Source organism: Gopherus evgoodei, chromosome 6 (assembly GCF_007399415.2).
Source record: "Gopherus evgoodei ecotype Sinaloan lineage chromosome 6, rGopEvg1_v1.p, whole genome shotgun sequence".
Classification (NCBI taxonomy): Eukaryota; Metazoa; Chordata; order Testudines; family Testudinidae; genus Gopherus; species Gopherus evgoodei.
Window position 1 is genome coordinate 39,291,634 of NC_044327.1, and position 1,047,755 is coordinate 40,339,388.

At 41.3% G+C, this 1,047,755-nt stretch overlaps 5 protein-coding genes and 2 long non-coding RNA genes across 11 annotated transcripts; 5 read left to right on the forward strand and 2 right to left on the reverse strand.

Annotated features, from left to right (window-relative positions):
* The first annotated feature begins 360 nt into the window (after nucleotides 1–360).
* On the forward strand, nucleotides 361–2,699 carry LOC115653586. Its single transcript, XR_004000957.1, has 2 exons — nucleotides 361–474; nucleotides 2,362–2,699. It is a non-coding gene; the product is annotated as an uncharacterized LOC115653586 (long non-coding RNA).
* A 34,605-nt stretch (nucleotides 2,700–37,304) lies between these two features.
* Nucleotides 37,305–60,109, reverse strand: C6H9orf85 (chromosome 6 C9orf85 homolog). The gene is made up of 4 exons (XM_030567037.1): nucleotides 59,971–60,109; nucleotides 45,908–46,014; nucleotides 39,092–39,205; nucleotides 37,305–38,447 (listed from the first exon to the last, which is right to left on the reverse strand). Exons 1-4 carry the CDS (start codon nucleotides 60,070–60,072, stop codon nucleotides 38,255–38,257), a joined length of 516 nt encoding a protein of 171 aa, XP_030422897.1. The 5' UTR covers nucleotides 60,073–60,109; the 3' UTR covers nucleotides 37,305–38,254.
* A 194-nt stretch (nucleotides 60,110–60,303) lies between these two features.
* ABHD17B (abhydrolase domain containing 17B) lies at nucleotides 60,304–93,330 on the forward strand. Its single transcript, XM_030567104.1, is given in 8 exon segments — nucleotides 60,304–60,669; nucleotides 75,281–75,755; nucleotides 89,079–89,188; nucleotides 89,191–89,260; nucleotides 91,773–91,832; nucleotides 91,834–91,873; nucleotides 91,876–91,903; nucleotides 91,906–93,330. Coding segments are annotated over 7 exon segments (978 nt in total). The 5' UTR covers nucleotides 60,304–60,669; nucleotides 75,281–75,288; the 3' UTR covers nucleotides 92,109–93,330.
* A 49,016-nt stretch (nucleotides 93,331–142,346) lies between these two features.
* Nucleotides 142,347–223,250, forward strand: CEMIP2 (cell migration inducing hyaluronidase 2). The gene is given in 36 exon segments (XM_030566980.1): nucleotides 142,347–142,654; nucleotides 167,746–168,088; nucleotides 175,185–175,325; nucleotides 177,377–177,938; nucleotides 181,783–181,952; nucleotides 189,620–189,808; nucleotides 193,736–193,905; nucleotides 201,171–201,384; nucleotides 201,763–201,800; nucleotides 201,802–201,883; nucleotides 201,886–201,967; nucleotides 202,612–202,681; nucleotides 204,194–204,275; nucleotides 204,278–204,320; nucleotides 205,933–205,954; nucleotides 206,013–206,101; nucleotides 207,186–207,252; nucleotides 207,254–207,318; nucleotides 207,912–207,950; nucleotides 208,741–208,920; nucleotides 210,761–210,930; nucleotides 212,389–212,457; nucleotides 212,460–212,642; nucleotides 213,356–213,563; nucleotides 214,641–214,691; nucleotides 214,693–214,821; nucleotides 216,131–216,147; nucleotides 216,150–216,271; nucleotides 216,273–216,330; nucleotides 216,333–216,349; nucleotides 220,014–220,070; nucleotides 220,072–220,113; nucleotides 221,157–221,305; nucleotides 222,198–222,301; nucleotides 222,677–222,798; nucleotides 222,800–223,250. Coding segments are annotated over 35 exon segments (4,209 nt in total). The 5' UTR covers nucleotides 142,347–142,654; nucleotides 167,746–167,757; the 3' UTR covers nucleotides 222,875–223,250.
* A 115,908-nt stretch (nucleotides 223,251–339,158) lies between these two features.
* On the forward strand, nucleotides 339,159–941,763 carry TRPM3 (transient receptor potential cation channel subfamily M member 3). Its single transcript, XM_030566807.1, is given in 27 exon segments — nucleotides 339,159–339,454; nucleotides 751,716–751,795; nucleotides 752,773–752,977; nucleotides 766,783–766,996; nucleotides 769,936–770,060; nucleotides 783,849–784,020; nucleotides 810,690–810,827; nucleotides 810,830–810,863; nucleotides 836,765–836,888; nucleotides 859,732–859,804; nucleotides 869,905–870,005; nucleotides 871,308–871,442; nucleotides 873,681–873,731; nucleotides 882,412–882,447; nucleotides 882,598–882,738; nucleotides 885,603–885,632; nucleotides 887,923–888,212; nucleotides 889,020–889,248; nucleotides 891,899–892,066; nucleotides 902,704–902,844; nucleotides 908,019–908,147; nucleotides 910,306–910,557; nucleotides 915,891–916,065; nucleotides 927,053–927,203; nucleotides 928,493–928,692; nucleotides 929,457–929,589; nucleotides 934,453–941,763. Coding segments are annotated over 27 exon segments (5,154 nt in total). The 5' UTR covers nucleotides 339,159–339,274; the 3' UTR covers nucleotides 935,900–941,763.
* LOC115653455 lies at nucleotides 480,940–511,167 on the reverse strand. Of its 2 annotated transcripts, XR_004000927.1 has the most exons (4): nucleotides 511,134–511,167; nucleotides 510,256–510,807; nucleotides 491,211–491,323; nucleotides 480,940–481,194 (listed from the first exon to the last, which is right to left on the reverse strand). It is a non-coding gene; the product is annotated as an uncharacterized LOC115653455 (long non-coding RNA). The 2 variants fall into 2 exon arrangements; XR_004000928.1 differs by lacking the exons at nucleotides 480,940–481,194; nucleotides 491,211–491,323 and adding an exon at nucleotides 501,468–503,966.
* Nucleotides 941,764–1,002,743: 60,980 nt separating the features above from the next.
* Nucleotides 1,002,744–1,026,129, forward strand: KLF9 (Kruppel like factor 9). 4 transcript variants are annotated; one of them, XR_004000925.1, is made up of 3 exons: nucleotides 1,002,744–1,003,957; nucleotides 1,022,634–1,023,922; nucleotides 1,025,863–1,026,129. XR_004000925.1 is itself a non-coding variant. In XM_030566808.1 (2 exons), the coding sequence occupies exons 1-2, from the start codon at nucleotides 1,003,456–1,003,458 to the stop codon at nucleotides 1,022,861–1,022,863; spliced, it is 732 nt and encodes a 243-aa protein (XP_030422668.1). In that variant the 5' UTR covers nucleotides 1,002,744–1,003,455; the 3' UTR covers nucleotides 1,022,864–1,026,129. The 4 variants fall into 4 exon arrangements, 2 of the variants coding, with proteins under 2 accessions (XP_030422668.1, XP_030422669.1); XR_004000926.1 differs by lacking the exons at nucleotides 1,022,634–1,023,922; nucleotides 1,025,863–1,026,129 and adding exons at nucleotides 1,011,964–1,012,530; nucleotides 1,013,963–1,014,049; XM_030566808.1 differs by having other exon boundaries at nucleotides 1,022,634–1,026,129.
* Nucleotides 1,026,130–1,047,755: the final 21,626 nt, after the last annotated feature.

A 1,047,755-nucleotide genomic window follows, 5' to 3' on the forward strand; every position in this document is an offset into this window, starting at 1 on the left:
AGATCGATTCTGTTGGACAATTCATTCTAAATAAGGGATTTAATTTACTCTCCTTTATTTTATTCCTGTAGCACTGTCTTTGGAATTAGGTGTCTTAGCTGTTGGAATTGCTTACTTTTTATAAACATTTACATTTTAAAACTGTATCGCAACACACACATTTATCAAAAACAACAACATACACTATTATTAACAGAACAACAGCAGAGGAGACGTGAATGCCTCAGAGAAGTGGTAACGGGCTACAGTCTTTCACCTTAGGTCAGTAATTCAGATCTAGGCTGCTCACCAATTTTTTTTTATTCCTTGATGGTGGTATGGTGGCCCTGGAAAAAGAATTTGTGGTCTTCTTCCAGATCTTCCCAGAAATCACCACCATTGAAACTGGCAACCCTGCTGACAGTCTCCATAGAGGGGCCAAGAGCTGAATTCATGGACGCTATATGCTTTGCCTCCAGGAAAGACCAAAACAAGGTGAGATATCAGTTGGGCATTGCATTGCGACTACTCCTGCAGGAGACTTGTGAGCACCAGAACTAAAAATAACTGCAGGACAGGCTTTAGTACTCACTACTAGTGTTCAGTTTAGTGTTCAGTACTAACTGCAAAACTTATTTATTCAACTTAAGTTTCCTATCAATGAGTTTTTCTCTCACACACAACATTGATAATAACTTTAAAAAAAAATCCTGGATCATCTGATCAGGGAACTAACTGTCATGTGCTGGAAGAAAATGAAGGAGATATTGTTTTGTTATTTCTTTGTAAATACTTGAGGGGCATTTTAAAGCAAGAAAACCATATCAATCACAGATAAATTAGGTAGCTAGATAAGATTAGGCCTGGAAGCACAAAAGAAACTGTTGTTCAGTAATCATGCTTGGCCCAAGGTGCTCAAAAGTGATCCTGTATTCAGTGACACAGTTGCAACTGCCTCAGTATAACAGAACACGGGCTTCTGCAGCGTCCCTCTCCCAGTCCTCCTGTCTGGGAAGCTAAAATACTTTAAGATACAGTTTCCAATACTACAGAGCCTATATGTAAGTTTTGTAGTAGTCCTGTTTTAAGCCGATGCCTTCACAGGCAGAATACTGTGTCCACAAACACATGACAGACATGAAACAGGCCCTCAGAAAGTCTGCTTTATGCTTGCGTCCCATGCAGGTACTTTGTGTGGGTGCAGGGACATTACCAGCTCCTCCTTTTCTCTGTTCAGCAATTAAAAAGACCCGTTTTTGCCATTATAGGCCTAAAAAATAGAAATCCAGATAACATGCCGGCATTTTGTTTGATGAGCAGCCCAGGTATAGGACAAATACTAAGTTATAAATTTTATTGCTACATCTTAAACCTCCTTACTCTTATGAGTGTTCCCATCCTGGTTGCAAGTGGACGAAAGCCAAGGATTAATAATCACCCTTAATTAAACAACTTTATGTTGTACAGATAGTTACACACACTATCACAGGTTTCTGGTTGAGTGCCCAATGTATGCCAAACATATCCATCCTCTCTAAAATTATATTCTGTCCCATTAGCTTTCAGGGTGATAGCCCATTTCATGAATATCTACTTGTAACTCTCATAAATGAACTGCTGACTCCTGTGTCTCTCAACTCCCCTAGGACAGCTGATTTGTTAGTGTGCCTGCAATTTTTCTTTCAGTTAGTGTCAAACAGAAGGAACTGACAGGACTTAGGATCCAAACAGGCCATGGGCAGGTTATTCCATAAATGTCCATTACTGAATTTTTTACTCCTGCTTTTGAAATATCTTGCGCTGGCCACTGTCAGAGACAGAGTACCAGACTATATGGACCACTAACTTGGTCTGGTTTGGCAATTCCTATATAACACTTGTGTTTAATACCCCTAATCACTTGTTTGCATTGTCCCAGTGACTTGTGCATGCTATAGCTATATGCATCTTAAGTGCTGATTTTCTGGCTCTAAGCACTGCTGGATGTTGGAGAATGGGCTTGTCACTGATTCACCCCAACAAGGGTTAACGGGTTAGGCCGTGTGGTGCAGGGGAAGAAGAAGGCAGACCCATTCTCTCTCCTGCTTAGTGATCCCCTGTTCAGAGCAGGAGAAATGAATCTGGGTGATCTCTGCTTCTTAGATAAGAATGGCCATATTGCATCAGGAATGGTCCATCTAGCCCAGTATCCTGGCTTCTGACAGTGGCCAATGCCAGGTGCTTCAGAGGGAATGAACAGAAGAGGGCAATCACTGAGTGATCCAGCCCCTGTCATCCACTCCCATCTTCTGGCAATCTTTGTGTATTTCATGCTCAGCTAAGGAGACTAAAGGGTCAATACTCCTGTCATTTACTGTTATGTACATTTTGTCCTCTTTGTAGAAACCTGTCTGACAAAGAAACAACACTGTGTGAGGTGCCTGGTACTTCCTCCTAGAGTGCTGCCTGGATGCTCGCATATGAAAAGTGGTTACAGTTAACGTTTGTGACAGAACTGGGGGTGCGAGCACTTTGCAGGGCAGCTTGCATAGATCAAGCAGTTTGCTGGGGAGCTATGAACAGCAGACTCATCCACACTAGAGGAAAATCATTAGCTAGTCAATGCCACACAACCAAGAATATTGCTTTTCAAAATTTTGCCACTATGTGAGAGAGGCTGTTTGTCAGGGTGAGAAATGAACCCTTTTCCTATCAGATATATGTGGACAAGGGCATCCAAAATAATCATCCACAAATAAATAATTGGCTTCCTTTGAGTGTGACAGTGTGGAGACAGCAAAGTCGCCGTATCTATTCCTTCTATGTATACCTGAGCTGCATTGTGCCTGGGAGAAAGATGCAGATTTTCATCATGAAAGCAAGTTTCCAGATTGTAATTTGAGATGCTAGAAATGTCCGGCCCAATTACTGAGCTATCCAAAATTTTGTTGCCCTGTGGTCATTTACTACCAACCTGAAACGTCTCAGCTTGGGGCATGGTATCAGCTGAACAGACTGCTCAGTCTCTCAGTGTCCAGTTCGGTAAGCCAGTCTCTCTCAGGGCTTTCATCTCCCCTCCAAAAGTGGAGGAAGGAACCCAAGTCCCTTCTGTTAGAGCAGCCTTCACAAAGCCATTGCTGCACCCTGCACAGCTCAGCATCAGCCTTGCTTCATGGTGCCATATGCAGCTCATTGCCCCTCTCTCTTGGGCTATCCAGGTCCTTTTAAACTGCTTCTCCACTCAGAACATGCCCTGCACCGGTTGAGGGGCAGGGCCTCCGTAGACCAGTATTGCTCTACTCCCTGCCCTGGTTCAGTGTAGGACCTGTAGACCCTGACACATCTCTGAAATACCACATGATGGCTTTGAGCCATACACAAGACCACAGAGTAATCTCCATGTTTGAGTTCTTCACCAAAACAAGATCAAATTGGTATTTTCATGCAGTTGCAAAAGTAGCTGAAGTAATTACTGAAGGATGAAGAAGTCATTTCATGCCATCATATGACTGTATAAGTAATTAGTGAGGTGAACACTTGCCGCAACATTTCCACAGTGATCTTGACAGGAAAAATAGAAGCTAATAAACCAAATGAATTGTCAACAAACAAACAAAGTTGTTTCAGTTTCACAAACATTTTCCAGATTGGAAAACAAGAATTTTGATTCAACCTCCCTATTTTATTATATGTACTTCATATGTACTCTCTCCTGTACTCCATTACTAAGTGGTTTCTTTTAACCCCACATTGGAGACCATTTGGTTTCTTTTATTTCATGATTGTTTTGGACATATAAATACAAGTTTTCAGTGGCGCTGAGCATTGCCATCTCCCCCTCACTTCAGTGTGGGCTATGGTATTCAGAACTTCTAAAAAAAAAAAACCCAAGTCCCTATTTTTTACATGTATTAAAAGACTTAGGCCAGCATTTTCCTAAATAAACATTTAAATACATTTTGAGGAGCTTCATTTTAGGCATCTATGTTTGCAAATTTTGGTCTTAGCTTGTTACTGTAAAACAGCAGCCCTGCTAGGAACTTGCTCAACTCCTAAATTTCAATTCCTCTTTCGATGGGAAACATCTGTTGATTTAAACCTTGTCCAAAGCAGGAGAGAGAGCAATTTCACCTATTTTTACTCAGCTGATGTCTTCACTTGGCAACTGAACTTCTGATCTCAGATGAACTGCTCACTGTGATACTTAAAAAAGAATATTCTCCTTTTTGTTCATTGTTTCATTCCAATATTCAGGTTAATTTATCCTTATTGATTTGTATCCAAGGGGCTGCAGAGAAGAATGGAAATGCTCAGACTATTTTTTAAGTTATTCAGATGAGAAAAAGGTCTGGCAATAATTTTTTATAATTTGAAAAGCGTATTGTTTTTCTTTGACTCTTTCAGAACTCAAAAATGGTTCAAATAAAATAAAACAAAATAATCACCTTTCAGCAAAGAGCAAACATGGACAGTTTCAGTCTAAAGAGTGACCCTTTTAAAAGATTGCAGTTGACATCAGAAAAGTCACCTTATTCTTAATATTAGTATTTCATATTATAAAGGTCTAATTTGAGTATGCTTAACACCTATTAAACTACTTCATGAGTTTAACCTCAAGTTCAATAATCACAAGCTAGTTGTCTTGCTTTTCCCAAACTTGATAGAACATGACCACACTGCAAAACAACAGTCAAGTTCTGAGTGCCTGTTGTCATGCCCTGCATCCACACTGGTGCTGCATCCGATCAGGAGAGAGACAAAGATTTCTGGGTGCATAGTCCATAGTTCATAGCACCACAACTCACTGTGCTGCTCTATGCTCCCTTCTGTAGGGCTTGTCCACCATGTTGAACACCATGGTTGGCCTAGGCCAGAGGAAGTGAGGAGAAAAGGAAGAAGGGATGTGTGCAATGATGCAGTGGCTACCTGCAATGGGGGATTGTGGGCAGAAATGGGTGTAGACCTGAGAAATTCATTTCCTGGCCAGACCCAAGCTAATGTGCTGGTACCTCCTTGTACTGTAAGGTACAGATCCCACTCACCTTAACAACTGGGACTGATCCCTGCTGGCTTTTATGGAGGCAGTGTTTCTTTAGCATGCCTCTGCAGGAGCTGTCACAAAAAGGTATTGGTGGGTATTTCTGAGGAGGCTTTTTGGCAGAAGAAGATGGTAGCAGCTTGCTGTTACAAACCAAAGGAGACAAGGTCAGCACCACATAGTCATGGAGCCAGTTGACAAATACAAACACCCTCAGCTATGCCATCTCTGTGCCATGCAGTGGCCACCACACTCTGAAATCTAGGGCAAGCCCCTATTCAAACTGCTGCCCCTGGATTAGGACCACAAGTGTGGGAGGACTACATCATGATGAATATATGAGATGATGAGTAGTGGGCTCAGAACTTTTACATGAGGAAGGCCATATTGCTGTAGCTGTGTGAGGAGCTTGTCTGAGTACCAGAACCTCTGGATATGAGAGAGAGGCAATAATGGTCCAGAATGTTGCTATCATCTTGTGGAAACTGGTTGTTATAGATCTGTTGTTGGCAAATCCACTGTTGGCACAGTGGTCGTGAAGGTTTGCAAGGCCATTATTGCTCTGCTGCAACATAGGATGGTTATATTGGGAAATATCCCGAAAATAATTGTAGGATTTGAATGGATGGGGTTTCCAAGCTGTACAGGTGCTTACTTTCACAAAGCTCTGCCTGCAATGCTTTTAGCTTTTAAGTCTTTTGCACCAATGCAATGCTGTTCTATTAATGAATTGCTACTGCGATCAGCTCCTATAAGCTGTTCTTTTCTAATGTTGATGCTAAGGCTAAAACTCACCCACATATTTTGTAGTAATCTTTATAATAACAAAAATAATAATGTGCCCATCTTACCCAGCTGAGATGCTTGGTCTTCCTCTGGATTTGTCCATGTTGGGCTCCTCCACCAGCCATGCTCACTGAGATCTAGAACACCAAAGAGCTCCTGTGAATGAGGCTGATTTCCGCTCTGGGCTGGCTGTTCCACAGCTGTTACCGAAATATCGGGTCTGACAAGTAATAAACGCAGTATTATAGCTGGCACTATATTATAGCTGCCAGTAATAAACACATATTATAGCTCTTACTAACCCTACTCAATGGAACCCAAATAATTCAGCCCACCAGGCAAACTTAAAAAAATTCCTAATCATATTTGACAGGTATTAAACAAGCAGGAGAAAGAACTCTAGATGGTCTAAAGTCCATAATACTATGCAAGGAAAGAAGAACACCCCTCTTTTGTACCAAAGTACAAGGCTCTCTTTTTCTGCAAAATAAAACATGTTTTCCTTATCCCTATCAAGCTGGGCACCAACTTGTTCCACTACAGTTTAGCTAGGAGGATGGGCTTCTAACTAGTCCCCCACCCTTCTGGTCTCTTCCCTAACATTCTACTCACAAGGACTACCCGAGTCCTCACTCGTGAGGCTTGCTACCTGGGCAAAAATGCATAGTCCATTGGCGTTTAACTATTCAATTTCCTCTTGACATTCCTTTCTGAACACCAGGTAAAGGCCATTTACTTAACATATAATCAAACCCCTTTAGAGGGTTTACCAGAGACCCACAATCTGTCTGCTGACACTCAAACAGAAAGAGAATTACACAGAGAACAGAGGGAATTACAGTCTAATCCAGGTTTTTCTACTTCTATTACACTGACCACTACAGGGGATGGGACAGAAGGATCCTCAATTCAACCCTCAGAGCTTCCTCGCACGCATGGCTTCCACTCCGAGGAATTACGAACGAGAGGTTCAGTTCGCCCACACTCCTAACGCCCAAAGTATACAGAGCAGAAAAACAACAGTAACCAGTTAAACAGAACAGAACCAGAAGCAGATAGTGCACCAGAACCAGATAACCAGATAAGAGGCTCACCTCTAACCAGAACCAGATAGTATTTCCTTATCCTATTAAGGCTCACCTTATCGGATCACGAACCCCAGGGGCTGCGGAGAAGTGAGGAAGAGGGGTTAAGTACCCCAGTGGCGCCGCTCCTAGTTCGCCGCAGCCGTCCGGAGTCCAATGTCTGAGCTAGGAGAGTCCCACCAGAGTCGCCAGAAACTGTTACCGAAATATCGGGTCTGCCTAGCTGAGAGCCAATTAACAGCCTGACAGGGATAAGGAAAAATGCTTTATTCTGCAGAAAAATGAGAGCCTGTACCTTGGAACAAAAGACTCTGTCTTACACAAATTTCACAAACCTTTTATACACATTCAGACACAAGACCCTTGCGTGGTAATACTGATGGTAAGTGTAAATCTCATGTTTCCATTATCTGGCTAGTACTGACTGGTTTGGAGCAGGATCTTCCTGCTTTGAGGCAGAGGAAAAGAGATAGTGAAAAAGTTCAGGCTACTGTGTCCATGAGCAGTACTCACCCCTCCCACCTACTGGCTGCTTGTAATCTATTAAGGGGGGTCAGCCAGCTTTCACACAGCCAAGAGACTGGTTTGCATGTTCTCTTAGGCATCCAAATTCAAAATCTGCACTCATCCCAGTTCCACAGAGGAGTCCAAGTGGGGCTCTGTAGTTAGGGAGCTCAGCATGTGGTTCAGCTCCTTGTAAAACAGGCAGCTCATTGGGGCACCACTAAGCTTGGAATTGTTATCCTGGAAGCTCACCTTGAGCCCCTTTATCTTCTTTAGCTATATCTAGTCTGGCTTATTATGGGATCATACTGCTGGGGATTCCTCTTCTTGGCCCCAGTGACATGGATTTTGCTTGCTTAGGCCCTACAGTTGACCAAAACTTTGGTGTCAGCATCTAGTCAGATGTCTGGACACTTATGTATGGGCTTCTTGCGAGGCATTCTTCTTACTAGTGTGCCAGAAATCAGAGATGACTAAAGCTGAAAGTATTGCAGACAGCGTTGGACTGAGAATGCTGAGCAGAACCATTAAAAAGTACTCAGCTTCTGGTCAGGGGTCAAAGCACAGGTCAATGGCAAGCTAGGAAACAGGACTGGATACCTTGGGGACTTGTGGGAAGGGATTGGTGGACCTTCATCTCTTGATTGTTGTGACTAGTTGTGGCTACGCAGATAGCTTGTCTTGCTTTGTACTAATTCAAGGTAACTTTTGGCTTGCCCTAGATTTCAGAGTGTGGTGGCCGCAGCATGGCACAGAGATGGCATGACTGAGGGTGTTTGTATCTGAACACAAAATATGTTAACCAGAAAGCTTGTGATTCACAACCAGTTAAATCTTTAGTGAAGACGTAGCCTCACTGTATGTTTGTGCAGGGCTGAGCACAAAGGGAGCCGGATCTTGGTTGGGGCCTCTGGGTGCTAACAGAATAAAAATAATAACCAGAGTGTACTGATCAATATGCAAATGAACACATGAAAACAACTTCTCCCAACATTTGGGGAAAATATGCTGCTATGTTACACATGCAAGAGAGCCAGTTTTAAAGGCCTGTCCAGCAACTGCACACACATCATACCTAAGGCTACATTTTAATCATGGCTATTTTTCATAAAAGTCATGGACAATAAAAGTCACAGGCAATAAACAAAAATTCACGGCCCATGATCTGTCCATGACTTATATTATAAATACCTCTGACTAAATCTTAGGTGCTCTGGAAGGCTCTGGGGTGCCGCTGCTGCTTAGGGGGGAGGCTCCAGGGGGTGCTGCTGCTTAAGTGAAGAGACTCTGGAGTGGCACTGCTGCTCCGGGGGTGGTGGGGAACCGGGGTGCTGCTGCTCTGGGGAGGGGGAGCAGCCATCTGGGGTGCCACTGCTGCTCAGGGGGAGGAGGGAACAGAGTGCTACTGCTGCTGCTCCAGACAGGGACATGGCCCGGGGCACTGCTGCGGCTCCACGGGGGATGGCTGGCCCAGGGTGCCACTGCTGCTCCGGGGCCATGCCAGGGACCTCTGCTGCTCTGACAACCTCTGGGGCCAGCTTCCTAGACCACCCGAGCAGCAGCCACTGCAGCTATCCCTAAGGCACAGCAGCTGCTCGGGCAGCCCTGGGGTCAGCTGCACTGGCTACTGCAGAAGTCCCGGAGGTCCCAGAAAGTCACAGAATCTGACTTCTGTAACCTCAGGGATAGACTTGAAGCCTTAATCATATCTTAAAGAATCATATTTTCAGTGGAGTTAGTCTAGACTTACTCTGTTGTAAGGGAGAGGAGAATCCAGCTGCCTCTGTGTGTGTGTGTGTGTGTGTGTGTTCCTTTTTCTTTTGTAGAGTGACTCAGATTTTCAAACCAATGATTTTGGAATAAGAAAAAAGAGAAGGGGGACCTCCACAACCAGCCATTTACAATGTTTAGGGGAAAAACATGTATTAATAACATTTATTTTAAAAGCATACACATTCCAGCTTGAAATAAGTTTTCCCTCCCCAAGAACATTCTGAAAAATGCGTCATTTCCCATAATTAAACCTCATGGCTAAGTTTGTTTAGGAAAGTGCTCTGTACTTCACATTTACTAGAGGGTTTGAAATGATATGGCAGTTGCTAAGATAATTACCCATGTTTAAGTTACAAACTGAGTAAAAGACACATTTCACATGGATAATTTGTTAGCGTGCCATTTCTGCATTCTCCTCCCTCATCTTCTTATTACATAAAAAAGGGGATTGGGTTTTCTATTTCAATCCTGAATATAGATTTTTTTAAACATAATGCTTGAGGCACTCACTATTTTGATGACTTTTGTTCATTTACATAATGAGAGGTGTCCACTTATATGTTAAAATAGGTCTGTTGAATTATGGGAAAGTATACGTTGATCTGAAACTGTGTATTTTCCTGAGACATTCCTTATCTGATCTCAGCTTACGGATGGATGAACTGGTTTAGAACATGAGCTTGTCCTTGATTAAATCTAAAATAAGAACTGGCCTAAACTTTATTCATCCTACAAATAGCAGAACAAGAACAAGACCTTTTATTAAGATTCAGACTTTACATCTTGGAGAGAACTTGCCTGGCTCACTTACTCCTTCTGATTCCCTTGAATTTGGTGGTGGCACTATTCATAAATCTGACTGTAATGCAACAAATACCAAGAGAAAAGTTACTGAGAACAATGTTACAGGTGAACACAGCAAGGCTCAGTACTTTTGTGATCTTAGGTTAGCGTAGCTGTGAAATAGGGAGAAGTGACAAGCAACAGGAAAGAACAGATTGTACACAGATTTGGATTTATATAACACTATATGTCGGCCTTAGCTCCTGGAGTGACATTTTTCAAAGGTATGAACAAGTTAATGGAAGAAACTTTTCCTGACTGAGCTTGTTTCCTCTATGACACATTAATAAACACTTTAGGTTTTAAGAGGCTTTTGCCTTCATGAGATGTAGGGGAAATATTATTATCCCCATTTTACAGATGGGAAAAATAAGAGAGAAAAGTGATAAGTGATTTCCGCTTATTGATCCATAAAGCCTACAATAGTCAATGCCTATTCTTGATATAGCGTTGATAGGTTTAAATATATGACTAAATATATACATTACACTTAATATTTAGGGCTTAAATTCATCTCTATATAGATTGGTCGATTTTAAGGCTGGAATGGACCAGTAAATCATCTAGTGTGACCACCTATATAACACAAACCACAGAACTTCAACTACTTACAAGCCCAATACATTAAGTTTCCTCATTAAGTTTCCTATTATTTATGATTTGTATTACTCTACACACTAGGAGCCCCAACCAAGGACTGGGACCCCATTGTCATAGGTGGATATTCCCTTCCCAAAATTGCTTACAGTCTAAATATTTAAATATATCTTTTAGATGGGATGGAATTTTCAAAAGAGCAAATGTAGTTGGGTGTCCAGCTTCCATTGCATGTGAAAATCTCAGGCTTGGGCTTTTCTATCTTTTACACAAACAGAGACAGCACCCTAGAGAGCCAGCAATGAATCCCAGTATTACTATTTGTAATGTCCAAATCTAAATGATATTTGAATAGTGCCTCTATTTATTGATGTTTGGATAGCAGATTTCATCAGACTATTAGAGAAAATCATCACAAGAATAAAGGCATATAGGGATTCACAGGCATATCAAACTCATTGTAAGAGCCTGCATGGCTAGAACCTGGGATCATGGGGGGTTCTCGACTGCTGAAGTCTTCACAGCGCCCTCCAAAGCTTAGGCTGGGTTCTTGCAAAAGGACTGTGTGAGGCTGGATCCAGCAGAAAATACCACCCAGCAGGACCTGAGTGGCACCTCCTAGCAGCCCACTGATTGGCTGGTACCAGTACTTAAACTGGGAAGCTATGATGGGAACTGTTTGAGCAACAAGAGACTGCCTGCCTTTCTCTCTTCCTCCGCTTCAGACTCTGTGTGAAGAGACCCCATACTTTGACTCTGCTTGACTCTTGGTTTGCCCTCTGACATTCTGGTACCCGACCTCCTCCAGATCCTGCTCTGACCACTAGGTCTGACCACCCACGTCCTGGTCGTGACCCTCATTGTGTGAAGAGGGGGCTATATTTTAACAAAGATTTTTGGCTGGGTCTATAAAGCTGCCATTAATCTATAGCAATCTTCCCACTTTCAATCAAACAGGTTTGCACAAAGATTGAGTAGACTATGGCACCTATGTAACAAATAAGCTTTTGCACTACAATCCTACTTTCAAATTGTTCAACATCCTTTATAAAATATAGACACCAGAATTGTACACTGTATTCTAATATTGGTCTCACCAGTGCCCTACAGAGAGGTAAAATAATCTCCCTACTCCTACTCACTACTACTCTGTTAATACATCCATTGATCACACTAGCCATTTTTGTCACAGCATCACACTGGGAGCTCCCGCCTCCCGTTGAGTTCTTTGTCCATTATGACCCCTACGTCTTTTTCAGTGTCTGCATTTTATAGGTATGACCTACATTTTCTGTTCCTAGATATGACTTTAGTTAGTTAGCAAAGTTACTGTTACAATCAGCATCTCTCACTGGGGAAAAATAAGGCAAAGTACTTTTGAAACCATTGCCATGTCTGCCTTATGCTTACTTTGTCATTTGCACATGCAATTACCCAATGTGCACAAGAAGTTCTGGTAAATGTGCAAATTAGGGTGCACTACTGCATTCCTAAAATATTTAAGATACAGATCATTACATGCCTTTATAAGGCTTTCAAGTCAACAATCCACTGAGATGAATAAGTCCAATTCACATTTCTTGGAGCTTTTCTTTGATGCTCTCTACAGACTCAGACAACTCTTCATGGATTTTATATCAGTTATACTTGGCTCAAATTTGGCAAGTTTTCTTTGCAACTTAATGGGCTAGAGATTTTTATTTAACAAAATGAAGTGTATTCTGCTGCATCTGAATGCTTCATGAAGGTCGGATCAGTACTTTAAGTAGACTAGATCCACAGTTTGGCACCACTGATTTACAAGGTATTATGAGATAACTAACTTATTTTTATGTCATATGGATTCTTATCTGAAGTTTTCTCTTCAGCAAATAATTAAGTTTTTCTGCTGGTTTACATTCTAGGAAACATTTCTGTTTCTAATATTTTAGTCACAGTAAGATCAAGTGTTCAAAAAAGAATATACATTTTAATTTAAAAGGGGCACACGTTGCATGGCATTGCTGCTTTGCCATTCACAACACATATTTTTGTAATTTTCTCCACCAACCTACTTATTGAAAATGAAGACAATACAACAGAGCCATATGTATCTCAATTTCTATTTCCTTTAAATCCCTCATGTAGTTCCTCATAAAATCCTTGTATGTACCAAGTTACCTTTGAAAGCACTAGCTAATTTACACTATATTTAACAACATCAATTAAACAAAAATAAGTGACAGAGAACAAAAGGAGACAACACCAAGGAAACGCACTCTGTTCCCAAACAAAGCCAAAGAGAAATGAAAGCATTTTCAGTAATAATAATGTAATTATTTACAGCTCTATAGCCTCATCCAGCAGAGAGATGCAAACTTCAGTAGCAACATAGAAGTAAGACACACCGAACAGTGGCCACAAGTTCACAAGCGTTCACTGATTTTCCGTGCCCCAGGTATTTGGGTGCCCAACTTTGAAACTCCTTGTGCCTGATTTTCCGAAGTGCAGATGACCCTCCTTGGCAGCTATATAACTTCATCCTCTCTGAAAATCAGGCACAAAGTGTTTCACCCAAAACCAGACGTACACAAAATCTATTCCTGTCTCAGATGCTGTCCCTGAAAGCATACGTTATTGAAAAAGATCAGTTGATCTTACAAGATATGGAGCAACTGATGCTAATATATGAGATCAGAATAAGGCTGAGAATGTCCCTCCTCTAACCTCTTAAAAACAATACATTCTTCTTCTAGTGCTGTCCCTGTGGGTGCTCCACTTCAGCTGTTGGTGTGTCCCGGCACCGCCGATCAGAGATTTATGGTAGCAGTGTCACGCATGCGCAGTAGGCGTCTCGTGGTGCCGTTGGTGCCGTGTCTAGCATGTGCATGACCCGAGCCCTCCAGTTTCTTCTCAACTGTCCTCGGCTGAAAACGGAGCTCAGGGGCAGCGTTCATCACTTTTGCCAAATCTTTGAAAAAAATAACAATCAGGTGTGTGTTAGTGTTTTACATGGAAAGGACCAAACCTTTTCGGAAATCTTCTAGACTTTTTGTTTCTACTACTGAACGTTCGAAAGGCCATGCAGTCTCCACTCAGGGACTGTCTAAATGGATCTGTGCATGCATTCAATATTGCTATCATATTCGAAACGCAGACTCTCCTACACACATCAGAGCGCACTCCACACAATCAGTTTCAGCCTCTACAGCGTTCCTAAATAATGTTCGATACTAGAGATTTGTAGGGTGGTCACTTTGGCCTCTGTCCACACATTCATTGAGCACTATTCAATCACTCAAGACTCCAGGGCTGATGCCATAGTGGGCCTAATTGTACTTACCACTATGACTCAAATGAACCCAAAGTCCCTCCTGCCTTCTGAGGGGCACTGCTCTACAGTCACCTGAAGTGGAGCACCCACAGGGACAGCACTCAAAGAAGAAGAAGAGAGGGGTTACTCACCTTGTGCAGTAACTGAGGTTCTTCGGGATGTGTGTCCCTGTGGATGCTCCACTACCCACCCTCCTCCCATCAACTTCGGAGTTTGCCACTAGGACTCTGCAGTAGAAAAGGAACTGGAGGGCTTGGGTGGTGCACACACTACGTGTGGCACCAACGGCGCCATGAGATGCCTACTGCACATGCGCAACCGGTGCAAACACTGCTGCCATAAATCTGCTATCAATGGTGCTGGGATACACTGACACCTGAAGTGGAGCACCCATAGGAACACACATCTCAAAGAGCCTCAGTTACTGCACAGCTGTGTAGTATTGCTAGCTATAACCGGTTCTGAAAATGAGATTCGTTCCCCTGCTCTGCCTCTCTCGCCCTGGCCCAAATACTGAGAAGATGTCTTCTTAGGGCATCTCCACACTTACCTCTGGAGTGATCGATCCAGCAGAGGTCGATTTGTCTAGTGAAGAAACGATAAATCTACCGCCGAGCGCTCTCCTGTCAACTCCGGTACTTCACCGGAGCGAGAGGTGCAAGCAGAGTCGACAGGGGAGCGTCAGCAGTTGACTTACCGCAATGAGGACACCGCGATAAGTAGATCTAAGTACATCTACTTCAGATATACTATTCACATAGCTGAAGTTGTGTAACTTAGATCAAACCCCACACACACACTGTAGACCAGGCCTTAATGTCCATTTCCCACTGTCCAAATGGGGTGTTTGATGATATATGTCACCACAGCCTGCCCCTAGAAGAAACATGTTAGCTGGGCAGGGTTATTCCCTTTATGCAGGACCTCTTTCCCCTATTAGGACTTAGGCTTCCTAACTATAGGGTGAATTCTGGACAGAAGGTGGTCTGATGGCCTTCCCTTCATGCCCAGTGTCTTCATAGGGTGTCTGACTGGTTCCCTTCTGGATCTTCAGTGATTAGCAGTCCCTCTTTTCTGTTCAGTTACTTTAGGGAGCCAGTCAGTAGGTCCATATGTCCTAAATCCCCCCAGTAACTATTTTCAGAAGGGATATAAGGAGACTGCTTATTTTTCTTCTCCATTCTCCAAGCATCAGGACCAGGAAACACCTTCTTTGGCTTTGTTGCACATGGCCTTTAAAACTCTCAACCAGACATACCCCAGAGTAAACTGGAATATTGGGAAACCCTGCCCCATGGTACAGTGCACTCTTGGGTGTCTTTACTTTAGTGAGTTAAAAGGCTAGTACTGCAGGAATGTTCTAATTCCCAATGCTGTAAGAAGGTGAGTGGACAAGGTGCTCGCCCTGTGAAGATATCTACTGACATGACTTAGAGTGGGAGAGGAGGGCCTATTGATGGATCCCTAAGATGCAGGAGGGGAGATTATGCTAACTGGACACTCCAAGAAGGAAAAAAAAAAAAAGCATTTGAAGACATTAGAGGGGAAAGAGATAAAAGACCACTAGTCTGCCTCTTCCAGTCTAAGCTAACATAAAATAAAAATAATCCAATTCTTAACTCAGTTACCCCCAAATATTTTGCTGCATATGTTGCAAATGCCAATTTGGTACTCAGATGTGCTTTATATTCTTATTTGGGAGTCTTGATACCTGAATAGTAGGACTCTGGCTATCAAATTCTCCCAGATATGAATACTCACCTATTCACACATCACTACTTTTATGCCTGTGGTACCTATCCCGTGGGCATAAAGTTGTTCTATATATTAGTTTTAGTAGTATGTCATTCTATTTTGTTTTGTTTTATCTATCAATGATTTAGTGTTTTCTGTTCTGTTGTTGCCGGAGGGACCTAGAAGGTGATTTCAGAAAAGAGCCATAAAGATGAAATGTTTTACTGTTATGATGGGCATATTTCTCAGCTCTCACACTCTGGTTGCAAGATTCAAGGCTGTCTGTGAAAGGGGCACTGTCAAGTACTTTTTGTGTCTGTATAGTTTACACTTATAGTTTGTTTTTTGGATTTTTCCCCCCTCTCTGTTGTTTTTAAGATTTGCTTTTTAAAAGCTTGAGATTAACTGCTTTGCGTCCATAGTGCTTTGTGTCCTTCCCCCTTGTAATCCACTGGCAAGTCTCCTTTGTTTCTTACTGAGAACAGTCATTTGTTCAGTGCATTTAGTATTCAGTTATTCTAGGTGTTTGCATTTTTCTCTGATCCAGCAAAGCATGGTAAGCATCTGTTTAATTTTAGACTTCTGAGGAGCCCTGTTCAAGGGGACTACTTTGGGATCCTTTCAGGACTGAGTCTTTAGAAAATATTCCTCAAAAGCATCTAGAACAGTGCCTTAAAAATGAAGCACAAAATATCATAAATGAGTCAGAACTAACCAGCCCGTGTACATATTCAAACAAGAGGGAGTGAGGACTCTGGCACCAAAGGAAAACCAATAGATGAAGTCCAACCACTCTATCCAAAATAGAGCTCAGTCCTCAAATTATTATAAATGAAGGGGAAAAGCAGGGAAGTGGGCAGTATATAGGACAGTTCAGCCAAACCAGATGGATCTTTTCATGTGCTTTAAAGGCAGCCAAATGAGGGATTCAAGAGGACCTCTCCCAGGATGGTGTTCACAGTTATGGACCCTTAGCCATGGAGCCCTGCTCTTTCCTTGGTCCTAGGCATGAAGAGCAGACCTCAGTCAACCACATCTGCCAGGAAGCGATTATAAGACAGACACAATACTCATTCATGTCAGAGCTCTTTCTTTAGAAACGATGCAATCTGGAACTCTCAAGGCCTAGGATTGTACTATTTCAGGAGTAACAAGAGATCAGCTAATATGTTGCAATATGATTATGAGCTGGGAACAACCTAAAGGCTTTGATTTTGCAAAAGTATCTGTTCCTTAATATAAGAGGAGTTACTTCTCTAAAGCTGCCACATAACAGATAAGGATCAGGAATGAATTTGAGAGAGACTTCTATTCCCAGGCTAATGGATTATGGATGCTTTAAGAGTGAGGAAACCCATTCCCAGTGGAGTCAACGGGTATTTTACTTTGTGCTTCTATCGCTGTATATACTCGAATGGTAACTGCGTTAGAGAGAATTGTGTTTATACAGGGACAAAGGTCAGGACATACTGCCTCACTGCAGAAAGGGAAAGGAAAAATAAACCAGGAACACAAATGAGCTGGGGTTGATTAACAGTCAGGTAAATTGGAAACATGAATAGGAGCATCAGAATCCACTTCACACTGATCTGCCTCCACAGCTTCCTTGTTCCGTATCGTCAGAAGGCTTTTAAGTCTCTTCATTAACCAATCCATGCATGCTTAGGTGGGATTAAAATAACAACATGAATTCAAAGACTGGTGAACTCTTTGTTTAAAGGTATCGATTTTCTTCTCTGGGCCCGTGTTGCCCAGGCAATGCAAAGAAAAATAAAAAAGTCTCTTCTCTTGAAAGCAGCTATTACTTTGTTTCTCAGAAATGATTGTAGCCTTCTTCCTAATGGAACAAAAAGAGATGAGTCAAACATACATTTCTTTTCTCTGTCAGAATCCTCAAACACCTTCTGGCTAGAGGCAAATATGTAAAGAGCTTTAACAACTTTTTTGATTATAAGGAAAGGCTCAAATTTATTCTGAGAAATAGTTTCCAATAGAAATGGTAAATAATTGGTGTATTCAGGAGGCAGCCATGATGGCTTGTTCTTTATTATTCAGCATTTGCAGAACACAACATATAAAATAACACTGTCACCACCAAAAGCTCTTCTTTTATTAACACGTTTGAACAAGGGAGTTCCCTTTCCAGTTCAAACCAATGGTCTGTCTTATTTGGTGCTGTCTCAGACAGTCCTCAGTTCCAGAAACTTCAGAGGAAGGTTTAGCTGGCGTGTTGAAATGAACAAATATGCAATAACATGCCTATGGGGAAGTTTCTTCTTAACTCAGGGCAGTTAGGGAGTGTTTTTAATCCTGAAGAATGGAGGTTGAAATTATACCACTTAAAAATTGTATCCCAGCAAGTGTAATTGTAGATCTACTTTTATGCTGCTTATCATTACATGTGTAAAATCTAGGCAGCCTGATATGGGCCTACACCCACCAACACTATTCATCACCATAGTGTCTGAACCTGGCCACTAATGCAGTTCTCATGCACATCTGGAGTCCCATTAGTCAACTGTAGTGCAGGGTCAGGGCTTTATACAGTCTCTCAGAAAATAGCTCTGGTTTTGTTTTGTTTTGTGTTTTGTTTTTAAATGGTGAGCTATGTAAATGCCAAGAAAAAGAGGGAAGCCATCCTAACTTTGCACTCAAATTCAGCAGCCATTTAAAAAAGCCCTCTCTCCTTGGTTTTAAAATATAGTGGGTTTTTTGGTGAACGTACTAGAAACTCTTGCAAAATAGTGTTTTATAATGAAAACACTGCCGCATCTCTAATTTAATCCTGCTCTCTTAGTCTTAAAAAAAATTCTAAATAGGATTATTAAAAACATAGAAGGCTTAAAAAATATTATTCTGGAGAAAATGGTGTTTGCATTCTGCCCTTTTAATCACACTCTCTCTCCCTCTTGACAGTGCTCTTTAAGGGGAGAGAGACTTTCAGCTCCAGTAATTGCAGGTAGCGAAGAAATGACCATGTAGAGGTGAATTTTACAGTATTCTTTGCATTTACAAAAGGTGTAAAAGTCACAGTTGCAGGAGAGGGGGCACTTTCCCATCAGTTGATTTCAAACATCATAATGGTGTTAAGAAATATTGAACCAGCTGGAACATTCATTTCACTGAGTCTGTAGACTGACCCACGCAATTTGATTAATCTGGGACTCGTGCCATTGTAATCAGCTCATAAAGAGTTCCTGTTGTGTAAATAACAGCCCTTCAGTTACTGTAGGAAACAGGGCCATTTATGGGAATCTGTATAAATATGGACTGGAGCAGCCTAGGAGAATGAATGAGGTGCGGAACCTCCTGGGCAGCTATTAGGGACTGGCTCAGCAAAGAGTGATGCACTGTTGGAAGGAAGACTGTTACCCAGCCATATGTCCAGCAGAGGCCCAAGCTCCAATCAGGGGATTCAGTTTGAGAGTGCCCAGGCTCTGGAGGGGCAAGACATGAGACTGAATGTTAGGAACCATTAAGAAAGGGATAGACAATAAAACAGAAAATATCAATGCCACTGTAAAAATCCATGATAAGCCCACACCTTGAATACTGTGCGCAGTTCTGGTCACCCCATCTCAAAAAATGTGTATTAGAATTGGAAAAGTTACAAAGAAGGGTAACAAAAATGATTAAGTATCAGAGGGTAGCCGTGTTAGTCTGGATCTGTAAAAGCAGCAAAGAATCCTGTGGCACCTTATAGACTAACAGACGTTTTGGAGCATGAGCTTTCGTGGGTGAATACCCACTTCCTCAGATGCATGTCAGATGCATCTGAGGAAGTGGGTATTCACCCACGAAAGCTCATGCTCCAAAACGTCTGTTAGTCTATAAGGTGCCACAGGATTCTTTGCTGCTTTTAAAAATGATTAAGGGCAGGGAACAGTTTCCAAATGAGGAGACTTCTCAGCTTGGAAAAGAGATGACTAAGAAAGGAAATGATATAGGTTGATAAATCCTGAATGATGTGAAGAAAGTGAATAGGGAAGTGTTATTTGCTCCTTTACATAACACAAGAACCAGGGGTCACCTAGTGAAATTAACAGGCAACAAGTTAAAAACAAACATCAGGAAGTACTTCTTCACACAACACAAAGTCAACATGTGGAGCTCATTGCCAAAGGGATGTTGTGAAGGCTAACACTATAATAATGTTCAAAAAAGAATTAGATATGTTCTTGGAGGATAGATCCATCAATGGCTATTAGCCAAGATGGTCAAGGGTGCCCCTGGCCTCTGATTGCCAGAAGATGGGAATGGATGACAGGGGATGGATCACTCAATGATTGCCCGTTCTGTTCATTCCCTCAGAAGCACCTGGCACTGACCTCTGTCAGAAGACAGGATACTGGGCTAGAAGGACCATTGGCCTGACCCATATGGTTGTTCTTATAACCCATACGTGGAGAGTTTCTGGTTAAGTAGCTGACTGAAGGTTTCTTTGTCTTTTTCCATTAAATACATAAAACCCTCCAAAGGGGTCACTCTTTAATACTAGAAAGTCTGCTTGTACTAGTTTATACTTGGGGTAAGAGGAAACTGGGGAAGTGGCTCACCTGCAGCACCACACCTGACCACAGTGGGTGCACCAGAGTGACCTCCAGACCGTTACCAAATCCCCTATTCCTGTGTAGTACCTTGCCATCTACCCGTGCTACCTGTGTTCTGATCTCTAACTGGGAGTGGTCTACCTTCATATCCCTCAGCTCAGTACCCTCAGTCCCACCCTGCTTGCAGTTTCTCCAGCCTCACCCATCCCTGGCGTTTGAACCAGCAGAGCAATGGCCCATAAGAAGCCTGTGTATCATTGTGCAGGCACTTGGTCATCTGAATACATCTTTGTCTGAAGTGAGCAAAACTCATGAATTTAACAAAAAGGACATTGAGCCATATGAAGGTGTATCTATGCAAGACCAGTCATGGATTGAGTAGACCAGACAGCAGTGCAGGGAGAAGATTAAGGGGATCAAGGGGATCTACTGGAAGGCCAGCAATAAGGATAAAAGATTCAGTGATACCCCAACAACCTGTCAGTTTTACAGTGAATTGGACTATATTCTGAACACACAGCCTCATTTCACAATGGAGACATCTGTTTGGGACAGGTGTGCATTTAGAACCTGAATGTCTGCAAAGACATGACCACACCCCTACAGTAGCAGACCTTGCAGCCATAATGGGTTCTTTTGTGGGTTGTCTTTAATGACATGCCAATTCAAATGACCAGGAATCCACTCCAGCCCAAAGCACTTGCCTGTAGGCTGACAAATGTTGTGAAGCACACAACATGCCCCAATCACATGCATGGTGTTCAACATGCTGCAAGGCAGACAAGTCAGTAAACTGTGTCATCTTGCCTTTAGTCAGCCAAGGCACATTCCACCACAATCCTGCACTTCCTCATGCTGTAGTTGAACTGCATCTTGTCCTGTTGGCTTATATTAGGAGAAGGCTTCATCAACCAGGGCTGTAGAGAATATGTTGGGTCACCTAAAATCACACCTGGCAGGGACATCCCACTGATGACTGTTTTCTTAGGCGGGGAACAATATACCAGTTTGCCCATGTTGAAATTGGCCAAACTTGTGGAACTCCCTGGCATCAACGACCTGACAGTTCATCCACTATAGGTGTCCATGAATACACCATACTAAGAACGGCCATACCGGGTCAGACCAAAGGTCCATCTAGCCCAGTGGTCCACAAGCACCTACATGATAATCAAGTAGTATCCTTTCCTGTTAATATACTCACTTACTTCAAATGGCAGGCATAGGATGGGTACATGCGTCCCATCAATCACACCTGCACAAGTTGTGAATCCCACAATTATTTCAGGACTATTTTCAATTCTGACAAGCTTAGGGGACAATGCAGCATTAACTGCCATGACCAGTGTGTCAGTTGTAGATTTTCCAACCTCAGCCTGATTGCTAACAGGTTTGTAGCAGTCGGGGATGACATCAACACACTGCTGGACCATTAGTGACTCTCTCATCTGGGTGCACTGTTGCTCAAGTGCTGAGATAAACTCACACAGCTCCATGAATGTGCCTTTACCATAGGCGCTGACTCCGGGGCTGGAGCACCCACACTAAAAAATTAGCAGGTGCTTAGCAGCCGCTGGAAGCCAGCTCCTCCGCTCCCCCACAGCGCTTCCCACCTGTCAGCAGCCCTGCCGATCGACTCATAGACTTTAAAGTCAGAAGGGACCATTATGGTCATCTAGTCTGACCTCCTGCACAACGCAGGCCACAGAATCTCACCAACTCACTAAACCCTTAACCTATGTCTGAGTTATTGAAGTCCTCAAATTGTGGTTTAAAGACCTCAAGGTGCAAAGAATGCTCCAGCAAGTGACCCATGCCCTATGCTGCAGAAGAAGGCAAAAAACCTCCAGGGCCTCTGCCAGTCTGCCCTGGAGAGCAGACAGGGAAAGAGGCAGGATGGGGGAAGGGGTCGTGTGAGGGCGGGCCCTGGGGCGGAGTGAGGGATTGAGCACTCCCCGGGCCCAGAGGAAGCCAATGCCTATAGCCTTTCCTCATGGAAAGTTCTGGGGCCACTGCTGGTCCCACCAGTGTGTGCTTGTGTTCCTGGCCTAAGAGTGGCAGTCTACATGGGGGTCATCTGCCATTAAAAACATCTTCAGCTCAGTCCACACCTCCACATTCACAGAGTCCTAGTCAGTAACTGTTATGCCTCGCTGAGCTTAGTAAGTCACCATCCCAGTCTTCGCAGGCTTAAAACAGCTTCTGAAACCCACCCCCCACTCCCACCTGCACCTCCACCCCCCAGCCACTGTTTTCTGGCAAAAGGCATGAAAAAAAGACACTTCCTCCTAAAAAAGCAGCAGCTCTCAGTCCTGGTAATTAAGGATAGGAGGAGCCATAACATCAGCATGTAGCAGTGCACCACCATACCAACTGGGTCTCTGCCAGGAAATGAATTTTGCTGGCCTAGATCATGTCTTTCCATAATCCCAAGAGTGAACAGAAAAAACATGTGAATGTGAGCATAGAGTGTGAACATGGAATTGTAGTAATATGAATCTCAGGCTATTAGCCCAGATAGCTGTACTGCTTGTCGTGTCCACATACAGTGTTAACAAGGTTGGAGGCGTAATGGCAGAATAAGTTAGCACAGTAATGGGGTAGGCTACCACGCATTGACAAGCACGATTACTTACTCCATGGTTAGTATGCAGTGCAGACAAAGCCATGGCTGAGCAGGAAAGTCTATTCTCCTTTTGGGTTAAGGAGGCAGCATGGCTGTGAGTGCTGGCAATTGTAGAGTTTTCACTGTAATCTTCGTATGCAGAAGTAGCACTACTGCAATCACCATGGTTACCTACTCCCACAGCCAAAAATAGGAATGCAACCCAACGCTGAAGTATAATTGGCCTGTCCCAGTGATATTGTACATTACACATGTGCTTGACAACATTATGATTCTAATTGCTTTATTGCATAGGTCTGGTTTTAGATGTGGAAAAACACAGAAACTAATCAAATCTTTCCTGACCTGCAGACAGAAACAATTGAATAGAAGAAACCAAGTCCCTAAGCACCACTTATACCCTTAATGTAGGTCTCAAGTGGTGCATAGAGTATTCTGCAAGCCCTCTGCACTGGGGTGAATTTCACCCTACAGTCATACTTTGTAATACAAAATAATTGTTAGACCACTGGCAGAGGTAGTCAGGATCTTGTCTCTGGTACTGGCCAGCACAAGATCTTTCAGGAGCAAAGGGCAAGAAAACTCATGATGAAATAACGTGTACCAATTAAAAGGATCCAGAACACAAGCAATGCATCCCCATTAATAGTCACTGCCTGCGATTAGCAGCTGCATGATTAGGAAACTATCTGGAAGGACACTAAGGACGCAGAATGGTGAGGAAGAGGGAAAGTGTGAGAAAAGAGCATATGTTTATTGCTTTCTTTTTTTAATTACCCAGCCAGAGGGATGCCTTTTTCCCTCATTTTCTTTCCTCTCCTTATAATTCTGTTTTCTCCTCTGAAAAGCAACCTGTGACTAAGAGGGAGTCAAAGACAGTAACTCTAAGAAAGCAATTTTCTTCCATTCTAATTCAATTTGAGCTTTGAAAGTTCTTGAGAGTATGCATAGAAGCTAGTTGATGCTTTGGAAAAAAACAGATATAGTTTAAAACCCAATTAATGTATTTGTACAGCAAGTTTGCCACTAATCTATAGAAGTAGCAAAATTCTCCCGGCCGACTCTGTGATCTGGCCTGTTGTTTTGCTATTTTGCTATGCTAAATGCTGTTACAAACATCTGTCCATCTAAAATGGCCCCTCTGTCCTATGTTCTCTTACCTAAGCAAAGAGAGATTTAGACAGGAAGCAGACTTTTGCTATTTCCTGTTTGCTCAGATGTGCCAAGGAAACCATTGAGGAGGCAGAGCAATAGCACAGCAGACTGGTGCAAGTTTGGAACCCAGGGTCCAGTTATGGAAGACAGGAACATACACACTTCCTTGGAGTTTTTTAAGGTCAGGCTTGACAAAGCCCTGGCTGGGATAATTTAGTTGGGAATTAGTCCTGCTTTGAGCAGGGGATTGGACTATATGACCTCCTGAGGTCCCTTCCAACCCTGAGATTCTATGATTCTGTGGTAAAGAGGGCATGGTTTAGACTCTTTGGGACATTTCTCAAGCCAATTCACCCACCCCTACTTTCTTTTTAATCATCACTTTAACAGTACACAGAGCCGGCTCCAGGCACCAGCATCCCAAGCAGGTGCTTAGGGCGGCAATCTGCAAGGGGCGGCAGTCCGTCTGTTTTTGCCCCCAAGCAGCACGCCGAATTGCTGCCGGATGGCGCGCAGTCTGTGTGCCGTTAGGGCGGCACGCGTGTTTCTGTGGCGGCGGCAATTTGGCAGCAGCCTCTATGTTCAGCTGTCAGTGGCGGCGCAGCTTCTGTCTTCCGACTGAAGACAGAAGCTGCCGCTGAAATGCACATGCGCCCTAACGGCACACGGACTGCCCCTGCCATCAGCGGCGACAATTCAGTGCACTGCTTGGGGCAACAAAAACAGTAGAACCGGCCCTGACAGTACATACAATACCTGAAGTCCAAATTCATTTCAGTCTTCATGCAATGGCCCTTTTTAAAAAAGGGAAACGACACATTTTTTAAAAGTGTTGGCCAGCTCTTATGCAATGAGGTAAAACCCCAAATGTTAATTTGTTCTACATACTCTACGCGAATGTGATGTCTAATACTATTTCTTGCATTCTTAGGTGTTCTTTTCTAGCCATAAATTAAACTTAGCTTGTAAACATGCAATTTTTATCTTACATAACTCCTCAGTGTCAACTGCCAGAAAGGTATCTCAAAGGATCATAAGCGTTGTTGACATTACACTAGAAAGTCAAAGTCAATGATCCTGAAAAGGAAACGCTCTTTCAGAGTTTAACAAAGGAATAATCACATAAAATATACTCAATCCAGGACATTGCATAATCAGATTTCTAAAAAGCACTAAGCATATCACTTACCTATATAAAGATACACTTTTAAGATTTACACTGTGATAACTGAAATATTTATGTATTTTCTTTAGGTACTAATAATGCCACAGAGTCTTTAATTTAAAATTTGTTTGTAAACTTAACTTGTCTGTTCTCATTCATGCTGTTTATTGCTTTTTAAGTTATGAAAATGTGTTTATTTCTTAATTCACATGCACAAGCATAATGACATTGTCATGTCTGATGATTGGACATCTGATCTGGACACCTCTGCACATTCCATAACATAAAGGAACTGTGCTTCTGATAGCTGAACTTCTGCTATAATACCCACTCCACAAAATTCACTGAAGTCAAGACGTGCCGAATTTTGTACAGTGGTTACTTTTTGGGTGGTATAACTTCACCAGAGATCTGAGTGCTAATAAACGTATCATTTGTTTGAAAAAGCAATTTCTTAGATTTTCACATAATTATTCCTTTACAAACGTTTGATATCAGATAAATGCATTGAATTAGAGTCTCCCATCAAACTGGAGACTGTTATAGATACAGAAATACTGTGCTATTGTTGCCATAGGGATGGTGTGAGATCACAGCAATAATTGTGATTGGGATATTGGAAGAAGGGGGAATCCATGTGGCCATCTTGTTTTGAAAGGATGAAATTCACCCCTGTGCTGACCATGAGCCCAAGCTCAGACTTGGCACTGCAAAGCTGCCCTGTTAGGACAGCTGGAGATCTCTCTTGTCATAGGAAAATCACCATTTGCCTAAAGCTGGCATATCTTACAGTAAAGGGAGCATCTGGGGGATTGGTCAAGAATGGGAGGGACATGGCTGGAACACAGTGTGCTCTGCTTAACCTGTGCCAGCAGGATGGTGCCCGTGTGGCTTAATTTACATTGGGGGGCAAACTGGCCACAGCACTGGGGAAATGGAAAGGATATTTATAGCCACCTGTACCTCAACCCCTGGGTCTTGCACCAAGCACAGCATAGACAGATCTAAGGATCTGGCCCAGAGAAAATGAATGGAGCATAGGCCTTGTGCTGGTCCTCTGCACAGGAGTGAATTTTACCCAACAAGCAGTTTACAGCGTGAAAGTTTGAGACCCTCTGTATTACAGTAACTCCTGCGCCCAACAAAACTTCACCCCAAGCATTTATATTCTGAAAAATATAAATCTGTGGTGGGGGGAGAGAGGAGGAAGTCCTTACAAACATCTTCTATTTTAGTACTTTGATTATTTAGGCCGGATTGTGAATTCCTTGTGCTCAGTGTGAGTTACTCTCAAGAGTCAGCCCGTTGACTTCAGTGAGGCTGCTCAGCTGAATAAGTGCTCCCCAATTTGAGTAAGGCTTGCACAATGTCACCTAAATATTTGAAATAGCATAGGACAACACAGTCAGGAATAAACATAAACACAGCATAAATAGCGTTGCCAATTCCAAATCCCATGGAATTCTGTGGCAAAATTCCCATTGTGTGACCTGGATTTGACCCAAGATGAATGAACAGCTCAGTAATTCTGAGAAAACAATCACATTCCTTCCCAGAGAGAAAAGTCAGCACTCTGCTGTTCTATCAAGTACAAATATTTATTTTTTTAAAAAGTGAACATGCCAGGTGAATCTGCAGTTCTGCAGAAAAGGCCCTGGGGATTACAGTAGATGAGAAGCTGGATATGAGTCAGCACTGTGCCCTTGTTGCCAATATGGCCAACGGCATATTGGACTTATTAGTAGGAGCATTGCCAGCAGATCGAGGGCAGTGATTATTCCCCTCTGTTCAGCACTGGTGAGACCACACCTGGAGTATTGCTTCCAGTTTTGGTCCCCCAACTACAGAAGGGATGTGGGCAAATTGGAGAGAGTCCAGAGAAGGGCAACAAAAATGATTAGGGGGTTGGGGCACATGACTTATGAGGAGAGGCTGAGGGAACTGGGGTTATTTAGTCTCAGAAGAGAAGAGTGAGGGGGGATTTGATAGCAGCCTTCAACTATCTGAAGAGGGGTTCCAAAGAGGATAGAACTAGACTGTTCTCAGTGGTGGCAGATGACAGAATAAGAAGCAGTGGTCTCAAGTTACAGTGGGGGAGATCTAGGCTGGATATTAGGAAACCCTATTTCACTAGGAGGGTGGTGAAGCACTGGAATGGGTTACTTAAGGAGATGGGGGAATCTTCATCCTTAGAGGTTTTAAAGGCCTGGCTTGACAAAGCCCTGGCTGGGATGATTTAATTGGTGTTGGTCCTGCTTTGAGCAGGGGATTGGACTAGATGACCTTCTGAGGTCTCTTCCAACCCTAATATTCTAGGCTTCTATGAACAGGCTCATAATACAGATTCAGCTTGGGTAAGTATTTACCTCCATTGATCACAGACCATAGCATAAAACAACCAAGTTGTGAAGGGAACTAAATAAGCAAAGTACCAAATTTTCAAAAAGTGGCCTGTAAATTATCACCTTGTACATTTCTACACATAGGTATCTGTGAATGTAAATCCTACTTCTCATGCAGAAAATGACCATCCTTTCACTCCAATCTCCCCCCAAAAATACACATCTGAGAAGCCACTGAAAGATATGAAGCTCTCTACAGCTGCCTTGAAAGGAGAGCAGGGAGCAGTACTATCACAGTGTCAGGGAACTGATTGGTTGCCAGTCTCACATGCATCTCGGGATATGATAGCTGCAGAGAAATTGTATAAGCAGCAAAATCCTGTGGCACCTTATAGACTAACAGACTTAGTCTGTTAGTCTATAAGGTGCCACAGGATTTTGCTGCTTTTACAGATCCAGACTAACACGGCTACTCTTCTGATACTTGAGAAATTGTATGCACAAATTGAAAAGGAGACAATAAGTATGGTGTATGGATGTACAAGATTTTATGACTTCCGTTTTGGTCATAGGCTCAAAGCAGAAAAAACACCTGGGATACAGTGACTACTTTTGAAAAGTGAAAGTATTATGACAGACAGACACTGTTTTTGACCATGAGACTGAACAATCTGTTACAGACAAGGACTTGTCTGATGAGGGTTTGCAATGCAGCATATTAAAAAGATTGCTGAAATGCCCTGGGAGTCTGATGGAGACATGTTATGTTGGGTGAAAGAAACTTGCAGGGCTGCTAAGTTAGTTATTATATTTGTCATAGGTGATTAGCTTAATTTAATAGTGTTTTAGTTCAGTAAAGGGATCTAAACAAGGGAAGATGCTATAGAGTAAATCATGTAGGTAGTGCAAAGATGCCACACTTCCTGTACACTGTAGATGCCATTTTTGTTTTCCCTGTGACCCTCCCTGCTGGGACCAGAAACAAAGAAGCCCAGGATACGGGAGTCACAGGCTGCAGCTACCCAGAGTGGTAGGAAGTTTGTTACCTCACTGTTGGATAGGGTAGCCTCTCACACATTTCCAGAATACTGGACATTCTGGTACTTCTGGGACTAGCTTGTCCCTGCCTCTGCTGGCGTGACCTCGCCCCTGCCAGTGATCTCACATGCACAGTAAAAATCACTTGTTATAAAGGCCATCCCCTATCGGATGCCAGTCAAAACTACGTCTCACCACAGTCACTTTGCCTGAGCCCAAAATTTGCTACCAGCTGGGCACGTGACAAAGGTGCTTGAGGGTATAGACTGAAGTGGGTATATTCACGGTCAGTCCTTTGTTTGGGCCTACAACTGTTAATGAGCTGCTATGGGCCCACTCAGCCCTGCCCTGTTACACCTGCACTCACTGCCAAGCGATGAAGAGGTGGTTAAAAAGGGAAAAGGGCAGCTCAGGTGGGGTTGAGTGCAGGTCTCCTATCCTTTGCTCCTTGAGGATCTGCTCCTGAGACTGTCAGAAGGAAGGAAGGTAGGTCGGTCGGTCGGTCGGTCGGTCAGTCATAGCAGTATTGTATTTGTTTGTTTGTTTCAAAAGACTACTGGGGCTTTCTGTGCTACCTGGTTCTGGTCTAATGAGACTGTATGGATAACCCTGACCAAGGAGGTGGGGAACTTCCTCAATAAACTCTGTAGACTTTTGTACCCTGCTTGAATTTACCCTGGGATTTGTCTTAGAGCCTGAAGAGCATGGACATAAAGTTCATGCTGTGATTACTTTTAATCTAGGAGATAAGTGGCTAGAACATGGGCAGGGTATTTGTAGATGCATTAAAAAAAAATCCAATATTCTGCTTTCCTGACATGTGAAGCTGTATATGTATAGGGAAAGCAGAGTATCAGTTACGAGTTGTCCTACAGATCTGAGTATTTTGTCACTTCAAAATCAAATATAACCAGTTAGCTTTGAAGAGATACTTTTGCTTGCTTTTAATCTCTTTTCAAGCTGTAAAACAATATAAAGCACAACAATTATGATATGAGAGTATGTGTTAAGTCTCTCTAAATTAATTGTTGGATGTCTCCACTTTCTTAGGTGCTTAACCTGAGACCCCTTTAAAGGGCCTGACTCTTCAGAAAGTGCTGAATGTCCACCCTATGAAAATCAGGTTCCTTTAAGATGTCTCCAGTTTGGAAATCCAACAACTGACCCCCCCCCCCCCAAATCACTAGTCATGCTAGAGCAAGGGTAGGCAACCTATGGCACGTGTATCGACGGTGGCACGCAAGCTGATTTTCAGTGGCACTCACACTGCCTGGGTCCTGGCCACTGGTCCAGGGGGCTCTGCATTTTAATTTAATTTAAAATGAAGCTTTTTAAACATTTCTAAAACCTTATTTACTTTACATACAACAATAGTTTAGTTATATATTAGACTTATAGAAAGAGACCTTCTAAAAAGGTTAAAATGTATTACTGGCACACACAACCTTAAATTAGAGTGAATAAATGAAGACTCAGCACACCACTTCTGAAAGGTTGCCGACCCCTGCTTAAGAGCCATCTTTATTGCAAACTCTTCATTTTAGTGACACCTAGTGTCCTAAATTAATTTCTGTGGAAGTCAGTGGTGTAAGTGAAGATAAATGCAAAACCAACAAGGTCTTGCAGACTGTTTTGACTTTTTTTTAACATGTAAGCGCAGTAAAAGAATTCTCATACTGAGCACCAGCCTCTCACCAATACGCCACAAAACTCTAAGCAAATATAAATATGTACAATGCTTTAAACTGAACCATTTTTTTCTTAGTATGTTGGGGAACAATTTCCTATTCCCCTTAAAATGGAAAAGAGGCCTCCCTTAACTAACCCAGCCAGTCTTCCTTTTGTTTAATACTGAACATTGGCATAGTAATGTTAATGCAGTACAAAATCATAGGCAGTGAAGTCTAGTAGATGAAGCATTGGACTAGGAGTCAGAAGGGTCCTGTTCTGCAGCTGACCTGTGGATTGACCGCTGGGCAAGCTACAAGTCTTCTCACATTATTTGTGTCTATGTAAATAGTAAACTCCGTGGGGCAGTGACTGTTTCTCCCTATGTGTTTGTACAGTGCCTAACACAATGGGACCTTTATCTTGGTTGGGACCTCAACCAATTACTGTAATACAAATAACAGAAGTAGTAGTTCTCCACAATTTTTTTTTCTTCCTCTTCTTTTTTTAAATTTTAATCAGTGACGTTGAACACCAGAGACCAGATTAAGGAAAAAATCTTGCTGGAATCTCTTGATTTTACATCAGTGATAGAAGAGTCAATTAATAACTCCTGTAACTCTCCCCAAGATGAGTAAATATAGTAAAATACTTTTAAATATAACCTTTGGCAAAGTGCAAAGCAGTCCCAGTTGTACAATTATAACATGACTCTATGGGGCTGTTAAAGCAATTACTTTCTTAGAACTGAATTTTGTTTGATAATGCTACAACTATGGTTCAGCATGGGTGGAATTTAAAAAAATAAACCTGTTGAGCCAGTCTGATGACCTAGAAGTAACACTGAACACTGTCACCTGGAGGATCTAGCTTAAGAGCAGGGTTCTCACTCAGTGGAATAATGTTAGTTTCCGATCATTGTCCCTTAGAATCCAGCAAAAGAACCACTAGCTATTGGATCACTTCCTAGTTGATCCTCTCTGAAAACAGCTGTTTTTATTTCCTGGAACCTGCTTATAACATTTGTAAAATCTGCTAGGGCGCAATAGATGCTAGCTTGTTTCCAGGCAGATTATGTCAAGGACACTGGGGCATATATTATGATTATGTATATTGCAACAGTACCTAGAAACTCCAGCCCCACTGTGCAGTTGAAGGTAATTATATGTTTGTGCTAGTGCTATCAGCAAGGTGGAGATCTGCTTACAATAGTCTGTTTTTACTGTATTCTAGTTATAATGAATAATCATGTGTCTAAAGCACAGAACTTGATGACCTTTTGTTTTTATTCTGTTCTGGACTGCAGGCAGGTCATTTATGCCCCCGTTTTCTTACCTTAGTGCCTAAAGTTAGGTACCAAAATCCTTATCTAAGTAAGTGGATTTGCAGGTGCAGAGCACTGCTGAAAATCAGGACACTTATTTAGGTGCCTACAGATTTAGGTGTGTAGTCTTCAGCACCAAGTATTTGAATACTTTGATCCAAGTTCTGACATCCTCCAATCCTGACCTTTCTTCATGCACTGGATTCTGGATCTTCTTCCCAGGGCTATCAATAAGAACTTTGCCATTGATTTCAGTGGAAGTAGGACTATCACTATCTATAACCTTTAACAGGGAATCAGATACCTGACTCTTCAGGGTATTTCATTTCGAATCCCATTACAGCTGAATTTAGTGTGGTTGGCATGATGCTTCAACACTGAGATAACAAAGCCTATTGCGCATTTGCACTTACAGCTCTGAAGGTAGTTAGGCAGCTATCCTCCACAGTTGGAGAGAATTACCCTGGCTACAAGTATGAATCCATAATTGATGTGAAAGGGAATTTTCAAAAAGAATAAGGTTTAATTTTTCGTTACTCAAGGTCAACAGACTAATTGATGTGAATCAACTGCTGTCTTCATAAATTATTCCAATTGTGTAAAGGACAGTCACCCTGGATGCCAGACTTCTGGTCTATCATTTTGGGAGACACTCTTCACAGTGCTCTGTCTAGTCAAGAAATTGATAAAACTAACCTACAGTACAAATACCAGGTTACAGGAATTCAATTGTCTGCAGCCCCATCGCACTCCAATTTTTCATACTAATTGATAGGAAGAAACATGTCTTATGAGAAATGCACCTGGACTTGGACCTCACAAGAGGTTCAGCTGGATCAGCTGCAAATTCCTAACTCATCACTTGGGAAATTCACTTGGTGTATCTCCATTTTCCCATCTGAAAAATTGGGATACTATTTCCTCCTCACAAGAGTAGCAAGCTGTGATGAAGTGAGAATCTTCTGAGATGCTTTTGATTGCTATGTGTGCATCCATTTACTTCTGGACTTTGCATTGGTAGCCAGTGGGTACAAAAGTTTTAAAGCTGCTCTATGGCAGAACAGGAGGATGGGATGGAATGAATAGGTCACTAAAAGACTGATTGAGACTGACCTGTCAATTGTCAAGACACTTACTTACACCTAGGTAGCAGTAACAAAGAGGAAGGAGATTTCCCCCCACACTCACCAGAGAAGCAAAGGTCCCAGCTCAGAAATAATGGACCCAAGGTATCAGTACTGGGATAAGAGTTGGTGTCCGTAGCAAACTAGCAGCACTGACCTGGGATTGACAGAAACTGAGAGGCAGAACCAAAAAGGGATTCCATGGCTGGGTGGAACACTGGATTGGCATTAACTTTTTTCCTCTATGCTAACGAAGGATTTTCTGACAATGTTTCAGTTGCCTAACGAATCCTGGTCTGTCTTGAGAAGGCTGCCTGCTGTCACTGCAAATACTTAGTGAGATGCACTGGCCCCTGAAGAGGGCAAAAGTCTCTGACTGGGAGTCTCGCTCAGCAGGACCCGCTGGACAGAGCTCACTGTGTGAAACAGTGCCAAGAGGCTGTCTTGGAGCCATTGAGGCCACATGGCCTACCCTGGGGGGGTCTGCTACACAGAAGGAGTTCCTCCAAGGGACTACTTAAAATGTAGTGTGTGGCACAGATCCTATAGATCCATGACATGAGTATAAATTAATGTGAGGCACAGCTGCTATCACAAAATTATCTCCATGTAGGTACCCAGACAACTGCCATTGGGGGGAAGAATCTGGACTCTCCCTCCTTTTGTAACCCTAATATGGTCAGTTCAGAGGGTCTCGCACAAGACCTTGAAGTGTATTTCTCCCCCGTCTTTGCATTCTTTTTGCATCGTCTAAAGTAAACATTCATTGCGGCCCCATAGTGACGTGTTATACCTGGACATGACTTTTCCAGGTAACTAGTCACCTCCTTACCTTCAACTAAACAATTTCTTTACAAAGAATCAAACTCCTTAACATTTAGGAAAACTGAATGAATTTTTAGAGACTCTTGCTTCAATGTGCTCAATTCATACTGCAAGTCTAGACTTAGATGGCAATTAGTTCGGTTTACTTTGCAAGACTTTAAAATGACCATTTTGATGTAAATGTATCTGTCCCTGGTACACTTCACTCTAGGCAGTAGGGAAGAGACTAACTTTTCAGATCATGTCTACCATAAGGAATTTTTATACTGTGGATAGCAATTTTGGGAACTGAAGTATGATAGTGTTGGCTGTGACAGTTGTTTTCAACACCATATTGATAAACCTCCATTCTAGGCAAGTCTAATCAACAAGGCATGGAAAATGGTTGCCAAAGCGGTCTAAATAGTGATCCCCACCATTGTGTTAGCAATGGTGTAGAAAAGGCCTTAGTGTAACAATGTGTGTCAAACAGTATGGCCTAGGTGAGAGTCAAATGCAGCTTCCCAACCATAAATCAGTTAAATGATTGAAAGAAGTAGAACTAAAGAACAAGTTGTTGTGGTTTTTTTTTGTTTTTTGTATTCCTGTTTTGCCCTGTTAATCACCCATCTGCTCATAAGGGCTTGTCCCCAGCATTGACAGGCTGTCACCACAACAGCAGAAACCTTCCACTAATTCTCGGATCTTGTGGAGACTGCCAGTTCCATGACGTACTTTCCTACAACTTCATGGTCTGGCCCTTTAGCCTAAGGTGAGAGGAAATCCTGAATGAGTTTTTTCCAGCAATACTGTTGCTTACGGAAAGGATGTTTTGTCATACTTAAATCACTCTCCCAAGAGAATTTCATACCCAATGAACTTCCTTGTTTCCATTTCAAAAAGCCCTATTCTGAAATTAATTCCAAATTACCTATGAAAACCCCCTAGTTTTCATATCCTTGTTTTCTCTATACCTGCATTGCCGTCAGCGAGCAGGAAGGAAGGCAGTGTCACACCAAAGCAGATGGCAGTGCTATCAATGGAGGGACGTCCTCTGGCAACAGTGTGATTTGACCTATAACCCAGGGTTCAAATACCATCTACTCATTTCCCATTAGACTGTACATCAAAAGTTTCAAATCCGTTTTCCAATTCTGCCACTCAGCAGCCCAGTGCCCTGCAACATCACTAGCTGGGTGGTTCTTCAAACACACAGCCTTCAAATATCACTGTGTGCTGAATATTTTTCTTAACCTACAGTTTGTAGTTTATTTGTAAAACCATTACACGAAAGAGCTCTAACGAAACAAAAAATAAGTATTAGCGCCCTGGCTTGAAACACATTTTCAGACCTTTTGGTACACTGTTTCCTAAGGTTACTGATAGTAGGTACAGCTTCATTTTCTGTTACTCGTCCACTATGTATATGAAGTTCAGTGAAAGATTCTCACCCTCTGTCTGGTCCCATTATGCTGGGTAAATGGGTCAGAACAGCATCTAATCCCATATTCTGTGTGGCTAGTATCCAACTTTAAAACCAGAAGTGATAGCCTAGTCTCTCCTCCTGCACAGCACAGGCCATAGGAGTTTCCTGCTTCAAGTTCAATAGGTGTGATTCAGGTAGGCACATCTTCAACATCAAGTCTTGGTTTAAGACTTTTGAGTGATGGAGAATCCATCACAGTCCTTTGCAAGTTGCTGCAATGGTTAATTACCCTTTAGTGTTAAAATTCTGCACCTTATTTCCAGTCTAAAATGTCTGTCTAGCTTTAACTTCCAGCCATGGGACTATCTTCAAACTATCAGAAAATAACCATCAAATTTCTGTTCCCTAGGAAGGTACTTATAGAGTGATCCTGTCACTTCCATAACGTATTGCTAAACTAAATAGACTCAAGAAGCTCAGTCATGAGAGAACACATCTTCCAATCCTTTAGTCATTCTCCTGGCTTTTCTGTGAATCCTCTAACTTGTATGAGATTACAAGAACTATTTCCCACAAATCCATGATGATTGATGGTAATTATATTACCCTTTAAGGATGCCATATGAGCCCTTCCATTCTTTTGCCTAGGACTGTCAGACTTGTGTTATGAAGGAGCACCTATTTTACTTTCTCCAAACCACTTTGTCATTTTGCATTGTGATAGCTATCATCCCCTAATCCTTTCAACCTCTCCTTGCATGAAAGACTTTTCATGCCTCTCCCAACTTTTTCCCTTCCCCAGGGTGTCATGGCCACACTGACTAGCTCATCAGAAGTTACTATCCAATCAGCAAGTCTCACTTCCCTACAGAGGATGAGAACACAGTCTCCGAAGCACTCTTGGCTTTTAAAAGCATTTCCCTCTTTATAATACTACCTCCTCTTGCTTTTTTTAAATGCAAATTTAAACTTCTGTTTAAACAGAATCTTAAACTTAGGGAAGAGAACATTCTACAAGGCTGGGAAATATGTCCATGTAGTATAGTGTGGCTGGCCACACACAAGTTGTTTCTGAATACTGCTGCTTCTTATGCAAAAGAACTCTCATTTTTGGCCCAATATCCACCACCTTTGTATGCCCAACACTCCCTGGCAGCCTGCATGCAATTTCTTTCATGATTTAGATTCCCTGGCAATTGCTCAAATTGCTTGGATAAAAAAAGATCCATGGTGTAGCAGTTCCCACCTACTGGGAGCCAGTCCTTACGGCCTTACATGGGCTAAAAAACACAAACACAATTTGCGTTCCACTTCCCCACTTTCCAAGTGGGATGTGAAGTTCAACCTGTCACTACTACTGTAATCGGACAAGGCATCCAAAATGGCACTTTGTTTAGCAGGTCAGTTGTGTACACTGAGCAAGGTCCCTTAGAACTGGGCAATTCTATTATGAACCATATGTGGTTAAGTTTAAAAAACCAAAATTTTTACAAGAGACTAATACTTTTGGTCCCCTCTGGCCTTGGAATCTATTGCAAGTGTTTCATATGCCATGGCTAATTCCAGCAGTATTTCAGGTTGCAAAACACACAACCAAGAGGTGCTACTGAATTTAAGTAATAAAAGGGTTATTCTATTCCAGTAAACTTCCCCATGAAGATGTTCTAATCCATATTTTATAGACAGATCTCCATAATGCAGAAAACTGATTTGCTTTAATTTCAGAAAGGCTGTTCCCACAAAAATGCACATATGAACTAGATTAGAGATCAAACTTGGCAATATTACAGCTGAAAAATAAATGCAGTTATATGTGACTGTCACTAGAGGACACTATTTATTTCTCATAAGGCAAACTAAATTAGAAATACAGCTCACAAAGGAAAGATCAGTTGTGTGAAACAAACTATACACTAACCAAAAACAGTAGGCGTGTGGGGGAATCTTAACATTTTAAATGTTAATGACATGACTTGAATTGAAGTACTGTTGCTTAGGGTACCATATGTCATGGACTCATAGATCGTACCCACTCTTGGCCTCGTGCGGGGGAAATCCTTTCAGTGAGACAGCTCTTTTCCCAGGGGTCTACTCTCTTGGGGTCAGGCCCCTCCACCTCCCGGAGCGGCACCTCTTTGAGCCTTAGCACGTCTGTCTCTCGCCATGGGCCCCTTCAGGGAGTCCACTCGCTCTGGGCCCCCGGGGCCTCCACCTCCCCAAAGGGGTTGATGCAACCTTGTTCTCTAGACCAGAGTGACACACTCAGCCAGCATAAAACAGGAGGGTTTGTTGAGCATTTAACACAGCACAGGAAACTCTGATTCTCAGGCCTGGCCTCCCTCAGCCCAGCACATTCCCCATCTTCCCTGCATCCAGGTTGGCCCTGCCTGCCTCCTCTCTCCAGCCCCGAATGCCTTTGCTTCCCAGCTGGGCATCTGATATCATCAGCCCCAGGCCCTGCCTCTGTCCACTGTCTTTCCAGGTAAACAGGGTCGTCTGGGCCTCCTCTCCTCTCCCTCCTCCTCTGGCTGAAACGGGCTGGTTAGGTCATGGGGTCCTCTCTTTGCAGCCCATTGTCCTCCCACTGGCCAGAACCAGCTGCAACTACTGAGCTGGGTCTCTGGGCCATCAAGTCACCAGCTGCTGGGGTGTCCCTCCTCCAGGCCATCAGCTGGGGTCTCAAGTTCCCTCTCTGGTCCTCTGTAACAACAAAAACTCCCCCACCCCTAACCCTGTTAAACCAGTAACACCCAGGGACACTAAGACCCACTCCCTCTGCGTGCAGACCATTGGAAAACCACAAAAAAATACAAAAAAATCCCCTACTTCATCACATGATAACAGCATTCAGATCCTCTATTTACACACGAAATGAGCAGCAAGCGTGGGGGTAGTGGCAGTACTCTGTAGAACCCTGTTCTGGAGCATATTAGCAGGACTAAGAGAGTAGCTTAGTCTCCAGAATCATTCATTAGCATTATTTTTGACAGTTCAACTTTCCTTCCTGTGATACGGCCATTTGTCCATAATATTTTGGCCTGAGATCTGTAACTCACTTTGCACAAACAGAATAGTTACCACATGACAGTGAGTTTGACACTTCCAATCAGGATGATTTTTAAAACCAGTGACCTGGGAGTGGAAAGGCTCCATGACTCCCTGTATACCAGAAATTGACAATTTTTTTTTATTGTGGAATCCCACTCTTGCATAAAGATTTTTTGAGAGAAAATTCTAATATAAATGTTCCATTTATTTTTAGTGTGTTAAGTACTCAAATGTCAGACTTAACTGTCATAATGGAAATACTAGGTAGGTATCACTTTGACTTTTTTCTTCAGTTGTACAGTCTCCAGATTAGAACTTTTAGCCTTTCATATAAAGATTCTACAGGAACAGTTTCAGACTTCTGTCCTTTCAAACTTCATATTTTTAAAATGTTCCTCAAGCATGTCAGGATTCTTCTCGTCCATGCCATCTAAGTCAATGTCAAAATCCAGTTCATCACTTTCCTCTGACTCTTCTCTTCTACTGATCTTTCTTTGGCAATTTCCAGTAGTCTCATTCTCCATCTTCTCTGGTCCTTTACTGATCCTAAACGGAAACATACAAGTATTATTTGTCAGGCTTTCAGGATCTAATTATTAAACGGGGAGTGGAGCAGGGGGAACTTCTAGCTTTTTTAAAAAAAAAACCAAACAACTCTACTTCTGCTGAATGGAAAAACTAATGAATAGTAGAGAGAGAGAGGTCCCTGAAAGAATCCATTAATAGTTCAACATACCAAACTTGCTGGCCATAAGCCACATACCAGCAAATTAATACATGATGCTCAGTAAAGAGAAGCTGCTGGCACAAGAGCAATAAAAAAACTAAATAGCATAGTTGCTATGCTCTATAGCAACCCTTGTTTGGTTTTTTGTTTTTGCTGACTATAATTCTGAATAATCAGATGACAAATTCAAACAATAAATTAGCTGCTTAATCCATTTTAGAGGGCTTAGTTGCAAACGGTAAATTGCACCTAAAACAGTCTTATTGGATCTGATCTCATTCCCACTAACGACAATGGGAGTTTCACCCCTGATTTCTGTAGGACTGAGGTTGCCGTCTTCTGCTGAATCCTATCACGATTACTTGAAGTGCATACTAACATTAGAAATTTCAAACATGTTTTGTTAAGAAAATGCATGAGCTACAACTAGGGCAGGTAATCAAACTTTCAGAGAAGTACTTACAGAACTACAATTTCTTCTTTCTTTCCACATTTAGCACAGACTTCTAATTCACAAGCACAAGATCTACAAATAATATGGTAAGAATCTTTTACAGTCTTTTGGAGGCACTTCACACTATTAAGAAGGAAAACAATATTAGAGTGATTGTGGCTAGTTAGCATATTGGAATGTTCAACTGATTCTTGAAACAATTAGACTGGTTGTTGGAAAGTTTTATAGACCCCCCAAAAGTGGGAGAAGACTACTTTCTGTAATAATAAAGTCCTCTATGTATATGCCAATCTCCTATGAAATATTAATTAATGTTAACTAATTGACTGTTTTATCATTTCTTTTCTCATTTAACTTAGGTCAGTTTTGGAAAATCAGACCAAAAGAGGGAAGAATTTGTTAATGATCAAAATGATAGAACACAGATCTCTGTGTCCACTAATTTGAGTAGGCTGTTTGGTTCACTAACACTGCCTGTTTCTTTACAAGCTGTACAACTTTTCCTATTTCTTTTGCTCAGACAAGAATAGTCCAAGCAGAATATAGTACTGTCATATGCAATTTATAAATGCAAACTACAGATGCAGAGAAAATAGATTATACATCTTTGAATTTCTCAATGTACAAAAGATGATTTGAGTCTAAACCCACAAGAAGCAGTGTACTATTCCAAACGTTTTAGAGGCTTTGGTTGCTATTGTCAGAGGACATCTGGCCTGAAGGTTAAACTGCCTTCAAGTTTGAATGACTCAAACATTCATGATATATCAAAAGTCTTCTCTTTTGGATAAAAAACAAGATGATATTTCTGATGTAATATAGTCAGACCCAAAACACCACCCTGAAAGCCAGCCCTTCTCAGCCCTGAAGCACTTGAATCCTTCAAGTCCACAGTTTCTTTCAGTGGGTCTTGCAGAGGAAGCAAAAGAGGCTGGATACCAAGTCATCAAATACTCTTCCAGTTCTTGGAAGGACCAGGTGGGCTAGTAATTAACATCTTATTTGGGGCAAGAGGACTACTTTTTTAAACCACAACTTTCAGTCACCATCTGTTGCGCTAGTTTCAAAGATTGAGGAAAGCAAGACCAAACAGTTCAAACAAGCATTAAAAACAAGACTAAGCAAAACTAACCATTTTAACTTAAACACCAATAAGCTTTCTTTAAAAAGATTAGTGCCATTATCAACCTGAGGAAAGGCTGGTGAAAAGAGGACTGAGGGAATGGTCAGAAAGTGTACACTAGAGCACAGGTGTGGTGCCTAGGGCAAAGATCTTTAGCATCCACACTCTCATAGGAGCCCTGAGAATAAAATCTGGGCTTTCAGACCTGGGTCCATGGACTTGAGTCCCACTAACCCTGGGCTTACATTGCAGTGAGGACATACCCTTGTCATAAACAGATAAGTAAGACTTAATAGAACAGAAGTACTTCATATCTCTTTTTTGCCTGGAGAGGGTTAACAAGATCAGTGAGCCTGGCTGTCACCTGACCAGAGGACCAATCAGGGGACAGGATACTTTCAAATCTAGAGGGAGGGAAGTCTTTGTGCGTGCTGTTAGATTTTGGTGGTTGTTCACTCTGGGGGCTCAGAGGGACCAGACGTGCAACCAGGTTTCTCTCCAATCTCTTTGATACAGTCTCTTATATGTCCAGAATAGTAAGTACTAGGTAGATAAGGTGAGTTAGGCTTATGTCTGTTTTTTCTTTATTTGCAAATGTGTATTTGGCAGGAAGGAGTTCAAACTTGTATTTTGCTGAAAGGATTTTAATTTGTACTTGTATACTTAGGCTGGGAGGGTATTCCCAGTGTCTATAGCTGAAAGACCCTGTAACATATTCCATCTTAAATTTACAAAGATAATTTTACTGGGTTTTTTTTTTCTTTCTTTAATTAAAAGCTTTTCTTGTTTAAGAACCTGATTGGTTTTTTTTTATTCTGGTGTGAGATCCCAGGGGACAGGGTCTGGATTCACCAGGGAATTGGTGGGGAGAAAGGAGGGAAGGGGGGGAGAGAGGTTAATTTCTCTCTGTGTTAGGATTACTTTCTCTCTCAGGGAGAGTCTGGGAGGGGAAGAGAGAAGGAGGGGGGGGATGGTGAATTTTCCTCTGTTTTAAGATTCAAGGAGTTTGAATTACAGTGATCTTCCAGGGTAACCCAGGGAGGGGAAGCCTGGGAGAGGCAACGGGGGGAAAGGATTTACTTTCCTTGTGTTAAGATCCAGAGGGTCTAGGTCTTGGGGGTCCCTGGGCAAGGTTTTGGAGGAACCAGAGTGTACCAGGCACTAGAATTCCTGGTTGGTGGCAGCGCTACAAGTACTAAGCTGGTAATTCAGCTTAGAGGAATTCATGCTGGTACCCCATCTTTTGGATGCTAAGGTTCAGAGTGGGGAATTATATCATGACAACCCTACATTGCAGGGCACCAGATCTCATGGAGCTTGAATGTATAGTACCACAGGATAACTGCTCTAAAATCTTCTGTAGTAATGTCCTGGAAGACCATATGAAAAGCTCAGTCTGTAGCAGTAAGGTTTCTAAGGTGTACTCACCCAGACCCTGCAAAGTTTCCAGCCAAAGACATGCCATTCATGCAAAAAAGTTCAAGGAGAACAAAGTACTAACCTATGCACTTTTACAGTATTCCATACTATCTGGTTTATACCACAACTCCCTTCCTTGGGCTCCAATCTTTGTCTCACCTTACTCCAGACCACACTGTGCTTCAAAGATAGTGATTCATGGATGTCCAACTCCTCAGGACATTGAAGAGCACAGGAATCATGGTTCTCTGAGAATATAAGCCCTTCATGTGCTGTCATGGAGCACTTTAGTTTCAGTAACTAGCATGATCAAATGTAATAAGAATGGATCTGATCTGAAATCAAATTAAAACTTCAATTTTTTTCATGAAAATGTGTTTTGTTTTTTTTTAACCAACCTGGCTATTTTCTTTTAAATAGTAGTGATTTTATAGCACTGAATATTCCTTTACAAAATGAAAATAAATTTAAAATTCAACTTCTTTTGAAGCCAGGAAAGCCATAAGAAAGCTTTGGGAACTAATAATGTGATCCAAGTCTCAAGAGCAGCCACTTCTGGGATACTTTTAGGCCTTGGCTACACTGGCGCTTTACAGTGCTGCAATTTTCTCACTCGGGGTGTGAAAAAAACACCCCCCTGAGCGCAGCAAGTTACAGCGCTGCAAAGCGCCAGTGTAAACAGTGCCCCAGCGCTGGGAGCACGGCTCCCAGCGCTGCAAGCTAATCCCCATGGGAAGGTGGAGTACCTGCAGCGCTGGGAGAGCTCTCTCCCAGCGCTGGCGCCATGACCACACTTGCACTTCAAAGCGCTGCTGCGGGAGCGCTCCCACGGCAGCGCTTTGAAGTTTTGAGTATAGCCAAGCCCTCAGACTTGCAGAGGGAGCTGCTCTCACTGACTCAATTCAGTAACAAAGCAAGTTGAAGGCCAACTGAAATAGTCTTCACTGAATCCTAAATTGGCTCTTCAGAGCATGCCTACCCCTGATGAGGGCAGAAGTGGGATATGTCCACTACTTGCCTTCCATTCAGACTTATCACTAGCCAGACTTAAACAGACAGTGCAACAGGCCTTTTCTCTTTTCGCCATGAGGACTGCATATCCCATCCCTGTTAAAAGGAGCTCAACTTTTCTAGGAGTGGACCATATGGAACTAACCACAGAATTAAATCATAAAACATTTTCAGTTTTTTTTTTAAAATACTTTTGTCATTACATACACTCAACACTTTCAGCCCATTATGCTTCGTTGTCAGTGAGTGACTTCTGTCCACCTGTACTCCTTGAGTTAAGCCTGGCCCCATTGATAAGGGATTTTAGAAGAATTAGGGACAAAAGAATGGCAGGCTAGAGCCTTGTAGGAAGCTTTCAATATTGCCTCCCAGGCTGCTTGGCCAACAGCACCACAAACAGACCACACTATAAACTGCAAGCAAGCACACAACAGACACAAAACAAATATTTGTGGGAACATTTTCTTTGGTTTCCCTTTGCATGGTTTCCAAACTACAGTAGAACCTCAACTATGAACAGCTTGGGAATGGAGGTTGTTCATGACTCTGAACAAAACCTTATGTTTTTTCCCAAAAAATGTGTAACTGAACATCAGCTTTGAAACTACTATGCAGAAGAAAAATGCTGCTAACCATATTAATTTAAATTAAAAAAGAGTTTCCTTGCCAAATTTTTTTTAATGTCTCTTTTTTTTGTTGTTGTTGTTTTTTTTTTTAAGTGGTTTAACAGTACTGTACTGCATTGGGGGGGGAGGTGTGGTGTCTCTACTGCTGCCTGATCACAAAGTTCTGGTTCCAAGTGAGAGGTGTGGCTGACCAGTCAGTTTGTATCTCTGGTGTTTAATTCTGAGGTTCTACTGTACCTCAGCTGACACCCTGCATTTTTATTTGAAATGCTGCTTTAAAATTAAGCCATCCTAAATCTCACATGGCTTTGAAACTATGGCTCAAATCAGAACCAATCAACTTAGCAAAGCTGAAGAACCTGGTCTGAGTTTCACGTCTGGAATGGAACCATGTAAGCTTCATGGGATGTTGCTTACATTTTATAAATGTCTTCTGCATCTCCTTTCTGGCAAGCATCAGTGAGTTATGACTGATGGAATGTCACGTAACACTAGATCACTTAATAATTTCCAGCAGCTAAGATAGCATGAACAAGATGGAAATGCTGTACAAATATCTTTCAGTACAGTCAAGCTGCTGTTTAAGATAAAAAGTGGTTTCAGAATACTAAACTCTTGAGAAATTTAGAGATTAATTAATCCCTTAATAGCCCTTTAAAGCCCAGACCTCTCCCTCTTATGGCCTGAATGGTGATCTTTTCTTTGCGTCACAGAACAGAGCTGGTGCTAGCTGACTGGGGGCCCTAAGCAAGAATACTTGAGTCTTTTGAGAGATTTTTAAGAATTTTCTAAAAGTAAAGTTAAACTTTGAAGGCAAACTGACATTCTGTTTTTGTTTGCTTTCCCAAATTGATCAAACATACCACACACCTTTAGTAACCCATTAAATAGCCCTTGTTACTCAAGTTACTATGAAGTAATTGATATTTTTCACTCTGGTTTTAGTATTTTGAGCTCTAGGAGGACACTATTCATAATTCTGAAATCTACAAGTAACATCCACAGAAAATTAAATGGTACAAGTTGCCAATCTCCAATGAAGACAATAACTTCAGCAGAAATATAGGAACTGCAAAATGGGCAAGTGTTTTGTGTGTACTTTTTTGCAGAGTAGCGTTTTTCAACAGCTTAAGTTTAGAACCACGTACGCCCAGTGTATAATTAATTGTATGAAGTAGTTGCAACTGAAAATGCTAATCTCCAGATTATGGGACCCATTCCAATCCCCTAATAATTTTAGTTGCCCTTCTCTGAACCTTTTCTAGTGTTAGTATATCTTTTTTGAGATGAGGAGACCACATCTGTACACAGTATTCAAGAAGTGGGCATACCATCGATTTATATAAGGGCAATAATATATTCTGTCTTATTCTCTATCCCCTTTTTAATGTTCATAACATCCTGTTTGGGTGGTGTGTTTTTGTTTGTTTTGTTTTTTTTACCGCCTCTGCACGCTGCGTGGACACCTTCAGAGAACTATCCAAGATCACTCCAAGATCTTTTTCCTGATTTGTTGTAGCTAAAATTAGCCCCCATCATATTGTATGTATAGTTGGGGTAATTTTTTCCAATGTGCATTACTTTATTTTGCAACTCCACCAAAAATATTCTTAACATTCCTTTATTTTTTTTTAATCTGATGTGCAGGTCACATTAAACAGTAAGCATTCTATTAGCTAAAATTACATATTTTAGCCTGATCCTGCAATTAAATCTGCAGAGGCTGAGCTGTGCATCCTCAGAGCTCCAGTGATGTCCATTTATAAGGAGCAGTTTGTAATAGTGGCAGTCTTTATTTGTGTATGTTTAGAATAAGGAAAATCTGGTAACTGCCAGAGCCATCTATTCTATCTCAGCTACTGAAGAGAATTTTTTTAAAATAAAGTTGATTTGATTTTAATGGTCTTCCATCTCTATGAATGACAAGAAAAATCTACTGATGAAAACTATCACCTGAATGGAGGCCATTCATATTTTACACAATATATTCCTATGAAACAAAACACTTTATTTTAAAGCCCAATTACAGATAAAGAAGTTCTGCCTGAATAAAAGTGTAATTAAGTCCTAAAAGGGTTTCTTTAGGCGCTTGATAGCTCTGTTAGATGCCTATTCAGTTATTCATTTGGTAGTACTGAATGAGGTTTGACAGGCTCCAAGATTGAAAAAATACATTCATCTAGTTAAAAATTCCACCCCTTCCCCTCTCCCCCCCCAACCCCCCAGTTAATCTTGTGTACTGTAAAAATAGAGAAGTTTCAGTGTCCCTGACCAACTTTGCAATCTTGGGACAATCATTTGTTTCTGTGCCTCAGGTTTGTCTATTCAGAGGATTATGATAATTAGGTCCCTCACAAGCACTGTGATGCATAAAGATGTTTAGGAATTTTAATGAAAGGTTCCATATATGCAGTGTAAAAACAAAAAACACCCGTCGGTTTGCATTTTTAAGAAACACAACACTTTTTAATAAAGTAAATATAACATTGTAAGATTTGTTGGAACTTCAGCCTACTGAATTTAGAGCTCAGTACAATAGGGATTACATCTCTTCTACACATCAAAATGAAATTTCTAAAAATGGTACACCCCAACAGAGGTTCACAAATTATACAGTGATTAGCTGTGAAGTAATTGTTGACTCACCATTTCTTCGGTTTTGATAGTGGTTTGTATTTGCTGAATTTTACACGCCACTCCAAGACCTCCTTACAGCGCTGACACACTCCATCATGAAGCTTTGCATTGATTTTCTAAAAAAAAAAATTGTGCTTGAAGTGTCATCTTTTATAAACCAACCAATTAGCAACTATTCATCAGTTTAGTTCCAAAAAAAAAAAAAAAAAAAGCACCTCTTATGAAGTAATTTCATCATCTTTTGATACCATGCAGCTAGAGTACTGGGGGAAAGAGGTATTCTAATGGCAGTGCAAGAACAATGAGTTCATATGTTTATCAACCTGTTCTTATGTTAGTGATAAAGATACTGAACACTTCCAAGCATTCCTAAAAATCAGTAAAAGTAAGCATTGCCAGACTACACTCAACGAGTAAAATGCATGTGTGTGTTTAGTACGGAAATGGATTTTGAGACACCAGCTTTGTTCACTGAAGACAGGTTACAAGTTTAATACCTATAATTTACAATATATTAGGCTTTAGCAATGATGATGTACATTAAGTGGGTAGCCTCAGACTTTTCTAAAAGCAGTGCCACATCTTATACCATCACGAGGACACTTAATGTCTTCCATACCATGAACTAAGTTCATTTTTCTTTTTAAAGAAAGGAAATATGATCAGTTGAACTAAAGTGTTTCCATGATGAGGGAAAGCTTAGTATAGGTACATTTTGCCCCACCCCCACCACCACAAAAAAAAAAGTCCTCCTATTCACTGAATTAGATGAGAATACAGTACACATGAAAAAATCACTAGTTGCACTAGAAAATAGTTATCCAGGGCATAGGGAACCTTGGCTTTCTTAAACAGTCCTCCTTTCTTAGGGCACAGCTACACTTGCAGATCTAGAGTACTTTGAGTTAAACCAGCCTTCACAGAGTGCAGTAGGGAAAGGGCTGTAGTCTGTCCTCACTGACAGCTCCACACTGATGGTGTGCCCACATTAGTAGTTCTTGCAATGGCCACAGAGAGCAGTGCAGTGTGGTAGCTAGCCCAGAGCAGCGGGGAACATGACAGGGCTCAGGACAGAAGGAGCTTGCTGGCAGCAGCTGCTGTCTCAACTTGCTTATCAACTTAAAAAGGCAGTGTCTCACACACACAGTGTGTGTCTCTGTCTGTCTCTGCCATGCTGTCTCCCCTCCCTCCACTGGTGCTGCCTTATAGAGTGTGAGGCTACATTAAGAACAATGTGTTAACCCTTAAGGGCTCATCTGAGTGCTAGTTCATCATTTTGCAGTAAGGCATTCCCTGGAAAACATCTCACCCTCTGACTCCACTACCTCAACCAAGCTACACAATCATCATTGCTCTGTACAGTATTAAATTGTTTTAAACTTATAGTGTGTGTACACATATATAGTCTTTTGTCTGGTGAAAAAAAATTCCCTGGAACCTAACCCCCGCTATTTACATTCATTCTTACTGGAAAATTGGATTCACTTAACATCATTTTGCTTAAAGTAGCATTTTTCAGGAATATAACTACAACGTTAAGCGAGGAGTTACTGTATTCCAATACTCATTTAATCTTCCATACCTACCTACTTAAGATAGATGTAATTGTTAAGAGTGCAAAGAAGTAGTTTCCTTAGTATAGGTTCTTAGATCTTTTAATAAGCCTCAGGCTGAGTGCACATCCATTTTATCTACTGAATCTTCAAACTTTCAGGAATACCAACTCTAATTTCTCTGATCGCCTTAGCCATTTTTATTCTACCTTAATACAAGTAGCTTATGTTCCTTCCCATCTGATTTAAGCCCAATCAATTTACTTAGCAGTTTAGAATATTCTTTTGCAAATAATATTTTACACTATAACCACTCCTACCTCTTTACTGACAATTTTTCCCACAGTCCTACAGACAAGTTGAGAAATAAGACTCAGCCATTTCCCTTCAGCCTTCCATTGCAACCGACAAAAACTGGAGAGTAGATTTTTGGGAAGAAGTATTCTATTAGTACTCGTATCTCCTCTGAGGGGTACAATCCTTGGCTCTCCCCCACATCACAGATGTGACCTAGAGACCCTACCCTTACCCTCATCTCCTCCGCTTTTGCCTAAGGCCTTATTTACTTTGGGAAATTTGTGCACATCGTGATTGTTTTGGACTGGGAAAGCTCCACCAGCAGAATTTTCCACACCCCTCATCAAAAGATCTTTTGATGAGGGGTGTGGAAAATTCTGCTTGGAATATGGGTTTCTGTTGTGCTGATTGTCTGTCTGTTTTATTGCAGGGTTTCTGGGGGGTTTTTTGGGTGGTGGGGAATCAATGTTACAAGTACCATACTTGTTTGGAAAGGCTGCTCGCTTTTTGGTTTTGTTTTCAAAGACTGATTTGAAGAGCCCTTAGATTTTAATCCTCAGTTCCAAAGAGATCCTCAGCATCACCAGAAAAAGAAGAATGATCTGGCACTGAGTTCCTCCTTGAGTGAACAGAAAACAAAGCCTGAGAGTGGGGAGCAGTAGAAAGAATCTTCCACTTGTATTCCCTCTGGAATGAAAAGTGGAACAGAAACTGGTTGCTTCACTGAGGGCTTGGGTAGACTTGCAAGTTACAGCACAATAAAGAAGCACCGTGCGCCCTAGCTCACTCCACCTCCACGCTGGCAAGGCATGTAGAGCACCCTGACTCTGTGGCTCCAGCACTGCTGGTACTCCACCTCCGTGAGAGGAATAACGTTTGCTGCACCTTGGCTACAACGCATGGGCATCAGTGTGAATGAGGTGTTGGGTTACTGCGCTCTGATCAGCCTCCGGAAACGTCCCATAATCCCTTTAAGTCAAGTGGCCACTCTTGTCATTGTTTTGAACTCCTGTAGGAATGCAGAAATGCCTTTTCAAAGCTCAGTTTCTGACAGCCGGCATGCAAGTCATTAGTGTGGAATGCTGTGAGAGAGGTGTGGGTGGGGCGGTGAGGTGTACGGGGGTCTGCTGCTGTCTGAATTTACAAAACAGCATGCTAACATGCCCTCCCCCGCCAACCCCACTCTCTCCCCCCACATACACACCAACACACTCCCTGTCACACTCCACTCCACCCCATTTGAAAAGCATGTTGCAGTCACTTGCAGGCTGGGATAGCTGCCCATAATGCACTGCTCCCAATGCTGCTGCAACTGCTGCAAAAGTGGACACACCAGTGCGCAAGCAGCTGTCAGTGTGGACAGACAGCAGCACTTTCCCTACTGTGCTCTCTGAAGCCGCATTTAACTCACAGCGCTCTACATCTGCAAGTGGAGCCATGCCCTGCTCAGGCAGCCCCAGACACAAACTTTCAACCCTAATATCTAACTATTCTCTCAAGTTCTTAAGTGCTGATTCCTTCCTAGAATTGCAACCTCTAAACCTCTTAAAAGTGGGACTTGCAGTAGTGGCGGAAATTCCTCTGCCTCTACTTTTCAATTTTTATTTTATTTTTTTAAGGAAAAACTTTTCTGTGCCAAGTCCAAAGCTCCTTGGCTTCCCAGACCATGCTCCCACCTGCAAACAAAACAAAAACCTCTCAGAACTGGATTTTAACATACTCCAAAGCAGGACTTAAAGGGACTGGAGCCTCTCCAACTCCACCATGGAAGCTCTAAGTTTCTTCTGTCTTCACAGACTGAAGGTTACTTGTGATCCTTGCAGGCTCAAGTGGTGAACTTCAGGCAGATTGAACATCTGTTAACTAAATGCACCTCACCAATGTATCAAAGGTATTATATAAGGTAGCCTTAGGGCTTGGCTACACTGGCACTTTACAGCGCTGCAACTTTCGCGCTCAGAGGTGTGAAAAAACACCCCCCCGAGCGCTGCAAGATACAGCGCTGTAAAGCCTCAGTGTAATCAGCGCTGCAATCTACACCCGTAAGGGATGTGGTTTATGTGCAGCGCTGGGAGCCGCGCTCCCAGCGCTGCGGCACTGATTACACTGAGGCTTTACAGCGCTGTATCTTACAGCGCTCAGGGGGGTGTTTTTTCACACCTCTGAACGCGAAAGTTGCAGCGCTGTAAAGTGCCAGTGTAGCCAAGCCCTAAGGCTACCTTACATAATACCTTTATACCTCTCCCAGCGCTGGCGCTCCGACCACACTCACACTTCAAAGCGCTGCCAAATTTCAAGTGTAGCCATACCCTTACAGATATTTGTCTCACATGAAGGACAGATCTTAAAACCAGCCTTTCCCCAGGATCTGCTATTACAGCTGAAAAAAAATCAGAGTTAGAAGGGATTGTTCAGAAACCCTTAAATACTGCAGGTTTTAATTATCATTTTGCAAATAACTACTGTGTAGCACAAAATGATTGGAGAATAGACACATCTAAGCAATTCATCTAGTTGTCATATTCGATTAACAAAAAGCTTTTCAGACCTGATCCTGTTCAACTTATGTCAATAGCAGTTTCACCATTCTCTTTAATGGGACTGCAACTAACCCTTATTTTCTTAACATGGAATGTATTTGTATTTAAGTATATAGTCTATACAATAACTTAATCTAGATTTCTGATGAAGCAGTTTATCTATCTTCATTCTACAACTACTTAACTTTCCACCTTAGTACAGTAAACATAAAAACTTGGTCTCAAAATAAAGTGGTTTTTTATTCTAAACTAATTATTATAGATGGTGCACGCAGCACCACCTCTAGTCAAGTTTGCCCAAAACTTCACATTATAAGATCTAGCTTTCAGTGTTTACAACTTTGCCAAACAAACTGACAAGTCTGTTTTCCATGCTGAGTGTCTGCCTAAGGCAGAATCTTTTTTGGAAAAGTTTCAACTAAGAGTTCAGCCATTTTTAAGTAATATTTATATTGAAAAACAATATTCAATCCATGTTTTTTATTTTCAACCATTCCATTGAGAAGCCTTCATTCTTTGGAGCGTGTAAACAAAATTTGGCAAGGGGTTGCCCTGCTGTCAGGTATGACTTTTGCTATCCTTATGAAAAGTTGTCCAAATTTTGCCAAGTGATAAACCTTTGAAAAATCCCTGTTCACAAATGCTCAGCAGACACTTATTAGAATTTGGCAGCTAAATTCTCTGAAGATTCTAGCTGCCATGAGAACACTCCATCTTTTCACAGGAGCTGTGTGCCAACTGCACAGTGCGTGCACCATCCCCACACAGTGACTGAGCATGCTCCATCTCAGGACCACAGGGAAAATCCTTCTCAGGCCCTGCAATTGCTGCTCCTGGCTGCTGGGGGCCAGCATGGCACCAGGAACTGGAACTGAAACGGAGAGCACTGATACTGTCCCTCCTGTGCTCTTAATGTTCCTGCTGGTGCCCAGGCAGTATGGAGAAGGAGGAAGATTTCAGCAGTATGGGGGGAAAATACATCATATGATCATGTAATTGAAGACTGTCATAGTACATATGCAGAAGGGAGATAAATTGAAATTGCATAGGCAGCCTTAATTTTGTTTTTTCCTGAGTGCTTGGCCTTGCAAATGTAATATTCTTAACACTTTTTATAATGCAATCAGATATTCGAGATATCACCACAGCATGAACATCCTAGCACCCTTCTGAATTTGTGAAGAAAACTTTACTTCAGCCACCATGCTTTTAAATATCAGAGGAGTAACCGTGCTAGTCTGGATCTGTAAAAGCAGCAAAGAGTCCTGTGGCACCTTATAGACTAACAGACGTACTGGAGCATGAGCTTTAGTGGCTGAATACCCACTTCGTCAGATGCATATTTTTAAAGACACCTTTTAGGTATGTGCCTTTTTTGTATACTAATTTACAGTGTGATAGTTTAAAAAAACAGAACTCTGGGATAAAGTACTAAAATATGGACCTTCCCTTTAAAACTGACCATTCTGAAAATGACCGGATTTGTTTTCAGCTAAGACTCCTTTTCCTATTGTCTCAACCATACTCATTTAGGATAAATTTAATTGCAAAACTTTAGTACTGTAGTCTGAGTTAAAATTTAAAGCCCTGCAAACCAGTGCATAATAGTTTCTCTTCACCCCGCCCCCCCAAACATACTGCTGAATCAGTATGCAGTAATTTGTATTCCTAAGACCATCTTTGTATCATTAGCCATTTTAATATGCTACGGGGGTACAAGAAGACACTGCTTAACAATAACTTCATTATTGTTAAGCAGCGTACTTTTAAAAAAGGAGTCAGCGTCCCTTACAGATACTTCACTAATTTCCAATAATACACTGACTGGTACTGAAGAAGGAAACATTTACTACTGGACTGATGACAAAGATAGGATCAGCAATGTGTAATGTACTTGGAATGCATGTGGCCATACCCAAGAGAATTGCAATGCATGTAATAATGCTGAAGAACACATACTTTTCCAAGTACTAGCTGGAAATAATTCATAGTTGATAGATAAATACCTGTTTGTGAAGCTATGAGAAATCCTGAGTTCATTTTAATGGAGACATGAAGCACTGAACACTATAATTATCAGACAAAGAATGATGCTCATTTCCTGTTGGCAGTAGGTTTCCTGTACTAGCCCTGTTCCTGCAGAAATCAGCTGGCATACAGCAATGAAAGCAATCAGCATATTGTATATTTTTCAATTCTGAGGTATGTTAGTTTTAAACAAGTCTCACAGGAACATCAATTAAAGATACATGCTCTTTCTTCTCCCTCATCCTCCCCAATCCCTCTACTTCCTTAGTCGGTGCCCAGCCCTGCCCATATTAGTCATAATTTAACTTTTCCTTTTTACACTGAAACTCCAAAGTTCACCTTAAGTTAAGATCAGGTGACTGGCTCACAAGACAAAGAAGCTATGACTCACATGTCCAGTCTTCTACAGTTCCAGCAACATATGCTTGAATAATATGAAACTACAGAGCTCTCATCTGAGGTCCTCTCCCACAAAGACATGCACTGTGACTTTTATTTAAAATGAACAGTACATGTGAGAATCTTTAATAAAGGGTAATATAAATGTAATGCAGTTGAATTTTGTTTTGCAGCAAATCACTTTACAATTTGAAGAACTAGTCCAATTTCTTAACAGCTAAAGTATAATTAACATTTGTCTAATTACCTTGTCGTCTTTGCCATAATTAGTATTTAGTTATCTGAAGATTCCTTTTTCTTTTGGACTTAAGATTGTCAGAAATCACACACATTGAATGCCATTTTGATACTCAATTCAAAGCTTAAAAATAAATTAGGAAGACTGACCTATCAATAACCACTAACAATGTTTAAATAAATATTTTTAGTCAACTTATGATAAATGCTATGGAAATAAATGCATGATGCCTAAACAAGAAAGTAATTTTATCATCTTGGGTCCCAAAATAAAAAATTAAGATTGTGGTATTGTGGTTATTTTTTTTTTTTAAAGAGAATAGAGCAGATGTAAAGAGTAGAAGTAGTTAGGAATAGGAGCAGGAAAATGTTTTAAACAGAAGAGCAGTGCAAGTGGAAACCCCTACCAGACCGATAGTGAAACAAACTAATAAAGAGAAGAGACCTGTATTATAAAACCAAAAGGAGCCCACAGATGTGTAGCTGGATTTGCAGTCAGTGGAAGGGAGAAACAATCCAGAGCTTTGAAAACCAAAAGGGCAATTTCAAATCAGAAACAGAAATGGAAGAGAATAGCAGTTTGCCTGCTCCTTTGCAACAGAGGCTGTTGCAGAATGCCTGTAAGCCTGTCTGTCCCCTGTCCTTTGATGCCTTGCTAGCATCTCCTACGCCATTCCAACCTGTGGTGTTTGTGCAGCAGACAAAGTGAAATGTAATAATCAGTCAGAGGGCTTGGTTGGGTGGAACCACAAGAGAACTAAACATGTGGGAGTAGCTGCCAGCTATTGTATGTGTTATTTATAGGGCTTCTGGCTTTCCAGGTTTGTTAGTTTCACTTTGGGGGCGGGTTTTTTTTTTCCTAGCAATTTTGAAGTTTTCTGTAGATGTCCAAGAATCAGAGGGTTTTGAAGCTCTTTTGTATACTGTATTGAGTAATGTCTTTAATGTCCTCTTGCATGCTTGAAACAGTAGTAATGTTAAAACAGCACTATGTTGAAGTGCATTTGGGAATCTACTGTGCACAAGCAGGGTCTACAGAGACCAACTAATATGCAACACATTTAGTGTGCTTTAGAAATCGCATCTCTAGTCCATGTTATGACTCTACACATTACTTGTATCTAGGGCCTGTCTACACAAACATTTCTGGTGTTTATTGGATAAACACCAATATTTTGTTTGGAGGATTTTTATCAGCTACAACCAAAAATCAGAAGCCCCAGTTATAGTCAATGTATAAGAATTTAACCAGACAAAAATTACCACGTTGTCAAGTGTGGAGTTTTATTTATTTTTACATCTAGACTGTAACATGGGAATATTTTTAGTTTTTTCTATTACGAGGACTTTTTTGGCTAAAAACATAATCCAGGTGAAGACCAAGTGATGCTGCTAAAAACAAAAAATTCTGGAGCTGCGAACTTGTCGTCCACTGAGGGCATCTGACTCATGCTGGACTTCATCAACGCAGAGAAGCAGTGAGTGAGCGTGGAATAACTTCTTCCATTTTCAATTGTTTAACTTAGTTATTCTATTAAAACGGGGTTGAATGCAATTCAGATTTGAGCATTATGCTTATTGATCAACAAAGGCAGGAATGAACATCATTTAGTACTTTACACACTCTCCTGGCTGCCTATAAGATTATTAATGGACTAAAACTTCCAGTGGCTTCATACACATTCATGAACCAGAAAGACAGGTTGCAGTGGCCCTGTAAGTATAGAAACTGACACAGACCAGTTAGCTCAGAGCAGGAAACAACATTTGCAATGTAGTAGTCACCAGCTAAAGAACGCTCTGGCAGAGGTGATTACACTGATCCCACCCATAACTGTGTTCAAACCCAAACAAAACAAGCTTTTGATAAGGCCTTCCCCTGCTAGTAGTATTACCTTCCACAGTGACTCAATGTCGAAATTATGAAGGAGGGGGAGGGGGAGAAGAAACATCAAGAGGAGGAGGAAGAGTGGATTAACACAAGCACATCTCTTTGGAAAAAGTGTGAAGACACTGATATTATAGCCCTCCCTATTTTATTATCGCAAGTAGATATTCTGGGGATATCCTTTTAAACTTTAAGGAAGTTGCTCTTCATTCTAAAGAATAGAATTGAAAGTTGTTGGGGGCAGGCATTCTTGAAGTGCACTACAAAATGCTGATCTGAGATTGGGTGCAGTGGCAAGGAACAAATTGTCAGTGTGCATTAATCTCAGGTAGGTGTTTGACATGTTAGATATGCATTATAAGAGATAATGTACTCGTTGCTATGCAAAATTCAGTTTAACCTTTTGTTTTTACATCTGGCAATGGTTCCAATGATACATAACAGAAATTGATATCACAACAGAGACCACAACCTATTTCCAAGCCTATCTCTCCTATGCCACTGTAACCAATGACTTCAAACTAACATCATGTACTGTACTAAAACTCACAAAAGGCACACCAACAGCCCTACCCTTCATAAAAATACATGTGACAGCTAGAGAGAACCAAGGGGGTGTATAAAGATACACAACTAAAATGTCACTACACAATCTGCAGACTCAGCATAAAGAGTCAGTCTACAACCAAAAAAAAAATTGTACAGTAGTGACAAACTCTCAATATGTAAACAAAGAATGTGACTGTATACAGTGCACAAACCACTCCAGTTAAAATAACTTACTTGTCAGTGTTACAGGTGGCAGTTGTCCAAGCGCAAACAGGTCCCATGTCAATGTAAGGTACTAATAACAGACAAAGGGCACCAAATCAGATCATGTCTAGTAAGAGCAAACGTTTCAACAGTCCCTGTATCATCTGTGTCCCAGAGGCTAGCGAAGATCAGAAGGCGAAAGAAAGCCACACTCACAATGAAATGTTCTCTGGGCTCATGCAGTGCTCCCATACTGAAAGAACCCAGCAGAATGCATGGAGGCAGACAATGTCAGAGTGCAGGAAAGCACTAAATGAACGCAAGGACATGTGGCGGAATCAAGATGATAGGTGGCGGCAGTGTGATGATAAGAGGCAGGATGCAATGCTGAGGATACTAGAAGATCAAACTGATTCTCCAGAGTATTGTTGAGATGCAGGAAAGGCAGCAGGAGCACAGACCACCGCTGCAGATCCTGTGTAACCAACCACCCTCCTCCCCAAGTTCCATAGCCTCCTCGACCAGATGCCCAAGAATGTGGTGGTGGGGGGGGGGGGGGCTTCTGAGCACCCAACCACTCCACCCCAAAGGACTGCCCAAGCAACAAAAGGCTGGCATTCAATAAGTTTTGAAGTGCAGTGTGGCCCTGTCCACCCCTCCTGGGCTACCTTGGCAGTTATCCCCTCATTTGTATGATAAAATAATAAAGAATGCTTGAATTTGAAACAACGATGACTTTATTGCCTCTGCAAGCGGTGATCGAAGTGGGGAGGGGAGGGCAGTTGGCTTACAAGGAAGTAGAGAGAACCAAGGGGGTGGATTTTCATCAAGGATAAACAGAACTTTCACACCGTAGCCTAGCCAGTCATTAAACTGGTTTTCAAAGCTTCTCTGAGGTGCAGCATGCCCTGCTGTGCTCTTCTAACTGCCTTGGTGTCTAGCTGCACATAATCAGCAGGCAGGCAATTTGCCTCAACCTCCCACTCTGCCATAAACATTGCCCCCTTACTCTCACAGATATTGTGGAGCACACAGCAAACCGTAATAACAATGGGAAAATTGGTTTCACTGAAATCTAACCGAGTCAGTAAACTGAGCCAGCACGCTTTTAAACATCTGAAGACACATTCTACCGCCATTCTGCACTTGCTCAGCCTATTAGATGCCTTGTGTACAGCTTCACGGGCCATGGCATTAAGGGGTACGGTGGGTCCCGAAGGATAACTATAGGCATTTCAACAACCCCAACGGTTATTTTCTGGTCTGGAAAGTAAGTCCCTTGCTGCAGCTGTTCACACAGACCAGAGTTCCTAAAGATGCGAGCGTCATGTACTTTTCCCGGCCATCCCACGTTGATGCTGGTGAAACATCCCTTGTGATCCACCAGTGCTCGCAGCACCATTGGAAAGTACCCCTTGCGGTTTATGTACTGGCTGCCTTGGTGCTCTGGTCCCAAGATAGGGATATGCGTTCCATCTATCGCCCCACCACAGTTAGGGAATCCAATTGCAGCATTTCCCAGAGTCACTACCCTTGATCTCAGTATATCTTTTATTGCGTGGGCTACTTGGATCACAGCAGCCCCCACAGTAGATTTCCCTGCTCCAAATTGATTCTCGACTGACCAGTAGCTGTCTGGCACTGCAAGCTTCCAGAGGGCTATCACCACTTGCTTGTGAACTGTGAGAGCTGCTCTCATCTTGGTATTCTTGTGCTTCAGGGCAGGGGAAAGCAAGTCACAAAGTTCCATGAAAGTGCCTTTACGTATGCGAAAGTTTCGCAGCCACTGGGAATCATCCCAGACCCGCAACACTATGCGGTCCCACCAGTCTGTGCTTGTTTCCCAGGCCCAGATTCAGCATTGCATGGCATGAACCTGCCCCATTACCACGATGATATCCAAACTGCCAGGGCCCAAGCTTTGAGAGAAGTCGGTGTCCATGTCCTCATCACTCTCGTCACCATGCTGCCGTTGCCTCGCCTGCTTTTGCAGGTTCTGGTGCTGCATACGTTGCAGGATAATGCGTGTGGTGTTCACAGTGCTCGTAACTGCCGTGGCAATCTCAGCAGACTCCATGCTTGCCATGGTATGGCGTCTGCGCAGAAAAAGGTGCAAAAAGATTCTCAGCTGTTCCTCTCACTGTGTCAGGGGGGGAGAGGCTGACGACATGTACCCAGAACCACCCACAACAACGTTTTTGCTCCATCAGGCGCTAGGAGCTCAACCCAGAATTCACATGGGCAGCAGAGACTGCAGGAACTGTGGGATAGCTACCACAGTGCAACACTCTGAAAGTCGATGCTAGCCTCAGTACTGTGGACGCACTCCACCGACTTAACGTGGACACATACAATCGACTGGGGGGACACATACAATCGACTGTATCAAATGATCTAATTTTGTACTGTCGACATACCCTTAGAGATATTGACAAGAAATATAAATCCTTTGTTCTTAAAGCCACCAGAAATTAGTAACATGAGGATTTTTATTTTTTTTTTACAACTCTATATTAATTAACTTCCGTTTAGAGCAGTGGTTCTTGAACTTATTAGATCAGCTGCCCTCCCGTTTGTGGCTGCAGTCATTTACACCCCTCTCCTCACAAAAGTACCACCACAGAGCTTTGGAGGCAGAGTGGAGAGCAGCAGTTGCTGGCTGGGCACCCAGCTCTGAAGGCAGCAGGATGCTAGCAGTAGCACAGAAGTAAGGGTGGCAATTTGAAGAGTGATTTTTGTCTATACCATTTTTCACAGCAAACTTAATGCCCCATTGCCATCCTTACTTCTGCACTGCTGCTGCCACCCTGGGGCTAACAGCTGGAGACCCACTCCCTCCAGGGGAGGGATTGACTGTGAGCGGAAGGAAAGCCTGATCCCAGGCTGCCTTCCAGTGAGAGACTGGGAGAGGGAGAAGAGCCAGGGGTTGCAGGGCACCAGCTGTCCCCTTTATCCCTGCCACCAAGGTGTGCACAGCCTTTCTGCACAAGCCCCAACCATCTGGGGCTGACAGCCAGATCTCTTAAAAAAAAAAAAAAAAAAAAGTAGCAGAGTTTATGCCTCTCTAGAGAGGTCCACCCCATAGTCTGAGAACTGCTGGTTTAGAGAAAAAATTAGAGTAGCCAGTTTTGGTTTTGAACCAGCATATTTTGGTTGTGATGCACTAGCAGAAACAAGTTAATGACAGAGTCAAGACTAGAATTCAGATTGTTGATTCTCAGTCTATGCCTTATCCAGAAGATCATCATCATAATAAACAGTCCCAGTTAATGTCCTCAGTGCTGTACAATTTACAAATTTCTATAAACAATTGAAATATTACGTGTACATAACCAATAACTACAAAAAAATAAAGGCGAACAATTTTTATACAAATTTTAGGGAAGTTAGTTATGAGTATTTAAACCTGTACTGCAGGGTGGTGAACTATGTGAACTGTCAGGATATAATGATCAGGGTCCATCTGAATTTTTGTTTCAGTTTTGTATCTCAGAGGTGTACACACACCGAGTTTTTGTTTTGAATTAATCCTAAAACTGAAAATAAATCCCAAAAAGAAGTTTGTCAGTTTAGCATTAAGAAAACCTGTGAATCTTGCATGGTTTTATTAGACTTAAGTCACCAGAGCCACTCACAAAGTTGAAAAGCCATTCAAAGACTTTGGTTTGCATCTGTAACAAACCAGTAAATGATTCAATGGCAAAGTTTCCCATCTGTAAAATGGTGTTAATAACTTAAGGCATATGTTATTAAACTCCTGAGACCTTAGGCTGTAACAGTATTATTACACAAATCCTACATTTTTGGCCTAAGCTAGGCTGACAAACGGTCCCTTTACATTCCAGTTTAGGCAACAGACTGGGAGCTGAAGCTACCCCTCCCCTTCTCCCATTAGCGGGCTGGAGAGAGCGTTCATCCCCAGACGTGGCTTCCATGCCTGGTTTTTAATGATGCCAGGTGAAGTTATTAGTCATTTCGGCTTGTCGGGCAGCTGCCCGTACCCCTAAACCTCCCTTGTACAAACAATGCGCCACCTCCCCGGCCCCCAGTTATCCGGCTCGGGGCTCCCAGCCGGCCAGCACAAACTAGCGCTTCCCCGCTCACACCGATCGCGCCCTGCTCAGGTGAGAGGTTTAACGGCTGTTTATCGCACGTTAACGACGACTGCTCAGCACCGTCCAGTGGACAGGGCACGTGACGGACTTGCCGCAGCAACTCACGTGCACCCCTGCTCAAGTTCCCCACTTCCGCCCCGCTCGACAGCCCCCGCAGGGGCTGGCTCTGCAGACCGCCCGGGCACACTGAGGCCCTAGGTCCGGCTACTCGCAGCACTTCAGAGCTCTGTCAGGGAAACGCCTCGGCCCGGCCGCTCCGTACCTTGCGCTGGGCGCTTGTGTCATACTTGTCATTTTTGAAAACTCGCGAGTTCTGATGTCTCTGGGGCCGTGAGCGGGCCACGTTCCCCCTCTGGGAACTCATCCTCCCGCACCTAGGTCCGCCGCTGCCGCACGTGGCTCCTTGCCCCGCCCCCTGACCCGGAACCTCTCGCCCAACCCCACTGCCGGCCTCGAAATCCGATTGGCTGCAGCACCAAAGGGACTCGAGCTCTCTTATTGGCCGGGGATCAATGTCAATCGGCTGCTTTGTATGCCGGGATTTGCTCCCCTCTGGATTTCTTGTGCTTCCTCATTGGCCCTAGTCTCGCTGCAATCTCATTGGTGCGTTGTGGCCGGGCGCCGGTCAATGAGGGCCTGTTCCCAACCTACCGCCCCTTGGCCACTAAACCGTCCTTTGCTCTGCCCAAGTCCCGATTAATTCAGTCCAGTCAGCGAGGCGGGGAGGGAGTCTGGCGAGGGCCGCTTAGAAGCCGGGCCCTCGTCCTCTTAGTGTCCCGCCGGGCGTGCGAGCGGCTCGGGTTCCCGCGCTGCTGCAGGCCGCCGCGCTGACAGAGCTGAGCGGAGCCGTTACTCGGCACGTCCCCGGCGTTCGAACGGCGGCGGTTGGGGGGGCCTGACGGGGCTGCAGCCCCACAGGGACCCAGACGCGGTCACGCTACAGGACCAACGTCAGACGGAGGCAGGTGCTTGCTCGAACCTACTCACTGGTCGCTCCCGCAGTGCGGGGCGCTCTGTGCGCGGGCCCGGAGGCTCGGGCTGGGCGGTGCGTGTCCGCAGGGGAGCTCGGTCTCTGGTCGCCCCGAGTGGGGCAGCGCGCTCACCGCCGGGGCACAGCGAAGGGGTGGGCTGGCGGCGCGGCGCTGTGGAGCGAGTTGGTTTCGGCTTCCTGCGGCCGGGGGAGGTCTCGGGGGGCGCGGAGAATGGGGCCCTGCGGGGAGGTGTAACGGCCCCGTGGGTAGGGTGAACGGGGGGGCTTTTAGTTAGATGCGATCCCTAGGTGCTCTCCCGCCCTCCCTGCTGCGGGCTGTTCGCTCCTCTCTGCGGCCCCGGGGGCGGCCTCCCCCTTCCTTCTCCTTAGCCGGCGCAACTGGGGAGCCTGCTGCCTCCACCCTCCGGTGTGAGCAGCAGCAGCTCCGACAGTCATGGGGAAAGAGTCTAAATCAATATTTGAAACGCAGCTGCGGCTTATCTCATACACTGGGCGGGTGGGTGACTGAAATGTAGCTAACAGGCAGGGGACGAGGTATTTCTAATCCGTGTCTGGTTTGGGGATGGTGGGGACTGTATTGTTTCTAAGTAAACTGAGCTGTGAACTATGGGTGGAGAGAAGTCAAATACTTCATTTTTAAAATCGATGAATTGGGAGAATGACCATAAAATGCATATCTGATTTTTGTCTTTTAGTAGATTCAGGTAGCTTTTTGTGTATATATAAATTGTCTTTTGTTTTAATGGAGTGACTAAAAATTGGGTGTTTTGGAAAATGTGAAGATGACTTTTTGGTTGTCTTGATTTGACCAGTTTTTAGATTTTAGTTTCCCATGGAAGAAAAAGTATGAAAAAGGTTATTTTGCCACAGTTTATCTTGCAGACAGATTTCAGTTACTTTCAGAATATTAACTATACTAAAACCAAAATATAATCTTTAAAACTGATTTGTGTGTTTGAATGTATATTTTTCTTTATTATTTGTGCCTTAAATGGTGTAATGAGGTACCAGTTTGAGGCACTGAATTGCCAACAATGTAGTACTTCAGTGGCTGTCAATGTGCAGATTGTTTTAAGGTGAAGAATACTATAGTGCAGTGTCTTGCTTACAGAACACAAACATTATGTAATCTGATTTAATCCCACATTTGTGTATATCTGGGATCTTCTGGGGATTGCTTTTCTGTTTGTGGTTTTGTTTTTTGTTTTTTTAGCTGTCTGTTGTTTCCTCTGACTCTTTCTCCATCCCCACCCCAAAATAGACCCCTAGAGCTGTGTAAAACGTGTGAAATATCCTGCAAGAGTGGCTGCTACCAGTTAGGGAATTCTTTATTGGACAGTCAGTGCAAGATAGGTTTTTTCTCATACTTTTTAATATTATTGAGTATAGTAAAACCATACAGCCACAAGAACATAAGAATGGCCATACTGGGTCAAACCAAAGATCCATCTAGCCCCCTGTATTCTTATGGGCCAGTGCCAGATGCTTCAAAGGAAATGAACAGAACAGGGCAGTTATCGAGTGATCGATCCTGGATTCTGACAGTCACAGTTTTAGGGACACCCAGGGTGTGTGGTTGTGTTTCTGACCATCTTGGCTCATAGGTGTTGGTGGACCTGTCCTTCATGAATTTATCTAATTCTGTTTCAAGCCCAGTTAAAGCTTTAGCCTTTACAGCCTTCCCTGACAATGAGTTCACACAACACACAGTCAACGTGTAGAAGAGGTACTTCTTTGTATTAATTTTAAAACTTCTGCCTATTAACTTCATTGGGTGGCACCAGTTCTTGTGTTATGTGAAGGCATAATAACGCTTCCTTATACACACTCTCCATGCCATTTATGATTTAATAGACCTCTAACATATTTCCATCTTAGTCATTTTTTCTCTAAATTGAAGTCTTTTTAATCTCTCCTCATATGGAAGCTGTTCTATATCCTACTCTCTCTTGTTGCCCTTCCTGTACCTTTTCCAATTCTAATATATCTTTCTGAGATGGGGCAACCAGAACCATATGCAGTATTCAAGGTATGGTTGTACCATGGATTTATATAGAGATATTATGATATATTAGATCTTATCTATCCCTTTCCTAATACCAAGGTTCATTGTCCATCTGCTGTTGACTCCCTCAAATAATTCTAGTTGGTGAGGCATGGTTTCTGTTTACAAAAGTTGTGTTGACTCTTCCCCAACATATTATGTTCATATCTGTGTCTGATCATTCTGTTCTCTACTACAATTTCAACCAATTTGCCTGGTATTGAAATTAGGCTCACTGATATGTAACTGCCTGACTTGGCTCTAGAGCCTTTTTTAAAATAAGAGTTATGTTAGCTATCCTCAATTCATCTGGTAGGGAGGCTGATTTAAGTGATAGGTTTTATACCAGAGTTAATAGTTCTGCAATTTCATGTTTGACTTTCTTCAGAACACTTGAGTGAATACTATCTAATGATTTTTATTTTTTTATTATTTTTTTTTTTTTAGTGGTTAATTTATTATTTGTTCCCAAACCTCTACTGACACTTCAATTTGGAACAGTTCCTCAGATTCTTCACCTAAAGAGAATGGCTTTGGCTCAGGTGTGGGAATCTCCCATATCCTCTGCAGTGAAGACTGATACAAATAATTCATTTAGCTTCTGTCATAAACAGATAAGAAAAGTTAATAGCACAGAAGTACTTTATATCTCTTTGCCTGGAAGGGGTTAACAAGAACAGTGAGCCTGGCTGTCACCTGACCAGAGGACCAATCAGAGGACTGGATACTTTCAAATCTTGAAGGAGGGAAGTTTTTGTGCTGTGCTGTTAGTTTTGGTTGTTGTTCACTGTGGGGGCTCAGAGGGACCAGACATGCAACCAGGTTTCTCTCCAATCTCCCTGATACAGGTTCTTATAGATTCAGAATAGTGAGTACTAGATATATAAAGCGAGTTAGGCTTATGTTTGTTTTCTTTATTTGCAAATGTGTATTTGGTTGGAAGGAGTTCAGATGTGTATTTGGCTGAAAGGAGTTCAAATTGGTATTTTGCTGAAAAGATTTTAATTTGTACTTGTATATTTAGGCTGGGAGGGTGTTCCCAGTGTCTATAGCCGAAAGACCCTGTACCTATTCCGTCTTAAATTTACAAAGATAATTTTTACTGTTTTTCCTTCTTTAATTAAAAGCTTTTCTTGTTTAATAACCTATTTTTTTTTTTATTCTGGTGAGATCCCAGGGGACTGGGTCTGGATTCACCAGGGAATTGGTGGGGAGAAAGGAGGGAAGAGAGAGAGAGGCTGATTTCTCTCTGTGGCAGGATTATTTTCTCTCAGGAAGAATCTGGGAGGGGAAGAGAGAAGGAGGGGGGAAGGTGCATTTTCCTCTCTGTTTCAGGATTCAAGGGGTTTGAATCACAATGGTCTTCCAGGGTAACCCAGGGAGAGGGGAAGTCTGGGAGAGGCAACAGTGAAGTTCGGGTTTACTTTCCTTGTGTCAAGATCCAGAGGGACTGGGTCTTGGGGGTCCCCGGGCAAGGTTTGGGGGGGACCAGAGTGTACCAGGCACTGTAATTCCTGGTTGGTGGCAGCGCTACAAGTTCTAAGCTGGTAATTGAGCTTAGAGGAATTCATGCTGGTACCCCATCTTTTGGACGCTAAGGTTCAGAGTGGGGAATTGTACCATGACAGCTTCACAATGGCCTTGTCTTCCTGGAGTGCTTCTTTAGCTAAGCTTGCGTCTGACGAAGTGGGCATTCACCCACGAAAGCTTATGCTCCAATACTTCTGTTAGTCTATAAGGTGCCACAGGACTCCTTGTCGCTCTTTAGCTATGATAATGATAAATAGTTTTCCGTGAATATTTCCATTTAAAGGCAAAAAAAAAAGTTGGTCTAATCCTTTATCGTGATTTAGTTTTACTGTAGGCTATTCATACACCTCTACCCCAACATAATGCGACCCAATATAACAGAAATTTGGATATAATGCAGTAAAATAGCACTCTAGGGGGAAGGGACTGCACATTCCGGTGGATCAAAGCAAGTTCGATATAATGTGGTTTCACCTATAACGGTAAGATTTTTTGGCTCCTGAGGACAGCGTTATATTGGGGTAAAAGTGTATCTTCGAGAAGTACTTGAAAATAACAGAATAACTACATAGTGTGTGTGTGTGTTTTATTTATTTTTAATTTTAGTTTTCAGGCTTCCTCCATGTTCTTCTGTGGATCCATTGTGTTCGTTCATTCTTTATAGCTCTGTTGGTCTGTGGCCTTTATCTTTTTAATTGGGCACTAATTTCCTATAGCTATTTCTCACTACATTGTCACATATGTTATTCCCTTTCTTGTAAAATTAGTTTAAGGATGTTTATTCATATATTTCCACAGTAATGCATTATGTAACTGGAAAGGGATTTTAACTATTGGATTGTTGTGTAAATTCTGTTGTAGTTTTAGTCTTCATTTGTCTACTTTCAACATTTTAGGAAAGGATGAAGAAAGTTGTGGAATAGTCCAAATGTATGCTGCTAAAATAAGAATGGGGGAAAAAAATTAAAACAGTTTAAATATGTTGCATAGTGTAACTATTGCATATTTTTAGTATTGTCTTAAATCCCCCATCGAGAACTTTGCAAATATATATTTAGATGCTTAACTTTATTCCTATCAGTAGTCTTTCTGAAGTAGCCAATGGAACTATTCACATGAATAAGGTTATGCACAACACAGGTGTTTACAGCATTTGGGAGACATTGTAAACTTTGGGCTTGTCTACACCACGCAGCTTTTAGTGACAGGGCTGTGTCGACACAGCCTTGTCGCTGAAATTCAGCGTGTGTAAACACTCTTTGTCGGTACTTTTATCTGCACTCTTGCTGACAAAATACTTCCAGCTACGTGAGCGGCATTAGCCTTGTCCGCAGGAGAGCGCTTCTGCCACCAAAATCATGTTCCACTCTGCCGTTTGCATTGGCAAAACTTTTATCTTTCGTGAGAGTGGCTTTTTTGAGTACCCGTGAAATACAAAAGTTTTGTCAACAATTTCACAGTGTAGGCGTATCCTTAGTTAAGCTTTTTGGGGAGGAGATATTGGGTGTACTACTTTTTATAGATCTGGGAGGGAAAAAATTGCCTATGTAAAGCAATTACACTTCAAGCATTCTAAGAGCTCAAGATAAACATTTGGGATGTTCTCAATCATTAGACTGACCTATCTTTTTTTTCCCCCTTCTTCAGCTCTACTGAAAAGGTTAATTGCTGAAGATTGGATTAGATTTTAGCCTGCAAAGCAGGACATTAAAATTGCCTTGGTGTAACAGTTTATTATTCATTTGAAGCTTAGAAGAGATTAGTTTTAACAAGCAGGCTATTCATGCTTTAAAAACTGTCCAGTAGAAAGGGGGATGGGCAAGTTGGTTCTATGATTCTGAGACTGTACTGGTGCAATAATGCAAGCTTATGCAGTGAAGTTTTAAACTATACTTCAGAAGTTTTCTACTTTTGTAATAAGATAAACATAAATCTTAGATTTTCTCATGTTTTTAAATATATTTAGTTTCTTATTGTTCTAAATTTTGAGCACATATCTTAGAAATGGAAATGTTGACACTGCAAACATATTTGTACCTTGTTGAACTTCCTTGAGCTCTATCTTAACTTGGCCTGTGACAAGTACAATGCTTCTCTTGTGCTAAATATCCATACTTACTCCTCGGGGAATTCTGCATCACTGTGCAAGCACAGAATCAGTGTCCCCCACAGGTTTGTTTTGTTTACATCTCTTCCACCCCCACTCCCCCCAGAATAATCGATTCTAGCTGAGAGGGGTCACATTGCAATTACACCTTTTGTACACCAGGCACTGATGAGGTTCCAGAAGAGAGGGGAGGCTAGTTCATGAGCTGGAGCAGCCAGCTGCAGAGAGGGAGGGGGAAGAGGCTGCCTTCCTCACAGCACCCTGCCGGCAGGGACAGGTGAGGCGGCATGGGATATGGGGAGTCGCACAGGACTGCTGGGGTCACACAAACTGGGGTTCAGAAGGGCTAGTGTGCGGGAGAGGCAGAGGAGCTAGTGGGATGACATTGAGCCAGAGGCTGAATGGGAGTGGGGGTGCAGGACCACGTGGGGATGAGGCGGGTGAAGGACATATAGGGATGAGGAAGAGTGAGGTGCAGAGATGTTGGGAGGGGGTGGCTGAATTGAGAGGCAAGGTCACATGGGGACACGTATGGCTATACGTGACTGAATCAGGAAAGGGAATGCAAGAACACATGGGTACAACGGTAGATGTGCCTGACTGAATGGGAGAGGCTGTGGGTCAGCCAGAGTCTGCATGGGGGAGGCTTCCCAACTCACTAACAATCCCTCCCTCCCACCCACCCCCAAAAAACCTATTCCATATTTCCCTCACCCAACAACTTTCTAGGTTCACTCCCAGGCTCCTTCCCAGCAATTACTTCCCTCTCCCTCTGCTCCTCTGTTACTCCTTACTCCCCCAAGTGTTTGCACTGCTTATGAGGGGTGTGGGAAATACGTTTCTGTATTGTAATTTAAATGAATTATTACTCACAGTTCTGTATTAATATGCCTAGTAAGGAATCTATTTGTCATAAAACAATTCTTGGATCTTTTTTGTTGCCTGTATTGTTACAGACATACTTTCTGGCAGGTATTGTGAAATAAATTACCAACATAATTGAAACTGACATGATTATATTGTGTTGTGACAGATAAAATATACGCAGAATTTTAAATATTGTGTGTAGAACTTTTAATATTTTGGAGCAGAATTACCCCAGGAGTACATACTAAACAAACTATTGGATAGTGATAGTGGTACTCCTAACCTGCTCTAAAGACATCTGTATTGATCACCCGAGGAGAAGGGTACCTCCAACACATTTTGTGGTAACATACATGACTAAATATTTGACCTGGAATGGGGAATGCTCATGTCCAAGATGTGGGTACCTAGTTAGTATACTGGATTCAACCACACTTACAAAGGTCATATCTAAAGCCTTACAAAAGTGGAGTGAGGGATGTGATATCCCACTGACCACCTATGTGAGAGTGAAAAATATGTACATGTATAATGGATAGTGTAAGTATCCTGGAGTAACTATTGAAATAATTTTATACTGCAAAGCATTATATTTAGAAGTAAATTTGGACACTGCCAGTGGGTTACACAAGTATTTGTGAGACAGCAATGGGAATGGTGGTCATCAAGATTCTTGTTTTCTATTCCTGACTCTGTCATTAGATTGTGGTCTAGTTACAAATAGCATAGAAAACTAACAATGCTCCTGTTTGGATCATTTGAGGGGTTTGAACCCAGAACCTCTGAGTTTGGATTGTTTTTAGAGGTGTATATCGCTTGAGCTAAAGAACCAAATCTCTTAGCGTGGAAGTACCATCTGTGTGATAACCCTCTATATCAGGGCTTGGCCACCTTTCAGAAGTGATGTGCCTAGTCTTCATTTATTCAGTCTAATTTAAGGTTTTGTGTGCCGGTAATACATTTTAAGCTTTTTAGAAGGTCTCTTTCTATAAGTCTATATTTTATAATTAAACTATTGTCATATATAAAGTAAACAAGGTTTTCAAAATTTTAAGAAGCTTCATTTAAAACTAAATTAAAAATGCTGATCTTGCACTGCCAGCCTGCTCAGTTCACTGCCAGCCTGGGGTTCTGTTCACCTAGGCTGGCAGCGGTCTGAGCAGGTCCTTCGGCTGGGACCGCAGACCTAAGGGGGGGGGGATGGGTTCAGGGGTCAGGACTGGGGGGGGGGGTTCAGGGCAGAAGGCTGGAGTGTATGGGGGGGTTCAGGCATCAAGGCAGAGGGCTGGGGTGTGGGGGGTGTAGGGCAGAAGGCTGAGTGTGTGGGGGGTTCAGGGGTCAGGGCAGAGGGATGGCGGTTGTGGGGGTGCAGGACAGAAGGCTGGGTGTGTTGGGGTGTGGGGGAGTTCAGGGTAGAGGGGTGGGGAGTGTGCAGGGCAGAAGCTGGGGTGTGGGGAGGTTCAAGGGTCAGGGGCAGAGGACTTGGGGGTGCAGAGCAGAGGGCTGGGAGATGTGGGTGTGCAGGGCAGAAGGCTGGGTGTGGGGGGGGTTCAAGGGTCAGGGCAGAGGACATTGGGGTACAGGGCAGAGGGCTGGGAGGTGTGGGGGTGCAGGGCAGAAGGCTGGGTGCGTGGGGAGGGTCAGGGCAGAGGGCTGGGGTACTCGGCTTGTGGGGGTGCTCCCAGCCCTCTGCCCTGAGTGGCTCATGGCAAGGGGCTGGAAGGGATATGCCCTGTTCGACTCCCTTCCCCAAGACTCCATCCCTACCTCTCTCTGCGTCCTCTATGGAGCTGTGTGCATGCTGCCGCTCTTCCCCCTCCCACTTGCAAGGGCCATCAGCTGATTGGCGCAGGGAAGGAGAGGAGAGGGCAGGAAAGCACCATGCTGAGGGAAGACGGGGGGGAGAGGGAAAGCTTGGCTGCCACAGGACCAAGCTTCTGCCTCCTGCCCCCGCAGGGAAGAGCAGTGGGCGGAGGGGGAGAGGGCTGAGGTGGGGCTGGTGGCCGGGACCACGGCAGGCAGCTGCGTGCCGCTCAAATCGGCTTGCATGCATGTTTGGCACGCATGTCATAGTTGCCGACCCCTGCTCTATATGTTACCTGAGTTAATGGGGGGTTACACAAGCATCTGACTTGTCATGTTCCTGTTGAAAGTTTTTGTGGCAGAGTAGATGGGTTCTGTTCCTAGCTCTGCCTGAAGTGACGCATGCAAACTCTGATTTATCTGACAGTTATCACCCCAGAAGGTATGAAACCTTTGCTGCTAATAAAGTTTGCAAAGGGTATAAATTAATGGTGTGACGTTGCACTCCATATGTTTATGTAAATATAATATAACTGGAATATTCTTTATGTGAAGGTCTCTTGTAAGGTATCGTTATGAAGCTTGTAATCTACTGTGTGTGTTCATTCTATTTGTCTGAATCCATCATTCTTGTATCTGAAGCTAGAAATATGAAGTATTACTCTGCAGTCCTATTGTAATTATGCAAAGTATGGGCCATTAATGGTGACTTGGAATCTTGATGGCTCCCGTTAATTAGAACAATTGGTGGTAATGGCTCTGTTTACTTGTAAGCCTTCTCCTATACCTGTGCCCACCAATGGGTAATGAAGTGTCACAGGACATGTGATACAAACATGTCACATATACTGGAATCCATCTTAAACCTGGTACTTTTCCATTTAGAAGGAAGGATGGAAACCCAGGGTATGTCCTACACTTACAGTTTTGCAGCGCTGGGTAGTTACAGCTGTATAGGGCCAGCACTGCAGAGGTGGCCACACTTACAGCCAACCAGCGCTGCGTGTGGCCACATTTACAGCACTTGCAGCGCTGTTGGGAGTGGTGCATTGTGGCAGATATCCCACAGAGCACCTCATCCCATTTCGGCGCTGTGGCTTGTGGGAAGGGGAAGGAAGTGTGAGTGTCTTTTCCGCTTCCTGTTCCAACACCCCGTGGTGCTTTGCTACACATCCGAGCAGTTTGGCGGCATTGTGATTCTACAGCGCTTTTTCTGCGACTTTTGTTATAAATGGATCCTGAGCAGCTGACGACCTTGCTGATGAATGTTGCCAGCACATTGCGCTTGGCAGTGGAGCTATTCCTTCAGCTGCAAAGTGAGAGCGACAGTGACAGTGAGGAGTCAGACGATGATATTGAATCGTCTCACTGTGAAGACAGTAAATTGCTTGTGGCAGTAACAGACGTGCTCAGATCCGTGGACCGGCGTGTTTGGGCTCGGGAAACCAGCACTCAGTGGTGGGATCAAATCGTCCTGCAATCCTGGGATGACGAGCAGTGGCTGCAGAACTTTCAGATGAGAAAAGCCACTTTCATGGCACTGTGTGCTGAGCTCGCCCCTACCCTGCGGTGCAGGGACACGAGATTGAGAGCTGCCCTGTCAGTGGAGAAGCGGTGGCTATTGCAATCTGGAAGCTGGCAACTCCAGACTGCTTCAGATGGGTGGTGAACCAGCTTGGAGTGGGAAAGTCTACCGTTGGAATGGTGCTGGATGCAAGTTTGCACAGCCATTAATCGCACCATGCTAAGAAGAACCATGACTTTTGGGAACGTGCAGGACATTGTGGATGGCTTTGCAGAAATGGGGTTCCCTAACTGTGGAGGGGCAATAGATGGGACGCATATTCCCTATTCTGTCACTACCCCCACCTGGCATCAGAGTACGTTAATCGCAAGGGGTATTTCTCCGTGTTCTGCAAGCGCTTGTGGATCACTGTGGGTGTTTCACTGACATTTACTCAGGATGGCCTGGAAAGGTACACGATGGACGCATCTTTCGGACAGTTCCCTGTTCAGGAGGCTGAGGGCCGGGAGCTTTTTTCCCAAGACCGCAGGATCACAGTAGGGACATCGAAATGCCCACTGTGATCCTTGGAGAGCCCGCTTACCCCTTAATGCCCTGGCTTATGAAACCATATACAGGGAAGCTGACAGGAGCAAGGACCGGTTCAGCTACAGGCTGAGCCGGTGCAGATGACTGTGGAGTGTGCTTTTGCCGTTTGAAAGCACGCTGGCGCTGTCTTTATGGGAAGCTAGATTTGGTGGAAAGCAGCATCACCGCTGTTATATCCGCGTGCTGTACCCTCCATAAATATTTGTGAAGGGAAGGGTGAAAAATTCAGTGAGGAATGGACTTCCGAGGTTCGACACCTAGAGGATGAGTTTGCTCAGCCAGAGAGCAGGGCTAATAGGGAGGCCCAGGAAAGGGCTTCAAGGATTAGGGATGCTTTAAGGGAGCAATTTGATGCTGAGAGCCAACAGTAATGTTTGATGCATTTGATGTGCTTTGCTTTACCTTGGTGTATAATATTTACCACTTCCAGCAACAATATACGTAGTGAAAAAGAAAAAAAAAACCTTATTCAACATACAGTACATAACAGGCAAGGGGGTTGGGGTGGTGGACTGTACATTCACAGATTTGAATATGTCCTATTTTGATCACTATTAAATGTCTGCTGCACTTCAGATTACTATGCTGCGATAATGGGGTGGAGTGAACAGGGGTAAGAATTTAGTTATCAGGGTTGGTAGGTGATCGTACAGGTGTGTTGGGGCAGCTGGGATAATAAGGAACTGGCTGCTGGAGAAAGGTGTTTTGTGGAAATACTGGGGCACAAGGAGAGGGCTTTGGGAGGGCTGTGGGTTCCACGGTACATATTTGTCTGCATGGCTACAATAGACTCAAAAGACTCAGTTTGGCGAGACAGGAGGCTTATCATCTGCTTTGTGGTTTTCTTTGCAGACATTCCTTTCTCCTGCTTTCTGTTTTCCCTCCATTCATGTACACTGTTTTCTCCATTCATAGGTCTTCTCTCTCCATTCCTGTGTCTTCCTACTTTCTCTGTTGTAGTGGCTCATAACAGATTTGATCAATTCCTCTTTTGATTTTCTAGGATTCCGTCTCAAGTTCTGCAACCTACGTGAGGCCGGTGATCCGGCTGCAGTAGTCAAGGTCACTAGAAAAAAGAGAGAGAGAACCATGTAATACACAGAGGCTACATTGTTTATTATCACACGTTGAAGGACTTTTTAGACTTTTGGTAGCATCCTTCTCACGTACCTCACATAACACAGAGAGGGCTGGCAAGCTAAGTCATGGCGAGCAATGGGGTGAATGGTTTTGCCCCGATTTCCCCTTGGGAGTGGGAATTGACCAATGGGTCACTGGGGTTTATCAGCAATGGGTACAGGAGGTAGCTGGTGTCCTGAAGAGGGGACAGTAGTGAACAGGAAGGTGGTGAGCTAGCTGCTTGGGCGGGGGGGTGTTCTTTGGTCCACGTTCACGCCGTCCTGCTGGTGAGTGGGGGGGGAACACCGCGGTGCTGGATGCCTGCTTGGAGGGGGGGTGCCTTACACGGGAACACACCACGGTGCTGGATGCCTGCTTGGAGTGGGGGTGGGGAACACAGGAGCACACCACGGTGCTGGATGCCTGCTTGGAGTGGGGGTGGGGAACACAGGAGCACACCGCGGTGCTGGATGCCTGCTTGGAGGGGGGGTGCCTTACACCGGAGCACACCGCGGTGCTGGATGCCTGCTTGGAGGGGGGTGGGGAACACAGGAGCACACCGCGGTGCTAGATGCCTGCTTGGAGGGGGGGTGCCTTACACCGGAGCACACCACGGTGCTGGATGCCTGCTTGGAGGGGGGGTGCCTAACACCGGAGCGCACCGCGTGGATGCTTACATGCTGGGAGGGTGGGCGGGGAACACAGGAGCGCACCGCGTGGCTGCCTACCTGCTGGGAGGGGGGGGTTAAAAACAGAGCGCCATGGGCTGGGGAAACGCGAACCTGGCGCCCTGCACTCAGTTATCCCTAAACTCTCAACAGGGTTTCCTACTACCAGACATATCACTGCTGCGTGTTACCTGGGAAGAGAGGGAGGGTCTTCTACAGGAATGTGGATACCGCCCTGGCCCCTGTGCAGCTTGCCTGTGTGCAGCCATGGTCCCTCCACCCCTCGCTGCACAGTGGATCGGACGAGTTAGCCTGACCGGGACAGGGACCACGGTGGCTCTCCTGATCAACTTGAGAATGCAAATTGCAAACGCTCTTGCAGCAACATTTCAAGAGATTACCGAGGCAGATTACAGAGACGTGATAGAGCAAATCAATGGGCTATTCCACGTTTAGGCATGCATGCAGGCAGCCATAACCAAAACCCTCCTCTCCCAAAACATAAAAATCTACTTACCCCGAGCACGATCCTCAGCTTCTTCCTCACCATCAACTTCCAGCTGCTGCGACTGGCTAGCCTACTCCTGGCTTGAGAAGAGCTCCTGGCTGCATGTGTACTGGGACTCCGGGGTGTCTCCCTCCACGCCAGTAGCCTCACTGTCGCAGTCCTCTACAACCTCCCCCACTTCTCCCTGCTCTGAACTCTCCATCGTGCTTCTAGGATTGGCAATGGGGTCACACCCAAGTATGGCATCCAGCTCCTGGTAAAAACGGCAGGTCGTGGGGGCAGCTCCTGAGCGGCGATTTCCCTCACGAGCTTTGCAGTAAGCACTCCTCAGCTCTTTAATTTTGACCCTGCACTGCAACGTGTCCCGTTCATGACCCCTTCTCATCAAGGGCTGCGATATCTGCCCATAGGTATCATAATTTCTCCTTCTGGAGCGCAGCTGTGCTTGCACAGCCTCCTCTCCCCAAACACTTATGAGGTCCTGCAGCTCTGCATTGGTCCATGCTGGGGCTCGTTTGGTGCGTGGAGGCATGGTCGCTGAGTGATTGATTGATTAATTGCACTCCACACCTGGCTGAGCAAACAGGAAGGGGATTTTTAAAATTCCCGGGGCATTTAAAGGAGGGGTCAGGTGAGCCCAGGGCAGTGGAGCTTGCATGATTACCAGAGAGGCTTCTAAGGTATGCTGGGATACCTGCTTATGCCACGGAGGTCAATAAAAACGCTGGTGAGTGTCTACACTTGCTGACCAGCGCTGGTGATCCAGCGCTGGATCCTCTACCACCCGAGGCTCGACCGGGTGTACAGCCAGTGCTGCAACCAGGGAGTTGCAGCGCTGGCCGTGCTGTGCAAGTGTGTACACCACCTAAGTTGCAGCACTGTAACCCCCTCACCAGCGCTGCAACTTTGTAGTGTAGACAAGGCCCCCGAGAGAGACAAAGGATTCCCAAAGATTTGTGCTAAAGATATAAAAGAGAGTGGAACAGAACAAAGGGGTGGCCAGTTATAAAGAATCCCCTAGTTACCACCTAAGCTGGAACTGACAAGGACCGTACCAGGGGAACGGATTGGGCCCAGACTAGGAAGGAGTCTAGTCTGTGAAAGAAGATTATAGGAACATCTCTGAGGGTGGAACTCTTGTCTTGCAGTTTACTTATAACTTCTGGTAAGCTAAAGTGCTCTCTCTATGAGGAACCGGTCTCTGGTTTTGCATCCTTAAAATAGTCTGAAGGCTGGAACTTGGCACATCACAAGATTCCCTGCAGTAGGGGCCAAAAATCACGTTATTCACGATAAGTTTGAAATGGTTGACAACACAGTAGTGATTCTTGGCTAATGAGATCCTTATTCCTTTAGCGCATTGGAAACATTGTACTGTTTAATGTTGTTGGCTTTTCAGTGGTTGTCATTTTAACTTGACGTTTTTGGAAGGAGCAGTACCATGCTTTCTGGGCCAAAATAAGTCATGTGAATAGTTGATTTCTAATGTCAACATTTTTGTACTTGTCTTAAGGAATATAATCTTTATTCTTTTAATAAAAATTCTCATGATTAATGACATATTAAGAATATATTTTCCTCTATTGGTTTTCAAATTTCACCTCTAATAATCTGAAGTTATATTTTAAAATATTTTAAGGTTGTAAACACATTTTCTTAGTTACAAGTTGCTAATCTTAGTTTCAAATTTAAGATTATAGAGAGTAACCTTTGTTGTAAAACATTCTCCCGTATTCTGTAATTACAATGACATGTTAATTTTACTGTGTTCTTGTATGGAATTGTAATTTGAAATTAATATTTTTCTCTTTTCCTATTTTAGAATAGAAGATGAATAATCTTTCCTTTAGTGAACTGTGTTGCCTGTTCTGTTGTCCACCATGCCCAGGGAAAATTGCTTCCAAACTGGCATTTTTACCTCCTGATCCTACTTACACACTGATGTGTGATGAGAGTGGTAGTCGCTGGACTCTACATCTTTCAGAACGAGCAGACTGGCAGTACTCCTCTAGAGAAAAAGATGCCATTGAGTGTTTCATGACTAGAACCAGCAAAGGTAACAGGATTGCCTGTATGTTTGTGCGTTGCTCACCTAACGCCAAATATACTTTGCTCTTCTCACATGGAAATGCTGTTGACCTAGGTCAAATGAGCAGTTTTTATATAGGACTGGGTTCACGGATTAACTGCAACATATTCTCATATGATTATTCTGGATATGGCGCAAGTTCTGGGAAACCAACAGAGAAGAACCTGTATGCTGACATTGATGCTGCTTGGGTGGCTCTAAGGACAAGGTAAGGAGTTAGTTGCAAATTGTTTTTTGCTGTGCTTTACAAGAGCTTACTTAATCTATGCTATCATGGAATCTATTCCCATTTTAAAATTACTGTATTCTAGAATTATCTGGTTCATGTCAGATCTGGGTGGTGGCATGGCCGCATTTCAAGTGAATTGCTTTCAAATTACTGCTATATGTTAAATCTATTTTAGGCTCCAGTTTTGCAAATTGGATCAGCTTGCAGGATCAGGGCATAAATAATTATAGACGGCTTGAAATTCTAGTGCCCAAAGGCAGATACTGTTGGAACAGTCCACTTAACTAATCTGCGTGTATCCCGCTTCCATTGGAGGATTAACAGATACCAAGATCAGCAAATGTCAACCAGGCCCATGGCTCCTGGAGTGATATCACATTTGATCTGAGAAAACTGTCTGCTGTTTTCCTTGTAACGTTCTTTGTTGGTGTGCTGGTAATCTCCAGCCAAGTCCTTTCCCATCCCATCCACTTCAGACCTGTAGCTTCAGCAACAAGTAGTTTAAAGGGCATGTGAGGTACCCTAACATTGGGGGAGAGGAGGGAAGGGCCCTGCCACTGAACGATTAGGCACACAGATTGGGAGCACTTTGCCCCTTGGGGCATGCACAGCCTTTTCTAAAACCTTGTAACTTATATCTTGTATGTGTTTAGAGTATTTTTAAAAACATATGGACTGTCTTGCATAGACAGAAGAACAGAATAGTATAAATTGCTAGTTGTGCATCTGAACTGTAGAAAGTGCCTTGTGCTTGAGAAATAGTATGTGATTGTTTTAAACATTGGTCAGATTTTCTTCTGAGTTTGGTGCATTTTGCAGTGCTCTTCCAGAGCAAAGCTAGTCCTAAATCCAATATAGCCTGCTGTATGAGGAGATCGTCTGATAGCGTGGTATCACTGTCATAGAATCATAGAACTGAAAGGGACCTTGAGAGGTCTTCTAGTCTATCCCCTGCACAAAGGCAGGAATAAGTATTATCTAGACCATCCCTATTCTTAAAAATCCCCAATGATGGAGATTCTGCAATCTCCCTAGGAATTTATTCCAGTGCTTAACCACTCTAACGAGTTTTTCCTAATGTCCAACCTAAACCGCCCTTACTGCAATTTAAGTCCATTGCTTTTTTTCTATCCTCAGAGGTTAAGGAGAACAATTTTTCTCCCTCCTCCTTGTAACAACCTTTAATGTACAGTACTTGAAAACTGTTATGTCCCCTCTGAGTCTTCTCTTTTCCAGATTAAACAAATCCAGTTTTTCCAGTCTTCCTTCATAGGTCATGCTTTCTAGACCTTTAATCATTTTTGTTGCTGTTCTTGGATTTTCTTCAGTTTGTCCACATCTTTCCTGAAAGGTGGTGCCCAGAACTGGATAAAAATACTATAGTTGAGGTCTAATGAGCATGGAGTAGAGCGGAAGAATTACTTCTCATGTCTTGCTTACAATATTCCTGCTAATACATCCCAGAATTGTTTGCTTTTTTGCAACGGTGTACACTCTTGACTCATATTTAGTTTGTGATCCACTATGACTCCCAGATCCCTTTCCACAGTACTCCTTCTTAGGCAGTCATTTCCCACTTTGTATGTGTGCAACTGATTGATTGTTCCATCCTAAGTGAAGTACTTTGCATTTGTCCTTATTGAATTTCCTTCTAATTTACTTCAGGCCATTTCTCAGTTTATCCAGATCCTTTTCAATTTTAATCCTATCCTCCAAAGCAAAGCAAATCTCTCAGCTTGGTATTGTCCATAAAGTTTATAAGTGTACTCTCTATGCCATTATCTAAATCATTGATGAAGATATTGAACAGAACCGATCCCTGTGGGATCAAATTCGTTATGCCCTGCCAGCATGACTGTGAACCAATGGTAACTATTCTCTGGGAATGATTTTCCAACCAATTGTAAATTTAGCATTCTCGTGACCAAGACAGAGTCTGCTCTGCAGGCAGCTCTGGCCCAGAGACGCTGCATGCAGGAATGCAACCGGAAAAATCCCTTCTACCCCAGGGGCACCTGTTTCCAAACACCCAGTGTGAACACACACACAAGAAAAGTACAGTGGATATAACAAAGGGAGATACTTATTTACAGAGGGATGAGAGGAGAGAAACAACAAAGGAAATATAGGCGGAGCAGTATAACAGGTTTGCATCCAAACCAAGGCCCCACAGGCCTAGTGGTAGCACAGTCTGGAAGGCAGACACTGAGCAATGTCTCTGCACACTGAGTTCAGGAGTCCTGAGCAGAGCTCCTGTCCAGGGATGAGTCGCGGGTGCTCCTGGTCATCTTTCAGCGCCAGTGAACATTCCCCAACCAAACCCCTCCGGTGCCGTCTTCTGTTGCTCTCCGCAAAGCCACACAGAATGACCACATCCCCAGTTAACTAGCTAGCAGCCTCCTTCTTATTCCCAGTTCAGAGTCAGAAGCCCTGTACTCACAGCCCCATTCAGCTCTGCTCAGCAGTGATACTGGATCCAGCTCCAGCCTGTCCTCCTTGAGCAATTCCTCCCTGGCACAGTGCTCCTCCTGGCTTCTGTTCTGGGTGTCCCCCGATCAGCCACCCTGTCCTTCCCAGGCTTCAGGCAGGTCGTCTGCTGCTTCACTTTGTGAGCGCCTGCGGGCTGCAGCCCTTCTCTCCTCCAGAGGGCCCCCCCCCCAAGTTTCCCTCCTTTCTCTCACTGTTCCCCTCCCCCCAGGAAAAAGATTTAAAGGAGCCATGCTCTCTAAACCCCAAAGGGGTTACAGAGTTATGCACACATCTTGTAGTAGCTCCATCTAGATTGTATTTTCCTATTTTGTTTATGAGAAGATCATGCGAGACAATATCAAAAGCCTTACTAAAATCAAGATATACCACATCTACTGCTTCTCCCTCTCCCCTCCCCACCATATCCACAAGACTTGTTACCCCGTCAAAGAAAGCTATCAGGTTGGTTTGACACAATTTGCTCTTGACAAATCCATGCTGACTGTTACTTATCACCTTTATTATCTTCTAAGTGTTGGCAATTGATTGGTTATATTTGCTCCATTATCTTTCCAAATACAGAAGTTAAGCTTGGCTGGTCTGTAGTTTCCCGCTCAGGTTGTCCTTATTTCCCTTTTATGACTTACAAACTGCTACCTAGCCCTGGCCAAGAAAGGGAGCATACCCAGGGATTCCTGGAAATCCCCAGCTACTATAATGCCTTAGAAAGAGGAGTTAAAATTACACAGGCAACTTTAACTTGACATTTCAACCTTTTTGAGTGCTTCACTGTACAACTTGAATTCTTATATTTTTGATGGAATTAACAAGGACTTGATAGCTAATATTGAGGTTTCCTTCAAATTTTTCTCCTCCACATCTTGTTAATTTCTGGGGTAAAACAAAATCTTATTTTTTTCTATATAGACTACCTCACCTGATTTGTAACCAGAGGGGGCAGTTATTTCACTGTAAAGTACTCTAAAGAGAGAGGGTTTCACAAAAGTGGAAGTGTGTGTTTTACAAAGGCTTGTTTAACATGCATGTTTTGAATATCTTTAGTCTGCTGTGTTTTTATACATAATCCATTAATGGGAAATAATGCACAGAATTACATTTAAAATGTGGTGTGGAAACATGAAATTTTAAGACTCTGGGAATCCAGGAAGGCCTAAGTTAGTAGTATTGTTTATAGTTTCCACTGAACACTATATATACATACACTGAGTTTATAAATGCAATGACCAAAGAACTACGGAAATGGTGTACTGTGTAGGCTTGATTTCTCCCCCCTTCTCCCCCCTACCATCACAAATTTCGGAAAAGTTCCTTTCCACTGGAAACCTTTCATGGATAATCTCTCTTTAAAAGACCAAGTTTAGGTAAGTGGAAAAAGGGTGTGTTTGAGTTGTGAATAAAAACTTTCATGTCCCGTGGTCGGTTCTCTCCCTTCCCCGCCCCCCCCCCCAAAAAAAAAGTGTGTGCGCTTCATCCCATAGTGTGACAAGCAGTCTTTAAGATCTTTTTGGCACCCTTTGCTGGTTGCCTGATAGGGAATCTTCTCCCCAGCCTATTTTTGTAAAATTAAGTCTGTAAGTAAATAGCTATTTAAAATATTAGAATTTTGTATCTTAATATTAAATTACAGTATGTATATAGTAGCTAAGAAACCACTACAAGCTTTCTTGTTTGTATTGAGGTCTACAAATCCATGATATTGCATACTTCAGTCTATAGCCTTAGAGGCAGATGAAATCTGTCAATCAGAGGTAGGGGAAGTATGTCTCCACCTCTCAGAACCCCCAGCATTTGTCTCCCTACTGCAGAGCAAATTTAAAGAAGAAAGAAAAATAGCGTAAAATCTCCAGGCTGTCGCATCTTCCTTTATGAGCAGAAAGGATTCCCTTTCTTCTCAGTTGCTGAGTACCCCACACATTCCATGGTCACCATTCTATAAGGTCAGAAGATGCCTTGGTGTGCACTAGTAAAAATTTATACTAATGTCACTAGTGAAGATAAATATGCCTTCCTTTTTACTTGGTGGTCAAGGACTTGTAGCATCTAACGGGAAGATATTTTTACCAGAAAGAGTGGCCTTTTCATTGCCTGTGAAGGGCCAATATAGTGAAGTCCAGGCTGGCTTCACCTCAGCCCCTTCCTTCGAGCATGAAAACTATTGAGGGCATCAGGCCCACAGGAATAAGTAAATAACCAAAGAAAATTGTCGTCTGACACCCTACGTGCCCTTGCATACCTTCACAAACAATGCTAACGGGTGGACGGTATTGCAAGTGTGGTCTCTTTCAGCTCATTTAAAAAAATTGTACAGCCCAAATTTCTGCCTGAGGAGGAGTCAGGGATTGCAGGCAGCTATCCTAGATTTTCTATGAATGGGTGCAAATGAGCCTGTCCATGTTCTTCAAAATCAAAGCTTTATTCCACGTTGTTCTTAAGCCATCCCCAAAAGAATCAGGATGCACTTTACTGCTATCTCAGTTTTTCAGCCTCCTGCAAGGGTTGACAGTATTCACTCACTCTACAGTAACCCCATATTGATGAGAGTATTGTACCACCTGCACCGTAGGCTTGAATTTTGTTCTCACAAAGCTGACACGGCCTCTGTTCAAACCTTAGTCAAACTGTTCTCTGTATCATCTATCTTTGAGGACCATAATCTTCGTAGCCATCACACCAGTCCAAAGTTTTGTGATATGATTCTATTTATCCAGTGTTGTGTTCCATAAGAATAAGGTGATTCTGTGTCTTTATTCATAATTCTTGTCTAAAGTGACCCCTGATTTCCATTTAAATGGGGCAGTTAGCCTGTTTATATCTCCCCCTAACCTCATTGATATTTAAAGGAGCTCAAACTCTGTACTCTAGTTTTCCCATGCTTCTCAGGCAGATGAGGGAAAACCAGGGATCTGCCAATCACAGCCCAAAGGTTGTCCAAATGTTTGACACTATGTATTACTCTTGTGATGTTGCAGATATTCAACCTCTTGGAGATATGGAGAACTAGACACATGGCAATTCCTATAGCATGTTCTTGTTCTATCATCATCTTAGTATTCTTCAGAGCTGCTAATTAACTGTATGCTTTTTAAGTGGCAATGTTTCCCTCAATTTAGTCTCTAAATCTGAGGCCCAGTTTGGGAGAATAGTATTAGTCATTTCTTACTAATACTCTCTCAACTTGACACTCAAAACTGATGCACTATTTGGGAGGCTATTTCTGTACTCTGTTAAATTAGAACTTCTCCACCAACCTCAGTGGAGATTGTACTGCTTACTTAATGCCCACAAGTGGAAACAGAGCAAACAGAGGCCACCTTGAAGAAGAAAGTTACTTACAGTAACTGTAGTTCTCGTAGAGTGTTTATGTCCACTCCCCACCCTCTCTTCAAATCTTTGAAGTCTAGTATTAAGTATTGCCATTGAAGGACAGCAAGAAGAGAAGGTAGAAAGGAAATGTGGCCCCAGCTGACACTGCTTGTATAATTCCATTCTTGTGTATCCCACTTGTCGCATGTGGGAATGTGCAGTGGCAGCAATGCTCCTGAGCTAACCTTACTGATAAGTAGCTTCTCTTTCAGTCTGTAAACTTTGAGGCCAGTAGCAGCTGAGAACGCTTAGGAGGCAGTATGTTCAGTGCACGGAGTCACCAGGCAATGCTCTGGAACTACTCCATACAAAGCCAGTCAGGACTCTGAAGGAGCATGCCTCCTCTCTGTGAGCATACTGTTTCCAGGGCAATAAACTTACATAGCGTCAACCTTCCTGGTCTGACCTTGGAGCATTCAGCATCCCCCCTTAAACCGTGCACTTCCCACAGCAAGTCTGCACAGGTGGGGCTCCTTGGGAAGCCAGAGGGCCCTGCACCCCAGTTCTGCAGTCAGCCATGACTCTCTCAGCCAGCAGGTAAAACAGGTTTATTATATGATAGGAACACAGTCTAAAACAGACCTTGTAGGTTACAGAAACAGGACCCCTAAGTCAGGTCCATCTTGGGGGCAGGGAGGCCAGACTCCAGGTGTGGGCCTCCCTCTCTTTCCCCAGCCAGCTCCAAACTGAAAGTCTCCAGCCCCTCCTCTGGCCTTTGTCTCTTTCCTAGGCCAGGAGGCAACCTGATCTTTGTTCTCCAGTACCTTCAGCTGGCACCTTTGCAGAAGAGGGGCCTAGGCCATCAGTTGCCAGGAGACTGGGTGTCGGCCATTCTCTATCCAGACAGCCTCGCACTGGCCCTCTGAGGCTCTGCAACAATCACACACCTTTATCCCACCACCTAGATACTTAAGAAATGCATAGGGGGAAACAGAAGCACCCACACAGTATTCAGAGTGAACATTAAGAATAGTCTCACTTCGTTACATCCAGTCATTGCAGAGAAAAGATTACTTTGTACTATTCTTGAACTACTTTTCCCAGTTTATAGTTGTGGCCAGATCCCTTAGCCAAATGAAAGGATTGTTAAAAACTTGGGAACAGCAAGGGAAAAGTGGGAAATTTACCCACTAAAAATGTGTTTAATTCTGTGTAATAATTTGAGCTTTCATTTACATTTTTTGTAGAAGGACCTTAATTTTTAAAAAATAACATGAGAAATTTCTCAATGCAATAAATTAAACACAGTCCATGTTATTTTTTGAGGATTCTATAGGTTCTTTACTGAGAGTTTGTATAGTACATGAGTTCTCAAACTCAGGTTCAGAACCCTCGGGGTTGCGAGGTTATTACATGGGGAGTCATGAGCTGTCAACCTCCACCCCAAACCCTGCTTTGCCTCCAGCATGTATAATGGTGTTAAATTAAAAACACTTTTATATAATTATAAGGGGGGGAGGGTTGCACTCGGGCTTGCTCTGTAAGAGGGATCACCAGTACAAAAGTTTGAGAACCACTGGTATAGCATACATCAGTCAGTCAACTGTTGCAATAAATGTTGGCAGCAGTTTGAGATTGCCTTACCTTACATCTAAACAATTATATAATTGCAGAATAAGGAAATGAGAAAATTATGGGTAGGTGCTTAGATATTCACGTGTATATACACAGAAATAACAGAGTGGGTCTTTAGTGTGGATACATTTTACTGGTACATCAAAATACGTAACTGTGTATTGTCTGCATGATGGACGTTTGGGAAGTGATTCCAGGATTTATTTCCCATTTTGTCTTATAGCTGATAAAATGGATTTGTCCTTCAGCCATTCCTTATGTCTGGGTGTCTTATTCTTCCCAGTGTTCAAGAATTACACATGTAACTATAATCATAATTACTATTTCCCTGAATAATGGGTGAGATCATATTTCAGAATAATCGAAAACATAGATGGGCTCTAAGGATGCATCTTTTAGTTTTTTGATGCATTTCTAGCCAATATTTTGCTGTAGTAGGGCAATACATTATATACTCCACAGCTGGCCATGTTAAAAAGGAACACTGGATTTACATCCTAATTTCTGAAGTCTGAGGAGTCAGATGAAATCTGTTTCATTTTTACAATGTGAAGTCATTTTTAAATTGATATCTGGTTGCTCTATACCCATTTTGCTAGCTTTCTGTTTTATATTTTGACTACTAGCTTCTGTGTTTAAATGCAGAGTTTTCTGGCTTGGATAATTGGGAAATTGTTTAAGGCACTTGATGTTTGAAGTACTTTGGTTTCCGTGTGTTTGTATAACGTGGGTCAGATTCTTCCCTTTCTGATCCCTTTGCATAGCTTCAGTGATACAAAGGGGTGAATCTAGTTGTCGGTTCAGCTGAGAACTCCCCTGGTATGAGTGTTCTCAGCTCGTGTAAAGTCAGTGTAGCAGGCTTCTATCCCTCTACTTCTCCCATAGGCCAAATATATGAGGGGGCATGGCCAGTGCTTCAGCTCTTCTCAGCTGGTAGACCTAACTTTCCTAAAAGTTGTCCCTGTGCTGTTCTGGCTGACACTGGGATCAAGGACAACCTAGACAGAATCAGGGAGCCAAAACAAGCTACCTGTGTGTCCTTTCTTTGCTGTGCTAAGTTGATCTTGAATGCAATAGAGAATCTGTCTATGTAGCTTCACCTTCTACTTTAAATACCCATCTTCCCAGATAAGCTCCCCAAAGTATCTGGTTAGGTATATGTTCACAAGTGCCTGATACTAAGGCCAGGTTTACCTTTAGAAGCGCTTTGCTGGTATAGTTTTACTGGTATTCTATACTGGCAAAGTGCTCCTCATGTGGACATAGTTTTATACCACCAAACACAGTCCCCTGGTCACCTTCCCAACAAAATAAGCTATACAACTAAAAGAGCAGTTTGGCCAGTATTACTGCATTTATGCTAGAGGCTAGAGACTTCTGACCAGCATAGCTATGCTGACAAAAGTTTGTCATGTATACTTAGCCTAACTTCTGTATGTATTGAATTGGTATAATAAAAATGTTTTACAAATACCAGTGCAAATGTACACCATACTACTGTATCAGTTATGAAAATTAAAGCTGAGTTCCTAAAGGGCGTGGCTTCTCATGTCTTCAAGAGGAGCTCTGCGTTTTATTTTTAAGGCAGACAGGACTACTTTAAAAGATACTGGCAGGCATTTTTCTCAGGGTATTAATGTTACACAATGTGGGGGGGATGTCTAAACATTTGATACCACTATTTCAACATGTTGTAAAAATGACCCTCCTTTTTAGAAATTGTATTAAATGGTGAAATACTGTTTTATTAAACCTTTTTAAAAAAAACCAAAACCCTTAGCTATTTTTTTTCTCATCATTTTTCTGTTTTGATTATATTCTAAAAATACACTACTTTAAAGCTTCTGTTTGTCCTACTCTCTCTCTTCTGCGGGGGGGGTGTGTGTGTAGTTTTTTTGGGGGGTGGGGGTTGTTGGTTGGTTGGTTTTGTTTGTTTGGTTTTTCTTTTCTATTTATGCTGTTTGGTTTTTATTTTGTGTTAGCCTCTTATTTGGATTTTTTTCTGTGCACATTTGCTCATTCTCTCTTCCAAAGGGAAAACTAGATAGGGCAACTCTCATTTTCAAATCCATTTTATAATTTCCTTTTTCTCCATTACTCTGTCTACTACTTCCCATCTGTTCCCACTAGTTTGTTCTGTGCTCTGTACCTGCCTGTTCTAATTCAGCTTCAGTTAACCTCTTTCTTCAGTTTGACAAGTTCTCTCTGCCAAGCCCTCATGTTTCTTCAATGAACTTCCTAGCAGTCAGACTGTAAAGAGCTGTGTACCTCTGGCCGAAGATGGGAGGAGTACTGATCATGGCAATTAGTGCTCATTTCGTTCTTTCCCCTTTAATGCTTCCAAGCACCAGTTCATTAACTGCTTTTCTGTGGCTATGCCCTTATGGGGAGTGAGTGATATAGAAGGGTGTGGCACCGGACGCCTTCTGGTTAGGGCAGCAAAAGTCTGGGTTCTGGCTCTGTTATAGTCTGCCTGTGTGGCTTTGGACAGATCATTGAGTCTATTTCCCTTGTTCTCTATTTGTAAAATGGGTGTTATATGTACCAAAAGTAGATTCTCAGTCACTTCAAGTCTTTGAATCAGATTGACCAGAAATAATGGCTTGATTAAAGGAACTACTGCACAATATTGTATAGTGTATTGTGCAGTTTGACAGATTATCATAATGGTCATGTCTGGCCTTAAAAATCTATGAATGAGCAGAGCCCAGCTCACTGCGATTTTTGTCATCACAGACAAATGGGCATCTTCTTCCTAGAAGGTGGCGATAGGAATAATTTATAACATCCCTATATAACAAGAATAGTTGGTTGTCACGCAATTGAGTATGCTAGTAGCAACTAGCATAAACAAATGTTGTGCTCTCTTCTTAAGCTCCAGTGCCCCTGCTGCTGCTCACAGCTTTGCAAAGCTGCAGCAGAGTGAAAACTAATTAGTCTTGCCAGTTTTGTTATGCAGAAGTGAAACTCTCAAATTTCCCCACTCTGCGTGGAGAAAACTAAGCTGCAGCAGAGGCACACACTAAAGCAGTTTACTGGAGAACAGAACTTTAAATGGAGATACCATCTCACAGCCGCCACGAAATAGAGTAGCTGAGACATGGACTCTTAGTACAGTGTCTAGGAGGCTCTGGGATGCATGGGAGGAACAGAAAGGGAGGATCTTTTGGCTTAGAGCAGCTAAATAGGGTTCAGTGAGAGGGGGCTTATCATATATATTGGACACCTAACCAGAGACGGTATGAAGGATGGAACCCCTGAACATGCATCCAAGCTCTCTCTTATCTAGATCAGTAGTTAATCTGTTACAGTATCCGGTCTCTGACCAGTTAGCTAATGCCTCAGAGAGAGATGCAAGAAACCTCAAATTGAACAATTATGGAGTAACCAGCCCATACAGGAAGTCAGTTAATGGTTAGCTTATTCCTTGAATGAAGCATGAAAGTTTTATATGCTTCCAAATGTTAAGGTTTTTCTAAAATCTGATGTAACATAGCTGGACGTTCTTATTATTCATATAAACTTGCAGTGTTTTGTTTTTTTTAATCTTCCTAAGATCTTGGCCTCAGTGGTATCTGATGAGGATGAATTAACAGACTAATAGTGTGGTTTGCAAAAATACTTCCTGTCATCAGTTTTAAATTTGTTGCCTGTGTCAGTTTCATTGAGTGTTGTCTTATTGTTGCATTATGAAAACAACTGAATAGGAGTACCAAGTCCACTTTGTCTGTACCGTCATTATTTATATATTTATCACGTCCCTCCATTATTTGTTCTCTGAACTGAACAGTTTGAGTATTTTGACATCTCCCTTAATGTGAAGTGTTTTCCATTCCACCGTTTCATCATCTGGCTCTGAACTATTTCTATTTCTGCTACATATTTTTGAGACAGGGTGACCAGAATTGAACGTGTCATTCCATAAAATGGGTTGTATTCTAAACTGAGTGAAGAAGCTCTTGGATATCAGAGAATGCTTTCTCTCTTCCAGTGAGAGTGACAAAGGTTGATAATCTGTGAGAGAGACTGGAAGCCAATATGAAAGATGGAGCGGGACGAACGAACAGGATCCAGAAACGGCACTCACTTTGCAATTATAGCACCAACCTCTTTTGAAATAGGGAGAGTCCTGGGCATCTCTACAGGGCCTTGTTCCTTGATCTGACCTGAAGGAACATGCATAATTTTTCAATGTTCTTTGGCTGGTTGGTATCTGGTAATTTTTTTCAAGTCCGAATTATAAGCCTTTTTTTCTCGAGTTTAAAATTTTGTGGTACTAATTTGGATGAGCTGAAATTTGACATTTCCTTTGTATAGGAGGATTGTATTTGAGAGTTGGGTTTGTGGTTTAACAAGGTGATGCTTCAGGTGATGGTTCATTTTACTTGTAAGTAATTTTTTTAAATTAAGAGTGGCTGAGTAATGTTGTAACTGACCATCTTCTTCACATCCCTGTTTGTTTGCTGTATATCAGGTATTAACAGCTGTTTTGTACAGTGTTTGTTACACAAGTTTGTGGCAAATGGAATAGCGCTTAATGAAATACTTCTACCTTGATATTTTATAAAATGGGTGGGAACAGACTATATAACCATTTAACAAAAGTAGATTATTTACTACTAAATTTTTGAAGTCAATATCAGATGTCTATAAAGTTTACACCAATAAAGATGACATTATCCATACTAGGGCCCTACCAAATTCAAAGCCATAACATGTCATGGCCTGTGAAATCTGGTCTCCTCCTGTTAAATCTGGTCTTTTGTGGTTTTTACCCTATACTATACAGATTTCACAGGGCGACCAGTGTTTCTCAAATTCCTGACTCAAAGGGAGCTGCAAGGTTATTTGGGGGGAGGTGTGGCAGGGGTCCCAGTATTACCATCCTTTCTTCTGCATTGCCTTCTTTGGCTGCCCTGCCCCAAAGGCAGTGTCCATCAGCAGCGGTAGAGAAGTAAGGGAGGCAATACCATATCATGCCCTCTACGTCTGTGCTATTGCTAGTGGAGGCTCTGCAGTCAGAGCTGGGATGCCAGCCACCAGTTGCCACTCTCTAGCTGCCCCAGCTCTGATGGAGGGCGCCAGCAGCAGCAGAATTAGGTAGCTAACAGTACCACAACCCCCTCTAACCTTGAGACCCCCCCCACACACGCACTCACGCACACAACTCCTTTGGGGTCAGGACCCCTACAATTACAACACCATGAAATTTTAGATTTAAATATCTGAAATCATGTGGCCATGAAATTGACCAAATGAATTTGAATTTGGTAGGGCCCTATCCATAACTTAAGTATAGTGGGGAAGAAAATGGACTGTGACAGCATCTTGAGCCTTTTTTGTTGCCACTGGGCTTTATTGTTAAACATATTTAAGTTCTTTGTTTTAAAAAAAAAAAATTTGTCCATAATTTGGCATGTCCCTAACTTTGTTAAATCTTATGTAGAAAGCTGCCTTGATTTTAAAATACCTTGTCATCTTGGAATACAACAACACTTCTGTTTTCTGTAGCAGGATAACTAGTGGACTTGATTCCAGAGTTCTCCTGACTTTATCCATGGTGCTATTGCATATATGTATCCTTTAAACAAAAAAGCCATATTTCAGTATCTTTCCAGACATGAGACACAATGTTTGCCAAATACAACTGGTAGTAGAAAAGCTTACTGTCAAAACTTTAAGTTGGACAAAAGTGGAAAGATTGAAGTACAGAAAGCAATATTACAACTACGATATCTGATTCTCTACTAGTCACTTTTGTTCATCCTACTTGGTAAATTTTGATCCACAAATATCATTTTCTGCCTAATTCATATAACAAAACCAATTCAGTTATTTTACTGTATACCAGTTTTTAACACTCTTAATTTTATAGTACGGAATCCGCCCTGAAAATGTGATTATATATGGCCAAAGTATAGGAACGGTACCCTCTGTGGATCTCGCTGCTCGATATGAGAGTGCTGCTGTAATTCTTCATTCTCCTTGACCTCGGGAATGCGAGTAGCCTTTCCTGATACAAAGAAGACCTACTGCTTTGATGCATTCCCAAGTAAGTGCTACTAATTGTGTGTTAGATCACAGAACACCCCCCTTGGGAGCTGCCAACTGAGTGCCAGGACTACTTATGCTCCTGCTTTCTGTGCCGCTCGGGACCCCAGCACCCTGTCTTGCTGAGCCAGACACGCCCATCTGCTCCAGTAAAGACCCAGGGTCTGAATTACTTGCCCCAAAGCTGCAGACTTAACTGAAAGCAGCTAACAGAAGTGTTCTTGTCTTTAACACTCAGATGCCCAACTCCCAGTGAGGTCTAAACCCAAATAAATACATTTACCCAGTATAAGCTTATACAGGGTAAATCATGAATTGTTCCTCATGAATGTTCACCCTCTATAATACTGATACAGAGGTATGCACAGCTGTTTTCTCCCCCCAGGTATTAATACATACTCTGAGTCAATAAGTAAAAAGTGATTTTTATAAATACAAAAGGAGGATTAAGTGGTTCCAAGTAGTGATAGACAGAACAAAGTAATTACCAAGCAAAATAAAATAAAATGCACAAATCTATGTCTAATCAACTGAATACAGATAATCTCACCCTCAGAGATGCTTCAGTAAGGTGTGTCCCCCCCTCCCCCGTCACTGGACACCTTCCAGGCTGGGCACAATTCTTTCTCCTGGTACAGCTCTTGTTCTAGCTCAAGTGGTAGCTAGAGGATTCTTCATGACAGGCTCTCCTTTGTTCTTTCCACCATTTATGTGTCTTTTGCATGAGTCGGGAATTGCTTTGTCCCTCTCTGGGTTCCCACCCCCTCCTCTTCTGAATGGAAAGACACCAGGTTAAAGATGGATTCTAGTTCAGGTGACATGATCACATGTCACTGTAAGACTTCAAGCCTTCATTCCTCCCAGCCTGACTCATAGGAAGGCTTGCCTGCAAACAAAGCCATCCACAGTCAGTTGTCCAGGTTGATGGGAGCCATCAAGATTCCAAACTACCATTAATGCCCACACTTTGCATAATTACAATCGGCCTTCAGAGTTGTATCTGAAACTAGAAGTAAGAAGAAGTAAGAAGAAATGTAAGAGTGAACATTTATACAACTAGGATGACCACACTCAGTAGATTATAAGATTTGTAATGATACCTTACAGAGATCTTTTGCATGAAGCATATTCCAGTTACATTATATTCACTCATTATCATATATTTATAAAATCATATAGAATGCAACATCACACTGACATTCTCAGAATAGGGAAGAAAGTAATCCTGCAAATTCTTGGCAGTTCTTGTAAGGTAATGTTAAAAAATGGTAGTATCCTGTAATTAGTAATTTGTTTGCCTGAAGCTGGGAGTGAGCAACAGGAAATGGATCATTTGATGATTACCTGTTCTGTCATTCCCTCTGGGGCACTTGGCATTGGCCACTGTTGGAAGAGAGATACTGGACTAGATGGACCTTTGGTCTGACCTACTATGGCCGTTCTTATGTACAAGAATGAATCAAGAGCTGATGAATCCAGAAACATTTGAATACATGAAAAAGATTAAACAGTAGCTTATAAAATAAAATGTTTTTATAATGCTTGATTCACACACTTGTGAATGTTTTATATTGCTAATCAGTTTTATGGGTATCTTTTGTATTAAAAGGTCAGGGAAAAATATAACTGTCCCAAATATAACCATGTAATGATACTAGTGAGTGGTCCTGGCCGGTGTATTGTTGGCTCTGAATAAAGTGTAGTCTTGAGTCTGTGGTTCAGACAGCAAGGGCTGGGAAAATCTGTGCCCTCATTGCTGCTAACCATGCTACTGCAGCTACACTGCTGTTTATACTTGCTCATTCCTAATTCTCATCAAGCTAGCACGTGTACATAAGCAAAGGAATTTCACCTCTAGTTCATAGCGCAGCCATAGCCTAAACGCAGGTCTAAACTAACAAGTTAAGTTGGCCAAGCTATGGCATTCAGGGCTGGTCTACACTACGGGGGGAAGTCGATCTTAGATACGCAACTTCAGCTACTGAATAACGTAGCTGAAGTCGAATCTAAGATCAGATTACTCACCCTCCTCACTGCGTGCGGGATCGATGTCCGCGGCTCCCTCTGTCGATTCCGCAACTCCTTTGGGGTTGGTGAGTTCCGAAATCGATATATAAGCGCGCTCGGGGATTGATATATCGTGTCTAGATGAGACGCAATATATCAATCCCCGAGCAACGATTTTAACACCGCCATACGGCGGGTAGTCTAGACGTAGCCTCAGAGTTGTGAAAAATCCACACCCCTGAGCAAGCATATAGTTAAGCTCACCTAACCCTTGATGTAGACACCATTAGGTCAATGGAATAATTCTTCTATCAACCTAGCTACTGCTAGGTGGTGGATTAACTACAGCAATGGGGAACTCTTCCCGTTGCTACAGCAAGTGGCTACACTGAAGCACCAGAGCTGTGCTGTACCAGTTTAAGTGTAGACATAGCGCTAAGACTTTTTTCTTGAAGGTTAAGTGTGTAAAGTTGACTGTTCTGTGTTCATGTTGTATCTCTTTTCTTGCAGCATTGACAAAATTTCTAAAATAACATCGCCAGTGTTAATAATCCATGGGACTGAAGATGAGTATTGACTTTTCGCATGGCTTAGCATTATTTGAGCGTTGTTGCAGAGACCTGTAGAGCCACTGTGGGTAGAAGAGCAGGCCATAAATGAGTGGAGCTTTATGGACAGTACCTTGAACTATTAAAAACAGTTTGTATCACAGGAACTGGTGAATTTGTAAAGTACTTTATATATTTACATGCTTTATCATTTCACTGCAGAACTGCACACTCTTTGATAAATACTAACATAAAACCTGAAGGTTTTGTTTTCAAATCATGTCAGTTGCCTTCATGAATGTACAGGTAATGATTTGTGAACATAATTAATGAAGGTTTTAACCAGTATTATAAACTGGAATAACACGATCATGCAGTTCAGCTTCTGTAGTTTCGTTATACTATGTGTGAGTTTTTTTCTTTTTAGATGTACAAAATATCACAAGGAGTACTGTATGAAATTTTAATTATGTAAAATCAGATGCTGTAAAAGTGTTGCCAAAATGCTTTAGCATATCAAATTTATAAATATTTTTTTAAACATCTCAAAATGTACTGTGACTTATTCTGTTGCACAGGTTGTACACTAAAAATCAGACTTGTAAACAGCTGTATTTGTAAAAATATACCAATAGCCATAGATTTAAGCAAATATGTAATGAAAACACAGACACTCACTGAATGGCCCAGGCCCTGTTTTATAGGGAGTTGGGTCAAAACAGTTTGTTTGTTTTTTTTGTGTGCTATCGTGCATTATATCTGATATCTTGTGGTTATTTGTTTTTGTTTTTTAACTTGGAAGATGAGGTTTAAATCGCCCGCTCATCTGTTGCTTAGCTAAACAGGTTATTCTGTAAAATGAAGTCCTAAATACCACTGTTTATAATAAATTCATTCACATGCTCTCACTACTGAGGTGTGACTTAAATATTTTAGTGGTTTAATTGAAACAGTAAGGTGTATTTAGAGCTAGTTTTAAATCTCTATTCTATAGCGATGCAGTATATGGATAGAAGGAATCCTGAAGTTTTGTCTAACTTTGTAATGACAAAATGCAAGTTTTCCGTTGTCAGTTCAGTTTACTTTTGGGTGTTTATGAGCCTGCAACCTATGTTTTTATTACTGTATGAGAATTTACTAATCTGCTCCTGAACAGTGAAGAAATGTTGACACTTTTTTGTATTAACTCTTAGTGAAATAAATTTTGTAAGTTGCCTTTCCCTTGTAATGAGTTTTGCTTGAATAGCAAACTATGAAAGATAATGACAAACTAATTATATGTAGCCTAATTTGTAAACCTAGTAATCCAACAATACGCACTGTGCTTCTAATTTTAAGGCCTTATGTAGTTTGTTCTGCTTGTTTTTGTGATTGTCCAAGACTACTGTGTAATTAAATGTATTATCAAATATTGTGAATGATTTGGTTCCATGTGTTAACTAACAGTAAATAATATTATGCAATTTGGCTGTTTATTTTATTCTGAAAAACTTCAATATATTAAACAACTATATGGCTACTAACTATGGGTTGGTCTACAACTACGGGGGAAAATCGATCTCAGATACGCAAACTTCAGCTATGTGCTGAAGTCAAAGGATCTAAGATCAAATTACTCACCGTCCTCAACGCGCGCGGTACAATCGAAGTCCGCACTCGCGTTCGGGTTGGTGGAGTTCGCGGAATCTATATAGAGACGTGTTCGGATCGATATATTGCGTCTAGATGAGACGCGATATATCAATCCCCGGGCAATCGATTGCCTACCCCGCAGCAGTATGGCAGGTAGTGAAGACGTAGCCTATAAAAGGAAACTGCAATTCTGAAGAAGATCATCTGCAGGTGTTTTTTCAGAGGCCTCCTTCACAAAACCCAGGGATATGGTATGTTTGCCAGCAAAGATCCTGGGCAGTGTTGCTTCCCATAGGCAGTTGATGACAAACTGTCGTAACTTGGGCAGTTGTCCTCATTCTGAGTTTTTTATGCTGGGGACATAGCAGCTCAGAACTGGAAGGACACAGACAGATTAAAGCCACCTTAGCCCCACTTCTCCCTGGACTGTGAGTTAAAGCCATTTTGCCTGTAATGTTTAGTACCCAATTTGCATAGCTGTCTCATTACACTTCTAGGCAGTGGAGAATTGGACTCTTGAGTGCAATTACACATGGTTATCTTCAGCTTTATTCTGATCTCTGTTTTACTGTAGATTCTTTCATGAAAGATGATTACTGAAGCATTTAATATACTGTATATGTAGTAAAAGCTATGTAGCATATTCATTCAGTTATGAAAGCTCCTCTCTTATGACTGACATACAACTGCTAATTATAACAGCTGGAAAAGTTTGATATGCTGTTTTATGTGGTGGTGGTCATGGTATTATCATCTTTATGCTTATATCTGGTTTCATTTTTGTGAAACTGACAATGGGATATTTTATATTAAAAATACAATTGTCCCATGATCATAAGAGTTGTCAGCATTCATTTACAGACGTTTGTGTGTTGGACAAACTGCCAAAGCAGAAAAGAACACTGTGAAACTCATGATCCTTTCAAAAAGGTGAATGTGTGTAGGCAAAAAAGAATAGTTTGAGTATGTTGTATTTATGTTTCTAACATTTGGAAAGGTTGGTAGGTCTATTCTGTATACTCACAAACCTTCATTGGCTCAAACAAAATCTTCAAGTGAGTATCAGGGTAGATCCTGCTGTAGAGGCTCATGCCTGTTGCACAAAAGATTGAATTTTGTTTAATAGTGTCTGTCAGGGCCATGCATGTACCCTGTGTCATCCCATGTGAGGATATGAAAGGTGGTGAAGCAGCCGTGACCCTTCCTCAGTTCTCTTACTGCCCATGGCAATGAGACAGAACGCCGTGAGTGCTTGTCCTGCTTCTCTGGAGCTTCAAACACATTCCTTTTTTGAACTTTTTAGTGAAAAAAATGACCATCCTCATCTTTAGGTTTCTTAAGTAGGATGTTCCAAAAATAGAAAAGACTCTAAGTACATCCTCTGAGCAGAGCTTTTGCACCCTCCATCTACCACTGTGGCAAACTCCAACCTGTGTCGAACATATACCCAGGTTGAGAGGCATAGTAGATGCTATTCTGTTTAGAGCAAATCACATTCCCAATAAGTGTGCCAGCATGCAAATCCGTATTGAGGACTTGTAAGTCAAGGGACGTGGCTGAAACAATACCTACTCAATTGAGAGGAACTATACCTCCAAAGACTGAAAAGGGTTAGCTTCATCAAGTGTTCCCTTAAGTAGCAACAGGAAAGCAGGAAAGAAAATGTCAAGATTGGCACCAATAACTTCAGACAACTGGGCTGACTGACTTGGCACTGGCTCCTACAACATTGACAACATCATCAGAATGAACTTTTGCACCCCAATACAAGGGTGAGGACCAAAAGGGCCCAACCAGTGTCTGGGCAGAGCTCCAAATACCAGAAGACTTCCTCCTGAAAGGAGGAAAAGAGAGTACTCCTCCAGAGACAGTTTTTAAGTTCTTTGTGAAGGTAAGATGCTTAGAAAACCAGTACCAATACTGGAACCAGCAATGACACTAGTACTGACCATTGCACAAATTACAGGCCCAAGATATGTCAACACAAAACAGCCTAAATATCCAGGGATATTTTCAGCACTGGACCAGTGTAACTCAGGCCCTGAGCACTACCCCACAGTTCTGCCATTCAAAGAGCGCAACTTCTTATTATTCCCTAGATTTCACCTTCTCTCTAATGTCAAACAGGGACCTCTCTCTCTTACAAGAGCGACCTTAAAACCAATATCAAAGATCCTCTAACAAGGCACCATCTCAATAGATGCATGAATAGCAATGGGCTGACCAGCTGCAACAGTGACCAGCCAGTACCCATTCATAATGGCACGTTGGCTGTACTAGCCCTACTGGGGAACGTCATCCTTAGTGTCCCATAGCAGATCTCCTTATGGATCTAGAAGAGGAAGAGATCCAGCTCTGTGGTGGAATTACTACTTACACAACTGACTACAGAACTTGACAGTTGCACCCTGGCACTGCAATTAGAACAGCGGCACCCCCAGTCTCTGCCAATAGACTCATCATTATCCAGTGAAGCAATTTAACTAGCCTATGCCCGGGCAGGAGATAATTATAATGCCTTTCAGGATCTCCTAACTACATAGGCCAAGTCTTTGGACATAGGAATGGTGTTTATCAGGAGAGATCCTATAATAACCTGACAGCTTGAGCGACATTAGCCCCAGCCAGGATCTCCCTGTCATTGTACGGCATATTAGAACTGGTCAAGGGTCTCTAGCAGCCCCAAGCTGCCATTCAGTCCACATCCAAACTTGTGGAGAAGCCCTATCAAGTGCCCCTGGAAAAAATATTGACTAATTTTACTCCTCACCTAAACCAGAGATCTTTAGCAGCAAATGTAGGAAAAGTCAAAATAAGAAAAGGGCCCCTCAGAAGTTGGACCTTGTCGGGTGCTGTGATCCAGAGATTTCTTGGGGGTACAGAGATCCCCTGGTCTGCGTATGCTGTGTACTAGTTTGCCAAAATGTGTCATGTGAGGTCTCTTCTGAAAGCCTGTGTCACATTGATCCTCCTTAATCATTTCAAAATGTAAGTATGGCTAATAAGGAGTTATATAGCATGTATAGAAATCTACTTCATAGGTTGTGGCTTGGGTGCTTCTCACCAGAAGATGAGACAGGCTTCTTTCAGCCAAAATTTGCTTATATAAATTGTATTGTTCACTAATGGGTCCCCATTTACAATCTGAGGAAAATGCTAAGGTAAGTGTGATTGCAAAGTTTTTCCAGGGAGATTCTAGGGCAGGGAATGCAAGTAGTGGGGGGTATCCTATTTGCAAATGAAGATAATGGATTTTGGATTCTTACGGTAAGACACTCTGCTGCTTTCCACTGAGAAAGTGAGAGGACAGTGACTTGTCTCATGAATGGAAAGAGTATAGCCAAGCCTGGCTGTAATAAGCTGGAAGGTTTGGGGTGAGCTTTTGCTCTATGTGACCTGACAAATATTTTATTAAGTTAAACTTTAGACAGTACTATGATTTTGTGTGACCCTTTGTTTCCATTATTTCTATCTGCTGCTTTGTTTTACTTGTTTTCTCTAAACAAATCGTGCTGTGAGTTGAGGGGACGTGGTGACTGTGAGGCAAAACTGCTAAGCTAATGCATACTGTTCCTTGGGAATAGCGGATATGCAAAATTCTGTCCGTGTCCAGTGGAATAGGGGCTGGGCAGTCCAGAGGGAGGCTGAGGACTTGGTGGGGTTGGAGTGTACCTATCTTTACCCTATAAAGAGAGAGTGGGGGTGGAAATCCAGCGTCTGTTATTGCGGTTGATGGAGTTGGGGAACTGACCCCTAGTATAACAGACAAGGTTTCTCATGCTGAAGGTAGATGGTAGCGAGTGCTTGCATCCCTGGATACCCCTGGGAAATGCTCAAAGCTTAACTGTCAGCCTTGATTCAACTCTGGCTGGCAAACCATCAGGCATTACTTGCAGTATGATTTCCTGTGTAGTGGGAACTTCCTTTCTAGCCAGCTGGCCATAAGACATTAGGTAAGTGCTATAGGAGACTATTAAAGAAGGCCAAACAATTACCAGAACAGCCTGTATGTAGCCATGGATGCTCTAAGACAGCCATGAGGTCACGACCAAGCCATGACTACAAGATGAGCTCCCTGGCTGTCAGCCTCTGGGATACTGAGAGGTCCAAGATTACTATCCAGTACCGTCCCATTTGAGGGAATGGAGCTCTATCCACACAATGATTGGCTAAGCCTTCCATTCCCTAAGACTCAAGGGCCTGCCTCACACTCATGGGAGTAGTATTCCCAATCACCTACAAGAATCCCTGCAAGTATTTGTTTCAGCAGAGCCATGGGCTCACCTGGACCCAGCGTAGATAACCAGATTTACCCCAGTGGGAACAGTCACTAACCCACAGAAAGATGCCTTTAATCTGTCTTCCATATCATACACACACCACCGCCATCAACCAGGTAGCAGATTTGTGGATGGAAGGAGCTACATCAGACTGATCAGTGGTCAGCAACTACTTGTGGGAACTTACCTGCCACGTTTCTATTGGGCTTGATCCAATTATGCCTTGGACAATGGTGGTTGGAAATAGTTGCCATGGTTAGTCCACCCCAGACCCAACTCTCACCTCCCTGTTCCTCTGCAGGGACTCTTCTCATGAGCACCTGTTACAAAAGAAATGGCCTTGATGCCCTGTCGAGGAGCTGTAGAAGAGGTTTCACAAGCATACAGAGGAAAAGGCTTCTCGCTGTAGACTTCCTTAACCTGAAGAAGGAGAGATTTATCCTATCCTAGACATGAGGAGACTGAACAAATATATTTGCTGCCTCAGATTCAGGATGATAAACTAGCGGGCTCAAGACTGGTGTGTGGTTTTCAGCTTGCAAAATGTCTACTTCCACCTATCCCACACATCATGGTGGGATCAAATCATGACCACTACAAGGTACTTCTGTGCAGGCTTTCCAACAGCACCAAGTGACTTCACAAATGCCTTGGTGTGGTAGCACCTGAGAAGACAAAGCATTCACCATCTACTCCTAGACGGACCACTTTCTGACCAGAGGGCAGTCAAAATGGGGAATCAGCAGTAAGCCTTAAATATTCTATCATATTTATTGACTTGGCCTTCTAGTGAAAGTACAAAAAATACTCACTTACCTGTCACACATGATAGTTTATAGTAGCCCTAATCAAACACAGATCAGAAAAAGTGTACTTGCCCTAGTACTCCAGGTACTACTAGAATTCCTTCTCCTGTTAACATCGAACGACTTGACAGTATGAACACATCTCAGAGTGTTAGAGCAAATGTCAACATGCAGGTATGTGACACTACTGCTAATTCTTAGAGCTTGGAGTCATCAGACTGGCTTGCAATAGCATCCTGTCTGTCCTCCAAAAACTATTAATGCAGGTTTTCATGAACGAATAATAAAAAGTCACTTTGCTTAAGAGTTGTCCAGAGTCCAAGTGCATTATGGATGCCTTGCCCTGCAATGAAACACAGGCTTGCTGTATACCAGGGGTGGGCAACAGTGGCCAGGGCCACAGCTGGCCCTTGAGCTGCCGCTGGGGAGCAGGGTCTGGGACTTACCCTGCTCCCATGCTCAGAGCGCATCGGAGGCTGCTCCCCGCACGTGTACCAGGGCTCCCAGAAGCAACAGCATGTCCTCCCATCCTAGTCCTATGTTTAGGAGTAGCCAGGGAGCTTTGTGTGCTGCCTCTGCCCGAAGCCCCACCTCTGCAGCTCCATTGGTCAGGAACTGCAGCTAATTGGAGCTGCAAGGGTGGCACCTGCAGACAGGGCAGTGTGCAGAGTCACTTGGACGTTACTCTGCATAGGAGCCAGAGGGAGGACATGTCGCTGCTTCCAAGAGCCGCTTGAAGTAAGCGCTGCCCGGAGCCTGCACCCTTGACCCCCTCCTGTGCCCCTGCCCCAGTCCTGATCCCTGTCCTGCACCCTAAACTCATTTCTGGTCCAACCCCAGAGCCCTCACCCCAGCCAGAGCTCTCACCCACTCCTGCACCCCAAACCCAATTTTGTGAGCATTCATGGCCCACCATACAATTTCCATACCTAGATGTGGTCCTCAGGCCAAAAAGTTTGCCCACTCTTGCTGTATAGCTTTCCACCAATTCCCATAGTGATTTCCAAGATCACAAGAGACAAAACTGTGATCGTTCTGGTGGTTTCATACTGGCCAAGGCAGTATTGGTTGACATCTACTACAGATGGTCCATTCAGTCTCTGAGCCAGCTCTCAGATTTTCTGGGTTTGATCACTCAGCATCACAGCCAGATGCTCAATCCAAGCACAAAATCATTGTATCTGACATCGTGGCTATTGCGTGCCTAAGTACCGTAGACAGGCACTGCTTTCTACATGTCCAGGAAATCTTGATATAAAGGAAAACATTTCCCAGAAAAAACATTCTTCAAGTAGAGGAGGTTCTTGATATGGCAGCCCAAAAATTGCCTGGATCATATCCAGGCCTCAATGCCAAGATCTTTGACTATTTACTGCATCTCAAACAGGATTTCTGTGTGAGTGGAGTGGGGGGGGGAGGGGTTCAGCTTTATTAGAACCCATCTCACAGTGATCTCAGCACCCACCTGCACAATTATGCTCAATTTTTTTTCATTCCACAGTGTCTAAGTTTCCTTAAAGGCCTACTATACACTTGCACACCAATAGAGAAGCCCACTTCTGCCTGGGTTCTCCAATATAGTTCTCTTGAGACTCATGAAGCCTCCTTTAGAGCCTCTTAGAATGCTGCTTACACCACTTCACATCTGAAGACTGTTGTAGGGGCTATTACTTTGGCTGGAAGACTGGAGTGACCTCAGTTGCTTATAGGTGACCCTCCCTATTCAACATTTGATAGGGGCATAGTAGTGCTGAAACCTCATCTACAGTTCATCACCATGGTGGTTTCAGAACTTCATTGTCTCCAGTAAACCACGCTCAACACCAGGAGAAAGGTAATTGCACATACTAGATATGTTTAGGATTCTGTTTTATTACATGGACAGGACACAACAATTCAGACTGTTGGCCAATCTATTTCTGGTTATAGCTGCCTGGAGTGATGCAAAGCATTTAAAGATCAGGCCATCTCATCTCAAAGAATATCAGAATGGATTGCACAATTCATCTTTGGTCTGTTACCAGTGGTGAGGTGTACATTTCCTACCCGACCATCAAGGCTCACTCCGTCTGAGTTAGGTGACATCTGCTGCTTTCAGAAATGTGCCAGTATCTGAGATCTGCAGGCTGTGGGGTGAAGTAAGCCACTGACCTTCTCAAATACTATGCCTTCAACTTTGCAGTTGAGTGAGATGCCAAATTCAGGAGAGCAATACTACTATTGCTGTTTGAATGATGCAGCTGAAAATCCTCATGCACACCGTTTTGAGAGGATACTGCTTGCCAATCACCTACAATGAGCCACAGACACATTTGAAGAACAGTAGTTATTTACACTACAGTAACTGTGGTTCTTTGAGAAGTTGACAGTGTAGATCCTATGACTTCTGTTCCCCCACTTTTCAGAGTCCTGGGGATTAATTGCGAGGGAGGGTTGAAGTCACTCCTCTCAAGAGCAAAGGCAGTGAGATACATGCCCAATGGATATTGCCTTTTAAAAAAAAATCTGATATTGCACACAAGGTGCATATCCACCTACTGTGGGATCTATACTGACTATGACATCTTGAAGAACCACTGTTATAGTAAATAACCATTCTTCACTTATTATATTAAGTAAATTATTGCATTTTTGTCCAGATTTTTGGATGACCCGATACATGGATAGAGAAGTATAGAACTACTTTAGAGGAAATAAATTGCAGTTCATTTACTCAGACTTAGCACGAGTATATTTAAAAGTACATTTCCAATTTTTTTGAGATGTCTGATATTTCTTTAGTCATTAGTAGTTATGACTTTACCTCTTGGAAACGCTTTTTTGTGAAGAATAAATTTCCCTTCATCTTCATGGTCAATTATAGCTTTCTGTGAATAGTCAAAGTAGGAATTTTTTTTCAGATGCACATGCATAAAGAGCACATCTGTTTGAGAATTTCTGTCTTGTTTATTCTTGAAAGCTGTGCAAAATGTAAGCAATAAGCATTAACATTTAATAGCTAATTTAGTTTTTCTGAGGTGCCACTATCATAAGACAAGCAGGTAGACTTCTAGTTCAAGAAAAGCATTTAGGTTGCCATCCCTACTTTTGGATAAACTATTCTTTATCAAGATGAAGCACTTCAGTAAAACATCTGAATTAAGATGTTAGTTGTTGCTGTGTCTTGTGAGGTCTGGAAGGGGTCTATGTTAGAGCCTATGATGCTAACAAACAACAGTGTAGCAGCTGTGGCCAAGAGTGCTTTATCTGAATTTGGCAAGATTGTGATGTTTGATATGGACCCCAGGACTCATTATTCTTATTTGTCACCTTGAGATTAGACTATTGCAATGTGCTTAACATGGAACTATAACTGTGGATTTGGAGGTCTTGCTTCTCTTTCCAGTGAGCAAAGTTGCTAAATCCTTTGAAAGCTAAAGTGCTCTTTCGATCCCTCCTATGCCTCTCTGGGGATAGGGGAGGGGGGAAAAGTAGAACATAGATACAAAGAGGGATCCTCCAGCAGGCTCCTATCTTGTGTCAGATGTTTTAGCCCATGTTGGTTCTTATATGGTGCACCTTACTGTAGAAGCTAAGCACCTTCCAGTCATTTATTAAGCAACATAACTATACATCTGTCATGTAGTGTTCGGTCCTTAGTTCCCTGGGGTAGAAACGTGTGTTTAGCGTCTATTGTTTGGTAGAGACTTTTTAATACACACCTAGCAACAGTATATTTGTTAGTAAAGGCCAGGTCAGAGAATGTGCCTTATGCTTGGAGTGGGAAGTGGTAAGTGTGTGAAGATTTAAACCACTGGAAAGTAGAAATGGGCATGCTAGATCAGGTAAGTTATCCACCCAGTCTAGTAACCTGCCTGAAAATGTTAAGTACTAGATGCTTCTGAGGAAGAGAAGTCACATAGTGGGCAGTTATGAAATAACCTTGCACATAGCAGGAAATTTCTTCTTCTTCGAGTGATTGCTCACATCCATTCCAGTTAGGTGGTGCGCGCCGCGCGTGCACGTTCGTCGGAAACTTTTTTACCCTAGCAACTCCAGTGGGCCGGCAGGTCGCCCCCTAGAGTGGCGCCGCCATGGCGCTCTATATATACCCCTGCCGGCCCGCCCGCTCCTCAGTTCCTTCTTACCGCCGTGTCGGTCGTTGGAACTGTGGAGCGCGGCTTAGCTGTCCTCCACGTCCCTAGCTCTCCTAGTTTTCAATCGCTTATCTCTAGTTCTATATAGTGTTAATTAGTGTTGTTAAGTAAATAGTTTAGTCAATAGTTGTTAAATAGTTCTTGTCCGGGGCTTAGCCCTTCCCGGCACCCGGCGCCAGGCTCATGCCTGTATCGCCGGGCTTCAAGCAGTGTGCGGACTGCAAGAAGCACATGCCCACCAGCGATCCCCACGAAGCGTGCCTGAAGTGCCTCGGGGAATCGCACAGGTCTGACAAGTGCCGCATCTGTAAGGCTTTCAAGCCGAGGACAAAAAAGGAGAGAGATCAGAGGCTCCGAACTCTCCTAATGGAGGCGGCACTTGACCCGTCGACTTCGCGGACCGTGGTCTCGGCACCGGCACCGGATCGCTCCGGCACCGAGAAGACTCCTCGGCACCGACCTTCTCCGGCACCGGAATCACAGCCTAGGCCGTCGAAGTCTGCTACTCCAGGCCAGGCAGACCCGGCTTGAGCGCCCGGCCTCGACATCGGGCCGCGGCACCGCCGGCACCGTCAGCACCGTTGACTCCGGGCCTGGCGGGTCCGTTGAGTCCGGTGCCGCCGAGCTCCCCCATGAGATCTGGGGTTGAGATAGTGGTCCCGTCAACACCGGAGCCTTCGCCTCGGCTCGGGACCCTTATTGCCCTGACGGAGCCCACTCGGCTGCCACCCCCGGTACCTCCGGTGCGGGTCGTGTCCAGGGGCAAGCCCATGATGTCGGCGCCGCCCAGAGACAGTCCTTCGCCATCTAGGTCCCGACGTCTTGGGCGCTCCAGATCCCGACGCCGCTCGCAGTCCCGGCACCGCTCCCCTCAGCGGCACCGGTTCGCACTCGCGGCAACGGTCGACCTCCGGACGGTCGCGGTCAAGCTCCAGTCGGCGTCACCGGCACCGCGACTCCAGGAGCAGGTCCCATCGCTACTCGCCGCACCGGTCGACCTCCCGGCACCGAGCTGGTGGCAGGTCCCGGTCTCGGTCGACCTCCCGGCGCCGAGCCGGTGGTAGGTCCCGGTCGACCTCCCGGCACCGAGATGGTGGCAGGTCCCGGTCCCGGTCTCGGTCGACCTCCCGGCGCCGAGCCGGTGGTAGGTCCCGGTCGACCTCCCGGCACCGAGCCGGTGGCAGGTCCCGGCTACCGAAGCGACACCCGGTACCGATCAGGATCCCGGCACCGTGACAGATCCAGGTCCCGATCCCGGCACCGATACGACTCCCGGCACCGGTCCCCGGCACCGAGACGATCCTCCGTGCCGACCCGCGCCGGCCCGTACCATCCGGGGTCGGCCCCGCCGTGGCCCTCGAGACAGCCGTCCGTATCTTCGCAGGCGGACAGTGCGTATGCACTCGGCACCGACCGGCAGGCGGCGCTCTTCGGGGATCCGCCGCTGGAAGACCAAGGCCCACCACAGTGGGGATTCTGGACACCCTGGGCATACCATCAGGCCCAGGGCCCCCAGCAGCTCCCTCCCACACCGGCGAATGCGGAGCGTAGGGCCCCTGAAGCCTCCTTGTCTCGCCCCCCTCCCTCCCCGGAGGCGGAGGAAGGGTCCAAACAGCAGGACTCCGCTGTGGCTCCGGAGGTAGAGGCGAGGGCTGAGGAAGACCCTCAGTTGGACACTATCGTGCCTGGGGTCTCCTCATCCTCCTCCCCGGATGAGGCGGTGGCGGGTACCTCCTCCAACAGTCCCCCCCCGCTGGATCTCAGGGCGCACCAGGACCTCCTCAGGCGGTTGGCCCAAAACCTGAGTCTGCAGGCAGAGGAGGTCTCGGAGATAGAGGACCCGATTGTTACCATCCTCTCTTCGGATGCTCCCACCAGGGTCGCCCTGCCCTTTGTACGGACCATTCAGGCCAATGCCAATACTATCTGGCAGTCCCCGGCCTCCATTCCTCCGACAGCGAAAGGAGTCGAGAGAAAGTACATGGCCCCTTCCAAGGGGTATGAATACTTGCACGTTCACCCGACTCCCGGTTCACTGGTGGTGCAGTCGGTGAACGATAGGGAGCGTCACGGCCAGGAGGCTCCGGCCCCCAAATCCAGAGAGGCCAGGCGGATGGACCTCCTTGGCCGTAAGGTATATTCGGCTGGGGCCCTGCAGCTCAGGGTCTCTAATCAGCAGGCCCTGCTGAGCAGGTACGCTTTTAACTCCTGGGTGGCAGTGGACAAATTTAAAGAGCTGCTGCCACAGGATGCTCGCCAGGAGTTTACGGCCATCCTGGACGAGGGCAAAAAGGTCGCGCGCACGGCCTTACAAGCATCCTTGGACGCTGCGGACTCGGCTGCCCGTACCCTCGCGTCGGGAGTTACGATGCGTCGCATCTCCTGGCTGCAGGTTTCCGGCCTTCCGCCAGAGCTCCAGCACACGATACAGGACCTTCCTTTCAAAGGCCAGGGCCTGTTTTCGGAAAAGACAGACCCCAGACTCAAGAGTCTGAAGGACAACCGGGTCATTGCGCGGTCCCTCGGGATGCACACCCCCGTGACGCAGCGTAGACCCTTTAGGCCACAGCAGCAGCCGTACCGTAGGCCGTTTTCCCAGTTCCGCCAGCGGCAGGACCCTTACAGGCTCCGCGGCAGGAACGGCAGGCGCAGGCAGTCTGGGAACCAAGGGGGGCAGAACCAAGGCTCCTCGAAACCCCCGCCTGGTCCTAAGCCTTCATTTTGAAGGTGCGCCCGAGGGCGCTGTAGCAGTTTCCCCTATGGATCCTTTCCCCCCGTTTTCAAACCGCCTTTCGTTTTCCTCCCGGCGTGGTCCCAAATAACATCGGACCGCTGGGTCTTAAACCTGGTGCGGACGGGGATACCGCCTGCAGTTTGTTTCGTTTCCTCCTTCCCGCCCTCCTTCCTCGTCCCTCTTCAGGGACCCCTCTCACGAGCAATTCCTTCGACAGGAGGTGCAGACGCTCCTCAGCAAAGGAGCCATAGAGGCGGTTCCGGAAAACGAGAAAGGCAAGGGGTTTTATTCCCGCTACTTTCTGATCCCCAAGGCCAAGGGGGGCCTCAGGCCTATCCTCGACCTGCGAGAACTCAACAAATACCTCGTGAAGTTGAAGTTCCGCATGGTATCCCTGGGGACCATTATTCCATCCCTGGATCCGGGAGACTGGTACGCCGCCCTCGACATGCAGGACGCGTATTTTCATATTGCCATTTGGCCGCGCCACAGACGCTTTCTCCGCTTCGTTGTGGGGGCTCTTCATTATCAGTTTGCAGTCCTCCCTTTCGGCCTGTCCACGGCCCCAAGGGTGTTTACAAAATGCATGGCAGTTGTCGTGGCGCATCTTCGACGCAACCGTGTCCACGTGTTCCCTTATCTGGACGACTGGTTGATTCGGGGCACGTCGGAGCAGCAGGTCAGCAGCCATGTCCGCCTGATCACCGCCGTATTTGCAAGTCTGGGCCTCCTGATAAACACAGACAAATCCACTCTGAGGCCCACGCAAAAGGTGGAATTTATCGGGGCGGTCTTGGACGCCACGATGGGCAGGGCCCTCGCTGCCTCTGCAACGGTTCCAGACCATGGCGGCGATCGTTCAGCGTTTGCGGTCAGCCCCGTTGACGTCAGTAAGGACATGTCTAACCCTGTTAGGCCACATGGCAGCGTGCACTTTTGTGACCGGCTACGCTCGGCTCCACATGAGGCCTCTCCAGCTGTGGCTTATCAGCCGTTACAGGCCGCAAAGGCAACCTTTAGACATGTTAGTCACAATCCCCCAGAAGGTCTTGGACTCTCTCGGCTGGTGGTTGGACCAGTCCGTGTTATGTGCGGGTCTTCCCTTTCACCCCTCTCAGCCATCGGTATCCCTGACAACGGATGCCTCAGATCTGGGCTGGGGGGCCCACCTGGGGACCCTGCGGACACAGGGCCTGTGGTCCCAGGAGGAGGTGGGGCTCCACATCAACATACGGGAGTTGAGAGCGGTCCGCCTTGCTTGTCAAGCGTTTTGTCATCAGCTTCAGGGTCGTTGTGTCGCCGTGTTTACGGACAACACGACGACGATGTACTATATCAACAAGCAGGGCGGCACCAGGTCCTCCTCCCTGTGCCACGAGGCGATACGTCTCTGGGACTTTTGCGTAGCCCACTCCGTTCACCTCAGGGCTTCCTTCCTCCCTGGAGTACGGAACACTCTGGCAGATCGACTGAGCAGATCCTTCCTGTCGCACGAGTGGTCCCTTCGCCCGGATGTCGCTCTCTCCATTTTCCGGAGGTGGGGTTATCCCCGGGTGGACCTCTTTGCGTCCAGGGGGAACAGGAAGTGCCCAGCATTCTGCTCCTTTCAGGGCAGGGAACCGGGGTCGATAGGGGACGCCTTCCTCATCCGGTGGTCGACCCACCTGTACTATGCATTTCCCCCGTTCCCTCTGGTCCACAAGGTCCTCCTGAAGGTGCGCAGGGACAAGGCGCTCGTGATCATGGTAGCCCCGGCGTGGCCCAGGCAGCACTGGTACACCATGCTGCTGGACTTGGCCATAGCCGACCCAGTTCCCTGCCCCTTCATCCGGACCTGATTACCCAGGACCACGGGACCCTTTGTCACCCAGACCTGCAGTCGCTGCACCTAGCGGCGTGGCTCCTGCGTGGCTGACTGGCCCAGAGCTGCGATGCTCCACGCCTGTGAGAGAGGTGCTCTTGAGTAGCAGGAAACCGTCCACAAGAGCCACGTATTCAGCGAAATGGAAGCGCTTCTCCTGTTGGTGCGTAGAGAGAAATCTCCGCCCTATGGAAGTTTCGGTTTCCGAAATATTAGACTACGTTTTGTCCCTCAAAGGGCAAGTTCTGGCCTTATCGTCGTTGCGAGTCCACCTAGCTGCTATCTCCACCTTTCACCCGGGTGCGGACGGTCGCTCCGTTTTTTCTCACCCGACGGTGTCGAGATTCCTTAAAGGGCTGGAACGTTTATTCCCTAACGTCCGTCCCCCTGCTCCCACCTGGGATCTTAACCTGGTGTTGTCCCGACTCGTGGGGCCCCCCTTTGAGCCGTTAGCTACTTGCTCCCTGCTCTACCTCTCTTGGAAAACTGCCTTTCTAGTGGCTGTCACCTCAGCTAGACGGGTGTCGGAGCTCCGAGCTCTTGTGGTAGACCCCCCATATACGGTCTTCCACAAGGACAAGGTGCAGCTGAGACCACACCCTGCTTTTCTGCCCAAGGTGGTCTCAGCCTTCCATGTCAACCAAGAGATTTTCCTTCCGGTTTTTTTCCCAAAACCTCACTCCTCAGGCAGGGAGCAGCAGCTCCACTCGCTGGATGTCCGTAGGGCTCTCGCGTTCTACATAGACAGGACTAAGCCCTTCCGAAAATCCCCCCAGCTTTTCGTGGCGGTAGCAGATCGTATGAAAGGTCTTCCTATCTCCTCCCAGAGGATATCCTCTTGGGTTACGTCCTGTATCAGGACTTGTTATGACTTGGCCCATGTCCCTGCGGGCCGTGTGACTGCGCATTCTACCAGGGCGCAGGCGTCATCGCTGGCTTTCCTAGCCCGTGTGCCCATCCAGGAAATCTGTCGGGCAGCGACCTGGTCATCGGTCCACACTTTTGCTTCCCACTACGCCCTGGTCCAGCAGTCGAGGGAGGATGCGGCCTTCGGAACTGCGGTGCTCCGGGCCGCGACTTCTCACTCCGACCCCACCGCCTAGGTATGGCTTGGGAGTCACCTAACTGGAATGGATGTGAGCAATCACTCGAAGAAGAAAGACGGTTACTCACCTTTGTAACTGTTGTTCTTCGAGATGTGTTGCTCACATCCATTCCACACCCGCCCTCCTTCCCCACTGTCGGAGTAGCCGGCAAGAAGGAACTGAGGAGCGGGCGGGCCGGCAGGGGTATATATAGAGCGCCATGGCGGCGCCACTCTAGGGGGCGACCTGCCGGCCCACTGGAGTTGCTAGGGTAAAAAAGTTTCCGACGAACGTGCACGCGCGGCGCGCACACCTAACTGGAATGGATGTGAGCAACACATCTCGAAGAACAACAGTTACAAAGGTGAGTAACCGTCTTTTCTCCCCTGTCAATGAATGGTTGATTTATAGAGCATGGTGTTTATATTGTCCATTTTTAAAAATCCAGATGTTGTTTTCTGTGTGTGTGTGTGTGTATATATATATATAAAAATCCTTTTTGCAATGTTCTTTACTTCAATGATACCTTGGGGCAATGCGTTTCATATGTTAAATGAATTTTTAACATAATTATCAGCTCACAAAGTTTATTAGCAAAAATGTGTGACTTATGCTGTAAAGCAGTAATTTCCAACTGTAGTAAAAACTTGATCAGTCTGTGCAGAGCTGGGTGGTCACATGGTGTTCCCTTTCTTTGTTTCAAGCTGCTAAATAGCCAGAAAGACTGTTAAAATAAATATCTTCCAAATATTACTTTTACATGTAAGTTGCTAACTACGTTGCCATTACCACTTCCCGGTCCATCGATACTATGATTACCACCATTTGACAGGCTCTGAACTCAATAAACTGTTATCCACATTCAGGGTGACAACTTTACAAAATAATTAGTTGAAACAAAAATCAAGTTTTGCTTCACATCCCTATTACCAAATCGCCACCTCAACATGCACACATTAAGCTATTTAGGAGTTACAAGCAACATATATTCAATCTAGGGCTGTCAAGCAATTAAAAAATTAATCATGAGATTAATCACATGATTAATCAATAGAATACCATGTATTTTTAAATATTTTTTGGTGTTTTCTACCTTTACAAATATATTGATTTCAATTACAACACAGAATACAAAATGTACAGTGCTCAGTTTATTTTTATTACAAATATTTGCATTGTAAAAAACAAATAATATTTTTCAGTTCACCTAATACAAGTACTGTAGTGCAATCTCTTTATTATGAAAACTGAACTTACAAATGTAGAATTATGTACAAAAAAAACTGCATTCAAAAATAAAACAATGTATAACTTTAGAGCCTTCAAATCCACTCAGTCCTACTTCAGCCAATGGCTCAGACAAACAAATTTGGTTACAATTTACAGGAGACAATGCTGCCAGCTTTTTGTTTACAATGTCACCTGAAATTGAGAACAGGGTTCACATGGCACTGTTGTAGCTGGCGTCGCAAGACATTTACATGCTAAAGTAATGTGCTAAAGATTCATATGTCCCTTCATGCTTCAACCACCATTCCAGAGGACACGCGTCCATGTTGATGGTGGGTTCTGCTCGATAACGATCCAAAGCAGAATAGACCAACCCATGTTCATTTTCATCATCTGAGTCAGATGCCTGCAGAAGGTTGATTTACTTTTTTGGTGGTTTGGGTTCTTTAGTTTCTACATCCAAGTGTTGCTCTTTTAAGACTTCTGAAAGCATGCTCCACACCTCGTCTCTCTCAGATTTTGAATGGCACTTCAGATTCTTAAACCTTGTGTTGAGTGCTGTAGCTAATTTTAGAAATCTCATATTGGTGCCTTCTTTGCATTTTGTGAAATATGCAGTGAAAGGGTTCTTAAAACAAACATGTACTGGGTCATTATCCGAGACTGCTAGAACATGAAATATATGGCAGAATGCGTATAAAACAGAACAGGAGACATACAATTTTCCTCCAAGGAATTCAGTCACAAATTTAATTAATGCATTGTTTTTTTAACAAGCATCATCAGCATGGAAGCATGTCCTCTGGAATGGTGGCCGAAGCATGTAGGGGCATACGAATATTTAGCACATCTGGGATGTAAATACCTTGCAATGCTGGCTACAAAAGTGCCATGTGAATGCCTGTTTTCACTTTCAGCTGTCATAAATAAGAAGCAGGCAGCATTATCATCCGTAAATGTAAACAACTTTGTTTATCTTAGTGATTGGCTGAACAAGAAGTAGGACTGAGTGGACTTGTAGGCTCTAAAGTTTTACATTGTTTTATTTTTGAATGCACTTATATAACAAAAATCTACATTTGAAAGTTACACTTTCACGATAAAGAGATTGCACTACAGTACTTGTATGAGGTAACTTGAAAAATACTATTTCTTTTGTTTATAATTTTTACAGTGCAAATATTCGTAATCAAAAATAATATAAAGTGAGCACTGTACACTTTATAGTCTGTGCTGTAATAGAAATCAATATACTTTAAAATGTAGAAAAATATTTAATCCAAAAATACTTAATAAATTTCAATTGGTATTCTATTGTATAATAGTGCAATTAATCACAATTTATTTTTTTGAGTTAATCGCATGAGTTAACTGCAATTAATCACCAGCCCTATTTAAAACTATTTTCCACTGCATGTACTAGGCTAGGCCACGTGGTCTGACTTTTTCCAAGCACGAAGAAATGGGTGTAAAAATCACTGCGACTAGAGATAAGACAAGGGTCCTGCCCTAACACGTTTACCATCTAAATATTGTTTAAATTGCAAGATGCTGCAAGACATACCACCTGAAGCAGAAGATTATGTAGTCACAAAGGCCCAGCGCCACAGAGGCATTTAGGCTCTTAACTTCCATCAATTTCCACGGAACTTAGAAGCCTAAATACCTTTGCGGATCCGGATCTAACATTAGGATTTGGGACAATAATAAATGTTGAGAGTGCAATGCAGTACTGAATGAGAAGCACATATTCTGTGCTATTATGTCTTGTCTAAACTACAAAAAGTCATGCTAGAAAATCATTTACTATATTTAAAAAAAAACCTGATTTTTAAAACGTTTCAATTAGGATGGCTTTACCCCTCCTCTAGTTTAGCAGGTTAATGACTGGTAAGTTTTCAAGAACTATTTAAACCGTATTGTGACCTGTTTAGAGTAGGGACAAAACCGTGGCAGCCAAGAGTCTTCAATGGTTTCCTAGAATGGTCTATTTTTTTCATGTGAACAGAGTGACAGAGATGCTATTGTTTTGTCTGAGCAGTGACATTCCCAGCCATATAAGGTCAGAGTCCAGATGTGAATTAAAGGTGCTATAAGCACTCTTCAAAAAGAAGGAAATAAAAGATCTACTTGCTGGCACCCAGGTCTACTTGTTCCTCCGTAAAACCAGCAATGTGAGCTGGTGCTAAACACAGATTATTCCACCATTGCCCTACTAACATTTAGGCTATTGCTTTATAGCACAGTTTGGGGTCTCTAGTGTACAAATGGAGCTATGTGCTACATCATGAACTCTAATCAGCTGTATGTTTGCACTGTGAAATATTTCCTGTCGAGCATAAATTTGAATAGGGACCACTACCACCTGAAAGATTATGATAATCAATTGTATCATCCAGTTAAGGGTGCAAGAAGCAGTCTGTGAGATTTTAGTAAGACAATCCACAGTGAAAGTGCAGACAATACAAGAATGTTAACAAAAGCTTATGCACAAAGATTATGGCTTAATTGAGTGGACTGTCATACTAGCTCCTTTTCCCAATGCTAACTCCAAATTTCAGCCCTTAGTGTTATGAAAGCTGAGAGTTTGATCATCTTTTGCTATCAGTAGTCGGGGCTTTAAGTAAAACACCAAATACTATGAGGTTTGCAATAAAATCATGAGAGCAGACAACCACAAATGTGCAAATCTGCTCACCTCCAGAAGAAGAACACAGAGGTCTCACAAATGATTAAGTCCGGGGAGGGAAAAAAAAAAAGGGAGGGTGGCAATTCAGGCATATTACCTATTCTTTCCAGACTAATTTTTCACTTGGTAAGGTGAAGGAGCGTTTTTTACATAAAACAGTGTTCACAAATATCTACTTGAATTACAGATCTCCTTCAGATTGACTGACTGTGAGACCATTATTTGTCTTTTGCAAAAAAATGTGCACAAACAGATTTATTTGCATGTATATTTGGAGAATGGCTGTTCTTCAAATAAATGCCCACATAAGCACAAGGCTATTCATGCATGAACGAAGTATTATGACTCATTTTTCATTATTTCTTATTCATTAATCACCAGCCCTCCGGGCAGGGTTGTGTCTCTTTTGTGTTTGTACAACTCCCAACGCAGTGGAGCCATATTCTGACTGAGAACTTCAGGCACTATGAGAATATAAATATTTCTAAATGAAAATTTGTTATTCTCCTTTTTTAAAATTGTCACACACCCATGAAGCACATGTTTTAAGTGAACAATTACACACTATAAATCAACAGTGAAATGCTGAAATGATCAGACGTATATAGCTCACAGGCTAAAATTTATTCACATACATATTTGGTGAATACTTACACACAAAAAAAGTTTAAATCACTGTCAGTTCACAAACATCAAAAGTGACTAAGTATGGCTGATACTTTGGGCCAAAAGCTCACTTGGTGTAAATCAGCATAGCTCTGTTGAAGCCTATGGAGCTACACTGCTTTACACCAACTGAAAATCTGGTCCTTTATTCACAATGAACAATTTAACCAGCCCTATTTGTATTAATACTTGTCTATGTCTGATGGTTCACAGGCTTGTTCTTGTGACAGCACGAGGTAGGCCATAGCTGACCCACGCAGCTGGGTCACATGAAATGTACTGGGGCTTTGTGCAGACTCAGTGGTGTAGCTCTGCTTTGTAGGATCAGGATTATTCTTAGGAAAGGTCTTCATTGAGCATCATCTAATTTGATAAAGAGAAAAGACCACAAATATGTAAAGTAGGCTATAGAATTTGACCACATTGTTCATTAAAATATATCAGCAAAAGTACTGATCCATCACTCTGTTTAATTTTACGTGTCCTTGAATTTCTTGAGAATGGTGTAAAGTTGGTGATTTTCAGCTACACTGGTCTAAGCATCTTTATGTTGGTGAAATTGTATCTAAGTGGGATGTGTATGTGTGTATTGGGGTGAGGGAGGTTGTACCATTTAAATTATGTCAATACATAGAAGTGATACAACTTGTGTGTAGTCAAGTCCAGGGTGTTTATTTTGTGAAAAGCACATAAGTGGTCAAGCAACAAAAATAAATAGTCTTGAACTCAGTAAGTAATCACTTGTAATCATTAAGTCCATGCTATCAGTGTGGTTGCTTATTACAATGTTTCCTGCCATGACAATGCTCTCAGGTTAATCAGTTAGAAAGTGAGATAAGAAGCAACAAGCAGAAAGATTGAAAAGAAAAAACAGAACTGAAGTGGGAAATGGACATGTGATGCTGGTAGACCACATGCCAGCTCTTGCCAAGGTTGTAGGAGTCAGCTGAGCACTGACAAATTCTTAGCTGGAAAGCAGTCCAGCTCACCTGTATGTTAGTATTGTTCAAGATAGGTGTTAGATTTCTAAAATATGTGTTTAGTCTTTAAACTCTAATGCATGCAGCAATCTACAAGCATTTTATAATCTTATATAATATAACATAATCCCAACTATACATATAAAATGATGGGATCTAAATTACCACTCAAGAAGGAGATCTTGGAGTCATTGTGGATAGTTCTCTGAAAACATCCACTCAATGTGCAGCGGCAGTCAAAAAAGCATACAGAAAGTTTGGAATCGTTAAGAAAGGGATAGATAAGACAGAAAATATCATGTTACCTCTATATAAATCTATGGCATGCCCACATCTTGAATACCGTGTGCAGATGTGGTCGCCCCATCTCAAAAAAGATATATTGGAATTGGAAAAGATTCAGAAAAGGGGCAACAAAAATCATTAGGGGTATGGAACGGCTGCCATATGAGGAGAGATTAATAAGACTGGGACTTTTGCACCTTGGAAAAGAGACAACTAAGGGGGTATATGATAGAGGTCATAAAATCATGACTGGTGTGGAGAAAGTAAATAAGGAAGTGTTATTTACTCCTCATAACGCATGAACTAGCAGCCACCAAGTGAAATTAATAGGCAGCAGGTTTAAAACGAACAAAAGGAAGTATTTTTTCCACACACTGCATAGTCAACCTGTGGAACTCCATGCCAGAGGATGTTGTGAAGGCCAAGACTATAATAGGGTTCAAAAAAGAACTCGATAAATTCATGGAGGGTAGGTCCATCAATGGCTATTAGCTAGGATGGGCAGGGATGGTGTCCCTAGCTGCTGTTTGCCAGAAGCTGGGAATGGGCAACAGAGGATGCATCACTTGATAACTTCCTGTTCTGTTCATTCCCTGAGGAGCACCTGGTATTGGCCACTGTCGGAAGGATACTGGGCTAGATGGACCTTTGGTCTGACCCAGTATGGCCGTTCTTATGTTCTTAATCTTACTTGTAATGTCTGTATCCCACAACTATAAGGTAGTATGTAAATTTTGCTTTATATTAGTAAAAATGCCTGCTCTGAACTTGTGAACCCAGGCAGGAGGAGTGGTTCCCCTGCCCACGAAGAATCATTATCAAAACTAAATGAGCCGTTGTGGAACATCATGATACAAAGACTAAGTTAGTGGCCCTCTGTATCGAGTTGGTTACCTGCTCCTGCCCTGAGGGATTTAAAAAGCAGTCTGGAAGGGCTTGAAAGCTGCAGCTCTAAAAACTGGGCTGATTGGGGAAGCAGCAGCAGCTGGGCCACGCCCTAATCAGGCCACAGCTGGCCAGTATTAAAAGGCCAGGGAAGCCAGTAGCAGGCAGTCTTCCTCTGCCTGGAGAGGGAGATGGGCCTGGCTGCAAGGAGCTAAAGGCAGGGTACTGGACTGGAGTAGGGCTGGGGAAAGGCAGAGGAGCTGGGGAAGCTCCAGCCTGGAAAGCCCCAGGATGCAGCCTAGCATAAGGCCAATTGGTAGTGGGGGTTGCAGAGGGCAGCCCAGGGGTAGGCAAAGGCAGCCAGTCCAAACCCCTTTGCCTATGATGAGTGGCTGGTATAGCAGTCTGCCCCAGTGAACGGGGGCTAGATGGAGACTGGGCATAGCCAAAACTGAGGCAAAGTGGGGATAGTGAGTGGGAGGATTCCCCAGGGAGGGGAGACCCAGATTGGAGGAGTACTGCCAAGGGGCAGCATCCCAGCTAAAGGGGTACCAGGGTCCAGAGAAGGACACAGGGCCGGAGGGCAGGCGGATCACCAGCCTGCAGAGGGCACTCCTGGCTGTATAAAAAGCTAATTCCCGGAAGTCACCAGCAGGAGGTGCTGCAGGGGTGAGTCCGCACATCTACACCCAGGAAGGTGCTACGTGCAAGAAGGCTCATTCCATCAGCATGAACGCTGGAAGAAGGAAATAAAGATTGCTGACATGAACATTTTTCATCTCTTTGTCGTTTGGATTGTCACAGGGCTGAAGGTAGGAAACAAAAGCAGAAATCTCAAGAGTCAACCTGAGTGAGCCCTGAAAGACATTCAGTGCTGACAGATTACTGCTACTCTGTCACCTTTTGGAACCAGAAGCTGTAACTCATTTGTGTATATATGTTTGACTGCTTTAACCTGTAAATAACTCTCTCATTTCTTTTTCCTAGTTAATAAATCCTTTGTTAGTTTACTATAAGATTGAATACAAACATGGTTTTGGTGTGAGATCTGGGGTACAAATTGACCCATGGTAAGTTGCTTGGTCCTTCAGACTGGAAGTAACCTGAATCTTCTTCTTCGAGTGCTTGCTCATATCCATTCCAGTTAGGTGTGCGCGTGCCACGTGCATGTTTGTCAGAAGATTTTTACCCTAGCAACACTCAGTGGGCTGACAGGGCGCCCCCTGGAGTGGCGCCGCTATGGTGCCAGATATATACCCCTGCTGGCCCATCCTCCCCTCAGTTCCTTGTTACCGCCCGTGTCGATCGTTGGAACAGTGGAGCGCGGGCTTAGCTGATCTCCACCTCCTTAGCTATCCGCTCATTTCTAATAGTTATTGTGTATATAGTTCGATCTTCTATATTTCTAGTTAGTTTCTAGTTTTAGTAGTTCTTTGTAGTAGTTTTTCTATATAGTTAAGGGGGGTCGGGGGTTAGCCCCTTCTCCTCACCCGGTACCGGGGCCCATGCCCGGCTCACCAGGCTTCAAACTGTGCTCAGCCTGTCATAGGCCGATGCCCACAGGAGACCCTCACGACTCCTGCTTAAAGTGCTTGGGCGAATCCCACCTCGCAGACAAGTGCTGCATCTGCAAGGCTTTCAAGCCCCGGACGAAAAAAGAATGGGACATCCATTTAAAGCAACTCTTGATGGAGGCAGCTCTAACTCCTCCATCTTCGACACCAACTGCGGCACCGGGGACAAGTGCCTCCTCCGCACCGGAGCGCACAGCTACAGTGAAGGCTCCTCGCGCTAGCCTTCACCAGCCCAAGATCCTGCCCGGCACCGCTCTCTCTCCCCAAGGAGCAAGAAGCATAAGACTCCTGCGGCTCCCGTATCTACGCCGCAGTCAGAGCGTACAACTAAGTTGGACCACCCGGCACCATCAATTGCCGCGGCACCGAAGTCTTCTGCATCGTTGATTCCGGTCTCGCAAGAGCCGTCGAGTCCGGTGCCTATCAGCTCCCCGGCACACGCCGTGGTTGAGCTTATCGTGCCCTCCACGCCAGAGACGTTCTCCACTGCAAGGGAGTTGATTGCTTTGACGGAGCCCGAGCTGCCTTAACCCCCGGCACCGCCGGTGTGGGTTGTTCAATCATTAGGCAAGCCCGCCATGATGAGACCATCCTCGCCTGGTACCACCGAACGTCGCTGGTCATGATTCAGGTCCCGCAGGCACTCTCGGTCCCGTCATCGATCCTGGTCCCGACGCCGCTTGCAGTCCCGGTACCGCTCTCCATCTAGGTACCGGTCGTACTCGCGGCACCGTTCGAGATCCCAGTCGCCGTCCCGATACTCTCGCCACCGGTCCAGGTCCCGGCACCACTCATGGCACTGTACCTCCCGCAGCCGATCTCAGCACGGAGATTCAAGGCATCGGTCGACCTCCCGGCACCGCACTGGTCGCAGGTCCCGGTCTCACTCCCGGCACTGGTATGATTCCTGGTACCATTCTCCGGTACTGCGTGGAGAAGGATCGAATGGACACAGAGACCCTGCCCAAATGGCCTCAGCTCCTCCATGGCCTTATCGTCATCCATCCATCTCATCCCATGCGGACAGTGCTTCCTATGGGGATTCCGATACTAACACCCATGGCCCGGACCAGGGACCTCATCAGTGGTCCTTTTGGACACCTTGGGCTTATCACCAAGCCCAAGGGAAACCTGCTGGCCCATCATGCTCCGGTCCCTCAGAACACCACGTGCCAGAGGCCACTGTTAGCAGACCTCCCCTGGCTGGTACGGAGGAAGCTCCTACCCACGCACAGGACCCACACGATCTTCCGGCTCCGAAGGTCCCCCAGGATCAGGAGTCAATACAGGACCCACTCGTCCTGGAGCTATCATCCTCCTCTTCTCCAGATGAGGCAGTAGCGGGGACATCATCATCGGGCCCGCCTCCGATTGACCTCAGGTCACACCAGGACCTTCTGCGGCGTGTTGCCCAGAATATCAACTTGCCGGTAGAGGAAGTTCCAGAAGTGGAAGACCTGGTGATAAGTATATTGTCAGTGGAGACACCAACTAGAGTGGCTCTTCCCTTCATCCCTTCGATCCAGGCTAGAGCAGACACCATCTGGCAATCCCTGGCATCCATCTCGCTCACAGCCAGAGGGGTCAAACGGAAATACATGGTGCCTTCCAAAGGGTTTGAGTCCTTATATGTGCACCCCGCTCCCTGTTCATTGGTTGTACAGCCCGTCAATGAATGGGAGCGCCATGGCCAACAAGCCCCTGCACTTAAATCAAGCAGGCGAATGGATTTGTTGGGATGAAAAATCTATTCTGCGGGAGGCCTACAACTCAGGGTAGCAAACCAACAAGCTCTCCCGAGTAGGTACAACTACAACACCTGGGAGGCTGTAGGGAAGTTTATAGAGCTGGTCCCACAGTACTCCCGCCAGGAATTTACAGCACTTCTGGAGGAAGGAAAGAGAGTAGCACGGACCTCCCTACAGGCCTCGCTGGATGCCTTCGATTCGGCAGCTAGAACAGTCGCCTCTGGAATAGCCATGCAATGTATATCATGGCTGCAAGTGTCAGGCCTGCCACCTGAACTTCAACATACTATACAAGACTTGCCATTTGATGGACAGGACCTGTTCTCACAAAAGACAGACCCTCGGCTTCAGAGTCTAAAAGACAACCGTGTAATTATGCGTTCGCTGGAAATGCATACGCCACAGACTCAAAGACGGTCCTTCCGCTCCCAACCTCAGTGCCCTTACCCCCTGCCTAGGCCAAGACAAGACTTTACCAGAAGGCGAGGTCGTACCAACTGCAGACGTCAGTCTGGACCTCAAGGGGGTAACAATTCTGGTCCCACCAAGCCAACAGCGGGACCCAAATCAAACTTTTGAGGGTGCGCCCGAGAGCAGTATACCAATTGTCTCCTAGGATCCTTTTCAGTTCTACAACCGCCTTTCCCCATTACTCCCTGCGTGGTCCCAATTAACTTCGGATCTTTGGGTCCTACGCACGGTGGAGCTTGGATACCATCTTCAGTTTCTTTCACCCTCTCCCTCCCAACCCCCCTCCTCGTCCCTCTTCAGGGACCCCTCTCACGAGCAACTCCTCCTGCAGGAGATTTGGAGGCTCTTTACAATTGGAGCTATAGAGGAGGTACCGGAGGAATTAAAGGGCAAGGGGTTTTATTCTCGATATTTCCTAATCCCCAAGTTGAAAGGGGGCCTCTGGCCTATCCTAGACCTGCAAGAACTGAACAAATTCATGAAAAAGTTCAAGTTCCGTATGGTATCCCTGAGAACCATCATTCCTTCCCTGGATCCCGGAGATTGGTACGCCGCTCTCGACATGAAGGATGCATATTTCCACATTGCAATTTACCCCCCGCACAGACGGTATCTATGCTTTGTGGTGAATCATCAACATTATCAGTTTACGGTCCTTCCCTTTGGCCTCTCCTCTATAGCCCCTTGGGTATTCACAAAGTGTATGGCGGTAGTCGCCGCTTCCCTACGTCGTCGTTGAATACATGTCTTTCCATACCTCGACGACTGGCTTATTCGAGGGACCTCCGAGGCACAAGTCACCAGTCATGTGACCATCATCAAGGACCTATTCATGCGTCTAAGCCTGATAATCAAAATAGAAAAGTCCACTCTGGTGCCTATGCAGATGATAGAGTTCATCGGAGCCATGCTGGACTCCAATCTTGCAACGGCCAGTTTGCCTCTACCTCGTTTTCAGGCTATAGTCTCCCTTGTACAAAGACTTCAAAGCTTCCCACCAAGCTCTGCCCGCACTTGCCTTGGCCTCCTCGGTCACATGGCTGCATGCGCATTCGTCACAAAACACGCCAGACTGCGCATGCGTCCTCTTCAAACTTGGCTCGCCTCAGCCTATCGTCCAGACAGAGACGCCATAGACATTTATACTCACAATCCCACCGAGCATTCTAGGCTTCCTCAACTGGTGGCGGACACCATCCCTGGTGTGTGCAGGTCTGCCGTTCCATCCACCGCAGCCCTCCACGTCCCTAACAACGGACATGTCATCTCTCGGCTGGGGTGCTCACCTAGGGCACCTTCGCACTCAAGGCCTTTGGTCGTCTCGGGAGTTGGCACTACACATAAATGTCAGAGAACTGAGAGCAATCCGACTGGCGTGTCGAGCGTTCCAGCGTCATCTACAGGGCCGTTGTTTTGTCTGTGAACACTGCAACACAACGGCCATGTATTACATAAACAAACACGGAGGGACACGGTCCTCCCCCCTTTGTCGGGAGGCCATTCAACTGTGGGACTTCTGCATAGCCCACCTAATAGACCTGGTAGCCTCCTTTCTCCCAGGAGTCCAGAACACTCTCACAGATCAACTGAGCAGATCCTTCCTGTCTCATGAGTGGTCCATCCGTCCATACGTTCTCCATTCTGTATTCCAGAAGTGGGGCTTTCCCCACATAGACCTCTTTGCCTCCAGAGAGAACAGGAAATGCCAGGTGTTCTGCTCCCTACAAGGTCGCTCCCCGGGCTCCCTCTCGGACACTTTCCTAATTCCGTGGAAAGGTCACCTATTTTATGCCTTCTCACCATTTCCTCTCGTCCACAGAGTTCTACTCAAGCTCCGCAGGGACAGAGCCCAGCTAATACTGATCGCTCCGGCATGGCCAAGACAGCACTGGTACACCCTGCTGCTCGACCTTTCTCTGGCAGACCCGATACTTCTGCCACTCTGCCCGGACCTCATAATGCAGGACTTCGGCAGGCTTCACCATCCGGACCTGCAGTCCCTCCATCTGACAGCATGGATGCTGTCTAGTTAAGCCAATCTGAGTTGCGTTGCTCCACCTCAGTGCAACAGGTGCTGCTGGGACGCAGAAAGCCTTCCATACGGATGACATATCTCGCCAAATGGAAGCGCTTCTCCCACTGGTGCGCCCAGTATGACTTTACCCCAGAAGGTGTATCGGTCCCCATTATCTTGGACTATTTATGGTCCCTCAAGGAGCAGGGCCTGGCAATCTCTTCTATAAAGGTGCGTCTTGCAGCTATTTCCACCTTCTATCCTGGGGAAACTGGCAGTTCAATCTTTCTCACCCCATAGTTTCCAGATTTCTCAACGGCTTGGAGCGGCTCTACCATCAGGTCAAGCGCCCAGCCCCTACCTGGGATCTAAACCTCGTATTAGCTAGGCTCATGGGTCCCCCCTTTGAGCCTCTAGCCACATGCTCGCTGCTGTACCTGTCCTGGAAGACAGCCTTCCTTGTCGCTATCACCTTGGCTAGGCAAGTCTTGGAACTTCGAGCTTTGATTGATTGTGGATCCCCCATATACGGTATTCCACAAGGACAAGGTACAGCTGCGACCGCACCCAGCATTCCTCCCTAAGGTGGTCTCTGCCTTCCATGTTAATCAAGACATCTTTCTACCAGTCTGTTTCCCGAAGCCGCACTCATCGCGTCAGGAACAACACCTGCATACTCTGGATGTCCACAGGGCTCTCGCCTTTTATATCAAGAGGACCAAACCCTTCCGACGTTCACCTCAGCTATTTATAGCTGTGGCAGAGAGCATGAAGGGCATGCCAATCTCTTCCCAATGGATTTCATTTTAGGTGACATCCTGTATCCGGGCATGCTATGACTTGGCTCACGTCCCAGCTGGCCATCTCACTGCCCATTCTACTTGGGCTCAAGCCTCATCTGCTGCTTTCCTGGCCCATGTTCCCATCCAGGAAATATGTTGCGTGGCTACCTGGTCTTCCATCCACACCTTTGCATCACATTACGCATTGGTCCAGCAGTCCAGAGACGATGCCGCATTTGGCTCAGCGGTCTTACATTCTGCAACATCTCGCTCTGACCCCACCGTCTAGGTAAGGCTTGGGAATCACCTAACTGGAATGGATATGAGCAAGCACTCAAAGAAGAAAAGACGGTTGTTCTTCAAGATGTGTTGCTCATATCCATTCCAAACCCGCCCTCCTTCCCTACTGTCGGAGTAGCCGGCAAGAAGGAACTGAGGGGCAGATGGACCGGCAGGGGTATATATCCGGCACCATAGTGGCGCCACTCCAGGGGGCGCCCTGCCGGCCCACCAAGTGTTGCTACGGTAAAAATCTTTCGACGAACGTGCACGCGGCACACGCACACCTAACTGGAATGGATATGAGCAACACCTCTCGAAGAACAACAGCTACAAAGGTGAGTAACCGTCTTTTTTGTGATCTTTGGTGTGTGGCAACCAGCTATCACTTAGTCCAGTTTGCCATGGTGGCAAGATCGACTGGAATGCTCAAGGGGATTGTCTAAGACTCCATGACAAGACTGTCATCGTGCTTCAGGAGTTCCCGTTTGTTACTGCGTTGGTGAAATATAATGATAGAACACACCATTTTGGAGCATTTGCCCTGCTTTTGGACAGTTTACCCTGAGGTTAGCATTCACAGGGTGAATCACTCCAGACAGCATGAGAGGAGGAAGAAAGGGAAAGCGAAAGAAAAATGACGACAAGAGAATATACACAAATTTACCTCCCCTTCAATTTATTCTACTTTCCACATTTCCACATATTTCCCTGAGGAAAAGTGATTCTGAAAGGAGGAATAAAGGTGAGTAATGGGACTTCTGATTTATCATGTCCCTGAGGGAAGAGGCACCACTACATTTCTTTTCCAATTCAAGCATTGTGCTATGGACAGAATATAAGTAGATTTCTGGAGCTATGTAATGAGTTCTCCACAGACCTTCTCAAAGCAATTATTGACATATCCTGTAATCTGATTTATGGCTTCTCCCTCAAGGTCTAGAGCTGTCTCAAATCTCATTGACAGTGGAAGCTGAGGGTTCTCAGCCCTTTTCTTAAATAAGGCCTAATATATGAAGTGAAACAGAAAGAAGAAATGTGTGGTAATTCAGTCTGGACAAATTGAAATCTTGTAAATTATCTCTGTCTTGGTCTTAGCAATTTGGAAGACCAAATCACAGGGGGCCTGATTTTCAGAAGTACAGAGCATCACAGCTCTTTTTGAAGCCAATTGGAGCTGTAAGTGCTTAGCGCATCTGAAAATCAGGCCTATTATACGAAGTCCACTGCAATTAGCAGCATGTTTGCTCTTTTGCTTCCTGTGGAACTTTGAATAGTGGGAATAATATATAGAAATATTGCACAAATAATACAACCTAGTAAATAGTATGTTGATTTTTGAATGGCAGCGATTTGGACGCCAGTTTCACATGTTCTTTCATGATAAAATATTACTGAAATGAACTGAACACTTGCAAAATTGGTTTCACTTCTGCTGTGTATATATATTTAAAAAATGCTAGTAATATGGTAATACTGAGCACAGCACAGACCACCCCAAGATTCAAGGCTGCCTAAAATGACTATTGCACTTAACAGCACTCCTCTATATCCCCTGCACTTGCAATTTCTCATTTGTATTTCTCCACTTCATTCAAGTGTTACTATCATGCACAGTTGGCTTCATTTTATCGATAGACTGCTGAATTGTTGCAGAACAGGTATTCTGCCATATCAGATATTGCTATTTATATCTATGGAGGCTTTGGCATTGGAAAGTTTCTACTTAAAGTAGTGAGAAAAATGTCTATAAAAATGACATCATAAGCTCAAAACATATTCTCTCAGTGATTTCTCTTTTCTTCTAACATCCAGTTCTGACAGCAAAACCTAGGATCTGCAAATCTAGGTGTGTTCCTTTTAGCTTGTTAAGGAATCACCATTAATAAGAAAGTGTTGTTTCAATAGTCCCTTTTTCTGACTTTGCCCTCATTTGTGCAAGACATGTAAGCACATGCATAACTTTACTCATGTGAATTGCCCTGTTGAGTTCAGTATATTCTTTGTGCTATGCCTTCAACATGATATATTTAAACCTTTAAAGTGCCATCACAGTGGGTCACAAAGAATATATTTCTAGATTAGGGATACTTAATTTTTTTTTTTTTAACCTTAGTAAGGGGTCTGTTCTGTCATGGCTATGCATGCTAAAGTCCCTATAATTATAATGGAAGGGGTGTGTGTGTGTGTGTGTGTGTGTGTGTGTGTGTGTGTGCATAGACTTGAGTCACGGAACTCACCCTTAAGCTGACACACTAATAACTCTAGTAAGTTACTTTGACTAATATCAAATTCCCATGCTATAATAAACCATGAAATGCAGACTTTTCAAGCAAAGTTGAACACCAAATATTAAAAACAAAACAACAAAATCAAATGCAGCCATAACAAAGAGATTATTTAAGGGTATTTTTTAAGATTAGTTTGCTGCTAAATCTTTCTAAATGAGTATATGCCCTCTGCTGACACATACTTGTATTACTAGGAGTGAATAGATTGTTCAGACATGCAATCTTGTAAGTGCACAGTACTAGTATATATTCAGTTTAGTTCAATTAAAAAAAAATCTGCTGTGAGACTCACCTATGTATGTAATATGAATGTCTCTTTTGCACATGATAAATTGATGTGTGGTTATATTTCTCTAGGCAATCAGAAAAATATAGCGAATGGTATTACTTGTGCTGGGTGTGGGTGTGTGTATATATACACACACTTGTGGTTTGAATAGGTACTTGCTGAACATTTCATTCATTCTTTCGCAAACTTTAGTTTTTCTTTTTTCTTTTTCTCCACAGAACAGACACAGCACAAGCAATAACTGTGTGAATTTCCCATATCCAGGGGCGGCTCCAGGCACCAGCATGCCAAGCACGTACCTGGAGCGGCAAGCCACAGGGGGGGCGCTCTGTTGGTCGCTGCGAGGGCGGCAGGCAGGTTGCCTTCGGCGGCATGCCTGCGGAGGGTCCGCTGGCCCTGCGGCTTCGGCAAACCTCCCGCAGGCATGCCGCCAAATCCGTGGGACCGGAGACCTCCCACAGGCAAGCCGCCGAAGGCAGCCTGCCTGCCGTGCTTGGGGAGGCAAAATACCTAGACCCCATCCTCCCTGCCCATATCCTCCCAATTTGCTTGAAGCCCTCAGATACCACAGTGAGGACTGTGACGTAAGAACCTGAAGAGAGAGAACCATGACTGGGAGAGATCTCAGTCCTTGACCTTTCTGCTGAGACCGTGAAACAGGGTACCAATTGTGATAGTAATTGTTATGAAGTAGACCTGAGAAAACCACTCTTTTTTTTACAGGTAACCAAATAGCCATCCGATGACAAGTCCTCTCTAGTGCTAATAAAACTTTAAAGTGGGTTGAAACCAACTCCTAACACTAATGAACTAATTGATCACTCCTATCAACCAGTACATTACATGAACAGGTGGCCTTCCCTCCAAGCTATCCAATCCCATTAAGCAATATTTTAATGTCTATATTTCTTTGTGTTATAAAACCGTTTGCATGACATAGACATACTGTGAGTTAAAGGGATGCTGTAGGCAATGTTCTTGTAGCCATGTTGGTCCCAGGATAATAGAGAGACAAGGTGGGTGAGGTAATATATTTATTGAACCAACTTCTCTTGGTGAGACAGACAAGCTTTAGAGCTTACACTGAGCTCTTCTCTTGTACAGGGATGCTGTCAATTTAAAAACAAATCAAATCTTGATAGAGCAGCCTTTAACTAGTATGTCTGGAATTTCATTTAAAGTGCAGCTTTAAAAAGTTTTATAAAAGGTTCTCTGCTTCCTTGCTGAGTTTGTTAGGAGCCTTTTCAGCAAGGGAGAGTGGATGGGCTCAAGACCACAGCACTATTATTAAAAAAAACTGTGTGAGGACTCAAAAAACATGAGGTTTGTTTTTAATGTACATTCACTATGTGACCTGTGCTATTGATCCTTTGGAATTTTGTAAGAGAATTGAGAGAAAAACACTGGTCCAGCTTGAATAATATGCTGTCCCTGAAAAGAGGGTAGGTAGAATAGAGCGCGGGTTAGAAGGGATAGGAGAAGCCTTCTATCTTTAATGCATTTAGAGGAGTGGATTGGAGGCTGTCTTCCTGAGCTATTGAGGGCATATACCCACCGTTCACCAATATGGCTAGAGCAGCCTCAGGGTATTATCTTATCCATTGTTGCTCCTGAGTTTCTTTTTATCATTTACACCCTGTCAGAGAGAGAGCAGGCACTTCCAGTTGTAGCCCTTGTAATGGCTATCCAGGCCCTTGTTACCTCCAGGCTTTAATCAACTGCTACTTTAATCTGTTTTACTTTGGGCTACCACTGAAAACCACTCAGAAACCCTAGCTTATGCAGAAAGCAACTACCTGCCTCCTAACCAATGTGAACATGTAACACTTGTGCTCGTATCTCTGTACTGACTTCCTGTTCATTTTCAGGTGTTATTCACATCATTGGTGATGGTTTTTAAAGTAGGCTGGAAATCCTACAACCAAGCTGAAGATAAAATCTTCAGGTGGAATCCTGGACTATCAAAGTCAGTAGCTAAACTTCCATTGACTTCAATGGGGCCAGGGTTTTAATACATCATATTTTTCACACAAGGAAAGATCCAAGCATCTAAATATGGGACTCAGAGGCATTTGAGGCTTTTGGAACTAGATGGGAATGCCTCTCCTCTTCTTCCTCCCCCTTTTGGTTCAGAGCAGAGATGACTTTAAATTTGAAGAAGGAAGCCTGAGTTCCTCATTCTCTATGCCAACAACTCCTGAACACAGCTAGACCTGCTATAATGTCCAGCAGTGAGAGGGAAGCATTAATCATATAAGGGGGGGTTGTTGGGGTGGGTTGGGTTGGTTGGTTGTTTTTTATGGACGTTAGAAATGAATAAATAGCACACTTGCACACATTTCCTCACGTGTAGTAGAATGTCAACAACTTGAAATAAAGTCTGGTTTTTGTCATTAAAAACTGAGTATTTTTAGATATTGTACCTGCCCTTGAGTTCCCCCTGCCAGTTAATGGTTTCACAATCACTCTTTCCTGATCATATTTTTTTCTTTCCCTGTTTGCATGTGAAAGCCGGACCAAGGATGACACTGACTGGACAGAAACTTTTGTCAAATAAATAAACAAAGTGGGAAACTAATTTTTCCTCCAGTCTCTTTCAGTGAAAGTCATTCTAGGTGGCACGTCTATCCAAGTCAGTTTAAAAATAATTCAAGTAGAAGTTTTGGGGTTTTTTAGTTTCATTTCCTTTTCTCTCACAGAAGAGATTCTTGCACATGAGCTCTCATATCTTTAAGTATGCTTATGCAGACCACAAAAGTCAAGGTGCTAAATAATTTGCATTCATTGTTTTTCTATCGCACTGAAACTAACATCAGCTAAGGCAGTTAATGTCAAAACAGGATAATGGTACTGATTAAAAACCATTGACACTGGCTAAATGAGATGAGAAAAATAAGATTGACATATTTCCTGCCTAATTGAATAGATATTGTGGGTCAAATACTCCTTTTTCACATAAAAAGACCTGGAAGGGGAGGTCTGACCTAAAAAATTCCACTACCAAACTGTCTAATCTATTAATGAAATTCACCTCTACAAAGAAGAACAAGGTCTAACTACACTGGAACTCTATTTTGAGTACTTACGAGGTGACTAGGTATTGTGCAAGCTCTGTATAGGGGTGAATTTCACCATGTGTACTTGTTGATGTGCCTGAAATTGAAGTAAATAATACGTGTGGTAGTAAACACTGAGCTTAGCAGTAAGTGTTGGCAGAACTATACCCTACTGCAAGGTCTAAGTGATGCATGAACCTTTGTGAGGTCTTTCTGTTCAGTCTCTGGGCATTTCCCCCAGAATCTCTGTACATTTGTTGTATTTTTTTTGTAGCTCTCAACTGTAATATTTTTTTCCCCGAGCCTGGCTTGAGTTACTACCAGATCTCTCATTTCCATAAAGTCTGAGCTCTGTATATTACTGGAATGAAGAAAATTGCTTTGGTGAATATATGTTGTTATAATATTGGTGTGCTCAGCCTGCATTTTTAATTTAGATATCATTGCCTTGGAGATGTTTGCTGTTTTGAGCTTTAGTTGTCTGAACAATCAAGTTTAGTCTGTTGCTGGTTGCAGCCTGTTTTCTGCTAAGCCCATGAAGTGTTGTGGAGGTAGGATTTAACTATAAAATGTTGGTATCAGTCCAATATGTACATCTGGCTTGCTCAGTAAGTGTACTTCTGCAGCAATAAAACAGTAGAAAGGGGGAGGGAAGTGGAATAAAGTAATAAAGTAAAGAGAAGCAATTCATGAGTAGACATAAACTCTGTAGAAAAATAAGCCCATTATCCCCACAACTTCTCACCCTGCTGGAGATCAGCCTTCCGTGAGTATACTGGAAGGAAATCAAACTTGCATTACAGGCTGTAGTGTGTGTCAATCTTTTGTCATGTTCGCAACATTTTTTATAAGGTATTTTTCCTGTATTTTATTTTTTGGGGGGGCTATAAATCATCCTATGACTAAAAAGGGCAATAAGGAACTGATGATATGTTTTCGGTCAAAGGTTTTGTGCATTCTGAAGCTGTCATGGTTTTATTGTTTCTTTGTACGAAGCATTTGACTAATAGGTGCATGTCTCAACGGAATATCGTCAGTGAAGCTCTCTAGAGAGCTATGAGCTAGTTTACATCATAGCCATTTCAGCTTTCCTGTTCAGGTTGAATGTTTGTAGGCATGGCAGCAAAAGATAAAAACACAGTAAGAATCCTGCAGGATTCTTACTGTCAGATCTGAGTTTTAATGTAGTTCTTAGACTCCCCAAAGTCTAAGTCTATGGATTTATGACAAGTATAAATTCCTTTGAGTGGGCAGATATGTTGTGCTCATCAGCTCAGTGGGAAGCTTTAATCTTTAATACCTCTTTCTTAATCATTTTGTAATAAACTCAGGGGAATAGGTGGCTGTCCATCTGTACATGCAAAGCTGTTTGCTCATAGTCATTGCAGTCTCTTTTAAATCAGCTGCTGTAGACTGAATGAATACAAATAACTGACACAAGTTAAAATCAGAGTATAGATTCAGAGGTCCAAATATTTAAACTTGGATGCCTAAAGTTGTTAAATCCAGGTTTGGGCACTGAAATACGTGGCATGTTTTTCAGGGGTGCTGAGCACCTGTTCCTTAACTTGACGCCAATTAAAGTTGTGCACTCTGTCTCTCTGAGAATTAGGCCATTTCTATTTAGCTGCCTAAAGATGTCTCAATTTAGACAGACAAGCTTGAAAATTTTGAGCAGTGATCTTAAAACCTGTAATCTCAAGTGATAAAGTCTTCTCATTTGTAACCGTTAGCTTACAACAGTCTTTTTTGTATGAGACACTTTAATTCCTGTTTTTGTAGGTCAGAAAACAAGAGGGCAGGATGATATCCTGAGCAGAGCATGTTACAGATAATGCTCTTCCTGTAACAGTGATTACTCTTTATATTCATTCTTTTCCCAAAAGGAAAAGAGTTCAGTTTGCCATTTGTTGGCCATCTATGTTGCCAGAACACTGCAAATTAACTGGAAGAAAATCCTGTCAGTTGTATGCATTTTTATAATTGCTTTGGGTATTCCTGCAGTGAAAATAAACAAGGTAAGCTGTAAAGAAGCTTTATTCTACAATATGTAATATAATTAATTGGATTACATTCTAGTTTATTTCCTGTTATATTGGTAATACAGAAGTATTTGGAGAACTAACACCTCAGAATTTACAGGAGTATGAACCGAAAGACAAAACAACAGTAAAATGCTTTGTGTTAGCAAGTCACCATGCATGATGGTTCTTTCGCTTGTATTGATTTTTGGTATTCTATTTTAGACTTGGTTGAAATAGTCCATTAAAGTACTTTCCCTTGAAATGCTCTAGTATCTCAAGGTTGTTGCAATTTACTTACTACATTTTCAAGGATACACAAAACACTGCTACAGACAAGTTTTGTTTTTTTTTTTCTCAGAGAAAGTGAGTTACAAGCTAAATCCGATTCTAAGCATTTTTGGCAGCTGTTCTTGTTTGTCAGCAATCGAGAAGAATAATTACATCTTTCTGCTTTTTCCAGAGTTTTTTGTTAATGTTTTATAATTAATATACATTTAAAAAGATTTTAATTTGTAAAAATATTTACACTGTACTCCTATCAAATTTATAGTTGCTATCTTAACTTTATAAAAAGGCAGATTTATAACAAAACAAAAAAAAGCAATAATGCTTTTTTGTGTGGATGTGAAAGAATCAATCTGTCTCCACACAATCGAGACAAAAAGGACACAATGTTGTAACAAATGTGTCTGCTTTTGTATATAGTTTGGATTGAGATCAGAAACATGTAACTCTTAGGCTCAATTCTAGTTGTATTCCATGGAACATATGGCAAAATCAATTTCTATTAAGATCAAATTAAAAAAGTGAAAGTTTAGGAACACAGCTTTATTAGATGAAATGTTTATAAGTAAGGATTTTAAACTGGAAAATGTATTTTAAGTAATTATATTAAGTCCATGATGTAAAACACAAACTGTACCATAGATTCTAGATAGTTTGAACTAAAGCCAGGTAAATAATTTTTAGCAAATTATGTATCTGCCAAATTTAACCTCCTTTTTAGTTTGCGAAATGCCTACAAGCAGCTTGTAATTTTCTTAAATTCATTATTTACCAAATTTAAACAACTGCTTCAAAGTGCTGTAGATTGTTGCTGAGCATTTCATTGTGACTACAGTATTTCATATTCAAAACTCAAGCTATCTTGGGCTATGGCTATACTAGCACTTTTGTTGGTCAGGGATGTGAAACAGCCACCCCACCCCCCACGACCGACATAAGTTTCACCGACAAAAGCACCAGTGTCAACAGCACTATGTCGGCAGGAGAGGCTCTGCTGCCGACATAGCTACCACCGCTCATTGGGGGTGACGTAATTAGGTTGGCAAAAGAGCTCTCTCCCATTGGTATAGAGCAGCTACACAGGAAACCTTACAGCAGCGCTGCTGTAGTGATACAGTTGTGCTGCTGTAAGGTCTCTAATATAGACATAGTCTTGACTGGACGTATGTAATTACATGTTGTTTCTGTTCCCTGACTGGATAAGCATAACCTTTAGTTTCAAGTTTCTGGTGCAAATCCTCACACTCATTCAAAATTCATTTTCAATTCATATCTTAATATTTACTTCAAATTTACTGCTTCAACAAATATTCTTGCTAGTAAATTTATTTGCGACAATATTTGCAGAAAGCTAACACAAGGGGGTAAACACAACAAAACAAATGTAATTTTTATTAGAACAAACGTTAAAATATTTTTTAAAGCTTTCATCCAGCTGTAGTCTCCACAGCACACGTTTATAATTAAGTAGGACATGTAAATAGGCTATACATTTTTAATAGTTGGTGGAAATGGATCATATGACTGCTGGGAAGAGCGTATCTATTTTTGTTTACATTAGGGTAGTTAAACAGTCAAATGTACTAGAGCTGGGTCCTGATTCAATACTAAGATGGCACAATTATGTTAGTTTTACCTCGACAACTTTAAATGATATCACACAATACATCTGCATGTTTTGTGCCTATAGTGAAGGTGCCCCTTGGTAGAGGAATGTAAAGTGAAAAATAACATTTGACTATTCCAAGCCCTGTCTCCTCCCCCATCTCCTGCTTTCCATCTATGTCATTTGGTCCTCTGACACCTTGCTCATCTCCATTTCCTCCCCATGTATCTTCTGTATTCCCTCAGCAGCCTTCTTGCAGAGGCTCTGCCTGAAGGGGATGACAGCTCAATAATAAAAACACAAACAAAACAACTTTTTTGTTTCTTTATACCTGACTTAAGGACTTGGTAATGGTTTGTTCCAAAAGAAACACGGGTCATAGGCCTCTAATTTGGAGATAAAGTTATTGGAGATCCCTAGCTCTGCTTAAGAGATTTTAGACAAATTGTTGAGAATAAGTGCTCCACAGGAATCATCTTAATAATCATGTGCACTTGAAAGGTAGACAGTCAGCTAGAATACTTGCTCTCATTTCACATATCCTATTCACAACTGTTGTAACCACAAAACAAAGATAACTTAATATTATACATGTGTTGACTAATATATGTATGCTAGCCGGCATATATATTAAGCTGATAATATATACTGCCATATATATTCCAAGCATTTAAGTATACATATTAAGTATTAATAGCAGTTATATAGGCCAAATTGGCCTGTATCGTTATTATAATCCTGTTCACTTATGCTAAGTATTCCATAACAACTTGCATTAGCTGGAGCTAAGTTTTGGCTTAAGTAGATAGGAAAACTGTCAGTATCAGGACACATAATAGTTTCTTCATAGCAACAGAAAGGGAGTTTCCCTCACAGACATATTTATTCTAGTACAGGCCTAGGAGGTGTCTTCATGCCTCTTAGTACCTGGAATGCATGTGCTCAGAACAAAGATAAGGCTACATCATGACCTGGAATGCATGGGTTCAGAAAAAAAGATAAAGGGGTACATCATGGTACCAGAAACAAACAAGGTAAAAAAGTGGATTGAGTTCAGTTTCAGGTGAAGTATATAGTACCTTTTTACTGGTAAACAAGTAGGTTATAAAAAGATGGTTTTAGGGATGTAACTTTGTGGGGCATACCTTCTGTGTAAGATGAATGTAACATTGATGCTCCTTGAGACTGGTATCATACAGAACCTTTTCCCTGTACCGTAACAATAAGCCTGACTGACATTGGTTATTTGATCTCTTGACTATATTTCATTAAGAAAAAAAGAACCAAAGTGTGGTCAAGCAATTAACTATACAATTTAAATACATGCCATACAAAAAAATGTTGAGAGCATTAAGCTTGCAAAATTACGTACTTCAAAGTCAGAAAAAGAATTTCTTGATCAGTGACAGCTGAGAAGCTAATCCTTTGCAACCCTTTGGATGGAGACTTGGATCAATGCTCTGTTCGATATTGCAATATACGAAAGGCTCACTTTGCTAGACGAGGTGAACTGATCGTTCTGTGATCACTACTGCAATTTGATAACTAGTTGGGGACTCCTGTTGACTCATAAGTCATATGTGCACTTGTGATGAATAAGAGTTGGGGACTGAAGATGTGTAAAGAGGATGTAGGGTTTTGTTCTATTAAGGATCTGTCTGTCTGTGTTCTTATACCATGTCTCTCTCCAAGTGCTTAATTTAGTGAACTTGCCCAATCTTAATTGTAAAACCTGGACTCAACACCCAGCCTGAGTACTTGAGCTCTCTGTCAGAGAAGTCTGTCCAAATGATGGGGGAGTAACTCCATGGCAGGTACTACAGCCTTGACCCTTACATCTGCTGACTGCAACAACTCTGGATCCATGCAGCTGTAATTTCACCACCAGTCTCCTAGCTGACCCAGCACTAAGGCATAATTAAGCCCTTCATGATTACTGCTGCTATTGTTGTTGTTTCTTCATTTGCATTATAATAGTACCTAGAGGGGCCACAAAGACAGGAGTGCCATTATGCCATTGTCATAAACAGACAGTAGGAGTTAATAGAACAGAAGTACTTTATATCTCTTTTGCCTGTAAAGGGTTAACAAAGTTCAGTGAGTCTGGCTGTCACCTGACCAAAGGACCAATCAGGGGACAGGATACTTTCAAATCTTGAGGGAGGGAAGTTTGTGTGTATGCTGTTAGTGTTTGGTTGTTGTTCACTCTGGGGGCTCAGAGGGACCAGATGTGCACCCAGGTTTCTCTCTAATCTCTCCGATACAGGCTCTTATAAGTTCAGAATAGTGAGTACTAGGTAGATAAAGCGAGTTAGGCTTATGTTTGTTTTTTTTTATTTGCAAATGTGTATTTGGCTGGGAGGAGTTCAAATTTGTATTTTGCTGAAAGGATTTTAATTTGTACTTGTATACTTAGGCTGGGAGGGTATTCCCAGTGTCTATAGCTGAACGACCCTGTACCTATTCCATTTTAAATTTACAAAGATAATTTTTACTGTTTTTCTCTCTTTAATTAAAAGTTTCTTCTTTAAGAACCTGATTGTTTGTTTTTTTATTCTGGTGTGAGACCCCAGAGGACTGAGTCTGAATTCACCAGGGAATTGGTGGGGAGAAAGGAGTGAAGGGGGAGAGAGAGGCTAATTTCTCTCTGTGTTAGGCTTACTGTCTCTCTCAGGGAGAGTCTAGGCGGGGGAGAGAGAAGGAGGGGGGAAGGTGCATTTTCCTCTCTGTTTAAGATTCAAGGAGTTTGAATCACAGTGATCTTCCAGGGTAACCCAGGGAGGGGAAGCCTGGGAGAGAAACAGTGAGGGAAAGGGTTTACTTTCCTAGTGGTAAGATCCAGAGGGTCTGGATCTTGGGGTTCCCTGCGCAAGGTCTTGGGGGGACCAGAGTGTACCAGGCACTGGAATTCCTGGTTGGTGGCAGCGCTACAGCCATACAAACACATAGTAAGACATAGATACATAGCAGTCCTTGTGCAGAAGAGATTACATTGTAAATAGACAAGAAACACAAAGGGTGCGAAAATGGGGAACTGAGTCACAGAGACACTGGTATTTTTCAAAAACACTTAGCATTTGCTTAGCTCCACTACCACAGAAATCAATAGTAAAATTCCCATTGACTTCTAAATGCTCTTGAAAATCCATGTCATCAAAGATGACTGCAAAGTACAGGAGGTAAAATGTACTATTTCCTTTTTCTTATTTCTGGATGTCTTAAAGTCTAATAATATTCCATTACTCTCTCTTCTAATAAGACAGCAGTTTTTAAGTTAAAATTCAAAATGCATTCAAAATTATAACAGGGAGGAATTTTACTTTTGATGCGTGATTATGTTATATTCTTTGGTTTTTGTTTTTTTTACATTATATTTTAAGTGTGCATTTGTCTTTCATCTTAACAAATGACTCGTAATACGAATGATACCTTTTATACAAATATAGTTAAAAAGAACAAACTCTTTTAAAAGAATCTCGTAAAATCTGGAACTAAGGCAATTAGACTTAACAGATGTAGGGACATGAATAATAATACAAGTGCTCTTTAAAGTTTTTTAAATCTCTTTTCTGTATAAGCAAAGCATGTGAAGGTATTATATAGTATAAAGTTTTTACTGGCATTTTTAATAATGGCCACATAATTTGTGGCTTTTGGGAGCATGCTTGTCATCACAAAGAGGTCTTAATACAATTAGTATGAATGACAGACCATCACATATACTCTATATTGTTTGCGAGGACCCCGGTCCTCCACACTGTTAAGTTTGATGTGACTTCTAACATACATTAAAAAGAAAGTTAAAATGTTAAACTTGGGTTTCTTGTGAAAGACAGAAATTTGAGACTGTGTGTTTTCAACATTGTCTAGTTCATTTGCCTTCCAAAATTTTATTTTTGGTTAATAGCCCGGGCATAATATTAAAGTGGGTCTGGATGATAAACCAGAACTGTGTATTGCAGAACAATAGTGTGTTTGCAGAGATATTACTGTGACTTATAAGCTCGACAATGCCCACTGGCAAAGGGCTCACTGTTCGTAACTACAGCTGTTATCAGACCTGACACATTCCTCCTTTTGCACTATGATTGCTTATCTAGTATTCTTATTAGATAGTCTTGACACCGTGGCAAACTCCACTACACATAACACAACTGTTGTCATAATAGTTATCCAAAAAGGATCTTGTAACGTATTGCATGAAAACTGGTGACATTCAGATAATTAATATTTTAGTGTGTTACATAAGGTTAGCATGTAAAAAGTTATGCAGGTGTGCTAGAATTACGTTACTAAAATATGTTTAGACCAAGCAATCCAAATAGAACTGATAAACAATTTGTCCTAGACAAAGGAATGCTGTTCTGTCTGTTTCCCTGTGTCTCCAGTGTAAATTGAGCAAGGTGATGCCAGAGACAGTGGAAGTTATATTTACATCTGAGTCAACAAGAAAAGCAATTGAGAGAAGGGCGAGGACTGGAACATAGCATGGAGTCAACTTCCTGGAGCACAAGCAGCACAGGAGAAAAGCTTTATCTGGGGATCCATTCCAAAAGAATACATTTCAAAGGTTTACTGGACTATAAGAAGAAGGGGAGAGAAACCCTTAGTTATCCATCACTTAGTGGACAAAGGGAATTAGGATTCTTTGATTCTGTGAACAGTGGATCTTTCTACCCGAAGGGCTGGAGATACACACTGCTTGATGGAAGTTAAAAAGCTGCTTAGGCAAAGATTGTAGCTGGCTAATGTAAAGCTTTAGTCACTAGAAAGTGTGTTATTTTGTTTTATTTGTAATCATTCCTGACTCTCTTTTCTTGCTCAGTATGGCTTAAGTTCATGTATCAGAGAAGAAGCCGTGTTAGTCTGGATCTGTAAAAGCAACAAAGAGTCCTGTGGCACCTTATAGACTAACAGACGTATTGGCGCATAAGCTTTCGTGGGTGAATAGTCTGCCATGCTTGTGATGAAGTAGGTCTTCACCCACAAAAGCTTATGCGCCAATACGTCTGTTAGTCTATAAGGTGCCACAGGACTCTTTGTTGCTTAAATTCATGTTATTAATAAATTTATGCTTACTTATACTGTAGATCATCTCAGTGCTGTTATAATAAAGTGGGGTGTGCATCCTCAGTTGAGCCAACAGGCTGGTGTGGCAGTGGACTTGCTTATTTTCTGTGAGTGTCCAATGAGAGGGATTGGACATTTCAGAGAGATGCCTCTAGGTAACTTGGAACTGGGTGCATTGAACGTTACCTGCAAGGCAAAGTTTAGACTGTCGAGTCTCAAGGAGTTTGGTGAGATAGACAGAGTGGGTGGTAGGGAATTGTCACAGTTTAAGCTCCAGCAAAGCTGTCTTTGGTGAGGCAGGAAGGCAACAGTGATTTACGGTTTTGGGTTCCCTGAGGAAAGCGTCACAAGATCACAGGTATAGGAATTTGGGCTATTGGATTCAGTGAGCCTTAGGTTTGAGCCAATATGGCAATTCTAGTCTCGGACAGTGATCAGCACCAGATGCTACAAAGGAAGATGCAAGAAACTCATCTATGAAGATGTGAGATATAATCTGGACCTTCAGTGAAAATCTCATCCTAATCCTTATTATTTAAAATTAGTTTTAATCCTGAATTGTGAGGCTTCACAAATATTACTTTTTAGCTTCAAACTGATAAATAAACATTAGTTATGGTATTTTCATTTTATCCCTTCCTTCTGACAAACATAGGCCCTTATCCTGCAAACACTGACACATAGCATGCATGCATCACTTTAAACACGTATGTCCATGTTTACAGGTTAAGAGCTATAGGGCCTGCAAAGAGCTACCAATGCACATATCCTTACTCCCACAGGCAGGGACACCAGAAGAGGGGGACAGATGGGATGAAATCCCCCACTCCTGACACATTTTGGTAAAATTTTGTCCACCAGCTGGTAGTGCTGCTGTGGCCTGAAAGGCAGCTTTGTGCCAAGCTGATGGGTCTTCTCCCCCTGCCCAGAGAGAATGGCAGTAGAAGAATTTGGTTTGCTACTGATGCCAGCTGGTGAAGGGTGGTGCTGCCTCTGAGGGGCTTCCATGCTGCCAGGGAGGAAGCTGAGAAGCTGGCTGGAGTGGTGCTGGTTCTGGAGAGGGGGAAATTGGTGGCCTGGGGAATGATACCAGACATTTTTTTTTAACTGTGTAGTCTGTGCAAGCCTCCCCCAACCCCAGGAGTCTGAATTCCACTGCTGTCTCCTAGGAATGGCAGAGGCAGCATGGGGTAAGGCTGGCTGTCCCAGATGTTTGACTGGAGCGAAGGGTCCAGCCTGGCTGTCAAGTGGCACTAGCAAGGAGCAAAGCGGATGGTGCAGAAAAGTACCAGCAAGAATTCAATTTTGCGGCTCAGGAATCGGGAGATTTGGTAAGGCCCATCCTTTGCCTGCCTTGACTCGCCCAACTCCAGCCTCCAAACCTTCCCCTTCTACGCCCCAGGGTGTCCCAACCCTAATCCTATTTAGTAAATTCTGGAAAACATTCAGTAATTTTTTTTAGATTTCACCCTCCCCGCTGCTTATGACCTGAAGTGGCTCCCTGCCACATGTAGTCCCACTGAAATTGAAGCACTTTGCAGATATTTTAACTGACTTATGGATCTCTTAATTTGCCATATACTTGTATATAAAAGTAAACAGTTCTTTGCATTACTGGAAATTTTGCTTTAGGGATGGATGGGAAATGAAATGAGCATTGGGAGGATAACTCATTTTAAGAGAGAGGTCCTCCTGCTCCCTGAAAGCAGGAAGCATATCCATCTGGCCAAGTTCCTTTTTACTGATTTTTGTAAAAATTGCATTTAGTTAGTCTAATTTCTCAAAAGAGAGGAAAAGTTTAAGTCCTAAATATTTAATAGAGTTCAGGGAGTACTGATATTAAATTCCATGAGCTTACTTTTTATAGTGGAAGCTCAGTGGGAATATTTCAGATTTATCATTGTTTACAGGAGACCACAGAGAGGAAAAAGAACAGGAGTACTTGTGGCACCTTAGAGACTAACAAATTTATTTCAGCATAAGCTTTTGTGGGCTAAAACCCACTTCATCGGATGCACAGAATGGAACACACAGAAGATATTTATACATACAGAGAACATGAAAAGGTGGGAGTAGCCATACCAACTGTAAGAGGCCAATCAATTGAGATGAGCTATCATCAGCAGGAGAGAGAGAAAAACCTTTGAAGTGATAATCGAGATGACCCATAGAAGGTGTGAAAATATTTTAACATGGGGAAATAGATTCAATTAGTGTAATGACTCAACCATTCCCAGTCTCTGTTCAAACCTAAGTTAATTGTATCTAATTTGCATATTAATTCAAGTTCAGCAGTCTCTCTTTGGAGTCTGTTTTTGAAGTTTTTTTGTTGCAAAATTGCCACCTTCAAGTCTGTCACTGAGTGGTTAGAGAGGTTGAAGTGTTCTCCCGCTGGTTTTTGAATGTTATGATTCCTGATGTCAAATTTGTGTCCATTTATTCTTCTGTGTAGAGAGTGTCTGGTTTGGCCAATGTACATGGCAGAGGGGCATTGCTGGCACATGATGGCATATATCATGTTGGTAGATGTGCAGATGAACGAGCCCCTGATGGTGTGGCTGATGTGATTAGGTCCTATGATGGTGTCACTTGAATAGATATGTGGACAGAGCTGGCATCGGGCTTTGTTGCAAGGATAGGTTCCTGGGTTAGTGTTTATGTTGTATGGTGTGCGGTTGCTGGTGAATATTTGCTTCAGGTCAGGAGGCTGTCTGTAAGCGAGGACTGGTCTGTCTCCCAAGATCCGTGAGAGTGAGGGATCATCTTTCAGGATAGGTTGTAGATCTTTGATGATTTGCTGGAGAGGTTTTAGTTGGGGGCTGAAGGTTACAGCTAGTGGCATTCTGTTATTTTCTTTGTTGGGCCTGTCCTGTAGTAGGTGGCTTCTGGGTACTCTTCTGGCTCTGTCAATCTGTTTCTTCACTTCAGCAGGTGGATATTGTAGTTTTAAGAATGCTTGACAGAGATCTTGTAGGTGTTTGTGTCTGTCTGAGAGACTGGAGCAAATGCGGTTGTATCTTAGAACTTGGCTGTAGACAATAGATTGTGTGGTGTGTCCTGGATGGAAGCTGGAGGCATGTAGGTAAGTATAGCGGTCAGTAAGTTTCCGATATATGGCATGTTTGTGTGACCATCACTTATTAGCACAGTAGTGTCTAGGAAATGGAACACTTGTGTGGATTGGTCTAGGCTGAGGTTGATGGTGGGATGGAAATTGTTAAAGTCATGGTGGAATTCCTCGAGGGCTTCTTTTCCATGGGTTCAGACGATGATGCCATCAAAGTAGCGCAAGTAGAGTAGGGGTGTTAGAACGTTCCTTAGCTCTCGTCCCCTAAGTCAGAGAGGAGGATCACTGAAAGTTTCTTGATGTAAAAGGACCTGATTTTCAAAAGGTCAGGCATAAAAGTACATGCAATTATGAGCCTAATATGTTAATGCACCTATTCTGATTGACTAAATAAATCAGGTCAGACTAAGTGGAAATCCGAATGCCCAAAACCTGCATTGCATAGGCAAACAGTAATTACATGTATAAATTATATGCCCAATGGTATACTTTATTTTTTAAAATGGGGCACTTTGTATATAGAAACACCCTTGATTTTCATGCTTGCTTTGTTTATCATAGTATAAGTCTAAGACGCTCCCATTGTTTAAAACAAACAAAAATGACCTTGCAATGCCTTCAGATGAGGCATGACAGATTACTTGCAAGTGAAAATGCCCTTATGCATGTCCATTTTTCATAATTGTGATGGATTTATGAACATATTTGCACATGTAATTATGAACTTGACTCTTGAAAAAAATGGGCTCAATATAATTTGGAATAATTAGACTAATATAATTAACTAGAGTGAAGAAGGAAGGGGAAAATGCTGCCTTATCCATATATCTAACAGCTTGTCTTCACTACAGTGTTAGCTCCAAGGTATAAATTGAGCATTAGCTCTAACCTGATTCCCTTTCATGCACAAAAATCTTTTGGGTGAGTTAAGTGGTATATTAAATTCTAGCTAGCTGGCCCATGGAGGTATGAGGTGTTGCTGAGAGCTGCAGACACTAGATCTAGTAATATCATAGGTATGCAGCTACACACTACAGCTGCAGTTAGCATAATTTATAGATTCTAGTCCAATCACTTTGTGCTGCTAATCAAATCACTCTGTAGTTTTAGTGCAGTTTTGCAGTTTTCACTTGAGTGAGGCTAAATCAGAGTGGAGTGGCTCAAGTGTAAGTAGGGTGACCAGATGTCCAGGTAAAATTGGGACTGTCCCAATATTTAGGTGTTTGTCCTGTGTCCCAACTATATTTCGGTTTTTTTGCTCCACTGGCAGCACTTTTTTTTTTTTTTTTTTTTTTTTTTTTTTGCTGTGCCAGCAGACTCGCCCCCCGAAATGTGTCCCAATATTTTCTCCCTCTCATCTGGTCACCCTAAGCGTAAGTAACGGAAGCTACCTGTTGCTTTAAGCTGTAATGTTTTCTTGCAGCATGCTACCCAGCCACTAGATGTCTCCTCTGCTGTACAGCATTTCAGACATGGTGTTGGTCCTGGTAAACAAAGAGTTAGTTAGAACTCAAGCTGTGTGGAACTCTTTGTCTTTAGTTCATAGTTTTCTTTAATAGTCTCCTATTTGAGAAGGAGTGCGGCTCTCTATAGCATGACAAGCAGTGCAAGGTTGTACTTCTCTCCGATTTCTCTCCCTTACTGTCAATCATGTGTGTGTGTGTTGCAGAATGTTCCCCAACTTCCCCCACACCATAACACAAGGTGATTATTATTTGAATTCTGGTAATCCACAAAATGAGCTATATGCTGCCCACATCTCCACGGGGAAGGACAAGTCCCTGCTCAGATGGTAAGAGGGAAAGCAGGATGAGTACTGAATGGAGGAAGGGAGGTGATGGGTGTAGGTGCAGAATTTGCACATATGCTACCTGCATGCTGGGGTAGACGGACGGGCTCTATGGGGACATAGTTCTGGTTTTAATTAGTCATAAAACCATTTTCCAATCCCAGCCAGTGAATGAGAGAAGCTCCTGCTGCGAGCACCAGAACAGCATCCCCCCTAAGCCCCCAAGGAAGCATTATTGAAAACTTCACATGCACTCGCAACTGCTGTTGGCTTCAAACTTGCAATTATCTCTGTAGTGTAGATGCTGCAGACTCCTGGTCTTCAGTGTGACAGACAGCAAGATCCCTAATGGCAGAAGGGAATGGACTGGTGGTGTGCAGGCAAGCTCACCAGGAAAGGATGAAAAGGGGGAAGCAGGAGGGAGACTGAAGAGGTCCAGGGGTTAGACTAAGGTGACCAGACAGCAAGCGTGAAATATCGGGACGAGGGTGGGGGCAATAGGAGCCTATACAGGAAAAAGACCCCAGAATCAGGACAGTCCCTATAAAATCGAGATATCTGGTCACCCTAGTTGAGAATGAGGGTAATACAAGGGCATTGGAGGGGAGAAGAGCATGGATGGGATGTAAGGCCCTAGGAACAGAAGGCTGGGTAATATGGGGTATGGAGGCAGAATGGCTCACGGGAACATGTGGGGGTAAGAACAGAGGAAGGCGCTGGAAAGGGAGAGGAATCCCCGGGGCAGTCCAGGGGGCCGAACACGTGGGAGAGGCCGCGGGGAGACACCAGCGCAGCAGGGGGGCTGGACGCAGCGGCTCCCCCCGGGTACGCTCGCATGGTACGGGCGTGACATGTTGCTGCCGACCGGGCCCCGGGCCCGCAGGGCGAACACCCCATGCGGGGACCCACTCCGGACTCACGGGGCTTGGCTTCTGCCCCGCGGCGCCTCCGGCCTTCCTCTCCGTGCCGGGCAGGGCAGGGCAGCCCAGGCCCCGGTGCTCCTCCTCCGGCCCAGCCTCTCAGCGCCGGGGAAGAGGGGGTGCAGCCGGGCTGGGCGGGGAAGGGGCGGCCGGGCGGAGCCGCGTCATTTCGGGGACGGGGGCGGAGCGGGCTGTTTCCCCTCCAGGCCCCAAGGCAGGAGCCGCTGCCAGTTGCATAAAAGCAGCAGCCGGGGCGGGGACCGGGCCACCATGCCGCCCTGACCGGTAGCGTCCGCCGCACGCCGCCGAGGTGAGTGCCAGCCCCGCCGCCGCCCGAGCGCCCCCAAGCTCTGTGCAGCTCTCCGCTCGCTGACTTCCGCCCCCCAACTCCGGCAGCTCGCCCCCGCTGGCTCCGACTGTCCCCCCAAGCACCGGACACTTCACCCCCTTTTGGCTTCCCTCTGTGCCCAGGTTCCTTACCCCAGCCCTGCTGCCCTCTTCCCCAGCACCCCCTGCGGCTTAGCTGCCCCACGCTGTTCACTCCCTGCTTCCTTTCCCTTTGCTCCCTACCCTCGGGTCCCTATTTTCTTTCTCCCTGATTTTTTCAAGCTCAGGTACAGTTTAAATGAACAAATCAGAGTTTCATCTGCAGCACAGAACAATTGTTTGCAGGGTTGTAGCCCTGTTGGTCCCAAAAGTTTGTATGAAAAAGCCTAAGTTAGGAGCGGAACTAAAACATCCTTCCGCACCCTTTTCTGGACTGCGTAAGAAGACTGTTTTAAGAGAAGAAACTCTTACTTAAAAGGTGATAACTTATCTTGACACTTTTTTTTTTAATTAGGTTGAGTTATTGACAAATCTACTTGTAAGCAACTTTTTTTTCTTTCTTTCTTTTTTTGCTTTCCTTAGGAAGACAGATACACTTGTATTCCCAAGTTTTACCTCTTGGTTGGTCATGCTTATCTTTGCTAAACCAAACCCTAGCTTTCCTTTATTCCAGTTTTAATAAGGAAATAGAAAGTTAAATCCTTGTGTTTTAAACTAAATTGGGAAGTCTCTAAAAATTCACATGCACTTAAATACTATTTTAGGTTTGATACTCTTGTGTGTCAGAGTAGTAACAGCAACTGGTATTGTAGACTTTCCTGAGAGGAAATTAAAAATGTTATCATTTGATGTAATGTGTTACCTATTTAAATGTGCGTTTGGAAAAGCTTATATTAAAAATAAGGGCCTGACTTAAATGTGGGGGTTAGGGAGAGAGCTAGGAAATTCACAACTTTAAATTCTAGTTAGATGTAATGTCCACTGTATCCTAGGTATTGATGGAGTCCCTGAACAGAGTGTAATCTTTCATACCCTCAAGTAAATTCTTCCACTGATGGTTATTGCATGTATAAATTCCCAGCACATGGTTCAAACTGACCTCAACAGGTGCAGCGGTACACAAATGCAGTGAGTTCAGGATGAATAAACTGCCTTAACTTTTAATTCCACAGGTTTTTTGTTCTTTTAAACCAGATCAATAATGATTTATTGTAACTTTTGTATTTTAAGTGCATTTTTGTTCTAACAAAATTATTGAATGCATTAGAACCTCTTTAATAATCCACAACAAATTTGACAGGGTGCGCTCACCTCTCAGCAGGTAATTGATGCTGTAGCAGGGCCTTGCCTTGTAAAAATAATCTGACCTTAGCAAGTATTTTACATTGGGGTTCTCAAACTTATTTTTCTGATAGTGTGGCCCTTATCTTAATCTCATGGGTTACCTCCCCTCCCATTTGCAACATATGGACAATATTCTCTCCTATTCATGATCATATAATGTTCATATGGTATCTTCAGCAATCACTTGCATAAAAGTAATATTAGGAAAATACTTAATATAGTTTTAGCTTCTTTTAGTGAAACTTATCAGTTGGAAACAAATAGTGGAGCCTGCACCATGTTACCAGCCAGCTTTCCATAGACCACCACCAACTGCTCTGCACTGCCAGTGGTCCATGAATTAAAATTTAGAAACCTCTGCTGCATTATCATAAATGCTTGAAGTTGAACTATGATTAACAACAACCCCAAACAAAAAATCCCCAACCAAACAAACAAAAAAATGTGTTTTGTGACTTATTCTGATTGTTCATATGCATGGAATTTGCAAAATTCAGTAATTTGCAAAGGTTATGTGCATTAGTGTGATGGACTTGTTAGCTTCCATTTGATGTTATATTGAGTTTGTGGTGCTTTACTACTCGACATGGTAAGAATAGAATGGAGGATATTGAATTAAATACAAAAATGAAAAATTAGTCAGAGTAGGCCTCGTTTATTTTTCTAGTTTGTTTCTAATATGTGGCAGATTTTGACAATGGCTAACCACCAACTGGGGATTTTAGACATGGTCGGCAGTTCTGGATTGTGGGAGAAACACATTAGGAAGCTGTTCCTGCTACAATGATCATCAGTGAAACAGTTAATGTTGATAAATATAGTGTTGTCTTAAAGTTTCAGAACGATTGGCCTGTTGAGATGAGGTTTCCCCACTCTTCATTAAATGCCTGGCCATGCAAGATGGTGAGGGTGCTTAGTGCCTAACAAGGTAAAGGTTCTGTGGTTACACTCTGTTGCAGCCAATTATCCAAATGTTGCTAGAAAGAGGTGGCATGTCTTCATACATAGAACTCATGTGTAGATTGTGCTTTCAGAGCATTGGCATGAAAAGAACAAAGGTTAGTGTGGTGACAAAGCATCACGCTTTGCATTTGAGACATGTATGTAAAAAAACAAATTGTAATAGTTATGTGGTACATATTTTCAATACATCCACAGATTGGGTGCCTGTTTTAGGTGTAGCCTTAATTCTGTCTTTCCTGTGTTTCTAATATTAAAGTTCTTAACTGTAACTTTCTTGAAAGGTGATATGCATGAAATCACTGTGCCTGCAGCTTTTACATCATCTTAATTAACTTTTTGTTGAGTTTAGAGTATACTATATGATCCAGTTTAAAATGTTTTCCCCAAGGGATAATTTATGAGCACAGGGATGTCCATGAAAGTATAATGGGAGTTGTACAGCTAAATCCTTGGAATTAAAGAATATGTTTTAGGGTCTCTTAAAAACTGGCTGCACAATATTTTTCATGTTTAAATACCTTGCAGATTGTCTTGGTGTGTGTGAGGATAATTACACTGCAATATTACCCTCACTTTAAAGTTGAGACAGTTTTATGTGCGCCTAAAGGGAAAAAGATAACAGAAGGCTGGTAAGTAACATAAACTAAAACAAAAAAAACCCCTTACAATCAGGGCCGGCTCTAGGTTTGCCAGAATGCCACCCAAGCAACAACAACAACAAAAAGAAGGTCCGGAATGCTGCCCCTGGAATTGTGCCGCCCAAAGCACGTGTTTGCTTTGTTGGTGCCTAGAGCCGGTCCTCCTTATAATGCTACACTGAGGAAAGAGCAGAACTTTGATCTGCTAGACAGTGATAGCCTTCCTTTTGAAGAAGCTTCAGTCAAGAAAGTTATTTTGGTGCATTTTATAAATAGACGCACTGACACATCTGAATTTACTGGTGTAGGATGACCTGTCGCTCATTAGAATTAGGACTGTACTGCAACAAGTTAAAAACAAGGTCCTTATCTTGCAGTATCCAGTTTTTTGAAATGCTTTGTCCTTGGAGGTCCCACTTGTGGAAATCCACAAGTCTAAAATCTTTTGGCTAGCAGTGTTGGGGGCACGTGTGCTCTGCATGTCTTCATGCCCCCTTACCGGAGGCACTACAGGAGGAGTGCACCTCCAATTACCACTCTGTTTGCTTGCTAATCCAGAATCCTATTTATATAGAGGACTCTGAAGTAGTGGGAAAAAGGGTGGGTCATAGGATTGGCATGCATCTCAAAGAACCACAGGTTAGCAGTGTTTCTCAAATGGGGGGGTCATGACCCCCAGGGGCATTGTGAGACAGGTTTTGGGGGGGATCACAAGTGTGGGGCCAGCGTTATGGGGTGGCAAACAGGGAACTGCCGGGGCCACACGCCACAGGGGACCCTGGGAAGCTAAGTTTCATGCTTCAGCCCCTCGCTGCCCACAGCTGAAGACAAGCCCCATTGCCTGGGACTGAAGCATATAATTTAGCTTTGTGAGGCCTCCTGTGTCATGGGGCCCTGGGCAGTTGCCCTGCTTGCCATCCCCCAACTCCGGGCCTAAGTATTAGTCATAATTTACTTAATGATATTTAAGGTAGGGGGTTGCATTTTTTTCAAGTCTTAGTAGGGGAAGGTCACAATTTTTTTTTTAAGTCTAAAGGAGGTTGCCAGGTTGAGAAACACTGCTGTAAGGTAAATGCCTTGTTTTTCTTCAATTCTGTGTGTCTGGGTCCCATTCATGGTGACTGGTAAGCAATTCCCAGACCAGATAGGAGGAAAGTCTTAAGAGTTTTGGCTAAATAAAATGCAGAAACGTTCTTGTGAAGTTGGTGTCTGATCTGGATGTCAGGTCCCATGAGTAATACTTTGATATGTGGATAAAGCTACAGGTAGCCACTCAGTGAATCTCTTGAAGAGAAACATTCCTAAGGTAAGCAGGGTATGTTACCCAGAGTTTTCAGAACCCACAGCAGTGGTAATTTAACTTTTTCACTCCAGGCAGTGTCAGGAATAAATCAATGGGAACACAGAGCTCCGGCTGATGAAAGATTAGTACAAGTAAGCGTGCTCTTATCTAAAACTACAATTTATTAGTTTTAAGCACACACAGACACAAAACAATAGTTTAGAATATCCCAAATATTTACCTAAAATTGGATGGTATTGAGTAAATTGCAGCAGTTCAGCAATGTCTGGTTTTTCCCTGCCGGGGAGTAAGGTGTCAGGGAAAAACCCCTCTCAAGATAGCTTCAGAGGACTGCTCCAAAGTATTATGTAATCCTTCTATATCTAAGTTTTTCAAAACACATAGATCATAACGACCTCTACTAGATCATCACATCTAATGTCAATACATTATTTATCAACAAACAAACCTAACAATCTTAGTCATAATAAACTTTTATATCAAAGGCACCCAAACTCCAACGTTCTCGTCCGTTTATTTGCTTTCATCTCAATTGTTGACTTTCTCTCTCCTCCTCCTCCCATTCTGATTAGCAGAGACTGCAAGCCTGCAAATGTGTTTGACCTTGCCTCCAGAAACTCTGCTTGTTCAAATTAACCCTTAAGTAGGCAGTGGTCTATTTTTTATTAATTCATGGTGGCTGAATGCACATAATATGGTTGCAATTGACTTGATCAAAATCTGGGGTACATGCACCCTTCAAATCTGGGGTAACATGTATGCTGCTTTGGATTTAGTAGAATGGACCCTGATACCCGTGAGAGGGGAAAGGCCCTAGTGTTTTGTATTAAATATGGGTCTGCAGCCTACTACTTGTACAGTTGGTCTGACCCAGTATATCCATTCTTATATACAATCTCTCAAAACACACTGACCCCTGGAATTGTCCTTGTGGGCTACAAATAAGAGATTCTGAATAGCATTGTTCTCTGTAGATAGTAACAAAGGGCTCTCTTTACATTTAATTTGTATAATGTAGCTTCCCAATGACTTGAATGGGGTTTAGCAAAGAAATGACTGACTGACTGACTGATTCACATTTAATTTGGAAAGCTCTTTAGATAAGAATTTGGGGTGAGACCTCAACATCTTTTTATCCCTATAGAATCCTATATACTGTAGGTCTACCTTAAGGTTTGAATCTTGTTAACCCTCCTAGCTAAGATGATGGCCACTAGGAAAGGAATCTTTATGGAGAGATGGTAAAGTGAATAGTCATTTATAGCTCAAATCGGGGTTTTATAAGAATGGTTAAGACAATAGTTCGGTGCCAGGGTGGAGGTAGTTCTCTGGTTGGTGGAAAGGCATGGCTCAGGGCTTTAAAGCACTTCATCACTATGAAGTGATGGAAGACTGGATTGAAGGGTGACCAGTGAAGTTTGCAGCTAAGTGGACTCTGACTGAAGTGGTGTTCAGTCTTGTTTGTTTTTAGTTGGAAAACATAGGTATTTACAAACAGGATCTTTTTGAAAGAGTCACACCTTCCTTGGAGGGCCATTTGCAGAATTGTTTCCACTTCTTCTGTAAAGGACTCTGCTGAATGGTTTTCTGTTTTAGCTGAGATGTCTTGTACCTCTGCAGAACAAATCCTGTTTGTGTTGCTCAGCCATCTGAAGTATGCTGTGAAGTGCAGAGACTTTGGGAGAGGGTGAAAAATTTTACCTTGATTCTGAACAAAGTCCCATTCTTGAATATCCTGGGTGTGGAGGTCTTGCACTAGTCGCAGCAGCTCTGTGAACCATAATTGTCTTGCCCAAGAGAGAACTATGAGGGAAAACTCTGGCTGTGTAATGTGTGATCTCTGTGGTGACTCTGAGGATTACAGGAACCAGATGAATAATAGGCTTTTTGACCAGGAGAGGAGAAAAGTGTCTGATAGCTGGGACTTCTGTTCTGTTCCAAAGAAGGAAGGGGGCATTTGTTTGCAATGTTGCTGAACAACAGGTCTATCATTGGAGAACCTCATGGAGAAATGGCCTTCAGGGTGTTGATAAATTGTATGGTTATTTGCTTGACCAGACTTTGGTTCATTATTTCATTATGAAATGTACTTCAGACTAAATAACCAATATCAGTCAGATTTATTAATATGGTACAGGAAAAAGGTTCTATATGATACCTGTTTCCAAACAGTAGTCCTGTGCAGCGATGTTACATACACCTTGCGTGGAATGTTTGCTCCCCGAGTTATAAGTTTCAGCTGGTATTATTTATGATTTTACAAGTTACACATGACTAAAATCCAGCCCAGCAATTTGTTCCAGTTCCCTAACTTGTTGTTCTGTTCCTTCCTTATCTTTGTTTTAGATACTAGTATTCCAGGTACTGATCCGTGAAGCTTGTACTAAGACATAGAATGAATGTATCTTCATTTTGACAGGTTTCCTATTTGCTTGTGCCAAATACTTAGCATAAGTGAACAGGGTTATAGTATAGGCCTTTTTAGGCCATATCACTGTTGTAATATTTGTGCTTAATGTTGCTGGTACTTAATACATGCTAATGTATGGTGTGAATAAAGCATACTATTAATACAATCTATATTTCAGTTCTGGGTCTGATTGCCCAGGAAGGAGTACTGTGAAAGGGGATCTGGGGATCATAGTGGACCACAAGCTAAACATGAATCAACAGTGTAACACTGTTGTAAAACAACTGAACATCATTCTGGGATATATTAGGAGGAGTGTTATAAGCAAGACAGGAGAAGTAATTTTCTGCTCTACTCTGCATTGATTAGGCTTCCACTGGAGTATTGTGTCCAGTTCTGGGTGCCACATTTCAGGAAGGATGTGGACAAACTGTTGAGAGTCCAGAGAAGGGCAACAAAAATGATTAAAGGTCTAGAAAATATAGCCTATGAGGGAACACTGGAAAAAATTGGGGTGGTTTAGTCTGGAAAGGAGAAGACTGAGGGGGAACATAACAGTTTTCAAGTATGTAAAAGGAGGAGGGAGAAAAATTGTTCTTTTTAACCTCTAAGGGTAGGACAAGAAGCAATGGGCTTAAATTGCAGCAAGGGACAGCAAGGTTGGACATCAGGAAAAACTTCCTAACGGTGTTTGGTTAAGCCCTGGAATGAATTGCTTAGGGAGGTTGTGGAATCTCCATCACTGGAGATTTTTAAGAGCCAGTTAGACAAACACCTGTCAGGCCTGGTCTAGACCAGGGGTCAGCAACCTTTCAGAAGTGGTGTGCCGAGTCTTCATTTATTCGCTCTAATTTAAGGTTTTGCGTGCCAGTAATACATTTTAATGTTTTTAGAATATCTCTCTATAACTTAAACTATCAGTTTAGTGTGATCCTTGCCCTTGCTTTTCCTTGCTGAGTTTTCCAATGTCTGGCATGTATTTGGATAATTTAAGTGACAGAGGACAGATTCCATGTGTGAAAATACAGGAATGTGGATCAAAATGCTGAAAGGCAGAATTCGGGGGACTGCATTTTGTGCGCTCCCCACGGGGCGCGCGGGAGCTTCCGGTTCTTCTTCGAGTGATTGCTCATATCCATTCCAGTTAGGTGTACGCGCCGCGCGTGCACATTCGTCGGAAAACTTTTACCCTAGCAACTCAATGGGCCGGCAGGTCGCCCCCTAGAGTGGCGCCACCATGGCGCTTGATATATACTCCTGCCGGCCCACCCGCTCCTCAGTTCCTTCTTACCGCCCGTGTCGGTCGTTGGAACAGTGGAGCGCGGCTTAGCTGACCTCCACTTCCCTAGCTACTCGTTTTCTCGTATATAGTTATGCAGTTATAACCCTTTTATATGTATATTTGTATAGTTATACGTGTTTTCTTTGCTAACATGGTTAGTTTAGTTAGCGGGGTTCAGGAAGTAGCCCTTCCACGAGCCCAGTGCCGGAGCCATGCATGGCTCACCGGGTTTTAAAATGGGCCCGGCCTGCCAGAAGCCGCGGCCGCAGGGAGATCTACATGACTCCTGTTTGAAGTGCCTCAGGGAATCACACTTGACAGATAAGTGCCCCATTTGCAAGGCTTTTAAGCAGAGAACAAAAAGGTGCGGGACTTTCACTTACCCCTCCACCTTGGGCGCCGAGCGATGTTCAAGCGGCTGGCAGAAGCGCCTCCTCGGCACCGGACCCCGCCGCTACCACCGAGGCCTTTCGGCACCGGCCGTCGCCGGCACCGATTTCGACTCGGCACCGCTCCCTTCTTCCGAGGTCGAGAAAGCCTACGATTCCTGCTGGTGCCTGGCGGCTCCCCGGCACGCGCCGTGGTTGAGCCCCCTGCTCCTGCTGCTTCCGTGCCACCTGCATCGCAGCCAGAGAGCTCGCCTAAGTTGCATTACCCGGCACCGACACCTGCAGAGGCACCGATGACATCGGCACCGTCGATTCCAGTCCCCCAGGGCCACTGAATCCGGTGCCTGGCAGCTCCCCGGCTCGCGCCGTGGTAGAGCTTACTGCTCCTGCTGCTTCTGTGCCACCTGCACCGCAGCTAGAGAGCTCGTCTAAGATGGTTCGCCCGGCACCGACGACGTCGGCACCGTCGATCCCGGTCCCACGAGGGCCGTAGAATCCGGTGCCTGACGGCTCCCCGGCACGCGCCGTGGTTGAGCTACTGCTCCTGCTGCTTCCGTGCCAGCGGCACCGCAGCCAGAGGGCTCGTCTAAGTCGGATCGCCCGGCACCGACACCTGCTGCGGCACCGATGGCGTCGGCACCGTCGATCCCGGTCCCACAAGGGCCGTAGAATCCGGTGCCTGACGGCTCCCCGGCACGCGCCGTGGTTGAGCTACTGCTCCGGCTGCTTCCGTGCCAACGGCACCGCAGCCAGAGGGCTAGTCTAAGTCGGATTGCCCGGCACCGACGCCTCTGAGGCACCGACAACGTCGGCACCGTCGATTCCAGTCCTACAAGGGCTATCGACTCTGGTGCCCGACGGCTCCCCGGCACGCGCCGTGGTTGAGCGTATTGCTCCCGCTGCTTCCGTGCTGATGGCACCGCAGCCAGACTGCTTATCTAACTCGGATCGCCCGGCACCGACACCTACCGAAGCTCTGATGACCTCGGTACTGTTGATCCCGGTCCCACGAGGGCCGTCGAATCCGGTGCCTGACAGCTCCCCAGTATGCACTGTGGTTGAGCCTGCTGTTCCCTTCACGCCGGAGACGTTACCAACGGCGAGGGCTCTCAGTGCCATGTCAGAGTCAATGCTGCCTGACCCCGGCACCGCCGGTGCGGGTAATACAGTCTCTTCAGGTGACTGTCCTCTGTCAGCACAGCAGAGCGGCACCGTTCATGATCACGGTCCCGCAGACACTCCAATTCCTGTTGGCACGACGGACACCACTGGCAGTCCCGGTGCTGTTTTCCTCGGTACTGGTCGCACTCGCTGCACCGGTCGGTATCCCGTTCGCCGACCCGCTATCGGCACCGTTCCGACTCCTGGCACCGTGGCAGGTACCTTGGCTCCTGTAGCCTTTCCCCGAGCCTCGAGATCTCGGTCGACCTCCCGACACCGTTCTGGTTGCGGGTCTGGATCTCGTTCCAGGTACCGATACGCCTCCCGGTGCCGGTCCCCGGTGCCGAGTTAGGCAAGGTCTGAATGAGTCAGAGACTCTGCCTGTGCCTTCTTTTAGTACCTCCATGGCCGTCCGGACACGCATCCGTGTCATCCCATATGCGCAGATTTTATGCTCAGGACCACGATCCTGATATGATGGCCAACGGGCGCCAGCCCCGAAGCAGAAAGAGGCTTGGCGAATGAACCTGCTTGGCCGCCAGGTGTACTCTGCTGGGGCCCTGCAGCTCTGGGTAGCAAAGCAACAAGCCTGGCTTAGCTGCGATAATTATAGCACCTGGGTGAAGGAGTTTCTCCCTCAAAACTCCCACCAGGAGTCCGCTGCCGTCTTGGAGGACGGGGGAAAGAAGGTTCCCAGAGCGTCCCTCCAGGCCTCGTTGGACGCAGCAGACTCTGCGGCCAGCACTCTGGCCTTGGGTGTCGCCATGAGGTGCATTTCATGGCTTCAGGTTTTAAACCTCCGGCCGGAGCTGCAGTATGCCATTCAGGATTTACCCTTTGTTGGTAAAGGCATCTTCGCGGCAGAGACAGCCCCAGACTGCGAAGTCTGGTGGATAATAGGGTCCTAATGCGTCTCAGCATGTATACGCCAGCGACCAAACGCAGGCCTTTCTGGCCCCAGCCGCCATACTCTGTGCCTAGCCAGAGGCAGAACTCTGGAAAACGGCAAGGCCAAGGTGGTCGCAGACGAACGTCAGGACCCCTAAAGAGCCAAAGTCAAGGTCCCTCGCAATTACCACTGGGACCAAAGACGGACCTTCCAAGGTTCGCCTGAGGGCGGTGTACCACTCGCAGGACGGGATCCCGATCCCGCTTTTTCCTGGCATGGCCCCAGTTACTTTCAGATCGCTGGGTCCTGCGCACGATGGAGCATAGGTACCACCTTTAATTTGCTCCAGCCCTGTCCCCCTTCAGCGGACGAAAGGGGCAAGGGGTTTTACTCCCATTATGCCCTAGTCCCCCACTCGAACACAGGTCTCAGACCTTCCTGGTCCTGCACGGACTCAACCGGTTTAGGATAAGGTTGAAGTTCTGCATGGTATCCCTGGGAACCATTATTCCACCCTTGCCTCCTGGGGGCTACTATGCCGCCCTGGATATGAAGGACGCGTACTTTCGCAATGCCATCTTCCCTCCGCACGGGAGATGCCTCCGCTTTATAGCCAACGGTCAATACTCCCGGTTACGGCCATAGTCGCCGCTTACCGTCGCTGATGTCGGATATGCGTTTTTTCCGTATCTGGGCGATTCGCTTATCCGAGGAGACTCTGAGACACAAACCATTCAGCGCGTGGGCATCGTCACGGTCTTATTCACAGGTCAAGGCCTGCTGTTTACTATGGAGCAATCCACTCTGGTTCCCACGCAGAGGTTGGGCTTCCTAGGGGCTATCCTGGTCTCCTACCTAGCCGGAGCCTGCTTATCACAACTGCGGTTTTAGGCGATGGCAACAATCATCTGAGGTCTGAAGGCTTTCCCAACGACCTCAGCTCGTTCTTGTCTCAGTCTCCTGGGTCTATGGTTGCCCGCAAGTTTGTAACCAAACACGCCAAGCTCCGCCTCCATCCTTTCCAAGTCCGGCCCACCTCGGCGTACCGCTTGGATAGGGAGCCAATGATCATGGTAGTCACCGTTCCCTCGAACGCCTTAGGCTCCCTAGAGTGGTGGCTAACTCCCTCCTTGGTGTGGACAGGGATGCGGTTTCATCCGCCCCAGCCCTCACTGCCCCTGACGGCGGACGCATCATCTCTCTGCTCGAGTGCTCATGGTCACTCCGAGCTTAAGGCCTTTGGTCTTCTACGGAGCTGGCATTCCTCATCAATGCCCCAAATATGAGAGTTGTCCGCCTGGCATGCCAGGGGTTCCAGCGGCAGCTGCAAGGCCGTTGTATCTCGGTGTTTACAGCCAACACAACGGCCTGGTGCTTCATAAGTATTCAGGGGGGACATAGTCCTCCCCCCTTTTTTGTCAGGAGGCCATCCATTTCCGGGTCTTTTGCATGGCCCACTCGATGGAGCTGGCGACGTCCTTTCTCCCAGGCGTTCGGAACGTCTTAACTCTTTGACTCAGCAGGTCTTTCCTGTCTTACGAGTGATCACTCTGCCCCGTGTGAGGCGTCCCGCTTTCCGGAAGTGGAGATGTTGCCTCACACGGACCTGTTCGCTCACCGCGAGAGCAGGAAATGCCAGGTGTTCTGCTCCTTCCAAGGTCTCTCCGCGGAATCGATCTTGGACGCATTCCTGAGGCCGTGGAAAGGCCAACTGCATTATGCCTTCCCACTGTTCCCACTGGTTCATTAGGTCCTGCTCAAACTCCGCAGGGGCAGAGCACGCATCATCATGATCACTCCAGAGTGGTCCAGGCAGCACTGGCATACCACGTTGCTCGGCCTGTCAGCCCAGACCTCATCACTCAGGGCAACGACAGGCTTCGTCGCTCGGACCTGCAGCCTCTTCGCCTCACGGTGGCTCCTGCGTACCTGAGTCGGGGTGACAGGCAGCCTTCCACCTGGTCAACGTACCGGGCCAGGTGGAAGCGTTTCCTTTACAGCTGCAGTACGCTCGATCTTGCTCCTGCTGAGGTCTCAATCCCCTCTATTTGGCCTGCCTCTGGCCTTCAGCGGCAGGACCTGGCGGTATCATCGCTGAGGATACTCTCAGCAGCCATCTCTACCTTCCAGCAGGCTAAGATGGACGTTCAGTGTTCTCACGCTCTATGGGTTCGAGGTCCCTCAAGGGCTTGGAGCGCTTGCACCCTCGGGTGCGCCGCCCAGCCCCGACCTGGGACCTCAACCTAGTCTTGGCCAGACGGGTCTCTGAGATCAGAGCTCTTACGGGGGTTCCGCCGTACACTAGGTTTCACAAAGACAAGGTGCAGTTATGACCGCACCCGGCTTTCCTCCCTAAGGTGTTTTGGCCTTTCATGTTACCCACAGCTCAACGCAATGGGCACAACCGTTGCACTCCTTGGACATCTGTGGAGTGCTCGCATTATATTGTGCTGACAGAATCATTTCCTAAGGTGCCCCAGCTCTGCCCCGGTAGTGGGCCAAAGGGAGGGCTTGCTTGTTTTCCTCTCAGAGGATTTCATCTGGGGTGATGGCGGACATCCCCACTTGTTATGATTTGGTTCATATTTCCCCAAGCCACATCACCGTGCATTCTACCAGGGCTCAGGCTTCATCTGCCGCCTTGCTGGCTCGTGTTTCTACCCACGAGATCTGTCGCGAAGCTCCATTGGTCCTCGGTCCATACCTTTTGCTTCGCAGTATGCCCTGGTTCAGCAGTCAAGAGAGGCTGTAGCCTCTGGCTCAGCAGTTTTATTCTGCCACATTTCACTCCGACCCCACCGCCTTTGTAAGGCTTGGGATTCACCTAACTGGAATGGATATGAGCAATCACTCGAAGAAGAAAAGACGGTTACTCACCTTTGTAACTGTTGTTCTTCGAGATGTGTTGCTCATATCCATTCCACACCCGCCCTCCTTCCCCACTGTCGGAGTAGCCGGCAAGAAGGAACTGAGGAGCGGGTGGGCTGGCAGGAGTATATATCAAGCGCCATGGTGGCGCCACTCTAGGGGGCGACCTGCCGGCCCACTGAGTTGCTAGGGCAAAAGTTTTCCGACGAATGTGCACGCGCGGCGCGTACACCTAACTGGAATGGATATGAGCAACACATCTCGAAGAACAACAGTTACAAAGGTGAGTAACCGTCTTTTCCACTCCCATCGCGCCGCCGAAGAAGGACCCTCCGCTGAAATGCTAGAGGCGACAGCAGCAGTCATTGAGCTGTTCAATTGCCTGCCGCTGTTTTCTGCGGCACATTGGCAGAAGGCCCTTCTTTGGGCGGTGCAACGGGAGCGGAACCAGAAGCTCCTGTGCGCCCCATGGGGAGCGCACAAAATGCCCCCCCCCTTGAATCCTGGCACCCTAGGCAACCGCCTAGAGTCGCCTAATGGAAGCACCGGCCCTGCATCCAGCAGGTCAGAATAGAGGCCCCATGATCTCTCTCTCTCAGTAGCTTTAAGTGCACTCCGCAGATCTCCAAACTTTGCACACAATTCTGAGCTTTTTCATTGAATGAGCTGCATTTTGAAATCTTCAACACCCATCCACTGAAATATAAACAAATCCAAGTCGCTTTTGTTGAACTTTTAAGGTTTAACTAGAAAAGAAAACATTGGGCCAGATCACTGGAAATCTGTCAGAAAATTCTGATTCCAGTTCTTGCATGTACGTTCCAATCTCATCGACACTGACAGTGCAGCGTGTGAATAGCTCTTTTCTGTGTTTGAAAGTAGCGGAAAGTCAAAGTTCGAACATTCCGAGAAAAAACTGCTAGTTTTACAACAAATGTCTTTCAGGTTTCATACAGATCCAGAAGAGTTTGTTCTGGCAGAGACAGGCAGTTCTTTTATTCTAGATACGCATCTTTATTTGGCAAATCATTGAACAAAACCTCCGATCTGCTGAGAGAAACTTTTTATATATTCCCCATTTGTAAATGGCTTTCAATTCTTTTGCAATGCACAGTGCAATTTTGTAACTTCCTTCTGTGGCTTGATTTTTATTTACACGTAAGCATTTAAAAACATGGCTTTGCTTCTCATATCCTGCTACTGCATTTTTGATCGATTCAGTCTTGTCTGCTTCATCAAGAAAGGTTTTCTCGTGTTTCATTTGAAAATATCATCGAACACTTGGTATGCAACAATCAACACTTTCACAACAAAGCACAAACAGCATGGTCCTTCTTTTGAGTCAGTCCAAATGCATCTGTCCAAAAAGGCTGATATGAATGGACATCTAACTTTACTTTCTTAGGAGCTGATGTTTTGTCAAATGTACCCCTCAACTTACAGTGGAAAAAAAAATCGCGACAGACGACACACACAATGTCAAACGCAATGCCAGCAGATGGGACCCCGGGTGGCAGCAGAGGCCCCAGGACCGGTGGCCAGGACCCAGGTAGTATGAGTGCCACTCAAAATAATCTCACGTGCCGCCTTTGGCACATGTGCCATAGGTTGCTGACCCCTGGTCCAGACAGTACTTGGTCCTGCCTTGAATGCAGAGGACTGGACTAGATGACCTCTCAAGATCCCTTCCAGTCCTATGATTCTATGATTTATATGCTAGCCAGCATATATTAGTCAACAGGGGATAAATCCTGCAGAGACCACTTGGAATGTTCTGAGTTCTTTCTACTAAGGTGGTTTGCCAGGTGGTTACTTATGCATGTGTAAGTGAAGGACTGTGGGAATTATGCTTCTTGGCACAAGGTGGGGATGGAGCTCCACTTTACCTGTTGTCTTTTGGAATCTGGAAGGTGTCTTCCTTTGGCCAATTGGTTTCCTGAATTCAAGTCCTCGGCCATTACAGGAGTAGGGCCTAGATCCTGTCCCAAAGAAACAGTCATCCCACACCAGAAGGTCACAGCCGATATCTTGGAGAACCCCAACTACCTGCCAGCATGACCCCTCCAGTGTCTGCACAGGGATCTGACACATACGCAGGGAAAATGGCTTCTTCCCTGGGACCTTCACCCAGGTCACACGACCCCTCAGCATCTGGTGAGGCTGCACCATCTGGGGCCTGACAACAGTTCTTGGTCCCAGGATCTCACCACTCCAGGAACATCTCCCCATTAACAGAAAGCCTTGCATATCAGACAAATTGCCCCGAGCTTCTGTATGTTTATGTGGAGCCTAGCTACTTGTGGGTGATGAGCTCCCCATTTCTGTGTGTGAAAATATCAGTCACTAGGAATGGGGGGGGGAGGCAGGGAACAAGAGTGTGGAAAGGGGACTCACTTGCAGACTATCTGGATTTATCCACCTGTTTAGGGAGACTAGAACAATAGAAATAATGAGTTGAATATCCATGGTATGTCTGACTATACACTGATCTCAGCCAACCTTAAAGGTGAAGTCAAGAGATATTAATTATGTGCCTGAGTCCACGTGGTGTACTAGTTTTAGGCAAGTTTTTGCAGTCGTGTGTGGATTTCTTTGATGTCTGAAATGAAGCTTAAAATTGTCTGGGATCTTTCTTGTGGAAGGAAGGCCTTGGCCAGAGTCTAGGACTGCTCTTATGAGCTCCACCAATTACTTTGGCATTGGTAGGATTTATCATACCTGTTTTTCAGTCCCAGAGGGGGGAAGAGTTTGAGAACCAGGTTGAGGTATTAGTGATGTCCTGAGAAGACTTTCCCCAGATGAGCCAGTTCAGGTATGGATAGATGGTGTATTGCTGAGACTCTCAGGTATGTGATTAAAATTTGAGGCTGTATAGAGTCCAAATGGCATTACTTTGATAATGCTTGTTCCTGGCTGTGAATCAAAGCTACACCTATGTGCTGGAAATATTGCCATGTCCACGTGCAGGCACACATCCTGAAACTTCCTACCTACAACTCCAGTTTCCTAATCTGGAAGTTGTTTCTCCGTACCTCAGTGGAGCACCACACTTACTAACTCCATACAGTATCTGGGATAAGCAAAATGCTGTTACCAATAATTCCTCACAAATGTAACATGAGGAGGTAGTATATAATACTAACCAATATAACTATTTAAAAATTAAAAAGCAGATTGCTTTGGAAAGAGTCTTTTCAGCAAGGTAGCTAGAATGATTTAATACTCTATTATAGACAAGGATTCATTTAAATATCTTCTTGCTAACAATAATATTTGGAAGGGAAATGCAAAAGGTAGTTTATGGCTTAAAGAAAATGTTATGAATGCAGCAATCTTAGGAGGATGTTCAAGATAACTTACTTTGGAATTCAAATAAACTTTTCTGGTCGCTATTGCAAGGCAAGCTAGCAGTTTCCTCTAACTTTGACACACATGATGATAAACTAGAAAAAAAGTGTAGTACTGTCAAAGTGGAAAAAAACTAGATACCATGCCTCACAGGATATTGTGAGACTTACTTGACTAATGTGTGCAAGTACTTTGAGTTCCTCAAATTGAATGTGCCAAGATAATGCAAAATATTATGTTAATACGTTCAGCTGCCATCTTACCAGAATGAAAACTTAACAGTAGATTTAAAACTTTTGTTTTTTAAAGTGTTTGTTTCAGCTATCATCTATTGAATGTTTTTCTTTTCCTTTTCTTTCTGTGTGATTATTTTTTTTAACAGAACACTTTTCTTGTCTCTTTTACTCCTAGAGAATGTTACAAAAAGATAAAAGCGTAGAAGAAAAAAGATTATATCCCCATTTTTAGTGACTCCATTGTACATAATTTGCAGGGCACTGCACATTATGTATTTATGTGACAGCTTCAGATTATTTGGGACCTAAGCATTTTAAAAAAAATTCTAGTCCTCATGGCTTCAGAGAGAACCTGCCAAAGCAAACAGTGTAAATACTGCGATGACATCTGTCCGAGTCTGCAAACAGCCTGAATCATTGATTCAGTTAAACTCCCTTGTTTTTTTTTAATCTCACTGGAGTGACAACTCTAAAGCCCAGTGATGACACTTAAACACCAATATTAACTGTTTAATTACTGACTATATTAGCAGATAGACACGGAAAGGGAGTGAGGGTGAAGCCCTTGAGAGGTGTGGGTTGGGAATGGTCGCCTGAAAAGATGGAGGAAAACAGGAGACACAGAGAACAGGGAGAGATGGAGAAGGAAGAAGTAAAACAGAAGTGGGTTCTGTTGCTGAATGATACTGAATAAATAATAAAAGTTTTGGTAAATACATAAAAGCTGTATTTTCCCATTGATCTCTTTGTAAACCCCAACATCAGGGGGAGCTCTGTCGTGGTTTGAGGGGAGCGTGACCTCCTTTTTTTATATCCTGGACCATAATTGAACATGGACTCTGGTCCTTTCTTCTGAATGAGTTTCACACTGTGCTGGATCCATCCACAGTATTTTACTGTTCTCTCTTGCATATTGTATGTATGAGAGAGCTTTATAACTCAAACTTTTATGCAAGCCATATACACAAGGTAGGTGATCTGATCTCTCTCTCACTTTGAATGCATTATAGTCACCCAAAAAGTGCCAAAACCAGGTCTTCTCTTGTTAAAGAGTGTCCTCACTACTTTTGAAACATATATTTTTAAAACAGTTAATAAGTCCTGAGTTGTCTGGCTACGTTGGATACCTGCACTCCTGGAGTTTTCTTCTTTTGAAGACTTCAGCCATTCATAAATACAATTTGTCATGAGCCTCATTTTTGATTAGCTGTTCAGAGAAGATCATTATTCTATACTACTTTGCACTTCTGAGGTATCTTCCACCGGGGGATTTCTAGGGCTGTGATCCAGCAAAATGCCGGAATACATACTTAATGATCTTATTGACTTCAATGGGACTATTTACTTGCTTACATTTAGGTATGTACTACTGTCACTGTGTCCCATGGATTTTTATTATTCCATCAATTTTCTGTGACATTTGTTTAATGTGAGACATTATGAGACACTCATGTTCACACATCTTAGTATTTAGATGTCTAGCGTTCGTATACAAGCACTTATAAAATTTGTCAATATTTATTTTTATGCCTTCATGTGATGTAATTGAATGGGACTCTTTTTTTTTTTATGGCTGTTTCTTTTCTGTTCCTACCTGTATTTTATCATCTTCTATCCTCTCCTCTTTGCTAGGATATAGAAGATCTCCTTTAATCATACCTTAAGTGATGTGTCTCCACACCTGTCAACTTTCCCCCAGCCCTTGATTTAAAAACTCTTCTAGGACGTTTTTAATTTTATATGCCAGCAATCTGGTTCTGTTTTGGTTTAGGTGGAGTCTCTCTCTCTTGTATAGGCTCCTCCTTTCCCAAAAGTTTCCTAAGGTCATGTCTACACTTAAAACTTAAGTTGAGCTGTGTGTAATGTAGACCAGGGCTAATAAACATGATCCCTCCTCTGAATGCCATTGTCTCATCCATTCACTGAGACAGTGCAAAAAGTCTGAGAGTGTTGAGCCTTCAAAAAGTCTGGATTTACATGACGCAGTTTATTTTTCTGCTGGAACACCTATTAAAAAGTCTGTTCTGTCTTATCTGAGACTCTCGACAGCTTACTGATTATACTCTGCTTTCGATTTCATCTGACTTTCTAATACCACCATCTGGGGGGAAATAAACCATCTTAAATTATGTTCAGTAAACTGGGTGACATCAAATATTCACAGTAACTTTACACATTATGAAGCCCATCAAGGTTTCTCTCATTTATTAAAAATATTTCTTTATTCTGTATTCCCTACTATTTGTGTCTCTTTATGCACCTGCAGCATGAGTGAGTTATTTTCCTTGCTTTTATAAATGTGGATAAGTAAGTATAGGTTTTTATTAAACAGTCTATCATTACAGTATATAGACATTTTAAAAATTAAAAATGGTGAAGGAAAATGTGTGCCTGAGAAGGAAGCATACTTGCACTTAGATGTGCTTAATCTGACTTCACTGGGATTACTTATGCTTAAAGTTAAGTGTATTCTTAAGTGATTTACTGAATTGGAGCCTTGATACATTTGAGAAGTTGTTGAAGACAAATATTTTGTTTTGTCAGATAAAATCCCTATAATAGCTAATAACTAGGTTCCAGGCAGGTAAATTTATACATGTCAGATTTTCAGAAAATCATCCGTGCTTTCTGTTTAACATATCAGACTTGGTTGCTAATTGTGAACCATTTTGCATCCTTTTGTTCATCCCCTCCACCTCTCTTACAGTTTGGATTTCCATCTCTACCTTTTAATCTCATTGCTCCATACCAAACAAGTGTCTGGTTATGTGCCAAGAAAGCTGTAGTGACCATTGCAAGTATTACGTTATGCGAAAGAGATGCCCTCTTTGATGTCTTCTTTGTTCTTTCTGAGTTCTGTTCAGTTTGAGATTACATTGTGTGTGAGAAGTTCATGAACAGGAATTGTAATGTTTTATAGCAAAGAGCAACAGGATTGGCATCTTTTTTTTTTTTTTTTTTTTTAAATGATCTGAGCAAACTAGAAATCCATAAAATGTTGTGTGTTAAAGAAGCATTACGTTATGGTAGAGTTCGGAAGTAAATTTGTTTTGCTTTTTTAAATAGCCTCTCAGGATTGGATGCTGGGAAGGCTCTGGAATAGTGACTCTGAAGTTTTGTAAGTGTTTACCCTCATTCAAGGCCAGGAGAGGACTTGGCTTCTCATCTTGGTTAGCATCAGACCATATTCCCAGAATGGATTCTTTAAATTCTTTCTTAAAAGGGTGCTAGTACAATGTTAGAAAGGTGCCTGAATTTGGTCATCTAAATCTATACTTAATCATCTAAAGAAGTGTGGCGTGAGCTTTTAAGGCGCTGAGCATCTGCAGCTTCTACTGATGCCAATAGCAGATGTGTGTTCTCAGCACTCCTGAAAATAGGCCTTTTCTTTTTAGGCACACCCATGTTTGAAGGTAAAACTTTTATTTCCCTGTAATTCTGGATGTTGCAATAGTGACTAACATATTTGCAAGGGTGTTCTTCTTCTTTTTTAAATTTTTTTTAATCTCCTGTGAAGTAGAGGTAGATTTCTTTTTCTGGTTGTCAGAGTAGTAACACCAGTTTCTGGTGCTTTAGGTTCCAATTTAGGAAAATGTTCCTATTTTGAACAGCACTTAAGCATATATTTAAAGTTAATGACCTGTTAAGCACATACTTATTGATCCCTTGAGTGATATTTAAGCATGTGCTTAAATGTTGCTCTGAATAGAGCTCTTTAATATATAATGGATAAAAATATGCAAAGCTTTTCGTTGTGGGGGAGAGAGGTATAACTTTGAGCATTCTTACATGCAGGTCTTCTGTAATGTGTAACATAGGACACCTAAATTATATGGCAGATTTGCAGTGAATTCTGAACAATTTATGACAGCTATGTTAATTCACAAAATCATTTGATAACTTTCACTTGTACTGGAATAATTCTAAAGATTAACCGTAAAGTAAAAATAGATAACCAGTGAATCTAATTAATTGGAATTGTATCAGAGGGCTCTTGCTTTAGTAGCTGCACATCAAGGATAGGTGGCTAGAGCATGAAACTCCTCATAAAAAATTCCTCCTTCTGTGTAGTTTAGGAGCCTGAGATGCCAGCCAGTATTTCTTTCAAACCTCCCTTAACTCCCCATGAAATCAATGTTTATAGCTCTTGCTGCTCTGGCTACTGTTATTGCTGCCTTGAATTGCAAAGAACCTCTCTTGTTCTGCTTTCTTCTGTTGTAATTGTGATGACACAGGAGCTGCTGAAGGGGAAACAGTGAATTCCCATTGTGGGTGAAATATGCTTCATGTGGAAAGTGAATAAAAAATGGTAGAGGGACAAATTGAGTTGAACAGGAGCTGGCAGGAAAATGTCCACTTTATATAGTATAGAAAGATTTAGGCTGTACCTCCAGCCAAAACATAAATACAGTCATTTGCACAGCTATATTGTGCACAGGGCCTTAGTATATATTGGCATGTTTACTCTGCAATTAGACACCTGCAGCTGGCTCAGGGCTAGCTCACTCAGGCTTGCAGGACTCGGACTGCAGGGCTGTTTAATTGCGGTGTAGATGTCCAGGCTTAGACTGGAGCTGGGATCTAGGACCCTGTGAGGTGGGAGGGTCCCAGAGCTCTGGCTGCGTGATTTGGTATGTCTACACCACAATGAAACAGCCCCACAGCCTGAATCCTGTGCGCTTGTCAGCTGGCATGGGCCAGCTACAGGTGTTTAATTGCAGTGTAGATGTATGGGTGTGTTACTGTCTAAAATCATCCATAAAGTATAAATGAACAATAAAACCAACAATTTCAAATGTGATGATGTTGGTGTAAAGGATTAAAATCGAAAAATAAAAACCACTCTTTCTGTCATAGAATAGAATATAAAATGACGAAAGGAAAGGTTTCAGAGTAGTAGTGTGTTAGTATGTATCTGCAAAAAGAATAGGAGTACTTTTGGTACCTTAGAGACTAACAAGTTTATCGTAGCATAAGCTTTTGTGGGCTACTGAGCTGTAGCCCATAAAAGCTTATGCTAGGATAAACTTGTTAGTTTCTAAGATACCAAAAAAAGAGAAGGAAATTCACAATGTTTAAAATAATTGTTATATGGCAAAGAGGAATGAGCACAGCTGCACTGTGAACTTGTTGATTGTACAAGACCTCTCATTCATGGTAGCCTTTTTAAATTTTGATATTTTTGTGGGGAGGGATGGAAGTGGGAGGGGTTTGGTGGCTCTGTGAGCATCTCTTTCCCACCCGTCCCTGGAAGAACAACATCACTTGCCCCTGAATAGAAAATTCTGAAACTTTTACAGACAGCGAAATTCTGTTCCCAAGCAAGTATTAAAATCAGTTTTATGATAAGACGGAATATACTTGAATTGCAGCATTGACTTCCTGCAACATTTCCTAAACGTTTGAAATGAATTATTTTCAAACAATTACTGTAGGTTGTCATGTGACTGTGTGCCAAAGAGAGGAAAAACTTTACTAAATGGTCTCCTTTGTGAAATGGCACTATTTAGAGAATATTTATTAGCTCAAACTCAAAGATAAAATAAACTTTGAATACCCCCTCTGGGTTTGGTTTAATACTGTTACACCAGTTAATACTTTTTACTGTTTATCTGGTTTGTTTTGGTTTTTTTTCCCTGCACTATTTGAAACTTTTTGTGATATGAATGTTATAAATTCATACACTTCATCTTAGAGTTAAGTGTTACTCTTATATCTAAAAATTCTCAGACCAGTTTCATGTCTTTGGGTTATGAGTCTGTTCTAAAATGTCACACATCTGGTTGATCAGAATTATTGTACTAAAGCAGTGGTTTTCAAACTGCGGGTCGAAACCCAGTATTGGGTCACAGAATATAAGGCACTGGGTCGCGGTGGCTCTTGTCAGCACTGCCGACAGGCTGTTAAAAGTCCTGTTGGTGGTGCTGCCTGGCTAAGGCAGGCTAGTCCCTACCTGTTCTGTTCTGACACTGCTACGCCCTAGTGCTCGGGATGGCGGTAGCATACAGAGGTCTGTGCCTTCTCCCCGCCCCAACCCCGCGCGCCTAGGAGCCAAATCTGCAACTGGCTGCTTCTGGGGCGTAACACGGTCCGCAGTGCCTTAGCACGCCTGTTGCGCCGCTGACCAGGAGCACCCAAGGTAAGACCATGCCCCAATCCCCTTTCCCAGCCCTGAGCCGCCCAAAACACAGAGCCCCCTCCTGCACCCCAAAACCCTGATCCCCGGCCACACTCCAAAGCCTGCACCCCCAGCCCAGAGCACTGACCCTCTCCTGCACCCCAGCTCAGAGCCCCCACCACACCCTGAACCCCTCATTCCCAGCCCCATCCTGCATCCCTCACCCCTGCACCCCAACCCTCTGCCTGAGCCCCTCCGAAACCCCTCATCCCCAGCTCTGTTGGGTTCAGGGCATGAACAATTTTCTTCAACTGAGTCACCAGAAAAAAAAGTTTGAAAACTACTGTACTAGAGGATATCTTTGTTTGACCCAGTTTGCAATAGGTGCTGTCTTTTGTAAAGAAGGCTGAGGTTTCAGAGTAATTTGACTTTAAGACTACATGCTGATTATTCTTAGGTAAAATCTGAATCAGTATTTTATTTAGGAGTTTAGTAGTTGAGTTTAGTTTAAAATGCACATGTGGTGAGAGAGCCATTTCTCAAATGCTCATGAAACATTGGACAGTAAATCTAGGGGTGGGGATTAGGTAAATGAGTTTGGGAAACAGCTATGAAAAAATAAAAGGAAGAATGTTGAAAAGTCCATTTTGCCACAAGGAGCAGGTGCAAGGAACATTGGGATAGTCTCTAGAGGATTTGTGCTCTGCCCTCTGCTGTTCCTTCTCTAGCTAATGTTTCAGTGCTTTTAGCTTTCATTATGTGTATAGGAGATGCATTGTCTTCTGTAAAAGGGTAATCCAGCCTGTTCGGTAACAGCCTTTCTCACCCTCAAACTGTGAAGTATCAGATTTTGCAGCATGTGAAACAAAAAGTTCCCTGCTATTTCTCAGAATAAGATTACCATTGTAATTTCTCTCCTTCATCAATGTGCCTGGCATTTTAGAATATGTACTTTAGGACTCCTTTGTTAGTGAAGGAGAATAAAGGGTCTTTGTCTCGTTAGTGGTAGGCTCCTACTTCTATCATTCATCAGTATGTGTTAGTTAACAGCATCTGTAGTCTTTAGTAGATCAAGCTTCACATACATTCAATTTACTCAGCTTTCTCAAATATCCCACTACTGGCAATTTTAATGGGATACATGCTGACTTTCGGAACACTGCTTGCAATAAATATTAGACAAAAATTGAAATATAGTGCAAATTATGTATCTTTTAAAGCAAACCATAAATTTAAGATTTGTCAGCTCTGAACAACTGGCAAGAATGACGTGGGTCTGGGAACCATATTTTTAATGGGTCTTTGTCACTAGCTCCCTCCGAGAGAGGGTTACGAGCAACTGGAACAAAAATTCTGCTCTTTGTTGGGTGATAAGTGCAAGGGTCTGGAGAGGTCATGTAGCTCCCAGACTTTGTGTCACAACCCACGCAGCTTGGCAAAGAGAAGTATCATGAGACCTTGCTGAACAGGATGCAGGTGATCTGCTTATAAAGCCATTCCGGACACACCTTTCCTAACAACAAAGTCGTGCTGTAAGTAAAAATTACTGCATGCAGATCATCTGTGCTTGTCCTGATTATACATATTACCATAACTGCATCTGAGGAAGGGGGGGATGGGTGTAAATAAACTCTGTCTGAGATTAGTACATGTTAAATGAAAAAGGGGTCTTTTTGGTGATTTAAAATATGAAGTGAAGGGAGTTCATGTTTCACTTATTGAAGGGAGAACAATGAAGAGTTGATTCAGTTTCTGCATACTGTAGAAATACGTTTAGGCATTCTCTGCATAACTATTGTGGGGATTGTGCTGACATAGCTGTCTTACTATTTTTAACCAGTCACTTCTTAATCACAAAATTATACACAAAAACATTTAATTAAAAATTTAGTGGGGATTACGGTGTTGAAATGTTGGGAAATTGTCAGTGATTAGATTCCCTGTAGCAAATTTTTTCTTGTTAAAGTTTTATTTCATTTAGGCACTAATGTTTTGAACTGTTGTTGTAGTCGCCAGAATTTGCCATAACATATTGGTACAGTATAGTGATAGCAGAGAGATACACACATAGTCCTAAACTATCTGATTGTTTTTCATATATTCATTTTTTTTCCCCCCCTTTCAGTGACCTTATAACATGCAAGCCATTGATCCTAGGGGGAATTCCCCTGCTTTCCTTCAGCCTCAGAATGGGAGCAGTCATCGATCATCTGGCTATGTTCCAGGGAGAATTGTTCCTCTTCGTCCACCCCCACGTCCAAAGAGCCAAACTTCAGCCAAATTTACATCTGCAGGACAAGAAGCTCATGCAACATTTGCCCTCTCACCAGAGGAGCAGCGCCGTCAAGCAGAAACCAGCAGAAAGAAAAGACACAAAAATACTCTCATTTGCTTTGGCATTTCTAGCTTTTCATTTTTTATTGCACTGGCAGTTATCTTGGGAATATCTTCAAAATATGCACCAGATGGTAAGTTGTTGTGTAAATGAATAATTACAAGTTAAACTGCTTATGAATATAGTTTAACAAGCAAGGTCTAAAACCAGACAATTTATAAGAAGAGCTAAAGGTATCTATGAAAAGTATATGGCCCTTAGGGTGAAGGACAATAAGAAGAAAACTTTTAATTAACTGGGAACAAAAGAAATCTTAGTGGTGCTATAGATCTGTTAATAGCTAGGGATGATAAAATTGTCAGCAGTGATGCAGAAGAGACAGAAATGTTCAGATATTTCTGTTCTGTATTTGGGGAGAGGCTGGATGATTTCATAGGTCAGCAATAATATTTTCTATTCCAGCCATAACTAGGAAAGATGTTACACAGCACATAATAAAATTAAACATTTTTGAATCTCAGTACCAGGTGACCTGCAGTCAAGAGTTTTAAAAGAATTGACAAATGAGCTCTTTGAACCATTGATGTTGGTTTTTTCTCAATATTCCAAAATATGTTAAAGTTCCAGAGGAATGGAAAAAAGCTAATACACCAGTATTTTAAAAAAGATAAACAGGATGGCCTGGTTAACTGTCCTGTAGTTAAACTTGATATTAATTTCATGCAAAATCTTGGAATGGCTAATAGGGGATGCAGTTAGTAAAGAATTAAAGGATGATAGCATAATTAATGAGGATAAGTTTGGTTTTTTTGGAAAATGGGTATTGTCAAAGCAATTGATGAAATTAAATTTTTGTTGGTAAAGGTAACTTGTAATATATTTGGACTTTTGGAAGGCATTTGACTTTACTGCAGGACATTCAGATTTAAAAAAATTAGCACTGTACAAAAATGGATGACTGATTACAATTACTTTTTGAAATCAAACCTCCATCTAGCGGTGGTATTTCTGATGTGGTTCCACAGAGATCAGTTCTTGACCCAGTGCTATTCAGTATCTTTCTTCAGTGATATAGAAGAAAATAAAAATTGGGGTGGTAAATGTCAGGTCAGTTGTACAATGTGACCTTGATCACTTGGTGTTAAACTGGACTCATTTGAACAACATGTACTTTAAAACAGCCAAATGCAAGTGTGACCATGGTGCCTGGAGGGGCCACACTGAGAGTGCCACATTCCGGGCTAACTACAAGGAATAGGGCAGAAAATCCACCACACTGGTGGTTTATTCTATAATTAGATTTCCCCAAGCCAGTAACCAAACCATTTCTGTATTACCACACTGATTACTAAGAAGTCAAGCTACAGCGTCCTTTAAACAGTCTACCCTTTGTCTCCCATCCAGACAGCCAAGTCTAATATAGCAAGAGATTACTAAAAACCTGATTCATCATATTTAAGGTTCTGCCAATCCCCAGGGACCAGACATGTTGCCTACTAGGTCAATGAATATTTCAGATCTCACCCAAATGCACACTTACAGCCAATTCTTATTAACTAAACCTAAGATCTATTCTTCAAAAGAAAGAAGAGAATTGCTATGGTTAACAGTTCAATATACATACACAAATGAGTAAAGTTCTCAGGTTAGTTTCATAGCAGAGATGGGAAGGCTGCTGATTTGTGCGAGTCCTTCTGGAATCAATTTAAAAGGTTATAGTCCAATTAGCAGTCCCTGTGCTGAGTCTGTTCAAAATCTTCCATGAGAATTCCAGAGTTAATCCAGATTAGACCTGGAGACCTCAGTTTTGTGGGCTTAGACTTTCCCTGTCAAAGTTTAAGCAGATAGGAGATTAAAAAGGATCAGGCACAAAGCTTTCTTTATAGTTGCAGCTAGCCATCAATCACAGCAGGACCCTTCTTGGATGAAGAATAGGTAATGTGTACTGTTGCTTTTAAGCTAATCTCTGTTTCCTATGCATACACAAGTAACCTTTAGGTAGTCCACTAAGTGGAATTTACAAGTTTCAAAGAGAAATTAGGACAATAATATTATTACACCATATGTCCCCTCTAAATGATAATATCCCTTTTTTGATCTCCGAATCAATAGAATTCCGTAATGAAGCGTTATGAGACAGGAACAGAATTTTAGCATCTACAAGCTAATTAGATCACATTGTTAAACTTCTAACAAGATATAGGTAAACATAGACAAATATAATTAGCATTTACCCTTTGTTTCTCTAACAGTATTAACTAAATGTATTAAAGTTTCTAGTGTACTTAACATGGCTTTGATAACTACCTGCAGGGAATGGCCAGGGACTCTTTATCATTTCAGTACCTCCTGTGGAGTTGTTATGGATCATATGCCAGTTGACCAGTCTGTCCATGTCACAGCAAGGTCCTAAAAGTGAGAACAACAAAAGTCAACCACTCTTACAGGGTGTGGGACTGTCTCATGGAAAGAGGTGACAGTCAGCTGAATGTGAGCTCCCAGTGCAGTGCTGTGGGATCCTTGGATGTGTAAATAGGGGACTATTGAATGAGAGTCGGGAGATGGTATTCCCATTGTAATTCAGTTCTGGTGTCAACCCTTCAAAAAAAGATATTGGAAAGGGTTCAAAAAGAGCCTCAAGAATTATTCAAATTCTAGGAAAATCTGCCTTACAGTGAAAAATTTAAGAGGCTCAATCTAGTTAGTTTATCCAAGAGAAGGTTAGGAGGAGGTGACTTGAGAAGTGTTTTAAAATCTAGATTGGGAGACTTTGTAAAGTGGAGGCTCTAAAAAGCAATGGATTTGTTGAAGAGTTCACTAGGTAAATTTATTTGGGTTGGGCTATACAGATTAGGTCAGATTAGATTATCATAATGATCCCTTCTTGCCTTAAAATCTGTAAAATTGTGAAGTTTAGTGTGCTTTTGTGTCATGACTGTTTCAAGATGACACTTATTTGATTTGTAGCCATTCCTTCATCAGACTTTTGAACTGGGTTGAATTTTGCACCCTAAATAGAGTTGTGCCTGATCAGTACTTGGCAGACTTCCAAGGAAAAGCAAGGTGTTGTAGGAAGAGGTGTTGATTCAGTAGGTGGCACTATTCTCTGAGTTCTACTTTAATCAGTTCATTAATATCGTAGTGAGCACTAGATTCCTTGGTCCAGTCGTCTTTTGATGAGACCTAAACCAGGTCCTGACTACTTGCATTATTAGAGATCTCATTGCTCTCTTTACAAGAGCAGAAGTATTAATCCTGGAATTTAGGTCATTTCCAATACAGCTAGTTACATTCTGCCTGCCTAAATTTGTTCTGTGTGTCTTAAAATAAATGACACATTGACTGGAATTTTCCAAGTATCTATCTAAAGGAAATACTTATGCTTACACCCCGTTTAAAAAAAACAAAAAACAAAAACATTCTGTCATGTGGAATCATGCTGAAATCTGCATCCCTTCCTCCTCCTCATAGTTTTTCAGCAGGATTGGAATCTATATCCACAGCAAAGACTCGTGTCTACCACTTGAGCTAATGGAGTAACTGGTAGAAGTAGTAGGCAGGTATCATCTATGAATATTAGAAGTGAGAGGAGATGCCCATTTTTTCAATAGTTTTCACACCTCTTTAATAGAGAAACAGTGAGACTTGGGAACCCTGAGTTGAATTCCAAGTTTTGGGGGTGAGGGCAGTGTGGTGTAGTGGTTAGACCCTTCCCCTCTAGCATGTCCCACCATGAGCTTGTCCCTTGCTGTCCTATCCTTCCAGCTTGTCCCTCTCTGCTTTTGCCCTCCTCATTGCTCCTCTCACTCTATGTTCTAGTCAGGCTGTTTTAATACAGCAAAGGAGACCAGTGAGAGCACAAGGAGAGACAATCTCCCTGCTCTCGGTACCACTGTCTCATGTTACAAGTGATCCTTGGCTTCAATGGTGAGGAAATGTAGAGAAATACTGCTTGGCACTTGCAGCCCTGGGCTGCATCATGCTGAGGGTAGACATAATCTTCAGAGAATTTAGCTGCCAGACTCTTGTAAGCCTCTATTGAGCATATGAAAGTGGTGACTTTTGCAGAGGCGTATACCCCTAAATTTGAGAGATTTTTGTGGGGACAATGAAAGGTTTCTGTGTGACCACAGTGGTGACACCCCTGCTTCCTCGGCCCTCTGCCAAATTTTAAGTTATTGCTCCGAAGCTTCTCAGTTAAAGAGTTATAAGGTTTGTTTTTGTTTTTTAACGTTTGAAAAACAGCATATTTTTTTCTCTTGAACTTGTTCTCAGAAACAGTTGAATTGCTTTTGCTGAAACTTAAAATCAAGCCACCACCGAGCCTGGAAAATTTTCAGCCTGAATGGTTAGTTTGGCATAGTTAGCTGCTGAAGTTGCAAATAATTGAAAACAGGAATATATACTGAAAAGTGTATCTGTGTAAAACTTAACTGATAATTTTGGAGGGTGATATATTGTGCAGTATTAAATGCTGGGTGCTTCATTGTGGTCCCTTGTCCTGAATGTCAAGGAAGATTTTCAATGCACTTGCAGCTGTGAAAAATGTCTTAATTTTCTTCATCGCAATCATCAGAGAACAGATGCATATTCTGTGTTTCAAAAGCATATTTATTTTAGAGGAACTTAATTTTGTGCCTGTGATGTTCACATCTCCTTTGTCACCATCTAATTAATTGGAGATTCTAAAACGTTCAATTTTAGAATTGCGCTCTCATCTCCCTCTTTCTTATATCTGCACTGGAGTTACAGTCCTTAGCATTGCACTTTATAGCTCTTTTCATAGAATTTATAGTAAATTTACTATCTCATTAGATCATTTTATTACATTTCCCTTTGGTGCCCCTGGCAGTGTGTTTTCCCTACAGTTTTCTACAGCCCAATTCTGAAATAATGGGGCTTCCATTTCCTTTGGAGATTAATCAACAGTCTAGCAGATATTACTATTAAGGAAATGCTTCCTGCTATTTAGCTCAAATTCATTTGTTGAGTTTTATATCATCACTACTTTGGACCACCCTAAAAACTCTCTCCTGCCCTGATGTTTCCTTCCTTTTGTTTTCTTGTAGAGTTTATATTATCCCTTAGGCTTCTTCTGGACATGTATTTACATATTTAATTGTGTTACTCTTTTTCTCAGTCAAATCTTGGCTCCTGTGAAAAGGATTGATATGAATTCACAGTGTAGAAAAGGATTGAAGTGAGAGTATGGTATTAAATAAGTTACAAAATATAAATCAGAAATTCTAATGATCACAGTAAAGATGAGATGAATAGATACTACTTCATTACGGAGTGGCTGTCCTACTTCCTTAGATGGTGTGTTTACAATTGTCTATTCTTACATGCCCGTCTATTTTCTGAAAATAAATTCCCTTTTGATTGTCTCTGAAGGTGAAGTGAGAAGGCTACGTGGATTAATTCCATTAACATGGAACCATCCAACCATTGTTCCAACACTGGGTGCTGGTCTGTTAGTCTTGGCATCTATTGTGTTTGCCCTCTTGCCCCCAATATCTCCCTTTTCCAGATGCTTTAGAGAGTGTGTCTCCAGTCTCTGGGCTTGTCTACATCAGAAAGTTGCAGCGCTGGTGAGGGAGTTACAGCGCTGCAACTTTGAAGGTGTACACATCTGCAGGGCACCACCAGCGCTGCAACTTCCTGTTTGCAGCGCTGGCCGTACTCCCGTTTTGTCTGGGGTGTAGAGGATCCAGCGCTGGTGATCCAGCGCTGGTAATCCAATGTAGACACTTACCAGCGCTTTTCTTGACCTCCGTGGAAGGAGGAAGCCTCTGGTAATCAAGCTGGTCTCCTTTCCCGGTTTGCTCTCTCGTTCCCGGAACCCCGAGCAAGCAGGTCTCCTTCCCTGCGGTTTGCAGGGTGGCTCCGGGAACGCGAGAGCAAACCGCGGCGAAGCTGGTCTCCTTTCCCGGTTTGCTCTCTCGTTCCCGGAACCCCGAGCAAGCAGGTCTCCTTCCCTGCGGTTTGCAGGGTGGTTCGGGGAACGCGAGAGCAAACCGCGGCGAAGCTGGTCTCCTTTCCCGGTTTGCTCTCTCGTTCCCCGAACCGCCGAGCAAGCGGTTCTCCTTCCCTGCGGTTTGCAGGGTGGCTCCGGGAACGCGAGAGCAAACCGCGGCGAAGCTGGTCTCCTTTCCCGGTTTGCTCTCTCGTTCCCGGAGCCACCCTGCAAACCGCAGGGAAGGAGAACCGCTTGCTCGGGGTTCCGGGAACGAGAGAGCAAGCCGGGGAAGGAGACCAGCTTCGCCGCGGTTTGCTCTCTCGTTCCCGGAACCCCGAGCAAGCAGGTCTCCTTCCCTGCGGTTTGCAGGGTGGCTCCGGGAACGCGAGAGCAAACCGCGGCGAAGCTGGTCTCCTTTCCCGGTTTGCTCTCTCGTTCCCGGAACCCCGAGCAAGCGGTTCTCCTTCCCTGCGGTTTGCAGGGTGGCTCCGGGAACGCGAGAGCAAACCGCGGCGAAGCTGGTCTCCTTCCCCGGTTTGCTCTCGCGTTCCCGGAACCCCCCTTGAAGCCGCCCAACAGCGCTGCAGTGTGGCCACATCTAACACCACTTGCAGCGCTGGTTGCTGTAAGTGTGGCCACTCTGCAGCGCTGGCCCTATACAGCTGTACTAATACAGCTGTAACAACCAGCGCTGCAAAATTTTAGATGTAGACATGGCCTCTGTCTCCCCACCCCCGTGCTATGAAGAAGCCAGTCTCTACTGCTGCAGTAGGCAGCTATTTTAACAATCTTAACCCAATTGTTGAGAGAAGAGAATTCTAGGTTTTTGTAACTTTAGCTGATAGCATACAGGTCACCTTGGTATCTAAATGATTGGTGCCCTTTTGGCAAGAGCATTTTGTAATGTGCGCTAAGTGGCTCAGTTTAAGAACAAGAATACATTCTTTCTGCTAAAGCTTAGTCAGCCTTCACATATCCTGTCACTGTTTTTGCTGCGTAACTTTGAACCGTGATGCAACTAACTGCAGTATCTTCTATGGTAAATTTAGGAAAACAGAAAGAAACAAGGTCATCCATTATTTCTGATCCCATTCCATCTAATTTGAAAAAGAAATATCATATGCCGTATACCCACTTGTTCCTAACGAATGAAACCTTCGTGTTGCTGTAGAGGGAGGACAACCCCTGATTTGTGTTTTTTGACTTTATATGGCAATGTCTTTTCTTAATGTGTTTGTGGTGGTGTTTTAAATTGAGTTGGTTATTGCAGAGAATTGTCCAGATCAGAACCCTCGTCTTCAGAATTGGAACCCTGGACAAGATACTGGAAAGAGAGTTATCATCAAAAAGGGAGATTTGTTTCGTCTGAATATGGATGCTACAGTGCACTCTATAGTCATACAGGATGGAGGTGTGTAATGGCAAAACAAGCCATGTGCTTCAATCAACTGTTATGTCCCATTTTTAACATGTTTCTGATTTATGTCCAAAGCACATTAGACAGGTGTAGGTGCGTGTGACAGTGCTGGGTGAGGAGGGAAGCTGGCATATGCAAACAAACATATACTTCCCTTTCCCCCATTATAGGTGTTATCAAAACACTTGCTCTTCTTCATTAGTAATGTGTGCAGAAACCCTGCAATGAAATGTGAGAACATTATTTGCGTTTCATTTGAAATATTTAGTGAAAAAATTAGCATTTGTACTTTTTAAAAAATGGGGCTCTTTTACTCTGATGGTTCTGTTCTTTTAGGAAAGTTCAGAATTGAACATCATTCCAACAAATACTTTTGCACTGAAAATGTACACTTTTAAAATCTTGGATTGTTTCAATATGAAAATGACCACTTTGAGTTGTGAAATTGTCTAGTGCTAAATGACTGACATTTTTGCACAAAATGACATAAAACTTGCTTATCTCTTTTGCATCTCTACTGGTAACATGCTTAGGCTCTGTAGTGTATCTCGGTGTGTTAAGAATAATATGTTGTGATGTTTTGGGGACTAAACAGATCAGTCAGAGGTTCTGTCATTGCCTGTCTTGTAAATTTTGGGGGACTTTGTGCTGTGCAGCTTAAGTTCCGTTGCCTGACACCCAGTAGCCAGCTCACAAACAAAAGGTCTCACCAGCCTAGTTACTCTTTACAAGGTGACACCAACAGCTCTTCCAGTCCTGAATTTTCCCAAATACCTGTTCCTCAAATTCTTAATTACTGGACACTCAGGCTGTTTCCCTGTGGCTCGTCACCCTTGAAGGCCTGAAACTGTTCTCTGCTTCCCTAGGCATATGCACTCCACACAGTTTGCACAGCAGCAACCTGCCTGGGATAAAACAAATGCAGATTCAAAGATGAATTAGTAGGGGAAGGCAGACATATACAAGTCACATGGAAAATCAACATAAAGAGGCAACCTCCAGGCTTTTTGCACATTCATATTAAAGATAAAATCCCTTTTCTAACAAGAGTTACCCATTGCCTTAAAGCAATTCTCCCTCACCACCAAAAGCTATTCCCCCTTCAGTCTGTCCCCCAAATTCTGGATTAAAAAACCCTCAATTCAAAGCCTTCTTTTTAAAAGGCTTCTTTAATCCCCCACTCCTCCGCCCATGGTGGTGACTCATGGCTAATCAGTGTGGGGAGCCAGGATGTTCTTTTCAGTTTCAAATTGTCTCACTGTCTTTCCCTTAACCCTAATGGTCCATCATTGTCTTTTCCTGGGCTGGACAATGGATAGTTTCTTGATGCCAAGTTTTGTATAAACAACAGCCTTGGGAGATGCCCCTCCCTGCTTGACTACTCACTGCCCTGCTGAGAGATAGCTGAAGTGCACCACAGACTGAGCAGTTTTCTACATACACAAATATGTAAATTCATACCCACAGCCTGTGTACATTACAAGCTTTCATAAGACCTTACCTGATGTGTTTTTTATAGTACAATAATACAGTACGCAGTCAGTTTGTTTAACTGTTCATTGCTGGGGTTTAAACCTTCTCTTTGCCCCTTGGGATGTCTGGACCCTGGTTGTCACACATACACCACATGCAGGCTGCCCACAGCAGGCAATATGCCTGTATGGAGTTGTCGAAAACAAGGAGGAGTCTGGTGGCACTTTAAAGACTAACAGATTATTTGGGCATAAGCTTTCATAAGTAAAAAACCAGTTCTTCAGAACAGATTAGCAGTTATACTTAATAAAACTATAAAACGGCTTGTCAGAATGTCGTTATACTAGAAGTTACAATTCTGTTCCAGTTAGATTTTAACATATGACTTCCTATAAAACCCATTTCCCTTTCCTAAATCCATTTAGAAACCAAAATGATTTAACTTCCACTAATGTTTAGGGTTTTGTTTTTTGGTTTTTTTTTTTATTGCAAGGTTTGGCTTGCACTTTTTTTTTAAAGCAAAATCTGTTTCTTTAAAACATAGCTTAATACTGAAATATTATTTCCTATAGGATTGCTTGTCTTTGGTGATGATAAAGATGGATCCAGAAATATCACTTTGAAAACTCGCTTTATCCTGATAAAGGATGGTGGAGCGCTTCATATTGGAGCACAAAACTGTCGCTATAAATCCAAAGCAACTATAATCTTGTATGGCAAATCAGATGAAGGTGATCATGTGCCAACATTTGGCAAAAAGTTTATTGGTGTTGGCTCTGATGGAACACTGGAATTGCATGGGACTCAGAAGTTATCATGGACTTTGCTGTCCAAGACTGTATATTCCTCAGGGCTGGCCTCTGGTTCTTATGCATTTGAAAGGAATTTTTCCCGAGGGCTAAATGTGAGAGTGATTGACCAGGACACAGCACAAGTTTTGGTTGTTGATAAGTTTGATACCCATGAATATCAAAACGAAAGCAGGAGACTTCAGGATATTTTAAAAGGTCAGGATCCTGGCCGCATTGTTGCTATTGCTGTGGGAGATTCAGCTGCTAAAAATCTCCTGGACGAAACCAGATTCACTATTCAAAACCTTCTGGGAAGTAAGCTTGTCAAAGGATTGAGTTACAGGTAAATTAATTTTGTTTTCACTTCAAATCCGCTTAGTTCCACTAGATGTAGATAATCCTGTGAACAGGGATTTGTGAAACCTTAAAGTATGCTATTTTTTCACAATCTAACACTGTTCACTCTAAGTCTGTCCTCCAAAGCTCTGCACGCTGGTACAGTATGCAAATAAATGTCTTATTTACAGATAATCCTTTGCAGAAGTATTGAGGAGGATTAGTTAGTACATTATTTAACAGTGTAAAGGCCTATAAGTGCTTATTATAACACTTATAGCTGTGTATATGTAGTGAATTTTAACACGTACTCTAGTGTACCAATCTTAACTTTTTTAATATAATTGTATGACTAGTGCATGTTTTCAGAATTTGTCTCTCTTTTAAGTGCACAAATCAAAAGCAGGTGTTGGCATCTGATGCATGTGACTAACAGCTCTGGGATAAAAAGTGACAAATTAGAAACCAAATTCAAAAAAGGGGTCCTAATCAGACCAAACAAACTTAACTTCTTCCCTGCCTCATAGAAAAGAGAGTAAAAAATGATACAGACAGCTGCTGCATTCTTCTGTTGTCAGCACTTTTTTTTTCCCTCTGGCAATTAATAAGAAACCAATATTTTGACACAGCATCTGCTTGGCATCTCAAACTTCTTCATAATGTGATCTCTACAGATCACAATCCCATTCCTGGCCACTTGGTAGTGGAACCTGTTTGAAAGTGTGTTGTAGTCTATTAGGGTGTGTGCATTCGAAAGCCAAGGATATAAAATCTTTGAGTCTCCAGCTGTGTCTGTTCCTCTTTTTGTGATAGCTTGAGTGGAACCTAATCTCCAGCTTGCATTGGGGTTTGTTAGAATAATAAATTTATTGTTAAAATATTTATCTAATAGTAAGTCAATAGTATGTCTTTGGTTTTGTGGCTTTGTGCCCCCTCTCCCTCCCACCGTCACGTCTCCATATTCAGACTTGGGCTATTATGCTCCCTCTGCTTCAGCAGTTCAGGAAAAATGTCAGGGTTCCAACTTCTTGCCTTGACAAAATACCATTTAGTGTTTATTGTCCTAGAAATATCCTTGTGACTTGGGTGCCTTTTAAAGGGCTTTCCTGCAAGAAAGAATCCTCTGAACCTCAGAGAAGGATCTAGTCACCTGGGACTGGGAGGCTTTCCTAAGTCTGGATTCTAGCCTCAGAAGTTTTTATAGGATCAGCAAATGTGGGGGCGGTAGAGCATACCATAATATGCACCAGTCCCCTGGATACAGTAGAAACTCAGTCAAAGGTTGGTTGTGCCCTTGTGTAGACAAACACCTGGGATCCTACATCTCTTGTGAGCATGAAGTGATTGGAGGAGGACCCCTCGGATTCAGGGTGCCCAGATCTGTCCCATGACCTGAGGTGTGCAGGAGGGGGGAGGGTTGTACCTCCTCTTTTGCCTCAGCATTTGTTCATCTGAAATTGAGAAATTCCCTACCTCATGTGCGGGGAGGGAGCAGGAGGTTTCCCCCCATTCCTCCCCTTCTTGATTCCTGGCCGCTTTCACAGGTAGGCTGAGACTCCCTTCTTCCTAATAAAATTCTATTTCCCATTGTCCCAGTGGCAGAAGACAGTGACAGTCCATGTCTCTTCTGCTGGCACTCACAAGTAATAGTCACTCATGTCTCATGTCAGTTTAAAAAAAAAAAAAAAGGCAAAGTTAAGATGACTTCACTCCCACTCAAAATAAGAGATCTTCAGTCTGACAGTATCTCTTTGAATGTACTTTCTGTTAAATGCTTATTTTGACTTGGATAGTGAGGCTATAGAAAGACATGTTCAGTGTAACATTCTTTGCATCATTGTGATTAGACTAGAATACAGCAGTTATGGGATTTAATCTGTAAAAATACTTTTTTTAAAAAAAAAAAGTGTATGCTTATGAATAAACTAGTGTCTGGGTTGAAGGTTTTAATTTTTGCCTTTCATTGTGAATGATTGGCCATCCAGCAAGCTGACTGGCTGGCACAGATTCTGTTTGGTAGAATAGGATATCTTATTTTTATCAGAATTTTGATTTTTAATCACCTAATCAGTAGTACTAGGAATAAGGATTGCTGACTTAGGGCTTGTCTACATCAGAAAGTTGCAGCGCTGGTGAGGGAGTTACAGCGCTGCAACTTTGAAGGTGTACACATCTGCAGGGCATCACCAGCGCTGCAACTCCCTGTTTGCAGCGCTGGCCGTACTCCCGTTTTGTCTCGGGTGTAGAGGATCCGGCGCTGGTGATCCAGCGCTGGTAATCCAATGTAGACACTTACCAGCGCTTTTCCTGACCTCCGTGGAAGGAGGAAGCCTCTGGTAATGAAGCTGGTCTCCTTTCCCGGTTTGCTCTCTCGTTCCCGGAACCCTGAGCAAGCAGGTCTCCTTCCCTGCGGTTTGCTGGGTGGCTCCGGGAACGCGAGAGCAAACCGCGGCGAAGCTGGTCTCCTTTCCCGGTTTGCTCTCGCGTTCCCGGAACCCCAAGCAAGCAGGTCTCCTTCCCTGCGGTTTGCTGGGTGGCTCCGGGAACGCGAGAGCAAACCGCGGCGAAGCTGGTCTCCTTTCCCGGTTTGCTCTCGCGTTCCCGGAACCCCCCTTGAAGCCGCCCAACAGCGCTGCAGTGTGGCCACATCTAACACCACTTGCAGCGCTGGTTGCTGTAAGTGTGGCCACTCTGCAGCGCTGGCCCTATAGCTGTACTAATACAGCTGTAACAACCAGCGCTGCAAAATTTTAGATGTAGATATGGCCTTAGTGATGTGACCATGCTTGATTTGAGTCTCAGAGCTACAATAGGATTTTTTGTCTCAAACCGATGATTGAGAGTGCTAACTATGCAAGTAATAAAAATAGCATGGAACAGTGAATGTTTACTAAAATGTTATCCCTTTTTAATAGGTTTCGCTATGTACAACATCATACTCCAATTTCAATAGCTTGCAATACTCTTTAAAAAAAAAAATTACTGGAAAATTTGATTCAGGTGGCTCTGATTGGAGTATGTAGGGGTGTAGTGAGGAAGAGAGGAATCTCAAAATAATTGTGCTTATAAATTCCAATAAGTCAAACCCCAGTTTTGATTAAAGGGCAGAACACATGAAGAAAGGCAGGGGTTAACGATGAAGAAAAGCATATTTATTTGAGATGATATGTAGTGAAAGTGGCGAAGTAGAGCGTAGAAATCTCGGCTTCTGTTTCAGTCTCCTGTTTGACTCATTGTGGTCTTGGACAAGTCATTTGGGGGTGTCAGTGTAAAGTGTATGTACTGTATATGTATACATTTAGCTAAAAACTTCCCCCTGTTAATACTGCAAGTTCAGTTTCAATAGTGGATTTGGCACTATATAGACAGGTCTCCAGGCTGATTAGAGCAGGTTTCTCTGAAAGCCTTAACTGCTATACTCTAGCACTACCATAGCGGGAAACTTTAGCAAGTATTCTTTAGTGTAGACAAGGTCTGAATCTCTCTGTACTTTGTTTTATGCACAAAATAACACTTATTACATGATCTTGTGGTTTGTAAAATACTTTGAGGACACTGGGCAAAGTATTAACAATATTTTCTGAAATCTGGAATCCTAAAAAATATAAAGAAAGAAGAGAAGAAGGCCGGGGGGAGTAGAAATGAGTGTTGAGCACTTTCCAGCCTGCATATGGGAACCACCAAATATTTTCAACCATTATCTCTTACGTAAGGAGGTCCTGTTCTTCTATTGCATTATGGGATTATATTTTTAAAGAAGCAAAAGAATAAATGTTTCTTGTATACAGTGTCTATTTGCAAAGAATTTAATTTAAGTGGATTTTGTGGTTTTTTTTTTTTTTTTTTTGCAGGCAAGCCTGGGCTTTAGTTGGTGTTATAGGTGGTGGAAATTCCTCCTGTAATGAATCTGTGAGAGACTATGAAAATCATAGCACTGGGGGAAAAGCTCTTGCTCATAGAGAATTTTTCACAATGGATGGTCAGAAGTTTTCTGTGAGAGCTTTTAGTGAATGGAATGAAGGTAGGAAAGTTTATTTGTGTTTGTTTTTTTCCTAAAATCTTCATAGGCAAAATTGTTTTAAAAAAACAATTTGTATTGATTATTTTCTAGAAGAGTTTTTATTAATGCAAGCTAACTTCCTAATTACTGCAATTATTTTTCTCTGTTTGCCATTAATGTTGCCTAACTTTCAGATGAAATACACTCCCCTGTATTTCGATTTGTATCAAAAATGAAAACTTTAAAATGTAAATCTCCTTCTCTGCTTCAGTGCTGTGGGCATCCAACATACCATCAAGGGGACACGGAAAACTGTATCCTTAATACTTAAATTAAAAAACTTAGTTATACAAGCATCCTGGAGAAGTACTAAAACCTAAAATCACCTACTGGAGGCTGGAGATCTGACAGGCTTGTGGGTTTTTATACACCTCTGCCCCAATATGACGCGGTCCTTGGGAGACAAAAAAATCTCACTGCATTATAAGTGTGACCGCGTTATATCAAACTTGCTTTGGCCCCACACGTTGCTTGTTCCCTGACCACTCCCTCCAGAGACTCCCATCCCCAATCACCCCCAGGACCCCACCCCCTACCCAACTGCCCCGTCCCATGACAGCTCCGACTCTTATCCCCCCACACTCCCTGACAGGCACTCATAGGCAGCGGCGGGAAGTGGAGCAGCCCAGCCCCAGCCCACTCCACTCTGCCACCTCCCAGCCGTGGCGCTCTGTTTCCCGCTGCCGATGAGTGCAGGGAGGTTGGGGAAAGGATGCCCCCCCCCCCATACTCACCTGCAGCAGGAAGCGGAGTGCTACAGTTGGAAGCTGGCGGGCTGGGGCCGGGCTGCTCTGCTTCTGCCGCTGTTGGTGAGCGACACGGCTGGGGCTGGGGCGAGGGAAGCAAAGTGGGCTGCTCCCAGCCCCCCGCTAATCCCCTAGGCCAGTCTGGGACCTTTGGATCCCCAAAGGTGCCCTCTCACAGCACCTGCCCCCCAAACCCTGGTAGGAGGAGCCCCTGACCGCCCCCGAGACCCTCTGCCCCTTATCGAACCCCTCGGCCCCAACCTGGCCCAGCACCCTTACCACAGTGCTCAGAGCAGCGTGTCAGAGCTTTACCACCTTGTATGCAAACCCACCTTATATCGAGGTAGAAGTGTATGTCTTTTCCATGTTTGCCTTTTTAGTTTCTTATCTTTAGTCTTATTAGATAGAATATTGTGTTAATTATTGTTGTTGCTTGTGATGATTGGAGAATTCTTAAGCGTGGCTGATTTTTTATTTTTCACAAAAGGGTCTCTGATTAGTTGGATTATTCTGACATGCATACTTCTGACAGTCTGTTGGTCTGTAGTAGTCAGTATCTGAACACACAAGAATATTTTTGGTGGTGTTGAATCCTTAACTGCTTTTCTTATTCTTAGTTCCATGGCCTTGGTGCTGATTAGAAAAAGGAAATTGCTTCTGATGTCAAATTGCTTGGCAATAAATGTTATCGGTACTAGAAGTTCACTTTCATCTTTTATGATGCTAACGCTCAATCTTATTATTTCTTTTAGAAAACAAAAATGGTTGCAGGCCACTGAGTCTGGTGGCTGTTTGCAGCCTAGTTTTGATCAGGAAAATCTGCACCAAGGCCTGTGACATTGTACTTTGTGAGGGCATTGTAGGATCCCCATTAAATGTATGGCTCTGCCTTGATGTAGCATCTTTGTCATGGGTAGTAAAGGCCTTTATGATCACCACAAAGCCAAGGAATACACCTCTACCCCTATATAATGTGACTCAATGTAACACGAATTCAGATATAACGTGGTAAAGCAGCGCTCTGGGGGAGTAGGCCTGCACACTCCAGTGGATCAAAGCAATTTCGATATTATGTGGTTTCACCTATAACATGGTAAGATTTTTTTGGCTCTGGAGGACAGCGTTATATCAAGGTAGAGGTGTATCTGTCTCTGAGTATGTCTTCACTGCCCACATTACATCGTGGCCGCGGCAGCTGGGGGAGAGCTCTCCAGTGATTTAAAAAATAACCACGTCGAACAAGGGGATAGTTGACTCCTGGTGATAAAGCACTGTCTGTATCCATGCTAAAACTTTTGTCGCTCGAGGGGGAGTCTTTTCACACCCCCAAATGACTAAAGTTTTTTTGCTGAAAGTGGCAGTGTAGACGCAGCCTAAAGCCTTGGCTACACTACAGAGTTGCAGCGCTGGTGAGGGGATTACAGCGCTGCAACTTAGGATGTGTACACACTTGCACAGCATGGCCAGCGCTGCAACTCCCTGGTTGCAGCGCTGGCTGTACACCCGGTCGAGCCTCGGGTGTAGAGGATCCAGCGCTGGTGATCCAGCGCTGGTCAGCAAATGTAGACACCCACCAGCGTTTTTATTGACCTCCGTGGCATAAGTAGGTATCCCAGCATACCTTAGAAGCCTCTCTGGTAATCATGCAAACTCCACTGTCCTGGGCTCACCTGACCCCTCCTTTAAATGCCCCGGGAATTTTAGAAATCCCCTTCCTGTTTGCTCGGCCAGGTGTGGAGTGCAATTACTCAATCAATCACTCAGCGACCATGCCTCCACGCACCAAACGAGCCCCAGCATGGACCAATGCAGAGCTGCAGGACCTCATAAGTGTTTGGGGAGAGGAGGCTGTGCAAGCACAGCTGCGCTCCAGAAGGAGAAATTATGATACCTATGGGCAGATATCGCAGTCCTTGATGAGAAGGGGCCATGAACGGGACGCATTGCAGTGTAGGGTCAAAATAAAAGAGCTGAGGAGTGCTTACTGCAAAGCTCGTGAGGGAAATCGCCGCCCAGAGCTCCCCCCACAACCTGCCGTTTTTACCAGGAGCTGGATGCCATACTTTGGCAGTGGGGTCACACCCATCTGAGGACCACGATGGAGAGTTCAGAGCAGGGAGAAGTGGGGGAGGGTGTAGAGGAAGGCGACAGTGAGGCTACTGGCGTAGAGGGAGGCAGCCAGGAGCTCTTCTCAAGCCAGGAGGAGGCTAGCCAGTCGCAGCAGCAGGAAGTTGATGGTGAGGAAGAAACTGAGGATCGTGCTCCGGGTAAGCAGATTTTTATGTTTTGGGAGAGGAGGGTTTGGGTTATGGCTGCCTGCATGCATGCCTAAACGTGGAATAACCCGTTGATTTGCTCTATCATGTCTCTGTAATATGCCTCGGTAATCTCTTGAAAAGTTGCAGCCAGAGCGTTTGCAATTTGCTTTCTCAAGTTGATCGGGAGAGCCACCGTGGTCCTTGTCCCGGTCAGGCTAACTCGTCCGATCCACTGTGCAGCGAGGGGTGGGGGGACCATGGCTGCACACAGGCAAGCTGCATCGGGGCCAGGGCGGTATCCACATTGCTGTAGAAGACCCTCCCTCTCTTCCCAGGTAACACGTAGCAGTGATATGTCTGGCAGTAGGAAACCCTGTTGAGAATTTAGGGATACTTGAGTGCAGGGCGCCAGGTTCGCGTTTCCCCAGCCCATTGCGCTCTGTTGTTTTACCCCCCCCTCCCAGCACGTAGCTAGCCACGCGGTGTGCTCCGGTGTTATGCACCCCCCTCCAAGTAGGCATCCAGCACTGCGGTGCGTCCCTCCCCCCCCCACCACCAGCAGAACGGCGTGAACGCGTACCAAAGCCCAACCCCCCCCCCCCCAAGCAGCTTGCCACCTTCCTGTTCACTACTGTCCCCTCTTCAGGACACCAGCTACCTCCTGTACCCATTGCAGATAAACCCCAGTGACCCATCGGTCAATTCCCACTCCCAAGGGGAACTCGGGGGAAAACCACTTACCCCATTGCTCACCATGACTTTAGCTTCCCTGCCCTCTCTGTGTTATGTGAGGTATGTGAGAAGGATGCCACCAAAAGTCTAAAAAGTCCTTCACTGTGTGATAATAAACAATGTAGCCTCTGTGTATTACATGGTTCTATCTCTCTCTTTTTTCTAGTGACCTTGACTAATGCAGCCGGATCACCGGCCTCACGTAGATTGCAGAACTTGAGACGAAGTCCCAGAAAATCAAAAGAGGAATTGATCAAATCAGTTATGAGTCACTACAACAGAGAAAGTAGGAAGACACAGGAATGGAGAGAGAAAATGTATGAATGGAGACAGAGTGTACATGAATGGAGGCAAACAGAACGCAGGAGAAAGGAATTGTCTGCCAAAAAAACCACAAAGAAGATGATAAGCCTCCTGGCTCACCAAACTGAGTCTTTCGAGTCTCTCGTAGCCATGCAGACAAATTTGTACCATTGTAACCCAAAGCCCTCTTTCTTGTTCCCCAGTATTTCCACAAAACAACTTTCTCCAGCAGCCAGTTTCTTATTACCCCCAGCTGCCCCCAACACCTGTATGATCACCTACCAGCCCTGATAACTATAATTCTTATCCTGTTCACTCCACCCCCATTACCCTGCAGCATAGTAATCCTGAAGTGCAGCAGACATTGAATAGTGATCAAAATAGGACATATTCAAACCTGTGAATGTACAGTCCACCACCCCAACCCCCTTGCCTTTTATGTACTGTATGTTGAATAAAGGATTTTTTTTCTTTTTCACTACGTTATATTATTGCTGGAAGTGGTAAATATTGTACCCCAAGGTACAGCAAAGCACATCAAATGCACCAAACATTACTGTTGGCTCTCAGCATCAAATTGCTCCCTTAAAGCATCCCTAATCCTTGAAGCCCTTTCCTGGGCCTCCCTATTAGCCCTGCTCTCTGGCTGAGCAAACTCATCCTCTAGGCGTCGAACCTCGGAAGTCCATTCCTCACTGAATGTTTCACCCTTCCCTTCACAAATATTATGGAGGGTACAGCACGCGGATATAACAGCGGTGATGCTGCTTTCCACCAAATCTAGCTTCCCATAAAGACAGCACCAGCGTGCTTTCAAACGGCCAAAAGCACACTCCACAGTCATTCTGCACCGGCTCAGCCTGTAGTTGAACCGGTCCTTGCTCCTGTCAACCTTCCCTGTATACGGTTTCATGAGCCATGGCATTAATGGGTAAGCAGGGTCTCCAAGGATCACAGTGGGCATTTCGATGTCCCCTACTGTGATCTTCCGGTCTGGGAAAAAAGTCCTGGCCCTCAGCCTCCTGAACAGGGAACTGTTCCGAAAGATGCGTGCATCGTGCACCTTTCCAGGCCATTCTGAGTAAATGTCAGTGAAACGCCCACGGTGATCCACAAGCGCTTGCAGAACCACGGAGAAATACCCCTTGCGATTAACGTACTCTGATGCCAGGTGGGGTGGTGACAGAATAGGAATATGCATCCCATCTATTGCCCCTCCACAGTTAGGGAAACCCATTTCTGCAAAGCCATCCACAATGTCCTGCACGTTCCCAAGAGTCACAGTTCTTCTTAGCAGGGTGTGATTAATGGCTGTGCAAACTTGCATCAGCACCATTCCAACGGTAAACTTTCCCACTCCAAACTGGTTCGCCACCGATCTGAAGCAGTCTGGAGTTGCCAGCTTCCAGATTGCAATAGCCACCCGCTTCTCCACTGGCAGGGCAGCTCTCAATCTCGTGTCCCTACCCCGCAGGGTAGGGGCGAGCTCCTCACACAGTGCCATGAAAGTGGCTTTTCTCATCTGAAAGTTCTGCAGCCACTGCTCGTCATCCCAAGATTGCAGGACGATGTGATCCCACCACTGAGTGCTGGTTTCCCGAGCCCAAAGGCGCCGTTCCACAGTGCTGAGCACGTCTGTTGCTGCCACAAGCAATTTAGTGTCTTCACCGTCAGGCGATTCAATATCATCGTCTGACTCCTCACTCTCACTGTCACTCTCACTTTGCAGCTGAAAGAATAGCTCCACTGCCATGCGTGATGTGCTGGCAACATTCATCAGCAAGGTCCTCAGCAGCTCAGGCTCCATTTATAACAAAAACCGCAGAAATCGCGCTGCAGAATCACAATGCCGCCAAACTGCTTGGAATGTGTAGCAAAGCACCACGGGGCGTTGGAACAGGAAGCGGAAAGACCCGCACACTTCCTTCCCCTTCCCACAAGCCACAGTGCCAAAATGGGACGAGGTGCTCTGTGGGATAGCTGCCCACAATGCACCACTCCCAACAGCGCTGCAAGTGCTGTAAATGTGGCCACACTGCAGCGCTGGCCCTACACAGCTGTACTAACACAGCTGTAACTACCAGCGCTGCAAAACTGTAAGTGTAGCCATACCCTAAGTCTCTATACTGGAGCTCTGATAGATTTTCAGATTTACAAAGCTCTCTTCTTAATCAGTGGCTCAGTACAGTCACATTTGTCTGCTTGCAGTTTGGTCTTTAGTCCAAGAATATTATTCTTATACATATCTTTTTTTAAAGACCAATTATCAGACTGAAGGGATATCCATGCAGATAAGGTATACTGGATTTAAGAGAGAGATATGCTTGGGGGATTTAGTTTTTCAAGGTCAGGGATACCTTAACTGGTTATGTTAGTGTTATGATGCTGTTCTTCAGCTGATTATCCAGGATGTATGCCATGAAAGGTCTATCTCCCAATAAGCTTTTGTTGTTTGTTCATCCCTTGTTATTGTCCAAGTCTGCATTCCTCTGGGATCCTCCCTACTCCAGTTCTATAAATATATGGAACTGTTAATTTCCTAAGAATGATTTCTCTTAAATTGTCCAAGAAGTTATGGAGCTCTAGACTCTCTCCTTGTCTGGTAATATTTTGGGGGTCATTAAACTCCCACTTCACCACACTTTTTTTCTCTTCCCGAGTCCTGCTTCCTACTTTTAAAGATCACCTCCCTGCCAGGCAGTTCACTTCCCTGGCAGCTTCCAGAAAACTAGTTTAGTTTCTAGCATCATACGTTTGGGAACAATTGAATTCACTTATCACTTTCAAAGTGAAGGAGTTTCATATCTTTTTCAGTCTAAGAAGATCTAAATTTAAAAATACCAGTAGTTCTTTTTATGATCATTTCCCTCACTGTGAGGACTAGTATGTATCTTTTATTCTTTTTGAGATTATACTCTTGTGGGTTATGGGCACGGTATGAAAAGGGAATTAACTGTTTGCTTTCATAATGACCAAAATATTGGTTCTGAATTGCTTAAAGTCTCTCTGAAAAGTGACTATGGAAAAATGGCACCATCTGTTGAGTATGTATATTGAGTTGTATCTACCCACTTCAGTGACAAGTATGTTTTGGCTTTTTTATTTGTTAGCCATACTGGCTCTGTACTGCTAAGTGAGATAAAGCTGTATTCTATTCCTGCACATGTATCGACAGAATTGATTTGAGTCCCTGCCTCTGTGCAAACTCAGTGAAGGATGTGTAGTTGCACAAGTGTCACCTGGCTTGCTAAGTCTTTCTTCTGGTGGTGGTGCATAAGGAAAGTGCCCAGCTTTGTTCTCCAATCCCAGGTTGTACACGTAAGTTTTTCTGCCTTTCAGCCTATCGTTTCTCCTGGTAAAATGAGATCATTGCATCTGAATCAGATTCACCAAACATGAAGCCCTCGAGGCCATTTTACATAATCCCTTTTCAGAGCAGTACCATACTAGAAGGCTTCTTACATTTTGGAAAATGTTAGTTAAATATCTGAGTTCCTAATTAGTTAAAATAATGAAGTATTTGTAAAGTAGATGACATTTGAAGTTATAGCTTTATATATTGCAGCATGCATCATTTTTCCTTTTTTAGGTGTCCCACGTTCAGGTTTTCAGGTAGAGGCTATAGATGGAGTGATACTACATCTGTTGGAGGATGTTAGTAAGTGGGAGACTGAAGACCAGATTGTAGTTGCAAGCACCGATTATTCAATGTACCAAGCAGAGGAATTCACTCTCCTTCCCTGTCCAGAGTGTAACAGATATCAGGTCAAAGTCAAAGGTAGGAGACTGATGAAAATGTAAGGTATGTAGAATGTGACTGTAATATGTACTAATTAGGATAATGCCCTGAAATGGTCTCTTATATTGGGAACAGTAAACTCTTCCTAGTGACAGGCTCAGACCATTCATCCATCTCTCCCTCCTCTCCCAGACTTTCCCCGGCTATATGCGAGGAATACATTGCATTCTTTTAGTATACAGTTGTCCTGATTATGTGACAATGTTAACTTCACACCCAGGACACTGCAGTTTGCCTCTTTTCCTTTTTCCTCTTTTTATTTTTTCTCAGTGGATATTTCAAACAATCTGGTCCTAAAAATAACTTATCACCTTCCTTCTTTCTCATTTGGTTCTGTCTCCCCACCTTTGCTCCCTGAATTGTTGTGATTTTCAATTCTTTTGCTTCTAGTGCCTTTGTTAGCTCTTTAAATGTGCCATGATATATCCTTATTCTCTCTTTCTCTCCCTCCCTTTTTTTTAAACTAAAATCTTTCTTTGACCCTGATTTTTTCTTTGTAAATCTTTTTTTTCTTTTTCAGCAAAATGTTTATGCAAGTAACTCATATCTCAGATCACTTCTCATGCAGCAGATCTCTGACTGTTGGCAAATTTGTCTTCGTTCTGGGCATAACACTGAAATGTCTCGCCTACATGTAGTTGACCATTTCCTTTTTTATTGCGTACGACTCCATTCTGTTTGACTTCACTGCAGTGCAGAGATGACTTGTGCCTGCTGATAGTGTGGGGTGGGGGAGGGCACAATTTAAAGTGCTGTCCCCAACAGTTTGCATGATGCCCCTGCCTACACGTCCTCCCTCTCTTACTCTCAGCAGCCCCTCCCTGCAGTTCCCAGCTGGGTGCTGCTGCTTCTCCCCACAGCAACAGTACAGCTCCCAGTTTGCCAGCTCAAGCTGTTGCCATCCAGGGCAGGGGCACTGCTGCACCATGTGACCAAGCAGGGCCAGCAAACTCTGGCAAAAATTGGGCAGAGGGAACGTGGACCCCACTCCCCATTTTGCCTCTGCAGCCCACTCCATCCTCTGAGACTGCTGTATGGGCATCTCTGGTTTTCTTATGCCTCTGTGCTCCCTCTTCAAGCCAAAACTTTTCCTCTGTGGAGGGGAGTGCAAGTCTCAAATCTTGAACTTTCATCCTCTTCATCTCATGGCTTTACCCTTAGCTATCATTTTTAACATTGATCAACTCGCCATATAATCTGACACCTAGGGATACCTGTGTCTGTCCTGTTGGCCTCCCAGATTTATGACTTTGCTTTGGACAATATGACACCTTCAAACACAACTCTTATCTCCTCTCTTTCTATTTTAGACTCTGAACTCTTATTTGTTTCTACTGCTTGTAATCATAATATCCTTACTTCCTGAACTTTCCTCTTTTTCCTCTGATTGCAACTCTGTTTCTTACTGCCTCTGTGCCTCCAGTGAAACTTATTGTTGTTGCAATCATATCTTCTCATCTTGACTATAAGAACTTAATTCTCTAGCCTCAGAGTCCTAGCCTCCAGTCTCCAGCATCTGTGGAATGCTGCTCCTCATTTGCTCTCGTGTATGGAAGAAGTACAACCAAATTGTTCCCCTCCTGAACAGGTCTGTCTTCCTATTTGTTCTGGATCCAATTTCCTCTTTCTTGTTCTGAAAATGTCTTTCCAATGTTGGTGAAAAAGTGTACTATCTTGCCATCTGGGACAGCATTTTTGTATCTTCTCTCCTTACTGAATCGCCATATGTTTTTCATGTCATCCAAAATGTATTCTTGTCTGTCCCCCTCTTTTTTTTCGTTGAAGCTATTCTTTAACTCAAAATTTGGGATACAGTGTGTAATTCACTATATGAAATCATGTTGTATCTCAGTCACCTTCTAAACTTAGTATTTATAAATACTTTTCACCTTGGAAAACGTACCTTTTAGTCCATGTATGATTCACTCTAGAGTTGGTCTTACAGAGCTTGTCAATAACCTTTTGTACAGGGCTTATACTAGGGAGTCAAGTACAATGTGCACATCTTCTGAAAGGAAGAGTAATTGGAGCTTTAAATTAGCACTTTCATAAAAATGGTAAATTGGCCTATCTTACTCCTTTCAGCATTAACTCGAGTGCTCTTTTCTTGTAGTTTGAAATCAAGTAAGGCAGACAGTAAAGGGAAAATTTATTATGCCCCACAGCCACTTACTTTTTTTTTTTTTTTTTTTTTTTTTTTTTTTTAAGTCATGCAAAATTTCTCAAGCCAAATTCTCTCCTCAGTTGGCAGGGGCAGGGGAGGGAGTATGATTCCATTGTGCCTTGAATAGGCCTTTTCTTACCTGCTATTTGTATCTTATACAAACCTGAAAAAGTGAAACAATTTGATAGTTTAGTTTGCCAACAAAAGGAAAATTTTAGTATTTCCTTTCCTTAAATTTTGGTAGCCCATGTAATACTTGTAGGCTACAGAAGTTAGGGGAAAGTATTTTTTTGAAGAATGCCTCCATTTTCTTTCCTGTCTTCTCTCCATCATTCTTTTTTGAAGGGTGGGGAAGACAATGAGCAAAGATTGTCAGCTGCAAGGAAAAAGTGCCAGTTCTGGTCAGTTTTACATAACATCAGGTATAGTATGAGAAGTGCTCCTATTGAAAATTTTCAGCTGGACTCTTTCTATAGCAATCAGAGGCAACTGTGACAGAGATGTCAGACTTGTGTTAAGGGGAGAAGTTGTCTTTAAATACAGAAATAAATGGAAAAATAAAAGAAGTGCCCATGTGTAGTTTAAGGCTTACTGGGATAATATTTCACATTAATATAGACAAGTGAATGAAGGTTAATATTTCAGAGGAATTTGTGTGTGAAGATCAAAATAGATGAAAGTTTTTGTTCTTGGTTGTTTTTTTAAATTTTTTTAAAGACCTTTTAATTAGGATTTTTAACGATGATGACATTGTTTCTCCCGTTTAGGAAGGAGCCAAATTAGTCAGAAAAATAAATGGAGCAACGAGTCTGGGAATTTTCTTTCATTAGTTTTTTTTAATGAGTGTTTAAAGTTTTGCTGAATTAGCCCCTGCACCGTTCTGCATGTAGGCTCGCTTTATACACTGTGAGGGGTCCCCCTGAGGTCAGTGGGGCTGCCCACAGCGAGTAAGACTAAGCATGTGCACACGTCTTTGCAGGATCGAGGCCATTGATCTTGAAAAGGTGTTTGAGTTTACTAATCAGTTATCACACACTTCCAGGTTTTCTGATTATTCTCTGTGGGAAAGATTAGCCAATTGATGCATTTGTTTTTTGGTTTTTTTTTAAAGAAACTTCTCCTTTGAAATCCCACTGTTTTTTGAAGTTGTTTTTAATAATTTAAATATCCTTAATCTTTTCCATTTCTTCACTTCTATTTCCTGATTAAAGGAAGGTTACTGCCACCCTCTTTTCAGTCTCATGGGGGAGCTTCAGCACTCATCCTCTTTAGGATCGCCTTCCTTTCCCCTATGGGGAGGATACTAGTCCCTAGTAGTTCTCTCAGTGCACTGTTGGGTGCTTACGTATCATTAAATCGACTACAATCTAAAAACCTGGCTATAGCAAAGCTGCTGCTGTTCCTGGTACCCAGCCTCCTCTTCAGCAGCCCTCCGCCTTGTGGAGAGAGTGTTGCCTTCTGTACAGACCCCCATGGCAACAGGTATTTGTTGCTTGATATTTATCTGCTGTAGTGGACTCTTCATCTCTGGTGAGGAGTGTTTGTTAACCAGTCAGAACATTAGGATTCAGGTACCCAGTATTCCAAGAGGTTTTAAAATACAATGTTGTCTGCCCTATCTTCTACTTGCTTAAGTGAGCATAGTATGTAAGCTAACAAGTTACATTTCTGTTTTAATGGCTGAGAAGTTCAGTTGGTCATCTGCGCTATTTTTCTTTTCTTGAACTGACTTTTTTTAACAGAAAATCCCCAGTTTCTTCATATGGGAGATGTCATTGATGGAGTGGACATGAGGGCAGAGGTTGGAGTTCTCACTAGGAATATCCTGGTCAAGGGAGAGACAGAAAAGTCCTGCTATGCTGGCAATCAGTGTCAGTACTTCAATTACGATACATTTGGTGGACAAATCAAGGTCTGAAAAACTTTTAAGTAGCTTCATTAGATTGAGGATGGCTTCTGAGCCAAAGTATTTATTCTAAATTTGGGGCGGTGGGGCTAGTTTGTTTCAATATCCTGTAACCTGATATTCACTAAATTCTCACTGAGTGGTTCTATGGATATTTCTTCTCAGCTTTCCTAAAACTGGAATTCATTTGGCAAGAATTAGACTGAAGAATCAGGGACAAGGAAATGTTAATGTGTATAATGTTATTAGAAGCCTGTTGCTTATGTTTATATTGTGTATTGTTCAATGCATTGATGGTTTAATATACAAAGGGCAAGATCTTCAAAAGTGACTGGTTTTGGATACCCAACCTGAGTCATTTTAATGGAGCTTAATTTTCAGAGGGCTTGGCTACACTAGCAGTTGTGCAGCGCTGGGAGTTACAGCTGTCTTCGTGCAGCTGTGTAGGGAAAGCACTGCAGTGTGGCCACGCTGACAGCTACCAGCGCTGCAGTGTGGCCACATTTGCAGCATTTGCAGCGCTGTTGGGAGTGGTGCATTGTGGGCAGCTATCCCACAGAGCACCTCGTCCCATTTTGGCGCCGTGGGTTGTGGGAAGGGGACGGAAGGGTGCGGGTCATTCTGCTTCCTGTCCCAACGCCCTGTGGTGCATCACTTCACATCCCAGCAGTCACTGTTTTTCTGTCCACGTTTGGCGCCATTGTGAGTCTCCCAACGGTTTTGTGCAGCGCGATTTTTGTGGGAAATAGAGCCCGAGCTGCTGAGGATTTTGCTGATGAGTGTCGCTAGCACATCACGTTTGGCAGTTGAGCTATTCCTTCAGCTCCAAGGTGACAGTGAGGAGTCCAACAACGATATAGAGTCGCCTGCTGCGTATGACACTAAATTGCTTGTGGCAGAAACGGATGTGCTCAGCACCGTGGAATGCTGCTTTTGGGCTCGGGAAACAAGCACTGAGTGGTGGGATCACATCGTCCTGCAAGTCTGGGATGACGAGCAGTGGCTGCAGAACTTTCGGATGAGAAAAGCCACTTTTATGGGACTGTGTGAGGAGCTCGCCCCCACCCTGCGGCGCAGGGACACGAGATTGAGAGCTGCCCTGCCAGTGGAGAAGCGGGTGGCTATTGCAGTTTGGAAGCTGGCAACTCCAGACAGCTACTGATCGATCGCGAACCAGTTTGGAGTGGGAAAGTCGACCGTTGGAATAGTGTTGATGCAAGTTTGCAGGGCCATTAATTGCATCCTGCTAAGAAGAACCATGACTCTGGGGAACGTGCAGGACGTTCTGGATGGCTTTGCACAAATGGGTTTCCCTAACTGTGGAGGGGCGATAGATGGGACGCATATTCCTATTCTGGCACCACCACCCCCGGCATCCGAGTACATTAATCGGAAGGGGTATTTCTCTATGGTTCTCCAGGCGCTGGTGGATCACGGAGGGCATTTCACTGACATTTACACAGGCTGGCCTGGAAAGGTGCATGATGCACACATCTTTCAGAACAGTGGCCTGTTCAGGAAGCTGCAGGCCGGGACTTTTTTCCCAGACCGGAAGATCACAGTAGGGGACGTCGAAATGCCCATTGTGATCCTTGGAGACCCCGCTTACCCGTTAATGCCTTGGCTCATGAAACCGTATGCAGGGAAGCATGACAGGAGCAAGGACTGGTTCAACTACAGGCTGAGCCGGTGCAGAATGACTGTGGAGTGTGCTTTTGGCCGTTTAAAAGGGCTCTGGCGATCTCTTTATGGGAAGCTAGACTTAGAGGAAAGCAGCATCCGTGTGGTTATATCCGCGTGCTGTACCCTCCATAATATTTGTGAAGGGAAGGGTGAAACATTGTCAGGAATGGACCTCCGAGGTTCAACGCCTGGAAGCTGAATTTGCACAGCCAGAGAGCAGGGCTGCCAGAGAGGCCGCCCAGCACAGGGCTACAAGGATTAGGGATGCCTTGAGGGAGGAATTTGAGACTGGAAAGCCAACAGTAATGTTTGGTGCCTTGCACGGGAGTGAAGTGTAGTGGTTACAATGATTTGCAGTGCCTGTTTTTTTCCTGGGCTATGGTATATTACACTTTCTGCAATAAAGAAAACTGTTCTGAAAGCCACGAATTCATTTATTGAAAAGAAAATAACTAAAAGGGCAGAGGGGTGGGGTGGTGAACTGTACAGTCAGAGGTTTTGAATAAGTCCTGTCTGGAGTGCTGTGCAATGACTGCTGCACTTCAGGATGAAAATTCTGCATGGTGATGGGGGTTGAGTGCAGAGGGTAAGGGTCATAGTTCTCAGGGCTGGTAGGTGAACGTACAGGTGTTGGGGGCAGCTGTTGGTGGTAATAACCTGGATGCTGTAGAAGGGGGTTTTGAGCTGACATTGGGGCACAAGGGAAAGAGCTTTGGGACTGTGGGGGGGGCTGCACGGTAATGCTCTGTCTGCATGGCTATGAGTGACTGGATACAGTCCGTTTGGCATGCCAGGGTGTTTATCAGCTGCTTCGTGCTTTTCTTCTTAGCTATTGCCTTGCTCCTGCTTTCTCTTTCCTTCCAGTCCTGCATTTTTTCCCTCCAGTCCTAGAGTTTTTTACTCTCTGGCAGACTGATTCATAACTGCTTTCACCATAACTTCTTTGCTTTTTTGTGGCTTCTTCCTCAAGTTCTGTAGCCTTTCAGCAGTCTCTGATCCAGCCAGTGGGGTATTCAAGGACACTGTTATTAGACAAAAATCGAAACATTTAACAGAGAGACGGCATTGTGTATAATCACAGTGAAGGAGTTTACAGTCTCACTTTATCATACTTTCCACATACCAACCAGAGCACAAAGAACACACAGCAGCGAAGACGTGGTGAGTAACGGGGAATGAGTGCAGGAGTTAATTAATCCTAGAAGCTATCTCGCTGCTGCGGGTCACCTGGGAAGGGGGACTGATTGGTTCAGGGCTGCACTGTGGTTTCTGTGCATTAGGGAAAGCAAAGCGCTGCAGGGGCACCTACACTGAACACTATCCCTACATTTTCCACAGGAGTTAATCCTGGAAGCTATCTCGCTGCTGCGGGTCACCTGGGAAGCAAGGGATGGTCTTCTACAGCAATGCGGATTCCGCCCTGGCCCCTGTGCAGCTTGCCTGTGTGCAGCAATGGTCCCCCCACCCCTCACAGCACAGTGGCGCGGATGCGTTAGCCTGACTGGGACAAGGACCACAAGCGCATTGCACATGCTCTGGCAGAAACTTCTGAAGAGATTACCGAGGCTGATTACCACAACATGATAGACCACATCAATGGACTGTTCCACATCTAGGCAGGCAGGCATGCATGCATGCAGCCATAACCCTTCCCCCCCCCCCCGAAACATTTCCATCCTGAAATAAAAGCTGCTTACTGGGAACCCGCTTCTCTGCTTCTCCTTCATCAAGTTCCAGCTGCTGCGACTGGCTACCTTCCTCCTGGCTTGAGAAGAGCTCCTGGCTGCATGCTTCCTGGGACTCCGGGGTGTCTTCCCCCATCCCAGTACTCTCACTCTCGGTTTCCTCCCCTCTCTCCACCTCCCTCTCCTCTCCCTGCTCTGAACTGTCCATCATGGTCCTCGGATTGGCAGTGGGGTCACTCCCAAGTATCGTGTCCAGCTCCTTGTAAAACCAGCAGGTCGTGGGGGCAGCACCTGAGCAGTGGTTTCCCTCGCGGGCTTTGCAATAGGCACTCCGCAGCTCCTTTACTTTAACCCTGCACTGCACCGCGTCCCAGTCATGGCCCCTTTCCATCATGGCCTTTGAGATCTGCCCATAGGTATCATGGTCACTGATTGCTTGCACTCCACACCTGGCTGAGCAAACAGGAAGGGGATTTTTAAAATTCCCGGGGCATTTAAAGAGCGGGTCACCTGAGGCCAGGGCAGTAGAGTGTGAACTGATGAGCAGAGTGGCTGAACAGGTATTCTGGGATACCTCCTAATACCCTGGAGGCCAATTACAGCGCTTTTGGTGGCCACACTTGCGGAGCAGCGCTGCATCACCAGCGCTGCAATCGTTATACCCGAGGCAGAGCAGGAGTACGGCCAGCGCTGCAGCCAGGGAGATGCAGCGCTGTATGTGCCTTGCAAGTGTGGATGGTGAGTAAGTTGCAGTGCTGGTGGTGGGTTTACAGCGCTGCAACTCTCCAGTGTAGCCAAGCCCAGGAAGTGCTGAGCGCATACCATCTGAAATTTTGGGCCCTTTTATGGCATCTCCTGTTGGGCACCCAAAACCAAGAGTAACTTATTAAAATGTATATAGAAGGAGCATTAGTGTTACCACTTCTTATATCTTGCATGGCTATATGTTAAAGGAAGATTAAGGCTGAGATGGAAAGCAGTAGCATGGAAACTGGTGGTTAAAGCAGGGGTTCCCAAACGTTTTGCTGTTATGACCACATTTTAATTGATTTTCTCCCAGGACCCCAGACAGCATGGAGGATGCCAGTTTGAAGAGCGAAATAGCCTCTGTTGCACAGCAGGACTTGGCATATGCTGCACGTGAGGTCATGGTGCCTGGAGGACACCATTTTGCTCTACAAAATGCCTCTTCCGCACAGCGGAACCTCATATTTATGATGCATGTGGGGTCATGCTGTATGGAGGATACTATTTTGTAGAGCAAGTTGGTGTCCCCCATGCACTGTGATCTCACACACACCATACATGCAAGGTCACACAGTGCAGAGCAGAATGATGTCCTCCCCACACTAGGGATCGCCTCAACCCCATTTGCTGATGGTGCCAACCCCATTTGGGGTTGAGATCCACAGTTTGGGAAGCTGGGTTAAAGATAAAACTTGTCATATTCATTCCAATGGGATTAAATGCAAGGAGTGATTGGGCATTATGGTGGTGCCCAGTAGATGTTAGAAGTGTTTGAGACGTCATCCTTTTAAATGCAAATTGCTTTGCTTTCACTGTGGGTTTTTTTGTCACAGGCTTGGTCTCCTTTTTAAGTGTGAGGTATAGATTTAAGTTTCATATGCTGGAAATAATGGTGGGAAAGACCTACAGTCTCGCTTGTGCTGCAGCCTTTGTTTGTGGGAGGGGAATAAATTGGGTTTTAAGTTTCGTGTTGTGATTAAGATAATGCAGTGGAGAAGGATGTTGACAAGTTGTGTGCATTACAAAGCTGGTCTTTGACTGCTGCAATAACTCAGATTGAGTGGGCCCCTCAGATGGATGAAGATGGAACAGAAAACAATATTCTTCCGAGACATCAGAGTTGTTAATAGTTCTTGTGAGTCTTTTCTGAATAGTTGGGCAGATATTGCTAAATTTACATTAGCATTTGTTTATAAAACATCTACCACTAAGCATTTTTCAGCTTTGTTAATTTTGTACATTTGGGTAAAATAGGTTGTTACAACTAGTTAAAATGTCTGGATTCAGTAGAAACTACAGGCTGATAAGATCCCTTTACATAGAAAAAGTGGTGTAAGTAGTGTACTATACATCCAAATCAGGCCTTTATTTGTAGCTTTAATGTTTCATTACTGTGTATGTTTAAACGTTAAGGGCCAGATCCTCAACTGGTGTTAATTGGGAGCAAATACAGCAAGGCTGATTTCTGTCAGCCCTCAGCGTTACACTGGTCCTAGATGCCTCTGTGTGGCTTGAAAGCTTGTCTTTCTCAATAAAGCTATTAGAGAGACGAGGTGGTAAATCTAAGTTCAGCAGCTAAAAAGTTGAAATGGTCAATCACTGCTTCTTTAACTTGCCCACAACATGTAATTGTGTGTGTTAAGGTATTTATATTTGACAGTCTAATTCACAAGCCCACAAATGTGCAATATGGGTAAGTTAATATTACAATGAGAACTTAAAAAGTTCTTGATTTGTCGTTAAATTTGCAAACTTAACTTCACACAACTCTAAGTATTGCATTTAGTTTACTTTTTTAAGACGGAAGGAAGAAGAAATATTTGCAGTTGCCCAATTGTTTTTTGGCAATTCCGTAACCTTAACAACTTTGATGTACAATACTTAGCTGTGTACTAGCCAATTATGCAATTTAATGTGAAAGTCCATAGTTCTGAGGGAATTGCCCATTGTCACATAGATGCAGAGGTGCTCTTTTGCTAAAACTGAAGACTTAAGCTATGTCTACACTACAGATCTTACAATGGCACAGCTCCTGTGTAGCAGCTCTATGCTGACAGGAGAGTGCCAAGGAGCGGCAGTAGCTATGTCAGCAAAAGAACATCTCCTGCTGACATAGCGCTGTCCACACCAATACTTTGTCAGTGAAACTTATGTCGATCAAGGGTGTGTTTTTTCACACCCCAGCCAACAAAATTTTTTTTACTGGCAAAAGTGCTAGAGCTGTAGACAAAAGACTTACGTGGTGACTTCCTTTGTGAGGGTTGGCCACACACGAGCTGGTATAGCTGGATTTTGTTTTTAGTTTAGTGTGTCATTTTGATGCAGAATGGATTCTCACTCCTTTACAATCCTCACTTGTGGTATTAAGGGGTTTGATTGAGAGTTTTATTCAACGGAGATTGTCTGGGATCCGAGTAATTGAAAGCGCAGTTATAACAAAATTCTACTGGAAATTTAAACTAGAGTATTGCTTCAGGAATGTTGTAATAAAATACAAGTCTAGAAGTCTTCTGGTTTTCCTAAGTCCCTTATAGTGAGAGTTCAGGGTTTGTCCCTTGCTTATAGTAATCACAGATGATTCATTTTAAAGGATCAAATTAGTAACTGGATTTTATTATCTCTCTCAGGCCTTGTGTGCACAAGAAAGTTGCACCAGTTAATTCCATTTCTAACTGTGCAGTCCCCTTTGTAGATCCTTAAATTAACCAGTTTGAGTGTCCATATGATTGCACATTTAATTAAATCAATTTCTAAACCAGTTTAGTTAAATCAATACAACTTTTGTGTATATAAGGAGAAAAATTCTTTCTTGTTTGAATGCCATTTAGCTGTCTATAAAGAATGTGCAATTTGTGAGAATTCCAGTAAGAGCCATTTAAAACTGACTTGCTGTAGCAATAAAATTCCTGATGAAACTTTGTTTTGGTAACATGAACATTTTGCTTATCTGCATGTCTCTTGTTTATGAAGGTTACCGATTTTATAGATCTGGATATAAAGCATAACACAAAGATTCTTCAGACTGATTCTTGTAATATTCCACTGTTCTTGTTTGTGCCTGGAGGAAATCAGTTCACTGTGGCTTTAAATTTAAACTTTTACCAATTTAAAAGTGTAATTGATTATTCAGTCAAATCTTCCTGTTACCCACTCCAGATTTTGAAGAATTTCACATCTGTTCATCTCTCTCATGTGGAACTGAGGCAAATGGGCCAGCAACTGATAGGAAGTTACCCTGTTCACTTCCACCGCTGTGGGGATGTGGATGAGAAAGGAGGTTACAGCTTCAGGACTTATCTGGAAGGCCTTTCCATTCATCATTGTTTCTCCAGATGTGTGACAATTCATGCAACTAATGGCTTGTTGGTAGGTGACATAGAGAGATGCCATTTCAAATTGTTTGAAAGTAAATGTTACAAAGCACAGTCGGTGTGAAAATACTTTACTTTATTCCATTTTTCAGTTTAATGTGCATGACATGACTAAAAAGTTAATACATAGTTACCTGGTGTAAACAGTGACTTTTGTGACAAGTCTTGGTCTTTCTAATTGAATTTTTAGAGCTTTGCAGTGAGCCAACATCTTCAGAAAAAGTCTCTGGGGAACAAATAAACTTGACATTTGACTTAGCTATTATTGCTAATATTGAAAACTTCATTTTGCAGTTATGCCAAGATAGTAAAACTAAATGTCAAATAAATCTCAATGAATGCTATTGCTAATGACATAATGAACTTGTATTCTGCAGATAAGGACACCATTGGTTATGACACACTAGGCCACTGTTTTCTTCATAGAGGATGGCATTGAACAGAGGAATATTCTGTTCCACAACCTTGGACTAGTCACCAAACCAGGCGCTCTTCTTCCACAGACAGAAATAGCACCATGTGTATGGCCATTAAGGATAAAGTGTATGGAAATTATGTTCCAGTGCCAGCCACAGACTGCATGTGAGTATCTGGCTTAGAAAGAAAATCAGATTAGTAGCAGTATTACATTTTTTGAAAATCTCTTCTTGTTCTACAAATAGGCAACATTTTTTTTCATGTAGGCTACCAAAGATGGACAGCTGGAATACAAATTGCTATTTAGAAAAAAGCATTAACAATCTGAAAAACACAAATAGAGTATATGAACAACTGTGTTGAAATACAGTCACTACTTGAAATACAGTCACTACTTGATATGGGTACCTGATTCAGCAGACTTCCCTTCAGACTATTTCCTTATTTTCATGCAAGTGTACCAGACTCTCTGAAACCACCATTTTTAATGCTTAATCATAAATTAAAGTATTTGATTTCTTCTGTAAAAGCCAAATAAGATTATGCTACTTATTACCAAAATAGTTTATCATTGCATTTAACCACTTTAAACAAGAGCTTGCAGGAGGACTTCTGAAAGATACGGAGACAATTTCTTTAGGAAAATATGGCTTTTCTTCATGATTTCTTACTTGAAGCTCATGACAGACCTGCTTTGTATGTCAAATCAGCACTCACTAATTTGCTACATATGAATGTTAAGTTTTCTGTAGGGATTTTACCATTTGTAGCATCTGAATTATTTATTGTTTCTGAATAATATATTTCAGGGCTGTTTCAACATTCTGGATTGCTCATCCCAACAATCATCTTATAAATAATGCAGCAGCAGGCTCACAGGTGAGGGACATAGATATTCTTTGACACAGGACTATTCATATTTCAGATAACTAAGGCATACACTATTAAAAAGGTAGACATGTCAAAGTTTCACGTGTAGATGTATTCTTTTTATGTTAGAAGTACAGTGGCATTTTACATGCAAGCTGTCTCGTCTAAATGGGCATTTGAAAATTGCTGAACATCTCTGTTCTGAAGAGAACAGAAGATAATTCTTACTTTTCTGAAGTATTAATTCTTATATTTGTGACTGAATCCATTTGTGAACAAGGGATCTGACGAATAATCCATGCCTAATATTAAGGCTTCGATATTTCTGTAGTTTTATATTGTGTGGCTGCTGTGCAGGACCTAAAATTTTGGCCATATTCAATGGAACCAAAATAGCCGTGCTGTATTTTTTATTACAGTGGACTAAGATATGTTAATTGTCTTGGCTATGCATTAGTCTGTTGTTTCTCAACACGGATACCTAAAATGCTGTGACAAGCGGAACACAAATCCTAGAATGATGAGACCGTTCTATCACCAGATATAGAACACGAGCAGGGTTTTGGTGACTTAAAACCATTCTCTTCTCCCCAGTGGCAAATTGTAGGGTAGAGCGCAGCAGCTCTATAGCCACTATTCAAGCCTTTTGGGCTAGAGCATCCCTGTTGCACCTGAGCATTCCCTACAGGAGGGTTTTACTAAAGAGCTCAGATCTTTTAGCCACACCATATTAACACAATCAGAGATGGCATGGAACTCTCCCCTGGTGTACCAGGACTGCAGAGGCTCCTACTCAACTACTGTGTCCTGGCCACCTCTCATGCAGGGTAACATTTTGGGTGGAGGGTTGCAGGCTTCTGCTAACTGGTGAATGTCATCTTTTTAAGAGTGGTTGCTTGGGGAATTGAGAGAAGATGGAGAGGTGTGTGAAATAATTGCTGCGTATTATTGGCTCAGAGCTCTGAACTGGCCAGACTTCTCAATTTTTTTGAAAGCTCTTTTGAGTTTTTTGGCGTTATCATTAAATCTTGATATTGGCAGAGTGATGAGCAATTTTAAAGACAAATAAGTGGAAAATATTTGTATATATTCTACAATAAAATGATTTGCTAGCTAGCTGAACAAAAATATGATTGAGTACACAGAAATGTAATGTGTCATTGACATGCAAAAGGATTACAATTTTTCCTCGTGACTTTGAGTTCAGACTTGAAATGTTCAAAATTAGGGGAACTTTGTGGCTAAAATCTTCCTTTTTCTGTGTAACCTTGTAATGATGCATACAGCCTTTTTGAGTTATTCTGCAGACAGTTCTTTTTTCAGACACAATTTAGTGTGGAATTCATTGTGAAAGAATATCAGTTGTTTTCATTTTATTATTTTTTGAGGCATGTAAATTATGTTTAAAATACGTTTGATTTGTTGAAGAAGTCAATATAGCAGTAATGAGATTTAAACATGCTGGGTGCTAGACAGATAATTTGTCACTTTTAAAACATGTTCTCACTCTCTTCTTTGCAGGATGCTGGAATATGGTATTTGTTCCACAAGAGTTCAACAGGAGATTCTCATGGTTTGTACCCTGAAACCAAGGCAGAGCTTACACATTAGGCATCTTCTATAACAACAGAGTTCATTCTAATTTTAGGTAGTGTACTAATAGCTTGATACCTGGGCTTTAAATAACTATAATATTTCAATATTAAGACCTGCATGATTAGCAAAAAAATCACAATGGCACAGAGAGGTGACTGAAAGCTTGCTCTTCTTGAAATTGGTTGTCTAGTATTGCAGCGCATAGTATGATCAGGTACTTGTGCAGTCCCTTGTTATGCTCATCCTCAAGAGTGTTTGGTGTTTAATATTCTCTCTTTTTTTAAAAGGTCGGAGTTGTCGAATTACACCGAAAACAAAAATCCGTATTTATAGTTTTGCATAATGTGCTGACAGAAATTGTTAGTATAGCAGTTGTCAATGTGAGAAACTTCTCAGTGTTTTAAGGCTGTCATTTGGTGCTTTGAAGTGCAATGATCCTTGAGAACCATGGATCAGGGTGGCTATGACTGAAAGTTGTAGTTCATAACTGTCAGGGACCTGTTTCCCTTGGGTCATTAACACACAAACTTCAAGGTGCTTCTTTATCGTCTCACAGTATTTTGACTTGAGAAGTCCATAGACCATTTCATAGGGTAGTTTGGCGACAGCTCAGATCTATGGTACCAGTGGGTACACGCAAAGGACTCTTGAGCCAATCAAAGTAATTCCAATTTAATTAAAATAGCAACTTCAGTGGACAAAATAAGATACTGTCCCTTCTATATTTTTTGCCTTATTGAGCCCTTTTGTAAAAAGCATTATAATTCATGGTAGCTGCTCTGTATGGCAATTTACATCTTGATTTTTATAAAACCATCTAGAAAAACAACACGGAGTCTGGTGGCACCTTAAAGACAAACAGATTTATTTGGGCATAAGCTTTTGTGGGGAAAAACCCACTTCTTCAGATGCCTGGAAGAAGTGTGTTTTTTACCCACGAAAGCTTATGCCCAAATAAATCTGTTTGTCTTTAAGGTGCCACCAGACTCCGTGTTGTTTTTGTGGATACAGACTAACAAGGCTACCCTTCCGATACTTAAAGCCATCTAGGTATTTCTTTACCCATCTATATTAGCTTAAAGGTGACATAAGAGTTCTCTGAAAGTCAAATCCTAATACCACATACTTTGGGATGATAGAAACTGATTTTTTTCTTTTTCACTTTTCTGGTTATAATAGCCTTCCTGCTCCAATAAGAGTGACAGTATCACAGCATGGATGCACAACTTTATGGGGGCTGTACATTAAAAACAGTTCTATTTGAAAATTGAAGGCAGTTATTGAGAGTTGGGCAAATGTGTGTTCAAATCAGAAGTATATTCTAGTAGAGGTTCTTAAACCAAATCACACATTCCTATTTATACTAAAATGTGGTTGAAGGTAGGGAATATTCTAAGCCAAGACTTCAATTTTTGTGAGGTGACTATGCAGTAGAAGAGTTAATTACATTTGAAAATAACAGATTTCAAATGTTTTTAATGAATTCTAAACTATAGTATTTCCATGAACATTTTCAGTCCTGTGATAGCACTAAGTATTATTTGAGAGATATTTCCCCAGGCTATGTTAGCTAAGGAAAATAGAGAGCTAAAGAGAGTACGTTTAAAAAAACAAACCCAGCATTATACACGCAGTGACTCATTGTTTTGTGAACCCAATTTCAGATTTATCGTGAAAGATAATTTTGTAAAGTTATCTGGGACTGGGTCAGGTAAATTTATTTTTCTTTCCTCACTTGTTTCAGGCTGGCTTATTTATTGATAAAGGTGTAAAAACCACCAATGCTAGTGCTGAGGATCCAAGGGAATATCTTTGTCTGGACAACAATGCGAGGTAAAATCTGTTCTTCAATACTGTTGAATGCATATTAAAATTTTAAAATAGCTAAGTTCTCAGAATGGTGCAGAGAGCTCCCTAATGTGTAGGATTGGGCCAAGTTTCATAGCAGTTATTTTGTGGGTTTCACCCTTCCACAAATGTTTCTGTACCTTTTTGATTCAGTCTATTTACTTTTGTGTTCAAATCAATAAAATACAGAGTGGTATGAATTATCTGCCACTTTTCCGGTTAGCTTAAAACAAGGGAACTGAATATGCCTTAAGCCCCTTGGGCTCTCATGGGCTCCCCAACTGGCATCACCCCTCGGCCTATACCCAGGCTATTCTTTCATCCTCCCAGTTGCTTTTGTGTTTGTAGTACACTGCTACACTGAGTCAAAATAGGCTGCAGCTGCCACTATGTGGGACCAGCTGGGCAGCAGGTATGGAGGAGTGGAGAAACATTTATCCTACCCCAATGAAGAGCACTCCATAAAATTAGGTGCACTTGAAAGGTATAGGAGGGAGCAGTCAGCACCCATCCCTCCAGCCTTCTGTCTAGTGCAACTGCAGCCCCACATGCCCTTTCAGTGGCAGTGTCAATTTTCCTCCTCTCTCTTTCCATCCCTCTGATTTAATGCTTTGAGAAGAAGGGGGTGAGACTCAAGTTGTGGGACAAAGGAGCCGGGGAATAGGAAGGTCGCAGCTCAGGAAAAGTAGGATGGGAATCCATAGTGGGGAGATATCCTAGCCCTTCTGGGAAGGGAAGGGAAGAGAAGCTTAATTCTCAGTCTCTTTTATTGCTTCTTCCCAAGAATAGGATGGTCAGATCTCTGAAGACACTGTTGTGGGAATGGAGTGCCCCCCACAAGTCTCACCAGTGAAATTTAGGGTTCTAGTCTCTGGCATCTTTCAGCATGGGCCTTTTTGCCTCAGCATGTTGCAGGAGCTGATTTTGCAGGTCCAGTGAGTGCAAGCGTTTATATCGTGGTATATACCCACAACAGTGTGTGTGTGTGTGTATGTGCATAGAGCATAAATCAGATACCTTCCTTTCAGGTGGGCTTTTTTTTCTTTTCTTTTTTTCCCTTCCTATCCAGGTTTCGACCTCATCAAGATGCCGACCCTGAGAAGCCCCGAGTTGCTGCTCTGATTGACAGACTAATTCGCTTTTAAAAACAATGATCATGGGTCTTGGGTCAGAGGAGGGGACATCATCATTCAGAACTCTGGGTAGGTATCCAAGAGCAAACCTCTACGTGCTATAAAAAAACCATTCTCTTGGACAACAATATAAAAGCTAGTAGAAGTGTGAGTTGTAAAGTTGGGAAAGCCTATATTAAAGTAGGATTATGAGAGAGAATGTCAGCTAAACCATTGAAGCTGTTCGACTCTCCCATTCCACGATGGGCTGAAACTAAGCCCATGTAAGATTACATGGAATTTCATTTAAATGGGAAGCAAACAGGATTTAAAATGACATGATAGAGAAATTTAAGTCCAAAAAAATTACAGAGACCATAGAAAGTAGTTTTAAAACTTCTGACTTCGCTTAGAGAAACCTCAAATATACGATCATATTGCCACTAAACAAAACTAAATAGAAACAGTTATACTCATTTTAAAACACCAGAAATCTAAGTATAAGAGTGATGGTGATTTTTTTGTAAGTTTCGTTTCATACACAGATTAAGATTCGATTCAGTTTGAAGTGAATCTCCTCTCATCCTTTGAGAAACTAAAATAAAAATACACTTAAATGTTCATGAAATGTGTATTGTACATGATTTGAAATTTGCTATGTTGAAAAATTATTTCTCTTGTAGGTTTGCTGACAATGGAATAGGTTTAACTTTGCCAGGTGAGTATTTTTGTACTGGATTTCATCGCTGTGTTCAGTTTTCCTAGCTTAATTTTTCACAGTATATGTCAAAGAATAAGTAGTACATGTGATACTGGGGCTATTTAGAAACCCAAATGTAAAAAATTAGAAATGTGAAAATGACAACGAGAAGGCCAAGAGGGTCTCACCACTTTTGACCCTGAGTCTGCTTCTGCTGAAGCTCTGATCCATCGAGTCATGATACTAGATAATTGGATGACATGACCAGAACTCTAGGAAAGTATACAACAGGTGTTCTCAAACAGAGAGTCACGAGGTTATTGCATGGGGGTCATGAGCTGTCAGCCTCCACCCCAAACCCCGCTTCACCTACAGCATTTATAATGGTGTTAAATATATAAAAATGTGTGCTTTAATTTATAAGGGGGGGGGTCGCACTCAGAGGCTTGCTATCTCAAAGGGGTCACCAGTACAGAAGTTTGAGAACCACTGCCAACATCCTAGCTTTTCACCTTTGTATAATTAAAATGTTCTTAATACTGAAAATACAAGTTTTAGAGAGCGAACTGGAGGTCAAGGGGAACAAGAAAATGTAATACTTACAATTAATTGATTTAATGCACATACAGTTGATTTTTTTTTTTGGCTAGGGTTTTTGAAAAGCAGGGATTAAATTGTATATTGCAATATCCTTCTAAACAAAAGGCTCAGCCTGCTTTGTTTAGATAAAGATAAACAATAGTTAGAACTTGTAGGATGTCTTTTTATTTCAGAACAATTTAACTTTGCTGTTTGCTGTAGTACCATATCAGTAATCTTGGACTTCATTTTGATAGTGACGGAAGCTTCCCAAAAGATGAAGGCTCCAGCCAGGAAGTATCAGAATCTTTGTTTGTTGGCGAGAGCAGGAATTATGGCTTCCACGGTGGCCAAAACAAATACTCAGGAACTGGAGGAATAGATAATAAAAATCGCACTCTTCCTAGAAATCGGTAAGTGTTTCAGTATGCAAAACAAAGCTGTTTTTTCCAAAATTTACTTTTTCTGTCTCATTGAAAATAGTACTACAAATTTAGGACTAGTATTACATTGCATGGAATAAAAAAAATACTCCAAGATAAAACATGACTGCATGGTTTGGGGACTTGATGACAGAATGTATCACCTTCTGCTTCTGGGCCGGCAGTTTGAGTCAAATAAGGTGCAAGGAGATATAAAATCTCAGATCATGCACGAATCATTATCGTTTTCCCCACCTTATATACCTCACTTGTTTACAAAGATGCTCACAGGTGCCACAATTCATCATTTACAATTCATTAACTACCGGATCTTTTAATTAACTATATCCTTAACCCATACTACTGACCCCCCCCCCTCTGATCGATTACATCTTGTACCATAAACAAAAGAACACAAGAAAATGATAAATGATTACATGTACTCATGCTAACTTTAAAGGAACATATTGTTTAGCTCGAAAGGCAGTCGTAGGCCTGAGAATGTAAACTTCTGACCCCACGCCATATTGCCAGTTACCTGGAGCCCTGCACCCCCCAACACTATCGTACAGTTCTTTCTAAGTAAGCATATTTGTTTCTTAAGATAAAAGCACTACAGAGGGAACCTTAACAACAACAACAACAACAGAAAACATACATGTATGCAAATAAGCTTATGAGAGATCACCCCAACTCTGACCTACACACAGTCATGTGATTAATTCTTCAAAACTCACCCAGGGGGTTCTCTAGAGTTTCAAGTTCATCACACTTTTTTTTTGTTCATAACAGAACATGGTCTTATAGGGCCTCTGTTGGCCAAGGTCCTTCCAATTGTTCCATAAAGATTGGGAACCTAAGTTCCCTTTAAGCTACGTGGCCATGCAGCAGCCTATTTAGCACTGCACAGGTGCTCAGGGAACCCACCCTGCTAGGACCTGCTGCAACCAGAGGAGGAACGCCCCTAAGCATTGATTTCCCCTTTAGCCAGGGGATGCTCCATCCCTTCCACCATGTCACCACCCTGCCTTTCCTGCCCCTGCTTCTCCCCCATCCTATCTCTTCCTCATCTCCCCTGAGCATGCCCCATTCCTGCTCTTCTCCCCTCCCTCTCAGAGCTTCCTCCATGCCGTGAAACAGCTGTTGGTCAGTGGAGCCACCGAAGGTGAAAGGTGTAGGGGGAGCCTGGCTACCAGTGGCTGCTGCTGAGCACAACCCACAAATTTTTCTGAGTGTTCCAGCCCTGAAGCACCCACAGAGTTGGTGCCTATTGAGGGCCCCCCTCCCCTGGCTCCAACTCCCCGCCCTGTGTCAGACAAGCTCTACCTCCCCAACGGCGTGCCTTGGGAAACTTATTCAGCCACTGCCAGATAGCACCCCTTGCCTCACATAAGAAGGGAAAAGGTGTGGGGTAGATTCAGCTTAGGGCATCTCTGTGCTGGTAGGCCATCTGAGAAGTTTAAGATGGTCTGGAACCTGAGGCTCCCTGCCTGCCCAAGCACATGGGACTCCCAGTTGGGCACTTCTGCTGTAGGGGTCCCACAGCATCCTAGGAGGGAGAGGCAAAGGGGAATAGTTGGGTGGGCTGCAGGCAGCTTGGCTCCCTTTTCTAATTCCAGAATTTGAAGTGTAGGTTCTTACCTGTAAGTAAATAGTGGAGGGAAGACTTCCTTTGTCTCTAGTGTCCCACTCTACAAACCATTGTCTTAGCCTTGCATTCTTAATGCTTTTAAATGAAGGGAAGTATTGCCTCTCAGGGACCCCGAACCAAGATTTCTAACAGGTCATGTATGCATGTGTGTGCGTATTAAACATATTCTGTTTTTAACAGGACATTTCCAATCAGAGGTTTTCAGATTTACGATGGACCCATTCATCTTACCAAATGCACATTCAAAAACTTTGTGCCGACTGCTGATAGATACACCAGTGCAATTGGATTCCTGTTGAAAAACCCGTGGCAGTTGACACCTAAAAACAACATTTCTCTCGTTAAGTTTGATACAATGTAAGCTTATTGCAAAATTCATTTTCAGTGGATGGGATGGAAAAGGGAGACTTCACGGAGTAGGGAAGGATGATTTCTGTGTACAGTGTCCCATGCAGGAGACTTATTTTGAGAGAATTTTGATGATGTCCTCCTATTTCTTCAAAGAAAGGGGAGTTCTTATGTGCGCTTTCAGTATTGCCTCCACCTGCCCCATTTCTGTGCTAACTGGTCCTGGGTTGCCTTTTCCCTGCTTTCCTGCAAGTAGCTGCTTCTCTTCAGGTGAATGTGTCCAAACTGAGGTCCCCCAGGTAATGTCTGCTGAGCAAGGGAGTTGTAGTTTGGAGAAGGGGAGTCTGCCACATTTAAGGAGAAGGCTCCAGAAACATTGAACAGGCTGGCAGATGAGGAGTGAGATTAAGCAACTTATAGGGGACATATGCATGTCCTACATTTCCCATTTTTGGTGTCTGTCCCGTGCTAGCATTGAGATGGATGGGTTCGGATAAAATGTCAACCAGCTTCTCCTGCCTTCGCTTACAATTAAGACTGAATTGGACCTTTGAGGGTTGAAAACTATACTTTTCTCCATTGACTCATGCCTTTGAACTTCCTGATTTCAGCCAGAAATGATTGTACTAAAATCTCATGAGAAGTGCTGCTCTTGTACTATTTCTGGCTTACTAGGAAGTTCAGGAAATAACAAGTGCCTGTTTATGTGAGGTTTCTAGCCCCAAGAGTTTCCAGTCCCAACTTCTATTCAGAACAGAGCTTTCAGACTTTTTTTGAAATTTGCATATCATTAATTTAGACTAATCTGTTCTCTATAGCCAATTACATTTACAAATATTTATTCTCTTAGTTTGGAAAGTAACTTTTTTCTTTTTTATCTTGTTTGCTTGCTCTGGTTACAAGAGTTACTTAAATCGTTGAATTCTAACATAGAATTAACAGTAAAGTGAAGAATACGCCTATTAGGTTGTGCAGTTGCTGACAGAACTGTATAGTGAGGCATGAAAACAAAGAGGAGAGCCTCCCAACCCAAACTTAGCTGTGGAGACGGGTATAGACAACAATGGGTTTTGGTTTGGGTTTTTAATGCTTGCTTTCAGATCAAAAACAAATGATTGTAGATGTGTAATGATATAATGAGACAAGATTCTTTAGGCAGCTGAAATAATGAATTTGCAGTCATAAATATAACACAGAATTCTGAAACATTTTAGCAGAAGTCTGAACCACCAGGGCTTCATGTGTTAACTGAAAACTGTGTCTACTACAAATAATGAAATTCTGTTTTGCAAGACTATGTTGTCCTTGTTAGAGAACTTATTCAGCTCATAAACCTTGTCAGACTCCTGATTGTCTTTGCATACGTGGAAATGTTTATCAGTGTGTTGCTAACTGTATACATGCAGTAGCACTACTGAAATTGGTGGCTTTATGAGAGAGACTTAATTGGAATGTTTCACTTCCCTTTTATGGTCAGGTTTCTCTGAAAGTCTTTTTTGGTAAACCTGGTCCCTGGTTTGAAGACAGTGAGCTGACGGTGACAAGAACTCAATATTCCATGATATAGATGGTTCTGTGGCTGAATACAAGGATACTTATGTTGGTAGAATGGATAATTTCCTGATCCGACATCCAAAATGTATTAATATTACACAGTGGAATGGTGTGGTCTGCAGTGGGACCTATGCACAGGTTGGAACTGTTGCAGTTCTTTGTGAATTCTATTTTGTCAAGTCATATATATATGTGTGTATATATATATATGTGTGTATATATATATATGTGTATATATATATATAATAAACATATCAAAGCCATGAAATGCCCTTCCTCTTTAGGTTTTTAAAAATTTATTTTGCGCTTACTTTGCCTTCTAGATGGTTCGGAACAACTTGTTGGGGGAAGGGAGGGGATTATGATAGCAAATATAATTAAGTGAATCTTTATGCAGTGAGTTGACTTGCCATCATCTGCATACCGCAGTCCTGTTGGCCAAAACTTTTAAGTGTGGGAGTTTTCTTACACTTGCAGTTCTGTTTCTCACATATTATTAAAAATGTGAAATATAGTTTTCTGAAAAAAAAACCCTCTGCTGGGATCAATTCTAGCCTTCACAGACTTTGTGTGAGACTTTTTAAGTAAGTTACTGATCCATCTGTTTTCTATCTGTTAAATGGGTAAAATTTAATGCTGGCCCTTGTCTATTTAGGCTGTAAACTCTCAGGACAGCGGCTGTCTTTAATTGTGTCCACAGTGCCAGCTCACTGGGGCCTCTAGGCATGACATCTATTTCTAGGGGTTCCGTTACACTGTTTATCTGTATTTTCCCTCATATATATTGTTTCTAGGGAAACTGATAAAAAAAAAATTGTCAGATTACTTCAGATCTCTCCTCCTCTTCTGTCTAATGCTTTTTTTTTCATTAAGTATACATCCAGACAAGGAACCCACAGAACCTTACTATGACCATAGTACGAGACGAATACCCTTTCAGCCCCATGGCACTCCGAGGTATTAACCAGCGAGCTGCCTTTCAACAGTACCAGCCTGTAGTGATGCTTCAGAAGGGCTATACGATCCATTGGAATGGACAAGCTCCCCAAAGCACTTTTCTTTATCTCATTAACTTTAACAGGTATGTTTCCTTCAGTTTGCCTTTAATACAAAAGACACTATTGGAATACTGTGTTGCAGAAATGTTGGGATACATTCAAAATTACAACCATGAGTAAGACTGGAACTTGAAATAGAAAATATTAAAAGCAAAATTTGTACTGGAGACCTGGACCAAAAGCTGTGTAGAGCTATACAGAAAAACGCTGTCAGTGGTATTTAAAGAAAAGCCCTACTGCTTTATTACTGCGTGAAGCTGTGCAGAGTAGAACCGCAAATGGTTCGACCTATCACTGGCCTTGTAAAGAGTCACCTGAATAAGATGCAGTATATCAAACTGGAAAATTTAAAATTTGTATCCAAACAAGGTGGATTGATTTAAATCAAAGAGACTTAACTCATAGAAATTTTTGTCATGGTTTTAAATCAGCAAGCAGGAAATCTTGATTTAAATAACTTTTTTTCATGTTTTGCATTTGTTACTTGACTTTCCTAAAATCATTTTTTTTCCCCATTGGTTGATGATCATTAAAAACATGTTGATTTGCAATTAAATATACCTTCACAACTGAATTTGATGCTGCTTTTTGCTAACCAAGAGGGATACTCTATATTTAAGCGGATATGCTCAACTTTCAGTTGGATGATTTTGATTTTTGGTTGTCCCCCCCACTTGAGAGCCATGTCAGCTCAATTTGGATGGAAATTGAAATTCAGTTAAAAATGCACAAAAACATTTTAATTTTTGTATTAACTAAAACTACCTTTAATGTGCTGGCTGCATTTACAAACAGTTATTAAACACAGGAAGTATTATCTGTAGTTAGTTTCTGGCCACAATGTCCTTCAAGATTTTAGAACTAGTGACCTCCTTCTCTCACATACAGCTTTATTCATAGATTGGAAGAGAAAAACAGCTTTTCCCTTTTTCAGCTCCCAAATGGTGTCTTAACTTTGAACAATTAGTTAGTGAACTGAAATTGCTGAATAAACTGAAATGAAAATATTCTCTGACACTCTTATTTATTTCCACAACCACAAAAACAAGAAACTTGCTCAAATGAATGATTATAACATTTTGTTTCACTCTGTTTTCCAGGAATGACTGGATTCGAGTTGGACTCTGTTATCCATTAAGCACAACTTTCAAGTAACATTGATGTCTTTCAAAGGCAGACATCTGCTTTCTATAGTGTGGAGGACTATACATCAGTAACTTCGATGATGGAGCTGCAGAAAAAATCGATCAGAGAAGAAGTTTTATTTTGACACAGCACTGGGTAATTGTATATAGGTTGATAATAAAGGATACTTTAATAGTAAAAATTGCAAGTTCAGTTATGTTAAGAATTGGCTCTGACGGCTGCTTAAGAGGAAAATCTTATGGAGAAACATTAAGCATGTTGCCATGACCATTTGGAAGAGTAATCTACATAACTTGTAATTATAAATGTAGTGGCCATCAGATCAGCTCTTGTAAACGTATACCACAGTTGCCACAGTTATTTCCTATTCTAATATAGAGGAAACTGTGGTATCTCAAATACCACAGAGAGGTACCTTTTGGCAAGTAACTGCTTTGTTAGTTAGTATGGCTCAAATGTAAATGTTTGCCCTCTTAAACAGAGTTCAAAAAAATTCCTGTTGGTCCAGAAGGAATCAGACCTATTTTCTTAAACTATGGAGTAAAGTTTTCAGAAGTGACTTAGGCTTGTCACTTTCAAAAATGGGACTTAGGCTCCTAAGTCCCTTAAGCACTTTTGTGACTGTTCCCACTGAAGACCTTAATAAGCTTCCTTAGAAAAAAACAACTACGTAAACATTTTTTGCATGTTGTGGTTTTTTATTTGTTTTTGTTCCCTTTTTTATTATAATCAGAATATTAGCATAAGATTTTTTGGATTTCTTATTAAGTAGTCTGAGATACTTGTGTAGATAAACAGATATATGTAGTCTGATATCATTTAGGTTTTCTTTTTTCATCTAGAAACTACAGTTACAAGCAACTATAGAAAAGCTGTAGAGTTTATCAATATAAGTCTTCCAGTCAGGATGTGTTTATTGGGCTTTATGCACGGTCAGAGCATTAAAGCTCTTTATTTTCTAAATTACAGTAATACTTTTGCATATTGTACAATAAGAGCACTGTTTTTGTTTCATTAATGTCTGATATGTTAATTGCCAATCGCAAGTTTAGTGAACATTTGTTAAGATGTGTGGTGTGAAAGTTACTGGTTTGTGCGGGGGGCAAGGGGGGGGGAATGGGTGGTGATTTATGGTGGTAATTTTTTTTTCTCTGTTCAAACAAATCCTGGTATAATGACTTCTCTAACAGTTGGAGAGTTCTAATATATATCAACTCAAGACTTCCCTATTGTAGTAGTTATTAGGGAACTTTTACAGAGGACTGTAAATTTACAGAGATTTAGAAAACGAAAGCACATAACAAAAACAAAAATCCTGTTCTTGAAAAGCTTGCAGTGTGAGGTCTCCTATGTTCACTAATCAGTACGTTTGAAGAAATTTTGATTATGTAAATTTCTGTATTTTATTAACTAGTTTCTAATCTCTTGTATTGTTTGTGTTTAGATTGCTGTTTTTATATCTTCAGCCAAATACAATAGGGATGGTCACAGTTATTGTTCAGCTCAGGGATGTGAAAGGGTCAAGATTCAGGCCACTGTTCAATCAAAAGAGATCAGTAACTGCATGACAAAAGCTTATCCAAAGTAGCTACCAAGCACCAACTGTTCTACAACCAATGCCAGCCAAAACCACTGCACAGTGTAAAATTGTGGCACAACTCAGGTAAAAAAAAAATTCATAAATGTGCATGTAAATTACCAGTAGATATTAACTTCCATGTAATTGCCTTAAATATGGTTTTCATGAAGGAGTGAAAACACCTCAGAAGCAGATATAACCTGGAAAAAAGTTCTCCTATTGTGTATATTGTTTAGTAATGGAGGGTAAGTCAGTTCAGTTTCAAATGTATTCAAAATTGTTTTTTGTTTTTTTTTTAAAGTTTTTGCAAAAACTAAGGTTTGTAAAAATGATCCAATAACATTTTTTTAAAGTCCAAAGGGAACGGCCCCTCTGTATTGTTTTTCAGTCTGAATATTGGTATTCTTCAGGGCCTCTGCATTTTCAGTTAAGGGTTTTGGTGTCTCTAGCGTGAGGCTATGAAACTGTAAATAACAAGCCATTCCTTGCTAGGAAGTTCTCTTATGGTAAGATGACATCATTGTTTTCACACACGCACGCACACATACACACACACTTTCTTCACTTCCACAAGAGCTAAATAGAACTGCCTCTTGTGTCTGCGAGCTACTTAGTGTATCTTCTTATAGTTTCTTACAGTAGTTGGGGGCTACTTACTTTGTGTTATCTCCAATGCTGTGTCATACCAGGATCTTGTAGAGGGCTCAAAAGGGGTGCATCCTCTCAGCCATCTTTCCAGAGAGGGACATACATGCTTGATGCCTGGTGTTGCTGGGAGAAGCTCATGGGTTCCAATGCAAAATTTACTATGCCTTCACTCCTCAGATGAAGAAGGACAGGCACTTACAACTGCAGGGGCACTTGGCTTGTTTGAGCCTTCAACCGGATCATTCTAACACTCCATCAGGAATTTCCAGGTCCCCTTCTTTGCTGAGGTCTTCTGTAAAGAGACATGAGACACACCCTGCACCCCAGCTTGGTGTTGAATCTAAGAACGACCTCCCCAAAGCACACATTTGTTGTCCTGTGCCTCTCACCGGATGTCTGGCACTGCAGCCCCCATCAAAAACTCCCTCAATGCTCTAATCAGCACAGATCAACTTTGAGAGTCAGGCTTCCAAATCTTCTTATGTCCCTGTTTCAGGGAAGAAGGAAAAGAAGCAGCATTCTGATCCACCAAATGGGCATTATTCTCCTTCTCCAAAAGCATATCACTTTGGAGCCTTCTTACTAGTCTCAGCTCTCCTCTGTTTGAGACTCTAGTGCCAGGTGACCTTGGCATATTGCTGTTTCACATACCTCTGACAGCTGATTTCCCCTATCATGACTGTGGGGGGGGGGGGGGGGGGGCTCTGTCAAGGCTTTGGCTGTACGGCTACTGCTTGACTTAAAAGCTTAAAGAACACTTCTCTCTGTCCTCACCACCAGTATCAAAAAGAGCTAACTGTAATGCCTCCTGTACCCTTGGAGGGTCCTTAGGTTGTTTTTGTTGTATGTCCCTTGGCTAATTCAAAGCTGGTCTCTATAGCCAGGAACTCTGCAAAAGTAACAGTGCAAACCCTGACCGCATCTTCAGATAGAGAGAGAGAGGGCATAAACTGGAGGCTGTTGGAAGAAGACTCTCTATTATTCTGCTTATTTTGAGCTTCCAAGTGGGTAAATTACACCTTTACCCCGATAGAACACAAATTCGGATACGACACGGTAAAGCAGCGCTCCGGGGGGGCTGCGCGCTCCGGTGGATCAAAGCAAGTTCTATATAACACTGTTTCGCCTATAACGCTGTTAAGATTTTTTTGACTTCCCAAGGACAGTGTTATATTGGGGTAGAGGTGTACCAAGCTGCCCTGTTCAGATATAGCTATGCATTATGGTATTCAATTAAGCATGCACTGACTCCTTAGACAGGAAGCTAAGAGCTTGGTCACTGAGGGTAGAACACTAGTGAGATATGCACAAAAAGCAGTTTATGACCCCTCAGGCTCTGCTGCTAGAATCATGGTCACTGCATAGCTTTATGGACAACTATGACTTAAATCATCAGGTCCTGCTCCAGTTTCATATAAACCTTTTTTGAGGGGTCGGGTCTTTCTAATGATAAAACAGTTGAGACTCTGGAGACAATTAAGATGATGAGAGTTACAGCCTGATCTCTAGGCTTTCCCAGTCCTTGTTTACTTCAGAGGAGCTTACCTCATACTTGGTTTCAGTACTACATACAGGCTCCCTCTGTGAAGTAGCAGGGAAATGAGGCATAGCAAGAGGAAAAGGGGCATGGCTGGAATGTCCCTACACCAAACACTGCCTGTGGTTTCAGCCCTTGGGGGGGCCATTAGTAGCTGTTCCTCCCTTCCTTTGACTTGCACCAGATGCATTTGGCCCTTGTTGAGGATCTAATCCATTGTGTTGCTGCTTAACCTTCCATTGTTCCAGTAACATGTTTCAAGATTTTTCTTTGTTCTTTCAAAGAGAAGACTTTAAGAGCCTGGTTTCTCTACTTATAACATACTTTTTCCACTTTTGTAGTAACTGGGTTTTCCTCATCCTTTCTTTACTTCTGTTTCATAGGGAAAATGTATTTTCTTTCCAGTTCAATAAAATGTTCATACTCCTATCATGTTCCATAACTCAGTGGTCCCCCAACCTTTTCATCTGGCGGGAGCCAGATGACAAGCCATGGAGGACTGTGGCGGCGGACGAGCATCCGCTGAATTGCCGCCAACAAGTGGCAACGTCAATAGGCATTGCAGCCGAATATCGCTGACAAGCAGCAGCATCCAGAGGCGTCGCCGCTGATTTTCGGCATTTCGGCGAATGCTTGTCTGCCGGCCAGTACGCAAGCACACTTAGATGCCCCGACAGGCACCATGTTGAGAACCCCTGGCCATAACTCATCTGTCTCCCATACAAAAACAAAACATGAAAAAATAAGTTCATGACTTTTTTTTTTTTCCCCACCATGTCTTTTCTGCCACTTAGATCTTTTGTCACCCTTCTCATTTCACTGCAGTGAGCCAGGTTTTGTTCTTCTGTGGATGCGATTTTTACAGTTAAGTCTGCTTTATGGTGATATACTTTATTCGTCATTTCTTCATCGTTCAGTTTCCAGTTTGTTGTCCATGCAGTTTCTTCCCCAGACTATCACCCCCCAAAATGCTAACTATTAATGTGAGTCTAAATGCTGCAATTTTTACTCAGTAAAAACTCCTGTTGCTATCAGGTGGAATATCGCCAGCATAAAGATTACAAGATTAGGGCTACAGGCACCTGTTTGGTATCTTCAGTGCTATCTTACTCTTCTTTCCCAACACATACGTTACTTCATACTTCTGCTATGTTACCAAAAAAAACAGAAGTGGCTCAGAAACTGATGCCCAGCACAAGCCTGGGGGCAAAACACCAAGAGATGCTGTAAGAACCAAGTGCCATTGCTCAGACTTCAATATGTTAATGTGCTGGTTTTCATCCATACCAATAGTTATATTACAACAGCACCCAAAATCTGTTAGGCACTTATGGCTATATAGCTCCCCTTCCCTGAAGAGCTTTCATTCTAAAAGTATCCATGAATTTGACACTGTTTGATTTATTAATCTTGTTTTTTTTCCAGTTGGAAGTCTAGAGTGTCTATCAAATAACTATTGATTATCAGTATGCTGTCTAGTGTTTAAAATAAGACTTGCTGTTCAGAGTTTCTGGGAAAGCAGGGGTGAACTGTAAAACATTAAAATTTTATTTTTACATCTAGATGGCATTTACCAGTGATCCTCACAAAACCTACCTCCTTGTGCAAATTCAGTCCACTCAGCAAAGTAGAATTACAAAGTAGTCTTCCATCTTTTATCTCTGTAAGTATTCTATGGCCTCCTTTACCGCTTTTTCCTTAGCAGTTTTGAATTATGGCAGCTGCACATTGGTACAATCTTGTATCATACTGAGCACCAATTTTGTGCTGAGCATCCTTCTGCTGAAGCCAGTGGGAACTGGTGGGTACTCAATACTGTTGGTTAAATCCAAATCAGTGATAACTCTTATACTAACAGACTATTACCTAACAGTACCAATCCTCCAACATTTTGTTCTGTTAAAGCCCTTCAAAACTGATTAGAAGAGAGGGGTCATTATTTTTTGTTTACACTCCAATTCAGTGGTGATAATGTGGTGATGTAATGTTACTTAACACTTGGTCTGTTGCCATTTTTTCCACTTGGGAACCAAGAGAGATTGTATGCGATGCTGGAGGTGGGGGTTTGCAGGCATTCTCAGCACCCCAAGGGTGCAATTTTAATTTTTATTTGCCCTATAGAGTAATGCATATATTGTGTTAGTGAAATAGTAAAACTCTGAATTATTTAGGCAGAGAAATGCAGGTCTATAACCAGCATGTGTGTTTGCAACATAAATCCCTTACGAGCTTGGATTAGTTATGTGGCTTATTTTTAACAACAATTTTCAGGTAAGATGTTTTGTTAATATAGTACAACTTAATCAACTGTGGAGGCTGCATGCTCTGCTTTTGTGCACAGGGGAAGTGGTTGAGTCTCTAAATGGCACCATTTCAGGACAAGTGAGTTATCTCCATTCCTTGTCAAGAATGGTGGTGGCTGAGATAGGATTCATGTCCTTGAGAGCGATTACAGTGAAGTGAGGAAAAGCTCGGTGATTCTCAAGGGTCTCTGAGGAATAAAGAAGTCCCGTCAGCCAGGTCTTTTTGGAAAAGGAAGAATGGAGAATCTCTGATAAATTATTAGTTGTCAAAAAGACCAACTACTGTGTCTATAAATCCAATTATGATAAATGTGGCCAAATGACAGGAGCAGAAGAATATTATTGTACTTGCAAATCGCTGGCAAAAGCAGGCAGTGATTTATGATGTCTTTTCTCACTTCAGGTCAATGGAAATAAGTTTCCCTTCAAAGATGTGGGTGTATTTACCCTAGTAGTTGATGCCTGTGTTGGCACTGTGACAGAAAAAAAAATTTTTCTTCAAGCAAACATTAAAAGCATAGATGAATATTTAAAAACTGGAATTCCACAAAGGTATATGCTATTATAAACCTATCCATTTTATTTACAATACGTATCATGAAATATAGACTTGAACTGGAGTACAAAATACACTGGAGTGCTTTATCATGTTAGTCAAACTCTTGCCAGAGAACAATATTTGTGGGCTGAGAATTCTAGCTCACTTTTCACGTTGATATGAAAACATTTTAGATTGAGGGAGTAAGTAGAAGCACACAACATTTAAAGGGACAGTTTTGCTACATTTGAGAAAATGGACCAGGTAAATTTTAAACATTTGGATTAAATCCCAAAAATGTGCTTTCCCTGTCAAAGGATTCATTTTAATGAAACATTACGTAATCACCTTTTTTTAGCTTACACTGGTAGGAAGAATAAGCCTTGGTCTAATTGAGGGCATTGTGGCATGAGAATTTTGACAAAAGTGCTTTAATGTTAATAAGTTGAAGATTTATTAATTTCTATTTATACATTGACAGTAATAAAAGTCACTAAACCATTTTAATAAGGTGCCTACACTAAAGCTGGTTGAAAAATGAAAAGCTAACTTCACGAAATAGAAATTGCAATTTTAGTTAAAAGATTTCAAAATGGGTCCATTTTTCATTTTTTCAGAATTTTTTACTTTTTCTTGAAAGCATTATAAATTTCGTTAGACAAACTTTTGTAACCACCAATAGCATTTCAATAAAAGTTTAATTAAGTCACAATTTTCACAGAATTTCATTTATCTAACACAGGACACTTCTCAGCTGGGAAAAAAAAAAATTCCCAACCATCTTTGATCAGCACTCTGTATAAGTATTGCCCCAAATACAGTGAATAATAAGCAAGCTAATTTGGAAAGTGTATGAGTGATGATAAATATTTAGTTTCCTCATCTTACTACTTTGTTCTGGTACAGATCAATAGTTTTACTAAGCACAAGAGGTGACATAAGAAACCTTAATATTTCGGAAGCCTTAATGTCCCTGGGAACAGCCAAACCAGCTCATCTTCAAAATAAGGGTTTGTTTAATTTTCTCATACATTTTTTCTTTTTTAAATTATGATGAGTCACATTCTTGAGGTGTTTTATTAGTTGTTTCCAATTAAGATGATGTCAAACTATTTATTTATAAATAAAGAAGTTAGTGGAAAACTGCTAATTAAGGTTTAAAACCTTAAAAGTGGTGATGTGATGGCTTTTAAAACCATGGTGTCTGGTGGGGTGTGAGGATGGCTGCATTTACTATTATATGAGGAAATTTGGAGTGGGAGGAATGGAATATATTTTCTCCTATGTCATCTTGTTGTAATGTCTATTTGCATGTAAATTGTATCTAAAAGGTGTCTCTTTCATGTCTAATTTCTGCTTCTGTAACTCTGGATTGTTCATTGCAGGAAGCATAGCCTTTCTTGGCTTCAGAGGGAACTTTAAACCTTCCTGGGCTAAGCTATTTACCAGTCCTGCTGGGCAGGGCCTAGGTCAGATTGAAAAGTTTATACCTTTACAAATGGAAGAGTTATGGCTGCACCAGAGTGAGCTCTAGCAAACGAAAAGACTTGGAACTTTTAAAGCAAGCTTCAAGAGCACATTAGAGACTAAGATGTACTAAGTGCTGGAAGAAAATGTGAACTAACTTATTTAATTTATGGCATTTTAAACTATACTTTATCCCAAGTAAACCATTTTACTGTTTTGATAAAGACATGCCTATGTTGACCGCTGAAATGCCAGTCTGTGCACCTTCTAGTTGTACAAAATGTTAAAGAATTTATTACTATTTGTATAGACAGGGTTTTCAGAGATTTTTTTCTGATGTTTGTATTTACTGAAAACAGTTACTTTTTTTTAATACTTTTGTAGCCTGAGAATTGAGGATGCTTGTAAGGATCCGCCTGGAGAAGTTTTGGTAGCAAGTATTGGATTGCTTAGGGTTTTAAAAAAAAATTAATTAAAATATCTGTCTCTTAAGCCGTTTGAATTGGTTATTTGAATCCATCTTTGCATTTCCCTTTTTCTTGTTTTACATAGTCCTGAGATCACATTTAATAATCAGGCCAGTTATGGGTAGGCTCATCAGAAATCAGTTATGTCGTAAACTCAACTGTTAGCCTCTTTTTATTTTTAACCTTTTCTACTGATTTGTATCCATTTTCAATTTCCATTTTCTCAGGGGGCTCCCTTGCAGCTGCAGTTCTTGGGATACTGGATCACAGTGGGTGCAAGGTGTGGGGGAGGCTCCAGTCCTGTTTGGGCAGAGCAGAGATCCCTGGCCAGAGCCACGAGGAATAGGGTGAGCCATCTGCTGTAAGGGAAGACACCCTGCCTGTTGCATGCTCCTGCCTGGGGACAGCCTCCACACTCCCAGCTGATGAATGAGTGAGCAGGGCCATGACAAGAGCTGAAGGGGGCTCCCTGTGGGTAGGATGACCAGACAGCAAGTTTGAAAAAATCGGAACGGGGGTGGGGGGTAATAGGAGTCTGTATAAGAAAATGAACCAAATATCAGGACTGTCCCTTAAAATCGGGACATCTGGTAACCCTACCTGTGGGGCCAGTGACACCGGATTGCTGAAGGAGCATGGGAGGCTGTGCTTGCCACTGGATTTTTTTTTTTTATATATTTCTGTGTGAAATCAGTGTTTACTGACTATTTGAATCAAATCCTGCCAAGCCTAATTGTGGTCCATGCCCACTTTTCCAGATATTAAGGGGCAAGTCCTGTTTCCCCACTCACATGGGTACAAAGAGCCCTAACTGTAGCCAAATTTCTGTCATTCAACTGCACACAGGGAGAAGAGGATGGATTCCAGGACCCTGTGCAGGGGCCTGTACCTTATGCATGTCATGAATCTATGTTCTGCAGAGGCTAGCTGTTCCTCAGAGTGCAGGGGATACATGGGCTGGAGTGAGGGCAAAGCTAATGGATGCACAGTTATGTAGATCCTCTAGCCTTTCTCTCTTCAGCTGATGTGCAGGGGCCATGGGGGCTACTACAAAAGCATCTACAGCCTAGGATGAGAAGACTGCTTTTCTCACCCCTTGAAAATCTCCAACCACTAGCCTGATAACTCAAGCAATATCTAAACACAAAGTAACTCTTTTTAAAATTCAGTTTTCAAACAGCATAACTTGTGCAGAGCAATGATCTCTGACCTGAACCATGCAAGTTAAACTTTTAATTTGTATTACTGTATTTTGAATTGGTGGGAAAGAACCACAGCTCAAACCTTTGGTCTGCGCTATTCTAATTGTATATTTTGATTATATTTAGTGCTATTTTCATTCATGCTATAATCAGGCCTCTTCTTGACCTGTAGGTTTGAATCTTTTTTAATATAAACAAACGGATACTTACCGCTGGTTATATACTAGGTTTGTTTGGATCCTTTTCATTTTCAGTCTAGTCAATCCTTCTGCAAATGGTGGGAAAGCCACACTGAAGGATTACAATCCATGCAAGTACTGATTTTAGGAGGTTGTGCCCTTTGAACATAAATTTCACTATCTCAGAGAGCCCAAAGACCAGTTTCCTCAAGGTAGGGGAGGGGTAGAACTACCTTGTACCCACAATTCTAAATACAATTAATGCAAATTATTCTCCCTTCATACATGTACTATTGATTCTAATTGTTATATATGAGAGTCTCCTTTTAAATATACTTCATATTTTGCATTTAAAATAAGTATCTTATGGAGATATCATCTCTACACTTTGTCTTCCTGAAACAAATGAAAAGGCTGTCTTGTGCCTTTAAGGGAAAAATGCAGAGAAGCTGAATTATGGTTGTTTGTTAGCATACTTTGTAAGGTATCTCAAACTTCTGCCAATAAATCATTCTAGATCTAATAAACTTCTTTGTGCTAATTTGTGTTCCTTTTAATCCAGGGAGCCATGTTACTAACATTTGACAAGGAGTATGTATAAATATTATATCTGACAATTTTAAGGCAATAAATGGTGGGCCATCTTCATTCTTTTTCTATGTTAAATACATTTCTGTAGTTACTCTGGTCTAAGGATTTCAAAAAACTTTACAGACATTAATTTCTCAAGCCTCAATATACTTGTGAGGGTAGGTATGGTGTATATGCTTCCAGACTTACAGAGTGAGGAGTGGGGAGAAAAGAAACTGAGGAACCAGATACTAAGTGACTTGTGCCAGGGCATGAGCCACTTTGAAACAAAGGTTTCCTGACTCAATCCTGTTCTGTAAATCACAGGGCCTTTCACCTTGTTTAGGAGTAAAGTACATCTGTGCACAGATGTACCATTCTGACTTGGTAGTATTTTGTACCAATTCAGCATGATTATATAAGGTGCAAGGCAGGGACAAATCAGACTGTTAAAATTTACTTTGGAGTTTGTCCAAGGTATTTGTTTCAAGTGATGCTTTTAATTATGGATCCTATCATTCAAAACCTGCTAAGGGCCTTCCAGGTATGGGAATATGTATGCTAATCCCCAGACCTGGCTGCTTGTCTTAAAATGTGATGCTCCCCAGTGGTCTCCAGGGTTCTGAGGCACCTCATCCTCAACTGTTGCTAGCATGAGGGAGTCTTGTGACGGCTGCGGGTCAATTCCCTGAAACAACCAGCCTCTGGCAACACAAGCATGGTCTTCCAGGCCTCCACAGACCTCACTTTCTGTACAGGACAAGCCAACTCTCAAACCCTTGGAACAGGAATAACGTAGCTGAAGTCAACATACTTAAATCTACTTACCGCAGTGTCTTCACTACGGTGAGTCAACTGCTGCCACTCCTCGTTGACTCTACCTGCTCCTCTTGCCAAGCTGGCGTACAGGAGTCGACGGGAGAGCACTTGGGGATCGATTTTATCAGGTCTAGACTAGACTTGATAATCGATCTCCATTGGATCGATTGCTGTCCACTGATCCGGCCAGTAGTGAAGACATACCCGTAGTTTATATAAAAGAATCTAACAGGTTGGTAAAATTTTGCCTCTGACAAAACTGTTTTTTGTGACCCCTCATGGTGTCAGACTTGCAGACAATCCCCTTAGCCCCACCTCCCCTTTCTTCTGCCATGTAACACACCATCTTTGTTAAAACACAAGTCCAGAGCTCTTATGGCAAGACCAATCAGGCACCTGAAGGTGGTACAGTAGTCTGGAAAGATTGAGAGCCACTGATGTAAAGACATGAGGCATTCCATCTGATGAGGTCAACCCTATTTAATGACTCCTTGTCTCCTACCCTTCCTTCCCAAAACCCACCGGCACAAATACAGTGCAGAAGAATTTTAAATTATTGCATGTCCCCTCCCACACACACACACACACACACACTCCTGTTAAGTTTTTTGTTACCATAATGTAGTTGGTATATCAGTGACAAGTTGTATGACTAGCTCACAGGGGATTTTAAATTATGTGCCAAAAAATTTCAAAGAAGCCTGTCTGCTCCATGCTTGCCTATGATTAACTCTTTAACAAAGGATTTGCAGCACAGCAGTGCAATGTTCCATTAAACTTGAAATATGGGGCACGCATTAGCTTCAGCCTGTGAGTCTAACACTCAGTCTCCTATTTGTCCCTGCTTACGAGGACCATTGGATCTGCCTGTAACTGACAGTGGTAACATACTTTAAAGAGGAATTCGGGATGAGTGACCTTAAATCACAGAGCAAAAATGATGTAGTTAAAAGATGTCTAGCATTTATGTGACAGGCCAAAATGCAGTATGAAAATAAGGAGAACATATAGATAATGCATTACGTAACGTATTTATTTTCCTCCATCAAAAGTAATTTGCCTGATTTTTTTCTTTTAACTCTAGAAGTCTCTCCTTTTGTCCCCCTCCTTTCAGTTGAAACAGAGGAGATGGGAAATAGTTCCATCTCCAGGAGAAGATACCAGAACTCTGCTCCAGAAAGTGTTTCTGTTTCCACTAGGAAGCTCCATCTCTTATGTTCCCTTGCTTTTGTGTTCCCTCTGCTTCCCTTGCTTTTCCTGAGGAGTGGCCCATCTTTCTTCTCTGTCAGTGATATTTCCAAATCATTGTGGGAAGTCAGAATGGTGATGCCTTTTCAGCTGTGCTCTCTCTCTCCCCCACTCCTTTTTCTAAACAACCCACTTTAAAGTTCTATCAGTCTGTCTTAAAGGAGCCATTACCCTGAAGAGCTGTCTCCCACAAATTCTGTTCCAATTAATCTGATATCCAGAATGTAGTGCGAGTCCAATGGTAGCTATGTGTTCCCTATTGTACAGATACATAGAATTTCTATTGAAAGTGAACAAACTTTAGACTTTGGCCCCAGGCCAGGGTCACCCAGCCAGCCAAGTTGAGGGAATTAAATGGAACAGAACCACTGTAAAAACATAGGTCTCTGCTGCCTATTCAGTATACAACGCTATGTGTTTAATATCAAACCCATTGTAAACTGTGGTTAAAGGTTGGGTTTCCGTTCTTAAATGGCTAGCTTGTTAAATTTTGACTTGTATGCTTATTGTACAAGAGTTTTATAATTAGCATGATATGAATTAGTGATGTGAAACTTACCACAAAAAAAAAAAAACAGTGATGCTGGTGCTTTTTGTCAAGTTTTCTACTACTTGCTACTCCACTTTCATTACTTTCAGAGCAAAATCTTTAATTGAGGGTTGTGGGGGAGGGTTTGTTGTTTTTAAAATTTTCCTAGGAAAGGTCCAAAGCAGATTGCATGACGTTGTTAAAAGTGGCATGTAAATTGATTTCTAAAACAAGGCCAGTAAATTAAGGCAACACTGTTGGCACACGAAAAAAGTTGGAGTGATGTGGAAAGAATGACAGCAAGTTTATGACAAGCTTTAGATCTGTTGGTAAAAGATTGCAATATAAAAATAAAAATGAAATTGTTTATAACAGCTGTGTTAATAACAATTGCATATTGGTTAAGTGTGGCTACTACAATATAAATGTTAATAATGTCCTGGATGTTTTACAGGACACAGAAGAGGTCATGGTCCGTGTGCAGCAGCTTACAGTCTAAAAAGACAACACGAATCTCTCTTTCACTTTCTCTGTCTCTCTCTCACGCACATACACACGTCATTAGACCTCATTCCCACAATGAGATCCCTGCGCTCACACAGCTCACTGCAGTATGGGACCTTCAAAGTGTTTTTATATATTAGATATAGACAGGTCTGTCAATTAATCAGTTAACACGATTTACTCAAAAATTAATCGTGATTAATTGCACTGTTAAACAATAGAATATCAATTGACATTAAATATTTTGGATGTTTTTCTACATTTATATACATATATTGTATTCTGTGTAATTGAAATCAAAGTGTATATTATTCTTGATTACAAATATTTGTATAGTATTTTTCAGTTTACCTCATACAATTACTGTAGTACAATCTGTGTCATGAAAGTGCGACTAAGGGTACGTCTACACTATGGGATTATTCCGATTTTACATAAACCGGTTTTGTAAAATAGTATAAAGTCAAGTGCACTCGGCCGCACTAATCACATTAATTCGGCGGTGTGCGTCCATGTACCGAGGCTAGTGTCAATTTCCTGAGCGTTGTACTGTGGGTAGCTATCCCATAGCTATCTCATAGTTCCTGCAGTCTCCCCCGCCCTTGGAATTCTGGGTTGAGATCCCAGTGCCTGATGGGGCAAAAAACATTGTCGCAGGTGGTTCTGGGTACAGCCTCACCTCTCCCTCCGTGAAAGCAGCAGACAACCGTTTCACGCCTTTTTTCCTGGGTGAACTGTGCAAACGCCATAGCACAGCAAGCATGGACCCTGCTCAGCTCAAGACTGCAATCGTGGACGTTGTAAACACCTCGCACATTCTCGTGCAGTCTATGCCGAACCAGGACCTGCAAAACCAGGCGAGGAGGTGGCAGCGGCTACGGCAGCGCGGCAATGAGAGTGATGAGGACGTGGACACAGAATTCTCTCAAACGGCGGGCCCCTGCGCTTTGGAGATCCTGATGGTGTATTAGGGCATTGAATGCCGATTTTGGGCCCGGGAAACAAGCACAGACTGGTGGGACCTCATAGTTTTGCAGGTTTGGGACGATTCCCGGTGGCTGCAAAACTTTTGCATGCGTAAGGGCACTTTCATGGAACTTTGTGACTTGCTTTACCCTGCCCTGAAATGCCAGAATACCAAGATGAGAGCAGCCCTTGCAGTTGAGAAGCGAGTGGCGATAGACTTCTGGAAGATTGCAACGCCAGACAGCTACCGGTCAGTCGGGAATCAATTTGGAGTGGGCAAATCTACTGTGGGGGCTGCTGTGATGCAAGTAGTGGCCCCCCAAAGCAATCATTAAGCTGCTGCGACGAAAGGTTGTGACTCTGGTCACAAATGTGCAGGTCATAGTGGATGGCTTTGCTGCAATGGGATTCCCTAACTGTGGTGGGGTGATAGATGGAATCCATATCCCTATCTTGGCACTGGAGCACCTGAGCACCCAGTACGTAAACCGCAAGCACTGGTGGATCACAAGGGACGTTTCACCAACATCCACGTGGGATGGCCAGGAAGGGTTCATGACTCTCGTGTCTTCAGGAACGCTACTCTATTTAAACGGCTCCAGCAAGGGAATTACTTCCCAGATCAGAAAATAACAGTTGGGGATGTTGAAATGCCTGTAGTTATCCTGGGGGACCCAGCCTACCCCTTGATGCCATGGCTCATGAAGCCATGCACAGGCACCCTGGACAGTAGTCAGGAGTTGTTCAACTACAGGTTGAGCAAGTGCAGAATGGTGGCAGAATGTGCATTTGACCGTTTAAAGGCGCTCTGGCGCACATTACTGACTTGCTCTGACCTCAGCCAACGTCAGAGGATGTCAGTTTGATCACGCAGCAGCCCCAGTGTTGCGTCATGCCTCCTCAGATCTTCCTGCCGCCACCTCTCATCTCGAGCGTCCCTTCTCTCCTCACATTCACTGGCATCTTTCCTGTAATTTGATACCACGTCCTTCCAGTCATTCAGATGAGCTCTTTCATTGCAGGTCACTTCCATGATTTCCGAGAACATTTCGTCTCGCATCTTTTTTTTTTTTTCCGCCGCCTTATCTGAGAGAGCTTTCGGGATGGAGGAGGAAGGCTTGAAAAATTTGCAGCTGCATGAGGGAGGGAAAAAAGAGAGAGAAGTATTTAAAAAGATACATTTTACAGAACAATGGTTATGCTCTTTCACGGTGAACAACACTATTCACCTTACATAGCACAAGTGATTTCACTACAAGGTCGCATTTTGCAACTTAATATTGAGTGCCTGCGGCTCTGATGTTAGAGATCTCATAGTCGCAGGTCCGGGCAGCAGAATTCAGCTTGCATGCATCTATGGTAAGCCATTGTCTTTCAGCTTCTGCAGCCTTCATATACACAGTGCCCTTCTTTCCCAAATACCAAGCAAATCCCATTCAGTGCTGCTTCTTTCCTGTTAACATGCAGCAGCAGAAACCACCCCCCCATCCAATTCTCTGGGATGATCGTTTTACCCCTCCCCACACCGCGTGGCTGGTATCATGGAAGATCACTGCTAAACACTCCCCTTCCCCAGCCCCACCACATGGCTGGTAGCAGGGAAGATCCCTGCTAGCCAAACGCGAAAAGGCTCAGCGCCAATCACCCCCTGCCCTTCCCCTGCTTGGCTACCTGCAAGGAAGGATTTCTTTTAAGAAACAGACAAGCAGCCCAGTAGGAATGGCCATGTCTGTCCCCTTAATTAAATTCCTGAATTTCAACTAGGTTACCATGAACGATATCACTCTTCTGAGGATAACACAGCAAGATAAAGAATGGATGTTGCTTGAATGCCAGCAATCACCGGGACCATACGCAACTAGGCTTTGTCATGCAATGATACCAGATTACTTGCTACATGCATGGCACGGTCAAGTGTCCTACCATGGAGGATGGAATAAGGCTGCCCTGCCCAGAAACCTTCTGCAAAGGCTTTTGGAGTACCTCCAGGAGAGCTTCATGGAGATGTCCCTGGAGGATTTCCGCTCCATCCCCAGACATGTTAACAGACTTTTCCAATAACTGTACTGGCTGCGAATGCATCCAAAGTCCTCAGGGCAAATTAATCATTAAAAAACACTTGCTTTTAAACCAGGTTTTATATTTACAAAGGTACACTCACCAGAGGTCACTTCCATGGCTTCACTGTCTGGGCTAGTGGCTTGGGAGGGCTAGGAGGGTAATTCTGTCTGGATGAGAAAAAGGTCCTGGCTGTTGGGGAGATCGGAATGCTGTGTGCTCTTTGCAAGCTCATCCTCCTCTTCCTCCTCCTCATCTTCCCCGTCTGCAGAATCCTCAGCCATGGCTGAGATTACTATCCCCACCTCGGAATCCATGGACAGTGGTGGGGAACTGGTGGCGGACCCCCCTAGAATTGCATGCAGCTCAGCGTAGAAGCAGCAAGTTTTCAGGCCTGCCCCGGACCTTCCATTTGCGTCTTTGTTTTTCTGGTAGGCTTGTCTGAGCTCCTTAACTTTCACACGGCACTGTACCGAGTCCCTGGTGTGGCCTCTCTGCATCATGGCCTTGGAAATTTTTTCAAATGTTTTTCATTTCGTCTTTTGGAATGGAAACCTCTCCCCATATAGTGATCAGATCCAATACCTTCCATGCGGTCCATGCTGGATCTCTTTTTTGATTCTCAGGAGACTGCATTGTTACCTGTGCTGATGAGCTCTGCGTGGTCACCTGTGCTGGTGAGCTCTCCACACTGGCCAAACAGGAAATGAAATTCAAAAGTTCCTGGGGCTTTTCCTGTCTACCTGGCCAGTGCATCCGAGTTCAGATGGCTTTCCAGAGTGGTCACAATGGTGCACTGTGGGATACCACCCGGAGGCCAATACCACCAATTTGCGGCCACTCTAACCCTAATCCGACATTGCAATACCGATTTCAGCACTACTCCTCTTGTCGGGGAGGAGTACAGAAACCGGTTTAAAGAGCCCTTTATATCGATATAAAGGGCCTCTTTGTGTGGACGGGTGCAGGGTTATATCGGTTTAACGCTGTTAAATTCGATTTAAACGCATAGTGTAGACCAGGCCTTACAAATGTAGACTTTGTTACACAACGGCACTCAAAAACAAAACAAGAGCCTACAAGTCCACTCAGTCCTACTTCTTGTTCAGCCAATTGCTAAGACAAACGGGTTTGTTTACATTTACAAGAGATAATGCTGCCCTTTTCTTATTTACAATTTCACCACAAAGTGAGAACAGGCATTTGCAAGGCAGTTTTGTAGCTTATATTGCAAGGTATTTATGTGCCAGAAATGCTAAACATTTGTATGCCCCTTCATGCTTCAGCCACCCTTCCAGAGGCCATGTTTCCATGCTGATGATGCTCATTAAAAGAATGTGTTAATTAAATTTGTGACTGAACTCCTTGGGGGAGAATTATGTGTCTCCTGTTCTGTTTCACTCACATTCTGTCATATATGTCATGTTATAGCAAGCACGGATGATGACCCAGCACATGTTGTTCATTTTAAAAACACTTTCACTGCAGATTTGACAAAACACAAAGAAGGTACCAATGTGAGATTTAGAAATATAGCTAAAGTACTTGACCCAAGGTTTAAGAATCTGAAGTGCCTTCCAAAATCTGAAACAGATGAGGTGTGGAGCATGCTTTCAGAAGTCTTAAAAGAGCAACACTCAAGTGAAGAAACTACAGAACCTGAACAACCAAAAAAGAAAATCAACTTTCTGCTGGTGGCATGTGACTCAGATAATGAACATGCATCAGTCCACACTGCTTTGGATTGTTATCGATTTAGAACCCGTCATCAGCATGGACATGTGTTCTCTGGAATGGTGGTTGAAGCATGAAGGGACATATGAATCTTCAGTGCATCTGGCATGTAAATACCTTGCGATGCCAGCTACAACAGTTCCATGAGAACACCTGTTCTCATTTTCAGGTGACATTGTAAACAAGAAGTGGGTAACGTTATCTCCTGCAAATGTAAACACATTTGTTTGTCTAAGTGATTGGCTGAACAAGAAGTAGGACTGTGTGGACTTGGAGGCTCTAAAGTTTTACATTATTTATATGCAATTATTTTCTGTACATAATTCTACATTTGTAAGTTCAACTTTCATGATAAAGAGATTGCACTGCAGTACTTGTATTAGGTGAATTGAAAATACTATTTTTTTAGTGCGAATACTTGTAATCAAAAATAAATATAAAGTGAGCACTGTACACTTTGTGTTGTGTTGTAATTGAAAGCAATATATTTGAAAATGTAGAAAACATCCAAAAATATTTAAATAAGTGGTATTCTGTTGTTTAACAGTGTTATTAACCATGATTATTGGTTTAATTGCTTGACAGCCCTAATATATATAGAGAGAGAGAGAGAGAGAGAGAGAGAGAGTTGATTCTGCAATCACTTATGCACATGAGTAGTCTTAGCAATTACTCATTAGTATGTGTGTGCAGGCTCAGAGCCTATATGTGTAGTGGGTGGGTGGCAGTGTTTTTGATGTGGGTTATTGTTTATGAGCTTTACATAAGTGAATTTTGCAGTGTGCAACTGGACAAAATATTTGATTCTGATCTATTTAATCTGTTACTTCTGCTTTATTTACCTACCTCATTGTGCAAAAGGGAACTGCATTCCTATACTGTATGTATAGCCCCTTCATGTACAGTTTATCTTCACTATAGGTAATAAAGGCAGTGGGTGAGGTTTTCAAAAAAGCCTAAGGCCCGAGCTACACACAGTTTTTTGTACCCATAAAAGTATGGTAGGTAGGGGCATACCAGCGCTACTCCTCAGTGTGGATGCAGTTACACTGGATGAATGCGCATATAAATGTGTAGCTATTCCCAGTAGCAGGGAATAAGATATACCAGAACAAGCACACTTATGCTGGTATAACTGCATCCGCATCTGGGGAGTAGGGCTGGGGAGTTGTATTGCTTTAACTATAGACTACAGCTAAAGCAGTTCAACTTGTGATGTAGACATGTTTTTAAACCTGAGCTCCAATAGGTTTTGAGTGCCTAACTCCCTTAGGCTCTTCAAAAACCCAAGTCAGTTATTAAATGTAACTACTGAGTGTGTTTAAGTCTTCACTGATTTATTCTGTTAAGGATCTTAAAACAGTTCTTTTGTTTTAAAGTTTGGCAATTCACTTTCAAGCTGACAGTCGAGTTCTTCCAGAAGTTTCCTTTGATGGGGGTGGTGGTGGTGAAAGTCATTAAAAAAGCTGCAACCACGGCATAATACCGAGAAGACGGTAAGAGGAGCAGCTCTGATTCTGATGACAGATGATTGTTATAGAAAGAATGCCTATGAACGTTGGTGAAAGTTAATGGTTTTTTTTTTTCCAGATAAAAAATGTCATAAACAGGAATAGGTTCTCATGCAGGAAACATTTCTTCTGTAAAACAGGGCAGAGCACAAAGTATATTAGGACATGGTAGCTGCAGAACACACACAACAAGGACAAGCGGCTACTGATTTCCTTCCTCTGTTATGCCAAAGCGTAATTTATTGCAATGAAGCAATTTAATGCTGCTTTCAACATACACTTCTCAAGTACAGAACAATTTAATACATGTTCTCATCTTAATATGGATGAAAAGGCACCTGCTTAAGGAAGAACAAATGCAGCCAGCTGAATCAGTTTGTTGTCAAAGTGTATCTGCTGAAATTATTCAAGATGAAATGTTAGCTGGAAGGAGGAAGTTCTCTTACTAAGGAAATTGTTAAAGCAAAAATGAGCATAAAGACTGCAGAACATTGCCATTATATTAAAAGAAGTTACATTATTTGTACAACCAGTTGGCTGGTGTTCATATATTGCAGGAAGTGCTGAATGAAAGAGATACAAGGAAGACTTAGAATAAACATTTCCTTTATCGGAATTGCTCAAGTGTAAGAGGGAAAAGATCCCACAGAGCATTTCAAGGCCTTATGTACACGGTAAACATACATGAGCACTAACATCAAAAAAGCTTTTACGGAAGCAGATATTGTATCTGTACTATTCACCAGAAGGCAATGACTGGAAGAGAGAGCATAGCAAAGCAATTCAAAATCGGAATAATTAAGTGATTCCACAGCCAAAAGGGAAGAAAGTAGTGCTTTCTTTCTGACTCATAAATTTATGCTTTTATAAGCCAGGATTGGAATACCCTGCTGTACAACTTCTATGTTAGCAGGAACTGCTGCCATAATCTACCGGATGGAAGCTACAGTGTTTGCTGATAACAGCCATTTTGTGTGGAGCTGTAAATCCCCTTGGAGTTTTATAGCTACAGTAATCTCAATTCCATAGGAAGGGACTCTGGCTGATGCCTACTGTGGGGATCTTCTGTTTTACCATTTGGCACCTGCCCAACAGAGCCTGTTGTCTAAACAGAATTGCTGTCAGACAGGGAGAGACAGACCAAACAGACTTATCATATTAACTTATTAAGGGGGAACTGCTTTAATAGAAGGGGGTCACTCTAATTATTGCGTTAATGTGAGCCACTAAATTGAAACGATGAGGGAGGGAATTAGAATAACCTTTGGTTGAACTGAGTTAACACCATTTGCAGAGCTTCAGTGTAAAGAAATGCAAAACGATGTTGCTATAGATACAAATGAAAGACTATCTTGGGTGGGGATATGGCGGGAGCGAGGGATGAATTAAAATAGGCACCACCAATGACTTTTACTAAAGAGATTTTCCATGTCTCTAGCTCCACTCCGTCTAGAGAATTAAGTTCCAGATGTTCACTACTGAAAATCTCCAACAGATGTCCATCCTTAAACAAAACCTGTATGTTGGATATTTAATAAAATATCAGACTCAGCCACCTCTTTCTAAGTAGGACAGGGTGCCATATTTTAATCAGCACAACCATGTTATGCTTATAGCTCTCCTCGCACAAAATCTACTTCTGATTTACGTGGGTATTAAAAAGACTGAAGAAACATTTGAAAGCTGCTGTCTGCTGCATCAGATATTGAGAAAATGCATACTATATAGGGACAAATTGATTTCTGATGAAACGGGGCTGCATTCAGCTCTAGGGCTGCAAACCTTCCAGGATTGCCCTGGAGTCTCCAGGAATTAAGATTAATCTTTAATTAAAATTTGTCATGTGATGAAACCCGCAAGAATACATCCATCAAAATTGGCAACCCTCTTCAGCTCCTCTGTCTTTGCTGGTTCATTACAATATTTTATAAAAAGCTATGCTGGTTTCAAAGCACCAGATATCATATGTCAGTACTAAAGAGCACATCTGATACAAAGATTACTTGTTTTACAGAGCAGATTTAGGAAGTTCTTAAGCACCAGATAGAAAAGAACAGAATGGAGAATGGCTCAATCTTTTTCTCAGGAGCTTGGGGTCAGCTGGTACCACCACATCACACTATACTGCCAATATCCAATACCAAACTGTGGTACCACCACACTATACTGCCAAATATCTGGTGCCAGGTTCTGTTTAAGCCTAGTACTAGTGCTTCTTAGTCTTCAGTCAACATTTATATAATTCCTTTCTAGCATTATAGAGACCAACCTGAATCCACTTTATATGTCCTGTTATTGAAGGAAAAAAGGAGCTAATCAGACCAAAACGCTTCCAGATCGGTGGCATCAGTCCTTTCTCCCCCTTCCCCGACATATAGCTCCTGGATCAGCCTTTCAGATGTGGGAACAGATGCTTTCAGATGAGTCAAATACCCAAAGCTCATTAGTCAACAATAACTCTTCCTTAAACAACTAATTAGATGTGCATTATTTCAGACTCAACTCCCCCACTCCCATCTTTATTTGTCCATGTTTTTTCTCAAACCTGTCGGAAAAAATTCAACCCAACAGTCAGTAAAAGCCTACTTATTATTAACCCTTCCTCTTTCAGAGTGTTAGGATTAAATGCTAATTTTACCTCCTCCACATGCACCTGCAGCAGGATAATATAATCAAGATTTCAATAATCTAATACAATACTTGCTAATCAAAAACAACTGTTTACTTATTTGCAGTTACTTTCCTCTGCCTCTGTAAAAGACAGACAAGGTAGGTGAGGTTATATATATTACTGGCCCAGTCATTCCCACCCACATTTGCTACTACATCAGTAATGTCAGATGAGCTCCCTGTGACTGTCATTGTAAACCATGCTGTGTGGATATACCCTCTATGTAGAGTGAGAAATGAAATTGTTGTACCCGAGAACATTACTGTAAAGGGAAAGCCACAGGTACTGTAAAGCCTTTTAGACCACTTTTGCTGTTTGCACATCAAACAAAAACCTTGGTAATGTCATGCCTGATGTGATTTTGAAATGTTATGTGGTTTGTTTGTTTTTTTGTTCACAGCTCCATATTTCAGCAGAGGGCACTGTCATCTTACTTACAACTCAGTGTTTTAATTGAGCCACTTGAGACTAGGGGAAAGACCATAACATTTCAGTTCTTAAGTCATAAAGTTCTCGGTTCAGAGACTACTTGCTGTACAGTTAAATCATTCTCATGATCCCTGGTAAGTGATACGAAGGAGAAAAAGACACTTCTGTAAAATTAATCTGTATTTTAAAAGCCTTTACATTTTAATATATGAAAGCTTGCTAAATAGAGGCTTGGACTCTTTCCCCCTGGGATAATTTAATTTTCCCACTGTGCAGTGTCCAATGGAAGCATTTATAGCAAATACTTTATAGTGAAATTAAATTAAATTTAGTTTAATAAAAGAAAGGGAGAACCCGCCCCCCCCCAGCCCTCTCTCCCCCAAACTCCCACTCCCCTCAGGGACTTATACTCGTATATGAAAGTACAACATGCTATTGTATAACTTCTTGGGATCATTCACAACCAAGGTGGCTAATCCCTATCTTAAATTACACCCAGACATCTCTAGTAAAATCAATGGAATTGCATAATATGAGGACAGAACATTGTCTTTTGTAGTCAAATTGACTGCTTTACTCACACTATCTAAAGCATTTGACTCTTACCTTTTCTATAATCCTAGATAGGAAACTGACTTTTCTTCTATGCCCCTCACCTGTCAGTGTTTGAATGTGGGCACTACAGTATCAGCCTTTAGGTCTGCATTTTGACTGCAGGGTCTCTATTAGAGAGCCAGAGTCTTGCAGAGATGTCGAGTCACAGTAGTGCAAGAGCCAGACATCTAAATGTTATGTTTGGAGGGTGACCCTGGATCATTGAGACAGGACATTATCACCCAACGATATCACTCTTGCAAAGCAGTGTGAAGATGGTGCAGCATGATCATTCTGAGCCTCTGAGGCCATTTGACCTGCTAACACTACAAGGAACCAGAAATGGCTCTAGAGACTCAACTTCAGGGTCGTTATGCTGATATGGCATCTGTCAGGCAGGGCTGATACAATTATGCTTCTAATATCTGTGCTGACCCATCCAACCTGCTTTCATATACTACTCCTTGTGGGCCATTTTCTCCCATGCATACTTCCCTTCCTTGTCAGGCATTGGGGACTGTAGCTCCATCCTTCCACCAGTGAATATGAGAAACTGACAGGTGGGTTGGGAGCTTCCCCAGGTTTGATCCTTCCCCAGGGAAAAGGGGAATGGGGCTACTCACAACCTGATTCTTTTCTGCTAGTCCCCCTGAAGTAATGGGGGAAGTGGAGGTTTGTTCCTTTCCTAATGTTACTAATAAGATGAAGCAGGAGTAGGAGATCAAGTCTAACAGCTATGAAAGGGGAGAAACAAATGCTTTTCTTCTTCATCCCATTGGAGAATAGACCTGAGGAATGGGCAGTCTTGCTTTAGGCTGAACCTGCCTGTCTCCTTACTTTACCTCCACCAGCAAGGAGAGAAGGCCTGTTGCTTCCATCTTGTGTCCAAGATAGAATGCTGGACTCTCTTCTCACTTATGCTAGTGTAGCTCTATGAATGTCAGTGGACTTTCTGCTAATACAAATAGATATGAATGAGAGGAAAATGAGACCCAGAGATTTTTCAAAAGTTGAGAGATCCAGTTTAAGCTGAGGCCATAATAATATGAAAATGTTTTTGGCTCTGAATGAATACAAGGAAAGAGCACATTAAGCAATAATGTGGTTCTATGTGACTTTTTTTGTAGGCGGAACACCAATATAGGCAGACTGCTCATTGTGACAGGGTGAAAATTGCTGTAATTGGAAATTTACTAATAATTCTGTCAGTGCAAAACCAAGCCATACTATAGTAACACAGTTCCTACATTGTAACATAAGTAACCTGGTGGGAGATTAATGACTTCTTTAGTGTGCAGGGAATAAAATGTCCCTTCTAAATACATTTCATTATTGAATAGCCTTATAATGTACTAATTGCACAGTTAGTACTTATAAAATGGGGGTAGAGGAGAACACCTAAATGAGATCTTGCATAACACCTTGTGACGTGTTATGACTCTCAGTAAATATTACCAGTAGGACAGACTCTACTTTTTAAAAAACGTGCATATGTCTGTATGTGTAGCTGTTTATACAGGAGAGAGAGAAGAAAGCCCAAAATAGTTGCAGCCATCCATCCTTTGAATTGTCTCCGCTATCAGAAGGTTTTTTATCCAACACTTTTTAGTTGCCATTTCCCCCACCCAGAGAAGAAATTTTTATTCCTCATGAACCACACATAATTTGGTAAGATAATACAGCAGTTGCTTGGAGCTCCCCAACTAGGAAAGCTTAGCTAACATCTACTAGTTCTCTCCCTTTGCTTTGCAGCATTTTCCCTGTCTTTTCAGAAAACCAGCTTAATGTCTTCAAAACCGTTTCTCTTTTCCCTGATAGGATTCATCATGCCATAGTTCTGATGCAGAATCTTGAACAGTCAGAGCTAGATTATAATAGCAATTTGTGCTTTAGCTCTCAGACTGGCAAACCCTGGGTACCACAGAGATACCAGTGCACTTCTCTATAGGCCTATTATTTGTATTCAGGAAAACAACCCATTTCATTGTTCTGCATAATGTTTTGTCTTAGTATAGGTTGCACCCAGTTTAATTCCTTTCTCTTTCGGTAGGGTTGGGGACCCTAGTGGGAATAAGGTCTGCAAGTGTCTAGGGCTGATCCTGAAGATCAGCTTTAATGCTACTACCAAAAGGTTTTCCTTTACTTACATGGGAGAAGCTTGCATTTTTGAAGCCAAGCATTCTAAGTCCTATCCCCAATTCCACAACTGACACCTGCAATGGCTGTGTAGCCAACAGTTCATAACAGCAGCACTAGCCTCCTCGCTGACTGTACAGATTGCCCCGGAAGTGCCTAGCAGCAGGGTCTCTTTAATGAGAGACATGTTTTTTCACAGCAGATTTAAAAACAAACCTATCTAAAAATAGAAGTTGCAAGGCAACGTGAGAGTGATTCCTAGTTAGTTGCTATTCTTATTGCTTCCCCCCCCCCCCAGCTTGAGGAAGAGTTTGATCAGTCGAATTTCTTTGACTTTTTCTGCATATTTGATTTGAGGGGAGATGACAGCTGAAGTGAACAGGGACAATATATGACCAATTGGGGGAAAATGTTTTGTTCTTTAACTTCATTCACATACTATTAAAATGTCACCAAACTTGCTTCTTTGTGGAGAATGACAGATTTTACTGACCAGCTCCATTTGCCTAGTGCTGTTTTCATAATGACCCGTATGGTAGTAAAAATGGTCAGAGTGTTAAAATCAAAGCTCTCTTCATGACGGTAATGATTGAAATGTATTTTAGGGTGAATTGTTCAACCCCACACGCACACGTCCATACTGGTTCAGACCAAAGGTCTATCTAGCCTAGTGTCCTGTCTTCTGACAGTGGCCCAGAGGGAATGAACAGAACAGGTAATCATCAAGTGATCCATTCCTTGTCACCCATTCCCAGCGTCTGGCAAACAGAGACTAGGGACACCATCATGCCCATCCTGGCTAATAGTCATTGATGGACCTATTCGCCATGAACTCATCTAGTTCTCTTTTGAATCCTGTTATACTCTTGGCCTTCACAACATCCTCTGGCAAGGAGTTCCACAGATTGACTGTGCATTAGGTGGAAAAAATGCACCTCTAAGTCATTAATGGATCATTTAGATGGACAATTGAATTCAGGTTTTGAGTTGCCACATGATCATGTAAGGTAACCAGGCTTTGTCCACAAATCTTTGTCTGTAAATCCATTTAATTAGTAGGACTATTAAATGATTGACTTACGTAATCACCCACAGCCCTGCCCCCTCACACAAACTCTCTCAGAATTATATTGATGGAATATTCCAGATAAATCAAATAACTGGTATTTAATGGCATAACCTTTGAATTAATTGAAAAATTAATTCTGATTGACATCTTACTTACTAGCAGTTCTGTTTACAATCACTTGTTTTTTAAAAATACCTCTATTTTCATTTTTTAAAAATTCAAACATGCCACATCATGCTAAAAAGACAACTCATGTACCATTTCTAGCATTCAGATAGCACTAATTTCCAAGAAAGTGGTGACAGCCATATTAATTTTAGTCCCTTTTCATGATTAAAAAAATTGTAAATAATTTGATTTTTTTTAAAAATCATTTGTGGCTAATACATTGATATGTAACTGAGTTGAAATTTCATTTCTTTACTGTACATAACATTTCCTGTAACCCCAGATCCATTACTCTGCATTTCTGGTGTTATAAATATGTAAATGAAGGAAAGTATCCTGCATGAGTGGAATGTAGAAAACTTTGGCTCTAAAATAAGTGATGTCCTTTGAGTGAGGGACATTTCAGATGTAAAGTTAGGCATGCGAGCAGAGACTGGGGAAGACTTACTCTTTCTAGGATACAGAGTGTTAGCTGGGGAGATAGGAAGCCCTTCTAAGAGTATGTCTACACTACGAAATTAGGTTAATTTTATAGAAGTCTATCTTTAGAAAGCGATTTTATACAGTCAATTGTGTATGTTCCCACTAAGCGAATTAAGTCGGCAGAGCATGTCCTCAATACCGTGTCTAGCATCGACTCACGGAGCTGTGCACTGTGGGTAGCTATTCCACAGTCCCCACTGCCCATTGGAATTCTGGGTTAAGCTCCTAATGCCTGATGGGGCAAAAACATTGTCATGGGTGGTTTGGGGTACATGTTGTCAGTCTCCCTTCCCTCCCTTCCTCCCTCCATGAAAGCAAAAGCAAACAATCGTTTCATGCCTTTTTTCCTGGGTTACCCATGCAGACGCAATAGCATGGCAAGCATGGAACCCATTCAGTTCAGTGCTGCTGTTGTGAGCATTGTAAACACCTCCTGCATTATCCTGCAGTGTGTGAAGAGCCTATCTAGGATCTGTTAGCACGAGGACAATTGTGAGGAGAGCATGGACACAGATGTTCCTGAAAGCATGGGATGTGGTAATTGGGACATCATGGAGCCAGTGGGGCAGGTTAATACAGTGCAATGTCGATACTGGGCCTGGCAAACAAGCACAGACTGGTGGAATGGCATTGTGTTTCAGGGATGGGATGATTCCCAGTGGCTGTGAAACTTTCGCATTCATAAGGCCACTTTCCTGGAATTTCGTGAGTTACTTTCTCCTTTCCTGAAATGCAGGAATACCAAGATGAGAGCTTCCCTGACATTTGAGAAATGAGTGGCGATAGCCCTGTGGAAGCTTGCAATGCCTGATTGCTACTGGTCAGTCAGGAATCAATTTGGAGTGGGGAAATCTACTGTGGGGGCTACTGTGATCCAAGTAGTCAATACAATCACTAGTCTTCTGCTAATAAGGGTAGTGACTTTGGGAAATGTGCACGTCATAGTGGATGACTTTCTTGCAATGGGGTTCCCTAACTGTGGTGGGGCGACAGGCGGAACACATATCCCTATCTTGGCACCGGACCACCTTGCCAACTAATACGTAAACCGCAAGGGGTACTTCTCAATGGTGCCGCAAGCACTGGTGGATCACAAGGGACATTTCACTGACATCAACTTGGGATGGTTGGGAAAGGTGCATGATGCTTGCATGTTTAGGAACTCCAGGCTGTTTGAAGAAGAAGGGACTTACTTCCCACACCAGAAAATTACCATTGGGGTGCTGAAATGCCAATAGTTATCCTTGGGGATAACTTGCTCCCATGGCTTAGGAAGCCGTACATAAGCAGCCTGGACAGTAGTAAGGAGCAGTTCAACTATAGGCTTTGGACGTTTAAAAGCTCACTGGCACTGTTTGCTGACTAGGTTAGACCTCAATGCAACCAATATTCCCATTGTTATTGCTGCTTGCTGTGTGCTCCATAATATCTGTGAGAGAAAAGGAGAGATGTTTATGGAGGGGCGGGAGGTTGAGGCAAATCGTCTGGTGGCTGATTTTGAGCAGCCAGACACAAGGGTGATTAGAAGAGCACAGCTAGGTGCGCTGTGCATCAGAGAGGCTTTGAAAACCAGTTTCGTGACTGGACAGGCTATGATGTGACAGTTATGGGTGTTTCTCCTTGAGGCAAAAATGGCCCTTTTGTTGAATTTACTTCCCTGTAAGCCAATCCCCCTACCCTCTTCGACCACAGCTAGCAAAGGAAATAAAGTCCATATTGTTTTGAAACCACACATTCTTTATTTATTAAAAAAAGGGAGATCACTGACAAGGTAGCCCAGGTGGCATGGAGTAGGGGAGGAGGGAAGGATAAGGCCACATTGCTTATTGTAGCCACACTACAAATCAAAGATGTTTAAATGACATCCTTTTGTTGCTTGGGCCATCCTCTGGAGTGGAGTGACTGGGTGCCCAGAGGCTTTCCCCCACTCCTCATGTTCCTGGGCATCTGAGTGAGGAGGGTATGGAACTTGGGGAGGAGGGCAGGCAGTTACACAGTGGATGCAGCAGCAGTTTTTGCACTTGTTGCCTTTCCTGCAGCTCCACCAGGCTTCTGATCATGTCCATTTTCTCCCCATTAGCCTCAGCATCGTGTCCTGCCTCCGCTCTTCGTGATCACTTAATTCTTTCCTGACCTCTTCCACTGAATGCCTCCATCAGTGTAGAGGACTTCATGAGCTCGGAAAACATGTCATTGCGAGTGTGTTTTTTTCACCTTCTAATCTGTGATAACCTCAGGGACAGAGATGAGAGGGGGAACATGGAAACATTTGCACCTGCAGAGGGATAAAAAGGGAGAGTAAAATTTAAGATAATACATTTCTAAGAACAAAATGGAGGCTCTTTCACAGTGAATCAAGCAATTCACCGGTGACAGCACATGTGCTTTAGGTACAAAGTCATTTTTTGCCTTTTCTATTGAGCGCCTGCACATCACACATGGCTGGGCAACAGAATTTGGTTTCCCAGCAGCCATGGTAAGCCAAAGGGTATGTGAAGTTGGCTTCTTCTGACTTCATAACATGTAGGAATGGTTTCAAACTACAGCACCCTCCTTTCCCATAGCAAGCAATGCTGGTTGGGTTTGCCATTTAAAAGGAGGGACTGCAGTTTTGGGGTGGACGTGCAGCACATCCCTCCCCCCACGCCACTGCCTGGCTATTCTCAGGGATGATCCCTTTTAGCCAAGTGCAAACAGCTCAGCATGAATGGAGTCCTTTTACTGTTCCCTTACAAAAATTCCCCTATTTCAACCAGGTGCCTATGAATGATATCACTCTCCAGAGGCTAACACAGAAAGACCAAATGTTGCTTGAATGTGACCAAAACCCAGGACCATTCGCTGCCAGGCTTTGTGCTGCAATGATTCCAGACTACTTGCTACTGGCTTGGAATGGTAAAGTGTCCTACTGTAGAGGACGAAATAAGGCAGCCCTCCCCAGAAGCCTTCTGCAAAAGCTTTCAGAGTACCTCCAGGAGAGCTTCATGGAGATGTCCCTGGAGGATTCCTGCTCCATCCCCAGACATGTTAACAGACTTTTCCAGTAGCTGTACTGGCTGCGAATGCATCCCACTTTTTCAGGGAGAATCAAACATTAAACACAATTGCTTTAAAACCCTGTAGTGTAGTTACAAATGTGCACTCACCAGAGGTGCCTTCTCTGCCTTCAGGGTCCGCGAACAATTCACTCTGGAAGGTTATTGGCTCCAGGGTGACGAAAAGGTCCTGGCTGCTGGAGAGAACAGATTCTCCACTTGCCTGCTGTGCATTCTCCTCTTCCTCCTCCTTCTTTTCCTCCTCTCTGTTACGTGAGACTCCCCCCCGCCTTGCAGGTGTCCACAGACAGCGGTGGGGTAGTGGTAGGGTCACCTCGTAGAATGGCATGCAGCTGCTCATAGAAGTGACATGTATGGGGCTCTGACCTGGAGTGACTGTTTGCCTCCTGTGTCTTTTGATAGGCTTGCCTGAGCTCCTTAACTTTCAAGCGGCACTGCTGTGTGTTCCTGTTGTAGCCTCTCTTCACCATGCTGTGAGATTTTGGCATATATATTAGCATTTCTTCTTTTTGATCAGAGTTTGGCCTGCACAGATTCGTCTTCCCATACAGCAATTAAATCCAGTGTCTCCCGTTTGGCCCATACTGGAGGTTGTTTGCGATTCTGGGACTGCATAATCACCTGTACTGCTGAGCTTGCCACACTGACCAAACAGGAAATGAAATTCAAAATTTCCCGGGCCTTTTCCTGCATACCTGGCTAGTGCATCGGAGTTCAAAGTGCTGTCCAGAGTGGTCATATTGGAGCACTTTGGAATAGCTCCCGGAGGCCAGTTCTGTCGAATTGCATCTGCACTACTCCAAATTCAACCCAGCAAGGTCAATTGTAGAGCTACTTCCTTCTCCGGGGAGAAGTATAGAAGCTGATTTAAGAGCCCTTTAGGTCAACGGAAGGGGGTCGGTTGTGTAGATGCATTGCTTATAAAATCGACCTAACATGGCTAAATTTGACCTAATCTCATAGTGTAGACCAGGGCTTTGGGAGTGGGACGAAAAGGTGCACCTGGGACATTCTTAAAGTGAGGGATGGATCCTCCCTGGGACTTGCAGCAGGGTTAACAGGGAATCAGTGGGATTGGCTTATGGTAGTTCTGCAAGCCAGGATCCTTCCATCATGGCTGCTATGTTGTGTTCCAGAATTTAAGCTTTAATTTTTAAATACTAGCCTTATGCTTGTAAACAAAGCCTAAAAACTAATATCTGCCTGACTCTGCAAACAGCCTGAAGGAATAATTTTGAGAAGGGTAAATTGTCCTCCTTTGTTTCATTGACCTGTTAACATTGAAGCTTAATGGTAGTGATGTAAATGTCAGCATTGTCAACAATTTCATGGCTGATCAATGTACTTAAGAAGATAGAGGGCTACTAGTATTCTGAAGTTCTGCACAATCTGCTGTGACATCTTGGGCTGGGTGAGCTGAGCGTGTGGCGGTGAGGTCGGGAGCTAAGGCGGGGAGAATGCCACTAATTACCCTTTTTTACTCCACAATCTGATTGCTTTAATCACAAAGCCAGCATGAAGGAGCACAGCCTAGTGGGACATCTGAGTCTCCTCTGCACTCGACAGTGAGCAGAACCAGACGATCCCAGCTGTAGCCTGGTGGTTATCCAAGCACCAGTGACAGGGGAACCAAGCTAAACCTCCCAGGCACTGAGTGGAACCGACGAGACAGCATTAGGTTATCTGAGCCCCAGAAAAGGGCAGATAAGCTTGAGGAGCCCACCAGAACCCAGAGGGTTTTCTGCAATCATATTGTGAACATCTGCAGTCTCCTGTGATTTGTTGTACTGTCTGGAGTGGGTGGTGCTCAGTTTGTGGGCAGAGTTTGGAAGCGTAACACTACTTATATTTTCCACCAGATTCAACATCCTTGGGCTGGGGAAGGAACTACATCACTACGAGTCTCTTTGGAGGTAGGATGCGCCACAGTGAGGTGGGAGTTTGTAGCCGAGAGAAATACCTGTGGGAATAGCAGAGATGACCTGGTTGCACAATCTGCCCCATATACAGCTCATTTACTCTGGCTTTCCCTCCTCAACTCTCCTCGTGTAAATATTCTCCTTTTCTTAACAGACAGCATGTCCACCTTTGTAATCTCGTACTGCCATTGCTGAACAGTAAATATATACAATGCACAGTATTAGCACCAAAAATTATATGAATACATTTAAACATTTAATCCTATTAAAGCTACCTGCAAACAGTTTAAGGTAATCCCTGTACATTTCAAGGGTTCGGTATTCCTGCCTTTAATAATACTGCAGGTTTTGTGAACCCGAATGGCCAGCCTAAGCATGATAAAAGTGGTAGAAACATAAACAGCTAAGCAGTTGTGATTTACATTTTACAATCACTTTTGCCTAATTTGAACTCTGTTAGCTTTGAAAACAGTCACACATATTGGTTGTGACTTCTTGCTATAACATCTGATCTTGGTGAATCAATGGATTTGTTTCCCTTTGTCTTCCTTTTATCTGAAGCTCTGATTTAGTTTTGCTGATTACTGGTTAGCCCACTCAGGGGTGGTATTTTTCATAACAGATTTTTTTTAGCATCTGTTGCTGTGTGTACACACTGAGACTGGTGATTAGGAACTCATTGGATGACAATACGGTCATTTCTTTATCTAATGAAAATAGTGTTGGTTGAAAGATCTGTGCCTATTTTCATAATGCCAAGGCATTATCAAACATTTGCAGATCCAGGGTGTTGCGAATTGACTGAAATCATTATCTGTTGGAATGTGAGGAGAAAGTAACTCTCCATATATTAGTGATGGAACATGATTTGGTAGCAATCTCTCCTGCAGCCAGGGGCATGCCATGATTCATAGATTTCAAGGCCAGAAGGGACCACTGTGATAATCTAGATAAGTGGTATACCATGGTAGCACGCCAAAGGCTCTCAGTATACCATGGTAGCATGCCATTATCTTCTATGCTTTCCCCAACAAGATCTGTGCTTGAATTAAGATTCATGGCCACCAGTAATCTCCCCTACCACCATCCAAGGTCTCTCTAAATGGCTACCATCATATGCCACCCCCTCGCTCCTGACAGGCTCTCAGGATTTCCCCTTCTCCATCCTCAGTCTTGGTCACCTTCTCCTCTATGCCTCAAGGTTCCTAGCAACCAACTCTAACATCCCTCAAAGTTCACGCACAGCATGTGCTGAAGCATCTCTGTTGGGTCCTCATTATTGCACATTGGATGATATTTGTATTGGGTGTATTAGTATTCACAATAGATTCAAGCTGTCAGAAATGAATGCTATGATATTCAGATTCTGATTTCATCTCCTCAATCCTGTAATGGGCTGTCACTTCTCATATCCTTTCTCATTTACTGTGAGCCATTTTCAGTGGTTGTGATAGGGAGACCTGGCAGCCAGTTTTCTATCTTGTTTTATTGAAAGCAGATATTTCAACCATGTAAAATTCATGTCAAGTGAGTACAAAAAGGCCTTGTGGGGAAAGCATTTTTTTTTTGTTCCAAGTTTAAATACACTAATGGTCAAATAACTTAGGCTTCCTCTAGTAGACCAACATGTTACCATTTATTATATCATTGTTCTAAAGCAATCTTTGTGGTGGACTTTGAGTTTTGTAAATAATTGGATTTTTTATTCTTTCTTTTTTTAAAAAAAAAGATTTGTTCTGTAGAACTTTAGGAGAAAGTTGCTTTTCATTTTCTTCATCCTCTGTTTTGGCCACTTGCGTGCCTTCTTGCATTCTTCTATTGTTTGATTTTTAATGACACACATATGCGCAACACAGACTCTTGTAAATGAGGCTTCTGTACCTGAAAGACAACGCTAATAATCTTGGATATATTTTTAAGACTTTACAAACATTTGCAATTGAAAGTCATTATTAAAACATGGATTCAGTAACCCCAGGGCACTAACAGGACTCTGCCAACCTGCCAACATTAGTGAGAGCTTCTGCTTAGTAAGATACTTTGGATGAAAAGTAATGCAAAATAAAGAGGCTTGAATAACAAGAAGTAGCTCCAAAGGCCCAGTCCTACTACGTGCTGAGTACCCCCTCTCCCATTGACTTTAATGATGTTAAAGACACTCAGCCCCATAGAATCAGACCCTTAACTGTTGCTGCTTTGTTTGTTTGTGCATTTTTGTCACAAAATTAATTGTTGTGGGTAATTGCTTACATGAAAAAGGGTTTACTTATACTGTGAAAGGACTGCACTTGCACTGTGTCCTCAGCTCCCCTGAGCCTACCCAAAAAACTGAGGACTTAACAGAAGAAGCTACATTCAGGGAAAACTAAGAGATGCAATATGAATCAAACTCCTTATCTAGTTATATTACAGTTTATCCCTTCTGGGCGTTTTGGGGGATGGTCAGTTGGTTAATCTGGTGGTCAAGCAGCTGAATTGCTTCCTCATTCTGCTCCTTCAAGAATCCACAAATAAAGCCCCCCCCAACAACCCCTCTCCCCACCTAAATCCTAGAAGAGCCATCTTTAGGCTACCTCTTCACTCTCTATTGTTCAGGAGCAAGGGGATTGAAACACACTTAGTACTATTGCTGCCACTGGCTCTTTGAGAGAGACCTGAGACAAGATTTTCTTTAGGCCATGTGCACTATTGTGATATCTCTTAGCAAAGAGTCAATAGGCCAGTGGCAGCGGCAGCATGATCAAGAGCTTTACTGCTTCAGTGGGACAATGTGGGGCAGCCTCTAAGGATGGATCCAGTGGAGAGGAGGTGAGAAAGATCTTACTCTTATGCCCCTCCCCACCATGCTGAAATGGAATAGGAGACATGGTCCAATTGCCCACTTGAAAAGAGACCTAGAAATACATGGGGACAGCTATCCCACCCAACAGATGTTGAGAGTGCGGGGAGTAAAAGGCTGCAGGGGCAGTATAGTGAAGGTGGGACAAGGTTAAGCAGATAGAACCAATGCCTGTCAAAGACAGGAAGGAGTCCTGAGTGGGGATGGGGGAGTATGTCACTCCCCTTTCCCATGAACACACTAGCATGGGAGCATCAGAGGAGCGGTGCTGGTGTGGATGGGAAAATCTTCACTTTTGGCTGCCCAAGGCCCAGGGAAGAAAGCTTCCAGGTGGTGGTTCTCTTCTCCTCTCTTGGAGGCTGGAAAGGTAGGTAGTCCTTGGCTGGTAGTGGATGAAACGCCACCTATGCCAACATAAGTTGTTGCGCCTACAGTAGCTCTTGGCTGAGAAAATGAAATATTTGAACAGTATGAACATAAGCTGAAAATAACCTGTCCTACTCATGCTGTTCAAGAAAAGAAATATTTGCATAACCAATCTTACCTCTAGATCCACTTGTCTAAGGCATGGAAGAGAGGCCATAATTTTGCCCTTTGAATTTGATTTTGCATGCTCTGGGTCTTGAACCCTCTTCTTGAAAAAAACAGTTCTCCAGTCACTCCATGTGTCTCTCCCTTGGGTCTGGGTCCTTGTACCTCCCCCTCCCCCCATCTGTCTGGGGAATGATGGATTGCAGTTTAACAGTTAGGTTCACTGACTGCTGGTAAGCCCATCCTAGGTCTTTGGGCATGGAAGACTGTCAAGCCATCGCCTGCCTACTAGGCCTGTTGGCCTCTGAGTGAAACCCACTACAGAGGGGTGAAGAATGTGGGCACATGTGTCTAAGAGGACTTTGTTGGCAATAGTTCTAGCCTGATGAGAAAATGGGAACCTAGGTAGCTGAAAGAGTAATCTTGGAGCAGTTTATCCAAATCCTGAGGACTGGAAGATAGGAGTGGGCGATGTGACACCATTTTGAAGCCCTCTCCAAGATTGTAACGTTATCCAAGAATTATCTACTCACCACTGGGCCAATAGCAGAGACCTGACCCCACACCAGCTGACAGAGACCACAGAAGGGAGTGCGAGGTAGAGGGACATAAGAGGGACAAGTCCAGGGCTTCAGTTCGAGGGTGACATGGGGGAACTTGCATCTGCCAGGACCCAAGCCTAGGAAGTGAAGCTGGCCCTATGAAGAACCTCTCCCTGAATCTGGCAGGAGGTGCAGAAGACCAAGGAGGGATCTGCCCGTTGAGGGAAACTTTGCATCTGGGTAGACTGGACATTTCTGCTGGGACTGCTTGTGCATGGACTGTAACTATGGCTAAGTCTGGGTGACCGACCTATTTCCTCCAGAACTGGAACTTGGGTCACAGGTTCTAAGATCCCCCAGCTCCAATACTGGGGAGCCAGGCTACAGACAGAACAAGAAAGACAAATCTAAAAAGTTTGCCCAGTCCTTCTCTATGGAATCAGTGTGAAAGAAATCAGTGAACTGAAACTGGTGGACGAAAGAATGAACGAATGGGCTATTCCGCCCACCACTCCTTTGTGGGTGCTTTAAAGAAAGAGACTTTGAGGAGAAAAATTGGCTACTGGAGGGAGCTTCATCATTATGACTGCCACTTTCACCGTTTCCTGGGACCCTGGAGCTTCATCCTAATCCTGAGAGATGCCCTGACTGGATGGGGACAGAGAGTGTGACCCAAGTGACGTCACTACGTCTACTGGCTCCAGCTGAATCCCAAACACCACATGGGATGAAACATGATCAGACTTTAACAACAACAACTCCAGCCCATCACAATGAATTTCTTCTCTTTTTCCCAAAAGGACAGTTACCATCCTAGATACTATCTAAGAGACTGTTAAGGGTTTTTTTTCCCTTCTAAAAACTCCCTCCAACCAAAGAACAAGAACAAGGAAAGTTGTTCAAGTTAAAGCCTTACTTAATACTTTACATTTCAAATGCTTTAACTGTTTTCCTTCTTTTCTTTATCTTTAATAAAATGTTAAGAGGATTTGTAATGATATGTTTGCCAGGGTACTATCCAGGCTGAGATATACCAAACCCTAAACCTTGTTTATGACTGTTTAATGTTGAACAGTAACTGGGTTATGTTCACACCTTTGGCCCATATATTCTGTCTAAATAAATACAACAGTGGGCTTAGTTCAGTTCTGTGGCTACCAGACCATATCAGAGAAAGCAAACCAAATGCTCCAGCAGACAGCTGGTTGCCTTAGTCTTGACTAAATTTGGGGCATCTGATGCTTTTTCAACTCTCAGTGGTATGATGCTTTGGAAAACAAAGGTATTTTCCTTAAAGGTGTCAATATTCCTTGTCCGTCATCATGCCCTGCTCTGTCTTCTCCTTATATATTACACTAATTAATGTATTTTAACAAGGAAAACTGTTCATACCAGCTTCCTTGAATTTGAGCCCTCTTTTGTCATAATGTATCATTATTTTTCTTTCAAGGCGTTAGCATATCACACATTTGTAAACGAGCCTTATCGAAAACAAACTAATGAAATGCAAGATGTTCTGTTATGGCAGATGCCAGACTCCTTCAAGAAAAATGTTTGATGTGAAAATGGGAAAATATTGATGGAAATATGGCTCTTTAATATGAAACCTTTCAGTTTGTACTGACTTGTGATCACTTACGAAAACTGGAATGCTTTGCTTGATGAAGGCAATACATAAATTAACCTGTCAAAATGAAATTGCACATGTACCTTACAATCTAGCACCTAGCACACTTTTGGTGCTACCTAAAGTAAAAGATACTAATATAAAAAGAATATTTTCTATGCTTTGCCAACGTAATATTTCAAGTCTTCATATAATATTCACACTAGCCTTTGGACATTCAGCTTACACCACAGCAATTTAGATATCTTGGAGTAACTGATCCCAATGTTACATAGATGTTCATCGGAATCTTTCTCAGTAAATAAAATATATGCAGATGGTATCTGTACTGGAGAAAAACTGAACAGTTTAATAATAGAAATTAGGAAAATTCAGGTGCATATTTTGGAAGACTCATCTTAATTTCTCTTGCTGGGAGTATAACAACCTGCTTTTATATGTGTGAAAGTATAGTCACACTTGTAAATTAGGTACATGTGAGGCTGAATACTAAATTTGTGTTTTTTCTTATGCACAGATGCCTCATAAATATTGCAGGTGTAGCTATGGAAACACTTTGAAAATTTGGCTCCTCGTACTCAAGTTATAGATGGACTTTAACTATAACTCCAGATCTGAACGTGCTTGTATTCTGTGGGGTTTGAAATCCAATTTTTGTGGCTTGGGCCCGCTCCTAGTAAAAAATCTTGTGTTACTTTTTAAGGGCCAAATTCAGACCCGCGTGAAGTTAGTGGAGTTGCATGTGCTTAACAGCAGGTCTGCAGTTGGCCTGAACTGTTAAACAAAGATGAAATCTTTTAATCAACATAAGCAGTGTCAACAGGAGACCCAAGCATAGTAATTTAATTAAGAAATCGTGATATTAAACATATTTTGCAGTTTATAGATGGCAAGAGTTGCTTCCCTCCGTGTGAATGTTCAAAGCACTCTGCTGAGCAATACAGGTGAAGCTTTGTAGTAGGTGTTATTGACTGATTATATTTGGACTAAGAGTTTGCCTAAAAGGAAAGTTTTATGTTAACATGAGCTAAGGCATGAACTTAAACCAATCTTTGTGATATCAACAGGCTTTCCCTTGTGGACACTCTTATTAGATTTTTTTATCAGTTTATTTTGTGTTGCTCAGGAAGGCATTTAAATTAAACTGAAAAAAGCCACTCTTATTCCAGAATACAGGGAGTTTTATCACCTGGATCACCTCGATCAATCGGTCTTCAGCTATCATTAAGGCTGCACTGATTACAACACATCCACCATTCTTCTTGCATTCTTGCCTTTCTTCTCCACGTTCATCCAAAATGTTTAACAATGTCATCTTCCCATCTTCTTGGAGGCTGACCAGGTGGTGTTTTCTGTTCTCGCGGGTACCACTCAGTAATGATTGCAGTCCACCTATTGTTTGTGAACCGTGCTATGTGGCCCACCCATCATCTCTTATTATATCTGCTTTCCATGACAATATCTTTCACACCACTGCATTCTCTAATCATTTCATTTGGGATATGATCCAGAAGGGAAATTCCCAACATAGCTCATTTCATTGCCCTTTCAGCTATCAACAGCCACTGTTCTTCTCTCTTCGTCAGTGCGCAGGTTTCACTGCCATACAGCATGGCTGGCAGCTCTGTTGAACTGAAGATATTTGTACATGTGGTCTTGTCAATTTTTCCTTTGAGGATGTCCTTGATGGAATTAAATGCACACCATCCTGCCTGAATCCTTCTCAAGAGTTCTCCATTCATGGAGCACATTAACTTCTTGGCCCAAATATACGTACTGTCCCACTTCTTCAATTTCTTCTCCTGTTACTTTTATTCGACCTTTTCTTAAGACATCTTATCTCATGTATTTCGTTTTGCAATGGTTCATTTTCAGACTGACCTGACTGCTTTTCTTGTCAAGTCTTTGTAGCACGCTCTGCAGTTGGTAGGTGCTTTCGGCAATTAGTACGATGTTGTCCATGAATCTGAGATGAGAGAATCATTCTCCATTTATATTAACACCACTCCTCCAATTGATCTTGTTCATAACCATTTCAAAGTAGGCAGTAAATAATTTTGATGAAATCGTATCTCCTTGCTTTATGCCTTTCTCGATTGGGATACGGAGGGGAGTTTTGAGGAGAATGTCTGTTGTACATCCAATATTCGCTTCCTTCAACAAATTGATCTACTGTGTGTTAATGCCATGCTCTGTGAGCACCTTTAATAGTGCGTTGAACTCGACTCTATCGAAGGCCTTTTCATAGTCTATGAAAGCAATGCACAGCGGGAGTTTGTATTCCCTCACTCTTTCTAGAAGCTGGCTAAGGGTAAATATATGGTCGATTGTGCTGAAATTTCTTCAAAATCCTGCCTGCTGTCTCAGCTGTTGTTCATCCAGACTCTGCAAGAGTCGGTTCATTATCACCTTTGTAAAGAGTTTACAAATATGAGAGAGCAGGCACATAGGGTGATAGTTCTTAAGTTTTTCTCAATCCCCCTTCTTGTACAGCAAGATGGTATTTGACTCCTTTGAGCTCGATAGTATTTTTCCTTCTTTGAGATATCAACTGAATTTTAAAGCGAGGGCCTTCTAAAGTTTTTCGCCTCCTGCAGAATTCATTTCTGTCGTTATTCCATCTTTGCCTGGAGCTTTCCCTTCTTCATCTGGTGTAGTGTGCTTAGGACTTTGCTGACAATTATTGGGGGGACGCGTTCTTCTGACTCTTGGAGCATTGGGAGAGGGATGTTGATTCTTGATTTGAACAGTTCTGTACAGAAGTCCTTGCAGACGTCCTACATCCCTGCTCTGTTAATTACTGTCTCTCCATCCTTGTTCTTCAATGCTGTTACACTCAGTCTATACTGTGCCAATTCCCACTTGCATGTCCTGAGGCTCTTCCATGATTCAGCTGTTTTAAAGAGCTTTTCTTTCCAGAAGTTCTCATAGTCATCCTTCTGTTTTTGCCGTATAAGCTTGCACAGAATGGAGTACTCAAGGTTGCTATCCAAGTGCCTTTTCATATTTCTCCGCTTCTCTAACAAGCTTTTCATTTCGTTCAAGATTCTTCCCTTTGCCTTCTTCATCTTTTCAATTTCAGCTGCTTTTATGCAACGTCTCAGCTTGTCAGCAAAGATACAATAGTCCTCATCAAACTTTTCCATCTGGCTCCAGTCAAACCCAGAAATCACTTTCTTCAGCTTTGCTTCATCAAATGTCTTTGGGCACTGTTTCCTGTTTGCCATCTGTAAAGCTTTCTTTTCCACTACTTCATCGAAAATCAACTTCGCTCTAAGCAGGCATTGGTCACTGCTGGTGTTGAAGGGCTGCACCACAGAGACGTCTTGAACCATGCACCCTTTATTGACTAAAATATAATCAATTTCATTCTTACTCTTTGAGTTTGGCGCGATCCACATCCACCTTCTTGCGGTCTTCTTTTTGTACCAGGTGTTTGCTAGGTACAGTTCTTTCATTTCTGCCATCATTACCAGCCTTTCTCCTCTTTCATTTCTTTTGCCACTGCCATATCCCCCTATAAACTTTTTGCCAGCTTTCCTTCACCTGACCTTAGCATTGAAATCTCCCACTGTGACAGTGTAAGTGGACTTTTGCACGAGGGCTCTTTCGAGCTCTTGGTAGAATTCTTCCACTTCTTTGTCCTCATTGCATTGGTGGGAGCGTAGGCCTGGATGACCTTGAGGATAGCTTTTGACTCCACCTGAAGATGCAGCACACAATACATGATGATATTAGCTGGCATGATATGACTATATTGGTTTAATGATTATACTGGTATAGCTGGTAAAACTTTCCTGTGTAGACAAGCCCTAATTTGTGTATATGTGAACCACTGGTTTAATAATAGGAGTAATTCAGGGAAACTAATATTTCCTTTGTCCTAGTGGTCACGGGCTGGAGTGCATGAGTAACATATCCCTACTGGATAGAATCAGATCTATTCAAGTATTATTCTATTGCCCTCTAGTGGATGACCTAGTAAGAGGCTCCATATTTCAACCCCCTGATTAAACAACCTGCTTAACACTGTGCATAGAAACACACAAAAGTGAATTAAGGTTGGGCCCTGGGCCAGAGCAAGTAGGTGGACCCCTCTCCACCTCTTCCACCTGTGGTCCTGCTCCCCTTCTGCCCTCTTCACATGTAGCCCCATCCCTTTCTGCCCTTCCCTAGGGCCCTGCCCTTGTTCCACTCAGGGTACCCCTTATTTCTGCCTACCCCACTGTGGCCCAAGACAGGAGAAACTCTGTCCCCCTGCTGCAGACTGGGGCAGAGAGTGAGAGCTTCCCCAGCCCTGAGGCTGCGCAGCAGGTAGCAAGAGCTTCTCCAGTCCTGGTGCTGCAGTGGGGATCCAGGTGCTGGGGCTTCCCTGGCTGCCCCCAGTTTGTCAGGGACAGGGTTAGGGGGCCCTGGAAGCTTCCCCTGCTGCCTGCCGGTTTCTGCCAGGGATGAGGTTGGGGGCAGCACTGGGGGCTTCCTCTGTGGTCCCCTTGTCTTCTGCCAGTGTGTGTGAGGGAACTAGGAGCTTACCCCACTGCTATGCCCATCCTGCCTGGCACTGACGCTGAGGCGCGGGGTCTTTACCCCCGTCTCTGCACCCAGCATGGCCATCAGGGGTGAGGGTGCTTTCCCCGCTGCCGCCCCACCTGGCACTTCTGCTGGGAAGCAGGGTCTGGGGTCACGGGAGCTTCCCTCCCCACCATGTTGCCCCTCCTGCCCAGCACTGCTGCCTGGGAGCAGGAGCTTTCCCGTCCCATTCAGGACTCTGGGCCCTGCAGCTGGCTAGGGCCCCTGGGTACGTGCCCAGTCGCTAATCTGCTACTGGAGACACGCCCCAAAAATTTCATACTTGGGTAGCTAAAGTTATGCTCCTGATTTTAGGAAGTGATGCTGCAGTTTCCTTATGTATGAGCCTAAGTATGGATTTAGGAGCTTATCTTTCGATTGGTTTTAATCCTTCCTTGCTTCAAATCTGGCTCACTAGATTTTGTCATCCCCAAAATTTGCTTTCCTAGAATCTAATACGTGGGTACACTGAAATTCTCTCAATCCATTTCTCACTATGTTGAATTCAGGTTGCTAGAATTCATCAACAGGGAGCCAGTGTGCAGCCTGAATTCAGCAATGTCATTAGTAGATGTTAAAAGTGAACCCAAACCTTCCTATTCACTTGAATGTTCAATTTTGATTATCTCATGTCTCCAAGGAAGCCAAGCACAGCTGCCTCCCATCCCCAACAAGTTCCAGGTCCCTTTAAAGACATGCAAGCTAAGAAAGAAAAAACCTCCTACTCCAATAAACCTCTACTTGTTTTGAGAGCTCAATAGGCTTCATCTACTTTGAGCTGCTTGGTTTCTGCAGCTTCTTGTGTCTCTTGTGCCCCTGTTCAGGCCACTTGATGACCTTTTCCCAGCACCAGTTCAGCTGATTACAACACCCCTTCCTCAGTGGGACAGTGTTAGACAGATTGCTTATCTATATACCTTTGGCCCCATCCTAGCCATCTAGGTCATTCCAGAGGCAGCAATAGAATTAACCCAGTAATGAGCTGCTGGGATCCTTACAACAGGAAAACTGAGGGAAAAATTGAAACTAGAAGGCATAAGGGAAGGAAAGAAGAGTGTCATATTTCTGTAAGTATTAATAGGTTGCCAAATTACACCAACCTCACTAAAATATTCAGTGGAACCTCTGCCTCCCTTCTCCTCTTTCCTTTTCTGACCCTTACACACATGGTTTGTAATTCAGAACATTCAACATCTTCCTTTGGTATCTGATTCTTCTCTCCCTCCTACCCCTGCACTTCCACTGTTTCATTTTGCATTAGCAACAATGCCAATACCAGCCTGTAGCTCACTGGTAGAGTCTGTCAGTACCTAATCCATCTCCAGGCCACAATGACTCATCTCTGTTCTTTAATCATATTATAGGAACCCACGTTCAAAAGAGGCACAGTTGATTCCTATCATGATAATATTTTTATGGCACAGTTGCCATTTCATTATGCCAGCTTGTTCTCTTATTTTCATTACTAGGAGCATAAGCAGTGAGACAGTAACGTAATAGATGACACTAATACAGCCCACAAAAAAGGAGCTGTTAAATAAGTGACAATAATCTTGATAGATATTTAGAACTCTTAATTAGCACAAATACATAGTGAATTTGACACCTCCTATTATACCACTAATTCTCTTTGCTTTAACTTCAAATGCTCACAAATACTTAAAAGACCTGTGCAATAAAAGAGAAGTTTTTAAAATAGACATATAATTGATTACCTTTTAATTGATATTTCCGGTAAGTGTTCTGCATAGTAATTACAGGAAAAATCTTGTAAGCAACGTTAAATAATTACAACTGATCCTCTTTGCTTCTATTCTCAAGTTTTGCTAGTGTTGAATGCTTACTTAGACAACTTCGTTCATAGATGCCAGAAGGGACCATCAAGTCTGACTTCCTGTATGACACAGGCCATAGAACTTTCCAAAATAATTCCTAGGACAGATCTTTTAGAAAAACAACCAATTTTGATTTAAGATGATCAATTACCCATTATGGCCCTTGGTAAATTGTTCCAATGTTAAGCTAGATTGAGCTCTTTAAGTCTCATGATAAGGCATGCTTTCTAATCCTTTAATCATCCTTTGTTATGGTATGAACCCCCACTCTGAACCTTAGCATCCAAAGGATGGGGTACCAGCATGAATTCCTCTAAGCTTAATTACTAGCTTAGATCTGATAGGGCTGCCACCAACCAAGACTTGCAGTGCTTGGTACACTCTGGTCCCCCCAAAACCTTCCCAGGGGACCCCAAGACCCAGACCCCCTGGATCTTAAAACATGGAGGAACTGACTATCCCCCCCCCTTTTCCCCTCTTAGACTTTCCCTCCCTGGGTCTTCTGGAGAGGCTTCGCCAACTCACTGGTGAAACAAGATCCAAATTCCTTGAATCTTAACACAAGGAAAATAAACCCTTCCCCCCTCCTCCTTTCGCCCCACCACTCCCTGGTGAGTTTAGACTCAATTCCCTTGAGCCTTAACAAGGGGGGGGGAAATCAATCAGGTCTTTTTAAAAGAAAAGCTTTTAATAAAAGAAAGAAAAAGTAAAAATTGTCTATGTAAAATCAAGTTGGAAAAAGTTACAGGGTATTTCAGCTTATAGACACTAGGGAGAGTCCTCCCCCCAGCACAAATACAATCCTTCCAGCAAAAAACACATTTGCAAATAAAGAAAACAAACAAACAAAAAGACTAAACCGCCTTTCTAACTGGTACTTATTAATTTGAACAAAAGAGATTTTTTCAGAAAGATTGGAGGAATCTGCTTACATGTCTGGCCCCTCTCAGAACCCAGAGAGAACACATAGAAAAAAACCCAAGAAGCACAAACAAAGGCTTCCCTCCACCAAGATTTGAAAGTATCTTGTCTCCTGATTGGTCCTCTGGTCAGGTGTTCCAGGTTTACTGCTAGTTAACCCTTTATAGGTAAAAGAGACATTAACCCTTCCATCTGTTTATGACATCCTTGAAGCCTTTCTCTGAACCCTCTTTAATTTAATGTTTTTCTTGAATTGTGGGCACCCAAACTAGACACAATATTCTAGCAGCGATCACACCAGTGCCAAATATGAAGGCAAAATAATCTCTTTACACATACTCAAGGTTCCCCTCTTTATATATGCCAGAATCGCATAGGCTTATTTGGCCACAGCCTCACACTGGGAGTTCATGTTCATCTGATGATCCATCCTGACCCCAAATCTTTTTCAGTGTCACTGCTTCCCAGGATAGAGTTCCCCATTCTGTAAGGATGGCTTAAGTTCTTTGTTCCCTGATGTATGCATTTACAGTTAGCCATATTAAAACAGATATGTTTGCGTGGTAAGCTGGGTGCAGGCAATCCAGAGGGCTCTGAATCAGTGACTTGTCCTGTTCATTATTTACCACTCTTGCAATTGTTGTGTCATCTGTAAACTTTATCAGTGATGATTTTATATTCTCTTCAAGGTCACTGATTAAAATATCAAGTAGCATAGCACCAAGAACCAGCTCCTGGGGGACTCCATTAGAAACACACCTGCTTGATGATAGTTCCCCATTTCCCCAATAAAATTTGGACAGCTTGGTTTTTTCCCTGTTTCTGAATTTCTTCCTTATTACTAGGTTGCTCAATTTTAAGGAAGTTGCTTCATGTCCCAAATTTAAGATTCAGTGTAAAAGGGAAGTAAAATTGAATAGGATGAGATCTAAAACTGATACACAGTTATCAGAGGATTAGCAAAAAGCTTATGACCTTGCAACAGATAAGGTGTTAATCCTAGTGAGTGAAGTAGATCAGTTAAACTAAGATATGACTCTGTTTAGAAATGAGAGGAAAGTCAAACAAGTAAATGTTCCAGGCAGGGCCGGCTCCAGGCCCCAGCATTCCAAGCTGGTGCTTCGGGCGGCAATCTGCAAGGGGCGGCAGTCCCTGTTGTTTTGCCCCCAAGCAGCGCGCCGAATTGCCACCGCGAACAGCAGGGAAAGTCCGTGCGCCCTTAGGGCGGCAGGCAGGTTTCTGTGGCGGCGGCATTTTGGCAGCAGCTTCTATGTTTAGCTGTCTGCGGCGGCTTCAGCTAAACATAGAAGCTGCCACCAAATCGCCGCCACGGAAATGTGCCTGTTGCCCCAAGGGCACACGAACTGCCCCCGCTGTCCGGAGGTGGCAATTCGGCGCGCTGCTTGAGGCAGAGAAAACTGTAGAGCCAGCCCTGCTTTCAAGGACAAATATTTTGCATATTTTTTGATTGAAAAATGGCTGAATCTATTTTATTATGTTTTACTTTGTATTTTATCTAGCTTTCATTCAAGGACCTTAAAGCACTTTACAAAGATGACGTCCTGAGCAACATCATTCTACAGTTGGGGAATTGAGGCAGAGAGAGACTGAGTAATTTCCCATAGTTACAAAACAAGTCAGTGGCAGAATCCTTAATAGATCCTAGGTCCTATCTTCTGCCTCAAGACTAAACAGCACTAACTCTTTATCATGAAAAACTTTGGTGGGGGGGGGGGCGGGAAGTTACCAAAATGAATTTCAGTCATATCTAAATGACATGAAAATTCCAAATGGTCTGAAATATTTAACATCAACCCAGGAAATATATCGCCACATGAATCAAAATGGGCAATGAGGTCTGGTTTGAGTTTGGCTGTCTTTTTATGCATTTCAATTTTAAATAGTTCTTAAGCATTGTTTAGCTCAATTGTGTAAAATAAAATCTCCTAATAAAAATAGCTTATTACACCAGTCAAATCAATCCAGTGGCTAAACATTCTCAATCCTCTTTATCTGAAATGAGTTGTCTTGTTTAACGGATCATCCACCAGACTGCTCCTTTGTCACTGTTGAGGGAATTTGTTTTATTACTTAATATATTTACTTTAAAATAAATAAAATATTGCTGTTTGTGATGTGTAATTTCTATAGTTTCCCCTACCAGTTCCTCTTTGATTTAACAAAGAGCTTCTGTTCAATAGCCTCTGGGTAATACCAAGATCAGCTACTGCCCGTATGACTCACAAGAGTATTTTATAAATTTAGAATGACTGGTAGGAAAGAAATCATATATTACATTGTACTGTAGAATATTCATGTGCAGATGAGGGGTGTTCATTTTATACAGACATTTGTATTTCATTTATGTGAGGAATACATTTTGTGATAAATTCTACCTACTGAAAATGATTAAGTACAAGAAACACACTGCCTGTTTCCTCTATGCAGGTCAGGTGCATCTTTTTGATAAATGTGCAGTACCTAGTGATCTTTAGCACTTACATACCTCATTCTATGTTCAAAGTTCTCTGTGTGCATAAATAGTTAATTGGAACTATATCCTTCTTAAGTTAATAATAATAAGGATTATCCTCATTCATTTTCATAGATGTGGAATTTGAGACAGAGGGGTGAATTGATTTACCTAGTTAATCTGCAGCAGAGCCAAGATTAGAACTCAAGACTTCCTAATTCCAAACCCTCTGCACATTCCTCCAGCCCCTAAGGCCTCTCCCACCAACTTGTTTACACTGCCTTTCTCTTGAGAGTTTTAAAACTGTTTGAGTGAGTGGCTTTGTTGTGCTTCGCCTCTCACTTATTTGTAGAAGGGTTTATTTATTTATTTTTATTTTTGTAAACTGTTGATGGTTTCTGTAACCATCAGCTAGTGACACTGTCTTTGAAGACATTTGACCCAGAAAAAGCTATGTTGGATTTCTCCAAAGGGGACTTTATGTGTCTGGAGATTTGATATGTTTGGGAGTTCACTAAAAGAATAGTCTCCATAATATGAAAAATATTGAATACTGCTGGCCTCAGAGGGACTTTTCTAAGCTGACTCTTGCTAACAATGACCCTGTTTAAACTTGATTAGACCAGGCTGCATGACTCGAATACAGGCCTCACACCTGATTTGCCTGAAGGCCTTGGAGGGAGGTACTGTAATGTGTAGTGAGAGAAATTTGTAAACCACAAGACTCAATGGTCAGGTCAAGAAGCCTTTTGGCTCAACAAGACACTTGAGAGAAGACTGGTGTTCCAGAATTTCCAAGACTGAGCACCTTGGGAGTCACAGTGTCAACAGCCTCCAACCAGTCTCTCCTAGGGTGACCAGACAGCAAGTGTGAAAAATCAAGATAGGGGTGGGGGGGTAATAGGAGCCTATGTAAGAAAAAGACCCCAAAATTGGGACTGTCCCTATAAAATCAGGACATCTGGTCACCCTAGTCTCTCCAGGTGTCTGAAGGAGGCCTGCTAGCTAGAAGCACTGTGCCAGCAGAATGTTTCAGCTCTTACCCTAAGAGAACCCGGAAGACTTTTTGCTCTGAAGAGTTTGTGAACCCCTTTCTTGTTGTTAGTATCATGCTCTTCCTATTCATACTTTCTGTCTTTTGTCTACTAGTGGGGAGAAGTCACAGCCTTTAATTTTCTTTGTTTTTAGGGTGTGCAAGTCAACTTGTGTTTGTGTGCATGCACGAATGTGCAAAAAAACCATAAAGTTCAGAGTGCACTATTTAACACTTCTGGTGGGCAGGTCCTAGGTCATTTATGGCTTGATAAGTTATAACCAGTACCTTAAACTCTAGTTGGAAACCACAGGCAACTAACTAGTCCTGCTCTCAGATCACTGATGCCTTGTACCTTACATCCTTAAAGTATTATGAGAACGTTAAATAACTGTCCTTACCACTCCCTGTGCTGAAGATAGTAATTATCATCAACAAATGAGGAAATAGAACTACAGAGAGATTGGTAGCGTTGCCTGTGCATGGCCCACACACTGAATCAGTGGCCTAGACTACAGGTCACAGGTCACTAGCTCACTTTCATGCTCAGTCCGCTAAACCAGGCCACCTCTCAAACACAGGAGAATGCTACAAAATATTGCTATCTACAGAGATCAAGAGTGTGTAAAATCTACCATAGCTACAAATGAAAGCGTATGAACCTCCTGTTCAGTCACTAACAAAACAAAACAGCCCTCCTACCCCCCACCCCACAATACTGAAACTAGTCAGACCTGACTAATATCTAATTTCTGTATTTATAAGAAGATCTACCAAGTGCAACTGTTACATTCAATGCTATTTGGGTATCCAACCACAGTATGGATGAGCTACTATTAATGCAGAGAAATCAGGGTACAGACATAATGGGAGGTAGTATTGACAACTTCAGATACCTATTCTATAGATAAATTGAGGGTGTCAGTCTCCATAAAGTCCTGTTTCAGAAACTCGAAATTCCCATCACATTTTTAGATAATAAAGATTAAGGAGGGAGGGAATCCAAATCCCTTCCCATAGGGGAAGCTTCTTCCTAATTTATATCAGTAACTAACTAGCTGGTTGTCAAGTGATTAAAAATTCCTACTACCAAACATCAGAGCTGAGATTTTTTGAGATTTCAAAAAATGTTCCTGTCCCAAAATGGGACGAACAGGCAAAATCTTGAAAATTGTTGTAAACTGAAATTCTGAAAAATATTTGGTTCAGGTCAATTGAAATGTTTTGTTTTGATGATGCTGAAATGATTTGCTTTCATTCTTGACCATTTAAAAAAAAAGTTTACTATCATTAGCTTAAATCTCTGAACAAAGTCATTACAACCCCAAAACTGGAATTTTTCATTTAAAAATGTTAAAATGAAATGTTTTGACAATTTCAAATTTTTTTAAAAATGGAGTAAAAAAATTGTTGAAACTGACTCTTTGCCACACAATGTTTCAACAGTGATAAATTGATATTTTCCAAAGGAAAGAAACCTGTTGTCAAAAAATTTTCAATCAGTTTTACTGAACATAGTCCAAAGAACATAAACCATTGCTTCACAAAGCTCTCAGGAATGTGCAAATATAAGCTAAATATCGCAAAAAACAGCAACAGGAAATTCTGACTGGCTAAGACTGTAGGCAATGTCCTTGCACAATATCCTAGGTTGAACTATTTTCACATTGCTGAATGACCCCCATCAATGCATTTCCACAACTATTGACCACTCAGACTGTAGTACATGATAAGCAAGAAAGGATTACAGATGTATTTATTCTATCAATAACAATGATTCAGCGAACAGTTGTTTTTTGTTTTACTCATCTCTTGTGCATGGTTTCATCGGTTTTATCATTTTAGCTTATTAAATAAACATTTCTCATCTTCCCCTAGGTTTCTTTGCTTATCTGGAAGACTGTAGCATTCCTACCACCTCCCTGATCCCCTTCCCTCCTTCTTTACACAAAATAAAAACTAACTCTCAGCATTAGATGAATACAAATGGATCCATGGCCCCTCTAGTATCTGGTTTTGCATAATGCAAATCAGGTGTCTTTTAGTTCAATTTGCCATGGGGTTTGAACATTTTAATACAGAAAAGCAAGTTCCTTTTGATAATAATGATATTTCATGTTATATAGTGTTTCATTCCTAAGAAACCTCAAGAACTTTACAAACTGTCCCTTTCATTTTATACACACACTGAGGCACACAAACCGTGCAGACAGCTCTGGGTGGGAAGATGACAGCCATGTATACCAATTGTTAGCCAATATACTGCACAACAGTGGCAAGAGAGAAATATTGGTCACAAACCAAACCAAACTTTCCTCTTCCAGAAAGAACCATGGGATCTTTAATATAAATACAGAGCAGATGTCTTTAATCTCTCATCTATAAGACCAAGTCTCCAAGGAACCTAATGGAACTCTGTTTAACTAGATGAAAAACTAAGAATTTGCAATAATTTGAACCTGTAGTTTCCAGGGAATATAAGAATAGTAGCACCAATGCTTAGAGCACTAAACCATGCCTTCTGGTCTTGATGAGGCAACCTAGGAGGGAGAAAGTTGTGAAAAAAGCCACCACTATCACAAGCAATGAGAAAAAAATGCCACTCTGAGTTCTATCAGAGGCGGCTCAGCTAGCAAGCTTTACATGACACAGTCTTTGAAAAGAACCTCTATCTTTGAAAGATGCGCAGAAAGGGCACATATATGCAGTTAATAGTGCTACGTGCCTGAGGCGTGGATTTTATATATATGCGGGCTTGACATTAAGCAGTCACCCTATACTATACATTAGCATGCTGTGACTATTGTCAGCAGTGGGTCTGATCCTCCATGGTAACACTCTTTAGGGAGCTCTGGAAACATTTTAATTATTAAAATGAATCATTCCTACTAACATATTTAATTGGGATATACTGCACATTTAAATGTGCAGTAATGGAACAGCTCTCAGAATCTAACCATGTAATACAGTATGCTGTTTGAAGTGAATTCTAGCAATATTTTTTCATCCAATAACACCATGCATTATTTATTTCATCTCTTTTTAATCCTATTTGATAGTTTATATGAAGACAGAATCACTGGAACCTCAGAGATAAAATGCAAATCTGTGAATTACCCCCTGTGAGCCTGACTGCAAGCTCTACCTTATTCACCTCTCTCATTTCCTGCCTCCTAGCTCCCAAGGAACTAGCTCATTGAATTTATTTCTGCAGCATAAATTAATCCCACAGTTTGTACAGAAGTACAGAATGACTAGCTAAAGCAACACTGCTACCCAAATTGACAGCTCAGTATAGCATATAATGGGCCAATTTTGGAGATGATATAGAAGTTGGTGCAGAGGTTACATGTTGACAGGTCAGTGTGAGTATGAGTTGCTGTAATTTACACACTGAGAGGGCAGAGGGCAAAACAGCAGCAGGAAAAGTTATCACAAGGGCATCAGAAGGTATAAAATAAAGTAGGAGATTGTTATAACCTCATCCTCTGGCTCTTTTGGGGCATGAACAATACCAGGTTAGAAGGAACATTGAAATGGCATGCACTGGCTAGCTCAGGATGACACAGTGAGCCTGAGAAAGGATCGTTGGACACTGAAGAATTTAGGAAGGCTAAGTGAATTTGAAAGACCTGAAGTAGTGGCACAAAGTGATCCAGTGGGCTACTGCATATTATACGGATATACTATACTTAGTACATACTGGTATGAGTTTGCAAATGCCTATTGATGTGAGTGGGAGATTGTGTGCTTATACCTGGGGGGGTGGGGGACAGGTGGTGTCAAATAGGGACTCAGAGATATTTATATAGAGAGAGAGGAAAGAGTTCAGAAGGAGTTGCTTACAGCATACAGAGAACATTTGAGAGAGAGAATTTTGTTAACTATACATATTGTATACAGAAATCATCCTTTAAAAACTTGCCAGTTTTATCCAAGATGAATAGGTAAGGTAACATCCACTGTTTGCATTACTCCTTCTATTTCTTCTCCATAATTATCATAGGAAATATTTAGTGAATACTACAAATATAGAAGCAATGTTATTTAAATATCTAAGGCAACTGTCAATTTTTTAAGAGAGGGAACTATAAATGACTATATTGATTTCAAGTTTCTCTAGATTTTAAGTTTTGAAAATTGGATCATCTCTACAAATTGTCTTTTTTTTAGAATTGCGTGTATATATATATATATATATATATATATATATATATATATATATATATATATATATATATAATTCTAAAAAATGACAAGTTGTAAAGATGATCCAATTGTCAAAACACACACACAGACACAGACACACACACACGTAAAACACACATACAAATAACCAGAAATTAATACTCTCTCACTCTCTCTCTTGAGAGGTTACAGATACCTGGTGTCCTTATCCTCAACGTTATTAATGTGGGAGCACTAGACTGAGGCAGTGGCAGTAGAGTAATGTCATCTGAGCAGTCCAGTGTTTCTAGATGGTGTGGCGGAAAGGAAAAAGATGGGCACTGCACTAGGATGACTGGTGCCACAAGATCAATTATTGCATCTTCCACCTTGCAGCCAGAAACTACATCGAATGTATCCAATTATCCAATTTGTTTTGACTGAGATGCCATTTTCTACACCTCCAACCGGTGCAGGATACTTGGGAAGAATCTGACTTGAATTTAGTGTCTACTTTTAGGCTAGGGAAATTGGCTGGTTGGGTGATAGGCAACCAGTTCACCAAATGGTATTAAAGAAATCTAAACACACTATGTCCTATTTTTAGTGATAGTTCCTGCTAGCCGATGAAGTGGTGAGAGTATATATAGCACTCATTCCATTTCCCCAGTGCTTTGCTATTGTGTCCTGATCTGTTTCTTCTCTACCCATCTCCCCCTCCACCTACCTCCAACTGGTTACCAATCTGTAACATTTTTGCTCATTTGTTACAGTTGTGCAAGCTGGTCCTGCTGTGCATGAAAAAACAAACTGGCTCATTTCCTCTCTGTATTGCCATCCCATATGCATAGCATCAACACAGGGCCCTCTGAAACGATATTACTATAGCAACTGGGCTCAGATCACTCTCTCAGATCTGTTGTTTCAGCGAAGGGATTCAGTGCTATATTAAAGGGTCTAAACTGGATATTGTAAGCCTCCCATTTTACTTTGTTACTGTTTTTGTTACTGTAAAAAGGAACATTCAAAACTGTAGAAAAACATAAACGGTTTAAGTATGAGATATTAAATATTCAGCTCTTTAAAGTATTCAATTTGTTATATTTTAAGACAGATGATTGTATCATTTAAAAAGTTTAAAATGGTAGTACACTTTTTTTTTCAAATTCTTTTTTATTAGTAGCAATTATGAGGTCTATGCTATAGTCTTAGATTTTGTTAATTTACTATTTTTTGAGAGAAGGATATAAACTTTCATGCAGCCTCTCACCAATAGTGAAAAACTGCTCCTGCGGCCCATATTTACACATGTGATTAACTATGCAGGTGAGTATCCTTTGAGTTCAAGGGAGCTACTCATCTGTGTAAGTGTTTGTAGGATCAAATCCAATGGCTGATTCCCCCCCCCCCAAAATTCCAAACTTGGATACCTAAATTTAGGCTCCTAAATAAGTAGCCTGATTGGCAGAAGTGCTGAGCATCCACTGAAACCAAAACCTTTTTGAATTCTACAGACAAAAAGTGCCAATGCCAAGTGTCATTATCATGGTTTTAACTATTATCTGTATTTAAATGATATACAGATCTGTTTCCATTTCTTTTAAACGGAGGCTGATTATTTCTAGTTTAATGCTCGATTTTATTCTTGTTAATCCTTTACTAATACATATTTTTCATTTAAAGGGAGATTGTTAATTTAAATTTGTTTTAAAATGTAAAGCTAAAACCTCCAGTCATGTTTCGACAATTAAAAAAAATGAATAATGGAAATCGCTATTTAAACAATAACATGTGCTCCCAAACTGTTTAAAATGCACACGCTGCAGCACTTAGAACTTGAAACAATAGTGAACCTGACTTCATCCACTTTCATTGTCCAAGGTGAGAGGAAGTTAAGCAGCAACAAGACAATGAGATTTGAAAAAATTCTTTAATAACCAAAGGTGCTAAGCATGCTTATGTGAAAAAATGTGGGTATTTTCAGCATATGATTTTTAAATGGATACTGTCCCTTTAAATATGGACAAGCAATCTGTATTTTTAGATGCTATCACTCTGTATTCCACCTTCTCAGTCTTTTTATTTTGAAATAAATGGGGTTCTAGTTATTCTTCTCTCCAGGATGAAACTGGAGAAATGTCTGACTCTCTCCTGCTGTTTCATTCACATATTATCTCAGTTGTCAAAACCTTCAGTGGGAACTAAGGTGAGCAGGATCAGGACTCTCATGTGAATGAGTCCCTTCTAGCCAGCATCTCTTTCTGTTCTCTTCCATCTCTATTTGTCTGCCTCACAGAGAATAGTCAGTAAAGGCTAAAAAGAATGAATTAGCCAGCAATCAAACAACAAACAGCTTAGCACACAAAATAGGGGGCAAAACTTGATTGAAAAGGTCTTCCTGCCTGAAGCTGAGCCCTCCAAGGCCCTGACTAGACTGAAGTTTTTGTTCATGCTAATTAACTTGTTAACATTAATCTAAGTAAGGTACTTACATGGCCCCAATCATCATGTATTTACCTTCACACCCCTGCGAGATGAGGCAGTGCTATAATCCCCGTTTTGAAGACCATTACCTGGAAGTTGTGACCCACAATGCAGTTATGTATTTATTTTGAAAGTTGTATCCCTGATATTTTAAGTCTTCTACATTGCTACATGTACCTATTTTTGTACACTGACTCATATATGTGGCCTTGATCCTGCAAACAGTGGGTCATGTGCCCAACTTTACATATGCATGTAGTCCCATTGAACTTGGGAAAACTCTGCTGTAGCATTAATTTTTTGTGTAGTCATAACAGCTAACAAATCAAGTTATGAGCTGCCCAAAATATGTTCCAAGGCCACATCCACCTACTTGTTGTCCCAGTATCAAACTTTAGGAATGGAATAAAAATACTATTTCATCTTTCTTCTCAGAACTAAAACTGTTGATCTGAAAGAGGCAATATGGGTTGCTTCTCTTCTGCTTCTGACCATTGTTGAAAGATGAATTGAACTGGAAAGTGTTTTCCCTCTTGGGGCGTGAAAGTAGAGAGTATGCTGGGTGGTGCTTTGTATGTTAGTCTGTAGACAGCTTCAAGATTCTGTTTCGACATCTGTGTGAAGGCAGCCCCTTCTCTGTTCCTATATGATGGTAGTGCAGCGGGTTCACCTTGGTCTTAATTTATTCAGTCATATATAAGCAAAGTGAACTGTTAAGTAACCACCAATTGTTTGTGTTTTTTTAATAGTATGCCATGATTGTGAAGTGGCAAATGCCTTGCATGTATAAATAGTGAGTATTGATACTTATTAAGGGAAAATATAGTAAAACACAAAGGAAATAGTCCTTCCTGAATCCCACAAGGATCAGTAAATAGAGATTGCTTAATCTATAAATAGAACTACACCAAATGAACTCTTGTGTCAGAAAGCATTTCACACCAGTATTAAAAACCGTCATCAGTGTACTTCACAAATCATTGCAAAATACAGCTGGAATAATTATCACCTACTTTTAAAGTCAACATAAGCACCACATTGAGGAAATTGATCGTTTTACTTCAGGTGACAGGTGGCATAATTTCTTTCCTCCCTATGCATTTATTATCTCCATAGTTGACAAAACACAAGGGCTTACTGTAGGAGTCATCTTAAGTCACACAGTGATTAGTCTTCATTTGCACACTCGCAGCTCAATAGGCAGCAATGTCAGAGGACAGAAGATCAGCCAAAGCTAATTATTGCAACCCGTGGCAGACACACCATGCCAGACCTCTTAAACTGTTGTAAGGTTTGACTCTCCCCTTGCAGCCCACTGCCACACACACACACATCCCTATTGCTCTCTGCCAATACACTTGCACCTGTCTCATCTCCTAGATTTCCCAGAATGAAGAGACAACTGGATTCATATTGGCTCATCTGTTGAAAGTTGCCTGCCCAAATGAAGAATAAACAGACAAATTTGGTGAGTCTTCCACTTCTCTAAATGTACTGAAATAAAAGTAGAGACTTCATTTTTATTGCAGGAATTCAGGACTAATCTTTCATGGATCTATAGTGACGTTGCTGGTTCTGAAATTTTTAGAAAGAAAGTTTCATTTAAGTAGTTTTTAATCAAACCTTCATGCAACATAAAATAGAATATTGTTTACAACGGGGACAAAAGCCTGAATGGATAAATCTTAAAGAGTGACACAATGTCAGGACATTACAAATGTTGTCTTACAGAGCGAAGAGTTGAATAGTTCTGAGATTTGTCACCTTAGAAAAGGAAGATAAGATAATGAAGATGTGAAGGTTCCCACCCTTAAATAATTTGACCACTTCCACATGAGAGAAATACTATAGTTTAAAATTATCATGGAGTTTAACATACCTTAAGAACATGTCCATAAAATTTAAATGATTAAAAACAATTAAAACTATTAGAAGATATGTTTTTGAAAAATGGTGGTATTGTATTATGTAAAATATTTGTGTTAATTTCTATTTACGCTTCATCAAAGACATTTTAATGTATTGTTTTAATACATTTTAAAGACATTTTAATTGTTTCTGTACACACACACATACATACACACACACGATCTTTTTGTATGGTGCTATTTGTGCTTCATTGAATGAGCAGTTTCTCCACTTTTTAAAAGGTCTGTAATGCAAAAAAAATTGAAATGTAAAGTATCAATTTTCTCTTCTATATGAAGAAATAGAAAATAGCTATTAGATTTAATACCATGTAATTATAGAAACTTGTTTAAAATTATATATGTGAAAGCTAAAGCTGCATTTCATTAAAATATTCTAATTTAAAAATATGATCTGATTATCTACTAAGAAAGTTCAGTTTTCATCTGAAACTTTTGCCTTCATTGTCATTTAAAATGCTAAGGGGAAATATAATTGAAATAGATATTGTAGACTGTCTAAAATTTTATTAAGTTTATTTCAACAAAATTCAAATAACAAAACGTTTTCTCAATACATCTGTGAAAGATTCTTCAGTGAAATAATATTTATGACTAAAATTATCAAAATCAAAAGATAATTTCCCCACAGGATGTTAATTTGGAAATGTGAATCAACTATGGTAAGTGATCACACAACTATTAGAATATAAACTCCAGCCTTCTTTGATATCTCGCTGCTTCAGTTTTTCATACTAATATTTCATTTGCAGCTTTGATAGTACTTCAAAAAGGTAGGTTTGGTGACACAGCCTAAGAGAGGTAAGTTTTTAAGAGCTGGAATGTGCCAGTGGAATCCTATATGTAGGGTCTGCCTTCTGTTATTAGGGCAAATGCTGAGCAATGCTGCATTCCTTTACCTGGCATTCTTTTATATGTTATATGAAACTGTAGTAATTGTCCTTATGATTTAAAAAAGAAAAGGAACTGTATGTATGGATTGTAGCACATTGCACTTCAGCTTGTATATTTGCAGGTCTATACAAGTTAGTCTTTTATTGTAGTTTGTAGATGCTTCATGGAAGATTTAAAACTGTAAATTCATCTTCTTGTCCAAAGATGTCCATGAGTTGTAACATCCTTTATTCCCATTCTTTTGATATTTTCAGGTTACATGTTTACATCTCTGATGTGCGTGTGTAAATGTTATGGGTGCCAAAGATATGTAATACAATTGGTATTAATCTCTTGAGAGTAATAAGATCACCATTTAGCTCTTAGAAGTGGGTATACATGAGGCTACAATTTAACAGAGCCATGAAGATTTCCAGAAACAGCCCCAGTGTATATTTTGCTATAAATAATGGAATGTAATCCACATTTCAAATTTCTTCAAGGATTTGATGGCTGTTTATGAAAGACTAAATACATTTTGTTTTCCTGAAATCATATTGTGTTTGTGTTGTCTGGTAGGCATCTTTGAAAGGTTAAAATTATGGCTTGGTCTACGCTACAGAGTTAAGTCGATGTAAGGCAACTTATGTTTACCTAATTATGAGAGAATGCATGGGGGGGTGAACTGCCGGCTGGGGGGAGACTAGCCCTAGCCCCACCCCTTCTGCCCAAGGCCTGGCCGGAACAGAGTCCTCCCTTCTGCCCCACACTGGAGCCCAGGGCCATCTTCCCATCACTGTGACCACTGGCCCAGTCCCGTGGTTAGCTCCCCAACCCCAAAGGAGTGCTGGGAGGATGAGCGGTGTGTGACCCCAGCCTCCTGCACCCCAGAGTACTGGGAAGGTGGAAGAGGGGGTGGCATGTGGCCCCAGCCCCAGAGGAGCACTAGGAGGCCGGAGCTTGAGGATTGGAGTCGCAAGCATGGAGCAGTCATGGCAGGGGGTGAGGTCACACCTGGCTGTTTGGGGAGACAAAGCCTCCCCCAGACTATGTGACCCAGATTACAGCCTTGCTCCCTCCCGCCATGAGATGTGTATGGCTTATGTCCGTGTAGTTAGGGTGACACAGTGTCTTTGTAGGCACTGCATTACTTACCTCAGCTGTTGTCTGTCATTCCTGTCAATTTCAGCTCTCTGGACTTCCAGCCCAACTGTTGCCTGGCCTCCCCACTCCTCACAGCTAGGTGGGCTACTGCCCAGAGGCTGCCCCCTCCCAGCTCTCAGTTCCCTTCTCCCAATGGGAGCCTGGCAGCTGCACCAAAGCTCCTGGGAGCCCCCGGACTCCAGGCATGTAGCTCACAGCCAGGAGTCCAGTTACAGCAGGGAGCTGGACTTCCGGAAGGGGGGAATGGAGCTGAAAGCCCAGGCTCTCCGTCCCCGATACTACCCCTCTTAAGTCAGTGGAAGTGCTTCTCGTGAGGATGTGCACCACCGACAAAAGGAAGGTAGCGTGGACATTAATCATCATAGTAATTACTAACATAGATCATCTTACGTTTCTAGTAAAAAGAATAGGAGTACTTGTGGCACCTTAGAGAGACATACCCTATGTGTTTGCCACTAGCAGAAACAGTTTGCAATTCCTTGGCTCACTAACCTGGGTCTAAAATAGGTCAAATCATTATAAAACATACTATAAGGATTTTAATATTTTCTTGATTCCATGACAAAAATAATAAAAGTTGATGATTGTTCATCCCTCTGAAAGTTATTTTATAACATTTTAAAAGCCACTGAGGCACCAGGGAAACTTTGAACAACACTCCACTTAGATTTTCTGAGCTTTGTATTTTCTGTGGTGTTTTTTATTAATACAGACATTTGCACAAAAACAGGATATTTAGTGATTAAGCTCTCATCTACTCCTGCTGCTTTTGACGTCATAATGATCTCCACTGCAATTTTATTGTTATGTCACAAACAAAGGATTATAATGGGAAGTGAGAAATAATCGGCAGGGGATTAACGCTTAAGCAATATACATTCTGTTATCATGTGAACTTGTGATAATAAAAAAAGAAATAATATTCTATTAATATTAGAGTTCTCTCTAAAGAGACTATTTTCAAAGTGTTTTTTTTCAGTAAAGCATCAGTACATTTCAAAACTACTAGAAACCAGATTTAGAGGATTACACACGTGACAATGGTGAATATTTAAGAGTTTTAAATATTTTACAATATTATACAGTGCACTGATATATGTATTTCCCTGTTAGATGTTGAAAATCTTAGCTATTTACTATGCAGGTGATAAATAGAATAACCTATGAAGTTTAAGAGGAATGGTACCGATGTATTGCAACTGCACTTTATATTACCATACTGCAGTGAAATATTACACTGCAGTATAGTATATACTTCCTAATAACCAATGCAAGTAGTACAAAGACAGTCCTAACTTGTACAATGTCAGTGTATTTATATTCAAGATTCATGTCGTGTTAGTATGTGCATGTGTTTATCTGGGTACAGGCACTTTTAGAAACTGTTGATTTTCTTTACATCACAGTAATATTCTGCCAGTGATATATTTTATTGTTCAAAATAGGATTTTCTTTTGTGTTTAAAAACTTGAAATTCATAGTTAAACCAACATATTTCGTCTGTTACCAAAAAACAAAATTCCCCAAACTATTGGCATATAGTAGTTTTGTTAAAAAAAATCTTCACTTTAAGGAAAGGAAAATATCAAGCTGACACTGAGAAAAGCATGCTGTGACTGCTACAAAACAGCAATGGTGTATTGGGCTTCTGTTTGCTTGAGGCTAGACATCCTACTTTCATCCTCATAGCAAACAACACTCTTCCCCTCTAGAATCTGTAGACTTAATTTATCTCCCCAACTCCCTGTTACGACGTCTATACTCACAAATCCCAACGTGGCAGACACAGAGGCCATAATTCAGGAAAGTATGTAAGTGTGTGCTTCAGTCCATTCCTATTCATGGAAGCACTTGCTTAACTGTCATTAATAATAATACCTAGTCCTTACAGTGCTTTTCATGCGTAGTCATCAGAGGCTTTACACAGGCATACGCTCAAGTGCTTTCCTAAGTGAGGATGCTTTCCTGAATCAGGACTAGCACTTCCCCAAGCAGTGAGCACAGCAGCTCCAGTTTATGCCATACTGTGGATCTGTTCATTACAGTTATAAGATGTGTGTTTTCCCCTCACCTGGACACATACGTCCCCAGCTTCCATTGGCCTAGTCAGCATGATTCCTGAATTCACTCCCCCGTGTTAGTCTTATTGCTAATGAGGAATAAACTGTTTTAGTTTTCATCATATACTGAATTATATCTATATTATACCATTAGGCTGAGAGAAGTGTTTCCAGTCAGTTTTAACAGAGCAAAGTGCAGACTCCCTCTCCCTCTCTTCCACCCCATAACTTGCTGACCACAAAGTGGCATTGGAGGCTAGGAAGAGCTTGTTTGCTTGCAAGATTAGAGCCTTGGTGGTGGTGTAGGTTTGAATATGAAAGAATAGGTCTATTAAAAAGGATAAGAAAGCTGAAAACTGTTAATGTCCGACTCAGAGAGGCCTAATAAAATTATGTTACAAGGGCAATTCCAATTTAAAGATCACATTTATGTGAGAACATTTTTGTCTTATGTTGTTATAAGTAGCAACTAAGATGTCTGAAACTAAAAGAGATTAGGGGAAAAAAATCTTTTCCTCCTATTTGTCTTTGCTTTTTGTATTAGACAATTTATAAATAATCATTTTAGCTGTTTTTAATTTCCCCCTGTTTTTTGTGGTTATCTTTCACAAAGCATTAGGAGGGAGAGAAACATTTTAAAAATAAGGAAATGATTGTTAAACACACAACTTGGCAGAGAGACTAGCTGAAACCTGAAACTACTTTCACAATTTTTTTTGAAACTGCCTAGATTTCGTGTCTCTTTGAATGGCATCTCTTCTGAATGCTTGTTTATATATATTGTTTGATGCAATATGCAATATATGGATCAACTGTACTTTAGAAATGAACACATCTACTAAAATGCATTTTGGAGTTGAATAACTGCAGTGTTATGGAACACTCTCAAATATGTGTATTTGTTAAAATTTGGATCAAACATCAAATAATAGCCACTCAATTTATTATCATCACAGTCTGAGTTAGACCCTATCTCCTGAGAAGCAGCCTTTCCAGTACAGTGTGAATTTCTGAGCAAGCATTGCCCTGTCAGGTGTATGTTCTGCGAAGTAAAAGTTAACAGAACAGTCACATGAAATGGAGATTGGATCGTTTAAGCATTACCCAAGGATAATGCAAACAACAGAGGCTGTGAAATAAGCATTTTTCTTGCCTAAATAAATGAAATTTTCAGAAATGCTGGTTTTTTCTTCTTATGGGGAAAAAATATGTAGAGCTATGGTTAACAGCAGACAGGAACTATTCAAAATGACCAACGTTTGTTGCTTCTTGAGCATTTTAGTGTGAAAGAGTAAGATTCCTATGAACATTCAAATATGTTGTTCATCTTTTCTGCCAGCAAACTCAGTGAAGTTTTGACATAGGCAATTGCAAAATTGGCTTGGAAATGAAATTATGTCATTTGTACCAAGAAATTCATGTTTCATCATGTACAAAACAATAGTTTTACTTTGGGGAAAAATTGTTCCTGGTTATTCACAGAGACCCATGGAAAGGGAAAATCTACAGGTGAATGGGCAAAATGTTCAATATTTTTGGAAAAGTGTGATTTCTCTCCTAAACTCCCTCCAGTGCTCTGGTTTCGCCAGTAGTGAGAATATGTTTATATGCATGCCTCTACAAAAGCCCACAGAAGGGGGATGGAGGGTGTGCAGGGGGATGGTCTGATAGTGACACAGTGGAAAGATGACCTTCCTAAATGATGGATTCTTTTCAGCTATTATTTGTCAGAACATAGAACTCCTTTCTGAATTGCTAGTTGACTTACACTTCAGTTTTAGGAATTGTAAAGCAAAAAAAGATTAGTACATTTAAGAACTGTATGTTGTCAGGATTTTGAATGTTTTTAAACCATGAAAGTCCTGATGCTACAGATAGTTATGCACATGCTTAATTTGAATATCAACATAATCTTCTCATTGAAGTAATTTGGGACCTAAAATTTACCACACAAGCACTAGTGTTTGCAGGATAGAGGTCCATTATTATTTAACTGGTATATAATTAATAGTGATGCGTAAGAGTTATCTACTTAAACTTTCGAAAGCCTTTTGAAATTCGGAATCCATCGTATAAGAGGCTTTTTCTTGATGAAACCTGGCTAAAACAAGAAACAAAGAAAGAATAAACGACCAATTCTCAGTGTGGAAATAATTTAAAATAGGACTAGTAGTTGTAGTTGTACTGGGAGCAGTGATGTGCAGTGTATTGGTTAAGAATTTTGGAAAATGTAGAGGATTGTAGATTAGCAATATAAAGTTTATTTGTGTTAGTTCAGATTAAGGAGCACTGTGAAGAATTTTAGATGGAGGCAACAAATCTAGGTATGATACCGAACAGTGGCAAAAGAAATTTCTGCTTAGTGTCAGGTATAGCTGGTGTGTTCTAAGTTCACCTATACTTTTTATTGTATAGAATGTCAATCCTATTTAAGTGTCTGTCACTTTTTAGCAGCCCTTAAAGAGAATAAACTGCCAACATTTAATGGAAATTCTCCTTTTGCTCATGTGCCAGAGACCTATGATTTTTGGTGCTAAACAAGAGCTGAACGACATTGTTGGTACATCTACAGAACACCAATTAGTTATAGATTGGCACTTCACATATGAACACTAGGCATCTTCTGCTTTTGAAGATTAGCTTTGACAATTGAGAGTGGTCACATATTGTATTGTCTAAATGAGCTGCACCACTGCCCTCCAGTAGATAGCATGCTAGACCAGCTCAAATGTGTGTGCAATTTTTGCCATCTAGTGGCTGGCCGTTGTCTGGTGGAATTGGCCAACTTAAACAGCAGGGAAGTCTTTCCCTGAGCATTCCCTTTTCCCCTGTCTTTGTTAGGTTTATGTGTGGATGTTAAAATAAATAAAAGGGGGCAGATGTTGAATAGTGTAATTTTGTGGACACAGCATATATCTGTCAGAAAGTGCAGAGGCAACCAGTAGTAGTCTAAAACACAGAGTTTATGGAATCTCTGAACAAGACAATGAATCCAGTTTTATCCATTACATTGTTGATGCAATAGTTAAATAGAAACATCTCACTGAAACCTGTGGCTCCCTGCTTTTTTGAGGATACTGTGGTGGGGTAGGGATTTACAAATAAGAGAGCAAAACAAAGGCCCAGCTATATTAAAACAAGAGTCCCTTAGCTGGGTGTGAAGGTTTGTCCCAAGATGGCTTGCTTCCATTGTTCCTAGAGCTTCTTGGCTAAAATCTGACTTTTTGACTGCGTTCTCAGCCACCATTCCTTCTTCATGATCATTCTCTTTACGCTTGTTTGAGTGTTTGCTGCTGGAGAGTAGCTGATTAGGGAGCTAACTCCCTGTCTAAGGAGGCCCTTTACACATTGTATTAACATTTTTTAATGCATATTGTACATTTAACATAACGTTTTCACACTAATCTACAGAAACGGAGAGCATTTTAACATTACTGTCAGCTAAGACTGGTCATTAGCTCGCTTGGTAGAGCTGGTGCAGTTTATTTGGTGACTGTGCTATTTGTATGCAGCAGATAGATTTGTTGCAATAGGAAGGAACAATTCCAACTCTTTATTAACATTGATGAATTATCAGCCCTTTGCAATTTGTAAACTCTTGTTGGGGAAAGAGGGAGGGAGGGAAAGGAATGCAGCTGCCATCATGGACCACACCATTAAGATGTCTATTCAAGTGCACAGAATAATTAGAATAGCAAATAAAATATTAGGCTTTGCTAAGAAGGAACTAGATTATCACAATACTTTAGCTCTTATAGATAATATATGTAACATGGAAAATATCAACATGTATTAATTGACTGGTGGACCTAAATTATTGAGTTTACTTTTGGCTTCTTCACATCAAAATCAACTGGACAAAATAGAGAAGATTGAGAGAAGGAGAAAGGAAATTAGTGAAGCAGAGTGGATTCCATACAAAGAGAGAATCTTTTAAAAGCTTGTATTACTGAGTTTCGAAAAGCAGCAAAGAGTCCGGTGGCACCTTATAGACTAACAGACGTTTTGGAGCATGAGCTTTCGTGGGTGAATACCCACTTCGTCGGATGCATGTAGTGGAAATTTCCAGGGGCAGATATATATAAGCAAGCAAGAAGCAAGCTAGAGATAACGAGGTTAGTTCAATCAGGGAGGATGAGGCCCTGTTCTAGCAGTTGAGGTGTGAAAACTAAGGGAGGAGAAACTTGTTTTGTAGTTGGCAAGCCATTCACAGTCTTTGTTTAATCCTGAGCTGATGGTGTTAAATTTGCAGATGAACTGAAGCTCGGCAGTTTCTTTTTGAAGTCTGGTCCTGAAGTTTTTTTGCTGCAGTATGGCCACCTTAAAATTTGCTATTGTGTGACCAAGGAGGTTGAAGTGTTCTCCTAAAGGTTTTTGTATATTGCCATTCCTAATATCTGATTTGTATCCATTTATCCTTTTCCGTAGAGACTGTCCGGTTTGGCCGATGTACATAGCAGAGGGGCAAATCTCGGCATATGATGGCGTATATTACATTGGTGGACGTGCAGGTGAATGAACCGGTGATGGTGTGGCTGATCTGGTTAGGTCCTGTGATGGTGTTGCTGGTGCAGATGTGTGGGCAGAGTTGGCATCGAGGTTTGTTGCATGGATTGGTTCCTGAGCTAGAGTTACTATGGTGCGGTGTGCAGTTACTGGTGAGAATATGCTTCAGGTTGGTAGGTTGTCTGTGGGTGAGGACTGGCCTGCCACCCAAGGCCTGTGAAAGTGTGGGATCATTGTCCAGGATGGGTTGTAGATCCCTGATGATGCGTTGGAGGGGTTTTAGCTGGGGACTATATGTGATGGCCAGTGGAGTCCTGTTGGTTTCTTTCTTGGGTTTGTCTTGAAGTAGGAGACTTCTGGGTACACATCTGGCTCTGTTGATCTGTTTCCTTATTTCCTCGTGCGGGTATTGTAGTTTTGAGAATGCTTGGTGGAGATTTTGTAGGTGTTGGTCTCTGTCTGAGGGGTTAGAGCAGATGCAATTGCACCTCAGTGGTTGGCTGTAGACAATGGATCTTGTGGTGTGCCTGGAATGGAAGCTGGAGGCATGGAGGTAGGCATAGCGGTCGGTAGGTTTTTGGTATAGGCTGGTATTAATGTAACCATCACTTCTTTGCACCGTGGTGTCTAGGAAGTGGACCTCCCATGTAGATTGGTCCAGGCTGAGGTTGATGGTGGGTGGAAGCTGTTGAAATTGTGGTGGAATTTTTCCAGAGTTTCCTTCTCATGGGTCCAGATAATGAAGATGTCATCAATGTAGCCTAGGAGGAGAAGGGGCGTGAGTGGATGAGAGCTGAGGAAGCGTTGTTCCAGGTTGGCCATAAAAATATTGCCATATTGTGGGGCCATGCGGGTGCCCATAGCGGTGCCTCTGATCTGGAGATATATATTGTAATCAAATTTGAAACAGTTGTGTGTGAGGATAAAGGCACAGAGCTCAGCAACCAGTTGTGCTGTGGCATCATCAGAGATACTGTTCCTGACCCCTCTGATACTTGACACCATGCAAGGCACTGAATTTAGCTGTATGGAGTGGAAATCCATCAACTTCATGAAGAAACTTGCACAAATACAGACAGATATCATCTTCCTTTCCAAATGCAAACGGATGGACATCATACCAAATGAACTAAAGGTAAAAAATCCACTGCTATCTACATACTACACAGACCACAGTGAGAGATTATGCTGTACTCTATCAAAGAAACTGAGGAACCACCTGATCAGCATCCTATACAGCAAACAGGAAAACATCAAAAAAGAGCTCTCCAACCTGGAGACTTTGATTAATAACCAAACTTCCATAAAAATGGACTTCACTAAAATAAGACAGGAGATCTACATTACTCACTTCACCTCTCTACAAAGGAAAAAGGACTGTAAGCTGTCTAAACTCCTACCTGCCACATGGGGCCACAACTGTGGTACCCGTAACCCACCCAGCAATATCGTCAAGCTATCCAACCACACACTCAGCCCAGAAGAAAAGTCTATCCTATCTCGGGGACTCTCTTTCTGCCCTGCCACCCCCCACCAACATGATATAGTTCTGCAGCGATCTGGAAGCCTATTTTCGCCATCTCCGACTCAAAGAATACTTTCAAGACAACACTGAACAACGCATTGATACACAGTTACCCTCCCACCAACAGCACAAGAAGAACTCCACATGGACTCCTCCTGAGGGTCGAAATGACAGTCTGGACCTATACATTGAATGCTTCTGCCAATGTGCACAGGCAGAAATTGTGGAAAAACAACATCACTTGCCTCATAACCTAAGTCGTGCAGAATGCAATGCCATCCACAGCCTCAGAAACCACCTTGACATTATAATCAAAGAGGGTGATAAAGGAGGTGCTATTGTCATCATGAACAGGTCTGACTACCAAAAGGAGGCCTCCAGACAACTCTCCAATACGAAATTCTACAGGCCACTTCCTTCAGATCCCACTGAGGAATACACTAAGAAACTGCACCATCTACTCAGGACACTCCCTACACTAATACTGGAACAAATCAACATACCGTTAGAGTCCCGACCAGGGTTGTTCTATTTACTACCCAAGATCCACAAACCCAGAAATCCTGGGTGCCCCATCATCTCGGGTATTGGCACTCTCACTGAAGGACTGTCTGGATATGTGGACGCTCTACTCAGACCCTATGCCACCAGCACTCCCAGCTATCTCCGTGACACCACTGATTTCCTGAGGAAACTACAATGCATTGGTGACCTTCCAGAAAACACCATCCTAGCCACCATGGATGTAGAGGCTCTCTACACGAACATCCCACACACAGATGGAATACAAGCTGTCAGGAACAGTATCCCTGATGATGCCACAGCACAACTGGTTGCTGAGCTCTGTGCCTTTATCCTCACACACAACTATTTCAAATTTGATGACAGTCCTCGCCCACAGACAACCTGCCAACCTGAAGCATATTCTCACCAGTAACTGCACACCGCACCATAGTAACTCTAGCTCAGGAATCAATCCATGCAACAAACCTCGATGCCAACTCTGCCCACACATCTACACCAGCAACACCATCACAGGACCTAACCAGATCAGCCACACCATCACCAGTTCATTCATCTGCACGTCCACCAATGTAATATACGCCATCATATGCCGAGATTTGCCCCTCTGCTGTGTACATCGGCCAAACCAGACAGTCTCTACAGAAAAGGATAAATGTACACAAATCAGATATTAGGAATGGCAATATACAAAAACCTGTAGGAGAACACTTCAGCCTCCTTGGTCACACAATAGCAGATCTTAAGGTGGCCATACTGCAGCAAAAAAACTTCAGGACCAGACTTCAAAGAGAAACTGCAGAGCTTCAGTTCATCTGCAAATTTAACACCATCAGCTCAGGATTAAACAAAGACTGTGAATGGCTTGCCAACTACAAAACCAGTTTCTCCTCCCTTAGATTTCACACCTCAACTGCTAGAACAGGGCCTCATCCTCCCTGATTGAACTAACCTCGTTATCTCTAGCTTGCTTCTTGCTTGCTTATACATATCTGCCCCTGGAAATTTCCACTACATGCATCCGACGAAGTGGGTATTCACCCACGAAAGCTCATGCTCCAAAACGTCTGTTAGTTTATAAGGTGCCACAGGATTCTTTGCTGCTTTTACAGATCCAGACGAACACAGCTACCCCTCTGATATTTGAGTTTGGAAAGAATTAGAATAAGAATGTGTATAATGGCAATATATAAAATAATAAATGATGCAAAGAAGGCCAATCAGATGTTCCTATTTTATCCTTCTGACAAAGCAAGAACAATAAATCTGTCAATTATATAAAAAGGTAATGCATTTTACATCATCTTCTCCAACACTTAGCTGAACGGTTGGCCGTAGTGATAGTTTGGCATTTGTACTGTTCCTGTGCAGCTGCAATGTCAGAACACACTTGATACATCTATGTAATAGGGGGGTGTGCCTCTGGGCCACTTCAACTCCTTGGTTGGTGGATTTTATCTTGGATGTTACAAGCCACCCGGAGAATGGCGTTCACGAGAACGTCTTGCGGCACTCTGGCAACAAGTCTGATAAGATTGAGATGCTGGCTGCAGATAATGGCCCCAGTAGTCTGTAGACAGGAGGGGCCATAATGTGTTATGAATGAAGTAGTTTCACTTTATGCCCAATATACAACATTGGCATTTGTATGGAAAGCCTCCAGTTTTCTCCCGTCTGAGTGGCATAGTGTCCATGTTTCACAACCGTACAACACTATGGAGAAGATACATTTTGAATAGTTTCTGAACTTGGATGGCGTGCCAAGATTAAGTTGATTCCATATTCATCATAAATGACCCATGGAAGAGGCTGCAATGCCAATCCAGCGAAGAACCTTTGTATGAGAGTTGGAGGAACTGGTGAATATAGAACGCAAGTAGCAAAAGCTGGAGCCTGCTTCAATGATTTCCTTATTCAAAGAGTTTGGAGTTGTCGGTGGACCTGATCCTAAGTTTTTACAGCTTTGTCTTTCACCACAAAAATGGAGGCTGACAGTAGCCAACTCCTCTTCTATTTGCTGGAGTGCCTCACGAAACCTGTTGGGGCTGTGTACTAGAAGAACAATGTCATCAGCATGGTCAAAGTCTGAGAGTGAGAGATGATCGATCTTAATACCTATGGACCTGGCAGAATGCTGAATTATGAAATACATAGCTCAACAAAAGAGTGCAAGGGCCAAGACACAGGTACTGATTTAAAAGATGCCGACATCCAATTCCCTAGACTTATACAGACAGTGGTTTATTTTACAGGGCTATGCTAATATAGAGTTAATCTGGGCAGCTCATGGTTACAGGAGATTATAGAGCTAAATGGCTAAATAAGAATGGGGAAAAAGGCACATTGTACATCCGGACACATACAGTGGTGGGAAAGGCTATTTCATAATCTTCTGAAATAGTTTGTGTATAGGAAACAGGATATAGGACAAAATGGACTTAGATGGTCACAGCAATGATTTTCCATCAATATAAGAACTGCTGCCTTGTAAATGTGTTGATGCTTCAGGTGGGAAAATATTTGTGCCCAAGCCCCTGTGTCAAGAGGGTCAATGATATTATAAAAAAGACAGTATTTTAAAATCATCATAAATCTTAAAAGATTCTCCTAAAACATAGGTGACTATGTAGGAATGATTGATTTAAAAAGAAGTTGGGGTTTTTTTAAATTGTCTTTTCTGGTTTTCTTTCCTTCTGCTCACCTCCTTCTTATTTTAATTTTCTGTTTCTAATTTTTATTATTTTTTTCTCTTTACACTTTCTCTTCCTTCTGTTAATTTTTTCTCTCTTCTTCTGTTTCTCAGTTTCCACAAGTGTCCATTCTCTGTTTCTGCCCATCCCATGCCCCATTCCATGCTTGTTACCATGGTATCTCGGAACCTAAGCACTTCCCCAAGTCTCCATCTTTTCAACATTCTTGTAGAACTGCTATCTCTCTGCACCCACGTTCAAGCACCCTTGCCACGCTGCATCCCTTCTGTAGCCCAACAACTCAGCTCTTTCCCCTACTTTCCCCACCTCCTTCCCTCTGCCATGCCCTGCGTCCTTGGATTAGGAACAGTTAAGGTGACCTGGTTTCTGCTTCTCTATCACTGAACTTCCTATCCTCCCCTAGGTTGTTGTTTGCATTGATGGCAGGGCCAATTTCCAATCAAGGGAGGACTAGGTGATACAGAACTCCCAACTGGTCAATTGGGAAGTGCCTCAGAAATTGGATCAGCCATCCTACCCCCTCTCTGCACCCCATCTTCAACTGTACCTCTGCACCTCAGCCACTTACTGAGTCTCACAAACAAATCCTCAGTGGCAGCTTTAGGCATAGGTGGCAGTAATGGCTCTTCCTGAAGTGTAGTACCCTAGGTAGCTAATTGGCTTGTGACTGAAGCTGCCAATGCCCAGAAATACTTTGCTTTAAAGGAAATATTAATAGGAGTGATCTACTATTATTGGAAGACACCAATCATTGAGGTGATGTCACTTCTAGGTGTTGAAAGTACATTCAAAAATGATCAGAAAAATTCTATTTAGAATAATTAATTTAAACAAACACACTATTATTCTTGTATGATTAATTATTTTATCATAAAAACATAATTATTAAATGCAAAATCATTTTTATTAATTCAGATAAAAATGCCAGAAGATGAGAAATTACTTTTCAAAAATTGACAAATGAGGGTTGCTATGAAATGTAACAAAGAAAGGCAACTGCGAGTCATCAAAACTAAGAAATACATCGATTCCCTGTCCCTATCATTTATTAATATGATACTATACATTTCATACTATGCAAAATTGCATTCCTGAAATTTGTACCAAAGGAGTTTTTGCTTCCAAGGGCTTACATATTTATTCAGGGAATAGTGCATGTGTTCAATGAAAATAATGCTGACATAAGTGATGTTAACGAGTACTAACCCTGAGGCAGTTTCTGTCTATGTCAGTTGAATTAAAAGGATGCCTACACTCAAAATAGTGAGGGTCAGTCAGTTATAATCCAGTTTTCGGGTGTAATTTAAGAGTCTGCTCAGGACCTTGCCCCATCTGACAATATTTCTGAAGGAGCAGGGAGGATGAAGAAAGCACACTGGCTGCTGAAGAGAGAAGCTCAGTCTAATCTAATTAATAAGAAGTAGAAAGGATCATGCATTCCACCCCCAAAGCCCTGCAGTAATGGTGAGGAGAGGCAGGATGGGTAAGACAGACGCTAGCAATATCAATGAAATGTGAGCCACCACTGGGGTCATCAGAGCTGCTGTTAGTTCTCAGGACTTGTAACATTTCTGACAGAGACAGTGAAGCATACAGAGATGTAAATTACCCTCTTTTAATTTAGTGAATATTTCTCAAGATTAAATCATTATTATTTTTTAAAAGTTTTACAATCAAAATCTGTTCTGAAGTCTTGCTGAATTCACTATAAATTTCTATTCCAAAGGCCCAAATCAGTTTGTCTGTAGTGGATAAAGAGACTTAAAAAATATCTACTAAAACATTGACATGCATATCTCTAATAAAATATATTATTAATATATAAATTAACACACAGAGGAGTTATAATTACCAAGAAAATCTATTACATGATATGACTTACAGTTTTCAGTCCATGTAAAAATCACTTATTGTTTGAGGAATAATAGATGCATTTCTTCTTACTACATAAGGAATAGACATCTTGTGGCCACCCAGTTTCCTAGCAGTGCTTCCTGAAGTAAAAGCATTAGTACATTTCTACATATGGTATTTTTTTAGAACTTGACTCTGTAGTTCTTTCATTATTCCCCATTGGAATCAATAATCTATACTGGAAATGGTAGAAATTTTTTAATCCAAAATGGCTTTTTGACTGAAATGAAAATTTTCAATTTTTTTTCCATTTTGGTTGAATTTTTCCAATGTAATTAAAAAAAAAGAAAGAAAAAAGTTTTTTCTTGTTGAAAAGTTGATTTTTCTTCAAATTTTTGTTTTATTTTGCTTCTGTCTTACTCTGCCAGTTTTACCCCCCTCCCCAGGGCAAAAGTGGAATAAAGAAGGGAAAAAACCTTATATATATTTTTTCATATTTCTGAAAGCAAAATATTTTCAAGTTTTTTGTTTTGTCAAAATTTTGCAACAAGTTTAAAACTATACATTTTTTTAGTTTGCAAATTTTCATTGAAAATGTTCAGTATTTTTTACCCAGCTCTAAGCTAGATGTTACTAGATAAAATTGCTTTTCTTAATACTGCTGCTTAGCACACTTTTGCGGGTTCAACCCAGTACTGTACTTATTTTAAACAGACGTTGTCATGTTAAAAATGGATAGGACATTTGTTTGATATAGGAATGTATGTATTTATCTTTCAGCTATCACATTTGCTAAAGGTGAATTTAGACATAAATGCTTTAAATTCTCTCCCCTTCCCCCCCCCAACCAAATAAAAATGCTTTCAGGAACTTGTTTGAGCATAATGTCATATACTAAGCAGAAGCAGGCAGGAGAGATGGTATGTGGCAGGAGATCAGGTTTATAGTTCAGTCTCATGAATGGGTTCAGATTAAAAGGTGCCAAAGTCTCAAACCATTCTGTCAAGATAATGAATGAAATCCCAGCCCCATTCCAATTAAAGACAAAACTCCCATTGGCTTAAATGGGACCAGAATGTTTCTTCTTTGGGCTGTATCAGAAATGGAAAACAGGCCACTTCCAGTTTTGGATCTAAGCTGAAGCCAATGGTTGGTTTTGGATCCAGATATTCAAATGTGACCCTTCCCTCATTCCCCAACAAAATTCCAAGAGAGCTTTGTGTATCAGTTTTGGCCCCCTCTGGTTTATAAAACACCTAAGTTTATCCTGCTAATTTGGTAACAACTTACAAGAGCACTCTGCTGTTAAAACAAGCCAGGCATGAAAGTGATTATGAATTTATTGATGGCAGCATCCACAATGTGTTAAGTATATTCCAAACAGGAAAGAAGTCCTGGCTCCTGCCCCAAGGAACTCCCAATTTTCAGACAGGGTAAATTGAAGAAATAATGCAAAATAGCAGTGTGTATGAGATGGTGATTGGCCAGGTTATACCAATATAAGGTTAAGTTAATATCTTTTTCAAATATAAATTACCTATGGAAATGATTCCTAACTACTATTTAAACTACACAGCATTAGATAGTTTTTCCCCTAGGCTGCATAGCAGAATTGTCTTTAATTGGAGTGTGATTCTGGAATGGGTAGTGGCCTTGTGGAATGAGAGAGAAGAGTTTTCTATGTATTAGAAGGCAGTGTGGAAAGAGGTGTTGAAACATTTGTGCAAGTAGCTGATAAGTTGGTGGATGAGACTTGCGTCTCTGGTGGAGCAGAGGAGGCATGTAGTGACATGAAACAAAACATAAGGGGAGAGTAAGGTAGGACAGAGTAATGCAGTGTGTTGAAAAGGTTGACAAGAAGCTTCTATTTATATAGTGGAGCCACTGAAGGGATTCAAAACTACAGGGATGGGATGGGCAAGGAAGATTTTGGTGGATTTAGTAGAGGCTAATGTGGATGTCGGGAGGCTGGTAGGGAGGAATCATCAAGACTGGGGATAGTGACAGCCTTATCAAGAATTTTAGTTGTAAGGATCGAGAGAAAAGGACACATCTTAGAGATGTGAAAGGGGAAGATGCAGCAGAATTCGGGACAGGGGTTGGTGTCCATGCCATTTAGATTAATCTACATATATGCATCTCTCCAATGCCATCACATACTCTTTATCAGCTGGTTCTGCTTGCATGAGTCATTCTTAGATTAATCTAAATGGCATGAACACCAACCTCTGTCCCGAATTCTGTTGCATCTTCCCCTTCCACGTCTCTAAGATGTGTCCTTTTCGCTCGATCCCTACAACTAAAATTATATATATGCAAGCATTGGGGGAGATAGGGAGAAAGTAAGTGGTTCTGGGAGTAAGAGGATTTCCTCCAAAACACATATTACTGTTTCTTTAAGATCCCAGTGCCAAAAGCCTTGCAGAGAGGTATGGGGCAGGGATCCCCTCTCCCTCAACCAAATGGAGATTAGCTGAGAGAAGAGGAACAGCATAAATACAACCTCCTCCCTTAGAGCACAGCAAACACCAGAAGATACCAGCAGGGAAAGGCTAGCCTTCTGAACATCATGTAGGCTAATTAAGGAAGGGGACTCTGGCTAAATAGGGAACCTGCAAATACAGCCAATTTGGTCAATTTAATGTACCCTCTCTACAAACACACAAATCATACATCATTTGAAAGCTTATTGTGTCAACTTTAACATGAGGTTTGTTGTGGAGCTGTCAAGTGGTGCTGTTACAACGACACCATCAACACGTTAAAATGGCTACTTTGAAATATTTGCATTCATTTCTGTTAGTTTAATGACAATGCATTATTTCAAGACACAAAATTGGGTTTCTTTATGACCTCAAAGCATCATAACAAGCTAAAGGGTAAAACAAAATCTAATAATACATTTTTAATAGCACTGGTGACATTTCTAGTCAACATCATCTTGCTCATCACTATGACCTCTGTCAAGAGTGTGTGGGTTACCACAGTCTTCATTGCCTTGGCACATACACAGGTCTATGCAGGGAAGATTGTTCTAACTACAGACACAGTTGATTGTGCAGTGTCCCTCACTGGTAAAGGCACAAATAAGGTCTTGTAGAAACTCAGATGCCATTGGAGCCATGAAAAATACAGAAAGTAGTTCATCGTGCACATTTATCCATCCTTGCTGCAATGGTGATCCAATACCTGGTTTATCTGTGTGTGAAGACTTCCAAATCTTTGTTTCCTAAAATGGTCTTTTGGCATACTCTTCAAAACTGTCCTCACATGACCAGTTGCTTGGAGTTTGGCCAGTAGCTTGTTCTTTTTGACAGCTAGATTGAAGGGCAAACAATTCAGGTCCCTATGGGTCTCCTTTTCTTTCTCACTCTGGTGAAATAGCACTGCTATCAACTTCCTTGCAGCATAAATTACAGTTTGTTTGTCATTCTTTCCCAATTTGGCAATATTTTGGAAGAAGTAAGGTCCCTCCGTTCTGACAAGATTAAACAGTAGGAAGTATGTTGCAGAAATCAGGAGTGAGTGCATCACAAATTGCATGCATGGGTATGAAGTGACATTTGTGAGTTGTACTGGTGATGGTGCCAGTTTAACAAGTTATCAATGTGTTCCATTTTTGGAAAGTAGTGAACAACAAGAACCAAAAAATCTGTATTCAGTGACCTAATTACTGATTCCTTTGACACCAAGAGAACCAAAAGCCATATTGACACATACAGCATGCATAAGCATCCTTGTGTCCACTTTCTCTTGAGTACTGTACAAGTCTTGAGATTCTTCAAGATCTCTACTGGTGATAGATCTTGCTGGAGCTTTTCCAATGGTGAAGTAGCAAAGAGGAGTGTTTTGCTGGATATGTTTCTACACTCTCAGATGCATTTTGAACCATATAGTCACAGAGGAATTTGCTTGTTTAATGTCACATTTAGAAACATTTTCCATGGAGGCACAGGACATCCACCAATCATCTGGTATTTCCTGCATCCCACTTTAGTTCCTGTACATCACTTCTGCAGTTTTCACAGCATTACTGTTGTCCTGGCTGTCAAATACTTTGATTACAGAATTAGTTTTTAGTCAAATCCTTTCAGCACTTGCCAAATACTCAGCAGACAATTTTTCAAATTATAGAATATCAGGGTTGAAGGGACCACAGGAGGTCATCTAGTCCAACCCCCTGCTCAAAGCAGGACCAATCCCCAATGTAATCATCCCAGCCAGAGCTTTGTCAAGCTAGGCCTTAAAAACCTCTAAGGAAGGAGATTCCATCATCACCCTAGGTAACCCATTCCAGTGCTTCACCACCCTCCGAGTGAAAAAGTTTTTCCTAATATCCAGCCTAAACCTCTCGCAGTGCAACTTGAGACCATTACCCCTTGTTCTGTCATCTGCAACCACTGAGAACAGTCTAGATTCATCTTCTTTGGAACCCCCTTTCAGGTAGTTGAAAGCAGCTATCAAATCCCCCCTCATTCTTCTCTTCTGCAGACTAAACACTCCCAGTTCCCTCAGCCTCTCCTCGTAAGTCATGTGGTCCAGCCCCCTAACCATTTTTGGTGCCCTCTACTGGACTCTCTCCAATTTTTCCACATCCCTATTGTAGTGTGGGGCCCAAAACTAGACACAGTACTCCAGACGAAGCTTTGTCAATGTCAAATAGAGGGGAATGATCACCTCGCTCAATCTGCTGGCAATGCCCCTACTTATACAGCCCAAAATGCCATTAGCCTTCTTGGCAACAAGAGCACACTGTTGACTCATATCCAGCTTCTCGTCCACTGTAACCCCTAGGTCATTTTCTGCAGAACTGCTGCCTAGCCATTTGGTCCCTAGTCTGTAGCAGTGTATGGGATTCTTTCATCCTAAGTGCAGGACTCTGCACTTGTCCTTGTTGAGCCTCATCAGATTTCTTTTGGTCCAATCCTCTAATTTGTCTAGGAATGTATGGAATTTATCTCCAGCCATCATTTGTATGACAGCCATGGCATACCTGATGTATACTGTGGTTTCTTTGTTGCATGATCTTAGATCATGGATTCTTTCAGCCTGAGCATCCAGGTGATGCCCTAATTCAGCTTTGTCTGTCCTTCTCATAGTTCCATTCGCATGGAAGAGGGACTTAGGCACAAGTCCTATTCGGTGATTAAGAACATTTGCCACTGAAACATCATCTCTGCATTTTGTGAAGGACAATCTCCAGACTGATAGCTGCTGGGATTGTCCCTCCCTTGTCAGACCTAAATTTGGTCATCTTGGCCATGTCAGCAAATATTTTGATGCCAGATTTCTTGATTGGGCTAGAGAAGATGTGAGTCCCATCAGAATCAAGTGCATGTCTCACAAATCTCTCCATTTGTTCCTATATTCAGCAGACACTCTTGTACATCTGAAGTTTTGTGCAGTCCTGTAGATATGTTGATTAGCATCTCTGGATGTGATTCAGGGTCAAATGGGTTTGTCATATGGTTGATGACATGGTTGGTAAGAGTTTAACATGCTTTTCATCCCTCTTCAGTTCAGATGCAAGGACTTTTTTTGTGGACTCTGTCTTCACTGCTTCTCGTTAGGCCACTTCTTTCTCTCATAGCTTTTTCATATACATAATACGGAACAGTGTATTGTCATCTCTAACACTAATTTGACCTGTGCATACGTGTCACTGAATTAAGAAGCTGGTTTCTAGAATATTTCAAAGGCTAGTGGTGCATGCATAGGCAATTACAAATTAAAAGCTTCAGCCAGGCAGACTAGATGCTACATTGTATGTGCAAAGTCTTACAAATGGAGAAGCAGTACATTAGGAATTTGTGTACATTTCTGTCTATACAGTATAAACTATGGGCATGCTACTGATGCATAATTTTCAGTGTAAGGCAGATCAGATCAGCAAATTTAAATTGAAAATATAGAAAATTACTTTGAAAGATACTTTGAAAGTTAAGAATATGAGATGTGAAAACATTTCATGTTAACATGTTACAAAATATTGATATTTGCCATTTTTGTCACAGGCTAAACAGCTTCATCATTTCTGGAAAGAAAACCTTGTCCATGCAATATCATTAATTTTTTTTAATACATTGTCATTTGGTAGCTTTGACCAATAATGTCAATACTTTATCATGGTGAATTTAAACAGTAAAAACTGTAGTCATGTTGCCATGTTTGTGGAAATGTGCAAAAAAATGACACTCTTATTTTGTGTACCATTGTTTCAACTCACTTGCAGGCCTACATCACTGCTTGACAGCTCCACAACATACCTTATCTAAATGTGCATAAAATAAGCTTTCAAATGATGTATGATATTGGTATCTGTGGGGTAGGTACATTCAAGTCAAAAATATGGCCCTTTTTGGAGAATTGCCACGTCTTTAAGGAGGGACTGAAAGGAATAACCTAGAGAAGGACCTATGAAGGGTTCCAGAAACAGAGACTGTTTGCAGATTCAGGAAGGAAAAGTCTCCTGAAGGAAGGCACCAGAGACCGCTGGTAGGACTAAGCCCAAATAAACAAATGTCCCCAGGCATGTGTGAGTAAATTCTTACTCATGCTTATGGCTCTTGCTAATAAATGAGACCCTTGTAAAAAGGTGTACTTGTTGGAGGGAAAATGGCCTTTGTGAGTTTGTTTATAACCTGGGTGAAGGGAAGTGAGGCAGGGCTCAGCAGTGGCACCACACCTAACTGAACTGGGTTGCATAGGGGTAACCTCCACACCAGCAGGTGCCTCCTTTTCTGTACTGTTTCTTTTGTGTTTTACTTGCTGCTGTAGAAATCCAGCACCCAGAGTTCTGAGCACCCTTCAGGCTAATTAAGGATAATTATTGCAACAAAGCAATTATTATTTTTAGCAATTTAAATAGCAGTGTTCATTATAATCTTTCTACAGCAACTGACTTTAAAAACATTTGAGAGCTAACTACTTGCAATAAAAATACATTTGCAGAAAACCTATCTGCAACATTTTCTGACTCAGGTGTTTAAATTACATTTGTGTTTAATTAAGGATTGGAGTTTATTTAGCTTGCAATAATGATCTACCTAAATCCTTATTAGAGAAACATGATTTCAAGTGTCTCCCTTAGCATTACAGACACACTTTCAAATCTTTTTCTTGAAAGTGTTTTTAATTTTTGCTCATTTTTGTGCTTTACATTTCAACTGAAAAGCTTGTAATAGACTACAATGAAGACTGCAAGAGGAGATTTGAAATTCAAATATGAAGGGCTCTACTTGCATTGCCTAATGCATGTTATCTTTAGTAATGCTGGTTTCAGAGTTTAATTAAAGTATTATAGTTAGGCAAAAAGCAATCAAATGAGTAATTTACAAAATCACTTATTTAATTTTGTCTGAGCTAACTATGCTGACACTACAAGGTAACCAGAATATTAGCTGCATTGTGATCACAATGGCCTTGATCCTGCAAGAGACTGATCAAGGAGGTTAGGTTTTGGTTTTGGAGAAGCAGGTTTTGTTCTAATACAGCTTCATAGAAGTGCAAGAGAGAAACAGTGTACATAAAAAGCTTTTGCTTCAGCCTCTCTTCAGTTAAAATTAAATATAGAACTAGTTTTCTTGAGTTCCAATAAGTTTATATTCAACTGATATGTTTTCTTAAAGTTTCCATGTGAATAAGATGGACTTAAATGCAAAGTTTTCAGTTGAAGCTTAACAGTGATACAACTTGAGTGTCATTTTAGTACTGAGCCTCTCTCTACACTTACTTTTTGATCCCAAAATATTCCATTCATGCTCTATCCATAATTTCAAATACTTCTATATTTAGCATATTTACTAGTTCTTTGCATAATATTTCCATGTAGTATCCTAGTTGCAACTGTTCTGCAAATAGGGTTTGGTATTGTTAGTCTTCCAGCAAAATTTAGTAAAGATGAACAAATCGGTCTTTCAGATGTGCACTGTATGATGCCTTTCTGTCTGATTTACAGTAAAGCAGCCTAAACAAAGCTGCATTGTAACTTCAGGAAATCCTTGTCAAAGAATACGTCTAGACTACCCGTTGTATCGGCGGGTAGCAATCGATTTCTTCGGGATCGATATATCGCGTCTCATCTAGACGCAATATTTCGATCCCTGAAAGCGCTCCCATCGACTCCGGAACTCCACCAGCATGAATGGCGGTAGCGGAGTCGACAGGGGGAGCCAGGGACGTCGATCCTGCACCGTGAGGACGAGAGGTAAATCGATCTAAGATACTTCGACTTCAGCTACGCTATTCACGTAGCTGAAGTTGCGTATCTTAGATCGATCCCCCCTCCTAGTGTAGACGAGCCCAAAGAGTCTCTGGCATACATTCTGAAATGGCACTCACTAACAGATTTTAGAGCATTAAATCTTTTGTGACTCATTAACCTTCTACACAAATCCTAGATACAATAAGGAAACTCTAAACAAACCTAAACTATTTTTCTTTAGGTGAAATAAATGTGAAAAACTGAATTTGAAATTTGAAAAATGTGATGAACTGAACAAATAAGTCTCTGGCAAAATAAAACTTCTTTAATTGAAAAAGGCAGATGGACTGAAGAGGTCAAGGACTTAAATATTGAGGAAGCTTGGAATTTCTTCAACACATCTATACAAAAACTATCTGAAAACTTGTTATGTTTTGGAGTGCAATCCAGACCTTTAAGGGTTTGTATCACCACTTGCCTTGTAACTTTAAGTGCTTTAAAATGCTCTGCTGCTGTAGGTCCCTCTCTTTATGCTCCCAAGCCCTGGTTCAGCAACTCTGACTCCAGCAGCCTGCTTGTTATACCACACCCACAGTCTGGTCTCCTTCAGCCTTGAATACTAATAGCCAAGTGACCCCAACACACCCCAAGACCTGAGTTTCCTCAAAACAGTGTGCCCGGAATTCTCCAGCCCTCTCCTGGACCACTTGGAGAAATAATACAGTTAGTTTGTCCCTTCAAAGAGACAATACCCAGCAGCTTGCCACATTAACAAGAGTTAACCATTACTTTTTCAATGAGATATTATATGTCCTCTTTTAGATACAGATTATGACAACAGTGTGTTAAGTGTTGAGAGTCTGTCAGGCCTGATAAGAGTTACTGACACACAGTAGTGAATCACCAATGGACCTCTGTGTCACAAAGCTGCAGCCCACAAAGGGAAAGAAATTTGTAGGGAAAGTCTCCCGATGAAAAACAACCTCAAAAAGATTATTGAGAATAAGCAGAAAGCCTACGGGGAATGAAAAAAGGGGGGTTGATCAGCTTTGTGGAGGTTAAAAAATGTAGGAATAAGTGAGAAAGCAAAAAGTCAAGCTTAATTTCCTTGGCAAGAGCTAATTCAAATAAAAAGAGGGTTTTTTAGTTATAAGAATAAGGAAGGATGCAGTTCGGCCACTATGCAGAGTGGATGGGAAGGAGATTAAAGATAATCTAGGTATGGCCAAAAAACTAAATGAATACTTTGCCTCAGTTTTCAGTTATGATGATGATGATATGAAGGAAGTATGGTTGATAGAATTTAATGTGCTCAAATTGGAAGGACCGGATAACATCTACTGCAGAATATTGAAAGAACTGGCACACGAGATTGCTAGTCAAGGAGAGGATTTTTACTAAATCTGTCTATTTGGGGGTAGTACCATATGATTGGAGAATAGCTACATTGTACCTATATTTAAGAAAAGGGGGGAAAAAGTGATCCAAGCTATTACAGACCTGCTAGTCTGAGGTCAGTGACATGCAAGGTTTTAGAACAAATTGTGAAGGAAAGAATAATTATATTCATAGGGTTAAATGGTAAAGGGGTGCAATGCAAGATGCATTACCAAAGCTAGTTCGTGCCAGACTAACCTGATTTCCTTCTTTGAGAAAATAACTGATTTCTAGATAAGAGAAATGTAATAGATCTAATATACTTGGACTTCAGTAAAGCATTTGACATTACGCCACATGGGAAAATATTATTTAAATTAGGTTTATGGGGTACAAGCATTGTAAGGTAGATGAGGAATTGGCTAAAATGAGAAGGCAACAGGATGTGCTGACATGAATTGTAGGACTGGATGGAGGTTACTAGTGCAGTCCCTCAAAGATCAGTCTTGGGACCAATTGTATTCAATATTTTTACTGATCACCTTAGCACAAAAAGTAGGAATATGCTGATGAGAGGCATCATCAAGAAGAGGTTCAGAACATTATACAGAAAGATCTGGATGACTTGAAAACTGCAGTGATAGAAATGGGATGAAATTCAATAGCACAAAGTCCAAAATCATGCACCTAGAGCAGTGGTGGGCAACCAGCAGCCCGACAGGGTAATCTGTTGGTGGGCTGCAAGACAGTTTGTTTGCATTGACCATCCATAGGCGTGGCCGCCTGCACTCCCAGTGGCTGCGGTTCACTATTCCCAGCCAATGGGAGCTGTGGGAATTGACAGCCAGCGTGTCCCTGCTTCCCACAGTTCCCTTTGGCTGAGAATGATGAACCATGGCCACTGGGAGCTGCGGGCAACCATGTCTGTGGATGGCCAATGTAAACAAACTGTCTCGCAGCCCACCAGCAGATTACCCTGATGAGCCTCAGGTTGCCCACTATGACCTAGGGTCTAATAATAAGAATTTTTGCTACTAGCTGGGAGCTCATCAGTTGGAAGTGACGAAGGAGGAAAAAACTGGGGGTATGTGGATTGCTCAGAGGATGACTCTGAGCCACTAATGTGATGTGGCTTTGAAAAAGCAAATGTAATCTTAGAATGTATTAGCTGAGGCATTTCCAGTAAATACAGAGAAGTATTCATGTGATTATACAAGGCACTGGTAAGCCCTCACTTGGAAAACGGTGCGCAGTTCTGGTCACCCATGTTCAAGAAAGATAAATTTAAACAGGAACAGGTGCAGAGAAGAGCTACTAGGATGAGCAGGGGAATGAACAGCCTATCTTAGGAGAGGAAGCTGGCAAAGCTTGGCTTCTTTAGTCTAGCAAAAAGAAGGCTGAGAGGCAATATGATTGTTCTCTATAAATACATTGGAGGTGGAGAATAACACCACAGAGAGTGAAGAGCTATTTAAGCTAAAGGACAATATTGGCACAAGAACAAATGGATATAAATTGGCCAAGAACAAAATCAGCCTGGAAATTAGAAGGTTTCTAACCATCAGAGGGTTGAGGTTTTGGAATAACCTCCAAATAGTTGTGAGGACAAACAACTGAATTAGTTTGAAGAGACAGCCTGACAAATTTATGAGAGCATTTGTGTGATGGGGTTGTTTGTGATGGTAGTGGGTCAGGGCTCAATCGCCTGGGGCTCACTTCTGGTTTATGTCTTATGTTCCTAAAGCTCATTCTTCAGGGTTTCAACTGGACACCGGCGGGATCAGGAAGGGTTTCACACACCTCCTGCAGTATATTCTGGGAGGTTTTTAGTCTTCTCCTCTGAAGCATTAGGGATGGCTAAGGCTTGAGATGAGACACTGAGCTGTGTGGGCCAGAGCTCTAAAGTGGCACAGAACATTCTTTCTCTCTCTCTCTCAGGTACTTGGCTGGCTGGTTCTTGCTTACTTGTGTAGAGTCTAACTGATCGCCATATGTGGGGTCAGGAAGGAATTTCCCCCCAGGTCAGATTGGCAGTGACATTGGGTTTTTTTTCCTTTCTCTGCAGCATATGGATGTGGGTCATTTTCCTGCCATTATAGGGGTCTCAGGCATCTGTCTCTCATATACTCTGCCTGTGGCACATAATAATCTGGTCTCCTGTGGGTTGTAATACTTTGGTCTCATTTTAGTTGTTGGGTTAGTCAGTGTGTGGGTGGTAGCTGGCATTGGTGGCCTGTGATACACAGGAGGTCAGAGTAGAGGATGTAGTGGTCCCTTCTGGCTTTGAACTCTACGACTCTATGTATGCCATTAATGACACATGTTCATAGTGCAAATTGGTAAGTGTCTGCTTAGTTGCTGTATATTTATAAAATATCTAAAAGTATCTAAATGACTGGATTACAGGTTAGTCCTTCTTTTGAAGTGCACTGATATCTAGTCATTAAAACTCTAATGGAAGAGGAATGGGAGGCATGGCTATATGATGTATTGTACATTACAGAAGCTACATGTGCTGTATGCACTAATTAGTGTTAATTATTCCAATCGAAAGTTTTAGCTGAAGTGTCAGGAAGTTACATAATAATAACAACTTTGCCAAATGAGGTTTCAGTATCTCCATGGCAACACATTTTGTGTTTAAAGTTGTAAGCTTTCCATGACTTGAGTAGAGAGGAGACCTAAAATAAAATGCATTGGAACCCTGATAAAGAGAAACTTTTTCAAAATTACCTGTTGATTGGGATAGCAAGTTCCCTCCACTTATATACCTGTACTTCTACAGTGATTGCAATTGTAAATCATAATAGAAACATATTTTTATTTAACACTTTGGATCAGGTGATTTTTAAGAGGGCGAGACTAAGTCCTTCAAAGAATTTGCTTGTAGGTATATTTACAGATTCTCTTAATTCTAATAAAAGGTATTCAGTCGGTTTACAACAAGACCCAGTTTATCAGCCGGTGACTTTCCAGATTATTTTACAGAAAAATATTCATTCCAAAACTTCTGGAGCTATATTTTATTCAGGACTCTGAACTGTCTTGGCACTAACAGAAGCTCATATCAGCTCTGTCTGGACTATCCAATTTGGGTAATGCTTGGGCAGGTTTCCAAAATATGGAAGTGTTAATACATTTTTACTGAGTCTATGATAATGACAATGTATGTAAAAATGCTTTAGGCACTCAGTGTGTGATATATAGTCTGAGTATTTCTCTGTTTTCATCCTCATTGCCTAATTTAATTACAGAGCAGGTAATGTGGAACTTGGTAGTATTTAATATGATTTTGATTTAGAATCAATGCAGAGTACTCATCGGAGCACCCTTCTGATTATTTAAAATTGAAACAAAATGCAATACAAAGAGCTCAACCTTTCCACTCGTGGTATAATACCAACAATCCACATGCATCAGCATATACTGTAATCTCCTTACCTGTCATCAAAAGTCAGATGAAACCAATGTGCCCTGAAGGTCAACAAAACCAAGCTATTTTGGACCAGGTTAGGAAGGCATTCTGAAGCCCCAGGATTCTCACACAGAATGCCCTGCCAGCCACCCCCTCTCTTATACCTCAAAGGGGATCTAGCATCAGCCACCCTGCTGCCCACACTGCAGCAGTGTATCACAAGGAGAGAGGTAGGTCTGACCTAGACCATTTTGGGCTTTATAGGTCAAAACCAATGCCTTTAAACCCAACCGTTATTAAGTGTAACAGTTAGGTGTAATTACCAGTTCAGATAGAAGCCACACCCACACTAGCTCTGATCAAGCTAGCATGCTAAAAATAGGTGTTTAGATGTGGTAGCATGAACAGTGGGATGAGTTAGATAGCATGAGCACAAGCTCCTCTGAAAACCTAGGTATATACTCAGGCAGTTAGTCCATCTCCCTGCTTGTGCCACTGTGGCTACACACTGTTTTTAGCACACAACCTTAATCAGAGCTAGCACAGGTATAGCTACTTGAGCTGGAAATTGCATCTCCAGCTACAATGTATCCATATCCTTAGAGTCTATGTATACTGACCCCAAGTCACATTACAGGGATCTGACCTTTAGAGCCTTGACTCTGGCCATGTGATTGATGCCAGCTTGCCAGCACTGCTGTGGATCAGAGCCTTATTTAACCAGTCACTTCAGAATTTACAATTTCTAGTCTCACTACATTCTTCCTCATAGGTGAGCCATGCTGGGCCCTGGTATACTGCTGCAGCCCACTACTTACTAGGTCATTTGTAATGGAGTTTGAACTAGTCTTTTGAGTTCCTCTGTGGGTCAGACCATGCAAGAATGAGTAAGAGATTACAGGTATTGTCTGGTATAATAGCCTGGAAAATGAAAGTACAGGCTACTGCGCAAGGTGCACTGAGGTAGATGCTGGAGAAGGGTTTCTCCAGCACTCATATACCCATGAAAGGCCGAGCAAAATCTGTCCCTTATCCTCTCTATGCCACCACCAGGAATAATAATTACATACCTCATAGTTAAGTATAGAGCTAAATTTGTTATGTTTGTTAGAATGCTTTGGATCCTCAGCTAGAAGGCACTATAGAAGCACAACATTATTACTATTACACTCTGTAAAGGTAGGACCCATTGATGCAGTTCTTTTTTCTCTCCTGCCCTAACTTTTTATGTGTAAGCACCTGCATCAGACAAGTTGCTGAGGGAGGATTGGTTATCAGAACCCAAACAAGTTTGGTGGGACTCCTTAGGGTAATGGATGAAAGACTACTAAATCCTTTCTGTATTTTAACATGTGCCTCAGCTCCTCACTTGTACCTCACATCACCTGAAGAGAGACTCACTGGGAGGTAAAAGTGTGAGCAGAAATGAGAAAAAAATGCAGTGAGGGAGTCCTTATGGCTACTGAAATAAACTGGGTTCAAAACACCCTATTGTTGATGCTGGGGGAATAAGAACATAAGAACAGATCAGACTAAAGGTCCATCTAGCCCAGGATCCTGTCTTCCAACAATGGCCAATGCCAGGTGCCCCAGATGGAATGAACAGAACAGCTAATCATCAAGTGATGCATCCCCTGTTGCCTATTCCCAGCTTCTGGTAAACAGAGGCCAGGGACACCATCCCTGCCAATCCTGGCTAATAACCAATGATGGACCCATCCTCCATGAATTTATCTAGTTCTTTATTGAACCCTGTTAAAGTCTTGGCCTTCACAACATCCTCTGGCAAGGAGTTCCACAGATTGACTGTGCATTATGTGAATAAATACTTCCTTTTGTTTGTTTTAAACCTGCTGCCTATTTATTTCATATGGTGGCCCCTAGTTCTTGTGTTATGAGGAGTAAATTACACTTCCTTATTTACTTTCTCCACACCAATGATGATTTTATAGACCTCAATCATATCCCCCCTTAATTGTTTCTTTTCCAAGCTGAAAAGTCCCCATCTTATTAATCTCTCCTCATACGGCAGCCATTCCATATCCCTAATAATTTTTGTTGCCCTTTTCTAAAATTTTTCCAATTCCAATATATCTTTTTTGAGATGGGGCTACCACATCTGCATGCAGTATTCAAGCTGTGGGCATACCATGGATTTACATAGAGGCAATATGATATTTTCTGTCTTATTATCTATCACTTTCTTAATGATTCCCAACATTCTGTTCACTTTTTTGACTGCCGCTGCACATTAAGTGGATGTTTTCAGAGAACTATCCACAATGACTCCAAGATCTCTTTCTTGAGTGGTAACAGCTCATTTAGACCCCATCATTTTATATGCATAGTTGGGATTGTGTTTTCCAATGTGCAGTGCTTTGCATTTATCAACATTGAATTTTATCTGCCATTTTGTTGCCCAGTTTTGAGAGATCCTTTTGCAGCTCTTCGTAGTCTGCCTGGGACTTAACTACGCTGAGTAATTTTGTATCATCTGCAAATTTTGCCACCTCACTGTTTACCCCTTTTTCCAGATCATTTATGAATATGTTGAATAGGACTGGGCCCAGCACAGACCCCGGGGGACACCACTATTTACCTCTCTCCATTCTGATATAGCTGTTAGTGCCATCCAGGGAGGAATGGAAGTAGAATCTGTGGGAAAGAGGTAACCTTCAGTGGGTTGAGACTTGCTTGTGAGTAGTGTGACAGACCCAGACTAATGTGGTACAGGAGTCTGGTAGAGGGCAAATATACTGGTCACTGGATGAGTAGTTTTCTGTTCCCTGAGTGACCAGAGCAGGGGCTGCACTAGAGTAATCAGGAACCTACTAGAACCAATTAAGGCAGACAGGCTGATTAGAACACCTGCAGCCAATCAAGGCAGGCTAATCAGGACACCTGGGTTTAAAAAGGAGCTCACTCCAGTCAGGTGAGGAGGAGCCAGAAGAGAGGAAGTACATGTGAGGAGCTGGGAGCAAGAGGCATAAGGAGCTGAGAATGAGAGGGTGTGCTGCTGGAGGACTAAGGAGTACAAGCATTATCAGACACAGGAGGAAGGTCCTGTGGTGAGGATAAAGAAAGTGTTTGGAGGAGGCCATGGGGAAGTAGCCCAGGGAGTTGTAGCTGTCATGCAGCTGTTGCAAGAGGCACTATAGACAGCTGCAATCCACAGGGCCCTGAGCTGGAACCCGGCATAGAGGGCAGGCCTGGGTTCCCCCCAAACCTCCCAACTCCTGATCAGACACAGGAGGAGTTGATCCAGGCTGTGGAGAAGATCACTGAGGTGAGCAAAATCTGCCAATAAGCGCAGGACCCACCAAGGTAGAGGAGGAACTTTATCACAGTAGGTTTAGGCTGAGTATGAGCTTTCTTCAAGGTCCTTTAATCAAGAGAAAGATACATCAGTCTCTTATGCCAACAAGGCCAAATGTATGGAGGAAGCTGAACTATAAGGAGGATCACCCACACTCCCCATCTGCTATGTCTGGAAAAGGTGTTTAGGTCAGCGGAGGAGGTCTCCGTATGTGAAGAGGTTAAAGGTCTGTCAGGATAACTGGCTAAAAGGATAACTGAATATTTGTCTGCTACTGAATATTTGTCTGAACCAAGAGCTGCAGCAGATGAGGAGAGAGAGAGATGGAGCCCTAAGGGTGATTGGGCAGATTCAAGGAGGGCACCCGGGTCAGGATCAGAGCCAGAAAAGATCCCGCCTGTTTTCTGCTCTAGAACATACACAGATAGGAGATGTTAAAAGGAAGCTGTTGGTGCCAGACAATGAGAAGGTGATTAAATATCAGAAATATATATTTGAAGAAAAATGTATCTGTTTAACAGCTAATTTTTAGTAACATGATGTGTTTTTTATTTTTCTCCTTGTTGACTGGTTCAATGAATTCCAGGGTTGGCAGCAGAGTGGGTGTCACAGTAAGAACAATTACTTGGTGTAGGGGGAAGGTTAGGGCACTCATACTGACTCACCTGCTATAACTAGATGTTTATAGAGGAGAAAAGCATCTGTTTTATTAGCCTTTGCTATAATCCTCAGCTTTCTAATATTACATGGGCTCCAGCTTATTTTGGAATAACTGAAGGAATCCTAAATTGCCATATTGCCAGTATCTTGAAGTTAAGCAGGCTATAAAACTTGTGCCTTACTATAAAATGAATACAGTAGGTATGAATGCTCCACAAAGAAGGTAAAATCAGAACATATCATGTTCAGGGGATGCACAGGATGACTTAACATAAGAACGGCCATGCTGGATCAGACCAAAGGTCCATCTAGCCCAGTATCCTGTCTATCGACAGTGGCCAATGTCAGGTGCCCAAGATGGAGTGAATCTAACAGGTAATGATCAAGTGATCTCTCTCCTGCCATCCATCTCCACCCTCTGACAAGCAGAGGCTAGGGACACCATTCCTTACCCATCCTGGCTAATAGCCATTAATGGACTTAACCTCCGTGAATTTATCACATTTTCTTTTAAACCCTATTATAGTCCTAGCCTTCACAATCTCCTCAGGCAAGGAGTTCTACAAGTCGACTGTGCACTGTGTGAAGAAGAACTTCCTTTTTTATTTGTTTTAAACCTGCTGCCCATTAATTTCATTTGGTGGCCTCTAGTTCTTGTATTATGGGAATAAATAAATAACTTTTCCTTATCTACTTTCTCCACATCACTCATGATTTTATATACCTCTATCATATCCCCCCATAGTCTCCTCTTTTCCAAGTTGAAAAGTCCTAGCTTCTTTAATCTCTCCTCATATGGGACCCATTGCAAACCCCTAATCATTTTAGTTGCCCTTCTCTGAACCTTTTCTAGGGCCAGTATATCTTCATTCTTACCCTTCAATTACTTTCTGTAATGGAGTTCAAGTTCCAAACATGGATTTCCCCAGCCACCATCTCCTCTCTCCCCGTCCTCCAAAACCTAAGCAGCAACATGTGGAACAGCAGAATAACTACTGAGATAAGGGCACAGGACTGGGGGTCAGCCAACCTAATTTCTATCCTTTGTTGTGTCACTGAATTTCTGTGACACCTTGGACAAGTTACATATGACTTCTCTCAGCTTCATTTATTCCACCACTGAGATGGGCAAAATTTCCTTTTTCTGAACTAGTGTGTATTAATGCTGGCGCTGCTTTGGGGCACACAGTCAAGGGTTCTGTGGTTTTTTTTTTCTGGGACCCCAACTAGTGTAGACTTCTTGGATAGAGCTCCACTGGATTGACACCACCGTGAATTACTTTCAGATCAATAGTTTTTCAGCTCTCTTACAGCCTCCAGGTATAAGGAGTGAGGCCCCATGAGACTGTATACAGAACAGCATAGCAGGGGAGCCACATGCAGCTCAGTTGTGAGCAAACAGCACTGCACAACATGGAGCCAGCAAGACTCCCAGATTGTCTGAAAGCTGTCAGCCAGTAGGTCTAATTTCACCTCACCTCTCCACAGAGGAGTGCAACTCTGGCTCACACGACTGCAGATGTGACCAGATTCCTGTTGCCCATTGCACTTCCTCATAACATTGGGGAACTGGAATGCAGCAGGCTGGTGGAAGACTAAATTTCCCATTCACATAAACCCTTGAGAGCCCAGCCCTGGGATGCAGGACAACAATAGGAGTCTGTCAATAGCCTAACTCTTGCCTCTACCTGAGTCCAATTGTGGGGAATGAGGATGCAGCAGGAATCTGGCGGTAGCCCAGGTTACTGATCAACAGCCTTTTCCCATCCATGCTGATCCTCCACAGCTTTTTCCTATGGTCTTGCACTTCACTAAGATTGGTAGCTCCGGAAAAGGTTTTCCAGTTATTCTGTCAGTAACTTCACTAGACACTTAGTCAGTTATCTCTACTTTATGGAATATTCCCATATTCAATGTCTGCCATACCATCCCACCAGTCTCAGATTAAAGAAACTTGTTTGGCACCAGCATTGGGGCTTTTCTGACATGCAAATATAAATTGAGTTCACTTCTAATCAGAGATTCAAACAGGCACAGTAGAGGCTTTTTTCAAGATAGCCAGCAATGCATGCTTTTGAGTCTCTGTTTAGAATCAAACTCAATTTAGTCCTAAAAAAATTAACATGTACTGCAGCTAGAGACCATCTTGTCAAATGCAACTGTCACTCATTCCGACTCTAGGTGCCAGAACTACTCAGCTCTGTAGTTCCACAGCTAAAATGCTCCCACAGTACAATACTTTTGTAAGACTTGCAACTATGGCACATAGTAATTAGCATTTTGCCTTTTTTTGGTTTCCTTTCCCTTACCTGCTTTTTAAAACAATTTTCAAAACCTTTCCATTGCTAATTTGCAGCAAAGAAAAAAACTCCGAAATACATATGTTCTGGATCATTAGTCGTTTTGTTAAAACAGTTCTATTTCTAATTTTAATGAGCTGACTCACTGTTTACTTGCCAGGGACTCTTGGTAAAGAAGAAAGTTTTTCTCATGTGCTGTAGCCTTCCTTAAAGCCATTATATCTATTAATTTCTGCATTAGCACAGAATTTAAACTACTCACCAAAACAGCCAATAATCTGAAGGCTTGTTCCTTTCCACGGAAAAACACACCTGCACTTCCACCAGCAGGTGTAACTAAGAAGAATATCTCTTGGATGTGACACAGTCACACAGACTGGTGCATGGTCAGGTTTATATTTGCCATATCATGTTCCATGCCAGCAAGAAAAACAATAAAGGAAGCAGAGCTCTATGGTAAAGGTCCCATTTCATTCAGTCCAGAAGGATGCTAGTATTGATATCCATTCTTTAAAATTTAAAAAACTAAAAATGTCTTGAGCAAATGACATCTCCCTGTAACAGAGTACTGGGTCTTGGGGTGTATGTGTGCATCTGTTACAGGCCTGGGGCCTTCAGAACTGGGATCTGTAGGTCAGTGTGTAGCTGTGTGAGCCAATGACTGCATGGGGAGTGAGTGGGTAATGCTGCAGGGAGGCAGGGAAGGCACTAGTGATTAGGATGAATGGATCTCTATGGCTAGAACGAGATTTCCCAAGGGCTGTACTGGCCACCCTCATTGTCTCCTCTCTATAGTAAGCATTTCCTTTGAAGAGTGAATCTGTTGGACTCTTTCTATTGTTGACATGCTGAGCTCTTGGCATTTTTCCCCTCCTCCCAAGTTTTTTTTCAATGGGGAGGCAGATATAGGCCGGCAGTTGAATTTTTGAACGTGCAGACTGAATTTTTCCATCTCTTCTCCAAATCTGAACAGTATTTTTGTTGCAGGAAATGTGGGAGAAAGCAAAACTTCTACTAAAAACATGAAATAAAATTCATGCTCCTGCAAAGTTTAAAAATATACTCTAAAGAAATGCCCATAAAGCTGCAAGTGGCTGGAAGTCAGTTCATCCATAAACAACTTCCTAACATGGGATGGCTACACAAGACATCTTAGTATTAATTGAAAGGAGTGATTGGATAAAATTGTACAATGTATCAATAGTATTATGGTGCAGCCTACACTGTAACAACATAAAAAGACCCATTAATCAAATCACACTTAAGCAATTGTGGCATTTTTTGCTGGATTTTAAACAAAGGAATGTTTTGTTTATCAAATATTCTTGCATAATGTTGTCAGTTTCCACTATATTCATAGACTTTTCTTCATTTTTACAGTCACTAAATATGCATAAGTAGGAAATATTAATTGGACTTCCCTGTTCTATGGGCTCATTAAACTCAAATATTCTTCCGTAATGTTGTCAGTTTCCACTAGATTCATAGACTTTTCTTCATTCTTACAGTCACTAAATATGCATAAGTAGGAAATATTAATTGGACTTCCCTGTTCTATGGGCTCATTAAACTCAGAGACCTCAAGGATTTTGAAGAATCTTTCAGGGTCTGTAGAGAAGACATGCATAATCCATTTCCTTCTGTATTGGGCATAGTAAGGGTATTTTGGTTCACATTGTTGAGACTGAAATGATGTTATATGATCTCTATTTTTTGTGTACCCTTTTATTTCTCATCAATATTTGTTGAATGTAAAATTTCAAACCCACATGTTTTATAAAGGTTGTAATTCTCTTAGCATTAATTTGGTACTGTTTTACTCTTTCTTTAAGAAATACGTATTTGAAGTTAAGGTACAGTGGAGACCTATAATAATGTGATCTAATTCCAGACACATCTAGCTTAATTAAGTTTTTTAATGTCTACTCCATCTCCATCTAATTTTCTCTGCTAATATGATTCTGATGCAGAATATGTAACCCAACTCAGGACCTTCCAAGCCACATTGAATAAATTTGAAACTGGAGGGGTGATACCCAATATTATTCATTATCTCTGATGGGCATTTCTAGGCAGCTTTCTGTCTTGCATTTTGAGAAGTTGCCAGTTAAAACTGAAAATTCCCTTAGTTTAGTATTCAGAGAATTTACCTCTGAGTATTGAGAGCTGGCTGAATCTGGCAGGCACGGAAATTTAAGAAATAAACTCTTCCAACTTACATCTACATTTTTTTTTTCCACCAGACAAATGTTGAGCATTCACTTTTGCCTTCTATGCTGTTGAAATGTACAGTCTGATCCTGTTCCTGTTGAATTTAAGAGAAAAACTCCTACTGACTTCGATAGAAACAGAATTAAACCCCTTATTTTGAATTACTGTTTAAAGGGGGAAATATGTCTGTGCACTATAAGGACAGAAAAACGACATCTTATTTAGTTCTGTTTGTTATGGCAGTTGTCTCACAGATCTGACTGCGGGCAAAGTGTCCATGTCTGTTCTTCTGCTAAATATGGACACAATTCAATCTCCAACTTTGCTTATGAGAGTGTCTATATGCGTACAATTTGAGTGAAATCTTGGCCCTGTTGAAATCAAGAGTGGAACTCCTTTAGGCTATTTGTCTCCTATGGCAGGAGCTCTAGTCAGGATTACCTTCTGAGTTCCAAGCCTTTTCTTTACCAGAAAAACATTTACACGACAGAAAGGCTTGTCCCAGTCACAATGTGAGAAGGGCAAAAACTTCAGCTATGGCAGGTGTCAGTGGGTGTTCTGGATGGCCATTCCTTTCATTACAGTAAGGTGTGCCATGCATGTCTAAAGAATCTCTTTGCCCATTTTTATAAGCATTTTCTGTTAATCTTTGTCCCCATGTATTTTCTGTTCTGAAATAAACAAAATGAATAGCTAATTTTCAGTAAATTGTACTTTGACATATTAAGTGAAGACTATTCATTATCTGAGCTATTTTCTTCCCATGAAAGATTTCGAACAGATTCATTCAAATTTTTGATAGGAAAATCTTGAAAGTTTTTCTTTTGTTTAGATTTGAATCAGGCGGCACAGAGGAGCAAGCACCCTTCACAAAACCAGAGGAGAAGCAGCAGTAGGGATATAATTGTTTGTATAAAAGGGAATAGCTTCAACAGGAAAGAGAGACCTCACACAGAATATAACCCACGTTGCCTGCAATGTGGCAGACCCAAGTTCAAATGTGGCAGCCCCTGTTCCAAATCCAGCAGAGAGGGGTCTTGAACCCAGGAACCCACATCTTGATCAAGTCCTTTAATAACTGGGTTATGCAGAGGAAACCACCACTTCCTCCTACTGCTTGTGTTAGTGCCTAAGTCTCTTTGTGGATCTAGCAATTTTTTTTGGATGAAACTATCTGGTGATTTTGTATTGTATTCATAAATAGTTCAGTCAACCTGAAACTGCATTTTTCAGCAAAAACACTTTGTCTGAAAAATTTCACCCAGGTGTACTGCCAACATCTACAATTTAGTACATCTAAAACTGAATTTCTTCTCTCTCCTCCCAAACTTGTTCCATCACTATCATCCACATCATCCAAACCTGAATGCTGATTGGCCATCCTCTATTGCTCCTGCATTCATCCCCCAACAGTGACTTGCAAGTGTGAACTGTTACTTCTTGCTCTGTAATATATTTTAAATCTCTTCTTTCCGCTACACCTGTACTGCTAAATCTGAGTTCTATACCTCAGGTAGTAATTTTCTCAATTGGTGCAACTTTTTCTTCTGCATCTCACTTTTTACCTCACCTATCCAATTCTATACAAAATACCACTGCTTTTTACCCTTGCCATTTGAACCACATCATACATGCTTTTTGGAATCTCCTCACTTGGCTCCCTTCATTTACCACATCAGTGTCAAGCTTCTCATCCTCACCTTGAAGGCTTGGGCTCCTACTGAATTCTCTGCTCTCATCTTTGCTCTCCTCCTGCTACTCTCTGCTTCATCCCTTCCATTCTATCCTCAACACTTGGAACAGGCTTCCAGTCCAAGTATGCCAAGCACTTTCCCACTCCAGGAAAGTCTGCTACTCTCATAAAGCTTCCTAATGTTAATCTCTTCTCAGATTAGACATATGCGCACACATACATGACTGCTCTATTTTAGATGTTTCTAAGGTAACTATCCCCAGCATATCTAAGCACCAATATGTGTATTGCATGGGCTGGCTTGAAACCTTCTCTGTCATTCCAAGGTGCTGTTTATTCTGTTATACTCTATAAATAACACACCCTTTTCCAAAATATTTCTACTGTTAAGACACTGAAAATGCATATAGTTCGATGTCTTTGAAAAACATGCTACTTAGTATCTTATATAATGATAAAGATTCTGAATAAAAGGACATTTGTCAAACATAAGCAAATTAAGGTTATGGATATTTGCACTACTATAGTAGTGTGGTAGTATGGGTAAGTAGGGATGAATTATTTGTTCAGTAAATACATAAGTGATTAGCATCTTTTAAATATAGTGTAGTGTTGAGGTAGGTTGTCATTGTCTAAAGCACAATTCTGCAGGTCTTGGGACTGTCTCATCCAAACTATGGTCTGTCTTTCTCTGAATAAATATTTTTCTCTGTTCTGTAGAAATGCGAGAATGTCTCCCAGAACATGTTACATCTAGGCTTTTATCAAAGGTGGATGTGGAACGATTGTTTAGTTCTCTAATATGTCCTCACAGTATTTATAATATACTTTTTACTTACCCTTAATAAAGTATTTTACTCACACTCTTTGAACAGCTGCATATTTTTGGCTATTACACGTGAGCTTAACCTGTGCAACTGACCTCTGGAGAAAATATGTTGGGCTTACTTTATTTTTTTTAATGAGAACACGAAGTAAAAATTGCTTAAAGAAAAGAGGCACTGGTTTTCTTTGAGAATTTCAGAATCCTCTGAGTACTTTAATGATTTGTTGTGTGTGACTGCTTGGGATCAAAAAAGGCCAAACCAAGCCATTTGCCTGTCACATGGTATTCATTCCCTACAGTAATTTTGAAGAATTGTTTATCTGCAAAAGGTAGATAAAAAGCAAAACAGAACTATATATCTATGTGCAATCCAGTGTGTATGAGGCACTAGTGGGTATTGAAATCTTTGTAAGATATTAGCAATGCGTGCAGATAAATGACTTTAAAATATGTACTACGATTTTGGTGTATAATTTATGTACACAAATGTGTATACAACTTTATTAATTTTTGTAATTAAGAAAAGAGCATGAAGATCTGGCACTTGAAGAGGAAGCTGCTTTAAATTATGCAGCTGTCAACACCCTAGGAGCAGCAGGGTGTAGGGAAGTCCCAGGCAAAACCCTTTCTTTGTGGTGGCAGCTGGGAGAGATAATGGTGTAAAAGTCAGTGTCAGTACTATACAACCAAAGGAGTCCCCTACATGTGGGCACCTACTCGGGGTGTAGGACTATACAACTGGTGGAGTATGGCATAAAGCAACTTGCAGGATCTGGCCTCCATACTCTAAATATTGTCCATTAGTAAAGTGTATATTCCATATCCTGCTTGATATTCATGCCTTTTCTTCAGAAATGTTGTCTGCAGTCTCAAAAAATCCTCTCTTAAAGGGCACAACTTCCTTTTTCCATCTCTGTGTGAAGAAAACATAATGGAAATAGAAAATTCTGGATTCTCCATAATAAATCCTCTGCTTACTTTTTGCTGGAACTGCTTTTGCATAACGCTCATCCCCCCTGTCATATACACATTTTTCTCATTCCCAAATGATTTTCAGGAGGCTGTGCTAAAATACCATTCTATATACAGTAGGGTCTTCTTGAATATTAACCGCTAGTAGATCAGACATAACATTCGACCTACACTCAGCTGGATCGAAACCTTCAGACCCTTAAGCTAACCCTTACAAAATCTTAATTTTGACTTCTCATTTTTTTCTTTTAAGATATGTACTTTTAAAAAAATACTCCACAACTTGTAAAAATCATAATTAACGTCCTATTCTCCTTTGCCCCATTATGCACTTTATGATATACTCCTGCACTAACTTAAAACCAAAACCACAGGCATGAAACTATTGTGTATAATGTGAAAATAAGTAGTTTCATGACAGCCTCTGTCACATTCCTATTCTTCCTCACCTCATTGAAGCCTCTCTCCCTGTCATACCTCACCTAGGGCCAGCTCCTGCCACCATTACTTATGATGAGTAGTACTCTACTCCATGAACAGTTCCACTGAAGTTCCGTGGCAGAGTAAAGTACTCCTCAATGTGAGTAAGGAAGGCAGACTCCAACTCCTGCATTGGAAGATCATGGAGCTGGTTCTGTGTCTTATTTACTTAGCACCAAATCCAAAACCTTCTACTCATTTCATTGGGGTAGGATCATGACTCCATGAAGTACTCAATATGCCTGTGTTCTCTATGCCTTTTTAATGTATATATTCTGAATAGCCATCAACATGTAAATGCTTTCAAATAACACATATCTTAAATGTCACCACACTCCCTTTTCCATTTGGGTATTTTAGCCCTAAATAACAGGTAAATAAAAACATTGTCCTTTCACCTATTGTTTTTTTTTAATTTATTCCAATAATAAGGCTGGGTGTCACTTTGATGGAAGAGGGGAATAGTAGGCATTAGCAAGCATTCTTTTCTGTATGTTTTCAGTCATTTTAAAGAAGTGCTCATATTAGATGACAACAGTAACAGCCCTGAGAAAGTATTAGCCTTCTAAAAGAACTTAGGGCACCATGGTAACTATTATTTCCAGCATTCACAAGATTTGAGTTAATAAGATGTCTATCACTATTTATGGAAAATATCTTACACAGATAAAGGAACTAGAAATCTATTGCTTTACTCTCAGATTCAATCTTGAGCTAATCCTTTTCTTTAAAGGTGTTTGAGCTTAAAAATATAAAATGAAAGAGGCTTTTCTTTCTGTAATCTTATCCAAAGAAAAGGCTAAGCAACTTGTGATTGCAGGATAATGTTTGATAGTGCAACTCTATGGAACAGGAAATGAATTATAAAACACCCCATGTAGCTTCTTTTGTCCTCTGAAAAACTGATACAATAAAATATTTATCATTGTCACTGATATGCATCAGGTAAATTCCTAGGGGAGAGTTCTATCAGCAGTGAATTGAATTTAATAGTTAAGATTATAGACTTAGCTAAATCAATTATTATACAAATCTGTGAAAGGTTCTGATCTTGGAAAGATTTAAGCATATGCTTAAGCTTACATATGAGTAGTGCCAGAAGTGGGACTATTCATATGCACATAAGTCTTTGTTGGATCAGGGGCTACTTTTATTAATGTTATGTTCAATGCACAAACAATTTGTTTCAGTGAACTGAAACAAACTAAAATAAACAAAGAGTGCAATATTTAGGCATGAATTTTCAGTTATACTGAGGCTTCTTTAAACTGATAGGGTGGTGTAAAGGGGCCTCAGTGGAACTGAGAATAAGGTCCTTACTATTTTAGGCCATAATCTAAGCACTCAAGCATGAGCTTAATTTCAGAATCATGAGTAGTCCCAATGAAGTCCTCTTTAAAGAGAAAAATATGCTTAAATGCTTTCCTGGATCGATGTCTAAATTTATACAAGATGAAATTTCATATCAGCCGGGGTATTGCCAGCCTCTTCCCAGGTGGGGGCTGAGATGGGGTAGGCAGAAAATTGAGGGGGGTGTCCCCCGGCTCCATGAGGCCCTTGCACCTCTCTGTGGTCCTGCCCCACTCCTCTCCAGTAAGTGCAGGTCCCACCTTCTCCTTTCCACCTCCCTAGTCCTGTTCCTTGGCCAGGATGGAGACCAGAAGCTAGAGCCGGGCAGTGCGGGGTGGCTGTTGCACTGGCTGGGGCCAAGGTGCAAATGGGCACAGCATTCCCCATCTCCTCCTCCTCCTGGTGCCAGGGCCTCAGGGCTATGGCTGCTCGATGCCACCCTTCAACTGTTTGCAGCCAGTAACAGTGGTCAGTCTGGGCCGCTGTCAGGAGCCCTGGACACTTCATCTACCCTGGGCAGTGTGCCCTGGTGGGTGTGGACATGGGCTAGAGGTTGTTCTCAGGTCCCCCGTCTCCTGCCCGGGCTTACTGCTGTACTGCTTACAGTAGAGCTGAGCACCTGGCCAGCAGCTACCATTCTCTCCGTTCTGCCTTCAGAGCTGAGCACCAGAGAGTGGCGGCTACTACAGAGTGGCTACAGGGAAGCTAAGGCAAATTTTGGGGTGGCTATAGCCCTCACAAGTCTGCTTAGCACTGCCCCTGATTATCAACATAATTAAACCATAAACTTGAATCTAACTAACATGAATTTCTTAGATCTCTTTTGTATGTTTAACCCTTCTGGTCAGTGCTGTCATCTGCAACCAGGGCAAGTTCAAATAACTAAGGGTCCCCTCTTAAAACGAATGCTCAGGTAAAATCCTTATTCTCTTCAGTGGGAATTCCATATAAATAAGCAGTATGGAACTTTCCCAAGGAATTTCCCCCTAGAAGTAAAGAAAGGAAAAAAAATTAATCTCCATTTTACTGAATTCACTGAAGGCATGTCTCATACACTGAATGGTGTTACCCCCGGAGGGCTAGTGCTGTGCACTGCAACAGATTGATTTCCATGTGTGTGGGGAATAGTAGGTATAAATACTGAAAAATAGTAAATGATTCAGAGTGTGTGTGTTTACTAACTGATTTTTTCACAGTTTTTGATTTTTAAGTGGACTGAGCTCTCTAATGTAAATAAGTTCGTTCATCATCACAATGAAACTAGGATGTGATCCACAATGAACAGTGGGATGACTCGTAATCCAAGTTTCTTAAAATATTTTTAAATTATCATGTAAATTTTAATGTTCTATAGTAAAATATTTCATCAACTAGAGCCAAACAAATAATCCAATACAGTGGAAGAAGAAAAGCCTGTCATCTAAGGGGTGCAAAACAGTCTAAGTGCAGCTCGCCCAATAATTGTGTCACATCTTTTAAACTTTTCATCCAGAAAGGTATTAATTAAAGTTTAGGGCTTGCACTGGAAAACAAGCTAGAAATTTGTTCCTGTCAGAATCAAAAGCTGTTTTATTTCCTTATTCACTTGTGAATGATACTGGGCACATGGTGGGGTGGACTTCATGTTTTTACCAAGCAATGGATAGTTGCCTCACTTATCTGTGATTTGCAGACCTAACATTTTTGTATCTGTCAAAAGGGAAGTGAGCACACATCTTACTGAAAGTACATAATACATTTAAACATTCTGTTGTTGCACTCACCTGAAGCTATATGATGATATAGAGATTGTCATTTTGTATTTCTTGTCAGCTGAATACAGTTTATTCAAGTACTAAATAATAATAATGTGAACTCATAGCACAGAATATTTTTAAGGCCATACAAGGTACTACAATAAATCTCTGTTTAAATTAGATGGAGTTCAATCAAATGCCAATTCAAAACTGTATTGTAACTGTCTAAGTAAACAGAGTATCCTCCAGAATTGCCTTTTTTGTCCCCTGTAACTTTTATATGGCTGAAGGAGAATAAAAAAAAATTAATTCTGTCATTGAGAGATGCCCAACAACATGGGCTGATTACCCAGACATGAATGTAATAGATTTCCCTGTGGTAATAGATCAGACCTAGTCAATATGGTATGTTGACCAGAAGAACTACAGAACAGTTCTGTAGTGCAATAGAAAATGAGGTAATCATGAAAGAAGAGTTTCTAACTACCTGTGATCTTTCAACCATGATTAAAAAGACACCATTGATATTAATTTAAAAAAAAACCTAGTGACAAGAAAATTGATTAAATAGATTGGGCACAATAAAAAATATCAGCAAATAATGCTAAACTGTCGTTATTCATAGACAGAAGTTGATACTCCATGCTTCTTATGGAACCCCCCAGGAAGACATTTGGAAAGCATGATTTGCTTCTGACTGAGGTCTGCAAGATTAGGTCATGAATAATGAAAAAATCATTAAATGATTGAATTAAATTAAGCCTACCTAAAAGCAAGTCCTACTTGTTGTTTGTCTGTTGTTAGAAAATACTTTAAAAAATTTCTACATACTTAAGTCTTTATTATAGCGAGTTGGGTGTATTATAGGAAGCACAGATAATGACACCTATAGTTGAGGTTGTCTAATACTTCCCAATATAAGATCATGTTTTTAGTTGCTTGTAACCTTACCATACTTCAGCGGTTCAGGCTTAAATTTTCTATGATGAGTGTCTGCATTGGGATTAATTAAAAAAATCAAATAAAATGTTCAGCCATTTTTGAAAAAATATGTTGGTCAAAAGCTGGGGAGTGGATAGGAGCAATAGAAGATAGTGACAGGCTGCAGACACAGGATCTATAATCACTATAATCTCCTCTAGAATTGAACCCGGAGTCTGAGTCTCACCCTTCCTGTACTGTTAGTGAATATCTGTGAAGCCTACTGGCAAAATACATGTTTCAGCCTCTCTTTATGGCTGGTTTACACAAAGGATAACAACCAGCTATTTCCATCAGTTACTGTACTAACTCAAGCGATAGAGGTCTAACCTATGGATTTAAAGATCCATACCCTGCTTATGATGCAAGCTGCAGTATGTTTCCACGTGATAGAATTTCTGTTTTTTATTTAAATTAGAAACCAAATGCAAAAAGCTGGTTAAAATAACATTAACCTTTCAAATCAAACACACAGGCACAAAGGTTGTTTGGGGAAAAAATAGCATGTGAGCTTGTATTAAAATATTTTTAAAAATTAGATTATCATAATGCATACACAGCAGAGAGCAAAACTGAGGTTTCACAGGCAGTCTTAATTTTGCCACTTCCTAGCTTTGAATGTTTGACTTCTCAGCCTTAATGTTCTTTTAAACTTACTTTTTGGATATAATATATATGTAATGTATGTGTGTGTATATATAAGAGAAAACATGCACGTTTCCATCTATTTTGAAGTGTGCTCAGTATGGACTAAGGTCACATTCAGTCCATCTTGCGAAAGCCAGAGTAGTTAGGCTCCATGTGGATGGAATGGAATGAGGTGACATTTATTCTCCCATGAAGCTTCTTCACACCTTACAGCTCTAACTCTAATCTATGAGCTGGAATAGTGACATCTACCCATCTAGCCTGCTTGCACAGAGCTCTGGATCTGCATAATGGGTATCTGCAATGCCTCATCCATTTGCAAAGTGACTATTCGTTGGTGCAGTGACTGGATCCCAAGAGGCTGCCTGTACTCTTCTGTGCAGACAGCCAATCTCATATACAGCTTCTATGTGGTGTTTAAGTAGTGCTCGTGCTAGCCCTTCATATATGGGTGAATTTAATCTTTGAAGCACATTGTGTATTGTTCAAACATCCTCTGAATATTGTCTCAACAAGAGTGGAATCTGAGAAGTTTTCTTACTATAATTAATGAAGCTTATTAAATATGCTAGAAATGGATTCTAGTTCAAGCAATTTAGTTATTTAGTTCTGTTGTAAATTTGCTGCCTGTTCTTATACCAGATAAAATACAAGAGCCTTAATAAACCATCCTGTACAATTTGTTCATGCTGACTAGCTACAGTCCTCAGAGACCTTGCAAGTATTCCTGACAATGTCACAGTGGAGGATTACGACCCTTGACTATGAAAAGAAGAAAGAAGAGAAAATAGATATAATTATGATGTAAATATTCAGAGCTTGATCCTGCAGTCTGTACTCAGTTCTCATAGACTTCAGTGAATATGTGCTAGGGCTTCTAGAAAGTAGAATAAACATATTGCATAATCTGATTTTTTTAGAGTCGCATTTACTTTATTTTAGAGTTGAGCATAATTAATTATATATTTCCAGGCACTGAGTGATGGTATAACCTACCTATTCATGGTTTACCTGCATTGTGCTAGTAGTGAGGAAGGACGGTGTAATGGATTGGGTACTTGAGTGGGACCAAAAAAATCTTCATTCAATCCCTGTCTCAGTTGTAAACATTCTGTGTGACCGTGTGCAGGTCACTTGATTTATTCTTTCTTAGTTCCCCATCAGTAAAACAGGGACAGCTCTTTCCTACCTCGCAGAGGTGTTGTGAGAATAAATTCAACTTAGGATGGTAAAGTGCTCAAATACTGTAGTAATAATGACAGTAGGGATTTTAAAAAGGAGATAAAAGATGGGGTAGTGGAATTTGATATAGTGCATCTTTAGACAAAGGTGATTACTTTAAAATGTGGAGCCTGCATCTGCATCCAGTGAAGTCCATGACAAAACCCCAGCTGACTTTTGTGAGAGTAGGACTGGGCCCTCAGCATTCTGAACAGTATTTAGGCCAGCAGCAGACACCACTGATTTGGTCAACTTAATATACCCTCTTTCTACACATGCACGTCTGTCATAAACAGATAGTTAAGGGTTAATGTCTCTTTTACCTGTAAAGGGTTAACAAACAGGGAACCAAACACCTGACCAGGGGACCAATCAGGAGACAAGATAGTCTCAAATCTTGGTGGAGGGAAGCCTTTGTTTGTGTTTTTTGGGTTGGCTTTGTTCTCTCTGGTCCTGGAAGGGACTAGACGTGCAACCCAGGTTTCTTGCCAATCTCCCTGCTACAGCCTCTTATATATTCATAACAGTGAGTATTTAGTAAAGAAGGGCGGTTATAGTCTTTTGATTGTTTTCTGTATTGCAAATGTGTAGTTTGCTGGAAGTATTTTAAATTGTATTCTGCTGGAGGAGGCTTTTTCTCCAGTTTCTATAAGCTGACAGACCCTGTAACTTTTACCATCTAAATTGCAGAGATAACTTTTACCTTTTTCTTTCTTTTTTTTAAAAAGTTTTGTTTTTAAGACCCGTTTGATTTTTTCCCCTTGTGAGGCTCAAGGGGAATTGAGTCTGTACTTAACAGGGAAGGGGAAGGGAGGGGAGAAGGGGAAATCCCTTTGTTTTAGATTCACGGAGCTTGAATCTGTATTGCCTCTGGGTGAGGGAGAAAGCTGGGGGGGAAAGGGACATTCCTCCCTGTTTTAAGATTCAAGGAGTTTGAATCACGGTAGTCTTCCAGGATAACCCAGGGAGGGAAATCCTAGGAGAGGCACGGGTGAGGGAAAGAGTTTACTTTCCTTGTGTTAAGATCCAGGGGGTCTGGGTCTTGGGGTCCCCAGGGAAGGTTTTGGGGGAACCAGAGTGTATCAGGCACTGGAATTCCTGATTGGTGGCAGCTTATCAGATCTAAGCAGGTAATTAAGCTAGAGGAATTCATGCTGGTACCCCAACTTTTGGGCTCTAAGGTTCAGATTGGGGAAAGATACTATGACAACATCATACATCATTTGAAATCTTATTATGTCTGCTTTAAGATGAGGCATAATATGGAGCTATCAAGTGGTGCTGTTGCCATAGAAATGGGGATAAACAATGACACTATCAACACATTAAAATGCCCACTTGATATATTTTCATTTACCTGCTAGTTTAATGACTCTGTGTATTATTTCAAGACACAAAATTGATTTCTTTATTACCTCAAAGCATCACAACAACAAACTAAAGGGCAAAACAAATCTAGAAATAAATGTGTACAGGTATCATTGAAATGTAATAATGATGTGTGGTCTGAGGCCTTTTTGCAGTAAGGAACAGGAGCCACAGCCATTAGCTTAAAGTGTGGAGTCACATCCCATCTAAACTGTACAAAATGATAGAATATCTGGTTGTTAAGAAAGCATTCCTGCCCTAAGGAAATATAAGCACCAAGAGTGACCAGATCAACAGACAGACCTTAAGATGAGAAAAGAAAAATTTGCAAGATAACACTCTGGCAAAATCAGTTTCAGTTGAGAAGATCTATACTTTCCCTTTTGTTTACCTTTGATTGTTTCTGTCTGTTCTTAATTGCTTCTGTCAATTGTGCAAATGATTTCACAAAATTTAAATTAACTCTTGTATGTAAAGGTGGTGGGCTAGGATTGGTGAAAAATACTGTTTTTGTAATATTTTAGTTTAAAATTATTGGTTATGGTATAGCTGAGTAGGACCCAAGTTTTAACTATATAAACTGATGTCCAAGAAGGAATTCTTTGGAACCTAACTCCTGGACACATCCTTTGAGATCAAAGCTGCCAGAGCTCAACATCCTCTGAGATACTGTGCAGAAGCCAGAGCTCCAGATGATCTAAATTTGACTGGCCATCAAGAAAAGTGTGGTCTGCTTTATTGGGAGTGCTGAGCATTGTATGCTTAGTGTGTGTACTCTGTTGATTAACTGTTAATAAATATAGGTTAAGGATATTACTGTATAAGGCTCTTTCACTGGGAAAGTCCCGCAGACCCATAGAGCCCTGAATCCACTGGAAAGAGGTGTTAGCCCAGAGCCTATGAAGGGGTAAACCTGAGTCCTCTTACTTCCTGAGGACCCAAAAGAGAAGATAGGAGGCTGAGAGTCCTAAATTGTGCAGGTAACAGATGGTGACATTTCTAGTCACCATCATTATCACATCTTGTTCATAATATGATCTCTGTTGAGAATGTGTGGGTTACAACAGTCTTCATTGCCTTGGCATATACACTGTTCTTTGCAGGGAAGACTATCTGAGTACAGACATGACTGTGCAGTTACCCCTATCGGTATAGGCACAGGTAAGGTCTTGTAGAAGCTAAGATGTCATTGGGTCCTTAAAGAATACAGGAAGTAGTTCATCATCCACGTTTTTCCATCTATGTTATAGTCGTGATCCAATATCTGGTTTACCTATGAACAGTGATATCCAAATTTTTGTTTTGCCAAGCTGCTCTTTTGGACATGCTCTTCAAAACTGTCCTCATATAGTGGGAGTTTGACCAGTGACTTGTTCTTTTTGATGGCTAGATTAAGGTGAAAGCAATTCAGGTCTCTGTGGGTCTCTTTTTTGTTTTTCTTTGCTCTGTATCTTTTCTGTCACTCTCTCCCAATTTGGCAAGATCTCTCAAGCAGTAAGCCCCCTTTGTTTTGACAACATTAAACACAGATTTTCTCCCTCGCCCCCCCAATACCAAGTAGGATGACATATAGTCACATCTTGTTAAATCATGTACAGCAGGAAGTATGTTTCAGAAGGCAGGAGTGGCAGCTTCACAAATTGCATGCACAGGTATGAAGTGACACTAGTCAGTTGTGCTGCGAATGGTGCCTGTTTCAATCCACATGTTATCAACGTGTTCCATTTTGGAAAGTAGTGAACAGCAAGAACCAAAACATCTGTATCTGGTTACCTAATTACTTATTCCTTTGACACCAAGAGGCCCAAAAGCCTTACTGGCACATACAGCATGCAGAAGCATCCTGGGTCTGCTTCCTCTTGAGTACTGTTCAAATCTTAGGCTTCTTAATTATCTATACTGGTGATAAACTTGGCTACTTCACCATTGGAAAAGCCTCCAGCAAAGAGGAGTATTTGTGCTGGATATGCTCCTACTCTCTCAGGTGCATTTTGAACCATATATTCACAGAGGAATTTTACAAATGACTTCTTGTTGGATGACTGCTTGTTGGATGTCATATAATTGAAAAACAGTAATGCTGTGAAATGTGGCAGTCATATATATGGAATTTATCTCCAGCCATCATTTGTATGACAGCCATGGCATCGCTGATGTATATTGTGGTTTCTTTGTTGCATGATCTTAGATCATGGATTCTTTCAGCCTGAAGCCCTAATTCAGCTTTGTCTGTTCTTCTCATAGTTCCATCAGCATGGAAGAGGGACAGAGACGGTCCTATTCGGTGACAGTAGCGGGGTGGTGACCCCGCTCCTGCCTGGAGGGGTTAAAAAGAAGCCCTGGAAAGGGCTGTGGCCATGCCCCAATCAGGACCCAGCTGGCCCTTACAAGAGAGCACTGGACCAGGAGCAGAGAATCTCTCTCTCTCTAGGTGTTGAGAGGGATGGGCCTGGCTGCGTGGAGCTGAGCAGGGTACCTAAAGTTAGTAGGGCTGGGGAAAGGCCAGAGGAGCTGGGGAGCTCTGGCCTGGAAAACCCCCAGGCTGCAGGCCTTGTTAAAGGCCAAGAAGGGTACTGGGGTTGCAGAGGGGCAACCCAAGGGAAGGCAGAGGCAGCAGGTCCAAACCCTCCTTGCCAATGATGAGTGGCAATTATAATGCAATCTGCCCAAGTGAGCGGGGGTCTAGATGGTGACTGGCAGTAGACAAAGACTGAGACAAGGTGGGGATAGGGAGTTGGGGGTTTGCCGGGGAGGGGAGACCCAAAGAGATCACAGGGTACTGCAGGGGCAGAACTCCAGCAGAAGGGTCAGTTGAGTCCAGGAGGGACTTGAGCCCAGTGGCAAGTGGGACACCAGCCTGCAGAGGGTGCTTCGGAGGCTGGAAACACTAATTCCCTGGATCACCAGCAGGAGGTGCCATGCCAGTGAGTCATCACCCCGTTACATCATGGTGGAGAATGCAGGCATAGGCAGTCCACCCCTGATACAAGGAGCAGGACAAGGACTGTTGGACGATTGTACAGAGAGTGGAGAGCAGGGGAAAGAAAGGGATGATGGGTCCTGGATACGCTGGGGTCTTCTATGCTGAGACCCTAGGCGCCATCCCTGGCTGGTCCCCAGTGTCAGCGCCCCAGCAGAAGCAGGCTGACAACTGGAGTGAATCCCAGAGGCCCAGGAGGAACTAGGGGAGGTGCAGAAGGCCCTCCAGAAACAGTTGGGCCAGCTGGTATGAGAGCAGTGGGCCCTGGTAAACCTTCTTAGGAAGGAGTTTCAGAGAAGTGGTGGAGAAGGACGTAAAAGGCTGAGAGCCAGGGCCAAGAGGCCTGCAGCCTAGCACCGGACATGTTATGCCTGTTTTAAGGCATGGGCATATCAAGCGGGATTGTTCCTACTAGAACGGAGGCAGGGAGCCTCACCCAGGGACAGTCCCATGGTAAGGGAACCCAGGCGGCTGCCAACCTGTTGGGCCTGTGGGCAAGAGGGCCACATGCAGTGGGCATGCCCAGGCCGAAGACAGAGGATCCAGGTCTGCTCTGGTGGAAAGGTGGGACCCAAGAGGGACCAAGAAAGGAGCCAGAGGGTGAGTGTAAAATGGCTACATTAAACGTCACACGTGGTACTTTTTGGAGATTTGCCATACCCCTAACTTAACATAAGGCTTAATCTATAACATTTTGATTGCAAAACCTGCTACAGCTTCATGGTTACTACAATCAAGATTTTCTTAGTGTAGGGTTTCTTTTGTAAAGTAAAATTCACTGTTGTTACTCTCAGGGTTTTTTTAAATTGATTACTTTAATTGCCTGAATTCTGATATTCTAGAGACTTTTAAATGAGCCAGTTCAGCGAATGTTTTTTGGTTCTATTTTGTTTAGTTTTTCCAAATTGTCTAATTCACTGAAAAGTGAATGATCATCCTCAGTAAAAACAACTCAAGATTATTCACTTTTATTTTTCAAAATTAAAGCAGTCTTTGATATTTCTGATGCTCGGTTTCAGTAGCAGATACTGTGTTTGAAGCAAAAAAAACAACAACATTCTGCACATAGCAGATACCAATATATAGTGTTTGGATATGATTTAATTAAACTGTTTAATGGTATAATTTATTTTTATGGATCTACGGCAAAATGTCTTTATTGCATTAAGAAATCTTTTGGTTTGATTAAGAGGGAAAGACAGCAGGAATGCTTATGGTATCTCCACAGAGCCAAGAATTAGCATAAAGATGTCAGTGTATCCCTTTTGAAAATTTATTCTAGGGAGGTGATCTCCATGAAAAATGTATCTATACCAGTGTCACCTAACTGTCCATTCTGGAAGTCAAGACTATAAAAGAATCATCAACAACAGTGCAGGGCCCCTGTGAAAATTATTAGCACTGGAAAGTTCTCCCTTAAGTATTTCGGATTCTGATCATGTGAGAGAGTTTAACTTCCATAATTAAACCCCAATGAAAAAGAGAATGGCGGGTCCCTTATGATACTAATATTAGATTCATACAAACATGTTTCCTTCTATTTCAGTAAGATTTTATGCAGGAAGGATAGTGTATAATGTTAGTAATTTTCTCATTAGGCATGTTCTGTTCTTAATAGCAACAGTGAAAATTCACAACAGTCTCTAAGGATTTCTTTTAAAAGGATATAATTTTTGAAAGGTATTGAGATTTAAAAAAAAAGAAAGAAAAACATTTCTGTGTTGGAATTAATAAGAAAACTGGATAAGAAAATGTGCCTTAGAAAACTTGTCTTTTCACAATGTGCCTTGCAACTTAAAGCAGTTCTCATGGACCACCTTTTCACCCATTTGCAATTGTGTAATATCCCTGTAGCAATTGCAAACATGAAAAACTAATATAAATAAAATATTTAATCTATGTTTGTATGTCATTCATGTGAGTTAGCAACTGGAAAATAAGAAGAGAACCAGCACCTAGTACGTCTCAAGCCACCGCTCGCAAGTAGGAAGTACTCTCCACACTACAGTTTGAGAACCACAGACTTACAAGATATATAAGAAGGAAGGAGTGTAAATATTTCAGAGTGAGTTTTACCAAAATGCACCATAGGATATTGATGTGGACAAGGGCAAAATGAGGACAGACACATTAATGGAATTAAATGGCAGATCACAACTTTTATTAAACTTTAACAAAGGAGAAGGGCGCTATCTGCTCACCAACCTTCTCCCCTCTACCAAGCATTTAATTGGTTCCAGTGCAGGGGTTACAGAACTCTTTACCACATAACCCATAACGGGTGCCATGGTACAAGACTCCTTCCCATGTAACCCATAACATGGGTAAGCTCTCCTCAGCCTACCCGCCAGGTCTCAGCTTTCTCTTGGTTCTAGCACCTCCCCTGTGAGAGGGTGCAGCAGGGTGAGCAGCTTGGCCCACGAGAGCCACAAGATCTGGCCCTATCAATGAGCTCAAGGCCCAACCCCAAAATCCCAGGTTTTTTCCTCTGGGAACCATTAATTTTAGTCTCGTGACTGTGTTGGAAACTGGCTGTAAGTTGGGAGGAATAAACAACTCCATCCCAGTACTTGAGTTAGATATTAAGCCCATTCCTACTCAACCCACTGTGGCCTGAAGGTGCTGTGAGGATGACAAAAAACTACCTAGTCCTCTACCAATTGTCCCATAGGAGAAAAAAATTCCTTCCTGACTCTCTAAACTGGTGATCGGCTAGACCCATAGCATCTGTCAAACTGGGTTCTCATTGCTAGATTAGGTGCATAGGGTGGGCTGCTGGAAAGGAGCTGAAAGAGGCTCCACATGGCCCCTGGGTTGGGCTAAATCCTGGGATCTAGGAAATGCTGGACAACCAGCATCTCTCTACTCCAGCTGTCCAAAGGGTGCCAGAGACTCCCAGGTGAGGAGCTACCTATTGTCCCTTGGTGAGTGTCCCCCTCCCTTGCCATTGGAACTGTCCCCCTTTCACTGCTAGCCCCATCAAGTTCCCCACCTGTAAATGTGGGTGGGTAGCATATGTCTTCGTATGGGGCAAATTTTCAAAGCTCCTTCACTGAGAGAAGTTGCACACAATGCATGTGAAGTCATAACTTGTATTTTTATTTTTCTGTGCACAGACTTGCTTTTGTGTATGGAGCCTGAGTGATTGTATGTTGCAAAAGCCTTGGCAACCTCAGAATCCATATGGACAATGATTTTTCTGAGTTCAGGATTTCAAGGTCATGGCCATGGGCCTATCCCAAGTGGCTCTTGGCCCAGCTGGTCACATTCTTGATCCAGCATTTGGGCTCGAATTAGACATAGGAAAGGGGATACAGGCCCCAGTCTTACAAACACTTAGTCACATATTTAAAATTAAGCATGTGAGCAGTCCCACTGAATTTGTAAACGAGCACTAAACATGCTCAGATTCTACTCTACTATTACACTATGGGCACATGCCTGCCTGCTGCCTCCTGAATTTCAGTTTTGCTGCAGCTGTCACTAGTGGGAGGAGAGAAAGTGCATAGTGAACTATCCCAGAGCACTATATGAGTGTGACGTCATCATGCTAGTAATATGAAACAGGCAGAGTAATATATTATTGATAAAATGATGTAATGGGCTAGACACAAAGTGCTGTCAAATGCTCAGTGTGAACAACTTGATAAATAAACATTTTTCCATCTAATCTATTTGTTATAGTAACCTCAAGGGTTAATTATAACAATAGTAGGTGTCGAATTTGCATCTGGAAATACGGTTTTTCAGGATGATTATTCCTTTTATGTAGTGTATTTCACTGGCAGCATGTGACATCAGCAATTAGTGATCTGTGCTGGCTCTTACTGGTTGCTTTGTAGGGTTTAAGATGTTGATATTGACTTATAAAACCCTAAATAGGTTGGAATATGCCTACTGGAGAGACAGTCTCTCTTCCTGCCCAAAGCTACTCAAGCTGGAGTCACTTCAGTTTAAAAGAGTGGGGCTGTCATTAGAGTATCTTTCAACAGGGGCCTTTAATTTTAGAATTTACTCTTCCTCACACATGTTTTGAAATACCCCAGAGCTGTTGGTCTTCAAGGTGCCTTAGAAAGTCTGTCTAGCTTTTGGGGAGGGAGGATTATGATGGAGGCTATGCAGTGTTTGAATATGATTCTTATTTTTAGCATTGTGGATAAGAAGAAGCTGCTTGGTATAATCTTGTTCACCACAATTATATTATAAAACACATAAAAAATCATGGAGTCTTCGCTAGACGATATTGTTAGAAAACCAAAATCAATCATGCAATAAAATCCATTACTCAAAGTACTTCTGCAGTGATGTTTTGTATACACGAGTACTTGTACATTTTGAGCAGCTCTCTCATTGCACAAAGCTCTGAAAATTTTCCCAGAAAGAACTAGTGCCATGATAGTTCTGTCTTAATGTCCAGACCAAGGAATCCACTAAGCACCTGAATGTTAAGATATTTATCTGAAATTCCATATGGTTTAAGACTCATGCCTCATCAATATTTAAACATATTTTGTTTAATTCATCTCAGTTTTTCATCTCTTATTTGTAAGCAACAACACATAATGGTCTTAGCAGAGATTATGAAATATTTGCATTACTTTGTGTATATAATGAAGCCTGAAGCAGAAGTTTACCATAACAGATGCCACAGTTTGAGTACAAGCTTAGACTGAAGTTCTTGATATCAGTAAAGTGACTGTAGGTCTTAAGACCTCAGCATTTTTAAAAAAAGTATTAATTTGAATACTCTACAAGACATTCTATAATGCAGCAAAATTAAGACTGCATGAATAAAACATTACCAAACACAGCAGTAAGGAAAATATTATAGCCTGCTGTTATTTACTCAAGCGAAATGTATTCCTCTCCTAGTTTTCCTCTCCTAGTAATAGTGTATGGACATGGGAAAAACAGCGCAGTGCTTCGTAAATGTGGTGTACATATTGTGCAGAGGTGAAAGATGGCTATACAGTAATATTCTCCCTTGGGAGTATTTCCTTTAGACTCTTAAGGGTCCCAGATTTGGGGTCCAGCTCATGCCTGAAGGTCTGCATCGCAATTAAATAGCCCCTAAAACCAAGCCCTGCAAGCCCCAGACAACTGACATGGGCCAACCACAGGTATTTAATTGCAGTGTAGACACCCTCTGTGGCTACAACGTGTGCCAAAAAGCAACAGTGTTCATGGTGGAGGAACTGAGGAACAGTCACTCAGCACAGCATGCTCATCTCTAAAAGCAGTGTAACATTCCTTTCCTGGCTTTGACCCTATGAACAGAGAGATAAACATGCTACTGTTAGGGGTCCCAGTCAATGGCAGAATGGCATGTGCTTGCTAGCCAAGTCTGGAGGAAGGGACAGGATGAGCATGGGGCATGTCAACTGGGGTGAAAATGGCACTAATTATCAGGTTTTTCACAGTAACTCCATGAGAATAGTTGGCTTCTTTGAGAATTGACATCCAGGGCCTTCAAGCAGAATTGCACAGAGGCTGGTTTGACTGCAAGAGGGAAGGAGACAGTGAAGTGGAACTAGCTCAGCAAGTCCTCCCCTTTTCTTTTGTTCTGTGGAGTATATGGATCTGTTAAGAAACTCACTCAAAATCAGACTGATTCAGTCACATCAACAGTCTTCAAAAATGCTGGCGTTTGAACAGTCTGTGAATATTTATATTTAATATAAACACTATTATGGCAAAGGAAATATTTACCCATGTTGTGAGTAATTAATCAGGTAATATATTCATAGTAAGAAATAATTATCAGGTTTGTATTATTTTACTATAAAGCTAGATAAAGTGCATATTTTTAATAATGGGAGGACCCAATTCACAACAACATTTAAGAACATGCTTAAGTCCATTACTGAATGTGTACGACTTATATATATGTTTAAACATCCTGTTTTAATGAGGATACCTTCCTGAATTAGGATCATGGAAACTGCATGAATAGAAAAACAAAATGTGCTATTTTTGCATACGTATATATTTTTCAGCATATTATGAATGTATCTAATAGAATATTTGTATTTTGATTATTGTATTAATTATGATCCACATACTCACAGAAAGGAAAAAGGGGAGGACCATGGTCACCATGACTATGGCCAAGATAGTGACAGATCATAATCATCCTAAAACTCAGCTACTCTTTTAGGAAAGCAAAACCATAAAGATGTCAGAAAAAAATAATGGCTTAAATGTGCAAATTATAACCTTTTGCAAAGAGAAAATGTAATGTTTTTCCAAAGCCTTGCTTATGCATTACTTCCTATTAGATGTAAGCATTGAATCACTGATATATTTAGCCACGTCATTAAATGTATATTTTTCACATACAAATCTAGGGGAGATCCACAAAGGGATTTAGGTGCCTAACTGCCACTTCAGGTGCATGTATCCAAAATTTAGATCCTCCAAACCACCCCTCAGCTGCCACCTAAATCTGTAGGTACCTAAATTTCTATTGATAAAGTCCCCACGATTCCTAAAAATGTGCTAATGAGCATGCGCACAACTGCCTCACTCTAGGCACCTAACTCGCATCTAAGCCCCAGCGGCATCCTCAAACTATACATTCCCCACCTATCTTCCCTGCAGGGCCCAATTTGGCAGGTGGCTTCTGTGACTGCCTACTTGATTGGGTCCTACACAAAACAATGGGGAAGGAGGTGGTGGTGCCTCTCTCTCTTCTTATAACTTTTAGCCCAGAATGTAGCAGACTCGGGTTTAATATCCCCCTCTATCTGATTTGTTGCAGGGATTTGAACTTGTATTTCCCCCATGTGAGGAGAGGGTCCTAAATCACTAGCTTACAGGAAATTCTGTGGAATGAATTTCTCAATCTGTCCTGCTGAAACTGTGCCACTGTGTACAAATAATTAAATAGTAATTGGGCCAGATAGCGAGAATGACTCTATTGCCTAATGGTTAGCACACTCCCCCTGTGATGTGAGCAATCCAAGGTCAAGTCCCCCAGCTCAAATGTATATTTAAATGTTTAGATACAGTGGAACAGCTCCAACAGGAGAAACTGAGAACACCCTACTCCAGAATATCCCATAGCCCAGAAGTTTGGACACCTCCCAGGAGATGGTGCACTCAAGTCCTTTCTCCACATTAAGCAGAGGAGGGAATTGAATCCAAGTCTCCCATGTCTTAATGAGTGCTCTAACAATTGAGTTAAAAGTTATAAAGGGGTGTATTTTCCTCCTCAGCTCTCATGAGAAAGGGCAAAGGCACCTAACTGGGCAACAAAATGGCAATTGAAATTCAATGTTGATAAATGCAAAGTAATGCACCCTGGAAAAAATAATTCCAACTATACATATAAAATGATGGGGTCTAAATTAGCTGTTGCCACTCAAGAAAGAGATATTGGAGTCATTGTGGAAAGTTCTCTGAAAACATCCACTCTGTGTGCAGCGGCAGTCAAAAAGTGAACAGAATGTTGAGAGTAGGAATAGATAAAAGAGAAAATATCATATTGCCTCTATATAAATCCACAGTACACCCACATCTTGAATACTGCATGCAGATCTGGTCACCTCATCTCAAAAAAGATATATTGGAACTGGAAAAGGTTCAGAAAGGGGCAACAATAAAATTATTAGGGGTATGGAACAGCTTCCGTATGAGGAGAGATTAATAAGATTGGGACTTTTCAGTTTGGAAAAGAGATAACTAAGGGGGGATATGATTGAGGTCTATAAAATCATGACTGGTGTGGAGAAAGTAAATAAGGAAGTGTGATTTACTCCTTCTCATAACACAAGAACTAGGGGCCACCATATGAAATTAACAGGCAGCAGGTTTAAAACAAACAAAAGGAAGTATTGCTTCACACAACGCGGAGTCAATCTGTAGAACTCTTTGCCAGAGGATGTTGTGAAAGCCAAGACTATAACAGGGTTCAAAAAAGAACTAGGTAAGTTCATGGAGGATTGGTCCATCAATGGCTATTAGCCAGGATGGGCAGGGACGGTGTCCCTAGCCTCTGTTTTCCAGAAGCTGGGAATGGGTGACATGGGATGGATCACTTGATGATTAGCTGTTCTGTTCATTCCCTCTGGGGCACCTGGCATTGGCCATTGTTGGAAGACAGTATCCTGGGCTAGATGGACCTTTGATCTGACCCAGTATGGCCATTTTGATGTTCTTATTACAGGAGAGGGTGCACAACGGTGAATTCCAAGAAGAGGATGGTGCCTCCCTCCATCCTCGACTTAGGCATTGAAGTCCCTTTGAGAGGCATGGCATAGGACCCACCCTTCTCAGAATTTCATATTAGCTACTTTAGGCAGCTCCCTGATCAGCTTGTGGCTTTTGTGCATTACATTCTTAGGTGCTGCAATTCTTCCCATGCATTGTATAGGGAGCCTAGCTTGAGGGCTTTGGATTCACTAGGCAGCAGGATGCCTAAAAATTAGGCATTGAAAATGCTGTGTGTAAGTCCCTCTTGTGAATTTAACCCTTCGTGCTTTCATATAAAAGAATAGTAAATACGTTTCACTTCACTGTTCAATGACCATGAAAAATGTGATGTTTTAGTAACAGTGACATGTAAGCAATTTTCAGTGAATACAAAGACTTCCACATAATAAGAGTCACAGGTGTAGCACTGATGCCTTTGACATTAGTAAAGAAGCATTTTTGATAGATGGTGACAAAGTTTTATATAGGGCCAAATTTATCTCTGATGTAGTTTCACTGATGTTAATGATTACACCAGAGATTACTGTGGTGATCCATTATCTTTCATCTACCTAGTGTTGTATTTTTTAAAAAAAATTATATATATGTATACATATTATGAAAGTAATCAAGGAAAGATAGACATTAACTTAAAACCTTATAGTACTATCACAGAAGAGGTCTTTCTCCACTTGGTAATATTACAAGAAAAGATGTTATAGTTTTTTCACTATTTAAAAAAGTCAATATTTACCAGCCAGTATTATTAGAAATACTGTAATATTGTGCTTAGCATAGGATGCAGTTGCAGTAACTTAGATACTATCATTTTGATAAATTCTCATTTATTCAGAATGACCAGTGTATCTAATTCAGAGTGCACAATTTTCTGAACATTTTTTGTATTGTACTGTCTATTAACTGGTTCTTTTTCTGTGTCCTCTGACTGAGCTAACCATTGTGATGGTTTTCAAGACAATGAAAAATCAAAGGCTATCCTAATAGCTTCATGACAGACTTGACTTTGATTTCCAGTCCCTTGCTTTCCAGGCAAGAAGTGATTGGAAGTGCTGGGGAGAGATTGTATTCAGTCTTTTGGATCAGTGAACAGTGACACATCTGGCAACTAAGAAAAGCTCTCATATACTTAGGGAATAGCAGCTAATCTTCCTCCAATGGAAGAATGATGGCAGTGAGATTAAGGTGTTGAAAGAGAAGATTTATGATAAAACTATGGAAAAACTTCAGCACCCTTATGGTAACTTTTCATCGATGATGGGAGAAAATAAAAAATTCAGTTGTTTCTCTTTTAACAGAGTAATTTTTTCTCAAGTACGTTTAAGTGTGCATATTACATCTGTCCACCGTTTCTGGCAACACTGCAAAAATCAATTCGTTTTGAAAGCTTCTTGGTGGAAAAAGAGAAGAGATTTACAGGCAGTACAGTTAATGGGAGTATCAGTTCTGAGCCTCAAAGTAGGTTTGGTATTGAGTCAGAAACTCAGAAATGCATACCAAGTTAAGCTAAAATTCACCAGCTTCCAGACTCTCTTTGCTAATTATACACTTTTAGTAATGGTGCCATTTCAGCACTCTAGGCTCTTGCTACTTGTTTATGTAGCAGTGTGTGACAGACAGAACATGCTTGTTTCTCCACCGCCTTGCATCTTGTGTAGTCACTTACACCTGATAGACAACAGAGAAACAGAACCTACAAAGAAAGAGATGTGTAGGGTAAGTTTGAAGTGCTATAAAACTCCACCAGGCTCTGTTATTGATTCTATTTTGTAATGAAAAGTAAAAATTTCCCATAAGATGAATCAAATAAACTCTTTAATATGCATTAAAAATGAAAGGCACTAGCTAAACCATTGCTTCCTATCTAATTACTTCCATTTCATTTAACATAGCAGTTTTTGGGGAAAAAGCATAATTAAACTTTTCTTTAATATGGTTTGTTTATATCTAGATAGGAATGGTTGTTTACAGGGATTCTGTACAATGAAGGGAAAAGTTCAGCTGTATGAAGTTGTTCTTTGCAACTTGAATATGGGAATAATAGATTCCTTCAACAATATAGTTTATTCCTGGTTACATTAAAATTTCTGGAGATGTTCTAGTCTTTCCGTTTAGTTTTATATAGTGCCTTTCATATTCTGGGCACAACTAACTACTTTGCTCCTGGTAAAGGATTAAAAGAGTTGTGAAACTTACAGTGCTTGGCATAATCAAGTATTATTAGGATGATGAAGTGGGAATTGGATTGGTATTTGATCTGTACCTGAAGTACAGGAGTTTAGGTATTCATGTACTCTCCTGGCAAGGAAAGGTGAAACAGAGGATAACTTGTGATAGAGGGAGTAGTGGTTGTTGCAGATTAGAAGAAACACAGGCAGGTATGGAAACAACAGTGTAGTGAGTCTTGAATCGTAACTGACAGTTGTAATATAACCCGGTCAAAACAAACCTTCAGACAGTTGGAGATTTAAACGAAGAGCTCCAAAGTCTTCCTAACTAACATGGAGTAAAAGTATATGTAACTTGTGTGAATATAATGTAAGTGACAAATAAACAGGCCATCGCTGCTGTTCCCTAGAGGAAGTGGGCCCAAACACTACTTGATGCCTGGTTGGTGTCCTCTTCACCCTCATTCTTTCTTTCTCTCCCCTCCCCCTCCTCCTCCCCACATTCTCCATAGTGGCAGGGTGAAAGTGAGTACAGGAGAGGAGACAATAATAAATGAAGTGAGTATGGGATGAAGAAATAGATGGAATGAGAGAGGGGTGTGAGTAAAGAGTTTAGATTAGTGGTAGAGGAGAATCAGGTTAACAATGTGCTGAGGTAGTTATCTAACTTGCTGCAGCCCAATATCTCTGTCATGGACAGATTTCTTGACAATTCCTGCACTCAGGGCATGCAGATGTGGTCTTTCCTCTGCTCAGGAGAAGAGTGTTGACCCCCTTACTACAAGACATATTCTATATATTCTGTCACAGTGATGCCTATAAAAATCATAAATTGAGTATATTACAGTCTAGAATGTATACGTGGTTCACATTGCAAATGCCGAAAATGAATTATATGTAGATGTTATTATTTAACACTTGTTTTGTATCTTAAGACTACAACCAAGTTGGCCCTATTGTACAAACCATATAATAAATGATGGTCTATCTATGCTCCAAAGAGCTTACAATTTAAAGACTGATTTTGGAGGATATGGGGAAGAATATAAAAGCAAAGGTGAGGTGGTCTATTGTATGTTGAAGCTGCTATTATATAGATTGAGATTTTTTAAAATGTAAAGTGTCCTGGCACTCAATTATTTTTAAAATAAAAAAACAAACCACAGCATTTTATTACATTTTCCTTTCTTAATGATATCTATTTACAACCTTAACTCCAACCTTAATTATTTTGTTTGGGAATAAAAGGTTGTAGTCTGATTGAATGACAGTGCAACAGAATCCAAACAGTTGATTTTTGACAGGGATGTTATTCATTTACATAATCTAGTAGCTTTATCTAAAAAGTACATGCAGGGGGAGAAAAAGACAAGACAATATCAATTAAATAAAAGATCTCAAATATTATGGTTGTCTAACAATTCCCATTATAACCCATTATATTCTATTACTTATATCTTTGCTAAATTTTAATTGTTTGAGCTGAAATTGTGTAGATATGATCTTGCCCTCCGTTCTAATGGTTTTTTTTAAGTTTTAGCAAAAAATTATGCACCACTTTCTGACAATGAGCAAAGTGAAAACTAGGTAGTTTTAACAATCTGAACCAATGTTTCCAGTTTTTTAAAGAGCTCTAGCTCCTTAAGGGTTTTCAGCAAAACTTGAAATGTGTCAGACAGTTCAGTGGTGAGAGAGGTGGCTTTTGTTGTCCCTGTGAAAATTCATCCAGATTTTGCTAAATTACAAGCTTTAGAAAACCACTGTTTGCGCATGTGCAGTAGAGCTTGTTAAACTCTCTTAATATTCTCTCTCTCCACGGCAAGTCCTTCTCAGTCCTAATGAGTCTTTTACATCATTCTGAAGCAGTCATATAGACAAAAATGTATCCTGTTCCTGCTTCTGATCTAGGGCAAGATGCACTTGGCTGGGACCCAGCAAGACTCAGGTTCTCGACTCTGCTTTCCTGCTGAATTATGTTAATAATTTTGTATCTTCACAATGCTTAGTATTAAGCCAAGCCTCAGCCCCTGATTAAAGAAGGGACCTGAATCAGCCCTCCTTACTCTCCATTTCACTATTCCATACACTGAATAAAGCAGAGGTCCTGTGGAAAAAATAGAATGTGGTTATGTAATTAAAGACGGTACCATAATACATATACACAAGGGAGCTGAATTATGGTCACAAAGACAATTTTGGTATTTTCTTTTTAGTGCTTGACTTCACATCCTTAATAAGATCTGAAGAGAAACCAACACCAGCTTGAATATTTTTATGTACTGGTATATATAAATTAGACTGTAGCCATTCACAAAATCCTGCCTTCTGATGCCATTATCCTTATGACTCACTCCACATATTACATACACAATGAAAGATAAATTCTACTTGGCTTATGGTTAAGGCTACATTTTAGTCACGGGTATTTTTAATAAAAGTCCAGGACAGGTCACGAGCAGTAAACAAAAATTCGTGGCCCGTGACCTGTCCATTACTTGTACTATAATTACCTCTGAGTAAATCTTGGGGGGTCAAGAGGTGCTGTGGGTGCTCATGGGGGGTGGCCCAGGAGGTGCCGCAGGTGCTCAGAAGGTGGTGGCTCGGGGATGCCAAGGGTGCTCGGGGGGGGCAGCTTGAGGGGCATTGCGAGTGCTTGGGGGGGAGCAGCCTGGGACCCCTGCTGGTGCTGGGGGGGGTTGGCAACACGGGACCCCCACTGGTGCTGGGGTGGTTAACCAGCCTGGCAGACTCCCTACCCAACACCTCGCAACTCCCCGGAAGTGATGACATGTTCCTCCCTCAACTCTTAGCTCCACGCATGGCCCCTGCCCCAAGCGCTGGCTCTGCAGCTCCCATTGGCTGGGAACCCTGGCCACAGGTGCCCACAGGTGGAGGAAGCTGAGGGAAAGGGATGTCACCACTTCCAGGGATCCTCCCAAGGTAAGCGCTGCCCAGAGCCCTCCTCCCTGCTCCATGTACCCAAACTCTTGATGCTGCTGGGGAGGGAGGGACACGGTGGCCCATGACTGCCGCAGCAACAGCTGGTACGGCTGGCCCAGCAGCTGTCCGAGCTTCTGAGGCAGCCCTTGGGCCAGCTGCACTGGCCACTGAAGAAGTCACAGAACGTCATGGAATCCATGACTTCCATGACAAACTTGCAGCCTTACTTCAATTCTTTTGTAGCTTGGAGTTTTGATTTTAATCTTTATGCCAAAGACTACAAAATATGTCCCCATCTTGTAAGTCAGCCTGTCAGTGCCACTTCTCCAAGTCAGAACATTCACCCTCTCTTAAACTAAGGTACGCTACACTAAATAAATGTCTCTGTCTGTCTGGGTAACAAAACTGGTGAAAGAACCTCATTTGCTCTTTCAAACACTGAACGACTGACTTACAAGATGGGGTTATTTTCTGTTATTTTTAGAGTTCTGGTTATTGACGTACTTCTGTATCCATAAATCTTGTCATAGACTCTTATTCCACCTCCTCCTGCCCACAAAAGAGAGAGGGAGAAAGAGAGAGGATCCCAGCTTCCTTCCTTGAGCAGTAGTTTTCTGTCTTGCTTAACCTTATGACTAGAGACAGTCCCACATTTCTTTGTGGGTTCTAAGATGGTTAGGATAGAATAGACAAATTCACTTATGAATTAATATGAATAAAAATCATTCACATATAAGAAGGTTTTAGATTTTCCAATGGCCAACTACATTCCCTGATTTTGGTAATTTGCTTTCTAATAGCTATGGCCAAAGGTTCAGGTGGCAGAGGAAACATCACAGGAGACGAAGTGTAGACCTGTCTTTTAAATTACTATTTTATCTTTTACCTTTTTACAATATTATGTATGCTTATTGCAAGCGTATAAGATTATGTATTTGCTTATTATGGCATCTCTAAATTGGCTAACCCTACTGATCTGAGTGCTGATGCACTTCACTAGAAAGTCACTGAAGCTACTCAAGAAGAAATATACCAATTGCTAGGTAAATAAATCTTGGAATATTTGCAGCTCTTGGGAAGAGAAATGTCCCCTCAAATTATCTACTTGGTATCTTTCACTTTTTGAAACCAACTTGATCAGATTGTATAAAAGAGGGCATTAGGCTTCCTAAGCTCATAAAAAGTATTTAATCATTAGCTCTCAATCTACATTTAATGGAGATATTAGCATTATTTTGCATTCGCTGACCCAGCCTTCCTAATATTATCATGGCATTAAACATGCTGTGCAGCAACTCTCCACTTTCATGAATCACATTAAATAACCTGGACATAAATGAGAATAATATTGCATCAGGCTATATAAAATGGATCTGATTTGGTTTAGATATTTTATTTAGATAAGCAATATGCACAAGTATAATAAGCCATTTTCCATTCAAACATTTCCTCAGGAATTTCTGTAAGGAGGGTTAATTGGTAAGTGAAAATCAAGGGTTTAATGGTCTCCTTAAGTCCTCCTTGACACTCTTGTTATTCAAGTCTAGGATGACAAGGTATAAGTGGGTCATCAAGGGATTCTTTTAAAATGTTCCCTTTTTATCCATGAAACAGTACTACATGAATGTGCGCTCAAACACATGGATTTATTATGCTGCACCTTGAGGCATCTTTGAAAGACCTCAGTCAGTATTCTAAATTTTAATTCAGAGACAAGGCCATTACAGTGTACTAATAGTTCCTGGAGCTCTTTGAGATTTTAGGATGTCAGCCACTTTATTACTGCAAAATACTGTTTTGTAAACTGGAAGGATACAATAACTCTCTAGCTCTATTAATAACTCCACTGGCAGTGGCTGTATCCCAAAACGTAGATGATTTTATGTCGTATGGGCTGTGTACAGCCTAAACACAATGGACATGTTCCAACAGGGAACGACAATTTACCTCCCCCTTAATTCCCCCCAATATGTTTTCTTGCTTGCATGGGTTGTATGCTTAATTCCCTGGTTCCTAGATTGCAACTTCAATACACTAGGTTGTAAAATATATAACGGCTTAATTGTCTCCTCTCCGTTCTTGCTTATTTAGAATGAAACTTGCCCTTTAACATCACAGTGGCTTCAAATCAAATTTAGCAGGTTAATCTACAGCAGCTTCTTCATTGCTCTTCGCTCCCGGAGGATCAAGATTATTAAAACCAAACAAACTCACTGGTTCCGGGGGGAAAGAATCCCGCAGGTGTCTTAACGGATGCTGCTGCAACAATCAATCTGCAATTAATGTGATGAGTTTCACCTGCCGCCACTTCTCACCAAACCCGTGCAAGGGGGCTGTTTTTGCCCACGGGGGGAGGGGTGTGTGCATCCCGGTAAATTAGTACCAAGAAAGGTGAGGAAGACTCTGGCAGTTTTTCCTGTGGTTGGCACCACCTACCCTCTTAGGAAAGACCAAGGCAAGGTGGAGCTTTTCTCTTTTCGGAATAGGGGAAGGTGCTTGGGGAGTGTCAAGTTTTGTGCTCCCGGGCTGGTCCCTATTAGCTGCACTTTGCTCCTTCGCCTGGTAGAACAACGTGACCTAGAGGTGGCAGGGCTGCTTGGTCCCGTTATCTCCTCCCCTGCCACAAGCTGGGGAAGAATTGGACGAGGGGAGCGAAGAAAGAGAGAAGAGCCGCTTGTTCTGAGCCAGCTGCTACCCCCGGTCTCTTGGCAACGTAATTACCAGCGCAACCTGTGCTGCTGTGGTAGCTGGCGTGCTGCAGGAACGCCGAGCGGGGCACGGTTCTTCCAGCCCCAGCCCCAACCCCGACCCCGCCGCCGCCGCAGTGCCCGGGAGCTGCAGCTCGGCGCTTCCAGGGGAGCGTCCCGGGAAAGGCGCGCGGAGCTAGCAAGGGCGGCCGCGAAGAGAGCGCGCCCAGCCGTGCCCGCAAGGGAGAGGGCGGCGCCCCAGCCGAGCAATGCAGCGAGAGCAAACTTGACTCGAAGATGGGGAAGAAGTGGAAGAGCCCGAGTGAGGTGGAGAAAGGCTGCTCGGAGCAGCCGGCGGAAGCGGGCAGGAGACGGAGCAGGAGCTCCAGCCGGGGGAAGTTTGCTGAGTCCTGGAAAAGGTTAAGCTCGAGGCAGGGTTCCACCAAGCGGGCTGGGCTCGCCTCCCAGCAGGCGCCGGTAAGTGCGCGAGGCTCCTTTCCTATTCGGCTCAAAGCACGTGGACTTGTTGGGGCCCCGCGCCGGGAATTCTCCCCCCGCAGAGGACATGCTGGCGGGCCTCCCCTCGGCACAGTTAGCAGCCTCTCTGCCGGGTGGGAGCGGACTAGGGCAAAGCTGCTGAGGCGTGGCACCCGGCCTCGTTGGAGAGCTGCTCACATGAGTGCTGGGTCCTGGCTCGCCGCAGCCCTGGGTGGGAAAGCCGGCAAGGGAGCGCGTCTTACTCCCACTGGTGGGGATGGGACTCCCGTGTGTTTTACAGGGAACGTTGTGGTTTGACTCTTGTAATGGCTAAACCCAGTGGCTTGTGAACCTTCCCGTGTGCATCCGAGGAAACCTCGGGGCTGGCGGGCCGTGCTCCTAGTCACACTGTGAAACCCTATCTCGTGGGTGTAAACTCCACTCCCTCCTCTCACTTGTTGCAACAGAAGCTTTCTGAATATTAATATCGGCCGTGCCCAGGGCAGTGTCTCGATCGCTGGATTGTTGAAATGATCAGATACCTCCACCAATTGATAAGGAAGAAAACTGTTGCATCTTAGGGAAAAAATGTATTATGTTCTGACTCTGATTAGAGAGGGGCAAGGAAACCTCCCGTTGCTTGTATCAGCCCGAATAGTTGGGTGTAGGGGTAGGGGGAGGTTTGTCATTTCTCAAGAGTCAGAATGCTTGCCCTGGGTTTATTGATGATGGAACGAATTTATAGACATCTGAATATCAAATAGAACCACCATAAACTATGCATCTCTTACCTACTGGCGTTTTCACATTACACTTAGACTTTCGATTTCATAATATTCTGTAACTGCTGCAAGGACCATCGCAGCGTCCCTCCTTTTGTGATGGTTTTTTTTCCTGACAGCCCATTAACACGCTTCTGAAAGTTTTTGTCTTTTTAAAATAATTTTAAATCGTCTTTAGAAGTAATGCATTATGAATATATGAACTGTTGAACCATAAAAGGGAGAACTGCATTTAACCAGACACATTATTTTAAATATTAACTTTTTCCCACATATGAGACTTTATTACAAATAGTGTTTTTAGTTTTTGTTTTGGTTTTTAAACTTTTATTTCTTGCTTAATAACACTGGGAGGTTGCATTAGCAATTTGTAAGGTAGATTGACAGACATATTTATGAATATACACATATATTTGAAAGTATATATCAGATGTTAATTGTCCTGACAAAATGCACAAGAAAATTGAGGGGAAGGTATAAATCTCTCTGGGTTGTTACAAGTTTGCTCTCTCATTTTATTTTGCATACCCTTGCTGTCTTCCTTTGCTTAAGAAAAATACCATATGTTCTTGGCAAAACCTGTTGCTTCAGTTCTCAGGTTGTATATTTGATTTGACAGAGTAAGACTGATTTATTTCAAATGTATGAGCAGATTTGTTAGCTGTCAAGTTGCAAGGAAAATATCCACAGGTTGAGTATCTATGGGGGAAGAACATAAGGGTGAAAAGACCTATGGTAGGAGGAGTGCTATGACAACCAGAAGACGTGTGGAGAAGCAATAGTACTCTCATCTATGGAGAAAAGAGATTAAAATTCTAACCTGTGGGGGGGGAGGGTGGTTTTTTAAAGATGATATTGTGGTACTGCCTTAAACGATTTTTTTCCACAACAGAAATATTCTAAAATCAGTATTTCAGAAAAATATTTGTCTTGTTTAAATTCTGACTTCTACAAATTTTACAATATTTTTTTTGTCTTATAACTAATATTGATTCTTTGAATTAGCTTCAAGTTACAAACAATGTCATAAAACAGGTTGAAACCATAGTACAGTGTTAGCTAATTTATGCACAATAACTAGAGGAAATTAGTAATTTCTCCCTCCTCTTCTCTTCTTTTAAAATGGTATTAAGATGGCTTTACTTTCTACTTCCAAGGTAATACTTGCACACCATAGTTTTAGCTCCAGAAACTGTGAGGAGGAAAATGACAGTAAATGTGAGACTGATTCTATAAATGTTTGTTTATTGCTAACCACAAAACAAACAGGGCACATCAGTGGCTGTTTTTACAACACATCTCCCTATTATGTGACACTCTATATACTAATATTCAGGTAATCTCAGAACATCTATTTGAGAATGTTAACCTTCTACAGACTGTGTTTAGAGCAAGAAAGAGTAGGGTATGTTCTCAATTGTTTTGGAAACATATTAGTCAATACATGTTTTTGTTCTTTCTGTTGTTTTAGATACATTGAATTGGAGCTGTTTGGGTTTTTGTGTTTCTTTAAACCAGGGCACAAACCAAAATTCTGTATTTTTCTCAAAGTTCAGATCCCTTATCAGACTGGAACTTTGACTTGAGCTCATCTGTATTTCAAAACTTCTCCTCTCATCTCTGACTTTGTTCTCAGCTGCCTTGGCTCTTGTGTTGTCATTATATTTGTCAAACAAGGGTGTAATTCTAATATTTTGATTTGGTGTAAAAAAGACTCTGGGTGCAAAGCAGTGAAGATTCAACTCTAAAACTTTATCAGTAATCTGCTAATTACTAAAGGTTTTTATGGTCCTAGATGCTACTATTCATTTGTATAGTTACACTGCTGGAGGAACAAATAATGGAGAGCACATTTTGTGTAGGGTTTTTTTTTTTAAAGGGTTAAATGGTTCATTTATAATTTGGAAGGGAAATGTACTATACATTCTGTTGCAAGCATGAGAAGCCTCAATCCTGACAATATTTAATGCAAAGGAAAAGCTTTAACTCCTGCGTTAAATGCTGAAAACTAGTTTTCTACACTAAACCTACTGTTCAGCCCAAACACTTTTTTAGATGTGTGGTATTTGCCCTGGCCTCCTCACTTGCACTATATAAATAATGAACCTGTTATGATTTATTTTCCCACAATCTTTAAGGTGATCATTTCAAATATCTAGTAACCAGTATAGGTACAGAGTACAGCTTTGGCATCCTATTTTACATCAAGAAATATTGACAAAAGGAGGAATGCTTCCATTAATCACTTGTACATTAAGTTGCTTGAAGTGTTTGTCATGGGTACACTCCTAAGAATAAATAGTTCTTTGTTTTTATTCTAATGGAAAGTGTCTTGGCTATTTGCCCAGAAATGTCAGAACATGCCACTAACACTCTCTTAAGAAGAGAGAAGATTCCATTGGATATCAGTGACAGGGGAGCAAGATGACATCTGCCACACCCATCAACTGCCTGCCTACTTACTGAGTGTAAACTTTCTGTTCTGGAATTCTGAGTTCATTGTTCATGAGTAGCACTCATAGAAAATGCTTCCAACATTGGTAAGCTTTTTGTTTTTGTTTTTGTTACACTCTTTATCTACAGGTGCAGCCAAAGCTTAAAACACCCAATCATTGACTTTCTAATTATGCTACAGGCAAAGCCAATTATAGCCAAATTTTAGACATTTTACACGATATATTTCCAGTTCCTTTATTGCCTGCTCTAAGGCTGAGACCTGGAGGAAAACCAGTCATTAAACTTGTGCTGAAGCTTCTGAGACATGATGATGATGATGATGATAGGTCTATAGTACAGTATCTTAACGTTAAGCATTCCATATCTTTTTGCTGGAAATAGCTGAGAGAGAATAATTCAGCAGCATAATACAGTTACTGTCTGAGTCGATTGACTTCACTTCCCACCTTCCAGCAACGATAGACTCTATCTAGAAAAATTTTTTATCAACAACCCCCTCCCCCCCAAAAAATCTATGCCGTGACATAGAAGTGCTTATACCTCTCTGCTCTTTTTAGATCATGCATGTTACTTGTAAATGCAGTTTCATATAGCTCCGGAATAGTTTATGTAGAAGAATATTTACTTAAATCAAAGTTGTCATTCATTCTTGAGGAGGGGTCATTTTCTTTAGAAGCTTGTCTGAAAGATAGTGTCTTCAGTGTATATACATTAGATCTGTTTTAAAAATTTTACTTACAGTGTAGGGAGTTGCCTGACTTGGGTTTATTTGGGCTTCAGTGTCACATTGAAACCATCTTAAATAAAATTACAGATGAGGTTGCAACAATAGCAAATTCTATTATCTTAAAATTTTAGAAATTGATTACTTTCAGTAATGTTCTATAGTACATGGACTAGCATTGCCACTTAGATGGGTTAGGCCTGCAGGCTCGAGTTCAACTAGTACCTTTTGACAACAAACCCTCTCTCAGAACTATTTCTCTTTTTCCAGTTTTTTTAAGCCTCTGTTTCTTAAGCATTAGAATCTCCAGACATGACTCCATCCCCAGCCTCCCCGCAACATGCTTCTCCCCCCCACCAACAACCTCCATCTCTCTGCCATAATGTATTTTAAAGTAACTCTACTTTTCAGAATATGCAGCCTCATGGTACAGATGACTTGTATAGTTTTGCTTAGGTCAGTAGTGTAGAAGATAATTTTATGTGGATTTCTTTGCTCTTGTATCAATTGTCAAGTATGCATTCTTTACTGAGATGGCCTTGCCTATCCCTCTCATTCTTCTGGAACAATCTTGGTACTCTTTAAGATCCGCCTTCTTTGTCATCATTTCAGTATAACCCTTTGTCATGCTCAGCCAAGTCCAACTCCTCCTTTTGTTTTTTAAGCTTCTTGCTTGTGTTAGCTTGCTACAAGCTTCTTGTAACATACCTTAATGGGAGAGGACACTGCTGTCCATGCTCCTTGTACCTAAGACCATAAGTGGGGTGGCGGTTAGGCATCAGTAACACCTTACTCCTTGGCACCCTTCCTCAGAAGTTGAATTCATATCTCTTTAAGGCCATCTAAGTGAAGGTACCCATATCAGAGTATCTTAAAAACAAGAATGATTAAAAATAGAGAAAATGGAAGTTGGTGGCTTTTTTTTTGTGGATTTTTTTTGGGTGTGTTTTGCATAATATCACACAATATTCTAGAAAGCCCAGTTAGGTAGGCTTCCTTATGTTGGTTACAGAGGGGGATGGAAAAAAAATTGTGCATCTCTACAAATTGGGGCTGTTCAGTGGGAACGATCAACGGTGTTATACTGCCTTATCGTATTAGAGTGAAGTTGCATCAACAGGTCCACTAAGTGTTTGGACTGGAGCCTTGCCTGGGGAAAATAACAAAAATCTTTGTTGCCCATACAAGTGCTGTTGTCCCCTTATTGAGAGATCTCAAAGTCCAGCATATTAAAGTCAACTTTCAACCATGCTACTGTAGAGTCTCTTCATCAGTCAGTCAAGGTGACTTGCATGACTGTGATTCTTGGTTATAGGTGTTAGAAAAATACACAGCATGATTCATCTTTGCTGATCACATAGAGCCTGGATTTTTTTTTTCTCATGACAAGGATGACGACAAGCAAAGCATTGATAGATATTATGGATATTATCACCCCAGTTTTCTTAATACAAATATTGCATAATGCCTAAATAGAGTTGAAGCTCTCTAGTGTCTGCCTAAAACTTGGATTCAGACATCTTGTTACAGCCGGCTGCATTTTAACCGTATCTGAAGTCCCTAACCAGTCTCTTGGTTGCATGGCTGTAGAGTTCACTAAGTATGAAACCTCAAATCTTGGGACGTAAAAAGTAACAATTAGTAATTCTGTACCTAAGCTTTAATTTTATTAGTCCTTTCACTTTGGATAGCAGCCTGTAGTGTGTGGTTTTTTTTTTTTTGTTTTTTTTTTTGTTTTTTTTTTTGTTTTCTCCCTCCTTTTGTATAGGTGGAGTTTTGTCAAGGTTTGGTGTTTTTAGGTTTGGCCTATATTTATTTTGGTGCTTAGATTATAAGAAAGAGTGAAGGGCCAGTGCTGATTTGGGGGGGGGAGTGGGGCACTGAGGTGGGAAAAACTTTCATTATATTGACAGTTTATAATAGTAAACAATGCATAGACCACAGAAAAACACAAGCAGTATGTGGTAGAGATGACAATGCAGTCAATGGTTGGTATAAAATAATATATTCATGGCTGAGATTTGAAGAATGTAATGGAAAGGCCACAGCTTAAATGTAGGAAACTTAAACTATCTCTTTCTTCGCTCTCTCCTTCTTTAATTAGCTATAGATGAAATCTTGATCCTATGGAAATCAATGGGAGTCTTGTCATTTTGCCGTTAACTTAGTGGGGCTAGGATTTCATCCTACATTGTTAAACTCCGGTCATAAGGGGCCAGCTGCACCACTTATAACTAAAGTTGGGTGTCCATAATAGATGTACCCTATCTATTGTGTAGTTATTTTAACCCATTGTGGGTTTTTGAGGTGGGTTAGTGTTACAATAGAGAAGCTAAATAACTATACAACCACTCACTTTTGATGTAAGATCTTTCTTTAAAGGTGATTTCTTTTGAACTGAAACTTAAGTAATACAAAAAATGTCTTCCCTCAAGCTATATAAAGTAGCATTAAGATGAAAAGAAAATATCAATGAGAAAAAATATAAGCACAAAGTATCTTTATTTGAGTGGGGAACAAACCATTTCAAATTCTGAGCAGTTCTTTGGTCCTCCATTGGAATCTTCTGACACAATCTCTCTCTTACAGCTAGCTCATGGCATAGCTGAGGTGTGGGTATATACATCTGTGGTTTAAGGGATGAATAGGGTAGTTGACGGTGTCATGCAGTGGATAGGACACTGCACTAAAACTTGGGAACAGAACACTCACTTGGCAGACTTCCTTTAAGTCACTTTCACTCTTAGTGGCCTTAGGATCCTCACATGTAAAATAGGGATAATGATATTTGCTGCCTGTGTAAAGTGTTTTTCAGATCTATGAATGAGACCTGATAGATAAGACAAAGGCATTGTAATCTTGAATATAAAATGTAAATGTGAGGAGTTAACAATAGTAATTTTAAAGACTGCAATGTTTATTTTTAATGCAAGATCAGTAGCGCTAACCTAGGTGTCGATCTGACAAAGGATTGATGTATTTTAATCAAAGTTTTCATCAAACAAACATTTTGCAGAAAAAGTGTTCATTCTGACTCTGTTTTCTGAAGGGATACCCCCTCACCCCAAAACTTCACACACACTTCCAAATTTGTGGGATTTTTCCTGTTTTTGGACTTGTTTTCCAACTGGCAAAAGTTGGAACACATAAGTTTGTGCCTGAAAGTAACATTTTTGCTCTTTAAAGTGAAACACATTATATTGGGGAAGTGGGGGGTGCGATGGAAATCTCCTGACTTTTTCCAGTGAGAACACATGAGTGTGGAGTGGGGGAAGGGAGGGGAACTTTCCTATATTTTTGACGAGTCCTTTGTGAAATGAGCATTTCTGTAAGGGAAAACTTTTTTGAAAGGGAATTCTTGTGGGAAATCTGTTTTCCAGCCAGCTCTACCTAGGTATCCCCTTTAAGTTAAGTTTGGACAACTTTGTTCTGTTGGCCTAATTTTTCTATTTATAGCTTCAGCTGAATGTAGTATGCTTCTCTTCAATTCATATCCTAAACAGTTACTTGTTAGCAAGTGTTATTAAGCAGAGTTTGTATTCCACTCCAGAGATTGTTGACTTGAGTGATAGGTGGTGTAACTTCTGTGTACTCTACTATATAGTAATAAGTGCTTTAGGATCTTTTTGGCTGAAATGTTCTGTAAAATATGTAGGACACTATCTGTCTTTAGGTTATGAAACAGGTGTTTGAAATTAGAGTAGAATGTTACTTAACATATCAGAAACATGTAGGAAAAAGTGATAGTACATAGATATATTCAAAACTTGGGTCAAATATCCCTTCTCCATAACTATGAAGGACCTAGACCCAGCAGGGCACTGGTGTTGCAGAAGGGACTGGGAAATGGATACACTGGTTTGTTGTGGTGAAGGCTCTTTTTTCGTACTGGTTTTCTGTGCTCAAGCAGTTTGGGGGAGTTGTGGAGGGATCCACTCCACAAACTGGGGTGTGGTGGAAGAGGTATTCCTGTTTCCCCCTCCAGTCTCAAGTTCCTGCAGAGAGCCCCTGGCCTGCAGCCCGGACACTTGTTCTGTATGGTGGATGACACACAGTATTTTTCCAATACAGGATAGTACAAAGCTTTTTTGTTTTGGATTGGTGTGTTCCCCCCATTTTTATTCAGGATATTAGTACACAATCTCTCTGATTCAATATACAGAAACTGAAGTAATCAGAAATGTAGTAAAGCCTCTACCAGCACGACAGTTGGTTTTGACCAGGGAGGAAAGGTGAGAGCTAATGCATATAATATAGAAGACTTGTGAGGATCAGACACAGTTCCCACTTTGTAAGATTAACTTTTTCATTTTTGAAATGCTTAGCCTTACTATCTAGAATATTTATTGCTTTGTCATACTCTTAATTCTTTTTACTGGTAGTGACTCTATTGCTGACAGTGGAAGCAATCCCTTGCAGAGGGAGCCAAAGGTACTGATAAGTGGGTTGAACTTTGTAGACTACTTTACTTTTCTTGTCATTCATTATCCTTTTTAATCTAGATCTCAGTTTTTTTAAAGTGTTTTGTTCATTAAATCTGTACATTTAATCATTTGGTACATGATGATTTTCTGAATGCTTTCTTATATTTACTCGATTTAAAAACAAACCCTGTTTCCCTAAAACCTAATTTTTTTTTTTTTGGTACATATCCTGTTTGAACTCCATCTAGTAGCAATTATCTAAAGTTCTGAGAGGTTTTGAAACTTTTTTTGTGGATGGTGGGGAATGGGATTTGGTGAGCAGTACAGACTTGACATTTTAGGCACTCCTGCCTAAACTTCTTATAACATGCAGTGTTTAATGTTGCAATATATAAATTCTGTTTTTGAAATACATGGAGAAAAGTTTTCCTTTAATATTTTATTTGTATGGATTGGTAACAAAGCCGAAAGTGGTGCTAATCATAAACATTGACATGCTGTCCCTCACATAGAGCACTAAAATTTTGTTAAACATATTTCTCTCTCTCTCTCACACACACACTCACACACACTCACACACACTCACACACACACACACACACGGTGTCTGTCTGCTGTACTGTCTCCCATCCCTTGTGTTCATGCTGCCTTGCATGAGAGGCCACGTTAACACCAATGTGTTAACTCTTGAGGGCTCAGCCAAGTGCTAGTTCATCATTTAGCACAAGGCATTCCCTGGGAAATATCCCTCCCTCTTCCACCCTCTGAATTCACCACCTCAACCAAGCTTCACTATCATCATAGCTGTGAACAGTATTAAATTGTTTTAAAATGTATACTGTATCTATATAATTTTTGGTGAAAAACATTTCCCTGGAATCTAAACCCTGCTCATTTACAATAATTCAGGGGTTGGCAACCCTTCAGAAGTGAAGTGGCGAGTCTTCATTTATTCACTCTAAGGTTTCGCGTGCCAGTAATACATTCTAACTTTTTAGAAGATCTTTCTATAATATATAACTAAACTATTGTATGTAAAGTAAATAAGGTTTTTAAAATGTTTAAGAAGCTTCATTTAAAATTAAATTAAAATGCAGAGCCCCACCCCCCAACTGGTGGCCAGGACTTGGGCAGTGTGGATGCCACTGAAAATCAACTTGCGTACTGCATTTGGCGTGCATGCCATAGGTTGCCTACCTCTGCATTAATTCTTATAGGGAAACTGGATTCGCTTAACACTGTTTCACATAACTACAATGTTAAGCGAGGAGTTGCTATACTATAGCTTCTGCCTTTTCTGATTGTGATTATTAATAGAGGTATTACACTGCAGATGTTAAAGCTAGTTTAATGGTAATAGTTAAACTGTGTCCCCAATTGTCATTATTCATTAAATAAACTATTCACAATTCTAAAGTATTTAACCAGGTATATAAGTAACCCAATACTATTCAGTGAATAAAGGCAATATTTTCCAGACGTAATGAATGAATATCATTTGACTAGCATTAACAGATATTCAAAAGTCAACTCTGAGTCAGCTTAGTGTGGCACAACAATGGAATTGAAACAGAATATACAGCACTCTAGTAATATATCTATCCAGTATTTTGGCTAAAGGCTTCTAACTGGTATCTATTTGCCATTTTATGTACCACCCACGCTCATAATGATGATCTGTCTGTATTGTCTTAATTCAAACAGAGTACACTGATATGACCCTTTATTTAAATAAAAGACGCCAAAGGCCACAAAGATTTTATTTTTGATTGTGTCAGTACTACATAATGAGCATGATATGAAATAGAAATATGCAGTCAACCTGCCTAACTACAGGCCACAAACTTTATTGGATGATAAGCAGTTTGCTACGGTATATTAGGCAGGGAAACATAGAAATCTGTTGCTCAGCAAGAATGTTGGTTTAAAGTCATGCTTGGCTTTCAAGAAATTAATGCAGTGGTTAATAGTTGGAGGAATCTTTAATAGAAAAATTTGAAAATACTGCAGTGGTCATACTGTGACTTTTCTGGCTTGAGAATATAACCAAAGTGGCATTCTTCTTGATGCATGCGGAACTGAGAATGTTAATGGGAGTATCTTGTATGCATCCAGACTTGATTATTCTCTAAATACTTGGTAAGGAACAAACAACTTCATGCTGAAAGTACAAGCTGTGGGAGTTCAATACAACATAAAGGAGTCTGCTTCTAAGGGCTTGTCTACATCAGAAAGTTGCAGCGCTGGTGAGGGAGTTACAGCGCTGCAACTTTGAAGGTGTACACATCTGCAGGGCATCACCAGCGCTGCAACTCCCTATTTGCAGCGCTGGCCGTACTCCCGTTTTGTCTCGGGTGTAGAGGATCCAGCGCTGGTGATCCAATGTAGACACTTACCAGCGCTTTTCTTGACCTCCGTGGAAGGAGGAAGCCTCTGGTAATCAAGCTGGTCTCCTTCCCCGGCTTGCTCTCGCGTTCCCGGAACCCCGAGCAAGCAGGTCTCCTCCTTCCCTGCGGTTTGCAGGGTGGTTCGGGGAACCACCCGGTTTGCTCTCGCGTTCCCCGAACCACCCTGCAAACCGCAGGGAAGGAGACGTGCTTGCTCGGGGTTCCGGGAACAAGAGAGCAAACCGGGAAAGGAGACCAGCTTCGCCGCGGTTTGCTCTCGCGTTCCCCGAACCCCCCTTGAAGCCGCCCAACAGCGCCGCAGTGTGGCCACATCTAACACCACTTGCAGCACTGGTTGCTGTAAGTGTGGCCACTCTGCAGCGCTGGCCCTATACAGGTGTACTAATACAGCTGTAACAACCAGCGCTGCAAAATTTTAGATGTAGACATGGCCTAGGCTACTTCCCCCCTCTACTGGGTGCCTAGTGAGCAATTTGAGCATTGTAACAGAGGATGGCTAAGCCATTTTGCTACCTGAGCTGAGAATTCTTCAGATTTGCATAGTGTTGGTCTCTCAGCTCACAGTATAACTCTTATAATGTCAACATTTTTCATTGTCCACTTAATAATAATTGGTTTCAGAGTAGCAGCCATGTTAATCTGTATCTGCAAAAAGAACAGGAGTACTTGTGACACCTTAAACTATCAGATTTATTTGAGCATAAGCTTTCGTGGGCTACAGACCCACTTCATCAGATACATGTAGTGGAAAATACAGTAGGAAGATATCTATATGAATATGCACACAGAACATGAAACAATGGCTGTTACCATAAACACTATAAGGAGAGTGATCAATTAAGGTGAGTTATCAGCAGGAGAGAGAACTGTTTGTAGTGGTAATGAAAATGGCCCATTTCCAGTAATATAATAGCTCACCTTAATTGATCGCTCTCCGTAGTGTATATGGTAACACCCATTGTTTCATGTTCTGTGTGCATATTCATATAGATATCTTCCTACTGTATTTTCCACTACATGTATCTGATGAAGTGGGTCTGTAGCCCATGAAAGCTTATGCTCAAATGTTAGTCTCTAAGGTGCAACAAGTACTCCTGTTCTTCCTCTGTGATTGTATCTCTGAAGAAACAATATGTTGCAAATGTGGATTTATGTAAGTGTACACCACTTACACAATTGTTAATTATTTCCTGGAGGTAGTATTTTGTATAGTATACAGTTGCATAATTTGAAAAAATCATTGTTTAATACCAGATTGCAAAGCTAAAGCTAATTGCACGTACTATAGTAACAATCATACTGTACATAGGTGTCATAGCCATGTAGAGGGATCATAGCATACTGCTAGTAGCGTGTATGTACTCTCCAGTTGCCAGCTATATGTCGCACTGCAGAATATGTTCCTCTGTTTGAGATGTTTTTAGTCAAATTTGGAAAGTTAAGAATATTTAACCATTCAAGCCATCTGGCTGAACATCCTCTTGAGTTTTATGATCAGATTTAGTAAGTTAGGAATGTTTACTGTCTGAATATGCTGAAGTGAAATCCTGACACAATGAATTGAATTAGGAAGCAACTACTGTAAATGCCAGGTCTCTGTGCCTTGATGTTCAAGGTAGGAAGCTATTGATGCTCTGCTATAGATATGGGGAGAGATGATCTGTCTCAAAAGATGCCATTTATCTGTGGGAAGATGAGTGAGATGATATACAACTAATACTGTGTGTTAGAGATACTTAACCTGCCAAGGGAATAATTGGTTCCAGCTAGTTAAGCTACTGGTGCTGCAGCTATGCATAATGAAAATAAATTGTTTATTATTTAAGTAGCTAAATTACTAATATCTAATCACTTTTTTCTTGCATAATAGTAGAATAAGTTTAATGGAGATTGAATTTATAGTCTAACAGCCCAAGAAAATAAATTGGCTTAATGGATTCCTTGACCGTTTTGTTATGACTTTCAGGATCAAATGAGGGATCCTGATACTCCAACACTACTGCGGTGTTCAGACAAGCCCTTACATAAACAAGTAGCATTAGTAAAACTCTAACTTTTTGCAACATTATTAAAAATAACATTGCAAAACGTTTAGAACAAGAGTGTGACTCGTTTTGAGCTATGCTGTGCATGTCTGATGTACAAAAGATTTTTCTAAAATTTAGTTTTAATTTCTATCATTTTGTATATTCTACAGAGCTCTGGATCTTTGAGGTAAAATATATATTTTTCTCAGAGTTAAGTTTGCTTAGATGCAGTAAAATACCTGATGGAGATAAGAGAAATAAGCCACCTGGAATCTAAAAAAGATTATAATTCAGCTCTGATTATCTGCTCTTTTCTCATTTTACATTTATCCCTCATGACATTTTGATTTTGAAAACTATATCTGTACACCAGAGGAGAAAATATGGGAGAAGTGGGCGTGTAGGGGTCTGCTATTGGGGTTCACCCCCCTCTGGGGTGGCTGGGGGGCCAGGCCGCCTCACTACCTGGGGCAACAACGACAGTTCACGGCTCAGACCGTTAGACAGGGGCTGAGCCAACAGTTCAGTCTAGTAAGCCCAGGCCCTGGATCAGGACGGGGCAACAAACACTGGTGCAGGGCTCAGACCCTCAGGCAGGGGCTGAGCAAGCAGTTCAGCTTATAGAAGGTAAGAGGCCCAGGCTTCTGGGCCTGAGCGTTGTGGCAAGGGGGAGACTGCCCCCTGTGAGTGGGGTGGCAGGGGGGAACGCAGGCCTGCCCACTCCTGCGTCCCAGCCCGGGGCCTAACAGCGGCAGGCAACCTGCTGCTGTGTCAGCGGGGATCCTGGCCACAATACACTGACACTGGCTCTGACGCAGCCAGACTAGGGTCAGCTGCTCCTGGGCTACTTCCTGACTTCCCCTTGGGGCCTACCTGGATCCTGGGGTCGTCCTCCGCAGGGTCCAGGTGCATGGGTTCGTCCCAGCTGGGGCTAGAGGATAGCTCTGGCAGCTCCTCTGGGTAGCGAGCACGGGGAAGTTCGGGCCACTCTGGGTTGCAGGAGTCTCCCAGTCCCGAGCTCCCGGAGGGACGTCTGGCCGCTGGCACCTCACTGAGCTCGGAGGGCCTGCCTTTATACTTCCAGGTCAGCGCTTGACCCTTTGCGGGGCGGGCTCAGAGCTCTGTAGCTCCGCCCAGTCTGGCCTCCGGCTGGGTTCTATATCCTCTGGAGCGGCTGGAGCCAGGCCGCCTCATTACTCTGGGACTAAGAAATATAATGAACTGTTCTCACACTGAAACAGAATGCTATTGCTAAAGAAGGGCAATGCTAATATACATTTACTGCCGTTAGCCTAGTTTAAATGATTACAATGGTACATATGCTAAATCCCCATTCTAATTTAGAAGACATTAAATACCACATTTACTCTTAAAACAGCAAATGACAACTCCTTCAAGGATGCCCAGTAACCTAGGCCTGGTCTACACTTCAGGGGGATCAATCTAAGATACGTCGACTTCAGCTACACTATTCTTATAGTTAAATTGCATATCTTAGATCGAATTAAAATGACTGACTTCGCATCCTCGTGGCGCTGGATTGACAGCCACGGCTGCCCCATAGACGTTGCTTCCATCTCTCGCACTGCACTACACAAGTCTATCCCTGATAGATTGATTGCTACCCGCCGGACTGGTATGCCTGTACTGAAATTCTGTCTTTCAAAGTATACTGAGGGCTTGTCTACATCACAAAGTTGCAGCGCTGTAACCCCCTCACCAGCGCTGCAACTTAGGAGGTGTACACATCTGCAGGGCATCACCAGCGCTGCAACTCCCTGTTTGCAGCGCTGGCCGTACTCCCGTTTTGTCTCGGGTGTAGAGGATCCAGCGCTGGTAATCAAGTGTAGACACTTACCAGCGCTTTTCTTGACCTCCGTGGAATAAGCAGGTATCCCAGCATACCTGAGGAAGCCTCTCTGGTAATCAAGCAGGTCTCCTTCCCCGCGGTTTGCTCCGGTGTTCTCAGAATCCCCCCCCCAAGCGGGTCTCCTTCCCAGCGGTTTGCAGGGGGGTTCGGGGAACGCGAGAGCAAACCGCGGGGAAGCAGGTCTCCTTCCCCGGTTTGCTCTCGCGTTCCCCGAACCCCTGTGCAAGTAGGTCTCCTTCCCCGCCGTTTGCAGGGGGGTTCGGGGAACGCGAGAGCAAACCGCGGGGAAGGAGACCTGCTTTCCCGCGGTTTGCTCTCGCGTTCCCTGAACCCCCCCTTGAAGCCGCCCAACAGCGCTGCAGTGTGGCCACATCTACCACCACTTGCAGCGCTGGTTGCTGTAAGTGTGGCTACTCTGCAGCGCTGGACCTATACAGCTGTACTAATACAGCTGTAACAACCAGCGCTACAAAATTGTAGATGTAGACATACCCTGAGTAATATACTGAAAGCACAGGGGCTGACTTTCCAATGTGCCGGGGTGTGTGGGTGTGTGCGTGTGCGCTTGACCCCTGGCTCTGCCCCAGGCCCTGCCCCCATCTCTTCTGCCAAGGCCTCTCCCGTTTCACCCCCCTCCCCCCAAGTGCACTACCCCTTCATTCCTCCTCCCTCCCTCCTAAAACCTTCTGCACACTGCAAAACAGCTGATTGTGGTGGGTAGGAGGTGCGGGGGGGGGAATCTGCTGGTGGGTGTCAAACACTGGGGGGCTAGAGGGGAGCTGTTAGGGGGCTTCCAGTGGGTGCTCAGCACCCACCGTTTTTTTCCCCTATGGGTGGTCCAGCCCTGGTGCACCCATGGAATCAGCTGTCGGTCACAGGCACGAAGTTCCTTGAAAGCTGCACAGCTTTCAATTTAGTGCCATGCAGGCACTCAGACCCCGCCCGGGGACCTTCCAGGAACTGGCCTGGGGAGGGGCACTATGGTGGCTATATGCTGATGTAAACTAGGTTGACGTAATTTTGTAGTGTAGACATGGAGTTTTTTTGTAATCTGGATCTTGTTCTGAAATTTAAGGTTTGAGTATCCTTTCAGTTACCAAAAAATAGTAGGAAAGTGTGTTTGTATAGACATCCTATCTCTTCAAATGACATTTTAAATCCACTAATGTAGCTCTGAGAGGTCAGATGATGACCCTCTAGTTTTTTGTTTCAATACTGCAGAGACCAGGAATATAAAATCAATCACTCAAAGGGGGACTGTCCGGTATGATTGCTGAATAAAAGCAATTCTTAATATGTAGCTTAACAGTTATGAAAATTAAATTCAAAGAACAGTTTCCTCTATTGAAATGTTGAACTAATACATAATGGAGGGCAATGGAATGAAATAGTGCATGGTAAGAGAGACAAGGTGGGTGAGGTAATATCTTTTATTGGACCAACTTCTCTTGGTAAGAGAGAGAAGCTTATACAGTGCTCTTCTTCAGGTCATGAATAGAAAATGCATCAAAACTAAGCATGGCAGAAGGAGAACAATATTGGAGTGGATTTTTGCAAATGAGGTTAACTTGCTGCGATGAAAATACACTTAAAGTGGAAAATTTTACATAAAATAATTTGAATATGGAACAAAACGAGTGATGTGTTTTCTCTTATATTGCTGTTTTAACACTTAAATACCATTTTAAAAAGTTTATTATAGAATTCTTTTAAAAAAATCTATTAACAAATGCCAACAGCAACCCCCCAACAAATCAGCTCTCAATAAATAAATTTTTTAAAAGGGCAGATTCGGCTATAGCTTTTGGAAAGAAAGGGAACATTAAAAATTTATCTATTTGAAGGGCACATCTATGTAGCATGACCTTCTTGTAAGCAGACTGCAACTTGCATTTTTTTAATTTAGTCGTCCATGTGATAGTTAAACCAGAGGACATCTTTTTGGAAAATATTAAGGAAAAATCAAAGTTTCATAACTATGGAAAAACGCAATCAAGATTTTGAAAAAATCTGTTCAAATGTTTTATGTACTTCAGGGGTTTCTCCACACAATTAGAATAATTTGATATACAAGTTCCCCTCACTGACTATTGTGTAACCTCTGGAATTCTGACTTTTTAAGTTGGGCATGAATAATGTATACTTTGGGTTTGGCCACATGTAATTATACCTCAAAGGGTAAAGGCCAATCAAATGATGGTTTTACTTAATAGTAAAACTTGCTTAATAGTGTCAAAAATACAATAGTTCTGTTCAAGTATAATTAGTGTAGTGGCATTGCCAAGCAGATGGACCAATAAATATACAAACACAAATAACATGGTTCAGAGCCTCCAGCTATTTATTGTACAATAACAAACCTGAAATGAAATGGTAATTCTTGCTTTGCAAATAAGTTTGTGATGGGGTGGGGGAGACGAGACCCAGTTGATTGAATGGTGTAAGGCTAAATAGGTAACAGGCATTTAATTTACCTGTATATTCCAAGGGGAACAAGAAGGTGGGAGTCGACTGCAGTGTGTTCTGAAGGGTTGAAAGTACTTAAAATCAAAAGAAGACAAACTATTCTTTTGTGTTAAGAATGAAAAGCAAAGCTTGAGGAAGCCAGTTTTATTTAAAGGCAGTTTTACCAGAACATGTTCCAGTGCTGAAAACAATATTTGAAAGCTATTCAGGCAGATCTCCTGTAACTATATCCTATCATACTTTAGAAAATATCCTTTGAAAAGGCTTTTGTACAGGTCTGGCATGCATGTTCACATGCAGGTCAAGAGTTGTAGTTAGAAAAATTGCAGTGTATAACAGACTTTTTTTTTTTTTTTGTTATACCAGATTGCATTTTGCAAGCATTAGTGTGACTGCAGCATTATTATGATGTATTTACTTAATATAATTTTTTTAAACATCAAATCCAGCTTTTGGAAATAAAATCAACTTTTGTTTTTCATGTGTGTTGAAACTTTTTTTCCTTTCCATAACAAACTGAGCAAAGATTCAGACAAACATTTAAACACTGGCACTGCTCCAGGAGCAGTTAGTATCTTGATGTGGAGCAGATGCTTTGATTAATTTGTTCCTACATAATAGCAGACTTCTTTGTTTTTGTCATATTTAAGTATGTTATACACTCTGATGCTCAGAACGATTTGGCATATGTCTTGCAGGCAAGCTTTCATGTTTTTAAGTGTGTGTGTGTGTGTGTGTGTGTGTATATGTGTGTATATATATGTGTGTGTGTGTGTGTGTGTGTGTATATATATGTGTGTGTGTGTGTGTATGTGTATATATATATATATATATATAAGAATTGATGTACACAAATATAATATGCATGGGACCAATATTTTAGTTTTGTGCATCTGGATTTGGCCCTGAATATGGGTTAAATTGTCAAATGTGACAAGTGTTTTGCTTTTGTTTTCCCCACTTAAACTAATCTCTCTGCTCTAATCCTCAGGCCCAATTGACCTGTGTTCAGTGCAGGATTTGAGAAAGGTGGCAATATCCTTAAGGCACTTTTTGAAGGTCTTGCTCACTAGCATAGATACATAAGTTTGGACAGTCCTGTGCTATTTGTCATTCGTGATATATCTGAGCAAACAGTATTGCTTGCATTGCAAAAGGTAGTGGGATGAATTGCAGACCACGTTTCAATGGACCTAACTCCATTCTGCAGATGTGCAGGTATGCCATTTAGTAGGTTAGGTACACATCCTAACTGATGGTCTGAATTGCACCTTTTCGCATCAGGGAATGGGCCGGCACAGAGAAGCTTGTCTGCTGATAAATCAGTGGGCTCTCCTAAGAGACTGCAGCTGGTATTTAGACCGTATTGTGCATTTTGATAATGTGCTTTCCCTGTGGCATAATCATGATTGATGTACATCAGTTGCTCTCAATCTCTTCTATTCTGGGATCTCCCAGAATGTGCATGTAACTTAACAATATGGGAAGGGCAGGGTGGTTACAAACCACAGGCTGAGAGCCCTTGGGGTGAGAGTCTGTGCTGTACCCCTAAGACGGGTGGACAAACTTTTTGGCCCGAGGGTCAAATCTGGGTCTGGACATTTTATGGTGGGCCATGAATGCTCACAAAATTGGGAGAAGGTGAGGGCTCCAGCTGGGGGTGTCAGCTCTGGGGTGGGGCTGGGGATGAGGGGTTTGGGGTGCAGGAGGGTGCTCCGGGCTGGGACCAAGGGGTTTGGAGGGTGGGAGTGGGATCAGGGCTGGGTTTGGGCACAGGAGGGGGTCAGGGGTGCAGGCTCTGGGTGTTGCTTATCTCAAATGGCTCCCAGAAGCAGTAGCATGTCATCCCCACCCCTGCTTCTATGCAGAGGCATGACCAGGTGGCTCTGCATGCTGCCCTGTCCTCAGGCACTGCCCCTGCAGCTCCCATTGGCTGCAGTTCATGGCCAATGGGATATGTGGGAGCAGCGCTTGGGGCAAGGGCAGTGTGTGGAGCTCTCTGGCTGACCCTATGCATAGGAGCTGGAGTTGGGGGGGGAGGTGCTGCTGCTTCTGGGAGCCACGCAGGGTGGGGCAAGCCCCTGATCCTGCTCCCCGGCTGGAGTGCCAGAGCAGGGCAAGCCCCTGACCCTGCTCCCCCAGGAGGAGACTGATGGCCAGATTAAAATGTCTGGAGGGCCAGGTGTAGCCCCCAGGCTGTAGTTTGCCCACCTCTGCTCTGAGATGCTGTGGCTCTGCTCCAACATGCTCTCACTGCTCCCAGCATGTCCCCCCCCATAGCAGGGCTTGCAGGAAGGTACTGAGAAGGCAGTCTTAGAGCTGTCTTCTGCAGTGCTTGCAGTGGTGGAATTCTCCTACAACGAGTCTCTATGGCCCCTTTACAACAATCTAAAGGGTTGGCATGGGGATGAGAATCTCATCTCTGGAGTGCATTTTTCCCCATACTATTGTCTCTGATATATCTGAGGTGGCTTTGCAGCAACTGGCACTTGTGCTAGATTTGAGCCCTTTTCCTTAAGAAACTTTCCTTCTTTGTCCAAACCAATGCTTCATCCTAATCTAGAAATTTCAGTCCACATAGGTCACTTGTGTAAATAGATGCAAATCCATTCAGCTCTGTCTCACTGGATAGTGTGTGAATTCCTGCTCTTTTTCCATTTAAGAGTTTCTGCCAATCTGCTTTTTCTGTACCTGTGATTTTAATTTTTCTACAAAACTAAAATCTTGCAAGAAATGGTTGTAGGAGTGTGATGTTACCCAGGGTACAATCTGGACTGTTGAACAGCTGTCCCCACTCAATTCTTTGGCCTTGGGAGTCTTTTGCACTGCTTTGCTGTGAGAGCTACTGTTCCTGGTCTGCACTCTCTCAGCCTCCAGCATGCAAAATTACTCCCAACTTTTTGTATGAGTGCTATGGTCACCACCCTTGAATTATACCAGGAAATTTCCACTCCTGGACTTTCTCCAAGAAATGTGCATCTTGTAGTGTCCAGCCCTCTCCTTGATGGCAACAACAAGCTTGTATATAAAGTCCATCATTTTAGTAATAAGATTTGTGCATATAATTTTCTATCTCAAATGGAGTTTTCCGAACACTTCAGTCCAAGCACAGTGGTTTTTGATGAGACAGGTTTATTAACTACAGAAATATTTTAAGTGATTACAGGTAATGAGACAAGTCAGAATTGGTTACAAGAAAACAAAAGTAAAATACACCTTATACCTAACTTAACTTAACAAGCTAAGTGGATTCAAAGCAAACATTTCTGGCCACATGCTTCAGCAATCTTACTAGGTCTGAATTCCTTTCAGACAAGATCCCTCCCTCAGTCTGAGCGGTTTCTTTGTTCCTCAGGTGTTATGGCTGCTGTGAAGGAGAGAAAGGGAGGAATAACTTGGGCCATCTGTTCTCCGTTCTTATACTTTTTTCTCTTCTTTGAGAATCCTCTCCAGCTGGGGTTCAGGAAACAGCCTGTGGGGATGGGAGGTAACCTCTAATGCAGGGGTGGGCAAACTATGGCCTGCGGGCCACATCTGGCCCGTGGGACTGTCCTGCCCAGTCTCTGAGCTTCTGGCCTGGGAGGCTAGCCCCTGGCCCCTCCCTGCTGTCCCCCCCCACCCCCACAGCCTCAGCTCACTCCGCCACTGGCACAATGCTCTGAGTGGCTGGGCTGTGAGCTCCTGGGGCAGCGCAGCTACAGAGCCCGGCCTGACACAGTACTCTGTGCTGCATGATGGCGGCGAAGGCATAGCCCAGCTCCAGCTGAGTGGCACAGCTGTAGCGCCACCAGCGCTCCAGGCGGCGTGGTATTGGGGCAGGGAGTGTGGGGGGGTGTAGATCAGGGTGTGTGTGGATGGTTGTCGGGGGGGAGGTGTTTAAACGGGGGGTTGACTGGGGGCAGGGGTCCCGGGGGGCAGCAGAGGTCTGGGGACAGGAAGCGGGAGTGTGTCCCAGAGAGGCTGTCAGGAACAGGGTTGGATGGGGCAGATAAGAGGTGGGGGGCCAGCCCTCGACCCCCTCCCTTAACCAGCCCTCTATACAATTTATAAAACCAGATGCGGCCCTCAGGCCAAAAAGTTGGCCTGTCCCTGCTCTAGTGGTTTCTTTGCCAAGATACAAATTGCTCACTCATCCTTTTTCCTACCAAAGAATGGTCACTTAACCAGGTGATGGTCCATTTGATTTAGCTGACACTTGGCTGAGGTGTCAGTTTACCTTTTGCCTCTGAGGAACTGGTTTGTGGCTGCTCCCCCAGATTTGGAATATGTTTTAACAACGTCATACAGTAGAATCTTTACATAAATGTCGCCACACATATATTACTAGGACCATAACACTGGTCTACAATTTTTGAGAAGTTGTCTGCTTCAGAGATAAAATGTGATATTTATTTTTGTATTTTGATATGCTAAATTCAAATATGACAATTAAAACAACTGATTGGCTACTGTTTCTAAGATATTTAAGCTTTTACATTTTATGTCTATGTATATTGTGTAGATAGTAGAGTTTTAATCATAAATTGTAAACCTAGGTCTTTTCATGTGTTTATGGTTGCTTTACATGATGATATTTCACCTTAAAAATCAGCAAAAGGGTTATATAAAGTTTATTATGAAACAAAAGGCAAAAAACTGATGTACATAGTTTAGTCCTATTCAGTGTCTACTTGGCGCTTCTTGGTTTGTCTCTTGTATTCATTAAATGGAGCATCTCTTGTCACTGTCCAGCAATAGTCTGCAAGCATTGATAGCCTGCCACGAGATTCCACTGCTGTAGTCTGGAACCCAACAACTCTGCCTTACTCTTGGGTAGTTCCAAATCCCTGACAAGGTCATTCAGTTCACTTTGTGTTATGAGGTGTGGTTCAGAGGAGGAGGATGGGAGAAAATGTGGGTCCTGTGACATTGATGGTTCAGGACCAGAAGTTTCATCCTCTTCCTCTTCCTCATCTGACTCAAGTGAGAATGATTGATTCTGGTGCATCAGGAACCGGCAGTCCTTCTCCGTGGGGTACTGGGCGTATAGCAGATGGAATGTTTGGATAATGCACAGTCCACTTTTTCTTCTTTGACACACCTTTCCTAACTGGAGGCACCATGCAGAAGTAACAATTGCTGGTATGATCTATTGGCTCTCTCCAAATCATTGGCGCTGCAAAAGGCATAGATTTCCTTTTCCTGTTCAACCACTGGCAAAGATTTGTTGCACAAGTGTTGCAGCATATATGTGGGGCCCACCTCTTGTCCTGATCTCCAATTTTGCAGCCAAAATAAAGGTGATAGGCTTTCTTAACCATAGTGGTTATATCGCGGTTTTATGATGCAAAAGTCACTTCACCACAAACATAGCAGAAGTTATCTGCACTGTTCACACAAGTACGAGGCATTTCTGCTCACTTTGGCTAAATAGAAATGTGCCCCTTTGCAAAATCCAACACTGATAAAGAAGAGAGCACGACACTGTGTGACTTCTAGAGCTGATATAGGGCAATTTGTTCAGCAGAGCGATGTAAGCTTCGTTATGATTGCATCATCCATGACGTCTAGGAATAATGTGATGCAATTCATACCATGTATGATGCAATACCAGCTTCAGATTGCATCATTCATTGTTTTGCCTGAAAAGCAAGTACTGTCTAAACCCAGTCATAGATCCAGTCAGATGTATTTTAGTCATTCTGGTTTAAATTGAGATCCCTTCCCTTTATAACTCACTTATCCTCCGCCATTCCCAAGTCAAGGGTCGTATATACTGACCGAATAGCATATCTTGAAAACTAGAGCCAATCAACAATTTTAAGCATCACTTTTGTTCTCAGTGACCCAGAATTAGTAAAGTTGGACTATATTTATTTCAGAAGCATTTTGGCTGTAGAGCAGTATAATCAGCAAATTGTTTTTAAATGATCTCTTACAAGGTGCAGTTTGTACAAAATTAATCCATAGTCTTGACAAAATGGTGAACATAGGGTTACAGACTGTCACAAGGGGATTTTGCATCTCATGTGTGTATATAAATATGTATATTTGCTGGTTTTGTTAACTCCAGTGGTGATGCTTTACCAGAGAAGGTTTTAAATGTCCACAAAAAGGAATGAGATGGTTTTATGGCTTCTCCATTTTTAATGGTCATCTATATTGTAGTGTCTACTAATTCAGCTCTCTGGCAACTGCCACTACATTCGCCCAAAGTTTGTCAGAGTTCCCTCCCCACTCTGAACTGTAGGGTACAGATGTGGGGACCTGCATGAAAGCCCCTCTAAGCTTATTTCTACCAGCTTAGGTTAAAAACTCCCCCCCCAAGGCACAAATTCTTCCCTGCCCTTGGACAGTATGCTTCCACCACCAAGTGAGTTAGACAAAGATTCAGGAAAAGGACCACTTGGAGTTCCTGTTTCCCCAAAGTATCCCCCCCCCCCCGACCCCATCACCCCCTTTCCTGGGAAGGCTTGAGAATAATATCCTAACCAATTGGTTACAAAGTGAGCACAGATCAAACCCTTGGGTTTTTCATGTCCTTAAAAACCCATCAGATTCTTAAAAACAGAACTTGATAATAAAGAAAAAAGTAAAAGTACCACCTCTGTAAAATCATGATGGAAGGTAATTTTACAGGATAATATTCAAAACACAGAGGATTTCCCCTCCAGGCAAAACTTTAAAGTTACAAAAACAGGGTTAAACCTCCCCCTTAGCACAGGGAAAATTCACAAGCTAAAACAAAAGATAATCTAATGCATTTCCTTGCTATTACTGACTACTTCTGTAATGTTAGATGCTTATTTCAGATATGGCTTAGGGAGATGTATTTTCCCCTGCCCTGGTTCCTTGCTGACCTGGAGAGAACATGTAACAAAAACCTTCCCCTGCAGATTTGAAAGTTTTCTTCTCCCCTTATTGGTTCTTTTGGTCAAGTGCCAACCAGGTTATTTAAGCTTCTTAACCCTTTACAGGTAAAGAATGGATTTTTATGCTACCTTTAGCTGTATGTTTATGATAGCTGTTAACCCCCAGACCTAGGTATGGGGTAGTTCTAAACTGATCTCTCATCTACCTGAATTAACTGAAAGCTCTGTGGATATTGAAGAGTGGTCAAGTGACAGCTGAAAGTATCAATGGTATCCAGAGGAGCAGTGACAACTAACAGCGTTTATGTTGAAAACTTATCAGTTACCTCAATAAATACACTGGAAATTGGTCTGTGATGGATCTGTTTGTGTCTGGGGGATAGAGTAATGCTTACAAGGCCTCCTTTTTAAAAAATCAGTTGGATCATTTCAGCTGAATGGCTCTGTCAGATCACATTTCCCCCCCATTCCTCATTGCCATTCAATATGATGTCTTACTACTAAAAATCCGTAGTCTGTCAAACTATATGGAATGTCTATTTCCATAGACATTGTATTATCAAAGCACCTCTCTTGGAAAGCTCTGTGGAATGAAGAATTTCTCTGGGAAGGTGGTGATGTCTGCTTCTTTAATTAAACATTGAAATGTCCCCTGACTAGCTGTAAAATGCACAATAAATTGTGCCAGGCTAAAGAGGAAACTTTTTGGCTATGGTAGACCCAATAATATGTCCACATACATTTTATATTCTGTGTGAAAACACTGATTTACAGAACTTTTTTACACACTTGCTAAGTAGCAAGTGACTGAAAATTTATTCTAGCTGCCAGAGGCCGGAAGTGGCCAAATCTTTAAAACAATGCTGCAGCTGAATTTGAGTACATTTTATTAACATTTTTTTTTCTTCAATAGTATTTCAGTGACCTTTCTCTTTCTGTTCATTTCATATGTTACATGCATAGTTTAGATTCAAAATCTATTCATCTGCTTCTGAGACATTTAATCAAAAGACTTATGCAACCAAAAATTCAGTAATATTGATCAAAATCACATGAGTTATGATATGGGGGAGGTTGAGGTTGCACCTTTGTTCCCATAAGAGTGTAACTCTCTTTCATTTAATCGTGAGTTTTCTTCTGTATTAAATTGAGGAAGAATAGTATTTCTGGAGAGGAGGAGAAGAAAGCTGGAAGTTCAATCAGTAGTGAACTCTTGTAGTACATGATAAATTATCCTGTTGATAAAATAAAATTTTCTGCATTTAAATTTCCATTTTATGTTATGTCAAACTCTGATAGCACATTCTTTGAGACAAATTAAGGAACACATTGACGCCTCCAAATATTTCTATCATCTGGACTCTACTACCTGCACCAAATTGCAGTTATAGTTTAACGTGCATTCCAAACTGAATAAGTTGCCTTTATAAATTCATTGCATTTTACGTAAGTCATACACCATAGAGTTGATGTAATGTATTATTGTTCTGCAACACAGTGAAATATGACTTGAAACTCTAAGCAGCAGCCTCGGTAACTTTTTTTTTTTAAATCCGTTCGCCAATAAAAATGTAATACACAAATGAATAACAGTAGAAAATATCTTTTTTTGAAGGGATTTTAGTAAGTGGAGTTCATGAGAGATTATGGATCACTAAGGAGTAAAATTTCCCTTGGTTGGCTATTAAAATGTGGAAAGTTAGAGAAAGCATGTATATTACATTATATACTTCAGAGATTGGTTTCTAGGATAGCAGTGTGGATCTCACCCTTACTTATGCATTGTGAATAGTCCAATGTATAATATGTATTGTACTAAGGGATGATGTCCTTTTCTAAGATTCTGCTTAGAGAGGATTTACAGAACTCTGTTCTCTCACTTTCTACTTGTCTCACATTTACTTCAGCTTGTTGGTCTAGAATAGCAAGATTGACTGCTCTTTTCCCCTAGTTTCCTTGAGTGTTTTTTCTTTAACAATGACCCCAAACCTTGTATGAATCTACAGGAAAAAATGGAAATATCAGTACCCCAGTTACTCTGGTCAGTGCGTGGTGGTTCATGGAATACTGCTCAAACATGGTTTATCCAGAGAAGACGAGAAATTTTAAACAAGTTTAGCATTGTTAGTAAACAGACCTTAACTTATGTCAGAAATTAGCATAAGAAACCAGATACACACAGGTTTAACACCAGCCTGTTTTCCAGTCCTCCTCAGTAGTTCCCAGGCATAAACCCACTTTCTAAGTCTTTTTGAAAATTCAATTCAAAAGCAAACTTCACGTGGCTGTTTTTAAGACCTTTCGAGAGCTCTTTAAGCATGCAGCAACAGATTTTCATGGTACCTAAAGCTATGTAGAGCAGTTGACTGCATCTCAGAAAGGTGGCATGAAAGCGACTCTTCACATTAGAATTTTTCTCATCAAAAGTTCTGATCTCCAAACAAATGCACAAAAGTCTCAAGCTCATTTTATAACAAATACAATCCAGTATCCAATCTGCAAACCAGTAAGACTTAAAACTCCTGAGTGAGGAAAACATTTCTCCCTTACTAAAAAAGCATGCACACCACTTTTATCCATACACTGTTTCAGGGGTAGGCAACCTATGGCATGGGTGCTGAAGGCGGCACGCAAGCTGATTTTCAGTGGCACTCACCATGCCTGGGTCCTGGCCACTAACTAGTCCAGGGGACTCTGCATTTTATTTAGTTTTAAATCTTCAACATTTTAAAAACCTTATTTACTTTACACACAACAATAGTTTAGTTATATATTATAGACTTATAGAAAGATACCTTCTAAGAACCTTAAAATGTATTACTGGCACGCAAAACCTTAAATTACAGTGAGTGAATGAAGACTCAGCAAACCACGTCTGAAAGGTTGCCAACCCCAGCGCTATTCTAACCACTAAAGCTGAACGAACAATAAAAAAAAAAATTTGTGACCATTTTAGCAAAGTATATCTTTTAATAAAACTTTGTACATCACACTCTATTTTGGGTAGTGACAGTTCTTGTTTTCCTTTCTGTGTTTATACAGCATTTAGCACAATGCTGTCGTGGTCCATGACTGGAGCTCTAAATGCTATCACAATACAAATAATAAATAATCCTTTGTGTGAAAATGTATAGGAGAGAAGTTCTGCTCATATGAGTCTTCATAGAAAACTAATTTTGAGTCTCTGTAGCCAAAATTTCATTTGCCTCAGGTAAGGTAGAAATGGTTTATAAAGGTTGGGATCATCAGATCAGAGAGTAGAAACAATAACAAGTGACTAATCTCACATCTTGAGTAAAAAAAAATATCTAAAACACAATGAACAGTTCACTCACAATCCATAGGCTAAAGTATGTTCATGTTTCACGTCTATTAAACATACTTGGCTATAAAACAACTAATACGATTGTCTGCAAACAGATTATTCTTCGGAGGGGGGGAATAAATGCACTATGAATAATTCAACTGGTTCTTAATCACTTTCTTCAGACTCCACAGCCAGCCTTTTTGTTTACAGGTCCCCCTGAAGCATTGGACAATAAATGAATTTTTTTATAGATAGCTTATGAGGACGTGAATATTTTTTGACAAAGTTGAATAATATTTGTCATAACAGAAAAGCTGCTTCAGACTGCACAGTTACTGTTCTATTTATTATAAGTTGCTAAAATGTGTGTGTACTTACAAGTAGTTCAAGTCTATATTTGGCAAAATTGACTCTTCAGATTTTAATCCTCCTAAAATTAGTTATATTAAAAGGAGATGGCTCTGTCTTGTGTGATTCAGAGGGTTGCTGAATGCCTTGTAATCATCTAGAACTCTCCATTGAAGTCACTGTGAGTTGTAAATGCTCTTACCCTTTTCAAGATGGGGATCTATGCATGTGTATAGTAGTACCAAGAGAAGGCCTCAATAGTGAGGGATTGGTGAGCAGATGGAAGTTAGAGTGGAAGGAGCTCTCAAAGACTTGAAAATCTGAACTGACCTTGCTAAAAGGCTACTGGTTATGGAAACCACCAAATGGATCAATTCTACATGTTTCCAAAACCAAGAATATGCCATTTTAATAGAGGAGATGGCTTAAATACATAAGAACTCTGTGAAATTAGTGGGGAGGAGGGCCAGCCTTGAATGTTGTGCTACTGCTGCTGTTTGTGAAATGTTCAGAGATCACCTTCAAATCTCTGCCTGAGGCAAAGGTGTCCAGACTTATTCTGTGGTTAAGGGAAAATTACATTTCACCTAGGGGCCTATGGATGCACTTGCTTTATACTCAGTACAATGTTTGTTCTGTTGAAGCTTTGCTTTGTTTCATTTTGACTTGGGAGGCTGTGGGAACCTCTTTTTCAAACAGGTCCAGAAGACTACTGTATTCTGCTGTGTCTTCCTTTCTGCATCCTCTATCTAGCTCCTCTCCTTTTTCATCGTTACCTTATCTACTGTTCTGTTGTGTACTCTACCCAGTCACGCTATTTCACACTGAAATCCTCGGTTAATACAGCTTCCTGATGCATCAGAATGTTGGTCAGTCCACATCTGACCCACAACCATTTGACAGCCTCTGGCTGAAGCTTCTAAGAGAAATTGTTTTTCCCCAACATCCACTTGTCTTTTGTCCTAGTGTTGGATCAGAGTATTTTCTTTCCTTCTCTTTCTTTCTCTCTGTCTGTCTCTCACGTACGTACGTACGTAAGTAATTTGGAAGCCAGGTAGCATTGTTGCCTGAGGAAGATGTGTTCTCAGCTTTGACAACAGCTTGTGCAGCTTTCATCAGGATTTGGTATTTTACCGTAGAAGGCATGAACTTGATTCTACATTAGCCAGACTAATTGTCACATCCCTAGACATAATTGTGTTTGTACCTGGATGTTTCTAGAAAAGTTGAATATGATGTCTGTTCATCAGTAGGTGCTAGAGTTCTGCAGGCATCAACCAAGAGATTCACAAAGCCTTGAGAACTGCAAACATTATACATTTTCATCCTTGTCATAATTTAATCCATGTTTCTCCCAGTCAGAAAGCAGAATGAATCTCAGAAATGTAATATCTGTTCCCAAGTTAACGTAAATAACACTGGCATTAACTTATAATCGAGGACAATGACTAAGATTTGACAGGGGAGTTTTCTGAAACTCATTGCCCATCTACAGTATGAGCATGGATTGAATGAGCAGTTCTAAATTGATTTAATATTCATAAGAACAGTAGGCAATTACAGGATCTACATTATGTCTGGCACTTAGGTTTTCCTGTTAAAATGGAATGTTCCAGAGAAGAAAAAATCAATTGACCATGCTGTTAGCCAGAGGCCTCCTAGAGCTATCGCAGTCAAGATTACCAGACTTGACGTATTAAGTTTTTAATTGAGCTAAACAAAGCAGCTGCAATAAAATTAGCAGAGACTGAGGGAGAATCTTACCCATAGGGGATTTTGAAGATTGAGCCAATATGTCTAACCTAGGAATACAGCCACGGGAAATATCCAGTACCTGACAATAGTCACCTATCTGAAAGATTTGGTTGGAGGACTGAATGTTTCTCTAAAGCTCTCCTTTGAGATGATTTATCTAAGGCACCATCAAACAGGCTAAAGATTCCAGAAAAATGATGATCTGTTTGCTTTAATCATAGTTCCTACAATTTATATAGGACTGAGAGAGGATAACTTTTTTTTTATTTTAGTCTGTAATGGAGGAGAAATTTCATAACACTGAATAATTTTCTTATTCCAGTATCATAAGAAAACAAGAGAAGTTTTCCTAGATCTGTCAGGAGAAATAAATAAGCAGTGGATTGGTCTTTTGTTAACAATCTCCTGTGTATCAGAAAAAGTGCTGTGTACCTGGATTTAAAACTAATATCCTTGTTTTTGTGAACAAATGGAAATATTTGATCTCTGCTGAACACAAGGTTCAAGATTCCTGTTATGGAGGTAATGAGTTGGAAGATGCCAGTTCTCAAATGTAGGTTTTGAATAAAGGAATATGTGGAGTGGGGCTGGGTGAATGGGGTGAGGACTAGACACGGTAACGAATGTTTCCTTATGGGATTGCTGCATATCAGTTATTTGGAGTATAGGTGAGTCAGAAGAGGGGCTAGTAGATGTGTAACTTGATGGATCCATAGGCCCTTCTCCTATTGGTCCCCGAGGCCACTGTAACCTTGAAGAGATGATAGCAGCCGGAGTGGCTTTGCTGTTTGTGGGCAGAAGGATTTCTTGGTAAGAATACTCAGGACTGAAAGGAGGAGGAGGAAAATAATACTGCAGAAAACTTTCAGTACTGCTGATTATGCAGTGTTTTATATCCATATACACAAAGTGAAAACTTACTTTGCAAGTAGTTGTACTATTGTGCTTAGACAGTACGTAGGCTACTTTGAACTCAGCAAAATATCTCCTTTCCTTCAAAGAAAACGTGCATCTCTCTTGCTCTAAGACACCTGGCAGTGTGAATATTGGTGTTATATTTAGAGCCTATTTCATTTAAAGGTTATGCCTGGAACCTCACGTCCAATAACATAGTGGGTATGAATCAGAATACCAGAGTTCACATCATGTCATATCTTGTTGTTCAATTAAGAAAAAGCAGAAATCAGTTAGCATAAACAATGTGCATATTAGCTGAAGCATGGAAAGCTTTGTCCAAGAAGAGCCTGAAACATGTTCTCTCTGTAACATAGTTATGGCTGCTAGTGCCATCTTCTGAAGACAGTGTTGCTGAATGTTCTTGGGCTTTTATATTTAAATCAAACTAGACTGTATGAAAACATGTCTAATCTCTGATTCACAGCAGTATGAGTTCAGTCTGTGTCTTCCAGACAGTCTTCCAGGTGTTGAGGTGGGGAGAGTATATGAAATTAGAACATCTGAACACACAGTCAAGTTGGTTAAAGGTGTCATCTGGGACTCTAGGTGTTCCCCTAAAAGTACAGTTGGCTTAATTCTGAGATGTTTGGTGGTAATCTTGAAAAAGTAAAATACTCCTCTAAAGAATCCTGTTTCTTCTGTCTCCTCTATAAGTAGTAGGTGACAGCCTACCTTAGCTGAAATGAGAGGAACAGGGGATTGGACATTTTCATCAAAGGAACTAATATCTAGTATTTTGCCTCTCTCATTTTCATCATCAATCTGTTAAGTGAGGTATCTGGAATGATGATTGAAATGATTATATCTTTGAATGTTCTATCTGACTTATTTAGTTTAGTCAAGGGAGTCTGAGTCTGAGTAGGAGTGCCTTTTAGAGCTTGAACTTCCACAAAAGCCATTACAATTAGTGAAAGCTCAGTAAGGGGTTCTGGTAGCATTACATTCCCATACAAACAAGTCGGGTGTAACACCCTCCTTCCCCCCCCTTGCTTTTTTGGGAGGTTTCTATGTCCCCTATCCAGACTATTTTGTGCAACTTCCTGGAGGCAGAAGTTACCATATTACCAGATACCTCTGGGTGAGTCCTCACTGGATTTATTGTGATTCTTGGTGAGGCAGTGGAGACTCATTTTCCTTTAAGGACTCTACAGTAGTCTTACAGATCAGACATTTCAAAATGATCCAACCTTGGGCAGTCTCTAAACAGTCTTAAAGCATACCCACAAATCCAGTTCTCAGACAATATTCCACTGTACATGGGGTTTTTCTTATCATGAGGTTGAAGAACAGCCTAAACGTTATTTAACCACAGTTCCATGCAAACACTGAAGTCTGTCACAATCTGCTTTCTGTGGGTAAGCAATCTTGGTTCCACGGTGACACAACAGTCCTCGGCGCCAGAATTTTTAGTACAGCTTGACTTGAGCATCTGCCTGCCAGTTGCATAATGCGAACAACTAATCCAAGAGTTCTAGATTGGTGTATCAAAGACTATAACAATTTAACTGATTTGCTTCTTGATTTAGTAACTTGTTTGTTCTCAGCAAGAAATAAATTTGTATTTTACCATTACCACTTTCCTAATTCTGAGTCTAGGTTTTCTTATGTCATTGCCACTGTGCAAAATTTTCTTCTGTATCAATTATAATTGCAAAAGCTCCTGATATGTCATCTTTTTTTAATTTAGAATTCTGAAACCAGTTTTACCAATTTTCTTAGTTAGCTACATATACTTATTTTAATTATATTGGCAAGAGAAACTAAATTATTTGTAAAGTACAGTGCCCAACTGTTGACTTTTTTTATTACAATTGCCTTTCTGAAGATCTTTTAAATTCCTCTTCCAGTTAAAAAGCAACTGAGACTCAGAACTTAACTATAAACATGCACTGACTTGAAGGCACTAACAATTTTCTTTTATGACCAGAAAAGACTTATTGATGTGTCAAAGTACAGGTTAGGCTGGACATGCACCACTTCCTTTTCATTTTGCTATTTTGTTGTCATGATTGGCAACAGTAAAAGAGTCTGAAACTATCTCCTGTTAAGTATTTTGGGTTTTATGTAATAATGGCAACAGTTTATTCTTGGCAAATCTCTCTTGTGCTATACATGATTTACCTTATCAAAGCACTAAATTCACTCAGGCATTCAGATCTCTTCTTACATGAGGGATAAAAAGTGCACTTTTCAGAAAGTTAAGCCATAAATACATGCTTGAAATTACAGGTGGGTGTGTGTGCGTGCACATGTGCATTGCCTATGCTATCGAATGTAGAATAGATTTTAAAATACATATCACGAGGCATACTTTCACTTTGTCTTCTCCATGTTGGCATAGCCCACTAGAAGTTATTTGACAAGTACAGACGCACCTAATTGGAGGGGGCAGATATGCCGCCTCTGTGTGGTAAGATGCTTCCAAACTCCAGTGGCACGTGTAACAAAAGGAACATGGAAATGAGCAGGTATTTTTAAGCCTCTTTTTCGTTATCAATGAAGCACAGTAGGCAAGGCAAGATAAGATTGCGACCGTAGAGAAGCAGCTGATTTTTATTTATATTTACACACACACACACACACACACACACACACACACACACACACACACACACCGTATATTCCTTTTTTAAAGACTACTTTTATTGTTTTCTAAAGTCATAGATGGTGTCTTCCATGATATTGTCATTTTGATGACTCCAAAAAGTTTGAGTACCATTTTAAACCTTTGGGATCTGAAGGTTTTTCTGTGGGTGGAAGAGATGGCTGAAATGACACTCTGTATATAACTGTTTAAATACAAAACAAACATATCAAGTAACCATCTGAATCAGTAAGATCATACTGGGAATGGTCAATGATTATATCCAGGTCTCAAAATTGTTCTGATTTACATGATCAGAGCAAATTATCTTATATTGGAAGCAGAACTATTTTAGGTATGGGGATACTCCTTATGTAATCACATTATAGATTGGAAGTCATATGATCTTAATTAAAAACTCTTAAGGAGAAGAAAATCTTTGCCATTATGATGTAAAAGAGAATCGGAGCATCTTAGCATAAATGTCATGACCCTATTTTAAAAAGTGTTGAACTTAGTGAGAATCACTGCGATTGATTATATTTTTGTGTGTGGTGATGTCTCCAAAAACCTAAACAATAAGTACCTTATTCTGATCAAAACAATTAAGTAGATTTCAACTCTTGTCCTTTTTAAAGCAAAGCCATCCCTATTTAGGGTAGTGCTTAAGCATGTATTTTTAGTTCCTCTGAACCCAGTGAAGTTGATCAGTATATTGGTGGTGCTCAACCCCCTCTCACCTTCCCTGACAACAGCATAAAAAAAGCTCACCTTTGTGCAGTGCATCCCTTTGTCTTGCCCATTTCCAACCTTGTGCACTGAAATTGCATCTCTGGCCCACTGCTTGCAGGGGCAGAGTGGTGAAGGAGGCAGCAGTGCAGGAGATTGGCTCAAAAAAAAAATCTATGGCAAATTCTGCACCTCATACAATGAGGATGTGTGATAAATGAAGCGGGGGGTGGGTAACTCCCTTTTATGGACACCCAGCCAGCAGCTATAAAATCCCTCTTAGCTGTTCTCTAATTGCTCTACTTGTAAAGGGTTAAAAAAACTCACTACTATGCATAGGTAAAAGGAAGTGAGTGGTCGCCTGGCCAAAAGAGCCAATGGGAAGGATAAACTTTTTTAAAATGAAAAAAGACTCTCCTTTAGTTTGTCTGTCTGTCTGTTCTCCCAGGGAGAGGTGGACAAGGCAACAGATATGCTGTAAGAAGCTTGGGCCAGGTATGAAAAAATCATCAGTATAATTTAAAACTCATTTAAAACCCCAGATACACTGATGATTTTTTATTACAAGTATTTTCACTGTAAAAAAAACCCCAAAAGAAATAGTATCTTGCAATTCACCTAATACAAGGACTGTAGTGGAATGACTTTATTATGAAAGTTAACTTACAAATGAAGAATTATGTACAAAATAAACTGCATTCAAAAATAAAAATCTAAAATTTTAGAGCCTGCAAGTCCATTTAGTCCTACTTCTTGTTGAGCTAATCGCTCAGACAAACACATTGGGTTACAATTTGCAGGAGATAATGCTGCTTGCTTCTTGTTTACAATGTCACCTGAAAGTGAGAACAGGCATTCTCATGGCACTGTTGTAGCCAGCATTGCAAGATATTTATGTGCCAGATGCGCTGAAGATTCATGTGTCCCTTCATGCTTCAACTACCGTTCCAGAGCATATACTTCAATGCTGGTGATGGGTTCTTCTCGATAATAATCCAGAGCAGTGTGGACTGATGCATTTTCATTATCTGAGTCAGATGCCACCAGGAGAAGGTTGTGTGTGTGGGCAGGGTGTGTTTGTGGGGGGTTTTGTGGTTCAAGTTCTGTAGTTTCTGCATCGGAGTGTTGCAATTTTAAGATTTCTGAAAACATGCTCCACACCCCGTGCCGATCAGATTTTTGGAAGACACTTGAGATTCTTAAATCTTGGGTCAGTAAAGTATCCTTAGAAAACCCACATTGGTACTTTTTTTTTTTTTTTTTGCATTTTGTTCAATCTACATTGAAAGGGTTCTTAAAATGAACCACATGTGCTGGGTCATCATCTGAGACTGCTATAAGATGAAATATATGGAAGAATGTGGGTAAAACAGAGCAGGGGACATACAGTTCTCCCCCCAAGGAGTAAAGTCACAAATGTACTTAATAAACTTTTTTTTTTTTTTAATGAGCATCATCAGCATGGAAGCATGTCCCCTGGAATGGTGCCCGAGTACAAACGGGCAAACAAATGTTTAGAATATCTAGTATGTAAATACCTTGCAATGCAGGCTGCAAAAGTAGGAGCATTGCTAGCAGATTGAGAGAAGTGATTATTCTCCTCTATTCGGCACTGGTGAGGTCACCTCTGGAGTATTTGTGTCCAGGTTTGGGCCCCCCACTATAGAAAGGTTGTGGACAAATTGGAGAGGAGTCCAGTGGAGGGCAACGAAAATGATTAGGGGGCTGGGGCACATGACTTACGATTGGAGGCTGAGGGAAGTTCAGGGCTGGCTCCAGGCACCAGCATTCCAAGCTGGTGCTTGAGGCAGCAGTCTCCAAGGGATGGCAGTCCCTGTTGTTTTGCCTCCAAGCAGTGCGCCGAATTGCCGCCACGGACAGCGGGGACAGTCCGTGCACCCTGAGGGCGACACACACTTCTCCGTGGCGGCGGCAATTTGGCAGCAGCTTCTATGTTCAGCTGTCCACGGCAGCTTCAGCTAAACATAGAAGCTGCTGCTGAATTGCTGGCACTGCGGAAATGTGCCTGCCGCCCCAAGGGCACACGAACTGCCCCTGCTGCCCGGAGGCGGCAATTCGGCGCACTGCTTGGGGCGGCAGAAACTGTAGAGCTGGCCCTGGAGAAGTGGGCTGATTTAGTCTGCAGAAGAGAAGAGTGAGGGGGATTTGATAGCAGCCTTCAACTACCTGAAGGGGGTTCCAAAGAGGATGGAACTAGGCTGTTCTCAGTGGTGGCAGATGACAGAACAAGGAGCAATGGTCTCAAGTTGCAATGGGAGAGGTCCAGGTTGGATATTAGGAAAAACTATTTCACTAGGAGGGTGGTAAAGCACTGGAATGGGTTACCTAGCAAGGTGATGGAATCTCCATCCTTACTGGTTCTTAAGGCCTGGCTTGACAAAGCCCTGGCTGGGATGATTTAGTTGGGGTTGGTCTGTCTTTGAGCAGGGGTTGGACTAGATAACCTCCTGAGGTCTCTTCCAACCCTAAGCTTCTATGATTCTAAGAGGAGGGCAGCATTATCTCCTATAAATGTAAACAAATTTGTTTGTCTTAGCAATTGGCTGAACAAGGAGGACTGAGTGGACTTGTAGGCTCTGAAGTTTTATATTGTTTTGGTTTTTGTACACTTTTTTTTATTTCAGTTACAACACAATACAATGTATATGAAAATGTAGCAAAACATCCAAAATATTTAATACATTTCAATTGGTATTCTATTGTATAACAGTGTGATTAATCACTATTTTTTTTTGTGTTAATCGTGTGTTAACTGCAACTGACAGCCTTAAACATTTTTTTAATTGTCTTCTTGCATACTGGGACTAATATGTGTTCTGTATATGCACCTACTTACTTAAAAAAAACAGTGCCTCTGGAGTGTGCATCTAAAACAAAGTTGTAATACAATATACTATATTGTATCACTACAAAGCACGATATGCATTAACAATCAATGCATGCAACTCCTGTTAATGCAGGCTCAAATTGTATATGTGGCTTGAGGACAATATGGTGCCTGTAATATGAAATTCTTAGTAAAGCCATTTTAAAGTGCCTGTCATGGAATAATTCCCCTACTCTGAACCTTAGCGTCCAAAAGATGGAGTACCAGCATGAATTCCTCTAAGCTCAATTTCCAGCTTAGAACCTATAGCGCTGCCACCAACCAGGAATTCCAGTGCCTGGTACACTCTGGTTCCCCCAAAACCTTGCCCCCAAGACCCAGACCCTCTGGATCTTAACACAAGGAAAGTAAACCCTTTCCATCACCATTGCCTCTCCCAGGCTTCCCCTCCTTGGGTTACCCTGAAAGATCACTGTGATTCAAACTCCTTGAATCTTAAAACAGAGAGGAAAATCCACCTTCCCCTTCCCCCTCCCAGACTTTCCCTGAGTGAGAAAGTAATCCTAACACAGAGAGAAAATTAACCTCTCTCTCCCCCTTCCCTCCTTTCTCCCCACCAATTCCCTGGTGGATCCAGACCCAGTCCCCTGGGGTCTCACCAGAATAAAAAACCAATCAGGTTCTTAAACAAGAAAAGCTTTTAATTTTTACTGTGTTTTCTTTTTCTTTAATTATCTTTGTAAATTTAAGAGGGAATAGGTACAGGGTCTTTCAGCTATAGACACTGGGAATACCCTCCCAGCCCAAGTATACAAGTTACAAATTAAAATCTTTTCAGCAAAATACCAGTTTGAACTCCTCCCAGTCAAATACACATTTGCAAATTTAAAAAAAAACAACCATAAGCCTAACTCGCTTTATCTACCTAGTACTCGCTATTCTGACCTTACAAGAGCCTGTATCCGAGAGATTGGAGAGAAACCTGGTTGCACATCTGGTCCCTCTGAGCCCCCAAAGTTAACAACAACCAAAACCTAACAGCGCACACACAAACTTCCCTCCCTCAAGATTTGAAAGTATCCTGTCCCCTGATTGGTCCTCTGGTCAGGTGACAGCCTGGCTTACTGATCTTGTTAACCCTTTACAGGCAAAAGAGATAAGAAGTACTTCTGTTCCATTAACTCTTAACTATCCGTTTATGACAATGCCAAATAACAATTGTGTAGTTAAAGGGAAAAAGGATTCAGAATTGTCAATTTCTCAAAGACATAACAGCAAATTATCCTGATGCAAAGGAAAGATAGGAAGAGTAGTAATATGCCAATGTGACTCCATCAGGAGCTTTACAGTGACCTAAAAATGAGAACTGAATCTTACAAAAGGTGAAAACGTGAACAAGTTTCTCAGAATGAGAACAAAAGAATAGTGCAGCATGTAGGGACAAAAATCAGAAAGGTAAATGCACAAGATGAGGGTACGTCCAGACTACCTGGCTATCGGCGGGTAGCGATTGATTTTTGTTTTTCGGGGATTGATATCGTGTCTCAGCTAGACGTGATATATCGATCCCCGAACACGCTCCCGTCAACTGCGAAACTCCACTGGAGCGAGCAGCGGTAGCGGAGTTGACACGGGGAGCCGCGGACGTCAATCCTGCGCTGTGAGGACCCGAGGTAAATAAATCTAAGATACTTGGACTTCAGCTACACTATTCACATAGCTGAAGTTGCGTATCTTAGATTGATACCTCCCCCTCCTCCCAGTTTAAACCAGCCCTTAGTTACACTTGGCAAGAGACATAAAAGGCAATAAGAGGCGGCTCTATAAATACATGAGGAGCAAGAGAAAAGCACAGGTAAGTGTAGGTCCACTGCTTAACAGAGAAGGAGAGCTAATAACAGATGACACCAAAAAGGCTGAGATGTTTCATACGTATTTTGCTTACAGTCTTTGCTGAAAAGGTTAATGGTGCCCAGATACTTAGTACAATTAATATTAATAATAAGGGGGAAGGAACATAAGCCAGAATAGGGAAATAACAGATTAAAGAAAATTTAGGCAAGTTAAATTTATTCAAGATGGTGGGGTCTCATGAAATTCATCCTTTGGATACTTAAGGAACTAGCTGAAGCAATCTTAAAACCATTAGGGATTATCTTTGAGAACTCATGGAAGACAGGTGAAAACCTAGACAACTAAACAAGGGCAAATATAGCAGCTGCCTTTGAAAAGTGGAATAAAGAGGACCTGAGGAATTACAGAACAATCAGCCTACTTTTGGTAGCTGTGAAGATATTGGAACAAAATGATTAAATGGTCAATTTTTAACTCCTTAGAGGATAGTGGGATAACTAATAGCTGCATCGAATTGTCAAGAATAGGTCATGCCTAATGAACCTAATTTTCTTCTTTGAAAGAATTATCCACCTAGTGGATAGGGTGCAAGCAGGAGATGTGATAAATCCTGATTTTTTTTTTGTAAGGTTTTTGATGCAGTCATTCATGAAATTATGCTCTAGATGGAAATTACTATTAGATGGGTGCAAAAGTGTTTGAAAGACTGAGTTGTTAATGGTTTGCTGTCAGACTGGGAGGACCTATTCAGTAGGGTTCCACAGGGGTCAGTCGTGTCTGGTACTATTCATAATTTAATGTGTTGGATAATAGAATGGAGAGAGTACCTACAAAATATGCATATGACACCAAGCTTGGAGGGGTTGCAAGCACTTCAGAAGACAGGATTAGAATTCAAAATGACGTTGAGTAATGAGAGTTGAGGGAACTTGTCTCTCTTGGGAGATTCTCTGTACTTTGTAGGTTAGAGCCCATACTGAGAATGCTGATCACAGAAAGTTAGTCTTAGACAGGCTCCCATACAATGAGTTGGTGGTGGTCTCCTACAAGATGCAGCGTACATCCCATTGAAGTGGAAAGTGAGGATGGTGAGTACCTTTTGACATTTTTATCCAAAGATAATGGCTGAAATGAGAGCTGGGTGGAAAAATAAATTTTATGTAGATTTTTGAAAACTAAGAGAAATTTGTCATTTCCACCTACCAAAAACTTAGATAAAAAGACTGAAAAGTTTCTTAAAGTCCAAAAATGTCTAGAAAAGGCACATGACTTCCTATTTGTGCACACCAATACCTGCTCAAGGCATCAAAACTTGAAAATTATATGTGCAATTTTGACTGGCTGTAATCACACATTCCTTTTGAAACTGTCCCTTAAATGTCTCCAGTTCCCTACTTAGTGCAAAGATTAATCATTCTTCTTCACTAAGCAATAATATATATTTTAAAAAGTAAAAAACTTGCTTTTAAATTTAAGTTAACTGCAAAATTGTATGCATTTCTGAAAATATATCTATATCAAGCCTTGCTTTGGCTGGGTTATTGAGGTAATAAGTACAGCTCCTGCTCATTACCTTTACTTTTGGGTGTTTTAGAACATTTCAGAATAGAAAATTAATGTTAGCTTTAATAAAAGAACTGTCAACCCTGCTTTTTTGAAAATATAATCTAAATCCCTTTGGTTAAAATAACAGGATATTCTTGCTGCTATAACAATTCATGGTGTAGTTCAAGAGCCTGGTATAATGCCACCAGCTTTTCTCTCTCTCAGGTTTATAACTTGAGGACATCATCTTTGACTTCTCATTCTGTTGTCCCACAGGCTCAAACCGTATCCAAAATTTGCTGCTTATTCCCCAGAGAGAATTATGGATGGTAGAAATATTTCTATCTCAACATTTTAAATGCTCATTCAGCTCATCTCTTGTCTCAGATTACTTTAACTATCACCTCTCTGCCCTCTTTAACATCTACATCACTTCAGTCCATGCAAAATGGGCACTAAAATCTTGCCTGTCAATCTGACTACATCACATCTTCCTTCAAATATTTCCTGCTGTCTCTCCTTCATTCACCACATTAAATCCAAGCTCTTTGTTCTTGCTTTCAGGCTAGGGCCCTGCATGCTTCTCTTTCCTATTTACCTGATCTTTTTCATCACCCTTGTCCACATCTCACTGCACTATCAATAATACTTTGACATGTTGTCTGCTTCTCCTAGAAATGTTATCTTGTCCTCTTCTATACCGGAGTCTCTCCACAAGGCTACCCTTCCTGCTTTCAAATCTCACTCAGTGAACCTTCTCTTTTAAGACTAGAGCTGTGTGAATGACATTTATCAGTTTGGAAGGTGAACCTAATAATTTCAGGTCAACAGAAAATGAAATTCTTTTGAACTTTTGATGAAATAAAGTTGAGAAATTCATTTTGGATTGAACAGAAGTTTAATTCTTTTAGAGTTTAACTGTTTATAAAAATAAAATGGAAGTACAATTTTAAACAAAGTTGCCCCCAAAATCAAATGTTTAGTTTCAACTTTTTTAAATGGAACTTTTGGATTTTTTCCAGATTATTTTTGTTTTGTTTTTTAACTGAAACAATTTGGCAAATTTGACATGATTTACTAAAATATTTGTTGACCCAAATCTGTGCCTTTCAGGGAAGGGAAAAAGTTTTTGTCCAAACTACTTTTCCCAGCTCTAATTATGATGTTGCTCAGTGAGCACTAGTAGGGTATCCCTGAGTACTCTACAATCTTGCCATAATAAATATCTCTTTAAAACAAACCACCTGACTAATTCCCCTTTGCTCTCTGTGTGTTGGGGTTGGGGGTGGTTCTTTTTACATAAGATCTTGGGGGCAGAAAACATGTATCTTTAGTATTTGTAACATTGTGGGCATTATAGGACACAAGCACATTTGATAAATGCTATGTTGTGCATCTTGCTAAGTGTGGAAATCATACCCTGAGAGCTCACAGTTTAATTGGGTCCTTTGCACATTTAATATAATAGTTGTAAGAAGCACAGAGATTCAACAAGGTAGTTAAAAATAAAAATGTCATAGCTGGACTATAACAATGGCAGTTACTGAGCTAATAAAGAAGTACCGTTAAACAATGTGTTGCAGTGTAAGAATAACTTAACTTCATGCTTCACTGCACCTGTATAGACTGTGAGCCAGATTCTCATCTCAGTTACACCATTGTAAAATCTAGAGTATTTCCACTGATTTCACTAAAGTTGCTCTGGATTTACAGCTAAGTCACTGAGAACACAATTTGGCCCTGTGACTCAGAAAATTTGAGAAGTGTTTTTAGAAGCTTCAAAATTCAGAATTTGAAGGAAAAAATACTCCCTTAAGCTCCAGTTTTGGAGGCTTTTAGATCCTGAAAAAAGAAGACAAAAATACAGGCTTAAGAACTGGATTCTCTAATCAGCTTCTACCCCAACTGGACTACTCAGGAGTCAGAAAGACACTGGAAACTGACTGCAGCCGGCCAGCAGAGAATTTCCTGCTAGGAGAGAGAGATCCCTACTGGCACAGACGTGTGAGCTCCAGGTCTTGCACTTTCCCTCTCTGCATAGGGTGCTTGGGGACAGGAAGGAGGAGAGATGGGCAGGGCTGAATTGCCCTGAATTGCAATCATGGACAGGCATAGGTTTCATTAAGAACTGTGGCAGTAGCTATAGGTGATTGGTTTCATCCTGGGATGGCCATGAGAATTATCAAGTTTAGCTTGGAGAAAAGAGAATCTAGCCTTAATTTTTCATGAACTGCATTTGGGACCCTTTGAAAATGCCTACTTCTATATGATTTTGTCAAATGCTATTTGTCACTAAGAGAGTCAGTGAAAGAGATGCCTCTGAGTAGGGTTTTGGTTAATTCCATCAAAGAAAAGAAATATTGAGCCATTTAATTTGTACAGTATTAGTTTGAATAATATAATAATGAACACTGCTCAGCATTTTTTAGATAAATGCAGAGTATTTTGGCTTCTTTCAGCAGGAAAAAAGTGGTTGATTTTGACCTTTGCTGCTAAAATAATGTAGGAGTTCAGTCTAGATGACTGTAAAGATCCATTTTGGTCTTAGAATCTATGAATGACTAGTCAGTTCAAAATGGTCCACAAGCAAATGTTCTGTAGACCACAACAGTTTGGAAGTTTCTGGGGGTAATGAATTTACTCGATTAAGCATTTCATGTGACTCAAATTGGTTTGGAAGGTGGGATGTAGGCATGAAGAATGGTATGTTGGGTGAAGCACATGCCCCTGAGTCAGGATCCAGGAGTCTATTCTTGGCTCTTCTATAGATGTCCTTTGTGACTTTTGGGGGTGATATTTCTTTATCTCACAAGACTCTTGAGAAGCTTAATTCATTAATGTTTGTCAGACTACTTTAGAGTCATGGAGGGGAAATGTTATGTAAGTGTAGATGATGATGGACCTTATGGCAGCAAATTCACATAAATATCCTACAGGTAATGTTTGCCTTCGGAATATCAGAGTGTTTAAAAAAAACAAACCAGTGTGTTTGTTTTCTTAATCATGTGATTTAGTTGCCTCTTAATTGAACTTTCAAATTTAAATTGGACTTAATCTTATGCCTTAAGATTAGAATCAATCCCTATTGATTATTTGTGCTGTGAAAATGAGAAGTCTGGAACACCTTTTTAATCATGCTCTCTGAAAAGAGTCTATGGGTTTATTGAGGAAACAAGTATAGAAACTTTCACTTGAAAGAGTATTATTTGAACAGTTGTTACTGCTTTAATAGATATTAAAATTTGATTAGCCAAACTAAGACATTTTAGAGTCAAGATCACATCCAACTGCAGGAAGACGAAATATGTGAATCTGTAACTAAAATGTGCGTCAGATATGTACGGTGTTTTGCTTAAGGAAGTCATTTTTAGTAAGCTTCATTGTGCGTCTCTGGCAGCTAATTGACAATGAGCCTAGAAAGTTGAGATGTTATGATAAAAATAGAAACAACTATCCTAGACATACTCTGGTCATCCTTTTGATTTAACATTTGAGACATTTTATGAAAGGGATGCATGGTCCTTTCTATGACAAATTATGGCAGTTAATGTCATTCCTAGAAGTTAACAGACTTTCTATTATATTTAATGTGTACACAATTACTCTAAAATTATGGTTTAAAAAGTCAACATAGGATGAATATTTAATTTCATATTTGATTTTTATAAATGACTTTCTATAGGCAAATGGAATATATATCCTGTACTGCATGGACAATACCTACTATTATACAATATTTTATTTGGCTCTAATTACAGTTAGAACAGGATACACACACATTAAGTAGAGAAATAATAAATCTAGTATTTCACTGTTTAACACTTATTTCCCTTCATTTTTTTTTTCCTGGTGAGAATATTTCAATACAGATATCCCAGACCCAAGGACGGCTTCTGGTCCTGACTCTTGGACAGGCAGATGAGCTAATGATAGAACTTCAAGGTTTTGCTACCTTCTTCCCCTCTCATATTTAGAATTCCTCCTCCCAGTGTTGGTTTCTCCATCTGCTAACCACGTAAAAACATGTTCTATTGGGAAATATCAAAGAAATTCCCCTTCCAGTTACAGCCACAGTAGATGAAAGATATTTTCCGCATCAACCAGAAGCAGGCAAGTGCTCACTTCTTGCATAGGTGCTTTAAGTTCTTGAGGATACAGATCCTGGGAAGAACCTAGTGGTGGTGTTGGATACATGGAAATCTTCTATCTACCCATCTGCAGCCACTCTCTATTCATGGGAAGAATGGCAGTTGGTGGTGCTCCATCTGGATATGTATTATATTACTCTGTTAGGGTACCTTAGTAGCTTCCAGGAATAACTCCTGCCTAAACCATGCAATAGGCATAGCAGATAAGAGCAAATGACACTTGCTGCTCTAAGGAAAGCATTAAACACCAAAGTTAGAGCCAGGAACATTACATTATGTAACAAAATATAGTGACAATGCAATAGACTAAAAGATAGTACCTATTGTAGTGTTTTATGACAAGTAGTTATGGGGTATTGCATCAGTTCGGCTAATGGTGGCAACTTATAGATATGGATAAGATTTTTGTCATGGTAAAATTAAGCAAAATTCACAGAACAGTCACAGTAAATATGTACGAAATCAGGGTATGGTCACAGGGAGGAGGGCTGAAGTCAAAGCCCTGAGGGCTGACAGTTGCAGCCGAAGAAGTCACCAATGTCTGTTAAAGTCACAGAAGCCGTGACCGAATCATATCCTACTTATAGACATTAAAGGTAGCCACTACTTACTACAGCAAAGGCTTATCTTTTAAAAAAAACTTATATTTACACAAGAACATTCACTCATTAACAAACTCAACCCCTCCCAGAGTGTGCACTCTACCATAATTTTAAAATCCCAGATACTTTCTTGCGATGGCAAACTTGTTGAATGGGAGTTCAAGGGCAGCACTATGTATCTCTGAATTAGCAGCAGCATCCTAAGTAATAGGAGTGAGATACTTTTTTGCACAGAGCAGATTAAAATGGATACAGTGGTATTTGGTGGTAATCATGGTTATAAAACAGGCACCAACTCTAAGCAGGTCATCTTTTTTTTTTTTTTTTACATGCTCCCTGGTCATCACCTCCTCTAGCATGAGATGAGACACTGTCCCTGGCATAAGGAGTTTCACGCCAGACTCCCATGAGGATCAACAGAGTGTCCTCAAACAAGGAGGATAGTCTTTGTGCTTTTCGGAACAACTCAGCATCTTCCAGTACAACCTGCACTTTCTGGTTGTGGCTTTCAGTGGCTGGCTGCTAAGGAGAAGAAAATATGCTGGAAGCTAGTGTTAGCAGGTGGGGCATAGCCTTAATACTAGTCACATAGTCTCAGCAGGGATAACTTGACAGTGGAGTCTCCCAGATCTCTAGATCTAAACACAGGTAACTGCTACCAGCTCCTTTCCCACTGGTCACCTAAACCTAGTAAGGTAGCGCACACAACTCAAAGAATCATAGGGATATTTGAATGTAAATGACCCTTAATTACTGATGTCCACTCATAGGTGTCAACTGGTATCTGAAGTTCAGTACAGAAGATATAAACTTTTTAAAAAAATTGTTAGCTAAATCTTTAACACTCCATAACACCTATGCCCTGTCTACACAAAGAAGAAAGGTGCTTTTAAAAAATCAAGTTAGCTCAATTGAGTTGTCTTAACATGATTGCAAAGCTCCTCCACACCTTTAACATTCACATAGACACAGTCTAATATCTTTACAATAGTGTTTGCTAGTGATGTCACCTAAGGAACAATCTGAAATGATTGTAAAGGTTTTTAATGCATCAACAATAGGTATTATGGGGTGTTGAGAATCATGTTCGCAAACTTTTTTTTAAATGTTTTTCTTCAGATCTTGTGGCAGGCCAGGCCATTGAAAGATTTCTGCAGTTTCTGTGATTGAGATTTGGACCTGGGTAGAAGTGAACTTTTCAAGACTGAATACAGGCATGAAGGAAGTGATACTAGTGAGCCAGGAATGGAGGGGAAGAGTAGATGGAGAGGAATGGTGGAGAAATTGTTTTGCATGTATTGTGCCACCTTTTCACAATATGTTTGCAGTGTCAGACTCTCCACTGCTTTGGATATGTAAATCACAGCTATGACTAGAGCTGTGCAAATCTTTTTTTTTTTTTCCCCCACTTCAGTGGCAATTTTGAAAAAAACATTAGAATGTTTGCGGCTTATAACCAACTTTTTTTTTGCCACTTTGAAACCCCATCCTCCAAAATGGATTTTGGGTGAAACAATGTTTCATTTCAATTCTGAACACCATTTTTAATGTAATTCCTTAATATGAGGAAGTCAGTCTGTGTATGCATGGCTAGAAAGCCTGCTACAGTGTCTGTAAATATTCTTCTTACGAAGAGAAGGTTAATTTTAGAAACATGGAGTCTTCTTGTGGTGGTATCCAGCTTGCAGTACATGAAACACATCCCTCAGTTTCAATTGGATGCAGTAATCCTCTTCTTTTCTTTCCTAAACGATAACTGTCACAGCTTTTAATACCATGAGGTGGCTGAATTTCAGTGTTGAATGGAGTGATGGGTATCCTTGTCAGAGGTGATGAGGCTTAATTAGTGAGGGTTTATGAAAAGTGCTTTGAAAGTCTCAGATGGAAGCAGAACACAAGTACTGTGTATTAATAACAGTATTGTTGTTAATTGTCCACATGAGACACAGTGCAGTTTTAAACATGCACACAAGTGTATGCAGTATAAGTGTTCTATTAAATGAAACATTTATCTTCAAAAATCCAAATGACTTATTGCCATTAAAACTAGGCAGTTTGGGAAGAGTATCTTTGGTTTACCAATTAACCACACTTACTGTCACCTTGTGAGCTAAGTTGTCCAGGAAACAAACAAGTAGCTGATCTACATTTCTTGTTGATTTTATGAGTTGTGTTATGACTCTTTCTTCTGTATAACAAAGTTTTAATTTATGTTCACACTTTTTTTTTTTTTTTTTTTTTGCAGAAGCATTTGGTTTTCTTTTTAACTATTTGGATCTTTGCCCTTGCAAATTCTCTTGCAGTTGTCATGATAAATGGCTTTAAAATTGAAAATGCAAATTAAGTACTTAAAATTCATACAGTTTATGGACTAATTGGTGCTGAAATTACTGGCTGTATTTTTAGGTTGACTAAATGCTTAAAACAAACTATTTTTAAAGAAAAGGGAAAGGTATGTTGTTTCAAGACTGAGCTGCTGCTACTTGTCTAGAAAATCATAGTCTATATTTTGAAGCTTATATCACTGGGTTTTATAAATGTTCATATTTCAGTCAGCAATATTTTTTTAATCATGGGAGAAGCGCTATTTCAGAACATAAAAGGATTAAACAGATAGTTAAATAATCCATCTGCTACAGCCAAGCAGTAGTTTGTAGAGAAACTAAATAGTATGTTATCTATGTTTTATTATTCTTCCTGGCAGCTCATCTCCAATTCATCAGACATGTATTGCAATCTTCTGGCCAGTGCTACTGAGTTACTAATGTCTTACAAATGAATTTTTGGTAATTAGACACAAGTTAAGAGTTCTTTCAGTCATGAGTGTACTGGAAACCATTGTACATGGTCCACCTAGCAAAAGGGGGCCCTATTCTAACTGTCTTGGAGCCACTGTTCTATAAATGATCAATTGAGACAAGCCAAATATTTTGTACCTTTCAAGTTTTTGTTTTTTTCATGAAGTTAAGTTTCAATATTGTCCCAGATGAGGATGCAGTGAACATGGTAGGACCAAATTTCTTTCCCAATCTTTTCTGTGCCAAAAAACCACATGGCATGTACAGTGTGTGTGTGTATGTATGTATGTGTGTGTGTATGTGTGTGTATATATATATGTGTGTGTGTGTGTGTATATATGTGTGTATATAAATTGAATTTGTGTATATTAACAAAATTCAGCTCAATCCTTCCCCAGGCATGGCTGCTGATAGGCAATTCAGAGGCAGGAAATCTATCTCAAACGCGCTCAATTTTTTTTTTTTTTGGTTCAGACATCTGTGTTAGGCCACCTATCTGCCATTCCATCAGGCCTACTCTCTATTTTTCTCTTCTCTTCCTTGAACAAACACCATTGTGTTTGCCTGAAGACCAGCTGTTAATGGCATCTCCTTTCCCACTGTCACAAGCTAGTTTCACATAACCCACTGAGCAGGCCTGGAAATGTATTCAGTCTTATCCCACAATAACGGGCCAAGGCAACAAGCAACAGCAAATGCACAGTCCCAGCAAGATACCAAAGGATGCCTGCCACCTCCAGTAGTGTGCAGCTTTTTGGTGGAAGGAGCAGAAAGAACAAGAGAGAAGAACAAAAAACATGAAAAAACATGCACAAGAAAAATTGAAATGGATTGCAAACAAAATGAGAAGTGAAAATATTTGATGTGGTTACTGCACCAAGGAGGAGGTGGGGTGGTGGTGGTAGTGTGCGATAGGGAAGGACAAATATTCAGTCAACCTGTTGCAAGGAAGGCAGCAACAACAGCATGGAAGCCCCTGGAGTATCGCATGCAAAGTCAGATTGTAACCTTAATCAAATAATACATAGCTGACTTTGACCATCTTCCACTGAATAACCTAAACCAAAGAGCAGAATCTCAGTCCCCCAATGCCTTACGTGATTGAAAAATAATTTAATTTCAATTCCATTGATCTCTACTTAACATCTCAACTGGGGCTGTCTCACTCCCGAACTCCATAAAAGCATGGAAAGAATCATAGATTAGGATTGGAGAGACCTCAGGAGATCATCTAGTCCAACTCCCTGCTCAAAGCAGGACAAACCTCAACTAAATCATCCCAGCCAGGGCTTTGTCAAGCTGGCATTAAAAACCTCAAAGGATGGGGATTCTGCCACCTCCCTAGGTAACCCATTCCAGTGCTTCACCACCCTCCTAGTGAAATAGTTCTTTCTAATATCCAACCTAGACCTCTCCCACTGCAACCTGAGACCATTGCTACTTTTTCTGTCACTTGCCATCAGTGAGAACAGTCTAACTCCATTCTCTTTGGAACCTCCCTTTCAAGTAGTTGAAGGCTGCTATCAAATCCCCCCTCACTCTTTTCTTTTCTGCAGACTAAATAAGCCCAGTTCCCTCAGCCTTGGAGTACCATGTAACAATCTCCGGGGTTGGGCACTTGATTACATACAGTATAATTTTACTTGCAAAGAATCCTTTCTGTTTCTTTGGGTTGTATTTATGGTTTCAATCTTCTGTTTGAGACTAAGCTCAATAAAAGCTACACAGGTGGGTGAAGTTAGCTCCACTGCTCTGGATGCGTTCTTGTTGAGGATTTGCTGCTTTCACTGTCATACTGTAAACGATGAGTGAATGGGTTATAGTGATATTGGAGGAGCTACACTGTCTGTAATCTGCCAAGAAGAGCAGGGATTACAACAAATCTGTGCATACTTCACTTATGGTAGACAGCCAAAGAAATCATACATTTAGAGGTGAGATTTTCCTGTTTAGAGTTTTTTTTTACTGGTTTATATCTTGTAATTAATTATAAGGAAATAGTGAAGATGGAAAGCCATGACAATTAGAATTCCATAAGGAAAGTCAGCGTGTTCTGAGCTTTTCCAGTGGAAAGGGCTATATAAATATTGGTTCTTTTTTGAAGTCTTGATAAAGTTCAGGCTTCAGTTACACAAAGATCTACTACACACCCTAAAGTTATGTTTATATATGCATATTTGTTGCTAGATATGAAAATTTACTTTTGCCAAGCAAGACTTCACTACTGTAATTTTCTTCCTACACCAGTTTCACAGATATAGCCTGTCTATTTACTGGGAAGAGCTTTAAAATGGGAACCCTACACAAGTGTAAAAACCACATTTTTAAAAATTGGATTTAAGAGCTGTGACAGAGTTCCTCCTCTACCTTGGTGGGTCCTGCACTTATTGGCAGATTTGCTCACCTCAGTGATCTTCTCCACAGTCTGAATCAACTCCTCCTGTGTCTGATCAGGAGTTGGGAGGTTTGGGGGGAACCCAGGCCTGCCCTCTACTCTGGGTTCCAGCCCAGGGCCCTGTGGATTGCAGCTGTCTATAGTGCCTCTTGTAACAGCTGCATGACAGTTTCAACTCCCTGGGCTACTTCCCAATGGCCTTCTCCAAACGCCTTCTTTATCCTCACCACAGGACCTTCCTCCTGGTGTCTGGTAACACTTGTACTCTGTAGTCCTTCAGCAGCACAGCCTCTCACTCTCCACTCCTCACACACACTTCCTCTCCTAGCTCCTCCCTCCCTGACTGGAGTAAGCTCCTTTTAAAACTCAGGTGCCCTGGTTAGCCTGCCTTGATTGGCTGCAGGTGTTCTAATGAGCCTGTCTGCCTTAATGGGTTCTAGCAGGTTCCTGATTACTCCAGTGTAGCCTCTGCTCTAGTCATTCAGGGAACAGAAAACTACTCATCCAGTGACCAGTATATTTGCCCTCTACCAGACTCCTATACCACACTGGCCTGAGTCTGTCACAGAGCATAGAGTTTGTGATGAAACTGAGGATCTGCTAACCAGTCCCCAACAGGAGAAGGCAAGGTTGATTTGTAAAAGAGAGAGCCATTGAGGGCATTTTGAGTCTGAACAACAAAACTGTTAATTTCTTCCCTAAACTCCACTGCATTCTAAACTGGGATGGGAAGTAAATTTATTCAAGTTTTGGGTGACTTCATCTCAGAGAAGTTTATTCTTCCTTTATTGCTTTATGAAGAATTTGAGTTCAATTGAATCAGGGATAACTGTCCAGGAGGAAAGCGGAGCTCATTAGCACAAGCTCTTCACTTTGTCAGGTCCTTCTGCTGCCTGGAGCCAGGAAAATAAACTAGAAAATAACCATTTTTTCAGTTGGCCAGGTGTGGAGGCAGTGAGATCTGCAGCAAGCTACACCAAACAAGTTGACAGAAGTCTGTGAAAGATCTAATCTTATTGAGCCCACATGGGTTATTCTGTACATGTAATTATTTCTCAAAATCCATTGGTCTTAGAGAAGAGTAAAATACCCACCGCTGCTTGATATCTGAATTTTGGGGGAAAAAATGGTTTCTTTGCAGAGGAGTTGTGGCAGAGTTCCAGCAGAGAGATTACTTTAGTGCAATAAATCACTGTTGTGTAACACCACACCAAAAAGAGATATTAAAAGCTAGAGGAGAACTTAAAAAGATGTTTTTCCCCATTGTGAATATGATGGGATACAATTTTTTATTTCAGTGAAGAAGGCCAAAATGCTATCTTCTAAATGCTAGCTCTTTTAGACAGTGTGCTGTCTTGAAACATTTTCACATAGTAATGTCCATTACTAGGAACTCACAAAAGTTTTATGTGCATCAAACAGAACAGTTCAACACTAAATATGTAAAATCAGTGGACCTCTTTGAAATTTTTCAATAATGTCTGTCTTGTTTACTCTTTTTTGAAAAATTATGCAATATATGAAATAATTGGCTGATTCTATCACTTGCATATGCCCAGTTATTCATGATGCTTTTCCTTAATAGGCAGAGCTTTTTTTTTAAAAAAAAATGAATAATCATTTTAAGTTTCTATCTTAAGTCTTTTAATGTCAAGATCCTAGTGCTTGTTGTCTACTATGTACAGCAAGTGATGAATAGTCATAGACACCAAAGAGAGATGTCAGTATTATTAATTTCAGAAAACATAATACATACTAAAAACAGAGAGGAATACGAGAGTGATAGATTCTTATGCAAAGTTGTCTAAGACAGCAAGCCTATATCTGAATCATGATCACAAAGCAGCAGTTACTGAATATTATGTATATTGAGGACGGGGGCGGCTCTAGGGATTTTACCGCCCCAAGCACAGCAGGCAGGCTGCCTCCGGCGGTTTGCCTGCGGAGGGTCCACTGGTCCCGCACTTCAGTTTGCCTCGGGAGGTCCACCAAAGCTGCGGGACCAGCAGACCCTCTGCAGGCAAGCCGCCGAGGGCAGCCTGCCTGCCACCCTTGCAGCACTGGCAGAGCACCCCCTGTGACTTTCCGCCCCAAGCATGCACTTGGCGTGCTAGGTCCTGGAGCTGCCCCTGATTGAAGACACCGTTCAACAACTGGTCAAATTATTTTTTTCTTCCCATGATAAATGTCTTTATTAAAAAAAAAAAAGGGGGGGGGGCGTGTTCTGTTTAGTGCTTCTACATACCTTCCTGCTGGGAGACAAAAAAACATATGGACAAAAATGAGGGAAATCCAGATCTCAGTCAGATCTTTTTTTAAAAAATATTTATATTTTGGCAATCAGTGGAAGTTCATAGAAGCTTGGCAGACCAATCAGGAGACTTAAGGAAAAGCATTCTACTGTGGAATAGGTCTGGAACAGTAGTACGCCAAGTTTCCATGCCAAGACTTGCCAACATACCTCCATCTAGAGCAGGCCAAAACTCACATTTTTGGGATTGAGAAGTTTTTAGTTTACAAAAATTGATTTATTCCTCTTCTGAATGATACCAAATTTGCCAGTGTTTCTCAGCAAATCAAAATTTTGTTTCTGAAATATGGCGTTTCCAAAACAGTATGTGAAAATGACCTTTAGTTTCACCACTATTTGTTTTACCTTTTACACACTTTTCCAGTGGGAGTAAATGGGGGGATGGAATTTAAGTGAAAGAGAGAGAGTGAGTTTGAGTTCTTTTGCTACTTTCCCCTGAAAAGATGCATTAAAAAAGAAGTGAATGTTACTTTTTTATATTAAATAATCTTTTCCTAGAGGAGTGGGAAAGGAGGCAGAGAAGTGAGTGGTCTTCTCCTCCCCCCCCCTCTTATTTTGGTACCCTTTCTCCCTTGGGAAACCAAGGGATGGAAATAAACAAAAAACAATTGTGCTATCCTAGTGTCTTGAAAAAGAAATAGGCTACCTTTTCCGTTAAAAGGTTAGTTTTCAATCACTATTTTTTTCCCCCAAATTTTTTTGAGATGACATTTTGCATTAATTATCACATAAAATCAAACCAGAATAACACAGCCTGTTCGATTCCGGTTTAGATTAACTACATTGCTTGCTAACCCCAAGCTGCTTATATATAATGACTTTATTGCAGTGGGAGAAAGATACTTAATGAGAGAGATTTTATAAGGGAAGAATGGTTCACTGGTTGTTACTGCCTTGGGATGCAGATGCAGTGTTTTCTCCAGGATTTGAAATTAGAGGGGATGTTGGAATTTATGGGGTGGAAGTTGGAAATCCAAGTAAATTGGCAACACTGTGTAACTAGTTAACCACTGGTGGGATGGGCAAAGTTCGGTGGGAGGTGGGGGAAGGAGGGTAAATAAGACTGAGACTATGGAAATAGAATGCATACAAGTAAAGGTAGGTCTGGCATTAGGAGGTTTCAAGCAAACAATGAGCTAAAGATATTGATTTCATGCGCCCCTATATTAAAACAGCTCTTTCTGTGGAAGCCATACACATACGAGATTCCATGCGCAAAGAATATAGGACAGGCTGTTTATATGATTAATTTTACCACTGTGTCAAAGAACTGAACAACTCATTCTTGCTAGTGTAAAGAGCAGGAGCTTGATCTTTTATGATACATTGAGAATTGATGCCTATATTCATCAAAAGAAAACAGGGCAAGTGATAGCATAATCCAAACAACCATTGTTTTAGAGATGCAAAAGAATATTTGCAATAGGAGAAACTCTTTTATAGAAGAGAAACTGAACATTTTTCTTCAGACGTTAGCTATAAGAAATGATGCCGTGAGTGCACTCAATACAAGAGCATAATACATGCAAACAGTACCTTTAATTTACTACCAACCTGTAGTTTTGCTGGCATTGCATTATAGCTAGTCTAGAAAGAGCAGCAAGCCCTGTTTTGAGTTAGTGACTTGCAGCATTAACCTTTTTATCAAAGTGTGCAACGTGCGTTTAGAACCAGACCTCCCAATAGGCTTGAGTATCTAGCAGTCTTAAAATGAACATCTAAATCTAACATCTAGCTATTCCCTTGAATGCGTGCAGACAGGTATCTAAAGCTTCTCTTTTTGCATAAGGTTGCAGGCAGAGCACTTCTGTTTCAAAATAATAATCTTTCATTACAGGTTTTTATATACAGTTCAAAAGGTTGTCCCCACTGATGATGGTGGTTAGAGAATGAACTGACCATTCTGTAAGACAGACATCTGGGCAACACAAAATGAAGGGCTCTCTGAGTGGTGATCAAGTGCAAAATTCTTGCAAGAACTGCTTGTGTTTGGTAGGGCTGATGGCGCAAGAGGTCATATGACTACACATTTTAATGGCAATCCTTAAACTCCTCAAGTCATGATATTTGTTATAGTCTGCATGAACTGCACAGTAGAATTTTGGCAATCCAACATTTGCTAATTTTATGAACAATATTGCTAGTATCTTTGTAAAGATTTAAGAGCAGATACTGTAATGTCTATTAAGACTATTTTACAAAAAACTGTGCCGTTCGTAAACTTACTGTAGTCAAGTGCAGTTTATAAAACAAGTAAACCTAACTATAAATGAACAGTCTGTATACATCTGTGTTCTTAACAGATGAAAGACTTATAAATAAGAAAAATATGATACAAAGGAATAATCCCAATTCCTTTTAAAGAATATTTTAAATTTGCCCACTGTTTTATGATCAAAAACTCAGGAAACAAAGTAAAAAGAAATAAGCCACAGATGACAAAGGAAAGAGGGCCTCAGAACATAGCACATCTGAGAGGGGAAAAATTCTATGCCAAGAGCAAAATTGTCCTTCATACAGCCATGTCATCAATCTAAACTGTTTCTAGTATGCTTTCATTACTCTCATCAGCAATGCTTCCTGAATAAATCACCATATCATAATTGTCAATCAGTTAACCTGAAAATAAACAGTGGCATATTTTATGATTATGGCTACTTTTAGTTCATTTACTACTTGCTAATTCACAAATTTCAGTCATTTTGCAATTGTCTTATAACCATTAGCGTAAATTACTGAGGTTCTACTATGTTTTTTCTTTTAAATGGTACTTTTTACAAAATGTTTCATTCTGTTTTCTACTATATAAATTGCTTTACATTTTTCAGTTCACTGTGAAATGAACTTAGTCCCTACTATAGGTTTTAAAGAACTATCAGTTTTGTGTATACTGTCTGAAATGTCAGTTTGTTCGCAGTGACCACTTACAGTAATAAATGCTCAGGAACAAATTATATAGTGAATGACAGAGCTAAAGGGAGATGACTGCTATAGTCTCAAACAATCATAGGTTGTAACTAAACTATCAAGGATGATTAAAATGTATAGATTTTAGTAGGGGTAGGTGAATCAAAACTAAATTTGCTTGATAGCAATATGAGTACTATTCAGAGAACCAACTAAAGTCCAACAGCCTGCAGATACCTGCCTACTGTAATCTGCTTCACACAGAAGCGCACACACAAGGTTCTAAACTTCCCCCTCCTGCACAGATCTGTAGCGTGTCCCTCTTTCTTCTATTCTCAGTAGATGGGGGATGAACACCCCCTCCCCAAGTGCCCTTCCCTAGACTCAACTCTGCCTACTGGCTCAGTTTGCTCTGGCCCTCTCTACCCCAGTATGTTAAATTAGCCTATGAAGTAACATTTTAACCAGGACTTAAATTCTCACTGAGTATTCCCTGGTGCAGTGGGGCTTGGGGCTTCAGCACTGCAGGATGCACTGGGGCTATGAAAATATTTACTGGAGTTTTGCTCCAGATGGCTCTAGCTGAATTTAAACCTTAATCTTAAAGAAGTTAAGTGCTAACAAATGTTTAGTTGCTCACCAGGCCATGAAAACAGAGATACATACCTGTCAAATCTGAGACTTAAACTGAATTTGTCACTCAGCTATTGCTAACTCAGATGCAGCTTCTCAGGTGCATCTTTTCTCATGGACTTTCAGTCTCTTATTACTGCTTGTCACTCTGTTTAAAATCAGGCCAACAGTTTTCTTCACTGATAGAGGGGTATGAGCGCTAAGAACTTCGATACCACTCTTAAACTAAATAATACAGTGTTTGGATCATGGAGATTTGCTTCATGAGCTGGGATCACTTTCTTTGGTATGTGTCCACAGTCTGGATGGAGCGAATGTTGTCTGAGGAATGGACTTAATCCATGAAATTTGTCCCCTAGCAGTGGAGAGGGGAGAGGCTGACCTGCATCTTCAAAAGAGACTTGAAGTTTTTCTTGCCTTTGTTGTCCGAACACAGACTTCATGTCAGAACAACTTTCCTATGCCTGAGAACATTATAATCTGAGCACTTATTAGAGTTCACTTAATGCTGTTTGTGATTACTCAGCAAGGGTTAAGGTCTTGAAGTGTCTGTTCTCTCATTGTCCAGCACTTATTATGCTATTGCTTCCTTTGGAGGAGATGGGAAAATGCTGTTTATGACTGAATACTGGCAGAGCAGATACAAAGTTGAAATGACCTGAATTTGCCAATCGGGAAGTGCGGTGCTTACTTGAAGGGATAATGTCCAAAAAGATGCTGCCTGACCAGCAAATGGCAGTAATGCCAAACGTAGAAGACAAACCAAATTGAATGCATGGGATTAGGATTGCCAGTCCCAAGGATTCAAAAATCATAAATCAGGCCCACTAAAACTCAGGATCTTCACTTTCATATACTGACATTGCCTACATGATAAATTATTTGCCTTCTAGTTTATGAACTTTTAGGCATCAGTCAGAGTTCTCAAGTTTTCTACCCAACCGTTGGGGATAGAAACTTTTCACAAGACTCTTGATTAAAAATCAAGAGTTGACATAATTGTGAGATTCACTGCTAACCTGAAATGTTTGCACAACTCATAGCTAGGGGAAGTGTCCACTAACATGTACATACTGTTGCAATGGTTGCAGAAAAGTATTAGTATTGTCCTCAAAAAATCTAGGATGACGTCCTGGCCTCACTGAAGTCAATAGCAAAACTCTCTCACTAACTTCAACAGCAAGCACCAGGATTTCACTCCTATCTATATATGAACCAGACTGCTAAGACTTGTCAATCGCAAGCATGACTATTAATGACAGAAATTTCACATTTTCAGTGCTGGGGGTGCTGCTTTATAGGACATGCAGCCTTTTTGCTTGGGGAATAAAATACTAATTCTGAAAGTCAGATCTGAAATTCAGTTTGTTAGCCTATAGTACTAACCCTTGTCCTGTACCAGCCATTTAGACAGGGTTTCATTCTTGTGATCAAACTCTTCAGAAATCTATTTTATACTGCACTCATTTAAAAAAAGGCTGACTACAGCAGGCTTCTTTCTGCATGTGACCCACAATATAGTTGTCTCTAAAGTTGCTTCAGGGTTGATTTTTGCTTTATTTTTAATTTTGATGTGTGAATTGTACTCTTATTCTACATCAGGTCTTATAGAATCAGCTTGACAGTAAATCCTGTTATATTAAAGTGCTGGTGTCCATACTAAACTCTAATAATGTAATCCATCTGAATTGGAATTAAATATTTTTCACAAAGCATAGGGTATAATTCCTTTGCATGAAATTACCATTTATGTATAGAGGAGACTTGCAAATCACTTCACAACATTGCATCAAGCGTATGAAATATGTGCTTGGTCCCGTAGGCATCCATATCTTTCAAATGCCCCTCCATTTTGAGTGATGTCATTCACTGTAGTCCAAGAGTTAACTGTTTTATTGTTGAATGAAAAATAATCAATGAAACTGAAGCTGTAGGAATAGCTGGTTTTAAAAAAACAATGTTTAACTCTTCCCCCCCCCCCCCAGTCATCTCAATTTTTTCACTGAAAAACTGTAATTCAAACATTTTTGACCAGTCCTGTTAACACTAAATGAAGGAGTCCCATAGAATTTTAAATTTCTTGCATGAATTTTTTTTTTTTTTGGTGGGCTTTGTTTGGGTGGTGGCTACATTTTATATCCCATTGTCTGCCTCCTGTGGCCACTATTTTGGCCAGTTTAGAGGATGCCATTTTGGTATTGTACTTGATATTATATTGGAGAGGCCTGCAAATCATTTCACAAAAGTGCATCAAGTCTATGAAATATGTGCTTAGTCCTATAATAGGTAGACGAGCATCCATATCTTTCAAATGCCCTTCATTTTGAATGATGTCATTCACTTTAGTCAAGAAGTTAAAGCTCTCCATCAGTGCCCAGAGCTCTGCCCTGCACCCCTTTGTAATATTTTGTTGTAGTTGCTGTGGCTGGGTTTTCAAATCACCTTTTTCATCAGGAAGGAATTTTTCCCTTCAGGCAAGATTGCTTGTGTCTTTTTTTTTTTTTTTTTTCCTTTCCTCACAGTATCCTAAAGATCTGGTTGATTAGGATAAAAAGGAGGCAATAAACTAGGAATGGAATTATATTCTCCCTCCCCATCTCTTCCTCCCCCTGAAAAAAAGCGTAGAAGGAGCAAGAAGTGACTGAAATTTGTGGCTGGTGTCAAGTGCGGGCAAGCGAAGTTGAAGAGCTTGTCTTCACTGGTGCATTAACTTAAGTTGTATAAATCAAATGTTACCCTTCACTTAAATCCCTGTTGAGTGCAAAGAGAAGCAATAATCATTACCTCACTTTTAAATGAAACTAACACTCACCTGATTAAAAAAGAAATCAAGTTTCAAATATTTTTTCCTCATATGAGCTTCAAATCAACAAATGGGCTAAAATCAAAGAAAAGGGAACTCATTATTATAATATAGGAGACTTATTCACAGCACGCAGCCAGACAACTCTCCTGTTCCAGCTGAGAGATCTCAAGTACATTTCCCCTGGTGAAGGCTTCTTGGCCAGAGTGCTGGAAAGAAGAATTATTTGGCTGTGTATTTTAAATAAATATATCAAGTCTCCAAGTAACAGTGATTGATGGTTAAATGCTCCTGGGTTCTTCCATAGCTTGCAAGTATTTGAATACATGCAATGTTAGGTGGCACCTGCCACAGTTATTTTACCATTCCCTCACCTGCCCCAGGGTTGCTTCTGCTGCTCTGGGCAGGGGAGCCTACTCATGTATCGGCAAAAGGAAGTGGGAAATCCTGCAAGAACTTTCCCATTGTCCATCTTTTGCAGCCCTGATGCCTCAGATTAGAGGGAATCAAATGCTTCTGTTTGCCACTGGGCCCCTTTGGCGAGAGGGAGGAAGGGGAATGTTCAAACATGTACACATTGTCCCTTATTTAAATTCATACAAAATGCAGCATCTTGCCTTCTTCCCAGCCTGCCACTTGGTATCACGTTTTCCCCCTACTTTGTATCTCTCTACTCCATGATCAAATCAAATTTAAGCTACTTGAGATCACTTTAAAAATTCAATATAACTCTGCCCCTCACTACTTTGGTCTCTTGCCTAGCTTCACAGGGTCCCCATCCTCTCTGCTCCACCGTGTTTCTAGTCTTATCTCTGTCTCTCTGTCAGTTTCCTATACAATCACTTTTTGTGTTCTTTTCACGTTGTCTCCTACATGTAGGAGGATTTGAATCATTTTTAAAAAAAAGTTTGTGCTAACATTTCATTCCATTCTTTATTGTATATAAAAGACAATTTTTACATTAAGTAAATTTATGGCATAACCCTGAAATATGACACTAACATGCTAATTTCACATGTTGCCAGCCTGAAATTTGAACTTTAAATGCTAGCAGACCTTTCTTGCTCCAGTTGAAGTCAATGGGAGTTTTGCTATTGACTTCAGTGCAAATAGGATTAGTCCATGGGAAAGAAACAAACCAGATTAACAGGCTTTATTACAACAGAGGAATAGATTATCTTGCTGAGAACTGAGCCACCACAGCAAAGAAAACCTTTACACAGACATCTGTCTAGGAGGAAAATCAATTGTATCATCTGTCCACAGTAATACCTTTCATATCAGCTTGTTCTAGTACAGCCTGGACATTTAATCTTTGAAAGAATTCTGTCATAAGAAAGTCATTTTATCAGACTCTGCCTTACTTGGAACTTTTAGTTCATATATAGATGATCAGCAGGACAGAAAGCATTTTTCTTATTTCACTGCACTGTAAAACACGTGCTGTGAGGATGCAGCTGTCTTAGCTGTTGCAAAATAATGAATAAATATCCAGACTTGTAAGTGCAATGGTTTCTGAAACGTCTTCACTTGTGCCGAGATATTGTAAGTTAGAGAAACAACATTATGCTTTGCTAAATAAGCTGAGTGAAGTATTGGGTATAAACAAACTCTTTTGATTTCCACTGAGATGTAAATAACTCGAAGGTTAAAATTACAACTGGGTTAGTAAGGTGCATTATTAGGGGTGGAATTACTATCAAGCCCCACCAATAGTCATTGTGGTTACATTCACTCCAGGGCATGAATCCTGTGCAAGGCCCTCTGCATTGTTAAAGTCTGCATAAACTGCTGACATGAAGCTAAGGGGCAGCCTCTATACTGGAGTGAATTTTGTCCTTTGAGAGAGGTAGTCAGAGACTAGACCTAAATATTTTGACAGCACATGTGAGAATTACCTGTGGATCCATCAATTTCCTCACCAGCAAGCCTCTCTAGATTATATCTCTGTTTTAGTATTCTTATTTATAAAAAGTGGGATATATAATACTTAAATCAGAGAGGTAGTTTAGATTATTTAAAGTTTGGGAAAGTTCTTTTAAAATGAAAAGTATAGGTAATTTCTCAAATCACCAAAACTACAACTCCATAAATAGGCACAAGAGAAATAGAAACTTGAAGCTTTTTTCACTGACTCGGAGAACTGGGACAAAACAAGGTGAATTTCTTGTAAGGTGTGTATGGATTTAAGCTGGGGCTTGATGGATGTCCCTTCCTCAGTGGGTGTGCACATTTTGGGCTGAGATTCTCTTACAGATCTCCAAAGGCTCAAAGAAAAGGAGCTGCTGCGATGGGTTGGATTATCTTCTCCCTCCCCTGCCCCCCGAATCTTAGGTGTCACTTGATATACTGTGGTCACATGGTTCCGCCCATTCCAGTAGCCTGGGTTTCTTCACCCTGTCTTAGCTGGGCCAGCCCTCAAGCCTTCTCCAGCATGTGCACACAGGTAAGGATATACCCAGCTGCAAATCGACATAGACACTGAGATCAGCTCTGCATGGGAGGTATCAGCTCAGGGATTTACCCCACACTCGCATGCACACCACCTTTGGGGAGTAAACACAAAATAATATTGTCTTGCACTGTATAGAAAAATCTGGACAGCACAAGCTCAGAAAAATCGACCTTTCCCTCAAAGTATAGAGAGAGATGCATAGCTTTTTTGCCCTCTCCCCCATGAACTGCACAAACTGGGTTATGAAATCAACTAGAAATAAATTTATTAACTACAAAAGGTAAATTTTAAGTGACTAAAAGGGATGGCAAATGGAACAAAGCAGATTACTGAGCAAATAAAATGAAACATGCAAACTAAGCTTAATACACTCAAGAAATAGATTACAAAATGTAATTTCTCACCCTAAATGTTTGACAAATTGCAGAGTTTCTGTAGCATAGAGTTCCATCTATTTCTCTTTATAGACTGGACCCCTATTTCAGCCTGGACTAACCCCTACCTTTCCCTTCAGGTGTCTTTTTAGCAGTCTACCTTCCTGGACAGGCAATGGAGGAGAGTCATGAATGCCTTTCTTCCCAGCGTTAAATAGAATATACATATGGCGGGAAGCCTTTGTTTCCAGGGGAAAAGTACCAGCTGTGTCCAAGGTGATATTTTTGTACCAGGTGACATTATCACGTGACCTTGCAGTGTCAAGGCAACCATGAGACAAGGTTTATTTGCAAGGTCCACAGGAAGGAACTCCTGAGAAGATGGGGATCCGCTCCTGGGAAGATGAGGGGATCATTGTCTTTTCCTAATGGCCCATTAAGGCTGATTGCTTACTGTCTGGTTGGTGTTTCCCAAGCACATACCCAAACAGTTGTAGTTGTTACATAGACAATATTCCTAACTTTAGATACAGAAATGATGCATGCATACTAATTGGATAAACACATTCAGTAAATCATAACCTTTTCAGTGATACCTCATTTTATGACATTTAAAACATATATTCATATAGTGCAATAGATGTGAATGGCAATTCATTGACACACAAAATGACAAAAATCCCTGTCCAAAAAGGCTTACAATCTAAACTGTAAACTTTAAACACAAATAAGCAGTCATGTGCATTGGAGAGTGTTTTTATGTTGATGCTGATTGTGTTGTGTAATATGCCTGATGTGTTAAGCATGCATCTGTGCTAAATTTATGTATCCTGGGTTAGATTATGCTTGGATTTTATACTAGAATAACTGAGGCACAGCTGCAATGACATTTTTGGAGTTACAATTAATTTATATTGGGTAACTTACTGTATAGTCTGGCTCTGGATCATCAATAGCCAGTAACTGTTATTGAATGCAGGCTAATTTTTATATTCACTCTCAAGGCTACTGTTGGTGAGATGGTTGTCCTCACAAACTGAAACTGCAGCTACTCACTCTAATTCATGCCCCTAGGCTGTAAGCCTGTTGTGACACGTTTTATTCTGTACGGCCTTCTATTTTTATTAGAACTGGTTGGAAACCTCTAAAATGAAATTAGAGACAATTTTTTTGTGACTATTTTCCCCATTTCTCTGCCAGTCCAACCCCTGAATTATTTTTAGTATAGTAGGAGTAATCTTCAATCTGTGTGTGGTTTTTTTTTTTGTTTTTTTTTTTTCTTTCCCCATTCGAGCTGGTCAAAAATGCCACTTCCCAAAATTTTGGAATAGTTTTCATTTTGAAGTATTGCAAATGCAAAAATTTTTTCTTAATATTTTTGAAGCTTTTATTTAAAAGAATTGAATGTGTTTTGGAGAAGTTATAAAATCTTTTTTACCAAAAATGTGTTTTAGTAAATTTTCCTTTACCAAAAATCTGTTTTTTTGGCAAACTAAAAATTGATAAGTTTCAAAAACATTTTCATATTTTTCCCATAAAATTTGGAGGTAGGAGTGGGGGAACTGAAAGGCACTGAAATTTTCAATTTTTTTGTCTAATTTTTTCAAAAAAAAATTTAAAAAATCATCTTTTGACAATGTTTTGAAAATTTTTGTCCAATCTATATTTTATGTGATGGTATCTTTTTTGTTGTTTGTTTGTTTGTGTGTTTTGTTCTGTTGTAAAGTGCTTTGGTGCATGTGTGTTTGGAAGGGAATAAAAACCCTCATGATATCTTCAAACCAGCCTTTAACTGACAGAATTATGAGGAAACATTCTCTATAGTCAAATTATTCTATTACTGATTCTGTTTCTTGTTCTGAAGCATTTGGTAGTAGCCACTGCTGAAAACAGGATGTTGGAGTAGATGGACCATTAGTCTAATCTAGTATTGCAACTTTAAAGTTTCTTTGTAAATAATTTTAATGTTGAATTGACTGAGATGGTACGAAATTTGACCGTTTTGTCCCTGTGCATATTAATTCAGAGTTAAAACTTGAACTTGTAGGGTATTTAAGAGAAGTATAATCTCACTTGATTTGGAAGCCCCTAAAATGCTTAAGGGCCAGATCCTCAGGAATATTCGCTTTTAGTGATTCAGTCCAAATAATGACAATTGTTTAAGAAAGCAGGTGTGATAAAATATATTTTAAGCAATTTAATTTTGGCATAGTTTATACACTGGATTAATACAAACCTTGTCTATTTTTCGTGGAGGTGGCATGGCTACACTTAAGTGCAACATTTGCTTATCATAGGATTGATTAAATTTGAAAGTCTTTCATTTCTTTCACAAGCTAGTGGTTTTAGATAACCAAGTATTTAATAAGCATGATCAGCACTCCAGCAGCTAAAATTTTCTGAATGTTTTGTGTAATAAAATGGCTTTTTCCTGGCCTAGCCCCCCCAAATAACTGGATGAGTGTTCTGCTGCCTTTCAAAATCAAATAAGCATAATTAGTGACCTAGAAACTACTGTATACTTTGTCTTTATAACAACATTTAAACCACATAGTTCAGCAACCTATCTGAGTAACATCTCTATACAATGTACAGACAATTGTTAATCAAGACTGAAAAGGCAATTTGTTAATAGTATAAGTAGTCCTACTTCATTTCAAGTCCTGCTTATTTCATAACCTGTTAGTCTGAGAACCCTCATACCTATTAGATGATAAATGTAATGTGACATCTATGAATTGCTTTTTAGTTGGAACTGTTCATCCCTGACATCTTTGAGAAATAAATGACAGTATCTCCAAATATCAGGGGATAGCCATGTTAGTCTGTATCCACAAAAACAAGGAGTCTGGTGGCACCTTAAAGAATAACAGATTTATTTGGGCAGAAGCTTTCGTGAGTAAAAAAAAATCTGGGTTTTTTACCCATGAAAGCTTATGCCCAGATAAATGTTAGTCTTTAAGATCTCCAAAGAATCAAGGGGAATTAGGTCACATGTAGAATCTAAGTTTCTTACTTGTAAAATATAAATTATTCAAGAAAACTTTTGCTTAGGAACTTGTTTCTAAGTAATTGTATTTTCTCTCTGGTCTTGTCTCCTCCCATCCTCCCCGCAAATCTTCTTTTGTAGCACATATAGAAAATTGGGAAATACTCATTTGGTATGTTATGACTTTTTTACCCAGGCAATATTTTCACTTATCACAAGTGGTTTTACTTATGACATAAAGACATACATTTCTATGCAGCAGTGGACAGATGTAGAAAACATCAGAAATATTTAACTGAGATTTTGATGTGAGTGTAATGCAACACGCTGCTTAAAACTTTTGAGCTAACAGGGAAACTTCTTAGTTCAGGCAGTAGAAGCTCATGGTTTAGATCAGTGGTACCCAACCTTTTTGTGGCCAGTAGCACGTTCATGTTTTTAGAAGAGTGTGGTGGGCGTCAACAATTTTTCAAGGCTTATTTTGTATTTGTACATTAAATAATACAAAAACATCATATTTAATATACATAATATATGAATCCGTAAGATAAAGAGTAATTTTACATGTAAAAGGTATTAATTAAAATTATTTGGCAATTACTCTTTCACCTTACCATGTGAACTTGCTCTTTATCTACCTATAAGAAAAATTAAGGCATTTTTACAAAATATCAGTTTTCATCTTATTTTTTAAAAAAGTAAAACATTGTTGAACTGCTGGTCCAAATATATTTATTATTCTTACTTTAACATAGAATGAAGCCTGCAGCCCAGGAGTTCTGTCCCCAGCAGGTGCGGGGCTGCGGTTTCTCTTGGGCTTAAGCCGCAGCCCCGTGCCTGCCCGGAACCGAGAACACCAGCGCCTGCAGCCCCAAAGTTCTCTGTCTCTGGCAGGGGCGGGGCTGCAGCTTCTCTCTGGCTTCGAACCTGGAGAGAAGCCACGGCCCCGCACCTGCCAGGGACAGAGAACGCTGGCATCTGCGGCCTGCAGCCCTAGAGAATCTGGAGAGAAGCCACAGCCCCGTGCCTACCAGGGACGGAGAACACTGGTGCCCGCAGCCCCGGAGTTCTCTGTCCCCGGCAGGTGTGAGGCTGCAGTTTCTCTCCTCTTCTGGGCACTAGGCAGGTGCACAATGCCCCACGGGCACCGCATTGGGGACCACTAGTTTAGATCTTGAGGTCTCAGATTCAAAGCGTGCTGACAGGACAACTAGGGCAAGAATCACTCACTCACTGTTAAAACTGTTAGGAAATTATCAAATAAACTTAAGTTTTCATTAAATGCCTGCCTTCCTTGGAAAACTTCTGATAATTTCATCAAAAATCCAGATGCCCCCAAACTGAAACATTGTTTGTCACCACAGTGCCTCATGTGCTGTAGTTCAGTTGCCTTGTATCCCCACTGTCCTTTTTGGACTGGGTTCCCCAGCTGGATTTCATCTTCCATGATGCATTGCTTCCAGTCCCCAAGAGGGGAGATCATGGGTGCACGATGATTGATGTAGTCTGTCCAGGGAACCCAAACCATCAAGGAAAATAGGAGCATAAGGCACCTAAACTACAACTCCCATGAGGCACTGTGGTGGCATTCCTGAATAAAAATATTTTGGAAAAGCTGAAATGTTCTATTGTAGAAAAAAAATTCAGACTAGCTCTCTTGAAAACCCATCCAGGGGTGTTGTATTACAAGTGGTGACCTATGCATGGACTTGAGCTGCGGTGGAGCTCAGGAGCTTCCCTGACCAAGAGGAATGTAGTTATTCAGACCTGCAGGAGTCTCAGCCATTTTCTCTTTATGTCCAATGACGACAAATGCAAAATGATTGTTGCCTTGATCTCTCTTGGCCATACCTATGACAAAATGGTAACCATGGTAAAATTAAGCAAACGTGTATAAAATCACAGTATGGTCACAGTGGGGCTGATGCCGGAGCCCTGCCACCTGGGGCTGACAGTCAGAGCTAAAGAAGTAATGGAGATCTGTTAGTCACAGAACCCATGACCTCTGTGACTAATCATATGCTTAGTGATGCCCCAGCCTTGGCTTAGTCCCTGTCTATGGAATTCAAAGAGAATTCCGTAGACAGGGACTAAGCCAAGGCTAGGGCATCACTAAGCATATGATTAGGCTGAGTGGATGGAGGGGACTAAGGGAAGTCAGGCAATAACTAAGAAAAATTGGGTTTGTGAGGGTACATAGGTGGAAGATGGGGTAGGTATGAGCTACTGGGGAGCGGGGCTGGAGAAAGCTGGATTTGCAAGGGTATCCAGGGAGGTAGCTATGGGGAGAAACTGGGTTTGAGAGATGTCTGGAAGGGTTCATTGACTAATGGGGTTGTCTGGGGCAAAATGGTGGCTGACAGCTGGGTAGAAGCTGGGACCCACTGTTGTGGGGATTGAGAGAGGATTGAGCTGGCTGGTCATTGGGGTAGAGGCCAGTCTAGAACTAATTTTACGCCTGTTTCTGCTTGCCTGTTTGTTCTAGTTTGTTCCTTCCCTGCTCAGGTCTAGGAAGGAGATTTAGACACAGATTGCTTGAATGCACGCTGTACAAAGGCCTCTGCCAGATGGGAGCAGCAGCCAGAAACCATTCCTGTGGCCCAGCTGATTGTGTGACATTCATTCTGGACGATGGGAAAGTGTGATGATTGATTAATAGATCAGTAAAAGTTCAAATCCAACATAATTTACCATACCTTTGCTACATTATCACTAGAAACATAGTCAGAATGTTTGCGTGAGCTTTTACTGGAAGATAGCATTTAAATGCTATAGAGAAAATAGACATGGTCAGAGCACTGATCTTGGAGCTAGAAACTCCTGAACTCTAATCCTAGCTCAGTGATTTTATGCAAATGTGACTTTACTGTTTCCTCTGTTAAATGGGGATAACACTTATCTAGTTTGTGAGAATAGTGTGTGTAGTATGCTTTGAAGATTAGAAGACCTGTATAAGTACATGAAAATATTCGATATAGATTGTTTACATAAGCCCTGCACTGTACTTCTGTCTACCCATCTACTGTACGTGTTTAGTGCCCAGTGTATTTTCCAATGTGCAGAATTTGCTGCAGAATGCACTTCTTGCCATGGAATTATGCTTCAGAACCAAAATGTCACCCGAAGAAAAAATGTTTCTAGCTTGTAAGGTTGCCGGCCGAAGGGTTCAAATAAAACCTTAAAATCATGAACCGAACCAATGCACTGTTATTTTGCCAAGTCTGCTGCCAGTCTGACACAATAGCTATGAGAGGTGTGAGCTGATTTGTTCAGCTCTTGAAACCTACAGATGACTATTTAAATGTCAGCTTTGGGACAAAGCTGACAATTTTATATCCAGCTAATATTTATCCAACAATCCCAAAGCACATTTTGAGCTTCCCCAGCTGCAAAAAGTCCTCAGCTGCCAAAACCTCTTGTTGTCTTACCACTATTCTAATGAGTTAGGAATTTATTAATTTAATCTTTGGAGTAAGAACTTCAAATGTTGAGAAATCATAAAAGAAATAGAATAACGTGAAAATAAACACAGCATTCATTATTGTTCATTTTCATATTTAATTAGCCAAAAATTTCCATTGCTTAATTTAAATAAGGCTGCCACAGAATTTCTAGCCACCTGCACCACAGTACCACAGAATGCAAGATTCTTGCTGCTGAATTTAAGTCTAACTTGCTGTTGAGCAGAGGTTCTCAAGCTGTTGTCCGTAAGCTCCATACATGTGGTCCACAGATAGTTCCCTCTATCCCTCTAAGATAGTTCTTCTCTTGTGGGCAGCTGCACACAAGAGAATGAAGGGCCACCCATTTAATTAGTGGAGCCATGCCTGAGCTGCTCCACTAATTAGATGCTTGGACCTGGAGAAGATGCGAATGTAAGGTGAGGTGACGGCCTTGGGGGGAATAGAGGATGGGTGAGAAGTGGGGGTGGGGGTAATTTGAGATGTGCAAGGTTGCAGTGGCTAGAGAAAGAGGAGACTTACCCCAGCTCCAGGGCTGTGGCTGCCAGGGAGAGACAGCCCTCCTTCCCAGTTTCAGCTCTGTGGCTGCTGTGGGAGGGAGCTTGAGCAGGGGAGACATCTCTCTTTCCGAGCCCCAGATCAGAGGCTGCTGCGGTGGTGGGGAGAGGGAGAGATGCCCCAGCTCGGCAGCTGCCACAGCGGGGGAGGGAGGGCACATCCATCACATTAGAAAGGTAAGACTGCTGATATTAAAATGAGTTGTGTGCTTTATATTTGTAGAACATAAAACATTGTTTTTATATAGCGCCTTTATCCAAAGCACTTTACAATAGTTAGCTAACAGTACAAACAACATTTGGAAAGATCATTAAGTGGTCCACTGAGATTCTTGGCAATTTTCAAGTGGTTCATGGGGAAAAAAAGTTGAACCACTGCTATAGAGTACACAAAGCCTTGAACACCTTTCTAAGATGTCCATTATTACTACCATCATGATTTATTCATTCAGTTATAAGGCACCAGTGTATTAGGTACCGTACAAACAAGTATGAAAGCAAGGTCCCAGAAGTGTTTAATGGGTAAAATAGTCCATTCTTCAAAGGTCATTAAGAATAAAAAGCTGTAGATTAAACCATTTAATTGTTTAAACCTCTAACAATATTTTCCTGGCATCATTCTTTTATGACTTAGTTGAATTCTAGGATGCCTACAATGTAATCTATTTTATCTGAGGATTTTTGCAGATTTAAATAATTGCTTAACAAATGAATTTATTTAAGTCCATAAACTGAACAAAGCACAACAGGGTGGCTTTTTAAGTGTGGCTGTATTTGGTGGAGTATAATTCTAATTATAGTTTGAGAGCTACAGCTGCTGCATATTTGTATAATAATTAAGAGATGAGTAGCTAATTAATGAAAATATAAGTCACAGGTGGAATGCTGTGTATTAGCAGAAAAATCTGCTTGCTGTATTTTGATTCTCTTCCTCCCTTCCGACCCCCAAGTGTAATAGAATCCCAAAACATCCTGACTAATCAGATACACAGAATTTTATCTGGAAAATGGACTTGTGCATGTTCTTCCTAGGTTATGGGGTGCATTTTGGTGGGGAAATGTATTGTGGGGTGTGTCTTCACTTCACTTCAAAGAAAAACCCATGGTGCAGATTCTCAGAGCCTAAGTCAATTGGCTCGGGCTTGTGGGGCTTTGGTGTGGGCTAAAAATAGCACTGTAGATGTTCCTGTTTGGGCCAGAGCCTGGACTCTGAAACCTGGGAAGGGTCTCAGACTCCATCTCAGGTGGAAACTTCTGCGCTGCTAGTTTTAGCCCTGCAGCACAAGCCCTAGTCAACTGATCTGGACTCTGAGACTCAGAGCAGGGAATTTTGTTTGCGGTGTAAACAAGATATCTCTCTGTTAATATGTTTGCATAGTGCCTAATGCCGTCTGCCTGGGGTCTCTACATACTACCACAATACAAATAATAAGGAAGAGTAAAGTGTTTCTTTTCATTTCTGAAAAGTAGCCGCTGGATCAATTTGCAAGTAGACAATGAAAATAAACGAGAATCTTATGTAGAGGAGTTATAAGCTACTTCTCAATATGGTACTGGTGCAGCCATTACTGGAATTCTGTGCCTAGTTCTGGTGTCCATAATTCAAGAAGGATGCTTATAATTTGGAGAGCATTCAGAGAACAAGAATGATTAAAGGATTGGGAAACATGTCATAGTGATACACTAAACAAATTAAGCACCTTTAGCCTAACAATGGAGAAGGTTTAAGGGTGACTTAATCATAGTGTATAACAGGGGTCAGCAACCTTTTCAGAAGTGGTGTGCCGAGTCATCATTTATTCACTCTAATTTAAGGTTTGGCGTGCCAGTCAGACATCTTAACATTTTTAGAAGGTCTCATTCTGTAAGTCTATAATATATAACTAAACTATTGTTGTATGTAAAGTAAATAAGGTTTTTAAAATGTTTTAAGAATCTTCATTTAAAACTAAATTAAATTAAAATGCAGAGCTGTCATAAACAGATAGCTAAGGGTTAATGTCTCTTTCACCTGAAGCACCTGACCAGAGGACCAATCAGGAAACCGGATTTTTTCAACTTTGGGTGGAGGGAATTTTGTGTCTGAAGTCTTTTTGTTTTTCTGTCTGCCTGCCTGCTTTCTCTGAGCTTTGGAGAAGTAGTTTCTGCTTTCTAGTCTTCTGTTTTTAAGTGTAAGGACAAAGAGATCAGATAGTAAGTTATATGGTTTCTTTTCTTTGGTATTTGCATGAATATAAGTGCTGGAGTGCTTAGATTAGTATTCTTTTTGAGTAAGGCTGTTTATTCAATATTCTTTTAAGCAATTGACCCTGTATTTTGTCACCTTAATACAGAGAGACCATTTGTATGTATTTTCTTTCTTTTTATATAAAGCTTTCTTTTTGAGACCTGTTGGAGTTTTCTTTTCTGGGAAATTTCAGGGAAATTGAGTCTGTACTCACCAGGGAATTGGTGGGAGGAAGAAATCAGGGGGAGATCTGTGTGTGTTGGATTTGCTAGCCTGATTTTGCATTCCCTCTGGGTGAAGAGGAAAGTGCTTTTGTTTCCAGGACTGGAAACGGAGAGGGGAATCACTCTGTTTGGATTCACAGAGCTTGTGTCTGTGTATCTCTCCAGGAGCACCTGGAGGGGGGAAGGGAAAAAGGATTATTTCCCTTTGTTGTGAGACTCAAGGGATTTGGGTCTTGGGGTCCCCAGGGAAGGTTTTTCAGAGGGACTAGAGTGCCCCAAAACACTCTAATTTTTTGGGTGGTGGCAGCAAGTACCAGGTCCAAGCTGGTAACTAAGCTTGGAGGTTTTCATGCTAACCCCCATATTTTGGACGCTAAGGTCCAAATCTGGGACTAAAGTTATGACAAGAGCCCCCCTGGACCAGTGGCCAGGACCCGGGCAGCGTGAGTGCCACTGAAAATCAACTCATGTGGTGCCTTCGGCACCTGTGCCATAGGTTGCCTACCCCTGGTCTATGAGAATTTGGTGAACAGAAATTTCATAAGAGTTTTCAGTCTAGCAAACCAAGATGTAACAAGATCCAATGGCTGGAAGTTGAAGTTAGAAATTCAGAATAGAAATAAAGTGCAAGGTTGTCTTTATTTTTTGATAGTGAGGCCAATTACCTATTGGAACAATTTAGCAAGGGTTATGTGGGATTAATCATCACTGGAAATTTTTAAATTAAGATTGGATATTTATTGAAGAGTTATTTGAATGTTAACATGCTGCTGTCACTCATTTTGTGAATCTTTTCAAAGATAGTCACTGATCTATTGGGGGAAATATTAATCAGACTGTAATGAGCATCTCATTAAAATACATTGAAACAGTTTAACGGCTGATGTTCTAAGATGTTTTAAAAATTAACTTGGCAAAAAACAAACTAGTTAACAAAAACAAAAAACTCAAAACAACTTGAAATCAGATCATAGATCCCAAACAGAAAAGTGATTATAGACATATTCTAAATACCTGAAACCTTCTGGGCTTATACCTGGCAGCTCAAATGGGTGCTCAAGCCAAACTATTACATGTATGTTACAAGGCAGTAGGTTTCAAATTAAGGTTGTTTAAAAATGGTCTTGGCCCTTTGGAGTTCGTTGTGTTGTAGCAGGTAAGGGGTGCTTTATAATTGACTAGTACACATTTTGAGGGATTGATGTAGACTGATCATTATTTACATCCTACCCATATAAGACTTGCAATTTCATCACGTCTTTCATTGCAAAGATTGTATCTTCACCCTTTCCTTGTAGACTTATTGTAATAGAAATGAGGAAAAACTCTTTCTTGTAGTTATCCTAAGATAAACATATTCGTGGTGAATTAGGAGCAGTTGCCTGGACCTTGTTAATTCCCAAGGAATCAATTATCTCATCACAACCATAAATTATGTTGCTCCTCTGTTTAATCTCTGGAGAATTTTTTAAATTGAAATTTTGCTACATTGTTTTCAGCTCCAGCCTGGCATATCATTTTGTTAGTTTCATTTACAAGGCACAGCAATACTATTAGTGTCAGAGCACTCGATTATTTTGGTTGCTGAAGTGTAAAGTAATTTACAATCAGAGTAAGAGCACAACACCAAACCTTAGCTGGGACAAGAAAAGAAGATTGTTTAATGTTTTCAATTAAATGTTACAGTCAATATAAGCACCTTAATTTTAAGTTAATGAATAAAGAATTGTCTGTTTAATGACATGACACATCAAGACTTATGGCTACTGTCTATAATAGATGCATACTGGTTAGATGCTTATTACACCTTAAAGGTTTTCACCATTAATCAGTATTTATATGGTAAGCCATAATGATTCTATTAATTTTCATTTTTTGTCACCTGTGTTCATGCTAAGTATATAGATACTTTCTGGTGCAAACATACTTTCTGTAGTTACTGTATGTAACATACATGTAAGGATAAAGCAAGGGTATGACAAATGGTAAATTGATTATTAAATCAATATTTTCAATTGTGTATCCTCAGGAGGCAAGTGTACCTCTTTAGGATGGGAGGGAGGGAATAAACAATTGCTCAGGTACTTGCAATTTCTTAAGGTAGAAATAGAATTAGGTGCTTGACCTTTCGTAATGCTTGCACTGAGTTTAATAGATATCTGAATCTGGAGCTGGGGAAAGTATCAGAGGGGTAGCCGTGTTACTCTGGATCTGTAAAAGCAGCCAAGAATCCTATGGCACCTTATAGACTAACAGACGTTTTGGAGCATGAGCTTTCGTGGGTGAATACCCACTTCGTCAGATGCATGTATCTGACGAAGTGGGTATTCACCCACGAAAGCTCATGCTCCAAAACGTCTGTTAGTCTATAAGGTGCCACAGGATTCTTTGCTGCTTTTACAGAGCTGGGGAAAGAATTTCTCATCAGGGCACACATTATCAGGTACCAGATGTTTTTATCTTCTTCTGCAGAATTCAGCAGAGATAATTTGTTTGCATCAGGAGGGCATATCTCATAGCAGCGCTTTTTCTGCATTAACGAGGATTGACAGGCATTGGAGCTCATTTCAAGTTTCTTTTATTAAACACTTTGAATACACCAATGCATTGCAGCAGTTATTTCCCTGTTAAGTAGCATTTATTCCTCAGGATTGTTTTAATTCTTGAAATAGGCAGTGTTTTGGTCAGGGTGAAAAGATCATTACTTATGTCTAACTATAACTTCTCTCAGATGCAAGTTCCCTGCACACTCATTATAGGTGACAGATTTACATAATCACTCTATAGTAATCAATTATAATGTATATATGTTTCTGTATTCTGATTGCTAGTAGCTGTCAGCCAATCAGATACCAGGAATTTACATAATTGCCCTATTAGAATCCCTCTCTTTTTTAGTGCTTGTCCTCAGAATTTATTTTATATAAATGCCTCTGTCAGAGTTGAATCAGGCCAGAGACAGTGTTCTGATCGATTTACCTTCCACTTTTCATAATAGCAATTGTGGTTTTTGTTTTATATGCTTTAAAAAAAACCAAAAACATTTAAATATTTAATAAATGCCTGAATATTCAAGATTTCATTTTTTCAATGTCACCTCAAAATCCTCTTTGTATTTTCTCAGTTATACTTTATACTCAGTTTTTTATAATGGAATTCAACTTCCATCAAAATTTAAAGCAGATACATAAAGGCATCTAAAGCCCAGATTTGAGTGCATAGGTCCCAGTTGTACACACCACTGTGATCCATAAAAGTCCTGTTGGCTATAGGCTGACTCTGTAGGTGTCTACACTTGGTGCCTAAATTTTCAGCGTAGAAGTTCCCTGAGCACCTACATTTCTCCTTTTGGCTGTGCGCAGTGCTACCTCCTCTAGGCATTCAGATGCCTATCTCCCACCTAAGCTCTGGCGCAATCGACGAACTGTACAAAGATGGTGGAGGAGCACCTATCTCACTTGTGGCCTGATCTAGTAGACAGGCTCAAAGGTCGCCTGACAAATTAGGTCCCATTCAAAATATGGGTCACCATTAGCACCAGACACATTTTGAATGGGACCCATTTCAGTAGTTGGTCTCTGAGCATGCCTATTAGATCAGGCCACACAGATAAAATACCTCCTCTCCCTCCCAGCAGAAAGAATTTGATCAGGGGATACTCACTTCTCAGGAGAGTTCTCTAGCCACTGAACTATGGGAAAGTCTGATGTTCAGATCCCTCAGTCTCTGTGGCTGTGTGTGTTTTTGCAGTGTAGACATAACCTTTGTAGATCCAGAGCTTAGTGAACACTATCTGTGTACCTGCTGCTGAAGCCAAAGATCAACAAAGAATATAGAGTTGAATCAGCATTCCCTTGGATGAACATGAAATAATGGATTCCTTTTATGCTACCAACTTTACTGAGGATTTAAACTCTGGCTTGGAAAAAAAACTAACTTACCTAGCAGTGTTGCAGCAGTAGATTTTAAACTCTATCATTCAGAAACTTCAGGTCCCAACAAGAGAAATATTGTAGTGCACATCTACCCTGATATAACGCGACCCGATATAACACGAATTTGGATATTACACGGTAAAGCAGCGCTCCAGGGGGAAGACAGCACTGAGATGCCCTAAAAATTCTTAAATCTATTCCTACATTTCAAATTGCATGTTACATCTATCTTTGGTTGTGGTTATTTGATACTGTTTTTTTGCTAATAAGAAACCAGATTTCCCCATTCCTTCTGTATACCTGCAACCTTGACACAACAAGGAGCCCTGTCACAAGCAAAGAGGGGAATTTTTTGGGAGCAGCATATCCTAATATAATCTGTACTTGATTGTAAAGCTTACTGGGAAATTTCTAACTGCACGGTTCACTATTCGATGCATATATGGTACTGCCAGTGGCTTTAATAATATTTACAGTTTTGTAGAACATGGAACTTTGTTTGCTAGGCAAATAGACTTTTCTGCATCCATGCATATCACCTTTCATCCAATGATCAAGGCACTATACTGATTTTAGCTATCAGAATATCCTTGAGAGGCAGGTAGAAATCTAATTTTACAGCTGGAGAAACTGAAATCCAAACACATTATTTAAGAAGTGGTATTCTTTGTATTCCAGTAAGAATTTATTTTCCCTTTATTTAGTAATCCACTCCAAATCAGATCAGCAATTGTGCTCAAGTATTTTACTAGAGAGACCTTTATATCCTTGAGTAAAAATGATGGTAAGATTGTTGGGCCAGAATCTGTCGTCAATTACACAATGCAGACCTATTGCGCAAGTGTAACAGTGAGCGGAATTTGGACACTTTCCATTATCACTACAGTTCTTGTTTGCCAGTAGAATGTTTTTATTGTTACAAATATATCAATACATTCCCTGCAGAAAGGAAAGATTATACCCAAGACAGATGAGGCTAATAATAGCCAATAATGGATAATGAGCTTGAACAATGAGGACTACTAACCCTTAAATGTTGTTGAAGTCATGTGCTGCTAATATAGAATATCAGACTTCAGAGAAACCTCAGGAGGTCATCTAGTCCAACCCCCTGCTCAAAGCAGGATCAATCCCCAGACAGATATTTGCCCCAGATCCCTAAATGGCCCCCTCAAGGGTTGAACTTGCAAGCTTGAGTTTAGCAGGCCAATGCTCAAACCACTGAGCTATAAGACTCAAAAAAGATTTAGAATAGCAAGCCAGTGACTTCCATTTGGAACTGAGAAATCAAGATTTGCTTATAAGTGAAACGTGAGCAACAATTAATAATTAACAGTGAACAAATACAGAACATAGCTCAAGATACAGGCAAGCTAACATTGTGAATTTGTTAGACAATTCTTTTCAGACACAAATATCTGATAGTGATCACAGTTAGAGGTTTGGTAAGCAAGGATAGAATCTCTGAGTTTCAGATTCAGAAGCATAAGCTCACTTTCTCTTGAGAGAAAGGATCAGCTCCCTTAGCTTTAAGCAAGTAGCAGACTTTTATCTTATAGATCAGATGGTCCTTATGGTGAGACATGAACCCACACAATGACCAGTGTGTTAAACTTTAACTATTTTTTTACTATGGTGCAATATATTCTGGTGAGAATTTGTCCATTGGTAAAATGAACACCACAAACTCCTGCTTCGTGAAGAAATTGTGAATGTTGCCCACAAGTCTCTTTCCTCTGACGCAGTTGTGACATCTTTAGTTTTTAGCTGACTTTCATGTGTGAATGTTTTCCTAGTGTCCAATGATATAATTTTTAGTGGTGCTTAGATGTGTACTGTTACTTCAACAATGCTACTTGAAATATTCAGTATAGGGTTGTCTTTATTTATTACATTTATGGTGTGCAGACAAAAGTTTTCAAAACCCAAACTTCTGCTCTTCCAAGAGAGTTACCGTAATATGTAACTGAATGGATTGGGAAAATTTTCACTTGGATTTTTAGTACTGTCACTGTTTCTCAAATAGAAGTGATTGGGGGAACCCTTTTTATTTCTTTCATCACTGTCATAAAGCAGCACCTAAAAATGATGAAAGGTTGACTAAAGAGAGACAAGACATAGCTCAACACTGCTACAGAAATGAATAGATTGCATATTTACAGCTCAGCTATGATTGTTTCTACTGGATGTCTGAAGAAAGTTGATAGAAACAATCAGATCCTTAAGAAGCTAAGTGTGACAAATAGTCTGAAATGAGAATGGGAAAATAAATTCAAAAATATCTGAGCGAAAAAGCTGTTTAAATGATTGCGTTGCAGTGAGCGATTTGGACACCAATAATTAAAAGAATGCATTCAAAATACTGGACCTCTAGAATATTCCTCTGTTAGTAGTGAGGAGTTCTTATTAATTGAATTCAAAAAAAAATTTAGGGAATGAAGAATGATCTCTGTACATTCTTATAATTACAATTTGGCTGAGTCTATATTAATTTTGCATAATTTTATGGTGATTCTGACAGAAAATGCAGTATTTATTATTGCCTCACAGAATAATTCTGAAAGCTTGCCGAACCTCCAGTGGGTCAAACATAAAGGAGATGCATGGCAGCTTCAAAAGCCTTTTTTTTTTTTTTTTCAACAGGATCAAGGTTTTGCAAAGTTCCTTCTCCTCTGAAACAACTTTTTTCTAAACAGCACAAGTTTTTTGGTTCTGTCCTGATGGCAGTAAAATAAGACACAGCCTGACAATATGTAGTTGTTTTCCCTTAAAAGCAATCTGAAAAGCATCCTGCAGGGCTTCTTCGAAGTGTACATTGAAAGAAGCCTCCATTTTCTAAAATATTAAAAATTCTATTTAAGTGTGTGAGTGCAGAGTAAATATTTCAGAGTTCTACTGTAGAACTGAAACATCCTAAAGGGCAGAACTCTCAGGGATACCAGGATTGTTGAACCATTCTTCAGATCTGCCAAATCCAGCTGGATATTCCATACCACCATGTTTGACAATGCTCTGTAGATAGACAGATCCACAATACCCTGAGGCTTGAGAAGGTGCACTGAGGTGGGAGCACATAAGTTCTGGTTTTACCTCTGCTGACTGGTATTTATATTTCTGTGCATTTGAAACCCTGTGTTACTGAGCAAGGTATCATGTCCACAAGGTAGTCAGATATGATTCCTCTATTTTACAAGTTTCTTAACTGAAAAGTTGTATGAAGTCACTTCTGGTAGCTCTGGGACCATGCTACAGACCTGAGGTCTAGCGGACTTATTGCACTCATTCACTTTGCCTCTCACAATGTTATATACCACATCTGTGGACTTGGATATCATGTGTCTAGCCACTTAAGACTTCTCTCTCGGATTCAAGAATAGATCCCAGAATTCCTGATCTGTGACATTCTACTATTGTTTAGCAAATAGTTTTTTAACCCACTGCAGGATTAAATCTCAAATCCCCTTCTAGCTGCTTTATATAGAGAATGGTACTCTTTCAATTAAAATAGTAAAAATCTGGGCTGGGGACCTGAAGGCTCAGGGTTCAAATTCTGAAGATGACCTATGCAGATGGGCCTTATGGCTGTATGTGCTGGAAATTTTTTTCAAGTTTTTTTTCTAATTTTTTTAATAAATGGTTTAATAACTTTTAAAAACTATTACAATTGGTCAATTATGGCAAAATGTACTATCGGCTTAAAACATAGGTGTTCCACACTGAATCAGTTTGTCACACACTTTGCTTGTGTACAGACTGACAGATCAGAGTTATGCTAAAGCCAGAATAACAATAATTGAGGATAATTGCCAGTGGGCGTATAGTACAGTATGATTTGGATTCTTACACCTTAGTTCCCCCTCATCCCATGTGTATGCATTATGATACAGATTTTAATTACATGATCACATAGTTTTTTCACAGGAATCCTGCCTGTCAGTGAAAGGATAGTTACTAAATATTTCTTCCTAATTCAGTGTGGCCCTAAGCCTTATTTAATGTGCAGCATCCAAACCTGCACTGAATACAAAACCATTTTCCTCATGGGCATTTCTATGGTGCTCTTGCCAGAATACCTGAGTGTTCCACACACATTGAGTTTATCTCCACAGTTCCCACATGTGAATGGGTGGTGGTATTGCCATTTTACACAAGAAGAACCAAAGCACAGAAATATTAAGGCAATAGCTGTCAAGTGCCTCTCAATTGTCTGTACCAAATTGAAACACCAAGAGCCTGTTTTTTTCCCCCAGAGTATTTAACACTTTATTTTTAAAGCTCAGATTCTTTGTTAAAAGCTCAGATGCTCAGTCTTTCTGGAAATCTGGTCCTAGGTGTGTCATGCTGGGCGCACAGAAAATAAAAAACGCACACAATTAGTTCCCAATTGTGAAATTTTTGGCTTAAGTGGATAAGCCCAGCAGCATCACATAGGAGCTCTGTGGCAAAGGTGTAGCTAGAACGCCATACGGGAGGATGAAATTCTATTTTCTTAACCATGAGACCATCCATTCTCTTTCTGTAGTCCCCTGCCTCATTCACTACACACCTTCCAACTTCTGCAACAAATGAGGCAGGATTCTACAGATACAGGGCCGGCTCCAGGCATCAGACAAGCAAGCAGCTGCCTCGGGTGGGCCATGACGAGGGGCAGCATGTCCGGGTCTTCGGCAGCGAGTCCCTCGCTCCCTCTAGGAGTGACGGACCAGCTGCCGAATTGCCACTGAAGACTGAAGTGGCAGCAGAGCTGCAGATCATGATTGCGGCTTTTTTTGTGTTTTTGTTTTGTTTTGGCTGCTTGGGGCAGCAAAAACCCTGGAGCCAGCCCTGTACAGACAACAGCCTCCTTCACTCCACAACTGTGATTCATTCCCAAGAGCAAATCCACCTGGTGCACTGAATGAGGCAGGAGTACTGTGGAAAAAATAGTATGTTATCATGAGCTTAAAAATTATACTATAATGCAGTCTTAATTTTTTTTAAGTAGAGTGGTTTTTTTAATTTAATTTCCTAACTTTTTAAAAATAGCAAACTGGAAAAGCAGAAATTCTATCATGTGCCACCACAAAGTTCAGACATTCAGGTCGTCCACAGCGACCTCTGCCACATGATGATAATTGGGAGCAGTAATAGGCTGTTATCCTTCATATGGACTTCCCACAAGAGGCAGATGTGACATTAGTAGGTTTCACACTTCTTACTGATAGCAGAGGAATGTGGAGATTATGAACTCGGGAGTTAAATTCCAGGTTCTAGAGGAGAGCATGCTCTAGTGGTCATAGACCTTTCTTTCTCTGTGCTGTCAGCCTGTCTGTCCCCCTCTGTTCTCATCTGTTCCACCCTGGCTCCAGTTTTTCTCCTGCCCCCTTTCACTTTCCCACCCCATTGCTCTAGACCCCTCCCCCCACACCTATCCACCTTGACCTTTTCCCACCCAAACAAGCTCAAATGAGAGACAGAATTGTTTGTGTGAGAATATTTTGTCGAGTACAAAGATCAAAGACAATATTTCACAGAGCCCATAGTGCACACCTTTTTTCCATCTGAAATCGCTGGGTACTGTCTGACTATCATAAACCTAGTCCCAGATTTGGACCTTAGCGTCCAAAATATGGGGGTTAGCATGAAAATCTCCAAGCTTAGTTTCCAGCTTGGACCTGGTAAAGCTGCCACCACCCAAAAAATTAGAGTGTTTTGGGGCACTCTGGTCCCCACAAAAAACCTTCCCTGGGGACCCCAAGACCCAAATCCCTTGAGTCTCACAACAAAGTGAAATAAACCTTTTCCCTTCCCCCCTCCAGGTGTTCCTGGAGAGATACACAGAAGCAACCTCCGTGAATCTAAGCAGAGGGATTCCACCCTCCCCCCGTTTCCAGCCTGGAAACACAAGCACTTCCCTCTTCACCCAGAGGGAATGCAAAGTCAGGCTAGTAAATCTAACACACACAGATTTCCCCCTGACTTCTTCCTCCCACCAGTTCCCTGGTGAGCTGCAGACTCAATTCCCTGGAGTTCCCCACTAAAGAAAAACTCCAACAGGTCTTAAAAAGAAAGCTTTATATAAAAAGAAAGAAAAATACATAAAAATGGTCTCTCTGTATTAAAGTGACAAATACAGGGTCATTTGCTTAAAAGAAATATGAATAAACAGCCTTATTCAAAAAGAATACAATTCAAAGCACTCCAGCAACTATAGACATGTAAATACAAAAGAAAAAACAATAACCCTTATTGTTTTTATGAACTCTGTACTCACAACTTGGAAACAGAAAATTACAAAGCAGGAAATAGAAATCCTCTCATAGCTGAGAGAGCATACAGGCAGAAGACCAAAGAACAAAGGACTCCCACACAAAGTTCCCTCCACCCAGATTTGAAAAAGTCTGGTTTCCTGATTGGTCCTCTGGTCAGGTGCTTCAGGTTACTTTTTTTTCCAGGTGAAAGACACATTAACCCTTAGCTATCTGTTTATGACACGCCCCCCAAATTGCAGACAGTGGGGAAGCTCACTGGCGGCGATTTCCTCCTTGAACTTGAAACTAAACAGATTAATACAACACATGCACGTTTACATATACCACTAAGTATATAACTAACAGACTTCTACATTTTAAGAACACTTTTTAACTACTGGATTCTGGGAAACTCTCACGGGAGAGTGCATCAGCTACTTTGTTAGAAGCTCCTGAGATGTGCTGAATTTCAAAATCAAAATCTTGGAGAGCTAAACTCCAACGAAGAAGTTTCTTGTTGTTCCCTTTGGCAGTATGAAGCCACTTTAGTGCAGTATGGTCAGTTTGTAGCTGGAACCGCCGTCCCCAAACGTATGGGCGTAGCTTTTCCAGGGCGTACACAATGGCGTAGCATTCCTTTTCACTGACTGACCAGTGACTTTCCTTCTCAGACAGTTTCTTGCTGAGAAACATGACAGGATGGAAGTTGTGATCCATTGCTTCCTGCATGAGAACTGCTCCTATACCACGCTTAGATGCATCCGTGGTTACTAGGAATGGCTTGTCAAAATCCGGGGCCCTGAGTACAGGGTCTGACATGAGTGTCGCCTTAAGCTGGGTAAAGGCCTTTTGACACTCATCAGTCCACTTAACTGCATTTGGCTGGGTCTTTTTGGTCAGGTCGGTCAGTGGGGCAGCGATTTGGCTGTAGTGTGGTACAAATTGCCTGTAGTACCCGGCCAAGCCTAAGAAGGATTGGACCTGTTTCTTTGACCTTGGGACAAGCCACTTTTGGATAGCATCCACCTTGGCCTGCAGGGGGTTTATGGTTCCTCGACCCACCTGGTGCCCCAGGTAAGTCACTCTGTTTTGGCCTATTTGACACTTTTTGGCCTTAGCAGTTAATCCGGCCTGCCTGATGTGCTCAAAGACCTTTTCCAGGTGTAGTAGGTGTTCGGGCCAGGAGTTCGAAAAAATGGCCACATCATCGAGGTAGGCAACTGCATATTCTCCCAGTCCTGCTAGTAGACCATCTACCAGCCTCTGGAAGGTGGCGGGTGCATTTCGAAGGCCGAAAGGAAGGACATTGAATTCATACACCCCCGCATGGGTGACGAATGCTGACCTTTCCTTGGCAGGTTCATCTAGCGGTACTTGCCAGTACCCCTTGGTTAAGTCTATTGTAGAGATGAACTGAGCACGTCCCAACTTCTTCAATAGCTCATCGGTGCGTGGCATTGGATAGTTGTCTGGATGAGTTACCGCATTTAGCTTACGGTAGTCCACGCAAAAGCGTATTTCCCCATCTGGTTTGGGTACCAGAACCACTGGAGATGCCCATGCACTGGTGGATGAGCGGATTATACCCATCTGTAGCATGTTCTCGATCTCCCGTTCTATAGCAGCTTGGGCATGAGGAGACACCCGGTAGGGTGGGGTTCTAATGGGGTGAGCATTACCTGTGTCAATGGAGTGGTATGCCCGTTCAGTCCGTCCAGGGGTGGCTGAGAACAATGGGGTGAAGCTAGTGCACAGCTCCTTGATTTGTCGCCGCTGCAGATGTTCCAGGGTGGTTGAGAGGGTCACCTCTTCCACGCCACCGTCTTTTTTCCCGTCGTAGTAGACACCGTCAGGCCACTCAGCATTATCTCCCTGGACTGTAAACTGACAAACCTGTAAGTCTCTGGAATAGAAAGGCTTGAGAGAATTAACATGGTAAACTCTAGGTTTTAGTGAGGAATTGGGAAATGCTATGAGGTAATTAACAGTTCCCAGGCGCTCTTGGACCGTGAATGGCCCTTCCCATGATGCTTCCATCTTATGGGCCTGTTGCGCCTTCAAGACCATAACCTGGTCTCCTACCTTGAAGGAACGTTCTCTGGCATGTCTGTCATACCAGGCCTTTTGCTCTTCCTGAGCATTCTTTAGGTTCTCTCTAGCAAGGGCTAAAGAGTGTCGGAGGGTGCTTTGTAGGTTGCTTACTAAGTCCAGAATGTTAGTCCCTGGAGAAGGCGTAAACCCCTCCCATTGCTGCTTCACCAACTGTAATGGCCCCTTAACCTCGTGACCATACACCAGTTCAAACGGTGAAAACCCTAAACTGGGATGTGGTAAAGCCCTGTAGGCAAACAGCAACTGCTGCAACACTAGGTCCCAATTATTGGAGTTTTCGTTGATGAATTTACGTATCATGGCCCCCAGAGTTCCATTAAACCTTTCCATCAGGCCATTGGTTTGATGGTGGTACGGGGTGGCAACCAAGTGATTCACCCCATGAGTTTCCCACAGTTTTTGCATGGTTCCTGCCAGGAAATTAGATCCTGAATCTGTAAGGATGTCAGAGGGCCAACCTACCCTGGCAAAAATGTCTGTTAGTGCCAGGCACACAGTGTTAGCCTTGGTGTTGCCTAGAGCTACTGCTTCCGGCCATCGGGTAGCAAAGTCCACGAAAGTCAGTACGTACTGCTTTCCTCTGGGTGTCTTTTTTGGGAAAGGACCCAGAATATCCACAGTTACTCGCTGAAATGGGACCTCAATTATGGGGAGTGGCCGGAGAGGGGCCTTGACCTGGTCTTGGGGTTTTCCCACTCTTTGGCATACCTCACAAAACCGGACATACTTGGCAACATCCTTGCCCATCCCCTCCCAGTGGAAGGACTTCCCCAACCGGTCCTTGGTTCTGTTCACCCCAGCATGGCCACTGGGATGATCATGGGCTAAGCTTAAGAGTTTCCCCCGGTACTTAGTTGGACCCACCAACTGTTTTTGCGGCTGCCATTCTTCCCGGTGTCCACCAGAAAGAATCTCCTTGTATAAAAGTCCTTGGTCTGTAACAAACTGGGATCGATTAGAAGAGCTGAGAGGCGGAGGGGTGCTCCGTGCCGCCGCCCAAGCTTTCTGCAGGCTGTCATCTGCTTCCTGCTCAGTCTGGAACTGATCCCTTGAGGCTGGGGTCACCAGTTCTTCCTCAGACTGTGGACTTGGGCTTGGTCCCTCTGGAAGTGATGTAGGTGATGGGGTGGTTTCCGTTGCTGGTGAACCGCTCTCCACTGGTGCACCTGAGGGTATTTCAGGCTCTGGCTGAGCCTTTTGGGTATGGCTCTCTGTTGCTTTTGCCAGTTTTGGCTCGCTGGCGCCCTCTGGCGTTGAGTTTGAAGATGTGGTTGCAATTGCTGGTGCTGGTTGCTGTTCCAGTTCCGGGCCTGGGACTGGAGGTGCTGTGGCTGCTTCAGTGGTTGGCATGGAATCCGGGTCCACTACCTCTATCTGGGGCTTCGGTAACACAGACGGGGCGCCTGTGGACGGCTCAGGAACAGGAATGGGTCTGGAAGCTTGCCTGGTTTGGCTGCGTGTAACCATTCCCACTCGCTTGGCCCGCTTCACCTGGTTGGCCAAGTCTTCCCCCAGTAGCATGGGGATAGGATAATTGTCATAGACTGCAAAGGTCCACATTCCTGACCAGCCTTTGTACTGGACAGGCAGTTCAGCTGTAGGCAAGTCTACAGCTTGTGACATGAAGGAATAAATTGTCACTTGGGCCTTCGGGTTGATGAATTTGGGGTCTATGAAGGGTTGGTGGATAGCTGACACTTGTGCCCCCGTGTCTCTCCACGCAGTACCCTTCTTTCCGCCCACTCTCAAATTTTCCCTCCGCTCCAAGGGTATTTGAGAGGCATCTGGGCCTGGGGATCTTTGGTGTGATGGTGGTGTAATGAACTGCACTCGGATGGCGTTCTTTGGACAGTTGGCCTTGATATGTCCCAGTTCATTACATTTAAAGCATCTTCCATCTGATGGGTCACTGGGTCGAGGTGAGTTACTGGAGACTGGTGAGGTGGAAGAATAGGACGTCTGTGGCTTTACTTGGGTTGTATGTGGGGTCTTTGGCTGTCCTCGGTTGTAGGGTTTATGGTCGGTGTGCCCCCTGGGGTATTCGTTCCCCTTGACCGTAGCTTTCTTGCTTTCTGCCACTTCCATCCATCTGGCTCCAATCTCCCCCGCCTCAGCAAGATTTTTGGGTTTTCCATCTTGTATGTACCGTGTGATGTCCTCAGGAACACCATCCAAGAACTGCTCCATTTGTATGAGGAGGTGCAGTTCTTCCAAGGTTTTAACATTGTGTCCTGATATCCAGGCCTCATAATTTTTCCCAACGTAGTAGGCGTGTTTGGGAAATGACACATCTGGTTTCCACTTTTGGGTTCTGAAACGCCAACGGGCATGATCCGGGGTTATCCCCATTCTGTATCTGGCCTTGGTTTGAAAAAGTTTATAGTCATTCATTTGCTGCTTAGGCATTTCAGCTGCCACCTCTTCTTGTTCTTGTTTCCTTCTGTGGGCCACCTCTTCTTCTTCTAGTTTTCTTTTGTGGGCTGCCTCTTTGGCTGCTTGTTCTCTTTTGTAGGCTGCCAGTTTGATGCTTTCTTCCTTTTCTTTCAGCTCCACCTCTTTTTGTCTTTTTTCCAGTTGTCGCCTGTGTTCAGCTTCTTTGATTTGTTCAGAGCCCATAGTGCACACCTTTTTCCATCTGAAATCGCTGGGTACTGTCTGACAAGACAATAAAGGAATATAAGTTAAGACCAAATTTACCATAAAGTACAAAATATCAGCAGGCAATATACAATTTTTATTCTTCCCCTAATTTATTGTGTTTTGCAGGTTATCAGAAACATGGCAAAGTCCATGTAGTTAAGCATAACTTTTGTTAAATGTGTTAGCTTTTAAAACAAGATGACTTAAATTATTCTTGAAACTAGTCGGTCTTCAAGAAGTTTTAACATACACAAGAGCTTTCCTTTAACCCTGGCTGTTTTTTCATGCTCTGTTTTTGCAAGTGCTCAATTTATTGCTTCCCCCTCATCAGTTCTGTAAAGGGAAGAGAAATCCTCTCTCGTTATTCATGTCTTTCCCCAAAACCGAATGTTAACCCCTAATTAACTCATACCAAATTCCCCCACACAGAAAATACTTTTTCTGTAATGATGAATCTCAGTTAATTTGAATCCAAGGGTCAAATCTCAATTATTGCTAGGAGATAGTAGTATATTTTCATAGTGCTGCTGCGGAGTGAAGTCTGTATTAGTTTTTTGTTTTATAAAAGCAACTTCATGCTGGAGACGGGCTGAAAAATGTAAAGTTTGGATCTGGGATTTCCTCCCCATAGAAAAACTGCCCCTAAATTTGATACCCCATGACTGTGTTTACTTTTCATTATTATATTTTGCTGGGCTGGAGAGGGGACAATATGCACATGTTGTCCTGGCCATCCCGCTCCTGCCCCATCTCCAGAGGGCATGGGGGAGAATATGAATCAATTTAATCCTGAAAAAAAAATGGATGCATGTTGCTCTAGGTGCCTACATTTGTGAATGAAGATTAGGTAACTATATACCCAAGTGCCCACTTCTCATAGTCAACTGCCTATTTGTATGCTTAAATGTAGGTTTTGAGAATGCAGAACTTGTATGTGCCGATATTTATATCCGTGTAGCTCAAAGTTACATAACATACTTTCTAAATTCTCAGTCTTTTTTGGAATTTTGAATAACAGGGGAAAGAAAGCAGCGTATCGCCTTGTACAAACTAGGATAGGATAAGCCAGTTTGGAGGTGGATTTGCTTATACTTTTAGCTGTTTCTGAATTATTAATAGAGCTTGTTGGAAATTTTCCACCAAAACATTTTTCTGTCAGAAGATGCCAATTAACTTAAAGCTTAACATTAAATCAAAAATCTATTTTGAGTAATTTTTGTTTTTTAAAAAACTCAGACTGGAGTATTCTGATAGTCAAAAATGGAACATTTCAACTCTTTTTGGAACAAAATGTTTTTGATTTTCTGTTTTGAAAAAATGTTATAAAATGAAAAATCAAAATTGGAACAAAACATTTCAATTTCCTCACAAATTTAAAATTTTTGTTTCATCGGAAATTTCAATTTTTTTTTGCTTTTGTTCTTTTGTGGAATGAAAAAAGTTTTGAAATAGTAAAATTTCCTGCAAAATGGAAGTTCTAGTTCCTGCCCAACTCTATTACCTTGTAATATTCAAGGTAAAATATATTCAAGGAAAAATTCTCCACTTCTTCTTTTTACAAGCTGACAACATACATACGTACTGACACATCTTCTTAAGCAATGGAACTCTGGATAGCAAATATGTAAACAGTGTAAGACTTTTCCTACGCTGTCTCCAGCAAATTGCGCTGCGCTAGACATGAATGAATTACTGTCAAATAACCTGATCAGTGCTAAAACAATGATGGAGCATGGAGTTCAACGGTCAGTTTTGTGTGTATATGTTGGCATCTACTAGTAAATATGCCAGTGTAAATGTAATGAGCCATATGCTGTGCTGTGATTTAAGCTATGCAGTTAAATTACTGTTTATTTTTTCAGTTGAATAGCTAATGTGTATCACACTGACTATTTAGGCAAAATATCCTTTTTAAAATTCAAATTACACATAAAGGAGTTATTTATAAAACAGTATTTCTGATACCATCATCACTACATAATTTATGTTGGAATAATATACACTGAGTAAGCAATTACTGATGGAACTGTGCTAATTTCTCACACTGCCCAGTTTAGCATCCTCTTAACGGGGTTATTTAGAATGTAATCACTAGCCATATTGGTACATGAAATAACCTTAATTTGGTAATAAAGATAAATATCAGCCTAATTTTGGCCATATATCATTCTCAGATCTGATGGAGAAGGACATATTATATACAACCTTCAGGACTGAGATGGCAGATAGTCATATTACCTTAAGAATCAGGGGATAGCCGTGTTAGTATGTATCCCCAAAAACAACAAGGAGTCTGGTGGTACCTTGAAGACTAATAGATTTATTTGGGCATAACTTTCATGGGTGTTTTTTTTTTAAACACGAAAGCGTATGCCCAAATAAATTTGTTAGTCTTTTAAGGTGCTACCGGACTCCTTGTTGTTCATATTACCTTAGGTATCTGGAGGACATGATAGATGAAGATGTATGCATCCCAGGATGCAAGCTGTTTGAAGCAAAGTATTCTGAAAGACAATCTACAGGTGTGCATGAATGATACTATCTGATAAGGCCTCGTTATCACTTCTGGTTAATTCATGGAGCAGTAAGTGTAAGTACATAGACATTTTTGTCCGAAGTACTGCCTAGATATCAGCATTATCTTTAAGTTTTTCTTTGTTTGCTCCTAAATGTTTCCTGCATGCATGCAGAAATTAGGGGCTTTAATGATTGAGGTCTTCATTTCTGATCCTTTTTAGAGCAAGATGAACATAAGGTAAGTAGCTTTCCTGTTCATGAAGAAGAGCACTTAAGCTATGTCTGCACTAGTAGTTAGGTGTTTGACTCCCAGCTTGCGTAGACACACTCATTTTAGCTCTGATCTGAGATAGCATGCTAAAAATAGTTGTGTAGCCGGGATAACTTGGCGGCAGCAGCAGCATGGACTAAATGTCCCAAGCATGTACCCACAAGTTTCAGACTGGTTTTTACTGACAAGGCTAATCCCATGCCACCACTGCCATGCTATCCCAGCTACACTAGTTTCAGTGTGCTAGCTCAGATGAGAGCCAGCACGAGTAGGTCTGTGCAAGATGGGAATTGCACCCCTAGCTCATAGTGTGGACACAGCCTAAATGTGGGATATTGATTCCTCTTCTCCAGGGGTGGCTCCTAAGCATTTTGCTGCCCCAAGTATGGCAGACAGGCTGCCTTCGGCGGCTTGCCTGTGGGAGGTCCCCGGTCCTGCGAATTCGGCGGCAGCCTGCAGGAGGTCTGCCGAAACTGCGGGACCAGCGGACCCTCCACAGACATGCTGCTGAAGGCAGCCTGCCCGCCGCCCTTGCAGTGACGGGCAGAGCGCCGCGCCCCCCCCATGGCTTGCTGCCCCAAGAACGTGCTTGGTGTGCTGGTTCCTGGAGCTGCCCCTGCTCTTCTCTCCAGGGAGGAGCAGCAGCACCTGTGGGCAAAAGGAGCAGCTGGGCCTGGAATGTAACACCCACTGTGGGAGAAGGGGAGGAGCTGAGTGAGACTGCCAGTCAGGAGGTTCTGATGATTTGTGCTCCTCCTCCTCTGCACATCCCTGGGTGGGTGGGTTTGTTGTACTGAGGAGCTTCATCTCGAGGCGTAACTTTTATGCTTTAGGAATATGGGTTTATAATGGCAGTGTTGAAGCCTTCAGTGCAGCGCAGCGCAGCATGGGGTGGGGGAGAGAGAGAGTTCAGTGGTTTGAGCATTGGCCTGCTAAACCCAGGGTTGTGAGTTCAATCCTTGAGGGGACCACTTAGGGATCTGGGGCAAAAATCATACTTGGTCCTGCTAGTGAAGGCAGGGGGCTGGACTCAGTGACCTTTCAAGGTCCCTTCCAGTTCTAGGAGATGGTATATCTCCAATTATAAAAAAAGAAAATAAATAAATTTAAAAAAACAATGGAATTAGTTGTAATAAGCAAACCACTCTTTCTTAATGAGGACATATAACATGTTAGACAACTGAATTTCATAAAGATTACTTACATAGACACACACAGATGGAATTATGTGAGCTAGTAAAGCAGTGTTGGTGCTCACGTACGGTATGTTTCAAAATTTCTATAGAGTTCTGCTTTTCAATGTCATGGCCTTGACAGAGGATTAACAATGATCTGCAAACTTGCATTCACATTTGATCTGATTTTTCCTCCAAAGGGAATTTTCTATTTATTATTGCCCGATTACTCAGTGCTGTTGATGGTTACATTATGCCGTAACAGCAGGATACTGTATACCACTGCTGTTCTGGAGGAGGATTTTTTAAAACTTTACTTATATATAATATAAGCACATAATGAAACAAAACATTTATAAATACATGTGCAAGATGAAAATACCATATAAATAACAAAATTCAGTGTTCATTATTTATAAAACTTGAAAAAACGAAACAACCAACTAGAAAACCTGTAGACGTCATGCATGGCATCAAATATTAAATAGACAAATAAGTGAGAAGTTAACTCATGACTATTGAGGACTACTATATACTAAACCTAAAAAGTATGAAATAGTCTCATGTGAATGAGGATATTTGAGATGCTTTATACGGCTACTAAATGACATTGGTTAAAAAGGGTCTAGCAATAAAATAAGAGTGGAGGCAGCATCCTATATTAGCAAAATCTATTTTGCATAATTTGGCACAATTTAATGCTTACATGATATTGAGGCAGACTGGAGAGAAACCTGCAATTGCACATTCTCCTTAAGATCCACTAGATTAAAAAAAAGGATGAAAATTTAGAAATGGGGAAACTGTCCATCCCTGACATACCTTCACTTTTAAAATTTACCTTAATCCAGTTTTCCTTGTGTGTGTTTTTTTTTCCCACCATAACCCTAGCAGCATATCTGAGTGGCCCTCTGGAACACATTTGTAGTATCTGCTTCAATAATCTTCCCTGAAAATTGATTCAGATTTTCATTTCACTTTGCACTAAATGGTTCTACAATTCTCCCACATCAGTCTGCAGCTGTTTGGGTCAACTATTTTCATCATATACTCAATAAACTTCCAAATAGATTGTGCCTAAAGTTTGGTGCTGAGGCCTCTTCCTTTTTATAGCCCAATTCTTGCTCTTCCTTGCTTTGGAGTGAGTTTCAGCAGCAGTTTCTGCTTCTTCATGTCTGAAAGAAATGAGAAGATTTACACACAGTTAGTCCCAAGACTGCTAAACCGAGGAAGTGGGAAGAGAGCAAGAATCACTCTTACTTTTCATTATTTGCTGTCTCTTCATGTTCCAAGTGAGTGTCAAGGAAAGCTTCTGACATATGTTTTGTAAAGAACTTCCCTGTATTGTAGGACCAAGCAGCTTAAAATTAAGCTTTTCATTTAGCCTGTTAACTCATGGAAAATCTCCATTATTGCTGAAGAAAAGAGAGTGACTACTAAATCCAGCAATGGTTGCTATATGAAGGGAGACAGAGGGCCTGAACTGCTAGTGTAATGGATGAGTTTTCTCCTGTTTACTGTGGCAGAGAAACATGTCTGCTGCGAGGCCCAGCCACTTGATAGTGGAATCTAATTAGTGAGTGGATGACTTAACTTGTTATGCAATTCCCACTGTGAAATGGAGCCTCCTACCCTCTGTGTTCCAAACCTAGGACCTACATTGAGTCACCCTTATTTAGATCTTTGTGTTCGCCATGAATGCTATGCTGCCTGAGTAGTATAATTTGAAAGAGAGATGCTGGAGAGCCCTAGGTGCCACCATATTTGAAATTTCTTTGAATTATTTAGTATTCCTGATTTCTTCATCTTTACAGTGGATAGAATTTATTTCTATCCAGTTTAGCAGTCTCAGTCATAACTTTGAGTTGTCTATTCCATGACTCAGATTTTCATTCATCCCAATGAGAATAAAACATAACACTTCTTTGTACCTTTTAGCTTTTTGAAATCTGGCATTATCTTGTACCTAGAACCACTCCCTAGCAATTATATTCTTTCTGTGACATGACAACTGGTTCTGAACACAGTATTCCAAATCTGGATACCAGTGAGACTAGTATCATCACTTCCTTTCATGGAAGTTCTCCTTATTTTAGAATTATAGGACAGGGTACTTCATTTTTTCATAGTAATAGAATGTAATGCATTTTATATGTGTTAAATTGTACGTCTTATAATGAATGCAGCCAGGGACATCTAGTGGCTTAAAGGGAAAAATGTAGCTAATTTTATACATATTCTGAAGATGAAAGGAGTATAGTTTGTAAAGCCTTAATAGTCAGAACTACATTTTTATTCTTCAGGCATCTCTAATCTCAAATATTGGTTCTGTGGATAATCCAAAAGATTATATTGTTCCTGACTATAATGGTGTCCTGATCTTTTGAGCTGGAAATGTGGAATAATTTGAAGAAATGCTCAAGGAAGAACCTGCAATTATCAAAAGCATCTCTTATCAGGCCTCTTGTTGAATAGCACACAAAGTCTGAATTCAGACCTTCGCTCCCACTGCTAGACATAAGAACATATGACTTGTTATAGTGGATCAGACAAGTGGTTCATCTAGCCCGGTTTCCTATCTCTGACGGGTGAAAAATAGATGCTTCAGAGGATGGCATAAGAGTTCTTTGGTCTTGCCTAACCTAAATAATGTTGTCTTCTTCAAATTTTGCTAACTTACTACTCATCCTCATTCTAACTCATTAGTGAATACATTAACATGGGACCTCGTACAGAACACTAAGGTACCCTGCTGCTAACTTTTTGTCATGTGAGGATTGATGTTTTAATTTTACTCTTAGCTTTGTGTCTCCTGACAAAACTTTGCCTCTAACCCCATGACTACTTTGCTTTTCTCGTAGCCTCTTCTGCAGGCTTGTCAAGGGCCTTTTGGAAGTCTAAATACATTGTCATTTGCTTCTCCTTTATCCACTACTTTATTGACATGTTGGAGAGAGAGACCAGATTACATGGTCCGCATTTTTCATGGCCATAAATTTGTTAGAGCTCTAATCATGATCTTCTGGAGGTTTTGTTATTGTATTTAATTTATTGTTATATTTAATTACTGATGTATTGATGGTGGGAGGGATAGCTAAGTGGTTTGAGCATTGGCCTGCTAAACCCAGGCTAAGAGTTCAGTCCTTGAGGGGGCCTCTTAGGGATCTGGGGCAAAATCAGTACTTGGTCCTAATATTAAAGGCAGGGGGCTGCACTCAATGACCTTTCAGGGTCCCTTCCAGTTATAGTGATATATATATAGAGAGAGAGAGCGAGAGAGCGCTATACTATATATAAATATGGAGCTATACTTATTCTTTACTGATTTTCCCAATACAAATGCTTGCAGGTCTATAATTCTACAGATCACCCATAGGGTCTCGGGCTTTCTCTCTGAAGCAGAGAAGCACCACTAACCCCACCTTGCTCTAGGCTGGCTTTTGTAGACTGACTTTTGAGGAACCAGATGGTCTGCTTTCTTAGAACCCTCTAAACTGCAAGCAGGAATGGAAAACCTTTTCAGAATTTAATGATCTGTCATTTTAACAATACACCACAATTAGTAGCTCAACCACTTCATACCTAAACTCCTTCAGGATTCTTTGTATTCATCTGGGCCTGGTGACTTATTAATTTTAAATGTCAGTTTAGACCAACATCACTTCTTCTGTCCCCTCATTCTCTAAGAGTACCTTGTTACCAGGAATGTCAAGGTCCAGGGTCGGAATAGCCCCAATATTCTTTTTTTGTAAAGGCTAATGCAAAGAAATAATCATTTAGTTTATCAGCAATGTCTTTGTCTTTCTGAATTGTTCTCTTTAATTGATGGGGGTTCGGTGGACCCACCAATATTTGCACAGGCTTCCTGCTTCTGATAGACTTAAAGAACCCTTTTTTGTTTTTTTACACTGTTAGCTATTTGCTCTTTGAACTCATTTTGGTGCTTCTAATTTCTATCTTAATGCCGACTGTATCTGCTTTAGCCCTGTATTTCTGAGCTTAATTACTCTTTAAAATCCTTCTGATATTGACAGACTTTTCATAAGGAAGCTTTGTCATACAAATCCACAGGGACAGTCCAGACCTAAGGCTTACTTTTATAACCAAATTGATTTGTGGTATGTCTTGTGTGCTTTATTACTTATTGTTTTTGATTATATTGTGGTAGTGGCCAAAAAGTGCTTTTCCAACACAAAGCAAAATATCATTGCTGCCCCAGAGAGCATATAGTATAAAAAGATAGTGCCGTACAGAAAATTATTATTTCTGAATAGTTTCTGGACTACATTTGGCTACATTTTGGCTTCTCCAACCTTTTTCCTGTTTCTTCTGTCATCTGCACCCCCTGGGAAAAATCTGTCTTCTGGCTTTGCAATTATCTCTGTACATTCTGTTCATTGGAAAAACTCTGCTTTCTGAAAAACCCACTGAACACTTAAAATAGACCTTGGGGTGCAAATAAACACAGTATTCATAGATTTTTTTCTTTAAAGGCTAGAAGGGACCATTATGATCACCTAGTCTGACCACCTGCACAACTGTCGGTAGAATTTCACCTTTTTTCCTGTATCAAATCCTTAACATCTGGTTCAAGTGATGGAGAACATATTATGTCCATTGGTAAATTAGTCTAGTGGTTAATTATCCTAACTAACTAAAATCTTTTATGCTTTATTACTAGTGTGAATTTATTTTGCTTTTGCTTCCAGCCATTGGATCTCAGATCTTTGCTAAATTAAAGAGCCCTTCTACTGTCAGAATGTTTCTCCCCTGTATCTATATACTGTGATTATCAAGTCACCTCTTGACCTTTGCATTAAAACATGTTGTTGACAGTGGAGTTTAAACTGTATTTTTTCCTATTATTATAGCAATGTAGTGGAGTTTAAGATGCTGGTGATACTGTGGAACTAAAACAGCAAACCTCAAAGCATGGATTTATTTGTAATATTTAATTCTGGCACAGATGGTGCAACAGATGTCTCTTGCCAGCAAACTTCTACAATCATAACTCCACTTTGAAGTTTTGTGCATATGTATATAAAGCAGCAAATAGCTTTGTAATTTATTTGGAGCAACTTGTATTGGGAGATGCACTGATCTGTACAGTAAAGATGGAAGTTACTTTTTCTTTGTAAATCTAATTTTGCCATTTCTTTGCACCTCACACCTTAATTTGTCAAAAATTCAGTCAATCTGTCTGAAATTTCACTTGAATGGTTCAGTGCCAGGGCAGAATTTTTCAGGGAAGTTTCAAGGCAAGTCAGGCAAAGTATTTGTGAGAGATGAGACTAGAGGGGAAAATGGTGGCTTTTTGTCCAGTGTTCAAGCATAAAAAGAGAGGCAGACAAGACAGCACAACATTCAAGCTTCATTCCTCCTTCCGTATATGCTGTGTTCTCTCAGCAAGCACTTCTGAAAGTACAGTTCTGTAAATTCCTATACATAATCATACAGTAGTGCCCCCTATTGGATAGCAATTTCTCATAACACTTTCACTTTTGGGAAAGTTTCCTTAATACAGTCTATTTTTCCTTAGTAAATCTCCAGATCAGATTAGTCTTGAAATGCCAATATATTTTTATCTGATGCTCCATGAGACTACTGAAATGATTAAAGTTAATCACTTGCATAAGTCTTTTCAGGATCAGGACCTTAACTGACTAATCCTCACTAGCTAATGTAATTTTTTTGTTGCAGTACCTCTTAGTAGCCCCTCAGTCATAAACCAAGACTCCTTTGTTCTAGGCACTGTATAAACATAAAACAAAAAGCCAATCCATGCCCTCAAAGTACTTACAGTCTGAGGATGTGTCAACACTGCATTCAGAGGTGTGATTGCAGCACATGTAGACACACTCAAGCTAGCTTAGATCTAGCTAGCTCAAATAATGGTAGCAATGGACTTGTAGAGGCCATGCTCCCGTGTGTTCACTGCTATTTTTATTTGAGATCGCTAGATCAAAGCTTGTTCAGGAATGCCTACATCTGCTGCAGTCACAACTCTGATTGCTGTGTAGACATACTGTAAGTATAAGAGAAGAGACAACAGGTGGATGGAGACAGTTAGGGAAGTGCAAAGAAACAATTAGACAATATTGGTCAGCATAATGTGTGGAAATCACTGCCTACCTGCTGCAGAACTGTTATGTTTTTGGTAGTATCGTAGCAGAGGAGAATCTTAAAAGGAGGAATTGGAAGGAAGATGATCAGATGATTTCGTGGTTGTTTATGGGATACTCTTATCTGTGGGGGACAGCATGGAAGAAAGTATTAGGGGGCTTATTTAACAACTAGGTGTTTATGCTAGCATCAGCACACTGACGCTGGAAGTAGACATTGCAATAGCGAATGAGAGATAATAGGCCATGAAGAGAAGGAGTTTGTATTTGAGGTGATGGAGAAAGAGGAGCAAATATAATGATATACAGAGAGGGGTGGTACAGTCAAAGCAATGAACTAGAAAAATGGCCTTTGCAGCAGCGTTCTGAATATAAACATCTTAACCACTCTGCAAAGATATCCAGATCCATAGGATTTAAAAAAAAATTTTTTTTAAATGTTTTTAGGCCCATGGTGTCACTAGAGGTCCATTAATTACTTAAGATGAAGAAAATATGGTCCAGTTCATTAATATGGATATTTTTCCTTCTGACCCCGATTGCTATTTTAAGTTTACATTGCGTTTTTAGAAATGTAAAATCCGGATATGAAAAACTGATACAAAGTCAGACATTTTTACCATATTTACCATATTTTTTAAAAGTAAGGAAATTCCAAGCCACACAAACTTTCAGAGGTAGCTAAGATTAAAATAAGGTATCTAACTTTTAAGTTGGGGGAGGAAAAACGTGCAGTTTTTAACTGCAAATATTCCAGTGCCAGTTAACGTTGCCTAAAAAAGTCATTAATTCTGTAAACTTAAACTTCTCAGATGCTCTATTCTGGCACTACAGAGTAAGTGTAAATCCCACTTGAAGTCCATGTGAATTACTCATATCCTTCAGAACTCAGAAATTTATTAGGAAATCGGGGTATAGATATGTATAAGCTAACACATATAAGTTGAATATAGTGACTGGATACTCCAACTCCCTTCTATCTATAAAATAGGGAAAAAGCAATAGAGAGTACAGCTGTTGCTGTCTTTTTTTTCTAAAATTTGACATTCTGAGAAAGGCATTATAGTACTGGGGAAAACAATTTACTGACACTTAGGCCCTTTGCCAGAGTAGTATTTCTGGGAATTACATGACTAACAGAAGGTCTGCAGAGACCTTATTATTATTTCAGAGGTTTCAATTCCATAGAGCAGTATCATAGAGATGTGGGGAACTGATATTAAAAAAAAAATTCTCAAATATATTGATGCAGTAATAATATGATGTACAATTAACTAACCTCATTCAAAAGTCTTCAAGGTTACACTCTGATCTTCTTCCCAGACATTAACCGCTGTCAGGAGCGGTTCTAGACATTTCGCCGCCCCAAGCACGGCGGCATGCTGGGGGGGGCGCTCTGCCAGTCGCCGGTCCCGCGGTTCCGGTGGACCCTCCGTAGGCATGCTGCCGAAGGCAGCCTGTCTGCCGCCCTCCTGGCGACCGATAGAGTGCCCCCCGCGGCATGCCGCTCCAAGCACGCGCTTGGCGTGCTGGAGCTGGGAGCCACCCCGGCCGCTGTACCATATTTACCTAGAGACACCCTGCAGAAGGAATGACTCACTTGGATTCCATGTTATGGATCTCAGGCTACTTGCAGACACACAATTTTGTCTTTTGGGTTATGCAGTTCTCCATTTTTTGTTGTTGTTTTGATAAGCTATTCCAGTGACTGATGTTACTTGTAAGCTGTCTTTAGATCAGAAATAAAAAAAGTGCAAGTTTTTTTCAATAGTATTACTAGGACTTCTGTAATCAGTTGACCTTACATTAGTGCTGTATGAAGGACAGAAATGCCACTTTGTGAAGGATTTTGAGATTTCAACATGTGTCCATTCCAATTAGAAACAAAACTCATGAATGTCAAAATCTTGTTTTGGGTGGATCAAAACATCTAATTTGAACAAAAACATTTTGTTTCAATTATGATTATTATATAATATACAAAATTGAAAATGAAAACTTTCGTAATGAAAATCAATCTGACATTTTGGCATTTTTTCCCTGTTTCTTCAAAATGAAATTGATTTTGCAAATCCTTTTGACTTCGATGGAATTGCATTCCTCAGTGGAAAATGGTTCTATTGAATTTTTTCCAGCCAGCTCTTCAGTACATTCAAGAGTTTAAAGATAGCAGTTAGCCACGAAATGCATTCACAATTGTGTGTGCCTAATTTGCACAAGCAATTATCACAACTGCATGGTCAAATCAAGTATTTACATGCTGTAGCTGGGTGGTCACCTGCTCCTGCCTTAAAAGGCTTAAAACAGCCTGGGGAGAGGGCTGTGGCAGGGAAGGAAAAGTGGGGCTGATTGGGGCGTGTCCCCCAGCTGAGGCTGCTTTCCCCAATCAGGCCAAGGCTGGCTTAATGAGGGCCCAGCTGGCCCTTATGAGAGGGCTGGGGCCACAAGCCAGAGACAGACTCTCTCACTTTAAGAGGGAGGGACCTGGCTGCAAGGAGCTGAGAAGGTAGCTGCCATGGAGCAGGGTTGAGGGAAGGCCAAGGGAGCTGGGGAGCTCCAGCCTGGAAACCGCCCAGGCTATGGCCTAGTGGAAGGCCAACTAGGTACTGAAGTTGCAGGGGGCAGCCCATGGGTAGGCAGAGGCAGCAGGTCCAATCCCCCCTTGCCTATGATGAGTGGCTTTTACACTGCAGTCTGCCCCAGTGAGCGAGGGCTAGATGGTGACTGGCAGTAGCCCATGACTGAGGCAAGGTGGGGGTAAAAGGTTGGGGTTCCCCTGGGTGGGGAGACCCTGAGACTGTGAGGGTATTGCCAGGGGGCAGCACCCCAAAGACAAGGGGCACCGAGTCCTGGGAGGGACACGGGGACCAACGGCAGCGGGACACTGGCCTGTAGAAGGTGCTCTGGAGGCTAGAAACGCCAGTTCCCTGAGATGACCAGCAGGAGGCACCGCAGCGGTGAGTCTCACATCGTGACACATGCACAAATGACCACCTAGATGTATATACAGTAGCCAAAGTGTAATGTAAATGAGATGTGCAACCTAGTGAGCATCTTGTGCACCTAATTTGTTTATAAATCAGACACAATGGATGTTTTTCCTTCCAGATTGAGTTTACAAAACTGTATGGGCACCTGCAAGTATAAATTAAAATAAAGTTGTCAATTACAATTAAAGGAGCCTTGCAGTGCAGATATTTTGTCATGTACCTGAATATATGGAATATGCTGATGGGCACATTGACATAATTGTCTCTAAAACCAGATATTACTACTTCCGTTTTTAACATGAGTCCATGAATACAAGGTAAATCAGGAAGCTGTAGAAATTTTAATCTACATCAGCAGTCCCTCGTTAGACAACCGCAACACACTAACTCATTGTCACTACACATTCTCACTGAAAGCATGCTACTCCTGAGATAAATATACTTAGCTGATTTTGAGATTTTGCCGTATATACTCTTAAACTGCTTCAGGGAGACTAAGGTGGTTTGTTCCTCAACAGAGAAGGCTGAGTCTTGCCTCTTGTCATTTAAACATATAAATAAACATCGCCTCAGCCATGGCATTTTACAAAAAATGACCGTAGTCCAATATATGGCATTGGTGGCGAGGCAACTGATTCACCTTGCTGCCTGATCACATTTAAGGGCCTATGGCAAAAAGATTTATAGTGATAATAGTTTATCAGAATACTTTTACAGTCCACCAGCAAGAGTCCTATTGAGTCTGTAGAAAATTATGTATACTTTGAGGTTATTTTTCAAGCCAAGACTATATAGAAGCTTATAAATCCTATCTATTGCTGCTCTTACCCTACCTATTCAGCATAGAGAGCCTGATATAATTTGGTATAGTTCTATTGATTTTTGTGGAGTTATGCCAATTTACATCAGCTGAGAATATGCCCTTGAGGGGTGTGTGTGTAATATAATATACAGAGGGAAGGATCTTGAGCTAACAGCAGCTTTGGATTTTGCATGTCTGTTTGATGCTTATCTGATCATTTTGGACTCCATCTTTTTCTCAGCATGGCCTGTCCTTCTCTTTTTTTTTCTTCTTGAGGGAGGCTTGTGGCTTGCTACTCTCTTCTAGTGACTCTTGTGAAATCACAGGGCTAAATTCACATAAGATCTTTGCTACATTTTAGCAATTTACTACGTGGTGGAGGCCCTTGGCATGAGAAAGTCCATATTAGAACGTTAGAGCAGTCACTGCTTCCCCTTTGCTGAAGCTCTGAAAGAGTCCATCACTGCCCACAGAGTGGGTGGTGGTGATGGAGGATGGGCCTTGCACATAGATGCATTGATTCAGTGAATCCCCTCAGTATCCCTCACTAACAGAGCTTCCTATGGAGCTCTGTGGTTGAGCTCACCAGTCAGAAACCCACAATGAGGGTAGCCTCAATAATACCACCTAACATCCTTAAAAGAGAAACTTATGCCCATCAGACCTTCTGCTTTGAGAAGAAAGACCACTCCCCAGTCTGCTATGCCCAGTTGAATGACACTTCAATTGTTTTTCCTTCTTGTATAAGAACCAGAATCTAGCCTTTGCTGCTTCTCTGGCAGAGAGCCAGCTGGACATGCCTGATCTTTCTGGATTCTGTAGCTCCAAGCAACTAATAGAAACCTGAGGAAATAACCTATTCTTGCTGGGATGGTTAGAGTGATGCAGTGAAGGGTAATTTTGGGAGCTCCTTGTTAAGATTCTTTCCATTAATTTGAAGAGGGAGGCAGTGGGATTTCAGTTCCTCTGAAGGAATCTATCCTCTGACAAGATACTTGTAAATCACTCGTGCCAGAGATTCCAACCATGAGACTCCTGATGGGGAGAGGAGAGAGAAATTCTGAACAACAAATATTTGCCTTAGAAGTGGGCCAGAATGAACTAAGGTTATGTTTTACACAGCAGCTGGGAGAGTGTTTCCCATCCCAGATAGACACATGCAAGCTCTGCTCCAGCTAGCATGCTAAAAATATTGGTGTGACCAAAACAGCATGATCTGCAGATTGGACTAGTCACCCAAGTATATACTCAGGGGTGTATGTAAAGAAGTGAGTACCCATTGTTTTGGATCTTGGATGAGATGAAGGTATTGGAAAGAGACAGTCCAAAAGGTCAAGTCCATTTTGATCTCTCTGCATCCTTAGGTAGTGTGGTGGCTGTTAGTCTCCAACATAGATGGTGAGGTGTGGGAGCTTAGGAAGAATATTTGAGATAGACCAGGGATGGTTGGCAGTCTTCTATAGAATAATAGAAACATAAGACTGGAAGGGACCTCAGTAGGTCTTCTAGTCCAGTCCCCTGCACTGAGGAAAGATTAAGTATTATCTAGATCATCCCTGACAGGTGTTTGTTTAACCTGTTCTTAAAGACTTCCAATGGCAGAGATTCCACATCCTCCCTAAGTAATTTGTTCCAGTGTTTAACTATCTTTACAATTAGGAAACTTTTCCTAAAGTCTAATCTAAATCTTTCTCGCTGCAATTTAAGCCCAGTACTACTTCTCCTGCCCTCGGTGGTTAAGGAGAAAAATTTACCAACTTCTTCTTAACAGCCTTTTACATACTTGAAGACTGTTATCATGTAGTCCCTCAATCTTCTCTTCTCCAGACTAAACACATATCCAATTTATTCAATCTTTCCTTGTAGATCATGTTTTCGAGACATTTCATAATTTTTGTTGCTGTCCTCTGGACTTTCTCCAATTTGTCTACGTTTTCCCCAAAATGTGGTGCCCTGAAGTGGACAAAGTACTTTAGCTGAGCCTTTATCAGTGCTGAATAGAGTAGCAGAAATACTTCTTGTCCTCCTTAGAACCTTACTGCTGATATATTCCAGATTTTTTTTTTGCAACAGTATTACATTGTTGGGCTATATTTAGTTTTTGATCTATATAACCCAGATCCTTTTTTGCGGTGCTCCTTCCTAGGCAGTCATTTCCCATTTTGTATTTGTGCAGTTGATTTTCTTTCCTAGTGTACTAGTTCGCGTTTATCCTTATTCAATTTCATCTTATTTCAGCCCATTTCTCCAGTTTGTGAAGATCGTTTTGAATTCTGATTCTGCCCTCCAAAGTGGGTTGCAACCCCTCCCAGCTTGGTCTAGGTAAATTTTATAAGTGTACTCTTTATGCCATTATCCAAATCTTTATAAAGACATTGAATAGAACCAGATCCAGGACAGATCCTTGTGGGACCCCGCTTGATATACCCTTCCAGCTTGATTATGAATCATTGATAACTATTTTCTGAGTGATTTTTCCAACCAGTTGTGCTCACACTTTATAGTCAGGGCTGGCTCAGGCACCAGCATTCCATGCTGGTGCTTGGGGCGGCATTCTGCAAGGGGCAGCAGTCCCTGTTGTTTTGCCCCCAAGCAGCGCACTGAATTGCTGCCGTGGGCGGCGGGGGCAGTCCCTGTGCACTTAGGGCAGCAGGTGCGTTTCCGCGGCGGCGGCAGTTTGGCGACAGCTTCTATGTTTAGCTGTCCAGGGCAGCTAAACATAGAAGCTGCGGCCAAATTGCCACCGCCGCAGAAACACGCCTGCTGCCCTAAGGGTGCATGGACTGCCCCCAGCAATTCGATGCGCTGCTTGGGGTGGCAAAAACTGTAGAGCCGGCCCTGTTCATAGTAGGTTTGTCTAGGCTATATTTCTCTAGTTTTATGAGAAGGTCATGTGAGATGGTATCAAACACCTTACTAATGTTGAGATGTATCACATCTACTAAAAAAATGAAGAGTCCTTGTGGCACCCTTAGAGACTAACAAATGTATTTGGGCATAAGCTTTCACGGGCTATAACCTACTTCATCAGATGCATGGAGTGAAAAGGTCTCCATGTTTTGGACTTACCTGTGAGTTTGTCGCCTGCTCCCATCAAACCTAGTTTAAAACCCACCTCACAAGGTTAGCCAGTCTGTATCAAAATATAGTCTTCCCCTTCCTTGATAGGTGGACCCCATCTCTCCTCAGCAGTCCTTCTTGGAACAACATCTCATTGATAAAGATGCCAAAGCTGACCTGATGACACCATCACCTCAGCCATGCATGCTCCTCCAAGATGTCTGCCTGTGCCCAGGCCCCTACCTTTGACTGGAAGGATTGATGAGAACACCACCTGTGCCCCCAACTCCATCGCCCTCACTCTAAGAGCACTATAGATCTGGTCAGGGTCATACCTCGCAGTATCATTGTATTAATACATCAATATACATTTCCCACTCAGAAATGACCCACTCTTACAATATTATAGAGGTCTGAATTAGAGGGGAGTGGTTCTGTAACAGCAAGATCTGTTCTAACACAGATAGTATGACAGGTTTCAGAGTAGCAGCTGTGTTAGTCTGTATCTGCAAAAAGAACAGGAGTACTTGTGGCACCTTAGAGACTAACACATGTATTTGACCATAAGCTTATGCTCAAATAAATGTGTTACTGGCTAAGGTGCCATAAGTACTCCTGTTCTTTTTACAGGTAGTATGGCCATATTTACTGTGCAGAGTATAACTCACAAGGTCATAACTTGATGTTAAGGCAGCTGACAGAAATGGAATTAACATATGTCTCATGAAGGCAGATTACATCTGTCAAGTTTGGAGGCAAGAGGTTGGAGAATGAAGCATTTGGTAGCTGACACATCTTCAGCGTTTACCTGAAAGATCGAAAGGTTTGGACAAATGTCCAAGGTTTCTTGATCATGGTTAAGATCACTAAGATTGCTTGAAAGTCCATGCTGCCCAGGTTCTGAAGGATTTGGTTTTCCCTGCTGAATGGGGTTTACATTGGGATCACAGTTGGATTAAACCACCTGTGAACATCAATAAGTAATACTAGTGCAATGTGGGTCGAGCCAATTTTTCTCTAATATTCATTAAAATGTAGTAAAGAATAAAATTGGTTGTATGGTACAATATGATAATTAATAATTATTTGATAAATAGTATTCAACGTGATATGAATATCAAATACATTTTCCACAGAATATTGCAAAACTAATTATGTATTTGATAAGTATTTAGCCTATTACAGAAAATAGGCAGCACAACCTGGTACTTGATGTATTCAGTGATTTTTCCTCAGTGTGCATATAGCTTCCAATTCTGCAAAGATATAAGCACATGTTTAAAAAACCGTCATCCCATTGAAGTTGTGTACATAATTTACATTCTTGATATAGTGCAGTTGCAAGTTAAGCCACTAAAATATGTGAACCAATAAATAAAACTATGTACAAAATATGTAGCCCTATGAAATTTGTCATTCAAATATAAAACTTTCATATACTTGTTCAAAACATGCTTGTATAATCCTCCCTTCCCAACCTCTGTAGTAATTCTTACGTAGTAATCACAAACTGAAACAGGAAGGATTGTTTTCCTCCAGTTAAAATGCCAGTAACAGTTCTGGCAACATTTTTTTTTATGGATAGATAAATGTTAAATGTAAGGGCCATAGAGAATAATATTTCCTCCTAACTCAATTTGTTTCCTTGCTGCTGGGGAAAACTTGCTACTACCAGAAGTGAAAGAACTTGAAATGTAGCCTTGCATAGCACTAGCCATGTACAGAAGAATAAGGGCATTACTGTGGAGTATCCAGTAAAAAAAAAATTCAATAAGACCACTGTTATGGATTCATACTTTCTTGATTTGAATCGTGCTTTTGCATAAGCACTTTGAGTAAGACAAAGACCACCGAGAGAGGCATGCAAACCTCACTGACATGTTCAGATGAGTAAACATGATGCAAGTCTACAATAAAATATGGGCTAGATTAAAAATAAGCCAGTTGGCAGGAATAAAAACTAACACTTTGTCTTTATCAATAAAAAGATGCCTTATTAACAGAAGTGTTCTGTCTAGAACATGCGTTTAGTTGTTGGTAACTATTCTGAGCAACTTGACATTTAATTTTTTTTGCTACAGAACATTTCTCATTCTAACATATGAAAGACTAAATTATAAAATTAATTTGCAAGTACATTATTTTGATTTTACAATCATGATTCAGTTTTTTCTGTCTATTCATAATAGTGTCACATAGTACTTTAAATTGTTTAGGTAGTTTTTTTCATTATGGTGTTTGGGGGGGGCACAATAATTATACTGTGGATTTGGGTGAACAGAGATATACTGGAAATATTTGAATTTTGGGTCACTGCCAAAACATTTGGAGCTCTTACTAGAAAAATATTACAACAAGTAACTCTGATTTAAAACCAAATCCACACATAGTTAGCTCTTGACCTGAAGGAAAATCCTGTTTGTCATGAAAGTTGCTACCTATTTGGACAAGAAAAGTCCAACCTCAGAAATCTTGGAGGGCACGGTGAAGTCCACTGATTAATTCAAAGGACCAGGGGAGAATAATAAAAGCAGCTTGAAGTGACAGAATATAATTGGAAGATATGACATGCTGATTTTTTCATAACTCAGGTGCAGTAACTCAATAGCACAGAAGGGAACTGATTAGCAACTAAAATTAACTTATTTTGGTGGGCATCAATCAATTCTATACCTCTCAAAACTGAATGGATCATTTCCAATTCATTTAAATGAATGTAGGGGATTTTCTCCCTCTTCTTGTGGAATATCCTCTCATTTCCTCTATTTTGTTCATCCTTCAAAGGTATTCAACAACTTTTTTTTAACTTTGTGATTAATAATCTATAATGTGAGTATTTGAGTTGTTTGGACAGGTAAACATTGTATGGGTTCTGTTCCCTACCTGGATAATCATATAAGCACTTCTGAGTCAAATGTAAAAGTTTAGTTTCCATGGAAAAGAAAACCCTACATGTATGTGACTGAAATGTCTTTCCATTAATATTTGTGCCAGTAAAACTTTTTTAATCAATATGTTTGTATTACGTTTGTGAACGTGGCCAAGGCAAATTTAATTGAAAAAACTCAAATATTTGTGGAAAGTATTTTTTGGCAGTATTTGACATACTGACTATTAGAGTTGCTCCTTGCATATTGCTCAAGAATGAAACCGTCTTCTGTTGTACTACCTCTTTCAGACACTTCTTGAAGGAGGTTAAATATGGGGTTGGGGAAATAGCGAAGTGGCCCCTAACTGACCCAGATCTCATAAGGTGCTCTGTAACATGATTTCAGTTCAATCTTTGCACTTTCATAGTGTTTGATAAGATTCCTCACTGTTTGCAAACTTTTCCTAGGAAAACTAGATTTTGGGGTTTGTTTTATTTCTCTTGGAGCAAAATTCTGTCCTCCATTTAAACTTGTGTAATCCCAATAATGGCAAGAGAGGAGAGAATTTGATCCAAAGTTTCTCCTTCTATTAAAATAGTCTCTTCCGCATTTCATGCAGCGGTCTATTACTTAATCACAAAACCATACGCTGTCAGAAAATGATGAACTTATTTATCAAAACTAAATTTGAGTTATTCTGTATCAAAATCAAGGGCCATAGTTATGAGCACAGTATTTTCTTACCACAGTATTTATAATGTGTGCATGACTTTTTTTTTTTTAAATTACCCTCCTCCAACTTCCATTTTAATATATCCCCTTTGTTCCTTACTTAAAGGGACATCTATCTTCCATGTTGGACAGGGATTGGTGTCCAGAAGGCAGGCCTCAGAATCCAGTGAAAAATAGGCAGCTTCTAGAAGAAATGAGTAGTAGTAAAAAACAAAACAAAAAAAAAACCCCACATCCATCCACCTCTTTCTCTTGGCTATGCTGTTTTGTTAGCAGTTAGCCACATGCCACGAAGACAGGATTCTTAATAATCAACATTACTATATAGCAAAGAATTTTTTGTAATCCATTAGCAAAGTCTGTATTACATCTCCTTTAACATATGTCTTTGCTATGACAAAAAGGTATGTTCTTAACTTTAGTTGGGTAACTTGAGTTAACTGCCTTGTCTTCACTGGGATTTTATCTCAAGTTAGTTTCCAAATGAATTAACAGACCAGGTTAAAGACTCCGGGGTAGCCTAATCTTTTAAATTCAATCTGGTAATTTGTGTGAAAACTACAAACTGCTTTCTCTTCATTAGGATTTTGCCTCCATGTTAGCTGGCTTGAGTTAAGAACACAGCTTTTTATTTCCTAGTGAAGACAGGGGCATATTGGGTAGCAGATTCATGCTGCTACCTTTTAGCTCAGTGATGAAGATCTGTTCTGGGGCTCTAAAGATCTTGGGTTCTAGTCTTGCCCTATGCAGGATGTTGGTTCCACATAATTGCAACTCTGTTCTCAATTTGCCTCTTTTAAAAAACAAAACAAAAACAAACGAGGGAATTACATAAAAATGCAACATTAAAATAACATAATGGATTGTAAAGTCTAGCACTCAAAAGTTAGAAAATGCAAGAATTAAGGTTACCTATTCAATTTAAATGCATGATACAGGATTCCTGTTTCATTCAGTGCTTAGGATGGGCAGTGAAAGAGGCAGAGCGCTGCAAGAAGAAAAAGGATGTTCTCTTGCATTTAAAGCAACATACTGGGATCCAAGAAAGCTGAGCTCTACTCTGCTACATATTTCCAGTGACTCTCATAATATATGTGTGTCCAAGCTTCAATTAAGGTTGCATGAGCAACTTTAAAACTGGTATCACCTAATTTTTTTGAGTGCTTGACTTTGTAACAAAGCAGGCTCTTAAAATCCTCTAATTTACTGCCAGATAGAAATACCAGGTAAGACAATCTGATGCTAATTAAGGTGAGTACAACTACTAAGGGATACGGAGAATGTCATCCCTCTGTGGATTTATACACACACATTTTTATCTTGTCCATATCCCCTTCAGTGCAGTTGTAAGGCTAAAGCATCTCACTCATGGTCCCCTAACTTCTTAAAATGTATATGCACCCCAGCCCAGTAAATAGTAATTAGCATCAGAAAGGATTGACAGTCATAATGCATTATGAAAAACTAAAAGTGCAGATCTTGGCCCGTATTAGTTCATAAAATATATATGATAGTATTGCTTTTAAAAAAGAGATTTACTACTCTGTAGTTTTTCCTTTGCCCTAGTGTTTGTAAATGCCACTTCCCTTTTATACTTTGTCATGCCTCTTCCTCCTTTGCTGCTGGTCTGCGACAGATTGAAACTATTGGTCCTTACTCGATGGAAGATATAATGCCCAAAGAAATGGGTTACCTGGGACAAGAAAAGAGAAGAAAAGTCAATAATATTAATGTGTTCAACTTTTGACCTAGCTGACTTACTGTTACAGAGTGATCCCAGTCAAGTTGATTGGTGCATGTCAAAACAAGTAGTAGGACCCAGATGTGCTCATTCAAAATGACATGTGATAATCTTGACTTAGTAGCCAACATGCACTAGGGGATTCTTGTAAATGACAGGAAATTATTCTTGAACTAACTATGGTAAATAATCTCGGGGGGTGGTGGTTATTGCCTCTGAATACATGTTTGAATGTGGTCTTATAAAATCTTTAATAATAATTTGAACTTCCTTAGCACCTTCCATCTGAGAATCAAGAAGTACTTAAATGTCTGCAGTGTACAGGTCTCATATTCCCTGTGAGATACCTAAAGGTTATAGGGATCATTTCATCCACCACTGAAATGCTACCACTTGTGCAGTGGAAAGCAGTGGCTATTTAACACTACTATACAATAGTTTTAAGAAATGATTATTTTTTTAAACTGGCTAGTCAGAATGCATTTCCTTAAATAATTCTTACTCTTATAAAAATGCAGCTCATTGATTATGCTGAAGATCTAGCCTTTCTGTATTATACTAAATGTGAGGCCATTCTGCTTTCACAAAGAATGAGTTGGACGTGTCCACTGGAAATTGAGTTTGTGTAGTTTTCTTAAGACAAAACCAATCAAGTGCAAGATTTGAATGTTCTCATCTGTGTCAATATTATCATGAGCATTCTATGTCTAAATACTGTAAATTTACATTGAACATTCCCTAAACAGAAAATTTCATTATATCCGAAGAACTATTTACACATGAAATTTAATTTTTTTTGAAAAACCTGACTTATGTTAAGATAGTTTTAACTTAGTATTTGCTTTGAATCTCTCTGATAATACAGTGCTGCAATAATATTAATCTTCCTAAAGGTATTATTCAATGCAAATAATTGCTGTTTCATTTGGAGCCTTCACCTAAGAGTTAAACACTATTTGACGGTATGTGTTTCAGCTTATTATTAAAACTTCAGTTCTTAATTAAAAACTGAACTTAGGACGATGATGATTTTCCCAGAGTATATGCTAATGGAATTTTTAGTTTTTAGTTTACAGTCTTTTACTCTTATTACTTTATCACAAAATTTTGGTAGGGTGACCATATTTCTCAAAGGGAAAATGGGACATCCCCAAGCCGCCTCCCATCATGGCTGGTGCTGGAATCCTGCCTCCCCCGTGCGAGGCTGTGATCTCCGCTTGCTGCTCTCCAGCCCCTGCGTGTTACTCTGCACCCCACTTTTTGACAAAAGTGAGCATTTGTCCTGTTTGCTCTTGCCAACTGATCAAGTTGGAAAGAGTAAATGGGACAAATGCCCACTTTTGCGCACCAAAAATAAAAATGGTCAGGGTGGCTGGGACAGAGCTTAAAAAAGGGATTGTTCTGGCCAAAATGGGACGTATGGTCACCCTACATTTTGGAAACATTTTTTACTGATTCCTTTTAGTATGCAGGAAAGAGTGTTCAAAGAAATCACACAATAGAAAGAATTAATGTATGACATTTTATTTTTAAAATTACATTAATACAAAACCAAAAAAGTATTGAAATTGGAGCTATAATCTTTTCTATTTTCTATATGAAGAAAATTCAGTCACCTTTTCCCTAATTCATACTGCAGTAATATCAGCTTTACATTTTCATTTGAGAGATTTAAGTGGGTGTTTCACATTAGCCAGAGGGAACAACTTGTTTATCAGGCAGATTGAATTTTGCTCTTCGTCAAAATGCCTCACAACCAGATTTTATCTGTCTATTCTAGGCATGGGTAAGAATAGCGACACCCACACTCTGCTGAAATTCTCTCAATTTTATGATATTTAATCTTTTTTTTAACCTAAAGGTTATTCTTTGTGTTACACCAGTGTTTCTCAAACTAGGGCCACCGCTTGTGTAGGGAAAGCCCCTGGCGGGGTGGGGCGGGCCCGGCTGGGCCAGTTTGTTTACCGGCCCCGTCCACAGGTCTGACTGATCGCAGCTCCCACTGTCCACGGTTCGCTGCTCCAGGTCAATGGGAGCCGCTGGAAGCGGCGGCCAGCATGTCCCTTGGCCTGCGCCGCTTCCAGCAGCCCCCATTGGCCTGGAGTGGTGAACCGCAGCCAGTGGGAGCCACGATCATCCAGACCTGCGGATGGGGCAGGTAAACAAACTGGCCCGGCCAGGCCCGCCCCACCCCACCAGGGCCTTTCCCTACACAAGCGGTGGCCCCAGTTTGAGAAACACTGTGTAACACCATGACACATAAATATCTTTGTTAATGAAATCGAGGTATTTAGTTAGTAACACTCTGAAGACTAGAGGATTTTAAGATGCACTTAATATTTAATTACAGAAAATCATATAAGCATTATGACTGAGGGATAGTTTATTAATAGTTCTAAATGGTGTGGGAGCATTACTGTACTTCTAAATTGTTTTACCTACAAAATACACTACTGTGACCCTGGGAGTCCCCTGGTGCCAACTGGCAGAGGGCCCCCCCCACTCTAGCTCACACCAAACTTGATACTCATTGCCCCCAACATATTGTTGTCCTAATGTGTCTCAAAGGTGTTGTATAAGGTATCATATGTAAACTGTTGACATGCTAGCCCCAAAAATCATTGTGTGATGTGTGAACAGGTTGTGTACGAAGTTATACATATGTTCTGGAAATATGTTCTTAAAACGTGTTTTGAGATGCAGTTCATAAACCCAGCCTGCCGTAGAAAAAGGAATGTGCATTTACCTGTCTGACTGGCTTAGCTAGGGACAGAACAATGAAAGTGTAACTACATATAAGGTAAACATAGCCATCAAGCTAAACAAGCTGGGGAGATAATTTAACAGTCACCCAATAAGACAGAATCTGCACCCCTCCCTGGCTCTTGAGGCAGAGAATAGACTGGATAATATGAGAGTAAAAATACCTTTTATTTGTCTATCACTGAGGGAACATAGGATAAAGCACCCTTCAAAGCTGTGAAAGTTAGATCCCCTAGTCTCGAGGCCAAGGGATGCTGGTAACTTGATGCAAATATGAAAAGTAAGAAGGCCAAGATTGTAACTTAAATTTTAGCAAGTTTTAGTTGTTAGAAAGTGTTTGGGTTTTTTTGTTTGTAACCATGCTCTTGCTCAGTATCACTTGAATCTCTCCTCTTTTTGTTTTATAACAAAACCATCCCAGTGCTGTGTATTAAAGTGAAGTGTGGGTCTTCAGCTAACTTAACAGGTGGATGTGTGCTCTTTCTCTTTGGAGACACAGAAATTTATATTCTTTACCTCCAATGTCCAGTGAGAGGGACTGAATGCTGCAGGGAGACAACTCTGGAAACTGAGGAAATGGTGTTTACTCATTTGTTACTTGCAGGGCAAGGTTTAGACTGTCAAAGTCTTGAAGAGTTTGCTGGCCAGGCAGACAAGCTGGTGTGTCAGGAAACTGACACAGAATTGAGCAGAAGCAAAGCTGTCACTCTCTTTTTAAGGCAGAGTAGTAACTCAATGGTTCACAGTTCTGGGTATCCTGGGCACAATGTCATAACTGCTGCTACACTATGCTTATTGTATTTATCAGATGAAACAACATTTCAGATCTAATGTAATCTGACATCCAACTGGACCTACTGTGTCTGATCCTATGAAGTGTTTGGTATCCTCAACTCTTTGTTTTCAGGAGTTGAACCACACAGGTTTTAAAAAAAAAAAAGGGGGGGGGGCTGATCAGAAACACTTTGGCACTATTTTCTATTGAAAAGTCATTGAAAATATGGTTGAAATCAGAACACTTTGTGAAATATTCACGAAAATTTTGTTTTAGAGAAAAGCCAGAAAAGTTTTGACAATATTGCGAAATCCCATTTCAACATTTTCTGAATAAATGTTTTCATTTTGAAAAGACATTTCATTTTGAAACTTTGTTTTGAATTATAATGTAAATTTCTAAGAAAATATCAATCAAAGCAAAACATTTCAGTTGGTCTGAAATGAATATTTTTCTGAATTTTCTTTTGTAAAGGATTTAACAATTTTCTGATTTTATGTCAAACTGAAATTAATACATTTTGAAGTCTCTAAATCCCTTGTCAAATGAAGTGTCTGTCCTCCACATTGTCCTACTTAGCATCACTCAAGAAGGACTGGGTCTCTGTAACAGGGTGGTTTGCCCCTTTTAAGAGCCAGCCCTTTTCAATTATAAGACCCAGCTGGGAAAGGGCAAGTGATTCCTGTGAAGTGCTGATACAGCTCAATTGAAGAGGAGAGTTATAGAAAGAAAAAGTTGGTATGGGGGAGAGATCCAGAGGAAAGGCTTCTAGGCCCCTGCAGCTTGATTTGGTCAGAGGAATAATTTTGTTGTTTTGTGAACTTTTGTATATGAAGAATAAAACCCTTTCCTGAAGGAAAGGCCTGAACAGATGTTTGGATATGGCGTTAGTCCTTCCTGGACTGGGGAGACAGGCCAGCAGCCTACATGTAGTGGATAATGTTGGCAAATGATTGACTTCTGAAACTGAGGAGAAATTGAAGCAACTACAGAAAAGACCAGCAGAAACCACTATTGGTTGGGTTTATCAGATGGTTTCTTCCTCTTTTTTTTTTTTAGGGAAAAGACAAAGGAAAGGGATGGAGGACATTGTCCATCTGCTGGTAGAACTGCAGCAGCAGACATTGGTGCTTCTCCTACAGAGTCAACAGGAGCAGCAAGAGGCACAGCTTGCTAATCAATAGCAGTGGCACAAGGCGCAACACTAGCAACAGGAGAGTTTTTTTTCTGAAAAACCTAGTGGTGAAGTGGGCTTTTGGGAATCTTAATGAACCTGGAGAGGGTAGCTCATGCCTAGTCCAGGACAGTCAAAGTTAGGACCAGAAGATGACTGAGGCTTTTCTCCCCCTCTTTGAGTGAACGACCGTACTGCTAGCTGGAAGGGGTTGACTTGCGTGGAACTATTTTGGATGGGAGAGGCTCAGGCAGTGTACTGAGCCTTGAGCAGCAAGCAGCCTTTCTCATGTGCTGAGGTAAAAGCTGCCATTTTAGACACACTGGGGGACTGATTCCAGAGACACACCACCACCAGTTCTGGGTTGAACCATTTCCATGGCGAGCATGCCAACATCTAGTAGCCCAGCAGAATCTCACTACACATTCGTTGTGCCCTGCTCTATGGAGAGAGTGGTAGTCCTGGAACAATTCTTGTTTGTCCTACATGTGAGAGCCCATTTTTTGACCATCCTCTGTTGGTGAGAAAGTAGAGGCCTACTTGGAAGCTGAGGAGAGCTAAGCAGTGTGCCAGACAAAGAGTGTATCACTGCAAAAGGCAAGAGGAAGAAGAAAAGCCCTGTCCTAAGACTGTGGGGATGCTGTCAAGAAGAGTCAGTCCTGGGCAGCTCTGGATATAGGGTTTCAGAAGGGCTACCCCCAATCCCTCCTGCAACGTAGGGATGTTTCCCTGGGCCTTGCCAGGAAATCATGGTGGTATGTTTCCAATGCATCAAACCTGGGCATATTGAGAGATTTCCCATTAATGGCGGGGACTCAGACACTGCCCCACAGGGAAACTTGGCGGCTGTTGGCAACTACAGCCCTCCTCTCATCATTATATGTGAGACAACTGGCAGAAGAATATCAGGGAACTCTGATGGGGGAAGAGCCATCTACTCTGGATTGTCAATAAGCTTGAGGAGGAACCAGGGCATCTGGATGCACAGATCTCAAGGCAGAAAACATAAGTGAACTGTTTTGAGGAGTATGTCAGACTGTATAACTTGCCATGCTCCTTTCAGAAGTCATAGAAGCGTTACATCCTCTGTGTCCACTGACCTTTTCAGTATAAACATGGTTAAAATCTTTTCTGATTTAGTGTAACAGAGACCGAAGATACCACTATATATTTCAACATATATACTTTAACTCCAAAATCTCTTTAAATATAGCCTTTTCATTATTCTTTTTTAGATTATATTCTGTATGCTACCCATTCTCTGAGGTACCCTGGGATAAGATTACAGAATTGTAATCAAACTCACTAGAGCACAGTTTCAGGATTAAATAAAAGAGCAGACAATATTCCTCCATACCCTTCAGACTGGAATTTTAGCAACTAGATCTACCTAAACACTCCAGCTTGTCTGGCTAGGAACTGGTTTACTAGTGCCAAGACTCCTGAATTGTGCACAGGGATATGGAAGCTTTCTCAATACTACTTCTTTTACTTGTCCTGCTCTTTTTCAGTGGTGTTTTAGCTCCATCTGTATTGCACTCCCATACTATTGCTCTCACTGAAGAGAGGAAAAAAAAATAGGGATCATGAATCACCAATTTTTCCTTGAGTCAAAATGGTGCAACTAGTTACTAAATGATCAATTTAGTGAGGAATAGGAAACTAACTTCTAAATTTCAGCAGGTGCATTGGGTGATATTAATAATCCTTTGCTAATGTGAACAATTACGTTTGATTGCCTTTGCATCTCCAGTTGCCTACTTCAGATTAATAAACCATATTGTGTTTTTCTCCATTGAGCAACGTGGGTATATAATACATCTTAAATCGTTCTCCTTTGAGCTAATTAAGCAGCAAGGCATAACCCTTAGTTATCACCATATTGGTTTCTTTTTTTGGTGTAATATTGAAATGTCTTTAGCTTTATCAAGAGTTCAGGAAAAATTCTGTCAGTTTTCAGCTCTGATATTCTACTCTTTTGGATGTTATTCAGTCAGTTGTGAGTGGGCTGCTCAAAGCCCTCAGCCTCACAAAGCGATAGAGATGTATATTTTGTCATCAAATGTTTTTTAATTTATGTTGCTAAAGAAAAAAACTAGTATGATTTATTAATCCAAAGTAGTCATCTGCAGATACATTTAAAGGCAATCAAAGTAAGTGTTCAGCTCAGAAAAGGTTTCAGAGTGGTAGCCATGGTTTATTAGCTTTTGCTAACAATACCTAGTGCCCAAGATGAAACTCAGAAATTATTTTCCTCTTCACTGGATTTAATAATTTTTAAACCTATCTCCTAATAATTACTCAAAGAATATTTTCTGACTCACAAGTCTTATCATTCTTTAGCTATCACGGTACTTGGTTTTATGTTGGAATCTTGTACAAATTGCTTAATGTTGGTGGCATGTAATACGAAGTAATATAGATCTACCCTAGGTCTGTTTGCTAGATAATTTCTATTATTTAGTCTCCCCACAACTCTGTTGTGTTTTTAGAATATTTTTTCTTTGTATTTTTCTTCTCAAAGAGATTTCTGAATGTGATTTGCCTGAAACCTGCAGTAGCTGCGTTGCATTACTTGAGCCTTCTTTTATTTACTTTCAAATAAAGGCTTTTTTTCAGAGAGTAGAACAAAAGATATGTCAGTGAAAAGCATCAACTGTTTAGAGAGTAATACATAGAGTAGTCCCAAGCAATAATAAGAAAGTGCTACTCTCAAAATTGCATGTGATTTGAGGTCATGGTATCTGAATACTATCAATTACAAGTAGTATGTAGTAGCTATCTTTCATATTTTATTTTTATTTTATATTAGCACACTGCAGAAAGTCAGATGCCAAACTCCTGGAAGAAAAAAATAAATTTTACTTCTGTTGAATTGTACTCTTTGGGCCTGCCTCAACAAAAATCTCCTGTAGAATTCGATAGGAAGTAAACCACTAGAGTTCAATAAAAATGTAATGGGATTCTATAGAAATATCTCTGAAACCTATATATTTTAATAGAGAATGGTATCTTTTCTATAGAGATTTTTGAAGTGCTCTATGGCAAGAATACAACTTTTTCTATTGAAGTCTATAGAACTTAATCTTGTAATTAGCTTTAAGTGTGCATATGCATAAGATTTTATAAGAAATGTGATGTTACATAAAATATTGGTACTATGGAAAAACAAAATCAGCACAGTATTTTAAAATTGCTATTTTGTTTAAAGTATAATATAGTAAAGGTTCATTTTAAAACTGATAATATATCAGATGTGCACAGATAAGATAGCAGTGGTAATTTTGCGAATAATATTGCAGTTCTTTTGAATTACAACTGATGTGCTCTCTGCCTCTTAATTTAAAAACATAGTATAAGAGGGAACTGAATTACTAAAACTTATCTATGAAAACACAGGTGATTAATTTGGACAGGAGTCTAAAAAGTAAAATTCATAATGTCAAATTATAACATAAATATTATTTAGAACACCCTCTTGGACTTGTCTTACAAGCTTTTTCTAAGGATTTGCTGATTTTCACCACTAGATGGTACTGTAGTTGAATCATCTCCCCAATTTTATATTAACTCAACTCCCTACTGCCTTCAACCACTTGACAGCATCTTTTCATTGTTTTCAAGAGGAGGTCTTTCTAAAAAGAAGCTGACCTACACAACAGATTTCTTTAATGCTTCATTGCCTTCAGTGTGTCTTCTGCTAAAAGACTTTTTTTCCTAAATGCAGGCAAATATTAATGTGTTACATGGATGTGTCTGTGTTAGTTTTTTAATGAAGGTTGACAGCTAAGATGACGTATAGAGCACGAATACTTCAGTTGTTATGTAACTGCCGTACTTAAATGGAGGCTTCTTTCAATGTGATAGAAAGTTAGAGGAAATGTACCTACAGGATTCTTTAAATCTGTGGCAGATCAGAGAATGATCAAAGAAGAAAATGTCATTTTTATGTTATAAAAGGAAGTGTTTGTGTGGCTTACTGTGGTGATTTGTGCTCACTATGACATTAAAAAGCAGCTGCATACACGGCAGCTGTATATTTACCCAACATCTTTAATATAGTAAAATCCCTTTGAATATCCCAGTACCTATAGAATTAAACATGTATAGATTATTTTCAGAGACAGTATCACCTCACAATACACTGATTTGGACTGTCATCACATGTGCTTGTTTTAAAAAAAACAAATTCAGATGTTTTGAATTTGAATGGTCCCCCTCTTTTTATAATCTGCTTTCAGATTATTTTACCTAAATCTTCAGTAAAAGGATTTATTTGAATGTATGATTACATTTGTTAGAATTTTCTGCTAGAGGTAAACAGGTGAGGGGCAGGAGGGGGAGTTCAAGTGCTGCTAGTATAGGTGGCATACTCCTCACAAGCCATTGGTGGAGTCCTATGTTAACCTTTCATCCTTTCACTCACAGCTATTCTGGTATAGGGGAGGCAGGAGCCTAAATTTCTTGCATTCCTCATTTGTGGGAATGAATCTGGAAGGATTTTTGGGAGGGAGGTGGGGAGAGATCCTGGCAGACATGGTTGTTGGAAGCGTTGAGGGCCTGGGATGCTTGGTGTGGGGAAACCTAGGATAGCTTTTATTTCTACTCCTTCTTTCCCTATTAAGCTTCGTAGAACTAACTGTTTGTCTTGTCCTCTTCTATCTCCTGCCCCACAAGCTTATCTATCTGCATTCTATCTAGGGTGTCAGATGTCCTGATTTTATAGGGACAGTCCTGATATTTGGGGCTTTGTCTTATATAGGTGCCTATTACCCCCCACCCCTGTCCTGATTTTTCAGAATTGCTGTCTGGTTATCTTAATTCTGTCTCAGGCAATTGCTCACTTCACTTTATCAGCTGCTGTCCATGCCAGCTCAGCCTCTTACTGGGGAGTTTCTCTAGCTTGGCACCAGCAAAGGAACACAAGGGTGAGGTAAAGAGATTGCTTAGTTACCTGTAACCTGCCCCATACTGGCCCCTGACAGTCTGGTGGATGGGCTGTCTTTTCCTGCCTGAAGCCCAACTGAATGCATGATATCTCAGTCGGGTTGTGGGCAGGCACGACTGGGCTGCCAAATGTGTCTCATGTGAGATGAATTGCAGTTGGCAGCTTTGACAGTCACAAGCAAAGCCCATCTGTGCTGGGATGGGGTTAGGGGTTGGGGCTTAATCACATCTCCTCATTACTCCACCATGAGGAAGATGTTACATTTGCATGCTCTGATTCCACACCTCATTAAACTGTTCTGTGTTCAGCTGCAGACTTTTATGTTCTCCTTTAGGGCCAAATCCTTATTGCTGTTCGTGGCCCAAGCAGCCCAGCTGTGTGGAAGGGAGATGTGCTAGGACACTGCCAGAAGGGATCCTTTCCTTCTGGTTGTGCTGTTGATCTGCAGCAGAAGTAGTTACTTCTTGGATATTTTCTGTTCCCTACAGAGGAGGGAATTGGCCAGTGTATCCAGCTCAATCCTATCTCCTATTGTACTGGGACACAGCGAGTCCCCATCCATCTGTATTTCATGGTATGCAAGAGGATTTGCATCCTCTGTATGGGTATCTCCAGACTTGGCTCTTTCTTTGGATCCTCAGTTCTGTTTCATACTGTGCCCTCCATTCCTCCAGAGGGGAGCGCTAGCAGGATTAATCCCTTAATACTGATTTACAGGTGTGTGATTTACAGAAATGTCAATGAGCCAATTTCGGCTGTATTTGATCCGTTGTTCAATTATCAAAAGTGCAAATGAAACCAGTGAGCATTACAGACTCCTTTTATCCAGGTACTAAACATTAATTACTGCATGATAAATCATTGGCACTCTAGAAGCCACTTGAAGGCAGGAAAAAAAAAACCTTTTATGTTTCGGTCTATATGCATAGCTGTTTTTTTTTAAATAACAAAACTTTTTACACATTGCAGAGGTGCAGAATTCAATGCAGCTCCAAAAAATGCTGTACTTTTTGTTTAGAGGCTTCAAACTTATCTTTGGTTATTGTGACACTTTCTGGGGTTACCTAGGGCTGTGAGCCACCTTGATATCACTTATCCTTACCATGAGGAAGGACTCTGCTCTCCAGCAGTGGCTCTAGGCACCAGCACTCAAAGTGTGTGCATGTGAGGGCATCAGTCAGGCAGCCTTCGGTGGCTTGCCTGCGGGAGGTCCACCGGTCCTGTGGATTTGGCAGCGGGTACGCCAAATCTGCGGGACCGGGGACCTCCCACAGGCAAGCTGCCGAAGGCTGCCTGACTGCCATGCTTGCGGCCAAAGCTAGAGCTGCCCCTGCTGCTTTCCCTCTGCAGGCAAGTAATAGGCACACTCAAACCCCTGAGCCATCTGAGTCTCTCCCCTTGGAGTGTCCAGCCCCTCACCCACTTGGCACTTACAGAATTCACAGATCTGATATTCCCAAAGGAACACTATACACCAGCTTACCAGTTTCACCTCAGGGTCATAGCTTCACTCAACTCTCAGCAGTTAGATTTGTTGAGTGAAAACAAAAAGAAGTAGAATTAATGGAAACATTTACACAAAAACTATTATAACATGTTTCCTAGAGCCTAAACACAGCACAACATTCTCCTGTTTCCTAGAGGGTAGCTCACCCAAAATTTCTTTGCCAGCATTTAATAGCTAGGCAGTCAGTGATTCTCTCTTCATAAGACAAGCCAGCTGGAAGATTTCTGCTTAGGTGAAGGATACTTTTGTTTACCTCTACACCCCGATATGTAGTTACAACCATCAATTGTCTTAATTTGTAAGCCAGGTATCCCTTGCTCCTTGGTGGGTTTTTTAATATTTTATTTTATTTTCTAATATGGTTTCTCCCCAGGAGACCTTGCAATCACTTAATAAGCGTTTTGCTCAGACTCTATATCGGTACCATTTATGCACCATATAATAGGTTACATTTAGTCAGACAAGTAGATCGTTTCTTTCAGGCAGGAGATGCTTATCACCTTTGGTAACCAGCCCCAAATCAGACTTTTTTTAAGAACATAATTTTCAGTATATGTACATAACTCTTTTTACATATTATCTATACATATGTTTCACAATGATTATGATGATCAGTGTGACACAAGCTTTCAGAAGAGACCTTACATGACACCCTTTGTAGAGACCAGACCCAGGGAATCCCATATAACCCTTGCGCCATCTGATAGTTGGCACCAAGAAGTCCTGGGGTCATAGTTATACATGAGGGTTCTTCATGTTATGTCATTTAGTTCAGTATGAATTTAGAAGTAAAATATAAAATCTGATCGAGTGCTGGAATTCATTTTTATTTTTATTTTTATTTTTATATATATATAGCACATTAAAGTCCTCCTGCTCTAGCATGTATTCATGAATAGGGCCCTACCAATTTCATGGTCGTGAAAAACATGTCACGGACCATGAAATAAGCCCTTCCCCATGAAATCTGATCTCCTCTCAATCAGCCAGGCTGAGTAGGGACAGGACTTGTTCTTCCCAGCTGCAGGGCCGGCGCTACCATTTAGGCGACTTAGGCAATGGCCTAGGGTGCCAGAATTTTTGAGGGGCGCTATTTTGCCGGGGGGGGAGGGGCGGCACGCGGATCCGGTGGACCTACCGCAGTCATGCCGGCGGATGGTCCGCTGCCGGAAAGGCTCCGGTAGAGCTGCCACAGTCATTTCGGCGGATGGTGTGCTGGTCTAAAGGCTCCGGCGGACCTACCGCAGTCATGCCTGTGGCAGTTCCACCGGAGCCTTTAGACTAGTGGACTGCCCGCTGGCATGACTGTGGTAGGTCCACCGGACCCGCGGGGGGTGGCAAAATGGCTGTCCGCCTAGGGCGTCAGAAACCCTGGCGCCACTCCTGCCCAGCTGTTATGCGAGGAGATCAGATCCACCTTCACAGGCATGGCAGAAGTGAGGGTGGGGAGCTCCCAGCAGCACTGGGGAGATAGGATCTATCTCTACCTCTGGGAGCCTCCTCCAGCTGCAGGAAACTCCGTAGCTGCTGCTAAGCTCTGAAGGCAGCACTGAAATGCATATGACAATCTTGCAACCTCCTACAACAGCTTTGGGGGGGACACACCCCACAATCCCTTTTTTGGATCTGAAATTGTGAAATTTAACCAATAAGACCCTGTGGCCTTCAAATTAACCAAACTGAACCGTGAATTTGGTAGGGTGCTATTCATGAATCAACATAAGTCGAGCAAAAGAAGAAAAAAATTCTTCAAACCCTTAGAAGAGAGGTGGGTTTGAAGTGAAGGACATCCAGAAACTGAGTGGCAGGTATAAGCTGTCTGTGAAACACTGGATCCTCTCTGTGACTGGCTGGCTGCTGGTGTCAGTGTTCCGAGCCATACCAGCATAGCATGAAGGCACCCAGTGTTAAAGGCAGGCAGTGAGAACCCCTATCTGCTCAGGGTGACTTCTTCCCTCCCCCATCTCCACTACCCCCCAAAAAATCACAGTTCACTGCCTATAAAATACAAATGAAAGGTATCCCTACACTTAATATGAGGGGTAGGAAAGAAACATATCCTTGGATGTGTTTGGATAGTTTAAATCTGTTGTACTCTGAGGAATAACATGAAGTTTTAATTGAATGCTTCTGAAGAAAGTGTTTCAGTAGGTTTACTCTTTATTAATTAACAGATAAAGTACTATAGCAGATTAAACCAACAGGATAAGAAGTCATCCATTCTTACAGTGACAATGTCAAGTTTGGACTGTACTAAGTTGTTCATTATAATAATTGTAATAATGCTTAACACATGCAGTGCTTTAGATCTTCAAATAGCTGGACAAACGTTAATCAGTCTAATCTATTATTGCAGCTACTTAGGGGTATTTTATTTGAAGGTTGACTGTTTTTTATTATTCAGTGTTTCATGCTGAGGCCTCTTAGGTTTCTCCTGTGGGGTGGGAGGAGGCTTTCTCCTCATGCCCACCAGGTACCCCATTCAGCTGCAGCTTTTTGGAGGGAGGCGGGGGCAGTAACTGGACAGATGCATGCAGAGGCCAAGTTGGATACCCCTGGCTGCTGAATCACAGTGCTCTTGTTCTCCCAATTACCTCTTCCTTGTTTGACCATCACCTGTTCATTATCTGTATTGTAGAAGTATGTAGAGATCCTAGACCCACTATACTCTGCAGACATATGAACAAAGAGACCATCATTGCCCCAAAGAGCTTACAACTAAAATATGCTTCACTCAACCTCACTTCTCCTGTTCCTCCACCAATTGTTGCAGCTGCAAGATCCCACAGTTCAAGTACGCTTTTCAATAGCTGCCACAACCTACTTGTTTCCTATCACAGTGATTCCTCTAAGGTACCAATCATTCCAAACCCCAATTTTTTATTTAAAAAAAATGACCAAAAGGGTTAATTAGGTACAAATAGGCTAATCCACACTAACAATATGTTGAATAGATCTAGTCATTTGTTAAAAATTCCTACGAAACACTTCTGTCGGAATTTGCTGATTAGTTGAAATGAAAACATTTTGTGGAGACAGTTTGATTCTGATGAAGTTCTGATGGAACCCAGACCGGAGTCCAACAGGTCATTGCCCTCCAGAAGGAATTCCATTGGAAGCCTGCTAGGTTTTCTGACATCTCATTTGCTCAGCTCTTTGTCAGCTTACCTGGCAGACTGCTGGGAACACCAGAGCATCCAGAATCCTCAGTTTGGGACAATCCTCCAGGTAGATTATCTCAAAACTGGGGCCTCATTCCCTTTTGCAGATCATTTCAAAATGTTTGCTTTTCATTCTGAATGAGAAGAAAATTAAATGTCAAAATATCGAAATCCTCCATGAAACAGAATGAGTTTCTCCACTCAGCTTGAATGTGGTTTGTGTCCTCTCCCCTCCTCTCCGCCCCCCCTTGAAAAAAAGGCGCAGCAGTAATATTGACTCAGACATTCAGGGTAAAATACTGGCCTCACTGAATTTAATGGCAACATCCTAATTGACTTCACTGGGCCAAATTTCACCTTTGATACCAGCTAGTGAATAAACTGTTCATCACAGTAGAAAACTGAGTTTGGGCCTTATACCTACTCTGGATTTGACCCTCTGTTACTTCCCATTTGTTCAATGAACGAATGGATTTTGCTGTCCAAAATTCTTTGCAACTAGTTTCTGGTCTGGTCTGGAGAGTAATTCAAAGTTGGTACTGAAGGAAAATAATAAAAATATCTACAAAACTCATATTTTAAAAAGAAAAAGCAGTGTTTTAAAAAATGGATTTTTTTCAGAGCCTAAATCTCTATATAGCAAACTTGTATATTAAAAACGCATCCTTATTTGCATTACATCAGAAAACTCTAGGTAAATTGAATCTGGCTCCACTGCAATGCAGGGCCAGTAAGCATAAGAAACATTAACACAATCTGACTAGTGAAAGGATGAATCATAAGAAATGTATAATGGTCTAGACAGTATTTGGTCCTGCCATGAGGGCAGGGGACTGGACTCGATGACCTCTCGAGGTCCCTTCCAGTCCTAGAGTCTGAGTCTATAAAGGAAAAAAACTGTACATTTAATTTTGATTTAGACCCGTGAATTTACATGTTTTTAAAGGAAATCTAAGTCAATTATATTTTGTTCAAGAAATCACTTTATTATAGCGAGGTTGTTTTCTGTAACTAGTATTGTCAATTATTACAGTGATGATTGGCAAGTCTCCCATATGACTGCACTAAACCAACATCACTGTATTACCCTACTGCAGTAAACTGCGGCATACTGCTGAGATAAGGCTCTTTCAAGTTCCACTTACTGTTTTGCCATATTCTTGTGCACTAATGTGTAAGAAAGCACTCTAAATATGTCCCATTTGATATGATCTGATCATATTTAAGTTTTTAGCCCTGAAAGAATTAAACTTTCCTCCTGTCAGCTAAAAACCTACTTCTGGGTTGTAAGGAACAGGTTTGCTGCCTTCTCACTGTCATCCAAAAGGGGTTCTTGGCATGCGCACAGATCAGAATGCAGATTTAGTGTTTGGTGACAGTATCTATATTTTTTTAAAAATTCCTACCAAACTCTTTCATCAAAATTTGCTGATTAGTTGAAATGAAAACATTTTGTGGAAACAGTTTGGTTCTGATGGAACCCAGGCTGAGTTCAACAGATTCATAATACAAAAATGGTTCTTGTATGATACCATATCAAAGTGTTTGTGGCCTGATATCTTGTGGCCTTCACATTCGCTAAGCCTTATCCAATGATTGAATCAAAGAGTTTTTTGAAAATTTGCATGGAAGGATATCTTTTTTAATATTCCCTCCTGTTTAGGATACAATCAAACTTATAAATTAATACCTGATAGAGTTAAAAAAAAAAGTTTAAAGATAGTTTCTACTATTTATTCATACATGGCATGTTGTGTGTTTGTAAACACCTCTTCAATAAATACCAGACAACAGAACAACACCTTTCAAATGAATGACTCTTGAAACTTGTATGTAGCAGATATCATGACTAAATCTGCAAGATGTCCCCAGTTAATGTCAGTTATAAATACAATGCAATCAATTTTTAAGCAAAGAGCTATGGAAAACTTGAATATACTAGTCACTGATCTGTCTGACTTGTACATGTGCTTATGCACATGAGTAGTCCCATTCAAGACAAAAGGATTATGCAGGTTCATAAAGTTATTCACATCCATAAATATTTTCAGGATCAAGGCCTAAGACTGGCAGTTCTTGAGGGTACCCTTGTTACCCCTCTTCCCCCAGCAAGATGGAGACTTGTTTGTGCTTAATTGAGTCAGCTTCCTGACGCCATCAACCTATAAGCCACACAAACAATCTCCTCTGGGCTATGGTGGCCCTTATTTTTGCCTTGCAGGTCAGTACTAGATGTGCCCTAGCCCCTAAGTCCCTTTGTGTTTCCTTGTAGCGTCCAGGCCCTTATCCCTTGAACACTCAAAGAAATACCAGGTCTGCTGTACCCAAACGAACCGTGTACACACCAACTTGTATGACTGAGCTCAGGATCAGCACCTAGCTTAATATCACTTAGATATCAAGGATAAGTTTTTTATCAAAAAATTAAGAGTAAGGATAATGGAAAGAAAAGGCTACATATAAAACAAAATCATAACGAGCTTTCTAGAGACTGTACTTTAACAGATTAACATCTTGTCTAAAGAAGTCTTATCTCACCCAAAGTCTTCTACAGCATTTCCCACCAAGGCTGGTTGAGATTCCTGTTTTCATGAATGTAAACATGCTGCATGTTTACTTCCTAGGTCCAGGATGGTGGTGGTGTTTTCTTTGTTTCCCAGATAGAGTCCAGCAAACCTTTGAAGTTTATATCCAGATCAGGTTCTATACCCGTTAGTTCCTTTCTGAAATTCTTAAATCTTTCATCTGCATTCAGTTTAGATGGCTGGTGGGAAACCCATTGTGACTGAGAATACTTAATGTACATGTCAAAAGAGAGACCAGTGAATAAACTTCCCATGTTGGACAGAACTTGATTATCAACTCTGCCTCGATATACTGAAAATGTTTTAAATTCTATGTGTGTATATAACTCCTTACTTAGTATCTGAACATACATTTCCCAACAATATTAATAAGCAGTGTGACTCCAGCTTTTCATTTAAGACCTCATATGACATTCTTTGTCTAGATTGTATATAACAGAAGCAGGACATTCACATGCAGAAGTATTTGCAAGATAAGGACCTAAAATTGTGAATGTCATCAATGAATGAAATGATTGGTGTTACTATTTGATGATGGTGCTTTATTAATTTTATTTGTGTAGTAGTTCCTGAAGTTCCAAAGTCAGAATTTAGGGCCTCAGTATGCTAGGCTCTGTACAATTACATAGGAAGGCATAATCCCTGCCCAGAAGAATTTAGTGTCTAATTTTGGAGACCTTGTTTTAGTGAACTGTATAGTCAGTGCAAAACCACAGATGCTTGAACAGCTGATTTTTAGAAAATCATGGATTCTATATTGGCTCTTAATATATTTTCCTTTATAGTTTTTGCTCTTTTTTTAGTAATGACATATCAGTCATATGTATTTCTACCATATCTAAAGTAATCACTATATTATGCATTGTGGTATAGTATTGGAAAAGTAGAGTTTGCTTGATGCTTCTAGGATATGCATTGAAGTTTTCATTTCAATATTGGCAACTGTCAGTAAAAGCTTTCAAAGCCAATGTCAGGATTATTTCACATACGCTGTTTTGAATAGTAGTTCTCATGAGACTGGGTGAACGTCTGTTTCAGGTCAGCATTTAGCTTCCTGATTCCTTAATTTAACTGCAGTGCAGGTTTTATGCATTCATAATACAGTTAAAAATAGAGGAGTGAAAGAGTAATGTTTTAAGTATGATGTATACATACATGCATACAAACACATCTCAACTATAGCATGTCAGAAATAGATCTTGTTTCTAGGGGTTGGTGGGTTTTTTTAAGTATCACTAGAAAAAATCGCAGATTGTGAAATTAAAGCAAAAGAATGAATTGAAACTAAAGGTATACTGTTAAAATATATTTAATATTAATAGCCTCTCTTATCTAGTAATAAAAAACCACTGATGTTAGAACTAATGCATTTCCACCTAAAACAAATGCTACAAGTGCTCTTTTTAAAAATTTCAAAATAAAAATATCTGTGCCCGTAGACTAAGTATCATGAGCAGTACAATAACAAGATAGTATGGGCATATATGGTGAAATTTATCCATGGGCAGAGGGCTCACAGACGCCCTATGTTGTGGACTTGACAGGTAAATAGGACCAGCTAGGGGGAGGCTGGGATGCAGAAATGGTAGAATTGTCAATAATAATAGCAGAGAGAGAAGAGCTAGATAAATATTTCTGTTCTGTATTTGGGAGAAAAGCCAGCTGATATAGTTATACCATATGATGATGAAATACTTTCCATTCCAGAAATATGATTGATAAAGATAGTAGTGTTCATGTAATAAACTTAAACTTCTGGAACCACATGACAAGTTGATTGAGAAACTAGAATGATACAAAATCATCATTACATACATTAAATGGTGTAAAAACAGGTTAAATGAGAGGTCTCAATGTAAGAATTGAACAGATATGTTTCTAGTGAAGTTCCGCAGGAATTTGTTCTTGACCTTACACTATTTAATATTTTTTATTAAAGGAAAGAAACAAAAACATTACTGATAAATTTTGTAGATGACAAAAGCATTGGTGGTGTGGTAAATTAGTGAGGAGGATACATCACTGAGAACAGAGATCTGGACTGATTGTTAAGGTGGGTGCAGGCAAAACAATACAGCTAAATGTGAAGTCCTATATCTGGCAACAAAGATTGCAGGCTGTATTTACAGGATAGGGTAATTATCCTTGGGAAACAGTGAAAATGAAAGAGACTTGGGGGTTGTGGCGGATAATCAAATGAACATGACCGCCCACTGTGATCCTTGGATATGCTATATCAGTATGGGAATATCAAGTAGGAATAGAGGTTATATCACCACTGTATTTGGCATTAGTGCAACTCCTTCTAGAATACTGTAGCCAGTTCTAATGTCCACAGTTCAAGAAGGATGTTGGAAAAATTGGAGAGTGTTCAGAGAAGAGCCGCAAGAATGATTTTAAAAAATTGGAAAACGTGCCTTAAAGAGCTTATTCTATTAAGAAAAGAGGTTAAGGTGTGACTCGATTAATAGATGAGGAACAGAAATGTGGTGATAAAAGGCTCTTCAAACTAGCAGACAATGGTATAACAAGATCCAGTGGATGGAAGTTAAAGTTTAGAGAAATTCAGACCAGAATTAAGATTTAAGAGAGAGTTAATTAATTGGAATAACTGATTACAGGTTGTTTTGGATTCTCCTTCACTTGAAACTTTTAAATTAAGACTGGGTGGTTTTTCTAAAGAGAGATGCTCTAGTTCAAATAGGAATTAATTCAGTGATGGCTTATAACCTGTGTTATGCAAAGGTCAGATTAGATGATCATGATGGTTGATTCTGTCCTTAAAACCTGTGAGTCCTAAGGTAGTTATACAGTGCCATTCTCTGTAACATGGCTGCATTTAAACTCACTGTCACTGCTTGCTTTCCCCTCTGTAGCTGGGGTTATAACCTTAGTCACCGTTGCTGCTTATTCCCTACATCCTCGGGTTGTGTCATCTCCTCTCATCTCTGTGTGTGGGTATGGAGAAAAGGATTTGATTGATCATATAGAGGGAAATAAAATGGATTTTCAGGAGGCCCACAGCACAATTAAACCAGTTCCGGTACTTAGCAAGAGGTGCTATGCATTCTCCATTACAATTCAAGTCAAATTCAGCACTATGTAAGCTGTACTCAGTACAGTGCCAGCTAGGGCCCTGTGGACATAGGTACATTTTCATGTGCAAGACAGGTAATTGCACTTACATGCACAATTACCCACTCTGCATGTACAAATTCCCTATTTGCATACATGTAAAAATGTCAACGCCACAAGAGCACACTGCATTTTTCAGGTGCAATTTAGGTACACATTTGAAAACTGGATGCACTTGGCTATGAATTCCCATTGATTTCAGCTGCACTTTTTCTGAGGGCAGAATAGGGTCCATAAGTGTCTGTAATACACTTTCATTTGTATGAAAACAATTGTAAGGCAAGAGTTTCTTCATATATTGAATACCTCTCTCAAAAATATACATAATTAATTATAGGGAATCTCTATAATAAGGTTTTCCATATAAGATACAGTATATATTTTGCATATAGAATACATCCACTTCGTTTGTATAGCTCTATTTTCAGACAGTTGTCATAAAGGCTGTTTGTATAAATTATTCCAAACTTTTACAATAATACAAATGTTTCTGTTCTGGCTTGTTTATGCTGACTGTCAGGAGGTCAAATGCTATAGGAAGATAATGAGAAAGAAGTGGACTTCTGCGCTGAACAGTCTTTGAATTTGACCTTATTGTGCTTAACTAAGGCAAGAAGCAGATTTTCAGTTTCAGGTTTTTATTTTTTGAGGGGTAAGGAAACTTTATCAAGTCCCATGAGAGAGAATCAAAGCTGATCAGAGTGTACAAAGGATTTTCTTAAAAAGGTTGGCACAGATACTTACAAATGTATATTACTACCTGTTCAGCATTGTAGATTGGTCTCTGAGTCTCACAACTAAGAAACAATCCGCTTTTATTGGCAGTTTGCAGTGATTTTAAAGTAATTTACTGAAATTATTTATGCACACAGCTGACAGAATTGTCCTATTAGCAATAAGGAACTCCAGGCACAAACATCAGATTATTTCACATAAATGCTTTCCTGAAGTCCCAAATGCTTGAGGGATGTGGTTATTTCATGGAATTAACCGTACCTGTTTTGCCTCATTATTTTGTTTTGTGAGCATTTGCTCTGTTTTGGCACTATAACAATTAAGGCCATTAGCCCAGACAAGGGAGAAATAAGCCTTTCAGCTACAGAATGTAGACAGAAGTCATGTTATAGGAATGCAATTCTGTCTTCCTTAGTGTTGCCAATTTTGGTTGGACATTATTCCTGGACGTTTCATCACATGACAAACTCTCTTTAATTAAAAAGATTAATCTTTAATTACTGGAGACTCCAGGACAATCCTAGAGCATCCCACAGAGTTTCATCAGTAGGCCACAAAGCCATCCAGCTTTTTCACTTACCCTTACTGGATAGCTACAAACAGTGCTGGATTAAATAATTTTGGTGCTCTGTGCACTATGAAAATTGGGGACCTCCACACATACTCAAATTTGTCCCAGCTGCTCCCTCTCATGACGGAAGGGCAGCTGGGCCACATCTGAGTGGCGCTGTAACTCTGTCCTAGCTCTTCTTCTCCAGTTGCTACCTGCATGATATGAACAGGCCATTCAGACCTAAGCCCCCCCCCACATTTCCCCTCCCACCCCACAACCACCTACTAGCTCCCACTTATCCTGGACCCCTCACACCCAGCAGCCGTAACATACATCCCACTGGCCACAGCCCTCAAGACCTCAGCCCTATTGGCCAGAGCTCCCATCATCCCTCTTTACCCCCACAGCCCACACAACTCATACCATCCCCACCCCACTCTTTTTATTCCATGGCCACCAGCAACTTACTCCCAGCCCCTCACCCACTGCTTTGAGACCTTCCCAGTCTCTGGTCCACTTCCTGTGTTCTGCCCTCTCTCTCACCAGACTAGAATAGCTTCTTCCAGTCCCAGCCACCAAGTGGCTCAACTCACTCCCATCAGCCACCCCCGTGCTCACATGGCATGGATCAAATTTGAGTGAGTGGCGTGGCAACCTGGTGTCCTGGGTCATAGCACTACTCAGATTTGTTTTATTGCAACACCACTCCTCCAAATCCAGTGGTCAGGGGCCATCTCAGATAGGGATTCTGTGCAAACCTCCAAGTGCACATTGGTTAATGCTGGCTACAAAGGTGGGTTGGCATTACTCAAGTCTGTCAAGTTTCAACCCTTTGCTCAACAGTACTGCTATGAGACCAAGATTTGGCCTTGAAGTTGGTGGAAGTTTTGCCATTGACTACTTAAAGTTGAACCACAATTTGGCCCTTTCTTCTTTGTCTGATTTTTCAGAAGTGGTCAGTACCTTGAAGTCCAGCTGAACTCAGTAGGAGCTTCTGATTGGTCAACACCTCTGAAAATAGGCTTTAATAACACAAAAAAAGCTAGTGAGAACATCAAGAATATTTACTTTTCCTCTGGTCAGGTGGTGGTTGATAACTGATACATCTTCAGTTTTGATCCTGAATACCCTCACTAGTAAGGGGATTGCTCAGAGGTTGAGCTAGGCCCGGGGTCAACAACCTTTCAGAAGTCATGTGCCGAAACTTCATTTATTCACTCTAATTTAAGGTTTCACGTGCCAGTAATACATTTTAATGTTTTTAGAAGGTCTCTTTATAGACGTCTGTAATATATAACTAAATTATTGTTGTATGTAAACTAAATAAGGTTTTAAAAATGTTTAAGCTTCATTTAAAATTAAATTAAAATGCAGGGCCCCCCGGACTGGTGGCCAGGACCCAGGCAGTGTGAGTGTGAAAATCAGCTTGTGTGCCACCTTTGGCATGCGTGCCATAGGTTGCCTACCCCTGAGCTAGGCCATCCCTGGGATTGAGATCTGAGGGGGACTCCCCTGTTACAAGGTCAGTCCTCAGAGAGGCCATTAAGTTGGCTTTCCAGCTGCTTTGTACTGCTGATTGGATGCACTGTTGCCATTTTGCAGCAAAAATCTGGCCCCATCCTTCTCATATCTTCATTGGAATCAAACTCATTTTAGCAATAACCACATTTAAACATAGATGTAACTATAGCAAGAAGGGTACTGCAGTGTCCCTGACAAGTGTAGTAAGTCTCCACCTCCCCGAACCATGTTACCCAAACAAAGTCATATATTATGGATCTCGGGAGGGTGGGGGGACAGCTGTGCAAAATTTGTGATCAAACTCTGCTTGCAACAGCCAGGCTTAAATTTGCTTATCTCTAGCAAGCCTTTGGTCCCAGTATGGACAAAGCCTTTCATTCTCCCTGATTCCATGAGCAGATGTATGAGCTCTATTATCAGATTTGTTATTACTAGTTTCTCCTATGTGTTGATGATGTAACATGTTGAAAGCCCAATAAACGTGTAATTTTAGAGGACTCTTGCACCGAACACTGAAAATAGTTTTTAAAGAACACTGTACCTTCTACTTATGTAGTACTTTACTGTGGTGCGTCTACCCCGGGCCCCATTGCATGTTTGCCTAGTTCTTGTTAGGACTACATGCTTTAGTAAGGAAATGAAACCATTTTCCAGTGTACTGCCTGCCAAATGTATTGGGTATTTATAAGTTTTATTCACCAGTACAATGGCCCAGTGTAATTGCTCTGTGATCTAGTGGATCATGCTGTGTCATGCATGGAGACTGAATTATCTGTAAACTATACTGTATCTTTTTCAAATAAAATTGGGAAATGAAATCATGTATACATGCCTTGTAGTCCCAAAAAGCATTTTGAATGTGAACTGGTCCAGTACTGCTATTGTCTAGGTCCGAGGTTAACTTAAAACTAAATCAAAGAAGAAATGACTACTAAAGTTTCATGAGCAAATAAACTCTATTTACCACTCCAGTACCCTGGTATATGTCAGATTCACTGATTTTTACCACTGTTCATTTCAGCATTTTTTTTTCCAGCCTTTGTACAGCTACAGAAATTGGTTATGGCCATCCCAGCTGCCATTCATTTCATATTTTCAGAATTAAAACACATTTCTGCTCCAAAAATTTGTCACATCATAAATTGTGCAGCACAATCACACAAAATACTTCAATGATAAAATGTCAGCTAACTGCTTAGGTACAGGCATAGACCTGTACCTATTTTCAGTTTGAAATACTGCATTATTGATCTAGGATATGAGGTTGGTGTCTTTGAGATGCAGAAATGCATGTGTTTCAGAGATAGACTGATTTCATATGAATATGAAGAATGGAATATTTTAGAAGCTGGTCTGTGGCAGTGGTTCGTGTGCAAATTACAGAATATAAACGTTTTAAAATCCATATAATTTCTAGCAACTCTTACAGCCTGACAAGATGACTTGCAATATTAGTTTCTAGCTTCTATAAAGCACTTTGTTAAGGAACAGGCATAAATTTTTAATCAAATAATTTTCCTTGAGAAATGGACATGTTACTGAGGGTAGTTTCAGGAGGGGAGTATATCTTAAGATGTTCAAGGTTCTTCATAGCTATGTCTAATAGTGGGTGCTGATTCTTCTTGTTGATTTTCTTTTTTGAACAGCATATTTAATGTCTGTTTGCATCCAGCACAAGAGTTATATGATGCTGAGTAACCCGCTAATGTTATATAAATTACAGTAAAAAAATCTTAAGATCCCTCAGCTGTCATAGTTTTGTGAACAATGTGATGTATGTACTGATGGGTGTTGTAAATAAGGAATTGGTTATAAAACTGTAGAACAATTCTCCGTAATGTGTGTAAATGAGATTAATCTTACTCAGTCTGCTAAACAGTTGAGGGTGAATGCTTAGCTGTATACAATTACACCATCGGAACAAAATTAAAAACATAGTGAGAAATTGAGACACTCTAATGCAAAGCAAAAGTTTAATTTTAGTTGATTTAAAAAAAATTCTTCTATGGTTTTTATGTGACTTAGTGCTTACTGATCTTGATATTTTTAATAAGTAATACATGACTTTATCTAGTGAATATATGTCTTAATGAGACTTTCATGTGCATCCAGAAATTTTTGTTGCAAATACTTCAAATTTAAATGAAATACAAAGAGTACCATTCTAAAAACTAAGGTGTCTTCTTTTATTCAAATAAACTTTAGTAGATGAATGCCACTTCTATTATATGTTTAGCACTTTTATTGTTAGTGATACATTAAAAATAGGGAAGAATGGGACTATGAAATGTCTTGGTAACTTTATTAGTGTGGTAGGGGGAGGGATTTCTACCATTGTTTCATTTCTCAATAAGTATGGGCATAGGATATGTAGTAGTAGCAGGTTTGGGGCATGCTCTCCCTTTTTCTTGGTTTTGGAGGGGAGCCTTTCCAAGGGTCCACCAGACTCGGCCTGATGGGTCAAGAAAGGAAACTCTCTCTCCACAACATTTCTCCCTTTCAAATCTGGAGGAACGCTCCTCCACAGTCCAAGATAATGCTGAGCCAATGTTACACAGTAACTCAGTGCACTGAAGCAAACACCCCTGGAGGGATGGTGTTGAGGAACCTCTATTCCAGGGCCTGTACGGGAGGGCTTAAATGGAAATAATGTGTTGAAATATTTATTATCAGTGTGCTCTTGCCATATTGATCATTGTTGTGTATCTCACAAATAATAAAGGGTAACGTGTAACAATAGGGAGACTTGACAGCTAGGATACTGTTAATGTAAACTTTTGGGAAACCACAGATTTTGTTTTCTAATATCTGTGACTTAGCCAAAACCACATCACCTTTAAGTTGCTGTCATGATTTTGTTGCAAATTTTCAATTTTCCCAGTTTATTACCAAGTGACATAGGTGTGGGAATGGATTGCAGAGATGGTTGTTAATATTATATGGATTTTTTTTTAACCTGTAGGTCACCAGTACAAATCTAGCCTAGGTTGCTAGTAGCAGAAGGTCATTTGCTTGACTATATGGTAGTCTGTGGCATGAGTTGGTGATCCTAATCCACATTATTTTTTCCAAGAATATTAGGCCTAATGGAAAGTACAGAGGACAACAGTGAATATTTTTAACAGAAATAGATCCATAAGGATATTTGATTATGCTCTCTTCTTTAGCAATAGGAGCTAGTAGTAGAATAACAAGAAAGTAATCTGCTACTGATCGTGAAATGTGAAGTACCCACTGTGTGTGTGTGGTTTTTTTTTTTTTTATTCAGGTTTAAACTCAAACACAAAACCCCACATATTGGCAGAGTCCTGAAGGAATTTAGGGAAAAGAAGTTCCATAATTTACAGGGCTTTCTCCCCTCCAGGCATGCCTCACCCCACTCCCAAACCTAAACTCTAGTATCTGAGATCAGAGCTGGACTATGCTTTTGTTCAAATAGACTTTCCAGTAAATGAGTTTTGAACTAGTTAAGTTACATGACCAGAGAGTTGAGTGACTCTGATCCTGGGTTTGGACATATGTGCAGGCAACTGAGGATTTCTTGGAGCTGACCAAGAAGGTATAATAGATGAGGATTTAAATTCTGACTTCGATAAGTGTAATATGTCATGCTTAGTTGTAAACAGTAAGCAGGTTGATGTGATGTTTGTAGCCAATAATAATCTTGTTTTTCTAATTGTTTGAATGGATATAGCTTGATTTCAAGATTGACTGCCTACACCCTCTGACCTAGATGATGCATTTCACATACTATCCTATGAGGGGAGTGCAGAGCTGCTCCTGGAAATGCTTAATGATGTATGTGGAGTAGTTTGTCTGTGGGACAGTGTAGAGATGGGGGGAGCTGTTGCCCAGCTCCTCCTCCCCCTTCTCTGCCACCTTTTGGGTGACATGCTTAACAGGCAGGAGTCAGGGAAGGAGGCATCAGACAGACCTGATTCACAGTCTCTTCTACAGTGATTGGCCCTTTTGTAGGCTCAGAGGCATCTTGTATGCACGCACTTCTGACCCCCACTATCACTCCAGTGTGCCTTTGCCAGGAATCCTCACAATCTATCTGTGTTTAATGTGGAACATGCTATGTAGACATGCATACGGCTTTTCAGTTAGAGCTCCCTTTACTCATTTTGCAGTCTGGAATTAAGTGATAGAAAGGATTCATTCTTGACCCTTAGATTTAAAGGCCACAGCCATCTCTTATCACTGAAGATAGTCTCCTTTCTCCCCTCTAATTTCTCTGCAAATATGCTTTTCATAGCTCTGGGATTGTGTATTATCTAATTATGAATTGATTTTGCCAATAATCTGAGTTGTTTGTATTGCAGATGTCTTCTTAATTGGCCCTATCCATCTCTACTGAATTGCTTCTCTCCTTCATTCCAGTGAAGAATGTTATGAAGCAAGAACTTGTAATTTATGCAGTGCTCAGATTAGAAAAATAAAATGGCTAGTGTGTGCCTCCTTTCCTCACAGGGTCATGCAGCGTAAAAATTCACTCTCTACCCCTCTGGGTGGTGATTAAACTCTTCCCTTGCTTTCAACTTCCTTTTTCTGCCAAAAATTTTAAATCAAATGTAGAAATACAGATAAGTGAAGTTGCATATGCTTTTTCCTTGCTTTTGTCCTCTCCTTTCCCTATTTCTCCATTACCTTGTCTCTTTCTCATCCATCATTTCTTGGTTTCCCTCTATTTCCATGTTCCTTTTCCTTCTTTCTGCTTGGCATTTTCCATCAGCTCTTCTGTGCCTCTCACTGAAATTGGTATTGAGGTAGTGTCTAAAGGTCCCAATCATGCATTTCAAGTGTAGGCACTATATTAAACAAATAATGAAGACAGCTCGTATAGAATAAGGAAAGTTTAAGGTAACAATGAGAACACTGGTTGGCGTAATGAGAACACTGGTCATAGCAGACATCATGGCAGAGGTGTATTTTAAAGGGGGTATTTGAATGAGAATAATGAGGTGGTTTTGTGAATGTTATTAGGTAGCTTCTCGCATGCTTGACAGGCAGCATTGGAAAAAGCAGGCAGATCCTTGTTTGAAAATTTAACAAATGAGCAATGAAGGCTGGTGTCACTGGCCGAGGCAAGGGCTGAGATTTCAATAATTTATGAGAGATAACTTGTGCAATGATAGGCCATAAAGGCCTTAAACGCAACAGCAATTATTTTGTGTTTCATGTGGAGGAGATATTCTAGATCTACTTTACACCTTGGAAAAATAATTCTCCCTTTCTCCTTCCTCTCTGCACCCATAAAAGTCGTGCTGGACTATTTTACTGTTTTTGTTAGCACTGAGTGTTCCTTTACTTTTGACAGCATAATTTGACGTACTAGCGGCAAACATTGTTTATTGGGCAGCTACGGTACAAAACTTGATTGCAAGGTTTTTCATCATTTCCTATTGAGCTGAAAGTTTCTGTGTAGATTTAAGAGAGAAAAAAATCATATTTATTGTTATTCCCAAAAGCCCGTTTTAATTAGTAGGGAGGCAAGCAGAATACATTTCTTCAAGTGTCACCCAATATTGAGTGAAGTTTCAATTTAGATCAAAACTATAGTCAATCTTTATTATAGGAGAAGGCCTTTTCGGTTTTGGGGGTGGTGGAGAGCAGGTATCTGAAACAGCAGCAGTAGATTTATTCCTATTACATGGGCATTTTCATACAACATAATCTGTTAAAATGGACACATGTCACCATTTAACAAGCCATACAAAAATCACTTTCCCAAACTGACCACCTTGTCATATAACCTAGGTGGTTGTTCTTGTGGATGTTTTCTGTATCCTTTGTAGCTTTCTTCCCTTTGTTGCCAACAACTAACCACCACCACCATGGAAAATTTGAGTTCTCCCTTAAAATGGATAATTTAGAATTTGCACGAGTCCATCTGTATTAGCTTGTACTGTAAAATTGATATGAGAGAGAAACATACCCTGTAGAGTTGCATAAATGTGGTTAATATTATTTAGAAAGATATTGGAGAGTATCCCAATTACTGGATTTCCCTTTGTTTTGGCCCTGGTTCTAGCTGATGATTTATTCAAGCTATCTGATTCTTATTCTTAAAATGTATTGTCTTGTATTATTTCACTGTACAACATTTAGGTGCTTTACAAATGTAATCAAATAAATCTTGAGCTTACCACAGCAATCTAACCATAGAGGCGATCCTTATGCATAATATAGCCCTCTAACTACAAAGCAAAAGAAATAAAATGCAAACATTGAACTTAAAATATGGTCTGAAGTCTGAATTCAGTTTACAACAATAAAGAGGCTTAGGATTAAACTTCAGGTGCTGCAAAGAGCATTGTTTTCAAGGGGAGTTCAGTGGTATACAGAGGTGAATCCTTATGCAAGATTTGGGTCTAAGATCCAAACCATTTTCTAGCAGAATTAATAAGTCTTGCAAATGACACTTTAAAATTACCAGATTTTTTTTTTAAAAGCAGAAGAAAACAACAAGGAATTCTGCTGGCAAGTGTAAAAGCAACCTCACTTTTGCCTGGTTATTCAAAATTTTAAAGACTTTTTGAGGTTTTTCTTTATTCTGGAATGAATCTGATTCAAAGAACTCCTACAGTAATAACATTGTAGTTGGCAATAATTATGTAGGATGCCTACTGTCCACTAATATGAAGTGTCAAATTCTCTGCAGACAATGAAATGCTGTGTATTTTTATGGTAGCTATTTTTCCTATGGTTGTGGTGATGGTGGTGGTTTCTCTTTCTTGCTTTTTGAAATCATGCCATTGATTAAAAATGGGGGAAAGCAAAAACTGTAAAAGAAATTAATTGTCCTTTCCAAATTACTATGAAGTAAACTCTTTTATGACCAAAGTCCTGAGGCATATAGGACTCTGATGATCTTTTTTAATCCAGCTGCTTCTTCCATTGCTTTCAGCAGTGAAACACTTATTCAGTGTTCTCAGTAGCTAATCAAATCGGTGTTCAGGTGCATAGGAGGGCATTTTGTGGAAGAACTGTCTGATACAGCTTCAGGTCAATCAGTTCTCCTCTTAATAGGAAACAGGAAATGTGGGAAGGTACCCCAACACATTTACTGTCTTGCAAAGTATTTATATATCTAAAGTTTCTTTTTAACTAATTAAACTAATCTTTATTGGACATTTAGTCTCTCCTTTTCTGATCCCTGAGTAATTTTCTTTACATGATAGCAAAACTTTGCTTGAAATTTACTCTTCTCTTGAGATGTCATTAGAGTGCTCTTTCTTGAATGTTCATAAAAAAGTAGTGTCTGAGTAACAGCATTTTATGTGTAACTCATGGAAGAGTTATAGCGGACAGTTGTTTTACACATTCAAATTGCAGTTTAACATCTGGGATTTATGCTAATCCTTGTGATCTAACCAGATACATATTACTGTTAAAATGGAAGCCTTAAAACTGCTAGCTAGTTAACAATAGTATTTCAATACTTATCTATGTATTAGTGATATTCATATAGCACCACTGATCATAGTCGCCAGGCACTGAAATACAGCATTAGTGGATTTATAATTTAAAATAATTACAATTTGTGGATTTATAATGCTCAGTTTTCACAATGTTGATTAATATATGCAGAATATAAACCCCATAATTATTGCTCCTATATCAGTTCATTAAAAGTTATTTTGTCACCCAGTGGTTTGCAATGGCCCCATGGTACAGTCTGCAGATGCTGTAGTATGCTATGCAAATGAAAAATGTTATGTCCTGATAGTACATACTAATCTTTGACTAATGAGGTGATCCTTTAAAATAGCAGCAAGAGCAGACTGATCTTTAAGTGAAGGTTCCACACACTTGCTTAATTTTGGTCTCTCTAATCTTTTGAGAGAGAGAAGGCTTAAAAATAAGCATTAGCCAATGTACTGCCCAAAAATCCTGTTGTAAATTTTTAATTGCAAAAAGTATAGATACAATTGCATGTGTACAGTATTGTAATTTTATCTGACAGTGAGAATCTGTTCCACTTAGTGTGCCCAATTTCTTCATCCCTCCAAAAATAAGAGATGATTTTGTTTAATATATGAACAGATGGGCAGAATCAGGGTTGGTTTTGAAAAACTTGGGTTTTAGTTTTGAATTTCCCACTTCACCGTAATTCTTCCCTTAGCCAAAGTTTTTGGGAAAAGATTGTGCCGCTAAATATGCCCATTTTTTTCTCATTTCTCCTTCAGATAGAGATGGGGCTAAAGTGGCGTGTATTCCACATCTGTGAAACCTACTTGATAAGGGTTTGGTTTTCAAGACCACAACCAAGGGTAGTTTAGATCCTGTCTCATTTTATTTGAACTGTGAAAGATCAGAGGTTCAGATATGATATTTCTGGTTCATCTCCACCCTGAAGAGCTTTCAGGGAGAAGTTTGAACATGTAAAATATTTGATATTTAATAATGTACATTTAAAATATTTGTTTGGAATAATCAAACTCTTTAGACCTTTGAGAGAACAATTCAGGGAAGGGGTGCGCAAACATTTTGGCCAGAGGGCCATATGTGGGTATGGAAATTGTATGGTGAGCCATGAATGCTCACGAAATTGGGGAGTTGCAGTGTGTGAGGAGGTGAGGGCTCTGGCTGGGAGGGTGGGCTCTGGGGTGGGGCCAGAAATGAGGAGCTCAAGGTGTGGGAGGGAGCTCTGGGCTGGGACAGGAGGTTGGAGTGCGGGTGGGGATTTGAGGGCTCTGGCTGATGTGGGCTCTGGGGTGCAGGAGGGTAGGACTGAGGGGTTTGGAGGGCGAGAGGGGGATCAGGGCTGGGGCAGAGGGTTGGGGCACTGGAGGGGTCAGAGGCTCCAGGCAGTGCTTACCTCAAGCAGCTCCCGGACGCAGCATGATGTTGCTGTGTGTGCTGCCCCATCCGCAGGTGCCGCCCCTGCAGTTCCCATTGGCTGCGGTTGCCGGCCAATGGGAGCTGCGGGGGCAGTGCTTGGGGTGGAGGCAGGCTATGGAGCCCTAGGCTGCCCCTTCATGTAGGAGCCGGAGTGGGGACGTGCTGCTGCTGCTGCTTCTGGGAGCTGCACACAGCCATGGCACACATGGAGTGGGGCAATACCCAGACCCCGCTCCCTGGCAGGAGCTCAAGGGCCAGATTAAAACATCTGAAGGGCTGGATGCAGCCCCTAGGCTGTAGTTTGCCCATCCCTGCTTCAGGGATTTCATGTGAAAAATGGAGTTCCCTGTTGTGATGGGGTGTCCACCCCACCTGAGGCTGAAAGGGTAAATTAGGCCAATTAACCTAAAGACCACACTTGGAAGAGAGCCAGGGAGTGCTAAAGCCTAAATTGCTTATGAAATCCAGATGTGGGAGGAAATGGGCCAGGCTTAAAAAGCTAGGAGGCTAGCAACAGAAAGGAACTGTAGGAGAAGTTGTCTGGAGGGGTGTTTGAGGCTACAGGGTTCAGTAGTTACTCCTTGGGAGGAGAGAGTTTGAGCTGGTACACCCAGAGAAGGGGGAGGAGAAAGGGAACCAGAAGCTGTAGTAAGGAATATAGGGAAAGAGCCGTGAGGGAAAGCAAACTACAGTTGCCAGGTACAGGGTCCCTGGGCTGGAACTCAGAATAGTGGGTAGGCCTGGGCTCCCCTACCATCCGCTGGGGAAGTAGCACCATCAGAGCAGGGCCAGAGAAGAATGTCTGAGACTGTTTGTTTGTGAGGAAAAACTTTGGATAACCCCATATAGTGACTGGAGGGCTGAGTCACAAATTCACAAGGCTGCGGTTCCTGGAGCGAGAAGGATCTGGGGGTGACAGGACAATGGGAAGGGATCATAGGAGGGCAGCACCTGGCAGAGCTAATCCTGGCCAGGAGGAGGCACCACTAGCAGTGAGTGGATCCCATGATCCCTGTTAAAACAAAGAAAAGGTTGTACTCATTGCAAAATTTCAGATAATATCATGAGTTACTGATTTGCGGAAAACAAAGGTGTGAATGAAAAATAGTTCTTGGAGTTTGGCACTAAACTGCACTTATGGAAGGAAAACAAGACCAATAGTAATCCTGGATTTCAGATCTCATAACCCAGAGAGAGAATGAGAGCGCCAGCCACTGATGTCCTTATTTTCAGAGGAGTGAGCACCTGCAGCTCCCAATGATTTAAGTGGTTAGATGTGGGTATACAGCACAGCTGCAAAACAGACTGTAAATGAACTGCAGAAACCAAAGTGGGAATAATGTTCATAAGCAACGTTTGTTAGTGGGCATTTATATTGTGCCACTAATATTTTAACACCTACAGCTTTTATTAGCATCATTTCCTAAGGCCTCCTGTTCAAATATGTATTTTTATTACATTTACATAAAGGCAGAAAATGTTTTTTTTCTCAATCAGAAGTTGAAAAAGATACTATGTGAGAGTAGCAAATGTCTTCTGAAAGCTAAAAACAAAACAAAAACAAACCTTTAGTATAATTGTTAGGGATGTGTGATGGATGTTTCTATTAAACGGTCTAAATTCAGTGAATGGCACTAACTCACCAGTAATCCAGGGCAGTGGAGAATAAGATGTGCTTTTTGTACGTGTTTATATTACATCTATAATAGCACTCATGAAATGGAAATATTTTCAAAATATCTTTGTTAATGGAATCACACCACACAGAGGCAACTTTGGTTTAATCAATGGATGCTTTCAACAAAGGCAATGGCTGAAAATAACCATGTGAAAGATAGTATCCCTTTACTTTTATATGGCTTGCACCTTCTCTTTAATGTAAAGATCCATGAGGCAGTGTTAACTCCCTGAAACATTCATAAAATAAAAAACTGTTTGAAGATATGAAGGGATGTAAGGTAAATGGTCTACCATTTTGCCTGCTGATCTAGCTCCTTGTGTTAATCCTGGTGGTATCTCCTAGAAAAGAAAACTGAGAATGAGTACAGAATTTTTAGCTTTGGGAATCTTTGCCTGGGTTTCTCTGAGAGTACAAATGACAAGGCATTAGAAGTATATTATAATTTCAAAATGGAGGAATATTTAAAATGAACACATTTATTTTTACGGAGATGGTTGGGGGGGAAGAGAGGGCATGAATGGAACAGTATTGTGAGCTAGCCCATGACAGAGGAGTCCCTTATGCAATGGAATTTCATGTCATAAAGGGACTGCTGAAAACAAATGAGTTTGTAATAATGCCAGGTTAATTTGTTGCTAAAGCAGTCATGGGACCTTCATAAATATATGTGCAGTGTAATGAAGCTGGCATAGTGCTGCTGTCATGCTGCATGAAAATATCATGGAATTGATAGACTGCTGTTGGGATTTATTTAATCCAAAGTAGTGCTGAAAAGGAAAATCTGACATCTGTGTGACTCAAACTTGACAAGTTGCTTGGCAGCAAACTGCAATAGTTTGTGTCCTACTTGCAGGGGGCCTACTAATGTGATACCATTGCAGATAGCCAGTGATTATTCTTCTGCAGTTATAGTGGTAGAACTAATGTTCTAGATAGAAGCAGTTTTGCATCATACTGCAATAGCAGCAGATTCTTCACAGATTGAAAATCCATTTATTAGATTAAATTGATTTTAATTTCACTGCTAAATTACAAGTGGGATTCAAGAAGCAATCAAAAGGAGAATGCTTGTTAGCTGTTAAGGAAGTTTATAAGCGGTTGCTACATGCAGTGTTGAAGTGCTGAACAACTTTGGGACTTCTAGGTTTTCAGTGACATAGCTGGAAATCTCATGTTACTCTTCTTGATTTCATAGGGGCTGATTATAAGAACATAATGTCCATAGTGGGTCAGACCAAAGGTCCATCTAGCCCAGTATCCTTTCTTCAACAGTGGCCAATGCCAGGGGCCCCAGAGGGAATGAAGAACAGGTAATCAAAAGATCCCTCCCCTGTCGCTTATTCCCAGCTTCTGGCAAACAGAAGCTAGGGACACCATTCCTTTCCATCCTGGCTAATAGCCATTGATGGACTTATCCTCTATGAATTTATCTAGGTCTTTTTGGAACCCTGTTATGGTCTTGGCCTTCACATCATCCTCTGGCAAGGATTTCCACCGGTTGACTGTGTGTTGTGTGAAGAAATACTTTCTTTTATTTGTTTTAAACCTGCTGCCTATTAATTTCATTTGGTGAACCCTAGTTCTTGTATTATGAGAAGTAGTAAACAACACTTCCTTATCTACTTTCTCTACACCTGTCATGATTTTATAGATCTCAATCATATCTCCCCTTAGCCATCTCTTTTCCAAACTGAAAACCCCCAGACTTCTTAATCTGTCTTCAAATGGACGCTGTTCCATACTCTTAATAATTTTTGTTGCCCTTTTCTGAACCTTTTCCAATTCCAATATAAAATGGTGGTATTCTCAGTGACTGAAAATTTGGCCCTCTCTACAATCCCTCTTGGATTACCATTGTAATCTGAGGCTTCCATTGGGATTCGGTGAGTAACCTGAATTGTGGTTATAGCCAATATATGACTGCAAAAATGATACATTCTTAGGGCTGGTCTGCACTACCATGGTAAATTAACTCAAGTTGTATAAATTAGATCATGTGAATAATGTAACTGAAGACAATGTAGTTAGAGCCACTTACCACAGTGGCTACTCTGCGCTGTGTCAATGAGAGAGCATTTCCTGTTGACTTCCCTTACACTTCTCGGGGAGATGGCACATGCAAATCGATGGAAGAGTGCTCTCCATCGATTTAGCATGTCTTCACAAGACCCACTAAATTCGATATTCGCTGCATTGATTGCAGCAGTGCTGATCTACTGGCAAGTGTAGACAAGTCCTTAGACAACACACCTAAGTGTTTTGCTACTGTAAGCACTGCAGAGCCAATATCATGATGGAAAAATGGCCTGGATTTAGTCTGCCTCATGCATCCTCAACAAAATTGTCAGTTAATTCTGACTGAGGAATTCTCATTACTAGTGAATATGAGGGGTGGGGGAGCCTGAGTTTGTTACTGATCTGGCTGTCAGAAAAATAATCTTTTTACTCACAAAATGAACAAATTCGATATGGGAGGAGTTGAGAGAAAATGCATTTCTTACAATAGCTTCTCATACTGTAACAGCATTTTGAAAAGCACTGCAACTGTGCCACTGAGAGAATTGCTGAGGGGAAGCAAGCTATGTATTATTTAATCATTTTAGGCTGTTTGCGTGATGTGATGAAGAACTTCCTACTCTATACCCCACCTCAAGAGACATTAGACTTTGAATATAGTAGCAATGTACAGATAAATTAACATTTGGAAAAAATCTATAAATATCAAGCATTAATAGAAGAGGCTGGGGAAGCCCCAGTACTCTGGGGTAGAATGGATTACTGCTTGATTATTGTATTGGGAAAGACTGTGTGAATACCACAGACATGAAAGCACTAAAGCAAGTTCAAACAGGGAATTTTTAGCTACATTTGCATTCTTTCTCTGCCATGTGCCAATAATTTTAATGCTGTAATCTCTGAAGTACAGTAGAATTGAGGAATGCAAAGAGATTGTTACAGCAATGGTAACTAATAAGGGGGAACTTGCTGACTACAGAAACCCTCAAACCAGAACTTATTCTTAATATATATAAAGAGAGTAGCTGTATCCATATTCACTTGCTGATATTTCACACGCAAAAGTGGTCATTCTGTAATAGCAATTATTTGGGTGTGAAGGCAATGTCCAGAGATTTTTTTTTTAAGAGCAGTTAAGGATTCATTTTTAGAATCATCTGTGTCAATATTGTGGTTAAATCAAACACTTCAGGGAGGTAGCAGATTTATTAAAAAAAACAAACTGTTTGGATTTGTCTATACCTTCAATATTAAGGCCAGGTCTAAACTACCACTTACTTCAGTATAACTTATGTTGCTCAGGGGTGTGAATAAACCACTCCCCAAGCAACATAAGTCACATTGACCTAAGTACCGGCATGAACAGCACTACGTCAGCAGGAGAGCTTCCCTCCCCAACATAGCTACCACCTCTCGCAGAGGTGGATTTATTATGCCAACCAAACAGAGCGTGCTCATCAGCGTAGAGCGTCTTCACTAGACATGCTACAGTGGCACAGCTGCCTCAGTATAGCTGCGCCAATGTTGCACTTCTAGTTTAGACTAGCCCTAAGTTGTCCAGGCTAGCCTCCCATGAAAGCATAAGATTGTTCCCCGTAAAACACTTTCTAAGTCCCCTCCCGCCCAGTTGAGTTTAAATGTTCCAAATGATGGTGCTCCTACCATTTAGGAAGCAGTAATCCAACATGATACAAATCCCTGTCAGGAAGTTTTCCAAGAACCCCGTTCAGGTAGGGGCTTTCTTTTTACTCTGTGTATACAGTGCCTAGCATAGTGGAGTCCTGGTCTCTGAGTAGAGCCTCTAGGTGTCTTGAATATACAAGTAGTAATAATAATAATTTTTTTTCTTAACTTCATCGCATTACTCTTAGTTAACTTGCTTGAACCCCCCAAAATTGTTGTTGTTCTTGGTATTTATAAACATTTCAAATATTTGTATGTTATTGACATCTTTCCCTCCCCACGAAAAACAAAATCACAAACCCCCAGCAACATATTCTTAGTCATCTCTTAGTCAAGCTATCTATATTTAGCTCTTTTAATCATTTGTCATTGAGTGAGGGAAGATTAAACAAGCTTATCAGGAATGATTAAAGGACTTTATATACAGCACTATGTGGATTTATGTTATGTTGGTGTTCAAGCTCTTCAAAGTTAGTAAATATTTTTGTCTGAAATACTAGACTGAAATGAAGATGGGTCACCTGTCTAAAAATGCCTAAATCGCTTAAGCACTTCTATAAATTTTACTCAGGGAAATGCAGAGTTGTGGGGCCTTATAGGTCAGTTTCCTGTACAGAGAAATTGTGATGAGGTGTTTTTAGTGTAATTTGTACGCAGAGTTCACAGACGTTTTGTCCCCTTGGACAGGGTAGTAACATACTGCACACAGACAGCTCTTTACTGCAGAAACCTTTGGTAAGGCACCTCTAACCTGTCCCCAGGAGAAACTGTTTTGCACCTCTGTCTCTCTCAAATCACATTTCTTCACAAACACATCTCCTCTTCCTGTCCCAGTCCTTGCATTTTACACCTGGATACCTCTACTCCAAGTCCACTCACTGAAGCTGTTTGGGACTCAGGTGAGCCTGCACATCTATTCTACCTTTTGGAGTGTGTGCCATGACCACACAAAGGAGAGTGTTTTACAATACCCCTTTACAACTTCCTGGGTGCAATTACTGCATGACATATTTAACTCCTTTCTATGGAGAGTTTCACCCTGGGTGCGTGTACATCAGCTATTGGCATCGTTTGTGATAACATTTGGGGAAGTAGTGGAGTATTAAGGGCAACATATTGTCCATAGGTTATTTCTGGTAGTTATCACACTTGAGGGTTATGCTTACATGGGGGGGGGGGGCGGGGAATTCCCTGTCACTTTAGAATGCTGAGACGTAATATATCATAGTTCAGGCACAGGTTGATGTTACCTCTTAGTCCAGTTGTCTGTGTGTCTGGTGATGCAAAGCATAGGATTGCTGTCTTTCAGAGGCATTCTATTAAGGCATGACAGATAAACACTGCATGATAGCCATGGGAAAGGTGAAGCTAAGTACATTTTGATATCCCCACATCTATCAGGTCTATGAACACCTTATATTTAGTGGGATCATCACAACTTTCTTTTTGAATGTAATCACTATGTGAGTCAGTTCTTCAAATGTGTAAATTAAAGTGCAGAGGATTTGAATAAATAGTGTCCTTTAACAGTTGACGAGAAACAGGCCTGATATATTCTTTCAGTTCGGTGAGTTCGCTCTTTACTACTTTCTTGCTCTCTTTAGTGTCTGCCTTCAGGCATTCCACAAACACTTATCTTACATATATATATTTCCCAAACACTGGAATTCTCTAATAAAATGTTTTACAGTCCTCATAGTGACTCTTTATTTAATACCAAATCTTTCTTTTCCAATGCCTGTCCAATTTTCACGCCCTTTCCAGAGTCATTCAATCCCTGGAGTATTACTATATTTACTATATGTTGGTAACCCAGGACACCTGCAATATTCTTGCTCACTTCTCCTCAATTATCTCTATCTATCTCACCACTAGTAAACATCCTCCCATATTTATTTATTTTATCAGAGCTGGTTGAAATTTTTTTGTCTGAATTCCTCCCTCCACTCCACCCCCCCCCACAAAAATCCCTTTTTGTGAAACCAAAACTTTCACCGAGCATTTAAGTATTGCCAACAAAATGTGCTTTTCCTATTGGAAAAATAGGAATTTTATCTCCCTGGCTGCCCAGCTGGAAGGCTCCTGTCAATTTCAGTTTCTGCCAGTGAAACAGACAAAAGCTTTTCTGGGGGGCTGCCAGGATGAGCACCCTGGCTCATTCCCTCTCTACTTCTCTCCTCAGTTCCAGTAACTAGAGCAGCAGAGAGTTGGGGGCTCAGCCTTCCTACCTGCTCCAAGAACTGGAAAGGCAGAGAATCCACGGTGAATTTGTTGAGGCAAACCCGTAAGTCTTTTACACAGCAGTGAGGAAGAGAAGAATATTTTTTAAAAATAGGAAAATATGATGTAAAACCACAAACATTGGCAGACAGGCTCTGGGACAGGTGTAATATCTGATTAATATCTTGAACTGAGGTCTCCCACATGCTAGGCAAGTGCCCTAACCACTGGGCTATAGAGTCAGTCACGTTCTATCTGAACCAGTGAACATTGAATTATTTATATGAAGTGGACCAGGATCAGAAAGGGCAGAAACTTGAACTTGAGTCTCCTACATTCCAAGTGAGTGATCTGGGCACTAGGGTTTGGCTATATTGGTGTCTTTCTGTAGAGTTTTTTCCATGAAAAAATTCAGAAAGTGTTTTTGTTGCTCTGTGGAATGAAAAATTTCAGTTTTGACGTTTGTTTGCATAAACAGAATTCTTGTTTGCTGGCCATCCCTACTAGTAACTATTAAAAAAAATTTCAAATTAATTGTGACTCTTTAATATTTACAGAAACAATTGGGGGGGAGGGGAGAGGGCTGAAAATAGTAGTTGGTATAGATTTAGAAATCTGTTGACCCAAATAGCATTTGGGTTTACTACTTATATAAATTGATAGAACCAAAGATGTTTTCCAGTTAGCATGTTTCTTATTAGGGCCTAATCCTGCAGAGCCTTAGCTTTATGTATGTGGCATCCATGGGCCTGGTCATGCACAAGGTCAAGAAAGTGTTTGTCTTTTCAGGATCTGGGCATTATTCTGCAGCTCATCCACTGAGTCGTTTTGTAACAGAGGGTTTGACAGGTAAAAGAGCAAGAAAATGTGTGTTTTTAGGTCATCTGGTGCCAGTATAGCAAGATTGGAAAAAGCAGTAAAAAAAAAAAATACTGGATGATCCTGTATTGGTAGATAAGAAGTCTCTTTCTAATTTCCTAACTATGCTGATGGATGAGCAGCCATATTGGTCTTAATTTTTGGTGGGGTGGAGGAGGTGGAGAGCTTGGAGAGCTGCCTTTTCCAATATATGTGATATAACATTCATGCACACAATCATATTACAACTTTTGATCTCCAAATAAAATTGCAACAATACTATACATGCTTTCCACAACAATCCTTAAAATTAATTTTACTTGGCTGTCTGTATGTATGAGACAAATCCTTTCTTCTGTTTGATTATTGTCTGCAGCTCTTCTTTGCCCTTTAGTTTGGCTTTTGATCCCTTTTCAAGATTCCTCTGTTGCAGCAATGAGTCCTGTTGACCATGTGAATAAGATTCAAGAGTCCCTGTGAGTAGAAGTTGAACTTTGAATAGTAAAACTAAAGAACAATCCTGCAGATGAATGCTCTGGCTAATTGTCACCTTCAGGGCAAAATGTCTGCTCCCAAAACTCTTATGTCTGTTTCATTTTTGTGAAATGGTAGATAAATCTGAATCCTTGTCTGTATGTCCCAGCTCAGCTTTGATTCCTAACTTATTTCTGTTTTTAACACATACTTTACAAAATTCACATATCTGTACTAGACAAAAAAGTAATTTTCCTGGTGCTGTTCTGTGGGTGAAATTATTAACATAAAAATTGTCCACTCTGCTGTGGAATGGTGGCTGCTTTTGCCCACAGAGTGCTTTTATAAATTACAATGTTCATTTAATGAAAGAGCGCTCTTGCTGCATGTAGGCCTACACTGCATATCTTGATATTCTGTTAGTTATCAGAATCCCCAAAATTGAATGCATTTGGGATTTCTGGAGGTGTGCTACATAATGGATGAATATCAATATTGCATCTTCTAACCTCAGTTTCAGAATTTTGACAAAGCAAAGGTAGATATTTTAGTAACTGGGTTATTAAAATGCCAACATTATCATCTTTTTTGCATTATTGATATGCATACTTAGGTTTTTAAAATTAAACTTAAAACAGATTAATTTTAATAGGACAAAAAAAAGATATGAATACCTAAATGGATGGCCATGATATCCCATGAATAAGTTGGAGGTTGCCATGTTTGCATGCTCTACTTTGGGAGAAGAGATCCAAGTATTCATCAATCAGCATAGCCTGATGTTGTACAGTCAATATGGCAAATACCATTAACAATATAATTAGGGCAGATGAATGCTGAAGTTTTGGCTTGTGAGGAGAATAGGTATAGGATGAACAATATGTGGCCACCTTTTTGGCTTGCTAACACCCCTTTCTTCAGATGATGTTTGGAGTAGAATACAGCAAATACTTTGTGCTATGCTGAACCACTATATTTCTCCTACTCCACAAAATTTTAAGCATATGTTGTAAGATGTCATAGACGAGTTATTTTATGAAGGATTGGTGAAAGAGGACGTCACTTTTACCAATTTGCACATGTAATGTTCAGACAAAAATCTTGGCATAGCTAAAAATTTGCTGAGTTTCTCATAAAATATGGAGAATTGTGTGTAATTTGTACTACTTTGTGTTTCTTTAACTTTACTGATAACTGCTGCTACTTTACTGCTCTGTTACATTGCACTGTCTTTTAGGTAGAAGAGAATTAGATTTCTGAAGGGAATGAGACATTTAAAAAAAATTATAAATCAAACCTCTTTATTTGACCCAAATTAGTCTGATAAAACTAGATGTTTCAACACCTTTATGCTCTGCCATCCTTTGCTTTTATCATGAGCAATTAATTTTGAGGAGTTTAGAAGCTGTGACGGCTCTGCTGCTGCAGTAAGATCAAAAAGTCTATCAAGTGGAAAATATATAATATGCGCTTGAGTTTATCGTCTTGGGGAGACTGTTTTTCAAAATAATCATAAAGATCTAAACACAATAATAAGAATTTGCAGACGGCGGGGTGTGTGTGTGTGTGTGTGTATTTAATATACGAAGGTACCTGGTACTACTCTATAAAAAGTGAGCTTGCAATGGAGGTGGGGAGGTGGAATTTCTGTCTTTTCTCTAAGAGCATGCCAATCAGTGTGATGCTTAATGCAGGGTTAGTTTTTGGGCTTTTTGCATTTTTTTTGTAGTTTTTGTTTTTTATTTCATATGTTTATAAGAAGTTTTTAAATTTGATCTCTGGCTGAATGTTTTTCATGGCCATCTAGCTTTTCATAGTTTACATATATATTTCCTATCTTGTATTGTTTGTGTCTCTACAGTTTAGTAGAGAGAGTGAGTATATATGGTCAACAGACAGGATTTGGGGAGTGTAAAATTTAGATGTAGGATCCATTTTAGCTCTTTTATACTGTACTTCATAACTGAAAGTTTGTGCAGTGCACACATCCTTGATTGCGTGGATGGGGGACACACAATATTCTGTTTTAAATAAAATCTTCTCCAATATATCTTATTCTGAAGGAGGAGTCTGGAGAAGAATTAAAGTTGTGAGGAATAGTCAGAGGTGAATGATGATTGTTGTAATGGTCAGAGGTGTGCCGAGGGCAGAGTAGGATTGCCAATTTTGGTTGGAAGTATTGCCAGAGGTTTCATCACATGACAAGGTTCAGAAAAGGGCAACAAAATTACCAGGGGTATAGAACAGCTTCTGTATGAGGAGAGATTAATAAGACTTGGACTTTTCAGCTTGGAAAAGAGGCAACTAAGGGGGATATGATGGAGGTCTATAAAATCATGAGTGATATAGAGAAAGTAAATAAGGAAGTGTTGTTTACTCCTTCTCATAATACAAGAACAAGGGGCCACCAAATGAAATTAATAGGTAGCAGGAAACAAACACAGGAAAGTGTGGTTTTTTTTTTTTCACGCAATGCACTGTCAACCTGTGGAACTCCTTCCCAGAGGGTGTTTTGAAGGCCAATACTATAATGGGGTTCAAAAGGGAGCTAGATAGCCATTGATGGACCTATCTTCCATGAATCTATTAGCCAGGATGGGCAGGAATAGTGTCCCTAGCCTCTGTTTGCCAGAAGCTGGGATTGGGTGATAGGGCATGGATCACTTGGTGACGTTATCTTTAATTTCTGGAGACTCCAAAACAATGCTGTAGGGTTGGCAACCCTAGGGCAGAAGAGTAAAGGGTATGTACTGTTAGGCAGTTTTTTCTGGCTTTGTGTTAAGTATATGGCTAACAACTCTAACTGCTTCACAAAGAATTATTTTATATATGCATTATTAATATATGAGTTACATGTCCAATTACATGAAAAAAGTTATTTAGGTTGCAAAATCAAATACTCAAAAGTTAGGAAATGCTAGTTTTATGGTTGCCAATGAAAGCTTAGTTCTGTCCATTTTGTGAGTCCATCCTGTGCTGGGATTTAGCTAGGGGTCCTGTGGAAAAACTTTGTGATATCATGCAATTCAAGACTGTATCATAAAGCATACACACAAGGGGACTGACATAGGGTTGGATTGGTTCTTGTCATCCACAAACTTACCCTCTGTCCTCTGGGAGCTTCTAGGACAATGTGCCGCTGCTGCTTTGGTGGCCGCAGCCTGCCAGTCTTACAATTTTCATGTTCAAGTATTTTATCAGGTTGCTGAAACTTTCCTGAGGAGCACAAGCAAGAGAACAGAAGGTTGGTGGTGATTTTTAACAGTCTCAGCAGAAGTTGAATGGAATTTCATGGAATAAAGGAAACAAATTTGTCTAGCCTGAGAGCTCTTCCCACCCCCTGTTGAATATTATGTCCTGTTGCAATCTCTGGAGGTATGAGATCTTATAAAGAAAGGGTCACAAGAATCTCTTGTAGTGGAAAGTCTTAGATAATCTAAACACAGGGTTGCTACTAGCTCCCCCAATAACAAACATCTATGTATAAAAATTTAATGGGTATGCCATTGAATGGAGTACTCGAATGTACTTTTTCCATTAGAAAGCTATATCCAAGTATTTGCTGTTTCCTTACACAACATTGTGTGTGAGAGACAGGGCGTCATCCCACTCCCATCTTCTGCTCTGTCTACACAGACTGAGACCTTTCATTGTTAAACACACTCTATGTAGTGTATTTACGTTTGCTTTTCCCACCACTTTACTGATCCATACACCCTAATTATTTACAGTTTCAATTTCTCCTCCATTCTCTACTGAGGAAAGGAAAGAGAAGAGATTTCTTTACCTGGAGATCCTTCCTGGTTCTGGCTTTGCTAGCCTGCCTCTTTCTCTCCCCTGCACTTTCTTCCTGTGCAGCCTTATAGCTATAGTGTGAATGGGCCAGTTGGCTTGTTAGTCCTCCCACAACCTGTTCTAACCCACTAAACAGACCCTGTCAGGTCCATCCTGGGGAAAATTAATTGATATTTAAAGAGATCTGAGTGCTGGCTCAGCTGTTGGTTCCCAGCATTCTGTCACAGAGAGATACAAACCTTTAGACAGTTTGGTAATCTTCAACAATCATTAGATTCAAAAGGATTCTTTTAGCCATCCATAGTATCAACATTTTCTGTCTGAGGACTGATTTTCAGGATTTCTGTTGGAGTGTTCTTGAATATTGAAATATCATGACAGGATGATAACCTGCTTAGCATGTTAATAAAGTCTTGCGAATCCTGATGATTTCTGGACTACCATCTAATATAAATTGGTCTGAGACACTCCAAACTGACAGAATTAGCTGGGCTTAGAGAATGCAGTCCCAAGGTCCTCAACATTTTCTAATTTTGAAATCCTGGGCTGTTTTAGATATTTTAAAGTGCCTTAAAATAAGAACAGATGCTGAATTGAATGAGACTTAATGAATCGTTTTATTGGCATTCTGTAAGATTTTGGGACACTGAATTGAAATTAAATTGATTCCAAAATCATACAACTGCAGAATTACCCCCAGATTCTATCTGCTATGGCCCCAATCCAGTAGACACACAAGTGACTTTTTATATGTAGTGTTACTGTTATTGAGTGAAATGCACTCTGAGTGCATTTCCCAGACTAGAAGAAGTCCTGTGTAAACTCCAAACCTTGTCCCTCTCTCACCAACAGAAGCTGGTGCAGTAAAAGATATTACCTCATCCACTTTAAGTCTCCAAAATATGTAAAGAGTCCCACTGAATTTATTGAGTCTAATTCATATGACTAAAACTACTCAGATACATAAAGTGTTTTGCAAAATGGAGGCCTAAGTGTGCTCCTTGGTGTAAACAATCATTCAAACAACTATTATTTCAGTTTAATGAAAGCTTACATTTCCATTTAAATGGTTAAAATAGAGAAGTTTGAAAATAAACTCGTATTGGCTACCCACATAACTGCTTCAGGTAATTCATTGGGGAATAAAATAGATCAATTATCTTGACTTCACTGCAGGAAATCCTTTGAAGTAACTGAACAGTCTGATTGTCAGTAGAATTTCTCAGGGAAAGAGAGAGGAATTTTTAACAGCAGGATAAATTAGCAGGAATATATTGTGAGACCATTTGGGTATTTTACTTACACATTCTGTAATATTCATTATCTATATCAATGTTGAAAACTGATCTTTGAAAAGTATAAAATTCAGCAATACTACAAAGTTGTTCAAAATATGCAGACTTTTTTTTTACATGCTACTTCTCTCTGGCAGGGTTAGCTGAAGTAATCTTTGCATGTCAGTCAACAGATTTTCAGATTGGAGTTTTACTAAATATATCTATAAATTTCAATTTTTCATCCCAAGTCAGGATAGGAAAAAATATTGAACTTGTCAAAATATTATTTTTCCAATCCAACCCAGCTCAGCTCTACGTGTTATGCACTACAATACCTGATGTCATGAAATAATATGAAAATAATTTAAAGTGTGTGTGGGGGGGTTAAATGGAAATTTTGTTTTGAAACCAAATTTGAAACATTTCTGAAAAAAAATTGAAATGAGGAAATTTCATTTTCAAGAAAACATTTTTTCCATGGAAACTTTGTTGAAATCGTATGATTTTCCAACTAGCCCTATTGTATTACAAAGTGGGGAAGGAGAGAATTTAAAAGTCTGTTTAACTGGTATGATATCTCACCTGGCTTGCTCACAGAAGATGTTTGGTATAGAAAGGTTTAAGGTATAGCAGGAGGATCTGTTGCTGCACAGAGAAAACCTGAAAGGACTTGTGGAACTTACCCTTCACCATTTTACAGGGAACATATATTTACAACCATCATACGCTCCTAAAATGAAATATGTTAATGTTTTTATTAGTATGTCTTTGTGATATGTTACATTTTTATGATTTATTTGTGGTTCACTTTTTTTGCAAGGCTAACACCATAAGTAACGAAATCCAACTAATTGATAGGATATATTAATAGTAAGGTTCTGCATGACTGCATCAGTAGTGATATTCTGTGCATTTTTAACAGTGTCAACAAGTCTCCTGGAATAACAACTGGTACTTGTATAGCACCTTTCAGCAAAGGGTCTCAATATATTTGAGCATTGATTTATTAACTCTTTCATTTCAAAGCAACATCTTGCTGCACAAGAAGCTCAGGAACGATCCAAGTACTCCAAAAGTGATTTAAAACTTTGAATACTACAAAGCTGATCCTATAAACCAGCTCTTCCCATGACTTGTTCCTTCAGCTTTCTCTTGCTGCTTGCCACTGGCATGTAGCTGCCATTCTGCTCTTTGACTGGTATAGTAGTATTTGCCAACCCTGTGTTTAAAAATATAAAAGCCTCCCAAAAATCATGTGAATGTCGTTAAAGTCATGAGATTTTTGAAAACAAATGTTTGTCCCTTTCATTTATCTTCTTGTTTTTAAGCCTTTTGGTTCATGTTTTCAAAACTTTGTTCACAACTGTGAGAGCTAGAAACTTACTTAAAAAAAAAAAAAAAAGCTGAGATTTTCAGATGATCCAGGAGTTGAGGCTTTATGAAGAACACTAAGTATCACTAGACTCGTGATAAAATAATGAGAATTGTCAACATTGCTTTAAATCAGCATGCCAGCTAGCAGCTTCTCTGGGCCTCTGTCTTTACCCCATATGTTGACTGGCTGTGCAGGCTCCCCATCCAGCCCACTGCTTCCCACTCCCCGCTGTTCTCCCCTTCTGACTAAACCAGTGCTGCTTCTATTTGATCCTCGTACACTGCGAAACTACTGCTCCATCTTCTACTTCTTTCTCCAGATATCATTGATCCCCATACTCTTCATCTCTGGGAAAAGTCAGGAATGAGGGAGTTAAGCCTTACAACACTTGTTACTGATGGTTAAATTGATATAAGAGAGATTAAGGCCAAATCTCCATCCTAATTGCAGAAATCTTCCATTTCTGTTAGATGGATGAGGGTAAAAGCATCAAGCAGCTACTGTGCACCTATCCATTTGTCTGCTTGTTTCTCATTCCTCTCCCTGCCACCCACTCATTTGCCAACCAATGATGGGAACAATACTATGTAGGGAGGTAGCCACCTGCCCACGTGGGAAAACAGCACATAATGGTAGGCACTCTTTCCAACTGCAAATGGATGTGGCTAGTCATTAGAAACTTGGAAAGAAGGAAGGAGGAGGCAGAGCATCCAGAAACTTGAAAGAGGTAATAAGAATGGAAGACCCAGAGAAAGGAGAAGTTGTGTGGTTTGGGATGGACACATTAGGTAGGTGGATGGCAGATGTGGTAGGACATGAAAGGGAGAGTACTTCGAAGTTTCAAGGGGGATCACATATAATTTGTCCTTGTGGGAGGGTATCTGAATATTACATGCTGAAGTGAAGTATTTTTATAATCTTGTTGGGTTTTCCTCTTGTGTCGTGTTTGAGCAAAATTTATTTCCCAACGGGCACATTTAGCCAACATTAATTCTCTCTCTACCTTAATGGTATCGCTTGAGAGAATGTTGATAGTTAGAATTTTCCAGGAGATTCAGAAATGCAGAGCTCTGATTGGCCACTAGGAGATAATACTTTCAAAATTCTATAAAGAGCCTTCTAGTGTTAAGGGGACATCTGCTTCCAACAACCAGTTAATATTTGAGCTGGGGGACAGGGTAAAAGGTCTCCATGGAAGGTGCATTATGGAGATTTCCTCTGAAGATTCGCACTATTGACTGGATGCCAGTTGAAGGTTTACTTTCAAGTCACTGAAGGGATTTTATTTGAAGGGGAAAAATCCATTTTCAGAATTTATTTTGCTACTTAGTTAAATCGGCTGAATACTCTAAGGTGTATTAAGACCAAACTAAATCAGATTTAGCCAATAAATCAGGTCCCATTGTCTCTGAACATATTTTTTTCTGTTGCATAGAGACAGTGTTCTTTAAAGATTTGTATATTGTTCGTAGCTGTTCTTGCACAATAAAACCATCTTGAAAAGTTAACTGACATTAGGGGCTTCACTCCTCCTAATTGCACCCCAGATAAGCAGGGCTCTTGCTGACCTGATGGTACAGTAGCGATAGTTTATATTCTAGCAGGCAGGCTACCAAAGCTGAGCTTGTGGGTAATGAAATTTAGCAGAGACTGCACAATTTCCCCCAAATAGGCCAAACTCAACATTAGAGTAAGCAGATACAATTCAGTTCATTTTAATGGAGGTTTGTCTGCTCAAACCAGGGCTGAATTTGACCCAGTACTTCTGGTTTCCATAGGGAAAGTGCATCTCAGTCCATTCCATCATCAGCTGGAAGAAAACTATGGAAGAATGAAAGGGAGGGGAAGTTTCAAAATAAGGAGAAAGGAAGTAATATACTGTATGCATTATTGCTTAAGGCCAATATAAAGGGAAGGAAAGGGGGGAAAAAAAACAAAAAAGAAAACCAACTACATATAGCTCATTGTATATAAACAATATCTTTGGGGAAATCCATCTGTTTGCTCTTATTGTCGTCATTTTTCAACTAACAATCCTTTTGAAGGACCCTTAATTACCTTAGCTGGGATTAAGCATATCTGTTTTATTCTTATCAAGTGATTGAACAATATGATGTATCTAATGAATGTTCGCTTTCACTTCTCAGTAGCCAGTTTTTAACTAAGTAGTCAGCGCCATTGGTGTAGTATTAGTCATGGGAATTCATTAGCAGACTAAATCATGCAGTCATTGCACTAACTGTAATCTGCCTTACTTTTAATATTCAGAGGGAAAATATCAGTATATTAGACCTGTTAGAAACTTGGGAGAATAATAGAATTGTATCTGATTATGCAGTTGCAAATTAAAATACCTGACACATTCCTACTTGGCATTACAGGAAGTTTGGTATAATCTCTAAAATAAAGGTAAAAGATATTGGATTTAAGAATTTAAACATTATCTACTGCTGTTCATAATGAGATTTCAGGACAGAATTCAAATCAAAATTGCATTCACTGCAGAAGTGAAATTGAAGGAATTTGGGAAATGTTAAAAAGTGTATGGGTTATGACTACAATAATATGCAAAGCTTCTGATTTCTTGCCTTAGACTTGGAAATATTTTCCTGTGTGAGGACCCAATCCTACCTTCTTGATTTTTCCATTTACTTCAATGATAATAAGATGAGGACCTAAATTGAGAAAAATTCACTGAAGACTGTGTATACTCAAAAAAGAAAAACAATGTCAAAAACTATTTTAGCTCTTCAAATTGAAACCTAAAACCTAATCAAACTGATTAGTTGCAGTATAGAGAAACAAATGCTTGCATTGCTCTTTAGTAACTCCTGCAGTGGGTGTAAGGAATGGAATTAACAGCTTTCTGATACAAGTGCTTCCAAGAAATAAGATATACAGAGGCGCTATGTAGAGCAAATATTTAAGCAGCAAACATGAAACCATCCCTGAAAAGGTGATGGGATTGTTTTCAGGCTTCATTTTGGATGTCTGTTGTAAAGAATTTTCTTCTCCATCTGAGACTGACAATAACAGTCCTAAATAAATAAATAAAATGTGAACATGCATTTATTTTCAGCTCCAGCAAAATAAATCTCTGCAGACAGGTTGATATTACATTTCTCATCATGATGTTGCCCTCCCTGTTACAATATATTTACTTAACTTTAAATTTTCATTTTGTATAGCTTCTTCCCCCTTCAGAGAAGAAACTAGTATTTTATTGGATTTTGTCTTTTTCAAAATGAATGTATCAGTCTCTGCTGATGATGCTGCATAGATAGGTGTGTCAGAATTATTCTTATTAGTCTTATTTTCAGAGTTGGTAACTTCGCTACAAAAACCTGCTTGAAAACTAAAGTGGTTGTTTCAACTGTTCAAAATATGGAGAGAAAAAATGACTAAATTTTCACCCTAGAGTCCTAAGCTTATTTTTAAGGTGGCATGCAGAAGACATACAATGCATTAGCAAAAAAGGTGCTAATCTTAATGTTATGACCTGTCTACTTCCAGATATTGTAAAAAGGAGTGGAAGGTGACAAGCACTAACTCTGATGCACAAATAGCTTTCCAAAATGCTTGTGCATGCAACTTCCGTTCCAGAACAATAATTTAAATCTTAGAAATTTGGATGGTGTGGATTTCATTCTCCTGATAGGAGGAATTGTTACATGTCCTATATGCTATACATATACAGTAATAGTTGTGAAGCTAAAAATAATTCATATACTTGAGAATTTCGTGCAGAATCTAATTCATGTGTAATCTATAGCCATAGTGTTTCTAGCTCAGAAATGACTTGCTACCCATACAAAGTAGTACTTGCTTCCAGTGTCTGCTGCTAGTATAGTTTGGGTATAGCAGGGAAGAAGCCTTCCTCTGAGTTATGGATTAGATTCCCAGAACAGTAAAAGGATATTCACTTTTTAATATATGAATACCTGACAGTCACACTCTGTTTTATACTGACCCTCTTTCTCCACGCACACTGTTGTACAATACACCTCTTCATTCTGAGACCACATTTTTTAATTTTGCATGGCTCATTCATCTTCCTTCTATGTGACCTTAATCCTCTCAGGCTACTGCAAGTGTTCAGTTAGTGTGTAGTTACTGAAGACTTGTTGGCATGGGAAAGTTGTAACAACATCACTTAGGGTGTGAATTTAAACCAAAAATAGTTGAATTCATGCAAAATTTTGTGGGGACATTCTTATTTTGGTATGAGTAACTTAGTTTTGTTTAGGGTAAGCCAATTAGGAAAAGATTTAACTAAACTGAAGTAAACCACTATTACACATACTGTATGTGTAATCACCCAGCCTTTTGCACAGGTTTCACTATAACAATTTAAATCTCTTAAGTTATGCTGCTACAACTTTCTCCCACAGAGAGGCCTTGAATGCTCAGTGAACAAATGGAGCTGCTTGAATTACATCTGCAGTTCGATAGCTGTGGAGCAAGATACGGAACTCGCTAAATGAAAGTTTTTCTGTTGAACAGTTGGAGATTTTATTTAAGACTTAATTTTAATGCCTTGAAAAACATCATTGTAAGGTTTTACTGTATTACTGCAGCGCATAGAACATGTATGGTTAAACTGCCATTTAGGTCTTCATGAGGAAATAATGGATGCCAATGTTTCACTTTGTTGCCTCTGTATCAAAGCACCTTTTTCTCTACTTATACTATTCTGGCAATTCTGACTGTACTCAGTGTAGCATTAAAAGGTAAAAAAGATGCCTTAAAAATCTAAGTTTCAAACTATCCAAGGCCTTATAGGTCAAAAAAGGCCTCTTAAACTCTAGAAACCAGTGGGCAGCCAGTGAAGATCACAGAGCAGAGATAATATGTGCTGTCATTGAGAGTCACCACTTAGCACAAGGGCTGCCATATTCTGCATCAGCTAAAGCTTCAGGAGATTTAATGTATTGCCCCATGTTGAGTACTTTGGAGTAATCTAGTCTCAAGGTGGCAAAGGTATAGATCATGGTACTAAGAACAGCATCTGGAAGAAACGGTCACAACGTTCTGGCTAGGGACCGATGGTTATATTTAAAAAAATAAAAATAAAAAAAGCATTCATGGGCACTGATAAACATGACAGACCCAGGCCAGTGTGGTACAGGAGTCTGGTAGAGGGCAAATATACTGGTCACTGGATGAGTAGTTTTCTGTTCCCTAAGTGACCAGAGCAGGGGCTGCACTAGAGTAACCAGGAACCTGCTAGAACCAATTAAGGCAGACAGGCTCATTAGAACACCTGCAGCCAATCATGGCAGGCTAATCAGGGCACCTGGGTTTAAAAAGGAGCTCACTTCAGTTTGTGGTGGGCATGTGAGGAGCTGGGAACAAGAGGCACAAGGGACTGAGTAGGTGTGCTGCTGGAGGACTAAGGAGTACAAGCGTTATCAGACACCAGGAGGAATGTCCTGTGGTGAAGATAAAGAAGGTGTTTGAAGAAGGCCATGGTGAAGTAGCCCAGGGAGTTGTAGCTGTCATGCAGCTGTGACAAGAGGGAATATAGACAGACCAGACAGGGCCCTGGGGTGGAACCTGGAGTAGAGGGCAGGCCCAGGTTCCTCCCAACTCCTGATCAGACACAGGAGGAGTTGACCCAGACTGTGGGTTCCACTAGAGGGGAAGATCACTGAGGTGAGCAAATCTGCTAATAAGCGCAGGACCCACCAAGGTAGAGGAGGAACTTTGTGACATATACAACACATTTTATTTTATCTGCAATTCATTTTCACTAAATGATCTGAGTTTTTAAAGTGATCACATTTTTAATAATGCAATACTGTGACGGTTGTCTGGGAGTTTGACCTGAGAGAGGACTTCAGGAGTGAGATATGAAAAAGTATACAGTGTTGTGTTTGTGCAATGACAAATAATTGCATTGTTGATATAATATCCATAAACTCTAATGCCCAAGTAGACTAAAAACATTACTCCCTGAAATATTAGGGGCATAGATGCCATGCTGATGTGTGGTATAAAAACATAAATAAATTAGACAAAGAGCCTGAAATATGAGGTGCTTAGCTGGAGTAGGACAAATTCAAAATATGCTCTTCTTTCTGTATGTAAATAGTTATGAAAATGTAACCAAGTACATTCTGGATTGAGCTACTCCTTTGAACTCTGATTTTAATTCCCATTTAAATTGATGGAAATACTCCCACTAATTTCAATTAGTTTTGGATTTGGCCTGTGGTTATCTTCTTTTCTATCGTATTTTGAAACCATGTAATCAGTGGTGGGATGTAGGATGAGCTACTATAAATTTTCACTACTTGCATTTTTTGAAAGAAAATAGTCCTTTTGCAAAGATTCCAGCTCACTAAGTCTCTCATTAGTTGCTGCAAATGTTTTGTGCACTTCATGTGCCTTTTTAGATACCACTATTTGATTAGAGTTACACACATTAGTAACCCTGATTCTCCACTGAAAATTCAACAAACACCATTTGTGTTGTGTGCCACTTAGTATTAAGATATATCGACCAAAACTACTTATGCTTGTTTTTTTTCCTTCAGAGGTATTTCAGCTTTAGTGATGCAAAGTTTGTGTCATTTGAGGGTGACTAAACTACACAGCTAGAGTGCATAAGCCCGGTAATATTGAGATATCCTTGGAGATCTGCATAGATATTTAAATATATTGTAACATCTGTGTGACTTGACAAGTGATACTTAAATAATAATTCACAATTCAGGGCTAATGAAAAGATTCATCCTTTCTATTGACCTGAAAATAAATTTCTTTAATGTTAATGTATTCTGTGTCACAGTGCTCTCAAAGTTTTGAAGTTTGTGGACTGAACATTTTTATTGCCATTACTTACAGATACATTTTCAAAATACAGCATAGGAAGGAAATAATGCCTAGCCTTATTTAGATAGATGCCATTTATTCCGCATACTAAGTTTTGTATACCTCACCCTTTCACATTACTTTAACAATTTATCTTCTGATGATCTGTCAGTAACGTTACAAAATTAACTGGACTCTTTGCCTTTATTAGATAACAAAACAATGTGTTGTCACAGAAAGAAAGGGGGAAATGAATGTTATACATGCAAGAATATGTATAAATAGAACTTATTACCGGTGCAATGAATTTTGAGGTGTTTTGAAAGCTGTAACACTACATCCTTTGGAGATAAGTAGAAGGCAAAATAAAGATTAAATTCTTTATTGCAGAGTCTGTTGAATTTTCACAAAAGTTGCAGGTGTTAGCGCTGGTCTCCTACAGAAATTCTTATGATTTTGGCAATCACCTTCTGCTTATCTCAGTTGACTGGTAATTCCTTGTCTCCCCTATTTTCTTCCTGGCAGAAACTGTTTTGCTTTATTGTTGTGCACAGTTACGTTACATTGGTTTGCACCAAGACATTGCCACATTTCAGTTTGGGGTTAATTGATCCTTTTTATAGTCTGTAGATTAAAGGCTGCTATCCTTTCATTTGCATATGTGCAACCCTCAATTTATGTGGGAGGTGCATACACATGACTGACATGATCATCAGGCCTCAGTTTTAGGCCTTGATCCTATATCAGTATGTACTAATACAACTCTGTACTTGCTGGGAGCCCTATTGACATCAGTCTCATTGTAGCTATTCTGTATGATCAGTTCTACGTTTCAGACTAGATGGATATTACGCATAATGCTTAGTAATGAGAAAATTACTTAGATTTTAAATGGGCTATTGCCTCCAGGTTGAGTTTTGCACTTATCACATGGTCTCAGTTCTGACGGTCTCAGACTGGTGGCAACAGTGATATTTTCACATATATGTAGCCACTTTCCCAAGTTGTGGCTTAAGCCTCCTCCTGTTTCTCTCTCTGGTGCCTACTACCTAGCATTTGGAGCAGCTTCTCCCCTCCCCATGTGTGGCTCCGGTCCTGAGTTTTTTTCTTAGTACCTATGTGCCTCCACTCAAAGTGACACCTCGCTGTGCCTGATACACAAGGGAGCTGTCCCTTGAGAAATCACTTCAGTTACTACTAGCTGGCAAGGAATGTAAAGCCCTGGACACACATGACAACAAGGTAAACAAAACAAACATCACCAAATGCATGGCACAACAATAACAGCACAACAGAGGAGGGACTTGATTGGGCACAGGAAAATAAGATCCAGCAAAGGAAAGGGTAAAGGCTAACCAGTAATTAATAAACATCAATAAATAAGCCAGTTCCCTGACTCCTAAAACTCTTAAACTCCTCCAGCCGCTCCACCTTCCCTGACATGTAATGCAGGAACCACCCAAGCCCCTCAAAATCTCAGAACAATGCAAAAGCTCCCTTTGGCGGAAAACGAATTCAGTAGAGACTGAGCCATGCTTGCGCTTTCTCAGCTTCCGAACTTACCCCTTGCACCTTTTCTTTGGGTAAAGCCAGGCTGTCTCTTCCCCAGTTAACTTGCTGGAGTTCGTGCAGCCAGGTCTGTTGTTGGTTCAGTGCACTGCTTGTCCAGATCACCACATGCTAATGCTTCATTGTATGGATACTCCACAGTCTTGTATGTCTTTTTTTTCTTTTAAATATTGGTACTAATGTGCTTTTTTTCTAGGCATCATCTTCAGTCTTTATGATGAAAGTAAATAATTATTTCAATATGTACATGTTTACTAGCCCCAGGTTTTCCATATTTCTGCTGGTATGCCATTGGGACCAAGAGCTTTCTTATTTTTCATGTTGCTCAAGGCTTCTCTAACTTCTAGGACTGTTATCACCAGACGCAGGTTTGGTTTTTATTATACATCCATGGTTTTCTTGGATTCTTTTCAAAACCTTTCAAAGTAACTTCTCCACTGTTTCTTAATCTGGTTCTCATTGACTAACATGCTTCCACTTTCATCTTTAATGACTTTGATTTCATCAATGTCTTTAGTTCTCTGGTCATGGGTGTTTGCCAGTCCATATTTTTTTTAACTCACCCTTCTTCCTGTCAAGATTATAATATCGGGGGAAATACACACATTACTCAGCGTATACACTAAAATGCTGCTCTGATCATAAAAAGCTTGTAGAAAGCACAGAAATAAAGTTTGGAGTGGAGTTGATAGAGCAGAAAAACAGCACCCAACACTCCTCCTCAACTCAGTTTATCTAACATGCCCCCGAAAGCAACATCTAGGCAGAATTGGGCCCAACAAATGTACATATTAGTGAAACTCACTTGCTTTGTAGATTTCCTCCACTTAGTGGCAGATCATGTGATATATTATCTATTTCTGCTTGATAATGATTAATAGAGATTAGTAGTAATTTATGCTGCACTTTTGGAGACTATAATTTTCAAAAGAAATTAAATGGTTTTTCTTCTTTTGAGAAAATATTAGCTGAAAGAGGCTTATAGTTTTTCATCTGCTGTGTGCCTGGTAATCCCGGATACCTCATGCTGGCATAAAAAACAAAACAAACAAACTTTATCGGTATCTTAATGTTGATGCAAAACACAGGGTTCTCTTCCCCTCACCCCCTATTCATCTACTACTATTATTTTCCCCACATCTCCTCATTTATTTAATCCACATCACAGAAATACTCAAACACGCTTTAAAGTGTTTAAGTTCTTAAACTTACATTTTATACCAAACATTACTCAGCATCACACTGCTGAGGTATGGCATCTGGTTTAAATATCAACTCATATTAACTCATCAAATATTAGCTCATGGTGACTGACTAAATATCGAACAGTTGTTATGTATGCCTAAAGTATGTAAGTAATGTCATGTTGTCATGTGGGTGTTAACCATAACAGGAATTGCATAATTAGACACATCTATTTCTGCTTGAAAGTACATGGAATAAATGCACATCCATGGAATCATTTGTTCAGACTGCTAAATTAACCCTATCATCTAGAATAGAGTGAGCAAAAGTAAGTTAAGTATTTGATTGTAAATCTCCCCTCTACCATGATGCCTATAAAGCACTTGATAATGATTAGGCAGCTGGTATGGTGTGGCTCCTACTGATTACACTTAATTTTCCTCACTGTTGTGTTACCATATTCTTTTATTGTAAGCTGTTGGAGAAAGGACTCTCCTTTTGTTATGTGTACAGTGCCAAGCCCAATGTGGGTTAGGGCCTCTGTTACTGCAGTAGAAATATTTAATAATAATCAGACCAATTATTTTAATTGGGGTTACATTTTATCCTCAGATGAGAGTTGCAGTCATCCATTCACTCAGGCCTATATTTCAGGTAGGCCATTATGCTAGTTCCCTGTGAGATTCCACATACACGTTAAGGATCTGGCCTGGAGCCTAAAACAGTCAATTCAGTTCAGAACAGTTTCCACGGAGGCCATTGTTGTTGTTAGCAACTTGTGTGTTCCAAGCTTGAGGATGCTCCGTCCTCCTGCCACTTTAAAAAAAAAAAAGGATGGCAGGCTATTCCAGGAATAGACAATGATGGGATAACTGTGCTTCTGTCCTGTCACTTCTGTGGTGTTGTCCCTCTCTTTCTAAGAAAGGTGATGACTTTTTATTCCACAATAGACATAAAGGGAATGTTTTACTTTGACATTTCAGTTTTGAAACTTGCATGAGGTATGCTCATTCACTCAGTTTTATAGTTAGAAATTCCATGGTTCAGTATGTTATACAACATATTGTGCCTTTTTAATTTCATTGTAGAGAGCAGTTATGCATAACAGAGATTGGATTTTTAGTGGTACCTAGCCTGGTGAAACCAGGCCCCTCTCTCCAAGGGATTTAAAGACAGGTTGGCTGTGCACAAACCACTCCAGATGGAATGCCATTAGGAGAAACAGTGGCATATAAGATTGGAACCTTAGAAACATACACTGTATGAAATAAATTTCTATTAGTGCCTTTTTTTGCTGTCATAACTGTGACTTGCTGATACTGAATGACTGAATCATTTGGGAGTTCAGTCCCCACTGTACTTTAACATTAGAGTTAAAAGCCTGTACATGATCTTGTTGTTGAAGAAAGAAAATGTTTTCCTTCTTATAGGATTAGTTTCAAACCACTACATATACTTTTTCTCTGTGTTTTGAATATTGTAGAAATATTGCATATTATGCCAAATAAAACACCGGGATAGCAAACCATCTTATTTTGTTACTTCTTTTACAGTAATTTATGTAAGATGTAGTGAAACTACTATATGGAGCTCAAAATATATCTTTGGGTTGTCATGGATACACACGAGAAGGCTTTCTTTATAAATTTATTATGAGTCTGACAATTTATTTTTAGTACATAACAGTAGTTTCACCCAAAGAGAGAGATGATGTAATGAGGTTCATTATTGTTACTCTTATTAAACCTAACTACATTGCCCTTTTCTTTTTCTGCTCACAATCCAAAGATATTTTAAAGCCTACATGTGCACTGTATTGTTTGATATCAAAATGGCTGATCAGGGATCTAAGGGTTTTCTTTCACTTGACTCTTTGAGTGCCAATGAGCCAAAGATGCTCAAAGTGTAAACTGGATATTGCTTACGAACAGTTAGCAGGTTATAGTGCTACTGTAAAATAATCCAGCAGAAAAAGGTATGCTTTTGGATTTGCAAATGTTCCAACTGCTGTTTGCTGCCTTAGTAATTAAATTAGATGAGATATACAACAAAAAGCTGCATGAGCTAAATAATTTATAGAACTTTCTCATGTCAGTAAATAACTTCTAGTGCTGTGTGTTCTACTTTACATATGCAATGAAGTACAACATGCACTTTGTTCAATATGCTGTTCTTTTATTTCTGAAAAATATTGGTTAATCAAATATCAGGAATCTTGATGAGGGATTATTGTATCAGAGAAAATGGGAGAAAATCAAAAAAGGAATTCAATAAGGATAATTCACAATAATTAAAAAAGTAAATTAAGGAAAAACAGGACTCCCTTAAAATTTACCTCTTAACACGTAATGGAATTACAGCTTACTTAGTAAGTTGCCTCTTTCATGGGTATTTAAGTATCAGAATAAAAAAAAAACTCTTAAAGGAAGGAATTGAGCAACATTGTTTGAAAATCAGTGAGCAGCTACACAAGTAGCTGAAAGACAAATACACACACCCAAAATTCAGACTGGTTATTTGGGTTGCGTTTTAAGTACAGAATTCAGAGTGGTAGCAAAGTCTGTATCAGCAAAAAGAACAAGGAGTACTTGTACAAATTTCCACTACATGCATCGGATGAAGTGGGTATTTACCCACGAAAGTTTATGCTCCAATACGTCTTTTAGTCTATAAAGTGCCACAGGATTCTTTCCTGCTTTTAAGGAGTACTTGTGGAACCTTAGAGACTAACAAATTTATTTGAGCATAAGCTTTCATGGGCTAAAACCCACTTCATCAGATCTCTTGTGTGGACTGGTCCAGGCTGAGGTTGATGGTGGGATGGAAATTGTTGAAATCCTGGATCTAGATGATGATGTCATCTGTGTAGCGCAAACAGAGTAGGGGTGTTAGGGGATGAGAGCTGAGGAATCGTTGTTCTAAGTCAGCCATAAAAATGTTGGTATACTGTGGGGCCATGCGGGTATCTCTAAGCTCTAAGATACAACCACATTTGCTCCAACCCCTCAGACAGAGACAAACACGTACAAGATCTCTATCAAGCATTCTTAAAACTACAATACCCACCTGCTGAAGTGAAGAATCAGATTGACAGAGCCAGAAGAGTACCCAGAAGTCACCTACTACAGGACAGGCCCAACAAAGAAAGTAACAGAACGCCACTAGCCATCGCCTTCAGCCCCCAACTAAAATCTCTCCAGCGCATCATCAAGGATCTACAACCTATCCTGAAGGATGATCCCTCACTTTCTCAGATCTCAGGAGACAGGCCAGTCCTCGCTTACAGACAGCCCCCAGCAAATATTCACCAGCAACCACAGAACAAAAACACTAACCCAGGAACCAATCCTTGCAACAAAGCCCGTTGCCAACTCTGTCCACATATCTATTCAGTGGACACTGTCATAGGACCTAATCACATCAAGCCTCTGATAGCGTGGCTGTTCACTTGCACATCTACAAACATGATATATGCCATCATGTGCCTGCGATGCCCCTGTGCCATGTACATTGGCCAAATCAGACAGTCTCTATGCAAAAGAATAAATGGACACAAATCAGAGGTCAAGAATTATAACATTCAAAAACCAGTCTGCAAACACTTCAACCTCCCTGGTCACTTGATTACAGACCTGAAAGTTGCAGTCCTCCAACAAAAAAACTTCAAAAACAGACTCCAAGAAACTACAGAATTGGAATTAATTTGCAAACTGGACACCTTTAAATTAGGCCTGCATGAAGACTGGTAGTGGATGGGTCATTACACAAAGTAAAACCTATTTCCCCCTACTGTTACTCACACCTTGTTGTCAACTGTTGGAAATGGGCCATCCTGATCATCGCTACAAAAGTTTTTTTTTTCCCCACGCCTGCTGATAATAGCCCACCTTAACTGATTACTCTTGTTATAGTTAATATGGCAACACCCATTTTTTCATGTCCTCTGTGTGTGGGTGTATATATTTATCTTCCTACTGTATTTTCCACTGCATGCATCCAATGAAGTGAGTTTTAGCCCACGAAAGCTTATGCTCAAATAAATTTGTTAGTCTCTAAGGTGCCACAAGTACTCCTAGTTCTTTTTGTTAAATACAGAAGTAATTTTAAAAACAAATATTAAATGGGTTTATGCAAATACATTGCATCAGGATTTATTCACTCTCATTTTCCTGATTTCCCCCTCTTCCCTCCTGTCCTTTCCCACCCTAGCATTTTAAGTCATTCTCAAAAACAAAATAAAAATTGCAAATTAACTTGCAGGCTGTGGCATATTGGTGCACACAGAAGAATGACCCTCTGTTCCATTAAAAAATCACTAGGGCTATTTTCTCAAATTTGAAAAAGTGAAGTGTGTGTTCTATTGACAACAGGAACTTTAAGCGTAACAGGATAGGGGGCATAAAACATCCTGTCAACAAAACCAGCAGAATCAGTTCATTTTCCTAGAAGTGGGCACACAAATCACAAAGGAGAGAGATTCTGTCCTTGGTTATTAAGTAGTGCTAAAAGCATATAAGTAGAGAAACAAATCTCAGACTCATGGGGGAATCTGTCCTGCTAGGCATAATGCACTGTTTACTGTATATAGCCATTTGTTAACAGAATATAAAATAGGATTCACAGAAATAAGAATTCATTTGTCCCTAAATATTCAGAATCATAGTGATAATAGAGGTAGGGTATGAATTTACAGGCTTCTTAGAAGAGGATTCTTTGCTCAGAGAGCAGCTCCAGTGACTACAATAAGGACTACGCTCATGAATAGAAGTTTCAAGGTCAAGCCCATAGGATTGTCATGGAATGAAACCGTCAAAACCTACAACAAATGTGCTCATTTTTCTCCATAAGATAGGAAGTAATTATTAGGGTTTTTTAATGCTATAATTATGGAGGCATCTGTTGTGGCTCCAAAGTTAAGATTTAATTGAGTTTTGCACTCAAAACAGGGATTCAGCATCTTACGTATGGAAAAATAGACTATCCATCTCAAAATTAGAGCACTTACTCTTTGAGTATAGAATGAATTTTCTGCAACTTTTCAAGTAAATCTATGTATTAGTTAATATTAATTATAAAATAGTTCAGTTAAGAAATGTATTAGAGCACATCAGAAAGAGGTTTTATAATAGCAGTAAGACTTAGGCATAGTGAGAGTGTAGAAATCATATTTTTAGGATGTTTACAGAAAGCAATGAAGTAAGTGAAATTACATTTTTCCCAGCTGATCTACACCAATTTCCTTTTCTTTCCCTGTTTTCTTTCCTTTTTTTTGGTTGCTACAACCAACCAGTCTGTCTTCTCATTAGAGAAGCAAACAAGCACTGTGTGGACTAATATGCATTAAGGTTGGTGGCATGACTGTTTTTAAATGAATGAATTTATTTAGTCTGAGGAACAGCATTATAGCACTATTGTTGTTTCGAAGGATAGCTTGAGAGTTTCTTTTGGAAAGCAATGTTACACCACATTTTGTTCAATTTTTTATTTAAAAAATTAAAACAACTTAACATGGAATTTATTACTACCCTCCACACATTGCAGAGAATTATACACAGAAGCACTCAGTAAATAGGCCCCAAAAGTAATACATTTCAAAAGAAGGCTTTGGGAATATGACTAATAGCTCTTAAAAACAGACCAATTTTATGAAATTTTAAAATGTGAAATGTACATGTTGTAGTATAAAAGATCATTTCTGAGTTTAATTGCTGATCCCCTGACTTCCATGGCTTGGCTCCTGCAACAACAGAGCTATACTAGCTACATATAGATTTTTAGAAGAAAAATTGTTCAAATCCTTAAAGCAAATTTCTCATAGAAAACCACCATTAATGGCGCCTCTTTTGCCTTTGCTGATAGGAAATGCTGTTGATACTGGAAAATTAGACATGTTTGTGTTCCACTGTTAAACTCAAATAGGGTATTACTGTCACAGTGGGAATCACAAAACACAAGCAAGCACAGATCTTTCAAGGGTCTTGTTATGTGTCGTACCAACTGTTATGTTCACAGCACACAAACAGAGAAATTGCAAGGTCACAGTCTTTTATTTCTGAAAATCCAGAACCGCAGCACACAAGAACCAAAAACAGAGAAAGCTAGCTGTTCCATAAGACAGAGGCACAACTCACCACACTATGCTTTAGGCTGGCTTTTTGCAGAATGCTTCTTGAAAGACCCTGATCACGTGCTTCATTATGGGGCCTCCTTGCCTGCAAGCAGGACCAGGAATCCCCCTTCCCTCCTCGCCCCTGAAATGTAAAGTGATATTTGATCATTTTAACTCAATTTTCAATATGCTATACCAGGTTACAAAATGGAATTAGAAATAGTCTGTGGTGTAAGGCAGTGTGGTTGATTTCTGTGTTTCCAGTTCTCTATGTGACTGATATGTTTGTATAGGGTTGGGAGGATTTCTGGTAATTCAATGCTCATAGCTTGTCTCATCTTGTACCTCCATCTCCCATCATGCTTACAGAACCCTGTCATCTGACAGTGGTTAGGCAAGTGGCAAGCTGAGACTACTGCTTATGCAAAAACATGCTTGCTTTACTATTGCTTCATTCCATTGCCATCCACCTAGTTCTTCTGTTTCATGTGCCTTGTGCCTTGGTATAAACATAGACAATTCATTTTCTGGTGCAGGGACTGTCTTTTTACTGCACATTTGAATGGTGTTAGGCCTAATGCACACAAATAATTGAAAAAGTAATTTCAGAAACATTTTCCAAGGTAGAAAAGGCACTTTCTTGTTATGGTTTTCTATGATATCCAGAATTTGTGCCACTATCAGTGTCAAGTACAGGGCCGTCCTTAGGCATAGGCAGAATAGGCAACGGCGTAGGGCCTCACACTGCCTGGGGGCACCACTCTCCAGGCAGCCCAGACAGTGTAGAAGCAGGGCTGCTGGGTCCTAGAGAGAGCCGAATGCAGCACAGTCTGAGGAATGGGATTGGCTGCTGGGGTCTCTGGGAAGGGGAGGGGGGTGGGGGTTGGGGAAGGAGCTCACCTGTGAGTGTGACTCTTTCCCCCCGGCTGAGGTCAGGTGAGGCTGTGGCTCTGGAACCAGTATCCTTTGTTGTCTCCCATAACATCCATTCTTCTCCCCCCTGCCCCATGGAGCACCCCCTCCTTTCTCCCTCCTCCCCAGGAGCACCCCTCTCTCTCTCCTCCCTCCCCTCCGTCAGGGCTGGGTTGGGTGAGGTGCTGGGGGTAGGTGGGGGGAGGGGAGGCTGGCTGCTTGCTGAGGAATGAAAGTGAAAGTAACTCTCTTCCTCGGCAGGCAGCCAGAATTGGAATGTCACACAGGGTTTGGATGGGGTTAGCCAGATGTGTGACAAATCGGGATTGGGGTAGGGTGAGCAGATATCCCTATTTTATAGGGACAGTCCCAATTTTGGGGTCTTTTTCTTATATAGGCTCCTTTTACCTCCCCCACTCCCCCCCCATCCCTGTCCTGATTTTACACACTTTCTGTCTGGTCACTCTAGGTGGGGGTAATTGGTGCCTATATAAGACAAAGCCCCAAATATCAGGACTGACCCTATAAAATCAGGACATCTGGATCTGGCCACCCTAGCTGTTGAGCGCTTCTCTCCCGGGCTGGCAGCTGCCAGCGATCCATCTCATCTGGGGGGAGCTGCATAGGGCAGGATGAGCTGCTGTGGCTCCATGGGTGCCCTGTCCCTGAGATCAGATGCTGTGCTAACTTCACCATGGTCCATAAGGCTGGTGGTGGTGCCCATTGGCGTGTGATTGGACCTGAGGGTTTGCTGCTGCTGTTGCCACTCTGCACCCCAAGAGGTGGATTTTGGGGTCCTGCAGTTTTCCACCTATCTCCTCCTCTACTGCAGCTGTTGGACCAGCGGGTTGAGGGGTGAGCCAAGCATGAAAGCAGTACTGTGTTGCCATTCAGATTGTCATTTAACAACTTTGTTTGCCAAAAATTCTTACTAACAATCCTGAATCCAATTTCAATATTATTTAAAAAAAATCAATATCTTAGCCAAAAACAGAAAATTAAGTTGTTGACAATTATTAGTGACAGGTTTGGTTTGAGGCAGGGAGTGGGCCAGTTTTCATCAGAGAAACAAAAAATGTTGACTGACTTTCCTATAGCCTGTTACTCCTGATAAGAGCCCTCCAACAACTGTAATATGCTCATCTCCTTACTAGTGTATAAAGCAGGGGTCGGCAACCTACGGCACACGTGTCAAAGGTGGCAGGGGAGCTGATTTTTGATGGTATGCAGCAGCAGGCTGAGTGGCTCAGCCCATCACTGCTCTGGGGTTCTGGCTACTGCCCTATTGCCAGCTGGGATACCAGCCATCGGCCCCACTCAGCACCTGCTGCTGGCCTGGGGACCCCCAAGGAACCCCAGGCTGGCAGTTGGCTGAGCAGGCCAGCTGAACCACTCAACCTGCTGTCAGCCTGGGGTTCCATTCACTCAGCTGGCAGCGGGCTGAGTGGGCTGGTGGCGGGCTGAGTGGGCTGGTGGCGGGCTGAGCAGGGCCGGTGGGGGGTTGAGTGGCTCAGTCTGCTGCCAGTCTGGGTTGCCAGCAGCACTCAGCCTACTGCTACTCCAGGGTTCCAGCTGCCGGCCCCTTGCCAGTCAGGAGCTCAGCCGCCAGCCCCACTCTGCCTCCTGCCAGCCTGGGTGAGCAGAATCCCAGGCTGGTAGCGGGCTGAGGGGGGGTTGGCGGCCGGGATCCTGGCTGGCAGGAGTTGGTGGTCAGAACCCCAGACCAGCAGCGGGCTGAGCAGGGCCTGGGATCCTTGTCTAGGGTTCCAGCCACCAGCCCGCTGCCGGTTTGGGGTTTCATTTACTCAGCTGGCAGTGGCCTGAGCAGGACCAGTGGCCAAGACCTCAGATAATAACAATAGTTTATTTATATAATATAGACATAGAGAGAAACCTTCTACAAACATTAAAATATATTACTGGCACGAGAAACCTTAAATTACAGTGAACTTGGCACACCACTTCTGAAAGGTTGCCGACCCAACCCCTGGTATAGAGTGACCATATGTTGTACTAAGATTCTCCTGCTTTTTTTTTCCCCTGTGAGTCAGTATAACTTTTGCCAGCCCAGAAGTTGGGCAGCCAATGTTTTACATTTTCACAATGTTTTCTCCAACTTTCATAAAGTAAATACATAGTTAATATGAATTAAAAAGGCCAGGGACACTTCTTTGTGAAGAATCTGTACAGCAGATCATGCCCATAGACGATCCAGAAAAGAAATTTGAGGTTGAATTTTTTAATGTTGTGATGGATAAAGCAGTATCTGCTGTTGATGAAAGGTTTAATACCTTGCAAGTACACCATGAACAGTTTGGATTTTTGTATGACATAACTAAATTCAACGAAATAGGAAAACAAGAGCAACTAATGACAAAGTGCAAGAATCTAGAGAGCCTCCTGAAGCACCATTTTGATTTAAATGGACTTGAACTGTACGAAGAATTGAGTACACTGTCATCAATGTTGCCACATGCAAAATCGGTGATGGACATTGTACAGTTTATTCATACCCGCAAACTTGTTGACATATATCCTAATGTGTACATTGCCACTCGTATTCTACTGACAATTCCTTTAACAGTAGCGTCAGGAGAACGGAGTTTCTCAAAACTAAAGCTCATTAAAAACTATGTCCGCTCTACAATGAGTCAGGAACGCTTAACTGGTCTTGCTATTCTTGCAATCGAACAAGACACGACTTTGTCTTTGTCATATGATGACATTATTACTGATTTTGCAGCCAAAAAAGCCAGAAAGATTGCTTTTAATTAAAAACAAATCTTTGTTTCAATACCTCTTCATATAAATTTCCAATAAAATTTTGATAAATTAAAAAAATTTTTGTATCATTCTGTCATCAGAATTTTTTCTATAGTGCTGCTTCTTTAGTGCTAGTCCATCAGCATTACAGTGTGCTTAATTAAGTTAAACTGGTTTTAATAACGTGAATGTGGCAAGTTTTCCAATACTGTAAGCTTATGTTTGTGTTGCTAAGAGCAGATCAGGCACAGGGGCACCAGTTTAATAATCTCGCCTACGGCACCATAAATCCTAAGGCCGGCCCTGGTCAAGTATCAGAGGGGTAGCTGTGTTAGTCTGGATCTGTAAAAGCAGAAAAGAGTCCTGTGGCACCTTATAGACTAACAGACATATAGGAGCATGAGCGTTCGTGGGTGAATACTCACTTTGTCGGATGCATGTAGTGGAAATTTCCAGGAGCAGGTGTATATATATGCAAGCAAGAAGCAGGCAAGTGTGTTTATGGTTTTTTTTAATGAAAAGACATATATATTTCTCAAGCGTGCACAAGTGCAGTATATAGGGAAACGAACCAGTGTCGGATGTGCGTAACAAATCGTAAAATTCTGAATGCGGAATTTGTTACAGATGTAAATTTGAAGTCCATAGGGCTCAGTAAGGTTTCATAAGAGTTCAAAAAGAGAAAGTATATACATTTTTAAATCACAATGGTCTTATTTCATAATTTAGTTAACTCCTTTTTTTCATATTTTTCCTTTGTCCATTTTATGGAGCTTTCTGATCTGAATCTCCCTTTTAGTCCTTAGATGTTTTGCAAAGAAAAAATATTAGCTGTTACAGCTGGGCCACTTCTTGCTTAGGAGGATCAACTATTTCACAGGCCAAGCTTCTTTGCACTAGCTGACAACAGTCACCAGTGCTCAGAATGCCTGTGAAGTGTAATGATGGAATCTTGGTAACAGTAACTCTTAAGTGGATTTTAGTTTTCAGTCATTGACATCTGTGAAAACTGACATCTCTCTGAAACATCCATAAAAAGGGTTTTAGTGGTGGTTCCTAATGCATAGTATTCCAGGACATCTTTGTTGTTAGTATTCTGAAGACTACTTATTATGTTGGTTGTTAGCGATATAACTTTAGGTGAAAGTTCGTCAATATCAGCCCTTCTTCACCTACTCCTAGGTTACTTTCCATCACTGCAGGCATTTCCTCTTAAGTATAGAGTTGTTCCTTTTTGTTTGTTCTTTGGTGATAGTTTTGTTTACTGGAACAGACCCTTAGCTATATGGATTCTCTTGCGGTATTAATCACACACACACACACACACACACACACACACACACACACACACACACACACACACACACACACACACACACACACACACACACACACACACACCTAACTGAATAACAAGCTAGAGGCACTCCTGGGTCAGCGGGCTGCCCTGCTGAATATTAAAGACAGGAAGATGTTAACAGAGATGAGTATCCTCAGGTAGATGGATATTGTGACAGTGAAGGGGAGCAGCAGGATTCTCCCACCTTCCAATCAAATGAATCTGAGCTGAGTGATAACAGGAGAATAGTAAGCTGAGATAAGATGTCTGAGGTGACCGTTCTGGGATAAGACACCTTATGTTGCCCTAAGCAACTTGGGGAGGATAGAGATGGTACAAAAGATATGGGCTATAGGATGTGATATTGATCCAGATAGTCAAGGACTAGACAAACTAGTGGTAAATGTCTACAAAGTGGTGTAGATAGCACGGTGTGTGCAGAGTTATGGACAAAGAGCAGGTGCCAAATGACGACCTGGACAGGCTCTGCTAGATGCAGTATAAAGGGAGACTGTGAGGATATGTGTACTGTTTAAATCTCAAACAAGAAGTCAGGTAGCACAGATCTGGGTAAATTTCTAGGCAGAGTCTCTGCAAGGAAGTAGAGAGACAGAACAGCTTTAGAGATGGATATTACTGTTTTCCTTATTCTACTAAAATTCCTTGTTCAGTGTTGGAAGAAAATGTAACATTTAGTGTTTGTAATTCTTTGCGATTCTCATGTGGCACAGGACTCCATTAAAACTAAATGTGACTGTATACATTTACATTACTGAGGCAAGTGAGGTATATGTTGCAGAAAGTTGTCACTCTCTCTGTCCACTGTCCTTTAAATGCAGAGGAGTTCCTTGCCTAATGCAAGGCTGTTGCCATTTTGTTTCTCACTTCATATGCATAACAGTACAGGGGAAATTACTGTTTCTCTTGTATGCAAACTTTATATTTGTTTTTGCTTTCTTTATTGTGACGTAAGTCATTGAGACTAAAAAAGTTCACATGGTAACCTGATGGTTAGAACAAGGAACTGGAAATTAAGTTTACTGGGTTCCATTCCGTGCTCTGCTTACTAATTTTCTGTGTTAATATAGGCAATTCACTTTGTCTCTCTCTCTCTCTCAATTTACTCATCTCAGAAATTAGGTACTAGATGACCTAACATAAGCGATTCACTGGGGAACATTGACTTAATTAAGTGATAAAGAACATTTCAATATTTTAGATGAAACGGGACAAGTAAATACAGGGCTGGCTCTAGCCATTTCGCCGCCCCAAGCACGGCGGCACGCCGCAGGGAGCACTCTGCTGCTCGCCGGTCCCGCGGCTCTGGTGGATCTCCCGCAGGTGTGCCTGCGGATGCTCCACCGGAGCCGCGGGACCAGCGGACCCTTCACAGGCATGCCTGCGGGAGGTCCACCGGAGCCGTCTGCCGCTCTCCCGGCAACCGGCAGAGTGCCCCCCTGCGGCATGCCGCCCCAAGCACACGCTTGGCGCGCTGGGGCCTGGAGCCGGCCCTGAGTAAATACAAAGTACTAAATAACAAAAATGAGAGCATGTAACTGCATGAGAATACAAAATGTAACAGACAAATATAAAAATGTTATGTGGCTGTGTGCAACAAAAGTCAGAAAAATACTGTAGTACTCGGGTAAGGACTTAGACTTATGGCTGATTAGTATCAATGGAAAGGAAATCTAGTTGAGAGGGAAGGGCAAAAAGAATGTTAGACGTTTAGAAAAGTGACTTTTGAGGGAAAACGATCTGACTGTGTATTCTAGAAAAGTAAGTATTAAGAGGACATATGACGAGCTTTTCAATACACTGAAAGGATAGGCATACAATAGAAATTCAAATATTAATGTTAACAGCACTCCGTAATATATAGTTAACAAGGAAACAGCAAAGAGCCTAAACATTTTTGTTCAAATTATATTAAGGGTACATTTATAAATAGTTAATAGATATTTTCATAAATAGTTAATTGTTACAGATTGTTAGACTCAAGTTGCTCAATAGGTTGTCTATAACTATGGTCATATGTAACCATTTATTTGTATGTGCTTGTAACACTCTATAATACGTGATGATGATGTCTAGATTTAGAACATGTTTGTAATGTCAATCATTTATCAACACTTTATCTAGTCTTAATATAACAGGACCACTCTGGGTGGGGGTGCGCACGCACACAAGGGATAGTGAATTTGTGAACTGTCTTAGCAAAGGTAGCAGAAGGAAAGAGCAGCAAAGCCATGTTCCAAAAACACCTAACAGCAAGAGCTGTGCAAAACTTCAATCAATTATTTATTCTAAATCCAAAAAACAGGCTGAGCTGCACATGAGTTACACAAGCTTCAAGTAAGTCTGGGCCAATTTGTGTGTTAAGATGAATGCCACATTAAACTTAGGGAGTTGAGATGAGTTTTGTGGCACGGTCACATTTCCACGTTTGTTAGAACACAACTTTCTGGGGATGCAAAAACATGCAAAGCACAGTGGAAAAAACGGTTAGCAGTGAATCTTGTGAACTTAAATTTAAAGGTACTAAACAAAGATGGTTACTATTCCATATTTGTGAACAATAGCTGCTACTTATATACTGCAGGGGTGACCACCCTGTAATACTGGAGGACAATGTTGTCAATAAGAGAACTTTTATTTGATTATGAATTGAAAATGTTTTCTAAACCATACCCTGTGACTTTTAAACTCAAGCTTCTGAGTCAATCCTGTGACTAAAAGCAAGTTGGCAGGGGGCCTCAAGAGTTACTCTCCTGTGAGCTGCATGCTTTGAGCAGCTGCTGTCTCTTCTCTGTATCTGCTGCTCAGCAGCTCCCATCCTGACCATGTGCTGCATTATAGGGAAGGAGACATGAGTTGCTTGGAATGTCTGCTTGCCTATTGGACTGAGAGCCCCAAGGAGAGCAGGATAGGATAGGAGGTTGGATGACTCTGCCTGAGCTTACGGGAGTGCCTATTAGCAAAGGATACTGCAGGACAACCCAGGAGAAGGGAAAAGAGGTGAAGCACAGAAAGAACAGCCAGTTACACTTCCTTGATTCAGCAGGTAGAGTGCTCTGTCTTGTGCCATCTGGAAACATTTCCCTAGGGACCATGCATCAACTGAAGATAGATAGGAAGAGTACAGTGCATGCCCTTCTCGCACCTGATAGACACCTCTCTCTTAGCTTCTGGTGCACAGAGTAAGAGCCAGCTATGCTAACTTGATGTCTTCTGGAAATTTTCCCATGCTTAGAGAGAACTTGATAATGGTGAGGCAGCTGGTGTGCAGGGGACAGCTGCCTATCATGCTGACCAGTACTGTCATATGTCCTTTTGCTCTCCTGTCTGTCTGCATCCACCTGTTGTGTCTCATCTTGTACTTGGATTGTAAACTCTTTAGGGTAGGGACAGTCTTTGTTCTGCGTTTATACAGAGCCTAGCACAAGGGATCCAGATCTGTGACTGGACCTACTGGACACTCCTTCATTGCAAAAAATAAGAGGGGAATCTCAAGCAGGGGGCATGCTACTAGCTTCCATTCTGTGTGTGGTGACTGAGTGATGCCAAGGGAACGAGAAACAGGACGGTTTGCTCTTAAATATTTGTTAGCAGCAGCCCTTTGATCTTGTTGATACATGTTTGCCCCCAGGCTAAAATGATTGGCCACAACTAATACACTGTAACCAGTTTGGATTTTATGGATTGTCAACCGTTCTTTCATTTAGTATTCTTATATGTGCTGCTTTCATGTATTATACCTAGGGATATGTGATATAGTAGATGTTTGTGAACACAGGATTGTTATGTGAGATTATGGAAATTGACATAGAAGAGCTTTTAAAAATGCTTTCTTTAGGTAACACAGCAATCTTTCTTGTCACCTAGCAGCAGTGGAACTTGCCTTAAATTGTTATGATTTTTACTTGGCAATTGACCAAGTAATAGACCTCACTGCAATGGTAGTGCAGTGAATATGTCTGAAAGGGGGAACGCTCTAATCTGAACAATGGCAACTTTAACATTTAGTGCTGCTACGTTATAACAGCATTTAATAGGAGGATAAAGTCTGATATGATTGCACCTCCATAATCTTCTGACATAGAGACAAGGAGCCTGGTTTTCAAAAGAATTGATCACTCAGTTACAACAGAATTCAATGACAGCTGCAGGCATGCAGCAGTACAGCTGGTTGAAAATCTTCAATTTGACACTTTTTCATTACAGTTTTGACCAAAAAATAGATAAAAAATCATGAGACCTTTCATGAAAATGTTGTCCCATTTTTCAACCAGCTCTCCTCAACAGCTCTGAAAACCATGCCGTTTGAAGCTTGATTCTTCACTGCCATTCCCTTAAACAGTGGTGAAAGTAACTTATAGGGCTTACCGGTACTGCTGGAGTCCTGAAGAGGGCATGGCCTCATCTGGAAGAGGCAGGGCCTCTCAGGACTTAAAGGCCCTGGTGCACTGGCTGTGGCTGGGAGTCCCAGGCCTTTAAATCAACTTGGGGCTCTCAGCTGAAGAGGTGGCTGGGAGCCCCTGGGGCTCCGGGGCAAATTAAAGGGCCTAGGGCTCTGGCCACTGTGGAGCTCTGGGCCCTTTAAATCCCCACTGCAGCTCTGGCGGCCGGGCTGGAGACGGGATTCAAAGGGCTTTGGGCTGCCTGCAGCCATGGGAGCTCTGAGCCCTTTAAATCCTGGCCCCAGCCCAGCCGCCAGAGTTGCAGGCGGAATTCAATGGGCTCTGGGCTACTCACAGACGCGGGAGCTCTGAGCCCTTTAAATCCCGCCCTAGCCCGGCTGCTGGAGGGATTCAAAGGGCTCTGGGCTGCCCCCTGCAGCGGGGATCCCAGAGCCCTTTAAATCTCTGCCGCGGAAGCCAGTGCGGTCCGGCATGATGTACTGGCTCTTGCCAGTATGCCATACCGGACCATACCGGCTTACTTTCACCTCTGCCCTTAGATTACTTACAGCTATTCAAGGTGTGAGTTAGCTGCTACCAATTAGAATGGTAGCTATCAGTCTATTTATATGATCCTCATCACTGTTATATGTGGGTGCCTCACAGTCACTAATCTATTTATTCTCACAGTAACCTGTGAAATAAGGGAAGTCCTATCACCATGTTGCAGTTGGGGAACTGAGCTATAGAGCAGATTTAAGTGATTTGCTCAAGGTCACACAGAGTGTCTACCATAGAACCAGAAGCTGACTCTAGATCTCTTGAGTTCCATTCCCGTGCCCTATTCACTTCACCATTCTCTCTCTCACTCCCCCTCCCCTCCCTTCTTTCTACAGGTCTGAATGACTAGACAGGAGGCCAGGTGGTGAAGAAGCAGGCCATGAAAACAAATGGATGCATACTAAACACTACACTGTATAAAAGCGATGGCTTCTAAGCTGCTGTGTGTATCAGAGGGGCATTTGTAGAGCTCTGTCTCAAGCATTCAAAATGCAGTGGAAGCTAAGATGCATTGGACTTTGTTTTAATAAACTAAAAATACTATGTTATATTTTTATTGTCATCTGTTCCCTAACCTCCTTAGAGGTTTGTTATCCTACTTTCTTACACAGTGAAGAGAGAGGCAGCATTCTACCATTTTTCCAATGTCCCTATCTGTAGTCCAATCTGTCCATTTAACTTTTCACCAGGTGCCCAATGAAAAAGCAGATGTGGGGAGGGTTTATGGTGGATGGTATATGTCTTACGAGTGAGCATCCCTGCAGCCTTTTGGAGAAAAATGTGGGATTTTTCAAAGCTGCAGTTTTTCTACTTTCTTTCCATGGCAAACTCCTCGTACCTCAGTTTAACCATTCAACGGCACTTATCTATGTCATAAACAGATAGCTAAGGGTTAATGTCTCTTTCACCTGAAAAAAAAGTAACCTGAAGCACCTGACCAGAGGACCAATCAGGAAACCGGATTTTTTCAACTCTGGGTGGAGGAAAGTTTGTGTCTGAGTTCTTTGCCTGCCTGCCTGCCTCTCTCTCAGCTTTGAGAAGTGATTTCTGTTTCCTGCTTTTTAATCTTCTGTTTCCAAGTTGTGAGTACAGAGATCATAAAAACAATAAGGGTTATTGTTTTTCTTTTGTATTTACATGTTTATAGTTGCTGGAGTGCTTTGATTTGTATTCTTTTTGAATAAGGCTATTTATTCATATTTCTGTTAAGCAACTGACCCTGTATTTGTCACCTTAATACAGAGAGACCATTTTTATGTATTTTTCTTTCTTTTTATATAAAGCTTTCTTTTTAAGACCTGTTGGAGTTTTTCTTTACTGGGGAACTCCAGGGAATTGTGTCTGTACTCACCAGAGAATTGGTGGGAGGAAGAAGTGAGGGGGGAACCTGGGTGTGTTAGATGTACTAGCCTGACTTTACATTCCCTCTGGGTGAGGGGGGAAGAGAGAGTGACTCTCAGTAATTCTGTTTTCCAGGACTGGGGAACGGGGAGGGTGGAGTCCCTCTGTTTAGACTCACGGAGTTTGCTTCTGTGCATCTCTCCAGGAACACTTGGGGGTGGGGAGAAGGGAAAAGGTTTATTTCCCTTTGTTGTGAGACTCAAGGGATTTGGGTCTGGGGGTCCCCAGGGAAGGTTTTTGGGGGAACCAGAGTGCCCCAAAACACTCTAATTTTTTGGGTGGTGGCAGCAGAACCAGGTCCAAGCTGGTAACTAAGCTTGAAGGTTTTCATGCTAACCCCCATATTTTGGACACTAAGGTCCAAATCTGGGACTAGGTTGTGACATGGTGTGCAGTGGTGGGATTGACAGAATCCAGAAGCCAGTAGGAATATTATATTTTTCTTTTCTCTGCTAGGGGCTTTTTAGCAGAGAGGGTTTGGTTTTAAAAGGAACCAGAGAGAATTTTTTTTCTGCTCTCTCTGGCAGTTGTGGCTTGCATATTAAGCAAGCAACCATTAAGAGACTGTTAAGGGTCTTTTGTCACACAAGAGCACTCCCATTAGGAGGCAAATACCAGCACTATATACATGCAAATAAAGTGGTTTTTCTGGTTTACTTTACATTGAAAAAAATTAGCTAGGAAGAAAGGGAAAAAGGCACTGTTGCTAGGCAGACCCCAGGAGACAACAGAGCCTGCAGTTCAGACAATAAACACCGGAGGGCACCCCAACACAAGAAAACAGGAACCATGACTTCTAAGGCAAAAATGGGGGCCCGAAGAACAAATCAAAGACGCCAAGCACAGGCAAGAGATGGAAAAAAACAAACAGGAACTGGAAAAAAGACAAAAAGAAGTGGAGCTGAAAGAAAAGGAAGAAAGCATCAAACTGGCAGCTTACAAAAGAGAACAGGCAGCCAAAGAGGCAGCCCACAAAAGAAAACTAGAAGAAGAGGTGGCCCACAGGAGGAAACAAGAAGAAGAAGAGGTGGCACACCGAAGGAAACAAGAAGAAGACGTGGCCCACGGCCGAGAAATGGAAAAACAACAAAAAGAAAGTGAAGAGAAGGAAAAACAGAGAAAACATGAACTGGACTTAGCACAAGCTGGGCTGCATGCGCCAGCCAATCCTAACAACCCTTCGCCAATTATGGTTCCACATCCCAGGAAATTTCCCACCTACAAGGCAGGTGATGACACCGAGGCCTTCTTGGAAAATTTTGAAAGAGCCTGTCTTGGGTACAGCATCCCTGAAGACCAGTACATGGTAGAATTGAGGACACAGCTCAGTGGACCTTTAGCAGAGGTGGCAGCTGAAATGCCTAAGCAGCACATGAATGACTATAAACTTTTCCAAACCAAGGCCAGATACAGAATGGGGATAACCCCGGATCATGCCCGTCGGCGTTTCAAAACCCAAAAGTGGAAACCAGATGTGTCATATCCCAAACACGCCTACTACGTTGGGAAAAATTATGAGGCCTCAATATCAGGACACAATGTTAAAACCTTGGAAGAACTGCACCTCCTCATACAAATGGAGCAGTTCTTGAATGGTGTTCCTGAGGACATAACACGGTACAAACAAGATGGAAAACCCAAAAATCTCGCTGAGGCGGGGGAGATTGGAGCCAGATGGATGGAAGTGGCAGAAAGCAAGAAAGCTACGGTCAAGGGGAACGAATACCCCAGGGGGCACATCGACCATAAACCCTACAACCGAGGACAGCCAAAGACCCCACATACAACCCAAGTAAAGCCACAGACGCCCTATTCTTCCACCTCACCAGTCTCCAGTAACTCACCTCGGCCCAGTGACCCATCAGATGGAAGATGCTTTAAGTGTAATGAACTGGGACATATCAAGGCCAACTGTCCAAAGAACGCCATCCGAGTGCAGTTCATTACACCACCATCACAGCAAAGATCCCCAGGCCCAGATGCCTCTCAGATACCCTTGGAGCGAAGGGAAAATTTGAGAGTGGGCGAAAAGAAGGTTACTGCGTGGAGAGACACGGGGGCACAAGTGTCAGCTATCCACCAATCCTTCGTAGACCCCAAATTCATCAACCCAAAGGCCAAAGTGACAATTTACCCCTTCATGTGACAAGCTGTAGACTTGCCTATAGCTGAACTGCCTGTCCAGTACAAAAGCTGGTCAGGAATGTGGACTTTTGCAGTCTATGACAATTATCCTATCCCTATGCTACTGGGAGAAGACTTGGCCAACCAGGTGAAGCGGGCCAAGCGAGTGGGAATGGTTACACGCAGCCAAACCAGGCAAGCTTCCAGACCCATTCCTGTTCCTGAGCCGTCCACAGACGCCCCGTCTGTGTTACCAGAGACCCAGACAGAGGTAGTGGACCCGGATTCCATGCAAACCACTGAAACAGCCACAGCACCTCCAGTCCCAGGCCCGGAACTGGAACAGCAACCAGCACCAGCAATTGCAACCACATCTTCTAACTCAATGCCAGAGGGTGCCAGCGAGTCAAAACTGGCAAAAGCAACAGACAGCCATACCCAAAAGGCTCAGCCAGAGCCTGAAATACCCTCAGGTGCACCAGTGGAGAGCGGTTCACCAGCAACGGAAACCACCCCATCACCTACATCACTTCCAGAGGGACCAAACCCAAGTCCACAGTCTGAGGAAGAACTGGTGACCCCAGCCTCAAGGGATCAGTTCCAGACTGAGCAGGAAGCAGATGACAGCCTGCAGAAAACTTGGGCAGTGGCACGGAGCACCCCACCGCCTCTCAGCTCTTCTAATCGATCCCGGTTTGTTATAGACCAAGGACTTTTATACAAGGAGATTCTTTCTGGTGGACACCGGGAAGAATGGCAGCCGCAAAAACAGTTGGTGGTTCCAACTAAGTACCGGGGGAAGCTCTTAAGCTTAGCCCATGATCATCCCAGTGGCCATGCTGGGGTGAACAGAACCAAGGACCGATTGGGGAAGTCCTTCCACTGGGAGGGGATGGGCAAGGATGTTGCCAAGTATGTCCGGTCTTGTGAGGTATGCCAAAGAGTGGGAAAACCCCAAGACCAGGTCAAGGCCCCTCTCCGGCCACTCCCCATAATTGAGGTCCCATTTCAGCGAGTAACTGTGGATATTCTGGGTCCTTTCCCAAAAAAGACACCCAGAGGAAAGCAGTACGTACTGACTTTCGTGGACTTTGCTACCCGATGGCCGGAAGCAGTAGCTCTAGGCAACACCAAGGCTAACACTGTGTGCCTGGCCCTAACAGACATCTTTGCCAGGGTAGGTTGGCCCTCTGACATCCTTACAGATTCAGGATCTAATTTCCTGGCAGGGACCATGCAAAAACTGTGGGAAACTCATGGGGTGAATCACTTGGTTGCCACCCCGTACCACCATCAAACCAATGGCCTGGTGGAAAGGTTTAATGGAACTTTGGGGGCCATGATACGTAAATTCGTCAACGAATACTCCAATAATTGGGACCTAGTGTTGCAGCAGTTGCTGTTTGCCTACAGGGCTGTACCATATCCCAGTATAGGGATTTCATCGTTTGAACTTGTGTATGGTCACGAGGTTAAGGGGCCATTACAGTTGGTGAAGCAGCAATGGGAGGGGTTTACGCCTTCTCCAGGAACTAACATTCTGGACTTTGTAAGCAACCTACAAAGCACCCTCCGACACTCTTTAGCCCTTGCTAGAGAAAACCTAAAGGATGCTCAGGAAGAGCAAAAGGCCTGGTATGACAGACATGCCCTAGAACATTCCTTCAAGGTAGGAGACCAGGTTATGGTCTTGAAGGCGCAACAGGCCCATAAAATGGAAGCCTCATGGAAAGGGCCATTCACGGTCCAAGAGCGCCTGGGAACTTTGAACTACCTCATAGCATTTCCCAATTCCTCACTAAAGCCTAGAGTGTACCATGTTAATTCGCTCAAGCCTTTCTATTCCAGAGACTTACAGGTATGTCAGTTTACAGTCCAGGGAGATGATGCTGAGTGGCCTGACGGTGTCTAATACGACGGGAAAAAAGACGGTGGCGTGGAAGAGGTGAACCTCTCAAGCACCCTGGAACGTCTGCAGCGGTGACAAATCAAGGAGCTGTGCACTAGCTTCGCCCCATTGTTCTCAGCCACCCCAGGACAGACTGAACGGGCATACCACTCCATTGACACAGGTAATGCTCACCCAATCAGCATGTCTCCTCATGCCCAAGCTGCTATAGAACGGGAGATCCAGAACATGCTACAAATGGGTATGATCTGCTCATCTGCCAGTGCATGGGCATCTCCAGTGGTTCTGGTACCCAAACCAGATGGGGAAATACGCTTTTGCGTGGACTACCGTAAGCTAAATGCGGTAACTCGTCCGGACAACTATCCAATGCCCCGCACCGATGAGCCATTGGAAAAGTTGGAACGGGCCCAGTTCATCTCTACAATAGACTTAACTAAGGGGTACTGGCAAGTACCGCTAGATGAACCTGCCAAGGAGAGGTCAGCATTCGTCACCCATGCGGGGGTGTATGAATTTAATGTCCTTCCTTTCGGCCTTCGAAATGCACCCGCCACCTTCCAGAGGCTGGTAGATGGTCTACTAGCAGGACTGGGAGAATATGCAGTTGCCTACCTCGATGATGTGGCCATTTTTTCAGGCTCCTGGCCCGAACACCTACTACACCTGGAAAAGGTCTTTGAGCGCATCAGGCAGGCCGGATTAACTGTTAAGGCCAAAAAGTGTCAAATAGGCCAAAACAGAGTGACTTACCTGGGGCACCAGGTGGGTCGAGGAACCATAAACCCCCTACAGGCCAAGGTGGATGCTATCCAAAAGTGGCCTGTCCCAAGGTCAAAGAAACAGGTCCAATCCTTCTTAGGCTTGGCTGGGTACTACAGGCGATTTGTACCACACTACAGCCAAATCGCTGCCCCACTGACCGACCTGACCAAAAAGACCCAGCCAAATGCAGTTAGGTGGACTAATAAGTGTCAAAAGGCCTTTACCCAGCTTAAGGCGACGCTCATGTCTGACCCTGTACTCAGGGCCTCGGACTTTGACAAGCCATTCCTAGTAACCACGGATGCATCTGAGCGTGGTATAGGAGCAGTTCTCATGCAGAAAGCAACAGATCACAACTTCCATCCTGTCGTGTTTCTCAGCAAAAAACTGTCTGAGAGGGAAACTCACTGGTCAGTCAGTGAAAAGAAATGCTACGCCATTGTGTACGCCCTGAAAAAGCTACGCCCATATGTTTGGGAACGGCGGTTCCAGCTACAAACTGACCATGCTGCACTAAAGTGGCTTCATACTGCCAAGGGGAACAACAAGAAACTTCTTCGTTGGAGTTTAGCTCTCCAAGATTTTAATTTTAAAATTCAGCACATCTCAGAAGCTTCTAACAAAGTAGCTGATGCACTCTCCCATGAGTTTCCCAGAATTCAGTAGTTAAAAAGTGTTCTTAAAATGTAGACGTCTGTTAGTTATATACTTAGTGGTATATGTAAAGGTGCATATGTTGTATTAATCTGTTTATTTTAAAGTTCTAGAAGGAAATCGCCGCCAGTGAGCTTCCCCACTGTCTACAATTTGGGGGGCATGTCATAAACAGATAGCTAAGGGTTAATGTCTCTTTCACCTAAAAAAAAAAAAGTAACCTAAAGCACCTGACCAGAGGACCAATCAGGAAACCGAATTTTTTCAACTCTGGGTGGAGGAAAGTTTGTGTCTGAGTTCTTTGTCTGCCTGCCTGCCTCTCTCTCAGCTTTGAGAAGTGATTTCTGTTTCCTGCTTTTTAATCTTCTGTTTCCAAGTTGTGAGTACAGAGATCATAAAAACAATAAGGGTTATTGTTTTTCTTTTGTATTTACATTTTTATAGTTGCTGGAGTGCTTTAATTTGTATTCTTTTTAAATAAGGCTGTTTATTCATATTTCTGTTAAGCAACTGACCCTGTATTTGTCACCTTAATACAGAGAGACCATTTTTATGTATTTTTCTTTCTTTTTATATAAATCTTTCTTTTTAAGACCTGTTGAAGTTTTTCTTTACTGGGAAACTCCAGGAAATTGTGTCTGTACTCACCAAAGAATTGGTGGGAGAAAAAAGTGAGGGGGAAACCTGGGTGTGTTAGATGTACTAGCCTAACTTTGCATTCCCTCTGGGTGAGGGGGGAAAAAAGATTAACTCTTGGTAATTCTGTTTTCCAGGACTGGGAAACGGGGAGGGTGGAGTCCCTCTGTTTAGACTCACGGAGTTTGCTTCTGTGTATCTCTCCAGGAACACCTGGAGGGGGGGGGAGAAGGGAAAAGGTTTATTTCCCTTTGTTGTGAAACTCAAGGGATTTGGGTCTGGGGGTCCCCAGGGAAGGTTTTTGGGGGAACCAGAGTGCCCCAAAACACTACCAGGTCCAAGCTGGTAACTAAGCTTGGAGGTTTTCATGCTAACCCCCATATTTTGGACGCTAAGGTCCAAATCTGGGACTAGGTTGTGACAATCTACTATTACTTTCCTAACTCAGACAAAAGGATCATGCTGTGCTCCTTTTAAGTACCATGGTATTCAATGTCAAGATTTAGATATGTTCTTTCTGCCTGGCTTCCCCTTTGCCTCTTTTATTGAGCCCTTAAAAGAGTGTCAGGAATTGTTGTTGTAACTCATCAATGATAGATTTTTACTACTTTTATATTATGTTTACAGTTCAGCTGAAAAAGTAAAGTGCATGAGCATTTAAACCCGTGTGACATGGGCAAAGGGGATTGATCACACCCTTTTTCCACTGTGGAGGGGATTAAAAAAAAAAAAAGCAAAAGCCAGATGCTTTGGCCCAAATTTTGTCAGGAGGAAGGACGTTTGAGCTTTAGGTCTGTCATCTCAATAGCCCTTCAACCTCTCAGAAACCCATCAATCTCTGCACATTTAGGACTGCAGATTTAGGATTATGGGTGAGACCTGGGCAGAGCTGTTCTGCTGAATAATTTTTTCCACAAGCCTTGTCTTATTCCATTTCACAATCTGCTCTCAACTTCCCTCTGAATGTGAGTTTTTAGTTGGTGCACAGTTAGAAAACCAACCAGGGCTAAGCTCCTCAGGGAGCCCTACCGATATGAAGAGTTGGGGAGGAGGTCAGGAAGGAGCACAGAGATACTTTGCTTCTGCATCAGGCACCAGTTTTCTACAGATGTCCCCAGATTTGTAGGCTTTACTGAGGGATCTTGAGACATACACAGTGTGAGGGCCGTCCATGCCTCCACAAAAGTGGGAGGGTGGGGTAAACTAGATCCTTGCATCATGTCTTAGAGAGGATAATTCAGAGGATGCTCACTGGGAGCCCGATTCAAATACCATGGAACTCAGTGGAAAGATTCCCATTGTCTTCAGTTGGCTTTGGATCAGGTCGTGCATTTCCAGCTCTCTCAAAGCCTTGCCCATTTAAGACTATGGTTTGGGACCACAAATATTGGTTCGCTTTTATTCATGTGACTCATAGGAACCCATTATAGACATATAGATATGTATAAAAAATGCACCTATTAGCACAGCCTCACAAAAACAATGTTAATTGAACTGTGCAAAATCCTTAAAGGGTCATTACAATATTTTTGTTCCTTTTTCTTGTTTCTCTCTCTTGGAGACCTTGTCAGCTTCAGCTGTGGAATATGGGAATGATGGGTTTAGATAATTACGAATAGAGAAACAATGTCCTTAATAAGGAGAGATGTGTAAAATGGAACATGAAAATGCCTTAAGTTTGCCAAATGTCCCCAAATTGAATAAACATCATCTACTGTGAGCCTTAGGAGAGAAGAGAATGAAAATGTTGCTGTTAAAAAGAGGCTGATTTTACCCTTCCATATTCTGATTAAAAGTAACTGATGATTCGTGTCACACTGGAAAATTCCACTACCAGAGCCCAAATTGCTGTAAACCTTTATCATTTTAAGTAGTCACCAATCTAACCTCTGTTAAAATAATATAAAATAAAATCAAGGTTACTTCACCTTCTGTATTACAAAAACTAAAGCACATTTTAAGTGTTATTAATTGGGCAAACCATGAATTATCTCAAATGGGATTCTACCTTACTATACATGTTCCAACATTATACATCTCTTGTATCTGTAAATTATAAAGTTAAAAGGAAAATAGACTTATGGGTAGTCAATTTTTTTTGTCAAGGTCCAAATTTATAGGTCAAAGTATACTCAAGGTGCTGACTCCAGAGAAAATAATAACAAATGATGATAATGAGTAAAAGATTTTTGGGGTTTGTACAAAAGTGTCTAGTGCTCTGGATTTGGCCTGCAGTCTGCTTACCTGTGCCCTTAAGTATTTTCCTCAGAGGACTTCTCTCAACAGACCCTTAATTTTAAAAAGTACGTTACATCAGGACATAACTCCACTCATTTGCTGATAATTTCTGCAATATGACAGGGCAATAAAATTAATCTGTTTCACACTCTCTCTCAATTCATTATGCCAGTTAAATCAAGGAAGTAGTTTTTGTCTCATCAGGCAGAGATATCTCTCTTCTATCTGAATGTTGGCCCCTCCCCTCATGCCGGTTTATCTTTCCGCACAATGCTTTGTGAAGGAAAGTGGAAGTACCCTATCGCCTGCTTTATTTATATTCTTTCATTCCATTCTGCCATCTCTCTCACACACACACGAAAAAAATCTGAGGAAAAGCAAATGACTCGGATTCCCTCAGAATGTCTAACCTGCCTGTACTCTGAACAGTGTGAGAAAGAGAACAAGCAGCTCTTACTGCAGGTTTTTTCGTGCAGGCTTTCCCTTTCCTTTAAAACGGTGCAGCCCTCCCCTGAGCAGCAGGCTGATTGCTTCCATTCAGCCACATTTGGTATGCACGAGCACTACTGCTCCAAGACAAGAGGTTGCTTTCTTAAGGAGGATCAGTGGCTAAGGCAAATCCACTTTGCCAGCCTTCCAACCAAGTTCCAGGAAGCATCTGTCCTACGAAATTGCAGGTTCGGACATGATGAAAATGGGATGTCAAAACTGTGGAGGACCATTTGTTTTGTAGGCATTATAAGGTTTGCAGGTCATTTTCCAGTGGAATTTGTAGAGGGTCATGAGTCAAACTGATGCTCCCCGACCACTAAACTGGACCATTCGGAAGCTATGCCATGCTGCTTTTCTGCCATCTGTCAGACTTCTTAAGGTATTGTAAACTGGTCCTTTTAATATAAAACACTTTTTTTCATCCTCTATTCAGAGTGTTTCAGATTTTGTTACTGGAGGGAATCCAGAAACTTCGCTTTGAATTATTTTTCCTGTCATCTTAGTGCATGAAGATAGCAGAAGTCTGTCTTTATGCATGTGGTATGTTTAGCAGAAGTAGAGAGGTCCGAGAGACATTTAACAATGTGAGAATGGAATAAGGGATTATTGATTCAGTTTCTTCTCCAATTCACCGTTCGTTAGAAAAAAATAACAATTTGAACTTCTAGGGAATAAAAAGATCTCTGTGTGTGTATATATCTCTCATATATACTGTGAGAAGTCTTCTAAACAGATATTAATTATATGATGTTGGTTAGTCCCCAGGGACACCTATGGGTAGAATTCCACACAGAACAAATCCTTACATCAACCCTGTGTGAGTGAACAAATATTATCATCATGGTTTTTTTAAAGCTGTACGTACCAGTCAGTGGTCAGTCTGTGGCTAATTGATAATGCAGATTGCCTGACTGTAATTTTCTGCTAGTCCTTTGTTTTTCAACCAAATGTTACGCTTTGTTTTCATAAGTTTGTCTTAAAAATACTTGCCTAAATAATAATCATACTATACAGTAAATGATGGATGGGTATGAAACTCAGATATTTGCTTTCTCACTTGAAGTACCACTACTACAGTACATCCCAATTTAGCCTTTTAGATGCATATATCAAAATCAAAATATTAAAAGTCAAACTCTTCAGAAGAAGATAAAGTTTGTATTGCACTGAAATGTGTCATTTGTTCTTGGGAAAGCTGGTCACTTAATTTGTTTGAACATGCTGTGCGCGTTTTAAACCCCATAATAATCAGGAATCTGAAACTATATTCTATTTAGCTTTTACACCTGTAATATTTCTTTTGAACAAATGTATCTGTAACCTTAACGTTTCATAGGCTGTCCCTGAAATTAACGTTTAATCAGCTGTAATATGAGTATTCAAGTTAATGTCTTTGAATGTAAAATGTGATGTACCCATTGATTTCATATGGCTAATTGGCGTTGTGAAAATGAAGTCATTTATTAGAAATAGAATCTTTAAATGCACTATTAAATATACAATAGCTTACTTTCTATTAGTTTTCCAGCGAACTACAGTATATATAATAATTGCAGTACATGCATTGAACAAACTACTACACTAGCATCATGGCAGGCATTTGATGGATCTTAGTTTGACAGAAAGGGGCTATCCTAGGAACAATTGCTTTTCCTAGCCTTAGGTGTGTATGTGCTGAAGAAAACACAGTAAGCAGTACAGTTGAGTAGATTCAGAATATAAATTTATATGTATGAGTAAATGAAAATGCAACAGAAGTAGATCGTACAACAAATGGAGCATTTGTTTATTTTAATGAGAAAAGCAATTACACAAAGAGTACAAGCTAGAATAAGCAACACATTAGTATCAAAATTCATTTAGGAGACTATAATTTCCCCCGGGGGGGGAGGGCGGGGGAGAGACCTCGATGTGGTGGGTTATTAGCACTCCCATTATCATGAAAATTATTTTATCTTTTTGACAGATAAACATTGCCCCCTCTGTGTAGTTTTTCATCACTGCACATGTTTTAAGGGTAAATGTCATCGATTATTTATTGAACGGCACAAGCTAACTAGAATCATTCTTGCTGCAACAACAATTCTTTAGGGCTAGATGATGGCTAGTCCCTACACAGGTGAACAAGCACGGGAAGAGTTCACATACAGGAGCTAGGAACAACACAGTCCTTGTGCACAAGGGTATGCAAGGATTGTGGAAGGCTTTGCACTGATAGGAACTCTAATCACACCAGAGAGGATGGGAAGGAGGTGGGGCCTTGGCACTACCCCTATCTTTCTGCACTGGTGGCTGGCTATGGAAGAAAGTGCACATAGTACCATCTTAAAGGGACACCAACTCAAAAATCACACCTTTTAACACTTTTACCTATTTTTATCATTAGTATAGAATATTTACAAAGCAGTATTCCCCCAAAGGATCCAGACAGGAGCAGGACCCCAGAGTGCTAGCTACTATATTGACACATGCAAAGACACAATCCCTGCCCCCAAAAGCTCACTTGTTATAATTAGATAATATGCTTAGATTGGAACACCTAAGATTACTCAAACTAGGAGAGAGAAGATTGAGAAAATTTGCCTTGATTTTTTTTCCAGTGCATTTGACAGTAATTTGTATATAAACAAATTCACTTTTCCCCCTAGTCAATCAGTTTCTTTATTTTGTGTCTTTCACGCAGCAATAAAGGAGAGAGAATCTTTTTTTCCCTTCTAAAGAGGAGAATTCCCTATAAATCCGCAAACTTTGGTAAGGGGATTCAGGGACAGGTGTAGTACCTGAAACTAATTTGAACTAATTTTTAAAAATTGACTAAATTTTAAATTGATAGCATCTCTTTAAAGGAATACAGTGGTTGTGTCACAATAAATAAATGGTGCAATAGTTTCCTTTATTCTTGTATTTACTTATGTATCTTAATTTTTTTTAATGTTGTACTGATTTCTCTTAAAATAAAGTTAATATCCTTTGAAAATGCTGGATACAAAACAAATATAACAAGTGATAAGAATATATTAATAGAATCAGATCCTGAAGTCCTTACTCAATTTCTTCTATTGAAGTTAATGGGAATTTGCCTGTATAATGTCGTCAGCCAGCCCTTTCTATTTAGTTTCTCTGTTGCCTAACATACTGTGTAACTAAATGTGATTAGCTTCTTGCACAACGTGTGCTCAGTAAAAGGATTATCTTTGCTACAACTGATGTTTCTATCCATGTAGCATCCATTTTATCATCATTATGTATTTTATCTGTTGTTGCAAAACTCTAGTTAAATATATTTCATAAAATTGCAGTGGTGGGCAACCTGTGGGCTGCATGCAGCCCATCAGGGTAATCCACCGGCGGGCCGCAAGACAGTTTGTTTACATTGAGCATCCGCAGGCATGGCGGCCCACAGCTCCCAGTGGCCGCGGTTCACCGTTCTCAGCCAATGGGAGCTGCGGGGAGCTGCAGGAAGCAGCGGCTAACATGTCCTGCGGACGGTCATTGTAAACAAACTATCTCGCAGCCTGCCAGCAGATTACCCTGACGGGCCATGGGGTCACAAGTTGCCCACCACTGATGGTATAGTCTTTTATTTAGTCTTCAAAGAATAAAAATGTACAATGACACTAGATCATCCACATCTCTGTACCTGATTTTATACAATCAGAACAAAGTAACAAAACATTTTAAAATTGAAAGCTGACATATATGCTCAAACTGTAAGAGCAGTAACAAGCTCTAGGGATTTAGAATAAATTTCCATAGTGACCGCTGATGCAGTACTCCATAGTAAACAATATAACCCCTCATCTTCATCTGTATAAAATGTATATTAAACTAGTCTCTTTTTAACAAGAAGCATAATGTCCTCTCCCTTCACTCTGTCAGTTCAATTTTAGTTGCAGTGATCTATTAATTTCAAGATATAACAGCCAGGACTGGCTAATAGCTTCTCTTTACACTATTCTGTTTTGATAATCCTGTGGGATGCACTTGAAATGACTGATTTTAAATTACTAACATAATTCTGCTCTTCAACAGGTAACCCAGATTCATTATTCTAGCTTTATTTTGAATTGGCACGGCCTTCTCTGTTACATGGATTGACAGTAGATATAATGCAGGACACAGTGGCCTGATTTGATTTAGCTAAACTAGGATCATTCCCAGATGCTGATAGGCTGGACACCATCCAACTCTGTTTCCTATGCTTGTCTTCCAGGCATGCCTATCTGTTTTAACCTACTTCAGTAATACCCTCATGTTTAGAAATGGTCTTATAATCCTATTTTCTTAGTTTTTCATTTTCTAACAGAGAAACAGAATATTAAAGAACTAAGAAGCTGTTACATTTGAAGCATGAATTAAACCAAATTACTGTAGGGCATTTTTACAATTGGTGCTTCATTGGTTTGGGTTTCTTTATTTTTCTTTTTTCCCTATAACATATAGAATATTCTTTCAGCAAATACTATGTGGCTTTTTTAACATGCCGCACAAGCACACAATATCACTGCTTCAAATATAAAGTTAGAATACTAAGATGAGCATTGCTTGGAAATCCTTATGTAGACAGAACAATTTTGTGTTGTAGAGAAAATTGTCATTTTCCCATCGCTGATCATAGAAAAGAGAAGAACTGTCTTCCAAAGAGGGCTTTCCATCTGTGACCGTTTAGCTTCAATTTCTCTGCTTTAGCTCTGTTTGCTTGTTTGCGTGTTGGGACAGGACCTCGTTATATTGATTTTTCTTTGAATCTCTAAATCAGGAGAGTTGATTGTAATGGCATAATATTAATTGTGCAAGGAATTTCATTTCATATGTATGCAGTCCCAGTTCATTCAAGTATCATGCATTTAAAAGCTGTTCTATTGTAAGAAGAGTGGAAATAAATTCCATTTAACTCAATGCATTGGCTGAAGAGGAGATGCTTGTGCTTGGCAGTGAATGTACCAGCAGGGAAAAGAAAGATGGAAGGATTTAGAGTACATAGATATTTTTGAGCAGGTCTGTGTGTTGATGAAAAATTGATCTATAATGTTACTAGCAAGGCTTCACTTTAAAGACTGTATGCCTCTAGGAGAGTCTGCAGATGTTAAACCTCTGGTTAGGACAGATTTGAGGATGATACCTACCATGGAGGTAGGAAATGGAATAATGCATAGAAAATCCAGGGCAGGGCTTGGATAGTACGGAGGTACAAAGGAAAATCAGTTTGATGTTCAGTAAGGTCAGTGTTGTTGATTTAGAGGCATGCTCCTATGGAAATACTGTGTATCAACCTTTGCGTAACTTTTAAGCAATGATTTTACTTCACCTACTTCTGCACAATAGGGCTACTGGAATGATTTTGAGTCTGGAATTTACTTTCTATAAGCATATAGCTCTAGGTTTGCCAGAGTCATGAGAAAAGGGAAAAGTCAGAAGAAACAGAGAAAATAAATTAGATATCTTTTAACCACATGGTTCAGTGGCAAGTGTCCATTTCACTATATCATTTAACTACCGAAGAAACCTACTCCATTTGGAGACAATCTGATTCATCTTAGTGATTGCCACGTGCTGTGTGTCCATCAAATGCTTTTTGGTGACTGAAAGGGATCAGATGCTAATTTCTGATCAAAATAGAAAACAGTAAACATCTTTTAAAGTTACGCTACTCAGGAAAGTGCATGTAAGGTAACTGAGAGGGCATCCACTTAAGAGGCTGAAAAAAAGAGGGTGTTGGGATATGGCATGATGTCTTTTAAAGTACAAAAAAGATTTGCATTGGGTGAAATCCTGGACTCATTGGCAGAACTCCTATTAGCTTGGGTGGGAAGATATAAAAATATGGTTAATATTAATATATTGATTGAGAAGGCATCTAAATGAAGAAAAGTGAAAACAGATATTGTGCTTCATTATAGACACTTGAAGAACACCACCAGTTAAACTTCTCATGGATTTTGTTCAGCAGATTTAAATTATATGTTCTGGAATTCCATTATTGTTTGATTACCAAGGAATGCCTTTGTGAAGCTAGTTTATTCTCCTTGTATCCAAGAAAAATAGAGTGAATTGAATAAATAACTTACTTCTGGAGCATGTAATGTAGAATAAAATATATTCTCTTGGAAACAGTAAATGATTATGCTACACCAGCTGTCTGCTTCGGAAGCCTCTACTGATAAAGTAAGAGTGCGTGTAAGAGAGGAAAAAGCAATTACAATGTCTCCTGTTGACTAAGTCACCAAAGGGTCATCCTGTAATTCAGAGGAGATATAAACTTTAAGAAACCTTTTTTTTTGTTAATTTTAGTTGTAAATGGGCTGGCTTGGCTGCACTATTAGCTATTGAGATCATCTGTGACCATGTTAAACTCTTAAGCATCAAAAGTGCAGACCATATTATGGTGTATAATTCTTTAAAATGAGTGGAAAGTTGTGCCAAATGTCTAGAGATGTGCCAGGGTAGGTAAGTGTGAAGATGAACATTTCTTAATACTGTACCATCTTTTGTAACCTGCCTCGACACTCTCATTTCTCTTGCCATATAGCTGCTTAGGAGAGAAGGGTTGCTCTGAATTGTTCTGCTGTAACAGTCTGTTTTAGTGCATCTAAGACTGCAGCAAAAAGAGAGAGTATGTTTACCAGATCCCAGATGAAAAACAGAGAATCTCAAAATAAGTCTGGTCTGCATACACTGTCACTTATGAAATGTTATATTGAGTGAAGATGATGACCAGATAATATGCACAGTGCTGGCCATTAAGAGTGTGTAATAATTTACATTAGTAGTCTGTGCTTGCGTCCAACTGTTTAATAACTGAAATTGTTAGAGAATGAGCTGTCATCAACACTTCCATCAGAAATCTCTACCTGGGTTTGATGCATTCTAGGAAAGAATGATAGGACTGCTTAATGAGCATGTAGAAGGTCATTCAGTGTAATTGTTTACTTTTAAATTTATCTGTCGAAAACTGGTCACCCTTCAGGTTTGTTTGTTTACTGGTTTGTTTACCAGCTGTGTCTGCAGGTACAGCCAATCGCAGCTCCCACTGGCTGCGATTCACTGCCCCAGGCCAATGGGGGCTGCAGGAAGGGCAACCAGCATATTCCTCAGCCCATACCACTTCCCTTGCTCCAGGCCAATGGGGGCTGGTGAACTGCAGCCAGTGGGAGCCACAATTGGCCAAACCTGTGGACACAGCAGGTAAACAAACTGGCCTGGACTGCCAGGGGCTTTCCCTGAACAAGCAGCGGACCAGCTTAGAGAAGCACTAGCGTACACTGCATAGGCAGCGAGTTGTATGGGTCTGTGGTGTCTGTGTTCCACCAATATTCAGGAACGTGGGCCTGGCTCCTCCAATGTTTGGGGCTCTGCCTCAGGCCCTGTGACCAAGGTCCTGGGGCTCCACTGCCAGCCTCGCACCCAGGGACACGAAAATTGTGTGGAATGTGGGCGGGGAGGGGTTGGAGATTAAAATGAGAGAAGCTGAGAGATGGGAACAAATAGGAACCTGCAAACATAGATCTTGCTGAGGAGCCTGATTGTCCTCCCATTGTAGATAGTGGGTGTTTTCCCATTGTGCTCAAAGGGAGAGGGACTGGGCCCAAACTGTGATTTAAACTTTGTTTTAAAACCTGATGAAAGTCACTTTGCGTGACATTTAACAGATTTCCAACTGCACATTGGAAATTAGAAGGTGCTGCTAAACAGGACAGCTGTACGGGAACGAACAGAGTGTTGAACATAATGACAGGAGCATCCAAAAAAATAAAGTGGAAATGTATTAAAACAACCACCTTTCCTGTATATTAGACAGATGAGACCTCTTCCGTATGGTCTAGTGGAGATTTGAGAAACAGATGTTCCTTTGGGGAGGAGGAATTCTTCAGGGCAGGTTAGAGAATGGAAACACTGGAGCAATGAAGTAACAAAACCAAGAAGCAGTTTAGTCTGCTGTATCATAGACATATAAACATCTAGATATGTTAATTCAGACATTTGAAGAGTTCAGCTAAATTAATAAATGAATAGGAATAATGAACCAGATCCTAAACAGGTAAAAATTGGCATAGCATCATTAGAGCTACATCAGTCATTGATTTACATCAGCTGAGGATCTGACTCAATAAGCAGAATGTAACACTTTAAAATCGATGCGTTAGGGTTAAAGTTTTTTATATATATATATAAATAAAATTAGATAATCCGCTTACAAGGCAGGTGTGGGAGGCAGGACTTGGACCTGTTCTGGGCAGCACCAAAAATTATACAAACCTGGCACCCATAGTACACTATGAAATACAGATGATTGCATAAGAGTATGTATGATCCCTAGATAGAAAACCTAGTATAATGAATTGATGAAGTTCTGTTTTCTCATCTGAATTGTCAGTTAAGTAAGCTTTTGTAATAGACTTTAAATATTTTTGTCTGAGTTTCAGCTGCATTGGGGGCATTTCACACTGCTTCACCAGCACATAATGGCCCTAAATCCATCTTAGCCGGCCACTGTCTAAGAACCACATTGTAGGGAAACAGGTATAGTGGCTCCTGTACCACCCCTCATCTGACATGAGGCATAGAGTTGAAGCTAGGAGAGAGAGATTATGGCCAGGATATTCTTGGGCCATGACATTCCCTTGCTGCTTTAATATGGGGACAGGTTTGAAGCCCAGAATGGGAGGGCAAGAGGAAGGGGGAAGCTGCAGAGGTGTCTTTAAGCCACCTTTGAACATGCATTCACACATTCCCACCGCCCATCCGCTATCCCAAACTTTAGATACTGTACAATTTTTCAAACAAATACTTAATACAAAATTATAAGTTCCTGGTACTCAGTTGCAGCCAAGGAACATGTAACAGAAGTGAGTGGGATGGCAGAAGAGTGTGTACATGCACACAGGTTGCTAAAGCACCTTTCCATTTCCCTAAACTTTGGTGTACTAGGCTCTGAGGTGATCCCCCTTATATGGCAGCTGGGGATACTCATATTTGGTGAGCTTTGAGCTGATTCAATTGAATCAGTTCCCCTAAAGTGTTTTATATAGATAAGTCCTTTTAAGTGTGGGTAATTATACTGCAAAGGTATAGGTGTTCATTTTTTGACTATATAAATATCAGTGAGAAATATATTAGCAGATTGAGCCTACATTATGGATGTAATTCTTAGCAGCAGTGACATTTGCTTGAAAATAATGCAGAATAAAATATATTCTGGTAAATAAAAAAATAAAAGTTAAAGAAGGGAGGGGGAAGTCTGCATCAGTTTCCCGTATAGTACAAAATAAGACACTCGCATACAATGCTTTTTCAAGAATAGTATCTACATTAGCAGATTCATAGGAACCAAAAATGCATCATATTTTCAGGTACAGTTGCAACTGTAAGTTTATTGTATATACACGGAGCTATTTTTTCAGTGACCTCTAACTTTTCACTTGCGATTTTGCACATGCAACCAGTTGTAACTTTAATGACAGAATTTTGCAATCTACATATCTAATTGCACTCAACCATCATATAGCATTCAGACATCATAACTATCAGTTATGCTTACAATTGATTTTGCTTGCAATTTTCCTGTGATATGTGAATGTAAAGTAAGAGTCTAGATTAAGGTCCTTTTAAAACTGTGATAATTTAGTATTAGGATAGCATTATTAGCCAATAGGAATTGAGGAAGCACAGCACCTTGCTATATTATTTGTATATTGCACAGCACACTATAGTGTTATACAATACATATACAAAGATTGCAAATGTAATAAAATTGCAGCCCTCCTCTTTGCTGACTCCCCATGAAGTGTCTTATTTGCATGTATATTTGTAAGAAGTTTAGAAGTAAAAATAAAGAGAAAATAGCAGTTACTTCTTCCATCAAAAAAAGTCTAATACAAAACAGTGGCTATTTTGGGGGGGCAAGAACTGTAAAATGTTGCTCTTAACAGAAGCACTTGAAGCAGGAGGGTACAGATGCAATACTATTTAACATGTTAATGATTTTTATTACAGCATAAGATTTAATATTGTTCTGTGGGGTTATTTCTTTGTTCGAGAGGGTGCCATGTGAGCAGTTCAGGCCACAGCACCATGAACTGAAGCTGAGCAGTTTTATTCCACCAGAGTTGCTCATAAGACTATGTATGCTACAATGCAAAAAGAGAGACCCTTGAGGCTTGTGGAAATTTGTTAGACAGTAATAAACCATGAAATAAAACCATTTAATCAAAAATATCTCTCATCCTTTAAATACAATGGTGACATGAAACAGTCTGACAAATGGCTTTTTGTAAGGCCAGGTAACCTACAGAATAAAAACAGGCTTCAGATGATTTAATTAAAATAACCAGGCTTGCTGTTCATCAGTGATGGTGTGATGCTGGATAACATTCCATAGCCTCTACCTTCAGAGAGTTCTGAAGAACCCTCCTCCTTCCTCTGACCCTTGATTTCATAGCTGCAGTGGGGAAACACAATAATTTATAAGCCATTACATTTAAGAATTCTTTTGGTCCTTCTAGAGGATGCCCACATGATGTACTGTGCATTGGAGGGATGCCTTTCTCAGCTGAGTACAAAATTGTTGCATTATAACTTTGTGACATTATTTTGTCAGTTGCAATGCAACCTCATGGCACAGGGTCACAGTGTGATGACATGCTTATTTTGGACTGTTTAGATATCCTTTTATAAAGGTGGACAGACCAGGGGCAGCTCCAGACCCCAGCACACCAAGCGCGTGCTTGGGACGGCAAGCCGCGGGGGGTGCTCTGCCGGCGCCGCAAGGGCGGCAGACAGGCTGCCCTCGGCAGCTTGCCTGCGGAGGGTCCGCTGGTCCCGCAGCTTTGAAGGACCTCCTGCAGGCACGGGACCAGTGGACCCTCCACAGGCAAGCTGCCGAAGGCAGCCTGCCTGCTGTGCTTGGGGTGGCAAAATGCCTAGAGCCACCCCGGGACAGACATATCAAAACTGGGACAGTCCTATGCTTTTATAGCACCTTTAGTCCAAGTATTTTAATATGCTGTACAAATAACTGGGCCTCACTTTTGAGAGAAGTATTGTCTCCATTTTACAGACAGAGAAGCTCAAGCACAGAGGTTAAGTGACTTGTCCAAGGTCATACAGCAAGTTAGTAGTATAAGTAGAAATAAGAAATGTACTGTCTGGCTCCCCATTCTGTACTTTAATCACTGGTACGTGTTTCCACTAGCATTATGTTCAGAGCTCTACACTGCCCTCAGTTCCCAAAACTAGTACCATGTCCTCATTCTTCATAGAGTCCATAGTTCCATCCGCCTTTCTCATGTAGCAAACAGGAGACTGCTAATGGCATCACAGGGACTCCACTGAGTTATCTTCATGTGGTGTCTACTCTGCAGTTAAAAACCTGTCACTGGTCCATGCTAGCTGACTCGGGCTCAGGCTAAGGGGCTGTTTTATTGTAGTGCAGACACTCGGGCTGGAACCAGGGCTCTAGGATCCTGCAAGGTGGGAAGATCCCAGAGCTTGGGCTGCAGCCTGAGTCCAAACATCTACACCACAATTTAACAGCCCCTGGAGCCAGAGTCAGTTGGCACGAGCCAGCACCTGGAGTCTAACTGCAATTTATACATATCTTCAGAGACTAGAGTATTCTGTGTTTTTTAATTTACTTTCATTACTCAGCACCAGACAAATCAGTTTGAAAATTGAACATATGGGGATAATCAGAAGGGGAACTGTTATTAAAACATTTGACTTTAAATATATGTGCCACTCAAATTACTTTAAAATAATATGAATGAAGGAATGTATTTATTGAATGTGTATCTCTAAAGAAGTATACTTTAACAACCCATGTAACATTTGAAACCAAAAATTTCATTTTTCATAGGTATTTTGGTGGAGAATTGAACGCACACTCCTTATTTCACTCTAAGATAAATAAGGTTTTTCAAAAGAAACTTATTTTAAAGATAAATATCTAATATATTAAATCCAAATTTCCTGTGCAGCTGCTGGTCAATGGAGATATTGGGAGTTGTAACTTATTCTGAGGTAGGAGTCATGAGCTATTCTGCAGGTTGCTTCCTTAGGGTATGTCTATACTACGAAATTAGGTCGAATTTATATGTCAGTTTTTGAGAAATCATTTTTATACAGTCAGTTGTGTGTGTCCCCCAAAAAATACTCTAAGTACATTAAGTCGGCGGACTGTGTCCACAGTACCGAGGCTAGCATCGACTTCCTTAATTTTCACGCGGCGCTGCTTTGCATCCCTGTTATGGCCTCTGTCTTTCATGCCCTTTGAGACTTTTTCTAATGTTTTGGCATTTCGTTTACTGGAACGGAGTTCAGCTAGCACAGATTCCTCTCCCCATACAGCGAGCAGATCCTGTACCTCCCGTTTGGTACATGCTGGAGTTCTTTTGCGATCCTGGGATTCCATCATGGTCACCTCTGCTGATGAGATCTGCATTCACCTGCACCTTGCTATGCTGGCCAAACAGGAAATGAGATTCAAAAGTTCGCAGGCCTTTTCCTGTCTACCTAGCGAGTGCATTTGAGTTGAGAGCGCTGTCCAGAGTGGTCACAATGGAGCACTCTGGGATAGCTCCCAGAGGCCAATGCCATTGAATTGCATCCACACTACCCCAAAATCAACTCAACAAGGCCGATTTCATGGCTAATTCCCAAATCAGAGATGGAGTAAAGAAATCGATTTAAAGAGCCCTTTAAGTTGAAAAAAAGGGTTTCGTCATATGGACGGGTCCAGGCTTAAATCGAGGTAAAGCTGCTAAATTTGACATAAAATCGTAGTGTAGACCAGGCCTTAGAAGCAGCTGTGTAATGCCAGTTTTAACCTCACAAAGCTGACATCCCAAGATGGCAGATATTAGAGGGTAGCCATGTTAGTCTGTATCCGCAAAAACAATAAGGGGTCCGGTGGCACCTTAAAGACTAACAGATTTATTTGGGCATAAGCTTTCACGGGTAAAAACCCTCACTTCTTCAGATGCAAGAAGTGAGGTTTTTTACCCATGAAAGCTTATGCCAAATTAAATCTTAGTCTTTAAAGTGCCACCAGACTCCATGTTGTTTTTATCCCAAGATGAGTTTTCTTTTTTCTTCATTTACTCCTGTTTTCAAAACCAGTACAAAGGAATATTTTTTCCAGTTTGCTTTTTGTGCAAATTTTTTAGAATTGCTAAAAAGTCATTTGATGGAATGAAAATCTAGTAGAGTTGGAACAAATAATAGGAAATGCTTATTCACAATGTGTTGCAGTCTGTGGAAATGTTTATCACAGAACATCATTATGTTAAATACTTGAGCTGAGTGAAGTATTTACATCAGATTAAAATAAACATTTTTCTGGTCATAGAATGTTCTTGAGCAGGTAGTTTTTATTTATTTATTCATTGAAGGCTCACCCAGAGCCCAATGACGTCCATGGAAAGACTTTTTTTCATTGACTTATGGGCATGATCCAGATTTGTCAGGTGAGATTTTTGCTGCAGATTCTGTTAATAGTTCTGGATAGTTACAAGTGGCATGATACTATATTTGTTCCATGCTTGGCTAGGTGAGCAGGCCCTTCTTCTACAAGTACTCACTCACATGGCTTGTAATGGTGTTGGGACTCATCACCACAGCGCCTCTCGCTGGTGACTCTTGGAATTATCTCAGTCCAGTGGAGCGCACCCTCCCGGTGATGTCCCGTCCGTCATCTCACCCTTGGTGGGCGTGTGGACCTGCGTTGCCCCCAAATTGCGGCATCCGCCTGCCTTCTCTCTTATTCAGCCTTTATATAGGGCCTAGCCTAGCCCTCATTGGATGGCTCTAATCTTGGCCCTGATTGTCTCCCAGTAAGCCCTTTTTTAATTGGCTGCCCATCTGCATGGGCACACTGGCCTGCTGCAGCCCACACTCTCAGGGAGGGAGCAAGCTGGAAGTAAATGAATTAAATCAAATATTTGAGTGAATAGTTGCTGGAAACTTTCTGCATTCGTCCATCTTTAAGGAAGAGTATGGTTTGTAATAGTTTATTTTTTTTTAAACTAAATAAATTTGACAAATATTTATAAATTACTCTTACTTTAACACACTGAATCAAATGTCATGCTATAGGTCATAAGATGGTTATCACATGCGTCAGGAAGGATTTCTCCACCATATATAACATTGCAGATTTGGCTTAGATGTGTAGGAAGGGGTTCCCTCAGGGTTCCCTCTTCTGAAGAATCAAGTACTGACCACTGCCAGAGGCTGAATACCACATACATAGCCTAGTCCAATATGGGAAATCCTGTGGCCTAAATATTCTTGTGACCACTGATCTTGGTTTGTACGCAGTGAAGTTGTAGCTGTGTCGGTCCCAGAATATTAGAGAGACAAGGTGGATGAGGTAATATCTTTTATTGGACGAGCCTGGGAGCTTAAATTCATTACTCTGCTAGGCACCAAAATGAGGGACTGAACAGAAATACTGGATTTATGGCTAATTACAACAGTACTTTTTTAAGAATTACACTAACCCCCTCTTTTTGTCCTGTGACTGCAGAAGTGTTAATGGGCCTTAAATGGTCCATTACAATACATGCTAACTACTTACTCTAAACAATCTGTTTCACTTTCTATTTTGCTGTGATGTTCCTTTCACCGACCTGAATAAGGGCTCTGTGTAGCTTGAAAGGTTCTCTCTCTCGCCAACGGAAGTTGGTCCAATAAAAGATGTTACCTCACCCACCTACTTTCTCTGTTGATCTTAGGTGTTTTTTATTTTTGGGTTCCAACTTTAGACACTTTAAAGGAGTCCAATTTTCAGAAGGTTCTGAGCACCTATTCTCTGAAAATCAGGCTCCTTTAAGGCCTCTCCTGTTGTGCACTCCAAAATTGAAGTACTCAGAACCAACAGTCATTTTTTGAAAAATTAGGTTTGTTTCTTAATCCAAGCTGAAAAAGAATACATGTGCTCAATTGACTTTTTAGCTCTCCCATGATTTCCTCGTAGGTGTTTCCATGTTGCAATAGTATATGACGGTGCTTTTCAGATTTAAGTGTTTCATCTGAAAATTCAAGTGAGCTGTCATTAAAACACGTTGCTTCCCACTGTGAAGGATTTTCATGCTAACAGGGAAGCCACAAACAATATAACATTATTGCAATAGTTTCAGCTCAAAGAAGAAACATTAATTAAGGGATGAAATACCCACAATTAGTGCAGGTAGCTGCTGTGTGATCTGAATATACTGAGAGTACATAAATGCTAAATCACGTTTATGCTCACAAAGCAGTGATTATTATTCCCCAACTATTTGAATTTCTTTCTGATAATCAGTTTAAAGGCAAAAAATACTGACAAGTTGGAATCACAATCAGTTGTGTACAAAAATAAAACACACAAATATATATTGAAGGTTTAGCTTGTTACTGAGGATCAGTACAGTTTTAAAGAATGTCATATGCAGGATAAAGTAACAGATGATTTAGAATGTCAAATTGCTACTATTGATCAGTTTATTTTCTGAATGTTAATCTTTTTCTTGTAGCTAGGAGACTTAGACCTTGACCAAAATAGTCGTAGTTCAAGTTTTCCTCACAAAAACTACTGTAGGCTATCTTCATTCATGGACCTGATGTCAGAGATTACTTACTGTATTCAAGAGGAAAGTTGAACAGTCTGAAAAACATTTCTTGGCATTTTAAAAATAAGGCCAGAATGATGCATAGGGAAAAATTGTGGTAGAAAGCACTCCATTTGGGACTTTGCTTCTGTTTATAGCACACCTTCTGTTTGAGGAAAATAAATGTATTATTATATAGAAAGTATTTCAACAAAAATCTGGGGCTGTTGGATAATTGGGTTTCTGTGGTCTTTGTTGACTAATAACTCCACATCCTGAAGGGAAGTGGAGAAATAGAAAAGGGGTAATTTTCTAAGTAGACGTACTTGGTTTTACAATGGTCTCTTTTGGTTTGACTGAGGGTAGTGATCCATCTTTTACAACACATTGCATCTTCCTGATCCATGCAGGAGCATTCTAGCTGCAAGTCACTCATGGTAAGTGTTTCTTGAATTAATATCATCAGGGAAGGTCCCTAAAGTTATTTCTAAATGCCATATGAAGACTGGAGATACAAGAAGATCCAAAATATCAAGAGACAAAAGTAGACAATGAGAAACCCCGTGAGGCATTTTGTGGATGTAGGCCACAATGTTTTCTGGGACATACACTAGATTGCAATTAAATTCTGAGATTGTTTTGCTGTGGACGCTCTATAATTCAGTTTCCACATAGTGTTTCAGTTTTGTTTTTTGTTTGTATGTTTTTGGCTGGATAAAGATCATAGGACATGACTGACTTATAGTGATGTGTAAATTGTAAAAGATTCAGACAGCCATCCTGACAGTTTCCCCTCTGCTTCTCTGTGACCCCGTAATAGTTCCTAAATGTGCTACTAATTATGTACGCTACTTGCAGCCTAGCACTGGGTTATCTATGGTCTCTGATTCACTTCAGATTGAAGATTAAAATGTCTGTGGGCAGCAATACATACATCAGGTGGGGGGCAACAAGTCAAACATCTTTCCAGGAGATTTCTGTATACCTCTTTGGTGTGTGAAGGGAAGCAATATCTGCAGCAATAGCAATGGCCACTCAGTATCTGAGGCACAGAACCATACATGGGTGGCTAAAGACTAAACATTCACTCTCCTCTTGGTGTGAGAGGCAGATACTTAGACCTGCCATGACCCTTGTTCAGCAGAGTAGGAGATAGAAGTTTAGGAGTGGGAAGAGAAGTGACCTGTTGACTGGAGAGTCAGAGGAAGAGACATGAAAGAAGAACGGAGGGAAGCAGAGAAAAGAGAACTGAAAAGGAGAATGAGTAAGAGGAAGAGAACTGTGGAGAGAGAAAAGGGAAGAGAAAGAGGAGTAGGCTTTGGGGAGAAGACATGGATTCAGTTACCATGGTGATTATGGATATTATTTTTTTTTTTTGCCTGGGGTCGGAGGGTAGTGGTAACAGGTGCTGGCTACCAATGGCATTTTCCTGCTACTAATATAATCTCCCTTCCTAAAAACACATTATGTAATATTTAAAAAATAATAATTGCTAGGAAAGAATGCTCTTGGATTTCTCTGCTGGTGGTTTATATTTTCTCTCTCTCTCTTTCTTTCTTTTAGTTCATAAACTGTAGTGGATGAAGGGTAGAGAGGTGATAACAAAACTTACCGACTAGTCCATAAGAAATTGGATTAGCTGTGAAGTTCAGTTCAGATGTGCATGCAAATATCCTTTAAGTTTGGGGGAATTTTTTTTATCACGATTGCTCATGCTTGTGTATTATATTATATATGTAAACATAAATAGTTTAAAGGGTGTGGGAAAGCTGAAATTTATCATCTTATTCATTAAGGTTTTATATCAATTTTCCACTGGGGTCATTTAAAATTTTAAGTGCCAATGCTCTTACAAGCATAGTTATCATACCACTAGTTTTAAATAGACTATGAAGCATATGCGAAATTATAAAATCATATAATATCTCGTCTTGTGTATATATTTGGCTGTTTTTGTTTTGTTTGGATTTGATTTTTGCTAGAGCAGATCTTTTTAGGTTTTTGTTTTTAAAGCTACTGCACTTTCCAGACATTCCAGGAAACTCTCAAATGTTTCATTGTTTTTGATGTGGTGTTGCAAACACAAGAATGTCCTCACTGTAGTTCCAGGCATTCTTCACAGGACTGATTTGTCTGATGTATTCAAACACTGCTGACTGTGAGGAAATTCCAAACAACAATCACTAGCAGTGTGGGATGGGATCAGTGGAAAAAGTGGTTGTATCTAGCCTATGTTAAGACATAGTTTGAATTGATATTAAAGTTTTGGCCCCTTTGTTTTTGAGATATATTCAGTCAGGTGTGGTATACTCTCTGGAGTTTGTGAATGAAACATCTTAATTTATTATTTTACGCTGGATAACATGTCCACACAGTTGAATATCACATATTTGGCTTTTTGAGTAATGCTACAGGTCCATGTACTTGCTCAAAGATTTTGTCCTGTTAGTTTGCACAGTTTCTTTTCTATTAGTTCTCTTGGGCTACTGGTATAAATGCCTCAACTGTGAACCTGGCAGTCCTTTATTTTACCAATAAATATGGCAGCATATTCTGCTAGTAGTTTCTTAATGCAGTTATTCACTTGAGGGTAGGAAGGGTAATGGTAAATTGTGGGATGCCAAGTAATTTTATTTTAAACAATTATTAAAAATATTTAGTCCAGAGAAACAAGAAAAGTTAGGTCAGGTCTTGCTAATTGTTTTTTAATTAATAATAACCAGACAGTTTGTAATTGGGCAAAGTAATCAATCTTGTGAAATTGAAAAAAATATTTAAATCAGTTACTTAGAAGAAGCCATTTAAGGAATTGTCTTAAAATGGGTCAATTACAAATATTAAGAAAATTAATTCCCACTATTTATTTGTTTACCAGTGATTAGCCTCAGTCTCCTCTCCAGGAATACATGGTCTAACCATTTGCTGATTAACAGGAGAACTGTTACTATAAGCTACAATAGCATTTTCGTATTCCAACAACGTTATTACAAGAGTTTTTACACCTCATCTCTCGGCAATGTCTTGGTTAACTTTCACTCATCAATCCAAGTTGAAGTTCTGGGGAGATGTTCCTTGGGTTGATTTCTTTTTGTGCATTCTGTGTTCTTAGCTATTACCGTAGCTTGCTTGTAGAGATGAAAGACAGGATAGATTGTAGAATGCTGGAGTTATCACTTCTAAGAGTTTTTTAATACACCCTTCCTTCCTTCCTTCCTATTTCAATTAAATTAAGAAAAGGCCTCCTGCTTCTGAATATGCTATTGAATTAATATGCAACCATTCTAATTGCCTATGTTCCTTGTGACAGGAAAAATCTGATACCCTTTTGACATTAGCTTAACTCTTATTTTTCTTTTTATTCAGCTCTTTTTCTGAGATCATCAAGGCTGCTAGAAATTAAATTAAATTCAGTTTTAAAAGTCTAAACACTCCTACTCTTTATTTAAAATTTTAGTTTTTAAAATCTTTTAATATCAAATAATTATTAGAGAGTCTTTAGTTTAAATAGTTATTAAAGAAGTTGAGTCTACATGAAAATTTTCAGTTGTCTTCCTGAGTTGGTTCAGCACTGCTAATAATTAACTTATTTCCCATTAATATAAATATTCTATACTTACATGGCTTCTTGTATTAGTGATCAATTTAGCAAGATCGGCTTTACTTATTTTTGAAAATTCAGTCTACTTCTTGATCAGATTTAGTCAGTCTCTGTTCAGTGAAGCTTTTTTGGAAAAAAATTTTTTTTACTGTGTCTAATATAAAACCATAGATTTTGAAGATTTGTGATGTGAAGTGTCACATGGCTTCTTACTTTGACACACTAAGGCAGACTAATCTTTCCACAAATGCCACAAGTTTTCTGTTTTGTGGGACATTCTCTTTTCTGAGGATATGGCTGACTAAACTTGCAGCAAGTCTTTTGTGACTGAATGACTTGTCTTTTCTGGTTATGTGCACTTTGTTGCACACTTGCAGATTTATTTATTTATTTATTTTATTTATTTATTTATTTATTTATTTATAGGCCTGTAGATGAGACATTTTCCAGTCCTCTGCCATGTAGTGAGAGATCCATGAAAGGGATTTCAGTCCTTGGCACGTCTTCATATTTTATATCTGCTGGAAATTTATGTACTGCTTCAGATCATCATTTTTGTTCATGGGAAATGCATATTTGGCTAATGTCCCCGGGTGTTTAATGTTCATCTGTTGATTGAGCATTGTGTTGCTTTGTGGACATATGTTGAGTATCATGAGTGGCATTTGCGGTAAAAATATAAAATAAAATATTTGGCGAGTTCTCTGCATTGAGCATATGTGCCATATGTGTCTTCTGGCATTTAGTGATTTTGACTTATTCCCATCACACATACTTCATATCATTATAGTCCTATGCTTAATAGCAGCAAACTCTGATTTTTTTACTGTCCATGATGTGTTTTGTGGTGTCAGTAGCTTCTAAGTATTGGCTATATTTTCGGTACCATTTGCATCATAATTAATCTGTTTGGTGCATCCACATGAGTAAATTGTGGTTTTAATTGCATTTGGTGATCGTAATTTCTGATTTCTGGTTTTTCACATTTTCAGTGTTTGTTTCCGGCTGCTTTAGTGTCTTGTAACTTTTCAGGCAAATCAATTATTTGTAAGCTCTACAGTTCAGGGGCCAAATTTTTTATATGTATTTGTACAGTGCCTTGCACAGTGGGGCCCTAATCTATGACTAGGGACCTTGGGTGCTACCCCAATACTAATAAGCTATTGTTATATTGGAAATGTATCTGCATAAAGATGAGCAGAAATCGGTTGTTAGAAATAAAATAACATAAACGTTTTTAAACAAATACTCCTTGGAGCTTTTAGAAATGACAGCATTTTTTGTTTGCATTCTTGATTTCCACACTGTGGAATACACCTCTGCTTATCTTACTGCTACTAGTTGCATCCTAAAAGTGGAACAACCAGCATGGACAGAAGTGATATAAATTTTAATTGACAGAAGATAGCATGATTAGAAATTGAATTTCATTGCAAGTCCCAATAAAGGAACCTTGCCATTTTCTGTTTGCTTCCTCCCAAGTGTCTCTACTTTTTAAAACCAATTTTTAAAAAATAATAGCAGCTGTTTTATTTAGTTGATCCTCAGAGGTTTGAGTTTGAAAATCCTAGGGAGCATCCCATTCCCTTAATCCTACTCCTCTATTCCAGTAAGCCTCAGGACACCCTCTTCAATATAACTTATATTGGATGCCTTTCTGTGGGCACTGGGTGGTCACTTCTAACAGATTCTTCAAGTCTTGATTGCAGGCATATTTGCTTAATATTGTAAGTGCCATGCACAAGCCTTATTATTTTTCCTTCCTATCTCTCCATTGTTTGTTACTTTATAGTGATATATATTTGGGGGTAGGGGGTTGGCTTTTGCATAAATGGTAAAAAATACGTATTGAAAAAGCAATGAACTTCTGCTATGTATACCTCAGTATATAGGGGCAGTGTGAGCCATTATGAAATTATTATAGCATTTTGGACACACTGTACTTTGGGACTGGCTGTTAGTAGTGAGCCCTGCTAATAATATCCAGTACATCCTGTCTTTCCACCTTGCTTATTTTTGAATTTCTGATTTATGGTAGCATTAAGACACTCTAGGCAGTGCATTTTGAGGAGAATATGGCACTTCTCGGGTGGCTAAATCCATATTACCACCAGAGGCATGCAATAATTTGGCACAAAATGCATTCCTGTCATGTCTTATTTAAATGGATGATGATCCACTGAATGTATACACTCGTCTCAGAAAAATACCTAATGAGTCATGCCTAGAAACTGCTACATTTTGGCTGTCTTTCTAATCTGTTACTTGTAACTTTTTTTCTCCTTTTAATGCTACTTTTACCCATATACAGCAGCAACCATAATCACCATCACTGGGGTTAGTGAACACATTGGTATGGCGGCTCTTGGCATAACTGATCAGTCCCAACTCTAATAGCAGTACCGATTCTAGTCATGCTTTTTAGCCACGTGTCTGAAAAAATAAATCCTAATGGGCCCAATTCTTCAATCTCTAGCACCAGTTTTACTCATCTAGCAGGCCCAATATATGTTAGCCAAACAGTGGCTGATATTTGTATAAATCACATCTTGGTCACAAACTAGATCTTGATCAGCTAAAGGTATGTAAAGATGACATTGTAATGTAAAACAGAACCCAATCACAGTGAAATTTGATACATAAATACCAGTTCATGGCTTCATATCCCCACTAAGTATAGGTCTGTGTGTCTGTATTTATTTCAGCTGGCCACTCAATGTAATAAAGAGCTGTTAACGTAATTTAGTTTTGTATTCTTTCAAGTAATCAACCCATGCTTCTGCTCAGCCAGTGATGCCAACCTTCATCAGCCATTATGCCTCCAATTACCCTGAAAAGCTCTCACACTTTCCCCTATATCACCAGTTATGCATGGGAGCAGTAATGTATACAAATGTGCAAAGTCACTATGTGGTATCTCTTATTTCTCAAATCCCCCTGTAATCTCCACCACGATGCCTATTGAAAACTAGATAGTGAGTAAGCAGCTGATGTGCTGTGGCTGTTGCTTATGGTGCTAATTAATTTGTGTCTCACTGTTATTTTGTGCTGTCCATCTCTGTTTTGTATCTACTTGTTGTCTTTCACCCCCCCGCCCCAGAACCTCTGCCTCACAGTCCATGATGGGCACTAAATCCCTAGTAATGAATAAAGGTTGTGTAGTGAATGAGGCTGTTGTGTGAGGACCCCTGCTTCTTTATTGCAGAACTTGGAAGCTTTGTGGTGAATGTGGCAGGGAGTGCTGTAAAAGAAAGGATGGTCTTATGGTTAAGATTGTTGAGTACTACTCTGAGCAACTGGCTTTTATCTCTGTCTCTGCCACAAAGTTCTATGTGATGCTGGGCAAGTCATTTAAATGAAACTTTTCGCTGGTGGCCACTATGTTTTTCATTTTTCTGGATGCCAGCTTTAAGATATTTGGGGCCAGATTAGCAAATATGCTCACAAATACAACTGAAGAATGCAGTGGGTGCTGTGCTCTGATCATATGAAGTGCTATAAAATTCTAATTACTCTGAAAAATAAGGCCTGAAGCTTCTCATCTTGGGCACTCAAAATTAGTGGGTGCTTTTGACACTTTAATCTTTGTCTCAATTTCCCATTTGTGGAATAGAAAAAATAAACAGTTTAATTTCAGTCCCTGCGCTGAAGAGTTCATTGGACAGTCATAATCTTGCTCTCCCTTATGGCAGTTACCTTGAGGATCCTCTAATGCAACTCCTCCTCCTCCACAAGGCAATAATAACTTTAGGGAACACTGGTTGTATTATTTGACTATTCTCAAATGCTTTTAGTCTAGTTTCTTTTTGAAATAAATGTTGCTGCCTCTTTGGTGCTTCTCTGGCCAATGAAATGAAGGCAATAGCTTGCAGACCTGCTTGATGTACTATACCTTGGTGGATTTTTTGTTTGTGGTGGTGTTTTGCTTGCTTGTTCCGATAATAGCAATTTGTATTTTATTGAAACTCTGTACAATGGAACAGAAATTCTTCTTCTTGAGTCTGATTCTCATTGGTTATGCAGTTTGTCTTTGTTGTAGGACCTTGTTCTTTCAGTATGAATAGAAAATCTTGTAAACTGAAACAAAGGATGCTGAGGGAGTTGTTAAACAGACTGGCACTTTTTTGGTTGTTTTTTTTTTTTATTTCATGGGCAGTTACTCATTACCAGAGTCATAATATGGATTTCCAATTGGTCTGCATTTTATAGTAAACATCAAAACTTAAATTTATGGAGCTATAATGCATACCAGTTTCCTCCCCATTAAACAGGCACATATCCTTCCCTAAGGATCATGTTAAGACTTATTTTTACACAGTGCATCCCCTACGTGCTTGTCTAGCTTGATGATTAATGAAAACCTGTATTTGCCTCTTTATAGCGTTCCTGGCCAAAGAATACAGAGGAGAAAAGGAAGAAAAGTACATTTTATTAATAAAATGATAGTCCTTTTTTGCAATTATCTACACAGGGGTGTTAATCTGCATCAAGTTAAAGCAATACTGAGTAATAGCATGGGCACGGGATAGCTGTGCCATCTTTCAATTCACAACTTTGTATAACCATGGCAGGGACTTGCTTAGTACTGAGCATGTGGAATTCTCAAAGGCTGTATCCCAGGGTCTTTTGCTTCAGTGTTGAGCATTGTACATTTTGGGATTTTTCTCACTGTGTATTTTAACCAGGCAGATTTAAAATTTAAAAATCCCATGATTTCCCCTCTTTCCATTCCAGACTTCCTTTTTGGGTGGGCTAGTGCCATTTTCAGATTGCTGACAGGCACCAAGGACCCAACAATTCTTCATGCCCCTGTGGTAGAAGAGGCTACTCGAGCTGTATTTCAGCTCTTGAAGCTAGGTGGCTTCAGTTTTGGACTTCGCCCACTGCACCACTGAATGATGTGATTGCAGCAGGGGCTTCTGCAGCAGCAGTAGCCTCTTCAGTAGTGGTGGAGGAATCAGGACGAGGAAGAAGAGGGCAACACCAAGCAACTGCTATACAGAAGCTGTTCCTGAAGCAGCTTCATATGGTGCAGAGCCATTTATGGGGTTGGGAATCCAGCATGGATTGGTGGGAAAGGAATGACCCACTAGTGGTGAGAGAATTTCAGGATGATGAAGGCAACCTATTTTGTAATATGTGCCGAACTAGCCCTGGAGCTTCAGTGGCATAACATCAACATTCAGGGCCCCTTACTTGGGAAGAATGAGTCACCATTGCCATCTTGAAGCTGGCCACTTCTGTAGCTAGTCAATTCAGCAGAAAGAGAGTGTTCATAAAGAGAGTGTTCATTGCCATGAACGTGTGTGATGCATGCATATGGTACTGTTGCACTGGGTCATAAAGCTCAGTAATGCACAGGAAGTTATTGGCAGCTTTGCATGCATTGGGTTCCCAAACTGATGGGACCCATGTGCCAGTTATTTCCTCACTGCCATCAGGGCTTAGAATTTATAAATGGCGGAGAGATCATATGGTACTCATGAAGAAGATGGCTGTTTAGAACCTCCTCACTCTCCATACATCAATTCTTCTCTAACAATTACTTTCCTAGCAAATTGGCAATACGTTTGTCATAAACGTTCAAATAACTTGGATAACATCAGACTGTTAAATATGGATTCTAATGGGAAAATGAAAAGCAACAAAAGACCTAAGCCCGAATCACCTAAGCAGCTGAAGGAGGAGAGCACAAGGCCACAGGAGAACCTAGACCAGACTATTGTGGCACTGAGAGAATTCCTCACAGACCAACTGGATTCAACTCAAAAAGATACTTGTTACCGCTCTAAACATGTATGTGATGTTAAATCGTGAACGCCTTACTTGGAAAATGAGCTACAAAAAACTGCCATTGAAACCAGTGAAATTAAAGAAACAAGTGTCTCTCTAAAGCTTACACTAGACAAACTGGAAGAAAAACAGGTGACTTTGAAAACATCTCAAAGAAACAGCCTTCACCTCTTGGGCATTGCTGAGGGTCTAGAGGAGAAGGATGTTATCAGATTTTTTCGGAAGCTGCTCCTGGACATACTTAAATTGACCACCAGCTGCCCCCATTAGATACTGAAAGGGTTCATGAAATGCCTGGTACTAGACGGCAGGAGTCTGATAAGCCCGGACCCATCATCTTCAAGCTGTTGAAGTTGAACAATTAAGTAATGTTAATGAATGCTGTCAGAAAAGCTGAAATCCATATGTACAAAGACCACAATGTGTCTCTTTCCAGACTTCTCGCCTAGCAGGATGGTTTTTTATCATGAAAAGCATACCTCAACAACCTTAAAAATCAGTTTTCCTCTGTATCCTTGTAGATATGGTAATGTTCACTTATATAATCTTCCAATTCCTGGAAGATAACCAGGTAGGTTGAACTTCTCTGTTGGTCTTTGGAACTGAGCAGTAACAACAACTGTATAGCACTGCAATGCATAGAGTTACAGTTAAACACAAAGCTGGAGTTTATAGCACGATCTATTGGCTGAAGTATTCTCAACCAATCATCACAACTTGCATTGCTAGACCAAATCTCTTCACAAGCTGTCTCTCTCATGGATCATTGAAGAGACAAGGTGAGTGAGGCAATATCTTTTATTGAATCAACTTCTGTTGGTGAGAGAGACAAGCTTTTGAGCGTATGCAGAGCACAGTCATAGGGAGGAAAGGAAGGGAGGGATCTTAATGGTCTACTTCACCTGGAATGGTCCCTTGAAAATGTGTTAAGTACTTATGCTAAACAATCTGTTCCATCTTGTATTTAGCTGTGACACTCTGAGGCTATGGCTAAACTAGAAAGTGTAGCGTAATCACTCTAAGCCAAAGAGAGAGAGCTCTCCTGTCAATTTAATTAATCCAAGCCCCAGTGAGCGGTGGTAGCTATGTTGGTGGGAGATGCTCTCCTGCCAACGTACTGTTGTCCACATCGGCACTTAGGTAGGTGTAACTTATGTCACACGGGTGAGTGGCGTATTCATACCCCTGAGCGACATAAGTTATATGGTTCTAAGTGGTAGTGTAGACATAGCTTGAGTAAATTTCCCAGATGTGAAGAAGAGCTCTGTGTACCTTGAAAGCTTGTCCCTCTCCAGGGCTGCCCAGAGGATTCAGGGGGCCTGAAGCAAAGCAATTTTTGGGGCTCCTTCCATTAAAAAAAAGTTGCAATACTATAGAATACTATATTCTCATGGGGGCCCCTGTGGGGCCTGGGGCAAATTGCCCCACTTGCCAGCCCCTCCCTCCCCCCGGGCAGCCCTGTCCCTCTCACCAACAGAAGTAGGTCCAATAAAGATATTACCTCACTCACCTTGTCTCTATAATATCCTGGGACTGACAGAGCTACAACAACACTGCATACATCTGATAGATCATGTTATGGTAACCACAAGTCCCTTGGAACAGTCCGTACTCCTGACATGAGGAGTAGACTATAATCTAAACCTTAAAAAGCACTAGTTATTCAATTTGTGCAGGGTGAATATGAATTTTTATATTTTTAATATTTAGATTTTGTACTAATTTATATTTGATTTACCAAATCATTTGTAAATTTACATGTATACTCTCTCTATATGCATATACATATGTGTGGATATGTATACATAGACTTCTGTAGGTAAGAATATATTATACATGTTCTGTAATACTCAATGGTATTTACAGGGTAATATCGGATTTAAAATATATTTGCATTTAGAGATGTTTAGACTACTATTAGATAGCGTAGGGCAGGGATGAATGGATGGAACTGAAGCCCTCAAGGATCTGAGCATGCCCACAGTGGCTTTTACATCTGTTAATTTTGTTTTGTTTTGTTTTCTGTTACAAGTATACTTTGGAAGGTGCATGATATTTTACTTTACATCTTTTTGTATACTTGACAGCCTTAAAGCCTTTATTGAAGGCATACATTCTTTCAAAACTAACCAGTATCTAATATGTATAAATACAGACCATATCCTAGAGATGTGGTTTTAGTTACACACACACACCCCTGACAAAAATGGCTGCAGCCCTGGGGCACCCAGAACAGAAGATACAACAGCAGTTTATCATAATAAATTGTAAAGATAGATACTTATGTGCCAAAGTTCCTGCAATGTCTATGCTTCCTCAGTCCTAGTTTGGGTTTCTGGTTGGGAAACAAGCTTGGTTCCTGAACAGCAGGTATAGAGCTTCGTTCATACGTGGCCAGCATAAGAATCGTGTGTCCTGAAGAGATCCTTTTTTTTAATCAGGGACAGCTCTTCATTGGACTCCTGGTGATTCCTCCTCCAACGAATCTTGCTGTTCATCTGGGGGGAAGCAGGATCTGGAACCTTCTTGGGTTCAGTAGTGGTGTAATTTCTCAAAATCCTGTCTGGCGCCTCAGAAAATAGACAGATTATATTTCCATTGCCAGACCTTTTCATGGTATCCTTGGTTTTAATGTAAATCCTCATGATTTGTTTGTTTGCTCTTATCAGACACTGGTCAACGTCCTGGTTGGGACCCCTTGTGGACTTCTGCATAGCTATATCCGGAAAAAAGATCTCTATTCCGGGGGCTAGCCACAAGAGCTTGCTGCATCAATGCCTCTCTCCAGATGATGAGGCAATCTGGGGTCTCAGCATGGCTCCAAGCAGCTGCTCAAGGAGTAATATCGTAGCAATGCTGATGTATTCAAATCCAGGAGAAAATGGGCAAATTTGGGCCCCATGCCAGATTAATTTGAGTTGATCTGGTTTAAGACCACCAACCCGATACACAAGCCCTAGTTGTTCAACATCTGTGTCTAGCATAAGGAATTCAGGTAGGATCCTGGAGACTGCAAAAGCCAAAACAGGAATGTGATTCCAATTCTCCCCCTTGCATCCTGAGCCATCATATACGTAGATTGAAAAACATGGTAAAGAACACCATGGAAACTGTCCCTCCTTGATCAGTATACAGTACAAAATGTGTTTTGCTATTCTGACATCAGGATATGAGTGGTTCATTCTATACATATATCTATCTATCTCTTGTTTGTTTAACCTGATGGAATGAATAAAATATACTATGTTTGATACACCACTGTTGTCAAAGTAACACATCAATATTTCTTTCACAATTATCCGTGATGACCCATTAATCCTTTGACAGTGGTTGTGATCAGATATGTCAAAGATTTCAGGCACAGTATCTGCAAATACAGGGATGCCTTTTAATCTAGGAGTCAAGGAGATATTTTGTTACCCATCCTCTTACAACTTCACAAATGAATGACATTGTAATCTATGCTGCTCAGACTATCATTTTGAGCAATACAGGCTTTCCATCGCTAAACATTGTATAGGTGTTTTTAAGATAGTACTTCTGCATATTCTTTAGCATGAAAGTAGAGTGCAAAGGGTGTTTTTGTGAGCAGAGGCATATTGCCTGCATATCAGTATTTGTTAGCTTCAGCATCAGAATGTCACAAGTGTTCAGGTGTGGGAGGGGAATATATGCTGCTAGTACCAACGGGTTTATTTTCACACAAAGGGAGCAAAGGTGGATTTGAAAGAAAGATCTCAGTTTATAAAAATGCATTTCTACCAAATTCCCTCTTTGTGGAAATTAAAAGTCATAGATTCAAGGTGAACTAATTACTATTTAGACCAGGGTTTGGCAACCTATGGTACGCGAGCCGATTTTTATTGGCACACTGCTGCCTGTCCAGCCCTGCTCTTCTCTGCCCTCTGCTCCCCCCGCCCCCTCCCCCACGGGGGCAGGAGGCAGAACCTTGGTCCTACTGGCTTCCCTGCCTCTTCCCATAGTGTGCTGAGTTTCTGCCCCTCCTGCGCTTCTCCATCCCTCCCTTCCTGCTGGCTGATCAGCTGATGGCCCTTGCGAGGGAGGGAGTCAGGAAGGAGCAGAGTCAGTGTGCTTGCTGCTACCGGCGCAGGCAGAGAAGAAGCGGGGGCAGGGCCTTGGGGGGCGGGAAATAGAGGTATCTTCCCCTCCAGCCCTCTGCCCTGACCTCCCCCCACACACACACACCCCGCCCTCTGCCTTGAGCCTCACAGCCCCACACCCCCCCAGGCCTGTGCCCTGTGCCCTGCATGCATGCGCGCATGCACACACACCCACCCCTGAGCCCTGACCCCACACACACACACGCTCAGCCCTCTGCCCTGTGCCCCGCACACCCGCTAGGCCTGTGCGCTGAGCCCTGTACCCCCCTCATATACACCCAGCCCTCTGCTTGACGCCTCTACACCCCCATGATCCCATCCCTGACACCTGCACCCCCTCACATGCCCCCCCCGACTCTTGCACCCCCCACTTCCCCACCCTCACCCTGAGCACCAAATGGGAGCTCCTGCACCCCACTCCCACATTCCCACCTGCACCCCTCGCACCAAATGGGAGCTGCCCAGGTAAGTGCCCCACACCCAAACCTCCTGCTTCAACCCTGAGCCCCCTCTCTCATTTCTAGCTCCCTGGCCAGACCCTTCACTCCCAGCCCTGTGCTCAGTGCACTCCCACCCTCAGCTCAGTGAAAAGAGAGGAAGAGAATGGGCCAGACCCAGGGAGAAGGCAGATACCCACTGTATGTGGGCAGGGCTGGAACCCCAGACCGGCAGCGGGCTGAGCGGGTCCAGCAGTACAACAATAGTTTAGTTATATGATATATAGACTTAGAGAGAGAGACCTTCTAAAAACATTAAAATGTATTACTGGCACACAAAACTTTGAAGTAAATAAATGAAGATTCGGCACACCACTTCTGAAAGGTTGCCGACCCCTGATTTAGACAATGTACAAGTGGATTTTAAGATACGATAGAAGAACTGTTTTTATTTTAGAGTGCAGGAGGAATGTAATTACCACACTGGGATTTGGACAGGAGTCAGGGATTCATAGCCCTATTCTTACAGAAACGGCGCCAGGGTCTTTGATGACCAAATATGGTCAACACATTGGGTTTTACATCTTTTCTGCAAGATGACATCTCCATTAGTACAGTGTGCCCTAGCACAGCAGCACTCTGGGTATTGATTCATTTTGAACTAAAGAAGTGCTGCCTACTAAGGGCATAATGCAAATCTAATTTAAGTGAATGGACCATCTCCCATTCTCAGCGGTGTGCTTTGCATTCAAGACTAAATCACCAACACTACTTTCTAAAGTGTTTCTTTTCTTACATAACTGTTGCTGTTGAATTCTATGTATACTAGCTGGTGAGAACTCTGAACCACAAAAAACTACATTAATCAAGAATGTAGAAGTTCTGTATTAGCTTGCAGATAGAATACAATAAACTGGTTTTGTTTATATTTGTTGCATTATGGGAGTCACGTAATAGAATTTAGAGTTCAGCTTCTTATAGTAGTTAAGCTTCAGCTCTAAAGTATGAGTAGAGTAGTCAACTGAAACAGATGAAGTTACGCTCTGTAAGATGTTCGTTTTCAGTCTGTTCAACCTAAGGCATTCTTTTAAAGAGCAAGAGCGAAGCCCTTGCCTATGTCTTCTCACACCAGGGACCAAATTTCTAAATGTATGTACATAAGACAGTCCAAAGGTGCCATTACTGAGCAGGAACGGAAAGCTTGACAACTCAGGTTTGTAACAGTTGTACTCTGATTGTTGTTCTGCTAAGCCCCTAGACTCTATGGCGTCAGTGATGCTACTCATAGCAGGGAGCACTACACACATTGCAGGACCATACCCATATTGATTTCACATCATGCATGTTGCAGGACAGTCATTGAATATGGGCTCTTTGGCTGTTTCGTCATGGATAAAACAGTGATTATTTTTACAATACTTTGTAATAAATGGCAAACCCTACCTCCCTGATACAGTATTAGGTGGAATAACGCCAAGTGTTGAATTATGATGGTTATTAATGATTACTTTAATTCAGCATGCCATGCAGGTAGACTTACAGCACACAAGTCAATAAAAGGAATTTAATTTTTCTCAACTGATGGAAACAACAACTTTGTGCAGGAAATAGATGTAGACTACAATGAGTGGAGCTTTCCTGTATTGTACAGTAAATAGTTTCCTTTATCGATCAGTGTTCCTGAGGTGATGCTGGGACTGGTGTATGTAGGGCGGGGAGTGGGAGATGGTGCCAGACTAGTCTGGAAGAAAGACTTTGGGGCACAGGTGAGGCCCAATGTGGGTAGGGTGACTCTCAATCCAATCTGTCCTCATAAATGTGGTGCAAATGTGATGTCTTTTTGTAAAGGTTAAGCAGTAAGTAACTCCTTGAAAGCTCTAGTACCTTGTACCTTGCTTCTATGGTATCTTCTGATGCAGTCAACCATGGGAGCAGCTCACTTGTACTAGGCTGTAGGCTCATGCAGCAGCCCATTTAACCTAAACAGTGCAAATTAATATACAAGTAATTATCCAGAAGAGAGACATCCAGTTAGAGGGAGAAATTTGGCAATGCCGAGACATGGGCATAGACAACTGGAGATCTGAGGGAGTTCTAGAGATTGCATTAATAAATAAGGGAAACACTGAGTTTGGAACCAAAGATTGTTTGTTAGACTTTATTAAGTGTCAAAATTTAGTCATAGTCAAAACCACTCATTGAAGCATTACTTTTAAAAACATGAGTGTAAAAATATTTACAAATCTGAAAAAGTTCTAATAATCTTCACCCTGGGTTTCTTGTAATGAATTCTTGTGCAACATTTGTAAGCTCTAAGTTGTCAGTTTGGTCATTGTATTCATGTGAAATCATATACTAGCTCAGCTGTGACTGTCTCATTCTGAGTCAAAACCATAGTTTAATACATCATAGAACACTGTAACTACACTCACTGGCAGCACTGGTTGCCAGTCCCACCCAAAATAATTTTTGTCAACCTCCCCCTTTGGAAAACAGCTGATGTTTAGTTAGCTATGCAAACTGAGATTTCTGAACTGATTTCAGTGAACTTAGTGTAAACAGACATTTGGCTTGCAGCAGATGAAGCTGATTAATCAGATGAGCATGGCTGAAATCAGAACCATGCACCATCACAACTTGTGTTTCTGTTTGGAATTCTTATGAGTTCCAAGATTTTTGAATAATTTGGTATCCTCTAGTCAAATCATTATTTAATACTGGACATTGTAAAATCAAGTACTTCAGAGTAAATGTCCTTATTTACTGAATTTAGGCAGCTGGATTCACTTTCCTTATTTGCATTTTCTTGGCAACTTTTCTTTTTCTTGGAAGCTTAGGCATACAGACTCTTTCCAACTTTAAACTTTTCTAGTGGGTTTGTTCCCACAATAAGTTTTTTTTCATCTGACTGAGGATTAAGTCCCATTTCCATAAAAGAATAGACTTCTGTTGCTAAAATATCTGACCCTTGAAGAGTTTTGGACAGAGTTTTTACCTTGTTATGACTTTTTGACCTTGTTCAATAAAAAAGAGGAAGTTCAACTTTTCCATTTGAGCTGCTATGCCGCCAATTTGAGCTGTCATTTCAGGATCTCTTTGCATCCTTTGCAACCTTCTATGTTGCACATAGTGCAAGGTAGTCCTCAGAAATTGAAAATGTGTCTGCACAGTCTATGTAGTAGGATAGACGCCATGAATGCCTGTTGTTGTACTTTATATTTTATGTCTACATAAGGGCATATTTTTAGCTTGTTCAGTATAATGGATTTGCAGTGTCGTCCTCATTTGACAAAATAATGTATACTACTAAGTATTTTCATTAGGATCTTCCAGTTTTCTCCTTTCTTTCTGACAGTACCGAAACCTTAGCATATCACCCATATTTTTTGTGGTCTTTTGAGAAATAGCAACTGTTTCATCGTGCCACCAAGAAGAAGATTGGTGCAGCTTACATTTTTCTCAAGCTTTTTTCCGGTTAGAATATGTGAAATATGTGAAAACTTCATATAGTTAAAAGTAATTTGTGCTTAAAAGATAAACAACAATAAAAACAAAGTATGGCTGTTACTAGCTTCAGAATAACGGAGACACTGACAGTCATCAAAACAAAATCAGACTGCCTTGATTTCCAAAGTTATACATGAGGAAAGACTCAAGTTGTGATTGAGGTTTATCAGAAATGCTAACAGCGTGAGGTAATTGCCATTTGGTTCCTCTCGGCAGAGGCTGCTCATTACTACAGGCAGCAGAAGTTGATTGACTTGTTGGGAGTGCAGTTTTCTTTTATAAGCAATGTTTTAAGGGGTTTCATTTTAGCACCTTGAAAATATACATTTTGTTTTTGTACTTCACTCAGTCACTACTTGCTTCAGGGGAATGGCATCGGATTGTTGCATTAAAAAAAAATTCACAATACTCTGGCAGAATGAAATATGTACCTGGTCTCTTGGTTTTATACAGTCGTGTTCTTTGTAGAACAGTCATCTAGAATGTACCAAAATGAAGAAAGGGAACAGTCTGCACCCGATCCGTTGATTACACTGGCAAACAACTGCTCTTATATTTTGCTTATGTACCCACCCTGGGTTCCTATCTCACTAAGAGACTCTGTCAAAGGAACAGACTACAAGTAACATGACAGCTGAAGGTCCTTTGACCCCAGGACTGAGGGGACAGCAAAAGAACCATCGTCTCCCTCCCTTAGTGAAAAGTGAACATGGAACCCATGCAGGGAGTGGGAGGGAAGGAAAAAAAGAGAAGAGCTCAGTAGGCTCTGCTAGTCTGCCCCAGGGGAATGGCAGCTCACTGGACCAGGTCTCTCTAGGGACAGGGGATCAGAAGTCCTCTTGCACACAGAGTGAGAGAGTGAGCATCAGTAGTAGCCTTTGTTGAGAGAAGGACGGAAACAGCCAGCCTGGCTGATGAAAGAATGAGAGAAGCACAGACGGGAGCCTCACCCAGGCAAAAGGAGTTCCCCTTCACAAGAAGTGAAATGTCTCAAAGATATTTGGAAATAGGCAGTACATTATATATGCTTGTTCCATAAGTGAAAAACAGATGCAGAAGATGATGTAAAAATAAAATTTATCTAGAAAGGGAGAATAAATTGCCAGTAACTGAATAATGCAGAAAGTGACTACCTTATAGGTCTCTGTGTCTTCCATAATCTGTTGTAATGTGCAAAGGGTGAAGGAACCAGCACTACATAATCAAATCCACAAGTCAATTTACTTTATTTCTGCTGACCTCAATTATTATTCTTTTCTTGCTGGAGAAAAATGTCTTGTGTAAATCTTTATAGCAATGCTGCATCTACATGTTTTTGCTAGCACTTCGAAAGCTGTTACACACAGATTTTGTGGTTCCTGGCAAAACAAAAAACAGAAGCCCCTCCCTGCCCTTTTCCCCCCAGACAAGGGGGACCCTTTGTATCATTTATCCTTTTGGACTCCAAAAGGACTAAATTCTATTTCTGTATGAGTGAATGCAATGGATTCAGAGCCATGTGTCCCCCTTTGTGTCCAGAATTTTTCCCACAGTTACTTGCTAATAGCCTACAATCTGAGAGCCATGCAACAATTGCAGCTTTTGTTTAATGTGTAGTTTTGAAATTTCAGATAAAATAGTCAGTAAAACAGAGGTAACATTCAACATTTAAAGACTAATGGCCACAGCTCTGTGTGTGTGTGCGCGCGTGTGTGTGTGTGTGTGTGTGTGTGTCTGTATTTATGTACAAGGGGGCTGTTTGCGAGACAGCTATCATTTCATACTGCAGAGGGAGCTACTGGAGGATTTCTGGTTGAACCAAGCAAAACCCTGCCTGTCAGTCCAGTGGAGCACATGCTGGAGTAGGATTGCCATCACTGTTTTTGAAGGTGCATAGAAAGGGGAAAGCATTGACTCCATTTTCACCCTTCCCTTTTGGAGAGTCTTGTCTTGTATAAGGCCTACCCTCCGCACCAACATTGTAGCTGGCCCCCCTGCACAGGTGTCCGAAGGGACCAGGAGGCTGTTTGTGTCTTCTCCCTTTTGCATAGCCACAAGGGCCAGCCTCAAATGAAATCAGGGGAATGTACTTGATAATAGTTGTTTGAACATAATGACATGGGAGATTGGCATATAATCAAATATTCTTAGGACCAAAAAATCCACTACTGAGTTCTTAAGGAATCTCTCTTCTCTGTGTTTTGTGCAGGGAATTTAAGCAAGTAACTGCCATTGTTGGTAATCGGAGGTAAATTACACATTCCTGAATGCATCAAAGGGAAAGATGACCCCCCAGTGTGCATATAATTTTCCTTCTGAGGATTGTTTTACATATTCCATGTTTTGACTTTTTACTCCTGTTCATTGAGAATTTTATCCAATGGAAGTGTCATCTAGTTAACTGCACACCATGACAATTGGAGCAATGGATGTGGAAGTGTAGCACGAATAGCAATTTTTGCCCTCAGTTGAAGTGGTTTGTACAGTGTCAAGCTTCTGAGAGCTCTTGAATTAGTGCTTGTAGGTCTAAAATTTTCAGCAGAGCTAATGCATGACTTCTTTTTTAATGGTTGTAATAAGTTGTGCAAGTATCCATCTAGTTAGAAAGTCTTACTAATACCTAACCTAAATCTTCCTTGCTGTAGATTAAGCCAGCTACTTATTGTTGCAGCTCATAACATATTTTGGACTGTTATCAGGTCTCCTCTCAGTCGTCTTTTCTGTAGACTAAATTTGCCCAGTTTTTAAAATCTTTCCTTTTAAGTCAACCTTTCTAAACCTTCTATCATTTTGGTAGTTCTCTATGAACTCTCTCCAATTTGTCCACATCTTTCAAAGGAGGAAATTAGGTTCTTTTGGCATAACTTTTTCTTGACAAATCTATGTTGGCTATTATTTATTACCCTATTATCCTCTAGATGCTTACAAATTGATGGTTTAATAATTTGTTCCAGTATCTTTCCAGGTATCAAAATTAGGCTGGCTGACCTGTAATTCCCCAGGTAGCCTTTGTAAAGCTAAATATGTTTTCCATTCTCCAGGTCTCTGGGATCTCACCTGTCTTCCATGAGTTCTCAAAAATAATCACTAACAGTTCTAAGCTTGCTTCAGCTAGTTCCTAAGTACCCTAGAATGAATTTCATGAAGCCCTGCCATTTTTAATTTATCTAAATATTTGTTTAACTTGTTCTTTCCATGTTCTGGCTTGTGTTCCTTCTCCCTTTTTGTTAATATTAGTTGTGTTAAGTATCTAGTCACCATTAACCTCTTTAGCAGAGACTGAAGCAAAATAGGCATTAAACTCCTCAGCCTCCTTGATGTCATCTGTTGTTAGTTCTCCTGCCCTGCTAAACAGTGGACCTACACTTTCCTTTGTCTTTCTCTTGCACCTAAGGTATTTATAAAACCTCATCTTATTGCCTTTTATGTTCTTGCGAGGAATCCCACAGGCTAATTAAAGACTTTTTTTTTCTTTTTATCAGGTTTAAATTTGTCTCCTTTAAATTTCATCAAATGCCCTCTTGTCCTTGTATTATGAGCATTCACATTTACCAATATTTTGTATGCCTGTCATATTCCTGATTTGTCCTATCCTCTTCAAACTCAACAGTCCCAATCTTTGCAGTCTCGCATCATATAAGTGTCTTTCCATGCTTCTGCTCATCTGCATCACCCATCGCTGAATGCCTGTTTCTGCTATATATTTTTGAGGTAGGGTTACTCCTGTGGGAATTCTGTGGGACTGCGCACTTTCAGATTTCCTGTTTCCTTGCAGAAAATGGCAGGGAAGCTGCGCTGGGCGGTGATGCTGGATGCAGTCTTTTGGGGAGAGGAAGGGGGTTGCCCCCCTCCAAACAGAGGTGAGGCATGGGGGGTGTACATGGGGTTACACGTCACTCCCTCCCCTAATTCTGCAAGCGCAGAGCTGCCAAGCATAAGGAGGATGTCTGTGTCTCATGTCCACTGAATCTGCAGCTGAATGCCACCTCCTGGCTCATATTGTCGGTTGTGGTCCCCTTCTGTGTGCTGGGCGCCTTCCTGTTTTCTGCAAACAGAGTGCAACAGAGTGCCCACGGTGGAGCAGGGTAATGGGATGTGGGGGAAATGAGAGAAGGGGGGTGAGGGGAAGAGGCAGTGAGGGGAAGAGGCAGTGAGGATGGAAGGAGGTGGAATAGGGCAGGGGGAGGGGAATGTGGGAGTGTGGGGAGGGAGGTGAAGAAGAAAAGGGGATAGGGGAATCACAGGGGGAGGGAAGTGGGAGCCCAACATGCTGCATCCCCTCGACAGCAGCTTGGCTCCCTCTGTTAAGCAGGCCTGTCAAACCCTCACCTTGGCCAGCCCTACCCCCCTACATCCAAGCCCCCCACACCCAGACCTCCACCCCACTGACCCCCAACCAACTGCACCCTCACCCCATCAAGTCCCACTCCCCCAACATCCAGACCCTCCTCGACTGATCCTCTCCACACCCAGCTGCAATCACCTTCACCTGGATACCCTGCAGAGTCCCACTGACCCTGTACATGGAACCCCCGCAACGAGCCTCGGTGCATCCAGATCTCCCACTGAGCCACCCGCAGCCAGATTGCCCCGCACATAAACCTCTCACCCTACACCTGGATCCCCTCACACTGAGCCCCTCCACACTTGGGTCCTGCTGGGCTGAGCCTGCCCACCCACACCTAATGCACCTGGCACAGAGGGCCCCGGGGTGTTTCTGGTGCAGGCCCAGCCCTTGCACGGTGTCAGGGTCAGGTGCACCCTCATTGTCGAGTCTCTGTACCAGGAAGGTGGGGGCTTCAGGGTGATCTCCCACCTCAATGCAATCAGTGTCCTGTGCTCCCTGCTGTCATGCTGGAGCCACATTTATTCATTGACAAATACAATTTTCAGAATTTTAAAATATTGTGTGCATCATTAATTTTTTGGTGCAGAATTCCCTCAGGAGTACAGGGTGACCTAAACTGAACACAGTATTTCATTTGATGGTATAGCATTTGGTTATATAATGGAATTGTATATTTACAAATTTAGGTTATAACTTATTACGCATCTTAACATCTTTTGCTGCTGTACACTGAGCAGAGGTTTTTACTGAGCTGTTCAAAATGGTGCCCGGGAATTCCTAGTAGTAATAGTTAATGTGGAAAATTGAAGAGTTCCTTTTCTTTTTTTTTCCACTTACCTGACTGTTTGCTCTTCAAAATTTACTTAATGGATTTTAATTATTTTTGTCAACTAACTACTATGTTAGAAGCCTGCTCCTAAACTTGCCTATGTCTTCTCTCAGTGCTTCACTCTCTCAGAAGCCTACTTCCACCTGTGAATTTGTGCATGCAATTTTGATATCTGCAAAAAATTACCCGTGCAAATATTATGGGCAGAGAATATATTGATATTGGAATTTGAAAAAGTTCAGAAAAGGGCAACAAAAATGATTAGGGATATGGAACAGCTTCTCTATGAGGAGAGGTTAATAAGACTGGGACTTTTCAGCTTGGAAAAGAGGCGACTAAGGGGGATAGGATAGACGTCTATAAAATCATGACTGGTGTGAAGAAAGTAAATAAGGAAATGTTCTTCATCTCTTCTCATAACACAAGTATTAGGAGTCACCAAATGACAGTAATAGGCAGCAGGTTTAAAATAAATAAAAGGAAGTATTTCTTCACACAACCACACTGTCAACCTGTGGAACTCTTTGCCAGAGGACGTTGGGAAGGCCAAGACTATAACAGGATTCAGAAAGAACTAGATAAATTCATGGATGATAGGTCCATCGGTGGCTATTAGCCAGGATGAGCAGGGATGGTATTCCTAGCCTCTGTTTGTCAGAAGCTGGGAATGGGCAACAGTGGATGGATCACTTGATGATTACCTGTTCTGTTCATTCCCTCTGGGACACCTGGTATTGGACACTGTTGGAAGACAGGATACTGGGCTAGATGGACCTTTGGTCTGATCCAGTATGGCCAATCTTATGATTGAGTGAACTATTTTGAAAATGTGGCCCTGAAACTGATTTATCCCTTAATATGAACTAATTCAAACATTTTCTTGCATAGAACTAATAAAAAATTCCCAGAGATCTCAGATGGATCATTCAGCTGAACAAGTGGGCCTTTCATAAAGCCAGCTGCCAGTTTTGGAGTTGGATTTTTGAGTTATAATCTATGATTCATTCTGCTTTTAGGGCAGCACAACAATGTACGGATGCTAGCTAAGGGCTTGTGGTAAAGCCGTGATTTAGTTTTTGTTGGGCGTATGCTGATTAGGTATTGCAGATTAAATTAATCTCAGAGATCACTATAGCAGAGATTCTGGGGTCAGTTCACTAAGGGTCTAAACCTCCGTGGTGCTTGTGAATTTCCTGGAAAGTGTTGACACACTCTCAGCTTCCTGTTTGTCAAAGGGGGATGTGTCCTCTTCCTTGCTTGTCTTACAGGATGCATTGTGTGGATTGGTTAATAGTGCTGATTTACTGCCATGGGGACAAAGGGGTGTGTGCACATTTCACAACCCATCCATCACCCCATGCCGTGAAGTAGGGCTGTGTTACCACTCCTGGAGAGAACAGCTTTAACTCCCCATGGAGCTCCAGAGGAGTTCAGTGCATCCCCTAGTTAGCCTATCCTCATCTGGGTCTGAATGCTTTGGAGCTATGCTGTCTGGCTCTGTGCCCCCTGGCAGAGCAAACTATGGCTTGTGAGAGGTCTTGCCCAGCTGCATCCCTGCTCCCAGCAGAGTTTCTGCTGCTGGGAGTCCAGTGCTGATGTTCTGCCAATGGAGTTAATTTGTCAGAGGAGAGCTAGCTCTGCGAATTAGTTTGTAACACTTGGTTGCTTCAGAAAAGGGGAATTTTCTTAATTGCAAGATCCCACCTCATCAATATGATATTGCCTTCATTCTCTCTGGATAAGCAGCATAAGCGTAGTATATCTCTACCCGGCTGCTCAAGGAAACAGAATTCACTATAGCACATCAGAGATTTTTAATGTCATTATATTGGCTACAGTGGAACGGGAACTGGCACTGAAAAGATTTTAAAGTGGTTTTTGCTGTAGCTTTTTTTAATGTGCGTGCAGTGGCAAGAACAATTACAGTTAGCAACAAATAATATAAAGTGGAAAGTAAAGACTGCTTTGCTTCATTTCCTTGTAATAACTGAAAGCTGTTCTTTAAATGAGACAAAACATATGCAATTGAACAGCATTATAAAAGGCAATAAAACTTAAGTACTTCAAGATCACATTTTTATTGTCCTAATTCTAGTATGTTATTCTAGATAGATGGATTTAAATATATAGTATTGTCTATTTTTTTAAATCACTGCATGAGATAAAGAATATACATCATTGCTGCTAACCAAGTAATACCAGAGACTGCAGGGGTTTGTTTTATACTCATTGTGTGTATTGATATGAAACCAGTGTTCATATTTAAAATTTTGCTGCACATCTGGTTTTCACTGCAGTTTTCAGACCCAGATAGCTAGCAGATAGTCTCTCATTGGATTCCTTGTTTTTTTTGACAGCAGAAATGAGTACAGTGACATTGAAGAGCCAGGTTAAGTCATACAAATACTGTAATCAGCTTTGCTGTTACAGTCCTTTCAAAAATTGTGTTTGCCTCCTATCTCAGAAGCAGAGGGTGGGGGTGAAACTGATATTTGATCTGAGAAATGATTCAGAATCAAAATCTCACTACCCAAACCAAAATATAATCTCTAGATACTGCCATTTAGCTGCAAATATTTCACTCAGTGTCCAGTTCCTAAATGATTTTACCTGGATTGCAGCCTTCTCGGGTTGGAGGAGCTATTGGTTTGACATTCCTTAACCCTGCCACAGGATGAAAAAGAAGTAAAACCAACAAAAACTAACCGGAAATCAAGGGCGGCTTTAGTGGGGATTCATGGGTTCGATTGCACCTGCTGAAATCATGAAACTGAGGATGCAAAATACACCCTGCAGAGGGGACAGGGATCCGTGTTTGCTCCTTTGCACAAGAAATCATGCCCAGCTCCACAGCTCAGCCCCACATCATGCTGGTGCTGTTCCTGGCCACGTCATTGTGCGACGATGTCACAGTCATGTGCTACTGGGTAGGCCCAAAGGGCAAAGTCTGCCAGTTGGAGTGCTGGAGAGGAGGCAAGGAAAAACAACGTCCCCATGTGTCCCATTCTGTAGGCAGTAGGATTGCAGGGGCAGGACACAGAGCTAATAGCTGGGCGTCTTCCTGAGTGGCTCTGCCTCCTCTGAACCATCCCAGACAGGGTCGGTCTCTCACTACCAGGAGGAACTGGGACTGTGACCAGCCTACACTGAAGCCAATTTATTTTGTGTTTTGTTTCATATTGAGATTACTCTAGAACAGCGGTGGCCAACCTGTGGCTCCAGTCTCATGCTGCTCTTCAGAAGTTAATATGCAGCTCCTCGTATGGGCACCAACTCCGGGGCTGGAGCTACAGGCGCCAACTTTCCAATATGCCAGGGGATGCTCACTGCTCAACCCCTGGCTCTGCCCCCACTCCACCCTTCCAGCCCCCTCAGCCTGCCATGCCCTCGCTTCTCCCTTCTTTGCCTCCTGCATGCCACGAAACAGCTGATCAGTAGGTGTGGGGAAGGAGGAGGAGGTGCTGATCAGCAGGGCAGCCGGTGGGCGAGAGGCACTGGGAACAGGGGTGGGGTGGAGCTGATGCGAGACTGCTGACATTACTGTGTCTCTTTGGCAATGTTCATTGGTAAATTCTGGCTCTTTCTCAGGCTCAGGTTGGCCACTCCGGCTCTAGAATTTAGTAGAGTGCATACATTGAATCAGGAAGCTACATCTGCCACTGCAGGAAATTGTGCCTTAAAGGAACAACTCTTAAATGTGTGTCTGGGAAGGAGGTGAGGGGTAGGAACTTTGTTATGGGACCCCTAAGTAATATGCTAGTGGATTCAGCTAGCGTTCCTCTGCAGTTCCTTGGGAATGCTCTGCCACCGTTTAAATGGGGCCAGCATGAACTTGTGCTTGGCCTTTAGCAGTCAGCTGGACAAATGAGATTTCAGTGCAACACAGAACAAAATACAAAACAAGCATAAACCTTGCAATGAGTAGATTGTGGTAATGACTTGAGACATAAGTAAAATGGTAATGACAAAATAAATATTTTTGCCTCCCTTATCTACATTAGCTAGGGTTGACAGGTGAATGGATGGACTTGTAGCTACAGATAACGAATGAGAGCCATGAATTCTGTGTTCTGTTGCTGGTCCTTTCAGACTTCTTATGTGATCTTGGGAAAACCATTTAACCACTGTGTGTCATCTTGCGAATACTATGTTCGTTTAGAGTTTGCTGAAAGGCATAATTCATTAAAGTTCATAATTTAGTGTAGATTTTGAAATATACATGTAGAAACCATTCTAGAATAGAATGCAAAATATTACTGGTTGAGGTATTGCAACTTCCGGCATACAAAACTTTATCCATCCCTTCTCTGCTTACCCCTCACAAAAAGTCCTTAAAAGGTAACCTGCAAATTGTGTTTGAAAAAGTCTCTCATCTTTAGCAATGTATGGTGAATGCCCAGAATAGCCTGACTGAAAGGGGAATTCAGTTCACAATTTACTTCCCTCCCTGTCCCTAATTTTTAAACAAACAGTGAACAGACTGTCCTGCTTAGCCTGACTGTTGTACCACATACCGCTGCTGCTGAAGGAATTTTGTGATCACAAAACATAGGTCATTTTTAATCATAAATTAGGGTCCTATGTGTATTGATTGGTGGACTGTTTAATACAATAGTGCAAACTGGAAGAAAATAAGCTTTGTGAGGTCGGAAGTCTCCCACATTGGGCCCAGTTCTCCGAGGGTAACACTTCATATTTGATTCACACAGAGGTAAAAGTATGTACGAGGTACTGAGACAATGTACTCAGTGCTGTACAAGACATAAAAACATAGTCTTTTCCCCAAAAAAGTTTATACTTTAACAAGACATGTTAAAGGCAGGATGTACTAGACAGCCCAGAGCAGTAGATAATTAGAATTTTACTTAACTTCACAGTTAATATTACTGATTCACTGCTTGTGGGTAAAGTTGAAATGGTCTTGACTGTAGCTTCTATGGGGTAAGAATCCACTTACTGCATTGTGGCACTTAACATAGGACACTGATTTTATTGTGACATTCATCAGAAACTCATGTAGTACATTATCTTCTGTTTGTTTGATCTAGGTAAGCTTTTCAGCAGTGCAAAATGAAAAGAAAAGAGGTGGGCTAATGTATTGGGATTGTTCAGGACCTTGATCAGTTATATGATGCAACTCTATGGTACCTTCTGTGGTAAGTTTCAACAACTTCCAGAAGAGTCTTGATGACAAACTGACATCCCACGGACAACTGATCGGTACTGCAACCGAAAAGTGGGAGCAGTTCAAGCAGATGGTGACTGACACAGCAATAACATCTCTTGGACCAAAGAAAAGAACACATCAGGATTGGTTTGATGAGAACCAAGAAGAAATATGCTCAGCTGTGGAAGTAAAGAGAAAAGCCTTTATCAGTCTCCAAACGGGACCATTTCAAGTACCTTCAGAGCAAAACACACAGACCTCCGTCAGATACAAGACAACTGGTGGGAGAGCAAAGCCAAAGAAATTGAGCACTATGCTGAGACCCACAACTCAAAGGTGTTCTTCAGTGCTATTAAGAGTGTCTATAGACCTTCTAAACTAAGGACCACCCCACTGCTCTCATCAGACAACACAACACTGATTAAAGATAAAGAAGGCATCAACGAAAGATGGCGAGAACACTTTAGCAACCTTCTCAATAGACCATCAACCGAGAATAATCATGTCCTCAATGAAATTCCACAACAACCTGCTCTGACAGATCTTGACTCTCCGCCCACTACAGATGAGATTAAGAAAGCTGTTAGCCAGATGAGTTCAGGAAAAGCTCATGAAAAGATGGGATACCAGCAGAGATATACAAAGCAGCAGGTCCAGCAGCACTAGCAGCGTTCCACAGCGTGATCATCAGCATCTGGGAGGATGAAAACATACCACAGGACCTCCACAACGCTACTATTGTCTCTCTGCTTTGCTGCCTTTGTTCTTGAAAAGAATGTGGAAATTATAGAGGCATATCCCCCCTCTCTGTTGGAGGGAAAATCATCTCCTGCATCATCTTGAACCGCCTAATAGCCAGTATTTCCGAGGCAAATCTACCTGAAAGTCAGTGTGGTTTTCAACCTGGCCGGAGCACAGTCGACATGGTGTTTTCTGTCAGACAAATACAAGAGAAGTGCATTTGAACAGAACATGCACCTGTATGCTGTCTTCATAGATCTGATACTGTCAACAGGGAAGCCCTTTGGACTATTTTAACACAACTTGGCTGCCCAAGAAAATTTGTCCAGATTATACGCCTTTTTTATGACAGCATGACAGGCCAAGTATTGTTTGATGGAGCCACATCTGCCCCCTTCACCATCACCAACGGCATGAAACAAGGACGTGTTCTTTGCATACGTCCTTAACCATGCAATGAAAGATCTGGATCGAGGTATATATTTGAAATACCGGCACGATGGTTCACTTTTTTTGACCTCCGTCGCCTGAATGCAAAGACTGAGACAGTGCAGAAACTCCTTCTTGAGGCACTCTTTGACGACTGTGCCCTCATGGCTCACACTGAAAGTGATCTTCAGCACATTGTCAACAAGTTTGCCAAGTCCTCGGAATGCTTCAGACTATCAGCCTCGGAAAGACAGAAGTTCTCCATCAACCTGTACCTGGATCAAACGCTTTTGTCCTGCGTATCTCCATTGATGGCACTCATCTTAAAGTAGTGGAGAACTTTAAATACCTGGGTAGTGTCATATCCAGTGATGGATCACTGAATAATGAGATCAATGCACGAATATCCAAAGCAAGCCAGGCACTTGGCTATCTGCATGTCAAAGTTTTAAACCACCGCAACATCCGGATGTCAACAAAACTGCTTGTGTACAGAGCTGCTGTTCTTTCATCTCTTTTTGTATGGGTGTGAAACATGGACACTATATAGGCATCACATCAAGCAGCTCGAAGCATTCCACATGTGTTGCCTTCGCAATATCATGAAGATCTGCTGGCAAGACAAAGTGCCCAATCTTGAGGTCCTCAAGAGATCCCAGATGACAAGCATCGAAATGATCATGAAGTCACAGCTACGTTGGACCGGTCATGTCAGCCGCATGGATGCCAACAGAATCCCCTGCCAGCTTCTCTATGGTGAGCTCTCCCAGGGCATCTGACATATAGGTCGTCCACGAAAACGTTACAAGGACACCATCAAAGCCAATCTACCGTATAGCAGTATCAAACCCAGGGATTTTGAGGACGCAGACTGAACACAGTGGCGTGCAACAGAACACGGTGGCATGCAACAGTCAGAAATACCTGCATCGTCTTTGAGGAAGACCGCTGCCTGCGTCTAGAAGAGGCACGCGAACGACGTCACAGAGCACCAGCAGCGCACAACCCACTGACTGCGAACTTCCCATGCCCCATCTGCAGCAAAATGTGCACCTCTAGAATTGGCTTGTATAGCCATCAGAGGGCACGCCAAGAGACCAACAATAGACTATTTGCTCAGATTTGTCATCATCGGATCAATGGACTACCAAGAAATGGTACCTTCTGATTGCTTGTTTCCCTATCACACTTATCTTGCGTTTTATATGTTCCATGAGTGGGACAATCAATTAGCTGTTTGTGCATTTTCCCCCAGGCTGTCAGTATATAGCAGTTCCTGCAGCTCTAGTTCTGTTAAAAGCAACAGAATGAAATTGTCCAGTCTTTCTAATAAATTGAGTGGCTGTAGTCCAGTCCATCTGGGAATGAAGTGCTCACCGGCATGGCAGTGGCTTTATCTAGGTTTTGTTTAAATAAGTATAGCTAGTTAGCGTAATATTTTGTTGGCTTGTGTGGGTATAACTAGAGCTAGTCACAAAACTTTTGATGAAAAGTGTTGTGTCAAAAAATGCTGATTCCTGTGAAAAGTCTGGCTTTCAATGAATGTACCCTTTTCAATGAAATTGTCATTGGGAAATGTTTTTCAGGTCTAGGATGGAATTTTTGTAGGGAGGAAGGGAGGGAGAGACTTCAGAATAACCAATAGCCCAGCAGTTATAGCACTCACCTGGGTTGTGGGAGACCCAGGTTCAAGTCCCTGCCCTACTTGATTTAGACCAGGGACTTGAACCTGGATCTTCGTCATCCTAGGTGAGTGCTCTGACCACCGGGTATTACCCAGGGACCTCTTGATGCCAACTAGCAGAGAGGTACTCAGAGTTTTGATCCTTTGGGCTAGATATATGCCACACTGGTGAATTATTATGTTTGTGAGGTCTGTACTGAGAGCCAGTAGTCTGCTGGTCATCATAATTCTTGTGAGATGTGTGTAAGGGTAATATTTTAAGAAATTATGTTTCCATAATCAAAATTGTATTCTTAAGGTAAGGCAGTGACATGCCTCAGACAGGTTCCTTTCAGACAGGCAGTAACAGACACTTATCTCTCTGCCTGGTCACTATGGATTGTCCAGATCTATTTGAATACTGCTGCTAACCATAAGATTGTGAAATCTACAAGAGAGAGAAACTACAGGGCAAAAGTGTCACCAGGGGTGTGTCCTATTTATAACTAAGTTCAAAGTATTAGTCTGGTATATCATGTACTGTAAATAAACATGCAGCATCTCCTACTGAGGAGGCAAGTTGACAGCATGATTTGTCTCATGATCAGATCACAGTCAACCTGGCTGTAAATCACTGTAAGAACTTTGATCTATAAGACATGAAAATATCTTGTTAAATAAGTGTAGGTTCTAGAATGTGTCATTTTATTTTATATAAAACCTTTTGTTTGCAATACATCTGTTTGCTCTTATTAGAATCTTTATCCTTAAATAAACGTATACTTGTTTTCACTGTAAACATATCTAAGTGCTATGTGTTACGGGGAGCAGTGATCTGAAGTGTAACAGGTGAGTTGAGGGTGTACTATTCCTTTGGGAGCAGCAAATCTTTGAATTTGGTAAGTGTCAAGTGGAACAGGGATTGCACACTCCAGAGAGACGCTCGGAGTTGAAGTGTGCTTAACGCTAACCTGTGAAGAGACAGCGAGGTCTGTGTAGTCCAGGAAGGGAGGGCTTGTGTGGCCTATGGCTGGTGAAGTTGGGGAGTTGACTCTCAGCAGACATAGACAAGGCATCCTCATACTAAGGGCAGGTAGTAGCAAGATGTCTCTCAGCCCTGCGTACCCCAGGACCATGTCACAACAGGCTATTGGCTATTCTGAAGTGGATGTCTTTTTTTCCTGAAAAACGTCCAAAGGTCTTGATTTTGTCAAATCTCAAAATTTTACTGGACAGGAAAACTGCTTCCTACCCAGTTCTAGATATAACCTATGGGAAGTGTCTGCACTTACGGAAATTATTATTAGTCAGACATTCAGGTAGAAAACATAGGATTGATGATATGCTCACATTCTAAAAATAACTGCATCACAACTGTCAACATGCATTTCCCCGAGAGCTAAACTGCTTATACATTCAGATAAATAGCACTTGTAACCCATTCATCCAATGCCATCTCAATAGTATTCTACCTTTGTATTGTGATAATTTAACTAGTAACCAAACAGAGCTTCTAAATTATGTATTGTGACTGACATTATACATTGTGTAGATCTGTGAGAATGAATCCTGCTAGGCTATTCTTATTATTTTTAAATGACATTTTTTCCTCTCTGACTGCTTCTTATTCATCACACTGTGCATTAGGGCAGCCACAGGCTTGATAATTATACAAAAATAGCTTGATTTTTGTATAATCTAAAATTCCCATAGTTCAGCCAGACAGTTGTTGCCCATTTAGAACAGGTTCTCCCAACAGGGTCAGCATGATTGATGGCAGAATATTCAGCTAGTTTAGTGTTGACTGGTTCCCCAGAGTTATTTCATGTCCTCTTCAGTGACTGCTCTTGTTCTCCAGTCTTCATATCTAGCCTCATTTGAGGCCTGATCCAACTTCCATTGAAATCAATGAGAGCCTAGTATTAAATTTAACAGGAGATGGGTTGGCCCTTAAATAGCCCTGTGTAACATTCAAACTCAGGCAGAATTCCCACTGTCTTCAGATTGAATTGTCTATGCTACAGCCTCTACAGCGGCACAGTTATGGTGCCGCAGTTGGGACACTGTCGCGAAAATGCTTCCTACACTGACAGAAGGGGTTTTTCTATCAATGTAGGTAATCTGGTAGAGTGTTTGATGGTATCATCCATCAACTTACCTGTGTCTACAATGATGGTGAAATCAAACGATAGACCTCGGGCTTGATCCTGTACCCATTCAAGTCAATGACAAAGCTCTCATTGATTCAGTGGTGCAGGATCAGGCCATTAGGGTCACTTTGCACAACAAGGAGGAGTTGGGGAAGCCAAGGACTCATGAAGGGGCGTGCATATACCCCTTGCATGGCTCAGACCCTTGATCCATGTAAACTTCCTGCACAGGTGCGGGAACTAGGGTTGTGCCATAGGACTGGAGTGGCCTTCATAGAGCAGCCCCATGGCCAAAGCTGAAAGATTCCATCCTTTTTCTCTGTGCATCTGTCCAGCACTTGGACTAGTTGCTTTGTTAGGGCCCTACAGGGGTACAGGAGGACATGTTAACATGCATTCAATTAATTTGTTCTAGTGTTATGATCTCCTTTTTATATGCTTTCTCATTCTTCTCTATATCCCTACTGGAATATTCAAACAGTGTTTGCAGTACAAACAATATTACTGGAATAACTATCTGAAATCAGTCTTGATATACGTACACAATAGCTGTTGAAAACTATACCCAGCTCTTCTATAGTGTTCATTGTGGTTCTTATTTGTGTATTTCCAGCTTCAAGACATTTCATTTCAACAGGTTTTCTTTGTAACTGGATGTGAGGGTTTAGTCAGATAAACATGGGACTGCTTTTAGCACATAACTTCTTCATGGGCCATTACATCTGCTTCTGTTACATAACTATCAGTACTGATACGTGATTGGAACCTTACATGTGATACACCAGAGAGAGATTGTGGCCACTGAGGTATGGCTGAATTGCCCAAACTCTGACAGAATCAAAGCTTGCTGCTTGCTACTGAATAATAAAGTTGAGTAGGAGAGCACGAGTGACGATATCAGTAGTTTGTAAAGTACTTTGGAATTGCATACAAATCAAAGCAATGGTCCAGCTAATCTGCTGTCTTATCTCTGACAGTGATCAGAACCAGATGCTTGAGAAGAAGGTGCATGAAACACACAGAAGTCAAGTTATAAAATAACCTGGACGTAAAGGAAGTTTTTTTTCCTATCTCCTATCACGTGGTGATTGACTTCTACCCTGAAATTTGAGAGTTTATATCTCTTCCAAAATATAGAATTGTTTTAGTAGAGAAATAGTTTGTGATCATGTAATTAAAGACTATCAAATCCATATGCACAATAAGGCAAAGTTAAATGTGTTTATAGAATGCTTGCTGTCACAGTTTCAGGGAAACTGCAACTGTATTCCACCCTCTGGAATGCACTCCAAAAGTACCCAGGTCAGGTCTCGCGCTGTGACCTGTCTCTTGGTATGGACCCTGTCCCACTCCCTTTTGACTGGGGTTCTAAGGCTGCACAGCTCCCTGCCTTATACTGCAATTTCTCCAGTAAGCTAGTCTGCCTGAAGCCCAGTGCCTGTGCTCTGCTTTCTCTTGGAGGCTTATGAACAGTGTATTGCGAGCAGTTACAAGTTACCACAGAGTGCTTTCTAAGTAAGCACATTTATTCTTAAAGTAAAAGCATTATAGAGAAAACATTAAAAAACTAGATTGAAATACACATGAAACTGTCACAGAGTTTGGGGGAGACAAGGCCCTGCACCCCCAGCTTCCTGCAATTCACCGTGACTCTCAGCAAGCCAACAAAACAGAAGGTTTATTTAGACGACAGGAACACAGTCCAAGAGAGGTCTTGCGGGTACAGACAAGAGGACCCCCTCAGTTAGGTCCATCTTGGGGGGCCACAGGGAGGCCAGAGCCCCGTCTGGGCTCCCCTCCATTTTCCCAGCCAGCTCCAAACTGAAACTCTCCAGCCCCTACTCTCTGGCCTTGTCTCTTTCCCGGGCCAGGAGGTCGCCTGATCTCTTTGTAAAGATGCCATCTGACGGTGTTGGAGAACAGAGGAGGGGCCCAGGCCATTAGTTGCCAGGAGACAAAGTGTTGGCCATTCTCTGTGCAGACAGTATCACAGAGGCCTTCTTGGGCTCTGTAACAATCATACACCGTGATTCCCCCACCTAGGTACCTAAGAAATGCAGGGGAAACTGAGGCACCTGCACAATGTTCAGAGACCGCTTTAAGAACATTCCCACTTTGTCACAGAAACATATCAGGATTCACCCATCAGTCTTATGGGCATGGCCCTACCAAATTAAGGGCTCTGAAAAACGCATCACAGACTGAAATCTGGTCTCCACCATGAAATCTAGTCTCTCGTGTACTTTAACCCTATACTACACAGTCTTCACATGGGAGACCAGCGCTTCTCAATTGGGGGGTCCCAACCCAAAACAGGGTCATGAGGCGGGATTTGCAAGGTTTTTGAAGGGGGGATGTGTTATTCCCACCCTTTATTTCTGTGCTGCCTTCAGAAGTGGCTGGAAAGAGGCAGCTGCAGGCCAGGCACCCAGCTCTGAAGGCAGCACCGCCAGCAGCAGTGCAGAAGTAAGGGTGGCAATACCATGCCATACTTGCTTCTGTGCTGCTGCTGGCAGTGGCACTGCCTTCAGAGCTGGGCTCCCAGCCAGCAGCTGCCACTGTCTGGCCACCCAGCTCTGAAAACAGCAGCCCTACCAGCAGCAGCGCAGAAGTAAGGGTGGCAATACCACAACCCTCCTACAATAACCTCGCGACTCCCCCATTACCTCCTTTTGGGCCAGGACCCCTACAGTTACAACACCATGACATTTCAGATTTAAATATCTGAAATCATGAAAATTGAGATTTTAAAAATCCTGTTGTTTCCAGCATAGAGTGCCCGAGGGGGGCAACAGCGGGGTCCGTTGCCTGGTGTGCTTCGCGCCAATAAACACACCAGGGTGGAGAAGCAAACAAAGTTTATTTGAGATCTCAAAGCGGTGCAAGGAGACTGATACAAGCAGGTTTTCCCTTATATACCCCAGTTGTTTACTGCAAAACTTTTTCTTGCTGGCTAGCTTATCCCCCACTCCCCCTCCCTCCTCCATCCAGCTGCAGTGTTTCTTCTCACTCAATCTTTTGTCTCCCCCTTCCTTCCCCCCCTTTTCTGTTACAGACATGTATGCTGTATCTAAAAGTGGCCTTGAGCTAGGTTCAGCCTAGCTTCAGTGTGTTACAATAAAGAACTAGCTGCTAACACTACATTTTTGCAGCTGCTAGCACATTTTGTTATACGGAGTTTAACATGGAGGAGCTTTGGTTCACTTGGGCCTAGAGCAGGGGGGCTTCATCGACACCCGTGGTCTTCCACCCTCCTGAGTTACCTAGGGTGCCTGCCCAGTGACACCAACGCTATGACCACATAATTGACCCAAGTGGACCGTGAATTTGGTAGGGGCCTACTTACGAGGCTGTAGCAGGCCAAAGTCTTTCTAACCCTCAAGGGTCTGTTTTGTGGATCAAAAAAGGCCCCACAATCAATTCAAACCCAACTTTCTTATGTCAAAAGCCCTTTCTTTGTTGATTTATTGGGGACGGGGGGAACAGTTTGAAGCAGTATACGCAAGCCTTTCCGGAGATGTTTATAACCTAAGTGATTCATGTTACTCACCCTCTGTTTTTCAGTTGTTGGCAGAGCCTCCATCCTAGGAGTTGCATACAATTCCTAGCCACAGTGCTACATAAACTATTCAACACAACACAAAATGATCCCCACAGATGTTCCAATATCTGTCACATTGGCATTTCCTGAATTTTGAGTGTTTAATTGTGCAACCTGAAATTTCTTTTAAGATAGGCCCTGATCCTGTAAAGACCTTCACCTGAGAGTTGTCATCATTTGGACTACTCTCACACACAAAGTTAAGCATGCACAAAAGTTTGTGTAGGGCCCATACTTATTTTTGTCACATAATATGAAATGTATTCTCCTGGTAGAGGAAAATATTTGATTTATTATGTACAAAATAATTTTGTAAGGAAAAAATACTAAGATTCCCTTTTGTCATGATGCCTACAAAACCCTGGATTTTGATTATAGTTAGATGAATGAGGCTGGGGTTCTGTGGGGAAAAATGTGATCATGTACTTCTGTCATCATACATACAAGAGGGGCAAATTAAGGTTGCACAAGCAACACTGATTCTGCAATTTCCTAGCTTTTCAGTGCTTGACTTTGCAACCTTAATATACCTTTAATGTAGATTTGTGTGTTTAATGTAGAGTTGTGTGTAATTATTTGTAGATATAGAATATCACACAGCACTTTATATAATAAATAAGACACGAGTACACAATCTAAATCAGACATTGAATAGCTATTTTCCATTTTAACTCTTTTTGAGGGATACACAGTGTATTAATTCCTTTTACACTAGAGGGATGTGAAATCAGTTGTTAAACAATGAACCACTATATACATTTCTTTTCCATCAACTTTTAAATCAACATAACGTTTCCTTTCACAAAGGTAGAAGTTTAACTAATCTGCATTATGTAAGTCTAAAGATACCTACTTACATCTGATTGTGAACCACTAATTCAGCCCATAAATAAAAACAGAATAGTCATATAGTAACAGGGTTCAAAATGAGGGGGTCTTGGGAGAAGGGAAATAGTGTTCCTGTTAAAGTAATACACTGATTATACATGGAAAGAGGGTAGAAAGGAATACAAATTCCTCTTGATAAATGCTTATTATTCAAACCTTGTGGAGAAAGTTTGATTCAAGTTGTTTTAAGTAGAAATATAATAACTGTTACTTGGTCAAGATGTGTTTGAGTATCTTAAGGATGAACTTCATGTTACATTCAAATCACATTAAATTTATATGCTGAACATCACTAAATAAGCAGGATTAGAGAGGCTTTCATCATGCTGTTAACGTTAAACTTCTTTATATTACTGATGGATCAGGGTTTAATCAAAAGCCCATTGAAATCAATGAGTCTTTCCACTGAGTTCAATACATGCTGGATCAGGTCCTTACTATAGATTGTTGGTTTCTTTTCAGTAAGGTGCAGCAGCAAAGGGACATAAACTATTTTTTTTTAAATCTGCAGAAGCGTGGAATATCATTAAAAACAACCAATGTGTTCTTTACCCCATAGACTGGCTCCAGTCTGCAGTGGAGTTCTTCAGTGGGTGTGGCATCACCAATGTAAGCACATTACAATGAACAGACACTGACTGTCTGCAGTTGAGTCTACAAGTTGACCTAAAAATGTGAGTTTTAAATTAATAATGTGCTCAGCAACTCAGTTCCTTGGGTTACTGAGAAACGCGGCACATATTATTGATATGTTGCGTGGAATCCTTGTTAAAGTAGGTCACCTTCAAAACTTGGTTGATCAGGCTCAGACCCAGTCAGCTAAGAAACTGGGAAACAATGTTTCTTTTTCTTGCATGGTTTGTATTCTGTTTTGCAAATGCAGGCCCTCATCCTGCAAAATTTTACACACATGAGTAACTTTATGCATGTGAATGTTATGAAATCTGAAAATACATCCACTCAGTGTGCAGCGGCAATCAAAAAAGCGAACAGAATGTTGGGAATCATTAAGAAAAGAGTAGATAATAAAACAAAATATCATATTGCCTCTATATAAATTCTAAAATATTGCATGCAGATGTGGTTGCCCCATCTCAAAAAAGATATATTAGGATTGGAAAAGGTTCAGAAAGGAGCAACAAAAATGATTGGAGATATGGAACAGATTCCATATGAGGAGAGATTAATAAGACTGGGACTTTTCAGCTTGGAAAAGGGATGAATAAGGTGTGCGATATGACCGAGATCTATAAAATCATGAGGCGTGGAGAAAGTGAATAAGGAAGTGTTATTTATTCCTTCTCATAACACAAGAACTAGGGGTCAGGAAATGAAATTAATAGGCAGCAGGTTTAAAACCAACAAAAGGAAGTACTTCTTCATACAACGTACAACCAATCTGTGGAACTCCTTGTCAGAGGATGTTGTGAAGGCCAAGACTATAACAGGGTTTAAAAAAGAACTAGATAAGTTCCTGGAGGATATGTCCATCAATGGCTATTATCTAGGATGGGCTGGGATGGTGTCCCTAGCCTATTTGCTAGAAACTGGGAATGGGCGACAAGATGGATCACTTGTAGATTACCTCTTCTGTTTATTCCCTATGGGGAACCTGGCATAGGCCACTGTTGGAAGACAGGATACTGGGCTAGATGGATGGTAACCACTAAAAGCCAAAGATTTTCCCACTATCCAGCTTATATCACTTCTTCCATCTGTTCTCAATGCAGGTTTGTCTCCTGCCCATGTAAGAAACTGTCAGATGGAGGCAGCTCCCTCTTGTGTGTTCATTACTCTACGTGCTGCCGGGATCTAGTTCCCCGTATTTATACTTGGTTTGGCAATGTGTTTCTTTGTCTCCAACTGTTGGCATCTCAAAGGAGACAGAAAACGAAAAGAGGAGGCTGTATCTGCACTGTATGGCAGTACTCTGAAGGCCTTTATTCTTATCTCCTTTATTGCTAATATGAAATTTATACTGTTTTTGGAACCCTGGTGCTACCAAATACAAATAGTATTCCCCTACGAATCAATATGTTACTGCCAGGACCTATGCACATCTGTAGTGGGCACACATGCATTCATGTGCAATCTCTACTGTGCTCCTCTGGCTGATTTTAGGAAAACCCAATTGCTTAAGTTTTGTCCCTAACTAGTGCCTAGAAAACTATATTGTCAGCAAACAATTAATTCAACAATTTTTACCCTGTTTTTCTGTTTGTGTATTTTTCACAAACAAGATTCCTTTTTTATAAATCAAGTTCAACAAATGCGTTATACAAAACCTATTTCAGTTTGTGGCTCACCAAACAGTCTCCAACATGTATTCTCTATATGATGTCTCTCTAGAACTGTTCACTTCAGTCACACGGTATTGTTTCTGCTCTCTGACTACCAGAGTGTCAGTGTAATCAAGAGTGGGAAGGGAGGTTCAGATCACTGGTCCTTTGATTCAGGGAGGGAGTGTGATCAGTTTGGGTAGGATATTTTATACCTTTTTCTTTAAGGTCTAATTCCTGAGTTGTTGTAAAGCTATTGTAATGTTACAAATTAGAGACAGATTTAAACTAAAATTTCCCTTGGCATGTTCATACAAAGTAACTGAATGCTGGGTGCACATTTGTATGTCAATTCAGTCATGAATGGTGTAGCCAGTTCTACATGCCTTAACTTAACCGCAGCTGTATTATGCCTCTGACTGGTGTTTGTATGGTCCCATTGGTGATGAGTGTGGTCACATACCCATCTCTATCTTGGGGTACATCTACACTGCAGAAAAAGGACCCACGGCAGTGAGTCTCAGAACCCAGGTCAACTGACTCAGACTCTCAGGGCTCATGCTATAGGACTAAAAATAGCAGTGTAGACATTCAGGCACAGGCTGGATCCTGGACTCTGAAACCCACTTAAGGGAGGTAGGTCTCAGAGCGGGGCTCCAGCCTGAGCCCAAACATCTACACTGCTATTTTTATCCCCATAGGGGGAGCCAAAGACAGTTGACTCAGGCTCTGGGACTTGCTGCTGTGGGTCTTTCAGTGTAGAATACCCTTGTTTAACTACATCAGTATTGCTAGGGCTCTAGGCAGTGGTGGTGCCAGGTTTTGCAACTGGGGTAGGGGTGAGGTTGGGGGGAGTGATTGACCATTGATAGTGCCTCTCTAGTCAATGAACGCACTCATTCTCCACCAGCCTCAAGGGAGGTGTCTGAAGAGCAAGTCCACCCTACACTCACCTGGCAGCTGTGGCCCCTGCCCAGTTAGACTGGTCCAATCATTGTGACCTGGTGCACAGGGTTGCAACACCATTCAGGTTTGTCCTGGCTAGCCAGGTCAAATTTTCATAGATTCTAAGACCAGAAGGGACCACTGTGATCATGTAGTCTGACCTCCTGTGTAACACAGGCCATAGAACTTCCCTAAAATAATTCCTAGAGCAGATCTTTTAGAAAAACCTCCAACCTTGACCTAAAAATTGTCTGTGATGGAGAATCCAGCACAACCCTTGGGAAAATTATTCCAGTAGTTAATCACCCTCACCATTCAAAATGTATGCCATATTTCCAGTCTCAGTTTGTCTAATTTAAATTAGACAATACGTCTGTTAGTCTATAAGATGCCACAGGACTCTTTGCTACTTGAGCAGTTTAGTATCATCTGCAAACTTTGCCATCTCACTTTTTACTTCTTTCTCCAGATCATTTATGAATAAGTTGAATAGGATTGATCCTAGGACTGACCCTTAGGGAACACCACTAGTTACCCCTCTCCATTCTGAGAATTTACCATTTATTCCTACCCTTTGTTCCCTGTCTTTTAACCAGTTCTCAATCCACAAAAGGACTTCCCTTTTTATCCCATGACAATTTACGTAAGAGCCTGTGGTGAGGGACCTCATCAAAGGCTTTCTGGAAATCTAAGTACACTATGTCCACTGGATCCCACTTGTTCACATGTTTGTTGACCCCTTCAAAGAACTCTAATAAATTAGTAAGACATGATTTTCCTTTACAGAAACTATGTTGACTTTTGCCCAACAATTTATGTTCTTCTATGTGTCTGACAATTTTATTCTTTACTATTGTTTCAACTAATTTGCCCAGTACTGACGTTAGACTTACCGGTCTGTAATTGCTGGGATCACCTCTAGAGCCTTTTGGCGCTAGCTCCCTTATTCTGTTGCTACACTGTACTGAAATGGAACTGGCAGAAATATAATAGGTATATCTAAACATATTAGAACAAGACAATGAAAACAAAGTAATGCATTTCAAATTTGAACCATTTCAGAACTTTTCTTTCAAAAATTTCATTGAAATAGTCATATTTCAATGAAATATTTCTATTTTGATGGAACAGCATTTTCTGATGGAAAATGTTCAATTGAAAGTTTTTTGACCAGCTCTAATTTTTATGGCTATTGTTCTTACTGGAGGAATTTCAAATATACCTGTCATTGGGGTATCTAAATACCAGTAATGATGCTCAGTACTTCATAATACTTTTATATCTTAAGTCTTATATGTTACTAACTGATGACTAATCTTCACAATCTCCTTTTGAGGGAGCATTGGTATTCTTGCCATTTTTCAGATGGGGAAACTGAGACAGAGAGCAGAAATGACTTGCCCTAGCCTATTGAGCAAATCATTGGCCGAGCCAGTGTTAGAATTTGGTACGTCATGACTTCCGACCCTCTATTAATTTATCTCCAGACTATTCCATTCTTCCTCCTGAATATGGTATGGAGAGAGTTTTAACACACACGCACCCAAAAAAACCACCTTTCCTTCTGCCAGAAACACATTTTTAATGTAACTGAATATAAATCAAGACTGACATTCAGCAGACAGACGTGTTTTCTTTCCAAAGACTGTCTTTCATCTCTGTGACTCAATACAGGTGAAGTAGTTGCAACTAAATACATAATTCATTAATTTAGCCCCTTTTCAGTTTGCAAATTATAGAATCATAGAATATTAGGGTTGGAAGAGACCTCAGGAGGTCATCTAGTCCAATCCCCTCCTCAAAGCAGGACCAACACCAACTAAATTATTCCAGCCAGGGCTTTGTCAAGCCAGGTCTTAAAAACCTCTAAGGATGGAGATTCCACCACCTATCTAGGTAACCCTAAGAACAGACTTTGAACCCTATGAACAGGGGTAGGCAACTTATGGCACATGTGCCGAAGGCGGCACATGAGCTGATTTTCAGTGGCACTCACACTGCCCAGGTCCTGGCCACCAGTCCAGGGGGCTCTGCATTTTAATTTAATTTTAAATGAAGCTTCTTAAACATTTTAAAAATCTTATTTTACTTTACATACAACAATAGTTTAGTTATATATTATAGACTTATAGAAAGAGACCTTCTAAAAACGTTAAAATGTATTACTGGCATGCGAAACCTTAAATTAGAGTGAATAAATGAAGACTCGGCACAGCACTTCTGAAAGGTTGCTGACCCCTGAATTGCATGATTACAGGCATCCTTGCTTTGGGCTTTCTGTTATTAAGCTGCTTTGAAAAAGATTGTCAACAATTCTGGCTTCCAGTTTCACTAAAGTTAATTCTTCTATAATTTCATCCCTTATAATCCTTCAATAAAATTAACAATCTCTCTCTCTCTCCTTCTCTTAAAAAAAGTGACTTCTGAAAATAGCCATGTTGAGAAGTTGCACTGATTTTTTTTTCTTTGCAGAATGTCAGGAAATGTTTTGGTGTTTATACGTGAGAACCACCAGCCTTGCTAATAGTGGAATTCTAGTTTCCTAAGACTTACTCAGTGGAATCATCAACTTACATAAATGTGAGGGAGAAGTTGAGAAGAGTACTAGAGTTAGTCTGTATTATGCAACTAGGAGACTGCTACATAAATCGCTAGAACTGTTAGGGTGAGTGCCAATGAAAGGATTCTGTGTAGTGATAGGACTCCACATTGAATGCAAGCTGTACTATGAGTTTACATTTGCATGATGAGGCATCTTCTAAGTTTGAGAGTAGGAGAAATGGAAGAGGAACACAGTTTTTAAGAAGTTAGTGACATGCTTTTATATTTTAGCAAACAAGAAAAATATTGCTTTGGGCCTTGACTTTAAAGGCCTAGGTGGATGCTTATGATTTTCCCAGCCAAAATTTTATTCTTTTGAAGTCTGATCTAGTTTATATAACCTATGTGATTTAACCAAATATCTGCACCAGCTAATGAATTCCTCCACACAAAACAGGAAAATCAGATGTAAACATTTGCATGAATAGTTAAGTTCACCATTCAAACCAGTTACATTTAAGCAGATTTGAATAAACTGATTCTAAATAATGGGAGACAAGGATGGGAGAGAATTAGCTCTCAAAAAGTCCTGGGTGGGTATGGTCTAGGCAGCTGAGAAAAAGTGCTAGGTAGTGCTTATCCCTGATATAAAGATTAATGGGGCGCCATGTCCATTTCCCTGGAGTTGTTATCCGGGGTTCTTTCAACCCAAAGCTCTTTGTAACTTTTACTCTATGTGAGGTGGTGTCAGGAAATAAATCAGGGGAGACACGGCCATCCAGCCGATAGATGGCTGGCACAAACAGGACAACACAAGAGTGCTTTCACTTAAAGCTAAACTTTACTTAGTCTCAAGCACTTACGTCCGCAACAAGATTATTAAAACACCCCCAACCCTTGATAATTACTGAAGCTGAGTGTGGCTCTCGAGTGGCACAGCGGCAGCCCATGTGCTGGTGGGGAACACAAGATGCATCCAGAGGGAGAGTCCAGTCCTGAAGAGTTCCACTTCCTCAAACTTTTCCCCCTTATTTATACATTAGTAATAGAATGCCATGTCCCTGAAAGAAAACTTGTTAAGTGAGTAGCTTCCATGGTCAAGCAAGAGGCTTCCTTCTGATTACTGATTAACCAGATGTGGGATTTTCCCAGAGTTTGCAGCCTTGAGGCCCCAATAGACATTCCTGCTCTTTTAAAATGCATGTATCAGCAACTTCAACACCATTCTTATCAGGAAGGATGTGGGGTCAAGCTGCCCTTTCTGTGGCACCCAAAACGCCCTCCCCTCCTGCCTTGGTCAAGCTGAGTTTGCTACATGGCCACTTTATGGCCTGCTGACTTGGCTGCTTTTAGCAATGAGCCATAGTGGTTTCAGGCACTTTACTGGTTTGCCAAAATCTCCCCCTACAGTTGTTTTATATCGACACACAAGCAATGAGAAGATAGAGGATGCAAAAAAAATCATAAACAGAACATTCTCATTCCATGGTGCTATTGCGTACAGATGTGACATGTTACATTTATAAATAAAATGTATGTCACCAAACAAAGGTCCTGTATCATTTTCTACATAGTCCATTCAGCTGTACCTAAATGGCTATGTTTGAAGCAAATGGTTAGGTTGGTGCATCTCTGGATACTATATTGTCAATGATTTATTCTCATTCTACTCACTGTTTTTGTTTACAAGTGTAACTATTTCTATGGATAATATTCAGCCTTACAACAGGAGAAATCAAGTATTAGCGTGAAAAACTACTTCTCATTAGGCACTGTAGGTCCTCAGCAGGTGTAAATTTTACAGCTTTGTTGAAGCCAATGTAGTGATGCCAATTTACACCAGTTGAGGATTTGACCCATAATGTTTACTAAGCAATCAGTAATCTGGTTTGGCAAGGAAATGCACAAACATTTCATTTCAGTCTGACTCTGCCTATATTTTTTTTTAATTGTTTATCCTGGGCATTCTCAGAGGTTTAGCACAGGCATTAAGAAAAGTCTTTATCGTTCTTGTAACCTCATAGAATCTATTGTTATCTTAACATCAAAGAACTGCTGTATATATTTCCGTCATCAGTTTCTTTACTAATCGCTTTCACTTCTTTTCTCTGAAAGTAAACCCATTCTCCTCTTCTCATGTGACTGCATGGGGTTTTATGGCATCTGTTCCAGAGGCTTCCTTAAGGTGTGTTGTGACCTGTCTGTGCATGTACTGGAACTGTTGAGCTACCACAGCCAGATTCAAATGAGTATAGGGATACTCATTAGAGAGGGAATGAAAATCCAATATTGAAGACAAAAGTAGGGAACTTTTCATGAAATTAAATAGAGCAATTAAGAGACAAAGAAGGATATATGGAATGTTGATGCTGAAAAGTAAATGACAAATACTGGGCTATCTTCCATATTTTGCAAAACTCATAGACTCATAGACTCATAGACTCTAGGACTGGAAGGGACCTCGAGAGGTCATCGAGTCCAGTCCCCTGCCCTCATGGCAGGACCAAATACTGTCTAGACCATCCCTGATAGACATTTATCTAACCTACTCTTAAATATCTCCAGCGATGGAGATTCCACAACTTCCCTAGGCAATCTATTCCAGTGTTTAACTACCCTGACAGTTAGGAACTTTTTCCTAATGTCCAACCTAAATCTCCCTTGCTGCAGTTTAAGCCCATTGTTTCTTGTTCTATCATTAGAGGCTAAGGTGAACAAGTTTTCTCCCTCCTCCTGATGAGACCCTTTTAGATACCTGAAAACTGCTATCAGGTCCCCTCTCAGTCTTCTCTTTTCCAAACTAAACAAACCCAATTCCTTCAGCCTTCCTTCATAGGTCATGTTCTCAAGACCTTTAATCATTCTTGTTGCTCTTCTCTGGACCCTCTCCAATTTCTCCACATCTTTCTTGAAATGCGGTGCCCAGAACTGGACACAATACTCCAGTTGAGGCCTAACCAGCGCAGAGTAAAGCGGAAGAATGACTTCTCGTGTCTTGTTTACAACACACCTGTTTATGCATCCCAGAATCACGTTTGCTTTTTTTGCAACAGTATCACACTGTTGACTCATATTAAGCTTGTGGTCCACTATGACCCCTAGATCTCTTTCTGCCATACTTCTTCCTAGACAGTCTCTTCCCATTCTGTATGTGTGAAACTGATTGTTCCTTCCTAAGTGGAGCACTTTGCATTTATCTTTATTGAACTTCATCCTGTTTACCTCAGACCATTTCTCCAACTTGTCCAGATCATTTTGAATTTTGACCCTGTCCTCCAAAGCAGTTGCAATCCCTCCCAGTTTGGTATCATCCGCAAACTTAATAAGCGTACTTTCTATGCCAACATCTAAATCGTTGATGAAGATATTGAACAGAACTGGCCCCAAAACAGACCCCTGCGGAACCCCACTTGTTATACCTTTCCAGCAGGATTGGGAGCCATTAACAACTACTCTCTGAGTACGGTTATCCAGCCAGTTATGCACCCACCTTATAGTAGCCCCATCTAAATTGTACTTTCCTAGCTTATCTATAAGAATATCATGCGAGACCGTATCAAATGCCTTACTAAAGTCTAGGTATAATGCCTTACTAAAGTCTAGGTATAATGCCTTACTAAAGTCTAGGTATAGAACTCGTTGAAATTTCTTGCATTTCTATATAAAAAGACATCAACATTTCAATTTAAAACATGAAAAATATTTTAACTAAATGTTTTTTGAATATTTTAAGCTTTTTCAAGGTCATTCTCAGAACCATTCTGACAAGGTAGACACAACAGGTTGGAAAGAATTAACAGTTCTCTGCTTATCACATGGTTGGACATGGTATAGAAGGAAGAGGAACATAAAGGATTAGTCATCATCTACCTATAATGTATAATTTGGGATTAAAAAAATGCAGATAGATACATATTTTATTTGGATTGCACTGTATGTGTCTATTTTACGATTTGATTCTTGGATCAGGAACTACCTCTTATGGATTTTGAATTGCCCTAAAAACACAGTGGACATTCATTCATTAATAATTATATTGATGTACTAACTTAGAAAAGCAAGATAGGAGACTAAAGTAATTGATCTGAAGCATCTGTTATCAAAAATCTGATTCTACACAAGGAAAATAACTGAAAACGTTTAGAAACCTTGAAACACTATTGAAAATAACATTTCTACAGATCAAGTGTTGTAATTTCAAGGTCCAATATCCTGGGACTTGCTAAGGCTATAATAAGTGCAGTATTCCACTGGGAAGAATATATTAATCCCTACTACTTCAATAGGATACAGGACTGTTTTTTAAACCTGGTGGTTCATGTGCTATTGAACCTTAAACTTATCAGGAGTATGTCCCAATCTATACCTTTAGCTAGTGTAATATAGAAAAGGTCTGGGATATTTCATATTTGGAAGGGGAAAGGAAATTTCGATGGTACATTGATTTTTTTTTAAAATAAATACACACACTCTGTCTCACTCTCATTCTCACCCTGACTCTCTCACCAACCAAGCAACTAAAAGGCAAATGTCTTACTGCTTGCTTAGGGAGTTGGAGTGTTTCAATAATAGTCTTACCAGAAATAGATAAATACTTGACTAGACTAGGATAAAAAGTGTATTTTAAAAACACATTACCTTCTTCTTCTGTAGGCACTACACATTGGATTTTAACACCTTTTAGTGTTATACCAATATAATAAAAACCAGCAGGATCTTATTAAGAAGGATAAGGCAAAGATGCCACATTTATTGCAAATATAATAATAAAGCAAAAGACAAAAGTAAACAACGTTGTTTGACTAATTCCTATTACTACTTATCTCTTACACGTGTGCACACACATATATTCATTCACACAATCATTCATTCAAGTTCTGTATAGGTGTTATAGTTACCAGCCTAGAAGTTGCTCATGCCAAGTTACTGGCTAGGTATCTTGGTCATGAGGATGGAGCTGAGTCTGTGTCAGATGCACCTGATGCTCCTGGAGGCTGGCAGCAGAGACTCAAAGTCCTCAATCTTTGGAGTTCATTCTTATAGGAATTAATTCCTATGTTAGTCTATGGGAGCTGTTTCATCCTGCTGTTGCTGGCTCAGTCAGCAGATGGCACATTCCTGGTGGCTCCACACTGTCTAAAGTGGCACATTCCTTCCAGGTGTTTGGGATGGATCCCAGTTTACTCTCCGGGGGTTGTCTGGTGGTCCACTTGACACATTCTTCGGACGATAAATCCTTTCTAGGCTGGCACCTCCCTAACCATTCACGTACATCAAACATTCATCAACATACATTCCAGATCTTAACCATATTTTAATTTACTGTCTCCACCACTTTTGGGGTGTGTTAATTCCTATGAGACTCCTGGCCCGGTAATCACAGAGGGTGGGGGTCTGTTTGTTTACATTGTATCAATTACAGCTTAAGGCTAGCATAGTGTTTACTTCAAGAACAAAGTCAGTTAATTTGTTTGTAAGTTTTACATAGTAATAGAGTATCTTTCACAAGATAGATAGATACAATCAGTGTTTTCTGCAGACAGGAGCCCACAAGCCCCAACAGAAGAAAAGACCTCTGCACTTGGTGAAACTGGGGGGGTCACTGTCACTTGGGAATCACTGTTAGTACCTTTAATATCCCTACATTAGCAGGGGGAGGTGAACCAGGGCCAGCTCCAGCTTCTTCGTTGCCCCAAGCAGCGAACAGAAGGGGGAGGGGAGAGAAGATAAAGCCATGATCGGCTTCATTCTTCGGCGGCAATTAGGTGGTGGGTCCTTCCCTCTGAGAGGGACTGAGGGACCCACCGCTGAAGACCCAGATGTGCTGCCCCTTTCCGTAGCCTCTCCAAGCACCTGCTTCCTGTGATGTTGTCTGGAGCCGGCCCTGAGATGAATCCTAGTGTGGAGATTGGGGTTCACCTCTCCCTGCTAGCGTGTTAAAATTCAGCTTGACCCTGTCTATTGTAGGAGTTTAAAACATGCTAGTTTTAGCCAACACATTTTAAATAAGCACCTTTATTTTAGTCTAGACATAGTCAAAGTGAGAGGGTCAAAAGTGATAGATAAATGCTATTTATTGCATGGTTCTGAAACTTGTTTCTACATGTTTTGGTGGTGATACAATAGACTTTATTTAGAGCTGGTATATTTGGTGACAGCCTTAGTGCCTTCTGACACAACATGCTTTGCCAACTCTCCAGGCAAGAGCAGGCACACTGTGGTCTGGATCTCTCTGGAGTTGATGGTTGATCTTTTGTTGTATAAAGATTATGTTTTATATGAGGAACATACAGACACACATTCACACTCTCATGTACTCATCCTTTTAAAGAATTCGTCAAATTGCTTACCTAAAAGAAATAGCAAAAATAACTTAAAACATGACCCTGAAAAACATATATTTTGCCTATTATTCAGGATTTTTTTTACTGCAGATAAGTCTACTGTCCACCATTACTGCCTACACTTTGTGATATACCTAATTCATCAATTAACAGGTGATTTCACTTGTCCCCTCATACAAATTAATCTACCCTCATTTCAGAATGAATAACCCCATCTAGCTAAAAATAATGCATTTTGCTCTTGTCATGTCATTAATTTTATTGGTTAATTAAAAGTTATGCTGCATATTTCAGGAAATTTGACATTTTAACAGTGAATACCATACCACTGCTCAATCTGTATAGAAATATTAATTTACTGAGAGATTGTAATCACAAAGTTGAAATTTTGTAATTGTGCCACTATATATGTAGGAACTTAATATTATATTAATAGGTTAAAATTATCACTTGTTCATCTTATTTTAATATTATAGTCAGCAGATAAGAACTAAGCCTCTGGATCTGATTCTCCCAAACTTTGAACAAATTTGGGTCCATGCTTTGAGGCTCAGACCCATCTCCAATTGTAAAAAATATTTAACGGTTTAAATAGAAAGTAGGGGAGTGGGGGGAAACCTAGTTTGGGAACAACACCTACAGGGTGCTGTAGGAGTAATGTGGCTGAAGACTCAAGCCCTGATTCAGCAAAGCACTTAGCATATGCTTAATTTTTAAGCATGTATTTATGTTCATCCCTATTCAGCAAGGCACTTACTTAAGCAACTGCTTAAGCATTTAACTGAATTGGAACCTACATGATGATCTTTCCAAAGAGTCCGTACTAAAACAGTGCGTCCAGTGTAATTTTAGAGGCTGCTGTGCTGTTGAAGGTGTTCTCTCTCTCTCTCTCTAATCCAAAATGCTTTTTCTGTTGGTTAGGATTTTCAAATGATTTGTGCTGCATTATCTTTATGTACTGGTAGCCTGTCTGTCCACTTAGAATCATAGACTTTAAAGTCAGGAGGGACCATTATGATCGTCTAGCCTGAGCTCCTGCACAATGCAGGCCACAGAATCTCACCCATCCACTTCTGTAATAAACCCCTAACCTATGTCTGAGCTGTTGAAGTTCTCAAATCATGGTTTAAAGACTGCAGAGGTGCAGAGAGTCCTCCAGCAAGCGACCCATGCCCCACACCGCCGAGGAAGGCAAAAAAAACCCAGGGCCTCTGCTAATCTGCCCCAAAATCATAAGAAACAGCATATCAGAAATTGAATGTTATGTGTTTCTGAAGTCTTCTACATACATAACACTTTTTTGCATTGTGGGTTCAGCAATAGCTGCCATTAACCCCTTCATTCATTAATTGAAATATACAAATAATACAAATGGGGGGAAAGGGTGTTAGTGAATTAAATGGAAATATTCCGTTCAATTTAATGGGAGCAAAATCTGGCCCTTCAGTGAGAAGGTAGATATACAATTATTCTAAGTTAAAAACTCTATGAATCACATGCATTTGGTATCAGTAATTCCCTCAAGTCATTGCTCCTTTATCCCAAAGGAGAAACTTTTCTGAGCTCCACTGCACCTCAGTCTTTTCACATGGTTTAATTCTCCTAATGATTGTTCCAGAGGTTTTGAGGTCATTTAAATATCTACTTCTGCACTTTTACTATAAGAGAGAAGCAATTTATCTACAGAGGCCTCAAAGCCAGTAAGCAGTTTTTGACACATTATTAGCCTTTTTATTTTTTTCAATCACTTCATCAGTGAGGTGTATGAACTATGAAAAAAGTAATCAATTGACCTAGGTGACTCTTCTGTTTGGTAATGCATCTTACATTACCTGAGGCGCATTCTATTCATGCTAGGTGTAAATGGATTGCCCACTTCTTAGAGGATGACAAGAGAAAAATAGGGTTGTCTATGCAGTGGCTCCTGGTGGGCCTGCATGACAAATGAGCAGTACAGACATATGCAGGGAACTAGATGAATAAATTCAGCTAGAGAGAACCATCTTTTCTCCACTTCATTTCCCCCTCTGCAACATTCTAGATTACAGAAATGTTCATGTATCTTGCTGTTGCGTGGAATTGTGCCATTGAAGAATATAACATGTTACTGACCTTTTAAAAATCCCATTGTTTCCTATTTTCCTAAGTAGTGACTATTTTGTCGGGCTTAAAGGGGCATGTTTTCTTCTCTGGTATCAAAATAAGTTATACAGATTCAAGATACTTTTTTCTAGTCTGTCTTGCTCACTGCGACCCTAAGAACCCCTCAGAATAATTGGCAAAGGGTCTGTAACAGCATCTGCTTTCAGGCCTGACAAACTCACTACTCCTAGCATACGGATTGTATAGTATTTATATATAAAGAATGTTGTGTGAAGTTTCAAATGAAAGCTCATATCATGCTAGTTGTCATAAGCACTGAGAGATATATGTATGGTCAGTGTCTGAGGAGTTGTGTTTACCTACCAAAAATATGTTCTAACTGTGTAAACAGGCAGAGTTGACAAACAGGATTTTTCCAGGCAGGAGATATGTGTATATCTCTGTCATGAGTAAATTAAAAATGGTAAAGCCAACACAGTGGAAGCCCCATTTGTGTGTGAAGTCAAAGGGAAAAACAGGTTGATTGGGGGATGTGAAATCAATATGAGGGAGCACACCTGAGAACAAGCGACAGGGAAGAAGTCTTATTTGGGGGGAGCACTTCAAAGGGGGCATTTTAAAGATTTATTAGACTAGAAGGAGAAGGAAAAGAGATACCTTTCTTATCCATTTATTGAGAAGCCCCTTGTAGTGCATGGGGATATTCATGAAAACTTGGATCCTGGTTATAACTGAAAACCAGCAGCTTTGTCAAACACTGAATCCTTGGGGGAGAAACTACTTTATTGAAGAGAAAAGGTAACCATTAGTAAGTGTAGAGCTAGAACTGTGTTTTGTTTTGTTTTTATTTGTAGCCTGTTACTCCAATGATCCTTGCTCACTGTCTCTTAAATCCTTGCTCTTTGCCAATAAACTTATTACTGTTCACTATAAATAAGTCACAGTGCTACGTTGTTATAAAGGATCTGATCCTGAATTGTTCCAGTCAAGCTGTAAGTTGTGTGTCCACAGAAAGATTTTATTCTTTTACCTAGGGCCTCAAGTAGTTGTGCTGTTTTTAAATTTCTCCATCTCAACATCTCATTGTTTGTAGTTTTGGTTATCTAGCTAATTTTTAACTTTCTTCTATAACACCAAAACCTAAATGTTCTGAGTCATCTCTCAGCATTCTTTTATGTGTCCAACTCTCCTATTCATTGAGAAGGGTTGACCATATGTAGCATTTCAGCAGTTTTGTATGGATGTGCAGTTTTAATTTTGATAGCTCAGAAGTCTTTGGAAGTTGTTGAATACATTTTTGAAAGCTGTATTCTTCTCCATTTCTTAGTCACATCTTCTGTCTGATACTATTAGACAGCTTAGGTAGGGAAAACTGTTGATTTGTTTCACCACTTGACCATCGAGGTATAGGTTTTGCCTACTTTGTGTGTTACTGTGTTTACGTATTATAGGGATCACTTTGCCTTGGCATACGCACTTGTCCACACTTTAGTCCATGCCAGTTTTTTTGGAGGTTGTCCTGCTAAGAAAGGAGAGAACTGTTGTGAGTTCAAAGAACTATTAGAGTTCAGTGACCCTGTTACACAAAGTTCCAGACCTACCTCTTCAGTTGTCATCTATTTGTTGCCTAATTGCCTTTAATGTCTGAACTATAAATCAGTGGAAAGATCTCTGGAATGGTTTCCATATTCAAATCCTCTGCTGGCAGGTCCATAACAAATAATCCTCTCTGATTTGATAAATGCATGTAATTACTCCATTCTCCATAACAATATAATAATAGATACTTACATAATTTCTTCTATCTGAGGATCTCCTATTTCTGCTTAAACATTAAACACTAGATTCTGCCACCCTCATCCACACCGATTAGTAGCTGACTCCTTAGTCCAGTTGAAATCAGTCATCCCTTGAGGAGCAAGGTAGTATTCAAGTGGCCCTAACTGTGGTTAGTAGCACTAACAAACATTATAATCACCATTTTTCGGATACAGAGATAGAGGAACAGATGTTGTGTGAATTGTTCAAAAAGAAAATCAATGTCAGAGCTGGGATTAGATCCCAGGTCTCTTGATTTCTTTTTCTGTGCTACAACTACTAGACCAAGCTACAGTAAGGGGAAGGGGGTTAATTTGAGGGCCAGAGATAAAACCAGAGTCTGCATATTTTGAATCAAATAAAAATATTTGGTGAAATCTTGAGTTCATTGAAGACGACAGAGGCTAGAATTTCACCCATTAATCATTGTTAGAGGGACAGGTGATACCTCTGATAACATTTCAGAAATAAATGCAGAAGTGATGTGTGTGAGATGCTTGGTACAGAAGATTAATGCTTGATAGTGTATTTCCTGTAGCACTCTGTCAGCTTCATCTCATGTTTTATTATTTCACCAAATGCTATTATAGCCAAGAAATCCCAGGCAGCACCTGCTCATCAATCTGACACATGAATGTTTGATATAAAACAAAATGTAACAAGAACAAAGTAGGATTAGAATATCTGTTCATATTTAGTATTAATTATATTTTACACTGAAATATTTAGCTCATCAACTGACAGGAGACAACAGAGAGGAGCAATGACTTGAGGGAATTACTGATACCAATTCATGTGATTTATAGAGTTTTTAAGGTTAGAATGTAACTTTTAATGAAGAAAGCAGCAATGTAAAATGTAGGCAGGTATCTCTTTAAATGTCACCGCAACAAAACAGTTTTCAGAGGTTTTACAGAAATTCGTTTAATCTCCCTTATATACCTTTGCAGTTCTAGGTGTGTGCTGTTACACCTTGTAACAGCACCACATACTTCCTGCAAATGCACAACCCATTTCTGAGCTGCAACTTTTGTATATGCTCAGGAAAATTCTGCAGTACATTTGTTCATATTTATAAATAATGCATTTTATTTTTATGGTGCTAATCTACCCTAGCATGTTTAAGGTGCCTTCCAAGAGCAAAAAGAGCACTTGCTCCTGCTCCTATTCCTATTGATTTTAATGGGAGTAGCAGGCCTGCCAACGGAGACAAGGGGAAAGGGGGAAATCACCCGGGCGGGCCTCGGGGCTGCCAGGTACACGCAATGTGGTACCGGTGGTGGTGATCTCTTTCTAAAGGGCCCATTGACTATTCTGCCCTGGGGCCTGGAATTGCTATCAGCAGGTCTGGGGAGTAGGATGGTGCCCATAACAGGCCAGATTATGGCATAGACTTGGGTGGGCAAACTATGGCCCATGGACCAGGTCTGGCCCATCAGGGCTTTGGATCCAGCTCATGGGATTGCCACCCCCATGGTGCCGTGGGCCTCGCGCCGCTCCGGGAAGCGGCTGGCACCACATCCCTGTGGCCCCTGGGGGAGGGGGTGGGGGCAGATGGCTGCGCGCGCCCCCTACAGCTCCCATTGGTCAGGAATGGGAACCATGGCCAATGGGAGCTTTGGGGGAGGTACCCACAGGTGTAACTGATGAAGGGGTGTGTGCCTACACCTGCAGTTAGCTCTAAAAAGGGCAAACTACCCCATTTATCTTAATGGGTTAGTAACTCTGAAACCACCACTTCAGGCATCAATATTAACCCATCAGAGTGTGGCCCTTGCTGTCAGCACTCCATCTTGACTGTGAGGATGGTGTCAGAAGAGAATTTCCCCTCTGCTCCCCAAGAGTCCTCTGATGGTTGGATGAGGGATGAGTTCTTCCCTTTTTCAGGGCAGACTACAATTCACCTGAAGACAGGGAACAGTATTCTGAGGAGAGGAAGGGCCTAACCTGAGCAAAAAGGATTGGTGGCAGCACTCATCAGCCCAACAGATGGCTCCTTACCACTTTCATCCCAAATAGCATTTTTCAGGTCCGAGCCATATTTTAAAGTACCTCCTCTGACAATTTGTTGATGCTTAAAACAATTAATACTGCAAACCAGAAGTCAGTCATTTTATGCAAAGTGTTTCTTCCCCACTCACTCCACATGAGAAACTCACATTCCTTGAAAAATTTAACAGGATTAGCAAATTTATACGTCCTATAGGATGGTAGCACTCTTCACATGTTTCTATTTCAATTCAGTTTACAGCAGAACAAGTGCTGGACTTGACCATTGGTAGAGCTACTACGATAACAACCTTTCCCAAAAGTTCTAAGTATTTCAAGCTGTCCACTTTGGAATAATGATTGAGCTCTTTTTGGTCGTATTTTGTTCAAGTATTTTATAAAAAAAAATTAAAAAGAGAAAAACACAGGTAATTAAAATAATTGTCAGAAGAAAATACATGAATAAGAGTACATCATTGTGAAATAGAGCCGAAGTAAATACACATTATAGTCAATAAATGGGATAGAATACTTCATAGAATCATAGACTTTAAGGTCAGAAGGGACCGGTATGATCATTTAGTACTCTTTAATAATTCAAGGGGTAAGATTATATGGCTTTGAGTTGAGGTTTTCCCCTTACTGTGAAACATTACATGTCTGAGCTGAAATAATGGGTAACTATTAATCTGTTTTGTGTGTCTCATTTTACTCTAACACTATTTCTTTCCCATTCAAAAATTGAAACAACTGAGCTTGATCATGCTTTGAAGTGTAAAAATAAAAATCCAGAAACATAAGATTGATTTTAGAACTGTATAAGCTAAAATATCCATTCACCTTTGTTATTTCCATAGTTGTCTGATAGACCTGATGATTTCATTACTATAATACTGTGGTTGTGTTTAAACAAGTATTTGTCCCTTTTAAGAAGGCCAGGGTCATGATCTCTCATTTCTGCTTAATGTGTGGTTTTTGGTTTAGATGCTAACCTCTCTTCCACTCTTCAAGCTTTGTCACCTCAAGACTCCAGTCGTACACATTTACATGTGACTACACTTTAAGACTACACTTTAAGAAATTTAAGCCGGTGCAGAATGCAGCCACTCACTCACTAATGGTGCTTCGTGCATATACAGCACTCTACTGGCGCTCCAGCTTCTGCACTGGTCTCTGATTACTTTTAGGATAGAATGTAAGGTGCTGGTTTTGACCTGTAAAGCTCTAACTGATTTGAGTCCTGGGTACCTGAGACTGCCTCTTTCCTCATGACTTTTCTGCGGTTGCAATCAGCAGAGACGTTAAGCCATTTGTCCACTATTTGAAAGGGAAGGGCTTGTGGCAGGTCAGTGAGAATGCCTTTTATTCTGGAACTTGATCTCCACTGTACTCCTTTAAAATCAAGGCACTTAGCAAGGCTAGTCTATTTTCTGTGTTTCTCTAGGAGGGATTTGAGGTGGTTGATTGTGGGTAGTTGTCATTCATGGTGACTTCTTAATCGGTCCTGTATGTGGATTGATTTTGCTCTTAAGTGGGCTTGCTGAAAAGTGCCTTGAGCTGCAGAGTCCTTTGTACAATCAATATTTAACTTTTGTTGTCTTTCTAATATTTGTATAGGGCTTGGACAGGATTTTTTAAATACATTTAAATGTGCTGCTGGGAAGCTGGAAGGGCAGCAGCGGTCACAGAGCCAATGTAGAAGCACATGGATAGTCCTGAAATGTAGTAGATTCTTGGGTATCTGTGGGATTCTGTATTCTGTGGGTGGAACTAGTAGTGCCATCTGGAGTGAAGGGTTCTGATGCTTTCCATTATAAGATCCTGTTTTCAGTTGCTTACAACTTTCCCAAACTTTTGCCAAGGTGTCTGCTCAGGCTGTATGTTTTTGGGAAGTATCCACTAAAATGCTTTAGCGAAAACAAGATCAGGGCAAAATCAGTTGTTTTGCTCAGGTTACAAATATTCTTACAACCATTTGCCTTCCAAAGGTTATCCATGCAAAATAGTATGTGATCACATAATTAGAGACACCATCATAATGCATATGCAATAGGAGGCCAAATTAAGGTTTCACAGGAAGTCCAAGTCTCCAGAAGTCCACCAGGTGAGTTGGCAAGAAACCAGGCAGAAGTTTGTCAAAACCAAATCATTTCTGCAAAGCATTTTTTTTCTAACAAATCAGCATTTTCCAATGAAAAACCATTTGGCTGTCTGAAAATTTCCAACCAACTCTACTCCATAGTTTTCTTTCTCCGTGGGGGAATAATGGTCTTCATAGGCTTCTTCCCCTCCTCCCCACACTCAAGGGTTCCTTCTCATATGGGTCCAGGATGGTGCAGGACCACTTGTTCTAATCTGTTGTCTCCAGTGCTGTTCAGGTGCATGAAAGCCAGGTGAGAGACATGGTGGGCACAGAGGAGGAGCAGGAACCTTTTATAAGTCATCTCTCTTACTTACACACACACACACTCACTCACTCACTCTCTCTCAGATGCTGTCGAGATCCTGCCCACTTTCATTCCTGGTTAAGTGGGACTGGAATGGGTGAGATGCTCTATTTCTTCTGAGAGAGGGAGGTGAGAGTGACCACACCCCTTCAGCAGAAAAATGTGTAGGAAACTTTATAAATGGAACCCCATTTAAGATTATCACCATCCCACCCTAAGTTTATAAACATTTTAAATAGTCAGGGGGCATCATCTACTGTGAATTTGTGCACCAAAGACAATGGGGTTTCTGATCCTGATCTGGGGTCTTGAGTTTCTGTTGTAGAAATAGTTTATTAAACTTTTCCAACAAGCACAGTTCCCTTTAGTTTGGATTCAGGCTGCTGCAGAGCCTCTAACCTTTGTCAGCTTGCAGAGGCCAGAAGTATAATGTGTCTTCCTCTGCTCTCAATTAAACCAGTTGAAATCAGGAGTAACTCCATCAAAGTTAGTGAAATTGTAAGTGAGATCAGAAACAGGCCCTTAGAATTGCATCTTTCTCTTGGCTTGACAGTAAGAAACAGGCTTGGCTTTCAGTCAAGCATTTCTTAAAGGATCAGGTAGGTCCAAAGAACTTAAGAGATGGAAAAGAAGATCAAGGTTAATAGGTTTCTCAGTGTATGCGGAGATAGTCCCTTTACCTGGAAGGCAGGAATTTTTAAAGTATTATTTTTGTATTCTGTGCTCAAGCTTGAGTCTCCATTTGCAGCTTTGCAGGGGAAATATTCCAAACCTGTTGTAGAATAGCCACGGTGGCTGAAAAATTCAGGACATGTCCATGATGTCATCTGTGTATCTCTCAAGTTTATCAGCTACTGGAGTTTGCAACATGAACAAGAAAAACCTATTTTAAAAGCTCTTCAGCAATCCAGCCAGGGACAACTTTAAGATTTTGGGAGGGCCAGCAATACAATTCTTAGGGTCACCAAAGTTTCTGAATTTGATGGATATTAGGGTTGGTTGGTTGGTTTGTTTTTGACCAAACATTTGGCCAAAAATTTAAAATTAGGATTCCAGAGCCATATTTGAGCTTCTAAACAAAAGTGGTCTGATTTTTTCCAAGATGCTGAATGCTTGCAGCTCCATTTACTTTGTTTATAGTTTCAAGTTTATGGATTTAAGAATATCACTTTGGACACCCAGGTTTTAAAATTTTGGCCTCAGTCTTTCTCTCTCTAATAATTGAAGATAAAATCCAAAATAGTTAATAAATGTCAGTGCCTCAGGTAGATATCTCACCCCATCCCCAACATGTTCAGAGATAATGAATGTCTGCCAGGTAATAGCAAAACAATGAACATAAATAAAAATGCACCATCCTAAATATTGTCTTGCTTTCTTCCTTTTTTAAATTTCTTCATCCCTTTCTTTTTCTCAATTAAAACTTTCTGTTCATCCCATACTTTTTTCTCTCTGAATTTGTCATTATTGTTCTGTATCCTTTCTCCCTTCTTATCTTCCTTTTCCTTTCCTTCTACAGAAAAAAATCTCGCTTTCCTTTCTCTTTGGAGACATCTGGGGGTCCCCTTCTCTTCCTCTGTTAACTGTTGATTACTGATTACTCTCGCCCCTCGCTCCACCGATATGGTCACAAGGTGCCCGTTATCTACCGGGTAATGAGCGTTGGGATAGGGCGGAGGTTCGATCACTGGATGCCCTCGGAGGGGGGGGGGGGACAAGTGCCCGAGGGTAGCAATGGGGATAACGCAAACAATCAGTCGTGGGGTTAAAAAATGAGGGTTTATTAAATGAGTCACAAATAAGGATAAGAAACAGCACGATTAGTTACAACTTGGGCTTACAATACACTACCAGAACAAATAATACAAATACTGCAATTACAAACAGAAGCTGACCCTGGTACTTTTTAATCATAAATGCAACAACTGGTCTCACTAAACACAAATTGCGAGGCTCGACTAGTCCCCCTTGCTTTCAAGGTTTCCTGGTCAACGGGTTTCCCCTAGCAGGAGCCTTGGGGCGGCTGGGATCGGTCTTAGCCTCCTATCTATTAGCACGGTTCTACTTAACAGCTAATTTTACTTACACATACAAACCACAAGAGTTTCATTACGGCCGGCAAGCGGTTAGGCTTCAGGAAACGCGTGAGCCGAGAGAGATCTTCAGGTTGATCAGGCCTGGGTACGGTTTCGACGGTAATTCGAGTTCTCTCCGCCCGTTCCCGGGAGGGGGCAGGCAATATATAGCGAGTTTCTCATCATAATTTGCGATAAGCCAATTGCGAAGCCGCGAGCGGCCCATGCCCATACAAGGCAATCAGGCCCCACATCCCTACCCGGAAAATTAGCTTTCGTAGGGGAACGTCGCCCCTCCAGGCCGGCCGACCACAAGATTGCTCTTTCCTGTTACACGTTCTGCTTTTTGAGCAGCTAACAGCTACGTGACCAGTGGCAGTTCTGGTGGCTGGGGGAAAAATTCATTGGGGCGTGGAGGCTGGAGCACCCGTTGTCAGGCCCTGAGGCCCCAACTTGGGGGTTTAACATGCCCCCATGCTCCGGCCAACAACGCCCAACGTACCTAGACCTCGGTGTCCGAGTCAGCGTCCCCTCTCACGAGCGGGCGTGTCTCAGCGATAGAGGCAATAAGGGCACTTCCCACCATCTGCCGAACACAGGCCTTAACGAAAGCGCACCCGAGGCAGAGGAGGCAGAGGCCCACCGCGAGCGATACCAAAAGGGACTGAAAATAAGATTTATAGGCACCCAGGCCCAGCCACTCCAGCCATGACCAGAAGCAGAAGGTCTCCCTGGACTCACGCACAGCGGTTCCCAAAGCCCTGAGGTTATTAATTACTTTAGTTAAGTTTCCAGATATAGAAGAGAGAGAGACACAGCACTTGTCTTTAAACTGTGGGTACATAGATACGAGGGTTTCACAAAAATCCCGCGATTGCAACAGAAATTGTATCATTAAGCGATTCTGAAAAGAATAATCTGCTAATTCACTGAGCCGCTGATTAACTAAAGTAAAACCTTTTGCAGTGGTATTGGCTAGCGTTTCAATAGCCAGTGATTGGAATAATACTTGCTCACATAATAACATATATCCCACGGGGTTGAACGAGACCACTGAAGATACTACAGAGGACAACGCACCCTTCGCCCTCTCCCACCACCCCCAGGAACGTCGAACCCGCCCGGCTGAATTGGGATGCCAGGTCTTAACATAAACACCGCCCCCTTTTATCAGGATAGAGCCAATGGTACATATACCTCTGGGGTTAGAGGGGAGCGCTGTATAGGCTGCTTTGCCACACAGCCAAAAGTGCCTGGTCCTGAGGAAAAAGGGAGGAGAGCCACCTTGGCTGCAACCTGATGCTGGATTCAAATAGGGGAAGGAAGCCTTAAAAGCATAAGTTCCGTCATAATAGTCAGTAAAGAACGACTCATAATTGCGGGACCCAAAGCTGCCACGGTTACAATTAATGGGGGGGGGTGTCTCAATAATTGCAGGGGGCTCCGTGGTAAAGTTCTGGGCATTCGCCACATACTGAGAACAATTAGGATATATTCCTACCCAATGCCCCGGTGTGCGATCATTATCTAAAAAGACAAAACAATGAGATGCCCTGGACCTCTCCCCAGGTGATAAGGGGAGTGGGCCCATGCGACGTGCCCTAGTTTCATTAAAAATAGGAAAAACAAGGGGGGAAATGGGGTTAGAAAGGTCATTTGTGCAACCTGTCCATTGTACGGTAGGGAGCCACTGAGCAAAGGGGGAAGAGCAATTAAGGGGACCATTAAAACTACTAAAATTAAACACTAAAGGCAATAAATCAAACAAAGGCCTATTTACAGACAGCTTATTGGAACATGCAAGGCAGTTATCAGAGGTCAGTGAGGATAAGTCGATGTTTCCTCCCAGGACTTCCTGGATCCAGTAGGCGGCGAACATAAGCTGATGGGTATTTTCGCCCACAGAATACGGATGTCTCCGGTTCAGCAAGTTTGGGCCCTTCTGATCGTTGCCCCGGCTTCCCGCCGCTATGGCGTACTGTAAAACAAAACAGAAGGCGGCCTTATTGGCCCCCGTTAGTTCGCTCCTGACTCAGAACGTTTGCTTATCCAGTTATGGTGGACCAAGGTGTGGGTGCCCTGGGCATCCACAACCGTATAGGTATTGGGATATTTACCTTCAATTACAATTCGTGCAGCGTAGGGTTCTCGGTGACCTGAGGCCTGTGGCTCAGCGACCCAGACAAGTTGGTCAGGGTGATATACGGGAGTCCAGGGGCCTCTAGGTCTGGGGCTGATTTCAGGCCAACGAGAATAGTTTGCATTGAGGGAGATAAGAACCTGTGGTAATAGCGCACTCCAACCCTTATAGTCAACGTTGGGATTAACTGAACATATCATGGTTTTCAGAACTCCGATTTTCCGCTGCACAACGCCATTACTTTCGGGGTGATATTTTAAGTGAATATGAAGGGAAGCCCTCCATCCCAACACCAATGCTTCGAAATGCTTGCTGGTAAAGGGGGGTCCCCCATCTGCTTGAACTTCGGAGGGCACACCCCATGCTGCGGCCACCTGTTGCAGCGCCCCAGCCACAGCCGCAGCCGTGGTGGTATTCAGGGGGATGCAGTGAGTTTGACGGGAGCCCAAATCTACCACTACCAGAGCCTTTGGGTGGCGACGAGCTACGGGTAGGGGCCCCATTAAATCTATTTGCCACACCGCGCCGGGAGGAAAGTACTCTGCAGCGTACGCCCACCGCTCGTAACGCGGGCGGTTTTGGGACTTGATTTGTGCACACTTGAGACAGGACTGCACTATTCTTTCGCAGTCCTGCCGCCGTACCTCCGGTTTTCCCAGAGCACCTAGGGCTAACTGATTGTATAGGCGGCCACTAGGCAAATGGCCCCAATCCTCATGAAGCCATCGGAGGAATGGGTCGGTTTTGAGCTGGGGATGTTGCCCCAGGCACACTTGGGGTGTTTGAATTTCCCTCATCTTGTGATCCAATTCGGAGTGGAGGGGGTTAGAATCGGGACGATGTGACGGGCAGTGGGTTACGAACCAGGGCCGGGTGGACTTACGCACAAGGTTAAAAATAGTCTCCCACAGGGGCGTAAATGCTGTGGGGTTAGCCTCTCCCGTGAGAATGCTGAGACAAAATTGTGAGTCTATACCCAACACGACCTGAGCAGAAACGGAATGGGCTTGGGTAACGTGCTGGGCAGCGAGAAGGACCCCATGGACTTCGCTATGCTGGGCCGATGAACCCGGGGGGAGGAGATCAACCTGGAAGTGGTCGCATTTGGCACAGAGGACTCCTGCCCGGGGGGTCGGGGAAGTGCCCCCATCGGACACAATCCAGGGGTCATATTTTGTTTCTATACACAAGGGCTCCGAGGCTGCTGGGAATCGGACATCGTTTGGCAGCGATCTAAGCGTCCACTCCCGCCACGTGATTTCCCCCAAATAACACAGCTGTTGCCAAGTTAGGCTGGTCCCGTGAAAACTGGGGGGGGGGCAGCCGTGTGAGCCAAGGAATGAGGTGTACCTCTGGGCCGATCAGGGTTCCTTTTCTAGATAGCGGAGCCCAAATGCGTGCCTCGCCTGCGGCTAGCAACATGAGTCCTATGGGTCCATATCGATACTGAGGGCCCTTGAGCCGTCGGGCCCAGTTATAGACCGGTTGCCCGTCTTGTGATACTGAGTACCCATAGTGATGTTGTGTAAAGAAAAGGGTAATGGTGAAAGGTGAGTCCCTTTTATATCGCGCTAGCCGTGGGTTAGAGGCAAACCAGGTGGCTATTCATTCCAGGCTTTTTTGGGCCTCAGGACTCCATATCTCCCGTTTCCGTTTGGACGAGAGGGGTTCCTGGATCGTTTCCAGGTCCACAAGGTGTTTATCTGGGATGAAGTGTCGGTGATAATTAATTAGGCCTAAAAGTCTCTGTAGTTGCTTTTTATTCTCGGGCAGGTCTTTTACCCAAGGGTCTAAAATTCCCGAGGTGGGTTGGCCACAGTCGTAGGGGTCATAGTGTTGGCCTAAGAAGGAAAAGCTTTGAGAGGGCACGAGGTGGCTTTTTGTCTCATTAATTCGCCACCCATTGGCCTTCAGTTCGGCTACCACGGTGTTAGTTACGTGTTGGACTATGTGTTTGTTGGGCCCAATTATAATTATGTCGTCCACATAGGCTAAGATGGTGGTGCCCCCAGTGGCTTCCACCCCTTTTAAAGTTTGTGCAAGAGCGGACGTGGCCAAGGCGGGGGAATTACAGAACCCCTGAGGGCACACCTTCCACTGGTACTGTGCGCCCTGGAAAGCGAAATTTAAGATTTGGGGTTTGTCCTCCAACGGAATTTGATAGAACATATCCTTTAAATCCAGGGTGCAGGCCCACTTCCCATTGGCATCGCTTAGCTGTTGCCGTATTTCAGGAATGGTGGCTGGGCCTGCGAATGGGAGGTGTCGGATTCGACTATTTGCTTGTCTACAGTCGATGACCAATCGAAATTCGGAGGGGTTGCCGGGCTTGGGGATACCCCAGCCGGGAGATAGATAGTTTGACGCGGTCGCCTGTGCTATCTGTCCCTCCTTTAACAATTGGTCGAGCAGCTGCTTAATGAGGGGGATGCCTTCAGGCTTCGTGGGGATAGGGGAAAATTTCCATGAGCTGTTATTAACAAGCTCGGGGCTATAAGGGGGGGAGGCATCGCGCGACAGGGTGACAGGGAGGGCCTGACAGACCTGTTTTTGTAATCGCAGTCGTTTTATATCCCCAACCCCCAGCAAATTTGTTCCTCCCAACAAGGCCTTAATTTTCTGCTTATACCCTTTGTGAATCAGAGTAAAGCAGACTACAGGTTTTTCTTCAATGCTGTTAAGACCCTGAATAAACATAGTAGAACTTGTGGGTATATGAGGTACATTGGATTTGATAAAGGAGATTTGAGCTCCGGTGTCCAACAGGAAAGATACAGGAGTGTAAAGGGGTTTGGGACCGGCTACCAATAGGGTGTGATATGGTCGGTCATCCCAAGTGTCTGTGGAGGCCGGGGCGCACCCGGCCTCTACTCGTTTTTTGTTCTCAAATAATCGTCCCAGTCCTTCCATCCTAACTGTTTCCCCAGATCTTGCTGTTGAGAATCAGACATCTTCCGCAGTGCTTCCTTGGGGATCCCTTTATGTAATAGGAACCCGAAAAGCGCCCTTTCAGCCTTGGTACGTTCAGGGTGCTTAGGTTAAGGTTGACCCTTCTTAACAGGGTTCTCAGCTGGAAGGGCTGAGATGGGGGCCTTGGGGGCTTGTGGCATTCGAAGACGGGACATAGACTCATATAAAGTAATTAAAGGCAGCCCGATCCAACCATGTAGTAATTTGGATCCCCCTGTGTCAATCGGTGGTGTGCCATCTATGGCTAAGTCCACTGCGTCCCTATTGACCGGGATCTGGGTAGGGTCCGCGACGTAAATGAACGGGACACCCGCCTGAAGTTTTGCGGAGTTAAATTTAACGGTGTCGCTTGTGGATCCCACATTACGATGGACGCTCCGGCGATAGCCCAGATGATCTCATGGGGTGTATTTATGCTGCCTGGAGGTACATACATTCCCTTAAAACTGCCTTTCATGGCCAAGGCGGCCGCGGCTGGGGTGGTAAGCGGCCAGACCCCATTTCTTAAGAGATGATGACCCGTGAACCCTGCTGACCAGCTGGACGTTTTAGCCAGAACAGCGGCCTCTTCCCTATCCACTACCTCCGCCCCATAATCCAGGGCCAGACGACCCAGCCATACTAGGGGCGCCTCGCCCTCCTTGCGTCTTGTGTCTGCTACGAACTCCTTCAACTCCGCCTTAGTGCGTGTTCGGTATTCAGTGGTCGTAACCGTCTGACCTGTATTAGAATCCACCTTGCTTTTAGTGATAGCAACAGGCATTGCCTCCATCTGCATCTCCTTCTCAGGCGCAGGTGGGGCTGAGGGGAGAGCAGGATAGATTGAAGGGGGGGGCTTCATAGGGGGGTGGGTTTCTGCCAGCCTGTCTCCCGCCCTCCAGCTCTTTGCCGCTTATCTCGCTTTCTACGCTATCGATGTCGTTTGCGGCGGCCTGTTTGGCGGCAAACATAGTGCTTCCATGAAGGACCGCACAGAGGTCCAGCGCCTTGTTCAGTGCGCTGAACAAGACCGTGGACACGTCTTCCGACTTATACTCGTCCGGTCTAAGTTTCTTTGACCGCCTAGTCTGTTCTAATTCCTCCATTAATCGGGTTAGCAACCCGTGGGCTGGGTCACCCGGCTGTACCCGGGGCGGGGGTATGAGTTTAGAAACGGTGGCCCCGGATTTTTTAATGATACAGCTACACTCCTTCCAAATGTCGGACGGTGTCTCGGTCCGACTAGTATCCGCAACCCCCGTGCACTGGGGTTGCAGGGAACTATCGGCCGGCCGACATTTGAAGGTGGGATGGCAATGGAGGAGACATCCTACGGCAGTCAGGGTTAACGAGGTCGTATAGTTTTTTGACCCTGAACCTGACTCCATAATACAAATCCAATCTAGGGTGGGCCTCTCAGATTGGCTACTGGCCACTTGGTGAAATTGTAGGTGTTGAAATTGCTCGAGCTCAGACTGTTCACGGTCCCCGCTACGCCACGGACACTGACCCTCCCGAAGGCATCCTGTTCGTGACGCCATGTTGATTACTGATTACTCTCGCCCCTCGCTCCACCGATATGGTCACAAGGTGCCCGTTATCTACCGGGTAATGAGCTTTGGGATAGGGCGGAGGTTCGATCACTGGATGCCCTCGGGGGGCGGGACAAGTGCCCGAGGGTAGCAATGGGGATAACGCAAACAATCAGTCGTGGGGTTAAAAAATGAGGGTTTATTAAATGAGTCACAAATAAGGATAAGAAACAGCACGATTAGTTACAACTTGGGCTTACAATACACTACCAGAACAAATAATACAAATACTGCAATTACAAACAGAAGCTGACCCTGGTACTTTTTAATCATAAATGCAACAACTGGTCTCACTAAACACAAATTGCGAGGCTCGACTAGTCCCCCTTGCTTTCAAGGTTTCCTGGTCAACGGGTTTCCCCTAGCAGGAGCCTTGGAGCGGCTGGGATCGGTCTTAGCCTCCTATCTATTAGCACAGTTCTACTTAACAACTAATTTTACTTACACATACAAACCACAAGAGTTTCATTACGGCCGGCAAGCGGTTAGGCTTCAGGAAATGCGTGAGCCGAGAGAGATCTTCAGGTTGATCAGGCCTGGGTACGGTTTCGACGGTAATTCGAGTTCTCTCCGCCCGTTCCCGGGAGGGGGCAGGCAATATATAGCGAGTTTCTCGTCATAATTTGCGATAAGCCAATTGCGAAGCCGCGAGCGGCCCATGCCCATACAAGGCAATCAGGCCCCACATCCCTACCCGGAAAATTAGCTTTCGTAGGGGAACGTCGCCCCTCCAGGCCGGCCGACCACAAGATTGCTCTTTCCTGTTACACGTTCTGCTTTTTGAGCAGCTAACAGCTACGTGACCAGTGGCAGTTCTGGTGGCTGGGGGAAAACTGTTATCATGTCCCCTCTGTCTTCTCTTCTCCAGACTTAACAAACTCATTTTTTTTCAATCTTCCCTCATAGGGCATGTTTTCTAGACCTTTAACCATTTTTGTTGCTCTACTCTGAACTTTCTCCAATTTGTCCACATCTTTCCTGAAATGTGGTGCCCAGAACAGGACACATTACTGGAGTAGAGCGGAAAAGTTACTTCTCAAGTCTTGCTTACATACTCCTGCTAATACAGGAATATAAACCCCTCTGAAACTTCGATAACAATAAACAATAAACATGCCCAGATCAGTTAAGAGTTATTGAACTTTGGAATGTTTCTGGATAAAAGGTGTGCTGTATGAGGAGGCGGGTAGCAGTGCATTATATTTTAAACCTAGAAACGCTTTTTAAAGAAAATTTACTATTGGTCAAATCCTACTGTCTGTTTTACTGTTCTCAATACTACCGCTTCTCAATATTTCTGTTGATTTTTGCAGGATTTCTGCCTATGTTAAAGACTGTCGGATTTGGCACTCTACTAGCTGTAATTCATACTTGCTGCTTCTTATGAATATTATTTCCCTGCTGTTAAAATTAAGCTAAAGACCAAAGAAAGCAAAAGTAAACCAAAATTACTGGAATGCTTTTTGCTATTATAATGACTTGTTTTGCTTTTGTTCTTTTGGGTTTCTTTTGAAGTTAGCATTGTGAAGTCATTATAAAACATTTATTTAGATCTTCAGGTTTCACTGATAATTGTCTAAAATATTTAAAACTAACAGAGTTAATTAAACTGATTTTATTGTTTGCTTTTTATAAATTGCTGGATTATTCCCCTAGCTCTGCCTTAACGGGGTCTGCTACAATAATGTGAAATAATGTTAGAATGCCCAGCAAAGATCTTTCCCAGTTGTCACCAAGATGCTGTCTGCCCAGTATGACAAATGTCAACACGTCAGTCAGATGAATAAATGGCTGTGGCCTGCTAGACACAGCTGTTGAACTAATGAAGTGTTTTGTTGTATTTTTTTTAAAACAATTCTGCTGGCAAGGATCCTTGAATAACCAATGTTTAAAATAGCAAGCAGCTTTTGCTAATTGCTTTTACAGTGTTAATCTGAAGATATCTAGATGACGAATTACTTTTAAAAGTTGGCAGGATAGCATTTTAAGCTTATACACAAATTTGGTGCAATTAAAAACCTTTCCTGAAACAACACTGAGGCGCCAAACCTGCTGTGAGCTCTGTGTGGGTACACCCTTGTCCAGCCAGAGCTCTTTGCAGGATTGGGGATTAAAGACTTTATCATGGGAGGTGCTCAGTGTCCTCAAATCTTATTAGACTTTATCATTATACAGGAAGTTGAGGGACTGAGACTCTTCATACAACTGGGCCCCTAGTTTGTATTTCGGAGAGTCTCTCATAATAGTAATGATTATATATAGCATCACAGATTATCTCAGTGCTGTAGAGTGTATTAACAAGATAGTTTGTGATCTAATTTAGGCTGATGTGCTGTAGGATGACAGTTCATTTAGTAGCAGGTGCAGAGACAATGCTGCCGAGAATATTAGTGCAGGAAGATTTTATGACAGTGTATTGTTAAGGGGGGATTTGGACTTTAATATCCTATACTTGATTTTTTTTCCTAAAAATTCTTCATGAGTTATAGTTTGTATACTTTATGTTTGTAGTGTTTGAATTGTATGTGTACTCATTGAAATAAATGACCTTCAAGACCAATGATATGAAATTGAGCTACTTCAAACAGAGGCTGGAAAATGTACCAAACTTTTCATAAATATTATTAATGAAAAACCTTCAGATAAGGCCATTGGATCTCACTGCTCACTCCTTACTTCCAGTATGCAGCATAGTTGTAGCTGTGTTGGTCCCAGGACATTAAAAAGAAAGGTGGGTAAGGTAATATATATTTTTTAATTGGTACTCCTGGCACCACATAAAAATGCAAGGTGGAACAGATTGTTTAGCATAACTAGTTAGCACATATTGTAAGGGATCATTCAAGGCAGAGTGATCTGTTAACACCCTTGCAGCTATAGGACAAAGAGAGGCAGTTAGTGGGTTACAGTGTGTTGTAATAAGCCATAAATCTAGTGTCTCTCCTCAATCCAGGATTTTTTAGTGTCTAGCGGAGTAATTAAGAGCTCTCGAGCTCATCTTTTGAAAGTGTTGTGCAAGTTTCCTTTGAGGATGTGGACTGATAAGTCAGATATAAAGTGATCGTTTTGTGAAAAGTGTTCACCCGCAGGCAATAGGGTGTTCTTGTCCTACCATTTTCCTGTGTGAATTCATTGGGCAGTTAGTTCTGGTGTCACTTTCAGTCACTTAAGGCAGAATGGGAAAATGAATCGACTTCAATTATAAACACTGGGAAAACTATTAGAGCCTGATTCTACGGCTTCTAGCTCTTGAGTTTAGTCCTATTGAAATAGAGACAGATATCAGGGAAACTGCTCTCTCTAATGCTCCCAAAAGTCTCATCAATCTTTGTGCTTTATCCCAAAATTAAATGCATAAAAGTCTAATTTATAGGGTTATCTATGCTTTGAATACAAGTTCTGGATGAAAGGTCTTTTCTGGTTCAGTCTTTTGCCTATTTAGGCTAAGATTCAGACTCTGTTCTCTTCCTTACTTTACCACCACCATAAAATAATACTGGAACCATTAAACTCATTTCAGATGATGTAAGTATAACTGGTCATAAATTATCCAACAGAACATTTTTCTGACAGAAAATGTTAGTCAAAAACAAAATGTTTTTTAAAAGTGTTAATTTCAACAAAATTTCTTTAAAAGAAAGAAAAGAAAAGAAAAAAAATATCTAAATGGAACATTCCAATAAGATCAAAATGGAACATTTCGACCATTTCAGAATGGAATGTTGTAATTTTTCATTTTGAAATTACTTTTTTCTGTCAGCTTTTAATATTTTATATTATATGATAAAATAGTCAATATTGAAACAAAATGGGCCAATTTGGAAACAGTTTTTTATGGAATCCTGTTTTGTGGGAAATTTTCAAAAATTCCTGTTTTGAGTCCATTGCAGAACAGAACAAAATTTTTAAAATAATTGAATTTCCTGGAAAATGCCCTCCCCCCATCTTAGGCAGTGGGTCCATTGTCCAGTTGGATGGAAGAGAAGAGAAGAGGTGACACCACTCTCCAGCTCACACCACAAGGGGCAAAAGTGGAAGAACAGTTTACCTGTCCTGAGCCAGGATGAGGAAGCCGTGCAGAAAGAACAGGGGTGTGTGCATGCGTGTGTGAGAGACCGACCTGTCTCCCTTCCCCCACAGCTGACTGGAAGAGAGTGGGGTGTACTTATACCCCATGCAGTTTCTGTAAAGCTGACAGCAAATGGAAGCAGTTAAGGGCCAGGTTTTGTCATGATTCACTGTGGTCGTTATACTTGATAAACCCCCTTTCTTGTGGGGGCCTGGAAGGATTTTTTTCCTCTTCGCCAGGTTGGCCAAGGTGGGATTTTTTTTTCACCTTCTCAGCAGCAGGGTTTGGACCTGGTGAGGTGGGGCAAGCTCCCAATGGCCAGGAATGGCGAACTGAAGCCACTGGGAACTGCACAATAAGTCACAACTTATTACATAAAACTTGTGGCAGGTGTCCAGTGCAGGTACTTGTGGAATGGATACAGTGATCAGATAAAATTGATAAAGTATATAAAGAAATGTCCTTTAAAGAAGCCAAGGAAGGGGTTTTGGGGTTCTTACATCTGTTATGGCAGGGAGTCAGCCCACCTCCTTTCTAGCCTCTTTACCTTCATATGAAGGGAGGATGGAGAGGTCAATAGTGGGATGGCTGGGGCCAGGTTGCAAGGTGGGAGGGTTGATGGCAGCATCCCAAGAACATGGAAAGGATTATGGAAATGATGGTGACCTGCACTGTACAATTTATTTCCTGGGTACGCCCAGATATTTAAGAGAATAAAGTTGTGGCCTAATCAAGCCACATCCACTGCATGCTGTCCTTCTGGCATAGCTGGATGGTCAGATTCCTGCCCAGGTCTAATTTAGGTCACCAAACAACCACTAAGGGATAACAACTTTTGATGATTACTTTTAAGTTGGATGGGATTTGCAGTGGTGACATGTAGAAGTGGACGGGCTCTATACATCTTTGGTACTTATATGTACAAATTCCTGAACAAGCTGTTAACGTGAAGTTTTTTCCTGGATGTTCAAATCAGTTAAGAAATGTACTTCATGTATTAACATGGCTTTACAATTTGCCATATGTGTCTCTGACGGTTGTGCATATTTGATATACTTACATACACTTTTTGGATAGCTTTGGGGATTGGTAATGGTATGTGGCAAACCTTTAAATGAAGCACTTCCCCAGGAATAAGTCCCATGAATAAGATATGAAGCAAAGAAATACACTCACAGCCTGTGTTCTGAGGGAATGCAGACAGAAAGGGTAACATTCATTTTAGATGACAATTAAGATATTGAGCTCAATTAAGAATATTATTTAAACAACGTACACAATAGATGGAACTATCGTGACAGAAACTTGAAGATTTTTTAAAAAAAACTGGCTTGTATAACTTGCAGATCAGGAGGTCGATTGCAGTGGTATTTTATCTTCATTGAGTAGGACTGAGTAATTGAAAAGTCAGATTTCTTACAATATTTATAACTCTCTGCAGAGCAACATCAAAAAAGGCAGGCCCTTTGCAGATGCAATTTCTAGGAGGACTGATTATCTCACAGAGTTAAGTGTTGACTCTGGGAATTTATGGGTTTTTAGCTAAGGCTCTCTGACAGCCTTGGTTGAGACACAACAGGGAAAAGTTATTACCACAACTGGACATTCATAGAGAACCCATAAAGAAATTGCACATTTATTTGTATTGCATCTGCATTAAGCATTAGATTTTATCCTATGTCTTTTCTCAGGAGTTATGTCAGTTCTAAGTATTTTCAAAGCATAATTACAGGTGTGTGTCCCTGCCTGCAGGTATATGGGATCTTGGGGAGCAATTACCACACAGCTGGGGTTCCAATTAATTTCTTTATTAAAGGAAAAAAAGGAAGTGGTGGGAATTTAATAATGAAATACGATGGGATGGGGTGTATAGGGTGTTTACAATAGACAACGATGGGGGGGGGTTCTTCTTATTGAACAGTGTAGGGAGTTCTAATAGTGGGCTACAGCAAGTGGGGTTCAGCACAATGGGATACAGTACAGTCAATAAGCAACTCTAGATACAGTGTGGAAATGCAAAGCGTACCCAAAAGAAATGCAAAATAAAATGGTAGCTTCTATATGAGTTAATAGCTAGATACACAATGTAACACAGTGGCATCAATGTAAACACAAAGTATGTCAGAAAAGTGGAGGCAACCAATGGGGTGTTATAATTACAAGTAAAATGTGAGTTACAGTACAACAATACAATATCAATATAAAGGCTGGGTCAAGAAACGGGGGGGGGGGGTGTCATAAACAGATAGCTAAGGGTTAATGTCTCTTTCACCTGAAGCACCTGACCAGAGGACCAATCAGGAAACCGGATTTTTTCAACTTTGGGTGGAGGGAATTTTGTGTCCGAGGTCTTTGTCTGCCTGCCTGCTTTCTCTGAGCTTTGGAGAAGTAGTTTCTGCTTTCTAATCTTCTGTTTCTAAGTGTAAGGACAAAGAGATCAGATAGTAAGTTATATGGTTTCTTTTCTTTGGTATTTGCATGAATATAAGTGCTGGAGTGCTTTGATTTGTATTCTTTTTTAAATAAGGCTGTTTATTCAATATTCTTTTAAGCAATTGACCCTGTATTTTGTCACCTTAATACAGAGAGACCATTTGTATGTATTTTCTTTCTTTTTATATAAAGCTTTCTTTTTGAGACCTGTTGGAGTTTTCTTTTCTGGGAAATTTCAGGGAAATTGAGTCTGTACTCACCAGGGAATTGGTGGGAGGAAGAAATCAGGGGGAGATCTGTGTGTGTTGGATTTGCTAGCCTGATTTTGCATTCCCTCTGGGTGAAGAGGAAAGTGCTTTTGTTTCCAGGACTGGAAACGGAGAGGGGGAGTCACTCTGTTTGGATTCACAGAGCTTGTGTCTGTGTATCTCTCCAGGAGCACCTGGAGGGGGGAAGGGAAAAAGGATTATTTCCCTTTGTTGTGAGACTCAAGGGATTTGGGTCTTGGGGTCCCCAGGGAAGGTTTTTCAGGGGGACCAGAGTGCCCCAAAACACTCTAATTTTTTGGGTGGTGGCAGCAGGTACCAGGTCCAAGCTGGTAACTAAGCTTGGAGGTTTTTCATGCTAACCCCCATATTTTGGACGCTAAGGTCCAAATCTGGGACTAAAGTTATGACAGGGGGTGAGTGATTAGTGGTATGCAGACGAGCGGCTGGAAGCAGCCAGAGACTCTGAAGCCCTGCAGGGTGAGGACAACGGAGCAGTGTGATGGTGATCTTCGGTGGGGGAGGGGCAGCGGAGAAGTGTAAAGAAGGGCTAGAGAGGTTTAAGCAACAAGCGGACACCAAAAACAAAGGTAAAAAAAACAGCAAAGGGTTTGGGAAGTTTCACAGGGGAGAAGCAGCAAGGAGTTCGGGAAGTTCGGAGGGTGATGCAGACGCGGGGGAGGGGGAAGCAGCAAGGAGCTGGGAAGTTCGGAGAGAGTGCAGATGCGGGGGAAAAAGCAGCAAAGGGTTAGGGAAGTTCGGAGGGTGATGCAGACGCGGGGGAAAAAGCAGCAAAGGGTTATAACAGGGAGACACGGAGGAGGAGATTGGAGCGGGGGAAAAACAGACACAGGAAAGTTCAGGGAGAGATCGGGACAGCAGGAAGGCGAATTTAAGCAGCAAAAACCCTTATCTATCTTAACCAACGACTAGGCAAAACAACAAATATCACAATTCTAAGCAAAGCTATAACAAGCAACTATACGGAGCAACAAAACAATAAACTATGACAAGGCAGTTGAAACTTACAAGCTCTACAATCTTAACAAACTATGACTTATTAAACTAAAAAAAACAAGACCTATGGTGCACCTTATGCTATGGGGAGGTTACAGAGGGCAGAGTGGTATGTGTCCAGGACCCAGCTCCCAAGGAAGCCAAGGGATGGTGGCTACAGCGGTGGATACAGCTGAAAGCAGAGAGCCCCAAGGCAAAGCCCACAGGAGCAGAGCTTAGGAGCGGCACGAACTTATTTTTAGCGGCAAAGAGCCCTGGAGTTTGAGAGAGGTTTTAAGACACAGACCAAGGTTTAGCTTGAGTCTGTGTGCTGGGGAGACAGAGCCAGCAGCTAAAATAATAAAATAAAAGTATAGAAAGTTTTACAGAGGGATTCTTACCAGTCCCCAAGGCAGCAGCAAAGGCAGAAGCAACAGCAACATCAGAAGAGGCAAGGAGGGCTCGGTACAGTCTCAATAATCAGGAGATCTCTCAGGTAGCAATTTGTTCTTCGTGGGGGGGGGCGTTCAAAAAAGGGGGTACGCTCAAAAATAAAACGAGAGCGGAGAAAGGACCCCCCAGAACCTCTGGCTGATCAGACCAGGCAGCAATGCAGGAACCTTTCTGAGGTGTGTTTCAAAAATGTCTGGTTTTAAAGGCATACTTGGGCAGTTTCCCACCAGTAATCCTGATAGGCTCCCTCTGTCACAGGGGAGGGGGCACAGGGAAAAAACTGAAGGTAAGCCCAGAGACATGCCTGGACATAGTCCTGTGCAATAGGTGACTCAAGAGCACATGAAACCTATGACTCATGCCCAGGATCTTAAAAACACATTAGGTCGTGCAGCTCTGGACATTGCCTACCCTACACCAAGCCCAGGCTCAACGAGGTGATAACAGGACTAACCCTTTGAACAGGGCAGTGGTCCCACTTAGCACGCAGCACAAGTGGCCATCCCTTTGAGAAGGGCAGTGGCCCTGGTAAACAACTTAACAGCCAGGGAAGGGCGGCCACAGGAGAACAGAAAACAAAATGGAGTCTGGGGACAGCTGTAAGAAACAAAATGGAATAGGGGATAGCTGTAACAGACAGTGTGTGATTATGAAAAGCATAGAGAGAGGACTTCTTGTTAGTGTGTGTTTGTTAAAACTATTATATTTATGTGACTGTTGCACTAGCTATAGAATTAGATGTGGAAAATCTGTTATCTATTCTATATCTCCAAAACATGCAGGATTGCTGTTTATTCTCTACTGTTTTGCCAAGTCTAGTTGAAAATGTCTCAAGTGATTGGTGTTCCACCTGTTTCCCTGAGTGACTATAATATAGTCTAAGGATGAATTTCCTGAATGCTTACCTTTTTTTTGGGGGGGGGGACACCCTCAGTTTTGTCTGCTTGTGACTAGTCATAGCTCCTTGATCTTCTGTTAACAATTCTTCTCCCTTCCTACTGTTTGCACCAAAGTATACATGTGTATATTCTGACACATTTGTAACTGTTGTTTTGACACAGTATCACTTGCTTAAGCTTTTCAGAAATACAGTGTTAGTCATATTAATGTAAATTTTGTGGTAATAAAAAACGGAGCTGTTGTGCTTCCATACACAAAAAGCAAGATATGTACTTCATTATTGATTACTTGTTCTAAATTAAGCAAAACTAAAAACAGGAAGGAGCAAAGTAAAGCTTACACTTGAGAGTACTGTGCATGTCTCATTCTGATGGGCTAGAAACAAGTCTGAGGACAAAATGGCTGCTGTACTGTACACATACAGAAAGAGAGAAATTTCAAGTCTCTGTACTTAGAAAATGAAAAGCTCTGTAGTTTCATAGCTACATACATTTCATGAATATCTTTCATATTGATAACAAACATGTATTCTGAGGACAATCCAGTGATTTGGAAAGAAGGGGGGCATCTCAGAGCACCAGCATCCTCATACGAAAAGAACCCAGAGCAGTTAATCTTCTGAAATCTCCATAGGTTTCAGGAAGCCACTATGAAATTTTTAATACACAGATCATTAAAAGTGTAATGGAGCATACAAGTCCTGTGGGCCAAAGACATCTTGTCTCTCTCTAGTAAACACATTCCCTAAGGTGGGGCTACGGGGAAAGGAAGCAACCAGGTGGTGTTAATTGCTTCCTTCCCTCTGCTCTGATTATGGGACAAGCGGGAGGGCAGCTGTTGTTGGTCCAGAACTCACTCAGGGAGAGCAGGTGGATCTTACTGTCATAATGAAAGAGACTCTTTTCAGAAGGAAGAGAGAATCAGAGGAAATACTTACCTGGCTGGTGACTTCAAGATTTAGGGCAAGTACTCTATTATGTACATCTAGTCTGGATTATTGTCTGGGGTGGGAGGGGAGCTGAAAATCTTCTTTAGAAAACAAACAACCTCCCCTCCCACCCACAGACTCAAAATGGACTGTTTTCCTCTGTGACCAGAAAAGACTGGTGTGGTTCTCTCAAAGGTTGAGGCCAGCCAAAATCTTATATAAAACTTATTTACTGGGAGTATAAAAAAAATTTCTTCAGTGAATATTTTTATTTTTTCCCTCATGCTGCAAAACTTTTGTGGCCTGAGGAAAATCATAAATACTCCTCATGCATGTAGATGCTTAAGCAAAGTTGTTTGGGTTGGGTCTTTTCAACTCAGTTCCCTTGTGTAATTTTGTACATTTGGAGCCCCTGTGAATGTTTTCAGAATGTCAGTCCAGACCATTTGTGATATCTGGGTCTCTTTGTTTACATGTCTTTTCTCGTTGGTACTGAATTGAAAATTTGCGGCACATTGATTCTCCTTTTTCCTTTCTCATTCAGGTGCTCTCCTCTGTTGGTCTGAATCTGCCTATAAGTCTTTGAGTCTGTCTTCCAGACCTGACTTGAAACAACTTCTCTGCTACTAGATACATTTTCTGCATGAGCCTTTCTCCTCTCTCTCCTTCTTCCCACAACCCCCTTGCAAAATATTTGACCTCACAAGTATTTTGACCATGCTGTTGTTATACTATCAGTGCTCTGTTTGGCCCCATCTAACTTACAGAATGTGTTGTATTTAGAAACAGTTTTGAAAAATTGATATTACAATGGCTCCAGTTAACATAATTCTGCTGATAGGGTGGATGGAGTCGGAGGTCATAATCCTGCAATATTATGTGTGGATGAATCCTTGTGCCTGAGCAGAGCAGCACTGAAGTCAGTGGGTTTTGCACAAACACAGAGGTGTGCCAGTGCACAATGCATGACAGGATGGGAGTCTTAGACTGTCTTTTTTGGAAGTCTGTTTGTGGAAAGCAGGGAAAAAAAGAAAATCTGTATGTATGGATATAGTAGACAAATGAAACATGTTTAAACTGTTTACAGTTGTAGGCCTATATGTCATAAACAGATTGTTAAGGGTTAATGTCTCTTCTACCTGTAAAGGGTTACAAGCAGGGAACTGGACACCTGGCCAGAAGACCAATCAGAAGACAAAATACTTTTAAATTTGGGTGGAGGGAAGCTTTTGTGTGTGTTCTTTGTCCATTGTGTGTTCTTCTCTCGGAGGGTCTGAGAAAGACCAGACATTACTACGGGCTCTCTAAGTTTCTTTTCAAATAGTAAGTAAAAACAGGCAGTCTAGGCTTTTTGATTGTTTTACTCTATTTGCAATTGTGGATCTGGCTGGTTAACTTTTATATGTGTAGTTGCTGGGAATATTTTGATTTGTATTTGTTAGGCCTAAATAAAAATATAGCAAACAAAACCAGGTATGCCAACCTAACCAAAGTCAGGCTAACAAAGGTTTGTGGGTAATCCCTAAGTAAAAAACACTAAAAAGCAGCAGCATGTCTCACAAGCGCTGGAAAAAAGTAAAATAAAAGAGAAGCTGCATTCCTGGCATAGTACCAAATGTGCTGTGTTCGGGCAGCTCCTTCGAAAAACTAATAAAAGCCCTAGTTTCCCAGCCTCCTTGTTTTCACTCCCCGGTTTTGTTCTTTGTTTGTTTTTAACTCCTCTACATTTCTAACTTTAGGCATGCATGTATACTAAAGGTGTCTAGTTTCTAGTTGTTAGAAGAAGGGGGTGGGTTGCTCCAGTAAATAATTTATAACGCGATGGAACTGTCTATATAGGCTTATACAAAAATGTAAAAAGGGTGCTGGTTCTCTCTGGAAACGAGCTGCTCTCTATTGATGCGTGCACTTGTCAATAAAGAGCTTTTGATCGGACCTTGCTGGTGTTGCCTGTCTCTTTCGCGGTCAGACAACGAACTTTGCTATCGGGGTTAAAGTCCCTGACATATTGGTACTGGGGGGAAAGTCTCTTTTTGGTGTCTGTAAGCTATAGGACCCTGTAATATTTACATCTTGAAGTTAGAGATAATTCTTTACTTTTTCCTTTCTTTTATTAAAAGATTTCTTTTTAGAGAACCTGATTGATTTTTTTTTCTTGTTTCCCTTGTTTTATTCCAGGGGATTGGGATAACTCACCAGGACGGGTGGAGGAGACGGGAGGGGGAGAGAGAGAATCTCTCTCTGTTTTCCTTGAATATGTTTGCCTCTTTGTGGAAGGGAAGGGAGATGCTTCTCTGTATGGTGATTTAAGAGGTTGGATCAGTATCAGGATAGCCCAGGGAGGGAAATTCTGGGAGGGGGAAAGATGGGGGAATTGTTTTTCTCCTTGTTTTAAGAACCCAAGGGATCTGGGTTCTTGGGGTCCCCAGGGAAGGTTGGGGAGGTCAGAGTGCCCCAAACACTGTATTTTTGGATGGTGGCAATGCTATCAGATCTAAGCTGGTAATTCAGCTTAGAGGATTCAGGTGCTAGTATCTCATTTTCTGAACTCTCAGGTTCAGATCTGAGAGGGAATGCTATGACACTATATAATCACCTACATAAGATTTTGATTGTTTCACTGTCTAATTTCAATCAGGGTACTATTAAGAATGCTTTCAGGTTTACATCACAAATTCAAATCCAGCCCAGGTAAATTGTGACTCATTAACATCTGATATTGCTGGCTATTGTGTATTGAATAAGAAGTTCTTTGTCTTCTAATGGCTAAGGGTCTGATTTTTCAGAGGCATCAAACACACACAGTTCCAACTACGTTCAAGGAGAATTGTGTATGTTCGGTATTTCTGAAAATCAGACTCTGAGTCTGTCAGGAAACAACTAAAAGTGGCCATGTTTGGTAGAGGCCAGGGACCGAATGCCTAATGATGCCAAGCTACCTTCTGAACACCAGAGGTCTCTCATTAGGGTGACCAGATATCCCGATTTTATAGGGGCAGTCTTGATATTTGAGGCTTTGTCTTCTATGGTGCCTATTACCTCCCAACCCCTGTCCCGATCTTTCACACTTGCTCTCTGGTCACCCTATCTCCCACCAGGACAGGCTTCTGCATCTTTACAGGGCAGTGTGGAGAAGTTTGCACTACTCCTGTGTGTTCTACACCTTTTCTGTAGTGAGAGGTCAGTCTCTACTGCTGTCCAACCACTACTTTTCATATGAACTAAATTCACTTAGTCTCCCCCACCACAAATACTGTTTTATTCAGTACATTGTCTCCTCTTACTCTGAGCATTACCCACTTAGTTCTGGCATTTGAGATATCAGAATGAAGGAGAATGACATGTGCATTGCTCATGATAATAAAAGTAAACACATCAGTCCTCACAGGAATGACCAAACTGATTGACCCTCTGAACCTCATACGACAATCTTCAGAAGTCCAAGAGCCAGGGTATGCCTGCTAGGGCTCAGAGCTCCAGTCCCACAGGGAGCCCCTCCCGGCTGGGCAGAAGCCGGAGATGACGTGGTAGCCCCACTTGGTCACATAGTGCTGCTGGGCCACCTCCTTGCAGGGCAGCTGCTGGAGCTGGCAAGCTGGGAGCTGCAACCGTGGGGAGAGACAGCGGCAAACTGCTGGGAGCTACAGGGAGAGCTGGTGCTTTTGCTGCTACCTCTCCTTATGGAGCGAAAGCAGCAGCCCTCCCTGTAGTTCCCAGCAGTTTGCTGCTGCTTCTCCACAAGGCGCTAACACTTGGGAGCTGCAGGGAGGAGCTGATGCAGGGGAGAGGGAGAATGTGACTCAAACTGTTGGGGTGGCCACACCTTTAAATTTTACCTCCTCACTCTTAGCAGGCACCAGTCATCTCTTGCAGAAGGCCCTAGCCCCACCACTGCATGGCAGGGCAGAAGCCCTGAGCTCCCCCGTGACCCCCCAGTCTAGTAGGCAGGGAATGGGGCGGGGGCTTGAGGGCAGGGCTGGCTCCAGCGTTTTTGCTGCCCCAAGCGGCAGGGGGGTGGGGGGAAACGCGACCAGCACTTCGGTGGCAGCTCTACCGCCCGCGCTTCATTCTTCGGCAGCAGGTCCTTCCCTCTGAGTGGGACTGAGGGACCCACCGCCGAATTGCGCTGAAGAGCCTGACATGCCTCCCCTTTCCGCTGGCTGCCCCAAGCACCTGCTTCCTGAGCTGGTGCCTGGAGCTGGCCTTGCTTGGGGGGCTCCATGAGACACACTTTAACTGTAAAAGAGTTTAGCCACCCTTGTTCTAATACCTTGAAGCCTTTCAGGAGTCCCAAATAAGTATTTTCAACTGCAGCCTATTTCTTGAGGGGAGCGGAGTGTTTTACTTCAAAAGAACTGTAAGGCTGGTAGAGGGAGGGACACTTATATGCAACCAAGGCGCAAAGTATTTTGACATTAAATTTAACATTTTCAGAATATTATTAATTTAGCACTTCTGAGCATCTAAAGAGTGATTTAAGTGCTTTGTTGTTAGATGTCTTTTGATTTGCTTTGAGACAAAAAAGAGAGATCTAATATTTTGGGCGGTCTTATACTGTATAATTTTCTTCTCTTTATTTCCCTACTTTTTTCCTCCTGTTTAATTTCTCCATGGACTTTAGTTCAGTTCTGACTTGGAACATGAGCTTTTAAAATAAAAAGGAGAGTGTTTTCCAAGCAGATTTTTCCTATCTTTGGTGGGCAGTTTTGGCAGAAAGTCCGTTATAAATCACAGCTTGGCCCTGAACCTGATCTCATGGCAGGTGTACTTACAATTGTGTAACTCCATTAACTTCAGATATGCCACACCTGATTTACACCAAGGTAAGCAAGGTCATAAATCATAAACAAAAATCCCTAAAATTTGGGATAGTTCAGATTTTCATCCACAGCTGTCCCTGAGAAGGAAGTCCAGGAAGGGAAGCCAGGGCTACAAGATGGAAAGGAAATAGATAAAGGAAGGAGATGAAAGGAAATAGCACTCATGATATACCATAGAGCAGGGATCAGCAACCTTTGGCACGCGGTCCGCCAGGGTAAGTGCCCTGGTGGGCTGGACCGGTTTGTTTACCGGCCGTGTCCGCAGGTTCGGCCGATCGCGGCTCCCACTGGCCAAGGTTCGCCGCTCCAGGCCAATGGGTGCTGCGGGAAGCGTGGCCAGCAAATCCCTTGGCCCGCAATGCTTGCCACAGCCCCCATCGGCCTGGAGCAGTGAACCTTGGCCAGTGGGAGCTGCGATCAGCCGAACCTATCTATGCAGCAGGTAAATAAACTAGCCTGGCCCACTAGGGTGCTTACCCTGGCAGGGCATGTGCCAAAGGTTACCGATCCCTGCTATAGAGAGATGCTAAAGAAGTGAGAGACCCAAACTGTGAAGAAAGATTTATTTTTCATTTACTTTTTGATTGATATATGAATCGAGAAGCTTATAAGCAAACACGGAAAAATTAAAAACCAAAAATCAATTCCATCCACCTTTTGCCTGGCAATCATGCCACCGCCTTCTCCTTTTGTCTTCAATAAGCCAGATACATGCAGCAGGGACTGCTGTCTCAGAAGGTCTGAATCACCTGAAAAAAACCTGTGTATCAATATATTAAATAATAAAATTGTGGTAGAGGGTAGTGGGAGGGAAGGATAACATGGTAGTTTTTCAGATTGAATTTACTTAGTGAAGAGCTCAGAGCAACTCCCACTTTCCATTTGGGATTCATAACCTTCAGCATACTCAGCTGCTTTCCTTGGCATCTGTCTCTTCGCCCCTCCCATTTGAATGAGAGATTAGATATAGAGGGGAGAGAGAGAGAGAGAAACACCAGCTTCCTTCCTAGCCCTCAGAGCAGCAGCTGGCTATATGCTGTGCTAAATCAAGATTGGAATCTGTATGTACCTCTCTAGTAAATGTTTTGGGTGGACCCTTGAGAGTTTCATCATGCAAATGTCTTGGAGAAGCCAGGAGACTAGATCTTTCCATTCTGCATACACCCTTATGGAAGGGCTTTAATGTTAATCAAGTGACATTTTAATAAAATTGAAATCACTGCCTAGTAATTTTAGGAATGTTAATTGTCATTACACTTCAATGGCAATGCAAAGACATACTGGGCCTGCTTTTGATCATGACTATTGTAAATCAGGTGTAATTCTATTAAATCAATGGAGTTAGGATGGAGTAAACCAGTGTCAGTGAGATAAGTATCAGGCCCATTTTGCTTTTATATAATTCCACATATTGTGCAGAGTATGTTAATACACATGTACTACCTCTAAAAGGAGAAATTGTTACCTTTCAAATTTTTTTTATGAAAATCTTTAAATTAAACTTCTAGTAACATTGCCACTGCATATGGGCAGTAGAGGGGGATAGTAAATGGCATTTTTTCTCCTAAGAGGCTTAATTCAGGCTGCTGTTGCAGAGGTGTGTCTCAGGATGAATTTCAGTTTTTAAGGGGTTTATAACTCTGCTATAAAAATGTGCTCTAGGCTGAAGTTGGACCAAAGTAATATTGTTGCTGCTGCTGCTATTGATGTTGCACTGAAAGAACTACTTAGTACCTTAAATAAAGTTTGAAGGCAAAGCTGTGGTGAACAGTACAGGCTTACCGGATTGCCAACAATGCTTGCTTGCTACTGTGCAGCCATAACTTCCCCAGTGATACCAGACCCCTTTCTCTGCAGGAGTGGCGCTGAAGCCACTTGTATAAGGGTCTCCTAATGCCTGATACAGACAGCACCTTTGGAAGAAAACTGCTCATCTTCACCCTTCTGCTGAGAGAAGTTGGTTTGCCATCTTTTTGTTAATTTAGAATAATGGCAAAGCTATTAAAACAGACAGACTCGAGCAGTGGTTCTCAAACTTTTTTTTCCGCAGACCACTTGAAAATTGCTGAGGTTCTCAGCGGAGCACTTAATGATCTTTCCAAATGTTGTTTGTACCATTAGCTATCTGTTGTAAAGCGCTTTGGATAAAAGCGCTATATTTAAAAAAAAAAAGCCTTTAACATTTTTTGTTCTACAAATAAAGGCACACAACTCATATTTAGTATCAGTAGTCTTTTCTTTCTAATGTGATGGATGTGCCCTCTCTCCCCCACTGCAGCAGCCCCCAGCTTGAGAACCTCTGAACTAGAGTGTTTGTGCTACTGGTAAATGGCACTTCTACAGAAAGAGATTTTTTTTGGGGAGCGACAATGTCAGGTTTAAATGGTATTTTTAGTGCACTATGGTCATTTTCCTTTCACTAATGTCCTTTCACTGTCACTAGTGTAGCTCTATGAAATCCATTGATTTCACAGGAATGAAACTGGAGTAAAAGCAGAATCTGGTAAACAAGATTACTTATTAAAGCTTGTATCTGGGAGATAATTAGACTACTGAAAATAATAGTGGACTATAGTATAGCTCATGAACATTTTTGCAGGGCAAGAATCTCAGAAATGTTGATGGAAAAAAACAAAGGATTCCCCCTTCTTTCCCCCCCCCCCCGTTTTGCCACTGAAAGGGGGGTGGAGGGCAGGGAAGGAAAACAGGAAGAGGAAGAGGGAGATATAAGTGAAAATCCAGTAAGCAAATAACTTTTGGTTTTGAAACTTGAAAATAAAAGATAATTTTCATTATCTCTAGTGTTTTTCATTAAAGACTCTACAACTTTCTGTGGAAATTTTCATCTTTTAAAAGGTCACTTTTGTGAACAAATTTTTTCAATGTACATCTCAACCAGTTCTAGACATAATTTAATAAATAAGTCACAAAACTAACTTTACTAGGCCATGTTGTTGCAAGAAATAGTATGAGGAGCTAATAAAAACACAGTTTTCTTCTGCACTAGTTCTAAAATTGCTCCTTTTATTTCTGTTTCTATTGCTAAAGCCTTTGCCCACACTACAGGTATTTCTCACCTGGGCTCCTTAACACCTTGGTTGAATTCGCTTAATTTAGTCCATGGTTTCTACCTTTTGTATCTTTCTCCCACACACATTGCCTTCTTCCCCTTGTGTCTGTCCTCTGCTCTACACCTGCTTCTCACATCCACCCCTGGGACCCATTATATGCCTCCACAAAACACACTATAATCACTGTTTGGTTGTGTATGACACTGTTCTCACTGTGGCAATGTTAGGTTATCTGCAAAGCAAACATATATAGCAATGTACATATTAAAACTTTAGAAAATTGATGCAAAAAAAAGATTATTACCTTTAGTAGGTATGCACCATCTGTTCATACAGAGAAACAGTGCTGACATTAGTGGACGTATTCATTTCTGTCCATCTAATGCCCATTGCTGTAGTACTCAGAGGGCATGCTCCAGAAGTCATGATGTTGTGAGCTGTATGCAGGCATTTTAAAAAGTAAGAGAATACATTTCAGATAAATATCATTCTCTTTATCTAGATCTGGATGTTTGTCTTGTGGTTGAGGAATGGAACAAGAGCTTGGGTTGCTTTGGTTTTTCTTGGGTAACTTTAATGCTGTAGGTTAGAAAATAAACATAAATCCACTGGCTCTTTTTCAGGTCCTTGAAGAGTAAAATATGAAAAGCCCCAAATGACTGTTTCACTGGAAATGTAAATTAAGGGCACCATGTTTATTCAACTTTAAAAACATGTTTACACAGGTTGAGGAGCATTATTTAGTAGTAAATTACATTTCTGCTGTGCCTACACATTATTATTTGTCAGCTTTTCTCTTTAGATCTCTGCAGAATACTGCCTATTTCATTAAAAGTTCAAAAGTCCAGATTCTTCTAGGGAATAGCCTAGGCTTAGCATATTGGACAAACAATAATGCAAGAAATAAAGGACAAAAAAGAAAACCCTCTAGGATTTTATTTGGGTTCTTGTGCCTCAAAATGCCATTCTGATCTTGCTTACACGAATCAAGGTCCATTGACTTAAATAGTCCTGATTTTCGTTGGTGTAAGTGGGAGCGGAATCAGGCCATATTTCATTCATCAATACCTCTGTTAAATTCATAATGTTTAAACGGATTAAACTCTTATTTCATAGAAACATCTAGGAATCATGTAACTATAGACAGAATCTTTTGTCATCCAGAAGAAGGTAAGCCTTTGTTTAGCTTTGCATGAACTGATGTGTAAGGCAGTTTGAGTTACCAATGAAACTGTTGCTTTCCTCAGCTTAGACAAATTGGGATGGAGGAATTTCCAACTGCTCTTTAGGAGTTCTGGTCTCAGGGGTCATTAAGAGCTGCATCAAAGTTCACTTAAATAACACTAATAGCAGTGGTTGGTTTTCTAATCCTGAGGTTGTATACAAAGCCAATCAAGTATTGCTGAGATCCAATAGGATGCTTCTGATTGAGTGTTGCTCACATAACTAATTATGATAGGCTATCATAGTTAACGACATTGGTATCTATTTTTATAGACTCTAGGGTATGATATAAGACCTGTGGGTATTGAGAATATTTGCGTAAAACACGAGGATGAATAATCTAGAAAGCTTTATAAATAGATGTGGATAAAATCCAACTAGGAGACCCAACATAAAATTGGTTTTAACTGTTGGAGTGGAGAAGCCAGTTAATATGCAGTGTTTTTGTTAGCATTGTAAGGCTTCTTTATCTATGACAAACTGCATTAGTTTTTCTCATCTGCTTCGTTGTTTCTTATCCTTATATTGTTTTCCCTGGCAGCAAATGCTTCATAGCGTTTATCTTATTTAAGGGTTTTGTTGGGTTTTTTTTCTGGTGTGTTCAGTTTTTTGCTGTTTGTGCACTATTTTCCTCTTGCTTGAAATCCTTGTGAAATTTGTGCCTGCTAAAGATGGGGCAGGGACAATGCTGTGGAAGGGCCAAAATTGAGCCTTTGGTCAGGAGTATTCATCAGTGCACTTGCAACCTTTTAAAAATGGCCAAACTCATTTATTTGCAAATTTAAAAATCCATTAAAAAGTGTTTCTGTGATCCACATTTGTAAGCAAATTTCAGGTCAGAGTGCATTTTAAGATTCAATTATATAACCCTCCTGAAAAGAGAGGTTTGGGGTAAAAATGTGACAGACCTTTAACCCGAGAGGCATGAACAGCACCACTATAATAATATACAAGATTGCAAACCACAAAGAAGCAGTGGGAGAGGGTAATCTTGAAGATAAGGAACCTGATCCCTCTAGGTGCTGAACACTTCATTGAAGCTGTTTAGGACTCCTGACTTCTGTATGGAGTGAGCACATCCCAAGATAGGATCCGAAGTATAGTGAGAATTCAACAATAACTGACCTTGCATCTGGCTTACACAAGTGTTGTTTTTGGAGTTAGCCATCAGGATTGTATGTAGGATCACAAAGCGGAAAAATTGAAAAAGGTTTTCTTAGGTTAGATTGCAAATTGAACACAAAACAGAGCATTTCTGTCTTGTTCTGGTCTTTTTAGTACAGCAAGGTCAGATACTCTACAGTACAATGCAACACTACTATCACATTGCCCCTCATGCCAAAGTATCCCAGGGAGCCCTAGTGATGGGGGTGGGGGAAGAAGGGAGAGAAGCTTCTTTCTTGAGGTTCAATGGTTAATTGAATATGCAAAGTGTAGGAATCTGTTTTAAGCAATGGCTGTTCTGAGTGGAGGAATTGGTGAGCTGTTTTGTGTGTGTGTGTGTGTGTGTGTGTGAGAGAGAGAGAGAGAGAGGGGGAGGTTTCAAGTGGGTGTAGAAACATTTGGAGATGCTGTCAGGGAGTTACAGGTGGGAAGAGAAGCTGGAATTGGCTGAGAAAATATAAAGAACTATCTGTTGGAAACTCTTTTCTGCATGTGGCTAAAGTAACATGAAATTTGTTTTTAAAAAATTGGGTTTTTCTCCAGATTGCCCAGAGCATTGAGTTTCAGCATGCCCTACTATTAAGCTATCACAGGAAATGCATGCAAATATATATATATAAAAAATTCGGAGATTTTGAAATGAAAAAGTAATGTTAACCGTGCTTTGTGGTACCATGTGAGAGAGACCAATTTAATTTCTAAGCCCACTATCCCCTCTGGGCCATCAGAGCACTGAGAAAGGAGATCAGTCATCACCAGGAAGAGGGACTTGCTCTCCAGCAATCTTCAGATTGAGTAAGGAGCAGTATGGATAGGGTCTGAAAAGCCCTGTCTAGTCTTGCTCAATTTATTGGGATCTTGGGAGAACTGGGAAGGGGAACATTTCCAGTGAGGACCAGGTGAAGAAGAGGTCTCTATTGGGGAGAGTGTGGCAGCAATCAATGACTATTCTGATATTCTTGGAAATCTTCACTTGATTTCTTTACTTTCTGTGGCTTGTGCCACCAGAATCTGTTGCAATCCAATATTTTAAGAGGATTAGAAGCAGACATTGGGTTTCTTTCACTGTTGTCTCACTATATGTGTAGCCATATTCATCAGTGCAAAGTGGACATAAAACACTACTAAATCAGAATAGTGTCATTTGACACACAATTTGCACCAGTGAAATAATTACACAAGGTGTAGGGCAATGGTGAAATAGGTCCGTTCCCTTTGCACAGTTTTAACGTTTTATCTTTCCTTGAGGAAATTGCCAGCAGATTCCACTTCCAACATTTACGGCTGAGACACAGCACTTAGGATATGAAGGAAAAGATTTGTAGGATGGCTCTGGCCTCTCACCCAGGACTGCTGCTTTCATGGAAAGCATATCCGGCAAGTAATGCAGTTTTTCTTATCTCTACGGCAGATTTTCTTGCTCTTTTGACAGTGTATTTGATGGTGGGTCTGGGGGAGGAGATTGTGGAAAGAAGACTGACAGTACTTCCACTGGCAATGTTCAGGAGTGTGGTGTGTTTTGTCAAGCTTGGCAGCTGGCATTATGATGTTTATTATGCCTTTTATACTGAGAGAGGCAACAATATTCTATATTTTTGTGAACACTTATTTCTGATTACAAAAACCGGGCCATTTGGAAAAATGCAATTTCTTAAGACAAAAAGTGAAGTGTGGCTCTCCCTCTTGCACATCCATTTTGAACTCATGTCAACTCCACAGGGAGCAATCTCTTTAGAGGCATTGCACCTGTAGACTTACCAGGAGGACTACTTCACATGTAAGGCTGATGTGCCTAGACAAGAGAAGCATGTCATCTCTGTAAGCTTGCCTACACACAAGTGTTTGGATGAATAGAAACCAGAGAAGGCAGTCAGCAAAGGTGACAGCGTGAGCAAAAGCAGAGGTGGTTACAGATTCTTCAAATTTGTCTTGGGTTGATGAATTAGAAAAATCTCCAGAAGTTATTAGAGTTGCACCCAGATTAGGAGATCTAATAATTAACTTCCTCTTAATGATTTTTCACCCTTTTTGAGTTTGTTTGAGATTCAGAATCAAATTTGTTACAGACAATTATCTCTACAGCCTACTTCAGTAGATTCAAACTACCCTGAGATACATAACAAAGAAGAAAAAATGGGAGGGAAGGTAGAGAAGTGCAAGTCTTGTTACTTTACATGCGGTGGTATATATCAAGTATCTGAAGTATAGTACAGATTAACACATCAGCAGTGAATTTTCATTTTTTTCTTGTTTACTGTATTCAAGACCTTTACTATCAGTGCAGTTCAAATGAGGAAATTGGAAGATATATCCAGTATGCCAAGAAAACCTGCACAGACATCTCAGATTTTCTAAGTATTTAAAAATAAAAAAGGAAACACTTAAGTCATCCAGTCCAGCTCTAAGGGCTACAGCAACTGTTCCATACAAAACATTTTTAGTGTTTTGTCCATTCTAGTTTTAAAACTCCCAGGAGAATGGGACCTTATCCCATGACTGCTTACTTTGCTGAAGAGGCTTTGATGAAGGACCTTGTTAAAGGCTTTCTGAAAGCCAGGTATACTATATCCACTGGATCACTCTTGTCCACATGTGTTTTGACCCCCCCCCTCAAATAATTCTAATATATTGATGAGGCGGCATGCTTTCTCTATAAAAGCTGTGTTGACTCTTCTCCAACATATTGTGTTCATCCATGTGTCTGATAAATCTGTTCTTTACTATAATTTCAACCAGTTTTTCCTGGAACTGAAGTTAGGCTTACTGGCCTATAATTACCAGGATTGCCTCTGCAGATTTTTTTAAAAAAAAAAATCAGTATCACATTAGCTCTGTCAGTTATCTGGTACAGAGTCTGATTTAAGTGATGGGCTCCTGCATCAGTAAGAACATAAGCAGCTAGATACAGTGATGGCCACCATAATGTGCAGTCAAACCACAGGCAAATTACTGTAGTTAGAAAACAGGAAGACCTTTCGTTTCATAAATTTTAGCAATAATTCACAAAGAAATGACATATATAGAATCCTTCATTTACACTTACACACACACACACACACACCAGTAGAAACTAAATATATTTGAGAAATTTGTCAAATTAGAAATCCAAAGAAATTGAGGCTGTAAGGCTAAGAAAGATTAGAACGTGTACATATGTATAGCTTCACTGAGCATAAACTTCTACAAGGCTGAATAAGGGGAGGCTAGGCAAGCTGCCGCCTTGAGGAGGAGAGACTCTAGTCCCAGCCAGGGAAGTGAAGGTCCTCTCATGGATCAGTAGCTGGTTAAAAGATAGGAAACAAAGGGTAGGAGTAAATGATCAGTTCTCACAGTGGAGAAAGGTAAATAGTGGGATCCCCCAAGAATCTGTACTGGGACCAGTGCTGTTCAGTGTATTCATATGATCTGGAAAAAGGGGTAAGGAGTGAAGTGGCAAAGTTTGCAGCTGATGCTAAATTTCTCAAAATAGTTAAGTCCAAAGCTGACTACAAAGAGTCACAAAGGGATCTCACAAAACTGGGTGACTGGGCAAGAAAATGACAGATGAGATTGAGTGTTGATAAATGCAGAAGTAATGCACATTGGAAAACATGATCCCAACTATACATATAAAATGACGGGGTCTAAATTATCTTTTGCCATGCAAGAAAGAGATCTTGGAGTCATCGTGGATAGTTCTCTGGAAACGTCTGCTCACTGTGCAGTGGCGGTCAAAGAAGCTAACCATGTCAACATCCGTTAGGAAATGGATGGATAAAACAGAAAATATCATAATGCCACTATATAAATCCATGACATGCCCACACCTTGCATACTGTGTGCAGTTCTGGTTGCCTCATCTCAAAAATAGATACATTAGAACTGGAAAAAGTACGGAGAAGGGCAACAAAAATATTTAGGGGTATGGAACAGTTTCCATGTGATGAGAGAGTAAAAAGACTGAGACTGTTCAGCTTTGAGAGAGACAACTAAGGGGAGACTTGATAGCAGTCTGTAAAAAATTAGGAATGGTGTGGAGAAAGTAAGGAAAGAAGTGTTATTTTACCTCTTCACATAACACACAAACTAGGGGTCACCCAATTAAATTAATAGGCCGTAGGTTTAAAACAAACACAAGGAAGTAATTCTTCACAGAACACAGTCAACCTGTGGAACTTATTGCCAGGGGATGTTGTAAAGTCCATAAGTATAACTGTGTTAAAAAAGAATTAGATAAATTCAAAAAGGATACATCCATCAGTGGCTGCACGGAACCTGGGCCTAGGTGGTCTGGCCTAGTTGTCACAGCTAGGCTGAGGTCTGTAAACTACGGTCAGTAGTCACCTAGTAGGATTTGGAGGAATCACAAGACCCAGGTTCTGTAAGCAAGAGTAAGGGTCAGAGGCAGGTTGGAGTCAGAGACTAAAGATCAAGAGATCAAGCAAAGTCTGGCATTGCAGCAGGCCAAAGTCTATGTGGTTGTCCAGACAACTTCCTAGGGTTAAATATGGTGCTTGGCCAATCGAAGGTCTTCAGGGTACTGCCACTCTGGATCTCTTGCGGGGTACTTCCTGCATTGCCTGTTGTCTATAAAGTCTCCTGGTGGCTCTCTGGGAATGTCAGCTCTCCTAGGCTCTGCAAATCCAGGTTCTAGTCCCTAAGTCCTTATATCAGCTGTTAGCGAAAATGATCAGGGATTGTGTTCCTAAATCTCTGATTGCCAAAAGCTGAGACTAGGTGACAAGATGGATCACTCAATAAATTGTCCTGTCCTGTTCTATTCATTCCCTCTGAAGCATCTGGCACTGGCCAGGTTCTGAAGATGGGATACTGGGCTAGATGGACAGTTGGTCTGGTCCAGTATGCCTATTCTGATGTTCACAAAGCAAGTATCTATTTGAAATTTTATAAACCCTTGAAAATTCATAGCATGAGTTGCAAGCCTCAGATGCGTGCCTCTTGAATATTATTAGTATATTGTGCTATGGATACACCTGCAGATGGCTCAGCTGATTTTTTTTGTAAAATGTGTAATGTGCTTTATTGTAATATGCAATGTACTTTGAAATAAATTTGGAAGAAATACTACATTTTATTAAGCTATATGTGATTCTTGAAAATCTGTTCTCTTTCAAGTTCTTTATACTGAGAGCAGAGAGATTTCTGTATTTTTAGAAGACAACTTGAGGTTCATTAGTCACTTATTCTTTTCAAAAACATTGACTCTTGTGCTGTTTGAAGAAGAGCTCTTTTGCAAATCCAGTTACAAAGCATTTACTTTCAAAATGACATTGCATTTTTTAAACAAAGATTTTTACATATAAAGAAAATATTTTGAAATCTTCTTCCTGAAGTGTGGCTGTCTGTGTCAGTAGTGATGTTAGTATATAGTATGTAAATGTGGCATTTGGTCTAATGCATCATTTTCATGAAAAAATTTAATCTCATTTTATTTTGCCTCAGACTCTGTATGTGTGTGTGTTGGGGGAGGAGGAGGTTATCATTTTGTGAAAAATTATCTAGTTTGGTATTCAATCCCAAATGTAGTATACCATAAATAATTGGAGCAATATGTTCTAGATAACATTTACATTTCTGTTGTTCACTTGCACAGGGTAAACACATTTAAATGGTGTGAAAAATATCCGACAGCTCTGGAAAAAGAACTGCACAGTTAAAACCACGTAACAGGTACAATACAACATGGTCAGTGATAACGCAGGCTTCCCATTCCACTTCAGCAGTGTGTCCCAACCAATTTACAATAGTTCATTCTCCATGGCCATTCAGTCTTTGTTCCTAATGTAGAGGTTGCCAATAAGGATGCCAATTAGTACCAAACATACTTATGGCTTTCTGTGCTGTGACCATCGATTGATAGGAACTGGACTCAGCATACCCACTCATTTCAAATTAGTGTTCTTTTTGGCATCAATAATCCAAATATTGTAAAAGCGGATATATAAAACAGCATATTTGTATTTTTTAGAATTCATGTACAGAAATATAACCAAGGAAAGGCACATGAATTAAGAGGTATAGTGAGCTAGTTGTTGCTAAACGTCTGATTTTATGACATATTACATTTCACATAGGTACCAAACAGCCACAGACATGGTCATGCTTAATTTAGGCTTCATGATATAGTGCACGGAAACATTTTGCATTTTCTGGGGGTGTACAAAGTGACCTGGTAGGTCTTTTCTATCTCTAACTTTTGTAAATCACTTTAATTGCTTGTTCATCTGTGATTTTGTTATTCTTAAGGGTGCTCTATATTAGTACTTTTTTTGTTGTTGATTTAGTCAATGTAAGTGACAACCTGCTCATAAGGTGACAGGTCATATATTTACATTAAAGACTACAGCAAATATATTCTGTGTTTTTTCAGTATTATTTTCATATAATCCATTTAAATCAGGGAAACTTTAGTTATAGTTGTTCTTGTCCCTGTTTTCTTTTCTCTGTCCTGGTCAGAAGCAGACAGTTTTATATCTGTACAGTGTCCCTGAAGCATGTAAGAAGAATTTTGAACCACACTAGGTATTGATTTGGTAGGAAATTCATTAAACCACTCTACAGAGCTTTATACCAAGTTTATGATAGGAAGATCTGATGCCAGAGGCTCTTATAATGAAGAGTCTCGGTAAAGCACTCTTTGAACCACAGTTAATACCCTGATCTGTATTTTTTTTCTTTGAGGAACGCTATATAGTTCTTGCTATTTTAGTATTTACTACTCAGCTTGTTTAATAAGAAGATCAATGTAGCATCAGAGATGTTCTTATAATTAGTACAGGGAGCACCACAATTTAGCATAACTCAGTTCAGGAGACAGGTCATGGCTGCTTAGGAAATGTTTACACAAATAATTTTAACTAGTTAGCAAACAGGTCATCAGCCATTCTGAAGCAAGCTACATTAGTATAGTTCCAGAAGACAATGTCATAGCTCCTGAGATTTACAGTTTGCAAAGGTATTGTAGAATGTGTCGGCACAGCAGAGAACTAAATTCTTTTTAGTCTAGGCAGAAACTCCAGTGAGGTATTTACCCGCGACTGTCACAAGTGAGCAGTGTTTGTTCACAAAGTCAGAACGAATATCAGGCAGATATTCCAGATGATTGCCTCCATTTTTTTGTTCCTTTGTGATAATTCATTAAAGAATACTTGTCACCTGTGATGGTCACAGGTATCCCAGATAGGATTTTCTCTATTCTTTTTATTCACAGGGAGTGAGGTTGAGCTATTCAAAGCAGGAGGCTTGGTGACAGAGGAGGCAGAAGAGAATCAGAAGAGAGCAAGTCTGTCAAATTCACTTTCTCATGGATTTTATTGGTGCATTTTCCTTCCAGATTTTGTGGAAAGTTGACCAGAGCTTCTGTGACCTGCCAGGCATATAGACTGAGGGGTTTACTTTTCACCTTTGGATCAATCACCCTTCTCTCTCTCTCTCTCTCCCCCCCCCCCATCTCATCTAGCTTGACTACTCTGGCATTTATATTGCACTTATCGCATCTGACTTTCAATTTCCAGCTCAGTATGGAATTTAAAGACATGGAAAATGAGATGGAAAGTGGACCTTTGGGCTGTACCTGAATTCCAATATATCTCAGACAGAAACAGTGCCTTTATCGGCTCCTTCCCAGTGTCTTCATCTTGAGCCAGTGTCATTTTCATCAAGATAACAGTGCTATGAAATATGCACATTGCTCACGCTAAACAAACAAAAAAAATCTCGATTTGTGTGATAGTCTATTCTCTTGTCAGCCCTGTTTAAATAAACTGAACACTCATAAAATCCAGGGAAGAATGATCAGAATGAGAGGAGTTCAAGGTGGAGTTTTGGAAACTGTTTAGGTTCAAGGTTGGTGACAAGAGTTCCTGGCCCTGAAGACTAGACAGCTATCATCAAATCAAAAAAGTTGCCTTTAGATTGTTACCGATGGTGGGTTTGGGCCATTTGATCTTTTTTTTGGCGGGGGAACTGAATCTTGCATGGAGTTGGGTTGTAAGGCTGCCCAGAAGAGCCATTAATACTGGAACAGCTTATGATTGATTTTTTCCACCCACATTCCTGTGGGAAAGCAGACCATGATGCTGGTAGGTTCTTACAAAATCCTTGCAGGCAATTCCAGTGAGGAATTGGGACTGCTGACTGTTTCATGCATAAAGTGTGAAGCTGAATCCAGCTTAAGTTGAACAAGTGAAAAGTCATTGAATCCTGTAAACTGCTCTGCTCATGTCTGAGTGACTTGAACCCTAACCCCCACGTGGTCCCTGTTCCACTAACGTCCTTTAATAACAGCCCCTCCAGGGAACACTGTTCCAGTTCCATTGATCCTGGTACATCTTCTCTATTTTATAAAGATTTTAATATAAATATTAAAAACAAATAATTGATGCCCAGACCCCTATCCCCCAGCCTTTTGGCCAGAGTCTGCTAGCACATTGGAGTCTCATCTTTGCCACGGACTCAGCTGGTTACAAAGCCTTTGGAGATATTTTGGTCTTCTCAATAGGAAACCACACAAGTAATGACCTCTCTGTCTCCATGTCCCCTGTCTCTGAGTCTAGCAAACACTCTTTCTGTATAAAGTCTCCTCCCTTCCTGTGGAACTGGCCTCCAGGTGGTTCTTTCTGTCTGTTCTGTGATGCTCTCTGTAGGCTCTCTCTGAGGGTTGGGTCTGCTGGCTTGTAAGTACCTCATGTCCCTTCAGTTCATTTGTCCCTCTTATGTAGTTGCCGCATATGGCCTGGATGCCACTGCACCCCTTACAACTCCTTTAGTCCACTCCTAGTGTGTGTGTAATGGCTGCATCCTCACAGGAGTGCCTCTCTTCAGAGCTAGTAGTCCTTGATGGACCTGTCATACTCCAGTGTCTGCTTTCTTTGATTGCTGGGCATCTCCTTTCAGTAGTAGAAGGGCTCCCCTCATTGGAAGCAGGGTTTTGACCCCATCAGTGCCCACATCTGACTTTTGGCACTCCTGTGATGGGGTATTCCTGTGTGCCAAAAATGCTAACAAGGGGTATGAACCAGAAGAAATAGCCTTGCATAACCATCTCTTAGCGGTTTTCCATCTTACCATTACTCTTTGGGTATGCTGGAGAGGAAGTATGGGGTCAAACTCCCATTTACGTACACATTCCTTGAATTCTTCTGTGGCAAATTGGGGTCCATTGGTGATGAATACAGAGTCTGGAATGCAATAGCTCGCAGAGTGGACACACAGCTTGCCAATCACTGACCTGCTTCTGGTATCAGGCAGGGCATCAACCACCCAAAAAATGGAACAGTAGTCCATTGCAGTGAAAAACAGTACTTGATTAAAGGTAAATAGGTCCACTCCCACCTTTTCTCATGGTCAGTGAGCAGCTCATGTTGTAAGTGTCTCTTTCTGCTGGTGCTTATAACATGAGCAACAGGTGTCATACCCTTCTATGAAGGAGCGGAGTTATGTATTCATTCCCAGCCAGTAAACACACACTCGAGCCCATCTAAGACAGCTCTCAATGCCCAGATGAGAGGCATGTATTTTTTTCATGTCATCCTTATGTAATAAGATGGGCACAACAGCTCTACTCTCAAAATATGATTGAAACCTGCACACTCAGCTCATCTTTATTTTGAAAAACTGGTTCTATTCCTACTGGTAGTTGGTTTTTGTGTTCTGGGCACCCTGCTAGTATCAGTGTCTTGACTTCCTGTAGTTGGATGGCCTTTACCATAGCCTCTGCTTCACTGTTGAAACTGGGAGATTGAATCCATTAAATGCTGTACTATGTCCTGATCCCATTCCCCCATCTCACTGATGTTGGGTATATATGCCCTGCTCATGGCATCAGCTAACAGCAGTAATCATCCTGGACAAAATCTGACCTCTACTTGGTAGTGCTGGAGTTCCATAAACATGTGCTGCAATCTTTGGAGCAATACATAGGGGCTTTCCATGACCATCTCTAAGGGGTTGTAATCTGATTGCGCTATTATTGGGTCGTGATAGGGGTGCTGGTGGAATTGTTCTACTCCAAATACTACAGCCAGAAACACTTTTTCCGTTTGGGCGTACCCCGTTTGGTCTCTGACAGAACTGTGGTGGCATAAGCTACTGGCTGCTCCTGCAAAAGAGCTTCACACAATCCTTTCATTTATGCATCATATTGGAGTCTCAGTGGTTCTGCTGGTTGGCTGTTCTTCAGGATAGGGGCAGCAGTTATTTGTTTCAGCGTATCAAATGCTGGCGGTTGGGGAACTGCCCAGTCCCACTCAACATCCTGTCTTGTGAGCTGATGTATGGGTTCCCCTACTGCAGCCAGGTGTGGACAGAACTTGGATAGAAAGTTTATCATCCCTATGAAATGCTGTAACGCTTTCACAGCCACTGGAGTTAGCATGTCTGTGACTGCCTTGACCTTGTAGTGATCTGCTTTCAGTCCCTCTGCTGTGAGCAGGTGTCCAGTATGTTTCGCCTCACGCTATTTAAGTCACACTTTTTCTGGGTAGAGTTTTATGTTCTTGTCCCTGAATCGCTGGAGAAAAGCCTGTAGTTTTCTATCCTAGTCTTGTTCATCTTCTGTATCATTGCTCCTTTTCCCTACAATGATATTACATGCAATTGTTTTCACTCCTAGCAGCCCTTACAGCACTTTGAGTTGTCTCAGGAACACTTCTGGGTGCTGGGCTTATACCCACAAGCATGTGCAGCCATCTGCACCAATCAAATAGTGTTGCAAAGGTTGTCAGCATGCTGCACATTTCATCCAGGCCTTTGTACCAAAACCCATTCCTCACAGCACAGACTAAAAGTTTGGGCAAGATGTCACCAACTGTGGGCAGTGGATAGTGGCATCTTTTCAATGCCTGGTTCAGTGGCTTTGGGTCCATGAAGATGATGTGCAATTTGCTTCATGGTTTCTTTATCACCACCATGCTGATTACCCAGCCTGGATTGGCTTCTACAGGTGCTATGATACTGCCAACTCTGCAGACTTTTGAGCTTCTTGCAGACTAGATTTTGTAGTTCCTCTGGAATTTTCCTTTATAGTAAGCACATAGGTTCAACTGTGCGGCCTACTTCCAGTGTCAACTTTCTTCATGGTATCTGTCCCCTTTGAAAACTTCCCCATATGCTTTTGAAATTGTCTCCACTGTTCATAGGACTCTCCCTTTTCCTTATTGCATTGCAGTTATAAAGTTCTGAAGCTGTACTCTGATCAGATCCCTGGCTTGTATGGCTGTATATTCCAAGAGGGGTCTGTTGTCTCCAGTGGTGCAAGTGGAATCCATTTCTTACCAGTATGGGGAGGCAGCAGTTAAGGGGGGGCACATGACTTTCCACGTGACTCCTCCCTGCCCTGCCCCCAGGGTGGCCTCCATGCTCTCCCCATCCACTCCCTATGATCCACTCCTCCTTATCTGGGGAAGGCGGGGCTCTGTCCTCCTGCTGCTGTGCTGGAGACTTCGGAACTGTAATGGTGAAAGGAGCAGAACATGGGGCCGCTGGGTTGGCCCCATGCCCGCAGTTCCTCTGGTGCAGCTATACCATCCTAGCCCTTCCACGCAGGATCTCCTCCATAAGGTTGAGCTATTCAAAGCTACGACCTCAGCGGGGAAAGAAGCGGAATACCGGCAGCTCCTCTGGGGCCACTGTACCTCCCCAGCCCTGTCCTACAGCGGGCCTGCTGCTGTAGAGATGGAGCCAGAGGAGAGACAGCTCTGTGGAAGGGCAGGGGCTGGAGTTGGGTGTTCTGCTCCTTTCCCCACTACAGTTCCTGGGAGAGCCCTGAACCACACCTCCTCTGAGTTGGCTGTACCACCCCCAGCCCTCTCCTCCGGCGGGGCTGCTGTATAGATCGAGGATACCAGTGTGGAAGGGCTGGGGGTGGTATGGCTGCTCCAGCAGAGCTGCTGGTGTGGGCCTGCCCAGCGGCCCCACGCTGTGTTCTTCCTGTGTCTTTCCAGTACACCATACCAGCTGCTATGGCGTGCCGGACTGTACCACCCTACTTGCACTGCTGGTTGTCTCTCTGCATGTACTTCTGGGGGTGTTATATCTCCTGGGCTTTTCACTTTCATTCAAGGCTTCTGCTGCATACCCAATGTCTAAACCAGGTACAGCTCCAGGCAGCAGTGCAGCAAGCAGGTGCTTGTGGTGGCCAACAAAGAGGGGTGGCACATCTGGCTCTTCGGCAGCAATTCGGCGGGATATGTCTCTCTCCCTCTTGGAGGGAAGCACCCACTGCTGAATTGTCACCAAAGAACGACATGACAGCCATCGATCGTAGGGGCTGGGGGGTTCTTTTTGCCATTCAGGGCAGCAAAAATGCTGGAGCTGGCCCTGGTCTAAACGTGTCTAATGTGGTGAGATTGCATTCCCGGAGCAACCACTCCTGTAGGTGGTGATCCCAAGTGCTGCAGACCATCCTGTCCCAAATCAGAGTGTCTATCAAGTCCCCAAAATTGCATGTAGCAGCCAGTGTGCATAAGGCAGTATCACCCATTAATACTCTATTTCATCTTTAAGTGTAAGTATAATTGCACTATTAAGTGGTAATTGCTTAACTAATCATTCTCTTTAAATAAAAGTTTGATTTGATCATTTAAAGTGTTGCCTATAGGTCCTCTACTAAATAAGTTTTCTGTAACTGACCTTGTCAAGGTATTTTTCCCCCAGTTTGAACTTTAGCATCCAAAAGTGGGGACCTGCATGGACACTTCTAAGCTTAATTTCTAGGTTAGATCTGGTAGCACCGCCACCAGCCAAAATATAGTGTTTGACACACTTTCTGTTCCCCCAAAACCTTTCCTGGGAAACCCAAGACCCAAACCCCTTGGGTCTTAAAACAAGGAGAAATAAACCATCCCTCCTCCTTTCCCCCTCCCAGACTTCCCCTCCCTGGGTACCTGAGAGGCTACACTGATCCAGACTCCTTGGATCTTAAAACAGAGAGAAATTAACCTTCCCCCCTCCTCCTTTCCCCCCCACCAATCCCTGGTGAGTTCAGACCCAATCCCCTTGGGTCTTAAAGAAGGGTAAAAAATCAATCAGGTTCTTAAAAAAGAAAGCTTTTAATTAAAGAAAAAAGTAAAAATTATCTCTGTAAAATTAGGATGGAAAATGTTTACAGGGTATTCAGCTCATATAGATTAGAGGGACTTCCCCCCCATCCCCAGCCTGATTCAAGTTACAGTAAACAGAGGTAAAAATACTTCCAGCAAAATACACATTTGCAAGTTAAGAAAACAAACATAAGACTAATCCGCCTTTTCTAGCTAGTACTTACTATTTTGAACATGAGAGACTGTTTCAGAAGATTGGAGAAAGACCTGGTTGCACATCGGGCCCCTCTTAGCCCCAAGAGCGAACAAAGAACAAAACAAACAGCACAAACAAAGACTTCCCTCCACCAAGATATGAAAGTATCTTGTCCCCCCATTGATCCTCTGGTCAGGTGTCAGCCAGGTTCACTGAGCTTCTTAACCCTTTACAGGTATAAGAGACATTAACCCTTAACCATCTGTTTGACAGACCTAAAGGATCAAACGTAAAAAACTAAGTGAGGTTTTATTACACCATTATCTTTAACAGCGTCACATTAATTAAAAACATTTCAACTTAAAGATTAGAAAAGCTTACAGGGCTGCTGCACTGCAGAGAACTGACAGCTCAGACACTGCCAGCGTTTTTCATTCACAAAGTGTGAAGCTGAATGCAATTTAAAATGAACAAGAGAAACTGTGGACTGATCTGTCCAGGTTATTGAGTTGCTTCCAGCCTAACTGCCCACATTCCCTGTTCCACTGGTCTTCTATCAATAACAATCCCTTCAGGGAACATTGGCCCTCCAGTTGACTCAAGTTCCACTGATTATGATACATGGAATGCCTGCCTAAAAGATCCTTTCAGGAAGCTCTGACAGGGCAGTGGGTTGTTGGCTGTTTCTTTTCTGGTTGTCCCTCTCAAGAGCATGACTATGATTTCAAGTCCCTGTAATGCTCAGTCCCTGTTGCTCAGTCCTCAGTTCCTTTTAGGAGGTAAATTTGAGAGAATCATCCTTCATCCCATCCGTCTCACCCCAAGGTAATACGACATACATTGGATGCTGGATTCCCTGCTATATCCCTCTACATCTGCATTCTGGGCAAAGAATAAGACTAGATTCTGGAGGAAAGAGGCTGTTATTTGTGAAACCTATCCAAGCATTTCTGTGATTCAGACATCATAGAACATTTTGAATGTTCATCTCTGTCTAACTGCTTATTTTTATGGACCAAATTCTTGCTCCTATGAGGTAAGTGGCCAAAGACTGCCTCTGTTCTGTGTCTGCTTGCCCAACTAACCTAGGAGGAATAATGTCAAAGACAATAACGTCAAAACTTTAAGTATTTTAAGAGTGAAATTTCTTGTAAATACTTGTGGACAATGCAGGGGATTCTTGCAGCAAACATGGGGAAAAGCTTTATCCTCCTCAGGAAGAGGCATGTACTGATCCAGCTGGCCTTTCTCTGTGCTGCTGCTAGTGCCTTGTCATTTTTTTTCATCCTTCTGTTTCATGTCCCAAGAAGAAATACTAACCCCTTCCACAAAATCAGTGGAAGAAAATAAGCTTATGTGAGATTACTTCCTTCAGGGATTCCCCACAGCCCCTCTCTCTGCTGGTATTATCTTGCCTTTCTGTAGTCTGTGACTGTCCAATGGGAGGAGAATCACCAGGGAGCACCAAGGATTCATGTTCTGAAGTATCTCAGAATAATCTATTGTGCTGTATTTTTTCTTAGTGTTGTTTTAACCTGCTGATGGAGCTCTGAATTGTTTCAAATTCACTTTTTAAAAAAGGGGGTAGGGAAGGGCGGGGCGGGGAGAGAAACTCTTATTTTGCTGCATGCCTGCCAGGAGCATGTAACTCAGGCCTTGGATACACTGTCGCGTTACAGCGCTGCAACTTTCTCGCTCGGGGATGTGAAAAAACACACCCCTGAGCGCAGCAAGTTACTGTAAAGCGCCACTGTAAACAGTGCCCCAGCACTGGGAGCACAGCTCCCAGTGCTGCAAGCTAATCCCCACGGGGAGGTGGAGTACCAGCAGCGCTGGGAGAGCTGTCTCCTAGCGCTGGCGCTGCAACCACACTCGCACTTCAAAGCGCTGCCGCGGGAGTGCTCCTGTGGCAGCACTTTGGAGTTTCGAGTGTAGCCAAGCCCTGAGAGTCCCTCATGAGTTAGGAAAAAGTGTGGTTTTGTTTTGTTTGTTTTTTGTTTTTGTTTTTTTTAAGGAAGTGAGCACCTAATACAACTGAAGTGAATGTTTTGTTTTAGGATCATTCTGTATTTCTGCTTCTGAGTGGTGAGGAATTCAGTGTGAAAGGTCAGACTGTCCAGGAGTACAAATCTTTGATATGAATATAAGCCATATTTTACTGATGATGCTGAACAGAAAATCAGTCTGTTTGCTCTGGCTATGCTCTAAAGTTTGCAGAAAGACATTATGAATACATATTCTATTTTCTTCTAGGCAAAATATATAGTACTGTAGGGCAGTAGTTTTCAAACTTTTTTCTGGCGATCCAATTGAAGAAAATTGTTGATGCCTGTGACGCAATGGAGCTGGGGATGATGGGTTTGAAGTGTGGGAGGGGCTCAGGCCTAGGGAAGAGAATTGGGATGTGGAGGTGGGGGCTTTGGGGTGGGGCCAGGAATGAGGGGTTCTGGATGTGGGAGAGGGCTCTGGGCTGGGGCAGGGGATTGCGCTGTGCCCCAAAAGCAGCCAGCAGCAGGTCCGGCCCTTTGGCAGAGGTGGGCAAGCGGTCTGCATGGCTCTCGCCTGTGTGCACCACCACCCTGCTCCCATTGGCTAGGAACTGGCCAATGGTAGTGTGGAGCCGGTGCTCAGGGCGTGAGCAGTGCGTGGAGCCCCCTACCCCTCCCCGCCTAGGAGCCAGACCTGCTGGCCTCTCCTAGGGCACAGCCCGGTGTTAGAACAGGTAGTGAGAAGCCTGCCTTAGCTCTGCAGCACTGCCGACGGGACTTTTAATGACCCAGTTGGCGGTGCTGATCAGAGCCACCGCGACCCAGTGCCTTACATTCCATGACTCAGTTCTGGGTCACAACCCACGGTTTAAAAATCACTGTTGTAGGGAATTACAGAGGGAGGAAGGGGGCAAAACTCCAGCATGTGATACCTATTTGAAGTGAAATGTGTTATCCTGTGAATTAATAATTTGAGGGAGCTACCAACCTCTTTGAGCCTCCTACTGTTTTCTGTTGTTGTCTTCTGCCTCAAAGTGAAACTTTCACTGATGTTAGCTGAAGTTCTGCGTCTGGACTGAGCACAATAATAAAGCTCATGAGATTCCATATCAGTTAATACAAATGCAAAAACTTTGCTAAAAGATGACACACAGAATTCATAGCCTGAGGGGAGGAAAGGGGAGATTAAGGTAGTTTTAAACCACCTTTAACAGTTAACAAGTGCCAACTTGTTGGTGAAGAAGTTTCTGTTTTAGGTATACCAAGCTTGGAAACACAAGCTATCCCAAAGCTGGGTTACAGAGAATATTTTTTGCTGGTTTATTCCAGATTGACCAGCAAAGACAGGCCTTTTTTAGGTTCCATAGTCCCAAAATACAGAGAAATTATACTATCTGGTTTGCCCAAGGCTGGCATCTCCTGTGCTTTGTGTTTACCATGCCTCGTTGTCAGTGAAAATTGATGCTTGCCAGCTGTGCTTTAAAGGGGTAGTCCTAATTGGAATGCATCTCTTTTAAAGCCAGCAGGTCTGCAAAGACAGCCAGCATCCTCTAAAATTGCAGTCTCCTGAGACCATAAGAAAATTGTTTTACTGTTCCTGATAAGTGTGTGTGTGTGTGTGTGTGTGTGTGTGTGAGAGAGAGAGAGAGAGAAGTCGAAGTATTTTTAAGTGGATTTGTTTGGGTGATTTCAGAGCAGTGTTCCACAGTCCTCTGAGAACAGTTTCATTTAATTGGGTTGCAGATGATGCTGACTGTCTGCAAATTTTCTTTCTTGGTTTAGTAGAGAGAGACCTTGCTAGCCAATTAGCTGCTTTTATATTCATTTCATGTTAATTCCACTCTTTTCCATTTGTGTTTTATTTGTTTTTAAAGAGCTTCAAATGTGTTCCATCCACATGGAACAACTTGCAGTTCTGGGGGCTTAAACTCTAATCATGTATGTGTGCTAATATTTTTAAAAGGTGAACTATTTTGTGCTTATTTGTATAAATCAACATTTTTCTTACACAAATTGACATAATCGGAGCAATCAAGTTCTGTCTTTAAGACATAAATTGATCACCTGCACTGTCAGGAAAGAATTTTGCCTCCATACCACACATGTGACAGTGTCTCCATTTTGTGGCTGGCCTCAGTGAGGATAAGAGCTTACTACTTGCTGTGCCTACAGCTCAAGTACCTCTGCCAAAAAAACAAAAAACAAAAACCACATTAAGTTGCCAAGTGTACTTTGCTGCTGGAAAATGGGCCTGGTTTTAAAATAGCCATTTTAATTTTGCATCTTTTGTAAACTATGCCAATTTTTGCATTTGTAGCAAAACCAAAGGTCCCATATTTTGTGGTCTCTTATCATTTGCAGGCCTTTCCTCTCTACCTTGTTTTCTTTGAAGTCCATCTTGAACACTCACTTCTTCTAAAGGCTGTTCCTGTTTAATTCCTTCCTCAGCAAGTCTTAAACTAGACAACTGAAAATCTCCATTTGTTTAAACATTTAAAAAAAAAATCAAACAGATTGTGGAATTATTAATGTATGTGTAGTATGCATCACTGCTCAGTCTCACTGCTTTTGTTTCTCCCCATTCCTGCCTTCCTGCATAATACTCACTACATGTATGTTATCTACTCATAGCAGGCCTACTAGAAGCGCTACATCAGCACAGCTGCACCAATGCAGCTGTGTTGCTGTAGCACGTCTGGTGAAAACACTTTATGCTGACAGGAGAGTGCTCTCCCGTTGGCATAATTAGCCCACCTCCACAAGGTGCAGAAGCTGGGTCCATGCTCTCCCACCAACATAGCACCAGTGTGGACAGCGCTTAGGTCTCTGTAACTTGCAGCACTCAGCGAAGTATCTTTTTCACACCCCTGAGCAATGTAAGTCAGATGGATTTAAGCAGTAGTGTAGACTTGCTCTAAAATTGCAAACTCTTGGGAGCAGTGATCTTCTCTTCATACCTGTTTGTAAAGCACCTAGCATTCTGCTGGTGCTATACAAATCACACATAATGATGACGTCAGTGACTCAACAGAGTGCAGAGGAATTTAATAGGAGGGTAAATAATTGGAGAAGTAAATACCAAAAAGAGCACTATAAATCACATTGGAAAAATGTCTTAGGGGCTCTGAATATACTGTAGGCACTTAGGCATTTTTTACTTAAACTATTTCATGCTTTGGGTGACTATTTAAAAAAATATTGGAAGTTGTTTGATAAATGCTCCACAAGAAACTGTTCTGGTGTCTGCCACAGGATGCACGAGGATTCCCAACAGAACTGACCTGGGCCTTTGCATGTAGAAGTATATAAGTTTAAAGGACTCACTTACTGTATAGAAATTCTTGACTACTGGGATACATTATTAATTGATTTGGTTATATTTGAATGAACTCAGAGGACATGTTAGTCATCTGGGCCTTAAAAGTCCATTTTTAAGACAACTGAAGTAGAGTAGCAAAACAAAATACTTGCATCTGTCAGTAGTTTAGTCTAGCCTAAATATAAGAGGTTTTTCTCTTTAAAATGTACAGTATCTGCAAAGGCAGACCATTTTTGAGCTATTACTGGGAGTGCTGCTATTTGTTGCGGTCTGTAGATTACTTTGTTCTCCTTCCCCCACATTTAACATCTAATAAAATATTGTTGATAGGCAATCTTCAAGTATTGGAGATTAGGTTTGCATCAAAAAATACATTTTACCTGAACTTCTAATTAAGCACGTTTAATCTTACAGTAAAAGCATTTAAGAGAAAACATATTAAATCAATAAAAGAAACCTACACAGATGCTAAAACAGTTAACAGAGGTCATACCCAATCCCAACCTAGGGCTCTGGTAGGTTTTAGTCCTTCAAAACCCACGACTGGTTTATTCTCATAATTACAAGTTCATCTGTGGGTATGTCTTCACTACCGGCCATATCGGCAGGTAGCAATAGATTTCTTGGGGATCAATATATCGTATCTCTTATAGACACAATATATTGATCCCCAAATGAGCTCCTGTCGACTCCGGAACTCCTCCAACGCGAATGGCGGTAGCGGAGTCAACAGGGGGAGCCGCAGACGTCAATCCCATGCCATGAGGACGGTAGGTAACTCGATCTAAGATACTTCGACTTCAGCTACGCTATTCACGTAGCTGAAGTTGCGTATCTTAGATCGATTTCCCCCCCTAGTGTAGACCAGCCCAGTCTTAGATCCAGAATAGAGATTGGGCAGCTCGGGTCTTTGATCTTTGCCTTCTGTAACAGGTAATCAACAGCAGACAATGACCCTCCTCAGGACATAGCTTCAAAAGGCAATGAAGCTGTGCATTTGTAGCTTGGCCTCAGGAGAAAGAGTGTAACTGAAGCACTCTGTCCTGTTGTATTTTATCTATTTAAATATCTTCTAGTTTACGTTGAAACCGTCCCTCTTACCTCATTTATAAACTGTTCAGCACGGAGGAGATCATCATTCACAATCTACACTATTTTAGTTGTAGGCCTCTCTAGTGTCCCTATTTTATTGCTTTATGTAGACGGATGCGCAATTAAAGCTAGCTGAATAATTTACATACAATAATACAAAAGAGTGAGCATTGCAGCTATCGAGAAAAGCCCTGGGGCCCATATGCAATCAGCATTAGTTACATTTGAAATCTTTGATCATGTGGAATATACTTATGAAACGTCGAGAGAGTCGATATACAAAGCAAATTTAGTTCTTCAGAGCAGAATTTCAAATGGACATAGCTAGAGGGTGGTATGCACCCCTGTACAGCATATTAATGATTTAATTAATACTTATGGTCTTGTACTTGGTGTTAGCTGCCCTGCACTTATCACCATTTCTGGCTTTTGGTTATAAATAGAAAGCATGCACATGTATACAAAACCAGAATGTGACCTTTGGAAAGTGCAATGGTATTTTATAAATGCTTCACTTTGTTGATAGTTCACTCCAATAAATTTAAGAAACAGAAGTAAAGTAATGGAAGGTAATGTCCCATCTTAATAGAGTGTGATTGTATTCCTGTTATAAAACTGAAAAGCTGGCCATTTTATTATAATATTATTAGAATCAAAGATCTTATATACTGATAAAGTGAATATTCAGAAGGTACCTTTTGCTTCTAGATAGGGATTGTTCCTATCCTGCCTTGAATCTAATACCAAGAAATGTTTTGGTTGAATGAATTTGCACAAGATACATTAGGTAATCGGAGTAGTCAAAATAGCATTATATGGATATATGCACTGAATTGTTGCACTGTCTGTTAATCATCAAAACTGCTTTTAACTAGAACTGGTTGAACTTTGTAATTGATTGAAAAATGAATGGATAACTTTTCGCAAAAAGTTTCTTTTCCACTTTTCCAGGTGTTATAGAGCTTGTAAAAACAAAACAAGATTTTGAATTTTGACCCAAACCCTCTAAATTCTTCATGAAAAACTTTGTGAAAAAGTGTTCCCATTATTCAAATTTTTAGAAACATACTGGCATAAATTCTTTGTAGAAGTGCAACATACAGAAGGGAAATGCTATTATGAGATACCGTGATTGTCTTTAAAAATTCATCATTTACCAATAATTGTCATGCAATGGTAAATAAAGACACTGCAGCTATTCTAAGTATAGAGATATGTTCTAGTATTTTATGTACCTGTGTGGGATAGCTGTTGACTTTTTAAATGGACACCACTCTGCCATTACACATCTGTGCACATCTGAGGCCACGTCTTTTAAAACCACCTTGTGAAAAATCTATGGCTATATACATGCCAATTTATTTATCATCTGTACTGCACACAGGCAGCATGGAGCAGACACATCAGGGTAAAATCCTTCCACATTGAAGTCAATGGCAAAACTTCCATTGACTTCAGTGAAGCCAGGATTTCACCCCAGGTCTCTATCACCTGAGCTTGCAGAGAATTTCTATTAAGCATTCTACTACTGCACTGGTATCTTTTAATAAGCCACCTACTTAACACAAAATCATTATCATGGGTAGATTGTGTTTGGCCCTTACAAATATTCACAGGAAGGATGCTGTAAGGAGTATGTACACATCCACACCACACACCGCCCATTACCCTTCCTGAACAAGAGTGGTACAGCCTGCATGCCACACCCTCCTCTCTCCCTCCTCCTTCAGGCCCAGTTCCTTTCAGTGCTCCCTCTGAGCTGGTACTGTTCCACATCACCATTTACACAGGGCTAGGTGTTAAACACACAGTCTAGCCTAACAAAATGTTGCCCCTTCTATAATGGGCTGAATATCCTCAACTAGGAAAAGGCCCAGTGTGTGTCAAATAATAAAAGACAAAAATCTATTGGAAAGTTGTTTTTTAATCTTCCTAACCCTATGTAGGAAGATTCTGGAGAGCCGAATAACTGTTATAATGGTTCCTAGCTCAAACATACTCTTCTGGACGGTGCAGGGACATGTGAGTGGGGACAAAGGATATTGCCAGGGCATCTCTGGACTCGAGCAGTCTCTGGGGCTATTGCTGGTTGGTGTGAGTTAGAGTAGCCTTCAGGAAACAGTTCCACAGAAAGCAGCCCTATGACTGGGGAGTGCAAATATGGCTTAAATCCACCACTGTCTACCCCACTGCCAGCTGCAGTGAGTTATATTCCTCATTCACAGCTGAGGATCTGTCCCTGTGTGTTTTATCAGTAATATTTATTTAATATTAAATATTAGAAATCTCTGTGTGCAAGGCCAGGCACACATCTGGTAATACACTCAAATGTATTTCATCATGAATCATCTCATTCAAATGTTTTTTGGGTTTTTTTTTTCAACTACAGGTTTTCTTACTAATGTTCAGCGGCTAGTGCTCCTTGACTGAAATTAAAATAAAATGTTGATGAATCTTTTTTTTTTCTTTTCCAGCTACAGTTATCTATTTAGGATATGTTCCTTTTTTTGGCTTGCAGTGATTTTTGTCTAAAACATACCCTGTAATTTATAAATCACATTAGCTTCTATTCTGAAGTGTTGAATACTGATCAAAAGCAAGAGATAAAATGCTGAACTGAAAATGGGTCACTGAGCTTCTTCTCTGCTATCTGGGGCACTTGGGATTCCAAGTGATTTTTGACAGAGTATGTGTTAGGGTAGTGAACTGTTCTTTGATGGTTGTTTTTGTTTGTATGTTTGTTTTGAGATGTTGAACCTGGAAGTTAGCTGAAATCCTCGGAACACACTGTCCAATTAAATTAATGTGACCAAACCAGATTTCATCAGGCTTTCCTGCGAATTGTGAAATCTCATCTGTAACATGAGGCAGAAGATAAACAAAGGGAAAGATTCAGGGATTATGAAAAAAATGTGGAAAAGCAGGGTTTCCTCTTTAGGTTCATAGCCTCTAACGGCATATTACCTAACAGACTTTTCCATATCCTCAATAAAATATGTTGATACAATTTTAAAAGTTATAGAATGTAGGCAATGCAATCAGCCAGGAAGAATGTGAATCCATGTGACCTCAGGACATTGCAAATGGCAAAAGAGGAGTGGAGGCAGATAACAATAGAAAACAGCAACTTTTTTCGTTAACTCAAGATCACAATTTCTGCTATCTTCTCTCCAATACTAAGGGAATACTAAAAAAAACAAACAAAAAACCTGTTAGGTTGGAACTTCTGGTGTCTTATTACAAGTGACGTACAAGGGCACAGTATATGGGCGGCTCTCCAACTCCTTTTTTCCCATAGCCCAATGTATTGTGAAGTATTTTTCCCCTGAATCATCATATCCTTCATAAATAAATAAGCAAATATATTATACAGTACCTGTTACCTTAAATCTGTTTTCCCTTTTTTACAGCCAACCTACTGTACCATACAGTGGCATTAAGTACAATATCTAGCCTCCAGTGCTAGCCCTAGTATTTGTTGCCACAGAGGAAGATAACAATAAACCCCGCTTAGCCAACTGGATAGACCTCCTCACAGAAGAAAACATTCCTACCTAACACCTGCAGGTGATCAGTTTGCATCTTGATGCATGAAATCTGATTACCTTTAATTTTAGCTTATATAACTACCAATGTTTTAAAAGTTCATAAAATTAAAGAGCATTTTTTAAAAAATCCAGTCAGTTCTCTGATTGACAGAAAAATCTACAAATTGGCTATATATTGTGTAGAGTAGCAATGCTTCGTGATTGTGCTGAATTTATCAGTTGTTAAATCTGAGTCTTGTATTATGGGATAGGGAAAAAGGGGAGAGAGACTATATTTTTATTCTATTATAAATTTTTCATGATTTTGAATACACCTCTTCCCTGATATATCACGGTCCTCAGGAGTCAAAAAATCTTAACACGTTATAGGTGAAACCGTGTTATATCAAACTTGTTTTGGCCTCGAACATTTCCATTATTAATAGCCAGCAAATCATTTTTATTGTAACTAACATGGTGTATGCAGTAAATAAATCTGATCTACAATGGTTAAATTGTATCTCCTTTCTTTAATTACAACAGGTATTTTATAAGCTCACTTAAGATACAGTGTATTAACAACACAGGTACTAAACACTGCTAAATGCAACAGTGTGGGCTAGGTTTCATCATACATCAATCATTTGGTCTGCATGTAATGCTTAGGAAAATGCAAAATTCACATAAAATATCAGAAAATGCTTTTAATTATACATCCTTACAAATTGTTGTAAAAAAGGATTTAGGTATTTTAGCAAATAGGAGCATGGGCCACTTTGTCACTTAGCCAACTATGTAATACGTATATTGTTAAGTAATATGAACTGTTAACTATTAAATAGTTTGAAAACATTTTGGAGATGGGAGTTTTTAACTTATAGAAAAGGTTAAAATGAAGCTTTAAATGGTAAAGTAATCAAGTTTTACAGACATTGATAAAATGGTAAATACCTTTTTTTGGTGTACAAGATGTTTCTTATTTAAGATGCACTCCTTACATTTTTTTTAATTTTTAAAAAAACTTGTTATACTTTGTTGATTCATGCTACTGCGAGCCTTCTTTGCCAGGTCAGTTATGGATTTTAACTGCAGTATTTGCAATCTATCCACATCCTGGCTTTCTGGCCACTTAAGACCAATCTCTAACCCTAAAACCGCATCAGCAGCTTTGGGCGGTGGCTCCGAGGGTTCTTTGTCACTATCCTCAGGGTTAGACACATTTTCTGAGGCACCAGGTGGTTGAGGGGCAACATTATGAATTATATCTACATCTGTAAGTTGTTCATAGGTTGGACACATACCATCCACCTCCATCCACTTTTGAACATCAGCCATCCTACTTTGAGCCATAAGTTCCCTGTAGACTCGTTCTGCCTCCATGGACTCTTCTGTAAAACCTTCAAATTTGTTCTCATCTTCATCTTCTTCCTCATCTTGGTTGTTGTCGCTTTCAGTGACAAAAGCACTTTTGTGACCACAGTGCCAACATTTCTCTGTCATTGATGGAGTGATTCCTAGCCAGGCTGTCTCATTAAATACATCCAGCAAATTCAATTTCTTGATTATATCCATTATGCTACTGTTGTCCTCAGCAATTTTCTTTATTAATTTTACGATAGTTAATTTTAAATGTGGCTATAATGCCTTGATCGAGGGGCTGTATTTTGGACATTGTGTTCTAAGGAAGGTAGCTTACCTTTATCTTCCCATCTTTGCTGGTTAAGGTCTCAACTAGGGGGTAGGTGGGACAGTTGTCAAGTAGGAGCTATGCCTTTGGCTCCAGGTTTTGTCTGTAGGTGGCTCCAGACAGCTGGTACAAAATATTTATTAAACCATTCCTTAAAAATATCCAATGTCATCCAGGCATTTTTTGAATGGCGATAAATGAATGAAAGCAAATCCATGTTCTTATGGTGGAAAGCCCTAGGTGACCTGGATTTGCCTGTGCACAGAGGTTTAAGTTTATGTGAACTGGTTTTATTCACGCAGAAAAGTATCGTCACTCTCTCTCTTATCATCTTAAAACCTTCGGTCTTTTGTTCTTCGGTCCTAGAAGCAAGTGTTCTATCCAGCAGCATATGGTAACATAAGCTGGTTTCATCAGCGTTATAGATTTGCTCTGGAGCATAGCCACCCTCTGTGATAATCTCTTGTAACGTAAGCGGGTATTCATCACAAGCTTTTATATCTGCGGAGTGTCTCTCTCCTGAAATTGTGACTTGTCGAATGCCATGAAGTTTTTTTAAAATGATTAAGCCATCCACTGCTAGCTTTAAATTCGTTACCTTATGTGCAGAAGCAGCCTCACCCGAGCATCTAAAATCGAGATCCTTCTTCAATTTCTCCACTTGTTTTCTTATAATATCACCGGAAATTGGCGTGCCAGTGGAGCATTCTTGCGTAAACCAAATAAATACTCCTCTATCTACTTGGTTATCTTGGGCAGTTTTTAGGCACTTCCTTTCCAGGCCTTCACTTTCATCCAGTTCAACTAGCATTGATCGTAATTTTTCCTCATCTTTGATCCACCCTCTTAATGTTGATTCCCCCACTCCTAGTTCTTTGAAGACCTTCGCTAGGCTCATTCCTGATTTCAGTCTGTCCAAAGCTTCGAATTTTTTTTGACAGTCCATGCTTTTCATTTCCGTGGCTGTGAACTACTTGTCATTACGTCAATGGTATTTTAATATTAATGCTAACAATTTTTTTAATTGTTTCAAAAAGGTCAGCGCAGAGTTACAATGTTTCCAAAATACAACTAGTGAGACAATGTAAGCTTAGTCTATACTGCATACAATTTAGAAACAAGATTAAAATAGGCGGGAGAGATGAGAACGCCTAATGGGACAATGGGCAGGCAACATACGTTTACCCCTGCCTTCTCATTGTTGCACATTTGTTCCATCACTTAGATACATGCACATTTGTACAGACAATGTACTGTATGTATGTAATTTGATACAAGCCACATTTTAAGAGCCGAGGTACCGACCATGGATGGTTTTGTAACAACTTTAGACTAGCAAGGTGGCAGCAGGTTAGTCAATGACAAAGTTAGATTGAACTCTCCTTTTTGATAAATTAGTCATGATTATAAATACAAAGGCCATTTTATGGCCATTGAAAATTAGCTATCACCTCACACTTGGTTTTGTTGTCTGCAAAATGAATTTAAACTTTCAATGGTTTTAAACTATTAACGGATTTAAATTATCAGTGTTATAACTTTAATTAAGACTTGCAGACAAGACTGTCTTTGTTGCAATGAAGATCAGAGAGAAAGTTTAAATATGCTGTATATGTGCTCAGCTTTGTGTTTCGACTTTTGATCCAAGACTGACTTGTAAAAACATACATACTGAATATGTACATGGTAATCATTAAATGTATAAACTAGGATTAAACAGAATAGAAATATGTTGTAGACGAGACAGAAAACCATTTTTGCTTTACCGCGTTATATCCAAATTCGTGTTATATCAGATTGCGTTATATCGGGGTAGAGGTACTTCAAACCTATCTCCTGTAACTCAACTCTTGTCTAGGCTAAATAGTTTTAATTTTTGTAATTTCTTGTCATATGTAACTCAGTATCCCTAAACTATTGTCCCTTTCTGGACCTTTTCAATCTCAGCTGCATTTTTCCTAAACATGAGACAATGAAAATAAGATGGTTCCATTGAAGAATGCTAGGTGTAGAACCCACTTCTGCCACTTCTTATCCTGTGCTTTAATCGCAAGACTATCCTTCCTCCCTTTATTTATGAAGACATTCTCCATAACTTTTTTCACATATACTATAAAATATACCTTCTGGCCCTACATTTCTATGATTTTGTGAGTATGACCCAATGGTACTGTAGCACAGTTGCTATTATCCTATACACAGAATATGGCTAACAGTATATTTATTTATTACTGCTGTAATGATCATCTGATCAGTTTCATAGGGGCCAACCCATGAGTGTTCCAGCCCAGGAACACCCACGGAAAAAAAATGGTGGGTGCTCAGCACCTACCATAAGCCCCCTTGGATCAGCGCCTCACCCCCACCCTAGTGTCTCCTACCTGCCACAGTCAGCTGTTCAGCAGCATGCAGGAAGAAGTGGCAGAAGGGTGGGAAGAGGTGGGGTAGGGGTGAGGATTTGGAGGAAGGGGTAGAGTGGGGATGGGGACTGGGGCGGAGCAGAGGTCAAGCACTCCCCAGGATCTGAGTAAGTCAGCGCCTATGATTAGTTTTGTACCCTTGATACAAAGGGAACTATCTTTTGCAATATGTAATCCTTTGGGAGGGGGCTGAGATGGCAGATATACCCTTTGGAGTTAATAATTTCCTAAAAGAGTTCTAACATTTGTAAAGCCTCAGGCAGCTCATGGGAAAACAGCTGACTTGTAAAAGACAAGGGACACTGGTGAATTGTGCACCTTTGTCTCAATGCCTGCAGTTTTGTATACCCCTGAGATTTTAGTCTCTTTGCATAAAGGCTGGTAGGGGCTCTACTACTGCTAATTTTTTAGTAGTTGCAATAGCACTGGTACCTAGTGTTTAGTATGGTACCATGACCTAGAGGAAGCTTTCTGGTATATTTTGGTTACTTCTAAATTTCGCTCTGGGGCGTAAGGCATAAAACTTAATCTAGCCAGTTTGGTGACGGGTGGGAGTCCCTAAATCCTAGTTTACTTGTTAAATGTTTACTAATTCTTGTAACTTCGGTCAAACCAGACTGCAGTAATAAAGAGAGGATCTTTTCCTTTTCCCTTCCTCCTCATCTTTCACATCAGATATCTTAAAAGTAACTGCTACCAAAAGCCATTTAACCTAACGTAGCTGTGCCAATTTTTCACTATATTAATTTGCTTGCCTGTTATATCCATATCCTTTGTCTTTAGAGAGTAGGCCCTCAGGGTTGGGATTGTCTCGTTTTTCTGTGTTTGTTACCTGACACAATGGAGGTCCAACCCCAGTTGGGGCCTTTGGATACTACCATTATATAAATATTCATTATTGATAAGACACTAAAACCTGGGGAATCCCTTGGTATAGTGAGAATACTCGGGGGACAATGTAGCATATTTATTCTGATCTCTCACTATTCTGCCACCTGGGTGCAGAGGATATTCCCAGGAAAAGGGGATGTGTTTTATCGCTTTTTCATCTTTTTTACAAAATATTGTGTCTTAATAGTCGTGAGATCAATTCCCTGTACAGCTTTTTCTGAAGGTAACTTTTTGAAAATATAATGATTTATGTCTATCTTGAGATGTGGTTTTAATATCTGTTCTAAGAATTTTATTAGGTTACAGAGGTGTGATTTTCCTGTATAGAAACCATGTTGGTTTTTTATCTTTCTTGTCCAATCATAGTACTATTTCATCCTTCATTAGCTTCCCTTGATCTTTACTTCCTGCTTCTCTCTTCTGTGGGAGCCTATCAATAAGAGAGCAATCACCACAACAGATTCTTGTAATTCCAATAGCCCTCTCTTTGCAGTTCATTGATCATCTCGGATATCCATAAAAAATAGAAATCAAGGCTCAGAGCCAAAAAAAATTTCTTTGTAGCTTGTTCACAACTTTTAGATGTGCCTTCATTCACAAAGGATAGAGCTGTGCACAGCAGACTTGTACATATGGGAGAATGGCTGCCAGATTTGGTAAATGGCCAACGTCTTTGTAAGTAGATAGGGCAACAAGTCCAGGACGTACTGCATCTGATTTTGACAGTGTCTGTGCTGTGGGGTGAATGATGAGCTGCCTGGTAATCTTAGTATCACTGATCAGGTATTCTAAGGGACTGCATTTTAAGTAAGTGTCATGCAAATCCTGGTTAAGTGATTTTTTTTTTCTACCTGTCCGTGCATGCATGGAGAGCTATTTTTGTACTGTACCACGTAAAGTCACCAAACCCAGTTAGTTAAGTTGTTACATCTTTTTTCTCATGCACAGTCTCTTTAATTGGCTATAATAAAATGCAGACAAATATGTTGCACAGTGTTTAACAGCAAAAAGTAGTATGTACATGTAAATACCAGTAAATGGTATAATTTACAAAATAGCATTCATGTAGCATCTGTAGACACTTAGTCATTGTGCCTAGATAGTGGTTTTCATCCAGAGCACCTTACAGAGGCTAGGGGAAATGTAAATATTGTTGGGGCAAATGTAAATAGCTGCAATGTCAAGTTTCAGGGAGAACTAATCTCTTTAAATAGCATAGAAATTAAATGAAATCTTTTATTTCTTTTAAAAAATAGTTTGGGTTAATGTGTATCTGCATCTTCAGTTGTGCTAAAATGCAAGGCAAATCTGCTGTGTATTTTGAATCTGAGTTTGATACCAAAGGCAGATAAATCTGAATCTAGGCACAATGGAAGAATCGCGGGGGGGAGGGAGGAGTTATTTTGTGGTAGAGGGAGGAGACTTGAAGGAGGAAGGCACTTGTAACTGGGGGGGAAAGGCATCTCAATCTATATTTTAACCCTGTCTTCAAGTTTCAGTTTGGAGATTGTAACAATGGCTGAGCAATACACTTCTGGAGATAGAGATTAATAGTGGAAAATCTGTCAGATACCTAAATGAATTGGCACAAACAGAACCACTTGAACAATTACTGCAGCCCAACTCATTTAGTATAGATCAGGGATCGGCAACCTTTGGCATGCTACCCGCCAGGGTAAGCACCCCGGTGGGCTGAGCCAGTTTGTTTACCTGGCCGTGGTTCGCCGCTCCAGGCCCATGGGGGTTGTGGGGAATGGTGGCCAGCACATCCCTTGGCCTGCGACGCTCCCACAGCCCCCTTTGGCCTGGAGTGGCAAACTGCGGCCAGTGGGAGCCGCAATCGTCCAAACCTGCGGACGCAGCACGTAAACAAACCAGCCTGGCAGGCCATGTGCCAAAGGTTGCCGATCCCTGGCATAGATGGTGTTTCTTACTTTATTAATACACTTATATTTATACCCTGATTTCACAAAGTTGACATCGAAGATATTTATACTGTATGCAAGAGATTTAAGTAAGATGCACTTACACACAGACAGTACACTGACGACTTCTTATTGAAGACGTTATATAATGTTGGTGTTTTATAACATAACTCCTATGCTCCAACTACTATTTCAGCAGCTATTCATTTAGCACTACTAACAATGGGTCATTTTTTAACCTAAGTCTGAACAAAAAAGCCTTTGCGTGCAGTAACTAAACACATTTCAGGGACTCTAAGTGCATTGCTAATTATGTGTTTTGGGATAATTCTGTGTATTAGCGAGGAGTGAACATCAAAAGGATTTAGAGGTTTCATTCAACTAGGGAAAAATTTGAAGGATCCTCGTTCACCTCAGCAAAATGTAAACCACCACTGAGGGGAAGAGAGGGGGAAGACTCATATTTAAGGCTACGATTTAGTCATGGGTATTTTTAGTAAAAGTCATCAACAGGTCACAGGCAATAAACAAAAATTCATGGCCCATGACCTGTCCATGACTTTACCCCTGACTAAATCTTTGCTGCTACTAGGATGTTGCTGCTCTGGAGGGCCCCAGGGGGCTGCTACTCTGGGGTGGGGGGGAAGCTGTTCATTCAGTGGGGGCTGACTGTGCCCACGGGGCTGCTCGCTGCTCCAGCTGTCCCTGGGACTGCTGCTGCTAGGCAGTCCCCAGGGCCATGGACTTCTGTGTGGTCAGTCCCAAGCGCCAGGTGCCTGGGGCTGCCTGAGCAGCGGCCATTGTGGCTGGTCTTGGGGACTGCCTGAATGGGTGGACGCTTCCGCTGCAGAAGTCATGGAGGTCTCGGAAAATCATGGAATCTGAGACTACTGTGACCTCCGTGACAGATTCGCAGCCTTACTCATATTTAGTGCATCAAACCTAATCAATACAAATTTAAATGGGGAAACATTTAAGTAAATTGATACCAGAGTGATGGAAAGAAAGGGTGGTCTTGTCATAAGTGATCGTCTCAATAGAATCGGTGTTTTCTCTAAACAATTATACCTATCAGTCTGGCTTCCCCCCGACCCCAACACATGAGTTCACTCATTATTTTTCATATATCATGAAATCTGTTCATCACAGAATAGATAATCTGCACACAAATAATCATAATAATGTAGAGATGTGAATAGTGACAGGCTACTTTGGCCAGAGTCTTATTTCTGGCACCCAGTCTAAATAACAGTTGAGTACTAGTGTGATGAATTGGCCTCTTCACACAGGATTAGAAGGGGTTAAGATAGCCAGGCAGGCCAATTAACTCCACAGGCTGCACCTGGAGGAGGAGCCAGGGAGCAGGGAACTACTTCAAAGCAAGCTCAGCTGTGCGGCAAGAAGCAGGGCCTATATAAAATGAGGCAGTTAGCAACAGACAGGGTCTGCTGGGAAAGGCTGCAGGAAGGCAGGCAGCAGTCACGCCCTAGAAAGAGGGAGGAGGGTTTTGGAGCTGGTACACCCAGAGGGAGAAGAGGAACCAAATGTGGTAGGAAGCAGTCAAGGAACCAGTGGTAGCTGAGAGAGGAAAGCCCAGAACTGCTGACCTGAGGGTCCCTGAACTGGAACCTGGCGTAGAGGGCCGGCCCAGGTTCCCCTACCAGACACTGAGGGAGTGGCACCCGAGGCAGTGAGAGGGAAGACTGCCTAGGACTGCAAGGGAAAAAGGACTTTGATACCCCGGAAGGGGGGAACACTGAGTGACCTGGCTGGAGGGCTAAGTCATAAAGAGTACACTGCGATTCCTGGAGTGAGAGTGGGTCTGCAGACCACAGAAAGACACAGAGTGACAGCGTGCAAACCACAAAAGAGGGCATTGAGCTCAAGAGCTAATCCCCAGAGTGACCAGAAGAAGGTGCCAGACCAGTGGTGAGTGATGTACCCTGTGACAGCTAGTCAGGACCCTGTAATGGAAAGAATGAAAGAATCCTCCCCCACTGGCTGACACTCCTCCCTAGCAGTGTTCAAATCTAGGGCCCTTTCCCTCTCCTACCTCTTCTATAGAATGGGGAAAGACTAGAGGTTTTTCCTACTGGTGGATCCTGTGGCCCACTGTGTGGGCTCACGAAATCCTGTCTTCCATGTGCAACAGAATACCACCAATTCCACACCTTCAGGAGAGCAATTTTTATCTCATGTCTTCCAATGCTACTGAAACATTCACTCAACATACAAGGGTTATCAGTCACATCTTTACAGTTTTCCCTTTTGTATAATTAACATTATATAAATAATGCTGCATGTTTTTAATTTTTAGCAGTCAACCTCTGTAAAGAGTCTAATGGCAACTACTGCACTCCTCTCAATCCTAGAGTGTGTAAAAGCTTGCAAGGATCTTTATTAGCCTGGTGACACTTACAATGTCTATGGAAATTTACTGGAATTTTTTTGTTTTTACCTTGTATACCTTGTATGTTTTGGATTAGTTGTTCTGTGGAAGCAGGAGTCCATCAAATATTTTTTTTGGTATGTTTTTTTGAAAGCACTTATTCTGTCACTACCTGTAAATGCACATATTCTGTACACTATCTGTACTAGTGAGATATTGCTGCAGGCAAGACATGGTCCATGTAACAGGGTGGGCTGGAGAGCCTGGGGCTAAGCCAGTCTGATTGCAGAATGAGCCCTATCTCAGGGAAATCAGGGAGTAGAATATGGCTGTAGTAAAGGGGGAATGAGTCAGGCTTAAGTGATGATAAAGCCCAGCTGGGAGGAGAGACAGGCAAAAAGTTCAGAGTAAGGAAAACTCTCCAACTGGGACTCTGCCCAAACAGGGAAGAGACTGGGGAAAGCTCTCCAGGCAGGGAGGCCTGGGAGAGATCCTGACCAAGCAGGGAAGAGACACATCTCCTCAGAGGAAAACTTGAAGCTGAATAGGAAGTAGCCCCGGGAAAACTGCAGCACAAGTAAAGGAGCAGACCTAGCTGGTCAGTACAGGGCCCCAGGCTGAACCCAAAGTAGAGGGTGGGACTGGGTTCCCCTACCAACCCCAGAGAAGGGAGCACACAAGCCCGCTACAAGGGTTATTGAGCCCAGAAAAGGGACTTACTGGCTGAGCTGAAGACAGGCTGAGGAATATCCCTAGAGAGGAAGAACAATTTTTGTTTGTGTTTAGACATTTTGGGGATTTTCAGTTTGGACAATAGTGGCCCCAGAAGAGGTGGACTTAACATGATGACACGGTCAGAGGGCCAAGTTACTGGAAGAGGAACTACCATAGGAACCATTAGCAGAGGCTGCTAGCCCAGCGAGGGAGCAGCTATGCTGTGCCTAGCCATGAGGTGGAACCTAGCAGAGAGTGGATTCTGTTACAAGCCAATACATTTAAAGCTCTGTGTATACATATTCTGCCTCCCTACTGCAGAAAGAGTTCAAATTAGATTGGAAAATGTATCATTTATTTTCTTCTTTACTGCTGTTGGATGTTCAGGTAATGGTTAAATAAGTTAGTCCAACATCTTGGTCTGAAGTGATGAAGTCTAGGGTCATTTTTACCTTCCCCAGAAGGGAGCTCCATAGTCTTATGCGCATTGATGTGACAGCTCTACCTTCTGCTATCATTTGTTTGACCTTGAGCTTGATAGTTTCATAATGTCTGTGAAACACAATTATCTAGGGAGGTCATAGTGCCTTAGCAAGAGTCACACTTTTTGTTAGTCCAGTGTTATGGAGGGACATTTTGCGGACCACCCAGACTGGTAAGGGGGTTCTTTCACCACTTACCCTGTAACTTTGGTGGCCTTAATGCTGTGTAGCTGTGGTTCAGATCCCTGACACCAGCCAGCCCACAAGCATAAGGTGTGACTCTGGCTTTCACCAGCCCAGTTACACTTTGCAGAGAATACCAATAGGCCATCCAGTCCTGAGTCCCCCCAAATTCATTATCGTTGAGTTCTTAAATACCAGACACTCAGACCATTCCCCTCTAGTTTGTCATCCCCAAAGGCATGAAATCAGACCCCTCTCCCCAGTTATCAGCTCCCTGTGGCATACACACTTCACAGTTTGCATACCAGAGACTTGCTTGGGATAAAAATAAAGTTTATTTAATAGAAAAACCACCAATTCAAAGATGAAACCATAAAGGAAAGCAGAAAGAAAGAGAAAATCAAAATGAAGAGACAGCCTTGGGCTTTACACTATCATATTACATAACATTCCTTTCCTAATGAATTACCTGTTGCCTTAAAACCGTGCCCCAGCATATCCCCTAAATATGCGAGGGATCCAGTGTTCATGGACAACCTCCTGCCTTGAGACTGTCCTCTATGTTCTGCACTGAAAAAAAAATCTCCGTCCCAAGCTTGCTTTTAAAAACCTTTCTCTCTGTCTCCACCATGACTCCTGATTTGATGTTTGGGAACCCCGAGGATGTTCTTCTCAATTTTGAGTTGTCAATGTTTTTCCATTAATTTTAATGGTCCAACAGTGTCCTTTCCTGGGCTGTGGACAATAGAAGCCAGTTTAATGTAAACAGCTGGTTTAGGAGGTGCCCCTGCCTGCCAGACTGCTCACCACCCTACTGTGAGGTGGAGTTGAAGTTGCAGCACAGATTATGAACACAGTTTTCTATTTACTCAAATTGAGAGCCACAGGTTGTATACATAACTCATAACGTAGTGTTCTAAACTCCAATAATCAAGTTTTCATAAAAGACCTTACTCAAGAGGACACATGCTCGGAATTAACACAATCTTTTATGAGGAGCCAATGTAGTGAGTGGAGCATTGGGATGGGCAGTACTATTCAGGAGGAAAGTAAATACACTTTAGATCAGTTGGGGCTTCCTTTAAGGGGTCAGCATACCATCCTAAAGTACTGCAAGTTGCCATAATGGAGCCTAGAAAAGGCATGAATCACTATGATATGAATCATCCAATAGTGTGGAGCGCAACCTTCTTTCCAGGGGCAGATTAAAGAAAATGTTACTGACAGCTGTAGCTATGCTACCAAGTCCTGTGACCCTTGATGAGGCCACACTTCCTCTCCCTTAGAACCATACTGCGTTTTTTGACTTGCTTTAGCCCCCTATATATTTGGCACTACATTATTTTTTATTTTCACCATTTCATGTTTTCCTCCTCTTTGGCCGCCTTCTCAAATCTAAATTTTTGAGAGGATAAAAATAGCTTTAAAAATGTATTAAGTGCTCATCTTCTATTGAATATTTATGATGTTTTACAGAAGAATTCAAAACATAATTAATACCAAAGCTGGCCCAGAAACAGCCAGCCACCATAGTAAAAGTATCCCAATGAAGAGCTGGCAAAAACAGCCGTTGATGCACTTGAACGAAGCTCTGTGGAGAGCCACTGAGTGGTTCTGAGGGATGTTCTGTGGGAGACAGTTCCAGTGAAGGGTGGTCACTAAAGTGAGAATGCCTTGATCCCAGCCCAATCCAGGTGGAACCTCAGGATAGAGAACAAAGATGCTCAGGCTCATTTCAGTTGTCTTGGGGGGAGGGATAGCTCAGTGGTTTGAGCATTGGCCTGCTAAACCCAGGGTTGTGAGTTCAATCCTTGAGGGGGCCACTTAGGGATCTGGGGCAAAAATCTGTCTGGGGATTGGTCCTGCTTTGAGCAGGGGGTTGGACTAGATGACCTCCTGAGGTCCCTTCCAACCCTGATATTCTATGATTCAAGCACCATGCAGTATTAAAGAGTTCATACAGTAACATTCATACCTGGAAGTGAATTTGTTGATAGGCTGGTAAATAGTACCCATTGTCCTTGTGCCTTGCAAAAGGGCATCTATGTTTTGCAATATATGCGGTATCTGGATCAATTTGAAGGGGAGATTAGTTAAGCACAAATAAAAGTCCAGCTTGGAAGTGCTGAAGCTTTGTTTAAACCTACTACTATCCAAATCAGAAGGAAAAGGGTTAACTTTCCAGGAACTAAAAGATGGTAATAGTCAATATATTGAACTTTTGCTGAGTCCTTTCATGCTGAAAACACTCCCGAGTGACATTCATTCATTCTCTCTCTCTCCCTCTTCTCTCCCCCCCCCCCGCCACTTGTTCAGGTACTTGCTTTCTTCTCCTGCCATTAAAATCCACCCCCCATATCATTATGTGCACAGCAAGAGATGCCAACATAGTAATTATGTTATGGCCTGTTTTATGTTCTTGGGCCTTTTAAAGTATATGTTAATACAGAAAACAAATATTTCTCTTGGAATAGTCACAAGATTACCACTGGGAAAAACACAGATTAAAAAAAAAACTGACTTCATTACTTAATGTAATTAAAAAAGATAATGTTTTAGTACATGCTGTTGTAGCCTGAAGTTATGCAGGCAATTAACAAATTCATTAATTAGTGATTAACCATCATTTAAGAATTGCAGATAACCAGAGGGTCAGTACAGAATAGTGCCTTGTTGCTTGTCTTTAGTCATGTTATGCTGCTTATGTTAAGTGAATTAAGGGACTTGAGTGACCTATTCTTCTGTAACACTAGAATATACTGAACTATTCATCAGCCACTTCTAGAGAATTCCAAACGGAAGCTTTTATGACCCTTGAAATAATGTACCTAGCTTGAATCTTTTTCAAGTTAATACAGAAATATATGGGACCATATTCTGCCATCAGCTAACTGCAGTCCAACTCTCATGGAAGTAGCAGAATCTGCTATTCTATTATGCTGCCTAACAGACCTCATATGTAATGACTCAGGGATTCTCCATAAAGTCATTGTGATGTCAGGCATATGAACTTTGAAGGAAGACGCAGGATAATTATAGCTGAGTCATAGGAACATCTTGTTCCCTTCAATAAGGAATATAGGAGAGGATGATGTGCGCTTCAACAAGCAGAGGGAGCTAGGAGCTGGGATAGAGGAAGTCCTACAGGCAAATCCTAGGAAGTCAGTTTTTGGGAGAAAACATCTCCTCGGGGGTTTATGTTCTTACATAGTTATATGAATTAGCAGTTGAGCAAAACTCCAGGAAAGGGGAAGGTTTGAACTATTTAGAATGTGTGTAGATTTGTTCAGAGCATGGTGGGAACTCAGCCTGCTTACAGGAAATGACAATGTAGCTGACTGACTTGAATTTTCTGATAGAAACACGTGTTGAGGTTTGAGTAATGTTAGCAACACTTGGTTGATTTAAACTCTAGTTACCTAGTATCTGGCCAGGGCCCTGTGTATATTCTGGTTAGGTGGCCATGCAAATTGGTACATAATTGTCATTTTGTATTTGCAGCATAGTTCTGCTGTAGGGGTCATGTGACATTGAAGAAGAAAGCTGTCTGATTCTGAGCACCCTGTGGGATCATCCATTCTCTCCTCCTCCGTGTTTAAGTCTAATGAGCTCAGACGGGGCCTTGTATGTGGCAGGTTTTTACTGGGGGGGAGGAGGGAGACTTAAAGCTATGCCATTATATTATTAATACAAAGTGCCACTTACCCAAGTTCCTTTGGGCTGCTTCCATTCTTCTGCAGAATTTACAGCAGCTAAGCTAACCCAATAAGGTGGGTTGGGGGTGTGTGTGTTTGTGTGTGTGGAGAGAGAGAGAGTGCCAAGTAACTTTGTCCCCAGATTACTAAAAAATATACTCCTGGAAAAACAAATGCCTTGTGAGCTAAATTATTAATGGTTTTTCATGATTTAATGTGAGGGGTATGATTTCACTATCTGTCACAAAGGGTGTTTTGTTTTTGGGGTTTTTGTTTAAATATTTTAAGGAATGTCGTGACTCTCACAAGCAAAAACACTCAATTATTAATGATGTAGTATGTATTCCACAGAAAATAGGAATCGCAAAAGCAATCAATGAAAAGTGTTCATTCAGCTGCAACCTCCTTTCTAATGCAGCTCACATGGAGATTACATCTCTTAGAAGAACAAGATTGATTTCCTATAGTGGGCACTGTTCTCTGAGCAAGTTGAAACAGAGGTTAGGTGAATCTTGTCCAAAGTTGGTTTTGGTTCTAAAAGTAAGTGATTTTACTAAGATTTATTCGTGTATTATTACCAACTTTTTCTTGGGGAAATTCAGTTATTTCAAGAAGCAGTTCAACGAGTATTTGCTTGAGATCTTAATGTTTCTTTAAACCCACCAGGTCACTGAAAGAGCATTCTGCGATAAGCAGCTGAGCAAAACCAGAATCTATCCAGAATTTAGCTGAAGAAATTATTAATACAATTGGATTCTCAATAACATTTCAGTAGCCTCAGTTAAACTACATTTTGGCAATAAAGTCCTCCAAACCCTGGGCAATGCTTATGCAGCTCTTCAGTCTTGCCAACAAGTTTACTGCTAGTGAAATACTACCTGATTGAAAGGTTCTTCAGAAAGTAGCTTCTTTTCTGGTCTCTTGTGCTTTTTTTAGTTCCTGAGGAGATGCAGTATAATAGCTTGTTATTCTGTCAGAAGGACAGTAAGCTTCTTTCTCCCTGGCTCAACCTTCATGAATTTCAGGAGGCTTTCACACACCAGATGTGCCTATACCAGCATTTTTCTGCATCAGTGCAGCTCCATCAGAAGTAGCAACAATGGAAGCTCTAGTGTAGCTGGAGCCCAGGAATTTTTACAACCCTTTAACTCTGCTTGACTCAGTGGTTTAAAAAACGCTGGTGAATTTTCCTAGTGTAAAAAAAGCCATTGAATTCCTTGAAATCTAAGAACATCTTTCTGGGGATTGCTTTGATTCAGGTCTGAGTAGCTGTTAGCTCATTTACATGTGGGCTGGTTTTAGTTGCTGCTTCAGCTGATGCACATGCAGGTAGAGTAATAAGTCTTAAATTCCTATTTATTTATTAAATCCTCTTTATCACCTTCTGTCCTGACAGAGATGATTCTTTGTTTTCCCTTTTAAACCTCTTTCTCACTTCATTTTGTGAAATATAATTCCAGTTCCATGAATACTTAAATACCTGAGCTCTTTTTAATTAAAAAGTCTTCATCGAAGTGGCATAAGCATACCATACAATTAATTAGTTCCCCAATTAAAATATTATGTATATGTAGTCATGTGGCTTCTCAACCATTAATCTTCTAACATTAATCTCTAATCTTAACATTAGATTAGAGATAAATGTTAACATTAACATTAATCTTCTAACATTAATCTCTTTGGTTCCATGTTTGTAGCTAATATACATTATGGTTCATATTAAAACTGAATTAAGAAAAAATCATGATTAAACATCATTTCTTTAGTTTTTTTATACTATAATCATTTTATGTCTTGGTTGCCTCGAAAGTAAGTTATTTATCAGTCTAACTCAGTGAGTGTATGAGAGATCAGAATCAGCATGCTATCATTCTTCTGACTCATTAAAGATACACTTCAGTCTTCAGATTGTGTCAGTCACCCAAAGAATAAACACAGCAACTGAGTAGTTAATTTTGAAGGTTTCAGTCTGACACAGGAATAAGTCCAACTTTGAGACCAAATTTTATTTTAAAAGTATGTTTAGCATTATGGGTTTTTTCTCCCTGAATACCCCACTGGCCTTTGGTATTTGAGCAATATATCATGTAACTTTACAATTAGATTTTTTTTAAATGTTTTGAAGGTCACTTATAAAGTTCTCTTATAGGGAGAAACTATGAAGAACAAGTAATAAATCTTTCAGTCAGTTAAGTACATCATAGCAGATAACAGAGCAGTGGCTTCTGAACAGAGGAATTAAGAAACAGTAGGTAAAAGCAGCTATTTTTAGCATTTTAAGTGTATAGGATTTGAAAGAAAAGGTTTTCAGGTGCTAGATGGGAAAATGAAGAACACAGAGAAGTCACTTTCCTGTTTAAAAAGAATCAGACTGGATGCTGAAACAGAGAACAAGAGCTCTCAGATGTGAAAACAAAAAGGAAAAGGGCCTGAACTTTGAAAAAGAAAGAAGTAGAAACTTAGAAATAGAGAGCAAGACAGTTGTGAAGACGGAATTTAAAGCAAAAGAACATAATCAAATGGTTCTGGAGTGCCAAAGAGTCTGTAAAGTTATCTGGATTTTTTTGGCCCAAACACTACATCTTTATAATAGTGATATGATAGTATTTTGAGACACTACTGTACATAACAGTAATATTTTTTGTAATTTATTTAGTAAAGCATTTTTTTATTGCTCTTGGAGGACTTCCTCTTCAAAATGTATGGTAATGACTCCTTAAGCACTAAAGGACTTCAGATGTCCATATTTCCTCACCTCTTGTGTCTCTGCATAATACTGCAGCTCTGAAGCAGCCATGCATACTGGTAAATCTACACGGTGTTTATATACTTGTTTTGTGCTACTAACCATAAAAATGTGAAATTACATTACTAAGGCAATATTATAATATGTACAGATGATTAAGTCTTAATTTAATTGCAAATAGTGTTTAAAATATATAATTACGCCAGGAAATGTGTGTTTAATGATTCACACATGTTCACACTTCCTGATTTCCTTATTAGTTTATTATAATCTTAATTTTCACTCTTGTTTTAATTGGCACTCTCGCCTTCCCTTTTCCCCGTTCCCCTCAGTTATTTATATATATATATATTTCTGGTCCCTCAATCTCTGTCCTTAGCACCAGGTTTCCTTTATCTAACAAAAACACCAACTAATTATACCTTCTGTAGTACTTGAAACCTCCTCACATACTGAGAGGATCTTCAGGTCCAATTGTTTAGGGTATAAAATCTGAGACAAGAAGGGAACTGGGCTAAAAGTGACATATCATTAAAAGCCTGTTTTTATGTACTTGTGTTTACAGCCTTTTCACTGTATGTTTGCCTCATTTATATTACAAGCTTAATTATGAGATTTTTTGCAATAAGTTCATGACATGTTCATCTAGCCAGGTTGCTATCAACAAGGATGGGTTGTGGCCACATAGCAACTTATTACATATCACAACCAAGTGTCAATTGTGAATGTTATAGCTAACATATCACCTAACCATGCATTCTGGGAAATTCTAGGCCATTGTCCTTAAGGCCACAGCGAGAGAGAGAGTGCATGAAGATATGTTTAATGAGTTGCACCAGCACTTTGTGGGGGTGCTGTCACACAAAGCTGGGAGAAAGGAGGCTTGGTCAAAGCAGGTTTTGTATATGAGACCTTCTAACCATACCTACGTGTTCCATGTGCTGTACAAGTTACAGGAAGACACTTATGTGCCAGTCAAGGTCTCTGGGAAAGGTGAATCATGTTTAACTGCAATGGGTTGGAGTATTTTGTGTGTTTGGTTAAAAGCACATTTGGAACCAAGGTCAGTTATTGGTTATAAACTCTGTTTAAAGTTACATTTTAGATAGCACTGCCAACTTTCTAATCACGCAAAACCAAATACCCTTGCCCTACCTGGCCTCACCCCTGTCTTGCCCCCTCTCCGAGGCCCTCTCACTGCATCCCTCCTTCCTCTCCGTCGCTTGCTCTCTCTTCCCCCCCCCCCACATATTCACAGACAAGATTAGCTGACAGTTACTGCCCCAAAGAGTTTGTAATCTACATAGATCAGGCAGACACAGGTGGGGAAAAAGGTGCAAAACACAAGCAGAGTGAACAATGTGATGGCGGCAAATATCAGCAATTTTTTGCGGGGGGAGTTAATTAGAAGGGGATCAGCTAAATTGAAATAAAAGGTAAGAGAAGAGGGTGAGGGGGCAGGGCAGGGGGGAAGAGAGAGTCAAAGTGGCAGGTGCGGAGTAAAGCTGAGGTGAAGAGACTGAGGAAGAGTGGGAAGGATGGAGCAATCAGCACAGGGCTGAGAAAGTCAGAGACCATTCTACAGTTTTGACTGAAATGTGCATAGGTGCAAAAGGTCTCTGGCTTTGGCTGCTTCTGTTCATACGGGCTAAAGTCTCTGGCTGGCTCCCTAGTTCTCCCCCCAAGGCTACATGGTCAGGGGAGAGCAGACACCCCTGGGATCCTAGTGCCCTGGAGTTAGATCTCACCGGCACCGTTCTGAGTCTAGGGATTGCTGGGGGAAATTGTTCAGGAAACTGATAGTACAGACACTGCCCATCTTAGGTAACACAGAAGACCTTATTTTTACATACACATCTGTTGCATGGTTGCTTGAAAATTCATCTAGTGATAACCTAACAGATGTCAACTGCCCCTTTCTGCTAGTAAGTTTGGAACTGCATCTTTATGCCAAGTGCTTTTTCTTCTTTAACTTCCGAAAATGGTCCATGATGATACATTTTGTAAGTCTTACAAATGGGTGTTTATAAAATAGAGGTGGATTTCCTTTAGATCAGATATCACTTTAAAATGGTATATGCTTATTTGAAGGACCCTACTGCAAATTTGCCAAGTATCATTAATATCCCTAATAGTGCAGCTGGAAAATTACTGATTTGAGCTCATAATCTTCCAGTGTGCTGTGTGAGAGACTCTAGGTACGTCTTTGCTACCCACCATATTGGTGGGTAGCAATCGATTGCTCGGGGATCAATATATCGCGTCTCATCTAGACGCAATATATCGATCCCTGAACACGCTTATATCGATTCCGTAACTCCACCAACCCGAACGGAGTTGTGGAATCGACAGGGGGAGCCACAGACATCGATCCCGTGCCATGAGGATGGGTGAGTAATCCGATCTTAGATACTTCGACTTCAGCTACATTATTCACGTAGCTGAAGTTGCGTATCTAAGATCGATTTTCCCCTGTAGTGTAGACCAGCCCTCACATGAGAACTGAGTGCACTCTGTAGTTTGTGGGATTGGACCCTTTTACTACTTAACATATTGTATATGTAATGATTGAGATATTAAGAAGTTAACAATGTGTTCTTAGCCCAAATATATCCTCATCCCATCTCAGAAGCAGAAATGCTACCCACCTACATCAATGGGTCGGGGAATTGAAAGGGGGACAGGCCCCCTAGCAAGGGAAGGAGACACTTCCCAAGGGACAAGAGGTAAATCCTCCTCCTGGGAGTCTGACACCCATTAGCTAGCTAGGGAGGAGAGATGCTGATTGGCCAGCATGCCTCAGTTCCCAGGATTTAGCCCAGTGCAGGTGCCATGTGGAGCCTCTTTCAGCTCTACTCCAGCAACCCACTTTACCCACCTGAGCTAAGAATTAGAACTTGGCCTGACAGATGCTGCAGGTCTAGTGGGTCTGGCTGATTGCCTGTTTAAGGCATCAGGAAGGAATTTTTTTACTCCATGGACCAGTTGGCAGAGGACCAGGGAGTTTTTTGCCTTCCTCATAGCACCTTCAAGCCACAGATGGTTAAGTAGGAACATGCTTAATACCTAACTGAGGTACTGGGGTGGAGTTGTTTGTTTGTCTCAGTTTCCAGTGCGGTTAGGAGAATAAATTGAACAGTTCCCGAAGGAAAAGACCTGGGATTTTGGTGTTGGGCCTTGGGCTCATACGATGGGGTGAGACCTTGTGGCCCTCACAGGCCAGGATCTCCACCCTGCTGCTCTCTCTGTCCCCTTTGTGGATGGGGCAGAGGGCCAGGACTTAAGAGATAGCTTAGTCCTGGGGAGTTGGGTGAGGAAAGCCTATCCCTTGTTAGGAGTTATATGGTAAGGAGCCCTGTAACCCCTGCACTGGAACCAATTAACTATCTGATATAGGAGAATACGGGTGATGGATGGGTAGCATCCCTCCCTTTTGTTAATGTTTAATAAAAGTTGTAGCCTGATGCTTATTCTATGCTTTTGTTTCTCCTCATTTTGCCACTGTGTCCACATCAATATCTGCCTGCACTGTAGTGTGAGCGGACATTAAACAAACCATGCTCTGTTACTTTGTGAGGAGCAGAAGAGATGTTTCACACAGCGTCAGAGAGGCAAAGAAACACATTAAAAATTAAAATAGAGCAAAACATTATTGAGCAAGAGTGGATGGGATGTGACTTTGATAGCTAATGAGAAATGCATATTTACAGACTAACAGCTCACTCTGAAAATTATAAAGTGAAACGTGGCTCAGTTTTGCTTCAAACCAGTGAGTAGAATTGTCAACATTACATAGATATGGCTGTGGATACTGTGTATCAGTGTGTGACAATAGTCTGAAAAGAGTGACAAGACAGAGTGATATTGACATCTGGTGTCAAAGCATACATTCTCATAGTCGAAACTGATTCCTTTGTCAGAGCACCTCCAGCATTTTAAGCAAAAGAACTTTTTTAAAAAATACATTACTTCTTTGGTTATTTGGTGTGTTTCTGATCTCTCTCTATTCTACCTTACAATCCATTCTCCTACTCTTAACATTTAAAATTATTTTTCCTGGGGCTCTCCATGGAAGGGAATCCAGGATGTTTTGGGGTCACACGGGGAGTGAATGGACAGAGTAAGGGACTGGCTGTCTCCACTGCACTGTCCATTTCAGAGCCATAAGATTTCTGTGCAGAAACGTCAGTATTTGATACATATTGGAGCTGCATTCATTCCCTTGAGTCCCATATGACTCTGCTTCTGCAAAGCCGCAGAAAGCTGCAACCAATAGCAGCATAACTCCTGCAGGAGCTTTGTTGCCATCAATAGAGCAGTAAACTCTGGGAACCTCAAAGACCATATCCGTGGTGAAGAGTTTTACTCTAAGCTCAGCAAGGGTTGCCTTGATGAGTACTTCCTGCCTATCTGGCTCATAGCTTAGGGTTTCAGTTCTTTCACAGGAACATACGATTTGCTATGCTGTATAAGATCCATCTAATCTGATACACTGCCAATGGCAGTGGACAATACTCAATGCTACTATGGAAGGCAAAACTGCTTTCCATATAATGCATAATAATGCAATAAAAATAAAACAGTAACAGAAGAAACCAAGAATTTATTTATGTATTTAATTAGAAATTAGAGGCGAGTAAATCACCACATGGAGGTGAACATAGACATCTCTAGATGGAAAGGTGTAGCTTCATCTTCCTCCACAGCATCATCCCCTTTTCTCTAAGCCCCACAGAGGGCTCTATGCCTAACACAGCAGGGGAGCTGATTTCCAAAGAGGAAAAATAAACACTTTGCTAGAGCCCTACCACAGAGGTAATTGAACAAGCAGAATAAGGTTTTGACTGCCTTCTTCACAGCTCCCTTTTCTTAAGAGGATAACTGTCCCTGAGAGATTCAGAGCCCTTCAGGCCACCTTCCTATCTATCAGTTAACTCCTCTAGCCAGGAAACAGAAACAAAATCATGTGATTTATGCAACAAATCACAGCTAACCAACAGAGATCAAGTATCTAATACTTACAGAACTGTTTCTGATTAATCCTTCTATTAAAAATTGATTAAATTTGAATTTTGAGTGAATTAGACAAATCACAATCTATTCTCAGACACTGGGAAAACAGTCTAAATTATGTAAATTATTCATTGATGGGATCATTTATGAGAAGTTAGTACCATCAATAAAACCAAAAGCAACTAAACCAATAGCATTTGTGCTGTGTGAGACTCTTGTAATGAATACTGGAATGACCGCTAAAGGCTGTAATCACTGGAGTTTAAATTTAAAATGCAATAAGCATAAATGTGACTTACTGCATAGGTACTAAGAGATTACAACTTTTAACAAAACTGGAAACCATTCTACATGGCTGAGATAATTCATAAGCTGTAGCTTATAATGTGAAAATAGTCAAATACTTTGCAAAGCATTCAACCAGACGGATTTGCTGTGATTTCCAGAAAAAGCACAGACAAACTTGTACAGTGGACTTGAGATGAAAGTATTCCATAAGCAAGTCTGAAACCTGACTAAACTAGATGGTCGTACCAGAAGGAAGCAAAAATGCTATTCTTCAGTAGTTGAGATGAGATGGCCAAATATGGGGGAGAAGAGGGTTGTTATCTGCCTTCTATCCTTTGCCACACAATGTCAATGAACAAAAACAAAGATGTCCAAAATGCGGCATATGAAACATGAAGTACTGTAAACATTTTCTGTGATACAAGTCATGACTTTACATGAGTAAAATACAGGGTAAATTCTTGGGAAAAATTTCTGAGAACTCAAACCTTTTCCTCACTTAGAATATGTCTACACTGCCACTTATGTCAGTATAACTTACGTTGCTTGGGATGTGAATAAGCCACCCTGCTGAGCAACATAATTTACACCAACCTTGCCGCGGGAGTTTTTTGTTGCTCACGTAGCTACCACTGCTTGTTGGGATGGATTAAGTTGATGGGAGCATAAGCACTGACTCCATGGGTGCTCTGGGGCTCAAGCACCCCTGGGGGTAGGGGAAGGGGGTTGCTCAGCACCCACCAGCCACAGTGGTTCTACCCCAAGGCTGCCCCCCCGATCAGTTGTTTGGCGGACCGACAGGGCAGGCAGGTGGACCTCGAGGAAGAGTGCAGAGCAGGGGTGGGAAGAGGTGGAGTGAAGGTGGGATGTGGGGGGAAAGGCTGAGAGGGGCCTCAGGGTGGAGCACACCCCCCCCCGGGAAAAATAAGTCAGTGCCTGTGGATGGGAGGGCTCTCTCCTGTCGGCTTAGAGCGGCTCCACTAGAGAGCTTACAGCAGCGCCTCTGTAGCCTTAGGGTTTGGTCCAAAGCCCACTGAAACCATGGAGACATGCCTGGTGACTGCAGTGGTTTTAGTTTGTGCCTTCCTCTGAGAAAGGCAAGTGCAAAATCATCAGCTCCATGTTTGGTAAAAATATTGCACAACCTCTTCAGTACTTTCTACAGGCCTGAATCTCCAGTGCCTTGCACGTTGAGTAGTTAGTTTGGACAGGTACGAATGAAGAATCAGGTCATACATTTTCAGGGAGTTGCACAGATTTAGCCACAAAACTGTAATTGACTTTCATGGCAACTGCATGGCTAAAATCCGCAAAATACTTTCAAAATGTGTGGCATTATGTTTAAAGGAAAATTGAATAATATCAATATAGAAATTAAATGAATCAAACTGGAAAGCAAGAGGAGCAAAAAATCTAACTGGCTTCAAGACTAAACTTGATGATCTCCTGAGGTCCCTTCCAACTCTGATAGTCTATGATTCTATAAGTTTATGGAGGGGATGGTATGCTGAGACTGCCTACAATGGCATGTAGCCAATTTGCAACTACCAACAGCAAATATTTTCCATGGCTACTGATGGGACACTAGATGAGGCAGGCTCTGATTTATATAGAGAATTCTCTCTCAGGTGTCTGGCTGGTGTGTCTTCCCCAGATGCTCAGGGTCTAGCTGATCACCATATTTGGAGTCAGGAAGGAATTTTCCCACGGGTCAGATTGGCAGAGACCCTGGCGGGGTTTCACCTTCCTCTGCAACATAGGTCATGGGTCAATTACAAGTTTAAAGTAGTGTAATTGGTACATGCTCTGTAACTTTGAAGTCTTTAAATCATGGAGACTTCCATAACTCAACTGGAGGTTATGTTCTGCTACAAGAGTGACTGGGCAAGGTTCTGTGGCCTGCAATATGCAAGACATCAGATTAGATGATCATGATGGTCTTTCCTGGCCTTACCGTCTATGCGTTCATGAGTTTGAGAAATTAAATGAGTCAAATGGGAAAACTTTCTTGTACTGAGTACTGTAGAGCACAAACATAAAAATCCATTTCTTCTAGTTGAATGTGGATCCAGATAAATAGGATGGTAATGTAAAGTAATTGGGGAATTATACTCTTGACAGAAGTGACATTGTTTATGAATCAATTATATTGCAAAATAAATTAAACCTTTGAAAGCTTGGATTTATACCTTGTTGCAAAACCAATATTTTTTGGAACCCTTCCAGAAAGATCAAGGAAAAAGCAACATCAAGGTTGGATCTAGACCTTTTTGGAAAATTTTACAATATTTTGAAAATTAAACTTCTTATGGACTAAAAATAATTTTGTTTGGTGTGTTATGTTATTGATCATCAGGATTTAGAGGAGGCATAAATAGATTTTAAAACAGGACACCATGCATGAGTTTGTCCATATTTAAAAATGGAGCAAACAGATAAGAGAACAAAATAATATTTATTAAATGAAAAACACTGTTAAAGTTAAGATCAAAATTATGCCTCCTAAGAAATAAATTTGTGATTCCATACTGCCTCATTCCATTGCCACCTCATATATAAAAAAAAGGGGAAATGAGCGTTATTAAACAAGAGGTATGAATTTGTTGTAATTTTTTAGACTTTCTCGGTGACCAGTGGGTTTCTTAAATCTCCATAGAAACGGAAGTCTTCAAAGCTTGTCTATCTTCACTGTTTTAAAACTGTTGTGAGCTACAGTGAGGTTTTACAATGGACCTGAACATTTTCCACAACCAATTAGTAAAAAGTTATTTGTTTTAGATAAAAAAAATTAATTAAAAATGATGAAAGTTTGTCAGAGTTCTGCTATCCTCTTCTGTTCCCCAGTCTCCAATGGCTGTTTTGCTTTTGAGACATCTGTTCAATTCTTAATGATGATGTTGATAAGGTCAGTGCCTAATTTAATGTATTCACACTAACAGTTATGCTTTGAAATTACAAAGGTGTCACAGAAGTTGTGATGCATGAATTTCTAACTCAGTCCTTGACCTACTTTCCTTTGAGCAGGAGACACTATTCGCTATATATATTTTTCCCTGAGTAGCATATAACTTAAAATGTTTAGCTTCTCTTCCATTTCTTCCAAGGAGACTACTATGCCTGGCTTAGAAATAGTTTGCAAACTTGTTGACCAACTTATCAGCATGTTTCTAATTTTCTTTCAATTTATAATGAAGTTTTTTGAAGAAGAGCATAGCAATTCAGCTGTGACCATAATGTTATTTGAGCCAGCACTCAAAAAACTTTGTGACTGAGTCCTGTAACAGCACTAAGGCCTCTTTCACCTGAGTTTGCAACAATATGCTGAGAACTATAGATTTAGGGTGATATTCTTTGCTGCTGCTGTTAGATCTTTCAGTGGTTTCTGACACTGGAGATTACAGTATAGCTTTTGTGGATCATTTACAGAAATTTGGCATATCTCTTGGAGCTTCCCTAAAATGGTTTTTCATGGGTCTTTCCCTGTGATTTCAGTTTATAATCCATGGCAAATTGCTATTCCAACACTTGTTAATAGAGCTGTTTGAAAATTGGTATTTCCATTCCATTGGAAATTAAGGTTTTTTAACATTTGTTTTTTACCTGAATTGGGGTTAGGGCGGGAGTCAAAATATCAAATATTTTGGGCAGAACAAAAAGTTTTTTAAAATTCTGTTGTGAAATGTTGGGATGTTCTTGTTTTGAACCAAAATGTTGAAGTGAAATGTTCCAAGTCAAAACATTTCATTTTAATTTGTTGAACAAAATCAAAACATATTTTGTTTCTGCTCACTGTCACAGCATCTCATGGGAGTTGTAGCCTGGATGCCTCAAGCCCCTTGTCTCTGGGGGTCCCCAGCCAGACTGCATCTCCTAAGATGAACCACAATCATGTCACCTCCCGTATTTCACTGTAATAGTTCATAAAAGGGTACCACAATGCATCTTGGTAGATGTAGTCTAGGGACCTCATTCTCCCCACATCCTGCTCTATGTTCTGGGCTGTGTGGTTGGACTACAACTCCCATGAGACATTGCAGCAACTCAGGAAGACAGTCTGTAGTTGAACGGGCTCAAAATAAATAATTTAATTTTGGTTCAACAAACTAAAAGTGTTTAAATTTGGGTTGACTCAAAACAAAATATTAATTTTGATGTTCTTGACAGACAAATTGGAAAAATTGAGCAAAATCAGAATCTTCCACAGGAAAATTTATGTATATAGATAAATACTTTATATTTCTATAGCAATTGCCATCTAAAGACCTGATTTATTGATGTATGTAAAACAAACGTGCAGCACCATGGAGACAGGTATATCCTCATTATCCCCATTTTTCTGGTGTAAAAACCCAGCCATAGAGATTTTGTGAACCTCTTTGACGACAGCGTCCCTGATATCCTCAATTAAGAGAGTGATTTTTAGGCTTTGCCAGTCTCCAGAATGCTTCCCAAAACCAATCAGCATTTTTTCTCTTATCTGAATTGGCTTTCAGCCAGCACATCTGGGAATAAAAAATACTTTGTGTTTTCTGAACTCTTGTCCACCTTTTTAATGATCAGGAATCCGATAAGATTGCATAACATTCTCCATCAGGTGAGGAATTATTCACACTACGACAGCTGAAAACTGTGGTGAACTTCTACCAATTTTTCAATTTAACAAAGCAGGTCCCATTTTCAAACCAGTTCCTAAGATCTCCTATCCCTTCCACATTTGGGTACTAAAATCAGCTCTTAGGCATACAAATATTCATTTTAGGTCCTCCTGTGCCGATTTTGTGCACACATGTAGAATTGGGTGACAGAATTTAGGCATCCAACTTCTTAAAACTGAGCTAGCTGGTTGATTCATGCACTCTAATAGAAGTTGGAGAAGTAACTGGAGAAGAAGTGCTGCTGCCACTTTGAATGATTGTGTACCTGCTTTTTACTTTATTTTTTGAATGTATGCCAAGGGCACTGGAACACTCATTGAGGTGCAGCTCTTAATTTAAATTAATTAAATAAAATAAGTGGTACTTTGGGCTATCCAAACCCACTGGAACTGTTTGAAGTTTGGGGTCTCCATCAAACATTTTTGAAATACACAACAGTTACTCTTAATTCAAATAATTTCTTATCAAGATAAATATAATTATTGTATTTTTAATTAAATGGAAGCTTGTGCTATACAAATATTAGATTCTTGCCGGAAAATATTTCATGTCGTTGTCCTACAAATTTCTGAAAGATTCCAAACCATCAGTTCAAGCTCAACTGGTCTAAAACTGAGCACTTTATCATCTTCTCTCCCCCCCTCCTCCACTCCCAGCTCCGCTTGCTACCTCCTTTCTCTATCGCCGGACCTGTCACTCAGGCCCAGAATACAGGTTTCATTTTCAATTCTGACCTCCCTCTGAGTACTCAAATCCAGGCTATATCTAAGTCTTGCAGATTCTTTTTGCATGACATCTCTAAGAAACATCATTTTCTATTCACTCACACAGGCAAAACTCTCATAGTGTCTCATCTAGATTACTGCAACATCCTTTTTTCTGGCCTTGACAAATGCAACACTTCTCTGCTCATATCTATTCAGAATGTTTGCTGCAAAGATCATTTTCCTAGCCCAGAGCTTTGACCATGGTATCACTCTTGTTGCCTCCCTCCACTGACTCCTTCTGCTTTATTGTATCAAATATAAGCTACTCATTTTCATTTTCAAGGCCCTTCGTGACCAATTACTTCGACTACCAAGATGAAAACTTCAAAACTAATTCATTATTCTCCTTCAGATCCTTCCTTAAAACTCCCCTCAGCTGCAATGCCTACAAAGAAACCATTGACAATGGTTAGGCTGCTGGTGTTCTGAGATGCTAGCATGCTAACCTGTGCTATCCCATTGTTTCCTTGTACTCCCCTGTTGGTGTGTCTGGATCCATCTGTTGTCTCTTGTCTTATTCGTAGATTATAAACTCTTTCAGGCCATAGGGCCCAGGGTGTAGGCAGCCCTGCCTAATAGTTAGAGTCAGGAGCCTGTAACCAGAGCCAGGGTCAATGTTGGGTGCCAAGCAGAAGTTCAGAGCTGGAGACAGAGCCAGGTGTCAAGCTAAGAGTCAAAGCCAAAATCAGTACTGGCGTAAGGTATAGGAGCAGGGACCTGGAGTGAGGCAAGAAAGCTGGTACCAGGAGCAGACAGAGGTCTGGGATAAAGAGGACAGGCACAGGGTGGGAGGCAAGGCTCAGAAATCAGGCAAGTAGACACAGGGTCCGTAGTAGCAGCCAGACAGGGATTCCTCTCTATTTGCTCAGACAACTTTCTGTGCTGCTTTTTGGTTTAAGTAGAGTTTCCCAGCCAGTCCGTGGGGTTGAACATCTCTCCCAATCAAGATCTTTGTGTGCATGGCCCTTTGAGAGCTTCACTGGTCACCTTCTCCAGTTGTTCATGTGAGCTGCTGGACGGCAGCCCTGAGCTGAGCACTGCCTGGGGACACATGGGCCGGGCTCTGTGGCCCGCCTTTCCTCACCGGGGAAAGGACCATCTTTGTTCTGTGTTTGCACAGGGCCTAGGACATGACTAACTCCTGGTTTACGTTGAGGTAAGAAAAGAATCAGGTTCTACACAATGCCCTCTTGTGAAATTAGCAAACTGAAGTCCTGGTCCTGCAAGGTGCTGAGTGCTTTGAATTCCCATTGACCTCAGTGGGTGTTCAGTGCCCTTTGCACCTTTCTTGTAGTCTATGGAGCTACCTGGCTGATCGGGACCTACAATTAGTCAAATCAGAAACAATTGTGCTATTTTCTTCTGCTTTTTCTCTTAATTCTAGGTATATGTTAAAATAGATTTGTGCAATACTTTTTTTGTTAATGTGTAGCAAAAGTTATCCCACTGATACCAGTATTCTCGTAAATACCTACCAGTATTCAGCACATGGGAGTTATGGGGTTCTTGCTACGTATTTTTCAGTAGGATTATACGGCACAGCATATTCACTCTGAGTTGTCAGTCTGTGATGTGACTTGTTTATGAATATTAATATCTGCTGCCTTTTGCAAATGAAAAGCTACCAATGTCTACAACAGAAACTTTGTTCAGTAACTTTGAGCCATCCTTGCTCAAACAAAATTACGAAGTTGAAATCAGTCATGAAGCTATGCAGAAATGGGGAGGGAAACTTTCTATTCTTCCTCATATTCTCCTAGGAGTTCTACTCATTGTGAACTGTTGTCAAACAAATTAAAATACTGGTACTACAGTGCCATCTGCTGAAAAGTAGCAGGGACCCACCAGAATGTTTTCAAGCACTCCCATGCAACTCGTCCAGGTTCAGTGGGTTAATTGCAAGTTCCCACAAGCACCCATAACTTTCCAGTGATGATTTCCTGTTGGTTTTCAGTGGATTGTACAATAGTTTCCCTTTGTCAGTTCTAAGAAACATCTTCTTCTACCGGTATTTCCATGACACTATTCACAGGATTTAAACAGAAAAAGCATAGAGATAAAGCTAGAATTAGACAAAAACCAACAAAAGCAATTATTACATGTTCCTACACTTGTCTCATTGAAGCAGCATTTTATGTAACTTCAGCCATTTATTTGAGGGCCTCCAAGACTGCCTTGGAAACAAAAGGGCAGGTTAGGGACAGTGGTGTCCTCTGTTGGTTTTTCAGCACCCTTGCTTTTGTTGTTTTGCATCACTAATGTTCTATATGAATTCACTTTCAAAATCCATGTTAACTTTTGTCTCCCAAGCTAGTCAAAGACCTCAGCTAGCCCAAGTAAGGGGCCTAGATGTTTGCAGGGGCCCAGGTTATGGCTGACACACTCAGCCCTGCAATCTGTTCATGTGCAAAGGAGAGGGCACATGTCCTTCACAGAGGGTGGCCAGAATTGCAGTTCCTGTGCTAAAGGAATCTAAGTGCAGGCCAGGAACTGCATCCTGCTTGCAACACCTCAGCACACAAACCACTCTAAAAGAGGAGATGATGGGTAGCAGAAACATGGCCCCGCTGAACCCTCCCACTGGCTAATGTAGCTAGTCAGCCACAGAGGTGAGCAAACACTGTGCTACAAGTAATGGCATAGTAGGCAGGCTTCCTGTGTGCCAGGACGCTCCAGGTGGCATAAATATTAGAAACAATGTCTCCCAAATTTCCTCCTAGGACATGGTCTGGTTCCTAACTCCTCTTAACGAGGGGGATATTTTAAGGGCACGGTCTGGCATGGAACTCCAGTTCTGAAACTAAAGCAGCTTTTAAACTGTGAGGGGGGAAAGGGGGAAGTCTGAAATTGCTAACTTCTGAATACTTCTATAACTGAAGACTAATCAAAACATTCTCCCTCTCCCTAAATTTCATAAAATAATCTTGCTCAGAGAGAAACTCTATAAGCAAAGTTTTTGGTTTTCTCCATGAAATAACCTGGAGAAGTAACATGCTGAAATGTTATGAGCATAGAAAAGAAAAACTGACTATACCTTAATATTATAGGAGTGCAAATGTAGCCAGTGTAACAAAACAGCTGTAAAGGCTGGGGCCAAGATTTTAAAGAATGCCCAAAGTTTGAAGCCAATGTGGGCGTTAGCACCTTTGAAAATCAGGCCTTTTATTTAGGTGACTAAATGGTTCAGAAGACTAATTTTATGCATTTTAATTTTCCCCTCTAAAATCTTTACCATAATCAATTGCTTTTTATACATTGGTAGTTTTTGTCCATTACTAGATAGACCTCTCTTAAAGATGCACTTCTTGGTGTTCATTTTGTAAAACAGCAAACTCAATGGTTAGTCCCTAAGACCAAGATTCTAGAGCCCAGTACACACTTATAATGTAGTGCTGAAAGATAGGTTTGAGCCATCATGAGCTCAAAAATTAATGTTCCTCATAAAAAATATAAAAATTCAGACTCGTGCTGTTCACTCTTCATGTGGCTCTAGCCTTTGATTTGTCCTACTGGCTTCATTTTCTGTTTGCATAAATTCAAGCAAATACATGTTCAATTTAGTTTTAAGAGAAGTAGTCTTGCTGAACTGCTCTTGATGGAGAACATAAAGACATGTCATTTTCATATTACTGGGAAAAGTAAATTTACAGGTTGTTTTATGTTAAGCAAACAAACCCACACATTTTCTAAAATGAAGTATGCGAATTCTCTCTGAATAAATAGAACGCTGCCATAGCCATGTATAAATCTTCACTATTGATGTGGAATATAGTGTCAGTTTACAAAAAAAGTTCAGTAGGTATTCCAAGATAAAACAAAGAAATTAGTTATGCAGATTCTGTTTCATAGTGTAATATTGTTCATGAGAGCTAAATATTTTGTTGGACTTCTCTGGTGCAGAGGGCAAGAGCAAGGCCTTCTGTAAACATTATGCCTTGCCTAGTGTCTGAATGCAGACCGCAGGTAGAGTGGCTTCAGATGGGTCTTCATTTACCACCTTCATGTAGCAGAAAGTGTCTACTTGCCAGGCCTGTGTAAGCTGGAGTCAGGTTAGGATGGGGCTGTCCATCTCCGTTTATAGAGCTCCCCTGCTCCCAATATTCCACAGAACTATCATGGAAGGACTGCAACCACTGTTTAGCCAATAGCCCCAGGCTGTACGGACATACATTTCACCTCTCCAGCTTCTCTGTAGTCCCCCTTTATAGAGCTCACATATGCCATATCTGCATGGGTAGAATTAGGTTCACTTTTAGGTGTTATAAAAAACTGTTTTAGTTTTGAAGATGTTTATAATATCAGCTGAGGGACACCGTCAGCTACGATGCTTATACTATTCATAGCCATCTCTTAAAACTTAAAATAATATGTCTTGCCCATACTGCATTTTTATTGTGCTATAAGAATGTCTCTTTGGGCATGTAGCGGTGTCCCTGCTGGGCCCACCTGGATCCTGCCCCCGCTGGGCTGAGAAAATCACTCAGGGTCCTCTGTTGCAGTGCTCACCTGGTGCTTTATTTTACAGGTAGTGTTCCCACCATTGTTTCACCACAGTGCACACAATCTCTTTCTGCTTGTGTACCAGTAGGAGAGAGGGGACAAGCTACTTCTCCCTTAGTGCACCTTCCCCTCTTCCCAGCTCCTCCCGGCTTCCTTCCCTTGCGGCTTTTATCCAGCCCCAGCCTGATGAGGCAGCAGCTGTTCCAGCTTCCCCAATCAGGGCCAGGTGATCCACCAGACTCCAGTTCACCTCCCCTGATTGGAGCTGGAGTGACAGAGGGTTGGCTAAGCAGCTTTCTGCTTAGCACCCTGTCACAGGGCACTTCTGCATGATAGCCTATTTAACAATTGAGTGATATCTGCATAAATAGCAAAAGTTCTCAGGACCCAACTTCTTAGAGCAAAACAGTTGATCTGATTGGAGAAACCCATGTACTTTATTAGTTAAACCCAGGGTTGCCAACTTTCTGATTGCAGAAAAAGAAACACCCCTGCCCATTCCCCAAGGCTCTGCCCCTTCTCTGAGGTCCATCCACCTTCCCTCTGTCACTCGCTCTCCCCCAGCCTTGCTCACTCTCACCGGGCTGTGGCAGGGGGTTGGGATATAGGAGTTGGTGAGAGCTCTGACTGGCAGTGCAGGCTCTGGGGTAGAGCTGGTGATGAGGATTCAGAATGTAGGGGGGGCAAGGGTTCTGGCTGGGGGTGGGGGGCTCCAGGGTGGGGCCAGAGATGAGGAGCTTGGGGTGCAGGAGGGGGCTCTGGGCTGGGGCAGGGGGTTGAGGTATGGGAGGGAAGAGATACAGGCTCTGGCTGGGGGTGTAGGCTCTGGGATGGGGCCAGGGCTGAGAGGTTCAGAGTGCAGGAGGGGGATGAGGCAGAGGGTTGGAGTGTGGGAGGGAGTTTGGGTGCAAGAGGGGGCTCAGCATGTGAACAAGCAGTTGGCATTTCCCTCTGACTTTTAGGTGCCGGGATGGCTAGGGGGCTCCGCACATTGCCCCATCTGCAGGCGCTGCCCCCACAACTCCCATTGGCCACAGTTCCTGGCCAATGGGACCTACAGAGCAGCCACTCAAAGCAGTGCCTGCTCCATGGACAGAGGCAGCACCTAGGGACCGAAAGGATATGCCGGCCACTTCTGAGAGCCACGCGAAGCCAGCCTCTGGGGCCAACTGGACTTTTAATGGTCCGGTTGAAAACTGGGATACCTGGTAACCCTTGTTGAACCCCTGACAATTAATAACAAACAAAACAATAGAAACACAGCACAAAAAAATTACACTAATTGAACATGATGCAAATCACATTAAAATTGAATAAATTAATATTGCATCATCAGATTACTGTAATTATCTTACATTCAAATGAATAACAAAAAAAAATCCCAAATATTTTGTATATATACTTTATCTAACCATTTGGGGAGCTGGCTGTCTCTTTAACCATCATCCCCAGATAGCAGGGTATTATCATTTCCAATTAAATCTATACTTGTACTCCAACCAATGGACTTAAAAAAGGGAAATAAATTCCTGGCTAAAAATAGTATTTAGATTATAACTCTCATACCAATTGAGAACTAACTACCCTAATCTTAGTGGTTAGATGATCATTCTTCCCCTCTCCCCACCGTCAAAAAAATGTGTATGTATATAATCAATGTAAGATGTTACAATACAATTTATAAGAGACACAAGTTATATTAAACCCAACTGGTTATATTTAATTAACAAAGAATTTCAGATGACAGTTACACTTTAAGGCTAGTAATATGGTTCCCTATGGTTCGTGTGACCCCTCTTCAAAGCAGCAAAGTACCTAACAAAGCTGCTCCTAAACTATTTCTCCAGGTGCCATCTTCATGTAAGTTCTGCTGAGTCATGCACTCTCATCTTCATATACCCACCTACCCTCTCTCAAGCCTTCTGGCACATGCAGTGACTTCCTCATGCATATTCTATAGCCTTTGAACATCAGGAACCAGAATGAGACCAGGGAATATTCACATTTAACCCACAACTGTCTTTATTAGATACATAACCAGAAGGCTCCTCTGGACTTTGAGCATGCAGACCCTGGTGAGACACCCCTTGAGCTGGGAGGCCTACACATGACTAGTTTGAAAGAGACAGTACCACAGCATAGTACATCTCCCTTTCTTCATTCTTAAAATTCCTCCCAATAAATAACTTCTCAAACCAAACCATGTCCTCAACAGCAGGCCTGAGACATAAGAAGTGTATTACAGCACTGCTGACTGCTTGCTACTTAATTTTCATCTGCGTGAGTCAGTTTGTCAACACTTGACCTGTTGGAACTCAATCTGCTTCTGCATGTATTTCCTATATAAAATGTTCATACAAGCCTTGGTATCATGCTGGCAGGCACATCTGATGTCCATTTATTGTGAATTTACTTTCTGATGGTTCTGATACAACCTATGTCTCAGAAGACGGCTGTGTCGATTGTGCCTGATGGTTTCAGGTCCAGGCACTGTGTGTTGCTCCTATGATGCTTATGATTTAGATGTCTTGTGTATTTGTTGTTGGGTATCATATGTCATATATCATATCATATTCAGGTCTTAGGTGTGTTCTATTAAGTCTGTACCTTTCTCTGCGCGTGTCTCAATGTGATATGACCTTGACTCCAGACCTATTGCTCCCACCCATGTTTGTTGCCAATAAAGTGTTTCCATGCACAGTGGGTCTCAAGGATGGAAAACAGACCATAGCGTAACTGTCCACTCATAGTATTTCTTCTGTTTTTTCTGTAGCTGCTTGAATATAAAGAAATATAAAGTTTAAACACAACTACCCTGAGTGTACCTGCATTGTGGGAAATAGCCTTACACTGGGAGTTGGCCAGTGAAGGACATCTCCCTCCTAGCAAAGATGAAAGGAGGGAAAAAAGAGAGAGTGATAAGTGGTCTTTCTAATTTCTTAATGTCTTTTTAAGTTCCTCTGGAATGTTCGTTCCCATGGAGTGTGGTCTTCTGGGATTGGCTCACTTTTGTTTTCTTCTCTGTGCACCACAATCATTACTGATATAAATTAGGGCTGTTGATTAATCACAGTTAACTCACATGATTAACTAAAAAAAATTAATCATGATTAAAAAAATTAATCACAATTAATTGCAGTTTTAATTGCACTGTTAAACAATAGAATACCCATTGAAATTTATTAAGTATTTTGGATGTTTTTCTACATTTTCATATATATATATATATATATATATATATATATATATATATATATATATATAGTGTTGTAATTGAAATCAGTGTATATTTTTATTATAAATATTTGCACTGTAAAAATGATAGTGTTTCAGTTCACCTCATACAAGTACTGTAGTGCAATCTCTTTGTCATGGAAGTGCACCTTACAAATGTAGATTATTTTTGTTCATAACTGCACTCAAAAACAAAATAATGTAAAACTTCAGAGACTACAAGTCCACTCAGTCCTCCTCCTTGTTCAGCCAGTCGCTTGACAGACAAGTTTGTTTACATTTACAGGAGAGAATGCTGCCCTCTTATTTATAGGGTCACCAGAAAGCGAGAACAGGCATTTGCATGGCACTTTTGTAGCCGGCATTGCAAGGTATTTACATGCCAGATATGCTAAACATTTGTTTGCCCCTTCATGCTTCAGCCACCATTCCAGAGGATACTCATTTAAAAAAGCCTAATGCGTTAATTAAATTTGTGACTGAACTCCTTGGGGGAGAATTGTATGTCCCCTGCTGTGTTTTACCCACATTCTGCCATATATTTCATGTTAAAGCAGTCTCAGATGATGACCCAGCATGTTGTTCGTTTTAAGAACATTTTCACTGCAGATTTGACAAAATGCAAAGGAGGTACCAATGTGAGATTTCTAGAAATAGCTGCAGCACTTGACCCAGGGTTTAAAAATCTGAAGTGCCTTCCAAAGTCTGAGAGGGACGAGGTGTGGCACATGCTTTCAGAAGTCTTAAGAGCAACACTCCGATGTGGAAACTACAGAACCCAAACCACTAAAAAAGAAAATCAACCTTCTGCTGGTGGCATCTGACTCAGATAATGAAAATGAACATGTGTAGGTCTGCACTGCTTTGGATTGTTGTTGAGCAGAAGCCTTCGTCAGCATGCTCTGGAATGGTGGTTGAAGCATGAAGGGACAAATGAATCGTTAGCATATCTGGCACATAAATATCTCGCGATGCTGGCTACAACAGTGCCATGTGAATGCCTGTTCTCATTTTCAGGTGACATAAACAAGAAGCAGGCAGTATTATTTCCCGCAAATTTAAACAAACTTGTTTGTCTGAGCGATTGGCTGAACATGAAGTAGGGCTGAGTGGACTTGCAGGCTCTAAAATTTTACATTGTTTTATTTTTGAATGCAGTTATTTTCTGTACATAATTCTACATTTGAGTTCAATTTTGATGATAGAGATTGCACTACAGTACTTGTATTAGGTAAATTGAAAAATCCTATTTCTCTTGGGTTTTTTGCAGTGCAAATGCTTGTAATAAAAATTAATATAATATATATTTGAAAATGCAGAAAACATCCAAAATATTTAAATAAATGGTATTCTATTGTTTAATTGTGCAATTAATTGCAATTAATTTTTTTAATTGCTTGACAGCCCTAATTTAAATATGAAGGGGCACATCTCTGGCAATAGCATTACTTTGAAGATGATGTAATACATATTGCTCTGACACATTCGAATGATTGTATTCTGCTGGGATTTTTACTATATATTTCTGAAGCAGGATTTGGGATTATGAAAAGGCTAAATGCTGGATGACTTTGCTTGCAACTAAATTAGGTATTCTAGGTCATGTTTGAGACACTTGGACTTAATAGAAGGTTTGAGTTTCCATCTAAAAAATTTTGTCCTCCGATACACATACACAACTCTCCATGAAGTCAGTGGGAGCTTTTCCGATAATATGATTCTCAATAGTAGTAAATTGAATTAAAAGAGTGGCTATTTTCTCTAATTTGAGATGCTAGCTTTGAAAGAATCTCTATTTTAGCTGTTTGTTTCTGACAGGTAATCTCAGTAGAACTAGAAACAAACCTGATGTGCTGTCCATTTCAAATCTAATACATGAAAACCAAGCCAGTCATTATCTTGGGAGATCTGGAAATCCAGATTGAATAAGAATAGCAGCAACTGAGTGACAATGAATGGATTGTTAATTTCCAATGCTAGATTTTTTTTTAATTATTTTATTGAATGTTGCTATACAATTAGCAGTAAATCCCAATAATTTCACCAATGTTAGAATGCTATAGTCAAAAATAATACCAGAACTGGCGCTGGAACTTTAAGGTGGGGATATAATGCAATTTTACAGATGCTGTCTCTTTTTGTCTCACTCCATGATTACAGCACAGTGCACAGAAATGGACTAGTGATGTTGAGGATGGATCTTCAAAATTATGTTTGGTATTTCCCCAAATATTTGGATAGTTCTTAGTTCATACCACCACATTGAGGTAGGCAGATAAATATTAAGGGGAGATCAAGTCAGAGAGCTGAAGGTGAAAATACACATAATTGCTAGTTTAAAAGCTGGGAATTTATTAAATGGCTTGATTTAAGACAAGCTGAGAACTAGCCGCTTCCATTGACCTCTATGGAAGTTGGAGGACACAGCACCTTTAAAAATCAGACTATTAGGTGCCTCTCTCTGAACACCCACATATGAAAAGTTTTTGGTCTATATGATTTGGCTGAGGACCAGTACAGAGGCACTGTCAGAGCTGGGATTAGAATTCACAAGTTCCTTGCTTCCAGACCCAGGCTTAATCCATCAACTGCGTCTCACACTACCTCTTGCACTACCTCCCTTTTTTTGTCAGAAGACACATTGGCTGCTCAGCAGAAGAGTGATTCAGTGGCAGGCGGGTGACTGTCAGCCAGAAGGGAACTTATGGTGGTTCCAATACTAGGCATGCAGCTCAGATAGCCCTTGCACCCTGTAACAGGATGTCACCCTTTCTGAACCCTGCTATTTTGCTGGCTATGCTGGCAAGTAAACCAGGTAGGGCTCATTGATTCTCATTCAGGATATCAAAGTATTTATGTGCCTTTCTGGGGCAGAAGAGGGAACTAAGAGCAGTGAGAAATCCTGGAAACAAATCAAGTTTGGGAGAAAATTGAAGTGTGAGGTTCATGTTATGTTGTTTAAGTTACCAATAAAGGCAAACCTCAGGCAGGTGAAAGTTTTAGACACTAAGCCTCCAGGGTGCTGGAACAGTTTGTATAGGGAGGGTGCTGAAAGCCATTGAACCAAACTGGAAACCCTGTATGTGATGGAAACTATTTAAAGAGGCAGCACCTGTGCTAACGAAGGGAAGTGTGTTCTGCATTGAATGTGGTATTAGTACTCTACCCATTAACACTTTAACCAAACTCCAAAATGGTCTGTTGCTGCCTTCCCTCTTCCCAAATGGAGGAAACTGCAGCTATAGGTTTTCACAAGATACAAAGGCTAGCCTTGAGTAATGTGAAGAATACATGAATTTCTAGAATAATCAGAATGATAAATTATCAACTCCAAAAGTCCTCTTATGTTTTCTAGCCTTTCCCCACAATGAAAGGCTGGAGGTTTATGATTTTCCAATGAAACCTAAAATTAGTCTTTGATATTGATAGGCTGTCAGAAGTATTGGTGAGGGGCCTTCACCACAGGCATCATGGGGTCCTAAAGACTGCTCAGCAGCTACAGCTGTATATATTTGTTTAAATAGAAATACAGAAAGGGAGGAAAAGCTTGTTTCTCTCTCTCTGATGTACAGTTTGAGGGGTTTTTTATTATAAACTGAAACAAGACCCACTTTTTTTGTCAAAATGCTGGCAATGAACTGAAATAATATTTTATAACACTTGCAACTTCCATAGTGCTTTTCATCGTCACAGGTGGGCTTCTACAGAGTCAAGCGGAGGAGGAGAACAAAGCTATGGCTTGCATTCCCTCCCACCCATCCATTTGGGACCTGCTGGGTTTTATTTCCTTAGACACTGGAGGTGTAGGGGGATAACTTCACCCTGAACTGTCTCATATTTAGATCATAAAACTCTTTGGGGCAGAGACTGTGTGCACACACACGTGTACAGTGCCCAGCACAATAGGTCCCTGATCCTTGATCAGAGCCTCTAGATGCTACCACAATATAAGTGAATAATAATAATAATCTATTATTTAGGGGTATAGAAGAGTCTTGGTAAAGTAAATAGAAATGAAAATAGAAATCAAAATATTGCCATAGATGAAATATTTTTCATTTTACTGCAGATTGAGAAAATTGTGTAACCAGTATTGAATTGAGTTGTCTCAAAACTGGATGTAGTTTATCAAAGTAATGCTCTGGGATGAGGGGAAAATGTGCTTATAATTATTTATGACATCAGTACTTAGACTGAGTTCCTGAATGCTCCTAGCACCACAGAAATGCCAATTGGATTTTATTTTGGTCTGGTGCCATCTCTATATTGCTCCTGATATACACAGAATAACATAAAAATGTGGTTTCTGACAGTAATCCTATCAATGGTTTTTGTTAACAGTCCTTTTAAATGTTCACACCTTATTAATTATTTAGATTATGTATAGGGTAAGATAAGATACTATTGTCTGAAAAAGGAAGAGACTAGCACATGTTAGTGACTTGAACTGAGCAGAGTCCGGCTCTTTCAGACTTTTGAATGGCCTCCTAGTTGTACTTTTGTTTTTGTAATGGTGCTGATTTGTCACGTACATACAGTGGCTGTAATCCTCACAACCAAACTTGTCTATCATTTTCCACTGAATAATACACTGAGAATTGAATAAGTCTGATGATGAGTAGGATCTCATTTAAACCACAAAGAAAACTCAGATAATTGTTTCAAGTGCAAAGCCCTGCTACAGAGCAGACTGCATTCAGGCCCTGCCCATTGTCCAGGCTCAGTGACCTGGAAATTAGAACTACAGTACTAGCACTGGGACTTCAAGCATTAGGATTTTCAGTACAGGAAATAGAACGGAATCTTTGGATGTCTAGAATGAGACTTCTGATCTGTTTCTTGCAAAAGATTCCAACTAAAAGTCATTTTCCTCAGATTATTAAGGAGCACAGCCTGCTGGGTGACAGCTTGATTTTGTTAGACTAAACAGTTGTTAAATTAACTGGCAGAACATAGATAAATTCCCTGTCCTGATGACAATTGCCATATTTTCCTTGTGGTCAGAGGTGAAAGCACCAAGAGAGATGGTTCAAGGAGTTTACGTACTTAGTGATCGGAACTTATATGGGTTCTGCAACATATTCATTGCAGTATGGATTTTTCAGGGCACTAGAGTACTGCCTATCAAGGGGCAATGGATAGTAGGTGAGAAACCAGGTCGCTTCTTTCCAGTGGTATGGAAAGTAAATAGATGTTTAACAAATAATTTTGGCATTTGTCCCAGTCCCCATATGTTGGTGCCATAGCACATTGGAGCCATTTAGGGGGGAAATTCCCCTGCTGCAGGAGCTGCAGAGGGCTAGCATATGCATCCCTGTGTTGATTCCCCAGAGCCCCCAGCATAGAGGTTGAGGGGTCATAGTTGTAGCACATAGTATTATGCATTTTCTGGACTGCAGGATAACTCTAGGAAGGCTGCTATACAGCCACTGGTGCATGCAGAGGCTGGCCCTGGTGGTGCAATTGTGGCTTACAGCCCCCTCCAACCTCAACTCTCCCCTCCTACTCTGTGTCTTTATAAACTGCAACTTTCAGGAGTCACAGCAGACTAGCCCCCTAGTATGTGGTCAGCTGATTGGCCCACAAAGAGTCTCCTCAAGTCTCTCTTTCACCTCACACACTTCTCACATCTTCATGGATGCTCAGAAAATATGTATTTATTTTAACAGTTCTGGACCTTAGTGTAAAATTGTTTTCCACATTATTTTCTCCTGACAACCCACAACCTTCGTCATCCAAATGTTCCCAACTCCATTAAACCATTTTGATCAAATTTAGACTTACAAACCACAGGCCAAAGTGTGCACTGATCTATACATAGGGCAACCAGACCAGTAAACTGTTTCTGCTGCATTTTTTATATCCCTTGTGGTTTTGATTTTTTTCTTCTAGCTTCTGATGAGCAATGTGCCTGCAGTGCGTGCTAGTTTACCTATCAGTGCTTTTCCTAACACAGCATGTCAGCAGATTTCCTTTCTGATGGAACTGTGCATTACTGAAGAAACAGTTAAAAGGCCATCAGAATATATCACATGCCATTCTTACTAGCACAGGTGCTTGCCGCTTTTCTTTTAGTAAAGCGTATAAATTCACTTTCAGGGTACTGCTATGGCTTTTATTGGCTTTTGCGTCCATATAGAGTCATACTAACTTAGGAGAAATAACACAGGTAAATAGTAATAACTGACAATATTTTACGTTTAGATAATTAAGCTGCTTTTTAGGCTTTCATTTCCTTAGAGAGGAAACTCTTTGAGCTCTGCCTCTCTGTTTCATTTTATTTTAAGCATTGAAACGTGCAATCTAAATATTGCTGAGAATGTAAAACATTTATAACAAAATGTGCAATCCTCGAAAATAGAATGGATGTCCCAAATTCATCTCTAGTGTAACAGTATTTAAGTCACAGTTGTATTTAAGTCAATGGAGTTACACTAGGTATTGATTTGTCCAAATATATTTTTGATGGTTACTTAATGTGCTATAACTGTTCCGAAGTACAGCAGTTCTATAATTAATTGCAGGGTACTTATACATTACTGTGCATGTCGCTATCCAAAACATATTCATAAATATTGGGATAAATCTTTACAACACATTAGCTGACACATTTAAAATACAGCTTTACTATAGGAAATGATAGAGAAAAATGTATAAAACTAAATAAGACAACACTGTTAATGCCTGAAGTTGTGTATTCCTCGATATAAGAAAAATGTGAAGAAATTGTAGATCAGATAGGAATTCAAATGAATAATAAATAAGTATAAACATAAGGTAGGGGTCCATACAGTGTCCTCAATCTGCACGTGCAACATCTATTGATAGCAGGTTTCTGAGTGGTAGCCGTGTTAGTCTGTGTCAACAGAAACAACGAGGAGTTCTTGTGGCACCTTGGAGACTAACAAATTTATTTGGGCATCAGATGCATGTTAGGATATAGATATTCAGGCCTGTCTGCAAAGGTCTATACTTTAAGAATTTAGCTGTATTCTTACCACTTAGCTAGTTATAGAGGTATAAAAGAGAGAAGGAATCAAAATCACTGTCTGCCAGTGTAAGGGCCTTCTCTTACTGTGACAATCTGAGGCCCTGTTCTTAGGCTAAGGCCTTCGGCTAAGCAGTAGAGGCCAATCATAAATTGGGAAGTGTATGGTCACATCCTTACATTGCAAACTAGTCACATTGAAATAAGGTGCTATTGGGCTGCTAGGAATACAGTCCTGTCCTGATATTCTTATCACCTCCAGAGAAAGGGACAAGCCTAGAAGATGTAAAAGGAAACTTAGTTTGATAGCATCCTGTCTGGAAAGAACTCTCTTATCAATAGCTGGGATGTGAAATCCTCATTTCTGTATTGTTCTATCACTGTAGTCTCCACTCCTCTGTCTGGTTCTTTGATTCTTTCTATCAGCAGTATAATTAATTTTGTTGGGTGTAAACCAATTAAGGTGGTGGGATATAATTGGTTAAATAAGCATGTTACAATGTGTTAGGATTGGTAAGTTAAATCTCAGTAAAATGATTGGTTAAAGTATAGCTAAGCAGAACACAAGTTTTACTATATAGTCTGCAGTCAATCAGGAAGTAAGGGGGGAATGGGATGGGGGAATTGGAATTATGTTTCACCAAGGGGGTGGGAATAGGGATAGGGACACAGCCAAGGCTCTGTGGAGTCAGAGCTGGGAAGGGGGACACTGAGGAAGGAAACTGGAATCATGCTTGCTGGAAGTTCACCCCAATAAACATTGAATTGTTTGCACCTTCGGACTTTGGGTATTGTTTCTCTCTGTTCATGCAAGAAGGACCAGGGAAGTGAGAGGGTGAAGGAATAAGCCTCCTAACAACATGGAGTGAAAAAAAACAGTAAGCAGAATATATATTATAGCATATGAAAAGATGAGAGTTGCCTTACCAAGTGGGGGGTCAGTGCTAATGAGCCAATTCAATTAAGGTGGAAGTGACCTATTCTCCATAGTTGACAAGAAGGGATGAATATCAAGGGAAGGAAAATCACTTTTGTAGTGCTAATGAGGCCAATGCAATCAAGGTGGCCCATTTCAAATAGTTGACAAGAAGATGTGAGTATCAGCAGAGGGAAATTAGTTTTTTGTAGTGACCCATTCACTTTCTTTATTCAGGCCTAATTTGATGGTGTCCAGTTTGCAAATTAATTCTAGTTCTGCAGTTTCTTGTTAGTCTGTTTTGAAGTTTTTTTGTTGAAGAATTGCCACTTTTAAGTCTGTTAAGTGTCTAGGGAGATTGAAGTGTTCTCCTACTGGTTTTTGAATGTTGTTATTCTTGATGTCTGATTTGTGTCCATTTATTCTTTTGTGTACAGACTGTCCAGTTTGGCCAATGTACATTGCAGAGGGGCATTGCTGGCACATGATGGCATATATCATATTGCATTGGCCGCATTAGCACTACAAAAATGATTTTTTTCTCCCTTGGTATTCACCCCTTCTTGTCAACAGTTGAGAATAGGTCACTTCCACCTTAATTGAATTGGCTCATTAGCACTGACCCCCCACTTGGTAAGGCAACTCCCATATTTTCATGTGCTGTGTATTTATACCTGCGGACTGTATTTTCCACTCCATGCATCTGATGAAAGCTTATGTCCAAATAAATTTGTTAATCTCTAAGGTGCCGCAAGGACTCCTCGTTGTTTCTATTGATAGCAATAGGCATTCCTTTGCAGACTCAAATATAGTGTTTGGTCCTTGCTATGTATATCCTTGATTAACTCCACAGCTGGGAGGAGATGTGATAATCACATATAAGTGCTTCAATGTCATGGGCATTGAGGAGAGAGAACAATCATTTTAGTGGTCCGTGGTGTATGGCAACAGGTGTAAATATTTGACAATATTCTTAAATGTATTATTTTTCCTTGAAAATTTATATGAATTTCTTTTGTTTGTGACAATGTCTCATGAATGGAAGACTCATGAATACTTGTACAAATAAGTGTTTGCATGGCCATCTTCAAATCTCTTGTTTTCTTTTCTCTTGCTTATGAAAATTTTCACTCATTATATGAGTAGAATCAGTACCATGTAGTGCAGGTGACCAGTAATGCTCCACAAATATTTACCAAGTAGTCAGTCTTTGTTGAAGCAAATCATTAGCAGCTGAAGCAAACAGTTTGTGAGCAACCCAAGAGAGACTGAAAATCCATAATGTTTAGTGAACAATATCAGAACAAATGTGTAAAAAATCAGTTTGTAACTAAGCGTGAGCAGAAAAATTAGCTAAGTTCATTGATTCAATTATTCACTCTAAATTGTTTGACCAGTTTGACCAGAATAAAGGTACAGAATGTAGAAAAAAGGAAACTAAGGCTGGACACTAAGAGAGAAATTCTCAACATATTTTAATAGACTATGGAATATCCTGAAGAGAAGACGGCGACCCACGAGATGATTAATTCAAAATGCAAATAAACAAAACACCTAGGAATATATCACAGGAAATGTTTCTCCATTTGGAATCACAGTGAACTGATAACTTAATAGAACTTTTCCATGCCTACTGTCTTTAAATCTCTGATAATCTCTGATAATTAGGTGGCAGACAATTATAATTTCCTGTTAGTGGAATCAATATGGTCCAATGGGTAGGACACTAGTTTGGGATTCAGGAGACCTAGGTTTATTTCTGGCTCTGCACTTGTCCTGTTGTGTGACACTGGGCCAATCACTTCCCCATTCTGTGCCTTTTTCTCCTCCCATCATCCTTCTGTCGTGTCTATTTATACTGTAAGTTCTTTGAAGCAGGGACTGTCTCTTATTCTTTATGAAGAATAATGTAGTCAGTATTTTTTTTTCTTGGCCTCAGAATTTTCCAGTGGGGAAAATATAGTTCAGACAATTTCCATAGTTCCTCCATATACAGCCAACAGAAAATATCCTTTAACAAAATGTCTCATTTTATCTCCCTCAAATTTCAGTGTTGTCGTCATAAACTGTTATTTCTATTGGATTCTTTCAACTTTAGGGAACTTACAAACAAGACACTGGATAGTTTCATTCCATCAGGTGTGCTTGTATGCTTCCTTAAAGCACCTTCTCTCTATTGACCCATAGTAATTCCAGTACCTGTAGAGCAGGAGTGGGCAAACTTTTTGGCCTGAGGGCCACATCTGGGTATGGAAATTGTATGGCGGGCCATGAATGCTCATGAAATTGGGGGTTGGAGTGCAGGAGAGGGTGAGGGCTCTGGCTGGGGGTGCGGGGTTTGGGGTGGGGCTGGGGATGAGGGGTTGGGGGTGCAGGAGATTGCTCTGGCTAGAACAGGGGGGTTCAGAGGGCAGGAGGAGGATCATGCCTGGGGCATGGCGTTGGGGCAAGAGAGAGGGTCAGGAGTGCAGACTCCGTGTGGCACTTACTTCAACCAGCTCCCAGAAGCAGCAGCATCTCCCCCTCTCCAGCTCCTATGTGGGGGTGCGGCCAGGTGGCTCTGCACACTGCCCTGTCCACAGGCGCCACCCCTGCAGCTCCCATTGGCCATAGTTTCCAGCCAGTGGGAGCTGCGGGGGCAGCACTTTAGGTGGGGCAGCATGCAGAGCCGCCTGGCTGCCCTGCATATAGAGCCAGAGTGGGGACATGCCATAGCTTCTGGGAGCCGCCAACCCTGCTTCCCAGCTGAAAGCGTGGCAAGCCCTGGACTCTGCTCCCAGCTGGAGCTCAAGGGCTGAGTTAAAACATCTGGAGGGTCTGATGCGGCCCCCGAGCCATAGTTTGCCCGCCCCTGCTGTAGAGCCTATGCACAGAGACGAGGCAAAACTGAAGCATTCTCAAGTCAGCTTGAGTGCACCACAGGGAAGGAAGAAAAGGCATGTGTATATTAAGTTCGCATGTTCTGAGCTTGTAAGTACATACTTTATTAAAAGAACTTGCCTGTTTTCCTAGTGCTTTATTTATTTATTTATTTATATATATGTGTGTGTACACACACACACACACACACACACACACACTGCAAACTGGAAAATGAAAGTAAGAGAAGTGATACAATGAGTCAGAGAAACATTTTAATTCTTCCCAGTTTCATGGTCCGAGTCAAATGTAATCAGTCATCAGAAAATAAAAACTTCAGAATTCTACTGAGAAGTGCTGTGTGGTTGGACATTCTGCACTGCATTGATTTGTACAGATATCTCTCAATTTTGAGATGCAAAGGAAATAAATGGAATCAGGGAAACTATGTATTATTTGTATTAATAAGGAGAAGGCAAATGGTGGATTTTCCAGTTCTGCTAGGAATTGATGATAAACTTTCTGGTTCAAGCAGAACTTGTTCAGCTAGGGATTTCAAGTGAAGAACAGCAAACTTAAGGGACATCCGAAAGGAATAGGATCTATGCAGGAGGCAAAGGAAGAAAATTCCTCAGCATGTCTTTGTATTCAGCAAGTTCTGCTCTCTGCCACTCGGCACTGTGTATATATTAGAAGGCTCAAAGAAATGTAAGGCCTATGTGTGTCAAAGTCCTGGTGAAAAGAACAGGAGTACTTGTGGCACCTTAGGGTATGTCTAAACTATGAAATTACACAGATTTTACAGAAGTAGATTTTTGGGAACAGATTGTATAAAGTTGAGTGCATGCATCCACATTAAGCACATTAATTCAGCAGTGTGCGTCCATAGTACCGTGGCAAGCATTGACTTTCGGAGCAGTGCACTGTGGTGGCTATCCCACAGTTCCCGCAGTCCCTGCTGCCCATTGGAATTCTGGATTGAGCTCCCAATGCCTGATGGGGCCAAAAATTTGTCACGGGTGGTTATGGGTAAATGTTATCAGTCAACTCCCTCCATGAAAGCAACGGCAGACAATCATTTCATGCCCTTTTCCCTGGATTCCCCCCAATGAAGTCTTCCTTTTCAAGATTTTAAACTTTATCAGTTTGGATTTGGGGAGGGATTCTTCATATTAGTTTTCTCCTCTGAGAGAATATGACTTTGTATAACTGCCATTTAACTACGTTACATGTCTCTGGATATTACCTACTGTTTTTCTATAAGTTGAATTGTTCTGTTCAGCTGAATGTGCTAATAATGCATGTATCAGTATTTTAGATGAATTTTTCACTTTTCCTATTCTGCATATTCATAGAAGAGATATAATGTATTCACATTTGAATAATCCTCATTTGTAGTGTGACCAATTCCACATTGTGACTCCCTATCCCCTCCAAAATTTCATAAAATACATATGATGGAACAGAAACCAAAATATATCAACAGAAAAAAAATCAGTTACGTGGTATCATGGACAATATTTATTACATACACTATAAAAGCAATGACTGAAAATATTTGATTTACTTATATACAGTACAAAAAGTAGAGGTCACTATTCATGAAAAAGGCAATATTTGTCAACAGTTACCATACTTTCACACTGTACTTGGAATGGGAAATAATTATGGTATCTCAAATACCTCTGAGATTGATGCTGACCTTTTCCATTACAACAACTGTGCCTTTGCATGATTTAAAATAAATGAAAAACATATTTTAGGGAAATCAGCTATAGATTTTGTTACTTCAAAAAACATCTGGACATAGAGGTGTGCTTTATGACTTATACATAGTTACCGACTATCTATGCCAATGTTGGCTACAGTTTCACAATACAAAATGTCACGATACCGGAGTTCATATTTTCAATACTTTTTAACCTTACACAACTTAAGAACATAGCACCTTTATGAACCACACAAGAAATGCAATATTGTCTTTTTACATAAGAATAAAAACTGGGATGGTGGGAAATCTATATATAGTCCCTTTGCTGCTCCATTCCTCCAGCCCAATCATGCTTTGACATAGCATCACCTCTGTACTGTTAGTTTAAAGGCCCAGTGATGTAGACGTGTTCACACATGAGTAAGTGAACACACATGAGTAGTCCCATTGATTTATTGACTTCAGTGGGACTATTCACCTGAATACGGAATGACATGTCGAGGTGTTTTCAAACTCTGGCTCTAATACTGTAAAATGACCAAAAAAAATTTCCTAGGTAAGTTAAGTGATTATTCAAATTAAGTATACAAATAAAAATAATTTTAATGAAATATACTTTCAACTGCAAATTTGCTTTTAAGAGTGTGCTATAACTTTTACAGCCAATTAAAATTATAAAAATTAGTTAAACAATTACCTCCTTTTAATGTTTCTCCATAAAGTAACAAATTCTTCTTTCTTCCTTAGCATATTTTACCATTTCATTTTTATGACACCCTTCACACTGGTATCAGAGTGTAATTTTTCTCTTATCCTCATCAGCTTTGACTTTTCATTCAGACTGTGCTCCAGGTTTTAGTCTGGTTGGGTGTTTTTTGTTTGTTTTTTTGCCAATTACTCATACTTGATTCTGTCCCTATAGTTTAATCCTTTGTTCTTGTAGTGTAGTTATCATGACCCTCAACATCTAATTTATCTTAAACTAATTTTCTCTGCTACTCCCCTGGGTGATTGTATTCTAAAAGAAAAACATAGGAGGGAATCGTACCTGTCTTTAATAGAAAATATAAGTAGAAAACTTCTTTCACTCAATACTACTTTCATTTATATACCCTAACAGTGTTTCTAGGACATGTTAGTAGGAAATGCTTCAAAGAATTTTCCATCTCTATAGTAATCCTCACTATCAAGAACATCTGTCGTTAGATTAAATTAGTCTGCAGGCTTGGGCTCCTTTTGGACTCCTCAGTACTATTGGATGTCCAAACAGCCATGGCAGCAGAAAGCCTCCACCTCCATCTGTGACTATGCAGAAGTTTTGCATGCCATCCTATCAGAGAAGGATTTAGCCATGGTGATCCACCTATTCATGACCTCCAGGCTTGACTATTACAACTCATACATAGTAATAAAGTCTGAAAAGCTCCGACTGGTGCAGAATGCATAAGCATAAGCTATCTGCTTCTCAACACAGGTCAGCTCCAAGCAGAAGAAATCCACCGTTTTCATCACCACTTTTGAGCTCCAGATGGTATAAGCATCCTATGATCATTTAGTTGGCTTCAGTACATCAGGTGAATGCTTCCATTTGATGTAAATTAATTAGTTCCAGTGGAGAAGGCTGCCTCACTTACAAACCTAAGTGGACAAATGCATATATCTGTTCCCTAAAAGGGAGCTGAGGCATCTGTCACAGCCCTTTGCCTTATACTGTTATCGCTGCTGCTGCTTCTCCTGGGAATGCTAAGCATCTACTCTAGACAGTAATTCAGAGTCCATATCATGGGTCTTTGTGATCCAGGCTTTATTTGAGGATACTGAACTATTTGGAGGAAATCCTGGATGGAATAATGAAAATCCATGGATCATCCCTACTAATTCTGAAGCACAGTTAAGGACAACCAGCCCACCTGATCCCAGCAAGTGAGCGGCCAGGTTATGTGGTTAGTAGGGGTTTTTCCTGACAATATTGTCCAGTTTCACCATGAAAGATGGATGCTGAAAATCATTAAACCTGATAAATTTACCCCTTGCAGCAGTATTGATCTCTCTGTAGTGAAAACAAGCCCTATGTATGGATGATTAGCTACTGCAGGGTCAGATTCTGATCTGTATGATTATCACCGAGCTCAGTGGGAGAGATGTATACTTTGGGGGGCAGAATTTACTTCACTACAACTCCTTTGAGTGGTGCTGGTTCATTCAAGCTTGTTTTGGTGTACCAAAGATTTCAGTTATTTGAGGGGAGGGAGAAACTTTTTTTAAATTATTATGCTTTTTAAAGAATACTATTGAAATTTTTAACAGCAACATTAATGTTGAAAATGTTGAAAAAACCAATAATATCAGTCTTGTGCCAGTTCATTTTTTTTTCATGGAAGTAGAATGTCCAGTCTCCTCCTGCACATTAGAGAGAAGAATAAATAATGCAGATGGAAAGGGTCACCTTGACAGAAAAAAAAACAACCACTAACAAAAGACAAGCCCCTCCCCCCAACACCACATGCATATTACTGGATTAAAAGTCTGTCAGTAATTAAAGAATGAGAGAGGGTGAATAGATTTATATTTTTAAAGGATTGCTTTAGAGGAAAGCTTTGTCTCAAAGGACTTCATTCTCAAATAACTCTGTGTGCCAAAACAAGGTCTTATGTATAGCATTCAAAGCATCCCATAATTATTAAAACCCAACTAAATTATGGCAATACAAAACATGGCTGTGAATATGTATTAGAAAATAGAAGATCTAATTTACAGCTTTTCACTCTTTAGTTATAAATTTTAATGCGTTAGACAATACATTATATCCTGTGCATTTTAATCTCTGATATAAAACAATAAAAAAGAATACAGGAGAAAAGATGGGAGAAATTCTACATGAAGTTCTGATGTAAGAAAAATCAATTGAGTATAAGGTATATAAAAACAAATTATAGAAAATAATCCATCAAAAACAATTGAAACTTTGTTCACAGTAAATTGTGATCAGATTTCCCAGGTAGAAAATATTTTATCCTAAGGAGACATTCCTATCTCAGTCCTGCAATCAGAATGCCCTAGCAAGGCTCTCAAGCGGAGACATTCATGAGTCTTGGGTTCTGACTTGAGAATATTGTACACTTAGCCCTACACATTAACCCACTCCAACCAAAGAATTTAAAATTCACTTGACATCTAACTGCCCTAGTAGCAGAACATAAAAGTGAAACAATGCAAGCATGGGTATAAGCTGTTTTCAAAGCTTTAATAAAGTTTTCTTTGCTGAGGAAATCAGATTCTTGGCATGCTATTTGCAGGTTTAACTTATCTGTATAGCTTTTTGAACTCTGCAAAATAAGTCTAGCAATGGGAGGTTAAGAAAGACAATTTGATTATTGCAGATTAAAACAGATGATTCAGCAACTGATAAAATAAATGTGTTGCAGTGGGATATTAACTTTCCTTTTCTCTTACCAGACTAAATTACAGCAAATATGTCTCAATTGTCCTGCACAAGAGAAAGAAAGCATTCATCAAAGATAATTTTTGTTAATCTTAAAATCAGTTTGTAATAAGGAATTTCTCTGTTTTAAGGGAGTTCTCTCTGTATATATTGTTTTCATGAGCGTGGGCATTTTAGAACCAGGATCAGAACTGGACATTGGAGAAATTTGAATATTGATACCAATTTTGCAGTCAGTTCACTCCTGTAACTGGCAAAGACAAAATCCTTGATGTGAAACTCTATTCTCCATCTTTGAATTATTGGCCTATTTGGCTCTGTCTGGATTTGTTCCTTTGGCTCTCTCTGGTTTTTACCAGTACTCTCCCTCCCTTCCTGCCTCATACAAACTAACTTGTTTCTTTATAGTCTCATGTATTTTACTTTTGCCACTAATAAGAGTTCTGGGAATATCAAGTGTCTGTGAAACTTTGCTTAACCATATATAAAGCTCTTCTGTAGATGGCTGAAATTAATAGACTTGTAGAGGAAGAGAAAAATCTACTGAATTTCTCTCACTCATGTGTCTTGATTTTGTTTGCTTCAGTAAGTAAATTTGTATAGACCTTGTGCAGTCCTGATTCTTATGTAACTCCCAATGAAGTTGGTGTGACTCTTGCCTATATGAGGACGTCAGTATAAGTCCATAAATAAGTTCAGAATAATTAGGGGCTATAAGAAGAAAGGCATGGTCTTCTGCCAAGTAAGAAATGGTAATTATTAGTGTAACATTGCCTTAACTACAAGAGTCTGGCTTATTTTTTGGGGTGAAAGGGGTGGGTTACAGAGAGAAAGAGAATGGGAAATCTGAATGTGGTTGGATTGGCCCAACTTCTGTGAAACATTTTCCAAAGCAATAACTCCATTGCCTATGGACATTAATGCAGCAGTGCTTGCTGGTTTGGAGTTTAGGCAGTGCTATTTTGTTGCTGCACATCACCTACTTTGGGGTTTGATTTTATTCACCCTTCATAAACATGATCCCCAACATTGCTCTGAGGAGCTACACTTATGCTCATACTCATTTCCTATGATGCAGATTTGATGCTGCTGATAATGGGTTGGATGATGCACTTCACTCAGATGTTGTTCCTCTTTTATACTCCTCCACTGGGTGAGCAGAGTGGGCCAAAGGGGAGCCCATTTTTCTGCCCCTCCCAATTGGCGAGGGCCCTAGGCATAGGCCCAGTTGGCCCAGTGGCTAATCCGCCACTGACTGTGACCCCCCGCCACCAAAAAAAAATCTTGCAACCCCCCTGCAACTCCATTTTGGGTCAGAACCTCCAATTTCAGAAACATTAATGCCCCTGTGAAATCTGAATAGTATAAGGTAAAAGCACAGAAAAGATCAGATTTCATGGTCTGTGACACATTGTTCATGGCTGTGAATTTGATAGGGCCCTAATTATAGTCCTTAGTAAAATATTTTCTCAAAGGGACTAATCAATCTGCTGTTCTGTGGATCATTTAAATCATTTCTGCACCTTCCTTTTATAGTGGCGCAGAAAGCTGGATTTTCATCTCCTTGGATGAACTGTTACCAGTATAGCAACTTGCAATTTTATGCTTAGGACGGAATGCTTTGTGTTTGGTTTTGCCTGAAAAGCAACATATTGGGGAGCAGGTATATTAAATGTGTGGTGGAATCTGCCTTTTTGTTCTCTTGAGTGAATTTAATGCTTGTATAAGCATTCAAATCAGCAGCTCTGGAATTGAAGTTACCTATTTATCCATAGAACTGATACAGCATGGGCAGCAGCAAGCTTCCCCAAACCACCCCATGCTCTGCCTTTTTCTTTCAACCTTGGGACCGCCTCTAGGGAAGATAGGGTATGTGACTTTCTATGCTAAGTCCATCCTTGGTCTTCTGGCTGACTGTCAGTTGTGATGGTGGGTTTTGAGGATGATGTGGATACTTTTTCCTTTGAGAACTGGTAATGATTTTCAGTCACTGTCCCCCAGAATTGTGTTTGAACTGGAGACCAAAAGATGAACCTGTTGTTATCCAATTACCAGTTCCCTGAGCCATCCAGGGTTTGTGTTTCATCTCTCTATTTTAACCACCTGATTAACTGGATGGAATTTACTGAACTGTCTCTCTTCAAGTTCTCAAGATGGACACTTGTCATGAGATACAAGGCATTATTCCTGTCAGGAGCAAATTTATCTTTAAAGCCCCAATCCCACTTCAGGCTCTGTCCGCATAGACCTGGCACAAAGGGTGCCAAGCTGACTGCAGTCCTTGTCAGTTTTCACTGCTCCTACGCAGAACGCTGACCTGATTTTTGTCAGTTTCACAATCTTCCCATGGTGTCATTCTGTTGATGCTCAAGAAAGCTCTTATCCTGCCTGCCTCCACTGCAACTAGCTGCTCACAGGAGCGGACCACGTGAAAATAGAGACTGTGAAAGTACTAGATTAGCTAAGAACATAAGAATGGCTGTACTGGACCAAAGGTCCATCTAGCCCAGTATCCTGTCTTCTGACAGTGGCCAGTGCCAGGGGTTTTTGAAGGGTATGAACAGAACTGGTAATCATCAAGTAATCCATCTCCTGTCTGTCTAGCAGAGATGTATCATGTAGCAGCCAGAAAGCTAATGGAAGGGGTAGAGTAGAAGTGGGTGGAAGGCAGGGAGAGAGGCAGAGAATTTTTTCCCCCTTCCAGCGGCTGGTGAAGGAGGCTTCATATGTATCATAAGCTGTTGAGCAGGGCTCAGAGAGAGCACTCTTCTTGTTCTCTTAACACCCCCCCACCCCCAGCTGCCAACCCTCTGAACTCTGGGGGCAGGGAAGGTTTGGCTTTTCACCTGGGCATTGCCCCTGGCCAGTAACTCCTTCCCTCCTCCCTTTCATCCTTTGTTTCAGTTGTTAGCTAGTAGTTTATTTTTGAGGATATTACGTATCTGATACAGTTTCCAAACTAAGCTGCTACCTTTAGACCAAAACAATGAAGGGACATCAGTATCTAGGGGGCAATGCCCAGGTAAGTGTGAGTGGGTGCGTGGACTGGTGTTGAATGAGAAAGATTTATGTGATACGTTAGAAAAGAGAAGTACCATTTTGAGAGACCCAAAGCTTTTGTGGGAAAAGATAGGAATGAAAATATTTAGACGAAGTCACTAAAAAGCCAGGATAGGAAAGAAATGATAATGCAAGAAAGAGAAAAATAATAAGTTACATTTCTTGAAATGTATTAAAGAGAATGTTGACTGACAGTATGTTGCATTTAAATAGAGTATATAAAAAGTATGCAACTCACTCCTTTCAATTTTAGGGACATGGCCTTTTGGGGAGCCTGGCAGCACTGGTAATTTTCACCTGGCTACAAGACTAGTAGGTGTTGTGGTACTGTGGGAAAAACTACAGACCAGAACACCCTCCAGTTATTGGTTCCTTATGTTTATGGCTGCTATTTTCATAATAGCTAATTAAAACTTAATTGCTTAGTATATAGAAATGATTGTTTTCCATTCCTGTTAAATGATATTAATATATTTAGGATTCTACTATATGGGAAAAAGATGTACCTCTTTCTCTCTGTAGGTGATACTTTTCCTCTCCTAGAATAATTAGCTGTTTTCAGGTCTTCAGGTAAAAAGGCTGAAATAAATTGTAGAATCCAGGATTCTATTTGTAATATGTTTTAACTACTCTGTCTTTGGCAAACTGAGACCTCAATTTAGAAAAAATATCTCTATTCAGGGAAGCACTTATGTGCTTAAATCCCATTGAGTCAATGAGACTTAAGCGTCTGCTTAAATGCTGTCCTGAACAGAGATGAGTTTTAAGAGCATATTTAAATGCTTTCCTGAATTAGAATCTGAAAGAAAGACGCTGAGAATTCTATTTGATTCATTATAAAAGGTTAAAGGAAGCTCCCCACCGCCACTGTAACCCACGCCTTAAAAGGCAAATTATATTTGCGGATTGTAAGCTGCATTTTTTACCAAAGATAAAATGAGGGAATTGTATGGTATGTGTTCCTCACATCACCACAAAGTGTATATGCAAGTAAACAGCAAATTCTGCTGTCAGATATTCCAACACAACTCCTATTAACTTTAATAGACTTACAAATGTTTGTCTAATGGGAGAATTTGATCCAGTGTTTTCATGCTCACCTCACTTTGTTGGACTAATAAAAGTCACTGTTAAATGAAAGGCCTTATCCTGTGAGGTGCTGACTGCCTGCATCTTCCATTGACTTCAACAAGAGTCGAGAACACTCAGCATTTTCAAGATCAGGAGATGCTAAGACAGAAGAACAGTGACCTTCCAATTAATCTACAGTATTACTTGTTGTGCATTAAATGCCCTATAAAAGTAACCCAAATATTTGTGAAACATCATAATTACTTCTATTTTATTACAGCAAAATAAAATTAATGATATTGGTTTTGGCTTAATGAAGCTTGCAGAGTCTGTGCCAGAGGTAATTAACGAATGGTTCAAATGGCAGTCTGCAAGGCTTTGAAGTTATCTGTGGGAAATAGGCTGTTCCGTTGTTCTTTACTACCATTATGTATTAGAAGTGACATTACTAAAAACAAGCTTCTCTCTCTGGTCCAGTAGACCAATTAAAGCATTCACATTTGTCATCCCATGACTGCACAACTGTTAGCACTACTTTTATTCTTATAATGGCTTCAGGGAAAGATCTATAATTTTTATGTGAAATCTTTTGATATCTGTGCTTCAGTGGGGAAAAATCTATAAGAAAAAGGATAAAATGCTGTCTAGGAGGAGTGAAGAGTAAACACAGATTTGAAAAAAAAGTTTGACAGTCAAAAAGGACAAATGTCATTTTCATGTGCTGCTTAGTCTGGATAAGTTAAACTGGTCTACACTGACATTTTACGTTAGCATAGCTACATCCCTCAGGGGTGTAAAAAATCCTGACAGACATAGCTATGCTGACCTAGCCTGGGTGTAGACATTGGTAGGTCAACAGAAGAATTCTTCCCTTGATCTAGCTACTGCCTCTCCAAGAGGTAGATGGGAGAATCCCTTCCCGCCTCTGTAGTGAGTGTCTATACTGAAACGGTGCAGCTGCCATTGTGTCATGGTAGTAGTTTATGTGTAGACAGACCCAGAGGCTATATCTACATGGCAGTGCAGGCTTTGGGAGGTGTGAATTGCAGGGCATACCAAAATGCTACACTCTAACTGCCCCATGTGGACCCTGCTGGAGAGAACTGAAAAGCAGCCGGTTGATGTTACCATTGACTATGTTATCACAGGTACTTCTTAATTTGTGCCAACAGAGTCTACAGGGGTAGTTAGAGCACAACATTTTGGTGTACTCTGCAGTTCACAGCCCCATGGACTGCACTATGGCTTAGGGTAGACAATCTCTAGGTAAAGAGGATTAGATGTGGTCAAAAAATGCCTGCTGTAATAACAAAATAAGTTGATTTTTGCAGTTCTTCATCATTTCTGATAAACATAAAGGGTCAAATTCCGAAGTCTTTACTCAGTTTTTTGCCTGACTAAGGGCTTAAGGATTTAGCTAATGCATAGTCATAGATATGAAGGCCTTTACTTAATCACAGATCCCATAAACAAAAGAATTTTTCCACCACAAATCTCATCTAGGAAATATACATTTCTGTTTAATATGAATCAGATGTTTAGTAATTGCTTTAAATTATTTTGTTTTAATAAATACTTCAATAACAAACAAGTTTTAGGATAAATTATTCAAAAGTGTTTAAGTCCCATTTTCAAAGGTGAATTTTAAGCTCCTAGGTGACTGTCACATTTGAAAATAGGACTTGGGATGCTAGGTCACTTGGGGTATGTCTGTACTTCAATTAGAGGGTGTGACTGTAGCTCAAGTAGACATACCTGAGATAGCTTTAATCTAGCTCACTCAGGTACCAGAGCAGTGAAGCCATTGCAGCATGGGCTGGACAAACCTGCCGGGAACTCTGCGTAAATATTCATAAGACTAGACCACACTGAAGCATGCATTGTTACAGCTCCACTTCTCCACTACTCCGGCTAGATAGATGAAAGTTAGCTTGGGTATATCTACTTGAGCTGTAATCATTCCCACTATGTGATTGCAGTATAGCTGTGCCCTTAGACACTTCTGAAATGTTATCTACAGATGCATTTTGTTCTATCCCTGTTTAATTAGGCACTGCTGTCACATACATTAATCTTAGGGTCTGATGCAACTAACAAACCAAGGACCCCTAATGAATGCAATGGGAACTGGATTGGGCATACATAAAAATGGTACTATAGAGTCATTTGGAGGTGTATATAGCACTTGCTCCATGCTATTTATGGTAAGCAGTGCAGCCAGAGCCATAATTAGGCTAGAAGAAGCATAAACAAAATAATTGGATTGTTACAGAAAAATCTTTTACGAGCTTCAAGATATGAATATACACAGTACAGAAGCTGCCCTACAATATGGCTGTCATTGCCATTTCTTCTTGCAAAAATATTAGTATAATTATTTGACAGCTAAAGAGAAAACAGGTTTTATTTTAACTTGCTTTCTGTTTTCAGAAGGCCAGCACTCCTGATAGGTACAGTAAATTGTTACTCTTTGTGATGAAAATATCAGCTGTTAATGTGTGAGCCTAAAGGAGCTACGCAATGGCGTGTTTTGTTGTTGTATTTCAGGCATGTAGCTGCGATTGTTAGGTTAAGGTAAATAGCAGGCTGGTGTTATATAACATGTAGTTGAGGGCATAAGGCAATGATGGTAAAATGGAAACAAGCTAATTGCAGTAAATTATGGAAATTGTTAAGCACATAACACTTTAATTGCTAAAAGTGGGTGTCTTCTGTAGAGTTACCTTTTGTTAAGGTTTCAGTAGGGATGTTAAAGAAACAGGTTATGTCACTGCAATTGAATTACTGTTTTTAGAAAATATTTGAGGTATAATTCATATATATTAAAGCAAAACAATGTTATGTAGTGGGCTTGGGGGAGGTTGGTTTTTTTTTTGATTTTTTTTAAATTATATATTAAAATTTTTGTTAGAAACAAAAACAATAAACTAAACAGCAAGGAGCATGTTTTCAGCTATCACCTGGAGATACCCTTTCAGATAAAGTTAATACCTTAGCTGGTATATGGATGTTTGTTTCTTTGATTATTCTCTGTACCCAGGTGTGTCAAGAATCTTATAATACTCAGTAGTGGTAATGACAGCTAAGGTTGCTTTGTCTAATTCACATTTGCAAATTTCAAGTGTGGAAAAGTATAACACTTTTATTTAATTTGTTAAGATAACGTAAGGCTTGCATGACAGACCAGTATTGCATGTTTGTTATAATCTAGCCCACTACCACTCTGAACAGTCCCCAGTTGGTTAATATTCGCTTGTGCCAGTGTTTCTCCCTATTTCCTTTTGGACTTGAGCACCCTTTCACTGTGTTGTGACCAATTGTTCTATTGCATAATGTGGAACCTGTGTCAGGTAATGGCTGTCACTGGGAAATAGAACCAGTCTTTAATTGAACGGTATGTCTAGTGAGCCAGAAATATACCCCAGACTTAAATAAACAATTAGGGATAAAAAAATACATTTTAACTCCTGTTTCGCCTTAGTCTCCTCTGCCTCAAATATCAAGGAACTATTCAGGCCTCTGATGCTAGCCATGTTTAGAACTTGCTCAGAATAAACACACTGAACAATTCTCCAGGCAGATTATCTGAAAAACCCTGTGTAAAGGCCACTTGAATCATTCATGCTGTAACTAGGGCCTGAAAGATTTAATGTGGCAAGAACACTGTAGATTTGATTGCACTGAAAATTAATTTTGCAGGCTATTAAGTCTGCCTGGTCAAACAGTTATTCTCTTGTCTTCTTTAGGACAAAGTCAATAGAGTTTAAGGCTGAGTTCAATCCTCTGTGTTTCCAGCTAAATGTTAATCTTTTATAAGATCAATCAGAAAGAAATTCTATTAATAATGAAAGCTAAGGATACGTTTTTCTGTCTTTTGACTGGCTTTTATTTCAAAGATGATTTTTTTTATGTAGTTGAAATATGTAAAAGAAGAAGAATAATATCTAGTCCTGTGTGTGCTCTGCATAGGGAATTCTAACTGAAGAGCTGGGTGCTCAGTCTTCAAATTTTCAGTGGATCAGTATCTGTGATAATTTTATAGGATTGTTTATCTTTTTCATAGTGCTGGGTATGCTTCAGTCATTCCTTTAAATATTTTAAGAATGTATTGAAATGGATAATTCTTAAAGCCCAACTGCTACAGAACACACACTGAAGCAATTATACATTGTCTGGAGACTGGGGCTTTCCCTATTAACTACTAAATAAATACTGTATGTTTAGTTTAAACATAGAATCACAGAATACTAGGGTTGGAAGGGACCTCAGGAGGTCATCTAGTCCAATCCCCTGCTCAAAGCAGGATCAATCCTCAGATTTTTACCCCAGTTCCCCAAATGGCCCCCTCAAGAATTGAACTCACAACCCTGGGTTTAGCAGACCTATGCTCAAACCACTGAGCTATCCCTCCCCCCCGATTTTTGCCCCAGATCCCTAAATGACCCCTCAAAGACTGAACTCACAACCCTGGGTTTAGTGGGCAAATGCTCAAACCACAGAGCTATCCCTCCCCCTCCTGGGGCTTTCCCTATTAACTACTAAATAAATACTGTATGTTTAGTTTAAACATATTCTGGGTCAGGCAGACTTAGGGCGACCAGATGTCCTGATTTTATAGGGACAGTCCCAATTTTTGTGTCTTTTTCTTATATAGGCTCCTATTACCTCCCACCCCCCAGTCCCAATTTTTACACTTGCTGTCTGGTCACCCTCTCTGTGGCCTCACCAAATCTTTTTTTTTAATACATACTTGTAGTAAAGCGGTGCGGGGGCTCGACCCTCCTTGAGGGGGAAGGGGAGCCTCACTCCTTCTGCCTCGGGCCTGTCCCTTGCTGCGGGGTTGAGCACAATAGAACAGTATATAAGTATGCCCCGGCCCTTGGGCGGGGCAAGGCAACACACACAGTGTAGGCTCAGGCCTTTCAGCAGGGGCTGAGCACCAAGATAACAGTATATATATAAGCCCAAGCCCTTAGGCAGGGCGGGCAGCACACAGCCTATGCTCAGGCCTTTCAGCAGGGGCTGAGCAACAAGAGAGCGAGACGGCCTCCTTAGGTTAGGGGAGGGGGAGTCTGCCACCCTTGAAGGGGTGGCAGGGGGAACGCAGGCCCTCCCACTCCTCTGCGTTCCAGCCCGGGGCCCTAGCAGCGGTTAACGCTGCTGACGGTCAGTGGGGGATCCTGACCGAAACACACTGCCATTGGCTCAGGCGAGCCTGCAGCCTGACTGGGGTTGGTTGCCCCTGGGCCACTTCCAACCTCCCCCCCACTGGGTACCTGCCCTCTGCCAGCATCGTCCGGGGCGTCCCAGACCATGGGTTCCTCAGGGTATCCGGCGTCGGGAGGTCCCGTCCACTCCTCGGGGTACCGGGTGTCGGGAGGTCCGATCCACTCCTCGGGGTACCGGGTGTCGGGAGGTCCAGGCAGCTCTTCCACAGGCCGAGCGTCGGACCGCTCAGTCGGCTCCTCTGAGTGCTGGCCCCAGGGGAGGTCAGGCCAGTACCCCTCCAGGTACCGGGCACGGGATAGGCCATGCCCAGCGGGAGCTCGGGCCCTAGCGTCTGCTCTCTCTGGCCACCTCCCCCTAACTGAGCCCTGGAGCCGGGCTTTTGTACTTCCTGTCCCGCCCCTTGACTTCCGGGGGGCGGGGACAGGCGGCAGTGGCCTTGGACTTCCTGTCCCGCCTCTTGATTTCCGGGGGGCGGGGACAGGCGGCGGGGGCTTCGCCCATGGCCGCGCCCTTTTTGGCCTGTTCTCCTCAGGAGCGTAGGGGAGTGGGGTCCCCTTGCTACAATACTCAATAGGTGTTTTTTCACATATTTAGCTGTTTTACAACTTAGCCCTGCCTTCCTTGTACGTTTGGTTCAGTGGAATTTAGGAGCATGCAAGAAATTCAGGAATGGGGCCTCTGTGGCAAACTGTGAGGGAAATTAAAAAAAAAAATTCCAAGATACCCAGGTGATTACACAAAATTTCAACTGCTTGTATGGCTGTGCAGTTAGATTGTGAGCTTACAGACAGGTAAAATTTTGACAATTATTAGCAGTGTTCCTGTTTGTTCCTGCTCCATTTCCCATTGGGGCCTGGTCTACACTACGCGTTTAAACCAATTTTAGCAGACTAAACCGATTTAACACTGTACCCGTCCACACAACGAGGCCCTTTATATCGATATAAAGGGCTCTTTAAATCGGTTTCTGTACTCCTCCCCAACGAGAGGAGTAACACTAAAATCGGTATTACCATATCGGATTAGGGTTAGTGTGGCCGCAAATTGATGGTATTGACCTCCAGGTGGTATACCACAGTGCACCACTGTGACCGCTCTGGGCAGCAGTCTGAACTCGGGTGCACTGGCCAGGTATACAGGAAAAGCCCCGCAAACTTTTGAATTTCATTTCCTGTTTGGCCAGCATGGAGCTCTGATCAGCACAGGTGACCATGCAGAGCTCATCAGCACAGGTAACAATGCAGTCTCCTGAGAATCGAAAAAGAGCTCCAGCATGGACCGCACGGGAGGTACTGGATCTGATCGCTATATGGGAAGAGGATTCTGTGCTAACAGAACTCCGTTCCAAAAGACGAAAAGAGAAAATATTTGAAAAAATTTCCAAGGCTATGATGGAGAGAGGCCACACCAGGGACTCAATGCAGTGCAGAGTGAAAGTTAAGGAGCTCAGACAAGCCTACCAGAAAACCAAAGAAGCAAACGGAAGGTCCGAGGCAGGGCCGAAAACATGCCGCTTCTACACTGAACTGCATGCAATTCTAGGGGGGTCCGCCACCACTACCCCTCCCCTGTCCCTGGATTCCGAGGTGGGGGTGGTAACCTCAGCCATGGCTGAGGATTCTGTGGACGGGGAAGATGAGGAGGAGGAAGAGGAGGACAAGCTTGCAGAGAGCACACAGCACTCCGTTAGCCCCAACAGCCAGGACCTTTTTCTCACCCAGACAGAATTGCCCTCCCAAGCCACTAGCCCAGACAGTGAAGCCATGGAAGCAACCTCGGTGAGTATACCTTTCTACATATAAAACATGGTTTAAAAGCAAGCGTTTTTTAATGATTGATTTGCCCTGAGGACTTGGGATGCATTCGCGGCCAGTACAGTTATTGGAAAAGTTTAACATGTCTGGGGATGGAGCGGAAATCCTCCAGGGACATCTCCATGAAGCACTCCTGGAGGTACTCCAAAAGCCTTTGCCAAAGGTTTCTGGGCAAGGCAGCCTTATTCCGTCCACCATGGTAGGACACTTTACCATGCCATGCATGTAGCAAGTAATCGGGTATCTTTGTATGACAAAGCCTATCTGCGTATGGTCCCGGTGATTGCTGGCATTCAAGAAATATCCGTTCTTTATCTCGCTGTATTATCCTCAGCAGAGTGATATCGTTCATGGTAACCTGGTTGAAATTCAGGAATTTAAGTAAGGGGACAGAGATGGCCATTCCTACTGGGCTGTTTGCCTGTTGCTTAAAAGAAATCCTTCCTTGCACGTAGCCAAGCGGGGGGAAGGGAGGAGGGGAATAGTGCTGAGCTTTTTCGCGTTTGGCTATCAGGGATCTTCTCTGCTACCAGCCACATGGTGGGCAGGGGAAGGGGGCTGATTAGCAGTGATCTTCCATGATACCAGCCATGCGGTGGGGGGAGGGGTAAAGCGATCATCCCACAGAATTGGAGGGGGGTGGCTTCTGCTGCTGCATGTTAACAGGAAAGAAGCATCACTGAATGGGATTTGCTTGGTACTTGGGAAAGGAGGGCACTGTGTATATGAAGGCTGCAGAAGCCGAAAGACAATGGCTTACCATGGCCGCATGCAAGCTGAATTCTGATGCCCGGGCCTGCGTCTGCAAGTTCTGTAACACCAGAGCTGCAGGCACTCAATATTAAGATGCAAAATGCGACCTTGTAGTGAAATCGCATGTGCTATCTAAGGTGAATAGTGTTGTTCACTGTGAAAGAGTATAACCATTGTTCTGTAAAATGTATCTTTTTAAATACTTCTCTCCCTTTTTTCCCTCCCTCATGCAGCTGCACATTTTTCAAGCCTTCCTACTCCATCCCGAAGGCTATCTCAGATAAGGTGTAGGAAAAAGAAGTTGCAAGACGAAATGTTCTCAGAAATCATGGAAGTGACCTGCAATGAAAGAGCTCATCTGAATGAGTGAAAGGATGTGGTATCAAATTACAGGAAAGATGCCAATAAACATGAGGATAGGAGGGACCAACATGAGGATAGGAGGGATGCTCGAGATGAGAGGTGGCGGCAGGAAGATCAGAGGTGTAGGCAGGAAGATCAGCAGTGGCGGGATGAAATGCTGGGGTTGCTGCGTGATCAAACTGACATCCTCTGACGTCTGGTGAAGCTTCAGGAAGAGCAGCGGGGTCACAGTGTGCCACTGCAGCCCCTATGTAACCAGCCTCACCACTCACCATGTTCCATGTCTTCCTCACCCAGACGTGTAAGAACGCGTGGGGAAGGCTTCGTGCACCCGCCCACTCCACCCCCATGGATAGCCCAACCAAAAGGCTGTCATTACATTGAAATGTATTTAGTGGCCTTTTACTTCCCTCCTATCCTCCCAAACCACACCCGGGATACCTTGTCAGTTCTCTCCCTCTTTTTATAATGACTTTTTAATAAAGAATACATGATTTTTAAACGATAGTGACTTTATTTCCTTAAGCAAGCTGTAATCGAAGGGGGAGGGTGGGTTGCTTACAGGGAATGAGTCAATCAAGGGGGGGGGTCATCAAGGGGAAACAAACACAACAGTTTCATCGTACCCTGGCCGTGATGAAACTTGTTTTCAAAGCTTCTCTGATGCGCACCGCTTCGTGGTGTGCTCTTCTAATTGCCCTGGTGTCTGGCTGCGTGTAATCAGCGGCCAGGTGATTTGCCTCAGCCTCCCACCCCGCCATAAAGGTCTCCCCCTTACTCTCACACAGATTGTGAAGCACACAGCAAGCAGCAATAACAAAGGGGACACTGGTTTGGCTGAGGTCTGAGCGAGTCAGTAATGTGCGCCAGCGTGCCTTTTAACGGCCAAATGCACATTCTACCACCATTCTGCACTTGCTCAGCCTGTAGTTGAACAGCTTCTGACTACTGTCCAGACTGCCTGTGTATGGCTTCATGAGCCATGGCATCAAGGGATAGGCTGGGTCACCCAGGATAACTATAGGCATTTCAACATCCCCAACTGTTATTTTCTGGTCTGGGAAGTAATTCCCTTGCTGCAGCTGTTTAAACAGAGTAGTGTTCCTGGAAGATGCAAGCGTCATGAACCCTGCCTGGCCATCCCACGTGGATGTTGGTGAAATGTCCCTTGTGATCCACTAGTGCTTGCAGCACCACTGAAAAGTACCCCTTGCGGTTTATGTACTGGGTGCCCTGTTGCTCCGGTGCCAAGATAGGGATATGGGTTCCATCTTTCGCCCCTCCACAGTTAGGGAATCCCATTGCAGCAAAACCATCCACTATGACCTGCACGTTTCCCAGAGTCACAACCTTTCGTAGCAGCAGCTTGATGATTGCTTTGGCTACTTGCATCACAGCAGCCTCCACAGGAGATTTTCCCACTCCAAATTGATTCCCAACTGACTGGTAGCTGTCTAGCGTTGCAAGCTTCCAGAGGGCTATTGCCACTCGCTTCTCCACTGTGAGGGCTGCTCTCATCTTGGTATTCTGGCATTTCAGGGCAGGGGAAAGCAAGTCACAGAGTTCCATGAAAGAGCCCTTATGCATGCGAAAGTTTCACAGCCACTGTGAATTGTCCCACACCTGCAAAACTATGTGGTCCCACCAGTCTGTGCTTGTTTTCCAGGCCCAAAATCGGCGTTCAATGGCTAGAACTTGGCCCATTACCAGCAGGATCTCCAAAGCGCAAGGGCCCTCGGTTTGAGAAAATTCTGTGTCCATGTCCTCATCACTCTCGTCGCCGCGCTGCCGTAGCCGCCGCCGCCTCCTCGCCTGGCTTTGCAGGTCTCGGTTCAGCATAGACTGCACGAGAATGCGCGAGGTGTTTACAGCGTCCACGATTGCAGTATTGATCTGAGCAGGGTCCATGCTTGCCGTGCTATGGCGTCTGCACAGTTCACCCAGGAAAAAAGGCGCGAAACGGTTGTCTGCTGCTTTCTTGGAGGGAGGGGTGAGGCTGTACCCAGAACCACCCGCAACAATGATTTTTGCCCCATGAGGCACTGGGATCTCAACCGAGAATTCCAAGGGGCGGGGGAGACTGCGGGAACTATGGGATAGCTACGGGATAGCTACCCACAGTGCAACACTCCAGAAATCGACGCTAGCCTCGGACCATGGACGCACAGGCGCCAAATTAATGTGCCTAGTGTGGCTGCGTGCACTTGACTTTATACGATCTGTTTTACAAAACCGGTTTATGTAAATCGGAATAATCCCGTAGTGTAGACGTACCCTCAGACTCACTCTTAGGGTTTAATTCTGCAGTTGTTGAGCTCTCCTATGAGGAAGAGCATAGGTTCTCACACTCTTTGAAGTCACTGAAAGCTGAGAACACTCAGCAGCTTGCAGACTGAGCTCCTACTGATAAACCATTTCTCATCTTCACCTTGGAATTCCCATTCACCTGCCTCAACTTGTTTGTAACTTGATACAATCCTTCAAAAAATGCAGGGAATTTAGAAAGTAACCCCCCCAAAATCCCCTTCATATTCTCAAATATTTATTCATAAAAATGTATAGGGCCTGATTCTGATCTCACTAACATTGATGTAATTCCATTTACTTCCTTCCATATAGTTACTCCTGATATATCCTGGTGTAGGAAGATTACAGAGCTTGATTTAACATCGAGTGTGCCAATTCCATCAGATAAGGCAGAAGATCTATGGTGGGAAATCAGCAGTCATCCGGTAAATAACTGTTGGGAGCTATTGTGTGGCAAATTTATTATGGCTCAGATCCAATTCTCATTGACTTTAGCAGGACTGATTTTGGTCCCAATCTGTTTGGGAAATACAGATGTTATTTTTAAGTTTTACTTCAACCTTAAATTCAGAATTAGTTTCTTTGATATTCACTCTGCTAAATCCTTCCTAATTCTTTGCATCAAAGTCAATGGGAGTCTGCCTGAGTTAGATCTTAATGCAAACTCAGGACTGAGGGCCAGGTGTTAAACAGATATTTAGGCACATCAAGATGGAGATAGGTGCTTAGTGGGATTTTCAAAAGTGTATTCAAAAATCTGAACTTGAGTCCTGAACCTACTGAAGCCAGTAACAAAAATACCATTAGAAACAACGTCAAATCCTAGGCCAGGACTTTAGGATCCCCCCTTAAATAGCAGGAGTCTTAATCAGAGCTATACAACATGACTACTTTTATTTTTGTGAGTATACAGATGTTCAGGGTGAAGAAGACATTGCTATTTCTGCCAGCAAACTTCATGGTGGAATTTTATAAGGTCACAGGCTCTTTGCTTTTGCAGAGCAAACAAGTTTTTCCAGAAGAATAAATCTCCTCTGCCACACACTATCCAGGGAAAACTCCAATTTGTTTTTGCCAAAATAAATGAAACATTTGTGGAATGATTTTTAAACAAATCCATTAAATTTAAATTTTCTGGTTTTGGCTCATCTCTAATAAGCAGAAACAGGTGAATATTATTGTCTAATTTTAGCTGACTCAAACATCATGGGTTCAGAAGCTTGACTCAGACATCGAGTTTATATTCACAGAGAATGTGAAATAAGGATAAACTTTGAATATTCCATAAAATTCTGGTGAATTAGTGACTGCAAGTACAACTGCACTACAGCTAGGACTTCAAAGTGATGAATATCAAATGAATGAAGGCAGATTTTCCACTTATTACAGAATGCTGATATGTATATATAATCATACCTGCACTCCATCTTGCCTTTGTTTTGAAAAGATTTTCCGGAAGCTAGGAGCACCTTGAACAAACCCTCCCTGCACTGCTGTGCCAATGATTCTTGTTTTCGTTGCTGGAGATAGAAGAGCAGTTTAACTTTATAGGAAACTAAGGGAGAAATGCGCATAAAGCTTACTTAAAGGTGAGCCATGGGGGACAATAAGTATTATGAAAACTCGTAGCTCACAATAGAGGAAATGGGCTAATCTTGTTTTCATAACAAATATATGAAGTCCAGAACTTTATATAAAAAATTGAGTGCGTTTCTAAATAATTGTGATGGGTGTACTAAAGTCCTCATTGGCTTAGGGTGGGAAGAGATTAATGGTCTATTAAGAGACCGATTTAAATCTTCCTGTTTCCACAACATTGGCCAGAAGTGTCAAACCTATGGTATTGTAGTTCAGGAAGAAGAGGACATAAGAGGGAGGAGGGAAGTTTACACCAAGGCTTGAGGTTTAGGGTATGTGTACACTTTGAATTGAAGATGTAAATCCAGCTCAAGGAGACATTGCCTGCTCTAGCTCTGATAGCACCGGCATGCTAAAAATAGAAGTGTAGCCATGGGGGCCTGAGAAGTGGGAGGGGTTTGGTGCTCCAAGTGTGTACTTATGGTCTCAGAGAGGATTGTACTGGGGTGGCTATTCCCTCTCGCTGCTCATGCCACCACTAGCTCAATCAGAGCTAGCACGGGTATGTCTCCTTCAACTGGAAATTTACACCTTCTAACTCTAGTATAGACATAGCCTTGGTGAACCAAGGATCTTCCCTGGGGAAGACATTGACTATGCAGTGGGTGAGAGCAACTGACCCATCACTCTCTAAGAAAAGAGAAGATTTGGATAAGAAGTTGGGAAATAGTTTTCCTTCTGGAACTGACCCCATCCCATCCCATCCCTGACTGAGGTGAGCATACTTTTTTGTGGAACATTGTGTTTGCTTGCTCTGCATAAACAGGATTTTCTCCCCAAAACCACCCACAGGCATGTTTAGTGACCCGACTCTTGCACAGTAACCAAAGTGGGTATTTTTCAGATTGTGAAAGTAGAACACCCTTAAGAAGTGTGTGTGTGTGGAGAGACTGACTTACACACATGCGTGAACATATGTGTACATCACTGTATTCGTTACTGTTTGCATTACTCAAAAACTCTAATAACCAATGAATGGAACATATGTTGCTAATTCCTTCTCGGAAGCCACAGTCACGTGGGAAGTTTCAATTCAGTCTTTGTGGTGATGAGCTTTAAAAATGTCAAAGCTTGTCTGATGGCTGCTGCGGCTGCTTTTTCTTATTTTTAAGTCTTCATCTCGGCTAGCTGGAATTTTAATATTACTATGTGGTTCATGGCCAAAGCTTTAGGAGTTCATTAAAAATATAAACTGAATGCAAATTATTCTCATTACACGTGATGCATACAGAATAACAGGTTTTCTAGGTACATTTCTTTATATAAAATATCTTTTTCCTTCCCCAGACTTTATACTTTCCTATAGCACTTGAAAGGCTATTCAAGTTGAAGCCTCTGAGCCACTAACAAGGAAGCTTTGGAGGGAATTGCAGTAACAATCTGAATCAGATGTTCAAAAATATGTTTAGATTTTTTTAAAAAAAAAATTTCTCCTTCCAGTAATCTTACCTCATTTTTATTCCACGTTGAAGTTATATCACTCATACTTTTTTTTAAAGAAAATGGTTTGCATTTTATAGCCAAACATTCTGAACATAGTGTAACACAAACTGTCATGTCCCTCTCTAGGGATAGGTCCACATAGAGGATAAGATTCTACTTTTAGCAGTTGACAATGAGAAACCTGGGACATCTTTCTATGTTTTACTGCAGTTAATAGGTACAAAGTCTATAAAGTGTTGGTCAGATCCCCAGACAGCTGGGGAATTCTCCCAGTGTAGGAAAATCCCCAGCTAACAAAGCCAGTCATGCCAGAGGTGTCGCTGGGAGAGAGGAGATGTGTTTAGAGTGCTACTGTGCTCCCCTCAGCCTCAGTCATTGCAATATCCTATTAACTGAAGATTCCCAAGGCACACTCCAAGCCCACTATGTATCCACCCCTCTGCATTGCTGCAGATACGGTAATACAGAATACATCTTCCCAGTATGCAGCAGGCAGATACACCTGCACAGCAGAACAACAATTCCATTGCCTGCAGGGAGAGAATTGCCCTTTAATAACGTCTAATGGTATAACTAATGCTTCATGTAAAAAAGGAGTGTGTGTGTGTGTGTGTGTGTGTGTGTGTGTGTGTGTGTGAGAGAGAGAGAGAGAGAGAGAAAGTGAGAGGGGCTTGTAATTTCTCTATACTGCACCTTTGAGTTTGGTAGGAGTTCTTCCTGTGTGCGAACACAACATCTGTTTTGTTACCAGACTGCAGCAGGCTGTATAGAAAAAGATAGTGGTTTCTCTTGGACACTTAAATTCAGTTTTGTTGGTATTTTCCTTCATCTAACATAAGCCTGATAAAGCATATGATTGCTCTTTTTATGGTGGGGGGAAAATAGAAGAATCCTCAAAGTTTTTATACCAATTGTCAGTCACAGCAAAAAATAAAATAAAAAAGATGTGATAGTCTCCCTTTACTTTTTTTTGTTTTTAAGATTTCAATCTTAAATTCTTTTCCTTAAGAATATTAGTCGACTTTATGCAACAATGAGGCAGAACATTTTGTTTTCTTGCAAATGACCTTTAGGTAATCTAAAATGTGCTATGTTCTGTTTTTATAGTACAGCATTACTATTAGATTAGGGTTTAATGAATGAGAAATGAAATCCTGGCTCCACTGAAGTCAGTGGTAAAACTGCCATTGACTTGATTAGAGCTAGGATTTCATCCTAGGCTTCTGTAACATACAGTAATATAGCATCCTACCTACAGCAAAATTACCATTTTTAAACCTATTTTAAATTATGTATGGACAACTTGAAAAATTGTTAAAAATACTTTCTGATGAGAGTGAACAATACATTGAACACAATTATTAATCATACAATTAGCAAGTTTATTCCTGGTAGTGAACTTCAGCTATTCTATTTAAAAGCTAAATCTGTTGTAGGGATGCCATTAGGGACAGCTTAGAATCAAAGTTTATTGAAACATATGAATGACTGTAAGAGAGAAAATTTCTGGAAATATTGACACCATGAGCACTACAGTAATGTCACCCCTTAGCAACCCAGTGGGGAAAAGTAATTACTTTGTTCAACCATTATTTTCTGTGAGAGAGCAACAAATCAACTAATCCACTTCACTGAACAGTATTTAACGAAGCTCAGAGGCTTCAATTAACCACAGTTTATTAAAAGTACTAATCTGTATTAAATGAAATCCTTCAAGAAATCGTATTGAAACAATGCGTAAGTAATAATCAGCAAGTCCTGAAAGAAGAACCTGCTGTGGCAGGTAGCTGGAATGCACTGTATAATCAAATTCCACAAGATTTAAACCAAATAAAAATCAGAAAAGCCTTTTAACCAACTTTGTTTTCCATAGCTAAATTCTTATACTTAGCATATTGAAAATTACATATTTTTAAAAATGCAATTAAAATCAATATTAGAAACTCAAGTCAAAACAAGAAAGTAAATTAAAACTGCTTAAATACCCCACTACAAATGACCTCCATCATACCGCTTTGATCTCTTAGGTTGCTTTTCATGTTTCTATCGCATTGATATTCACTTTATCCAGAAGTTGGAATAAGCTGTGTATAGTTAATTCCTTTTCAGAACCATCTGTCACATGGGAAACTTCAATTTACTTACAGTGCAAAGGTCTCTAAAGACTTTAAACAAAGTCTAGTGCAAGAAAGATAGGGTATAAAATGAACTTTAGTTAAGCAACTGCATAACTGATTACCTATACCAACTTTTTTTAGGGTTCTTTTAATTTCGATTGCTTAACTAAAGTAAAAGGACTCAAGATGAATTTGGTTTTATAGACCTTTATTCAATATCTTTAACAGAAGCTAATGATATAGGCTATAAGAAGGCAAAAATGGTATTGGACCAAAATTTGGCTAAAACTAACTAGAAAATTGGTCAATACAACCATTTGGATTTTCAGAATCAAATCACATAACCACAACAGTAATTGAGGATAAGAAGGTGTCTTTAATTAGGTTTTTGACCAAGTCCCTCAGAATAGGGCCTCACTTGTGCCAATTAGTTATCAGCTCCTGTTGTCCTGTGTTGTTAACACACCAGAGGAAAAACAATCCAAAACTCGTTCACAAGAAAATCTGGTCAGTTATGTGCCAATTCACCTATGCCTCTTTTCCAATAGATCTATAGTAGTCAACCCTTATTATATGTTTCCTAGTGAATGATATTAGCCCCAGGATTTGGCTGACAGTTCTTATGTCTAACAAACTCCTACATTTATGACAGATTCTACAGACTACGTGCAGTTCAAAAAGCTGGCACACTTTTGTGTCTACCTACACCTAGAATGATCTGTAATCTTTAACAACAGTGACTTGTTCTGTGTTAAGACTACTTGACAGCAGTCTTGTTTGAAACCTGTTAGAAAACAAAGATCCACTGTAACTCTGACAACCTTTAAGACACATTCACAAGCATATACACTTCCTTACTAGTTAGATACTCCATTTCAGAAAGTGGTCAACTGACTAATTTGGGTCGATGGGTTGTCATCCAGGCAAAAGTCTGTGTTACTTATTAACAGATCTTTGCTAAGCAATCAGGTTTCAGCTCAGTTATCATTCACAGCAGGAGTTGACTCTGCAAATACCAGTGGAGCGAAGGACAGACATGACTGTATGCAGTGTTGTTGCAGCCTTGTCAGTCCCAGGATATAAGAGGGGTAAAGTGAGTGAGGTAATCTTCTGTTGGACCAGTTTATACCACTGCAGGCCTCTACATGGTAAAAAGGCCACCCACAGCAGCACATGGAACCCCCAACCCTTACCCTCTCAAAGTGCCTCGAGCCAGCCAGCAGATTCCTACGAGTAAGGAGATTGGCTGGCGACAAGGTGCCACTCAGAACAGAGCTCGGGAGCTGCCATCCTTGGGTGCAACCCCTGCCACTTGACGCTTGCCTTCCCCTGGGTTTGAATTCTCCGTCAGCCCTTTCTCCAATAAACTCCCAGTTTATAGTGGTCTTGCGAATCACCCAATGAGTGTGTGCCACTGTGTGACAATCTATTGTTGTCTAAGGCCCATCAATTTGCAATCTTTGCAAAGTTTGGTAGATCATCGGGCTCATGGGTAGTGATCAATGGCTCCATGTCTAGTGGTAGCGGAGTGCCCCAAGGGTCGGCTGGGGATGGTTTGTTCAATATCTTCATTAATGATCTGGAGGATGGCATGGATTGCACTCTGTGAGTTGCAGATTACACTAAACTGGGAGGAGTGGTAGATATGCTGGAGGGTAGGGATAGGATACAGAAGACCTAGACAAATTAGAGGATGGGCCAAAAGAAATCCAATGAGATTCAACAAGGACAAGTGCAGAGTCCTGCCCTTAGGACGGAAGAGTCCCATGCAGTGCTACAGACTAGGGACCGATGGCTAGGCAGCAATTCTGCAGAAAGGACTTAGGGGTTACAGTGTATGAGAAGCTGGATATGAGTCAACAGGTGCCCTTGTTGCCAAGAAGGCTAACAGCATTTGGGCCTGTATAAGTAGGGGCATTGGCCGCAGATCAAGAGACATGATCATATCCCTCTATTCAACATTGGTGAGGCCTCATCTGGACTACTGTGTCCAGTTTTGGGCCCCACACTATAAGAAGGATGTGGAAAAATTGGAAAGAGTCCAGTGGAGGGCAACTAAAATGATTAGGGAGCTGAAGCACATGACTTATGAGGAGAGGCTGAGGAAATTGGGATTGTTAAGTCTGCAGAAGAGAAGAATGAGGGGGAATTTGGTAGTTGCTTTCAACTACTTGAAAGGGAGTTCCAAAGAGGATAGATGTAGACTGCTCTCAGTGGTAGCAGATGACAGAACAAGGAGCAATGGTCTCAAGTTGCAGTCGGGGAGGTTTAGGTTGGATATTAGGAAAAACTTTTCCACTAGGAGGGTGTGAAGCACTGAAGGGTTACCTAGGGAAGTGTGGAATCTCCTTCCTTATAGGTTTTTACAGTCAGGCTTGACAAAGTCCTGGCTGGAATGATTTAGTTGGGGATTGGTCCTGCTTTGAGCAGGGGTTGGACTAGATGACCTCCTGAGTCCCTTCCAACCCTGGTATTCTATGATTCTGTGATTTTTATGATGTATTTAGACCTCTCTAGGGTGTCCTCTAATTCACTCGTGTTTCCAGTTTACGCCTCCTACTTTGTGTGCCTCTTCCACCCCATATCATGGATGTTTTGATTATTTCATTTCCAGAGTTTACACTGATATGAAGCCATACCACAGAGGTATATTTTCTTCCACAGTGCTACAATGTGAGAAATTTTTGGTTTCAGCAACAGCCATTTTCAACCAAAACATTTCATCAAAGATTTTGACCACTTCAGATGATTACAGCAATCCATGGTACTAATTCTCTTCTTGTACGACTATGGCATACCTGTATCTCAAAATCAAGGCCAACTCCTTGTTTAAGACAATTTGGATAGAAAAAAGATTAACAAAAATTAAAGATGTAATGCAAGATGATAGACTTACCTGCTTCGATTACATGCGTAACAAATATCAGCTACCACTGACTTCACAGTTCCTTCTTCCAGCAGCCATGCTCAAGGATTCATGCAAGGATAGGGGACACTTGGTCTGTTTTGACTCTGTCACCTTTAGACCAATATGCTAAAAATAAGGAAACAAAAAGTCACTTTGTAGGAATCACTTATAGGTGGCTTAATGCTTTGCATTAGCCTCTCAATCTGAGTCTCAAAGAAAAATGGGAAGAACTCAGCCCGTTCTATCACAACAGAAACCTGGGAAGATATCTGGCTTAATGTGAAAGATACTTCAAGTTCTTTATCCTTGTGATTTCTTCCACATATTGAACACATATTACTGTACTCCAGAACATTTGTTTTTGAGGCTAGATTGGCAACACATAGTGAATGTTGGAACTCCAAAGAGCCACATGCTAACCATTCACACATCTTCCGTATCTGTCAAAAAAAGGCATGTGTTCTGGAACATTGTGTTCCGTGCGCTCTCAAAAATTTAAGTGTTGCTATCTTTCCTTCTGCGAGCTTGTGTGTTTTAGGGGTACTGGATTAGTTATTTTTATCAGTTAACATTAAGAACTGGCGAAAGTTGAGAAAATGGAAATCTGCAATTCCTACCTCATACACAGACTGGCTTAGTGAGCTATCTTACAACTGCATTAATGGAAAAAGCTACTCTAATGGAAACACTTGAGGAAAATATGAGGATGTCTTGTCACACATGCACTATTGCATGCTTTTGCAGTTTAGTATATATTAGTACCCGATACTCATAGGTTATGTTTTCACTTATCTATCTATGTAGTCACTTTAATAATTGATGCCCTACATGATCTTTCTGGGTTCAGGAGTTTTGTTCTGTTTCGTTCCAGGTTTTACAAATAATGAGCATTGAATTTAATTTATATAGTATTTCCATCTTGTGCATGTATTTATATATGTTTGTTTATATTTTATATAAAAACAAAATAAAGTTTTAAAAAAAATCTTGGCCAGCTCTAGCTTCAGTCTTTTGTCCTGTACTGTGACTCAGAGCTAGGGTGACTGGATGTCCCAATTTTATAGGGACTGTCCCGATTTTTGTGTCTTTTTCTTATATAGGCTCCTGTTACCCCACATCCCTATCTCGATTTTTCACATTTACTGTCTGGTCAGCCTACTCATAGCACATAGAAGCATATAGCTCTAAGACGTGAAAGCACATGTGACTATTCTGCCACAGGTATTTCCAGTGTTAGGCCTCAATCCTGCAAGCTGCTCCAGTCAGGCAGACCCTCTGAAGTCAGTGGGCTCCATAAGGAGCAGAGGGTCACCCCTGCAGACCAGCTTGTGTTAGCCTTGTTGATAGCTACCTATGTATGTTGATGGTAGTGTAGACTCTGTTAAGTTGTAAATCTAGTATTAATTCAAAAGGTAAAAATAAGCAAAGTCTACCATGTGAGCTGAAAGAGGGACTTCACTAGGTTAGTCAACACAGATCTTATTCATGTAGCTATTACTGTGTAAAGTTGAATCCTTAAAATAAAAATACACAAGAGGAGCCAAAAAATTAGATTCTTTCTTTCACTATATAAAACTGAGTCCTGCTGATTTTTTAAATATTAATACCTTAAATTGCATATAAATTTATATTTCAGAATGGTACTGCTAACACAAGATAATAACATTAATATTTTACATTCGTTTTATTCATACCATTTTATTGTTTGAGTTTCAACAGTTTTCTATGTTTATAGAACTGAACATGTCATTGGTTTAAAGGGCTCATGGTCAAGATAATAGTCAACAATTTTTAATTCAGTACCTGTAAATTGAAACTTTCATTCTGGATCAAATGAGGACAAGTGAGCACAGCTATTCATTTTCCAGTGATTTTATTTTTATTTCTTTTGCTGTGTACTTCAATGAGTTTTTTTGTCTCCAGATTTCCCCTCCTGCTTTGACGCTACTGTAAAGTTTTATTTATGAACTCAGAATTTGTCTATTTTTATATTAAAAGTTATTTCATTCCAGAATAAGGCCCTAATTGAAGAAAGCATGCTTAACTTTAAACATACTTAGGTCACATTAACTTAAGCACATGCTTAATTCAACGATTTGTTTTCCTGAATTGGGACCTAGTATAGAGGAGCAAATGGGGTATAAAGTAATGAAGTCTTGTTAGCAAATATTAGCAAAAGTAATAAATGCCATTATTAAAATTATATTAAATAAAAATGTGTGATGAGAATCACATTTGTCACAACTTTTTGCCTAAAAGGGAAAGGATGTAAAAAGCGAATGATTTAAGGATACATGCACTCTTCCATAACGTGAAAGATATGGTATATGTAGATGTAAGTTTAAGTAAGCTCCAGTACTGTGGATTTCCCTATGTGAAAATTCCTCTCTTTAAGGGAACACTGTTAAGCTTTTTGGATTCCAAATTTTGACCCTTTTCTTTCTGACATTTTATGAAAGACCTTTTGTCAAAGTCAATGTAATTTTTAAAATGTATGTGAAATAGATGGATCAATGAAGATTTTTGAAAGACAGAATTAACACATTACTGTATCATTGCCAGGAGAGACAAAGTAATAGCAAACAACCATATGTAATAAATAAGTGAAGGCACACACTGGACGGAAAGTATTTCTGTAAGAAAACAGATTTCAATTTCAGGCTCCCAGGATGTGATTATGATTCCAACCAATAGTCAGTCAACAAAATATTTTATAAATGTATATTCCCTAGCAGCAGAAACTCTCTCCCCACGCCCCTTGTAAACCTCTCTTTTGCATCTTATCCTGACAAACATAAGCATAAAATAGAATTCAAATCAAACAAGAAAAATTGCTAATTTATAAATACGCTGCTAATATTCAAAAGATGAATGTATGTAGTGATGATTAAGCGGGGGGAGGAGGGAAAGTGCTTGCAAAAATATTTTTTATCTGAACCTATTCCAAGAAAATCTGAATTACATAATGCCCTAATTATTAATTTTTTAAAAAAAATCTAAAAATAGACACAGATTCAGTGTAAGTTCTAACTGGGACATTGTGTCCACAATTTACAAACACAGACTTGCTGAACCATAACAGTATTAAATGTGGCACTTGGATCACTACACAATTAGACATGCTTCCCATATGACAATACTGTACCTGCAAAGCATAAGGAAAGTGCATAAAAGCAGTTTGTACTATTCCCAAAATCCAAATCAAGTTTCATCTGGACAGTTGCAAATTACTTATCCACTCCAATTAATGTTCATATTCTCTATACATTTCTTCATCCGTTTTGTTCACAGCTATGCAAAAATACTGTAGATACTAGCAAGAGATTATTTTTTAGAGGTTTATTTTTAAAAAATGTAATATCCAGATGAATTCAGCAGTAATGCTGTTAGTTATGGTTGTTACCATAGTTTTCTCTAAATCTTACTTGTTATGCATTTACTACAACACTTTAAAAAAAAGTGCACCTAGCAGAAACTTGGTATGCAGATCCTCGCCCAAAAGTGATATTTTTTCTTTTGCAAATTATGTTAAAACCAGATGTTAATAAAATGTATTAATTCCATTACACCCTAATCTGTTCATTGTAAGTGAAAAGTAGCACCACAGTACCACTAACCATTCCTCTTAAATCTAGTTCCTCTTCCATCTCTTCTTCTTATAGCATGATTAGCCTATTGTCTATCTAAAGCCTCTTCCGGTTTTAAAAGACCTCCTTCAACTTTGTTTGCTCTCATACACTTAGATTCAGAAAATACTTGTGATTGTGCTTAACTTTAATCACCTGCATAAATCCATCCCTATTCAGCAAAGTGTTTAAACCCCACTGAAGTCAACAGGAATTAAACACATGATGATGCGTTTTGGTGAATAAGAATAGATTTAAGCATATGCTTAGAGTTAAATATATGCTAAAGTGCTTTCCTGTATTGGTGCCAGAGTTAGGGTTTGTTCTCTCCAAGATACATCTTAAGTTCACCATCTTAATGAAATTATATGGTTCTGCTCCATATACAATGGCTCACTTTGACAATATATGTGAAGCTTCTTTAGTTTTCTGCCAACATGTACAAGAGATGTTTCTGCTCACAAGAATGTTTGTTGAAAAATGGCTTGAGCAATCACTGTTCATTAATGTTAGCACAAGATATGAGAGATATTTTGGGAAAATTATATTAAATTTTAAACATGGCTAACTTCATTCACGCTAACTCTTCAAGAAATGTCATAATGATTTTTCCTTATCATGCTTTTGTTGTGTGTACCATATAATAAAGGTGTCAAAACCTTGTGTATTTACAAAACAGAATAATGGCAGCCTTTGATGTACTTAGGAATGGCAGCAGTGGTGATATTTCAAATTGTTCATGGCTCTGTGACCCCCTGCACTAATAGTCAAAATATGGAGGGATAAAAATGGAGGTTTATCAGCCTTAACTCTACTTTGTTTGAATTTAGTGTGTTAAAATAGACCTTTCATGTGAATTTTGTTTGCTTTTTGTTTGTGTGAATTATATTTAAAATATTAAAAGTGATGATAAAAACCATTGATATTCTTTTACTCTTAACAGAAAGGAGAGCAAAAATAATGAATGGTCGCAGCGTGAAGATTAGGAGGATGACTTGCTAATGTCAAAGGATGTCATATAGCTGCTAGAGCTATTTATGAATGGCTTCAGCATTTGAGTGTGCATTAAAGCTACAGTAGATCTTCCCTCCAGAACCATATATTCTGTTTTATAACATTACGTTTTATTTTTCTTTGAAATTTAAAGATCTGCAATTTTTGTATTCTAATATGTCTGTTGGGTATGAACCCTGATAATACATGATTGATTGAATCTATATGAAATCTATTGATAACAATGGCTAGGCAGATAGCAAACTAAGACTATTGCTTGTGATGCAAAGCATGCTTGTCTTATTGTTACCTTATTTTTCATCCCCCTTTATCCACATTTGTCTGTTTCATGCATCTTATCATATGCCTACATGTTGAGCTCTGTGCAATAGAAGAGAGTCTTTTCTTTTGTTTGTGTAGCATTTTGCACAATGCTGCTTTGATCCTGATTTGGGTTCTTAGGCTTTACTCTAATACAGGGGTAGGCAACCTACGGCATACGTGCCGAAGGCGGCACGTGAGCTGATTTTTAGTGGCACTCACACTGCCCGGGTCCTGGCCACCGGTCCAGGGGGCTCTGCATTTTAATTTAATTGTAAATGAAGCTTCTTAACCATTTTAAAAACCTTACTTAGTTTACATACAACAATAGTTTAGTTATATATTATAGATTTATAGAAAGAGCCCTTCTAAAAACATTAAAATGTATGACTGGCATGCAAAACCTTAAATCAAAGTGAATAAATGAAGACTCGGCACACCACTTCTGAAAGGTTGCTGACCCCTGCTCTAATACAAGGGCCAGATTTTCAAAAGAGCTGAGCTCCCATTTAGGCACCTAAATATAACTGGCCAGATTTTTTAGTTTTTACTGAGAACAGTGAAGAATGTTGGGTTCTGACCACTTCAAAAATCTGATCACTTCATATGTGTATATGTGGGAGCTGATCACTTTTGAAAATCCAGTCTCAATTGTGGCCACCATGTACTTTTGAAAATCTGGTCCCAAATAAATCATAATAGTAACTATAGATTACTCTTCTCATCAGTAAAAACAAAATTTATTTGGGCATAAGCTTTTGTGGGCTAAATAAAACCCACTTCATCAGATGCATATAGTGGAAAAAACAGTAAGCGAAATATATATTATTGCACATGAAAAGATGGGAGTTGCCTTACTAAGTGGGGAGTCAGTGCTAAACGAGACAATTCAATTAAGGTGGAAGTGGCCTAGTCTCAACAGTTGACAAGAAAGGGTGACTACCAAGGGAGGGAAAATTACTTTTGCAGTGCTAACAAGGAATTCCTGGTTTTTTTTCCACGCCACGCATCTGATGAAGTGGGTGTTAGCCCACAAAAGCTTATGCCCAGATAAATGTGTTAGTCTCCAAGATGCCACAAGAACTCCTCATTGTTTCTGCTGATACAGACTAACATGGCTACCACTCTGAAACCTGCTATCAATAGATGTTCCACATCAGGGGTGACTCTAGGCATTTTGCCGCCCCAAGCACTGCAGGCAGGCTGCCTTTGGCGGCTTGCCTGCGGAGGGTCCACTGGTCACGCAGCGACTGGCAGAGCACCCCCAATGACTTGCCGCCCCAAGCACGCGCTTGGAGTGCTGGTGCCTGGAGCTGCCCCTGTTGCACATGCAGATTGAGGACACTGTATGCTCCCCTACCTTACATTTATAGTTCTTTTATTCATTTGAATTCCTGTCTGATCTACAATTTCTTCACATCAGTGGCATTTTAGATAATCAAATATGTATACGAATGGGCAGTAAATAGCAAATATATTCTTTACCACAGTACTAAACTGTTTCTAATTACATAAAAATGATTATCAATAATGTCATAGTTCTTAGGGAAGAGAGATGCCAAACTTTGTTTAATAAATCTAACTCATGTTCTTCTCTAAAAATCTGTTTCTAAGAGCTTGTTCCTAGGAATAAATTTTTAGATCTGCACGCTGGATTTACAGTGGTTTTCAACCTTTTTTCATTTGCAGACCCCTAAAAAAAACTTCTACTGTCGATGTGGACCCCTTTTGAAATCTTAGACATAGTCTGTGGACCCCAAGGGGTCCGCTGGCCACAGGTTGAAAATCATTGTTCTAAAGGATATTTTTGATGGGTAATTCTGCCACAGGCACTTTTGGAGGAAAAATAGTTCTGCCAAAAATATACGAATTTGCTGGGGATAAGTCTGTCAGAGCTTCAGATTTTATTCATGGTGAACATTTTCTATCGCTTCATATCATACAAGCCAGTAACTGGGGATGAGTATAAGAGAGGAACATAGGAATTAGTGCATTGATTGTTTGTATAGTGCCGTAAATGTACAATGGAGATAGGAGTTCAAGTAACTTGACTCATTCCCAAGCCTATCCAAAATAGACAGTGATTGACATTGCATAAGAAAAGGTCTCCGTTATAGCTGTTGACTTGGTGGAAGTGGCTGTGGAGTAGCACCATTCTACTGGAGGCATTCTGACTGTGGAGATTGTCTTCTGTTGCAGTGCCAGGGGTGCACTGAAGAATGGTACTTACGATTTCTTTTTGAATATGCAACTTCTCTCCATGTCAATGGCAGTCCAAGGAAGATGCAAGCATGAAAGGGATGAGGTCGTGGCCTTCCCTCTTTTGAAGCATATTGCCCCCCTGACCTTGCACAAGGATAGAACGAACACTGGGTTAGTGACTGCCCCCTGAATGGGTGCTCAATGGGCTGAAAGCCTCTCCCCCTCAGCCCATTTGTACACCTGCTCAGAGGCAGCCATAGTCTGTGTCAAAATGTCCATTTCTGACCCTGCTTGTTGAGACACTTCCTAGTTATACCCATGTGATTTCAGCACTGTGTTCCTAATTTTCTCTACTGTAATAGACTCATAGACTTTAGGTCAGAAGGGACCAATATGATCATCTAGTCTGACTTCCTGCACAAAGCAGGCCACAGAACCCTACCCATCCACTTCTATAACAAACCCCTAACCTATGTCTGAGTTATTGAAGTCTTCAAATTGTGGTTTGAAGACCTCAAGCTGCAGAGAATCCACCAGCAAGTGACCCATGCCCCACGCTGCAGAGGAAGGCGAAAAGCCTCCAGGGCCTCTGCCAATCTGTCCCAGAGGAAAATTTCTTCCCGACCCCAAATATGGCGATCAGCTAAACCCTGAGCATGTGAGCAAGACTCACCAGCCAGCACTCAGGAAAGAATTCTCTGCAGTAACTCAGATCCCATCCCATCTAACATCCCATCACAGACCACTGGGCATACTTACCTGCTGATAATCAAAGATCAGTTGCCAAAATTAAGCTAGCCCATCATACCATCCCTTCCATAAACTTATCAAGCTTAGTCTTAAAGCCAGATATGTCTTTTGCCCCCACTACTCCCCTTGGAAGGCTGTTCCAGAACTTCACTCCTCTAATGGTTAGAAACCTTCGTCTAATTTCAAGTCTAAACTTCCCAGTGTCCAGTTTATACCCATTTGTTCTTGTGTCTACATTGGTACTAAGCTTAAATAATTCCTCTCCGTCCCTAATATTAATCCCTCTGATATATTTATAAAGAGCAAGCATATACCCCCTCAGCCTTCTTTTGGTTAGGCTAAACAGGCCAAGCTCTTTGAGTCTCCTTTCATAAGACAGGTTTTCCATTCCTCGGATCATCCTAGTAGCCCGTCTCTGAACCTGTTCCAGTTTGAATTCATCCTTCTTAAACATGGGAGACCAGAACTGCACACAGTATCCCAGATGAGGTCTCACCAGTGCCTTATATAATGGTACTAACACCTCCTTATCTTTGCTGGAAATACCTCGCCTGATGCATCCTAAAACTGCATTAGCTTTTTTAACGGCCATATCACATTGGCGGCTCATAGTCATCCTGTGATCAACCAGTACTCCAAGGTCCTTCTCCTCCTCTGTTGCTTCCAACTGTGTTCCCAATTTATAACTAAAATTCTTATTATTAATCCCTAAATGCATGACCTTGCACTTTTCACTATTAAATTTCATCCTATTACTATTACTCCAGTTTACAAGGTCATCCAGATCTTCCTGTATGATATCCTGGTCCTTCTCTGTGTTAGCAATACCTCCCAGCTTTGTGTCATCCACAAACTTTATTAGCACATTCCCACTTTTTGTGCCAAGGTCAGTAAAAAAAAGGTTAAATAAGATTGGTCCCAAAACTGATCCTTGAGGAACTCCACTAGTAACCTCCTTCCAGCCTGACAGTTCACCCTTCAGTACGACCTGTTGGAGTCTCCCCTTTAACCAGTTCCTTATCCACCTTTCAATTTTTATATTGATCCCCATCTTTTCCAATTTAACTAATAATTCCCCATGTGGAACGTGTCAAATGCCTTACTGAAATTGAGGTAAATTAGATCTAATGCATTTCCTTTGTCTAAATAATCTGTCACCTTCTCAAAGAAGGAGATCAGGTTGGTTTGGCACGATCTACCTTTTGTAAAACCATGTTGTAATTTGTCCCAATTACCATTGACCTCAATGTCCTTAACTACTTTCTCCTTCAAAATTTTTTCCAAGACCTTACATACTATAGATGTCAAACTAACAGGCCTATAGTTACTCGGATCACTTTTTTTCTCTTTCTTAAAGATAGGAACTATGTTAGCAATTCTCCAGTCGTACGGTACAACCTCTGAGTTTACCGATTCATTAAAAATTCTCGCTAACGGGCTTGCAATTTCATGCTCCAGTTCCTTTAATATTCTTGGATGAAGATTGTCTGGGCCCTCTGATTTTTGTCCCATTAAGCTGTTCAAGTTTGGCTTCTACCTCAGATGTGGTAATATGCACCTCCATATCCTCATTCCCATTTGTCATCCTTCCATTATCCCTAAGCTCGTCATTAGCCTTATTAAAGACTGAGGCAAAGTATTTATTTAGATATTGGGCCATGCCTAGGTTATCTAATAGTACTGTATGCTCTTAGTAGGATCCTATGTACTGGTTCCTTCGCCAAACCTTTCTAGCATAAATATTTTTGCTAATATAATACATTTGGCTTACTGTTCACATGATTTTTGTTGCAAGTGCTACTCAGATAAAAGGTCATTTCATTCGTGCTGTCCTGTGACCCTAGACTCTCAGATCCTTGGCTTGAGCTGGAGCTTTCAGATTCCCAACTTTGCAGCAGGGAGCCTGGAAACACAGGAAGCTGTGGTATGGCAGGACTGCTCTGGGACCACAGACCCTGGATATCCAGGATCCCTGAGACCCCATGATAGTCCAGATGGTGGGACTGCCGTGGACCTGGAAAGTCCCCTGAACTGCAGACTGTGGAAACACGGAGTCCCCAGCAACCTGCCAGGTGAGCTGGCAGGCAACCAAGAAGGTTTCCACTGGAAACCTGATTGGACAAAATCTCATCAAACCCAGACTGTCTTTATGAGATATTTTGGGTTCATTGGAAAATTTCCAACCAGATCTTCTGACCTCAGTCTGTGCTTACTGTTCTCAAAATTGTGGAGCCTTCTACTGGCCAGCTGTTGCAGCAGAGGGTAATATATTGTCCAGGAATCACCTGGCAGATTTACCTGCAGAAAGATGACGTTCATGAATTTTGTGGGTGGAATTTAAGAATGCTGAAAATTTGGCCATCAGATTTTCTAAATTTTTGCATCAAAGCTAAAGTTATTTTGTGACATAAGTGTCTCCTGGTCAACCTGAGGTTTCCATGTGAACTTCATTGCCTTAGAAATTCCCTTTTGTGATCACACCCCATTTCTGTAGTAACCACCCCCAAAAGCAATGGACCCCTAATGCCTGGACATAGCTGTAAATCTTATACCCTGGATTAAGAAAATTTCAATAAATAGTAATTCTGCTTTAAGATTGTTAAACAAAAGGCCTTTAAAAAATAAATGTATGGGTCTTTTCTTCCCCCCATTTCCTTTTATTTATTATAAATGTCTCATTTCTGGGATTATCAGCTTTGAGAGCTGTTTTATGCTTTTAGTTTCTAGTGTAATTTGATTTCTTCTGAATTTGGTAGTCATAGCCTAGTCCATAGAGTATTGGAGCATTTGATCTGCAAACTCATTTTCTGCAATATCTTTCTGTAGTTTCCTTCTATTGTAGAAATCTCTCTACTGCTCTTTCTGAATTGAAGGGCCCATTAATGTGCCCAGTCACACACACAGGCAAACATGAGTGACTTTGGCAGGCAGTCAAAATCTGTGTCTAATAACCTCCAATAGCCCAAGTAATGTCAAATTAGTCCTGCATCTCACACAGAAAACTTATGGGGATGGCTTTGTTTTCTCGTTAGCAATCAGGCCACATCATTAAAGTTCTTTGAAAATAAAGAAAAATGAATATGAAACTAAAATATTTCCACTTGTATGCTGCTTGAAATATGTGCTTGCAACTTGCCCCCATTAGTAAAATTAATTGGATTTGTTCTCTTAGTATCATACTGTAACACTACCCATATGTCAGATCATGCTACGTACAAATAGAAGATATTCTTACATTTTTCCTATTGTTGGAATTTTCTTAATTTACTGTTTGTGGGCAAAGAGCTCAAACTGTAAGGCACTCAGCATTGGGGGAGGGATAGCTCAGTGGTGTGAGCATTGGCTTGCTATACCCAGGGTTGTAAGCACAAGTTAGGCAAACAGAATGTGATTATTGGAGGTATAAAATCCACTAGTTTCGAGTTCACTTGGTGTCAGAATGGTGAAGCTTTTGGGTTTGAGTGGCAGGTATTTTGAGGTTTACCTTCAGTTTCATCTTGGTGCAAAATTCCAAGGGAAAGTAGAATCAACAGTTATCCCACATCTTGTGGGGGAACCTCTCAGCAGACCCACAGAACACCAGGGCCATCTTCAGGATCATCAGGCTGAATTGTCAGGAAACCAGGTGGTTCTTCTATTCCTGCCCCTAGAAGCCATTACTGAAAGTGTTTTGCAACAGCATGGCCATCTGCTCCTTCTGCCTGCAACTGGCTGCTCCTTTCCTCACTCTGTCTACAGCCTGTCTCCATGCACAGTGAAGAGTAAGCAGAGATTGTTGGGAGAGGTAGCATCAAACTCCCCCTTGCTTTGGTGGGATTTGAGGTGATTTCAAATGAGATGTACCCAGGGCTGGGAGCAGACCCTGGGTGCCTGGGGAGAGAGTGGAAGAAGAAAACCCCAGGTGAAAGAGAGACTGGTGCTTACCACATGGGGAAAGGAGAGATTCCCATGGGCAAGGAGAGAAGAAAGGGTGGGGGGGTTTCACATGTGCATTTAGGGTTAGGTTGGAGGATTTCAGAAATCAAAACAAACCAAAAAATCCAATTTATACTCTTCTTTAAAAAAAAAAAAAAAAAGCTTATGCCCAAATAAATTTGTTAGTCTCTAAAGTGCCACAAGTACTCCTTGTTGTTTTTGCTGATACAGACTAACACACATCTACCAATCTGGAATTTGTCATAAAACACCATTTTTTCCTTCAGAAAATTTTAGACCAGAGCTGCTTTAAACAGATTGTTTATTGCTCCTTAGAAACTCAGGAAAATACAGAACTATATCACTGAAACTAGTAAGAATCCAGTGTTAAAAGTCCATTGACCAAATTGTTCCCTCCTTGTGACAAAACACAGGAAGAAGTTAAGGGAAAGAAACATTATGAGGATTTCTTTGCATTTCCTCCACTTCATCCCACCAGTTGATCGCCACAGGAACTGAACTGCTGGTTTGCCTGCAAATCCTGTAGATCCTGGTGGAGGGAGGGTGTCTATGAGACACCAGGCCTCTGCACCAATTCTAGGACCTAGGTACATGCCTGCCCGCATGCTCCCCTTCAACCCCTCCATCTCTCACACAGACACTTGGGGCAGGTCTCATAGGGTATGTCTACACTGCAGATGTTGAATTACAGTTGGCATGTGTCAGCTGACTCTGGCTCATGGGGCTCAGGCTAAGGGGCTGTTTAATTGTGGTGTAGATGTCTGGGCCCCGGGCTCTGGGATCTTCCCTACTGTTGGCCCCAGAGCCCAGGCTCCAGCCCAAGTCTGAACATTTATACCACAATTAAACAGCTCCTTATCTCGAGCCCTGCGAGGCCAAGTCAGCTAACAGACATCAGCCACGGGTTTTTAATTGCAGTGTAGACATACCTTTAATCACTCTGCCTCCATTTACTCTTCTGTAAAATGAGGTAATAATACTAAAGCACAGAGATGCTGAGGATAAATTAATTCATATTTGTATAATACTTCAAAAATACAATGGGCAATAAAAATATTAAGTAGTATTACATGAGGCAATAAAAACACTAAGTATTATTACATGGCACCAATAACTAAAACTGTAATATTTTTCCATTACTTTGTGACAAGAACTCTGTGGGATATGGTGGTGTTTAAAATTGGAAACTGTTGAAAATATATTTTTTCAGATTCTTCTTACATTACTACATTTCTTCCAAATGCAATGTAAATGTTACATTGGGAAACTTGTGATGATAATAGGCCAGATTTTGTGCCCTCCTACTGTGTGCTGAATAGAGCTTGATTTTCATGACAATTGAAGATTGTTCTTGGAACAACTCCGATGATAAAGTTTTCTTGATATCAAATAGAAAAGGAACAGAGAGTACAGAAAGCAAGGCACAGTAAGTGAAGGTTTAATGTCTTGGCCTCTATAGTACTTCCAGTAACAACAGTCCTGTAAAAGTCAGAGGAATATTGCAATACTCATTTTGGGGCAGACTAATGTTCCAGTTGGTAAAGTATCCTGTCTCCAACAGCAGCCAATGCCCAATGTTTCAGGGAAGACACAAACACATCATATTGCACTTAATAGTGCAATAGGGAAAGAAAAATTTCTCCTGACTACAACTAATGATAAGCTTATTCCCTGAAACATCTGAATTGCTATAGTTCATAATTTTGCCTGAGCTAACCTAACTGTATGTTCCTATTCATGTTGAGTGGGGTTTTCAAAAGCATCTAAGGATATGTCTACACTACAGTGTTACCCTAAGGTTTGAACTCACTCTCAAGCCTAATCCCCCTCCCATCTACACACACATTGTACAAACCCAGGGTTTAGACCCCGGGTCACAGGACCCCACGGGGTGGAGGTGCTGAGCCTGAGTCAAGATGGAATCTAGAGTTCAAGCCCTAATGCTTTGCAGTATAGACATACTCCACTGGACTTATGCTGTAGGAATCCATCAAAAGTATTCCAGAATCCCACAGGCTTCCTTTGTCCTCTGGAAAGTCAAATTTTTCCACACTGTGCAGTAACTCCTCACTTAAAGTCGTCTTGTTTAACATTGTTTCGTTGTTACATTGCTGATCAATTAGGTAACATGCTCATTTAAAGTTGTGCAATGCTCCCTTCTAACATCGTTTGGCAGCCGCCTGCTTTGTCTACTGCTTGCAGAAAGAGCAGCCCATTTCAGCTAGTCGATGGGATCTTGGAACCAGGGTGGACCAGTAGCCCCCCCGTCATCTCTCCCTATCAGCTGCCCGCTCCCCTAAATTCCCTGTGCAGCAGCTGCCCAGCAGGCTAGCAATTGCAGCTGTCCGTCCTCCCACTGCCATGTGCTGCTGCTGCCCTCTGCCTTGGAGCTGCTCCCAGAGACTCCTGCTTGCTGGGGGGGGGAGGGGAGAAAGCGGGGGGGTAATGTCAGGGTGTCCCCCACCCTCCCTGCTCCCTGCTTACCCCATCATCCAGAGAGCAGGGGGGATACATGACAGGGCTCATGATGGAGGGTGCTTGCGGCAGCAGCTGCTGCAGTCTCAGCAAGCTGATGTAATTAACAAGGCAGTATACTTAAAGGGGAAATGCACCTTTCTCTCACTCACACACACACACACACACGGTGTGTGTCTCTGTCTCAGTCTGCGATGCTGTCTCCCCTCCCTCCCTTCCTGCTGCCTTGTAGAGTGCGAGAATTAACCCTTAAAGGCTCAGCCAATTGCTAGTTCATCATTTAGCAGTAAGGCATTCCCTGGGATATATCCCACCCTCTGACTCCTCCATCTCAACCAAACTTCACAATCATCATCACTGTGTACCAGTATTAAATTGTTTGTTTAAAACTTATACTCTGTGCGTGTGTGTATAATATAGATATAGATAGATATTCTTTTGTCTGGTGAAAAAAATTCCGTGGAACCTAACCCCTTCATTTACATAATTCTTATGGGGAAATTGGATTTGCTTAACATCATTTTGCTTAAAGTCGCATTTTTCAGGAACATAACTACAACCTTAAGTGAGGAATTACTGTACCAAGAACAAAAGGCTAAAGCTGCCAAACTTTGGAAAGGCTCTAGGAAGTCTGGGAGATTGGTGGTTGGACTCAGGCCCCCATAATGCAGTGCAGATATTGGATCCCCAGGTTGGGACCCAGAGTTCAACAATTCATAACCTGAGGTTACAAATGAGTATAGACAGTCAAATTGTACATTAACAAACCTGCTGTCTGCTAACTCATATTCTACTAACCCTGGGCTCACATTACAGTGTAGACATACTCTTAGTGACTTTGGATCACCAATCCCACTGGCTTTCAATGAGACTGGTGTTCCCAAGTCACTTAGTTGCTTTTGAAAATCCCACTTGTAAATATCTGACCCATTTTTAAAAATGTGCAAAGATATTTACTTTAGAAATATTCTGGTGTCTGTCCAGCTGCATTAGCCCACTGTAGAACAGATGACAAACTTCTTTTTCAGCACTGCTTCTGCCCTGCTGAAGGTTTTTGTTACCATTGTCAAGGGGAGATTGGAGAGAGTGCTAGTAAAACCAATGAGGAGTGTCACAAAGCTGTTTACCACAAATTATCCTCCTTAATGGTGCTGCTTAAGGGTTCCGTGTTAATTATTTGAACTAGTCTGAACTTCAAATTCTTAGATCAGCAGTTAAACATCACTGGTACTAGTAGGTTACTATCTCATGGAACTTATTGTCCTGAGAGATTTCTGCTGCTGACTCTTTTTAATAATCATTGTCATCTCCCATGAGAAATTGATATTCAGCTCATTACTAACTACTGTTCCTGATTTTAGGAGTCCCAATTTCACTTCATTAATGGTGAGCTGGGTTTTAAATTCTAATAGCATTTATGCTGTAGGTTTCTAAATGAGCAGTGTCAGCCTTTTAAAAAGCACTGATCAAGAGAATAGAGTGCTATTGCATTGTGTAATTTACACAATATAAAACAGCAAAGAAAATAGCTTTCTCTGGTGTGAATTTATGGACTATTTTCTTTATTACTACTCATATTATAGGAGCAGCTACAGTATTGATAGTTTATGGTCTCATAATGTGATAATGTTAAAGTATCTCCATAAGAGTCCCACAGATAGAGCTGCTGTTCTCTTTTGAATCAGTGGCATTTGTAGAAACTTTCCAATGCAATATCTTGTGAAAAATTCCCCACAATGTCACAGGTTGACATCAGGAATAGTTAATGCATACTGTAGTTTATACTGATGATTTATTATTTCTGTCACTACCAAAAGGTATGATATATACCTCCCAAGATATGATTTCTGCCCCAAGACGTTTACAAATGAAAGCCTAGATCCAGCAACTTTAAAACATAAGTAGCACTGTGAAATCAACAGGACTACATGTGCTTAAAGTATCTCACTGGGCCAGGGCCTAAATTAGAAACAGTGCAGAGCGGATGGGGGAGGGAAGACAGGGCAGGTCTGTGGTAAATGTAGCCTGGGCACTGAGGTCAAAAGGACCCCAATGAAAGTTTGGAGCTTGGTCTTTCAACGTTTTGATGAGCACTCTGACTCCGATGAAGCGAAGTACTTACACTTCGAAGTGAAGTTTGGACACTTATGCAGTCATCCAAACATTCTGATCTCTGTCTTGTCCGCCTCGCTTCTCTTTGTCTAAGTCTTTTCCCTTTCTCCTCTCAGCCAAATTAAATCCCTCTTTAAATCCCCAAATCATCTTACTCCTCTTCCGATTCTCAAACCTCACTCTTTAACCTCTAACAGACTCTCATTCGCCAGCTGTTTTTCTGACACTGGCCCCCTGTTCTCCATAGACCCTCACCTTGGTTGGTATCACACTGAAAAGATCTCTCCATGTTTCACATTGTCTGTTTCACTCTGAGTAGCTCCTCTGGTCAAATCTTATATGCAATAGAGACCCTTGGTCATAGTAACCTCAGAATGTAGTGCTTACTTCGTCTGTGGGAGGCCTCTGGATACTATAACACTTTGAGAAATTTCAGGTATCACCCAACCTTCCAGAGATTACCAGATCCTAGTGGAGTTTAGTAAATTTGGAAGGTCTATCTGGGACAAGAATAGTGTGTGTGTCTGTGTGTGGAGAGAGAGAAACTCATCCAAACTTTTAAAAATCAAAATAAAAAGTTTAGAGTTGGGTTAAGGTTTGGGCTCATTCTTATTTATTTCTCAAAACTAGTCACCCATCCGAAATGTATGATTGCTTTCTTTGTGAAATATTCAAATGTAAAATGATGATTTATAAAGTTCTCCTTCTGCCTTAATGCCAGACCATTGCAATCGTGCTTTGATCCTCAAAATTGTAGTCACCCAAGTCAAATATGTCATTGACTTTTAACTAATACAAGCATACCGCAGCTGTCCCTGTGTTTGAAATTCAAGCATTTAGGTTTATGCAATGATAAATTTGTGAGAGTTGAGCAAGAAACAGTTGCAAAACCTAGGTTCCTTGGATAAATGCCATTGTTGATTAATTGTAATATATTTACATTTTGTGTGGATTCTTAGCTGTTGCCCAACAAACATTCTCGTTTCATTCTTTAGAGATTAACAATATCTCTTGTGTGGTCAGTTTCCAGTTCAGTACACTGTTTCTTTTGAAGGATTTGTTTTCCTGAGTTCAACTTTCAGAATCACACTTTCACAAGCTGCCTTTCTGAAAATAAAATACAATTAAAAAAAGAGCCTGTCAGGGCTTGTGCCAGTTAAATCCGGGGGATTTGTTTTTCTTTTGGCGTCAGATTAGATGTTCAAATCAAGCAGTGTTTTTGGGCTGCGGATGAATGTCTATAGAACTCTTAATGAGGCTAATCCCACAGCAGCACATTCCAAGTAGCTAATGGGCGCAAGTTCATTGCTTACTTTAACATCTCTTGGGTCAGAATGGAGTGTATGCCTTGCTTAGTGGGCAGTCATGAGTGTGTTAGCAGAATGACCGGCAGCAGTGAAATGTGGACAACATAATATGCTCTGGGACTGCCTTAGGCACCACCTAAATTTGATGCTCAGGTAAAAATATATATATACTTTATCTATTATATAGACACGCATCAGCCTTTGATCTTTTTGTTGTTGTTGTTAGTTTTGGGTTTTTGTTTTTTTTTTTACTTTTTAGAAGAAAATAATATTGAGTCCAGGGAACTAAACTAAAAGCAAACTAAGTCTGAGGATAAAGGATAAAAGATAATTTATTAATTAAACCTATTGAATTAATTTTTGGTTTGCTAATTAGCAGTGAGAGACCGTGTATGTGGTATAATGAAAAGCAAAGACAAGCTGTATCATTTGCTATTTTATTAATTCATATAGCACATCATAATTCATGTAAAGTTTAGACTGTTCATATCTGACTTGCATAACAATATTAAAGTTAAATTTCCTGAGTAACTTATCTCTGCCTTTGACTCTACAGTGAAGACCATGTTGCAAGTAATTTTATTATCCTTTTCATTTCTGCAAATTATCTGTCTCAGGAAGTTCTTGGTTCAGTGCAATACAACTGGATGCTTTCTTTTTGGGGTGGATTATGAAAAGATAAACCATAATATTTGGTATTGTGCCTGTGGCAGACAGGGTAATAGATCTTTTAAGACCTAAAAAGTAGAAAGCATTCTTCTGCTAGAGTGAAGACAAGATTTTATTTTAATTTGCTTTTTTAACAGTTTTCCAAACATTCTTTGTGGTTTTTTTTAAATGTAAAACAGGCGTAGAAACTCAAGGGCATATTATTATATTTAACATATCTTCTTTTTCTTTTGCCTTCAAAATCTCAATTGGAGTTATGAATAGGCAAATAAAATATTGTAATTGCTAATACATAAAATTGGCCTACTATTTAAACCTTTCTGAAATATGTGCTTGCTCATTTATTAAAAAAAATATATATATTGTTTTATGAAGTCTCTTTTGTTCATTTTCTATTTGATTTTGTTGTTTAGATAGTTCAGGAACTGAATGTATCTTTAAAGAAGGTACTTTAGGGATATTTTAAATTAGTGAATTCTTCAAAGTCTGATGTAAATTGTTTTTGTGGATTTATATGAAAAAGACAAAGTTCTAGGGAACCCTGCCATGTTACTGAGAGAGAATTTTGTGGGGGTATTTTGTATTAGGAAATTATTTAGGAAGTCATCCAGAAATGTGGCATGTAACAGCTATTTTATGCTTTCCAGAAAGAGTATAGATGTGTCAGGCACTTACTTAAATGTTAAAATAAATAAGTAAACTTAGCATGACTGAATTTCCCTTATTTTGAGAAATGTTAACATGTATAACAAAAGTGATTCATAAATATGCTTCTACTTATATTGACAAACCCTTTTCTAAGGCAATAGTAGAAAGTGATACCTGAATAATAACTGTGGCTTTGTAATTGTAATGTTTTAGTAAAACAAAACAATATCATGCCCCAAAATTTTGAAGTTTCTCTCTTCATTGTCCCAACTTGTATATGCCTTGGATTTCAATGACTACAAGTATTCACTGTAGGTAAACATTCAACTGAAGTTTTTAAAAAAAGTTTACATTAAAACCCATTAAAAGCCTGGTTGGCTAATAAGAAGATGGCTCATTACACATGAAAACTCAATTAAGCTGAAAATTGGCCAATTTAATATTTACTAACAGAATAGTATGGCATACAAAAATATGGTTCTTATGCATTTTATGTACTTATTTTGATTGTGTTTCAGAGCCTTTCAAGTATCTACTGAAATTCATAACTAGGGTGACTAGATGTCCCGATTTAATAGGGACAGTCCCAATATTTGGGCCTTTTTCTTATATAGATGCCTATTACCTCCCACCCCCGTCCTAGTTTTTCGCACTTGTTCTCTGGTCACCCTATTCAGAACACAGAAAGAGAATAATGTCTGTTTTAAAATTACACTTTTCTTGGACTTCCAGGATCTTTACAAAATAGTTTTTCTCTGTATATTTAATATGCGCACCTTGCCCTAGAGCTCCATATCATAGCAACCCTTGTTCCACCCAGGGGGAAAGGAGTGTCTGCCATAGCTCCATCTGGAGTTCCTTAAATCCTCTCTGAGTCCTGGCTAGTGGTAGTCACTTCGGATGCCTTCTACTCTTTATGATGCCTCCTTCCATAATGTAAAATCCTGACTTTTTTTAAACTGTAATCTGGTAGATTTGGTTTCAAACTAAAAATAACAAGAGTAAAATGTGTAATTCCCGCAGCTAAATAGTCAGTGATTAAGAACAAGGAATCAGTTCCTAGTGAAAAATGCAGAGAACAGTTTTTATTCACTGTGCAGTAATAGATTTGAGGTGCTTTTACACCACTGCAGAGATGTAACATTGTTTTTCAAGTCTGCACATGTGAAAATTCATGTAGTCTGAAGGATTTTCTCTGATTAAACTGATTTGCGCACACCTGAGAAACATGGGCCTCAGGGATCAAAATAAGTTGCAGATATTTTGTGTTGCAAGACAGTTGACAGGAAGTGGAATATCAAGCAGTGATGACTTCTCTCATCTTATCTTGTCACGCTTCATTTCCTAGAGGCAGATTTTCTTTTTTTTTTTCCACTCTTTTATATAGTCATCACATTGCTTAAATTTGTCTGAAATTCAATTCATGTTCCTTAAACATCATCCTCTTGGTATAGTATGTTTCATAAGTCATTGCTCTCTTTCACCTGTTTGTGATTAGTATTAATATCCCTGTTTCTGTTGTGTAACTGTAAAAATATTATTTTATTCTTTGCATATGCTTTATAAGATTTACCTTTAGTTTTCCTTCAGTCAACTGAATATTAAATGGAAATAATTAAGTTCTATCTACAGGAATCCATTGGGTAATTTACCAGGACACTCACTCACTTGATCCATCAAGAACTACCTAGATAATTAAAAGGAGTTCAAAAACTCTGAAGATAGATTTCTCTTCTGTTCAAAAAATAAACGAACCACCACACCTCTTCATTCTTATCTGGGAATAAGATCATACTGAGAGAAAATCTTTTACATTACTGAGTTCCTTCGTGACTATAAGCTCAGACAATTTAATTTAAATTGATGGAGCTACATCAATTTACACCAAATAAGGATCTGTCCTTTTATATTTCAAGCTTCCCTTGTTTCACATGTATCATTTCCTGATTTGTATGTGCTCTTTTCTCCAAGACACTTTAAGTGACATTATGGTATGCTGTTTAACCACAATTTCTACAATATGTTGCAGTGGATAAATAGTGGATTGCCATTAATTTATATTTCAGTGAGTTTTTTATTTTCAAAAAATGTACTATACCTCAAACATAGCCGCATTAGTTTAAGTATCCAAGTACTTAAAAAAACTGTTTATGAATTGAGGACAGGTTGCTTTCTTGCCACCTAGAAAACATTGATCAATTATTTGTTTTAATTTGTTTTGCTTTAATGATTGCTGTCATTTCAATGTAGGCGCAAATATAAAATGTATCTGGCCAATAAACATGAAAATATTATAAATTAACATATATTGAACTTTTTATTGCTATGGTCTTGACAAGCACCCAAATTCTGATGGAAAATGTTTACTGATACAGCATGTTTGCATGGTCAATAATTAAAGATTTTCTCCATATTTGAGTTATCTCTTCATTTATGCTTGAAATTGTATTTAATGAACAAATAAAGATTATGGGATTTTTCCCTCTCTTTTTCAGGCTCAGAAATCATGGATAGAGAGAGCATTTTACAAGAGAGAATGTGTTCATATCATACCCAGCACCAAAGACCCCCATAGGTAATTGTATTGCTATATGCTACATATTGTATTGTATTGCTACATACTATGAAAATGAAACTATATAATTACAAAAAAATGACTGCATAGATATTTTTCTTCCATATCTCTGAGTATGCTGGACAAAGATTGGTTTATATTTTGGAACCCTCAGAGAGATGGATTTCCATGAGTCATGGCGCCAATACTTTATACACTCCAGAAGATGTCAATTGAAAAACAAAACCTAAATGTATATCAGTGTTTCATTTCTAACTTGTTCATTTTCTTGGTGATGTATTCCAGTCCCTTGAATATTTGTACTCTATATTAGAGACAGAGCGGCTAGTATTGTAAGGGACTGATAGATATGAGCTTCATGCATGACTAAAATATGTTGATGTCAGGGCCAGCTCCAGGCACCAGCTCAGCAAGCAGGTGCTTGGGGTGGCCAAGGGGAAGGGGCAGCAAGTTGGGCTCTTTGGCGACGAGTCCCTCGGTCCCTCTCAGAGGGAAGGACCTGCTGCCGAATTGCCACTGAAGAAGAAAGCGGCGCGGTGGAGCTGCCGCCGGTCGCAGCCCCCCCCCCCCCCCGCCGCTTGGGGTGGCAAAAACCCTGGTTGATGTCCATGTGAAAACGTTTTATTTTGCTTAATGTAGTCTGTGGGAACGCATAGAATGTATTCGGGGGCAGGGGGAATCTTTGCTTTTTTTTTTATTTAGAACAAATCACTTTTTTATTTAGTTTTAAATAAAAACAAGACTTAACAAAGGAGAATTACAAGTCAAAAAAAAAGTCATATCTGTATTGTAATGGTATCTTTCCTAGACATTTCAATGTATTTGCTACAAGACAAGACTTCTGGCAGCTCTATAAAATCACTTCAGCCTGAAAGTGATTTTCTAAGACTTTGCATAGCATACAAGAAGTGTCTTTAAATATAGCCTGTTGCATTTTTAGGCTAATAAATGCAACTAATTTTTCCTTACTGCTGTAGGTGTTGCTGTGGGCGTCTAATAGGTCAACATGTTGGACTCACTCCAAGTATCTCCATTATTCAGAATGAGAAAAATGAAAGCAGACTCACTCGAAATGACAACCAGTCAGAGAAGTGGTCCATCAGCAAGCACACTCAGCTCAGCCCAACTGATGCCTTTGGGACCATTGAGTTTCAAGGAGGGGGTCACTCCAATAAAGCCATGGTAATCAAACCCTTTCTTAGAATACTAAATAATGCTACTAACCACAAAAGGCATTCATAAAGTATCTTTCTTCTTACTTAATTTGTTGCTGTAAAACGGTTTGTTTTCTAGGTTTCATGGGTCATGGAAGGAAGAAGATAGTTGGACTATAACATAAAATCAACTGCAAAGGCTACAGGAAAGGGGCTACTGGGTACGATGATAGAGGCACTGTCATTGAGTCATTAAAGTAAGGGATAGGATGTCTGGACTATTTGGATTAGGTTCCTGACATTGACATACTGAGTGATTAAGGGCAAGTCAGTTAATATTTCAGGGAAAGTTATATTATATGCTATGTGATTTCTTCCAATTCACACCAAAGTTCTATGGATGTTTTTCACGGGGAGATAAATAGTGAAGTAGACCAATGTCCCGTGATAACAATGTTGTGTTTTCAGCAGTGTTGTTCAGGTTGGAAGTGGGGATACATCTAATTCTTTATCCTGTGCTTGGCTGTATCTTCCAGAAATTATGTGTATATCCTCTGGCAGTACCTATTCTGCCAGTGCAACACCAGCTATTCAGGTGTGCTTCCAGGTACATTAGTAAATGTCTTAAATTCCTAGTTCCCTTTGTCCACCCTTCTAGTATCTCCTAGAGTTGTACTATAACTAGGGCTGTCGATTAATCGCAGTTAACGCGTGATTAACTCAAAAAAATTAATCGTGATTAATTGCAGTTTTAATTGCACTATTAAACAATAGAATACCAATTGAAATTTATTAAATATTTAGGATGTTTTTCTACATTTTCGTATATATTTATTCTGTGTTGTAATTTAAATGAAACAATATATTATTTTTATTTGAAATATTTGCACTGTAAAAATGATAAAAGAAATGGTATTTTTCAGTTCATCTCACACAAGTACTGTCGTGCAATCTTTGTCGTGAAAGTGCAACTTACAAATGTACATTTTTTATTACCTAACTGCACTCAAAAACAAACAAACAGTGTAAAACTTCAGCATCTACAAGTCTCCTCAGTCCTACTTCTTGTTCAGCCAATCATTAAGACAAACAAGTTTGTTTACAATTACAGGTGATGATGATGCCCTCTTCTTCTTTATAATGTCACCAGAAAGTGAAAACAGGCATTTGCATGGCACTTCTGTAGCTGGTATTGCAAGATATTTATGTGCCAGATATGCTAAACATTGATATGCTCCTTCATGCTTCGGCAGCCATTCCAGAGGACGTGCTTCCATTCTGATGATGCCCTTTAAAAAAAAATTGTTAATTAAATTTGGACTGAATTCCTTGGGAGATAATTGTATGTCCCCTGCTTGGTTTTATCTGCATTCTGCCATATATTTCATGTTATAGCAGTCTCAGATGATGACCGAGCACACGTTCGAAACAACGAAAGTTATTAAAAACATTTTCACTGCAGATTTGACAAAACACAAAGAAGGTACCAATGTGAGATTTCTAAAGATAGATACAGCATTCGACCCAAGGTTTAAGAATCTGAAGAGCCTTCCAAGGTTTGAGAGAGATGGGATGTGGAGCATGTTTTCAGAAGTCTTAAAAGAACAACACTCCAGTGCGGAAACTACAGAACCATACCCACCAAAAAAGAAAATCAACCTTCTGCTGGTGGCATCTGACTCAGATAATGAAAATGAACATCCGTCACTCTGCACTGCTTTCTATTGTCATCGAGCAGAACCCATAATCAGCGTGGACGCTGATTATGAAGTATGGTTGAAGCTTGAAGGGACATATGAATCTTTAGCGCATCTGGCACACAGATGTCTTGCAATGCCAGCTACAACGGTGCCATGAGATCACCTGTTCTCACTTTCAGGTGACATAAACAAGAAGTGGGCAACATTATCTCCTGCAAATGTAAACAAACCTGTTTGGCCGAACAAGAGGCAGGACTGAGTGGACTTGTAGGCTCTAAAGTTTTACATTTTCATTTTTGAATGCAGTTTTTTGAATACATAATTCTACATTTGTTCAAGTTCAACTTTCATGATAGAGATTGCACTACAGTACTTGTATTAGATGAATTGAAAAATATTTATTTTGTTTTTTACAGTGCAAATACTTGTAATAAAAAATATAAAGTGATCACTGTACACTTTGTATTCTGTGTTTATAATTGAAATCAATATATTTGAAAATGCGGAAAACATTCAAAAATTTTATACAATATTAACAGTGTGATTAATTGATAAATTTTTTTAATCACTTGACAGCCCTAACTGTAACTTCTTCATTCTCTATTAATTCTTGCTTCCTCCTCTTTTTCCCTTTCTTTGACAAACATCCCCCATACTTCCTGGCTAATTCATAACATTGTTAGAATCCTGGTAAATCGCAGTCTGTCACTGTCTGGCATGTTTGGTAAACTTTAAATATATTTTATTTCTCTTACATATTGGACAGCATGCCTGTCAGAGTCAGTAAATTAACATGTAGGAGGATTTCAAAGGATTGGAGGGTTTGAAAGTCAGGGGTAGTTAGGTATGTAACTGCAATTTGTGCCTTTGAAAATCTCCACCTGTATCTGTTTCTGAGGTAGTAATTCTGAAATATCAGAACACAGTGTCACCCATGTTGAGTAAATATAGAAGCAGATAGAAAATTACAGTGTTTCCCTGTGGGTCTAATGAACCTCTAATACCCATTCAGTGGCACCTGAAAATTGATAAAGTGAATCAACTCATATTCACTCTAACAGAAAAGAATGTACAAATATGTCTAGTTTAGTAAAATGAAATAAGATTTGTCTAAAGGGAATAAATCAAGCCACCCATTTCACAGTGCTGTATATCACATTCAGTGGAAGCAGGATGCTTCTCACCAAACCGGTGCAATTCAAGCACTCTAAAATGTGGCAAGGAACAGAAAATTATACTCATCAGTTGTAAAGTAGAAAGATTATTTCCAAGGAAATATAATGGGAAGGGGGAAGTTACATCCACTCAGGGCCAACTTTAGGAAGTGCAGGGCCCAACTGGAACATTTTGGGCGAGGCCCCAGCGGGGATGACTAAAAAAAAAACATGTAAAAGGGGGGTGCGGGGCTGGCTGGAGACAGGGGCTGGCTGTGGGCAGGGCAGGGGGGGCAGGAGGTGCAGCAGGGGCTGGCTGCAGGCAGGGGGTGTGGGTACAGGGGGTATAGCCAACCCTGTACAGTAAGTGCCACCAGGGTAGCAGAAGCATCCTGGGGCTCGGAGGCTATTTAAAGGGCTTGAGGCTCCCCTGCTTGTACTGCCACAGCCCTTTAAACACCCATGGGAGCCCTGGGGAAGTGGTGGGGTTCCTGCAGCTATTTAAAGGACCGGAGAGGCAGAGGCAGCTGGAGCCCTGGCCCTTTAAATAGCTCCCAGAGTCCCCTGGGGAAGTGGTGGGGCTCCCATGGCTATTCAAAGAGCTGGGGCAGTACAAACAACGGAAGCCCCAGACTTTTTAAATAGCCCCCAGAGCCCTGCCCCAGGGTTCCAGCAGCGGGGCTCTGGTGGCAATTTAAAGGGCCTGGAGCTCCAGCCCCTGCTGGGAGCCCCAGACCCTTTAAATTCCCCCCTGGGGAAGCCGGGCCACCCCAGTGTGGTGCACCGGCTCTTGCCGGTATGCCGTACTGGGGCTTGGGAGTGGGGCCCTCTTAGGTGCGGGGCCCAATTCAGGGGAATCAGGTGGATCGGCCTAAAGCTGGCCCTGCATCCACATCTCCTGTTCTCCAATCATGCTTAGTGAGGGGCTAACATTAACTGTTCATACGGTGCTTGTTTACATTTTATGTAAATTTCTGAATGTTTTGAGAGCTTCCTCCCTCAGACTCCCCAAATAGCTACTGACTCTGTTTGGTCATTCTCTGTAACTATCTGGCAGGTATCACTGTTTCTCTGCTTTTAAATTTGGTGCCACTCTGTTTTACCATAGAATAAATGCACTAGAATAAATAAAGTGTTTTTGGAACCTCTCACTCCTTTCTGATGAGAGATATTAAGCCTGAGGGAGAGGGAAAGGATTTTTATGTAATCAGAAGTTCCTAGGGGACACCATTCACTATGGGATAGATCTCAACGGAAGCTTGAAAGCAAGGCTAAATTTGAAAGTCAGTATTGGAGCCCAGCATCCTGCTACGACATCCCAAAAGAATAGAAGGATAGTTGGGATGAATTATGGAGGGGGTCACTAGAAGAAAAAATCGAATCTGTTAGTCAGTTAGTTTTCATTTCAGACAATGGGTGATTTTTATATTGATTTAACCGGTTCAACCACCTCTATGCATGACTGCTGCTCCATCAAGAGAAATCTTACCGTATTGGACTGGAATACTAAAAAAGAGAACACAGAGATGATTTTCATATATAGAATTCTAAGGGATACAGTATATGATATTTCTACACTATGTGGGCCAAATTCTGCCCTGAACTGTAGATGTGCAAGTGCCACTGAAGTCTATTATCACATTTTAATAAACTCTAGAGCACCAATGCTATAGCATCTAATGGTAACTTTTGACTTAATATATTTATGGAAAACCAGTACATGTTGTTATGAGTAATAGTATCTGTGACATGCTGGTGTTCTATTATAAAACTGCTGTTGGAGGAACTCTAGACTTATTTTAACAGTACTAGAGAATAGGAAGAACCAGGGAGACATTTGCATCCTGCCAACCGTTCAAAGGCATTAAATCACATTGGAAGAGAGAGAAGAAAACAAGTTCTGAATGGATGAAAAGCTTTCATAAAGCCGCCAGACATTCAGATGGGAAAAATGCCTTCAAACCATAGCCATTCACTAGAAATCTCTGAATAGCTGAGCTTCTTACACACTATTGCAGATAAAAGAATACAAAGCTCAACATGCATATGACCACAGTAAGGTAAGGACACCTATGAAAGCAGGTCTGCAGAACTGTAATGGTGACCGCTTTTTTTTATGATAAACTAAAGAGGTAATGAGAGAAGTGTCTCCCTTAAAGGCCACTCTTACAGTGCCTGACAGTCCTAGCACTGTGTGCAGAGTGTAGTGTGAGAGCTGGCTAAGTACATAAGCTTAGCTGTGGTGGTTCTAATAATGAAAAGAATGAAACCTGTACAGTACCTAAATGTGCATCTGAATTTATCTTCTACACGGCTTTCCTTTTGCCAGACAACCAAAGGTGCAGCATTCTGAAAAGACTGAGATGGCTGATTATTTTTTCAGACAAACCAGATGGCCATTTTTGCCAGCAATTAAGTGAGGAAAAATGAGCAGCCTCCAGAACCTTGAGAAATAAGACCTAGATAAAGAGACAAATGTATATCAAGCCTTGGGGCCTTGCATGTTTTCAGGAGACTTAACACTTACCCTCACATTAAATGCAATATATAAGTGTAGCATAAAGTTACTCCAGTTAATTTCCTAAGTATAGGTAAAATCTACTGTATCTCATTTACCACTGTATGGTAATTCTTTCTTTGCATATGCTGAGTTTTAATGGCAACCATTGTAGATAAGTATTCTGCCCACTTTAAAAATGGATAAAACTGCAAAACAGCAAGGTTAAGTGAGCTGCCGAAGATCACACCAATAGTCAGTGAAAGAATTTGGAATAAAGCTCCGAAGATTTGAGCCCTAGTATCCCACTGTACCTTGTAGAACATGCTCTGAAGCCTAAGAATTGATGGTATTCAGCAAGATAAAACAGAACTGTGTAACATCATCCAGATCTGTGGTAATCACAAAACTATAAAACTTGAAGGATTAAGAGTTGTGAGGATGACAGGTATTTTATTCACTGAAAGACAAATGAAAATATAAGCCTCCACCACCCACAGGTTATCCATGGGACAGATACGGGGAAAACTGGATCTCTGTTTATATTTAAATAAAAGGGTTTCAAGCATCTGATAAATAATAATGTAACTGTTTTCCCTTTTGTAAGTATACTATTTTCAGTTGAAATACAGTTAAGTCACCATTAATACAAAGTGACAGGGAATGTACAAGTACTTAGCAAGTGGTCAGGTATAGTGTTATAGAAATCTATCAGTGATCAATATTCAACAATTCTGCTACTGAGTAAATGAGTTTACTAGTGAATATCATTATATCCCTTTTTAAATTGTAGTGAAAATCAAGAACAAAGCTACAATAAGACCATAATAGCAACCAAAAAATCAATACAGAACAGTAACAGAGGAGAACATAATAGACTGAACATCCTCAACAAAATTGGGCCATACCATTCCTTTTAATGGTTCAAACTTCATTTTTCCTCCAGAAGGTAAAACAAAAATTCCCAAAAGACATTAATTTTGCTAATATCATCCTGTTTGTGAAAAACTAAACTCCACAGGGCTAGTAAATTGACTTCACTGGGTGTGTCCCAACATAACTGAGAACATTATTTGGCCTCATTCTCATTGTAAGAATTTCTGCCATATTTGTACAAATAATTAAATGTGATGCCAAGACTGTTCTCAGTTTTCTTTTTAAAAAGTTGGGGTTTTTTTAGGGTAGACATATTGAATCACGTTCTGAGAATTTGTCAGAGTTGTTGTAGCCATGCTGGTCCCGGGATATTAGCGAGGCATGGTGAGTGAGGTAATATCTTTTATTGGACCAACTTCTGTTGGTGAGAGAGACAAGCTTACACAGACCTGAAGAAGAGCTTTGTGTAAGCTCAAAAATTTCTCTCTCTCACTAATGGAAGTTGGTCCAATAAAAGATAGTACTTTACCCACCTTGTCCTTCTGAGAATTTGAGAGACATGCCATAAGAAATGATCAGCGAAAGCCTGTGTAGTGGTATTCTATCCCATATTTCATCAATGTTCTGTATTTGCCTACAGCATTACTAATTCAGAGTATCTACTTTCTGTTCACATCTCTGGCATATATGCGATGGTAATACATTTTTAGTAACATTTGAAGTAGTTTTCCAGTGCCTATTGTGGAATTAAATTTACCATTCTCTGAATCATTTGGATAAATTAACTCTCTTATGGCAGAGTATGTTTGAGATTAGATTACAGTGGTTGTTGAGACCAATTAATAAAGTGGTATTTCTTGTAACAATTGAGTGTCCTATAATACTACACCCATGATTCTAGATCTGAAATTAGTCAAAAATTTCTTTGCTTTTATAAAATGGTTAATCCTGTTAATACTCAGCCAAATACATTACAAAATTTCACCCTTTAAATATATATGCAATATTTGTGGTGTGGCCAGTATTAGCACAGGTAGACAGAAAATAACAGGTTTTGCAAGTTTAAGCAAAACCTTCTTTATAAACATTTCCTTGAACTCAATATTTAAGTTAAGGAATATCTTTAGAGTTTCAGGTTTAATTTCCATGTGTGTTTTCCCTCTTACAATCAAAATAAAACACACATGCACACATTAAAAAAAAGAAGAGACTCTATTAATAATTAATTATTTTTATTGTAATTAAGCACAATGTGCTCAGCACTGTACCAGACATAAAAATACAGACAATTTTACCCACAAAGAGCTTACCGTCTAGCCATAACAGACACACTAGACAAGATATACTGGAAAGCCCAGAAGAGGAAATAAGTAGAATTTTGTTTTAATAAAATGAAATTGTATATAAACCTACAACAACAAATCAAAACTCAAAATTTGCAGTGAGCACAGCTCACTGGGATATAGTTACCCAGCCTCCATGTATTAATTGGCACCAACCTTCTGCTGTTTTATCAAATTCTTTATATATCTTTTAAATTGTTTATTACCAAAGGCCTCTGGGCACTAAATACAAATCTTCCCATACCCAAAAACTAGCTACATGGCTCAATCAATAAATTGCTGTGTGTTTTCAAAATGTTTGAGGTTTTATTTGCCAAGGACTGCCAGTTTGCCACGGTCCTCTGCCCACATGTTCTGCTCCTGAAAAAGACCTCTCTCACAAAAAGGAGCAGTAAAGGGCTGGGAAAGAGGCTGAGCCATGCTAACTTCCATCATCTTTTGAAAGAGGTCAAGGGCTATCAGAAGAATGGAGACAAGAAAATTAAAAGTCAATGTTATCAACAGATCTCCTCCTGGGTGGAGAGAGACCATCCAACAGGTGTGTTAGCTAGATTTGAGAGATGCAGTAAAAGGCACCTGTTTGAAAAGCTTGAGATTCCCTCTTTAATGAATGAGGTACCTGGTTTACTAAGTAAGTCATTTTGAATTTAGGTGGGTTCCTACTGAATTATAAAACAGTACATGGTATGTCGTCAGGTTTTATATCAACCCCAAGAAGACATGCATGCAAAACGTTGCTTGAATGTCAGTTACCAATTAAACTTCAAAATATGAAAAATGAATTGACTGAACAGAGATTTTGGGGGTCTAGTCCTTGGTAGACCAGGTGGGAACAATCATGCATTGCTGCACTGTGCATTGAATTTAAAGGACCAAATTAAACTGCTGTCTTGAATTTATCCTCTTCTTTTTAACACACATAATTCTGGAACTCCTTTCATTAACTGGGACATTTGAATCCTATGCAGATTTCTAATTAACTCTGCTTTGCGGAACTAAAGTTGCTTTGGTCATGGTTATACAAGGTTGGATGAATGATGGCTGCTTGAAAGGTTCACATTGAATTAAATATATTAGTTCTATTTTTAATAACTTCCTGCTATTCCAAAGTGTTCAAATGATACTTCTAACGTGCTTATTGAGTGGCTAGCATATGTTTGCAACTGCAGAAGACAGAAAGTTTATTACTGTGGAAAAGGCTTAGTGTCCCTTACATTGTTCTTTCATGTTGAAATACATCATTGTGGCTATGAGGCAAGTAAAAGGATTTGATAGATACAGCTTCTCATATGTAGCTTCAGTGTGTTGTATTTTATTAGTGTGTCTTGGAAATCAGCCACACCTAAAAATGTGTTTTAGGTTTTAAAAAATATAGGAGACTTGACAAAACTGCACAGAAAAGATCTTAAAAAGCCATTAGTGCAGGGAGAGAGAAACAAGGCGGGATAATCTATAATCCTTTGACATTAAACCATGAAAAAGACAATGGGTTTTATTTTTTGACATAGCAAATCATTAATATTCAAAATACAGTTCCAGCATTTGAAATAATAAGGGTTCTGGAGAAAAAAGTGAAATACACAAAGGGCTAGATTGGGGTGGGCAAACTACGGCCTGTGGGCCACATCCAGCCCATCAGACCTTTTTAATTGGGCCCTCAAGCTCCCGCTGGGGAATTGAGAGCTTTCCCCACTCCAGAGCTCCAGCCAGGGAGTGGGGTCGGGGGCTTGCATTGATCTACTCCACGTGGCTCCCAGAAGCAGGAACAGCCAAGGGGCTCTGCATGCTGTCCCTGCCCCAAGTGTCAGCTCTGCAGCTCTCATTGTCCAGGAACCATGGCCAATAGGAGCTGTGGGGGTGGTGCCTGCAGATGGGGCAGTGTGCAGAACTACATGGGCCTGCCTCCAGAGGGTGGATGGACCGCTGTTTCCAGGAGCCACTTCAGGTAAGCACCACCTGAATCCTGCACCCGACCCACCCGGCGCCCCAACCATCTGCCCAGCCCTGATCGCCCTCCAAACCCTTTGATCTCAGCCCAGAGCACCTTCCTGCACCCCAAATCCCTCATTCTCAGCCCCACCCAAAGTCTGCAACCCCAGCTGGAGCCTCACCTCCCCCATGTGTGCCCCAATCTCCTGCTCCACCCGAGAGCCCCCTCCCGCCCTCTGAACTCCTGCAACCCAAACCCCTCATCCCCAACCCCACCCCAGAGTCTGCACCCTGAGCCAGAGCCCTCATCCCCTCCATGCCCCAGCCAGCCCTCCATACAATTTCCATGCCAAGATGTGGCCCTCAGGCCAAAAAGTTTGCCCACCTCTGGCCTAGATGCAAAGCCCATTGAAATCAATGAGTGCTTCCGCTGACTTTCTTGGGATTTGAAAAAGGCCCTAAAATATTAAAAAGAATATTAATAAAGACCCTATCCTGCTTCTGTTAGCTAATGAGAGTTTTGCTCTTGTTTATAGTGAGAGACGGATCAGGCCTTTTGCTGTGAAGTACAAACATCAAAAGATTCAGAGATTCAGCTTAGTTTAGAAAAGCATCTGAAACTTTGGACAGTTAATTGAGACAGGTAAAATGGTCATGTTATCCTGTTGCCACTACTGATAAAATACAGGAGGAAATGCCAGATTGCGTTTCAGAAGGCCAAGTATTAGGGAGTATGTTAATCTAGGGAACATTCAGAAATACTTAAGTGTCATGTCTGTCAACAGCAGAATGAGTTTATGCAGTGAGTTTATACGTTTCTCCCTCAAATTATCATTGTTATCAACAATCAGCCAGGTACAATGCACACTGCAGTTTAATTATATGTACTCTAATAGAGGCATTGTGGTTGGAGAACTGTATGGATCAGGATATTAAAAATTTTACCTCTAGATTACTACTGTAGTTCAATTCTAACCTAGGTTGGGCTATTTTGCAGCCATCTGGCTGTTTATTGGTCAATAAGAAACGAGTTTGAGTTTCTGGCAAACCCCTTGATATGAAAATAAAGCATCATAATCACAGCTAATATTAAGTGACATTCTTGTTGACAGGCTTAATAGTCAAGCCATGGATTAAATGGACATGGGATCTTGAACTAATCTTTCATCCTATGATGTGGCCTGTCTAAAGTAGTTCAGTGGTGAGGCAAAGCACTTTGGCAGGTTGCTATGGTGAAGCTTGTACTTCTGCTTCCTATATTGTACCTGCTGTGTTGATAAATAGTGATGCTCTCAGTTTAGCTTCTTTCACAAGCGCCAAATTCTCTTCTATAAAAATATAAATACTTATGGAGCTGAAAGGTAGATATCAGCCAGAGAGACATGGAGAGACTGATGGAGCTGAGCAGTGGTTTGGCTCAAGTTCATCGTTAAATTTAAAAATCTTTCCGAGCAAGTGGTGGTGAAGGAAGTCAGGAATGGCAGCAGAATCTAAACAGAAAAGGGAAAAGGTTCAAATGTTCCACTACAAAATTGAGAGATGTAAATTATTAATATGATCAAAAATGGTTTTAAAAGCATTTATTCATAATTTAGTGGGTGCCTTGGAAGTGATGACAGAAGAATGATCCCATTCACATTAAATTACATCTGAAGTGATACAAAAGAATTATCCCAGGCACACCAGTCTGAAAATGGCCCCCACAAGAGCTAAAATGGATAAGATAAGAAGTCTACACATTTCTTCTGTAGAAAAGAGAATCCAATATTTTAGCCCCTTGGCCTTTTCTTAGGGGAGTATCTAAGATTTAAATTTCCTTTGCATTGCTGGTTCTTGTAGTTGAGAAGACGCACTCAGATTTGTTTACTCACATTTCTTCTTATAACATAAAATGCAATTTTATCCTGAGTATAGTTCTTTTTTCTGTCCTAAACAAGTACAAATTGTCATTTGAAATTAGTGATAATTTTCAGATAAATAAAAGGAAATATTTCTTCAATATCTTGTAGTCAGCTTATAGAATTTGTTACTGCTGGAAGTCATAGAAGTGGCTGAATAAGTAGTTAATATTTTTAACAGTTGATAGTTATGCGAGCTAAATTCTGGTTAATGAAATCATGTGTTTTATGGAATAAATCAGTTGTTACAAGGGTCAGAAGGAAACCTTCTGACCCCCAGTCACACTTTTGCAAAATGGCTGATGTGCATCCTATGCAATTTTTCCCTTCATTTTAAACATTAGTTGTCTGTCATGAGTGGTGGTGGGATACAGGACTTGATCTGAGCAGGAATGGCACATGGGATGGTCCTACAACCTCCGCTTGTAACAAATGTGTATGAACATCATCATCAGTTAAAATGCATACATTCATCGTGGGAGACTGAATACATCGGCTCTTGTTGCCAACAAAACAGGAATATAATACTCAGACCAACAGAAAATCTTCCCTCCTTTAACTATTCAGAGGGTTCAGCCTTTTGAGATGTTGAGCACCCTCAATAATAGTAACAGTATGTGGCTGCTAACCCCTGCCATGTAATAGTGATGTAACCTTTAGTAACCCCAACTTCTGTCTTGTGAAAGGGTGATAGAAATAAAGATTAGTGTCTTACCAACATTCCTGTGTGTCACAAGTCCATGATCACCTCAATTCTGAGTGAAGGCCAGAAGTTATGGGCTTCATGCAGGAACTACTGGGTGAAATTCTTAGTGAAATCTGTTATCTTCAGCATTCAGTCAGTGTACTCATATGCCTAGCAGAGCTTGCCTTTAAATTTCAGCAATCCAGCCATTACACACACACACTTAATAGTTCAATACATGCTCATCAGATATATACTACATATGGCCTTTTGCCCCCTAATAGTAAAAAGACTTAGCTGCTGTTGGGAGGATTATTATAACAGTAGAGTGAATCAATATTTTCTAATTCTGGTGCACTTTTCAATTGGACCAAGTTCTTATTCTGTTTTTCTCATGATCATTTATGCAAATGGAGCTCTGCTTGCAGGAATGTTGAGAATGGCTAGCCCTCATGTGAATACCCATATTTGCATGCAACCACAGATATTAGCATTCATGCCAGAAATACTCTCTCCATCTGAAGTTTCACATCCACTCAAGAAGCAGAAACAATACCATGTGACTTACTGTAGATGACCAATCGCAGACCACAAAAAAAGATTAGACACTAAAAATGATCAAAATGTTCATGTAATATGTTAGCATAATATGTTCACTGAAATGTACTAATAAATGTTCTAAAACCAGATATGCCCATACTGAAGTCTATACTGTGGATCTGAAGGTTATACCGATAAACCATGAGGGGTGGGGGAAATAAATATTTTAGTGGAAGGCTCCAGAATAATTGTATGTGCTCTAGCTCAACCAGAAGTTATGGGCTTGATGCAGGAACTACTGGATGAAATTCTATGGTTTGTCTTATGCAAAAGTTTAGTATAGACGAACCTAATGGGCCCTTCTGGCCTTAAAATAGAACATCAGCCAGTGCGTAATAATTTATTCTTCATTAAATCCACACAAGTGAAACAAGTTGAAAGGGGAACCTTAATTCAGCCATTTCCTAACTTCTGAGTGCTCGACTTTGCAACCCTTAACCCTAAGTTAAATGCAGGCATGTCCAAAACAGGGGCAGCTCCAGGCACCAGTTCAGCAAGCGCATTCCTGGGGCAGTAAGCTGGTGGGGGCAGCGTGCCGGTGGCCTTGAGGGTGGCAGTCAAGCAGCCTTCGGCGGCTTTTCTGCGGGAGGTCCGCCAGTCCCACGGCTTCAGTGGCGATTCAGCAGCGAGTACATCAAAGGCGTAGGACCGGCAGATCACTTGCAGAGCCGCCACCGAATCCGCATGAGGCTGCCTAACTGCCATGTTTGGGGCGGCAAAAAACATAGAGTCGACCCTGGTTCACTATTACATGTTTTGTAGATGTTTTTCAATACATTTGTCTGGAATAAAGAGAGTTCTAAATGGAGGTATGATACCAACTGCCCCTATGGCCCTGGGCAAATCACTTAACCTCTCTGCCTTAATTTCATCATCTGTAAATTAAGGATAATATTAATCTATTAGCACCTGACAAGGGTGTTGTAAGGATTGATTAATTTTTGTGAAAAGCTTTGAAGAGGGTAACCTCTGTGAAATTGCTAACTATAAATGTCATGGTCTGTAGTTTCATAAATTGCTTTTTAAACCTTCACAGTTACAATTAATTTATTTTTTGTTGCAAAAGTTGTATGTTTTTAAATATTTTCTTGGTGTTACACATCATGAGTCATAACCAACCTTTTTCTTTATCAATGCCCTTAATTCTGCAGTATGTACGTGTGTCTTTTGACACAAAGCCTGATCTTCTTCTACACCTGATGACAAAAGAGTGGCAGCTTGAGCTCCCCAAGCTTCTCATCTCTGTGCATGGAGGTCTTCAGAATTTTGAACTTCAGCCAAAACTCAAGCAAGTCTTTGGGAAAGGTCTGATTAAAGCTGCCATGACAACTGGAGCATGGATATTCACTGGAGGAGTAAACACAGGTAACAAGCAACATTAAAATAAGAGCTTTGTGGCATCAGGGAGGCTTTCATCATTTTACCATCATGATTTAGAATCAGTCCAATTAAGAGAAGCTGAACCATTTTATGGTATCTTTTTATTATGCATTAACAACAAAATGCCAGAATAATACCTATTGAGCAGCTCTCCAAGAATAAAAGATTTATTAAAGCATGAAAGGCAGATTGTGAAGTCCAAAAAATAAAACCTGCTGTGAGACAATCTGAAGTGTTTTATCAGAGGGGAGTTCGTGAGACTAACATCAGTGGGCCCAGGAACCATTTATGGAATGGAGTGATCTGCAGCTAGCAGCCTGAAAGGGTAGCTAGTTCATAGTTATTAAAAACAAGAAACTTTCCACTTCATTAAAGGAAAATATTTTCATCCAAAAAAAGAAGAGGCAACTTTTATCTTTCACTTATAATAATAAGTCAAATGTGACAGAGAAAAGAGTTTTTCTATTTTCTGTGCCTGGAAAAAAAAAAAGCCTTTAATCTGAATAAAAGTCATTCCCCACCTCCACCCCGGCATGGATTAGGAGTCTGATATTTTTTTTCAGATTGTTGGGGTTTTTTCCAATTGTCCTTGCAGAAACAGAGATAACATTTCAATTTATATGCAAAGTTGAACACATCCAAATTTTAGAGCCCTGACATGGAATTATTTTCTACCTCTCCACATGAGTTTTACTGAAGAGAGACTGAAATGATGGGGAGGCAGGAATTGGGGCCAGGGAAATGAGGTGAGGCAAAGCATTCTACATATGGTGAATGATAATATGTAAGGTTGAAGTATGCACATGTGAATTGTTGTGGAACGTTATCTGTACCTGAGTCAGCACAGCTACACTACATCAATATTTCAGCATTATTTAATCCTTTCAGTGCCTACGGAGAGTAGCATATTCATTCTACCACATTGATAATATGGGCCTGATACAAAGCTCATTGAAGTAAATGGGAATCTTTGCATTGATTTAAGTGGGATTTGGATTAGGCACTACGTATTTTGAAGCTCAGTTCAGAACATGCCTAACGAGATTGCTTTGCTTTGTTTTTAATATATATTGAATTAAAGATGACCGGAGTAATTGTTAGCCCAGTTTCCTTTGTTTTTTGGCTCTCTGGAAAGTTTTGCATAATTGTGGTAACTGTGCACTTAAACTGGGTGTCCAATTGTACATGTAAATTCGGTACCTAATTTGTTTGTAAATCTCACCCATGGTTTTGGATAAAAATTCTTTCCAACATTTCCTTTCTGAAGAATATTAGCAAGCCCTATTTAAATTCAAGGCATGACTATTAACCTGAAGTGTGTATATACATTAGCTGCTGCCACTCACAATGTACTCATAATATGGCAGTATACACATATCATACATGGAATAGCAACTAATGTAGTCGTTAGTTAGACAGAAAGCTAGGTGTAGGTTAATAAAAGGCATAATAGAAACCCCCCCTAAAATGTTGCCCTCAGAGTATTAGTATTCATGACATAACATAGATAGCGTACGCCTGACTCACCCCTATATCTTCTTATAAACAAATTGCTTTCAATATTCATCTGGCATCAGAATCTGTATTCACTGGAAAGCAATAGCTTTTGCAGACAGAGAAAACCTGCTCTGCACCATCAGGATGTGGGATCACAGAGTCATTTGGCTGAGATGTGTGCATTTTGCCTCATCTGCCAGACAATGTGGTGGCAGCGGGGAGATTAGAAGATTAGATGTCAGGTTTTTTTCACTGTTGATTTTAAATGGGTATAAGAGGGTAGTAGCTATGGGGAAACTTGTGGTTATCGTCTGATTGTTGTAATGCTGCCCATGTCACTTTAGGATTCATGGAACTAGAGTACGGAAACAGTAAAGAAAACTGTTTTTTAAAAAAAATAACAATCTAAGAATGTAATTTGGAACCAGTTATCCCCTCAGTGAGCACAAGTAGATTTTAAATGCATTTTATGCAAAGTTGTCAGCAAAGAAGAGCAAATGACATTAAATTCCATGTGCTGTTGTGCTGCTGTTAGCTGCAGTCAGGTGATAAAAGTAGCTCTTGATACAAGCTGTGTCAAAACTGTTAGGAAAGTGAGCTTGGAAAGCAGAAAAGAGAGCCTGAGTCCAAGAGCAACTGTCCGGCCTGGCACATTATCCTGTACATGTTCAGGGTACAGGAGTTAGCCCAGGAATGTGATTAAAGTAGCGAGAAGTTGCTTTAGACCGTGGAAACAGTAATCAGAGTATGCTAAGCCATGGAGCAGTCATTTTGTGTGCACCAGTCTCTACTACCTTGCGCTCCCTGCTGGCTTTTCCCTGGCTCCCTATGGGAAACTATCTCAAGTGACTGGGTTTGTGGTTTGATGGGATGGTGCCACCGCTGTCTACAGCTGTGTATAATGGTGCTTTCACAACATTTCCATCAGTATTTCAATCACCTTACTTGTGGGTTACATGCCTGAAAAGGTTTCAAAATTTGAGGGGACAATCATCTGTGCATTTCTGCATACTTGCAGAGGGTAGAAGATATACACACCACACATTATTTTTATTAGAGTGTGTATGTATCTGGATACAGACGAGAAAAGCAGTATGATTGTCAACATCTTCATTTTCATTGTTAGAGTTGTGCAATTTGTTGTTTACATTATTTTATTCAATAAGGTTGTATGTCAAATACACTGAACTAGCAAGGCACTGTATATATCAATCTATATCATTTTATTATGGCCCCAGTTCTGAAAAAAACACTTAAGGAAATACTTAACTTTAAGCACATGCTTAAGCACTGTGTTGAATAGGGATGGGATTGCTCACGTGCTTTAAGGAAAGCATACACTTAAGTGCTTGGCTGGTTCCAGACCAAAGTGACCAAAAATGCTGTGCTTTGAATTTTTGATTAAGTGCCTGTTTCTTTTTTTTCAGGAGTCATTCGGCATGTTGGAGATGCATTAAAGGATCATGCCTCAAAATCCCGAGGGAAGATCTGCACCATTGGTATAGCCCCCTGGGGAATTGTAGAGAACCAAGAGGACCTGATTGGCAAAGATGTAAGTCCTGGGGGATCTGTGTTATCTACAACAAAACTGTATATTCTGGGGTTTTTTTCCTTTACTTTTTCTCAGTGCTTCTCAGATAGAAGTAGTATTTGTAGTGAAGCTGTTTGGTAAAAGGCAAATAGTCAGGCATTTTCATGTTCTTAAATTTATATTTTGTGGGAAAATAGCAAGATTAGAACAGGAAATCCATCCGGTAGATTATGTAAGGCTCATGAAATAAGGCATTCCAGTTCTTTCTAATATATTTTGTATGGTTTTTTTCTTTTGAAAATAAAATACAAGGAATTTCCACTGAAAATCTACTTTAAAAGTTTGTTAAAGTTGCACAGTAAATCACTAAATGTCAGAGAATGCCAAAGCTAAGGTTTCATGCACAATTTGAATTCTGCCCTCTTTTGCAAATGTACTATGTTGTGGTCTTAAATTCAGTAATTACATACTTTTTCCCAATTAATTATTATATATATAATTATTCCACAACCTCGGAAGGCTCATATTATATGAATTCTTTATTCATGAGCCAAGGCTCCACAGAAACCCTGCCTCTCATATCTTCTAAGGGGTTCAGGTAACATTTACCATGCATCTTTCTTCGTGTCATCCTTTTTAGGGCTCAATCTCTCTCTATCCCTCCTACTTCAGGCTCTCCCTCTCTCATTATAAATAATATAATAGCTTTATATCTGCCTGCTTCTTGACTTTGCCTCATTTGAAATTTTCCTACCCTTGTTTCTGAGTATTTTGAATGAGAACTTGCGATTGACATTTGGGTAGATGCTGGAATCCCAGTTTATGTTCTACTGGAAGTGGTTTATGTATTTATAACAACTGTATTACAGAGGACAGTTATTTATCTGAATTACTTTACATCTTTGTCTTCCCACCAGGATTTGTTCATTTGCACTCCGTATAGAATGGGGAAAGGCATTCACTTATCAGTTAAATTGAAAGGAATTACAGTAAGAGTAAAAAGAAGTGGATTCAACTGGAATTTATACCAATTCACTAAACAACGTGTAACCACAAGAGGGGGAGAGAATCATGGGGTACAACTTTGTACTGTCTGCACAGCCTCCGGCCTTTACATAATACAATACTAAGGGCTCAATCTGCCAAGATATTGAGGGTGCTCAGAGCCTGGTTGGAGATCCTCCCAAAGGAGAGGTCTCTATGGGAATAATTCAGAGAGCCTATTGTGACATAATTGGGGAATTTGGGAATTCACTTGAAAAATAAGCCAAAAACCATACCAGCTACAGAATAAAACATTCCTGGTGATTTTGAGTGCAAGGCTGACACAAAATGCTGGACTTCAAACAGTCAGTTTTGACTAAATTGTGTGAAATGATGGCAGAGGATGGTTTGTGAATTAGGGATGAGCCAAGAAAGTAGTAAATACTTCAAAAATCTAAAAATGTCAAAAATGTTTGAGAACAGGCTATCAAAAAATTTTAAAAAGGATACCATTGTCTGAGTGACAAACAAGAGGGGTTTTTGCTGAACTTTGACATCAGTTTACAACCATGCAACTCCACTGAAGTCAGTAGGGTTGAGACAGGATAGGTGAGGTAATATTTTTATCGGACCAACTTCTGTTGGCATGTGCAAGCTTTTGAGCTTCACAGAGCTAAAATATTTATGGCCTTTGAAGTGTATGTATAACTGACGAATTGTAACTTTGTATCTGAACCCTTCTGTCTTCAAACTTTGATAGTTTAGATAAAATGGAAACTGGATTAACCAATGAGAGAGTGCAAAATTAAATCACTTCTGTGTCTACCCATCCCTAATGTATAATATTATATTTATTTTATTTTATTTTATTTTATTGAATGGTTCCCAGAAGTTCTTGCTCTTTGCATTTTTTGGAGTGTGTGCATGTCTGTCGCTCTCTCTTGCTCTCCTTCTCTCGCTCACGCACACACACACAATATCGATGTAGTTCATTGTTTTGGAGAAAAATAATTTAAGGAAACAAAGATTCAGGCAAGGAGAATGACCTATAATACAGAAATCAGTATCTGTATATTAAAAATATGGTGAATGCCATAAAACTTACATACATCCAACGAAGTGGGTGTTCACCCACGAAAGCTCATGCTCCAATACATCTGTTAGTCTATAAGGTGCCAAAGGACTCTTTGCTGCTTTTACAGATCGAGACTAACACGGCTACCCCTCTGATATAAAACTTACTGAAAAGGAAAAATATCATGAATAAAAAACAAGAGAAGAATAATATACATCTTGGTCCATTATCATGTAAAATAAATCATAGTAAAGCAAGAAAAAAAAAGAAAAATGAGTGTCGTGTGTGTGTGTATGCACACACAACCTCAGAACAAATCAACCGACAGTAAAAGATTCATTAAACTCCAGTATCTATTGTGGCTCTCTGTATGTTCATTATGTCTAGTTAAATTAGTATCAAAACTGAAAAAAACTGTCAAAACATCCCTTCATTGGGTGGAGCAGGAGATACTATCTGCAGCATTTGACTTGCTCATCAAGTGTTTTCAAAATTATGTAACACTCCTGCCAACACTCCCAGCCGTCCTTTGGGCTGGAGGTTTGTCATGATGGATTAATGGAGAAGTCAGACTCATCACTGCAACTGTGTCAGAAGTCTCATACTGTAAATTGTTTTTTGAAATGCTACACGTTAGCCTAGGCCCCTATGAATTCATTTGTCTTTTCTCCTTTTGATGCCTGGAGTGGGCACTGTCCCTTTCACCCTTAAATAAATTATTGTCATAGGAAGAGTCATTGTTTAAAAAAATTAACACAAAAGCTATGAGCCACAAGCTACTCAGCTAAAAAGCCCCATTGATTTCAATGGGAGTTCTGTGTGAGTTCAGACTTAAGTAACCTCTTGCTTTAGACTGCAGACTCCACCTTTTGGGTCTGCCCTCCAGCTTCCTCTGCTGTTTCTCCTGCTTTCTTAACAGGTTGCCAGGATGGGCAGGACCAGGGTCTGAGATGACTCCCTTCCTCCTTTTTCCTGCCCTCTCCTCACTAGCCTCTGCACACCTTACTCCTTTCCTCTACTCCAATTAGAGACACAGCGGGAGCTGAGGCAGGAGCCCAGAGCGGGAAGTGCTAAACAGATGTCAGGGAAGGAAAGAGTCACAGTAGCAATAGGAGTGCAGCCTGAGTGTGACATGCTAGGAGAAGGAAGAGGACTGATAGGGAGTGGAGAGAACTGGTGGGAAATATTTTGGAAAGTTCAACGTAGATTTGGAAAGTTTTACACTACTCAGCCATTTTTTAATTATCTGAATGTTAAAAGGCATTCTTCATTGAATATACTATTTTAAACACTCAAAATTAATTTTATTAAAGTACAAATGTGGTACATATGTAATACTGAAGGAGGGATACATGCTTTGCCTTGTGCAAAGAAATATGATTTGGAAATAATAAAGCTCTGGCTGTTGAAAATAACATCCTGAGCTTGCACAGCACATCAATTTCCTTAACTTTGGGGATTAACTGTATGGGATGGTGCACAGATTTTTCGCACTGGAGAGGGAGAAGAGCTCTTCTTACTACTTATAAACCACATCTATATAGCCAAAACCCCACGTATTCTGCAGTGCTGGACCTAATTTAGCTGTTAGGTTTCTAGATTCTGTGACACAATTGTGCACCAGACTAAAAATTCTCTGGTGGTTTCATTTAAATGAAAAGAAGATTTTCAATGAATTAAATGTTAAAATGAACCATACAATCAGTACAGTGGCACCTATGTTCTGTTAATATTAAATCCCACTTATCGTGCACTGCCCCCATATTTTCAGTTTTTGGTATATATCAGAATTTTGTCTTAAAACATAACTCAATCGCTGAGGTTGTCAGAGGGGCGGCTGGAGTTTTTGCCAGTTGGGCAGAGGAAGCTGGGGCTTTTGGCTCCTGTGAAGCTTTTGGAGGCAGTTTGGGATTGCAGGATAAGCACATAAAATGAATGTTTCTGCTAAAATGGGCAGCAGTTAAATAATTAAATAGTGTTGACATTTAAATTACCTGTCCTGAGCTTTCAGACTTAACAACCTCCTGAGAAGAAAGTACCTGTTCACACCCCTAAAAGTATTGTTCAGCCTGTCTGCAGACTCTGTAAGGCAACAAAGCATCAGTTTACACTTGAAAAAATGAATTTAGGGTTAGAAACACATTTTTTTAAAATGAAAGCTGGTATTCTGGAGCACAGTTCTGTGGCAAGTTCTGCAGTCATGATCTACACAACTCTGTATACTCTCAGGAATAATGTTGGGCTACCAGGCAACCTATCAACTTGTGTGAGGCTAGTGGCATTGTTGTTCAAAATGTAATGGTGGTTTGTTCTCTGATGTGATTCTTTGTGGTATTATTATTAATTCAGCTATAATTCCTATTGATTTCAATGGGAGTTCTGGGTGAGTAAGGAATAAGTAATGGCTTAAGGATGTTCTCTTTTGGCTCTGGAAGTCCATTAAGATACACATTTTAGACCAAGGGAAGGTAGTATTAAATTTGTGTAGTTTAATTCAAAATACATTTTTATTGTATAGCTCTGGGCTTGCCTAAACAGGGATATTCAGGAAAATGAAGTGATTAACTAAAGGTCTGCATTTAAAGTGCATTAGTTGAACCGCTTCAAGCCTCTGTGTGGACACTCTTATTCAGAAGTAGAGTGGCCTTCATTTGATTTAGCTTAATTTATTGTTACTGAATAAGAGTATCAACATGGGTTTGATATGGTTTAACCAGCGCTAACAATTTTAATTTTAATTTCCCAAATATCCCTGTCTAGACAATCCCTGAATAAAATGATATCTCCAACATCCTATGATGTGGCCGAAGGAGAGTAGAAAGAGTATCAAGAGTACATAGACTGTACTATTTTGTGGAAATGTTAAGTCCACAAAACTTAAACTCTTTGAAGCAGTTAGACTCAGAGTTCAAGTTGAGGTCCGGTCCTGTTGTGCTAAATCACTGAAGTCTGGTTATAGGTTCGTAATCACGTACAGTTCCATGACTGCACTGAAACACTGCTAGATGTAGGCACAGCGGGGAGGAAGAGTTTCAGTGTTCTCTCTCCTTTTTTCATGCTTGTATTGGTTTCATCCAGAACCTTAATATAGTCTTTTTCTAAAAGTTTTTTTTTTCATCCCCTTATTTAACTAATCTCTGATTTGCACTCAGCAACTGTTCTGTGGTCTGAAAAGAAGCACAGCAGAAATTCTGGAGAAAGCAGAGTAATTATTATTTTAGACAAGGGATGTTACCCAGTAAAGAGACAACAATTGTGGTTGGATTTATTATTCAGTACTAACACAAGAGCAGGCAAGTCCACAGTAAACCTTAACTGAGTCTAGGGCCATTCACAGTATGAATCATCACATGAAATACGAAATATAACCACAAACAAAGCTATGGTGCAAAATTCTTCACAACTATAAGAATTTTTTTCTTACCAAGTATTTTATGTTCACAAACTGACAATGTTCTGAATTCTGAAACCCCAGGTGCTGAAAGCAGAATAGCTGCGGCTTGCAAGCATTTTCAGTAGCATATGCTCTGCATGGACCTGACAGTCCCAGAAATCTGTTTTGTATTGTTCACGGCATTTAAAACAGACAGTGGCTGAACAAAACTGAAGGCTCTAAACAGATGACTGCACTGTACTTGAAGTTGAAATGCACCATAAATATTGCGTGTGAGGATGCTAGAGATGAGCCAAAACTGGAACCTTTTATCCAGCCCTTAAATTTAGGTAGGTTGGATTAAGTGGAAGATGAATCCAAACCATCCCTAGTTTTCATTTTACAAAAATAAATCCTGGCTTCCTCAGCTCATATCTAGCTAATATCCCTGGACTTAAGGGTTTTTCAAGACTACTGTAACCCTTCTGCCCTCTGAGTTGGCAGCAACAAGGGCCGGGTTCAGTATCCAGGGGTTCCGTTTCAATAACACAATGCATAACTGGCTCGAGCCCCCACCCAGTGACCTGGGACACTTACATACCACACCCCCCTGGGCGCCTCTAGGAGGCAATATTTCCTCTCTCACAAGCACGGAGTCTGACTGTAGCAAAATCCTTTTAATAAAGGAAGGAAACAATGCGGCATGCCATTGGAGAAACACCACAACCAGGATTATAATACAAACCATAAGCAAAAACCCACCTCCAAGTATGTTTGGCAATGTCCTTTCCCCGTTAGGGTCTTAAGCCCAATCACCCCAAAGTCCAACAACCCGAAAGTCTCTGGTCAATGCCACCCTAGAACTCAAAAGTTTATCTGCAGAGTTTTACCCCCCTAGTCTGGGTGGAAATGGGGGGGAAGTCCACACAAGGTGTTAAGGGACACCTTACGTGGGCCAGGGCCAACTGCTCCGCCTCTCCGTGGAGTTCTGCTGCAGCCTTCACGACGACCAGCTCCACTACACCAGCTGTGCCGCTCCTCCAGCCATCCCTGCAAACCGCTTCACTCCACTCACTGTTCCATGGGCTGCTCCAACATGCTGCAAACTGCTCCGCTCTGCCAGCCACTTAACAATAGGTCTTCAGGCTCCCCCACTAGTTAACACAGCCCTCAATGATCTCAGCTCAGCTCTTTCAGTGATTTCAACTCTTAGTAGGGGTGCCCTGGTGCTGGTGCACCATTGGCCCAACATGAACTCAGCTCAGCAGTCTCGAGATGGACTCCTAATGGAATCAAAATTAGCTCTACTCTTTTACAGTGGAGAGAGAAGGCTGTGCAATTGGTGTTCCAGGCCCTCAAAAGGGGCCCATACCATCAGGTACACACACCAGTCCCCAACCTCTCTCAATTCACTGGGTATCCCATATCCCTTGTTTAGCAAGTGTCACTTAAGTTATATTGAGACATCTCTGTCATAAAGCAGTCTCGTAGTTCCTCATTCACATAATCAGGTGGCAACACTTTATTTATCTTGCCCCAATAACAAAGAAATTGGGGATCCCAGAGCTGTCAAAATAACCATCCCAAGCTGCACTGGGCTATGCTGTGCATGCCCATGCAAATATCTGAGAATTCACAATTCCTGAAATTCTTTCCACACGTCCCATAATTCACCACCAGATGTCAGGGTAGAGCTCATCCTGACTCTGCTTACATCCTCCCTCCAGCCGAGAATTTGTCGTCCCAACAAATCACATTCCCTACTATACCAAGTCACTGGTCCCCTCCAAAGGGCCTCAGATAGCCCACTTTAGCTTTCACAAACCTGTGTGCTAAATGTATTGGCTCCTCACTAGTCACCCCACGTGCATCGTAAATTAACTATTTCACTGGTCTTATTACTCTGTCTCGCCTATTGAGAATCTCTGTTGCTGTGGTGGGGGGGCATCCTCTTGCGTGATGGATGGGGAGGTTTCCTGTGAGTTCCTCTCGGATACTGGCATAGGCCCCTGCATTTCTAGTTCTAACAGTGGAGGGTCGAAGGTGCTCAGGACATCCACCATCTGTATGTCGCCACTGTCCAATAACCTGTGTATGTCATCACACGGGGGTTCCACCAATGGCCCAGGACTGTCAGGAATGGGCCTAAATACTTCTGCCATAGGGTTTAGGGCAGAAGAGGAGGTACTCTCTTTTGATTCAGCTGATCGAGACTGAAATCTTGTCTTCATCCCAGGATACACCATGGTTGTGTCTTCCTCCTCAGACTCACTGTCAGATGGGCTGAGTAGAGGTAGGTTAGCTGCAGGATGCCAACTATCCAAGTTGGAGGGTGGCTTCGGTACAGCACCTTCGTTCTGTCCAGTTGCCCTATTGTGGCCCATCTCATAAGGGCGGTCTACCAATTCCCGCAGAGGGAGCAAAAGGTTTCTGTGCACGGTTTTGGTCTGCCCTGGATCCTCTTCAGGTTTGATCTTGTAGACCGGCAGGTCTCCTAGCTTTTCCATCACCAAGTAAGGTATTGCCTTCCATCTGTCAGCTATCTTGTGTTTGCCAGCAATACCTAATTTTCACAGCAGGACTCTGTCCCCTGGCTGGAGCTTTTGCAGACGCACCCTAACATCATATCGATGTTTGTCGTGGTCTGTGTTCTTCCGAGCTGCAGATGTAGCTAAGTGATAAGCATCCCACAGCTTTTCTCGTAGTCGGGATACATATTGCTGATAGGTTTCATAGCTATCGCCATCCTCTGATATACCAAAGCACAGATCTATGGGTAATCTTGGTTCTCGCCCAAACATCAAGAGATGGGGTGACTCCTGTAGCATCGTTCTTTGTGGCGTTGTAGGCGTACACCAGAAATGCAACTATTATTTTTATTTGGGCTGCTTCACTGATGGATTGTTACCTATGACCTCACTTCCCATGCTTCCTTGAGAACTAGTTGGGAATCCTGCCTGCCTGTGCAAGGTGAGGGAAGAGGTACCTTGCAGCAGCACCTCGATCTGCCAACACATTCATGCATCTCAGCGTTATATGCAGAGCCATTGGGTCAAATTCTAATCTCAGCTATGTGCGTGCAACTTCAGTGGGAGTTGTGTAGGATCTCTGAGGAAGAAAATGGCACATTATAGTTTGTAATCCACAATTAGACATTTCTGTCTTCACTTGTACTTTGTGGACTATTTTCTTACTTCAAGAAGAATCATATGTTTGATTAGATTAGGAAACAGACCAAATTGCCTTTAACTTTTAATGTATTTATTTGTTTTTATTTTTATTTATTTGTAAGATAATGCAGCTTTAACATTCAGGAAGAGTAAATATGATTTTGCAGTTTGTGTACTCGGAACCAAAGTCAGAACATAAAAAGAGAAGAAAAATCTCATCTGTTTGCAAATTACAGACCATGTGGGTTTTTTTCCTTTCTCTGCCTTTCTATCTCTATTTAGAAACCAAGAATATACACTTTTAAAGTAAGTTATTGCAGCAGTTTTCTTAACAAGAGAAAAAGGAAATAGACATTGATCAGCATGTCATTCAGAATATATTACTGTGTAATACTGTATAGTATCCGTTGCCATCAAATTGTCACCTATTATCCTTTTGTTTAAGATTTTCTGGTATATTTTGTTAATATAAAAGCAAATGTCCACCAGGAATATGTTTCACCTAAGCTTGAACTTCAATCATTGGAAAATAGGTGAAAATAAGCATAGTTAAGTCACTGAGTCCTAGTTCAAGGTATTGGGTTAGATTTTCATCCCCACTATGGCTCCCCTAACCAGGATAAAGGGGCTGGAGCAATGTAAAGGGGGCTTTAAATTCCCACTTTTAGCCAAGGGGGGGAATTCCTTTAGTGCTGGACCTGAGGGAGACAAATGCAGGCTGCCTTTAGAGAACCCCCTAACAAGCCCTCGTATGAGATACGAGGGACATATTAGCACTGAGGTTACAGCAATGTAGCACTGCAGAGATTTGGGGCACTAACCCCTCCTGGGCTATCTAAATTACACCAGGAGCTATTCCAGCCGCCAGAGTAGGCTAGGATCAGGCAGTCGGAAAGGTGACTTAAAGCTACATTTGCATGCCTCCAGCCTCATGCTTCACTTAGAGTTGTGCCTCTAATTGTAAACTATAGAATCTCACTCATTTGATCTTGGAATGCAACCAGATTGGTCTAGATGATATACTCCCTCCTGGTATGTGTAGATACATAATGTGCAGTGTTGTTGTAGCTATGTCGTTTCCAGAATATTAGAGAGACAAGATTGATGAGGGAATATCTTTTATTGGAGCAACTACTCTTTGAGAGGGAGACAAGCTTTCAAGCTACACATCGTTTTCCCATGTGAGTTCATTCAGGACAAAAACACCATATGACCTGTGGGTGAACACTTTCCACAAAGCGATCACTCTATATCTGACCTATCAGCCCTCATCCTCAAAGGAAACCTGCACAACACTTTCAAAAGATGAGCCTGGGAGTTTAAATTCATAACTTTGCTAGACACTAAAAGTAATGGTCTTAATAAAGACACTGAATTTATAACTTGTTATAACAATCTGTAACCCATTAGCCCCCTTTTTGTCCTATAACTACAGTTTTAACGGGACACTTCACCTGGAATGGTTCCTTAAAATGTGTGCTAATTGCTTATGCTAAATTATTTGTTTGATCTTGTATTTAGCTTTGATGCACTCAAGTCTTCGGCGGCAATTCAGCAGTGAGTCCCTCTCAGAGGGAAGGACCCGTCACTGAATTGCCGCCGAAGAATGAAGTGGCAGCGGTAGAGCAGCCTGTGAGAGTGAGGAATTATCATCCAGGATAGGTTGTAGATCCTTGATGATGCACTGGAGAGGTTTTAGTTGAGGGCTGTAGGTGATGGCTAGTGGCATTCTGTTACTTTCTTTGTTGGGCCTGTCCTGTAGTAAGTGACATCTGGGTACTCTTCTGGCTCTGTCAATCTTTCTTCACTTCAGCAGACGGGTATTGTAGTTTTCAGAACACTTGATAGAGATCTTGTAGGTGTTTGTCTCTGTCTGAGGGATTGGAGCAAATGTGGTTGTATTGTAGAGCTTGGCTGTAGACAATGAATCGTGTGATGTGGTCTGGATGAAAGCTGGAGGCATGTAGGTAAGTATAGTGGTCAGTAGGTTTCTGGCATAGGGTGGTGTTTGTGAACATTGTTTATTTGCACTGAAGTATGCAGGAAGTGGATCTCTTGTGTGGACTTGTCCAGGCTTAGGTTGATGGTGGGGTGGAAATTGTTAAAATCCTGGTGGAATTCCTCAAGAGCCTCCTTCCCATGGGTCCAGATGATGATTTCATCAATGTAGCGCAAGTAGAGTAGGGGCGCTAGAGGACAAGAGCTGAGGAAGCGTTGTTCTAAGTCAGCCATAAAAATGTTGGCATACTGTGGGGCCATGTGGGTACCTATAGCAGTGCCGCTGACTTGAAGGTATAAATTGCCCCCAAATCTGAAATAGTTGTGGGTGAGGACAAAGTCACAAAGCTCAGCCACCAGGTCTGCCGTGACATTATCAGGGATACTGCTCCTGATGGCTTGCAGTCCATCTTTGTGTGGAATGTTGATGTAGAGAGCTTCTACATCCATAGTGGCCAGGAAGGTGTTTTCTGGAAGATCACCAATGGACTGTAGTTTCTGCAGGAAGTCAGTGATGTCTCAAAGATAACTGCGAGTGCTGGTAGCGTTGGGTCTGACCAGAGAGTCTACATAGCCAGATAGTGAACTAACTGCTCATGCTTTGTGAAATCTCATGGTAAGAGATCTCCTTATTTACTCATTTCTTATTCTGATTAATGTTATGCTTCTTGTATATCCAAATCTTTTGTTTTAACCGCAGACATGAAACCAGAACTTTTCCTTCTCATCTGCATCCAAGCAGCATTGCTGAATCTGCACAATGCTATAACTATACAGTCTTTTGAACTGCAATCTCTGTCAGAACATTACTATCTGAAGATGCTTAAGAGTTTCAGAAATCATTGCATCTTATTTTGAGGTGCAAACCTCAGGTCTGAGCAGCAAAATTTCATTTGTCAGCAGGCTGAATTTTTCCCCTCTTTATAATCATGCAGTAGGTAGGCAAACTTCTTTCCCCTCTTCTCAGAATTACTTTCTTTGCCCTAACTTTCTGGTATATAGTCCATGAGATACTGCCGCAAGACAGCAGATAACAGTAACCAAACTCTGTAAGGTTTCTTTGGTCTGAGGCAAAGGATGCCTGGTCACTTTACTAATATAAGAAAACCTAGCTGATGAGTCTATTTCAACAAAACATTACTATTTATTAATATTTACTTCTCTGTGGAATAAATGCTATGTGACTGAGGGGATAAAAAAAGAAAAAATATAAAAGAAACTACAGCCAAAATCAATCTCCTATTCCAGTACAGGGAGGAATGGCACAATATTGGCAAGCCATTCTCCTGGTCTTTTCTCTCTCCCTGGCAAATGCCTAACTGAATACAGCTCTATGTGATACTTTATAACAATTACAGAGGTCTGGAGGCTTTCCTTTGTCTTCAAAGGACCAACAAAAGTACTGTAAGCATTGACATTTTAGGAACATAAAAAGAGCCCTCTGCCCAGGGAATTTCAATCAAATACTAGTATTTATAAACCTTTACTTTTCAATCATAAATCTTTTTCAATAACAAGGGAAAGGGAGACTTCAGATTCTTCTAAAAGCTTGCCTTCATAGAGAAGCCAGGAGCGGCGCCAGGGTTTTTGGCACCCTGGGCGCAGGGCCGGCTCGCCGGTCCCGCGGCTTCAGTGGACCTGCCGCAGGCGTGCCTGCGGATGCTCCACCGGAGCCACGAGACCAGCGGACCGTCTGCAGGGATGTCTGCGGGAGGTCCACCGGAGCAGTCTGCCACCCTTTCAAATCCTGGTGCCCTCGGCAACCACCTAGGTCGCCTAAATGGAAGCGCCGGCCCTGGGAGAAGCTATTGCAAAATAAACTAGGGTGTGAATTTAAAGCACAGTAGCTATTCCACACTAGGTCCCCACGTGGACAGTTTTTTTACACTGAGTGCCTTTTGTGGATTAGTTTAATCCACTTCTAACATGGAAATTTAACTGCAAAAAGGCACTCTGTGTGTGGAATAAGCATGCCCACTTCAAGAGTAACTGTTGCCTGGCTGTTTCCCCAGGTTGACAAGCCCTTAGTTAATAGCTGACTTTTGGTGCCCATAGGTGTCCTAGAGGCAGCACATAGAACATACTGAAGACAAGCCCTCATCTCAAGAGCTCACCAGCTATTGTTATCCACGTCTTATACTATTATTTGATTGTCCCGCCTACTGTGATGCATCATGTCACATTAATACAGCTATAAGTTATGCCGGACCTCATTATCTTTTAAAATGATAAATAATCTGCCATCAAAGTTGTATGTTATCCATTAAATTGAATTTTTTCCAAATATTTTCCTTTTTCTATACAGCTGAGTAATTATACACATATTTAAAGTACAGCACTACTGGAACAACTAGGTTACTTGTGGTATAATTTGCAAGCTTGTATATATTAACTGTTATCTTTGTTGATTGACCTGGGATGACATCGCTTACATGGCTATAACGTGTGTATTCTTCTGAGGGTGAAATTCACCAATGTACAGAGTGCCTGCACAAGGCCTTTCCCCTATTTTGAGGTCTTAAGTGGGATTTATCATTTAAGTATTGTAAAGGTCTTGCCCTGGCCCTCTACATAAGTGTGAATTTCACCTTGATTTAAGGGGAAAACAAAATGGAATGAGAAGTTTGAGCAAAGACAGGATAAGCAATAGAAGGTAGACTAGACTTTTACAGAGAACAGTTTTCATTCTGCTGGTGAATGCTATGAAGAAAGAGTGAGGCACAGAAATACCAGAGAATGAAAACTCCTTTCTGTTGGGTAGATGGGAGGAAAGATAAACTCACAGATGGCAATGGCTGTTGAAGCATAGAGTGATGAAAATAATGTAAGTAAGGGGTATACAGTTGTGCAAGTAAAATACAAAATGTAGTGATTGCTCTAAAATTCTTTAAAGTGACTGAAAGGTAACTCTAATCAGTCCCATTGAAAGAGAATATCCTAGAGTTCTTTTTAACAGTGCAGCCTTAGTAAGTCAATATTTACCAAAAAATACCACACCATAGCAAGTGCCACAGTTATTTCCTATGTGATGTAAACATGGAAACGGCAATATTTCAAATACTTTAAAGTAGTAACTATTGGCAAACAATCACTTTTTAATGGTGATCTCTTTACAACTCCGCATAAATATTTTATACCTCTTGATTTACTTTAATCAGAGGGTGGTTGCTGTCTTGTCATATTGAGCATTTTCTGTCTCTATAATGCAGGTGGTCCGACCGTACCAGACAATGTCCAATCCTATGAGTAAACTGACAGTACTCAATAGTATGCACTCCCATTTTATTCTGGCTGACAATGGGACTACTGGCAAATATGGAGCAGAAGTGAAACTTCGTAGACAGCTGGAAAAGCACATCTCACTTCAGAAGATAAACACAAGTGAGTAACATATTTCTCTATTATTGTATAAATGACAATTATAGGAAGAACACTGAGAATCTAAGTAGACAATTGTTCATCTACAAAGGGCATGGGAGTTTTTATTAACATAGTAAACATGAGTTACTGTATGTAAAGTAAACAAAAATAACATTTTAGGTGCACAAATGTACAAGTAGAGCTCAAATAACATAGGTTAAATTAGTTCATTCCGCAGCAAAGTTATGTTGAGTCCAAAATTTTTCTGTCATGGTACATCTATTTCTATATCTTTTAGAAAATTAAAACTCAGAAAATGTAGGCAGATATTCCATTTAGCAAGCAAGGAAGAAAACCAGTTGAATAGCAATTGAATCCACAGCCTCTTTGCTGAGAACTTTCAACAAAGGTGCATTTTAGAGCCAACTGTGGTGGTAGCTTTTATGATATGGATACCTGAAACTGGAACGAGACCACAAAATTCATTTAACCAAGCAGCCATTACATGGTAATAGAGTGTGTTGGAAATTTTTTGAGGCATCATATTTTCATCAAAAAATGGCCCATTTGTCAAAACTGGAACTGTTTGAAAAACAGAATTGGGTTCAACAAATTTCTCAATTCAAAAAAATGCCAAGAACAAATTCAAAATTGTCAAAATGTTTTATTTTGGAATTTTCTAAACAAAAAATTATGAAATTTAAACTAATTAGACTGAAAAAGGGGATTCTGTTTTAAAATAAGTGTTTTGATTGACCTCTCAAAAAAATTAGAAATCTTTTTCATTTCATTAATATTTTTGCAATTTTGACATTTCATCTCAGTTCAAGATGAGAAGATTTTGAACTCTCATAAATATTCATAGGACAGGATAACCATTTCCCACCTAGCTCTAACAGTAGTGACTTTCATATATTATCAAATGGGGCTGAATTCAAACAAGCCACTTTGAGGTGAAGGCCTGTATATGAAGAAGGACCTTTCATGTTAAAGTTGAAATTCTTGTATATTTATACGGACATTACAAACTAGATAAATGTTATTTAGCAGTTCAATATAGCAACTTCTGAAGAGTGAAGTATGCCTCAGAACTTCCAATTCACTGCAAGATCCAACTGTTTTCATGCCAAAAAAACCAAAATGGGAAGTATTTTCTAGATTATTGCTGTTTCCAGGCTTACTATTTTCACCCATCAGTGAGCTTCTGTTTTCTTCTCAGGTGGCGGTATGTATGTATCTTCAGCAAACAGGCACAATATGATCTAAACATAAGTTAACCAACAGCAAAGCATATGTACAAATAATGTAATCTGACTATATCAAGCTGTGGCATAAATAATTACTTTTGAGGAGATTCAATCTATATAGTACAACAATCGCATGTTAGGGAAACTTCATGTAAAAATAACTTTATTGGAATTGTTGATTCCTTTTCACTTAGATATTTACTTTAGCTCATTTTAGGCAAAAGAATAAATTTACTGAAAGGCATTATTAATATTAATGAGTTAACTTTAAAAGCTTCAACTGTTCAAGTTAGATACTTACCTGACTGTTACCAGAATCTCCTAAACTATGGAGGACCTCTCTCCTTGACTCTCCTTGCTGGAGCCACCCCATCCAAAACTATATAACCCTTCCTCCCTCCTCTTCCGTTCTTGTCCGCACATTGGCTGATCTTCCATTGTGGCCCCAACTCATCTCTCTCTGACTCTTGCCTCTCAGTTGATCTTCCATTCTACCTCTACTACTTCATATACACGCCTTCATATACCTCTGTCTTCATATACACACACCTTTAAAGATAAAATATAAAGATGACTTGGCCCTGGAACATCTACTTGAACTTTCAGCTCTGACTCATAATGCAATTCGAAGCACACCAAACTCTGCTGCCAGCCAGATTATGCAAGGTTTCAAAGTGGAAGCATCAGAGACTCAAATAAAAACAGTTTGGCGTTGCAACATATCTTCAGTAGTAGAGGAATCCAAAAGCCAGAGGTAGTGTTGGTAAGGCGACAAGAAATTTGGAAGAACTGGTGGATGGGAAGGCTGCTGAGTGGGAGTTCATGGGTCATGGTGCAATGAAGTCTGGAAAGTGGGTGGCTTTACAAGAGGAGATGTAGGACTTGCAAATAACCTTCAGCCAAATAAAACAAAACATAGTGTACTTGAGTTTGTTTCAAAAGAAATTCTGTGGTTTGCCAAGCTTAATTATTAAGGTTACCATATGGATGAGATAAGATTAAGAACACCTGCACAATTGGGTCAAACAGATGGCTGCTCTCTGATGCCTTTCCCTTATACTTCTAGCAGAAAAAGCAGCATAGTGGACACCCTTACCACTTGCCCCAGGATGCATAGTGGCACTGCTCTGAAGGGACTTAAATCCGAACGAGAGTGTGCACAATTGTGCATGTATGCCCATATTTACAGTTTTAAATAATCAGCAGCCTGAAGTGGAAAATGCCCCTTGACAGTGTCAGGCTCCAGTCCTCAGAGACAGAAAATTCGGGAAAAGGCACGTTTTTGACCTGATCACAAATCAAGAGAGCAAAGGGCTAGGCAACAGCACAGATCAGGATCTAATGAACAGTTGGCAACTCATCTCAGCCACAGATAGCAGGATTGTCATTTTATTCAAAACATGTTATAAAAATTCTCGACCTTTCCCATCTCATACAAAATCTACATTTTGAAGGTGTTTTATTCATCTTTTCCTTGATTCTAGGTCCTTTTTCAATGTATTGAACAGTAGTTTAGAGGCTCAGTAATGTAGACCACATCTAAAGAAAGGCTTTTAGTTCGCACGACCTCCTAAAGTAGCTGAAAACTAGATCATACACAAATATCTTAGGCAAGTCAAAGGGGAGTAGAGATGAGTCTTATTATTAAAATGTAAGAGGAGGCCTCCAAGTGTGCCAGATAATTCTGAAAATATAAACTAGTTCTCTCATTAAAGTGACATTATTCTTGATCACTCATCAGTGGCTAATATGCCTGTACTGAATGTAAAGCACTGTGCTTAGTTTAGACTCTGCATAAATGTATGAAGCACAATTAGGGAAATATCCTCAAGGAATATTTTCTTTGGAAATCAGTAATTAGTACTGTTCCTGAGATTTAGAAAGCCTTGTCCACCACCACCACTTTCCCATCACCCCACTTCATACCTCCCTCATTGCCTGAATTTCAGTATTTGGCTCCATTAATGGTTCAGAAATTAGAACAATGTTTTCAGACACAGGGAAAGTTATCCAAAGTTGGTGTCTGTTTGTCTGTAACTTGTGGCCCAGCACTCAGGGTCAGATACTGGCTATATCAAAGTGAATTGTGCATGGAGTCAGAGATCAATATATGGGCCTGAAAATGTGCTTAGAGCAAATCTTGCCTGTTCCCCCACCCCCACCCCATGAGTGGAAAAAATACTTTAAACATAGCCAACTTACCTGGTTCTGCACTGAGCAGACCTACCCTGAGGACAATTGTCACTGAAGTCTATGAAAGTGGAGGTTGTTGATCACCACTCCATACCTGAGGGGTGTGGAGCTCTTTCAGGAGGGAGACAAAAAGGCTAGAACTGTGCCTTTCTTGTTTAGAGGGGAAGTTGGAGGGATCAGTTGGACAGAGGGTAGGGAGGGGAGCTGTCTTCGTTCCCCTTGTCCATTCATCCACCAGTTACTAGGAATAGGTTATTTTCATTCCTGATGGGCCCCATCTTCTCACAGAGACAGATCCATTTTTGAAGCTGCCATCCAGGAACACTCTCTTTCTTGGGACATGCTGAGGTATTGCATCTTCTCAGCTGCCAGTCAGTTGGAGAAGACCCACCCCATTTCCATCTCTGTGCAGAGTTGGGAAGATATGGTGTATGTTCATGGTTTCCTTGACCACACCCTTGATTGTATATAGGTTGGTGATCACGCCACTCCTTAGTCAGAGGGAAAGGGTTAAGACAGAGTTTGACCACTTCGTGGCTGCCCCTGTGCAGAATTCTCTCCTCAGGTTATGAACAGGTGTCTCTGAGCTGCCTGCTAAACTTATAACCTATTCATACAGCATTACAAAGACAATTTGTTACAAAATAGAAGAGATAATTTATACTCAATTTGAATGCAGAAGAAACAGTATTTTTCCATTATATTTTAAGAACGTTTTATAAATGGATTGTAAAATTATATTAATAGCTTCCATGAGAAATGTTTAGAGAGCAAAGTTTCCCTACTCAAAGGGTAAAAGGCTTCATGGACCTATAACTAGAGTTCAGTTCTCTTCAAGCTGTGATACTACGAGTGGACTATTTCTACAATAGAGCTGGCACTTAGGTTCCTTAACAGCCAGAACTAACACAGGCAAGTCAGACAATTTCTAATTCAATGTTGTTATCCCTCTACTGCTACTACTACTACTATTTTACTGATTTCTGGTTCAGTGCTTCTAAAATGCACTTAATGCTGAAATATCTCCCATTACAGTATATACATCACAGATGTTATCTGACTAGATCACAATACTGCAAGTTTTGATTCTGAACATTTGGATAACTTATGGCGTGGGAGTTGTTGCCAAGATATAATATGGTACCGCTGCAGTTACGTTATGGCAAGCTACATAGAAATGCTTGAGTTCCACTCCTTTGGAACTGAAGCCAGTGGCTCAGGTGCCAAAATAAAGATTTAGGTGCTTAAAATATGCTGAGAAACATGGCTAACTCCACTATTCAACAGGTTGGAATTACACAGGCACTGGTACCTGAAATATATATTACTACGGCATGGAAGCTATCTTGATTACTACTCTTCTGAAATTCTCATGCATGCCTCCATCTCCTCTTGGCTACTGTAATTCCATTTTTAAAATCCATCTAAATCTAAATTTTCAACACTTCATTTTGTTCATATGGAGGATCACATCAGCCCCATCTTCCAAAATCTTAATAATTTCTTAATCATTTCAGAATCCATTACAAATCTTCCCTCTAGTCTTCAATATCCTTTGTGGACTTTCTTTCCTTGTCTCTCCCTCACTTCATCTCTCTCTCCAGCCCATCCCTCTCCGAATACCAGACCCACTTTTCTTTCACTTTTTCCTGTAGACAATATAGCCTTCTAGTAAACAGACTTGCACCTTCAGAAATTGTCTCATTGTGTTGTGACATAGGTTCCGTTCCTGGTTCAGTCACTGACTTCATGTGTGGCCATTAGCAAGTCACCTAACCCTTCCATTCTTTAATTTCCCTATGTGTAAAATTTAAATAATACTAATCCAGCAGAGTGTTTTGAGGCTTAATATGGTAATGTTTACAAAATACTTTGAGGTATTTGGATAGAAGACATAGAAGTGCCAGACATTAACTACTTCTTATACATCAAGATCCACCTCTTCCCTGGTATATGATCCAACTTCTTTGCTTAGGACAATCAAATCTCACTAACTGAGCCCTTCTGCTTTTCCCATGCTTAGTTATTCTCCCCAACACCTGGGCATTTTACCTCTCCTCATCTTTGTCCTTCCACTTGTGTAGAAGCTACTGTACGTCTGTGATATGTTGTTATCTGCTGTATATAGTTGGCTTGTTTATATGTATTTGGCTGCAGAATGTTGTTTGACATTTTAATGGTGCTATAAAAAATATTTTGTGTTGCCTGAGAGAACATGGATCATGTCTGAAGGGTAGAGAGAAGTAAGTTTCAAAGGTGCCAGTTTAAAAAACAAATCAGTTGAAACAGATGGGTTAATTTTCTTTCTCCCCAAATATGATTTTGTTAACAAGCATCAGATTAGAGATTGGTAAAAATTATATGATCCTGCAGAAATAAGAGCACAGCCAGGCCTTTGTTCCTGTGCTGGGAAAATATTAAGGGACAACATGGAAGGAGAGTTCAGTCCATTATCTGGCTCAAATGATGTACCGACTGAACAGACAGTGGAGTGCAGTGAAGCATCTAATTACTTAAAACAGCCTATTGCAAATCATCCAATTATAACATTCCCGGACATTAATGAAGCATTTCTATTAAATACTGATGTGTCAGATATGACTGATGGTGCATTACTACTTCAAGTTTCACAGTGGCTTTGGAAATCTAGCTGCATTTATCAGTCATGCTTGAAAATTACTAAGTAGTGGTCTAGACCTAAAAAAAAGAGTTATCATTTACAGAGCATTAAAAATTTCAGGCACTAAATTATTCATGTTTTGCTATCTTCACAAATAATATGTTTTCTTTTGGTTTGAGATAACTACAAGTGTAACACAATGCAACTGGTAGGTGTTGTCCATAGACTGTTTAAGCTTTGTTGGGGAAAAAATCATCCTAATTGGTTGACACTCTGTAGTGTACACATGTTGTTACAGAAAGTTCTCTGGGTAATTAAAAGAACACTTCAGTAGTACTCCATATTTTAAATAAATGTTATCCAATGTTTACAAAGTCTCATGTCAGATATTCCTAGCTCTATTTTCCACTTGATATCTTGGTGCCTATTTCTTTGCATATTTATTATTCATAATCACTATTGTTGTGATCTTATTGGTTACTTAAGTGATGAGGTATTGCTGTTGCTCCCTAGATTGGTTGGCTCTCAAACCCATCACCTCAAACATGTATACAGTATTTTTCCTGTCCTTGAATGTTCTTGTGGGAAGGAAGGGGGAAAATTCACTCATACAAGGGCCTAATCCTCAGATAGTGTAAATATGGGGCAGAACGCCAGAAAATCTGTCCTACAGATGTTTATGGGAAATGAATAAAAGGTGTTGTGACTACAGTAGGAGCAAATTCTCAGTTTTTATTAGAATGGATGTATATAAATATTTGTCACCAGCTCTAGTTAGTATTCTTATTAACTGATATCCTCACCTGGGTTTCAGAACCTGGAAACATAACACAGAAAATGTATGTTTAATTATAGAATATCCTCACATACACAAGTATTCCAACCAGCAGACAATTATTGTCCTTGCTTTAAACATGCTCATATATATTTGCTTCTGGCAAGAAACTCAATATGGCAAGTATGGTGACAAGCCCATATACTATACTAGGGGTTGGCAATCTTTCAGAAGTGGTGTGCCGAGTCTTCATTTATTCCCTCTAATTTAAGTTTTGCATGCCGATAATACATTTTAACATTTTTAGAAGGTCTCTTTCTAGAAGTCTATAATATATAAATAAACTATTGTTGTATGTAAAGTAAATAAGATTTTAAAATGTTTAAGAAGCTTCATTTAAAATTAAATTAAAATGCAAAGCCCCCCGGACCGGTGGCCAGGACCAGGGCAGTGTGAGTGCCGCTGAAAATCAGCCGTGCCATAGGTTGCCTGCCCCTGTACTATGCCATTCTTACCAGCAATATTTCCTTTTACAGTTAATGTTGTTCTTAAAATCTAAAAGGAACCCTTAGAAGTAGAAAAGGCATATAGATATATGGAGCCTGTCTTCATTTTGAATCAGTACCTATGAGAACTGAATAGTCACTTCAGCCTGTCTTTTGTTTCTTGAGAGTGTAGTGTCTTATTTGGACACACGAGAAAACTCCACATGAGCAGAGCATACGTGGCAGCTACAGCCATGGTTAGTGTTTATTAAACATCAATCATTCAGGCATTTTGAGATGCAGTTTGCTATCCTATTCCACAGGCTGTGCTCAACAAAAGGGAAGTGAGCATTTTCAATGACCAAGTAACTGGGTTTTTATAATTGGAAAAGGCAAGTAAATATAACAAATACTCCAGCGCTGCATGAAAGCACCAACTCTGCCAATTTTGTGCTCTATTCTATCACCAAATGTTTGGACTTAATTCCCTGGGAACATTTTTTATTTAGTTTTCTATTCAGTATGCTTTATAAGAAGAATAATTGACCCTCATGGTCACGATAAGTACAGAAAAGGGGACTCATGAGACATTTGCAAACCTGATTTGTGGCCCTACAGACTCTCCATTAGCTTTGGAAAAAAATCTTTGCTTTCATTTACTTCATTTACCTGTTCAGTATAAAGTGTAACTTTGGACTGGGGGGCTTCACCTTCACAAGAGATGAAGAAGAAGAAGAAGAAGAAGAAGAAAAGGATATGTAGATATAGATATAAAGCCTTGGCCCTAATCTGGTCGTAACAGATAAGAAAAACAAACAAACAAAGCCAGACATGCAGTTTTCTTTTATTAAAGTTCTTTGCTCTCAGTAAGAGTAACTATTATGTTTCTCTTCAGGAAAAGCTGATGGAACATTTTATATCTGCTGGGAAAATAGATTTTTTTAAAAACCCAAAAGCTGACCTCAAAATTTTAATTTTTTTTTCTCCAGAAGTCTCTGAAATACAATAAAAATAAGGAACCAAAGAAGCCAGTTAATGCACTGGAAGATGTATTTGAAACAGTTGCATTAAGCTAGTGGAAATAAAATCAAAGTATGCTATATTCTGTGTGGGTTTTCCTATTATCAATCAGAATGTTTTAGTTAATTCATTTATGTGGCAACTTTCACAAACCTAAATGTGCTTTGTAGAATTGGACAAAATGCTTCCCTCTTCAATACCAGAATAGAGCAGTAGAATGGAACAAGTCTAATTGGGTATGGTAGGTCCTTTAGCCATTTTCCCAGGTCAGGCAGGCCATCAGAAGGGACTTAGGGGAACATGCTCTGCAGTGCACGTAATTGTTGCGCCAATTTCAGTATATGTGCAAAGGAGGCTGGGTCACACTCCTGAGCCAGCAGACCAGATCTTCTAAAGGAAGTAGGGCCCAGCCCCCAGCAAATACATTCAATGCTTTCCCAGCTTGGTGGTCAATGTAAAAGGTAGGCCAGGTTCCTATCCAAGTGTTGCACTGTGGAGGGGGAAGTTTTTTGTACCCTCCCTTTTATGCAGGGACTGGAGTTTGCCCTATATAGCGAGTGAAATAATTTCACCACCACCAAAATTCAGCAGCCATTTTGTAAAGTAGTAGCTATTGTATTATATCATGGCTACAAATAACATTACACAACACTTTAGGGACAGAGGAAGAGGATGAAGAATATCTCAACCAGTTAAAGCCACCATGGGATTTTAAACAATAAAAATGTAATTATCCATATTAGAATTTAATCAGTATCTCAGTGTCAACACCTCTATTCTCATGAACTTGTTAATGATCACAAGTGATCAGGATCTCAGCTTTACTTCTCATTAGTAAAACCAAAACTCCAGGCCAGCATCCCCAAGCACCCTTTTGAACTATATGTTAAACACTGACTCCTAGGGCGTGTGGGCACTGCAGCTAGGAGCATGCCTCCCAGCTTGGTCAGACAGACGTGATAGGTCTGCTTGAGCTAGAATGCTAAAAAGAGCTGTGTGGACATTGTGGCACAGGTGGTGACATAGGCTAGCCACTTGAGTATAAGGCCTGGTCTACACTACGCGTTTAAACTGATTTTAGCAGCATTAAACCGATTTAACGCTGTACCCGTCCACACTACGAGGCCCTTTATATCGATATAAAGGGCTCTTTAAATCAGTTTCTGTACTCCTCCCCGACGAGAGGAGTAGCGCTAAAATCAGTATTACCATATCGGATTAGGGTTAGTGTGGCCGCAAATTGACGGTATTGGCCTCCAGGCGGTATCCCACAGTGCACCACTGTGACCACTCTGGACAGCAATCTCAGCTTGGATGCAGTGGCCAGGTAAACAGGAAAAGCCCCGCGAAATTTTGATTTTCATTTCCTGTTTGCCCAGCGTGGAGCTCTGATCAGCATGGGTGGCAATGCAGTCCCAAATCCAAAAAGAGCTCCAGCATGGACCGTACGGGAGATACTGGATCTGACTGCTGTATGGGGAGACAAATCTTTTCTATCAGAGCTCCGTTACAGAAAACGAAATGCCAAAGTGTTTGAAAAAAAATCTGCAGGCTACACAGTGCTGCGTGACAAGTGTAATGGGAAGCCAGAGACTCAAATGGACTCTCATGGAGCGAGGGAGGAGATACTGTGATATCCACAGTGCACAGCAGTCTCCAAAAAGTATTTGCATTCTTGGCTGAGCTCCCAATGCCTGTATGTTCAAACACATTTTCCGGCGTGGTTCAGGGAATAACTCATCAATTTACTCCCCCCCCCCCCCACACTTGAAAGAAAAGGGAAAGAAATCGTTTCTTCACTTCTTTCAATGTCACCCTATGTCTACTGAATGCTGCTGGTAGACACGATGCTGCAGCAGTGAAGAGCAGTATCCGCTCCTCTCCCCTCCGTGATGGTAGACCGTCCTCCTTATGAACCCGTGAGTGCTCCTGGCTGGCTTCAGGTGAGGCTGGCCGGGGGCGCCTGGGTGAAAATAGGAATGACTCCCAGTCATTCCCAGTAGATGGTACAGAATGGCTGGTAACCGTCTTCATCATAGCAACTGGGGGCTGAGCTTCAATCAGCCCCCTCCCTTTCATGTGAAAAGAAAAGATTCTGTACTGCCTGGACTATCATAGCAGAGGAGCTGGGCTCCTCTCCCCCACACTGCTTAATGTCCTGCCTGGACTATCATAGCACTGGGAGGCTGCCTCCCCCTCATTTTATGTCACTAAAAACTCAGTGTTTCTTATTCCTGCATTCTTTATTACTTCATGACACAAATGGGGGGGGACACTGCCATGGTAGCCCAGGAAGGTTGGGGGAGGAGGGAAGCAACGGGTGGGGTTGTTGCAGGGGCACCCCCGTGAATGGCTTGTAGCTCATCATTTCTGCGGGATCTGACACAGAGCAGCTGTACTCTCTGATACACTGCTTCTCTAGTAACATTTGCCCCATATTCTAGGCAGGACTGACTCTATTTTTAAAAAACCATAAAGTAGGGATTGACTCAGGGATTCATTCCCAGTTTTGCTTTTGCGCCCCCGGCCAATCTCAGCCAGGGGCACCCATGATAGCAGCAGACAGCACAGAAGGACAGATAACCGTCATCTCATTGCCAAATTACACTGGCAGCAGATGGTACAGAACGACTGGTAACCATCTCTGCTATCATGCAAAAGCAAATGAATGCTGCTGTGTAGCGCTGGAGTATCGCCTCTGTCCGCGGCATCCAGTACACATATGGTGACTGTTTTAAAAAAAAAAAAAAAAAAAAAAAAAGCTGAACAGGCTCCATGGTTGCCGTGCTATGGTGTCTGCCAGGGCAATCCAGGGAAAAAGGGCGCGAAATGATTGTCTGCCGTTGCTTTCCCAGAGAAAGGAATGACTGACGACATTTACCCAAAACCACCCGCGACAATGATATTTGCCCCATCAGCCACTGGGCTCTCAACCCAGAATTCTAAGGGGCGGGGGAGACTGCGGGAACTATGAGATAGCTATGGAATAGCTACCCACAGTGCAACACTCCGGAAATCGACGCTAGCCTCGGACCATGGACGCACACCGCTGAATTAATGTGCTTAGTGTGGCCACGTGCACTCGACTTTATACAATCTGTTTTATAAAACCGGTTTATGTAAAATCAGAATAATCCCGTAGTGTAGACGTACACTAAGTCTGCCCAGACGTCTGAGTCCAAACTCCAGTGACTAGCCACAGTATCTGCACCTCTGTTTTTATCATACTAGCTTGAGCAGAGCTAGCGCATCTGTCTGCCTGGGCTGGGAGGCACGTTTCCAACTGCAGTGCAGAAATACACACAGAAAAAGCACCATCTACTGAATCACCAATTCCATATCCTGCAGCACTTTGATTTTTTTCCCCTGGGAAATATGTCTTTCCTATGTCTTACTCTGCATAGGGTACGCTTGTGATACCCTTATTCACATTTGGTAGTGCCTTATCCTAAGAATAGTCCCACTGGCTTCCCTGGAACTTCCCATGCAATAAGAAACTGCTAATTGTGAGTGAGGTTAGCAGAGTCTGACCACGAACTTTTAATTACTAACTAAATCCGTAATAAGGAGGCTACTGTGGCAATTGACAGAACGCTGCAACATCGGCCTGTAGTTACATCAGAACACTGCAACCAAAGAGCTTTCTAAAAAATTTAAAGTTGTTTATAAATATAATCTTTAAACTTTTCTTATTTTTTCTTGTGTTGCTTCTTGCTGTGGAATATTGTAAAGTCCTAAGAACAGCCCCAGAAAGCCAACCAATTATACATCAAGGATTACATGTTTCAAGATGCAGGGGGGAGAAATTGGAGGTTTTTGATCTGTTTTTACTCTCTCTCAGGTGTTTTCTTCTCTTTATTTACATTTGTGGCATAGTAGTGGCAAGAAGCCTCCTTTTCTTTTTTTAAAAAACAATTCAGTGCCCTTTTCAGAATAAATTATGATGCTAAACAGTAGACAAAATATCCCTGCAGGAACTGAATGAATGCTTTGTGAGGGAGTGCACCTGTTCCATTAGTGCTCACATCTTAAATCACAGCACATTGTTCCAATTTACCTTTTGGTCTTAGTGCTCACATAATGCTTTTCATCCAGGATATCAAAGTACACTGAAGAGGGTGCTAGGCATGATTGCCCCCATTTTTACAGAGGGTGAAAATGAAACAAAGAGAGATTAAATGACTTGTCCAAGTTCACTTGACAAGTCATTGTGAGAATGAATGGAACCCAGATCTCTTGAGTTTGTCTTGTGGTATAGCCACTGCACCATGCTCTCTCCTTTTAAAACTTCACTGGTTTCAGATATTGTTGCTTCTGCAACACAGGCATAAGAATCTCTTCAAACTAGAGAGGGCAACCTATACAATCCAAATCTGAACTTTTCCTGAGACTAGGGTTGTTTCAATCCAAGCTTTAATTTTGTCACCTTATAAGATAGGGGTCAGACACAACATTCAGCTCCAATTCACAGTTTGAAGGCGTTCAGCTCCAAAGTTTTGATCTGTACCTTTACTTCATACAATCAATGAGCTAAGTAACCAGGACTGTGTTAGAGTGTTAAGCAAGGGCATCAGTCGTTCTTGTTTAATAATTCATTCTGTTTGTAGTAGGGTAGTTTATTCCTCATCAGGCAGAGTGAAGGAACTAAACAGCAAGGTTGGGGTGGTTCTGATTGTGTGGAGAAGGGAATTCCAACAATGTAACATGTCTACAGTATCTATTCATGTGACCCGTGGACTTCCCTTTGTCATCCTATGCCTGAGAATATATGAAGGGGGCTGGGAAGGCAAAGGGACGTTCAACTGTCATCACTGGCATCTTTTTTTGATCATTACACCATCATCAAATGCATTGGAATGCTCATTTACGTCTGATTTTCCTTTCATATTCTGTGCAGCACTTGATGCATTTCCATATGTGTGTAGCTAGTTAGAGGTACGCACAGATTTATTTTTAACAAGGGGACCCACTGTAAATTAGAGCTGTCTGAGATGTTCCTAACAAAACTAAGAACCATCTGAAATTGCCTGATTTCAGGTTTCATTACAACCTGGAAGCTTGGGCCATGGTCATCAGAAAATTCACCATGGTTTGTGAATCCGGCAGTGGGAGCTGATGACATATGAAAGGGGGTAGAGAAAATGGATTTGGGAAAGATGTGTTCAGTCTGTGTACAATGCCAGGTAAAGATCATAGTGTATGTCAGTCAAAAAAGGGCTGGCATTGTCTACCATGACTACCCAGAGAAACCTTCATCAGAACGTGGGTTCAAGTTTGAGCAGAGATCACCTGATTTATAGTTTTGTTAGAATAGTGTACAAAATGTGTAGTTGTGCATGATTTGGATATGAAACTAGGAAGAACTAAGTGATTTCAACTCTATTACTTTGAAATTTCAGGTTTGCTCAAACTCAAAGGTAATGAGAGACCAGCCAATTGGAAGATTGATTTGATTTATTAAATTAGCAAGTTATTAAAATTGTTCAGAAAAGGATACAAGGGGCTCAGAATTCTGGTTCTTTTTGAATTATTTTTTACCTATATAGGCTCTGATGTGCACCTGTCACTGTAGTATCTGAGCACTCCCAAAAGGAGTAATCATCATAATCTCTCTCTATCAAACCTTTCCAGTAGATAGGATGAGTAAGTAACTTAGTGGGCTACATTCTGTGAGGGTGTTCTGTGTAAGAAGAACTGTTGAGGAAAAACTAACTTGAAGAGATGAGTTTGAATTTTGCTCTGGAGTGGGAGTGAACATTCTTATCTGAATGAAAGGTATGGTGTTTGTCAAGCTCCTGTCAAAGTTCTGTCTCCTGAGCTCACAAATCTTCCCCAGTTGGTCAATAATTTAATTGTTCTGATGGAAGGTGATGGTAGCAGAAGGAGAGGCAATCTGTCAAGCTACTAGAGCCTATCCCATGGAGGACTTTACTATTGAGGCAGACCTTGAAATTGGGCTCCATATTCATTGGACAGCCTGTGCAGAAAGCTGGAGCGCTCACAGTGATCTTTGTTGCTAAGCAGATTGACTGCTATGTTTTATGTGTTTTTCAGGATGTGAGACTTCATTCCTAGACAGAATGAGCTGTAGTATTCAAGCCTGGAAGTCATGGATGGGTGATCATTGTGGCAGATCTGTGTCTCATAGGAGGGGATACAATCTCCCTACTAGTCATAAATGAAAGTGGACTTCCTTTGTTGCCATAGGTATTTGGACTTCCAGTAGCCGTGAAGTGTCCTAAAGGAACTTAAGGTTACAGACCAACTTCAAATCTGAAGGCAAATACCCTCAGTATAGAAGATGTTATGGAGGAACATGTTCAACAACTTGGTTCCTCCTTCCTACCAGCATTACCGCTGATTTTCCTGGGTTCAGCTCTAGGCAATTGCTCTGCATCTAGGTAATAATCTGAACTGAGCATTGGGAAAGCTTGGGAAATGTTGTTTAATGCTGACATAAAGATGTGTGTTATCTGTATACTACTGGCACGACAACCCATATGGTCTAAAGTAGCTTCATATAGACACTGTGTAGTACAGTATCAGGCAGAAGATTGAGACTTGAGGGTTTCTGGAGGGCTCCAAAGATGGATAAATGGTTCCCTATAATAACCTTTTAGATTTAAGGAAGGATCTGAGCCATTTCAGGGTTTTCTCCTTTGCTGCTCCAGCCTCTTTGAGGTGGTACAGGAATATCTTGTGGTAAGTGGATCAAACAGCACTTAGGCCCAGCAGGATGAGTGTGGATGCATTTGCTTTTTCTGTGGTCTGGTTTCTGTCTTTTAGACCCCTTTAAATCTGTTGCTCTATTTAAGGGTACTGTGAGAATATCTTTTTTGGCATATTCTCTCTAGAGAAAGGGGGAAAGGAGTTCATAACATGTTGCTGCAGGGCAAAGGAGTTCAGAAAGTGAAAATTCCTGTCTCAGGCTTTTTGATTTTAAGTCAGGTGTGGACTTTTGTTTCATATGATATAAATGCTGCCCCAAGGCACACAACGTATTTACCTGTTTATTGTTTCTGTTAAAGAACCTCTCACTGTGGTATATGAGAACTGCACAAAATTAAAGAGCACATATGCCCAGAGCAAAAGAAGTGGTTTCAGAAGTCACAAAACGCATTTATGCAGTTTGTGTCAGCGTTAGCTATTGAAGCATGCCGTTGAATGTTATACTAGTGTAACCGTGACAGACTCCGGTTGTCAGCAGGTGAGATCGAACCTCTCTCTCCCCCCTACCCCATGGTCTCAGTGCCACTAGATGGAACAGAACACCACACCCAGGAGGTGTGGGGGTTACAGTAGCTCCAGTGCTTTTATAGTGGTTGCATCCAGGGCCGGCTCTAGCCATTTCGCTGCCCCAAGCACGGCGGCACGCCGCGGGGAGTACTCTGCCGTTCGCCGGTCCTGCGGCTCCGGTGGATCTCCTGCAGGCGTGCCTGCGGATGCTCCACCGGAGCCACGGGACCAGCGGACCCTCCGCTGACACGCCTGCAGGAGGTCCACCAGAGCCCCTGCCACCCTCCGGGCAACCGGCAGAACGCCCCCTGCGGCATGCCGCCCCAAGCACGCGCTTGGCGTGCTGGGGCCTGGAGCTGGCCCTGATTGCATCCCCACTAATAAAGTAATTCAGATCTAGTGGTTGGCTTACACAAAGAAAACATTACTATATCTGCTAACTGGAGCTGTACAAATATCTGCTGTTACAATTCACAGGGATTATCTAGAACATTATTATTTCAGTTTTAGTTACCATGGGTCCCATAGCCCTGAAGTTGTACATTGAGTTTCAGGCTAGAAAAATCCCAGAATCCTAGTGTGACCCAGATGTGTCTGAGCTCAGACCAGGTTTGATCAAAAGCTAGTCTATAATTGTCAAAAGCTTTGAAAAGTGGGTGAACTTTTTGATTAACCTTGATTGATCTTTCCTAATGACAGCTAAGGGAGATTCTCCGTTAGTGCAAATGGGAAGGGGCCACTGGAGTAAAAGATCCTGAATTCTAACCTCCTGTGTGGGATAAAAGCTTTATAACTGACAAACATAATGGCTATATGAATGCAGAAATAGACTTGTTGTTCTGACACACACAAAATCACAGCAAAGATATAAAGATCCAGATATGTTTTTAAAAGAGAAGTCATTCTGGCATTTGCATGCACAAATTGCAACTGCCATGCACATTTTTATTATATTATATTTTTATTTATTTCACTTTTAAAGAAAATATGTACCTGCCTTATAATCTGGGTACTTTTAAATATATTACAAACTTACAAAAAATTTACCTAAAACAACCAACCTAAAAACCTAATACTTATTCTCCAGAGCCCACCAAATCAAATGTGGATCTCCAAAGATGCAGTTGTAGTAACTGCATGAACTCGTTTGTCTTTTATGGATGGGGAGATTAAAATAAATTTCTCCTCCTAAATGTCACCTAATCTAGCATCAAATTGTTTACTATGTTATATTGCTGTATTTTTGACGTTTCCCCTTCTGAGCCTCAGTAAACATTTATAACAGTTGTTTATTGGTGACTCATGTAGTTATGTAAAACCATCACTTTCAGAGGGTATCAGAGGGGTAGCCGTGTTAGTCTGGATCTGTAAAAGCAGCAAAGAGTCCTGTGGCACCTTATAGACTAACAGACGTTTTGGAGCATGAGCTTTCGTGGGTGAATACCCACTTCGTCAGATGCATGTCTGGGGTAGTACTCTGTTTTATGAAGAAAAAATAGTTTAATATGTTAAAAGCAAACTCAGTTCTACTTGTTCTCCCACTCTGCGTGTTGCCTTGGGACTATACAAACCTGTGGTCAACTGCAGACTAAGCTGCAGACAACATTGCAATTAGCTTGCTCTACAGAGCAATATAGGTACTTGCTGCATACCTGAGAATTTGGGTATGTTAAGAAGGCAGGAAGCAGCAGTACTGAACTTGGTCTGAAGTGACTCTCTGATGGCACAGGAGAGTACGTTCTCCCTGAGCTATGGGTATCAGAGTTCTGGAACAAAGGCAACTTCTGCATAGGTTGAGAGAGACAATTAAGTGAAGTCAGCGACCTAGCTAACGGGAGCTTTGCGAGGGAGTTTACAGGGTTAGAGTGAGAGGGGCTACATATACTTTACATTCCTTAAACTTCTTTAATGTTAAGCCAAAAAACATCCCCTGATAAAAACAAAGGAATGAGCTGCAGGAATAAAAAGAGAATGCAGGCAGAAGTCCTGCAACAGAGTGGGGGCTACTCAGTTTATTGCACCCAATGCAGCACGTATGATTACCTGCCTTATGGGCAAGTGGCATATGTCTGCATTCAGTGCAAGGAGCTCCTGGTCCTCAGAGGCTGTGGATGGGCTTTGGAGACCAGGGTGGCTGATCTGGAGAAGCTAAGGGAGACAAAGAGGTACATAGATGAGACTTTTGGGGCACAGTAGAACAGTCCCACCCGCGGTCTGACAGCCTCTGTGCTGTTGAGGAGGATGAAAGTTTCAAGGAAGGAGAACATCCAACTGGTACAGAGGGAAACAATCTCATAGTTGGGACCCTCATTCCAGATGATGATGTGGTATCCTCTCACACTGAGGATACCTCGCTGGGGGAGGGAACTCCAGTTATTAGGAAGATACAGGTATTAGTGGTGGGCGATTCGATCACTAGAAACATAGATATCTGGGTATGCAATGACTGGGAGAACCTCATGGTGACTTGCCTTCCTGGTGCGATGGTTGCAGATCTCTTGAGATGTCTAGATAGACTTGTGTGTAGTGCTGGGGAGGAACCAGTGGTCGTGGTACCTGTACGTACCTTTAATGTTGCATAATGAAAGCAAAGAAAGACGCTTCAAAAATTCCTAAAGCAAGTGGCTTAGATGTTTAGTGCCAGATGTACAGGCCTCAACTCCACTTGTGCCTGCTCTTTAAAAAGTCTAACACCTGGAAGCATATTAGTGGTGGCATTTCTACTTGCAAAAAATCATTAGGGCCAATGGATTTTGCAGGTAGAAAGGCTACTACTTACTTACATGGTCCCAAGTGTTAGACTGTTAAAGGGTTAATTTAAGTGTTAGTGTGCATACAACTGTTTGTACCTGTACAGTGCAGAAAAAAGTATGTGTGTGCACCATTCTGTGCATACACAAGAAGAGACTGGGTAGAGAGGCCTAACTGAAAAGGTGCCCCTTAATATCCTTTAAAGTACGTGTGTAGAGTGAGTTTTCTTAAAATCAAAGATTGGTTTAACTGAAATATTCGCCTATTACATAAAGTTTTATACATTGAGGTTCTCTGTTTAATGAACTCATTTGTTCCAGAATTTCCTACCTTCCTGTGCTACTTTTACAGAGAATATTTAAGGTTGCTCCATCTAATAGTGAAATGTTCCTTTATTAAAGGAAGAACTTACCAGGATTTTTCAATAATATTAAGGAAAATTATTTTGGGACTTTGAGAACAGCCATGCTGGATCAGACCAAAGGTCCATCTAGCCCAGTATCCTGTCTTCCAACAGTGGCCAATGCCAGGTGCCCCAGAGGGAATGAACAGAACAGGTAAACATCAAGTGATCCACCCTTTGTCACCCATTCCCAGCGTCTGACAAAGAGAGGTGAGGGACACCGTCCCTGCCCATCCTGGCTAATAGCCATTGATGGACCTATCATCCATGAATTTATCTAGATTTTTTTTAATCCTGTTATAGTCTTGGCCTTCACAGCATCCTCTGGCAAGGAGTTCCACAGGTTGACTGCATTGTGTGAAAAAATATTTCCTTTTGTTTGTTTTAAACCTGCTGCCTATTAATTTAATTTGGTGACCCCTAGTTCTTGTTTTATGAGAAGGAGTAAATAACACTTCCTTATTTACTTTCGCCACACCAGTCATGATTTTATAGAGCTCTGTAATATTCCCCCCTTAGCTGTCTCTTTTCCAAGTGGAAAAATCCCACTTTTATTAATCTCTCCTCATATGGAAGCCATTCTATACCTCCAATCATTTTTGTTGCCCTTTTCTGAACCTTTTCCATTCCAATATATCTTTTTTTGAGATGGCACAACCACATCCGCATGCAGTATTCAAGTATGTGGTCATACCATGGATTTATATAGAGGCAATATGATATTTTCTGTCTTATTATCTATCCCTTTCTTATTGATTCCCAACATTCTGTTCACTTTTTTGATTGCTGGTGCACATTGAGTGGATGTTTTCAGAGAACTATCCACAATGACTCCAAGATCTCTTTCTTGAGTGGTAACAGCTAATTTAAGCCCCCTCATTTTATATGTATAGTTGGGATTATGTTTTCCAAAATGCATTACTTTGTATTATTTCATCTGCCATTTTGTTGCCCAGTCACCCAGTTTTGAGAGATCCTTTTGTAGCTCTTCAGAGTCTGCCTGGGTCTTAACTATCTTGAATAGTTTTGTATCATCTGCAAATTTTGCCACCTCACTATTTACCCCTTTTTTCACTAAACATTAAATACCACCTCCTTTCTCCTGCCTTTTGTTGGGTGACTATAAGAATGGCCAATTCAGATCAGATCAATGGTCCATCTGGCCCAGTATCCTGTTATCTGACAGTGGCCAATGTCAGATGCTTCAGAGGGAGCAAAAAGAACAGGGCAATTATTGAGTGATCCACCTCCTGTCATCCAGTCCCACGTTCTAGCACTCAGAGGTACAGGGACATCCAGAGCATAGGGTTGCATTAGAGTTGCCAGGCATCCAGTTTTCAGTGCTGACCAGGCCACTAAAAGTCCAGTTGGCTGCAGCAGCTGGCTCCGTGTGGCTCCCGGAAGAAGCTGACATGTTCCTCTGGCTCCTTGGTGCAGATGCTGCCAGAGGGACGCTGCCTGTGGCGCAGGCACTGCCCCAAGAGCTAGCTCTGCAACTCTCATTGGCCATAAACTGTGGCCAATGGGAGCTGCGGGGCAGAACCTGCAGATGGGGGCAACGCGTAGAGACCCCGGCCACCCCTGTGCCTAGGAGTCAGCGGGACATGCTGGCCACTTCCGGGAGCCACATGAGGTAAGCACTGCCCAGAGCCTGCACCCCTCACCCCTTCCCAATCCCTTGCCCCAGCCCTGAGCCTCCTTCCGTACTCCAAGCCTCTCGGCCCCAGCCCAGAGTCCCCTCCTGCATCCTAAACCCCTCATCCCCAACCCCACCCCAGAGCTCACACCCTCAGCCAGAGCCCTTACCCCCTCCCGCACCCCAACCCCCCTGCCGCAGCCCAGGGAAGATGAGTGAGTGAGTGAGATCAAGCAACAGAGGGAAGGAGGATGGAGTCAGCAGGGGGCAGGGCCTTGGAGAAGGGGTGGGGCAGAGGTGGAGCCTCAATACAGGGCAGGGATATTCAGTTTTTGCAATCAGAAAGTTGGCAACCCTAGGTTGCATCCCTGATCATCTTGGCTAATAGCCATTTATAGAGCTCTCCATGAACTTATCTAATTCTTTTTTGAATCCAGTTATAGTTCTGGCTTTCACAATATCTCCTGGCAACGAATTCTGCAGTTTGACTATATGTTGTGTGACTATATGTTGTACTTCATTATATTTGTTCTAAACCTGCTGCCTATTAATTTCATTGGGTGACATTTGGTTCTTGTGTTATGTGACAGGATAAATAACACTTTTTCTCCACACCATTCATGATTTTATAGACATTTATTATATCTCCCCTTAGTCATCTCTTTTCCAAGCTTAACAGTCCAAGTCTTTTTTAATCTCTTTTCATATGGAAGCTGTTCATTTACCCTAATTATTTTTGTTGCTCTTCTCTGTTTTTTTCAGATTCTAATGTATCAATTTTTAAGATGGGGCAACCAGAACTGCATGCAGTATTCAAAGTGTGGGTGTAGAATTGATTTGCCTGTATATAGTTGCATTATTATACTTTCTACCTCTTTGTCAATCCTTTTCCTAATGATTGCTAACATTCTATAAGTTGTTTTTGACTGAATTGGAAGCATAATTAGATCTGCCAATAATCCCTATTGTGATGAACTCAATGATTGTTCAAAATATTGACTATTTAGGCTATGCAGATATTGCTAGATGAGAAAGTAACTCTTTAAGAATTCAGAGGCACACAAGAAGAGAAGAATTTGTTGAAATAAGAGCTTGTTGGAAAATGGTGAAAAAAATATTTTGTTGGAATTTTGAATCATCAAAAAAGTTTCAACCAGTTCTATGGGGTGGCTGCAAAGCACCAAAACAAATTTAAAAAAAACATTTTGCTGAACATTCAAAATGCATTTATCAACTCTATTTGAAACCAAGGGAGGGTAGGAGATTCATGACATAGGAGATAATTGAAGGAAAAATACTTGGTTCACTGCAGCCAAAATAATTTACGAACACCAAAAAAAAATACTGATCTTTGGAAGTGAAAGGATCTCTTACATCAAGATCTGTAGCGCTTCCTAAAAGTTCTGTGCCAGTATTGGAGGATCAAGTAATGGGGTGCCTACCCATTTTTTGTAGTTTGAGAATTGTGTTAAATAGTTCAATGTTTCAATAAACCCACAACCAGCTAACACAATGTTGAATACAATGTGTCCCTGCAAAGTCATATTTAAAAAATTCTATTAGTTAACACAACTTGTCAAGATCATGTTCTAATATTTCCCCACTTGCCTAGGTCTTGGAATCTTGACCTTGAAATGCATTGTTCATATGGAAAGAATGACAGCAGTGTAAAGGCTAGCTATCAATCTCTGGTATACAAGATGGTTATGAAATGGTACATTGATCTCTTAGAGATTATTGTTCCTAAACAAACTCCCTCCTACACTATGAAGCTTTTCACTATAGCCTCTCTATTTGTTACCAATTCCCAAATATTTAGAGGCTAAAATGAATCCAAGGTTTCCTTGGATTATATAAATCTAATGAAATCAGCCTGTGTCTTGTCTACCTGTACTTGGAAGGAAACTCTCCTTCATGTGGGCAGCTAAGTTATTATGTTAATGAACAAGTGAAATGGACTACAGTATCACAAATAACTAAGGTGCTGTAGGGGGCTTCATGAGGGAAATGAGAATTCACAGCTTTCCACTGATAGTCTTTTCTACAGAATTTCTTAGGTTGTAAAATGTTCCGGGAAGGAACTGAATTTCTATATATATGGCAAGTCCCTACCACATTATAGGTGGCACTCTAATGCAATTAATTATTAATAATAATAAGAAATCAAAAGAGCCAGGTTTCAGAGAAAAGGAGCTCAGAAATCTAATTCACCTCAGTAATCCTCTCTATGCTATTGGATCTGAAGAAATGTCAATCGGGGTTTTTTAGAATAAATTGGTTTTAAAATGTTGCATCCAAGTCTGAGATTCTCCCCAAAAGGATTACATTAATTTTTCCCTTCAGCAAGTTCCAAATGTATTGCCCCCCAGAACTCAAGAAGTCTGTGTCACTTTCCAAACTATTTGCAGTTTATGTAGAATGAAGAAAGCTACCAAGAAAAGTAATTCATCTGTTTGCTAAAGCAAAAGAAGAATTTACAGAATATCCATAACAGAGCCCACAGAAAATAGGCTTGTGCATAAATCTTTTCTTAGATGCAAGACGTTGCACAAAGGAACCTTCAGGGTCAAGTGTGAAAGTTAGATTTTAATCTCTCAGTCATGCATATTTGGTATAGAACAGAATTAAGGTTAACAGGAAAGTCTAAAATGTATGAGAATCTCATCTCTTTAAATGCCAAAGGAAAGGAAACAATAAAATATCACCTAAATTACTATTTTAATTAGGAATGAGCTTTTTTTAGCTAAAGTTGTTTAATTGTATTCATGCTGGAAGTGTTTCACAGTCAGGGGAAAATAAACAATGCCTTCTGACTAATTGCAGTGAAACTCAGCTTGGACACTTGCAGAAAACTGTTGCATATCAGTCAATAGAGATTTAAAGAAATACACGTTTGGTGAATAACATTTTGAATAACAAACTCATGAGCCAAAAAGAGATTAAGTTCTTCAGATAAACTATTTGTTGAAAATTATTTGCTCAGCTGTAATAAATAATCATCATCATTCAAAAGGTTAAAATTAGCAGATTGATGGATATCCAGAATATCTCTCCAGATCTAATCAGTTCTTCCAGCAGGGTGAAGGAGGGTGCACAAATCTGTTTGAAGGCTTTGTCTGATAAATTCCTCCTAACCAAATTGTAAACTTTGCTTTCTTGCACATTTGAGACAGTAAGTTTTCCTCTTGTGGGATCCAACCACAGAGTGAAAGCAGTGTTGTTCCAGTGTTACTACATTCTAACTGAATACAGTACAATAAACATTTGATTCAAAAGACTGGCATATGTTTGAGTATTGTTACACAGCCACTATAAGAAATGTCTCCTCATTCACATTGTGCACTCCTTAAAATGTTGTCATATTGACCCCATTCAGTGAAAGAGATCAGCTAAATATTCTCCTCATGCATACTCTTCTGTTCAGAATTTGTTTCCATTTGTATGCAACTGTCTGAGCCACAAATAAATGTGTTCCTTTGCAGAATACATAGTTGTAGTAACTCTGATTTCTCTGGAATTATCCATCCTTTAAGGTACTACTCAACATTAGTAAGTGAGAGGTCTTTAGATATCTACTGTACCATTTCTCCATGACTGGAAGATCATTTTCCAACTGGAGAGTTCTATGCTGCAGAAAAGGAATGTTGGTGCAAGGAGGAATGAGGAAAAGGCAGCTGAGGTGGATCCTTGCTCAAGAATCAAGGAATTCATTTCTTAAGAAAGTAATTGTAGAGGAAGGAATACATAAAACATCAGCCATATACTGTACTATAAGAAGAAAATAATGTAATAAGCAGCAGAAGAGAACACTGATCCTTTCAACCTTCAAAAAGCTTGCCATTGCTATACTAATCAGAAGACTAGAAGTTGAGTCCAAAAATAGTAGCATTAACAACCTTCCTTTTAATTTGGTGAGAGAATTTTAACAATGAGGTCCAGTGATTAAGTAGGGATGCTGTTCAGTGGGAAATATACTGTGCAGTGTCTCTCCTTATTGGTGCTGTTTTGTTGGCAGTCAATTGCTGTAGTACACAAACAATTTTATTGAATTAGAAAAAACTGGTAAATAATATGCCTGTTGTCATCTAGTGACAATAAAGAATTAGGAACGCTTAGATATCAGCCAGTCTTCTGATGTCAGATGCGCTAATATTAAATGTATCAGGGTTCCACCAATTCTTCAGCAAGAAAATATTTCTTATTTTAGCTGATTATATTTAAAATGTGTTTTTATTCTTAATTTTTAAACTAACTTTTAAGTGGTTTAATGGTATGCATGATGAAAATAATTGTATTTTTCCAGTCATGGAAAGGCTGTCAAAAATATATTCATTCCTGGCTTAAAGCCATTGAAGTGAATGGATGTACATTAGGCATAATTTGGTCCATCATACTTGCGTCTTTTTTTATGCAGGGTTCTTAATCATCCTCTGTCATTCAAATCCCTTCTGTAGACTCACTTCTATAGCAATACTTAACGAGAAATTAATGAACTAATCATGATTAGGGTAGAGAAGCATTTGGGGATGGTTTATAGTATACAAAGCAGATATGGAGCTATTTAGCTGTGTGCTAATCATACTGTTAATCACTTTGCTTGTATATTATACCTTTTCACTCACACTTCATCTTTTAGCCTGTTTGTCATTTTGGACTATATGTGTGTCAAGGGAGGGACTGGATCTTCCTGTATGGCATGCACAGGACCTACTGTGTTTTGAGTGCTACTGTAATATAAACAAAACAGTAATAATAATTTAAAGCAAGTTTTTATTTATAACTATATTATATCTACTTATAGTTATAAAGCACAATAAACATAACATCTCCTTTAAACGATAGTAATAATAAGGCACATGGATTGATAGCAGATTATAGTTTTAGTTAAGTACACTACAGACTGTCCTCGGAGACGGTAGGACAGCATTTGTGTATGCTGAAATAGATAAAGGTAAATTCAGATCAAGTTTTAGTCTTTCCATTTATGCATGTAAAATGGCTGGTGTCCCTGATCAGAATACATCCCCCATGATGCACCATGGTCTCTATTCTAGGAGGTGGAAGGTGGTACATCATGGGATTCCCTGGCCATCATGGGAGTTCCTGGTCTTGGTGCATCATAGGAAAGGTAATCTGGCAAGGGATCCTGGCCAGTAGAATAAAATGGGGTCATGAGTCAACTGAACTACAACTCTCCTGATCCCTTGTGGAAGTATTTCCTGATCGAAATATTTCAGTTTGTGGGCATTTGCTTTTTTTGATTAAAAACCTAAATTTTCCACAGAAAGTGAACACTTTTCACACAAAAATCTCCCATTTTTCATCAAAAAGCAGTTTTGACAGAAAATTTTCAGTCCTCTATTATATACCCCATTTCAGATATCACCAGCCTCCAGTGATTAAGAAGGACAAACAGTACAAGTTGTACAAATAAAGAACCTTTTGTTAATCATATTACAAACAAAACTCTTTTTTCACTCAGGTGAGTCTGGTCAAACCACATCAGTCTCCTGAATGAATACAAGTGTTTCCTCTTTTGCGGAGAAAGCCTATCTATTTGCATTACAGATGTTGAGAATGAGGTCATATTACGTCTATGTTTGGTTGACTGCTACTGGAGTAGTGTTTCCAGTTCTGGTGTCCACACTTCAAGAAGGACATTGAAAAATTGCAGCGGGTTCAAAGAAGAACCATGAGAATGATTAAAGGATTGGAAAGCATGTCTGGTAGTGAGAGACTCAAGTTGCTCAATTTGTTTAGTTTAGCAAAGAGAAGGTTATGGGGTGACTTGATCATAGTCTGTAAGTACCTACATGAGAAACAGAGATTTGGTAAAAGAGGGTTCATCAGTCTAGCAGACAAAGGTATCAGAAGATTCTTTTAGCTAGAAGCTGAAACTAGACAAATTCTGACTAGAAATAAGGTACTTTTTTTTTTTTTTAAACAGTGAGGGTCATTAACCATTGGAACAACTTGAGGAAGATTCTACATCAGTGGAAATTTTTAAACAAAGAGTAGATGTTTTTGAAAAAGGTCTGTTCTAGTTCAAACTGAAATTAACTCAGGGAAGTCCTATGGCACGTTACACAGCAGGTCAGACTAGATGATCACAGTGGTCCTTCCGGCCTTAAAATCTATGAACCTATGAATCTCTTAACACCATTTCTTGTAAGAGGCCAATATATAGTTAGTATGCAGTAATTTCAGTTTGTTTTTTCTTTCTTTTGTTGTGTTTTTATTTGGTTGCTGGCTTTGCGGTTTGTTTGTTTTTGTTTTGGGGGGTTTTTTCTTTTCTTTTTTCCCCTTTTCTTTCTTTTACTCCAGGAATTGGGCAAGGGGTTCCAGTGGTGGCACTTATTGTGGAAGGAGGGCCCAATGTTATCTCTATTGTCTTGGAGTACCTACGAGACACTCCACCTGTTCCTGTTGTGGTATGTGATGGCAGCGGCCGGGCGTCTGACATCCTGCATTTGGTCACAAATATTCAGAAGAAGGAGGGTGAGTCATTTGCTAGGAAACATTTAATGAAACAAAATAATTCTTAATGTGCATGGCTATTTTTTGGTGCTAATATGGAGGCTGGGAAACTATTAGCAACATAACACAGTACCAAATACTTCCTCAAGTCACAGTTTCTAGCACTGATTAGAGTACTGCTTAAAGATATTAAGATATTCAATGCAAAAGCTGTCTGGCTCCTAGCTGGGGAAAACCAATGCAAGATTGTAGAAACCCTGAAGAATTGTATTGGCAGGTCTACCACTGAGATAAATCCTAGCTATATAGCATGAGCAGTTGCATATAGGCATACACACTATACTGAAAGTCAGGCATCAGCAACATCTTACCATTGCGGGTCAGGATGTCAAACACGGCACCGGCTCAGTGGGTGCCATGAAATATATGCTCACTGCAGTCAGAGCTTATGCATACTATAAATGGTGGTATGCTATCTACTAGCTCTAGCTTTTGGCACAGCCCTGCACTTTGAATAATCATAGTCCCTAATTGTTCACATTGGCCAAGTGTATCTACTTCTTCCTGTACTCTGTACAGGAATTCCATCTGTCCACCTATATTCATGCACTGCTGCTTTACAGTGGTTTTAGTGTCTCTTCCCCTTTTTCTTTTGCTAACTTGAGGCAAGGCAAGACCAGTATTTAGATCATGGTGTAGATATTGTAAGCATGTTTTTGGCTGAATTGGGATCCCAAGTGTGTCTAATGATTATATAAAAAAATGTATGCACTTAATGTGTTCTTTCCTCTAATGATGACTAACGTATATGAAATCATACTGGCAAAACTAAGTCTGAAGACTTAAAACCAGCAATAAAAAACACCCTCTCATTCTAAAATTTATAGGACTAATTCATGGTTTTCCTCTGCAGTTCCCTCATACTGTTTTAAGGTGGTTCAGATCCGGGGTCTTATTGGGGCTGGTGTGCGTATATGTGTTTTTGTAAAATGCACATCAGTAAACAGATTATAAAATGAGAGCATATGTATAAATAAAAACACACTGTAGACTTTAAACAAAAGTAAAATATGGTTTAATAGTAAATATAATTATCAAGAGCTTCTTTTTACATTTAAAAATGTTCTAATGGGGAATGGGGGATCAAAGAATGAGTTACGTTTTTATTAGTCTATTTTTATTACAAATGTTGAACAATTTCTATCATGATCATTTTAATTCAGACTTAATTTGTTGTGGTCATGTCCTAGTACCAGAAAGTGTCCCTCTGCACCAGTTTAAATAAATAATATTCGCGGGGGGAGGTTGTGTGTGAGTGTTGGGTAATTCTACCATATGTTTAAAATAATGTGCATATGCAAGATTTTTAAATTGGCTAGAATTATTTGTTTAATTTGTCTTTTGGTTCTGTTCATAATGAGGCACCCTAGGAATATAGGTGCTATAGAAAGTAGATCAGGAGGTATTTTCAAAGCACTCAGAGTTGGCCTATCTCTCCTCCCTCAAAGCCATGTTAAAAACTTCCATTGGAGCTCAATGGGAGCAAATTAAACCAGAGAGAGCGCTTCTGAAAATCCCACCTCATTATTATTTATGATTCTGATGCTCTTTTTTAAAGGCTAGCTTATGATGCCCTTTTTTGAAGGCTGGTGAAATTCCCTGTGCCACATTTAAAAGGTCAAGGAAACATGCGTTAGCAAAGTTCTAGAAATTACATATGGAAAAAACCAATCAGACCATCTCCTCCATCCCTCAGCAAGTGCAGGTTTGTGTGCTAAAGTAAGGACCTGGTCCTGCAAGGTCTCACCATCAGCTCCCTCAAACTATATTTCAGATGCTTTGGCCAGGGTAGTTTTAAATGTCTCTGGTAATTGGGCTTCCACCACATCCCTTGTGGAACCTATTCCTCAGTTTTAATAGAGCTCATTCTTTGCACATCTAACATTACTTTCCTCTGCTAAATTCTGTCCTATTACTCCATTTTTCTGTCTTAAACAGTTTCCATCTCCCTCCTTGGTATTTATACCCTTCCAATACTCATATGTCAAGTCTTCCCACACACACCCATAGTCTCATTTGTGTTTAAAATAAATAAATAAACCTCTAGAAATTGTTTCTGAATTCAGCCAACAAGCAACAAGAATCTCATTCAGCTACCACAAAGATAAGAACCTAAACAGAAAAAAATGGAATCACATTCATCTGTCATAATCCTTCATTAATAAGGAAAGCAAAGCATGGATGTGATTGGGAAATAATATTAGTTTGCCTGGAGTCATAACAAGCAAGCCATTTTTAGTCTGAGGTTCTCAAGCCTGGTCTTCTCAAATATAGCCATTCCCCTCCTGCCTGTGATTCAATTGCTTGATTTGACCATTTCCCAGGATTTCCTAGGTGACAGCTGCAGTATTAGCATATTTAATAAAACACTTGAGGCTGTTCTAATCACACTAGGTATTACAGGCAAGCATCTGCTTCCAAGTCTAAACTGAAGTTGGGACATACTGCTTTTTAGGAATAATAAGTATAAAACTCCAATATTGTGCTCATGAAAACTTTTTTCAAAAGTAAATTATACTTTAAAGTTTCATTCTGTTTGGATTTTATTAACATCTGTAATTTTGTTCAAATACCATTTAAAATAAGGTACAATAATAATAAGAGAAGACAAAACAACTGCCAGTAAAACACACTTCGGACAGAAATTGCAGTGACTGCAGCTACAAATTTTTCTTTTGGACTGAATCTCTATGAGTAAGTTAAAGCAACTTTGTCCTTCAGAATACAAATGTATTTAGAAGGTTCAAGTTACATCCTGAACTCAATTCTCCTCTTTTTTTCTTTTCTCCTTTTACCCAGCCAGAGTGTAGAATCTAAGAAACACTCGAACTCTGGCTGCTTTCTGAAAAGCTGTGTACTTCTGCAAGTCATCGTGTTAGCAATATTTTATGGGCTCGGCACATTAACATTATTATTATCAAACTGTTTGTTTCAGTGTTCTAAATGCCTAATCGCTGCAGGAAACAAATGCACTGGTTTTATACACACACAATATATGTGCACACCGGGCAACGCTGTGAAGCGCTCTCATGTTTCTTTGAGGATATGATCACTAAAATTTCTTTTGAGCTGTTTACATGGGTGCAGAACCAGGGCTGAAAGTAAAGGATAAAGCATAGTCCTCTTTGCTTGAGTTTCAATCAGTGTGGCTCCATTCCTTCCTTTCTGAGAGATCCCAGAGAGTAGAATTGTTCAGTTACTTATCTGCATGATGGGCCCTTTTGCATGGGCTTCCTCGGGGTTCCGTCTTGTCTCCCCTCTCTCCTGTCATTCACATTTTCCTGTTAATTGTTTTTTGATATTAGGAAAACATTTGCCTTAAAATGTCTTTGTCATGATATAATTCCCCAATCTGAACCTTAGAGTCCAAAAGATGGGATACCAGCATGAATTCCTCTAAGCTTAATTACCAGCTTAGATCTGATAGGCTGCCACCACCCAAAAATATAGTGTTTTGGGGCACTCTGGTCCCCCCAAAAACCTTCCCTGGGGACCCCAAGACCCAAATTCCTTGAGTCTCACAACAAAGGGGAATAATCAATTTCCTTCCCCCTCCTTTCTTCCTCCCAGATCTTTCCCGCCCTGGGTACACTAGGAGATCACCGTGATTCAAACTCCTTGAATCACAACACAGAAAATCAGGTTTTTTCTCCCTTCTCCCCCTCCCAGGCTTTCCCTCCCTGGGCTATCCTGGAGAGATAAGACAGATTCAAGCTCCGTGAATCTAAAACACTGGGGAAATTCACCTTTCCTCCCCCACTCCTCCTTCCCTTCTCCCACCAATTCCCTGGTGAGTACAGACTCAGTTCCTCTGAGCCTTAACAAGGGGGGAAAAAATCAGGTCTTTTAAAAAGAAAAGCTTTTAATAAAAGAAAGAAAAAAGTAAGAAATCTCTGTAAAATTAAGATGGAATATTACAGGGTCTTTCAGCTTATAAACACTAGAAAGAAGTCTCCCCCCAGCACAAATACCAATTAAAATCCATCCAGCAAAATATACATTTGCAAATACAGAAAACAATCAAAAGACTATAACCGCCTTTTCTACTTAATACTCACTATTCTGAATATATAAGAGACTGTAACAGAGAGATTGGCAAGAAACCTGGTTACACGTCTGGTCCCTTTCAGTACCCAGAGAGAACAAAGCAAAACCCAAAAACACAAACAAAGGCTTCCCTCCACCGAGATTTGAAAGTATCCTGTTTCCTGATTGGTCCTTTGGTCAGGCGTTTCAGGTTCACTGTTTGTTAACCCTTTACAGGTAAAAGAGACATTAACCCTTAACTATGTTTGACAGTCTTATTTAAGAATTTTAATATACAAATAATATAGCAGGGAGATGCAATCTCTCTCTCTGCAAATGTAAGCATTTTATAGAGAAGATAACCATCCTTGAATGACCACTGACAAGGTCAAAACTGGAGGCTGTCCCTTGTTGTAGGTTTGGAGCTTTGGGATCTGCCTGGAATGTCTTCTAATAAACAGTTGCTCAGTATAAAGAGAGGAAATTTTGCACAATAAAACAGATTCTCAGCTTCTTGTGCATTCTGACATAAGCAAAACTTTGGCTGCTGTGATAGGAGATTGTTTGGCTGCACAGTAAGGTCCCAGACCTGCACTGTGATGCGAGCTGGACCCAATGCACTCCATACTTCATAGAACCAGGCTCTTTTTATTTTCACGACTGAATTGGTATATTTTAAGAAGAAGTAGATCAGAGAGGATCCTGAAATGCAGCCTTGCAATAAGAAATAACTCTGAAGGTAGGTCAATTTTGTGACCTAATTACATTTTTCCTTGCAATAAAAGTAACTGCATTTTAAAAAGTTGTGGTGATAAGGTGTGTTGTGCTTCTCATTAAGCTGAGTTTAAGAGCACTGTGCATATTGAATCTGCATTTTTTTAGTGTATCTCTTGCAAAATTCCATTTAATGCTGTCATTGGAGATCACCTTGACCTTGATTTTGAAAGTCTTTTAGCAGTGCATGGAAGGAAGAAAAAGGTGATTGTACTACAGCATAAAAAGTTTGTTGTACTGCAGTGTAAGTGTAAAGAGAGGCTACTGCGAGGCATAAGCATAGCTAAGCTCTAGGTATAGTCATCTGCATTAAGCAGTAGCAAGACCCTTTCATTCATGCTTCCTTACTTTCAGGACATGGTAGGAGATGACATATTCTCTAAGGAGACATAGGCTTAAATCCAATCCTACTTATGTTATTGATATCCTTAGCCCTTATACCATATTCCTGCTACTAAGCAGGAGTAACTTGGTGGCTGCAATGTCATTAATGCAAGATCAGGTTCCTGCATGCTTCCTGTTGTCCTGCTCCTCATATTATCCTTTCCAAATATAGGAACTAAAGCACTTTTGTTTATAGGCACTTGACTTCAATGAGGATATTCACCTGCTTAAAGTTAAGGACATGCTTAAGTGTTTTGCTGGAATTGGACCCAGGATCGTAAAATCTGTATGAGCCCTGAATTGTTGAAGTGGTTAAAATAGCAGTAAAATTCTAGCCTTCCACCAAGTAAATCCACAGAAACTTTTGACTTTGTAATCAAACATATCCTCCCATTCCCATTTCCTGCATGCATGCACACACGCTGACTGAAGCAACTTTAAAGTGTGACTATTTATAGAATCATGCATACTGTGATAATGGTGTGCTGTCTTCAGGCTCTGTTGTTAATTAAATCCTGCAATTAAAAATGATTCGATTAATGCTCTCTCACTGCTTAAACAAATGTTTCCTTTGGAAGAGGAAATGGTTGTAATAGTTGAATGTAATCTACCAAATCTAAGTGTTATAATAGTGTCTTAACTATTGCTTCAACTCTACACTTAGGGAGGTGAGATCCTCAAGGAATTCAAGTTAATGTAGTAATAATGTGCTTTGTGGCTAGTATTCATAAGGAACAACACACAATATGTATGTGTTCCAACTGAGCTATACACCCTCTACTGGTGGTTATTAGGGTTTTGTATAGTCCCCATCAATGTACACTTTCTTGGCTTTCATCACCTGAGGAACAGTGCTGACTCATGAGTACAGTTTAAAAACCAAGTAAGAAAATTCACTAAGGCGTCTTCATTGAGAATTTTAATTCTTCTTCTCAATAAGGTGGATCATAATATAGTGATGGCATGTACTCAGTACAACTGCCATAAGGTTTCGGTATTGTATCTGAAAGGGATTTTGTTAGCTAGTCAGTGCCTGCTGTCATGAAACATCCCAGAGTGCTTCAGAAACAATAAACTGTACATGTAAGAATAACTTCTCTGATGAAATGTAGCCACTTCTGTTGTGGGAAGACAACAGCCAAGCAAACAGTGGTGGGGCAAGAAGGAAAACATTCAGCAACAGGCCTCATGCAAACCCCTGCTTTTATTAAAATGGCTAAGTATCTTTAATGTTCAAGCAGAACGAAAGAGCAACTTGGCTTATTAGGTCTCCTCTCAAAGACCAACACAAAGCAAAATACATGGAACTCAGAAGTATGAAGAGTTAAGTGAGTCCTACTGGAGTGCAAAAGTGTGGCTTGTTTGTGTTTCCTGGAACAACCAAAACACAACTAGAAGAGACTCTGGCTGCATTTGTTTAATCCAGTTTAATAGTCTAGAAACACGTAAATGTAAAAATCCCCTCACATCTCCAGAACTCCCTCCACTGGATCCTGCTCAGAAAACACCCTTCTGTTCCCCAGAACCCAAAAAGGAGCCCAGTAAGTCTGACTAACCTCACCTACACATCAGGTGCAGGTAGGCATTCTAGGGCTTCCCCCAGTTACCTTCCACTCAAGTAGGCTCTGAAAAACTGGCCAAACCCAAAGCGTTTGCCACTGTCCATACATAGTTGAGCTTCCAGTTCAGGTCATTCATGGGTCTGGAGGGCACATCATGGCTGTGGGCCCCTTTCAAAAGACACAAAAGCCTTGTAAACCCAATCAAACCCTTATGTAATGCACTGTTCCAACACACTGCAGTGGGGTTTTTTTTCTGTTCTACTTTTTAGCCTGGCACAAACTGCTATATCTGTCTAATATGTACCTCATGATGATGATAGCCACGTTTTCCTTTCATTAATGCAATTCAGCCACAAAACAAAGTTGCTTAATTCTACTCACTTCTCTGAAGTACAAGGTTTACTATGACCACGTCTGTTGTAAAACACTGATATAAAGGAACAGATGAATCACAACAGGTTGTGGGAGGAGAAAGCTGTATTCATTGCGCAGTCCAGCTTCATAAGTAGTAACCTAGAGCTGGCAGTATTCCTTGCACATCATCGGTACTGAAAATACTGGAGACAGCTGACTAAATAATGTAGAGAGCTTCAACTCTGTGATGTGATTAGTGTAGTGTATATTATCCTGTCTGACACTGGACATGGTTCAAAAGAGATTTCCATGTGAGGCAGAAGTATGCTAAAGCCTCTCATCTGTCTCTGTTGGGTCAGCCAGAGCAAAGAAAGGAGCTGTTCTTTGAAACTTATTTTCCAGGTTATATTAGGAATAATTAAAATGCAGATTGATAAAGGCAATTAAAGTTAAGCATTTTGATTGTTCTGGGTGCCCTGTCTAGATGGATCCAATATATCTTGTGATCATCTTTCCTTTGGGAATATATACATAAAGTTCAGGCCCCTGCTTACTACTTGATGCCTATTTCATATCTGACTAGGGTTGCCAATCCTCCAGATTCTCATGTGATGAAACCTCCAGGAATATGTCCAACCAGAATTGGCAACCCTATATCTGACAGAAATTTAGGTGAGAATGGTAATAGGCTTAATGTCCTTTAGGAATCATGCCGATGTAAAAGATTAATGTAAGTTTCATCCTAAACTTGCTCGTAGGCAGGGCCGGCTCTAGCAATTTCGCCGCCCCAAGCACGGCGGCACACCGCGGGGTGCGCTCTGCCGCTCACCGGTCCCGAGGCTCCGGTGAATCTCCTGCAGGCGTTTCTGCTGACGGTCAGCTGGTCCCGCAGCTCCGGTGGAGCTGCCACAGGTGTGTCTGTGGGAGGTCCACCGGAACCAACCAGCAGACCGTCCACAGCCACGCCTGCAGCAGCTCCACCGGAGCTGCCTGCCGCCCTCCCAGCAACTGGCAGAGCGCCCCCCCGCTGCATGCCTCCCCAAGCATGCGCTTGGCGCGCTGTGGCCTGGAGCCAGCCCTGCTCGTAGGTTTACTTCATGCTGGAACTAAATATGAATGTGCAACATGAGAGACAGGCACCTAAATACCTTTGAGAATCTGAGTCTTGTTGCCTTATCTGGAAGTCAAATGGAGTGGAGACTAAAATGGAATGAAAGACTGGACTCTTGATCTATGCTGGAATATGCTTTGAATGGAACACTGTGTTTAGCCAGAATCAAGTCATGTGCAATATTTTGTGAATAAAAAATATTTTCTTTCGCAGATCATTGCCATGATGAATAAGATATATGTAATTTACATTGTGTCTTATGCTTTTGGGATGAAATTTTGTGCTATGTGCAGGATCAGCACAAGACCAATGTGCTACATAAGTCCACATAAGCACTCAAGATAGGACTTGTGTTTTCTGTATATCTTGTGTTAGCCCTCTGCATAGGAGTGAATCTGATCCTTTATTGATACCAAAATATTGTCTATTGTCAATCTTGACAGAGACTTTTAATGAAATCATTTCTTCCAGTCTCTCATTTTTACTACTAGATTAGGGTGACCAGACAGCAAGTGTGAAAAATTGGGATGGGGGAGGCGATAATAGGAGCCCATATAAGACCCAAAAATCGGAACTGTCCCTATAAAATTGGGACATCGGGTCACCCTATACTAGATCTATTATTACTGTTCTTAAAAATTAATTGAAGAGTTTGTTTAGGGGAGTGCATTGAATCTTGCAGAAGTTTTGAACACAGGAGTAGCATCAGGATTTCATTTCTATGAGATGATGCATTTAGGAGCATTGTGGGTATGATACTTATAATATAATATGAGGTTTTCCCAGTGTTAGCAATAAAGAATCATAACTGCAACAGTTGTGACTCATCCTTCACCTTTTTATACTGCTATTAGTTCAATAGAGTCCCTAAGGCAAAGTCTACCCCACATTTGCAAAATAAAAAAAATAAGTGGTACCTTATAGAACTTTGTGTAATGTGATATTCTAGAACATGATGTCATGTAATGAATACACTGATTTCCTACAATGAAATCCTGGCCCCACTGAACATAATGGCAAAACTCCCATTGACTTCAGTAGGGCATGATTTCACTCTTAGTGTTTTAAAGTGAAAGTTCCAAAACCTGATGACAATTTGATGACCTGATGAAGATGAAATTTTTATTGATATATTTATGAAAGTATCAGTATTAACCTTGATCCAAGAAAGGTCTGTTTAGGAACATTGAGGCAACTTGCATCTTGTTTTAAAATTATTTATACTATAATACAGTACTTTGTTATACAATTATTGTGTGAAATATTCCCTTCTAGTTAAGTCAAATATAGAATTAGGCTTGGAAGGATTAGATTTTTTATCAGTAAAGGTTGGTAAACTTCCATTTCACCCTACACATACAAACCAAGGAGAAAATATTTCCGCTGATCAAAATTGACAGGCAAAGTCAGAAAAATGCTGCTTGAGAACTTATGGAGTTTGATTTTAGGATATTTACTTTCTGTATTTTGACATGAGATGTCAACAACTTGTGTTTTAATGGTTATAAAGTTTTAATTTTTTGAATCTCAACATCTGCTGCTACTAAATAATTGTCTGACATGCACTCTCATAATGTTCCAAAACAGTGAGAACTTAAATTAATAAAAAATGCTGAACACTTGTAATTTTTCACAACTGTGAAAATTTAAATCAATAAAAAAATTTAAAAGTTTAAAAATAAACATTGATATTATTAATCAAAAATATAAATAAGTAAAATTAGAATTCTTTCAGACCTGTATATAATTTCCAAAGAAATGAACTGGATAAAAATACATTAATTTAAGCTGTTGTAAAGGATTATTTTTCTTATATTTTTTAAAACTTACTACTGTATAATATTATCAGTGCTTTCCAGGTCAGTAGCAGTTTACATGTTACTCTGTACTACAGTAGTAGCTGGGTGAAATTTTTCAGCTAAAACTCTTTTTCACCAACAATGCAAATTTGAGGTGATGGAAACATTTCATGAATTTCATTTCATTTTAAAAATTTAAAAATCTTTGATTTTTTTAATGAAAATGACTTTTTATAGCCAAATTTACTTCACTTTTATTTTGCATAAAAATTAACACAAAATACTCAAACATCATGACAATTTTTATTTCAGTTAGAACAAAACTTTTGGTTGACCTCAAATGACTTTTTAATTCAATTTTTTTTAATATACCCAGTAATCAAAAAATGAATTATTTGCACATCTCTCAGTTGCCATGGCCATGTGATTGGTTAGAAAATCAATTGTTTTCATAATTATCTATATACTACTTTTAAATATAACTGATACCTTGGAAAAAAGTAATACAATGCTCAGCAAATAACCAAATGTAAAAGTAGCAAGGTGTCATCTGTTGGCATTCATAGGAGAAAGAAAATGTAACAGTGTTGGAGAGAAAATTAGGCCAGCTTACAAAAAAGCAGCTGTCATAACTCCTACTCAGATCTGAACATTAGAGTTCAGAACATGAGAAGCTAGCATGAAACCTCCAAACTTAATTACCAGCTTGGATCTGATATCGCTGCCACCAATCAGAAGATTCCAGTGTCTGGCTCACTGTGGTCTCCCCAAAACCTTCCCTGGGGGACCCCAAGACTCAGATTCCTTGAGTCTCACAACAAAGGGGAATAAACCATTTCCCTTCCTCCTCCTCCCAGATTTCCCTGCTTCAAGTCCTTGAAACACAAATACCGAGAGATCAAATCTCTCTCTCCCCTCACCCAGAGGGTATGCAAGGTCAGGCTTAGTTAATCTAACACAAAGAGATTTTCTCTTCCCCCTATCTTCTTCCTCCCACCAATTCCCTGGTGAGCTGCAGACTCAACCCCCTTGAACCCCACTAAAAAAAAAATCCAACAGGACTTAAAAAGAATGCTTTATATAAAAGAAAGAAAAAGACATAAAATAGGTCTCTGTATCAAGGTGAGAATGTACAGGGTCAATTGCTTAAAAGAAAAAATGAATAAACAGCCTTATCCAAAAAGAATACAATTTAAAACATTCCAGCAACTACACACATGTAAATACAAAAAAACAATATAAACCTATTGTCTTACTATTCTTGTACTTACAACTTGGAAACAGAAGATTAGAAAGCCTGGAGATAGAAAGATCACTCTCAGAGCCGAGAGGGTCACCGAACCAAGACAAAGGACGAAGAACTCAAACCCAAAACTTCCCTCCACCCAGATTTGAAAAAGTCTTGTTTCCTGATTGGTCCTCTGGTCAGGTGTTTGGTTCCCTTTGTTAACCCTTTACAGGTAAAAGAACATTAACCCTTAGCTATCTGTATATGACAGCAGCATCACAAAATGTTGTGTTTATTTTACTTTGGCTCTTATACTTCTCCCATTAGCATGATTTCTCAACACTTGTTCCTGTATTTTTTAATGTACAGAAGTGAAATTTATCAGTCATATAATGTCAACTCTTTAAGAAATATCACACATATTAGACATTTCCTTCCAATGAAGAAAATATATATGTGTGCTGGGATGGAGGATTTCAGTGTTATGCTAGATTCATTGGAAGGTAATGTTTAAGGTGTGTGGTGTTTCTTAGAGTTTACATTATATATTACATCTATTAAAAGCTATGTCATTTTGAACACATTTGTTCTTAGAGTTTGGAAAGGGGAGGAGTGTTATTGCATGATTGCTCTCTTCATCAAATGACTTTAGATCTCAGTTTTAAAGAACTATAGAATGGCAACTTCTGTGTGCCTTGTAACCACCATGCCATACAGAAGGAAAGTGTGCAACTTGAACAAAGCTAACACTGAAAGGACACTGTCCTTTCAATCTAAATTATTCTAATGCATCTTGACAGGGTTCCCATTTGTAAATTCTTGCCATGAAGAACCATCGTTTCTGTTTTGTTAAGTGTTTAAAATACTAACTTGGACTTGTTAAAGTACTATAAAAATCTTAAAATAGGAACATTGACTGATTTTAGCCCTATTAACCTTAAGATTCCAATCAATTATAGAATTAAATATAGGGATGGCACATACCTACTTAGATCATCTAGCTTAACCCACCAAAGAAGAAGGAATCTATGCTACTTTTTCTCTGTAATCTAGCATTCTCTTAAAGATACTTAGTGATCATGCCGTAATTACTGAACATCACAAGATAAACAGGTCCTTTATCTGGTTGATGTGACTGTCAAAATAGTTTTCGTGATACTGAAGTTAAATGTATCTTTTTTTTTTTAATGTCAGCCTACTAGTTGTTTTAACACTAGTGTCCAGTGGGAATAATTCTTTTTGGGGTCCCTTATGCCCTTCATTTAGAGATATCATACCTCTTAAGCTCTTGAATTTTGAAAAAATGAGTTTTTCAGTCTCTTCTTAAGTTTTTCAGTCTCCTTGTGAGCAGGGGAATCATTTGCAGCAAAGGATGGACAGGGGGATGGATAGACAGGTATTACCTCCTGCCTCAGGTTTGGACTTGTCCTTGCTGCCCAGAAAAACATCTTTCAAAACCATCCTGCTAATTTAAGGTGGAGCTAGAAGACCTTAAATATCAAATGATATAACATACTGAATTTTCCAGATCTGACAGTAACTTTGAAAACCAACTTCAGCTTGTTTACAGCTATGTGATAATCACTCCACTTTCAGCATTTGTCCCTAGAACTGTTTTCCAGTGATAAGCCAGATCCCAGGCTTCTTCAATCTATTTATTTCATGAGGGGTGATATCTACCTTTCTGTCAGTCTGAGGTTTTTCTATAGCTCCATGGAATCTAAGCAATATTTACTTTTGCAGTTGAAAAGAGTGCTTAAAGTGAAACTGTTCAGAAACCCAACAATACCACAGGAAACCAGGTCTTGCTATTACCTCCCTCTTTCCCCAGTTTTTCTGAAATGGCACATCTGAAGTTTTTTGGTGGCTTGCTTGTTTTAGTGCAGTATTGGGAGGTGGGAAGGCAAGAAAATTAAATACAAAAAATACAGTAAAATAATATAAATGGGTTGAGTTTTATCTTTCGTCTGTGATGCAACACATTGCACTTTAAAGAACTACAGTATATATGAATGGAAAGTTCACCTACTGTGGTAATGTCTAGGTAAACCTAATGTAATCAGAGGACAGTCTTAACTCAATTTCTGTGCTTTTGTTGCTTAGTCAACCCTTTATATTTGTTTAAATGTTGCTTTTTTTATTCGATTGCTTAATAGTAATAAGATTATTTCAAATGGGTTTTTTCATATATTGATTATTGGATTATTTGTGCACATACAATGAAAATTAACCAGAAAAAAATGAAATAACAGTAAACAGAATCCTCATAATGATCAAGAAAAACAAAAGACACAGATGTTTCCGTAGCAATAATCTACTAATAATGCTTTGCTCCCAGTTGATTGATTATACATTAATAGAATCTGGGAATTCATCTGTTTAACACACAAAAAACCCCAAAACACACACTCAAGTAGAGTAAATGATCAAACCAAAGAGAGTAGGTAGGAATCCTAAAGAAAATTAGACACAGAAAAGAATAAAAGGTCAGCAAAGTCATTCTATGCCTTGTCCCTGAAGCATCGTGCAACAGCCTGACAGATTCCTCAGGGTTCAAACAGATTGTGAGGCAGTAGGGCCAGTGCAACCATTTAGGTGATCTAGGTGGTCACCTAGGGCGCTAGGATGTGGGGGGCGCCATTTTCTTCGGCAGCGACCGCGGTGGCCAAATCTTCGGTTGCCGCTGGCATTTAGGCAGAGGGAGCTGGTGCGGGGGAGCGCGGGGAGGGCCGCCTGCAGCAAGTAAGGCGGGGGGGTGCCTTCAGGATAGGGGATGGGGATCTGCCACAAGGGGGGTGCCTCAGGGCGGAAGGGGGAGCTGCGGCGGGGACGCGCCTCAGGGTGGAGAGGAGAGGGAGGGCGGAAGGTGGAAGTTTCGCCTAGGGCGTGAAACATCCTTGCACTGGCCCTGTGAGGCAGCAGTAGGAATATTCATCAAAGATAAGAATCCAGATGATTAGTTAGAGTAAAGACTCAGGTTTGTCCTTCAGGTTATGGGTTGGATTCCCCAATAAGCAGTGCAAAGTGGCCTTACACCACTCCTCTAACCTAGCGTATAAGAAAGACAGGCTTGTCAGGGCAGGTCATGGGGAGGGCCATGACAGAGCAATCCTCCAGGCACATAAGATCCCAGCCCTAACTTGTGCCAGGATCAGGCAGCCCTGAATCAGAGAAACTGGACAGAATAGATATTCAAGGTCTAAATATTTTCCATTCTTTCCAAAGAAACAGTATCAACCGTGCAAGAATATTGTTCCTTGACCATATTTTGCAGGGATAGAGGTGGCAGCAGGTCCTCCTTTTGGCAAGTTTTTGGATATTTGACCCATAGGAGATCATCTGTTAGAGACCCAAAACTCCCCTAGGACAACAAAGTCTGAACAACTGGGAACAGAGTCAGAGAATGTTAACCCATGACAGCACAGAGGGGCTTAAATTAAATTCATGCCTCTTAAGCTTCCACACAGAAGGCTGTATTTTTAGAAATGGGTGCTAATTTGTATACGTGAAACATGCAGTTGTTTTCACTAAGCAGGTAATTCTGCATACATAATTTCCTATGATTTTCTTGCAGATGCCAGTATAATTACCTGTTTTGTACATGCTATTTTTAGCATGTGCATCATAGGTATGTGTGTATATATATATTATAAATTAACTGATTGTGCAATTCAATTGTGTCCCAGTGCAATCAAGGATCCTTGATTTGAGCAGCTGCTAGCCCTTCTAGGATCATAAGGAGGAAATAAGGTTTAGTCTTGAACCAAATTATTTCACATTTAACACAAAGCTTTATCTGACAGTACTACGTATGCTTTATTAGAAAGAGAGAGTTACTAACCCTGCTTTTTTGTTTCTATTTCTGATATAATTATTTGCAGTTTGCTGCATCACTAAGGCACTGAATAGGAAGACACTGAGGCTGACCGTAGGCCTACAAACCACTCTGATATAAATGGCACATTTATAAGCATGGAAAATTAAGTGACAGATCACATGATAAATGATACAAACAACCAGTTTACAAACTGTCATGCTGCAGGAAGACTTGCCTCTTGATAATTAGAAAGCCATCCCATGCCACTAATCAGGGCTGGCGGGGATGGGGGGCAAGTGAGGCAATTTGCCCCATGTGCCGCAGGGGCCGTGGCCCAGCAGCGGTCTGGGTCTTCAGCAGCATTTCAGTGGCGGAGGGCCCTTCAGTGCTGCCAAAGACGCAGAGTGACTGAAGGGCCCCCCACCAACAAAATGCCGCTGAAGACCCAGACTGCCGAGTGAGTACAAGCACCGCAGCTCCCCCACTTTTTCCCAGGCCCCCTGAATCCTCTGGGCGGCCCTGCTACTAATTTTTAAAAAGAACTGCCATTAGTTTCATTCAGAAGTTTGCTTAAAAAAAAACTATGGCATGGATAACTTTAACATAGGAAAGACAAATGAAGGCTGCTTTGAAAAATTATGGACCATACCCTGAGAGCCTTATCCTGTTTTCGCTCAATGCTTACTGAGACAAATTCCTCTTGACTTCGAGGAGTTTGCTTGAAGGAATGCTGACTAAATTGTCAGTAAAACCTTTAGGATTTGGATTTTTTTTTTTAAGAAATTAACCATAGTTGGGGTAGAGACTAAAAGAGTTTTTGAAAGGTATGCTATATATGCCCATAGGCCACAGCATCTTATTACAGCTTCTGAATTGATTTCACATACTTCACATCTTTCCCAGTAGGGGTACCAGATTTTTTTAAATCTCTTCAAGGGGCATTTTTAGCAATATCCATTTCCCTTTACTACACATTTTTCTCATTATAGGATGGGAATAACATGTTCGCTAACCCAGCTGAGTTCTGAAATACATTATTAGAATATTAGCCCCTTTCCACACCATTTTAGAGCATAAGACCTTGTTTTTAATTCAGTTTTTACTAGAGCAAAATTCCCTTTGATTTTTTAAAATAGTTTTGCCTGAATAGGGGCTTCAGGGTTTGGCCCTGTATATTTAAGCCACATATTAACTTGCAACAAAAGGATTATGTTCAGCTGTGAACAAAAAGATGTGCTTCTGTGTATTGGAGATTAGCTGTTTTCAGTGGGTATGTAAGTAAATGACAGCTGTGTGCTAACAGCAGTGTTGCATTGGTGCAATTCAGACCACCAGGAATGCAGAAAAGTTGCCTCACGTTTCCATATGTGGTGGCACCTTACTACAGATGCTTCCAAGCAGTGGCCCACATTGTGCTTCCAAGATCCCTCATATATACGGAACCTTCAGTGTAATGTGCAGCTCTCACCCTTCCCATGTGGAAGGAGGTTCAACTGCCTCCCCAGCATTCACTCCCTCCCCCTTCTTGTGTGGCACCCTGCAGATGGTGCTCCATAGGATTTGGATCTGCACAGAGGGACTAGGCAGGCTGGTATCAGGAAGGAGTGGCCACAGAGCAGATGCAAGGTTCACTATATGTAGAGAACAGCCAATATTCCAGTGGTTCGGACACTTAATCCTGGGTCTCCAAAACATCCCTGCTAAATCCCTGATTCAGACCAGAGACTTAGCCCTGGGTCTCCCATGTCCCAGGTAAGTGCCCTAAGCTTTGGGCTATTGGCTGTTCTGGGGTGACTCTTTCTTTCTCTCTGGCTTTTATGAGAAATTCCATCCAAGATCTCAGAAATCTTCCTGATGCAAGTTTTCGTTTTGACAAATCAGCATTTTGCACTTAAAAACACTTTATGGAAAAATTTCCAACCAGCTCTAATGATGAGATTATTCAAACTCCATTTCGCAGTGATTTTTTGCAGATCTTATTTATTTTTGCTCCTCTTTACTCTTGGGGGGAGAATGTGATGCTACAGCTTTGCATGACAGTCGCAAGCCACATGAAATGGGTTTCAGTGTTTGTATATCCCAAAGCAATTACCTTAAGCCAGTTTGACTATTATATACTCTGCTATCTCACTACAATTGCTGCAGGGGTTTGAAATCATAAACTTTTGGTTTTATCTAACATAAAATGGAAGCTGTGAAGATTTTCTGGTTCTAATACTCCATATTTGATTAACATTGACTTTTACTAAAAACACTGACTCATCTAATAAGATTAAAAAAAACTACAACATTTTAAATGAGCAAACTGTTTTAGTATAGAGTATTTCACACCTCAAAAGATACATTTTCTAAATTACTGAACCCACTAATCTGTAAGGTATTTAAGAATAACGATGTTGCATCCAGAACAACAGATTAATGGTTTCCATTATCAGGCGCTCTGCTGTTAATAACCTTGGTTGATGTTGCATGCAATATTATTATTTCACTTTGATGTTAAGGCATTATTGAAGTATTAACATTTGCACTAAGTTAAAAATGGTTCCTTTTTAAATTTCTAAAAACTTCAACTTGTCAAAAGTAAATCTTGTATATGGCTTCTTGGTTGGATTCAGTCAATGGGGAATATGCTTTGAATCTTCCCTTCCTTATTCAGTGACTGTCTACTTCTGGAAAGAATCTGCAAGCAGAGTGTGGGATATAAACTGTTAAATACAATATCAAAGGTGTTCATAAGACTTTTTTTTCCTAATGTGTTGCCCCTATTGTTCTCCAAAATTTAATCTCCATGATGAGGACAACTACTATCTGAAGATGCATTTCTTCCAATACCAATACATTCAAAGTTCACTCAATTATGTCAAATTTGTATTATCCAAAGTACTTGGTACCTTCTATTATGTTATTGGATAATCAGGATTATTTTATCTAGGCCATCAAAGCTGTGGTTTCAGATATGATGACTACCACAGAATATCTTGTGGCATCTTAGAGACTAACAAATTTATTTGGGCATAAGCTTTCATGGGCTAGAACCCAGTTCATCAGATGCATGGAGTGGAAAATACAGGAAGAGATACATATACGATCTTTTCATGTACTCTGTACATATATCTTCCTACTGTATTTTCCACTCCATGCATCTGATTAATTGGGTTCTAGCCCACGAAAGCTTATGTCCAAATAAATTTGTTAGTCTCTAAGGTGCCACAAGTACTTCTAGTTGTTTTTTACTGATACAGACTAACATGGCTACCACTCTGAAACAGAATATCTTGACATCTTCTGAATATGTTAATTTCTCAGCTGGCACCTGAAAAAGATATAGTCTATTACAGCAGTCCTGACTTCGGCAAGTCTCCCACTTACTTCAGTATTATAGGCTGCTTTTACCACTGCTTCTGTAAATTGTAATAATACAATCATTCATTACTAAAGTGTCATAAGAAATGGTTATTGTTAGAAATGATGTTTAATTGTATCACAATATATTGCCTATGGGCTATACCTGGAATAACTTAGTCTTTACTTAGACAAAACTCCTACTGAAATCAGAACTCAATAAGGGCTGTGGAATTTGGCCCTATGAATCTTTATTGAGAGGATTCAGTAATACCATATTAACAGTCAGTGACCTCATGACTGTTGCACACACTTAAGTGGATGGTGCAAAAGTAAATGCCATCATATCAGTAATATAAATTATAACAAATTTACATTTAGAGGTATTTGTTTATTCCAAAAGCAATCAGAACCATAACATCTGGGACCCTTACTAGATTAAAAATAAACAAATACTAAATTTCTTAAGTCATCCCTACAGATGATTTACAGTGCCTTTATCTGCCCTACAATAAGTCCTTACTGTGGCTTGATGGTAATTCATTAAAAGCCGAGTTAAATCGGTAAATTTTACACTGCACCTTTAAGCCACTCTATCCCAGAGGATTCCAAAGCACTTTGTTAACCTTACACACAGGACGAACATGAATTACTCCCTCAGCTACTGAAATGTAACCATCTCCAGTGTGGAATGTGGCTTCTTTTTTAACAGTGAAAGATCAGTGCTCTACAGCAGTTTAAGACAGGAAGAGAAAAGGAATGCAATTGAATTTGCAAATGGAATTGACGTAGACATTAGAACTTGGTAAACACCAGAGGAATCAACACCTTTATTCTGGCAAAAAGTGCTGGAGGGGTGGGGGATATGCAGTGAAAACAAGCAGTCAATAATTCAGTTTTAAATTTCATCTGAAAGATGGAGCCTTTAGCAGCACAACTGACAAATGATGTTTAAAGATAAACATTTCAGAAGTGTCCCACTGGGACTCCTAAGTCACTTAAGGTTATGTCTACATTGCAATAAAAAACCTACACTGTCTCAGAGCCCGCATCTGTTGGCTCAGGCTGCAGGATTAAGAACAGCAGTGTAAACATTCAGGCTTAGGCTGGAGCCCATGCTCTAAGGGTATGTCTACACTACGAAATTAGGTCGAATTTATAGAAGTCGATTTTTTAGAAATCGATTTTATACAGTCGATTGTGTGTGTCCCCACTTAAGACCATAAAGACCATTAACTCAGCAGAGTGTGTTCACAGTACCGAGGCTAGCGTCGACTTCCGGAGCATTGCACTGTAGGTAGCTGTCCTATAGCTATCCCACAGTTCCCACAGTCTCCGCCGCCTATTTGAATTCTGGGTTGAGATCCCAATGCCTGATGGGTCAAAAACAGTGTCACGGGTGGTTCTGGGTACATGTCATCAGCCCCCGCTCCCCCCCCCCCCGTGAAAGCAACAGCAGATCTTCATTTCGAGCCTTTTTTCCTGGATTACCCATGCAGATGCCATACCACCGCTCAGCTCACCATCACCGTAAGTCTCCTGGGTGCTGGCAGACTTGGTACTGCATTGCTACACAGCAGAAGCTCATTGCCTTTTGGCAGCAGACAGTGCATTACGATTGGTCAGTCAGGGGCGCCTGGGCAGACATGGGTGCTCCTGGAAGAACTCGGTGAGGTCTGTCAAGGCGCCCAGACATAAATGGGAGTGACTCCAGGTCATTCTCTCTTTAAGTTTTGTCTCCTAGAGATTCAGTCCTGCCTGCAGTCATACTGCACCGTCTTCTGGCAAGCAGCCAGAAGACGAGGATGGCTAGCAATTGTATTGCATCGTCTTCTGGCAAGCAGCCAGGAGACGATGATGGCTAGCAGTCGTACTGCACCGTCTGCTGCCAGCCTAAGATGTAAAAGAGAGATGGAGTGGATCAAAACAAGAAAGAGACCAGATTTGTTTTGTATTCATTTGCTTTCCCCATCCCCCCATGAATAGTGGGGGGAGGGGTAGCTCAGTGGTTTGAGCATTGGCCTGCAAAACCCAGGGTTTTGAGTTTAATTCTTGAGGGGGCCATTCTGTGTGACAGTTGTGTGTTTCTCCTTGATGCAAACCCACCCCTTTTGTTGATTTTAATTCCCTGTAAGCCATGCTGTCAGTCGCCCTCCCTCTGTCAGAGCAACGGCAGACAATCATTTTGCGCCTTTTTTCAATGCAGACGCTATAGCACGGCAAGCAAGGAGCCCGTTCAGATCACCAAGGCAATTATGAGCACCACACGCATTATCCTGCAGTATATGCAGAACCAGAACCTGCAAAAGCAAAACCAGGAGAGGGCAGCACGGTGACGAGAGTGATGAGGACATGGACACTGACTGCTCTCAAAGTACGGGCCCCAGCAATGTGGACATCATGGTGTTAATGAGGCAGGTTCATGCCATGGAATGCTGATTCTGGCCCAGGAAACAAGCATAGACTGGTGGGACCGCACAGTGTTGCATGTCTGGGACGATTCCCAGTGGCTACAAAACTTTTGCATGCATAAGGGCACTTTCATGGAACTTTGTGACTTGCTTTCCCCTGCCATGAAGCGTAAGAATACCAAGATGAGAGCAGCCCTCACAGTTCACAAGTGAATGATGATAGCCCTGTGGAAGCTTACATTCCCAGACAGCTACCGGTCAGTCAGGCATGAATTTGGAGCGGGCAAATCTACTGTGGGGGTTGCTGTGATCCAGATAGCCAATGCAATCAAAGAGCTGCTGATATCAAGGGTAGTGACTCTGTGCAGGTCATAGTGGATGGCTTTGCTGCAATGGGATTCCGTAACTGTGGTGGGGCGATTGGCAGAACGCATATCCCTATCTTGGCACCGGAGCACCAAGGCAGTGAGTACATAAACCAAAAGGAGTACATTTCAATAGTGCTGCAAGCACTGGTGGATCACAAGGGATGTTTCACCAACATCAACATGGGATGGCTGGGAAAGGTACATGACGCTCTCATCTTCAGGAACTCTGGTCTGTTTCAAAAGCTTCAGCAAGGGCCTTTCTTCCCAGACCAGAAAATAATCCTTGGGGACCCAGCCTACCCCTTAATGTCATGGCTCATGAAGCAGTACACAGGCAGCCTGGACAGTAGTCAGGAGTTGTTCAACTACAGGCTGAGCTAGTGCAGAATGGTGGTAGAATGTGCATTTGGACATTTTAAAAGTGCTCTGGAGCGGTTTACTGACTTGGATAGACCTCAGCGAAACCAATATTCCCATTGTTATTACTGCTTGCTGTGTGCTTCACAATCTCTGTGAGAGTAAGGGGGAGACATTTATGGCGGGTGGGAAGTTGAGGCAAATTGCCTGGCCGCTGATTACACACAGCCAGACACCAGGGCATTTAGCAGAGTACAGGAGGGCGTGCGCATCAGAGAAGCTTTGAAAACCAGTTTCATGACTGGCCAGGCTACAGTGTGAGTGTTCTGTTTGTTTCTCCTTGATGAACCCCTGCACCCTCACTGCCGGTTCACTCTACTTCCCTGTAAGCTAAACACCCTCCTCTCCCACCTTCGATCACTGCTTGCAGAGGCAATAAAGTCATTGTTGCTTCACATTCATGCATTCTTTATTAATTCATCACACAAATAGGGGGGTAACTGCGAAGGTAGCCCGGGAGGGGTAGGGGAGGAGGGAAGGACAAGGCCACACTGCACTTTAAAACTTATTGAATGCCAGCTTTCTGTTGCTTGGGCAGTCCTCTAGAGTGGAATGGTTGGGTGCCTGGAGCCCCCACACCGCATTCTTGGGCGTCTGGATGAGAAGGCTGTGGAACTTGGGGAGGAGGGCAGGTGGTTACACAAGGGCTGTAGTGGCCGTCTGTGCTCATGCTGCCTTTCCTGAACCTGAACCATGCACCATTGCATATCAGTGTGTTTCTCCAGTAGCCTCAGCATTGCCTCTTGCTTTCTGTCACCAAGCTGATGCCCCCTATCATCTTCAGCCTGCCACTTATCTTCAGCCCGCTACCTGTCCTCGCATTCGTATTGTGCTTTCCTGGACTCTGACATTGTCTGCCTCCATGCATTCTGCTGGGCTCTTTCAGTGTGGGAGGACTGCATGAGCCCAGAGAACATTTCACAAGTGCGTTTTTTTCGCCTTCTAATCTTCGCTAGCCTCTGGGAAGGAGAAGATGGTGTGAGCATTCAAACATTTGCAGCTGGTGGAGGAAGAAAAAGAGAGAATGGTAGTTAAAAAGACACATTTTAGAGAACAATGGATAGACTCTTTCATGGTAAACCTTGCTGTTAACATTACATAGTACATGGGCTTTCGGTACAAGGTCACATTTTGCCTCTTATTGAGGGTAAGCTGGTTTGGTGTGAGAGATCACTCACACAGGGCTGGGCAGCAGAATTCGGTTTACAGGCAGCCATGGTAAGACACAGTCTTTTGGCTTCTTGAACCTTCATAATATGTGGGAATGGTTTCAAACAGCAGTGCCCTCATTTCCCGTACCAAGCAGCCATAGGGTTGGCCATTTAAAATGGGTTGGAAATTTAAAAGGAGGGACTTGAGTTTTCGGGTTAACATGCAGCACAAACCCAACTAACCCCTCCACCCCCCCGCCCCGCCACACACACACACACCCAGTTCTCTGGGATGATCGCTTCACTCCTCCCCGCACCGCGTGGCTAACAGTGGGGAACATTTCTGTTCAGCCACAGGCAAACAGCCCAGCAGGAACGGGCACCTCTGAATGTCTTCTTAATAAAATCACCCTATTTTAACCAAGTGACTATGAACGATATCATTGTCCTGAGGATAACACAGAGAGATAAAGAACGGATGTTGTTTGACTGCCAGCAAACACCGGGACATACGCTGTGTTATACAATGATTCCAAATTACATGCTACTGGTCTGGCATGGTAAAGTGTCCTACCATGGAGGACGGAACAAGGCTGCCCTCCCCAGAAACCTTTTGCAAAGGCTTTGGGAGTACATCCAGGAGAGCTTTATGGAGATGTCCCTGTTTCCACTCCATCCCCAGACAGGTTAACAGAGTTTTCCAGTAGCTGTACTGGCCACGAATGCCAGGGCAAATTAATCATTAAACACATTTGCTTTTAAACCATGTATAATATTTACAAAGGTACACTCACCAGAGGTCCCTTCTCTGCCTGGCAGGTCCAGGAGGCAGCCGTGGGTAGGTGAATCCAGGTCCAGGGTGAGAAACAGTTCCTGGCTGTCAGGGAAAATGGTTTCTCCACTTGCTTGCTATAAGCTATCTTCAACCTCCTCCTCATCGTCTTCCTCGTCCCCAAAACCTGCATCCCTGTTGCGTGCTACTCTATTGATGGAGTCAAAGCACAGGGGTGGGGTAGTTGTAGGGGCACCTTCTAGAATGGCCAGTGCATCTGAGTTGAGAGCACTGTCCAGAGTAGTCACAATGGAGCTCTCTGGGATAGCTCCCGGAGGCCAATACCATCAAATTGCGACCGCATTACCCCAAATTTGACCCGGCAAGGTCGATTTCAGTGCTATTCCCTTGTTGGGGAGGAATACAGAAATAGACTTTAAGTCAAAAAACATGACTTCGTCATGTGGACAGTTGCAGGGTTACATCGATGTAACACTGCTAAATTTGACCTAAACTCGTAGTGTAGACCAGGGCTAATACCCGCCCCCTCATGGGGTCTCACAGCCAGGGCACCAGCCCAAGCCCAAACATCTACACTGCAGTTTATAGCCCTAAACCTATTGTGGGCCTGGCACCAAACATTTGTGGGCCCCCATAGGGGCAATGGAGCACTGCATGAGGAGATCGGTCCCCAGAGCAAGGGGCTGGCCCAGGGAATGGCATGGGAGGAGCGACCCCACTCCATCCAGCCCAGGAGGAGGGCACTATTTACAAACCAGCAGTTGCCAGGCACACAATAGCCCACCTGGCCCTGCACTGCCAGCATGCCCCTTCCCCTCAGGGTGGGCCCAGGCTGCACCACACATACCACCCAACACCCCCTGACTCCCTGTGGCCAGCGCCCCCCTGGCCGTCACAAATGCACAGCGCCCTGCACACCACCATCCCTTGCCCACTGCCACCATCCCTTGCCCACAGCCCCACCACAACTGCCCAGCACCCCACACACGATCCCCACTCCATAGTGCCCCAGCACACAGATCTTCCCTGCCCCCTCACAGCTCAGCACCCACACACACACACCAGAGACCCACTCCCCCATGCCCTGCCTCTCGGCCACCTCACCAGCCCTCTAGGAGGCGATTGTGTCTGCTGGGCTGAGCCGGCAGCACAGCCAGGGCTGGTCTCGGGGCAGGGAATCGCTCCGGCTCCTCAGGAGTGGTGCTATCAGCCAGGCCCTCAGGGCCCACTTGCCTGGAGGGGCCAGCCAAGCCTGTACCCCCCCACCCCCGAACTGGCTGAGATTGGCCAGTCTTCTGTATCAGTCCCAGGTGGCTCAGCTCCAGAGAGACAGGTGGGGCCCCATGGGTGGTGGGAAGCAGAGACTATTAAGAGCCAGGGGTGCACTGGGTTCCGGCCAGGAGGCAGAGAGAAGCTGATGAGTGGGGCAAAGGGCAGAGAGGAGCCCTCAGCTGGCCAGCAGGCTGGTCAAGAGGAGCAAGGGGGAGGAGGGCAGAAGCCAGCAGCCATGTGGGGTCTCTGGCCACAGTGCAAGCGGAGCAGGCTGGGGGCCCCTTCTGAGCATGGGCCTGGCACCATTGTAAACTTGGCACTGCCTAAACCCACTGACCAGGGACATAGACATCCCTTAGGTACTTGGAAAATTTGTACCCTTTTCTTATTGTGACTACTTACTTGTCTCAGTACCATGCTCATTTTGGTTTCTAGATGACTCAGACTTAACCAGCACAAAAAATGGCGTTCAATATAATAACATAAAATCCTACTTTACAACCAGTATTTTAAATGTATTAATATTGGGAATTGTGATATCTCTTTTGGTGTAATTTTATATGGTATGTTATGATTTATTAAATATAACAAAAATATTCACTAAAAACAAAAATTTGCACACAAAAAAAAAGTCCCAAAGCTGCACCAGCAGAGCGCTTCATTGAGTTCTGTGAAGCCACTGGTGGAACTATATGTTCAGCTCATCCTGACATTCCAGTCAAAGCCAGGCTGTCAGTTTGCTTTCATTAAGAAATCTCTCATAGCTGGTAGCCTTGAGTGACCTTGTGTCAGGCGATATCTGGGAATTGAATTCAAATCTCAGAGGTGAGGGACCACTCCACTGTGTTAAGGGCAGCATGTTTTCTCAGTATAACACTGTATGTCTCTTTAATAAATCTCTGCCTTTCAGTCCTGTGCAAAAAGAACAAATTTTTAACACTTTTTTTGTTTTCTCACTCTTACCTCCTTGGCCATTCATTTGACACTGCAATCCTTTTCAATGCCAGTTTTAATTACACAATTCTGCATTTTCTCTGCTTTTCTGAATTTCAGACTTATCAATGAGTCTTTGAGAGACCAGTTACTAGTTACTATCCAGAAGACTTTTACCTACACTCGAACCCAGGCACAGCACCTCTTCATAATCCTCATGGAGTGCATGAAGAAGAAGGAGCTGGTATGTGAATGGTTTTCTAGATCTGAAGTTGGGGACCTGAATGCAGTTCCTCATCATGACTGACATTTTCAAATGTTGCTCAGAAAACTGGGTGTGCAAATCCCTTAGGCAGCTTTGAAAAATCTTTCCCCATGCATTCACTACCCTTTATGATTCCTTTGATTTCTGGAATACTTTCTATTGATCTCTAGTCTTATTTACTTATCAACTTAAGTGCTGTATTTACATCATGCATTTTATCAGTTGTATGGGTGCTGAAGTGGCTTCTCTGTTTTTCCTTTGTGAATGGTGTTATGTATGTTATCTGATTTCCATAATGTGACTGACAAAACAACAAGATGAGCCTGCCAATGTCTTTAATAGATCTTAATCAGAAGAGCACTTGTTGATGCTGTCTTGCCATCCACGCCATCTGTGCACATACAAAAGTGCCATTCATGCTGATGAGAGCTCTGCTCCCGTTAAGGCAGCAGGCCTGGGCCTTTAGCTTTTAGCATTATTCTTGTTGCAAGTCATAACCAAGCAAATAATTCATACATTCTATGCAATAAATTTCAAGCAGTTTGGGCAGTAATGGATAAGACAAACCTGCAGCGAAACAGCAAATGGTCCTGGTATTTGGAAACAGTACCATTGTAGGGCAAATTCCTGCCTTCGTTTACACCTGTACAATCCCAATGAAGTAGTGATTTTATAGAATGGGCCAGATTATACCCCTACCTTAAACAGTTCACAAAAATGTGTAATGGAAGTGTTGGGTAATCATAAATACAACCACAGTAATATTGTAGATGATTTGGTTTGAACGTTACTGATTTAAAGAAGTGACTATGTTTAAAAATGCACTTTCCTAACCCAGCAGATCTGCTCCCTGTGTATATTCTACCTCTGGCAGAGCCTAACACAGCTAAAAGGACACCAGTGTTACCCCATTTCATGTATCATCAGCCACATTGTTTATTAAATTCCTACCAGTTACACCTGTGCAAACCCACTGAAGAGAAGCACTGCCCAACTGTCAATAAGAGCACAATTTGAAGACATGGGGTTGCACAGGCAGGGCTGCCCGGGGGGGAGGGCTAGTGGGGCAATTTGCCCCAGGCCCCACCGGGGCCCCCACGAGAACATAGTATTCTATAGTATTGCAACTTTTTTTATGGAAGGGGCCCCCAAAATTGCTTTGCTCCAGACCCCCTGAATCCTCTGGGCAGCCCTGTGCACAAGTGCCACTACAGGCATAATTTACCCCGTAGAACACTTATTACAGGTGGTGGTGTGTGAGAAGGAGAGAACAGAACTTGATTCTGAGACCCCAGGTGAGTGTGTAAGGCTGTCCATTAGAAAAATATTTTTAATTGTAAACTGAGCACATTTAATATGGACATCATTAAAAGACCATAAGCATTGAACCCCATGAGGCCACTTTTACAAAGTAACTTTAGAGAATAGAACCATTCTTTAAATACTGGTTAAGTTATATAGCCTAAAATCTGCTAAAAACTGGAGGCAGTGGTGGACTAGTAGATGAGCACTGGACAAGGACTCAGAAGACTTGAGCTCTATTCCCAGCCTCTGCCCCAGACCTGTCGACAAAGTCACTTCACTCTGTATCTCAATTGCCCCATCTGTAAAATGGGGCTAATGATGCTTACCTCTTTGTAAAGTGTTTTCAGATCTACTGATGAAAAAGTGCAATGTTAGAGCTAGGTATTATTATTATTATTACTATTATTATTAGGCATTTAAATGGGCTGCATATATTAAACTTATTAGCCTTGATTTTTGACAGGCTTACTGAATGGAGACTTTCATTTTATAACTCAATCCTTCCTCTAAAATCCATTGTAAATTCACATTAGTCCGAATGTTTAAATTCCTGCAATTTCAGGTTGCAGACACTTTGCAATACTTTGCTCAGATCAACACTTTTGAAAAGGACAGAAAGTTTTATTTAAAATATATTTATATTATTATTATTATTTTCTGTAGTTAATAGCAGCTTCATACCCTGCTGAGCCTGCTTATTTCCATTTGAAATCCAAGCAGGAGTGCCACTTATGAATACCATGTAGCAGTCGTTTGCAGTTGTGCTTCATAACATCTGTGCTTGTCATCTCATCATTAAATTATTGTAGATACTGTACATAAGTTACAACCTTGATGATTAAATGTCAGTATTGCACAATGCTCACCCTCATTCCCTCCTATTTATGGTTGCCAAGCATTTACCTGCATGCCAAGCAGAGTTGTCCCATTTCTAAAGCAAAACTACAGAGATGCCAACTTTAATAAAAGTGGAGCTTGCCAGAGATATTGCTGCCTTAATCTGCTGCCCTTTTACTGCTGCATCTCCACTTCTGCAAGCAGCACCGCTTGCCAATCATTAGCAGAACAGCTTCCTTAGGAAGACCCAGATCAACTCTGCAGAGCTAAAACCTACAGTCAAGCAGATAATGAAGCTTCTCTGGCAGAAACACTTGAACTCTAAATGAGTGAGGGCCAGTTTTCCCTCGTTGGATCAAAACAGAGCTCTCACTGAAAACATCTATTTTTTAGAGGGAACCATCTGGCCTAAAAAATGAGCAATACTGCATGCACGCCCACATCCCAAAAAAAGAGAGAGATCACAAAATGAACAAAATATCAGTGAAGGAGAAAAAAAGAAATAGGTCAAAAAGGGAAAGGCAAGGTCAAAGAGAAGGAGACAGGAAGCCCAAGAAAAGGAAGCATAGATGGTATGAGGAGAAGCATGCCATAGAACGAATGGATATAATGTATAGACAGAGAGTAACAAGAGGAGATTTAACAGACGAGAAATTATACACCCCACATTCTGAAGGATGATGTACATTTTATGGTATTTCAACTCTTCCAGCATTTTAGCAGTGAAGCAAATTTTGGTGTATCCTTTAACAAGTTTATTTAGTTCATTTTACTATGCCTGGGAGAAAGGCAGAGATTAGAAGGATCTTCAAATATGAATTAATATAAGGGAATTAGAATTTTTAAAAAATCCCTTAATCCCAGTCACATTGTGTGATGTTAAGTCACACAGTTTTTATACTGTTTTCTTTCTCATGAATCTGGCAGCCAGGGCTGTTCCTTATTGGTATGGGATTACTCCAGAGGCCAAAAGAAGCTGTAGCACATAAGGCTGCCCCATAGAGCCCTGCTGTAGCTAAGGACTGTCTCAGACCACACGATGAAGAATTAGGCAACGATGTTATAGGAGAATATCCATCTTTGGATGTTCATGAATACTGTAATACTTCTTTACATCTGTCTGGGGGCATTTGTGGCACACAGCTGCTTAAATCCTGTCTACAAGCACTATAAAGCTCAGCTGTACCATCATACACCTCACAACAGTAGAGGCATCCCTGGAATTCTTTGGTGCCTAGCCTACACGCTGTACTTCCCTCAGCTCCTGATTACCCAGATAGCATGAGGGGACACATAATCAGGAGTTTGGATTATCAAGAGGGCAGGAGCCATTCAGCAGCAGAGTGGTCTACCCTGCAGCTGTGGGCTTGTCCTCCTCATAATCCTCGAAGTCCTGGCTGAGGGTCTCTGCTTTGCCCCACTCAATGACTTCCTTGATAGCAGGGCTGCAGAGGGCTCCCTCTGCTACTGCAGGGCTGGTGACACCTGATCCTTGTAGGCACAGAGGGCAGGCTGCAGTCCTGGTGGGGCAGAGCAGAGACCTTTCCCCTCCAGCCAGGGCTCTGCTCTGCCCTGCTGGGACCACAGTGATAGGGTGTTGCTGGCCTTGCATCATGGCAGGGAGCCCTCTGCAGCGCCACTGTCAAGGCCCCACTTGCTCACTCCTGTGACAGTGCAACTGCAGAGGGCTCCCTGCACTGCTGCAGGATGGCCTCTCCTGTGGTTGGAGGTTAGTCCTACCCCTCCTCCTCACAGTCCTGACGGGGGGTCTCTGCTATGTTATCTGAACCTCTGCATTATCTAAATCCCTTCCTTGTCCCCCAGAATGAGATACATGAGCTGTACGCTGCAGCGGGCTTGTATCATGCTGAGAGAAGGAAGGGATTCAATAATGAGGAGGTTCAGATAATAGGGTTTCAGGTAAATGGGAATATACCATACTCGGTATTAATGCATAGATAAATGAGATTAGCAGGAACCTTGAGAACAGCCAGATGGAAAATATTCACTATCACATACATAGAAGGAATAATGGCTACTCCATTACTGTGCTATTCAAACTGTGCCCTTCAGACACTTGTATGCTGCTTTTGTCGGTATGCTGAGAACTTTCTCTAGCTCTGGCTAGCCACATGCAAGTCTATAGTCTCTCAACACTCCTATTGAGGCAGCTATCATAACAGAGAGCAGCCTACTCTGAGTTTTGAAAATCCTCCTAACTATGTACATACTTCAAATTCTCACTCCCCGCCTCTTGTTGTGCCATTTTATATTATAATACTACTAATGTGCATTTATAGAAGAGTGGGCACGAGCCAGCACTCCGGATCCAATTCACAATTAAATCTTAATTCTAGTAAAAATGATGGAATCTAAATGCTCGGGACTTTGGGAAGGTTCAGATTCAGATCTGGATTCGTACCCTCACGTATTCAGATCCTGGGTTTGATAAGACCAAATAGACCATTACAGAGCTAACTATGAAGTTTGGATCCAGGCATTAAATCTAGGATTTGTTCAGGTCCATTTCTGATTCCCTTCACAGATTTCCTTACAGCTATATACCTATGGCCACTTCTGAAATGCTGCAACTACCTCTCTGGCATGGCTTGGCATCCAGGGAGACAGTTGGCACACAGATAAATGTTATCTTGATTTCAAACATTGCCATAGTCACTATAAAACTATACATAATGTGCAGTCAAAAGCACAGTGTAAACAGACTGGAGAAAAAAAGATTAACTTTTGTGTCTAATCTTTCAATTATAGTAGTCTAGGCTAGAGTGTTGCTTTTAACAATGATAGGTTTAAAAAATCTTTAGATAGAATTGTGATTTTTTAAGTTAGACTTCCTTTTAAGACTCTCAGTGTGTTGCACTTTTGCAGAATAATATTGACAGAAGAATCGAATGACTTTAACAATATATTCCCTTGAGTGGGTGGAGACCTCACCAACCTTGCACTACCAGCTTTTCTCCCTGCTGCTCACCATTTCCACATCTGTTCCAACTCTTTTCCTGCCTGACCTCCTGATTATATGTTTAAGGCAAAATATTGCCTGATAAACTGATTTTAGATTGGTACTGAAATATTGCCCAGAACAAACAGCAGGAAGCTATAAGGGCTTGTTTCTTTCAGTGGAGCTCAGAAGTAGCACAAACAGATCACAGCTCCTTTTTTTTTCACCATTTTTCACTTGGCTAGATGATGTGATGCTTTCTCAGGATGTCCAGGACTGAGAGTCATCTTGTTACCCCCCTGCCTCCAGCCAGAGAGAGACTTGCTGGTGCTAACTAGGTACCAGCTCCCTAACACCACCAGTCTGTACCCACCCAAGGGATCTCATCTGGGCAAGGATAGCCCTCATTTGTGTTGCAGGTTAACAGCAGGTGCACCTCTGTCCCAGACCCTTTCAGAGTTCCCCTTTTGATATGCAGCCCCTGTTACTGGCTACTGAGAGAAGTACCATATTTGCCACCGCAAATAGCACAGTGTACATAGCAACTGTTTGATTCAACTGAGGATCAGCTCTTGTATAACATCACAGCTCTGAGATATATTTACAGTGAAATCAGTCGTGTTGTATTATCAAAGGGTAAGATTTAAGTGTGTGTGTGAAAGGACAATAATGGAAATAGAAAGGTACATATAAAACAAAACTATAACATTTTCTAGAAACTAAATTTAATGTTAACAGGCTAAGCAACAATCTAAAAGCTGTCTGTTCTCACCAAAGCCTTCCTGCAGCATTTCCAACCAAGGTGGTTGGGATCTCATTTCCATGAATGTAATCACACTGCCTGATTACATCCCCAGGTGCAGGATAAAGAAGTGTCCTTTTGCCTTCTCCTTACAATCTTCTCAAATCCATTGTATGTCCCTGGAGTCAGGATGACCTCTAAGGTTTATGCCCTGGTGTGGTGACTTCATATGCAAATAGGGGGCTCTATTGTGATATCTTATGATGCTTAATTTACATTTGAACTGAGACAAGCAGATGAAAATACATCATTTGTCTGGCGACAACCTGTTTGTCAACCCTACCTGGACTCACACTTTAGGAAACAGATTTTCTTTATATGTTTTTACATAATATCTGTACATACATTTCACAACAATACTTATGATCAGTGTGATGCTGGCTTTCATTTAACATCTTACATGATATTCTTTATGGATAAACACTATGAAAGCAGTGTGCTAGGTGCAGTGAGTTTCTCAGGCATGTCAAACGTTACTGTTATAGACCACTCCCTTGCCACTGGGAGTCATAGATGCACTTTATGCTTGCTGAATTCATAAGGAGCAAACTATAGGGCTCTCAAGAAGCTCACTTCATTACAGTGTGCCTACAAGCAACCAGACACACAGATGGGCACAGGCAGGAAGATATGCTGTAGCACTGAGAAACTCACAGATGCAGCTGAAGCACAGATGGAGAGAGACAATAGAAAAAAAAAAGAAAAACAGGCTTTTGCCATTTAAACCCGTCAAAACAAAAAATACTTCACTTTCAAAAACCTCTTTTTCTAATGCATATGCTTTTAAAAAAATAAAACTATTGGCAGGAGAAATAGTTCAGTCTCAGCAAAAATTCCCTACCTCCTAGGGAATGAGACTTTGACTTTCACTGTTTTGGACTACATTTCTAAAAACATGTCTGACTTACATGCTCAGAATGTGCCATTACAAAATGAGTTATTACACGTGCAATTGCATGTTAATTTGGTAATAAGTTAGTTCATTTACTGAGGACATGCTTGGGAGCAGAGTGGTCTATTTAAATGTGTAAATGCACTTTCAAAATGGAGAACAAATTCCACTTCTGTGATCTGCAGGTTTTGTTGAACTGGAAACTTAGGTGTGCAATACTGCATGTACCAGAGCATTTTCAGAAGTGCAATTGAATTGCACTAGTGTATAATAAAGTGGCTGGAAATATTTTCTAGAAATTCACCAACTGCACAGTTAGCATGGCTGAAAAATCCAGCTCTGGAGTGCCCAAAGCATTGCAGTAAGGAGAGCTGACCAGAGCAGGGTCTGAAAGTAGTGATACAGTCTGAGTACCAAAAAGCACCATTAGCTAGTAATCTTCTATTTTTTATGACTATGTCAAGAAGATAAGGTCAGACACTTTTCTTAATGGCTGTTAGTCCACCACTTCAAAAGGTTTTTCTAGGATAGATTTTATCACAAAACTAATTAATATTTGTAAATAAGTTTGAGGATGTACCTAATCCTATTCCATTGAAGTCAAAGGGAGTTGTTCCACTGATTTAAATGGCAAATGCTTTGGCCCCTAAAGCACAATTGGCCTGATCCAGTGCCTGTTGAAATCAACACAAAAAGAATCCCATTGACTTCAGTGGGCCTTGGATTTTGCCCTATATGCTGAAATATAGGCACGCAGGGTAGATCTACACTGCAATAAAAACCCAGCTTTCGAACTCAGGCTCAAGCCTAACACCCCTTCATCTACACACAAATGCCACTAACCCAGAGCTCAGACCCAGGATCCCAAGGGGGTGGAGGGTCTGAGTCTGGGTCAAACTGAGACCCAAAGTTCAAGTCCTATTGCTTTGCAGTATAGATGATGCCCCACTGGTCTCATGCTTTGGGAGTCCATCAAAAGTATTCCACAGTTCCACAGACTGACTTTCTTTGTCCTCTGGACAGTCAAGTTTTCCTACACTGCACCACAAACAAAGGGCTAAAACAGCCATATTTTGGGAGGGAACTAGGAAGCCTAGGATATGGGTGGTTGGACTCAAGCCCCCATAATGCAGTGTAGATGCTGGGACAAAGGCTGGGACTCAGGGTTCAACAATTCCTAATCTAGAACTACAAATGAGCATAGATGCTAAAGCCCTGCAAACTCAAATTCTACTGGCTCTGGTCTTACATTGCAATGTAGACATACCCACAGATCCTTGGTGACAAGTAACTTAGAAATGCACATACAAGAATGCTGGTAAAGGTTAAATGTTGTTACTACTAGCAAGGACATTTTATGGCTGAAGTAAAACCCCTGAGTATTTCAAGTGACATCTTTTTAAAATGCTGACAGTGCCTTAGCTGAGTGAGTGGCACCACTGTAATTTTACTCAGTTATAAAAAGAGTTCATGTAAGGAAGAAATTACAGATAGTAGGCCCTGGCTTGCATCCACTATGGTGACATTGGGGAATGGGCGGGCGGCTTGTCTGGTGGCGGCGGTGTCATGCTCTGGGCTGCACCGGGGCGGCCTTGTCTGGATCCTCTGTGCCAGAGACCACGGGGGGGGGGGGGTGGAGTGCACATCGAGCCCCACTACCTGCAGTTCCTGGGGCTGACTCGCCAGCAGGTGATACCATGGCAAACTCCTCCGTGGCTTCATGTGGTTCTGGATCCTGTGGCACTTCTGGCACAACCTGGATGCAGTGCTGGGTCACTTTCCTTACCCAGATGCTTCGAAATGAACAGATGAGGAATTGGGGATCCCTCCTGATGAAGAAGAATAGATTTACAGCTCCAGCTACCAGTGTGTCCTGTGGTAGGATCTCTGAAGAGTTGAGGCTTTGGCTCCTGTATAACTGTTTCAGCAAATCCACATTGTAAATAAAAACTCAAGTTACAAGCTAAAAAAAAAAAGAAAAGAAAAAGAAACTGATTTGTGAATCCCAGGAGCACATTTCCAAGTTAAGGAGCCACAGGATAAGATTTAATAAGTCTCTTGCCAAAGGGAAACAAGAAAATTCCATCTCTATTTGACATTCATGAATAATGAAACATTTTTTTCTCCTCTTGCCTGTTTTCATTTACTTTAGTGGCAACCACTGCGCCGCTATAATGAAGACTGGAGCTAGGTTCCCATTATGATCCCCCTTATTTTCATTGTGTATAATCTGACAATAAAAGTTCATTCCAAACTGACACTTGGCACACAAGGTGGTTGTGCCATTTGTTATTCTAACATTAACAAATCAGTGCATCATGCTGGAATACTGTGGCACAGTGAGCTGAGTTCAGAACAGAGGTTCGCTCTGCACTGATTTTACTGGCTGTGTGTTGGTTTTTCTCTCAACCGGAGATGGATCCAAACTTTTCCAAAACTCAGAAATGTAAAGATCTAGGGTACTGGTCTCTCGTGTTGTGAAGTTCACATTCATACCCAGATCCAATTTTCTCTACAGATCCGGGGTTTAGGTGCAGCCCATCTGTTATTTATATAACTCATATGCTAGTAAAGTGGGTTTTAGCCCACAAATGCTTATGCCCAAATAAATTTGTTAGTCTCTAAGGTGCCGCAAGGACTCCTTGTTCTTTTTGCTGATACAGACTAACAGCTGCTACTCTGAACCTGAGTGATATAGCTAATTCTTTTCCATTCAGACCATGGAAAAAGTCTAATTTCTTTCCTTCATAATTGTTGTATGAGTGGAGATCATTGTCTTTGGAGATTTCCATTTTGTCAGACCAAGAAGGAAATCTTTCTTGGTAGGGTAGATTGTGCAATGAAATGGTACAAGCCATGTTGCAGGTAGCTGCCATAACGGAAAAGCTGAGGGAGTGTCAAATGAGATAGCTGGGTCATTTGAGACAATGAGATGTGGGATATGTTTCAGATAGAACAAGAGCTAATAGTGATGGAACAAGAAGACCCAGAAAGATGGTAGATGGAAATGAAGAAGGGTGTTGTCAGCTTGGAAAACATACTTGACAAAGAACATTTGGAGATGAAGAACAAGAGCTACCAACTCCAATAGATGTAACTAGGTGAAGAAGAAGATGATGATCTATCTGGTTTCAGCCACACTAACAGAGTTTCTAGGACAGATACTAGCGATGACATGACACTGTGAGGTGCTGAGCACAATCTGCTCCCAGTGAAGGAGGGAGCAGGCTTATTGAGCTTGCAGGACCAGACTTATTGAGTTTACTGCCTAATTAGACACTATTCACGAACACAATTTATAGTTCATTACTACATGTCAGAAATGTCATTTATTTTATCTTTATTATTTTTTGGTCAATGAGCTTTTAGTGCTTCATGAGCCTATTGTATGTTTTTCCTCCTTCTGGCACTTTCCCAAACGGTTGAAATATTTATTTAGTTATAGTTGTTTTAAAAAAATCAGCTTGCAAGAACAAGTTAATGAATAATTTATCTCAGCTAAAAGTCTTGATAGCTGATGGCATTTTTTTTTGTACTGGAGCAGAAAGAGGAGGTGCCATATTTATTAACTGTAAAATCTGATTTTCTAGAGGATTATGGCTGCTATGTTGAGCATCTAATTTGGCAATGAAGATCTGAAGAAGGAAAGTAGCTATTCTAGGCAGCTAGTGATTTACTGGTTGCTAGAACAACTGGTCTGTAGTCCATAAAAACATTCAGTGAGATTTCCAACATGAAATTAATTGATTTTAAATTAATCTTCTGCATCTAATGTGAGGGAACTAATCTGCGAGGTAATGAGCACTTCAACTCTAACTTTAATGCAAGTTGAGGGTGCTCAGCACTTTGCGGAAATTAGATCTTAGGTACAGACACGTAGCTAAATCTATCCCCATTCGGGGAAACACTGAAGCATGTGCCCAAGTCCCATTGATTTCAATGAGATTTACTGCCTGGTCCTGCCACCCTTACTCACATAAGCAGGTCTTCTTTACACCAGTGGCCATACGGACTTCAATAAGACTACTCTAATAAGTAAGGACTACCTGCATAAAATAAGGGGTGCAGGATCTGCCTAATAGTGGTTCTCAATATGTTTTATTTCCTGCCAGTCTTATTTGGTTCTTTTTTCTTCTGGAGATGCACTTATTTTACTTGTTCAGAATTGTAGGCTAGTTGTAGGTCTGTGCCTGTTTTCATTAAAGTCAATTTGGCTGTGCCATAGACTTCAATGAGGGCAAGTTAGAATACTAGGTCTTTAAGAAACAGTTTCTTGCAATTTTACTTATTTTCATTTCATAAATTCTGATAAGTTTTGTGAATGGAACAATGTGCACTGAAAAAAGAAAAAAACAGTCATTCAGTTTGCAAGGTAATCGTAGTATTTTATTACAGCAGTTGCTTTGCAACTTGAAAAAGGGAAAGGGGAGAGAGATTCCCATAAGCAAAAGGTACAAGAATGTTAACCTGCAGTATAAGTTAGGGTATGAAATTATGATGGTTTCATGAACCTCTGTTACTCCATCCCATTCCTGCTGCCCCACTATTAATATGTAAAGACCAATAAAAGGTACTTCTTGTTAACTCAAGAAACTTTGAAGTGCTAAGTAAAATCTCTGGCCCATTAACTACATTCAATAAGTATGTCTTTCATTTTATCTGATATGCATTGCTCATACATTGAGTTCAAATGAAATTAGCTCATAATAAGTGGGTTTGATCTTGTAGAAACCATGTTCTTTTTTTTCCACACAAACTCAGTGCCAAAAATTACAGTTGAGAAAATTAAACAGTTTCTGTTGCCACATAAAGTACAGATTTGCTAATACACCCTGTGTCTCTTGTAGTGTTAGCAAAGATTTCAGGAGAGACCACTTTCTATTATTTATCTTGTTTATCTGTAACTTCAGTAATGAAAACGTAGGCAAACTGGTACTGTGGTGGGGGGGTCGGGGGGAATGTTTTGCATGAGGTGATGCAGAAACTGGCCCATTTTTGAAACTATAAATCTAGGAGGGGTTGGAACATTGTCCAGTTTATATGGTGTGCTCATTGTTTATATATGGGCCTAGGCATCTTAAATAATTATTCCAGACACCTTCTCTTTATCTCTTCCAGCTCCCTCATGAAAACCCACTGTTTCAAGCAATCCCTTCTTCTCCTTTCCTCTACTTATCAGTAATCCTCTCATCCTAACCATCTCTGTCCTGATCTGTTTGTCTTTCTTATGTAGACTATAAGCTCTTCAGGGCAGGTAGTATCTCTTATCTATAGCCCCATGCTGCACTTGCACAAAGCCCTATTGTTTATTACTTATTATTTGTACTTTCAGTTAAAAGCAGACATATAGCTGCTGACTCTGTCAATTTCAAAGCATTGCATGGGATGAATGCAGGCAAAATTATTTAAAATAATGAATAATATATCTCCAGTACCTACAGCTATGGGCATTTACTTAGAGTCTTACTCCCTTAAAGCACCAGAACTTCAATTCTAGATCTCTCTTTGGTTAGCCCTTAATCCTGCTCATGGCTTCCATATTTAAATCCTGCTCGAAAACCAATCCAATTTTACAGTTCTTTAACAGGTGTGGGAAAGAGACATTATGGGCCAAGATTCTTCCAATGAAAGCCCAGTGTGGAGCTAACTTGCTTGACTTGTTTTTACAGGCACATAGAAAGAATTTTTCTTGCTCAAGATGGGTCAGCAAATGTACCACAGACCCAGGGTGAGGTAACAACAGGAGCATATTTATTCAGGTATAACCCACACAGAAATGAACTACTCAAGAATATGCTGCCAGAGGGTGGCATACAAGAAAATCATAGAGAGCTCAGGTTCTAAAAGATACAGATATCTCAAACAGTACACAAATGGGCCATCACTACAACAAAGTCTTGGCAACTGAACCTAAATATCTCCATCCATGGAAGAGAGACCTGTTGCTTCATTGTCCTCTGAACCCTTTCCAAAGACTGCACCAGCCTAACAGGGCAATAATTTCTGTGCACACTTTCTCCTTTAAATAAATTCTATAGAAGGCTTGTTCCAAGCATGTCCTCAAAGCAATGCCTGACTTTTCTAGAATAAGTGGAACAGTGTGTGAGAACAGTAGTCTCCTAGTCTCTTTGGGGTTAGTAATCTGCAATATATCTGTTCTAAACCCATCAAAATTTCTGTTATTTAGAATTCAGGCTAGCTTCCAAGAGGTAAAGCTTCAATATTTTATTCACTATGCCACTCAATTCCCATTTTATCATTAACCTATTTAAGTCACTTTTTGTTTGCAGAAAAACCTGAGAAGGAAGCTTGATTTTGTATATAGTCAGGGCATCTGAAGAACACTCCTTCTCTCTAAAGCATAAGAAATAATGGATGTTCCTTTAGCATTTTAAAAATTAAACAAGATCATATTTGTTTGGCATTCTGTCCCTGAGTCAATGTGATGAAAGAGGTCAGGAATTACTGTGCAGTTTTAAATGACTATTAGTGTTTCCTCACCTAAACACACTTTACTTCCCCAGCTCTCCTCATACAATTTCTGAAATTCCCAGCTCTCTGTTTAAGCACATTCCTTGTGTTTGTATTCATAAACTGCTGATGTATAAACATGACTTAAAGAATAGGAGATGAAGTCAGGAGATCTAGAGTCTATTCCTCTGCTCTGCCACTCTCTTGCTATGTGACCTTGAGCAGGTTACTCAATGTGTGTTTACCTTTCATCATCTATTTAAAAAAAAGAGAGAGAGAGAGAGAGAATGCTATGTACAACCTCACAAAGAAATTATGAGACCTAATTCATTAAGGCTGGTAAAATGCTCTGAGATCCTTGCGTGGAAGGTGCTCTACAAGTGCAAAGGATTGCTGTAGGTGTTATTTTCACCACCATCTGTTTGTCCATATGTGCTAGTCAAAAGGCTGGTAGCATTGAAGGGGTTAAAATGAGAAATACAAAGTTTGGTGATCTAAATTTGGATACAGATGTGTTCGGTTGAAGTGCTTGATGGCAGAAGTATAAGTTCCAGAAACAGAGATGTAGTTGTAGGAGTGTTTCTCACACACCCAGTCATATGGTTGTTGACATATCTGTAACTGTATTGATCCACAGACAAAATCCTCCAATTACAGAGCAGAACAAAGCAAACATTCACATTTTCGTATATTTCAGAATTTTGACTAGATCTGTGTGTGTTGTGCTTTGAAGAACCATTGCCCTACATACATGAATTAGGACTTTTTTGTCATTGTTTGTGCTTCTGCTTTTCTCCACGTCATCGGTCTGATGACACACAAAAACTTTCAGATCAAGGAAGAATATGCACAGAGTTCTCATGCTATCAGGTAGAGGGAGAAATTGTAAATTCAGAACTTTTACAACTAATGTTCTAACATATTCCCCTTGCTCCTCAGCCCCTTGTCCACCCCTCCTCTTTTGACCTCCAAACCTGGATCATTTCACTCACCAAAAATGGCCACTGACTTTATCTGATTTTCTCTAAACACTTTGCTCTTTCCATTGCTGAATTCTCCTAATCTGACCACCATCTTGTCTTCTCCAAATCACCCACTCAGCATGTTAATCTGAGCTGTACCTCTGTCCCAGACAGTTTTTTTACCCTAGTTGCATAGGATTATTAATTGCCACAATTCTTTGTATACAGATGACCACCTTAAATGGCTTGCTTAATTAAAGTGATTCTGCTCTAAGTTGTTAGGGGAATAATAAGGCAGAATTAGCTGAATTATAAATGCTAAGACGTATTGGAGTGATTTGACTATTCTGTACAACCTGTTCTAGCATGAGAAACATAAGAGTTTCAGAACATATTAATAATCCTGCCTGCTCCACTGCTAACAGTGCTGACTTTTCTTTCAGATGTATGTAACAATGCGACAATGACATACAGTTCATGTGTTGACGAGAGGTGAGAGAAGGCACTGGCAATATATTGAAAGACAGAGGGAACAGGAACATCATTTTAAATTAACGCTGGCTCACTGCACATTTCCCCCCTCCCCAATAGCCATACTAAAATGATGGTGGAAAAATATGACCTCTGTCCAAAAGGATGAATAACCTGCCGTGCCTTAATATGTGGTATATGATTACAACCTATAGAAGGAGTACTACTGGCTGCTCGCCTGTGCTTCTCACTGCTCCTGCAGTGTAGCCTGTAACCTCAGCTGTCCCTAGGTCTGATAGCAGGCACAATAAAGCCGAGATGTAACGAATAAATTTGTTCCTGTGCTTCTGGGCTCTCCAGAGACACAGAGTAAAATGCTTTTCTGTGTGCTGCTCAGATGTTATCATCTCCTCTCTTTTCAAATTGACACCAGCTAGAAATCTGAGTTGATTTCAGTCCTTCCCTCTCCTCATCGGGTAGCTGTGATTTACCACATAGCGAAAAAAAGAGTTAAAATAGATATTGTAAAAATTGGGCTGCACTGCCACGCTGGGGACACCCATTCATTCTCAAGCTCCTCTTGCCAGCAAGTGCTGCAGGCATAGTGGAAGTATGCACTCAGGTGCTGGCGGGGAGGCAGCACTTTGCTTTATTCTTTAGCCACTCCTAGGGTTGCTAGCAGCCCAGGTTGTCCTAGGATCATCCTTCTTTTGAGGTAGCGGTCCCAGGAAATCTGTAAGGGTGCTCGGTAAACACTGCCAGCTGTCCAGTTGTACGGTCTCAGGATCATCCCAGGTGTCCCATTTGTGTGTTTTGTATCTCAGAGGCGGCAATCCTAGCCACTCCATGACAGATGTATGGAATAGTTACAACAGGTTCCAGAAGTCCCAAAGGAGGGTCACTGCGATGTGGTTAGGGAAAGGATTAAATGAGTCGGTGGCCCAAAGAACCTTTGTTTCTTAACATTTACTAACAACAAATCTAGTCTCAGTCCATACTCCTGAGATGCAGAAGTTGGTATAGGGCTGTGGCTACTACACCTAAGTACTGCTGCTTCTGCTCCCTCCAGAGGTGAAATACACTCCACCCACATCAACTGTGAACTTTCATGTTCTGGCGGTATATGGAGCAGCTGGGGAAGGGGAGATTAGGCTGGAATAGTGGCTGCGCTCCCTCTGTGCCAATTGTACAAGGTACTGGGGCTAGTGGACCCACATAAACATGACTCTATAGTGCATGCCCTTGCCGTTCCCCACTATGAGCTTCTGCTCTATGCTATACAGAGTCTGTCCAGACACTTTTATGCAGCTGTTAATGCGTCTTCTGCAGCTGTTTGCAGCACATGATATTCAAGCACTGTTATTTAAGTTTTAATCTAAATTATTAATCGGGATGCATCTACTATGTTGTTAACCAATTGTAGTTGGTAAAATAATAGTCATTTGGGTGTGAGAATAATATTTTTATAAATATTTCCCCCATCATACTGTTTAAATATGAATATATAGCACTATAGTAAATGAAACAATGAATTCACACTACTGTGGCTCTTTTGGGTAATGCTGATTGCTAATTTAGCTCCTGAACCACTGAGTTCAGAGTACCATAGCCCTAAGGTATAGCATATCTTAAGAAAGGATGTGCATATATTGAGCATCAAAATGTTTGCATCAAAAACATGAGAAATTTTTCTGTATGTATCTGCAACTTTTCCTTGAGCAAATACCCATTTTGTTGACATTTCACATAAAGTAAAATTGTGTGAACGAAACATTCCCTCCCTACAACATACATTTGTTGTGTATGTATGTATATATATGTAACAAAAATTATCAGTTTGGATTGATTTTTGTTATGTAATTTGCCAGTGTTCTATAGAAAAAATCCAAAATATTCCAGCAACACTGTTGTAAACTGAAATGTTTTAGACACTTAACGCAAATTTTCAAAACCATACTATGCAACTCTGGTCTGTGTGCTTGCACACAGGCACTGCAAAACAGCAAGTATGCATTGTACACACACACACAATCTGGGAAATGCTGTATATTTAACTCCTGATGTAGCATACATTCTTTTGGGGATGTAAATCATTTTTGAATGTTCACTATTTGCTAAGATGCCCTCAGCTAAAACAAAACAACCTACTGTATTTTGCAGAATTGCAATGCAGAACCACAGTGAAGGCTGCTGAGCAGTGGGGCACATCATATTAGATAAAACCTACCATGATGAGGCAGAACCACACAGAGAAGGGGAAGAAAAAGGGAATCAGTCAAGGAAGAAAGGGGTTTTCATTAGGGAGAAAAGAGTGCTGATTTTAAATGATTGCTTTGGCAAAGAATTCTGGAGTCAGGGCAGTTTTTTCTTAATTGCTTTCTATCCTGCCCCTTCCTCTCCGTCCCCTTTTAATTGGTTTCTACCTGCCTTGCCTGAAAATGAGTTTACTATCCGGCTGGACTGTAATCACAGCTGACAAGTATCGCAGTGTGCTGTGATCATTGTGCTTGCAGTGACAGTCTGGTTTGGCTCAGTGACTTCCCAGCACTTTTTCCTCAGAAGGATTAGAACACAACTAGCTGTCTCTAGAGGTTAATCCTGGTCACATTAATGTGTATTCAGTAAAATCCACACTAGGGGAGAAAGGGACCTTCACAGAACTTTTCTTTTCCTAATATTTTTAGGGGTGAATCCTGGTCCATGTACATGGCAGGTTTTGTGGGAGCAAAGAGCGGAGAATCCTGTCTGGCACTGCATTTATTGTCTGGCTGCTATTGTGTGTCCTTCCCCGTCAAGCTCATATAGGCATTTGGCGAGTGGATCCACACTGTATGACTTCCCATTGTCTGCCCCTTCTCCTGCCCCATGGCAGTGTGAAAGGAGCCCTGCAGAACTGTGTTCCGTGCTGCACATGGGACCTTTTCCTCACCCAAAGAACGTTACTGTTGATCCTACACAATGAGAGGGACTCTGCTTTCATAGAGATTGGATATTTATTCCTTCACTAAAGTCAAATATACATCATCTGGACTTAAAATACATGTTTTGCTCTTTACATAGAGAAAAACAACAAGGATGCAGCAACGGGACTATGCATAGAGCTAGACTCAGCAATCATCCAGGTGCACATTACTGCTGCTTTTGCAGCATGTTAGTGCCACCCATTGTTGGAAATGGGGAGGCTTTTTGCTCCTGTTTCCAGATGTCAGATAGGATTTGGTCCAGAAACTCTAACTGCGTTATTGGGCAATCCTCCTCTTAAGACATTTTTCTCAAATGGGCTATTTGCTTTTGTGAAGACAAGAAAAAATTATTTAAAAAGAGAAAACAAACCCTCCCTCGCTTAACAAAGACTTGTGCTGTGATTGTAACTTGCACTTGTTCTCTAGCAGACCTCGTGCCTCAACCTAGTGCCTGGAAGAGTCATAGCATGTCAATAAACAGTATCAGCATTTCCAGAAGATGGAAGCAGCAGCAGCAGCAACAGCAAAAGACAGCAACAATCATTTTTTTCTTTAAAAGAACTCAAGTTAACAGAGATTCAAACAGCCAGCTGCAAATGAAAATAATGTGGCTCAATCTAGAGGAAAAATGAAGATTATTTTTTTTCTCTTTCTGCCAGAAAAAGAACATGATTTTTCAGGGCCAAAAGAAACAATTGAGTAGATAAAACAGAAGTTTTCTCTCTAATAACGTTTCAACCATGCTTCGGAGAATGGAAAACTGTTTAAAGATGAGGATCAAGCCAGGTCAGCATAATGTGAAATCCTGAGTCTAGACTAGTAATTCGCTTTTTCCAGTTAGCAGATGAATGGCAATACCAGTCTGTACAACATTGTACATCTTTCCCTTCTTTCCTCTTAAGAAATTAAAAATAATACAGTCTTAAGTACGGGCACCCAGTACTTTTTTGAAATATAATTTTATATTTATTGTGTTTAGCTCTGTAAGTAAATGCTTTAGAATGTATGTTTCCTGTTTTTAGGGATGTTCAACTGTTCTCTCTTCATTCTTGTAGGACAGAAATCAAAGCTATTTGTTTTCTGTAGTTCTATGGTAGGCTTTAAAAAAGAAAAGGCAAAGGGTAAAATCATCATAAGCCTAAGACTCATTGAAAGAGAATGATACTAAGATTTCTAAATCACTTTAAGCACTTTTGATAATTTTACCCTAAAACATTTCTGAGGAACTGGTAAACATTTTGAAAGGTCCAGGGGAATTCCCTGACTGCCTAAGAGTTTTGGTCAGCACCAGGAAAGTTGTCAGATGGTAACTCTTCACAGGTTAAATTGACAGGTCTCCATTAGACTGGTCATGCAAAACAGGCAAAAGCCACAGCAGTATCATGGGAAAGTGTGTGCTCTTCAAATGACCTTTAAGTGCGGTTGTTCTTTAATAACATTTGACAGGTCTTTTAAAGAACACTCCACCACTTTTGTCCCCAGTATTTGTCAGCCAATATACCAGTGGAGGAAGAAAAGAAAGACCTTTCCTGCAAACAGTTTACAAATGATGTGCAAAAATGATAACCTTAATAAATGAATCAAAAAAAGGAAGTTTATTTGCATCTATACCAGGGGTTCCATTTCTAGAAATGTCCAGCAGAGCAGAGGCAAAATCACAGAACAGTTTAAAAAACAAATTATCCACACTATAATCTGGAGGATTATTTCCATAGTGCTAAATGTGTGCTAGACAAATGAGAAATCAAGCTTCCTGCCCCAAAGAGCTTCAAATATGAGGGTTTCACCTGGGTGTGGCTGCCACTGGAGGGTGTACTCCACAGAAGAGATAATACAGGCATAGCTGGATTCACTTTTCTGCTTCACCACTATTAGTGTGAGGATGAGGAATGATGTGTCTCTCTCAGCTCCCTCGGTCTATCCAGTATCCTCTCTGCACATAACATGACCTCATGGAATTACTTCCCTAGTGTCCACAGAAAAGGGAAATGGTACAGCATAGGCAGCTGACCCTCCTCCATTCTGCATGGGAAAGAGGAGATCCAGGCCAACACAATCAGATACAGTCTCATGGTTCTCAATTAGAAGGTAAATAATTTAAATATATATAATACACAATAGACTGTTCCATGCAACAGGTATGATTTAGGGGCTTAGGCATTTAACTTATCAACATAAAATAGAATAACAATATATTGCATGATGTAACCAAATGATGATTACAAATATATAAAGAATGTGAACCCCAAGGAGGCAGTGGCTCTCTTTAAAGTGGTCCATAAGGTGAAATAACTAGAGTAATGGAATAACATTTTAGAAAAGAAGAATGTAGGTCAACATTAAAGAACAGTGTCTCTTGTAGGCTTATCACTTAAGTACTCATTTTAGAGTTGCAGTAGCAACCTGATAGTTCAGTTTGTGACTTGCATTCCCTTAAATAAAACAGCATTTGATCACTCCCAAAAAAGTTTAGCTATCTTTACACACCTCAGTGCATGGATGTACAGTTCTTTATCTTAATGGGAGAGTCATGTATGCATATCCAGTGAGGGAAATACTGTGATTACCATTAGAAAAACCATGTTTGCTTCACTGACATTTACCTTTATCATCTGTACTTAGAGTGAGTTACTCTGCAAATGTCAGTGCAAATTTAACTACCCCAAGTGGTCAATGAGCTGTTTTAATAACATCCAGATACTGCTTTTCAGTATACTGAGAAGATTTACTCCACTAGGCTAGCTGGAAATAGTCAGTAGCAATCAGGAGACAGACATTAATGATATTTTAAACTAATATTCTGTTCATCGGTGAGGATTTTGGGAGCAAAAAGATATGGGCCAAATCCTGAGATTCTTTCTAACTCCTTTCTTTACCAAAACCCACATCCTAGTCAATGCCCTGTTTCAGAAAGATGCTTGACAAGAGTAACTCAGATTTATTTCAGTGTGTGTTATGGGGGTTTTGCATCTCTCAGGCTCAGTGAGACTTCAGGATTTGGCCCAACATGCTCATCCCCATGAGTGTGGGAATTGAGGGACACCTAAACAATCCATAGCTCTGCAGAGCATAGGTAAAAATCCCTAATTTATGACCCTCTCTTCACAGCCACTCTAAACAAATATAAACCTGGAAACAGTGCAGTTCATCTTTGGCCCCTCATCCTTTATCTCTGAGAAGGTGAAAACAGCCCTTATTTATGGGTTTTAGTGCAACTCCTGATTCCCACCCAGGCATGCCTCCCTTACCTCTCGCCTCCCTGTCTCTCCCAGATATTATTTTGTGTGGCTTCGTTATCCTTTGTTGTATCTCAGAGAGAGCTGATGTATTCCAAATAAAAGCAGATAGGAACATGCAGCCCTGTTCTTTAATTAAACAGCATATGAATTACAGCAGCCCAACAGAAATCACACTGCAGCAGGGTGCAAAAATCATCTGTGCTACTGACAGTTTTTCACATATTGCTGAGCTGTTGTTGAATATAGATGTATAAAATACTCCTCCAAACCAATAATTATTATTTTCCCTCAAACCTATAATTATTACCTCAGGAAAAATTAAATCTGAATCCACCTTGTTTGACGACGACAAACTGCTGGCACTGGCTAAAAAAGTCTAGGGTCTGTAATGAGGACTCTGCACATACCAGCCCACATTTCTGTCAGAGTCAAAACTATTTAAACATTATCCTTTGGCCATGTTAGAACAAATGCTCAGTTAGCAAGGACAGAGCTGAATTTAAACACTTCTTAAGACACCCATCAAAGGACATAATTGGCAAAGGTAGCTTGAGGAATAACACAGGTGAGATGCATAGACAGAACTGCTTGAGGAAGCTTTCACGATGTTTGCCCACAATATAGCCCTATTTTAACCTTTTCTTTATGTGAGAGCAATAGTCACCTACTAGAATTAAGAGGCAAATTTACATCACAAGCTTTCACATCGTAGTCACTAAACCTAGAGCTACACAGATGCATAAGAGATTTCAGGATCAATTATCGCAGATATCGAGAGCCCACAGTTAAATTCTGACTATTTCTTTGGGACACTAAACAGGAGGTGAGTTGTCAGTGAGCTCTAACAGGGAAACAAGGTGACTCTGAGGCTATGTCTACACTACACAGCTTTTAGCGACATGGCTGTGTCACTGCAGCCGTGCTGCCAAAAGGCATGCAGTGTAGCCCGAGTTTGTTGGCTCTCCTGCCAAAACTTCCACCCCCAAAGAGCGGCATTTGCATTCACGGGAAAATTTTTGTCTTTTTTTTGGGGGGGTTAACACCTCTGAAAAACAAAAGTTTTGTCATTCAATTGCCAGTGTAGGTAGGGTAGAAAGGGAGAGGTTAGTTTGGCTCACTGAAGCAACACAATATGGTACCCTTGAAGGGAACTGAGTGATGACAAGTGAACAGCTTTTTGGAGGAAGTACTCAATATTGCTACAGGGAATTGGAAAAAGTTGACATAAAACTGATGCTATGACATCTAATGTGTTAGTAGGTAAATGCACACAAGCTGGAGTGCTTGTTGCTGCTCTTATCACAAGTGGGGGGGTGAAGGGTGGTGGGGAGCGAGAGTTTTACTCTTCATGCAAGGAGAGAGCAAGAGAGTTTGCATTTGTCAATGTTTAACCCAAGTCTTAACTAGGGCTTAATTGGTTTGAAAGAATGTGTAATCTGGATTATATGTAACTAATTTGCTGCAGTCTGAAATCATGGTGCTAAGTAGGGTTGTGGTTTGAATGGTAAACATCAAGGATCATTCTCCATCAATTCTATCCTCTGCTTATAAGCCTACTGCACCAAATTCATCCCTGATTAACTCCAGTGCAGTAATAATTTTGACCCATTAAATCTAATTTTAATTTAACAGAAGGATATAATTTCCTCTATAATTTTGGCCCTGTAGCTCTCGCTCAAAAGATTCTGGCTAGGTTATGTTGTATGGTCATTAATGCCATTTACTGTGGTGAATTATATGGCACAGAAATCCTGTTCGTGTTAATGCCATCTAATATACTTATTGCTCTATGACTATGGCTAGATAATCACTTTGCAGCCATTGTGGCCTTTTGAGATCAAATGTTGCTGCACTGATTTAATTTCTATGTGAGCAAAAACTGAACAAGTTTCTGACAGTGGCATTGTCTTCTAAATTGCAGATTACAGTATTTCGCATGGGATCGGAAGGACACCAGGACATTGATTTAGCTATCCTGACAGCTTTACTAAAAGGTAATAGAGTTTCATTGACAGTGAGTCCATAAAAAATCCAAATGGTTTAACTCTATCTCTGATGTACTACAACTCTGCATTTACTGACAGTGTATAAAGTATCTAAATGGTAAATTATAGGAGGAAACAATAAGTACTTGATGCTTGAACTACTTCTCAGACTGCACAATCCATTGCATGCATTAACATGTAAAAACATCCTGTTTCTTCTCCTTGAATCCTTAATCTTAACCAACAGTACTGTGTCAGAAGAAACATCAGTGTGCAAGGAAACAGAGACCTAAAAAAACGCAGTGAGACTATTTAATGTCACTACAATGCAGGCATCTCCACGCTCTGTAAAACATACTTGATAATTTGTCTCAACTTAAAATGGTCTGTTGTAAATTAGTGTTTGTAATACATTCTTAAACAATTGTTGATTGGGTCTACTTTTTTTTTTTGGCCAAACAATTTTAACGAAAAGGAATGTGGTGCATTGTTATACAATAATAGGTGAGATGTACTGTATGGTTGTGTGTGCTTACTTTATTATATTATGATGAATCACCAAGTAATTCATCAAATGACATAGTCTCTCTATCAAAAGTTGTCAAAAATACAGTCTGCAAGCAGCCATTTGTCTTTTGTGTTAGTTATTCATTTATGCTGGGGAACCAGCAGAATGATGGACTGGATAACATGCCGTAATACAGTGGTGACCCTTAAAATCTTACCAGTTACCTTAGATAACCGTCAGTGTTATGGGTAGATAGCCATAGTATTTGCAGTATTCAGAGTCTTCCTTATAATTAAGGCTAAGATTTTGTCATGGTTATTTTTAGCAAAAGTCACAGACAGGTCACGAGCAATAAACAAATATTCATAGAAGCCGTGACCTGTCTGACCTTTGCTGCTGCAACTCCATGGTTTTTCCCACCACCATGGTGGCTGGGAGCTGCAGGGTTCTCTTCCCCTTTCGCCCGTTCCTCCCATGACACTGTTCCCGGTCGCTGGATCCCTGAGTAGGGCACCCGAGGCAGCTGTCAACTGTCGCTGGAAACCTGCAGGGGGAACCCTGCCGGAACCTGCTGGCTGCCAGCTCCAGTCCTGCAACCCCAGAGGCTGTAGCAGAAAATGTCATGGAGATCTCTGGATTCAGTGACCTCCATGACATAAACGTAGCCTTACTCACAATTAGAGAGGAGCACAAGTGGATACTACAAATAGCGATAACCTCATATGCTTATCTTAGGTAAAATTGGGAATATTTTAAGAAGAAACTCCTCTACATCTTTATCGCTAACATCGGTGATCTTTTGAAAGGAAATAAGATACAGCAGGGAGATACTGGGCTAGATTCTTAGTGGATTTACTTCCAACTGAGACAAGTGTGAGATCTGGGCTACTTATATAGGTAATGATCATATACTTGGAAAACTCCTCAATTTGCTCAGTCTGTCTGTAGCCCCATAATAATCTAAGTCTGTTCTTCTATTCTGTAAATTTAAAAGATTGCATTATGACAAATCAGCTTTTTATTCGCTTTTAAAATATTTTCGCATTTTGATTTACTTTAGATCCAATCTTACAGACACTCATACAATTAGTCCTAACTCACGTGAGTCATTCTACTAATTTCAGGGTATGATGCATCAAAAAGGTACAGGTAGATCGCTACTGAGCAAGATCTGCTTGCAAACACAAAACTAATTTAAACAAATTGGAATTCTGTGGCAAAACAGAACTACTTGCGTGATTAAGTGCTATTCACCTGAACTTGTGTTTGGAGGATCTAGCTCTCCATTTACAAATATCCCAGCTTTGTAAAAATAGGGAGTTCACATAAGTATCTACAACTGTTGTCACTCAATTCTTTATCACAAACTGAAAAATGGAATAATATTTTTAAACATCAAGCAGTTCTTTTAAGAATAGTTTTGGAAATATTTATGGCATGAATGGGGCCTGCCATATGTAAACAGCACACAGGGTGTTACCCTGTTCCCCAGTACCAGCATTTCTGCCATCTCACTTGCTACAAACTTCAAATACACAACTCAACTTCTGAGTCCATTGTGAAGAGGGTCCGCGTTTGTCTCTCACACACCATCTGAGCTGTCATTTATATAGTATTAAAATTCAAGGAGCTTAATAAGAAATGAATGCTCATATGGTGTGCAGAATGGGGTGCATCTGTTATACTGCCCTAATGTGTTAAAGTATGCAGGTAATAATGAGCCCTTCCCAGTGTTTTTCCGTTCTTACCAGAAATGGTTTGAAAAGCAGTAAAATTTGATAACATATTTTTTATGGTCTGATGTTTCCATGGAGTCTCAGCAATGTGTTCACCCTTAACAGATAATGAGGCCAGTTAAATCACCATGCTGGAATAAGAACCGGAAGGTTAGATGGTATTTTGGGAGTGCCATTCTGCTGCCTAGGAAAGAGTCCTACAATTGTCAGCAGGCCGACCCCTATTTTCTGCATTTGGTGGCCTGTGCTGCCATGTGGGAGATTGGATGTGACTAAATTCAGTGTGGGACTAACAAAGTGCAGCTTTAATTTGTTAATGGGAATTGTTCCTGCTTATTCCAGGGCTGAGTTTCCCAACCTGGTCTCTTGCCCTGCAGGCTGAAAGAATCTGGGCTTGTGGGGAAAGAAGCGCACTCAGCCCCACCAGGGAGATGAATGCCATATGATAATAGCAGCTCCTTTGGTTGACAGACTGACATATTGTGAGAATCAAAAGATGAAGAATAGTGACTGTGCCATAGGTTATAAAGCAGGAAGAAGTATGGGAAGATCCTCCTGGTTCTAACAGAGATGCAGATAGCACCTCCGCTCTCTCCCAGCCCCATGACCGACCAAGTCTTCAGGTGCTTCAAGTTTGGCTTGACCTGAGTTTTGCTCTGCTTTTGATTTTTGATCATTGAGCATGATTATAAGGCACAGATGAGACAATATACAGTGCAAATATCCAGGTACACATTTGATGGTCATTCATGATGGGATTTTACATTTTGCCTACCAAAAAACTTGGAGGTGGGGGAATCTCTAAATGATGATTATTTTGTTTTGTCTCAGAGCCAAGCAAGGCATTTATATTTTACCCACCCCACTAACTTTCCACATGCCCAAGCAGAGAGTATCTTACCTATCCTGGCGTTTTAGATTTTTGTTTAGTTTTATAAACAAATGTTTCCTGCCAAACATGTGTAAGAAAAGTCTGCACAGAACAGTAAACTAGCAATATTCTGTTTAAATAATTTTACTATTTAAAGACCAGAGCGTGAAGCACGTGCAAATATGTGATTTTAAAAATACTACTCTGGGTTTGGTGACTGCCAACCAAGGAAATGAGCAGACATTATCTTATTACAATGGTAGATGTTTCTTTGTTTAAAAAAAATAGAAGCAACCAACCAAAGGCTTTTCTAATAATATTTCTGAATCTCTCCCTTTATTTGTAACACAGATGCCATTTGATTTGTGGTTAACATGAATATTTTGCTGCTACTCCATAGTAACAAGTGTAGTTAAAATCTCAAGGCATTATGGACATTTTCACACAGAATTAAGGAAAAGAAGTTGGTCCAAGAAACCAAAAATCATCCCTTGCTTAAATAAATAAAAATCGCAAACCCGGGAAATAAGTGATTTCAAAATGTTATTCTGATCTTAATGATTTTAACAGGATCCTTCCACTATACTCTGCCTAAAGTGTGAAAACTTGACATTTGCTATTAAGGCAATCCCAGAAACTGCAGTTCTTCATTCCTGTTTGTTAGTAGGACACAGATCGGTTCCTTAAATTTGACATTCTGCTTTTTTCCAAGTATTTTTGCCAAGGTTTGAATCCCAACATGTATTCCCCAAAGACTTCAACCCCAGCAGTGCTCCTCCTACAATGTAATTCTCTGTGCAGCCAAAGAAGATGATTTATAAGACAGGAAAGGGTCATTCTCTATTTAAAAAGTTATTTGCAGTACCAGCTCCTGCTGCAATACTAAGTTTGTGATCAAGAGATATACCCAGCAGTGGTCTGTCTGGTCCAGAATATCATTTTTGCAAGAACCACCTATTCATATCTTCTCCTTTCTCGGTAAATGTAAAGTTGTTGCCTCTTCATCCATACTGGTATTATAAGACACTATTTTCATTGAAATGATCTTTTATGATCTCAGGAGGAGGTTGATCCTCTGAGGGTAATTTATTTACATCTCTTTCGATGCTTTGCTGATATCCATGATTTTGTAGAATGCTGAGGGCAGCACTGATACTTCGCTCAAAAGTTTGAAGAGCTAAAAATTTCAGTTTGAACACCCCATCTTCAATCTTGTATGGCATTCAAAAGTTGCTTGATTTCTGATTATGAAAAGGATGAAAGAAGAGAAATTTTCTACATTCTACTTTCTATCACCTGTCTTCTTGTTAACATCAAGCTTCTTGATCATAAAGGAGAACAGGAAAATGTAGGGAATGTGTATGACTTTTTTTAAATCAATGTGTTCCGCTGAGTGACATCTCTTCAAGTCTAAAATAATTTTCAGTTGTCTTTCTGCATGTTTGCATTCACAGTGAATGACAGTTTGGACCCATTTTTTGTAGATGGGCATGTTTTAATTAACTTGAATCGAGAAGTTTAAGGCAGTTATGCTAACCAGTTTGCTTCATTTTTTACTAATAAGCATATATGGACCCAAACTTTGAAGATTGGACTGAACTGTCCTGAAATTCAGGGGTGTTTGGATACTGGCTTTTAGCTCTGGCCCATCTTTACAGCTATATCAAGAAAGGGAAAGAGGGATGGAGAGCAATTACTGGCTCATGTGTCACAATGTCATTGACAAGAATTTTGTAACCCTTGCCCACCACTCATTGGGTGCTATATAAATGCTAATTAAAATCCCACCAGCCACAGTGAGGTGTTCATAGGGAATGGTAGGAAGATTTGGAGAAGAGCAGCATCAATTCTTGCCTATCGTGAGTCTTGCTACCAGCTCATTGCCTTGTAAGATGGGGTCAGATACATTTCCTTATAGTGCAGGAACAATCTTGCCTCAAACATTTCACATATTTAAAGCTTGTACAGAATCTGAGAAACTGTTTCCTTGTTTGTTCTAAAGAGCCACAAAAAACCTGCACTTTGCTTAATCACGTCTTCAGCATCACCTTGCTTTAAGGTGATCTTCAATAAGGCAGTGAATGGTATCCAAACCAGTCTTCAGGTTATATTGCCCAGGTGCTACAACAACACATTGTTCCAAGACTCACTTGAACATGTAGGAAGTAGATTTGCAGTTATATGATTTTGTGGTAATTTTCTTGCTACAGCTCATGCAGTCTACATTTGCTTACTTTTAACAACAGTGGCAATAGATTTTGTGCTGTTAGAGCTGCTTTTTCCAAGAAGAAAGTATGAGACAGGAAAGTTAAAGGCAACATACTGTGATTAGTACTACAAATGCCTGGTTTTTGTGGTGTATCAAATGTCCTCGATTCATAATGCACTTTAAGGGAAAGGCTGAGTCCTGCAGGATCACAAGGCTTTTGCAATGCCTGAAGAATGTTGACAGCACTGTCATGTTTCCGTCCAATGGACACATTAGGGCTGCCCAAGTCCTTTCAGTGTCTGAATTGTTAATATTTCGGAAGAGGCACACTGTATGGTATATACTCATTATGACATGACTACCACATAATTCACTGATATGTTCACTGAACCATTTGCTAGACTAATGCAAACCTGATGCCTGTGCACTCCTCCAGCTTGTGAATAAGTCATGATTCATGCTTACAGAGCATCCATCATGTAGCATCTGATTGTCCTGGAAGGCGCAGTGTGATGAGTCTGTCAGCCATGAATTCACTGCACATTTGACACAAAAGGACGTGGCATTAGCTCAGAACAGTATGTTTCAGAGACAGGCAGGAATCTGTTAACTGCTCTCCTATTTATTAATATAATTGTTGTTGTCATTTTTTTTGTTAATGGCCAGTAATGTTCTTTAGGCTGTGCAAGATACAAATGCAATAGGATACAGAGGAGTTAATGTAGATTATTTTTCTAATCTAACAACCTGCAGCTCTAATAAAATGATGGAACAGAGAGAATGTTGGACATGAAGTTGTGCTTAAAAGCATCAGGGAAGAAGTGAGTCTTTTGGATTCTCCTTCAGACATGGTTATCTGGACAATGCAATGTCTCAGGGGTACCCCCTCTAGATTCTGGACCATGAACATTAAAAAGAGAGAGAGAGAGAGAGATTATCCTAGAGAATCCATCACAGGTTTTACACTGAGCACTGTGCCTCTAGGAAATTCTAGCTAGTACAGGATACTGCAGTATGTCTCCTCAACAACACAGGTTACTACAAGCACATCAGACGAGTCCTCTGCTCTCTCTACTGACTTCTCATAGATCATCAAGTTAAGTTCAGGGTACTCAATGGCCTGAGCCCAAGATATCTAAAAGATCACCTAAAACTCCAGGATGAGGACTGTGGTTTACAACTCTACTCCCTGGGCACAATGGAATTTTCTACCATGAAGGTAAAGATCATCTGTGCTGAAGACAGTGATTTCCAAGGGGCCAGTCGAAGACAGAATCAACTCCCAGGGATATTAACAACCCTCACAGACCTCACCACCTTCCACTTCTTCCCCTTTTCTAGTATAAACCCACAGCAGTGTGTACATTAAAAAACAAAAACCCTTCCAAAACAAAACATCACACTGTAAAGATAATTTTCCTTGTGATCAGAGGATGAGAGGGAGAATGAACCACATGTGACAGATGTTAGTTATGTGTCACTACTGGAAGGCACTTAGACTACAATGATAAGAATCTGAATAGAACAGAAAGTGTCCGCTGCAATAAGAGTTTGGGAACAGGCCTGCTGACAAAGGTGGTGGGGGCAAAGGGGGCAATTGCCCAGGGGCCCAGGTGATTTAAAAGGGCCTGTCCCCTGACTGCTTCCCCAACCTCTGCCCCATTCAACCGCCCCCTGTTCTCTGTCCCTTGACTGACCCCTGGGACCCCCTGCCCCTTATCCAACTCCCCACTCCCTGCACCCCACAACCTCTGCCCCATCCAGCCCCTCCCTACCCCCTCACTATGCCACTCAGAGCAGCAGAAGCTTGCAGCCCCACCACCCAGCCATAGCCAGCCACGCCGCCTGCACTGCCCAGCAGGAGTGGCAGGTCAGAGCACTGGTGGCGTGGCACGCTGAGGCTGCGTGGGAGGGGGAACAGCTGGGGAGGGGCCGGGGACTAGCCTCTGCAGCCGGAGCTCAGGGGCTGGGCAGGATGGTCCCACGGGCCAGATGTCTTTGCCCACCTCTGCTCTAGCCCCAGGCTATACTACTTCAGTTGACCTCAGCAGAACTGGAGCATCCTTGCTTCAGATCAGAGGGAAGAGTTGGCTGTGTTCTCCATCAAGGCTCTGTGATTCTGGAATTCATCCCTCTATCTGATCCACCAGACCCCAGATCTGTTATTTCTCAGAGTGACCCTGCAAGCCTCATCTTTCCTCCCAGCATTTGTGGAGGAGGTCCGCTGAGGGCTTGACAGGGTCTGTTATTTACATGGACATATTATTAGAATGGAAGACCAATGAAGTTCAATCATGTACCACGGAATGCCACAACATGGCCAACAAGCACATGGGAGCCAGAAATATGGGTGGTGTCAGAAGATTGCCAGTGATGGACAGAATTGAATATCAAGCCAGACCACTCTAAGGACCTTGCCAAAGATTAATCTGAGTGGTGCTTGATCTGCAAGGAAGCAATCTCCCTTTGGGATTTGCCATGATGATTGGTTTGGGGGAAGAGAGGGATTTTTATCTGGCCATATGTATTGAATTTACATCTTTACACATCATGGCACACAGGGCCTCATCCTGCCTCAACGTAGTCAGTGACAGTTTTGCCACTAGTTTTGATGGAAGCAGGATCAGGCCAAGAGAGTCTGGGATTGTAGTGTTTTTTTTCTGTTTACTTAAATAAAAGTATAGGGACCTTCTTTTGCCCTTCCCAGGTATAAATACACTGGATAAGATTCTGCTCGTTTTTACATATGTAGCAACAAGGGGGTCTACTTCAGTGTGGGTCCATCTGCATGAATGAGAGAAGACTCCGAGTGAGCACCTATGTCTGTCTTATTTATAGGAGTAGTAGTATTGTTTCTTAATTATAATTTCAGTGATTTACTCTGTTGAAGTTCTCATTTTCTTTCCCCTTTTTTTCTTGTTTGCATTGTTTACCTTTATGTTCTGGCTCTTTTCCTTAGTGATATGAAACCATCCTGTGTGACACATAATCACAACTCTTTAATGTAACCCTTTAAGAAAAATAATTGCTTTAGACAAAAAAATATTTGACATAGTCTTGCTACAAGGGGGAGACTGAAAAGTTAAGAATTAAGAAATTAAATTGTAGTGTAATCCCTCTTAGGGTGGACTTATGTCCAAAATACTACATAGTACTGTTCTTCTGATTTCAGAGGGCTGCTTTCTTCTAGAGAGGTGCATGATTTTGTATGGTAACTAAATGGGAGCAGAACCATTTTCAGGTACTTTAAAGCCATTAGCTGTGCCCAGACAGTGGGGACTAGTTTTTGGTATAATGAGTATAAAATCAGAACAGAAGTTAGGCCTTGTCTACACTAAAGGGAAAAGTCGATGTAAGCTACACAATTTGAGTTACGTGAATAGCGTAACTCAAATCAATGTAGCTTAGATCTACTTACTGCGGGGTCCACACTACAAGATGTCGACAGAAGACACTCCCACCTTGACTCCTCTTACTCTTGATCGGGTGGAGTACAGGAGCGCAATCGGCAGTCAATTTAGCAGGTCTTCACTAGACCCACTAAATTGACTGCTGATGCATCGATCGCCACAGCGTTGATCTGCCGGTAAGTGTAGACAAGCCCTCAAAGTGTTAGACCAACTAAAAACAAGCCTTAATACAAGAGTTTACTTCTGCTCCCTACCAGCAAAATCAAAAGGCTCTTACTTATTTTGCTGATCAGTCCATTAATTCTAATTCTTATTGTGAATACGGAAGTTCAGATATTGTTTTTGGTTACAAATCAGCTCAATAACCCTGAAGTCCTTAGCAGAACATTTTAAAAAAAACAAAAAACAGCAGATGAGGAGTCCCACAAAATCAGTTAAAGCTGAAGTAAAGAACTCTGCCTTTCCAAAAACAACAACCGTCTCATAAGCCTGAGCTGCGTACTCTCTTACTTAAAGAAAGTAATATTACATTTCATTATCAGCTATATGTCATGCTTGCTTGTATGAATTTCTCTGCTGTGGGACTTGCTGTTTATCCATGCTGGTAAAAAGGTATAATGCAAGCATTTTCTTTGTGGGTAATGCAAATCCTTATTATAATCCAAACCCTCAGGTATCCGATACTAATATGCATAGAAAGTGGAGGCTTCCTAATATGTAATCAGTCAAGGCAGGTACAAGACTGACATGTTTGTAGATTGGGCACATACATCTGCGTATATGATCTTGCAATTGGAGCAGGAGACAGGACAACTGGGTTCTATTTCTGGTCTCTATTTGAGTGGATATTATACTTGTAAAAGCAGCAAAGAATCCTGTGGCACCTTATAGACTAACAGACGTTTTGGAGCAAGAGCTTTCGTGGGTGAATACCCACTTCGCCGGAAGTGGAGCATGAGCTTTCGTGGGTGAATACCCACTTCGCCGGAAGTGGGTATTCACCCACGAAAGCTCATGCTCCAAAACGTCTGTTAGTCTATAAGGTGCCACAGGATTCTTTGCTGCTTTTACAGATCCAGACTAACACAGCTACCCCACTGATATTATACTTGTATTTCACAAGGGTACTGAGGCATAATTTATTAATGTTTGCATAGGTGAAAAGTTCTATATAAGTATTTTATTGCAGGAGCGCAGGGGAAGTGTTATGTCTGATGATATAGGGCCCAGTTCTGAAGTTCTTACTCAGGAAGAATTGCCATTGACTTCAGTGGGAGTTTTGACTAAGTGAAGAGACTTCATATTCTAGTGCTGGGCCATTGACTGAGTCTAAAGTATGCCTTTTTTTTTTTTCTCCCTGTCTGTTTCTATATAGGAGCTAATGCGTCTGCTCCAGACCAACTGAGCCTAGCTTTGGCCTGGAACAGAGTAGACATCGCTCGCAGTCAGATCTTTATTTATGGGCAACAATGGCCGGTACAGTATATACCATCTTCTACAGAAATGTTTAAAATCTGACATTAAAGTGAATGCATTAAAGAAAAAACAGACTAATATGGGATTTACAACATACTGCGAAATGTTCAAGTCCAACTCAAGTTTCCCTGGTCAGAGCTACTGAAGACAGGATAGATCATAAAAGTTCCCTGCTCTTCTTAAAGGAAATGAGGCCATTTAGTGATGCAGCTAGGTCATTGTGTCCACTGCCACGCCTTCCATGAGATAAACAACAAAAACTAAGCTATATTAAAATTTGTTCTACAAACTGCCAGTGAGTGTCTGCTGCAAACCTTTTTGTGTGCAAAAAACAAACAAAAACATTAAAATATAGTTATGGGGAAAGTGAGATTTTTTTTAACTTTTCTAAACATCCACGTGACACATGCTAATACTTTTGATGATCTGTCATGATGCAGTAAATTTAAGTTAGATACCTATCAGGTGTCATCAGACACAAACTATCACAATGTGAGACCCCCAGAGCAATTGCATCCAAGAAAATTGCCTATGTTTAAATACATTTGTTGCATTTTTATTTTAAATGTATTCTCCAGTTCTTGCTACTCACAAAGATGGGATTTGCAAAGGAGCCTTGCTGGCCAGTTTTTCAGTTAACCTGAATATTTCTCTTGCATTCTCTATTGGAAATAAGCATGCAAAACACATGCAGCCACTACTGATGTCTTTCTCCATCACAAAATCACAGTGGCAATCTGTGTAAAATTTATTGTGTACATTCAGTTCACAAGCTAAAAGCTGTAGGTACGAGGTACCTCCCAGAAGAGAAGAAAGCCAGGACTGTGTGTATAATGGATGTGATCTATCTGTTGCATTTGGCCCTTGTTGGAAATGCTGTTTAAAAATATATTTCTGCTTCCCTGGTTTCAAACCCTTCTTGGCTGCTTGTGTGACAATATTCACTTAGTAGGAATGAGCACAAAGTGCAAAATCAAAAGAAACAAAATGTTTGTCAAGAGAGCGAAACTAATAATGAAAGGCTGACGAGGATAGTGACTTGGTCACCTGCTACCTAAGAATTGAACCTTTCAGTTCTTAGGTCCTGATCCAAATTTATCAGAGTGTATTGATCTTAGCGTACTGATACTTTGAAACAGGGAAACCAAAATAGATTTAAAAATGTGATGATCCCCTTCTAAGCTTAACAGGCTAAGGGAATTCTGTCAAAACACCAAACCCTCCCCATGCTAGAGTGACAGTAGCATCTAGAGGCTTTCCTCTAAACGCAGGAACAATCTCAGTGAATCCTTTCCCTTGCAGGTGGGATCCCTTGAGCAGGCAATGCTAGATGCCCTGGTGTTGGACAGAGTGGATTTTGTGAAATTGCTTATTGAGAATGGAGTAAGCATGCATCGGTTTCTCACCCTCTCCCGACTAGAGGAACTGTACAATACGGTAAGGCCAAGCTAAGGCAAATTTTCTGTTTGTTCATGTGTGTGTTTCACCACCTGCCCATCCTAAAATGACACAACGGTGCACAGCACAGCCAACACCTTCTCCACAAATGAGTTACTATTTTCTTACATCACAAGCCAACATTGCTTTCTTGGGTTTGACTCTCTTATCATGAGAATTCACTATTGCTTCCTGCTTACTCCATCTAAATACACATCATGAAGTGTGGTTAAATAAAGGTCACTGAAGTTGCAGACAGAACTGGGTGTTTGCTGGGAGTTGTAGTTCAGTATGATAGACCTTGGGCTTAGACAGGCCATTGGCAGGGAAGTTGTGGGAAAGGTAGGACCTGAAGGACAGTGCCACATGACTCCAGATCCTAGAGAAGATTCATTGGTTTATTTAAAAAAAAAAAACAAAAAACATTCTTTGAGTTTTTCAGTGTTGCCAACTCTTGTGATTTTATAGCCAGGTTATCAATATTTGGTGTTTTTCTTAAAGCTTCAAATTCTGAATAGGTTATTAACTGAGAATGAGAGGTTTCATTAGAAAAACAAAGTTTCTAGCCCTTATGATTGCAGAGAAAAGCTTTCAAATATGTACTCATAAATACTCCAACACCAGAAAGCTTATAAAAAGAACCCTACATATATTGTTTTGTAAATCTTGTGGTTTTTAAGAAAAATCTCATGATAGGGGGGCTGACTTATTATTTTTGAAAGCTTGGAGTTGGTAATACCATTATGCAAAATTTCACCATTTTTGCAATCCAATTTTCCAAAATTAATAGTTTTTACTTTTGCAAATTTTATTTCCAAAATGTCTTTCTCCAAAAAGCAAAAGTCCTTAAAGCAAATGTTTGAGTATTGCACTGATCTAGTTGCTTACAGCACTTCCCACACCAATGCTCACCTCTGTCACCCTCCTCACAACAGCATGCCAAAAAAACTATTTGGGTGCTGTTGGAGAAAACTCCCAATTCACATCAGTGTCTGGTTCAGATGATTTCTATTTCAGTCCAATTGAAAGGAGTTGTGTCATGATACAAGGCTTTGTTCTGCCTATACATTTCAAATCCATGCCCTCACTGGGCATGTCTGCAGTCTGCACACTGGCACTCTGTCTCTGCTCCCACCTACAGCTCCTCTCTCAGCTCCCAGAACTGCAGCATCCTCTTTGCGACTCAGCCTTATGGCTAGGTCATCATCTGTTTCCCCCACCAGGGAAGGGTGTATTTGCCTAACAGTCCAGCCTCTTCCCCAGTGGTGAGTTGGGGGGACACAGGCCCACCCATTACTCTGACCCAAAGCCAGGGACACTGTAAATAGCAGCCTCCTGCTTCTCCTCTGTAACTTCCAATCAATGCTGCTCTATTTCCCTGGGCCACTTCCCCATGGCCCCAGCACCTTCTTTGCCCTCACTTCAGGGCACTCTGCTGCTCAGTCCCAGCAGCAAGCCTAGCTCCCTCTCTCTCTCCCCCTGTCCCTGATAGCAGCTGTTTTGTCCAAGGAACTTACAGTTCTCTCAGCCCTCCAGGGATACAGTCCTTACTCCCTGGGCTCCCAGCAGCCACTGACACTCTTCTGTCATGCTGCTCTCTTTTATCTGAGCCTGTTGCACATGGATTGGTTGCTCCCTGCAGTTCCTCCGATTGGCTGTGCTTCATGCAGCCACTCTGGGCCACTCAGAGAACTCACATCCATTGCTCCTTCTGGTGCAGGGCATGATTAACCCTTTGTATGTCTGTGTGGATTAGGTACCCCATCACAGGCTATCACATTATGGGCCTCAGGTACATATATTACTAATTTACTTGTGGTGGCCAGAAGTTAAGTGTCTCCAAAATATCAAACACTAAAAGATTTGACTCAACTCATACACATAATAGAAAAACAAGTATCTATGCTGCCCTAAAGCCAAAGGGACAGACCTGCTCTTTGATTGGCTTGTTCTTTGACTGTGTAACCTGGGACATGTCTATTAATTGAGAAGAGAGAGCCTGAGAATTTTCTGAAGGATGTTTGATGAAGCTATGCTGTTGTAGTTTATTTGAAAGGAATGGATAAATTTGTGAGACTGAAGTGCTACTCATTCGTAGGGGTGTGCATATGTTTGGTTGGGTGGTTAACTAGGAAAACTTCACACGAATGGAGCACCTTCCAGATTTTACATTTTATCTCCTACGTGGCTTCTGTATAAGGCAAAAATATTTGATTCTTCTTCATCTGTCATTTACAGAGACATGGACCATCCAACACTTTGTATCATCTAGTGAGGGACGTCAAAAAGGTAAGAGTCCAATAGACGGTAGGTTGGAGGTAATGTTATGATTGCTTCGCGTAATTAGAGACAGTCTCTGTTTTGCATGAGCTTTCAGAGCATTCTCCTGTTCCTTCCCGTCTCCCCCTCCTTCCATGCCATTTCAGTCTGCATTGTTTGTTTGTATTGAATCTGAAATTCTTGCACACAATGCACAACTAACCAGTTACTGGGCTTGCTGTCTCAGTGGTTTTAGATGCTTTGGATACAGTGCTTTTGCTAGTGGAATTGTAGGCTTTTTCATGCCATGTGGATTTATGCTGTTATCTGTATTTTTCCAGACCCATGACTATTTTGGAAGCTAATGTCCATGTTGTCAGTCAATCCCTGAGACTGTAATAGATCTATATTTTTTTTTGTGCTCAATCCTAGTCCACTGCAGCATTTCCAGTTCCATCTTCTGTGATATACTGTAAAAGCTGTAAAGTCCTCCATCACAAACAGCATAAAAAAAGGACTAGTGCAATAAAGCAAGACGACAGCTTGTCTCTCCCCCATTATCAGAATTTCAAGTGAGTTTCAGGCATCTTGAACTATAAAGGTCCCAATGGGGCTAAACCAATCCACTTTCTTTAGCAATATCTTTGGGACAGGGAGGGGAAAATTGACATGGGACCAGAAATAAATGAAAAACCAGTATCTTCTATATGCAGACGGTTCAAGCAGGGAATTGTGACCCTGTGCTGACCCCATCACCTTTAATTTTCTTTCAAAGGGTATGTAAACTGCAGACATTCTCAGTGCACACTGGTGCCTATGTTTCTTTAAGTAACTTGTGCCTCCAGAAGGTATAGGCTTTCAAGGGGACTTTCTGTATACAGATTAACTAGTTAAATAATAGAGGAAAGGAGGAGGGAGAATTTTTCCGGGCACAAATCAAATTTGTGGTGATCCTTTCATCAGTGAAAGCTAGACAGGGTTAAAGGGGTTCTGGTACAGTAGACTTCTAAACATCACAGTGTTGTAACAGCTGATGTTTGATGCAATGCTACTATGTTAAATAATGCTATATAAAATTATATTAAATAATAGTTGGGGGGGCAGGCCACAGCCCTATTGGTTCTACCACACCCAAATAAAAGCAGCTAATGGTGCTGTATGCAATTGTATTAAAGGATTAAAACAGTGAAACCCCATCCCACCCCTGAATCTAATCTTACTTACCCCATTTTAGCCCCATTCATTTCAGTGTTACATAGGAATTACACTGGTGTAATGGAAAGCAACCAGAGACTTTCCAAGCCCCTGCCCTTTATTTTAATTATTCATGATGCCCCTTCTCCACCTCTTTCCTCACACCTGTGGCCTTTGCTAGAAATGTAATGGAGGAGCTGGGTAAAAGTGGACCTCCTCAGGGGCTATTGCTTGTCATGGAGGTACCACGCTTGGTTTCTGAGGGAACTTCTTGCCAGTCACCCTGTACAGTTGTGACAGCAATAGCAGCAGCCTGGGAAAAAAGTCACAGGTCATCCCTTCTGCTTCATACAGGTGGAACAATGTCTGACACTGAGTAGGAAGGCAGAGTTAGGATTGAAATAACAGACAGGCATGGATTGTACATAATAAACAAGTTGGCAAGAGTCTATTGCTGGGGTTTCCCAACACAGAAACAAAAGATAGCAAAAGCTTGAAAATTGATTAGAAATATTTGAACAGGTTTGGGTCATTTTAGTTTTGTTGAGAAGGGGTCTACAGTATCATCTGTAGAGTAGACATCATTAACTAATATACAAATGTCAATGAGAAAATATGAAATATCTGCAACATATTTGGAATTGTTCGCATGCATAAATCCCTTGGATGGAGCACTGTACTCAGATTAAGCCTGAGTGCATCTAGGCTGCCTGCTTCTCTGTACTTTCTCTGTGAGGCGCAAGCTAGCAGTACATTTTGTTAGTAAATGTGTGACCATTTTTGTGTCTTTAAATGTTTGGAATGATTATCCTCTGTCTTTTAGATTAAACAGATTCCATTTCAAATTCCCTGGCCTCCTCTTTCTAACATCCTTCTTCAGAAGCAAAGCATTTCAAGTGTCAAAAGGTTGTGTTATAAGGGTAATTAGAACATTGTTTACCATGATTTCCCAGGGCCTCTAATCTGAGAGGTGTTTTTAAAAGAGCCTTATAGTGAAAAAGTGTTTTATAAGCAGTTTATATAAACAGAAGACTTTTTCATAAAACAGTAAGAAACTAGAAGATTTGTAATATATGTTAACAATATGTATCCCCTGTGATTAAAACTATGCAAGGTATTGGAATTTTTCCTAAAATGTATCCTATTGGGCTTTATGTTGTTTGTTGTTGTTGTTTTTCCTTGTGTAGAATCTTTCTTTCTTTAACACCTGCCTTTATGTTGAGCAAATGTATGCTCTAACTGGAATACAGCTAACAGCTTAGAATACAAACAGGCCATGAGCAACCATCCACTAGTGCTCATCAGAAATATGTCCCATGATGGCCTATTCTTTTCATTTTGTCAATGATGAAAAATACCTGTGCCAAGCTGGCTGATATCTGACATTGTACCACAGTCCTGCACCTGAGCAATCAAATCCCTGATTAGTCAATCTATCAGTCAGGAGATTGACATGAATTTAAATACAAATACATTCTTGAAAATAACCTCTCAGTGGAACATAGCATTATTTAACAGTGAAACGGTTCATTGTGCATGACTGAGGCAGATTGGTGTGTAGAAGCTAGTCTTTTAGTTTAGATAAATTTTGAAGCCGGATAGTTAAACTTTCAATCTTAATGGCAGTCTCTAAAACTATAAACACCAAAGAGATTTGAAATCTGTCACCTCAGCCTAGTACTTCCAGGACTAGCACAACCTATATGCATTTTATTTCATAGATAGACTAATTTGTAAATGTTCTACTGTAAAATGTGAATTATTTATATCTTCTGTATCTAGGCAAATTACAGATTCAAAAATAATTGCTTGAAAAAGAAACATGAAAACAATGTTGAATTTGCCATAGTATATTAAAATGTATCACCCCAAATCTCTTAAGATTTTTCCTTTCATTTGAGAAAGATTCATGGTTTACAGGAGTTCTGATAGTACTATTGGGATTCCCTTTAGAACAAACTGTTATGCAATGAGGAAGGTACACAGTTTTATTTATGGAAGCTTGTATTTGTTTTGTGGATTCTGATTCACATTCTCCTGAGAGTTCCCAAATATTGTTGTGGAGATCGTCACCTCAACGTAGCTGTTTACAGTCTAGCCCTAAGAAAAAAAGCTAAAAGAATTATAGCCACAATCAGGGTTTGAATTCTAAATGTATCCATGAACAAAGAGAATACTCTCTCCTTTCTAATTACTATGGTTTATGGAGAACTGTCCATTTCCCACTTTTGATCCCCTTAGTTCAGCCACTAAATTTAAAGCTATTCTGTTTGCTTTATTCACACACACAGCCTCACTGATGTCAAAAGGACCTGTGTAAAGGTGAACAGAATTTTTCCCACAGTGGTCACTTTCATCACATTGTTGTTCAAATGATACACTCAAAATAAACAGCAGGAAAAAAAATGGAGTTGACTGTGTCTTGACCCTATTTTTGTGGGCAGAGATTGCCCTCTACTGGTCACTTTTAATATAAAAATACGATTCTGCCCTACCTTTGGATCCTATTCATGCAAAGTCATGCAGATCAGCAGGTTAGTATTTTTCATTTATTTATTCTTAATGAATAGATGTTCATCCTGCTCATTAGTTATATATACATTCAAATTTCACTGTTATTAGTTCGAGAGACAGTTTCTGGATTCCTGTATTACAAGGGAACTGTGAAGCATAGTTTTATCTAGTATTGTGAAATACTATTGAACTCTTAGTATAGAAAGAAATGGTCGTTATTAGTTGCAAATAAAAACAGTTCTGACCTAGTGAAAGGAATGCCACTGACACGTTTGAATTTGAGAGGGGAAGAATAGTGCATTGGTGTCATAAAGCTTACTTCAGGATCATTGCAGACTATTTAGTATCATTGGCTTAAACTGTCCTCTTTCATACCTGTGTTGTATAAGTAGGTTCCGTGCTGTCTGAGGATCAAGGGTTGTGGGCAGCTTGTATCATTGTGCTGCCACTGCAGCCAGACTTGGGGTACAAACTGAGCCTTATTGTTAATCAGTTTATTTGCTGCAGCTTCTGCTACAGTATTCACAAGCACTGACTTAAGTATAATATGTAGTTGACAGTATAAATAGTTATAATTCATCTGAGAATATTTACAATAGCTAATGAAATCTAATATTGCCCATTACAGTTAAAACAGGGAGCAGTTTCATATCTACTATAGAATGGACATATTTGCTATGTGGAGCTGATTCTGCAAATGCTCTGGCACACTTTTCTTTCCCATTGACTTTAATGAGACTATTCACTATATAAAATTATTCCCATGCTTAACAGGATTGAGACCTGTGTATGTATTATACAATGTGTGCTTTGGCTATTGTTTTACAAGATTTCTTCTTGTAAAAGAGTGTCCATTGTTAATTAAATTGACTGAAATTTTCAAAACTAAAGGGATTTAGGCACATCTTCCATTAAAGTACAGGTAAATGTATTGGGAGATGTGTCTAAATCCCCTAGATTGCTATGAAAATCTCCACTATGATATGATAAAGTATTGAGTTCAACATTATAATATGCTATAGGATATTATATATTGTGTTTACTTAAATTGCATCGTGATAACTAATATTTTCCACTGAACATGTTTCTACTGCAGAACGTTCATTTATTGAGGTGTCAAAAACAGCTCCTATTGAAGTTAATGGGAGTTTTGTCAAGAGATTCAATTCTCATTAACTTCAAAAATAGTTGCCCCCATTTCTGCCAAGGAATGAATTTTAACCTTTCCCCTTAAAACAGTTATAAAGCAGCTCTACATAAGTCTCCTATATGGCACTTTGTCATTGGTTCCTGTTTACATGTGATCACAAAGAGAATGCTAGAGCCTGCAGTCCTTACTCAGGTAAAACTCACATTGGTTCAAACATTCTGGGCAGAGAGAACCATTGTTAAAAAGCCAATCATTTTAATTGTTCTTCTTTTAATGAGAAATGTTCATTTTCATTTCAGTGCTCAGAACACAAACATATTACCCGGTTATGATCACATTGATAGATCATGCCTATTAGGTTCAGTCTTTTGTAAGGAGCAGTGCAGAGCCATTGTGTAGTCCCTGTTATCAGTGCTGACCCCTTCAGACTCCACCATAGGGTAAACACACCGTTTCCCAGACCTCCAGCCATGCTGGACATTCTGGTCACAATTTAACTCTCAGAGCACATGGTAGGTGTAGCACAGAACACATACAGACATTGCACCAAATTGTAACACATTATTGATCTTTCTTTAACAGCATGAGAAATACACAGATCTATACAAAAATAATAAACCCTACATGCATTTCCCTACCTCAGTTTTCTCATCGCTTCAGAGCATTCTTTCACCTGAGGTCAGAGCTGTCTGGGACTAACCAGGATCTTTCATAATCACAGTGCCTGGCTTGGATTATGAAACAGAGCCTTTTCTCCCACGCTTGCCTCCTCAGACCTTGGATGATCCATTGACTTCCCCTCTCCTGCCCACATTTCCTGCGACTGCCTCTCTGAGGGTTTTTTCCCCGCTGTGAACCCTTTTACAACCTTCCACTCCTTCTGTCAGGTGACTCCTGGATCAGCTTCCTTAGGCGATCCCAGACTCCTAGCAGGTGACCTCATTGCCAAGCAACCTCTCCCCTGACAAACCATTGTTCTGTTTGGGAGCCTGCCTATTGTCTAGGATATTTATATTTAAATGGAGGCTTATCCTAAATTAATGTCCCTCTATTGTCTGTCCTGTATCACGACACCTTGGAATTTCAGTCCAACATGGAGGCAAAGAGAGACCATAGAGAAGGCAACTAATCCTCATTTTCAAAATAGAGTTGGTAGCTTGGCAAAGATACATAGAGTTCAGAATCTCACACAGAATTTATAAATTGTACACAAAGATTCTTAAAATCATCACAATCTGTCCCTCAGAGTGTTTTATGATGTATGCTTCATTAATCTAAATCAAATAAACACATCTTCATAGAAGTCAGGTAGATGTACAGAACCTCTACAGACCTCTGTCTGCAAAAAATTCCCAAAGAGAAAAAGAAGGAATATTCATAAAATTAATTATTTTGAATTAATAACCCAGGTGTAATGATATTAAGAAAACTACAGATTAACTACAGTCCATGCTGCATATCATTATAGCAAACATAATGGTTTTAGTAGAGTACATTAAATAGTAGTATTAAGATAACAATTGCAATTTAGCTGCCTTATTTTAGTTTTACTATAAAAGCTCTTGTTGTATCATAGCATATTTTTCCCTTGGATACAATTCCGTGTTGATGGATGGGCTAATTGATCTCTTAGGCTTAATTCCATGTCTAATTAACCCAGAATTGTCATGTTTCCTATAATGATATACAGACTGTCTGTAGCTAATCTGGAGTTTTTTTAATATTATCATCAAAGTTGGGCAAATATTCATAATGACTAATTTTCTGAATTATGCCTCTTCTCTGTTTGTGAATTGTTCACAGGCAGTGGTCTGTATAAAAAATCCAAATGTTTTTGTGTGGTGGCATCCCTTACTTAGTCCCTGACTGCCCCTTCACTCTATGAGTGGACCAAAGCTTTCTCTTGCTGAGTTCCCCTATGGAGAAAAAGAAAGGCCAAATGCCAACTTTGAGGGATTGTCCTTCCCATCTCTAGAATTTTCCAGGAACTCTTCCATGGGAGACCTGGGAGGGCACTGCTCTGTGGGATTTTGATGATGGGGTCTAGTGAACAAAAGTGTGGAGGAATAGAACCTGTCGTTCTCCAGGCCATTATTCTGTTCTGTTCTAGTCTATGTATACTCTTATACCATGCTCATCACAGTAGTATCTGAGTGGACCTCACTTTACATCCAGAGCAGAGAGAACTGTTTTAAGGTCTGATTTCATAACTTCACATGCTATAAGCTGCATAGAACTCATGACCTTCGGGTCATCATTAGCAGCACTGATAATATGGAGTAGAAGGGAATGGGCCAGGGAGCTCACGAAGTTGGAGCCATAAATATTGTGTATATTGTTGGCCTTTTCCATTTAAAATTAAAGGTGTTTGATGATGGCATGGAAATTAATATGAATGTATTCCAATACCAGGAAGGGTAAGAAACAGTGGCGCAATGGGTCAGAACTGGTTTTTCAGCTCAACAGCACCCAGAGATTATCCAGGACATCAAGGGGTCATTTTTCAAAGAAATGTATGACAAAAAAGCTGAGTAGCCCCCATTGGCATTAATGGGAGTTGTGTAGCAATAACCCTATGCTGAAAACTTACCCTTTAAACCAGTGGTTCCCAAACTTATTTAGCCGATCGTGGCTCCCAGTGGCCATGGTTTGCTGCTCAAGTCCAATGGGGGCTGCTGGAAGCGCCGCGGGCCAAGGGTCATACTGGCCGCCACTTCCAGCAGCTCCCATTGGCCTGGAGCAGCGAACCGTGGCCACAGCAGGTAAATAAATCGGCCCGGCCTGCCAGGGGCTTTCTCTGCACAAGCGGCGGAACAAGTTTGGGAATCACTGCTAAACTATCTTAAAATAAAATGCATCAAGTCCACAAGAGGGCAGTGTGTTAAAAAATCATTGGGTTTATATATTTGCTCCTAAAACTCTAGATAAAACAGAACTGGATAAGAATCAGAATTATTTGATGCACACCACATTCCTGGCCTATGTACATAAAACAAAAAAAATAGGCACTTTATGAGCCAGTTTAATGTTTTCTACAAAGCAGATGATAACATACCTCCTTGACTCTAACAAGTTTTTTAAAAGACTCATTTCAAGCAAGAGATTTAAGTCCACATTTAAGTGGGCACACCTTGCTAATGAAACTTTTTCCCCCCTTCCTTTTATTCGGTGAGTGCTAACTATTAAATAATACAATGTAGGGAAGAAACATGCTTTTAGGAAATAAAGATCACAACTAAGGAGCTGCAAAGCCTCTGTTTGCAAATGATATAGAGCAGGGGTCGGCAGCCTTTAAGAAGTGATGTGCCAAGTCTTCATTTATTCACTCTAATTTAAGGTTTTGCATGCCAGTAATACATTTTAACATTTTTAGAAGGTCTCTTTCTATAAGTCTATAATATATAGCCAAACTATTGTAGTATGTAAAGTAAATAAGGTTTTTAAAATGTTTAAGAAGCTTCATTTAAAATGCAGAGACCTCCGGACCGGTGGCCAGGATCTGGGCAGTGTGAGTGCCACTGAAAATCAGCTCGCATGCCATAGGTTGCCTACCCTTAATATAGAACTTCCTTCACAATGGATTGAAAGAGAAGGCGGCCCAAATGGGTGCTAGTGCAAACATATTCAGCCGAAGAGATGCTGTGTGTGGAAAACATACTTCACAGAGGGACTAGAGTTCAGCAAGTGTGCCTGACCTTTAGGGAAATGCTTGGTACTCATGTTTTTTGTTCTGCAGTGGTGTTTCTTGTTTCCCCCAGCAGAAGAAATTGAGTACTATTTTCTGACATTATTATCTTCTGTTACTACCAAGGATTGCTGCACATTCTTATTTACTTATGTCTTCTTTCCAAGCGAGAATATCCAGGTTTCGGTTGGATCTATTTTAAGGTGAATTAATTAACCAGCATAATACATTTCTGTGTTTCTTAACTAATTTGTATTTGTTTTACTCTAATATAGTTAGAGGAAACATTGAATGGTATCTGTACTAATCAGCTTTGTCTCTTTGTTTCTTTTCCTTTTTCTTTAATTTGATAGGGTAACTTACCTCCGGATTATAGGATAAGTCTGATTGATATTGGCTTGGTAATTGAGTACCTGATGGGAGGAGCTTATCGCTGCAACTACACACGAAAACGGTTCAGAACCCTCTACCACAATTTGTTTGGACCCAAGAGAGTAAGGAGTTGTATTTCTTTACCAGTAATATTCTGAAGTCAGGCCCACCAACAGCAATTCCGGGCCCCAGGGCAGAACAGTCAATGGGCCCCGACACGCACACAAGGTGCACCCCCACAGACACGGCCTGCCTGACAGTTTCACAGTGCTGCGCCTGCACTGGCTGATGCCTAGCAAGCCGCTGGCTGCGCTGCATCTGCCCAGTGAGTTGCCGGGTGCGCTTTTCCGGCACAGCCAGGGCCTCCACATGCCCGCCCAGTACGGCTGCCAGCTGTCTAATTGCACAAACCCAAAGACCCTTGCCCTGCCCCCTGCCCCACTCCTTACTTCAGACCATGCCCCTGTCCAGCCCCTTCTCTGAGTCCCCACCCCTGCTCACTCCGTCCCCCTCCCTCCCCTATCCTCACTCACTTTCACCAGACGGGGAAAGGGGGTAGGGGTGCAGGAGAGGGTGTGGGGTGCAGGCACTGGGAGAGAGTTTGGGTGGGGAGGATGCAGGCTCTGGGTGGGAGTTTGGGTGCAGAAGGGGTGTGAGCTGAGCTCTGGGAGGGAGTTTGGGTGCAGGAGAGGGTGCGTGGTGCGGGTTCTAGGAGGGAGAATGGGTGGGGGAGGGGGTGTGCGATATGGGCTCTGGGAGGGAGTTTGAGTATGGGATGGGGTGCGTGGTGCGGGAGGTGGTGCGGCGTGCGGGCTCTGGAAAGGAGTTTGGATGCGGGAGGGGGTGCGGGCTCCGGGAAGGAGTTTGGGTGCGGGAGGGGGTGCGCGCTCTGGGAAGGAGTTTGGGTGCGGAAGGGGGTGCAGGGTGTGGGCTCTGGGAGGGAGTTTGGGTACGGGAAGGGGTTCGGCGTGCAGGCTCTGGGAGGGAGTTTGGGTGCAGGGTGCAGGCTCTGGAAGGAAGTTTGGGTGTGGGAGGGGGTTCAGACTCTGTGCTGGGGCAGAGGGTTGGGATGCAAGAGGAGGGCAGAGGGTTGATGCTTACCTTTGGTACCTCCCAAAACTGACCAGCACACCCCTCTGGCTGCAGCTTCTAGGAGGGGGCCAAGGGGTCTCCGTGCACCACTGGCATCTCCCCCACAGCTCCACTGGCTGCAGTTCCCAGCCAATGGGAGCTGCAGAATCAGCGCTCAGGACGGGGGCAGTGTGCGGAGACCCTCTCCCCCAGGACTGCAGGGACGTGCTGGAAACTTCTGGGAATGGCGCAGAGCAAGGGTGGGCAGGAAGCCTGCCTTAACCCCACTGCACTGCTGGCAGCAGCCAGGGGCCCCTGGGCCTTTTTAAATCACCTGGGCCCCTGGGCAATTGCCCCCTTTGTTTCCCCCTGTCAACAGGCCAGTCTGATGTGGTCATAACAAAAAGATGCTGGGAGTCAATTCAGTAAAGGGCTGAATTTTGGTAGTTTTCTTCCCATTATAGGAGTTATAAGAGGAAGAATCAATACATGCATGTCATTTGCTGCCTGAGTCTAGGATAAAGATTGTTACTGGGTTCTCATTTTTTAAAAAGCAACAATTCTCTCTACTGATTAGCAGTTCATTATGATCAGTGTTTTGTGCATAGCAGAGTAGCTGCCTCACTGCGACCTAGGGAAAGTCAGCTCCTGACACTAGCTATTTTATGGGCTGGCTGCAGAAATTATTAGGTGAGGTTCTTTGGCCTGTGTTATGCAGGAGGTCAGACTAGATGATCATCAGGGTCCCTTCTGACCCTAAAATCTATTATTATGAATCTGCGAATAGTTCTGATACAAAGCCTTATGAAGGCAATGAGTGTCTTTCCATTGACTTTCAATGGGCTTTGGATCAGCCCCTGTAATAGGTAGTATATTGCAGTTAGCTTGAAAAAAAAATTGAATTGAGAGAGAGAAATTTCCCTGGTATGTGCTGAAACCTTTTTAAGTGGCATGGAGATTTCAGAACTGGAAAAATCATAACTCTAAATGGGCTTGATCCTGCACTCCTTGAGTGCAAAGGGTGCAGGTTCAGGGCACAGTTTTGTATTTTTTGATGTTATACTGCTGTGAATCTGGAGTAATTAGTCAGTCTTTATAAAACAAAATGATGTTCATTCTTGTCTTTAATGAAGTCTCTTCAGATTCACAGCAGTGGAACTGGAAGCAGAATTTGGTTGTCTTCCATGAAACTTCTAGTTATAACAACTTCTCTTAGCTTACTCTCTAGCCAACACAGATATTTCACATATGGGTTCATTTTCTAGAGACATATATGAGTATGATTCTGATGATCTCATCCTAGCAGACATTGGTCCTGATAGTACAACAGCTGCTATGAAATGTTTACATCCAAAGGAAAACTAGAGACCTGCTAGGTTTGTTTGGGGCTTTTTGCCAATTCCACCATGGGGATGGCTTTTCTGTCTTTTCATTTTTTTTTTAAAGTAGCAAAATGCACTCTTTTCTCTTCAGAGAAATGCTCCCTTCCCTCAGCCACTCAGTGGAAAAACTGTATAAATTAAGGCCTTGTAAACCTTGGGCCAGATCCTTGGTCCCTCTGAATTGCTGAAGCAGTGGAAAAAAAGGGCCATATATCTGCTCTATGAGGAGGTGGGAGAATCCTGTAGAGCCAGCAGAGTGCCCCCTCTTTTGCAGCTTCTTGTTAGAGGGGTTGTCATATGAAGGATACATGTCCAGAATGCTAATGAACTCCTGGGATCCTCAATGGATGGAATGGCCCCTTAGTGTCTGCTGCATCCAGCACAAATTAGAGCTGCTGTAACTTATGGTAGGGGCCAAATTTATGCCCAGAATCTTGGGGGAGAGGGGATACGTAGGATTATATAATTTTGTTTAAAATGTTGTTGGTATGGATAGACTACATAATGGTTTGTTAAACTCTTTTTTTGTACAGCCAAAAGCCCTGAAACTTCTGGGAATGGAGGTAGGTGACATGTAATAAATCTTAATGTTACATTCTCTTCCCTTTCTCACCAAATTCAGCATTATACTATCTGAGACTTCTTGTAATTAGTATATTTTAAAAGTTCCACAGATTTAGAACGAGAAGTTAAACACACACAAGGCTGTTCTTTCCGCTAAAGTAAATTGTTTATATAAATGCAAATAGAAAATCAGTTTCTCAGTATGCTTCCCCATAGACAAACTAAAAAAAAAAAAAAAAGTGGGAGAAGTAAATCCTGTCGTCTCCAGGTCTCTGTTGGTGAAATCGGTACATATTGTTTTAAATAGTACAGTCTATTTGAAACCAGTATCCCAATCCAACAACTAGAAAAATAGAAAGCTGTCAGAGAGTTCAAACAAATATAGTATGTGATGCCAAGTTCCCATTGACGTGGCTGAGGCTTTTGACTTTTTCTTTTCCCTTTGTAGAAAAGGTTAGAGGCAATTGTTTGGGGTGCAGGGAAGCACAAAATCCTACTTTGCCACTCCAGAATCTATAAATAGCAACTAGATGCCTCGCTGTCCTTAGCCAAATACCTGCTCCCACATCCGATAGCAATGGATAGATTACCACATTACATTAATGTTTCTGCTAAAATAGGGTCAGATGCACAAACTGTTATTCATATTGAGTAGTGCCTTGCTCCACAAATAGTCCTGTTTACTTCAGTGGAACTACATGAGGGAGCAGGTCCTACTTAATGTGAGTGAGGGTATCAGAATCCAGCTCATGGCCATCAGGGCATTTGTTAACAATTAGATTGTGGTTTTTAAGTTTCAGTGTGAGCACCATACGTAGCTGAATGTGAGTGATTTGCACTTTTCAGAGTAGTTGTTTCAGGCTGTCTGTTTGCAGACTCAGCAAACCATTACTGCACTGTTTCATGTTTTCTCAGATATTGAAGGTTTTCTTTACAACTATATGGGAGAGAAGCTTCTCTCTTTTAATGAAAACTTCAGTTCTGGGGCATAATTGTGTGTCAAGTGGTTGGATTCTGTAGCAAGTTTTGTGGCAACCTAATTATGGAAAATGTGGAGCACTGAGTATAGTTTTTTTTTAAATTATTTTACATGCTATTTAGGCTGGGATTCTCAAAAACCCTCCACTTTGTCCTGTCTGTACTCCCAATGCCATCAATGGGACCACTTTCACAAATCCCAGCCTTAATTATTTTGTAAATATCATTGGTTTATAATTGTCACTTTTATGACCACTTTTTAACTATATGTAATTGTAAACAATATTAAAATAAAGATTTTCAGAAGTAAAATATCTTTACTTGGGAACTTGAGCTGAGATAGAATGAAGGGCATTAGTGTAGTGCAATGTCAATCTTCAATAACCCAACATCCTTCAGCCTCTGTAATGCTGTACATTGGCACTTCAAAGAGCTGAGGTTTTGTATGATAAGTTTCACTTTGTTGCTCACACAAGGAGCAAAGTTCAGCGAACGCAATCTGGGAGCAGAAGGAAAAGGAAAGCTATAGGACAAGATGAGAGGACAGAAATAAACAGGATGGGCAAGCAAGAAGAAATAACAAGGAATTGGAGGGGAAAAGGGGAGAAGAAAGGACACAGAATTGAGGGAGTGGGATAGTATGTGAGGAGAGAGAGGTTACCCCACTAATAAGATCAGGATGGGAGATCACTAAGAATGAGACAGAAGTGGGGAAAGGACAAAACAATATCATGCTACCATCTTTTGATGAAATATCCTCCAGCCTCTCCCTCATTGTCCTCCCTAATGCACTTAGAGTGAAAAGAGGTGAATGTATCCACCCCAATGTGATTAAAAACTCAGAGGTAAATGGACATACCAAAAGCTTTAATGTAAAGGTGGTTTTCCCAGGAGTGACCTGGGTATGTTATGATAGTGCTCTGCACTACCACAGGAAAGGGCCAGGTTAGATTGACATTCCCAGTCTCCCACTTCCCACCAGACAGGAGCTGGGAGTGTTGAATCATCATTTCATATGCATCACATTTATTTTGTGAATTATTTTTTTCAGTGAATGTGAAATTAGTTATGTAAGTTTGTGTAGGGAGGAGTAGTGGAAGCAGCAGAAATTCTCCTCCTAGAAACTCAGAATGTGGGCTGGTCACAGTGAATAATTAGTCAGTCTAATCAGCAATTAAAAGAAAGTAAGTTACATGAACATGAGTGTGCCTGCGGCGAGGGAATGTCAGCTTCCTCATGTTGTGTCTCCTGTATCTAGTGTAAACTGATTCACATCATTTCCTAGAACCACACTTTCTCCTTGTTTGACAGGATGACGTCCCTTTGCGAAGAGGAAGGAAGACCACAAAGAAACGAGAAGAAGAAGTGGATATTGATTTGGATGATCCTGAGATTAACCATTTCCCTTTCCCCTTCCATGAGCTGATGGTGTGGGCTGTGCTGATGAAGCGTCAGAAGATGGCCCTCTTTTTCTGGCAGCATGGGGAGGAGGCTATGGCAAAGGCTCTGGTGGCCTGTAAACTCTGCAAAGCCATGGCCCATGAGGCATCAGAAAATGACATGGTGGATGACATATCCCAGGAGCTGAACCACAACTCCAGGTTGATTTCCTTTCATGCATACTTTCTGGGGAGTAGCAAAGAGAGGCTACTGAAAGTGCCAGTAATCAGCTTAGGAGTAACTTTCTTTAACCGTTAAAGATGTAGGGAAAATGCAGTGCCCTCAAAGCCAAAGGAGTGGCTTTTAGGGAGCACCCATGCTAACAGAGCCCTTCTAAAAACCGTGCTAACTTCTAAAATGGATAGAACAGGAGCCAAAATGGTGAATAAAGCCTCTATGCTGACTATATGCTTTCCTCCATCTTGAGGCCACCAGAGCCTGAATGTGATTCTGTTGAGTCACTTTTTCCATCCCAATGAAATACAGTTCAAAATCTACTGAAGTAGTATCCAGGTGCAGGAAGTAACTAATCAGGAGATCAGACTAGATGTCAAGAGGTCAGACTAGATCATCATCATAATCCCTTCTGGCCTTAAAATCCATGAATCAAAGACCAACAGGAATTTGAACAATTTTTGGACACAGGTTAATAAAACCTCCCCTTCAGGGGTACCTAACCATGAGATCATGAACAAGCAATGGGGGCCTGGATTGCCTAATAGCAGATAGACAATGGGCTTCAAGGAGAGAACAGCAGCCAGGCAGGTGGGAGCAGATGTCTGGGAGCAGTGGGTACGCAGTATTCTAAATCAGAACATTTATTTAAGTGCCTAACTTTAGGCACTCAGGTTTGAAAATGTGGGCCTCTATGTATAGCCAGCACTGCGACTGCATTTTATGGAGCTGTCACTAACTGTACTATCCACAAAGCAGACTGTGCTGGCTAATGAGAATGTCCTCTGTTGCAGGGATTTTGGCCAGCTGGCGGTGGAGCTGTTGGACCAATCGTACAAGCAGGATGAGCAGCTGGCAATGAAACTGCTGACCTACGAGCTGAAGAACTGGAGTAATGCCACGTGCCTGCAGCTTGCGGTGGCAGCCAAGCACCGAGATTTCATTGCTCACACTTGCAGCCAAATGCTGCTCACAGACATGTGGATGGGCCGGCTCCGGATGCGCAAAAATTCAGGTCTAAAGGTCAGCACTGCCTTAGTATCAGTTAAGAGCAAGAGCTCTAAGGGATGGCAAGGGGGCTGACACCAAATCAGCTACAACTAGATGTACTAATTAACTAATTGCTGGTCCTGTGTTATTTATAGTGACATGACACAGTGCTCATCCCTGCTGGCCGAAATCCTGAGTGCCTTACTCAGTCCTTGGTCAAAACTCTCCAAGATCAATAGGACAGTTACTGGCATAAAGACTGAGCAAGGGCTTCAGGATTTCTCCCTAACTGAAGACTTCAGGGTTTGGCCGTATTTAAAAAAAAAATCAGTTAATAAATTAAAAGGGTGTGTGAATGAATTTATTACTAGTGAAAGGTGCTGAATTGACAACCCTGGAGAATGATCCTCAGAACAAGCAAATGCAGCAGCAGTGCAAATACTCTTGCAATCCCAGGTCAAGCTGCCTCCGATCTAACCTGGACAGACCACCCCTAGGGGATGTGGAGGATAATTCAATCAAGCCCATTTAATACTGAATTTCTCTGGCAAAATAGCCAGAGAGAGTGGAGTTTCCTGACAGGCATTTCTGTCCAAGAGGAACTGAGCTGTGGTGCATTCACCTTCAGCACAGTATTCACTAGTCAGACCAAGAATTGCCATTTTAAATTGTTTTGTGGTGATATTCCCTGACAGGGGCATTCCCTCGCCTGTATCAGGTTTACATGTGAAAATCGACACTTGCTCTGGCTGTTCTATTGTGCTGCAAAAGCATGTATCTGAGAAAATAATTATGAACAGCACAAATATAAATATATCATTATCACACTGGAACTAATGCACTGTCAGTAACAAATGAGTGTCAGTGGCTATTAAGATTCTTATCTCACTTGTTTCAGAGCTCTGCATGAGTACCTTTCTTTCTAAAACTAGGACATGTTCTTTCATTTTGGAAAGTCCTCCCTCTTAGCCATGTTTTCTGAATCCATCTTTGCCCGGATCCCCTTGCTCTTCCTGGGGGGCCTGACCCTCTTGCAAACCTGACTTTTGAGATGTTCCAGTTGTTTATTACTCAGTAGATCTTGCTTACTGTAGTGTAGTGGATCTATCCATTTTCCCTCCTATGCCTTGTCCTTTACAGCATGTCTCTCTTCAGCCACACAGCAGACCCCTGGCCCTATCCTTTGCATAATAATTACCTCAGGGTGATAAATTCCATTTTCCTTTTGGTTTGTTCCAACAGCAGCTCCTCCCAACTGTCCACACACAGTTTATTGTTCACTCTATTTATTCTGCTTTATTCCATAAAGTTTTATCCTTTAACTGTCCCTCCCTGAAGCAACTCTCTTTAGGCAAAAGAGAGAACAGCATAGACTTTGTCATGCACCTTAATGGAGTATATGGCAGCACTGGGGGGGGGGTACTTTAAAAGGAGGGCAACTCCAGAGTCCAGTCCAGAGACCTGGATTGACCTCTGCAATGCACTAGTAAGCATCAGTAGACAAAGCAGTAATGTTCTCCCTCATGGGTTGGAAATATACTCTCCTCACATATGCCAACAGGCCTACTACATAATTTCATTGGCATTACTGGAGTTAAATTTGTTGGAGAGATGTATAAAATGATTTTTCCATGAAGTGCTGGCAAAAATCAAGCTTTGGTGTGTGTGTGGTTACAAATGGGCCTAAACCACGATGGGTGATCCCACACAACCCAGGTGTAGTGTGTTGCATGTATAAGAAGAACGTAAAATGGATGTGCAGCGCAAGATAGCGAATACAGGAGAATATGAGCTCACATTGATGGGAGCAGTGCTGCCAAGTTACAGGAGTGAATACCTAAGCACATAAGTTGCATACTTTTAAGTCTGTCTCCTCAGACTCACTCATGCCATTGTCCTGACCTATTCTACCCTATGCACTTCCAAGTAAGGGACCACAGGGAACTTACTAAGCCCTGATCTACACTATTAAGTTGTGTTGACCTAGATGTGTCAAAAATATCACACCCATACCCAACATAAAGCTAAGTCAATAACCTTCCCAGTGTAGATGTAACTATGCCAACTGAGGAGTGCTTTCATTGGCATAGCTAATGTCTTCTGGGGAGGCAATATTACCATCCTGGCTAAACTCCTTCTGTTGGTTTATGCTGTGTCTCCACTAGTGGGCTCTACCAGCATAGCTATGCCAGCACAGGCTCTGTACTGTAGACACGGCTAACACTTACTGCAGAGAACTATGTCTATTGCCTAATATTTCTTGTGTCTCACATTAACACTGGAACACTCTACTGTGCAATGTGCAAAATTTTTCAGGTTCAAGGTTCAATGCTTCTGTGGTTCTGCCTACTACCTAGTATGGTAATATTTTGTAGTGTTCTAGCTTGTAACAATATGTATGAGATGAGCAATTTAGGGTTATATGAATAATAAATTATTCAGCACAATGAGTTAGCCATATAACTTCTATTAACATTGCAAGGCATGCTATGCTTAGTTTCCCTACAGTTCTCAGTAAACATAATCTCAAATGACAGATTTCCAGGTGCCATTGAAATTTACACACTGGAAAGTTTGATTCCCAGATTCCCCAGGGGCTTGTTCCATTTGATACTAAGCTACCACCATAATCATAACCTGTTAATTGAGATTATTATTATTATTATCATTATCATTGCTTTAGGTAATTCTAGGAATTCTACTTCCTCCTTCAATTCTCAGCTTGGAGTTCAAGAACAAAGATGACATGCCTTACATGTCTCAGGCCCATGAGATCCATCTACAAGAGAAGGAGCCAGAGGAATCAGAAAAACCTGTAAAGGAAAAGGAAGAGGAGGACATGGAACTCACAGTAAGGGCAAATAATACAAAAGCCAGCCTAAGTTCTGTCAATTTACTATTCCAACCTCTACAGGAACTGCAGACTAGAATGTCCAAGTTTAGTGGATAAATGCCTCCAAAAATCCTCTTTCCTCGGTGGGACTCAATACTTGTGTTGCAATGCTGAATCGCCAAATTTGCCTCTTTGAGTCCTGACATTGCCTCAGTGCATGACAATACTGCCTCATCACATTGTGATGTGACGTCATGTATGGACCAACAGCAACGTGGCATTGTCTGAACTAAATGTAACAGACTTGCAGGATTCAGAACACACCCAAGAATGTTAGGATGAGTAGCCTGGATGAGACTGAGCACTAGTCTTTCATGCGTTCAGAAGGCAGAGAGAATGGAAGTTCCCAAAGCTTGGATGGGGACTGGAGGTTTTTTCCTTTTATCTGTTCTCGTTTAGCAGAAATTAGTGTACTGGTATGTCTACTGCTAAGATATGGAAATCTATCTAATCAGAATTTCACCTCTTTGAGTCCCTCACTCAATGCTTTCTCACATTGGTGGTTACTTACTAGTACACATGTGGAAGTACTTAGAAAGGATTGCACAATCTAGCCCTGGATAATAACAGGAGTTCTGTGGGAGGGGGTTACATTTGATTGTGTTCTTCTGTTTTTTTATAATGAATATTTTATTTGCTTAATTTAAAATGTTAGAATTGCACAGTATAATCCTGAATGAATAATTCATACCACAAAATGACTCGAACCATTGAAATTCCAATTAGACAAATCTCCATAGTTCCTTGTTTGTATCAAGCTTCATGGGTATTTTTTATTTGGCCAAGGTAGGGGAAAAATTGCAAATCCCATCATCAGAAAGCTTTGAAGGGCTTTAAATCCACCCTGGTCCTCCAGGGCCAAGATGCAACTGAGACACATCAGTAAAAAAGAAAAGGGTTCTTTCTGGTTAATTTTTTTTAAAAAACAGCCTATTTCCCACAGGCAAACAGCAGGCGCTGCCCCCAGGACCCCATCTGCAGGCAGGCAGAAGGACCTGCCTACAGGACCCAATATGCAGGCAAGCGGAAGAACCGGTCCACAAGACCTGCCTACAGGACCTATTTGCAGGCAAGAACCTGGCCATTGGAAAAGACCAGATGCCAGCATAGCATTTGATGGGCTGTTTTCCACTCATTAGCTACTAATTACAATTCATTATTGCTGGCTTCTGCTCAATTCATGAAGTGCTTATTCAAATCCAATAAGTGCTTTACACAGTGCCATGTTTATGGCATTGGGTAAAATATGGCAATGAGATAAATACCATGATCTCTCTGTGAACATCCTGGCTCTCTGTTTCTTGTCTCCAATACTCATTTCCCTTTAAAAACTTTCTGATTACCACTACAAAAGCACTATACTCTGAATGATATATTCTTGTCTGCAGGCCTTAGGATTTAAGCTTTCCTTCCTCTCTCCTCTCAGCCTTCTGACAGTCCTATGGCTCTCCCCTTTTACTGACCCTGCCCCCTTACTCCCTGATATGCAGCACGCACACCACTGATAACCCAATTCAGGGAGAATTAATTGACTATAGCTTTCTCTACAAAAAGCAGGAGCAGCGGGACCCAGCTGATCCCATGGAGTTGAGCAGCTCTTGTAATATGGTCTTGGGCCCTCTGCTGCTGAATTCAAATGTTTTTTATATATCCTTGAGTTGTGAGTTATAGAACACCCAACTAATTAATTTTGCATCAATCAACAGCAGGCAAGCTGCTGGGACCCACAGTGGAGATGTAGGAGATTTGCAGAGACTGGGACCTTTCTGGATAGTTTCAGAAGCAAGACAGCATCCCTGTCAGGAGGCTGTTATATCTAGTCCTTTCCCAGGCTTCACAACAAGTGACATTTTCTAATTATGAAAAATAGTTTGGTTTAAATTTTGGGTGAAAGTTATGCATTGGTTCTTATTTTATCTGAACTGCTTCACCCCTGGGACAGGAGGACCCCAGAAGGATTACTCAAAAAGCTCTTTCATGAAGACCTTTTTTTGGTCACACTTGATATTTAGAGTACATTTTAAACCGTTTATGAGAGTAATACATTATTAACAGATGTTTTCATAAATGGTTAATCAATTGTTACAGAGTCCAACAAGTTGCTTATAACCATAACATGTAACCATCTACAACACCATCTATGGTCTTATCACTGTCCACAACACACACCACTCAGGTCTACAGAATGCTTATAATGTCTATTAGTTCTTTATAAGTGTATCTTGAATATAAAGTTGCCCTCCTTTTTTTAAATGGCTAGTAGTACAACTCTGTGAATTGATTATTACAGAATAGAATGTGTTCTATGTTTTCTGTGCTGCCCCAGAGGACGGGGGATTTTATCACCACCCTGTGATGCACAAAAAGGATTGTGTTACCGCCATGGCTTACACTTATGCAAAGCGGGTGTAAGTCACTGCCATTCTGATCTGATAGCATTTTCCATCCAATCTGCACTTGTTCTGCACAGGAGTAAATGACCATACAAGGTGCAAAAGCAGGGAAATAAAGCCAGTGTGTATGACTCGGCATGTCTGTATGTGTTTACACTGCTTTTTAACAGTTTTTTGTTTGGTAGTACCCAGAGGGACAGTTATATCAGGAGAGGTAAATTGAGGGCTTGTGTACATGCTGTGGCAGTGCACAATACAGGAGTGTGATTTCTAATGTGTTGCACCCTGCTAGTGCACACTAAAGGTTCCCTAGTGTGCTTTAATGTAGTGTAATTTGAAACAGTATTTCATTAGGGAACCTTTAGTATGCACCAGTAGGGTCCATACAGACCAATTAATGCACAACACATTGCTGTGCCTAAGAAATCACACCCTCATAATGTCCATTAGCCTATCCAATAGACAAGCCCTATGTTATCATCCATAGTACATGTCACTAGAATGCTGAATTTATACATTGTAAATTACTCGTTATTTATTTTTGCTTTTTAAATTTCTAACAGATGCATGGGAGTGCCAGGCACAAATTCCATTAACGCTTTGGTGATAGGCAACAGGATTTCCTGATATAACATGCTCACAAGAATGCATTTGCTAGAGCCCCTCTTTCATCATTGCAACCCCAGCACAAAAAGGGTTAACAAGTCATAGGATTTGTGCATGGAACTTTCACTCACTAATCCTTAATACTTAAATTTGAAGAATTAATGCATGGGGGGAGAAGTGGCAGGAGACTAAAATCTACAGGAGTCTAACTCTTCCACGGACAGTCTTATTTTCGGGAGCAACATACCACATCACAGTCATTTTTTCAGTATTTTCTTTGTTTAGTTCTAATTTTCCACATCAAATAAAGAGTCTGCCTCTCTACAAGTAGTAAGAGTGCAAATAAAAGAAACATGTTTGGGCTTAGGACATTCCCCTTTTCAAAAAAATCTCAAGTAAGTTAGCTTTTTGGATGTGAAATGATTCAGGCTCTTTCTGGAACTAAAAAAAAAAAAATACAGACTGAAACCCTAAAGCTACAAAGCTTTGAAAGTTGCTTCTCCATGGGGTCAGCGCTGCAGTGGTACAGATGAGAGCTGTGAGATAGGGCAGTTTTGACTGTTTTTTTCCTTACTCATGATAAAGACCGAGTGAACTGGGGAAAATGAGCACAGTGTCCAGGAAAGGTTGGCAAAAAAATGGTTGCCTCTTTGTGCCAGGAAACACTGAATGGCTGTCTGTAAGGGAAATTGTTTTCCCACAACCCCTGGACTCATTTCTGTGTCTATCCTCCCTGCTGTCAGCAACTCTTAATCTGACTTGAGTAAACTGCTGTTACTGGCAAGCAATAGGAGCAGCTGAAAATGCTAAAGGGGGGTCACTGAGCTGAACTTAACACCTTTGCCCTGGCCAGGCCTTAATTCACCCCCGCTCATACACTTCTGCTCGCTCCCCATAACTCAGTTCAGGGTGAATATATAGGCTTGCTCACATTGCTAAGCACTATAGATGAAATTTGCCCCGGTGCAGAGAACCAGCACAAGGGATATGCACCACTTATGTCTCATGTAAAAGCCATAATTTGGGGACTTAGGTAGTGCATTAGCCCATGCTGGTTTCTTGTACAAAGATGAATTTCACCCTAATTGCAGAACATTTCTGCACACTGTGGAAACCTCTCTGTACAGTTGCTGAGCAAACACTAAGGGTAAGTCTTACGCTGCATTTTGGAGCAAACTTCATAGGCCAAGTCAAAAGATGGGCTGGCGGGGATCACACTAGTGTGCTAAAAATAACTGTATAGGCAGAGCTTTGGACTTTCAGCTTGGGCTGGAGCTTGGGCTTTGAAGCTCACCCCTCCCATTAAACTCCACAGCTTCAAAGTGCTGTCTGCACAGTTATTTTTAGAGTGCTAGTGCAAGCCCACTGGCCCATCACTGACCATTTTTTAAATCAAGATTGCATGTTTTTCTATATGATCTGCTCTAGGAAGAACTTCCCCAAAACGATATGTATGGTCTGTGTTATACAGGAGGTCAGACTAGATAATCATAACGATCCCTTCTGGCCTTAAAATCTATAAGTCTCTTGACCTAACCTGGGGGGCTTGCTCCAAAATGCTGTGTAGACATATGCCCAGCACTAATGCTTTGGCTCTGCTTATTTCTTTCAACAATGTTCAGCAGATGCTGCAGAATTGAGCACATAGAGCTGCAGTTAGTATAGATCAGGGTCTAGAAAACTTGTGTTCTCAGTGTTCAGGAAAAGGAACTACTGAGCATATGCAAAAGCTGTTTTTTACATGCTTACATCTCTGGGGTTTTTAGCTATTTTTGTCTGAGAAACAATGAAAGCATCCATTCCAACCAAGCACTGTTATCACATGGTCATCAATTCCCTCTGAATTGTGGAGATGATTGTGTGTATATGTGCACACGCGTGCACGTAGATGGATATTCAGTGAGCTATGTTCCATTTTTCCTCACCAGTTTGTAGATACTCAAGTTTGTAAATAGCGTGTGCATTTCACTAAGGATGAGTTCTGAAAAGCCTAAGCTCATATTTAGTGGGACCAAAATTCCTGTTATAAAACAAATGCACAGTATATACTGCTACTACTAAAAAACATATTTTAATTTGTAAGTGCACAAGCCAAATGTTTCTTGTTGCCGAAACAACTCTAAACATAATTACAATGAAATAAAGAAACATGTCTAAAAAAACCCAGAACCCTGCTCACAAAATCCCCATGTCCCACTCAATAATATACATGTAGCACACAACATAGAACTGCAGGCCAAAGGGAAAGCAAGTAATGAGGATGCTGCAGATATACTGCACTGTGCATGTTGCCTTGAAGTCAGGGCTACCCTGACTGACTCATGGCAAACCACAGGCAAAGTTTTACATTAGAAAATGAGATGCCATTTACACCAAACAGTTTCAGTGTTGTCTCACTGCTTCTCCTACCTTCTTCTTCCCCTCAGAAATAGACACATTTGTTCACATTCATTGTTTGCAAGAGCACAGTGCAAACTGTCCATTGACTCAGGCTCTTTAATGGGAAGGCTTTTCAGATTTGTTAATACCATCATGAAATTAACATCCTGGGACATTAGGCTAAGCCTAATCCCTAGCAGTTTTAAAGCTATTCCCCATCTGCAATGTGGGGGAGGGTGGCTCTGTGGTAGATGGTTATTTTGAAATGACTGTAACATGTTTAACCCCAGCATCATTATCCACAAGAAAACAAGAATAACTAGGCAATAAAGCAGCAATAGTGAAATAAGAAATGAACCTAAAGCAAGGTACTGAACGGAACCTTATCACATTGACTGCTGGGGGAGTACAGGACCATTCAGAGTCACGTTTATGAAACTGTGAAGGGTTTGGAATCTGTTACAATCACCCGCCCTGAAACACTGCCCAGTGCCTTAGTTAAATCTGCCAAAGCCCTTTTTCACCTCTCCCTCAGAACTCTTGAGCACAACCAGGCAACAGAGCTAGAAGCCCCCAGGATAGGCACTGCAGGTTTGTGTAGCACCAGATATCAGTTTTCCCTATAAACACTCAGGAGGCAGAGGAAAGTGAGCAGACAAATGATTTTCTCAGGCAGGAAGATGTTCAGAGCATCTCAAATCACATGCAAAAAACCATCCTCTCTCATGACCTGGGAAATAACTCTGTCCCTTGGGCAAGTTGCCTTTTGTAATGGGAAGAGTTAACAGTCTCTATTAGTATTATTACATTCAATGAATGCTGCAGATAGAGTCTGCAAGGAGTGAGTCAGTCTGCTTAGCTAAAGTGAATCCTGCTACCATTTTCCTTTGTTCATTAACCACTTCCTCCTTTTATTCTGCTACTGTGTCTCACCCAAACTTCTTGTGACTTATTTTTTGAGTCTAAGTTGGGTGCCCTGTGTTAATATTTAATATCAGTTGTTTTAAACATATTTGGTAATGCTGGTAGCATCTGGGATAGACACAATGAGCTAATGGATAAATAACTCTTCTAAGATGGAGTGCAGTTTTAAGAGGGAGAGAAAAGACTCACTTCTACTCTGTCCTTGAGTCTTAGATCTTTGTTCTTTTTCTATAGAGACTTACAGTTAGCAGGTACTCAGTCAAATACAAGAAACTGAGCAACCACATGTCAAATAGCAAAAACAGTGAGAAGACTAACATGAATCAAATAAAGTGTAAATGCTACAAATGGCAGCAAAAACTTAGATACCTTAACACTAAGTACCCTATAAATATCTAGACAGACAGAAATAAGTACATAGGTTCATGCCTTGATTGAATTGTTATAATTTATTCTTTAATAAGGCCAAAAAATGTAGGAAAGTCTTCCCAGAAGATATCGCAAGGTACAGGGCCTGCCCATAAGAACTTGCATGCTCAATTATAGATACGACACAATAATATGGGGTGTCAAACAGTCTGAACAGCATGGGAAGAAAAAGGACTAGGGTTGTCAATATAATAGCAGTTAACTTGTGATTACTCAAAAAAATTAATGACAATTTAAAAAATTAATTGTGATTAATCACAGTTTTAATCACACTGTTAAACAATAGAATACCAATTGAAATTTATTAAATATTTTGGATGTTTTTCCACATTTTCAGATATATTGATTTCAAGTACAACGCAGAATACAAAGTGTATAGTACTCTGCTATTTTATTACAAATATTTGCACTGAAAAATTATAAACTAAAGAAATAGTAGTTTTGAATTCACCTCATACAAGTACCATAGTGCAATCTCTTTATCATGAAAGCACAACTTACAAATGTAGATTTTTTGTTACATAACTGCACTCAAACAAAACAATGTAAAACTTTAGAGCCTACAAGTCCACTCAGTCCTACTTCTTATTCTGCCAATCGCTAAAATATCAACAAACTTGTTTGTCTGTATTTACAAGAGATACTGCTGCCCACTTCTTATTTACAGTGTTACCTGAAAGTGAGAACAGACGTTCGCACTGCACTTTTGTAGCCATCATTGCAAGGTATTTATGTGCCAAATATTCTAAACATTCATATGCCCCTTCATGCTTTGGCCACCATTTCAGAGGACGTGCTTCCATGCTGATGACGCTCGTTTAAAAAAAATGCATTAATTAAATTTGTGACTGAACTCCTTGAGGAGAATTGTATGTTTCCTGCTCTGTGTTTAACCCGCATTCTGCCATATATTTCATGTTATAGCAGTCTCGGATGATGACCCAGCATGTTGTTTGTTTTAAGAACACTTTTTCACTGCAGATTTGACAAAACGCAAAGAAGGTACAATGTGAGATTTCTAAAAAAAGCTACAGCACTCAACCCAAGATTTAAGAAGTGCCTTCCAAAGTCTGATTGGGAGGGGTAAGGAGCATGCTTTCAGAAGTCTTAAAAGAGCAACACTCTGATGCAGAAACTACAGAACCCAAACCACCAAAAAAGAAAATCAACCTTCTGCTGTCCGCATCTGACTCAGATGATGAAAATGGACATGCGTTAGTCTGCACTGCTTTGGATTGTTATCAAGCAGAACCCATCATTAGCATGGATGCATGTCCTCTGGAACGGTGGTTGAAGCATGGAGGGACATATGAAGCATTAATGCATCTGGAGTGTAAATATCTTGCAACTCCGCTAAAACAATGCCATGCGAATGCCTGTTCTCACTTTCAGGTGACATTGTAAACAATAAGAGGGCAGTATTATCTCCTGCAAATGTAAACAAACTTGTTTGTCTGAGCGATTGGTTGAGCAAGAAATAGGATTGAGTGGACTTGTAGGTGCTAAAGTTTTACGTTGTTTTACTTTTGGATGCAGTTATTTTTATACATAATTCTACATTTGTGAGTTCAACTTTCATGATAAGAGATTGCACAACAGTACTAGTATTAAGTGAATTGAAAAATACTTTATTTTTACAGTGCAAATATTTATAATAAAAATAAATATAAAGTTAGCACTATATATTTCATATTCTATGTTGTAATTGAAATCAATATATTTGAAAATGTTGAAAACATACAAAAATATTTATATAAATAGTATTCTATTATTGTTTAACTGTGCGATTCATTGCGATTAATTTTTTTTACTTGCTTGACAGCCCTAGGAAGGACAAAGGTGTTACAGCAATATAATAATCTGGTTATTCAGGGAAATAGAATATAAGAACATGAATGTTATGAATTAATATTATAGATTAAGGAAAGTCATCAAGAGGTTATTTAATATAGGAGTGCCCCAGCAAACATCGGATATAATATCAAGAGTTTAGGGGATTCAACCTTAGTTTACCTGCATCTTCCCAAAAGTACCTTCAAAATTTTCAGCACCCGGAAGAATGGCTCAGAACTGTAATGTCATTATCCTCAGAAATACAACTCCCACTGCAGAAGGTAAAATTCATTTTTTGACTTGACTTTCTCCTCAATATAGTCTACATACACACACAAACAAACAAACGAGATTGTAATGTTTATTTTTAAATATTTAGGAATTGCTTGGCTATTATGGTGGTGGGCCATATCGCATTTCCAGCAAGGCACTTTAAGCACATAAATAATCCAGCTGAAGTCAACTGATTACATACACAATTAAATGCCTTGCTGAATCAGGATACAGGAAGGAAGGACAGTGTCATTAAAGTACAAATGCTGGATTGGGAGAAAACATCTCTGCCATGACATCCTGTGTGAGTTTAGACAAGTCACTTGACCTCTCTGTGTCTTAGTTTCCTCCTTTGTAAAACGGGGATAATAGCAATACTTGCAAGGATGTTTTGAGGCTGCATTAATTCATGTTTAAAATTCTTTGAAATCTTCAGAAGGAAAGTGCTATAGAAACATTAACTGAAAGCATCCGGCCAGCACCAGCCCACTTATGCCCCAGCCCACCTAAGTAAGACAATAGTATCAAAATACTTGACTTGCAGGTGTCACTATATGGAGAAGTATCAAAATCTGTGCCTGTCACAACAAATGTAAGAGTGGGAACTTGCTCACAGCATGAAAACTCATAAAATTCCAGCTACTCAGAGTCTCCTATTCAGAGGGAGTGAAAACAAAAGAGCTATTCTACAGTCAGTATTACAAATACAAGAGGACACTTCTCTCTTTTTTTGGCCTTATTTCTTTAAGGAAAACAATGTCGTTCTTCAGAGGTTATAAAATCATTCAAGATTCAGTCACTAATATTTATTGTAATCATTCTCTCTCTCTAAGGTTGAGCATGAATTTCAGACTAGCTCTGCATGTAGACAACAACCATTGTTGTTGTTTAGTCACCATTGGTATTGTATTTATTGATGTCTTATGTATTTATTTCTAAAACACCTAGCAGCAGATCCTTTGCTGGTGTAAATTGTAATAGCACCAATGAAATCAAGTCATTGAAGTCAATGGAGCTATGGCAATTTACATTATGTGGTAGATCCTCAGCTAAAGTGTGTTCAGCATTCTGGAAAATAACTCTGGAAGAAGATGCAATCCCTATATCAAGGAGCTTACAGTCTAAAGCCTCATTCCTGCAATGGACTCCAATGGGCAGGCCTCTGCATCCATAGGGAGATCACTGCAGGATTGTGGCCTAAGATACAACAATCAAAATGAACAACAGCCAGGTTCGTTATTTCTTATTCAGTAACCTTCAACACCCGCTTTCCTCCTCCTTGCGTTTCGCTTCCAGTATCAACCCTCTGATCATTTTCCTATAACAACTTCTATTCTAACCTTCTCTGCTTTGCACATAGCTACATAATAGAAAGTGACTGTCGGGAGAAGAGAAATCAATATAGCAAAAAGCAGAAATGTCTCCCACATCTTATTCTTGTCCCAGAACCAACATGTGAATGGAGCTCAGTAGTCACATTGGTATTGACAGTTCTGCTGAAGTGTGTGGCTCCTTCAGCTTACGAGGGAACAATTGGTATGATCTGAACTGGAGCTTCCCATCTAAAAGTGGTTGTTTGCAAACAAAATAGTTCGAATCCTGCATCTGCATGGGCCCAAGAGGGATGGGTCATCTGATCTGATCCTCATGTTAAGATGAAGATATCAGAGAATCAATTAATGTGGCAATCCCCCCTGTGGGATCCAATTAAGGTGTAGTTCGTAGTTCACAAGGAAATAACTACCCTTCTTGTTACAGGCAATGTTGGGCCGAGGGAATGGAGAATCATCAAGAAAGAAGGAGGAGGAAGAAGTTCATAGCAGACACAGACTGATCCCTCTTGGAAGAAAGATATACGAGTTCTACAATGCACCCATAGTTAAGTTTTGGTTCTACACGGTAAGCTATCTTCAATGTCACTCTGTTGTCCATGTATCTGTCTGTACTGGCATGAATTTTCAGAGGACCTCCATTAATACATTCACAAATGCCATTTGGGGAAGCAGACTGGCATTTGCAAATCCAACCACAGTATTTGCGTATACAAATGGTGATTTACGTGGACAAATGGGTGAGCCTGTAAATGTTGTAGACATATTTTTATTAACAGCTGTCTCTAAGTACTACAATAATAGAGCCAAATTCTGAAGTCCACCATCAGGTAGTACTCCCATTGAATTTGTTGTTGGATTCAGTGGGGGCTTTGCCTGAGTAAGGACTCCATAACTGGGTCATAATTAAATAAAGTAGGTATCAGCTACTACAGCAGTGTACTTTCTTAGATCATTCTTGTTTTGTTTGGCTAATTTTCATGATCTACCTTCTGCTGAACCCATCCCCAATATCAGCAAATCACAAAGAAGAACTCCCTATTTCGGGAGATGATCTGAAAAAAAATCATGCTTTCCTGCTGAGACCTTAATGATACATATATAAGCAACACAAACAGCTTGCTGTCAGCAGAGATCAAACCATGGTGAGGAGCATATGCTAGTAACTTACTCCAAGCTGGCAAGTGTCATCCAACAAGATACTATTGAACTGTAGCTTATAAATGTTAATCAAGCTGATGAATCTAAAAACTGCTCATTAGCAGTCCAATATCATGATGAGTATCAATGTGCATTATTCCTACCAAGAAAATTCTTTCCACTGTAAGCAAAATGAGTGTCCTGGCTTACACTACTGTTTCAATCCTGAAATGGAAGAGGGAGATCAAGACTACATTTTCATTTAGATCTGTTTCTACTATTTTAAGTCCTGAGGGAGGTCAGGGTCACTTATTAATGGATCTTGGCTAGATTCATTTTCCAGAGCAAAGTAAGGCTGTGGGGCCTGTCTGATTGGACTTGAATGAGAAATGCTGCAAAATGAAAGAAAAGCAACTTCCAGGTAAGGGTTAAAATAGCTCTGAAATCAGTCTGACTCATTTTTAAAAAGAAGTATAGCCTAAAAACTATTCAAAAAAAATCCCCAACATCTTTGTATCCAGGGTTCAACAAGCAGGGAAAGTGTCCATGTCAACTACAATTGTCAGTATGAATGGCATATAAAATCATTCCATTATTCTGTGTCCACCTCTAATACCGTCATTCTTAATGTATATTGGAGTGGGCTAAACTCAGCATCTTGTGACAGTTACTATTGAAATGGATGTTGTATTTTTACAAAACTAATAGCCACTCATTCATTAAAGGGCCCAATTCAACTTGGACTGGTGGGATTAGTTGCCAAGAACAGACAAGATCTATCTAATAGGTACATTTTAACTCAAAAAAGACATCAAGAGGTGAGATCAACTGGCTTTCAAAGACACTGTCCCTCTGTTGTTTTGCATGGGGAATAGGCCCATCATACTTTGAAACTGTTCTTTCAATTAGGTAGCAACTTTTTCAATCCAGCCAGTCCCACTAAAATTGGACGTCTGTTGACTCAAAAGGACTAGACCGCAGAATAGGTCAACCTGGCTCTCCCTTTCCTTCCAACATGTTGAGAAGATCAGGTTAGCTCTAGAGAAACAATCTAATCACCAAATACAGATCTGAAAGAAGGGATGAGTCCATTTTCTCCTCCTGTTGTAAGTAGAAGAGGTAGATTTTACCTGTGCTCATAATTATGGTCAATTTAAAGAATTTGTCTAGGTGGTTTCCAAGCCAATGACTGAAAATAAAGCCAGCACTCAGTACTGCAAGCCTTATGCTTTCGCACACTTCAACAAATTGTTTGTGTGAACTAATTTAATAGAGCAGAACTACGGACCCAATTCTGTTAGGTGCTAATCATTATCTACCGCCACTGAAGTCAGCACTATGTTTCTTCCAAAATACACAGTCTTACTATGTTGCTTCCTTTTGACCTTGTTACAGCATAGGGAATAGACTTAGAGACTTAGGCACAATAAAAAGAAAGAGAAACCTACTTGCTGAAATACAAACACTTGTAATAAGATTTCAGGGTTAACAGAATACACGCCTAACTCTCTATGCCTGGCATTGAAGATGTTTCTGAAGAGTTTAACCTAAAATATTCTGTGTCATAGAGCTGTTGTTCCAACAGTGAGGTACTCAGAGGGAAAAGAGAAGGGAACTGAGCACTGCAAAGTCTGACCAAAGTCAAATATCCCTGCCACAGAATTACTCCACAGTGACTCCATGTCAGTCGCCAAAGTTCCCTCACCAAAGGCTCTTAAGCAAAGTAAGCATTAATAGGATAGGAGGGAAGGTCTTCCCATGGATCAGTAATTGGTACAAAGACAGAAAACAAAGGGTAGGAATAAATGGCCAGTTTTCACATTGGAGAGTGGTATATAGCAGGTCCCCAAGAATCTCTGGGACCAGTGCTATTCAACATATTCATAAATGATCAGGAAAAAGTATACAGTGAGGTGACAAGGTTTGCAGGTGATACAAAATTACTCAAGATGGTTAAGTCCAAAGAAAACTGAAGAGTTACAAAACTGGGCATCTGGGCAACAAAATGAGAGATGAAATTCAATGTTGATAAATGTAAAATGATTGACATTGGAAAACCTAATTCCTAATGATACGTACAAAATGATAGGGTCTAAATTAGCTGTTGCCATTCAAGAGATTGTGGAGTCATAGTTCTCTGAAAACATCTGCTCAATGTGCAGCAGCAGTCAAAAATGCTCACAGTGTTAAGAACCATTAGGAAAGGGATAGGTAATAAGACAGAAAATATCATAATTAAACTATATAAATCCATGATATGCCCACACCTTGAATACTGCATGTAGTTCTGGTTGTCCCATTTCAAGATATATGAGAAGTAGAAAAAGTACAGAGAAGGGCAACAAAAATGATTAGTGGTATGAAGCAGCCTCCCTGAGAAAAGATTAAGAAGACTGTGACTGGTCAGTTTAGGAAAGAGATGATGAAGGGATGATACAAGATGGAGGTCTATAAAATCATGACGGGTGTAGAGAAAGGGAATAGGGAAGTGTTATTGACCCCCTTCACATAAGGTAAGAACCAGGGGTCACCATGAAATTAATAAGCAGTGGGTTTAAAAATAAAAGAGGGAAGTACTTCTTCCCACTATATATAATCAACTGGTGGAAAGTATGGCCCGGGGTGCTGGGAAAGCCAAAAGTATAACTGATTCAAAGAATAATTGGATAAGTTCTCAGAGGATAGTTCCACCAATGGCTGTTAGCCAAGATGGTCGGGGCGCTACCCCAGGCTCTGGATGTTCTTATACCTCTGGCTGCCAGAAGTTGGGACTGATCTACCAGGGATCAATCAGTCGATAATTGCCCTGTTCGGTTCATTCCTTCTGAAACACCTGGCACCAGCCACTGTTAGAAGACAGGATACTGGGTTAGATGGACTGTTGGCTTAATCCAGTATAGCAATTCTTATGTTCATAGTTTCTCCTAGCTGGCTGATCAGGGGTGCTTCGTTTATTTTATTTGTTTTTTATAAACGGCCTGTGTCACAACATACTAAGAAAAACAAACCACCATCTTTTTTCGACCCCCTGTAGATGATAGAGCAGATAGCAGAAATATGAAGGGAGAGGACCAGAGTAGTTGTTCTGTGAAGCTTGGAAAGAGATGAGGATAGGTGGGTGAGCAACAGAAGCAGTTAGGCCAGAGCAGTAAGGATATAGATGGTCAAGGTGGTAGAAATAGTATGTATGATGACCAGGCTAGATGCAGTATTACTCTGAGTCAGGGCAGGTAGTAGTAGTCACAGTTCAGGATAACTCCACCTGTATTTCCCCCCTGTTGTCCACCAAGAGCACCCATTCTAGGCTCCTAACTCCTCAGCTGTCACCTCTTTTGGGCACAGACCCATATCTCTCCCCCTCCTCAAGGGTTTTTCCAGGTTGCACAGTTCCTTGCCTACACTATGATATCCCCAGCAAGCCAGACTGCCTAAGAAACCAGTGTTTTTGCTTTGCTTTCTCCCTAGAGGCTATGCCCGATGTATTACCCACAGTCATAAGTTACCACACAGCTCTTTATAAGCAAGCACGTTTATTCCTAAGGTGAAAGCATTACAGAGAAGACATTAAAAAATTTAAATAACCTATGCACATGCTACAAAGCTTACCAGAGGTTGCACCAACTCCAGTCTTAGGCTCTGGTAGGTGTCACTCCTTCAAAATATGCAACTGGATTTTCCCCATGATTATAAGCTCTCAATTGTCTCAGATTCAGAACCAGAACATCAGCTGGGTAGATCAGCCTCTTTCTTTAAACAGCTCAAGTCTTTGATCTCTAAATCCTGGAAACAAGTAACCAGCAGACAGTTAACCTCTCCTGGAGGATGTACCTTCAAAAGGCTGGGAATTTGCATTAACCTCTCCCTACGGATTTTCCAGGAAATCTACTTTGCATTTATTTCCCCAAAAAGTCTATTTTTGGCACAATTTCATTATATTCCTTTAAACTCCACACTTTGTAGCACATCTTCCCCCTAGAGAGGTTACATACAATTCCGGCCCATAGTATTACATAAGACAATAAGGTTTTCCAAGAATGTTGCAGGAAATTACCGTATCTCTCACAACATCAACGTGGATACAGGGGATCCAGATTAAAAGGGTTGTGCATTAAGGGAGAGATGGTCAGGGTGGGTCTGAGGTAGAGGAACTAGGTCAGAATGATTGTATGTGTGGACAAGAAATGTCAAGTGAGTAAAAAGCAAGAGGTAGGAGGGAAATGGAATGGATTGGAAATGTTCACAAAGGTGACTTAGGAAGTTTAGGTTTGATAGTGGCCTCCTGGAGAACCATAGAACCGTGACTGATCCCATCAGGCATAGTGAAGATCCACATGAGCTGTGTTAACAATGATGGGAGTGGTTATACTTGTGAAGCAGCAGTAGCAATGGAGAAGAGACATCCAAGCATTTATTTTAGAGCTTCCACTTGGTGTGCAGATTCAGTTTGCATAGCTGCTGCTGATGTTCTCATCTCTGTTTACAGACAGAAGATCTTTGCAAACTGAAATTAGGGTTTTAAAGTCACCTCAGAGGATCTGACTATGCTGTATAAACATTAGTTCGTGGTTACTGATGTCAAAAGAAATTTTTGTTTCATTACAGTTGGCATACATCGGGTACCTGATGCTATTCAACTACATTGTGCTAGTGAAGATGGATCGTTGGCCTTCTACACAGGAATGGATAGTTATTGCCTATATTTTCACACTGGGAATAGAGAAGATGAGAGAGGTAACATTATCCCGGATGAGCCAGAAACAGAAAGGAAACACATATACTTTTCACATTTTTTTTATTTGTTTGAATTATGTTTCTCTGAGTATTTTGTTAGGTGGCCTTATCACAAAGTTTCCTTTTTTCCAGAAAAGAAGAAGGGATGTTGAAATTTCTATTGCTACATTTCTCCATTTTACTGTTTTTAAAAGCAACAGTCTGTTCCACACTTCTACAACCCCCTTGGAACTTCCAAGTTCAGATTTCTAAACAAAATCTAATGAAATTGTCAGAGGCTGAGTTTTCTTCTAACATAGCCCCACTTTCTGTGGGATTTCTTAGGGCTCTTCACAATGTTCCTCATAGGCATGGCCACTGAAGTAGAATTTTGGGGCTGCTTGTTTACTTTTAGGTGTGTGTGGAGGAGGTTAGAGAGAGGGTTCCTACCAGAGGCCTGCATCTAAATACCCCCAAACTGTCTGAAAGCTTGGCTCTGCATTCAATGTTTGAAGCTGTCCTGTGTCTCCATAATGTGCTGAACCAAGACTCTGGATCCAAACATCCTGAGTTCTGGGACCATTCAGATCCATAACCAAACACTGTGACCCATTTTTTTGGGGGGAGGGGGGTGGTTCCTCCTCCTTTATGTGAATGTTTGTTCACTAATTACATCAATTGATGACAGGCATCTCCCAAAAGATTTGAAAGCACTTAGAGGAAAAAAGATGATCATTCATGAGTGCATTCAAAATTCTATAATTATATGAGAAGCAGAATTGTTTTGTCCTCTTCTGTCCCTATCCCCCTGCAGCTATAGCTGTGCCCTTTTCACTTGGCCTAATAAAGGTTTATTTCTGCAATGAGAGCACAGACCAAATTCAGCCCTGATGGGAACAGGTGTATCTCCCATTGACTACATTTGTGCCCCTGGACTGAATTTGATCTGCCATCCATGTTTGCATTTCCACCATCAAACCTATTTAAGTGCTTTTGAGGACTAGTGAAAAATTCATCCTAAAACAGTTACTTAAAAGCACAATGCAGGTTCAAAAATTTTGGCTTTACTTTTAAATCAAATGAATAGAGAGTTACAACATGGTGGAATAGGACAATGATTATGTGGGCACACACCCCATCAATCAGCCACAAGGAGGCTCTGCAGCACTGATAACAAATTGCAGAGAATTCAGTGGATGAAAACAAATGCTGTTAAATATTTTCTATGAATATTTGTTCCATTTTTACAATCATTCACTTCAACTGTGTGTGCACTTTCCACAAACATTTTCGGAAGACTGTTTATGGAAAAAGAGTTCTATATGGAGGTTGGAGATTATTCACAGAAAACTAGACTACACTTTGTCTAAGAATTGTGCTCACCAGGTCAGGAAGCAAAAACAGACCATATGACTGTGCTCAAATGTACTCAAATTCCAAATGTAGAATACTCAAAACAAATTACTTGCAAACAAGCTAAAGGCAAGAAATTATTCATGGAAATTTTTTGGTGAATAGTTTCAAATGACATACAAATTCAGGGAAATTGTAAACTCCTCACAGATGATTTTGCAAACAGAAAAGAAGCTAAATTCACAGAATAAGTTATTTTATACATTATTTTCCCAACTGTGGAACTCAGTCTCCCAAAGATATGTTCAAGTAGTAACATCAGTGTTTTGGATGAAATGCACAACCAAGGCCCTTGTGGTCATTAAAGACCCCTGGCTCTTTTATGTATAGTTTGGGAACACTTTTCTTTAGTTTCTTTAAATGAGATTTTTTTTTTTATTAAACACCTTTCTACCTCTCTTCCTTTACCCTTTAGTTTGGATCATTCAGTTTGGGAAATGGAAAATGAACAGTCAATTTTTTGTCACTTATAGAGGATTTTAGAAAGATGTATTTGGTTTTGTTTTACAAATGAATAACTCTTGATTTATTTTTTTTTAAATAGCACATTGTGAATATATCACAGATGGAGTTTGATTGGCTAGATCACAAGGTATCTAAAGATGAGTCAGAAGCGTGTACGGTATTCATGAAGGATGTCATAGCAGGGACTTCATCAGATTTGCTTTTGGCCTTTATAAAATATGAATGTTTGCCATGTGTTTTCTATGGGGCTTAAAGTGAAGATAACATAGATCCCCTTCTATTCTTCTTTCATTCCCTTCAGATATTGATGTCAGAACCTGGGAAGCTGTTACAGAAGGTAAAAGTGTGGCTCCAAGAGTACTGGAATGTTACAGACCTCATAGCCATTCTCCTGTTCTCTGTCGGAATGATACTTCGTCTGCAGGATCAGCCATTCAGGAGTGATGGGCGAGTCATATACTGTGTTAACATAATTTACTGGTATATACGTTTGTTAGACATCTTCGGCGTGAACAAATATTTGGGACCATATGTTATGATGATTGGGAAAATGGTAAGATAAGTTTCCTCATTCTTTCCATACCTTCTTAGCATTTGCTTGATTTTATTTGTTTGGGTTGGCGGAATTAAATCACTACAAAACACTAGTATTTTCCTATGATCCTAGCAATCAGTGCCTTTATTAATCAGGCAATATTATGGGTTTGCCATGATGTCAGCATCATGGCAAATCCACACCCTCCATATTGGCCTCATATATAAGAGATCAGCATCTAGCTCTTCTCCAGGCTTCTACAGACTTTTATACGGGAATCTTATATTTTGTGTGGCAACCTCAGAAACCCCCTTTCAACAGCAAAGTTATCTCACTACTTTCTGTGCCTCAGTTTACTCATGTATAAAGTGAGGGATAATAATTCTCACCTACCTTGAAGACATGCTCTATTTAATTAACTAATATTTTTGGAAATGCTTTCAGATTCTTACAAGAAGGATGCTATAATAAGAGTGGTGTGTTCATATATTGTTAACATTTATTATAATAGTGGTCTTGCTATAGCTTGCTGCCCCATAGCCTCATTTCCTTTTGTCTCCCATCCCATGGGCATCCTGCTGACTAAAGGTCTCCTTAGTTCTTGCCCAACTGCACCTTTGACATACTTCCTCTCACTTTCTTCTACTAGGATCACTTCCTGTCTTCCCCATCTTTGACCTCACATCTGCGTTACCTTGATTTTCTTCTGTTCCTTCCTGGTGACGTTCCCAGTTGCTTCTGCAGAACTTTGTCAGGGTCATGTCCCATTTTATCTCTGGGGAAGCACCAAAAGGAACCCTCCCTGTGAGAGCTGAAAATCCATTCACGTGACCACAGCAGCTAGAGTTGCCAACTTTCTGACCGAACAAAACTGAACACCCTTGCCCTGCCCCTTCTGCGAGGCCCTACCCCACTCCCTCCTTCCCTCCATCGCTCGCTCTCCCCCACCCTCGCTCACTCACTCATTTTCACCAGGCTAGGGAGGGTTCCTTTTTGACCAGGTGTTCGGTTGAAAACTGGTCACCTGGCAACCCTAGCGTCTGTAATTGAGTCACATTGCATGTCCATATTAGGGCACTAATGTTAACATGTTATATCTAATACAACACATATTCAAATGTACTGAGTTAGAAATGCTGTAAGATCCACAGCTTTGAATTTCCCCCCTTTTGTTGGTTTAAAATTTCAGCTGTAACATTGCATTAATGTTGGATATTTTGCATATAAAGCCAGATTCTCAAAAGATAGAAAATCAAGTCCACATACTAAAAGGCACCGTCAGTAGGTGTCCATGTAAAATAACTGCATGTAAATGCCCATGCGCACTGTATGAGTATGTATATGACTAACGAGCCTCATAAGTGCACATATCTTGGATTTACATGTTTGTGTTTTGTGTAGACTTGGGCTTCCATTTTTCAGAATTAGGCCCCGTCATGTGTTCCAAATGTTTAGACTATATGTTTAAAAATCAATATTAAAATATCACTGACACGTAGCAGAGATGGGCCTATTAAATTTACCAGATAACACAAATCTTAATATTGCCTGATTAATAAGAGGACAATACTCAGTAAACCTAATAGCATCCACATTATGGTTCAGAAGTAGTCTTTTGCCTATTGAATCTGCCATGGAGAACACTTTATACTTTCAGCAGCAGACCCAGTCTGTAAACTACAGTATAACATCCCTCTCTCCTTGTACCATTGGGGACAGGGGCAATACCTGCTCTCTCCTCTGTTGAGCTAAGAGTTAGACTCACTTCTGGGCCTTGGATTAGGGGAAGCATATAGAACTCTACACTTCAAGGCAATGAGTGCCAGAGACCCCTAGACTTAGGATACACCAGTGCAAAATACTGGCTCTCTTCTTGCCAGAGTCGCCAAAATAACCAGTTCACCCTCTCCTTACTGTGTTACCTTCTTAGGGTCCAAACTGATAGCAAAGAATTGAAGGGAAAGACACATTTTAAGGAAAAAAGAGAGACCACAACAGAAACTATTGAAAAGTATTTTTTCCCGCAGAAAGGCCTAGAGAGTCTATGGATTCCTTCAGGGGAGCCAACGGAACCGTGATTACAGGACAGTGAATAAAGAGACCTCCCAGAACTGCAAAGTCCAAATAGAAAACACTCAAGATAACTGCTGCTGCTGCAGATTACTGAAAGGAGAAAACAGGCTTCCAGACAGAGAGGGGAGAGGAAAAGATCAGACAGAAACCATTGCAATAGCTCCTGCCCCACCTCAGTCTAGTTTGTCCCAAATTGTAATTCCTCCTTGTGATGATCCATACCAGCATTGCAGCTCAAATTGCCTGTCTCATATAAAACTACAAAAGAATGTCAAAACAGCCATGTATTCCTCTGTTTGTCACTGTTACCCTACACAGCCACATTTTTTTGCCCATCTGCTCAGCAAAGGCAGCTTGGAGACCAATTTGCTACTGGACTGATTATCAGACCTCTACAAGCTGAGGCACTGGCAGTCAGCATTATGATGAATTGACATTAAGGTCACTGAATCCAATTCAGCAGTGACATAAATGGTAGTGTGTGTTGCACCTTGGGGGTAGTAGGACCTGCAAATGTGTATAAGTAGCAAAATAATGTAATTTGCACTTCTGGGATATCCCTGCATGTGTACAAGAAGTGCAACTTCCCACTCCTTTGGAATTCTGTGGGGCCAGATGCATCCCTGCTATAAATGAGTTCAACACCCATTGCAAGCATTGGGAGTTGTGCCCACATAGCCCTTGGAGCAATGGGGAAGGCATAAGTTAAAGTAGGGGGACTGCTTTATCTTACGCCCTTCTGCTATTTGATTTTTATACTTTATCCCTGTTTCCATGCACTGAGCATTTTTGACATACCCATTTTGCCCATACAGTGAATGCCCAATTGGTACAAGTTGCACAAATTTGCCATCACTCCCGTTTTCTGGCCACCTTATTCCCAGTGTGTAACTAACAGCCCGGTTCGTATCACTCATATACTTACATGCAGTTGCTTGCTCCAGGCTGTATTTGGGTCACCGACTACATTTTTGTTTAAATCATGTTTCATTTTTGTTCTCTAGGTTCTAGCTGATCTCCTCTTTCATTTCATGTGCCTGGAAGTACACAAGTAAAGCATGTGAAGGATCTACTTGATTAAATGTATTTCTACCAAGCAAGCCTTATCACAGCTACTGTATTCTCCAAAAGGCCCATATTTAGTATAAACTATACCATCATCCTCTTTATATTTATGTAGAATTTTAAATCATAAGCAAGGTTTTCTCTTCAGACAAGGGGCAAGTCTTTTGACCTTACTCCTTCAAGTATTTCATTAATTTCAGTGTGTCAGAGGAAGGCAAATTACTATCTCTTCAGCTGTGTCTGTACAGAACCAAGCACAATGAGGCACCAATTATCACTAGGGCCTTTAGGTGCTACCAGAGGATTAATGATGATAAATGTTACCACTGGATTCATTAAAAACAGTGCATAAAATTATGCAGGCTGAAATTAAATCAGGAATGGAAGGGAGGCACTAGAGGTATAAAACAAAGAGGATGGTGCCTTTGAAATGGCTGGATTTTCCATTACCTTCTTATTTCAGTGACTGACTGTGCACATTTTTTAAATCTACATTTTTATTTTAAAATAATGATATAATTCTGTACTTTTCACTTGCAGGTAGGATTAAATGTCTCTGACATGGTGTCATGAGATTAAGAGGTGTATCAGACACTTTTCCATACACAGACTAACATCCAAACTGTATTTAATTTGTCAGCAAGTGAGAAATTGCTGTGGGGCTAAACTTTTCTATATTTATAAATCTATTAAATAAATATATTGATACAGGAACAATTCACATTTTGTCAGCTAACGGAGCTTTTTCAAAGAGATGATTAAACTGTTGAACAATCAAGTTAAACTAGCAATTGTAATGTGGTACAACAGGCAAACACACCCTAATCCAATCCCCAGTAAAATCAAAAGAAAGACTTCTGTCAACTTCTTTGAGTTTTAGATCAGGCAGATTGAGAGGGCTGAGCCTAGAGATAAGACATCATCTTGCCTGTGAATGAGACAAAAACAAATGAACTCTTATTTCTATCAACAAGAGCCCCAAACATCATGATTGCTGATAAACAATACACCAGAAGGTTAAAAAGGTTCTCTTATGGTAACATCCAAGATAATTGTCAACATGTTTGGTTACTTCTGTGACATTTTGGTACATTTGCCTGAATTCAGTGCTTGAGTTGGTGGGGAAAAGGGATAGCATGCTCCAGCTTGGTCTCCACATATTTTCTTTCTGCAGCAGTAGAGGAGCCTTAATCTGGTCTCTAAAATTGTTTCCCCATATTTTTCATACCACAATATGTTGTTAGTTAATTTATTATATTTATTTTTTCAGTTTACATAGCACCTATGATGGATATTCTAGGCATTCCCAAGGGTTACTCTTCCTTTAATATCCTTTCTTGGGGTTCTCATCCCTGTTTCTAGTGCAACATCTGTCCCCAGCCCCATGCCTAAGATCTTATCCAGTACCTACTGGGCCTGATGTGTGTGTATTGGGGCACTGAGGATATCCCTTTTCCCTAAGCACTTCCCTGAATGCGCAGACATTATAACCGTGTGGTAATGAGTGATTTGCATATGCTAATGAGACACTGCAGAGGGGAGATGTATGGGGCTGAGCCCCTATAATATTTGCATGTTATCTTTTGAAAATTCATGCTCCCCTGAGTCCTCTGACCTCTGCTGGTCAGCTTCAAACATGCTGGTCTCTGGTCCTTCTACGGACCTCCCATCTCACTGGTCACCACTGTGCCTGTCCATTATGTTGCACTAATGAACTGTTATGCCACTCACTATTCCAGTGTGACCAAGAGAGGTTGAATCCTTATGCTAGCTCCAGCCTCAGTTCCTTTCCCCTGGGACATTGTCTGCTGCTAGCTAAATAGATGATTATGCCTATGACTGCCCCTCGTTTTTGTAGATGCCACCTGTAGCATAAGAACAGTGCTTCATCTTGCAAGTATGGCCCAAATTGGGCTGCGCAGACATCAGTGAACTTATAGTAGTTGCAGGCAGCCCGTGCAGCTAAACAGTAGCTTATAATTTCAAACCTGCACACACATTCATAACAAACTTTGAAAATCCCACTAAAAATGAACTTGGCCAAACCAAGCACCCAATTTCCCTACTCACCACCTTTGAAAACTCCAGCCCATATGTACAAAATTGTATCCTTAATCTTTTCAGTTTTTCATTATATCAAGGTTGAAACATACCCAAATAATTTTCTCTAATTCGTTTCCTTTATTTCTATTTCTCCCTCCTGCACCCTTTAGATGATAGACATGATGTATTTTGTCATCATTATGTTGGTGGTTCTGATGAGCTTTGGTGTCGCAAGGCAGGCAATTCTTTTTCCCAATGAAGAGCCTTCGTGGAAGCTGGCAAAGAACATTTTTTACATGCCCTATTGGATGATCTATGGGGAAGTGTTTGCAGACCAGATAGACCGTAAGCGTGTTTATGATTCTCATACTCCAAAGTCAGGTACCCAGTTTTAATCAGGTGATGTCTTACAAGATTATTTGTATGTTCTCAATAAATGGCTCGAGATAGGGGACTCGTTCATTGAAGAAGATATACACAGAAAAGCTATTACTAGTAGCTGCTAGTATTTGGGTACCGATTTCTGTATTGCTAAATTTTATCTTATATATATATATATATATATATGTACACACACACACATATAACTTTTTTAAGTGATTGATTCTTTTTAAATGCTTAAGGGTGTTGGGGTGAAGAAAATTTAGGTATCCATGAAGAGTTCAGTGTTATATTTAGGACATAGCACTCCACTCCTTTTCCATCCATTGGTTTCATTTTGGAATGAATACACCAGTTTTGCTCAGCTTGGCATTGAGAATCCAGTCTGAAAATACTGAGACAGCTCTTCAGCTGGTAAAAGTCGGCATAGCTGTACTGAACTGAATGGAGTTACACTAGCTGAGGATTTGCTTCATTGAGTTTTGCTTTTACTGAGACCTGTTCACTGCTACCACCCTTCTGTTAAATCATGTGATGTGACCCTTTGTGGATGGTGGATATATTACTAAAATTTTGTTTCATTATTTATTGAGAGGTGAGTGTGTGCTCAGTTCAGTGCAAATAGAATGGAAGCCATCACTTCCGATACATTCTCCTAAGGATTTATTTGGCTGGCAATCTGGAAAATGCTAGTTTTCTATTTAAATTAAATCTCTTGGTGCCAACAGGCGTAGTATGGCAAAGGAGATAAGTGATCATGTGAAATGATACAGAGTGAGGAATGGGAAAAACTAAGAACCATCTTTTTAACAAATACTGACATGCAAGAGATGCTCAATCCCTTCATTTCTGCTTAAATGTGCATATGTCTTGGAAGTACTTACAAATGAATATCTCTATTAATGGTAGAGAGTGCCCATTGAATATATATAAATATAGCAATTCAAATACTAGGTACAGCCTTAAGAAAGAAGTGTGCTTCCATGATATATCTTGAGCTCATTCAAAATTGAAGAATTTAGAATGGTGTTTTGACTTTCTCTAGATTGTTTAAATCCAGATAATATACTTATCTGCATCACCATTCTCCATGAAAGGTGACTCAGAGCTCTATTTGCATTCTTTCTCATCATGTCCATGGAATCCTATGCCAAATGCAAATAGTCTCCTTTTATGTTACCCCGCCATTATGTTCTCAAAGGCAACGCGGCATTCAAGCAAATAAATATCCTGAAACCCAGAGAATTTCTCCCTGTATTTACCTTTCCACTTGGTTCCATCTTTTTTTTCCTCCAGAAATCCATTTTACTTCCAAGGGTATAATAATTGGGGGCTGATATTATCCCTTTAAACTGTGGCTCACTTTTGCAAATGGAATTCTGTCTGTCCCTCTACAAGTGGCCATTTATTGATGTTGTACTAAGAAACTACCATAGTGCAACAAGTGCGGCAGTCTGGCTGGATAAGAGGATATTTTTTTAAAAGAAGTGCTGATTGTAGTTTAGAACCCTGCAATCGGAGAGAGATTATTTTAACATGAGTGGAGTATGCCTGTTGGGTATCTGTAACAGGCTGGCAGACTCTCTGTCCTTGCATAGGGATCTAGGGCTAATCTAGTGAATCATCCTGATGTCCAGTGCTTAAACCTTGCATAAAAATGCAGAATAATTACTGCTAACTCATAATGGAAGGTGCATTATCTTAACTCCAAACAGGTATAAAAGGAGTTGTTTTGTCCCTCTCCCTGAGGAAATTAGGGGTTTTAACAGATGAGGTCCTTCACAGAAACTCTAAGAGCAGCCCCTACTTCTTTCTCTGTGAGTAAAAGAGAGACAGACAGACACACTGTGCAAGGTATTAGAGTCTGCCATTCTCTTTCAGTGTTTTTCAGTACATCACAAAATATATATTATCCCATGGAATGGAATGAAGAATGCACTGATTAACTGACACACAATTGTGTTGTTTTTTAATATTGTTATTTTTTCCACTGTTTGGAAATTTACTGCCATATATTCTCCACACTGTTCTAAACTAAATCAGCCACTGTATTCTATTTAGAATGACTGTACTTTCTCAAATGTGATTCTAAGAGTGTCCTAAAAGCTGTTGTGCCATCTCTAAAATGTAATCAGATTTCACAACCTGTGGTTTTACTTTCCTCTTCATATTATGTTGAAAGGATTGCTCAGATTATTATTCTATTTTTTTAATATTTGTATTTTGGCCATGAATTCTGGATTCTGCCAGAGTGCTGATCTCTGGCATGTTACACAATGGAGCTGCATGCTAGAGATTACTCATGTCTATTTGAGAAATGTACAAAAAGTGTATGTTACTCTAAAATGTTTTTTTTCTTTTATCTCTTTCTTTCCATTTGTGAAGCATGTTGTAAAGCTGGCCAGATCCACCTCATCAGCTGGCAGCCTGTCCATCCAGTAGATCTGCTCTTATTTTTAATTTTATCTCGAAATACTGCACTCTTAAAAAACTAAGCAATCATATTTTTCTAATTTACTGCATGGACTGTATGTGTTTATATATATATCAATAAATACCGGCATTCATTTCATGTGAAAAAAAATTCTCATAGTTGAAATGTTTATAGATGCTCAACAATGCACTGTGGACATTGAATCTCACTAGCAACTCAAAAGTGGGGACAGTTATGCCCTCACTTCCGGGAGTTAATATATAACCCAGTGGTATGCATATAGATTATTGGCTAGCAATCAGTCATAAATAGGGCCCTACAGAGGATTCAGGCGGCCTCAGGCAAAGCAGGGGAGCTGTGGCATTTGTACTCACCTGGCGGTGGTCCGGGTCTTCAGCAGCAGGGGAGCCTTCAGTCACTCTGTATCTTCAGCAGCACTGAAGGGTCTCCCGCTGCCAAAATGCCACCGAAGACCCGGACTGCCACCGGGCCAGGGCTCACAGGGCCCCTGCGGGGTCCGGGTCCTGGGACAAATTGCCCCACCTGCCCTCCCCGCCCCCGCCCCCACCCCGGGCAGCCCTGCCTACTAAATTCAGAGTCCATTTTGGTCAATTTCATGGTATAAGATTTTAAAAATGAAAAATTTCATAACTTCGCTATTTAAATCTGAAATTTCATGGTATTATAATTTTAGGAGTCTTGACCCAAAAAGGAATGGGGGGAGTTGCAGTACTTCTATCCTTACTTCTGCGCTGCTGCTAGCGCTACACGGCCTTCAGAGCTGGGTGCCTGGCCAATAGCCACCACTTTCCAGTTACCCAGCTCTGAAAGCAGTGTAGCAGTAAGGGTGGCAATACGGTGACCTCCCCACACGCACACAATAGCCTTGTGACCCCTTCTGCAACTCCCTTTTGGGTTAGGAACCCCAGTTTGAGAAACACTAATCTCCCCATGAAATCTGTGTAGTCTAGGGTAAAAGCAAACAAAAGACCAGATTTCACGGGGGAAGATCAGATTTCACCATCTGTGATGCGTTTTTCGTGGCTGTGAATTTGGTAGGGCCCTAATCTTAAAGGAAAAGAAATAGAGCAAAACTTCTAAGATTGTTTAAAACATGTTCAAATTTTCAAATAAGTTAAACAAAAAGATAAAGTTAGTCCTAAAACTGAAACTAGAAAGCAGTTTCTCTCAGATAGACACAATCTTGTTTATTGCAGAAGGACAGGCTGGATGAGACAGGGAATTGGTAATAGAATTTCACTTTTAGATTGCCATTTCTAATCTAGCTCAGACTGGCATTGATTGATAGTGACTCCCAATCAATTGCTGATTAGTTGTTTCAGTGCTTTTCTAGTGAACAAGTGTCCTCATCATAAAATCTACCACGGCAATTTGCATTAATTGGTACCCTTGTTGGAAATCTGAGCAGAGAACCCAAAGATTGAATTGCCACAAAGAATTGATAGTCTTCTGACCCCTAGAAACCATCCCTCCAGAAAAAAACAGGTGGCAGTGTGGAGGCGGTAGGGTGGGGACAGCATCAAAGGAAAGCTTGTAATACTGTTGTCTATAGTGTGCCTGTTCTATAAACAAAGGGTGAGTTTGGTAGGTAATCTTATATGTGATCAGATAGTAAATGTAAAATGACAGCTTGATGGACAGCAGTCACCATTAAAATCCAACACATAACATTCTTAGAATATGAATTTAGAATATGGAATAACTGTGATTGCTGTTGACAGATATTGACTTTTTAATGGCAACCCCTGCATGTTGGCTCATTGTCTTCTATGTAAAATTTGCTTAGTGTATAGATCAAAACAAGGTTTTCTTTCCAACTGACAGCATTTCAAAAGCAATCTGAGAACTAAAAATCAGTCTGGATTCTTTCTGCTCCCTACATCCCCTTATGGAAAAATCCCATAGAATTGTAATAGACAGTGATGGAACCTGATTCTCCTCTCATACCTAACAAGTCTGTATAGGTTTTTAATCACCATATAGAATGTAACAAAAATTATATCCCTTGTATAGAATTCTCTAGAGGAGAAGGAGAATTCTGATCTCAAATCCCCAACCAGGGGTTAAAGAAAGTCTAGTGTTGGGCAGTGGTTGGTAGTCTGCCAGACCTATGGCAAGAAGGTGTGAAAAGAGTTAACAAGAACTTAGTCTAACTGGGGAAAGGCATTCTCACTGTTCAGGAATACCAACTGCTACACTATAGTTCTTACTGGAGCAAGATAACTAGAAGAATACAGAATTCTATAGGATGGTTAAGATGAACTATAGAAAGGGTATATTTTTCTGTTAAATTCTATGGACCCAGTTCACATTTACACTTTACACCATTCTGGTTGCCTAACAGGGCCTTAAAGTGAGTATAAATCGCATCTACATCCACTTGAAAGCCACTTAACATTGCCAGAGCACAATGAAGGTGCCCAATATGAATGAGAATTCAAGACCTATAGATTTTATAATAATTTGCATTGAGTCTTATTATATTTCTGTAGAATCTTTTAAGTTTCAGCCTTCTTGCATTTCTATGGAACTTTCTCATAAGGGTCATCACCCTTATTCTAGATTAGAACTAACAGTAATTTTGTACAAGATGGAATGAGGTGCACCTTTGCTCTTCTGTGACTATACTGTACGTTAACTCTGCATCACTGACAGATTTTGTTAATATGCTAGATAGACATACTGGGTGAGATTCCTACAAGGCCTATGTACCCTCGTGTGGGGTTTTTTCTTCTCTTGTTGCAAATAGGTTTATTGTTTTTAATATACGGAGAAGGAAGAAACTAGAATTAGAGGGAACAAGTGTAGAATAAATAGACTTTCAGTGTAAAATGCGACTAAAGCACCAACACTGCAAGGTACAACAGATATTTGGAGAAAATGTTTTAGCAGAACCCAGGACAAAAAGTAAAATACAAGAACATGGTTTACTTGGTCCTGCCATATCTCAAGGTGCTGGACAATGTCCCTTCCAGCCCTACATTTCTATGATGCTGTATCAGAACAATACTATCTATTAATGCTAAAACAATCATTCAAAATAATGAGGTATTGTTGCAGTTCCCTGACAGTTTTTTCCCCTAGTGGCTAAAGCAAGGATGTGATAATCAGGACTCTCAGATTTTAGTGCTTTCTCTGTTTCTGAATCACTGTGCAGCCTTAGGCAAATCACTTATCCTCTCTATGCTTCAGTTTCTCCATTTGGTAAATTAGGATAATAAATACCTAGCTCACAAAGTTGTTTAGTGTTTAATTAATTAATGGTTATAAAGTGCTTTAAGATCCTTGATGGACGCCTCCGTGGAAGTATTATTAAGATGGAAAAAGCACGTAGCTATCCATAGGATGAGGATATAAGTACATTTCAGATTTCTGGAGCATCCACAAGAAATTATTATTCATTACTTAATATTCATATTTTTGTCTTCATCTTGAGAAACATGACTATATGTACCCATTAAGCAGTTCCTTCTAACAACATATAACATACCTTGAATTGTAGAGACCTTATCCATTTTTAAATGAAAAGTTTTTATACCAAAATTGTTTTTGCTACTAAGTAGTACCCTTCCCTCTCTCTTTTGGGACAGCAGATGGGGGAGGAGATTTGCAACTGTCCTTTCACAAGCCCTCAGCCAAATGCACGTTAAAAATTAGCAATGTCCGTGTCATGTCTAGTGTAATTATATTAGAGAAATAGACCTTGGAGTAAACATAGCCCTAGGCCTAAATTCTGCAGATGCTTTAGGTCTGAAACACTTAGAGATGTGGGTTAGAGCTGTTTGCTCTCATGTGATGAGCTGGCCAGGAAAGAGGAAGGGCTGGGGAGCAAGGAGGAAAGGCTTGTACAGGAAGCTGCAGAAGTGAACATGGAAAGTGAAAATAAGCATAGGAGGGGTTTATGAAAGAAGAAACAAAGGATGCAAAATTAACTGTTTCCACAGATGTCAGGTTCTAGGGTCCTAAAATTTAGTGAAGTTGCACATGTGTAACTGAAATTAGAGCTGGGCCCTGAAGAGTCAAATTGTTAAAAGCATAGCTCTGAGATCTGTGCTCAATGTCCAACTTTCATTTAATTGGTACCTAGGTATCCAACTAGTCATGTGTATGTGCAGTCCCCTAATGTATACATGCAGTTGTAGTAAAAGGCCTTGAATCCACAAAACACTTAACTTGCTTAAGTACTGTGCTGAATCAGGGCCACAGCGTGAACAAATGTAAGCACACAATCTGAAGCAAACATTGCAACTCTGTTTTGAAAATAAAGCAAGGAGTCCTAGGGGCACCTTAGAGACTAACGAATTTATTTAGGCATAAGTTTTCGTGGGCTAAAACCCTCATTGTTTTTGCTAATACAGACTAACATGACTACCACTCTGAACCCTGTTTTGAAAATGTTTGTCATCGTGATCTAATTCTGCCTTAAATGATACAAAATAAATGCATTTATCAAAATCTATTTTTAAATGGCCGAATAGAACTCTGATGTTTTCTTATGCTAGCATTAGCATGTATATTTATTGTGTTAATATTATTTTAATATAATCTCTTTTAAACACAGTCATGCAGTGTAGAACACCTCGTCCCAGATTACTCTGTGTTTCACAGAATGAGAGACTTCTGTGGTACTGGAATCATTCCACCTGTGCCTCCACACGTCTCACTATCCCTAGGGTGTGTTTTTGTATCATATCTCACACTGGACCTGCACTTCTCATTGTATTGCTGCAGATATCTCTGTCACAAAGATTGGCCATTGCAGACCAAAAATTGAAGCACAGCGTGTTATGCTTGCTATTTGTAAGTATGTGATCACAGACTTCTCAAGGAGCTCAGATTTTGTGGTACATTTCAAGTGAAACACCCTCTGTTCCACAGCAACACTAAAGCAGGTGATGGTCTGTGTATCAGAGACAGAAAATGACCTTTGGCTTAGGGGAGGCTGCACTGGACTGGAAGCTAAGAGACCATGAGTTCTAAGGTTATCTCTTGCACTGCCTGCTGTTCATATTTCTGTGCACTTCATAGCCATTATTATGAGCATGTCCTCAGACCTCTCCCTTAGCCTACCTAAGAGGGAGACAAGTATCAGTCCCCATCTCACAAATAAGTTAACTGAAATTTGGACCAGATCTCACCCAGTAAAACTAGGAATAAAACCCAGGTCTATATGACGATAGATCCAAGGCTGAACTATGCTGCCTTTCAGAATGAACATACCAAATCTATGTACTTGGCTAACCTGTCTTCAACCACTAAACCACGCTTCTCTCCCAGGGGCAAGAACAGAATCAGTTAATTCTGATCCCCCAGCATTCTACTGTTGTCTAGCAAATAGTTGTGTAATCTATTGACAGTGTGTCACTTTGCCCCCAAAGGTGGCCCACATGGAGGCTGACATCTTGTTCATGTGGTAGAGGGCTGTGCTGGTGATCTGAAGGGTCAGAGTTCTTATGGCAGGATTCTTATGATTGTATATAGTAGAATGTCTGTTTTTCTTTCTTTTCTTTTTAAACAACTGGGTCTATTTAGGAAGCAATAAAAATAACCCTTAAACAACAATAGTTTAAAACATTAAACAGTCAGTTCTGGTGTGATGTGCAACAAAACACTGATGTTCCATATTTGGGTCATTTGTTACATAATTTAATTGTTTCAGGCAGATCTGAAGGTTGAGAGGTATGCTTGATTATAGCAGTTTAGCTGCCGGTAGAGTGCCGCATAAAATTAATATTGAGTTGTCACTTAAAGGCAGCTGACTCCAACACAACAGGCATAGGCAGGAAGCCTTTGGAAACCTGTATGGGGAAAACCAAACACCCACGTATGTGTAATTCCTGTGGCATGAAAGGGGTTGGAGAGCTGTTATCATGCTAAGTCTAATCGTCCATCGTACTGTATGGCATAAACTGATAGGGCTGCATTAATGGCATTCTAAATCCTCTGAGAGAGGTGGTCTTTATTAAAGGAGGTGGAGAAATCCTCTTTGTCTAGATATTTAAAGCTGGATTTTTTTAGTTGAAAAAAATTTTTTTTAATTAGAAAAATAGGATAAATGTAGGCAGAGTTTGGGCTAAGCTTTTGATTTCCCTGCTGTATGGTATGAAATACGCTTTTGAGAAATTTCTGTCAGTCTGATAGAGACAGAATATTCTTCCTCCTCGGCATCCTTCATGTGCTATATCAACTGATTATATGTGTTTATTCTGTTACTGATCTGAAGTCTTTATAGGGCCAAGTTATGAATTAGGCTTTATATCCTGCTGGACTATCATAGCTTGAAATCAGTGCATGGACATAAATCAATGCCCCCCCCCCACATCAGAATTTTAAAAGCACTTTATTTCCTGATCCTGATAAGTGCCCTCAACCTCCCTTGAATCGAGGCTGAGACCCGTCAGCACTTCATAGAAAATCCTCCACAAGTCTCAAGGCAGAGCCCTTGATGCCTACATGAAACTACAGTTTGAAAAGCTAAAGGAAACATTAAATAAGCAGCTAATTGAAAAGATCTGTAAATAGCGTGTGGTTTGAAGAATTATTCTCTTTGAATTCATCCAAGAGAGAGGGTTTTTTTTTTCCCTCCTGTATGTGAGGAAGACTAATAATGATCATTAGTATATGAACATGCCCACCAGCACAGCACAGCATTTACAGAAGAGTGTTATTGGTGTGTGGGGTATTGCTTGTTCTGGCAATGTAATGCCTTTTCTGTGGGTGGTGGTTGTATATTTTACCCTGGGATAGTAAGTCAAACATTCGCCTCTCCCATACAACTGCATCAAGTACAGATTTGATAGTATAACATCTTCACATACTGCCCAAAAAAAAAAAAGGTCTCAGGGCTACTTGATACCACATGACTAACACCACAATATCATCCACAATTGATTCCAGTGGGCATTGGATCAGGCCCAGAGTAAACATTCTGAAAAGAAATACTAGATGTATACATCACAGATTTGTTGATTTGGGGAGGGCGTGGATTTTCAGAAGCACTCAGTGTTTGCCTAACTCTGCTCCCACGGAAGTCAGTGGTAAAGCTCCATTGACTTCACTAGGAGCAATGTTAGGCCAATGCGGAGTACTTTTGAAAAATCCCACCTTAACGGAGGGAATGATGGAAGGTTATCGATAATGTCCATTGTGTCTTTGATGGGGTATACGTAAGCCACTTCTTCAGTGGTTTCCTTGAAGGACCCAAAAAGATGCTTACTCAGGATGAATCTTAAGGTATAGGAAAGTTACATGCCAGCATGAAATGGGTCTGGCAACAGGGTGGCAACAGGCCACCATATGTTACCAGGCTCACCACTTTTAAGTTGCTCAAGGAACCAAAAACAAGGAAGGAGCTCTGACACTACATGCCTTTTCCCTGACAGCTAAGGCACCTTTTAAAAAAAGGCTACCAAAGCCAACCTTGGTAGGTAGACAGCAGGCATGTCATGTAAATAAGGAACCTGGTCTTCACAAAAGGCGACTCAGCATTTCATTTCTCTTGCTGATGATCTTCAAAAAGCAAGCTTACCAAATACTACAGTATTAAATGGATCAAAATAATGTGGCCGCTGTCATATTTTGGATACTTATTTTTTGACCTTGTCATTATTAAAAGCTAATCTGAATAAGGCGGGGTGCTGCAATGGGTTAGACAGACTATATCGATGGCTTGAGACCAAAAGGCCAACCAGAGGTATGAACTGAACTCACACTTATAAATGAGAGTCTCTGGCCAAAGCATTATCAGAGAACTTAAAAAGTAACATTTTATCCCTCCTCCCACTACTTCCAAAAAATGAGTACGGAGTGTATTTGAATCTAAATCGTTCAAAAAATAAACAGGGAGCAGCTCCATTGCCTCCACGTTTCTATACCTGGTGCAATAAATACTTGATGGTTTCCTGCATTATTCTAGGCAGGCAGCCAGAAGTCCTTTATAGCAGAGAATCATTACTAACATTTTCCATGGTGGTTCTTAGATTCTTGTGTACTGCAATGGCCAAATAATTTCATATATTACCTTTGTGTTATTGATTTGCTGTCCCTTCTATCAGTTTGCAAAAGCCTAAATATTTACTCCCAATAGAAAATAAATGTTAGCTCATAGGAATAAGCATTTTGTTCAGTTCACATGAAAACCTCTAATTACCACCAGTACATAACACTATTTCAGAAGCAGCCTGACAGGTAAATGAGGGACAGGCAGCTGCAACTAAAATCACTCAAACCATACAGACTTCCTGAAATTTCTCAGGGAAAATCTTGATGCTGCTAACAGAAGAGCATTCAATATCAAGAGCAGTAGATTGTATAATCTGTACTAAATTTGACAAGTGTTTGATCATAGCATGAGGCAAGTGCATAATCAAACCTCTTGGGGAAGCATCATCCCACTGTGCTTTGGAAGGGGTGTGGGGGGGGAACCTTCTTCATAAATATTTAAATGCTTTTGTAGGTTTCATTCTCATTTGTTTGTTTTATACTGTTTCTTCCCAGCTCCCTGCGGCCAGAATGAAACCAGAGAGGATGGCAAAATAATCCAGCTGCCCCCCTGCAAGACAGGAGCATGGATCGTTCCCGCCATCATGGCATGCTACCTCTTGGTTGCAAATATCCTTCTGGTGAACCTCCTCATTGCAGTTTTTAAGTGAGTGGCACACTGATGCATGTGGATGCAGGGTGTTATGACTGTGACATTTCCCTGGGACCCCTGGGTTGTGAGGCACTTGCCACCACCTGAAAGAAAACCTGCTTTTCACCTTTCTGGTGACCAGTCCCTAATCACAGATCTTAAGAACATAATTTTAAGTACGATATATACACCCAACTCCTAATACAACATCCATGCATATGTTTTGCAATGGTTATGATGATCAGTGTGATACAGGCTTTAATTAGAGACCTTATATGACATGCTTTTGATGAACCCATGGGATCCCTGTATTCCATCCAAAGTTCCTTGGGTCACTGTGATGATTTGGCCAGCATGGAGGCCTTGCAGACTGCTATGCTGTAGATTGGGGTTTAGAATCAGTTTCAGGGGAGATTTATTATATGTGGGAGTGACAGAATAGATTGTCTCCAGGCAGGGCTGGATTTAGGGGCAGACGACTCAGGTGACTGCCTTGGGATGTCGGGCTTAGAGGACGCTGGACTTGGAGTGCTGTTTTTGTTGTTAGTAACAAAAGAGAAAACAGAATGTCTGAAGTAAAATGTTTCAGGTATTAATGTTAGTACATTTCAGTTATTCTTAAAATTAAAAAAAGTTTCTATAAGCTTAGAGGAAACAAATTTTTTTATTGGCTTATATATGATATGAATAAAATACAGTTTTATAGATCCTAGCATGCAAATATGACAGGGATAAATCATGCGTGCAGATAATCATGAAATGGGCTACAAATGCAACAAAAAATAAGGTATTCAAAAGTGTAACAAATGGGGGGGCACTGAAGACACACCAAATGGTGCCCAAGGTGAGGAGCAGGTCCAGCCCTGTCTCCAGGATATGTGGTGGCTGTATAGTTCTTTAGAATTTGTGGTATCCAAACTACAGAGATCCATTCGGACAGAGAGCAAGGAAGTTCTGCGTTCTAATCTCAACTGTGGCATATGTTCACTTAATCCTTCATTGCCTCATTATCCACATTTTATGTATGGATAAAATAACAATTACCCACCCCATGAGCCTAACTGCTTGTGAAGTGTTAAGTATTGATATTCTGTCATTCATAACCAGCATATCGTTGGAATTACTGGTATAAGCATTGTGCTTTCTTGAGGAGATAACAGTTAATCTTGTCCTGTTTTTTATGATGGCCTTTGACACTATGTGAAATCTGTCTAACTGGGTACAGTATTATCATGTGGAGAAATACCCAAGGATGGTTTCAATCTCATTTTATTTTCCTTTCCCCCTCCCTTCTTTTCTTTTAGCAACACATTTTTTGAAGTCAAATCTATATCCAACCAAGTGTGGAAATTTCAGAGGTATCAATTAATCATGACATTTCATGAAAGGCCAGTCCTACCACCACCTCTGATTGTTTTCAGCCACATGACTATGATTTTTCAACACCTTTGCTGCAGATGGCGGAAACATGAAAGTGACCAAGATGAGAGAGACTATGGACTAAGTAAGGTTCAACCAGCTCACACCTGTAGATAAAAAGCATGACTTTCAAATTCATTTGGTGGGCCTTACAGTTTGAAGGGCATGTAAACGGAGCTCAGCTCTACAATAACCTTTTCAGTGAGAAACTACATACGCACACAAACACTAACTGAAATTAATCATTTAATTTTATCAGTGTATCTCCCACCCTTAGAGAAAACCAATACAATGTGTTAAATTTTCCCCTCTCCTTTACCACTGCTCAATATACAAATATGCCCTTCTTCCTTCCACTTGACAACAGGAACTCTGAGACTTAAAAGTTTTGAAAACAGCACCTGGCCTAGCAGAGATGCTAAGAATTTAAGTAAAATTAAGGATCTTTGTTTGGGAGATGTTAGAAATAGGAGAACTTACCCAAACTTTTCCCAAGTAAAAAATGGTTCAAATTTGGCTAAGGTCCAGGCCTTATTTCCTTGTTTTAACTAGTTCATTAAACCTTAATAATGATTTCGTAAAAAAGACAGGACTACATTTTCAAAGGGACATTCATCCAACTGCTAAAATTCACAACAATAGTTTTGTGTGCACAATATTTATCTGCCCGATTGATGGCTAAGTGCACTCATTTAGTAGCTGATTCTCATATAAGTATATGATGTAGATACAGCCTTGGAGACTGCTTTTGAAAGTTTCACCAACAGTCTACAATAATAAAAAATCAGGATTTTGTTTCTTATAAATTTGTTCTTTGTCGGTGTCACATTCCTCCTGTCATTCCCACAGAACTGTTCATAACTGAAGATGAACTAAAAAAAGTGCATGACTTTGAGGAGCAGTGCATAGAAGAATATTTTAGAGAAAAGGATGATAGATTCAATTCTTCCAATGATGAAAGAATCCGCGTCACTTCTGAAAGGTGATTTTTGGTTTGGTTTGGTTCATTCTATATCAGGAGTGGGCAAACTACGGACTGTGGGCCACATCGTCCCACCAGCCAATTTAATCTGATCCTTGAGCTCCTGCTGGAGAGCGAGGTCGGCAAATGCTCCACACGGTTACTGGAAGCAGCGGTATGTCCCCCTCCTGCTCCTCTGCATAGGGGCAGCGAGGGGGCTCCACACATTTCCTCCACCCCAAGCGCCACCCTGAAGTTCCTATTGGCCAGCTGAAGGGCAGTGTGCAGAGCTGGAGGAGGGACATGCTGCTGCTTCCGGAGCTGCTTGAGGTAAGCGCCATCCAGAGCCTGTACCCCTGACCTCCTCCCGGGCCCCACCCCCTTCACCTCTGCCCTGATCCCCTCCCTGCCTCTGAACCACTTGTCCCCAGCCCAGAGCACTCTCCTGCACCCCAAACTGCTCATCCCCAGCCCCACCCCAGAACCTGCACCTCCAGCCGAAGCCCTCACCTCCCCACCATCCCCAAATTCCCTGCCCCAGCCTAGAGCCCCCTCCCACACTCTGAACCTCTCCCACACTTCTGCACCCCAACCCCAATTTCATGAGCATTCATGGCCCCCCATACAATTTCCATACCCAGATGTGGCCCTCAGGCCAAAAAGTTTGCCCATCCATGTTCTATATAGTATGCATCTTTAAATGTGTTCCTGTTACTATTGCTACTCTTTCTTCTTCTCCTTGCTAAGGGAACTGCTTGAGGCTACTTTTTAAATTATTCTTCACAGCCTAGAAACTGCAGCTGGTTGGAAAATGTTCAAATTTTTTTACTACAAATTTTCATCCAGATTTTGAAACTATGAAACATTTAACCAGCTCAGCTAGAAAATAACAAATCTATGCATTCTTCTTATATCCGAGTTTTTTAAATCATAGCCCTGAAACACAGGTGGTCAAAATATAACCTGGAGGTCCAATGTAGTTATTGAGTTCTTTAAGGCAACCTGTAACGTTAGCACTGAGACGTAGCCCATTTAGAGTGGTCAAGAGCACTGGATGTCTGGACCTGTGGAGTGGAATGGGAGTTTTGCCATTTACTTCAGTGGGACCAGAATTTCACCCATAGAGTTTATGGACTCACTCTCTCTCTCTATTAAAGATGAAGGTAACTGCAATCAACTCCATTTTATGTAAATTCTGTGCAGCCTCAGGTTCCTGGCAAATTCCCAACATAGTTCTCAGATCTCTCTCTTCTCGCTCTGTTTAAATGGATGTTTATGTAGCCCTAATAACCACTGCATCTGAGCAATTTAGTTAAGTTTGAGCTCCCCATCACAGATCATGTCTATTGACTCAAGGCATTGTTCTCAATAAATATTTCAGGCCAACATCCAGTCAGTCTATTCATAACTAATTCATATGAGCCAATGAAAACTCTTTAATTCTTTTTGGTTAAGCATTTCTTAAAGAGACAAAGAGAGTGATGGTTGTGAATTCATTTCAAGAAGAAATTCTCTTCCATTTGTGCTGCATCCTCACAGCACTACATCTGATGCAACCAGATTAGAAAAGTGCTTTCTACCAGCATAGAAACATATTTTAGTTTTATTTCAGCTTTGAAAGTAAATCCAGCCAAGAATAGGACTAGCATATCGTATATCCCCTTAACCATCTGCATTCCTGGCTGAGAACTGTATTCTCAAACAACACACTTTTATGAAAATACATTAAAGAGGGAGGATAGTCCAGTGGTTTGGGACTAACACAGAACATAGAAGACCCAGGTGTCATCTCAGCTCTACCACAGACTTTGACTTTTTCGCGAGTCACATAGCTTTTCTGTGCCTCAATTCCCTATCTGTAAAATGGACATGACAGTAATTTTCTTCCTCACAGGGGTGTTGTGAGGATAAATACATTAAATATTTGAAGTGCCTAGATACTTATTGTAATATCTTAGATAAAAGACATTTTTGAACAAGAACCACAGATCTGCCCCAGTCCATTCCCAGCTATATTGAACATGGGGAAAGTTTGGATCAGGACCCAGACTCTAGCCAATTGTTTTGATCAAGAAACATAAATCAAATCCCTCTACTCTTTCCCCAAACTGAGGAATGTTCAAAACTCGCTCCAGATCCAAGCTAAATAATTCAGCGCCATCTCAACAGAAATCGTTAACAGGTGGCAGGACACTGAAGCTGTATGTTCTTACACACCCTCTCACTTTTCTGGCACAGTACCTCGTCATTATTCTATAGCAGAATACATAGAGCATTACATCCATTACAAACTTAAATTATAGGCAAGGTTGTCAAGTCCACTAAATCTACTTTGTGTGCCATAAAGTGGCTGTGAATCAGCTAGAGAGGCCTGTGGAAAATTCCTCGTGAGTTAGTGAACTCTCTCCCAGGAGGAAGCAGAAAGAATGCATCTCTACCACCTCCTGAATAAGCCGCTTCTCCCTCTCCAACCCCTAGCGTGAGGGGGAGGGGGGCATATGAGTGGCACAGCAGAACTCTGCTATGCCCAGTCCTACAGTAGTGTAAAATCCCTACAGGACTGTATGCTAGTGGTGTAAGTCAGATCTGCTGTCCTGACTTGCACATAGGCTAGATGGCTCAGGATCAGGCCCCTGACAGCCTCCCCAGTCAGACTCTGTTGAGCATCATTGCTCACATGTGCTGTACACCTCATTCAGGATTGATGCCTTTGCTTCTTAACATTTTGGGTTTACGCAGTCTGTTCTGTGGCCTAGCTTGAGAAAGGACAATAGTTACATGCCATAGGTGCAGGCAGGCTAGTTATGGGGAATGAATGAATGAACGTCCTCAATAATACTCTAAGAGGAGATGCGCCCCACCCCCTGCGGGGAGCAGAGGAACATTTGGGGAAGTGAGCAACAACACCAGGTGGCTTGAGCCAGTGACTCCAGGCAGTTAGCTAAATAGAAAGCCGAAATCTGGGGGGAGGGCATGTGCTCCCCCCTCACATGCATTGTCTCTGACTGTAGCATCCAAAGGCTCCAATCAAGACTGGGACCAGAATGTATTAACTGGTGCACAATATGTATTCAGATATGGTCCCTACTGTTATGCATCAGCATACACACACAGAAATCATACAAAAACATAAATACCCTTGTCGGAAGGCTGCAACGTAATGCTATTTTATTTCCTAGAATTCAGAACAATAACACATAAGAACCTAAACAATCAGAGAGAAGAACACCAGGCTACTCCCTAAAACAAAGAGGCACAACTCACCCCGCCTTACCATACACTGGCTGTCTACAAACTGACTCTAATTGCATGCTTCATTCCAGAGCCCTCCATTAAAATCAATGGCAAAATTCCCCTGGACCTCAATGGGATCACCACTAGTTCAGTACCGTCTGTATCCCTAAATTTCAAAGTTAGATATGTCATCATAGAACAGTTATTTTAAAGGTTGAACATGTGCTAGTGCAGTCAGTCATTGGCTAAGAAGTATATAAAACTTGCATTTTAAAACCAGAACTTTGTGTTAAATTACATGGCAAAATTCTCCTGGATTCCAATAGGAATTGGTAGTTTGAAAATTCTCTATTATATCTTGTGCTTGAAGTGGGTTAGGCATTTTGCTCCAAACATTTTTGTTTCCTTTGACTACAAGGGGTGGTTTAGTGGTCAAAAAACAACTTGAGAAGAGTGATGTTCCTCCAAACCACAGCTTCAAATCTCAGCAGTGTTTGTTTAGCCATTCGTCTTTCCAAGTCTGATACATATAATACTGAACAGTTTACTGTTTGTTGCTCTTTCAGATAAGACTTCTGAAACTAAAATGTTGCCCTCTCTGCATTCCCATTAAACTGGGGTGCAATCCAGACCCCATTTATGCAGTGTTTTCCACCTCTATTTTCTATGGATCCACAGAGGCCGAGTCCGTGGGTGCTCCGGGGATGGAGCACCCAGGGAAAAATTAGCGGGTGCTCGGCACCCACGGGCAGCCAAGGTCTCACCTCCTTCTCTCCAGTTTCCCAACATGTCGCGTACCCGCTCCCCTCCCAGTGCTTCCTGCTGCTCCGCCACCTAACATCTGTTTGGCAGCGCTTAGGACTTTCCAGGAGGGAAGGAGAGGAGTGGGGACATGGTGAACTCAGGGGAGGAGGTGGGGCAGGGGCGGGGACTTGGGGAAGGCGGTAGAATGGGGAGGGAAAGGGGTGGGAATAGGGGGGGTGTCAAGCACCCACCGGGCAGAGGAGAAGTCAGCACCTATGTATCAATCTATTGTATTGAATCTACGAAAGTATTTAAAGATAACTGATAAAACAGTCATTTTATCTCATCAGCTAAAAATAAACTGCAAAGCAATTAGACTAGATCCTTAGACCTATATAAATTCTACTTAGCAAAAACCCAAGGAGGGACAGGGGCAAAAGTGGGTTGTATTCCACTTTCACACACACAGCCTTAATCTTGGAGCCAGCCATAACCCAGGTTGGCCTATGGCACAATTTATAGCAACTTCATCGCTGCCCCTAACTTTTGCCCATCTGCAACAGCACCCAAAGCAGCATTTCTGGCAGCTGGGGATTGCCAGAGCAGAGCACCACCTCATTTCTCCTGCCATTGCTCTACATCAAGGCCTACAAGTGGGTAGCATCGAATGTTTATTCTGGTTCTACACCAATACTGCAGTTTGCTATAAAAGGGGACTCATATTGGCCACTTAATCCATCCTTAACTGTGCTTTACAGCAGATGAGGTGGTATAAAAATTAGAATAGAACAGAGGATTTGACCTGGACTTTTTAAGCCCTATTTGTTCCTATACATTTTGGCAGGTTAATAAATGGACCCCAATAATCACTCCCCTGAATATAACCCATGCATTCTTCTTTTGAAGGGTAGAGAACATGGCCATGCGCCTGGAGGAGGTGAACGAACGAGAACATTGTATGAAGGCTTCACTTCAGACTGTAGATGTCAGGCTTGCTCAGCTGGAGGATATGATAGGACAAATGGCTGCAGCCTTAGACAAGCTGACTGGTATAGAGAGAGGGGAAACTACTAAGGTACACTCTAGAACCTCCTCAGACTGCACAGATGCAGCCTACATTGTGAGACAGAGTAGCTTCAATAGCCAGGAAGGGAACACTTACAAGCTTCAAGAGAGTATAGATCCTGCAGGAGAGGAATCAATGTCCCCAACCTCTCCTACCGTCACGCCTCGCTTGCGAAGCCACTCTTTCTATGCAGTGAATATGAAGGACAAATGTGGGTTAGAAAGGTTGGAAAATATTTTTAAAGAAAAGTCTGCGAGCCTGCATCGAGCGAGTAGCTCGCACTCTGTATCAAAAGAAGCAAAAGTACCGTTAGCCCCTACAAGCACTTTGTCAATTGTCCCAGACTCCAGAAGGCCTTCGTCTTGCATAGATATTTATGTTTCTGCCATGGATGAGTTGCATTCTGGTATAGAACCTCTCGACAGTTCAATTAATATACTTGGTACCAGAGACCCATCTCTGCAGGCTCAAATAGCCTCTTCTGTTCTGGCAAACAGTGTGTATATTAGCAGTACTCCTAGTGACAGAATTTCTGGCAGGAGCATTGATTGTGAGGAAACCTCTACAATGGAAACAAGAGTGTTTTCTTCAGACTATTCACATAGCACAGATAGCCAAAACCTCTGGGATTCAGACCCTCCATTGTATCAGACCTTAGAGCGATCTAAAAGCAGTCGCTATCTTGCTACTACCCCATTTATTCTGGAGGAAACCCCAATCGTGAAGTCTCATAGTTTTATGTTCTCTCCTTCTCGGAGCTATTTTAGCAACCTTGGGGTGCCAGTCAAAACAGCAGAGTACACAAGTATTACAGACTGCATAGATACCAGGTGTGTCAGTGCTCCCCAGAATATTGCAGAAAGATCCAGTTTTCCTGGAAATCATGGAGACAAAGTGGAGGACTTGGGATGCTGCCACCCGGAGAGAGAAGCAGAGCTAAGTCACCCAAGCTCTGATAATGAGGATATTGAGGCCAAAGACAAAAAGGGGGCTTCCTTATCTCCTCAAGAGAGCAGCACAGCAAGAACACTGACCAACAACATACCGCTTCCAAAAATAGAGAGGGCCAACAGTTACTCAGCAGATGAATCCAGCATGTTGTATGCACACACAAGGAAAAGCTATTCTATCAGTGATAAACTTGACAGACAGCGTAACACAATGGGCCCACGAAATCCGTTCCAGAGGAGTAAGTCATCCAGGCCGGAGAGTAGAGGAGACAACTTGTCTATGAGAAGACTGTCTAGAACAGGTGCTTTCCCTAGCTTTGAAAGCAAGCACAGCTAGACATGCATAACAGGAGGTCTGAGAGTCATCTGCTCTCCAGTCCATTTTCCTTAGCAGAATAAAATAACCTCACACCGTGATATGTCAACTAACGTCAGAGTCTGTCACTAGTCAGGTTAGCATTTTGTTAATCTCATTGTCGCACACTGAGTTACTGGATTCTGACCGAGTTGATATTTGCACTTAAGGAAAGAGGGAGGGAGGGAAGCTTTATAAACACTTAAATAAAAAAAATAGAAAGAAAAGAAAAAAAACATCCTCACGAAGCCTTGAGTAGGTTCAGAAATCTGCCTTTTACTAGAAGACATCCTAGGATTTCTGGTAATTATTCATGAGTTTCTAGGACACAGGGCTAAATTGGCAAAAAGAAAAGCCAACAAATGAGACACTCTAAACTGATTTCTTTTTACATCAGTTCCATCATTGCAATGACTGAGGAAGAGCATCATTGTAGTCTATAGAAACAAGCTGTAAGCAAAGCCTAAAGCTCCCCCACTGCGGCAACTAATCATTGTGAAGATAAACAAGGCAACAATCATATAGTTCACCTGTCTCTTTTTGTATTGAATTCTGGTGCCACAAAGTGTTTATATTTTCAAGATGGGAAAGGAAAAAGAACTGCTTTTTGTATTGCAATGTAAATGAAGGAGGACTATGTAAAAAAAAAAAAAAAAAAAAAATTTGTCAGGTGGTTTCCTGTACTAAACAGGCATTGTGGTACAGTTGAGCCAAGCTCAGGATGAATGTAATTAAGTGGAATAGTATATATTTATTTTTTTACCACATTTGTCATCAATATATTGTCTCAATAAATTAAATGATGTCATGGAACAGTAAGAATAATGGGCTGAGATGCTCAACAGATCAGGAGTGATATTTTCACTGTTCTTTGCAACATTTCCATTTCTTGTATTGTTTTCTGCCCTCCCAAATTGCTACCATGTTTTTCTTATTGTCAAGCTGCTGATTTTTCACATCATTAACCCAACACAAGCATTAACATTTTACTTATTGAGACAGTTGTATCTGAACACTCAAAACATACCATACAAAATTTATCAAGCAGTCTGATTTCAGATTACCCTTGTTTAATGGAAAATGGCAAAGTATCTCAAAACAATAAAAAAGATTTTAGAGGTAAGCTAAAGCACCAAAGTGAAAGCTGTTATGTGTTAACAGCAAAAGTCATTAGTTGCAAGTATGCTTCCATTAAAGAGCAAGATAGAACAAACCACAACATGCATTTTAATAAAAGTTCTGCCCTCAATTGTGTGTATGGGACCCCAAATGAAGTCAGCAGTAATACGTCCTATACATCTGAGTGCAAAATCTTGTTTATGGTGTTAATAAGGTGTTTCATACCCTTATGATAGCCATCTCTTGGTCATATAAATGGAGCCTTAAAAGTAGTAATTTTATCACAATTTCACATCATTTTAGGGGGGGGAACTTAATCTTGAGAAGTTTGGAAGCTGTGACCATTTGTTTAAAAAAATAAAACAACCTCTAAAAAAACCTACCATACCTGTGGATCCAGGTCCTTTATTATTAATGTTAACATGGGTGGGATTTTCAGAGTTACCTATGGGGCATGCCCATTAATTTTAGTGGGAGTTGGCCATGAAAGTCAAGAGGCATCTTTGAAAGTCTCAGCCTAATTTATCGCTAGGCATTCATCCCAGGGGCATCTGAGTGATAGGCAACAAAGCCCAACCTCAAAATTAAATATCTGACCCACGAGAAGAGGCAATGAGAGTGGGGAAGAATGGTGAGCAATGACTCACTTTAGGGAAAGTTGGTGAAATAAACAAATGCAACATATTGACTTTAAAATACAAAATGTATTATTTGTTAGTGCACTAATTATTTTCTTTTCGTACTTTGTTAAATCAGTCCTTCTGCGAGCTAGGCTCAGCTTGATCCACATACTGTGTTTACTTGATTGCCTTGAGGTCCATGTACTGCTTTTCTGTCATGTGTCGCTGATCAAGGGTACAATTTCTGACCTGTCACTTAGTGAATTACAAAGTGTGCTTGTGATGGGCTGATTGTTAAACAGCTTTCCCAGGACAATGCCATTTTTGTTTAACAGTCTGCTTCAAATGTGCCAAGTTTTGTATCAGTTTGTTCCTAAGGTTTCTCTAAATTAGCCTTTTTCTTTATTGCTTTAATTTAAGGATGTTTTCTGAAACTATTCATAGACTTTTCCACCTTCATCAATATGATTAGCCTATACAAGAAGAATTAATTTGACACACAAGGTGTGGAGATCCCCTCTGGGTGATTCATTGTTAGTTTGTTGGGGTAAAGGGGTTTCCCAATCCAGGAGCAGTAAAATAATTAGAATACAGCACTTTATTGACCTGGAACATAAACTCCAGATGTGCTGAACCAGGACACTTTAGTTACCTCTTTTAACTGCCAATATATATAAATTCCACTATAAAAAAGTATAATTCAATAATGTCAAAACTGTTCCTGAATGTTTCCCATTTACCTAAAATAAGGTTTCTATAGCATGTATTATGATGGATGGTAGAGTATTTTATTTTTCTTCACTTGTTAACATCAGTGGGATGAGGATTTTGCCCCCCTCTCAAAGATGAATGGTACCGGTTGTTATAACTTCTTTAGCAGAGATAAAAAATAACTCAGCCTTCCTCATCTTATAACTATAGCTTGTGCCATATGATATATTATGTATTGAATGATATCTTATTAAATATATATATAGCCCATGTATACTCCAGTATGGTTTTGACATGTGATCATATAGTGAATGTTACAGGGCAGCTTTAACATTACATTATAAAGTCATACTTTTAAATCTGTAACATTCAATAAAATAGCACATGTTGCACTGAACATTAAATTCCACTATCCAAGTTGTTAGCATACATATGGATTATGCATTTGTGGTCACAATCTGTAACTGTTGTATGTTTCACACGTCCTTCTGTACAGCGCCACTGTAAATGTTTGTATGAGCTGATGTATAAGTCTCTAATGAGCCACTGTGAGCTGTGATTGGTGAGTTGTGATAGTGTGAAAGATGAACTGGCATGTTATGCAAAAGATAAGATAAATGAACTTTAAATAATATTTTGAAACTCAGTTGACTTAGCTGTTTGTTTACATATGCTGGCCAATTAAGGAAGCAGTGTACAGTATTTTATAAATATTTTCATATAGTAATCTGTTCTGTTTAAGTGATGCTATTCTATAGTTGGGTGTACACTTGTCCTAGATATTGGATTATAGCATATTATTCTTTCACAACAATGTGATATGACTGAACTAGTTTCTCTTCCTTAAAGTCCAGTCTTTTTTTGTGTCAATGAAAATGCATGCATTGTTCCATAAACTTCTTGGGACTACTAAAAACATTTTATTATTGCCTGCCTGTAATGACGAATCCAGTTAGGAATTTAATGTAAAAGTCCAAAAACATGATTTTTTTATGTTAAATCTTTAAGCAAACTAAATAGATTTTTAATTTTTTGTAAACTGCACTTCAAGATGTCAAGAAATTGAAGTACTAAACAAAAGGTGTGAACCTACAGCAGTGCTGAGACATTTAGTTCTCTACTTTGGAAAAGATAAGGTGTTTCATTACTGTTCTTGGCACACCTGTCTGGTAACTAATGGCAGTGAGGTACAAATTGCTAAAACATAACCACCAGTGAGAAAAGGCTCATTAATCCACATCGCAAAATCGCTCTAGACTCCAGATAATTAATGCTGATTTAAAGACTTCTAGTGAAAATGAATCTGTGTATATGGATGGGATGAATGATTTTGTTAGGGTGGGGGTGACTTGAGATGTAATATTTGTAAGAGAAGTAGAATATTTCTTTCTTAAAAACTGTCTGGCACCTGGAAAATGCAAAAGTAAAGCATGTCTGCCAAGTTTGAACAACAGTAAAATAAGTGCCATTCACAGAACAGGGCATCAGTCTAATTCAACAGTTCTGAACCGGCAGCCTGCAGGCCGCACGCAGACCAATTAGCGCACAGCTGCGGCCAGGCCCAGCTCAGCTATGTGGTAGAGGCCATCCCATGTGCCAGGGTCTCTGGTGCCCTGCTGCCCCGCTGCTCAGCACAGCAGGTCGGGAGCCCCTGGCTGACCCCACGAGCTCTGTGGTCCTGGGCAGCCAGCCCGCACCACATGGCAGGGGTCTGGGGTCAGGGCAGCCACCCAGCCCCACAGGGTCCGGGGCGGGCAGCTGCCTGGTCTCGCACAGCAAGAGTCGCTGCAGCTGCCCTGCCACCTGGCCCCTGCAGCCCAGGTAACACATTGTGGGCCACATATACGGCCCACAACGTGTAATAAGTTGAGAACCACTGGTCTAATTTCTGCAGTTGGAACCAGGCCTGTTCTCTTGAAAGCAAAAGTTATCAATTTACAAATTTGGACGGAGCTCACTGAAAATAAAAAATCTCTCTTTAAACTATTTGTTTAAAACAAGAAAAAAAGTCTTCTTGTATTTGCTCAGGCTATCACTTTAAGGGGATTCAACAACCAAGAGTAAGGAAAATATGAGGTGGTCATTCTTGGATTTCCAAAGTGGGGATTGTGATGATTATGAATTCTTCCCCCTCCCCCGCAACAACAAAGAGAAAAAGGAAAACAAAAATTGCATTTTTGCACAAATCAGCCCATTTGAGACATTTATTATAAGACAGCTAAGTTAATATTTTTTCCTAAGAAAGGAGCCTAAGGGTATTGTAGCATGAGTTCTCCCTCACCAATCTCACATAACCAAGAGCACATTCCAAAGAGGGAGGGAGGGAGGGCAAAAGTAAAGCATATGGCAGGGGTGGGGAGTTATAGTTAGCTAATAAGTTCCTTCATTGCTGTACATTAGAATTTACCCTCCTTTCCTCTCTGGCATAAATGAATACATCACAACACAACCCCTGCACGTGAAAGGAGTGACCCTCTCCACTCCCATGACTGTTATGTTGCTTTATAGCCAACTATAGTGGCATTTTGGAGAGCAATACAGCATGTTCCATCCTTCCCCTTTCCAAGATAGATTATTGGGTAGATTCTGATCTTTGTTACACCGGTGTAAATCTGCAGGAAGTCTACATCAGTGGCCTTACTGTGTATTCACTGCAGAATAAGAGAGAGCAGAATTGGGCCCTGAACTTCCAACTTTACATCACTTCTAGCCATTACACACATTGTCCTTAACCAGGTTTCCAGCAGGCAGTCTACTGAATGAGCCACTGGGCCGGCCTAACTTCAGTTCAGATAGACTGTGAAACCTAGTTATCTGCTGCACTTTCATTTTGAACAAGGTTCCACCAAGTTCTTACTTCAAAAGGCTCTTGAGGAAAATGATTGCTTATGATATTGCTGCTGCTGGTAGAAAATGGTAACTTTTGTTTATATGGTAGTAGGGGGTAAATGGCTACGAAATATGACAATATGCGTGCACAACAGTTACCTGTATTAAAGGTATGTCCTCCTTCCACCCCTGCAGCTGTCTTATCTGAGGAGAGTCTATATGCTGCTAGTGCTGTCTGGAACAGTGTTTGCAATATTACTGTACTAATAACTATGTAATGATGTAGTATCTGGGTTATCATTTGTAATTGTTATACCAAACATTTATAAAAGGAGGAGGAAACAATTAAAATGTCATTTTTAAATGAATTCATATAAATATGATAGTTCTGAATTTTGATTTATTCAAATATATATATAACTAGGGAAAACTACTTTTTAAAAGGTCTACTGGATTCACAATGCACTTTTAGACTATGTGGTTAGATATATAATGAAAAAGCAGAAGTTGGCTGTTACTGCAGTAGAACTTTCTGAAATTTCTGTAACAAATGTTTTGCAATAAAAAAGGATGTAATTCAAAACATTTCTACAGCTTTCCAGTGCATTTATTTGCCGCCATCTGTTTTCAACATCACGGGACCATGATGCAAGTGGCAGCTGCCTTACTCCAAATAAAATCTGATTGTTTTACTTCAGTTCTAGCTAAGACTAATTTTAAAACAGAAGTATTCTCCCTCACAGCATTTTATAGATGTAATAAAAAAAAATCAGACTGGTTTAATAGTTCTCACAACCACTTCTGGTTCCTGGTCAACTCGATTTTTTAAAATCCAGCTTTTAGGTCCAGCTGTTCTTTATTAGTTCAAACTCTGTTAGGTGCCCTGACACAGATAGAACTAGTTTTACATATAGCCCACTGTCAAGTTTCCTTCCCCACTCTGAACTTTAGGGTACAAATGTGGGGACCTGCATGGACACTTCTAAGTTTAATTACTAGCTTAGATCTGGTAACTCTGCCACCATCCAGAAATTTCAGTGTCTGGATCACTTCTTGTCCCTCACAAAACCTTCCCCTCCCTGGGAAGCCTTGAGAGGCTTCACCAATTTCCTGGTGAACACGGATCCAAACCCCTTCGATCTTAAAACAAGGAGAAATTAACCATCCCCCCTCCTTCCTCCCCCACCAATCCCTGGTGAGTCCAGATCCAATCCCCTTGGATCTTAAAACAAGGAAAAATCAATCAGGATCTTAAAAAGAAAGCTTTTAATTAAAGAAAGAAAAGTAAAAAATCATCTCTGTAAAATCAGGATGGAAAATACTTTACAGGGTAATCAGATTCAGATAGCCCAGAGGAACCCCTTCTAGCCTTAGGTTCAAAGTTACAGCAAGCAGAGGTAAAATCCTCTCAGCAAAAAAGGAACATTTACTGGTTGAGAAAACAAAAATAAGACTAATCCACCTTGCCTGGCTATTACTTACAATTTTGAAACAGGAGAGACTGATTCAGAAAGATTTGGAGAGCCTGGATTGACGTCTGGTCCCTCTTAGTCCCAAGAGCGAACAACACCCAAAAAAAGAGCACAAACAAAGACTTCCCTCCACCAAGATTTGAAAGTATCTTGTCCCCTTATTGGTCCTCTGGTCAGGTATCAGCCAGGTTTACTGAGCTTCTTAACCCTTTTCAGGTAAAAGAGGCATTAACCCTTAACTATCTGTTTATGACACCCACATATTATAGACACAGTAAATGAAGAGGAGTGAGGTAATGTCTCCTATTGGACTAACTTCTATTAGTAAAAGAGCTGAGCTTTCAAGCTTACACAGAGTTGAGGCCAATACATTGGCCACCAATGTATGGAAAGGATATAGAGAAACTGGAAAGGATCCAGAGGGAAGCAACAAAGATGGAATGCAAGCCCTATGAGCAAAGGCTGAAGGAACTGGGTATGTTTAGTTTGGAAAAGAGGAGATGGGGGTGAGGAGAGAGAATATGATAGCAGTCTTCAGATACTTGAAAGGCTACTATAAAAAAGTTGTTCTCTTTTGCCACTGAGGGCATGACACTAGGCAATGGATTCAAACTACAGCATAGCAGATTTAGATAAAATCTCAGGAAAAGCTTCCTAACTGGAAGAACACTAGGACAATGGAACAGATTGTGTCGGGAGGTTGTGAAAGCTTCTTCACTAAAGGCCTTCAAAAGGAGGCTGGATAGCCATCTGTCTTGGGTAGTTTAGAGAAAACAAATCCTGCATCTTGTCAAGGGGGTTAGACTAGATGACCTTTGGGGTCCCTTTTAAATCCATGATTCTAAACAATATTAACTCACCCAGCCTATATCTCTAATATCCTGGGACAAACATAGCAAACCATGAAATTACAGAGACTGTCAGGAGGTATGATGCTCATAATAGGTTATAACAGAGTGCAGGAAGCCGGGTCACACAGCTTCTAATCCTGTCTTTGCTACTAACTTGCTATTGCATTTTAGGTAATTTACTTAATTTCTGTGCTTCAGTTTCCTCAGCTGTAAAAATAACACACTCACCTTTTAATTTGTTTTTGGATTTTCAGATGAAAAGCTCTATGTAAGTGCAAAAAGTCATTTATTGTTGACAATATGAAATAGTATCATTTACTATTAATTATTATTGCATTCTATGCTACCAGAAATAGCAAATACTTGCTTCTAATCATGAAGCTAACTGGCTCCATGCTGCACCATTCATCTTTGTTCTGTAACGCTATACTGTAGCTTTGCGCTGCCAGTGTGTGCCTAGGAACAAGTATGTAGTAGCTTTGCCTAAATGGGGGGAGGGTCTGCTGATACCAAGCTGTATCTCTGTACCCTGTGTATCCTCATTTACTGTGCCTGAGTGATGTGTGTACCTGACACTTCCCAGCTCAGGTACCACAGATCAAAAATGACATTGAAAACAGTCATGAAATGATGCTACAATTTTTTAAAAGTGAAGCATGTTTTATCTCCTGCTTTGTAACCTTAAACAGTATCAACCATCCATGAGCATGAAGCACCTTAAGAGCAGTTAGATGCACAACATTAGGTGCCTTCTCAGACGAATTATAAGATTGAGTATGCAGTGTATTAGAGCAACATGGTGGAATAGGCAAATCTGTCTCTCTGACCCTCAGAAGCTGGTCCAACAAAAGATATTACCTCACCCACCTTGTTTCTCTAAAGTTAGGCGTATTTATTTACCCAGTTCCGCTCTATTGCTGGAAAGCCCTAAGCACTTTTTAATTAAACACATATTGGGCTATATACACCAGGGTTTTATATCGGTTTCTGCTGGCACAAACCCTAGCAGAGAACCTCGGGAAGAGGGTTTCAGCAACACAAGATACCATAGCAACCCCCTTGCTGGAGCACTGTGGCTGGCACAGTCTCAAAAGTTGCATGAGAAGGGTCACATGAACAATGTGCTGATTCAGAGAATTCCAGCTGCCATCTCCACAAAAAAGGCTAAAAAAGCAGTTCTTAGACTAGGTTAAGGAATTGAAACTGCCAGAACTCCTGAGAAGAGCAGATGGTGAAAATACAACCTGCCCAACCACACTAAATGCCTTTTTTAGGTTCCAAAGATCTCACTGGTGCAAGGATTTAAATTTTATCCTTCTTTGAACAGTGAAGATGAATCTGGCTCACTCCTGTTTGAGGAGGTGAATGTCAAGAGTTACTTATTTGAGTGGGAACTATCAATATAGACAGAGTTTTTTTCCCTTGAGGAATAATAAATGCTGGTGTTTGCTAAGTCAAGGAACTGCTATAACTATTCTGATTGCTATTCTGAATGGCTTTGTCAGTAAAGTTGAAGCCTCTATGCTGTCATGGGTGTGACAATTTTCCTTTGAAAACAACATTTGAAGGAGGGATGCACTTAGAGTTTTTAAGAAACTACGTCACTCACCCCTTAGGAGACTAATAAATAATTATCTCTTATGGAATTTGCTGCATCCAGAATGGATGCAACAATTTACATATGAGCATTGATTGGCTGACACCATTCTATATTTCAGTTTTGTGAATAAGCAGCATTACTTTCAAATGGAAAGTCAATGAGCAGGAATTAGAGTCCTCTTGGGAGTGAGTGGCAATGGCAGGTGCTCAGTATCTCTGAAAATCAGGCAATTTAGGTGCCTAAAATTAACGTATCTGCCCCACTGTAAGACATCAGGATTTACTATGGGCTGAAAGCTTTTTTTTTTTTTTTCCAAGTATGTAACTACAACAGGCTGCAGAGATGTTTATGATCATGAAAGGCATTAGTTACAGAAATTTTCCAAAGTTCTTTGGCGATAATCCCCAAATAAAGTGATCCTTGAATGGTTTAACCATATTACAGGGTATTTATTAATACAGAAAGTTTGTCCTCCAAACTGCCAGAGACGTCAATTCCAACAATGTTGCAAGCAGCTGCCAAAACAGTAAAAACCTCAAACTCTATTCTATTCTGCAGAGCCTCAAAACAATTATTTTATAATGAAATAATTGTACATGTCATGCAATACATTTTTAATTATAGTTATTCCTGTTCAACCAAAAATCTGCTGTGCAACCATAAGCCCCTCACTTCACACCTCTGCATTTGTCTCCCTACATGCAAAATAAGGAAACCAGTGCTCATCTTCCTGCGTGGAGTACTTTGAAATCTACAGAAAGTCTCCTATTGACTTCAATAGTCTTTGGATCAGGTCTTGTACCAGACAAACTAATTAATCATACTTAAGTCCTCCTCCTGAAATATTACAGGGGATTGCTCATTTCTGTTTACTTGGGATTTTTTTGTTTTTGTTTTGCCTCTCCAATGGTAGTGAAGCATAAAACAGGTTGCAGACACATGAATTTCTCATGCCAAGACTGCATTTACACATGGATTCCTAATGTACACTTGTATGCAAACAAGGTTTTATACTGTAATACTTAAAAAAATAACTTCTATTTTGCTGTTGTAAAGAGTTCAAGTTTCTCACCTGGATATTATTTTGTCTGGAAGGGACAGTGAGTATCTGTGTTTCATTTTGATAAAGTTCCCATCTTTGGTACCAATGACATTATTCAAATTAAAATGTAGTTGACTTTTGTTGTGTTTTTTTAAAAACTTTCTGCCCTTCACTCAGCTTGCACAATTAAATTAGACAGTCACTTTCATTTCTTTTTTCCTCCACTCGATCCCCCTTGCAAATACGTCAGGGGAATGGTTAAACTGAGATCTGTAGTAGGCCTTTGGACCATTGGGAATTTGCCCAACAGGCCATTACCATGAGCTGCAGTGCCTGTTTTCTCCCTCCTATGAGTATGCACAGACAGATGCATTTCCTCTTCCATTTGCCTGCCACAACATGTGCAGCATCTCATCTGAAGACACTAGGAAAAAGCACCCTCTGCTTTTTGCTATTCCCCGATGCTGAGTTTCCCAAAAACATTGCACATAGCAGGAACCAGCACCACCCACCTCTCCCCCAAAATGAGAGCAAGTCTCCTTTATCGGACTTGTCTATCCAGGATGGTCTAGACAGTATTTGGTCCTGTCATGAGGGCAGGAGACTGGACACCATGACCTCTCGATGTCCCTTCCAGTCCTAGAATCCATGAACCTATGACTTGATAGCCATCAAGCTCAACGCAGTTCTGTCTAGATATACGTATTTCATTCATCAGTGAGGCATTTGACCTCTGACAGCCTCCTGAGAGAGCAAAATGCCTGACACCTCCACAGAGTCTGAGGCTATGACTCTTGTGAGTGCCCCTCCCTAGAGCCCCAAATCTGTTGGGCCATTATATTTGTCCAGTGAGCTCCTCTTTCCCCATAAAGGTTGGGGGTTACCTCGGTTGGAGGGTCAGGGGAGTAGGTTAGTAGGTTTGAGGAGGTGAACAAATGATGGGTGGATGTGAAGAAGAAAAGCTTGAAGGTGTAGTGTAGAAAAGATTTCCATTTAAAATAGCACATATCACTGCACCATTAGTGTTTTTCAGACTGCTGGAGTGTTTTAAATGTCCAAGCTGCGGTAGAGCCTGAAGAACCCTCTACTCCAAAAGTGAGGCTGACACTCGAGGATTTGTCTGCATCCGGTGGATCTGCTTTACATTACACTATTTCTTGATCCTCACTATTCTTCGCTGATCCTTTCCCTCCTCCTACCCAGCCTGTCACTTCATGTTTGTTTTTCATGCTGCTTAGGCTCTGCTCCATATTCTGTCCTGTTGGTTCAGTATCCCTTTTTCTCTGCTCCTTTTCTCCAGTCTCTCATACAATAATGGCTGACTTTGGCTCAAACTTTCAACTTCACAATGTTTAAGTTTGAAATTTGACAAAAGAAGGTCCTCTAGTTTATGGGGAAAACCCCAACACACACTTTTCTAGGTATTTTAAAACTGTGAAAGTAATTTGGTCAAAACTCAGGACTAAAACTTTGGTGAGGGTGTGACTGTAGCCATACTGGCATGTTTAACAAGCAGCCATCACCCATTCCCATACCTTCCTCAGAATGGCTGCCATTTTCTCTCCTTCCACCCAAGGAAAGGTTTACAGAATAAAAAACAAGTTCTTGTCTATTTTGAGTTTTCTAATCTACACAAGCCTCATCTGTCCCAGGTGCTGTGAGGTGCAGTTGAAGGAGCTCAGTATATTGCAGCAGCACTTTATATTATAAGGCCTCTCAGCTGCAGCTGATTAGTGCACAGTGTATCTCTGGAGGAGAGAGTATGCTTAAAGCCTCCTCCTCAGTACTCAATTGGCAAAGTGGCTGCAGTACAGGGGCTGGGTTCAGACCTTTATCCCTAAGGAACTGTTATCTGCCCAAGCAATTAGTCATTTAAATAAGGAGACTAACTTCCAGATGTAGCCTGGAGAACAAATGCTATTAAGAATGGTAGGGCTCAGTTATGCCTGACTGTGATAGGCTTTCGGCAACACATACTCACTGATCCAACAGGAGGTGATCCTATTTTACAAATGGGTTGAGTTTTAATTAAATGGAAGAGTAATCAAACAGCTCAGTAACTAAGCTAAGCTTTTAGATTTCAAAAGTATTGATGCTGAGTAATTAAAGTATCTGGTTAGTGAAGCCAACTGGATTGATACACTCAAGGACTTAAATGTGGAAAAGGGTTTGTAATTCCTTTAAATCAGAGGTGTGAAAACTATCTGGAATTTGAAGCCCAAGCCAGGGAAATAAACTTGCAAAGCAGGGCTGCAGATCTAACAGGATGGGGGCAAAAAACCCAAACTCAAAAAAAGGATATTCAGATTAAGATAAGCACCTACAAGGAATGGAAAAAAGATTGCTCAGCAAAGAAAGCTACATTCTGGAGCTCAAAAAGTGTAGGGATAAAGTGTGGCTCGCCAAAAGTCAAACTGAGTTAGCCATTGGAAAAGAAATTCAAACAAATAGTTAAAAAGCTCATTAGCCTTACAAGAGAGCAAGAAGAGCAGAAGTGGAGCCTCAAGGATGGGCTAGAGATTAAGGCTACCAAGATATGGCCCAAAAACTAAATGAACACTTTGCCTCAGTTCCAATAAGGATGACAATGTACAATATGGGGGAAAGGCTAATGAGAATGAATGTATAGAAATGGATATTACTACATTGGAGGTAAAAGCCAACTCAATGAGCTTAATATCCTCAAATTGGGGGAAACTGCTCATCTGCCCCAAAATATTGAAAGAACTGGTATGTGGAAATTGCAAGGATGTTTAATAAATCTGTCAAGTTGGGGATGACTGGAGAACAACAAATGTTGTAACTACATTTTAAAAGAGGCTGGGGGAAGTGAAGTGGACAGCTCAAGACCATGAATAAATTTAGGCTGGAAATTAGAAGAAGGTTTCTAACAATCAAAAGAGTGAGGTTATGGATCAGCCTCCAACTGGGAGTAGAGAGAGGGGCAATCTATCCAACTAATTTTAAGATGGAGCTTGTTAAGTGTATTAAATGAATATGACAGGGCTGCTTGCAATTGCAAGGGAATGGACTTGATGAACCAGGAGGTCCCTTCCACTCCTATGTTCCTTAATACAAAAAAAAAAATCCAGCAAGAAATTAGTATCTCATAAAGGAAAAAATCAGCTACTTTTCTGTATCCATTCTGCAGAGATCATTCATACACAAGCAAAGGGTTGGCTTAGGTGATCTAACAGGCTTTCTCCCTCTCTACATTCTAGGGAACAAATTAGTACATTCTAGGGTGCAATCCAGGCTAGTGAGGGATTCTGTCACTGCTTGGTCTGCAACCTTGGGTGCCTCACAATGCTTTGCTGTGTAGCTCCCTCTTGGGTTGCTCACAAACAGCCTAACATTGTGTATGTCATGCCCTGAATGCCTGTGTATAGCTGCAGCTTTGGTCCAGCAACTCTGACCCCCTCAGTAGCTCTCCAATCACACTCCAGCTTCCACCAGCCTTGGTTACTACTTTCAGGGTGACTGCACCAAACTCACTGTCCCAAATTTTCCCAAAGTAGTATGTTCTGCACTAGCCAGCCCTCTTCTGGACACTTCAGATATTGTAGGTCTATTGCCCCTGTGAGGGGACAATATACAACAGTGTACTACTTTAATTGGTGTTACCACACAATTCAGTTTAAACACAACACAGGATTGGTTTTGATTAAATAATAAAACAAGTTTAATTACAGAGAGATAAGTTTTAAGTGAGTACAACTATAAAGCAATAAAGTCCAAAATGGTTACAAGAGAAATAAAGATAAAAGGGTTTCTAGTAACTAAAATTGAACCTAGATTTGGTTCAAGGTAAAATCATTACCACATTTTTCCAGCAACAGGACTGAACAAATTCTCAGGTCAGAACCTCTCCCAAAGCCAATTCCTTTGTCTTCTCAGGTGCAAGAGAGAGGAAGAGAGAACCAGGGGTATTTTCACCCCTCACTTTTATAGTCCAGTCACGCTTTGAAATGCATTTCCTGAGAGTTACCCCTAGAGAAAGTTCCTGCCCACTGTGAGGACAGAGACAGAGTCCCGTAGTGAAAGTTTCATGTTGTTGTTTGAAAAAAGATCAGTTTTCAGTGAAAAACTTTTGATTTCTAAAATGAAAAAGAAAAAAATGAACAGCTCTAAGCAGAAGCATGAATCATAACCCACTCATTAGTAATTCACAAAAGTGTACATATGAGACAATTTAGGAACATAAGGCAGTGGGAGTTTTGGGTGCTCAAGGACTGAAGGCAGAAGACATCTCTAGAATAAATTCAGGGTCATTTGACCAGCACATGTATTTTACATTTCTCAGTTTGCCAGATAGCTTAGAGCAATGTTATTCATTAAATTAATGATAAATCTATTTATTATTAAAAACAAAGTTTATGCATCTCAGGAAGCTGTCCAGAAGTTCTTGGTGAAGGTCTAAAAGGTTAGCACTCTACTGCATCTTTTCTGGATGTCCCAAATAAGGGACAGTGGATAGTTAGGCTGCCGCAAACTAGGGACTCAGAGTCACAATCTAGTCCTTGATTATCAGTTTGCTTTGGAGAGAGTAATTTGTATCAGCCCTGTAACCAGTACAGATTGACAGCACAGCTATGCTAGTGGGGGAGTAGCAGCCCTAGGGAGGACACTCCCCCTCATGCACTACTGCTGGCAACATGGGAAACACATGCACAGGAACAAAGCAACAGGATTTTAGCCAGAGTCTCAATTATGACCTCAGAGACTAAGTTCTTTGGATAGTTTCTGAACTTATCTTGATGGAAAAATCAGACTGCAAAGCTTAAAAACAAAACAAAACAAAACACAGGCTCACTCATGAAATGTCCAGTCATTTACAGCTGGTTACACACTGATAACATTTACATGCAAATAATCATTTCATGGAACACCACTGAGCTTCTCAACAAATTTGTAACATGTTGTTCAACCAACTCCATCTTGAGTCAGACTGAGTAGAAACCAGACCTCCCAGTATTTCAGTGCCTCCAATTCAGGTCCTGGCCAAGCGTTGTGACAATACTGTGCCAGATCCTCAGCCGGCGCAAGTCAGCCTAGCTCCACTGACGTCAGTGACACAATGCTGATTTACACCAGCTGAGGCTCTAGCCCATCGTTTTTAATTAACTTTTTAATTAACCTTTTTCGAGTGTCCAAATAGGTTTCTGGTTTGTTTTGCGTTTTAGCCATAAGTCTGTGTCAGTTTTTATGGTTCCTGAACCAGTCCGTGCAGTCTGCTTTCCAGTCATAGGAGAAGGCCTGCTGCCCTGCCTGCATACACCCTCTCTGAAAGTAAATGGGAGTGGAAGCCAGAGGGTGCTTTGGAGCCAGATCAGCTACAAAATCAGGGCCTTAAACAATGGAAGGCAGAAAGTTCACATACCACCCCGTCCCCCCGAATTCGCCTCTCTGAGATTGGATTGTTTAAACACCCAGGTTCAAAGTTACAACTTTTAACTGCCCCCACAGAACATTTTGTAATATCATATTAATCTTTAAGACTTTGGAATATTCACAGGCAGTGACAATCTTATGAAGTATACTTGGTAATATAATCTCCAGTTCAGTAAGGTATTCAAGCTCATGTCTAACTTCTTCAGCACAAGCAATCTCTCTGAAATCAATTATCCCTACCATGGAAGTTAGTGAGACTAATATGCTTAAGTACCTTGCTGAAGTGGAGCTGTAGTCACCGCTGTTTTCTCAACCTTACTCTGCATTAAGGACCTGATCTCTATACTTACCCATGTCAATAGTTTACTCATGCAAGTAGGCCCACTGATTTCAACTTAATTATTTATATTAATTTTCTTGTCTTAGGACCCAAGATGTAACTGCATTTTTTTGCTGTAATAAATGAGCCTAGCCTAAGCCAAAGCCAAATAATACATAGTGTGACAAGCTAAAGATTACGCTTGGGATTTTCAAAAGCCCCTAAGTAATTTAGGCATGCATGTCCCATTGAAAAATCAAGCCCAAATCCTAAGGCACATAGGGCAAGATTTTCATGTGTGTCCAAGTCACACAGGTAAAACTAAGAACATTTTAAAAGTTTACATCCAAAAAGAGAAATAGAACTAAGGCATCTTAAATAATAAAACTTGAGTAAGGAGAAAAATTTGCTAAAAAGGACAACTTTATAATCCAATTTCTTTTTACTATATCCTGTTCCAGAAGGGCAGCCATTGTGTGTCATTTTTTAAGCTAGCTCTTTTTTCCATGGCTAAAATTCTATCCAAGGTTTTTTCTGCCTTTAGGGAGAAGTCAGCTAAATCAATCATTTCTGCTATGGGTGATATGAGTTAGCTCAATAAGTAAATCCTATTGGTTTTAGCCTATTTTAATAGAAATTGTGGCCTTTAATAGAATTGGACAGTGGAACAAACCCCTACTCTTTACAACATAGATGGGATCGAATCAAGGAGAACTTTGCTGTCATGGAGAAGGTAGGGGCAGTACAATGTTATCTCCCACTGGCTAGGATCTTCCTTTCCTCTTCTTAAAGACAACTTTTGGTGTATGGGGGTCAAACCTGAAGGAATGGATGAATCCTCATCTATATAATGCCACTGTAACTTTTCCTCTGGTATGTTCTATTCCCTTCTTGATAGATCCTTGAGTCCTAAACACATTTTTGAGCACTGCTGTGCATTGAGTATACCCATCCATGAATTAGGACCGCTAGATCTTGTCTCTGAGGGCTATGCCAGTTAAGTATAACTAATTGTATGTGCCATTTCAGAGCTTTATTTATGTCCTTTCAACACAAACCTGACTCTATAATAATGAGGATTACTGGCATCAAAAATGCTGAACCATTAAACAGACGTTATGGGAAAATATTGTACTGTGCATGTTAGAGAAATGAATATCAGTATTTCAAACTTCCTTCATCTGTTAATTTCTGCCCCAGCCCTTATTCTGGGTCTTCATCACACAGTTTAAAGGCCAGGCTCACAGAGCTAGAATTTGGCAAGTTAAGAACTAATCATCAGAGTGGTACTCAAGTAGGAGATTTCACACCTCACTTTGCATTTCTCGGCACTGAATTTCAATCTGCCATCGAGTTGCCCAATAAACTATTTTTGTCAGATCCTTCTTGAGTTCCTCAATCCTTGACAGTTTTCACTACACACTACAGAGGCAATGTGGGTGAATAATATCTTCAGGAAGAAGAGCTCTGTGTGGCTCAAAAGCTTTCCTCTTTCACCAACAGAAATGGGTCCAGTAAAAAATATTACCTCACCCACCTTGTCTCTCTCATATCCTGGGACCAACACAGCTACAACTACACTGCATTCACAACATACTGTCATTTGTCTGAGTGGCCACTGGATGTCACTGTTTCTCCTCTGAAATACAGTTTCAAGGGCACATTTATCTGGCTCCAAATAATGAAGTTGGGGTGCTAAAGACAGGGCTGAATGAACCAATAGGCCTAGGCCTAACACACAGTTTTGAGGCTTCCTGTACGCTGATATAGAAAGAGAAGCCTCTACAATGACTGCAATCACTAGGGTTGCCAAGGCAGCAGAGAATCCTGTAGTGCCTTATAGACTAACAGATGTATTGGAGCATGAGCTTTCGTGGGTGAATACCCACTTTGTCGGATGCACGCAGGACTCTTTGCTGCTTTTACAGATCCAGACTAACACGGCTACGCCTCTGATAGGATTGCCCACTTTCTAATCGCATAAAACTGAACACCCTTGCCCCACCTCCTGCCCCACCCCTGCCCTGAGGCCCCACCCCTGCTCATTCCACCACCCCCCCTCCATCGCTTGCTCTCCCTCACCTTCACCGGGCTGGGGCAGGGGTTTAGGGTGCGGGCTCTACCCAGGCAGCACTTACTTCAGGCAGCTCCCAGAAGCAGCTGGCATGTCTGGTTCCTAAGCGGAGGAGCCAGGGGGCTCTGTGTACTGCCCATGCCCCCAGATGCCAATCCCGCAGCTCCCATTGGCCACAGTTCCTGGCCAATGGGAGTTGCGGAACTGGCGCTCAGGAGGAGAGTGTGTGGAGCCCCTATACATGACCCTGCACATAGGAACCAGACAAACCAGCCACTTCTGGGGGCTGCATGTAGCCAGGGTAGGTAGGGAGCCTGCCTTAGCCCCGCTGCACTGCCAACTGGACTTTTAGCAGTCCAGTCAGCAGAGCCTCCGGGGTCCCTTTTTGACTGGGTGTTCCAGTCGACAACCAGACACCTGACAACCCTAGCAATCACCCCATTCGAGAGGCAGGTGGGGACACAGAAGCAATGTGACATGACTAGTAATCAGGAAGGCCCTGAGGAGCAGCATATGGTCAGCTGGCACACAGTTAGCAGCAGCTCTAACAGTGCTGGACAATGCACAAGATAAGCTGCAGCAGAATACTGACAGTGCACAGTAGAGAAGTTGTTTGCCAGCTTGCGGGTGGGGGACAGAGGGTAGAGAAATGGGATGAAGATGCAATACTCATGAAGACAAGAGGGGAGTGGATAGGAACTGCAGAATGGGCTGAGATGTTTCTGTGAAAATAAAATGTTGCAATAAGGTGGGAATGCTGTAAACCTAATATTTCTGAGCTGCTCCAAGTGAACCTTGTTAGCAGTGCGCTGTAATTAGAATTACAAATGATGAGGGGTGGAAGCTAGAGCTTTAAAAGAAAAGTATTGGATGTTTGATCTATTTCCATTTTCCACATTCATCACAATGTTCACCTCTTACTCCATAACCATGAGTACTTGCAATAATAGCATCACTGCCCAAGTGTCATTTATAACCAATTTTAACTATAATTTATAGGCAGGGTTGATAGCATCACCTACTACTAAGGTTGCCCACCACTTCCATTTATAAGACCCTGTTTGTATTGTTTATAACTTTAACTGTTTGGTCTGAATTTTCCACACTGTCTGCCTCAGGCTGAAGTTTTTTGGAAAATTTCAGCCAAAATGGATCAGCTGTTTCCAAAAATAAGGCAAAGGAATAATATGGCATCCGCGTAATACGAATTTGGCCCCTTTGCACATATGCGTCATGATTAGAGCTGGTTGGCAATTCTCCAGTGGAACAGTTTTCACCTTCCTCTGCCGCATGAGGCCTGTGCAGGTTTAAACTAGTGTAAATGGTGATTACTGTATAAATTGAAGTCTTTAAACCAGGATTTGAGGACTTCAGTGACTCAGCTAGAGGTAATGGGTTTATTTCAAGAGTGGGTGGGTGAGGTTCTGTGGCCTGTAATGTGCAGGAGGTCAGACTAGATGGGACCATGGTGATCTTCTGGTCTTCCAGTCTATGGGGCCATTGGAAAATGCTGATTCAGCAGAATTGAGACATTCTACAGGAATGTGTGTTATTTCCATCAAAATTATGAATGGAAACCAGAAAGATGTCCAGTGGAAACCTGTCTCATCTGCTTGCTCACTTCCAAGGGCTTCTAGACCCCATGCCAGACCACCTGGTAGGCTGCCAAGGTACCAGAGCTCCCAGGCAGCCCACCTGGCAGGCCACCACAGAGCTGGAGCTTCTAGTAATTGTAAGGTCCCCTATTCCTTACAGAGAATCTGGGCCCAAGGTTTTATCTTTGTTGATTTTTTATTAAATTTCCCCTCCACCTCCTGCTTTTGTTCCTTTCTAGTGCATTCAGGATAATAAAAACAAAAAAATATATAGTATGCAAATAAAATGCATAAACCCATTAAACAAGCAACACTTGTTACATTCCTATATAGCCTGCTCCTGTTCTCATTGCAGTCAATGGGAGATTAGTCATAGATTTAACTGGGAGCCGAAACAGAACCAGCACTTCTGGGGCTGAGGTATTCAAGCACTACCCCAGTGCAAATAATAAAACAATAAATAGTAATCCTGCTGAAGTTTAGCATCTGATACGAATGCAGTGATAGGGGGCAATATTTTATTTCTTAAGGTTTTTCTACATAAGTGATGAACTTATGGCAAACAATTATCATGATGCAGAGAACAAGACATTGATGTTCTTACCCTCTGAACTGACCAGAGACAAAAATACAGACATGAGGAAAACAATTTTAAGGGCTAAACACTCTTCCTAGTTAAACTGGTATCAACTTGGAGTAATTTTATTGAAGCCACTCGAATTACTCAGAGTGGATGTCCCTGTAACTGGGAGCAAAATTTGGTCCTATATATAAATCAACCATTCCATATCTCATCAAGTTAGCAGTTAGGGTGCTATCTGCAAAGCTGTTATACTCATCTAGTCTGGCCTTCTGAAATTCCAAATAAGATCTAAGGTCAAATCATATCCTTCCTGGGATTTGGTCTTACAGGTACCTCAGATAAGTGAGTCAGCAGGAGTTACTCCGCAGCTTTATTCAAGGTTATAACTCAGGCCAACAGCATGGGTCAACATAAGAACACTCAATCTCTGTGCAAGGTCAGAGATCTTGCCAGCCTGTTAGAGACAAATGCTGCCCTTGCTTATAGCTATGCAACCCCAGTAAATTTGATGGTGTAACAAGAATTTGGCTTTGAAGTAGGAGTTACAATTACTACTTATTTCCAGTCCCGGCTCTTTTTTCACTGCATCAAGGTGCTATAGTGATATAAAATAAATATTGTATTATTGAGGCCAAAATTTTCAAACCTAAAGTCAAACACCTAAATAATAGCGACCTGGTTTTATGAGGTGCTGATCACCCACAGCTCCTGAAGTCAATGTAAAACTAAAGCAATTACCTGTTGGCATACACCACACCATAATTGTTCACATCCACCTCTACCTCGCTGAGCTCGGGAGCCAAAAAAATCTTACTGCATTATAGGTGAAACCACGTTATATTGAACTTGCTTTGATCCACCAGAGTGCATAGCCCAACCCGCCCAGAGCGCTGCTTTACCACGTTATATCCGAATTCATGTTATATCAGGTTGTGTTATATTGAGGTAGAGATGAATATCGAACACACATGCATGACATCTCTATAATACAATGACTAAAGCATGGTATAAAGTGCTGCCTATGTTAAACTGAGACTTAAGTAGGCTGCTAAGGGATCCAACTGAGTACTCAAAAGTTCAAATTCCATTTGTCACATATTCACCTACATGGGAGTCACTGCCTCAAGAAGCTGGTACATCAAGAAAAATACACCACAACTACTGTCCCATGTAGCTGGCATGTGTCCCTTGACATGGCAGCGTTTCAGAGAAGAAGCATCGTTCCAAGAGCAGAGGTGGAAATGGAGAACAGTAGTGAAAGGGCTAAGATTTGGATAAAGTTCTGGCTTGGGGATACACCCTGAAAGCAACATATTAGCTTTTCTTTGCAGTTAGATTCCCGTAACTCCAGTATGTTTGGGTCAGAGGCTGTCTTTGAAGTCAGCTTCCTACCATGCTGTTGATTAAGATATATTTGTTTTGCCAGGTTTCTAATATGAAACACCTCTATAAACATGGTATTACAGGGCATCTTTAAACAGTTTGCTGAATGTCTTTCTTAGCTTAGATTTGCCTGGACTTAGATGCACAGAAAGAGTATGGTTGTGTTCAGCATTTCATAGGCCACAAAGCTGGCTAACTGTGTACTGACAGTCATCATCCACATGGTGTATCCGATATGTTATGGCCATGTGGTTTTATGAGGTTTGTAGCATTTTCTGTACAGATACCACCTGAAAATGTCATATCATGTTCAGATGTGGCAACTCTTCCCAGAGGGTTATTGTTTACATGTTCAAAAAATTATTTCAAAATACTGTCAACTCCTCCTCCTCCCACCAATGGTATCTAAGTGTTGCAATACCTAAGTATTTACTAACTTTTTTTTTCTACACTGACTTTGCAGAAACCAAAGCAGACAATGTGACAACACATTTTATTATAGTCTTAATGGTAAAAAAAAACAAAACACCACCACTGGAAAGCACGGAAATAATCAAGAGAGAATATGATCACTTGCCATCAGTAACATCTGCATGGGATCTCAGATTTTAAGGACTCCCTGCTCTTTATATAGTTGTCACTCCTTATTAGTAGTGGCAAATAATTTGTAATGAATACAGTAATTTATTTGATGGATGTTCTCAAATTGTCCATGAACAGATTGTGATTTACTCCAATTTCATGGTTTGAAATTATTTGTCACATAATTTCAGCAAATACTTGTATTTCTTTACATTGTTTGCAAGGCAGTTGTATTTGCAATTCAAGCGACACACATAGGTCATGTGGTATGTTTACGTTCCCTTAACTGAAGTTACTCAGATTCAGGTTTCTGGTGTGATTAACTGCAAATACAAATCTGAAATTAATATTATGTAAATACTCTGCAATTGTCACTTAAGACTGTCTGTTTCAAATAATATCTAAAATAACTTCACTTGCTTGTATATTCATGGAAATCAAATATAAGGTACACTAAGAAAGTCAGTCTTATTCCCCTTCTGGTGTCCAGGCCATATAAAAGGTTTCTGAGTCTGCCCTCATTGGAAGCAGTAGCAGTTGGGCACAGATTTTTAAAGGCCATTATGCCCTTAAAGATGTAAACAGGCATCCATGGGAGTTAACCACTTAGGAGCTTTTGAAAATCCCAGTATGTGCCTATCTTCAACTTTAGGGGCCTAAAGATCTTTAAAAATCTGGCCTTTAGTCCTTTAGCTCAAGTGATAAAGGCTTTTAGCAATGAAAGTCCCCAAGCAGGCTCAGTTACAAAAAAACACAAAATGATCACAAGCAGTTAAAGCAAATTATTTGAAAAATTTAAACAAATTTGTGGAACTTTTTCTATTATTTGTTTAACTCTGCAAAAAGGTCAGCACAACAACCCTGTTTTAGTATGAACAGTCCACTGTTTCCTAGACAGCTGTAAAATCTTTTAAAATACAAAGCAGTAAAATGAGCAGCAACAAAGAGGCTGCTTGATTTCCTGTTCCTGAACACCCCAGATACAATTGCAATACTTGGTTTCCTGATATCCTGCTTTCAGCAGTTCAAAATTATTTAGGATAATGAGTTGTGCCGGTGCTATTTCATATTACAGACACACTAAAGCACTCAAAAATCAGGAAACACCAAAATTAAATCGCTTATGCAATCTTAATTTGGCCCCCTTGTTCATATACATTATGAAACAGTGTTTAACTACATGATATATACTATTTTTTTCCACAGGACCCTTGCCTCATTCCATGCACAAAACGGACAGAGCTCACTTAATGAGCAGCTATTCCATATTTTGTTTGAACAACAAGGAAAAATGTATGACCCTATGCCTTATTTACTACACACTACTCAAACCCTGCTCTGAAGATAGAATTACTAATATCCTCATGGCCTTTTCTATGGCACTCATTACAGTAATATCCAAAAGTTTCACAAACATTCATGAATTTATTTTCACAAAAAATCTGTGTAAAGAGGAAATGTATTATCTACATTTTACAAATGGGGAACTAAGACGCTGAGATATCCACTGATTTGGGTGCTCATTTTGAGAGGCCTAGGATCTGATTTAGTATTACATAGCACTTTATATGTTCAAAGCACAGCTCCCGTTGACTTCAGTTGCACCTTTGAGTGCTCAGCACTTCTGTAAATGAGACCACGTGTCTCATATTGGGTGCCCAGAAAATGATGAATGTGCAATTACTGACCCTCCCGCATTGTGAAAAGCTTGGGGTAAGTGACTAGCCCAGCATCACACAAGAACTCTGCGGCAGAGGTAGGGGTAGAATCCAATTTCCAGGACAGCATTCTCTTCCTGCAAGCTTCTGCCTCATTCATAGGCGCCGACTCCATGGGTGCTCTGGGGCTGGAGAACCCACGGGGGAAAATGGTGAGTGCTGAGCACCCACCAGCAGGCCCCCCCATCAGCTCCTCCCTACCAGTGCCTCCCACCTGCCAGTGGCACCTCCCCCTCCCTCCCAACACCTCCTGCCTGCCGTGAACAGCTGTTTCACAGCGTGCAGGAGGCTGGGAGAGAGGGGGGAGGAGTGAAGAAGTGGTAGACTCGGGGGGAGAGGAAAGAACTGGGTGGGAAGAGGCAGGACGGGGATGGAGCTTGGGTGGGAAGCAGCAGGGCAGGGGTGGGGCCGTGGGGGAAGGTATCATAACCTTAGTCCCAGATTTGGACCTTAGCGTCCAAAATATGGGGGTTAGCATGAAAACCTCCAAGCTTAGCTACCAGCTTGGAACTGGTACTTACTGCAACCACCCAAAAAATTAGAGTGTTTTGGGGCACTCTGGTCCCCCTGAAAAACCTTCCCTGGGGACTCCAAGACCCAAATCCCTTGAGTCTCACAACAAAGGGAAATAATCCTTTTTCCCTTCCCCCCTCCAGGTGCTCCTGCAGAGATACACAGACACAAGCTCTGTGAATCCAAACAGAGTGACTCCCCCTCTCTGTTCCCAGTCCTGGAACAAAAAGTACTTTCCTCTTCACCCAGAGGGAATGCAAAATCAGGCTAGCCAATTCAACACACACAGATCTCCCCTGATTTCTTCCTCCCACCAATTCCCTGGTGAGTACGGACTCAATTTCCCTGAAGTAAAGAAAAACTCCAACAGGTCTTAAAAGAAAGCTTTATATAAAAAAGAAAGAAAAAATACATACAAATGGTCTCTCTGTATTAAGGTGACACAACACAGGGTCGATTGCTTAAAAGAATATTGAATAAACAGCCTTATTCAAAAAGAATACAAATCAAAGCACTCCAGCACTTATATTCATGCAAATACCAAAGAAAAGAAACCATATAACTTACTATCTGATCTCTTTGTCCTTACTTTAGAAACGAAAGATTAGAAAGCAGAACTACTTCTCCAAAGCTCAGAGAAAGCAGGCAGACAGAAAACAAAGACTCAGACACAAACTTCCCTCCACCCAAAGTTGAAAAAATCCGGTTTCCTGATTGGTCCTCTGGTCAGGTGCTTCAGGTGAAAGAGACATTAACCCTTAGCTATCTGTTTATGACACGCCCCCCAAATTGCAGACAGTGGGGAAGCTCACTGGCGGCGATTTCCTTCTAGAACTTGAAAATAAACAGATTAATACAACACATGCACCTTTACATATACCCCTAAGTATATAACTAACAGAATTCTACATTTTAAGAACACTTTTTAACTACTGAATTCTGGGAAACTCTCACGGGAGAGTGCATCAGCAACTTTGTTAGAAGCTCCTGTGATGTGTTGAATTTTAAAATCAAAATCTTGGAGAGCTAAACTCCAACGAAGAAGTTTCTTGTTGTTCCCCTTGGCAGTATGAAGCCACTTTAGTGCAGCATGGTCAGTTTGTAGTTGGAACCGCCGTCCCCAAACATATGGGCGTAGCTTTTCCAGGGCGTACACAATGGCATAGCATTCCTTTTCGCTGACTGACCAGTGACTTTCCCTCTCAGACAGTTTCTTGCTGAGAAACACGACAGGATGGAAGTTGTGATGTGTTGCTTTCTGCATGAGCACTGCTCCTATACCACGCTCAGATGCATCTGTGGTTACTAGGAATGGTTTGTCAAAATCCGGGGCCCTGAGCACAGGGTCAGACATGAGCATCGCCTTAAGCTGGGTAAAGGCCTTTTGACACTCATCAGTCCACTTAACTGCATTTGGCTGGGTCTTTTTGGTTAGGTCGGTCAATGGGGCAGCGATTTGGCTGTAGTGTGGTACAAATCGCCTGTAGTATCCGGCCAAGCCTAAGAAGGATTGGACCCGTTTCTTTGACCTTGGGACAGGCCACTTTTGGATAGCATCCACTTTGGCCTGTAGGGGGTTTATGGTTCCTCGACCCACCTGGTGCCCCAGGTAAGTCACTCTGTTTTGGCCTATTTGACACTTTTTGGCCTTAACAGTTAGTCCTGCCTGCCTCATGTGCTCAAAGACCTTTTCCAGGTGGAGTAGGTGTTCGGGCCAGGAGTCTGAAAAAATGGCCACATCATCGAGGTAGGCAACTGCAAATTCTCCCAGTCCAGCTAGTAGACCATCTACCAGCCTCTGGAAGGTGGCGGGTGCATTTCGAAGGCCGAAAGGAAGGACATTGAATTCATACACCCCCGCATGGGTGACGAATGCTGACCTCTCCTTGGCAGGTTCATCTAGGGGTACTGGCAGTCTATTGTAGGGATGAACTGGGCACGTGCTAACTTCTCCAATAGCTCATCGGTGCGTGGCATTGGATAGTTGTCCGGACGAGTTACCGCATTTAGCTTACGGTAGTCCACGCAAAAGCGTATTTTCCCATCTGGTTTGGGTACCAGAACCACTGGAGATGCCCATGCACTGGTAGATGGGCAGATTATACCCATCTGTAGCATGTTCTGGATCTTGCGTTCTATAGCAGCTTGGGCATGAGGAGACACCCGGTAGGGTGGGGTTCTGATTGGGTGAGCATTACCTGTATCAATGGAGTGGTATGCCCGTTCAGTCCGTCCTGGGGTGGCTGAGAACAATGGGGTGAAGCTAGTGCACAGCTCCTTGATTTGTCGCCGCTGCAGACGTTCCAGGGTGGTTGAGAGGTTCACCTCTTCCACGCCACCGTCTTTTTTCCCGTCGTAGTAGACACTGTCAGGCCACTCAGCATCATCTCCCTGGACTGTAAACTGACAAACCTGTAAGTCTCTGGAATAGAAAGGCTTGAGAGAATTAACATGGTACACTTTAGGCTTTAGTGAGGAATTGGGAAATGCTATGAGGTAGTTTACAGTTCCCAGGCGCTCTTGGACCGTGAATGGCCCTTCCCATGATGCTTCCATCTTGTGGGCCTGTTGCACCTTCAAGACCATAACCTGGTCTCCTACCTTGAAGGAACGTTCTCTGGCATGTCTGTCATACCAGGCCTTTTGCTCTTCTTGAGCATCCTTTAGGTTCTCTCTAGCAAGGGCTAAAGAGTGTTGGAGGGTGCTTTGTAGGTTGCTTACAAAGTCCAGAATGTTAGTTCCTGGAGAAGGCGTAAACCCCTCCCATTGGTGCTTCACCAACTGTAATGGCCCCTTAACCTCGTGACCATACACAAGTTCAAATGGTGAAAACCCTAAACTTGGATGTGGTACAGCCCTGTAGGCAAACAGCAACTGCTGCAACACTAGGTCCCAATTATAGGAGAATTCGTTGATGAATTTTCGTATCATGGCCCCCAAAGTTCCATTGAATCTTTCCACCAGGCCATTGGTTTGATGGTGGTACGATGTGGCAACCAAGTGATTCACCCCATGAGTTTCCCACAGTTTTTCCATGGTCCCTGCCAGGAAATTAGACCCTGAATCTGTAAGGATGTCGGAGGGCCAACCTACCCTGGCAAAGATGTCTGTTAAGGCCAGGCACACAGTGTTAGCCCTGGTGTTGCCTAGAGCTACTGCTTCTGGCCATCGGGTAGCAAAGTCCACTAAAGTCAGTACGTACTGCTTTCCTCTGGGCGTCTTTTTTGGGAAAGGGCCCAGAATATCCACAGCTACTCGCTGAAATGGGACCTCAATTATGGGGAGTGGTTGGAGAGGGGCCTTGACCTGGTCTTGAGGCTTTCCCACTCTTTGGCATACCTCACAAGACCGGACATACTTGGCAACATCCTTGCCCATCCCCTCCCAGTGGAAGGACTTCCCCAACCGGTCCTTGGTTCTGTTCACCCCAGCATGGCCACTGGGATGATCATGGGCTAAGCTTAAGAGCTTCCCCCGGTACTTAGTTGGAACCACCAACTGTTTTTGCGGCTGCCATTTTCCCAGTGTCCTCCAGAAAGAATTTCCTTGTATAAAAGTCCTTGGTCTATAACAAACCGGGATCGATTAGAAGAGCTGAGAGGCGGTGGGGTGCTCCGTGCCACCGCCCAAGCTTTCTGAAGGCTGTCATCTGCTTCCTGCTCAGCCTGGAACTGTTCCCTTGAGGCTGGGGTCACCAGTTCTTCCTCAGACTGTGGACTTGGGCTTGGTCCCTCTGGAAGCGATGTAGGTGATGGGGTTGTTTCCGTTGCTGGTGAACCGCTCTCCGCTGGTGCACCTGAGGGTATTTCAGACTCTGGCTGAGCCTTTTGGGTATGGCTGTCTGTTGCTTCTGCCAGTTTGGGCTCGCTGGCGCCCTCTGGCGTTGAGATTGAAGCTGGGGTTGCACTTGCTGGTGCTGGTTGCTGTTCCAGTTCCGGGCCTGGGACTGGAGATGCTGTGGCTGTTTTAGTGGTAGGCATGGAATCCGGGTCCACTACCTCTGTCTGGGTCTTTAGTAACACAGACGGGGCCTCTGTGGACGGCTCAGGAACAGGGTCTGGAAGCTTGCCTGGTTTGGCTACGGGTAACCATTCCCACTCTCTTGGCCCGCCTCATCTGGTTGGCCAAGTCTTCCCCCAGTAGCATGGGGATAGGATAATTGTCATAGACTGCAAAAGTCCACATTCCTGACCAGCCTTTGTACTGGACAGGCAGTTCAGCTGTAGGCAAGTCTACAGCTTGTGACATGAAGGGGTAAATTGTAACTTTGGCCTTTGGGTTGATGAATTTGGGGTCTACGAAGGATTGGTGGATAGCTGACACTTGTGCCCCCGTGTCTCTCCACGCAGTAACCTTCTTTCCGCCCACTCTCAAATTTTCCCTTCGCTCCAAGGGTATTTGAGAGGCATCTGGGCCTGGGGATCTTTGGTGTGATGGTGGTGTAATGAATTGCACTCGCATGGTGTTCTTTGGACAGTTGGCCTTGATATGTCCCAATTCATTACACTTAAAGCATCTTCCATCTGATGGGTCACTGGGCCGAGGTGAGTTACTGGAGACTGGTGAGGTGGAAGAGTAGGGTGTTTGTGGCTTTACTTGGGTGGTATGCAGGGTCTTTGGCTGTCCTCGGTTGTAGGGTTTATGGTCTGTGTGCCCCCTGGGGTAATCGTTCCCCTTGACAGTAGCTTTCTTGCTTTCTGCCAGTTCCATCCATTTGGCTCCAATCTCCCCCGCCTCAGCGAGATCTTTGGGTTTTCCATCTTGTATGTACCGTGTGATGTCTTCAGGAACACCATCCAAGAACTGCTCCATTTGTATGAGGAGGTTCAGTTCTTCCAAGGTTTGAATGTTGTTTCCTGTTAGCCAGGCCTCATAGTTTTTTGCAATGTAGTAGGCGTGTTTGGGAAATGACACCTCTGGTTTCCACTTTTGGGTTCTGAAGCACCGACGGGCATGATCTGGGGTTATCCCCATTCTGTATCTGGCCTTGGTTTGAAAAAGTTTATAGTCATTCATTTGCTGCTTAGGCATTTCAGCTGCCACCTCTGCTAAAGGTCCACTGAGTTGTGGCCTTAATTCCACCACGTACTGGTCTTCGGGGATGCTGTACCCAAGACAGGCTCTTTCAAAATTTTCCAAGAAGGCCTCGGTGTCATCACCTGCCTTGTAGGTGGGAAATTTCCTGTGCTGTGGAACAATAATTGGCGCCGGGTTGTTAGGGTTGGCTGGCACATGCAGCCCAGCTTTTGCCAACTCCAGTTCATGTTTTCTCTGTTTTTCCTTCTCTTCATTCTCTTTTTGTTGTTTTTCCATTTCTTTTTGTTGTTTTTCCATTTCTCAGCGGTGGTCCGCCTCTTTGGCTGCTTGTTCTCTTTGGTAGGCTGCCTCTCTTTCTCTCTCTCTTATTTCCATCTCTGTTTGTTTTATTTCCAGTTGTCGCCTGTGTTCAGCTTCTCTGAATTGGTCTTCGGCCTCAATTTTTGCCTTGGTAGACATGGTTCCTGTTTTCTTGTGTTGGGGTGCCCTCCGGTGTTTCTCTTCTGAACTGCAGGCTCTCTGTTGCCTCCTGAAGTCTGCCTAGCAACAGTGCCTTTAGCTAATCTTCAATGTTAAGTAAACCTGAAAAACCACTTTATTTGCATTTATATAGTGCTGGTAATGACTCTCAATGGGAGTGCTATTGTGTGACAAAAGACTCGTGATAGCACCTTAACGACTTCTTGCTTAACATGCAAGCCACAAACTGCCAGAGAGAGCAGAAAAAAAAAATTCTCTCTGGTTCCCTTTTAAAACCAAACTGTTTCTCTGTGCTAAAAAGCCCTTAGCAGAGAAAAGAAAAATATAATATTCCTACTGGCTTCTGGATTCTGTCTATATCCCACCTCTACCACCATATCATAACCTTAGTCCCAGATTTGGACCTTAGCGTCCAAAATATGGGGGTTAGCATGAAAACCTCCAAGCTTAGCTACCAGCTTGGACCTGGTACTTGCTGCCACCACCCAAAAAATTAGAGTGTTTTGGGGCACTCTGGTCCCCCTGAAAAACCTTCCCTGGGGACTCCAAGACCCAAATCCCTTGAGTCTCACAACAAAGGGAAATAATCCTTTTTCCCTTCCCCCCTCCAGGTGCTCCTGCAGAGATACACAGACACAAGCTCTGTGAATCCAAACAGAGTGACTCCCCCTCTCTGTTCCCAGTCCTGGAACAAAAAGTACTTTCCTCTTCACCCAGAGGGAATGCAAAATCAGGCTAGCCAATTCAACACACACAGATCTCCCCTGATTTCTTCCTCCCACCAATTCCCTGGTGAGTACGGACTCAATTTCCCTGAAGTAAAGAAAAACTCTAACAGGTCTTAAAAGAAAGCTTTATATAAAAAAGAAAGAAAAAATACATACAAATGGTCTCTCTGTATTAAGGTGACACAACACAGGGTCGATTGCTTAAAAGAATATTGAATAAACAGCCTTATTCAAAAAGAATACAAATCAAAGCACTCCAGCACTTATATTCATGCAAATACCAAAGAAAAGAAACCATATAACTTACTATCTGATCTCTTTGTCCTTACTTTAGAAACGAAAGATTAGAAAGCAGAACTACTTCTCCAAAGCTCAGAGAAAGCAGGCAGACAGAAAACAAAGACTCAGACACAAACTTCCCTCCACCCAAAGTTGAAAAAATCCGGTTTCCTGATTGGTCCTCTGGTCAGGTGCTTCAGGTGAAAGAGACATTAACCCTTAGCTATCTGTTTATGACAGAAGGAGTGGAGTGGGGTAGGGCAGAGCCAGGGGTTGAGCACTCCCTGGCATTTTGAAAAGTCGGCGTCTGTGGCCTCATTCACTACAAGCCTTCCAACTTCTGGGACAAATGGGATAGGGGACAGACAACAGTTTCCATCACTATCCAACCCTGATTCATACCCAGAGCAAGCCCATCATCATGTGCACTGAATGAGGCAGGGGTCTGTGGGGAAAATAGTATGTTAGCATGTGATTAAAGACAGTTTATAATGCATGCACACATCAGGGCCAGTTGAAAGTTACATAGGCAATCTTAATTCTGGCATTTCCTAACTTTTGAGGGCTTGCATCTAGTGACTCTCAGCCCACCTCTGTGGCTCCCAGTCCCAGTCTCCTTGCTCAGCCAATTGCACTCTCCCTCCCAGTCCCAGTTCTCTCTTTCCCAGCCTCCAGTCCCAGTTTCCACGACCACCCACCCCAGGCACCTTGTCCCAATCTCCTCCCACTCCATAGCCCATTTGACTTTGGTCCCCTCTGCATTTGAATCAGGCAGCGTCCTCCTCCACGTTGCCTGGCCCAGCAGGGGGTCATTGAGAGCACAGGAGACCATTTCCCTGGAGCCCATAACCTGCAGCAGTTCAGAGCTACAACTGCAAATAAAGTTCTGCTCAGCCCTAGATGGGGAGCATGCCCAGTGCACATGGAATCTTAGGGAAATTAGCTGCTAAAATCAAAGCCTGCACTGAGCATTTGCAAACTGTGTTTTTGTTTGGGTTTCTTTTGTGTGAAAAGCTTATAACTTGACCAAATTTGGGCTGATTTTCCCAAAGATAGCAAAAGGCACATCCCCGACCCAAAGGCCCTGCACCAAATTTCAAGCCTCTGATCCAAAGTATAGGTGTGGTAGAGATTTTCAACAAAAGGGTCACCAGAATCTTTTAATATTGGCGAAACATATTTTTCCTTAGCCTCTTTCTGAAAAATGGCTGAACCATTTTGGATGAAATTTTCCAGACAAATGCAGCCCCAGGCAAATATCCAGTAGGGAATATTTGGGAAACAGTTAAAGTTTGGCAAATCTATAAGCAGCTGAAAACATGGTCTTGTAATCGGAAATGCTAGGCAACCTTAATAATAGGCACTGCTACCAACCCTACCAGTAATGAACCTAGATTTTTTTTTCACTCCACCTCCAGGTTTATTTAATTGAGGCATTTCAAGGTAAGGCCAAAGGTGAGGGCAGTATCAGGCTATCTGATAAAGCACCAAGCCTAGCCAGTCTGATAATTGGTTATATTTTCTGTTAAGAATTTTTTTTACTGTAGTCTGATAATCCTTTGGAAATGGTTATCTTCAAGTCAGTTAAATATTAAAAGATCACCTTCTGGCAAACTTGTATCAATGAAATGGTGACACAGCATTCAGATGAGCCTCTGATAAGGATATGTAAATTTTCACAGTGTGTTTATCAACTGAGTGATTGTTCAAATAGGCGATAGTTCATACAGAGAGCAAAATGCTCAGATGTCATCTGAAACAAAAACACTGGTAACAGAAACATGGAAAGAGACAAAGAATAGCTATGGCGGATTTAGCACATTGCCAGAAATATGAAAGGCAACAGACCCAATTCTCCTCTCACTTACACTTTCTGCACAACATACAGCTCATTTAATTGCTGTGGAATTATCCTAATTTCAGTGAGATTCCCCAGAATCAGGCCCAATGTATTTCTTTATGTAGGTAACTAGGTATACCAGTTTTAAACAGACACTCTCAACTTGCAATGTATCAGTTTTTAAAAATTATTTTAAAAGAGTTTTGAAGACCCTAATTGCTCCGGAGTTCCCCTTGATCATTTTTGCAATTTTACAATGTCTTAAGCAAAAAATTTCCTCCCCTATTGCATGATAGACCCTCAAAAAGGGAAATTGACTGACAGACTATACACAGAAACTAACCAAACCTAGGTCAGTGGTTCCCAAACTTTAACAACCTGTGAACCCCTTTCACTAAAATGTCAAGTCTTGCAATCTTCCTCCTAAAAATGAATATTTTCAGGGATTTTCTTCTTTACGTGAGTATAAATTATACTCTGTGATCTTGGAAATATAAAATTTGTTTTTATGACATGCTTAGTACACACTATTTATTATTAATTATTATTTATCATTACAGTATTTTTAGTACATTATGAAAATGGCAACACTCTTCCAACATCTCACTTTCATAGCTTGTATCACTTGGAATAAGCCTGTTATAAGACAAAGCTCCTATGTTTCATCAAGGAGTATCAGATGTGAAACAGCATGAAGGTATTTAAAAAGCCAACTCAAAGAGTTCCTCGTACACAAGCATTCAGGTCTTGAGCAGTCCAGGCAAACAACACATGTTACAATAAAGCTTAAACTTGTTCTTCATAATAAATTTTAAACACAATACTAGCTGCCCATTTAATTTTAAAAACAGCAAAAAATATCCACCTCCCTTTCCATTTCTTGTAAGGCCTCTTGAAGTTTAAAATCTCCTCAGTGTGATAGATATGCTTGCTTTGATCTGCTTAGCTCTTGCAAGTCCAGGGGCTTCGGGATGCAGGCCACAGCTGCCCGGGGTCTGTAGGGATAGCTTTGTCTGCCATTAGGGAATTTTTTCCCGAGAACTGCCTGTAACATTTCGCGAACCCCCAGCGGATCATGAACCGCAGTTTAGGAACCACTGATCTAGGTACTACACACAGTAAACAAATTAGAAAAAGAACACCAAAACTTTTTTCCTAATCTCTTCTATTTGTATTAAATCATACTACTACATAATGTTTTCATAACAAACAGTAGGAAAAATGTTTGCAGACAAAAGTGTGACTTCTAAATTAATAGGACCGCTTTAAATTACCAAATTTTTTAAAGTAATAATCTGTTCTCAAAGCCTCTGGTTTTATCCAAAAAAAATCACAGGAAGACAATCTCCTCTGAGTTATACCAATGCAAAACCATAAACTTCAGTGGGGTTGCACCAGCCAGGATAATTTAGAGAAGAATTTAAATCTGGGCCTGCTAACTAGGCACTGGGACATCAGTGCCTAGATAGAAGGCCCAGATTTAAAGGAGAGGAACGTGTACTGAGGTTCTGAACTGCTGGTAAAGGGCTGGTTTTTCCCTGCAATTTAGAATTTTATTTGCAGTTACAAATCATGGCACTTTTAGTATTAGACTTTCATGATTCTATCTTTTCACTGTCCCATCTAGCAACAGGATAAAGAAGAGAAACAGATACCAGCATGGCACAAAGGATGCTGCTCTTTTTCAGGCCACAAGAGTGTTTCAAGAGAGTGTTCTGAAAGCAGCTTGTACCCACATCGTGTATTGTTTATTATCCACACTTTGGGTGAATGACCTGGTATCTTGTTTTTGTCTTCGTGTGGTATTTTAAGTGAGCAGGGCTTTCCATTCTCCATGTTTCTCAGCACGTATGTATTTAGCACAGTCTGTCCCATTTGTGTAGTATTGGAGAAACCTCTGAGGTTTAAAGAGAGATTTTGGCAGAGAGGGCAAAAAAATGTATCAGAGTTAAACATAAATCCATTTAACATCCTGTACTTTTCCAAGATTACCTTGTCACTTGTTCTATTTGTTAAAGATATTTGGCTCATACAGGAATTTTTGGCACGATAGCTTAAAAGGCTTTAATTCAGCCTCTCTTTGCAAATTATCAAAGGGTAGGACTATTTGTAAGGCCATATGAGGGTTTTAAGCTGTCATCTTTATTTCTGAGTGTAATCAAAGAGACCACTACGTTTTTATTTGCAGCTGTAAATGAAGAATCATGCAAAATTGTGTCTGTAATAATTGAAGAGTACAAATATTGCAGGAGTAAAAGGGAGATTTGTATTAAGTATGATTATTATTAACAACAACAGGCCTTCAGAAACTATTCTTCCTACTACTTCAAACTTCACTATAGCCATCCCAAAAGTATCCCTGAAAATTAATGCCATCCAAAGTCATTAACAAGGCATGGAACTCCATAGTTGTAACTTGCTACCCTTTTTAAGGTTTGTTTTGGCCAGTTTAGTTGGGGGGGGGGGGGCGAGAAATCATGCCTGCCTGGAACAACTTCTATCTGATCTCTGGTCAGAAGAGAATTTGTTTTGTTTTTTTTTCTTTTTAAGTTTCAGGTTAATTGGAAGAAGGATTTTTCAACTATAGGATTTTGATAGACAAAATCAGAGTTTATAAATGCCCTTGGCCAAATAGCTTTAGTTCAGAGCAGCGGTGTGGTTTTAAAAAAAGTGGATAAACTATCCTAATTCCCCAAAGGAATCCATATTCCCCAAAGGAGAAGTGAGAAAACTCTGTTTACCCACATTTACCCTTGACTACACTACTGGTTCAAAAAGCTTAGAATCCCACAGACAACAGTGTTTGTAAATTCCACAGGCCACATAACTTTCTAAATCTTTGCACTGAGCTAAGAATCTAAAATTAGGTTCCTAAATCCATATTTAGGCACCTGAAGAAGTACCTTGATTTTTCAGAAATGCTGAGCACTCAGCAGTTCCTGTTGGCCTTTGCTGATTCTGGGATTAGTGCACAATCTGTCTCAACAAAATTCCAAATTATGGTGGTTTTGCCAGCATTGCTTGCCACCACTTCTGGATCTGTAGGTCTACTTCAAGAAATATATAGGCTATGCCAACAACACTGGAAATATCCCTATACCCAGACCCAGACATCCTAAGACGACCCACACAGAGAGTGTGTCACAGAGTGTACAGATGACAATTTATATGTTAAAGTCAAAAGAGAAAATGTTAGGAATTAGAGAGTCTGTAGAAGAGAATTTGAACTTCCTACCTCATGTGACGCATTGCTAATTAGAATATGAAACAAACCTATTCATATGGCTTATCAAAGAAATATTTAAGTAATGCAGCCATCATTATAATTTGTGGTGACAATTATAATTTATTAACATTTGAATACAAACAAATGCTTTTTGAAAATAGGAAATATTTGTTAATACCTGTTAATATATTATAATATAAACAATAATCAAGAAGAACTTCATTAGACTATTGCAGTTTGAAAAACTGAATATAGACAAAAAAAATCAATAAACTCAAAATTCAGGTTCCACAGACAACCTTTATGTTATCAAACACCTTTGGTATCCATGACCTATCTACACATGCATTCCTGAGACACCTTTACAAATCTCAGATCAAAATTCTACAGTTCTCAGTATGAGCCATACAAGGGCCACATATGAGAAAGCCAATCACAGACCCACCTCCAATTCAGTCTGCTTTTCAGCCTGCAGCCCAAGATCTCCTTTGCTGAGAGTGGGATCCAATTCTGAGAGGTGCTGAGTGCTCTCCGTTTCCATTGCTTTCCACACACAGATGAAAAACTTTTCCGTGCCCCAACCCATCTGCCCACTGAAGTCAAGGAACAGCAACACTTTCACTTCTTTCTCTCACCTTTACATACCACTCACAAACAACCACCACCATCTTCTTCGAGCCACCATCACAATTTATGCCATGACCCTCATCAAAGTTATTCACCCTCTCTCTGCTGACAAGACATATCTATCTGCTTATCTCATTTGCCATTTTCATGTGGATCTGAGAGCCTACCACCCCCAGGTGCCAAAGCAGACATTCCCTAATCCAAACCTGTTAGAATTTGGGAAAGAGGGGTCAAATTCAAGCCCCAGATTCAAACCTATCCTTCTGTGTTTATTCTGGATTGGATCCAAAACTGGAAGGGGCCTATTTTCCACATGTACATTAGCTGTTGGCAAAAAAAAAAAAATGCACAAGAGCAGCTATTCTTACAAGATTTAAATGCAAAATGGTAGACAAAAATTTCACAAGATTCACCTTTGGTCCAAAATATCATGAGCTTGCCATGTGGTTAGTCCTGTTTCAGCCTACAACCCAGATACCAAACCCTGACCTCAACCTGTTTGGGATCAGAAGTTAGAACCTGAAAATGCTTTCTTCACCCAAATCTAATTATAGCCTGGTTCCAGGTACACTTGAGCTTCATTCTAGCCTAGAGTTAACTGCTATAATGCTGCTCATTGTACAGAAGCCAGCTTGTTACTTATCCAAGTTATAGGTCATAACTGCAGCATGTCTGTCTTTGGAGAAGGAGAGGAGACTTCACCTTGATGCAGATGCTGTCAGTAGGGCTAAGGATCCTAACCTAACACGAAGGCCTAACGATGGCTTTAGGGCATGGATGTGAGCACTGGAAAGGTTCTGAATAAGACTTAATAAGGACTAATAAGAGGTTCTGACAGGTTCTTATTAAATCATAAGCTTTCATAAAACTGTCAGTTATATGATCCAAATACAGAAAAAAGAAGTCACATTTACTTCCCAATATACTTTTTCCAGGGTCATACTTATATTCCCTGTCATAGAAATGGACTTTTATACTATTAGAGCTAGACAGTGCTTAAGGCTCGATTCTCCACTAACTCCAAGCACAGCTCAGGTGGTGTGGAGAGTGGACAGTAGCTTTAGCATACCAGAAAATCTGTCTTGTTTCGGTCACAGTACCCCTGTTCAGGAGCTGCTGCTGGTACACAGCCACTTCCTCTCCAGCCACAGCAGCACAAGCCATAACTTAAAAGTTCTTACAACCTTTCCCTTATTTTACATTAGTGGATTTAAATGAAAGCTAAAACAGGAGGCAAGGGGATGAGGCAAGACGCAAAAGCTGTTTAGGTTTTAAAGTACTGTTTTCAGGACTTACCCATCAGGCGCCACTTTAAAAAAGGTCTTTTTGTTTACATTGTAATAAACATGAGACAGTACCTCATCCATCATTACAGTTCCTCTGGGTGGCATCAGCTTTTCATCACCATAGCGACCATCTAGCTGCAAATATAGTGTCATATAATTTATTTTGTGATTGGGGATCTGCCCTCAACAAAGCAGGCAGAGAGACAGTCACTAAACAACTGCTCAGCTCAACAGCCACTCTTGGTGATGTCAGGCTGACATTAGGCACAGCAACAGTGACAGCCAGCAGTGTGGCAATGATTACAGTACCCCAATGCAACACTACTGCTGGCATCAGTGGATCCTGACCCCTACTATGTGACACCAATATTAACCTTTTGTAGCCCTAACCCATTTTATGTGACCAGAGCTAAACTAGAAATAAAGACCATTCTCTTTCCAGCTATCTTGTGTGCGCCCAGGGGCTATGGAGCACCATTTAAAGTGGGCAGGCATGGGTGGGAGGGGGTCCAGTTCTGCCCCTGGGGGATGGGAGGAGCCAGGGGAGGGCTGGAGAGAAAGCCTGCATTGCATTCACAGTGCAGAAACTCCTGTTTTGCGGGGCTGGGACCAGCTTCCCTCTTGGGCCCATAGGCTCTTGCCCCAGGATGCAGGTGGGGCCTTCCCTACCCCAGTAATGCCCTGCTCTCTTTCTGGCCCTGGCATCAGCAGATTGCATGCCCTGAGCTGGGCTGTGGTGGACCAAAAAGTAGCCAGATCATGACCCAGGGGACCACATCCCCGCTTCCACACCCCAGCTCCATGGCCTGTGTGTGTGTCTCACGTTGTCAAGCTATGGTTTCAGAAGAAAACAATCTTTGGCAAAAATTGAGAAAAGAAAGCCACCTGAATCTCCTGATTGGGAAGGGAACATGGCCGAGAACCGTTGAAGGTCGTTGCAGCTAGAACTAGGTGAAGTTTTTTTGGCTGAAACTTTTCTCAGTGAAATGTGCAATTCAGCGACACAAACATTTCATGAATGTTTATGGGGAACACCTCTCAAATAATGTGGGGCAGCACAGGAGAAAGAAGGAGGGTGCTTATCCAAAAATTTTACAAGTGGGCAGTGGAGCCTGACATCTTGAGTCCATTGGAGGTGCATCAACACCTCATTTGTAAGTGAAAAATGGTAGGTGGTGTACAGAAGGACCCTGAAAGGCCTTGCAAGTGAATACAAGCAGCTTATTGTTGATGCGATAGAAAAGGGAGAGCCAGTGGAGGGATGCAAAGAAAGAGGTGACATAGTCAAAACAATAGGTGAGGAAAATGATCTTTGCAGCATCATTCTAAATGGACATAAGTGTGGCAAAGTTGCATTTGTCCCAGCCAGAGAGAAGGATGTGCAGTAATTGAGATGTGAGATTATTTGAGCCAGGAGGAGAGAGTTTTAGTAATGGATAAGAAAGGCCGTATCTTAAAGATATCATGCAGAAAGAATCAACAAAAGATTTAGGGTGTGCCTATGCTTCAAGCTGGAGGTGTAATTTCCTGCTCGAGAAGACATACCCACACTAGCTCTGACTGAGCGATCATACTAAAAATAGAGTTTACCAAAGGCAGCATGAGTGGCAGGGGAGGCCAGCTGCCCCAAATACACATCTTGGACAGGTGCATACTCAGGGCAGCTAGCACCTCATGCCATTGTAACTACACACTCTATTTTTAGCATGTGAGGTTGATAAGAGCTAGCACAGATTATATATATATTTTTTAAATGGAGATATCCTATCTCCTAGAACTGGAAGGGACCCTGAAGGGTCATTGAGTCCAGCCTCCTGTCTTCACTAGCAGGACCAAGTACTGATTTTTGCCCCAGATCCCTAAGTAGCCTCCTCAAGGATTGAACTTACAACCCTGGGTTTAGCAGGCTAATAGCTCAAACCACTGAGCTATCCCTCCCCTCTATATCTATTCCAGCTAGAAATTATACCTCTAGCTTGAAGTGTAGGCATACCCTTTGACACAGCCAGACTGCAAGGACCTAGAGAAATGTTCAGGTCAAAGACAAAACATACATCATGGGTCTGAGTGACAGACAGGATGATGGTGTTGTCAGTGCTTAATTTGTGCCAAGACTTGCCAGGGCTGCCCTGACACCTCTGGGCTTCCTGCATCAGTTATTAATGTAAAAAAATTGCTTGAGCCCCGGTACCTAATTGCTTGAGCCTTGACACCTCTTTCATTACAAATTAAGCACTGGATATTGCCCACAGGGATCGAGAAAGAAAGTAGTGAGAAAAACTTGGGGGAGGGCAGGGGCGATTAGGAGTTCTCTTTTAGCTATGTTGAAATGTCAGAGAGGCATTCAGAGATTTTAGTGAGTCCAAGGTTGATGCAGATCTATTTGAATTAAACATAAAATTACCATACTTCTGTTTAATGAATTGCTTCTCACATTATTTTGAAATTAACCTCTTACAAACACATTGAGTAGCTATACAGTGTGCTGGTCCATAGACTTGTAACATCCTTATGAATGTCCCAGGGTTCCAATGGAACGCTGACAACAGCAGGCCTTCATTTCCAGTTCAGCAGCTGCTGCAGCAGGTTAATACTACTATTCTAGCTCTTCTGATGCTTGTGCACCTTCCATGTAGTGCTTCAATACCGATAACCCAACAAAGCAAAGCTAGCCTTGGGGATCCCTCCTTAAAGTTACACCATGTTAGAATGAATACTCAAATAGCAGCTGAATTGCTGCCATCAAACCCCCTCACAAAATGTGGCTGTGAGGAAGCTATGTTCTGCAAAGCCCTTCTCCATCACTGGTGGAGTGAGGCTCATTTTCAATTCCCTCCTTCAGAAAAGAAACAGAAGTGTGTTGTGGGGAAATGTGGTAAAGTAAAACAAAACCCAGATGCTTAGCAGTAACAGATACAGTTCAAGACAAAAAACTATTAATCCAGCTCTGTGAAATTAGGTTTCATTTTGTTCTTTAAAACATTTTATAATTTAGCTTTTTTTTTTGGTAAATTTAAACAGAGCCAAAATAAATACTTCTGATGAAATCAAACCTTTTGGGAGTTGAGCCTTTTCTTTTGGGGGGTGGGGTGGGGAAAAGAGGTGTTGTTCTCTCTCTCTCTCTCTTTCCATATATTTATGTGGTTCCTGAACCAAAGTGGGCTGGAGAAGTTCACCCTCAGTTCAAAGAAGAGAGAACATTCTGTACTCTGCACAACAGGCAGGACTGCTGTAAAACAAGATCAACAACATGATCTCAGCAGCAGCACTACAACAGAGACACTTTCAATACTCAAACTGTCCAAAGGATTTCTCCATGTACATTTAAAAAAAAAAAAAATCACACACAAGGATATGTGATCAAGGTCAGTGAATTAACTGACTTTCTGCCCTAGAACTAAGTTGTTCCATTTCCTCCCCTTCTCCCCCAATGAATTTGGGAAGATTCCCCCTGCCAGAGTTGAATCATAGCTGAAGCATTTCCAAGGAAACAACCCCTCCTCCCTTCAAATTCCCTCACGGACGGACTGCTCAGGGTTTGATTAAAGTAGTTCAATATTTTCTGCCAGTGGCACCTGAATGCTAGGTTTTTCAGCCAGATCCTTTGCTGATATAATCCCAGCAATTTCAGCAGGACTGCGCAGGGTAAATATGCACAGATTCCAACCAGCATGTGCATTATACTGAAGCCAAAGTGTTGCCACTTTAAATGGGGAAAGGGCTCCATTTGGTGTTCTTTCTAAGCCTCCTCCCAGGTGATAAACAGTATGACTTCATCTCTCAACCTGTTTACTGTTTAAGATGGTCAATAACAGAATCACTCACAAATTTGGCAAGCTTTGCTAAGAAGCTACTGAAATGGGGGAGGAGTAAAGGGAGGCATAGATTTGAGGGGATGTTTTTGTCTGTGTACTAAGATCTGACCCGTATCTGTAAATCAATGATTCATTATTTCACAAGTCACTTGATCTAGCTGAGTTTTAAATATGGAAATGTGCAGATTTGAAATATAATCATCTGATCATCTCAGTAAAGCAGATTTGAAATATAATCATCTGATCGTCTCAGTAAAGCAGTCACTGTGGATTCCCATTGCCAGAGCTGTGAACAAAATCACTGGTGAAGAGGTGGCTGTCAGAGTAAGAGATAGGAGGCAAAAGGTCCTGCAGTGGTCATTCTAAAAAAAAAAAAAAAAGTGTGGAGCAGACAGTAAGTGAAGTTGTCCAATAAGGAAACAGTTTTGAGCACGGAGCTGTTGTCTGTGCAGGGCATGAATCCAGGGCTTACTCTCGTGGTTTATGATGTCATCAGAATCCGTCTAGGCAATTACAAACCATCACTTATCATCAGGGCTAGTTCAGACAATGCTGCCAAGCTTGTGGGTGATGGGGGGCCCAGGTCACAGGGATCCCCAGCCCAGCAGGTGCAGGTTGAAAGGCTTATGTGATGTTTGTTGTTCATGCACTAATGCTGTCCTGGAGAGCATGAGCTCTTTCATTCAGATTAAAAAGTTGTCAGGAAATAAATTGAGCCACTTATGGCATCAGGATATCTCCATCTTTGTCCTCGTCATTGCTGAGATACATTGCAGGTTCCCCCTTTCTCCTGTTTAACAGGAAATCATTACTTCCCTAACACACACTCCTGTTCTGGAGACATTATTTCTTTTAGCCCTTGCCCATGGGACTGAAACCCCTATCAATTTGGCACAGGAGTTTGAGGCAGGTTGGAGAGCAAAAATCATATAATGAATCATGGGCCTCAGAGCCAATGAGTCCAACTGAATAACTTAACAGATGATCCTCTGACTTAACTGAACTGGCCCTGACCCATTACCTGTTTGTTCTCTGTACGTTTCTTATTGTGCTATTTTTATAGCTATAGAGCTGTAAGCTGAAAACAAGCTGGATCGCCATAGGATAAGATAGAAAGAACATAAGGAGCATTGAAAGTTTGCTATAGCATGGGACAGAGCCCTGGATGCAAATTCCTACCACTTCCATATGTTCATCATGTGCTGTACCCGACATCACTGTCCACTTGAAATTGTCACCCACTTTGCTCTATCATCCATCTCTATCACTTTATGTAAATCCACAGAAAGACTCTGATCATTTTTAGATGGAAAAAATCCTTCCCTTCTCTTTCCTTTCCTTATTTGCATGGATTAAAGTTCATATGCATGTTGCCAATGCATTAGTAATCAAGTATTCATAATTAATCTCTTGTTAAAACCATGTTTTTATCTGAGCTTCAAAAGAATGGATTGCACAAGGCCTTTTCCTTCATCTTTATTTTACACTGATAATATGCTGCCCCATTTCTACAGACACTTGTAAAATAGAGGGTTTTCTTCATATTTACATGTTGGCAAAAAAAAACCCACTGAATACGTTTTCCTTAGACTGCTCTGTATTGTCTTCTTCACATAAAGTACATTTAAAAGGCAAATATTTACCCTGCCTAAATAAAAGGTTATATACTGCTTGTGTGCATGTGCAGCAAAGGGAATTTGCCAGACAGCTGCCAATATTCAGGACCTGTACATAGGCTGATTTAGCATTTGTATATCTATGAATATAAGAAATTTGTAGTCTTCAGAAACTCACCTCACCCTCCTGAGCTGTATGTGTGACAGCTGGGAAAATCGTTATCCAAAACTGATAATGGATTTCTCAGAAGAAAACTTTTCAGTTTTCCAATGTGTGTCTGGGTTTCAGCATTTCTAACAATATCATTACTTATATTCAGCCTTCCATTCCCAAAGCTCCCAAAGCATTTTATATGCTATACTCCAGAACAGTCTCACTCATTAAATCCTTATGTCGGGTATATTAGAGGGATGTGAGGTAAGATGCAAAAGCAAGAGTTGATCAATGATGCAATGTTTGCTGAAAAAAATTGAGATTTTTGGAGGAACTAGAAGGAAAAGTGTGAAGTAACCTGATGCACAAAAGGAGAAAGGTTGCTACAGATGTAGGGATAGCACACAGCCATGAAGGGGTTAATGGACAGACCACTTATTTTCCCAGCTGTGATTCAGTGATGACTAGCAGCTGGGTTAAAAGGCTTCCACTCAGGCAGAGAGGGATGGTTGCCAGAGAGGCTGGGACTATCTCAAGGAGGTTCCCCAGCAGTAGCCTGGCATGGAAACACCCAAGGAAGAGATGCAGAGGACTGCCACAGGGAGAGGGGGGTGAGGTTCCTGAGAAATAGTAAAAAGGACATTTCTTTCCCTCCTACCATCTAAGGGACGGAGAGAAAAGGCCAGACTTCTGGAGGCCCACATCTGATTTTAGAGAGTTTATATAGGGACAAGGACTAGCCAGCAGAGACCTAGAAAGCTGGGAGACTATACTCTTAATGGTCCAGGGTATAAGAACAATCTCTTAGGAACAAGTCCCTTCACAGATAGTCATTAATATAGGCACAGAGTGACAAGTGGGAGAAGATAAAGGTTTTGCTAAAGTAGGCAGAGCATGTAAGAAGAGGTGCAGTGGTGGGCAAGGCCTGAAAGTGAGGATGGGACATTTGGACTCGATGTGAATTGGAACAAGAAGTTAGCAGAAGGACTTCTGGACCAGGGTGACCTGTTTAGAATGGCAAGCAGGGAAGATTACTTGAGCTGCAATGTGTTGTGTGGACTGAAGCAGGAAGAGACTGGGATACCTGAGAAGAGAAGGTCACAGTTACCACCGGAGCAATACAAAGTGTGAGGGCCAAACTATTAGCAGAAGAAAGAAAATGGCAGACTTGGAAGTTTCCGGTACTTTTTACAAAGAGGGGAGGTCAAATCTTTGACATTAGCAATTCAACAATAGTTAGGCTGTGAGCAGCAAGAATGCCACCTCCCCCTTTTCCTCATCAGTGCTATTTTAGCTCCGATCCCAGGATTAAATGTTTTATTCTGGGAGACTCTTTTTATTGGCCTGCGCTCCCCAAATGAGAGATCTCTTCTTTTAGCTCTGCTTTACTATCTTGTCAGCCTTGATGGTATTTCCCCACCACCATGTGCACAATACACTTTCCTCACCTCCCTTTGTCTTTACTGTTACAAATATATAGACTTCATCCCCACCCCAGCACTAAATATAAGACATTCATAATGAGGAAGTTCTCCACATATCCCCATTCTCCCCTTATTTCCATAAAAAAGGAAAAGGCCAACTGCAAGAATGCCTTCCCCTTTGTTGTCCTCTTTTAAGAGCATACTCCTCCCATATAACCAGAACCATACCACATGAGAGAATAAATACAGTGCAGAATTTTAAGTAAGATTACAATTCCAACACTATTATTCACCAAGTGGATGGTAAACAAATGTCACAAAGGGTTCCTAAAATGTACTGTGTGTTCCAGTGATGTATCCCCTCTTGTACTATAAGGCTCTACCAATATCCAAGTATAGGAAACATATCACAGAGGTGGAGTCACTACATCTTGGAGTGCCTATGGCCCAAGATTGCCCTAATCCCTCCCTGAGACTCATAGGAACTCAAAGAGAAATTGGCATAATCTCCTGACTAAATGGTTGATGATTAAAACAGTACAAAGTCATCAGGTCCCTTATCCCAAATGAGAAAGACTCTGTTCCCAAAAAAAAAAAAAACAAAAAAAAAACCAACAAAACACTACGGAGTAGAAGATATAAATACAAAAGAAAAATATCAGATGTTTCCGTCTAATTCTCAAATCAGAAAAAAAAAGAAAAAAAAAGGAAATTCTCCTCCCTGCCTAGCTGTCCATATGAACTTATACACACTAAAATTCTCATTTCTAATGGCCCATATATGGAAAGATGAAATGACCCATTGCGCCAAATTAAAGCAGAGCAAGATTACATATGAGACCCTAAAGGGAGAGTATATCTTCTTCCACGCTGATAGCATGGCAGATATTAGAAGCCATGTATTACCTTCTTTACATTTCTGCTTTTCTACTCCAAGGTCTTTGTCTTAGCACACCATTTGATCATTTTGAAGAGAGTGGCTGTGTGGACCCTCAAAAGCACAGGAATTCATTCAGCCACACAGACTGAATAAATGCCTGCATAAATGCCAGGTTTCCCCATCCCCACCCTTCCTCCTTTGTCCTGGGCCCTCCTCTTGTCTTATTAGCCCTTAACTTGTGCCAACAACAGGAGCAAAAGAATGATTGCAATCTTAGCAGTTTAGTTCTAGCCTAGCTGTTATGCAATGGGCTAGACCTGAAATCCTTTAAGGCAGGGCATTAGGGATGCTAGAGAAAGGACTCAGGAACTGTGCTTGTAGGAGTGACTTTACTCTGCTGCAGTGGTGCCCTACTTCTTCCAAGCTATTGAGTCAGTTTCTACTATTAAATCTTACCTAGAAACCTTTGTCCTTATCATATAAAGCAGTTTATAGGTATATTTCTAATACACATTTTCCCACTGCACTGTACCCTCTTCTTCCAGATGTGTTTGCATACAGAGAAGGGAGATTTAACTGATAACCCCGCACTTGGGAACACTGCACAACAAAGTGGAGAAGCACACGAGAATTTTCACCTATCTCCAATAGGTGAAATTGCTGTTGCTGTTACTTCTGACTCTTAACTAACATCCCATCAATTTGGGTTTCTTCACAACCATCCGGCAGAAAAGGCTCTCATGAATGAGCTAGCTTAGGTGCACTGTGACTATGGTGCAATGGATGTAGTTCAGACACCAGCTGGAATGAAGAGAGATTGTCATCAGTCATTTCATAAATTGTGACTAAGCTGAAAACTTTAACAGGGAATGGAATAGGGTGGTCATATAAAGGGAAAAGAAGTCATTTAGGTGAGTACTATGAGATAATATACGTTATATTAATTGTGAGGAATGTTGTAAGATTTTTGTTGGGGCATACTATATTTAGTTTGTTCAGGTAGCCAAGAAGCTTACCAGCTCCTCTGTCTGTAGATATGTAGACTGTTGTCATCAAGAGGACTGTAGTTAAAAAGAGGAAAGATTTTCTCTCATCTCTTTGTAAGGTGCATGCCAGCCCAACACCTGTGGGGCACTGCAGATCACTTGTAAGAACAGTTTCAATATATATCAAATCTGTAAAATGTTACATATTGAAATTCTGCGTGTATTCACTTGCTACATACCTGTATGTCAGTGATCAGAGGTTTAGTTCAACAAAAACAAATACTTTATCCCCTCTTCTCCCTTATACATACAAGCCAGTTGTAAACTTTTTTATAATGCAAAACTGTATGAGCAAGCAATAATACAGAATAGAGTCTGTGTTCATCAGGCAATGCCCACACAATTTAGATGTGGATAAAACAATCAAACTATTATTTTTTAATACAAATCATTTCACTACAGAAGAGCAGCACTGTTGTAAGTAATTGGAACAAATGGCAATTTGTTTGTAGCTGTCTCCACAAAGCTGCATGAATGTCAAAGACACTCTGGCCTGCTCCAGTAATAGTCAAGATTCATTGTTACTAGTGCTGATTTCACAGTCTCATGAAGCCTTGATTAGTGGGCTGCTGGCTAAAAAAGTGTCACGTGGAATGAAGCAGGATAAATGCAGGTGTGCAAAGGAGAAAGGGGCAAAGACCAGGAATAGGACAGCCACAGAAGAAAGTTTCTGGCTAGCAAGCAAGCTCTCAGATCTACAAAAAGACCCGTAGTACAGCAGCTTGTACAAATAAGAAAAGGTATTTAGCATTTTAAAATATTTCCATTATTTTAATTAAATAAAAGTCTTGCAACCAGATCACCTCCTGCTTTGGTCCAGTCAGGTCTTACAAGACAAGTTATTATGAGCTGAGTCAATATTTGGATGGGAGACTTCTTAAATGCTACAGAAAGTTGCAAGGGGCAACATTCCTCCATCTGAGTCAGAACTGAAAATGTGCAAGCATGGGGCAAGGGGGTGCCGTGAAGCTGGAGTTGCCATTTTTTGGATGAAATGGCAAATTAAGGTCCTGTTCACATGCAGTAACTGAAATTTACCATTGCATTCCTCATACAAGAAGGGCTGCTAACCCCCATCTCCTGTCCAAATTCCAATTGAACGATGACACTCTACCTACTGAAGCATTCTTCAGTTCCAGTTCTGAACTGTTGCTGTGCTGCTTCAGAATTGCATGTTTCACTTTTGTAGAGAGCTGGCTGATTCCCAAGCATAGGGTTGGGTTTTTTTGTTTTTTGTTTTTTTTTTTGGGGGTGGGGGGGAGGAATGGGTTTTTTTGGATGGCACCATATAAAAATAAAATTATCTATGGAATCCTTTGGCACTCAAAAGAATCAGTCATTAAATCTTAAATGCTTACTTACATGAGCTTGATGCCTGTTTCTTGGTGACCCAATGGATGCTCGGGTTTTCTTCCCCCTCAAGTTTTTATTTTGCAAGTGAGAAATACCATAAACTGCAAATCAGCTTTACAGGACATGCTTCCATGCATCAACTGTCATCATTACTAGCAATTCTCCACCAGAAAAATATATCCAAACGGACCACTCAGTGTCCATAAGTCATAAGGCAGATTGCTCTCTCTCATTTTTGATTGCTTCATTAAAAAATAAAAATGTCAACTTCAAAAAACTGTCTATGTCTTATTAATTTCAGAAGTCAGCTTCATCTGCTACATGAGATTGAGTCCACCAGTTAGTTTTCATGGAGGATTATTATCATTATTTGCAAACAACATATTGAGTAGCTAAAAGTAAAGTGACTTGTTAGACGTTTTGGAGAGATTCAATGTTAACTTTTTATTGAACATTTTAGGATATTGACATTACTTCTAATTTTGTTTTAAAAGAGCCAAGAAAATGAATATTAAGATGTTATATATTAAGATGTTATAAAGTATTGTATTTGTCTTGGCTCCATAGCCCAGACAGCATCAGTTACAGGAGCAAAAGTGTCACCGCATACATTAGTTCTTATATAGGAAGTTCTGAGTCCACCCAATCCTCCTTCCAAAAGTCTATGGGCTTGATCATGCTCCCACTGACTACAGTAGGAATAGGCTTGGGACTTAACAGAGCATCCCATGGGGAATAATCTTTGAAACTATGCATTAATTCCCATTTATCCTAAAGGGAGTGAGGTGGATTTTTCCACTGGAGGCTGTATCTTAGGAACCAAGAAGCATTTTTATTAGTGAATTTCATTGTTTGTATCACCTAAAAATAAACTGTACCGCATAACCATAGCACACCATTGAAATAAGGGCTGATAACATCAAGATGCCTGGCATGTTAAACTATTGTAAGTAGAACTGTTTTAAAAAGCTATAAATCTTTATACATAGCACTGAAACTATCAACCATACAAAACCAGAAGAGCAGACAACACAAACAGATGGAAACATCAAGAGATCAGACTTCTGGCTGCAAAACAAATTGCTTGGGAATGTAAATGGCATGTTAACCTTTTAAGAGAACTCATGACAGGGTTGTTCCTAACCCGAGGACACCAGCTAAAATCTGGGTTTGTACATTCCAGCGTAACAAAAGGAGGCTAAAGGGCATGTTTCGGGTATCATGCATCTATGTTAAAAACTGATCCAATATAAATAAACCAACATATTTTACTAGATTACCCAGTCATGATGATCCACACGAAGATCCATTGATAAAAGGATTATGTTTGTGATTATCACTGTATTCACAGGTCAGAGAGGAAAAAGTTTGACAAAATTAACATTTTTCATTGTTTATGCATAATCATAGAATATCAGGGTTGGAAGGAACCTCAGGCAGTCATAATATCCCCCTTCCTTTTAAGTTTCTCTAATCTTAGGTTCCACAATAATGAAATAAAATAATATGCAGAGATTGCAACAGAATTGGCTGATATGAAACCTTTCTGTTGCCCACAAGGACTGCAATAATTAATCAAATTATTTAATAGTAAATTAATGTTTTTGAAGGGTGCTGGACTGGCATCCCTAAAACTGAAGTCCTGTAGATCCGTAACACAGGCAAAAGGGTATAGAGAATTCTACAGTAGAACCTCAGAGTTACGAACAACCTTGGGAATGGAAGTTATGAATAACGCTGAAATGTTTGTAACTCTGAACCAAATATTATGGTTGTTCTTTCAAAAGTTCACAACTGAACATTGACTTAATACAGCTTTAAAACTTTACTATGCAGAAGAAAAATGCTGCTCTCTATTATTTAATAGTTTACATTTAACACTGTACTGTACTTGCTTTTGAGGGTGAGGGGTGTCTCTGCTGGTGCCTGAATGTTTACTTCTGATTCTAAATGAGGTGTGTGATTGACTGGTCAGTTTGTAACTCTGGTGTTTGTAACTCTGAGGTTCTACTGTAGCTTCTCACTAACAGGTTTGTGTGCTATCAACATTAAAAATTTCACATGATAAAGCAAAACTGGCACTATTGGGAGTGGGTATGAGTGAACCCTGGCTGACTCTGAGCACTTCTTTGCACACTTGTATAGCCCTTTATGCAGAAAGACTACATTATTCAGCATTGCAAGTCCCCCTTCTGAGGATCAGGACACAGAGCTTAGGATGGAAACATCCATGAATTTAAAAGGCCCATTTCTACCGCCAAGATGGGTATGTCCAAGACAGGAAGTTGCTAAGCATTTCGGCCAGTTATTGAAAATGTTTGACTCCATCTACATTACAAATTGTAATTGTATTATAATTAGTTTAGGAAACCACCATGTTGCAACTGAGCCCTCAGACTCAGTTGCATTTCTGGTATGGATGGTCTCCTGAAGAGACACTAACCCTAATTTAAAGTTGTTAGACTCTAATGAGATGTTTTATAGATTCTAAATGCTGAAAGAGGGAAATTTGAATTCTACTATTTCACTGTGGTGGATTAAGAGAACAAAAAATAGCCACTATTTTTGGAGTTACACACACACACAATATATTTTGTGTTGGTTCAGTAGCAACAACAGTTTAGCATTCTCAGAGCTGTAATGAGTTTAATAACTTTATGCACAAAAAGTTTTAGAAGGATCAAATGCCACAGGGCCACGCTAAAAGTAGCATACCCACAAGGTGCCACAAAATTCCATTGCACCAGCCATGTTGAATTTGCTTCCCCTGAGGAGCAAGTCTTCACAGCTGCCTACCCAGCTTTTAGAGGTTGGGGTTTGGTTTTTTTTTTAATTATTATTATATCATACTTGAACAATGCAAAGCAATCAAAAGCTTGAGAACTGTATTCTCTGTTTTAGTCATCCTATGTTTTGTTTTCTGTACAGTATTTTGAAATAGGGATAGCCAAACTGGTTCAAAATAAATTAGAACTGTTTAATCTGGGCGTGTTCCTCTGAGAGACAGCATTGCCTGGAGGACACAATGCACTGTTGGGGATCTGGAAGTCTTATGCTCCAATTCTGGCTCTGTTACTGACTCCAGAACCTTGGGCAATGTCTCAATTTCCATATTATAACATGGAACTAATACTTACCTATCTTATAGGTGTAGTATGAAGATTCATTAATGTTTGTGCAGGATTTTGAACATGAGAAGTGATATAAGTGCTATGTGGCAACATTAAAAAGGAGCATCTTTTCAAACTAAGATACTCCAGGTCAGTTTGAAACAGGCCAAGAGACATTAACATGTAAGAAGCACCTGCAAAAGTACATATCATGGACATTTCCTGGTTCCTTACAAAAATTAGAGACAGAAAGGACCTACTAGATATGTAATAATCTATCTCCTCATGATAACAGAGGATTGTTCAACCACCTTTGTTCTGCTGTCCCTCAAACTAATTAATTTCATGTATTTCATGTATTTGGATTGTTTTTCCCAGTCTCTTTACACAACTTTTTCCAGATATAGAATGTGACAAATATAAGACTGGAAATTAAATAAAATCTGCCACACTATGGTCATTTATAAGTTACGGGGATTTGGAAATTGGATAGGTAAAAATTAATTGGTAACCATGCCAAACAAAAGTTTATCTAGCTATGCAACCACTAGGATTTCATCTTCTGTCTCCTGAACCTAAATTTCCAAGAATCTGCTCTCTGTTGCAATTTTGTAAAGCAAAGTTGATGCAGCATGTTATGCAGGTGACTCATCTATGCACTTTCATAGACACTTTCCTTTTTCTCTTTAATATGTTCTTATTTCTTTTTAGCTAAAATAAGGGCTGGCCTACACACAAACATGCACCAAACAAAACATATGAATGAAAACAAAATTTTGGTGCAAGACTATGTAGGTACTTTCTTATTTGGGAATAAAATGACTATAGCTGATTTAGCTGAAGTTAGTTTGTTGCTGTCTTTAAAAAAAAAAAAGAGACTGGTCACTTATTTTGAAGCCAATTTAAGTGACTGATTAAACTAAACTAAACTGATATAAGCCTGTTGCAAACCAGTTTAAGTGTCCCATTTAAGTTGATTTGAAAACAGATTTTAATTAAATGATACAACTTGTGTGTAGGAAAGGCCCCAGAATGAAAGTATGTGGTTGCTCTCTGCGTAAAGAAAAAAATATATCATATTTAAACAAAGCTAATACTTCAGCATTTTGCCAAGATCAGAACTATCCAAAGAAATGTTTACTTTTTTTTTAAGCAAATGCAGCTATTATGAAGCTTATTGTGAACTTACAGCTGCACAAGCCACAGTATATAAATGTGATTATACTAAAAATAGGCTTAGGCAACTAGTGCTACAATTAAAGCATGAAGTAGCGTGTCTTAGCAGTCTTTCAGGAAGATATGTATTCTAAAATCTACATAAGCTTCCTTGAAAGGGACATCATTTTTTAAAAATGATGTGGGAAGTGGATAAGAGGAGAGCAGGTTAATATGTGGAATAATTAACCTTTGTTTGTTCTCATGCACAATCCAAATCCTAAGAACCTGCTCCCCTTAACACCTGCTGATCCGCTCAACTATCAAATCCTGCATCTCTTCAAAGAGAATTGTCTCTCACGCACATTTCCCTGTGGCCTTGTCTACATTAGTCTGTGTGATCTATTGGAAACTTACAATTACAAATTGAAAAAAGAGCTTGTAAGTTGTTTCCTGATCCTGCTCGCAAGCTAGGGGACTCTGTAGAGAAAAGTGCACTAACTCAGAGTCAGTCAGCAGAGTGATAGCTTATAGTAAAGGCAGATGGAGTTGTGCCTGTTCTAGGGTTCTTGTCAGTTATTTTGAATTCTAAGAAATAAAGTAGCATTTTGTTGCAGCTTTTCAGCAAGTTACAGAAAAATTAGATAAAAATGAGTTTATGCCATGAATTCAAGTCTGGGGGAAAATCTCCCACTGTTGCACTGTCACTAATGTAGCTCGACCTCTGGTAGCAATCATAGGAGCGTTAGTGTAAGTTAGGCACAGGCATTTCTACCACTGTAGCATCTAGACCTGCTCTCAGCAGGCTTAGAGGACACAATGGTAAAAAATGCCATAGGCCAGCCTTCACTAGTACTCCAGCATTCCCCCTGGAGGAATTGCACTGGTGGCAGTTCAGTGGTGATAGATTTGGATGCTTCTCCTGATATAACTTACAGGAGCAAAGCTTTCTGGGGTGTATTAGAACTGCTTCAAGTAGGTAGACCTACTGGATAGAAAATAAATGGTTTCAGGGACTCTGAGTATGCTAGAAGTGCTGCAGGCAAGGATTGTGATGAAGTGTTATAGCAATATAGTACCACTACTGCTTTTTGCCCGGGAGACAGAAATTGACTTCTTACTTCATAACTTCCCTTTCAATTTGACCACCCTGTGCTCATCTGGGATTAAGGCTAAATGTGACCTAGATGACAAACCCCTGGAGGTTTGCACAATGTTACAGGGGTTTGCCAGAAAAATTTCCTTAATGGCAGCCAGAGGACCCCAGGCATGGGAGGCAGCTGGTGGGAACCAGTTGTGGAGCAGACAGCCCGAGCCCTATGGAGCACTGAGCTTTGGGGAAGGTGATATAAGGTGGTCAGCTGGAAGGACGCTGCTTCTGGACTGGGAACAAAGAGGGGTCTGGGCCCACACAGATGCTGGACAGACCCAGATGGATTATGCTGACACTTTCTAGGCTCAAGGCCTCTGAGAACTTTCTATGCTGTGTTCCAGATGAGCAATAAACCTCTCTGTTTTCACACTGGCTGAAAGTCATTGCAATCTAGAGATCAGGGTTGCATTACTCTGTCTGGGTGTGGAGGCCGTGGGGAAGGGGCACGGGCCACAGGGACATGCTGGCCGCCACTTCCCACAGCTCCCACTGGCCAAGAACAGCGAACCGTGGCCACTGGGAGCTGCAGGCAGCCATGTCTGCGGACTGTCAGTGTAAACACTGTCTTGAGGCCTGACAGCAGATTACCCTGACAGGTTTGTGTGCGGCTGTGAGCTGCCCATCATTGCCATGGGGGGTCCAGGGTGAGTGGACTCATGGAGCGGCTCATGGAGTGAGACAGGCATGCTGAAGGCTCAGAGGTGTGGCCAGAGGCCGTAACCCCAGAGAGAGAGTGTAATCCTCAGGGAGGGATGTCACACTGAAGGGGGTTACTCCCAGGGACTGTACAGAGCAAGAGAGTACAGATCCTGAGAACCTGCAGCACTGGGTCACACCAATGGTCCATCTACCCCAGTATCCTATCTTTTGACAGGGGCTAGCACTGGATGCTTGAGCGAATAAACAGAACAGGGCAATTTACTAAGTGATCCATCCCCTGTCATCCAGTCCCAGGTTCTGGCAGTCCCAGGTTTAGGGAAACCCAGATCATAGGGTTGCATCCCTGACCATTTTAGCTAATAGCCATTGATGAACCTATCCTCCATGAACTTCTCATTCTTTTTTGAACCTAGTTATGCTTTTGGCTGTTCCCTGGTAATGAATTCCACAGATTGACTGTGCATTGGGCAAAGAAATACTTTCTGTTGCTTGTTTTGAACCTGCTGCCTATTAATTTCATTGGGTGACCCTTGGTTTGTATGTTACGTGAAGAGGTAAATAACATTTCCTTATTCATTTTCTCCACAACCTTCATGATTTTATAGACCTCTATCATATCCCCTCTTAGCCAATTCTTTTCTAAGCTGAACAGTCCTACTCTTTTTATTCTCTCATCTGAAAGCCGTTCCATACCCTAATAATTTTTGTTGCCTTTCTCTGTACCCTTTCCAATTCTAATATATCTTTTTGAAATAGGATGACCAGAACTGTACACAGTATTCAAAGTGCAGGCATACCATGGATTTATACAGTGGCATTATGCCATTTAGTCTTATTTTCTATCCCTTTTCTAATGATTCCTATGCTTTTTTGACTGCTACTACACATTGTCTGAAAACATCTGCTCAGACAACTAGCCACAATGACTCCATGATCTCTTTCTTAAGTGGTAACAGATAATTTAGAGCCCATCATTTTGTAGTTATAGTTGGCATCATTTTTTTCCAATGAGCATTACTTTGCATTTTGTGACAAAGTTCCTCCTCTACCTTAGTGGGTCCTGCGCTTATTGGTGGATTTGTTCACCTCAGTGATCTTCCCCTCTTGTGGAACCCACAGTCTGAGTCAGCTCCTCCGGTGTCTGATCAGGAGTTGGGAGGAACCCAGGCCCACCCTCTACTCCGGGTTCCAGCCCAGGGCCCTGTGGATCGCAGCTGTCTATAGTGCCTCCTGTACCAGCTGCATGACAGCTACAACTCCCTGGGCTACTTCCCCATGGCCTCCTCCAAACACCTTCTTTATCCTCACCACAGGATCTTCCTCCTGGTGTCTGATAATGCTTTTACTCCTCAGTCCTCCAGCAGCATACCCTCTCCCCCCCTTGCCTTCTTGCTCCCAGCTCCTTACACACGCTTCTTCTCCTCCCTGGAATGAGCTCCTTTTTAAACCCAGGTGCCCTGATTAGCCTGCCTTGATTGGCTGCAGGTGTTCTAATTAAAGTAGCTATCGCCACTGCCTTCTAGAAAGATCTTAATTGGCCCCAGGTGCCTTGATTAACCTGGAGCAACTGCCATTTGGTTACCAGGGTCCTAGGGATTTGTTTAGCCTGGGGCTAACACACCTGTTTCTCAGTACTTTACTGTAGCCATCTGGCCATGCCCCATCACAATTTATAAATATTGAATTTTGTCTGCCATTTTGTTGCCCGGTCACCCATAATTGTGAGAGCCCTTTGTAACTCTTCACACTTGGCTTCATCTTAACTATGTTGATTAATTTTGCATTATCTGCAAATTTTGCGATCTCACTATTTACCCCTCTTCCAAATCAATCCATGAGGGCAAGGGACTGGACTTGATGACCTCTCGAGGTCCCTTCCAGTCCTAGAGTCTATGAGTCTATGGTGAACAGCACTGGTCCCAGTGTGAAAACTGGTCATTTATTCATACCCTTTGTTTCCTATCTTTTAATCAGTTACTAATCCATGCCAGGACCTTCCTCTCTTATCCCATGACTGCTTACTTTGCTTAAGAGTTTTTGGTGAGTGACTTTGTCAAAGGCTTTCTGAAAGTCAAAGTACACTGTATCCACTGGATCACCCTGGACTACAACTTTGTTGATCTCCTTAAAGAATTCTAATAGATTAGTGAGTCAGGATTTCCCTTTACAACAGCTGTGTTGACTCTTCCCCCATCATATTGTATTCATCTATGTGGCCAATAAGTCTGTTCTTTACTATAGTTTCAACCAATTTACCTGGAACTGAAGTCTTACAGCACAAGGTCATAGCAAATGCCCCGCCATCAGTCCCATCTCTTTTAAAGTGCAGGGGTACCATCCTGATTGCCTCTAGTGATCATAGCTGTAGCAATATGGGGAAGGAAGTGGGCTCAGGCAGGAAGATCACAGGGCTTTACAGTGTAATGCTGGGGGTTGGGTGAAATCTTGTTGAAGCTGCCCGGTGTAATAGCCGCCCTTCATTCAGGACAAGCATAAGAAACAGTTAGGCTCTTTTTGGAAAAGATAGCTGAAACAGCTACAGAAGTGGTAGGTAAGCCTGAATGCTAATACAGCAGGCTGGATATTGTTTTTGATGGAAGCATGTGTGAAAGCAGATTAAATCAGATCACCACAGAAGTAGACAGAGAAGGCAGCAGAAAGCCAAGGAAATTCCAAGAAGCCACTTGTAGTATAACTCTTGAGAGAAAGCTAATAGCTTTCTGGCTGGAAAAAAGAGGGAATATTAAGCAAGGAAACTGTCTCCTGTGTGATTCCTACTATGTTCAGGGAACCAGAGCTGTGTGTGCACTCTTTGCGAATAAACATCATTTCATCAAAGAAATACTTAGCTCCACCACCAATTTCTCCTCTTAACAGAAACCACCCACAAGACCCCAAATATTGGCTAACCACTCAGGTCAAAAGGGCTACTGATAGATTTGAACTTGAGTCTCTAGGGGTGATCTGCAGAGTTTTTGCACCAAATTAACTAGAGACTGTAAGAACTGATTTAGTTAAATTAGTGCAACCCCTTCTGAGGATGCAGTAATAGCAGCATAAACGCATTTATCGCAGCATAGCTCTGCTAAGTTGTTCGGGTGGGCTAGGCTATACTGATAAAGCCCTTCACAGTGATATAACTGCATCCCCCCTCCCCCCGAGGGAATTGCACCAGTTTAACTACATCGGTTTTTCTACTGTTTTACAGACATAGTTCAAAGCTGCGTTGAGTCAGGCCAGGGACCATGAAGCCGCACACTCGGGGTTAAAGATGAGAGGGCTCCCTGCCGCGGGTTCGAGTGTCCTGTGCTCACCCAGCTCTGCGCGTCACCCCTCCCCCAAAGACGCACGGTAACCACCAGCTCCGAGCAAGCCTCACGCCTGCGAGTGTGTGTCGGCGGGGCTGCCCCCGCGGTGCTTGGCCAGGGGAGGGGAGGGGCGGGAGGACACGCAGCGGGCTGTCGTGCCCATTGCAAACCGCAGCAGTAAACAGCCCCGGCCCGACTCGGCTCCGGGCTGCGCCTCCCCCGTCCCCCCCGTGTGCTGTGGCCGCATGGGGATGAGGAAGCGGCGGCTGCAGCTCCGCAACGGTCCCTCCTCGCCTCTGTCCCCAGGGGCTGGGCTGAGGGCCGCTCCTCTGGCGGGGGGCAGCGCCGGTAGCGCGGGCTCCTCCTCAGCCAGCCCCAGTCACCACCAGAGGGGCGCGGCAGGCTGCGGCGGGGCTGAGCCGGAGGAGAAGCCGCGAGGGGGCGGGAGCCGAGAGGGGAGGAGGAGCGGGGAGTTGAGGGCATCTGAGGTAAAACGGGGAGGAGCCGGCGCGAGGAAGGGGTGGGCGGGAGCGGAGGCGGCCAGGCTAGCGGGGGAGGGGGAGGCGGATGTGGGGGGTGCGGTGGGAAGAGGCTGAGCAGGGGGAGGGGGAGCCTGGTGCTCGCTAGTAGCCGGCCCGGGGAGCGAAGGGGCGCGAGCGGCAATGGAATACGGTGTGCAGCAAAGCAGGGCTCGCAAAGGCTGCGGGCAGCCAGCCCCGCGCCCGCCGCTGACCGACGGGTGGGGAGCTCCCGGGGGCGGGGGCCGGGGCGTCCCCCCGCACACATGGCGAGGGCTGATCTCGCGCTCTTCGGGCACGCGCGCCCGCCTGCCCCACTGATTGAGCTGGGGCTTTGCAGCCGTCCGAGAAGGGTGTTCTGCCCCCAGCCCCAGCACGTTCCTGCCGCTCACTAGTATCCTCCACGTTTGCTGTTACTGCCCAGCCCGGCCACATCCCACCTCCCTCAGCCGGCGCAAAAACCGGGGTACCGGGCAAAGCGCTCAGGAGCGAGTTAAAGCGGATTCCGCTGCGGAGTGCCTGGCGCGCCCCAAGAAGCCGAGGGGACAAAGGGGTGGAACATGTACACTGATTGACATTAACAGGGACGGTGGCCCGGGGCCAGAAGTCAGCCTGCAACCTTAGCTGTCAGAAAACCCAGCAGTTGTTCCCCTCCCCCGCCCTTCTCTCTCTGTCTCTGAGGTGTAGGTGCTAATTTCAGTGCGGCTCACGTGGGCTCAGGCGCCCTGAGCTCCGTGCACGAGCTGGGGGCGGGCTCACCAGCCCCCAATCTAGGGCAGTTTGTTCAACTGCAGTAAAGGGAGCTCGATGTTCCAGCAGCGAAGGGATTTCTGAGAACTGGGACTGTGTCCTCAGATGAACTCCACTCCTCCACCGCCTCCTCCCTTCTGCTGCCTGCAGAACAGCTTTAAAAGGGCAATGCCTGAGCAGCCTGGCTGCGTTACACGTACATCTGCAGCCTGCAGTGCAGTTTATTAGTGCTGTCCCCACCGAGCTTCACTCTGCAGTGAATGGGGCAGGGTTGAATTTATACAAACCACAGGGGTGGGTTAGGAAATAAGCTCTGCTGTGACTGCAGGTGTGGCTTTTTCTCTATATAAATTGTGCAGTCTTTGCACCAATTGAAGTGTGCTGCATGCAGGAGCTATATAGCCTTTCACCTCCTTTACCCTACATCTACATTGTATTTTCTTGTTTCTGCAGTTCTGCTATATAGTGTATTTTTGTTAAAGCTCTTTACTGTAACAGCATCCCCAGTGGGCATGAACAGGTCAGACCATTACATTCATGGTTCAGTCTCCATATCTTTTCTCCTTTGCATCCCCTCTTGCCCCACCAGCAATGCCAACCTCAATGGCCTCTTTGTTTCCAACTCCCACTCCTGTCTCCCTGCTTTCTTCCTTACTGCCCTCTATGCTTGGAATGTTGTCCCAGTCCTTCTGCTGCAGGCCTCACCCTCTGCTTATTCATAGCCCTCTTGATGAGGCATCTGTTTCTGCCCCTCCTCCTAGAAGCCCAGACAGAAAATAAAATAGAAAAACCTATACTAGCCTCTTCCCCTGGCCTCACAGGATGTGTCTACCCCAGGGAAACATATTGTGTTAGGAAAAAAATTATCAGTCAACATGATTTAGCAAGTAGTGTAGACAAGGAAAAGTCATGTTTAGAAAGGTGTTAGCGTATCAGAGTTCACCCCAGGGAGGGAGGTTCATCTAGGGTTTACGTCAACCAACTCACATTTTTTTGACAGTGTTAAATGTTGTCTACACCAGGGTTTAAAAAAAAAAGTTAGCTATAACTGGAAGGATTCTCCCACCCCCAATGGCTCCAGTACAGTGTACAGTTATCTGTCATAAATCCTGGTCCCAGGGGGCATGAAGTACAGGCCCACAGCATATAGTACCACAGGCTTCCGGATGTCCATAGAACAGCCCAGGGAAGCTGCTATAACTTAGCAATTTAAAGCCACCCGTATCCTTAGGTAGATGTAGCACAGAATCTCAGTTCATGTTTTTAATCATGAACTATTTTCCTAATCTAGGCATGACCAGAGTATAGACGAGGCGCTACTGTGGTTTATCTTATACGTCTTTCAGGCTACACACCTACATTAGCAAATATTTTCCAGAAAAAATTAATCCATGGGAAACCAAGCATAGGCTTACCTCCAGTAGCTTCTCATTTTCTCCAAAGGCCTCCAGCATTCTTACCATCATGTCTGTTTAACTTATTCAGTGGTAAAAACTGGTCTGGCTGTGGGAGTGGTGTCCACAGTAGGATTCCCACTAATGTAGACACAGCCATTCATCATAAGCTTCTCAAGGCAGGGAACATTTGTGTGTTTATTGTACAGTGGTGAGCACATTAGGGCTTTATTTTTTTTAGTTCAGACTCAGGAATATAATAGACCACTGTATAGATACAAGTCACCTCATTCAAGACATGATTTGCCAAGTTACAGTAGGTTAATCCATTTCATTCCAACCCCTTTTCATATCAGTTTTTAAAGACCTGAAACATTTCAAAACCTTTGCATGGTTCCTACATAGATTGCCACTCACAAGTTTGTCTGAGGAGATAAACTTGTAGATCACATGGACATTTCTTCCCTCACATATTCTGAAGCCATGAAGGCAAAGTTGTTCACTCCTGCATCATACTGTGCAGTGTTTGCTGCTTCCCTTTTGCCCCATCCTGACAATGGTCTCCCTGATAAGGCATTAGAGTATGGATCACTTGTCCTGACCTGAATCCTTATCCATTTCTTCACTCATTCATTGTGGGGTCACCCTTCTCCTCTTATACACTCCTCTATAGCAAACAGCTCCTATTACTGTGCACTTCCTCTTGGTCAGAAGGACAAGCAGCATCCCCAAACACTGCATTGTTAATGACCTCAACCCTAACATGAGTAGAGTTGCTTCTCATGAAGCAAGAGTAATTTAGCACAGCTGGTGGTCTGTGTGTGGCTAGTTTACAATGTGAACACTTGTCCATTACACACTGATTCAAGGCCATAAACATCAATTTGGATTTGAACTTTGATCCTTAACAAGCAAATGCCATTTGCCCATTAAAGTTTACAGAAGTTTTGTTATAAAGTTGTATCCCTGCAAACTAAGATAGTCATCTTTGGTAACTAAAAACATTAATGCATTTTAAATATGGTAACAATATAAGTCAGGCACTTCTAAATTCAATATTGAGTTAGAGGTCAAATTGCATGGATGTTTTGTAAATCACATCTAAGGTTTGTTTGCCTGGATGAAAACTGCTATATAGATACAAGATATTAATACAGTTACATTCAAGCCATGGCCCATATCCTTGATTTCCTGGGAAGAAGGGGTTACAAACAGAACTAGTATGCCACATGTAAATCCTACCATTTGGAAAGAATGACAGTAATGATTACTCAGTTCCAAAAAGTATCAATATCTACTTTCAGCAATTAGTAAGCCTTTTGCGTTTGGACTCATACTTTTGCCTTCATGAAGAGAACATGCATTTTGGAGGCATATTGAAATTATTAGACAGCTTTGTGTATTTCATGGCTGCCTACTTTGCCACAGAATCTTCCTTTGCCTTAGAACAATATGGCAATAGTTCAGCTTAAAGATTTTTCTAGTTATAAGAAGGGTGGACTCACCAGTAGAGCTCCCCTCTTGCAGCTGGCTCTCCTCCACCTATGGCCCCTAGCAACAGTCACTATGGTCTTTCAGTGGTCTGCTTCTTCTTGTGACTGCCATTCAGCCATTTTAGTCCCACTCTTTCCAGGTAGAAAAACATCCGAACAAATAATAGTCCCCATCCTTACATCCAGTCTTTGGCCCTCAGTTCCAGGCCCCACACTCCTTAGATTCCATCTCTCAGGGATTTTAACTGTCCTTATCCCCTTATGGCAGGGGAGCTTTACATTACTTTCCCAGCAGCTGGTAGGGGAACCAAGTCCCACCCTCTATACTGGGTTCCAGTCCAGGGACCCTCAAACAAGCAGGCAAGGTCTGCTCTATCAGACACCTTGCAGCTGCCTCTCTGAACTCTTTCCTACCATTAGCCTTTCTTCAGACCTTTCCCCCAGCCATTTCCTGGGCTCTTTGTAACAAGCAACCCTTTCCCAGGCTTCTCCCTGGAAGTGCAGTTCTTATCAGCATGTCAGGGTCAGCCCAGGAGCCTGTTCCAATCCTGAGGATTCTAGGTATTCTCTTTATAGGCTTTCTCTACACCTACAGGATCCTTCCTGCTCCCCCTACTCACTCTTGTGCACTCTCTCCCCTGGTACCACCACTATGACTGCAAAGTTCCTCCTCCTCTCCCTACAGTCCCCTTCTGCTGTTGCAGCAGCCTCCCAACTGAAACTCATCATTAAGTGGGGCTGGTCCACTCTCCAGGTGCAGCCAGGGGGGCTTGAGGCCAATTAAACAACCTTAACCCTTGCTGAGCTAGTATGGGGGTATATACTCCCATTTGCACTAGTCCTTATGCTTGTGAAGACTCCTTCCTCCATCTGTGAATAGAATATAAATTCATGCAGTCATCTTCCCAAGTCTGCAGAACACCTAAAACAATAGCTCTAAGAGTCCCTTTCTTTAAATAAGATGTTATGCTGAAGACTCATTTTAGCAATGTATATGTTAACATTAACTATTTCACCTCTCACCAACTGTAGAGGCAGAAGGCTCTGATTTGCAAGGGCTCTGGCTGAATTACATTTTTGGAATGTAGGTGTGTGTCTAGTAAACACTAGAGATTGACTGAATCAAGAGTAGCTGGCTTGGGGAAAAACACCCTGAATACACGGTAAAATTGGTATTCATCCCCTTGATAGGTAAATTTTACTATCCAGGTGACTCCTTTGATCCTCATCTGCCTTTAAATGATCCAATAACAGCTGTAGCAATCAGTGGTTTTTCCCAGTTATGTTTGGCTAGAAGACTACAGCCCTCATGAGAGTTAGCCCTACCTTTATCTAGGGCCACTCCTGAAGATTTATTCAGCTAGTATAGAACATGGCTTCTATTCACTTAATGGTATTTCTTGTAGAGAGATAACTGCAATGTTTCTTACTCTGTGCTGACTTCTTAATTATTTCCAGGCTCAGTTAAAGAGATTGCTTTTAATCTATAAAGCCCTTTAGGGTTTGGGTTCTGTCATTTTAAGGAAGAAGGATGGTCTATAGTTGAGGCACTGGACTAGGATTTAGGAAACTGAGGTACAGGCCTGGATTCTCAAGAAAGTATTTAGATACATAACTTGTCTTTATTTCACTGGGAGTTGGTCACAGACTTTTTGTTGAACCATAGGCACATAACTTGATCTCAGTTTTCTATTGATAAAATGATAAAACTTTCCTGTCTCACATGGTTATCTTCATAAATAAAGATCTTAGAGACAATCAGATGCTACGTTGAATGGGTGTGTGGAAAAATCTACTCATCACAGGCACAGCCCTTCATGTCTGGGCACAGCAGCAGCTTCCCTCCTTTGGTGCCCTCTGAAATTGCAGTGATCTGAGAAACATGCCAATGACTTGGCACCATCACACCAGAGGTTCAAATCAACTTTTGGGCCTTCCAGCCCTTAGCACCAGGGTTTTCACATCCCTACCCTAGATGGGCTAGTAGAGGAACCCAGAGACATCCTGTTCTCTGGGTTCCAGACCAGGGACCCTGTATGAAGCAGATGAGGCCTGTTTGTCCAGACCCTCTGCTAGATGCCAAGGCTGCTTCTGCCCATGGCCTGGAGTGAAGTATTTCTCACTGCCTCTTCCCCAGCTGACTCATCTGCAGGTCCCAAAAGAGAGACGATCCAAATTAGTTGTGGAACAAAAGTAATATTCTATACCAGCCCTACTTGCCCCAAGGCAGTTCTGACACTTAAGAGTGTTTAATTAGGCTCTAGCCCCCACTGGTCCATCCTTCCTTCCAAGCAGTCAGTAGTTAGACTCTAGCCCCAACCATACTTTCCTTAACAGGGCTTACTCAAAAGCTTTACTCCCCCTTGCATTCAGCTATTGCTCCCTCCAGTTTTTATACTTTTTACAGGTGTAACAAAGTGGGGCTAATTGGCCCCACAGACTCTCATTAACCCTTTTTTGGCCAGTGTGGGTCTGTGTACTCAGTCACATGGAAGCTATGTAAGTACCTTGATAGATATTTCAGAGACTGCTTCTTTTTCCTTATGTTTTCCCCTGATTTTTAGCTCAAGATGGGGTACATCAGCTATCTTACCACAAATTTAAATGTTAGGAGCTGATGATAAGTTGTTCTCTAGAAAGAAATCATACCTTCTAGTCTGAGACAGCTCAAGTTAGCTAACCTTCAGGGTATGCTGAAAGGACTACCTGTTTGCTCAGACTTTTGCCTGATGGGGTAAGTTGGAGAAGAAGAATATGTACATTGGAAAGGGGTACACAGGATTTTCTTTCATTTAAATTAGTTTTTTTGGGGGGTGGGCCTCTAACAGACATTGGCTCTGATTGCTAATTGTGTTTTGTACTCACAACAAAGTATATTTACATGTGCTTACAGACAAATGATAAACATGTTTTATAATTTAAAAAGTAAACATTCTCAATAATAGCAGTAAAAGCAGGTGCTATATCAAACATTGTGTTACTAGTTGTCATACAGTTAATCACATGGAGAAGACCAGCATTATCTCTATGCCATATCCCATATTGTTCAGATGACCCTGGATTTGTTCAGTCACCAATGGTTCATCAAGTTGTTCAGATACCAAAAAGACAGTCAAACATTATGATGAGGCGTGTAGTGTAAACTCATACATGGATGGATGGATAGCTAGAGACTGGACAATGATTGGATAGGTTCTCAATGTCAGTTAAAAGTTTATTGGTAATATTTCAGCTGTGTATCAGATTTGCACCATCACCTCCATGAAGAGGACATTGTTAATAAATCCCACACAAGGGAAAACACTTTCACAAGCCCTAATGGGCATTGATCTCTGCAACAACCACCACCATCACCTTGGTAAACCTTCTCTACATCAGAAGGTGATATGTGGTCAAACCGAACTGTGGTGGCAGATTCATTCACGTCTTGGTTTGATACTATCTGCCCAGGGTGAAAAAGACTGCCTCCAGCATAGGTGATTTTCCAGGCAAAGATGGAAAATTGCTCAGAGCGCTCAGTCAAGGAGACTCCTTAGGCTACAGTTTGGATGAACCCGTCTCAAAAATATGTATATAAATATGTGCAGTAGCTACTTGTCAAATAACTTTGTTATTTTTTGTTGGGAGGAGATATGATCTATTTATTTTGTCAGGTTATATTTCACTTGTTTAATTAAAAACGTAAGTCTTTGAAGGGAATTAAAAGATGTTGAAAGAGAAACAGCTGAAATAAGTAGCTTTAATACTAAACTTTTATTAGGCTTGTCAGTGAAGGGAGACGATATAATACCTCTAATAACAGCAAATAACCTGTAAGCATTTTAAATGGATTTTTCAACATCCATAAGAGATTTCATCACTGACACCATTTACCCATAAAAGCATTCCTTGGCTACAGCGGGCACCCTTAGAAACTTGTTAGATGCCTTAGTTAGATAACTGTGTCCCTTATTTGCTGTATTTTAGGTAACCCCTATAGTATGTTTAGGGAAGTTTACAAAATACAGTGCACACTGAAGTAACTTACCTAAGACAAAATTAGCATATTTTAAGAGTGACCCCTCTATTGGTGTTTTTTTTTAAAAAAGGCCAAAGAACTAAAGTCTCATTTCTTCCCGAGTCCAAAAGAAATTAGCCAAGCATTCATTCACTGGATCATGCCGTGTTTCTCCTTCCTTGAGTAATTGTACATTATTGACCTTTGCCGTCTCCTTCCTCCTGCACCCTTTCCCATTAACTTGTTGCCTCATTCTTTGTTTCCTATCTGAAATTAGTTTTTACGTTCCTCTGTAGAGGGATCATGTCATTTTCTGTATATGGCTGTTAGACTCTTGGGCTCTGTAAAATCAAATGATACAAATATTTCGGGTTCTGATCCTGGACATTTTTAAGCATACCAGAAATCCAGCAGACTCCTGCCCTGGTTTAAAAAAAAACCACAACAACCTCTCCCTGGAATGGAACTTATGGGTTTTTAACTGGGGTGGAGAGGTGGCTCTAGGTCAGTGGCTTTACAATTATTTTCACCCCTTTACGTCTGCAGTCTAAACTCCTGCGACAGCACACTCTCGGTCGGGTCTCCCACTCCAGCTCTCTAGGTTTACAAGTGTTGAGCCCTGTTTGGAATTTCTTTCTGATTGGCTAAGCCAATGTTAGTGACATCAGCCAACTTACTTTCGATTGGCCAGCTGGTTGCTGGGACTGTAGGACTTCCAGCTAGGCAGTTAACCCGGTAAGTGCTGGAAAGCCAAACTTGGCAACCTGCTGGGTAGAGAGGGCTATAGCTAAACCACAAGGAAAGGGATTTAGTCCAGCTGGAAAGCAGCAGTGTTCGGCACCCTGCGAGATTAAGTTGCAGTCAGAAGGAGCTCGCTAAAGAGAGTTTTATTCAGGCTAGAGCTCAATAATAAGTGATTCCGATTATATATTTATTTCAGATTCCTCCCCCATCGCCCTTTTAAATCGCGGCACTCAGACTCCCGGAGTAGCACGAGGCATTGGGAGGGAATATTAGGATTGGCCGGGCTCCTCGTTTATAGACACACCTCTCATGCAAAAAGGCTCTTCTGACTGGAAGGGGGAGAAGGTAAACAGAGTTGAATCACCCTCCCCGCTGACCAATTGGTGGGGGGCTTGGAACCTTACGTGATGGGATTCTGCGAAATTGTTACTGAGCAAGAGCATGCCGGAACAGTGAGGAGCGGCAGGCGAGGGGGGAGTGAATCAGGCAGTGGGCAGAGGGGGGGCAAGTGTCTTGTAGACCTGGAGCTTTGTCTGCTATTTCAACAGAGCGTCTTGATGAGTGGGTGAATGTGCAGGGAATTCTAACGAAGGCAAAGCGGCTGGGTGCATTTCCAGAGCTCCTCCTGCGATTATTATTTTTTTGGGGGGAAGGGGGAAACACATCACCTTGGGTCCTTTTAAAACGCTGGATTACTTGAAATTACCACTAGTGACAGTATTTTCAAGAGAGCCTTATTCTAGCCCGTCAATGTGCTTGCCATTGGGAGTTAATTGAAATCTGGAGTTTCTGGTGATCACGAGTAAGGGGTCTAGGCGTGCAAGACGCCCCAGCGTAGCAGCAGATTGTGGATGCTGCCTTTGGAGTCATGGATTGTTATATAAAGATCAGTGGCTGAGTTCGACTCCTTGCTTGGATACTAACGCACACCGGCCCACCCCCTCGCTACTGATCTTGCAGGCTGAAGGCACCAGTGTGCTGATTAAAAACCCCCAGGGGTACGACAGAGAAGTTTCGGTGCTTGGATTTTGGTTCTCTTCTTTGGTGGTTACTCGTCTGCAAAATGTCAGCAGTTGCCTACATGGATTTTGTTGCTGCTCAGTGTCTGGTTTCCATTTCCAATCGCTCTGTGGTACAGGAACAGGGGGCTCAGGATGCAGAGCTACTGAAAATGCCTGATGAAGAAGTGACCAAGGACCTAAATGACCCCAGGGATGCCTGGAAGGATTATTGCACATTGGTCACAATTGCTAAAAGCTTGTTGGATTTGAACAAGTACAGACCCCTCCCAACCCCTTCCATCTGCAGTGACAGTGTAGAAAGTCCAGATGAGGATGTAGGATCAGACAGCGACGTGACCACTGAATCTGGGTCGAGTCTTTCCCACAGCCCAGTGGAAAGACAGGATTCTGGCAATGTGCCCAGCTCTCTCTCTCTCCTCCACAGTGGAGTGCCTGCAAAGGGGAAACTAGCCACTGAAAAGAGACACAAGTGTCCATACGGTGGATGTGGCAAAGTCTATGGAAAATCCTCCCATCTTAAAGCCCATTACAGAGTGCATACAGGTTAGCTGTGGTCTCTCAATTGCAGAGGGGGCTGTTGGGATTAACTCAGTGTTGCGGGGCAGCATTGGTTATGCAACACTGATTTTAAGTCATGAACATTATCCTTGTTCTTAAATGCTGCAAATATAGACAAATAATATTAAGGAAGTTGGTTGTCCTGGTTTGAACTCCTTAGAAATTATTTTACTATTTAACTTCTTTTCCTCCCATCCTCCATTTTTGTATCTCATCCTTGTTGTTATTAGCTATGAATGCAATGGCTTTCTGGCTACATTCAGTCTATGAAAGCACAGTATGTTATTGAAATTATATGGAACGTTTAGGGTAGAGAGCCAAGGGTCTTCTACTGGTTTGTCATGTTACTGAGATATTTTTCTCTTCCCTGCATCTGTAACACTGAGGTTTACACTGGGAAGAACAGGCCAGTAGAGGAGCTGTTCAGTCTAAAAATGGTATAATCTGCTTCTATGAGAGTAGCAAGAATTAACCAAAAATTGCATGGAAGCTGCATGCCCTGTGTGCAGTAGAGCCTTTTAGGGACAGTTCAATGTTCTTTTAGCCTTATGCTTGTTTTTTGTGCTTGCCAAGCTGGCGTTGTTTTTGGCCAGGAGTCTTCATAGAGTTTTAAAATAACACTGCTTATTACAGCATAGAATTTTGACAAAATAGGGGATGATGAGTTAGCCTCTGACTAGCTACTTATCCAGTCAGATTTCAGAGCTTAATTTTATTCATCCTGTGTGTTAGGACTTGTCCCCATGAGCTCTGCTTTGAGGTTAAGGGCGTGGCCAGTTTCTGAGGTCGTGGATTGATGACGAATTTTATGAATTCTCATAAGGAAACATGTAAAGTTTAACTCCTACATGAATCGGAATGTGAAAGATCTAGTAATTAATGAACTAAGATCTGAAAAATAGACAAGGAGAAAGGCAGTGAAAACTCCACCTTTAGAAATGTAACCATCCTTGACAAGGCAAATATATTTGTGATTAATCAGCACACTGAAGGAAAGTTGTTAGGTGGTTAATATTCTAATTTAGAAAGATGATGGACTGATATGAAATCAGACTTGCTGGTATAAGGCTACGGCACACTGGGTCCTAAATTATATGGCAGCCACCTTCATTATAAGCATTTATATTATAACACTGCTTTTAGCAGACTCTCTTTGGGAAGGCATTGAGCATATTTTTTAATGAGCAAATGTTTTTAAGGAAATGCTCCCCCCTCCCGCCCATAAACATAGCAAGAATAGAGGGAAAATTCTCTGCTGATGTAAATGGGCACACTTCCATTGACTTCAATGGAATGTGGCCTATATTTTTCAAATACAAGCACATGAGTGTGATACACACTTAACTAGAAGGGCAGCTGCTTTGAAAGATCAGATGCTGGGTAATTCTCAACCACTGTTTTTAACTTTCAAAGCTAAGTGCATTCCATCAGCTTTGCAATTTGTGTTTTCATAGCACCTGTTCACCATCATTTTAGTCTGCTCCCACGAGGGGGCTGGATGGCTCAAAATACTAGTAATACAGGGTTACAGTGCTATTAATTTTTACATCAGTGTTCTGATGCAGTATAGGTCAGTAGTGGCCAAAGGTAAATTACCATCATATTATGGCTGTTTGGTGGCCTATGTGAAATGAATTGGTAGTCTCAGTCTAGTTTCTAATGAATGGGTTTCCACATCACTCTCCCTTTCTCTCTCTCACACACACACAACATAAACTCCATCATGACAAACTTGCAACGTAGTTGGCAAAATCAGTGAAGAAACTAAGGGCTGAATGGACATTAGAGGGAAATTTCAAAAGCATGTAAATGACTTACAGCCCAAATCCTTAAAGGTACCTAGGTGCTTACTTAAGTCCACCATTTAGGCACCACTGACACTTTCAAAGTTGCCACTGAGCTGCCACCTAACTCTGAACATGCCTAAGTCTCCTAGCTGCCTTAGTTTCCACTGGTCAGCATTTGCAAAGCTACCCCACAGTTAATGAGCTACTCAGAGATCCAGCTCAAGCCAAAGCCCCAAAGTGAGATTAGATGGGGAAGGGATGCCTGTCTCACTAGTGGGCCTGATCTGGTAGGCATGCTCTGAACAGGTCTTAAGACCTGATACTTGTTAGACTCCACAGCTGAAGGCAGGTCACCAGTAGGTGGAAGGACAACAGAGCGCCCATACACAGCGAAATGTCGAATGGGGGCACAGCGAAATGTCGAATGTGTGAGGGGAAAAATATCAAGCGAGAACAGGGGAGAGAGACACTATTTTGGTTGGTAGGACGTGACCTACCTAAGTGGCTGGTCTGGCTTAGGTGCCTAACTCCAGGAGAGGGCTCATGGCTGAGGATCCTGGGCAGTGGGAGGCACCTATCTCTAGGCCACATGCAACAGGTCAGCCACTTAGGTGCCTAAGCCCCACCCCTCCCCTCAGCATTTCACTCCTGGCTAGCCTAGACAACTCCCTGGGCGGCTGACTGGCTTCTGAAAATCTCTTCCTTAGGTGCCTAACTCTCCCCATGCATTGTACAGGGAGCCTGAGTGTCTGGCTGCTTTGGGTTCAGGTATTCAAATGCTGAGTGGAGCAATACCTAAATACCTTTAAGATCTGGGCCTAAGTCCCATGACTTCCAATGGGATATATGCTCCTAAGTCACTTTGGCACTTTTAAAAATGTTACCTTTAACCTAACTTTTGACCCCCTCCAGGTGGCCTATTTAGCCTGGGGGGATGTGTCGCATTGACAGGGCAAAAAGGAGACTATTGCATTGTCCATGCTAGTCCTGTTCCATAGAAGATATCAATCTCCAGTAGTGTCACAATGGGGTTTTTCACCAGGACTAAATTCATAAGACTGGATATGCTAATATACACAAGCTAGCTCAAGTGGTTTAGCGGGTGAGGTGGTATGGCAAAATGTTAACCTAGCAGTAAACCGCCACCCCCAAAAAACTGCTATAGTAATTCAGATGTCCACAGGCTCTCCACAAAAACTGTAAACATGGTAATTGTAGGCTTTTTTTCCCTTCAAATTGTCATACAAGTCCTTTTAATTCAAGTGTCTGAATAAAACCATCACCACACATGTAAATTGCAATAGGAGACAAAATGCTTGTGCATGGGGCTGTTTAAAAGTTGCTGTAAATAAGAGTTGTGTGTAAGCGTAAAAGTAGACTCTCAAAGGAAATCAACATCACTAGAAGTTGGAAGTTTACCATCCAATCATAGCATCTCTGTTGTAGATTACTGTGTTCTTTTCTGAGCTTTCTATAATAGTGGTGGTGGAAAAAGAAGAAATTTTTATCACAGGAAAATACACCACAGGGCACTGCTGTAATAGTTATACACTAAGAGCAGCTTTTTGAAAGGAAATGGCTAAACCTCAACAAGTGAAGTTTGTGGGAGGAAAAAATATTCCATTTGCCCACTTCCAGCCCATAGATACAGACAGAAACTTGAGAAGAAGGGAAAGACATTTGTCACAAAACTAGGGTTTTTTTTTTAACTCTGTCTTTTAACTTACCCTAAGGCTTGTGTGGTGTCTGCCCTGACATTTCAGGTCCAATTTTTACTCAGAACTATGATAGCTAAATATAGGTGAAGATTTGCAAATGTCTGGCTTGCAAAAGACAAAGAAAATTACAATATCATTTCCAGTTTGTTCCCAGAGCTCAGGTATGCATCCTGTTCTGAAGTAGACATCAACTGGAATAGCATTCTTGGTGTTGACATGCAGATTAACATACTACACATTGCTTCCAATTTCCTATCACCAGTATTGTTATAACAAGAAAGTTTAAGTGGAATAGGGTTTGCCTAGGCCATGTATGAAGTGGATATCCATGGGAACCTAGTAAAGGTTAATGCTAATAACAGTGTACTGTAGTTTTCAGTGATTAAACAACACCACAAATATTCAGCTATATTCTTTAGTAATAAACTCTCTGCGCTTTCCAGTGTGAGCAGAGTTAACTTTAGCTGATGGAATAGTCAATGATATTCCTCATCAGGAGAGTTACTTCATGAATGGGAGAACAGAAAAAGCTGGTGTAGCCTCCACAGTGCATCCAAAATCTGTACCTATAAATCAAGGATTACTCCAGTCCCATCTTTGGAAGGGGGACAAAACAGATAAGTCCCAAAGGAGATCAAGACAGTACCCTGAGCAAATAGGATTCTTGAATTCAGCACGAGTGTAAAATACACATGCCAGATTTAAAGTCATTCCAAGAAGGATACATTCCGTAGCCACAGTGAGATATTTCTTGATTGGATTGGCCAGGGACATATATAACTACACATTGTAGAGTTAACTATCCATCTTCAGTGATTCCTTCCTTCATTCATTCCCCCCAAAAAACCCATTCATCTCCATGGTTTCATGAACCTTTAAAATCAGCGTGGTATTTCTTAATGTGAACTTGTTTTCCAGGGCAGAGATTTGATTTCTCACTGCCTTTGCAGCCTTTAGCACTTAGTTAAAGTAGATGCCCATCAATAGTTACTGCCATCTTAAATTTTTCATGTTTATCTTATTCTCTCTATCTTGAAAAATGATTTCAGAATGTCTACTCATTGTACCTGTAGTCTCTCTTTTATTAATATCCCATTTCACCCATGCATACCAACTAAGCAAGTTCAAAAAGTTTAGTGACCACTCATGTGTGTTGATAGAAGATGAGGGATGAAATACCAAACTAAGTTACAAAAAAAGGGGGACTGCATGATCAGAGATTTCTTTTATCTTCTTAACTGCTAGTTCAAAACCAGCCCCTCTTGCAGAGACCAGAAGTAACCATCTGATGACTGGTTGCCTGTGGCCTGACTCATGCTCAAAACTAGCTTGAAAATTAATATTTAATTTTAGTGATGTCTTGGGTGTTAAACTGAAACATTATTAAGAGCAAGATTTACTATTATGAATTATTTCTGGTAGCACCTATGAAGTGCTTGGAATTTTCCAAATAGAAGAGAGGGCTTGGCCATATTCCCCAAGGATCTCACAATTTAAAGACTGTCTCTCTTGGTCTTGAGGATAGGGGAAAGATGCAATACATATACAATGATTTTTAGAATGTGTATACAAATAAGGAAAATAGGACATGTACAATTATATCCAAACTAATTCTCAGAGTTGATGTTATCAGTGGCAGCTTTCCCATAAGCATCATGATAGAGGTGGGTCTTCGTGAGACACTTGAATATGGCAAGGATCAGGGTCTTCCAAATGAACTCTGTAAGGCTGTTCCATGCATAGGGAATAGCATAGAAGGTACAGAAACATAGGTGATGTAGTTTCAGATAGACGGGCAGTTGAGACTGAAGTCATGGTGCAGTGGAGAGGCCAGGTAGAAGTGGGTGATGGCTGATTTAGAGTAGTACAGGGCATTAACTTGAAAATAGTCTCTGTTGCCAATTTATATTTTGAATGAGGGTACAGCTAGGGTTTATAGGCTTTTAAAATTATTTAATAAAAAAATATAGAAGGTGAAAGGAGAATGTAAACAAGGAGGGTGAAAGAAAGCCAGTAACTGGACAAATGGCAATTGGTGATGTTGGTTTCCTCCCATATGGCAAGAGAGGAAATGGGCAGCAACTTATGTACCAGGAGGCCAATTCTGTGAGCTGTTACAGCATTAGTAGAAGCCTGCTCAGTTAGGGAACCCAGGCAGACCAGAGGCCTTGAGTGCTCCATGCAGCAGATACACTTGCTCCTAAGATTTGGCTGTAAATCCTTGTGTATATCAAATATTCATAGTGAACAAGGATTTCCCTGTATTATAAGTGCTTGGAAGATACAGATCCCCTTGGGAGTGCTATAAAGTGCATGAAGTATATACATTCTCTGCCTCCTTAATAGGGCCTTAGAGCAACCCATGCCGATATGTGAGTCAGAACCAGTCCAACAGTGCTAGAGTTTTGTAACAATATAACAGCAGCTATGCCCTTAAACTCCTCCTTTGACATTTTGCCCTTGATGATATTCCGTGATAGGTTATGAGCGGAGACATGGAACCACAGATCTGAGTTCTACTGTCTGGGGGGAAGGCAGGGAGCAGCATTTCTGTCACAACAGAGACACAACTGATTGATGTTGCAACACAAACTGCATCGTGAATCCAGGCCCCTTATCAGTTTAGGCTGCTCCTGACTGCATTACTTTCCCATTTATTTTCTGAACTATCCCTAGTTTGTCAGACAGTACAGATGTGTATTTTAATGGACAAAGTTTGAAGCATTTTCTTGGTGCTTTTGAGTTTCAAATGGAAAATCTGAAATCTAACATTTTAAGTTTCTTATTCAGTACACATTACACAGGTAGTGCATTTATAATATGGCTGAAGATCAGATAGCAGTGCTCAAAGGGCATCTTGATAAAAATGTGCGAAACCATTATTCTCAGGGATTTGTGAAAACTCATATTGTTACCAGACTGAATGGACAGATTCTCTATCCAAGAGAAAATTATTTGTTTGTAATATTTGATAAAATTTGATTACATTGCTTGAAAGGCTAGAAGGTTGAGCAAGTTAGGCAAAAAATCAATCACTCATATTTTCAATATGCTTTTTCTGATGCTTTTTTGTATTTGTTTTTTGTTGGGGTTTTTTTTTTAAGAAAATTAAGTATTTGTTAAATTTCACATCTGGAAAACTACCAAGAAGTATTAGTGATCACACTACCCAGTCAAAGCAAGGAAAAGCACATTTAGAAGGGAATCAGAGCAACAAAGTAGCCTTATCTCAACTGCTTTACTTTATCCTTTCACACCAAGAATGTAACTCCTGTTGCAAGCAGAGGATGTATTGGAAGAGCTGACTCAATGAGTTATTGCACCTTGTTGTGTCTTGGTACTGGAGAACATTTGGTATATTTCTTCCTAACCTGATTTTGTCTGTTTGTGTGTGTATCCATTAGGATCACTGTGGGTGAGTACCTTAACCGTCAGTTCACCTAACTGCAATACAGCACCAGCCTCACATTCATAAACTGACAGAGCTGCCAAACCTGAAAAAAAGGAAAGGGTTGGGAAAACCAAGTTAAGTTTAAACGGTCAAATCCTAGGATAGAATGAACAGAGCCCATTTCAAATCATTTTATGATTGTCTTAATCCTGTGTTTAGATGCCAGCCAAGCCCTCTTGTGCCAGAATGCTCTGGAATGCCTTGCCTGCACTTTTTTGGGGGAGCCAGAATGGCGTTCCAGTACTGCTGATAATTGTAACGTAAACCAGTGATAGTGGTTATTGCTTTCATTCTTCACCTTGCACTATGTGTGGTCAGTGCCTATGCAGCAAAAGGTGCATTCGGGATTTTTTTTTTAAATGGCTTGAGAACCGATGCTAATTATAACGACTTGCACCCTATAAATGCCTAAGACATATAGAGTCTCAGGTTGTCCTGTAGAATGGTCTAGTACACTTTACGTGATGAATAATTATTCAACTAGGGAATTCATAGATAATAATGAAAACTTTTTTTTTTTTTTTGCTTCTGAACATGGGGCAACAAATGTTAATTGGTGCAGTCAAAGATGTATTGAAGGAATAATAGCAAATAATAGCAAGTTTGGTGGATATGTGTATGTTGTGGCAATGGATCTTATCCATACTTGAGAAATTTGACAAGTTAACTGCCATTTAAATCTCCCAGCATACCTGTCATGTGTCTGCCCACAAAATTACTATCTACGGGGCACAGGAACATACCACACTGTGGGTTGTACTTGCTCCAAGCAAGGCTAGCTACTGTGTTGCCCACATCACTGTGAGGCTCCATTGGTACAGTGCCACTGTAGATACAAAGTGCTGGTGCAATAATCTCTATGGTGTAAATTGTCTTCCCATCACTGTCTCACAGAGCACTAGCCACTACGTAGGGGGTTTGTTTGGCCTAGTTCTTCTACCTTGTTGGTTCAGGATCAAGTTTTCTGGAAGTCCCTTGCCTACATATATAGTACTTCATTCTTTCGATCTCATTGTGTACTGTTTTTTTTGCCAGCACCCATAGCTTTGCAGTCATTGTGTGTTTCAACAAGCCAATTTTGGAACATATTTCAGAAGGAAAAAGCTATTGTGCAGGAATGCTGCCAGCTGGCCAGAGGAAGATACCCAGGTGCTTGAGATTCAATTGCAGTTGAACTCTAATTAGGAAAACTTTGGATTATGACTCAGTGATGCAAATATAGTGCGTGGCAGGGAATCACCCACTTGGGGGAAAGACACTACCAGGAGAAAAGTAAAAGGGCCTGAGATAACTGCAGACAGTCTGGGGTAAGGAGGAAAACCTGCCTTTTTTCCTAATGAATTGGAAGTATTTTTGGCACTCATCCATCTACAGAGCCTGAGGTACTTTGGTTGGCGCTGTGACACCTAGCACCTGGCTCCTCAGGAGAAGAGGAAGGAAAAATATTCATCATAGCCCAGTCCATGACAAGGGATGTGGGCCAGGACCAGGAGGTGCCTGAGACCATACCAGGATTCCAAGACCTCTTTGGAGAAGCTCAAGATCTGGCTACAGCAGCCAAACAGGTTCGGGGTGGACGTAGGAAACAAAGGAGCACGCAAGGTACATTGGATTTTATTATTTTCAGCAATCAGGATTGGTTTTGCATGCTTGGGGGCTGTGGGAACGTATTCTTGGGTTCTTTCAAACACCATACTCCTACTGTGGGTGGTTACAAGATCACATGGTGCTAGAAGACCCCATTCTCCCTGGCTCTGCCATTACAGCATAAGTGACAGCTTTCTTTACCCTCCCTTCCCGGTTTAGCTCCCTCAGATTCTGTCAGGATGGACAAGCCCCACCATAATTCACCACATTTGGCTACATAGCCAGGTGTCCCAAGTAAGGCCAGATGTCTCAGCCAGCTGCAGTTCACTGCATGCCTGAAACATGTTACAGGGCCAGGCTCAAAATGGAGGAAAACCTGTTCCAAGAGTCAAACAAACCCTGACACATACTAAATGTAAAAGCAAGAGTATTATTACAAGAAATTACATACTGGGCAGCATGATCCCACCATAGAAGATTAAGGTTGGAAGGGACCTCAGGAGGTCATCTAGTCCAACCCTTTGCTCAAAGCAGGACCAATCCCCAGACAGATTTTTACCCCAGTTTGCTAAATGGGCCCCCTCAAGGACTGAACTCACAAGCCTGGGTTTAGCAGGCCAATGCTAAAACCACTGAGCTACCCTCCCCCTCAGTCAGCTTGATGTATCAGACAAAGGCATCTGTTTAGCTATCCACTCTTCAAGCTGTAATTATAGTTCATTCTGCCTTTCTATTTAAACATATGAGACACAGGCAAAAGCATTACTCAATAACAAGCTGCTCTATACTAACCATCAGTGAGGGTGTGGAATAATGACTATGTCAAACTTCACTGTGGTCAGCCAACAGTGCAGGGCAGAAATCTAGAAGAGATAACAATGTATTTAAGCCATATTTTTCCACAGTCCTCCGTGAGTAATCGCTGAAAGTCTTTTGTAAGAATCAATGCTCAATCTGAGCAATCAAATTAGGGGTAATACTAATTTCCCTTTACATCCACAGAAGTTCACTACACCTCTTCAGTCCCAGAACATATCCTATATTTAGCCATGAGAACAACCCAAGTGTAGGATTATCAACTTTGCTCCTAACTTGTTCAAACCGACCTGTCCTTTCCCACTCTGGAATCCTCAGCACAAAGATTTTCTCTATCTCCAGTTTGCCTGGATTAAGCAATTTTTTAGTCCCATTGAACTGCAACCACCAAGCCCCACCCCTGCACACATTGTTTTCATTCCCGCTGGTTAAGAATTGGTTTTAAATTAGGGAGAGAATGTTAGTTTATATCCTTATCATCTTAAATTGCAAGAACAGAGTATCTTGCTGTAAGAAGGCATTGGAGTGAGAAAGGAACCAGAAGCAGTTACTTTTATTGCATTCCTTGGTACAGACAACCTTGGAATGTCATTAATTAGCCTATTAACATTCTTCTTATTTCTGATTTCAGAGGGCCTGACTGCATCCAGGCCCAGTGTGGAAATGCTGGCACATCACAGAATGGGACAGCAGAGGCATCAGGAATCACAAATGATTGAACACTTGACCATCTCACTGGAAGGAAATGGAAATGACTCACAGAGGGGCATGTAAAGGGACTCTGATACAATGTTTAGATTCAAGGAGGAAAAAGCGGGTCTTTTTTTGAAAGACAAGACCAATTTGGGCAAGAGGACAGAAAACCAATGATGGAATGTATGTGGCAGGATAGTGAAGTGATGCTGCTGGATCAAGAGGCCCATAGAAAACTTCAGAGAATACATGGAGAAGCAAAGGCAGCTAGCACTATTCTCCCAGCATCTGTTGTACAACCACCTCAGCATGATGCTATGGTACAGAACTGCAGCCCATACTGGACTGGCTCATCCCTGTCTGCAACCTCTGCTGTGGTCTCCCGGCACTCTGGTGGTGAACAGGACAAAGAACTGGAGTATGCGGGACATACATTTTGTGGCCCTATAGCCCCGTAAACCAAATTTTTGTGTGCTTGGGTTATTTTTCTCTGGTTACTTATTGGAGCTGGCCTGAATGTTTGTGGTTTTAAATAAAGTAAATTTGCATAATTTATTTCAGTGTTAAGAATCCATAAAACATACTTTTAATTTACCTTCATTACATCACCACTTCATTATGCCATAATATCCTTTACCCAGACCCAAACTGATATGTGCATACATAAAGTGAAACCCACCATCAACAAAAGAAACAAAGATATTTAAGGGCAGCACATGCTAACCCTTCAGGCTTGAACAGGCAGAATGAATATTATCACCACACCCTCTTTACACTATCCTGGCAAAATGTGTACAAAGCAGCTTTGATTCATTTGGTTCACGTGCCTGGTACAGCCAACATTAACAAGTGTTACAGATTCCGGTAGCAGTGCTTGTCTGCCTGTGCATAAATTGTTGCAAGTTCCTCATTCAACAGACTCTTCTTAAACACTTCACTGTTGCTTTCACAAATGTTGTGCGGAATGCAGCAGGCAGATATGATGTCCACTGTTGCTGATTGCACTATCGCTGCACATCAGCAAGCACCTCCACCTTGTTTAAATGCACACTCCACTAGCACAGTCACTGTCAAATCAGCTATTTCATCACCATTTCTCTGGGCTTTGAGTATGACTTCATGGCCAAGGGGAGCAGTGGATTTGCAGGCTCACAATCACTGAAAGCCTAGAAAAGAGAATGGTCCCCTTTCTCCTACCTCTATCTTCTCTTCAGGAGTTCAAAGTTTTAACATTTTTCTTGTATCTTGCACTAAGCTTATCCTAACTTCTGCATCAGACCTGTGTGGAAATTACTTTTCTGTTTCACATATTTTTTTGAGACTTCCCATTCTGCATCAGAATATACCTGAAATTTGAAAATTGCTTCCCCTGGATAGGGAAGAGACACTGACTATCAACTGGTGGTTAGGGCATTTTCAGTATACACAGGTAATGCAGGGACACCACATATTGCCTCTCCTGCAGTACTTGGTGATTTTATTTTAGAAGCTCCAGCAGAAAAATTTCTGGTGAGCAAAGAGTGAGCTCTGACATTTCAGCCCCACTTCCATTTTAAGTTCATGCCCTGGTTATTGCTGAGCTTCCCAAAGAGTGATGGGATTTTGACTTCTTCTCCCACAATTCTCTTGGAGTCCCAAAATGCATTTCCAAATGTCCTGCTAGCCAATGCTTCAGGACTTTGTGCCAGAAGGTGTGAGATAGGCATTGAGAGGGCAGTACAACTGAAACCCTTGAGGAGAGTGCTGTACAAGGATCTGGGGTAGACCTAAACCCAAAACAGGATGGCTAATATGGACACTCTACACCAGTGGTTCTCAACCAGGGGTCTGGAACCCCCCAGGGTGACCCCCTGAAACCTGCTTGAGGCCCCCAAGCAGGGCCAGTGTTAGACTCACTGGTGCCCAGGGCAGGAAGCTGAAGCGCTGCTACATGGTACTGAAGCCAAAGCCTGAGCAACTTAGCTTTGTAGGGGACCCTGTGGCACGGGGCCCCAGGCAATTGCACTGCTTGCTACCCTCCAATACTGGCCCTGGCCTTTATAAACAAAAAAACAGTTGTTGTGACACAGGTGGGCCATGGAGTTTTTATAGCATGGTGGGGGGTGGGGGGAGAGGAAGGCTCAAAAAGAAAAAAGTTGAGAACCCCTGCTCTACACTATGAACTCCCAACAACCCCATTCTGCAGTATAGAGGCAACCATGACTTGTGTGTGCATGCACAACAGACCTATAAAATTAATGTCTCCTTTCAGGGCAGTAGTTGTTTAAAAAGGCTTTCAACTGCACTTGGAAAGGTAGAGTGGGAAACAGAGAAACCTGGAAAACCATAGTCAGAGCTCCAAGGGTTAGAATTATTCAAACAAGTGGCTTTTCCCCCTCTTTACTAGTGCTCTAGAGTGACTCACTACTTTTGCTACTCCTTTTATCCGTCTTCCTTGACCAATGGCCAGGCTCTTTCTGGGCTAATTCTAAATCAAGATAGTTTCAGAGAGTCATGTCCCACCTCATGACAACATAAGAGTCCTAGAGTCCTAACATATCCTTTTCAGTCTGGGGCAAAAAAGTCTGACAGGTCTCAAGGCACGCTGTGTAGCTAAAAGACTAAATTTCATAATATATTATCTGAGTGACTGTTTTCATCCATTAGATTCCGCTTTTAGCACTTTCACTAAAGTCATGCATTCCAGTCACAAAGCCTAGAAAACCAGTAAAAGACTGAGCAGAGAGAATACCCAGTCACAGCAAACTCCATCACAGCCAAGCTGGTGGCCAATGACAAGACTTCCAACTGAGGCAGAGCATTCAACTGTGCAGTTAAAATGGTGATCGGAAAGCTCTGAATGTGGACATGAACCTGATGGCTTCTTTTACCAATCAAGAGCTTGACCTGGCTATAGATCAACTGCATCCTGACCAGGGTCCTGGTCTAGATTACATCCAAGTGTTTTTTTCTCACTTTGGGCCAGTTTCCAAATGCTGGCTACTTTGATTTTTGAATCATTGTACCCAGGTGCAGAACAAAAACTGTAGCTGTACCCAAGCCAGGGGAGCCATTGACAGACCCAGAGAGCTGCTGACTGAATTCTCTGCTGTGTGTTACTTACAAGCTGTTGGAGAAACTAATCCTAATGTGAATTAGTGAGGTAGTCGAGGTACCCTCAGCTGCCTCACATTCAGGATGGAGTCAAGATGCACCCAGGAGCAAATACTGAGACACAGAAAAGACATTTGAGTCAGGAAAGGAAGTTGGCGTAGTCCTTATGAATCTGACAGCAGGCTACGACACCATGTGGCACATTGGGCTGACTAGCAAGCTGCTGCAAATTATTCCTTGTAGGCCAATGGTGCAGTTCATTCAAGAAATGATCAATAACCAAAGCTTCATCCTGCAAGTTGGGGAGAAAATCATTCACCCTACATGTCAACACAATGACCTCACAAAAAGGGTCAGTTTTGGCTCCTCTTTTGTTCACTGTATACACATATGACCTTCCTGAAACACAGGCCAAGAAGTACGTGTATGCTGATTACATCTGTATTGAGGGCCCCAGAAATGACTTCCACAGGGTTGAAGAGAAGCTCAGCCAACGCATGGCCATTTTGACCATGTATTCCAGCAGGGTAGATGAATTCTCAGTGAAACCAGGACAACAGCAACCACTTTCCATTTAAACAGTTGTCTTGCCAATGAGTTCTTCTCCATCTGTGTCCCAGGATGGCCACCGAAATTCCAGCCAGTTATCAAATACTTGGGCGTAGCTGGACATACTGGCCGCACCTGAAACTCCTGAAAATGAAGATCTCTTCCCATACTGCCTTGATACGAAAACTGTCAGGAGGCTCCTGGGGAGAAGACTCTTTGGTCCTTTCTACATCTGTATTGACCCTGCTGTTTGTTGTAGCTGAATAGTGCTCTGTGTTCTGGGGGAGCAGTTGCCACATTCAGCTTGTTAACATGAAGAATTTGTCATTCATATTATTAGTGACTGCTTGAAACCTTCAAGTCTGTATATGCTAGCACACATAGCTCCTTCAATGAAAGACTATTAAGTCTGACAAAACTAGCCTATTACATCTCTGGCTGGCTGATGCCCCATTCTCAGATCGGAAACAACACACAGTGCCAACTCAAAGGTCTGCTCATCTTCAGAGGAGGAGTTCCACTCCTGTGAACTTGGGATTTTACACCCCTGCTAATCTATCAACACCTCTTTGCCAAGGCAACTCGCACACTTTTGGACAGGAGCGCTACATGCACAGAAGATCAGCGTCACCAGGGTGCTGAAAACTACATCATAGATAGGTTCTCTTTCCTACTGATACTTCCAAACACAGTATGTAAATTCAGGAGTGCATCACTCCACCTTCCTCCTTGTCTGTATGACTATACATCTTGGACCAACCTCAACAGACTCCTCTCTGGCTTGTCCAGAGTTGCCACAACTATGCAAAAGCAGCAAAGAATCCTGTGGCACCTTATAGACTAACAGACGTTTTGGAGCATGAGCTTTCGTGGGTGAATACCCATGCATGCATCTGAGGAAGTGGGTATTCACCCACGAAAGCTCATGCTCCAAAACGTCTGTTAGTCTATAAGGTGCCACAGGATTCTTTGCTGCTTTTACAGATCCAGACTAACACGGCTACCCTCTGATACTTGACACAACTATGCAACAACTTGGCCAAGTTTCTTCCCTACACTCGGCCTGTGGGACAGCATTGCAGACAATAACTCACGTTGTGGAAGCATACCCAACCAGATCTCAGAAGGGCAGTTTACAATGTCTAGCCTCCATTGATACAGAGGCTATCCTCTGCTTACAGAGCCTGGACATCGAGCTCTGACATCTACATATGACAGAGAGACACTAAGATCTAAAGCAGCAATTCTCAAACTGTGGGCTGGAACCTCAAAGTGGGTCACAACCCCATTTTAATAGGGTTGCCAGGGCTGGCTTAGACTTGCTGGGACCCAGGGATGAAGCATAGGCCCCACCACTGTGGGCCAAAGCCCCAGGTGGCAGGGCTCAAATTACAGGTCCCCTTCCTGGGGCAGAAGCCCTTGGGCTTCGGCTTTGGCCCCTCTGCCCAGGCCAGAACTTTGGTGGGCTCAGGCTTCAGTTCGCCCCCTCCTGGGGTCATGTCATAATTTTTGTTGTCAGAAGGAGGTCGCAGTACAATGAAGTCTGAGTACCCCTGGTCTAAAGCCACCATTTTCTGGCCAGTTCTCAGAGAATCTACTCCCATCATCATTCTCCCTGAATTCTTTGCTTTTGACTTTGTCAGTAATCCTCTCCTTGACATCTTATCCTCAATGGGCCTTTGTGATACTTTCCTCTCCTGTTTCTCTTTCTTCCTCTAGCTATTCCTTCAGCTCTAACTTCTTTCCTCTCATGCCATCTTCACTGATTAATTTTAGGGATTTTGATATCTGTGAATGCAGCCTCTAGGTGCCTACGACACCTCTAATGGTCATTGCCCATTCTTGACATCTTTGTTTTTGAAAGTGTTCAGCAATGCATTTTGGGTTAAGGTAATGGGTTTTGCTCCTTACACCCAGATGCACATCAGTCCATACTGCTGGATCTGACAATAAAGAGACAGTAACTTTTTAGCCTAGAAAGTTGAATTGAATTGACTTGAAGCAGCCAACCAAAAGATTGAGCAGCTTTGTTTTTCTCTATTTGGAACTGTGTTGGGGGCTGGGTTCTCCTTTGGCTTCTTTTCTCACAACTCCAGATGACTTTGCTTAGTGAAACAGGAGTACCAGAAGAGTGTGTGTATTCAAAAATAATCATTACATTTTTGAGGGGTGTTTGTTGACATGCTTGAGAAAGGAAAGAGAAAGTCAACCCAAGTTTGTGGATACAGCTCACACAAACCAAGTTCTAGTTATTCTGTTCTACAGAGCTCTTTATATTGCACTCATTACCACAGGATCTGCATGCCTATAAGTTGTCCTATACAAATACACTGGCCGATACCCCACTGGCAGCTGTCTTGGTGAAAATTAAAGATCCCACAACACTAGTGTTCTAATCAGGACTCTCCATCTCAGTTTAGAAAACCAACAGATTTTAAGTCCTGATTCAAAAAAGCAACCCTGTTCAGGACAGCACTTAAGCATTATAGGAATAAAGTTAAGCATATGCTTAAGTGCTGTCCTGAACAGCTGTTTATGAAATAGTGGTGGAAACAAATTGGCACTTTGTTTGCTTACATAGTCACTGTGCATCTAAGTTGAAATGCTGACCCCACTGTAGGCAATGGTTAAACTCTCATTGACTTCACTAGGATTTCACCTCAAGTATTTAGCATCATTGTACAGTGCTTTAGATAAGCCAAAGTATGAAAGGTAGTATTATGGAGTTGTTGATCTTGACTCCATAGTTTAAAAATGAGTCAGAAGTTTTAAGTTTAAGTTTAAAACCATTGTTTAGAATAAATCCCATTAAGATGGCAAAAGTCCAAAACATAAACATAAAGTTTAATACTATTTATATTTTTAATGGCAGTTTGATTAAAATTGGGTTATTACAGAGAATAATCAGCTTAAAATTATCCCCTTTTCTGAAGTTTTACACTAGATTGTCTCACCTGTTTTCCAACAACCTTTGAAAGAAAACAAAAGGGCCCTAGGATCTGTGCTTTGCACCACACATTGCTCTTCATGCAATGATTAATACAGTATCACTTATACATAAGTGTCCTTCATCGGCATCATAATTTTAAACTTTTCTCCATAACTGAAAAGAAATGCATTACATTAAACCTGCTGTAATGAGCAGTGATGCTGTAACATGGTCACTTGTGGGTGGGTGAGAGAGAGAACGCAAGCCATCCCTACCCAATATTCCTCTAACCTAGGGGGAAGCTCCCTGAGCTGGAAAAGAGGGTATCACAAATTCAAATGTCACCTCTATTGAATGTGGATTATATTCCTATGAATCTCACCACCCTGATTATCAGTCAAGTCCTTGAACCCCAATTCTAGAAGGCAAATATGAGCTGGCACCTCATTTTACAAAATATGTTAACAGAGACATTGCAGAATGTCACTGCAGGTACAGTCAGAAGTAGAAGCCAGGATTAACCATGGCAGACTCAATTAGCATCCCTTCACCATACAGCCTTTCTGATTGAATGTGCTTTGGTTGGCTCTCTTTAACTCCTAGACTCTCTTTTCAAGATGCAACAATAGACCCCAGGATTCCTGATCTCCAGTATGCTACTGTTGTCTGGTAAACAGTTTAATAATCCCTTATGAAAGTGTGTGTCAGGTCCTCTTGTGATTGACCTAACTGAGGGTAGCAAATACTCCTGTAGGTCTAGCAATAGAGATCTGGTTTGAGGGTTATGGGTTAAAATCTTGCTGTTAACCTGTGTGAGGGGATAGTCTGGTGGCATGTGACAGTCTGTCTTTCAGGTTTTCTTTTTAAATATAACTGGTTTATTTAATTTACACAAAGAGAAGATATCCCATAACACATTTATAATTTACTATAATCTGTACTATTGGAATATGTAAATTATAACGACCTCAAAATACAGATATTTTGCATTTCAACCATTGGCATCTCTTCCTTGGGGACCAATTCACTGAAGTACATGAAACCTGTATAAAACACTAGAATAACACACAAAGGCTTCATTTGGTGACAGATGAGGTTGCTTCAGGACACACCCCACCAACTGACAACCTGAAAAGTGTGGAAATAACAAGGTAAGGGAAGTCTCCTGCATTTCTTGCCACTTTCACATGGCCTGCAGTGCTGTCAATAACACTCTGCAGTGCTCCACAAGGTTTCATTTCCCCCTCCACCAGATACCCACAAGCAATATATACCCCCACTTTCATCAAACTTGTACTCTAATGCAAAGCCTTAAGAGTCACCTCAGCAGTGTTAAGGCAGAAAAACTTCTCAACTGTATGGAATGTATGGCAGTCAGATGTGCTCATACAACAGCTTCAGAGACCACTTGAGATTTTGCACTGGAGTTTGATAAAGTCAGGGTATATACTGGTTTTTGGTATCTGTTGGAGGGAGACATGAAACCGTATGGAGGATTGCAGGGTGTTATAGCATTATAGGCTGTGTGAAAGTGTTAAGAAATCCAAGAAACTTCCCCCCCTTAGCTTGTTATTCCCCATTGGTGCCAACTTTGTGATTTCCCAGGGGGTGCCCCGTCTCTTCCTGCCCCTGCTCCGCCCTTTCCCACCTCCTCTCCTGAGCATGCCACACCCCTACTCTTCTTCCTGCCTCCCAGCACCTCTTGCACACCACTGAACAGCTGATCACAAGCAGGTGGGAGGTACTGGGGGGGGCAAGGAGAGGAGCTGATTGGCAGGGCTGATGGTGCTGAACCCCCACTATTTTTTCCCCATGGGTGCTACTGCTCCGGAGTACCCACAGAGTCAGTGCCTCTGATTCTCCTGCTTTTTAGGTGTGAATGGAATACCTCACCTTAACTGTCATTAAGCAACATGTGTATATGTTTATTGATTTGTGTAAGCTCTGTGATATTGTTTGGTATTGCTCTGCTGTCATCTTCTAGATTCCTGTTTCTCCTTCTAAACTTTCTGGTTTTGTCATTGTTACCTTCCTACAGGTGAGCGACCATTCCCGTGCACATGGCCTGATTGCCTTAAAAAGTTCTCTCGGTCAGATGAGCTGACTCGACACTACAGAACCCACACTGGTGAAAAGCAGTTCAGGTGCCCTCTCTGTGAGAAGCGGTTCATGAGGAGCGATCACCTGACAAAGCATGCCCGTCGCCACACTGAGTTTCATCCAAGCATGATTAAGAGATCAAAAAAGTCAAGCTCCACCTCATTTTGAATGATGGACTACACTGGGGGGAAAAGACATTGGTAAAGGCATAACTGATCAGCACAAGAAATCTGCCACTGTACAGTTAATATTCCCTACTTGTATTTTTAAAGCACATGTAGCTGAAATTTAAAATAAATATTTTGTCTCCCGTGCTGATAACAGTCTTAAACGAGTGACTGCTGAGTGAGGTTGGGGGCAAAGATGGGGATCAGAGTAGATGATTAATTTCTTTTGTAACTTAAAGAATCAACACTGGTGTATATATGTCTGACTGGGTGGTCTGACCTGTGACTGCACAATGGTGATTCCAACGTCTTTGTGATTGCTGTGTCATAAACATGTTTTGTTGAACAATGTAATGCTGCTTGTATTTAAAATTTGTTTAGTAAAACCACTTTCCAAATCACTTAAATAATTCAAGTAAAACTCCATAGCACACATTTTAGAAGTGGGTTCACTTCTATCTCAGAATGATCCATCATTTGAAGACTGTAATATATTACATGTGTTACTAATAATACCTGATTGATATACAAAAGTAAGTTAAATTTATACTAAAGAAAACTGGGCCTAATTTTTCTTTGTATGAACTATACTTTTGAATGTTTTTCCCAGTAAAATTGTGTACAACTTAAGCTGATACTTTAAGCAAAAAAAAAAAAAAAGCAAAACTCTGACTTTTTCTGACATCATGTATATTTAGCTCTATTATTCAGTAACCAGAAAAAAATATATGTCAGCCTAAATAATGTGGCAGGAGTATGAAAGGAGAAGTACGCTTCTCTGAATTGTTCCTATAATTTCATTTGACAATATATACCGTACTGTACTATATAAATGCCACTAACAGTGCTTTACTCTGCTGTTTTATTTGAATGGATGCACAACAGCAACTACCATCTTTAGAAACTACTGCTTTTTTTTTTTTTAAATTCTCTTCATACACTTGCCTTAAAGATTTATTCTATTCATACACTTGTCCAACTCCTATAAATTCCAGTGGGAGTTGTGTGTGCTATGGAGAGACTAGATCTTTCCTTAAGATCACTCGGTTAATGGAAACAGGTAAGTCTCCTTTATCTTTTCATAAGTGTTATATAGAGTTGAGGGGGAATCATGAGATAATTAGAACTACAATAAAGAAGGCATGTCATTATTCCTTATGACATGAGCCTCACTCCTAGATACCTTGTATAGTACTTGCGTGTCATATACAACATTTTATTATAATGGCAATATTACATTTATTTAAAAGTTATGATTTGCTCTTTAAGAGGAGTTAAGACATCATTGAAGGAAAACTTAAGATCATTTACATTATCTGAGTTTTCATCTTTAAGTTAAAAGCATGAACTTTAAGAAAAATGTATTAAGGATTTTTCCCTTTTTATCCACTTGTATGGTGGAGAATTATGTTTACACATTCTTCTGGTCTTTTGTTTTCACCCCTCCTTCAAAAGAAGGAAGGTGAGGTGCAGCCCTATTACAGACATCCAGGGCCAAATTCATCTCTGAATTAACTACATTGAAGTCAGTGGTGTTACACTGGGGATGTTATTTGGGTCCTCTTGTAAAACTTTGTATATAAGATCTTGTTAGTACACCTGCAGCTACAGTTACCTTCTTATTGTTTCATCTGAAAAAAAAAGCTTGCTTCCTAGAAATAAACAAAAATCGACTCAGAAGTAGAATATTTTCTTCTACAATTATACCTGGCTTCCAGCTTTAGAGATCAGTTTGTCGATAGCATTTTTACTTGTATAGTTCATTAGAAATTCTGTCTATGAGAAGAGAACTGCTTTTAAGGCATTAGGGATATTGAGCAGTCTGTGGAATAAAAAGGGAGGCGTTTTCTTCAGTGAAGACATCAGGAAACCAAGCACACTTTCTACCTCCGTTTCAGCTTTTTGAAACAGTTATTTTAAGAAACAAGCATTACTTTCTGGTGTCCAAAATAAGTTGTAGGGACATTTGTTCTTCCTAATAAAATAGGTAGGCCTGGCTATATCTATTGACCCAGTATAAAAAATGTATTCTGCTTACCAGTACTGTAACTGCTGCCTTGGGGTCAGGACCATGTGGTAGCCCAGCAACTCACAAAGTAATATTTTTACACTCGTCCTCCCCTTCTCTATTAAAAAAACAAACCTTAAGAACAGAGTTTAGAGTCATTTCTACAATCCAGCAGCTGTTCTACGTGTACTGTTGCCATTATGTGGGACAAGTGCAGTACTTAGCAAATTAGGGACTGATCATGCGAGATGCTGAGTGTCCTTCCCTACTATTGACTATGTTGGGAGCTGTGGGTAATCAGCACCTCTTAAAAAAATCAAACAACCAAAAAAATCAGGTCATTTAACTACCAGTAGCAGCTTAAATATGGATATAGGTGTCGAGCTATAGGCAACCAAGCTAAAACATTTGGGGCAGAATGTACATTTAAACAAATGTCACTAAATTGTTTTTCGTGTTATAAAAAAAAATGTAAGGTACTCTCAGAGGTACAAAAATGGAATGTATAAACTCATGTCTGTATTTGTGAGAAGATCCTGTCTATAAAAATTCCCAAACAGAAACCAACATTCTAATTTGCTTTAATACATACTGTATCTCAGTCCAGTCCAGATGGGATTAACATGATTCATTAACCACTAACAAAATACGTTGAGTAAGTTTTTGGTGGTTTTTTTTTTTTGAGTGAAAACAGACAATGGATTTAACATACAAAACAAATTGCAAGATAGTCATTTGTATTTTAAACTGAATTTCTGTAAGAGACTGTTGAAGGTGTTGGAAAAGAAAGAAAAATCAGGTTCTCTAATACTATATGTACTTGTCATACTATTCGGGAAATACTTAGTGCTGAAGTTAGGACAGCTCCTCTCCTCAGTTAAGAAAGCCCTTCACTATTGCATAGAGAAGCCAAGGCTTTAAAGGTATAACTATACAACATACTACTTTTGTGAACAATTTTTGATGACTTACATAAACAATTCTATTTTCAGTTTGCAGATGGACTTCGTTCAGTACACACTAGACTGGACATGTTCTTCAAAATGCTGTTTTACTACAGATTAATGATCTGTACACTGTAAAATACCAATCTTTACAACAATTTAATCAGTTTTATTTTTGTACAGTATTCGTATCCTTTATAAGTTATTTCGCTGTCCTGTTTTGTAAATCACATGAACTTGTAAAAAAAAGTAGGCGTAGGTGTTTTTGTACATATGTATATAAATTGTCCAAATAAAGAAAGGAATAAAAAAATTATCTTGTTGTTATGGATGATTTTAATCAGACTGTGACTGCAGAAAGGTCAATTTGGGTGACTGAAAAAACTTCCACTACTGCAAATGAAAAACATCTATGTGTTCTGCTCTCTGAAGACAATGAGTTTTCAAAGCTGACTCAGCCATTTACGCACACACCTCCCAGTTAAACTACTAAGAGAGGTGTGACTAAATCCCTGTGTCAGTTTTAAAAATTTCAACCTTTGGTAGTGACTAAGGAGATTGGGTCTTATTTCTCTACTTTTTCACGGCCAAATTCTCCCCTCCACTAATACAAACAGACGGGAGCTTAATTACGGTATAACCTGCTGAGGAGAAAGAATACCAACTCTTCAGTGTGAGAAGCTTCTCTGCTATAGCTCTATGGTGTGAGGGCTCCACAGATGTTTAGAGGATAGGTGCCGGAAGAAATGCAGCTGGGGAGCAGCCACGATTCATGGCACTCTCTCCTCCTCACCAGTCAGATACCCAAGGCACTGGGCTTTTGCTGATATCCTGAGATCTGTGGGGTTCTGGAGACATTCTCTAGTTTAAGAAGTAAAACCCCCTGTTCGTTCCATACAGAGAGGGAAGGATGGTGGATCCCTGCTCCTAGACGCACGTTGAAACTAAGTCAGGGTTGGTAGTTCTTATGATTTTATAGTGAATTTCAAAGACCTTACTCAAAGAGTAGCTGTCAATGGTTTGCTGCTAAACTGGGAGGATGCATGTAATTGGATGCTGCAAGGGTCTGTCCTGGGTCTACTCAATATTTTCATTATTGACTTGGATAATGGAGTGGAGAGTATACTTATTAAATATGTGGATGACACCAAGCTGGGAGGGGTTGCTGGCACTTTGGAGGACAGAATAAGGGTTCAAAATGACCTCGACAATTTGGAGAATTGGTCTGAAAATCAACAAGATGACAAAGTGCTACAATCAAAGAAAAAAAATCAAATGCACAATTACAAAATAGGGAATAACTGGCTAGGCAGTAATACTCCTGAAAAGGATTTGGAGGTTCTGGGGGATCACAAATTGCACATTAGTCAAAAACGTGATGCAGTTGCTGAAAAAGCTAATACTTGGGTGCATTAATAGAAATGTCATATGTAAGACACACAACACAATTGTCCCACTGTACTCAGCGTTGGTGAGGCTGGGCTAGAGTATTGTGTTCAGTTCTGGGTGTACCACTTTAAGAAAGACATGGAGAGAGCCCAGAGCAACAAAAATGATAAAAGGTTTAGACAACCTGGACCTATGAGGATAGGTTAAAAACCTGAGGATGTTTAGTCTTGAGAAAAGACTAAAAATATGTTAAGGGCTGTTATAAAGAGAATGGTGATCAATTGGTTTTCCATGTCCATTTAAGATAGGACAAGAAATGGGCAACGGAGATTTAGGTTAGATATTAGGAAAAACTTATAAAGGATAGTTAAGACTAGAATAGACTTCCAAAGGAGGTCGTAGAATCCCCTCACCGGAGGTTTTTAAGTACAGGTTGGACAAACACCTATCCGTGATGGTCTAGGTTTGCTTGGTCCTGCCTCAGTGCAAGTTGCTGGACTAGATGACCTCTCAAGGTCCATTCCAGCCCTACATTTCTGTAACTATATGGTATTATTTGGTGGTTTCTTAAAGGCCCAGCTTCTAGAGTCATGTGATTATCAGAAAAACTCCCCTTTCATGGGGGGGGAACCTAAAAAGTAAGTCTTCTAGCTCTCAAGGTTGCAGAGAGAAGCTTGAACATGAACATCAAAGGCTTAACAAACCAAAGACAAACCCCCCCTCAGTATTTATTATATAAAATTGATTTTTAAGCCAATTTCATGATTTAGGAGGCCAGATTCATTATTTTTTAAACGGTTCAGGGCTGCAGTTCCTCGCTCTTTCTGTAGGTTTCACCCACAGAGGGGAGAATTTGGCTCTAAATTAAGGGGCTCTCAAGCAATGCGCTTTACTAATTGTTTCTAGAGGCACCAACCTGGCACTGAACTGTTCCCAGAGAGAAATGAATTGGATCGCCATAACCTGTGTGTAAACTGATTCATTTTTGAAAAGTGATTGTGTCACTGTTTGTGTAACATGATAATCCTGGGGAGGTCATCTGTAACAGGGATAAAACCTGCATCTAAAACCATGACCCTTTACTGCCTGAATTACAGGACCCAGCTCTATTAGTTAAAAACTATACAGAGTAAGAAACCTATATATGGTTCAGCCACTAGGGTAGGACAGAGAGCCCACAGTGAATCAGCATGGGTTATAGCCGCATAGCAGGACTTCTGTGAACAGTAAGACTATAGGCAGAGAGTGACAAATAATCTTTGATTTAAAAAGGCTTATTGTCCCTGACTCCATTATATAAAAAGAACCAAAAGAGTGGTTTGGTTTGGTTTGAAATAGAAATTACGCAGAATAAAAGAGTTACAAAGCAGACTTTTTTTAAACTTAAATTTTGGAGAGAGCAGACCTTTTCTAACAATTTGGGACTCCCTCTTTAACAATAAGGAGGGGGGCATTGTAAGAAGCAAATAACCTGGTTTGCCACAAACCTTGAAGGATAACTTGGCATTTATATTTTCCTCTGTGTGGTATCTTTAAAAAGTATCCTGAAAAATCTTCTAAAATAGACACATTGAACAGATGAAGGGCCACACTTGGCAGTAATTTCTATTCACTGCTACCTTACAGAGTGTAAAGTCAAGGCAGGATATTGCTCTTCATTTGCAAATTTAAAATTACAAAATAAAATTTAGAAATAATTGATTATTGTATCCTTTACTACCTAGCAAGACCTGAGCTCAGGGGTCTGTTTCCACATTTCCATTGTGACAGTAGACGACATCACTTAATCTTTCCCTTGATAAGATAAACATACTGAAAAATGGGAAGGAGTTCAGAAAGGAATAGCTTACGTGACCAGCAAGCTGGAGGGATTGCTATAAGAGGGGAAATAAAAGATTTTAAAATCAATAGACTAAATAAGGGATGTTATCATTACTTATTAATATTTAAATAATGTCAACACAAGAAAGAATAAGGATTATTTAGGTGGTACAAGGAGTCAAGGGATGAAGTTCAGGCCTGATCTACACTTAAAAGTTTTACTGGCATAGTTATATTGGTTAGGGGGTGTGAGTTTTACCAACATAGCTATGCTGGTAAAAGCCCTGGGATAGATGCAGTTACACCAATTTTACTGTGCTTACGCTACAACATTGATCTACACTTAACATTTAGGCTGACATAGCTACGTCAGTCAGGGGTGTGAAAAATCAGGCTATGCCGTCTTAACCTCTAGTGTAGATGCAGCTGGGAGAGGCGGTGATCCTACAGTGATGGAACAACCCTTCCATCTGCCTCTACACTGTGGGGTTATGATGGCATAGCTACAGTGCCATAACTGTGCTGCTATAGTCCCCATAGTGTAGACACACCCAGGTTTTGACAGTGTAACTATCTAGGCAAAACCCTCCTAGTGTAGACAAGGCCTTAATTTCAGGAAAAAACTTCCTGACAATGACTTCTACTAGATTGTGGAATATTTTCTCCGAAGCCTCATTGCATGAACCATTTAAACACAGACTGGACTAACGGCTAGATAAGAAGAATATCTAGGAGCACTAGCCAGAACACTTCATTTAGTCTTCAAAGTAAACTCTGAACTGGCTCTGAATACAGGCCAGTTCAGTAAGAAAGTTCAATTTTTCCATGGAGGAAAAAAAACCTTTTGTTTCTTTCATTTATTTTTATTTATGCTGAAAGAAAAAATGCAGGAATCACAAAATACACTAATGAAAGGATCTTGGTTAAATATCTGCAGTTGTTTAACAAGACCCAAGAGTAAATTCTTACCTGCCAATAAGATTTCTCATAGTACCATAGCATGCCAGCCCAGACAGTGAGTATTAAATCCTTCCTGCAGTAAACACAGGAAACAAACAAACTGAACGAGTGTCATCATTCTCCTTTCATGGGATGCTGCAACCAAATACTGCAAATACACAGAACTTTGGCCTAGATTTTTAAAGGTATTTCAGCATTGTTGCTGAACTGAACTGCTGAACTGATTTAGGAGCCTAAGACTCATTTTCAAAAGTGATTCAGGCACTTAAAAGCCTAAATCCCATTGACAGTCAGTGGGATTTTGGCTCCTAAGTGCCTAAATACCCTTGAAAATGAAATTTAGGTCTTGCAATGCTAAGTGCAGCAGTTACCCAAATATCTTTAAAAATCTAGGCCCTCCTGAACAATGAAACAAGAATATCCAGCCAGGTACCAGAGAATTGGTAGCATATGGGATTGTGAGCAACCTAACTAGCAGATAAGAAGTTATTCTTCTCCTTCATTCCTATTATGCCAAACCAGACAATGGCAGATGCAAAAATCTCCTCCTCCAAAACAGACATTGGGAGGGCGCTGAGGGAGAAACTAGAAACCACTGACTACCTCAAGCACATCAAAAGTCTATGCTAACATATAAAGTTTTGAGCAGCCCTAATTTCCAAAGGACGACTTGTTTCTTTTCGTGCCTGTGCATGGGGACTTGCAACCTCAGGGCAGAAGAGGGACAGGATGGAGTAGTACTTTTGGCCAAGCAGTTTGAGAAGCTAGTACATTTATGCATGTTTGGTCTGTTTTTATGTACTAGCCCTTGCCGTGGTAGCCTTTAATGGTTTTCAGACTGGAAGCCTATGTCAGTGTGACTTGAAAGGCTATGAATAATGACTCTGCTGAGAAAAAAAAGACAGGGAGAAAACCATAACAACATCAGTCACAGATGCCATGGTAGGTGTGAAGATTGCTGTGCCTGTTTTACTGGACCCTATCAGAGTGCCTCAGGTTCTGCTTAAGGGCTGGTCTACACACAATTCTTGTACCCATTCAACTATTTTGCTTAGGTCTGGTCTACGCTACTAGGTTAGATCGAATTTAGCCGCATTAGGCAATGTGGTTACACAATCAACCCTAAAGGGCTCTAAAAATTGACTGCTGTACTCCTCCCCGACGAGGGGAGTAGCACTAAAATAGACCTTCCTGGCTCAAATTTGGGGTAGTGCAGATGCAGCGTTGTGCAATTCGATGGTATTGGCCTCTGGGAGCTATCCCAGAGTGCTTCAATGTGACCACTCTGGACAGCATTTTCAACTCCGATGCACTAGCCAGGTACACAGGAAAAGCCCTGGGAACTTTTGAATTTCATTTCCTGTTTGGTCAGCATGGCGAACTCAGCAGAACAGGTAACCGTGCAGTCCCAGAATCGCAAACGAGATCCAGCATGGACCGAATGGGAGACACTGGATCTGATTGCTGTATGGGGAGAAGAATCTGTGCAGTCAGAACTCTGAACCAGCAGAAGAAATGCTGATATATATGCCAGAATCGCACAGGGCATGGTGGAGAGAGGCTACACCAGGGACAGACAGCAGTGCCATGTGAAAGATAAGGAGCTCAGACAAGCCTACCAAAAGACAAAGGAGGCAAACAGTCGCTCTGGAACAGAGCTCCATACATGCCGCTTCTGTGATCAGCTGCATGCCATTCTAGGGGTGTACCTACCACTACCCCACTACTGTCCATGGACACCTGCAAGGGGGGAGTCTCACGCTATACCAGGAGGATTTTGTGGATGAGGAAGAGGAGGAGGAAGAGAATGAACAGCAGGCAAGTGGAGAATCTGTTCTCCCAGGCAGCCAGGACCTTTTCATCACCCTGGAGCCAATAATCTCCCAGAGTGAATTGTTACCGGACCCTGAAGGTGGAAAAGGCACCTCTAGTGAGTGCACATTTGTAGCTACACTACGGGGTTAAAACAATTGCGTTTAATGTTTGATTTGCTCTGAAGACTTGGGATGCATTCGCAGCCAGTACAGCTACTGGAAAAGTCTGTTAACATGTCTGGGGATGGAGCAGGAATCCACCAGGGACATCTCCATGAGCTCTCCTGGAGGTACTCTGAAAGCATTTGCAGGTGTCTGGGGAGGGCTCCTTTAATTTGCTCAGTACGGTTGGAACCTTTACTGTGCCAAGCTAGTAGCAAGTAGTCTAGAATCATTGCAGCACAAAGCCTGGCAGCGAATGGTCCTGGGTTTGGTCACATTCATGCAACATTCGGTCTTTATCTTTCTGTGACAGCCTCAGGAAAGGGATATCATTCATGGTCATATGGTTGAAATAGGGGAATTTTTGTAAGGGGAACACTAAAAGGAGCCGATCCATGCTGGGGTGTTTGTGCTTGACTAAAAGAGATCATCCCAGAGAATAGCCATGCAGTAGGTCGAGGGGTGTTGCACATCCACCCCAAAACTGCAGCCCCTCCTTTTAAATGGCAAACCCAACCAGCATTGCTTGCTAGGGGAGAGGAAGGTGCTGCAGTTTGAAACCATTCCCACATGTTATGAAGGCGGAAGAAGCCAACCTCATATATCCCTTGGCTTACCATGGCTGCCGGGAAACCAAGTTCTGTTGCCCAGCCATGTGTGATGTGTCACTATACCGGCAGGCACTCAATATAGAAGGCAAAATGTAACCTTGTACCTGTAACCCTTCTGCCTGTCTGAGTTGGCAGCAACAACGGCCAGGTTCAGTATCTAGGGATTCTGTTTCAATAACACAATGCAAAACTGGCTCGAGCCCCCACCCAGTGACCTGGGACAATTACATACCACCCCCTGGGCGCCTCTAGGAGGCAATACTTCCCCTCTCGCAAGCACGGAGCTGAGTGTAGCAAAATCCTTTTAATAAAAGGAGGGAAACAATGAGGCGTTACGTTGGGGAAACACCACAAACAGGATTCATAACACAAACCATGGGCAAAAGACCCATCCCCAAGTAAGTTTGGCAGTATAACTTTCCCCTCAGGGTCTTAAGTCCAACCACCCAAAAGATCACCCCAAAGTCACAAAAGTCCAACAACCCGAAAGTCTCTGTCAGAAAGTCTGGTCAGTGCAGCCCCAGAGTTCAAAAGTTTATCTGCAAAGTTTTACCTCCCCTAGCCTAGTGGAAATGGGGAGAGGGAAGGGCTGCGGGGGGGGGGGGGTGTTAAGGGGCACCTTACGTGGTCTGAGGCCAACTGCCCCGCCTCTCTGTGGGGTTCTGCTGCAGCCTTCACCATGAGCCACTCCACTCCACCAGCCATCCTGTGAGCCGCTCTGCCCCACTTCACTCCACATGCCATCCTGTGGGCCGCTCCAACTGTCCCGCAAACTGCTCCACTCTGCCAGCTGCTTAGCAATACATCTTCAGGCTCCCCCATTAGTTAACACAGCACTCAGTGATCTCAGCTCTTCAAATTTTAGCTCTTTAGTGATTTAACCTTGCAGTAGGAGAGCCCCAGTGCTGGTACACCATTGGCCCAAAGTGAATTCAGCACAGCAGCCTGTAACAAGACTCTTAATGGAATCAAAATTAGCTCTGTTATTCAATAGTGGAGAGAGGAGGTGGTGCAATTTGTGTTTCATGCCCCCAAAAGGGGCCTATACTATCAGGTACAAATACCTGTCCCCAGCCTCTCACTCAATTCACAGGGTTTTAGAACCCATGTCCCTTGTCTAGTGAGTGCTACATAGTTGATGGTGAGTCCTTCGGTCATAAAACAGTTTCACTGGTCTTGATTCACATAATCAGGGTAACAACATTTTATTCTTCCTGCCCCGATAACAGAGAAACTGGTGATCCTACAGCAGCCAAAGTGACCATTTGGGTGGCTGTGGGCTCATGCTAGGTGGGGTGGGTGTGCCTATGCAGACAAGACCAGCCCCTGAAGTTCTCTTCCACAACTCTCCACAGTTCACCACCAGATATCAAGGTAAAGCTCATCCTGACTCTGTTTACATACCTAAAACACATGTGCTATCTGCTGTGAATTACTTGATTCACTGTGAAAGAGTCTCCCTTTTGTTCTCAGAAATGTATCTTCTTAAATTATACTCTTCCTTTTTATCCCCCCTGCAGATGCAAATGTTTCTATGCTCCCCGTATCAACTCCATCCCTGAAGTTATTGCAGATTAGAAGGCAAAAAAAGAAATGCACTCACGATGACATGTTTTCAGAGCTCATGCAATCCTCCCACATTGATAGGACACAGCTGAATGCATGGAGGCGTTCGGCGGCAGAGGCCAGGAAAGCGTACAGTGAGCGTGTTTGGAACACACAGGGGGAGATGCTGAGGCGAATAGGGGAGCAAACAGACATGATCAGGCATCTGGTGGAGCTGCAGGAAAGGCAACCAGAGCACAGACCCCTGCTGCATCCATTGTGTAACCACCTGCCCTCCTTGCCAAGTTCCATATCCTCCTCACCCAGATGCCCAAGAACCCGGTGGGGGAGAGGCTCCGGGCACCCAGCCACTAAACTCCAGGGGATGGCCCAAGCAACAGAAGGCTGTCATTCAAACAGCTTTGATTTGTAGTGAAGCTATAATAAGCAATGTGGCCTTGTCCTTCCCTCCTCCCCCACCCGACCGGGCCTACCTCATTAGTGATCTCAATTTATTTTTTAATAAAGAATGAATGGATTCAAAACAATAGAAACTTTATTTCCTTTGCCAGCTGTGGTCGAAGTGGGGAGGGGGATTGGCTTACAGGGAAGTACATTCAAAAAAGGGTGCAGTTTTGCATCGAGGACACACACACACACACAATTGTCACACCGTAGCCTGTCCAGTCATGAAACTGTTTTTCAAAGCCTCTCTGATGCACAGCGCACCTAACTGTGTTCTTCTAATTGCCCTGGTGTCTGGCTGTTCAAAATTGGCTGCCTGGCACACAGCAAGCAGCAGTAACAGTGGGAATGTTGGGTGCGCTGAGGTCTAACCTACTCAGCAAACAGCACCAATGCCCTTTTAAACATCCAAAGGCACATTCTACCACTATTCTGCACTTGCTCAGCCTATAGTTGAACTGCTCCTTACTACTGTCCAGGCTGCCTGTGTACAACTTCATGAGCCATGGGAGCAAGAGGTAGGTTGGGTCTCTAAGGATAACTATTGGTATTTCAACATCCCCAACGGTAATTTTCTGGTCGGGGAAGAAAATCCCTTCTTGCAGCTTTTCTAACAGCCCGGAGTTCTGAAAGATGCAACCGTCATGCACCTTTCCCAACCATCCCACATTGATGTCAGTGAAAGGTCCCTTGTGATCCACCAGTGCTTGCAGCATCATTGAGAAGTACTCCTTGCGGTTTATGTACTGTTTGGCAATGTGCTCCGGAGCCAAGATAGGGACACGTGTTCCATCTATTGCCCCACCACAGTTAGGGAACCCCACTGCAGCAAAGCCATCCACTATGACCTGCACATTTCCCAGAGTCACTACCCTTGTTAGCAGAAGCTTATTGATCGTCTTGACTACTTGGATCACAGCAGTCCCCACAGTAGATTTGCCGACTCCAAATTGATTCCCGACTGACTGGCAGCAGTCAGACGTTGCAAGCTTCCACAGGGCTATCGCCGCTCACTTCTCAACTGTCAGGGCAGGTCTCATCTTGGTATTCCTGCGCTTCAGGGTGGGGGAAAGCAACTCACAAAGTTCCATGAAAGTGGCCTTACGCATGCAAAAATTTTGCAGCCACTGGGAATCATCCCATACCCGCAACACTATGTGGTCCCACCAGTCTGTGCTTGTTTGCCAGGCCCAGAATCGGCATTCCACTGTGTCATAAACAAACAGTTAAGGGTTAATTCCTCTTTTACCTGTAAAGGGTTAAGAAGTTCACATAGCCTAGCTGACACCTAACCAGAGAAACCAATGCGGGGACAGGATCTTTTCAAAGAGGGAAGAGGGAAATCAGTCTTTCGTCTGTTCAGTAAGTTTGTGCTGGAGTGAAGGATCCAGGTATCAGCCATCTAACATTTCTTAAAAGTAGTAAGTATTTAGAGAAGGAATGTATTAGATTATTTTTATTTTCTTTTGTGACTTCTTTTGCATAAGAGGGAGAATCAAATTGGGTTTCTTTTGTGTAACTTTAAGTTTTTGCCCAGAGGGACATTCTCTGTATTTTTAATCTGTTGTCTGTGAGAGTAGCTTGCATGCTAATCTCACAGAGGTATTCCTTTCACTCTTTTTCTTTAATTAAAAGTCTTCTTTTAAGAACCTGATTGATTTTTCCTTGTTTTAAGAGCCAAAGGTTTTTTGGATCTGGGCTCACCAGGAATTGGTGGGAGGTGAATCAGTCTCAATCCTGCCAGGAAAAGGGGGATAAAGACTGGGGAAATATTTGGGAGGAAGACAGAGTTTCCAAATGACTCTCCCATAAACATTTGTTTAAACTATTTGGTGGTGGCAGCTGCTAGATCTAAGCTGGTAAATAAGCATAGGGGTTCTCTCATGCAGGTCCCCACATCTGTACCCTAAAGTTCAGAGTGGAGGTGACAGCTTGACACACTGTATCAACCTGCCCCAAAGCTGCCATAATATCCCAATTGCCACATCTCATGCTTTCAGGAACGTCTGAGTCCATGTCCTCCTCACAATCGTCCTTGTGCTGGTGGCTCCTAACCAGGCTCTGCATATACTGCAAGATAATGTGCGAGGTGTTTACAATGCTCACAACAGCAGTGCACAGCTGAGCAGGTTCCATGCTTGCCATGCTATGGCGTCTGCATGGATAACCCAGGAAAAAAGGCGCTAAACAATTGTTTGCCGTTGCTTTCAAGGAGGGAGGGAGGAAAGACTGACAACATGTACCCAAAACCACCCACGACAATGTTTTTGCACCATCAGGCATTGGGAGCTTAACCCAGAATTCCAATGGGCAGCAGGGACTGTGGGACAGCTACCCACAGTGCACCACTCTGTGTGTCGATGCTAGACATAGTGTTGAGGACGCACTCCGCTGACCTACTGCGCTTAGTGGGGACATATACAATCAACTGTATAAAACCGCTTTCTAGAGATCGACTTCTATAAAATAAATCTAATTTCGTAGAGTAGACATGCTCTTAGAGATGCATTTTTTTAAACCAAAATAGTTGAAGTGGTACAACCCCGAGTGTGGATGCTCTTACAGTGGTATAAAGATGCTTATACCGGTATAGCTTATCCCTACAAACTTTATGGGAATAAACTATTCCAGGATAAAGCACTTTTATACAAGTATAACTGCATCCACATTAGGGATTGTAACACTTCAGCTATGCCAGTTTCAAACCACCATAGTTAAAGCAGTACCAAAACTGTGAGTAGACAAGCCTATAGTGAGAAGGACTAGTGGGATTGGAAGCAGGAAGGGAAGTTCTAGCAGATGGGTCCAGATTCTCACACACTTGAAGCCCATTAAAATATTTCTGTGACACTGGTGGGATGACCTGAGGCCTAAACAAACCTCTAAGCTGGGGCCATCGGTTACTGCTTGTGTTGGTGATGAAGACGTCCCCAATTCTTCTCTTTCCTGGATACCTTCCTTGGACTTTCCCCATGCCCCAGCTATCTGTTGCCAGCATCCCTATAAAGTATGGGACTTTCCCTATGCTCAGGCTTTGGACGGTGTTGCACGTGGGTCCCTCTGTCCCCATTCAGACTTATCTCAGTTTGTTTTCCTCCTCGCTGGGAATGACTGACAGCACTTATATCCAATGGGAAGTCAGCAAGCCCCCTTATCTTCAACAGCTTCAAGTGCTCCAATGGTAGTGGGAACTTCTTTGCTCTGAGCACTCCAGAGTTCAGTAGGCCATTGAGGTTTTTGCCTCCATCTCAGCTGAGCTGGAGAGGACACATAGATTACACCATTTCCCATAATTTAGGGGCTTTTCAGCTAGATAGACAAGGCCCTTTTTTATATCCAGAATATGCACTTTTTTAGGCTCCTTTAGGGTTTGTGGAGAGAAGTAGAAAGAGAAAGAAGAGACATCCTTGGCCATAAGATAAGAAGGATTTATTGAAGAAAAATGAGGTATTATCTTGATCACTATTTTGTTTTGCTGAAAGACTAGCTAGTGGTTCCTGATAGCCAGGAATTCTTCCAGCCTTCTAGCCAGGAAAATTGTTATGAGGGCAGGCTGCTCTCAAAAAGCCTGTCTTTAAAAGCTCAAAGAGAGGGTTATGAGAGCAATAAGGGGCAGGCTGAAGGGCCAGAGAAAGTCACCTTGGTTTTAGCTTGGTTGCAGCCTTCAAAGCATCCATGTGTCTCCATAAGGGCTCCTACCCTATGGACAGTTTATCTATATTATAATCTTGGAGCCCTGACCACAGAGGCCTGGCCCTCAAGGCAGCACAATCCTGGTCTCTATGTAGACCCTCCAAAATTAAAGCTAGAAGTTTTCCGTTATCTAAGTGCCAATCCTGAAGGAACAGTCAATGGGCAGGATGGATTTCCAGACATTCACGCATCATTGTGGTTGGCACCTGTTCCACTCCTGTATGACTTTTTTGAGCATGGGCATTTGAACAGGCCAAAACATGGGGGTAACTAGGATCCTTGAGCAGGAGATGTTGACAGGAAGGTTTGCTGAGGGGACCATCAAGGGTAACACTTAAAAGTTGGTGGGGTTTTCTTTGCATTTAGTCCATCGCCTATTTGGTCTGAACAAGGACAGAGCCCAGAGTTAGAAGTTTCAAAGTATGCATAGTTTTCTGGGCTAATCCAGACCAGTAATATGATCATCATTCTATCCCTTGGTACTGATGGTTTGTTTAATTTTCAAGAGCACTTGGGGCAGAAAAAGCATAGGCTTAACTCCAAATAGGTGAGAGTATTTGTTCTGAGAACAAGGTAGTCCATGGTTAAAGCGAGCAAATGAGGATTTTGATGTCCACTTGGGTGGTCATTATGTCTCTTTAGAGCATCCTCATACTTCTACATGATGAATGCAGTTCCCTTTCCCCTTATAGCTGTGCACATACTGATCTACTATTGCTCAGAGTATCTTTAAAGACACTATGCAAAATGAAAAAAAAGTTACTTAAGTTTATAAAGAAAATGACATTCCAATTGTCTTCAGTCCTCACAAACACCAGAGATATAAGAGCCCAAGCATTCATACTTATTGACAAAATAAGTTGTTGAGTGTCTGTTGATTTGCTCAGATACATCATCTATTTATGGTAATGGACTGAGAGCTGTCATCAGCCTGCCATTTTCTTACAATTCCCTTTACCTCCTGTTACCGTTATATTTCATTATTTGTTCAGTGTAACAATTGCCCATTTGCAGCAAAAGAAAACATCACTGCCATTTTTAAATGTCTCAGTATTTAAGTATCTATGTGTTTGAGCTGGAGGAAATGACTATTTCAGAAGCCCTGAAGTAGTAGATTTCATATTAAAAGCAAACAAATGCTTAAATCTCATGGAACTGAGAAACCTTTGTGGAGAACAAAATAGAACTAAATGGAAAGCACAATATTAAAGACTTTTAGTGGGTTTTAATTATTTTGCTAAAAAGGAGATGGTCAGGTTGGTATGATTTACTATACCTTTTTCCACCTGTTTCTGAATTACAAGCTAGTATAATGTGCCTTCTAAAAAAAAAAAAGACAACTCCCCTTGCTCAAGTAGATTTTGTGTAACAAACAAAAAACCTATTGTCACCATCAAACAATCCTGTATTTTTGCACACCTCAGAATTAACAAATGAGTACCCAGGAATGATGGAGAAGGGAAACTATAGTTTCTTTTGTTTGAAAAGCAAACAAAAAATACTTAGCCCGTACACTGACTGACCTTTCCAGAGTGGACCCAAATTCCAAAGTTCAGAGCAGGATACAAACTTTTCAAAGCTCAGGATGCTTGGAGATGGAGATGTGGTTTGAGATCTTTCTTGTTATGAACTGAAACAGAAGGGTATGTACAGTACTAACATTTAAAAGGTAATTTGCCAGATCCTCAGATGATGTACATTAGCTTAAATGGAACTATGCTAATTTATACCAGTTGAAGATTTGGTGCAAAATTTAGCGTTATCATATTTATGTCTAATTATTCTTTTCCTCTGGGGTATTTAATGTAATGGACGTGGGAAGAAAAATGAAGTCTCTTTGCAAAGTGGGAGCTAACATTAGGAAATGGGAGAGAAAATGGGCCAAAGAACCCAGTTCACCTACATTTGTTACTCTTTCCATCCTTTTAAAAAACTGTTAGGAAAACCTAAAAAATTTACTTCGTATTAGATTAGTATGTTCAAAGAAAACTCCACTACGTTGTCTCAATCCAGTCAAATCACTGTTGATAAGCCAGGAATCGCTGTGAGTATCCTGTGCAATGGAGCCAGTCATTTTAGTTACAAATACATTTGGCATTGCTCAGTCTTCCTGCCTCTCTCAGCCATCTTGTCTGTGACAGAGACTGAGAGAGACCCAAGGCTAAGGTAAACCAGTGGTAATGGAGATGAGACTGGAACAAGCAGAAAAACTCTAACGTTACTGTTCATAATCCAAAGCTTTTAAAATAAAACTGAAATTATTAGAGGAGAATGGAGGTGTCATGGAATTTGGGGGAGACAAGGCCCGGTAACCCCAGCTTCCTGCAATTCACTGTGACTCTCAGCCAGCCAGCCAGTAAAACAGGTTTATTTAGACGACAGGAACACAGTCCAAGACAGGTCTTGCGGGTACAGACAACAGGACCCCCTCAGTTAGGTCCATCTTGGGGGACCCCAGGGAGGCCAGAGCCCCGTCTGGGCTTCCCTCTATTTTCCCAGCCAGCTCCAAACTGAAATTCTCCAGCCCCTCCTCTCTGGCCTTTGTCTCTTTCCCGGGCCAGGAGATCGCCTGATCTCTTTGTTCTCCAACACTATCAGTTGGCATCTTTGCAGAGGAGGGGCCCAGGCCATTAGTTGCCAGGAGACAGAGTGCCAGCCATTCTCTGTGCAGACAGTATCACAGGGGCCTTCTTGGGCTCTGCAACAATCATACACCCTGATCCTCCCACCTAGAAACCTAAGAAATGCATAGGGGAAACTGAGGCATCAACACAGTATTCAGAGAAAACATTAAGAACATTCCCACTTCGTCACATCAGGGTATTTTCTTACTTACTAATCAGTTTGCTCTTAGACCCTCTATTGCAAGCCCAGAAAGCAGCTAATGTTTTCTTCTTACAGCAGACGGAGGTGGGAAAATGGAAAATTTCTCAGTATCCTTTTTTTTTTTCCCCCTGTTGGAACACTAGACTCTCATGCCCACCTCTCACACACGATCAGGTCTCCCAAAGTCCCTTTGACCATCACTCCAGGATTTAATATTTTGCCACAAATGTTTGTTAAATAACCGAAACAAACATCATAGTGTTTCTCTTGTTTTTTGTTCTTCCTATTTCTCTTTCCTTCCTTCATTATCTAATTTCCCAGGCTGCTTTTCCCTACAGACAGCCCATTTTCTTTTCCATACTCCCTAATTTTCTGACCTTCCTCTTCCCCTTTTGATTTAACTCATTCCTGTCTCTAACCTCATCCTGTCTCCCTTTCCTTAACTCTTCCATGTTACATCATCTGTTCCTTGAGGCTTCCTTTGTGCTCACTGTGCCCTGTTACCTCAACCTCATCCTGTTCTTTCCCAAGACCCCTTTCCATCTTCTGTGACCATCCCCATGTTCACCTCCAGATAAACCAATCCTCTGCTTTTTCCACTCAACAAAAAACTTATCTCATGTCTCCCTCCAACTTACCTGCAGAGTTCTTTTCTCCAGGTCCCATAGGAGGGTCTTAAGTTTGGCAGATGCCTCCCCTCCTCCCACAAATGAGCAATATGCCATAGCTGCCAAGTATTGTGGAGGTCTATGTATAACAATTTATGGAAATTATTTGCAAGTATGAAAAACCCTATTACATAAATTTGTGTAAGGGCTTGTCTACATCAGAAAGTTGCAGCGCTGGTGAGGGAGTTACAGCGCTGCAACTTTGAAGGTGTACACATCTGCAGGGCACCAGCAGCGCTGCAACTCCCTGTTTGCAGCGCTGGCCGTACTCCCGTTTTGTCTCGGGTGTAGAGGATCCAGCGCTGGTGATCCAGCGCTGGTAATCCAATGTAGACAGTTACCAGCGCTTTTCTTGACCTCCGTGGAAGGAGGAAGCCTCTGGTAATCAAGCTGGTCTCCTTTCCCGGTTTGCTCTCTCGTTCCCGGAACCCCGAGCAAGCAGGTCTCCTTCCCTGCGATTTGCTGGGTGGCTCCGGGAACGCGAGAGCAAACCGCAGCGAAGCGGGTCTCCTTTCCCGGTTTGCTCTCTCGTTCCCGGAACCCCGAGCAAGCAGGTCTCCTTCCCTGAGGTTTGCTGGGTGGTTCCGGGAACGCAAGAGCAAACCGCGGCGAAGCGGGTCTCCTTTCCCGGTTTGCTCTCTCGTTCCCGGAACCCCGAGCAAGCAGGTCTCCTTCCCTGCGGTTTGCTGGGTGGCTCCGGGAACGCGAGAGCAAACCGCGGCGAAGCGGGTCTCCTTTCCCAGTTTGCTCTCTCGTTCCCGGAACCCCGAGCAAGCAGGTCTCCTTCCCTGCGGTTTGCTGGGTGGCTCCGGGAACGCGAGAGCAAACCGCGGCGAAGCGGGTCTCCTTTCCCGGTTTGCTCTCTCGTTCCCAGAACCCCGAGCAAGCAGGTCTCCTTCCCTGCGGTTTGCTGGGTGGCTCCGGGAACGCGAGAGCAAACCGCGGCGAAGCGGGTCTCCTTTCCCGGTTTGCTCTCTCGTTCCCGGAACCCCGAGCAAGCAGGTCTCCTTCCCTGCTGTTTGCAGGGTGGTTCGGGGAACGCGAGAGCAAACCGCGGCAAAGCTGGTCTCCTTTCCCGGTTTGCTCTTGCGTTCCCGGAACCCCGAGCAAGCAGGTCTCCTTCCCTGCGGTTTGCAGGGTGGTTCGGGGAACGCGAGAGCAAACCGCGGCGAAGCTGGTCTCCTTTCCCGGTTTGCTCTCGCGTTCCCGGAACCCCCCTTGAAGCCGCCCAACAGCGCTGCAGTGTGGCCACATCTAACACCACTTGCAGCGCTGGTTGCTGTAAGTGTGGCCACTCTGCAGCGCTGGCCCTATACAGCTGTACTAATACAGCTGTAACAACCAGCGCTGCAAAATTTTAGATGTAGACATGGCCTAAGACCATAAACTTCAGCTTAAGGCGAATACACCCTGCCCCATGCAATGGTGGGCACAGGTGATTATACTGCAGAAACCTAGCAGTTAGGTGGGTGCTGAAGAGTGTCTGGGGTATAGGTGGGTGTTAGGTGGATTGAAGATGGAGTGGCTGGGGATTGTTGAAGGGGCTGAGTGGGTGAAGGTCGGGGGGGGGGCAGTAGCTAGAAGTTTAATTTACAGGCTGTGTCAAGAGGGGACAGAAGCTGGGAACTGAGCTTGTGGGGTGTGTGTGTAGGGGAAGATGGGGTGGCTGTGTGGAATATGAGGGTAGATGCTGGTTAAGGGCTGATGGAAAACTGGGACTTGATGTGGGTGGGATTGGGAGGTTGCTGTGGAGGGAAGCCTGGGCCAGAATTGTCCCCATCTTACCTTCCATTTCTACTGTTGCTACTTCCTGCTGCCACCGTTGTCGGCCTACTCCTCGTGGCTGCTCCTTCCTTGCTCAGGTCCAAAAGGCAACACAGAAGCTTCTGGATGTCTTAAGCTGCAGTTGCATGACATTTAGAATTTGTCTACATTTGAAAGTTAATTCCTATTATAGTAAGGTGTGTATTTAAATAGCAGTGGCTATTCCTGAATAACTCCAAGGCCAGACAAGCCCTTAGCCTGAGCTGTAGGAATGTACATGTGTGAGTGTCACATGAGATGCATAGCAGTCAATGAAAGTCCTCTTGCAGCGTACCTGGTAGAGCTTTTTGAAAGTGAGAATTCTGCAGAAAATTCCAGTATTTTGAAATTTGTTTTTGTTCCAAATTGGAAACATCAAATTATTTTGTGGACAGAAAATGCTGAGTTTTCTAACTGAAGTTTCATTTAGACATTCCCAAATTGACAGATTTCACTTTGGCTCAGTCTAATATTAATCTACATCCCCATGAGCTGCCATAGTGCCTCATGTTCCCATTTTCCTCTATGGCTGGGCTCCCTTGTCAGACATTTCACATGATGCTGACCATATGACTCCCATGATACATTGTGTCAGTTCAACCTATGGGAGTCCATGATGCATCATGGGAGATGGGCCATGCTCCCTGCCCAGCCCATGGAGAAGAACAGGAGCCTGGAAGCACCCAAACTACAATGCCCATGAGGCACTGCAGCAGCTGATGCAGACACAGATTAATATGGAACTGACCCAAAACTAAATATTTCAATTTGGATTCAGCTGACTGACCCAAATGGAGAAATATTGCATTTTGAGTCAGGGAAACAATCATCTAGGCAAAAATCTTTGATTTTGCAGAAACATGCATTTTTCCATTGAAAAAAATATTTTGACAGAAAATCCCTACCAGCTTTAGTACCTAGCACACAGCCAGCCAGCAAGCCCATGGCTGAGCTGATGAAGCACAGGAGAGGCAAGAGCTAATGCAACTCAATATGCTACCCTTTTACACAGAAGGTGCCAGGCCCAGCATTCTCGGGCTGCAGAGGAGATGCTGGGAAGACAGCATCCCACTTACCTCCCCAAAACAGGCCCCTGGGACAGGTTATATTGCCCCCTCAGCCCATTCTCAGAAGCACAGTTGCCCTCTCAGGAGCAGTTTCTCACCCAGCAATAAATTTTAAATAGATAATCTAAAACAGCTCCCAGTTTAGCTTTTACACTAAAAAATGAGTTACAAATGGTGTAAAGGTGTGACACTGCAGCATGGAGACTTTGTAGGGAGAACTGCAGTACCCTTTTCCCTTCCTCAGTTAGGTGTTCCACCTTGATCTCCAAGGGATGTCTTATCTTTTACAAATTAAGAGTGAGTAGGGAGAATTTAGAGTATTTTATGTCATTAGTGCTGTCCATGCCCAGGAGCCTATGCCAGAGTTTCCTGGATAATCACCCAATTTTGAATACAATCTATGTGAAAGCTTTTATTCTTTTTCTGTTTCTCCAAGGTTGCTTCCTCACCCTGTAAGATAATAAAGTAACAAAGATCTATGGAATACTGTTTCCAGTCCCCTAGTGACAAAACATGGAATGACCTTCCCAAAACCTGAAGGTGGAAGGCAATCTCAAGCACCACTTCTATTTGAAATGAATGGAAAAAACATAAGCAGCACTCTTTTTTGAAAGAAAGTTCCCTTTTCTGTTAAAAATGAAGGGCTATTTGAGCTCCCTTCCATTTCTGGGTTTGTGAGGGGTACTTTATTAAGCAGTATTAAAGCCTACATATTACCTGCAAATATATTTATCTAATATTCTCTTTGTCCTCTCTGACCCCTCCACCCCCAAATACACAACTACATTTACAATGAATTGCAAAGGTTTTCACAGCATTCAGTCCCTAAAGTTGCTGGTCAGCAGGAAGGGAGAGGCAAAAAGGTTGCTGGTGGATAGGGAAGAAGATGGTTAGAAGTGTAACTGCCTCTGCCGCGAAAACTTATATAAATGAAATAAATTATAAAGCAAAGGTAGTGGGAGGGCAATGGTGGGTTTTGCCTTTTTTTTTTTCTTTCAGATTTTGAGTGATAGTTTCAGTGGTGAAGTGTGGCTGCGAGACCAAAACCACCCAACCTTCCAGAGAGAATGCAGCTTTAGACAGACCATATTCCTAACCATAATAGAAAGAATAAATACCAGGAATTAGTTGTTCAAGAGTTACTCTGCAAATGTTCACGTGTGGTATGCACCCACTTACTCCTGCCCTCTACCACTGAGCTTTAGAAATGTTCTGGAAATCAATACTGATTTGGGCTATACAAGCACATTCCCAGTAGATGCTACAAAAGCACTCAAAAGGCCTCAGTTCCTTCCACTTAACCAGGTACCAAGTCCCACAAGGCTAGAACTCAGAAGAGGGAAAGCTGGGTGGTGAGCCTGAATAGACAGAGACAACACTATCTAAGAGAGACAATTATTACTCATCTTTCTTCTTGTAGGTAGCATCTGCATATTCTTTACTTGTGCTGCTTTCTAATACCCAGGAAGATGGGCAGTGAACTTCTGGAACAAGTTTTGCAGAACTGCTCTCCAAAAATGGGAAACGGAGCTAGATGCCAAATTGAGGGATATGCCGTGTAAGTGTGAGAACAGAACTCCAAGTAGAAGCCCTGCAGACTTCTAAGATTAAGACATCACAAATACAGACTATCAATTGTTGCCATAGTCCTAAAAGAATAAACCTCAAGCCCTTCAGCTTCTGTCACCCTAATTATGTATAATGTCTCAATGTACAGCTTAATCCACATAGGCACTGAGTAGAAATGGCATCCCTCTTACAATGATCTTCAAAGGGTACGCAAGACTGCATGTTTGTTTTTAACCAAGTAAATTCAATATTTGGGGAAAGTCAACTCAGTCCTGGGGAGACAGACCATTTGTAACGACCAAAGGTTAAGCTTAAAAGCCTGATCTTCTGATGAGGTGCAAGGACAGAACCGTATGCCCATACAGAGCCCCACTGAAGTCAGTGGGAGGCTTCCTGCATATGCCACTGCAGGAGTATACTGCACATAATGAGTCTCCATACTCATTCAGTCCCTCTGCCAAATATGACTTCTATTATATGGACACTGGTCCTCAAGTAACTGACTAATTCCAAGAATTCATTTCACATTAGGGCTGATGTTTGTTGATTACTTTTGATTCACAATGACCAGGATTCAAGCTAGTTATCTAAAGGTGTACAGTTCTCTATTCCTTTACCAACTCCCTCAGTCCCACTCTTCTTATTAAAAGTGACCCTTCAGTCAAAAGGTGTTATGTTTAAAAATTATGGACATTTTAGAACTGAATTTTTCAGAATCTAGTTTTTGTTTTGCTGTTTATGCTATTCATTAATTTTTTTACATTGCTCTGATTTGGGAGAATTAAAATAGTTATGTGAGCTTCACTTTCAGGTTCTCATTTGCCTAGGACAACACTGCAAACACTTAAGTGGAAAGGATGTCTGTTTTAAACAGTACACTACTGAAAAAAAAACTTTTCTTTGGCATTTAGCTTTATAAAAGTTTTACACAAAACCTACATCCAGGGCTAAATTTGACCTGACAGTGGCCTGTTAAATAAGTCTTTAATTTCTAAAATGAGACTTTTGTCACACTGCAAATTAAGTAGATGCCAGTCAAACTAATACTGTCCTTCAAATGGCTCCTTCAGTGGTGAAAATAAAGATGTTATATATTGCTGTAGATTTTCAGAGAACATATGGGATTGGCTCATTTTCCTAAAGATTAGTTGGAAAAGGTAACTGACAGCAGTCTTCCAATTTTATACAGATCTGTACCTTTTACAATTTTGTATCACAGATTAGTTAGGCAGAGAAGAATTTCAACCAGCTGACATATTCGATTTCAGGAGTTCACAATTACTGTTGACAGCTGTAACTGTTAAACATTTATACTTAAATAGATATGGCCAAAACCCCACCAAGAAGCCAGCGAATTTAACAGCTATGTCATCAGAGATCTATCCTTCACTGGGAGTACAAAACCACTCCAAAGAAACTAGAGCTGTTAAGAATAGCTGAGTTCAAGTGTAAAAACTTACAGGAATAATTTCCATACCCACCACCAAAAACAAACGACATTTAGCTTGATGTTACTTCCAGAAGCTATCCTGTTTGTAGCTCTCCAGA

Bases quoted from the DNA above. Each gene is read 5' to 3' on its own strand.
- C6H9orf85 (XM_030567037.1), bottom strand. From the start codon at position 60,072: ATGAGTTCCCAGAGGGGGAACGTGGCCCGCTCACGGCCCCAGAGACAT. The intron at 39,206-45,907 runs GTGAGTCAACAA...CCTTCTTAATAG, and splicing joins CTATCAAAACCGAAGAAATG to TGTGAAGTGCCTCCAAAAGA. The intron at 38,448-39,091 runs GTAAGTACTTCT...GTTTCCGTTTAG, and splicing joins AAAGAAGAAATTGTAGTTCT to GATCAGTAAAGGACCAGAGA.
- KLF9 (XM_030566808.1), top strand. From the start codon at position 1,003,456: ATGTCAGCAGTTGCCTACATGGATTTTGTTGCTGCTCAGTGTCTGGTT. The intron at 1,003,958-1,022,633 runs GTTAGCTGTGGT...ACCTTCCTACAG, and splicing joins CCATTACAGAGTGCATACAG to GTGAGCGACCATTCCCGTGC.